The following is a 991,950-nucleotide window of genomic DNA, read 5'->3' on the forward strand; positions in this document are numbered from 1 at the left end:
CCTTTATTGGAGACAGGTGTGGGGAGGAAAATAAAAGAAGACTAGTGACAAGGGACAATGCCGCTATGGGCAGGCATGAGAGAGAAGGGTTAGGCCTCCTGTAAGCAGGTGATATTCCCTCCCTGCTCCAAAGTCTCCACTGTACATGGTCAGATTTTTGTCCTTCCTGGAAACTGTCTTCCTTAACAGGGGTAACTAACAGGAGCACAATATACATTCTGGCCCAACCCTTCCCCCTCCCCCGCCCCAGGTTTGGCTGTTCCCAGAGTTCCTCTGATCAAACACCCATTCCCACCTGCTTGTACCCAAAGATTGTACAATGAATCTTTACCTCCTTGCAGGGTTCCAATAACTGCTGATAGAATCATAGAATCATAGAATATCAGGGTTGGAAGAGACCTCGGGAGGTCATCTAGTCCAACCCCCTGCTCAAAGCAGGACCAATCCCCAATTTTTGCCCCAGATCCCAAATGGCCCCCTCAAGGATTGAACTCACAATCTTGGGTTTAGCAGGCCAGTGCTCAAACCACTGAGCTATCCCTCCCCCCCTGGATATGGCTAACCCAACAGCACCAGGACCAAATATCACAGCCCAAGTTGGCATAGCCTGATAATGAGCTGGCCTTGTGCCGGGCCGCCATACCCACTGTATTTTGAAGGCGTGAACCTACATGTTCTGATCTCCACATCCTTAGAGTCTCATGCTGCTTTCGTGGTCAAATCAGATATTTTGGGATATCTCTATAACTGACAGCTCTTTGGCTGGTTTTGAAAGTTTATCTCCGTTACATCCACTGTTAGCGTACAAGAGTGGTAAATGGTTCTTGGGTGGGAGCGCAGCAGATGTTCACCTCTCCAAAGGACAGTGCTACAAAACCTTTATAGCTATTCCCCGCTTTGCCACCCATCCGCAGAGACACAGGGAACTGAATGCCTTTAAAATACGGAAAGGAGAGGACCATAGAAACAGGAAGTTCTGGGTGCACTCTCAGGTCCTCGCAACTTAAACATGCGTCCTGCATCTGGTTTTCTGAGTTAAGTGCTTTTATAATTGTAACCCTGATAGTTATATTTTCACTTAGTAAATCTGTTTCACTTAATAAAATGTGCTATAAATTAATGCATCTGTTCTCTGCTACGTATCAGCCTGATGATGTCACTGCATGGAGCCCTTCCCAGTTCACCAGACCTCCTGTTCCATTATGTAAAATGAGAAAATGCTGAAATATTCACTAGTTATCAACTGCTAATGGCTTTTTTTTTTTTTTACACACAATGCTCTGAACTCAAAATCAGAACTGCAGCACGTTAGCAGCTGTTAACACTTCACATTTTGCATGTACACTGGCCATGGAGTGCTTCTGCTCTACAGCTGAGCAGCTGAGTTCTGTTTCAAATGAAAATAGGACTGAGCCTCAAAGTTTGGAGCCACAGCCAAACTTCCCCGAAGTGTGAGCTATTAGCTAGACCCTTTAAGGAGGCTGCGGTCAAAGCTGACATCCAGATATGACTTCCCAAAGAGGGTGGTCAGATATCCAGGGCTTTGGTCAGAGCAAGAAGCCACTTGGAAGGCTTGCAGGGATTCAGATCTAGGGTTGCATCCGATGAAGTGAGCTGTAGCTCACAAAAGCTTATGCTCAAATAAATTTGTTGGTCTCTAAGGTGCCACAAGTCCTCCTGTTCTTTTTGCGGATACAGACTAACACGGCTGCTACTCTGAGATCTAGGGTTGTGGTTCAGGCCAATCTCTAGTTTAGATGCCATTTCTTCTGAGACACCACATGCACATTTCCACTCCAGGGCCCCATCTGTCTAAACCCCACATTTTGGGCTCTGCAAAGACACCTGGCTTGATCTATCATTGCAAGTGCCTGTTAACGAGTCAGCCTTTAAACAATTTGCCTAAGCCATTCCAATATGTCAACTAGAGGGGCACCACTCACTCCCAGGGTGGAGGAGAGTGACTAAAACATGGCCACTATTTCCTTTGTCACTTCGTTAGCCACAGAGCAAAACCCAACTTCGGGGACAGAATGTGGCAAACCACGTGTTTTCAGTTACATGCAGAGGGAAGTTAGTAAACTGCTGTTATTTCAGAGCTCCTGCATTCGGAGTAAAATCTATTCAGCACTTTAAAAGGATATTGGCCATGGAATGGCCACGAATAAACCTACAAGAACAAGCAAAAGAAGGTTTCCAGTCTTTTCCTTCTGTCATCTGTAGGACCCCTGCCCCATTTGCTGCAGATGTTGGATGGTGTATAGTAAATGAGGCAGGATAAGAAAGGATGAGCTCATAACTGAGGTGGTTGAATGCTGCTCTGGAGAACTTGACTTGATCCCTGCCTCTGCCACACAGTTCCTGTGTGATGCTAGTCAAGTCACTTAAAACCAAACTTCTCAGAGATGTCACTTGTTGTGTGTGCCTCATCTTCTGGGTGTCTGACTTGAGTCTGATTTGCAGAAGTGCTGAGTTCAGACAGCGGCAACTGAAGTCAATGGGAGCTGTGCTTTGGACAGGTAAGTGCTATGTACTAACTACTCTGGAAAATCAGGTCCTCATCATCTCAGATTGGGCACCCAAAAATAATGAATACTTTTGTCTCTGTGCCTCAGTGCCCCATCAATAAAACAGGGACAGTAATTGACTCTCATCTCACAAGGTTTTGTGAAAAGCAATTAATTAATAGTTGTGAAGCACTCAGATATTAGAGTTATGAGCATCATAGAAAAGCCTGGGAGGGAATGAATAACTCTGTCTGCAGAGCAGGGCTTGAATTGTGTGCAGTACATAAGGCCTGGGGCCACACATTGAGCAATGAGGAGAAAACAAGGTTGTTTGTGTAATTGTGAATCATCCACATGGAAGAAGCAAGGAAAAGCAGGTGGGGGCAGTTAAAGAAGATAGTAAAGTAGCAGAGAAGGGCTGTTTTTTGTTTTGGGAGTTGTTGTTTTTTGCATCATTCTTTACTGGAGATGATGGGGAAATGCTTGTTCCAAGGAAATTATTATGGCTGAATCAGAAGGTGGTTTTGAGAGAAATTGATGTTTCTAAAGAAAAATCTATGGAGTTATCTGAGAAGCTCAAGTGCAGTAAATCACTAGAACTGGACGGTCTTCATCCAAACAGACTGAAGGAAATGAGGTATGAAATAACAGGGACACAAGTCTATGCAATAAAGGGGCCAATCCAATCACTTCTGAAGTCAGCAGATAGACTCACACAGAGTTCGCTGAGCATTGGATCAGACCCTCAGGGCTTCTTCTAGACGAGGGATTCCCAAACATGGTTCGTGGCTTGTTCAGGGTAAGCCCCTGGTGGGCCACAAGACGCTTTGTTTACCTGAGCGTCCGCAGGTACGGCTGCTCACAGCTCCCAATGGCCGTGGTTCGCAGTTCCCGGCCAATAGGAAGTGCGAGTGGCCGTACCTGCGGACGTTCAGGTAAACAAAGCGTCTCGCGGCCCACCAGGGGCTTACCCTGAACAACCTGCGACCCAAGTTTGGGAACCCCTGTTCTAGACAGATGAAGAGCACCCACACCTCTGATTGAATTGCTGATGCTCATCACCTCTCCAGGTCAGATCCTAGAGGCTAGATCATAACTGGCATCTGAACAGGTACAGAAAGCTGGGTGCGATTATAAGTAAACACCCCCTTGTGCATCCTGGACCAGACACAGTCCCGGTGTCTGTGCTGCCATAAGCAAAGATTCTTCAGGATCAGGGGGCTCCGTTCAAAACTCCTATGAGTACAGGTTGCAGGGTTTGGTGCAATACATTTATAAACAGCTGGAACTGCATGTCACACTGATAACCTGGATCCAAACCCGGACATCCTCACTCAGTTCTAACTATGGGGACATTCATCAGGCCAAAATCCTGCAGTCTTTACATAAGAATGGCCATACTGAGTCCATCTAGCCCAATATCCTGTCTTCTGACAGTGGCCAATGCCAGACTCTTCGGAGGGCAATTATTTTGTGATTAATCCCCTACCATCCAGTCCCAGCTTCTGGCTTTACTTGGGCAAAGCTTCAGATCAGTAGGTGTTACAGGTGCTCTGCACTGCTCAGAATCTGGCCCATTTTATTATTGTTATATTTATATTACAGTAACACCTAGCGACAACATTAATCAGGGCCCCATTGTGCATTACATACAAACAGTAAGAGACAGTCTCTGCCCTGAAGAGCTTACATTAAAAACAGACACAAATGGCAAACGGAGTATTATCCCCATTTTACAGATGGGAAACTGAGGCACGGAGAGATTAAATGGCTTTCACAAGGTCACACAGCAGGTCTGTAGACGAGCTTGGAGATGAACTCAAATCTCCCAAGTCCCATGCTAGTGCCTTAACCGCAAGACCATCCTTCCTCCCACATATGACATCCTGGGCCTGATTCTGATTTGACTTTTGCCAGCGTAAAACAGGTACTGCTCAAACAAAAGTCAGTGGAGTTGCAACAATGGAAGATCCACTGAGCTCCCTGTAATCCAAGTTTCTGTATTTCATTAGGAATGTGGATTTTATCAAACAAAAGAGGAGGCCCCTTTGTCTTCAGCCACACTGTAGCTGAGACTTTTTTGTCAGAGCTAAAGACAATATTCCCAGATTATGTGAAAAATGCCTTTCAAACAGATGGTGCCACAAGGAGCAGGAGTCCAGCACTCAGGCCTTGCTTTCTGTTTTCAGAAACCAATAGGCAAAAGGAGAAGATTCAGGGCTGCCAAGTATTTTATTTTATTGTCATTTAAGTTGGCTGCTGCTGCACAAGTAGCTGGCGGAGTCACACTAGCAGGCCTTTCTTGTTGGAGTCTGGTAATAATAGCATTTCCATCATGCTCACCTCCAAGTCATGCTTTAGAGGAGAGACTGCTAAGGAAACAGGACAAGGATGGTTTGTATTGGCTGTTCCCTCCCCTGTTTCCTTGCCGCATTGTGATTTACGGAGCATTGAACTAGCAGCTCCATCTATCCGCACTCCCTTCAGATTTTCCAGGCTGGCATCGTAGAAAATCAGGCTGGAATGTTATTGTGAAGTTCTGGTAGGTGGGCAGAACAGAGAAGGTTCCTTCATCTTGGAAATTCTTATGTCACTGTCGACCAGAAAACATCCCCCTACTTTGCAGATGCCTGCCAGCAGCAGGGTTTGGGGTTTTTTCCAGAACAGCTTTCTCCAGGAAAGCTGCATAATTAGACTTGCCAGATGTCACCCCACTGAACTGAGGACACCTTTTGTGTCCGTCCTATAAATCATTTATCCCAGAGAAATGCAAAAAAAAAAAAAAAAAAAAAAAGAGAGGGGTCTAGATCCATGTTAATGCAACACAGTTAAAATCACAAAAAGCCAGGAATGAAAAAGTTGATATTAACGTCCAACAACAACATTTAATTCAGCCAGCTCCTTTATATTTTATAGGGTGCATTGTCGCCTGAAGGAATGTGCGCATGCTTGGGAATCAGCAGATCCTGAGTACTCATATTGGCCCTGCCACTTATTTCATGAGTGATCATAAGGAATTTGTTCCACCTTCCCATCAGCAAACTGAGGATAACAATACATTCCCGCTTACCTGCAAGGGGTGTTGTGAGGATTGGTTAAGGAGTGTCGGTGCAGGGCTTTGAATCACAAAGTGCTGCTACAGAATTATCCAGAAAAACAGGAGTTGGCAAGTGTTGTGTCCTTGCAACAATAGTGCCTTTACCGTGCTGGTGGACCATCAGCTTTTACATTTCTTGACTTTTCTGTGATTTAAACTCTGTCATTATAAGTTGCATTGAGGCATTTCCTAGGTTTTTTAAAAAAGAAAAAAAAAAAGGAGAAATTGCCTGGGTTTAATGCAATTTAAATTAACACTTGGACACAGAGCGCTCTAAAAATACCCACCTTGCTCAATTTAAGTGGTCACAATTAGCCTTTGACGTTTACCCACTGCTGAAGGGAACGGGGTGGGGAAGGGGAGAGTTCTCAAATTTGCTATTGCTATTTCTGTTTTGTCTAGAGACAATTTTCTCTAAGTGAGGGTTGAAAGATGTGCTGCTACTCTGTTTACAAGGTGATGGCTTTATCATCATAATAAATAAGGGAGATAGAAATCTTAGAATGTGCACATTTTTGCAGAATGAAGCTGAAATTGGTGAGATCTCTGTAGCAGAACTTTCCCTAAACCAACCAGAGTAAAGAACCAGAGTCTCCATGAAATTTACCAGGGGCCCTGCTATTGTCAATCTAGTTTGCGTAGAAGGAGCTAAGATTCCACTGTGGTGGGTGGCAGTACAAAATCTGAAATATTTCAATTTGGAAATGCTGTTGTGTGCTTCATGGGACTTGTCGTTTGGGTGCCTCATACTTCCAATTCTTCTAGATAGGCTGGGATCCCTGGTCACACTACATCTTCCATGATGCACCCCAGTCTTCCCTCTTGCTGAGGAGAGGCAATGCATCATGGGAGTCCCTTGGCCATGGTGCTTTGTGGGAGATTAAGTCCAACTGGGGATACCAGCCCATAGAGGAGAATGGGGACATGAAGTAACCAAACCACAACTCTGAGGCACTGAAGCAACATAGTCAAACCAAAATATTTCATTTTGCAGACAAAGTATTTTGATTTTCAGAGGTTCCGTTTTCTGATGAAAAATCAAAATGTTCTGTGGCAAAGCCTTCTTTTCATGAAGAATTAAGATGAATCAAAACCCCAATTTTCTATCATAAAACAGTTTTGATGGTAATTTCCGAGCAGCGCCGTATAATACGTTTCACCTGAAGATCTGAGAGTGATTTTATAACATTAAGTAAGCCTGAGAGTTTGTCTAGCTTAGGAAAAGAGGTCAAGGTTAGCTCAGGTTTCACTACCACACATTAGCAAACACTCACCAAACCATGACCTTTTCCCTCATGTAGATACAGGATTAGCACCTTTTACTTGGATTTAACTGCGAGAAGGATGATTCCAGGAAAGTCTAGGTTACAACATGACCATGACCATGATTTTGAAGGTGTGAAATTGTGTCTATGCTCAGTGCTACATGGAGTTTCAAAACTCGTTAGTTAACTCAGTTTTAAATTGCACCTTTTTCCCTAGGCTAGACAAACCTCAACTAACAGATGGATAACCTGTTCCAATGACTCAGGCTTTGTCTACATTAGCACTTTTGTCGGTAAAACTTTTGTCAGTCAGGGGTGTGAAAATAACACCGCCCTTCATTGGGGGTGGTTTAATTATGCCGGCCGGAGAGCTCTCTCCCTCTGGCATAGAGCAGCTTTACAGGAGACGTTATAGCAGCTGCAGCAATTCAGTTGTGCCTCGATACGGTCTGTAGTGTAGACATAGCCTCACTGGGCTGATGTCTCTCTTGGGGTAAATGAGTGCTGCTCCATTGACTTCAATACAGCTGGTAGATTTTTTAAAAATAGATTCTTCAAGAAAGATTGCAAATTTATTAATTAAATTGTGCACAAACACACTCATTGAATTATCAGCCTGGTTCCATATTTGGAACAAAATCATATTTAAAAAATAATTTAAACAATCACAAAATTCAAATTTATATGAACAATGCTATCCACACAGCTCTAGTCAGCAGTAATAAAACTGGGTGATTAGCCAGGCAATGATCTTCTCTCTTAGAGCTTTGATAGCAAGCTAGCTGCTGTGCAACGGTTGCGAGAGTCAGAGATGCAGCACGCTGCTTGTTTTCAGAAGTCACTGCCAAATAGATGACACAGCTGCTTTTTGGCATGGTACCCATTAAACTCACACACACACGTATACAGTCAATCGTTTATCCACAGATCTGTTATTAAGTGGCTATGTTGACACTGTCTCCGCTGGTTTTATTAAGGCTGATGTATTATGCAGATGCTGCATCATGTAGGCTGCTAAAGAGCTTTGAGATAGAGAGTTTTGGGTAAATCTCCCATTCACTGGACAATGAGGTAGTAATAACAGTGGCTAGTGACAGACATAGTGAAGAACGGCTATTCAGGCTTCCCTTTCTTCTTTTCCCAGACATTGTTCTGCCAATGCACCCTTTATCTTATGCTGACAAAAGTCTTTTCTCCTCTTTGATGGAGACCAGATATCACAAACAAATACATCTTTTAATGGAAAATCATCTTCACCGAGAGAGAGAAAGGATAATCTTGTTAAGGCACCATACTAGGATGCAGGAGATCTGGGTTCAGATCCTGGGTCTACTTCAAATTTTCTCTGTGATCTTGAGCAAGTTGCCTGTGTGGTGTACTGAAAACAGTGTGAAAGTTATAAGCTATCACTTTAAGTGAAAGGGGTTTCCTGGCCTTGCTTGAAGACTAATAAGCACTGTAGGGAAGTGTGTGATTAGACAGAGCCAGTCTGCAAAGAGCTATCCTAGAGCAAGGTGTGGTGAGCCATACCTCCCTGCCATAGAGAGCAGCCTGCTTTCTTTCTCTCTGTGTTTGGTGCTTGTGTGTTAGGATTCTGGATTTTAAGAAAAAAGCTAACATTGCATCCTTTCAGCAAGAGTATTTTATGCTTTTATCTAACTTCTCTGTGCCTCAGTTCTTTATCTGTGTAACCCTTCTGCCAGGTGGAGCCAGCAGCAACCAGGGCCGGATTCAATATCTAGGGGTTTCTTTCCATCGACACAACACAGAACCAGCTCGAGCCCCCACCCAGTAACCTGGGAAAATTACACACCACCCCTGGGTGCCTCTGAGAGGTAATATTTCCCCACTCGCAAGCACAGAGTCTGAGTGTAGAAAAGAAACTTTTAATAAAGGGAGGGAAGTAACTGGGTGTTAATTTGGGAAAACACTGCAAACAGCGTTCATAAACATAAACCATAAGTAAAAGACCCACCCCCAAGTAGGTTGGGCAGTGCCCTTTTCCCCTCAGGCTCTTAAGTCCAGCAACCCAAAAGTCCTTTTCACATGCCCGACCCTTCTCTGCACCCCACCCACAGTTGCTGTCCTTGGTCAGTGCAGACCCAGAGTTCAGAGGTGCATCTGCAGAGTTCACCTCCCCACCCTGGGTGGGGAGATAAAGAGGCATCTTACTCACTCCGCTGGCTGCTCACCGGCCACCCGCTCACCGCTCTTGTTGCACTCCTCCACCAGCCACCCAGTTGGCTGCTCGTTGCTCCTCTCCACCGCTGCCGCCCTGCTGGCTGCACGTCACGCCTCTCTGTCGCCACCCTACTGGCTGCACATCACGCCTCTCTGCTGCCACCCTGCTGGCCATGCATCGTGCCTCTTCACTGCCGCCCTGCTGGTCACACATTCGCCAGCTGACTGCCAGTCACCTTCTGCCTCTCTGCTGTGACCTCTGCCCATCAGTCTCTCCATGATTTTCAGCTCTTTTGCAAACCGAGCAGAAACACTTCCCCATCTCAAGTGATTTCAGCTCTCAGTGATTTTAGCTCTTAGCAGGCAGGGCAGAAACACAGTCCTACCACAACTGGTTTCAGCTCTGATTGAGCAATGAAAATACCAAAGAGGCTCCTAATGAAGCCTATTTAGCGCTATTCTTTGAACAGTGGGGAACAACAGGTTAAGCCCATCTACAGAGGACCCCTGTGGGGAACAAAGGGTTGTGCAGCCTCCTGACCAGGATTCCCATCCCCACCCCTCTTACTTTCACAGGACTTTGGCAGTCAAGCCCCTGGCTCAATGAGGTCCTCTCTGCTAAGGGTGACCCACCCTCTCCCCATATGGAACTGGTTAAGCACAGTCCTGCTTTCCTGCATTCCCACAATAATCACAACATTGACAACAGCATTTCACTACCCCTGCGTTCAGTACTAACGTGATTTGTGACCCAACACCAGCCAAGTTGATTACAATGAGCAAAACACCACTCCAGCTGCTGAATATCTAAGCAAATCTAAGCAAAGCAGGAGAAAACTGTATTTACATAACCACACCCAGAGTCTCTCCCCCTCCCAGCTAGCTGTCAGGGAAGCATTCATTCAGACCCTGCTTACATCTCTAAAATAACAATAATAATAATAATAATAACTATAATAATATTTCCTTTTTCTGTATGGTCTATTTAGATAATAAGCTTTTTGGATCAGGGACTGTCTTTTTGTATTGTGTTTGTACAGCGCTTAGCACAATCGGGCCGGGTCCATCATTAGGCCCCCTAGGTGTTATGATAATAATAATAAATCTTATTATATGTATGTACGGTGCCTAGGATAGCAGGTCCCAATCTCAGTAAGGGTTCCTAGGTGTTACTGTAATATAAGCAATAATATTCATAATCATTAGTTGTCTCTACTTGCATGTCCATTCCACTTAAGCATCAGGCATTTACTCCCAAATTGTCTCAAAACGCTATTGTATTGTAATAATTAAGAGGCAGGAGTGACTGACCTCCAGGGAAAGTTTAAAAGAAGTAAGGGCCTGATCCTGAGAGGACTGTGAGCATTCCCATAACTTTCAGTATAGAAAGGAAGTGTTACTCCATGCTACAGATGGGCAACTGAGGCACAGGGAGGTTAAGTGACTTACCCAGAGTCAGACAGCAAGTCTGTGGCTGAGCTAGGAAGTGAATCCCAATCTTCCGACTCCACTGCCTTAACCACAAGACCAGTCTTCTTCAGTTGCTAACTGTAATTTCTATTAAGAGATTGGAATAGTGTAAGTATATATAAACATGCACTATCTATGAACCGCAAATGTTTATCAAGCATGCTAAATATTTTAAAGGAGTAGAGCTGTAGCACACTTTCCAGAGATGTGAAACACCCGTAACAAAAGCCCACCTGAAACTTGTCTAGACCTATTCTGTATACTAATTTCCCAAATGGGGTATCATCTCTGTCAGGGTCACTGAAAGCACCTTTTTGATTCCTGGGTTTTACTGTGCTCATTACTATAATATGGTCAGGCACCACACATTTTGGGGGGCATATTTATATGCATATTTCATTGGGGAGATGGGGGTTAATTTATTTTTTGGCAGACACATGCAAGGAGAGGAATGAGGTTCAGTGGAGGAGGGATTTTCATATCAGAAGTCAACCCCACTCCAACTCCACTTCAGCAGTGGCTCTTGGGAGGTATTTAAGAAGCACAGCTTAAATGGAGCTGCAAGTTAAATAATACAGAGCAAGCTGTCCAGAATACCCAGAGGCAGATGCTCAAAGTCAAATGCACAGAGCTGGTCATTTGGGAGCTGAAAGTATAAAGCCAGCTGCTGGAGAGAGCCAACTGTTCTGAGCTGATCACTCTGTGATAGGCTGGTTGGTGCTTAAAGCTGGCTGCTTAGGGTGAACATTGGAGTTCATGGAGCAGAGTCAACTATTGTGGGCCTACTGAGGTTCGAGAAGCTCAGGGAGCAAAGGCAGAGAGCAAATGTATGAAGCCAGCTGTTCTGGCCATAAGACCAGCTACCCTGAGCTAAGCACTTGGAACCAGCTGCTCAGCAGTCATGGTATAGTGCCACCTTTCCAGCGCTGGCTATAAAGACCTAGCTCTCATAAGTGGAGAACATAGCACTAGCTACCTGCTCCGGCACAAATGTAGTAATCCACCGATGTCTGCTGCCATCTTCTCATGATCAAAGCTGTGGAGAGAGTTTCAAGAAATAGGCCCAGTGCAGAGACCTAGCGGTTCAGACTGGAGTATTCAAAGCCAATTACTTGGCACCAAATACTTACTACTAGCTGATGAAACTGAACGCACAGAGCCATAAAACAAAGCCAGCTTTTTAGACCAAATGATAGAAGCCAAATGGAGGTGATGCCCAAAATGTTCAGAGCCAGAGGCTAAACAGAGAAAGAACTACGCATCGGACCATGAGTCTACAGGTATTCTCATGTTCAACTCCATCTGAACCTCTATGGTGGGCCCTGTCCACTTCTCCTGAAAAATGCCCACTGTATCAGTAAAAGCAGATGGGTAAGTGCCTCACCTCTTCACCTCACCTACACTCCTCAGGTATCAGAGTGGTAGCCGTGTTAGTCTATATCAGCACAAAAAAACCCCAAGGAGTACTTGTGGCACCTTAGAGATTAACAAATTTATTTAAGCATAAACTTTCGTGGGCTAAAACCCACTTCATCAGATGCATGCTGTGGAAAATACAGTAGGAGGAGATATATATATATATATATATATACACACAGAGAACATGAAAAAATGGATGTTGCCATACCCACTATAACGAGAGTGATCAGTTAAGGTGGGCTATTATCAGCAGGAGAAAAAAACACTTTTGTAGTGATAATCAGGATGGCCCATTTCCAACAGGTAGTTGGATATTCCTAAACTCTTTGATCACAGCTTTTTTCAGGTCTCTGATCTTCTCCAGATCTGTCAGAGCTCTACCTTGGCTACTCCAGGCCTATACCTATTACATCACTTCAGCTACGACAGTTTATTCTGATCTCTTCCCCAGCACTCACATTCATTAAATCAAAAGGCATCCAGGTAAGCTGTACCTCTCGGTCTCTGGCCCCAACCAAACCATTTTATAACTTGGTTTGACTAAAAGCAAGATTAAAAAAAAAAACTGTTATTAAACTCAGCTGTGTGGGTGGGCAACAGTCTTGTCAATTTTTATTTTAAAGGGGAAAGAAACTGGAATTTATGACTCACAATTACCACAAGGCCACGCCAGGTGCAGATCAGCAACACATTCTGCCTTTCTAAAGTTGTTTTTCCACAAAGGCACATCCTGAAGATGGCTGAAGCCACCCTGCAATGTCTGAGGTGTAAAACTGTTAAAACTCGTCTAATCCTCCACTAATGCTGCCTGCTGTTGCTGCTGAATGCTCCTTGTGACTACATAACTCATCTGAGTAGAAAATAGCCAGCTGGAGCTAGAAAGCGCCTACATTTGGACCGTTCGCTCATAGCTTTGTCAAGTCTTGGAGTGCATATGTAAGTAGGCTTGCTGGGATAGATCCACAAAAGGATTTAAGCACCTGCCATTTTAGGTGCCTAAATCTAACATTTAGGCACCAGTGAGACCCTCAAAACCCCCAATTAGCTGCTGCTGCTCAGTAGGGCCCTAAATCCTTCTGTGGATCTAGTCCAAGACATTTAAAAACTAGGGGCTGCAACACTGAGCATTGCAATATCGAAGTCCCTTTGTGGATCTAGCTCATTGTGATTAAGTTCATTATGGAAAAATCATGTTATTTCACTGCAGCGACCAAGGATGATGGTATTTCTACCAATAGATCTTGAAATGCAGACAGCCCCGTGCTCAAAAACCATCTTTGCAGATGAAGCAACTAAAATAGGGCACTCTCCTTTTCCTCCTCACTCAGTACTGAGGCAAAGTAGTTAATTATCAATTTGGACTCTGTTGTAATGGGCCAATTCTTATTCATCATCAAACCACTGTGCAGAGTCAAAGCATTCGAACCACACAAATGGTGACTGCCGTTGCAATCTGGTATCCACATGTTCCAGGGCAGCCTCAGGCATATTGATCTAATTTTTCAGAAGTTTACCCTTCGTGTTTGCCATCCCTACATTTTTGAACATACAGGCCACAGGATGAAGTTCCAGCATAGCCCTTCCTAGTATTTGGAAAAGCTCAAACAACAAGAGACACTGTCTTCGAAAGGTAAGTCACAATGACCGAGTTCATCATGAAATAGGCCCACAAATGTTTATAACTCTTGAAAAAGATCCTAACTTGTTTTAAACCAGCACCTGACTCAGTTTCTGCAATATGGTTCAAATAACGAACAGCAGCTAAATAATAACATTAGCTTATCCCCTTCGATAATCTGGCCTGACTAGCAATGCAGACAGGGCAGTTGAAGCATCACTGAAATGTTCAGTTCCCTGAGAGGTACCAACAAGAGGTTGAAGAGAGATTTTTTCATCAAGATCCAGAACAGGAAGCATAAGTTTGTGGGTAACACACGACATTACAATAAGAAGTTTGTGGAGAACACATAACAATACATTAGCTAATCTTGTCCTGCACACCTTTTGAACAGACCATATTCTCTGCTGCACCATCAGAACTCAGGTCAACCAATTTTGCTTTGCACTCTTCTCCCTTCATCTCCACAATTCCTGAAGTTGCCTTCACTGTGGTACGATACAGGCTGTGTTAGCAAAGAGAGTTTCTCATCCGGCATAAATCTAAACCACATACCAACTCTTTCTCGGCTACACACCCATTAGTGTCGATCTATCAGCAACCTAGATTTTTTGCAGGCATTTTTCAGCCACTTTCCAAAGAGACTGTTCTATTCTCTTCACAAATCTTTCACTCTGTGGGTGTTAATATAGCCTGATCCAAGATTAAACTATTTTTGGTTTGCACAGTGCAAAATATTCCAAAATCTCTGACACTGGTGTCACATTTAGTGATTGTGAAACTGATGTTAATCAAGGCAGCAAACTTTTGGGCCAAGTTTATTGGTTTGCTCTGGCTGTTTGGAGCAGCACCATGCAAAGCCTCTGTAAACTCAATCTACCAGCTGTTTCAACCAGGTGTATGGCTGGCTTTGCATCACTGGGGTGTGTGTGTGTGTGTGCATGTTCTGTAAAGGGCCCAACACACTTTTGGATGCTGTAAAATAAAGAATAGCCAAAACACGGTGTGCAGATTAATAGGAGTTGGAATGAACAGGGGTATGGTCCAGCAATTAAGAAAAAAAAAAGAAAGGGGGTGGCAAGAGCTGGATGAAACTGGGAATTTCTGGCTTATGGGAAATTTTTTCATTTCAGAATTTGGTTTGGTTCCAATTCAAACCAAACCTCCCTCCCCCCTCACTGACTTTTTTTTTTGTTTAATTTCCAGCAAATCATTTCTGAAGCCAGGACTGCTGCTGATAGAAATGGACATGTTTCTGGTCAGTTTTGCGACAGCTACTCAGACACACTGCCCTGGAGTGGCAGACGGTGGAAGCCTGAGGTCTCCAGCACTGGGGCCGGCCTCCTGGCAGGGTTGTCCCAGGACCATGCACCTCAGAAGCCTGGGCTCACCAGCAGCCTATCAGGGAAACTGCCAGGTAATCTGACTGTGATTTGGCTGTTGACAAATTGAAAAGGGTGCAGAGAAGAGACCTGGGAATGATTAAAGGATTAGAAAACATGCCTTATAGTAACCGATTCCAAGAGCTCAGTCTGTTTAGCTTCACAAAGAGAAGGCCAGGAAGTGATTTGATTACAATCTGTAAGTACCTACATGGTGAACAAATATTTAATGATGGGCTCTGCAGCCTAGCTGAGTCAAGGTATAACGCCATCCAATGGCTGTAAGTTGAAGCTAAACAAATTCAGACTGGAAATGAGGCATATATTTTTGACAGGGATGGTAATTAACCACTGGAACAACTTACCAAGGGTCATGGTGGATTCTCCATCACTGACAATTTTTCAATCAAGATTGGATGTTTTTCTAAAAGATCTGCTCGAGAAATTATTTTGAGGGCAGTTCTCTGGCCTGTGCTATGCAGGAGGCCAGACTCGATGATCACAATGATCCCATCTGGCCTTAGAATCTATGAATCTATGATTTCATGAAAGCTTGTCAAACCAGAAACATTTCTGCAAAACATTTCATGTTTGACAGATCAGCATTTTCTGTCAGAAAATCCCTGACCAGCTCTAGTGGTAGTGGAGAAGCCGGGGTTGCTCAACAGGGACACTGTCCTACAGCCATTGCACACACCAGGCACCCAGTGACATCAGTGAAAATAAGGTGAGTATAAAACTTGCAAGCCTGGCCTGACATGGGTTTCAAGCCTAACTCCTACTTTCTCCTAGTAAAATTCAATCAAGCTGTTGAAATTGAAGAGACTGTCTTCTCCTATTATATTTGTTTAGAACTGTTTAATTCATTATTAATTGGCTGGATATAATTTAGAATGAGAAACTTCTCCGTTTTCTTTTAGCATTTCACGTAGGGGCTGTGACTTGGAAGAGAGCCGCAGGGTATAAGGGGTTAAAGCGAAGAAAAGCAGCACTCGCCATTCCTCATGCTTGGTACTGCTCTCGCAACACCAAGATCCATTCTGCATGGCAGTGTCCCCTCTGCCATCCCCACCCCCCAATATTAATAATGAGCACTGAGGATCTCCGTTCAATCAGGAATGCCAAATACCACAATCAAGCTTCAATCTTTTTAGTACAACATGCTCCGCATGCCAGGCCATGTGTTTGTTGAAACACTGACTCTGGTGGAATGAGTTTCTGTTATAAGACCTCATTCTCTGTGTGTGTGTGTGTGTGTGTGTGTATTAGCAGTTAGTATATAATTCATATACCGGAATCCAATATCTTTTTTTTTTTTTTTTTACAACTGCACGTAAATACAAACATCTAAATATAGAGATATGCACGGTGTCTGCTCAGTTTGCCCTTTAGCAGCATCTCACTCTCTGCCCAAATATAATTTCACTTTCTAACCTAGATCGCCCCCTGAAGAAAAAAAAATAAGCCAAACAAATCTCACATTCATGAACCCACAGGACCAAGCCACCTCGAGCCATATGAGTAGGGAGCTAATTTATTAGAGCAGTTAGCACAAGTACAAAGCAACGGGAGTAAACTACTACTTCCAAAAAAATGAGAGATTCTTTGGAGTGCTCCAGCATACAAACCTGGTGGGGCACTGTTGGATGTATAGCAATTACTTCCACCCCGCCCCTTTGCTTTTTGTGATTTAGCCAAATCAGTTTCTCTGCAGAGGCTGGAGACAAGGAAGCATGTGGATAATTATGGTGATTCCTATGGGGCAAGGTCAAGCACGGGGGGGGGGGGGGGGGAAGGGTGCAGAAATCAGCATCAGAGAAAATCTTCTCTATTGCCTTTTGACTGCTCTCCAACCCATATGAATATGTGGTGAAAGTATTATTTAGACTGATAATTTGGTGGACATGTCTCAGTGCTTCCTAGAAGTAATCCAGCAGGTTGTTTGGCCAAGTGATTTGTAGAATAGCTACAGTCTACAAAAAGCAAAGAGGAGAAAAGGTTAGGAGTGAATCAGTTTTTCTTGGTATAAGAAGGACCCATATATGTTATGGCAAGCTGAACCTGAGTTCAAACACGAGATCATGAAGGTATGGGAGACCTGAGTTCTATTCCTCGTTCTTCCAGAGCCTTCCTGCATAACCTTGGGCAAATTGCTTAATTTCTCTGTTCTTCATCTGTAAAATAGGACTAAAATACTTCCTTTTTTCCATCCAATGTTTGTCTTGTTCCTTTAGACCGTTACCTCTTTAAAGCAAGGATTCTCTCTTCCTATGTGTTTGTATAGTGTCTAGAACAATGGGGCTCCAAACTCACAAGGGCCTCTCTAGGCCCTACTTTAGTACAAATAATTAATTAAAGCCTTCTGGTGTCTGCAACAGACTGGAAATTTGGGGCAGCCTCCAGTAAATTAAAATTGGAAGGTTTTTTTTTTTAAATTAAATACAAAAATAAATGAGGCCATCAGCACAGTACCCCTTGTGTTCTTAATTTTGATGTGAAGGCAATTATATGTTGTCCCCACATGTTCAGTTTGCAGCGTGCCACAGATTTCTGTATTGACAAAAACGGACAAGTTATCATGAGAGAAACTGGAGATTTTGGCAGATGGAGAGAGGACAACGGGGCCTTTCAGTAAAGGGAAAGGTATGGAAAATAGCTTCGTATTGGGGGTCAAGCACATTGGTTTGATGTCTTGGAAAAAATGATCTACATTGAAATAGTTAACAGTGCATTTAAATTTCCATCATTTGGTTTCAGAGTTAAGATCACTGAGGTCAACAGTGGAATTTACACCTCCCAGAGCTATTATTTCATGTTAACAGCACTGCCACCCTTGACATTCTGCCCAGGTTTGAAAGGTGTTCTTCGCAGCCATTAGGGCTAACGTACATTTTCAAAAAAGGCCCTTGGTAAGGGGTGGAGCCTGTTCTAAATTCCACAGAATATACAGGCCCCTGGGTATAAGTGGCCTCAGATGTGTACTCTGAGATTTTCCAGCCTTTAATTGAAGGGAAAAAGCTTCTCTATGCATCCCATGCAGCTAAGCTTTGCAAAAACAGCTTGCAGGATGGGGGCCATTTTACTACACACCTTCCAGCAGCGGCAACACATAAAACAGGCAGGGATCATACCCAACCCAGATTCATCCCCAAAGCACCATCCTGTGCATGTAAGGACCAGGGTGTCGGCGGTCAGGCCGAACGGCTAGAGTCAAGAGCCTGGAACTGGAGCCCGGGCCAGAGACAGGTGCCAAGCCAAAGTTCAGAGCTGGAGACAGTCAGGGGTAGAGCACAGGAGCAGGGACCTGAAGTGAGGCAGGAAAGCTGGAGCCACGAACAGGCAGGGGGCTGGGGTAAGGAGGAGAGGAACAGGCTAGGAGGCAGCGCGTGGGAGGCAGGCACGTAGACAGAGACCATAGTAACACCCAGCCACAGATTCAGCTAGTTGCTCACAGAACTTCTTGTGCCTCCTTCTGTTTTAAGTAGTACGTCCAGCCAATCAGTGGGAGTGGATGTCTACCCCAATCAGCAGCTTTGTGGGAGGGGCCCTTTGCAAGCTAGAGTTTCGCTGGTCCTCTTCTCCAGTGGTTCAGATGCCCTGCTGGGTGGTGTCCCTGGTCTGAGTACTAATTTGGCACCTTTAAGCCTGGCTCTGAGGCCTGCACTCCCTCATGGTGTACTGGATTACAATATGTGGTAGGGCGCCTACAGTTAGGTATTGCAATGGTGAGTTTAAGTCACATTTATGGATCTAGCCCACAGCAGCTTTGCATGCCAGACTTATAAAAGAAAGATGAAAACAACAATGTAACTGGATCTAAAACTCCTAATGTCAGGTCACCATTTAAAAAATACCTTTCAAACACTGCAAGAGGAACTGCTTTCGTCAAAAAAAGTAGTGCAGGAAATAAACACATCTTTAAACCACCAAGAGGTGTCTGGACGGTTTGTAAAAGTCACAAGTACCTTGAAAGCATTGAAATTCTGCCCACTTCATGTTTTCCCTTTGACCGAGTTGTCACTGAATTAATGGACAAGTTTACAGCCAGTCTGAATAGCACCACAGGATATATGAGAAACTACTTAAACATCAAAATAGGCAGGTTTCAGAATTATATTAAGTAAGATTTCCACTGAAAATTCCAGGTTCCTTACTCCTAAGTCTTCTGTGCTGTCACTCCATTCACAAGTATTAAATGTTTCACTTAAATATAAAAAATGATTAACATTACAAACAGCCAATTTTTTCTATAACCTTACACTGGAGACCTTCAGTGCTCAGAGCCTACTTGCTGTTACTAATGTTCATATACCTTGGAAGCCATTAAAATCTGCAAAACATAACAAGTCATCTCAGCTTCAGGGAAGCAGTACTGCAAGCAGGAGCCGAGAGAAAGAGCCCTGGTTGTTTCTTGGTTGGTATTTATATTAAACCGTGGTTGATAAAAGTTTTTTCTGCTGTAAATTGCTGTAAATTCCTCCTGCCCTGCCCCCCAAAGAAAAAGGGAATCTTCCAGAGAAGCAGGTGAAATTGAACCTAAGAAATTGGCATCAGTTCAAGAATCACTGGCCAAGTTCTGGGTCTTATGCAGGGAGTCAGACTAGAAGGTCATAATGGTCTCTTCTGACCTTAAAATTACATTTATGTTGTGTTATTCTCCAGGCTTGCAAAAAAGATGAGGAGCCAAATAAGGATCAAATCAGGACACCCCTCCAACCCCCCAAAAGGAAACAACAAACAATGTATTTTTAGAACCAGATTCCCATCCTATATGTTGGGTTTTATGGGCAAGAGAATGGGGCATGGGTCTGAGAATATATAGGCCAAAGCTACAAGTCCAGAACTGGATTCTGATTCATATCCAAACTTTCGCCAACTGTGGGGGCTATTCAGATGCAGGTTTTATTTGGCCTGTTTGGCCTGATAAGTTCAGTATCTCCTGAAGTTGGGATGTAGATCAGGATCTGAACTCTCTCAAAGGTCTTTGGATCCAGAATTTTGGTTTGCTTCCATCTCATGCTCTGGTGTGTGCCAATAACTCCCCCTCTCCCACCCCCTCAGACTCTGAAATTGGAAATACCAGAAGAAAAGTATTTCCAGGCAGGGGTCCAATTCACCCTCTGCAGTATCTGAGTGGTCTCTCTGCTGTTAATAATATACCACAGAGGGCACATGAGGGCCTTGGATGGGGTAAGCAGCAGAACTGACAGGGGTCCTGTAGGAAAGCTCATTATCACATAATTTTTTTCCCACTGTTGCAGGGCCCACATGTTCTGGAAGTTCAGGGTAGCATCCTCAGTTAATCCAAACCCCAACTTTAGACTTTTTGAAAAATACTCCTACTACTCTGTTATAGAGGGATCCGCAATTATCACTATTTAGAGATGGACTAGAAACAGCATAGTTCACTCTACAGCAGCGGTCCCCAAACTTTTGAGAGTCGCACCCCCCCACCTTACCCCTGTCCGCGCCTCCCCCACACCCCGGGACTGGGAACAGGGCCATGGCTTGGGGGAAGGACATGGACAGGAGTAAGGGGGCTGAGGTTGGAGCCGCAGCTCGGGGAGGGGGGATGTGGGAGCAGAGCTGCAGGGCTGCGGTGAGGACCAGTAACCGGGTCCATGGCCAGGTGTGGCTCTGCTCCCGGCCTTACCCCCAGCCTTGGCCCTGGCCCTCCCTCTCCACCCCCATGAGGACAGGCCTAGGCCCTGCCGCACTCCCCAGATGTTCCTCCATGCCTCCCTAAAGGGTGTGCCCCACACTTTGGGGACCTCTGCTCTATTGTAATAAGGTGTATGGGAGGGATTCATTGCTGGAAAATGTTGGGATTCACGATGAAAAGAATCTCTTATATACTCATAGCTGTCCACACAGATACCAGACACTCAGACTCCATAGCGATGAATATGTGGTAAATGTACTGGTCCTATCCGGCTGCCACTGCACACACAAACACACCCATTACAAGCAAGAGTGGAATCTTCCACAGCACTCAGTAATGTCAGTGCTAAAACCCCTATTTGCCTTCCGTGGGAGTACAGTTAGGCCAGTGCTGGGCACTTCTGAAAATCCCAACCCAAAGGAATATGATGCAATACAACCGTTTTTGGTCTGAGTACAAGAATAGGAACCAGGAACTTCTGAAGTCTAGTTGCAGATCTATTGTCTCATTCTGTGAGCATGGGAAGGTCACTTCACTGCTCTGTGCCTTAGTTTTCCCATCTGTAAAATGGAGCTAATGCTACTTAGCTACCTGGCAAGTGTTATGATTAATTAATTCACTAATGTGTATTAAGAGCATTGAAGATAGAAAGCACTAGGTGAATGCTACCAATTATTATTTACGTATGGAGTTTAGTTTCAGCTAAATATAATTAGGAAATAGAGAAATATAATTAGAAAAATATAGTTAGAAACATAATTCTCAGAAAAAGGGCAACTTGTCCAAATACATTCAAGAACAGCAGAACATTAAAGGGCCTTGCAGTGGTATAACTATGGAATAACTATGATCTGATCTTCTTAAGTGTCATGCACCCTTAGCAGCCACTGAACTCAAAGGGAGTTAGGAGTACTCAAGACCTCTGAAAAGCCAGGCCACTAGAAGCTTTAGTATGCAGAGATTATTCTAGCTTGGTGGTATAAAAGTGAGATTTTCATTTGTGGTTTCCCCTCCTCACCCATGTTCCCCCCATTTTTAAATATCTTTTTTATTATTGCCTTCACTCATATCATATTTATGAGTAGGTTTGGAAGGATTAGAGTTTGGCAGGATTAGATTTTTAATTGGTACATACGCAAGGCAATGAAAAAATATTTCCATTGATAATAATGCAAATTACAGATAGACAAAGTAAGAACAATGTTACTTGAGAATTTAAGAAAGCTTGATTTAAGGCTATTTACTTTGACATGTGATGCTGACAATTTGTACTTTAACAGTTCTAAACCTTTAACTTTTTCAATGTCAGCATCTACTGTCATTAAATAATTATTGTCTGACACTCCCTGCATGACTTTCCACAACTGGGAAAATTAAACTAGATTAAAATTGAAAAAAATTATTAAAACCCATAATTATGCACAACTATGAGCATTTACATCAATACAAATTTAAAAATGCTTAAAAATCAACATTTTTAACATAATTTTGATGGATAATATCAAAAATTGAGTTCTGCCAGGCCTATATATGAGTTGTAAATTAAGCTTATATATTGTAAATAGAACTATTAACCCCTTTTCCCTGTTGATATGTGAGTTCAATTTTCTGGGTTTCTCCCACCACAGTTAGACGACAATCAGTAATACTATTCCTTAATAAAATAATGAATAAAGAATAGCATAAGGATGTTCTGCATTTCTATAGCATCTTTCTTTCTGAAGGATCCCAAAGAAACATTACTTTACAAACATAACTAATTTTGCATACCCTTCATAGATTTTTTTTCAGGCCTGAAGAGACCACTGTGATCATCAAGTCTGATCTCCTATATAACAATGGCATAGAACTGGACCTCAAACTCTCTTCAGACAGGCCATTGAGCAGAAAAAAGCGGGGAATTATGTATCCACAGCAGTCCTAGGAGAGGACACTACCCTAGAAGTTAAAGTGCCCGTGACACATTTCCAGTTCCCTGAGCCAGGCAGTCCCCCAGATGTCAGCCACCACTGACAGGCAGCCACCTCTGGGGAAAAACATAGCAGCAGTTTGAAGGTGCACAGAAACACTACACAATGGTTTAGGACAAAAAGTACTCTCTCCAGCTCAAAATGCAGAGGGGACATTTTAGTAAGCAGGAAGTAATCACTAGAGATTGTGACAAAGTTCCTGCTGTACCTTGGTGGGTCTTGTGCTTATTGGCGGATTTGCTCGGCTTGGAGCTTCACTGCAGCCCTCAGCTTGGCCGTTTTTCTGAACCCACAGTCCAGGTCGACTCCTCCTGTGTCTGACCAGGAGTTGGGAGGATTTGGGGGGAACCTGGGCCCGCCCTCTACTCCGGGTTCCAGCCCAGGGCCCTGTGGAATGCAGCTGTCTAGAGTGCCTCCTGGAACAGCTGTGAGACAGCTACAATTCCCTGGGCTACTTCCCCATGGCCTCCTCCCAACACCTTCTTTATCCTCACCATAGGACCTTCCTCCTGGTGTCTGATAATGCTTGTACACCTCAGTCCTCCAACAGTCTGCGTTCTCACTCTCAGCTCCTAGCGCCTCTTGCTCCCAGCTCCTCACACGCACATCACAAACTGAAGTGAACTCCTTTTTAAAACCCAGGTGCCCTAATTAGCCTGCCTTAATTGATTTGAGCAGCTTCTTGATTGGCAGCAGGTGTTCTAATCAGCCTGTCTTAATTGTCTCCAGAAGGATCCTGATTGTTCTGGAACCTTCCCTGTTACCTTACCCAGGGAAAAGGGACCTACTTAGCCTGGGGCTAATATATCTGCCTTCTATTGCTCTCCTATAGCCATCTGGCCCGACCCTCTCACAAGATGTAATATGGTCATAATCCAGATGAAGATCCAACTGTCTTCCAGGTCTGGAGATTGTTGCCCAATATTGGGGTAAATCCTGCCGTTTCAGTGCTTGAGGGCACTGCACAGGTCTGGAAGTTGAGTTGCCATTGGGAAAAAAGAGCCCTGGCCCACTACTGGGAGCTGAAGTGCTGGCTCAGAGCCCCTTTGGAGCCTCACAGGAGGGAGCTGATGTGTCAAACTGGGCTTTGAAGCGCCACCTTCAGGAGACACTGCGGCTTGTGCAGAAGAGAGAAAAGTGAGGAAGAATTGTGAGGGGGACAGAAAGGGAGACAGAAGCCAAGGTGGTCTGGTGGGAGGGAGAGAAAGGTTGTGTCAGCTGAGCTGACTTCCAAGTTTTCTTTGCAGGGGACCGCACAAAAAAGAGTCATGTTCCTTGAGCTTGACAAGCCTCCCATGCTGGCTCCAGTGGACTAACTGCTTAAGGACACCCAGAGGTGAAAGTAAGCCAGTACGCCCCGGTAAGACGTACCGGTAAGAGCCGGTGCGCCATACCAGGACCGGCTTTCCGAAAGGGCAATTTAAAGCCCTGGGGTAGCGGCCAGGGCCCCAGAGCTCCAGCCACCACTACTGCCCCGGGGCCCTTTAAATCCCCACCAGAGCCCCGCTGCCGCTACCCCGGGGCTCAGGCAGAAGGGCTTAGGCCGGGATTTAAAGGACCCAGAGGGGGGTAACGGCGGCTGGAGCTCCGGGGCCCTTTAAATCCCCGCCAGAGCCCCGTTGCCGCTACCCCAGGGCTCGGGCAGCAGGGCTCAGGCCAGGATTTAAAGGGCCCCGGAGCTCCAGCCGCCACTACTGTAAATCTCCCCACTGTATTTTCCACTGAATGCATCCAATGAAGTGAGCTGTAGCTCACGAAAGCTTATGCTCAAATAAATTGGTTAGTCTCTCAGGTACCACAAGTACTCCTTTTCTTTTTAAAGGAACTTGAGTATTTCCTGACAGAAGTGAGGGACGCTTAACAGACACAACGAGACCACTTTAAGTACAGGGCAGGTTTTGAACAAAAAGGTGTAAAAAGGAATGAAATAGAAGTTGTGGGTCATTTGTAGCCCAAGTTGGGGGCAGCATACAGTAAGAGAACTACATGTTCCTCACCATACCTCCCATATTCCCTCACTCCCACCACCACACTGAATTCAAGCACTGACTCCAAACAGGCAGGACGTCAGACTTCAGTCTTCTCTGAACGATGGTTCCTCCAGCAGCACCATGCTCACCTAACTCCAGGCTGCAGCACCACTGAGTATTGATTCTATGGGGGAAAAGCCACCTACTGAGACCCCAACACCATCTTCTCAGCATCTGGGTGTTTCTTGAAGATCTCCAATCCAAGTACTTACTAATTTGCCTTTAATATTTACAAGGGTCTACAAGGGTGGAAAAAGACCACTAGCTGGCAGAAGTGGGAAAGAAGCCCTGGCTGAATGGAGACTTGCATTCAGTATGAAGGGCCACCGAGTGGAGGCTGGAAAGAAGGGTGTGAGCATTTGAAGTTACAAGGGGGCTCTTCTCCACCCACCTTCAAGACCTGGAAAGGGGAAACTATGTGCTTTTTTTCACTGAGGAGATGCTGAGATGCAGTCCCCTTGTTAGACAGTAAAAGTCCCCTTTGAAACCTAAAATGGAGACTTTAATTCCAATAAAGGTTTTAATTCTGGTACAGTGCAGAAAATCAAAACACCTGTGAAAAGGAGCAGAGTGACAAGACTCCTTTGCTTGACATTTGTTGTTGTTTTCCAGGACTGGTGGGTTTGTTTTTCTTGTTTCCTGTAGAACTTGATAAATGAAAGCCTATTTCAATGACAATACCCTTCCCCCACACTGGGAACATACAGTATCCATTCCATAGACTGGTTGCTGCCACACTCACGTACCCACACTACCTGGCTGTGTTTGTCGCAACAAACATGAATCTATTGTACAACCAAAGCACCTTCTATGGAGCCTTTGTTTTTTAATCATATACTTGCCCTCTAGACTAAAACCAGGAAGTGCAGACACAAGAAAATAATTCCAGACCCATAATTTTGCTTTGGATACACATACATGGCTCCCATTGGCTTGAGTTGGATTTCTGCCTGTGTATATCTGAAGTCATAATAAGCTCCTTTAGTTATTGTAAGTGATGGGCTTGAATTGCAGGACTTGGATGCAGAGCCAAATTTGGATCCAAACTGCTGGGGCATTTGGATCCACGGTTTTGTTTTGGCCCATTACAGAAACAGGAAGTTCCTGTAAAGTTCCCAAAGTTTGGGAGGGGGTTCGGATTTAGGGGTTGCTTGATTCAGCTCCATGGAGAACACCATTTTTTGCATGCCTCTGCACTTCCTGTTTTCAGCTGGGACTGGAAGCAGAAACACCATACCACAAAAAAGCTTTCCGAGTTCAATGGGACCCCTGTGCCTGGGACTATGGCCCAAAGCAAACAAAGACAAAAGGTAACCAAACATTTTCAAATCCCCCCCCCAGAGAGTTTCAGGTTCTGTTCAAGGTTTGGAAGAAGAGTTTGGGTCACTACTTCTTTTATCCAAACCGATTTGCCCATCCCTAATTGCAACAGCACATCTGGAAATGCTACAGCTAAGGCCCTGCCAGCACTTTCATTATAAACCCTCCTGTTTTCTGAGTTTTGTAACTTTTGCTGAAAAAATCCAATAGCACAAAGGCTGAAACTTGATATCAAGGTTCTCAGCTGGGGAGCAATTTTTTTTCTTTCTGTGTTGCAATATTTGAAGGAAATCAAATCAAACCATTTTTAAAGACAAGAATAAAAACAGGGGCTGGGGGGAAGATTCAGGTTTAGGAAGGTGGAGGGGGGGTGGGCATTTGGTTTCTGATCCTTTTTTATTTACAGCCCTTGGGGGAAAATATTACAGATACTAACAATCTCCAACTCTGGCAAATGCTCAGATCTAAACTTTGATTGTTGCCTTGGCAGAGCCGATCGACAGAATGCAAGGACCCAGGTTGCAGGAGGTGCTCCCTTAGGGTGACCAGATGTCCTGATTTTATAGGGACAATCCCAATATTCGGGGCTTTGTCTTATATAGGCACCTATTACCCACCACTTCCTGTCCCAATTTTGTACACTTGCTACCTGGTCACCCTATTCTCCCTTGGCCATGGCACCTGCTCTGAGGCTGAAGCATGGGGCTAGGAGGGGTAGCAAGCATCAGGACACTTCTCTTTTTTAATGTCAAAAAGAAATAGAAGGGTTGAGAATGGCTGGTGACTCTGGGATAGAGAGCAAACATTAGGAACCTCAAGTGGGAGGAAGAGGCATTTGGGAGATGATTCTTAGCAGGATGTTCAGACAAAGATGAGGCTACCTCCCTCCCCAAAAAAACCCTTCCCAGGTTTTACACTAAAGCCAGTGCACGGGAGGTGAGTTCTCCCCCTCACTCCCTTTACAGCAGTAGCTAGAGGCCCCAACTAAGTTAAGGACCCTGTTGTGCAAGGCAGTGTACACACATATAGTGAGAGAGAGTCCCTGCCCCAGAAAGCTTACAATTTAAATAGACAAGACAGACAAAGGGTGGGAGGGGAAGCACAAGCCTACAGAGTGGAAGCAATTTGCCCAAAGTCACAGTTATTCAGAGTCAGAGATAGAACCCAACTCTCCTGAGCCCCAGTCCAGTGCTGCATCCACTAGAACATGGGGGTCATCTGAATACTCACAGAGGGTGAAAATTACCCTTGTGCAGAGGGCCAGTGTAAGGCCTGAGTACCACTGAAGTGCCACTTACACCCTAAAATTAATTTCACCCACAGTACAGCCAAGATCAATAAAGTTCTGCATTTATCCAGCACTTGGCTGATTCTCCACTTTGATTTAAGGAGTATGCCGATGAGCTGGGGCAAAGTGCAAGAGATACTGGGGGACAGTGGGAGAATTAAAGAAAATAATGCCTCCTACATTCCTCCCACATCTTCTAAAAATATGTTGGAAGACCTTTATCTATATAAAAAAAATCTTTCAAACCCAACCAATATTAATTTATTTTATATATGACCCTTAACAAACACTCCAGATCCAACTCAACCCCAACTCTTAGAAAATTCAGATCCAGATCTGCATTTTGCCACTTGGGCCCATCTCTAGTACCTCAGCCAAAGATCATTTACACCACAGCGAAATCAAACTCAAAGAGCCTTAAACAGAACTTAATGCAGCTTGATGGGGGTGAGAGAGAAGAAAATCCTGGCAACAATTCACTTCCATTAGGTTTAAAAACCTATATCTGTTCTACATGGAACTGAATAGTCAGTTGAGGAGGGTATGGTGGCAACAAATCAGGAGTTAATTTCATAAGAGATAGACAAACCAGTTTGGAAAAATAAGAACACTCTTGAATCTTCCCCATTCAACTCTCAGATTGAACCAAACTAGAATTTCTCTAAGGACAGAGAAAGTTTAGAATATAATTTTCAAATGCCCCTTGCACTTCCTGCTTTTACACAATCCTGGAAATTGAAATGCTGTAATACTGCAACAAAGGCTGCTCTTGTGTTATTTCCAGCGCGACCAAATGCAGGCAGTGGTGGGAAATGTGTGAGAAAAGACTGGTCCTGGGCCATTACCAACCTTTAAGGGATGCCGATAAGTTAGGAAAAACATTATAAACTGCTTGGATGCCGTGGATTGAATGAAACTCAGCCCCTAGGCAATAAGAATGTTCTCAAGATTCTATGGTTAACAACTCAAATATCTAGATTTTGCTGTTCATTCAGTCCTCCTGATTATCTTCTTTAGTCTGTGAGTGCATAATTTATTTCCACATACTGAATGTAGGGAACTGGTACAGCAAATAATAAACTGCTCAGAGTCTAGCAGTCATTGTACTCCAAAATACAAAACTACATTTATGCCTTAGTTTGATGAAGTGGTTATCCCAGGACAGAGTTACAAGGAAATCATGATTACATCTGTTAGAAATTTTAAAGAAGTGGACTGGATACTCGAAGGATTAATAATGCAAATTGCAGTATCAAAGCCTAGATAGCTATCTAGTGCTCCCTAGGTTTAGTCCATTAGCCCTACTACATTAATGTAAATCAAGAATATGGATAGCAGACGCAACATTGTTTAATTCACACACATGCATGATAAACAGCATTATTCCCCACACCAGTCCTGGTGGTACTTCATGCATCAGCTCCCTCCCTCCACCTGTTCCCATTTTGATCTGCTAATGATCACTGAGTAAGACCCTTATTCATTCGGTGAAGGTGTCCACACTGTACAGGGTTTGCCAAACACATAAATATACATCCGCATCTACTGTCTAATGGAGTATTAAAGGCCTTTGTGAAACCCAAGGAGATTCCACTCACCATGTCACCCTTTGTCTGCTCTTTGCTTTACATTTTCAAACAATTCCACCAGATTTGTCCTTTCCAGAAACCATGCCGGCTACTTTCTATCAGCTCATATTTTTCCAGATGTTTTGTGATCTCATCCCTTACTAATGTCTCCAAGATCTTGTCTACTGTCAAAATGAAACTTTACTGCAAATCTGTAATTCTCTGACTTCACCTTAGTCCTCTTCTTAGGGAATGGGGTTACATTTGCTTTGTTTCAGTCCCTTAGTACCTCCGCTATTTCCAAGAAGCTATTAAGACTTCTTTATTGGACCGGTATCCTTTTCCGTCATCTCTTTCGTGAGACTGGGGTGTAACCAGTCAAGTCCTAAAACTGTCTCTCTCTTCAGTGATTTTTTTGTCTGACCCCCAAATTGTTCTGGCTTTCAATGTCCTTTGTTTTAATTTCTGGCATGTACTTAAGCTTTTTCTGAGTAGTTCCATGAGACCTACTTATCATTGGTGATTGGATGAGAGTTAGACGGCTGAGACTCAGACCAGACAAGAGTGAGGTAATAGTGGTAGATTGGCAAACATGACTCCTGAACATGGTAATGATTTACAAAGCCCTTTGCTTGTAGACCAGTGGTTCACAACCAGACCAGGCTGCACTGAGGCTTCTTTGAAGTGAATTGGTGATCTCGTTTCAGTGAATAGGTGTCCAAGTTATTAAAAAACCTCATCATGAAAGACAGCTTCAGTGGAACGTCCGAGCGTTCAATGGTCATGTTCACTGAGAAGGCATGTGATGCTTGGAAAGAAGCTTATTCTACCCATTATGGAAACGTCTGATATATTTTAATAGTAATGAAGCTAATAGAGTTCTATATAATCACCCTAGAAACCAATAGTATTTAACAGAGAATGAGATCCATTCTATGGTGTTTGTAAACCATCCCATAGAACTCTATGGCCAGGAAACAATTCTGTATTAAGTTCTGTAGGGTGGTCAATAAATATATGTGTTATCTTTTCGTATCAAATTCTTCCCTATAAGACTTTTCCTTAAGGAGTTATCCCCAGGTTTGGAGTCAAAGGCTGGACATCAATTTGCATGGTGGGCTGAGACCTTCCTTAGTGTAATTTTGACTGGACTTTCTCTGCCCTGTGCTGATTGGCTGCTTCCTCCAACCCTCCTGCTTCCTCTCCCTCAGTCTCTTCGCCTCAGCCTCACTCCACACCAGCCCCTCGAAGGGCATGTCTACACTAGAGAGCGTACAGTGGCACAGCTGTACTGCTGTAAGGTCTCCCTGCTGGCATAATTAAACGTCCCCTAACGAGCAGCAGTAGCTATGTCAGCAGGATATGCTGTCCCGCCAACACAGCACTGTCCACACTGCCACTTCTGTTGGTATAACTTACGTCAGTTGGGGGATGTTTTTTCACATCCCTGAGCGACATAAGTTATATCAACAAAAGTACTAGCGTAGACATAGCCTTATTCTCTTCTTCCTGGACTTGCCCCTCTCGCCACCCTTCCTTTCCCTTTTCTTTCCAATTGACTCATCCCCTCCTAAGTAAACTCACCCCCCAAAATCATGGAATTAACACGATGTTCGTGCCATCATATTGTTCACTCTGCTTGTCTGTTCTACCCCTTCCCCCACCTGTATTTGTCTTGTCTATTTAGATTGTAAGCTCCTCATGGCAGCGACCATCTACTACTATGGGTGTGTACAGTGCTTAGCACAATGGGTCCCCATTTGTGGTTGGCCCTTGGGCACTATCTTAATAAACTCAATTTTAAAAATGACAAAAGACGTGAACATGACTGAAAGGGGAAGGGTGAAACAGATTCTCCTCTCACCCCAGTGCGAGTCCAGAGAAACTCTACTGACTCCAGTGGAGTTACACCAGCGTAAAGTTGGTGTATGTGAGAAGAGATTCAGGTCCTCTATATCTTAAATGTTGGCAATGTATTTGCATTTTCTTCCTCCGTTCTTTGCAGGATACTGAAGCAGCAGCTGGATCCACAGATGATGTAGAATGAGCAAATGCTGAACACACACAAACTATATCTGTGGTACATTTATGTCTGTTGCCGGGTTCTTCAGCAGTCATCATTGCCAAGTCTCAGGATATTGGTGCTTGTGGTTGGCAGTGCTGCAAACACCTCTGGCTGGTTTCTTTACTAGAAAAGGAAAGACGTAATCTGAGACTGTGCTTAGGTAAGGTGGATTGGTTGGGCCACCTCATCTTCACAAGAGAAGGAAGGATGGTCCAGTGGTCAGGGCATTGGTCTGACAGTTAGAAGAGCCAGAGTCAATTCTCTGCTCTGCCACTGATTTCCCATGTGACCTTGGGAAAGTCATTTAGTCTTTCTATGCCTCAATTCCCCACCTGTAAAAGGGGGATAACAGCACATCCCTATCGCTCAGGGACATTGTGAATATAAATACATTAAAGATTTTGAGGTGCTTAAATACTACAATAATGGGGCCCATATCAGTACCTTAGATGTTAATTAGTTATGATGAATTGCCAAGATCTGTGCACCCATTATTTTGTTATTTCTCTAGTTGAAGGCCTGATTCTTCTTCCACTGAAGCCAATGGCAAAACTTCCATTGATTACAATGGGAGAGGGATTGGATCATGGATTTTTGGGACAAGGTCTTCTCATGTCGGTATACAACTATGCACTCTAGCCAATAGAAGTATATAAAGGGTTGATAACAGTGGTAACTTTGCACCCCATTCAGTTCTGTACAAATCCTTCCCGAGGATTTTTGTTCTACCACAACAGAAGCTCTTTAAAAGGTTAAATAGGGATAACTTTAATTGTTAGCATCTATCACTTCTCTAACTTGACCACAAACATATCAGCAAGAGCTGCTTCTGATAATGCTTGACTACAATGGCATTCCTGTATATGCCGCATACATGCCAGGCATATGTACTCAAACTGAGTTGATCCCTAGTGAATATTGCTGAATAGGCAATCACAGGAAGGTACTGGGTTACTATGATCTTCACCCCAAATAGCCTTTCCATTGCTCTCCTGAATTTTTGCCTGCACTTTTCAACAAACAACAACTCAGTTTCCCAATGAAGCCACAGGCCTACATCTTGGCTGGTGTAAATTGATGGAACTTTACTGAAGTTGATGGAGCTCCACCAATTGGCACCAGCAGAACACTTGGCCCTCTGGGTTTAAACTTACTTCAAACAGACCCCTATGTTCCCTCTACATGTACAATAATGGCTTTGAAAGATCTGCCATTTGGTTGCATCCTCTCTATAAGCTCATGAGAGCCCTGCAAGTATAGGCCTGCATGGCCTATAAAAGATCAGAGGCCAAGAATCAACAGAGGCCAAAGCTGCTTGGAAAGGCTCCCCCTACATGTTCTCCCCGTCCTCCCCTATCCCCACAGCTCTGATAACACGACCAACTTGGTTGCTAATCTGCCAGACGCCACCAGGCCACAGCTGCACTTCTAATAAGTAAATGAAGATTCTTTACTAGGGCTGGCAGAAAAGAAGGGATGTGGGTACAAAATCCTAGAGACAAAAGCAAGGTCGAGAATTTCCCAGCTACCTTCCAAGAGACAGTCCAAAAGGAGGGGGTACCTGGGTAAACTCCCAGGGTTCCCTGGGTCTCGTACCCAAGTTGCCTCTTGAAGTTCATCTTTCTATGGGAGGGAGATACAGTCATAGGCCAAGAATTTCAAAAATGGGTGCCTAAGCTTAGATGCCTAATTTACAAGCCTAAGTGGTTTGATTTTCTTAAAGTGTTGAGCATCCAGCAGCTTCCATTGATGTTGGGCGTTAAACATTTTTGAAAATCATTAGGCCACTTATTCAGATGCCTAAATATGAATTTTAGGGTTACCAGTTTTGGTTGGACACATTCCTGGAGGTTTCATTCCATGGCATAATCTTTAATGAAAGATTAATCTTTAGTTCCTGGAGACTCCAGAACAATCCTGGAGAGTTGGCAACCCTAATGGATTTAGGCGGCTAACTTTAGGCACCCTTTTTTGAAAACTTGAATCTTGATCTCACAGGCACAGGTTTGCTCTACCTCTGGGTTCCTGGGTGACAGCAGTGCTCATGCTGCCCTTCACATAATCCCCTTGCTACCTTGCCGTGCCATTGGTCCACATCCTCTTCTAGGTGTTCAGAGCCGTTGTGAAAAGGAAGCCATTTGCAAAGCACAGCAAGTTTTATTGGTCCTACAAACCCCCAAAACTATGCAGCATATTCTGGAGCACCACCTACAGGCTCCATATCTATTAACTACTCACCTAAATAAAATATAGAGCACTCCTGTAAAAGTAGGAGTCTACCTCTCTGTAGTTGACAGAGGACAAGACTTCCCCACTCTCCCCAAAGTATTATGCAAGTCTCCTCCCACACCTTGTCACCTCTTCCTTCTTTGTTGCTGCTGCTGGCTCATCTCCTTGGGCCACTCTCAGGCTGCTTCTTCCCCAACACTAGCTATGCTTGTGTAACAATGCCCCTGGCCGGGTCATCTGTGAGGAAAGAACCCCAGATCCCTGAATCTAAAAGCATGAGCCTCTGCCGGTTGAGCAGAAGGACCAGGCTCCCTTAGCGTGGAGTGGCGGCTGACTTATAAAATTTTTTGTGTGGTCTATTCACTAGAGAGCACCAGAGCCACACTGGGTCCATCTGCGCTGCAAAAAAAGACTTGCAACACTGGCCCTGATCCTGACTTAGGCTCGCGGCGCTCAAGCTGGGGAGTTAAAAATTGCAGTGCAGACATTCGAGCTCGGGCTGGAGCCCGGGCTCTGAAATCCTTCAAGAAGATGGATCTGGGAACCTGAGCTCCAGCCCCAGCCCAAGTATCTACACTGCTATTTTTAGCCCCAGAGCCTGAGCACGAGCCAATTGACCGTGGCTCTGAGACTCAGTGTCTCAAGTTTTTTATTGCAGTGTCGATGTACCCACTGTATCAGCACGAATTATGCTTGGTTCCCTTTGCCTCTTCCAGCCCCACCATGTGGCTGTGTAACCTGCTCTACAGCCTGAGCTAACAGCCAGTTGGCTTTTGGCTCAGGCTGTAGAGGCTCATGCACTAAGCTCCAGAGGTCCCAGGTTCAATCCTATGCAGTCGTTGGTGTTACAGCTCCACAGCCCTCTCCCTGATGGGCTGCTCTCCCTTTCTTAGCCCTGCCCGTGGCCAAACTCTTCCATCAACCCTACAAGAGCTTCACCTCCTGGCCGGAGCTTTCCTGCATGCTCATGCATTCCACCAGCCCTTTTAACTGGCCTTCTCTCTGCAGCCAGCTGTCTCTACAGTTTGCCACTCACACACATGCATCCTTAGATTCCCAGTTCATACACCTCATCCCTTCTTTTCTCCAGAGATCACTTCCTTTCCCAGGTCATGCTGCAACACACAATATTCTTTACTGGCTAGATGCCAATCCGAGGTCCTTTAAACCCCCTAGGGGATCTGTGTCTGAGTTTTCATTCTAAAAGTGAGGTGGAGGGTGAAACTCAGCAGGGTGATGATGAATAACACCGGGGGGCATTTGTGTGTGTGAATGTTTCTTCTCTAAAGTCAAACTGAGTTCCCTGCTGGTAAGTGCGATCCTTTCATCAGCTTTACAGAGCTGAGCTCTGAAGGGAGTAATTAGGTCACCTTTTGTGGTTACATGTGAAGTGCAATTAAGAGAGATTGTGGTAAATTAACTCAGCTTAGCAACAGCAAGCCCTATTAAACAATTAATCATGGCCTTTGGGGACTATTAATTAACTATTTACAGCTAACTGAATGGAGTGGGGATTTTGATGAGCTGCTGCATATTCATAAAGATCAATGGAAGAGCCCTGCATGGCTGGAACAGTGTGAACTTTTAGTCAAAAATGGCTTTTCAGAGGAAATTAAAATTTTCACAATTTTTAAAAAGAAAAGGAGGACTTGTGGCACCTTAGAGACTAATCAATTTATTTGAGCATGAGCTTTCGTGAGCTACAGCTCACTTCATAGCTCACGAAAGCTCATGCTCAAATAAACTGGTTAGTCTCTAAGGTGCCACAAGTCCTCCTTTTCTTTTTGCGAATACAGACTAACACGGCTGTTACTCTGAAACCTGTCACAATTTTTATTTCATTTTCTTCTAAATTTTTCAGCACAAGGAATATTTAAGGAGAGATTCCATCTCCCCACACTCACACAGTTCATGCCTCACGTGCAGTTTAGTTTAAAATAAAATTTAAAAAAATCAAAGTGACAGTAAGTGTTCTCTTTGTGTTATGGTTGAAATTAACCCAATGAGCAACACTGGCCAGAGATTATATGAATATTGTGCTGTGAATTCATTCAAGTCAATGCCAGCCCTTGAATAACAATGAGGGAGGGAGGATTCTGCAGTGTATTCCCCAATTCTTTAAAATGAGAAAAAATATACATAAAAAGGTTCACAAAACTCAACATAAACCATATTGGATGAGTGTGGCTCTCGTTCTCCCTCTAGTGGCTGTCTCATATAAGAAGATAAGAGCCTACTATAGTTGCCAGCTAGTAGAGTTACTCCTTTAACGCAAAGAAGTCCTTGCTGATGCCCATTCTAATATTAAAATGCTGTAAATAAATTTGCCCCCACTTACACCAACTCATGATTTGCCCCCTTTTTGTTTGTTTTGGTTTTTTTAAAGTGAATTTGATACTAATACATTTTGCTATAGTGGAGCCACAAGGAGACTAAATCTGAAATTTAGGGCTTGTCTACATGGCCAAGTTAGTGTGAAATAATCTAAGGTGAGAATGTAAAACACACTAGCTACTCTGCATTAACACTCCATTTGGACACTCTTACTCCTCACTAAGAATGGCTTTGGGTAGCTCAGCTTAATACACTCCAAAGCATATTAAGCTAAAGTGCATAAAGGCACTCAGTGCAGAGTAAGAGCGTTCATATAGGGAGTCAATGCAGCGGAGCTAGTGCACATTATCCACTCCAGGCTTTTTCCCCATGAGGACAAGCCTTTAGCCATGAAACAGCAAAGCAGGCCTTTTGACTGTCGCGCCCTGCTATTTGGAGCACCTGGAAATGCAAAGGAGCATCTCAGCTTTCATTAAAAAAAGCCCTTTCCATTACAAAGCCAGTGCTGATGCAGGGTTAGTCCTTACAGATGCATGTGACTGATTTTCTGTATTTCACATTTTCTTTTTAAACTACTGGTTTATCAAATCCACACACTTAGGCCTTGTCTACGCTAACAGGAAAAGTTGATCTAAGCTACGCAATTTGAGTTACGTGAATAGCGTAACTCAAATCAACATAGCTTAGATCTACTTACCATGGGGTCCACATTACGCGATGTCGACGAGAGATGGTCTCCCATCAACTCCCCTTACTCTTCTCGATCAGGTGGAATACAGGAGTCGACGGGAGAGCGATCGGCGGTCGATTTAGGAGGTCTTCACTAGACCAGCTAAATTGACTGCCAAAGCATTGATCGCTGCAGCGTCCATCCTCCAGTAAGTGTAGACAAGCATCCTTAACTTAACTTTATAGTTAATAAAGCATTCTAGTCTGGCCATTATGATGTGCAGCAAAGCACCGGTGTTCCGCATTTTGGCCATTTATCACACATTTTTTGACCAGCTCTGTTCAAGGCCCAGTGGAGGTCTTTAGACTGTTGAGAAAGGCTCTCATGATTTGCAATGATAGCAGCAGAACATGAATTGTCAAAAGCCTTCAGTATGGCAGTCTGATAGTTGAATGTGTTTCCCGAAATAAAGCTAAAACTTTGAGTTGTTGCAAAGTGTACAATAAATGTACTGATGAGACGCTGCTTTTGTTTGAAATGAAAAATTCTTTGCAAGAGCTGATACTCTGTTGTTTATTCACAATGAAGCATGGCGGTGTGTAGCTGAGTGGACAAGAGTTAGGTTTGTTTGGGGAAGTTTTTCTTGAGTGTGGAGGAGTCAGTGGCAAAATGTTTTGCAGGCCTAGCAAAAAATTGCAAAAGGCAGCCCTGAATGATAGTTATCTGGAAGGAAGTAGAAGCACAAGCTTCCTCTTGTTGTCCTGACAAGATGCCTCACCTTGGAGACTGCCACTATTGAGTAAAAAGGTAATTCAGTCTGTACTCTTCTATGCAGACTACTTATACATCACTATGCAATGGATCTCTTACCTTTCCAGTGTCAGGAGGTAGCTATGCCTTTGGTCCACAGCCAGTATGGTAGTGTAGTTTGTGTCTCAGTTTCTCCTCTGGCTGGGTAGCCAGTTTGATGTGGTTTAGTCCTACAGTCAGATCCCAGTGTCCTCCTCTTCCCTGGTAACAAAAACATCCAAGCAAAAAATAAAACCCAATCCTTCACCCTTTCCTAGCTGGTCAGCCCTTTGCCCAAGTTTCACCCAAGTTTTCTCCCTAGAGAAGAGGAAAGCAAAGGGTGGGTCTTCCTCCCACCACCTCTGGAGGTCCCAGCCTTCATTCCTAAATAAAAATTTGGTGCACATACTAGGCCTGAAGTCCACACCACTTCTCTCATCCCAGGCCATTTCGTTTCTCTCTTCCCCTCACATACCTAAATCTTCACCCCTCAGCACAGGGATTGCAACCAGTCTTTTCCTCCACTGAACAATTTGCACATCCCCCATCTCCTGCCTCTTCAGGTCTCAATCTCTTTACAGAGAGCCATACTTCAGATCTTACCCAGTCCTTGGTAGCTCCCTAAGGGTGGAAAAGAAGGCTGCCATTATGCCTTTCCCAGCATTCCTTGCTATCCCCACCCTCCATCTGAGCTGAAATCATGAACACATTGTGCTGGGCCTGTAGCCTCCTTTAATAGGCCAGCACACTGTTACAGAGTCTTTCGCTATTCATTTTAGAAGACTGGAGCATCCACTGAGTATCAAAGATAGGCTGAGACCTGAACCCTGAATCTCAACTCTTAAAAAAATAATTTTTTTTTTGAGGGCGTGAGTATCAGTAATTAAAATCCTAATCTGGCACCTATGTACTAGAATGATGTAAAAGCACTGGCTAATTACACAAGTTGATTCCCCCAGCTCCAACCCTGCTGCCATGTTTAGGCACTGGGTCAGGTCTAAAACTGGAAAGGGCTTATTTTCCAGTTACCATTCAGATGCAGGTGAAATCTCATGAGCTTTCTGTCATATGCTGCCAACACTCCACAAGAGCAGCTTTTGAGATTCTATGGCTGTCACATCCTAATCCCAGGTACTTTTCAGACAAAAGCCCAAACCCTGAACCTGATTCAGTTCCAGACACCTCTGCAGTCCATCTCTACCATGGGCATGGTTTGGGGGGACAGGGGGAAGTATTACCCCCCGCAAACTGCAAGCCTCAGGCAGATGCAGAATTTGTCCCCCCCACCCCCCAAATGTGGCCTCATTGGCCGGGCTGCAGCCACACATACCCAATATAGGAGTCAAACTATGCCTATGATTCGTACTAATTAGCAATATATATACTCTCAGTAACTGAAAATGCCACATTAGAGCGCTACAGATGGAGGCAGTGTGTCTAGTGGTTAGAGCAAAGGGCTGGGAGTCAGGACTCTGGAATTCTGTTCCTTGCCCTGCCACAGCCTCACAGTTTGATTTTTGGGCAAATCACTTAAACATCTCTGTGACTCACTTTCCCTGAAAGGACCCTTAGTTTTTTCACAGGCCTGTTGGGAGATTTAATTAATTACTATTTGTAAAACACTGAGAGATCTGCAGATTAAAGGTGCAAAGAATTAGATTTTGTTAGTATCTAACGCTGCTGTCACCCTCACACAATAATTGAACTTTGGCAAAGGCTCCACAAAACAGAAACCCTTCTTTGTGCTTGGTGTGGATGGATTATGATCATTTTAGGACTCTAGCTATGTTTGTTGGCATAAACTTAGAGAAGTTCGAAACAGCCAAATGAAAAATAAATCTTATTATTGTACATTTATACCAAGCTGGGTTCACAGTTTCCTCTTTATTTTTATTAGATTGCTATTTTGATTTTTTTTAAACAAACAGTGGAATATAGTTATTTTAACTTTGAAATTTATGGTCTTCCTTACAACAGGTAGTCACAGTTGCATTCTTGCAAAAGAAAACAAAATTAAAAATATAGACACAGGAAATAAAATTAATTTTAAAATATATGAAAACATTTATTCTGTGCATCAGCCCAAGAGAACAGACATGTCTCTGACTGATACCCACCACAGACTGCAGTTTCTTGAATTGATTGATTAATAAGACAGAAATGAGGAGGTGTGAATTTATTTTGGACTTGGCCAGGATTGAAAAAGGTTTGGCACAGTTCAACTGGGCTTAATCTGCATTTTAAAGTCTATGAACGATGACCACCTACTGGCACCTTCCCATGTGTTAGGGCCCACAGAAAGGAAACATTTTTCACTAGACTTTATTTCGGCAAATGTTCCTGGATTTATAAAGGTACTAAAAAGGCAATAGCAATCTGATTTCAAACAAACAAAATACCTATTTCCCCTGGTGGAACTGAAACTTGACAGAAGAGTCAAGGACTGGGGGGAGAACGTGGAGAAAATGTATCATTATTTAGAGGTAGATTGTTCGTGAAGATGATGTGCCACTTAAGATAAAATTAAATTCCTCTGGGGTGCTTTCGACATTAAGCATGGTATTGAAAGGTAGTAAAGAAGCAATAAATAACAGTTCAAATGGGAAAAAGCTGCTCGCAGGGGGTGGGGTGCGGGGGGAGCTGAAATGCAGAGAATTTTATCTGAGCTGGAAAAAAAAATCCTAAAAGCAGAAAGATCTCACTGTGCGCCATAGCAAGGATAATTAAAAACAAAGCTGTCTTTTAAGACACAGCAATGCTCCCCACCATCTCCTTTTCCTGGCAAAGCCAGGAAACACCCTCAGAAATAAAATAACTGTAACAAGAAAAGACATCTTCTTGAAGAAATTTTGACTCATAGTTTACTGCTTTATAAGAATTTCAGTAGAAAGATGTCCCACACTCAGGCAACAAGTCAAGAATCCACATTTTTAATGCTAGTTTAGTCTTCTATGTGATTATTTTTACAACATCTGCAATTAAATACAGATTTTTCAACTCCCTGATTGTGACCGGATGGAAAGGGGCTTGGTGCACAGAGAGAGAGAAAGAGGAAAAAAGCCATCTCTCACTGAAATGGTCTTCATTAAAAACAGCTCTGCTCTGCTTCTGTTTTATTTCATTTTGATGATTGAAATTTTCCTCATCTAATAGTAGATGGTATTTTTTCTTACACTTCAGTAATCCAAAGAAAAATCCGATAGTGCAAACTTAAGCATTTTCAGGGTGGTAGCAATTTGGGTCACCAAGGGATTGTCATGTTTTTAAAGGAGGGCTGGGGTGGGGGTGGAAGAGAGGAAAGATTGTAAAATTCAGAAATAGCAGTTCCAAACCAAAGTAATTAACACTTAGGCAGTGCTGAGATTTTAAAATGCACCCAGCAGGCCCCTGTAAAACAGTATTGGGGGGATGCTAGAACTCACGTCTTGCTTTGCCTGATATTATAGTTCCCCTTGATATTCCCTATCACACCTGCTGGGGAATTACAAATAAATAACTTGCATCAAATCTCCACAGCATGAGTTTCATTTCAGGCCTCTTCAACTCACAAGAAGTATTTTTACAGTAACCTGAAAATGTTGCTCTCATAGTTTTCTCCGGTCTCCAGCGTGATTTTAAAATGCAAGCATGTTACTGATGCATGAGGCTGACTGCAAAGGTTAATCATGTCCTTAGATACAGACGGCAGCAGAGTCAACAGGAGCTGCACCCACATAAGAGAATACAATTTGGCCCCATGTGTGAAGTGTAATAGAAAAAGCGTGTGGGAAGGGGGAGTGAAATCTATGATTATTAGTAGATTAGAGCATTTTATAGCCACTGACATTTGTACTTGGTTTCAGTTAAAATGTGGACTGCAATAAATTGCCATTATTAAAATGTGCTCCAGGTCACCCATGGTATAACTCTACTGAGTTCAGTGGAGTTACATCAGAGAAGAATTTGGCCCAGTGTGTTCCAGAATAAGAGGACCTATAAAAATGATGTGGTACATGGAACATGCAAGGTAAAGCACATTTGCCTTTCTTGACTAGTCTTACTTCATTCATTGGATCTACAGTATTTATCCTAATGCTAAATGGGAATGGACTGATGCCCAGCTTAGCCACTGCTGGAACATTAGCAACATCATAGAGGTGTACATCAGAGTAGCTGGTATACTGAGAGCTGGCCTTTTGAATAGGTACCTTCTGTACCCTTGCTCGGGGTGCAATATTGCAAGATGCACAATGACATTTCATGCAGGAAGAAGGCTATTTAGTCCAACACTCTAATGGAAGTCTGTAAAATGAGCTTGATCACACTGCCATTGAAGTCAATGGGAGTTTTATTATCCGTCTCAGCTGGAACAGGGTTCGACCCAACGTTTGGTGATGGAGAGCATCTCCCAGAACTCTGCCTGTGGCCAAAACAACTCTCAAAACCTAGCCCTCTGCACCTTGGGGCCCTGGTGAGAAAGCTATTAGAGGTGCGTTCCTTAGACTTGGACAGCATTAGTACAACAAAGTCTGTTTTTCACCTTGGTCAGGCCTTGTTCGTCAGAGCGTGTATCACTTTCTATAAGTATTTAAAGTGTATCCAAGGGAGAGAAAGTAGAAGGCACTCTGCCCCAGAACTTTTTCTGGTCAGAGAATGAGCATGTGTGTGAGAGAGAGCAGTCATATATGCACATTGGTAATTATATAAGCCCATAAACAAACACCTTACAATCAACTACCTTGAGGAAGAAAATTCCTCTATAAGGGACAGAGTCAGTACCTAAAAAAAGAGGTAGTATTCATAGCCCAAGCACACAGTGGAGTAAACACTTTTAAAAATGAAAGTATTGGTTATTCCGGTTATATTATAGCAGTAACTGTTTACTCACTGAGGGCTAGCTCCTGCAGATGCCACAGGCGGAAGGATCCAGTCCTGATCACTTATAAGTAACGCTGGTAGAAAAATGAATGGTAGTTTCCACTAAACATTCCAAAAATCATTTTTGTTTTTGCAGGTTTTGAAAAAAGATTTTAAAAATTGTGGACTTTTTTAAATAAAAATTTCCATTTTTCTCCCCTCTTTTTTCCCCTTTTTTCATTTTGCCACTGAAAGAGGAAAAGAAAAAAATGGGGGAAGGGAAAAAAGAAAAGACTGAAAACTAAAAACCAGACAAAACCCTTACCATTTTTGGATTTTGTTGAAAACACAAACAAAAAAATGAATTTTTTTCATTAAAATTTCCATTTTGGATGGAAAAAAGCCTATTTTTGTATAAAAAAGAAAATTCGTACCAGATCCCTATATAAGTCACTGCTCCTAGATGCCTAGGTGCTCTCTAAGGATTTTTTTAAAACAGTAGTGATAATAAATATGGTGCTCTGGTTTGTCATTCTAGGTTATAGGATCAGGATCTAATTCTGTTCTCACCCCATCAAAAACACCAGAAACAACTTGAGTAAAGCCAAAAGAGTGAGACCAGGGTAAAGCCAGTGAGAGGAAATCAGAATCGGAGTCCAAACATTTTGGGTGGCATGTGCATTCACCTTCCCCCATGCTGTAAAACGTCTTCTGGGCATCTTTATTCTATCCCCACTGTGCAAATTATCTGCTGATGTTATTAGAAAACAAGAGGGCAAGTGTTATCGGGGACAGTGTGCATGATACAGCAGTTGTATTGTACATACCATTTTGTTCCTTCTGTTGAACGCAATAAAAAAACCCTCCCACATCTAGAATTGAGCTGAAATGAAATACTGCAAATTCCTGGTCAAGCACTCAGTCCTTTTAAAAGCTGAAGTGATCATTTCCCTATGCCCAGCTTCGATTTCCCGAGTGTATATGTAATGCACTAAACTTTGGCCCATACATTGACTGTACACTGCCCACAAGGTTTTGAGGGTTGGGTTTTTTTGTTTGGTTGGGGATTGGGTGTTTTGTTTTTGTTTGTTTGTTTGGGTTTTTTTGGACTCTCCCATAGAAGCGTGGCTCAAGAAACACGAAACGAAAATAATCTGCACTTAGTCAATGGGAGTTTTGCCTATGCAGGGACTGCAGAATCCAAATACACTAAGTGTAGATGAGTCTGTCTTGACCTTTACATACAGATAATCTGTACGTGGTGAGGGAAGGGGAACAGGAAAGAAGCAGACTTTACCAAGCATCTTCAAAATTATCAGCCCCTCAAGAGGAAAGATTAAATACAGGAGGGAAGAGAGATGGAAAATCAAATCAATAGTGAGTTTACTTTGTTCAAAGTGATGAAAGTATTAAGATACAGGCTTTAATATATTAATCACAAACTCTTTCCATAATGCCCATAAGTTCCTGGGGCTTGCTTTGCGTTGTTGACATAAACACACAGTCATTTCTCATTATAGTTTGGTGCGAAGGATACAGGCTAAAACTGACTTTAAAATGTAACTTCATCAGCTCCTAAACCACAAGGTGGCAACATAGCTTCAGATCTCACTGCATATTGCAAAAAGCCAGGCCAGTTAAGTTACATTACTTTGTACTGTTTAAGCTGTTTAAACATGCTATTAAAAAAACACTATTGCTCTTATTTTCTCTCGTTATGTTTTCTAAACATGATTTAAAATAAAATTTGCTGTCTTTTGCATATTTTATCTATATTACATATATAATCCCATTTGCTATAGCTTTCCAAAGCATTTTAACATACAGGATGATTGGTTTAATAGCCACTTTTTTCCAGCTAGAGTTCCTAATCACACCCATAAATGGAGTGACTTTAAGGAGAAATGGGACCAAACAAAAGCCTTGAACTTTGAGGTCCTCAAAATCCAGATCTGAATTCAGTTTTCGTCTAGGGCCGAACTTTATTTTTATGTAATTTCGTAGAAGCCAAACTATCTCCCTCACAGGAGATGTTTTAATATTGTATCTTCTTTATATTCTTTACTACTGTTTCCTGCCTTAAACTGTTGTACAGTATGACTCTGCTCTATTAAACAGCAGCTGTGTTCTATCACAAAGGTGGCTGCTTTTCAACGGGGAATGAAGTGATTTGTGTTTCCATTAATGTAACACTAAAGTTACACATTTAAACACTGGAGAGACAAGGTGGGTGAGGTAACATCTTTTACTGGATCAGTTTCTGTTGGTGAGAGAAACAAGCGTGTCTCTTTCACCAACAGAAGTTGGTCCAGTAAAAGATGTTACCTCACCCACCTTGTCTTTCTAATATCTTGGGCCCAACATGGCCCACAACAACACTGCATACCTTTAAACACCGTGAAGTTAGGAAATGAAAAAGCAAAAGGGCTTCACATAATGTCAACTCAACCACATTGCATAATATGTTCTCACTTTTGATCATTTATGCTCCTACCCTCCTAATGCTGCTGCATGTGACTAACTACACAGGAGTCGTCCCTTTGAATCAGAATGGCAGTGTTTTGCAGCCACTTTGCACAGGCTTAAATGACTTCTCAAGAGACAAGGAAGTAGAAAATCAGGCCGAAGGATCTTACAAGCTCTGGCAGCTTCACTGGTTTATAAGCTCTCTGAACCTGGAACTTGGGCTCTATTGCACTAGTGGTGTTAGAGTAACAAGCCTGCCGACTTCACCAGCAGATGGGTCTCATAGAAGCTGCTTTGGCCTCATCTTGTTTGTGTGGTGTCTCAGAATGAATGCCTCTAAGACGTTCCAAGTCACATGACCATTCCAGCATCAAAGGTCTTTTGGCAATATAAGGCCTGATTCTGATCACATTTAAACCCATTTTACATTAGTGTAACACCATTGACTTTGACAGAATCACTACCCATTTGCGCCAATCTAAGTGAGACCAGAATGCAGCCTACCATGTCATTCTTTAACCCTTCTATAATCACAAAGTCTCATGTCACTCAAACATTAATGGGAGTCTTTCCAGTGACTTCCAATAATGTCTGTAGTTTGTTTTGTTTTTTTTCAAAACTGGCTGAGAAGCTCGGGTGCCTTGATAATGAACATCTGATCCATTTTTATATCCATAAATAAATGGAGAATGTGCTTCTGATTCTCCTTGCTGTAACCCTATTACTGTCTCCTGACTGATGCTACTGAAGGAGAAAGAGGAGAATGATGCTGGCTGTGAGTGGGGAAAACTAACTTACTCCCAGGTTGGTAGCTGAACAGCCTTTCACTTTGTTTTTTTCCATTGTAACTCGGAGTATATTTTTGCAGAGATATTCCTAAAATTACTATTATTGCATCACACTGTTAGATCAATGAGGTGGTAACACAATCCAGATTGCTCTGGTATTTGAGTCTTCGTGCCTTCCATGCTGTCTTGTGGAATCTGGCCTAATACCGTGATTAACATGCAATTTCCACGTTTATAAAGCACAGCACTTGCTGCCATGACATAACATCTGCCTGGTCACCCATCACTATAATATTTGAGAACCTAATGAAAAGGTTCTCCTTTCATGACAGAAAGTGAGGGGTCTTGCTAAAGCCTGTGATTAAACCAGCCTGATGCTCCTCTGGCTTACAGTAGTGAACATCAGGAATAACTCTAGTGGAGTTATACCTGCGGAAAATGGGTTTGAGTGAGATCACGATCAGGCTCCTTAAATTTAACACTCTTGCAGCTGAATTTGCTTTAGCTGCTTTACTGCATCTGCCGCTGAGTAGAACAGCTCCTGCATTAACATAGCCCCTTACCCCCTGAGAGTGTATTACCTTTCAGAAAGGTTCTGTGGAGTGAAAGATCAGCCTTTTCCTTCTCATTCGCAGCTAGCCTAAGAGTGCAAGATCAGATGAGAAAGGGGAAAGAGATGCAAGAGAATGAAAAACAAAGGGTACAAGGTAGTAGGATAGTAGTTTACCCTGCTGCTCTGCTGGCTGAACAGCATTTACAGAAAAAAAAAATGAGAGAAATCATCTGGGTTGCTACGGGAGGCTTATGGGACCAAAGGTATGCTGGCCATTGGAAGTGACAAGAGAGGAGCAACAAAGCACCTCCTGTTCTGAGCCCCAGAGTCCTATTTTCCTCTTCCAGCATGACTCAGTCATCCCCAAAGAGCTCAGGAGTGAAGGAATTCTGGCTGAGGGATGCAATAGTAGAAAGGCACACATGCCAGCAGGCACATCAAGGCACCTCTCCAGAAGGCTGCATGGGCTTTCAGCTGGAAGCTTTAATTCTAACACCCTAGAGAGCTGGCCAGAGGAACATGGGGTCAGCCATTTGAAGAGTTAACAAAACTTTTCTTTCAGGGTGGCCCAGTGACAGAGCTCAGCATTGTCATGTGAGGGTACATCTACACAGCAAAGAAAACCCCCTGGCTGGCTCGTGCCAGCTGACTCAGGCTTCCGGGGCTTGGGTTGCGAGGCTGTTCCCTTGCTCGGACTGGAGCCCAGGCCCTAGGACCTGTGGGGTGAGAAGGTCCCAGAGCTCAGGCTCCAGCCCAAGCCTGGAAGTCTACACAGAAATGAAACAACCCCATAGCCCAAGCCCCATGTGAGCCCAAGTCAGCTGGAATGGGCCAACCATGGGTTTTTTCTTTGCTGTGGAGACATACAAGACCTGGATTCAATTCACATTTACCAGCTCTGCCAACCAGAAATGATACAGGCAGGCTTTGAAAGAGAATCCTATCTTGTTGCCATAAAATAGATGGATAGTCTCTATGAAGTGGGTCTGGGGGGAGAGGGGGATTTAAATGAGGGACACTTTGGTGGGCAGGGTTGTTTTGTTTTTAAGGATTTGGAAGATTCCCTGGGGGGGAAACAAAGAGAACAAACCCCATATTCCATAACAGAACATGATCTCAGATCACCATTACCAGGGGGTCTGACTACCATTCCGTGAAGTGGGACAGTACCAGGCCAAACAATTCCTGATCCACCTCCTTCTTCAATTCAAAGCTGGAAATTCCTGGGATTTTTCAAAGCTCTCCATGGACTTGCTCCAATTTGCCCTTCTAATCACAGCTGGTCAACACTTCTTTGTCAAACCCAGCCCCCCCCCCCGCAAACTTTTTTTGACTAAGAGGGAAAATTTCATCTTGGTTGACATTTTTTGGTTTTGCAGTGAAAGGATGGAAACCGAAACCCCAAAAGTTGATAGTTTTCAGTTTAAAAAAATGTATTTCGGTTTTCAAAAACTGAAAAAAATTACTGAAAACCAAACCTGCAATGGGACTAGCTCCTGGAGCTGGTTACTACTCAGTGAGTATGGGTATCCAGATCTGACCCTCGATAATTAACCATGCAAAACAAGTGAACATCTCTTGGCATCACCCACACAACACATGGAAGCATTTTGGCACACCAGGAGAAGAGAGGCAGAAAAAAGCCATATCCTGTATAGTTAATACATTTTATCCTCATTTGACAGAGGAGAAAAACTGAGGTCCAGAGAGATTAAGTGTTGTATCCACAGTCACACTGGGAGTATGTGGCAGATCTAGGAGTCAAACCCAGACTGCCACCCTCCCAATCCTGAGGCATAGCTACATAACCTTTCTTCCTTGTGCAAAACAGTATTTCCATATTTAAGAAGAGACACCAAAAGCAAAAGACAGCCATTCAGACATGCCATTTCACCAGTAAAAGCAAGAGTAGAAAAACAGAGATTGTTATTTTCTTCCCCCTTGCCCATTGCATTAACGTGGTGGTGTGGGTTTCAACACCTTACCACGTATTTATAGGAGATCGCCACCCTGTTTCTTTCTTGTACTCTAATAGTCTTTCACTCATGTGTGGGCAATTCCAAGAACCTTTTAATAGGCAGTCTGCCTTTCTATTCTATTCTGTATAGATTTGTATACTGCTGTCATCACGGTAGTCTCTGCGTGCCTTCCAAAAGTGCATTGAGTGACGTGACTAACATCTTTCATCTTCTCCCCAGCAGGAAGAGCCATCTCTCACTTGAACAGCTGCCATAGAAATATAAAGAAGAGGTGTCAGAATAATCAGCTAGGTGGGAGACCTGTCCTACTACATGGTTTTATGGGCTTTATACAGAGAGTTTCGCTAAAGTTAATTCAGAACCCAAATGCAGCTACACAGAGGCCTTTTCTCAAGGAGGTGGAGTGAGTCATGGCAGTGATGCTCCACTCCCCTGGCTAGCTTGCAGGATTGTGGTTTCCAGTGATAAATTCAGCCCCTGGGCAATTTACCGAGGAATTACAGTGTGGTAGAGGCCCCCTTCCACCAGGCAGCAAGTATACAAGCCCCAAGACCTGACAAGGTTCAGCACAGAACATCCCGGTTTGGTTTCTTTGTAATAACTCTTATTAAATGTGACCCGCTTTAATAATCCCCAGCAGTTATTAAGAGCTTTTCATCTTCAAAGTGCTTTACGTGCGCTAATGAATCCTCCCAACACTGCTATGACAGGATTATTATCCCCATGTTGCCGACAGGGAAATTGAAGCAGAGAGGTTAAGAAATTTGCCCACAGTCACAGAAGGAGATGGTGTCAGATCCGTAAGCAGAACTCGGAGTCCTCTGCAAGGCCAGACCTCCTCCTTTGGCAGTGCTATGATCTGGGTTACAAAGCCCTGCATATTCCAAACGCATTTATTTTCTTTACATGAGTGTGGTAGAGAGAGGTAAAAAGGATGGATTGGGTTGGATTCCTATTCAGTCTTTGGCCTCTCTATTAGGAACTGTGTGCGTGAAAGATCCTGTATAGAAAGTGGGACTATAGTACTCACATTAAAAATGCCAGTTGCGACTGTGATACTGAGCTGGTTTATACACAGCTTTTCATCCTGAGCTTGCAAGGACTTCCCCAAAGGTGGGTAAGTATCAGTAGCACCAGCTTTACAAATGGGAGATGTGAAGCAAAGCCAGGGGTTGTAACTGGCTCTGGGTCACACAGCAGGCCAGGAGCAGAACTCAGGACTCCCGAATAACTGTTCAGAGCCCTACACACTAGACTACACTGCTTTTCCTGCAGACAGACTTCCAGGAGCTATAGATCACCATATAAACTGGGAGGATGATGCCCCTGGAGTGGGAGGTCCTGCAGGAGGGGAAAGGTCCTGCCCCCAACAAGTGGAAGGATCTGGGGAGACAAGGTTAAAGAGCAATCCCAGCCCACAATCACTGCGCAGCAGCTCCATTCTGGCCCATTGGCTCTCACCACAGTGTGCAGTCAGGGCCCTCCCCACGTAAGATCTCACCCTCCCCGCAGATCATTGCCAGATCACCTGCTCCAAACTGGGCACTGTGGCAGGCTAAAAGTGGTCAGTCTGTGGCCTGGGTAGCCCCCTTTGGCTCCACATTGTATGCAGACCCCAGTCCACTGCGTTTAGAAGCCTACCTCATTTCACAGGCTATCTCCCTGTATCCGTCTTGGTTTCCAAGGATTCTGTTCTTTTATCCCCAAAGATTAGGAGTCAATGAACTCCTCCTCCTCCTCTTCTCTAGCCAGTCAAATAAACATTGAGCTGTATTTGTTTCTTTTAAAAATAAAAAGCAGGCTGGACTGACACAGAAGTAGGAATGTCCCTAGTTCTGTTTTTGGCTGATCGGCTGGTTGTGGAAAACTCTACTATGTTTGTAAGGAGAAATAACTTATTACTGTTATAAAAATAAACTCCTTGCTTTTATGCTTCAAATCAAAATGCAATCTGGTCTGCGGAGAACACATTTCTCACTCCTCCTCCTCATTCTCCTCTTCCTCTACAATGGGCTTCAAACACAAGATCCAGATGCAAGCTATTTTTCCCCAGCTAAGAGATCCAACTTCTTGGCAAGCTTCTGAAGCCATTGGGTGGGTGGCTTAACACTTCCCTCTGGCTCTGTCATGTGGTTAAAGCTGTCTGGTTGCTTCAAACTTCTGGACACCATTTTCTCTTGACTCACCTTTTATTCCAGTGGAAGTTAGTAATGACTGTGCTTAGCAAATAGGATTGCACGGAAATGCACTTAGTGGTCAGGAGCTTTATACTTTTTAAATATTATCTCCTTGGATATATTCACTAGATGTTAGTGTCACTCGGAAATCCCTGTAAACAGCTGTCTCTCTGTCTTTGCCTCAAGCCACTTTCTACTTAGTTTACAGGCAGCTATTTAATGAAAAATCATGCACTGTCGTGTGTTACTAGTTAAGCCAGTAGCAGAACCTATTAGGAATCTATCAGAAGTGCCTAATTCCGGCCTGCATTTTTCAGACTTCCATGGGACTGTTTAAATGACATGAAATCAGTATCTGCCATTGCCTCTCAAGCTGTGATGATATCACCAGAATGGATTGAAGCACAGATATTATAGACACAGACGTAGTGCCTTGGCTCCAGGATTCATGTCATAACATAAGAATCTCCCTTTTCATTGAAATGAAAATGTTTCTAGCCCTCCTGGTTAAAAGAAGTTTGAAAATGAGACTCGGGTGTGACTGAGACAGTGACGTCTACCTGAGTCTGCAGACAGCAGGAAACAATAGTTCTGAGGGGAGTGAATTGTCCCATTCATCTCAGTTGGACTCCACTTAACTCTGGGAAACCCACTGCTCTGGATGGGTCCTATGGTACTAAATCTAGATAGAATAAATGAGCCAAAGGTGTTAACTTACTCACTGTCCAATGTGAAACAGCATTTAACAAGGTCCAGGATTTGGGTTTACAGAGACCTCAGCCTGCTTAACACCATGGCAAACACATCCTTAAACATCATTTTAACCTTTTTATTAAAGATACAGAAAAACAGTTAAAGCATTTGATATGCAAAGTATTAAATAAGGCTTTCATTTTACCAACATCCTTTGTTCCTTTTCCCTTGAGAGAGTTTTAGAAGGAAAAATCCCTTCTTTGCTGGTCTCTTAGATGGTATCAAGTATGGTAATAACTGTCCTTTTGGGTAAAAGAGAAGAAGTTAGTTGAGATGGATTGTAGCTGCTGCTGTTGTTAAAGTCCAATTCCGTTTAATCTCAGGTTGCATTTGGGATTCAGCTGAAGCTGTTGGCGGGGGGATGGGGGTCATCTAGGTCCCTATCTCTGGCATGGTCTGGTCAGGTCAGGACAAAGGCTGGGATCCCAGGAGATGGTGGTGAAGGCACCAATGATGGCGAAGCTTGCCTCAGTAGCTTCTGTCTTTTCCCTTGAAAGTCTCTTTCTTTAAGGCCCCACAAAGGGAATGGTGGCTGGCACAGCCCATCCCCTCATTATTTTGTCCACCAGTTAAACCCATTTCTGTAAGGCCAGACTTAGCATAGATGACTTCATTCCCATATTTTCTTATTTATTAAGCCCAACCTCAACACAGTCCATGAGCTATGTCAGTAGGCCTTTTTCGTTTGGACTATTCCAGCAGTTCTCAAACTGTGGGTCAGGACCCCAAAGTGGGTCGCCACCCTGTTTTAATGGGGTCGCCAGGGCTGGTGTTAGGCTTGAGGAGCCCAAGATTGAAGCCTGAGCCCCACCACCCAGGGCCGAAGCCAAAGGGCTTCAGCCCTGGGTGGCGGGGCTCAGGATACAGGCCCCCCTCCAGGGGCTGAAGCCCTTGGGCTTTGGCTTTGGCCCCACTGCCCTGGGGCAGTGGGGCTCACGCTTGGGCTTTGGGTCCCCTCTCACGATGCGGGGCAGCAAGGCTGGGACAGGCTCAGCCTTCGGTCTCCCCTCTGGTGTCATGTATTAATTTTTGTTGTCAGAAGGGAGTTGCGGGGCAATTATGTTTGAAAACCCCTGGGCTGTTTAGTCTCTCGGTCTCATTCTCTTGCACCTGTTTATAACATGTGTTATTGAAAACAACTTGACCTACTTTCCATTGTTAATTCCCAAGCAGGCAAAAATTATAGCCCAATTGTCACAAGAGTCCTCACCCATGTCACCCCATCAAAAGACTGTGTGTGTGGAGTCCTTCTGTCACCCTGCCACACACAGCTCTTCTGAAGAGAGAATATAGTGCTCTTGGGATTGGGGAGACTTCAGTCTGTCCACAGAGGGGAGCAGATGACTTATGTTGTGGGAGTAGCCCATTCCCACTCCCAGCAGGGGTAAGGCCAGGGCAGGGGATAAGGCAACAGTGCAGGGTCATGGCTAAGGGCACTTCCTTAGAGGGTGGGCATAGAACCCTGGATAATGTACCAGGGTGGTGGATGCAGCCCACATATAAGCAAATGGAACATGTCCTTTCCTAGCTCTCTTCTGTTTACAAGTGCATCCACCCCTATTGTGTACAGTATAATAATCAAGCATGTTACAGAGCAGCAAGGTCCTCACTTTATCTACAGGACAGAGACAGGGAAGGGGGGGTGTATTATATGAATATATGCAGCTGGGACAACTTTTCCCCACACTGTCCACCAACATGCCTTCGTCCTAGCCTGGAGAGACCTCCCCTAGGGTGAAAAAGTGGGTCCATCTACATCCTCATTCAAGTCCTTGGTCTTTCCGGTGCAAGTGCCAACTATGGTTCCAGTTAGGGTCAGTCATGGTGGTAGTTCTTGTGACGTGAACACTTGTTTTGAGACCTAGATACCCAGCACTGGACTAAAACCAATCCAGGGCTTTTAAACACAGGAAGGGCAAGATTGCCTAATAGCAACTGCAGCTGGTGAAAGAGCCACTATAAATCCCGTGATGACATTAATAAAACTTTTATTGAATTGAGAGAAAATGTCATTTGCATATGGATTGGTGACTTTGACAAAGGGATTCCCGAATTGCAAAATGCCTAATGGAAATGTGGAATCACATCTATCCGGTCACATGAACACTGTAACAAAGAGAAATGTTGTAAACACCACCCAACTGGCCTTGGCACATCAACTCCACAACAGGCATCAACAAAAAATGAATCTAAAAGTTGTTACTTTTTGAAATGTACTGTAAGTGAAGAAAGGTCAACCCAGGGGATGAAATGCAGAACTGAGAATTTTATCCTCAAGTAAGGGTCATATGAAGTAGGAACTAACCCAAACCTTTGACCAAAACTACTCGACCAGAACTTTTTTTTTTTTTTTTTTGAGATTTGAAAATGTTTGATTAATTTCCCCTTGTCCTCATATAATACACTGATTTGCACTGCAGCCACCTTTAAGCTTCCAGGCTCCTAGAAGAAAGTTCTTCTGATAGTATTTTTAGATGGATCAGAAGCAAGATGAATTTCCAGGGTAGTTTTACAGTCCTAAGAGGCTCAGATAAATTGAATAAAAGTGAAATAAGCACCTGAAATTTTACAAGCTCTGGATTCTCTGCTCGGTATTGACCACACACTGGCTTACACTACTTCCTGTTTCTACCCAGGCTGGAAAAAACCCCCTTTGTGGCTCTTTTCCTGCCTATCCTGGCTGCAATACCAGGAGGTGCTGAAATGCACAACAATGAATAGAGTTGGGAATGAAAATTATCCAAGTACACTTGAACCTCAGGAAAGGTTTCAGAAGTGCAGAGGGTAAGTTTACCTGTTCCTAGTCACAAATGTTAGGCCTAATTTTCCCCTTACCCATGTTCCTTTACACTGCTCCAGTGCTGAAAAGGGGCAGTAAACACTGCAGAAATAGTCCCTGGGGACTATAACCACACGTCCTGGGGATGTAGAGTTTCAAGGATGGCCCTATTCCACTCTTCACATAGTCCCAGCACAGAGGGCGCATTAGTGAAGACGGGGGTTTTGGCTGGAGCAGTCTTACCCAGGCATTCCCGGCTGTTCTTCAGAGCTGCTCGGGATGAAACGGACTCATTTCATAAATCCCATATACCGTGGTGTTACTCGCAACCCATGCACGCCCTTGTAATGCAAACACAGAGGAAACTAAAGCCAAGAGTAGCACACAAAACAGCATTCTCAGCAAGCTGAGTACAACAAAGTGGGGGGCAGACCCATCCACTCTGCGATCAGCAGCACCGGCCCTTTGCTACTCCTCTGCTGAATATATGCTGTGCAGTGTGGACATGATCCCCTCACCCAAAGAAGCTAGACCCTGCCGCTATATTACACGATGCCTGAAGCCTACCCATATCAACAGGCAATGAACAGATCCAAGACATCTATTATATGATATAGGACCAATACTGAATTCATGGAAGTTACAACAAAGTTCTCTTGCCACCCTTAGACCTCTCACATTGTCACCTAAACAGACAAAGGTTCAGTTACGGCAAACAAAAGTAGAGAAGAACCACAGCCTGTGCGCTCCAGTTCCTGTCATTTGGACGCCTACCACCACTTGTTGCAGATCAGCCTTGGACTATATGGTACTGCCTTAATCAACTCTGCCCTGGAGTTGGCCAGTCTCATGATGCAATGATCTAGTGGGCCTACATCATTGGCCCCAATACCTGTGACTTCTCCAGAGAGCCTCAAAATATGAAGCATCTCCTGTGATGCCAGCTGCTTGAGCATAAATGCTCTTCCAGTGACCCTGGTTGGGGGCAATGATCAGGCAGTTGCATGCGCACAGACGTGGCAGGAAGCAGTATGAAGACACGACAAGAAGACTGGAGCTGTTCTAGCTTGCTGGCGACTGGGGAAGCCACTGAACAGACCTATTATACAGCCGGCACAAAAATAGCTTAAGGTCACTTGCATTCCCTCACCCCCATCCACACATAAGATATTGTACTAAGGCTTCTTGGGCAGAATGGAGCAATCAGCCCACAGATGTTTTACTTGAATCTGCTGATTCATGTTTTCTGTTCTTTATTGCTTACTTGAACAATATAGGAATGAGTCAGGAGCAGAAGACAGTAAGCGAGAATAAGTACTTCCCGCTCCCTCCCCCAGCCCTCACATAATAACAAACAGCTCTCCAAAAAGCACTTACGTTCATGAACCGTTTATACATTCACAGACACTGATTTATAGACGTTGGCTTGACCCAATATTAGACCCTTCGGTTTCTTTGCTGCTGTTACGATTTAAATTCTAAATATAGTCACACACCAAAAACCACCCCCACCGCCTCCTCTTTGCCCACAGGGGAGAGTCCATGGAGGAGCCGTGATTCCCGTTGCTCTGCAGGAACCCTTCCAGCTACTCAGGGAAGAGTATGATGGCTCTCCAGGGAGTCCAGGTTTCCTTGCCTGAAGGAAAGCTGGCTGGACCATGGAATGCAAGAAGGATCCCATGCCTGAGCATGGCACACCCATACTTTCAAGGCTTCACTAAGGGTTTGGAAGAAAAATCTGCCCGAAGCCCATGTTAATTGATTTAAACACAAGCCAGTAAATCCAAAGTCAAGGAAATCCAACCCATCAAAACTCCACCCTTAAAATTCACTGTTTTGATGTGCCCAGGCACATGATACTTAAGACCGCCCAGGACTAAAAGCTGAGAAGAGATAACCCCATGTACTGCAAGCACAAGCAGGCAAAATAAGGATTGAGGAACCTTTCTTCTTTTGATTCACATGGGTAACTTCATCATAGGCCTTACCCAGGGCTGAGTGAACTTCAGATTCATCTCTGACTTTCATAGCCCTTGTGTATTTAGACCTTAACTTTGCAGTAACATATTGTTCATTGGTTTGGTTGGGAGCTGTGATCAATCCTGTTGGGTTCACAACAGGATGAGAGGCAATTGTGGAGATCCTTCCCCCCCACCCCCTCACACACATACACACACACAAGAAAGGTAAGTTTCTTTCTGCCAAGTTCTGCATTGATTTACCATGTTCCATCTCCCCGAGAAACATAAGGTAAGTCGGCGGGAGAGTGTCTCCCATCAACACAGAGTGATGTAGTCACCATGCTAAGTGGATCTAGCTATGTCGACTTCAGTTACGTTATTCACGTAACTGAAGTAGCGTTGCTTAGATCGATTTACCGTGGTAGTGTAGACTGGGCCTAACAGACTGGATGCTAATGAGTATAAACACTGTGTCCTGGTATAACCAAGCTAGAACAATGTTCCAGTGAGCAACTGAAGAAGCAGTGCCCTTACCCGCTCCAAAGTCCATTCACATTCTGTAGCAGGGGCTGCTGTATAAGACTCCCAATGGCGGAGCTTCTCAGTACCTTCTCTTCCTCTTTCATATGGCAGCAGCCACTTTTACAGGGCATACAGTGCTAATGGCTCAGATGTCATGTTTCATATACTGGGCTTTTGGCTCTGGCAGCCGTTTGGCTGTGCTTATTACAGAACCCACTCGACTGCTGATCGACCTCTATGAACCAGGCAGGAGCAGACCCCACATTCCCGAGCTTCACTGTAAATGGGTACTTTGCTATAACAAACAGAAGCCACATCCCTCTGAAGGTGTTTGTTAAAAGGATGATAACACCGTATGTATTTAGCACCTTTACTTTTGTGTACTGTTGTGTAAATGCTACTAGAGGAGATTGAATTTGTTTTTGAGAAAAAAGCTTTCATGTACAAAAATAGATTTTCATTCAAAACGTATTTTCTGTAAAAAAAATATTTAACTAATTCTAAACAAACCATTTCAGGAAAAATAACAGGTTTTCAATATTTTCCATTTCAAAATTGTTGGAAAATGCCCATCTTCTCTCCAGTTTGTAACTTTTCCTGACTTTTTCTATTAAAAAAAAATGAGGAAAAAGTAAAAGTTTAAAACTGAGAGAAAGAAACACTTTCACTTTTAGAAGTAACTCATTTTTAACTGTCTCTTTAAGTGGCAAAAGGTACAAAGTAACACTGACTTTTTTTCCCCCATTGGGGAAAAAAATTTAAACGAGAGAAAATTATTTTTGACCAGCTCTATCTGGTATGTCTTTGGAACAGTTTTTCCTTTATTAAATTTCTAAGGGAGTTGAGTTCTATTGAAAGAGAGGGTCTAATAGTCAGGCACAGAGCAGGATATGTCATGCAATCATAGAATCTCAGGGTTGGAAGGGACCTCAGGAGGTCATCTCGTCCAACCCCCTGCTCAAGGCTGTCGTGAAAGCTTTCTCCACACAGCTCTGTCGATGCACTATGCTCACCCACTGCTAGCCCAGTCCTGGAGCTCTCTTAAAGAGGCGGCCTTTGTGATTTTGTGAACGTGAACAAACTGGGGAGTAGGCAGAAGCTACTGAACATATTTTAAGTTGTAATTTAAGGCAGGATTTAAAGTTATGCGCACAAAGCTGAAAGCGTTCCTGGAAATTCTGAGTATGCTCAACTTCCCCTGTGCTTGACTTGACCAATAGGAACTCAGCCTATGCATTACCTATCCCCATCAGAGAAGGGAAGATGAATCTGTGGTTAAGACATTGGACCAGGATCCAGAAGACCTGGGTTCAGTTCTGGTTCTGCCACAGATTTCCTGTATAATCTTCGGGAGTCAATTGATCCCTCCGTGCTTTAGTTCCCCATATGTAAAATGAGGGTAATAATGCTTCCCTATTTCACAGGGATTTTCTGAGGATAACTACATACTGAGTGACTCAAATACAACGGAAACAGAGACCAAACTGGAGATTTAAATCCCTGGTTTGGGATTTATTAATAAGCCAAGTTTTGGACCTGCTCGCTGCCCTTTGGAATCCACTGGGAATTTTGCCTTTGGGCTGGGAACCTGAAATGCTTACTAAACATTTATGCTGTATGGTGAAGCAGAGCAGCTAAAGAACCCACGTTCGATAAGTCAGTGAACAACTAGCAGACCCATGCAGAGATCCAATCACTATCAAGCATGGAGAGGGGGCTGGTGAGATCACCCAATATTGTTCAGGTGTTACAGACACTCATCAATTCCAGAGTCCTTTAAAAAAAAAAAAACTTGTGAAAAACTTAATGCAAAATAAATTACAGCAACCCACGTTCCTAACTGAAATAACTCAGCTCTTCTTTTAAACAGAAGAGCTGAAAGGCACAAGTTCATGTTATGGACTAATAGCCTGGAAAATTTTAGTTTAAAAAACAAAGCTGGCTTTGAGTTACACAGGAGAAGCCTGGAAAAAAGCATCTGAAACCACTAACTTCTATTTTTTTCCTGCATTTTTACAACATAATATGGCTGAACTGATTTTATTATTATTATTATTATATTTTAAAAACTTGCTTTAAAAAATAACCAACTCAAAAATCCCCTCTCCAGTATTCATGTGCCAAGTTTCAGCTCAGGGCCATTTTTTACAGCTGAATTATACACCGTGAAAAATAAGGGGCTTATAGTGACAGCACTGAGTCCCCTAAATATAGTGGTATGAATGGGAGGGAGGGATAATAATAATGGGCCATAGTGCACAGCAGCAAAAAGCGAAGGAGCCCTGACTCAGCATGAGGAACTCTATATATCTTGGAAGGTTTTTTTGAACCTAAACATTGTTGCTAAGAAAGGAATAAACAGTTTGAACTGCTGTTGCCATTCATCTGACTCTCGCACATGGAGGAATACACAACATTATTCTCTCAAAGCCAAAACGAAATCTTCCAGACATAACTCTTTCTTCCTTGGAACTGGAGAGGATTTTGAACAGCTATTTGCAGTCAACTTGGAGAAATCCCCCTGCTCTTGGGGAGTTACTTACAAAGAGGATGATAATTTATGGCATACCGACAACTCCCAGAGCTGAGTTAGGCCTCACCACCCTTTTCTGGTACATGAGCAGCTTTAACCCAGTGAGAGAGAGAATTATTACCACCCAAGTGAAATGAAGCAGAGAGGTTAGCAAAACTAACACTAGCTTTGGGTGCCTCAATTTTATAAGTGTCTCAAACTGGGCACTCAAAAAGTTTGAGGCACCCCAAACTAAGTGCCACTTTTGACATTTTTTAATCTTAGAAACTGGCCTAAGAGCATCCAGCAACTCAGTGGCACAGCTGGGAACTAGAGCTGGATGGGAAACGGTTTGCGCGCCCTGTGAGAATTTTCAAGATTTTGAAAAAAATTCCCATCTTGAACTGGAACGAAGAGTCAAAAACCTTTTGTTTTGATAAGTTCAAAATGTTTTGATTTCAACTTAATTTACATTTTTTTAAAAAAAAGTTAACTTAAATTTCAAAACAAACTGTTGTTTCAACCTCAAAACCCCCATAACTTTTTTCATGTCAAAACTGGATGTTTCAAGAATTTCAAAACTGTTGAATTTTTTTTTTTTGAAATTGGAAATTTGTTCCAGCTGACCCTTTCCTGTGAACAGTTTTCACTAATTGGCATTTTATGAAAAAATAATTTAGTTGAGAAATTCCTGAGCTGTTAAATTCTGATACCAAGTGCCCTTGTTATAACAACTATACACAACACTGCCTCTTGCCTTTTCTTATTAAAAGCAAGATTATTGTTGGTGGGAACAACAGGGTCTGATTCCAGTTTTACACCATTTTTACACTGATGAAACTGCATTGGAATTAGACCTGATAGACACAAGTGTAAGACAGATCAGTAGAAGTTCCTAAATGTCTCTAAACCAAGATAGAAACATATCAATGTTTTCTACATTCCACTTTGATGACCAACAAGATCCCTATTTAAATGATGAGCACAGACATAAATAAATTACATTTAAAATGAAAGTTAAAAAATAGAAAGCAGCCTCCAGATCTTAAGTTTAAACGGCTTGACTAAAATCAGTTTTTTCATCTCTGGAACCCATTTCAGCCAACTGTGTTTCTGGAGTAAGTGTCAAGTTTCTGGCAGTAAATTTGAAACAACAAACAAAAACCCCAGGTGAGAGATTTTTTTATATCCCCAAGCTGCATGAGTTATAAAGCTAATGTTATTAAGGAGAACTCCTGAGTATGATTTTTTTCTCTCCTCATATCTGTGAAAGGACTAAAGTCTAATCAGAGAGTTTGTGCAAGGTTTGGACATGGAAATTAGTAAAAATACAAGTTTATAATCCTAAAAGTGATTTCTTTGCAGTGAAAGAGTAACCAAGCGTTGCATTCTTACTTTTTTTATTTAATAGGACATCAATTTAAGAACTCATACATCCCTCTGACAGATTTTTTTCCACCTATTATTATTACTAGTGACACCCAAGATTACTATAATGGAAAAAGACTGGAGAAAAATTAGTTTTCTTTGTGCCTAGTCACTTTCCTTCTTTACCATATAATGTCAGTTTCTCCTGTTGGATGAATGGTTCTTTTGCACAGCAATAGGGAGAGAAAAATAGGAAAATGTGATTAACAAAAGTTGTGTAAAGATATTGGGCCAAATTCATCCCTGAGGTAACTCCACCAATGTCATGAGAAATTCAGAGATGGTATTTGCCCACTTTGTCTCCTTTCATAGAGGAAAATTCAGTGCTGTGGTTTCTATGACATCAGAATTCATCACAAAGGACATAATTTTGACATCACTATTCACCATCATGGAAGTGATTGTGAAACCACTGTTATGGCACTAAGGGCCCAGTCTTGCAAGGTGCTGGATAGAGCTAGTTGAGATTTTTCCTTCCAAGTATTTTTGTTTTTAATTAAAATGGCTTTTTTGTCAAAACAGAAATTACCGTGGGGTTTCAACAACATTTTTCATTATTTTCATTGAGAAGCAAAAAAAACTGACTGATCAACATTTTTTAGTTTTTGGGAGTTCTGTTTTTTAATTAAACCTGCTGATTTTTTTTAGTTTAAAAGTTTCATGGGAAATAAACGATTATTCCGCAGCGAGCTTGAGTGGTGAGCATCCTTGTCTCAAATGGCCTTCAACAAGAGTTGGGGAGCTCAGTATCCCACAGGACTGGGCCATAGGAGGCACCAGAAAGAGGTGTAAGCGGATAAGAGGGAAGTCAGCTTCTATTTGCAAAGGAATATATTGGCTGTAAGCAACGATGGGAAAGAAAAGACAGAAGAACAAATAACATGACGATTTAATGCAGTGTTGCCAAAATACGCTGGTCAAGATTTTCAAAAGTGCCTAGTGACTTTTGGGTATCCAATTTCAAAGACCTTAAAGAGTCTCCAATTTTCAGAAAGTGCTGAGCCTACACCTTTGAAAGTCAGGTTCCCCCTCTTCAGGCTGTCTCAGATGGGGCTCCCAGAATTCACTGATTGCTTTTGAAAAACTCAGCCTCCATTTTGTTACCTCATTAGAGTGTGACAGAGGTCTGTCTGTCACAAGAGCTACCAGAGATTGCACACACTGTGGTATTTTTCACATGCTAGCCTTTGCTTACAGTCTTTGACTTATCTTTAGTCTTTGATTTGCTTTAGTCAAACACAAATTATTGAGTTCAGTGCAGGGATAACTGGGTGAAATTCAAGGGGCTGTGACATACAGGAGTCAGACTAGAGGTTCCTTCTGTCCTTAACCTCTATGAATCTCCTTTCTTCTTCACCACAAGAAAAGTTATTTTCCTAGTGATGCTGGCTGGACAGAGGACAAGTTGTCAGGACACACAATACATGTTTTCTTTAAATGTTTTCTTTCTTTTTTTGTTTATTATTTTAAGATTATTACCAGAAACTTGACACTTACTCCAGAAACAAAGCTAATCGAGACCAGTTTTAGGAATTTAAACTATTCTCAGACTAATCAACCAGAGAAAAACCTGCCGCACTAATTTCATAATTTGACATCACAAATCTTAACCAGTCACATTCAAGTATCTATTTTTACCCACAGTGTTGCAAACCTGTTTATTTTGGGGGTAAACTACTTGGTACTTTTGCTGTGAACTAACATTAATGGGAGGAAGAGTTGTTTAACTAACCCATCGGAATAGAAAGACAGCAGCAACAATGAGAGAACTGTTCTCATTTAAATACACATGGCCTAGCTCACATTTGGCATAAGTGGATTCAACTCCATTTTATTCTATTCTACATAGATTCTTATACCGGCCTCATCACCTCAGTATCTAAACAATTCCCACATTAAGTGATGTGACTAACATCAGTTACCTGTTGTTTGGTTCTTGATTTCAGTGGAATCATAAACACTTGTGACACCAATGGAATTGACCCATAATCTCTATAATAAAAGATGGTAGTCTCCTTGCCCAGACAATGATCATGGAAGACCTGATCTTGCAGTCAAATTCATATAGCCCCACTGAGGGTATATCTAGACAGCGAGCGGCTGCCCATGGTAACAAGTCTCGGCGCTCAGGTCAGGCTACAGGGCTAAAAATAGCTGGGCAGATATTTTAGCTCTGGCTGGAGCTCAGCTCTGAAAACCACCCCCATCTCTAGGCTCCAGAGCCTGAGCTCCAGCCCAACCCACAATGTCTACACAGCTATTTTTAACACGGTAGCCCAAGCCCCATGAGACGGAGTCTGTCGACCTGGGCTCTGAGACTCTCTGCCACAGGCTGCAGCTGGCTGAGTAGATGTACCCAAAGAGATCAGGACCTTAAGATAAAAATGCCAATTTATACCATCTGTCCTGTTCTTTCAGTAGCTAACTTTGAGGGCAATTATTATTATTTGCATTACAGTAGCACTAGGGAGAGCCATGTGAGGTTGCACTAGGTGCTATACAAACACAATAAGAGACAATCACTACCCCAAAGAGCTCATGATCTAAGATGATAAGAGAGAATAATTATTATCCCTCTTTACATGAAAGGAGGCAATACAGTATGCTTCTATTTGAAAGACAGACAGACAGACATGTGCCAAATTGCTGTGTCTGTTTGCTCATCTTGAAAGAGTGAGGACTAAGATGACACAGACAGGATTTGAACCTATGGCTTCAAGAATGCCAGGAATATAGCTCACTAAGGCCTTAAATGTTAAGGTCCTGATCCCCCAGTGGGGTAATATGGCTTGCCCTTAAATTCAGCAGCCATATAGAAGTGGCCTGGCATCACCCTCCTGTTGAAGTCTTTAACTTCATGACTTCAGTGAGCACCTCTGAAAACCAGACTATTTTGATTTATGTGCCTATGTATGGTTTATATATGTGCCTATATATGGAAAAATTTAGGCTTTTCCTTAAAAGTTCCATAGAATTTGCTAAGGGGTTAATACAATATAATTTGACTAAAATTACTCTAAAACACTGTCACATTGAATAGTGAATGAGCTCCTTTCTAGAGGATTTTCCAATCAACCTATAGAATTCTATAAACAGGAGTATAAGTCTACAGAGCTTATCTACAATGGCACCATCTGGATACATTGTTACAGAGTGTTTAGAAAGATAAATCGCCCCTCAGACCATTACAGTACTAATAGTAAAATGCTCTTCTTGCAAAATTCCCAAGCGTTGAACTCAAAGGCAGGAGCATTTGGGGCTTAATCAGTGAGAGCTGGCCCATTCACATGAACATACATATAATTTTCTGTGACAGAAAGAGGAACTACCTCTTTACTGAGCCTCTCCTAAGGACTCATTGACTTTCACCTCAGCCCTGCTCAACTAAGTTAATGGGAGGTGAGAATGCTCAGGAGCTTTCAGGGTACAAGGCCAAGGTACAAGCCCCGGACTGAAAAATCCATCAATGATTTATGTCACTAGCTTTTCCAGCCACATAAGCAACTGAAGTGAGTGCCATAAACTGCACATTGATTCAGCATACCCTTAAAAATGGAATTTGTGCTATCCCCTTCCAACACAGTGAGTTTTGTACATGACAGAGGCAAAGTTGCCACAATGAAACAATCTCTGCCCTCTTCAACGATGGTGTAAATCTGGAGTAACTCCATTGAGGTCAAGAGATTCATTCCCCAGATTCACTGCCTTGTCACTGACAGGAGTATTTTGTCCACACATTGTTCCTGGGGCCGGTTTTGTTCAATATCTTCATTAATGATCTGGAGGATGGTGTGGATTGCACCCTCAGCAAGTTTGCGGATGGCACTAAATTGGGGGGGAGTGGTAGATACGCTGGAGGGTAGCGATAGGATACAGAGGGACCTAGACAAATTGGAGGATTGGGCCAAAAGAAATCTGATGAGGTTCAACAAGGACAAGTGCAGAGTCCTGCACTTAGGACGGAAGAATCCCATGCGCTGCTACAGACTAGGGACCGAATGGCTAGGCAGCAGTTCTGCAGAGAAGGACCTAGGGGTGACAGTGGAACAGAAGCTGGATATGAGTCGACAGTGTGCCCTTGTTGCCAAGAAGGCCAATGGCATTTTGGGGTGTATAAGTAGGGGCATTGCCAGCAGATCGAGGGATGTGATCGTTCCCCTCTGTTCGACATTGGTGAGGCCTCATCTGGAGTATGGTGTCCAGTTTTGGGCCCCACACTACAAGAAAGATGTGGAAAAATTGGAGAGGGTCCAGCGAAGGGCAACAAAAATGATTAGGGGACTGGAACACAAGAGTTATGAGGAGAGGCTGAGGGAACTGGGATTGTTTAGTCTACGGAAGAGAAGAATGAGGGGGGATTTGATAGCTGCTTTTAATTACCTGAAAGGTGGATCCAAAGAGGATGGATCTAGACTATTCTCAGTGATAGCAGATGACAGGACAAGGAGTAATGGTCTCAAGTTGGAGTGGGGGAGGTTTAGGTTGGATATTAGGAAAAACTTTTTCACTAGGAGGGTGGTGAAACACTGAAATGCGTTACCTAGGGAGGTGGTGGAATCCCCTTCCTTAGAAGTTTTTAAGGTCAGGCTTGACAAAGCCCTGGCTGGGATGATTTAGTTGGGATTGGTCCTGCTCTGGGCAGGGGGTTGGACTAGATGGCCTCCAGAGGTCCCTTCCAACTCTGTTATTTTATGATTCTATGATTTTAATGGTGAGCAAACTCAAAAGTTGTAGAGTTTGATTGCAAGATAAGCAGCCAGTATTTGGGAGCATTGGCAGCTCTGTGTCAGCATTTTAGTTCGGGTTAGTGGAGTGGTCCCCAAACTCTGGGGCACACCCCACTAAGGGGGCATGGAGGAATGTTTGGGGGGGGAGGCATGGAAGGCCTGTGCCAGCCCTCACGGGGGGCAGGGAGGGAGCATCACTGAGCTCTGCTCTGCCCCCAACTCTGCTCTGGCCCCAGCTCATTGCTCAGCTCCTGGCCTCGCCCCCAGCCACGACCCCAGCTCCGACCCTGCCCCCCAGCTGTGGCTCTGGCCTTGGCCTCTGGCTCCCGACTCAGCGATAGCTCCATATCCAGCCTCGGCTGCCAGCTGCCAGCCACCGGCCAGGCCTGCTTCTGGCCACGGCCCCAGGCCCACCCCAAGCCTTGGGCCCCAACTGTGGCTCCACTCCCAGTTCCAGCCCTGCTCCCAGCCACAGACCCGCCCCCAGCTGCAGCCCTGGCCTAGGCCCCTGATTCCTGGCCCCAGCCACAGCTCCCAACCTCTGCTGGGCAGGAGCGGGGCGGCAGGGGGGGGGGGGGAAGGGCATGAGGTAAAAAGTTTGGGGACCACTGGGTTAGTGCAATTCACCTTGTCACCCTATTAACTAAGGACACTTCTGAATACTACCATAAACAGTTGCTCTTACTGCCATAGCGCCCACAGGCATCAGGTCCTAGTGTTACAGCAAATTTCCCCTTTAGCACCCACCCTGGTGGCTACCTTCTTGGCCCCATGATGGTTTGTTTCTATCCAAGTCTTCCATGGCCTGGCTCTCCACTCAGGTCACTTAAAAGTCCAACGCCCTTCCAGGGTAACAAAAGGTCCAAGTGTAAGTCCAAATAAATTCTTCTGCCCCTCTGGGGCTACCCTGAAGTCGTTTGCTTTTATATCTGGGCCCTGCAGAGTTTCTCCTTTGTTGCTTCTGCCCCATCATGTTTTCCTCACTGCTTCCCCTCACCAGAGATTCGAGCAGTTTAACTCCAGGATCTCACTACTCCTCACAGGCCCTACAGCAAGGCTTGCTCCCGAGAAACCTAACCTCCACCTCCACCTCACTTGGGTCTCCTCTTGCTCCTCTCTCCTGGGTCACTGCCCTCCAACTGCACTCACAGCTCTGTTTAAGGAGGCCTCTCTCTGATCCCTCTGCAGCTGAGGTTGGTCATTATAATTAAATCTCCATCACACTCAGCTGGGAGACAGCTGTCTGGTCCCAGGCAAAGATAAACCCAGCTTGCCTTGAAAGGCCAGCCAGCCTGTGACACTCAGTACTGTGCTGTGGCAGCTCAGCTGCTCTACAATAATAATAAAAATAATACACCACCTAGTTTTTACCTAGCATTTGTCATCCAGAGATCTCAAAGTGCTTTACAAAGGGTATGTCTACACAGCAGCTGGGAGCACGCTTCCCAGCGTGGAAAGACAGATATGAGCTAGCTTTGCTCAGGCTACAGTGCTAAAAACAACAGCGTGGCCACGGTGGCATGGATGGCAGGTTGGGCTAGCCACCTGAGTACAAAGCACCCTGAGCCTCTGTGACGTCCCTGGGGAGCTAGCCCGAGCTGCTGCACTGCTATTTTTAGTAAGGTTGCTCGAGCATGGCTAGCATACATCTGTCTACCCATGCTGGGAAGAATGCTCCCAGCTGGTGTGTAGACCTAGGACATTATCACTTGTTTACATAGGGGGAAACTGAGGCACAGAGGGGTGAAGTGACTTCCCAAGGTCACGCTAGTGCTGCTTTAGAGCCCCCCTACTGGAACTGCCACATGTGCATAATACAGCAGCTGCCCCACAGGGATGCTTTGATTTTAAGAACAACTCTGTGAAACTAATAGGGATGGTCAAAAATATTCTTCATAGGAAATTTTAAAAATGTATTTTGTTTGTTTCATTGAAATTTCCCCTAGTGTCTTTTAATTAAAAGAAAAAAGAAACATTTTCAGTTTTCTAAAACCAAGTTCGGTTAACATTTTTGGTTTTCAGAAACTTTTTTGCTAAAAACATTCAGGTTTTTGGTAAAAATGTTCAGGTTTTGGCTTCTCCCAAATGGCAGAAAAATTCATCTAGACTGAAGTTTTTCTGTGAAAATGTTCAGCTTCGACAAAAACCCACATTTCATTACGTTTCAACAGAAAAATGTCAGCCAGCTCTGGAAACAAAAGCTGTGAACAGCAGGTAGGTTAGGATTAGGATGAAGCTAAATTCAATGGACTTATTTTTAGTTCTTCTTATTTCAAAGTGAGGCAGTGATCCAGGTGCCATGATACCAGCAGAGCCGCAGGTCTGGAAGCTTATCAATCTTGTTCCTTTTGGACCTCTCGCGAAAACAGGCTTTTCTCTGTGAGAGTTCCTGTACTTTGGAGGGACCAGAAATACCATAAGAGTGTGGGGCATATCGGCATCAGCCCCAAATAAAACCACAAAGTGCAGAGGGATTTGAAAATTCAAGCATCCCCCTCCTGTCCCCCAAAAAGATTTTTTTTTCAAAGTTCCAAAAAAGATTCCGGTGCAATTTTTGATCATTTTTAAAAAAAAAACTTGTTTACTCATTACATTGAATCTAAAAGGGCAACCCCTCTACCCAGTCCTTGGCGCTATTCTTGGCTGCTATGAGCAGGGAGGGCAGTTTATCAGGGCAGATACAATTAATGTTCCCGCTTTCACTGTATTTCTGAACTCAAGGGACAAATCAGGAAACTTTATGTCAGCAGGAATGTGAACAATAAAGGCAACGTTGGTCGCATGTTAGAAAACTGTTTCGCTCCCTTTTCATTTTTTTGCCCAGCAGTATGATGTGTTAACAATTTTGGTGGTTTAACAGTTCACACTTCCAGCACGTTTAGCCATTGGCACATAGGGTTTTTATGCCTTTAACAGTTTTCTTCATTAAAGTGGGTTCCACGGTGTCTTAAAAATTGTTTTCCTTAGACTGCGTGTTTGTTATTTTATATGGTGCAGCTGAAAAGCAGCCCAACATCTTGGCCTTGGAAAACGCACACTGCAGAGATGAACCCAGAAAAGGCAGCAGGATTAGCAAAAAACCAAACCCATATTCTGTTAAGAACTGCTGATTGCACTTTGAAGTTTTCTGTTCTAATTGCTAGGAGCTTCTTAATTCGTTCTGAGTTTGGGAAAACTAACAGCAAATATAAGTGCTGCAAGAGAAACCCCCTTTCTCCAAGATTTTTTTGAAATGGCTTTCATCCCCCTCACAGTCCCCTAAAACTCCCTGAAAGGAACAGTGCTGGCATTTTATTTTTGAGGAGCTTGCAGGGGGTGGACACGGAAGGGAGAAGGGGGGTAGTTATTTCTGTAGAACGGGGTCTGGTTCTTGTCGGCACAAGAGACACCCAGGTGTTTTCACAGCAACCCCAGCACAGGGACCTTTTGGAGCCGATCTCAATTCCTGTTTGCCAAACTACACTTTCAAGAGGTGTCAGGTATCGAGAACCTGTTCCAAATGCCAAGCCAAGCAATGAAGTAAAAAAAAAAAAAGAAGAAGAAGAAGAAGTGGGGGGAGGGAAGGAAGAGAGGGGTTGGGGAAAATATTCCTTCGAGAAGAAAAAGGTAGTTGTTCCAACTTGGCTGGTTCTTTTTAAAATAATTAGTTAAGCAGTGTATAAAAACAGGTAAGTCTGTTCTGTATTGCTCAGGGACTTGGCAGGCCCCTTTCCTTCCCCACGTTAGTGGAATTTTTGTGAACCACTAGTTCACAGGACAAGGGAAGGGAATTGTATCACCATGACCTAAGGCAACCCAACTTGTAAGGTTAACCATAATTTTTTAAACTAACATGACCTCTGTTAACCCTTCCACTCCAATCTTTTTTTTTAGAGAGAGAAACATGTTTACAAAACCTCTAGAAAGAAAAAAAAGCAACAAAACCTGGTAGCAACAAACCCTCTCCCCCCCCTTCTTTTTCCTCTGTGTGTGCATCGATAACCAGTGTTTACAGGGTCCCGGTGCACTAGGTCTAAAGACTTGGCTTTCCAATGAGTCATGGAATCATAAAATTAAGCCATGCTGGGAAGCCAAAAGAATTCTGTTTAAAGTGTGCGTTTGGAGGTTTACAGGAATTTTCACGTCTGGCTGTCTGAGTCGCATGTTCTCATAGTCAACATGATACATCCTTTTTTTAATGATATTGTTGGACTGCTTTATTTTATTTCACTTACTCATCCCTCTCTCCTTGTTCTGCAAAAGAACTCAGGCCATTCCTTCAGCTGGGAAGCAAGGTTGAGCAGCCTTAAGCCCCCCCGCCCGCTCATGACAATATCTGAAATCCAGCCACTGATGCCAATACCAGCACTACTGTGGCCAGCTGGAAGCAGTGAAGAGTCATGATATATGCAGTAGTCAGCTCCCCGTCAAAGCTTGGATGCCGAATGCACCCTAACCAGAATGTGTCAAGCTCCGAGAAACCTGAGTCTGCATCAGAACTTAAGTAGCCATTTGTGATCTACACAAACCCACTGGATCAAAAACAGACAGCTGTCAGCCATTTAGCACAGCTTTTTCCCGATAGCCTATAACTACCTATTTTCATTTGAGATTATGCTGGGACATAATCTGGGCACTTTGTGTGTATATGTATGAATAGTTGGACTTGAACTCATCTTGGATTGTGCCATTTGTCATTTGAAGAATTGTTGTCTAGTCTCTGGAAGCGATGCTGATCTAAGCCAGCTGAGGATCAGGATGCCTGAATTTACCTATATAAGAAATTATTACATTAAAGAGGACTGAAGGTAAAAAAATAAAAGTATTAAAAGTAAAATCCAGGAGCCAGATCCTCAGCTGGTATAAACTGGCGTAGCTTCAAGACACTTTATTAGAAATCTGGACACTAATTACCTTTCAAGTGATGTCTGGCATAGCTTTCTAGTTTAGGATCAGCTCCAGTCCAACTATTTTTCTAGATACTGTGACAAAGTGTTCTGGGCCCTCTGAGGCCTCCTGCTGGATGTCTCACAGTCCTATCACACTCTGCCCCAGAAAGTGGGTCCTCCAGACCTGCCTAGAAAAGGGGCAGGGAAGCAACTAATCAGAGCACAGCAGGCTCAGTTTAAAGAAGCTGCAGGGCCTGAGCAGATCAATTCCTGGCTCGGACTAGAAGGGATAAGACAGAGGAACTCTACAGGGAAGGAGGCCTGGGACAGACCCTGTGCAAACAGGGAACAGACCGAGAACCCAGGGACTGTAACCCAAAGGTAACAGGTGAAGGTGATAGAATCAAGGGGAAAGCAGCCACGACTATTAAAGGAAGTGGCATGTGGCTGCTATTTGCAGGGCGCAACTCTCACCTTGGTACTCCTCTGATGCTGGCCCACTGTGGGCCAATCTGGCCCGCTAGGGTACATTAGAGTGGTCTGAATGCATTTCTCTGCTAGTCCAAGTGAACCTTTGCAGTGGATCATGATCACTATGTTGGATGGTCTTGCAGAGCAGTTCAAGCTGTATTTGTTCCTAACGCTCCTTTCCATTTGCATGTCGTCATTTCATTTTATGGGCCACATGCCTCTGACTTAATCATTTGTTCCCTGAAATAAAATAAAACAAAACAAAACAAAAAAGTTACAGACTTTGTTCAGTTATAGAAACATGAGGAACAGAAACTGCTGATGGTGAAAACTAACATCATCCCATGCACCAGCTTCCAAGGATGCTTCCTCTAGAGGTACGTCACTAGAGGCTCGTGGGTGTGTGTGTGTGTGTGAGAGATAGTTTCCATACTTGCTCATTTTGTGTTTCTCATAGGAAAATACCCGTGTTGCAGCTCTCACCAAATATACAGCAGCTCTGAGTGCAAAGAAACCACTGTCTCGTTCTGCAATACTTGTTCAAAACTGGAGAGAAAAGACCAAATCTCCAACCAATTTTCCAATCCTTCCCCATCCCTGCAACACAAGTTTAGGAGACTCAGATAAAACAGACCCTGGATCTCAACACCCCTGATTTTGGAAAACAAAACATCAACTGATGGGGTTTGCCCATCTCCACCCAAAGTATTTTTTATTTAACATTAATATTGCGGTTGGGACTTCATTGTGCTAGGCACCACTACCATGGTCACATTAGAACCTCTGTTTAAGATGTCCATGTGCCAGGGTGCAGGAGTACTACCTAGCCCTGGTGAACAAAGAGTTAACTGCAGCTCAGCTTCCTACTCACTTTGCACAGGTGCTCAGGGGAAGTATTACAAGGCTGGCTGCTTGGGGGAAGCAATTACGGAGGAGAGTGTCTTTGGGCAGGTAGGACTCCATGCCCCGACTTAGGGGTATTATAAACACCGACCCAGAAGGAAGTGAATTTGCTGACTGTAATTATGCATTTTCTTTTCTGCTGAGTCATTCCACCACCTACCAGGACATTAATTCTAGGTGGCTGGGGTCGAACCCAGACCCTGGAGGAATGCAAAGAAAGATGAGGCATTAACAGTGGTGCCGAAGCAGGTAGTAGTAGGGTTGCCACCTTCCTAAGGGCTGGAAAGCAGACCCCGGAGGCCCTGCCCCCTTCTCTGCCTCTTCCCCCGCACGCCACTGTGAGCCACATGAGCAGCCTGACCCCTGGAGGTGGCAGCGGCCACTGCTGCTGTACTGCCTCCTTCCTTCCGCTTAGGGTTGCCACAGATCAAAAACTGGACATCGGGGCTTGTTAAATAGCACCCGGACACAAGCCGAAACTTGCACTGTCTGGGTGAAACCTGGGCAGGTGGCAACCCTAAGCAGTAGTAATATCACTATATTATTGGGGCCTTCTGGCCCACTTGCTCTAGGCGTTCTGTGAACATATAGGGGGAGACAGCCGCTTCCGCAAGATGTTTACAATCTAAGCAGACAAGACAGACACATAGTGGGAGGAGAAACAGTGGCATAGCGAAGAGAACGGTCTTAAACAAAGCCACCCAGCATGGCAGTGACAGAGCCAAGAAGAGAATCTTCTTGTCGGGTCTCCTGACTCCCAGTCCAGTGCCCCATCCACTAGCCCATGCTGCTTCCCACTTCCTAACGACACGCTAAAATCTCTGCCTAACTCACATTCCTGTCCATTCAGATCAGCCCCGACTACGTTTTCTCAGCTGTGACAGAGAACTGCACATGTAAAATATTTATTTGGTCTTAAAACTATTGCTTTAATGAAAAACTATCTCCTTTTCTCCGCCTTGCCTGGAACACCTTGAAATGACATCAGAGTCATGAAGGATACAAGAAAGGTCTGGAACATCTGCCCTATTTCTCTCTTCTTCCACCTTTTTTCACTGAGTCAGATTTTGCTAACGCATCCAGCATGTGCTGGGATTCTCATCCTTACTCCTTCAACTCTAAAGTGAGAAGGGACGAGGGTGGAATTTGTTCCAGGCCTCAGTTTATATTAATACAGTGTGTGTGCATTTGAAAATCTCCCTCGCTCACTGAAAAGGAACAATTCTAAACGTTGAGGCTGAGATTTTCAAAGCTGCCTAAGGGATGTTGACACCCAGTTCCAATTTAAACTACAGTAGTCTCTCTATCTCTGAAATATCAGGCCATAGAAATCCCAGGTTGGGCTCCAAGATTAGTGGATACTTTTGACTCTAATGTCTCTGTGCCTCAGTCTCCCATCTGTAAAATGGTGGCAATATCATGCTCTCTTTCCCACAGAAATGTTGTGAAGGCAAATCCATTAATGTTTGTGAAGCACTCAGATATAATAGAGAAGAGCACCATTGAATGGGCCAGGAGAAAATTAACTGTTCTGTATTCACACCAGGGTTGGAATAGTGTACAGAAAGTGAGGCCCAGAGCCACACACTGCTCAATGAGGAGAAAACAAAATACTGACTAGCTGCCCACTATGTGAGCATCATCCATTCTGTGCACTGAGTGATGCAGGGCACCTGCAGAAAAAATAGTATGTTTATAATATACTATTATATAATATAATTAAAACTGTCTCATAAAGCATAAGCACAAGGGGGCCAAATTAAAGTTGCACCGGCAGCCTTAATTCTGGCACTTCCTAACTTCTGAATGCTTGACTGTGCCACCTGAAAAATCTTTTCATGTAGTTTTTTGTGTGTAATTTCCTAAGTTTTCAAGAAACAAATAGAGGAATGCTGGGTTCTATTCCAGACTCTGAAGGGAGTGTTCGCTAATGGTTACAGACCCTTGAGCCTGCCCTTCCAAGACTGGCTCCTTCAACTCAGGCCCCTCCAGGCTGTCCTTGTCCCAGTCTGTCTCCCCTCCTTCAGCTCCATGTCCCAGTCCCCCACCTCCTCATCCCGATCCAAACCCTCCCAACCCCTTGGCTTCATGTCCTATTCCCCCCTCCAGTTTCTCATCTCAGCCCTCCACACCTACCCCAGGATTTTTGTAACAAACTCCCTCCCAGCCCCGCAACCTTTTGTCCCAGTCTCCTTCCTTACCACTACAGGCCAACTCCTCACCCATTTGCATTTGAGCCAGGCTACCATTTCCTTCTTCTTCACACTGTCTGGGCAACAGCCAGGGCAGTACTGACAGCCCACGAGAAACTCAGTTCCTGTGGTTAGCACCACAGTGGGAGGAACAATGTCAGGGAAAACCTTGCTCAGCTCCTGCAATCCTGGGCTAAAGCATGCTCAGTGCAGAGGGACTCTGGAAAATTCAGCTGCCAAGCCCCAATGTGTCTCTACTGAGCATGTGCACACTAAGATTTTTTTTTTTCAGTGGCTGTTAACTTGGCAAGATTTGGATGAATTTTTACAGGGACGGCAAAGGGGACCAAGACAAATTGCCCCTGACTACCTCTCCCACCACCACCAAATTTCAGTCCCTGCTCTAAAATATGGAGGCACTAGAACTTCTCAACAAAAATAAGAATTTTTTAATATGGGCAAAATGATGGTGTTTTTCCCCTCCCTTACTTTGTGCCAATAAATGACTGGTCCATTTTGACTGAAAATTTCAAATAAAATCCAGGCTCAAGACGACACCCAGAATGGAAAAGGTCACTCCAAATGCTTAAACTTTGGAAAAGTTATAAGCAACTGAAAAAATTCCAATGGGTGCCATGTTCCACTGCTATGAGGTTTCAGAGTAACAGCCGTGTTAGTCTGTATTCATAAAAAGAAAAGGAAGAGCATGAGCTTTCGTGAGCTACAGCTCACTTCATCGGATGCATAGCATATCGTGGAAACTGCAGAAGACATTATATACACACAGAGACCATGAAACAAAACTTCCTCCCACCCCACTCTCCTGCTGGTAACAGCTTATCTAAAGTGATCATCAAGTAGAGCCATTTCCAGCACAAATCCAGGTTTTCTCACCCTTCCCCCCCACATACACACATACAAACTCACTCTCCTGCTGGTAATAGCCCATCCCTCTTTGAAACCTCTCTTTATAATGCGCATGATAATCAAGGTGGGTCATTTCCAGCACTAATCCAGGTTTTCTCACCTCCCCCCCCACACACCCCCCTCCAAAAACCACACACACAAACTCACTCTCCTGCTGCCAATAGCTCATCTTACAATGTGCACAGCAATAATCCAAGTTTAACCAGAACGTCTTGGGGGGGTTTGTAGGAAAAAAACAAGGGGAGATAGGCTACCTTGCATAATGACTTAGCCACTCCCAGTCTCTATTCAAGCCCAAATTAATAGTATCCAATTTGCAAATGAATTCCAATTCAGCAGTTTCTCGCTGGAGTCTGGATTTGAAGTTTTTTTGCTTTAAGATAGCGACCCTCATGTCTGTGATTGCGTGACCAGAGAGATTGAAGTGTTCTCCGACTGGTTTATGAAAGTTATAATTCTTGACATCTGATTTGTGTCCATTTATTCTTTTACGTAGAGACTGTCCAGTTTGACCAATGTACATGGCAGAGGGGCATTGCTGGCACATGATGGCATATATCACATTGGTGGATGTGCAGGTGAACGAGCCTCTGATAGTGTGGCTGATGTTGTTAGGCCCTGTGATGGTGTCCCCTGAATAGATATGTGGGCACAGTTGGCAACGGGCTTTGTTGCAAGGATAGGTTCCTGGGTTAGTGGTTCTGTTGTGTGGTATGTGGTTGTTGGTGAGTATTCGCTTCAGGTTGGGGGGCTGTCTGTAGGCAAGGACTGGCCTTTCTCCCAAGATTTGTGAGAGTGTTGGGTCATCCTTCAGGATAGGTTGTAGATCCTTAATAATGCGTTGGAGGGGTTTTAGTTGGGGGCTGAAGGTGACGGCTAGTGGCGTTCTGTTATTTTCTTTGTTAGGCCTGTCCTGTAGTAGGTGACTTCTGGGAACTCTTCTGGCTCTATCAATCTGTTTCTTCACTTCCGCAGGTGGGTATTGTAGTTATAAGAATGCTTGATAGAGATCTTGTAGGTGTTTGTCTCTGTCTGAGGGGTTGGAGCAAATGCGGTTGTATCGCAGAGCTTGGCTGTAGACGATGGATCGTGTGGTGTGGTCAGGGTGAAAGCTGGAGGCATGTAGGTAGGAATAGCGGTCAGTAGGTTTCCGGTATAGGGTGGTGTTGATGTGACCATCGTTTATTAGCACTGTAGTGTCCAGGAAGTGGATCTCTTGTGTGGACTGGACCAGGCTGAGGTTGATGGTTTATGGCTGATTTAGAACAACGCTTCCTCAACTCTCGTCCCCTAACGCCCCTACTTTACTTGCGCTATATTGATGACATCTTCATCATCTGGACCCATGGAAAAGAAGCCCTTGAGGAATTCCACCATGATTTCAACAATTTCCATCCCACCATCAACCTCAGCCTGGTCCAGTCCACACAAGAGATCCACTTCCTGGACACTACAGTGCTAATAAACGATGGTCACATCAACACCACCCTATACCGGAAACCTACTGACCGCTATTCCTACCTACATGCCTCCAGCTTTCACCCTGACCACACCACACGATCCATCGTCTACAGCCAAGCTCTGCGATACAACCGCATTTGCTCCAACCCCTCAGACAGAGACAAACACCTACAAGATCTCTATCAAGCATTCTTACAACTACAATACCCACCTGCGGAAGTGAAGAAACAGATTGATAGAGCCAGAAGAGTTCCCAGAAGTCACCTACTACAGGACAGGCCTAACAAAGAAAATAACAGAACGCCACTAGCCGTCACCTTCAGCCCCCAACTAAAACCCCTCCAACGCATTATTAAGGATCTACAACCTATCCTGAAGGATGACCCAACACTCTCACAAATCTTGGGAGAAAGGCCAGTCCTTGCCTACAGACAGCCCCCCAACCTGAAGCGAATACTCACCAACAACCACATACCACACAACAGAACCACTAACCCAGGAACCTATCCTTGCAACAAAGCCCGTTGCCAACTGTGCCCACATATCTATTCAGGGGACACCATCACAGGGCCTAACAACATCAGCCACACTATCAGAGGCTCGTTCACCTGCACATCCACCAATGTGATATATGCCATCATGTGCCAGCAATGCCCCTCTGCCATGTACATTGGTCAAACTGGACAGTCTCTACGTAAAAGAATAAATGGACACAAATCAGATGTCAAGAATTATAACTTTCATAAACCAGTCGGAGAACACTTCAATCTCTCTGGTCACGCAATCACAGACATGAGGGTCGCTATCTTAAAGCAAAAAAACTTCAAATCCAGACTCCAGCGAGAAACTGCTGAATTGGAATTCATTTGCAAATTGGATACTATTAATTTGGGCTTGAATAGAGACTGGGAGTGGCTAAGTCATTATGCAAGGTAGCCTATCTCCCCTTGTTTTTTTCCTACAAACCCCCCCCAAGACGTTCTGGTTAAACTTGGATTATTGCTGTGCACATTGTAAGATGAGCTATTGGCAGCAGGAGAGTGAGTTTGTGTGTGTGGTTTTTGGAGGGGGGTGTGTGGGGGGGGAGGTGAGAAAACCTGGATTAGTGCTGGAAATGACCCACCTTGATTATCATGCGCATTATAAAGAGAGGTTTCAAAGAGGGATGGGCTATTACCAGCAGGAGAGTGAGTTTGTATGTGTGTATGTGGGGGGGAAGGGTGAGAAAACCTGGATTTGTGCTGGAAATGGCTCTACTTGATGATCACTTTAGATAAGCTGTTACCAGCAGGAGAGTGGGGTGGGAGGAAGTTTTGTTTCATGGTCTCTGTGTGTATATAATGTCTTCTGCAGTTTCCACGATATGCTATGCATCCGATGAAGTGAGCTGTAGCTCACGAAAGCTCATGCTCAAATAAACTGGTTAGTCTCTAAGGTGCCACAAGTACTCCTTTTCTTCTTGCTATGAGGTGATGACTTGCCTCCTGGCCAGAAAGGACAGAGCTAGGGTGTTGAGCTGCTAGTCACTTGGGTCTTAAAAGTAGACTGAGGGAGCTCAGTAGGGAGGACACAGCAGAGAAGGCAGGACTCTCCTACAGGAACAAGCCCTCAGGAGAAGGACAAGTGCCTGTGAGGGGGGAGCCCTGAGCCAGGGCCTAGAAGGAGCAGGTAGATTCCTAGGGGAAGATGCTGAGGTGTCTGGAGAAGGGAGGCAGCGGGGGAAAACCTGCGACACCAGAAGCAATAAAGAGGAGCTCTTCAAGATCCGGTTAGTTTCCTGGGCAGACCCTGAGGTAAAGCCAGTAAGAGCACTTCAGTGGAGCCTGAGTGGGGTGGAAGACTTATTAGCTTATTTGGACTTTCAGTTAGACCCTTTTGTTACCCAAGAAGGGGTTTTGAACTTTGTGACTTGGCTGGAGGGCTGAGCCCTGGAACACCCCTGAGAGGCAGATGGCCTACAGCAGACGCTGGAGCAGAGGATACCAGTGACATTACACCCTGACGTAAGGGTTGATCTAGTGGTGAGTGCACCCCATAACATGGGTCTTAATGTTGCTGGACACTTTCCATTTTAGAGACTAACCAGTTTATTTGAGCATGAGCTTTCGTGAGCTACAGCTCACTTCATCGGATGCATAGCATATCGTGGAAACTGCAGAAGACATTATATACACACAGAGACCATGAAACAAAACTTCCTCCCACCTCACTCCCCCGCTGGCAACAGCTTATAACAGCTGAGATAAGCTGTTGCCAGCGGGGGAGTGAGGTGGGAGGAAGTTTTGTTTCATGGTCTCTGTGTGTATATAATGTCTTCTGCAGTTTCCACGATATGCTATGCATCCGATGAAGTGAGCTGTAGCTCACGAAAGCTCATGCTCAAATAAACTGGTTAGTCTCTAAGGTGCCACAAGTACTCCTTTTCTTTTTACGAATACAGACTAACACGGCTGTTACTCTGAAAACTTTCCATTTTATTAACAATAGACATCCCGACTTACACTGCCTATAATACCACTTCTAATTCAGTTTAATGAAGCCTTTCAGCACTGAGGTTGCCAGAGAACATTTATTATTAATTTCCAATTGGATAGCTATCCACTGAAACTACAAAGGTTGGGGTCTGCTAGGAAGGCCTTGTGGTTATGGCACTGGCCGAGGAGATCCGTGTTCAATTCCTAGTTCTGCTACAGAGTCCCTATGAGACCTTGTTTAAATCAATTCATCTCTGTGCCCTAGTTTTCCACCTGGAAATGGAGTTTATAATGACTCCTTTCTACCACTTTTTGTCTGTCTTGTCTATTTAGTTTGTAAGTTCTTTGTAGCAGAATTGATCTGTTACCACATGTGTACAGGGACTAGCACAGAAGGCCTCTGATCTTGACTGGGATCTCAAGATGCTGTTGTAATACAAATAAAAATCCTGCCCCCACAGAAGTCAATGGCAGCAGCTGGCCCATCATGAGGACTAATAAAAATTAATTCCTGTTTCCTCAGAATGTAATGTCAATAATTTAAATCCAGCCAAGAGAGGATACTGAACACCACCAACAGTTAGCAAAATTGAACAGCCCCAGCTTGGAGTCGGGAGAAGCAGAGAAATAAATCTGCATACCAGCCAAAGTGATTTCTCTGAATGAACTTGAGCCCAACAGTAGCATATAGGCACAAGCATAAGACCAAAACCAGCATTGTCTTGGAATCCACAGCTCATCTGGACAGTATTAGAGAAACACTCACTGAACATTTTGTGAGTGACATGTTGGAAAAGAATTGAACCAATTTACAGCAGTATTGAAATGTCCCAAACACAGTAGCTCTGAAAACAATGGAATAAGAAGGAACACGGTTAGTCCATTGGGTCAAATCAGATACTACGGGCAGCAATGCAAATGGCAGTAGTGTTTGGGTCACTGTCTCTGGATATCTATACAGTATGTGAAAACCCATGGCTGGCCCTGAGCAGTGCTGTGTGTACTATACCACTCCAAACCCAAATGATATTTCTCATTGATCTCACTATTTCAGGGGAGATTTTTTCAGCTGTGCCTCTACCACATATTGGGTCACCTCCAACCAGAACACTGTATAACTCATTGAAAGTCGGGTGAGGTTTATCATGGGAAAAATAAGACTTCTTTTGAATGGGATGCGTGAAGGGGAAAGGTAAGAGTTAACAATAAAAATGTAGGAGGTAGCAAATATCACCTATCAGTGAAATAGGCACTCAGCTATCATGGTGATAGCCATAGTATAAAAATCTAGATAACCAGAAATATCCAATGTCTATGACACATCAATGATATTTATGGCTCAACTCTCTTTTACACTCTCTCTCTCTCTCTCTCTCAATTAGTATCATAATAGACCAGATCCTAGTAACTCCACAGAAATGGGTGAAGCAGTATTGATCTGCACTAACTGAGGATCTGTCCCATAGACATAGATATAGATACAGGCATTTCAACTCCATTGTTCCTTCAACAGCAACAGTAGGTTTAAGGGTGAGGTTTAGACAGCTGACTTCAGCACACACAGCATATTAATTCTCACTGTGCTTTACATTTTTAAAACACTCTACCAGCATTAACTAATGAATTCCCACCACATCCTTGTGAGGAAGGTAGGTAGGAATTATTGTCCTCATTATGGATGCCAAACGAATGGTCCGTGTTAGCGGGTGTGACTTGACTGAAGTCAATAGGCACTCTTTTCAGAGTAGCAGCCGTGGTAGTCTGTATCCGCAAAAAGAAAAGGAGTACTTGTGGCACCTTAGAGACTAACAAATTTATTAGGCACTCTGTTAACATGGTGATGAGCTTGGTGTAAATACTCAGATTAGATAGATGAAGACACTAGTGGTAAATTCAGCTCATAGAGGTAAAATGGTCTTCCCAAGGTCAAACAAGGAATTAGTGGCAGAGATGGGGTTTCAGGCTCCAACTCTAGGCTCAGTCCAATAGTGTGTTATTGCTCAGGTTAATTGTTAAGCAGTGTTAGGATATAGATATTCAGGCCTGTCTGTAAAGGCCTGTACTTTAAGAATTTAGGGGTATTCTTATCCCTTGGCTAGTTCTAGAGGTATAAAAGAAAGAATCAAAATCACTGTCTGCTGGTGTAAGGGCCTTCTCTTACTGTGACAGTTTGAGGCCCTGTTCTTAGGCTAAGGCCTTTGGCTAAGCAGCAGAGGCAGCCATAAGCCAGGAAGCGAACAGTCACATCCTCACATTCCAAACTAGTCACATTGAAAGAAGGTGCTATTGGGCTGTTAGGAATACAATCCTGTCCTGAATACAATCCTGTCCTGATAATTCCTATCACCTCCAGAGAAAGGGAAGTGCCTAGAAAATGTAAAAGGAAACTTAGTTTGATAGCATCCTGTCTGGCAAGAACTCACTTATCAATAGCTGGGATGTGAAATCCTCACTTCTGTATTGTTTTGTCATTAGAGTTCCCACTTTGCTATTGTTTGTCTGTATAATCTCTGTCTGGTTCTGTGATTGTTTCTGTCTGCTGTATAATTAATTTTGCTGGGTGTAATCTAATTAAGGTGGTGGGATATAATTGGTTAGCTAATCATGTTACAATATGTTAGGATTGGTTAGTTAAATTTCAGTAGAATGATTGGTTAAGGTATAGCTAAGAATATTACTATATAAATTAGGGGCAAACAGGAAGTAAGTTGGGATTCGAAAATAAGGAAAAAAGAACTTGTATTTAAGCTTGCTGGAAGTTCACCCCAATAAACATCGAATTGTTTGCACCTTCGGACTTCGGGTATTGTTGCTCTCTGTTCATGCGAGAAGGACCAGGGAAGTGGGAGAGTGAAGGAATAAGCTCTCTAACAAGCACCCCCTGGATTTTTACAGAATCAAGCCAAATGAAGAGAGTCAAAAGCGACCTGATATTTGCAGGCAGTATTTTCTTAGCAAGTTGCCTGTGAGAAGCTCACAATGATCCAATAAAGCCTCTCTCTCAGGATCTGATTTTCCTCTCGCTTATACCAGTCTGTCTTCAACTGAGTTACTCCTGGTTTTCGCCAGAGTGTGGGATGTGAGACAGAATTGGGTCCTAACAAATACTATGTTGTTATTAAGCTTGTTTTGTTTAGCCACCAGACAAAAGAATTTGGATATGTTACTGTGCCATGTGTTAGGACCAAGATCCCGAAGGGAGTCTTTTAGCCATTGGAAATTCCCAGCTCTGCAATGTAATGCACATTACTTGCTTCTAACCTAGCAAGTCACAAAATATCCGACATTAATGTTGCAACATTTTTTACATGTAGAAAACCTACTTTAGCTTTATTTTTAATGTATTAATTATTTCCCCTCCCCCACTTTCTCTGAGCTCTTTCCAATTGGACTAATGGTATAGAAGGAACCAAGTTGTACAGGTGAAGGGTTTTAAACTATAGTTCCCATGAGACCCTCATAGAGTTCAAAATAGATTTTCTGTTCAATATATACCAAATCTGTAAAGCATCTTCAAATCAAGACTGGATGACTTTCTGAAAGATATGCTTTAATTATTGGGCTCAATACTGGAATTCTATGGCCTATGTTATACAGGAGATCAGACAAGATGAACTAAATGGGCCCTGCTGGCCCTAAAAATCTATATAAAACCTGATCTAAAGCCCCCGATGGGAGAATTTTTATTGGCTTTGACAGTCTTTGATCAGGCCCACGGAGAATACACTCTTTCTGAGGTGGGGAAAAAGATGATTTTCCTGGGCTCTTGTTTGGGATAACCTGCTAATTCTCCTGTGACTACATTGCAGCTCAGTAATTCAGCCATTGCAAGCCCATGCCAATAAAATCATTACAAATGCTTCACAACATAATAGAGAGACAAGGTGGGTGAGGTAATACTTTTTATTGGACCAACTTCTATTACCTCACCCATCTTGTCTCTCTAATAAACTGGGACCAACCTGGCTGCAACAACATTGCAAAAAAAATCACAATGTGATGTAATCTCTCTCTCCCTTACCTGGGCAATAAAGATATGCCACAGAGAGGTACACTGAATCGTTTCACCCACCAGAGAAATGCAGCTATCTCTGGGCTTAACACTGAACAACAACAGTACATTGCAGCTGGATGACATTTTTTCCAAATTTTGAAATTTCAGTTCGTTTCTTACACGTACATTTTCAGCAAAAATATTATTTTTAAATCAACTTCATTTAGAACACAGAGTGGTGGAAAATACACTGTTCAACTGAAACTGCATGCGAACACGCCCAAAAATCTTCCACGACCACAAGTGTACAAGACCTCAAATTTAAATCTTATTGGAAAAATGGCACCATGCTCCCATACGACTACTCTAGGATATGGGTTCAAGTACTGAGTTGCAGGGAGGAGATTTAGTCTTTGTCTACAGTAGCACTTATCAGTAAAACTTTTGTTGGTCAGGGTGTGAAAAAAACACCCCTCGGACCAACAAAAGTTTCACTGACAAAAGCGCCGGTGTGGGCAGCACTATGTCAGCGGGAGAGGCCCTCCTGCCAACATAGCTACTGCCACTCATTAGGGGTGGTTTAATTATGCCAGCAGGAGAGCTCTATCCTGCCAGCATAGAGTGGCTACAGAACTTCCAACAGCACCTTGGATTCAACAGGGTTTCTTATCCAAGTGGTGACCAGGCCTTACCTGGCTTAGCTTGTATGAGGCAATCACAGTCTGGGGAAGGCAATCAGAAGAGGTAATCATCTAGGGACTTTTCATGGGTCTTCCTCTCTAAGAGTCACATAGGCAATTATTTATTTTAAGATGAATCATTTCAAGTTTTTACAGCGAATGACACTTAAAAAATATTTTGTTTCCACTGAGCAGTGAAGTCAGCCGCTTGCCATTATTAAATGTCACGCTGTGTTATTCCCGTTTTGGATGATGATCTCAATAGAGTCTGCAGTGAATTCAGCTTTACACCCAATGATCTTAAATAGATGCTGTTGGTGTCTCATGTCTGCAAGATCCCTGATTACCAGCTGCAGTTGTAAGTCTGTGCTAGTGTGCTGGTTTGACTTGTCCTCTCTGGTTGATTCCAGCCTTGTGGTTTACGGGTTGCCTTTGTGGTTTACTAAAGGTCAGGCCCTGGATGACTCTAAATTTTCTTAAGTGGAATTCAAACACCACAGAAGAGTACATGTTCAAAGCCGTTGTCTGGGTGGTATGGATTCAGATTTGGTTATGTGTCCTCAGGATAGTTGCTTCCCTTGTTCTTATGGGGCAATAACTAGACATAGGACTGTGTGTGTCTCTCTCTGTCTGCAGTGGCCTCAAGAATGTTTTGTTTAGAGTCCAATAATGTGCCTTAAAAATCTCAGGGCCGTGTTAAACCTTGAACTGCCTTTTCAAGAAACCAGCGTCCCCTGAGGCTGATGCCAAGATGCTGATCCCTGCCTTTGGCATGATTCAGCTCCTGTAATTCTCACCCTCTTTTTACTGGCTTGCCGGCAGAGACTTTGCCTCAGCCATAATTCAAAATTGTGAACAGATGAGTAGATTACGTACTTGAACAGCAGTCAATCATTACATCATCCTTGTACTGAAAATTGCAGCATTGGCTCTCCATATGACTTCGCGTCCACTTTAGGGTTTGGCTCCAGAGCTACCGGACTTACTCACTTGCTCCATCTTACCTAAAGGGGCTGCTTGTGCTTCTGAGACATCCTCAGACTCTGAGATCAGTCATGCCGATTTATTGATCATTCCAATGTTCTGACTGAAGACAGAAGGTGTTGAAGCTCTTGGCTCCTTCGATCCTATTTTGCGGAAATCCCTTCAGCCCTCATCCAAAGGGGGTGGGAGTAGAACATAAATCTGTGAACCTTTTCAAATACAGATAGAAACATTTTCTTTAAAGTAAAAGCAGCTTGGCCTCAACCAGGGGAGACTCTCAGTTTTTCTCTTTCAATTGTGGAGCTCTGTGGCGTGTAATCATTGTATAAATAAATAATTTTCCTGACAGGATAATCCATGTTGTGCCTGGCCAATTGGTTTCTGTAGGATGCTAAAATACTACAGTGATAGGCACCAATATCACAACCTAGACAGACAAAGTTGACCTACTCAATTAACTGTAGTTCCCACTGGAGTGGCTACCGTTGCTCTTTGTTTCTCCTGTACAGCCAGGAGTGGAATTTAGGTTCTTAGGTCCTCATTTACGCCAAATTCTGACAGCTTAAGGGTACCTTAAAGTGGAAGTAATTTACTGTGGTGTAAATGGGCCGTAGTAAAACTAATAATTCAGGCCTTGTAGTCTTTCCAAAGTTGGAGACTGCCACAACAGATGACCTTCCCCACCCTTAACTAAGCCAATGTGGGCTGCTGTAAAGACTCTTTATGTATCTTTTGGTTCTGCAATGGCCATAGTTTTGGCCTATTATTCTCTTGGGTCCTTTTTGCCCTGTGAATATTATTTGTTTGAGTCCTGATATATGGTGAGCAACACATTTAGTCTCTATGATCACAACACTACTCAGCACTCTCTCTGGAGCAAGGTAAAAAAGACTTCTCGGACTGGCGATGGGATAAAGAGCCTTTTGTCTCCGTTGCTAGTTCAGATCCAGCCCAGATGAAGAATGATCGAAAATTGTTGCCATCTTATTCTGCTTGACTTGTGTGATATACTATGAGTTGGTAGCCTCAGCCAAGTCCCAAAAGGAGAGGTGTCCACATCACAAAAGCCAGCATTCATGACTAATCACCACTCTCATTGACTGTCTCACAAGATAGGTCAAGGCCTGAATAAGCAGCCATGACATCAGAGCTCCCTTCTCTATCCTAGCAGGTGAGTCACTTTAGTTCAGGTCAGTCTCTCACTCCAGCTACTCACACAAGCACTCAACCCTAAAGCTAAAGGAAAGAAAACCAACCAAACAAGGAAGTTAATGCAGTAACAGGAGCATCTCAGACCATCCCCCACCCTGTGCCTTATCAGAGCCACCTCTTTGGAGATGGTCTGTACTGCATGCAGCATTTTCTCTTAAGACAACAGGATGTAGAAATGTTCTTCCGCATGCCTGCAAATTAGGGAAAGGACTTGATGTACCTGAAGGGGTTTGATTGCTGATAGCAAGTCAAGCCAAGAATGGAAAGTCTATTATGCAATTATGTGGTTGTTGTGGTGTGTGGTGTTTTTTTCATATGCCAGAGATAAAGGGAGGAGTCCGGGTGTACGTAGTGTCTGGGAAGAGGATTATAGGGATAGCAGCAACAAATGACAATTGCTTTTGCTACCATGAACCATTGCAGTTACTTACTCATCATCAGTGCTCATTTACTGGCTCCTCCCTTTTAAACCACATGAAGTTCAAGTTTCTTGTCCTCACTTCTAAGTTCCTTCACAACTCTGTCTCCCCCTACTTATACATACAGTAGGTCCTACTGTAAATATTTAATAATATAATTATGAATGTAAGCAGAGTCAGGATGAGCTCCACCCTGACATCTGGTGGTGAGGTGTGGCAAGTTGTGGAAAAGAACTTCAGGGGCCGATCTCATTTGCATAGGCACACTCACCCCGCCTAGAATGAGGCTATAGCTGCCCAAATGGTCACTTTGGCTGCTGTGGGATCCCCAGTGTCTCTGTTATTGGGCAGGAAGAATAAACTGTTATTACCCTGATTATGGGAATCAGGGACAGTGGAACTGTACTTGGCCTTTGTTATGATGGAGGGACTCGCCATCAACTAAGTAGCACTCGCTAGGCAAGGGACATGGGTTCCAAAACTCTGTGAATGGAAAGAGGTATTAATACTTGGTGGCATGGGCCCCCTGGTGAGGGCCTTACATGCTAATTGCACTTCCTCCTCTTTCCACTGTAGAATATCAGAGCTAATTTTGATTCCCTTAGGAGTCTAGTTACAGGCTACTGAGCTGAATTCACTTTGGGCTAATAGTGCACCAGCACTGAGGCTCCTATACTACAAGCTGAAATCACAAAAGAGCTAAACTTACTAAGAGCTGAAATCACTGAGCGTTGTGTTAAGTAGTGGGGGAGCCTGAAGATATATGGTGGAGCAGTTTGCGGGACAGCGAGCGGAACGGCTTGTGGAGCAGAGCAGTTTGTTGGATGCCTAGAGCAGCTCATGGGGCGACTGGCAGAGCGGAGCCCCATGGAGAGGTGGGGGCCATCGGCTTTGGATCACATAAGGTGCCCCTTAAGCCCCCCGCCCCCAAATCTCCACCCAGGTTGGGAGGTAAAACTCTGCAGATGAACTTTCGAACTCTGGGGCTGCCCTGACTAGGGACAGAGACTTTTGGGTCGTTGGACTTTGGGTTGCTGGACTCAAGAACCAAAGGGAAAGGACATGCCCCAATTTGCTTGGGGTGGGCTTTTTGCTCATGGGTTGTGTTATGAATCCTGTTGGTGGTGTTTCCCCAACATAATGCCACATTGTTTCTCTCTGTTATTAAAAGGCTTTTTGCTACACTCAGACTATGTGCTTGCGAGAGGGGAAGTATTGCTTTTTGGAGGCGCCCAGCGGGGATGGTATATATTTGTCCCAGGTCACTGGGTGGGGGCTCGAGCCGGTTTTGCATTCTGTTATTGTAATGGAACCCCTAGATACTGAACCCGGCCCTTGTTGCTGCCAACTCTGACAGGCAGAAGCGTTACATGAAAATAAAACTCAGACACATACATTCGAGACCAGCAGAAGCTATGGCTTTCATTTTAGACTTTAGACGTGCTTCGATACAAAGCTGTGCTTAATGCCACCCTGCCTTTCAAAGGCAAAAGGAATTAGGCTGTCCCAGTTAATCCACGGAAAGGCCAGTTTGAAAATTAACTGCTCAGTGCTCCTTGTGGGTACTAAATGTGAAGCTCAGATGTATCCCTATTCGTTCCTGCTCCACAGACTGCCAGAGAAATCTCTTTCTTGTCATGAGTAATGAAGGGCAGGCAGGAGACAGGATTTTTGATATGTTTACATATCATCCAAAACAAAGACATTACCCAAAAGCTGGGGATGCATTTAAATGTATCAAAGCTGCCAGCAAAATCTCATATTTGTTACACTTTTTTCCATTTCTTCCTCACAGGCATCTCTCAACAAAGCATGGCAGTCCCTGTAGTTTGGTGTCCAGATGTTCCCATTCATGGATTCTGGCTTATCCATGATCTGATTCCTCCAAAACAAATTAACTCAGATGATGAGGTGACTCGAATACACTTCTCCATTATTAGGGGATATTAAAAAAACTGCTCTGGACCTGGCCAAACTATCCTGAACCTTTTGTTCCTGCCTCACTCACCCCCTTTTTTAAATTCTCCAGCTGTCTGGTAATCCAGTGTCATCAACATCTTTTTTGCTTATTATTCCCTAATCCACTCATATTATTCACATTCCAGTTTCTAAAATACAGATTTTAGAAGTGATTTGATATGGCTTGAAATGGTGACATGCTTACACATTTATAAGAAATTTATTAAAACATGGGGGGTGGGAGAAGGTGCTATCCTTTTCTTCTTCTTTTTTTTCCCTTCCCTTTTCTTCATTTCTAGCATATGAAATGATTTGCCAGTCATGTAGGAACCACAGTGGCAAAATGTGATCACCCCATAGGAAGGAAAAAAAACAGTTTGGTCTTAGAATCATAGGACTGGAAGGGATCTCGAGTCCAGTTTTCTGCACTCATGGCAGGGCTAAGTATTATCTAGACCATCCCTGATAGGTGTTTGACTAACCTGCTCTTAAACTTCTCCAATGATGGAGATTCTACAATCTCCCTAGGCAATTTATTTGAGTGCTTAATCACCCTGACAGTTAGGAAGTTTTTCCTAATGTCCAACCTAAACCACCCTTGATGCAATTTAAGCCCATTGCTTCTTGTCATATCCTCCCCCAGCTTTGTATTGTCCTCAGATTTTATAAGTGTACTCTCTATCTAAATCATTGATGAAGATATTGAACAGAACCAGTGCGGAACCCCACTTGATATGCCCTTTCATCTTGACTGTGAACCACTGATAACTACTCTCTGGGAATGATTTTCCACATTTCCATTTCCATATTTTCTGTTATTGTTTCGCCCTCCTGATTGAGTAATGGGCCTACCCTGTCCTTGGTCTCCTGGTTAAGCCAAGGTGGTCTCTTGCCGTACTTCCTGTCTTTCCTACGCAGTGGGATAGTTTGCTCTTGTGCCCTTAATAATGTCTCTTTGAAAAACTGCCTCCTCTCTTGAACTGTTTTTCCCCTTCAACTTGCTTCCCATGGGATCTTATCTACCAACTCCCTGAGTTTACTAAAGTCTGCCTTTCTGAAATCCATTGTCTTTATTGTGCTGTTTTCCCTCCTACCATTCCTAGAATCATGAACTCTATTATTTCATGATCACTCTCACCTCAGCTGCCTTCCACTTTCAAATTCTCAACCAGTTCCTCCCTATTTGTAAAAATCAAATCTATAACAGCCTCCCCCCTAGTAGCTTTCTCCACCTTCTGAAATAAAAAATTGTCTCCACTACATTCCAAGAATTTATTGGATAATCTGTGCCCTGCTGTTATTTTCCCAACAGATGTCTGGGTAGTTAAAATCCCCCATCACCACCACGTCCTATGCTTTGGATGATTTTGTTAGTTGTTTAAAAAAAGCCCTATTCACCTCTTCTTCCTGGTTAGGTGCTCTGTAGTAGACACCTACCATGACATCACCCTTGTTTTTTACCCCTTTTATCCTTACCCGGAGACTTTCAACAAGTCTGTTCCTATTTCCATCTCAATCTCAGTCCAAGTGTGTACATTTTTAATATAAAAGACATCTCCCTTTTCCCCGTGCCTGTCCTTCTTGAGCAAGCTGTACCCTTCTATACCAATATTCCAGTCATGCATATTATCCTACCAAGTCTCTGTGATGCCAACTATGTCATAGTTCTTGCAGTCAATTGCTCAGAAGTAGTCTTGGAAAAGCCAAATGCTAACATTTATCTGTGAGCTGTAATGTTTAAAGATTGTGCTAGTGGCCTCATTTGCTGTTATTTATGAACCCCTCTTCCCAGAGCTTTGACAACTGCAAAATCAGTAACAAGACATGACACTGTACAGCTCCTTTGTTTCAATCCTGTGAAGCTGTAAGTTTAGAACTTACAGTTAGTCCAGTCTCCAGACCCATTCATTCTCTGGTGAGACTACTAGCAAGAATGCCAAGTTTTGCCAGCTGGAGTGGTAACTTCCGTGATGAGGATACTTACCCAACTGGAAGTACACTGAGACCTCTAATTTCTTTCATATAGATCACCAAAGAACCATGAGATGGTGATAACTTGTGGTCATGCCCAACTGCGATAGTACTCGAATGAATAACCTAGAGGTTAAATGAATGTTAAACCAATATCACTGAACCCTATGTCTACACTGCAATAAAACACCCACCCAAGATATATCCTGTGGCACCCAGATGTCAGTACTTCTGAACTGCCTAAGTCTTCAGAATATTTTTGACTAACCTATAGATAATCAGCAGCAAAGCCAGCCCTGCACTCATTCAGAAGTACAGCAGAATTTTGCAAAATTCAGCATTCTTGTTTCACAGCATTTTCACATTTCATATTGTGCTTCTTCCACTACTTATCTCCCTGCCCCAACTTTTGCTTTATTTGCAAACTTGACAAAATGATTGTTTCCACATTTATGTATGTTTTTTGGAGCAAAAACCCATCTTATTTCAGGAAATTGGCCACCATTTTACCTTAGAAAAGGGGTAGGGTTTTGCTTCAACTAACAAATGAGTCCTTTTTGCTTAAAATATTTGTGCGTCTGTCGCAAAACTCTCCACCAAATATGGGCCCATTTTCAATATTTATAATAAAATGCACATTCTAAATGCACATTCTAAGCACATACATTTCTGGCCTCCATTTACAAGCTTTTAACAACATGTCTTCTGTGCAACCACTAGATACATAACTAGGGGGAATTCCTCTTATCCTGCTGCTGAGGAAGAAGGACCTTAGAAATCAAGCTGCGCTGGAGTCTTCTGACTGTTATTTGATATGAAAATCACTCTGTTTTCCTGGCCACTTTCCCTTTCAAGGCACAGAATCCTAATTTCCAGATTCGCTTTTTTCAGCCAAATGAATATTTATCATGGAGACTGTTTTAGGTCTACTGGGAGATAATTGTAAGTCCTAGGAGAGGGTCATATTCGGCAGAGGAAATCCATAGATCTATCAAGGAGACGCAATCCATAGCACAGACAGTAAAATCCCATCTGCGGTTCTGTCCACTGTTGTTCAGTTTCTTCAATTGAATTTTTTCCCTTCTTGCTATGGCAGGGAAGCTGGATAGCAATAAAGCAGAAATGCTCAATCCCATCTCATTTTTGGTTACCTGTCTGCCTAGGCATCTTGGGCAGAAATCCATGGGTCATAGGTGTCAACTCCGTGGGTGCTCTGGGGCTGGAGTGGAGAGGCAGCACGCTCGGGGGAGGGCGGGAAGAGGCAGGGCGGGAGTGGGCCTTGGGGAAGGGGTGGAGTGGAGGCGAGGCCTGGGGCAGAGCCGGGGGTTGAGCACCCACCGGCACTTTGGAAAGTCAGCGCCTGTGCCATGGGTAGCTGGTATTTTGACCCTGACCTCTCTTAAATCCGAATTTGATATAGGCTCCAGTTCAATGAAGCAGTTAAGAACATGCTTACAGTAGGCTAACCATATTCAACAAAGCACATAAGCATGTGTTTTACTTCAATGGGAGTTAAGCACATGCTTCTGTGTTTGGCTGAACTGGACGGACTGCTGATTTGGGGGCAGACATAGCACCGCATGCCACAGACAGAAAATGTTTTCTTCTTCCCCCCCTTATGTGGCAGACTACAGCAGGTAAAATAAAGGCCTGAAGAATGACACTGGTTAGAAAAATGGAACTTTCCAGAGTCAGTCCTGCTATCTAGTGAGCTGTGTTTAAAACGTCAAGAAAATGCAATGGGAAAACCTACATTGATGCAATATGAAATTTGCAAATGTGAATGTGAAATAGTCTCTAAATAAAAAGGTTAAGATTTTTAACTCCTTTCCATTGTGCTCTGCGTTACGTATATAAGAGAGCGAGTGAGTATTTGAATGGCTGGTTAGACTGAAATAGATAATTTAATATATAGGCTGTGCAATGTGTCCAAGCGCACCTAAAATATCAGAATCCATACATCACCAGATTCCTAGAGCGCTCTGTTTTAACCACTAGAGAGTACTGTCTCGTATTCAGCCAGGCTTTGTGGTTCTCTCACGCCTGCCGTAGAGCATTCACGAGATGACACACACACCATATGATTTTAATCACACGGCTATGAAAAATGTGGAGCTCTTGATTTTTGTTTCAATTTAAAGTTCCTTTTGAGAGGGTTTTTTTTTTTAAATCCACACGAAGATGACTTTGAAGACAACATGAAAGCTGAACAGCGAACTCCAACTCTGATCCAAATAATACAATGAAGTAATAAGAATAGACACAGCGTCACAGAATAGACACAGCAAGGGAGTGACACAGCCAGCTTCACGCAGGAGGGAGCGTGTGCACTAAGTGACATTTTGGGCAGACGGGAATAACGAGTGAAAGATGAAAATAAAAAAGATTATCACTGGATTCTTATACTTGTTTTATGAACCCCCCCGGGGTTATGAATGGGGGCTAAAGAGACTTTCTTACATAAGTTGACAATTAAAGCTTTGGCAGGCCAAACAGTAGGTTCTAGTCTTTCACTAATAAAGTTTAAAGTTCAAAGCAGATTTTTTTGCACTGTTTTGTCATGTTTCCTCCAGCTGGTAAACATGAGTCAGGAACAATGCTCATGCTCTGAGAGCTTGGAAGGGCGCGGGGGAGGTGGAGGGCATCTGACTGCAAAGCAACAAGTACTCTCTAAAATAAAGACCTTGCCAAAATCCATAGATGTTAAGAGCTTGATTTACATTATTGAACGTTACCTGCAAATACGCTGGCTCCATCGCTGCAGTTAGTCACAGGGTGAGCAACAAATAGGCACCACAAGTCCTTCTTCAGCAGAAATTGAGTAAACCAGTTGATGATAATCTGTAGCTCCTGCCATCTAAGCATCTCAAAGCCCTTAGCAGACACGGATGGCTAGGGCGGCATCCAAGGGAGCAAGAACCCCACCATACTTGGGCACTTTGACATTGGGGTGAGGAACATAGGAGCGCATGGTGCTACTCACCCTCCCAACTGTGGGGGGGGGGGGCAGTGTGCAGATAATGGGGAGAGCACTGGCTCATGGGCTAGAGTTGCTGAGCTAGCATGGCGGGGGAGGGTAGCCATGCATTGCTGCTATAGGTTATAGACTACAGGGCCCACCATGAAATACAGAGGTGGGAATAACACAGGGATTTTTTTGTTTAATCTTTTTTTCCACCTTCACCATAATTATAACAAACATGTCTCATGAGCATCGTGAAAGAAGTGAGCACTTAGGAGGGATAGGAAAGAGTGCGAGGCGGTGACTTGGTGAACGGGGACTGAGAGGTCGTCCTCCTCCTGCTCCCCCACCCCCAACGCAAGAATACACAAAGGCAGGAGTGGGAAAAGAACACGAATGAATGTCTCTGCTAAAATCACTGCTGGAACAGAGGGAGTGGGGTGATGGCATTAGGAACAGGGTAGGAGATGTAGGTTGGGTATGAATTGTGTATCACCTTAACGATAAGAAATAGAACAGGGCCAGGGCAAATGGTGGTTGTGCCAACCCTAATGGAGAAGGGGGGAAACAGAGAAATTTTAGGGAGAAATAAGAAGCTCATTCTCTAGCCACACCAAGCTTGAATTGTGATGAACCATCTTGGGGAAAATTCAGAGACTAATTGAAGTGCTAGTGTAACGCTGACAGAACCTGCTCGCTGGCCGGCAGGATCGAATCTGGGACCTCTGGAGCTTAGTGCATGAGCCTCTACCGCAGGAGCGAAAAGCCCACTAGTTCTTAGTGAAGGCTGTAGAGCAGACTCATTAACTCTCTCTCTCTCAAGTGGTCTCAGTGCCACTAGATGGGACAGAGCGCCACACCCAGAAGGTGTGTGGGTGACGCTAGAAGACAACCGACATCTCTCCATTCGTAGGGTTTCCCCTGTGGGTAAGGGAGGAGAATGCAGTCTGGGCTCTGCAGCCTTCTTTGCACTCTGGAAAGCTCTGGCCTGCATGCCATTTCAACAAGAGCACAGCAGCGAGAGCACCAGGCCTGAGACCTCCACTGCTATCAGTGAACACAGAAGGGCCTGTTGGGGTGGGGAGAAATGATGTGCATCAGGAACTACTTGAAGCTAGAGAGAAGATGATGTGGGGGTGGGAGAATAAAGTGTGATCAGTTTGGGTCAGGGCTTAAATTCAGCTGGAGTCATCCCGAGCAAAGCTCTGGTAAATATTTTCAAACCCGTGGGAGCCCGGGTGCACCCTGTGGGGCTGAAGCCCAGAGCCCTGGTTCCTCCCCGCAGGGCTAAAGCCCCTGGGCACCTCGTGCAGGGGCTGAAGCCCCAGAGACCACCCCCCCACACACACCCCACAGTTGAATCCCGGAGCCCCAAATGGGGAGGGCATGGGTTGGGGTGCTCTGCAAAATAGTCTCTGAGAATATAAGCCCTGGTTTGGGCAGAGAGGCCTCAACATGTGGATAAGCATCCTTATGTTTATTATTTTTATAAAGATTTATCCTTTCAAACCAAACCAAACTTCCAGCACTAGGCAGAGTTTGGAGGGCAAAGCTCACACAGACGTGCGCGCGCTCCCACAACAGAAAGCGCTATTTCCCACTCATCGTTAATCATGGGATTTGAAGAAACTGCTATTTTCTGTTTCAGTTAAAAGACCTAATTAATCACTTAATGCTGAGTTACCAAAGCAGACTGGAAAAACATTGCCAGGACTTCTTAGCCCCAAGCAAGTGTAGAAGGGTGGGTGGGAAGAAACATGCTACAAAATTCACAGAGAGCTTATGTACCCACCATTTCATCATGTAATACTCAAATATTAACCATGCACCAAAAAGCTGGTCACTTACTGACTTTTCCCCCCACTATGATCTCGCCAAGAAACATTCAGTGAGGCTGAGCTGAACAGAACCCCTCATTCATTACAGCCTGGTAGGATGCAAACAAGTTCACAACTTGATAATCCCTTTCAGCCCTTATTAAATCAGTAGCGCACTGCAGGTGGGGAAGTCAAGCTGGAAAGGAGAGACGGCCCTTTGCACACTTTCAATAAAGTATGGTTTTAGTCACCAAAAAAGATTTCAAGGGCTTTCCCGGCCTGCCTCTTCTCCCGGGAGGCAGATTCCCAATGTCCCGCAGCAGATTACAAGAGCATCATGTTTGCATTATGCGGTGGTGATGATGTGTTTGTTCTTGGCACAGAGGGGCTCTGACTCTGTGGAGCTCTAGCACTGACAGTGGAAATCTTTCAGCTGTATTTGCAGCTTCCCCCTTTGCAGTCCAGAGCGAGCACTCAGCACACAAGGCTCTTTTGTGGCAGTAGGTCTGGGATTTGTTTTCCATCAAATAATGGACTTGCAACCCTCGGGAGACAACCCACTTTTCAAATACGAGCCCCCAAACAGAATTTGAATGTTCACTGCAGACGTTAGAACTATTCCATGCACCTCAGTCCCAGTTCTTTATGTCCACATTTGTGAGTCAGACATCTCATTAATGAGCCCAACATAAAGAGCTGTAGGAAACTATCAGCTTTTGGTTAGTTTTACTGATAGTGTGATTTTTCCCCCCCATACGTAATGCATTGCCGCCCATAGAACTGCCTACATTTAGCCAGCCTGGGTAAAACTTTCAAAAGCATTCTGCAAGCTCAGTCAGGGCCAGATGTTCAAAAGACTTCAGCTTTCGAGCAGTTCAAAAAGTGTCAGTTATTTGTCACTGGAAATTAATTTTTTCTTTGCTTATTAATTTTCAAAATTACCTAGAAAGGTTTTCTGGTTTTACAACAAAAAAAAGTGAAGCCAAAACCAGAATTCTTTTCAGGTTTTGTTAAACATTTGGGGGGGTTCATACAAAATTTCAGTTGTTTCAAAATAAAAATTTTCCACAAAATTTTGAAGAAAAAAAGCCGGAAAGCCATTATTTGTCTCTCTCCCGCCCCCCACCCCAAAAAAAGTGTTTTGATGCAGAAATTTCAACCAACTCTACTCAGCTCCCATTTAGGCACCAGAATCAGTGGACAAGAGCCAATCACATTTGAAAAAAATGGCATTTATTTAGGTGCCTAAATGGGAAGTGAGCTCTTAAAAATCTGGTCTCTTGAGATCCAGCTTGCACGAGGTTTGCACTTGCATAGGCAGACAGCAACCTCATTGCCTGCTGCAGTGTCTTCAGCTTCCTCCCCACCTCACTAGTCACCCATTTTCCCTCTGTGTAGGTGCGAGTTCCAGGGCTGGTGTTACGGGAGCACAGTCACTGCTGCTTTGTACCATGAGACTAGATGCAACTCTCCTCTCTCCCTCCTCTGGCCTGTCACTGAATGTGCTCATTCACTTTGGGTTTTATCCCACAAGAAGACATGTAGAACTGAGGCACAAGCTGCAGAAAGCAGGAGCAGGTAAAGGAGAGAATCTCAGGGTACATCTACACTCCAATAGAAAACCTGCGGCACAGAGTTTCAGAGCCCAGGTCAATTGACTCGGGCTCATGGGGATCCAGCTGCAGGACTAAATCTTGCAGTGTAGATGTTCAGGCCTGGTCTACACTGGGGACGGAGGGGATGAGCTAAGTCGATCTAGGTTATGCAACTTCAGCTATGAAAATAGCTGAGCTGAAGTCGACGTACTTAGAGCTACTTCCCGCGGTGTCTTCACTGTGGTAGGTCGACCGCTGCCGCTCCCCCGTCGCCTCCGCTTCTTGCTCCAGTGGAGTACCAGAGTCGACGGGAGAGTGCTCGGCAGTCGATTTATCGCGTCTTCACTAGACGCGATAAATCAACCCCCAGTGGATCGATCGCTCTGGAGGTAAGTGTAGACATGCCCTAAGGGTGGAGCCCAGGCTCTGGGACCATGTGAAGGGGGGAGGGTCTCAGAGCCCACACTCCAGTCTGAGCCCACACTACCTGCTAGCCCCACAACAATTCACACCCAGCAAGCCCAAGTCAGCTGACCTGGGCCACTGCAGCCATGCCACAGGTCTTTTATTGTAGTGTAGACATACCCAGAGAATTATAGAAATGTAGGGCTGGAATGGACCTCAGGAAGTCATCACATCCAGCCAGCGGCGCTGGGGCAGGACCAAGTAAACCTAGACCATTCCTGACAGGTGTTTGTGCAACCTGTTCTTAAAAACCTCCAATGTTGGGGATTCTACACCCTCCCTTGGAAGCCTGTTCCAGGACTTGCAGTGAGGTTGTAGTCCCAGGGCTCAACTATTTATATAGTTAGAAAGTTTTTCCTAATATCTAACCTAAATGGGTGTTACCATACAGACTGTAACAAGAGTGATCAGGTAAGGTGAGCTATTACCAGCAGGAGAGCGGGGGGCCGGGGGGAACCTTTTGTAGTGATAATCAAGGTGGGCGGGGGGGGGGGGGGAGTAAACATGGGGAAACTATTTCCCCATGTTTATTCCCCCCCACACCCCCACTACTGTTCCTCACACATTCTTGTCAACTGCTGGAAATGGCCCACCTTGATTATCACTACAAAAGGTTCTCCCCCTCGCCCCCCTGCTGGTAATAGCTCACCTTACCTGATCACTCTTGTTACAGTCTGTATGGTAACACCCATTGTTTCATGTTCTCTGTGAAAATAAAATCTCCCAACTGTATTTTCCATTACATGCATCCGATGAAGTGAGCTGTAGCTCACAAAAGCTTATGCTCAAATAAATTTGTTAGTCTCTAAGGTGCCACAAGTACTCCTTTTCTTTTTGTGGATACAGACTAACACGGCTGCTACTCTGAGACTAGGACTTAGTACTCCAGCTGAGACCTCACCAGTGCCAGCTAGATTGGGACATACAGCATTGTCTTACATACAGCATTCCTGTTAATACACTCCAGAATGATATTAGCCTTTTTAGAAACTGCATCACACTGTTGACTCGTATTCAATTTGTGATCCACTATAACCCCCAGATCCTTTTCAGCAGTATTAGCCAGCTGTTCCCCATTTTGTAGTTGTGCATGTGATTTTTCGTTCCTAAATGTGGTATTTTTTACTGCCTTTATTGAATTTCATCTTGTTGATGTCACACCAATTCTCCAATTTTTCAAGGTTGTTTTGAATTCTAATGTTATCCTCCAAAGTGCTTGTAACCCCTCCAAGCTTGGCATCATCCACAAATTTTATAAGCATACTCTGTAATCCATTATCCAAGTCATTAATGAAAATATTGAATAGTACCAGACCAGAGGTGAAAGTAAGCTGGCCCGGTCCAGTACGGCATACCGGCAAGAGCCGGTACACAGCCGACCATACCGGCAGGGTCACTGATGGTGGGGGCCAAAAGGGGCAGCTTCCCCAGGGCCCAGCAATTTAAAAGGGCTCCCGGGCTCCCGACAGTGGCCAGAGCCCCTGGCCCTTTAAATTGCCACCAGAGCTCAAGGGCTCCTGGCCGCCGGTGCCACTGCCTCTACCCTGGGGCTCTGACAGTGATTTAAAGGGCCCAGGGCTCCCAGCCGCTACCGCTACTGTGCCAGCAGCTGGACCTCTGGGCCCTTTAAATCACTGCCGGAACCCCGGGGTAGCACTAGCGGTGGCGGCAGCTGGGAGCCATGGGCCCTTTAAATCCCCGCCGGAACCGTGGGCGGCGTGGGCCGGGCAGCATTGAAGGGCTGGCTGGGGGAGTCTGGCCCCAGTCCTTCCCCTTTGGGCCAAGGCCCCGCCCCTTCTGGGGGGCCCAGAGCTGCCCCCCACCTTGCTCAGGACCCCAGCCGCCCTGCATACCGGTAAGTCCCTTAAGTTACTTTCACCCCTGTACCAGACCCAGGAAGGATCCCTGTGGTGCCCCACTAGGTACCTCTTCCCAGTTTGAAAACAACCATTAATAACTACTCTTTCAATTATTTGTGCACCTACCGTATTGTAATTTCATCGAGAACACTTTCTCCTAGTTTGCTTATGAAAATGTCATGTGGGACTGTGGCAAAAGCCTTACAAAAATCAAGATATATCATACCTACTGCTTCTCCGCCATACACACACCATCCACTAGGCCAGTAACCATGTCAAGGAAGAAAATTAGTTTGATTTGGCATGATTTGTTCTTGACAAATCCATGCTGGCTATTCATTATAACCCTATTATCCTCTAGGTGCTTACAAACTGATTGTTTAATAATTTGTTCCAGTATCTTTCCAGGTATCTAAGTTAGGCTGGCTGGTCTATAATTTCCTGGGTCCTCTTTGTTCCTCTTTTTAAAGATAGGTACTCTGTTTGCCCTTCTCCAGTCCTCTTGTACCTCACCTGTCCTCCATGAGTTCTTGAAGGTAATTGCTAACAGTTCCAAGTTTGCTTCAGAAGAAAATCTCCTCCCCATTTCAACTAGTACCCAAAAGCTGAGGGAGGTGATAACTGTTTAAAAGTTGGAGATTGGCCATCAAAGCTGGAGACAGCAGCAGGGAGCCCCAGAAGCCGAAGAAAGTGGGGAAAAGTTGTGTGGCTTTATGCCTTTCCCTCATCATTCAACCACCTGCCTCCATATACATGAGCAGTTTACTCAGATAAAAATCAATAGAATAGAATATCATAGAATATCAACTAAATAATTGTAGATAGGCTCTGAGCTAACTCCCTCTCGTCAGGAGGATTTAAAAAAAGAGAGTGTAGCAGAAGTGCAGCCTAGGGCATTCCATATGAACAAACTCTCATTGAAGCCATGTCCTCCTCTAGCTGTTTCTGATACGCCACCCTTTCCAGAATAGACCTTCCCTGCCTATCACATACATCAGAGAAAAGCTGTTGGGGGATGTAGTAGGACTCCCAGGTCCAATCCCCATGTGACTAATCAGCGTGGTAGGTACTACAGCCAAACCTTCCTCTGTTGCGACATCATTGGCTTTGGAAAGCATTGGTGTCTTGGCCTTCAGGATCAGGCTTCATTGTCTGTTTTGGTCTTTATACAACAACCACACAGCAGCTCTGACTAGTTTCTGGCTTTTAAAACACAGCACACAGTAAATGCTATTAGAGGGCTAGCAAACTATTTAAAGGGATACTACCATATTCTTACACATTTATATTACCTTGGTTAGATATGCCATTACATGCTGCAGACTAAAATGGCACTGGCTGAAGGGGAGATAATTACACAAAAGAAATGGAAGAGTTTCCTTGTCTTCAGATGATATGAATCATGGTATTAAGCCATTCAGATACCTGGGTGATGGGCTCAGAATAGGAATAAAATAGTGTTGATTCCTTATTCATATTGTTTACATTTTATTGAGTGATCATGGGAACTGGTTTTATAAGTAGCGAGCTTTGGTTGTTCTTTTAATCTTTGCTCATTGTTCCTCTTCCACAAGATTTATGCATCTGATGCTTCACAATGCTTGGAAGTTTATGTACACTGTCTATCAAAAGCTACCATCTTTTGCTTTTCTTCTGTTTGTGAGGGTGGAATCTTCATTAATATTCACAGGATTCTGAGAAAACCAGAGGGAACTTTAGAAATGATTTCTGCTCATACTATGGCTCTGAAACTTTCCTCAGGGGAGTCTAGAACATTTTGCCCTCTGAGGTTTGAACTTCTCTTGATGATGGGAGCCAACATGGATGTTATTGCCTATAGGTTTTTGCTTCCCGCACCACTGAGCCAATTTACTGGTATAGGGAAGGTGGCCCCTGGACTTTGCTGAACTTTAGATGAAGATGGGTTAACAATCTGAAACTGGATAATAAACACCTTCCATCCTGCCCCTCAGAACTAAGGATGGATGACTTGCCATACCTGCATGGTGGGATATATAGTTAATAGTATGCTCTGCGCGAAACAGAAACAATAAAAGCCAAACAGAAATAAATGTGGTCATTTTCATAGTCATTTTGCTAGCTTTCCCTCATATGTAACTCACTCAGCAAATAATTTTTTAAAAATATATTAGGATTGTGCTAAGTATGGCACGGAACCTACTCTAGCAAAACTCTGCTGCACAGATCCCCGGCTGGTGCAAATCAGCATAGCTCAGTTGAAGCCAATGGAGCTATGCCAGTTTACACCACTCTGTTGAAGTCAGTGAAGAAATGCTGGTTTATATTAGGGGAGGATTTGGCCCTCCACATGTGTCTGTCTTTTAATACACATTTTGCTGATGCAGGAATAAAATACAGTAATTTGAAAATGTGCTCCGAGTTGGAGCGAGAAAGAAAAACTTGGCATTGGGGCCAGTGTAAAAACACCTACCTATGAAATTGGCAAAATGGGAATAATGGCCATTAAAATATATATATATTCTCAGTGTGGCTTTTCACAGCATGCTATCTGCTCACAGCAGAAAAAGTGAATTTATTGAGGCCTTTCATCCCCCAGAAATGTGGCTACTGTAATATATTTCACAAGTGAGAGATAAACAGACAGGGCAGACAGCATGCAAGAAGCCAGAGCACAGGGGGAGGAGGTTTATACAAATTTATTGCCACCAGTGAGGATGTGGCTTCATAATTCACAGTCATGGTTTCTCTTTTAAGCATGGGGAAAGTCTTGTCCTATTAATGCCCTCTGCTAAATGTCCCAGTTCAAATCCTAAACTCAGTTACACCTGGTGTAAAACCCAAGTGACTCTACTGAAGCTGATGCAATTACTCGGGATTTACACTGGTTTAACTGAGAGCAGAAGTTGGAACATTCCTATTTTTAGTGGCTACAGTCTATACAAGTCCTCTGCCAGTGAAATTTTGGGTAATTCCACTGAAGAGTAGCATGGATACACTGATTTACACCATCTGAGAATCTGGCCTTCTGTCAATGGAATGACAATGATTTTTGCCAGCTGAAAATCTGGCCCTGGAATAATGGAGTGACACTGATTGACACGAGTTGGAGATTTAGCCCTAAATTTTTATAATCTTTATTTTTATACTTTGGAAGCAAGGTTTTCTTAAAGGTAAATATAACTACATAACTAGTTCCTAAACTGCAGCCAGGGTGAAAGGCTTCAATGAGAAATCTACAGCCACAGAAATTTAAAATGGCCCTTTTCTGTTGTAACAGGTCTTTGAATATCTGATCTTACCCAAATGAGCTTGAGACTCACGTGTACCACAGCCGCTCCTGCAAAGAGTCAGCAGTTCTTGAGGCTGGACGAGGGGAAGGATGGGATATTTTCAGTATGTAGAGATCTCATAGCATGTAAGGGGCCTTTGCGAACATTAGTTACTGCAGTTACAGAGCGGCAAAGAAACAATCTTTCGTTTTCCCAAAGTTGGAACAGCTTCCAAGCGTTAGACTGGACAAGGGGAATAAAAGTGGGAAAAACCCTCAGGCCCTACACCCCATTCAGTCTGTGGCGTTGAGCAGGAAAAATCGGGGAGAAAACACACATCTGAAATTCTGAAACATTTTCAATTTTCAGAAAAACGAACTGAAAATGTTATTTTGAAATTTCTTATCCAAACATTTTTTTAAAAAAGCCATCGAAAAGAACATTTTCCCATGAAACTTTTCATTTTCAACAAAACGCCATTTTTTGGCTGAAAAATTTCTGCAAGTGCTACCTGTGATACACATTATACAGGCGGTCAGTCTGGATGAGCTAATGGTTCCTCCTTGCTTTAAAGTCTATTAGCGGTTCTCAAACTGTGGGTCCAAATGGGGTCACTAGGGCCAGCATTACACTTGCTGGGACCTGGGGCTGAAGTCAAAGCCCATGCCCTGCCTCTTAGGGCTGAAGCCAAAGCCCGGGGGCTTCAGCTCGGGGTGGCAGAGCTGGGGGCTTGGGCTTGGGCTTCTGCCCCACCACACCTGGAGTGGTAGGGCTCCAGCTCTCACTCCCCGCCCCCTCAGGTCATGTAGTAATTTTTCTCAGAAGGGGGTCGTGGTGCAATGAAGTTTGAGAACCGCTGCTTGGTATTACTCTTAGGCTGTGTGTATGCTCACAGCAGTGAGTACAGTCCATACACGGCACATCCCTAGCATGGGTATACATAGCAGTGTAGAAAGTGAGGCATGGCCTAAGTGAGCTGAATAAAGGCTCACCAGAGCCTTAGGGTATGTACCCTACCCAGCTCTCTACACGCCTAACAGGGCCTCCCATGTCTACGCTGCTGCAGCATAGTGTCCTGTTGCCTCCCCGCTGCCGGAGCCTTTCCCCACTGCCTCCCTCTGGCCACAGCATTTCACTGCCATGTGTAGCTATGCACCACAGTGTGGACGCAGCCTGCTTTCCACTGCTGTGTGTACCCACATGTGCCATACACACCACCCCCCAGTGTCTAGACAAGACTTTAGTCTGGACACCATACGTGCATGGCAGTGTCTATTTATATCTATTAATAAGCTCCCGCTAATAAAATGGCAGGAGAGGTTTCTACCATCCCTCTCACTGTATTTCAAGCCAATGCCCATGTCTATTCTCCCTTGCGTACACCTCCTGCTCTGCTGTCTGCCATGGTTTCATTAAGCTGTGAGTAATACATTGCCAGACATCCTTATTTTAACAGGATGATCCTACTTTGGAAGAGGATTTCCCTTGGTCTTATGAGTGGGTGTAATTCTTCTGCAACCCTGATTTCTCTTTGAAGCATGTGGGAGAGCAGCATCCTATTCTGTGGCATGGCTGTGTCAAAATATCAGCAAGTAAGAACGCAGAGCTGAAGGGCTAGATGTTAATTAGGGATGCAGGCAGCTCTGTCAGTGTGAAAGAAACCAGACAGGGAGAGCCTTAATGGAAAAGGTCTGCCCTAGGAACAGGGGAAATGAGGCAATCTTGGGGTTAAGCCACATGACTGGGAATCGGAAGAACTGGCTCTGCTACAGATGCCAAATTGTGCCTCTGATGCAGGAATTGTGTTTGTCTTTGGTCCTGGCATAGGGCATGCAAATGGAGGGAGGGTCCTTGGGCCCTTGGTGCATCTGCCGGTCACAAGTGGCCAAAGGTAAGTCACTAAACCTCGGTGCCTTAGTTCCCTTAGGTGTATTTAAAGTGCCAGCATGGTCCATGGGCATTGGATTGGGAAGCAGGAGGCCTGGATTCTGTTCCAGCCTCTGCTGCATGACCTCAAGCAAGACTCGTCACAGTTCTGTGCCTCAGTTTCCCCTTCCTACCCTTTGTCTGTCTTTCCTATTTAGATTGTAAGCACTTCACGGCAGGGAATCTCTATCACTGTGTCCGTACAGCGCCGAGCACAATGGGGACCCAACCCTAGCTGGAGGGCTTGAGGTGCTGCTGTGAGACAAATAAATCATTATATTTTTATTTATTGCAATGCTTAGGGGCTTAATTCACTCATAAAATAAAACTGGATCCTAGAAATTATAGGGCATTTAGCCCCATCTCTGTGGCAGGAAACAATGCTCAACTGTCACTTTTAAAACAAATAGCAGAAGGAATTTGAGGAAAAAACTCTCCTTGGCAGCATCACAGGGAATCTGTGGAACATTTTCCTCAGGTCTGTGGGGATTTCTGGGTCTCAGTCTGTGGGATGGAAATGCTCTGAGGACCTCCTGGTCTTTCTTTTCCCTGTTGTTGCCAGCTTCCTATGTCGAGTGTATAAATAGCCTTCTGTCCCACTATTTATTAACTAGATCCCTCTGTGTAAAAATAGAATGGGAGCCTGAGGAAACAACACAGACGGCAACCCAAGCATGATCATTTTCCTAATGCAAATAAGCAGACAGAGGAATTTGTCTAAGGAAACAAGCGAGTGGAGACAAAACCACAGAGAAGCAAATTAAGAAGCCACGCTTGGGATTCAGGCACCCAGCCTATCTCTGGGACATTCCCATCCAAGAAACTGTCCTTTAGAAACACTGAACATTCGCCTTCAGTCGTGCCTCACCCCGTACCCATTCACACACAGCCCCAGTTACAACAAACAGGACAGGGCATAATAAGCACAGTCACAATCCTTATCTTCCTCTTTGGCATATGGCAGTGGAAAGACTCCTCTTGACTCCACTCGGCTTTGGAGCAGGCCCTTAAACAGCCCGGGGGCTTTCATCTGACTGATGGAATGTACAGACATTAAGCAAGCCTGTGAAGTAGTAAGTACAGGTAAGCTGATTGGGCAGTAAAATACCCCTGGTTTGTGAATCTATTCGTGGACAAATGTGCAGGGTTTGGCTGAGGTTCACTCCTTTTCAGGGGAGAAGGGGAGTGCGGAGAGTGAGCCCATTATTTGTTATTTAGGAGTATTTAAATGACCATTTTCTCACATATTTCAGCACATATTCATCTGTATATTCACAGGGATTACTCTCCTGTTTAAAATATTTAAGTCAGCCCATCAGGGAAGTGAAAATAAAAGTGTGTGACTCAAGTGGCTAATTGCACTACACAAAGAATGTACAAAGAAAGCAAACAGTTGCAAACGGTCCCGCCGCTGAAAGTTATTTGTTGAGACTATTCAGCAAATGCCTATGTGTAATGAATCCAACCCAAGAAAATCAGCATAAATTTGTGAACAACTCGTTATGTTAAAAAGGGGTTGAATTCATAACAGCTATTCTTTGAAACAAATAGCGTAAACCTCCTCTCTTTTAGTAGAATCATCTCCAAGAGTAAACTGAAGTAGCAAGGCTGCTCACTGCCTGGAAAGTCAATAGCAGAGACAGGAAAAGAGCCCCAGAAGTCTGAAGTCGCAATCTGATGGGATAGGACAGTCACTAGATCGATCTAATTTATTCAAAAAAAGGAATATTTGTGACACCTTAGAGACTAACAAATTTATTTGAGCATAAGCTTTCGAGAGCTACAGCTCACTTCATCACGAAAGCTTATGCTCAAATAAATTTGTTAGTCCCTAAGGTGCCACAAGTCCTCCTTTTCTTTTTGCGAATACAGAACAACACGGCTGCTACTCTGAAACCTAATTTATTCAGAAACCTTTGCACCTTCATTCATGCTGGAGATATCAGAACATTGTTCAAACAGTGAAGGTATTGATCTCTGCCTCAGGGAGATATACTAGACATGAAAAGGTTCCTTCTGTTGTTTGTAGACCTAGTAGGTCTAAAAGCAAGGAAATGGACGGAGTAGGCAACACATTAAGCCTCCAACTCTGCAGTCACGCACATGCTTAACTTTACAAACTAGAATAGTTCCACTGACTTCTTTGGGGTTACTCAGATGTGTAAATATTTGCAGAATTGGGGCCTTAATGCCTACAATGTCCCATCAAGTTACTGTAAGATTATGTCTACACTGGAGCTGGAGGTGTAATTTTCAGTTATGCTAGACATACCCAAGGACAATGAATTAATGTTTGGACTTCAAAGTGCTGCTTCCCTAAAGTAAACAATGGCACTCAGCTCAATGGCACAACTTTACCGATAAGTGTCCTCTCATGTAAAAGGAGAAGAAGTCAAAATTATGAACATCAATACAAGCATTTCCCATAGTGATCATTACAGTAAGCAGCCAACAAACCTCTCTAGGACTGGCCAAAGCTGTTTGCACCAGCACACTTCATATGGTCACTACCTTTCCTTTTGCTTTATTGAACCATGCACATAGAGAGGGGTTGGATGTAAAGATATGAATAAGAAGCTGGCCAACTTCCCATAGTAATCACCTGTGAAAGCATTTAGGAATTGCATTTATTAAGCATTAAAAAAGAAAAGGAGCCTGCAGGAAAAAAGATTTATGGCTCCTCAATACAAGACAGGGAGAGAGAATGAGCCAGAGAAATGTCACCTTGACATGAATATATTCTGAGCACAGAACAGTCATCAAATTGCTCACTCACATCCTAGGTTTTCCTCTGCTCATATGGCTTGCACCTGCAGCTTGTTGGCATGCATTTGGCTGCACATGGGAGAGCCCCAGATTCAAAGCAAGCCTTGCAACTTTCAGTTCCTGTGTGTGAGACTATTATTAATAAACCTCAGATTAAAAGATCACCCTCCTTATATACTTCACATCTGAAAAAGAGATGGGACTGAATCACTACCCCAGATCCAACTTTCCCCTCACCCCAAAGCTTTTTGGGTTTTCACTATACAAACCTACAGCCAGAAGTGAATGTTACAAATAGACCCTAGATTTGTAATGGGCAGAAGCAAAATTTCAGATGCCAAATATTAAGGAAGTTTGGAGCCATGTTCCTATCTGAACTACAATACAATAGTTGGCTGATTTCTCTGTTAATGACAGGTTTCAGAGTAGCACCTGTGTTAGTCTGTATTCGCAAAAAGAAAAGGAGTACTTGTGGCACCTTAGAGACTAACCAATTTATTTGAGCATAAGCTTTCGTGAGCTACAGCTCACTTCATCGGATGCATAAAGTGGGAAGTACAGTGAGGAGATTTTATATACACACAGAGAGATTGAAGTGTTCTCCGACTGGTTTATGAACCACTAACCCAGGAACCTATCCTTGCAACAAAGCCCGTTGCCAACTGTGCCCACATATCTATTCAGGGGACACCATCATAGGCCCTAATCACATCAGCCACACTATCAGAGGCTCGTTCACCTGCACATCTACCAATATGATATATGCCATCATGTGCCAGCAATGCCCCTCTGCCATGTACATTGGGCAAACTGGACAGTCTCTACATAAAAGAATAAATGGACACAAATCAGATGTCAAGAATTATAACATTCATAAACCAGTCGGAGAACACTTCAATCTCTCTGGTCACTCGATTTCTGATCTCAAAGTGACTATCCTTCAACAAAAAAACTTCGAAAACAGACTCCAATGAGAGACTGCTGAATTGGAATTAATTTGCAAATTGGATACAGTTAACTTAGGCTTGAATAGAGACTGGGAGTGGTTGAGTCATTATACTAAGTAAAACTATTTCCCCTTGTTTATTCCTCCCCTTCCCCCCCCTCCCCCACTGTTCCTCAGACGTTCTTGTTAACTCCTGGAAATGTGCTGGAAATGGCCCACCTTGATTATCACTCTCCTGCTGGTAATAGCTCATCTTAAGTGATCGCTCTCCTTACAATGTGTATTTTTTCATGGTCTGTGTGTATATAAAATCTCCTCACTGTACTTCCCACTTTATGCATCCGATGAAGTGAGCTGTAGCTCACGAAAGCTTATGCTCAGATAAACTGGTTAGTCTCTAAGGTGCCACAAGTACTCCTTTTCTTTCTGTTAATGAGCCGAACTAAAATCCCCAGAGCTGAACACTCCTGAAGTTTTGGAAACTTTAGATCCAGAACCCAACTTTGTTGCTCTGACCCAAGTCACCTTTTAAATATAGCTCTTAGGTCATTTCACTAGGACACAGCAAACTTTCTTCACTTGTTTCTTCAGTGCACAGTCCCTTCTGTCCGAGGCCTTTATTCTTTTCATCTCAGCTGTCCTTGGGTGTGAACATGAACATCACAATAGCATTTACTCTCCAGACGAGCATAGTCCCTCAATTCAAGAGCACCAGAAGTGCCAGTCCAAGACTCAGAGAACAGTGTGTTCATTATCTACACACTGTGCTTTAGAGCCCAAGAGCATCATCTAGTAGAGAGAAGAGCTACCAGGGCCGCCTATGAACCTGGTTTATTTTACATAGCACCACAATGTGCCACTGGGCTGCTACAATTTTTTTCTGATAAGGAATGTGAGGTGGCCACCTACAACATCGCTAAGATTCCCAAAAGATAGGTGGGACTGTACAAATTCTTATTAGCACTACAATTGTTTTCATTCTCTGGACTTTTGAAAGGGTAGAGTTAGTGACCATCATATTAGATGTTCCTATTTTTAAGGGTGATTTGTACATAAAAAAGGTGGAATATGGATGATACCTGATGAGTACATCTCCTTCCATCATTTAACACTTCTGGGTACTACTAAGATCATCCTATCAGCGCTCTCATAACAGTGTAGCAGAGCGCAGACTCACCAGCGCAGCGCCTCCCGCTGGTTGTCTTGGGAATTAGCTGTTCTGCGTCAGCACGCCCTCTTGTTGGCTGGTGTCTCACTTGCCGCAGGCCCCGTGTCCCTCCCGGATCCCAGTGCCCTTTACCTTTGGGTTCTGCCCACTGCAGTAACCCCACACTCTGGGTCTCCCCTCCCAGGGGAACCCCCAACCCTCTAAGCCCACCTTGCCTCAGTGGCTACTGCCAGTCATCATCTAGCCTCTATTCTCTGGGGAAGACTACAATCTGTAATGGCCTCTTATCATTGGCAAGGGGGTAGGACCTGCTGCTTCTGCCTACCCCCAGGCTACACCTCTGTAGCCCCAGTACCTGCTTTGGCCTTACACAAGGCCTCAGTCTGGGGAGTTGCCAGGCTGGAGCTCCTCTTGCCCTTCCCCAGCTCTGCTCTGCTCTGCTCTGCTCTGCTCTGCTTCCGGTACCCTGCTCCCAGGCAGCTAGGCCCTTCTCACTCCAGGGCTGGAGTGAGACGCTTTTGTCTCCTGGCCCCACAGCCCTTTTATCCAGGCCAGCTGTGGCCTGATTAAGCCAGCCACACCTGGGGCCAACTACCTCACCAGCCTCCTTCAGCTGCTCTTAATCCCTTTTACCTTGGAGTGGGGGCAAACGGCCATTCTGGTCAGATCAAAGGTCCATCTAGCCCAGCGTCCTGTCTTTGACAGTGGCCAATGCCAGGTGCTTCAGAAGGTGTCAACAGAACAGGACAATTTTGAGTGATCCATTCCTTGTCGTCCAATCCCAGCTTCTGGCATTTGGAGGTTTAGGGACACCAGGAGCATTGGGTTGCATCCCTGACCAACTTGGCTAGTAGCCATTGGTGGACATATCCTCCGTGAATTTATCTAATTCCTTTTTTGACCTTTATAGGTTTGGCCTACGCATCCCCTGGCAACAAGTTCCACACGTTGTCTGTGTATTGTGTGAAAAGTACTTCCTTATGTTTGTTTTAAACTTACTGCCTATTAATTTCATTGGCTGACCCCGGGTCATGTGTTATGTGATGAGGTAATTAACACTTCCTTATTCACTTTCTCCACACCAGTCATGATTTTATAGGTCTCTGTTACAACCCCGCTTAATTATCTCTTTTGTAAGATGAACCGTCCCAGTCTTTTTAGTCTCTCCTCGTGCGGAAGCTGTTCTGTCTCCCTCATCATTTTTGTTGCCCTTCCCTGCACCTTTTCCGTTTCTAATATATCTTTTTGAGATGAGACAACTAGAATTGCACACAGTATTCAAAGTGAGGGCGTACATGGATCAATATAGTGGCATTTTGATATTTTCTGTTTTATCCCATGAAAAGTTAAGCTTTTCAGGAATTTTTTGTCAGAATGTTTTAAATCAGAAAATGTTGATTTGTCAAAATGAAACTTTTCATGAGAAAGTCGGTTTTGATTAATTTCTTGACTCAAAAAAGTGATGAACCAAAAGTTTCAGAATTGTTGAAAAAACCCATTTGGACATTTTCGAAACAAAAAGTTCTATTGTTCCAGTTCAAAATGACCTTTCATTTAGAAATAGAATTATAGTAAAAAAAATAACATTAGAATCAAAAAGTGGTCAAAACTGAAACAAAATATTTCAAAATTATTGATATTAAATATGTAAATTGACCTGAACTGATTTCAGATTTCTGTTAGTTAGAATTTTGCAGATTTTGATGTTTCATCCTGATTTGGGCTGGGAATTTTTTCAATTTCTCAAAGCTTTACCAGGACGGGGAAAACTGTTTCCTACCCAATTCTAATACTTATCCACTTACAGCGGGGATGTTACCATTACCATCTAAAAGCGCAGCCCTGGGGAATAAGCAGAGGCGGCTCAGTTGAAAAACAGAATCTAGCTGAAATATAAAGCACAGTTGTGCCATTTGGGAGCCTGGCCATTATAGTTAGTGATTCATCGTGATGGGGTGACAACTGCATCATTTCATGACAATGCAAATGTCATGGCACAGTGACTTTCGGAGCCTCATACCCATTCCTTGCAAGAAGGTCTGTGACTTTCTGAGACCAGCCAGCTACAAATTTTGCTGGTGTCCACGTAATGTAGCAAAATACATCACACAGGAAAAAGCATGATAATCACAGACATGCATGGCCTACCGGTGCCTTTGATCTTCAACTTTTTCTATCCATTTTGCTCTCTCTGTTTATTGGTCAGAATGTGTTAGTCTGCTGTACGTTATATCTTGTCCAAAGCTCTTTAGCTTCATGGAAAGTTCTCAGGAAAGCTCCCTAGATGAAAAGTAACAACTCTGCAACATAACTCTCACTGCCATGTGCAGTAATTTATCAATAGCACTTCTTCAGTGGAAACCAACGGACAGATCAGTTACAAGTGCAGGGCTGTAATTGGACCTGCCAGATAGATGGAGTTCCCCGTGGAGAGTTCGCTGACTGCACAAGAGAGAATACAAACCCCTATAATGTTACTGCAAAAAGGAAGAGCCCAACATTTAGATTCCAGTACAGCCTAAGTTTAACAGACTTTCCTCCCCACCAGTGTGCTTCATAATTAGAGTTCCTAGAAACAAACGAGAAGAAAAAAAAACAACAAAAACCAACCAAGTGCTTTCCTTTATGAACTTCAATGACATTTTCAAAAAATATAATCCAAGTATGCCTTCTCCATGCTTTGTCTGCCTGTCCAATTACTGGTGGTGACACCCTGATGAGAACGTTCTTTGTAACAAGAGAGTGTAGCCAGGATAAAACCTTGTACGCAGAACATCTGTTCATGGATGTCTGTGAAATAATAGGCTCTGCCCCGCATTGTACTCTGTGTGAAACTAACACATGCATTCCATTGAAAAATTACACCTGTGTGACTAGGTAGTGCCTGTTTATATTCAGTGGCTTCCCTTCTCAAATGGAGATTTTTTTCTCTAGGACAAAATTATTTCTTCGTAATTGTCACGGCCCATACTTCACCATGTTTAGGTCACGGCACTACATGGCTTTGCTATTCGAGAGCTCCTTTGCAAGGTGAGATACTGCCACAGCTCTCAGAAAAGTCACATGTATGAAAAACAGGGCAGGGAAGATGGCGGCGGGGGGGAAGGGGGGCGGGCTTCCCTTTCACATTTTTATTTAGCCCAAGATTTCTTCACATGTTTTTCAAGATAGTTTTCATCATTTTTGAAAAACAGTTTAAATGGAGAGATTTGGTATGAATTTAGTACTAGTGAAATGTGCTGGATTTATAGCCATGAAGACTCGAGTCCCATCTTGCTATTGCACTGGCATCAGCTGACCCTGCATTGGCCATTTTAAGATATCATACGGTAGGCCAGTCTTTTTGTTCATTTAATCACTGGCTTTTCTGATGAAATGCCAAAATTATTCAGTTATTACTGAGAGTAATGGCCAAGTCAGGAATGAGAGTCCCATTGCGTTAGATGCTGTACACAAACGCAAAGTAAAAGGAGAGTCTCTGCCCCAAAGAGCTTAAAATCTTGGTTTATGACAAAATGCAACAGGTTGGTGAAGCAACCAAAAAGGAAGCAAAAGGGAAGGATAAAGTAGCAGTGGAATTATCAACTATTGCAACAGTTACAGCTTGCCACCTGCTTAACCACATTGGCATTGTGATCTTGTGTTCTGGACAACTTAAAATAGGCTCTGGATTTAGATCAACCACTCATTTCTAGAGTGGGTCAAAAAATGAAAACAAACGTTTGCCCCAAATTTGGATTTTTCCAGACAATTTCAATCACTTGGTTAAAAACAGAAACAATTTTTAAATGATTTTTTTAAAAAATGATGTTTGCAAAATATATTGTTGACATTTTGAAAAATTTTGACCAGCTCTACTCTTTTCACAAAGGCCACTAAATAGAAATCCAATGGGACCCTGTTACTTTAATTTTAGAAATGGGTGTAGGTGTGAATTTAGTGCTGGTAAAAAGTAGGACCTTGACAGTCTCATAGACTTTAAGGCCAGAAGGGACCATCATGATCATCTAGTCTGACCGCCTGTACATTTCAGGCCATAGAACCTCACCCACCCACTACTAGGCAACACGTAAGGGGGGCATGCAGGGTCAAATGCCCCCCACACAGATTTCTGCTTGGCCTACCGGGGTGGGAGGGAGAGGGGCTTTGTCCTTCTCCCACTGTGCCTGACCCCTGGCATGCTCGGCCCGGGTCCCAGGCAGCCGGGCCCAGGCAGGGAGCAAAAGGAGCAGGACCAGCCACTTCTCACACGAGCCGCTCAGGGTTGCTCCTCTGTGCAGTGCGGTGGCTGCCTAAGAGAGAGCCTGGCTGGGATGGCGGCAACAGGTCGCCCCCAGCCAAGGCCCAGCTGCCAGGGACAGAGGCCTAGTGAGCCGGGGTCCCCTTTCTCCCTTGGCACATTTCTGGCTCGCTCAGCCCCTATCCATGACAGCTGGGCTGGGCTGGGTGGGTAGCGGCCTGCGGCTGCCACTCCACCTCCCCAGCCAGGCTCTCTCAGGCAGCTGTAGGGCTGCACAGAGTCAGCGACCCAGAGCGGCCAATATTGTGCTCCAGGGACTTGGTAGGAGAATTAAGTGCTAGAAGGGCTTTTGTGATGAATGTAGGGTTGCCAGATGTCCAGTTTTCATTAAAAGTCTGGTCAGCGGGGGCCTGGGGCTAAGGCAGGCTCCTTGCCTCCCCTAGCTCCACACCACTGCCAGGTCCCTGCAGCCCCTAGGCACATGTTTGGCCAGGGAGGCTCCAAGCGCTGCTCTCGTGCCTGCAGGAGCCGCCCCCGCAGCTTCCATGGGTCATGGTTCCCGGCCAATGGGAGCTGCGGGGGCAGCACCTACGGGCGCAAGGGCAGCACATGGAGCCTCCCTGGCCAACCATGTGCCTCGGGGCTGCAGGGAGCTGGTGGCCACTTCCTGGGAGCCACAGTAAGCGCCACCAGAACCCCGCACCCCTCACCTCCTCCTGCATCCCAACCCCCTGCCTCAGATCAGAGTCCCCTCCCACAACCAAATTCCCTCCTGGAACCCACAGCCCCCCTTTGCCCCCCCAAAACCCTTCCCCAGCCCTGAGCCTCCTCCTGCACCCCAAACTCTTCATCTCCAGCTCCACCCCAGAGCCCACACCCCCAGCTGGGGCCCTCACCCCCCTACACACTCCAACCCCAAGCCCAGAGTCCCCTCCTGCACTCCAAACCCTTCACCCCCACTCCAGAGCCCACACCTGTAGCCTGAGCCCGCACCCCATCCTGCACCCCAACCCCCTGCCCGGTGAAAGTGAGAGAGGGTGGGGGAGAGTGAGCAACAGAGGGAGGGGGGATAGAGTGAGTAGGGGCTGGGCCTCGGAGAAGGGGTGGGGCAAGGCCTCAGGGAAGGGGCGAGGAAGGGGTGTTTGGTTTTGTGCCATTAGAAAGTTGGCAACCCTACATGAATGGCTCTGATAGGACATACAGAGTTAGCACTGAATGCATCCGATGAAGTGAGCTGTAGCTCACGAAAGTTTATGCTCAAATAAATTTGTTGGTCTCTAAGGCGCCACAAGTCCTCCTGTTCTTTTTGCAGATACAGACTAACACGGCTGCTACTGTGAAACCTGCCATGTCCTTTCTGTTCTTTGCCGCATAAAATTGTTACGATGCCATGTTAGAGAGAGATAGCGTTATTTTTCTGTTCAGAAAGACTCCCTGGATAGCCCTTGGAGAAAGGGTAAGTTCTAACATCTATCTATGGCCTACCTCACCATAATGTGTGAGTGCCTCACAACCGTTTAATGGATTTATCCTCACAACATTCCTGTGAGGTAGAGAAGCATTTAGCCTGAGGAACAGACAGGCTAAGTGACTTGCCCAGGGTCACATAGGCCTTTGTGGCAGAGCAGGGAATTCAGTCTACGTCTCCCACAATCTAGGGTAGCATTGTAACCATTGTCCCATCCTTCATCTCCTATCTGAATCTCCTACCAAGTATGGATTGGGATGATGATTAGAGAAGCAACACAGTTCAGTGAATAAGGCACTAGACGGATTCAGGAGATCAGGATTCTGTTCACAGCTATGCCACTGGATTGTCTCTTACTATGTGTTTGTACAGATCACAGCAGAACAGGGGCCATAACATGCTGCAGCAAAATGAGTACTTATATTAGGTTGGTTTATACTAGTGTTCATTGGGCTGCCAGTTTCAGCAAAACCTATGTAACTGTATTAAGGTGTTCCCCTTCCGCAGTGAGCCTCCTATCGAGAGAGCAGAATGTTCTACACAGCGAGGTGCATGTTAAGGAGTATTTAGAAATATGATTTGTAAGCCAGAGTGCAGAGCTTTATAAAGGGGAAATGCGATTTTTAAAGAGTAAATTACTATTGGGGAGAGCACCTAAGAAATACATGGCAAAGAGAACTGGTGGCAATTTGCTGAGTATGCAAACTTTTGACAAAAAATTTCGACAAAAAATATTCACCATTTTTCCAGCTGCCCCATGGAAGCCAATTCACCCCCACTTTCCCCCCCCAAAATAAAAGGTCCTAGATTCATCATCAATCATCATTGGCAACTGTTGATCCAAACTGGATCATGGTATATGCATCAGAGGTATAATCAGGTGCCTGATGAATCCACTTATGGCTGACAAGCCCAAATTATAAAGCGACATAGCTTGTTACAAATTTCACAGATCCATGTGTTGTCTGAGTTAAGAGTCCAAGATTATAGCAGGCTGCTTTCTTCTTGTTTGCTTTGCTTCCATCCTCTGGATCAAAGCCATTTCATGTTGAGCTGCACCCAGTGCCAGATATTCTCCTCCAAACTGGACGGGATTCTGAACGCTCCTCCTAGCTTTCTACATTGATGCTGAAAGACTTCATAACATTTTTGCAAACCGCCATAAAGGGTGACCCTGCTTTCTAGAGCTGTCCCGCATCTCACTGTATGTGATCTGAGAAACAACACAGCTCAGTGGCCAGGGCATGGGACTGAGGAGATTTGGGCTCTATTCCCAGATGCTGCCAATGACCTGCTTCGTGACTCTGTCTCCCTTCCCACCCTTTCTCAGTTTCTTTCATTTAGACTGTTAGCTGCTTGGGGTAAAGACTCTCTCTTACCATACATCTGTACAGTGCCCAGCACAATGGGGTCATACTCTCACTTGTGGCTTCTAGGTACTACTGTCATATAAATAATCAACTGCTGATCTATTCTGATGTGGCAGCGCACACAGTCTGTGCTCATATTTCCAGAACTAATGAGAGGGCACCAGCTCCCCTTCAACAGCCAGACTTTGTGGGATTTTTTGTCTCTTCTGGGTAATTTTTCTCTCCTCTTTCACTTCATCACTGATCTCTCCGTCCCTTGAGTCAGGTTCCTGGTTGCATCACCGAGCCCTGCAAAACAAGTCAGGAATATGCAGATTAAGAGCGAGTGATACAGTTGACATATGTCACCAGTGACCCGCTCCCATGGGAGGCACATGGCGCTCTTTGGAGAAGTAAGTAGCAGAGGGGTTGTTTTCGGTGAGAGTAATAGCAGCTTTTTGGCTTCTTGTATAAGGTCACCAGGCGTTCGGGTTTTCCCGGACGCAACCTCTTTTTTGGTCCGCCCGTCTGCACCTGGGTGGATTTTTCAAATAAGAGGAAACGTTCGGGATTTCCTTGGGGAGCAAATGTTGCAACTCAGAAAGAGCCGTCTCCACACCACAAATGATCCTTCCCCTTCATCCGCAGCAGCTAGATCCCACCTGCTCCGTCCCACCAGGTAAGCGGAGTCACCAAGCACCTCTCAGCTGGACTGCCTGCCCCCCTGCAGGACCTCAGAGCCTACTGGGAGGGGTGACGGGGCCAGGCCCTGGCTCCCTGCACTGGGGAGGGGGAAAGGCCGGCAGGGAGGTGCTGACTGATGGGCTGGCACTGCGTCCTGGGCCTGCACCAGCTACCCTGTTGCCATGACAAGGAGCACGAAACTCTCCCGACCTCGAGACTGAGGAGAGGGTACCCACTCGAATACCCCCAAGTGCCCCCTTTACAATCCCCCCAAAAATTCACTCACATCCCAGCATACACACACCCCTCCAGCACCCCTAAACGCCCCCACCCAGTACACACACACTGTTTCAGCACCACTCAAATATCCCCACCCAGCACACACGCACACACCCCTCCAACATCCCCCAAGTACTCACACCCAGTACACACACCCCTCCAACACCCCCGAAATGCCCCCACCCATCCCAGGACATGCACACCCCTCCACCACCACCCCAAACACCCACTCCCGTCCCAGCACACACACTCCAGCACCCCCAAAATACCCCCTCCCATCCCAGTACACACACCCCTCCAGCATCCCCCAAATAGTGCCTCCCACCCCAGTACACACACATACACACCCACCCCTCCAGCATCCTCTAACTGTACCCCCTCCAGCTTGCTCTACCCCGGGCAGTGTCCTCAATCTGGGAATTGGAAATATGGTAACCCTAGTCTTGTATAAATCCAAAAAATGCCCCCAAGGAAACAAGTTAGCAATGCACAAGTCTCTGACTCACCCCACATGCAAATAACACGAGGCATAGGGCCTGATTCCCATTTAAACTAAGACTGCCCCCCGCCCCTTATGTCACTCTGGCAGCGTAAACAGGCCTTGAAGTGGGTACAGATTATGCTGCCAGAGCAGCGTAAAGGGATCTTAGTGTAAATGAGAACCAGGCCCACTGGTTTCTAGGTTATAATTAGAGAAAATATTCACATATGGTGAATTCTGCCTGGCTCTTACAGGGGTGCGTGGTTGTGGGGGAGGGAGGGTTGGGAAGACAGTGAAGAGCATTCCCCATCATGCAGCCCACACAATAACCTGGGAGAATTCAAGAGCCTGTGCTCAGGGGAGCAGTGGGGCTGACATGCTTATTAAAAAATCAGTACTATACAATATCAAGAGAGCACATGTTAAATGGACTGAGAACCGGCTAACTCACTGGTCTGAAAAAGTCGTTGCCAAAAGGGAATGGTGGCATTTCTAGAGGGATTCAACATGACTCGGTACTAGGTCAAAGCTGCTCGACATTTTAATCAAAGATCTTAAAGGGAATATCACATCCCTGCTGATAATATTTGTGGATGATACAAAGACTGGCAGAGTAGTAAATAAAGATAAGGTAAGGGCCATGATACGGATCAAACTGGATTGCGAGGGAAGATGGGCCCATTCAAATAAAATATATTTTAATCCAGCCAAATGCAAAGTTATGCATTCAGGAACAAAGAACACAGGCCCTATTGAGAGAATGGGGGACTATATCCTGGAAAGTAGTGACCTTGAAAAGGATTTAGGGGTCAGAGTGGACAAGCAATTCAACATGTGTGCCTAGTGCGATGCTGTGGCAAAAAGGGTTAATGAAATCTTTGGATGTATAAAGGTGGAAGTAGTGGGTAGGCGCAGGGAGGGGATTTTACCTCTGTATAGGGCCCCAGTGAGACTCGTACTGAAATACTCTGTCCTGTTCTGTTTCAGAGTAGCAGCCGTGTTAGTCTGTATCCGCAAAAAGAAAAGGAGTACTTGTGGCACCTTAGAGACTAACAAATTTGACTGTCCTGTTCTGGTGGCCACATTTTAAAAAGGATGTTGATAAACTGCAGACAGTTCAGAGAAGAGCCAAGAGAATGATTAAAGGATAGTACAATATGCCTTATTAGTGACAAGCTGATTAGACGGAGCTTTTTGAGTCTATCAGAAAGAAGATGATTGTGTACAAGTACCTTCATGGGAAGAAAATACCAGATACCAAAGGGTTCTTTGACTGGGGGGAGAAAGGCATAACAAGAACTAATATCTGGAAGCCGAAGCCAGACAAATTCAAATGCGAAAGAAGGCACACATTTTCAACAGGGAGGGTGATGAAACTTTGGAACAAACTATCAAGTGTAGTCATGGAATTTCCATCAATGATGCCCTCAAATCAAGACTAAATGCCCTCCTGCAAGGTTGGATTTAGCCAAACACAAGTTATTGGGCTCACTACTGGGGTAGGCTGGGTGAAATTTAATGGCTTGTTGTATACAGGAGGTCAGACTAGCTGTTCTAATCATTCCTATTGTCTTAAACTCTATTAATCTGTTTACTCTCCCACGGGTGCACTGTGTCCCAAAGGGAAAGGGATTAGGCAGAGTCATGGCTTCAACACACCCTCCTCAGGATGGTAATCACCCACCAGAAAGAGTTAAGATACAGTTAATGTTGCAATTATTGATCAATTAACTAATCATGATAAAAAATAAAACATCCCAGTTAGAAAAATGCTTGATAACATGGAGAGGCACAGTTACAGCCCTGCTAACAACCTTCACTCTGATCCCATGTGGCGGGGCTAGTACCTCAACGGCCCTTTAAGTCAAGGGGGCGGGAAGTAACAGCCTCTCCATGCCCAAGTCTGTGTTCTAAACCCCTCTGTAGTTAGCACAGTGTGGCCCAAGGGCCGGAGTCCATCTATTTCCCCTCCCCTACTGGGGTAATGCAGCCTAGTGGCCAGAGCTCATACGAGGCACCCCCAGGGCAGCGCTGCCCAATGGCCAGAGTCCATCTAATTCCCCTCCTTTGGTGGGGTAATGCAGCCTAGTGGCTGGAGTCAATACAATTGCCCTAGAGGTCAGGGCTATGTGGTCTAGTGGTCAGAGTCAAAGAAATAGGCCACCACCTAGGAGTGGGTGGCAGCAGAGATGGTAGGGGGACCCAGCCCCTCCCTCTCCACCGGGTCCCGGCCCAGGGCCCTGTCAGCAGTGAGCATGGTCACCACCCAGTCAGCGGGGATCCTTCCGCAACATGCTGACCTTCTTCAGGTGCGAGGTACCACTCACTCCTGGGTCCCTGGGCCACTTCCTACCATGTGTCCTGAAGCCACAGTCCATTCATCATCGGGGTCTCCAAGCTCCTTGGCGCAGGTAACTTGCTGGGGGCTGCCGGTCTGGGCCTCAGGCGCTCTGGTTTCTGCAGTCAGGGGCTGAAGTGGATCCCAGGCTGGAGCCTCCACTGAGCATCCTTCCCCACCAGTCCACCCTGACTGAGCAGCTCTGCAGGCTTTTATACCTGACTTCCAGTTGGAGCATGCCCGGCAGAGCCTCAGGGGCGGGGCTTCTTCTGCTAGGAGGGAAGGATTAACCCCTGCCGTACCAGTGCGGCGCCGATCCGCCCCGTCACACCCCACCTATCCACCACCAACCCCTTTACAAAAAAACAGTGGACTGCAAAAAATACCTGATATTAATTGGCAGTAGGAAGGAAGACAGACGAGGTGGATGAGGTAATATTTTTATTGGACCAACTTGTGGTGAAAGAGACAAGCTTCTGAGCTGCACAGAGCTCCTGTTCAGGAAGGAAAGCACCCAGCCTGGGCATATAGCAATGCAAAATCACCTCCCACCTTTTGCACATAGCTCCACTATCTGATCCAAGTGCCAGCACAAAGCCTTTGCGGAACAACATGCCTCCTCTGGGTCTCTCTGGGCATTCCACCCCACAGCCTTTGCCCCAGCCTTTCCATAGCCAACACAACATACATCTGCCACCTTACAGACTGCAGCAGGTCAATAGCGCTCCATAGTAATTCTTGTATTCACCGCATGATAGGCTTTATACAAAACAATACAAGGGGCTTATGATGATCCCCAGACAGCTCAAAGAACTAACACCCTCTGGGGATAACTATAACTCTATCTATAGTCATGCCCTGTGATGTAATATCAGATACTTGTATCTAGAAGCAAATCATAGTTGTGGTTCAGAAGGGCATAGGGCATGGTAATGGAAGCTTAAACATGTCAATACTTTCAAAGGTTTAGGTTTTAAAATGTTAACCTTAACTTAAAATGTCTTGGGGTTCAAACATTTGTTAAGGTTAGTTTTTTGTGGGTTTTGTGTGTGTTTGTTTTTTAAGGGGGGAATTAATTAAACATCACTACGTCTCAATCAGACAGGGAAATATTATTATAACCATTTCACAGCCCAGGTACAGGGAGGTTAGGCCATGAATAGAACGCAGAATTCTGACTCCTAGTTACCTGCTCTAACCACTCTGATCGCTTACTATAGAGATAGAATGCTAATAAATGAGTGCCCTATTCCAGTTTTATTCTTCAGTCTGTGTGATGCGGCCGGTCATACTGAACTATCTTAACAGTCCCATCTGGCCTTAGAATCCATGAAACCTATTTTTAAAACATAAAGCAGTTTTCAACAACATGCACTGACTTGGATTAACAATTCTGCAAGATTAAAAACAACACAAGCAGAACTAATGGGCGGTAGGTTGGGGATTGGTCCTGCTTTGAGCAGGGGGTTGGACTAGATGACCTTTTGAGGTCCCTTCCAACCCTGATATTCTATGATTCTATGTGCAAGAGACACGGAGATGCAGAGCTGACAATGGCAAGGTTTGCTGTACGCAAAGGCTGGATTGTGCCTTGGCTCTGTAGTTCAGATAGACTCCTCCCACTGCCCCCCTGCTTGGAATAGTCCACGGTGCCCAGAATCATTTGGGCTGGGATTTCCACTGAAAGCCAGGCACCCATCTCCTTTTAAGCTCAGCTGCTACCTCTCATTTATATCTCAGATATTATATAAGAACCATTATTAAGAAGCCAGCTTTTGAAAACACAAAAACCAATGTAGGATAAGCACCATAAAACAGCTCTGCTTTTTCTGGTATTGATTTTGCTTATTTTGAAGTTAAGCGTATCCATAAATACGTTCTATGCTCCCTTGAGGTAAGTCTCATAAGAGATATTAAAAAAAAAACATAAGAATTCTTTGGCAGCAATTACCATCTCAGATAACCTGCCTGGGGTTGGGAAAGCGTGCCAACAATCTGTGCAGAAATAGCTTTCATTTGGGCTGTTTATTTTCATACGCTTTGTCTGCCACTTTACTGCTGTGGCGGGGGTACTTAACTGTCAGCTTCCATTAAACACTTTGTCAGCTGTTCCCACTCCAGGCAGAAACCAAAATTACTGTTCATCTCCCAATATTCATTCAAGTTGACCCACTGGCAGGAAGCGAGAGGGACAGCAAAGGAAATCATCCTTGGGCCAGATAATGAGCTTTGATTGGGCTCCTTAGTTCCTGTACTCATCCAGTCCCCCTGCTTCCCCTCCTCCCCACGCACACCTGACGTTAATTTCAAATGCACAGCACCTTCAGGGCAGTCGCCCTATTGTAGAACACAGTCTGGCTGAGTGAGCTACTCCGAGGAAGCTCGAAGACTTCAAATGGCCTGGAAGAAAACAGTGTACAGTATAGTGGTTCCACATTAGTTTCAAGCAGTGAAGCAGCTTAATCATGAATGCGATCTGTCCCTTCCTGACCCAGGGCAATAATAATCAAAATACATTAGAGCTGCTAAATCATGGGCTTGGAACTAGTGACATTTTTCAGATGAATAGTTTATTCAACAAAAAAAAAATGCAGCTTTAGTTGACCTGAAACTATTCCTATATTTGACATGAATAGTTTTTGACCATTGACAAAATGGCCCAGGAAAGAGTAGGAGTGGACAAGGGTGTCAGTGCTGCCACTGTCCCCCACACCCTTTATAAAGTTTAGGCCGGTGCTTAGGGCACTCAGCTGGGATATGGGAGACCCCTCCTCCCCCCCAGCTTCAAATTCAAGCTCTGGAAGAGACCCAGAAGGGACCTTCTTGATTCAGCAAAAGTTCCAAAAAATTTCAGATTTGGTGCAACCGAAACAGATTTTTTTTTCTAACTGCCACCAACCCGAAAAGTCAGTAATTCACTCAGCTGTACTTGGAACTTATATTTTAGGAGATTTCCCCCCTCCTTTTAAAGAGTTATAGTAGGGTTTCTTTTTATAAACAGATGTGGGACTGTAAAGTCCTAGCTCCTAGATTGTAACGCTGTCACCCCAAATGCAATGAAAACCCTTAGGGACAAAAACAAACAATTCTCTACAGCAGGATCTCTTATCCTCTATCATCGCTCTTCTTCCTAAAGAAAAATCTTTCAGTCTCACTGTATTTGCTCCCACTCGTACTTGTACTCCTAGAGCTTTGAATGAAAGTTTTGAAGCCTTCCAAGTAGCTTGTAAACCAGAGCCCAGTTTTGATTCAAGTTTGTCCTCCCATTCAGATTTTGGGAAGTGGAATGATTAATTGATTTCCATCATCGTTCTCCCCATAAGTCACAGGCTGAGCTGCTATTTCAAGTTTCCATGGACAAAGATTTCATTATACAAAGCCATAATTTTTAACCAGAGCTGTGCAATGATTTCAGTCTTCAACCTGAATTAGGCCCATATGTTTTAGTCAAATGTGGTGAGTGCAAGTTGGGGGGAAAGTTGTGGTAGGGGAACAGGTCTATCTCAGTGGCTGAATAAACTTCCACCCACATCAGAGCACAAAGGGGCTCTGACTTGGTCGTCTTAACCCTTATCTAAACAAAATAAATCAGAAATACAATTTTCCACTTGACGCTGAAGGATTTGCTATCTCAGCCGAAAAGCAATTTTAAACACTCCCAAGATGAGCAAGGCTGAATTCCTGCAAGAGGACTTGACTTCTGAGATGGTATCCCTGGGTCCCCAACCTCTCATGCCATGTTGTCATGATGATTGCTGCTACGCTAGCACCTGCTAAAGGACCCAGCCAAGATCCGGGGCTCTTTGTGCTCGATGCTGTACAAACACATAGGAAGAGACAGGTGCTGCCCCAAAGAGTTCACCATCTAAACAGAAAAAGCAGACAAATGAAATGCTACGTTCTAGAGATGGGGCGCTCAGGTAGAGAGAGACTAAGTACTGACCCAGCGTCACACGCAGTCTGTGGTAGAACAGAGAATTGGAGCCAGGTCTCCTGAAACCCAGTACAGATCCTTAAACTCAAGCTCAACGTTACTCTGAAGACCATCCTCATCATTCTTTGTTCACACACTGAATACAAATTCCCAGCTCCATTGCTGCAGCTCAGCCTGTAAAATCTCCTCACGGCTCCCTCTTCCTCCCGCAACATTTACACTTAAAGCACGGTGTAACTGTTAGTCTGTGCTCAAATCCACCAGATCCAGGACCAGATCCACCATGACCCCATGATGGGATTCCACTAGTGGGTATGAAAATGGGAGCAATTGCTTAAATAGAGATATGTCGCTAGTGTGCATTTGGGAGAGGAAGGGGAAGGTTATTAATACAGCTAAGCGACTAACTGATTTTTCAGCTTGGTGGCCAAACCAAATAATCCAGGGAGAAAAAAAATGGTTTATTTTGAACTACAACTGAATTTTTCCCCCCTCCAAAACAATAAAAGAAAAAAGAAAAAATGTCATTCAGGTCAAATGAAACATTTCAAATACCAATTCAGAAATATAGGCCTTAACTGATGACCCAGACCAGGAGTGGCGGAAGGTCCCTGAAAGTGTTGCGGCGGGGGTGGGGGGCAATCAGCACCTGAAACATGGCCCCGCCCCCACACTGCCCTTCCCTGGGGCTCTGCCCCCGGACCACCCCTTCATCCTGATGCCCCGCCCCATCCAACCCCTTCTCCCCGAGGTCCCGCACTCGTGACACCCCTTCTTCCCGAGCCCCCACCCTGATGCTGCCCCTACTCCCGAGGCCCTGCTCCCGCACAGCCTCTTCCCCCAAGACCTTATCCCCTGCTCACTCCTCTCCACCTCCTCCCCCCAGTCACTCGCCCTTATGGCCAGTAAAAAGTGGAGGGGCCATGGCCCCCTCAGCCCCCCGTTCTGGCATCCCTGGCCGAGACGCTAGCTAACTTCACTTCAGTTATTGATACTGACATCAACTCCAGTGGCCCTGAGCCTTTCTTGGGCAAACTCCGGTGAGACAGATGCCAGGGGGGACATGAGGTCTGAGTAGCCAGAGAATTTGGGGGAATCTCAGAGTTTCAGAAATCTGGGCAAGGGGGAGATGACACCCTTCATAAATAGTTTTTGAAAATAAATTTCTGGCCTGTGCCTTCCTGGCTACATAACTCTTCATGGGTCTTAAAGTAATGAAACTCAAGAAATTCAAGGGTGAAAGGCTTCTTCCTGTCTTGAAAGTTAGAGCTAGGCCCAAGATGCTAAGTTCAGCTCCAGACTCACATTTCAGGGATGTTCTGCTCCGGGGACTTGGTTCATTCCACTATAGAGATGGACCCGAGCTGCAAGGTTCAGATGTGGAGCTGCACTTCTTGAAAGTTCCTGGGCATCTGGGCATGGGGATTCTGATCACGTCAGACTCTAGTGGAGACATTATTTTCTCTGTATTTGTTTCAGGCCTTGCTTAATTCAGATGCAAACACTGAAGCAAATCCCCACACAGCCCTAGAGTTCAGCAGCACAAGCACCAGCTGCTCAGATTTTGCTGCAAGGCCTGCTTCTACCTGTCTGTAACTCCAAAGAGATGGACTCAGACAGCCCTTTCAGTTCAGGGGGCTGACCTTTCAGGACTAATCTCAGCAGAGCCATATTTGCAGCTCTGGCACTGGGCATAGAGACATAATGTTGCCTATGCTCTTCACTGAGGGACTCTTTTCCACAAGCTCATTCCTGACTTAGCTGGAGAAGCTGGATTTGACATTATTAGGTATTCAGTTGCAACATGAAATTACCAAAATGTAAAACATGGGAAAACAGTCTGAAAATCACTTATTGGCAGGTCTCTCACCTCTTGACAAGTGCACAACTGGATATGTTCAAGCCATTTGGAATTTCCAAAATAGAACCTAGAAGAAATTCCTGAAGAAAGATATTTTCTACTGGCTTATCTGAGTTTAACATCGGCATTAATATTTCAGTCTTTATACTGCAAGTTTGCAGTCTGCAAATCCAAATTTCATTTCACCTTCTAGCTGTACAGTAGTTCTATTGTTTTTTTTTTTTTAAACAAAAGTAATTTTTCTTGGAAATGTCCTGCTTTGGCTTTTCAAAAAGAAAAACGCAAGGACTCAGGGGATTAGCAATGGGAATGCAGAGCCTTTACCCTCTAAGTGAAAGGGTTTATACATTTAATGGAAGTGCATGACCTAAACTGAGTAAACACATATTTGTATTACTGTAGTCCCCTGCCCTTCATTCTGCCGTCAGTCCCCATTGTTCAGCTTGTTGGGAGAAAGGATGTTCTACTGAGAGGAAGGATGGCTTTGTGGCTAAGGCACTGAACTGGGATTCAGAGATCTGGGTTTAATTCTTGGCTCCTCCACAGTCTTCCTGTGGGACCTTGGGCACGTCATTCAATCTCTCTCTGTGCCTCAGTTCCCCATATGTGAATTGAAGATAATCACACTTTCCTTCTCCAATCCTTTCTCTCTCGCGTCCAGTGACAATATAAACTCTTTGAGGTAAGAACTACCTTGTAATGTCTGTATTTACATATTCTGTAAATTGGGGAGAAGCTTTTTTTGTCTCTGTTGTTTTTCCTCACGATCACTGCATGATAAATATTAGACAATTTAATTACTGAATAATCATTTTAAAAAGGTCCTATCTAGGAGTGAAGCGAATGGATTTGAATATCCAGGCCACTGCAAAGGGAGAGAAAGGCATAACAGTCTGACAAAAGTGGATGAAAGAGGCACATTTACTGTTTCAGAGTTTGCCCCAGAATTTGAAACATGCTTTGCCCCTAACTGATTGGTGACAGCAGCGAAGAAAGAAGATTTAGATTTAGACCCTGGCATTAAAGCAGAAATGAGTAACGGCAACCGCCTATCTATGTAGCATCTTTTAACCTGAAGGATCCCAAAGTGCTTTACAAACCTAGGCCTCAATCCTGCAATTAATTCTACATGGGAGGACTTCAACATATGGCTCCCCCTGGGTGCAGCAGTTCACCCACCCAGAACAAATTGCAGGATCAGGGCCTTAAACTAATCTACTAACTACAGCAACAGATCAGTTCACCTACATGGGGGTGGGGAGGCGGATCATGGCAGCTGTTGAAGAGCACACAGAGACAACGGTTTAAGGCAGAGAGTAAAGGGGACACCAGGAAAAGCTTTCAAATGGGCCTCAACAGGGCCTCTCAGTTGCATGCCAGCTAGCACTGCAATGCACACTTGTGAAGCATGGACACCGACACACCCAGCGGACATGCGAAAACTCCAGTATGATCACCGCATGGAAATTCTGTCACAGGAACATGCATGTATTAGAATCTGTTTCCTGATCTACAGGTGAGAGTACTGGAAGTGTGTGTGCAGAAAGTAGCAATTTGTATCCAACCGAAAGTGCAACTGGGGACTTATGCTGGGAAACGTAATCACCCACATTTCAGGTTGGCCAGGACACTGACCTGTCTGCTTTCATTTACTCTCCTTACTTTTGATCTGATAATTTGCAAGTTTGATGGAAGGCAGCATATCACAGACTTGGGGCAAGGTCCTATTTTCCTGTTATCTGCTCCTTTTTCTCCTAATTGGGTCTCAAAACTTAGCTATGAGCAATGTTTTCCCTTAGGGCAGAATTAGCCCACATGGTAATTTGAGAGAAATGGGAGAGGATAGGACTGCCGAAGTTACAATGCCTGGAACCACCTACACAGCCATGGTACATAACCCTCCGATCGAAACGCACTTGGTAGCTACTAACTCGCAATATCTGAGTTTATTTATTTATTTTCTTAAAGCCTAGGAAGATGGTTTAAAATTAAGGACACACATTAGTCAAACATCTACATAGAGCTAGATGTTTTCTTGCCATTGCTATAACCCAGTGGTCCCCAAACTGTGGGGCACAGAGGAACATTCGGGGGGGGGCACAGTGGGGCCTGGGCCAGCCCCCAAAGGGGGCAGGGAGGGAATGACATCCAGCTCCACTCTGCCCCCAGCTCCTCTCCAGCCCTGCCCCTAGCCCCAGTCACAGCTCGGGCCCCAGCCACAGCCCCACTTCCAGGCCTGGCTCCACTCCCAGCTCCGGCTCATGGCTCCTGGCCTTGTCCTCAGCTGCAGGCCCTGAATGTGGCTCCACTCCTGGCCATGGCTCTAGCCGCAGTTCCAGCCCCGGCCTCGGCTCCAGCCACAGCTCCGGCCCCGGCCTTGACTCCCGGCCCCAACTGCGGCCCCCAGCTCCCAACCCTGAGCGTAGACCTTGACCGTGGCTCAGTTCCCAGCCTTGGCTCCTGACCGTGGCTCCAACTCTCCTCTCAGCCACAGTTCTTGGGGGAATGGGATGGGGAGCACATACAGGTTCCATTATGGATAAGAATGGGGCACAACAGAAAAAGTTTGGGGACAACTGCTACAACCAGTTCTTAACTCCTTAGCCTAGAGGGCATGCCCTCTCCTTAAAACTTGTATATACTGGATCCTCTAAATTAGCAAGTCTTTTTAGAGATTATACACAGCCAGTATCCCATAGAAGCTCCGAGTTCGTAGTGCTTGTTATGTAAAACAGTGCATGTTAGTGCTGAGCCTGGTTGATGATTCTAGAGATAAAATACAAATTTATCTATAAAGCCATCAAATGCTCCCAGGGATTTCAGAATAGTGTCCCTTGGCTGCCGCAGAAATTTATTAGCTTTACCAATATTTTCTTTCTTAGTTCTGCAAACTCAGCGAGCACTGGCTATGCAGAGCCTTGAAACCACATGTTTATTTTCCTAAGCTATAAAAAGTTTATAAGGGTAGCTGGTATCCTTATGGACCACTGTACACTGACTTGCTACTGCATTCCATGCTGATACAGAAGAGCTCTGTGTTCTATACCAGAGGGAAATCCTTGTGATACAGCTGTCCACAAGCCAACAAGAGTACAGACATCTTCAAAACTATATTGCTGATTAAAAAGTGGATCGCTGAAACTTCACAAAGCTTCACATATGGGAAAAATAAGCCTGGACAGTGCAATGACCTCATGCATCCCAATGAGAGCAGTGGTTTAATGAGTCCCGCAACAACTGTAACAAAGAAAACACCAGCCCAAGGCTACACCTCCCTGCTTTTCAATTGTCACAATTTCGACGTGGCAATTCCATACGTATTAGGGCGATAATTAAAAGGATAGTAGATAAACTTCTACTTTGAGGCTCTCAGCAGACACTGAGGTGGTGTAAACTGACGAGGCTTCAATGGAGCTATGCCAATTTACATCAGTGGCTGAACCTGGCCCTTAGTTATTCATCTCAGAGAGGAGCAGATAGCTTCACAAGCTCATGAGGTTTGGTACACTCCAACTACTACTGCTCTGGAACTCGTGATTCAAATCACATCAAGGCGGATGTTTCGAGAGAGCTAAAGAATACACAACATAGTTCCTGGGGTTGTAGGACCAGTAAAACTTGCTTTTGAGCACAGTAAATGGCTTCCTCTGGCCACTCTTTCCATCACCTCTTAACAGTGGAATCACCCCTTTATCCTTCTAAGGTAAATACTCTCATCATCATGGAATTGCTCAAATCAGGGAAGGGGGATTTTTTCACATGAGACCTTAAAAGCAATGATATGCTGAATGTGTCCATCGAGCGTCGCATGGTGCTTCATGTAAGTATAGGGATGTGCTCCAGTTTCCTTGGATAGCTTTCCTCCAATTCCCTGCTGCTGGGCAGTGTGCCATGTCCCCACGGGGTTGCCGGCCTCCTCTTCATGGGTGGCAGTAGCCCTGCGGTGCTGTTTGTACATGATTTGTAAAGCACTTTGGAAACTTTTGGGCTGAAGGGAGCTGTCATCAGTGTAAATAGGACTTAGGCCCACATTTTCTCCGCCGGCTTCTGCAATTGCATTTCTAAGCATTCTGCAGAGGTGTGCAACTGTTTACATGTACAAAGCTCACTATTGTGCATGTAGAGTCCTGGCCGCAGGGATAAAAATTGCCTGCACAGATTTGGAAGTTGTTTTGGAATATTTAGTTTTTAGATCACACTGAGGAACTGAAGAAAAATATACTCTGTTCCTATCTCCATAGTGCTATTATACTCTGACTTCCCTGACCAACTGGGTAACACTTCCAACTATTAAAGCGCCCCAGCTCCCTGCCCCCTTCTGAGTTTTCCAATCTCTTCTGCCCTCCTCAGCACTGAAAACCCACCACAAACTTTTCACCTTGATGGTTGGGCCTACCTGAGTGTCCTCCCAGCCGCTAGTTATTGACACTATGGCTGAGTTGACAACAAGTGGATGAATCAGTCAGCTGGGAGGCTGGGAAATATTTTCATGGGAACTTCCAGGACGTGATATACCCACACTGGGAACCATGGCGCCCAAACTGCCATGCATTTTGCATATACCTGCTGTGTATTCACAGATGTTTGCAGAGATGTACTAAAAACAGAGCTGGGAGGGTATTTCAATGGTCTCTCAAATCATGGCTGATATATTGGGCGCCTGATCCCACGATCCTAAGGAGTTAGTGCCACTGGGTGTCTCACATGACCTCAGTGGGTCTACTCTGACCAAGATGGTTATTCAAGTGAGCAGGAGTTGCAAGTTGGAGCATAGTTTTGTAGTGGAGCAAAGAAAACCCCTATGCCTTTAACTGTGTCCTTCACTTCTCTAAAGAAATACAGAATTTCTGGCTGCAGCAAGTCGTTGCTCCCCCTGGAGCTATCCCCTGCCACGCCCAACTATTCCACTTCCTAGTGATATAGGCATAAACATCACATCTCTCAGTGAAAACTCTGCTACAGCTCGAGCCGGCCCACTCGACAGGAAGTCTGAATGTTTGGCCAATGGAGCATTCTGGCCAATAGAGCCCCCACAGGGCTATATTCATTCCATGAGTAGTCCCAGTGAAATCAAGATACTGCTCAGTGCAACGGTGTGAATAGGGGGGTAGTATCTAGCTAATAACATATTACTCGGCTGTAAATTCTTTTCTAAGTAAGGCTTTCAGTTAATGGACTCATCTTTCTCTTGCTCCATGGCATGCAGCGGGGTAGTCAACAGGCGGACCATGGGCCAAATCTGGGCCAACAGACGCTTTTGAACAGACCACAAAATCTTTTTATTTACTTATTATCATTATTGTTATTGCGGTGTGAAAAATATTTCTCTGGAGCCTGACAAAAGATAATTGACTACCCCTGGCCTATGGCATTTATTGCAGTAATGTTAACCAGGATGAACATGTTTGCTACTAATACAAGTGCCATTAATAGACTCCTACTGGCATAGAGGTTTCTGCTGTAATTCAGTCACCTGATGGGACCTTGATTTGTAAAGGATGCTAATTTCCTACTGCAAAACAGAGAAAAGTGGCGCAAGCTGGTGGTATCCTGGTGCAAACATAATTGTGTGGCCCTCTTAGCAATAAAGCTCCTTCTTAATTCACTCAAGGAAGGATTCTTCCCTCTTTACTCATAATGATACCTTACTTTGGGAGTAGCCCTAAGAAATTCAATGGAACAAAAAACTACTCAACATGAGTAAGGATGGCAGAATTCGGCCTTCCATCACTCTCTCTCTCTGGGCACAACTGGGAAAGGAACTCAATCTATTTAGCGTCTCGAAGAACAGGTTAGGATGTGATTTGATCCTGGTCTAAAAGTACCTACACTAGGAGAGGATATCTAATAGTAGAGGATTCTTTAATTCACTAGACAAAGGCATGGCAGGATCTGATGACTGGAAATTGACACTACATAAATTCAGACCAGTATATAAAGCCGAATTTTAAGCAGTGAGTGTAACTAACCACTGGAACAAGTTCTCAAAGTGTGTTGTGGATTCTTCACTAGAAATCTTTACATCAAGACTGTATGCCTTTCTAAATAACGTGCCTTCGCTCAGGCAGAAGTTGTGAGCTTGATTCAGGAATCAGTGGGTGAATTCTGTACGGCCTGTGTTAGACAGGAAATCAGACTAGATGCTCATATTGGTCCCTTCTGGCCTTAAACTCTATGAAGCTCTGAGAAGCTGAGCAGTTTCAGGAGTACTTTTCTCTTCTCCCCCTCTGCCCTCCTTCCATTCTCTCTCCTCTAGTTCCATATCTATTTGCAATAAACTTATTGTCATAGTTGTCTGAGTGTCTGACTCTGCACAGCTCCCAAAGGGCAGAACCTTTAAAGAGAAAGTAACCTTCCTCCAGAGACAGCAGCTTGACTAGGGTTATATTCCAACACATTGCCATCACTAATCCTTTTATCTTGTACTGGTATTTTCCCAGGATGTTATATGGTCAAGGAGAAAGATCAAAGGCAGAGAGCGAAAGGTTATTGGGTGAAGAGATATTCACAGAAAAAGGAAAATATAAAGATTAAAAACTAAGGAGGAAATGGCTCAGGCAGGGAGACAATAAAGGAAAGAAAGTGGGGACAAGGTTGGGAAAAAAGTAGAAGACCTGTGCTGCAATCACCTTGAAGACGAGAGTTTTGTAGTTAAAGCCCAGAACGGGGAGTGAGGTTCTACTCTTGCTGGGCCAGACTTCCTGTGGTGCCTTGGGCAAGTCACTTCATCCCTGGTGCCTCGGTTTCAGCATCTGCTAAATAAGGACAACAATCGTTAGCCTCACAACACACTGTGAGATAGGTTACTGTTTGCAAAATGCTTTGAGCGCTTCAAAGAAAAGCTGCTAAAGGAGCACAGAGCATTATGGTGTAGTAGCATTTACCCATCGGAGGGCTCAGGTCACCTGTGCCAAGCAGTCGTCATGCTCCCAATACAGCTTTAGACCCAGACCCTGAGTTTATCCTAGTTGCAATGCAGTGTCATAGAATCATAGTCTATCAGGGTTGGAAGGGACCTCAGGAGGTCATCTAGTCCAACCCCCTGCTCAAAGCAGGACCAATCCCCAACTAAATCATCCCAGCCAGGGCTTTGTCAAGCCTGACCTTAAAAACTTCTAAGGAAGGAGATTCCACCACCTCCCTAGGTAACCCATTCCAGTGCTTCACCACCCTCCTAGTGAAAAAGTTTTTCCTAATATCCAACCTAAACCTCCCCCACTGCAACTTGAGACTATTACTCCTCGTTCTGTCATCTGCTACCACTGAGAACAGTCTAGATCCATCCTCTTTGGAACCCCCTTTCAAGTAGTTGAAAGCACCTATCAAATCCCCACTCATTCTTCTCTTCGGCAGACTAAACAGTCCCAGTTCCCTCAGCCTCTCCTCATAAGTCATGTGTTCCAGTCCCTAATCATTTTTGTTGCCCTCCGCTGGACGCTTTCCAATTTTTCCACATCCTTCTTGTAGTGTGGGGCCCAAAACTGGACACAGTACTCCAGATGAGGCCTCACCAATGTCGAATAGAGGGGAACGATCACATGCCTCGATCTGCTGGCAATGCCCCTACTTATACACCCCAAAATGCCATTGGCCTTCTTGGCAACAAGGGCACACTGTCAACTCATATCCAGCTTCTCATCCACTGTAACCCCTAGGTCCTTTTCTGCAGAACTGCTGCCTAGCCATTCGGTCCCTAGTCTGTAGCGGTGCATGGGATTCTTCCGTCCTAAGTGCAGGACTCTGCACTTGTCCTTGTTGAACCTCATCAGATTTCTTTTGGCCCAATCCTCTAATTTGTCTAGGTCCTCTGTATCCTATCCCTACCCTCCAGCGTATCTACCTCTCCTCCCAGTTTAGTGTCATCTGCAAACTTGCTGAGGGTGCAATCCACGCCATCCTCCAGATCATTAATGAAGATATTGAACAAAACCGGCCCCAGGACCAATCCTTGGGGCACTCCGCTTGATACCGGCTGCCAACTAGACATGGAGCCATTGATCACTACCCACTGAGCCCGACAATCTAGCCAGCTTTCTGTCCACCTTGTAGTCCATTCATCCAGCCCATACTTCTTTAACTTGCTGGCAAGAATACTGTGGGAGACGGTGTCAAACGCTTTGCTAAAGTCAAGGAACAACACGTCCACTGCGTTCCCCTCATCCGCAGAGCCAGTTATCTCGTCATAGAAGGTAATTAGATTAGTCAGGCATGACTTGCCCTTGGTGAATCCATGCCGACTGTTCCTGATCACTTTCCTCTCCTCTAAGTGCTTCGGAATTGATTCCTGGAGGACCTGCTCCATGATTTTTCCAGGGACTGAGGTGAGGCTGACTGGCCTGTAGTTCCCAGGATCCTCCTTCTTCCCTTTTTTAAAGATGGGCACTACATTAGCCTTTTTCCAGTTGTCTGGGACCTCCCCTGATTGCCATGAGTTTTCAAAGATAATGGCCAATGGCTCTGCAATCACATCCGCCAACTCCTTTAGCACTCTCGGATGCAGCTCATCCGGCCCCATGGACTTCTGCTCGTCCAGCTTTTCTAAATAGTCCCGAACCACTTCTTTCTCCACAAAGGGCTGGTCACCTCCTCCCCATGCTGTGCTGCCCAGTGCAGTAGTCTGGGAGCTGACCTTGTTCGTGAAGACAGAGGCAAAAAAAGCATTGAGTACATTAGCTTTTTCCACATCCTCTGTCACTAGGTTGCCTCCCTCATTCAGTAAGGGGCCCACACTTTCCTTGACTTCTCTTGTCTTCTGGGCTGGTTTCAGAAGGCTTGTTCCATTTATTTCAGTTTGCGGTTCTTCTCTGTTGAGGTTAATATCAATGTCATTGTGTTACCAGTTTAAAACAGCTTCTCTGGAAGTAATCATAGGGGTACAGGGCTAAGCGGGCTGTGAAAACCAACCTCGAAGCGGGCAGTTACGGGGGTGGGATGAAACATAACCTGGCTTAACCCAAGGTAAGGCCACAAGGGGTGGCCATATGCACAAATTATCCCACAGGTGGCTGCTATCACTCCCGGGCTCAATGGCGAGAAGAGTAGCAGACCTTGATTGGGATGTTTGCTGTATATTTTTCAAGGGACAGTTGTTTCTTTCTATTCTTCAGAAGTTTGATTTTTTTTTTCCCCAGTGGCCTCTGTTCATCTGAGAACCCACACTGGTAGATGAACATGGCAGAATGAAGTTGGCATATACCTGATTAATGCTTTTTTTTTTTTTTTTTAAACCAGCACTGGAGCTCAAAATAAAGTTTAGCCAATAACATGTTTACTATAAATCTAGGCTACTTTAAAATTAGAAGGCAGACTTGTGGATAAGACACTGGACTGCAAACTGAAGGCAATTATGCCACCTATTCAGACTTAAGAAAAGTCTTTCTACAAATGCAGGGAACCTATTTTTTTAATCACGTATAAACTTGAAATTTTATTTTGGTTTCAAACTCAGCTGTTTCTATCCTGAGACAAATGTGACCACTGAGGTTATATAAAGAAAAGGAGGACTTGTGGCACCTTAGAGACTAACCCATTTATTTGAGCATAAGCTTTCGTCAGCTACAGCTCACTTCATCGGATGCATTCGATGAAGTGAGCTGTAGCTCACGAAAAGCTTATGCTCAAATAAATTGGTTAGTCTCTAAGGTGCCACAAGTACTCCTTTTCTTTTTGTGAATACAGACTAACACGGCTGCTACTCTGAAACCTGAGGTTATAAAGTTCATCCCTTGTGAGAAATACACACATGTACGATTTTAAACACTCCGTAAAAGTGAGCTGGAAAATCTGGGCCTGGGTCTCCTCTCTGGAGCCAGTCCTGCACTTGGCTGGAGGGGGTCATTGTTGAGTGAGGTGAGATGCTCCCAGATCCCATCTTATTCAGCTGCAGACGCTGGGCTTGTTCTCCTTTTAACGATTCTACTCCTGCTGGTCTAAGCATTCAAGAAGAGAACTCTGATCCCCACCAGGCAACTTACTGCAGGATTACATGACCCCCTGCAGCTCAGCTCCCTTTGTAGAGAAAAGAAGAGCGTGGGCCCAGGGCAAGTGATCCTGCTTCTCTCAGTAGCTGTGATGCACACACAGCAGGGACAGCTAAACACAGAGTGGACACCATGCTGCTGAATTTTCGCTTTCATCAGCAAACCCTTGCTCTTCTAATATATGCCCGAGGATCCTTACCAACACTTGAGAGAGTGGACAGCACTTTTGTTTGAAAAGGTCTCGTCTGAAACTTGTATGCAGTAAAGTATATGGTAAAGATAAAGGGATGGGTCATTCCTACAAGGATGTGAATCTAGGACACCGGATAACATAGCTATTCCAAAGCAGATGCTTAGAGCATTCAGCTACACCTCTTGGGCCTGAAACCTTGGGCACTTAGGGCAGTTCTACACTACTGCAGGGATCGACACTCTGAGATCGATCCACCGGCAGTCGATTTAGCAGGTCTAGTAAAGACCCGCCAAATTGACTGGAGATCACTCTCCAGTTGATCCCTGTACTCTACCCCCGACAAGAAGAGTAAGGTAAGTTGTTGGGAGATTTTCTCCTGTCGACCCCCCGTGGTGTAGACCCCGCGGTAACTCGACCTAAAGTACATCGACTCCAGCTACATTATTCATCTAGCTGGAGTTGCATAGCATAGGTCGACTTACCATGATAGTGTAGACGTAGCCTCAGTCCTGCACACAGCTCCCATTGACTTTTTGTGGCAAATTAATGCACAATATGGCCCCGAATGAGGGGAGGCATGAACTGGTGGTTTAGTTTCTCTTTTTGTCCACTGCAAAAGAAAGGAATTGGAAGATAAATGAAAAGAGTGTTGAGATTGCAAGCCACATAGGCTTGTGATTTTATTTTCTTTGTTATGTTCAAGAACAATAAAATATTTTCCAACAGCTTTCCCTGAGCTAGGTTATATTGATTCATTATTTGAATCTGCTGGGAGTTCACTGCACTTACCTGTGAAAGTGCTTACAAGCCTACGGGATTGTCCTTCAAAGTGGAGGATAAACGTTCAGTGAGTTAACCTGGACAGGAAAACACAGAGGGTTTTCTATTTCAATACTTATTAGCAGATCAAAGGATATGTAACTAAATCAGCACAGCTTCCATACACCAGTTGTTGTCTCCTGGGACAGACTACTATTATTTCTTTAGAAGCGTGCCAGGCACTTCACAGTACTGTTGCAAGGCAGCTGGCACCTGGGATTAAAATTGGTTCAGCGCCCCGTGCCAGAACAGGTGCTCCCCGGGGAGCCACTTAATGGGCTATGGCTGCACCTGGGCTATAAAGGGCCAGAGTGAGTTCAATGAGGGCAGAGATAGACCGAGAACTGCAGAGTGAAGCTGCAGAGAAGGAGGATCTCCTGCAGTGGTCCCTGAAGAAGGGAGTTTGGGCTTGGTAAGAAGATCCAGCTGAAAGTTTTGTTCTCCCTTTGGGAGAAGCCAAAGAAGGCAGGTCAGGCCTTGCCTCGTCTCCGGCTGCTCAGGCCATGCCCAGCTTACAGTTGGGTGGAAGATTTGGTTTTGTGTTTGCTTTTTGGAACTTAGCGTCAATAAAGAAACAAGATCCCAAGAAGGGCTGTGACTGGATGAGCAAGACTGTATGGAGTTTTGTTTAAGGTGCCCTGAAGAAGAGGAAAATAAGTGCAGGGCACTGCGGAGACACCATTGCCAAGAGGGGGCGCTTGGGTGGTGGCCACCATGTTACAAGTACAAGCAGCTAGACATGGGCTGTGCCCCGGAGTTAACAATCTAACTGTAGGTACTATGAGTGGTGAGTACAAGGCAGTAGGGAGAGGATGGGGGTAGGTGTGGGAGGAAGCGGCACTGGTGACAGAGTGAAAGAGATGATGATGGTTAAAGTGCAGGTAGTAATGATTACAGCAGGGAACAGGGAATTTGACACTACAGTGATAGGCAAGGTATAAATGCTAAAGTAGGTAGAATGAGAGAAATCAGGATTCTTGGGCTCTGGTCCCTGCTGTGTCACTCTGACTCTCATGACCAACCCTCAGAACAGCATCAGAGCAGGCATCACAATGAAAAGAGCACTCTGGTTTTGGGAGCTCCTACCTAGGGATACGATTTTCAGCACCTGAAAATTCTAGAAACAGCCCCAATGACTTGTCATCTGTGACTCTCTAGAAACCCCAAATAAGCACTTGTGTGCTGACTACATGAATGGTAAAATATTGTTCTCTGCAATACAGATGCAGTGGAGAATGGTTATACAAGCTACATTGTTTGACTGGAAGCATAAACATGTGCTTAAGGGAGACAAGTCTGACAGCTTAGAGACCTAATCTTCTTATTAGCAGCCTTCCGTGTCTATTACCTTGTCTTACTACATTTCCTTTTGTGTCATAGCTCAGATGGCTTTTGCAACAGAACAAACAGACGTGCCCTGAGATTTGCATAAAGATCATTCTTGATATTAAAAAAATGTTTCAAGATGTCGCTGGCACAGGGATGATTTTCTCATACATTAGGAATCCCAGTTATAATCAGCCCCCTCTCACAACCGATTGTTAAAAGCTTCTAGTTTTCCATTGTTTACACATTGCCTAGCTCAGAGTGTTCCATGAAGGAGCGGAATTACAGGTCAAGATTTATATTTAAGTGAATTGCGCTCTCTGGAAAATGGAGAGCATCTCTGAGATCACATGCCTGGAGCAAGAGGGAGCAGGGAAGACATAAGTGGAGTCGTGATAGCGCCCCACAAATGAAATTGTAAGTAGACAAAGTGAATAATTTACCAGTCCCCTATCTGGTCCTTAATCTCTTCTTTTATGTATACAGGGCTGTATGTGTAAATGACACTTTATGAACACATGAATGACATAGCAAATAATTCACAGCTGGCTTCATGAGTGCAACTCTATGGAAAGCAATGGGGTTGCATTGCCAGGACCGAATTTGGCCTATCAACTTTGCCCTGAGAAGCCATTGTAACACATTCATAAAGTATGTGTTGTCTCTCTTTCTAGTGGCGGCTCCATTAGAGGACAATGACCTACTATTGCTACCATCTAATGGAGGTATACCTTTAAAGCAAGAGATTTGTGCTTTGGTGCTGAAGGTCCTAATTTGACACTGCTGGCAAGCCACACATGGGATCATTAAAACTACAATATATAGTTCAGGCAGACAAATATGAGAAGCCAGAAGAGAGCGCAGACAGAAGATGTCAAGGAAATAATGTTAATACTGGATGCTTTTGCAAGAGATACTTGTTTTAAAGGGGCAATTGCTAAGAAAAGGGGGATGCTTGGTGGTCAGGTTGCTTGGTGGGGCTGCATAAAAGCAGGCACAAAGCCAGAGAGTGGGAGAAGGAAACTGTCGAGAAGATACAGAGTAGAATAAGAAGTGGGCGGGGAGAGCAGGAGGAAATGAAAGTCATGGCAGTTTGGCATGCAGAAGTACTTCAGAACCAAGGCTCACAGCAGTCTTCTCTCCCATTGGAGGAGATCAGTCTCCTGCTAACCCAGGCCTTCCACTTACCACTTTGGTCCACATTATTGTGACAGACATAGGCAATGAACTTTTAAAAAAATAACTGTAGATGCAAACGTTTAGCAATGAGTGTGATTAGCCGTTGGACCCGATCACAGAGGGATGTGCTATATTCTCCATCACTTGCAATCTTTGTATCAAGACTGGATAGGTTTCTAAAAGATACACACTAGTTCAACAATTTGTTGTGGAGCTAGATGCAGGAATCACTGGGTGAAATTCTACAAACTTGGATTATGCAGGAGGGTAGACTAGATGATCAGAAGAGGCTTTTCTGGCCTTAAAAAAATCTACCAATCTATTATTTTAATGGGAGCATATTGTGGAACAGCAATCTTCCATTTGAAATATAGACTTACCTCCTTCACCACCAGGGATCGGTTCTCGGCCCTACACTATTTAACTTTTCTATCAGCGATGCGGATGGAAACATAAAACCATCACTGATAAAGTTTGCAGATGACACAAAGATTGGGGGAGTGGTAAATAATGACGAGGACAGGCCACTGGTACAGAGTGATCTGGATTGCTTTGTAAGCTGGGTGCAAGCAAACAATATATGGCCAAATGTAAACTCATATCTGGGAACAAAGAACACAGACCATACTTACACACTGGGGGACTCTATCCTGGGAAGCAGTGACTCTGAAAAAGATTTTGGGGTCATGGTGAATAATCAGTTGAATATGAGCTCCCAGTGTGATGCTGTGGCTAAAAAGGCGAATGTGATCTTTGGATGCATAAATAGAGGAATATAGAGTAGGAGTAGAGAGGTTATATTACCACTGTATTTGACACCAGTGTGACTGCTACTGGAATACTGTGTCCAGCCCTGGTATCTACCATTCTAGGAGGACGTTGATAAATTTAAGAGGTTTCAGAGAAGAGCCAAGAGAATGATGGAAGTATTGAAAACTATGTCTTATAGTGAAAATTTTAACAGCGAGGGTAATAAACCATTGGAACAATTTTCCAAGGGTTGAGGTGGATTCTCCACCACTGGTGATGTTTAAATCAAGATGCGATGTTTTTCTAAAAGATCTGCTCTAGTTCAAACAGGAGTTATTTTGGGGGACGTTCTATGGCCTGGGTCATACATGATGTCAGAGTACATTATCATAATGGTCCCTTCTGGCCATGGAATCAATACATCTATGAAATCAGGCAGCTTCCTTCCAAGTTCAACTGCCCAAACCCAGATCTGGCACAGCCTAGAGCAATCCAGAGGGCCAAATGCAGAGAGAGTCCTGCTCAGTCTCAGATTGGAGCATGCTTAGTGAGAATGGAATTTTCAGGGAATGTAGCTGCTAAAATCTGAGTCTCTGAGTATGTGCAGACTGTGATTATGCTCAAAAATTTATAATTTGGCCTAATTTTGATGGATTTTCACCAGCATGGCAAAGGACACATCTGTGATACCAAGGCCAGCCCTTACCAAATTTCAAGTCCCTGCTCTGAAGCATGGAGGCACTAGACCTGTTCAAAGAAAAGATTTCTAGAATTTTTGAATATGGAAAAGCAATGTACTATTCACTAGTCTCATTCTTGGAAACGCCTGAACTGTTTTAGTGGAAAGTTTAACAACAGATTGGCCTAAGGCAAGCACTCACCATGGAAAATTCAGCCCAAATGGCTAAAGTTTGGCAAAGTTATAAGCAATTGAAAACAGGGTCTTATAATGGGAAGCATCGGGCAGCTTTATTAAGCAGCTATCAGTCCTGGCTCCAGTGATGATGTTACCAGTCTAGAAATCTCACACATTTTTCTTAATCCTCCCTCATGAAGAAGTGTAGTAGCATAGTCCATCTGGCATGCAAATGTAATGTAAGATTATGCTTTGCTTGAAGGCCTCTAATGATGCCAATGCAAAATAGAGCTGAGTGAATAATTAAAAACAAAACTAAAACTAAAGTGAAATAAATTTTTCTGTTTCATTTTTAGGTAGTTTTCCTCCTGTTTTGTTTTGTTAAAATAAATATAGTTAAATATCTAAACAAAGTATTTTGAAACAAAAAGTTGAAACACTTTGTTTCAAAGTGGCCAAAAATGCATTTTTCAGCAAATGCTCCAAAAATGCATTTTTTCAGCTAATTTATTTGCCCAAAACATGCCATTCAGCTCTACTACATAATGAGATGAGTTAAGAATAGGGTTTTCTGCAAGTCTGGTGAAAGGAAGAAGTATAACTTGCTTGTCAGTAATTGACCTGACATCACATATTTCTTTACACTGTATGGTTCAATGATAATTATTAGATATAGTGGCTTCCACATTATTAGTATTATTTATTTATTATTGCTGAGAGGACAATGCAATTTTTCCCCATTAAATGGATATTTGTTCACATTTATTTTTCAATGAATTGGCTTCAGCTGCCATTTGTACATTCCAGTGACTGGGACTCTCAGACATAAATGGACCAGGAAAGTGAATTTCAAGGGCGAATGGAAGAGTATTCACAGGAACAGAATTTTAAATTCACGCATACCGGCATTTGTGCTGGAAGTGCTTGCTGTATTCTTTCAAGGAAGGTAACAGAAATAATGCCAAGTGACTCTCTGACCAACACGTCTAAGTAACACTGTTCAACTGCTGTTATTCACAAACTATCAGGTGCCAAAAAAATGCATAATATCTGTCGAAGAAAATCCACTGTAGTAAACTGCAATTGGCTCAAAGATATTCCTTGAGCAAGAAAAGAGGTTACACTTGAATAAATTATTTGTGGTGAATTATTCACTTAGCTCTCGTTATTATAATTAAATTATGGTTTAATATGTAACATTCATGAGAAATTCCTCCATTCTGTATTTACTCACCATTTCATTTATCATGACTGAAAGCACTGATTAAACATATACATTAGCTGACTGTTTTCCACTGAGATGCTGCAATAAAAAAAAACCATGCAGAACTTTTGCTGAGAGATTGAATCAGGAAATAGATACTTCCGAATTAATGAATAGGCAGAGTGGTTGGGATGGTGCATGAGTCCAGAAGTACTTTAAGTAGTGAAGAATTTTCACTGCTCTTCCAAGTGAACCATATTGTTTAGAGTCTTTTGATTTGTGACGAAGAAGTAAACCGATTTTATAAATAAATTAACTTCTCTTGAGCAGCTGAATTTATGGGTTTTGTGGTGTGGTCTTTGCTTGAGCATTCATATGAAAACACACCTTGTTTAACTGGCTGCATCTCACAGTGTCAGAGTATGTGTGCTGGCACAATGGTGACAGGACGAAAATACCATATCATATGGCTTCTGAGGCTCACTGTGCATGCAGTCAACTGTGGGAACAGTAGAGCAATTGGGACAATGGCAATGAAAGATCAGAGCAATGGCATACAGAGGGACAGAGATGTGAGATGTAGGAAACTGGAGATCAAAATTTGATTGCATCTCTGGAAAAAGGTTGTCAGGTCCTCCTGTCCCAGAGAAGGACACCCTGAAGAAAGGGGAACTCCTCACACACATATCAGAGAAAATCCCTGCTTCAGAACCATCAACTCTGTGCCCAAACCTTAGCATCTGAGTGCTCAAGTCATGGCAAGGTGAGGAATGGCATAATTCATACAACTGCACAGTTTCAGTTCACAAGAGCTCATGCAAATCTTTTCTTCTGCTTTGGTTTGTGTGGCCTTATCCCCCTCTGAGTTCTGGTTTCCTATGAACTCAATAACTCAAAGTGAAACCCAGCCAAAACCAATCTGTTTTGCCTGGTTTCAGATTGAAATCACTCTGTTTCACAGGGTGTTCATCTGTAACCATAAACTGACCCAGGTGCACTCAAAGCTTTGCCCAAGAGTGTGAAAAACTAGCAAACTTTTCAGCATAACTGGCCCCAAACATTGGGATTGTCACAAAACCCCAAACCAGACATCAGTGGTTTCACTGCAAAGATCTCTCGCAGCTCTCACCAAAGGCCTCCTCTTAATTGCACTCAGGGTGCCAGATGAGAGACTCTGGGAGGATTGCCAGGAGTTCAGCCCCACAACACTCCAACAGTGGCCAGCACCAGCTGCTTCAGGTGAAGGTGCAAGAAACCTGGTAAATAGCCAGTTTTGGGATAACCTTCCCAGAGGGAAAATTTCCTCCTGACCCTTAGTTGGGTTATGCCCTGAAGCCAGATGGTTTATATCCCCTCCCAAACACTTGCTTATTTTTAAAGTGTTTATTTGGGCATTTTTGTTCTCCCTATTAATGTCAAACCCTGCTAAACTCTTGGCCTCACTGATATTGTGTGTCAGTGAGTTCCAAAGGCTAACTGTTAACTGTGCTGAGGAAGAATGTCCTTTGACCAGGTTTGAGTTACAATGCTGACATTGCTTCTTTAAATGATTATTATTGCTTGTTTTTTCTCTTTAACGGTCCACCCAGTCATTGCATTGCTGTTCCAGGTCACAGCCATGGGGGTGATGGCCCCTGTACAAGTAGGATGTCTGGCAAGCCAAATACAGATGTGCCCTGGGAAAGAGCTATCCCTGGTTTAGGGACATGAAGGAGAGAGCAAAATGGTAATGATCACAGCTCCAGGATCGACTTCACCTCCCAAAGACTTTATTCACCAGCATTCTCTCTCTCACTCTATTTTAAGTATGATTTTGGCCATGATGTCCCTGAATCGAAACCACTGCCAATTACAGGGTTTTTCACATTTCAATGTGCTTCCTCAAGTGCTGAGTGCCTTCTGAGCAGCCACCTTCAGTGGGTGTTGAGGGCACTTAGCAACTCTCATGAGATGCTCAGGATCTTGCAGATTTAGGACCATCACCCTTGTCTTCACCTTTTCAGTCGACACACTACCAAATACACCAGGTTGTGTGGGTGGCTTCATCAAAGGTCATTCCAGCAAGAAGCAGAGCGCCATGTATTACATGAGAAAATATGCTTTCATTCCATTTCCTGCCCAATTTGGAAGTTCCTGAAGTTCAGCTAAGGTTAAGAGATACATCTGAACTCCTGGATTTTTATCCAAAATACAGATCCCTGACTTTGGAAGAACCATGCTGCAGGGGACTTGGAGCAGGGTTGCAGTGAGAGTTTTCTTAGAACACCCACAGGAACTGACTCTCTGATAGTTATAGTGAACCCCTCTTACTATAGTATCTCACAATTTTTAATGTATTTTTCTCTCACAACACTCTCATGAGGTAGGCAAGTGCTTTTATCTTCATTTTGCAAATTGGGAAATGCAGCATAGACAAGCGACTTGTCTAAGGTCACATAGGAAGATTGTGGCAGAACCGGGAACTGAACACAGGTCTCCCAAGTCCCAGGCTATCACCCTACTCACTGGACTATCCTTATTCTTACTCCTTGTAGTGGGCCAGGAGAGAATGTGGACCAGAATTTGTGGAACGTTTTCAAAAAACAATTGCTTTGTATATGTAACCTGTACATGTGTGGATCTATCCCTTCATAGTGGCTGGTCCACATAAGAGTCTACTATAGCTGGCAGATAATGGAGTTTCTCCTTTAGTTCAAATAGTTGAGATGAGTGTCTTTGGTGCTGGAGATTGCACGTTCAACAGCACTGATAGCTCAAGTGGGGTGGATTACACATAAATTTGCAGTCATTTAGTTAATTTACTCTCTAGATTTATTGTCTCAGTGTGAGCATTTTATATCTCCAGCCAGACATCCAAATGAATTTACTACCCCAGACAATTACAGTAAAGCTAGTAGCTGAAAGCCCATGCTGTCGCAAAGGTCTGGCAGTTGGGCCAAGTAATCCGCCATCTGTGCAGTCTCCCTTATACAAGCGATGCAACTGTTGCATGCAAATTAGCTGTAGAGTAAGATGGTGATTGGTTGACTTACCTCTGATATCACAATGGGCTAGGACTCTTGACATGGCATAGATACATGGCTGACTGCAGCTGTACACTGCACAGTGTAATTCATAAAGTCAAATGGCTGAGAGCCACTGGATGAAAACAGACAATCCCAGTGACGATTGAACCTGACGATATGCTAAACAAAAAGGGTTCTCGGTGACACTTGTAGCTGTTTCCATCACTTCACACTGACTCACCTGATATTTTAGGCTTCAGAGTGACACAGAGACAGAGTGACAATCCTAGTGACAATCTAGCTATCCAAGCCTCTATGATGTTCTTCACCTCCAAATTTGACATTTCCAATATATTCTAATAATTTTACAATCTGAATGTTTATCCCTAATTATGAGATAAAACTATGACCACAATTATGTACATGGATTTTGGAGAGACTTGAAAATTCAGCTTTAATCAGAAATTTGGTTGAAATCTTAACCACGGAGCGATCAATGCTTACTGCATAATATCAGACTCCTACAGACAAGCAGCTCTGCTGGGCAGGATCGTCGCTAAAGGACACACTGTGAAGTGACTAGCATTAAAAGATGGCATGAAACCTATATTATAGAGAGGAGAAGGTGATGTTTAAACTGTGAATTTTGATTCTATGACAATTAGTAATAATGCACTCACACACACACACACCAGAAAAGGGAAAGCCAGAGACGCCTACCACAGAAAGGTCAACCACAAGTTTAGGATCCAAGATGAAGTACCAACCTTATTCTTTAGCTCTATGTGGTTGCAGATAATGCTCTTATTTCTGAAAGCTGACAGCTAGGGATAGATGACTGTTTAAACTGATTAGATATGCCTCTGCCACAGACTATGGTACAAAAGATGAAAGCCCTTTTCAGATGCATGCCAGTGGTACCCAACTAAAGGAATAAAAGCTGGCCTTAAAACAAACAACATATTCTTGGACATATATCTTAAGACTGCTTCAAAGTGAAAGGTCTTACAACTGCCAGTACTTGCTTTGTTGCTTAAAGGGTTTAAAGCAACATGTAACTTTAGCCCAGAGCTTTGTAACATTCTTATGACTTAAAAGAAGACCTTTTATGGCGAGCTAAAGGAGGGAAAGCGCTCTCAGGGAGGCCAGAAGAAACATTTCAAGAACTCCCTTAAGTTATCCTTGGGGCATTTCAGCACTGACCCAGAGTTTTAGGAAGATCTGACTCATGATAGTTCTACCTGGTGAGGCCTCATCCACACTGGTGCTATCGTCTATGAGCAGAGGAGAACTATAGAGGCAGAGCAGAAGCGCCAGCAGCATAAATCTTGCAACAGCAGCACGTCCACTGTTAATCAAGTCATCCTTAGAGGCATCTCTTGGTCAGCGTGCCACAGGGAGTTCAAAGCTCAAACTGACCTGATAAGCCATGCATGTGTTCACAGAAACCAAATCAACCAGTGATGTCATGGGCATGTTCGAACTCAAAGGATGAACAACATGACATAAAAAAAAAAAAAAGAAAGAGACCAGCAAATGTTACAGTTAAGAATGTTGTTTCCTGAACCCACATAAATGCACTGCTAGAGACCCCTACACCAAGTCAAACATACTGATCTGTGAGAAAAGTAGGAAGGGTTTCAGCATATGGTTGTATATGAAGCACACACAGGTATGAAGAGCCACATAATTCTCCTAAGTGCAAAATGAAGAATTAACAGTGAAACAGGACACTGCCTTTCTTTGCATTCCAGACCTAGGCCTCCCACTCTGCTAATTTACTTTGAGACAAAGGAAGTACCGCCTTTCATTTGAACGCATTACGAAAAGGCTAGGGACTAATGAGCTGCGGACATCCACACCAGATTTCTGACCAGGACTTTGGAATAACCAAAGAAAGGAAAGGCCCCTCCAACTCAGAGATCTCCCCTTGGATGTGTAAAATACACCTACTGGAGAAATTCACACACATACCCCCATACCGAAGGCCAGCACAAGGCCTATTTCACACACATGTCCCAGTAAGTTCTTTGTTGATAAATTGTATATCAATTACTTGACCACACTTTGGTTTGTTATGAAATATACTCAAGAGATCAAATAACCAATGTAATTCAGGATTATTGCTATAAGCCAATAATACAGGAAGAGGTTCTATAAGATACTGATCTCTGAGAAGCCATCTCACGCAGCATTGTTACGTTCACCTTACGCAAAAGGTGTGCTCTCAAAGTTACAACCCTAAAGCCATCCTTTTATACCCTACCTGTTTACAAGTAAAAGATACAGTGTACATCATCTGAAACTGGATGTAACCAATCAGCTTTATACCTTGTTTTTCTGTTACCATGGTGTATCCCTTATCTTTCGGTTCGGAACACATCCATTTCAGATACCAAAGGGCACGAAGGCACCTCCTAGGCCCATACTAGGGTAGAACAATCCTATCTCTTGTCCTCTTCCTTTGGGACACACCAGTACAGGCAGGTGAGAGTAACTCCCTTTCTGTTGCTTTGGCAAAGCACTCATCCGTCCTGATTTTGACAGCTTCCCTATTAGCTCTAGCCAAAACGTACTCCAGTGAATGCAAGGGGTTATGGGATACTTAGCATACGTGATCAGGGTTACATAAAAATAATAGGCCGATTTTGGTGATATAACTGTTATAATATTAGTGCTTAATGCTATTTTTGATTAATGCAAATACATATGGCTAATACATATTATTACTATATCCTAGCCATATATTAGTCAACATCTTAAACTAGGTAAAAGGGACTCAGATGGTGTCCAGATTTTGTACTGGCCCTCTACACAGGGTGATTTTCAGCCATAGTGTAGACATGATCAACTCCATGCTCATTGTCATGAATTGCCAATACTGAATCTTCGGGCTTTTATTAAGCTCCCAGTAACCTAGATCCCAACACACTTTCATAGCTGTTTTAGACGAAGGGCTATTATTTATTAGAAATGTTACTAACTTAACATTGTTTTAATCACATGAACAATAGTTATGTATTTTCACACAAGCGTTTCCAATAAATGATCAGAACAGTACATCTCTGTGTACATATGTGCGTGTATAGATCTGTGTGCACGTGTACTGGTGCTTGTGGATATATGTGTGCAGACGCATATACTGATATATAACTCTATGCACCTCTGTGTGCATATATATAATGTGTATGAATGCATAAACATACATGTACGCCTTGCTAAATGAAAGGTCACATACATCTAAGAAACAAGAATGTAGGTCACACTTAGGCGACGGGGGACTCACATATTTTGGACGATAGTGGCTCAGAAAAGGACTTAGGGGTCATGATGGAGAAGCAGCTGAACAGGAGCTCCCAGTGTGATGTGGTGGCTAAAAAAGCAAATCCAAGCCTTGACTGCGTAAGCAGAGGAATATCTAGTACAAGAAATCTGAACACAAAATTCAGACAAGAAATAATGTGGACATTTTAAACAGTAATTAACTAAGTAATTAAGAAAGCTTTCTGAGAGATAAAGCACTGCAGAAAACAAATGTACACACTGCAGGAATCAGCCTCCCAGAACTGATCAGGAGTATGTTTATTCACTGTACCTGTTTTTATTACCCTCTCCTCCCGGAACAGCCACATACTGACAACCCTGCAGCCCAAACCCAGCCCAAGATCAGTTCCTATTGCTATCTAACGCATACTGTCAAAGAGAGACCCTTCTGTTTCCTGTTTCTCATATAGCAATGACATCACTGGTTAATAACTCAAAGAACAGTAACCATACTTCAAAGCATCATTGGACTTTCTCATTAGGATTCTATAGGATTTGATTTTCCGCAACTCCGGCCCTGCCAAAGCCATGTTAAAAATAGGCTTGGTAATACTTTTCACATTTGTAGGCTGTCATGAACTGTTAACAGGAAACAAGTCATTCAAATGCACATAACTTTATAATTAAGGCAGCTCACTTTATAAACCCCATTTTTCACAGAAACAGTGACTTTTAATAAAGCAAAGTAGAGCTGTGGGGGGACTCTGTGGTTTCTGCCTGCAGGCTTTGTGTGAACATTTTCATTCCTGATCCCTCAGCACATACAGACCACGGTCATCACTCAGAATATTTATTTCCACTTTAAGAGACAGGCTGGTCCAGTGATCGGGACCCTGGGCAATGAGTCAGGAGACCTGGTTCTAGTCCTTGCTTTTCTTCGCTGTGCCAGTTTCCCCATTCCAACTCAATTCAATTCCCAACTCTGCCCCAGACTCCCTGTGTGACCTTGGGTAGGTCACAAAGTTTCTGTGTCGCAGTTCCTCGTCTGTAATATAGGGACAGCAGAACCTCCCTACCTCACAGGGGCCATTAAAGATTGTGAGGCACTCAGACTCTGCAGTCATGAGGGTCATAGAAAGATTTAGTTATGCACAGTACCAAGCACAATGGGGCTCTATGTGCAATTGTCGGCCTATTCGTAATGACCTAGATAAACTAATACAATAGTTTATGAAACCTCCCCACATATGCACAGTGGTGCTGCACTAACAGTTATATTAAAAATAACGTGAGAGAAATCACAAGAGAGGCATGCAAAATATTGAAAAGCCAAACAGCAGGAAAGGATGCTATGGAGGTGACCGTGATTACAGCTGACTCGACTCTCTGGATCCCCCCTTTCAGCCTGCTGTGTTTATACTTTTAAATGCGGGAGATGAGCTGAAGTGGATTTCCTCAGGAGAGTGATATCCACCTCCTCCAGGCTGCACAGCAAAACTTGGTCACCAGCTTATTGAGGGCCATGTCCAAAGACCACTGAAGTCAGCAACATTGGACTGCGGAAATGGATGATGGCAGAACACCTAAAAAGAGCACAGATTCCTGGTGGGCTCTCAGTACTGTGTGGGCTTTAAACAAAGCCAGGACTCTGGGCTTTGCAAGTGATTGAGGCCAGATTAAAGTTGATTCACCACCTTGCAGGCAAAAAGCATAAAGAACTCAGGACAGGTGTAATACTGCTCAGGTCACGGAGGAGGCAGGACTCCCAAATTCTTCAGAAGCAGCAAGTGATGGGGGAGCCTATTAAAAAGAACCCAAAACAGTCAGGCGTTTTGCTTACAGGAGCATGTATTGCTTTGGGATAAACATGGGAGAAGGTTGAGCAAACTGTGCAGTGGAAGGAAATGTTTTTGTATGTTTCACACAGCTAAATGCTGAACAGAGGGAGGATCTGGAATCTGACTGCCCAGTGTACTAGGTGTTAAAGGTTTGATCCACATCCCCTCAAGGTCAGCGGCAGTTCTTCTATGCACTTCAAAAGACTCTAATACTCTAGGAATGACCAGTCCACAGAGAGGGACTGGCCAATACCAGTGCCAGGAGTCAGACACCACATTAAAGTCACAATTCACTCAAAAAATGTAATTTCATTAGTCTTTGCCTCTGACCACGTTATAATGTAGCAACCACCACCTTTGCGATGAATGGCCAGCTGGGATTAACAGCTCACAGCTGCACTACAATAATCAACTTCTCCCACAGGGTCATTAATTCAGAGGACATATCCTTCACCTTCATGGTTATGCTTAACCAGAGGAAATGACAGATTTAAATTGGCATGTGCCACACAGAGAGCAATGGCAAACCTAAGAATTAGTAGAATTGTTTTTACTATGGATGTAGAGGACACCTTTGTATGACAACAAAGGAAATCATGTTCTCAACATCTGGAGTTTACACTATCCAATCTGTAATAATGTATTAATGCAGAGCATGTATATGTCTCATTGCAGAGCAATACTAAAATGTTGTGGAAAGACTAATAGTTCTAGCTAGCTATCTTCATCTAGGTTGGAACATCGCCACTCATCTGAATACCTCCATAATCACAACAGACCATTGGTTAATTATCCTCCCTACTTCCCACAAGGCTATGCTTTTCCTTTCTTTTTAATATATTTCTCCTTTTCTCTAGTTGCTCACTCAGGCTCAGATTTAGAAAACATCCCTATTCAGGAGTTTGAGAAGAATGGGACAATTTACCCCTCTCAGCGGAACCATTTCAAGAGGTCTGCAGACTCAGCATCGGTTACACTTGGTTCACATTTTCAAGCTTTTTTTCGGCAACCGTTTGCAAAAAAATTAGTTTTTTGTTAAATGAAATCTGAGATTTAGATGTAATCATCTGATTCCAGGAGCTGGTGCCCAAAAATCTATAGTGCCTATGCTTTAGTCCAGCCCTGATTAAAATCAGTGGGCCTTAAGCACATGTTTAAAGTGTTTAAAGCAAGTGATTAAGTTCTCTCCTAAATCTGGCCCTTAAAATCCATCTGAGAAAAGCTGGTTCCTTGGAGCGTGCACACACTACCTCATGTTAAGACCTTATCTGAGATATGCTCAGAGCACTCATTTTTCTACTGATTTTAACAGGAATCGAGGGTATTCAGCACTTCATGTGATCAGACCCTGAGGATACAGTCAATGGGTCCGATTCTGATTCTGTGCATCACTGATGTAATTCCTTTGATTCTAATGGAGTTTCTCGTGATTTATGCCAGCATGATCAGAGAATCAGGCTCACAGACTGACGTGGGCTGGGGTCTGGTAAATTCAGAGTTCAGTGCGCTAGTCAAACATGTGGATGGGTAAAACCAAAGCTATCGTGGTCTCACATAAACCAGTCACAGCTTCCACATTTCAGTGTTTGCTTTTATTGTACAGAAGAGAAATAATCATTAAAAATTTGCAGAAGCTCGCAAGCTCTGTAGAGAGAATTGTGAACAAGTAGCTCCACTCATTAGAATATCGTTTCCTCCCGAGTGACTGAAATACCCATGTTCCTGTACATCAAAGGAAACACATGCAGCATGTGATGCAGCAGCTGCTCTGGTGCTGTTATTCCCTATCTTTGTAGCAAGAGCAACGGAAGCCGTTTTGCAAAACTTTGCTAGATTATTGCTCTGTCAGCTATTTTTAGCTTTCAGACTGCTGTGACTTACACATCATTGCCTTTCATTTGATTATTTTCCTCCACAGGCTTTTTTTTTTTTTTTTTATTCTTCTCTAACTTATAAAAGCCCCAGGGTCCACAATCTCCCTCCCTCTTCACCACCCTTCACTTTGTGTGCCAGTCAGCTCATCACCTAAATATTAAAAGGCAGCTGATTAGATTTATTCAGCTGTGGGTTTGGATTTCAAACCTGCCATAGCTCAGGGGAGAGCGCACCTGAGAAAGAGACAGTTCCTGCTCCAAAAAGCTTACAGTCTTATTAGACCAAGGGCGGGAGAAAGGAAGTATGATATCCCCATTTTACAGATGGAGAATTGAAGCACAGAGAGATTAAGGACCAGATTTTAAAAGATACTTAGGTGTCTAGTGGGCTCTTTTGTTGATTGCAATGGGTGATAGGTGCCTAGATGCTTTTGAAAATCCCACAAGGTGCCAAAATACCTTTAAAAAGCTGGCCCTAAGTGACTTCCCCAAGGTCAAACCCAAATCTCCTGAGCCCCATCCAGTGCCTTAACCTTCAAGACTTTTTTTTTAAATCACCACTTTGTTGCCAAAACTTTAAAAAGTCAATAGCTCCTGTTAGTGCATTACCCTGAAACACACAAGTAATGCAGAGGCAACCATACAGCCAGAACAAACCTTATTTCTACAGCTGGAATGATACCATCGATGACACTTCTGACAAGGAAGTAAACAGGAAAAGCTGAGTTGGCTCAAGCTCCATGAGAAACAGGGAGGGACACAATTTGTGTTTACTAAATGGAAAAGGACAAAGCAGGTACAGAACTGAATGTTATTTTCAACCCTTGCAAAAGGGAATAAGACAGAATGGCAAGGAAAGACAACATTTAAAAACCACTTTCAAGAAATACTTATTAGTGTCTCTTCTAAAATGGGTGTAGAGTCTGATCCTGTGGTTCACACCAGTCAAGGAGAGGAAGCAGGGCTGGATCCATAAATGTCTCTTTGGTTTGAAATCTTTTAAAAGCTCTTGATAGTTTTTCTGGGCCTGAAGCAACCCCCTGGATCCAAAGCTTCCCTCCACTCAGAGGATGTTTGGATTCACCTTCCGAGCTGAACTCTGCAGCTCTGGCTCATGCTTCATTTTACTGACTGTCTCTGTTAGCTGAGATATCTAGCTTGAATTTTTCCAAGACATAGTAGGAAGTATTTTCTTTTAATAATTATAAATATATTCCTTTGATGTAGATGATGTGTTAAAGCAGGAGCTGACAAAGACATGGAGGAGATTTATTGGGTAATCGAAGGCCTACAACCCTTATCAATGTGAGTAGTAATTACTGACATGAGCAAATCCATGGACTTCAGTAGGGTCTACTCATTGGAGCAATGGTGGCAGGGTCCTTCCTCCTTTCAGTTCAAGACTCGGGGTATGTCTACACAGCATGGAATCCAGCTACTGCAGATAACAATGTGCACACAGTCGACGCTGGACTTCTATTACCCACACTGCATTGTCTTTGCTTCTGTCGTTACCTGGGCTAACTGGATCGAAGCTAGCTCAGGTAAGCAGCCACGCAGAGTTTTTGCTATGTAGATGTACCCTAAATGAACTAGTGCTTTTGAACTGAGCCCAAACCTCTTCTTCTAGAATCTTAATCACGTCTGTTCACCAGCAGAAGCTTCATCTTTATTATTTTAACTACAGATTCCACATTACATTTTTTTTCTTCTGATTGTTACAGCAGAACTGGGGCAGAAAGATGGACTGACCCTTCAGACTGGCTCACATATTGTGAGCATCACAAAACTAGGGCTCTGCTCAGCAAGCTGCCTCCAACCAAAAAGTGTGCTGATTACAAAATGCACCCTCAGATTCCATCCAGAGTTCACACATGGGACGAAGAGTCTTCCGCCATAAGACTGTCAGATCATTATCACTGAAGCAATATTGGTTTGACTTAGTAGAAAAACGATATTAGTTAATGCTCTTTGTAACCAGCCACCCCAAACTCATCTGAAATCACAGGCCCTGCACCTGCATGTCACAGCAAATGCAGAACTGGGTTCTTAGAAAGGAACAATCAGCAGAAGAGCTTCCACTGATGTGAGTGGGACAGAATCAAGACCTACGATGCCCATTTAAAAAAAAAGAAATCTTCCACTTCAGTTTAACTTTGCACAGCTTTGAGAGTTGATATAGAAGAGATGATTTTAACTGTTTTTTCCTAAACTGCATACAAATGGGGGGAAGGGGGGCCTATCTCTGACCTTTCAAGGGAAGTTTAATAGTAATGTTTTTAGTCTCCATAAATTTTTGGGTGTCACTTGCTAGGAAAAACCAGGGGAAATAGCCTATCCATATGAAAACAATAATCATGTAATATTTATTGTCTGGGATTGAAATGTTTCAAATATTCAAAGCAATAAAACGTCAGGAAAAGCTAGACTTCCTGATGTAAAAAAGGCCATAAATTTATCCTTTCATAAGACACAAGAAGGGGGAAAAAAATCAATGTGATATTTTATGTGAAAGCAAGAAAGAAAAAAACTTAAATCTAAGTTAAAGCAGTATAAAGCCCCCAGAGGGCACAATCGACTTACCTTTGGGAGTCTGAAGGAAACAAATGGCAGCCAAGTGCACAATTCTTGTATAATAAAATATAAGGAAATTTCAAATACAATATCAGCAACCAATGAGGTATTTCTGTAGTGTCCCAATCTGACAACTCCTTTCGAAATATGAGTGTTGTAAAAATACCTACTTCAATGCACAAACTGGGAACTTATTCCCAGCCATTTGGTATCTTTGCTTTTCAAACAACATTTTATTAGATACTTTAAAAATAAATAAGTCAATATTTCACTGTCAAATTTAACTTTGCAAATACAGGTCAAATTAAATATACTCCACGTTTTGCAGAGATGGGATAAATCAAAATGGTTGCCAAAACTGGGTAGTTTTGTTTTGTTTTTGCAAAATCAGGGCTAGTTTGTGTGTTTTGGTTTCAGTCCTCTAGGAATATGGAGTATTTCTTTTTAATTTTCTAAGTCTCCGCTGCTTACTTGTGAAGCAAATAGCAACCATCTTCTTCTTTACTCTTCAAGCTATTCTTGCTTTGCCTCTAGGATTACCAGAAAAATACAGTAAGATGCAAAAAAACTCAGACACCACACTGCAAATCTATACCAGAGCCCGCACAAAATAAACCTCAGCAATGTACCAATTCATATAATATCATGCACAAACCCGATCTCAACTGGGTAAAATGCACATAAAAATTCCAATGGCAAAACTGAAAAGGTTTGGAATTTGGACAAGTATCCAAAAGTTTGGCAGTTTACCCAAATTCTATTCTACCGTAACATTTGGAGGATTACAACCTGCCCTCTCACCTTTTATCTCCAGAGAGCCTAGTTCTACCATGATGAACAGCCAGTTCCTTCCTCCCTCTTACTTAGCATTTGAATTGTGGTAGTACACATTGGTCCCAATAAAGATCAGGAGCGTATTAAGGCAGGCACTGTACATACACGTAGTAAAAGAGAGTCCTCTTACTCCATAAAACTTACAATCTGAACACTCAAGGAAGTATTGTCATTCTCATTTTACTGATGGTGAATTGAAGCAGAGAGAGAATAAATGATTTGCCCAAGGTTACACAGGGAGTCTGTGGCAGAGCTGGGGACTGAATCGAGTCCCAGGCCAGAGCCTTAACCACAGACCTTACACATAGCTCCCTCTTTCTGCTGAAGAGACCCTGACATGTTCTTACAAATAGTTCTTTCCAGGAGATGGCTGGCAAGCCCATTCTTCCTTGGATGACTTTGGAGGAGGGGAGTGATAAGAATAAAACAGGCCTATTTCTCCTTTTGGATCTCTGTGGAGCATCTATATCCATTCTTCTCCAGAGGAAGACGGTACCTCTCCATTTGCTCCCCTTGAGCATCCAGGAGGCCAATGCCTTCTTCCTATTCCAAGGTGGGTTTGACACAGGGAAGGTTCATGGTAGCTTTGTTCAGGACATGGCAGCTGAGCAGGTCTGACAAGCTTAGATCACTGCTCCTGCTCCACTATGCAATGAAATGTGGAATCTGCTGCAGAATCTAAGTGTTCTTTTAACATAAAATAAGTTCATAACCCCTATAGCTGCAAACAATAGTCATTATCCACAATATGGGACAAAGTGCCGGATGTCACCAATTGGGCTATGGGGCAGCTGTCAAGAGTTGTACAGGTGGAAAACTAAGGGGAGTTAAGTTCAATAGAAGCATTAAGTCACATCCACCAGTGCCCTGAAGGGGACAGGTAAAGAAGAGAAGCACCCTCCTCCCTAGTGCCAAAAAGTTTCAGCATCCTCCATGGTGCCCAAAACCTAAACTAACTTCTGTCCCTTCCTGGATGCCCAAAGCAGCTGGTGAAAACTGGTGCAATGCTTTTGTGTGTTGTCCAGACAAAAATACGTGGCATACTGAAAATTTAGGAGCAGCATAACATTAAAAACATTCCAAAACTGAGATTTGTATTGAGTTTAATATTCAAATACAAGTAGGGTGACCCAAAGAACATTAGACTGATCATTCCTAATTCAATAAAACCTCTATTCACTTGAAGCTGCAGCAAGAAGTGTCCAGGTGGCACTGAATTCAGCCTTTCTGACCTGCATCAACCAGGGTGTCTTGTCCCATATTCAGAGGACCCTACTAATGGAATTCATGCTCTAAATGGGCCTTGTTTCTGATGTGTATGTGGTAGCCTTACAGTTGCTGTTTGTCCTGCAGAGCAATTTTATATTTTTACTCACCTGTGTTCAACACACAGCTGCCGTCATTTGATTCCGGGTTTTGACGAAATCATATCAGCACATGAAATGTAACAGTCTCGATGGGTTTTTATTTTGCAGATTAATTAAAAACTTATGGAAACGAGGGTTAATAACAAACTCGGATAATTATACACTCCCTCCCGCCACTTTCATTTCCTGCCCTGATGTGTTGGGTGCTGCTGTGTGATGGTGAACAGCAATCGTGTTTCACCTCAGAAGTGGCTGCATTTCATAAGCAGATGAAGTGAGTCCTGTATAAAGTTCATGTTAATTTAAGTTTGCAAAGTGATTTAGAAATCTTTGAGAATTTACTTCTGTTATTAAAGTTCGGCTTGTGCTTTACTGCTTTTGCTGAATCAGGGCTTTAGTCCTCGTTTGCAACACCTTTGTTGTTACAGTCCCAGGGTTCTCTCTAGCAAAGATTGTCAGATTCAGTTGAACTACACAAAGCTACTTGGTTATTTTGCAATGTGAACATAGAAATAGGGTGAAACCACCAAACACATTTATATTTGTAAACTCATCTGCCTGTGGACTCACCCAGGTTTTCATTTCTTAGCCCATTTTCTGCCCTGTCTAGAACACAGCAGGGTTTTAAAATTGTACTTGTAATATTATTGCCTGCAGTCCGACCCTTGCCAGATCTCATAAACTAGGCATAGGCAGGCTGTGTTCATATTTGGACGAGCAATCTTGGGGAGAACACTCAGGTACTTCAGGAAGTGGTGCTGATTAAATAGTTTGCAATCTTCCCTCAGAGATGGTACAGAGCCAATGCCCCAGCATGATTTCAAGGGACAGAGTATTGCAGGAGCTGCCATCTTTTAGATGATGTGTAATGCCTCTGTCTTTACAAGATGTGATTATTACAGAGCCCATGGCATTTATCAGGAGAGTAAGGGTTTTACCTACTGTGTCCTGGATAATTTCTAAACTGAGTAATTATATTCCTTCTACCCAATTCCCCTTGAAGTTCCAGCTGGATACTGTATTTGCCACCTCTTGTCCTAAACCATTGGGTTGAGTTGTGCACGGTTAGACAGTTGTAGTATTTCAACTACATGGACAGGAAGGATGACCCAGAGGTCAGGGCTCTAGCCTGGGATGTAGAAGATCCAGGTTCAATTCCTTGCTTCACCCCTGACTTCCTCTATTAGCCTGGGCAAGTAATGTGGGGCCAGATTTTTACATTTATTTAGTTGCCTAAAGATGCAGCTAGACACCTAGTGGGATTTTCAAAAATGCCTGGGTGCTTAACTCCCATTGATTTCAGTGGGGAAAGGCTCCAGTAGTTGGGAGCTGCAAGAACCTTTCCCCACTGCAGGGAAAGGCTCTGGCAGCGGGTGGTCGCAGGGAAAGGCTCTGGCAGCAGGGAGCTCCTATTTACAGAGAGTCTTTTCCCACTACCACCCCCCTGCCAGAGACTTTCACTGCCACATGTAGCTACACACCACTTTTCACCGCTGCGTGTAGCTAAATGTACTCTACATGCCACCATCAGTGTAGACAAGGCCTACGGTTGCCAGAACACATTTTCATCCAGTCAGTGAGAAAGTCTGCATGAGCATCTGGATGAAAAGTGTGATAGATATGCAAGATTATCATCAGTATAAAGGTTTTCTGCCAGTATTTCTGTCCAATAGGAATTAAGATGAATTATCAATAAATACGGACAAAAGCTATGAAATGAAAAATAAAACTGTATTATTATAATCTCAGCTCTTGATTTTCCCTATTTATCTTTCTGGTCCTGTTCACCTCCTAATCCATTTTGTTTAGTAAAAATGGTGAATAAATGTCTGGGGCTTGATTACTGAGAAAGGCTATTACTGTATTGGCTCCGAGTGCTCTTTAGGGAGTTAAAATGGTTCCTAACAAAGTATGAAGGTTGCTTTCAAATTTGCAGGCATCTGCCTTTATAAAGTTTGTTTCACTTGCCAACATTTCAATTATTTATGAAAAAGTTAAAGTATCTTATTCTTGCTCCTCCACAGTGGATGGCATTTTCTTTAAAACAATGCCATTGTCTTGAGCACAATAAATAAAGAGTTGCATTAGAAGATTCAGTTTTTAAAATATATATATAGTGGCATCTGGCCTCATTTAAACCATCAAATTTACATTCAATTCCTTCGGGGATGGTTTCATTGCTTAATGCTGGCTTGGTGCCCTTTGAATAAAGCCCAGGATTTAATGCATGCCACCGCGTTTCACTAGCTGTATTGCTGTTCAGTACAGATGTACAGTAGGGGTACAAAAAAGCCTAAACCTTGGACTCCAAAACAAGAAGATTCACTTATGCAACTGTAACAGAATAGGCTTCAGCTAGGGGGTAGACCCATGACATATGTCATTCTCTATTTATTCTTTATTTGTAGAAGTGTTTATGAAACATTCTGTGTGAGCTAGACAGGAAGTTATAAAATATTTTATGAGATCTGCACATGACTGATGGCAGAATGTCAATACAACAGTAAGGTCCTATTTAAATTCAAAGAGCGCTGGAAAATAATTGTTTGCAGAGTGATCGTCGTTTGATCAGTGGTACTGAATTTGAAAGGCATTACTTGTGTCCAATCCTGCAAAGTGCTAAGCATCTCCTGAGAAGTTCGGCGCATCATCTGTCAGCTCACACTGACTTCAGTGGGAGCTACAGAAAGAAGAGTGACAAGTGACAATTCATACTGTATGTGGAGATCAGATGATCTCTAATTAGAAATGCACTTTGCATTTAAATAGCTTTTTCCAGCTAAAGATTTCAAACTGATTTACAAATATGTTCATAACTTTACCTGTTTCACAGGTAGGTAGACTGAGGTACGGAAAGATTAGGTGACTCAGGCACACTGCAAGTCAGAAATAGAGCTATGAGTAAACCCATTGTTTCCTTACTCTCAGCCCTGTTCTCTACTCATTAGATACACTGGGTATAATCCTGGCCCCAGGAAGTCAATGGCAAAACTCCCATAGACAGGCTTTCACCCATTGTCTCCCCCTCGTTCAGGTAATTTATAGCACAACAACTGACCTACAAATACTGATTCTAATATTAAAAAAATCTGTGATGAGAATCAACATTATTTACCAATTAAAAGGATGTAAAGCAAAGCTGTTAATATATGGCATTTAAGTTGATCCTACGTTAGTAATTTTCACAAGTGATTCAAAATCATACCATACGTTACCTTCTTAATTTTTGTTTTTATGCTCATCTTTTTTCCAGGCTGCATATATTCGAGTGCTGTTACAGAAAACTGCATCAGTGACACTCACTCACATTGCCCTCATTTATGTTAGGGAAGGAATCAGAGAAAGGACTGTGTAGCGACAAGAAAAAAAAATAAAAAATGAATATTCCCCAATTATGTGACTATCTAGCCTAGTCCAAGATAGGGAGACATAACCTACCTTGTTTTATTCTAAATTCAGCTCGCTGGCTTCTGGAGAGAAGTGAAAGGTTATTATATGGGTTTACTGGGAAAACCCAGATTTTATAAATAATTGCCTGTCAAACTGTTCAAGATAGACAAACATACAGCAGACCAACAAAAACATGATCTGTCATATTTCTGAGAGAAATGTATGTTGAGTCTTCATTCTCTGGGACTTTACGTAGACCAGTAAAAACTAAGCGCCAGTATTTTTCCTTCTTATGCATATTTTAAAATGTAAAATGTGGGAGAGAGACAGCTAAGGAAGGAATTTGGATTCCAGAACCCAACGCCTGAAATGGTTTCTTCTGTCTATATGCCTGAAGATCGAAACCAAATACAATAAATGCTGGTGTCCTTTTAAAAAGTCTGGATGTTTACAGCAAGCATATAATTTTCCATGATTAGGGACGCCAAGAAAAATAAGAACGATGATAAAAAGAAAAGTTTAATCATACATTTCAACAAGCACAGATGGAACATCAGAAAACTTTTTTCTTTTTTAATATACTGTATTGTACACATTATTTTTAGTCCTTTACATTCAGATTAATTCCAGAAGGACTGGCATGCAGCAGGTAAAAAAGGAGGCAGTTTATGGATAGCAGGAATATTGGATGCACTGTGATTACATTTACAATGCTTCACAATTTTTTGATCACAAGGAAGAGACATATGTTTTTAGTTTAATTTTTTTTCACGAGTGGGTCCAGGTACTGCCCAATGAAAACATTTATAAAGTATAAGACTGTATCAGAAGAGTGGCAGGAGCTGAAACCTCACATACTAAGCACAAAGGAGGAGACTGCTTACACTATATAGAAGTAATGCAGACAGTTGATCTCCTAGGTCTCCTGAGCGATCTATCTTTCTTAAAGGTTTACTTTAGTCTTTAAGGCCCTGACTCTGCTTTGGGATACACTAGCACTGACTTCTGTTCCAATGGGATGCCATAGGGGCACAGCAACAGATTCTGACGCAGAATCTCGGCCTAAGCCTTTTGGTCTCCTCAAGCGTTGACCTTGGTTACTTCTAGATGTGTATAATTTCCATGGGAAAAAATGAATGGGCTTGTGAGGATATCAAAGACTGGAAGCACAGAGAAGGGAAAAGGGGGAAAGGGAGAGCCAGAGTTTGGAGAAACAAAACAAAACCCCAAAACAAACAAAAAGAAAAAAACAAAGCGGAGCAACAGAAATTAAAAATAAATAAGGGCCTGGATTTTCTCCCATTAACATCAACAGGATCCGGTCCACACAGCAGAGCACTTAAGCAGGGCTGTACCTTTAAGTACTTGAGTAGTCCCATTGAAGTCAACAGAACAATATGCTTAAAGTTACACACATTTAAGTACCTTGTGAACTGGGGCCAAAAGGCCAGATTAAATGATCAAATAAAGTCAATAGAAAGACTCCCACTGACTTCAGGAGAGAGAAGAGGATAAGAAAAGAGATTTCAATATTAAGAATTTACAGATTTCAGTATAGATGCTCCTTGGGACTCTAAAAATATTAATATTTAACTGAAACAAGAAGACCTGAAGTCATTTACCTGAAGTTTTCCTATCTGAAAAGCCTTCTTATCTGAACTTAGCTCATCTCACCTCCTATGCATCATCCTCACTGAAAAATCCCTTGTTTGGCTAGACAGGGTATTATTCTGTTAGCATTTTCTAAGAAATTGATTTGAGAGGAATTAAATGCAAAACAATGCAGTTTTACTTTTGAAAAAACAAGGAAAGCATAAATAATCATCCAAATCCTTGGCCTCTTTTTGCCTCAAACCTGCTTTACAAAACAACACATCTATTAAAACATACAGACAAAAATAAAAAATGACACTGCACTTTAGATATGGGGGCTGACAGCAGTAAGCCCACTGCAAATTTCAAAATTGTGTGATCTGCATTCTTGTCCACCTACACACTATCCCAAACATCCTGCCATTAATTAGCTTAACATTCCAGCTAGTAAACAAGAATAACGATTGAGGGGGCTGGAAAAAGAGACGGAGTCAGCCAGTAGATAGTCACAACAAACCAGCCCACTCACTGGTACACAGACACATTAGAGCTTGTATTTTTTTTCTTCCATGGAGGGGAAAAGAAAATCACCTTAATATAACACTGTCTTTCCTGTCACTGCAGCCACATCCATATTAGCAGGCTAGAAAAGTCATCCCATTTCTGCAGTAGGCACTCTGTCAAAGAAAGAGAAAATCTGTAATGAATTATCACATCAACACAAACAAGGGAAGGAGGCAGAGCAAGGCAAGGCTTTCTTCCTGTTTTGTAGACTATTCTGGCTGCAATCTAATAGTGTGCTTAATCTGAACATTTCTGGTCGGGAAGCAATGAGCAACCACTCTGTCTATTAAAAAATCAGTGTGGTTAACAAGTGGTTAGTGATTCTATTTCAAGAGAGCAACAGATATGCAAAAAGATGACATTATTTTGTTAATTGCCTACAAAATATGTGGGGACAAAAAATATACTATTATGCTGAATCTGCTTGTCCTTTATAACCATGTGTTCTCTATTCACATTGCTCAAGAATCACTTCTAACCTAAAAATCTTAATAGTCTATAAATTACTGACTCATTACAGCTTTTCCAGATTTAATTTATAGTCTGGGCCAAAAGCTATATAAACAGGCACTAGTATATCCTCCCAAAACCAAATTAAACTTAAAGGAGTTCTGTGCAGTACAGAAAACTATGATCTCCCATATAGTGTAGCCTGGGATCAAGTCTTTCCACTGATAAAGAAATGGGAGGGTTAAACAGTAGTTGAGAAAGAGAATTTTAATAAGATACAGAGCTATATCTTACTAATATATCCTCCATATACTTTAAACATCTCCTCCTGAATTAATGCAGGAAGTTGTGCCTCCTTTACACAAAAACTGGACACCACAAGTTTTAAGGGGATATTGTCAAGTTAAAATGCATATTGTTGAAAAATATTTCTTTGTGATACTAATAACATCTTCAAATGAAAGAATTTTAAATGACTTTCCCCACGTATACTGTTGGTTTACTTTCTGTTTGTCACTGAGCTTGAAAAAAGAAAACAGATTAGTCTGTTTCACTCTGCTTATACTCTAGTTCTTAGTCAGGTTCACTTTCTGCCTCTTATGTAGAGCCACATAGGAACTGTCATATATGATCAGCCCATCTAGTGCAACATCCTATCTCTGGCAGTGGTTATTATCAGCTGCCTCACAAGAAAGGCTAAAATGACCATAGCGGATAATTATGCATAACAAGCATAACGTTCCATTGTGTGTGAGGAGTATGAGCAGACACTGTTGAGGAATATATTTATCTCCATACAGAACTTTTTTCTCCACTGAAGTTTTTTAAAAATGGTAGAAACATTTTTATTTTTCTTAGTTTGGAAAACTTGGGACAGATTCTAATCTCAGTTCACAAAATCTAAATATGGGGCCTATCATTGTAAATAGATGTCTCTTTAGTTGTACCTATCCATTACCACCTTTGTGCTTCTCTGGGTGTTTATATATAAACTCTGAATTTATTTCCTAACTAATATGAGCGTAATCAATTTTCCGTCTTTGGAACTGGATACTGAATAATGGTGTTAAATGAGTACAGGGGTTAGTCTCAAGTAACTTTTTGATGTAAATTATACGTATATTGAATTTTAAGTGAACAGACTTAAAAAGACCAATCAATTTCTATAAAGAGACGTTTTCAGACAACTGAATATGCAAAAAGAAAACATACCAGCTATTTACCATAGCACCCTCTATCATACAAGTCATACTACAATATATAGATTGAACAGTATTAAAATAAAAGAGAAGAACATTAGTCAAGAGGATACACAGCTAGGCATCTGACAAGACAATACCAGCACAAAACAAAAGACTATCAAAAACCCAATACCCAAACATGAACTATACAAAAATAGGCCAGACAATAACTTTAATAAAAGGATACAATATATTCCCACAACCACAAGCATAAACTCCCAGGGAGTTTGGATCTACAGCTTGCCCAAACCATTATGGCTGGCATTTTGAAGTCCATGCAAAAATAATGCTTTAGCTCCTTCACCTCAGTATTTTACAGAGTTTATAACCACAGTGACAACCTTTAACACATAAATATAATATTTAGGGCTACTGTGGAGTTTACATTGAGATAAATGAACCTGAGACTAATGTTGGATTCACATTAAAGATAAATGGTTATATTCTGTCCTGTTGGGGAAAGGATTTTTGGCTGAAAGGCAGACTCAGGCTTGGCTTCGACCACCTGGGAAATAATCAAGCTTAAAGTTTTCCAACATAGGCAACATTATATGGTTCCCTATACCCCTGAATGATGACAGGTTTCAGAGTAACAGCCGTGTTAGTCTGTATTCGTAAAAAGAAAAGGAGTACTTGTGGCACCTTAGAGACTAACCAGTTTATTTGAGCATGAGCTTTCGTGAGCTACAGCTCACTTCATCGGATGCATAGCATATCGTGGAAACTGCAGAAGACATTATATACACACAGAGGTGGGAGGAAGTTTTGTTTCATGGTCTCTGTGTGTATATAATGTCTTCTGCAGTTTCCACGATATGCTATGCATCCGATGAAGTGAGCTGTAGCTCACGAAAGCTCATGCTCAAATAAACTGGTTAGTCTCTAAGGTGCCACAAGTACTCCTTTTCTTTATACCCCTGAAGAAGTCATTTTAGAAGCAAGTTTCAGAGCAGGGAGGACATCATCTTCACAAAGCAGGACACTCCACTAGATTATATTTAGCAATATATTATAGTTAGTGTCTGCTAGAGCTAGGTCTGCAAATAAGTTTCCTACTTAACTCCGTTTTCACTCATGCCTCCTTAGGCTGAAATTTTCCATTCTTTAATCTCTGCCTGAAGCTGAAGTTTTCCGGAAAGTCTGAACAAAATTCCTTCAGCTGTTTTGGAGTTCAGAGAGAATGAAAACAAAACACTTCTCCCTTCCAGTGCCTGCCAAAGTGATTTTCATCTATGCACATTTTATTGAATAACTTATTTATAAATGAGTGACACTCATCTGCAGTGGTCTCTCAGTAATTTACCTAAACACGGGCTGTACCTCAACCTCATTCTAAAGGGAATGTTTTCGGAATGGGTCCTTTATAGCAGCAGGGAGCTTGAATCACCCGGTTCCAGAGGAAAAGAGCACTTCTACCTAGTTCTGATATTTCAGGACATCAGATCTAAACACTGTTATGCATAGGAAAGCTATTTTACAGGTATCAAATAGTCTGACTAATACATTTTAATCTCTGAGGTCTATGACAGTTGGATTCACAGTATTGAAAGCCGTGGCTCTCCAGGCCAAGATAGGTGAAAAACAATGTCAACAGGTGTTTTCCAATTCTTTATTACAATTCTAAAAACATTTTCTTTTTTTTAAACAGGAGACCAACTATGGTGTGGCATAAAATAAAGGGTTTGGCCAGATTCTTATGTACACCAAGGCTACCTTATATCACTCTGGCAGCATACAGTGGTCTTGGTGTAAACGAAGATCTAGCCCTTTTTCTTCACTTGTTTGAGATGACTTGTAGAGCCAGTCCTTGGCTTCCCACTTCTAAGCAACATGGCAACCCCAAACTCATGCCAATGAGACCTTTATACCACACTATAGCCTCATGTATCCTCCCTACGTGTATCTTTCTTTCTTTCAAAAGAGTCACATCATCAATCTCTCAGGAACAGTTACAGCCCTTAACTTATTTAAGCAGATTTATACTTAATAGCAAAAATGTTGATAGCAAAAATGTCCTTCTCTAGAACTCCTACTGTTACTCCATAAATGTAAGTCATCTAGCAAATTGAGTTTTTATAAACAGTATGAAATCACTGGCGTTAACTCTATGTGTTGTCAGGAGGAGAAAGGAAAGATCACTGTTGTGCTCTCTCTCAGTCATGTGCAGCAACTCCATTCCTTTCCCTTTGTTTGGATGAGAGTGGGCAGAACTGTTTGTCTAGCTAGAAAATGGAAGCTGCACACCATTATGATGCAGATTTAGAAACCAAGCCCGAGAAACAGGTATTCACCAAATGACTTCTTGAATGCTACAAAAAGGGCCTCTAGTCTTTTTGCCCTACGCATGTTTTTCTTATTCACGTTAGCGAGAGATGTGCAAAGAAACAAAGGGAAGAACACCGCTCCCATCCCATAATAAGGGCCCAGGGTCATTCAGAATGGAACACAACTTACCGTACATCCAACGGCCATCACAATGTTACTTTATTGAATGGTTTCAGAGTAACAGCCGTGTTAGTCTGTATTCGTAAAAAGAAAAGGAGTACTTGTGGCACCTTAGAGACTAACCAGTTTATTTGAGCATGAGCTTTCGTGAGCTACAGCTCACTTCATAGCTATGCATCCGATGAAGTGAGCTGTAGCTCACGAAAGCTCATGCTCAAATAAACTGGTTAGTCTCTAAGGTGCCACAAGTACTCCTTTTCTTTTTATTGAATGGGCATCACTGGGTTTTTCAACACAGACATACCGAAGCAGTGAGTCACAGAGGAGAGCCTGAACCAAACCCAAGAATTTGAATACTCCTGAATTTGTAAGAACTTCAGATCAGAATCCTAACACTGCTGGACAGACCCAGCTCTAGTTAACTTCTATTATTGCATGAATTATTTCACTGCTGTAACATGATGCGAGAAAGACTGATACTGGGCTGAGAAAGAAACAGATGTGCCATGATTTTTGAATTGGTTGGCTTGCGTTAGATCTTTCACTGGGTAAAAACTGAAACATTTATGAGTAGCACACCCCTAGTGTACAGCCCAAGTGCTAAAGTATACTGGGCCAAATTCTCGACTGGTGTAACTCTGCAGTTCCATTCACTTCAGTGGAGATACACCAATTTATACCTGCAGAGAACCTGGTGCATTGTGTCACTGAAAAATTGTGTATCTCTGAATTAAGGGCCGTTTCTATCCAAGTTGGGCAATAGCTTTTTCAAAACTAGAAGGCTTGCTTTCTTGTTGTCCTTGTGTATGTGTGGGGGCAACTGATTTGATTACAAAGCATAAAGCGAATGGCAGACTGAGACACCAAAATCAAAGCGAAAGCCTTGGCTGAACTTCATTAGCAAGCACAAATAAATATAGGCTCCATATCTTGTTTGTGACATACCATGGGCCTTTCCTCCTTTTATTAATTTTGCTCTAACCTCTGATATTTGCATACATGTAAACTGAGCCACATGAGGTTAATTTATCTCTGATATGGGACTTGTGTGGAAAACTTTTTCATTAAATATTTCTCCTGCTGCATTTTTACAGTTTTACTGTGAAAAACGGGGAGGATTATAGCTCAGACAGTGGAAGCCTCTATTTGAGAACAGTGGAGGGAGCCCTGTCCTCTAAGTAAGAGACATTCTTGGATCAGATACTGGCTGGCAGGATGGAAAAAAGGATGTATCATTAACTTTCATTCCATTCCAAATAACCTGGAACCCATAAAACACAAAGATACCCGAATTTTAAATATGCTCTTTCCCCCCATTTCTTCTTTCCATTTTATTTGTGGAATGTTAACTTTGAAACTTCATAAGTCCCCAAATATCAAACAAGTCATTTTGGACAGATTCATAACTCTTTGAACATAGAAATGTCTACATTAAAAAAAACCAGTGATTAAAAGGTTACTCTTCTAATTTCTCCAGCCTGCTTCATCAAACCACATACAAAGAAGTGTCAAGTTATTTAGAGATTATAATAAAAATTAACTTAAGGGGCTAAGTATAAACAGCATTGTAGAGAAAAGAAAATCCATGTGCCACTTAGAATTAGCTGCTTCTGTTTAGGTCCAACTTAACCTATATGGATATGAACTATCCTTACGAACAATACATATAGATACAAAAGTATAATACTGTATTCCTCTTTAATATAGGACAATAGCAGTTAAAGCTCTACTTCAACTATCCCATGTTAAATCAGCAGTCATAGCACAGATGTTTATTATTATTCCAAGTATGTGTGTGTATTATTTATATAAGTGCCTAGTATATACTGTTGGCATTATACAAAAAATGAACAATAAATACCACATATGTATCCATGTGTGGCAATGCTGAGCCATCCAAATTCTGCTCTCTGCTGCATTCATGCATCCTTACTGATTTAATTTACGTTAGCATTGGATCGACAGTGCTGGAAAGTGTAGTATTGATCCACAAAATAGTGAGCTCATCAGAAGTGACCCACATATATGCTTCAACCTAGTCCTAGTCACATCTAGGGGTAGGCAAAAACTTCAGGATTTGTGCCTATTTTTTCCTTGACTGTTGAGACTGCTAATAAGCGTCACAACAGTGGCTTCTGTGATGTGGACATTTGCCCGCTAGGAATTGGACCGAAAACACCAGCACATTTTAGTAAGACAACCACAAGCAAACACTGATAAAAGTGCAGCCTCGAAAAACCACCCTTCAACAATCTGTAACAAAAAGCTTTTCACTGAAGTCAGTTCTGGGATTCCGCTTACTGTCTACTGCCAATGGTATCAACTTTTTAATAATCACACGGAACAGGGCTGCTGTATCTAGATGCACGTGTACCCTACCCAAGTCTGTTAAAGAAAACAGCCTACACCCCAAATTCAAAGTAACTTAAAAAAATACCTTGTTTTCTGTTGCTGAGAACAACAATTATAAAAAGCATTTTATTTTATTTTTAAACTAGAGACAAACAATGGTGTGGCAGAAAATAAAGGGTTTGGCCAGATTCTTATTTACACCAGGGCTACTTGTTTACACAAAGGCTGCTGCTGAGAATAACAAAAAATCCCCAATAACAGTCTCTGTTCATATATAGGACCTATGAAAAACAAGGACCAAATTCTGATCTCAGTTACCCATTGATGTTGCACAGGCAAAACAGTTGACTTTGGCTTGTGTACTGTCATTCAGCTAATTTTACCAGCTTGGAACACAGCAGGTAACGATCAAATGCTGTTTTCAGGGCTGTGCTGATATCCTCATAATGAAGGAAATTAAAGCAAAGGTATGATGGGTTTCTGCTGTAGTAAAAACTGGGGTCTGGGAGTAGGTGATCAATGTTTGCAAAAAGAAAAAGAACAAGACTGGCAGGGAGAGAAACATCATTTTAAGTTTCTCAGAGGGTACTGTAAACAATGGAGAGTGAAGGAAAAAACTGAACTATAAAGCAAAATTTGGCAGCATAGTAAATTGCAAAACAGACCTACTTTTCCAAAGTCCTTTCCATCATTGCCACCAATTTTAATAGACTTATTTGTCTGAGAAAGAGAAATTCTTTTGCATTGTTAAAGAAAATGAGACATTGCTTAGTATACTGAAAAGAAAAAAAAATCCTGCTCTGACTCTTATCTCATGTAGCCCAAAAACTTTCCCCAGCATAGTCTTCTTCAGGGGTGAGGTATTAGGAATCCCCCAGGATTCAGAGTGGCTGGTGAGTTGCTTTACCACCGCTTCTCTACCCAAACCAGTACAGCAGCAGATCCAATGGGCCCACCCACTGCCTCAAAATCTCCGTCCACGATAGCACACAAGGATCCCCACATGGAGCTTCACCCCACTGTATAAGAACATAAGAAATGGCCATACTGGGTCAGACCAATGGTCCATCTAACCCAGTATCCTGTCTTCTGACAGTGGCCTGTGCCACATGCTTCAGAGGGAATGAACAGAATAGGCAATCATCGAGTGATCCATCCCCTGTTGTCCACTCCCAGTCTCTGGTATGAAAGTGATATGCACCCCTGAGTGGGCTATCAAGAGCTTGGCCTATCCAACATGTTAGAACTGCAATAGGGACACTCTGTATCCATAAGGGTGTGGGGCGGAATTTTGCCCCTTAACAATTTTACCTATTTATATCAAACTGGGTAGATAAAGAGTGCTGGAGTGATATGCTGAAGGGTCCTCTTTTGATATTTCTCAATTTGTTGGATTTAACTGTACTGCAACCATAACATATGTATGGGAAGTTTATTAGATCCAAGAACAAGGTTAAAGTCCTGAGACACCTGGGGAGGAGAACTTTAATGTATGGTTGGAGTCTGAAAACTACCGTTTATAACTCAGAGCACTGTTAGAGATTTAGTCACAGAACTCCCATGGAAAATGTACCGCAAACTTTTGGACCTCCTTGGACTTGCGACACAGATTAATTCTACATGAAATGGCCTGACTGGACTCCTCTTCAAGGACAGATACTTTTGGCCTTTCAAGGTTTCATTTTAGTTGCTGAAGGGGCTCAGGCTGTTACTTTGGCCAGCACAGAAAATAGTTTAGTTTCTCTAGATGTCATTATGCCTCACAATCCCTGCTTGCGTACTGAAAACAATTTTCTTGGTAGCGAGACAGTGTGGTCCCGTGACTTGAACACAGGGGTACAAGCCAGGAAGTGCTGGGCTCCAATCCCAGCTCTGACACTTACTTGTTGTGTGGCCTCAGACAAACCACTTAACTCTTCTTTGTTTCTATTCCCCCCGTCTTTGAAATGGGAATACTACCATTCACCAACCCCAGTTCTGAAGACTGATTGATTACAGAGCTAATGTTTGCACAGCACTGAAAATACAGCATGCTATATAATTATTATTTTTATTAGATTATTTCTTCCCACCAGTTCTTAAGTCTAAAATATTACATTTACAGAGGCAGATGTTGAAATCAGCATTAGAGGAATGGAACTTTGTTTGAAATGAAATTAACTGGTTTAGGAAAAACAATAGCTTATAAAAGGCCTTTACCTTTACTCAATCATTTCTTGGGATTTGATTAACTCCTTTTTAAATGTTAAACTGAAACACAATATCCACAGACATCTTGCACCATATTTCTTCCTCCCTCCCCTCCCCCCGAAATGTATTCTATGAATGGTGCATTCAATATATGTAATTTTGTATTCTTTCTTTTATGCGATGAATCATTTCAGCTGGGAAAATAAGACCCTGTCCAATAGCAGAGTGCAGAAAGTTGTTCTGCAAACAGAGAAATTTTCTCAGGCTCCAAGGCCGTTGCTGGTAGAAGCATTTGGGTGCGGCCAGTTCTATTACTGGTCAGCACTCATTACTGACTGATGCACTCTGTTTCCAGTGGGGTTCTTATTCACCATACCAGTGGGAGGTAAGAGGAGTTAAGGTAATGCATCAGTGGTTGCCAGTGGAGGAGATGGGAAGAAAAAAAGCAAAAGAAATATACTATTTCAATCAAAGTCAGAAATTTGTAGAAGTGGTTTTGGTCTCAAATATAGAAAAAATATTTATCCAAGAAACTCCTACTCGGGTGCGAACATCCTACTTCGAGTGGGATTTTATTTGGCAAAGTGCTGTGAAAGAGTGGAAGCTAATACAGAGCATGTCTATAAACAAATATATTTATTTAGTACAGATTGACACATTCACTAGAGTATTTCAATGATTACACGTGTAAAACTATTTCCTATAGTGGTTTCCTTTTGTGATTCCACTAATTTATTCAATTCCACCCAATTTTCATGCATTGAATGTTATGAGCTATTTCAGCCACCCAGACTGAAATGTGCATTTGGAGACTACATGCCTGTTTTTACATTTAATCATCGACACATAATTATTTGGTAATATTAGGATTTGAACTCCAATGGAAGCCAACCAACATTTTAATATATTAAAAAAATCATACAGAATGAATTCTGCCCTGAGGAGAAGAATTAAGAGCCAAATCCTAAACACCTTTACTCAGGTTTTATTCACCCCTCTCAGGCAAAACTTGCATAGACTGCAGTTAGACTGATTAAAAACAGAGGAACATACATTCTGCAATCCTTGCTCAGGAAAAACTCCCTTTGACATTAACAGGAAGGAATTTTACCAGTCTAAAGACTGTGGTATTTGGTCCTGAGTAAGATTTCAGGATTAGTTTCTAAAATGGAACCAAATCTATCTTTCATAAGTATTTCTATACCACCGATTGCTGTAGACTAAGCACTGATGTAATTTATCCTGTAATACTAATCTTTTACCAGAAGTATACATTACTTTGTGACATTTCTAACAATTTAATCTGAGATGGACTGAAACTTAAACATGACACCTGACTCTGCCTGAACTTTGGGAGAGTTTGGATCCGGTTCTGACTTTTCGTTGTCGTTGCTTTGTAATAGGCCAGAACTGGAACACCACATCCAAATATCTGCAGCCTTTACAGCTAAGGCCCATTTCTAAATTAAACTCTAATCAGGCTTATTCCACACCAGTGGTTCCCCAACTTGTTCTGCCACTTGTGCAGGGAAAGCCTGTGGCGGCCGGGCCGGTTTGTTTCCCTGCCGCATCCGCATGTTCGGCCGATCGCGGCTCCCAGCGGCCATGGTTCACTGATCCAGGCAAATGGAAGCTGCTGGAAGCGGTGCGGGCCGAGGGACGTACTGGCTGCCGCTACTAGAATTATTTGATCTTCAATTATACTGGGCACTTCTGATTAAGTGCTGAGGGTTACTTTTTACGTGCTATATGCACAGCACTTTACCTGCTGTGTGCACAACACAATCTACCAATTAAAAATGTGAAGGCTGACAATTAAACACTAGTGGGACATCACCTCATCTATTCTGCAAGCTTTGCTTCCGATCGCTGACAACCATAACAAAATCTCTCTCCCTTAAACAACCACCCAAATTAATTTAGCCTTGCTCAAGTATCTTTTCTGTTGACACACCAGACTAGAGAGTATTACATGTCAAAGTAATGAAAAGTATATAGTTGTGCAAACTAAGCACTGGATCATGGGATAAAAACAGCCTAAAACACAGATAAATTAGCATACTGCAAAATGTATGGAAAGAGAAGACCACCTCAATAATAAAAATGATCAGCTTGTCCACAAACACTGACTGATCCACTGACTGGGCCTTTGTGCTAATGTCCCATGCTTTTCACCGTCTCCTACCAGTATACAATTAAGATCTTAGTTCCAAGATATGCTCAAGAAACACCTGCATCTATTTTGTTAAGGACCAGATTTTGGATTGCTCTTTTCCAGTTGTGCAAGTCAGGGAGGGCAAAAGGAGTATTTTCCCATTTCCACCTCTCATGATGTGGATCACAGCTATAGTCTCCATGCTCCCTGAGGTACAGTGACTGCCCCCTGCAACTATCCCTCAGTTTGCAAGCCATCCCCAAAGGGCAAGTGTGATGGCTTTGCTGCACAAGGCAGCATCAACAGAACCACACAGAGATACAAAAGAATCTTTGTTGTACCCAATCCAAACACGAAGACTTTAAAAAAAAAAAAAAAAAGACTCCGAAGACTTCTTAGGTATAACTACACCTCTCAAAATCCAGGACAGTCAGTCACTCATGGATGAAAGGGAGGAAGGGTGATGGGCTCTCATGTGAGGAAGGCTAGGCTCCTTCTATCTTCATGAGGGACCATCCCCATTCATAAACTGGTGAAGTTGCCTGAGAAGATGGGGGGGAAATGCCATCCAAGTCCCTCTGATGTCTGGTTGAAGTTATCCATAAACTTTCCAAGTGTCTACCTGTCTTTCTACCATTTCTAATTTGTCCATCATTTTTGCAACATATCTCAGTTGTTCTGCTGAGCTAATGATCCACCATTCACTTCAACATCCCTCTCCTATTTACAGTATTTGCTATGTTAGTCATCACTTTACTGCACCTTCTTTTGAAGTGACTGGGACTGGCCAATGTCAGGGACAGGGTAATGGACTATATGGACCCATTAGTTTGATCCATCATGGCAAAATTATGCTCTTAAAGAAAACTAGCCATTTTATATTTCCTTTGTATACAGTAGTACAGCAAAAATCCATACGTTTAAATCTACAACTAGTATTTGTCTAGCAACAAACTGGCTGGGCTGTGAGATTCCCCTGGCTGACTGCCGTTGTTCAATCATTTAAATATAGGCGTATGAATGAGGAGAGATGGATTACCTGCTCATAACTCCATCAAGGGCTTGTAGTGATATCACAACTCATTTTTAAAAATCATATATTGAAAAATATTTAAATCCTGTAGGAAAGATTTTTTTAAAATAAGTACTTCTTTGATGTAAGAACATTTTGATTTGTGTGCATGCTGACACCAGAACAGCTCGATTACTTTGTGTGCTCATTTATCATGAGTGCAAAGTTGATCTCATTAGGATGTGGGATTATTGCAGCAAGTATCTTTCACATACACTAATTACACTGACAGCAATTACTTCATTTCAGATTTTTGGGTAAGCAAAAACACTAAGCAAATATTGTAAGTATGATCACTTATTTTGGTCTCAATAAAGAACACTTAATTAAGTTGAATCCCAAAAGGTAAGTTTTATTTAATTAAAAAAAAAGGGGGGGAGAGCTATTTCTTGAGCCACATTGAACGTTCTGCTTTCACAGTCAAGCATACAGGGACCCTGTGGATCCAGGCTTGGGGCAAAGAAAGGGTGTGGTGCTTAAACTGCATTATTCCCTGTGATGGTGCAGTTCCCTTTTCCCTTGCTTTTTTTCACTGCACAATGGCTTGTGGTAAGACTGGAGTGTCAAGTCCAGGCTTTCAGCCCTACAGTAGCTCTGGATTTCCTGGCTTTTGTGGGTTTAAATCAGACCCTTAACATTACTTATATGCATTTGTTTTGGGTAATTGACATTAATTTTCAGGTTGCATCACTGGCATCAATCAGCAAGCTTCTCCAAGGACTGGAGTTAAGGGGCCACAATAAAGGGTAAGACATTGTTTCTTTTGTTTTATTTTTGGAAACATTTTAACTACCATATACTTTTCCACTTGCTGTTATATTCATTTTGCATAATGCAGTATAAAACGTTAGCGTCTGTCTTGCTGAAAAGATTATTTTGGCATTTCTGCAAACGACCTGGATCTGGAGTCTGGTGATAATCAACATCTCTGCAAAGTCAGGTTGATACACTAGACCTACATAACGCTAAAACAGCAGAACATTGCTTTTCAGGGAGATACATTGCCAGCTACAGATGTTTTCCATATGGAACGTGGAAAGTCACAGACCTCCACTCATCAGTGTTCTCACCTCGTAGAACACATCCACAGACAACACTGCTGTAAGTGACATTCAGCAGCAGCCTCCATTACCATGTAGTGTGGAGGAACAAGTACATTTTCATTGCCAAAGGTAGGAAAATGCACTAGTGCAGTCTGTGTATTGTGACAATTCTGACATTTTCAACCTCCTGTTTTGCTCGTGTACTGCATACCTATTCAGGTGATGGGTCAAGAGAGGCCAACGTGACCTTCTGAGGCTGAAGTGTCAAAATCATCTTACTCTGAAGATGGGTTAACTGTTGCAGGAGATCATGTCAAGGTTTGAATGTTGAAAATCGCAGCTGGTGTTCAACAAGAGCCCTACAAAAAATCCTCATGGATATGGAGCAGAATCTGTATGAATTACTGAGTCTGCAGTGAGGAGGACCTAAGGGAATTCAATAAGGCTAGTCCTATTTTACCAGCAAAATAGTGCTAAGTCAGATGTGAAAGCCTACCTGAGGTCCTCCATAACACACATTTTGGGGTAGGGAGCAGTCCATGGTTACACCCAGACTTCATGTCATCAGGGCCAATGCATACTGCATATACAATTAAAATATACTTTGATACAGAGCCAGAACTTCAAAAGAGCGCAGAGTTTTATTTTCAAGTGCTCAATATCGACAACTGGGGCAAGATTTTCAAAAGAGCTCAGCTCCCACTTAGGCACCAAAATAAGAACCAGATTTTCAAAATTTGCTCAGCACCCAAAGCTCCCATTTGTAATACACGTGGCCAGATTTTCAAGAGCACAGTGTCCAAAGTGCACCCAATGTGCTGCACTCTTCTGCAAATCCGACCACTTATTTTAGAGCCTAAATGGGAGCTGAGCTCTTCTGAAAATCTGGCCCTGAATGTGGATGCTGAATGCTTTTGAAAATTCTGCCTATAGCATATCCATTTTGGGTCTGTATGTCCATAACTACACAAAAATATACTATTGTCTTGGCTCAGAGGAAAGAAAATTAATCAACACCAAAAATACTTCAAGTAAAAATAGTTCATTGACGTTAGCCTTCTGCTTCAGTCAATACTGCAGAATCTGAGAAACTATTTGTAGCCTGAGGCAATATTGTACTATTAGTGTCCTCCAGGCTAGGCAATAATTCTAAAGCCATACATATTTAGTAATGTATAAACTTTACCATGTAATATTTGGCACCATTTCTATAAAATTTAAAACTATGCTGGAGATTCTTATAGCAGACTAGAGGTTTGAGCCATGCTACTCTCAAATGGGAACTGTGTGGTTAAATTCCCTAAGTCGGCTTTGAAATTCTGAAACAGTATCTCCTTTGAATTTTATTCTGCCTTCTTTCCCTTTTCTTTTCACCTTTTTCTTCTATATCTTGTTGTACTTTTCCACCATTTGCACCCCTTAGACTGATTTTCTAGAATATGTAAAACACTCAACTTAACTGAAATCTTCTCTAACTCATCTTTCTTCAGGATATTTTCTTTTCTTATTCAGCTGAAAAGGAAAAATCAATGACCACACGCGCAAATATCTTTAATTCAACGCTGCTGCCAGCCTTGTTGTACGGCAGTGAAACATGCACTGACGAAGAAAGAAGAGCAGCGGCTGTCAGTAGCTGAAAGGGCAATGGAACGAGCTATGTTGGGAATCTCCCTTCTGGATCGCATCCCAAATAAAATGATCAGAGAACGCAGCGGTGTGAAAGATATTGTCGTGGAAAGCAGACATAATAAGATACGATGGGCAGGCCACACAGCATGGCTCCCAGACAATAGGTGGACCGCAATCATAGCTGAGTGGTACCCACGAGAACAGAAAAGACCGGCCGGCCTCCAAGAATATGGGAGTGAGCTGTAGCTCACGAAAGCTTATCCTCAAATAAATTTGTTAGTCTCTAAGGTGCCACAAGTACTCCTTTTCTTTTTACGAATACAGACTAACACGGCTGCTACTCTGAAATCTGTATTGTGTCTCAGTGAGTCATCACTTTCTCCTGCTTCTCCCACATTCTCTTGCCACTTCTTCCAGGTCTCCTCTCCTGTAGTTCCTGGATCTTACTGGCACCACCCAAGAGTGGGGCCACACTGTGACTGGAACCTAGACCAGTGATTCTCAAGCTACCTGATGTGGGGGACCTGCAATTTTTTTTTCCTATGTGCGCGCAGACCAGCAGCCGATGGCTTGCGGACCGACACCAGTCCGCGGACCATCACTTTGAGTAGCACCGTCCTTGACAACACCTGCTTTATCCTCTCCTGCAGGCAGTTCTAGTTCTACTGCAGTCGCATATTGCTAGAGCTGCGGAAAATTGGACGTATTGCTTATCATGTGGAGCAGGAGGGTTATGGCAGCAGAAAAAGCAGCAGTGAGAATGGAGGAGAGTTTAACCATCTAGTAAAGGGTCAGGATGATTATAAAAGGAACATTTTTGGAGGGGGCGGCTAGATATTTCTCATGGGGGAACTGGACACAGTTTAGAAGCAGAGGAGTAGGGGCACTTCTGATGGGGAATTGGTGAGTTTTGCAACCTGGAGCAGGTCACATTGCTCGCGGAGAGCCAGCAGCCAGGGAGGGTATTGGTAGCTGGGGTGCAAGTTTTTCTAGGGTTGCTGACACACAGAAGCAGCCAGTCCTCTCCTTCTCCCTGTGCTCTGAGGATGGGATCTCTGGAACACTTGAGGTAGGCTCATTAGTTTTCTCCTTCTTGTGCTACAGGGATGGGGTTCCATAGCAGAGAGTCCCCCCAAAGCACAAGGGAGTTGCACACTCCTCCCATACAGAGGTTCAGGCTTAGAACCCAAACGTCAGTGGAGAATGCAGTTTTTTTATTGGGCCCTTTGCTTAAGGACTAAAAACAGTGGGAAAAAAAAGACACACACACCTGATGCCCAAGGAAAGCATGTTTGTGCCTAATCCACTGCAGCAACTGGTCAAGAACAGTTCATACTCCTGAAAATATTGCCCTCATAAATGCTTCTGAAGTCAGTGAAAAATTGGGATTTCTCCCTGCTCTGGAACTAGACTAATTCACAAACTGCACTTTATAGCAAGTTTCTATTTGTTTTTCATGAATCAGTGTTACTTGGTTGTCTGCAGCATTTCCCTTTTCCTTTGTCTTCAGCCCTCATGGGTATGAGTCAATGAGCACTGTGTAATTAACTCTTATGGAGCTCTTTGCAAATGCAAAGATGTCACATACCAGGGTATTCTCTCTGAGTGAAATTAACTCCTCCAAATAGGGTTTAAGTGGTGCAAACCCTTCTACTGGCTGTCTGCCCAGGGGTGAATTTCACCCACTGGGCAATCAGTTTTAAGTGGCTCCTCAACCACACCATTTTATTTAGTGCTCATAAGAGGTGCCAGACTGACAAAGAACTGAGTCCTTTTTTTATCCACAGAACAATCAGTACAAACTTCCCCATGCTGCCCCAGTGAAGTGTCTCAGTCTCAATGGGAAAGGAGGAGAAAGTATTCCAGTCTCCATTACCGATTCAGTCCTTGGCCTCTCTGCTGAAACTACCTACCAGGGTGCCAAATGGGGTGTTGGTTTTGTGTTGTGGATATTTTTCAGCAAAGCATTAGACTGAGATAACCAACTCATTCCTCATAGGCCACTCTTCTCTCTCTACTGACTTAGGCTGGATTTGAACAGGCAAACAGATGAGAAAGCCTCCATTGTCCATTACCCAATACAGCTCTGAGAATTTGTTTCCCAGATACCATGCAACTTGCTCAGAACAGGTTTGTCAAGTAACATTCGCTATAAACAAATTATATCAATATTCCTTATCATATGCCACCTATTCATTTTTTTTTTCAAAGTGTCACATAATGATTTCCTTAACAGGGCCCTCAGTTAAAGCACATCAGATTTTATAGGTCAGAGAGAGAGAGATCAGTTGCAAAGTCAACCAATAATTGAAATAAAATATCCAGTAAAAGACGTATTATTTACAATAAACAAAAATAATTAGATATTCAGATACAATTTATTGCTACAATAGCCTAAATTAGTAAACTACTTTAAGTGATCATCTTCTAGATGAAAGGAGTATGCATAGTAACCAGCTTTGTGCAAAATATGTGTTAAAGTAATGTACAATTAATTCATGGCTTTCTAAAAGGTTCAGACAGTTCAGTATAAATCCAAATGTTCCTTAGTAAAAGTAGCATTTTTTTGTTTTGGTTTGTTTGTTTTCCCACTGTCTACACAAAAACTGTCTAAGCCGGATGCTCCAACTAAATACATGGAAATAAAATTTTGTATAATTAGAAGGCTTCACTCACTCTTGTTTTACACCTGGGTAACTCCGTAACTGATATAGAGCTACTTTTGATTTACTTGTGAAAATGGGGGGAGGACCATGGCTTCAAATTCAAACACTGACGGAATGCATTTACAACATGGAGATGTTCTAAAAATTACAAGTTGAATAGTCTTTCATAGTAAGCATTCCTTCCTGGGTGCATGAACATTAGGTATTTTAGGTTAAGAACATACTATCATTTAAGTATGCTTTGAGCGGTGGTAAAAAATACATATATTTTTCACATGGCGACCATCTTTAGCAAGCAACCTTTATCTTTCCAGTTCTCATGTATGTTCCACACATTTACTATCAAGATTAGAGCTGCATGAAGTTTTCCCAATTTGCAAGGAATTTTGTTGTTGTTGAAAATTTGATTAAAAATATCCCCCCAAAACAAACAGGATAATGGGTCAGTTTCATTACTGGTTTCCTGCCAATGCCTTTTCAATATGTTGTAGAAGCTGAGGAAGAATGAAGCCGTATCTTCAGAATTGGTGTTAATTTATACAGCATTCAGTGATAGTCATATCCTTGAAGTTTCCTTAAAACAATGGTAAATGGAGTGTTTCATTCACAGAAGTTAAAATGGGAGGTATAATTCCAAATTGGACCACTGAATGGAGCTGTTCATTGTGGCTCCCATCTCTAGCAGATCAGCTGCACCACTCTAGGAAGCAGAAGAGTGGGTGTGAGCACAAAAGCTGAAGGAGAATTCACAGTGGGATTTAACACTGAGGGAAGTGAGAAGAAAGGGACTGAAGGCGTAAGCAGATTAATGGGTCCTTCAGACAGGGTACTTTCCCCCTTTATAGGGCAAACTGTTGAACAATCAGAGCAGCTCAGTCCATAGGGTTTTCAGGGCAAAAAAGGTTCATAAGAGCTCTGTAACAAAAGGAGAGGCCTGCCATGGGAGAAGCTACCATTCAACTGTTTCAATCTTATTGCAGTAAAATTCTGTTCAGCCTCTCACATGAGTGTTTTTGTGCTAGAATATTCCTCCCAACTCTCCCTTCCATTTAGAGTGCAACAAAAAAGCCCATCAAAAATCATTCACAAAAGGAGAGAAAAATTGCCCCTACAAGTATGTCCACCCAACTCCTCAACTTCTTTCTAATCTATCAGATCAACACCTCCTTTAGCCTTTCTGTTTGTTACACTATTGGTCCCCCCTTCTTGAACTTTCACTTGAAAAAGGAAGATCCCCAAATCTTATCAAATTTTGTAAATCTCCCACCTCTGACCCAAACTCTTCTGAATTTTGAAAAGGTGTGGTTACTTTTTTCAATTAATTTTCATTTTTGTGTGTGTCTGCCTGGGAGCAAGAGTGAAAGTGCTGAAATATTATGAGAAAGGCTATTCTCAGGGGATTTTTGCCCTATCAGAAGCAAATCCCATCACAAATACCAAAATTTGTTCTCAAAGGATACACAGTTCAATTCTGCAGATCCAAAAGTTTCAGGTAAGCTCCAGTGATAGCGAGCTTATCCAGATCAAACTGATGAACCTTTTGGGGTTGCCCATTACTAGACTAGGAGCAAGCTTGGAAATGAAACTTGAAACAAGATACATTTAATCCTATTTTGGGTTTTGGACCCATGGGAAAATCAACTGATATATGAATGAACCTTTTGCCAAATTTACTTGCTGTCATTGGGTTCCTGACACAACTAAGTGGGAGCTAAATTCCAAATGAAATGGGAACTCTGCAATTTTGAAGATCTCCCATGACTATCTGAAGGCAGTTGGCCTTTGAAATATCAGTCAAGTGTTGCTGCTAGAACTATTCTGCAGGTGCTAGCTTTCTGTTCGAGGCATTCACAGCCCTGCAGTAGCATAGATGGGTGCCCAGAGAACTCATTTTTACCATATTTCTCCGCTCTCCTTTTTTAATTTAATGTTGTACCGTCACTCACCTGAAATGCAGAATTAAAATAAATAGAATTATAACTTTACTAAAGAACCCATAATTGAGGAAGTCTCTACCTTTTTAGCAAAAGAAACATTAGGAAAGGGGGAGGGAGAGAGAAAATAATCCTACTGGATTCTGGACAAAAGATGTGACATGTAAAGGAAGGTAAACATGCAGGGTGATAAAGTAACAGTAGGTGCCTACGTGAAAAATATAAGACTAAGGTGATATATTTTAACTGCACAAGTCACAGTAGCTACCAACTACTTTCCTTAAGTTCTATAGTCCATGCCACTGGCGACGGATTAAGATCCTTACAATTGCAGTTAGTCTTTCGCCAACATTTTTCCATATGCCCTCATGGCTGGTGCACATATGCCAATATTCAAAATTGAATTTAATTGTACTCTTTGCCCCAGTGAAGGCCTCACCTTCTTACTATCCCTGCTGGTATAGTCATTTAGGCCTGGAAAGATACCAATTGTGATCATTGGTTCCATATTTCATTGTCAATGCTGGGAATCAAACCTCAGTCATAATAATACCAAGAGTTAACACACCCCGGCGCAGCTGTGCCAGCTCAAACCAGTTATTTTTTTCTGGCTCTGTGGTGGTTTAAGTTTTCTTCCCCTCCCCCGATCAGGGACACACATGGCTGCCCAAAAGCAGCAGAGCATTTCTACCAAAATTACTCTCCTTTAGTAACAAGACCACAAAAGACTGAAACACACATCACTGCCTGCCACCTCCCTATTCTACTTGATTGTCTTTTAATAGCTACAATAAAGTTGTGCAAGGAAGTAATATTCCACATCCCTGACTCTCCAGGGCAGAATATGGACAATCCCTAAGGAAAGTGGGACTTAGCTGAATCTGCTACTTTATGACTAAAACAGGAAGTTCGGTCCCCTTTTATTGTACCTTTTTTTTTTTTTTTGAAAGGCTGCCCAAACAGTTCCAAGTTGGGTTGAGGCAAAGTTATTGATGTCAAGGAGCCAAGATCTTTCGCTATGGTTTGCTGCATGAGGAAGGAAGAAAACTGTTTGTGCTCAGCTGTCCTTTACTTCTCCAGCCTAGCTCTGAGCCAAAGAAGCAGGAAGAGGAGAAAGATGAATAAGTGAAAAGGGACAATGTTTATCTTTTAACAAAATCATAATGTTCTGCTCTCAACCCGAGCAGCCAAAACTCGCTATTGCATTTTTAAGACAGATAGTCTCTTCTCTGAGAGACGACAGGCTAATTATAGTGCTTCTGCCAGAGGGAACTCACACATGCAAACCATTATGTAAAATATAATTTTTTTCTTTAAGAATGCTCAAGATCATTAGACATGGTTTTTTCAATGCTAGAAAATCAAGCCAAAAATGAAAGTAAACAGTTTCAAGTATTTGCAACATAATTCCCTCATGCATTTATGGAAATATAGTAAAAAGCGCCCTAAAAATGTGGTTTGACATTTCATGCTGTTCTGTTTTGCTATTTTTCCAGTTCTCAACATTTGCCCTCTTGTCCTGTATCATTTCAGTTTCACTGTAGTTTGGAGCTGAGGATGGTGGTAGCCATGCACATTCACTGCAGAACATTTCAGCCTTGATTCAGCTAATGAGGGACAGGAAGCAGCACAAGAAATTGTAAATTAACCTATCTCTTTATAAATTAAATGTAGTGTGGCATGAATGTAAATGTGAGGCATACAAACATGACAAACCCTTCACTAAGATAATTAGGTGTAAAGCATTGCTTTCCCTAACAACATACTATGCTAATTTAAGGCTAAAGCGATTATCTAGTTCATTTAACAGTTAAGTATGTAACCTCTTACAAAGTCTGCAATAACTTATGGGAGATCTATTACTTATACTGCTATATGAACCTCTTGTTGTTATAAGGAAAAAGTCTTTTGGTTCACTACATCATAAAGCCAAAGAAAAATATTTTAGTAGGGAATATAAAAATCTTAGTACGAAGAAATGGGACGATCCCTTTACTCTATCTTAACCAAAGCTCATCAGGGTGTAAGTATGCAAATCGCTGTTTTTCCTTGTTTTATACATTGTACTTAATCTTTCTTGATACTATATCATCATCCTTGCCTATTTAGTGCTGGTGTCCAGGCCATATAGATAACACTGCTACAAGCAAGCAAGCCTCCAGCCATCATTGCCAAAACATTATTCATCAAACTAAATGAACGGCATGCTGGCCACTCAGACACTTTTGGGGAGAGAAGCCATTCCAAAAGGAAATAACATTGTCCTTTCCAAATTTGCTTCAGTCCAGAAGAGTGGGTTTAATACACTGTTATCCCCTATAGCATTTGTTAGTTTAATATGAATGAGGAAAAAATTCACCAGCAAGTTTGATTTACAATGACCATATTGGATCTAAAATGGATTCAGCTTTGTCTTAATGAGGAGGAAAACAAAAATACCCACCCCCCACTATCTAACCTTTCCCTATCCAAACTAATAGTTACTTCCAACTTTTATTTGGCTTATAAAAACAAAGGAGTATTCAAGCTCGTAGGTAAGCAGCAGCATGGTCTAGTTGATTAAGAAAGCAACTGGGTGCCATGAATTCCTCAGGTCTAACCCTGACTTTTCCACAGCCCACTTTCATCCTTTGCAACATTCAGATAATACCTATCATTACTTCACAAAGGTGGTGTGAGAATGTACAGATCTTAACAAACAAAAAGTTCTAAGTATGTCCCTGCCTTTTATTTAAGTAAGTTGCTTCCTGGGATTTCCACTGTGTGACAATGGCCCCATTCCCCAAAGCACCTATCAGTTGTCTTCTCTATCCTCCTCTCAGGCGCATAGGGCACCCGTCAGTTTCTGCCATTTATTTTGGTCTTGTGTTGGTGTGTTCAGGTTTCTGAGTATCATGTTGATGGATCTGGCTTCTCTCTCTATTGGTCAATGTAATGTTTCTCTAGGTCGCTCTCTTTTCACTTTCCAGGTGGTGTCCATATTATCACTTGCCATAAAAGTCATGTTGGTGGCATCCTTAAAGCTTTTCCTAGAAACTTCTTATTATATTTGATGCGTTAGATTGCTTTGCTCTACTTAGAATTTCTGATCGTGCAAGAAACTGTTTCCAATGGATTCTGAAGATCTTCTGCCGGCATTCTGCATGTGCTTAAGTATTTTTCTGGTCTGGGGCTTAAGTGTAATTTTTGCTGTAAACATAGCATACATGTAAGACTATTTCCATGACAAACCATTAATATAGGATGGATAGGTATTAGAGACTATTTGGTTGAGTAACTGATTATTATTATTCTCACGTCACAACTATAACACCGTGAATATTTTGGTATGTAAGTTATTTGTTTAAATTTGTATTTAGAGCCTAAATGTACAAATAGCTCAACTTAAAAACCAAAAAGTGGCAAAGCTCACAAAATCAGTTTAACATGTTTCAGCAAACTGTATTTTTTTTTTTACTACTGGTGCCTGGACATATGACATTTGGCATTCTATAAATCCCTAACATAGATGTGTTTAAAAGCTGTATTTTATTAAATAGGCAAAATGTGCCTTTCCATATATCCTACATACTGTATAATTCGATAAGGAATGCCCACGTAGCTTAACTTTAGAGAACAATCACACATAAAAGACAAAAGATACTGGTCCAAGGCAGGAGGCAAAAAGAGGTTAAATCAGTTAGAAACAGGTTTTTCCTTGGTTTTAACTCATATGTGATGACATAAAACCCAGAAAAAATAGCTCTGAGTTGAAAATTATTTAAATTTGCCAGCGCCAACCTTTTCTGGAAGCTTGCCAGGCCTAATTTGGATTTGGGCACAAAGTTTGCACAGCTCTAACTTTAACCTGCTGCAGCCTAAAAAGCGGACTAGGTAACAGACACAAAGATATTCCACATAATTCAACACAACTGACAGTCTGTTCTCAAGGTACCCAGCATAGACTCAGAATGTTTTAGTTGTTTCACTCCAGAAGAGGGTGGTACTGTGTCTCTATTAGTAAAGGAATCCATGATAGAAATGCCTTACCTACCAATGTAATGTTACACAGGATAATGCTCACAAGAGGGAATATGACCTGTTTTCTAGGACGGAACATTTTCAGAGATGTGCTTTTTATTTTTTATTTGCAAATCTCCAAATTCAACAGTTTTTTAGCCTCTATAAACTTTCAGATGGAAAGATCCAGTATTTGGAATAAATAATGTCTATGCTTCATCTTCATTGCAGGGCATTTTCTGTCAGAAGAATGCTATATCCTGACTACTGAAATACACAGAACACCTTTGTAATAAAGCTATCTCACTATACCATTCAAAATGTGTCGGTAATGAGCTTAGTGCTTAATAGAAACATAAAAGGACATAGGGAAAAGAAAGAAAGAAAGAACGAACGAACAAGAGTTCTGACAAATGTGTTGGCTGGAAATGCCAATACCTGGCATTGTCTGACAGTCAAGGGTTTGTTTTTTTTAATATGTAATCGTACTTCGTGAAAAATCATAATATTGAAACATAAGTACATTTATCTTTTCACTATTTTTCCTGACTTCTTCCAAAATTAAGCTGGTTATTAAAACATAAATGTAAATAAAAATGTTCTGCATTAAAACTTACCTCTTCTTTTTCCTCTAAATCATTGTTTGCTCACACATATTCTCATAGCAACAGACTGATGTCACAAACCAAGTGCTGTTACTTCATCTGATGTATGCAGTAGCATAACACAAAATGAGTTATGAGAAAATGTTATTGAGCCTATAAAATATACCTCTAGCAGTCAAACAGAAGTTTTGGATAATGTCTTAATTATGATGAGCATAAGGCAAGGAAACAGATCACACTAACGTATACCAATGAGGTTAAATACTTTCTATAAATAATATTTATAGGTATACAGTGCTTTTCATCAGAGGATCTCAAAGCACATTTTAAACATTAATCCTTCCAATGTCCTTTGAAGAAGATAAATAATATTCCCATTGTACAGCCAGATAAAAAGGGATGTAACTTGGACAAGGTCATATTACAAGCCAGTAGTAGTGGAGAAACCAGAAGTTCTGACTGATGGGCCCATCCTAACCACTAGAAAAAATTGCAGCAAGCAATATGACATGGCAATGGGGAAACTGGGTGAAATTAATTCAGACCTACTGTGGTCTTAAACGCACAGCTGAAGGCCTAATGTTCTCAAAGACACTACTTGTGAATTAGTGGGACAAAACCTTCACAATGAGAGTGCTTTATGGCAATTATAAAATGTTATTTGGATGGTTCTAGAGCAGGGATGGGAAAATGTTTTGGCCCAAAAGCCATAACTGAGTACGGAAATTGTATAGAGGGCTGTGAATGCTCATGAAATTGGGCGTTGGGGTGCGGGCTCTGGCTGGGAGTGCAGGCTCTGGGGAGGGGCCAGAAATGAGGGTGCGGGAGGAGGCTCCGGGTTGGGGCAGGTGGTTGGGGTGCAGGGGAGGGGAGGACTCTGGCAGGGGGTGCAAGTTCTGGGGTGGGGCTGGGGATGAAGGACTTGGGGTGCAGGAGGGTGCTCCAGGTTGGGACTGAGGGGTTAGGAGGGCAGGAAGGAGGATCAGGGCTAGGGCAGGGGGTTGGGGCGCAGGAGGAGGTTAGGGGTACAGGCTCCGGGCAGCGCTTACCTCAAGCAGATCCTGGAAGCAGTGGCATGTACCCCCTTCGGCTCCTAAGTGGAGGCGCGGCCAGGCGGGTATGCATACTGCCCAGTCTGCAGGCGCTGCTCCCGCAGCACCTGGAATCAGCGGCATTTCCCAGCTCCAGCTCCTATGCGGAGGTGTCGTGCTAGCCAGGCAGCTCTGTGCGCTGCCCTGTCTGCAGGCACCGCCCCTGCAGCTCCCATTGGCCGCAGTTCCTGGCCAATGGGAGCTGCAGGGGAAGCACTTGGGGTGGGGGCAGCGTGCAGAGACCCTGGGCTATCCCTACATGTAGGAGTCAGAGGGAGACATTCTGCTGATTCCAGGCGCTGCGCGGAGTGGGGCAAGCCCCTGTCCGTCCTCCCTGGCTGGAGCACCAGAGTGGAGTAAGCCCCAGACCCCGCTCCCCTGTGGGAACTCAAGGGACAGATTAAAACATCTGACGGGCTGGACGCGGCACACGGCCCATAGTTTGCCCATCCCTCTTTTAGAGGAAGGGGATACAGTTTCCTATTCAATGCATTGTTATTCTATATTATTCTATTCTGTTATATTGGATATAAAGTGTTCATGAAGGACAGGCAGGGCAGAAAAGGTGGGGGAGTTGCATTGTATGTAAGAGAGCAGTATGACTGCTCAGAGCTCCAGTATGAAACTGCAGAAAAACATAAGTGTCTCTGGATTAAGTTTAGAAGCGTGAGCAACAAGGGTGATGTCGTGGTGGGAGTCTGCTATAGACCACTGGACCAGGGGGATGAGGTGGACGAGGCTTTTTTCCGGCAACTCACGGAAGTTACTAGGTCACAGGCCCTGGTTCTTATGGGAGACTTCAATCACCCTGATATCTGCTGGGAGAGCAACACAGCGGTGCACAGACAATCCAGGAAGTTTTTGGAAAGTGTAGGGGACAATTTCCTGGTGCAAGTGCTGGAGGAACCAACTAGGGGCAGAGCCTTGAGTCAAAGCTCTTCTTGACCTGCTGCTCACAAACCGGGAAGAATTAGACCAAAATGCAATTGGGTAGGGATAGGATACAGAGGGACCTAGACAAATTAGAGGATTGGGCCAAAAGAAATCTGATGAGGTTCAACAAGGACAAGTGCAGAGTCCTGCACTTAGGACGGAAGAATCCCATGCACCGCTACAGACTAGGGACCGAATGGCTAGGCAGCAGTTCTGCAGAAAAGGACCTAGGGGTTACAGTGGACGAGAAGCTGGATATGAGTCAACAGTGTGCCCTTGTTGCCAAGAAGGCCAATGGCATTTTGGGATGTATAAGTAGGGGCATTGCCAGCAGATCGAGGGATGTGATCATTCCCCTCTATTCGACTTTGGTGAAGCCTCATCTGGAGTACTGTGTCCAGTTTTGGGCCCCACACTACAAGAAGGATGTGGAAAATTGGAAAACATCCAGCGGAGTGCAACAAAAATGATTAGGGGACTGAACACATGACTTATGAGGAGAAGCTGAGGGAACTGGGATTGTTTAGTCTGCAGAAGAGAAGAATGAGGTGGGATTTGATAGCTGCTTTCAGCTACCTGAAAGGGGGTTCCAAAGAGGATGGATCTAGACTGTTCTCAGTAGTAGCAGATGACAGAACGAGGAGTAATGGTCTCAAGTTGCAGTGGGGGAGGTTTAGGTTGGATATTAGGAAAAACTTTTTCACTAGGAGGGTGGTGAAACACTGGAATGCGTTACCTAGGGAGGTGGTAGAATCTCCTTCCTTAGAAGTTTTTAAGGTCAGGCTTGACAAAGCCCTGGCTGGGATGATTTAGTTGGGGATTGATCCTGCTTTGAGCAGGGGGTTGGACTAGATGACCTCCTGAGGTCCCTTCCAACCCTGATATTCTATGATTCTATATATTTTAGTGCTCATTTTTCCTCCAGTATTATAATCTAGAGGAAAAAGAGAAAGTTACTCACCTTGTGCAGTAACGATGGTTCTTCGAGATGTGTGTCCCTATGGGAGCTCCACAGTAGGTGCGCTTGCATCCCTGTGCTCTTGGAGAACTTTGGTAGCAGTGTCCGTTTGGCCAGCACATCCACTGTCCCGCCACTGTGCTCTACCACGAGGCTAACCAGAGTGTGGGGACAACCCACCCACTGCAGTTTCTTCTCCACTGCAGAGTCCTTGTCAAGAATTCCAAAGTAGAGGGGAAGAGGGTGAGTTGTGGAGCACCCACGGGGGACACATCTTGAAGAGCCATCATTACTGCCCAAGGTGAGTAACTTCCTCTTCTTCTTTGAGTAGTGTCCCTTTGGGTGCTCACTATAGGTGACTCCCAAGCAGTATCCCCAATGGGAAGCTGGGGCTTTTGAGTTGAGTCTGTTATGGATGACAATACTGCAGAGCCGAAGATAGCGTAGAAAGCAGTCTCTCCAGTAATCACATAGTGTTCTACGAAGCTATGTGCAGATGCCCAGGTTGCCTTTATCTGTCGGTATCATTGCTTCGGTGCCTATGCCATTCAGGTCCTTAGGCGCAGCAACAGTACCTGATGCTTCAGGTCCTCGTGAACTATGGGTACCATGTTTAGACTGTCTTGGTACTGATGATACCAAATGTGCCAGTGATCTTTTTTGGCTAGCTTGGGGCTCATGGCCCTCTTTTGTGAAGCCTTATCTGAGGGGTCCATGGCTGTTTTCTTTGACCCATAGTCCTTAGATGTCAACGGCTTTGGGGAGGATTTGTGTCACCTCTGTGATTATTGGCACAGGTCCAGGAAGGTTGAAGAGCTGCCTCCATGAGCAGTAGTTTAGTCTCACTTCTCTGTCCTTCCGAGATCTGGACTTGAGTTGTTGGCAGAGATCCCGCTTTTGGGAAATGTGGCTTTCCCCGAAGCAACGTGTACAGCAGGAATGTTTATCTGCTACAGGGATGGCCTCCTTCCATAAGAGGCACCTCTTATAGCCCGGTGAACTGGGCATACCCCATGCTGGGGCAACCCAAGACAAAGGAAAAAAAAATAAAAAGTTTTTTTTCCCAAAAGAAAGAGAAAATAAAGAAAGCTCCACAACTAAGAAAGGGATTAACTAGCTATTGAAGTGTGAAGAGAGAGGTAACGATCTGATGAACGGACTGCTAATAGCTCTATCTCTTGCCAGGGGCAGTTGGAGGAACTTGGGGGGTGGAGGGTTCACCCACATGTGCTGGTTAGCCTCATGGCAGAGCATGAAGTGGGGACGACACATGCGGGCTGAGTGGACATTGCTACCAAAGATCTCCGATCAGCTGTGCAGGGACGCAAGTGCACTTACAATGGAGCACCCATAGGGACGCTACTCAAAGAAGTTGTCAAAGGCTTTGCATTTAAAATTGTGCCAGCTCCTCATGTTTTAGAGCTTTACTGATTTTAATGCCAAATAAGGCTGTTTAAATACTATACAGTAATTTAAATAAGTAAAATATCAATCTGCTCTAGACACTAATGGAAGTGCACATCATACAACACCCCAGACTCACTTTACTATTTCAATATGGCAAAGAGGTGTTAGCTCGTAGTGTAAAAATAGGCCTATCTGTAAAACAGAATAATAATTCTTGCCATTACCGTCCATGTTTGGATTAACTGGTTAATGTTTGAATAGACAAAGTGCTATACACATCAACATGCTAAGTATTATTACTACTTGGAGGGTTCTCACTGAAAGTGTATTTTCAAGATGAATTTCAGTGTGCAGATGGAGTTCCAAGTACGGCATTAACATGGAAGAAGGCATAAAAATGAGAGTGGGAGAAGAGTGAACTCTAAGATCATTTAAAGTAATAACCTACACATACAGCTTCATTTGTTTTCAGAAAAGGGTGGCAGACGATGATCAGGCCTCAGTTATTCACACCTTCATCGCTTCTCAGCTGGACTACAGTCGTGTGATATAACGGGCATGAAGCCCTCAGCTCTTATGCAGAATGCTGCAGCATGTCTCCTTAGCAACATGGGCTACCATGAACACATTGAGTCTGTCCCTCACTTCATAGAATCATAGAATATCAGGGTTGGAAGGGACCTCAGGAGGTCATCTAGTCCAACCCCCTGCTCAAAGCAGGACCAATCCCCAATCAAATCATCACAGCCAGGGCTTTGTCAAGCCTGACCTTAAAAACTTCCAAGGAAGGAGATTCTACCACCTCCCTAGGTAACGCATTCCAGTGTTTCACCACCCTCCTAGTGAAAAAGTTTTTCCTAATATCCAACCTAAACCTCCCCCACTGCACTTCCTACTCTGGCTTCCCATAGGATTTTGAATCAAGTTCTGGGATTCAGTCCTTATCTTCAAGGTGCTCCAAGGGCTGGGCCCAGGTAAGTAGAAGATCACAAAAGCTCTGAGACGAAGACTGTGGTTGAAAACTTCACTCCTCTGACACAATGGAACTTTCCACAATAAGAGTAAAACTCATCTGTGAAGGAGACAAATTTTCCTTTTTGGCCAGTATGAGACTGTGGAATGGTATCTCCCAGGAACCTAAGGTCCATCACGAACTTCACCATCTTCCACTCCAAGTGGAGAGGAACATTTCTTTGACCTGGCCTTCTCTAACATAAATACATTAAAAACTACATATTATTTTTAAAAAAAAAAACCTACCAAAACAAACCACTCCACTGCACACTCTTCTGTCCTCGGGAGAGGAAGGAGAGAACAAAATGTGACAAATGTGCAGTCACACTGCTCAATGCACTAATGGAAGGCGCTCAAATACCCTGGGGATAAGAGCAGTATAAGAACCTACATAGAACAGAAAAGAATCCTTCTGGTCACAGAAAAGCATTTCCTTTCCATGCAGGCTTCAATGTAGTATCAAATTGTAACAAAACTCAGTTAAACATTAAGGTACCTGACTGTCAGAAGGGCTGAGCACCTATACCTCCACATGAACATAAGGGGAGTTGCAGGGGCTCAGCAGCTCTGAAAATCCCAGTCTTGGAGTCTGATTTTCAAAGTATTCAAAGAGAATTAAGTGTCCAAATCCCATAGGCTCCTTTGAAAAATCTCAGCCCAAGTAACTGGAAAAAGAGTTTCCTACTTGAATGGCTTATTTAATTTGGAAAATAACTGCAGTCAAAATGTGTACACTTTAGTTGCCAAAGCAGTTAATTATTCTGTCCACATGAGAAGTTTTTTTTTGTTTGGGGAGTGGGATAAGAGGGAAAACAGGTATCTATGTGATGCTGGTAAGGCTGTGTTTATGTGCTGATAAGGTCTTGCTCCACTAATGAGGAGAAAAGGCCTTCAATTCCTGAAAACCTAACTATTTTCTCTGACGCAAACCCTTAGAAAAGCAATGAAACATTAAACTCTGCCTCCTGTCCTTGTGTATCAGAATGGTCCGACTGCTATTTTGAGCCAAATTGCCTACAGGGATGCAGACATAATATTGAATTTAATATCTGGAACTGTTCTAATTTGTTTTTTGTTTATGAATCAAACTGATGAAAACAAGCAGGTTGAAAGATTAAAAAAAAACCATACACCCAACATGTCCGTCACTTGACTAAATAACCATTTCTTGCCTGGAATACTTTGTTAAGTTAAATCACTATCAAAAACAATATAGCAGAAATAGAAGGCGTTAAGAAACAGGCAATGAAAAGGAATAGAGGCCTGGGGTGACTTCCACATGAAAAGAGAAAAGGTCAGGACCGTTCAATGTAAAGAAGAGCTGAATAATAGGGGGACATGACAGAGAAAATAATGACTAGCAAAGAGAAGGTGAAATAAAAGAAGAGCAACAGGACAGTCAATAAAATTGAAGGGCAACACGTTTAAACTGGCAAAAGGAAACTTTTTAATTTAACCCATAATTAGCCTGGGGAACTCATTGCTACTGGAGATTATTGAAACCAAAAGCTTAACAAGATTCGAAAAATATTATCCATTTATATGTATAATCAGGATTATCTTCAGTTTCAGTAGACAGGCTACTTTTTTTCCTTGAAGGATTTTTATTGACAAATATTGGGCCCCGGCAGTTAATGTGCTGGATTTTGTTTCACAATTTCTTCTTCCTCCTCACATCCCTCTGGTCAAAGAGGGACCTTGTTCATAACGCTTCATTCACTATTATAATTATTTATTATCTCTGAATGCTCAAAAGTGCATGAGACACTTCAAAGAAACAAGTACTCTGCTCCCTATCCCAAAGAACTCATGGTGTAAAGTCAGATGTGAGGGGTAAGGGAGAAGAAAGACCAGGTAATAATAATAAGATCATGCAATTAGAAGATGACAACTTGCAACTGAATCAAATATGTGAATATCCTATTATTCTGCTGCCCCATAGCCCTCCACCCTCACTTAGTTCATTTCACTTACCATCATATCTTGCCTGTTAGACTGCAAGGTCTTTGAGGAGGCACGGCAATTTTCTATATGTTTGTACAGCACCCATGGCTTGAAGGCTCTACTGAAAATTAAAATTAGGGTTTGTGTTTCTCTCTGCCCCATCTTTAATTCTCACTACTGAGAGAAAAAGACAGGCTTTCCTTGCTTTGAACAGCCTGTGCCTGAAAAAAACAGTTACCTACCTTTCATAACCATTGTTCTTTGAGATGTGTTGCTCATGTCCATTCCATTCCAGGTGTGTGCGTGCCCACATGCGCGACCGTCGGAGATTTTTGCTTTAGCGGTATCCATAGGGTCGGCTGTAGTGCCCTCGAGTGCTGCACGCATGCGTCGGTATATCAGGCACCGCCAGCCCTACGCCCTCTCAGTTCCTTCTTGCCAGCAACTCCAACAGAGGGTGAGGATGGTGGGTAATGGAGTGGGGATGAGCAACACATCTCGAAGAACAGTTACAAAAGGAAGGTAACAGTTTATTCTTCTTTGAGTGCTTGCTCATATCAATTCCATTCTAGGTGACTCACAAACAGTGTCCCTGGTGGTGGGCTTGGAGCTCACGGTCAGGTGGTTTCCAGCACTGCTCTGCCAAAGTCAGCGTCGTTGCGGGCTTTCTGGGTGCGCGCATAACAAGACGGAAACATGTGGATAGACAACCAGGTAGCAGCCCTGCAGATATTCTGAATTGGCACCTATGCCAGGAAGGCTGCTGACAATGCCTGGCCCTAGTCCAGAGGGCAGTCACGGTTGTGGAGGCACCTTTGCCAGGTCATAGCAGTATTAGATTCAGGCTGTAATCCAGGACAAACATTGGGCGACTTTGGGCGCAGACACTGGGTGATCTTCCATTCTGTATGCCACCGCAAGGAACAACTGTGTTGACTTACGAAATGGCTTGGTCCTGTCGATGTAGAAGGCAAGCACCCTCCAGACATCCAGGGCATGTAATTTGTGCTCCTCTTCTGATTTATGAGGCTTTGGAAAGAAGACAGGTAAGTATGTCTTGGCCGGTATGAAACTGTGAAACTACCTTGGGTAGGAATGCTGGATGCGGCCGCAACTGGACCTTGTCCTTGTAGAACACTGTATAGGGCGGCTCTGAAGTAAGTGCCCTGATCTCAGAGATCTTATGGGTGGACGTTATTGCGACCAGGAAAGAAATTTTCCAGGAGATGATGAGGAGGGAGCAGGAAACTAGAGGCTCGAAGGGAGAACCCATGAGCTGCAACAGCATGAGATTCAGGTCCCAGGGTGGGATGGGATCCCTGATGTGTGGGTAAAGACGCTCCAGACCTTTAAAAAAACGGACCATCATGTTGTGAGCGAAGATTAAGCTGCCCTGGAGCGTGTGTGTGTGTGTGTGTGTGTGTGTGTGTGTGTGTGTGTGTGTGTGTGTGTGTGTGTGTGTGCGTGTGTGTGTGTGTGTGTGTGTGCGTGTGTGTGTGTGTGTAAGGCCAAAACAGCGGCCAAGTGGACTTTGATCGATGACAAGAACAATCCCTGGAACTTGAGGTGCAGAAGATAGTCCAGGATAGCCTGCAGCAATGTCTGCTCAGACCGGATACCCCAGTCTGAGGCCCAGCCCGTGAATGTCTTCCACTTGGCCAGATAGGTTGCTCTTGTGGAGGGCTTTCTGCTACCCAACAAGACCTGTTGGATCCAGGCTGAGCATTCCCATTCTTCCACATTTAGTCACACAGAAGCCATGTTGTCAAGTGCGGCGCCACGAGGTTCGGATGCGGAAAACTGCCGTGGTTCTCAGACAGCAGGTCCAGCCAGACAGGCAGCTGCAGCAGGGTGGCTACTGAAAGGTCCATCAGCGTGCTGAACCAGTGCTGCCGAGGCCACGCAGGAGCTATCAGGATCAGATTTGCCTTGTCTTGTTTGATCTTCATAAGGACCTTGTGGATTAACTGCAATGGTGGGAAGGCATATATCAGAGCCCCCAACCACCGGTGCAGAAAGATGTCTGACAGGGAGCCCCTGTCTAATCTCCAGAACTAGCAGAACATGTGGCTTTTCCTCTTCTGATGGAATGTGAACAGATCCAACTGGGGAGTTCCCCATCTCCAGAAGATCACACTGACCACCCCCGGGTGGAGCGACCACTCATAGCGAGATGAGAAGCTCCTGGGTGAGGCGATCTGCTACCACGTTCTTGGCCCTGGACAGATTCGCAGCCACCAGATGGACGGCATGCCACACACAGAAGCCCCAAAGGCGGAGAGCTACTTGGAAAAGGGCCAAGGACCTGGCCCCACCCAGTCAGTTGATGTAATACATCACTGCAGCATTGTCTGTCAGGACCTGCACCACCCTGCCCTTCATGTGGGGCAGGAAAGCAGGCCAGGAGAACCGCTTGAGCTCCCCGATGTTTATGTGGAGGGACAGATTGTCCCACGACCAGCAGCCTTGTGTGCTGAGCTTGCCCAGGTGAGCTCCCAGCTCTGGTCCAAAGCTTCAGAAACCAGGATCAGCGATGGGGCCATGGCCACAAAGGGAACTCCCTCCAACACTGATTCGGGGCTCAGCCACCAATCCAGGGACGATCGGATGTGAACCGGCACCCTGATCATCCGGTCTAGATTGTGTCTGTTGGGGATGTAGACTGACACCAACCAGACTTAGAGTGGCCGGAGATGATGCCAGGACCACGTACGTACATGCTGCCATGTGGCCTAACAACTGCAAGCAGATGTGAGCAGTGGTGAATGGATAGTTTTTCACATGGGAGATCAGGTCCGACATGGCCTGGAAACGCGCCTTCAAAAGGAAGGTTCTGGCTCGTGTGGAGTCGAGAACCGCCCCAATGAACTCTATTCATTGCACCAGCCTTAAGGTTGATTTCTTTTCATTTAATAACTGGCCCAGGTTGTGGCAGGAGGAATGAACCAGATCGAGGCTCCTTTGCACCCAAGATCTGCCCTTGATGAGCCAATCGTCGAGATATGGTTAGACCTGAACCCCTTGATGCCTGAGTTAAGCAGCCACTGGTGCCATACATTTTGTAAACACCCTTGGGGCAGACGAGAGACCAAAGGGCAGCGCCATGAACTGGAAATGGCAACTGCCCACCACAAAATGGAGGAATTGTTTATGACCTTGGAAAACGGAGATATGGGAATAAGCGTCCTTCAGACTGAGGGCATCGTACCAGTCACCCGGATCCAGAGAGGGGATGACTGAGGCCAGGGAGACCATGTAAAACTTCACCTTTTTGAGAGACTTGTTGAGGTGCCACAGGTCCAGAATGGGTCTTAGACCTCCTTTCGCTTGCAGGATTAGGAAATAATGGGACTTTCCCCTCATGTCCCAGTGGACCTCCTCCACTTCCCCCAGCTGCATGAGGTTCTTGACCTCTTGAATAAGGAGTTGCTCATGAGAAGAGTCCCTGAAGAGGGACAGGAAACGGGTGCTGGGGGTGGGCGTGACTGAATTGCAGGGTGTAGCCCCGAGATACAATGTCTAGCACCCAATGGTCCGAGGTGACCTGCAACCAGGCCGAAAAGTAGGGATGGTAGAAGAAAGAATGAGGCAAATCCAGAGAATTGACGTGGACATCTCTCTTGATCGCACCCTCAGAATGAGTGCTTTGGGCCCCCGGGAGGCTTTGGCGGGCCAGGTTGTGCAGGGGAGCAGGAGGAGGAAAGGCAGCGATGACCAAAACTCATGTCTCTATCCCTTCTTGCATGCCCCCGTCGAGGCTTCTTGGTGGGAGGGGTGGCTGGAGCTGCTTCCTCACTGACTGCGGCGTATGCAGACCCAGCGAGCAAAGGGTGGCCTAACTGTCCTTCAGTTCGTGCAGCCTCGTGTCAATCTGTTCTTCAAATAGACCATTCCCATCAAAGGTAAGATCCTAGATCGAGGCCTGCATCTCTTGGGACAGGCCAGCGGTCTGAAGCCAGGAGCTGTGCCTATGCCATCTGGAAGGAGGACCTTGCAGCTGTCGGACCCGCCTCCACCACTGCCCCGCATTCCTGGGCCAAGTCCTGGGGCAGTGAGTCCTTGAACTTATGGAGGGAGTTCCATAAGTTCAAGTTGTATCTCCCCAAGAGAGCCTGGTGGTTGGCCATGACAGCATCGCGGAGATCAACACAACCTCAGATGCCCACTCGCGCTGGTGAAGGGTTGAATTTCCTTTCCTAACCAGAGGAAATACCTTCTGATGACCATGGAGGGGCTGTCAAAGCTTGTGTCTCATGGCTAGCTGTCACCACAGGAGACCAGTACCTCGAGTAGGAGGATCGGGGCCGGGGGATCGGTACTGTGACAGAGACTGCTCCGACTGCTGGGATCTGTGCCGAGGAGACAGCCGGTGGGAGGATGATTGGTGCCGGCGGTAGGGTGACCAGTGCCTTCCTCTAGGCGACCCGCGTCAAGAGTGCAGAGACCGTAAGCATGGTGCTGGCAGTGTAGGATGTCCTGCAGAAGACAGAAGAAATCTGTGGCGTGGAGGTACGGATCACCCGGCAGACCACACTGCTATGCTTCACTATGTAAATCTATATTTGAGTGCATGTTGCTCAAGTAAATACATATTGAGGCTTGTGTAAATTTGTATTTAGGCCCTTTGTTTTATAATAATCATCTTTAACCTCTTAAATATGTATTTTAGTGCACTAATTATGGTATGCAGTTTTTAGCATGTGCGCTATTTAAAGGGAAGACATAACGAAATATTCTTGTGTGTGTGTTTCTTGGCTAAATAGTTTAAAATCCATTTTAAAATGCATATTATTTGTTCAGAAAAATACAATATGCATTCCATCCATGTGGAGTACAATTTTCAGTATATTTATTATGTATATGACAAGGACAAAAATCAATTTAAAAATCAGGCTTCTAGATTAAAAACCTTTTACCACCTATTGTTATAAGTGGACACCTAAAATAACTGCAGTTTAAAGACAGAGGAAAAATATTAATCTTTTTCCCCCCCAATTGCATACTTTGTCCATTTGACAGAATTTTTTATATAGTAAAGTTCACTTTTTCCCCTGTACAGTGAGTTTCCTCTTTGTGCAGGTCTTTCATATGGCAAAAGGGAAAAGAAACATTTTTCAAAAATAGGAAAATATGACAGCAAAATTGACAAAAGGACTCAGTGGCACTTTACTACATTTTTTGAACCAGCTAGATTTCAAATTGATGGTGCCCCTTTTACAGGCACTCAGATGCCACAATACAAGAACCTGAACACAACACATGGATTATGGTAATTACATGCATTATTAGTATTGGCATTAACTATGAAAACATATATACAATACCTCACATACAGGAGCCATGGCTATGTCACCACAGTGATGTGGTATATATCATCCTATTCTTAGGTTAGAAAATAACAAAAAACCCTCAGATACTATTGTTTGGTCACTGTTAGAAAATGTTAACTTCTTTATTTTAACCACTGTATCATAATACCTTCTCATGTAAATGCAGTAACTGCTACTTTCTGAAAAATGGTGGTTAAATACATAAATCCCATCCAAACTGATTACTGACCTCCCTTAATTATCAATCTAGTTGTGAAACAAGTCAGACTGTGAATAACAGCGCTAAAATGTTTTTTTTGTTTTTTTGTTTTTTTTTTTACACGATTTCAAATGGGGAATATACCTTCGTAAATAGAATAACCTTGTCATAACTCTCCCCACAATACTGTACTTAAAAGACAAGAGTTCACATTATTGTATAATGGGATGATAAATCTCTGAAAACAACAAAAGAAAGTAAGTTCCTGAACTATAACCAAAATGTTCTTATACACCATACAAACTGGAAAACACATTGTTCAAAAAAACGTGTAAGAACAGTTATGCACTTTGTAGAGTGACAAAAGACTTGGTAAATGACAAGTCTGGGGGTATACGGAGAATGCTGCCGATTAAAGGTCTGGTATTCTGCTGCCTGGCAGCAATAAATTCTGACCTGGGCACCAGGGACTGCCTCAGTTTTCTCCTAAGCGTTCTCCTCTGGCAATCCCAGGAGCATCAATGACAGGTGCTAGAAGCAGCTACAACTAGCTCCTTTTTGCTGCAGGGGTTGCCACATAGCAAAGGGTGCGGTGGGACTACGGACACATCTTGAAATACTCCTTCTATCTTCATCAGGGAGGAAAAAGTAAATCTGCCAAATTTAGGCCTAGAAAAATATCCACAGCTGAAGTGTTAATGCCTGAAAGTCAACGCTTTGATGAAAGAGAAGCAAAATGTACATAACAAGCAATTCGGATTTGAATAATTTGTCATGAGAAGCTATCTGAAAAAAATGACCTTGGAGCCATGAAAAAACTGTTTACCAAGTTTCACTCTGCTTACGTTTTTGTTATGGACATTTTAATGCTAAGCTAAATTGAGAAATGAGCCTCAACAAGGGGTGGGCCATAAGATACGTTATCAGGCTGTCGTGAAGCAACAAGCACATCCACCCACTGAAAGCAACAGTCTGTTATGAAACTCCCTCAGGAAAACCCTGGAGAGGCTTTCAGCTGATCCGAGGTTTTCACAATATTGATCTTTCCAGACATGCAAACTCCTGATCTGAGCCATCTGACACTCACAACGGGCTGCTGAGCTTGGGGCTGAAGCCCCTTCACAGCATTTTTTATGCTGTCTCCCCAGAATCTGATTAGTTTGAGTGAGGCCCTGGATTGATCAGTGACTCACAATTTCCAAAGCATTGGTATAACGTGACAGCCAGAAAAAGCATGACCTTTAAACAGCAGATCCACCACAGATGAAGGTTTCATAGGCAATATAGCTTATTTTTATCACATTTTTATCCTAATTGTACACTGAGATCAAATGATGATGGATTAATTGAGATTCCTGACAAAAGCCCAGCCTACACTCAGATGGTAGACAAGACAGCTACTATGACCAACTAGACCATGCTAGACTAACTTCCTGGGTAGTCTCCAGCATGCTTGTCAGGGGAAAAGCAAAACAAAAAACTGTTCACACTGATCAGGACAACTGCACTAGACCATGGTTTCAACCATAACCATATTGTGGACAGGGTCAGTTTTGCTAGGATTATAAGGGAAGAGTAGGAAGAGTAGAAAGTCACATATCTATTCAGGGGACACCGTCATAGGACCTAATCACATCAGCCACACTGTCAGAGGCTTGTTCACCTGCACACCTACCAATGTGATATATGCCATCATGTGCCACCAATGCCCCTCTGCCATGTACATTGGCCAAACTGGACAGTCTCTACATAAAAGAATAAATGGGCACAAATCAGACGTCAAGAATTATAACATTCAAAAACCAGTTGGAGAACACTTCAGTCTCCCTGGTCACTCGATTACAGACCTAAAAGTCGCAATATTACAACAAAAAAACTTCAAAAACAGACTCCAGCGAGAGACTGCTGAATTGGAATTAATTTTGCAAACTGGACACCATTAAATTAGGCTTGAATAAAGACTGGGAGTGGATGTGTCATTACACAAAGTAAAACTATTTCCCCATGTTTATCTTTTCCCCCCTACTGTTCCTCACACGTTCTTGTCAACTGCTGGAAATGGCCCATCTTGATTATCACTACAAAAGGTTTTTTTCCCCCTCTCCTGCTGGTAATAGCTCACCTTAACTGATCACTATTGTTACAGTGTGTATGAGAACACCCATTGTTTCGTGTTCTCTGTGTGTGTGTGTGTGTGTGTGTGTGTGTGTGTATATCTTCCTACTGTATTTTCCACTGCATGCATCCGATGAAGTGGGTTTAGCCCACAAAAGCTTATGCTCAAATAAATTTCTTAGACTCTACGGTACCACAAGTACTCCTGTTCTTTCTGTGTATATGGAGAAAACTCTGGGGCTAGAAATGGAAGTGTGTGGATACAGCTCCCTTTGATGTAAAGAAATCTTCCATGATATCTCAAACTGCTTGAATGTATTTAACATTTGAAATGATAAATAGATATAGGTTTTGTGGGATTTATCTGAAATCAACAGAAGTACCTCATGAAATATGAAGTGAAATCACTGACATTACATTAATGTCAAAAATAGCCGACTACTAGGTCAATGAAAGATTTTAAGAATTACTGATTTTCCCCCTCATTTTTATCCCTCTTTCTCTTCCATCTCAAACATGGAGATCAAATCAGTTCCAATGTCATTACAAATGACATTAGTTTGTTCATGATATTTTAACAATTCACACTCTATATAAACATAACTAACTACATTTTTCCTCCAAATAAGCCATTATGTGGATGCTTATTCACATATGCACTGAGACTGCAAATACAAGGAACTGTTACAATGGTATTTATTTTTTGTTGAGTTCCTATCATGTTAACATCTAGGCGTTATTTACAAAAAGTAAAATCACATGAAATTATATATAGTCTACCTAAAAAGGACACAAGCCAAGTTGACAGTAAACTCTTTGGGGCAGAGCTTTTTGTGTGTGTGTTTTGTGTGTTTCTGTAAAGCATCTCACACACTTTTGGGCAATAAATTGGCACAGGCAGGAAATTTTCTGCAGCCAGATTAAGATCATATTGTCAGACTATGTGGGGAAAGAAACTTAACCACAATACTAATCAACTAACTAAGTACCACAGCAAATGTCCCAAAGATTGCCTTATATAGGCTCTGATTCTGGAAGCTCATACAGGCAGATGGACCCCTGAGCCCACATGGAGCATCAATACAAATTAATCAATAACAAACAAACAAGCAAACAAAAAACCCCCCAATCAGCAGGGGTTTCTCTGCACCCACGAGGATCGGGGCCATATTCATTACGTACTGATTCTGACCAGATGTGCTTGTGATGGACTGACGATACTGACACTGAATTTTCTTACTTTTGTTGGTTTAAGATAGATTCTTCATATTACTTTATTTTTTAAAGAACATATCTACAACATTTTCTACAAAACAAGGAAATTCCATGTATTGTAATGGACAGGATTTCCTTCCAGTGAGGGACTGTATCTTCTGTTTCCCCATTATGAATAAAAATCTTTAGTCCTTTACCTAAATATATAAATTGGGAAGACTGCCACTGATTTTTAAAGGACTATGCCGTAATAATGGACTACACTTCTGATATTAGTCACAGTGAAAAGATGTTATTTACAGTAAGTTTTGTTGATGATGAGGATGGCTATATCCAAGTAAAGGAACGCTTTATCGGTTTCCAGTCTGTGGACAACTCTACCAGAAAAGGCCTAACAAAACTGTGTATGAACATTTTGAATGAGTATAAAATAAAGCCTCAGGACTGCCGACAACGGCACGAACATGAAGGGAAAAAACAGTGGTGTCCAGAACCCTTGCGCTGAATCCAAGAGATTTCTTCATGCCTTCTGGCTGCCATTCCCTCGACCTGGTTGTGTCAGATGCAGCGTCATTTTCGTTAGATTCAGTATCTCTCTTTGGAGTACTGCAAAGGATATACGTCCTGTTTTCAGCATCAACTACCAAGTGGAAAATCCTCACAGACAATGTGACAAATCTGACTGTGAAGTCACTAAGTGACACTCGCTGGGAAAGCCACATTGACAGCGTAAGGCCAAGGCTGGAGTCCAACATGAGGCACAAAGCCTGGCAAACCAGATCACTGACTTCAATTTGGCATGATATGCTGTTCCAAGTAAACGTTGCAAGCAAGGCATTACAAACTCAGTGGATGGACATTGTGACCACTATTACTTTGATGAGAAGCTGCCTCGATTTCAATGTGACCTATAGAGACAACAGATTTGAAGACGCCCATCACTGCTGTCAAAGAAATGGCGGAAAACTTAGGACTTAAGCCTGTCCTCAAGTAAACTCATATTCATTGGAAGAAGAAACTGTTTGGTTATGAGGCCAGAGACGAGGTGATGGGGAAACTCGGAAGAAAAATTCAAGAGGGAGTTTTTTTGCTCGTTCGTTGACACTGCTTGAGTGTCCATCATAGAAAGGTTTGGACAAATGAAGCACCACAAAAAGACCCGGGGTTTTTTGTATGACCTTAGTAAGCTGCCAGCAAACAGGAAAACATTCTTGAACAATTGTATGGACCTTCACTGGATGCTGACACATGGGGACTGTTCAGATGTCAATTATAAAGACCTCTCTGTAAAATTGGACAACATTTTGCAGCACGGGCACTCCAAGTTCTCCAATTCATTCACAATGCAGAGCTGAAGGACACTTTTTCTAAGGTGTGGATAGCTTTGAGGATTCCGCTCACGGTGCCGGTTACAGTCACGAGTGGTGAGTGCAGCTTTTCGAAGGTCAGGCTCATTAAAACATATCTTCGATCAACGATGGCCATAAGAGACTGACATTGCTTCCTATTTTATCGCTTGAAAATGCCATTGGCCAGTCTTTGGATCTCTCTGACACTGTGCTTCAGTTTGCAAGGGCAAAGGCGAGAAAAGTGACTTTTGGACTACAGGATTAGAGTTAACATACTAAGGCTGTCACCTATTGTAACACTATTTAATACTGGTCCACCCAATGTTGGCGCCCAGTTCAATTTCTTGATGTTAGTACATTTCAGTTATTCTTAAAATTAAAAAGTTTCTATAAGCTTAGACTAAATGAATTTTTTTATTTGCTTATATATGGCATGAATAAATACAGATTTAGAGATGCTAGCATGCAAATTTATTGTCTTATATGACATGGATAAACCATGCACGCAAATCGTGCATCAAAGTAATGAAATGGGCTACAAATGCAATAAAAAATAAGGTATTCAAAAGTTTAACAAATGGGGGGAGGGCACTGAAGACACTCCTCACCTGGGGTGCCATATGGTCTAGGGCCGGCCCTGATTGGATGCAGTTTGCAAATCATTCTCCAATGTTTAGCTGTATATTCGATCTTTTGTAAATATTAATTGTTTTTTAAAATGAAGCCGTTATTCCAAAGTAATATTGGACAAGTGTTCATTAGTCATTTACATGCAGAAATCTTGTGTGTATGTATAAAGTGTGTATATACACAAAGACACTAACAGATCTTATAATGCAATATGTTTCTGTTATACTGAAGCCAGACTTCCTAACAGCTGCATATTTTAATATACATAATCCCATACTTGAAAAATAATAAAATGTATTAGTTTTCCAAATTAGGCATTTATGACCTAATTTAGGAGAGTATTACATCTTTATAACTTTTAAAAGAGCCATTTTGATAAAACATCCCCATAAATAGACTGAGAAAAATCAGGGTACCTAGCATCTGTTGCTGGTTGTTTTTTTAACAGGCTAATAACATAATGACACATTTTTATAACATTTCACAACAATATAAAGTATTAAAATCGAAACAGATATTGAAAAAATGTTCTCATGATCCCTTTTTATTTTATTTTTCCACTAGGTAAAGTTATGGTACTTACCTGATTAATATTAACACATCTTAATTATGTCGACAAAATGGAAATGTGCCAATGACATCCAAAGAATGGAAATAACTTGTTATTTCCACTACTGCAATTAAGGTGGTGTTTTAGCATGTTTTGTTCTCAATGTGTGAACAGAGCAGATATATTGAACACTGCACTTTATGGAAACAATGGACCACATCTTCAGCTGGTATAAACTGGCATAGTTACATCAACTTCAAGGAGTTACACTGATTTACACCAAATGTGCATTTGGCCCAAAATCCAATTTAATGGTATTTAGTAACTGTACAGGGACAACTGCGGATCTTCTGAGAGTAATACAAGATCAGAATCTGCCACATAGCCCAGAATGAATAAGTAGACAATGAACCTTATTATTCCAAAACTAACTCCCCAAAATTTATTATTGCATGTTTTATAAATTATGTCACATTAAAGCCACACACCAGAACCTCTCAAATTCACATTTGGTAAGCCATAAACCTGCACTTTATGTGGACATGCAGGCTGACAGTTTATGGAGCACATAGCAGTGAAAGTTCTACTGCATTACTTCATAAACTATAACTCCAAGATTCCTATGGATTTTAAGGCCAGAAGGGACAATCTAGATAGATCATCTAGTCTGACCTACTGCATAACACAGGTCATAGGACGCTCACATCAAAGACCTGTGGTTGAACTTGAGCATATCCTTTAAAAAGCATCCAATCTTGATTTAAAAATTGCCAGTGATTGAGAATCCACCACTATCCTAAGTAGGCTGTTCCAATGGTTAATTTACCCTTACTATTAGAAAGCTAAAACAACAAGTAGTACCTGTGGCACCTTAGAGACTAACAAATTTATTTGGGCATAAGCTTTCATGGGATCTACATTTGTCTACCTTCAAATTCCAGCCGTTAGAGTTTGTTATACCTTTGTCTGCTAGTTTGAAGAGCATATTATGAAATTTTTGTTCCCTATGTACCTATAGACTGTAAGCAAGTCACCCCTTAACCTTCTCTTTGTTAAGCTAAATAGATTGAGCTCCTTGAGTCTATCGCTATAAGGCATGTGTTCCAATCCTTTAATTGTTGACATGGCTCTTCTCTGAATGCTCTCTAAATTATCAAAATCCTTCTTGAATTGTGGACACCAGAACTGGACACTGCACTCCAGCAGTGGTTACACCAGTGAGAAACACAGAGATAATATAATCTCCCTACTCCTACTTGAGATTCCCCTGTTTATGCATCCATGAATTGCATTAGCCTTTTTGGCCAGAGTGTTGTTCTGGGCGCTCATATTCAGCTGATTATCAACCATGACCCCCCAAGTCTTTTTCAGAGTCACTGCCTCCCAGGATACAAACCTATATATATATATGGTCCACATTCTTTATTCCAAGATATATGACCTTAGATTTGGTTGTATTGAAATACATATTTGCTTGCGCCCAGCCTACCAAATGGTCTTACAGATTTGCAAAAAGAAAAAAGAAAAAAATTCAGTCTCTTTTTAACTTGCTAAAACATGTGTCCAAGAAACTGCTTTGATCCCTATTACAATCATAGTGTCTCAGCTTTGATGATATAAGTCAGAATTTCACAAAAGCCAATGTTATTCTTGGTATACATTTCAAAACTGCTGAAGCTAAGAGTTTAATACTGACCACAGAGGTTTGTGTGCCGCTCCACCGCTCTGAAGCTAAAATATTTTTTTGAAAATATATTTAAAATCTCAATTTGATTTTTTAAAATAAAAGTTTATAAAGTTGGGAAGAATTTTTTAAAATGAAAAATAATAAATATAAAGGTTCACTTCAGCCAGCAAAAGGAAATTGTGCACTGAGGATTTGGATGAGTGGGTAGTAAACTGGGAATCAAACACTGTACACTGCGACATTTGCTCCCATACATAGCAATAAATGCTGCCTGCAAGCTATAATATAACTGATAAAGTTTCTTGCCTGAACAAACATGAACAGGAGAAAATATTTACCTTTTATACTATGAGTACCCTACTACGAGTAACCTCTGTTTTTGGATGCTAAACTTGAGATACTTGAAAGATGCCTTATTTTCAGAAAGTTCTGAGCACCCATCCTCTGAAAGCAGGCCTCTTTCAGGTGTCTCAAGCTGGGTACCCAAAATTGGACACATTCAAAATCTCGTCATTTTTTGATAATTTAGGCCTGTGCTGGTGAAAGGTATAGAATATGTCCGCCACTACTGTATGTGGTGGGACCAGGTCTGGCTGGCTAGAAGGGGCAAGAGCATTGGGGAGACTGAGATTTGCCCAGTCGAAGCAGCGCAGACTTGCTTCGCGTAGCTGCCACTTTTTCCTCATGGGGAGGGGAGTTACCTTGGAGAAGGAAATTTCAGTTCATGGCAATGCCAAAGAATACGTATTGTTGAGATTCCCTTAGTGACTCAGTTCAGGACTGCATTGTTACATCCACTGCACAACGAATGAGAGCCCAATAAATCAAGATGATCAATGGTGGCATTCAACACACACAATTTTGGAGCTCCCTGTTAAGGAGGATAATACAGTGGCTTATGTGCTAAACTCTTCATATTTATTCCTTCTTTCAGGATCACAAGAACAAGCACAGAACTGGTGATTAGATATGTGGGCACAGAATTATGCATTTGGCCCTCAGCTTCACAGCTGGGCCTCAGCAGTGAGGCAGCTCTGAGTTGGCATAGATGGAGGAGCGCTCTACAAGGAACAAGAGACCAGGTCAAGGAGGGGGATGCTCTGAGACAAGCTGATGCCATTTGTACACACTTTGGCAGCCCATGGAGCAGGCACTGGATGTGATTCTTTTTCACATTGGCAAAAAAGATGATCAAGGCTAAGAGAGATTTGGGGCAGATCCAGGATTTTTTTTATGCGGGTGGATAAGGCTGGGGGTATATGAAGAGGGAGGTGGCCAAATTCATAGGTAACCAAGAGGATTTGTAATTACTCACCTGGATATATCTTACTGGGACCCAAGTTATTCAGGGAGGCTGGGGTTCACCTATCTGACTGGGGAGCAGATATATTTTTGTCTGATATTAAGGAAGGAATATCTGGGAACCTGACAGGAGGTGGGGAGGAGGCAGCCACTCTAAATTGTTGGCACCTCCTTGTGACAGATGTTGTGCAGGTGCTCATTATGGAAGGAATACGGTCATAGGATACAATGAACTGGAAAAGGTTTTAAAGGGAAACATTCCTTATGGGAGCTGAGCCATGGGTGTTCAGCGCTTGTACGTCTCATACAGCCCCCTTAACCCTCATACAGGATGGCTGTGACCAGGCTGCAGATTATGTGGAAAGGATTTAAAAGAAAGCACCCTTTAAGGGAGCTGAGGAAGACCGCAACAAGATAGTTGAGATCAGGTTCGATATTATGTGGAAATGACAGGTTTCAGAGTAGCAGCCGTGTCCATCTTGATTATCACTACAAAAGTTTTTTTTCTCCTGCTGATAATAACTCATCTTAATTAATTAGCCTCTTATTCCACCTTTTCATGTTCTGTGTGTGTGTGTGTGTGTGTGTGTGTGTGTGTATATATTTATCTATCTTCTTACTATATGTTCCATTTTATGCATCTGATGATGTGGGCTGCAGCCCATGAAAGCTTATGCACTAATAAATTTGTTAGTCTCTAAGGTGCCACGGGTACTCCTGTTCTTTATGTGGAAATGATGACGCACTGCATGATGTACTGCAGGGTACTTCCAGATATTTTAGGTGAATAAAGTTGGGGCCTAATTAAATCATATCCATTGCCTCCTGTCTTTCTTCTGGTATGGCCCGACAATTGAAAGTCCCAGTAAAATTAAGCCTTGTTTAGCTATAGAAAATTTAGCATTCACTTTCAAAGTAGGAGGATTTGAACAAGTGGCCTACAAGTACAGGGATTCATAGTTCATTACCAATCTATTAAGCCATCCAGTTTCTCTGTTCTGTTCCCACAGTGATCATTGCAGCACATCTAAGTCACTCATAGTTGGACAGAGAAATTGCTTCCAAGAAAGACCTTATTGTATTAATATTTGTAAACACCTAAATACTATGGTGGTAAGACCTGTACAAATGCCTGTGGACAGATGGATCTTTTCCTCAATAATCTAGTAAACTATCAAGCGTAAAACTTCTTAAAGTGGCAGCAAGCATTATCTTTCCACTGCATTTGTATTTTGCTATATGCCCAACAGCAAGAATATTCAGACTTCCTTACCAACACAGCCACTTTGAGAATAGGGTATTGAATTTATGACTACATACATTTTCTCAAAAGCTCGTACCCTACTTCCATACTAATCATGTCTGCTCCTTGTGCCAACTTAAGAAACATTTCTAAGGACCAGTCAGTGTTAAATATTTTTCTTGTATCCAAAATATTTAGAATGGGGTTCTTTTTACTGGGGCAAAAAAAAAAAAGGCTAGCAAGTTCTACCCAATTCATTTCCAGGCTACTCATACTGTAATAATTCCACATGGCTATTGCTTGCTTCCGGCAGTTTTATCACATTCTCCTATATAACACACACATATAGATCCCTGGAGGCTTTTATTCTTCTGTTGTCCAAATCCGTTATTATTTATAATGGCAATCCTGTCAACACGTCATCACGTTCAGCGCACTACCAGGCCTGTGTCAGCGCTCTACTTTATATAGATTACATTTGCTATGATATGGCTTCTTCCAGCAAGTTACAGGTATCTTCCTCTTTTAGCTGTGGAGATGTTAATAAGCTGGCAGAAGCAGTTGTATATAGACATTTAATGTGCAACCATTTCTTTCGTGCCTGCACTGTGCCAAACGTTAAATTCAACACCCTCCCCCCACCGCTTACTCCTCCATTTCTGTGGCACCACGACTTAAATTCTGAAGGCAGGAGTTTTCAATGAGAGGCCCTTAACTATCGAACCCATTTTCTATTGGTACAAGAGAACACAAGTTTGCTAACTACCAAGACCACTTTTAGGAGTCTTAGGCTGGGCAACCAAAACCAGACACACTCAGAATCACTAGTCACTTTTGAAAATTTAGTCGTATTTGTGTATTTAGTGCTGGGGAGGTTGGGTGTTTATGGAACATTTCAAGTTGTATAGAATGTATTAATTCAGGATTCTGCCTAAAGCAGGTTGTGTGTATGTGAAATTTCTTCTATGCTTTGAAGAGTTTCTCAGAGTCCTCCTGAGTGAACAGTAAGTTATGTTTTAATTTGTGGTTGTTAACTGATGTAAATATTTGCATCTCACAAATTGAAAAATAAATAAAATAAACATTCTCTCTTGTGTGATTAAGTGACAACTAAATAAGGGAGGGCCCCACTGAAGTCAATAAATATCTGAAGAGTGTAAACACTAAGGAGGGAAAGAAATTATTACAGAGTGATTCTGAAAGTATAACTAGGAGTAATGGGATGAAATTATGAAGGGAAACTTTAGGTTTTGTATCTTCCTGACAGTGAAATATATTTGGGTGTGGAACAGTCTCTAAGAATGTACTGGAAACTCCTTCATTTTAGACTTTTAACACTAGACTGGACGTAACGCTAGTAAATATATAATATAGAACAATGCAGCACTGGCAATGAGATGGAGTAGGTAATCTGACTCTCTTAGTTTCTGCATTCTGTTATTCCTGGTAGGGGCTCTGCCTCCATTTCACCTAACAGCCAACATTGTCTAAGCCCCGTGACAATGCATTATTGTTCCCTACAATACACGATCGAGTGCTCTGTCCTATCTAGCTTTAAATGTCTAAACTTCTAAAGCAGCCAGTAGGATTTCCAAAATGTCTCTTTGGAAAACTATTTCAATGTCTTATAGACTGCAGAGTCAGGAAATGTACCTTTCTTGATTTCATCCCATTTTAAACTCCTCATTTCAACTCTTTGTGCCACCTTTAATTCCTTTTACTCTTATGTTCTTATACCTTTAACGTACTTGCAGACAATTATGTCCCACAGCGAAGTTATGTGATGTATAATTTGTTTTTTTTAATACTTTTACGATCAGAAATGGAGGAAAGTGAGATGGAAAAATTCTTGAACCCAACTGAGCTGTCTTACTTGCATTCCCACCCATTCCTTGTTTAGCCTTATGCTTGTTCCCCTTAAAGATATTTCTGAAAAGTTTTCCCTTTTCTCCTACAGTAGAAATGTTAGTATCCTTTCTGCTCCAACCTAACCTACTACTGTGCCTTTAACTCTTTCATTAATTACATAAGGAGAACAGAAATCCTTCTAAGCTGAAAGATCTACTGTAAACTAAATATAAGATGTGTTATATCCATAACTGTTTTCTTAATGGCTCAGAAAATTCACTTTCTGCTTCCGCATATCACAAACAGAAATCAACATGCCAGCAAGGGTCACTGCATACCTAAATATTAATTTTTAACTCTTGACTTCTTGCATGTTCATAATTTCAATGTTAAACTTTAAAAAAAATGGGGCCATAAGGCAATTCTAAACCTACTTTATATAAACAAGGCCCTTTTACTATACTTGATTTATGCATTAAACTTCTACCACCATCAAAAGGGGTTCCACCATGTAGCCAGGGCAGAGTCTGGCCCACAGCTATTTCCACTCATTCACAGAGATCTAGTTGTAAGTCTAGCTATTATTGACTATGACACTACTGATGATCAAGGTTGAAGTAGTGGATGGAATAATAATGTTGATTTATTCTAAGTTTACTCTTTCCAATTTTTGTTGTTTTTTAAATGTTAATTTCATTAATTGGCCCATAAATAAAATTGTTACTTTAGTTTTCTACATGACACACTACTCAGACAGTTATGTAAACTATTCATATTCAGCTATATGATAGTTGCCTAAAGCAAGTACTTTTGCAACTGTATGTATGAGAGAAATATAAACAGAGAAAAATGCTGCAAAGTCTTATACTGGCTTTAAAACCTCCCCCCACGAGACACAGTATCTTAATTGCAATGACACCTTTGTTGTAGACAACCAAGAACTCAACCTCCTGATGATATAATTAAAGTCATGTCAAACACCAATGCCAAAGACCCCACCATCACATAAAGGCCAAATTTTTCATATCGATATATCTTGGGGATGTAGGCAGAAAATATTAACTAATTAGAGGATGGACCTGGGAGTAAATAATTAAAAGCCATAATGTATAACTACCTCCTAGTGTTGCAGTGAAATTTAAAAAAATAATTTTCAAAAAAACTTTGAGATTCTTTCAAAATATTCTAACTTTAATCATCTCTAAGGCTCCAGCACGTGCCTAAGTCCCATGAAAATTAGGCATAGCCACCGGCTTAAAGTTAAGCGTGTTCTTAATAGATTTGCTGAATTGAGACCTAAACTAAGTAAAAAGCACATCAGTGTCTTAATTTTAATTTCACAAAGGTAGACCAAGTCACTGGTTTGCCATGTTCAGAGAAGGGGGGAAAAAAACTCACTTCCCCCATAGTTCACAAATACTGTTTAGCTGTCAAAAGTCTGATATTTTACATTGGTGCAGTGGGGGAAACATTTACAACTACTGCCAAGTGTGTAATTTGGCCCCTCGAATTAGCCCTATTCTGGAGAAGAGAAAACAATTTGCTACAGGGCTCATTTGCAATGTGTAAAAAGAAATATGCAGCAGATAGAAGAATCAGGCTCTACAGTAAAATGAAAATGCAGGTCTAAGAATTATTTTTTTTACAGTTGATAACGTGTAAACTACAGAAATATGATAGACGTTCACCCTTAGAATACGTTGCAGTATAACATTTTCAGCATTTTACACTGAAGGACAAAATCTATATTTATCTAACCTAGTGGGTTAGAATTCTATTATTATGTTGATGTGCAACATGAAAGACTCCACTTAGCAATGAGGCCTCATGGTGTTTGATATTATACAAAAAGATGGGCAGACATGGTCCCGGCCCCGATGAGCTAACAAGCACGTCTATTTATGTTGCAACCTCTTTGTGGCAGGGGCCATATCTTTCTGTGTATAGCATGTAGTGCAATAGGGTCCCAATCCTAACAAACCTTTGGATAGCGCCATAGGATTAAGTTGAAAGAAAGAGAATGCAAACAGGAAGAAAAAGATATGAGGGTTTCATAAGACATGTTCTGTAGGGCTCTATCATGGGGTGTATACATGCTGGCCTGGCAACCAAAGGGTCAGTTCAGGAACATCTGGCCAGCACTGACTGACAGCCTCACAGAGGCTGGGAGGATAAGAGAAGCAGAGGGGCAAGGATGGCTACTAGAGGAGCAAACAGCCCAAAGAAGGAAACTCCTGCCATCAAGCTGTTGAGAACCCATCCAGAGACCACACCCCAGAGAGCGGACGACTGGATCTACAGGCTGGAGAAGCCCACAGAAACCCAGGGAAGTAGGAAGGAGCTCAGGGTACAGCAGGAGTTGTTAACACCTGATTCCGCCTGCCTGGTTTAAGGGCCCTGAGTTGGAATGCAGTGAAGTGGGCGGGCCTGGATTCCCCTATTGGCCGCTCAGAGGCTTAAGGACTGAAGGGATTTTCAGACTTCCTCAGTAGCAGGACCAGCTGACCCTGCCAAATATATGGAGAAAACCCACTGTGACGTACTGTAGCTGAGGGTACGCCCTGTACCCACATATTCACCCTCACTGTATGATTATATGTTTTGTCCAAAGCACGCCTTGTGAGCTATCATTTGAAAAGACTTGATTTGATGAACCTCATTATCCTGTTAAAATGTATGTATCATCATTGTATAAAGTTATGAGACTTTGCTATAGGTTTGTTACTGAAATATGTTGTGCGTTTGGGAAACGCCCACAGACGAGCCTCTCAGAGAGGACAAAAACTGCAAACACAGAGGCCTTACACGCCAAACCTCACATAGACAAAAAGTGCAAACAAAAATTTGCAGTTCATAATGAAGGATGGTCAGCAGCTCACGTACACAGGGGGACTGCCTAGCCCCATGACACAGCATGAATTTTTCCAGCACTGATGAAAAGTATAATGGGGGACAGTGACATCACCAAGGGGCCTCTCTCTCCTCCCGCATCTCAACACCTGGAAGCAAGATTCTTTGGAAGACAAAAAAAAGTCTCCTTGAACTGGAGATGAAGGGCAGTGGGGGTGGGTGGGGCATGTAAGGGATGGTGCTAACTAGAAGGCTTTCTAATTAGTATGAACTGTGAACTGAAAACTGCCTGCAACGTCCAGTAGGGTAAGAAAAACTGTTTTTGATTCAAATCTTGCTTAGCCTGATAAAGTTTAGGATTTAGAATGTGTGTACTATTTACTTATTATTTCTTATGTAACCAACTCTGACCTTTATGCCTACCACTTATAATCACTTAAAATCTATTTTTCTCTAGTTAATAAACTTATTTTGATGTTTAATCTAAACCAGAGAGTTTGTCTAAAGTGCTTAGGGCATCTGCTCAGATTACAGAGGCTGGTGTATGTCCACTAACCTTTGATGGAGTGTCAAACTAATTAATGAGCTTGCATTGATCAAGGTCTTGAGCAGTGTAAGATGGATATATCTGGGTGCAAGGCTGGGGGTTGGGGGAATCTGCTGGCATCTCCCTGTATACAGTTCACAAGTGGCTGTGCGAGCCTTCATGTAACTTTTATTGGTGTGCCTCTGCATGCTGATGGCTAAGTGAACAGAATCTGAAGGGGTTTGCTGTTCACTAGCATAGCAGTGTAGGAGATAGCCTGGGCAGGAGAGTTAAGGAGGGCATAGCAGTTTCACAGTCCAGATTGCACCCCAGGGGATGTCACACCCTTCATAGCCCAGAATGGGACAACTACAGAGACTTGGGCAACAGAAGAGGACAGATCGCCCCGCTAGATCAAGTGAACTCTGTGCAACGCTCCGTCTGACCAAAGGGGGCACTGTCACATCAGTATACCCGCTCACAGGCTGCAATCCTACATTACCAGATCATCCTGTCTGCTGCTTTCTAATTCACCCATATGCTTCTCAGAATTTTACTTGTTTGAGCACTGTGTATATAGTACTTGCAAGGTGACACGTCTGTGGCCATACTTGTGCTGAAAGCTGCAGCTTCTAATGTTTTCATGTGCTTCTTGGGGCAGAATTTTGCCCACAGAATACAGAAGAAGGGCTTAGTTCTGCAAAGCGATGAGTATCCTGAAATCCCACTTCAGTCATAGTTGAGGGCAATTTAGCACCTTTCAGGAATCTCTCAGTGGCACTTGGCCTCAAAAGAGAAGTGTCATTACAGCTTAAATGTGCCTTGTGAAATAAAGCCATGTCCAAATTCAGTACTTGATCCCGCAAAGTGATGGGTGTATTTGGAATTTTCAGTGCAACACACATGGGCGTAAATGTCTCTTAAGCAGAACCCATTGCAGGATTAAATTTGTAACTGGAGGAATTTCAAAATGGAAACCCAGAAATGACTTTATTTTGGGGATGTCATTCGCAGCAAAGGTTTTCACCATAACAACAAAAGATTATTTTCCACTTTTATAAAGTCTTTTGTCTGGAGAACTCAGCCTGTTTTGTAGACTTTAATGAATTAAGACTCACAGCAACTCTTTGAAGTGGGTATTATTATCCCTTTTTTACAGCTGAGGAAACGGTCACAGAAAGAAAAGCAACTTGCGACAGAATTGAGAGTATAAAACATATCTTCTGTGTCTCACAGATTTGTTATAAAACTATTAGACAATGCTGACTTTCTGGTATTCCTCCTTTAGGGATTCTGAGGAGAGTTGGTGTACCTTAGGTAACCAAACTCAACACAAAAGTACAACATGTCTTTCGAGTCCTAGAAATAAGATGAGCTATAAAACCAAATTCCTAACTATTTGTAGAAACTAAAGGTTCCATGGGAATTTTCTTAAAACAGGGACATTAATTCCAACACAGGCAATTATATTCTAGGTTTCTGTAATTCCCCTGCTGTTTCAACTAAATTGTTCACTTCCTGTCCTAAACAGCTCTGTGGCATTTCTGTGTACCACTACACAGCTGCTACATTTCACCTTAAACCTGGCTCAATCTCAGTGATGGATGAATTAACTGTTGTGTGTAGCTTAAATTTGTAAAGTGCTTTGGGATCTTTCAGAAAGAAAAACAACTATATAGATGAATAATCATTAGATCAAGGAGAAGCTGAGGGAAGTTTTACAGACTTGCAACTATGTCAACCTACATTGTATTGCATAACAGTACATAAGAACATAAGAACATAAGAATGGCCATACTGTGTCAGACCAGTGATCCATCTAGTCCAGCATCCCGTCTTCCGATAGTAGCTGGTGACAGATGCTTTAAAGGGAATGAACAGAAGAGGGCAATTATCTCATGATCCGTCCCCTGACACCCAGTCCTATATTCTGGCAGTCAGAGGTTTAGGAACACCCAAAGTATGGGGATGTGTCCCTGGTCACCTTGGCTAACAGCCATTGATGTCCAATTGATGTACATGATGTTTTTAACCTAAGACTAACAGGGACTAACAGATCCCCCAAAATACAAAAATAACAGGGAATCTAGACTATTTTCCTAACTAATGGCAAGAAAGGAATGATTTTCATTCTTCATCAGAATCTCTCTCAAATTGCTTAGCAGCTATTTACTAACATTTATTTATTGTTCTGATCGTGCATATCCAGAATGTACACATTGTGTGGATATGAGTTACAATCTATGCACAGCCTGTGCATGTTTCTGTACCTAACTTTGATAGAACTTCCTGAAATTTCTAATGTATAGAATTGAGTTACTCTGTCATTCAGACATCTGACTGTATTTTCATTATTACTATACTACTCTACAATAGCCATAAAGTGTGCATCTGTGTTGCTGCAGTGTATTTTGAGCTAGTACCACAGAAACCTTGAGGCCAGATTCTCATTTATACTACTCCCTTTACATCACACTGGCAGTGTAAGGGAACTTAAAGAGAGAGTAAGTGTAACATACTCCCATATTAAGGTCCTTCTATACTACCAGAAGGAGCCTTCGGTGATAATGAAAAACTGGCTATCTATATATATTTATACATATTTAAACAAGGCTATGCTGAACATTTAATGGTTATAAATGGTTTACAACATTAAGAGCTGTATTGTTTCCTAGGAGAGTTGCAGCTAAAGTGCACTTTATAGCTACCTTGTCTGTGCTTCTTTTTTCCTAACAGATTTAAAAAAATTTCTCAAGTGGCCAAATCAGAAGTTCTTTTATTGTGAGATATGACTCTAAAGAAATAAACAATTAGATACATTCATGCTGCACACATGTAACTAAATAAGCACTTGCACTGCTAGCACTAAGTGTGTGAAAAGATATGACAGTAGTGGTCTTTTGCACTCTTGTAGTGCAAACTTCATGTGCAGAGTCACTTTATGCCAACATCTTCTGGCTGAACAGGACCACATCTATACTGCCTAGAAGTCTTGTATGCTGCTTGCAACAATTCATGTACTGTGTTGTGTGTTAAGACACTGATGTATGTGCAATCCAAGAATTTTAAATGTCCCCACAGGATATCAAATGCTATCCAGATCATTTGTAAATACTTTCCCAGTGCTCCAGAGAAAATGAGCCAGTTCTTTTCATATGTAGTTAAAAGACATTTTTGTGTTATCTAAAAATCTATGTTCCTGTTTAATAAAATTATCTAGGCAACTTACTGTTTCATCAGCACTGCGTGCTAACTCTTTCATTCATTACTAAATTCTCTTTGAGTGTTAAGATTATCCCCAGTAGAAACAGCTGGGAAACTGTAATATAAAGTCAAACAACATGTTTAATGACCATTGAACTCCTAGAAACTTAGTCCAGAATGATACATCATTGTGTCAGATACTCTTAAGCAATATGCTGTTTGGTCTCTCTCTTTAGAAATATGAAACCCCTTGAAACCGCTACCACAAATAGTGAAACTTTTAAATTATTGCCAAGCCACCTGCTTTTCTCCAGGAAACTTCATAAAACCCTCCAAATTAGTAATGTCATTAAGTAAAGCTTACGAAACCTTTGTCATCCTGAAAATGTTTAGCTGTTGAATTTAAAGAGGGCAACAGAGCTTCTAAAAATCAAAAATATTGTCATGTATACTAAATAGACTTTTAAATCCTTTCCAAATGAAATGCTTTAAAATAGCTTTAAATTTAAATCCTGTGTATGCAGTTCTTCTGAATATTAATGCTAGGGGCTGATCATATAGATCTTATTCTCAGGAGTAGTCCCATACAGAGAGGAGTACTGGACAAGTCATCTCCACTATTTATTTATCCCAATAAAATACTGCACAAATCTGCAGCATTTTGCACAGTATTTTAAAGAATTGTTTGTAATAAACAAGTAGTGACAGCTTGAGTTTCCCTTGTCCAATGCTCCTTCCTAATGGTTCTACAGAAAGTGGGTAAGGATGGATTATAGGACTGCATTCTGTCCATAAAGCAGCCAAAAATGTATCATCTAATCTTGGAGTAATTTATCCAATAAGATGATTTAGAGGACAGTTCAGTGGCACCATTTTTGGAAGGCAAAAGCAGAGGAAGGAATATAAATCAAAGGTGACTGGCAGGTAAAGGATATATGCAGCAATCAGCCAAACCATGTGCACGCTGGCACAAATTCAACAAGATCATTTATAAAAATTTTAAGTCAGGAGTACACAAAAGGGGGTCTGGTGCTAACTAAATCCACAGATAGATTACACGCCACTGAAATAAACACTTCCAGATGCTAGCATACAAAAACCTTTTACAGAAAGAAATGTTTTCTTTCATAAATCTGAAAGGAGGAACTTTGGGGTGAGGGGAAGGGAACAAGATTTTCAAACTGAGATCTGACTTCCTAGTGTTTTTATAGAATAATAATTCATATTTTCCAAATACAAAGTGTTTATATTATAGAACAACAAGTAATAGACAATGCCCTAAAATACATCGGAAGGAAAAGTAACCATAACTGTTTAACACACAATAGTAATATTTATATTTTAAAAGTGAAAAAGAACCAAAACCAAAATTGTTTAAATAGATTTTTTTCTGTGTAATTAAAACATATGTTAAATCATATGTAACTGATTATAAACACCTTGGATAACATTTTCAAAAGCACATAAGAGACTTAGGAGCCTAAATTTAATTTTGAAAAGTAACTTCTGCCCTAAGGGTGAAATCCTGGCCAAAATGAATTCAATGGCAAAAATCACATTTATTTCTCTGGGTCCAGTATTTCATTCACATTTTCAATGAGACGTTGTCTCTCTAGTGTCTAAACTCTTTAAAAATGGCACTTAGACTTCTAAGTCACAGAGGTGCTTTTGAAATTTTTACCTGTAATGTATGCAAATTATGTATCTGGAATCAAATTTTGTAGCATTTACTCCCAAACTGCTTATTAATATAGACTAATCTACTGTTTTGGCTGCAGCTTTCAGAAAATGTTGACAATAATCAAGATTAAACTTCCAGGTACTTTTCCAGTTAAGAAAGATGGCTTGCAGAGCAAATGTAAAGAAAAATCTTTATACATTTGATATGGCGTGCCTCAAGCACCCTTGCTTTTCTATATTTCCTATACAATTTATCTTACTGATCTCTTAGAGAGTAAGCACCAGTTTATCTTTCCTTTATGGGGACACTGTTGAATCATATTAATTTATTCATGATCCCAACAATCTGTACTACCTTAGTATTTTAAAAAGTTTACTCTCTCTTTGCCACCAAAAAATAAATCTAGTTGTCACTATTCTAGTGTTTTAGTCTCAAACAACAGCTAAGCATTGGCATGCCAGTAATGTTTCATAAATTTTGTTTTCTTTTTCATCAGTGATCATGGAAACCAGTAAGCTCCGGTACCAGCTTTATCAAAGTTTTTAAAAGATGTGGCTATGTGCTTCAGTGCTTTGCTGAATGGGATGGATTTAAGCATCTGCTTAAGTGGTTTGGTGAATTGGTGCCATTGATGGTAATGATCTTATATTTCCATAGCATCTTTCATTCAAAATGAAGTGGAAGTTCTTTATAAACTTTACTATTTGATTGTACTATATATTACACATGTGTGTATATATATATATACACACACACACACACACACACACACTCACTCATACTTGCTTGCATGCACAGCAGGTACCATTAAAAACTACTTGGAGTGAATAAATTTATTATTTGTTATCTACATACAACATGATGAGCACGGTAACAAGGCACAAATAAAATCACTCCCTGCCACTAAATGTTCTGTGGCACCCTCTCTATGGGGGGGATTCATTAGTGTTCAGTTCTGTTCATTAAAAAAAGATATTTATAACTAGAAATATTAATCAACAAAAAAGTCTTTAACTGCAAAGAAATTGTACTAAGCTCTTTCAATGATCGTTCACTTGTTCTTAGTTTTAACACTTTGAGCCACAGCATAAATCCTTTTACAGACATTTTTACACTGGGTCCTATAAGCTGTAATTGTCTGAAAAAGAAGTCTTTCTGAAACTCCTAGTATGATACGTCACACTCACGGATTTCAACACAAATCTGACTAATGCAGACAGTAATAAATAATATAGGCATGCAAATACTAGCTAAGAGTAAGGAGTGGTGAGCAGAACAACCAAAGCAAGAGGATTCTCAGCATCCTGATATTCTTCTAATCAGGAAATTCCAAAACTGAGCACCATGATTTTTAAAAAGTCTATTGTAAACATATAAGGGCATAGGCTGAAAGAATATGAAAATGTTTCCAAAACAGATTTCCAGAGCCCTCCAATATATGCTAATTCTGGACTGAATTATTATAGATCAAAGCAAAAGCTAAGCTCTGTCTAGTGGAGGAGAAATTGAGTTCATAAGATAAGATGTATTACTGTTCAGACACTTGGAGAGAAGGTGTGCATTAGTAAACCGCATAAAAACAGAGTCTTGTATAAAAGTAGTTAAAAGTGGGAAGTGGGGGGTGTGTGTGTGTGCGCGTATTTGTTTTCAGGGCAATACTCCTGGCCCAAAGTAATTTCAGTTACATACAGTATCCTTCACTTTGTGTCCTAAACTATCTTTTATTAGTGTCATTGTACATTATTAAACAGTTGCTGTAGTTCAGTTCCAATCAGACTGCCCTTCAGGATTGGACATAACTAAGGCTAAGATTTTGTCACTGAGGTCATGGAATCTGCAACTTCCAGAGACCTCCATTACATTTTCTGCTTCAGTCCCGAGGCAGCGTGACTGGGGGTGTCAGCTGGTAGGGGCCCAGCAGCTCTCAGTTGCTGGGCGGCTGGGGACCCACAGCTCCCAGCTGCCGTGGGTGGTGGCTCCTCCACAGCTCCCAGCTGCTGCAGGTGGCAGGGAGACCCTGCAGCTCTCAGCCACCGTGGGCGACATGGGGGCTCCCCCAGAGTTCCCAGCTGCTGGGGGTGGCAGGGAGACCTCAGAACCTAAATTCCACTAAAAATCACTAACAAAATCTTAGCCTTAGACATAACTCTCCTATACCATGGGCATCATTAAACAATGAACATTTACTAACCCACACTGTTTATTATGGTAGCACCTAAAGGCTCCAATCAAGATTAGGGCCCCATTGCATTACATGAAGTACAAACAGAGCTCTCTGACGTTCTAAACATCTAATTAAAATGAGACACACGCAAGTGCAATAAACAGATGGAAGAACAGGGGTTTGTCATCCCAAACATTCCCAAATTGCTTCGTGAACAATATGCATGCAGCCTCACTCAAGTGCTGCCAGGGCTGGGGTAGCAGCTAAGCGTTGCAGCACATTCTGTATGACAGATTGCAGGGAGGAGGGAGATAAAGGGAAAATCTGGCCAAAGACAAGGGGGAAATCCATACTCTTATGAAAAATGCCATAGGACAGCAAACAGAACCTCAGTTTTTAAAGTCACATTGGAAACATTTAACACTGGATAAATTAATGGGCATATCAGATTATATTAGAATGGCTCACCATTGGGATCTGCACTCTAAATTTGAAATGCTAAACTTGAGTAATGGACAAAATGCCCCAGGCAGTTTCTGGTTTTAAATATTTATGGTTTGAATGCACTATTTATGGTCATATTTAGATATTCTAGTCTATACATTTTCAACGCCAGTTTTGCAATGTTCTTTGAATGCAGCTCCTTTGAAAAACAAATGATATGACAAGGGCTCATTAAAATGGACATCAAAGCTGAACGACTCTATAATAACCAATCATTGACAGTTTTGTACCTTACAATAATGAAGATTTTACATGGATGTTATGAGGCTTAATTAATTAGTGTTTGCGAAGTGCCTGCAGATTCTTCAAATTAACACAAGCACCATATTTACTACAGTTTCTGAATTAATTTTCATATCTATGAAGACATTGGACTAAATCTGATCTCACTTTCACCCGAATAAATCAGGAAATATGACATTGAAATCAATGGCATTACACTGGTGTAAAATATAAGCTAGTCTATAATCAGGGCCTTAGGGTGAACCATACACCTATCAGGCTACTAATTAATGCAGTTTACTTTCCTTCAAAAAGACCCTCCAGTGACTTCTGATTTAACCTGAAAGGTAAGACATTATTTAGGGCAAGAGAGGTAATTCACTCACATGCTTCACTGTAGCTATGATTTGAGTTTATCCGAAGCCAAGACCTCTCATCCAATGAATGATGAAGTGACCTAATTATGTGAGTGGTGGCCTATAACCACCAAATTTATTCTAATTCGAGCCCTGACTTGGACTGAACAGAAGGATAAGAAGTGGGAATTCAAGCTTTCCCCCCCTCTTTCCAGCCCTTAAACACGTTAAGTAAAAAATGTGGAAAAAGTTCATTTAATTTAATAGTTCATAAAAGCATTACTTCAATTTTCTGCTCAAATATAAATTCACATCTCAGTATATGAAATTCTGTTAATCCTACTCTGGCAAAACTCCCATTGAATTTTGCCTGAATAAGGAAGTAAGATTTAGCCCACAATGAAATAATGCAGAAATGTCTTACTGTTTTAGCTAATATGCATGTGGCACAGAAAAAATGGATTCAATTACAACATATGGAATTACATCATCCCACATGATGAAGAGTTACATATTTCCCATTCCTGTCTTGCAAAATTATATGGCACTGTGTTTTAAATCAGTCATTTACATTGCTGCTGGTTGAAAGTCGGGATCATGCTTTAAACTAGGTAATAGAGGGCACCACCCATAAGCTGTCAATAAAGAATACATGGATAAAATATATGTCTAGACTATCTTAGACATGATAGAGTGCAGAAGAATCTAGCATACACTTGCCGGCTTTCCATTGTGGCTTATGCTCTGAGGCAAAAACCTAAATGCTCTAATTATGTTAGTCATTTTGACATAACTATTAAGGTTAGAATAAATGCAAACGGATCATTTTCACTACTTTAATGTTAGCACTCTGTTACCATACGATTATGAAACTTTTAAAGTCCTCTTTAGGTCCAAACCAACATCTATCAAATACTGCTAGAGAATAAATTACATAAGTCAACTCTTTCTCCAAAACTGCCTCATTAACAGCACACATCACAATCATCAGATGAAGGAGATGGGAAAAATGGTGAAATAACAAAAAAAAAGGGAGAAAGATCAGATGACAGAGAATATTTCCATATTTTAAATCTCATGTACAGTGCCAAGTACATTGTTAATGCTTAACAAATAATAATAGCCATGCTGGAAAGCATATTCCCATTGGAACTTATATTTCTTGACAAAATAAGTTATGTTTCCTATGTTTGCTCTCAGTTTTCTTTTAAACAGAAGTAGAATCAAATATCACAGTCAGCTTTTGTGATTCAAAGTTACATACTAGCTAGTGCAAGGGACTAGTAGTAAGGACTAGAGCTGGCTGGAATGATTTTACAACTAAAGATGCCCTTTTCACAAAACCGGTATCTTCTGCAAGAAAATGTCAATATTCTGTCTGGAAAATTGAGATGGTGGCTCCCTAGCTGTGCCCCAATGCTGGAAAGCTCTAGTCAATTTCACTTTTGCCCCGTGAAATTGACAAAAGCTTTCCCAGCGGGCTGCAGAGGCCAAGGTGCTCTGCCTCCCACTTCGCCATTAGCTCCAGACGACAGAGAGGCACAGAGCCAGGGTGCTGTGCTTCCCTGGCCCCCTCTCCCACAATAGCTCTGTGAACTGGAGAGCTCCCTGGTCCTTGTCACTGATTCAAAGCAATCTGGATTGCTTAGTAAACCAGGTTTCAGAGTAACAGCCGTGTTAGTTTATATTCGCAAAAAGAAAAGGAGTACTTGTGGCACTTAGACTAACAAATTTATTTGAGGTGCAAACAAACAAGATTTTTTTAATACGGCTAAATGCAAACATATTCAGCCAGGAACAAAGAATGTGGGCCATGCTTATAGGATAGGAGACTCTATCCTGGAAAACAGTGACTCTGCAAAAGATTTGGGAATCGTGGCAAATACCAGCTGAACATGAGCTCCCAGTGTGATGCTGTGGCCAAAAGGGCTAATGAATCCTGGGATGCATAAACAGGGAAAACTCGAGTAGAAGTAGAGAGGTTAAGGGATCACTGATGATGGTTTATAAATACCTACATGGAACAAATATTTAATAATGGGCTCTTCAATCTAGCAAAGAAAGGTATAACATGATCCAATGGCTGGAAGCTGATGCTAGACAAATTCAGACTGGAAATGAGGACACTTTTAACCGCGAGAGTTATTAATCATTGGAACAATTTACCACGAGGCATGGTGAATTCTGCATCTTAAATTAAGACTGGATGTTTTTCTAAAAGATATGCTTTAAGAAATATTGTTGGGAAGTTCCATAGGGCTGTCTTAGACAGGAGGCCAGATTAGATAATCACAATGGTCCCTTACACATTAGAATGTATGTATCTATTAAATGGACTGCTTGTCCACAGCTGACTGAGGTGGAGCTGTTGGCTTAGCACTGGAATTGGATGATCTCCGACACTGAGACTTATTTCTCTTCTTTGAAAACTGACTGCCGTGATGGGTAAAACAGCTGTCTGTAATACTGTCACTGCTGTTGCTGAAGCCTATATTAGTGTCTCCTGGGAGCTGTGGTATATGCTTGTAAGGAGCCAAGAGTAGCTTGAGAGTCCTTAAATGAATGTAAGGTTTTATCTATTTTATCAGAAAGCAGGGATCGACCATCAAAAGGAAGGTCTTCAATTGTTTGAAAACTGTCCTCAGCTGTGTCTGAGTTTTGCAACAAGGATGCTCTCCTCATTCTTGGCAGATGCCATCACTTTGGAAGACGAGTCTCTTACATCAAGAGTACTGGAGAGAGATCTTAGCCACCACACAATCATAGCAATGTAGAGCTGAAAGAGATGTCAAGAGGTCATCTAGTCCAGCCTCCTATGCTGAGCAGGACAAAATATATCTAGACCATTTCTGATAGGTGTTTGTCTAGCCTGTTCTCAAAAAAACTCCAATGATGGGGTTTCCACAATCCCTCTTGAAAACATATCCCAGGGATCAACCATTCTTACAGTTAGAAAGTTTTTCTTAATATCTAATCTAAATCTCCCTTGCTGCAGAGTAAGCTGATTTACTATGCACGTTTACAGAGAGAAGGTGAACTAAATTTTTCTCACAAATAAATCAGGTATCTTGTGTTCAGTCTTGTCCTACCTTCAGAGGACTTTGAGAAAATTAATCACTGTGCCCTTTACGACAGCCCTTAATATATTTTAAGACTTATCAAACACCTCCTACTCTTCTGGTCTCAAGATTAACAAACGTCCAATTTTTTTAACCTTTCTTCATAAGTCAAGTTTTTTAAACCTTGTGTCATTTTTGTTGCTCTCCTCTGGACTCCCTCCAATTTGTCCACATCTTTACCAAAGCGCAGTGCCCAGAATTGGACACAGTACTCCATCTGTGATCCACGATAAACCCCAGATCCTTTTCAGCAGTACTGCTGCCTAGCCAGTGACTTCCCACTTTGTAGTTGTATATTTGATTTTTCCTTCCTAAGTGTAGTACTTTGCACTTGTCTTTACTGAATTTCAACTTGTTGATTTCAGACCAATTTTCTACTTTGTCAAGGTCATTTTGAATTCTAATCCTGTCCTCCAAAGCACACGCAATCCCTCCCAGTTTGGTGTCATCCATTAGATATGTCCTCCCAGTTTGACAGCAAACCACTGATAACTACTCTTTAAGTACACTCACTTTTCCTTAGTTTGCTTACGAGAATGTCAGGTCAAAATGTCAAAAACCTTACTAAAGTCAAGATATGTCATGTCTATACCTCCACCCCATCCACTAGGTGAGTAACTCTGTCAAAGAAGGAAATTAGATTGGTTTGGCATGATTTGTTCTTGACAAATCCACTAATAGAGCCCTATGAGCCTCTAGGTGCTCACAAATTAATTGTTTAAAAAAAACTGTTCCACTATTTTACCAAGTATCGAAGTTAGGCTGACTGGTCAATAAATCCCTGGGTTCTCTTTGTTCCCCTTTTTAAAGATAGGTATTATTGTTTGCCCTTCTCTAGTTCTCTGGGACTTCACCCATCCACCATGAGATCTCAAAGCTAATTGCTAACGGTTCAGTTAGTTCCTTAAGTACCATAGGTTGAATTTTATCAGGTGCTGCTGACTCTAAAACATATAAATATTCCTTAATCTGCTCTCTTCTTATTTTGTCTTGCATTCCTTCCCCCTTGTTGTTAATATTGTGTTAAGTATCTGGCACCATTAACATTTTTTTGGTGAAGACTAAAGCAAAATAGGCAATACCTCAGCTCTCTTGATGTCATCTGTTATTAGCTCTTCTTCCCAACTAAATAGAGGACCTACACTTTTCTTCATCTTTCTATTGCTCCCAGTGGATTTATATAACTTCTTTTTATTGCTTTTATGACCTTTGATAGGTATAAATCATTTTGTGCCTGAGCCTTCCTAACATTGTACCTACGTTTGAGCTATTGCTTTGTACTCATCCTTACCGATTTGTCCATGTTTTCACTGTTAAAGTCTGCTTATTTGAAGTCCATTGTTCTTATTCTGCTGCTCTCATGCCTTACTTTTCCTTAGAATCATGAATTTATATCGCAATCTCTTATTGGTAACTACTACAGAGTTTGGTAGAGAATGAAAAAAAACAAAACCCTTCAAAACTGCATTGGGAACTGATAGTGCTTGTCCGTGAGCCTCACTGTAAGAGCCAAAGAGGCCCGTGTATGCCATAAAGTCTTTGCTAGATTTAGTAGTACCTCATAAACAGAAAGGGAAACCTGGAGAATGTCTAAGAGCTTGCATGTGTTTTCTTGTATAAGCTCTGCTTGAATACCCAAAGATGCAGCCATTCTTCCTGGATGCTCCTGATGAAATTTAAACTATTCAGGAACTGGAGAAGATGCATCCAGGGTTTTAGAATCATCTGGTGAGGAGGAGGAAAGGTTAACAGGAGCTGATGGATCCTCCTGTGGTATAACAGTCTCCTTAGACGATTATACCACAGGAGCAAAAAAGGCAGCCCAAGCAAAAAAGGCAACACAGATTTGGAATAGACACCCCACACCACAGGCACAATTTATACCCTGGAGAACACTGCATACCAATGGTGCATAGCACAAAGACTAACTAAAAAAATAAACTAAGCTATAATAAAATAAAAAGAAAACTCAAACGGCACTAAACTGCCAGTGAACACATCCAACAGAGGGAAAACTAAACTAGTTAGCTACACAGGAGAAAAAACCCATAAGGTAAACTGCATGGGAAGCTCAGACATAGGCCACTGGTAGTGAGAAGAAACTGAGGGGGTCTGGGTGGTGCCACTTTTATGCACCTTCAGTGGGGACTAAATAGAGAACAAGGATAATAATGAAGAACACTGTAGGTGAGTGCAATGGGGGCAAAGGCAGGATGACTAGTGGGAATCAACAGTATTGCCAGTAGAGATGGGGAAGTATTCATGCCATTGTTCAAGGCACTGGTAAGACCTCTTTGGGAACGCTGTGTACAATTCTGGTCACTCATGGTCAAGAAAGACGAGTTCCCAACTTTGTGTCATCAGAAAATTCCATCAGCACACTCCTATTTCTTGTGTCAAGGTCTTGAATTATTTTGGTCCTCAAGGTCATCTAATTTTTCCTCCAAAGAGGCAGAAAAGCTATTTAAGCTGAAGGACAATGCTTCAGCTTCAACAAGAAAAAATGGATCCCCAATCATGGACCAGGACCCCCTTGTGATACCCGCTATAGAAACACAACGAAAAAAAGGTCGCTGCCCTAACAATCTTACAATCTAACTGAGGCATGTAAGTGACTTTCCTAAGTTTACGCACGAAATCTGTGGCTAAGCCAGAAATTTAACCCAGTCCTCCAGTGCCTTAAGAACATGATCCCATCCTCTAGGGAGAAAATCTGTTACCATGATATTTGATTTTATGATACTTAGTCTTAATGTAAGCTGCTTTTATTGAAAATTTCAACGAAGACATTATATTTTTTCAAAGTTTCTGTTTTTTGTCTCAAGGGCAATGTCACAGGGTCTCCTATCCTGAGATCGCTCATGAATAGCTTTGGACACCTTTTGGTTGATTATCACCTTTGTGAGTTTTATTTATCACTTCCAGCAAACCATCATCACAATCCTGTGCAGCAAGCACAATCCTGTGCACCTGCAGTCACAGGTGCTGACTTTTTTTTTTGATGGTGGGTGCCTTTGAAGGTGTGTGTGTGTTTGGGGGCGGAGAGGAGAGTGAGGGGGGCACTCTGCCAGTTTTGGCGGGAGGCTATTTTCAGCATATTTATATACTTCTTTCATATTCTAGTTATTGAATGTGTCTATTGTTGGTATTATTATTATTTTAATAATGATTAAATTGTTATGAATTACATTATTACATTATCATGAATTACAATATATTAAAATCATTGCCATCACCCACAAGCTGTCTTCACTAACATCCCAGTGTAAAGACATTATGTTTCACTGTAGATTTCTGGATGAAACTGTCAGCAAGCTTATTTACTTCTAGTTCCCTGGTATTGTCTTGATGCATGTTAAGGACAGCTACATTATTCAGTTGTGTCTGTCTGCACTGATGACTGGAGATAATTTTTAAGTCTTCTGAAGCTGGAGAATGAGTTCAGGATAATACAGGCACAAAGAGAAGGATTCTTATATATTTGCAGTACTCTGGAAATTTAGTGCTTCCAGAGTACTGCAAATGACTCGAAGATCTCTTTCTTGATGGGTAACAGCTAATTTAGGCACCATCAGTGTGTATGTATAGTTGGGATTATATTTTGCCATGTGCATTACTATGCATTTAACATTGAATTTCATCTGCCATTTTTGTGAGGTCCCTTTGTAACTCTTTGCAGTCTGTTTTGGACTTAACTAGCTTGAGTACTTTTGTAACTTTGCCATGTCACTGTTTATCCCTTTTTGCAGATCATTTATGAATATGTTGAATAGCACTGGTCCCAGTACAAGCCCCTGGGAGACACCACTATTTACTTCTCTCCATTCTGAAAATGGACCATTTATTCCTACCCTTTGTTTCCTATCTTTTAACTAGAGTGCCTGGGAATGCTTTCAGGATCATCTAACAATTCTTAATTTAAAGACAAGCCTTTTATTATCTTACTCACCCTGCCTCTGTTTACAAACAAAGTCCCTGCCCCAAGGGCAGAAGCTGGGAGCAGCACAGAACTCATCACATTCCACACTCAAGCTCTGGCTCCTGGGTGCTGAGCACCCACTATTTTTTTCCCACGGGTGCTTGAGCCCCGGAGCACCCATAGAGTCGGCGCCTATGCTATCTACAGTTTTTTCCTAATCCTCAGATCTTTCTCTAGGGAGAGGAAGTGAAAGATCTTATCACCCCGAGACCTTTCTTCCTCGGAGCTCTGCTAGCCTTCCCCTCCTGCACTGCCTTCCTGTGCCTTTTTATCAGTCCTGAGATGATGGGCTGATTAATGCTTTAGCTCACCCAGGGTGTCAGCCTGATTAGCTAATTACATTTCATTCCCCAGTCAGACCTCCCTGGGGAAACTAATTGGTGCCAGGGTGATCAGAGTGCTGGCTCACCTGCTAGTTCCCAGCCCTCTATCACAGGCAGTTAGAATTTTCTCCTGTGTTTTTTGAATTAATACACAATAATTTTTACATTCATAGAATTCTTCTTATAGAGGACACTCGTGTTACAGTCTCAATCAATGTAAAAATCTGGAGTATCATCAGATCATTTGCTGCTTCAGGTTTTTGTCTGTTTCCCCCCCAGATGCGCTGCTGATTTAAACTCAATCCATTTGTGTAGACAACACAGTCTTTCAAAAGATGATGTTCTGTTCTTAAAAGTTAAAACATGACAGACAGTGAATTACTGCAAGATTACTGAACACCGCAGGTGAGGCAGCATGCCAGGAAGCCAAAAAATGACACAACTAAATGAAAAGTAATCTCCCAAATGAAAAATAACCTGTCCATTCTCTGCCTGAAGTGACTTGCTGCTATGAAATGGAAATTATTTTAAAATACAAAATCTTGCAGATAGTGTCCATTTCCTGGTGGTTTTTTTTAAATTATTGACCTTTTAGCTAAGCCAAGTTTAGTATCAGTTTAATAAAGGGGACTGAATCCTGCCATTGGAAGGAGATGGATTTAGGTCTTTACTATCTTTAACTACTATAGACACAAGCATGGCACCGTAAACAGAAGATTAGAAATCTTTGCTTATATATAAAGACTGTTCATAATTATGTTGTACTTATTAAAGTCCAGAGCATTTCTAGTGAGCCTATGTCCTTAAAAACCTGAGACATTCATTAAATCCCCCAAAATACTCTGTGCTAAGGTCATTATGGATCCTATAAGAAGAACAGACAAAAACATTATTTTAAACAATACATTCTAACGGTTTCCCAACTTCTCTTCATAGTCAGTATTTTACATACTATACTTATGTCATCAGTCCTTGAGCCAAGCCTTTCTTGACAATTGATGCTTGGTACTTTTGACAGTCACATAGCAGAAATCAATCTATTCAGCCATAATCCATGGTATGAGATTTCAACCACTTTCCCAAACCATTCTATGTTACTCAGAACAGCTATTTACACAATTAATTTTCTAGGCATGATTCAATTTTATGCTGGTATAATGAAGTTACACTTGGGTAAAACAGTATGTTGGCTTCAATGGAGTTACATCATTTTTGCCTGGTGTATTAGAGTGGAGAATTATGTTTCTAACTATACGCCATTCTAACCCTTCTACTTGATTGAACTGAGGGCATGGCTACACTTGCAGATGTAGAGTGCTTTGAGTTAAACCAGCATTCGTAGAACGCAGTAGGGAAAGAGCTGCAATCTGTCCACACTGACAGCTACAAGCTCACTGGCGTGGCCACATTAGAAGGTCTTGCAACGGCCACAGAGAGCAGTGCATTGTGGTAGCTATCCCAGCATGCAAGTAGCTGCAACGTGCTTTTCAAATGGGAGGTGGGATGGGGTGGAGTGTGTTGTGTGTATGTGGGGGAAGAGAGAGTCGGTTTTTGGTGGGGCTGAGAGCATGTCAGCATGCTGTCTTGTAAGTTCAGACAGCAGCAGACTCTCCTGCCCCCTGCCTCTCGCTCTCTCTCACACACACAGCATTCCACAGCAATGGTTGCTTTGTCTCAGAGCAGATAAGCAGCCGGCTGTCAGAAACGGAGCTTTCAAAGGGCATATCCGCATTCCTACAGTGAGTTCAAAACAATGAGAAGAGTGGCCACTTGACTTAAGGGGATTATGGGATGTTTCTGGAGGCTGATCAGAGCGCAGTAATGCAACACCTCGTTCACACTGATGCCTGGGCGTTTCAGCCAAGGCGCACCAAGCGTTAATCTTCTTGCCAAGGTGGAGTACCAGGAGCGCTCTAGCCGTGGAGTCAGAGCGCACTACATGCCTTGTCAGTGTGGATGGGTGGTGAGCTAGGATGCCCGAGGCTACTTTAATGTGCTCTAACTCATAAGTGTAGCCAAGCCCTGAGCTGGTATATAACTGGTAAGAAAGATCAGCAATTCTTCCACTGCCTCATGCTGGCTCTTTTCTTTTGTTTACTGTGGGTCTGGTACCATGCATGGCAAGTTGCCACCAGGGAAGCTGGTGGAAAATGGCAGGATGCGCAGAAAATCCTTCCCCTTCCTGCTCACAGCAAACTATGTCAGAGGGCCTATTAATTACAAAACAAAATCCTTATGTGGGAGAGTGGGGAGCAGCTTAAAGAGGAGTTGGGCTGCTGGTAAGCAAATGTATTGATAAACTTATTTATAACTTTATCATGTCTGTCTTACCCAGCCCTTTGTATATCACTTGTAGTTTAGGCTAACTTTTGTGGGGAGAGACCATGGCTAAAATCCTGGCTTCATGGAGTCAATGGACTTCAGGGGGGCCAGGATTTCACTCCAAGTCTTCGAATGCATTTGTACAACACTGAGCATAATAAGGTCCTGATAGTGTCTCAGCATGCTGCTCTAATACAAAAACAACAACAATAATAATGGAGAATTCCAGGTTGCTAAATAAATGGTCTTAATTTAATCTTGTTATTTAATTAATTTATTCTATAGCTAGATTCCATTTTTATTTTTTTAAAAAGTTGTTAAAAGAATATTGTTAAGGTTGCAAAGCCCAGCACTCAAAAGTTAGGAATCACCAGAATTAAGATTGCCTATGCAACCTTAATTTGGCTCCTAGAGTATGTGCAGTACAATACAATCTTTAATTACATGTACACTTTGTCTTCTTCACAAGCTTGCTGGTCATGCAGTGCACCAGACAGATGATGCTCAGTGAGGGCTAGATTGTGATACCATTTCTCATGCTTAGTATTAAACGGCTCCTCAAGCAGTCTCACTGAAATCACTGTTCAAGCAGTAAGATACCACAATCCGGCCTAGACTGAGGCAGCTGTCCAATATTTCTTTTTATCCTCATCATTCAATGTACAGCCCCAAGTCTTATTTACTGCACACCACCCAAATGCTGCACCAACTACAGAATTTGTTTTAATTTTCTCAAGGGATTTTCTGTTGGGTTCATCACCACAGTATCTGAGCCTCTTGAAGACACTAATGGATTTATATTCTCAACACCTCTGTGAGGTAGTAGAGGACTATATTTATCTCCATAAGCAGATGTGTCATAGAATCAGAGTTTAAGGCCAGAAGGAACCACGAGATCATCTAGTCACCTGTATATCACAGGCCACCAACATACCCAGCACTAGATTCAACAACCAAAATTAGACCAACGTATTACAGCCCATAGGAAAGATGATGAACTGAGACAGAAAAGATTAAGAGCTAAAATTTTCAATTTTGGGTGCTCAACTTGAGACTGCTAAGGCCTAATTTTTCAGAGGCACTGAGCACCTGTAGTAGCTACTGACTACAACTGCCAATGTCAATGCTTAGCACTTTTGAAAATCAGGCCTGAGATGCTCAAAACTTGGGTGCCCAGAAATGAGGAAAGCACAATTAGTGCTGTACTCAGATAATTCTGATCTAAGTGACACACAGGAAATTTGTGACAGAGTCTGGGATAAGATCTCATTCTCTTGACTCCCAGTGCATTGCCTTATCCATGAAGTCATGCTCCCTCTTACTGCGGCCTCCTGCCACATTTTCTACACACTTTCCAATTTCTGTGATGAATAAGGCAGGGAAAAAATGAGACACTGACACCAAGCTACCCAGAGCCAACCTCTCTCAGTCCTGAGGAGCAAGGAAGACAGTCTTGGTGTGTATGTGGACTTGGATGACGGCGGTGAGAGCAGTCACTGTGCTTCCTCTCCTTGACCTTTTACCTCCAGCTAGGGACCCCAGAGAGCTGCGTCCCAGACAGTGGCTGCAATGGCTCAGGCACAACATCTTTAAAAAGGACACACAGCTAACGGACTACATAAAAATACTGATATGGGGAGAAAAACCGGGAATGACAAAGGAAGCATCACATGCCTTTTGTGATCACTGTACTTTTGCAGTATAGAGGAAACGAAGGACAGTTTGGGCAACTCCCCCTTTTATGCTGTTGGAACTGTGTGTGACTAGAGAGGGGTGAGCGGTCCCAATAGGTACACTTATCCCAAGAGGGCAAAATTCTTGAAGCAGAATATAGATAGATTATTTTAAATACATGTACTCTAATACCTTTGACACAAGGTCTTCCACAACTGGCCATCAGGAAGTTTAGACTTGAAATTAGACGAAGCTTTCTAACCATCAGAGGAGTGAAGTTCTGGAACAGCCTTCCAAGGGAAGCAGTGGGGGCAAAAGACCTATCTGGCTTCAAGATTAAACTCAATAAGTTTATGGAGGAGATGTATGATGGGATAACATGATTTTGGCAATTAATTGATCTTTAACTATTCATGGTAAATAGGCCCAATGGGATGTTAGATGGGGTGGGATCCAAGTTACTACAGAGAATTCTTTCCTGGGTATCTGGCTGGTGAATCTTGCCCACAAGCTCAGGTTCAGCTGATCGCCATATTTGGGGTCGGGAAGGAATTTTCCTCCAGGGCAGATTGGAAGAGGCCCTGGGGGGTTTTCGCCTTCCTCTGCAGCATGGGGCATGGGTCACTTGCTGGAGGATTCTCTGCACCTTGAAGTCTTTAAACCATGATTTGAGGACTTCAATAGCTCAGACATAGGTGAGAGGTTTATTGCAGGAGTGGGTGAGTGAGATTCTGTGGCCTGCATTGTGCAGGAGGTCAGACTAGATGATCATAATGGTCCCTTCTGACTTTAATATCTATGAGTCTATGAATCTATCTTTATCATTCTAAGAATAAATGTAGGATCTGCTCTACAGCAACCTAACCTATCTAGTAGATGGCCTAAGACTGAGTCCTTGTTTCTTGGCCTGTTTGGAGGGACCAGTGGCCTTTTATCTCATCAAGCACCAGGGATAGAAGCTAATGCCAGGGATATATGATGGCCAATGATGCACAGCTTTGGTTATTCATGAGATGTTAAGCTATTTAAAAAAAAAATCACGCTAATAGTACTCTGCATGCCCACTCTGCCCTGTGGATACAGAATACCATCCTGTCTGGTGACACAGATAGTCTACTCCTGAATTTCAAATCTCTACCTATAAATTAGTTGCTTTTTGGAAGAACAAAGTTGTTTCACTATAATTGGGTGCAAGCAGCCTTTTCCTTCTTTACAGTGTATTTCATTACATTCTCTGCTTTCAGAGGCTATCACCTAACGTATAATTAAAGCCTCTGCACCACTCTGGAATGTAACTTCTGTGCTCAATTGTTACATAATATTAAACTAATAGTTGTGGGTGGCAAATGATACAGTTGAGATTATATACAGAGATTCATTAAAAACATGTATCTATAACTATCATGAATAAAATATATATGTAATACCATATAGGCGTACATATAAAAGCACCAGGCACACCTATGGCATTATGAAAATAATAATTTAGCTTACTTTTCTTAATTTTATCCCATTACTCCTAGTTATAATCTCTTGGGACCCCCTAAACAAACCTCCTTCCTTGATGCTGGCAATTTTCAGATACTTGTAGATGGCTATCTTATGTAGAAGCATATTGCATGTGGTTAGCCTTTCTATTTGTTTTAATTTTTCCTTATAAGCTATTTCTTCTATCATTTTAAATGTTCTTTTCTCAAATCCCTTGAAGTCATCAACTTCTTTCTGGCTATCAGCTATTCAGATCTGAACACAGCATTACGTCTGAGTTTTATTGACTTAGAAGTTTATGTGAGATGCACTCTCTTCTAAATTGTGAGACATTATGAAGTACGAAGGAATATAGGCCATATACGGTAGCCAGTCACAAGGAGATGCTCCTAATTTATGACATCAGACACATCTGGCAGCTTTGAAGTTTACATCAGCTGAAAATTTAAATAAATAATTTGTTTGGCTGCTTTGAATAATGGATTTTAATTTGTGTAGAAAATCTGATGGGAAAACCTCACAATCTATCAACATTTTACTGGAAGCTCAATTCTATTATGTTTCAGTGGAGGCTCAAAATTGTTTAAAGAAACCAATCTGCTCTTTATCCAACCCTAAATGTATCACTTGAGATTTGAACTTCCAACAGGAGCAGTATCTGACATGTAACTAATTTTAGAATACAAAATGCTCCTCAACATATTGCAATACCTATAATTTAAAATAACAGTAAACCTAAATTTTGCAAAAACAGAAAATTCGAGTGCTAACAAAAAGCATAATTTATAATTGAAAGAAAATAATATTTAAAAGAAAACAACTTTTGTGTCCTTCCAAAAAGAGACAGAAATTACTAAGTTTTATTTCCCAAGAGAATTATGCCACTTTTGTAAAGAAAATTACAGTCACCACAAATTGCTCTCAACAATTCCAAGGCTTCTTCATTTGACCACTTGAAAATCAAAGTTCTTTAAGATTATAAATATAACTTTTTATAACTCTGTTATTACGTACTGTGAATGGGGAAAGGGGGCCAATCTTGTGGCCGTAGCGCCGAATGGCCTCTCTGATGTGGCAGGGCTGGATGGCATCACTTTGAGCCTCTATACCACAAGCTGCAGTGCTCTGCAACAGAAAAACATAAATTGTTACTAAATCAAAAACACACAACAGACCTGCAGTGCATAAAATATGAAAATAAACCTTTATAAAATGGACTGATTTTTTTTCCTGAGGATACACATCATTGTTGCCACACACTACATCTTAAAAATCTATTAACAAATCAAAGAGGACTTTTACATGACTTGTGTTTAACAGACCCAGAGAACAATATATTTGTCCTCTTAAATCTTTTACTGATTTAGCTGATGTATGTAGCAATGGAAAAGAGAAACAAATGATCAAATTCAAATGAAAGGATCATGGAAGTCATGCTGCAATAACCACAAAAAGCTATTTCTGAAACATTTCAAGCTTTCCTTATAATATTAAGGGGTGGCAAAAAAATTCTGATAAGGATTTCAAAGCAGACACTAAGATCACAATTGTCTGATGTCAAATTTAAACTGAAAATGAAACTGTAACATAATTATAAAGTCACAAAGATAAAGAAATATTTTAATAGATTCAAACTGGAAAATTTTCAGATTTTAAATAGATTTTTGAACTAAGGACACTGTGCAAGAAATAGCAGATTCATGCATGCTGGTCCACAGATGCTACAAAGGTCTTCCTGGCTATGCAGGAGTAGAAGCTGTATTGTATTTTTAGTAGGCAAACTGTAATATTGGTGTAGGGCTCTCTGGCTATCCAAGACAGCTGCTTGCGAAAATTCACAGATTCCATCCAGGTGACTACCGCGTGACAAGATCAGGGGAATGCCACTGGTGAATCCATTAAGCATGACCAACATACAGTGGACACTGCATGTACAAGATGTACACAAACATACTATGAATATATACCATGGGCCAAAATTTTCAGCCTTGAATGTCTAAATCTAAGTATCTAAATAAAGTGCCTGATTTTCAGAAGTGCTGACCACCAACAGATCACACTTGATATCAATGAGTGGAAACCACATGCTATATAATGTGTTGGTGGGACCTTTCTAAATGACATGCATAAAGGGAATGTGAAACCCAATGCTCTGTGTTGGTCTGGGCCCTGATGTAGTATGAATAGCATGCTTCACTAAACAGCTGGTCTAGCTCAACACCTTAGCTATGCCTAGTAGACGCCTGTCAAAACTGGATATGTAGTTTCAGTGAAATTGTACAGCGGTTTATAAATATCACATTTTTAAAAATGACATTGAAGTAAGAGTATGAATTTATATTAAACTACACCTAAAATTGCATCCTTAGCTAATATTTTGTGCCTGTGACCTGCAGTGCAAATCACTCATATGAACCCTACCAACCCAATGTAAAAAGGAAGGAGGAAAAGTAACATTCAGAACTCCTAACACAAATATTTTTACAGATCATCAAAGAGTTCCTCATTGGTATGGTATGTAACAAAGTCAATGCTGACAGTTAATTTATTAGTGAGGGAAAGTTGAACTATATGGGGGGTGTACCTCTTACGATTCTATGAGAAGCATATAAACACCTTGTTTATTGTTTGATAATGTCAAGGTAACAATTACTAGTGGAATGTGCATGTTTCTTGGCAAGAAAATAATGTAATGAAAGCAACACTAGTGATTCAATTCATACATGCTGACTTTGAGTTATAGTAACATTTTTTTTCCCCAAGATTTCCCCCCACTTCAGTTTTATATGTTCATCCCTCCCACTTAGAACACCTGGCATTACAGTGAAAACTAGGAATGATAATACTGACATTGGGTATCTTGAATGTGAGATAAAAGATACTCACATTTCATTCAAAGCATCCAAATATCTAAGCTAAACTTACTGAGATAAAAATAAGGATACTGAAGTTCATAAGCCTTTTCAGCAATTTTGATCTTTAAAGTTTATGTCATATTTTAAAATTGAGTTTTCAAAACCAAGATTTCAAACCCAAGAAAATGATCAAGATCTTCAGCAGATATTTTGAGTGCCTATCTACTACAGCCTCATCCACACCAACCTTTTTTCTTTTTCTCTGTTTGACTTTGGTGGAGTCTTGTCCAATGCCTCCATTCCCCAGGGCTCCAGACAGTGTTTTCCCAAGGTGTTGTGGTCCTGCTGCTCCTGGGGGAGTGGGTGTAGGAGGTGGTGTGTTTTCCGGGGAGTCAAGACTGCTCTTCATATTTGTGGTCTGGCCTAAGAGATGTGGCTATCAAAACAAAAAATCAAGCAGTCATTGTAAAACGATATTTTTAAAACCTGTTTCATTGGTTTCCTGGACTTTCTGTTACAGGAAGTATAACACAACATTCAGTTTGCATATTCGGGAAATTACTGTGATTGCCGATCCAGGTAATTACAGCAACTGTTGTATCTGTTGTTGTTGATATGTATGCGTATTAATTTCTAATGCTGGAATAAAGGTCCACATACACGAAGCAGTTCAGGGCTGGAGGTGGGAATTTCTATATAAGCAGAAAGAATTTTCATTTTTAAATGTAAAGCTGTCATCAATAATTTTCAAAAGTCTTTAATATGTACATTTGAAATGTTTTTTTTAATAGTTATAAACATACAGTGATTTTCCCCATCCCAGCATGAGCACATCAACAGCTGTCAGATACAAATACATACTAGAAGGAACTGAACAATTCCAAAAAAATGCATGTACTAATAAAATAAGTACCACCCTTCATATGATATTTATTTCTACTCTTATGCAATAATGGATATACTGACAATATAAAAAAAAACAAGTATTTACCTCAGCAGAATTGTGATACTGTATAAAAGTAGCAGATATTGCATGACTGAATGGATCACCTGCTTTGGGAGCCATATCCTGTTTGACCAAAAGAGCCAAGTCCACCAACTAGAAGAGCAACAAAAGCAACAATTAAAGACTAGGTTCACTGAGATGGAATTAACTGCTTATGAACTGTATCTCAAAAGTGAAGGAAGACACTATATGTGTGTTGACACAAATGATGCTAATTCTAATGGTAACTAGACAAATTCAGCCTTGAAATAAGATGCAATTTCCTAGCAGTAAGGGTAATTAAATGCTGGAACTGTTTACCACAGGAGGAGGGATTCATCATTGAGTGAAGTCTTTAAGGCGAGATTAGATATCTTTCTAAAAGATAAATTTTAATCAGCTTGTAGGAGAAATTCTGAAGTCCGTGTGCATGAGGTGTCAGTCCCTTCTGGCCTTGGAATCTGTGAATGTATGAATCCCCCTATTCATTTCTTTCCTTTAAGGGATATGGAAAGAACAGGAAATTCTACATTGCTCCCCATATGCTTACCCAACGCTGCTTGCACCGCAGTCTGCAGCAGTCAGGAAGGATTTTTTTCCCCCTGAAGTACAACTGGACAGATGTAATTTTTCCCCTCCACCTTCCTCTGAAGCATCAGGGAGTGACCACAGCTAGAGATGAGACACCAGATAGGGTGGACCAGTGCTCTGAGGTAATAGAGAGAATCCTCTCTCTCAGATACCTGGCTGGTGTGTCTTGTTCACATGCTCAGGGTCATACTGATCACCAGATCTGAAGTTGGGAAGGAATTTTACTTCAGGTCAGATTGACAGGGATTGTGGGTTTTTTTTCACCTTCCTCTGCAGTATGAAACATGGATCACCACTAGGATCATTAGGCATATCATTCCAAATCAATTTCCTGCCATTGCAGGGACCTCAGCTCTCCTGTTCTCTGCATGTGGCACACAGTTTAGCCATCTGAAAAGTGAAATGCTTTGGTTTATCCCAAGTTATTGGGCTCAATATAGGGGTAACTAGATAAAATGTAATGGTCTGTGTTATACCGGAGGCTAGACCAGATGATCTAGTGGCCCCTTCTGGTCTTAAACTGTATGAAACTATAAATGCCTCTTTAATAGAGTTTGAACTGCAATGAGTTACTTTAACTTAAAGAACTGGAAGTTACTTAGCTGTAACAGGAAGCTCTTTGAGATGTGTGGTCCCTATCTGTATTCCACACAAGGTACAGATGCATGCCATGCAACTGAGTCCACAGATTCTTAACAAGAGGTGTCCATTCGCCCGCACACACGCAGTTGCTCTCCTCATGCTCCAGACCAAAGACGTAAGAGGTAGTGCTGGCTGCCGCCTCTCTCACCATGAATCCAACAGGATCCGAAGCAGACGGCACGGAGGGCGGGTAGTGAAATACAGATAGGGTACATCTCAAAGAACCTACAGTTACAAGTAAGTAAACTCCATTTCTTCCCATGCTGGTCCCTATGTGTATTCCAGAGGTTGGTGCAAGGATGCCACCAATAAAGATGCTTGAAGAACTGCAGTCCCCACAGCTGCATCTGCAGCAGAGAACTGAAGTAACGATGTGTAATGTTTTGTGAACATGTGACTGGAACTCCAGGTAGCTCTCAGAGAGTGTCCTTACCCCATCCAGACGAGGGAAATGCGCTAATTGGTAGTATGTGATGATGCAACCAAAATCAATTTATTGATTCTCTGAGGAGATATTTCTTGTCCTCGTGACCTTTCTGCTATAGTGAGCAATAGTCTTGGTAATTTTCTGATTGGTTTGGTCCTTGACAGGCAGAATTCCAGGGCACATCTGACATCCAGGGAATGAAATCTTTGGGTTTTGTGAAGGAAATGGAAAAGTGGATAGGTTGGTTGACATGGAATTCAGAAATTACTTTAGGGAGCAATTTATGATGAAGATGAAGGGAGACCTTCTCCCCGTAGAAAGGGCATATGGTGGATCAGTCATGAGTGCTCCCATTGTGCTCATTCTTCTGGATGAAGTAATACCATGGTAGGGGTCAACCCTTTTTAGGTAGACAAATTACTCAGTAAATTTATAAAAGATGAGAAAGGTGGTTCTTTGATTGCTGATCCCTATGCGTATTCCACATGTGCCTGAGTCCAGAGGTTCATGAAAAGCAGTGTCTGTTGGCCCACATAATGTTTTTCATCCTAGTGAGGATCAAAATGGAGTTTTCTTTGTTCATGCAGAAACACCAGTGTTGCTAGAAGATGAAGCAGGAACAAAGTTGCTAACCTGACCTCATGGTAGGAGTGATCTGTTAGGAGCCAGTCAACCAAGTATGGGAAGGCTGTGCAGCCATTGCATCTAATTTGGGGTGCCACCACAAAAAAACCTTTGTGAATACCCTGGGTGCTGTTGCTTGTACAAGGGAAGGACACTATATGAAAGTAGGTGTCTTCTATGTCGAGAGCCACAAACCACATTCCCTCCTGTACAGAGGGGATTACTGTTGCTAGTATAACCATCCTGAATTTTGACTTTTGAATAAAGATGTTCAGTTGTCAAAGATCCAGACTGGGTCTCCACCCTCATCTTTTCTGGGGACTAACAAGTATGGGGAATAAAACCTCCCTTCAAGTTGAGATTGCACTTGTTCTATTGGCCACTGTTGGAGAAGAGAATCTGCTTCCTGGCAAAGAATCTCCTCGTGAGAGTGGTCCTTGAAGAAGAACCAGGAACGGGGTTTGTGGGAGGGAAGGGAGATAAATTTGATGGAGTAATCATGGTGGATGATTTCTAGAACCCACATGTCTGTCATGATAGAGTCCCAATTGTGAGCAAAATGTGAGAGAAGACCCCCAAAGTTTGGGGGGCAAGGGATAGAATAGAAGTATTTGGCATCCATAAAGATGGGTAATTCTCAATTGAGGCGTAAAAAGTAGCCCTGAGTGGGTGGGTGGCAATGGGTGGGAGAAGGGCATCCAGTTCTCCTCAATTCCCTGTCAGGACTCATCTCTCTGCAAGGAGATGAATGGCTGGCCAGAGTATTTGACTCACCCAAGTCAGAGACCTGCTCTGGCTCTACTGGTGGGGTCGTCAGTAGAGGAAAGTGAACACTCCTGCGTCAGGGTTGGAGCAGGGAGGAGTCCTGAGTTACTGAAGTAGATTCATCGTCCGATGTGGCAATGTCTCTCAGAGGATGGGTCTAAGAGGAGAGGGGATGAGACATGAGTGCCCACATGTCCCAGGGTTCAGGGTATATGGGCCGTCAGGACTGATGATTCCGATGCATCCCAAGATCTTGCAGGTGGCTGATCCTTAGAAGAGTGGACTGGGACTGCCATAGAGTCAGGTCCTGCACTCTTAGATGGAGCCAATGGATGCCAGTCTTTATGTTTAGGAGTCAGAGCTATCAAGAGAACTGATGGATTCTTTTTCTTCTGTGTTTTAACTGCATGCCTGGGGCCTTCAGCAGTTCTGAGCCATTAGGATGTGCGTGTGAAGGTTTGCCCAATCTGGATGGGGTCGGGGAAGGATCCCTTCTCTCAGAAACAGACCTGGATGGGGATCTGTCCTTGCATCTATGAGAGTGCCTCTTACTCTTATAGAAGCCCTGAATGATGAGTCCTTGGGTTTAGCAGCTTTCGGCTCTGCTCCCAAGTTCAGGCTTGGAGAGCAATTGCACATATGTAGGCCAACAGACACTGCTTTTCATGAACCTCTGGACTCAGGCACATGTGGAATACGCATAGGGATCAGCAATCAAAGAACCACCTTTCTCATCTTTTATAAATTTACTGAGTAATTTGTCTACCTAAAAAGGGTTGACCCCTACCTTTTATTTACAGTTGGGATGACTGAACCCAAGTGAATCGCCAGAACTCACATAGAAAAATGAGTGGTTTCAGTGGCCTCCTAGCTGCCAATCTTTTGCTATAACCATTAGCCAAAAGTGCCACTTACACACCAGAGCAATGAGCACGGAACAGTACAAAAGTTCAGATACAGCAGATTACATGAAAGTTAGAAAGGAATCCAGAGACAGTCCCTTGAAAGGTCAAATACACTTTGAAGAAATGTTAACACACAGCCTGAAGTGTCTGCTGAGATTAGTTGAAAGATGTTTAAGATTACTAGTTACCTTTGTTCTGCTGTATCACAGTAGATATAGCTCATTCCCTTACCTGTGCCACAGTCTCATATGCTAAATATGCCAAAATCTCCATGGCAACTGCATTTGGTTTTATTTCCATACTGCTGCAGTCCAGCCAATCACGAAACTTGGAAGCTTTCTTGGCTGTCAGTTCAAAACAAAGTGAACAGAAGTTAATTTTAACAATAGATCTACATTCTTATTTGCTTAATTCTACATCTGACAGGGTAACAGTCAAAAAGTAAAACTGAACTTGATGTGAAGGGCAAGAAAGAGGCAGTAGAGGGATTCAAAGAGGGGGTTAGAATGAGACAGTGAGATTAATGGGTAAAGATGCTAATTTCACAGGCAGCAATTTGGGTAGCCTATAAGAGAAGGCTATGACAATCATGAAGGAAAGAAGGAGAAAAAGATGCAGTAATCAAGGCAGGAGATTACAGTATGGACAAACAGGAAGGATTGGATTTACAATATATTATGGTGGAAGAAAAAACAGGCTTGTGTCAACCCTTGGATGAATGGCGATAAAGATAGGATAAGATGACTCTGAGGCTCCACCCCTGAGTGAGGAGGAAAAGGATGTTATCAACAGCAATGAAGAAAGGTGGAAGTGATTTAGAAGGAAAATTAAGGAGCTCAGTTTTAACCATGTTAGGGTCTTGGAGGATGACAAGCTATCCAGCATGATTCGCTGGGTATGTCTGAAATACGGTATTAGGCAGAGGGAAATAAAAGGTGCAGCCAAGTAGATCTGTAAATCTTCAACACAGAAATAACGCTTTGATCCCACACATACTCAGGATACCTCAGGAATAAGGCAGAGAAAAAAAGAAGAGATGGGCAGAGACAGAGACCCATGGGGGCTTGCACAAAGAGGGGAGAAGGTGGGAAGGCCAAAGTGACGCTGACGGAATGGCAGGAAAATTAAGAGGAGAACCAGGAAAGGCCAAAGGGAGGATAAAATGTTGTTAAGGAGAGAGTGAACAATGGTGTCAATGACTAGAGAAAGATGAAAGAAACTTGGCCAGGAAGTAGTCCTTAGTGCTTTTGGTGAGAGCTGTTTGTGAAGAGGGCAGAAATCAACTGGAGGGCATCTGGGGTGGGAGAGTAATTTGATATAGAGTTGTAAACTGCCTGTTCAATCAGCCTGGAGGTAAAGGGGAGAAGAGAGATTGGGTGTTTGTTGGAAAGGCAGCTGTTATCAAGGATCATATTTTAGGACAGGGAAACAAGGATATACTGGTTGGCTGAGGAAAAGAAGCCAAAGTAGGAGAATTTGAGGATGAGTAAAAGGGAGGTGGCAGGATCAAAAGCACTGGATCGAATATTTATACATGCCATCTTAAGAGTGTTTGACATTTGGGGCAGGGAGCTTTTCTTTCAACAGTTTTTAAAATGCCATACAGATTTATGGTGTCATATAACTAAATAATTATAACACTACTGTAACATTGGATGACTCTTCAGGAGCTAATACATGGCTTTACCTTACAGTAATATGGATTTATTATTTTAAACCCACTGCAGTTTTTAATTCAATTTCTACTACAAATAAGGGAAATATGGAAAAATAGTCCTTTGTCTTAATTTTTAATAAAAGGCCGTGTGCCATTTAGCATATTACTGTATTATCTGGTTTCCTTTATGCTAGGTAATGAAATTGTGAGTATGATTCTCCTCACTAGTTTTACACCAGTAAAACCCCATTGAGATCAACTAACAACTTGATTGATATTAAATGTGAGGGGAAAATGAGGCCATGGTTATTCAAAAATGTAGCAAAATTATCCATCAGATCATTAAGAAAAATAATCATGATCTCCAGTTCATCAACATTGAATGTTATTTTGTAAACTGAAGATTTATATTTGTACTGAGTTCTGATTATAATTTTTAGGTTTAAAAAATGGCATTATCACAAACCTCTCATTAGCTGAAATCACCCCAATCTGAAGTACCATTTACCTAATGATTCACAGATGTGTGATGCCAAATTACAACTGAGCTTTCAAAACATATTGAATTAGGAAAAGAATAAATACTTACAAAACATGTTTTCCTACATTTGCTGACATTTACACAGAGTGCTATTCTGGATGTGTCATTTATTTGCACTTTATGATACATAAATGAATCACTCATGCACCCAATTCAAATGCCTTGTTATAAAAAACAAGATAAGCGTCTCTCATTTAAAGATATCATTGTATTCAATTTTGTATTGTAGGGTCATGTGCTATTTTGTCATGCTTTTCACTAGCTCTTTCACCTCACTTTCTCTTTGACCTTTGACCTGAAGCCTTAGTCATCACTTAACCGCTTCTGTAATTATGTTTTGCTACATGATCAAGCCCATTAATTTACAACCCATTATAGTTGTGGCCCACAAGCATTTCTAGTAAGCTGGTTTTCAGTGCTAGTAAAGCCCTAATTCTGTCATCATGTTATTAGTGTTGGAATGGCGTGTACTGATGAATTTGGCTGATGTTGAATAAATTCCACGGCAGGAGGTTACGGCTTAAAATAGAAAAGACCCTTTAGTAAGTTCTTTGTATATCTATGGATGCAGAAATAAAAAGGAAAACTTGATACCATTAGTTAATTTTAGATACCTTCAGAAGTAATCACAACACTGAGGGTGTATTTCATTTATCAGCTGTGTATAACCATACCATGGTAAGCTGTATACAAACATGGTTGTTTAATACATAAACTGGTTAAAAGTTTTATCTATTTATGGATTTTATACTTGCACTCAGCACCAGAGTATTTGTGAAATCTGGGAAATATAAAAATAAATAAAATAGTCTGCCTGATCTCAATAGAGTGTAATAAATTAGCATCGCTTAGCAGTTCTGAGGACAGAGAACCTAACATACTCTTTCATGCATTAAATAAATACATTTCCCAGAAATGTATCAATTAGGTTCTACAGTGTACATAAAATAACTGCACATCTAAATACTGTGCAGGAGTTATATGTGATAGTACTTACAAAAACTTAACTGACGACTTTCACAAAATTCTGCATACTGGGCTGAGTCCATCATTCGTGTTTGTCTTTCTGCTCTCTGAAAAACAACGGGTAGATTTAAATAATGCACTTTATTCAAACAAGAACCACATACTGCAAAATAAATGCCACCCACAAAATTCTTGCAGGCATAACTCTGAAGTTAACCCAAAAATTAAATGTTGTTTTAACAGAATAAAATGCATAAAAATAACACGCGGTTGGGTTATTTCTCATGGGTAATATTTGCCAATGGTAAGATTCAGAATTTTGATTCCAGAAGTTTGCTTATATATGTTCCTTATGCAGCACAACAGTTAGGGCTCAAGCCTGCAAGGTGCTGAGTACTCTGGCCCTGATCCAGGAAAACACTTAAATACACATTTAAATTTAAATCCGTCAGTAGTCCCACTGTGTGCTTAATGTTAAGCACATACTTGTGTTTTCCTGAGTCAAGGCCAAAGGGCTCAGCATCTTGCATAACGGAGGCTATGACTACACTAGAGAGGTTACAGCAGCGCAGTTGCACCAATGCAGCTGCTCTGCTGTAACTTCTCAGTATAGCTGTTCTTAGCCGACGGGAAAGAACTCTCCTGTCGACTTAATTAATCCATCCCCAGCGAGTGGTGATAGCTATGTTGGCAGGAGAATCTGTCCTGTCCACATAGCGCTGTCCACATAGGTCAGTTTAACTTATGTCACTCGGGGGGAGGGGTTATTCACATGCCTGAGCGACACAAGTTATACCAACATAAGTGATAGTGTAGACATAGCCTGAGCCCTAAATCTTTTTGAAATAGACACTAATGATATTGTAGCGAATGGAAGACTGGCACCACTGTGGGGATGCCCCAGGTCAGCAGGAGAGCAACAGAGGCGAATTTTGCTCCACACCAACTTGGTACATGCAGGAGCACTGGGATGGTGATTGCTGGCATTTTAACGATAACATTTGCCTTCATTTTTATTCTTCAGAAAGCGAAGGCAGCTAGGAGAGGAAGAAAGTGAAAATTAAACAGGGTAATTAATTAAATCCATTTGAGAAAAAACGTTCTACTGGATAGTTTTAATTGTATTTCATACAGATATAGTTAAATGTAAAATAAATTCTTATGTAACACAGTGCCTCAAAACAGGCAAAGTATTCAAACCGTACATGTCTATATATAGCAACCCGTCCAAATATCTGCAACACCATATTTAGGCCAAGATTCAACCACGCATTTATGTTTATATTTAATTTTAAGGAGGTGCTTGAGTCCCATTGACTTCAATGGAGCAATGCTGATTTACACTAGCTGAGGATCTATCCCACATAGTAGACTTTACACCCTCTGTGACAGTCTATACTGTTATGTTCACCGCTTTTACAAAACTATAATAAATTACGTACAAGTATGCCCTGTGAGGTATCGTTTGAAAAGTCATAATCTGCTGAATATCATTATCCTCTTGGAATTTGTGTAGCAATACTATATGTGAAGTTTTGAGATTTTACTGTATGATTGTTACTGAAATATGCTGTAATTTCAGGTAACACCCACAAACAAGTTTTTCAGAGACAAAGATACACTGGCCCCAGCCAGGTGTTAAAGAGCTATCACCAGCTTAAGCGGCCATTCTCCAACAGGGGGAAAGGTGTAAACAAATTTACATTCCATCACAGGGATCAGTCAGACTTCACATCCACAAGAGAATACTTGTCACCAGCACCCCCAGCTGGGGGTAATCCTCAAAAAGGGGATGGTGGAACAAGAATGAGAAACAGTGGCCTCCAATTTACCTCTCTCCTCCTTCATCTCTGCTTATGACATCAATGCATCTCAAAGAACTGGACTAGGGAGAAGGGTTCTAGGCTGAAAGGAGACAACCTGTGACATTTACTGATTTTAAGTTCACCTAGCTTTTAAGTTAGGTATTAGCTTGCATTTTATCCTTTTAGTGTATTTTGTAACCAATCCTGACTTTTATGCATCATCACTTGTAATCCCTTAAAATCTATCTTTCTGTAGTTAATAAACTTATCTTATTGCTTTATCTTAACCAGTGTATTTGGATTAGGATGTGTAAGAAACTCCATTTGGGATAACAAGGCTGATGCATTATCATTTTCCTTTGATGAAATGACAGACTTCATATGACTTTATACTGCTAAAAAGGGTATTGAGCAGTACAAGACGCACATTTCTGTGGAGACAAGGCTGGGACTTAGAATTTGTGGGTGTTGCTCTGGATGTAGTTCATGAGTGACTGTTCAGAGTGCTCATGTAATTTAGCTGGGAGCGAATTTGCATGGTGAAGGCTGTGTGAGCAGGCCAGAAGCAGATGTTCTGACACCAAAGCAGTGTAAAAGGTGCCCCAGGCTAAGAGATAAATGGGACACAGCTGTTCATTGGTCCAAATTGTCACACCCTTCATAAACTGGAGGCAGGCAGAGGTGGTTAGACGATACTAAATGACTGTCCTTTTCAGTAGCAGAGAGCAGTTCACTCAAATTTCTCAAACAAGAAAAGTATGTTACCTTAATCTTAGAGAAAGGAGTATCATCTCCTTCCAAACTCTAACTTAATGAATAAAGGAAAACCATTCAAGCTAACAAAGGCAAAATTTTGGCACCAACAGTACAGTCTTAGAATAGGAGTGGCCAATTGCACCGCAATCCATAAATTTACACTCAGTGCATATAGCCAGAGTTAACATATACAATTACAAGCCAAGAAGCGATACATGTGGTAAATCTTGACTTTAGTAAATTTTTTGATATGGTCTTGCATGACCTTCTCATAAACAAATTAGTGAAATATAGTCTACATGGAGCTCCTATAAGGTGAGTGCATAACTGGTTGGAAAACCATTCCCAGAGAATAGTTATCAGTGGTTCACAGTCAAGCTGGAAGGGCATAATGAGTGGGATCCTGCAAGGATCAGTCCTGGGTCAAGTTCAGTTCAATATCTTCATCAGTGATTTAGATAATGGCATAGAGAGTACACTTCTAAAGTTGGCAGATGATACCAAGCTGGGCGGGGTTGCAAGTGCTTTTGGAGGATAGGATTAAAATTCAAAATGATCTGGAAAAACTGGAGAAATGGTCTGAAGTAAAGAGGATGAAATTCAATAAGGACAAATGCAAAGCACTCCACTTAGGAAGGAACAATTCATTGCACACATATAAAATGGGAAATGACTGCCTAGGCAAGAGTACTGTGAAAAGAGATTTAGGGGGATATAGTGAATCACAAGCTAAATATGAGTCAACATTGAAACACAGTTGCAAAAAAAGCAAACATAATTCTGAGATGTATTAGTAGTGGTATAGTAAGCAAGACACGAGAAGTAATTCTTCTACTCTACTCCACACTGATAAGGCCTCAACTGGAGTACTGTTTCCAGTTCGGGTGCCACATTTCAGGAAAATTGTGGACAAATTGGAAAAAGTCCAGAAGGCAGCAACAAAAAAGATTAACGTTCTAGAAAACATGACATATGAGAAAAAATTGAAAAAAAAATGAGTTTGTTTAGTCTGGAGAGGAGAAGACTGAGGGGGGACATGATAACAGTTTTCAAGCACATAAAAGATTGTTACAAGGAGAAGGGTGAAAAAATGTTCTCGTTAACCTCCGAGGATAGGATAAGAAGCAATAGGCTTAAATTGCAGCAAGGGAGGTTTAGGTTGGCCACTAGGAAAAACTTCCTGTCAGGGTAGTGAAGCACTGGAACAAATTGCCTAGGAAGGTTGTGGAATCTCAGTCTTTGGAGGTTTTAAAGAATAGTTTAAATCAGCAGTTCTCAAACAGCGGGTCATGAGTTCATTTTAATGGGGTTGCCAGGGCTGGCACTAGACTCAGTGGGGCCCAGGGCAGAAAGCTGAAGCCTGAGCTCAGCCGCCTATGCGGGCTGAATCCGAAGCTTGAGTAACTTAGCTTTGCAGGGCCCCCTGTGGTGTGGGGTCCCAGGCAATTGTCTTGCTTGCCGCCCTGTAACACCAGCTCTGTGTACCACTTCTTTTCTCAGCCACTTGCCTATCAGAACTGTCTGAAATGATTACCTAGCAACTGACTGAGCATGTTGTGGTTGAAGCCAGTTTGAAAAGTTGCTCTAGAAATAATTGTAGCAATGGACCATTTTCTGAAGAAAACTGGAGGAAAGTGGGGTAATGAAGGGGAGTTGATCGCCACTCGCAGCAAAAGAAGGATCCTAACAGCAGTAAAATCGAAGAAACCACAAATATGATTCAAAACATTTGGAATATGGATTTACATGGACTGGTTTTGAGGAGGACCCACGGCCACAGTGTTTGGTGTGTAGCGAAGTTCCGGCAAAGGATAGCTTAAGACCTTCAAAAATATTGCGGCACTCAGACGCAGCACAGTTCTCTTTAAACAAAACCGATTGATTTTTTTCAGCAAAAGCTGAGAGTGCTAAGGGCCAGAAAACAGTACTGAGAACAGCAGCTATAGCAAATGAGAAAACCCCAGAGAAATCTTCTGATGTGTCATATTGGATAACTAAAACCGGGAAACCGCACACTATTGGAGAAAGTTTTTTTCTGGCACATGCAAAGAAAATGGTTTTGATTATGTTGGGGCAAGATGCAGTGACTCAACTTGATTCGATTCCCCTGTCTAATGACACTATTGCCAGGCATATTCACAGTATGGCAAATGACATGACTGAACAACTGATTGCCAAAATCAAGTGAAGTCCTTTTGTTTCCCGTTCTTCTTGATAAAACGAGGAACGTCTCAGGTGCTGCTCAGATGCTGACATACATAAAATTTGAGAATGACAAAAAACTCCAAGAGGAATTTCTGTTCTGTCGGTCATTACCACAGGATGCTACAGGGTAACAGCTCTTTGCACTTTTGGATATTTTTGTCTCAGATTCTGGCTTGTAATAGCAGCGCTGTGTAGGAATTTGCAGTGATGGTGCTCATGCAACGACTGGAAAAAAACAGCGGGCTAGTCACCCAGGTGCAGGCTGTTGCACCACAAGCATATTAAACTCACTGTATTATACACAGGCAAGCCCTAGTTGCAAAAAAAAAAAAAAAAAAAAAAAAATGTCCACCTGTTCTAAAACAAGTTCTCAATGAAGCTGTTTGTACAGTCAACATCTTCAAGAGTAGCTCAACAAGTGTACGTCTGTGTGGAGTTTTGTGGACATGTTCAACATTAGTCATTACATTTAATATTTTAGTCACCAAAATGTTTAGAAAAATATCCAGGTGTTCTCCCCCTCTTCGTAATTCAGTCACACTGACTTGTAGTGACGCTTTAGTGTTAATGTCTAATGCCTCATATTTATTCTCTTTTGTGAGACCTAACTGCAAGGACAGATGTTGTATTTCATTATTTTACGTTCTCAGTTCCTTTTCTGAGAACCATACATTCCTCCACCTCCTCTGTTCTGCTTGCCTGGGTTTACATTCTGCAGCAATTGCTGTTTGAGATTTGTCAAATTTTTCATTGAACTTTTTCCACCTTTGCCAGAAAGCAGGACTGCAGGCAATGGAAGAATTCTTTTCTACAGTCTCCTCTGAATACAACAGAGCTTTTGTTACAGATTCTAATTTAACAGAAAACAGCTCTGATGACCGTATTTACCTTTGGTCTTCAACATTTTGATAAACAATAAAGCTTTACACATGTGTTCATTTAGTCCAGGATGGAGAGCTGAAGACTTTGCTACAAAATTTCTATCCAGTTCTGCTCCTCCTCCCCACCAACGCATAAGCATAATTGTATTATTTCTTATCCTCTAAAGAAAAATTATCTTAACACGTGCCTCAGCTCCATACTTCTTCTAGTGATACTATAACAGTGATCTGTTCTGGAAGCCACCTTGCCACTTAGACGTTGAGTCATACGTTTCAAGGTCAGAAGGGACCATTATGATAATCTGGTCTGAGCTGTGTAACACAGGCCACAGAATTTCACCAAGTGATTCTAGCATCAATCCCATAACTTCTGGTTGAGTGACATCATGTCTTTTAGAAAAACATCTAATCTTCATTTAAAGATTTCTAGTAATGGAGAATCTGTCCCATCCTAATTAATTAATTACCCTATTTAAAAAAGAAATTCACCTTTTATCTAGTCTGAACTAGTCTAGCTTCAGCTCCCTGCTATTGGATCCTGTTATGACTTGTTTTGCCACAATAACAAGCTGTCTCTCATCAGACATCTTCTTATGTAACCTCTTAACCATCTTAAATAGACTGAGCTGCTTTAGTTTCCTGCTGAAAGGCAGGTTTTTCCAGACCTCAGTTCATAGATACTATATGCTATAGAAGGCACTCAATCTTCTTAAAATATCAGTCTAAACAGGAGTTTGTGTATCAGAAGTACTCCCTAGGACTGCATGTACAATATTTAGGGGGAGACTTTCAAAAGGGCCTAAGGTGTTTCAGTGGCACTCATACTCCTAAATAGGATTTGTGCTCCTAAATCCATTAGACAATTTTGAAAATCTCGTGTGAAAATAAACAGTAGTTTCTTCTGAAAAGTTTACATTTGTACATCCCTTAGTGTGAACTAACAGTAATTCTCCATTAGCTTCTGTATACCTAATAGTTCAAATGGTTTCAGACTTTATTTACTTTGATCTATTTATGGGTGATGCAGGTCAAATCATGCACCAAGACTATGCACTCATTCAACGCAGGACAATCATAGCGAATCTTGAACATGTAGTAAACGGACAACCCTCACAATGTAGTCCAGAGCAAGGATGGTAACAAAGAACTGTTATTCAGGCACCAAGAGGTAAATTAGTATCTTCATATGAATAACTGTTGACAGCATCCTTGTGTACATAGGGAAATAGCTAGATAAGGAAAAAAAGATTTATATGAGAGGTTACAATTGGAGGGGAAAAAATTCCTGTCTCCCCCACTAAACTCACAAAGAAAAAAGAAATCTAGCATAATCACATCACCCTGGGGGTATACAAGAGTGACACTTTAACACACAATCACAGACCTTATGTCCAACAGCATCTAGCATCCCACAGTTCCTGTAACATACAGCATCATAACCACAAGTACTGTACCAGCCTCACAAACTGAACCTTAGAGCAGTTACATTAAATTAAATGGGACAGCAATGACTAAGGGTAATCAAACAACAGACAAATTGCTGATACATCACAATCTATGCACTGATTCAGGAATTTTCTAACTAAGGAATACAGTGCACCAGAGGGGAAGTCTCTTTCACTTTCTTCCAAGGGACAGGTAGCAAATAACTCCAACAAAACTAAAAACATCTTCTTGCTCCTGTATAAAAATTAGGGCTGTCAAGCAATTAAAAAAAAAAATTAATCGCAATTAAGCGCACTGTTAAACAATAATAGAATACCATTTATTTAAATATTTTGGATGTTTTCCACATTTTCAAATATACTGATTTGAATTACAACACAGAATACAAAGTGTACAGTGCTCACTTAATATTTATGTTTGATTACAAGTATTTGCACTGTAATAATACAAAAGAAATAGTATTTTTCAATTCACCTAATATGGGTACTGTAGTGCAATCTCTTTACCATGAAAGTTGAAATTACAAATGTAGAATTATGTACAAAAAAACTTGCATTCAAAAATAAAACAATGTAAAATTTTAGAGCCTGCAAGTCCGCTCAGTCCTACTTCTTGTTCAGCCAATCGCTCAGACAAACAAGTTTGTTTACATTTGCAGGTGATAATGCTACCCGCCTCTTGTTTACAATGTCTTGTTCTCATGGCACTGTTGTAACCGGCGTCGCAAGATATTTACATGCCAAATGCTCTAAAGATTCACTCCTTCATGCTTCAACCACCATTCCAGAAGACATGCTGATGACGGGTTGTGCTTGATAACAATCCAAAGCAGTGCAGACTGATGCATGTTTGTATTCGTTTTCTGAGTCAGATGCCACCAGCAGAAGGTTGATTTTCTTTTTTGGTGGTTCGGGTTCTGTAGTTTCCACATTGGAGCGTTGCTCTTTTAAGACTTGTGAAAGCATGCTCCACACCTCATACCTCTCAGATTCTGGAAGGCACTTCAGATTCTTAAACCTTGGGTCGAGTGCCGTAGCTATCTTTAGAAATCTCACATCAGTCCCTTCTTTGCGTTTTGTCAAATCTGCAGTGAAAGTGTTCCTAAAATGAAAGATGTGCTGGGTCATCATCTGAGATGGCTATAAGAGGAAATATATGGCAGAAGACGGGTAAAACAGAGGAGGGTATACAATTCTCTCCCAAGGCATTCAGTAAGAAATTTAAGTAATGCTTATTTTTTTAATGAGCATCATCAGCATAGAAGCATATCCCCTGGAATGGTGGCCAAAGCATGAAGGAGCATACGAATGTTTAGCATATCTGCCACATAAATACCTTGCAATGCCAGCTACAAAAGTGCCAGGCAAATGCCCATTCTCACTGTAAGTAAGAAGAGGGCAGCATTATCTCCCTTAAATGTAAACAAACTTGCTTGTCTTAGCAATTGGCTGAACAAGTAGGACTGTATGGACTTGTAGGCTCTGAAATTTTACATTGTTTTGTTTTTGAGTGCAGTCATGTAACAAAAAATATATATATATACATTTGTAAGTTGCACTTTCATGACCAAGAGATTGCACTACAGTACTTGTATGAGGTGAATTGAAAATACAATTTCTTTTGTTTATCATTTTTACAGTTCAAATATTTGTAAACAAAAATAATATATACTTTTATTTCAATTACAACACAGAATACTATATATATGAAAATGTACAAAAACATACAAAATTTTTAATAAATTTCAATTGGTATTCTATTATTTAACAGTGCAATTAAAACTGTGATTAATCGGGATTCATTTTTTTTTTTTAGTTAATTGCGTGAGTTAACTGCGATTAAATCGACAGCCCTAATAAAAATTTGCTTGCTGGGGGACTTACTTGAAGCGTGAAAGCTATAAAACCCTAGGGATATGCTAGCTACAATTGCAGGTTGATGCATTTTGTTTCCTCCTGGAACCCAGATACAATGAATGACACAGGTGACACTTTCTTAATGCTTTATCTGAAGAAAAAAAACCTTCTTAATATAGTGCCAGTTCGCTTTGCAGTGGGGTATTAGTCTTTCTAAGCAGTTAAGAAATTGAATTATGTGGCATACAGCACAGTTAAAACATTCTGCACGCTTCCCTTGGAACATGCTGAAGGATGCAGCAGGTAGGAGCTGGCACTGTAACTGTATGCGTAGTCTTCCAAAACTGTGTTGCATTGTATCTTACTTTCAGCATGAAGAACTAAAAAGGAAGACCGGAAAAAAAGAAAAAAAAAGTGGGGAAGGGGAAGGGGTAAAGCATTACCTGTTGTCTCCTACCACCTCAGATGAAAAATAATTTTATTTTGATTTCATTTTAAGTTTTCACAGTTGACACATACATCTTTTTGTGTGTGTGAAGGCAAAAGGCCAAATGTTAACTTACCTACCATTTAGTGTTTGGAGGAAACGTACCAAGTAGCTGCTACAGTGCAACATCTGAAAAATGTACATTCCCTGTCTGCTCCCACCCACCCACAATGTTTGGCAACAATCATGATGAAATTGCTGGCTTCACAAACTACTTGCATATTCATATTGTGCCAGGAGTTCCTGTTTCTAAAGACCTCTTCATTGTGTAGCTATCTTAGCTTCAAAGGAGCTAGGAGTGTATTCAGGAGAAAAAAGCATTCCCCTGAATTAGCTGGAATTGCTATGAAGTAAAAGGAGAGTTTAAAAGAGCAAATGCATCATGGCCTCAGACACTGGTGTCTAGAAACATGTACCATTTGCCAGTAATGTTCTATATTCCTAAGAGAGTGGTTTTCCTTTAGGATGCTAGAGCAGTGCAGTGACACCTACTGTACTTGTCAGCTCTCGGATAACAGATCTGAATGGCTCAGCTTTGAATGCGAAAAAAAAAATGGTGTTCACTAGAAAAAAAGAGATACTGTAAGGTAGCTCAATAGCATAGAGTTAGCAGAAATATGTTGAAAATACATTTTAAATCCTATATGTCTTGAAACTGTTAGCTGAGGATTTTCATTATTTAAATTTCAAAGAAAAAATGGACTTGCTCTTCTTAAAACCACTTTTAATGTAAGTGGTAAGCAAAGAAAAAGGGGTATTAAGGAGTAAGCCTTCTTAAAGATTAAACAGTCTCAGGCTTTTATATGGAAAATAACAATCTCACTTTGGGATAGATTGATGGATGTTGTGATAAAACTTACTGCAGGTTTGGCCATAAAGTACAAAATACACAGGCAATTCTTTGTTATCTTCCTTACCCTTGCCTTATAAAACATACTGTAAATTCTGTACTATCCATTAGTTTGAGTAAGTCCATAAAACAAACTTGAGACCTTTGATGTCATGCAGTTTTGGTGTGGCTTACTTGTAGGGTTAGCTTACATATGTGTTTTGCCCTAATATCTACACTTATTAGAGTAACATCTAGACTGAGGCACTTTCCAGTATACTGAGACAATCCTAATTTTAATGAATTTGTACAGTCACAATCTAATCAAACTTTACTTTTCAGTTTACAAACATGAATTTTCAACAAAATAAAACTGATTTACAGAATTTAAATTTTTAAAGGGCTGATTTTCAGAGGAGCTGAAAGGAAGAATCAGACACTTAAAATGCATATATTATTGTGAAAGACCAGAAATCCTCACAATATAGAGTATGAGATTTTATATCAAGAAAGAGACTATTATGTAGAATACTGTGACAACTAAGCATGTGGACTCTGAGCAACATGAAGAAGATAGATTGGAAAGGGCAGGTTTTTGTCTTGTTCCCACTTGTAGAATTGGTTGTGAAGCCCGGGTATTTGGAGTCTGTGAAGTTCCTTAAGAAAGAAGTCGCTGTCTGTGTGAATGTCATGATGTGTGTGTCCCTAAACTTTATCTGATATGAGTCATGGTTGAGTGTCGAATCTGTAACTCTTTGTGAGTTACCACAGGATACTTTGAATACAGTATCTGCATTTTCTTTATAGAGAGAGACTTCTGTGTAAGACAAAGTAAAAAGATTAGGGCTGTTCAGCGTAAAGAAAATTTGATTAAGGGGGATCTATGACAGAAGTCTATAAAATCATGAATTGTGTGGAAAAAATGATTTGTGAGATGTTAGTTACCATTTTCCACAATACAAAACCCAGAGGTCACCCAATGAAATTAATAGACAGAAGATTTAATACATAAATGAGGAAGTAATTTTTCACACAACACACAATTAGCGTGTGGAACTCACTGCCACGGGATGTTGTCGCCTCTTCTTTCCCACTCCAATGCACCAATCAGTGTAGCTAAGTTAATATGGAAATTACCTGCACCAGGTATAGGGCAGCGCACTTCCCTTTTGGGACAAAGGGGAAGCAGGGATCCAAGGGTGTCTCTCTGAGAAGCAATTTAGTTCCTGCTCTGCTCCTGTGACAGCGCAACTGTGCTGCCCCATAGTCAGGGTTTGAGGTAACTCCATGATCTAGTTCAAGATGTTTAAAATGTATTCTAACTAGAGCTCTGCAATTGACAGATCTTTGGTTCACTGGCAATTCTGAAAAAAACTTTTAAAAATTGTTTTGGGTTGAATAGAAAATGAAATGTTTTGAAATTTTCAGGAAATTTAAAAGTAAAAAAATATAAATAGCAGTCAAACAAAAGGTTTTCTTTTGAGTATTTTTAAAACATTAAAAAAATTAAAGAAAATTTCTAAACAAAAAGTCATTTTGAATTGAAAAATCAAAACATTTCACATTGAAAACACTGAAACAAAATATTTTGATTTTTCAGATTTTTTTTTACTTTATTTTAGTTTGTTTTTCCTACCAAATCAATCTGGCAAAATCAATGTGAATTTCTGAAATGTTTCTGTGTCACCAAATCTGCACTTTTTACTGAAAAATAGTTTCAGTTAAAAATTGTCAACCAGCTTTAATTTTACCAATGTTTATGGGGAAAGGGATATTGCCAGGCAAAGTTCAGATAATGTGAAAAGTTTTGAGGGAATTTTAAAGTAATAAAGAAAATCACAGTGCAGAAACAATCCTGTAAGTAACAAAAAGTACTTCCCCTCCAAGTATAATCTCAATGTTCAAAGAATATACAACACTGCTCTTATGTTACACGCTCATTGTTCCTTTAATACTAGGTTTTCCTTGTATACATATATAATCTCTAAATACTGAACTTATTTGAACATAGGTCCGTATCAGATTCAAATGTCCTTGTCTAAATTTATTACTGCTGGTGTGAAACATGGAGCTGGAACCTGTAAATGAAACATTTCCTGTTCATGGGATACCTTTGATTTCCCTTGGAAAATATTTTTCTCTGTTCCTAAATATATCTCAATGTGTGTTCTAAATCATGTGTTAAATTTATGACTAATTTCTACCAGTGTTTTCCAAAAGCTATTAAATATTGGATAAACCTTGCTAGCAAACAACATAAAAAATTACGTGGGGCTTATTACCAGACTAATACATCAAGAAGACCTACCTTCTTTTACTTTTCTGATTGAGGATGCTGTAACCTTTTTCTGTGGTTTCCAATTGGCCGTACATCAAAAACTCTACATACCAGGTTAATATGCAAGAGACCTTTATGTTTGCTGAGTAGCATTCTTCTTAAAACTTCTTCTAGTTTTACATCAATTTCCAGATCAGATGAACATAAACAGCTTTAAAATCTGACCCGTAAAAGTATGGCTACAGTTAAATCTTTTGGTCATTTAGGGTAAACTTCAAAGCATTGCCTGGGAGATGCACACAGCACACAAAAGCTCTTTTCTGCATAATGGGGTTTCTATATTATCTGCCACGCGGGGCAAAACCTGTCCCTGTACTCTTGCTGTTTAACGTTAACGCAACAACCGCAGAGACAGACTCTGTAAGAAACTGACCTGAAAACCTGGAGACATTAAACAAACATTTCTTTTTGACTGCACAATGAAAGACGTATCTAAAATAATATCATTTAAGGGCTGAAGTTTGTTAATAAGCCATGCCGTATTTCATTTTGCTCATGCAAACCTGAGTCTACGCAAAAATATAATGTAAATTACATTGGGTGATGCCCAGGGGTTCTTTCTGGAATCCTCCAGCTTCCCTCGATTATTATTGTTTTCCTTCTATCATTTCCAGAAGTTTTGTTTTAGATCCCAATTTTGGGTAGATCCCCTTGCTTTCAGGATAAATAATTTAGCACTTTAGAGAACAGGTAGATCTTTGAAGACTTGCCTTAAACAAAATAGTAATTCCAAAAAATAATGGCAAAATATGTGTGTTCAAAGTCAACGAATTCAAACCACACAAATCTATATAATTGATTGTGAGTATTATACCAATAACTGCAATTTTAGAAGGTAATTTTTAAAAGGTGAGGTTTAGGAAATTTTTTTCCATCTAAATGAAGTGGGGTTAAAGTCACAACGGTAACTAATACTGACAACTGCTATCACGCTTATTTGCTCACAATGAGCCACATTCAAACCAGTGTAATTGAGTGCAATTCCACTGATTTAATGAATCTTAAGTCTGAATTGGGTCGTATGATTAGGATGAAATCCTGGTTTCACTAAAGTCAGTAGCAAAACTTCCATTAACTTTTGTAAAGACAGTATTTCATTCTATGTGTCTTAAACATTTTTAATTTGGTGAAAGAAATAAGGTTTTTTAAAAAAACTATGTTTCAGCAGTGCAGACCCAAGCTAGCTTCAGAACAACAATCTGCATTCTATTCTGCCTCGTGCATTATCATCACAAATGTCACCTATCTTCAGGCTTTGTGTTTACTTGATGTAGTCACATATAGTGTAGGAAGAAAGCATCATGAGTTTTGAATACCCATCTGAATGTACAGTTCTCATAGACAGAGAAATCCTTTTTTAAAAACATGATAGGAGAGTCACTCAATGAGGCCAGTTTTACAGAACACAACCACGCTAAGTTTCTTGCACCGACACCAATATCTTAGGAACAAATTCTGTCCTTAGATGCATGCACTTGGCATGTGTAGTCACCAGGAGCTGTGCACGTGTGTCTCAGTACAATTTAACTAAAACGAGCTGCCTGCTGTTTTTACTTTAACATCTGAGGTAAGTCAAGCTGTTTTTCCATATAAAGGCACAGTGAAGAATTTGAAGACTTACTATTCATGAACAAATCTGCATTCAAAATTAGCACAATGAAACAGTCAAAAAATTCTGAAAGAAGAATAGTTTTCTTTTCAAAAACAATATGTAACAAAATATATTCAAAGAGACAGGTTGGATGAAAATATAAATAATATTATAGGAGCACTGTAAGTATCAATGGCAATAACGTGTCAGAGCATACGGAAGTTTTGAAAGACTGTATTATAGGAAAAACCTTCTTGCAATTGGGTGTCACCTGAATTCAGATTATAAAATACTCTTAAGGTTGTCGTCTCAAGTGAATGTTCCTAATCATTTCAAAAGATGGAGGTTTTTTATTAAGATTGTGATGAATTGTTTTCATGTGTCACAAGCAAGCATGTTCATCAACAGAAATCTGCCACACAAAAGTCTTAGTTAACAAAGAAAAGCATAATAAAATGTATCTCTAGCTATGCCAAGTTTCACTCACTAGGGAACAAAAACAAGAGAAACAAGGTGAAAGGTTACAAAACAACTTCAGCCAGCCATTTTTCAGGAAGGATCCAAACTAAGTATCTCTTTAAGCGGCGGCCAGCACATCCCTCAGCCCGCGCCGCTTCCCGCAGCCCCCATTGGCCTGGAATGGTGAACTGGGGCCAGTGGGAGCTGCGATCAGCCAAACCTGCGGATGCTGCAGGTAAACAAACCGTCCCGGCCTGCCAGCGGATTTCCCTGATGAGCCACGTGCCAAAGGTTGCTGATCCCTGATCTAGTATATACATTTGTAAAAGATGACATTTTATATAGTGTTATAGATTTGTTTTCTCTCTTCTCTGGCATATGGCTGGATGTTTTGTATATTAAGATGCACCAGCCCAAAAAAGTCTTGAAGTCACTGTTTCTGTAGGAACCAGTAGTGATTGAAAAAGAATATGTAGTGGTATCCAAGAATGCATTCTTATCTTGATACAGAAAGTGTGTGTACGGATATTCTTGTTAGGATTCAATTTATGGAATTTAGGCCACTGTGTCAAATATCATGGTTAGACTTTTTAAACCACTGCTAAGATTTGTAAAGCAAGATAAAGATAATCAAATCACATGCTTCAAGGAGCAAGCTAATCACCAGTAGTGTTAGAAGGAAAACTAAACATTTAGAACACTAAATGGTTGTGCTTTGCATGTATGTGTATATAGAGGTTTCTTAATTACAAAGCATCAGGTATTTAGGTATATATAGAGACAGGCCTATGGTCTTATCGGGTGTCGCAATTCGTAGGTTTACTCACAATGTAAAATAAAACTGGGTTTAAAAACACAGTTAATTACTTATAAATAATAATAGTAATACAGTAAATTAATAAATCAGGTAAGTAACATCATAGTTTAGATGTAATCATACAGCAATCAAAGGGTATATGTCTACACTGCAATCACAAGAGGTGACTGAAGCTTGGATAGCTTTAATCTAGCTATTTCGGATCCCAGAGCAGTGAAGACACAGCTAGTGTGGGTTTCAGCATGGGCTAGCCTCCCAAGTAATTATCCAGGGTCCCGGGTGGCTTGAACAACCCACACTGAAGCCCACTCTGCCACAGCTTCCACTGCTCTGGCACCCAAGCTAGCTAGATTTAAGCTAGCTCGGGTATGTCTACAATGTGTGGCAATCACACCCCATGTTGATCAAGGATAAGTATGTTGCTTCAAAGCAAGATCATTTGGTATAGAAAAAATATAACTTTAAAATATTTACAAAGATTTTACTGCAAACCTAAACTATTTGTATTAGTGCATATGATGTTAAATTTGTTAATATAAGAATGGCCGCATTGGGTCAGACCAATGGTCCATCTAGCTCAGTATCCTGTCTTCCAGCAGTTTTACAAGGAATGGACAGAACAGGGCAATTATTGAATGATCCATTCTCTGCTGTCCAGTCCCAGCTTCTGGCAGTCAGAGGTTTAGGGACACCAAGAGCATGGGGCTGTGTCCCTGACCATCTTGGCTAATAGCCATTACTGGACCTATTCTCCATCAGCTTCTCATGATAAAGAGATTGCACTACAGTACTTGTATGAAGTGAATTGAAAAATACTATTTCTTTTATCTTTTTTACAATGCAAATATTTGTAATAAAAAATAGTATGAAGTGAGCTCTGTACACTTTGTATTCTGTGTTGCAATTGAAATCAATATATTTGAAAATTTAAAAATAACCCCAAAATATAATACATTTTAATTGGTATTCTATTACTGTTTAGTAGTGCAATTAAAACTGTGATTAATTTTTGTAATCTAGTTAATTTGTTTTACATTAAGAGCTTGTGTTAATTGCGATTAAGTGACAGCACTACTTTGTAATAAATTGGTAAGTCATGATTTTCCTTTAGAAATCATAGAATATCAGGGTGGGAAGGGACCTCAGGAGGTCACCTAGTCCAACACCTTGCTCAAAGCAGGACCAATCCCCAATTTTTGCCCCAGATCCCAAATGGCCCCCTCAAGGATTGAACTCACAACCCTGGGTTTAGCAGGCCAATGCTCAAACCACTGAGCTATCCCTCCCCCTGATAAAAGCTGTGTTGACTCTTCCCCAACTTACTGTGTTCATCCACATGTCTTATAGTTCTGTTCTTTACTATAGTTTCAATCAATTTGCCTGGCACTAAAGTTATAGATATTTACTGCTCAGAGAACCTACATTAACAAGCATTCAGTAAAGCATTATTAAAAGGAATTGTTTAATATACACGGACTAGCACGTAAGCACTGTGGGCCAGATCTTGCTCCCATTGAAACCAATAGTAAAACTAGCACCGACTTCAGTGAAGTCAACTGTATGTGATCAAGAAAAGGAGTACTTGTGGCACCTTACAGACTAACCAATTTATTTGAGCATGAGCTTTCGTGAGCTACAGCTCACTTCATCGGATGCTCACGAAAGCTCATGCTCAAATAAACTGGTTAGTCTCTAAGGTGCCACAAGTACTCCTTTTCTTTTTGCGAATACAGACTAACACGGCTGTTACTCTGAAACCTGTATGTGATCAGCATGCTACAAAATTATGTGCAAATACTCTTTGGGAAATTGCAGCATGAAGTCAGTGCACAAGCGATGCACGATTCCAAACATAGGCACATGTGTCCGAGAGTGTTATCTAGCTGTTAGAACAAGGAATTGGGCACCAGCAATGCTAGGTCCCATTTGTGGCACTGCCACCAAATTGCTGTGTGACTTTAGAGAAGAGAGTGAGTGAGGCTGGTTTAAGCAAGTGTTTATTAGGCATTTGCAGATCCCTGCACGGTTATTTCAGACTTTTAAAGCAAGGCAACTCTTAGGGCTTGATTCTCAGTTAGTCCAAACCTCCTGTAGTCATTGACATTAGAGCAAAGTGAGTGCAGAGAGGTGTATATAATACTCCCAAGCCAGAATGACAGCAGTTTACACCCACTTTACATTAGGGTAAAAAGCTATACAAGGTGTAGGGCAATGGAGAATCAGACCCTCAGCCTCAAAACTAAAGTTTGATTGAAGAATAAAAAAAGATACCAGGACAAATTTTGCTCTCATTGGGAATGCACATATGTAACTGAGAGCAGGATTTGGCCCACTGTGTATATTTCATGAATCTAATGCTAATCTGTGCGATGTTTTATTGTTTGTTTAATTAATTCTGTAGGATTTTCCATGATACTCATCACCACTGTATCTGAACAGCTCACAGACATTAAGGAATTTACCATCACAGAACCCTTGATGTAGGGATTATCCCCATTATAAAAATGGGCAACAGAGACACTGCAACTTTCCCAAAGTGCAGTGCTTTAATCATAAAACTATTCTCTCTCTTCCCCAATGGTTACAAAAAAGGATAGAGGTAAGCCCCTGGAATGAATTGACCTTGCTCCATTAAACACAACTGGAAAATTATGCAAATCTGGACCATCATTCTCCGTTTAAATTGTCTTGTTTCTTCTGCCCAAGAACAAGCACCCCACAAAACTACAAAGTGTTCACAAAAAAACAAAAACCAGATGCTGGTTGACATTAATTAAAATATTACAATGAGCCAAAAATACTATGGGAGTGTTTCTGTAAATAAAAAAGAAAAAAAATACCCAAAAGTATTTTCCCCAGCAAAATCCCACAGAAGACATTTCTGAGTTGTGCAAAATTTTCATAACAAAACCACAAACCAATGAGTTTTGGGGGTTTGTTCACACCTGAAAGTCAAAATGAAACACAATGAGATGTAAACCCATTCAAATAAAAAAAAAAAAAAAAAAGTTTGCAAAACCCCTATACATAGAAATTGGCATCTTTCACAGAGTTCCATTTAATGCCCAAAATGTGGATGTTCCACACTGCAGAAATCAAATTTCCCTAAAAATCTATCTCCAGTAAATCAGGTCTTATATCATTTCTACTATTTCATGGTACGTCGAGTATTTATATTTTTGGAGAGTGGTGTAGCGCATCCATAACTTCCATTGACTTCAATGGAAGGAGCAGGGCCTAAACACTTCTCAGAACTGGGTCCTTGCTTTGTGACATGATAAATTAGCGTAGTAATACTTATGCTTTATGTATTTATAAAAATAAAATACTAGTACAATAGTTTTGAAGGGTATATTTCCTGGGTTGGGGGGGAAAGGGAGAGCAAAGAGCATCTACTGTATGTGGATTCATTAGCATAAGCTTTACTGATAGTTTATCCTGTTTCCTAATGAAAGCAAAAAAACCACCATGTCTCTATTAAAAAGCAATCAGATTTGCTATGCTGGTGACACTTTAAAGAGCACATTATGTGGGAAAACAAAATAAACATTTACCCTGGCAAATGCAAGTGGATTTGGGGTTTTGACATACTTGGCAGGCAGGTAGAATTACATTCATGTCAAGTATGCAGAAAAGCTAATATAATATTTAAATATTTGTTTAAGTAGTGTAGTATTTAAAGCAACACATTAGAAGAAACATTTTTATTAAAACAGTTTAAAGGTTTTTTTTTTTATTAAAGGACACTACATAAAAGTAATGTTTAGCTGAAATCAGTACTTTTGCTCCCTTTGTTATAATTCCATTTATTTTCCCCAAGGTAAGTGTCTTCATCCTCTTTAACCGTCAAGTCTTTGTTTATATTTCTAAAACAAAGGCAGTTTTATAGTGATGATTTAAACTGATAATGAATATGTGCAACTTTCCAAGGATCCAGCTCTTGAGAATCGTAATCTTACAAATGTAGAAATAATCAGTTAACGCTCGCTGGCCACATACCCAGCTAAGTTTTACAGATGTCATGTGGCTTTAGATGTTCAACACACACACTTACTTTAAAGCTTTCTAATTCTGAATCAAAATGTAAAAATATATATATGGACTGAGATTTGCAAAGTTGCCTACAGATCTCAGCCATACTGCATACCATGAACCCAATTTATAAATAGGGCTGTTTCAACAGGACACCCCAAATCCGCATATTTTGCACAGTTAAGTGGGCTCTTAGTCACCAAGGCATGGGCTTGAGTGTCCAAAATCAGGATCTGGATGTCCTGTTTACATGTTTGAAAATTCAGCTTCCCAATGTGTATGCATCTATATTTGACACCCTGTATACATACACATACACACACACACACACAGGGCCATTCATCCATGCTAGCAGAAGCTACAAGGATGAAAGTTCAATATCCATTATAAGCCTCCATTAGTCTCAATTACTCATAATTTTCTGAAACAATTTCATTTGTATAAGAGATTTTTCCATGCTTTTTCTCAGCTCCCAAGAGAAGTTTGACAAAATACGTAACAAAATTTGTTCAGCCATTTCTGAACTGTGCGTGTGTAAAACTAAAATAATATTAAAAATAACACTTTTGCCATACTTTTTGAACATACATAATTTTAAAACATACTTAGAATTTGTTTGAACATCTGCAAATCTTATTGAGATGTAAATATTACGCAAATTCTAACAATAATGAGCATAAGCTTTCGTGAATGCATCCGATGAAGTGAGCTGTAGCTCACGAAAGCTTACGCTCAAATAAATTTGTTAGTCTCTAAGGTGCCATAAGTACTCCTTTTCTTTTTAAAGAACTGATAGTCTTACAGTAGTCACAATTTGAAGTTAGGCTATAGTTACCACATTATGTTATCTGAACAATTGCAATATCTTCTGTGATATACTATTGTAACTGCTAGTAAATGCTGACTCCGTAGTGAGGACTGCTACTGCATGCTTAGGGTTTTGAGTTTGTCATGACTCTTTGAAGGTCGTATTTGGAGCTGTCAATCAAAAGTGGACCGCTTAACTTAAAAAAAGTAAAAATTAAAGATATCAAGATGATCAAGTATATTGTTATATCATCTCCCTAAGAACTTTACTCCAATTCAGAAACTGGAAAACAGCTCTCCGGTCTTAGTATGCACAGGGAAAGATTGGGCAGCTAACACTTTCGTTTTGTATGTGTGTGGTTACATGTAAGGCAAACTGCCTGACTTCAGTATGTCTGACAACACTATTATAATTATCAGATATAAAACAATTAGCTTCTGATATGAGGTGACAGCTAAAACATCTATGATATACATTTTTTCCAAGCGGATGTAGTGTGTGTGTGTGTCCCTTTTTCTAAATCGTTTGATTTGGTCTTCCAGAGGAGATGGGACCTAACGCCAGATGCTGTGTGTAGTACAATTTTTTCCGGCAGATGTCTGCAGCCTGAGAGAATCAACAGGGCTTTGAATAACGTCTCCAGCATAAGAGTCTTCTTGTCACAGTTGCTGTATGTTATAGGATATGAATCCCACACAAGTGGATGAACCGATTTTAAATAATACCATCTGACAATGGCAGAAAAAATTGTTAGAAGGTCTGACAAAGTCCTGGAGATGGCTGTTAGCCTTGGGAAATAAAATCCAGCCCACTGACAAAATCTACTCATCCTTCTTTTGTTTGATCAGATGAACATCCAAATTTAATGATTCCTTTCTAAGATCCAGAGGCAATGTTTCAACAGCATTTAACTGAACTGCCAAGGAGCTTTCATTTTTGCCCTTTAAATATGCCATTCAAAAGAATATTTTAGAAAGATGCTAACTTTAAGAACTGTTTGAATACACTACAGCATGCATCTTCATATGTTTTTGATATTAACATGATTTCACATTCACAGTTCATGTCATAGCTTGTAATGAAATCATTTTTAGAATTAAAAAGAATAACTAGCTAAGACTCAAATGTGGTACCGACCATATTGATTCCAGACTGCCAAGAAAATTATAAGAGCGAGAAACAATCTGTATAAAAGGGGTCAACATCTTATTCCTCAAGTCAATAATTCCACAGGCCGGAGTTAGGGGCTCTTTTCTAGAAGTAAAAATAAACTCAGGGCCCCCATTTTTTTAGACTGAAAACAATCTCCCAAGTTCACAGCAATTTATTTCTAATGGTGATAGCACAGGACCGGGGCTATGTCTTCACTGCAAACACAAGTCTGTTTTTACTTGGAGATAGTTAACCCAAGAAAGCTATTTTGATGTAAAATCCTAGTGGAGGTAAGGTACTGTAGTCATTACCTTGATATAGCTACTTGAGGTAAATCCCAAATTGGGGGAGGGGGTTATAGTGTTGACCTGACTACCTGCAATGAGGTTAAAAACTACCTGTATCTTGTTTCCACTAGGATTTTATACTGAGATAACCAGCTCAAGTAGACAATCTGAACGTAAAAACATACCGTATGTAGCAGCAAAGACATAGCTTGGGAGTCAGTACTTATGGATTCTACTCCCAGCTCCTTGAGCAACTGATTTAACCTCTTTGTGGCTCAGTTTACTCAAATGTAAAACACCTTAAGCAATAATTATCTGTATTAAAAGGCTAAATATTTAATATTTGTAAAGTGTTGTGTGATTCTTGGTTTAAAAGAAACTCATATAAATACAGGTTTCAGAGTAGCAGCCATGTTAGTCTGTATCCCCAAAAAGAAAAGGAGGACTTGTGGCACCTTAGAGACTAACGAATCTATTTGAGCATAAGCTTTCGTGAGCTACATCCAATGAAGTGAGCTGAAGCTCACGAAAGCTTATGCTCAAATAGATTCGTTAGTCTCTAAGGTGCCACAAGTCCTCCTTTTCTTTTTGCGGCTACAGACTAACACGGCTGCTACTCTGAAACCTGTCGTTATGCAAGGCACTGAATTTAGCCATATGGAGTGGAAATCTATCAACTTCATGAAAAAAAAAAGCTAGGCATCCGATGAAGTGAGCTGTAGCTCATGAAAGCTTATGCTCAAATAAATTGGTTAGTCTCTAGGTGCCACAAGTCCTCCTTTTCATGTAAGTACAGTTTCATTATTGTTAATGGCCACTAAATCTAAAAATCTATTGTAATGAGAAATGTACATGGTTATTGCCTAAATCCCTTAAAAAGAAACCATGCCATTTGTCATATCATCTGATCCCACTATCTGAGCGGTGTCTTCCTGAGTATTGGGAACTATCTGGAGTATTGTAGAGGAACTTGGAGGCTCAAGGAAGTCAAAGGTGCCTCCAGTCTTAGCTCTCTGTCCTTCCTCATGTGAGGGGTGAAAGCAGAGCAAACTGTTCTCTAGGACATACATGAACCTCTCCCAGGCACACTAGACACCAAACATGCAGCAGTCTATGGAAAGAGGGCTGAGCAGGACTCAAACCTTTTGAATTCTGTTCGGGGTTTGGGATCTGACAGAGCCTTTTGGATAATCTGAAGCAAGCAGCTCCAACTACTCCAACTAAATTACGAGTACACCTAAGAGACTAATTATAAGAAGAGAGGCTAACTAGAGTGCAGACAGAGGTAGTTCTGTTTAACTCTCACACTATCCATCTGTCTTCTCCTCTCCCTTGGAGTCCGTTGAACTTCAAGGCTGTGTGTGTGGGGCTACGGAGAAGGAACTGAGGCTACTGGGTTAGTGCTCTCCATTACGTAAATGTAGTCAATGATGTCATCCTAATATGACAGCACTCTTGCCCCTCACCTGCAGCATACATAGCTTTGGTGTACAGTTCCTCAGCGTGATGCTAGAAGCTCCAATTCCCATGAGTGGGAATGCACGAAGGCCCTCAAAGAGCAGCTTCAATTTCCATGCCAACGCCGAACAGTGTTCTAGGATTTCATGGCCTCTATGACAGCTATATGATTTAGTTGGGGATTGGTCCTGCTTTGAACAGGGGGTTGGACTAGATGACCTACTGAGGTCCCTTCCAAACCTGATATTTCTATGATTCACTATGTCCCATGCAGTTTATGACCAAAGTCGTCATGATGGACACACGCTGGCTCTGAGTTTTGAGATGGAATTAGAAACAGGACTGTTAAAAAATATACCACTGTCAAACTTATCTCCTCTGGGCTTTGATCCTAGTCCCTGTCAGGGTGATAGACTTGTGTGCCCTTGGAGACTGATTGTCAAAATGATTTAGTTATGTTTATTTATTTATTCAGATTTACAAAAAAAAAAAAAAAAAAAAGGACCAAAAAGATGCTCACCTATGGCAGGTACCTCTAAAACTCTTACACCCAGAGCTGCATTCACTCCTGTGCCAGGTCTGCTCAGTTTCTGACTGCCACTGCTCCAACCACCACACCTGACTGCCCACACACTGGTCCATGACAGGTAACGTCTGTAAGACCGCTAAACCATTGCTCAAGCAAAACTAATTTTCCATCATAGCCTCAGGCAGAAGGGGTGGGCCGGGCTGGGGGCTAGCCTCCCCGAGCCCGCAGTTCACCCGTTGCCCATGCTCACAGTAAACTCCCATGGTTTTGCCACGAGGATAAGTTTTTATCTACATTTTCTTTTTGGATCAGTTTTCTTTCCTGTATCAAGAGAATAACACAGTATGTGGGCATTGTCCCATATATTTAGGTTGCCCAATATTTTCCATTATAAAGGATTCTTGTAGCCTTTCGTTGGAGAAGCATTAACATTCCTGTTGTTTGCAGCAGGCCTTTGCTATTCAGGAGGAAGACACCTCTCAGGAAACAGAAGTGCCTTTCCTCTCTTCCGTGAAATTCCATTCACATTTAGTTGTGTAGTAGTAAAGTGTTAAAAATCACCATTTCTGTTCTCTCACTCGAGTTCCACAGGAAAATTCTGATAGCATGCCAAAATCACTGAGCGTTCTAAAGAGCCCAGCTTGTGCTGTCACCAAAGCTGCAGAAGAGGACATTGTACTGGAAATGTATAGGAGCAGCTATAAGGGGAGGAGAGAGTGAGAGCCAGGCTGGGTTTCCCCCTCCACACATGGCCCTAGCAACGCATACTCTCTGGTGGCACAATATGGGACAGGACCACCCCAACTCCCTGGAGGGTGGGAGATGGAGAGAGACAAGGCAGGCTCTCCATAAACCTACCTCTACTGTTACATCTATCACATAGTCCCAGCCTAGCATTCTACACACACACACCTCTGGGGCATAACAATGGAAACAAAATCCTCCAACTCCTGGCAGCCCATCCCCCCTTCTAGGGGCACTATATGGGGCAGGAACCCCCACCTCCCAGAGAGGGGAAGCGAAAGAGCTGAGTTGAGCCTGGCTGCGTCCCATCACCACCTGGATCCAGCACATGGATCCCAACCCAACCCTCAACTCTGGGATAAGAGCCTTCCCTGCTGCCAGCTAACACACTGAGTCCTCTAGTTCAGGTCAGCTAGGTCTGTGTTGCAGTGCTGAGGCTCAAGGTTCAAACCCCGCTAACGATGCAAATGGGGGGACTTTGTGAGAGTTGTATAAAACAGAATTTGTTTTTACGTTTACCTTTAAAAAAAAAACAACCTCAGAAATTACATACAATGACTTCAATGCACAAAAATGACTTCAAAGGAATGTTACTAAGGTTGCAATGCCAAGTTTTATGGTTGACTGTGCAACCTTTGTTTGATCCCGTTGTGCATATGACTTTAATTACATGATCATATGTGATGTGATCATAAGCACACATTTTTCCAGGAGACCCCCAAACTCATTCAGTGCATAAGGATACTGAATTAAGGTTGCATGGGCAACTCTAAATCGGGTGTTTCCTCATTTCTGAGAGCATGACTCTGCAGCCTAATTAATGTTGTTTTTGTTTTTATTTAGTTTAATTTGTGTGTGTATATCTTTTACACACACAAATTACATTAAAATAATGTTATTAAGGTTGAAAAGTCAACCACTAAAAAGTTAGGAAATGCTAGAATTAAGGTTGTCTGTGAGTATGCATTATGATGCAGTCTTTAATCACGATACTATTTTTTCCACAGGATCCCTTTCTCATTCAGTGCACAGAATCGATGGTGCTCACTTACTGAGCAGCTATTTAATATTTTGTTTTATCCTCATTGTTCAATCTGTGGCCCAATGCCTTATTTACTGCACATTATTCAAACCTTGCTCTGAAGACACAATTATTTATTTCCTCATGGACTTTTTCTATGCTGCTCATTGCTGTAGTATCTGAATACTTCACAAATATTAATTTATTTTCACAAAACCCTCTGAAGTGAGAAGGTGGTATTATCCCTGTGATGCTTTATGATTAAAGATGACCATTTATATCATACAATTACCATACATCTTGTACAAAGGGTATCATGTAAGGTGTCGATGGAAAAGTTATAATCTATCAAACATGATTATCCTGGTTAAATCCATGTATCATCTTTGTATCTGAAGTTATGAATATTGGCTATGTACTTGCATCTTAAACCCGTGTCGTATTCTTGGATGACATGCACCAGATAGATTTACATCAGGGCTAGATAGCTATGTATTGATGGTCTATCAAGGACACTCAGCTCCCACAATGAGCTATAGAAGAAACTCATCCCACCCAGTAGGTCTTCTGTGGATGCCTCAGACAGCTACGTGCTGGTGGCCATCCCGTGATTCAGCAAACCATGTGTAAGGACATGTGATATGCTCATGTCACCCTAGACACCATTCTGGGCCACCTCTTCACAAACAAGGGCTGTGGACTTTGTTTGGGACAGTAATTTTCCATGAAGATGGCAGAGAACATAAAAGACATCTCCATGTTGCCTTCTTTCCTGCTCTAATTCTCTGGACGGTGGATTTACAACTAAAAGGAGCATCTTGAACTATAAACTGAGGACCTTCCAATCTCTTGGAAGTTACCAGAGAGATGTTACAAGTCATCAGTCATTTCCATCACTGCTACGAACCTGATATAAGGACTTTGCAGTCATTTGTATGCATATGATCTATTAACTATTTATAACTCTGCTTTTCTTTTATTAATAAATTTTTAGTTAGCTTACTGAGCATTGGCTGACAGTGTGATATTTGGGTAAGATCTGAACTATATATTGACCTGAGGGTGTGTCTGATCCTCTGGGATTAGTAAGAACCTCACATACGGTGAATTAGGTTTTCAATAATCCCTCACCATATCAGACCTATTTATCTGGATGGGAGCCGAGGGCTGAAATGTCTAAGCAGGACTATGTTTGGCTTCTGGTTAACCAATATTGCCCTGCAGAAGCTATTTTGTTACTGGCTTGGTGAATCTATTTAGAGAGTAAACCACCAGTTTGGGGGGTTGCCTGTCCTATTTCTTGCAGTCTGCCCTGAGTGTGGTATTTTCAGTGTGGCTCATCACAGGCACCCAGTCACAATCCCCATTTTATAGATGGGGAACTGAGGCACAGAGAGATTAAGGGTCAAAAGTAGCTACAGTTTGAGACACCTTCGACCTGATTTTTGAGAGTACTTAGTATTATATAGCATTTAATATGCTCAAAACACCGTTCCCACTGACTTTAGTTGCAGCTGAGAGTGCTCAATACTTCTGCAAAGGTCTCAAGTCAGACACCCAGAAAATGAGGAACACACAAAAAGTGACCACAGGCAGCAATTTTTGATTTAAGTGACTTGCCCAGCATGGGGTCTACACGCAACAGTCTCCTTCACTACAGAATCCTGATTCATTTCCAGAGCAGGTTCACCTTGTGCACTGAATGAGACAAGGGTTCTGTGGAAAAAATAGCATCATAATGCATATGCAAAAGAAGGCTGTCTAAGGAACCTTAATTCTGATATTTCCTAACTCTTGAGTGCTTAACTTTGCAACCTTAATAATGTTCTTTTAATATAGCTTTTTTGGATATATATTTTCTAGGCTTTAAGAAAATATAAACTGGGAAAAAAATTCCATAAGGTGGCATCATACTGACACCCACATGGGCAGTCAGTAGCATTGCAACCTTTATATTCACCACACAGACCTTAGCAAACAATAAACTGATAGTAGGAGCAGACTGAATTTTGTATGTGGACCAGTACTAGAAGGGGATAAAATGCTTTGCTGAGGGGTTCACAGATATTTGCTGACAGCAGAGGAGCGGTGAGACTCAAGAATCCCGGATTCCCTTCCAGGCTCTGGATGGGAGTGTGGTCTAGTGGAAACAAACTCTTTTGCCATATCCCTGTTCCATCCTGTCTCTTCCCATGCCTGGCTCCGTGTCCCAGTCCCATTCTCCTTTCCCAGCCAGTCCTAGTCTCTCCCTCCAGGCTCGCTGTTGGAATCCCAACTCCCAGTCTCTCCCCCTCCCAACATCCAGTTCTTGTCTTCTTGCCAAGCCAGTTCATCCCCTCCAGGCTCCTTGTCCAATCTGTCTCTCCTTTTCCACCCAACCAGCTTTCAGTTCCAGGCTACCTCCCCAAGCTCCTCATCCAATTTCAGTCCCAGTCCAATTTCAGTCCCAGTTCTCCCACTCCGTGTCAGATCTGTCTCTCCTCTTGTTGCCCCTGTTCCCACCCAGTGGTTCCTAATCCCCAGTCCTTGTCCATCCAGTCCCTGTCTTGCCCCCTTCTCCCCAGCTCCACATCTGATCTGTTTCCCCCCAAATAACCTTGCTCTCCATATACCCCCAGTTTCCTTCACTGGCTCCCAATGCCACCCTCCCCACCCCAGCTCCCAGTCTTCTTGTCCAGCCAATCTCTCTCTTTCCCATGGTTCTCAGGCTGTCTCCTTGCCCAATCCATCCTAGTCTTGGCTCTCCAGCTCCCAGGGGCAGTTTCCATCCCTTCCTCCAGTCCCAGTCTCACTAGACTACTTATCCCAATCTACTCCTCTCTCCCCCTCCTGGTCCACAGGTTGTTCCCTCTGCATTTTAATCAGATGGCTTCCTCCTCCGGGGGGAGTCACTGAGAGCACAGAAGAGACAGGCTGCTCTCACTTCCAGTGCCCAGCCCCCAGCCTGATGCACCGCACCTAAGGGCAGCAATTTGTGCTCATTCTCTACATGAGTATAATGAACAAGGTATTTGGGCACTACTATACCTTTTTGAAACTCCACACCCACTGTTTCTACAGAACACACAAGAAATGAACCAGTCCTATACATTCCACACGCAGCCCTCTTCCTGCTGGGAGATTAAAGAAGAATTCCTTGCAACTTACTCTATTTTGCAAAAGAGTGAGTGAAACTAGTTTCTTTTCCGTGAACTATGCACAGCTCACCATAGGCTTTTCAATGAGTGCAAGTATTTCCATTAGCTCCATTGGGAGAATCAGATCTAAACTGAATATGAATCTACGGATCTTAGAACAGGTGGTATACTGGCCTACTTCGTTTTTAAATATGTCTTGTGTGTAATTTTATAGGACAATATCTTCTAACAAGCCACACATTTTGCCTACCCCTTTCCAAATGTAACCAAGCTTTAACTTTTTCTTGGCTTCAAGCCTACTTTATAAAGGTACTGTATTCTTCTATTGAAGTTATTTTCCCTCCACTGTTTATTCAAAAATGCAATGTACTATGAAAGCATTATGGTGGCTATTCCTGCTGAATTATTGCTGTATAAAATCGGAGTGTTGGAAATATATCCCTAAACTAGCAGACAGAGTGACAGATGAATGGTGTTCCTTTTAATCCTAAGGGAACAACAACTGAAATACAGCATTCACAGTGTGATGCTGTTTGCATTCCTTTGCATGTCAGTTCAGATTTCTGATGGGAAGGCTTTTTCCCTGTGGGGGAGATATCACCATTATAAAACAAATGATGGCAAATGACTTTTTTAGAAAGGAAAAGAAACCTTCTACACTAAATTACATTTAAAATGGGTCATTTTTGCAATTACTTTAGCTGAAAATAAACAAGAGTTCTGACTATTAAAATATTTGTTTCTAATTTTTATCAGCATATAGCAGTAATTCTGACAAATTTTTATGTGAAAAAACAACATTAGGAGAACTTTACGTGGGTATTCTCAAAAGCAGCTAAGGGATTTTAGAGCACACTGACTTTCAATGGGTCTTGTGCTCCTAAATCCTTTAGACACTTTTGAAAATGTCCTGTATTTGCACAATTAAGCATTCAGAAGTAAGAAAAGACCACTGGCATCCTTACTTCACATTATGATTCAGTATACAATTTTTGTAGCCAGATATTTATTTAGCATTTTGTAAGTGCTTTGGTTTACTGTGTGTGTTGCAGATAAACAAAGTACATAAAAGCCATTTCTGTAAAGATTACGGAGTAAACTGTACTTATGCACCATGTACTAAGATTGGAAACCAGATTCTCTTCATTGATCCAGGCCATTTCCACCACTCAGGAGGTACAGAGGGACTACGTATTAACCATTACCTATCCAGCTGTGAATTCCTCTGGCATGTGGGAAGTCTCAGCTGACATAAAGTCAGCATAATTTGCTTCTATGCCACCACACCTTTTGGTCAGAGATAAGGGACGGGCCACAAGGGGCATGACTGGAGTTCAGCAGTACTCATTAGCGGATGGTCTCTTAGGGACTGTTACCAGGTGGCACAGGTTGGTTGTTCTAACTCATGTTGGGGCTGAGATTGTGCAGGGCAGCGAACCAGAACATTGTAGTTTACCTGAGCTTAGAAAGGAATCTACCCCAAATATAAGAGCAAATCTACTTTCACTCTGTATTTCTTGACAGTAGAGTGTTACTCTTCTTAACCTTAACAGAGCATTTCCTGACCTTTGAGAGCTTGATTTTGTAATCTTAATGGGGCACTGCTGCTAGGTTGTTTTTTTAAAGGGTCCACCTCGCAGGAATTAGTATCTTATTGTATATTAGGTGACACGAACGAGAGAGTTCTTGCCTCAAAAAGGCATGTAATCGAAGACAATTACCACAGCAGCCTGAAGCTCCTCCAGCACATCTTAAAATCTGAAAGGCTGTCATCCATAGGAGAGTGAAGTATGTGGCCAAACTAATATTTATGAAAATAGACCACCTGAGAAGTTCGAAGTACCAGCGCATTCACATGCACACAATCCAATCAGTAAATTAGAAGACAAATGCAAAAAGTTTAGACCAGCACATGCCAGCTCACCTCTTTGGTCAAGCCATGTCGTACACAAATTCTAATTCTAACCAATTTTCTCTTTTGAAGTGCGACTTTTAAGACACAGAGGAAAGCAAACTTGCAATCTATTTGCAATGTTTCATTGTGCTAATGGATTCTATGGTACACTAGAGGCAGCAGAAGGAAAATTCAATCACAGAGTGATGCCAATGCTGATTATTCTACTGCACTTTAAAGGCAGGAGGCTACAATCCATAAGTCAAACACGGTTTCCCAAAAGACTACCACAGTTGTGGTTTACTTTTGAGAAACTGTAACCTATCAAATCAGAAACAGGCAATTTCTATGCTCCTGACAGTTCCACTTTCTACTGTCTATAGTCAAGTTATGTCTATGAGGTGGAATATTTTATTCCATCTACAGTTTTGTTACTTTAAGTAGCATGACATGGGTCGTTTACTGTTAGTTTGGAACACTGAGGTTTAACGATTCAGTGATACAGAATCACTAATCCAGCTTTTATTGACAAGGCAGTTGACTACTGCTGCAACTATTTATTGCTGTTTTTGATACTTTCTTATACTAATACATGGACTGTAATATACAATTGCAATATAATCATGTACTTAATTGAACTGAGAATGATTCTTCTACTCTCAATTACTTTTAAGCCCTGAATTTTAAGATTATTCATCTTTCACTTGCACCTTTTTGATTCCTATAATTGCCAGAGGTAGTATGCTTGTCTCAGATTAACACTATAGTAAGATGTCTCTAGCTGCAAGATATTCTGATTGTAGAATGCCCCTTCTATGTAAATTAACAGAGTTAGCTGATATTTTTCAATCAAAGCTACTTGTTCTACTTCATTAGTGTTTGAAAATGGGTTGGAGCTTTCCTTAATCTTCAGTGATGGAAATATGTGATGGACATCATAGAAGAGGAAGACATTTCATGTAATTTCAGCTATAATTTTATCAAATATTTTTTAAAGAAATAAAGCATAGACAATATTTGCTTTCGGTATCGTAAGTGAAACCATACCACTAAACAATCATATCCTGTTTAGCCCATAATGACATCAGAAATATATGTTTATCATCTGCTCTGGACAACTTAGCATGTTTTTGGCCCTGGGCAAAGCAGAACTGAAACCATTTGCAGTTGTCCAAACCAAGATAACCACACATTTCTGAGGTAATTGATACCTAAAAGGAACACTGCCTTTAGATCACAGTTCACGATTTAAGTACACTAATTCCTTAAAGAAGGTTGTTAAAGTTTTGAAAGTATGTATGTCTATTGGACTTCCTCCAAAATTTAGCATGGGTTAATCATAATCTACTGCACACAGAAAATGTGATACACTAGACTACTTAACATACTAACAACTCTTCTTTTTAGGAATGGAATACATTCTCTGCAATTGCTTATTTCTCCCGATCCACTCCAAAAAATAAAATTAAAAAAAAGTGTGGAGGGGGGCAAAATTCTGAGCACTTTGAAGTAACATGCATCATGAACTAGATTTCTGGTTCTATTACAAACACTGACTACAGACTTCATGGTGTTTCAATGTGAATGTACTGTAAAAGTTATAGGGCATGGCTCTTTTCTCATTCTGGTGCAAATCACGAGTAAATTCATTGAAACTAATGGAACTAGACCACTGTAAAACCAGCGTGAGAGGAGGATCAATCCTATTATGAATTTAATTGCATCCCCTACGATTCATGAACTGAACTTTTATGAGGGGGAAAAAAGGGTAAATGAAGTCATGCTAAAGCTTAGCCTATGGCATGTGAGCATATTCCCCAGCAGGCTGATAGAAAAGAATTATCTAGAAAGTAGGAATGGGCTCCTCCAGGATAAGTGTCTTCACACTTTTCAAGCAACTCCTACAGTTTAGCTGACTAAAAAGTTGGTTGTACTGGCACAAGTAAATGTAAAGCAGCAAACAGTTGTGGGCCAGGGCCCAGAACAGTTGCTCTCTCATTAATATAGTATTACTACTTACCACTTGTATTCTGTGCCAAAAACATGCATGGTGCTGTACAGAACCAATAAAAGGAAATGTCCTTCCTCCAAGGAACTTAAAATGCAGGTTGAGTGGTGAGGAGGGAAGATCTTAAATGACTTGGCTGAATTGCTACTCCTGCTACAGAGGCTGGAAACCACTGCTCTATGGCATGGTTTCTCAACCTGGGGGTCTCAACCACCCAGCCCTCCCCGTATTACTAAATGGGGGGAGATCCTGGCAAGATTCTGCCTAATTGGGATGGGAGGTCCAAGTACAAGAAAGACTGAAAACCACTATTCTAGCACAGGATGAAAATCAAGTTATTTCTTATCTAGGCTTCTTAGGAAATCCACCAACAGATAGAAGAACCAGGAAGGCATAGTTGTCAAATATGTCAGACAGCTCACCACAAAGAAAAGAAAAACAACAACAACAACAAAAACCCCTACCACCTCTCTACCACTGAAAATATGTAAATTCTTTTTAAAAAGCAAACAAGACACTTTAGAGATCTTATAAATAATACAAAGTAAAGACATTCAGGGCAGATCTCTGAAATAATAATGAAGATAGACTTTAAATGTATACATAGAAAAGGAAGCAGAACTTAAACAGAGAAGGATAAGCTCAAGACTGTGTGGTGTGGGAGCAGAACACTTTCCACTTTATTTCTAAGCTATGCTAACATGGAAAAAGGAAGCTGATTGTACATTCTTTAAAAACATTTTCCCATATAAAAGGAGTAATCAGAAAGACTTCCTCACAACTGGCACTATCCTAACCACAATATTTTGAAATAGAATTTGCTGTCTATCCAAGGAAAACAGAGCTGACATGGATTGAAAGATCTATGACTACATCTAGTTCATCCCCCTACCTTTCAGCATGCATACGCAGGATATCAAGAAACATTTGCTTCTTGGAAGAAACATGGAAATAAGATAATATTTACACCATCTACCTAGAAAGGCATCAATGATTTGAAAAGTGGTGAGAAAAAAATATATCAGAACAACATGATGTATGACATCTATCGCACAGTTCCTTTCTATTCTGGGATTGGATGTGAGTGGGGAAAAGGACAGAAATTACCTCCATCCGCTCTTGTTTAACATCATCAATCTCATCATCTTCAAACATAGCCAAGAGCTCCCCAGTCTGATCAATAGAGTTGAGAAAGTCTTGAGCCAGCTTCTGACGTTTGTTGACACTGCTACTGTTGAATTTGTCTATAGAAAGGTGAACAAAATTAAAAACAAGTCTGTTATTTTGGTTCATCTATGACTCTTTACATCTGCAAGACATACTTTAATAACATTAAAAGTGAGGACCTGTTTGAACAATACAGTGCTTCCCATTCTGCTAACAAATATATTCTAAATGTTCTGTTAGTCACTAAGTTTAAACCCTCTTTTGGAAAAGAACATTTTTGCTCATGGGCGGCTCTGTACCTGTGCACAGTTGTGAGGGCCTGCTTTTACTTATATCTTCACACCCATCCTCACACCATCATTAGCGCCTCCTGACCCCAAATGTCTGAGTTTGGAAAATGAGGCCATGACAACCACTTATCAAACTGCAACATTAATTACTAACATCACAGGCTTTCATAACCAGAGTGCACTATGAAAGTGAACTATATCAAACAGGGCACTACCTGCTAATCATCTGAGCCAAAACTGCCCTATGCTCAACCATAACTGATATGCCCTCTGCCCTGCCAATCATAAGCAAACACTTTAAAACCCTTTCTTGTTACCACCTGATCTGCACAGAATCTTCCTGTGGAGGTGACTCCTCTCTCATGTGCATGCATACACTCAGCCAATGTAACACGGGGGAGAAAGTTCCTTCCCAAATGCATACATGGCAATCAGTCAATCTTAATGACCTTATGTCTTAAAAACAATCATCACACAAACCTCAAAATGCAACTTTGCTGCTAGGACAGGATATAAGATAGGTCACCTCTCAGACAAACTCCAGAAGACCCTGGGTAAAAAGTTAGCTAAACTGTTGGCATTAGAGCAGAATTAGAGCCTGTTTTATCCCACTGTCAACTACGGAGATAGTTGGACACACAGCCTATTTACCAAGAGGACAATCCCCTCCCAGTAAAGAAACAAACAAGAAAAAGGGGAAGGAAGACAACAAGCCAGTTGCTAAGTAGCCCATGAAGAAATCCTGGCACAGCATGTCATATCTATATGAAGGCTGGGAACCTCATTTTGCTATAAAACTGAAAATTCAGCAAGTACAGTAGATGAGACCACAAAAAATGACGGTCAAATTTTCAAATGGGGCTTCTATAGTTTCAGTACTATATTTGCGCATACAATTTGTACAACGGACACGGCACGTGTGCTTAGAATTCATGGCTGCAACTGTAAAGCCCCATTTGAAAATTTAACTCTTAATTTTCAGGGGAATACTTACTTTTTAGTGGCATTTTCAAAAGCTCATGACTTACGGAAGATTTAGATATGAAAACTATAATTTACTACTTAATTCAAATCAATTTAGTTCAATTTAGTGAGACTTTATTGGCATGACAAGCTACAAAAGTTTTACCAAAGTGTAAAACAGAAAGAGACTCCCTCCTCAAGTATCTATTAAAAGTAAGAAAGATTTACCTCCGATCGGGTCTATCTGCAACCTTACTATCTGCCAATGAGAGGCCAGCTCTTCAGCTAGTGTAAATCAGCATAGCTTCTCTGACTTCAGTGGAGTTAAATGGATATTTACTAACTGAAGATTTGGCCCAAGATGAAACCAAATTTACTCAGATTAAAAGTTATGTCCAGTTGTTTTAAATTCTGTGACTTGCTTATGAAATGGAGAAGAAAAAGTGTTTCCAATTCTTTAAACTATGCATTGGTTCCTTAAAATTTCAAACAACACAGGAAGAAAGTTCTGGTCATATATCAGTAGTAAGTGACTTTAAGATTATGGTTGCTTCGTAAAATATGTCAAAAACCCTTGATAATAAATTAACAAATGTCCATTCAAATGAATCTCAAAGACATGTACCTCTCCCTTGCACACTGTAGCTGCCACATTTAAATTACCCATACTGAAATCAATTAGCCTTTTAATCAGCACCAATTTCTTAGTTCAACACAGTTCTGACATTAAACAGTCCGACTTATCATTTGGATGGTGAATGGAAATATTGAACTTTTATGAAGTAATCTGAATGGAAAAGCATAAGGTTAAATGGACTTGCCAAATAAGCCAATATTTTGAGTGTCAAAAACTATTTAGATGGGGGTATATATTTTCTGTTGAGATACACAGTGCACAATTTGATTATTCCCTTAAAAAGGCAAAAGTATCTTAAAGTTTTTCTACCTTCAAGGAGATCATCTTCTTCAATGCCTTTGACAATTTTAGATTTGTAGTCTCGGAAGAACATATATTTGAGCAGCCTTCTGAGCTTTTTCTAAGGGAGGAAAAAAAAGTACGTTGATAATGATTAAAATGTATACAAAATGTTGCTTTACAGAATAGGGATCATTATAGAACACACACTGTGTGTACGTAGAGAGAGAGAGAAAGTAAGTATATTATTCGGTTAATATGTAATATTTACTAAATATATCCAGAATCTCTGATTTTCCAGCAGCTCAATGCATGGAAAATCCCAATGACTTTAAGGAATCATCCACATGAGCAGCTGCTAATTTGGGCCCTCTACAGATTTATTATAGTGCAGTGATAAAAATTCTATTGACTCTGGGGCCTAAATTTTCAAAAGTGACAGGAGATTTTTGGTGCCACACCACTAAGGGCTGATTTTCAGAAGGCGGATGCTCAACACTTTCAGAAAATCAGGCCTGCTTAAGGTATCTCAAGCTGGGCACTCAGAATCATTATTTACTTTTGAAAATTTAGCCTATAAACACACAGTTCCAGGAGCTTTGAGTGAACATTAACCAACCTCCTCCAACACCCTCTTGGAAGCCTAACAGCTACTGTGTGCATATCATGCTCTGTGATTAGAGGTGAAAATTTTCAAATGATATGTCAAAAATAGGCCATTTTTCAAAATGAAATATTATCAAGAATTTGTGCTTTGACAAAATCAGAAAACACAAACTGTTGCAGTTTCTCAGCTTTTTGGGTTTCTTTGGTTTATTGGTATCCCTTTCCTTTTCCTTTCTTACCTTATTTAGTGACAAAAGAAGAAAAAAGGGTAGTGATTAAAGAAAGAACAAGTGGGATACAGGAAAAAGGGGAAAAAAGGAAAAGGTGGAAAATGAAAAATATTAAAAAAAAAAATCAAAGAAAATGTTGAATTTTGAAAACTTGTTCCTTGTGTAAACCTGGGGAATGAAAATGATTTCAACATTTTTAGTCCAAATTATTTCATTTCTTGACCAGAATACTTATCCACAGATCCCAAGGCTAGAAGGGACCACAGTGATCATCTAGTGGGACCTTCTGTATAGTTCAGGCCATAGAACTTCCCCAAAATAATTCCTGGAGTTCATCTTTTAGAAAAACATCCAATCTCAATTTAAAAATGGTCAGTGATAGAGAATCCACCACAACCCCTGGAAAATTGTTCCAGTGGTTAATTACCTTCATAGTCAAAAATGTACACCTTATTTCTGAATTTGTCTACTTATTATAATAGAAGAAACTAAGTCAACCAAAATATGGGGTTGCACGACACTTTCCATTACAAACTATTCTTATAGTCTTTTTCTGAGAAGCTCTAGCAGCTCCATTGTTTGCAGTAAGCCTACAAAATGCAGGAGGGACAAAGCACTGAGGCTAGAATTGTGCCATTCATTTGTCCCATAAAATTCCAGTCAGGTTTGGCTGCGATATTAAGCTGTTTAAAATTACCATTTCCCTTCTCTTGCTTGCATTCCTCAGGCAATTTTTGGCAACATACCAGAACAATAACAGAATATGAACATTGTAAGGCCACCACACCACAGCAGCAGCAGAGACCCCATTCTAGGGCTCCCTTTATCACAACATACACTGCCCCACCCCAGACCTCGCACATGGCCTCAGCTGCCCATCCTCAGCTCAGTGCAGGCACCAAACAGAGTAGGAGCCCTTCATCTCACAGCAAGGGATGGAGGAGAGAAGAGAGAGACAGACAGGCAGGAAATCATATTACAATAACATTATTTAAGTTGAAATATCAAGCACTTGAAAGTTAGGAAATGCCAGATTTACAGTTGCCTACACAATCTTAATTTTGACCCTGGGGTGTATGGATTGCACCTTTAATTACATGATCACATACTATTTCTTCCACAGGACACCTGTGTCATTCAGTGCACAGGATGGACAAAGCTTACTTGAACAGCAGCTACTCAATATTTTATTTTCTCTTCATTGTTCAGTTTCCTTACTTTTGAGTGCTTGACTTTGCAACCTTAATAATATTCTTTCAGCAGTTTTGGGGTGTAACTTTCTAATTTCTTAAAAAGCAAACTAAAAAATAGAAAATCCATCATGTGGCATTATACTGACATCACATGGATCATCAGCAGGGTTGGAATCTGCAGATCCACCACACAGACCTCTGCCATTTGAGCCAACTGAGTAACTGACAGCAGTAGTAATTAGCCATCCTCTACTAGAGAGGAATGAGACACTGTGCCAGTGGGTTTCATAGATATTTGCTGACAGCAAAGGAACGGTGAGACTCAGGAATCTTGGGTTCCATTTCAGGCTCTGGAGGAGAACGTGCTTTACCATTTCTTTGCCAAGCTGTCCCTCCAACTTTTGCTCTCAGTCCTGGTCTCTTTGCCTAGGCATTCCAGTTCCTTCCCACCCCAACAACTCCTTGTCTTCAGTCTCCTTGATCAGTCAGTTCCAGTTCCCGCATGCTGGCTGAAACGCCAATGTGTCTTTCTCCCTTCCCTCCATCTCCCGATGCCTCCCCCCTCACTTAAGTTATTCCCTTCTCTGTCTCGTTCCCAGCCTTCTCATCCAAGCTCCTCCTTCCACCCAGTTCTTCCTCCCAGTCTCTTTGCTCAGCCAGTCCCAGCTGTTCCCCCGCATCCTAGCTCCTCATCAGATCTGTCTCCCCACCCCACACCAGCAGATCTGTCTTCCCACTGTCACACTGCTTCCCATTTCCTGTCTTCTTGCCCCGCCAGTCTTAGTGTCTACCCCCTGCTCCCAATGCAAGTCTCCTGGCCGAGTCAGTCCCAGTTCCCACCCCCCAACCCCATCTTCCAGTCCCAGTCATGGGTTACCCCAAGCAACTTGTCCCATTTGGTCCCCGTCCGTCCCCCCCGCATGCCAGCTTTGGCTCTTGTCCCATCTATATTTATATCAGGCAGCTTCTTCCTCCATGCTGCACATCAGCAATGGGGGCATTGCAAGCACAGGAGAGACAGGTTTCCTGGTCTCAATTCTTGTACCCAGCCCAACATGTCTGCACCAGCCCAGAGCCGCCAGTGCATGGAAAGTCACGCTCAATCACGTCAGCTGGAGCATGCCCATTATAGATGGAATCCTTAGAATTTTTATCTGTTAAGCTCTAGGAAGTCTCTACTGAGCACGTGCAAACTGATTTTTCAAAGGCTTATAACTTGACCTAATTTGGGTGCATTTTCATGGGGATGGCAAAAAGCACATTCTTGACACACAAACCACACTCTTGCCAAATTTCAAGTTCATATTTCACAGCATGGAGGGACTAGAGCCCCACAAGGCAAAGGTCACCGGAATATTTTTAACATGGCCAAAAAAGTGTATTTGTCCCTAGCTTATTTCTTAGAAAAGTGTACACCATTTTAGTTGAAATTTTCCACAAAATTTCAGCATGAGGCAGACACTTGGCAAGAAAAATTTCAGTCCAAATGGTTAAAGTTTGACAAAAGTTTTAAGCAACTGAAAATGAAGTCTTATAAAAGGCAACTTTAACAACAGAGTTGCTGGTAGCCCCGGTATAATAATGAAACGATGGTCCATGTTGCAAAGAGCTTACAATCTAAGTAGACAATGAGACCTGATTGTGAAGAAAGAAAAGGTCATATATACATCTTGTTAGTTTCTGACCTTAAAATACTTTAGGATAAATGTTGAATTGGCTAGGAGTCTGTTAGATATTGTAGTTTATTTTTATAAGCTAACGTTCTTATTTTGAGGAAATCGAGGGGAGGAAATGGAGGTCAGCAGTGGAAGACTAATCAAGAGAGGGATTTGAAGGAGAAGTGGCAAGCAGGATCAGAGAAGGTATTTCATGTTTGGTGACAGTGCAAACCACAGCTGGCTGTGGAAGATGGATGCCAAAATACAGTAAGACATGTTGATTGATGAAAATGTAAAATCTGATGTAAAAGGAGATCAGACACCTGCAGAAGGATTCAAATAAGAAGGAAAAATTCGTAATAATGAGAGTTGAAGACGATTTTAGTTGCAACATGCAGGATTAACTGGAGTGTACAGTTTGAGGGTGGCAATACTCAAGATGAGAGAGGAATGGGACATCAACCAGGGTTTTGGAAGCTTGTTTGGGAGGGAGGAAGAAGGAAGAGAGATGATCTGGGGAAATATTATTAAAAAACAGACATGATTTATTGACATCCTAGATGTAGAGAGGGGAAAGGACAGAGCTGTGCCAAGTGTCACTTCAGGAGCCAGAGTTCAGGTAAGTGGAAGGATGTTATAATGATTGATAATGATAAAAGTGGAAGGGAGAGAGAGGCTACGGCTTATCATAGTCTAAATTATTATTAGAGATGAAAACAACCTACTAGGTCAACTTGCCATCACTCTGCCAGTGTAGGTGAAAACAATCAAGTGAAAAATCTATCGATAAGTAGAAGTTATCCCAGAAACTAAAACTGAACTAATTATAATGACATTATCCTTTTTACAAATTGCTATTCATAAGGATGCCTCCCTTGGTTTAAACTAAGTGAACAGATTAAGCTAACATACACATTGTCTAACTTACAGTTCATAATACAAATTGACTAGCTTATTACTGTACCTTATCTTTGCGCATCAAAAACAGAAGATCTTCAGCAGAGATGACTCGAGCTCCTCTCATCTGAGAAACTTCAGCTGCTTGCTGCAACTAATAAAAACAAAGAAATGTACAACCATGGCTTCTGTAATATATGTTGTATTTAGTAGGTTTCAAAATAGGTTCAGATAAATACATTGTGGTGACATGTTGGAAAATATAGATCATCTTAAAAATATAGGCTGGGACTTTCAGAAGTGCCGAAGGGAGTCAGTCACCCAACTCCCATTAACCAAAATTCCAGCCATAAATTATATAAAGACTGAAAAGCTTTTGGCATATCTCAACAATCATAATGCTGCATTTAAAAGTAAAACCTCTTGTTTCTCAGCATATACAATTGTAATTTCTACCATTTCTTTTCTTCAAAACATTTTCTAGTGCAGTCTAGAGAACAGACATGAGTCCTCTAATGCAGACAAGTAAAAAGCAAAGCTCTTCCTATAAAGGGGGCAGACTAGCGGGCTGATCCTGCTGAGAATTTCTGGGCAATAGCAAACATTAATTCTATAAATATACATGAAGACATTTTCAGGGAAAAGTCCTTCACTTTCAACAGTACCAATCTTATCCATATGCTAGGAATGTTCTTTTTCACTCAGACTTGAAGGACACAAAGAAAGAATTGAGCAATTGCATAGGTTTAGATTATGGCTGCCACGGGAGTGCGAAGGGAAAGAACTGCCTTCATCTACATTGTAATCATTGTGGCCTAAAGGTTGTGCCTCTGCAGGCCAGCAAGACCTCCAAGTCCATTGAGTCTTCTGTCCATGGATCAAAGGTCTCCTGAGAAGAGCCTTTAACGCAACATATAATAAATAACCCCCTTTACACCAACAGCAATGTGGGTGGCTTCAAGAAAATTGGGCTAAGAGTCCACTTCCAAGTCCCAAAAGAGTCCATTTTAAAGACAGCATAACACGAGTTGACACCAAACCTATGGCAAACTGATAAATAACAAGTTGCTGGGCTAATGAGGCCTAATCCCAAACCCAATGAAGTCACTGGGATTCCTTCCACTGAATCCAATGGGCTTTGAATCAGGCTGGCGGTCACTTTGAACACCAGGTGGGGGGACATAGAGTTCTCATTGGACTAGTTGCTTCCCTATCCCAAGCTTGGGAAACATTTTTCCAGTAAGGAGAATTTCATCACAGGATGTTTGCTTTCATCCCTGTCTTTCTCAGCTGGTGGGAGGAATACAATTACATTAAAACTCATGTGTACACCTGCAACATGATACAAAAAATATATATCTCATTTCTTTTCATGCAAAAATGCCTCCATACTCCACTTTCAGAAATACATTAATGCACCTGAAAATAATTTGTAGAAATTCTATCCTTCATACTCATGCTAGCAATGGTTTCACTCAGCATCACTGGCTGAATAAGTATATTATTAATCTGAGCTCCCATGCTGCTATGTCTTGAAATAGACCTATTCAGAAGTTAAAAAGATCAACAAAAACAGTAGCTGTTTCTAATATCCAAAGGAGAAAAAAAAGATTTTCATTTTGGCAAGTGTTCAGTGGGCAAAGGATTCAGTCCATAAATCATAATACTGGACTGCATTAATTTTTTTCCACACTAATCACATGCACACAAAACGTTAACTGTATCTGGTATGCACAACACAAAACATACTGCATGAAAAGCTTCAGATTTTTCCTTGAAATGCTCACTTGGGCCTTTACAGCGACAGAGAGCAGAGAGTTTTCAGGAATTCAGAAGTCACAGTAACATAATCTTACTTGAAACTGAACTGGAAAATGTAAGAATGTGAAAAATGATCGTTCTATTTTTTGGCAAAGGCAAAACTGCTTCTTATTCTGATTAGTCTGAGGGCACACAAGGTACTTATATTTCCAGCATAAAATATAAAGAGGCTGGGGAAAAATATAAAAAGAATGGGTTGCATTTATCCCTGGTGTAACTCAGATCAAGTCAATAGAGTTACCCTATGGGTGAATTTGGGCCAATACATTTATAAGTGTTTCAAAAACTGACCTTGGCATGGACAATAATGCAACGCAGCCTTTTCAAATATCATAAAATTGGAGAACTACTGAAACTGAAAAGATATCTTAGTGTAACTCCTCTCTGTGCAGAAAATACCATCGTTTAAGACACTTGCATTATCCTTACAACATTCTTCTTCTAATCACAAAAAAATGACATCTTAATTTATGTCAACTACAAACAAATCTTTCAAATGATAATGAAGATATGAATGTGACAAAAATAATTTAAAATGAAGGCTTCTACTTCCTTACCAACAAAATAATGGTGTAAACGAAGCACATTTGGCCAGACTCAGGTCTCATTTACACCCAAGGAAATCCAGAATAACTTCACTGATTTCAACAGAAGTATTCTGGATTTACACTAGTGCAAGCAAGATCAAAATCTGGCTTAATGTCCTTAGTTCATACCAACACAATAGGAGCTGCATAGTTGAATTTTCTCGGTTTAGTTGGTTGGTTCACCTCCTTAATTTAGTGAAAGCACAACGAAGCTCTGTATTTTAATTTCTTCAATTTTTTTTTTTAAAAAAAGGCAAAACAGGAGAATAATTCTTTCATGCAAGGTTATAAAATATGAATTATTTATTCAAAGAGACCATAACTACTTCTGAACTGGTACATACATATTTACCTGAGTAACTGGAACACATTCAGGTAAATATGTATTTAGGCATTTTTTTTAAAAGTATATGCCACATAGTCCAGGCTGGGGGCAAAATATGTATTTATAGTTTTAAACAGCATATAATTGACTCATATAACCACAATATCTGAGTGCAAAGCTATAATTGTATTGTAATGAACTGTCGTGACTGTCAGAGTTACTATTAATATACAAAAAGAAAAGGAGTACTTGTGGCACCTTAGAGACTAACCAATTTATTTGAGCATGAGCTTTCGTGAGCTACAGCTCACTTCATATACAACGTTTCAATTCCTTCCCTTCCTAGGAATTCAGGAGAATTCCTATGATCATGTTGTGTGGGGAAGGGGGATTTCAGGAAATTGCATAGAGGATATATACGTCAAGCTCTGTATAGCTCAGCTCCCTCGGAACATCAGGTTCAGCTATGCATCACTGCAGTCTATAGGAGTTTTGCCATTGGCTTCAATGGGAGCAAAGTCAGCCTCAAGTGCAATGGCTTTTTAGGGTGGAACAGCCAGTGACGGGTCAAGTGGATCTACTGCCACTCTCTCCACATGGTGTTTGGGGGTGGGATGTAGTGTAGGGGCTATGAAGACTATTCCCATGCTGAGGCTGCAGTAACAACTGTGGAGTGGCATCAGTGCTGCCCTGACCCCTGGTGAAGATGTAGGATTGTTTCCCACCACCTTCCTGTGGAGTTCCCTATTCCCTACTCGAATTAGAGCACTCAGGTTGGGCACTAGGAACAGAACTTGCTGTAGTCTGAGTGCAAAGCTACTGTATATTAATAGTTTTTTATCTTTAAATTATTAAATATGCTTAGTCAATATTTGAAAACATTTTATTTTGAGCTATTTTAATGCACAGGAAGCACCCACACATATTTAGCCTTTTAAGAACAAAAAAAAAAGGCAAGCCCAATTTTCTCAAAATTAGAAAAAAAAAGAGACCTCAGAATTTTTATTACAGTAAAATTATGAATCCCTGAAAATAAAAGTGTTGAAATAACCCTAATTATAGCAGTGCAAATGAGTTCATGAAAACTAAGTGTATTTTACAATTTTGCACGTTACAAAGAAAGTAGTATATACTATAACTATATTTTAAAATCTGAGAAGAAATACTGGGGAATAGTACTTTAAAAGTTAATTACTGGTTTAATTACTTAACTAGAATATGTTAATAGTCACCTTAGGGCTATTTATTTTTCTCTCTCTCTCTTTCTTTTTGTATATTCTACGAATTATAAATTTGATTAAAGGAGTACTCACTCTGCTGTGACAGTAACAGTTACCTCAATCAATACAGTCTGTTTTTTCACAATGAATTTTTTCACAACCAACAATTGCCGCAAACATTGTAAAGAAAATATTTTAACAAAATAGGTAAAAGGCTGGAAACCAAACAGGTTGTATTCGTGAAACAATAATTACAGTTCTTAAACTACATTAAAGAAGGGTGCTAAAAAAGGCTAAGTGCTAACGTTTGCATACCTTTAAAGTGGTCAGAGCCAAAAATAATGCTTTAAGAAACTATGCTTTTGCTTTCATTATGAAGGTAAATTAGATCATAGTTCATCTGGTTACAAATTGGGGTTTTTTATGCGTGTATCAAAAATAATAATTCTTTTAATCTTCCACTGTGCCAAAAAGGTGCAACAATAGCTTATTATGAACTTGGGTACAATACTATAAGTAGCTTTTAGTATATTCTGTACATAGTACTCCAGTATACTTTGAAGGCACGTAAGTGTTAGACGTAAACACAGCTTTTAATTTTAGGCTTTTTCATATACCATTTTTATGAGCAAATAAAGCTTTCGCCAGAAATTCTAGTTTTAATGTAATAGGGAAAGATATTAAAAAGTGTTTTTACAAGTCAGCACTGTATAGGCGTTAAAGAGACACAGTGCACTGAGAGAACTATTACATTATGTGGTCTATTATCATAGCACACTAGTAGGTAAAGGTTTAGTAGGGGCACAGTGTTTTAAATGCATGACTAAATCCCTGCACTGTGTTCTGAAAAAGTAAGCTTCATTTTGAAGGTTGACGGATTTCAATTAATTTTTCAGTTATTAGGAAGCCATTATCAAGGCTAATATATTTTCTTGAAGTGTATTTAATGGTGCAACAGGTGCCAGGGTGCCAAACTCAGAGAATAAAGCCCCGTATTCTATTTTGAGGTCTTTAGTGGTGCATAGGCTTTTGCTAGCCCTCCTCAGAGGGTGAATTTCAGCACTCTAATTAGAGGTAGTGACTTGATTCTCAACCCTAAACTGGACTAAGAGAGTTTAGTTCAGCCTCCATGACAATTCAGTCCTTGGACACTCTGATAAGACACTGCTTTCAAGGGTATAATTTGTGATGTTTTTAAAAATGTGGATATTTGTTCACTAGTAGCTAGACAGAAATCACCAAGTTATTCACTATTCCTTCATAGCAGCCATCAGATGATAACTTTCAGATGCCACGATTTCGGCCGTATTCAGAGCAGTGATGTCGAACATAAAAGAGCAGCAGCAATTACCAATTCTTTGAGCTTTCAAGCTTCCTTTTTCATCTTTCTACACATGTTTCAAGATCTAGCTCTCTGTTCTGTACTAAAATCAGCAGCCAGTTTAAGGTGTAAAGAGGACAATAAGAAAATACAAAGCTGTTTGGTGGCATGATTGACATAAAGGACTAGGAATCTGAACAGACTTTGGGCTTTAAATCTGAGTGAGTCACTCACTCAGGAACTTTGGCAAGTCACTTGACTTCCTTGTTATTAGCCTTGTTTCTATTACAGTAACTCCCAGAGGCCCCCATCATGAATTACCAGACTACCACCAACGGAACAAACCAAAGTGTCCTACAAGTGGCCTTGAAAATACCTTAACACAGACAAGTATTTGTAGGAGTACAAAAAACAAAACTAATTTTTCAGTTATTCTAGTGAAAGAGAAGCCATCAACTGGAAAATCATTGGTTTGATCCTCTTGTTTCATCAGCCCTACTTGGTCCTTCAGCTTATCTGGCTCCAGGGGAATCATCCCAAAGAGTGGCGTAGAGATGCCACAGAGCAGTCTTCAGATTATTCTAATGTACGTTGGGGAGAACCAGCCTTGCACACAGTGACCTTCAGATTGCACCCCTCTCTCCTGCACTGCACGGTGTACACATTAGCTGGAATCCAGAAACTAGCCTCACATTTCCATCTGAACATTTTTAAATCTGCTATTGTTATAAAAATAAAATCCTAAAGATTACTGTAATGGAGAGAGAATATAGTGGCAAATTGTGCCGGTCTGTTTGTATTGTACACTTGACAAATTTTTGGACATAGTCATCTTCACTGTTTTGTTGATTGTACACATACTTTCTCAGACTTTGTAAGAGGGTGTTTACCAGTAATATCAGCAGACCTGAAACGGAAAAGTCAGCAAGCAGCAGGCATATGTTTACAGGAAGAAAAAGGGGCAGAGGAGAAGTAGCTTTCAGCACGTTTGGTGTTGTTGCTCTTCATCTCTTCCAAAAGACCCTTCTGAACATAAACAGAATAGAAAAATCCAGTCAGCCATTTTTTTAACTAGATGGAGCAAGTGGAGTAGTAATTTACCCATTTCATGCCAATGACCATCCCCTGCACAAAGCCAGAGTACTATTCTGGGGGTTGAGATGGGTTTTGGGTGAATTTCATCCAAAGACAACATTAAAAAAGAAGGTTTCGGAGAAGAAACAAAGAAAATGAAGAGACACAACTGAATGCTACTTACTAAACATCAACTACAGTGCTAGCTAAACGGATTTGCTATATTTACACTGAGGCACGATGAATATTACAATCCACATCTGACTCAAAGTGCTGGATTAGCACCTTGCAAAGTGCTGGATTAGCACCTTCAGTCTCTGTGTTACCTTTGCTCCATGGGGAAATAAACTGAGCCAGCCTTTTTTTGGTGCAGATTACTTCCCCCTCTACCAGCTCAGGCTGTTTGGGGCTAAGGAGGTATTCCGGGGTCTCCCCACTTCCCTGTCCACTTGAGTAGGAGAAGGAAGTGGTAGCTGCTCTCCACTGCCATGCAGGGTCTAGGGATGCTGATAGCCTATTGCGGACAGTGAGGGGGTTCCTTACAGACACCTTTTTCTCTCTATGGATGGGCATGCAGGCTCACAGTTGGGCCCCATATTACATGTATAAGATAAGTTATGTTAAATTACAATCACTCACAGAAAATGGCAAAAAAATATAGAATCTCCATTTCCTAAGCCTTTCCCAGACGATCAAACCTACTTGTTGATAGATGCAAACAATTAGTGATTTATTATTGCATTAAGCAAATTAAGTAATGGAAGCACATATACACTACTTTACTAAAACTACTTCCATCATTCCTGTACACATATTGCTGTTTCAACAGAAGTCAAACCTTAAGTCAAAGGGTCTACTGTGATATTTCTTAAGTCTGTTTTTATATTACTATTTTAACTCATGTATGAACTCACACTTCTCAAATGAAATCCTGCTATTACAATTTTCAAATATTAAAACATACAGAAGAACTTTAAGTATAGCAAGAATAATTCTCAAATTTTAACTTAAGCTTCAGCATGTTAAATTGTCATTTCCCTTCTTTATTTTTTCCATTTAAATTCTGAAATTAAAGCTGGAGGTCTAATATTTTTATGTCCATAATCTTTGCAATCTACATGGAAAGAAAGTATTGCATTCTTGGTACTGTCTAAAAAGCCAATACAGACCAAAAAGCTTTCATTATATTAAAAACAAACTCTGTAGTTCTTACAGTTGTGAAGCAAAGTTTGAAAAATGTGATCTGAATGTAAATGATGCAGTGATGTCTGCATGAGTCTGCAGACAGCTTGAAATACTAGCTCAGAAAGATGTTAACTCCAAGATCAACTGCCACCCCTTCCACCCCCCCAGTAGTGAACTTTCTGGAAGCAGGGGGAAATTGCTGGGTTCAGAGCACTATCCCACCCACTAGATACATTCTAGATACTGGGATGCCACTGAAAGTCAATGGGAGTTGCGTGCCTAACTTACTTCAACTTCTCTGAAAATCCCAGCCTAAATAAGTACTGAAAATATTAAAAGAAATAATACTGAAACCACCTACTCTTTGACTTCCCACTTTCATAAGCAATTGTGTAATTTTTGCATCAGTATGTATGCAGCTAGTTCCAAGTTATGTATTTAAGGGACACATTGAATCTAAATAAATATGTCTGACTGCCCTTCATGATTCCATAATGCTGCTTTTCCTTACGATTTAATTTATAAAGTTATTAGAAATCAATAACTGAACCATTCTTGTAGAATTTTTTAAATAATCATTTAGCTCTCTTAAGCATTGAATAAATTATATGTTTTCTGATATTTGAGCTATTTGTTTAAATATATTTCTTCTGTACTAACTATTTCTATTCTTTCCACAGTGTTTATTATGATATGCACACAAGCATGTGAGGTTTATATTATATTGGTTTCCTCTCCTATGGTTTCAAACACACTTGACAGCCAAAGGCAGCTACCATTTAGGATTATTTTGATGTGATTACTAATTTTGCGAAGTAGAAGAAACTGTTCTTTGTTGGCTTAGATTCTATCCTAATGTTCTAATTACGTGCATCATTGTGAGCATATGAATGTGTTTCCTCCCTGTGGTGTTACACAAAGTAGCATTTATTCAAATCCTGTACCATTAAATTGTTTATATAGGAAAATAATATTTACTTCATATTTGTTTAATCAAATTAGATGCAAGATACTAAATAAATACTGTTCTCTCTTATGATGGTGCTATTCAGTGGCCTTCATCAGGGTTACTCTGGGGAGGCTTTAGCTCATATAAAACTATAGACTGAGCAAACCTTACAGATATATAAAGTAGAGCTATGTGAAAATGTTTGCAATGTAACACAAAACTAAGCAACACTTGTCTGGTTTCCTTTTTTGTCATAAGCCAGGAAATTAATACATATTCACCTATTCAAAAATGAAGATTAAACATATTTTTGCTAAACCTGAGGCTGACAAAAGATTATCAGAGAGGGAAAAAAAATGTTTCAAATGAAAATCAAAGCAGCATTCAGATACTTTCTTGTGGAATGTGATGAAAAGAGAACTGACAGGGACTTTACCCTTCTGGCTTAGCAGATATCAAAACCAAAAAAGACTTTCCCAGAGAGCTGCAAAAAGAAGACCAAATACATAAGATAAAATTCAAGTAATGTGAAGAAAAAATGGTTACCTACCTCTCTTAACTGTTGTTCTTCAAGATGTGTTGCTCATGTCCACTCCAATTAGGTGTGCGTGCACCGTGTGCATAGTCGCCAGAAGGTTTTCCCCTAGCAGTATACATTGGGTTGGCCCAGATGCCCCATGGAGTCACACCTTCATGTTGTTGCATATACAGCCCTGCAGACCCACTGCCTCTCCAGTTTCTTCTTGCTGGAGTACTCCACCAGAGGGGAAGGCAGGTGGATTTGGAATGGACATGAGCAATACATCCCGAAGAACAACAGTTACGAGAGGTAGATAACCGTTTTTTCTTCAAGTGCTTGCTCATGTCAATTCCAATTAGGTGACTCCCAAGCCTTACCTAGGAGCAGAGTTGGAGTTCATGGAATCATTGACTGAAGCACCGCTCTGCCAAATGCTGCATCGTTCCTGCCATGCTGGGTAATAGCATAATGGGAAGTGAAGGTGTGGACTGAGGACCACATTGCCGCTCCACAGATCTTCCGGATTGGGACCTGGGCCAGGAAGGCTGCTGAGGATGCCTGCACTCTAGTGGAAGGCGCTGACAGCGTGGGGCCAAGGACCTTCGCCAGGTCGTAGCATACCCGGATACAGGACGTGATCCATGATTATATCCCTTGGGAGGACACCGGGAGACCCTTCATCCTGTCCACCACCACGACAAGCAGCTGGTTCAACTTGTGAAACGGCTTTCTTTGTTCAATATAAAAAGCCAATGCCCACCGAACATCCAGGGAGTAGAGCCTTTGCTCCTGGATCTTAGCATGAGGCTTCAGGAAAAAGATTGGGAGAAAAATATCTTGATTGATGTGAAAGTGAGATATGACCTTTGGGAGGAACACTGAGTGCGGTCGAAGCTGCACCTTGTCCTTGTAAAAGATGGTATAAGGAGGGTCAGATGTGAGGGCCTTGAGCTCAGACACCCTTCTAGCTAAAGTTATTGTGACCAGGAACGCCACTTTCCATGACAAATAGAGCAGTGAGCATGTCGCTAAGGGCTTGAATGGAGGCCACATGAGCTTTAAACAGTACCAGATTAAGATCCCAAGCCAGTGAGCTGTAGCTCACGAAAGCTCATGCTCAAATAAATTGGTTAGTCTCTAAGGTGCCACAAGCCCTCCTTTTCTTTTTGCGAATACAGACTAACACGGCTGTTACTCTGAAACTTGAGAATATAGCCTGTGTAGAGGAAATGCATCTTTCCATGGAAGGAGAAACGCATCTGCCAACGAGCCCAGGCTGTGACTCAGGAAATAGCAGAATTGTAGGCATTTCCTGTTGCTCCTTGTGGCAAACAAGTTGATCTGGGGAACTCCCCACTGCTGGAAGATATTGTTTACCACGTCTGGGCAAATGGACCACTCGTGACTGTGAAAAGATCTGCTGAGATGGTCTGGTAGCTTGTTCGGAGACCCGGGGAGGTAGGAAGCCTCCAGGAGGATTGAGTGAGAAATGCAGAAATCCCAGAGCTTGAGGGCTTCCTGACATAGGAGAGAGGAACATGCTCCACACTGTTTATATAAAACATGGCTGTTGTATTGTCCATCAGAACTGATACACATCTGCCCTCCAAATGAGGCTGCACGATCTGACACGCCAGATGAACTGCTCTCAGCTCCTTGACATTGATATGAAGTAGCAGACTGAGTTCTGTGCTTTCCGAGATGTGCTCCCCACCCCACTGCCAACACACCAGTGACCAGACACAACGGGGGGCACGGTCTGGAGAAGGCGACCTTTGTGCATGCCATTCGGGGATCGAGCTACCACTGAAAGGACTTGAGGACTCGCGGTGGGAGTGTGATCACTTTGTCCAGACTCCCTCTGCTCAGTCGATACACCAATGAAATCCAGGCCTGAAGAGGTCTGAGCCTGAGCCTCACATGTTGCAGTATGTATGTGCAAGATGCCATATGCCCAAGGAGTTTTAAGCAATCCCTTTCTGTAGTCTTGAGATACTGTGTGAGATCTTGTATAAAGTCATGCATAGCCTGAAAGTGGGACTGAGGTAGGAACACTCTGGCTTGTCTTGTGTCTAACACTGCCTTTTTAAACTCTATTCTCTGAGTGGGGGCTAGGGTTGAATTTTGTGCATTCAGCAGGAGACCCAGTCTGCCAAATATAGACATTACCAGATTGACCTGTTGTTCCACTTGTATTCTGGAATGGCCTTTGACTAACCAGTTGTCGAGGTAGGGGAATACCTGAACTTACCTTTTCCTCAGGAAGGTGGCTGACATGCATTTGGTGAATATCCGAGGAGCCGAAGACAGGCCAAAAGGAAGGACTGTAAATTGGTAGTGAGTGCACCCCACTACAAATCTTAGGAAACGCCTGTGGGGTGGGATTATGGAAATGTGGAAGTATGCGCCCTTCAAGTCGAGGGCGGCGTACCAATCTCCTCAATCCAGGGATGGGATAATGGCGGCCAAAGAGACCATACAAAACTTTAGTTTCTTCATGAACCTGTTCAGGATGTGCAGATCCAAGATGGGTCTGAGGCCCCCTTTGGCTTTCGGTATTAGGAAATACTGGGAGTAAAACCCCATACCCCTTAGTTCCAGTGGATCCTCCTCCACCGCTCCTGCCAACAGGAGAGTTCGAACCTCCTGTATAAGGAGTTGCTCATGAGAAGGGTTCCTGAAGAGGGATGGGGAAGGGGTGTGTGTGGGCGGGTTGAACTGAATTGGAGGGAACATCCCTGTTCTACCATGAGACAGACCCAATGGTCAGAGGTAATCTGGGACCATATATGATAGACATGGGACCAATGGGCCAAAAAGGGTAAAGAAAGATCCAGGCTTTCGGTTGGTATGTTGACCCCGAGCACGTCTTCAAAAGGCCTGCCTGGGGCCTGGCAGTTGTCTTGATGATCCTGAGCCCTAGTTGTTAGAGGGATGGGACTGACTATGCCGGTTCTTGTTCCTGCCCCTTCTCCTATTATGGTCCTGCCTAAGGTGACCTTGATATGGCCAGGACATAGGCTGGGGCCTAAAATGTCTACGCTGGGTGGCTGGTGTATGTAGCCCCAGAGATCTCAGAGTGGCTTGGGAGTCTTTTAAGCTATGCAGCTTCGACTCCATTTTCTCTGAGAACAGTGGATCCCTTGAAAGGGAGGTTCTGAATAGTTTGTTGCATCTCCCCTGGGAGGCCAGAGGCCTGCACCCAGGAGTAACAGCGCATCACAATGCCTGAGGACATGATGCCCGTTGCTGAGTCCACAGAGTCCAGCATAGCCTGTAACTATGACCTGGCCATGGCCTTGCCCTCATCCACCTAGGCCGAGACTTGGAGTCCGCTGAGACAAGGTCCATAAATTTAGACAGGATTTTAAATTTGAGGGGGTCAACAAGCATGTGGACAAGGGAGATCCAGTGCATATTGTGTACTTAGATTTTCAGAAAGCCTTTGACAAGGTCCCTCACCAAAGACTATTAAGCAAAGTAAGCTGTCATGGGATAAGAGGGAAGGTCCTCTCATGGATTGGTAACTGGTTAAAAGACAGGTAACAAAGGGTAGGAATAAATGATCAGTTTTCAAAATGGAGAGAGGTAAATAAAGAAAATAAAAGAATGCTACTAGCCATCACCTTCAGCCCCCAGCTAAAACCTCTCCAACGCATCATCAAGGATCTACAACCTATCCTGAAGGATGACCCATCACTCTCACAGATCTTGGGAGACAGGCCAGTCCTTGCTTACAGACAGCACCCCAACCTGAAGCAAATACTCACCAACAACCACACACCACACAACAGAACCACTAACCCAGGAACCTATCCTTGCAACAAAACCCGTTGCCAACTGTGTCCACATATCTATTCAGGGGACACCATCATAGAGCCTAATCGCATCAGCCACACTATCAGAGGCTCATTCACCTGCACATCTACCAATGTGATATATGCCATCATGTGCCAGCAATGCCCCTCTACCATGTACATTGGTCAAACTGGACAGTCTCTACGTAAAAGAATAAATGGACACAAATCAGATGTCAAGAATTATAACATTCTTAAACCAGTAGGAGAACACTTCAATCTCTTTGGTCACTTGATTACAGACCTAACAATGGTGGGGGGGGGGGGGGGCGGGGGGAATAAACAAGGGGAAATATTTTCACTTTGTATAATGACTCAACCACTCCCAGTCTCTATTCAAGCCTAAGTTAATTGTATCCAATTTGCAAATTAATTCCAATTCAGCAGTCTCTCATTGGAGTCTGTTTTTGAAGTTTTTTTGTTGAAGAATAGTCACTTTTAGGTCAGAAATCGAGTGACCAGAGAGATTGAAGTGCTCTCCGACTGGTTTAAGAATGTTATAATTCTTGACATCTGATTTGTGTCCATTTATTCTTTTACCATTCTTTTACCATTTATTCATTTATTCTTTAATTTATTTTAAACTTGGAAATCCTGGGCGCACCATCATCTCAGGCATTGGCACCCTGACAGCAGGACTGTCTGGCTATGTAGACTCCCTCCTCAGGCCCTACGCTACCAGCACTCCCAGCTCTCTTCGAGACACCACTGACTTCCTGAGGAAACTACAATCCATCGGTGATCTTCCTGAAAACACCATCCTGGCCACTATGGATGTAGAAGCCCTCTACACCAACATTCCACACAAAGATGGAATACAAGCCGTCAGGAACAGTATCCCCGATAATGTCACGGCAAACCTGGTGGCTAAACTTTGTGACTTTGTCCTCACTCATAACTATTTCACATTTGGGGACAATGTATACCTTCAGATCAGCGGCACTGCTATGGGTACCCGCATGGCCCCACAGTATGCCAACATTTTTATGGCTGACTTAGAACAACGCTTCCTCAGCTCTCGTCCCCTAATGCCCCTACTCTACTTGCGCTATATTGATGACATCTTCATCATCTGGACCCATGGTAAAGAAGCCCTTGAGGAATTCAACCATGATTTCAGCCATTTCCATCCCACCATCAACCTCAGCCTGGACCAGTCCACACAAGAGATCCACTTCCTGGACACTACAGTGCTAATAAGCGATGGTCACATAAACACCACCCTATACCAGAAATCTACTGACCGCTATTCATAGAATCATAGACTATCAGGGTTGGAAGGGACCTCAGGAGGTCATCTAGTCCAACCCCCTGCTCAAAGCAGGACCGATCCCCGACTAAATCATCCCAGCCAGGGCTTTGTCAAGCCTGACCTTAAAAACTTCTAGGGAAGGAGATTCCACCACCTCCCTAGGTAACACATTCCAATGTTTCACCACCCTCGTAGTGAAAAAGTTTTTCCTAATATCCAACCTAAACCTCCCCCACTGCAACTTGAGACCATTACTCCTTGTTCTGTCATCTGCTACCACTGAGAACAGTCTAGAGCCATCCTCTTTGGAACCCCCTTTCAGGTAGTTGAAAGCAGCTATCAAATCCCCCCTCATTCTTTTCTTCTGAAGACTAAACATCCCCAGTTCCCTCAGCCTCTCCTCATAAATCATGTGTTCCAGACCCCTAATCATTTTTGTTGCCTTCTGCTGGACTCTTTCCAATTTTTCCACATCCTTCTTATAGTGTCAGGCCCAAAACTGGACACTGTACTCCAGATGAGGCCTCACCAATGTCGAATAGAGGGGAACGATCACGTCCCTCGATCTGCTGGCAATGCCCCTACTTATACATCCCAAAATGCCATTGGCCTTCTTGGCAACAAGGGCACACTCTTGACTCATATTCAGCTTCTTGTCCACTGTAACCCCTAGGTCCTTCTCTGCAGAACTGCTGCCTAGCCAGTCGGTCCCTAGTCTGTAGCGGTGCATGGGATTCTTCCATCCTAAGTGCAGGACTCTGCACTTGTCCTTGTTGAGCCTCATCAGATTTCTTTTGGCCCAATCCTCCAATTTGTCTAGGTCCCTCTGTATCCTATCCCTACCCTCCGGCGTAGCTACCACTCCTCCCAGTTTAGTGTCATCTGCAAACTTGCTGAGGGTGCAATCCACGCCATCCTCCAGATCATTTATGAAGATATTGAACAAAACCGGCCCCAGGACCGACCCCTGGGGCACTCCACTTGATACCAGCTGCCAACTAGACATGGAGCCATTGATCACTACCCGTTGAGCCCGACAATCTAGCCAGCTTTCTATCCACCTTATAGTCCATTCATCCAGCCCATACTTCTTTAACTTGCTGGCAAGAATACTGTGGGAGACCGTGTCAAAAGCTTTGCTAAAGTCAAGGAACAACACGTCCACTGCTTTCCCTTCATCCACAGAGGCAGTTATCTCGTCATAGAAGGCAATTAGATTAGTCAGGCATGACTTGTCCTTGGTGAATCCATGCTGACTGTTCCTGATCACTTTCCTCTCCCCTAAGTGCTTCAGGATTGATTCCTTGAGGATCTGCTCCATGATTTTTCCAGGGACTGAGGTGAGGCTGACTGGCCTGTAGTTCCCAGGATCCTCCTTCTTCCCTTTTTTAAAGACCAGCCTTTTTCCAGTCATCTGGGACCTCCCCCGATCGCCATGAGTTTTCAAAGATAATGGCCAATGGCTCTGCAATCACATCCGCCAACTCCTTTAGCACTCTCGAATGCAACGCATCCGGCCCCATGGACTTGTGCTCGTCCAGCTTTTCTAAATAGTCCCGAACCACTTCTTTCTCCACAAAGGGCTGGTCACCTCCCCTCCATGCTGTGCTGCCCAGTGCAGTAGTCTGGGAGCTGACCTTGTTCGTGAAGACAGAGGCAAAAAAAGCAGTGAGTACATCAGCTTTTTCCACATCCTCTGTCACGAGGTTGCCTCCCTCATTCAGTAAGGGGCCCACACTTTCCTTGACTTTCTTCTTGTTGCTAACATACCTGAAGAAACCCTTCTTGTTACTCTTAACATCTCTTGCTAGCTGCAACTCCAGGTGTGATTTTGCCTTCCTGATTTCACTCCTGCAAGCCCGAGCAATATTTTTATACTCATCCCTACCTACATGCCTCCAGCTTTCATTCAGACCACACCACACGATCCATTGTCTACAGCCAAGCTCTACGATACAACCACATTTGCTCCAACCCCTCAGACAGAGACAAACACCTATAAGATCTCTATCAAGCATTCTTACAACTATAATACCCACCTGCTGAAGTGAAGAAACAGACTGACAGAGCCAGAAGAATACCAAGAAGTCACCTACTACAGGACAGGACCAACAAAGAAAATAACAGAAAGCCACTAGCCGTCACCTTCAGCCCCCAACTAAAACCTCTTCAACGCATTATCAAGGATCTACAACCTATCCTGAAGGATGACCCATCACTCTCACAGATCTTGGGAGACAGGCCAGTCCTTGCTTACAGACAGCCCCCCAACCTGAAGCAAATACTCACCAGCAACCACACACCACACAACAGAACCACTAACCCAGGAACCTATCCTTGCAACAAAACCCGCTGCCAACTGTGTCCACATATCTATTCAGGGGACACCATCATAGGGCCTAATCACATCAGCCACAATATCAGAGGCTCGTTCACCTGCACATCTACCAATGTGATATATGCCATCATGTGCCAGCAATGCCTCTCTGCCATGTACATTGGTCAAACTGGACAGTCTCTACGTAAAAGAATAAATGGACACAAATCAGATGTCAAGAATTATAACATTCTTCAACCAGTCAGAGAACACTTCAATCTCTCTGGTCACTCGATTTCTGACGTAAAAGTGACTATTCTTCAAGAAAAAAACTTCAAAAACATACTCCAACGAGAGTCTGCTGAATTGGAATTAATTTGCAAATTGGATACAATTAACTTAGGCTTGAATAGAGACTGGGAGTGGTTGAGTCATTACACAAAGTAAAACTATTTCCCCTTGTTTATTCTCCCCCCCCCCCCACTGTTCCTCAGATGTTCTTGTTAACTCCTGGAAATGTGCTAGAAATGACCCACCTTGATTATCGATTCAAAAGGTTTTCTCTCCCCGCACCCCACTCTCCTGCTGGTAATAGATCATCTTAAGTGATCATTCTCCTTACAATGTGTATGATAAACACCCATTTTTTCATGGTCTGTGTGTACATAAATTTCCTCACTGTATTTTCCACTTTATACATCCGATGAAGTGAGCTGTAGCTCACGAAAGCTTATGCTCAAATAAATTTGTTAGTTTCTAAGGTGCCACAAGTACTCCTTTTCTTTTTGCGGATACAGACTAACACGGCTGCTACTCTGAAACCCCAGGGGTCTGTACTGGGACCAGTCCTATTCAACATATTCATAAATGATCGGGAAAAAGGGGTAAACAGTGAGGTGGCAAAATTTGCAGATGATACAAAACTACTCAGGATAGTTAAGTCCCAGGCAGACTGCAAAGAGCTACAAAAGTATCTCTCAAAACTAGGTGACTGGGCAACAAACGGCAGATGAAATTGAATGTTGATAGGTGCAAAGTAATGCACATTGGAAAACAATCTCATCTATACATATAAAATGATGGGGTCTAAATTAGCCGTTACCACTCAAGAAAGAGATCTTGGAGTCATTGTAGATAGTTCTCTGAAAAAATCCATTCAATGTGCAGCGGCAGTCAAAAAAAGCGAACTGAATGTTGGGCATCATTAAGAAAGGGATACATAATAAGACAGAAAATATCATGTTGCCTCTATATAAATCCATGGTATGCCCACATCTTGAATACTGTATGCAGATGTGGTCACCCCATCTCAAAAAAGATGCACTGGAATTGGAAAGGGTTCAGAAAAGGGCAACAAAAATTATTAGGGGTATGGAAGTTCTTCCAAATGAGGAGAGATTAATAAGACTGGGACTTTTCAGCTTGGAAAAGAAACAACTAAGGGGGGATATGATAGAGGTCTATAAAATCATGACTGGTTTGGAGAAAGTAAATAAGAAAGTGTTATTTACTCCTTCTCATAACACAAGAACTAGGGCTCACCAAATGAAATTACTAGGCAGCAGGTTTAAAACAAATAAAAGAAAGTATTTCTTCACACAAAGCATAGTCAACCTGTGGAACTCTTTGCCAGAGGATGTTGTGAAGGCCAAGACTATAACTGGGTTCAAAAAAGAAATAGATAAATTCATGGAGTATGGGTCCATCAAGGGCTATTAGCCAGGATGGGCAGGGATGGTGTCCCTAACCTCTCTTTGCCAGAAGCTAGGAATGAGCGACAGGGAATGGATCACTTGATGATTACCTGTTCTGTTCATTCCCTCTGGGGCACCTGGCATTGGCCACTGTCACAAGGCAGATTACTGGTCTAGATGGACCTTTGGTCTGACCCAGTATAGCTGTTCTTATGTTCTTAAAACTGTACCGGGTAAGAATTGCCTGCACGGGCGTGCAAACGGGGTGTGTTGGGTGTGCCCAGGCACACCCTAATGTCTCCAAAAAAAAAGTGGCTTTGCGTTTTAATTTAATTGCATGATATGCTCTTTTAGTTTTAAAGTACTGATTGTTGTATTATGCAATAAGCACTGAATTGCGTAATATAGATGCTGTATAAATGTATAGAAAGCCCGCATTTGCTCACAGCATGCATCCCCACTACTGCGGCGCTGCGTTACCATTGGTCCTCCCCTCCCCTCAGACTACTGTTCTAGAAAATTCTTTGACCTATATAAGCAGCCACATCAGGCGTGCCCAGCGCAATGTCTACAGGGTTTGTAATCTTTGTCGCGTGTACTCTACTGAAATAGCATAACAAGCCTGTGGCTTTACGTTTTAATTCAATCGTATGATACCCCCTTTTAATTTTAAAATATGGAACGGTTTGTTGTTAAGATAAGAAAAGGAGCAGACAAACCGAATTATAATGAATGTGCTGATAGTAGTGCAAATACCTCGGACTCCTCGGTTAAGAACTTACATGAAGATAATGCTGCCACCAGTTCCAGTGCGTGCAGTAAACTGAGTAATGACCAACAGAAACAGATGTTGTCTCTTAGTACAGGTCAGTGTAGTTCCTATTCAAAGCCATCAAACATTCCATCTGATGACCCGGTCTGTGATATTCCAAAAAATAGATTAGAACGCCGGTCTCGATTATCTAGAGGTCCTTATCAGCTTAGATTGAGCATGTTTCCTAGAAGTAAAATAGGGAATAAAAGAAGTTTTCAGTCCGATTGGTATGAAAAGTATAGGTGGTTAGAATATAGCCCATCAAAGGACGCAGCATTTTGCTTTTACTGCCGTTTCTTCTCCTCTAATGATGCAGCAAACAAAGGTCACACTGATCCAGCACTTATTGACAAGGGATTCAGAAACTGGCATAGGGCTAATGAATGTTTTAAAAACCACCAACTGTCAAAATCTCATGTGTTAACCTGTTTTTCATGGTCAAGTTTTAATGAAGGGAAACCTATTGATGTATTGTTGGATGAGGGCAAACAGGCTTATCTGTCTAAACAAGAAGAACGGTGCCATAACCGAAGTGTAATGAAGTGACTGATTGACATTATTCTGTGTTGGCGAAAGGTGGGAGATCATTCAGGGGTCACAATGAAAAACCTGACAGTTTTGAGAAACGTTTATTTCTAAATCTTGTCAATATGCTTCAAAAATATGATCCCGTAATGGCAAAGCATGTGCAACAGTCTCCTCAAACGCTACCTATCTGAGTAATCGCATGCAAAATGATTTCATTGTGGCCTTGCACAATGTTTTGCAACAAAAGATTGTGTCTTCACTAAATGGAAAAATGGCCTGAATAATTGCCGACGACATTGCTGACTGTGGACACAATGAACAGACGTCCATTGTGGTGCGGTATTTTGATAATGAAAAACAGTCCAGTTGAACATTTTGTGTCTGTTTAGAGACTATTAACAGTTGATGCTCAGTCTATTTTTGACCAGTTAAATGACGTCCTTGGCATTCTTAAAATTGATTGGTCATCAGGGATGTCTGTCTGTTTTGATGGCGCATCTACTATGTCTGGATGTACTGCAGGAGTTCAAATGAAATGTAAAGAAAGAAACAGTGAAATACTCTATGTACACTGCTATGCGCATTGTTTGAACCTCATCCTAGTAAATGCATGCACTTCAAGTAAACAAAACTGTCTTTGATTTTTTTGGTGTTATTCAGACTCTTTATGCCTTCATGGAGGGGAGTCCTGTGCAACATGCAGTAATGGAGAAGATTTCACAAGAAGTAGGATCCCAGTTGAAGACTTTGAAGTCACTAACAAACACAAGATGGGCATGCAGAGCAGAAGCAGTGGCTTCTGTAAAACAAAACTACTCCATTTTACAAGCTTTACAAGAGATTATCGAAACAACTCGCCTTGCTGACGCTATAATAAAAGCCAGGGGCCTTATCCATGAACTAAATTCATTCAAGTTCATCTTTGTCCATCCACCTATAGTGCACATGATGCACCCTATTCTCCAGATGGTGGTAAAAGTGAGTAAGGCTCTTCAAGCTCCAGATCTCAACTTACTTACTGCAACGACAGGGGTGAAAAGCTTGAGTAACTCTTTGGCTGCAATGAGAAATGGCCCAGAATATTTTCAATCTATTTTCAATGTGAAAATGTGTGTAGAGAATGATATATCGATTCCCCCAGTTAAGAAGAGAAAGGTCCACTAGTATTGATGATGAGTTTAAGTCCCAGCATCACTTTGATACAAAAGAGGAGCAGGAGAGAATAACTTCATTATACCCACTCCTAGACTCAATGATTACTGGCATTGACCAGCAATTTGAACAGGAGACTTGTAAAATTGTGACTGCAATGGGAAAACTGCTGAGCTTAGACATTGGCAGGGACGATATGAGAATCATTGCCAACAAATTTAAAGTGTCCTTGGATGAGTTGGAAGCTGAAGTCAGATTGCTTCGGGGTTATGACGGATCTGTTCCTAAAGGTAGCACTACGAACACCACCAGAGAGTGGCTTGATTGGCTAAAGGAATCAGATCGGTCTTCCATGTTCCAGGCCTTTTACAAATCTATTCAATGCTTTGCAGTTTTACCTGTTACAAGCTGTTCAAGTGAAAGAGCCTTTTCGAAACTAGCACATGTAAAAAACAAACGAAGAAGTACAATGTCCCAACAGTGCCTCGACTCACTCATGATTTTGTACATTGAACAAGAATGGGCTTTGTCAGTTAATTACAATGATGTGATTGAGGAATTTAAGTCCATAACACCTGGTGAGCGACGTCTCATTCTCTAGGACAGGAAGATGAAGAAACCTTAATCTGTTTTGGTCAATTTGGGTTAGCTCATTATCTGGTTAAAAATAAAGATCATGAAAATTTACTGTGTCTTTGTATACGCCTGGTTATCACTACAGCAAAAATTTGGTATTTTGTGCCTCATTTTTTAAGTTTGTATTTTTAAAGTAAAGTTTAGTTGTTAATTTTAAAAAAATTAAGTTAAGTTTTAGTTTCTTTAGTTTGTTTGATGAATAAAAATAATGTCCTTTATGATTGAGTATTCAATAAATGTTTGCCTTTTAAAAAAATAAATAAATACAATTCCCTGGGTGCACACCCTAATGAAATGTGCTGCGCATGCCTATGATTGCCTGCTGATTTGCAATGCAAAGCTGGAGCCATCTGTTGGAGTATATCTTCCTCCCGAAGAAATCCAGCTTCTTTGCATCCTTAGCCCAGGGAGTGGGCCCCTGCTGCCCTTGCCTCTCCTGCTCGTTGACCACTGCCACTACCACCGAGTCCGGTGGGGAGTGCATAAATAGATATTTGGAATCCTTGAAAGGCACAAAATATTCCATCTCGACCCCTTTGGCCATGGAGGTCAGAGACGCTGGTGTTTGCCATAGGATCTTAGTAGTCTCCTGAATGGTCTTAATCAGGGAAGTGCCACCATGGTAGGGCCTGCTGGGGATAAGATGTCCATGATAGGGTCTGACACCACAGTGACCTCATCCATCTGGATACCCAGATTCTGTGTCACCCACCTCAGGAGTTTCAGGTGGGCTCTGCTATCCAGAGGTGGAGGCCCTGAAAAGGTTACCGCCACTGCCTCATCGGATGAAAACGATGAGGAGGCCCGGGCCAGAGCGGGTCCTTCCTGGCCATCCGGCTCATCGAAGCGGTCCCAGTCATCTGTTGCTGCACCCAATTCAGTGCCTATTGCGGTGCCGAACGCAGTGCGGCTGCGGTGCCATCTGTAGCCTGATCCAACTTAAAGGGCACAAAGGCTCACCCAGACCCAGAATCAGAAGAAAATTATGGAAAGAAAGAGCTTTAATTTCTAATTCAGTATAAGAATCTAATTAGAATTGAATACAGAAAGGTGGGCTGCAGGACTGAATGAAGTATCTTGTAGCATTTAAAAAGAACTGTGCTCTATGATCATGATAAATATACCAAGATTTGAAGATTCTTTATGTTATCAATCACCCAGAACTGGAGAGTTGAGGGCTCCTTCTCTTCCTTATGTTTTTTATTATTATTGTTCTTTTCTTTAATAGGGAAGATAAAAAATGAAGAGATGGAAAGGCTGAGTTTGAGTTTCAATGGAACTTACTCCCTTAAGTGACTCAGGTGCTTTTGAAAATCTTATCTAACTGCCAAAATAAAACTAAACATCAATAGCACATATTTTGAGTGTGAAATTCACACCCTATTTTAAATACACACACACACACACACACAGAATAGGAGGAAAAACAACAATCCTGTTTTCTTGATAATTATCCCCAAACTGAATTTATCTAAAACATTTTCTATATGAAACTAGCACAAAAATTTTTTTTATCTCTGGGTACGCTAATTGGCTCCTTGACCAATCTAATTATTCCAACAAAAAGAAATAGGCTTTTTTTAACAATATAATCTGTTTCAGGAGGATAAGTTTCAACTGCCTAATTTTGTATTTGCGCTCCCAAATTACACTATATCTGTTAGAGATTGTTCACAACAATTCTTCAAGAAACAGGAGGAATCCAAGTTTTTTGAGTGCACATCTGATTTGTGTAGCTGAGTACTATAGAGTTCTTTTCATAATACCAGCAAACAATAAAACAGAAATGAAAGCAAACAACTGGTTAGCTTAAGGGATTTAAGTATCTGCTACGTACCAAAATTTGATTCAAATGTATTGTGGCAGCACTAAGTGGATCAAATGTAAATTCTACTGTGTTTTAAATCATACAAATACTGAAGTTCACCAACTCCTAAATAGTTCTGGAGACTTTTTTAAAAAATTGCATTAAAGAGTATTATGTAGTAACTATCGTATCTAATACAAATTAACACTATGTTTTCATGGCAAATATAGTTACAAAAGACATAAAAATGAAATCCATTAGAATATCAATATAAACAGCATGCAAACAAAGTTAGAATAAGGAATGCACAAAACATTTAGTTCCAGCATTCTGTTTTTACCAATATAACATACAGTTAAACTAATATATGATTTGATAGTCGTAGTCACCCAAAACACCCTTCATTCTGTCATTCAATCTTTATTCATACTACTATGGGAAACTATTTCTCAATTTGTAAAGAAGACATAATCAGAATATGTACAGGATACAAATATGATTTAGGGAAAATAGATTCCACCCCACTGGAAATGTTTAAAGAAATCGTCTCCTAAATCACAAAATCTCCAGTTAATTTCAGCATGCGTAATATTTAACAAATAAAAGCTGAATTGTGAGCAACACTGTTGATTGTGATTGTTGATTCTCTGGGGCACGAACAGTCTTATTACTCATGTATATAATACCTCTCACAACAGGGCCCTGTGTCTCAGTGGGGCCTACATGTAGTACTGTATTAGACAATCATGAATGTAATTTTAATATTTTGGATATTTAAGATAAAAAAGTAATAAACTATCAACAGCTCACATGACTTCAAAAACATAAGTCAAAAAGATTCCTCAAGTACCTAAATATCTTACCAATTAACTGAGATGGAGACACAACAGTCAAGATACATGGGTGAGTGCCCATGTAAGTGTGATGTGGGGTAAGGAAAGTGTTGGCCAGAAATTTTCCATCCAAGTAAAATGTTGATGAAAATCAGAAAAATAAACTGATGAAAATTTGTGGAAAATATTTCTGCTTTCCCACCAGTCCCAGAATTTTTTTAAAATGCAAACTGTGAAATTGTCAAGAACATTTGTTTTGTTTTCCAACCACCTGACCAACACTGATGCAGGCATCTTATTGCAGTGATTTTTTAAAATGTTCATCAAAGAACTGTTACAAGCAGTATAAGAGTATGTAAGAAGGGGTGAATGTCAAACTAGGATTTTTCATGGGTGGATGAAGAACAGTAAAGGAGAAGATAGGAGAGAAATGAAGGTCAAATGAAGAGAGTAGAAAGAAATGCAAAGTAGCATAAACGTGAACTTTGAACAACACATATTTGTACATGAAAAATGGCACAGAATCCCAAGTCTTATTTAATGTGCATTCTTCAATTAGCATTCATTTCCCAAGGACCTTGATTTGAATGGGCTGTTTCACATCACCTTAGCACAGAGAGAAAGGATCACTTTTAAGCTGTGAAAGGGCACAGAAAAAAAATAAACACGCCTGCTGAACATAATTTCCTCTTTATTGCTACTGCAAAGTTATGAAATGAAATCTATTATTTAATTACATTGGATCAAGCAACAGGAAAAGAAGGGAGTGTTCAAGTCACAACATCCCTAAAAGAATAAATTACTACACTTACTTTTGAGTAGAAGACAGTTTAAACGTATGGATTCAAATTATCCAAACAGTTCAAATCAAACTACTAGGAAGGTGAGGGGACCTTTTTATGGAGGCATGGAAGACTGCAAAATGCACTCTAAAAATGCTAACCAAAATATCTGCTGAAAGTGGAAAATAAAAACCAGCATTTCTGCCAGAGACCCTTTCAATATTTGGAAAAAACTACCTTCATTCAATATTCTCCTACAACTTGAAGAGAGCCTCAAAACTGTACAACAGTTTTTAATATTGGTTTGCCTTTTTAATTTTCCATGTTGAAGACTGTTTTAGTTCGTTTACTATGAAACCTCCAAAATTTGTCAGGCTATTACAATCAAAATTTTATTAGCCACGCAGGATTTGCCTTAACTATGCTTGAGTAACATTTACTAGATCTTCCAAATTTAATACAACTGTTAGGAAATAAATTGCTTTAACTTTTTCTCTCTTTGGATTATATTCTTGGCAGAAGGAAAATATGGAATTTTAAAACAATATTGAAAAGGTAAGTAGCATTCTATGATACTGTGATAGATCACTTAGCATCTGGCATAGACCCCATAACTGAGAGAACACCAGCCAAATTCTCTTATACACACACTCCCATTGACTTGAGTGTAGTTTCTCTGGAATATGAGCACAGAATTTCCCACTAAAATATTTTCTTCTCTTTAAATACACCATGTAGTATTTAGTTACTAAAAGCATTTCATCTACTAAAGAATAAAACTTTGCTTCCAAGGGATTCCTACAATAATAAATAAATAATACTCCATAGCATGGCTGCACTTAAAATGTTGCTTATGTTTTGAAAGATTTTACCAGTTTGAGAGGCATTCCCTACATTGGAAAGGAGGAATACTTCTGGACAACTAATATTTCTTAAAACTGAAAATATATTCAAGTGTAATTGCACTTCACAGATAATCTTCCTTTAAGTAAAACATAATAATGAATTACTTAAAAGCAATTGCATGTAAGTTTCAAGTCCCTGTGTGATAATATCCTGTACTATTATAACAATCATACTTTGCACTTGTATCTTTCACCTGAGGATTTCAAAACATTGAAAAAAAACCGGTTACTCACCTTTGTAACTGTTGTTCTCCGAGATGTGTTGCTCATATCCATTCCAATTAGGTGTGCGCACGCCACTTGCACGGCCATTGGAGAATTTTTACCCTAGCAACACTGGTGGGTCGGCTGTGGAGCCCCCTGGAGCAGCGCCTTCATGGCGCTTGATATATACCCCAGCCGACCCAGCGCCCCCTCAGTTCCTTCTTGCCGGCAACTCTGACAGAGAGGAAGGGGGGTGGGTTTGGAATGGATATGAGCAACACACCTCAAAGAACAACAGTTACAAAGGTGAGTAACCGTTTTTTCTTCGTTGAGTGCTTGCTCATATCGATTCCAATTTGGTGACGCCCAAGCCTTACCTAGGCGATGGGGTCAGAGTGAAGTAATGTGGATTGTAGGACCGCTCTACCAAATGCTGTGTCGTCTTTGGCATGCCAGACGATGGCATAGTGTGAAGCAAAAGTGTGTACTGAAGAACAAGCTGCGGCTCTGCAGATCTCCTGGATTGGCACCTAGGCCAGAAAAGCCACCGCCGAGGCCTGGGCCCTTGTGGAGTGAGCAGTGAGGGGCAGGGTTGGTACACCGGCCAGATCATAGCAGGACTTGATCCATGAAGAGATCCACTGAGAGGAGACCGGGAAGCCTTTCATCCGATCCGCCACCGCAACAAAGAGCTGTGTCGTTTTCCTGAACGGCTTCGTACGCTCAGTGTAGAAGGGCCCTACAGACATCGAGGGAGTGTAACCGCTGTTCCTGGCGACTGGTGTGCGGTTTTTCGATAAAAAACCGGGAGAAAAATGTCCTGGCTGATATGGAAGGCCGATATCACCCTTGGGAAGAAAGGCCAGGTGAGGCCAGAGCTGCATCTTATCTTTATGGAAGATCGTATATGGTGGTTCTGAGGTAAGGGCTCTGAGCTTGGAGACACATCGCACCAACATGATAGCGACAAGGAAAGCCGTTTTCCAGAAGAGGTATAAGAGGGAGCAGGTGGCCAGTGGCTCGAACGGGGACCCCATGAGTCTGGAGAGGACCATGTGGGGACTGGCTGTCAAACCTGTGGGTAGAGACGGTCCAGGCCCTTGAGGAACCTACCGACCATGGGATTGGCAAAGACAAAGCAGCCATTCGCGCCTGGGTGAAAAGCAGAGATGGCTGCAAGGTGAACTCTGACAGAGGATGTGGCCAGGCCCTGCCATTTTAGCTCAGGAGATAGTCCAAAATGAGAGGCACAGATGCCTGGAGGGGGGGGCGTGCTGCGCTGAGTGCACCAGCACGAAAACCACTTCCACTTAGCCTATACGTGGCCCAAGTGGAGGGCTTCCTGCTGCCCATCAGCACTTGCTGTACAGAATCCGAACAGAGAAGTTCTGAAGGGTTTAGCCGTGCAGCATCCACACCGTGAGGTGGAGAGATTGTAGGTCAGGATGGCAGAGGCGGCCATGATCTTGAGTAATCAGGTCTGGAAGAAGAGGCAATGGGACTGGAACATCCACAGAGAGCTCCAATAGCGTGGTGTACCAATGTTGTCTGGGCCACGCCGGGGCCACCAGAATCAGTCGTGCCCTGTTCCTGCGCACCTTGAGCAAAACCTTGAGCAAAACCTTGTGCAGGACCTTGTGCACAAGGGAGAATGGGGGGAAGGCATAAAATAGTCAACTTGTCCACAGGAGCAGAAAGGCGTCTGAGAGAGAGTTCGGTGAGCGGCCTTGAAGGGAGCAAAACACCAGGCATTTCCAATTGCTGCGGGAGGCAAACAGGTTGACCTGGGGAAACCCCTGCTTTTGGAAGATGGGGTGGATGACATCTGGTCAAAGCGAACACCCGTAGGAGTGGAAGGACCTGCTCAGGTGGTCTGCCAGCGTGTTCTGGACCCTGGGGAGAAAGGACGCCACTAGGTGAATGGAGTGGGCTATGCAGAACTCCCACAGTCAAATGGCCTCTTGACAGAGGTGGGAGGAATGGGCCCCCCCTTGTTTGTTGATGTAGAACATGGCCATGGTGTTGTCCGTGAGGACTGCCACACAATGACCGTGCAATGCTCCTGGAAGGCTTGACAGGCAAGGCATACTGCCATCAGCTCCCGTATGTTGATATTAAGGGAGAGCGTGGACAGGGGCCATAAGCCCTGCACCTGAAGGTCCCCAAGGTGGGCACCCCATCCCAGAGCTGACACATCTGTGATGAGGGACAAGGAGGGCTGAGGGCTGTGAAAGGGGACTCCTTCGCATACCACCCAGGGATCTAGCCACCACCAGAGGGAGGCCAGGACTCGCTCCAGGACGGTGACAACCAAGTTCAGACTCTCTTGACTTGGGCAACAGACCGATGCCAGCCAGGCTTGTAGCGGTCAGAGTCGAAGTCTGGCGCACCTGGTCACATACGTGCAGGAAGCCATGTGTCCTAGAAGACTCAAGCAAGTTCTTGCCGATGAGGTCGGGAAGCTCTGAAGGCTCCGGACGAGGCCCACTATAGTTTGGAAACGAGTGTCTGGCAGGAGGGCTCGAGCCTGCACGGAGTCCAGAACCACCCGGATGAATTCTAGTCTCTGGGTCAGTTCTAGTGTCGACTTTGCCACGTTGAGAAGGAGGCCTAACCGATGAAACATGACCGTGACCAAGCAAAGGTGGGACTATACCTGTTCTCTGGTGCACTCCCGGATAAGCCAGTCATCGAGGTAAGGGTTTACCTGCACCCGCCATCGACAAAGGAAGGCCGCCATGACTGCCATACATTTGGTGAACAGTTGGGGGGGCCGTAGAGAGACCGAAGGGAAGGACCATGAACTGATAGTGTTCGTGGTTGACCACAAAGTGGAAGAAACATCTGTTAGCCGGATGAATCACTATGTGGAAATACATGTCCTTCATTTCGAGGGCAGTGTACCAGACTCTAGGATCCAGGGAAAGTATAATGGTGCCCAAGGAGACCATATGGAACTTCAACTTTACCATGAACTTGTTGAGTCCACGCAGGTCCAGAATGGGCCAAAGCTCACCCTTTGCCTTGGGGATTAGGAAATATCGGGAGTAGAACCCCCTGCCCCTTAGCTCCCTTGGAACCTCCTCGATCAACCCCATCGCAGGGAGCGTCTGAACCTCCTGAATAAAGAATTGCTCGTGAGAAGGATCCCTGAAGAGGGACGAGGAAGGAGGGTGGGGAGGAAAAAAATTGGAGAGAGGATCCCGCTTCCACCATGCGGAGGATCCAGCGGTCCATGATTATGCGAGACCAAGCATGGTGGAAATGGGATAAATGATTCAAGAAAGATGGGGTAGGATCCTGAACGAGGTCAGGTAATCGTCCTCAGGCGTCCCTTCAAAAGGCCTGTTTTGAGCCGGATGAAGGCTTGGTCGGGCCCTGGCCTTGTCCTGACGGGGGGTTGGAGGGCTTCCTCCAACTATTACGTCCCCGCCGCCTATAGAAATCCTGCCTCGGCTGAGGAGGATACGGGCTACTGTTGTGACTGCTGAGGCTTGAAGGGTTTCCGCTGGGTAGCTACTGTGTGCATGCCCAGGGACTTCATTATTGCCCTTGAGTCTTTAAGGCTTTGTAGCCTCAAATCTGTCTTTTCCGAAAACCCATCAAATGGGAGGTCCTGCAGTGTCTGCTGAAGTTCTGGTGGTAGTCTGGAGGCTTGCAGCCAGGAGATACGCCTCATCGCAATCCCTGAGGACAAAGTACGTGCGGCGGAGTCCGCAGCATCCAGCAAGGTCCGTGCCACTGTTTTGCCCTCTTCCGCCAAAGCTCCAAACTCCTCTCTGGACTCAGGAGGTACTAACTCCTTAAATTTCAACATGGAGTTCCAGGAGTTAAAATTGTAATGGCTCAGGAGCGCCTGCTGATTGGCGATCCTGAGCTGAAGTCCCCCCGAGGAATAAACCTTGCGCCCAAACAAATCAAGGCGCTTGGCATCCTTTGATTTAGGTGCCGGGGCCTACTGGCCATGTCGTTCTTTTTCGTTCACTGATGCCACCACAGGTGAACAGGGCTGTGGATGTGTGAACAGATAGTCATACCCCTTTCAGGGGACAAATTATTTCCACTCTACTCCCTTATCAGACAGGGGAATGGACGCTGGTGTTTGCCAGATTGATCTGGCAGTGGTTTGGATGGTCCGAATAAGGGGTAGGCAGCTTCGGCGGACAGAATATCCACCACGGGTCCTCCACCTCTATCACCACCTCCACCTGCAGGTTCATATTCTGCGCCACCCTGCGCAGAAGGTCCTGGTGGGCGCGGAGGTCTATCGGAGAGGGACTCGAGACTGAAGTTCCTGCCACTGACTCATCGGGTGAGGAGGCAGCGGCGGCGGACACGGGGGGAAGAGGGTCATCTAGGACCTCTTGCGGCGCTGGTCCCAGCTGTCCTGTGCCCGCGACCTCAGTGCCCGGACCAGGAACTGGTGTTGGAGGAGGTCCTGAAGCGGGGAGAGAAGCCGTCATGCCTCCTGGGCGGGCCGACTGGCAAAAGCCTCTGGCACTCGCGCCCCAGTCGGAGCACCCTGGGCCTGGTGGTATGCCCAGGGTGTCCAGAACAGCCATTGAGTGGCTCCTTGAGCGGCACCTTGCTCCTGCCAATGTCCAGCCCCTGACTCCAGGTGGCTGTGGTTCAAATGGCGGCGCTCTGAGAAATGTGACACAGCCTCCGATCCCGAAGAACGAGAGGTGGAACGTGAGGGCCACGAAGGTGCCTAGCGGATCTGCGCCAAGTCATGTTGACGAGGCAATGGGGAATGGTGCCGTGACACTAGAGTGCGGTGCCGGAACCTGGACCAGTACCGAGATCTGGAACGGCACCTGGATCTGGACCTGGGCCGAAATGATGATCGGCGTCAAGAGTGGCGACGGGTCCAGGATCTGCTCCTTGACAGCGACTGGCAGGCAGAGTGGTGCCGGGAGTCGGAGTGGTGCAGCTAATATGACCGGTGCCGCGAAGAAGAGTGGTGCCGGGACTGCGAGCGGCGTCGGGAGCGGGAACGGTGCCAAGAACGGGATCGGCGCCGCAGCTTGACCGACAGTGCCAAGGGTGGATGAGTGCCGGCTTGCCCTGGGACAGTGCCACACGACAGGCGCCAGCGCCTTGGCTTGAGACTGAGGGGATGCCGATACTGTCATGGCAATAAGATCATTTGCAGCCGCAAAGGTATCTGGAGTGGACAGCAACTGCAGCTCAACCACGCTGCGTGTCAGGGAGTCCAGGGGCACCGGACTCAACAGCTCTGCCATCAGGGCCGGAGTCAACGGTGCTGAAGCCATAGATTGTGCCCCTAGACGCTCCCCTGCAGGATGTGTCTCCGCGGGCGGTTCCAGGGAGGCTGGTCTCTGTAGAGGTGGGCCAGCCTTTTCCGGCTTCCGGTGCCGCTTCTGGCCAGGAGAGTGGAAGCGGTGCCGGGCCGATGATGTAGGTTGTGGTGCCGGGGAGCGCCAGTGCCACAGGCCTCTGCCAGAGTCCAACCGCGGTGCTGCTCCTACTGCTGTCGCCCGGGCGCTGCATACCGAGGTGCTCGGTGCTGGATCTTGGCATGCCGCAGGAAGCTGAGGGCTAAGAGCCGTCTCCATAAGGAGCTGTCTTAAACGAAAGTCCCGCTCCTTCTTAGTCCAGGGACAAAACCCTTTACAGATCCTGCACTTCTCTGCTTGATGAGACTCCCCCAGACACTTCAGGCAAGAGTCATGGGGGTCGCCCGTTGGCATGGGCTTAGAGCAGGAATTGCAGGGCTTAAATCCCGGAGCCTTGGGCATGAGCCCAAGAGAAAGGACAGGGAGGAAGGGAAAAAAAAACCCAGCCCCACTAACACTAACAACTATAACTGTCAAACACTATAACTAAAACTAGTAACTATGAACTATGAACTAAACTATGAGATATACGCTAGGGAGAGTGGAGAGCAGCGAAGGAGCACTCCACAGTTCCAATGACTGTCATGGGTGATAAGAAGGAACTGAGGGGGCACTGGGTGGGCTGGGGTATATATCGAGCGCCATGAAGGCGCTACTCCAGGGGGCTCCACAGCCGACCCACCGGGTGTTGCTAGTGTAAAAATTCTCTGACGGCGATGCGCGTGGCACTTGCACACCTAATTGGAATCGATATGAGCAAGCACTCAAAGAACTATAGTGCCCTCATGGCCAAGATGGAGACCACTCTATGGGGCAGCTCCAGCCAAGAAAAGACACACGCAGGAATGCAGCATGGAAACTCTCTTCCGTCCCAGAGTAAACACTCACACACACAGAGGAACAGTACAATGAATATAAGAAAGGGAAATATTTATTTACAGAGGGGTGAATGGATGAAAAAAACAAGGCAAAATGATGGCGGAAGGGTAAAACATGATGACACCCAACACGAGGACCTCAGGCTCAGTGGTACCACAATATAAAAGGATAGGTGCTGAGCGATGTCTCTGGACTCAGAGTTCAGGAATCCTGGGCAGAGTTCCAGTTTGGAAGTGAGTCTTTGGTGCTCCTGGCTATCTTCAGCACCACAAAACTTCCCCAACAAAACTCTCCTCATGTCCTCTTCTGCCACTTTCCACAAACCCACACAGAGTAACAGCCTCCTCACTTAACTAGCTACAACCTTCCTCCTTATTCCCAATGCAGTCAAAAGCCTCAGTACTCACAGCCCTGTACAGTTCTGGGCTCCAGTGATACTGGGGCTGGTTCTAATTTGTCTTTCATACATGATTCCTTCCTGGCAGTGTTCCTCCTGGCTCCTGACCTGGGACACCCCTGTTGGGCTGCTCTGTCCCTGCAGGGCTTTGGGCTCGTTCCTGGCTGCTTTGCTACATGAGGCCCTCTTGTCTGGAGCTACAAACACAGACCTGTCCCTATCACTCTCACGCTCTCGACCCTTCTACTCTGGAACAACCAGCACTTTCTCTCCTTCAGGATGAGGTTTTAAAGGGGCCGTGCTCCCTAAACCACAAGGGGTGACAACACTTTACACACTATAATGAATCCCATAAAAAAGGAGTAATCATAATCTATTTAAGTATTTATACCCTTTGCATCACCATACAGTTTGCATGCCTCGCATATTAAATTTATAACCCACCAACACCTCTCATGCACAGTGTTGAGGGGTTTAAGGTTTGGGTTTTTGGTTTTTTTTTAAGATTCATTTATTTATTGTGGAAAAGCTAAGGCCAGTAGTTGAGATCCGCTGTACATCCATTTTACAGAAGGGCAAAATGAGGAAGATATTTACAAATTTTAAACAGCAGGCCATTGCCAAAATCAAGAATGGAATTAAAGAATCTGAACTCCCAGTCCTGTGCTTAAACCACTCGACATCTCTCCCTCACTACTAGCAACTCTTCTCTAAGGTAATAAGAGAGATATACAGGACAATGCAGAACTAAGAAAAAAAGTACCACTTCTGAGCTTTGCCTCACCCTTCAGTATCTAAACAATTATGTACTTTTGATTAAAGATCACAAATATTTTCCAGTGCCTAGAACCATGAAACATGGAGGTGATTTACAAGGCATACATCTATAAAAACTGTGCCCAATGTATTTCTCTTCTAATTTATGAGGCTGGGCAGCTTATTGTATAATATAATACCACATATTTCTCAGTAACATATAAACGAAAAACCAACAGCAGCCTTCAAACCTCCACAAAGTGTTATAAATAATATCAATACTAATACAAGGCTAAGAGGTTATAGAGTAAACAATATCAACACAGTCACTAGTTGGCAGCTTCAGATCTGGCCCAGGAAAGAGATTTGCACACACAGACCCTTACTCCCACAAGAAAGTGCTTTTAATTCGGTGGGTCGCTGAGCGGTGTAGGGGGCCACCTGCCCAGACAGACACTTTGGGGCTTTAATTTGTGAGTTGAAGTCTCACATATTCATAACAAAAATCTGAAAATACTGTGAAGGTTAACTAAATATTAACATGTTATTCCTATCATTTTATTAAATCAATCACAACCAGGCTCCTGCTCATATATGTCTCTTATCACATCACTCTGCCACTTCTCTAACACCACCACCACCAGCCACGACTATCCACTTATCTGTTCCTTCCACAAATGTCTTCGAAGTTTCTTCTATGCCAACCCTTATGCCCAAACTGCCCTTTCGGAACTGATGTTTGTTAAAGCTACTAACCTGTCCTCCTTCAAATCCACTCTGGAGAGCCACTTGCGCCCGTAAGAAATCAACCAAAGTATTGTGGCCAGGGTCAGGGGCAAATGGGCAAAGTTAATATTTATTTATACTATTACAAAACACAACATTAGAATACGACAAATGTACCTAAAAACTATTATTTATAAGGGCTCCACTAGCGCAAACTTAATTCTGAGTACTTGACTTTTTAAACTTAACATTCTTTAACATAGGTCTAGTTATCTTATTTTTAGAAGGAATTCTTCTATTCTTAGATTTTAAGGCCAAGAGGGACCAAGAATTGTTCTTCTTAACCTCGGAGGATAGGGCAAGAAGCAATGGGCTTAAATTGCAGCAAGGGACGTTTAGGTTGGACATTAGGAAAAACTTCCTAACTGTCAGGGTGGTTAAGCACGGGAATAAATTGCGTAGGGCTGTTGTAGAATCTCCATCATTGGAGATTTTTAAGAGCAGGTTAAGCAAACACCTGTCAGGAATGGTCTAAATAATACTTAGTCCTGCCATGAGTGCAGAGGACTCGACTAGATGACCTCTCGAAGTCCCTTCCAGTCATATGATTCTGTGATCAGATCATCTAGTCCAGTGGTTCTCAAACTTTTGTACTGGTGACCCCTTGCACACAGCAAGCCTCTGAGTGCGACCCCCCCTCTTATAAATTAAAAACACTTTTATAAAATATTTAACACTATTATAAATGCTGGAGGTGAAGCAGGGTTTGGGGTGAAAGCTGACAGCTCGCGGTCCCCCACGTAATAACCTCATTACCTCCTGAGGGGTCCCGACCCCCCAGTTTGAGAACCCCTGATCTAGTCTGACCTCCTGTGTAACATAGGCTATAGAATGGTTTCAGAGTAGCAGCCGTGTTAGTCTGTATCCGCAAAAAGAACAGGAGTACTTGTGGCACCTTAGAGACTAACAAATTTATTTGACCATAAGCTTTCGTGGGCTAAAATACAGTAGGAAGATATATATATATATACACACAGAGAACATGAAACAATGGGTGTTATCATACACACTATAACCAGAGTGATCAAAATGTCACCCACTACCCTTGCACTGAGCCAAAAAACTTGAGTTTCACTAAAGTGTATCTTCCCGATAGGTATCTCGTCTCGATTTGAAGACATCAAAAGAGAGAATCCACCACTTCCCTTGGTACTTGGTTCCAGTGGTTAACTACCCTCCCTGTTAAAAATGTGTCCCTCTTTTCTAATTTGAATATGTCTGGTTTTAAGTTCCAGCCGTTGCTTCTTATTAAGACATAGGAGACAACTGCCTCATTCTACTCAGCACTGGTGAGGCCTCAGATGTATTGTGTCCAGTTCTGGACACCAGAGGAGAGCAACAAAAATGACAGAAGGTTTAATAAAACCTGACCTAGGAGGAAAGGTTAAAAAAACCTAGGTGTGTTTAGTCTTGAGAAAACAAGAATGAGGGGGAAACTGAAAACAGTCTTCAAATATGTTAAGGGCTGTTCTAAAAAGGACAGTGATCAATTGTTCTCCATGTTCACCGAAGGTAAAACAAGAAGGGAGATTTAGATAAAATATTAGGGAAAACTTTTTAAATATAAGGATAGCTAAGCTCTGGAACACGTTATCAAGGTTGGTTGTGGAACAGCAGTCACTGGAGGTTTTTAAGAACAGGTTAGACAGATATCTCTCACAGATGGTCTAGGTATACTTGGTCCTGTCTCAGTACAGGGAGATGGATTAGATGACCTCTTGAGGTTCCTTCCAGCCCAACGTTTCTATAATTCTATGATTATCATCAGCTGCTGGGGATCCAAAACATTCCCAACTCTAGTAACCTTAAAACCAACACTGCGCACATTCTCTCAGTCAAAGGCAGATAATCACCACCACATCTTGGGGTTACTGCCCCAAACTACCTTCACCACCTCAATTAGCCTGCTCTTTTCCATGCCCCAGTCTCTATCAACCACTGTGTGCAGCATACAACACCACAGCCTCGGATGGATGAGATAGAGCAGTGGTTTTAAACCTTTTTTCATTTGCGGACCCCTAAAAAATTTCAAATAGATGTGTGGATGCCTCTGGAAATCTTAGACATTGTCTTGGATCCCCAGGGGTCCACACACCACAGGTTGAAAACCACTGAGATAGAGAAACAAAGTCCATACCACCTTACTAACCCTCCCAACAGTCCCATATGTACATTGAACAAGGAGGAGGACAAGATGGAATTTGCTTACTTCTTCAGTAAATAATAACTGGTTCATTTGCAGCAAGTAATCCAGGTTGATGAATGGCAGTTGTGTTTAAAATGAGTTGAGCAGGGTTATTGGGGTTGGGGTTTCTTTTGAAAGAAATTGAATGAAAATCAGCCTTCTATGGGGGTGTAAGTATTCCCAGAATAGAGTCCTTAATTATTTGCAGTCTTCGTTCATTCAGATAAATAGACTGCACTAATATATGTTTGAGCTTCATTTAGGGAAAAAAACTTATTCATTACAGATGTGAGCATCTCTGCTTTGTATACTTAGCCACATGCTGCAGCAAAGTGATTCAGTTTCTAGCTCGCTGCTAACTTTATATTTTCAGCAAGTTCACGTTTCCTCCTTAAAACTCTATGGGCTATATCCTAAAGGCCTAACTGAAGTTTTATGCAGTGTGACCTAAAGAAGAGCTCTGTGTGGGTTGAAAGTTTGTCTCTCTCACCAACAGAAATTGGTTCAATAAAAGATATTACCTCACCCACCTTGTCTCTCTAGTATAACTGGAGTTTTGACAGAATAAGGACTTCAGAATTTAGGCCTTTTAAATTGAGCAGTGTAAACAATTTATTTTTGCAGACCAGAGATCATTTTATACATCTACTGATCTAAAATAGGTTCTAGGATTTTTAGAATCAACTTTGTTGTTGTTATATAATTCTTACTATACCAATATATGAAAAAAGAACATTTTTATCTCATGAGAAAGTAGAAATGCAGGCAGTCTTTCTGCCCTCTCCCCCGCCTTTTGCATGCTATTTATTAGAAAAACCCTGGGTATTAAAGATTTGAAGTTGGATTAATGGCAAAGGCTGATGAGACTGGGGCTTCAGGTCACTAACCTCCAAGAAATCTCAGACCCTATGTACAATGAATAATAATAATAATAATACTCTTATACATTGCTTTTTATCAGTAGATCTCAAAATGTTTTACAAAGGAGGTCAATATCATTATGTCCATTTTACAGATGAGAAAACCAAGGCACAGAACAATGAAATAACTTAGGATCATGCAACCAACGGGCAGCAGAGCAAGGAATAGAAGTCAGGTCCCAGTCCAGTGAACTAGCCACTCAGCCACACTGCTCAATAGAATATCAGATTCAACAATACCTTCTGATGTTTAGTGAATCCATGCTTTTAATGCTGTAAGAATATAAGCACAAAGCATCGAGTCTTCATCTCTTCATGTCTTTTAATAAAGACTGGATGCTCTTCTGGAAAATATGCTTTAGTTACTGGGATAACAGGGTGAAATCTTTGGACCTGTGTTATACAAGAAGTCAGACTAAGTGAGCTAATGCAGTGTGTGACAGATATGGCAATTTCCCACAATATCCCTGAAAAACTGTATTGAATTAAGTTCAAATAACTTTGGAGTCCATTGTATTAAATGCAAAGGCCATAAACTGGTGTAGGCCAGACTGATCAAGGACTCTATTGAACAATGTGGCAAAATGATCTTCTGGGACAATATGCATGAAGTGGAATTACTGGGAAATACCTAGGGGTAAATACCCTCCTCTGGTTATTCAAAAACCCAAGCTTTTGAAGTTATGCCCTGAGGACAGAAGCATGGTCCGCTGATTACCTGTCCCTGAAGACTGGAAATCAAAGCTCAAGCTCTATAAAGAAACAGGCTGATTTGTGCAGTCAGCGTGCTTGTTCTGAGCTGACACTGTTATGAACTTGTAACCACAGAAGAAAACCTTTGGTGGGGTATGAAGGACTGACTCCTACCAGAAACCCTGCTGGAGCTTGATCATCTCTGGAAGCTTATTGGCATCCGTATAGATTCTTTTATTGTTTTACTGTAATGCTTTCACCATGAGAATAAATGTGCTTGCTTAGAAAGAGCTGTGTGGTAACTTATAATGGTGGGTAATGACATTGTTCATAGCCTTCAAAGAGTAAAGAAAGCACAGATGCTGGCTTGGTTAGGCAGTCTGGCCTCCTGGGGATATCACAATGTTAGCAGGGAACAGCGCAGCCTCAAAAAAACCCAGTCAGGAGGTAGAGAGATGCAGGTCTCCACACAAGAGAAGTGATAGTTGAGGAACAGGAAGTCTAGACTGGGTGTCCTTGCTGGACCATAGTGGAGGAATATAGGTGCCCTGAGCTATGACACAGTGTTTCCCAAACTAGGGAAGGAAGGTTGCAGAGTAAGGGAGCCTACCCCACACTCACCCTGCAGTGGCAGCTCCTGTTCTATTGGGCTGGGCCTGGCTCCCCACTCAGATATTGCAACCTGGCATACAGGGTCATCTTGACATTCAGGTTGGCCTGCTCACCCCTTTATCAGTCAGAATGCCATTCGCTCAGATTTGGCCCGGCCACCCCTCTGACATGTTGGAGAAGTGGTTGAGCCAAACCTGAGTGGTGTTGCGACACTGTGCACCAGGTCATAATGTCCAATGTGGTGAGCCAGTCATTGTCCTGCAGAACAGGAGCCTCCGCTATGGGCTGAGTGCAGGGCAGGTTCGCTCTTAAGTCCACCCCCTCATCTCCCTCCACACCAGGCTGGGATTATAGTTGCAGTGTGGGGCGGAGGAGGCACTGTCAATGGAGGATGATGACTACACTGGCCTATGATTTTGCCTCCTTAGCCCTCCTGAATTTGGACCATGGGTAGGTCACAAAAAAAGGCAAAACATAGTTGGTGGGCTGCCTTACTAGAAACCACTGATCTAATGGTCCCTTCTGACATTAAAATGTATGAATTAATTTTGCTTTCAATGGATTTGTACCCTTCAAGGACTTATGACTACCCTGAATATTCTTATTGCCATAATTTTCAATAGTTTTTCCTATAAAGTGAAAAATGATGGTGTACTGCAGGGACTACAGACTAGTGCTTAAATTAGTAATTACAGCCATAACTGCTTACATTAGAATTAGAAATTTAGTACCAAATTCTGCCATCAAATATGCATGTACAACTTCTACTGATATCCCCGAGTGTCAGTTCAGTGAAAATAATGGCATTGCTGAATTCAGTATAGCGCTGCTTGTGTATATGAGGGCAAGAATTTAGCCTTAACAGATACAGGCAGTCCTTGGATTTACGACAGTATTGGTTCCTTACAATTGTATCGTAAGTCGGAATGTCGTAACTCGGAACCGCAATCTACTCCATTGCGGGACCGAGCATCAGAAACTCGAAACCTACAGTCGTAAGTCTAATCAGGGTGTCAATGTAGAAGCATCGTAAGTGCCATTCGCTGTAACTCGAACGCCGTAAAGTCGAGGACTGCCTGTAGATATTTATTCATTTTCATTGTTCCCTTTTACCCTGGCACAGGACAGAGTAGCTACAGGGCACTATAAGAAGACTATATGTTCAATCGTTTTTAGGTACTGCTCTCTTTTTCAGGGTTTTTAGAGTCATGTCATAAAGGACTAAGGGCTCAGTCTACAAAAGTACTTCAGCACATGCTTAACACTTAGCACATGAGCAGTCCCAGTCCCTTTGGTTTCAACAGAACAACCCCTGTGCTTATAGCTAAGCACGTGCTGAAGTTCTTTGCTGAAATGGGACCCAAGATTCCCATTTGATATAGGTAATCTTGGTATAATTACTGCATGTGGCTGTTATTTCTGGTGAAAATGCATTTTGTTTTACTCCAAGTACAATTTTTGTACTTCTGGTGTCACAAACTGTTTGAAAAGCTGCTCTATATTTTAATTACATTCCCTCATTTTAATGAAACTATGCTAATACCAGGTGCATGTACTTAACCGATCTAAGCAAGGCTTGTGATGTTTTATACAGTTTAGACTGTTTCTCTGAAGAGAGAGAGGCAAACTTATGTTTACTTTAATGGGAAGGTATTCAAACAAAATACTCATATTTCAAACTATTTTTATGATCTTCTACTTCAGCATCTATTCTCAACAATGTTCTAACCTCTTGCACCACTAGCTGTTCAAACTATGAGAAAGATTAAGGCCACTCTTACTAGCACACTTCACATTCACCTCTGGGCCCACAACTCTAATCTAATCTGAAGTACTAAACTAAATCAGTTTCTGATGTTTAGCTGCCATCCACATCACAAACCCCCTCCACATACATAATTCACTGCAATTTGACATCATTGGCAGACTGGCTCAGGAAAAGACTAGTACAGCTTTAATTATCTCTAAAATCCAAGCCAAGGTTGAGGTCACTGGTGAGGCTGTGGGGAAAATTTCATATTTTAGCCAACTGCACTTGTACCTCACCTTGGATAAATATAGTTCTTCAACTTTCTAGTATAGCTACTTTCTTTTCTTACAAGCACAGATATTCGATCTCAAAAGTGTTTTACACGCCTTACAATTTTACAAAAATGTTTACGCAATATAATCTGTAACATTGGTTAGTAAAACATGAAACACGTTCACAATCATCCCAAACCCATGGTTTAAAAAAGAAAACAACACAACAACAACAAAACCAATATTTGACTGGGTTCATATGGCAATTTAGTTTAGATGCCCTTGCCAGAGAATTACTAGAAACATTTGCTTTACGTGTATATAGCAACCAATTCTAGAATCGTTTGTTTACTTTTTTAAATAGATTACTGTGAATGCTGTAGAGAAGTTTTTAAGTAACTTTCATTATAAATCCTGTTTTCACTTGCTTATAACTTTCTGAAAAAATTATATTGTAATATTGTATGCCTGCTCTAACTCAAAAGAGGGATTTGGTTTTGAAAAGTTAAGGAAAATTCACTCAGCCGTTTTCAAGTTATTCCAGATGGAAAGAAAAACACTTTTTGCATTTTAAAAATACATTTAAGAATGTTTGATATACTGACTCAAATGTTTGATACTGAAATTCTAACCTTGTTTATCTCTAGTCCTCAGTAAGGAGTCATCAGATAAGTTTGAAAAAATGTTAAATTTAGTATGTTACTAGTGACTAAACTAAAGGCTTCATTCATACACTTTAAAATGTTTCTTCCAAATTTTCATTTTTATCTATTTCATCATTTTCTTTAGAATTAGAAAGTTAAATGCAAAAAGTTAACTTAACACAATATTAAGTCTGCAAATATAAAGCCACAAAAGTCAGGAAATGAAAAATTTAAGATATCATTGCAATTTTCACTGTCTTGTTGTACTTACTAAAAATAAAGGCAATTATTTAACAGCCAATGTGTTACATTCTGATACACCTACTCATATTGAGTAGCACCTTGCTCCATAAATGGTCCCATAGAAGAGTGCAAAACTCACCTTAGACGGTCAAGGACAAAAAAGTTCCATTAGTCAAGATAGGAGCCTGGATGAGAATTTTGGCAGCAGGACAGAAAGGACAGACTGTCTCTGAAGTGTTATGTAGGAAACATTGGCAATATTTGGGCATAGTCTAGAAAAAAAGTCTAGAGAAGGGGCCAACCAAAACCACGCAGATTAAGGGCCTGAGTAGCTGGGAGGATGGTGGTATCATCCAGTGCTGACAGAGAAGGGAAGAAAGATGACGATCTTGGTTTTGGCCTTGTTGAGCTTACGTTGATGGGAAGACATCCATAAGGAGATGTCAGAGAGTGGCACAAATGCAGCAATGGCCGGAGAGAAACAGGTCAGGAGTGGAGACATGTATAGGAGTCACAGGAATAGAGACGGTAGTTGAGGTTGTGTGAGCTGATGAAGACACCCAGGGAATGGACCACCAAGGGAGAAGAGGAATGGGCTAAGAACAGAGCTTTGTGGGATGCCCACAGAAAGTGAAAGGTGGGGCGAAGGATCCACTGAAAGAGATATTGAAGGTGTGACCAGAGAGGCCAGAGAAGAAACAGGATAGAGCATTTCCTCTGAGAAAAAAAGCACTGAACAAAAACAAAACAAACAAAAAACTGACCATATTTCGTAATAGGTTTTAGAAGTGACAGCGTTTCTGGATATGAGAAGAGTATCAAGCGCTTTATAAAAGAACTAAGTTATTCTGGAAGTGAGTAGCTCTTCCCTTCAAATGAACCTCACAAAAGTGAGAAGGAAAAGAGTCAAAAGTTCTGTTTGTAAATATTAGACGCAGTAGATGCAGTGAAACCTGTGCATCACAGTCTTCTCTGCCTGCCAATTTATGGACAAACAATAATGGTATTAATTCAGATTTGTACCTCTGATGAGCACAATGCACTCAGTCTCCCTCTTACAGCACTGCAAAGGCCTCAATGGCAGGCTGCTGATCAAAAAATTGTTCTGTTACACTGAGGGTGGAATTCTACATTGCCTTTTTCTCCTATGTGAGCTGGTACAGAGGCATGCTGTTTTGCACCTGTAGCATTTATAAGGTCTGATCAGGGTTTTAAAGAAACTGCTAGTTACTGTATGTTTTATGTGTAATAAGCAGCATGTGGTCCTTATACTTGCTTAACAACTCATTATCAGCCGAATTAAACTGCTGTGTGAAACATGGCACTTTGAAAAATGACCTGTTTTGGATTACATATCCCACTTTTGGCCCATTTATGTCAGGGACAAACTAAAGAGCATAGAGTTGTGCTGTTCTGATTTTTCAGAAACATTCACTACAGTTTGAGATTTTCAATAAATGAATATGCAGAGTGCCACATACAAATGGATGCCATCAGATAAATCTCTTTACCTCTTAGGTAGACTGAAGAAAACAACAATCCAGCAAACGGTTTTATATATGCAGTAAGCAAATTATACCCACGGGTCCACGTTTCTATACCTCTTCACCTTAGACTCTTTCAGACCCTTACGGAATACTGGTCTGGAGATTGTTCTTTAGTTCTGGGACCTTGTAGATTCTCCTCTCGATTTACTACTTTCAATCTGCAATTTTTTCCTATTTTTCTATAAAGAAAAGCCTTCACTGCCTGTGAAAGAGAAGGGATATAAAGCTAAATGCAAGCCTGTTGGGAAACTGTGTACGCAAACAATGAGATGACTACAGATATGTTTCAGAGTAACAGCCGTGTTAGTCTGTATTCGCAAAAAGAAAAGGAGTACTTGTGGCACCTTAGAGACTAACCAATTTATCTGAGTATAAGCTTTCGTGAGCTACAGCTCACTTCATCGTATGATATGTTGTTATTCTTATAAAGAGATCAGTAGAAGTTTGTATCATAATATTTGTTTTCAGTTGTACACATGTAAAGTGTTAGGTGCTGTACAAACACAAAAGACAGCATACTTCATCTCCCAAAGAGTTCACATTCTACAAATAGAGGGAGCAGACTGTCAGAGAGATGAATGCTCGTGGGGGAAAGAAAACAAGCAAGTAAGTTTAGAGACAAGTATACAACCATCGTATCACAATTATTTAGATATAGATATGAGCAATATTGCCTATGATCTATTTAGCCCACAACACAAACACCCATCACACGGATACTCTCCATGGACCTCTCACAAGAACATTTAGCTCGCAACAATCTGGGGTTTAAGTCTACTCTGCACTAAGGGCTTGTCTACACTTACGGCGAGGCAACAGCACAGATCCACCAATATAGCGCTTAGTGAAGACACTACCTACACTGGCAGGACAGCTTCACTCGTCAGCATAGATACTCCACCTCCCACAGATGCAGTAGCTATGTTGACAGGAGAAGCCCTTCCGTGAATACAGCGCTGTCTACACAGGGGGTTAGGTCAATAATAACTATGTCGCTCAATGGTCTAGATTTTCCACACCCCTGAGCAGCGTAGTTATACCAACATAAGTTACTAGTGTAGGCCAAGCCTAAATGTCCATGTGGACCCTGTTGCCAGGCGCTAAAGGTTTCTTAGTGCACTTTAATCTACCCTGCTTTGAAACAAGAGTAGACTAAAGCACAGTAGGGAACTTTTGCTGCTCAGCCACAGGGTCCACATGGACATTTAGTATGCAACAGGCTAGTGCAGGGTAAATTTACTCCCAGCTTGCCATGAACTGCCTTAGGTGAAGAGCTTAAAGAGCCAAGGATAGTAGGAAATGAACAATGGAATTTATGCTGCTAACTCAGTGGGGCACACATGTCTAATCACACTTGATGTCCTCCCCCATTAACTCCTGCAGCACTCTCAGTGATCGATTATATGCTCTGCAATGTTGCTCTCAACACTAGTAGTGCACATGGGCTCCCCAATCCCTGTCTCCACTAACATGAACTGGAGAAGTTTTCTCAAAGCCTTTTCTGTGACCTTTCCCACCTTTGGCTTTTGAAACCTTGTTTTCATAGACTCATAGATATTAAGGTCAGATGGTACCATTATGATCATCTAGTCTGACCCGCACAACGCAGGCCACAGAATCTCACCCACCCACTCCTGCGAAAAACTTCTCACCTATGTCTGAGCTATTGAAGTCCTCAAATCGTGGTTTAAAGACTTCAAGGAGCAGAGAATCCTCCAGCAAGTGACCCGTGCCTCATGCTACAGAGGAAGGCGAAAAACCCCCAGGGCCTCTTCCAATCTGCCCTGGAGGAAAATTCCTTCCCGACCCCAAATATGGCGATCAGCTGAACCCTGAGCATATGGGCAAGATTCACCAGCCAGATACCCAGGAAAGAATTCTTTGTAGTAACTCAGATCCCACCCCATCTAACATCCCATCACAGGCCATTAAGCATATTTACCATGAATATTTGAAGATTAATTAATTGCCAAAATCATGTTATCCCATCATGCCATCTCCTCCATAAACTTATCGAGTTTAATCTTAAAGCCAGATAGGTCTTTTGCCCCCACTGCTTCCCTTGGAAGGCTATTCCAAAACTTCACTCCTCTGATGGTTAGAAACTTTTGTCTAATTTCAAGTCTAAACTTCCCAATGACCCGTTTATATCCATTTGTTCTTGTGTCCACAGTGGTACTGAGCTTAAATAATTCCTCTCCCTCTCCGGTATTTATCCCTCTGATATATTTATAGAGAGCAATCATATCTCCCCTCAACCTTCTCTTAGTTAGGCTAACCAAACCAAGCTCCTTGAGTCTCCTTTCATAAGACAGGTTTTCCATTCCTTAGATCATCTTAGTAGCCCTTCTCTGTACCTGTTCCAATTTGAATTCATCCTTCTTAAACATGGGAGACCAGAACTGCACACAGTATTCCAGGTGAGGTTTTCCTCTGAGTCTCTATCACCTCTAGCAATAAATCATATTAAAATAATCATTTCACTAGAGGATCCTTTTGTATTAACAGCCCAGATGGGATTGTCTACCATGACCTAAAATTGGAGGTGACATAGTTAGGGATGCCAACAATTAGGGTTTTGGGGACCTTATATTTTGACAAACTGTATATGTTTGGGATGACATTTTCCAAATTTCAGCAAAAATTGTCAAGCCATTTCTCAGGACAAGTTCGGGGAGGAGGGGGGCAATTTGTTATTTACCTGTAGTAAAAAAATTCTTACAATTGTTTTGTTGAGAAACTCAAGAAACTCCATGCTTTCCAGGAGGTATTTGATTTAGGCAGCCCCTGATTTAGAGGGTTTTGTCATCCAAGTGGAAATCTGCCAAAATCTGGCTAAATTACAAGCTTCTGGAATATTACAGTTTGTGTGTGCTCATTAGAGACTTGTTATGAGTTTAGCAGCCAAATTCTCCACAGATTCCATTTGTGACTGAGCATGTGTCAGCCCATGGCTGCAGGACATGAGCAGAGCTTCCCCTGCAATTGCTTCTCTCGGAAGCCAGGAGCTGTTGGAATGTTGGGCACAGAACCAGAGAGCAGGGAGACTGACTTTCCTATGCTCTCAGTGCTCCTCTTGCTGGCACCCAAGCAGCATGGAGGAGAATAAGGAAGCCATCTAATTGGAATGCAGAAGGATGAGGAGCCATGAGGGGAAGACTGGGACAAGGTGTGACAGATATGGCAATTTCCTGCAATATCCTGGACTAACCCTTATTGAATTGAGTTTAAGTATCCTAGGAGTTCATTGTATTAAAAATGTAAATGTTTATATATTATTGTGGAATTGTATGTAATGTTTCTAAGAAGGACACCTGACTAATGTAAAACTTGGGAAGCATTACAAGCATCAAAGGACTCTTCGAAACAATGTGCAAGACAAACAAAGTTTTCCTAGGAAATACTTGGAAGGAGAGGTAGGCAACGTCTCACCTGTGGACCCATCCTTTTGAAACTAGGCTCTGAGGAGAAAGCCATTGTCTGATGATCCCGTTACATAAGGACCAGACCAGGGGCCCAAATTTGATAAAAGAGTGACTTTCAGGTTCAGGGCGGTGCTTTTGTGCGAAGGGCTGTTCACCAGCCAAAGCCCTGCTGGAGTCAGGGGTGATTTCTGGAAAGCTTATTAGCATGTGTGGAGGTTCTTTTATTGTTTTTAATATTTTTTTCTCTGTAATGCTTTCACCTTGAGAATATATGCACTTGCCTAGAGAAGAGCTGCGTGGGAACTTGACAACACCAATTACACTGTTTAGTTTCTGAAGAGAAGGCAAAGCAGTCCTGCTTAGGCAGTCTGTCTTTACTGGGGAATTCACAGTGTAGCCAGGGAACTGTGCAGGCTAGAAATACCCCAGTCAGGAGGGAGACATGCGGGTAACCACCAAAGAGAACTGATGGCTGGGAAGTTGGAAGCCTATGAGAGGGTGCCCTTGCTGCACCATAGAAGGGGAATACAAGGGCAGTTGCCCTGAACTGTGACACAAGGGTTCAGGAGGAGATGGACAGGGAGATTGGAATGAGCAGCTGGGAGAGGAGCGAGATAGGGGACTGAGCCGTGACGATGGAGGACTGGGACTAGGATGTGGAGCAGAGGTCCACAAACTCGGGGGCACGCAGGACCATTCAGGGAGGAGGGTGCATCTGGGGCCCGGGCCAGCTCTGCTCCAGCCTCACCCCCAGCCGCGGTCCCAGCTCCCATCCCTGCACCTGGCTCCACACCCAGCCTCAGCACAGCTGTACTCCCGGCCCCGCCCCCAGCCTCAGCCCCTGGCCACGGCTCCACTCTTGGCCCCAGACCCATTCCTAGCTGTGGCCCCTTTACCCTTGTCTGCATTCCCCCCCCTCCCCCCCGCACCTGAGCATGGCTGCGCTCCTGGCCCCGACACTACCTCCACTCTCGGCCCCAGATCTACACCCAGCTGCAGCCCCAGCCTCGGCCCCGTTAGCCTCCCCCGAGCCACGTCCTCACTCTTAGACCCAGGTTCCAGGGGGCATGGACAGGGGCAAGGAGGGTGCAACCCTCAAAAGTTTAGGGACCACTGATGTGAGGGAGGTTGGCAGTGTGGAATAGGGACTGTGACTTGTTGCTGAGGTAGGGGCTAGGATGAGGAACAGAGGGGGAACAGATAAAGGGGAATGGCACAAGGACAGGCTGGAAGGTCCAGAAGGCTTTAGGGTGGGCAGGGGTGAAGAGTCTGTGCACTAGAGCGCACACTTCTGTAGTGTCTGAAATGGAAGCCAAGATTCCTGAGTCTTACCATTTCTCTGCCATCAGCAATATGTGAAACCGACTGGCAAAATGTGTCTCTCATTGTATTCTAATGGCTGGTTCAGAGAGCGGATAAAAGCTACTACAGCTATCAGTCATTCTGTTACATAAAAGAGTGCTGTAACGTGGATCAAAGATTCTAACCCTGTGATGAATGAAGTGGGGTGAAGATTGTTCCACATGATGGAATTTGTCTTTTCAGTTTACTTCTTTAACAACCTAGAAAATTACATTAAAAAATTACTTTTAAAAGAATGTTAAGCTTAACGTTCATGCCTCTTTGAAAGTCACAGACCTTTGTCCTATTTGATTTACTTGAAAAATAAAAATTAATAGTTAACATTTACATAGTACTTTTTATTCATCTCTCTCAAAGCTGTAAGTATCCTTATTCCCATTTTACAGACAGGGAATGTGAGGCACACAGGGGCTAGGTGATTTGCATGACCTCATACCACTAGTCAATAGCAAAGCCCAGCACAGAACCCAGGTTGTGTCATTGGCTCTAAGCAGGGGTTCAATCTATATGAGACTTCTATAGCATAGCCTTGTCTGTACTGTTATTGAAAAATGAGTACTGAGTTTCCCAGTGTAGAAACACCTGTGACTTGTCATGCTCATGCTGAATGACTGGCAATCTGGCAGAATACACAGTATTTTATCTGCTACCATAATGTGCTTCATGAAACATCATTCACATGCTGATGGTTTATCAGAGCACTGTAGAAGGCAGAGTACAGGTTCTTCTTCAGGATCACTGATTAATAAAGAATTGATCAGCATCCAGGGGAAAGGAGTCTGTTGTCATTTCATTATGAAGGAGACACTGTAATCAATGGGCAAGTTTCTCTCACCTAAATGGTCTCACTGTTAGACAATTTTTCTGGTATTTCTGTTATTAGAATTAGATTATGAGAGAGACACGCATACTATAAAGACAACTAAAATGACAGATCCTTGCCCTGAAGAATTTAGAATCTAGTGTTTGATCTTGTAAGATTCCAAGTACTTTAAGATAAGGAACCGAGAACCTTAAATTCCCCTTGACCTTCATCAAGTGGGATTCACTCAGCACCTTAAAGGAGCAGGCCCTAAAGTAGATAATTAGACCCAAAATAGAGAATGGCAAAAATTGACAAGGGACGCACGGATGGGCAGGGATGAGAGGAGATACAGGAGGATAAGGATTTCATCAGTGAAGGATCAAGAGATATACTTAATATTATCTACACAGCTTGTTAGTTCCTGTATGGATTTTATTTAATTTTTTAGATAAAAGTATTTATTCACTGGATTTAATATATTATTATTTGCATATGAGGAGGTCTGGATTGAAGGTCACGTTGAGCATCATTGCTAGATTTCTTGGACCAATTTATCTGGAATGTAGCCAACATATATTTCAGAAAAACGATCTGATTGAAATACCTCTCAAAGAAATCAGCGAAGAAGGGAAACGTGCTCAGTATATGAAGAAATGTATGAAATCCATAAATCAGAAATTAACATTCATATTATACATACATATATAATGAAAACATAATTTTAATCCATGATAACTATCTTAGTTATTTTAGAATGCACCAAGTATTTATTAAATTCCAACTTTACTAATTCTGGGCTAATCTGTTTATTTGAATTCATCTTTAATGAGTTTATAACCATAGCATCTTTGAAAAAAGCATCTATTGATCTGATTGTTAAATTCAGAGTTATCGATTGTCCCTCAACCAGCTTTCTATCAGCTAAGTATTTTGTTTGGCAAGGACTCAACTTCAAATGAAGGGGATTTACTGGGGTGATAATTTGCTGTATGTGCACCTATAGGGTTGTTAAAATAGACCTAGCTGTGCCATATGCAAGTGTTTCAACTTTCTTAAACAAACAGCTCTACCCCTATCCCCAATACACTTGCAATTACAACGTAAGCAAGCTAAGTAACAGCAATTTCTTATCTAGCATTTAGCTTGGAGCCGAGTCTGGCAAACAGCACAGATTCCTTTTCTAAATCACATCACTTCTGTTCACATGATCATAATGTACTGTAAGTAGCAGTATTAAGCTCTGGGTCAAGCAAGTTACTCTTATTTCAAATTGTCAAGTAAGCTTTGCAACTTTGGACTTCATATGGTACACTCTGCAATTCAGCAAAGTTCAAATACAGCAGCCACAACTTGCAGTTTTTGACCATAAAAAGATCTCCATTCTTGTGATCATTTATTTTAGTATTTGATGAGTGACCACCATTAGTGAAGCGATATTTTTAGCGGATCTACACAGTTGCAAATGCATTGATAAGTCTCCTCCCCCAGTCAGCTTGCTCACCACTTCCCCCAGGGTCCCTATCTCTAAGCCTTTCCGGTCTGGTTTGACCCTCAGGCAAAATTTTACTCTCAAACCTGCAGAACAGATCTTGGTTTTGAAACACGGTTTTATAGAACTCCCACTAACATACTGCAAGGGTAATTAAAAAGTCAGTATTTGTGAATTGTTACCACAGTTAGTTTTTCTCTGTGATTAGACGGTTTATAGATTCATAGATACCAAGGTCAGAAGGGACCATTGTGATCATCCAGTCTGACCTTCTGTATAGCACAGGCCAGAGAACTTCCCCAAAATAATTTCTGTTTGAATTAGAGTACATTTTTGAAAACATCCAATCTTGATTTAACAATTACCAGTGATAGAGAACCACCACAACCTTGGGCAAATTCTTCCAATGATTAATTACCTTTACTGTAAAAAACTGACACCTTATTTCCAGTCCAAATTTGTCTAGTTTCAACTTCCAACCACTGGATCCTCTTATATCTTTGTGCACTAGATTGACAAGAGCATTATCAAATATTTATTCCCCATGTAGGTATTTATAGACTATAATTCAAGTCACTCTTTAACCTTCTCTTTGTTAAAATACATAGACTGAGCTCCCTGAGTCTGTCACTATAAGGCACATTTTCCAATCCCTTAATCATTCTCGTGGCTCTTCTGCTATTTATTAGCTTCCTTCTTGAATTATGGATACCAGGATATGAGACAGTATTTCAGCAGCTGTTGCACCAGTGCCAAATACAGAGGTATGAAACCACTCTACTCTTACTCAAGATTCCCCAGTTTATGCATCCAAGGATTGCATTAGCCCTGTCAGCTAGCCAGTTTTTAATCCATTTAATGGGTAACACATTAATTTAGTAATATTCTAGTTTCTTAATCAAAATGTTATCCAGTACTTAGTTGAATGCCTTACAGAAGTCTGTTACATTAATACTATTACCTTCATCAACCAAATAAAGGTTACTGTTGGCAAATGCAGTTTTTAGTGGCAGTTATTATAGGGCAGGATTTCAGACTCAAGATCTACAATGTGTATCTGATGAGAATTTTGCCATTTGTGTATTTATAAGTAATATTATTTGCTCAGTTTTACTAATCTTTCATTTTGGAGCTTCAAGGCAGTCACATTTTTCACCTCTGCAGAAATTCAATTTAATACAGTAACATACCATCATAGAGGCACCGATGTTGAAATACTCCTCATCAGTGACCAAAAGAAAATATACACTAAAGTTTGTTTTGAGCTAGAATGTTAGAAGGAGCATTATTGTGTACTTCATGCAACTCAACCACTTAATGAGCTTGATTATCAGTGCTGAAACATACAGTCCCAAGGAGTACAGCAAGATAAACTTTGTAAATCTCACTCGTATGGTACGAAATGTCTTCTTAATTTTCAAATGATAAAACAGCTCATTGCCTTTTCAGCATGTCAATAAGATACCAGATATCTCTCTGTGTGGAACAGGCTACTAATTGGGTGAAATGAAAACTCCTCTTGTTCTACTGTTTTGAAAATTATTTTTATACTGATCCACACTCTTCCAATAAAAGTAATAACTGTGTACACATACCAGACTATTTGTTTCATTTGTTGTTTTCACAAAATGCTGCGGGGCAAAATAATAAAGCCAAGCACTTACAGTGGATACAACTGCTTTGGATAGACGTGTTCTGAATACCAAAGATGAGAAGTGCCCTTGGCCATTTGGCCTGTGTGGTATTTATGAGCAACACTTCGTTTTCACCAGCTGAAAACATTTAAAACAAACAACAATGCTAATCATTCTCAAAACACTTGTTGAATTGCAAATATTTTCTCAGAGAATAATGTTTGCTACTTTCTGTTTTGATATGTGTGTTTGAGTCACGTTATTTGTAGCTTTAGAAAGGTATGAAGTTCCTGCATATGATACTAAATGGTAAATCTTGAGTGTTAGTGTCTTAGGACTTTAAAGAATATTTACTATTGTAAATACATATGGCTTTATAGGTTATTTTAGAAAATGATTTAAAATCATCATGGTAATAACTACTCTGCAAGGTCCCCAATGGAGGAAACTGCATCATTCTAGTCAACTTACAGCAGAAGAATTACAATTGCAGTCTCACTGCGAATACATAAACAACATCTTTCTCTGTCAGAACTGGGATACACAAATCCTTGCTTTCTATGAAATTTATCAGGTCATTTTCCCCTCATACTAATAAATACTGACCTCGAATCAGCAATTTTGGTATTTACTAGAGACTCAAACTTTATTCATAACTCAACCTAATACCTATGTGGGCAGTACTACAATCATTTTATATAACTATTTCACATCATATATTTAATTGTCAGTGACATTATACATTTAGCTGGCAAGTCTCTCTTTTTGCATTTAATAAATGCCACACTTTTAAATAAGAAATTGTATTTCAATCTAATGTTTACATTTTGACTGTGCCTAAAATGTCCTTATTGTAGAACACTACATCAATAAATGAACAATTATTTCTCAGTGGCATGTAAAATACATAGTGATGTCAGCAGCATTAAATTCTAGTGCCAAGCAGGGAAACAGTTAAACTTAGTTTTACTACAAAATCAATATTATACTAATTTTAATAAAAGGAAAAGATTTACCTTGTTTTTCATTCAGACATGAAGTCATGTGCAAGGTAATTCAATACCCACTGTATAAAATATGAACTATGAAAATGTTTTACAGCTGGTTTTGATCAGCTTCCTTTGTTTAACATTAGGCGCTAACCTCCAGAAGATGCATACAAGCTGCACATCCTACAGGTAATGATATCCAGATGGGATACTCTCCTTGAACATCATGCTTGGTAACATGAAGAATATAGTGTGAAAAAAGCACCTTGGCATAAATTCTGATGTCATCTTGTTTTCGGTGGCATCATAGCTGTTTCCCAACTCACGCACACAATTCTGGACAACTTCCAAAAATCTACAGAACAAAAACGCCCAGAACGCAGACAAAGCTTTAAGCTGATTGCTTGGCTGTGGCGGCAACTAAATAGAGAAGTGATACCTTTAATTATTAATTACCTTACTCTGGTGAAATTGTTCACTTTATTTCAGCTTTAAGGTCAAATATTCTGTTACGATTTTAGGCCTGTCCCATTATGGGTCATTATCAAAGTCTTCAAGTGGATACAGTACTGAGTGGGAAGCAAGTGCATACTTTGGGACACCCAAGTAGTATGTTCTCATCATCTTGGAACTCACTGTCATATGACATAAAAGATGCAGCTTCTTCATGAATTTCATATTCTGTGCCAAGTACAGAGTTACAGTAGTCCAGAGTGCAGGTGAAAAAATATATAAACCATTGTAGCTAGGTCACCAGAGAGGAATGGGAGAATCCTTCATTAACTGTAGATGCAAGAAGGCTGTTTTGGTGACTATCCTTGTCTGGATGCCCAGGTCATTCAGCCACTGCCCCAGGGGGAGCTCAGAAAACGAGGGAAATACAGCCTGCTCCTCAAACCATGCCCAGCCAACTCCACATACAAAATTACACAACCAATAAGAAGGGGCACCCTTCCTTCCCTCTCTTTGTCATCGGCTCTTGTGTAGAGTGCAAGGACAATGGGACAAAAAAAATGCCCCTTGAGTCCATCTACTCTCATGCAGGATCAGCGAAAATCTGGCCCCTAGACTATAATCTGTTCAGGACAGACACTGCCCACGTGTTTGCCTATAAAGGAGCTAGCACACATCACTACATTGTAGAACAGGGGTGGCCAACCTATGTGGCTGCTCTTCAGAAGTTAATATGCGGCTCCTTGTATACGCCAACTTTCCAATGTGCCGGGGGGGGGGGGGGGGGGGGGGGGGAGTGGGGAGTGCTCACTGCTCAACCCCTGGCTCTGCCACAGGCCCTGCCCCCACTCCACCCCTTTTCACCCCCTCCCCGAGCCTGCCATGCCCTCGTTCCTCCCCCCAAAGAGCCCCCTGCATGCCACAGCTCATTGGGAGGTGCAGGGAGGGAAGGGGAGGCGCTGATCAGCTGGGCTGCTGGTGGGCAGGAGGCGCTGGGAGCTGATGGGGGTGCTGCTGACGTATTACTGTGGCTCTTTGGAAATGTGCATTGGTAAATTCTGGCTCCTTCTCAGGCTCAGGTTGGCCACCCCTGCAGTAGAATCTCAGAGTTACGAAAAGCTCAGGAATGGAGGTTGTTCGTAACTCTGAATAAAACGTTAGGGTTGTTCTTTCAAAAGTTTACAACTGAACATTGACTTAATACAGCTTTGAAACTTTGCTATGCAGAAGAAAAAGGCTGCTTTTAACCATCTTAATTTAAATGAGACAAGCACAAAAAGTTTCCCTACCTTGTCAATTTTTTAAAAAACTTTCCCTTTTTTTTAAAGTCGTTTACATTAACACAATACTGTGCTGTATTTGCCTTTTTTTTTTGTCTCTGCTGCTTCTGCCTGATTACATACTTCCGGTTCCAAATTAGGTGTGTGGCTGACCAGTCTGTTCATAACGCTGAGGTTCTACTGCATATATAATTAAATAAGGAAAGATGCAGAGGAGTGCATGACTCAAGGCCTTCAGTAAAGATGGCCACTATTTCACTAAGGGTGGTGGAAGTGTTCCATCCCTTGTAAAGATGTCTGCCATGTCCCATTGCTTCCAACAGGATTTCAGCATGAGGCTGCTGTCAGGGAAGATAGTCACAAGTGCAGCAGTGCGTTGCCATTTCAAAGTCAAATTGCCCTTTGTAAAGATGGCGGCTATTTCCCATTTATACCTCCTACACTCACTGTAATAAAAACTATGGAAATTTTATAAACAAAAACTATTTTTAAAAAAGGATTAAGGTAGATTGAGTGACATCTTTATCATACAATACCAGCTGCACTGAAGCCACAGGCTGCCATCAGGGAAGATGGCCACTATTTCACTAATACCAGCACACCTGATCTCTCAAGCTCAAAACTTGCCAATGTGTGACACAAGCAATAAAAGGCATATGACAAAAGGTAAAAACATGGAACAGTTGTGTTTTGCTGCATGTCTTGCAATACCTTAGATTTCATAATAATTTCTAACTATAAAAGCAGCTTAACTATAAAAACTGTGTATTAAACCATTTTTTTTTTTAAATGGAGAAACAAGTTCCATCATGTCCACGCACAAGGGCTCACCACCGGGATTGCCAGCAAGTCTTGTAAGTGAATCCTGGATCTTCAGCACTGCTGCATAGTCCTTGAGCAAAAGGAGCAACGTGTTTTTGGACCAGCCATAAGAGGGGGTCATGCCATACTTTGTAAGGAGTTACAATAATAGTTATTCAATAACGACAGCAGTGACATGCTCAGGAATATTACAAACAGTGCAAGAGATGAGATTTGACTTTCCAACTCAATGCACTCTCCCATAGGCCAAAGGATATTTGATAGGGAGCTCTCTCGGTCATGAACTCCAGCACAGTCAAAAGAAGCATGTCCTGCTCTGCCAAATAACCATGTGAAGTGGCTTGTGATACTCAGATTCCACAGTGTTCCCCACCAAGACTAGGCAGGTTGTGATCCTGAGACACAGGCATTGGTCAGAAAGACAAGCTAAAAAGTCACAGGGCAGATATCTGGCACAAGGGTGCCCTGGTAAATTAAAACATGGGTGCAAAGAAGCATGCTTGCCAGAGGGAGGGAGGTATAATTAAATAGCAGAGACTGGAGCAGGCCATACCTCTTGCCAGAGGGCTAAATAAAGCGGTATGAAGTGATTGAGTCAGGCAACGTCATAGGGACTGGGGAAGGGGGAATGGATCAGTGTTTGTATCACATCCCCAGCCCACCCCAGGGAAGCTAATGACCAACCCACGGACCAAATTCAGTGATGAATCCTGGTCAGGTGCCATCTGCAGCACGTTGCACATATGCTAAGAAGATAAGGACCTGGAAAGAATATAGTGCGAGGAACTAAAACAACTGCAGCAGAGTTAATTTCATAGCTGGACATCTAAATCAAGCAGAAGTGCAGCAACCTGCTAGTGGGAGCCATACAGGAACTTCAGTATGTGTGCAGAAATGCAATGGACAAGGGCACTCGACAAGACTCATAATGGACCATAAACAAGTTATCCACTTTGTTTGAACAGTGCCATTAAATGTTATTGGGACCCACCAGGTGCTACAGTCAATATAACCTAGCTGCTAATGCACTTTCAATGTTTGCCTTTTAGTTATTGCACATTTCTGAGCATCAGAAGAGATTTTGTATATCACACTTCAGCAACTCCTTTGGTTAACGACATTTATACTTCCTGCACTGCTTGTAATAAGAACTATGGAATTTTATAAACAAAAACTATTTTTAAAAAAGGATTAAGGAAGATTGAGTGACATCTTTACCACACAATATCTTAAAAACAAGAAAATGGCACGTTATGGGCCATCTCTCAAACGGATGCCCACATAGCAAGTTTCCACTGAAAATAAACTACATCTTCACGCAGAAACTCCAACAGATAACAAAACACACTGTATACAATACATTAATCTCCCACACAGTATGAAACAAAACCTTAATTTCAACCTCATACTTCATCCAGAAACACAACACATACTACTTGTGCACATACATTAATACTGCATACTTGCTAAATTCATTGCTCAAGGCTGTACCTGCTCACAAGACAGGTAGATGGACCTGCAATGAAGGCCTATGGTGTGAAACTGCAAATGGACCTAGAATCTCTCAGAGTAACGGCCCATTCCCGGTCTCACATATACATACACAAGTGTCTTCGTACATGTGTGTGTGTGGGAAGTGTACACAACCACAGATACATACAAAGTCTGCAATAGGTCTGGACCAACTTATGGTCTATCAGGTAAATAAGTACTTTAAAAAAATTAGAATTCATTATATTCTTGCTATAAACGGGAACAGCTCCAATAGTGTTCAACATTTTGTGAGTTTTTCAGCTATTTTCTTTATATTCAAAGAAAAAAGTTTTGAAAAATTAGTTTGAGTTCCTGAACTTTATGCAATTATATTAACTATCATTTTGTGTCAAATATATATATCAAAATTTTAACTACAGGCTAATTACAGGGAACTGTAAGTCAGATATACAATGTTTAACTGGAGTCTAAATTTTGAAATCACAGTGTTTGAAGTTGTTTCAAAATTATGCATTAGTTGAATCAATCCTAATGTTAATATAATATAGATGCCATCACCCTATGCAGCGCCTCTCAGACAAAGATCCCAAAGGACTTTACAAACGACATATATAAATATTGGAGAAATATCAAAAAGAACACACAAAGAAATCAAGTTCTAAACATTAAGCTGAAACAATGTTAAGGGTGTGCGTTAAACCCATGAAAGGAAGGAAATTCACAGTTTATGCTGAAACTCCAGCCTTCACACAAGGAGAAAAGAAGACAGATTTGGGCAAACTATACAAATCAAGACCACAGTGGATTTCCAGTTTTAACTCTGAATTGTGACAGATTAGAGGATCCTTTGTTTCATAATTTTTCCATACAGCTGCAGGGTAGAGTATGGACAGTATGGAATATATTCAACCTGCTTAGGTACATTGGATAATAAGGTCTCCCATCTCAAATTAGGTGCCTATTAAAAAAAATTCTTGAAAGCAACAGTTCTAGAAGTCACATCATTATGTTTAGCTGTGTTGCCTTTCACAATGAAATACTCCTTGAAGTGCCAGTTTTTGGGGGCAGTAGTTTCTACAGCAACTTCCTATTATGACACCTGTATCAACCAAAGTGTGCTGTATGATTGTTCTAAAACAGTTTATGGCACATAATACCAACCTTTGGGTAGGCACATACCCTCTTTCTTTGTCAGTACCTTAACTTTTCCAAAGGAGGGCCCTGATTCAGGAATGTAATTAAACACATACTTAAGAGCTTTCCTGAACTGGGACATAGGCTGGGTTATCTATACTGCAGAATAATCAAGATAAAAATGTCCCATTGCTGAAGTGACATAATGAATTTGTATTACCATTGATGTGCAATCAATAAAATATGTTTTGATAAAAAATAAAATATTCCAAATGGAATTTAACCAACAAGTCATTATCTGTATTCTGACTTCTTAGAATGATGTGGGGGCAGCATAGCCTAGTAGGGCAAGCACAGGACAGACTGCCTGGTTTTTAAATACACATGCTAACACTTGTATGTTGTCTTAAACAAGTCATGTAACCTTTCTGCCTCACTTTCCATTTCTGCACATAGATGTGATATATAACTTCCTAATAAGAGTGTTGTGAGAATTAACTAGCTAATGAGTGTAAAGTGCTTTGACGATGAAAAGTACTATGTAAATGCTAAGTATACAGGTATGATTAATAAATAGTTGTTTTTTTAGTTATAAAAGTTAAAAATGAAAGAAGGCAAAAGGGGCCACAGCAGGAAGCCAAGAAGTCTCGGGAAGAGAATATGTACACTTCTGCAGTTTATGTTGTCATCAAACCACCAATCCCCCACTTTGGTAAAATTACATTGCAGAGAACAATTTTTAATTCAAAATGTAAGGCTCTCTGTATTATTTCGAGATGGAAAAATTGTACTAGATTGAGTCCATCCCCCTGGCATGGCACATTATAGGGCCCTTTTCTTCCCAATAAATACACACACTCCATTTATAGATGGGGACATATAGAATCACATATATTCCCTCAAGATTTCAAGAACTTTTAAAACTATGCAGAGAATACAAGCATATTAAACAAATAAATGATATATACTTTTAAAATATTTTACATATATTGCTCTCCACAAATCCTGAGAAACCTCTGACCTATTGTTTGTACTGTGACGTTTTAATTAGTTAAATCATTCAGAGTTCTACCTTAAAAAGTAGCTTTGTGAAAATGCAGTAGTTGCAGAATATTTTACTCCTGGGCTTGATAAAACACTAAACCAGAAACTGCTTTAAAATAACTGCCTGCCACAGGAGTTTTAGCCAACTTTTGCACCTGGTGCTGAGAGAAAAAGCCAAGTGAACTTTCACTCACTTGTTGCATGTCAGCTTCAATGTGATGTCTTTCTTCTGTTGTGTTTGGGTTTCTAACTGGAAGAGACAACTAAGCTAAACTAGCAGCCAATCAATTCATAAATTCTAAGAATGCAATAAAATTTGATACCAATAAATCTTTTCTTTTAACAGCCAGAAGAGATTAACAAAGTTATTTGAAATTTTATCCTCCTCTGTTCTTTCAATAGGACGATCACCTGACAATCCAGTTGAACCAACTGGCAAAATTAAAAGGGACACAATTAAGCTTATATATACATAGGAACAGGATACGCATTTATGCATATCCCTAATAGGTCCTCCACCATTTATTACTCCTGGTGTATTTTTTCTTCCTCTCACTATAAAAGTTATTACACCTTTGGATTGTCAAATAAAAACCCAAATGGCTGAGACACAGGCCATCAATATTAAAAGGCTTTGCACTGTTTCCCTGTCAACTACAGCTGGTCAACTGTTTTCGGCTCTGCTACAAACTCCTTGTGTGACCCTGGGAAAATTTACTACTTCTTCTCTGTGCCTCAGCTTCCCTATCTGTAAAATGACCCAGATTTTTTTTTAAATTGGGATACTGATGGTATAATGTTTACACTGGTAAGAATTTGTAACTGTAACAGAAGTAGGTTTTCATGGATGAAATGAGGGACACAAAATTATATAAGGACACATTCCATAATTAAAATTAAGAAAAAAATATACTTATTGGACATATATCAAGATGGTTGCTAGCAGCTGGGTGGCTAACTTGACATTGTATGAAAAAATGTGTGTTTTAACATCAGTCCCTATATCATTATCAAGCAGTTTTCTTCTAATAATTTCATCTCCAAAATATTGTACATTTATTTATATATGGATATGTATACCCACATATAAATCCACCATGTGACATTTATCACATGATTCTTCATTTTATCATGCATCTTTTGATTTTACATACTCAATCTCCCTTTTCCAGTCAACCTCTTATTCTAATTCCTGGTGACTTCAATTTCCATATAAATGTCTCAATTGACTCAGTAGCTTCCTGCCTCCTGGCTCTCACCTTTGACCATCATCTAACTTCTTTCAACACAATAAACTTACCCACTGCTAGTCCCTTCTCCATCCAGGTCTTCTGCAACCTCCAGTCCACCAGCATCCACAACTTCTCTGCCAAATCTCAGCATCCTCCTTCCAGTTCTCTCATTACTCATTTTAGCAGATACACTTGTTTATTCCCTCCACTCCACTTTACTCACTCATTCATTCACCCTTAATTCCCATGCCCCTCTCTTTCACGAAAATCATCATAGAATCATAGAATATCAGGGTTGGAAGGGACCCCAGAAGGTCATCTAGTCCAACCCCCTGCTCGAAGCAGGACCAAGTCCCAGTTAAATCATCCCAGCCAGGGCTGTGTCAAGCCTGACCTTAAAAACCTCTAAGGAAGGAGATTCTACCACCTCCCTAGGTAACGCATTCCAGTGTTTCACCACCCTCTTAGTGAAAAAGTTTTTCCTAATATCCAATCTAAACCTCCCCCATTGCAACTTGAGACCATTACTCCTCGTTCTGTCATCTGCTACCATTGAGAACAGTCTAGAGCCATCCTCTTTGGAACCCCCTTTCAGGTAGTTGAAAGCAGCTATCAAATCCCCCCTCATTCTTCTCTTCTGCAGACTAAACAATCCCAGCTCCCTCAGCCTCTCCTCATAAGTCATGTGCTCTAGACCCCTAATCATTTTTGTTGCCCTTCGCTGGACTCTCTCCAATTTATCCACATCCTTCTTGTAGTGTGGGGCCCAAAACTGGACACAGTACTCCAGATGAGGCCTCACCAGTGTCGAATAGAGGGGAACGATCACGTCCCTCGATCTGCTGGCAATGCCCCTACTTATACATCCCAAAATGCCATTGGCCTTCTTGGCAACAAGGGCACACTGCTGACTCATATCCAGCTTCTCGTCCACTGTCACCCCTAGGTCCTTTTCCGCAGAACTGCTGCCTAGCCATTCGGTCCCTAGTCTGTAGCGGTGCATTGGATTCTTCCATCCTAAGTGCAGGACCCTGCACTTATCCTTATTAAACCTCATCAGATTTCTTTTGGCCCAATCCTCCAATTTGTCTAGGTCCTTCTGTATCCTATCCCTCCCCTCCAGCGTATCTACCACTCCTCCCAGTTTAGTATCATCCGCAAATTTGCTGAGAGTGCAATCCACACCATCCTCCAGATCATTTATGAAGATATTGAACAAAACCGGCCCCAGGACCGACCCCTGGGGCACTCCACTTGACACCGGCTGCCAACTAGACATGTAGCCATTGATCACTACCCGTTGAGCCCGACAATCTAGCCAGCTTTCTACCCACCGTATAGTGCATTCATCCAGCCCATACTTCCTTAACTTGCTGACAAGAATACTGTGGGAGCACCCCACTAACACAACTTTGGAGCAGACTCAGCCTCCACTTCCACCACTCCTGTTCTCATGCTGCTGAACACTTCTGGAAAAATATCAGGGGGTAGCATGTTAGTCTGTATCCACAAAAGCAATAAGGAGTCCGGTGGCACCTTAGAGACTAACAGATTTATTTGGGCATAAAAGAAGTGGTTTTTTACCCCCAAAAGCTTATGCCCAAATAAATCTGTTAGTCTTTAAGGTGCCACCAGACTTCTGGAAAAAGTCTCATGACCTCCCTCCCTCCACTGCAAGTTTGTTCTCTCCTCCTTCAATTCTGCCATCTCCCTGGCCAAACAAAACTTTATTGAATTCGATTCCCAACGTTCCTGTTGCTTATCTGCAATCTTTGACACCTTCATTATCCCGTCTCCCTTTTACTCTCTCTGCACAGGATTTTATGTCTTCAAAGATAAAAAGTACAAAATTCACAAAAGCTTTCCCCCAGTTTTCCCGTCTCAACACTATCACCTGTCACTGACCCTGAGGTCTCTAGCCTTCACTTCTAACCCTATCTGAGTCAGTTTTTCCATTCTTTCTTACCTACTTACCTCTCAACATTTCATTGACCTCTGGCTCCTTCCTCTCACAATATAAGGATACCCCAAATCTCCCCTCTCCTCAAAAAACATCTTTCAACCCTACCTGTCTTTCCAAATATCTCCCTTCGCCTCTAAAAGCATCGAACATGAAGTCTTCCAAATGATGCACTGAGATCATTTCCTCGAATTTCATCTTGGATGTACTCCAACCTGGCTTTTGACAACTCCATTCCACTAAAACTGTTCACTGCAGCGTCCATAATGATTTGTTTGTGGTCAAATCTCTGGGCCTCTACTCCAATCTCATCCTCTTCAATCTCTGCTGCTTTTGACAGTCAGTCACCTCTCCTTCTTGACATCCTATCCTCACTTCTGAGATACTGTTCACTCCTGGTTGTCTTTCTACTTCTCTGACCATTCCTTCAGTGTCTCTTTTGGTCAGTCCTCCTCCTCCTCTGCCTTACCGTCTGTGGTGCTATCCTTCACCCTTTGCTTTTCATACATTACACTGTCTCTCTGTGGGAGATCTCTTCAGCTCACATGGTAGTTATGGTCTCTACGAAAACATGCAAATCTATTTCTCCACCATTTACTTGTCTTCTTCCATTCTGTCCCATATCTTAGCCTTCCTCTATTAACTCTACTCTTGGATGTCCTGTAATCATTTAAAACTTAACATGGCCAAAATAGAACTCGCTATTGCTCCTCCCAAACCTTCTCCACTTCCCTCTTTGTCTATTATGGTTAACACCATCATCCTCTATATTGCCCAGGTCCAGGCTAAAGTTACTTTTTGTATCCTCTCTCCTCCTTGTCCCACACATCCAGGCTGTGTCCAAACCCTGCTGCTTCTTCCTTCTCAATAGCTCCATCATCCGTTCTTTTCTCTTCATCCACATCGCCAAATCTCTTCATTACATATTCTGACTCAATAACTGCAACATCCTCTTCTTTGGACTGTGAAACACACACATTCCTCAACTTCAATCCATACAAAATGTATCCACTAAACTCAACTTCCTTGATTGTTCTGACCATGCCAGTCCCTTCTTTGAATCCCTCTACTGATTGCCAGTCTGCTATTGCATCAGATTTAAGCTCTTTGTCACCACCTTCAAAGTACTACATAACTCTGCCCCTCTGGACTTTCCTCCCTTGTCAAGTTTCATGTTGCACTCAATCCCCTTCATTCTGCCAATGTTTTCAGCCTTGTCTAGCCATGTGTCAGCTTCTCATACAATCACTGCTTTGCCTTCTTACAGACAACCTCCTTTGCATGGTACAACCTCCCTTTCCTCATCCAGCAGCTCCTAGGCATCCCATCGATAGCTATGTAACTCCCCAAAATCCACTTCTGCCACACTGCTCTCAGTGATTTGAATTAATTTATATACAGTTTGCATACAAGTTGCCTGTTCTTGTTCCCCTTCTCCTAATTACCATCAACTTGTCTGCCTTTACACTGTAAGCTCCTCAAGCGGCGACCATCCTTCTTACATACTTTGACAAAATATCCAGAACCACAAATAAACGAACTTTGAGCAGCTCACCGGCACTTTACCCACTAATCCATTTTCACTGTGACTACTTTCAACATTCTTAACTTCTAAGCAGTTTCAAATAGCTGCCATTTTATTTTTCAAAACAACTTGTCTAAGACATTTTTCTTTCTGTCTCCCACAAATGCAGAATCTCATATAACTAACTGAAATGCATACATTCAATTCCCCACTATCACACTCAGTCACACAACTTGAAGTCAGACCTCAGCTAGGTCAAGATAACTTGTCTATAAAGAAACATGCAGTAAACTGTGATTTGCAGATAAAGAAGTCAGAGTTTAGGGTGAGAGAAAAAGGAAGGTTTCAGAGTGGTAGCTGTGTTAGTCTGCACAAAAGGAAACAAGAAGTACTTGTGGCACCTTAGAGACTAACAAATTTATTTGAGCATAAGCTTTCATGGGCTAAAACCCACTTCATCAGATGCATGCAGTGGAAAATACAGTAGGAAGATATATATACACAGAGAAGATAAAAAAAATGGGTGTTGCCATACACACTATAACAAGAGTGATCAATTAAGGTGAGCTATTGTCAGCAGGAGAAAAAAAAAGGAAGATGTACCATGTGTGACAGAGTCAGATCAGAAGGATATAAGAGAGTGGTGGAAGGCAGGTATATCAGCCTCTCGATGAGCAGGCCCCTGTTCCCTGGCTAGCCAAACAAAGGCTACTCCAGGCCAATCAAGACACCTGACACCAATTAACCAGTTAAGGTCATTAGGCTAATGGAGAGAAGTGGAATCAATCAAGGTCTTACTCAGACTGCTTAAAAGCTCTCCTTTCCAGTTCCCTCAAGAGAGCCCAGGTGAAAGGAGCTGGAGGAGGAAGCATTGCTGTATCCTGAGGTAAGGGTAAAGCTAGGAAGAGGGGACCACGGGGGAAGTAGCCCAGGGAATCAAAGCAGCATCTAGAGATGGAGGGAAAGCCACCAACAGCTGCTACCATTAGGGTCCCTGGGCTGGAACCCGGAGTAGAGGGCGGGCCCTGGTTCCTCCCCCCCATACCCTACAGAGATCCCCTTGAGAGGGGAAGCAAGACTCGGTCCCTTCAGGAGGGCCAACTGCACCTACTGAGCACTACGGAGCAACAAAGGCTGTGGGGTATTTCCCCTTTCCATCTCCCATGCTAGCCTGTGATGAAAGTAACTCAATAGGCTGTGACTCTTACCACTACACTGTGAGAGGAAGATCAGATTGGGGCCTTAGTGAGTTTCCTGGATCTGCCAGGAAGCACGGGACCCACAATTACAGGCTCGGAACTTTGTCACACATGGCTGATTATGTTTTGGAACTGAAAGGGAGTTTGTTGTGGAGAACAGCCATCTGTGGGTATATATGGGTGATAAGATATATCCGCTGAGACTGGCACATGGTTGTGAATGTGGGTGTAATTGGTGTATTCCTGGAAATTTAGTGATTTGTGTTGATAGAAAATAAATTAGGCAAGATTAACTGTAAATTATGTACTTTTTAATCTGGGGGATTTTCTCGGTAACAAACAAGTATCTACCAATGTAGATAATCACATTTGTAACTGTTATCCCTGTAGGTTCCTGCATAGCCCCCTTCCTGCAGCCTGGCTCACCCAGACTGCATGGATTGCCCCCACCTCCTCTGAATAGTCTGATACTGCACCCATATCTTCCAGTCCCCTATTTAACCCCCCTTTTAAAGAATGATAAATACCAACATTTTAAAAATGAAGTAGGAAAGAGTCTAGAGTGAGAAGGGACTGAGCAGGGGGAAGTCCCTAGGGGTAGGGGTGGAATATGAGATCATTGGAGAAGTATATCTTCAGTTGGAGGGCTGGAGGTTGGAGAAATGAATCCTGAAAGTAGCACCTCTCTGATGAGCTTCCAAACTTTGACCAAACGGAGGGTATGTCTGGCCCCATTTTTCCCCTCTGAGGTCTGTGGGTTCTGGGGGAGGATGGGTTATAAAGTGGGGAGCCTGGATGGGGTGAGAAGCAGAGGGGTCCCGGGAAAGAGACTTATCTGTGTAGCAAAACACTGAAGCTTCAAGGGTTTCCCACAGAACTGCTGCCTGGTTTGCTGCGAAGCCAAGGCAGTAGTGCTGTGGGAAGGGCTGAAACACCAATGCCTTTGTGCAGAAACTCCACTCCTTTGGTGCACCTGGCTACAGCACGGTGAAGAGCCAAGGGGAGGTAGATCAAATCAAGGATTTAAGACTTTAATAACAAAAACAAAATGCGCCTTTACCTACAGCTGGAAAATGCTATATGAACAAAACAGATTACCATGCTGTGCACAAACCAAATTCTTTTCTGATATAAGCTTACAGTCTGTTCAAATATCACGTACAAAAATAGATAACATTTTCTATGTACCTGCACATTTTTGGCTTATTTTTCATCCTTCTGTAAAACGTAGCAGTCCCCAAAATCCGTGATATTTTAAGATAAACCCATATGGAATTCCTAAAGTAACATTACCTTATAATTAATAGTTTATTAATACTAAGTGAACCTCAGTGAACGTATGGGAAGGGGATAGTGTAAACTACAGACTTTTCTATATCAAATTACCATCCTTGTCAGAAACTATAAGCAATTCACAGTCTGAGTGTTATCTTATTTCTGCCCCTCTTTTAAGCAAAAGTTGTTTTGTGCTGGATTTTTTAACTTAGTTATCTTCTGTCTTCTCAAGGGCTGTGCTAACATCAATAGTCCCATCGGGTGGGACTAGTGACTTGAAGATAAAGGAATCACAAATAAAAAGCATGAGATTTTCCACACAATGAAACACTGACATATCTAAGACTTTGTTGGGTTTTTTGTCGTGGGCACAAATTAGTTATATTTGCCAAAACCAAGCAATTTCAATATTTAGAAAACATACATTATGATAGTTTTGAGAGGTACAGTACTTTAGCAATATTTTCCAATAGTGCTGTTAAAGTAAGATTTTGCAAACTATGGTACTGTGTGTGTCTGAAAATATTGGGGGTTTTTTTTGAGAAGGGAGGAAATGACAAAGGTGTATAATCTTACCCTTTCCAGCTATTTATTAGCAATAAAGTGTAATATTAGAAAACTCAAGAACAGTGAACACTAGGTGTCAGTGTAAGAAATGGAAAAATATTAAAAAAACTGTTGTTTTCAATCAGGTGGATTAGCTAAGAAACCAGAACCAGCTGTGACCACATTTACTTGTAACTGCATAATACTGTTAACAAGCCAATCTTCCTAAAAAAATTATTCCAAAACCATCAGGTTTATTTGAAATCAGATAAAATGGCTGTGAGAAACGACAATGAGTTCACTCTATAAAATACACAAAGATGACCTTAAAACTTTGTAAGTACATTTAAATACCTTGCAATATTACGTCTTAATCCGATCAGTGATGGATATCCATAAATTAGTTCAAGTCATCCATGATTGCACAATTAAGAAACAACAACACAGTAGAAGATAGTTACAAAACCTGAAGGTGTGTGGACAAAAGCAGAAGGAAGACTGTATGTTACCATCTATCCATCACTGACAGTCAATGTGTTTGTGTTATTCTTGGAAATACAGCAGACAAGAAGGGTACAAATTTTAAAGTGCCTAGTCACTTACATGCTTTCAAAAATTTTACCTGAAGTTGCCAACTCAGATACCCTAATCAGATGGTATTTTGACATCAGTCTCAAAAAAGTTGAGGCGTATAGTACCTATGAGAATGATAATCAAATGGAATTGTAGTTATATTTGAACCCAGAAGATGGATTGTGATTGCTCCCAGCTAAAGGAGGGTTTTTGATTCCAAGCAATTTTAAAATAATAAAGCAGTCAGGAACATGGGATTTGCTCTATCACATCACTCCACTGATCCATCTAGTCTGGTATCCTGACTCTGGTAGTGGCAAGTCAACAATTTCAAAAGAAGATAAAAATTTGCCCAAGAGCATATGTATATAGACAGAGGAAGAAATTGATCCTGAACCCCCAAGATTATTGCTTAAACTCCTGAATCTTGAGATTTTATCATCTTTTACAGCTATTACAAATTAGTGATCATAAAATTATACATCTCCTTTTCAACCACAGCATAGTTAAATAAAAAAGTAAAGTAAAATTTTTGATGTCAGTATTTTTAAATTACAGCAAAAATGAGCTGAACAAGAATTTATGAATTAATAACACTAATTTTAAATAAAGGACCCTATAAAGTAGAACCACATGCAAAAGGTTGATTTAGTTTAGTCATATGTGTAACATATATATTACATGTAATATATGCAGTGTTGTTGTTGCTGTGTCAGACCCAGGATTTTAGAGAGAAGATGGGTGAGGTAATTTTGCCACCAGGCATGTCACCTCCCTATATACCAACATCTCTCAACAGAAGTTGATATTACCTCACCCATAATATAACAATATAGGTAACATCATAACATATAGATTACTCCCTATCTCATATGCATCATATTTTCAAAGGCAGTCTCCTAGTATTCCACAACACTCCAGGAAAATTCATAGCTTCCAAGGCCAAAAGAGACCATTGTGATCACCTAGTCTTACCTCCTTTATAACACAGGCTACAAAACTTCTCCCAAATAATTCATAGAGCAGGAGTGGGCAAACTACAGCCTGCCAGCCATTTTAATCCGGCCTTCGAGCTCCCGCTGGGGAGTGGGGTCTGGAGCTTGCCCCCCTCTGACGCTCCAGCCGGACAGCAGGGTGAGGGGCTGTTCCGCAGGGCTCCCAGAAGCAGCAGCATGTTCTCCCTCCAGCTCCTATGCGTAGGGGCAGCCAAGGGCCTCCGCTCCACATGCAGCCCCGGCAGCTCCCATTGCCCGGGAACTGCAGCCAATGGGAGCTGCAGGGGCAGCACCTGCGAATGGGGCAGCCCACAGCAGAGCCGCCCGGCCGTGCCTCTGTGTAGGAGCCAGAGGGGGGACATGCCGCTGCTTCTGGGAGCTGCTTGAGGTATGCACTGCCCCAAGCCTCCACCCCCCCCGCTCCCCAACCCTGATCCCCCCTCCCACCCTCTGAACCCCTCAGTCCCAGCCTGGAGCACCCTCTTGCACCCCAAATCCTCATCCCCAGCCCCAGCTGGAGCCCGCACCCCAACCCCGGTGCCCCAACCCCCTGCTCCAGCCCTGATTCCTCTCCCACCTTCCAAACCCCTTGGTCCCAGCCTAGAGCACCCTCCTACACCCCGGAATCCACACCCCCAGCAGGAGCCCTCACCCCCCACCCTGACCTCCACCCCCCAACCCGGAGCCCCCTCCGACACCCTGAACTCATTTCTGGCCCCACCCTGGAGCCCACACCCCCAGCCAGAGCCCTCACTCCAAACCTGATTTTGTGAGCATTCATGGCCCGCCATACGATTTCTATACCCAGATGTGGCCCTCGGGCCAAAAAGTTTGTCTGCCCTTGTCCTAGAGCATATCTTTTAAAAAGAACATCCAATCCTGATAGTGTAGCCTCCCTGTCAGGAAATCAAACCCTGGTCTCCCACATGACAAAGAGATTCTCATCACTATACTGACGAGGAAGGAGCTAATAATGAGGAAGGAGTGGATTATTAGTGTGAAATAATTAATTGTATCAATATAATTCATCAAAGCAATCTGAATACTAAGCAACTGAAGCAACTCTGAATACTAGTTGATCATAATTTATCCAAGATTTAATAACTATTAATCTACTTTACAACTACCAAAGTATATATTAAAAATCAAATAAAAGGTGTTTCAACAATATTTATATTTATAAAATCCAAGCAGGGCTCCATTAAATCCTCAAGGTGCTTAAGCACATGTGTAGCTTTACTGACTTAAGCACATGGGTAGCTTTACAGGTCCCACTGACTTCATTGTTTGAAGTTACATACATACTACTCTATTCCTTTGTTAAACTGCAGCCTAAGCACATTAAAAGAACACTGACTGTTGCAAAGCCAAGCAGTTAGGAAATTCCAGAAAGAAGGCTGCCTGTGCAACTCTAATTCAGCCTCTTTGTGGGTATGCATGATGAGTCTTTTATGACACATTTTTCTCCAGGACCTCCCCATCTCATACAACGCACAGGATGGATGGGTGCTCACTTAATGAACATCTATTAAATATTTTGATTTCTCCTCATTGTTCAATGTGTGGTCCCACACCTCCTTTATTGCACACTATTCAAACCCTGTGCTGAAAATAGAATTATTAATTTCCTTCTCGGCTTTCGTAGGACACTCATCACTACAGAGTCGGAGTGCTTCTCAAACATTAGTTAATTTACTTCAAAACACCCCTGTGAAATAAGGGGCTGCTATTATCCCCACTGCACAGACAGGGAGCAAGATACAGAGAGATCAAGGTAAAAAAAACTTCCACAAATTTTGAGTCCAAATAAATTTGACACCTAGGACTTGATTAGTTCAGAGTACTTAGCATTATATAGCACTTCATATGTTCAAAGCACAGCTCCTTCTGATTTCAGCTAGAGCTGTAAGTGCTCGGTATTTCTGCAAATCAGACTTCAACACTTCTCTTCCTGCAGTCCTCTGCCTCATTCACTGCACCTTGTATCTTCTACAACAAATGAAGCAAGGGTCCTACAGACAACAGCCTCTCTCATTACACAGCCCTGACTTGTCTCCAGAGCAGGTCCATCCTGTCCACTAAATGAGACAAAAGATATCAATAAAGCACACGATAAATGGATTATGAACTGGCTTGCTGGCAGATCTAAAAATGTAGCTGTCAATGGGGAATCATCACTGAACGAGTGTGTTTCTAGCAGGGTTACACAGGGATTGGTACTAGGTCCGACACTATTCAATATTTTCATCAATGATCTGGAAGTAAATATAAAATCACTAGTAATAAAATTTGTGGATAGCACAAAGATTGACAGAATGGTAAAAAAATTAGGACAGGGCACTCAGAGCATCTGGATTGCTTGGTAAACTGGGCCCATTCAAACAAAATGTGTTTTAATACAGGCAAATGCTAAGTTACACTTCTAGGAACAAGGAATGCAGGACACAGCTACTGAATAGGTCACTGTATCCTGGAAAGCAGTGACTTTGAAAAGGATTAGCGGTGGTAGTGGACAAGCAATTCAACATGATCTCCCAGTGCAGTGCTGTGACAACAAAGGGCTAATGCGATCCTTTGAGATATAAATAGAGTAGAGAGTAGGAGCAACGAGATGAATTTACCTCTGTATATTGTATTGCTGGGACCCATATTGAAATACTGTGTACAGTGCTGGTGTCCACATTTTTAAAAGGATGTTGAAAAATTGGAGAGTGTGCAGAAAACAGCCACAAATTATTAGAGCCCTGTAAACAAAAATGCTTAACAGTGAGCAAAAAAGAGCTCAATCTGTTTAGTTTATCAAAAAGAAGACTGGCAGGTGACTTGGGTTGCAGCATATATAGGGAGAAAACACTGGGTACTCAAGGGCTCTTTAATCTAGCAGAGAAAGGCACAATAAGAACCAATGGCTGAAGCTTGAGCCAGACAAATTCAAATGAGAAATATGCACAAATTTGTAACAGTTAGGGCGATTAACCATTGGAATAAATTTCCAAGAGAAGTGGTAGATTCTCCACCTCTTGTCTTCAAATCAGGACTAGATGCTCTTCTGGCAGATACGCTTCAGCCAATCCCAAGTTATTGGGTTCAATACAGGGGTAACTGGGTGAAATTTAATGGCTTATTATATACAGGAGGTCAGACAAGATGATCTAATAATCCTTTCTTGCCTTAAACTTTATGAATCTAGGATACAATGCAAAAAAAGGGGGGGAAAACAAATTCTTAATTACAGCTAGCCTAGCTGCAGAAATCCATATACTAATTAAGCAGCAGAAGCCTTAAGTGTCAGGATACCCTCTGCTAGGGCTTAGTTGTCATGGGAGTAATACCTGGCCTCCAGGAGGACAAGGAGAGGGTTGAAGCTATTCTGGTTAATCTTCTGTAAACTGGGTACCTTCCTTCAGTCTAGGAAAAACATCCTGCTTTTATAACATTTCTGCTTACTTATAACCATTGACTGAAACTGATTTTCAAATTTTTGAAACAAAAGAAGTACCAGGAAATACTCCAAAACCTTGTTGGAACACCAAGGTAGAGAGACCACAGCAAGTTATTTCAACCAAGTTGTAATTTCCTTAAGTAAAGAAAAAATTGAACAGCTTTATCGCTAATAGTGCAAGTAACACAAAACAAATGATGACCACATCTTATTAAAGTGCACTCCTAGCAATTAAAGATATATGTGATTGATTATCAGACAATCATGACTGCTTTTTAGTGGCAGCTTCCCCTCTCTCTCTCCTCACACAAGTGAAATACCAATAGAATGCATATTATTGGTACTCAAGGAAATATTTGTACCAGAGGATTATTTTCTACTTTGTTTTACTCCAAGGCAGGTGTGTCATGAGTCTGCTGTAATTGCATATATGTTGTTTAATTTATCCTACAGTATGAACAGACTGAATACTTGAGGATTTTTCCCAGATGTTTTTTGTGAACTCCTTTCTCCTATTCATGTAAACACACAGTGTGTTCCGGTTTGCTGAGTTGTATATACACTCTATGACTTAGTACAAAGTCTGAATGTTTAGTTAGCCAGAAGATTGTTTCCATCCTGTGATTCATTAGGTCCCTATGGTACCTCCACTTCCTTTATTTTATACAATCACAAATTATATTAGTTTGTCTTATTTTGATAACCCCTCTAATTAATGTTCTGCACAGGAAACTTTATTACTGTTTTAAAACAGTCTCATAAAACAAGGACTTTTCCCGATAGTGAGGTGGCATAAGTGACATTTTCAAATAACTTTGTGACGAAGACTGAACAGCGCTTTCCACTGATTGTTTATGAGACTGGGTAATTTATGTAAATGAATGCACTGTTTTCAAATTTAAATCCCCTCTTTTTACCAATGTTAAACATTCTCAAATTAAGTATCTAACATTACAGCTAACATTAAAAATGCAATAAGATGAGCTTTAGAACATAATTTTGATTTCTTTAACAGACGACTATACAGATTATAACAGGACTAATACAGTTTATGAAAGAGGAATTGTAATTTGGTTTCAGAAAAATCATAAGAATACATGATACAACAGCACAACTCCTGTCTGTCTCAGTTCTCATTTTCTCCTACTTCCCTACCAATTCCATTACTGTCTGTGCTACAGCTATGCTTCTCTTTTGTGTGTACACATAGGTTTCTTCCTCTCCTGACCTTGTGACTTCTTTCACTCTGCTCTGCAATGTTTAGTAAGTGCAGGAGTCAAGCCTGGAAGAGGAGAAGACACTGCATTTTTATTAACTTCACTCAGAGCAGTCAGAAACTGTTCAGACTTCTGAAAATAATAATTCACACTGGGCATATTTTGGGACTTAACATATCATACCAGTGTCCTTATGTAACTCTATATTTAAAATTCCCTCATCTCTCCTATTTCCACTCCTAAAGCACTCAGACTCGGTAGCGATGAGTGTCATACAAAAGCAGTAAGTCCAACAGCCAAAAAACTGTCTTGGCTATCAGGATTACAATAGCCTTGTACCTCTTGATCTTGGACACTATCCTGGGGATGGGGCAAACTGGTGGAAAAACATAGGAGTCCTTGAGGCAATCAGGGGAAAAAAAGGATCCAGCTTGGAAAAGAGGAGGTATAGCGGTATATAAAGTCATGAGCGGTGTGGAGAAAGTGAATAAGGAACAGTTATTTACTTATTCCCGTAATATAAGAACTAGGAGCCACCAAATGAAATTAATGGGTAGCAGGTTTAAAACAAATAAAAGGAAGTAGTTCTTCACTCAGTGCACAGCCAACCTGTGGAACTCCTTGCCTGAGGAGGTTGTGAAGGCTAGGACTGTAACAGGGTTTAAAAGAGAACTGGGTAAATTCATGGAGGTTAAGTCCATTAATGGCTATTAGCAAGGATGGGTAAGGAATGGTGTCCCTAGCCTCCGTTTGTCCGAGGGTGGAGATGGATGGCAGGAGAGAGATCACTTGATCATTACCTGTTAGGTTCACTCCCTCTGGGGCACCTAGCATTGGCCACTGTCAGACAGGATACTAGGCTGGATGTACCTTTGGTCTGACCGAGTATGGACATTCTTATGTTCAGCAACAATTCGAGGTTCACACACCTCTGGAACAGAAATTCAAGCACTTGGGGAAAGTTGTTGTTATAGCTCTCTATTTCTCATTTCAGAATGAAGGAAGGGATGGGGCAAAAGAAAACACCACCACCAGAGTGTATTGATCCAATCCTTCAATTTTTTTCCACAAATTTAGGCTCCCTAAAACTTTTTACAAGTAATTCCACTTCACTCAGTCAAAACCCTTTTCTGCATATAAGGATAACAAAATAGAAAAGCAGCTCAAAAACAAGAAATGATTTCTCTCAAAGGTTTGAAGGGAGCAACTGTGCAAGCAGTTTCCACCAAATTAAGGTGCCACAGAACCAATATGAGTTGAGGGACAGAGGCTCAGAGTCTTTAGTTTATCAGCTGGTTCTGAAAAAAAAAATGCTTAAGGAAACATCCCCATACCAGCTCTGTAGCTTAAGCATCACAAGCAGCTGGAGGGGCTAGCTGCCCCAAGTGCATGCCCATCAGAGACACCAGGAACATTCTTGGGGTGGCTAGGCCCTCTTTCCTCTTGCACCATTGTGGGTACAGTCTATTTTTAGTGTGCTAGCTCAATCACAGCTAGCACAGACAAGTGTCCTCGACATCCCCAGCTCTAAGTATGTACACACCAGCTTGAGTTAAGTGGTGCTTTAAGGTTGAGCTACCTAGTACATCAGTGGGGGTGAGTTGAAGCTTGAGTGCTGCTGAAACTCATGCTAATATTGTATCAGACAATAGTGTCATGGCATCTTGTGTGTTCTCTTGTGGCTGCATGGTCTGACCTGTAACGAGCAAAGTCAAAACCAGATGTCACATAGAAATGTGTAGGATCCCACTGAAAACTTGGCATGATGCTGATTGGAAGTGAACTTCAGTTTTTTCCAGGCTGATGGTGAATGCCAACTGTTTAGTTGCCTCTGAGAACCTGCCACGGATAAACTGTAGGTCACTTTCACCATGACTAAGTAGAGCACAAACATCTTCAAAAGAGCTTCATATAGAAGTTTCTTAAGGACACTTGTCTTTGCAGTAAGCCTTCGGACATTGAAGAGTTTTCCATCAGTTCTGTACCTTACATAGATATCCTTTTGAAGGTTGTCAGTATGCAATTCAGAACGGCTGCAAAGAAGAGACCAAAGAGGACTGGTGCCAGCATGCAGTACTGTTTTAGCCCATTAAATACGGGGACTGGTTTAGAGAGATCTGAGAGTATTTGACCAGTCATGTCTTCATGGAATTGATGTACGATAACGAATTTGGTGAGGCAGCAAAACATTCTTCCAGAATTTACCAGAGGCTATTTCTTCTTACAGTGTCAAACACATTTTTAGATCAATGAAGACAGCACATAGTTCTGTGCTTTGTTCAATGCATTTTTCCTGAATCTGCCTCACAACAAAAATAACTCTCACAGGAAAATGACAAGGCCAAAACACCATATCACCTATGTGTGAACACTTAGAATCATAGAATATTAGGGTTGGAAGAGACCTCAGGTCATCTAGTCCAATCCCCTGCTCAAAGCAGGACCAACACCCCCTAAATCATCCCAGCCAGAGCTTTGTCAAGCCGGGCCTTAAAAATCTCTAAGGTTGGAGATTCCACCACCTCCCGAGGTAACCCATTCCAGTGCTTCACCACCCTCCTAGTGTTTCCTAATATCCAACCTAGACCTCCCCCACTGCAATTTGAGACCATTACTCCTTGTTCTGTCATCTGCCACCACTGAGAACAGCCGAGCTCCATCCTCTTTGGAACCCCCCTTTAGGTAGTTGAAGGCTGCTATCAAATCCCCCCTCTAAATAACTAAATAACTAAATAGACTAAATAACCCCAATTCCCTAAGCCTCTCCTCGTAAGTCATGTGCCCCAGCCCCCTAATCATTTTTGTTGCCCTCCGCTGGACTCTCTCCAATTTGTCCACATCCTTCTGTAGTGGGGGGACCAAACTAGATGCAATACTACAGGCGTGGCCTCACCAGTGCCGAATAAAGGGGAATCATCAGTTCCCTTGATCTGCTGGCAAAGCTTCTACTAATACAGCCCAATATGCCGTTGGCCTTCTTGGCAACGAGGGCACACTGCTGACTCATATCTAGCTTCTCATCCACTATAATCCCCAGGTCCTTTACTGCACAACTGCTGCTTAGCCAGTCAGTCCCCAGCCTGTAGCAGTTCATGGGATTCTTCCTTCCTAAGTTCAGGACTCTGCACTTGTTCTTGTTGAACCTCATCAGATTTCTTTTGGCCCAATCCTCCAATTTGTCTAGGTCACACAGGTCACTTTTCACAAAATGACTACTCTACATCTGACCTATCAGTCTTCATCCACAAAAGAAACCTGTACAATACTTTCAAAAGACTAGTCTGGGAACTTAAATTCATAACTTTCCTAGACACTAAAAATAATGGACTGAATAGACACATTGGATTTATGGCTTATTATAACAATCTATAATCCACTAACAACCGTCCCACACCAGCTGCCTTTCCCCTTCTCTTCCTTCCCTCCTATAATGAGAGGGTTGTTTACAGGCCACTTCACCTTGAATAGTCCCTTGCATTGTGGGTTAACTACTCATGCTAAATAATCTGTTCCACCTGGTATTTAGCTGTGATACATAGAGTTCGTCTTCATGTACGTTTGAAAGCTTGTTTCTCTCGCAAACAGAAGTTGGTCCAATAAAAGATTACCTCACCCACCTTGTCTCATAGACACATAGACTTTAAGGTCAGAAGGGACCATCGTGATCAACTAGTCTGATCTCCTGCACATTGTAGGCCACAGAACTTCACCTACCCACTCCTGTGATAGACCCCTAATCTCAGGCTGAGTTACTGAAGTCCTCAAATCATGGTTTAAAGACTTCAAGTTATAGAGAATTCACCATTTACGCTAGTTTAAATCTGCAAGTGACCATGCCTCATGCTTCAGAGGAAAATCCCCAGGGTCTCTGCCAATCTGACACAGGGGAGGGGGGCGGGAGGCGGGGGATAAGGTGATCAGTTAGACCCTGAGCATGTGATCAAGACCCATAAGGTAGATACCTGGGAAAGAATTATCTGTAGTAACTCAGAGCCCTCCCTATCTAGTGTCCCATCTCCAGTCGTTGAAGATTTTTGCTACTGGCAGTCATCAATAGACCACATGCCATTGTAGGCAGTCCCATCTTATCTTCCCCTCCATAAATTTATCAAGCACAGTCTTGAAGCCAGTTAAGTTTTTGGCTCCCACTGCGCCCCTTCGAAGGCTGTTTCAGAATTTCACTCCTCTCATGGTTAGAAACCTTCTCCTAATTTTGAGCCTAAACTTGTTGATGGCCAGTTTATATCCATTTGTTCTTGTGCCCACATTAGCACTTAACTTAAAATACTCCTCTCCCTCCCTGGTATTTATCCCTCTGATGTATTTATAGGCAGCAATCATATCTCCCCTCAGCCTTCTTTTGGTTAGGCTGAACAAGCCACATTCTTTGAGTCTCCTTTCATAAGGTAGGTTTTCCATTCCTCAGGTCATCCTAGTAGCCTTCCTCTGCACCCATTCAAGTTTGAATTCACCTTTCTTAAACATGGGAGACCAGAACTGAACAAAGTATTCCAGATGAGGTCTCACCAGTGCCTTGTATAATGGTACTAACATTTCCCTGTCTCTATAGAAAATACCTTGCCTGATGCATCCTAGGACTGCATTAGCTTTTTTTACAGCCACATCACATTGCCAGCTCATAGTCATCCTGTAATCAACCAATACACCCAGGTCTTTTCTCTCCTCTGTCACTTCCAACTGATAAGTCCCCAGCTTATAGCAAAAATTCTTGTTGTTAGTCCCTCAGTGCATGACCTTGCACTATTAAATTTTATCCCATTTCCATTACTCCAGTTTACAAGGTCATCAGATCTTCTTGTATGATATTTCCAGTCCTCCTCCATATTGGCAATACCTCCCAACTTTGTGTCATCTTCAAATTTTATTATTCACTTTTTGTGCCAAGGTCAGTAATAATAATGTTGAACAACATTGTTTCCAAGGCACATCTATGAGGAACTCCACTAGTAACCTCCCTCCAGCCAGACAGTTCACCTTTCAGTATGACCCGTTGTACTCTCCCCTTTAACTAGTCCCTTATCCATCTTTCAATTCTCATATTAATCCCCATCTTCTCCAACTGAATTAATACTTATCCATGTGGAACTGTATCAGATACCTTACTGAAATCTAGGTAGATTAGATCTACTGCATTTTCTTTGTTTAAAAAATCAGTTACCGTCTCAAAGGAGGAGATCAGGTTGGTCTGGCATGATCTACCTTCTGTAATCACTTGTTTGAGATGCTTGCTCATCCAGCTTGGTCTACAACCTTTCCCTATGAATTTTTTCCCCTTGCTTGGGATGCAGGGTTCAGATACCTTAAGTCAAAGTTGCAGAAGCTAATTCCAAGCCTCCTTCACATTCAGATCCTTGAATTCTTCAGTACAATCCACTTCCATAACTAATTCCCCCTCTTTTTTTTTTTTATTAAAGTTAGCTCTTTTGAAATCAAGGACCCTTGTTGCAGATCTATTTTTGTGTATCCTTCCACTTAGTTTAAACTGAATTAGCTTATCACTTGAACCAAGATTGTCCTCTACAACCAGTTCTTCTATGAGGTCCTCACTACTCACCAATATCAAATATAAAATATCACCACCTCTTGTTGGTTCAGCAATTATTTGGTGAAGAACTCTGTCAGTTATTACATCCTGGAAAATCTGTCCATACTACTGGGCCATACTGTTATTAATAGCACTTGTCGTCCAATCTATATCTGCTAAATTTAAATCTCCCAAATTCACACAATTCCTAGTAGTATTTATTTCATTAAAAACATTAAAGAGGTCTCTATCCATATTCAAATTGGATCCTAGTGGTCTGTAGAATACCTCAAGCACTATATGTCTGTATACTAATGCAAGAAGTATGGGGAATAAGCAGGAAGAACTCAAAATGCTAGTAAATAAACACAACTATGACAGTTGGCATCACAGAGACTTGGTGGGATAATATGAATGACTGGAATATTGGTATAGAAGGGTGCAGCTTGCTCAGGAAAGGCAGAAAGGGAAAAAAGGAGGAGGTGTTGCCTTATATATGAAAAATTTATACACTTGGACTGAGGCTGAGATGGAAATAAGAGACAGATTTGTTGAACGTCTCTGGTTAAGCATAAAAGGGGTAAAAAAACAAGGGTGATGTCATGTTAGAGGTCTACTACAGACATCTAACCAGGAAGAAGTCGTCGATGAGGCTTTTTTAAGCAACTAACAAAATAATCCAAAGCACAGGACTTGGTGGTGATGGGGGACTTCAACTACCCAGACATCTGTTGGGACAACAACAGATTATCCAACAAGTTCTTGGAATATATTGGAGACGAATTTTTTATTTCAGAAGATGGAGAAAGCTACTGTTCTAGATTTGATTTTGACAAACACAGAGGAACTAGTTGAGAATTTGAAAGTGGAAGGCAGCTTGGGTGAAAGTGATCATGAAATGGTAGAGTTCACATTTCTAAGGAATGGTAGGAAGGAGAACAGCAAAATAAAGACAATGGATTTTAAGAAGGCAGACTTTAGCAAACTCAGGGAGTTGGTAGGTAAGATCCCATGGGAAGCAAGTCTAAGGGGAAAAACAACTCAAGACAGTTGGCAGTCTCTCAGAGAGGCATTATTAGGGCACAAGAGCAAACTATCCCACTGAGTAGGAAAGATAGGAAGTATGGCAAGAGACCACCCTGGCTTACGAAGATCTTCAATGATCTAAAAATCAAAAAGAGTGCTACAAAAAGTGGAAACTAGGTCAAATTACAAAGGATGAATATAAACTACTAACACAAGTATGTAGGGACAAAATTAGAAAGGCCAAAGCACAAAACGAGATTAAACGAGCTAGAGACATAAAGGATAACAAGAAAACATTCTACAAATACATTAGAAGCAAGAGGAAGACCAAGGACCGGGACATCCCATTACTCAATGAGGGGGAAAAAACAATAACGGAAAACGTGGAAATGGCAGAGGTTCTTAATGACTTCTTTGTTTCACTTTTCACCAAGAAGGTTGGTGGTGATTCAATGCCTCTCATACTGAATGCCTGTGAAAATGAGGTAGGATCAGAAGAGGCTAAAATAGGGAAACCAAGTTAAAAATTACTTAGACAAATTAGATGTCTTCATGTTACAAGGGCCTGATGAAATGCATCCTAGAATACTCAAGGAACTGACTGAGAAGATATCTGAGCCATTAACAATTATCTTTGAAAAGTCATGGAAGACAGGAGAGATTCCAAAAGACTAGAAAAGGGCAAATATAGTGCCAATCTATAAAAATGGAAAAAAGGACAACCCGGGGAATTAGAGACCACCCAGCTTAACTTCTGTACCCAGAAAGATAATAGAGAAAATAATTAAGCAATCCATTTGCAAACATCTAAAAGATAATAAGGTGATAAGTAACAGTCAGCATGGATTTGTCAAGAACAAATCGTGTCAAACCAACCTGATAGCTTTCCTTGACAGGATAACAAGCCTTGTGGATGGAGGGAAGCAGTAGATGTGGTATATCTCGACTTTAGAAAAGCTTTTGATACTGTCTCACATGACCGTCTCAAACAAACTAGGGAAATGCAACCTAGACAGAGCTTCTATAAGTTGGGTGCATAACTGGTTGGAAAACCGTTCCCAGAGAGTAGTTATCAGTCGTTCACAGTCATGCTGGAAGGGCATAACGAGTGGAGTCCCGCAGGGATCAGTTCTGGGTCTGGTTCTATTCAACATCTTCATCAATGATTTAGATAATAGCATAGAGTACACTTATAAAGTTTGTGGATGATACCAAGCTGGGAGGGGTTGCAAGTGCTTTAGACAATAGGATTATAATTTAAAATGATTTGGACAAACTGGAGAAATGGTCTGAAATAAATAGGATGAAATTCAATATGGACAAATGCAAAGTACTCCACTTAGGAAGGAACAATCAGAATGGGAAATGGGAAGTGATTGCCTAGGAAGGAGTACTGTGGAAAGGGATCTGGGGGTCATAGTGGACCACAAGCTAAATATGAGTCAACAGTGTAACACTGTTGCAAAAAAAGCGAACATCATTCTGGGATATATTAGCAAGAGTGTTGTAAACAAGACACAAGAAGTAATTCTTCCGCTCTACTCCGCACTGATTAGGCCTCAACTGGAGTATTCTGTCCAGTTCTGGGCACCACATTTCAGGAAAGACGTGGACAAATTGGAGAAAGTCCAGAGAAGAGCGACAAAAATGCTTAAAGGTTCAGAAAATATGACCCATGAGAGAAGATTGAAAAAACTGGGTTTGTTTAGTCTGGAAAGAGAAGACCGAAAGGGGACAAGTACATAAAAGGTTGTTACAAGGAGGAGGGAGAAGAATTGTTGTTCTTAGCCTCTGAAGATAGGACAAGAAGCAATGGGCTTAAATTGAAGCAAGGGAGGTTTAGGTTGGACATTAGGAAAAACTTCCTAACTGTCAGGGTGGTTAAGCACTGGAATAAATTGCCTAGGAAGGTTGTGGAATCTCCATCACTGGAGATTTTTAAGAGCAGGTAGACAAACACCTATCAGGGGTGGTCTAAATAAATATTTCGTCCTGCCACGAGTGCAAGAGACTGGACTAGATGACCTGTCCAGATCCCTTCCAGTTCTATGATTCTGTATCAGGGAAACATCTAGTAGCTTTCTTCCCCAAAGTGATTTTGGCCCAAAACAGATGGTCTTATCCTCTCCATCACTTCTAATTTCTTTACAGTCTACCTCATCATTAATATACAATGTTACTCTACAACTTTTGCCTTTATTTCTGTCTTTCCTGAACAGCACATACCCTTCAACACCTGTACTCTAGTCATGACTACTATTCCACCATGTTTCTGTTATCCCTATAATATCTGGATTCACTTCCTGCAACACTAGTTCTAGTTCCTCCATTTTGTTACCCAGGCTCCTTGCATTGTTTTACAAACATTTTAATTGTTGCTGCTTAGCTTTGCCCACATTCCTTGCCCAATTGGTTATGATCAGTCTACTGCCAGTATCGCCTATCTGATTGGTATCAGAACTATCCTTCCTCTTAATGTCCATTCTCTTACCTTCTGCTGTTCCTTTCTCCATTGCAGTATCCTTTCTGACTTGATTTTCCTCCCTCTCAATGTTAAAAACAGGCATGGAGATTACATGAGCATCTCCCAATCATCTCCCTCAAGTTCCTAGTTTCAAGTGCTTTTAATGAGTTGTGCCAACCTTCATCCCAGAAGTCTATTTCCCTCCCTACTTAGGTCAAATCCACCCCATAAGAACTATCCTCTGTCCACAAATGCACCCCTGTGCCAACATCCTAAAGCCCTCCTTCTATCACCATTGCCTGAGCCATCTGTTGATCATCATAATTTTGTCTCGCCTTCATTCTCCTCCCCTAGGCAGAGGCAGAATCCCTCCGAAGATCACCTGAACCTCCATATCCTTACGCATCTTCCCGAACCTGGCATAGTCTCCCTTTATATGTTCTAGTCCAGAATCTATCTGTGTCATTTGTTCCCACATGAAGGATAATCAGTGGATTCTTTCCTGCTACCATTATGATCCTCTTCAGCCTCAGGTCCACATGCCATATCTTAGCTCCCAGGAAACAGCACACCCTTGTTCTCTGGACCAACTCTGGTGGCAGGCCTGTCTGGGGACTCCCTACTAAGAAGAACAATCACATAGATGTGCCTTTTTTTGGTGATGGTGTGATTCTTTGGCCTTCCTCCTGTTCTTTCTGGCTGCAAGTCCTCTGGTCTTTTATTCTCCCTTACAATCTTCTGCAAATCATCCTGTATCATTTGGGTGCTCTGAACTCTGGGTATCCCCACTGGCTCTTCCCCTCTTCTTACAGTACTAGCCGCTCCTCTCTTCTTCCATGCCCTCCCTTCTTCTGTTACAGCCTGCTGTGCCACTTCTTCATTTTCCAACTGAGCAAACCTGTTCTTGAGCTCTATTTCTCCTTCACTAGCCGGTCTTTTCCTCTGCCTGGTTCTCATAGTCATATGCTTCTGCTGACCACCTTCCTCACCCAGAACTCTCCTCTCTGAGTTCTTCAGTCCAGTCTTGGCTTTTCCCTTCAGCCTCCTCTTGCCTTTGCTCCATCATCTGCTCGAACCCCTTTCAAAACTCAACTATAGTTTCCACCTGCATCTCCAAGTCTCTAATCTTTTCTTCCATCAGCTCTATCAGGTGGCACTTCACACAAATAAAGCTGTTTTCAGGTACCTACACTAGAATCAGGTGCATCCTGCAGCTTCCACATCCAGTCATCTTCATTATCTCTTCCATTGAGTGGGTCACTACCACTGCTGCCTCTACATCTGTCATAGCCTTCCTGCCTACACTCCTGCCAAGGGAAAAGTGGGGGAAAAACAAACAAATCCAGACCACAACATACTGTCTCCACCCTCTCCCCCTCTCCTTCCCCCTCCCCCCCCCCCCCCCCCCCCCCCCCCGCAAAAAAACAACCTCTCTAACTCCAACTCCCCTGTTTACAGCTCTGTTCGCTGGCTCCTGTGCTGCTGGCTGGCTGTTTGGCTGCATGTATAAGCCCCTTAACCAGAGAAGCCCCACCCCTTAATCAGGACTCTGCTTCTCTCACAGCACACTGCCATCTACCAGCCTGTACAAACTGAACAAAAAGAGGAAAAAAAAACCACACAGAAAACTGAAAACACACACAACACCCATGAAAAAACCTCATTCATTGCCCCTAAGATCAGGGGCTTGTCTCCTCCGACAGAACTCCCCCTCCAACTCCTCTGTTGACTACCCATCCCCTAATCTCCCACAGCACACTGCCCCATAGCAGGCTCTATAAACTGAGCAAAAATCCCAGAAAGAACATACAATACCCATATAAATTCACTCACTGCACGAATGACAACGGCTTTCCTCCTACCTTCCTCTCCAATAGAAGTCCCCTTTTGTGATACTCACTCCAATATCCTGGAACTGACACGGCTACAACACCACATACAACAAAAATAAAGACTGTGGTGTTCTGACCTGATCTAAATCCACACTAGGCCTCCAATAGAAGCTTCTTGCATACTGTTTCAACAAGATGATTGAACAAAATACAAGAATTTTACCACCTACAGAGCTAGTGACACAGTGGGGATGCAACAGCTTGAGTTACAACTCATCAGCAGCTAATGCTATCACTCTGTGCTGCTAATCAAATCTCTGTGTAACGCGAGTGTTGTTTTGAAGTGTGGTCACTCTTACTTGAGGTAGGCCAACTTGAGATAGTTCTGCTGTGAAGACATACCCTCAGAAAGTTGATGCCCAGCCCTTCACACAGCCAAGAATACTAAGAGTCACACATCCAAATACAATTTAACTTCCTATCCTTGCACCTGGCTTTGAAGGTGCACCAAACTGTGTAACAGTGAAATATTTAGACCTTTATTCATCTGTAGCTCTGTGGAAATCACCTATTCTGGAATGATCCTGTGAGTCATGTTGACAAGAGTTCCCTTTGAGAGAGTTTCTGTTACTCCGACAGCTTCTGCTCCTGTAATAGGAGTGACATACTGACAATCTCTTGGGCTCAGAATGCGTGTACGAGAAGCGCAAGATTGATTGAACGATAATAGCCAGAGACTGGGAGTTGCACTGCTGAGTAAGTGGAGACATTGTTCACCCCATGAGCTGTAGTTTCAATCTCCTGTCCACTTAAGAGAGAGCAGTATTTACTACAACCAGATGGCTGCATTTTCACAGGGTGCTTTCTCTAGACAGAGGAAGCAGGATACATCACAGGCTATGGAGTGCTCCAGAGAGTATCAGAAGAACTAAAAGTAATACCTTTCACTATGAAACACTGTTTTAATCTGAAAAAGGAAAGGGGATCAGGAAGAATAAAAAGCATCAAAGATGAAAGTTAAGTCTAGCCAGTCAAACTTACTCAGCCCTACCTGTTTCAGACAATAAGCCCCATGAGCAGGTTTAGCCAGCCCCTTTTAAAGGGAAGAATGACATCGTGAAAGCTTTTATTTCTCTATCAGCTGGCAAGAGAAATTATACCCCTGGATGAAATCATGCTCCCACTAAAGTCAACAGCTTAACTCCCACTCACTTTAATGGGGTCAGGATTTCACCCACTGTCTGAACTAGAAAAAATGGACTTAGAGAATGGGGTCTTCCCTTAAGTGAAACAAGAAGGGATCTTCATGCCCCAAAAATGGAAGCCAAGACCTTCAGACTGTTTGCTGATTGGAAAGGTGTACATATGCTATCTTTCATTGTTATGTCTTAAGTGTCTCTGATGTACAAGAACAATAATAATATTTAGCTCACAAACAGCACTTATCTTCAAAATATGAAACCCACACAATAGATACTTAATGAGTTAGATATTAACCTTTGTATTAATTGGGAAATGTGGGCAGGTAAATTGTAAATTACTTGCACAAATCCAGAGGAAGGAAGCCGCAGAGCTGAGATTTCTGCCTCCCAGTCCTGTGCTCAGACCATGCCTCTCATGAAATAAAATTTCACATCTCTTTACTAAAGATTTCAAAAGTCTTGTCAATATATAGAAACGAATACAAATAAAAATAGAATTTCGGGCTAAATTCTGTCTTCAGATATCATGGGAGGCACTTGTGCATAGTTGAGAACAGAATATAGCCCTTAAGCGTAAGGAAATACCACATTGCACAGAAATTAGTGAATTAACGGGCAAAAGTATGTCATTCAGACTGAACAATATGGTGGACAATATTTAATAGCACAATGCTTTCAGTTCTTCTGTTCTTATTACTCCTGAATTTTAACTGCTTCTAGTTCTTTATATGAACTTTACCCAGCATTTCCTGTTTTGTTTCCCAAAATCTGCTGCTGTAACTAACTGCACTGCTAAGTATTACATTTAGTACTATAATTATTTGCAACAAGCTGTAAACAGATGGAAGCTCATATATAATGCCCCTTGTACTATGCATCTAGAACAGGGGTTCTCAAACTTCATTGCACCGTGACTCCCTTCTGACAACAAAAATTACTATATGACCCCAGCATGGGGGACCAAAGCTTGAGCCCACCCAAGCCCCACTGTCCCTGGCTTCTATTCATGTGTGTACAACACCCAGTACAACAGGGCCTTGGAATGGAGCATCTAAGTGCTACTGCAATATAAATAAATAAAATCTAAGAATTATTATTAAATCATGTATAAATAAATACAAATCAGTTTTTAAATATTTGAACAAAAACTTTCATTTAGCAAGGTTCTTCTCTGGAAATGTATTCCAGACCCCCGATGAACTTGATTTTGGAATAAAAACTTCGCTACTCTGCTCTGTGGGGGGGAGATGTAATTAATTATTTTGAACTTTAAAATTTTTTTTCATGTCATTATTTTGATATATTGAGAATATGTTCAATGTGCCTATTTTCATGTTATTCTTGCTTATTGTTTCTGTTTTCTATTGAGTGTTCTGCAAATATCCAAAAATGTATTATTAAAATACAGAAATATATTTAAACATTATTAGCATGGTTAATTTCCTAGTATTATTATAGTAATGTACGCAGTTTGCATGTACTATTATACTGAGCTGATATTTTTCTGCCTAGTACAGCTTAACACCTGCTTGAATTATATACTAGTGGTGGAAAAATTGGCCATTTCTATTTGTAGTGCATTATTCAGTACACCAAAGAGATTATTTCTGGTAGCAATCATGATGCATTAATTTCAGAGCAGCATGCTTTTCAAGGATTTGTCTTGTTTTGTGTTGTCATTCCCCAGGGCACCCAGACTTCATGAAGTGTATAATGGTTCAAAGTAGCCACCATATGAATCTGTCCTAACTGGCCCCTTCTTTAATAGAGTTCTGATAAATTTTAAAAATAGGAAGTCAGAACTATAAACTTCAGAGATACCAAAAGTCAACCCATCAGTGCTAATCAAGATGGCAACTTATTTTGGAAGCACATATCTGGATTTAATCAAGTATTCTCTCTTCCTACAAATGCCTACTAAGAAAGATGTATACAACAACATGTTGACCTTCCATCACAAACACAAACAACTTCTTAAATGAAATAGTAGACAAATGCAAAAATATATCACAGTTTTCAGGAGGAAAATAATCAATTGCAAAAGGAGATTTATGTAGTACAGTATTTTGAGCAACATGATTAGAATATAGGCACTGTGCAATCAACTCAAGTTTACAACAAGCATTTATTACAAAGTTAGTGTGTGGTTTTAATACTCTCATATAGGCATAGTTATCTAAAAATGAGAAGACAGTATGAATATTTAATAACAACTCAGTAAGAATGTGAAATATCATAGGATAACGACTGTGCAAAAATCATTTCCAGAAGCCCACCATGGCATATATAAAAGGCCATGATTTAAGAGTTCCGTCCTGTAGATGTCAAAGGTCAAAACAATGAGCTATTAAAGATATTTTCACTTCCTCTGAAATAAAGTGCTGTCTTGGGCCAAAAGGTGAGAGGTTAGAAAAACTGTGTGACTGCTGGTCTATTCCCATTCTTCCTCCTGGCAGAAAATCATACATGCTCCTACACACCATTTAGGGTTAACCTAGGGTCATGGCCATCGACTAAGTACCCAGCTAAAGGAATTCATTATTTATTTATTCAAAAGACTGCAAGACCACAGGTTAAATTTTTGTCAAACACAAATTTTACTCTAAAGTTCAGCTAAGCATTAATAGAGCAATAAAACAAATAATCCTCATTCCATTGCCACTAAAGGAAGAGTAAAGCTGTGGCCATAATTACGTTTGATTAAGGAGACAACTTTAAAAAAAAATTATGATTATGTACATGGTTGTTAGGTCAAGACGACAACTGATTTTTCTTAATAGGTATAGGACTGAAATTGGGAATTTCATCTTATCCTTCATGATGTGGTTCAGACCAAATCCTGTAACTCCAATATTGAAGTTTTTTAAAATGAACTATAAAAAAGCATAAATTATTAATTTGTAGTGAGGTTTACTATTATTCAGGTGCATGTTCACAAGTCTAAAAATTGTCCTGCTATGCTTACACAATTTTGGGGGCCACATAGTAGAATAATATACCTAAATGTTTTGTAAATACCACCAAGTGTCAAAATACAGGGGAAAAGAGGTTCTCTTCCTGGTTTGAAACAACAATTTCTCAATATAAAGTCTTCAGTAGACATGGTTGAATTTTATTTTTAATTAACAAAAAACAAAATCAAAATTTCAAAGTTGCTTGAATTTCACAGGATTCAGAACAGGCCCTTTTTGGTTTTACACAACTTTTTGATCACCGTTTTTAATAAAGTCAGGGTTGTTTTTTTTTTAACTGAAAATATTATAATTTTTTCATTAAGTATTCAGTAAGCAAAAAATGTCAAGCATTTTGATGTTTTTGATAATTGTTTTAAAACATCACACAAAAATGAAAATGTCAATAGATCGAGAAATTTTTAGTTTTGAAAAGGAAAAGGCTATTTTTCAATTGAAAATTTGTTCTTTGAAAAATTTCAACCAGTTTTACCCCCAGTTTAGCTGGGTCTGGAATTACACACATATAGTTACACAGCACCACAGAACCAGGAACAAACCATATGCCCTGGGTGTTGAACTAGGGCTATGTCTCTACAGTCATGAGACTGAAATTATAAAGTTGTATTATGACAAAATGCTGTATCATAAATGCCTATATGTACATGGACCCATCTCTGCTGACAAGACCCTTAGAACATACACCCCAGACAAATACAATGGGAACTAAAGGTTAATGATGGTACTTAACCCTGACAAAAGGTTATGCTAAAAAGTAGCTCAAGCCTTGAAAATCCACTTTAGCTGAAGGGAAGGGGAAAGGCAGGAACAATGGAAAGTTACCCAGAAGACAGAAGAAAGCCACACAGGAACAGGGGAACCAGACAGGAAGTAGTAGTGTGGGGCAGGAGAAAGCAAGTTCACAGACATGGGTAAGGGGCTCCAGAAGGAGAGGTCAACAAGCAAGTAGCCGCCTCATGGGGTAGGGGGGCCCTACACATTTTCCTGAGCCCAAATGGCCTCAAAGACTCTGGACCACCCAACAGACTCAGACCCAGCCCAAAGAGTGCCCTGGAGTGGTGGGGAAACTGAGGCAAGGACATATATATAGTGTTTATTGTTTTGTATGAACTGTACTCTCCTTACGTGATTAAGGATAAAAGAGCATTAATGTGTTAAACTGTACGAAGTGTATGTGTGTATATGCATCACAACTACTAAATGCACCTGAAAAAGTTAAACTGTAAACCAGAAGTTTCATATCTTTGGGGTGGAGTTCTGGGAAAGAGGTGTGCACTGTGTCTAGAGGTGCTAGGAGACTGGAGAGCAGGTTCCAGCACTGGAAGAGGGTGCCAGATAGTAGGTCTGCACACCAAGACTGTGACTGGGGCAGTGGTTAGATGCTGTTCAGGCTCCAGAAGCTTAAAACTCCCCAGGGGATCCAGAGCACAGAGGCTTGGATTCCCTTCACAGCAGTCCTACTGGGTGGGTGGAAAGGGGTTCTCACTTGGACCTGACACCCTTCATATCTGGAAGCTTAACACTGAACATGTCGGCAAAGGTAGTACCTTTGTGTTTCTCAGCAGTGATTTCTCTAGACTATCATGGATGGAATAAATAAATTTGTTAGTCTCTAAGGTGCCACAAGTACTCCTTTTCTTTTTATGGATGGAATGTTATTCACGTATTCTAAAGGGAATCCTCCTTTTCTCTAAGTACAGTCACTACATGATAATTATAGCCTTAAGAATGAGGGGTAGAACATTCTCAATATTCTTACAGAAAAGATGAGATTGTACCCACAAGGAACATATTGTAATCAAAAGACTAAAGATATTCTTACCAAATTAATCAGCTGCGTATGAATGATATCTTCCACTAATACTGCTGTTTCATGAAGGGGCCTCCGGACATCCCCTAAGGAAAACCTGAAAGAAAATTGTTTCACATAAGGCTACCAAACTGGAAGAAAAAAAAAACAAAAACACAAACCTTACATTAAACCAAGCAAAAAGAAAAAAATCACCCATATTTAAACTTCTAGTGAATTGAAGATGAATTGTTTAGTGTGGTACAAAGAAGTATACATAAAAATAATTGGATTAAATTAAGAAAGAGCACTGGGGATGAATATCAGAAAAACAGATCCTAACACAGTGAGATGTATTCAAGAGTGGAATGGCCACTGAAGAGCAGATATGAAAGTCCAACTACTAGGAACAAAACTAGAGTAGCCCAAGCTGTAGTAAATATACTGTAGAGATCAATCCTGTGTTAGAGAGGGGATTCATTTAATAGGCTTAATCATCTTTAATTTCTAGGAAGCAGCTACAGCCACATCATAGTATGGTATTTAACAGTAAAGATATCATTTTCCCTTCTGTTTACAAATTGACATAGGGCCTTTTCAGTTTTCACTCATCAAAATATTTACATTAAATGTTTATGTTAATATCTTCTTTTTCCAAAGCTAAATGCTAAGCAACACATGCTTTCAGAAGGAATTGTTATGGATTAAAATAAAGGAATTTTTAGGAATTATTACAGATGCATTGTCAAGTGAATTTTCTTTTATGACCTTTATAATTCAGCCCTACAATGCCCTGTACATAGCCCTGTCTCAAAATGCACAGTATTGACAAGAACAGGAATAGTTACAGAAGCAGTTGTGGTGGTAGGTTTGAAAAGAAAAAGACACACAAGAAGGAAATCAAAGATTCAGGTGAAATACCGGTAAAACCAAAGAGAAATCTTCACAGCACAAGGATATTTGTTGTCAGCCTAACTTTGATTCAACAGCACTTCTTGGTAAAGGAAGTGAATTGTTCACAGCACTCACGTGATTAAACTGGTTCAAGGGAAGACTCTCAATGCATTGGAAGAACTGAAGTAAGGTGCAGCCCCTATCCTATCTCTAATGTGATCTGGCATAAAAGAAGAGTATCCAATTACTAGGACCAGGCCAAATCTCTCTCTGAATCAGGTATCTGTAATAAATGGCAGGTCGGGGCCAAACATTATGGATCTCCTCAGTCTAATACCAAATTATTCTTACTCTTAACAGCATCATCTGCAAATCACAGGCTAGACCACCAGCAGCCTTCTTAATCCCAAAAAAACAGGGGAGATCAGAGAACATGTGGAATAAAAGGGGAAAAATGGATCATTAGGCTAGCCAATTTCTACCCTATTATGTAAGTCAGATAGGATCCTATTTATTTGAAAAAGGTGACCAACATCTCTTCTGTTCTCCCAATACCCTGAGGTTGGAAGTCCAAGCCACACTCAGGTAGAACTGAAGTATCCAGGATTCTGACTGTGGGACTCTGCTTACCATCTCACGCTTACACTAACACTGTGACAAAACTTCCCACACAAAACAGCAGCTTCACTGCATTGCTGCATGATACACACATAACTTAGAAGCAAATTTTTAACACATCAGCCACATTACATGCTGAAACGTGCAACTATAAAATAAGTAGCAATACTCAGCCCTTGCCTACTTTACATATATAGGTTTCAGAGTAGCAGCCGTGTTAGTCTGTATTCGCAAAAAGAAAAGGAGTACTTGTGGCACCTTAGAGACTAACCAGTTTATCTGAGCATAAGCTTTCGTGAGCTGCAGCTCACGAAAGCTTATGCTCAAATAAATTGGTTAGTCTCTAAGGTGCCACAAGTACTCCTTTTCTTTGTACATAGGTTTAAGAGCTGAAGAGTGAGAAGGAACTTAAAGAACTTTTCCCTCACCTCAATTCCTCCTTCCAGATAAAATAAGACATGGAAATTTCTTCCCTGGCATGAAGTGCAGTACCATAGCCTACTACTACCTGGCAACAGATACTCTGCATCTACAACAAAGCTTTATTAGTATCTCTTGCTTCAAATTAAACGGAGTAGCTGTAACATCTGACAAGCACACTCCAATCATCCAAAATAATCATGAGAACTTGTAAAGAACAATGATTTTAGCACCAGGATTCTCAGGAAAACACAGAAGTCATGGGCACTCATTATTCTTCAAGTCTTGTTGGTTATCTCAGCCTCTACTTTTGGCTCCCTCTCTATTCAATCTTTGATTAGATTATTTTAAATCTTTTCATCCCAATATGCTTCCAACAGAGTGGTTATTGCTTGGATCAGTCAAAACTTCATAATACCAAATGTATGTCAAAACAAAGAAGCCATTTCAATAATATATCATTGCAGACATGAAGGAAGACTTAGCACATTTTCTAATCTCCCTTTACATTGTTTCTTATGGACCAAATTCCGCCTTCCTTAGTCACACTGAGTTTCTACAACAGGGCTATTTGAGGAATAAGATACTATTCACTGTGAGAAGAGTCAAAGTGGTAGAAGAGGAAGTCACTCATCTTGCGCAGTAATGATGGTTCTTCGAGATGTGTGTCCCTATGTGTGCTCCACTGTAGGTGTATGTGGATCCCTGTGCTTCTGATTGCTATCAAGATCTCCTGTGTCCATTTAACCCTCCCATTCCCTATCCCCTCCTCATGCTCTGCCTCGAGGATAATTAGCATTGCGTGGGCGAACCATCCTTAGTTCCTTCTCTACCGCAGAGTCCCTATCAAAAACTCCAATGTAGAGGGAAGTAGGGCAGGTTGTGGAGCACCCACAGAGGGGCACATCTCAAAGAACCATCATTACTGCACAAGGTGAGTAACTTCCTCTTCTTCTTTCAATAGCGCCCCTGTGGGTGCTCCACTATAGGAAACTCCCAAGCAGTATCCCCAAGGAGAGGTTGGGGCTTCAGAGTTGAGTCTGTTCTGGATGATAACACTGCATCTATCACAATGAAATTAAGCGGAGGGTGTGAAAAAAGAAATTCCTCATTCCTGGGAGATACATAATATTTTTTTATCGACCCGTTTGCGTGGCAGAGTGGCCAATTCTGGCATTTGCCATATAAACTTAGCTGGATCCAAAAGTGCCTTGTTAATGGGGAGGGCTATCCTGGAGGAGGAGTAGAAGAATATCCAGAAGCTTATGGTGAATGTCTTTTAACCTCCTCAAGAGATACTTGTAAGGTATCTGCCACCCTTAGTCAGGTCTTGGAAGACTTTAAAATCATCTGCCATAGACAGTGGAGGGGGCATTTCTGTCTTATCTGGAGAGGAAGAAGAGATGTTAGTAATTGGTGTAACCCTCTCCTCTAGTCTGACCTCCTGGCTCCTCCAAGATCTCCTCAGGAGGTTCTTAGGCTCTAGAAGTGGTGGCTGAGGGGGAATGCCTCGCAGTCTTCTGGTGGGTCACACTAGATGCCCAGGAGGCATCGTGCCTACAGGCTGTCCATGGATCACAACAGGACCAGTGGCTGGTGGAAAAAACATGGGTGGTTGATCCCATGATTGGTCATACCACAGGGGTTGTCCAGACCGAGGGTATGACTGGGCAGTCCCAGGTTGATAGCAGGAGTAAGCATGATAAGAGCAATGAGAGAGGACCCCCTCCTGGTCACTATCTGACTCTCCACTGGAAAATGGTGGAGCCAATACAGAGCGGAGGTGCACGGCTTGGTGCCGGTGGTGATTCTTGGGCTTAAGATATGTCTGGTACTGGGGCCCCGGTACCGATTAGAAGAGGCTCTGGTACCTCAGATGCCATGAGGTCGTTAGAGAATCTAAATTCCTGTGGTGCCACTGTAGTCAGTACCATCAGTGATTGCCAATATTGTGTCGGTGGTACCGAGGGAGTCGGAGATCTTGGCTTCACATAACGATCCGATGATGGCTGCTCACAGTCATTGGTGCTGAGAACATCCGTACTGATGCCGTCTGCCTTGAGGTGATATGGTCTCCACTTCTGTCCCTCACTAGCGGTACTGCTGCTTCGGTGCCTGTGCCCATAGGGTCTTTAAGCATACCAGCAGTATCTGTCGCACCAGACCCACGCAATCTATGGGTACCATACTTAGACACCTTCAGTGCCATAGCTAATGAAGAGACTGAATGTGCCAGAAATTTCCTCTGGCTGGTTCGGGGCTGACAGCTCTCTTTTTGGTCTTATGTGAAAAATCCGAGGATTTTTTTTCTTGGTTCACCAGCCTTAGAGTAGAAGGCTGCAGAGAAGACTGATGTCACCTGGGAGACTCTGGGCACGGGTCAGTCACAGGCTGAAGAGCTCCTACCTTGAGGAGCAGCTTTACTTTCAATTCCCATTTCTTCCAGGATCTGGTTTTCAGCTGCTGACAGAAGGTACACTTCTGTGGAACGTGGCCCTCCCCAAGGGAATGACATAGTGGGAAAGACCATCCCTTAGTAGAATGGACTCCTTACAGGAGAGGCACCTCAAACCCAGGAGAACCCAGCATGCCCCTTACTGGGGACAATCCCCAGTCCGGGGGAGGAAAAAGGGGGCAGGGGTAAAGCAAAAACTTTTAAGGCTTTTTTTTTTTTTTTTTTTTAAAACAGGGGAAGAGAAAAAACTAATGGAAACTCTATGAGATTAAGAAGAAAAACATTAAAACAAGCTAAGAACAAATTTCTAAAGAAGTAAAGTATCCGTGAATGGACTGCTAATTGTTCCATCTCTAGCCAGGGAGGTTGAGCATCCATAGGGACTCTATTTGAAGATTATGGCCCCAAACAAATAAGATGTTATATTGTAGTTTCATAACGGCAGACATGTCTGCACCTTAATGCACCAAAATACTCTTTACCTGTAACCTCGACTCAAGTATCTTATTGACGACTGAATATACTGGATTGATGCTTCCTAACAAATACACTCTTTCTCTATTCTAACAAAACGATTTCCAAGACTACTTCAGGGCAACTTAATTTCCTTTGCTACGGAATTACAACAGCAAAGTAGGTACATACTAAGATCTTTTTCTTTTCTTCTACAAAAATGGGCCTAACCATTTCTGCACATCTATTGAAATTCTAATGGTTTAAAATATACATTCGTAGCTTGAACAACAAAGAAGAACACATTCAAACAGCGTCCAACAGATCTCTCTTTCCTATCAGATTTTTTAAATTTACTCCATACATTTTGCCCTTCTTGTTTATTTAGACTGTAAGCTCTTTGGGGCAGGGACTCTCTCTTACTTCAGCTACAGTACGAGCGAGGGGTCAATTCCCCGGCTCATGTAAAGTAACATGTATAGTCATGTGCTCACATCTAGTGGTTTCAGAAGGGAACATACTCAACATGGTTAATCCATACCTCTGTTTCCTCCACCCATGCTACTGCAGCTACATTGCTATTTATACTCATGCTAGCTCAATGTGAACTAGTGAGAGTATGTGTACAAAGCAGGGGAAATCACATCCCTATCTCACAGTGGTGATGTAGCTTGTGTGTTCATACAGTTCCTATCAGAAGTCCAGCTGACAGAGTAAATGGCTATAAAATGTTAAATTATAATTTCAGATACCTTATTATGATGTTTTGGAGTACAGTACAGCAGTCACATTATGGTCCTATCAAATATATTTTTAAATGTAAATATTTGAATAGTGTGTACAGTGTATATAAAAATAGATCACTCAAGTTCATATTGCTCTGTGACATGACATACAGTAAGTAATCTACAAACCTAAATCTATTTGCTTATACATATTAGGATTCATAAATTTATCAGTAATTCTATTAATGTTTTTATTAAAATGATTAAATACAGTATGTAATGAAAGCACAAATTCTTTGCAAATATCCAAATCATTTACATACGCCCTAACTAGCCTATGCGGTACCTAAACTAAAAGGATTCAGCACAGTCATGACCAGAATACACTGACCATCATTATATACTGATATTTTAAAATTTAAAATTATTTGCCTTTGTTCCTAAGGCTTTAAAAGACACAAAACCAAATTTGGAACAGCGCAAATAAATGGCTGGCTACTAACTTATTAAAAATTTGGATGCAGCAAACCAGGGTCTATATTATATAAATATATTAATAAATGGACAGTTTTTCTGAAAACAAAAAAAGAGGGCAAAAATCTGCTCTCTGATTAGAGCATTGGCTCTCCACTGAGATACTGTGCTATCCTGAACGCACAGATCTCTCACTGATGTAACTGACAGCTCCACACATATGCAAAGTAAAGAAATAGCAGAGACAAGTTCCAATACACAGATCTGAGAGGTGAATTTTGCCCCAAATCTTTTTTGCTCCGTTCAGATTTGCAAGAGGATATATCAAATTTAATTGCTAAAATTCCATATTTGACCATTAACTAGAGATATCTAAAAGCAGATTCACCGCTATACATACACACACACTCTTGCTCTCTCTTTGAATGTTTGAAAGTTATTTGGATCTCAGTTTCTCTTCAGTTTTTCCCACGTTACTGTTGCCAACTTCTTTCCTCACACACAGAAAGCTAGATATTGGCATGGTGGTTTCTGCAAAAAGAAGTAAAAACCACCACATGTACCCACAGCCGCTTCCTCTTTCTCTGAAATGTACAGTGGATTTTCAAGCTACTGAAAAACAAAAACAAAAAAAACCCCATGAAACCTGAATAATTGCTCATGATATTTTATAGTTTGTCCTTTACCCTATTATTCTCTTGATTCCGTTTAATTAATAACAATCTTTTCTATGTCAAACAGGAATATCTCTGACCCTTCCTATTTCCTGGGATAAAGTTATGCTTCTGACATGAAGCTGACAAATACATGAACATTGAGAAGTTAAGGCTTTGATTCCTTGCTTCATTTATGCTGTTGTATTTGAACAAGCAGTAAACTAAAACCTGGAGTGGGGGGAGGAAGGGTTCACCAAACTAAGGGCTAGCTGGTGGGTAGAGGAGAGACAGAACAAAAATAGCTCAGTGTCGTTGCTTCTGGGGTTGAAATCAGACTTTGTTTAATATCACTTTGTGTGTTTCATTTCCTATGGGCTATTGTTGTTGTTTTTTTTAAATGGTGCAGTAGACAGCACTTAAAAGAACACTCTCCCTGGTTAAAGAATGAACCATTTTCCCTGTGCCCCAAACCAAAATTTGTACAAAAATACAGTGCGAACTTGTAAGTGAATTCCAAAGAAAGAATAAACTAGATAGATAGATAGATAGACAGACACACACACACACAGTCAGTGTACCAAATGGTAAAATGCCATAGAACAGTGGTTTTCAAACTGTGGAAGGCACTGGGTCATGGCGGCTCCGGTCAGCACCGCCGACCATGCCGTTAAAATTCCCGTCGGCGGTGCTGCCCGGCTAAGGCAGGCTAGCCCCTACCTGTTCTGACACCACGCTGCACCCCGGAAGCGGCCAGCAGCACGTCCAGCTCCTAAGCAGGGGGGCCATGGGGCTCCATGCGCTGCCCCCGCCCCGAACACTGGCTCTGCACTCCCATTGGCTGGAAACTGGGGGGGCGGTGCCTGCAGGCGAGAGCCGCATAGGAGCCGGACCTGCCGCTGGCCGCTTCCCGGTCACAGCATGATCTGAGGTGCCAGGACAGGCAGGAAGCCTGCCTCTGCACCCCTGCTGCACTGCAGACCGGGAGCCGCCCGAGGTAAGCCTGTGTCTCAACCCCATGCCCCAATCCCCTGAGCCCGCCCCAAACCCGGAGCCCCCTCCTGCACCTCAAACCCCTCATCCCTGGCCCTACCCCAGAGTCTGCACCCCCAGCCCAGAGCCCTGACCCTCTCCCGCACCCCAACCCCGTCACAGCCCTAAGCCCCCCCAAACCCAGAGCCCACTCCTGCACCCCAAACCCCTCATCCCTGACCCCACCCCAGAGCCTGCACCCCCACCCCAGAGCCCTGACCCCCCTCCAGCACCCCAATTCCGTCACAGCCCTAAGCCCCCCCAAACCCGGAGCCCCCTCCTGCACCCCAAACCCCTCATCCCTGGCCCCACCCCAGAGCCTGCACCCCCAGCCCAGAGCCCTGACCCCCTCCTGCACCCCAAACCCCTCATCCCTGGCCCCACCGTAGAGCCTGCACCCCCAGCCCAGACCCCCTCCTGAACCCCAAGCCCCAGCCCAGAGCCCCCTCACGCAACTGAACCCCTCATTCCTGGCCCCACCCCACAGCTCTCACCTCTGTACCCCAACCCTCTGCCCCAGCCCTGAGCCCCCCGCCCCCACACACACATCCCACATCCCCAGTTCCGTTGGGACACGGACATCCACAATTTTCTTCAACTGGGTCTCCAGAATAAAAGTTTGAAAACCACTGCCATAGAACACTTACCTGATAAAAGAAAAGATTTGTTAAATAAAACACATTTACTGTCCACCTAACCATTATACATTCCATACAAGAAAACCTTCTTAGATAACCTCATTTCAAGGAGCTTTTTTAAAAACTGTAAGTTTGGGTGCAACAAGATTATCAGTTCAAAAGGTTTTCACTGGAGGATAAAAATAATTGTGGTGTGCGGAAAGACTGCAGCAGCTGTTTATTTACTTTCAGCTTTGCTTCCATTTGCTTTCCATTCTATCTCTGCCCATGTCATGATACCTCCAGGTATATCAAATGGTGTCGATGTCCCGCCAACCCACTGCATCCATGAAATATCATGGCACATTAATGAAATATCATGGCACATTCTAAGTAAGAGTCCATGCCATGGGGACATAAAAGTCAACTTCAGGAGGAAAGACCTGGACATCTATAGACATGGATAAAGAATATTTTCTGGTATGCTCGATTGGTTTACGGACCAATGTCTCACAGGAGTCCCCAAACCTCACCTTCTCTTTATGTATTTATTCCATTATATTTATTTTCTGTCTACTTGTGGAGTGGCCTGTGGGCATCTGACCTTCACAGATAAGTTTATATACAGCCACCAGGGCATAAAAATAGGCAAAAATCCATGGGAAACCACAGAAGTGCTTTTAGTAATAGAGCTACCCAACATGTAGATTCTGAAGCCATCTAAAACATGAGGAACCAGTGGAATGGGAGGGATGAGGTGTATGTAGTCATGCAAAGTCATCTGTAGCAGCTTCAACACCAGGAAAAAACGGTTACTTACCTGTATAGTAACTATTGTTCATTGAGACATGTATTCCACTCAGGCATGCATGCGGTCAGCGCATCAAAATCAGATAACTTTGCTTAGCAGTAACCATCGGGGAGCTGCTTACGCCGTTTTGCCCTGTAGCCCCTCTGATAGCTAGAAAACAGCAGTGCTACCCTGATCCCCCGCAGTTCCTTCACACTGGAATCCAAGGCTGTTCCAATACAGAGGAGACAAAGGATGGGTCATTGAATAATCCCGGCTCCCACATGTCAAAGAACAATACTTAAAGTACAGGTAAGTAACTGGTTTTTTTTTTCTTCGAGTGGTTGGAGATATGTATTCAACTCAGGTCACTCACAAGCAGTACCTGAACGAAGTGGGGCTTGAAGTCTACCTAAAGAATGATTGCAAAACTGCCTTCCCAAAGTTTGTATCTGTCTGATCTAGATGCAGTCATAATAGCATAACGCTTGGTAAATACGCACTGAAGACCAGGTAGCTGCTCAGGAAATGTCTAATATAGCAACATCATTGAGGAATGTGACCGAAGCGGCTGAACGAACCACCACTTTTTGTAGAGGTGTAGACTGAGCTAATCCATATGTTGCTGTAATACAGGAAGTAATACATCTGGAGATCATCTGTGCGGAAACCACCTGACTCTTCACTTGATACACACAAAAGACAAAGAGTTGAGCTGAATGACAAAACAATTCAGTCCTCTCCAAGTAGAATGCCAAACGTCATCTCAGCTCCAATGTATGAAGGCACGGTTCCTCTGTATTCAGATGTGGTATAGGAAAGAATACACACAAATATATAGTTTGGTTAAGGTGAAATTATGAAACTATTTTAGACAAAAATTTTGGATCCAGCCTTAGGGCCATCTTAGGCATGACAAATTGCATATATGGAGATCCTGCCATGAGAGCCTGCAACACACTCACCCACCTTGCATAAATTATGGCTACAAGAAAAGCTGTCTTTCGGCAAAGAAGCACAGAGAGCAGGTTGCCAAGGGCTCAAGAGAAGACCCAGGTTGCTGTTTCTTTAAAAGGAGGGAAGAGATGGACATTCCCTTTTAAAAATCTATCCACCAGAGAGTTAGAAAAAAACTGAGTTCCCTTGAAACTGTGGCTGAAATGTTGATATCTCCACTAAGCAGACCCTCAAGGAGCTGAGAGAGAGACCTGAGGATTTAAAATGCAACAGATAATCCAAAATGTCCTGAATGCGTACTGGCTTCAGCTGGATTCCCCGAGCTAGAGACCAAACAGAAAAATACTTCCACTTGACATAATATGTATTACTAACCGATTCTGAACACCAGGTAAGTGTACCGCTGTAGGGGCTAATGTCCTTCTTGAAGCAAAGATGCCAAAAATTTATTGCTTCCTGGCAAAGTTGGTTGGAATGAGGTCACCCTGCTTGTTCACATAAAACACTATGTTGGCACTGCTGGTAAGTATGTGAACGACTGTACCCCTGATTTGAGATCAAAAGGTCTTGCATGCATCGTAAATGGCTTGAAGCTCTAGACCATTGATTCGGAGTGAAGCTTCCTGTTCTGACTACAGACCCTGAAACTTCAGTGACTTTAGAGGCATACCCCAGCCTTTGTGGATGTATCATTTCCTAGAGTCCTGGCTGGAGAAGGATATTGCTGGTGTTGTTGCTGACTTCCATAATGATGTATTTGTGGCCTGGGTATAAACCCCCAATGACTGCAGAATAGCATGAGAGCCCTTAAAATAATGCAATGTCTCATCAGTTTTCTCCGAAAATAAAAACCGACCATGAAAAGGTAAGTTCTCTGTGCTCTGTTGGACCACAGGAGATATGCTGGAGTTCTGTAACCATGAGGCCCTTCTGAGAATGATGACCTGAGGCCATAGGTGTGGATGAAGCATCTGCCATGTCCACTGCTGACTGCAAAGACGTCTTTGCCACCAAATGACCTTCTGCAATGAATGCCTTAAACTCTTCCCTAGAGGATTCTGGCAATTTATCCATAAACTTGCACAGCATCCCAATTCACAAGATCACACTTAGATAATGGAGCCTGCTGGTTTGCAATGCGTATTTGTAATGAAGAGGCTGAATACCTCTCCCCATCAAGTCTAAACTCTTAGACTCTGTCTTTGTGTGTGGATTTATATCTCCCCTGCCATAATCTCTTGTTTGCTGCCATCACAATAAGCGAATTAGAAGGTGGATATGAGACAAAATACTCAAAACCTTCTACAGGGACATAATACCTATTATCAGTAGGCCTTGCCATGGGCATTAAAGATGTTGGGGTTTTCCACAGAGATATGGCAGTCTCTAATATCACTTCATTACAGGAAGAGAAATTCGGCCAGGAGATGAGGACTGAAGAACATCCACTCAACAAACTCAGCCTGAACAGCCAAGGTCAACACCATTCATTTCAGGAGATCTTAATATGATTTAAAATCTTCAGGCACTGGACATGAAGAACCCAGCACCGTAACATCAACTGGGACCAACGGAATCTCCTATGGCAACACATGTGACTGTAACAAGGGGTCAGGTTGCACCGACTCAGAGGGAGCCACCTCAGTCTGTGGATGCAGCACAGCTGCTCAGGAGGGGAGACTGCCAAGGGAATGGGTGACCTCTCCTTGGATGGAGCAGAAGACCAGGGACTCACTGAATGAAGACCCTGCCAGGGATCTCAAGGAGGCCACTGTTGATAGGAGTATGGCTTTGTGGCCAGTAGGATCCGGGCCATAAACCTTTATCCCTATTGCAAAAGCAGTACTGATCCCGGTACTGACGGTGATTCCCCAAGAGGTCTTGACGACGTTTGAGAGTAGTACTGCAAACGTGAAGAAGAGGGAGATGTCTCCGAACTCAATTCTGAAGACCCTTCCAGGTAGTCTGACAGTAATGGAGGAACCACTCCAGGTGTAGCAAGTAAACACCCTGCGTCAGTCATAGCCCAACACACAGGTCTCATCAGTACAGATGATTGTACAGCAGTCAGCACTTTTAGTACCAGTACAGGCACTGAACTCACTCTAGGTACCAAAGCAGGCACCAGTACCGAGGACGAAATTGGTACCAGACCCACCAATGTAGATTCTACTGCATGATAGTATCTGCACTGGCAAATCCCTCAATACTGAGCAGGAAGCAAGCCTGCCCCCTGGTATGAGGCAATTTGGACGATGGTACCAACAACGATTAGTCTGGAAGCAGTCCAGGCAGTGACAAGGACATCAAAGAAGAAGCTACCACAGTCGAATGTTCTTGGGTAGGTGGACAGTCAGGAATAGAAACACACAGTAAGTTTGCTGCTACCTGATACATAGCCAGTATGAAAACCATCAGTGCCAACACCACTGTCATCAGCACTGGACTTAATGGACACAGCACTGGACTACCAGAGTTGATGGTACGGTGTCTGTCTGGTCTCACTTTGGTACCAGACAGCACATAGATGGTCCAGCTCTATCTCATGTCCCAGAAGACTCCCAGTGGCAGTCTGCTCTCCTCTTAGAAGGCGAGGAGGAATCTCTCCCATCTCTGGAAAGGCCCTGATCCGTTTTGTGGTTCCTTTTTCTCAGAGGACCAGACACCGGAGAACAATCTCTGCCTGCTTGGCAAGGAATCCTAATCTGGTTGTAAAAAGAAAAGGAGTACTTGAGGCACCTTAGAGACTAACCAATCTTTAAGGTGCCACAAGTACTCCTTTTCTTTTTGCGAATACAGACTAACACGGCTGTTACTCTGTAATCTGGTTGTGTAGCTCCAGCCCATAGTGGCTCAGGTGCTCTCTGGGGGGCCAATCTGTGGTGGTCCCTAGTGCCCAAGCGGGCCTCATGGCCTGCTCCATATGGTGCTGCTTCAAGCTCAAGTCTCTGGCCACCTGCTTTCTCTTCTTGAATGACTTGCAGATGGAGCAACTTTCCTTAATGTGTCCTTCCCCAAGGCACAATAAACCCCACTGACTCAAGTGGTGGATGGTAAGAAGGAACTTCATAGATTCTAAGGTATCATTGTGAGCATCTAGTCTAGCATAGGTCACAGAACTTTCCCCAAATAATCCCTAGAAAATATCTTTTCAAAAAATTTCCAAACTTGATGTAAACGTTGTCAGTGATGGAGAATCCAAATTGTGGGCTCCAGAACTGGAGAGAGTATTCCAGCAGAAGTCGAACCAGAGCCAAACAGCAAGGTGAAATAACCTCTCTACTCCTTTTTAAGACTCACTTAATCCCAGGATGATATTAGTTCTTTGGCCACAGCGTCACACTGGGAGCTCATATTCAGCTGATTATCCACCACATCCCCCAAATCTTTTTCTGGGTCACTGCTTCCCAAGATAGAGTCCCCAATCCTGTGAGTTTGGCCTACATTCTTTGTTCCTAGATGTATACATTTATATATAGCAGTATTAAAACACATTGTTTGTTTACTCCCAATTTGGCCAGTTAATTTGTGTCAGGCCAAGAAAGGAAGGGGTCATGTAGTAGTAAAAATTTATGTTTGTATTTTATATACAGTAATTTAAATAAAAAATAATAATGTAGCATGTATTAAATGTATTGGTGTATAATTTGACCATATTCTGCCAGCCACCCTTTCTGAAAGCAGAAAAGAATGGCCTAAAAGCAAAGTAAAATATGTTGCTGTGGCTAAACACCACCTCCTAGCTGCTATATAAACAAGAAATAAAATTAAAAAATAAAACTGCCTTGGCCATAAAATGTACTAAAATGCAAATTCTTAGTTTAGCATCACTTAAACAGAAAATGTTTTAAATAATATCTAAAAATGTTAGGGTATTAACACATTTTAAAACAACAAATATAAATAAATGCAATATGTTTCCAGCATAGTTAAGCCTAATTTGTTATTAAATAACATTATTATTAAAATTGCTCACCAACAATCTATAAAAACAAAAATATAAAAAGTGAGCCTGATGCCAAAATTAACCATGAAATCCTTTTGGCTACCCCGGGTTATAAAGCCCTCAAAAATAGGTATGCTTGTCCCTACCTGTCACCACAAAACCATGTAGCAAAAATACCTCATTAAAAACATATATATATATAAAACAAACTAAAAAATATAATGTGTGTTTTGTACAACAATGTTTATGTATTACATCCTAAAAAACAATATTTTTTAAAAAATGCAAGTATCAGCCAACCCCCAATAAATAAATGTAAATGTAATGCCAGTGAATTGTATACTAACAATCTCACATACTATTTACCAAAAATAAAAAAAGCACAAAGCGTTATAACCGCAACCCCGGTTAATTTCTCTGTTACCTTTGGCCTAAATTAGCACAGTCTAACTAATCACTTATTATCAAAAACCAAAGTAACTCAGTTTTTACAACAAACACAGAAAAATACAAAAATACATGTCATTCAAATATTGCATGCAAATAAAAACAACCTATCATTAGTACAAAGTTTTTACAGGCTGGTCCCCAACTTCTAAGGGCATATTATCTATCACGTTCCACCCATTGCTAGTTGTGTTAATACTGTCCTGTGTTTGCCTGCTAAAAAAAACAAAAAATGTTTGTTATATTACAACCACAAGCTCAAATTGCCTCTCAATATATTGCTACAAAACAGTTGTATAAAATATGACCCACTCAAGAATTGTTCTTGAGGGGTCAAAAAACAACACGTAGTAGTAAAATTTTATGTTTGTATTTTATATAATTTCAATAAAAAATAAAAAAATACGTAGCATGTATTAAACATATTAGTGTATAATTTAACCATATCCTGCCAGCCACCCTTTCTAAAAGCAAAAAGGAATGGCTTAATGGACCACTGGTAAAAATGCATCAGCTAAAATCTGTGTCTAAGCTAATTTCAAGGCAGTAACAGACCTTTTAGGGTCACCACTTTGTTGTAGGTTTAGCATTTTAAAATAAGTAAAAAAATGCAATAATTATTTTTCTCTTGCATTGCAATTTAATGTTCCTGTTCACATGTTCTGTGTAAATCAATTCTATTTTGTGTATAAATTAAAAATATGTATGTTAAAAAATAAATATGAAAACCATCACCAAATGTTCTAAAAAAACTAAAAGAAAAACAAAACAAAACCAAGGACTGACACAAAAGCACCAAAAAATTACAGCACACTCCTATTAAAATATCAAAAAAGGGCAAATTAACAACTCTAAAAATAAAACAGGCACCTATCAATAAAAACAAAATTGCTGTAATCAAAACCAGCATAAAGTAACTCCCTAAAAAACTTAATAAAAACAATTTCAAAAAACAAGCACTCATCGAACAGCAATTAATTACAGCAAGGTACCTCACCAAAGGCTCTTAAGCAAAGTAAGCAGTCATGGGATAAGAGGGAAGGTTCTCTTATGGATTGGTTAAAAGATAGGAAACAAAGGTAGGAATAAATGGTCAGTTTTCAGAATGGAGAGAGGTAAATAGTGGTGTTCCCCAGGCGTCTGTATTGGGACCAGTCCTATTCAACATATTCATAAATGATCTGGAAAAAGGGTCCAGAGTAGCAGCAGTGTTAGTCTGTATCTGCAAAAAGAACTGGAGTACTTGTGGCATCTTAGAGACTAACAAATTTATTTGAGCATAAGCTTTTGTGGGCTTGTAGTCTGTTCTTGAAGCTTTTCTCTTGCAAAATTGCCACCTTTAAGTCAGAGAGGTTGAAGTGTTCTCCTACTGGTTTTTGAATGTTATGTAAACAGTGAGGTGACATGCATCTGACGAAGTGGGTATTCACCCACGAAAGCTTATGCTCCAATACGTCTGTTAGTCTATAAGGTGCCACAGGACTCTTTGCCGCTTTTACAGATCCAGACTAACACAGTTACCCCTCTGATACTTGACACACAGGAAAAGAGATGCTGTATTGGGCAATCTATGCACCATCAATAGAAGAGGAGAGAGACAGAACAAAGAATAAATAAAGGACAAACTACCCACAAAATGAAGCACGTGGATTTAGAGGAAGAGAATGGTTGAGAGAGATGGAAGGAGAATAATTGATCTGACCAATGAACTGGGAAAGGGGAAAGGAAAAGGCACACAACTTTTAGGTTAGCGAATTTTATTTATTTATGCACCCACATATAACTGTATTTTCCAGGCAGACATCACACTGTCTCATAAAGAGGAAATGGATATGTCAAGAGTGTTGTTGCTGTAGGCATTCATAGTATGATTGTTGGATGTTTTACTCAGTAAAGGGGGAATGCATTTCAAAATACATGCTGGCTTTCTGAATTTTCAATTCTTTAGTTTGAGACAAAGGGACAGTTTCAATATACTCACTCTCTCTCTGTTAGCTTTAAGTTATGGTAACAAACCTACATATTCCACCAATGTCTACTAGAAAAAAGCAAGGAATATCCCATCAACACTTGTTAAGTAGATATCAACACTTTACTTATCAGGTCATTTCCACCACTCACAGGGTATGTATCTTCCCCTTCATCCTGAACACCCAACCTGCTCCGTGAATCTTGGTTATATATTCATGTGTTTTGTTGATCAATATAGGGTTGACATGGCTTTCAAAAGTTACAGGGTACTTTACATGGAGATGGTGAAAGTAAGTGAGGCACAGTGTCAGATTACAAGGGGTGGCCGTGAGGTACATTTTTCTGTAATGTTTAAGAAATGTGCATGATCCATGTTAAAAGTAACTGTTCAGTCCCACTGAAGACCAGGATGTGGAAATAAAATTCAAACAAGTGTGAAACAAAGCAATTTTAATCTTGCTTTAAGTGCAAATCTTAGTTCAGCTATACCTATAAAGCTGCTATCAATATGTCCATAACATATACTACGAATATATAAATATTTTATACACACACACAAACACATGCAACAATTATAGCAAAGCTGGTGTTCCATTTTAAGCCCATTTTCAGTTGCTTATAGCTTGCTAAACTTTAACTTTTCAGGTTAAAATTTTCCATGCCTCTGACTGAATATTTTTTGGAACTTTTCAGGAAAAACAGTTTGGCTATTTCCAAGAATGATTTTGGGGGAAAATAAGTAGTTTTGCCAATATTAAAAAAAAAAATGTTCCAATAATTTCTTTCCAGAGCTCTGGTGTCTGCAAAACTTGGAGAAGCAAACTGAGATTTGGCAAGAGGGTATTCCTTGGGGTCAGTGAGGTGTTGTTTTGCTGTCCTCATGAAAATCCACCCAGATCTGGCTGTGTTATAAGACTGAAAACCGCCAGGTGCACATTCTCACCTTTTGAAAGCTTGTTGCTACAATCTCTGAACATTCTGCCTACACTGAACATACTTGAGCCCCCAGACCTTCTTCAATACCACACTGAATATGCTACAGCCCCAAAGAGCTCCATAACAGATCAACCACACTAGGATCCTAGGCACAGAGTGAGCGCTCCAAACAGGGGAATTATGAAGCACAGTTACAGCAGCTGCCACCACCTCTTAGTTAGAGGAAGGCAGGGTTATTACAAAAGAAAGTGACAGGTGTGAGCTCAGTTCCCCTTCTCCTCCTTGGCTTTTGACAGATGTGGTGAAAGTGTCTCTCCATCCTGTTTGAATCTACTTTTAGCATTGAGGGAATGTGTGCTACATGCCAGGAAGAGACCATGAGTTCTGGTCTGAGCTCTTCCACTGACAATCATTTTGTGTAATTCACAGCCCTTACTACTAAGGTCTCATGCCCCTATACTGGGAGGCAGGATAGTATAATTCCTCCCACATTTACAGATGGGATAACTCAAGACTTTGCACTAGGCGAGTTATGGTTGAACTGGGTATAGAACTCAGGAGCCAAATTCTGTGTAGCAACAGAAGGTGCAGAGCAGAAACCTCCCAGATTCTGGAAGCTGAGCTAATAGTCAATGTAAGTTAGAGCAGCCCAGAGGCAGCTTATAGATTTCTCCATATTCCAGTCTCTCATACACCCCCTCCTTACTCTACACTGGGGACTTTGAGGAGAAACATTGTAGGGTCTTGCATACCAGACTCAACAGTGCCTGTTCCAGGGCCAGAATCAACAGCTCTGGATGAGTTGCCGGGGTCTCAGAGTGGCCCGGTGTGGGTCACACTCTGCTAGTATCTCTTTGCCCCATGGACCTCAGAGATGCAGATCGCCCTATCTGTCATCTTCTGCTTCTTTCTCAACACCTGTGATGAAGAGCAGTGCCGAGAGGCACTTGCTGGAGTGATCTTCTTCAGCATCTGGGATGACAGACAGTGCCAGGAGTCCTGAGAAGCAGAAGCAGCATCCTTTTTTGGCACAGACTATGTGGAACGGCACTGAGCCTCCATAATAGAAGCCAGGGTGCTTCTTATTGAGGCTGAAATACTTGGTGCCGAGTCGGAGTGACTCAGCTCTGAGGGAGGGCAAAGGCTGCCTCAATGAGGAGGAACCTAAACCTGGTGTCCCTGTCTTTTTTGGTGGGGGCCTGAAGTCTCTGCAGATTTTGCAGCAGTCCCACACATGAGCTTTCCCCAGGCATTTAAGGCAAACAAATCCATTTCTTTTGTAGCTTTTCATTTGGGACTGCTGTCCCTGCTATTCCCTTTCACTAGCAGCTGACACAATCAGAGCTCCTAGGGAGGAATGGGAGTAGAGAAACTCAAATCCCTGTCTGTGAACAGAGTATTTATGTTCAGCCCTTCCTGCAGAGGGAGGAAGGGATGAAGTAGTCTGCCATAAGAACTTAGTATGCTCTAAAATTGCCTCATTGATAGGTAAGGCCACCAGCTATGGCCCGGTGGTAGCTAAAATAACTACTTAAGGTCCCAGGCAGGAACATTTCATGAAGGACCCGGAAACTAGGAGGAAACCCCACAGGTTCCAAAGGGACCACAGGACAGGTGGAGGACCCCAATATCTCCTAGCCACATACCTGATCCCATTCCACAAGAATCTCAAAACAACCCTGGGTACAACTGACTAGCCAGGGAGCATCATGACTGCCTCCATGGCCAGGAAACATAGAAGCCAACCTCTGATTCAAAATCATCCTCTGCGGGCCTGGGGAGGCCTCTCCCAATGGAGAGAGGTCTAGATGCTGCCTGAGCAGAGGAATGCTTGGACTTTGCACTCTACTCTTATCCACATGCTTAACAGATTTAGGGGCCGATGAGCTTCCTCTCTCAACGGTTTGACTAGAGGTCCTGTGTCTCTTCGTAGGCATCAGAGGGGGGGAGGCATCAGAGAGGGAGGGGGTGCCAGGTCTCAGGTAAAATAGGAGGCACACTCCTAACAAGCCAAAGCCCTCGGTGCCAAGCCAGAGCAGCTAGGCTCTGAAAGTAGTCTCAATCAGCAGAAACTTCAGCTTGGCTTCTCTATCTTTTTTAGTCCTCTGAAGTCTTTGCAAATCTGGCAGCTATCTCAAATATGTGATTCCTCCAAACACTTCAAACAGCTTGACCAAGGGTCACTCACAGGCATCAGCATTGAACAACTAAAGCACGGCTTAAAGCCCAGTGATAAAGACATTCCTCTGTACTGAGAAATGGAACCTCAAACCAGGGAACTGAAAAAAAAACCCTGATTCTGTTTATCAACACTTACCTAATAATGAACTATAAAAACTAGAAAAGGAGTAGTTGTGGCACCTTATAGACTAACAAATTTATCTGCGCATAAGCTTTCATGAGCTACAGCTCACTTCATCGGATGCATGCACTAGGCAACTGTTTATAAGAATTTACAAGTAAAACACTGAAAGCACTTGCTAAGGCAAACCTAGCAATTCCAGTTATCACAGTTGGTTAAGAAGGATGGAAGGAGGATTGGAAGCGGCTCTGCCTTTTATATTGACATACAGTGCTGCGCAGAAACAGAGGGCATAGAATCAGAGTTGGAAGGGACCTCAGGAGGTCATCTAGTCCAACCCCCTGCTCAAAGCAGGGCCAATCCCCAATTAAATCATCCCAGCCAGGGCTTTGTCAAGCCTGACCTTAAAAACCTCTAAGGAAGGAGATTCCACCACCTCCCTAAGTAACCCATTCAGTGCTTCAACACTCTCCTAGTGAAAAAGTTTTTCCTAATATCCAACCTAAACCTCCCCCACTGCAACTTGAGACCATTACTCCTTGTTCTGTCATCTGCCACCACTGAGAACAGTCTAGATCCATCCTCTTTGGAACCCCCTTTCAGGTAGCTGAAAGCACCTATCAAATCCCCCATCATTCTTCTCTTCTGCAGACTAAATAATCCCAGTTCCCTCAGCCTCTCCTCATAAGTCATGTGTTCCAGACCCCTAATCATTTTTGCTGCCCTCCGGTGGACTCTTTCCAAATTTTCCACATCCTTCTTTTACTGTGGGGCCCAAAACTGGACACAGTACTCCAGATGAGGCCTCATCAATGCCGAACAGCAGGGAACAATCATGTCCCTCGATCTGCTGGCAATGCTCCTACTTATACAGTCCAAAATACCGTTAGCCTTCTTGGCAACAAGGGCACACTGTCGACTCATATCCAGCTTCTCGTCCACTGTAATCCCTAGGTCCTTTTCTGCAGAACTGCTGCCTAGCCACTCTGTCCCTAGTCTGTAGTGGTGCATGGGATTCTTCCGTCCTAAGTGCAGGACTCTGCACTTGTCCTTTTGAACCTCATAAGATTTCTTTTGGCACAATCCTCTAATTTGTCTGGGTCCCTCTGTATCCTATCCCTACCCTCCAGCGTATCTACCTCTCCTCCCAGTTTAGTGTCATCTGCAGTGTCATCCCTGGCTGGGATGATTTAGTTGTGGATTGGTCCTGCTTTGAGCAGGGGGTGGACTAGATGACCTCCTGAGGTCCCTTCCAACCCTGATATTCTATGATTCTATGATCTGCAGAGGCACTGACGCCTCCCTGACAGGTACCACTGAGGGAAAAGTTTCCAATAACTGTGCATGGGGCGTTCTCTCACCACGAGTGGAATGCACATGTACAATCACTCAAAGATGAAAAATGAGATTCTGGGACAGGAGGGAGAAGAGAACAAGATATTACTGGCATAAACAGTAATAAGCCACAGGCATTCCTATAGCTAAACTTCTGCTGCCACTGCTTCCAGAACTTCTAAAAGGAAAAGACTTCATTCTTGAGGACAAAAAAACTCTCTGGAAATATTATTTTATCTTCCTGTAGTGAGAGCTACTGGAGTGCATATTACAGTAAAATATTCACCTTCCTTAGACAATTAGAAGTCAGTACTGAAGTTTGCTTTCATGAACAATTCAATTCAATTGCACATAATATAAATACATCAAAATGAATTACAAACAAAAATGCAATTTCAAAAAATTTAAATTTTTATAAACTTCCTTTGTAAACTAATGCTATGTCTCTATTACATCTCTACATATTTCCCCATGCTCAGTATGCTCTATGTATTATTGTGTTGAAAAAGGCCATTAATTTCCACACAAAATACAAAGACATAATTAGACCCCTATCTGACAAATCACTCTCTCTCTCTCTGTGTGTATAAAAATAAATAAATACGGAAGGGAACTTGGCACACAAGTCCCACTGGAAGTAAATTCTTTAAGCCTCTAAATTCTTTAGGTGCTTTTAAAATCACCCCCAAATAATCTTTATGGGAAGTGGTCCCACTGAACTCTGTTGGGTTACTCATGTAAGGATTTGCATGTTTACAATCTTTACTTGCTCATAATGCATCTGATTCTGTAAAGTACCTGAGTCTTGAGACTTGTGCGCCTAAGCGAGTTAGGTACCTTAGAAAACCTCACCCTCCTAAGATACAGTGGATTTGATCCTGGCTTTACTTATATCAATGTAAATAAGGTGTTACTACTGAAAATCAATAGATTTATACCAATCATCGAAATGTAGGACTGGAAGGGACCCTCAGAATGTCATCTAGTCTAGTCCCGTGCACTCATGGCAGGACTAAGTATTATCTAGGCCATCCCTGACAGGTGCTTGTCTAATCTGTCTTAAAAACTGCCGAAGATGCAGGTTCCACAGCATCCCTAGGTAATTTGTTCTAGTATTTAACTACTCTTACAGTTGGGAAGTTTTTCCTAATGTCTCACCTAAATCTCCCTTGCTGCAATTTAAGCCCAGTACTTCTTGTCCTGTCCTCAGTCGATAAGGAAAACAATTGATCACTTTCCTCTAAAGAACCAACTTTTACATACTTGTAGACTGGTACCATGTCCCCTTCAGCCTTCTCCAGACTAAACACATTTTTTTTTATCTTTCCTAATAGGTCCTGTTTTCTAGACCTTGAATCATTTTTGTTGTGCTCCTCTGGACTTTCTCTAAATTGTCCACATCTTTCTCGAAATGTGGTGCTCAGAACTGGACACACTTCTCCAGTCGAGTGATGAGTAGAATGGAAGAATTACCTCTTGTGACTTGTTGACAACAATCTTGCTAATACATACCAGAATGATGTCCCCCGCCCTTTTTTTTTTTTTTTTTGCATAAGAACGGCCATACTGGGTCAAACCAATAGTCCATCTGCCCCAGGATCCTGTCTTCCGACAGAGGCCAATGCTACATGCTGCAGAGGGAATGAACAGAACAGGCAATCATTGAGTGACCCATCCCATCATCCACTCCCAGCTTCTGGCAAGCATAGGATAGGGACACTCAGAGCACAGGGTTGCATCCCTGAACATCTTGACTAATAGCCACTGATGGACCAATCCTCAATGACAGTATTATACTGTTGACTCATATGTAGTTTGTGATCCACTAGAGCCACCAGATCCCTTTCTGCATTTCTTCCTAGGCAGTCATTTTTCATTTTATATTTGTTCAACTGGTTATTCCTTCTTAAGTGTAGTACTTTGCATTTATCCTTATTGAGTTTCATCCTATTTATTTCCAGTTTGTCAAGATCATTTTGAATTCTAAACCTGTCTTCCAAAGTGCTTGCAACCCTTCCCAGCTTGGTATCACCTATAAACTCTGTAAGTTGTATCCTCTGTGCCAGTGGTTCTCAAAACTTTAGCAATCCAAGGACCCACATTTTAGTTTAAAATTTTTTTGTGGATTCCCAAGCCCCCTAGCTCAGCCCCAGGCCGCAACTATTCCCACCCCACTCCACACGTGCCCCTGCTTCCTCTTACCCGCCCCCTCCTCCTCCCTCCCAGAACCTCCTGCACACCACTGAACAGCTGTTCCACGCATGCAGGAAGCACTGGGAGGGAGGGGGAGGTGTTGATCAGCGGGGCCAGCGGCCCTGGACATGATTCTGCCCGCTCTCCCGAGTATGCCCCGTCCCCACACCATCCCCTCCCTCCCAGCGCCTCCTGCACGCTGCTGAACAGCTGTTCCCCAGCATGCAGGAGGTGCTGGGAGGGAGGGGGTGGAGTTGAGGGAGGGAGAGGGAGAAGTTGATCAGTGAGGCCTGCGGACCCCCTGGAGTACACTCACAGACCCCCAGGGGTCTTGGACCCCAGTTTGAGAAACATTGTTCTATCCAAATGATTATCCAAATCATTTATGAAGATATTAAATAGAATCTGATCCAGGACAGATGCCTGTGGGACCTCACTCAATATGTCCTTCAAGCTTGACGGTGAATCACTGATAAATACTCTGAGTACTCTTCCCACCAGTTGTGTACCCACTTTATAGTAGGTTCATCTAGGCTGTATTTCCCAAGTTTGCTTATGAGAAGGTCATGTAAGATGGTATCAGAACCCTTACTAAAGTTGAGATATGTAACATCTACTGCTACACCAATGTGAAGCTGGGGTAAATGAGATTAGAATCAGAACCTTGGTATACAAAATTGTTACATTTCCAGTTAAGCGTTTGAAACATAGATTAATTGTATAAATCCTTATGACTGCCAAAAGGAAAAATATATAATTTACTCCAGTTGTAGAGTATAATATGTTCCATTTGCTCATTCACAAAGGGCTTCAGTTTGGATCAGGAAATAAATTAGACAATTGTCTTTCTAGAGTACGCAGACTGGATTGTGATCAGTTATTTCTGTTCTCTGTAAAGTTGGGAAAAAGTTCATCTCTAGTCTCAACAATATCTCCAAATACAAAGGGAATTTAACAAGGCCAAAAGAGATGAATTTTCAGTTTGCTCTCAAGAGAATAGGACAAAAAAGTGATGAGGAAAGGAGGAAGTCAAAACATAATTCCACTATATATATACACATTGTAAGTGTTAACTGAGTGTGGAAATCCCTAGCTATTTTCAATCTAAATTAAAACCACAAGACAATTACAAAATACAAGCTAGTATAATTTTTTTATGTAAATCTTGAATTTATTACTTTTCAATCATTTGAAATATTCTATTTATATTTCTGTAAGAGAATTCTTGCATGTTCATTTCTTTAAAAGTCAGTTTCAGAATTATATGACAGATTAAGCAGACTTTATGCTAGGCTAAACTCTTTACAGAAAAAAACTGAGGTTCTGATTTTAAAAATTCCTAATAATAAATACCATCTAGTGGCAAAAGAAATTTAAAAACCACATGACTACAGGTAGGCTTCTACGCCCATCTTCAAGCATCTAACTAAAAGGCATGATTTTTTAAATACGCTGAACACTCAGCAGTTCCCAAAGATGTCAATGGGAACTTCAGGGTGCTAAGCACTTTTAAAATGCATGCCAGGCATGTAGATAGCAGTTATTTTCATTTATTAATCCTTGCAACAGCTCTCACAGATAGTTATTTCCCCATAACTAAAATGGATAAGGTAACAGACACAGAGAGGTTAAGTAATGTGCTAAAGGCTAACACAGCAAGTTACTGGCAGAGCTGTGAATCAGACTCTCCTCAGTTAATTAGACCACACAGCCTCCTAAATAAAATAATGAAGTAGCCTTCAAGATTAATCACCTTTTATGCCACCATTATTTTTCTGTGTGTGTAAAAGAACTTTATTCACAAGCAGACACATATAGAATAAATCAGTCCAAATAGCAGGACTATAGTCCAAATATAGCATATTCGCTTAGGATAGGTTTCAGAGTAGTAGCGGTATTAGTCTGTATCAGCAAAAACAACGAGGAGTCCTTGTGGCACCTTAGAGACTAACAAATGTATTTGGGCATAAGCTTTCATGGGCTAAAACCCACTTCATCAGATGCATGGAGTGAAAAATACAGTAAGCAGTGTATATATTACAGCACATGAAAAGATGGGAGTTGCCTTACCAAGTTGGGGGGTCAGTGCTAATGAAGCCAATTCAATTAGGTAGAAGTGGCCTATTCTCAACAGTTGCCACTTCTACCTAATTGAATTGGCCTCGTTAGCACTGACCCCCCAACTTGGTAAGGCAACTCCCATCTTTTCATGTGCTGTAATATATACACTGCTTACTGTATTTTTCACTCCATGCATCTGATGAAGTGGGTTTTAGCCCACCAAAGCATATGCCCAAATAAATTTGTTAGTCTCTAAGGTGCCACAAGGACTCCTCATTGTATTTGCTTAGGATAATTACCTTTAACTTCAGATTGCACTTATACAATAGCTACTAATTTCTGAGGGCCAAAATCTGCATTATGATGTACCATTGCCCAATATCATAAGTACATTATAAATACAAAAATAAAGCTTTTTAAATATTTTATTAATGCAATCTATGCAACATGCTCCCCTAGAGTAAAAAACTAGAAATCCTGTGATAATATCTTTTCAGGAAAGCCAGCATACTGTCATATCAATGCTGTGCTCTTTTCCCTGCTTTCAAACAGAATACTTAAATGTTTAAAAATGTTATAACCCACAATAATCTGTTCCAGGCACCAATGAAAAGGAAGAAAAAAATTACAGAAGTCAAGATGTCGCCTGGAAGCACTTTATGGCAAACATTATAAAGATAACACAGAGCAGAAAAGCCCTAGTTCAATCCATTATAAATACCCCATTCTTCTTAAAATCACAAAAATGTATTTATACTTAAGAACTCTTACATGCTTTTTCCTTAAAAGACTTCATTTAAGTACAATTTGGCAGGATTTTTGGAACAAGAAAAGAAGAATTTTATAAAATATTGATGTTTTAAAATCACCCTAGTTTTGATCTATTTGCTATGAAAACAAAAGCAGGGAGTTTGGAAGATGACCACATCCGTGTTCATTAATTATAATTTGGTTCCTGACTTTGTCCCAGAAAGTGCTCCAGCAGCTCTATTCAGCTTTAACACTGTATCATCATGAAGACAATTAAATCCCGTTGAAAAAAATTAGGATTATTTTCTACAAGTTACTAATGCACGTATATTGTAATGTTTAAGAGAGGGAAACAAACAGTAATCTTATTAAGTGTAAAAACCTAGGTCTAAGGGAACATTAAGGTTGCAAAAATCGAACACCTGAAAACTAGACAATTCCCAAAGTTAACGTTCATCTGGTAACATTAATAGAAGCACATTGCAGAGTTGATTGAAATTGGAATTTACCTTCCATGGGAAATTCTGACATTTAAAAATTTCCTTTTGTCACAAACCAGAACAAAAAGCCAAAATTCCAGAAAGTCTCCAACACTTTTCTTTTATTTTCTTTCCGAATATCAAAGTGACGTTATCAAAGCTTGATTCTGACTTAATTGCTTCATTTTTTTAATATAATAATCAAAATGATAAAGTTGAAATAAAGTGCTTCAACCTTACTGAAACAAAATATTCTGATCATTATCAGCTTTGTATATTTCATGGTATACAATAATATCAAAATAATATGCTAGTTTCCATTTAAAAATGGAAGGAAGAGTAGAAAATCTATATATGCACAACATATCTAAGAATCTTTAATTTTTGTAATTTCCTAATATCTCCATGCTTTATACTGTAGCCATACCAATATAATAGCAGTAGTTCTTTGTATTTAATTTCCTGTTTTATTCTACAGGATAAAACCAAAAAGTGACAAAGAAGATAAGTGTCATTGCTCACACAGAGCCCAGCTGGAGTCAACAGGGAGCTACGCAAGTGCAACAATTTACCCATGTGCTGTCAATTGCAGAACTGAGGCCCACAATACCTCCCACCACCAATCACATGCGAAGTATTCTGATCCTCCTGTAACCAGCTATCGCCATACTTTCTACGACAACAAAATGCTCAGGAGAGCTTTGCAAAGAATTCAGACCAAAAATTCCTAACAATTTCAACTCATTAAGAAATAAAAACAGACTTCCCTGAACCAAACTGACATGCATTTTAGTAAGTGGATTTAGTAGAACGTCAACATTTAAACTGCATTTAATGAATATTTGAATTCGGACTTGTGATTTCAGTTTACAAATTTTCAATTGTACAAGCTTGGCTGAATGAAATCAATGCATCAAATGTTTGCTTTTAGGGTGTTTATTTTTTCACAGTTCACTTTGCATTGCTGTCTGAATCTTATTTAGCAGTGCAACAAATTCATGTATATATTACAACATTTTGGGGAACACATGAGCTCTGTTTTCATAGTTATGGTATATCTACAATATGTGATGCGAAGCAATATCTCTGGAAAGTCTTAATTCCTCTAGCTATTCTAGCACAGAGTATAAAAAAATAATGTTCTGAGGGCTCAAAAATTAAAAAATATATACCTAAGCAAACACATATACAAGAAGTTTTATTCCCAGCTGTGAAGTGCATTACGAAGCACATGGCTGAGGGTCAAGTATCTGCTGCAGTTAAGTATTTTCTCTCAACAATTCCACACACTGTCGAGTTTCTTTTATATGTAGGAGTAAATAAACCATTCCCAGAAGTTTTAATTTAATCTTTATTACTTTTATTATTAAAATCAATATTTCTGTGGTCACAGTAGAAAGATGATGTACGTGCAATTTGTCAAGAATTTGCCTACATGTGCTGCAGCCAGACCAACATCAACACATGCCCAGTAGGACGTAGTCTTGCAGGTTATTGCACTGTTGAGCTAAGACTCACATAAACTCTGCTAGTCTCCTTCACTCCATATCTAATCCTTGGTCCTGTCCTGACACACAGGCCAGCCCACCAATGACCACTCGGTCCAAAGCCCTAAATATAGGTATGCACAGTATCCCCAAAATAGTCCACACTGCCAATCTCATATTGAGTATTCTGGTCCTCCTGTATCCAACTATCAGCCTCTAACGGTCAGCTCTTTTATAATTCAGGGGAGCAATAACTGACATCCTCCGAAGCACACTAGGTTTGAGAGGATGCTGAGTGGTGTTTAACTGCCTCCTTGGCAAGGACTAACTTGCCAGACCATGCAGAGGTTGTGATGATATAATCTCAAAGGATAAAAGACTAGAATTCATGAGCAGAACACAATTACAAAAACAACAAACATGACTGAGCATACACAGAACACAATCACAGAACCCAGAGCACCATACATGGAGAAGCTGACAACCAAGCAGCATGGGCAAGAGGCAGGACCATAGCCCCAAACCGGACCTTATGGAAATCAGGAAGCCTTCCTATCTGCTCAACATAGTAAACTTCCAATCAAGGGGCATTAACCAGTGACATCACCACCATGGCCAAGCTCATCAGACAGATTTCCCCATCAAAACCTGAAAAGAAAGCCACTGGTCTGCATGTCAGTCCTCCTGGTGAGGACTAATCAAGGCAGTACAGCCAATGAATGCAGTACCAAATCACCCACTGTCTCAAGTCAGGGAGGTAGGGGAGAGGGGCAATAAAGGAGTTTTCTCTCCCTCTCTCCGTCCTCCCATTGGTCCAGACAAGCAATGCCTGGCTTCATGGGCTGAGCTGAATTACCCCAGGAAAAGTGATGTTTTCCATTCACTGAAGCAATCCTAAGGTAAATATGCAAAAAATAGAAGTGATCAGAGTTACTTGTTACAGAAAGTAATTGTAGTTTCCATTCAGCCATTGGAACTTCATATACTTTCTCTTTCCACCTCTGCATCAGAAGCCACAGGTGCTCTGCTGTGGAGGCTATACAGAGGCACTCTTAATTTCCCCTGTTACCACGGAGCTTGTCAGATAACAGCTTCAGGAAGTAGTGTAGTAGTGAGTTTAGTTTATTTAAAAAAAAAAAAAAAAAAAAAGGCTAGCTCCATTTCTCTGTCCAGTCACAGCCATTACTTCTTAGAACTCCAGCCTGGCATCAACGATACACAGGCAATGGTTTCATGACTGGGTGATTTGTGCGGTTTACTTAAGCTCTGCTTCCTTGAAAATGTGTGGCATCATACCAGAGTTTATTTAGACCTAATTCTCTTGGTCATAACATGTAAGTTTATTGTTTATGATTTACTTGGATAGCCTTCTTGGGTAAAGGTAAAAGCAAGTGGGTGACAATTTACAACATATTCCAAGGCAGGTAATAAGACACATGTGGTTGGACACTTGCAAATACAAAATCCCCTAGTTTAGTAGTTCATGGACACCAATGGTTTCTGGAGCATGTTGCTGGTAGTGCATTGAGAGATGGATGGTAACATGGTGCTGGCTCTCCTTGTTTCCAGCTGATACATCATATGTAATGTATTTTAGCTTTACTTAATATTTTCCTGTTATTACTAAATGTAGGCAATTACTGTGCTTGCTACAAGGAGGTTATTCAGTTGCCAACGGCAGGGGAAGCGGTCCTTATAGCTGTGAATGGGAAAAGACACTCTACAAGACAACCTCCTTATTATGATGTAATTCATACCTAAAAAAGTTTGAGAACCCTTGTTTTAGCACTTTTATTTATTCCCCCTTCAATGTAATTATGTTCTTTGGTTTTTCATTGAAAGATCTGCTGACATGTTGACCATCATTACAGAACACAAAGGAAAATGTGATAAAATAAATGAGAATAAGAATTAAATTTCTTGACCTATTGCCATAGATGGGGAAAAGCTCCAAGTCATATTCTTTCCTAGCTAGGTCTCTCTCAGTAGCTGGACACAAAGGAGAGATTGAGATCAAATATGTGTGGGTGATATTGGCTCAGTTCTTTTCTAGGTTTATAAAATATTAGTCCAGTGATTCTCAAACTTTTGTACTGGTGACCCCTTTCACATAGCAAGCCTCTGAGTGCCACCTCCCCTTACAAATTAAAAACACCTTTTTTTGTATATTTAACACCATTATAAATGCTGGAGGCAAAGCGGAGTTTAGGGTGGAGGCTGACAGATTCCGCCCCCCCCCCCCCCCGCATTGTAATAACCTCACGACCCCCTGAGGGGTCCTGACCCCCAAGTTGAGAACTCCAGTATTAGTAGATCACAGATTTACAAGTGAAACTCAAGATCACTCATGATAAAACAAACAGAAGGACACAGCTGATGCCTGCACAACTGGAACATCAATCCAAGAAAAGGAACTAGAATCATAGTCATTCAGTAAGAGGAAAGCTGTATTTCTTAAAGGATTGAATGTTATATGACAATTTTATAACAGCAGCATCTAGAAAATTGTCACAACTCACAATATGCTTGCTACTCGAGCAATTCTTTTAGGCTCCAATTCAATAGTTTCTAGGATCCAAATTCTCTTAACATGCACATAGAGTTTGTCCAGAACTTGGATAATGGAATGGAGAGTATGCTTATAAAATCTGTGGATGACACCACACTGGGAGGTTTCAAGCACTTTGGAGGACAGAATTAGACTTCAAAATGACCTTGGTCTGAAATCAGGAAGGTGAAATTCACTCAAGCCAAATGCAAAGTGCTACACTTATGAAGGAAAAATCAAATTCCCAACTACAATATGTGGAATAACCAGCTAAGTAATAGTACTGCTGAAAAGGATCTGAGCACTATAGTGGATCACAAACTGAATGAGAGTCAACAACATGATGCATCTGCAAAAAAAGCTAATATTGTTCTGGGGTGTATTAACAGTCGTGGTCATATAAAAGAGTCAGGAGGTAACTGTCCCGCTCTACTCAGCAGTGGTGAGGCCTCAGCTGGAGTAGTGTGACCACTTCTGGGCATGACACTTGAGAAAAGATGTGGACAAATTAAAGAGAGTCCAAAGGAGAGCAACAAAAATGACAGTTTAGAAAACCTGACCTAGGAGGAAAGATGTAAAAAACTGGGCAAGTTAAGTCTTGAGAAAAGACAACTATGGGGGGAAACGAATAATATTTTTCAGATATGTTAAGGGCTGCTATAAATTGTTCTCCATGTCCACTGAAGATAGAAGAAGGTGGCATGGGCTTACTCTGCAGCAAAGGAGATTTAAGTTAGATATTAGGGAAAAAATTCCAACTAATATGGTAGTTAAACTCTGGAATAAGCTTCCAAGGGTGGTTGTGGAACTCCCTTCGTTGGAGGCTTTTAAGAACAGATTGGACGAACATCTGGTAGGTTTATTTGGCCCTGCCTCATTGATTCTATATCCACTTACTGCATATTCTCCTACCTTCATGTTGCCTAAAAGGAATCTGGGGAGGTACATCAAATTAACTGAAGGCGAGTCGCAGAAATGGAGTGAGAGCCTATAGAAACATTTGCAATACTAAATCAGGTTTATTGTTCCGTTGCCAAACTATTTGAGATTATATTACCAAATTCTGCACTTACGTACACCCATGAAACTACACTGAATTAAACATGATTGCAAAGATGTAACTAAATAAAGAATTCTGCCCATGAAGCTCACATGTACGCTCTACATTTTACACATTAAAAACAGAGTAAAGGAATATTAAGGCTGCAATCAAGTACTCAAAAGATAGGAAATGGCAGAATTAAGGCTGCCTATGGAAACTTAGTTCAGCCTCCTGCATTTTGAAGCATTCTTTATTTCCATGATCACATACTATTTTTTCCATAGGATCCCTGCCTCATTCAGGGCACAGAATGGACTGTGCTCACTTAATGAGCAGTTATTCAAAATTATCTTTTCTTCTGTTGTTCAGTGTGTGGACCCAGGACTTATCTGGTGGAAACTAACCAAACCATGCTCTGAAGAAAGAATTATTACTTTCTTCATAGGTGTTTCTATAGCACTTATTACCAATTTCCCTCATTTTACAGATTGGGAACTAACGCCAGAGATTAAATTCAAAATCTCCAGTAATTCCGGGCACCCAATTTGACACACCTGGGACCTGATTTTTTCAGAGTAGTTAGCATTATATAGCATTTTACATATTCAAAGCACAGTTTCCACCCCATGGTCTCAAATCAGGCACCCCAGGAAAAAAAAGGAACACACAACTAGTGACACCTCTGAAAATGACTTGCCCAGCATCACACAAGACCTGTGGCGCAGAGGCAGGGACAGAATCTAGTTCTGCAGGGCAGCATTCAACTGCCTTAACCAGGAGATCATGCTTTCTCTTCCTACAATTCCCTGTCTCATTCACTACTCACCTTCTAACTTCTACAACAAATGAGGCAAGTGTCCACAGCCTTCTTCACTACACAGCCCTGATTCATTGCCAGAGCAGGTCCATCCTGGGCAATGAATGAGGCAGGGGTTCCATGGAAAGATAGTTTGTAACCCTGTAATTAAAGACTGTATCATAATGCATATGCATGAAGGGGACAAATTAAGGTTGCACACTTCTGGTTGCTTGACTTTACACCTTAATATTCTTTTAAAGTAGTTTGTGTGTGAGTGCAGGTTTTTTAAAAAGCAAACTGAAAAAAACAAATTGCATCATGTGACATCATAATGGGCAATCAGCAGGGTTGGAACCTCTGGGTCCACCTGAAACAACAAGTAACTGATAGCAATATGAGGTTGTCATCCTCTATACGGACCACACAGAGGAATGGGGGCACTTTGCCAGAGGGTTTCAGAGATAACAGCTGAAATCAGAGGAATGGTGAGGCTCAGGAATCTTGGGTTTCATTCCAGGCTCTGGAGGGGTGTGCGCACGAGCTGGCCCATTCACCTCAAACTTGTACTTTTCTGCCCTATCTCCTCCACACTGCCCCTGCCCCATCTCCTTGACCTAGTCCTATTCTCCTCACTTAATCCACTCTCAGTCTCCACTCCTAAGGCTTCTCATCACAGTCCATCTCCTTGTCCAAGTTCTAACATCCTCTACAGACTCCAATCCCAAACCCTGCTCCCAGGCTCTTTGTCTAGCCAGTCCCAGCCCCACACAACATATTTTTCCCCAGCCTCATTCTTGGAAACAGCTGGACCTTTCTGGCTGAAATTTTCCTAAAAAATTCAGTCTGAGAGACATCCAAACATGGCAAATTTCAGTCAAAACACGTATGTTTGACAAAGTTATAAGCAACTGGAAACTGAATTTGATAATGGGAAGTGTTAGGAAACCTTAGTAGGCAAGGGTGCTACCAGCCCTGCTTATAAATCCCTTTGTAGTCCAGGCCCTATGCAGTAGTTAGGGAGAGCTGGAATGGTCCTGCTTTGAGCAGGGGGTTGGACTAGATGATCTCCTGAGGTCCCTTCCAACCCTGATATTCTATGATTCTATGAAAACCTGTATCTGTTCTCAGACCCTACAGTCAGTTTAGACAGTGCATAAAGCAAGAATCTTTCAGGTAAGAAAAGTTAATTGTTGGCTACTTTTAGGGCATATCCTAAGTCTCATTTATTTCCCAGCCTATCCTTTAACTTTGGGGGAGGGGGTCTCTTTTCCCTTCATATGTGCCTCTTCCTATCCATTCATCCATGGTTCAGAGTTAAGTAAGGAATTAATCTTTTTGGTAATGGGGTGATTTGTACCTTATGGAAAAATCTAGCAGGAGAACTGTTTCTAGTGGCAGAGCTGGAGCAAGTCCCAGGACAGTATGTTGCATGCCTTCATAAGGCACTAAAGGCTGGGTTGGGGTGTGGCCTCCCTCATCCTCTCTCTGACTAAAAGTGAGGAACATACTCAGTGAACTGATCCTTGCTGGGAGCCTCTCAGAGATAGAGCAAGGCTAGGTCTGCACCTGTTTTTCTCTCTTTCCCACTTCTCCAAGACTAGGAGCTCCAGAGAACCAGTCCTTGAGGGGATCCACAGATGTGAGGACTGCCATGGCTGTGCATTGGAGGAGTGGGGCTTAAAGAGAAAGGGCATGTCCTCTGGATCATTTTTGGGATGGTCCCATCAAGACAATCCTGTTTGCCTTATACCTTGATCCACAGAGGACAGTCCCTGTTTCATGGTCTCTTCTGGCAGCTGTAGGAACTTCTCCCTTGTTCACGTAGAAGAGTCCTGAGGAGTTAGGCCACTTGGAGTGTGGTAACACAAACATCCTCTTCTCTTGACCTTGGAACCATTGTTAGGATCAGCCATGCTACAACAAAGATACATATGCTCTCAGTGCATCATGTGCAGCTGCACAAAACTAGGTGAAAGAGCAGCAGGTCCCCAAGTCCTAGAACAGAATCTTTCTCCAAGGCTCAGTCAACCTGCAAGGATTGGGCAGGGTCCTGCACTTAGGACGGAAGAACCCAATGCACAGCTACAGACTAGGGACCGAATGGCTAGGCAGCAGTTCTGCAGAAAAGGACCTAGGGGTGACAGTGGACGAGAAGCTGGATATGAGTCAGCAGTGTGCCCTTGTTGCCAAGAAGGCCAATGGCATTTTGGGATGTATAAGTAGGGGCATAGCCAGCAGATCGAGGGACGTGATCGTTCCCCTCTATTCGACATTGGTGAGGCCTCATCTGGAGTACTGTGTCCAGTTTTGGGCCCCACACTACAAGAAGGATGTGGATAAATTGGAGAGAGTCCAGCGAAGGGCAACAAAAATGATTAGGGGTCTGGAACACATGACTTATGAGGAGAGGCTGAGGGAACTGGGATTGTTTAGTCTGCGGAAGAGAAGAAAGAGGGGGGATTTGATAGCTGCTTTCAACTACCTGAGAGGTGGTTCCAGAGAGGATGGTTCTAGACTATTCTCAGTGGTAGAAGAGGACAGGACAAGGAGTAATGGTCTCAAGTTGCAGTGGGGGAGGTTTAGGTTGGATATTAGGAAAAACTTTTTCACTAGGAGGGTGGTGAAAGGCTGGAATGCGTTACCTAGGGAGGTGGTGGAATCTCCTTCCTTAGAAGTTTTTAAGGTCAGGCTTGACAAAGCCCTGGCTGGGATGATTTGATCGGGGATTGGTCCTGCTTTGAGCAGGGGGTTGATTCTATGATTACTGTCCCTCCACCTGCTGGCAAATGACTTAAGGGACAGCTAGATCGTAGTATACAATAGGAGACATTAAAGTAAAATAATAATAGTAATAAAAGAATGATCCATCTCTATCTGCTTATTGGGAGAAACCATAACCCAGGTGTCATGACTGGTATGGAAGATCATAGACAGATTAAGACCATGTCTACACTACAGATGCTATAGCTGCATAACTAGGATGCTGTAGCTATGCCAGCAAAACTCCATAGTGTAGATGCAGTGTACAGCGATGGAAGAGGTTTTCCCATCACTGTAGGTACTCCACCTCCCCGAGAGACTGAAGCTAGGTCCAAGCATTCTTCCATCAACTTAGCAGCATCTACAATGGAGGTTAGGTCAGCCTAGCTATGGTACTCAGGAGTGTGGACTTTTCTTACCACTGAGAGCTGTAGCTTTGTTGACCTATGTTTTAAGTGCAGACCACACCTAAGTGTATTCTCGGAACTACTATTAAACTGATATGTTTTCTCCTTCCCCTCCCCGTCGTTTCCCCCTACACTCACTATATGGTCCAAAAAGGGAGGCACAGTAATAGAATTCTAGTGGAATCCCTAGTCCCTCAGACAGATGGAAATATAAACCATGGGGTGATTATACCGTGCAATCATGAGCCTGCTTTGTATGCTCAGGAAATTCTCATGAGTTTTCTTAATGAAAAAGTTGCTAAAAAAAGATTTGCTGTAAATATCTTCTGAGCCATGACAAAGTACCTTATAAAATATAACCATTCATAAACAGTCAAGCCTCTGGAATTAAAACACTGACACTTTCTATTAAAAGGTGCTTAGTCACAGTTCACTAAATATTTACAACGAATCATTTATTCTGTAATTTCATTTACTTTACTGTAGCTAGCAAAACTCAAGAAAATTTTCTGCATGTGCGTGAATGACTTGTGTATGCAAACCACAGCTTGCAAAGTCAATTTTTATGGGGCACAGAGATTTTCCCCAGTAGGTGCTCCATTTCAACAGCTATCTATGAGCAATTTTGCTTGGGTTTCCATTGAATACAAAGGCTCTCAGACTAACTTCATTTTGTCATAAGTTTTAGAATAAAGGGAAAAAAGATAAAACCATCAAATTCACCATACCGCAAAGTTTCACAAAAATATTCAGATACAAATCCTGGGGTCCTTACTTACTTTTTACTCTGCCAAACTCTCACTCAATTCAATAAGTTTGAATGAGTAGGGGCCGAATACCTCTCTGCTTTTATCAAACGAATTATTTGTATAGCCCTTCACCTCTGTGTAATCAGAAAAAAAACACAAGATTTGACCCATAGACATTTACAGCTATTTCACCACAGGAATACAGAATTGTTTTTATTAAAGTATTCTGATGGAGCAGGAGTCTAAGTACTACATGCACTGAAGCTCTCCAACACAATATATATTCTTTTCACTTTTAAGGTAAATTAGGTACTTATGAAAATAAACAGGTCTCTGTCAAAGATGCTGGCTTAATATTATCAGAAAACAGGGGAGCTCCCACACTCAGCTCTGCCAACAACATACTTTTGTATGTGCTTCTCCTAAACAGAGGTTACTAGTTGGGTGAAATGTGGTGGTTTTGTGATGTAGGAATGCCTATCCACTAAGGATTAGACTGAAACCACCAAATTTATTTATACTGCAACTTAAATCTGATTTGAACCCAACTCTCCAGATGTGAAAGTCCTCTGCATTTACTCCTTCCAGCACAGTTTATACTTTTTTGGAATGTATTTGTAAAGAGAGTGGAATTTGTTATAGATTTAATGAGGAAGAAAGTCACAGATCCTAATATTTAGGATTTGTTAACTCTGCAACCTATAATCATAAAGCAAAATTAAAATTCAATTGAGAGTTGGACAAAAAATTATAGGAGGTATTACTTGCAAAAGATTCCATCAGTGGACAATTCCATCGCAGCAGTAGGTAAATACTGTTTAGACACAGGTTGCCAGTTTTGGAGACAACCCGAGTAAACAATATTAGAAGATTTGTATAATTAGGGTTGCCAGGAATGCCCGCTCGAAAAGGGACCCTGGCAGCTCTGGTCAGCACTGCTGACTGGGCCCTTAAAGTCCAGTCAGCAGCACAGGCAGGTTCCCTAGCTGGCTCCGTGTGACTCCCGGGAAGCTGCCGGCATCTCCCTCTGGCTCCTAGGTAGGGGGACAGCCACAGGGGCTCTGTGCACTGCCCCTGCCCCCAACACTAGTTCAGTTGCTCCCATTAGCCAGGAATCACAGCCCATGGGAGCGGAGGGGGCAGCACCCGAAGGTGGAGGCAGTGCAGAGAGCCACGTGGTTGCACCTCCACTTGGGAGCCAGAGGAAGATCCCAGCAGCTTCCTGGGAGCTGCCTGAGGTAAGCACCACCTGGAGCCCGCACCCCCTCCGGGCACCCCAATCCTCTGCTCCAGCACAGAGCTCCCTCCTGCACCCAAACTCCTCATCCATGGCCCCACCCCAGAGCCCACACATCCAGCCGGAGCCCTCACCCCCCCCCCCCGCACCTCTGCCCCAGCCTGGAGCCCCCTCCTGCACCGCAAACCCCGGCCCCACCCCAGAGCCTGCACCCCCAGCTGGAGCCCTCACCCCCCCACACCCCAACCCTCTACCCCAGCTCAGATACCTCTCCTGCACCCTGAACCCCTCATCTCTGGCCCCACCCCAGAGCCCGTACCCGCAGCCCTCACCCCCCTACACACAACACCCCAACCTCCTGCCCCATCTCGGATCCCCCTCCTGCATCCTGAACCCCTAATTTCTGGCCCCACCCCAGAGCTCATACCCCCTTCCACACCCCAACCCCCTTCGCCAGCGTGGAGCCCTCTCCGGCACCTCAAACCCCTCATCTCCTGCCCCACCCCAGAACCCATACCCACAGCTGGAGCCCTCATCGTCACGTCCCCCCAACCCCGCACCCCATCCCCCTGCCCCAGCCCGGTGAAAATGAGCAAGTGAGTGAGGGTTGGGGAGAGCGAGTGACAAAGGCTGTGATTGCAGAGCCATTGGCCATTATCTTTGAAAACTCGTGGCGAATGGGGGAAGTCCCAGATGACTGGAAAAAGGCTAATGTAGTGCCAATCTTTAAAAAAGGGAAGGAGGAGGATCCTGGGAACTACAGGCCAGGCAGCCTCACCTCAGTCCCCGGAAAAATCATGGAGCAGGTCCTCAAGGAATCAATCCTGAAGCACTTACATGAGAGGAAAGTGATCAGGAACAGTCAGCATGGATTCATCAAGGGTAGGTCATGCCTGACTAATCTAATCGCCTTCTATGATGAGATTACTGGTTCTGTGGATGAAGGGAAAGCAGTGGATGTATTGTTTCTTGACTTGAGCAAAGCTTTTGACACGGTCTCCCACAGTATACTTGTCAGCAAGTTAAAGAAGTATGGGCTGGATGAATGCACTATAAGGTGGGTAGAAAGTTGGCTAGATTGTCGGGCTCAACGGGTAGTGATCAATGGCTCCATGTCTAGTTGGCAGCCGGTGTCAAGTGGAGTGCCCCAGGGGTCGGTCCTGGGGCCGGTTTTGTTCAATATCTTCATAAATGATCTGGAGGATGGTGTGGATTGCACTCTCAGCAAATTTGCGGATGATACTAAACTGGGAGGAGTGGTAGATACGCTGGAGGGCAGGGATAGGATACAGAGGGACCTAGACAAATTAGAGGATTGGGCCAAAAGAAATCTGATGAGGTTCAATAAGGATAAGTGCAGGGTCCTGCACTTAGGACGGAAGAACCCAATGCACAGCTACAGACTAGGGACCGAATGGCTAGGCAGCAGTTCTGCGGAAAAGGACCTAGGGGTGACAGTGGACGAGAAGCTGGATATGAGTCAGCAGTGTGCCCTTGTTGCCAAGAAGGCCAATGGCATTTTGGGATGTATAAGTAGGGGCATAGCCAGCAGATCGAGGGACGTGATCGTTCCCCTCTATTCGACATTGGTGAGGCCTCATCTGGGGTACTGTGTCCAGTTTTGGGCCCCACACTACAAGAAGGATGTGGGTAAATTGGAGAGAGTCCAGCGAAGGGCAACAAAAATGATTAGGGGTCTGGAACACATGACTTATGAGGAGAGGCTGAGGGAACTGGGATTGTTTAGTCTGCGGAAGAGAAGAATGAGGGGGGATTTGATAGCTGCTTTCAACTACCTGAGAGGTGGTTCCAGAGAGGATGGTTCTAGACTATTCTCAGTGGTAGAAGAGGACAGGACAAGGAGTAATGGTCTCAAGTTGCAGTGGGGGAGGTTTAGGTTGGATATTAGGAAAAACTTTTTCACTAGGAGGGTGGTGAAAGGCTGGAATGCGTTACCTAGGGAGGTGGTAGAATCTCCTTCCTTAGAAGTTTTTAAGGTCAGGCTTGACAAAGCCCTAGCTGGGATGATTTAATTGGGGATTGGTCCTGCTTTGAGCAGGGGGTTGGACTAGATGACCTCCTGAGGTCCCTTCCAACCCTGATATTCTATGATTCTATGGCCAACAATAGGAAAACAACTACAGTCCCCACTATCCCTAAAATGTATATGACTACATTTCTAAAACAATACTTTATAGGCCATTAGAGTTGTGCCTGCAATTTTGCTCAAAAGTTAAATGAATGCACAAAATCCTATATTTGCCTGCAAATCAGAAACACATCTACTGGTACATGCAGGCAAGTGAAAAGTTTTCAACACACAAATTCTGATACAGTTTTATAGGCCTATAGCAAATTTATCACATCAGGGTACAACCGCCTTATTTAATCTACTGTTCCAGTTCTCGAGAGCAAGGATCTAGTGGTTAGAAAAAAGACTTTAACCATCAGGACTCCTGTGTTCTATTCCCAGTTATCTCACTGATTCACTATGTGACTTTGGGCAAAATGTGACCTCTCTTTGCCTCAATTTACCCATCTGTGTAATGGGCACAATAATTACCAACTTCATAGGGGTGTTACCAGGCTCAATTAGTGTTTACAAAATGGCATGAAATCCTCAGATTCAGCTAACTAGATAAGTGCAAAGTATTTTCATGGCCTCCGTAAGGACAGAATACTTTTCTTACTTTTGAATCCTATCTTTGATTTATTGATATGTCAGTGGCAGGGTGAATAAAATATTTTAAAGCAATTTTTATTTAAATCATGATTTAAAAATAAATTGGATTTTTTTTATTTACATGTTGCTAATTCTTACTTTCTTCCCATGTTATAGTCTTTAATTTCTAGAGTGGATGTTTTCTACTTGATTCTTTAATTTGTTTCCTGTCAGAATTTAAAATTTTACAGAGTTTTTTTTATAGGAAGTTTCACACTTAAAATGCTAATCTATGCTGAAAAAGACAAGCCTTATTAACACCCTTACAGTGAGAATAACAAACCCAAACACTAAGTAAATAAGTCTTTGCTAGATTTTCAACCAAAACCACCTTCCAGTACTGAACTTCCATAAGCAAAGAAAGCTGAAATTTGTCTACCAGGATATACTCCTCCTTCCGAGTTTGCAGTTCTAAATCAAAGGGAACTAGTCACAGATTTTAAGGCCATATTGACACATTATGATTATCTAGTCTGACTTCTTACATACTGTAGGCCAAACAATTTCACCCACTAATTTCTACATCAAGACCACAACTTCTGCTTGAACTGTATCTTGAAAATATTCAGTCTTGATTTAAAGACATCAAGTGAGAATATAACACATCCCTACCTACGTAAATTATCCCCAAGGCTAATTACCCTCTAAAAATGCATGCCCTAATTCTAATCTGAATTTGTCTAGCTTCAGCTTCCAACCACTGGATCTCATTATGCGTTTTTTTACTATATTAAAAAAACTTCTCTTCCACATACAGGTAGCTAGTAGTAGACTATGATCAAGCCATCTCTTAGCTTTCTCTTACATTAACAGATTGAACGCCTTAATATATCACTTTGAGGCGTGTTTGTCACATATGGATTCTTCCTTGCAACTTTTTTCTGAACCCTTTCCAATATTTCAACATCCTTCCTGAAGAGTAGAAACCAAAACTAACCACTCCTACTTGATAGTCCCCTGCTTATATATCCAAGAATCACGTTCACCATCTTAGGAGGATCACCACATTGGAAGGTCATTTCAACTGGATATCTGATGCAGCCCTTTCAGATTAGGGACTGTTGTTTGAAGACAAATATTTTTTCATAAGCCCTTTACATTTACTATAAACATTTTAAAAAATCAATAACAATAAGCCAATATTATTTGTTTTGAGAGATTGACATGAACTTGAAAGGGTAAAAGGATGTTCAGGGAGTGGGAGAGTTAAATGTTCTTAGTTTTAGATTATAATAAAATGTGGGACCCCCACAGGGGTTGTGCCCTAAGGGTTGAAAAACACTGATTTACCATGACCCCTAATATTCTGTTCAGTGTTGCTACATTCCAGGATACAGATCTCCTTCTTGTAAGTGTGGCTCATATTCTTTGTTCCTGGACACCTGACCTTGCATTTGACTGTATTTAAATATATGTTGTTAAATGGATAGCTGATCTGTCACCATCACTACTCAACGCTCCACTAACTTGTGTCATCTGCAAATTTTACCAGTGACAGTTTTTCATTTTCTAATAGATCATTGATAAAGATACTGAATAGCATTGATACAACAACAGTCGCCTCCAGGATCCCCTCCTAGAAACACTATTGTGGGATTATGATTTCCCATATGCAATTACTTTTTGCAATACATCAGTTAACCATATTTTAAACTATTTAATACGAGCTACATTGATTTTGTAACTGTTTCTTTTTTTAATCAGAATGTCATGCAGAACTAAGTCAAATGCCTTACAGAAAGTCTAAATATTATGTCAAGACAGTAACCTTTATCAACAAAAACTGTGTTCTCATCAACAAGACCTATTTTCCATAAAACCATGTTGGCTGGCATTAATATGCTACTATTTACTGGTTACATCTCATTTCAAACTTGCTATGGTTTTACCAAGGATCAGTGTCCAGCTAACTGCCCTAAGGCTACCTTGGTCATCCTGTTTACCTTTTAAAAATATTGACATGACACTAGCTTTTTTCCCCAGTTAAAAAGCAACATCGTTATCATGTTCTTCTGTACCAGATATGGGCTGGTCAAAGAGATTACACACAGCAGATGACTTCATCATAAAATCCTTTACTGTTCTGCCAGATATAGCTCAGGTTAGCTTAAATATGGTATTTGCACACAATGCCAACTAGTGGCAGAACTCCTTTAAACTCTACATTCCTACCATTTACAGTATTTACACTACCATACTGACTTTGATGTTCAGTATGTAACAGTCTGCTGAATGTCTCTGAATCCTACTAGTTTTTAATTACATGACTCAAACACATAGCAACTTGGTCATCTGGCTGTCCATTAATTGTAATGACTGGCTGTGGTTGGTGTGGAATCCTTGAGTTGTCTTCTTGTTCTGCATCTGCCATCTGTAGAGTTTACTCTTTTCATTGTTCCTTCTGAGCAACAAACTAAATGTTGACTGTTTCTGTTGAACTCTCAGGGAATCTGGGAGCTGAATTCTCTCTCTTTACAACAGCTGGAGTTGTTCATTCTTTTCCTCCATCCAATTTGGCACGAACATGGGTCACCAGATTCTAGACTAGGAAGCTACTCACCTTGTGCAGTAGAAATGGTTCTTTGAGATGTGTGTCCCTATGGGTGCTCCACTGTAGATGTATCTGCGCCCCTGCAACTTTAATTGGAGATTTTTGGTAACAGTGTCCTTGAGCCCGCACATGCACTCAGCCTCAAGGCAGACCATGAGGGAGGCAATCTAGCACTGTGCAGGCAAACCTGCCCCCAGCCCCAGTTCCTTCTCTACCGCAGAGCCCTTATGGAGAACTCCGAAGTAGTGGGGAGGATGGCGAGTTGTGGAGCACCCATAGGGACACACATCTCGAAGAACCATCGTTACTACACAAAACGAGTAATTTCCTCTTCTTCTTCAAGTAGTGTCGCTACAGGTGCTCCACTGTAGGTGTCTGCCGAGCAGTACTCAACACTGGAGCTGGGAGTTCGGAGTGGAGTCTGTTACTACAGAGAGTACTGTGGAGTCGAAAACGGCATCAGAGACTGAATTTCCAGCAATCGTATAATGTTCTGTGAAAGTGTGGGTAGAGGCCCAAGTTACTGCTCTGCAGATTTCCAAGATAGGGATATCTTTAAAGAATGTGACTGAGGTAGAAATTGACCTAGTGGAGTCCGTATGGACTCTGGACGGAGGCAGCAGGTTGTGCCCTTGATAACAGTGATTAATGCTATCAGAGACCCATTTGGATAGTCTTTGAGCTGATATTGTGGAGTATTTGGATCTTTCCGTGAGCAAAAGGACGAGTTTAGGGGACTTCCGGAAGTCCTTAGTCCAGTCCAAGTAGAAAGCTAGTGCTCTTCTAACATCGAACATATGCAGAATTGCCTCCCTAATGAGTCAATGCGGTTTTGGGGAAAAAACAGGAAGATGGATCTGTTGATTCATATTGAAAGCGGGAGGCAACTTTACGGAGAAACTTGGGATGCAGCCTCAGAGCTATTTTGTCTTTAAAAAAGACCAGGCATGGTGGGTGTGCAATCAGGGTTGCTATTTCTCCTATGCGGCTAGCTGAGGTGATGGCAATTAGAAATGCTGTCTTCATGGACAAGGTGTAAGAGAGATCAAGTGGCCATAGACTCAAAGGGAGGTCCAGTCAAAGCTCTGAGAACTAGGTTAAGATCCCAGGCTGGAGCGGGTGGTCTCACATGGGGGAAGAGATTCCCAATGCCCTTAAGGAATCTATGTGTCAGTGGATGAGCGAACACTGAGAATCCATCTACCGGGCGGTGGAAAGCCATTTTTGTCACAAGATATATCTTAAGAGAGGTAGGTAAGAGTTTTGATCTCTTGAGGTCTAAAATGTATTTTAAAATCAGAGGGAGGGAAGATGAGGTTGGGTCTATGTGCTTAGAATGACAACAAACTTGGAATCGTTTCCATATTGTAAGTAAGTACGTAGAGTGGTCAACTTTCGGCTATGCAACAACATGTCTTTCTCCTCATAAGAGTATTCTGCCTCTAAGCCTTGGAACCAAAAAGCAGCCAAGGCTGGAGGCAGAGGACTTGCAGGTTGGGGTGAAGGATCAGCCCATTGTTTTGAGAGAGCAAGTGAAGAATGGGCCAAAGAGGAACTTGCCTTGGCCAGGAGGGGCAAGCAGAATAACTGTCACTTTGTCTTGTTGAATGTTCAACAGGATCTTGGATAGAAGAGGAAACTGGGGAAAGGCATACAAGAGGTCCCTGTCCCATGGGAGGATGTGGGCATCTCCCAGTGAAAGTTTCCCCAGGCTGTCCCTGGAGCAGTAACAAGGACATTTCTTGTTCTGGTAAGTAGCAAAGAGATCCATAGTCAGGGTTCCCCAAAGGGTGAATATATCTCTAAGCACCTCTGGGTTCAGTTCCCATTCATGGTTGTGAGAAAAATTCCGACAGACTGTCAGCTGTCACGTTCTGTATCCTTGGTAGATAGACAATTGAGATGAGCACATCATGATGGATGCACTAATTCCAAAGTTTGAGTGCTTTGAGTGCTGAGGGAGGGAGATCTGGCACTATCCTGGCGATTTATGTAAAACATACACGTCATACTGTCCATCATGATCTTCGTGTGGGTGTTCTTGATGAAAGGCAGAAAGTATGCACAGGCGCTCCTGACAGCCCTTAGCTCCAAAAGATTGATGTGGAGGGTCACTTTTGGGGAAGGCCACTTGCCCTGAACCTTGTGGTTGTGTAAGTGAGTTCCCCAGCCTATTAGGAAGGCATCCATCCCAGGATGGTGAGTCTGTGTAGGGGGAGGAACACTCTCGCTTGTACTGCATCAAGGTTGGTGTTGATAAACTCCAGTCATTGTACCAGGATTAGTGCGCTGCTATGATGGAGAGAACCTGAGTGGAGCAGTCTGTAGAGATAATGGTCCTGCCCAAAGGTAAACCAATGAATCTTCTGAACAATGGTTGTATCGAGATACGGAACTAGACATCTTGTAGGTTGAGGGCCAGAAATCAATCTCCTTGCTCTAGAGCTGGAATAATAGTTTCTAGTGTGACCATCTTGAACGTCTGTCTCTTCCTGTATTTGTTTAATGCTCTTAGATCTAGAATGGGCCTCCAACCTCCCTTCACCTTGGGATCAGGAAATAATGGGAGTAAAACACCTTGCTCCTGAGTTGCATCGGGACTGATTCTATGGTCCCTAGGCATAACAAATGATATATTTCCTGATTAAGCAGGTTCTCGTGAGAAGGGACCCTGAAGAGGGACAGGGAAGGATGATTGGGACTGGGGGGGGGGGGAGGGGAGGAGGAGTGAATGGTGTAACCCTTCGAAATAATCTTCAGGACCCATCTGTCACAGATGATATTCTCCCAACTGCTGTGAAAAAGGGCCAGGCGACTTCCGAAGAGGCATAACAGGTGTGTAGATGGCAGCTGATGTTACAAGGTATAATTTTTCAGGCCCTCATCCAACCCGTCAAAAGTGCTTAAAAGAGGCAGTCTGAGAGGTTGCGGACTGGGGTGATGACTACTTCCACTTTTGAGACCTGGTCCTCTTATGCTGCGGCTCGTAACAGTGCTGAGATAGTAGGTATTGAGGCGGTTGTGACCTGTGCTGCGGTTATATATTCTCTTCTGTCCCGCAGTGTAGATTGCTAGGGAGTGTAATGTGGCCTGGGAATCCTTCAAGGTGTGGAGAGAAAAATCTTTCTTCTCTGCAAAGAGCCTGGGCCCTTCAAACTGGAGATCTTCTGCAGCTCTTTTGGCAACCCAGAAAGATGTAGCCAAGAAGCCTGCCTCGTTACCACGGAGATCGGGCAGGCTGCTGTATCGGCTTCGTCCAGTGCTGTCTCTAGCACCATTCTGCCCATTAACTGACCCTCTCTGAGAATGGACTGAAACTGCTCCTTTTGTGTCTCTGGTAAATGTTCCAGAAACCCATTGAGTTTCCCATAATTAATAAAATCACATTTGGCCATGACAGCTTGGTAGTTCGTGACTCTAAACTGTAATGTCACCAACAAATATGCCATCCTCCCAAGCCTCTGATCATATGGGGTCGACTTGGCATGATTTTGCTTGCCTCATGCATTTACCGAATCGCTATGATGGAGTTGGGTTGCGGATGTTGAAAGAGAAAGTCTGCTCCTTGGGAGGGATGTAGTGCTTTTTATTGTCAGCTCTCTTGCTGGTTGATGTGATGGAACGTAATGTCTGCCAGATGACTTTGGCAGGATCTAGAATTGTCTCATTAATTTGGAGGGCAATTCTGGATGAGGAGGAGGTGTGCATAATATTCACCAACTTGTGATGTGTATTTGCCACCTCCTGTAGGGGAATCTGCAGCTCATCTGCCACCCTCTTGGTAAGATCAAGAAAGTTCTTAAAATCATCACCTAGTGATGGAGGAGAGGCATTAAAGCCTAATCTGGTGGAGATGAGGAGAAGTTTGCTGTGGGGTAGCTTCCCCTTCGAGCCCTTCCTCCTGTTCTGAAAAAGCTTTCTCCTCCCCTGGCTCAGGAGCTCTGGATAGCCAGACTGTAGGAGACCATCTGGTGGACTCTCTCTGAGAGACCCTGGATGGCCGCAACATATGGAATGTGTACGCCACCCAAGGATTGCAATATGGCCATGCAGGGGCGGGGGGCGGCATGGGCAGTGGGGTTACCCCAGGGGGCTGTATCACGATCGTGGGTCAGCTTGATGGAATTGACGAGGACCCTTATATTGTGACAGTGGGCCACGAAGAGGGGCCAGGGAATGACCTCCTCCTGGCCACTGTCAGACAGGTCACTGGGTATGGGTGGCACTGACTGGGGTATTGGTGGTACATGGCCCAGTGCTGAGAGCGACTCCGGATGCCGGAATGTGCTTGGTACCGGGGCCCAGTTCTTCCCCAACCTTCACGTCTCCAGGATACTGGAGCTCAAGCAGTACCATGGGCTCACTCAGTACTGCGGAGGAGTGTCCATGGTATGTTGTCAGTACCGATGGTTGAGAAGGTGAGAGCACCCTAAATGGAAGTTTTGTCGCACCTGATACTGAAAGTTTTCGCTGTGCTGCTCTTTTAGAGATAGTATGGTAATTGCCTCTCTCCTTAGAGGACTGTACCACTGCCTCAGAGCCTGATCCCCTGGCTTCTCCAGGTGGTGCAGCAGAGTTCATAGGAGGTCCTTTTCTGGGTACCATGCTTCAGAGCTGCCGATGCCCTCAGTACTGAGGTGGCCACACTGGGGAACCCCTTTCGCTGGCCAACGACACAAAGCCCTTTTTTTCAAGTCTTTACGGGGGGAGTCTGCTGATTTTTTTCATGACTCTACCCCCCTTTGCCATTAAACCCCGTGTGCTGATATATATGGGTGCCCCAGCCTATCAGCGAGCCATCTGTCATGATTACTACTGATGGGGGTTCCTGTTGGAATGGGATGCCCATGCATACATTTTCTGGTCTTGTCCACCAGTGTAGATTGTCCAGGACACAGGGTGGTACTGTAAGTCACTCGTGCAGTCTGTGTACGTATACCGAGCTCAACCAGCCCTGTAGGCAGCGCCTATTTAGTCGTGCATGTCATACCACAAATGTTATGGCTGCCATGTGTCCTAGCAGTTGCAGAACAGTACGAGCCAGTATTTGGGGGCTGACTCTTACCTCTGAGATAAGGTTTGTCAGAGTTGTGAATCTGTTCAGGAGCAGGGATGCCTTGGCATCGAGATGTGCCCTGATGAAGTCCAGTTGTTGGACAAGGATTAGAGTGGATTTTTGTTCGTTTATCTGTAGCCGTAGATCCCTGAATAGTGTGATTGTCATCTGGACTGTGTCCAGTACTTCTTGTTGAATTGGGTTTTGAGAAGATCATTATTCCCTGTTTGCATAGGCGTGCTGCTACAACCGCTAGGGTTTTGGAGAAAACTCTTGAGCAGGGTGTATGGTATTATGAAAATAAGCACCTTGGAGGTTGAGGGCTGAAAACCAGTCCCCCTTTTACAGCGCTGGAAGCATCATGCCCAGTGTGACCATCTTGAACTTGTGTGTGTATGAACATGTTGAGATTCCTGAGATCCAAGATAAGTTTCCATTCCCCATTCTTCTTCTGGGTCAAGAAGTAGTGGGAGTAGAACTCCTTCCCCCTGTATTGCGAAGGTACTCATTCCACGGCACCTAGTTGTAGAATTTCTTGGTGTAACAGGTGCTCGTGAGAGGGATCCCTGAAGGAGGACAGGGTTGGGTAGGTGTCAGGAGGTAAAGGGGATGGTATATCCTGATCGTACAATCTCTAACATCAATTGGTCCATGGTTATTGACACCCAGATGTGGTGGAATGGACAAAGGTGATGACCAAAGCATGAAGATGGATCGGGTAAAAGCACTGCCTGGAGAGGGAGGTTGACCAGACCCTCGACCAAAACTCCAAAATTGTGGCTTGGATGGAGCCAATTGAGAAGTCGACGGTTGAGATTGAGGTGCTCTCTGTTGCTGCAAATGTTGATGTCATCTTTGGTTCTCGTATGGTCATTGCTGCTGTCAGTTAGAAGAGGAGTCTCTGAACCTCTGATAAGGTTGGTACCTCGACTTTGCAGGCAGGGTGTAGATCCCCAGAGTGTGCAGAGTGGCTTCAGAATCTTTCATTGAATGGAGCAACTCATCCATCTCAGCTGAGAACAGCTTCTCTCAGTCAAAAGGTAAGTCTTCGACCTTGGTTTGGAGTTATTTAGAAATGGCCGAGGATTGTAACCAAAGTCTGTAATGAGAGTCAATTCCCTGATTGCCTTGGTGCAGCAAGCACCTGCAAAATGTCCACATTTCACACATCCATTGCACCGTGTGCCTCTGACTAGACAAGCATCATCTCTTAGGATCTCACTTTTTCCACAGCTTGTGCATGTAGGCTGGAATTTATCCCTCTTATCCTGGGGGTTCTCTCCTCGAGCCTCAAGGGTTTTATGAAAATGACTTACCATTCCAGTCTCTCTCTACAGTTCCTAAGCTAGTTTCATTTTTTTTTGTACACATTGCTGTCAGCTTCCCCATTTTTCGATTTGTATTATATAATATTTTTATTTCTGTTTTCATCTTCCCAACAGTCTGGTGACTCAAAGAACTGTTCTTTTATGATTGTGAAACTGTAGGGCTTTTGGTGATATCTAATAGAGCATTCTTAATTTCACATTATTGTTCATAATTTTATGTTTAAATTTCCCTCCTCCTCAATTTGGCTCATGACCATTTTCAGACTTTTTAAAGTACCCAAGTATATATACATATATATAAATTACTGGTTGGGACTATATTCTTTTTCACTTGTGCTCTACCATCATTTAGACACCAAAAGTATGGGCTTATTTCTTAAAAGTTTGGCTCTGTGTGTATAAGAAACTTTACAGCAATTGTGGTAACGTGTTGAAAGTCTAAATAACATTGTAAATGCTAAAGCAATGCTGTTCTTAAATGAAAATATTTTATGCCATTAAAAAGGGTTTTAAAATAAAACTAGTTTCAGCCCCTAATGCCGCAAACATTTAGGCACATGTTTAACTTAAGAATATGAGGAGTCCCAATGAAGTCAATGCGAATATTCATGTAAGTAAAGTTATATGCTTACTTAAGTATTTGCAGGTTCAGGGCCTTAATTTTTAATAATGTTTGTTTTTTATCTATAGCAGTTTTGTAAAATTCAAATAAAATACTCCACCAGAAGTGGCATTATATATATTATCAGAACCATCCATTGGGTAGGGCAAATCGGTGCGACCGCTCTGGGCCCCCGCACTTTGGGGAGCCCCACAGGCCAGTGCGATTGGCCAGCACAGTTGGTCCCAGAAGACACAGGCACAGGAACTAGGGGTGCGGGGGGTGCTGCTGCATGCCCGGGGTCCCAGCTACTGCCCCACGCGCCACTGAGGGGGGCTGATTTGTCCTGGGCCCCACATTCCCCTAGGGACAGCCCTGTATATTATATATAATATAATTTACAGTAGTTCATTATAAATTTTAACCTCAAGTTGCACTAACAAAAATTTTCAATTTAGTTTTACAAAGCCTCCACTTGATTTAAATATTTTATTTAAAGTCACTCCGCCACGCACCATGGAAGAAATATTATTTTTTAGGGTAGAAGGGTAGAAAAATCATCAGTGATCAGAGGCCAGCACAAACCCTATGCTCAACTTAAGTTCCACTAGAGCTTTCTTTTGAGGATACAAGTGGTACATAGTCATTAAGTGGGTCCTGTTGACATGGGTGCATTTCACCCTAACTCCACTCACACAATACATACATATACATTTGCACTCACACAATACATACACACAAAATATTTGTTTAAAAATTATTTTGTGCATCTATATTATATATATATATATATATATATATATATATATATACACACACACACACACACACACACACATATATATATATAAATTCTGAGTTTTGAACCAGTGTCAACTGGATCAAAATACTGAAATATAATCAAACAAGAAAGAGGCTTAGAAACTATAAGATATAAAGAACATCACATATTTGTCATTTTCATTTCAACACAAATTAGTCTGTGTGTGTGTGTGTGTTTGTGTGTGCGTGTAATAATTTTAAACAAATATTTTCAAATATTCTTAGGGAGGGTTTGTTAAGATTGATTACACCAAGTTTCTATGAGCCCCTTTAAAAACATTTTATATAATATATAAGATACAAAAGGCATTCTGAACTAATAATAGTATAGTAAGCAACTCTTCCAAAATCTCAAATAATTTGTAAATTTTTTGTCTATTAGTAATACTTTGTCTGACCAACACCACATGTGCTAACCATATAAAAATGCCAAAAAGGAATAGTATCTGACAACATGAAACTCTTGAAATGTATCTCAAGTAATGTGACTTGACAAAGCTATGGATTAATATCTGGCCATCACAATGTACTTTAATTCAGAACAAATTACATAAACATTACATAGTGTGTGACAAACACGTAAGAAATAAACCAGATGATGTCATTTATATTAATGTCATGCATTTTAATGGAATTACAGTATACCAAGTAACTCTCTATAGTGCTATTCTGACGTTACCTTTATGTCACTTCTGCTTGTCTGAGATTACAAACTGGCTTAAGCTATCATTTTCACTTAATAAAAGAGTTAAATATCACCAACTGCATATACAACTAAAACAAATTGTTTCTGAAATAACAGACAACACTGACCCTAAAATCCTGAGTTTTGAACCAGTGTCAACTGGCTCAAAATACTGAAATATAATGAAACAACAAGAAAGATGCTTAGAAACTGTAAGATATAAAGAACCTCACAGATTTGTCATTTTCAGCTTAACACAAATTAGTCAAATTCAAAAGACGAGAAAGAACACTGGCCACTGTAAACAGAGCTACACTGCAGGAAAAATAGATACAGCTATTGGAACTCCTATATTTGGATGAACAGTCATGAGTACCACCAGGGGAACTATCCTAAGGGAAATGCTGGGGTGACAGCAAACTTGGGACTCCAGTTTCTCAGCTGAGGACATTATTTTAAATAGTGTTATGGTAGTGGGATGACACACCTGGAAAGAGGTCTGAAGGCCAACACAGAAGATTTGTATGGATTACTTTGGTGGTCTGGGGGAGGACCCGTGAGATTAGAGTACAGTGTCAGATGCAGCAGGATTTTTTAAATGACCAGAAAAAAAAGTCATAGGTAGAAGGGGAATTGTTTTGTTAGAAGATTAGCCCTAATTAAATACAAGCTACCAAACAGGTCAGAGGAAGGGTGAAAGAATTAACCTTGGCTGGTAGAGCAGGTGAAGTTTTATAATTATTTTAAGTACAGATGGCTTCTTGGGCTTAACAGGAGTGGAGTAGGCATCATCCAAATGATCTCTAAGCACCACAAAGGCCTACGCTAGTGGGAAAAAGAAATCAGGGTGAAAGAGGAGAGAGAGAAGGGTCACTCTTCCTAAATGTTAGCCTTGATTTTTCCTTTGTTGAGTCTCCCTATTCCAAAGACTCTTAGTCCACTGAAGGCTGTGCCTCTCAGTCTAGTAAACAAGTATGCAGAGCTTCTGGGTGTTTAGGATACCTGAGAGGCCATCATGTATAATAGCTGAGAAGCTTAGCATGAGAAATTGAGAAGCCCTACTCAGGGAAGGTTGTGCAGTGTTGCCACAAGAGGAAAATGTGTTTGTTTTCCTCTGATATTCATTATAATTTATGAGTGCCTCAATACTGTGTGTCTGACAGTGTACAATATTTAAAAAAAAGACTTAACTTGTTGAGCAAAGTTAGCACTGAAAGACATATCCACTATAAACAATATTTCATCCACATTATAAACTCCCTTTCCCCTTAAGCAAAACCCTGACGGTCAACAGATCTGAACTCAGATGGATTACTGGGGAGAAGCAAGCACCAGAGCGAAGTCACTGTTGAGAACACACATCCTTCAGATACTAAATCTATAGAGTGCCAGCCAAAATGCCCCATCTGATGTCCCCTTCCATGGTAATCTCTTGACCCTCTCCATTTAATCAGCCATTCTTAATATCAATTAACCAGGCCGCCTAACTGAAGACAGAATTCATCTAGGGAGGCACGTGTTTTGGGCTAATGGAATCTACATTGTTTAAGGTACAGGAAAAAACTGAGGAAACGAAGAAGAGCCGCTCTAGATTGGAACCGCTAAGCACTGAGGATGGGGTAGAGATTAAAGATAATCGAGGCATGGCCCAACACCTAAACAAATATTATGCCTCAGTTTTTAATAAGGCTAATGAAGAGCTTGGGGTAATGGCAGGATGGCTAATGGCAACGAGGATATGGAGGTAGAAATTACCACATCCAAGGTGGAAATCAGACTCAACAGCTTAATGGGACTAAATCAGGGGACCTGGATAAATTCCATCCAAGAATATTAAAGGAACTAGCACATGAAATTGCAAGTTCAATAGCAAGGATTTTTAATGAATCTGCAAATTTGGGGGTCGTACCCTATGACTGGAGAATTGCTCACATAGCTCCTATTTTTAAGAAAGGGAAAAAACGCTCTGGGAAACTACAGACCTGTTAGTTTGACCTCATAGCATAAATCTGGAAAGAGAAAGTAGTTAAGGACATAGAGGTTGACAGTAATTGGGATAAAATACAACATATTTTTACAAAAGGTAGATCGTGCCAGACCAACCTGACTTCCTTCTTTGAGAAGATAACTGATTTTTTAGATAAAGGAAATGCAGTAAATGTAATCTACCTGGATTTCAGTATGGCATCTGATACAGTCTCACATGGGAAATTATTAGTTAAATTGGAAAAGATGGGGATTAATATAAGAACTGAAAGTTGGATAAAGAACTGGTTAAAGGGGAAACTACAATGAGTCATACTGACAGGTGAACTGTCAGGCTGGAGGGAGGTTACTAGTGAAAGTCCTCAAGGATGTGTCTTGGGACCAATCTTATTTAACATTTTTATTACTAACCTAGGCAAAAAAAGTGGAAGTGTCCTAATAAAATCTGTGGACGACACAAATTGGGAGGTATTGTCAATGTGGAGGAGGACTGGAATATTATACAGGAAGATCTGGATGACCCTGTAAACTGGAGTAATAGAAATGGGATGAAATTTAATAGTGCAGAGTGCAAGGTCATGAACTGAGGGATTAACAACAAGAATTTTTGCTATAAACTGTGAACATATTAGTTGGAAGCAACAGAAGACGAGAAAGAGATGGCTGTATTCGTTGATCACAGGATGACTATGAGCCGTTATTGTGATGCAGCAATAAAAAAGCCTAACGTAGATCTAGGATGCAAAGTATTTCCAGTAGAGACAGGGAAATGTTACTACCATTATACTGTCGTCATCATGAATAAGTTGGAATATGAACAAGAGGCTGCTAAGCAGCTCTCTAACTCCACATTCTACAGGCCATTATCCTCTGATCCCACTGAGGATTACCAAAAGAAACTACACCATCTACTCAAGAGACTCCCTGAAAAAGCACAGGAACAGATCTGTTCAGACACATGCCTAGAACCCCAACCAGGGGTATTCTATCTGCTACCCAAGATCCATAAACCTGGGAATCCTGGACGCCCCATCATCTCAGGCATTGGCACCCTGACAGCAGGATTGTCTGGCTATGTGGACTCTCTCCTCAGGCCCTAGGCTACCAGCACTCCCAGCTATCTTCAAGACACCACAGACTTCCTGAGGAAACTACAATCCATCGGTGATTTTCCAGAAAACACCCTCCTGGCTACTATGGATGTAGAAGCCCCCTACACCAACATTCCACACAAAGATGGACTACAAGCTATCAGGAACAGTATCCCCAATAATGTCACGGCAAACCTGGTGGCTGACATTTGTGACATTGTCCTCACCCACAACTATTTCATATTTGGGGACAATATACACCTTCAAGTCAGCAGCACTGCTATGGGTACCCGCATGGCTCCACAGTATGCTCACATTTTTATGGCTGACTTAGAACAATGCTTCCTCAGCTCTCGTCCCCTAACGCCCCTACTCTATTTACGTTACATTGATGACATCATCATCATCTGGACCCATGGAAAAGAAGCCCTTGAGGAATTCCACCATGATTTCAACAATTTCCATCCCACCATCAACCTCAGCCTGGTCCAGTCCACACAAGAGATCCACTTCCTGGACACTACGGTGCTAATAAGCAATGGTCACATGAACACTACCCTATACCGGAAACCTACTGACCACTATGCCTACCTACAGGCCTCCAGCTTCCATCCAGACACACCACACAATCCATTGTCTAAAGCCAAGCTTTAAGATACAACCGCATTTGCTCCAACCCCTCAGACAGAGACAAACACCTACAAGATCTCTATCAAGCATTCTTACAACTACAATACCCACCTGCTGAAGTGAAGAAACAGATTGACAGAGCCAGAAGAATACCCAGAAGTCACCTACTCCAGGACAGGCCCAACAAAAAGTAATAGAACGCCACTAGCCATCACCTACAGCCCCCAACCAAAACCTCTCCAACGCATCATCAAGGATCTACAACCTATTCTGAAGGACGATCCTTCATTTTCACAGATCTTAGGAGACAGGCCAGTCCTTGCTTACAGACACCCCCCAACCTGAAGCAAATGCTCACCAGCAACCACAAACCACACAACAAAAACACTAACCCAGGAATCTATCCTTGCAACAAAGCCTGATGCCAACTCTGTCCACATTTATTCAAGTGATACCACCATAGGACCTAATCAAATTAGCCACGCCATCAGGGGCTCGTTCACCTGCACATTTACCAATGTGATAATGCCATCATGTGCCAGCAATGCCCCTCTGCCATGTACATTGGCCAAACCGGACAGTCTCTACGCAAAAGAATAAATAGACACAAATCTGACATCAGGAATCATAACATTCAAAAACCGGTAGGAGAATACTTCAACCTCGCTGGCCACTCAGTAAAAGATTTAAGGGTGGCAATTTTGCAACAGAAAAGCTTCAAAAACAGACTCCAAAGAGAAACTGCTGAGCTTGAATTAATATGCAAACTAGATACCATTAACTTGGGTTTGAACAGAGACTGGGAGTGGCTGGGTGATTACACATATTGAATTTATTTCATAGAATCATAGAATATCAGGGTTGGAAGGGACCTCAGGAGGTCATCTAGTCCAACCCCCTGCTCAAAGCAGGACCAATCCCCAATTAAATCATCCCAGCTAGGGCTTTGTCAAGCTTGACCTTAAAAACTTCTAAGGAAAGAGATTCTACCACCTCCCTAGGTAACGCATTCCAGCCTTTCACCACCCTCCTAGTGAAAAAGTTTTTCCTAATATCCAACCTAAACCTCCCCCACTGCAACTTGAGATCATTACTCCTTGTCCTGTCCTCTTCTACCACTGAGAATGGTCTAGAACCATCCTCTTTGGAACCACCTCTCAGGTAGTTGAAAGCAGCTATCAAATCCCCCCTCATTCTTCTCTTCTGCAGACTAAATAATCCCAGTTCCCTCAGCCTCTCCTCATAAGTCATGTGTTCCAGACCCCTAATCATTTTTGTTGCCCTCCGCTGGACGCTTTCCAATTTTTCCACATCCTTCTTGTAGTGTGGGGCCCAAAACTGGACACAGTACTCCAGATGAGGCCTCACCAGTGTCGAATAGAGGGGAACGATCACGTCCCTCGATCTGCTCGCTATGCCCCTACTTATACATCCCAAAATGCCATTGGCCTTCTTGGCAACAAGGGCACACTGCTGACTCATATCCAGCTTCTCGTCCATTGTCACCCCTAGGTCCTTTTCCGCAGAACTGCTGCCTAGCCATTCAGTCCCTAGTCTGTATCGGTGCATTGGATTCTTCTGTCCTAAGTGCAGGACCCTGCACTTATCCTTGTTGAACCTCATCAGATTTCTTTTGGCCCAATCCTCCAATTTGTCTAGGTCCCTCTGTATCCTATCCCTGCCCTCTAGCGTATCTACCACTCCTTCCAGTTTAGTATCGTCCGCAAATTTGCTGAGAGTGCAATCCACACCATCCTCCAGATCATTTATGAAGATATTGAACAAAACCGGCCCCAGGACCGACCCCTGGGGCACTCCACTTGACACCGGCTGCCAACTAGACATGGAGCCATTGATCACTACCCGTTGAGCCCGACAATCTAGCCAGCTTTCTACCCACCGTATAGTGCATTCATCCAGCCCATACTTCCTTAACTTGCTGACAAGAGTGGAGTCCAAAAGGTGGAGTCTCTGTAACTTGAAGTCTTTAAATCATGATTTGAGGACTTCAGTAACTCAGCTAGAGGTTACGGTCTATTACAGTAGTGGATGGGTGAGGTCCTGTGGCCTATAATGTGCAGGAGGTCAGACTAGATGATCATGACAGTCCCTTCTGACCTTAAAATCCATGATTCTATGAGTTTAGATCAATCACTTGGTTTGTTGCCCAATAGTCTTCAATTTCACTCATTGATCATACTTCCTGAAGTGCAGTGTAAGCAAAATACTCATCAGGTTAGAGACTGAGTTTCTGTACCTGCTGTAATGTTTTGTTAACACACAAGTTTGTGCAGAACAAAGCAAGACAGTATTATCTGGAAAAATGCTTTTCAAACAAATGGGGAAGTGAAAATGCAAAAAAGGAGCTGGGACTATCAGACACTATAAAATAAACCAAGTCTATTCTGTACTGATAATAACAAACCAATTACTGCACATAGAGAACAAAAGACTGATGTTCTTCCTCTATTCATTCTTTCCCACAATGTGCAACTACCAGACGTCTGTCATGAGTCACATACCTCAAAACCTCAGTTGCAAATGTTAGTGGCTGCTTTCTCTTCATTTTCCTATGAAGACGTGTGAGTGTGTGCACACACACACACACTTATTTTCCAGTGTTCAATTATCAGGGCTTAAAAATCAAATGCAAAGATCATGGGTAAGTAGAAATCTTTTCCATGCAAGCACCATCCACTTGTGCAAAATTTAAACTTTAAAGAACAAAAAAGGTAAAAATGTCTAACCCTTCAAATGGCAAAACTAATCCATCAATTGTGTTCCGAGTATCTGATATAATACTTTCTTAACTCTCAGACATCACCAGATTCACTGCTACTATTTGTCATATGTTACTAACAAATATTTGACCAGCCCTACTAGTAAGTTAGTTTTTAAAAACTTCAAAAAGTAGAAAGGTCTCAACATGCTATAATTAAATCAGTATTCAAATATGAAATAGGAGTTTTATGCCCTTAAATTCCAGGGCATGCAGTCCCCCACCCCACCATGATTAGTAAGGATCACTGAAGTTTTTATAAAAGTGTGCGCGTGTGTGTGTATATTATACATTTTATATCAATAAGCAGACAGGCAGAAACACACAAATCTACTTAAGTATACCATATATGTTATATCTTATACGTAATTATCTAGAAGTGTTGAAAATTATGAGCTGTTATCAGTTAAAGGACTTTTTTTTAAATAAGTCGTTTTTGGTTAATGTTGTTGCAATGTAAATGATGACACACAAGTTGTTACAGGTGATGTTATAACATATCTCAAAACTCACAAAATAATGCTGATTACTACTGTATGAAGTATGAATGGTATAGTTTAATATAAATAAAATAATAATAATAGAGGCAAGGGTTCGCAAACATTTTTTGGCCAAGTGAAGCCACTCGATGGAAATTTTCAGTGTGTCTGTTTGGATGTAATGTAGTAACTTTTGAACACCAAAACCAATCAATCACATTCAAAATTTCAGGGAATGTCCTAGGCATCACTGGACAGAACGCTACTGATCTTTGGGAAAATCGGAAAACGGGAAGGAGTGAAATGGGGGACACATGGAGACTCCAGCATCTGGTTTGCAGATCCAACATCTTCAACAATCTCTGTAACTGTCTACAGATCAAAGAATCAGTTGATGACAGTCATTAACACTACAGAGCATAACAATATCCACCACCAATCACATTTCTGCCCATCCTCCTGATAGATCTTAACATGTTGACACCCAGAATGATTCATCTCTCAGCCAACAGTAAAATAATGAGGTGGGGGGAATGGGGCACATGGTGGAAAGGAGGACACAGAGAGTCCCTGTAATGGGGGCCATGAAAGGAAGGGGGTCAAGAGAGAATGAAGAATGGGAGTACAGAACCCTGGCAGGGGGAAATTCTGGTATGGGGGACACATAGAGAACCCCATACATGGAGGGGACACATAGCCCCTGGCACAGGGAAAGGGGGGCATGGTGTGGAAAGGAGAGAACAAGGGTCACAAAGAGCCCCTGGCATGGGCCGGGGGAACGAATGGCAACTCTCAGCACTCCTGGCACAAAGGAGGGAGTAGGAGGGTTGCAGACAGTCCCTGAAATAAAGGGGGATGGGAAAGTAGCATGGGGGCAGGGCACGGAGGAACACAAAGAGCCCCTACTGGTGTGTGTAACAGCCCCCTCAAACATCCAGATTGTATATAGACCTGTTTGAGGATTCTTGTCATTGTCAGCTGAATATGCTTTAATATGATCCTTAACTAACAATCCAGAGGAAAAAGGCATTGGAGAACCAGGGATGAGATTCGGTGCTACACCTCCAAGAAGTATAGCACAGAATTCACAGCTCAGGGGGGAGGAATGCAGGTAGCAAAGGTAAATTTAAGCCACTTTTGTGCCCAGCACAAAACGCCACACTGCTATTTGCTGCACCTTATATTCTAACAGATAATCTATTTCTTTGCATTTTTAGGCAAAGTACATTACTACATTTTAATCAAGTGCAATTGCTAACACTGAATTAATGTCTAATGTAACTATACTGAGTAGAGAGACATGGGTGGTTAACCGTCTTACCCCTTAGACAGCATATAAGGCACTCAACCACTAATCAGACACTCTCACTCATATGATAAAAATAAAAAATGAAGCATTACCCCTTTTTTCACCAGCTAGAGGGTTCACTCTTGGTCATTAATGTCATCAACCTAGACACCGGAAACCAGTTTGGGTTGTGCTGTCACGAAAAGGCAAGCCATTCAAGTCACATGTCTAGAATTTATGAGAGATCAGAGCGTAACTATGGAGAGATCAGAAATGTTGCTTGTTTTGCATACTCTGCTTGCTTCCCCTGTGTCTGGAACTAGCAGGACCAAAGAAACCCACATCCTAAGCCACAGACTGTAGGCACCTGGGCTTGCTCTTCACACAGGATGACAAAGTGCTTTCAATTCACTGATGTCATGTAGACATCCTCAACATTTGTATAGTGTTTTTAACTAACAAAATTGTTACATCCTTCCTGCGCTCTACTGTCAGGAGCTAAATGCAAAAATTGAATGGTTCTTCCGATAACTTCTACTTCATTTAAAGGGGAACTGTCAAGGTTGGCAGGCCCCAAAATGTACCTACATTTTTTCTTTATACATCTATTTAAAAAAAACACCGATGATTACTTTGTTATCTGAGTTTTTAAAATAAATGCATTAAATGATTTTTCTTCTTTAAAGAATCAATGACACCCATCCATTATTCCCTAATAATCACCCAATAACGAACTGTCTAGGTGTTCACACACACATTTAAAATAGTGTGTGTTGAAGGTCGGGGGGGGGGGGGGAAAGGAGAGGGAATACTAATGAACCTTACTTCAATCTGAAGGTCCCAAGAATGATTATATATTCCTTACATTTGTTTACACTCTGAAAAATACTGTGAAATTGTCCTTTGTACACAGCAATTTTGAAATGTGATCAAAAGTGTTTTGTTGCTCATCATATTAACTAATTTTTGAAGTGTATTGTTCAACTTCTACAGACAGTGTTATTTCCAGGCAAAAGATATAAATACCTAGCAATCCCATGACTTACAACTGAGATGAATAAGCATGTAACATTATGATTTCATTTTAATTCTGGTCTCAAATGTTTAAGAAAGATTAATTCAAACTGGAATATGTGCAGAGGGCTATTAGGATGAACTGTGGGTTTGCCAGTTTTGGTTGGACATATTCCTGGCGGTTTCATCACGTAACAAAATCTTTAATTAAAGACGAATCTTTAAATCCTGGAGACTCCAGGACAATCCTGGAGGGTTGGCAACCCTAATGATCTGAGGAATGGAAAACCTACTTTATGAGAGGAGACTCAAAGAGCTTGGCTTGTTTAACCTAACCAAAAGAAGGCTGAAGGGAGATATGATTGCTTTCTATAAATGCAACAGAGGAGTGAATACCAGGGAGGGAGGGAGAGTTATTTAAGTTAAGCTCCAATGTAGGCACAAGAACAAATGGCTATAAACTGGCCACCACCAAGTTTAGACTCGAAATCAGACAAAAGTTTCCAACTATCAGAGGAGTGAAATTCTGGAACAGCTTTCCAAGAGGAACAGTGGGGGCCAAAAACCTAACTTACTTCAAGACTGAGCTTGATAAGTTTATGGAGGGGATGGTATGACAGGACTGCCTATGATTGCATGTGGCCCATCAGCAACTGCCAGTAGCAAAAATCCCCAACAGCTGGAGATGGGGTACCAAATGGGGAGGGCTCCGAGTTACTACAGAGAATTATCTCCGAGATATGTGCCTGGTGGGTCTTGTCCGCATGCTCAGGGTCTAACTGATCACTGTATTTGGGGTTGGGAAGGAATTTTCCCCCAGATCAGATTAGCTGAAACCCTGGGGTATTTTTGCCTTCCTCTGCAGCATGAGGCATAGGTCATTTGCAGGTTTAAACTAGTGTAAATGGTGAATTCTCTAACTTGAAGTCTTTAAACCAAGATTTGAGGACTTCAGTAACTGAGCCAGAGGTTAGGGGTCTATTTCAGGAGTGGGTGAAGTTCTGTGGCCTGCAATGTTCAGGTTAGACTAGATAATCACAATAGTCGTTTCTGACCTTAAAGTCTATGAGTCTATGAACCAAAAATGCATGCAGTCAAAATTTAAGACAATTTGATTTTTAACTCATTGGATCGCAGAACTTTACCAAATAAAAAGAATTAAGTTTTTGTTAACTTCTACTATGAAAACATAGACAGACAGACTTCTAAGTGAGGTAAGTTCAGTCAACTTCATATGTCCTACTATTAAATTCATGGTGTTCTTCCATTACATTTCTTGCAAAAATAAAGGCAAGATGGGGCCTTTTATGCATTGTTATGCACTTACAGGCAAAGGATCTCTTCCAAATCCCATAGAAGTCAACGGGAGTCTTTTGATTTCAGTGCTCTCAGTTTGTTGTAGCATTAACATGCAGTGTGATCCAAAGCCCACTGATTTTTCCACATTCATGAGTGAATCTTCTACTTCCCCCGTTTGGGTCTGTAATCTTTATGCCTGTGCTAAGGCAGACTTGGCAAAATTTAAAGCATGAGGTCTCTGCTCACTGAGAACAAATATTGTTATTGATTTATGCTTTTTCATTTCAAGGATTGATTTTGTAAATCACTCTTTTGGGTTTTTCAAGCTTGAGCCATTAAGAGATTGCAGCTCATAGAAAAGGCTGTCATGATATTTCTCAAAGAAACAAGATTTTTGAGCATAATAATCTGGTTTTTAATCCACTGATTACTGGCACAACACTCGACATTAATTTAAAATTATTTGAATAATTGCACATTATTGTCAAATAATTTGTCCGAAAAACACACAATGAACCAAACTCAAGTTACAGACATTTTATATTTACTTTTAGCCATTTCTGTAACAATACAGGCAAGATGTATAAATCTGAGTCGCTACTAATTTGCTGTGCATTCTTGGGTTAATTCAATGTTTTCCAGACTTTTAGAAGTTCAGCCTTCTTTAAGCAAAATGAAATCAATCACGCATCCATTGCATGTGTTATTAAAGACATACCCATTTAAATTTATGCACCTTCTGATCCCCACTGGTGAGGCCTTCGCATGCGTGCACACGCACCCTGAAGTGGCACACTACACATTTTGAGAAATGCTGGTGACATCTTCAGAACACATTACTACTTCTCCTTTTTTACATACTTGGATGAGCAAAGAAATAGTTAATAGCGTTGACATTTAAAGTGTCATAATTGACATCTAAGTTAGTACCCACTGAAATCACTAGGACAGTTCTCGCCTCTAAACCATTGTTTCAAACTCTCCACAAATTCAAATGTCTCTTTGTACTGGTTACACCTAACCTCCAGAACATGAGGTTTCTTCACAACCAAAACCTCTAGAAACTATTTTTTCCTTTCTGCCCCCTGCTCTCCCCTCCAGGCTAGTCCTTCACATCCCTCAGTGGGGAAGTTACCATACTTTGGGGAAAACAAAGCTAGTCTATCAACTTCATGTCTAAATTTCCACATTTCTAAAACAGCACTAATATTTACCATACCTACCAAGCGGGGATATTATGAAACTTAATTTACTACTAGTGCTTGTAAAGCACTATTAGACGCTTGAAAGGAAGGTGCTACAAAAGAACTAAATACGATTATTATTTTTTCCTCAAAGATCCAAAGTGGTCTCTCATTTTGTGTTCCCCAATTTTGGTTGCACAGATTTAGACGTGTGAGCTCTGATTTTCAGAGGTATTGAGCACTTACCGAAAACTCCAGTGGCCTGATCTCGTTCACTTCAGTCAACTTTAGATCAGGCTCCAATTGGAGTCGAGGCCCAAAATATCTAAAGTTGGGAATCTAAAACTTGAAGCACACAAAATGAAAAGTAAAATTTAAAATGACCTATAGCCATTATATAAGAACTAAATTCATTACTTTTGAGGAAAGGTGTCATGAGGTTCACTCACCACTGGCCTCACCTCCTCCTGGCCATCCAGGGGATTAGCTCTGCCAGGTGCTGCCCTCTTCTGGTGGTGTCCCTATCAGCCGTGCTTTCTCACCCTACAGGCCCCCCACTCTCCAGGAAACACACAGTCTCCTCGCTGCTTAATTGATTAATTGGGCCCGCCTGGCCCAATTCAACCCTCTCAGGGCCAGTATGGGGAATATGACCCATCACACACTGTCCCCCTCAAGCCTGTAACCCTTGAGGGTAGGGCTGCCTCTTAGCCTGCCACTGCCAAAGCTAGGCTCGCAGATCATGTGTCTCTTTTTCCACTTCACCCACAAGGAGATGTAAATTACCCTGGCTCTCCATGGCAGCCCTAAACTTTTTCCTCTGGAACTCCATGTCTGCTTCAGCTATTCACAGGGCCTGCTCAAGCTCCCCTGGAGCTCCCTCACTTGATCCACAGACTCCTCCAATACCATTTCCTTCAAGGTCTGAGTCCCCACAGTAGCCTGCTGCACCTTTGTGGTTGCTCCTATGTCCATCTGGGCCTTCTCTGTCTCAATCATTTTATCCTTCTTTTCTTTCCCACCACTCATCGGGTGCATGGGTTGTACACCCGTAATTCCTCCCATCTCTACCACCATTTTGGGGCTTTCACCAGAGTCTGCAGTTCCTCCTCCTTCAGAAACTTACCCTTCTCTGGGCTGTTCTTCCTCCTCCTGTGGGTGCAGTACCTCTTTATATATCTCTAGCCTCGGTTTGCCAGAAGCTGGGAGCAGATCACAGGGGACGGATCACTTGATAATTGCCTATTCTATTCATTCCTTCTGAAGCACCTAGTATTGGCCACGGTCGAAATACTGGGCTAGATGGACTGTTGGTCTGTCCTAGTATGACCGGGACTCTTTTGGATCCCCTTACAGCTCTCAATTTCTGGTAAATTTATTTTCCACAATGCCAATAAGGGCATTTCCTTTTCAGGTATCCCCTCTGTCCACAGACGTAACATTGTCTTGGCCAGGCCTCTGGCCTCCAGGCCCTGGAATGTGTCTCATGTTCCCAGCCAGTACAATCTCTCTTTTTTCTCCTTCCTCAGGCATCTAAATAAGTACTGCTGCTGCTCCACCATCTTCAGCAAGTACTCCTGCAGGTATAAGTGGGCCTCCCACTGTCTCGGCTGGTTTTCAAGGACCTACTTTTACAGGGCATGGATCCACCCTTGCTGTTTGCCAGTCCCCTTTGATGGGAATGGCAACTCAGCAGTCTAGTCTGGGAGGGTATAGCCGCCCTCTGCAAAGAAGGTTTCTGCACAAGGCAACTCCATAGTCTCTTCCTTCATTTTAAAGTATTCCTGTTACAATAGCCCTTCACTCTCTTCTTGAATCAGGGCCTACCACATTACAGTCTTTCCTTATCCCCCCCACCCTGGGATTCATCTCCACCACAGTCTCTCAAACTCCTCTTGTATCGGGGCCACCCTGTGCCCACATTCTCCACCTATGTCATGGAGTCCACTCACCTCCAGTAGCACCTCCTCCTGGCCATCCAGGGGATTTGCTCTGCGAGGTGCTGCCCTCCTCTGGTGGTGTCCCTAACTATCATGCTTTCTCACCCTGCAGGCTCCTCTCACTCCAAGAACCACAGCCTCCTCTTCGTGACTTGCTGCTTAATTGGTTGATTGGGCCCGCCCAGCCAGTATGGAGAATACACCCCATCACAGGGGAGAAGGATAGGAGGGAGCTTTACGTGGCAAACACCAGGCTTTGCCAAAGGAGTTTCTTGTTGATAATCAAAAGGCCAAATCTACTTTTAAATCCAAGATGAGAAAAGTTAATTTTTGATACTGTTTTTATTTTTTCTTGAATTGTAAAGTGCCCTGAAACAGTTTTTGTGAAGGGCAATATATTAAGGTTTGATGTTATTATAAATCAACCTGTTTTGCTAAAGATTGATACCTTCAGCATTCAGTCATTGTGCTATCAGTGCACAGTATCTGATCTCGACTGAGTAGCTGCATCAGCTGGCTCAGTCAAGTTGGAGAGATAGCAATATCACCAGCATGCCCAAGACACCACAAACATTATCACCTAACTAGCCCCCTAACAAGGGAACAAGATGGAACACTGATACCCCACATGAGAGCATACTCAGGGTCAATTAGCAATTTCAGTTAGGAAAGAATGGGGCAAACTCAAGGGAAATCATATCTATATCTTCACATGTACAGACAAGTCAGCATTTCATCATCAACAGAATCAAAAGCAGATCTTCATCCGATCATATCAGCACGCCGCAGAAACCTGGTTATTCAAATGTAGGAAGACATCATTGACTAACACAATTAGTGGGTTTCTCTATGATATTGACATCTATAAACCAGAAGAAAGGTGCAACATCTAGATAAGGGGAGATGCTTATGAGTTCCCAGCACAACAAAATCTATTGCTACATAGTGCAACTGTAATATCTACATCTTTTGAGGGATGATAGTACAGTAAAAGTCTCTGTACTTGAAACTCCCTACCTTACTACAGACATCTTCCCTTTTGCAAACATGTGGAAAATATCCAGGTATTATGCTCTCTCCATTTAAGGGATTGGATTTTTTCCCCCCAATGATACCTGACACACATTTCCAATCGAGTACTTTATCCAACATCTTTGTTTGTTCATCACCCATTTTCACAAGGAACATGAAAGCATATGACCCCAATAGGTAAAACTTCAAATAAATATTCAGCCAGCCTCATGAAGACCTGCTTATTCAGAAAGCAATTTTTTCTAACTCAATGATTTACAAACAATTATATAATTTTATTCAGAGAAATGAGGAATAGTACTGCAAATAACAGATGTATTTTGGTTCCACTATTGACTTGAGATTAAAGGTATACATTTTCTATGTTGGTTCTATTTTGAATATTCTTTTAGATCAGTGTGTAGCACCTTAGATTCCTATTTATTACACTGGTTACAATGTGCTAGTGTCTGCTCAGGTTACTCTGCTTTTAACAACACCTATTTTTTCAATAGTTTTAGCTCAGTTATTTCCATCATAAAGGTTTTATTTGCATTTGTTTACCAATACACTGTACTTGATGTTCCAGTGCTACTATTCTGCTACCACATGTACAGAATTAACTTCACAATTATTAAATATGTTTAAATCACTCTTCTAACATCTAAGAAACATCTCCAGATTCTTGTCCTCATTATCGAAACCTACCACTAGAAGACGATCCATGCTTTAGAAATGTACTCTAGACTAGTGCTTTATTGTATAGCATAACATTACAGTTCGTGCTGTGTGCTGAGGCTACAATTCCTACCTGTGATTAGTATTTTCTACGTATTTTAAAAACAAAAATAACACAAAAAACCCTACATGCATAAAACATTAAGGTTACAATTATGCATACAGAAGCGTCATGAAATTCAAAGTTATGGTCCCCAACGCAACCATAATTTGCACGCAACATAGCTCTATTATTAAATGTAATAACTTGTACTTATATGGAGATTTTCATCTAAGGATCTCAGAGCACTGTACAAAGTGGTATTTTTTTTGACATGGGACTACATCAACCCAAACTAGCAATCTTTTCATTCAGGGTCCACATGGGGCAGTTAGAGTGTAACATGTTAGAGCACTCTACAGTTCACAGCCTTGTAGAGAGCACTGCAGCGCACTGTAGACAAGTCCAAAGACTACATCAGATCCAGGTTATACAAAACTGAAAATAGGTTATACAATGGAAGAGCCGTATCAACCTTAACTGAAGTATTCTTAAATAGATACTCTGCTAATCAGGAATTTTAGGCAAGCATCTGAACTACATTCTGTATTATGTTGTAAAGTAACGTAGTGTATTTGTAGCCATTTCTATGGAGTTCATCACTATGAACATCTATGGGACACTATACCAACGTGGTCCAAATAGCCTGGTCCAAAATCTTCTTACACCACTATGTTCAAAGATGTATAATAAAGTCAACGTTGTTTCCAAAGTGGTTTGTGATGTTAGCATAATTTCTGCTGGCATCAAAACCAGTGTGCTATCTGTATACTGGCAATCACTGTAACCAAAAGAACTTGCACTATACCTACTACTTGTACAGAACTAATATTTGTTGTATCTGGAATCTGGACCACTGTGATGAGTGACTCAAAATGTAAACCGCATTCTATGAAATTAAGAAAATTTGTGTTACACAATTATCTCTGCAACCAACAGAAATGTTGAACCAATTGTGTTGTCATACTTTTGGAAAAAAAGACCAAGATTTCCACTAGAGATGAATGTAAGCAGGAACACTACATTCCATCACCTCTCATCTCTGAATTTTTTGGGAAGTTTGAATACAGACCTGAATCCAGTTCTAAAGTTTATAACTTGAACCCATCTCTTACGTCCAATTTTTTTTTTATTCTCTAAACCCTATTCTATTACGCTGTTAATATAAACCAGTATTGTTTTAAACCAGATTACATTATCATTTATAAGGTATTTATCAAACTACTTTTCGCACTTGACGTTAATCAAGTCATCATTATCTGCATATTTACTCATAGACTTTAAGGTCAAAAGGGACCATCATGATCATCTAGTCTGACCTGTTGCACGTTGCAGGTCACACAACCTCGCCCACCCACTGCTGTAGCAGACCCATAAACTCTGGCTGAGTTAGTGAAATCCTCAAATCATGATTTAAAGACTTCAAGTTACACCGTATCCACCACTTACACAAGTTTAAATCTGGAAGTGACCCATACCACAGAGGAAGGCACCCCCCTCACACATCCCCAATTTTACCCGGAGGGAAATTCCTTCCTGACCCCAAATATGGCCATCAGTTAGACCTGAGCATGTGGGCAAGACCCAGCAGTCAGACACCTGGGAAAGAATTATCTGTAGTAACTCAGAGCCCTCCCCATCTAGTGTCCCATCACTGGCCGTTGAAGATATTTGCTACTAGCAGTTGCAGACTGGCTACATACCATCGTAGGAAGTCTCATCACACCATATCTCCATGAACTTATCAAGCTCAGTCTTGATATTAAGTTAACATGAACATTAAATCAAAACCAGAAAATAATTGTGTCAATCAATGTAAATGCTAGAAGCATTCTCTCTGACCAAAACAGCAACCCTGTTAGCACGAATTGACTTCTGGATACACCTATCCTGGAGTCAGGCACAAAGAAGTTTTAGCAAATATCTATTTTTAATTTTATCTAAAATCAAATTATTACAAAAATGAAAGTCTAGATGCAAAGATTTTCCATAAAAAGGATTGAGAACATTGGTAGGTTTTGCTAGCATAGCAGAACTGGAAACCAAAAATATTGTTTTAGCTAGTGAAAACAAATCTTTTTGCATGTGTAAGTGAATTATGGTGGGTTTTCCTGTTGCCTATAATATTTTTTTAAGGGAGTGAAGTTTTTTTTCTTTTTAAAGGCAACAGAAGTAGTAGTACTACGGAAGATAAAATATGTATAGCTAGGAAAGAAGAACAAAATCAGGAAATCAAACAACGGCTGTGAAAATGCTGTGGTGTCGAAAACACAATCTTTGAGAAAATAAGTATTGGGAAAAACTATCTTTTTTTAAATTCATAGTTTTTAATAGCTTTAAATTTCTAATTTATTACATGCTGTAATGGAGGCACCACCAATAATTAAGGTTGCCCAACACTTTCCATTACAAAACCCTGTTTTGAGTTGCTTATAACTTTACCGAATTTCAACCATTCCGGCTCAAATTTTACATACTGGGTATCTGCCATCGGCTGATTTTTTTTTTCCTTCCAAGTTTCAGCAAAAACAGTTCAGTGGTTTTCTAAACAGTGGTTAGGAAATAATACGTTTTGCCCATGTTAAAAAAAATGGTTGTCAATGATGTGACTTTTGGCATCACATGAAAATCTGCCCAAATTTGGCCAAGTTAGAAGACTCCGCAAATATTACAGTTTACATATGTTCAGTAGAAGCTTGTTAGAGTAGCATTAGCTTTTCAATATTCTATATGTACTGAGCGTGCTCCTATACAAAGACAAAGCTACACATGAAACTTTCCTGAGTGATCACATATGCTCCACCCATAAAATGTAGGGTCTGAAGGGGACAAGACTCACAGATGAACAGGAATAAAAGGGTCTAACCAGTGAAGTATACTCCCCACTCCAGAACGTAAAACTGAACCTTGTGTCTCACCATTTCATTGTTGTCTAGCCAACAGCTGTGAATCCCACTGGTAAAAATGTGTTTCTCTTCTAGTGCCTGCTCAACTGCAAATGATACCACTTTCTCAGTCAGCTCAAATGGTGGAGGTCTGTGCTACGGTTCTACAGGTTCCATTTTTTTTTTTTTTTTGGTGACCCATTTGGGGGTCAATATGGTTCCATCTGAGAGCATGTGTTTTGTTTTTAATTTTGCTTTTTTAAAAAAACATGGGAAATTATATTTAAAAGTTACATTAAAAGATTATTAAGGTTGCAAATTCAAATGCTCAAAAGTTAGGAAACGCCAGACTTAAGACTGCCTGTACAAACTTAATTTGGCCCTCTTGTATGTATACGTTATTAAGGCTACAATTATGTCATGGAGGTCACAGAATCCATGACTTCAACTGACCTCTGTGACATTTTCTGCCCTGGGGCTGGAACTCACAGCCAGCCCTGCCCTCACAGCTGCCCAGCCATGGCAGGGGGCCAGCAGGACCCTGCCCAGCTGTAGCCAGCAGCTTTGGGACCCTGCAGCTCCCAGCTGCCCAGGGTGACGGGACCCCGCAGCAGCCCAGCCCCAGGGGCAGGGAGACCCTGGAGCTCCCACACACCGCATCAGTGGGGGACTCGGGAACCCCAGCAGCAGTGGGTGCTGAACCCACCTACCCCTTTTGTCAGGATATTTTTAGTGAAATTCAGGGACAGGTCAGAATTTTTGCTTATTTCCCATGATCTATCCATGACTTTTACTAAAAATATCCATGACAAAAAACTTAGCCTTCATTGTGATATTTCTAAATACAAGCTCACATTATGGTTTTTCCAAAGGACCAGTGCCTTGTTCAGTTCACAGGACAGAAGGTGCTCAAGTAATGAATGAGGGGTATGCAATGAATGAGGCTGTTGTCTGTAGGACATGCCCACTGAATTTCACCTCTCTGCTGTGGTGGTTCATGTAATATGACTGTCAGCGTCAAATGTCATGGCCATTTCTGCGATTTAGGTCCACCAGGAATAGGAACAACTCATTTCATCCAAATTACATAAAAGCTTTGAGATAAAAATATTTGAATTTGAAGAGATCTGAATGATTAATTACTATTTGCATATTTTAGGACAATAGCAGAAGTACTTTTTCATTTTCTTTATTAAAAAGCAAACATTTTAATTGAGTCGTGTGCTCACGTGTGGCTATACTAATAGCAGACCACTTTTAGTTGACTAGAATACAAATCGTGTCAGGAACCAAATTTTAAAAAATCAGGTTGCTTGTATTCTTCCTACAGTTTTTAAACCACAAGTTGCAGTGTGGATTCTATGACCAATTAATTGAAAAAGCCCCAAACTATGTTGAGCGAAATAAAGTACAGACTTTACCCTCTCACCATCTTCAACGCACAGTGTGTAAGTGAACAGAACTCTCAGACACTGAAAAATATCACCTTCTAAAATTACATAAAATATTTTCCTTCATCCTTTCTTATAGTAGGAAATAATAATGATAGTATCTAACATTTATATATCTTTTTATATGTAGACTTAAAATTGCACAAAGATGCTTATCATTATCCCTATTTTAAATTGGTGTAGAAAAGTGCAAAGAAGTTAAATGAATTGCCTAAGGTCACTCAACAAGTTAAATAAGGAAAACAGAAAAGAAAGTTGAGTTAGAAACACTACCAGTTTTCTAAAATAAAGTATTCCTTTGCAAGACTGTAAATTATGCTGAAATAAGTATGACTTATTGTAAGCTGTTTCTTTAAGGACTCTCTTTGGCACTTCCTACTCCAGCAAAACTCCCAGTGAAAATAATGGGAGTTCTGCTTAAGCAGAAAGAAGTCTTAAACAGAACCATAAAAAAGGGCATTCTGGGAAGATAGGAAGCACAATATGATTTTAATGTACTGCCCTTTCACTTCTGGAGACTTGGGTGGGTCTACAGAAACAATGAACTCAGTGATCAAATCCAGGTTACTTGTAGACACCTATCCATATCATAGACTACCACACAGTTCTATCCAAATCTCTGTCGTTGCTCAACAGATGCCTAGTATTGAAACAGCACAGGTTTGACTAGTCACTCATGAGTATGGCTAAGATTCTGTCAGGGATATTTTTAGTGAAAGTCAGGGACAGGTCATAGGCAATAAACAAAAATTCACGGAAACCCATGACCTGTCCCTGACTTTCACTAAAAATATCCCTGACAAAAAAGGGAGGGAGGCAGATTCAGCACCCACCCCTGCTGGGGGGCCAGGGTCCCCCACCGCTGCGGTGAGAGGGAGCTCCATGGTCACCCCCGCACGGTGGCTGAGCAGCTCTAGGGGGGCTCGCTGCTTGTGGCAGCAGGGAACTCCGGGGGGTTCCCACTATCTGTGGCGAGTGGGAGTTCCAGGGTCCCCCACTGACCGCCATGGCTGGGCGGGGTCCCCCACCAGGGCATGGGTTGGGAGCTGTGGAGGTGGAGGGGGCAGCTGGGAGCTCCAGCCCTAGGGCAGAAAATGTCATGGAGGTCTCTCAAGTCAAAGATCCCATGACTTCCATGACATAATTGTAGCCTTACTCATGAGGTGTATTAGCAGACCATGCACGGAGGTGTGCACAACACTACCCTTTGCAATACACGCTTCTCAAAAGTGGAACGTTCTGCAAGGCCTGCAAGAATAGGGAATGGTGAAAACTCACTAAAATATCACTCAGAATAAATTTTTAGACCATTTTTTTCAGCTGTGTCTTCCTCTTAATTATAGAAAATGTATATGAGCAAGAGAGAGAGCGCTGTAAATAACAAGTTTAGCTGACTGTGACCCCTCTTTTGGAATTCCGCATCCCTGGAAAGAAAAGCTGAGACATGTGAGCAGCAGGAAAAAGGCTTAATGAATCTCAGAATTTAATTTCCCTTGCAGATGAAAAGGTTCCTTTACTACACACATAAAGCTATGACATTTCTATAAAGCAATCTATAGCCAGGATACATTTTGTAAACAGATGAAAGAAAAACAAACATTAACTGTTAGCAACAGTGTTCAGAATGCGTATGGGGGTTTTGATTTACTACAGCCTCTGTCTCAAGTATACTATGTATCCTTTTATTTAGGCTCAGTCTAGTTATTTTTAATAAAAAAGCATACAGTCCTAATGACTGCCTGATTCGTAGATGGAGCTATCATGATTGTACATTTTGTATCTCATAACCTGAAGACACAACAGGACAGGTTCAGATTTGTCCAAGATTTTTGTTTTGTTGTCTGAGCAAACTGCCCTAAAGAGTGACTAAGTTAGTTCCCTAAGTAAACCTATGCTTAGAGAAGAACTGCTGTTTGTACTCTTGATGGTAGAGTGGTTGTCTGAAAATGAATCTGTTTTTCCAGAATAGTGTAACAGTTCCAAATTTTCAAGTGTCCGTGTTTATAGGACTAAAGTTTATCTGGGCAAAAAAACCTTATAAATCCCAGACTGTTAACTATCCCATAGTTTTGAGTTAATTGCTAAGTTTTCCTCTGGACTGCCGCATTTTAAGGTGACAACTTCTAAGGTCTCTAGCGGCTCTCAACCTTTTCAGACTACTGTACCTCTTTCAAGAGTCTGATTTGTACCCCCAAGTTTCATCTCACTTAAAAACTACTTGCTTAAAAAAATCAGACAAAAAAATACAAAAGTGTCACAGCACACTGTTACTGAAAAATTGCTGACTTTCTCATTTTTACCACATAATTATAAAATAAATCAATTGGAATATAAATATTGAACTTACATTTCAGTGATTAGTATATAGCGAAGTATAAACAAATCATTGTCTGTACGAAATTTTACTTTGCACTGACTTCACTAGTGCTTTTTATGTGCCCTGTTGCAAAACTAGACAAATATCTAGATGAGTTGAGGTATCCCCTGGAAGACCTCTGCATACCCCTGGGGAAGAATCATTGCTCTAGTTTTCTCAGTACTGTAAACCATAGTTCAGTGGCCCTCACAATGTTTCCAATTATTTATTTTTTAAATGTGTTGAAGGTATCCTCCTGGAGATCCAAAACCTCACCACCTACTCAGCAGCATTGGATACAGGACAGAAAATTTGAATTGCTTTTTGAAAGTAGAGGTAGACCAGAACAGTTTTTTTCCCTTGACAAGAAAATATGTTTTAAATGTGTTTATCCTGCTTGGATATCCTATGTTTTTCTTAATACAAATTTCTAAAACTTGGTCATCCCCATTTTCACCCTTATTGACTTAGACTGCTTTGAGCCACAGGGTGGATGAGTTGATCACTTTTCTGTGGGCCTCATGTACTGGCTTTTGTTTTTTAAATTTAGCACAGCTGATTCAGTAAGTTCCTAGGTCTGCAGGAAATAACTTGCATAGAAGTAGAACTAATATGGAGCAGTGAACATACCAGCGATTGAAACAGTGGCAAACTGGTAACCAAAGCAGCAGTCTTGTGGAAAAGTCATAATGAAAGTGCTACAGGCCAGTGTTACAGGCCTGGAACCACACAGTCAGTACAGCTACCATGGGACTCAGCCTTCAAAACTGCTGAGTACCTTCACCTCCTGTTGACTTCAGCAGAAATTGGAAGATCAGACCCATAATTTTGATGAATCTGTTCATGACCATCTGTGAACACACAATGAAGCGATTAAATATTCAAATCGCACCTGGAGCTGCAGCTAGCAAGAGATGTCAAGAGTAACAAGAAGGATTTCTTCAGGTATGTTGGCAACAAGAAGAAAGCAAAGGAAAGTGTGGGCCCCTTACTGAATGAGGGAGGCAACCTAGTGACAGAGGATGTGGAAAAAGCTAATGTACTCAATGCTTTTTTTTCCTCTGTCTTCACGAACAAGGTCAGCTCCCAGACTGCTGCGCTGGGCGTCACAGCATGGGGAGTAGATGGCCAACCCTCAGTGGAGAAAGAGGTGGTTAGGGACTATTTAGAAAAGCTGGACGTGCACAAGTCCATGGGGCCGGACGAGTTGCATCTGAGAGTGCTAAAGGAATTGGCGGCTGTGATTGCAGAGCCACTGGCCATTATCTTTGAAAACTCGTGGCGAACGGGGGAAGTCCCGGATGATTGGAAAAAGGCTAATGTAGTGCCAATCTTTAAAAAAGGGAAGAAGGAGGATCCTGGGAACTACAGGCCAGGCAGCCTCACCTCAGTCCCTGGAAAAATCATGGAGCAGGTCCTCAAAGAATCAATCCTGAAGCACTTACATGAGAGGAAAGTGATCAGGAACAGTCAGCATGGATTCACCAAGGAAATGTCATGCCTGACTAATCTAATCGCCTTCTATGATGAGATTACTGGTTCTGTGGATGAAGGGAAAGCAGTGGATGTATTGTTTCCTGACTTGAGCAAAGCTTTTGACACGGTCTCCCACAGTATTCTTGTCAGCAAGTTAAAGAAGTATGGGCTGGATGAATGCACTATAAGGTGGGTAGAAAGTTGGCTAGATTGTCGGGCTCAGCGGGTAGTGATAAATGGCTCCATGTCTAGTTGGCAGCCGGTGTCAAGTGCAGTGCCCCAGGGGTCAGTCCTGGGGCCGGTTTTGTTCAATATCTTCATAAATGATCTGGAGGATGGTGTGGATTGCACCCTCAGCAAATTTGCGGATGATACTAAAGTAGGAGGAGTGGTAGATACGCTGGAGGGCAGGGATAGGATTCAGAGGGACCTAGACAAATTGGAGGATTGGGCCAAAGGAAATCTGATGAGGTTCAATAAGGATAAGTGCAGGGTCCTGCACTTAGGACGGAAGAACCCAATGCACAGCTACAGACTAGGGAACGAATGGCTAGGCAGCAGTTCTGCGGAAAAGGACCTAGGGGTGACAGTGGACGAGAAGCTGGATATGAGTCAGCAGTGTGCCCTTGTTGCCAAGAAGGCCAATGGCATTTTGGGATGTATAAGTAGGGGCATAGCCAGCAGATCGAGGGACGTGATTGTTCCCCTCTATTCGACATTGGTGAGGCCTCATCTGGAGTACTGTGTCCAGTTTTGGGCCCCACACTACAAGAAGGATGTGGATAAATTGGAGAGAGTCCAGCGAAGGGCCACAAAAATGATTAGGGGTCTGGAACACATGACTTATGAGGAGAGGCTGAGGGAACTGGGATTGTTTAGTCTGCGGAAGAGAAGAATGAGGGGGGATTTGATAGCTACTTTCAACTACCTGAGAGGTGGTTCCAGAGAGGATGGTTCTAGACAATTCTCAGTGGTAGAAGAGGACAGGACAAGGAGTAATGGTCTCAAGTTGCAGTGGGGGAGGTTTAGGTTGGATATTAGGAAAAACTTTTTCACCAAGAGGGTGGTGAAACACTGGAATGTGTTACCTAGGGAGGTGGTAGAATCTCCTTCCTTAGAAGTTTTCAAGGTCAGGCTTGACAAAGCCCTGGCTGGGATGATTTAATTGGGGATTGGTCCTGCTTTGAGCAGGGGGTTGGACTAGATGACCTCCTGAGGTCCCTTCCAACCCTGATATTCTATGATTCTATGATTCTAAAGACTGAAGTTCAAATTATGCAATAAGATTCATCAACATTTAGGCAACTAGTAGGGATAAGGCACATCATGGCCTCAAAATCTGCATGCCACTGGGAAGCAGAGTCACCCCCGGGTGACTAAAACAAGCTGACTACTAGAAAAGAATGGCAGTTTGATTTCAGGAGGGCCCATACTCTCAGCATGACATCTGCACCACCCACACAAACGCATCAGTGAATAATCTCTTCACCTTTTGGATACCTCAATTACAGGAGCTAGGGCAGGACATGAGGTCTCTTGATAACAGGTTAGGACGAAGAGAAAGTATAAATTAATCACCACACCCTTCCTCTCCAATGAATTTGTATGATGAAAATGTATTGGCTAAATTAAATCACTGGCAGGAGGGGACTGTAAACATGCTCACACTGACAGATTACTTGGCCCTCAAATGTCACTGAAGTGGCACTAACTATCACTGTTAATGAATGTTCTGTGGCTGCAAGCAGTGAAATTAAGGACAGGATTCACTAATATTCTCTGAATGGTTTGTGCTGCTCTGGAGTAGTGCAAATCAGCTAGTTTGTACTGGTAAATCTGGCCTTAAAGGTTTTGGTAGGTTTTTTTTTTTTTTTTTGGTAATGATTAACTGCATATCTTCAATTCATTAAAGTTATCATATGGTCACAGTCTCTTCAGTGTTTATGTATAATATTTTAATAACTAAAAAAGGAAATTCCTAGACTGAAAAAGATCCTACATTAAACTTGAGTTAAGATTGAGTGTACATTTTACTAATTTAAGGGTAAAATTTCTCCCAAGAATCTTGCAATTATCCCAGAAGCAAGCACTGCAAACCCAAGAAATGGACACCATGCAATTACATTTATGATTAAGGTATTTTAGTGTTTGTGGTCCCAGATTTTAAAAAAATACACTGGAGTTGCTCCTCGCTTCCCCCCCCCCCCAAAAAATAGGCCCCTCGGGAGTCATGGAGGAACATTGCAGGGGAGCAGTATCTGTGCTTCACTGTCCCCTGCCCCCCACCATTCCTCTGCTGGAAGGAAGCAGTGAGAAACCTGGGTGCTGCCCCCACGTGTCGCCTCCAGGAGTTTGTGGTGCTCCCCTGCCAGCTGGGAGCAGTTTCTGACACTACATCGGCAGTGCGCACCTCTGCACTGCTGCGCAGCGCTCTCCTGACCACGGTGCCCTCAGTGGTCGCCTGAGTGGCTCACCCCTAAGGCCACTGAAGATACATGTAGGAAAGCGTTCCCAGCCCCGGGGAATAAGATCTGAAATGCTTTGGGGAGGAAGAGAAAAACAACGTCATCAGCTGAGACCTTGGCCTTTGTTTGCTCACTTCTTGATGGAGAATGGAACCTTACTTTTACTTGGTGATAAGAACTGATAGTGTGATTAGAGCTATATGTAACACACTCCTGCTTGGTGTAGCACTATCTCTCTTTGTTTCCTGTTCTCTGTGTATATAAATCTCCCCACTGTATTTTCCACTGAATGCATCCGATGAAGTGAGCTGTAGCTCACAAAAGTTTATGCTAAAATAAATTTGTTAGTCTCTAAGGTGCCACAGGTATCCCTTTAAGGAGAGTCTAACCCTGCTGCCAGGATACTACACTAAGTGGGCTTGTGGAAAAAACCAATAAGTTATACATTAACTTAACTACCACACTCACTTGGATATGCTGAGTAGTTGGTAATCATGAAATCATTTCCAAATCCAGTTTGTCCCTGGTATAACCTGATGAGGCTCAAAAAACTTTGCAGTTACCTGATATCCCCTGAACACACTAACATTACAGTAACTATTAGCCTATATGGGAGGTAGGATGAAATACTTGTGAGGGCAGGGCAAAGAGATGCTTTTTTTGCAGTCTTCTTTTTAATGAGCTGTGCCATGTCACTCAGTGCCTAATCCCAGCTCCTCTTTCAGATGTTAGGAATTGGTAAATAGCAGCCCTCCTAACAAAAGATGGCTGTCATTAAGGGCACGTGCAACAGAATCATCCCAGATGTTTTACCCACCCATGTGTCTCTTCTTCTCTTCCTCTCTTAAATGCAAGATATTTAAATAACAAATGTTCTTAGTTTAAAACCTATATGTCGAATATTCCTTTTAATACAATAAAATCTCACTTGATCTGCTACTTTATGATTACACACAGTTCTTTTAGATTTAATTGTACCCCAAAATTCTATCTATACTAATATCTAGAAAATTTACCTTTCCCTTTCATTTCAAAAATTAATTCTGATCATTTAATTTATTAGTCTTTATTTTTCAGAAACCAAAATCTACAAATTTCACTTTTTTTGTACTAAGATTTTTTGGTGCCGTCTGCAATTCTGCCACACTGCACACAAAGTATAAAATTTAATTAACTTTCTTCTTTTTCCATGGCTACATACTACTCAAATGCATTTATTGAATTGATCTTCCAAGACTACAGCCTGGATTAAAATCGGGGATTATAATTTCACCATTTTTGAAACTTCACTAGTAGCAAAAAATAAAAACATTTTCCAAAGCAGACAAAAATGAGCACAAGTCACCTCACCCATAACTATTTCACATTTGGGGACAACGTATACCTTCAAATCAGCGGCACTGCCCCCCAGTATGCCAAGGTTTTTATGGCTGACTTAGAACAACGCTTCCTCAGCTCTCATCCCCTAATGCTCCTACTCTACTTGTGCTACATTGATGACATCTTCATCATCTGGACCCATGGAAAAGAAGCCCTTGAGGAATTCCACCATGATTTCAACAATTTCCATCCCACAATCAACCTCTGCCTGGACCAGTCCACATAAGAAATCCACTTCCTGGACACTACGGTGCTAATAAGCGATGGTCACATGAACACCACCCTATACCGGAAACCTACTGACCGCTATGCCTACCTACATGCCTCCAGCTTTCATCCAGACCACACCACACGATCCATTGTCTAGAGCCAAACTCTACGATACAACCGCATTTGCTCAGACCCTTCAGACAGAGACAAATACCTACAAGATCTCTATCAAGCATTCTTACAACTACAGTACTCACCTGCTGAAGTGAAGAAACAGATTGACAGAGCCAGAAGAATACCCAGAAGTCACCTACTCCAGGACAGGCCCAACAAAGAAAGTAATAGAAAGCCACTAGCCATAACCTTCAGCTCCCAACTAAAACCTCTCCAGCGCATCATCAAGGATCTACAACCTATCCTGAAGGATGACCCATCACTCTCACAGATCTTGGGAGACAGGCCAGTCCTTGCTTACAGACAGCACCCCAACCTGAAGCAAATACTCACCAGCAACCACACACCACACAACAAAAACACTAACCCAGGAACCTATCCTTGCAACAAAGCCCGTTGCCAACTGTGTCCACATATCTATTCAGGGGACACCATCATAGGGCCTAATCACATCAGCCACACTATCAGAAACTCGTTCATCTGCACATTTACCAATGTGATATATGCCATCATGTGCCAGCAATGCCCCTCTGCCATGTATATTGGCCAAACCAGACAGTCTCTACGTAAAAGAATAAATGGACACAAATCAGATGTCAAGAATTATAACATTCATAAACCAGTCGGAGAACACTTCTGTCTCTTTGGTCTTTTGATTACAGACCTAAAAGTGGCAATTCTTCAACAAAAAAACTTCAAAAACAGACTCCAACGAGAGACTGCTGAATTGGAATTAATTTGCAAACTGGATACAATTAACTTAGGCTTGAATAGAGACTGGGAGTGGGTGTGTCATTACACAAAGCAAAACTATTTCCCCATGTTTATTCCCCCCCACTGTTCCTCACAGGTTCTTGTCAACTGCTGGAAATGGCCCACTTTGATTATCACTACAAAAAGGTTTTTTCCCCCCAGCTCTCCTGCTGGTAATAGCTCACCTTACCTGATCACTCTTGTTACAGTGTGTACGGTAACATCCATTGTTTCATGTTCTCTGTGTATATAAATCTCCCCACTGTATTTTCCACTGCATGCATCCAATGAAGTGAGCTGTAGCTCACGAAAGCTTACGCTCAAATAAATTTGTTAGTCTCTAAGGTGCCACAAGTACCCCTTTTCTTTTCACAAGTCACATAGGGACCATGCAATTCAATGAGACTACTGATGTACTACTATATTGTTGTTTCTATACTGAAAATACTGATAGATAAACAGAGTATTTTAAAACATCTCTTCATTGCACCATTAAAAAATAAAATACAAAATTATATAGTAATTACAAATATTTAAAAAAATACAAGTCAGAACCTAGTCAGTAATGAAGATAAAAATAATAAAACTTTATAATTATACTTTGCATTTTAATAATAATAACAAACAACCCTAGCCCTTTCTACACTATCATAGAAACGTACATTTGGAAGAGACCTCAAGAGGTTATCTAATCCAGCTTCCTGCACTGAGGCAAAACCAAGTATACCTAGACCATATCCCTGACAGGTATTTGTCTAATTTGTTCTTAAAAATCTCCAGTGATGGGGATTCCACAACCTCTCTTGGAAACATATTTCAGTACAAAAATGAGGAGTACTTGTGGCACCATAGAGACTAACAAATTTATTTGGGCATAAGCTTTCGTGGGCTAAAACCCACTTCATTGGATGCATGCAGTGGAAAATACAGTAGGATATATATACACAGAGAATATGAAACAATGGGTGTTCCCATACCCACTGTAACGAGACTAATCAATTAAGGTGGGCTATTATCAGCAGGAGAGCTGGGGGGAAAAAACCTTTTTGTAGTGATAATCAAAGTGGGCCATTTCCAGCAGTTGATAAGAACCTGTGAGGAACAGTGGGGGGGAATAAACATGGGGAAATAGTTTTACTTTGTGTAATGACACACCCACTCCCAGTCTCTATTCAAGCCTAAGTTAATTGTATCCAGTTTGCAAATTAATTCCAATTCAGCAGTGAAAAAAAAACTTTTGTAGTGATAATCAGGATGGCCTATTTCAAACAGTTGACAAGAAGGTGTGAGTAACAGTAGGGGAAAAATTAGCATGGGGAGCAATTTTTGAGCAAATGCGGTTGTATATTAGAGCTTGGCTGTAGACAATGGATCATGTGATGTGATCTGGATGAAAGCTGGAGGCATGTAGGTAAGTATAGCGGTCAGTAGGTTTCCGGTATAGGATGGTGTTTATGTGACCACCGCTTATTAGCACCGCAGTGTCCAGGAAGTGGATCTCTTGTGTGGACTGGTCCAGGCTGAGGTTGATGGTGGGATGGAAATTGTTGAAATCATGGTGGAATTCCTCAAGGGCTTCTTTTCCATGGGTCCAGATGATGAAGATGTCATCAATGTAGCGTAAGTAGAGATGGGGCATTAGGGGACGAGAGCTGAGGAAGCGTTGTTCTAAGTCAGCCATAAAAATGTTGGCATACTGTGGGGCCATGAGGGTACCCATAGCAAAGCCGCTGACTTGAAGGTATACATTGTCCCCAAATGTGAAATAGTTGTGGGTGAGGACAAAGTCACAAAGGTCAGCCACCAGGTTTGCCGTGACATTATTGGGGATACTGTTCCTGATGGCTTGTAGTCCATCTTTGTGTAGAATGCTGGTGTAGAGGGCTTCTACATCCACAGAGGCCAGGATGGTGTTTTCAGGAAGATCACCGATGGATTGTAGTTTCCTCAGGAAGTCTGTGGTGTCTCGAAGATACCTAGGAGAGCTGGTAGCATAGGGCCTGAGGAGAGAGTCCACATAGCCAGACAATCCTGCTGTCAGGGTGCCAATGCCTGAGATGATGCGGTGTCCAGGATTTCCAGGTTTAGGGATTTTGGGTACCAGATAGAATACCCCTATATCCAACCTATTCATGACGACAGCACCTCCTTTGTCAACCTTTTTGATTATGATATCAGAGTTGTTCCCGAGGCTGTGGATGGTGTTGTGTTCCGCATGCCTGAGGTTATGGGGCAAGTGAAGCTGCTTTTCCACAATTTCAGCCCATGCACATTGGCGGAAGCACTCTATGTAGAAGTCCTGTCTGTTGTTTCGACCTTCAGGAGGCATCCATGCAGAATCCTTCTTTTTGTAGTGTTGGTAGGAAGGATTCTGTGGATTAGTATGTTGTTCACAGATGTATTGGAAATATTCCTTGAGTCGGAGACGCCGAAAGTAGGATTCCTGGTCACCGCAGAACTGTATCATGTTTGTGCGGGTGGAGGGGCAGAAGGAGAGGCCCCGAGATAGCCCGGTTTTTCATGAAGCTGATGGATTTCCACTTCATACGGCTAAATTCAGTGCCTTGCATGGTAACAGGTTTCAATGAAGAGGGTTTTAGCCCATGAAAGCTTATGCAAAAATAAATTTGTTCGTCTCTAAGGTGCCACAAGTACTCCTCATTTTTTTTTGCTGATACAGACTAACACGGCTACCACTCTGAAATATTTCAGTACTTAACTATCCTTATAGTTAGAAAGAATTTTCCTAATACTTAAATATCTCCGCTTCTGCAGATTAAGCCCATTACTTCATGTCCCACCTTGAATGAACATGGAGAACAATTGATCACAGTCCTCTTTACAACAGCTCTTACCGTATCTGAAGCCTATTATCACGCCCCACCTCAGTCTTCTTTTCTCAAGAATAAACATGACCATTTTTAACCTTTTCTCATAGATCATGTTTTCTAAATCTTTTATCATTAATCACATATATTTTGTGCATAGATCACAAAGCTATTTTATAGACAGGGTAAACTGTGGCAAAAAGAGTGAAGTGATTTACCCAAAATCACAAAGCACGTCAATGGCAGAATTGGGAATAAAAATCAAGCCTCCTGGATCCAAGGCCAAATGCCCTATCCATTCTTCATAGAATTGTAGAATCATAGAAGATTAGGGTTGGAAGAGACCTCAGGAGGTCATCTAGTCCAACCCATTGCTCAAAGCAAGACCAACCCCAACTAAATCATCCCAGCCAGAGCTTTGTCAAGCTGGGCCTTAAAAAAACTCTAATGATAGAGATTCTACCACCTCCCTAGGTAGCCCAGGCCAGTGTTTCACCACCCTCCTAGTGAAATCGTTTTTCCTAATATCCAACTAAGACCTTCTCCGCTGCCATCCTTCCTATTGGGCTTGCAATGTCATGTGCCAGCTCTTTTAATATTCTTGGATGGAGATTACCCAGGCCTCCCAATTTGGTCCCATTAAGCTGTTAGAAATTACTACATCTGAGGTAGAAGTGAAACTCAATTTCCATTTAGCCACTCTGCGACTACACGAAGCTACTCATTGTCCTTATTAAAAACTGAGGCACAGTATTCATTTAGGTGTTGGGCCATACCTAGATTATCTTTAATCTTCACCCCATCCTCAGTGTTTAGCAGTCCCACTCCTTCTTTCCTTTTTTTCTTTTTATTTATATGGCTAAAAAACCTTTTACTATTGGTTTCATTTTCCTTTGCAAGGTCCAACTGTGCTTGGCTTTTGGCAGTTCTCACTTTTTCCCTACACTTTCTGAGTTCCAAGAGGTCGCTTTCCTTGCTGATCCATCCCTCCTTCCATTCCTTGTAGGTTTTCTGCTTTCTCTTAATAACCTGTTTGAGACACTTGTTCATCCAGTTTCATAAATCCAATTCTATGAGCTATTGGAAAAAATTGATAATCATAATTTGATTTCAAGGCAATAACTTTTGCGTTCCCAGAAAAATCTTTTATAAGGCAGATCTTACAATACACTTATAATAAAATTATCGAAGGACCACTGTGTTTTGAGCAATGTGTCATTTTGAAGAGATCATCAAGCTAAGTGTTAATTTAAGAAGATTTAGTATGAACAGCCCTTTTTAAAAGTGATCTTTAAACCCAGATCCACGACCCAATCCACGCATTTGGCTAATGCTTAGAAGAAAACCAAAAAGATGGTATTTGAAAAAGGGAGTCTGCAGTTGCTATTTCTCAGGAAAAAGTAGGGGCAAGGTCCCTTTTTCAAACCCTCAGGCCACAGACCACACAACATTTTAAATGGTCAAAGCTCAGAAATTCAAAGAGGAAGCCCACTGGACCAAAGAAAACAGCACCTTGTCCAGAAAAAACTATTTATGGGGCAAATTTAGCTAAGGTCCTTAGAATTGAGACTGTTCTAAAAGGGAACAGTCTAAATTAACTAACTTAGTGAGTAATTCCTTCAGAGAAATGGCTTCATTACCTTTTTGAATTCAGAGGTAAAAAATCATTAGCATCCTAGAACACCTAAAAGGTGGTAAATAGGGATCAAGATACTATAATCCCTTTTAAGAAACTGGAAATTATGGTTAACTGACCTACAAATTACCATGCATTTGACGGTGGCCAAGTTAAACAGATGTAAGAACCTTACCTATTTGATATATGAAGAAAGAAAATCTATAAATCATGGGAACATAAGCACAAACAAGATCAACTTTGAAACCAAAATGATTTGTAGCGTTTGCTGGTGTGAGATTTATAAGACTCCCTAAAATGAGAAGCAACTAACTAGAAGTCCTAGGACAGAGCAGGGACCTGACAAATCTTCCATTCCAACATTTAAAGAGAGCTAATCACCACTAGGAAGGGTAGAGTTAGTTGTCCACTGCAACAGCAACCTTCATCTGCACTAAGAGAAGAAAGGATAATCCTTCAATCACTAATTAAAGCAGTAGTATAGTGGTTGAGCTCAGGGTTTGGAATTTCTTCTTATCATGACTAGAAATTCAGGTAGACTCTATTAGAAACATACCAAGATAACTGAAAGGATTAAACTGATCCCAGGAGCCCTAGAACTTTTAGTTGCTTCTTTTCTAAGAGAATCTTATAAATCTCACGCCACCAAGCCCTAAAAATCATTTTGGTCTCAGAGCGCATCTGGTGAAAATGGAGAGGAAATGTTTTATCAAGAGTAGTTTACCTTTGAACACTTCTAGAGCTAGTGTACCAATTATGTCCCCGGCAAGTTTTCAATTATTTAATTGATCTCTGTTAGATAAGATCTGACTGTTTAATATTTCCCTTTTAATTTTAAATAAGTAATTTTAATGAAATATTTATACTACCCTTTAACAGTTAACAAAACTCTCCCCTTTATGTTTTATTTCAAATACTATATCAAGTTGCATTACCACATTTTAACTGTTCACACTAAATTTACAATTTGTCTTTATAAATACATCCCATTATTTCTATATTTTTCCTGGTCTCTTTTTCAATTATTTTAATTTTCTGCTAATTATAATAAACTCACATCTTATGTTTGAAGAAGTTGACTTTTTGAGTTATTTGAATGTGGGGAGGATAGTGCTTAGTGAAATGAGATTGGGTGGTTACACCACACCGGGAGCAGCATACAAAATGCACTATTAACTTCTACAATTCTTGTTGGTCATGCTTTTTTCAACTTTCTGTTATATCTTTTCTATAGTTACACAATTCAGAGAATTTTAAGTGCTCCCTCATCATGGCTATACATAAGGGGTATTACTGAAATTGGTCTTCCCAAAGTCTGGGAGAATGAGGGATCGTTTTCCAGGATAGGTTGTAGATCATTGATAATGTGTTGATAATAACTCCTTCCACAGCTGCTTATTCCAATTACTCTTTTCTAGTCAAATACTGTTTTCGTACTGATGCTTACAATTATTTCTTCCCAAATGCACTTCCTGACATTTTTCTAAACACAATTTATATCAGAATTTCTCTAGGCTTACTAGACCCTGCTATACTTCCTTCCCACTTTGTGTTTGAAATACCTCTTAGTTCAGTACTAACTGCAAATATGATCAACATACAATATATTTCTTCCTGAAGATCATCTACCATTTACTGACAAGGTTTATTTTTAGTAATACATATTTTTCCTTAACTCTGAAATTCACAAAGGCATATAACAAGTAACAAAATAAGTAAAATGGTTTACAATATTTAGCACCATCAGGCTAATTCACTGATCTCAAAATATAATGATTCACAGTAAATCATCAAAAGAGTATAGGTCTTTCTACTGGTGCCCTGCAGAAATCAATTCTCAGAGCAGAGGTATTCAATATTTTTATACATGATCTTGAAGAAAATACGAGAACACCGTTGATAAAGTTTGCAGATGACAACTTGGTGAAACAGTACATAAAGACAGGTCAGAAGTACAGAGAGATCTGGATCATCTGTAAGTTGAATGCAATCAAACAAATGCTGCCAAATGGAAGGATACACATCTAGGAACAAAGAACGTAGGGTACAGTTGGAATGGAGGACTGTATTCTGGCAAGAAGTAACTCTATAAAGAACTTGGGATAATGGCAGACACATAAAAAGGAGATCCCTGAAGTGATATTTCTATGGCTGCTTTTCAGCTCAGATGGACAGACATGCTAACTTTGCTCAAGTCAATGCGCCAAAAATAGCTATGAAGCCAAAGGGTAGCAGCAATGTATGATCATATTAATAGTTATAACATTCAACTAACAATCTGGGCCCAATTAAAATAGATTTAAACAGGTTGGGGGTTTTTTAGGTTCATATTTTCATGACCTAAAGAACCATTTTCAACCATTTTCTACAGTATACTGCAAATGTCTGGAAATATGTTGAAATATGCTAACAGAAAACAAGCACAAATCCAAGATCACCATATGTTGTCATCTGGGTCTGTATTACCAGGCATCCTTTAAGAGACAATATCAATTATTAATAAAATAATTAGATACATAGGAAGTAGTAAGTCCCAAATATTAGTGTACCCAGAGAAACAGTAAGGAGTCTGGTGGCACCTTAAAGACTCACAGATTTATTTGGGCATAAGTTTTTGTGGGTAAAACACCACTTCTTCAGATGCATGGTGTGAAAATTACAGATGCAGGAATTATATAAATGACACATGAAGGGAAGGGAGTTACCTCACAAGTGGAAAACCGGTGTTGACAGGGCCAATTCGATTAGGGTGGATGCAGTCCACCCCCAATAATAGATGAGGAGGTGTCAATTCCAGGAGAGGCAAAGCTGCTTTTTTAAATGAGCCAGCCACTCCCAGTCCCTATTCAAGCCCAAATTAATGGTGTTAAATTTGCAAATGAATTTTAGTTCTGCTGTTTCTCTTTGAAGTTTTTTTGTTCAAGTATAGCTACTTTTAAATCAGTTCTAGAACGTCCAGGAAGATTGAAGTGTTCTCCTACTGGCTTTTGTATGTTACCATTCCTTATGTCTGATTTGTGTCCATTTATTCTTTTACGTAGGGACTGTCCGGTTTGGCCTATGTACCTGGCAGAGGGGCATTGCTGGCACGTGATGGCATATATAACATTAGTAGATGTGCAGGTGAATGAGCCTCTAATGGTGTGGCTGATGTGGTTGGGTCCTCTGATAGCGTCGCTAGAGTAGATATGGGGGCAGAGCAGGCAACGAAGTTTACTAAAGGTATTGGTTCCTGGGTTAGCGTTTGGTGTGGTGTGGTGTGTAGTTGCTGGTGAATATTTGCTAAGAATTCAGTGTTGTAAAGACGACCAATTTCAGCAATACCCCTTATGTACAGCCATGGTGTTTCATTTGCTTCAGGTTGGGGGGCTGTCTGTAAGCGAGAAATCACCTACTACAGGACAGGCCCAACAAGGAAAACAACAGAACACCACTGGCCATCACGTACAGCCCCCAGGTAAAACCTCTCCAGCACATTATCAACAATCTACAACCTATCCTAGAAAACGATCCCTCACTCACACAGACCTTGGGAAGCAGGCCAGTCCTCGCTTACAGACAGCCCCCCAGTCTGAAGCAAATACTCATCAGCAACTACACACCACACCAAACACTAACTCAGGACATTCTTTAACAGATTTAAAAGTAGCTATACTTGAACAAAAAAACTTCAAAGAGAAACAGCAGAACTAAAATTCATTTGCAAATTTAACACCATTAATTTGGGCTTGAATAGGGAGTGGGAGTGGCTGGCTCATCCTGGAATTGACTCTTTGGACAAATTGGAATTTGCCTCTCCTGGAATTTGACAAATTGGAATTTGCCTCTCCTGGATTTGACACCTCCTCATCTATTATTTGGGGTGGACTGCATCCACCCTAATCCAATTGGCTCTGTCAACACCGGTTCTCCACTTGTGAGGTAACTCCCTTCCCTTCACGTGTCATTATATAATGCCTGCATCGGTAATTTTCACTCCATGCATCTGAAGAAGTGGTGTTTTACCCACAAAAGCTTATGCCCAAATAAATCTGTGAGTCTTTAAGGTGCCACCAGACTCCTTGTTAACACCCTGATACTTGACACCAGAGAAATAGTGAGATAAATAGGAATGAGCATTAGACGTCAAGCCAGATGGTTCAGAATTCTAATCCTGGATTTACCACTAACTCGCTGCACGGCCTTGGGCAAATCTCTTCATCTCTTTGCCTCAGTTATCCCATCTGTAAGTAGTACATATGTACTTACCTATCCCAGAAGAGCACTGGAAGCAGTAGTTTGCTAAAATGCTACAAATATGTAAAGCTCTATATAAAAATAAATAGCAACCTTGTTTTAACTAGTTCAAATATCTAAATGGACGGCCCGAAAAGATTTGGTACAATGCTGTTCACATGACTGGTTTTATTTGCCAACAAAAAAATAAAAAGAAATTGTCTAATGTTAGTTAAGTTATTCCAGAATAAAACAAATAAAGGTGTCATCACAATAGAATTCTGACTTTTTTTTATATGTAGTATTCCTTCTACAGAAAGACACAGTTACAACTCTGTCTTTAGAAGGACTTCTACCATTCTAAAAATACTGTCCCACAGCTGTTTAAAATTTATTTTTTTAGACCATAGCACCACTGTTTGGTTGTTTCCAATTTCTAAAACCACAAATAGTAAAAGTGTACTCAGTCTACTGCAAACATAAATAGCAAATGCACGCTTCAGCACTTTTAAAAGGATATGGAAATTGGCAACAAAAATGCAGTTCATGTTGAAAATTTACGAGGGCCCTGCCATATTTCTTCAGAAATACAATCAGGTAAAAATTAGGAAGATCTCTACCAGCTGGGTGGCATTTTTGTGTGTTTTTTTTCTCTACTTTTTTTCCCCCCCAAAATGAAAGACTTTCATTATGCAACTTCTGGCACTTGATAAAATAGAGCAATGGTACCTTTGCTAAAACCACAGTTTCTTTGGTTATGTTTAGCATTACACAAACATCTTTCACCTTAGATATCCTCTTGCATTACTGTGTTTAATCTGAAATATTCTGAGGCACATTATTTTTTGCAAAATTATTCTTATTACATATTGGTTAATGAAACTACAAATTATTTCATAGTTCCCTAATTTCACAGACACTTATCCAAAAAGATAATGTATGCATTTTAAAATATTTCAAGTTTTACAGTAATATTTTCATTAAAAATTATACTAGTCCAATAATACAGTGTATTTTTGAATGGGATCTCTTTACTGAAAAAGAGGAGAGATGAACATACAATGTATATATAGTGATGTAGTTTAAATATGGATAACAAGGAGGGAACATTCCCAAACATGATTACACCACTTTTCTACATTTCAAAAATAGAAGTCAATGGGAGTTCATCTTCAGCGGAGCCAGAATTTCACCCTTATGTGTTTGAGCCAGAATTTTTACATTGGAAAAATCGCTATGCAATGCGAGAATACATTATATCCTTCATGGTCATCACTCAGGTGGTGATAGCTAATAGTCCCTTTCATTAAAACAGATTTTTGCATTTCTATAATTACACTTCTGACAGAGCAGTACTATTACAAATTCCATTTTTCTAAACAACTATTTCTAAAAAAAATTACTGTCAGCCAAAATGTGTCGTATCTGATTCACAACCAATGCAGCACAAGATTTTTTCTTTTAAAATATGAACGTTTTCAGTGGAGGGGGAGAAAACAAGCTTAACAGTTTTAGATGTTTTCCTGCTGTCATATAAAACGCAAAAATGGCTTTGATTAAAAAAATAAAACTTGACAAGCCATTGGTCCATAATATAGTCTAATAACTTTAGAGGGGAAAATTATAACTGCCAAAATAGTATTTTTTTCATAAAAGCGACTACTGTACAGTTACTAATTTTTACAAGTTTTACTATGCATACCAAACATATCTTTGGTCAACATGCAAAAAGAAACAATTTTAAAAATCAGCTTATGTGGAAACTGGACAGTGTGATTCTGAGAAGGTACAACACAATACTCTTGCACTGTATTTTTCTGTCTCGACTCGGAGATCAAGTCATGATCTGGGCATTGGTCACCTTACTTAATATCTGTATATGCATGCTGAGGTTTACTTGTGGAATGCACCATGTGACACTTTCAAACTGTTCATCTACGGTATATAAAAAAGTCAATTAAAAAAATCACAAATAGGCATTTATCTGCTGTTCCCCACAACACATGCCCTTGCTTAAGTGTCTTTAGAAGCTACTGGAGATATATTTAGAGAATGTCATGTTAGGTAAAACTGCCATGAAAATTTAAGCATAAAATTAATGTTATGTTATAGTTGTTGTATATGTAGATATGTTAGGAAAAGTGAAGTGAAAACTCTTGCATACTTAATTAACTAAGGCTATAGTTCTAGGGCTTTCCTTTAAACAATTTTGCAATGCATTAATACAGGATTATTAACAACACTGAATTTCCTTGCTGCTTGGTTTGCCTCACAACCTTAACACTATATGTAGATTGTTTTCATTTGACATTATGCTTTCTGATGGAAAACCTTTCCCAACTGCTCATTAGAAGCAAAATATTAGTTTAAAATTTAAACTGTTTGCTAAGTATAATTTTAAGTAGGAAAAATCTGGTTATAAATATAGAACTTAAGCTCTGTGATGTGGTTAACTGCACCTGCCACCCAACAGGATTTGCAGTACTATGGACAGACCTTAAAAAATAAGATTACTTGACATAAGCAAAAATACTAGAAATTTATTTAATGGCACTATTTTTCTTCCCTTTTAAAAAAAAATCCAATTTACTAACATTTACATGTTTACTAATATTTACATAAAATTTAAGTACATACTTTTGTATTAGTATAATAGTTAATATTAAATACACAATTTTTAGGTCAGTCATCCTCCAAACACATCCAAAAAATGAAAGGAATTTCATATCAACCCTTCCTTTCCTTGAAAAGCAAGTATTTAAAGGAAAAACAGAATTAGTGAACACCTGATTCAGACAATCAAAGTGTCTCTCTCATTCCTCAAAAACAACTTAAAAACAACTTAGAAACGCGGGGCCAAACCCCAGGGTCAGAAACAAGAAACTGCTACAATAGGATTTTCTTTGGTGCTCATCATCCTGGTATACTTGTACGTACGTTGACACATTTATTCTCAGTCACTCCCATGAGGTAGGGAGGTATTATCCCCATTCTATAAATGGGGCATGGAGGCTCAGAGTGATTAAGTGACTTCCCCAAGATCATAGAGCAGAGCTGGAAACAGAAATCAGATCTCCCAAGTCCCTGTTCCCTGCCTTAATCACAAACTGCTCTGCAACAACACGAGATGGTATGGGCCTTGAAAGTTCAGGCAGACACAGAACCAGAGAGCAGCTACATTACATGGTATTAGGTGCAAAAATATCCACTGGTTTACTATTAGTAACATCATCAGAAAAAAGTAGTAGTGTCAAGGCTGCTTTCTCCCTCCTAGGGAAGTACAGATAAAGGTAGAGCCAATAGCAGCACAGCTCCTGAATGAATCATAACGCTAGGGAAAATGGCAGAGAGACAGAGCAACACAGAGAGGACAGACAGCACAATGACCTGGGAACAATGGGGTTGAAGACAATGTTCTCCAGGGGACCTTGGCCTGCACCGGGTCTCACGGACATGCTCATAGCCCTCTGCGCAGCTACACATTCTCTAATGATAGCAAAAGGGGGCAGCAACTTCACAAGTGTGAACTTGAGTTTTTGAGCCATTATTTTTGCTGTGGGTTTTCCACAAGAGGAGGTGATTTAACCCAATGACTCTCCTCAATAAATCCTGAATGTAACACACACTCTGGCAATTCTTTACTCATACTAAATAGTCAGATATGTATTTAATAGATAATTAGTTGTCTAAATTAAATGTGCATATTAGAAATTGATACTTATGCCATATAAGGAATGATCATAGCTCAACAACTTTTTTAAAAATAATAAATTCCATATTATCCGTCCATGTCAGAATCTAGAGATGCTGCAGCAAATCTAATAACATGAACGAGATTTAGAGATAGTGCTGATGTGAAATTTTAAAGAATTGAATTATCTGCATAATTTTTAACGGTCAAATTCTGCTCCCAGTTATACCCATATATCCAGCCCTGCAAAGATATTTGCTTAACTTTACACACGAGAGGTCCTACTGACTTATCTGAGACTAGTCCAAGTGAGAGATCCTACTGACTTCACTGAGACTAATGCAAGTGTGTAAAGTTAAGCACGTACTTGGGGCCGGGTCTACACGACAAACCTATATTGCTATAACTATGTTGCTCAGTGGTGTGGATTGACAAAGTTCTTCAGACCTAGCCCCCTCTCCCCGCATGTACACAGTGCTATGTGAAAGGGAGAGCTTCTCCGGTCAATATAGCTACCGCCTCTTAGGAAGGTGGATTAACTACACCAATGGAACCAGCTTTCCTATCACCATAGCAGTGTTGTCACTAAAATGCTACAGCAGTGAATCTGCACTGGTACAGCTGCACCACTATAGCGCTATACGTGAAGACAAGCCCTAAATCTTTACAGGATCAGCGCCCAAACACTGCTAACTAATTGTGTGTTCATTTTTTTTCTGGGTGCACAACTTTAGACCCCAGGGTCTGATTTCAAGAAGTGCTGAGCACTCACAGCTGCACCCAAAATCAACAGAAGTTGGGTTTTTCTTAAACATATATAAAGTCTAATACAATGCGACATACTCCCAAAAATCAGATCCTGGGTTTTTCAAATTGGACATGAAAATTAGTAGATACTTTTGACCAGACACTCTGTGCTTCAGGTCCCGATCTGTAAAATGAGGATACCACCACCACACCCCTAATTTCACAGGGGTGTTGTGAACATATCATCATTAATACTTATGAAATAACTACAGTATAGTGAAGAGCACCACAGAAAGGCCCAGGAAGAAATTAATAATTTTGTCTTCAGAGCAGAATTTGAATGTGGAAAAAATAGTATTTGCTTATGGGATTAAAGACTGTATCATAATGCACATGTGTAACCCCCTCTTACATATGCACAAAGGGGCCAAATTCAGTTCACACTGGCAACCTTATTTCTGGCATTTCCTAACTCTTCCGTGCATGACTTTGCAATCTTTATAATATTCTTTTAAGGGTTTTTTTTTGTTTTGCGTGTAATTTCCTAGTTTAAAAAAAAAACTGAAAAAAACAAATTCGATTATGTGACATCATACTGAAACCTACATGATTCATTAATGGGGTTGGACCCTCGAGATCCACCATAGAGACTTCTGCCATTAACACAGTAACTGACTGCAATAGTAAGTTGTCATCCTCTGTGTGGACCAGCATGAGGGAGAGGATGGGACACTCTGCCAGTGGGTTTCACAGATATTACTGGCAGCAAAGGAATAGTGAGATTTAGGAATTTTGGGTTCCATTCCAGATTCTAGAGGGAAGTGTACTCTAGTGGGCACAGGCTCTTCTACCCACTTTTTACTTTCCCCAACAATGATTCCTTCTGCCCCTCTTCCTCTAATTTGTCCTTATCCCCATCCTGTCTCTTCCCTACCTCGACTGCTTGTCCCAGTCCATTTCTCTCCTACCCTGTTCCCATCTCCACTCCTTATGGTTCTCATCCATATCCCAGTCTCCTTGCTCAGTTAATCCTCATCTCTCCTCTCCTGACTCCTAGTCCCAAGTCTTCACCCCTACTGCCAGTGGGTTTCACAGATAGTTGCTGACAGCAGAGGGATGACGACACTCAGGAATCCTGGGTTCTATTCCAGGTCACGGAGGGGAGCGTGTCCTAGTGGTAACACCCCTTTATGCCCCACCTCTAGCAAGTACACCTTTGTAGCCAGATCTTATTTCCCCTCTTTACCCCTGTTTCTCATTCCAGCAGCCTGACTGTCCCCTTTCCTCCCACTTTCCCCACACCAGGTCTCTGCCACCTCTCTCTGCTTCTCTGTCCTCTGTATTTCAGTCAAGCAGATTCCTCCTACTCCTCCTTGTTGCCTGGGCACCAGGAACATGGAGAGCACAGAAGAGGCATATGTGAACAGTCACGTTCAAAGACATAACTCAAGTAAATCTGGTTAGATTTTCATGGAGAGAGCAAAAGGCAGAAGCCACATACTAGTGTGACTCTTGCTGTCAAATGTCAAGTTCCTGCTCCAAAGCATGGGCTTTTCAAATAAAATACCTCAAGAAATTTTTTGTAACACAGGCAAAACAACATATTTTTTCCTAGCCTTGTTCTTAGAAACGGATGTACCATTTGGCGGAACTTTTCCAAAAAATTCAGCCTGTGACAGTCACTCAGCATGGAAAATTTCAGTTTAAATGTTAAAGTTTGGCAAAGTTACAAATAACTGAAATAACCATATAATGGGAAACGTTTGGCAACCTTAATAATAGGCAGTTCTACCAGCCCATTGTATAATAATGATATTGCTATGCTATTTAAATTAAGAAAAAGATTTAAAGAAAATTTTATTTTGCTGAGCGTTATATTACCTTGAGAGCAGTTATCTTATTCATGAATACCAAATACTGATTACAATTAAAAATTAAATATAAATATTCAAGATTACTTATTCTGATATTTCATGAATTAGAAAAACTGCCTAACAGGGTAAGGCAAAAAACAGTATTTTGCTGATTTTGACAAAATGTAATCTAACGCATAGTTTCTTACCATACAGGGCAACCTTGCAAACATGAGCACTGTACATTTATTTAATAACAAAATATAATAAAACTATCAAAAATTCTCTAATTTTAGCAGGCTAAATATGTTGATTTTGGCTTTCCTGAGACTGCCTAGAAGTTATAAAGCATATTGTGTAATATACTGAGACATATAGATCAACTACAATTAAGTGAAAGTCTGCATAAGACATATTTTGCCATAACATCCCTTAATTTAACTATTTTTTTATAAACTACATGATGTTTAATTGAATTTGTATTTATTTCCAAGAAGGAAAAGTGTAGATAAAGCATGCACAGTGTTTAATACGGTTTCACAAAATATAATTCATTTTTTTTTTTACTTTGTGGTTACATAAGACAAGCAGTCATAAATATTAGAGACCCATATCTTTAAAAAACACCACTATATAGTCATTTCTGTGGTTTACTCTGTCTAGATTGTATAGGTTTTTTTAAAATCTAACTGTGAAACTTGTAGCCCCTCTTCCACTTACCTTTGCCTATTTCTCCTATTTTAATCCCATAGCAAAATAATTTTTCTGTCTGTTATATACAAACATAATTAAGGGAAAAAATTGCAGCGTGAAACTTTTGAACTCATATTTTCAAAGAGCAGCTGAAAAATATGTTGCTTTAAGATGAGAGCCTTATTTATATGAGTTTGTGGCTTAACTAAGGAGTATTCTTCTGCAACAAGCAAGGGCAGATAGTTTGTATCTTAAATACCGTAATCCAATTTTCAACCCATGTAGACATCTGGAAGGCAACCAGTCAGTAAACTACATTATATTATATCCTTCTGACAGTCCAAAACCAATCTATAAGATTCATTACTTGTAACAAACACAAAAGAAAAATATGGGAGAAGGGTCGAGGGTCAGAAATATTTGCAATTTGCAAGACAGATTAAGAAAAGTAAATAGACTTCTATTTTTAAAAATATAACTAGCAGCTATTTCTTGGTTAAATACGAAGGTGGCATATGAGGTACAGACTGCTACATTTTTATGTGAGGCCATGGGCTAACTGCTTCTGGTTTACAAGCTGCTAGGAGTACGACCTCTAATTTGCTGGGAGACATGAAAACGGCACCTAGAAAATTTTATTTTTCAGTTTATTTGAAGACTTGCTCTCTGCACTTCTCTGACATTAGTTTGTGTAGTAGCTATTCATAAGAGCTCTTCTGATTCTGATATAGTGGCCCCTCTCATATAATAAACTTCACTGCTCTAGAAGCCAAGATGTGTAGATAATCATGGCTAAAGCTGTGATTTAGCCTTTTTACACAAAAGTAACATCTTAATAGGAAATACTTGTGCTTGAAATAGAATTTAGATTAATGTTAAATGACCCTGTTTTCAATCTCCTTATGTTTTAGCTCACCTTTCTCCCCTCACTCCCCCCTCCCCAATGAAACAACTAGAAGTACCATACGGAAACTAGACTGAACATTTATCTAAACAGCTCAATTTGAATGCAATTTAATTAATTCTTTCACCAAGAAGATTCTTATCAGTGACTATACTGCACTATAATTTTAGCACCATTATATTCTGAGAGACTCATCCTTTTGATTTTACTGGACTAATCTAAGTTTTCTGTGGGTAGAAAATTATTCTTTATCCCATATCATATGCAATAACTTCTCTCTCACATTCTGCGAATGAGAAAGAAGGCATAAAGCAGTGTATTGGGTTTCCATCTAAAATAGTTTTGCACTTCCATTTGAAAGCTTTACCATATTCCATGCAATAAGAAATGAGAAACTAATCTTTATTCAGCTTTAAATTTAATACATTTTAATTTAAATTATTTAATTCTAAACTAAATTTCTACATTAGAAGAAAGTTAATCATGTGACAGTTTAACAAATATTCATTATTAAAAACTTTTAGAAATAAGGCATCTCTAGTTTAGGGTAACAGTTTCCCTTCAAAATTCACACATAGCTACCATTCATTTTAATCATGTGTATGCATTGATGGCAGTAATGCCCCTTTTTGTTTTGATTAAAACTGGATAGTGCAAGTATTGGTGTAACTTCATAGCTAAAAACTCTCAAAAATATTGCATGTGCTGTAGCAACTTCAGCAATTAAGTTCAAAATGATTTCTAAAATAGACACGTTTGGTTTTTCTAATAAAACAGAAGAAACATCTTTATAAACTTAACTACAACTGTAAAAATATTTTAAGTTGATGCATAAGAGAACATGTTTTTATTCCTTAGTCTTGTATTATGGGAAGGTTAAATACAGATTATCTCATTCAGTAACTCCCCACTTTACAGTAGTAGCAATTCATTCTAATTGCTTGGGTGGCAAACTCAGGAAAAAGTATTTTTCCTTTTCAGTGAATAATGTTTCATGTTAGGTTAAATGCAGGAAGTTACATGACCATTGGAATGTGATTGTCTGTAACTACAGTTAGTGCTTATTTATATGCATGTGTTTTGCAAAATATTATAATGTTAGCAACTCAGCATGACATTTTGAAAATCGTTTTACATATAGCTAGCTAAAACTGGAAATATTTGCAGTATAATCAGTGTAATTTTAAACCATGAATAATAATTTTTCACAGAATTTTTATTACCCAGTATGGAGTGGATTATAGTAAATGTAATTCACACATGCTGTTTCTTATTCAGAGGGAAATACAGAATAGGATGTGGAGAATTTCTAGCCAAATCTTCATTCAGATCCAAGATCCATGGACGCCACTGTAATTGAGAGACATTCACAACCAGATAGCTGTAGACTTCATTTTCGTTTAAAATAATAGCTCTTCTACATCAGTTCCAACTAAAACATTAAAGTTCTTAAACTTTTAGCAAACTGCCTTGAGCTGAATTTCCAGCAGATTACAGTTTCTTGTTTTAATTTAGCAGTATTTTGTTCATAAAAGGACATTGCTCAAAGCTATTTTCACATCTACAAAATATAAAGTGCTTTCTCCTTTCAAAGTTGTATAAAATTATGTATAACTAATTACACTGTACTTTTAGAACTTCACTTGTTTGTTCAACGGTCTAGCATTTGATAATGGAAAACTAATTGTACATCACATACATTAATATGCAGAGTTTACTATGTAAAGCTGAGTTTATTATGGCACAGCCCTATGATTCCAATGATGCTTGTTCATAAATTCCAGGATCTCAGATATGTGAAATGGTGAGTTAATAGTTTGAAAAACAGTTTTACTGATTTCAGATATAAAACAAGGTATGCTTTAGTTCTAATGTGCTACATGTTCTGCATGTTTGGTTTATAAAGAATCATCATAAATACTTATTTTAAAAAAATATAACAGGTTTATGGACCTGTAACTATTTCACACAGAATCAGATTCTGTATTATGACCTCCATCATGAGAGGACATAAGCATCCATAACTCCAACTGAAATCACTTCAGTCACTTGATTTGCGATCTTAAAAACCCTGCAGAAAAGCTCACTCAGGACAATTGTTTTCTATAGCCTTTTGCCAGCTTTGAATGCGAAACTGTGATTTGAAGATGCATAAAGCAGATTCGTATTTTTGAAATCACAATCAATTTTGTCTAGCTTGCTGATCTCAAGGGAATTTGGGATTATGTCTGTAAGCATTAAGGTTTATATTGTTTTCATGTTTTGTTTATAAAATAGTGCACTATATCACTTTTAACACGACAGTTTTTTCATAAAATAAGTTTGAAGCAATATTTTGTCAGGTACTAATAGAAAGTTGTCCAGCACGGAATATCCGATTCTACCAGCTACAGAGTGCCTTCACAGTCACGGACTTAAAAAATGGGAGTTGAAAGTGATCAGCACCTTGTAAGATCAGGCCAAGATGTATCATTCTACAGTAATATAGCCTAGTAATCAGACATAGAACAGTTGCGAATGATTGACACTACATATTTTTGAAGAAACAAAAATTAATTTTACTCATTCACAAATGTACAAAAGTAAATAACTTTGGTCACATCTACAAAATAGCATATAAATGTTAGGAATTAACATGTAAAAGTTTAGCACAATTAATTTAGTAATAAATAGGGAAAGCGACATCTGTCTTCATGAATCGGAGGACTGATAACTCCTGACTGGTGAAGAGTTTACAAGGTGTCTCCTTATGATAAAAGCCCTACAGAAGATTTAACGTAGATTTCAGAGTGGTAGCCGTGTTAGTCTGTATCAGCAAAAAAAACATGGAGCACTTGTGGCACCTTAGAGACTAACAAATTTATTTGGGCATAAGCTTTTGCGGGCTAAAACCCACTTCCTCGGATGCATGCAGTGGCAAATACAGTAGGAAGATATATATACACACAGAGAACATGAAAAAATGGGTGTTGCCATACCAACTGTAATGAGACCAAATAACGTAGATTGTTTCTTATGTATTATTTTCTCCCAAATATTTTGCTTTACTTTGTAAAAAAAAAAAAAAAAAAAGTATAGAATTTATGCTTTTAGAGTATTTCTCTAACATTAAATATATTCAGCAGTAGCCATTACTATGCTCTGATCTTTGCAGCTATTTTCCAAGCACATTAGAATTCGATTTACTAGTTCAGCTACTTAGGATACACATGTAATGTAGGCAACTCACCATAAACCTTACTAGGGAATTTCCAAAGCAGTGAAGATGGAGTAAATTGTGAACAAGTTAAACAAAAAACGACCATAACAAAAATGCAAAAAACATAGTTCAGGAGCAGGACGCAACTGTGGTGTAATTTCCTCATGATATTTAAGAGAGACAGCCAAAATGAGCATGCTTCCATTTCTGGAGCATGAATGGTGCTCTAAAATGCAGCATTACTGGAAAATGTGAATTTAGAACATTTTCAATAAAGACAAAATATTTTCGCAAAGTTTTAAGTTTCAGCTATCTTTCCTGAATTTTTGAAAGTATTACATATATTTACAAAAATGCTAAAAACAACCCAATAGTCATATTCACAGTTTAATACATTTAAAAAAAAAGTAGGCCTTCAATTATACTTGTATTAGAGTCAAAAAACTGTTGCTAAAAGTAAAATTAAATAATATTTCACTTTTCCCTTACTGAACTAATGCCAAGATAGATCTGAAATTGATTCACGGCCAAAATTTACTACTGATATACGGATCTAATTCCTAAAGTATCTTTGATATCTGTCGTTGTTATGCTCCAATCATGAAAGTTGTTTTTTTTTTGTTTTGTTTTTTGTTTTTTTTTAGGACAAAGCCTATATTAAACTCATTTTGAATAAAATATGCAAAACTAAATACTGTTTCTGAACAAAATATATGTATTCACGTTTTACTAAATGAATAGAAGCAAAGCATAAAACATTCTTTTAAAAATTGAAATGTCTTCTTTCACACCTTTATAAGTGACTTATGCTATAAATATCTACAGATATATTCAAATAGATAAAATAAATATATTTAAAGGTATTTTCATCTTTGATCAGTAATTTTACAAGTCAGACTAAATGACAGTATCACATGACAAGCAACTTCAATATTGATTTGAAATAGCCGTTTTCAAGGAACAGTCGAAATAACAAGTATGTACTACTAGAAATGGCGAAAAAGTGGCAATGGAAATTCAGTCACCACACAGACTCCTCGTTTTCCAACATCAATATACTAAAGAGAAGGTCTCACCTTAAATACTCACATTCAAAATTTATGTTCCAGCAAAGAAATCTATCCATATTAAATTTCTGTATTTGTTAAATATGTTTTGCTTTCTTGGCACTATGTTGCCCAGGCGGGAAAATTATACTGGTGATCCCTCAGTATTTTAATTTATGATGCCACAGTTCAATTTATAGCAAATAAGATTCCACATACACAGCACTAAATCCAAACCTGTACATGCTATGTTTAAAAAAAATCTCAAGATTAGTAACAAAAACAATTAAAAGAAAAAGAAATGTATGCACAAGAAACTAGAAAATCATATGCAAAAAATACACAGTACTAAAATTTATGCTGACAAATTATTAATTAAGATATCCTGAACTATCACACAGCATGCCCGGATGATTTTAAATTTTAACTTCTTAGAGCAGGGCTGAGTTAAAGAATAACATGACAACCTTTGAGAGGGACCATTACATTACAGATCATAAAATATTGTACTTAAACATCTGTTTATTCTGCATGTATTCTTCATAGACTCCGGTGCCATATTTGCTCACTAAATGTTATCAGTCCTTGTCTATATTATCTGTTCTGCACTGATAATTTGATACTGTATTAAAGCCATACTGTAGGGCTTACTCCTGAAATACACTGAATGCCTCCAAGCCTTATTAACTTCAGCTTTCTAAAAACTTGTCAAATACTTCTACTGAATTCAACAGGATTTGATAGCACACAACACCTCTCAGGCCACTAGTACAGATTCTTTGAAATCACAAGCAATACCTGTGTCAACAGACTGCAGACTTGGGAGACTGGACGTTCTTGTTTTGCTGTCATAGCTGGTTAAGTACTGAGAATCCCTATTAAGATAAAATGTTTTTGGACAGATTTTCTAGCTGTAAACTCTCATGCCTCCTATCTTCCCTAGTTTGAAAGTCCTCCTTTGGGAGATGGACTGGATGACCTTTTTTTAATATATATTATTGTATTGTAATAACACTTGGGCCTCATTGCGCCAGGCACTGTACGTACATATAAGAACAAAGACAATCACTTTCCCCTCCCCGCCCCCAAAAGTTTACAATTTAAATATATGAGAGGTAACAGTGGACAAAAATGGGGAACACTAGGTAGTGGTGAGACTATTACAGTTAATATAATAAGCAGTGATCATCGCACACCCGCTGCATAGCCCTTATCAAGTGTTTTGTAGGTATCATAACAAATGTTCATTTTAGGTCCTTCCTATCTCAAGCTTCTGTGGTTCTTTATATTAGAAGTTTCTCTTTTTAAAATTTGAGTATCAATTGCCTGCCCTCCAAATCTCTGGAAATTAAATAATATTTCAAAATACTACACAATCGCTGATCAGTTTCAACAGTGGAAAATGCTCATCTTCACCTTAAGTGTATTTTGATAATATAGTGGAGAAGAATGGTATAAAGAATAAACAGTCTGGTACAATTAATTTATCCTAACTGCTCTCCATAAACCTGAATACAAGAGACAAGAAAATTAAAGATAAGAACAAACATACTGTGCCACATGCAGCTTTTTCCATAATTTGCTATTTAATATATCCAGTTTTCGAGTTTTTAAAAACTCTGACCAGGATGGAATCCTGATCAAACTGTACCTCACACTGGGAAGAAGGCTAACTATTAATGTAAAGGCCTCTCAAACTAGAATTTCAACCAGCTGTTTCATTTCTACATTTTAAGGCTTACCCCGGCTACTCTCCATTCCCTAAATTAAAGGAAATTTAACAAAGTATCTCTCTGGTGCACACAATACCAAATTTTACATTTTTTGTTTCACCACTGTATGCAATTAGGACTTTATAGCACAGAAGAAGCATGCTTTCACATGTTCCAAAACATATAGCTGGCCATGATCCATCACATAAACCCATGTTTAATGGCATGGCAGTCTCATGTCCCTTCAATGCCAGCATACCATGTAAACTGCCAGATTGAAAATATTTCTCTCTCATTATCATACAGTTACTCAGTATTCATGTGCTAGGTAAGATAGTGAAAACATCAGCTCAACCTTAAACACATTTAGATTAATAGATTTTATGGACAGAAGGAACCATTACAATAATCTAGTCTGACCTCCTACCCAACACAGGCCATAACACTTCCCTCAGTAATTCCTACACTGAGCCTAAGAATTCCTGGCTGAACTTGTGTTCTAAAACCAAACTCCTAATTTTTTCCTCTAAGCCCTGATTTTGACATCAGTTCTCCACCTGTATTGTAAACTCCACTATCATTCCCATTACTCAGGTCTGTCTGTATGTCTCTCTCAAGAACTCCTAATGTGTTTACCACCATGAAATCTAAGGTCTTTAGGGTCTTTGGACCATTTTTGATTCCTCTTTACCCATTACCTTCCAACAGGAAATGGCAAGAAGCTGGACATCAGTTGCTTTTCCAAAATCCACCTGTTTTTCTCTATCCCTCCTGCCAAAACCCTGGACCATTCATCTCCCACTTTAACAGCCACAACCTCCTTTTTCTCTGTGAGCCTGCATCTCACCTCAAACTCTTCCAGTCCTATGAAACATTCTGCTCTTATACTCATCTTCCTAGCCCACCACTCCATGTGTCAACCCATCTATGGACCTCTTCACTGGCTTCCCCTCACCTTCCAAGTCAAATTTGAATAGCTTGTATTTATCTTCAAGATTCTGCATAACTCTGCTTCTGCTTAAATTTCTATTCTCATTTCCTCCTATTCTCCACTTCCTGCTTTCCCTCTGCATAAGCCTCTCCCATAAGCACTCTCTTTTGTATCTTTCTCCCATTCTTATCTTGCCACTTTCTTTTATGAAACCTCTTACATTTAGAAAAAAATCTTTGTAGGCTCCAGTTAACCACTTCTCCCTTTAATAATAATTATTTTGTGAGATCTTTCACAGATGAGCCAGCAATATTACTATTTAAATATATTAATTAAAATCTATCACAATATACACAATCTGCTCTTCATGGAAAAATTGTACTCTCCATGAGCAGTATCATTATCTCTCTGCTACTTCCTCTACTAGTTGGTTATTTTGTTGTCTAACTGATTTAATTTAGATGGTAAGCACCTTCTTAGGGGCCATGTCTTACACTCTTCTGTAAATGCCATGCACACCAATGGTGCAATACAAAAAGTACACTGAAATCATTGGTTCTCTGTGGCTCATCACAATAGGGAATGTAAGTGAGAACTGAGAACCCAGCTTTGACTGCAGTCACTGAACTGGCAAGCAGGGTTCTGCTTTTAAGAAACAGAACAATAACAATGTCTTAACTTTTCACAACACTTGCGGATTAAATTTTTGTCTACAAGAAGCCCAGTGGTCGACCCTCACTCATCTATATGGCATTCTTTCACGATGGAAATTCATACACCAATTTTAAGTTAAAATAGACTATTTATAAAATCGCAAAAAAAAATTAAATTAAATTAAAAATAGAAATGCTAGGAATAGGGGCCTACCAAATTCATGGCCATGAAAAATGCATCACAGACCATGAAATCAGATCTCCCCCATGAAATCTAGCTGTTGGGGGGTGCCCCAGCCAGGGGCTCTTACCATGCATCAGGCTCCAGCCGCTAGTCCTGGCGGGGCTGGGAAGGGACAGGACTTCCTCTTTCCCTGCACAGCTGCTCTCAGGGTGAGGAGATCAAACCCACCTCTGGGTACCTCCACCAGCTGCAGCAAGCTTCGTGGCTACTGCCTTCAGAGGCCAGCTCTGAAGGTAGTGCAAAAGCAAGGGGTAGTAATCCCGCGACCCCCAACAACAGTTTTGTGACCCTCCGTGGCCCCCTCACTACAGTTTTGCAACACCCCACCCCCTGCAAGCTGCTTTTGGGTCAAGATCCCCACGGTTACAATACCATGAAATTTCAGGTGTAAACACCTGAAACCATGAAATTGACTAATTTTAAAATCATATGACTGTGAAATTGACCATAATGGACCATGAATTCAGTAGGGCTCTAGGTATAAGACAAGATGGCTCAGTGGAGTGGTGATGGGATACTGGGCACTTCACCTTCTGGTTTCCATTTCAAATCAACCCTTGGTTGATAATGAATTAGGAGGTGCATATATCAGAACAATCCCCCAAACTGGCACCGACAAGGATAGTCCTCTGAGAAGCCAAATAATTATAATTTGCTCCTGCACAGGACTTTCATCCACAGATCTTACATGCTTTTCAAATAAAGTATCACCATCATTTTACAGATGGGGAAACAGAGTCACAGAGGAAAAACGTTACTTGCCCAAAGTCACACCCCAAGTCAGGACAGTGCCAGGAACAGAAATAGAGATCTCCTGACTTCTATCCAATGGATTACACTGCTGCAAGTACTGCTCTGCTTCACACACAGAAGCAGATTACCAAGATAGCATTTGAAAAGCTTTCTCTACCACTGTTTCACTCTCCAGGGCTTTCAACCCAGTGTCTTTTACCATTAGTAAATTAGACCTAAAATAAACAAAGGGTGAAAGACACTACCCTGAACTTATGACACTAATGAGTGTCTGTACAAGTTTCAGAGTAGCAGCCGTGTTAGTCTGTACGCGCAAAAAGAAAAGGAGTACTTGTGGCACCTTAGAGGCTAACAAATTTATTTGTTTTCATGGGATCTACATTTTGAAAACAGAAGGGAAAAAATAGCTAAGCTAGAGATTCTGCAGAAGAGAGAGAGAGAGAAATGGGCAAGATTCTGAAATATGGTGTTAGAAATAATAGTTATTCCAAAATATCTAACATTTATTTAAATTAACATAATGTGTTAAATCTTGCTGCCTACATAATAAAATCTAGCAATGACTGTCAACAGCACACGGTCAGAAAACTTTATAAACCTGAAAAATGTCAATGTACTGAGAGCAATTAACGGCAGGAAGAGATTTTAAACAATAAAGCTATGTATAAATGAGCAAGCACGGCTCACTGCTACAGTCTCAAGCTATTCAATGACCACCCAAGTACAGAGAAATTTAAAAGCAAGTAATGTGCTTCCTACAACAATCTCAAAAAACTTTCTGACCACACACAGGCTGTGTGGCAAGAGAGAAAATATTAAGAAAATAGCCTAACAATTTAAAGAGCAGTATATAAATGTGAGTGTTTCGAAAAAGAACCATTTCCCGACCAATAGCATTCAGGAAGGTTTTATTTGAAAAGTTTCAGGCACAAAGATTGGTAGAATGACAGTTACATGGAGAAAATCCACCTCTCTCTGTGTTTTAAGAACAATTAACAAAAATAATTTAATTTTTATAATTAAAATCATTTACATTCTCAATCCCAATAATCCACCTATACATACACAAAATACTCCACATATAAGCATTTGCACTAAATGTTGACAAGAAGGTGAGTGTAACAGTAGGGGGAAATTAGTATTGGGGAAATTAGATTTAGGGAAATTTTGTAATGTGCTTTTACAAAATGTGTAAATGTGCCATTACAAAACCTAAACCTAATTTCCCCAATACTAATTTCCCCCTACTATTACTCACACCTTCTTGTCAACTGTCTGAAATGGGCCACTCTCATTACCACTTCAAAAGTTATTTTTCCTCCCTGCTGTCAATTGAATTGTCTCGTTAGACTGACCTCACACTTGGTAAGGCAACTCACATCTTTTCATGTATTTATACCTGCTCCTATATTTTCCACCCCATGCATCTGATGAAGTGGGTCCTAGCCCATGAAAGCATATGCCCAAATAAATTTGTTAGTCTCTAAGGTGCCACAAGGACTCCTCATTGTTTTTTCTTATTTAGACATTAAACACTTCCATAATGTCATAAATGTTCATGCTGCTATGGGACTTTTCTATTACACACACACACACACACACACACGGAAAAGTATTTATTTCCATAAGTACCATCTAGCTACATACACTTACTGTAATAACCTGGTATTAACTATACTAAATTATGGTTTGTGGAAATGTTTTTTTAAACTTTGAAAAACCATGTGCAAAGTAAAATTTTTAAAAATTGAGATTTCTAGTTTATAATATTTCCTCTATTATCCTGAAATGCATCATACTATTTGACAGCACACAGAAAAGAATGCAATTAGCACCAGTAATAAAATTCTACCACTGTCCCTCATACTCCATTTCCTGGGTTATGCTATAGTCCACAGAGCCCATGCAAAGATGCTCCCTTTCTTTATAAGAGTGCTGTATGTTCACAGGCACTGAAAGAGTTAATCAATTTGCAGTGAAATGGCCCTTAATTTATGGTAGGGAAAAAATGTCATTCACACATAAATCAAACTTTGGAAATTTGACAATCAAGAAAAAAGTTCCCAAATCTTGCAGAAGTAGTTAAAATACTTAACGTATAAATACAGAACAGTGTGTGTACCCCACCCCTAATTTCCCTCATAACAATGTCTGACAAAAAGGAATGCTTCAGAATTCATCCCTCTGCTTATAATAGACTCTAACCCAGAGGTGGGCAAACTACGGTCCGCGGGACCCTCCTGGCCCTGGAGGCTAGTCCCCAGCCCCTCCCCTGTTGTTCCCCCTCCCCCACAGCCTCAGCATGCTGCACCGCGGGCGCAATGCTCTGGGCAGCCAGGCAGCATAGTTGCAGAGCCACGGCCTGACCCAGTGCTCTGGGCGGCGCGGCTCTAGTGCCGCCAGCCACCAGTGCTCCAGGCAGCACGGTAAGAAGGCAAGGAGCGGGTGGGGGGGTTGGATGGGGGCGGGGCAGTCACAGGGCAGGGAACAGGGAAGTTGGATGAGGCAGGGGTCCCGGGGGGCAATCAGGGGCAGGGGTTCCAGTGGTGGTCAGGGGGTGGTAGATGGGGCAGGCGTCCCAGGGGAGCCGTCAGGGGGCGAGAAGCAGGGGGGTCGGATAGGAGGCGGGGGCCGGGCCAAGCCTGGCTAAGCCTGGCTGTTTGGGGAGAGACAGCCTCCCCTAACCGGCCCTCCATACAATTTTGGAAACCCGATGTGGCCCTCAGGCCAAAAGTTTGCCCGCCCCTGCTATAACCCTTCTGAAGTAAAGTTTGTTTCATTGGCTACAGACAGCTGTCTCAAGACAAGTCAGCATTAGTTTTCACACAAACCTACTGCCATACACACACATTTCCAGATGAAAATTTTTTTAAAAATAAAACAGTCCCTTCTCTGAGCAGATAAATAAGAATCATATGTTCTTTAAAAAATTCTGAAGTAACAATCTGAAAATATATTTTTAAAAGTGGTATAGAATTATATTATGTAGCTCATTACTATTCCTACATTAGATCATTTAAATGTGATAGTTGCTTAATTACGTATCTAATAAAAAATTTTCTTTTTGAATTGGCCAATGAAATTTTTCCTCTTATAAAATCTTCTCAATGTCACATACTTTTTCTATTACATAAAATTGCATGCTCAAGAAACCAACATTAACACAGAAATAATTGAAAACAATGTTCCATGCCTTAAGGAGACATCTTTATGTTTAAGCAAAATTCACATTTATTTCAAATCTATTGAAATTCGTCACATACAGTATTTGGTCAGAAACACTAATTTCCATCAATGATTGACAAATGTTATCAACTCTTTAGCATCTAAGGGGGAAAAAAACCTATGATTTACTATTATCCACTTAAAATAAATTCCAGCTTTGAAACATGCAACAGCATCATAAAAACAAACAATCTTTATAATCTCAATTTAGAGAAAAGAGCACAACACTCAAAAGATCTTACAGGGTGGTTTCCATATATCCTGATGGAGATTATATTCAGGTTAGTTAAAACTTTATTTAATGCCAAACTTACAAGAACGGGGAAAATGTAAATAACTAAAACTTAGCAATGGCTTTCAGAATAATGATCTGAGTGGAAATTCCAGATAAAGCTATAAATACCAGCATGCTAATATGTATAAAAAATAATGGTCTCTAACAGCCAATACCAAAAGAATGGAAAAATTTAATCAAGCAATGCTAAATACAGCATCCTGAGTTAGCAAAACAGATTTTACATACTTTTCACAAGAAAAAACATTCAAAATAATGAATTCAGATTTTTAAAAATTGTCAATTAAATAAAGGCTTAAGTATTTTTTTATTTGGGTGATTTTTAAAAGTTCCATGTATAATAAATTTATGTTTCCCAATTATGTGTTTTAGTACATTTTATTTTCCTTATACCACAAATGTAAACAAGTATGTAAATATTAATGTTCAGCATACAAACCATTTACCTAAGAACCACATCTCTAAAGAAGGACATCTTTTTCTATCTTATACATTATAGAGATTACTTAACCACTCTCTGAAATGCTCGCAGCATTCTATGAAAGATAATGATTAGATGGATAACTGAAGCACAGGAGTATGGAGAAGAGGAAGTGAAGATTTTCACCAAGAACCCCAAGACAAACCTCAAGTATTACAAAAAGTGCCACAGGAACTTTAATACCTACACAGATCAGACAGGGCCTTGGTTTTCAAAAAAGATTCCAAAATTCCTTAAGACTTTTGGGAAAAAGCTTGAAACTTAATACTGGAAAGAGTCATGGTCTGAGCTGACCTTACCAATATATAAACCAGTATTTCAAACCCATTAGATCTAGACTTAGATGGATTAGATTTTTAACTGATAAAAGTTGGTAAACATCAATTGCACCATACATACACACACACACAAATACATTTATTGATAATAATCAAAGTTTACAGATAGGCAAAGTAAGAAAAATACTGCTTGAGAATTTAAGAGTCAAAATCCACGGCATTAGACTTTTGAATTAGGCTAGTTACAAATGGACTAGCAAATGATTAGCATAATCAGATATGATTTGTTTTTTAGGGATATTTACTTTGCATATTTTGACATCTGATGTTGATAATTCGTGTTTTAACAGTTGTGACAAAGTTCCTCCTTTACCTTGGTGGGTCTTGTGCTTATTGGCAGATTTGCTCGCCTTGCAGATTCACGGCAGCCCTCACTTTGGCCGTTTTTGTGAACCCACAGTCCAGGTCAACTCCTCCTGTGTCTGATCAGGAGTTGGGAGGTTTGGGGGGAACCCGGGCCCGCCCTCTACTCCGGCTTCCAGCCCAGGGCCCTGTGGAATGCAGCTGTCTAGAGTGCCTCCCCAAACAGCTGTGCGACAGCTACAACTCCCTGGGCTACTTCCCCATGGCCTCCTCACAACACCTTCTTTACCCTCACCATAGGACCTTCCTCCTGGTGTCTGATGATGCTTGTAATCCTCACTCCTCCAGCAATATGCGTTCTCACTCTCAGCTTCTAGCGCCTCGTGCTCCAGCTCCTCACATGCGCACCACAAACTGAAGTGAACTCCTTTTTAAACCCAGGTGACCTGATTAGCCTGCCTTAATTGATTCTAGCAGCTTCTTGATTGGCTGCAGGTGTTCTAATCAGCCTGTCTGCCTTAATTGTTTCCAGAAAGTTCCTGATTGTTCTGGAACCTTCCCTGTTACCTTACCCAGGGAAAAGGGACCTACTTAACCTGGGGCTAATATATCTGCCTTCTATCACTCTCCTGTAGCCATCTGGCCCGACCCTGTCACACAGTTTATAAAGCATTAACTTTTTGAATCTCAGCATCCACTGAATAATTGAATAATTGTCTGAACCCACTCAATTTCCCACAACGGTGAAAATTTAAATTGATAAAAAATGTTTAAAAATCAACAAAGACATTATCAGTCAAATTATAAAAATATAACATTTGAATTCTACCAACCCCAATAATACCTTATATCACTGTGGACCAAATCTTGCAAGGTGCTGAATACCTCCTGTAAACTGATGACAGCCCTCAGTTCTCTCTGCAGTCAAGGTGCTGACCACCTTCAGCTTTCCCTGCATGAGCAGGTCGAAGACAACCTTGTTTAGCTATCAAATAGTTTGGTGGCTTTTCCATAGAAGTATTAAAAGGAAACTATTTACATCTGTAGAGTTAATATAAGTGATTATTGCTTTGTCGCTTCCAGAGTTGTTTTCAGTGGTTATTTTTTTCCAGAACCCAAAGTGTGCTAGGCACCTCAAAGCACAATTAGGAAGTCATGGTCTATGTCCTGAAAAGTGCAGAACCAACTGCAGATATGATGCCACAAAGAGTTAATAGAACTGAAAGGAGATGTGGTGAGGGTAGAAGCACAATTTACAGAAATATGATTATGGAGTTACTCAAATACTTGCACGCAGCATAGAGTAGCTAATAATAGCTAATAATATTTTTAGAAGAATAAATAGTCTTTTGGGGTCTTTTTTAAAATAGGCACAGCAGTATAAGTGAGTCTTACAATGTTTATATATAAATATATATTCTATTTCATTCAGATACATTTATACTACATTCAAAAACACATTAACCAATAATACAATTAAAGTTTGTATCATAATGCATATTCACAAGACAGCTGAATTAAGGTTGCACATGTAACCTTAATTCTGGCATTTCCTAAATTTTGAGTGCTTGACTTTGTAATGTTAAAATTTTTTAGACACAGCTTTTTTAATGTAGTTTTCTACTTTCTAAAAAAAATGCAAAAAGAAATGGTTACTCACCCTGTGCAGTAACTCTAGTTCTTAGAGATGTGATCCCCTACAGGTGCTTCATTCTAGGTGTGCTTGTGCTCCCTGCCCCTTCAATTGGAGATCTCTCAGAGCAGTGTCCATTTGACCTGTGCATGCATGTTACTCAGTCTTGTCCCCTGTGTCGTTGTTGTATAGTGCTGCGTGGATGAACTGCCCTCAGTTCCTTCTTGACCATGAAGCTCCATAGCAGACAACTCCAAAGCAGAAGGGAAGGAAGGTGGGTAGTGGAGCAACCATAAGGACCACATCTCAGGGAGCTACAGTTACTGCACAGGGTGAGTAACCATTTCTTCTTCAAGTAGTGTCCCTATAGGTGCTTCACTCTAGGTTAGTATTGAGCAATTCCCTCTGACGAGGAGGGGGCTTTGCACTGTAGTCCAAAAAGGAAGAAAGTACAGCAGAGCTAAACATGGTATCTGAAACAGAGGCATGAGTTATTGCATACTGCTCAGCAAATGTAAGCATAGAAGCCCAAATTGCGGTTTTACACACTTCAAAAATGGGAACGTTTATGAGAAAAGCGGTAGAGGTGTAAATGGACCTCAGAGTGAGTTTGCATGTCTGAAGGTGCTTGAATATTACAAGATTCACAACAAGAACTAATGTAGTTGCATATCTGCTTGAAAGTCTTTGCTTGCAGATCCTTTTGTTCTATCTGCGATCAATACAAATAATTCAGAAAAACTTTCTGAAGGGTTTAGTCCTACCAAGAAAGAAGGTCAAGGCTCTCCTGACACCAAGGGTTGGCCTAGGTGAAGTTTATAAAAATAAACTTAGGGTAGAAGATAGACAGGTGAGTGGGTAGGTTAATACGGAACTTCCCAAATTTTTACCAAAATATTCAACCGTGTGGTCATAACATGACCTTATCATTCAAAATGTTGTGAAAAGGGGGTATGGTATAAGGGCCTCTATTTTCCCAACACACTGCACCGATGTGATGGTTATCAGCAATACTCTTTTCATTGATAAATGGAGGAATGAGCAGGTAGCCATCAATTCCAACAGTGATCTTGTAAGGTACCTAAGACCCAGACTGAGATCTCAAACCGGAGCAGGCCACTTGACTGGTGAAAAGAGATTTCTGAGCCTTCTGAGAAACCTCATGGTTGCTGGATGTGCGAAAATAGAATAACCTATCAGAGAATGGAAAGCCGCAATGGCTGGTAGGTGGAGTCTAATGGAGTTTTTTAATGTTAGAATATTGTCCAGTATATTTGGTGGCAATGAGGTTGTAAGCGGCAGCTGTTTGAGGTTACACCAGCAGACAAATCCTGTCCATTTTTAAGAGTACATGTAATGTGTAGCCTGTTTTCTGCTGTGGAACAGTACTCTTTTTACTTCCTCTGACCAGATTGTTTCTAATCCTGTCAACTATGGACAAGCCATGCTTTGAGACAAAGAACTTGGAGATTGAGGTGAAAGATCATCCCGCCTAACTGGGAGAAGAGATGAGGAGTGGTTTGGAGAGTGATTGGTGAATAAACAGCTAGCTGTATCAGGTAAGGAAACTATTTTGTCTGGGCCAAGTAAGAACTATTAGAATGACTCTGGCTTTGTCCTTCCTTATTTTGAGTAGAACTTTGGATATCAGAGGAGTCGGGAAGAACTCTTCTCCAGCCCGGGATCATCCGCCCTCGGTTCCAAGTCTTTGTCCCCCAAACGCGCTTCCAGGTGTTGAGTTGGGGAAGTGAGGCCAAGTGATGATGTCACTTCACCTTCTTTACTGGTTTCTTCCAGCTTGCTGAAAAGATCTTTTGCTATGACCTGGTCAAGCAATCTCCATTGTTTAGGTGAAGTTTCCATTGTATATAGTTCCTGGGATAGTGGAATCTCTTTAATGGGCCATCAGCATGTCTGACTACTCCATTGTTGTACCTGAAAGGCTGGTTGTGGGTGTTCCTAAGCTCACATCAAACCTCAGGAACACACACACAGCAAAACTTCATAACTCCACGTTCAATAATAGCATACACAATCCAACAGCATATTAATGTTCAACAGATTAAGACTTTGAAAATGATACCTCACAAGGCATATTTTGTACAAAAAAATCATAGTTATATGACAGCGGTGAATATGGGGGTTCCAGGATGCTGCTTTGAGATACCAAATGCCACATATTGATCAATTTTTTTTGGTCGGTTTGTGTGTGTATGGTGGAAATTGACCTTTGCCAACACTTACCAATAAAAAGATTACCTCCCACACCATATTCCAAAGCATTGAACCACTAAAGCTTCTCAACAAAACTGTGGTAAGAATTTTTATTTTTTTTTTAACATGAGCAAAATGTATTTTCCTCTAACCTAGTTCTCTAAAGCAACTGAACAGTTTTAGCTGAAACTTTTCTAGGCAGATATGGGGGATGTTCAGAAAGTTTCTGGCCCGACAAAGAAAAAAAACATAATTCACATTTGTGTATATATTTTTCAATATAATCCTTGACATAAATGCATTTGGTCCAGCACAGCTGCAGCTTGAATATGACCTCTTGTAGAAGTCTTTGTCCTGCATGTCCAGAAACTCCTCAACTGCTGCGATCACCTCATTATCATCATTGAAACTCTTCCCACAAAGGTCTTCCTTCAACTTGAGGAACAGGCAGAACCCCAAAGGAGCCAAATTTGTTCAACAGGCAGATTATGAATCAGTTGAAAGCTACATTTGGCCACTGTGGTCACTGCAACCTGGGATGAGTTGGATGATGCACTGCCCTGGAGAAGCCAAAAGTTTCAAAATTTCCCTGGAATGCCAAGTCATGCTCTCTTCTGATCAGCGGTCAACATTTTGGGTGCTCATCCTGACAACACCTTTCTCATGCCCAAATCCTCATTGCAGATGGTATGACCTGACCCTCTAATGATGACCGCTATCTCAGCTATATGCCTGACTGTTGATCTACTTGTGACCGGATCCCTAGGGTGCAGCCTGGGACTGTGGGACCACTGTGCTCTCTTAACTCTCTCCAGCCTGGCTGTCCCTCACAATGCCTCGCTAGTGACAAGCAGAAAGCCCCTCCAGGTGCTGTTATCACTCAGCACAACCACATGTGGAGCCCCACACCCAGCTAGATTACATGAATGCTCCCAGAGCCACTCATGAATCACACAGAGTAAGGCACCAGCCATATCCCCCCAGCTCCAAGCCTTGTACCTCAGGAATATAGCGTCTTGCACTGCTCAAGATGAGCCATGCAGATTTATTAATCTGTTCACCACTTCATCAATGGAAAGTGGATATACACCACCCTTTGTAAACCTGAGCAAGCACCCTTACCAAACACTTCAGGCAAACTCACTGGTAAAGATAAACAGTTAACCAAGTGTATTGGCTACAAAAGATAGGTTTTAAGTGATAGGCAAAAAGTCAGAGTCAGTTACCAAAAGAAAAGAAAATATAAGCACGCAGTCTAAACTCTCAACCCTATTAGACTGGTTAACATCTAGATTAAACAGTTTTTCTCACCCCACTGGATACTGCAGTTCATAGTACACAATCTCACCCTTGAAACCTGGGCCAGTCTCCCCTGTTGGAGTCTTTAAGTCTTCTCAGTGTCCTTGTTACTTGCAGCATAGGTGGGGGCAGAAGAAAAGCCATACATGGGCTCCCTGTGCTCTGTTTTATACCCTCAGTCCCATGTGCTTGGAGAACACAACTCCAGGCATGTCTGGTGGGCACTGCTGAGTCTCCAAGAAAGGTTGAGCAATTTCCCTGGTGTGGCCTCATGCAGGTAAGTCACTGAATTGTAGCTCCCTCGCCGGACAATGTCTGTTGATGGTTGTTTGACACCTCGCCAGGGCACTGGTTACTTTCCTTGCTGTTGTTTCTGGGCAGCTAATATCTGGCTGATTCCCAACTTACAGCATATGTTTTACTGACAACCGTACAACACAATCTCATAACTTCATATGCACTAATGATATATGTAGTTAGATAGAACAGTGATCGTAACTTTTCCCCTGATACCTTACATGTAGGGCTGTCGATTAATCGCAGTTAATTGACACGATTAACTCAAAAAATTAATCATGATTAAAAAAATTAATCTCAATTAATCAGTGTTAAATAATAGAATATCAATTGAAATTTATTAAATATTTTGGATGTTTTTCTACATTTTCATATATATTATATTCTGTGTTGTAATTCATAGATATTTAGGTCAGAAGGAACCATTATGACCATCTAGTCCGACCTCCTGCACAACGCAGGCCACAGAATTTCACCCACCACTCCTGCAAAAAACCTCTCACCTATGTCTGAGCTATTGAAGTCCTCAAATCGTGGTTTAAAGACTTCAAGTAGCAGAGAATCCTCCAGCAAGTGACCGGGGCCCCATGCTACAGAGGAAGGCGAAAAACCTCCAGGGCCTCTTCCAATCTGCCCTGGAGGAAAATTCCTTCCCGACCCCAAATATGGCGATCAGCTAAATCCTGAGCATATGGGCAAGATTCACCAGCCAGATACTACAGAAAATTCTTTCCTGGGTAACTCAGATCCCACCCCATCTAATATCCCAGTGAAAGTGCAACTTACAAATGCAGATTTTTTTTGTTACATAACTGCACACAAAAGCAAAACAATGTAAAACTTCAGAACCTACAAGTCCACTCAGTCCTACTTCTCGCTCAGCCAATCGCTAAGACAAACAAGTTTGTTTACATTTACAGGAGATAATGCTGTCTTCTTCTTTACAATGTCACCAAAAATTGAGAACAGGCATTTTCACGGCACTTTTGTAGAAGGCGTTGCAAGGTATTTACGTGCCAGATATGCTAAACATTCGTATGCCCCTTCATGCTTCAGCCACCAATAGAATACCATTTTTTAAAAATATTTTTGGATGTTTTCTACATTTTCAAATATATTGATTTTAATTACAACACAGAATACAAAGTGTACAGTGCTCAATTATTTTTATTACAAATATTTGCACTGTAAAACACAAAATAGTATTTTTCAATTCACCTAATACAAGTATTATAGTGCAATCTCTTTACCATGAAAGTTGAACTTATAAATGTAAAATTATGTACAAAAAACTGCATTCAAAAATAAAACAATATATAATTTTAGAGCCTAAAAGTCCAATTAGTCCTACTTCTTGTTTAGCAAGATTCATATGCCTCTTCATGCTTCAACTATCATTCCATGCTGATGAGGCTTGTTAAAAAAAATGCATTAATTAAATATGATGACCCAGCACATGTTGTTCGTTTTAAGAACACTTTCACTGCAAATTTGACAAAACGCAAAGAAGGTACCAATGTGAGATTTCTAAAGATAGCTGCAGCACTCAACATAAGGTTTAAGAATCTGAAGTGCCTTCCAGAATCTAAGAGGGATGAGGTATGGAGCATGCTTTCAGAAGTCTTAAAAGAGCAACACTCTGATGTGGAAACTACAGAACCCAAAGCACCAAAAGAGAAAATCAACCTTCTGCTGGTGGCATCTGACTCAGATAATGAAAATGAACATTGTTGCCTGATTTAGGAGGTTAATATTATTAATTTGGATAGTATGGGTTTTACGCTTGCCAATTTCTTTGATTAGAAAATAAAAGCTTTTGTCCCGAATTAGGCTTTACAGAATTTAAAAAGTACCCTCATGGGTATGACAGGAAGCTTACACGGAGATAGATATAGCCTTAAAGACTTTTTATTAAGATAAATGAAGTAGTAATTAAATGATATAATTAGTTACAATGTTACAATTGTATTACTGCTATTTAAAAGATACATATGGTATTATATTCTACAAAGCTTTGGTTAATATACCTACACCCTTCCTTGATAACCTGGTGGTGAGACACACAGGACCAGCTTCGCCTCTGGCAGTTAAGGTTTCTCAATTTTTGAGTGGGAGGTGCAGAGCTTAGAAGAAGCTAGAGCTAAGAGCTATCAAAGCTAACAGAGTTTACTTAACTAACTTAAACTTAAAATTAAAACCTAATAAACAAAACTAAGAACAAAAGCTTAGGGAAACCAAGCTTAGCCTAGTCCCCTTGGAACTTAGGAAGTTTAAGAAAAACAAGTAGAACCTACTAGTCGCCTAGGCTACTAGTTGAGTCTAACAAGGTAGATTACCTTTTTTATAGAGCACAGGTGCTTGAAATCCTTCCTCCTATGCCCAAACTTCATTCGTCACCCACAAAAATGTTAGTACACTTACTGTATAGGCTAGTATGTTTGTGCCTATTGATGACATGTACATACATATTAATGACATTAGATCATACATGTTATTTTTGTTCTCCCAGTTATTTCGGTTCTTTTCTTGTGGTGTACCTGTTAAGTCTGTGGGTACAGACTTGGAAATCCCCTATGCTATTTATCTATCTAGGTGAAAGGTCTTAGACATGTGTGCGCGTGTTGACTTGCTATCTGGGTGAAAGGTCTCAGACATAGATATGCTAACTTTGCCTTAGCTCAACATACAGGATATGACCTGTAGGTCCCTTACATTACAGCTGAACTTACTTTAATATAAATCTATAATCCTATTACAATAAACCAAATACTTAAACTAAAAGATAGATATATATATATATGCAAGCAAGCAGGTTAATCCTATAGGCTACAACATGCATCAGTCCACACTGCTTTGGATGGTTATCGAGCAGAACCTGTCATCAGCATGGACGCATGTCCTCTGGAATAGTGGTTGAAGCATGAAGGGACATATGAATCTTTAGTGCACTTGGCACGTAATATCTTGTGATGTCGGCTACAACAGTGCCATGCAAAACGCCTGCTCTCACTTTCAAGTGACATTGTAAACAAGAAGCGGGCAGCATTATCTTCTGCAAATATAAACAAACTTGTTTGACTAAGCGATTGGCTGAACAAGTAGGACTGAGTGGACTTGTAGGCGCTAAAGTTTTACATTGTTTTGTTTTTGAGTGCAGTTATGTAACAAAAATTTACATATGTAAAAAAAATTTACATATGTATGTTGCACTTTCATGATAAAGAGATTGCACTACAGTACTTATATGAGCAAAATTAAAAATACTATTTATTTTATCATTTTTACAGTGCAAATATTTGAAAACAAAAAATAATATAAAGTGAGCACTGTCCACTTTGTATTCTGTCTTGTAATTGACCGATATATTTAAAAATGTAGAAAAAACTGTGATTAATTGCAATTTTTTTGAATTAATCAAGTGACTTAACTGGGCTTAAATCGACAGCCCTAAAAGAAACAAATCAAAATATCAGTACTTTGATCTGCAAAATCTGTTGGGCCCTAGCATATTATTAAATAGATCAAGCTAGACACTTTCTGAATAAACCTCATTCCTGGCAAAGGTAATTTCAGACCTAACAGTTTACTTTTGGCAAAGGTTTAGGCAACTGAAAACATGGTCTTATAATGGAAAGTGTCAGGTAAACTTAACTACTGACATCACTACCTGTGCCACCAATAATGACAATCTATATGCATTAATATAGGTGAAGCAGCTTGTGAGTATTAATTCTACATCTTTATAGTTTTTGGAGTTTGCTGGTGCAATGGATTTTCAAATAAGTAGACCTGAGTTCAAATTCTAACAGAGTTCACAAGTGAAAATGAGTTCAATGGTCCCATTCTAGTTCCCATTTCCAGATTTTAATCCACCTTAGGTACGAGGAATGAAATCAACATAGTGTTCTGCTCACAGAAGACTACAGTTGGAAGAATAGGTTGACTGGAAACAGTACTAGAGTGTATTGTCAGGATTATGTCAAAAGGCTGGCCATACCAATGGTAGCCAGCCAATGCTCTCAGCCTGTCACCTTCTGATGCACTAGAGTTGGTTACATTTAAAAAAAAACAATACAAGTCCATTGAATGATGAAGCAGAAATAGGTATATAAACAAAAAAATCACTAGGTAGTGAAATTCCTAAGAGCTTACAATGAATAGCTGCTCTTTCCTAATCATAATCAACTAGAAAAGTGCATCATAAATATCTATTTCCCTTATTTGTGATAAGAGTTGAAAGAAAATTCTGTAGCATGCTATGCTCCAAGGAGCTCCAGGAACGACGTCCGAAGGGACTGGATGGCTCAGGGGAATGGGAATGGGAATGAATAGGCCTGGCAGAATTCAATTGTTATTGTTTTATAATTTTGACTGATATCTATTTTAAAGCATTTTTTTCTATTTTTATCAATTTATATTTTTCAGTTTGTGGGAAATTATGAATGGGCCAGACAATTATTTAATGACAGTAGACACGGATTCAAAAAGTTGAAGCTTAATCAACTGTTAAAAAGCATACTGCCAACATCCCATGTCAAAATATACGAAGTAAATATCCTTAAAACAAATTATACCTGTTTTTACTATTCATTTGATAATCCATTTGTAACAAGCCTAATTCAAAAGTCTAAATCAGTGGATTTTCACTCTAAGAAGTTCTCAAGCAGCATTTTCCTTACTTCGCCTATCTGTAAATTTAGACTATTACTGATGGAAATTTTTTTGTCGGTTTGTGTCTGTATGATAGAAATTGACCTTTACCAACACTTGCCAATAAAAATCTAAACCTGCCAAACCTAGTAACAAGATACAACCTTTAACCTCTAAGACACTGGTTCAAATTAAACAAGTCAGTAATGATTTTTAAAATGGTTACCATCTGACTGCTAAATGCTGTCCTATGACAAGTAAATTGATAGTCTTTGCCCAACAGGTGTTTTTATCTCAAAATCAAGCATTACTAATTGGCACTAAATAGCAATATTGGTGCCAGGCATAGGTAATTTAACAGGAACAGAGGATCGGGAATCATGGTAGAGGTACACTGCTGAGGAAGCTTATGCTTCTATTTATGGTCTGATCCTGCAGAGATATTTCCCAGATGTAATCCCAGCTGAAGTCATTGGAGCGCTGCATTATGACTACCCCTTTCTGAGCACTACAGCTATTTCAAACTCAAAATGCTACGGTTATATAAATAATAATAATAATACAAGTAGACAAATGATTAAAAACAAAACTCAAAACAAGGAGCATCATCTAAAAGAAAATACTATTGCACACCCAGGCACTTATGAAGAAAAAGCACATCAACTTCCACCTGCTAGTGACCTGAAGATTGTACCCCATCCTATCAGACAAGGGACTTCAGTATGGTGATCCATGTATCTATTTCCTCTAAGCTTCATTTTGCAACCCATATCTAATAATGAAACCACACCCTGAGAAAGCTCCAACTGGTACAACACACAGCAATCCCTGTGACGAGCAACACATCGTCCTTGTGGTCCACTTTTTGTATGGACTCCCTACAGAATGAAGAGTCCACTTCAAAATCTCTGTTCTGATATTCAAAGATTTCCCTGGGACTGGTCTTACCTACCTGCAACATCAACACTTTCTCTATGACCATGACCTCTCAACAGCTACACTTCAGTGAAACAAGAAAACTGCTGATCAACAGGTAGTAGTCATAAGTGCAGGAGACATGACTTTCACAGGAGCTTTCAAAGAAGTTTCAGGGATTATTTTTAACCTAATTATACGTGAAAACATTAAAATTAATAAATCAGATTCCTCTAATTCAGCAGGAAGTTCTATTGTCATAGTATGCACTACATTGATTGACAGAAAAATTATTTGCTTTCATTTTCTCAAAAAGTAAAAATGGCATCCTATGTCCCACAACTGACCAACCTAAATCACTGACTTAATTCGTTCAGAGCTCAAAAAAGCCAACCTGTGATAAGACAACACCTTGGGTTACATTTGTTCAAACAAAAACAAACAAAAAAACCCAAAAAAATCTTACAAGGCCTTTGGTCAAAGGTTTTATTTTGTGGTTATCACAGCACTATTTTGTATTTGCTTGTGATTTAAAAAAAAAAGTTACCTTATGAAAACTTATTTTATCTAACTGAATTTTGAAAGAGAATATTGGTTTTTAAGAGTCAGAGAAATTTATAGGGAATGTACACAATAAAAATGTTAAGCAGAATGTGCTATGTTTTTGTCCCTACTTTACTTACTGTATTTCCCTTTTATGCTTCTAAAATCTCTGAGTTTTAATTATTGGTCTAATACATAATTACGAGTAGTTAAAGCACAGCGCATGGACATAACATAGCAGCCATGCTATGTTCTGGTTCATGCTATGCTGGTATGGTCTGCCAGGGCTTAATATTTAACTGTCATAGAGGACTTTTCAGCCATAGATATCAAAGCATATTACAAAAGAAAGTATCATTGTCCCCATTTTACAGATGGGGAAACTGAGGCATAGAGTGGTGACATGACTTGTCCAAGATTGCAAAGTAAGTGAATTACAGAACCAAGAATAGAATCCAGATCACGATTCCCAGTCTAACATCCAAGCTTCTCATATTCAATCAGCATAAAATGGAGCAATTTTTCTCCCTAACTGCTGCCTGCAAGGATAATCAATAAACACAATTAATAATAATAGGAATTCCTCATGCACCTTCCATCCACAGATCAAGGCATTTTACACATTTATTAAGCCTCACACCACATTTGTGAGATGTTAATCTAATTTTATAAATAGAGTAACTGAGGCTCAGGAAGGTAGAATGACTTTTTCACCAAAGAAGTCCCTGTAAGTGCCAGGATTAGAACGTCTAAGTCCTGATTTTAATCCCATGTTCTAAATATTAGAGCATCTTTCCTCCAACACGCAGTACATTATCATTCAATTATATGCTGTCTGTTTGAATCCAGCACAGATTAGCAGTGACTGATCATTACCATTTTTTGGCATTTTAGTGGTCTAACTGAAAAGTGGTCTTCGGACTTCATTTTTAATTAAACTTAGTACATCTGTACTCAAATGTGGGTGTTTTTTTTTTTATTATTTCTATGTTTACTTTAGTGTAAGGGTAAAAAAAACAAAGGAGAGCGTGAATTTGGGCTGAGCTTCAAATCTGGATTTTGGATCATTACCCAAAGTTTGAGAAACCTGAATTCATGATTTTAGAGAAAGGGAGAAGCTGTGAAGTTGAAATCTAGGTCCAAGTTTGGATTCTGACCTCCTTCCCAACAATTTTTGTGGATGTTTGGATCGAACGTCTTGCACTGGCCCATTACACAGGTAAACCACAGCAATAATTTCTCATGCTAGTTGTTCCCCTCTGAATTTCATCAAAATTTGGGAGAGTTCCTGTCAGCAATACTTATTCAGACCAAACTATCAGAAACCCAAACCTTCTGAATTTCTTAACTGTGACTGATTTTCCCACATTCCTGGTTAATTAACATTTGTTGCACTTCTCTCTCTCTAGATTTTTGTTGTTTTTAAAAAATAAAATGTTAACAGAATAGGGGAAGCTAATGATGGCATTTAACATTAAAAGTTCATCTGCCTTTAATTTTTGAAGCAAAAAAATTCAAGTATCGCATAAGGCAAAACTGCCTTTCCCAACGTGCACGGTTTTTGACAATGCATGTAATTCAGATATGGCTTTACTTCAGCTCAAAAGAACCCAGAAAAATTCACTCACAGTGAAGTTATCACTGAAAATTTCATCCCAAAACAAAAAATATTTGAGGAAGTTCTGAACAAGTGGGGAGAAAAGGGTTAGAATGAAAACTGAACTCATACTTTCCTTCCCATATGTATGGACCTAGTCAGCAGTATCGCCTCCTTCCCCCAATAAGTGTTATGTTACAAAGTGACATGATTACATACCACAAAGCATTTATGTTGTTCCCCCCTCGCTACTGATACGTGTTACTTACCTGGCAATTAAAAAAAAAATCTCAGTAACTATTTTTCATACTGAACACACAGTTCCCTCAAGATTTTAGGAGACAGTGGTAATATACACAGAAGATAAACCATCAAACTGTTTCAGCATGTGTTTTAAAAGGGGTGGAGTTTGGAAATTAAAAAGGAAGCTTACTTTAGCATTAAAATAGTTTAAATTATTTCCCTGGTCTCCCTTTTTCTGGAGAGGGACATGAAAACCCTTTTATAATAGCAGGAATGAGCTGATGAAATCCACCTGGCCTAGTGCATGCAGTGACATGAGTCAGCAGAATAGCCCTCTCTTTCCCAGCATCCGATCCCCTTGCATACCATCTTCAAGTTATTTTTCAAGAGAACAAAAAAAATGTATTTCCGAGAGATCAAAAATATCAGATCATTAAAAATAAGGTGCCCTAGACAGAAACCATTGTAATGATACCTATGCGAGCAACAAGAAAACACCACCTGTGCAAAAGAGAAATAGTCTAAACTTAATCTCAAAATTTAAGTGGCATGATTATGAACTGCTGGAGTACATCTAAGTACAGTACACATATATATTTAAATGATTTGGCACTCTGTTGCAGAGAAATAAAAGAAACAAAGCCAGCCTTCCGTAAGACAAATCTCAAAATAAGGCATTAGCTCAGATGTCAGTTCTATAGCAGCAATTTTATATATAAAACAAAAGTCCATGTTATTTATTATTGCATTTTTATTTTCACAGGAACATAGTTATCACATTTTGGGCTGAAATTTTTATTTTTGGTAGCTGCCTGATGAACTTTTTTGGCAAGTCATACCCCCCACCACCTCAGTTTCCCCTAGAAATTAGGCTAATTATACTTACTTACCTGGCAGGTGTGGTGTGAAGATTAGAAACTTATATTATAGTGGCATCTTTGTTCTATGCACTCGACAAGAATATCAAAAGGCAGTCTCTTCCCCAAGGAGCAACAGTGTGAAAAGACAATGAAAAAAGGGTGAGGAAAGTTGGTACATTTCCTTTCCTGCCTTTGCCTTTTTGTCTGTATAAGTGTAAACTCTTTGGGTTAGGAACTCTCTCTCTCACAATTGGGCACCAGTTTCAGTCGGAATCTTTCAAAACTACTGTAACAGCAGCAGCAGCAACCAAGACATGAAATGGTCACAGTGATGACAGACAACCTGATTTCTTTTTTAAGTTGTGCTTTACACTTAACCCAGGAATTCAACATGTTACGTATGAAAAATACTGCATATGCTCCCCAACATTGTAACACTGAATATAGAATGACTTTTCTGAGATTCACAAGTGATCCAGGTAATTAATTTCTGAGTTCAATTAGTTTTAAAATTCTTTAAATGATTCATCACTCTGGGTCAGACTATTCTTTTTAAATAATCTCAATGGTGGAATAATACAAATTCTGAAAGCTTCCCAATATACTGAAATCTTATGTATTGGCAACATTTGCAAGGTTTTGTTATTTTTCATAAATTATTCATCAGCAGAGGCTGATCAAAAATGTTCTCCTCTACAGAATTCCACAAAGAACTTCCCTCTCCTATTCTTCACAATAGGAATGAGGCCACAGGTACTCCTAGAAGAAACAACCTCTTTCAAAATGGCCTCCACCTCCAATGAGAGCGAGGAGCTGCACTCTGGGAAGATAATACTGTTAGGGGTCACTAAGGGCCTTAACTGTGCATTTCCATACCTTAACATCTTGGCTCTCTTTACAATTTAATCTTAACTCTGAATTTCCTGAGTTTGTAATTGTGACAAAGTTCCTCCTCTACTTTGATGGGTCTTGCGCTTATTGGCAGATTTGCTCGCCTTGCAGATTCACGGCAGCCCTCACTTTGGCCGTTTTCGTGAACCCACAGTCCAGGTCAACTCCTCCTGTGTCTGATCAGGAGTTGGGAGGTTTGGGGGGAACCCGGGCCCGCCCTCTACTCCGGCTTCCAGCCCAGGGCCCTGTGGAATGCAGCTATCTAGAGTGCCTCCCCGAACAGCTGTGCGACAGCTACAACTCCCTGGGCTACTTCCCCATGGCCTCCTCACAACACCTTCTTTACCCTCACCATAGGACCTTCCTCCTGGTGTCTGATAATGCTTGTAATCCTCACTCCTCCAACAGTCCACGTTCTCACTCTCAATGCCTCTTGCTCCCAGCTCCTCACATGCACATCACAAACTGAAGTGAGCTCCTTTTTAAACCCAGGTGCCCTGATTAGCCTGCCTTAATTGATTCTAACAGCTTCTTGATTGGCTGTAGGTGTTCTAATCAGCCTGTCTTAACTGTTTCCAGAAGGTTCCTGATTGTTCTGGAACTTTCCCTGTTACCTTACCCAGGGAAAAGGGACCTACTTAACCTGGGGCTAATATATCTGCCTTCTATCACTCTCCTGTAGCCATCTAGCCCGACCCTGTCACAAATGCTTGTTTTGGGATTAACTACAGTACTCCTGTATGTTTTTATCCTTAAGTTACTGACATATACTGAATGTTAACTCCAGTTTAACCTGTGGTTTATCTGGAAATATATATTTGTCCCCAACTGACCTCCTTCCTAGTTAGTTGTGTAATTTCTTGTAAATATCACAACAGAAGTTCCTCTTGATGGGTCTTGAAATGAGTCTACTATATACTTAATAGTGAAAATCACTGTATTTGGGGTATTAAGCATAGACATCTCACCAATGAGGTACAGATACCACTGCTGATTACTTTAAATTTCAAATATTCTCTAGGGCTTCCTAGTACTAACATCCCAGAATACACATTGCTCCTGGGAAACCTCAGAATATATCAGGTTTAAAGATCCTCAGACATCCTGCATGCCCTGGTATCTCAGTACCAGAGAAGTACCATACAGCAGTAGCAGCAGCAAATCAATATCCTGCCACCAAAAATTAAAAGGTGTGTGAAGAAAAGGGGCAGCAAAGACTTAAGCATATTTATTAAAAAGCTCGAAAATGTGGTCCAGTTTGGGGGAAGAGCAAAGGGTTGGGTCACTTCTAATTTTAACTGTCTTGGGTACCCATCCACCTGAGCAACGCTGCAACACATCCGATGTTACACTGTATAACGAAGACATTAACACTTACATCAAGTTTATTCAATAGCCAGTTCTACTAAACAATGGCTCTTTGAGTAGAACCATTTTCCAAGGCATATACAGTGTACATTATTTGCTCTCTCTATAAATGAATTAACATTTCTAGACAGGGCGGGAAAGAATCACTTTTAAATTAACAATAAAATTGTGTATTACCTTCTGTAGATTATATTTTTCCAGTAACTGGGAAAAACTTCAAGAGTTTTAACCTTAAGAGGATTTACTATCAATTAAGTCTCACCATACATGCACATCCATAGAAAAACCTGTCTCTTGGAAGCAACAACTTAGTGTTTCAGCAACTTCTCTCATTTTTTGTGTTTTGTTTGTTTTTGTATGTGTTTTTCATTTTAACTGCTTCACATCTAGGTACTAGACACTGCGCGACCACAAACCAGCCAAGTGAGGCAATTATTCATACTATTGGTAATGATCATGTCTGCACAGTTGCTGCATAAACCTGTAATTACATAGGCAGGATATCCCGAAGGCTTGGGAAACAGCATTAGCTTTACAATATGAATTTAACAAGCTGAAACTTATATATGATTGAAAAATCTTTTTAAGGAAAGCTTAAATTGTGCCAATTATAACTGGAGAACTAAATTCTGTTGGAAAAGTATTATATAAATTGCCAGCAGTGCACAAAAATATCTTTTTTCAGGGGTGAAGAGCCCAAGGCATCTCAATCTTACTCAACAACAGGGTGAAAACAGTCTTTGTGTGCGCTAAAATTCAAACAATTCAAGTGGACAAACTAAAAAAGTATTTGAATTTTTACTTTTACTTCAATATACTTGACATATGCAATATAATCTTAAAACTACTATAATTGTTGATTTATTGATCGAAGTTTTCAGAAATTATAGCATGTAAAAAGCAACGTAATTTTTAATATTTTAATTAAAATCAATTGACATGGTCAACAAAATAAAACGTAACTTAGTTAAGTTCAAAGCAGCATGTGAGAGTTATAAAGGTATCTCACAAAACTGGGTGACTGACCAAAAAAATGGCAGATAAAATTCAATATTGATAAGTGCAAAGTAATGTACATTGGGAAAAATAATTCTAAAACTATATGTACAAAATGATAGGTTCTAAATTAACTGTTACCCCACTTATGAAAGATGGAGTCATCATGGACAGTTCCCTGAGAACATCTGCTCAGTGTGCAGCAGCAGTAAAAAAGTAGCTAACGATCTTAGGAACCATTAAGAAAAGGATAGATAAAAAGACAGAAAATATCATAGTGCCTCTATAGAAATTCATAAAAAGCTCACACCTTGAATACGGCATGCAGTTCTGGTAACCTCATGTGAAAAAAGATATGTTATAATTGGAAAAGGTGCAGAGAAGAGCAACAAACATTATTGGGGGATGGAACCCCCGTGCAACCTTCCACACAAGGAGAGGTTAAAAAACTCGGACTATTCAGCTTAGAAAAGAGACAACTAAGAGGGAGTATGATAGATGTCTATAAAGTCATGAATGATATGGAGAAAGTGAATAGGGAAGTGTTATTTATCCCCTCACATAACACATGAACCAGGGGTCTTCTGATGAAATTAATAGGCAGCAGGTTTAAAACAAACATAAGGAAGTACTTCATGCAATGCGGTCAACCTGTGAAATTCATTGCCATGGGAAGGCCAAAAGTATAACTGGGTTCAAAAAAGAAGTAGGTAAGTTCATGAAGGAAAGGTCCATCAATGGTCATTAGTCAAGATGGTCAGGGACACAATCCCAAGCTCTGGGTGTCCCTAAACCTCCAAATGCCAGAAGCTGGAACTGGACAACAGGGGATGGATAACTACACTGTCCTGTTCTGTTCATTCCCTCTGAAGCCTCTGGCATTGGACACTGTTAGACATAGGATACTGGGCTAGATGGATTGTTGGTCTGATCAAGTATGGCCATTCTTATGTTCTTATACATTGAGCACAATTAGCAAGCATCGCCCTGCAGAAAGAAACAAATGAAAATGCTATCCCATCCTTCAAATTCTGTTTGACTCTGAAAATACAGTTTAAACTAATACAATACACCAAATGAATACTCACTCTCACATCAGCATAGATATATTGCTAGAAAAAGTACAGTTTGAAATGTTTTGTGGAAGAAGCATGCTTTAAAAAGAGCTAAAAGAAGAAATCAAGGTCATTTGACCCAAAAGGAGATGGAAGAAGTCTCAAGTATAAAGGGAGAACAAGAGAATGGCATGAAGATGAGAACACAAGAACAGCACAAAAGGGTTGACAGGGAACAAGACAAGGAGCAGGCAGCAGCTGTGGCTACTTAGGGGCTAATAAGCCTAAGACCCACCAATTAAATCTCCTTGTTTCTTTTAAAGTAAAAAAAATACTTATGCTAAATGCCATCACTTCCAGTACAGTTGGGGGAGAGGGGGAAGAGGAAGGGAACCGTGGACTGTTGTGGCAGACAGTGCAGGCTGGGATGAGATGGCAATATCTACCCAAGTGAATGTAGATGCAGCACAATGGACTGCTGTCCAGGAAGGGAAGAACTGGTAATTTCCAACCCCGAAAAAGAGCTCCCCTCTTTGCTCAAAAAATGAGGCAGGGCAGAGATCAGAGTTTGATCCCATATAGCGTTTTAACTCTTTTTGGTGAGAAGAAAGATTCGCCTCCAAGAGCCTGAGCAGCTTCAGTACACAGCTCTACCTCTAGAACTGCACAAGAAATCTGCATGTGAGACAATGAGGCAGAAGAACTTGCTATCACCATCCTTCAAAATTGAAGAACAGAGGCAGCAAGTAGGCATGTTGGGAAGAAAGAGCTCTACTGCCTGGAATGGGAGGGGAAGCTCCTGGACGCTCTGCAGCAAGACGGGAATATGCAGTGATTTATTTTACTGGCTGGTTGTGGGGGTGGGCCTGAGGGGTTCTGTTGTCCAGGGTGGAGGAGCCTCTTGGCTGATGGGGGGGAGAGCTCTGCCAAAAGATAAGGGTATTCTGGGTAGTTCTTCTGACCAACAGAGAGACCTTATACCCAGCAAGTGGACAGCAGCCCAATGATGGAGCTGTTTTTCCACTAGAGAGGGTTAACCTCACTCCCCACTTAGGGTGGCCATCAGCTGTCACTGTCAGTGTTTTCCTCTAATTATGACAGTATTTTCTTTAAAAAAAGTACATTTTTACATACATATCTTATTCCAACACTTGAATGATCAATGATCTGACCCAATATAACAAATCTTAAGTTTCTAGAGTATTTTAATTAGTTAGGTTTATTGGTGGCATTTATGGCCAACAAACTAGTGTCTGGACTTATGGGAGAGAGACAGAGTCAGAGCAACCAAAGTTTAAATAAAGTGGGGATAAACAGACAATGAAATGAGAGGACGACTCACCTAAGCATATCCATTTAAATCTGAGAGTTTCCTCTTTTTGATTATAGTATAATTAGTAACTTCAGTTTCTAAGCAGGGCTTAAAAATGTACTTGTTACCTAATAGCCCAAAGACTAAACCTACCAGCCAAATCCTCTGTTGCCACACCCCAAAGCAACACCCAACCAAATACTCATTTCCACACTTTAACATGCTTGGATTGATCCTTGATCAATCAGCCATGTTATAAGTCCATAAATTGGCATTTAGATATTGTGAACAAAACTAACAAAACAGAAACAGATCTACAAATGTTTTGAGTCGATCTGCTGTCATGAAAAAGAATGAGATGTGACATTTAAAATTCAGAGTTCACTTCAAGATGAAGGGGACAGAAAGATGGGCTGAGTGGCAAATCTTTGTTTAAACAAAATCTTCAATAATTAAATATAATAAGAAAAAATTATTAAGAACAAACTAAATGCTTTAAGTGTTGCTTAAGAATATTTCCATACATGAAAGCTGGACTTCAAGCTCCATTTCATTCTCCTTCAAATAATTCTCACCAAAACCTGCAACATCCAAGTTTGTCACAAATTCACAAAAGCTAATAAATGCGCAAGTATGACTGAAGCTTATCATGTGTATACCAATTTCTAAGTTCAACGGACTACCATAACAAAGCTAAGTTACACTACCATATGTAGTACGAAAACTGATTTTAGACTTGCACCATGAGATGTTTAATTTAAAAAAAAAAAAAGAAATCCCATGTTCGTGATCCTTTTCCAGCCTGATATACTAATAGTAACAGCAGTTTTAGTATGTCTGGATGAAAGGAAAAACAATAGAATCCTTCACCAAAAGCACACTACTTTTTCAAGCCTAAATGACACCCCAGAAATGTTTACATGCCGATAACCAGAATGCTGTTCCAGCTTGAAGCTATATTAGCATAGCACAGCAACCTTCCAGATCTTGGAACAAACCATATGGTTTGGGCAGTGGTGTCACAGACCCAATCCCTATTCAGGGCTTCCCCTAACAAAGCCTGAAACCTTTGATACTTAGATTTAAGCAAAAAGATTGCTAACTTCCTTGACTAGTCTTGAATTTACAAGGGAACTTCCTCGATGCAGGGAGTCCAGATTAAAAAAACTCTCCTGCTGATTTTGACTACTGAGCAGAGGACTAGCTGATAACATACAAAAAGGTGCACCAAGAGTCAAATCTCTTGAAACACAGTGGAGTGTTCTACATACAGTATTATACAGCAGATGTAGCACTTATTTTGCACAATATATAAAAGGCTAAGGCTAAGATTAGTAACAGGAGCAGAAAATGTATATTAAAAAGGAAAGTAAGTTAGGGCTAACAAAACTTGTTTATTTACTTTTCAAAAATCAATGTGTAAACCCATGGATGGCTTCTGTCCAGTGTGGGTTTCTACCCACTGGAACATGAGTATGAAAGCTTGGGAGAAGGAGCTTTTGTCTCAGCTACAGTTTCTCTTTTTAAACTAGCCTCCCCTACCCTTTTTTCTGGCAACTTCCTGCCAATTCAGGAGACACCAGTGTTTAAACACAATATGTGCTCATGTAATGGAACTGGAGGTATTTTTCAGTACTTCTGGAAATTAAGCACACACAAGCCCCCTTCTCTTTAACTATATCATAAGACAATTCACACAGAAAAATGAATAACCCACCTTATCATCACTTGAATTAAAAATGACAGGTATGCAATATTCCTTTGGACCATTGCAGTATAATTTTTTTTCTACTTTAGAAGAAAAAAATACAATTAACATTACAGAAGATAAAAAACAGAACAGTCATATGATCACTAGCTAATTGTGCAGTGAGCTTTTGAAAACTATAATTTATCTCAGGCTTTGGTGTCTTTGCTCCCGTTCTAGGTATGGGAGTAGACAGAAATCCCTAACATGGCCCATCCTAATTTTTTTATAATTTCAATAATATCGTAGCACCTCCTCCAGGCAGCATGAAAATATAGTCCACTTCTCAAGAATACCCAGGAGCTAAACGTACTGTTTAAATTTTGTGTCTGCAGACCACTTGAGTAGCAGCAACTGATCTTCTGAGACACAGCAAAATGCTACTAATATAGTTTAAATTGAGTACACAAATGCACCATAGACATTTAAGTGTTAAATGTTGTGTAATACTTGTTATACCAAAATCTCAAAAGGTTTTTATGAACACATTTTTTAACAAACTGCCTAAGTCAATCTGTAAAGAAGGTTCAAAAAAGTTTCCATTTTGAATTAATGGTACTTAATGTAACAATTTATGTCAAACTTTTCAAAACTGGGTGCCTATACACCTACATCTACACTTAGATAACTAAATAGTAAACAGATCTGATTTTCAGTGATGCTGAACATCCACAGCTCCCAGTGAAGTCAACTTTTATTTAGGAGGTTCAGTAAGAATATGTGCACCAAAAGTCACACACCCAAAAGTTTGGAAAATTCTGTGTTAGTCACTTCAGTGTCTAACACTAGTCACATCTTTCAATTTTTTCTTAGTATACTTAGAGTACTTAACAGTACTATTATGTAGCTCTGATTCAAAGGAACCACAGGCCACATAAATAACCTTCTCACAACTGAGCAAAAATAAATAATCTCACTTGGGCTTTGGGTTTGTGGAGAAGGCTTCTCAACACCAATTTAGGAAGTTCTAAGAACTCTATTAAATATCCCATATGATTAATAGATTTCAAGACCAAAAAGGATGACTGAGATCATCTAATCTGACCTCCTGTATAAGTCATCCTATCCAACTTCTCCAAAATAATTCCTAGAGCTCGTATTTTAGGAAAACATCCAATGATGTTGGGATACAGATGAGGACACGATACAGGACACTCAACCCACACAGAAATAGGGCAAAATTAGTAGGTTATGGGAAGGAAATTTAGTAAAACTAAGGGCTTGTCTTCACATACAAAGCTACAGCTGCGGTGCTGTAGCGCTTTAGTGAAGTCGCTCCTAGGTCAACAGGAGAGCTTCTTCCATCAGTGCAGTTAATCTCTCTCTCTGAGAGGCGGTAGCTATGTCAGTGGCCGAAGCTCTCCCACTGATATAACGTTCCCCACCTAGGGGGTTTAAGTCGGTATAACGTCATCACTCTAGGCTGTGGATTTTTCACAGCCCTGGAGCAACACAGTTATGCCAATTTAGGTCTGTAGTGTACAAGAGAGGGAATCTGTGGTTCACTGTGGTCGCAAAGAGATGCCAGTGCAGGGTGCTCCATTGATGGAAGATGGAGTGAAGCATGGGATTATGGAGCCCCCACTCGTAATTTGTATAGAATAATCTGCTGAGCATGTCCACTAGGGAGTTGCTGGTGCCTGGAAGGTGCACGGAATGCAACATGACCCCACGCTTGAAGCATCAGTTCCAAAGGTGGACAGCCTTCACAGAGAGAGAGAGGTTGACCTGGTGCCACCTTCCTTGTTAACAAACACAAACACTGCCATCATGTTGGCAGATAGCAGTTGAATGTGCCATGATCTTATGAGGGGGAGAAAAGCCTGACAGGCAAGGCAGGCAGCTTATAGTTCGAGGATATTGACGTGCATCTTCGCCTCCCTGTGTCCAGAGGCCCTGAGCCATGTTACCATACAGATGGGTGTCCCACCCAGTGAGGGAGGCATCCATGGTGAGAGTGGTGTGGGGAGTGGGAAGGGTGAACGGAATGCCGACCATGACTTGGTCCACCATGGAAAGGAAACCGGGATAAAGTTGGGTAGCAAGACCAGATTGTTCAAGCAGTCAGTCTGAGATCTGTAGATCAACCGGAGCCAGAGCTCATGGCAGTCCATATGAAGGCGGGCATGGGGTATTATGGAGGTGCAGGCTGCTATGTGGCCAAGGAGGAAAAGGCATTGGCGAATAAACGTGCTTGGATTGTGACATAGCTGCATGATGAGAGAGGTGAGGGTGGTAAAGTCATCCATCAGGAGGAAAGCTTGGTTCACAATAAAGTTCAGGAACGTCCCAATAAAAGTGATCTCTTCAGCAGGGATGAGGACTGACTTTTCCCAATTGATACAGATACCCAGACTGACGAGGAGATTGCGAAGGGTCTGGATAGCGGCAAGGAGGCAGTTGTGCAATGTCACAACAAGGAGGAGCCAATGATCCAAGTAGGGAAACGGAGTGGCCGAGGCATCGCATGTGTGTTGTGACAACGGAAAAAACTTTTGTGAACAGGCGAAGAGCTGTGGCAATATCAAAAGGGAAGACCCAGAACTGATAATGGGAGTGTCCCACTGTAAAACGGAGACATTTCCAACAAGCTGGGGCGATTCTGATGGAGAAATAGGCATCTTTCATATCGAGAGCCGCAAGCCTAGGGGAGTGATGGACTAGTGAGGGGGAGCATGAAGATCCAGAATCAGAACTGGTGTATGAACTTCTTGAGCAATCAGAGGTCAAGAATGGGGACCTTTTTCGGAATAAGGAAATAAGGGGAATAGAACCCTCAGCCCTGGTAACAGCCGGGGATGCGCTCTATGGCACCTCCCAGAGGAGAACACAATGGGAGGGACTTCCAAGGCCAACATGGGGTGGGCAACATGTGGGGAACGAGAGGTACTCTTATCGAGTACACTGGCGAATGACGTCCAGCACCCAGCCATCAGTGGTGATCTTGCCCCAATTGTGGGTGAACAGGACAAGACAGACCCCCAAAGACAACCAGACGCCCTGGGTGGGGGTTGGAAGAGGTTCACAAATCTCAATGAAAGTCAAAACAGCTGTTTGAATTGACGTTGCAAGAGAGTCGAGGGAGCAGAGGTGGTAGCAGCAGAATAATGGAGTTGTTGGATGCATGGATATCAGTGAGACAGCTCCTGCGGTCATTGAAAATAGGTACGTGGCGCATAGGCAGGGGTGAAAGGACGACCTTCGCTGCCTGTAGGTCGGGGCCAAGGTATTGATAGCAAGTGACTGCAGAGTGGTGCAGGAATCCTTGAGGGAGCGTAAGGATTCATCTATATTGTTGCTGAAGATTTTTTGATTGTCAAATTTGATTGATCTGGAAAAAAGGGTAAACAGTGAGGTGGTAAAATTTTCAGATGACACAAAACTACTCAAGATAGCTAAGTCCAAAGCAGACTGCGAAGACTTACAAAGGGATCTCACCTGTTCTGTTCATTCCCTTTGAAGCACCTGGCTTTGGGCCACTGTCAGAAGACAGGATACTGGGCTAGATGGACCTTTGGTCTGACCCAGTATGGACGTTCTTATGTAAGGGAAGGTCTTCAAGAATGGTCTGGGCCTCTTTAGGAAATCAGAAGGATTGGAGCCTGGAGTCTCAGCAGAGTACAACATCGGATGCCAGAGAGCGGGACGCAGTGTCAGCAGCATCGACCACTGTCTGGAGGGTCACCGTGGTTACCAGTGTTCCCTTATCCAGCAGCATCTGGAAATCCTACTGGTTTTGTCTGCAGGATAGAAGGTCTGAAAGTCTGTGAGCTTCAAATATTGCAGGAAATACGATTTTGCCAAAAGGGCCTGGTAATTAGCAATACAGAACTGAAGTCCAGAAGATGAATAAATAAACCTTTCACTCTAAAAGGGTCTAGCTTCTTTGCTGCCTTGACTGGGGATTAGGGGGTGGCCTTAAGGTGTTGCTATTGAGCATGTTCAGTTGCCATGTGAACAACAAGGGAGATGGCAGCGTCAACAGGAAGTCCGTACCTTGAGAAGGGACAAAGTATCGTCACTCAGCACGCTAGTAAGTAGGGTCACAGGAGGCCAGCATGTGCCAGATGGACTGTGCCAGTTGTAGGAAGGCCATGTGGATAGGGAAGGCAGCCCATGAAGGCCCGGGTGGTTGGAGAATATCCAGGAGCTGGTTTTGCGGGTCCTTGACTTCTTCCACCATGAGGTCAATAACATCCACCAAGCGCCAAAACAGGTCATAGTACCGTCTATGGTCATCCTTAGGGAAAATGGAAGACAGAATTAATGCCTCATCTGGGGATGCCGAGGCTCTGGTGAGACCAGCGGTACCAGAAGTGTTGGCCACACAATGACATCTTGTCCCGGTTCATTATACGCAAAGGGGGGCACAGTACAGGCAGAGGACAGCCTGTAAGATGGCAGCAGCTGCACCCCACAGTCCCAGTAGGGATCCCTGGGGGTCAAGTAGGGCAAGCATATGGGTCACCAGGCATCTGCAGGCCGCAGGGCTAACGGAACCATGGCTCAGTGGAAGGGTCGTAACTGGGTGGATAGGATGGTTGTTGCCTGGGATTCGGAATGCGAGAGCATGGAGGTGAGGAGGAGGGGTCCAGTTCGGAAAACAGTCAGACTCCAACGACAGGCCCGGTAGCAGTGGAGCCATCAGTGCGAGGCAGGTGGAAGAAGTCTGCTGCTCCAGGAGGAACAGGAGAGGTTCATCCACCAGAGTGGGAAGCAGCAAGGTGTCTGGGGCACCAGAGCACAGCCAGGAACCAGCATACAGGAGCATGAGCTCAGCCATGGATGTCAGCAGTATCAGGCGACCTGGCATACAGGGAACCAGAGGTGTCGACGGTGCTGTTGGTGAATATGGTGGTGGACCAGTAACTGTGGCAAGAGATAGCATCTGCAGCTCATGGTGGTGTTTCACCATAAGATCCAGCCAGGGCTTCTAGAGAGCTGGAGCAGCAGGACTGACATGCAACTTCTCACCCGACCTGGCTTGGGGAGGCAACGCTGCCTTTAAGGGCAGTCCCCATCGGGGAGTTGCCCTTATGCCCATGGTGAGGCTTTGGCGGATACAGTAGTACCAAAGGTCCTGGTACTCAGTAGGACAACGGAGAGGCGCTCACCAGCAGTAATGGGCACCATTCGGGAGGATCCATCTGTCCCGGATCTGACTGTGCACGTGGGTACATAGCCTCCTCCATAAGAAACTTGTAGGCAGCTAAGTTCTCTAGCTTCCTAAGTTTGAGGCAGAAATGAGTGACAGATGGAGCAGCGGGCAACGATGTGGGCTTCGCCGAGGCAGTAGAGACACTGTTGGTGCTTGTCACTCACAGAAAAGGAATGCGGGCATGAAGCACAGCTTTTGAAGCCAGCTTGCCAAGGAAAGGATCCCTGTAAAGGATGTGGTGGGGATCTCCCCACTGGGGGAAGAAGTCCAACTGGGAAGCCTAACTAAGAACTTTACAAAGATTACTATAAACAACTGTAAATACTCGAACAACTATATACACTAACTAGAAACAGACAAAGAGTTCTCTCAAAGAACTACAAGCACCCAGGAATAGGGGTTGTGACTGGCCATGCAGCGTAAGAGGGAACTGGAGTAGCATCGACCCACATGGCTTCGTATCACCTCGGACACAGACGACGCACATGTGGGTCAACAAACACTACTACACAACAGTTCTGGCTCCAGCGCATGGCACGCATGTGCACCCACTTCTGGAATCCATGTAGAACCAATTTTATTACACACACATACACACACACACTTTGAGTGGCTGCAGAGTGCTCCAAAAAGCAGCTTTGTAGACTGGCTGTTGCTACAGCTATGGTACAATGGCTTTTTATGGAACTGGGCACTGCCCAATTCCATAAAAACCTAGAAATAGTGGTTTAGTAGACATAAAGCCCTTCTTATTAAGATGGAAATAGCCAAACAGAGAAGGCGTCTTGCAAAACTCTGTCCTAAACTCCAGAAAGTGAAAATTCCTCTCCTGGGAATTTTAAAGATTTGGGCAAAAGGATATAGAAATACTTTATGATTTAAAAAAAAATTAATCTAAAGAAGAAAACTCAGGGCAGATTTGAGAACACCAACGACTTTAAATAAAACTTCAAATAAGGTGCTGATCCACACCTTTTAAATAGCTAGTAAAATGTTAACTTTAACCATTAAAAAGTAGAAGGAAAAGAAACCCAAGATTTCAAAGTAGATTTTCAGAAGGCCTTAAGGTCAATATTGAGTTTTTATGGGACCACCAGGCTCTGCCTGTGTGTGGGGTGGGGGAGAGAAGAGAAGAGAATCTGTGAAACTAAATGGCCTTAAGACACCTTGTAAATTCTTATTTACAATTTCCAGCTTCTAAAAAGTTGAGATTGTTGATACAGACAGGGAAAAATGCTTGCTTCTGCAATGGAGTGGTATGGAGCTATGATCAAAAGATCTTGAGGATAAATACAAATATTATATATCACCTTCCTTAAATTAGCAACCACTACCACCATAAACTCTCTGAAAGTCTTGGAGCCATAGTTAACCAAAAAGGTTCCAGCTTCGAACTTTAAATTGAGAGAACCAGTAATAAAATATGTCAATTAAGAGTATCTGATTGGGGCAGGCAGCATGCAAACGTATCCTTGATTTAAAGGGAAAACTCCACACATTTCACTCTGCCTAACAGGTTGAAAATGACAAAGGTAAAAAGTATTTCTCACCATGTACAAAATGGGATGTTTGATAATTTTAAAAGAATATTTTAAGTTATAACTGGTGTTTTTAGATTAATACCAGTGGTGGTCATTTTACTCAAAGGAAAAAAAAAAAAGAAGATAACAGGAAAGAAGTGGAACTCAAGGTTTTGATTTAAAGAAAAGGTAACGTAGTGCCAATATTTAAGAAGGGTAAATGGGATAACCCAGATAACTATAGGCCTATCACTCTTCTGGAACAGCTGATATGGGACTCTATTAATAAAGAATTAAAGGAGGGAATTATAATTAATGCCAATCAAGGGTGTGACAAAGTGGGAATGTTCTCAATGTTTTCTCTGAATACTGTGTGGGTGCCTCAGTTTCCCCTATACTGTTCTTAAGTATCTAGGCGGTGGGATAAGGGTGTGTGATTGTGGCAGAGCCCTAGGGGACCAGCATGATGGTGTCTGCACAAAGAATGGCCGACACCCTGCCTCCTGGCAACTGATGGCATGGGCCCCTCCTCTGCAAAGGCACCAACTGAAAGTGTTGGCGAACAAAGATCAGGTGGCCTCTTGGCCCAGGAAAGAGACAAAGGAGAGGAGGGGCTGGAGAGTTTCAGTTTGGAGCTGGCTGGGGAAATGGAGGGAGGCTCAGATGGGGCTCTGACCTCCTTGCCCCCAAGACGGACCTGACTGAGGGGTCCTGTTCTCTGTAACTACAAGCTCTGTTTTAGACCATGTTCCTGTCATCTAATAAACCTTCTGTTTTACTGGCTGTCTGAGAGTCACATCTGACTGCGGAATTGGGGTGCAGGGCCCACTGGCTTCCCCAGGAGCCCTGCCTGTGCGGACTCACTGTGGGAAGCGCACGGTATGGACGGGGATGCTAATGCTCTGAGGTCAGCCCCAGGAAGGGCTAAGTTGTGTAAGCTTCTTGCCCTGGGGAGAGGAGGTTTACCCAGAGTCCTGACTGGTTTTGTACGGAGTAGTTCCAGAGCATCGCCCGATGACTCCGTGACACATGGATTCATAGAAAATAGATCCTATCAAATGAACTTGGAATCTTTTTTTTTAATGAGAGTACAAGTTGCTTGATAAAGATAATAGTGTTGATCCTTAAGACTTCTTTGTATTTGACTTGATATTGAATAACTTTTTGATTAAAATACCAGAAAGATACACAATTAATAGGGCACACATTAAATGGATTAAAAGCTGGCTAACTGATAGGTCTTAAAATAAAATTGGAAACAGGGAATCATCATCAAATGGGTTGTGTTTCTAGTGGGGTCCTGGGGATCGGTTCTTGGCCCTACACCATTTCATTAATGGCCTAGAAGAAAACATAAAAATAATCATTGATAAAGTTTGCAGATGAAAGGAAAACTGGGGGAGCGCAAGTCACTGATTCAGAGCGATCTGTATCATTTGGTAAACTGGGCTCAAACAAACTATGCATTCTCATATCGCTAAATATAAATGTATATGCATATACATCTACAAAGGCTCCTACTCAAGATTCCCATTTATGCTTCTCAGCATCCCATCAGCTCTTTTGGCCACAGTGTCACATTGGGAGACCATGTTCATCTGATTATCCACACACCCCCACAATCTTTTTCAGAGTCACTGCTTCCCAGGATAGATTGCCCATCCTGTAAGTATGGCCTATATTCTTTGTCCCTAGAAGTATATATTTATATTTAGCCACATTAAAACACACATTGTTTGCTTGCACTCAGCTTACCAAGCGATACAAATTGCTCTGAATTAGTGACCTGTGACCTTCATTATTTACCACTCCCCCAGTTTTTCTGTCATCTACAAACTTTATTAGTGATAATTTAACGTTTTCCTCCAGGTCACTGATAAAAAATGTTAAATAGAGTAGGCCAATAGCTAATCTCTGTGAGACTCCACTGGGAAATCACCCTCTAGATGATGATTCCCCATTTACAACTACATTTTGAGACCTATTGGTTAGCCCACCCGTAATCCATTTAATGTATACTGTTAACTTTATATCTTCCTAAATTGTTTTTTTTAATCAAAATGTCCTACAGTACAAGTCAAATACCTTACAGAAGTGTAAGTATATTATGTCAACACTATTACCTTTATGAACCAAATGTTTAGTCTCATCAAAAAAAGCTATCAAATTCTTTTGACAGGATCTATTTTCCATAAATCAGGTTGATTTGCATTAATCACATTACCCTCCTTTAATTCTTTATTAATCAAGTCCCATATCAGCTGCTCCATTATCTTGCCCAGGATTGAAGTCAGGCTGATAGACCTATAATTACCTGGGTCATCCCATTTACCCTTTTTAAAAATTGACACATTAGCTTTCTTCTAGTCTTCCAGAATTTCCATAGAAACTTACTGAAAATCAACATTAACAGTCCAGCAAGTTCTTCAGCCAGCTCTTTTAAAACTCTTGGATGCAAGCTATCTGGACATAATTATTTTAAAATGTCTAACTTGAGTAGCTTTTTAACATCCTCCTGAGATACTAGTGGAATAGAAAGTATGTTATCACCACAATATGATGAGACTATATCATCTGTTTTCCCCCATATACAGAACAGAAATATTTGTTAAACACTTCTGCCTTTTCAGCATTATTATTGACAATTTCACCATTTCCATCTAGTAATGGACCAATAATACTGTCACGATTAATTTTGTTCCCAATATATTCAAAATCTCCTTCTTATTATCCTTAAGTACAGAGCACTTGCCAAGTCTCTCAGAAACGTAGGGTCTGGTATCTGGCTGCCACAGCAGATGGAAAGCGGGCAGGGAGGACATTTGAGAAGGCATATCTTAAGGACCACATAGGGTGATTCCACACTGCTGCATCCTACTTCAGCATCCTGTTTATATTGGCCACTCTTCTGTAATGACAAAGGAGAACTTCTTATGCAGCAGGAACTCCAAACAGTCTGTCAGGTTTCTCAGCAGACAAACGTTCCACACCCTCCCTTATACCTCACTATTCCCCACCAGTCACTAATCTACCCATCAGTCACCAGATGATGACAACTCCATAGTTTAGATGGATGGTTTTCTCCCAGGCCACCTAGAACAACCTGCTCTCTCCTCCACTCAGGGACCTCAAGCAAGTCCACACTTCCAGTGCCACCACAGCTTGAAATAATATTAACTCGATCACTAGCAGCGTTCTGCTGTCATAGGACTGTCATGCCACACATCCAAGCTTCACAGCCCCCCTTTTTTGAAATATAAAACACTTGCCATTGTCCTGATGAGGGTGAACCTGGAATGAAGTAGCTTCAGAGCAGAGAAATGCAGAGACAGAGAAGAATGAAGGCAAAGAGATAAATGTTGCAACTTTTCAATTGCTGACACACAGAAAGTTAAAAGGGAGAAACTTTTCATTTTTCCTCCATGAACAGAAAAATGATGTTACACTGCCTCACAGGGCCATCTGCTCCGGTGCAGACAAGACACCCACCTAGGTCATCAGTGGTAATCAGCACCGGGGTGCAGAACCTCTGAACTAGAAGGAAGAGAACAAGGGATGACGAGCTGATGAAAATGCTTCGATGGAGCTAATGGAGCAAACTTTGGTGGAGGTTGGATTGCCTCTTTGCTCTGTAGAAGAAGATGCTGTAGCAGGGCCAGCAGAACCACGTTGCATCTGAGAGAACACTAGATAGTGAGGAAAGGATAGCTCTGGATTATGTCACTCATGACCATGTCATGAAGAGGCAGGACCACCAGAAGAAGCAGGAAAACTACTAGCAGCAGAGGGACCTATTTGTGTGCATGCTGGGACTGAGAGCCAGCAGGTCCCTAAACAACTTGACTAGCCCTGCCCAGAGCTCAGTAGCAGTACAGGTCTAGCCTCCTGCTACGGCTGCCCCTCCACAATACCACGTCCTGCAGATTGAGGACATCTAGGTGAAGGGTTAGCTAGTCCATGGTCAGCTATACCCTATGCACTCCATCCCACATACAGGCCCAGAAAAGGGACAAGAAGTACTCTGATCAATGTGCACTTCTATTACATGTGACATAACACTGCACCTCTTGTGAATTTAACTATCTTGAGGCAGCTAAACTTCCAGTTTCATTAATTGTCATTAAAATATTTTGCTGTTCGATCTCCTAGCGTGAGAGTTCCTTGGGAATTTCAAAACCTAAATATTTTAATACCGTAATACTGACAATACATACAACATTATCTCACATAGAGCATGACTGTAATACTCAGATGATCTCATTTTCCCCTTTAAGCCAAGGATATAGGCTTACTTCCCTAGTTCTCCTGGTCCCAGACAGTGTATATTCTGGCTGTCTACACTCGGTCTGTAAAGCAGCACAATCACCAACTCAATCCTGCCAAAAGTATTCCCCATTATCGTCACACATATACAGTGCACACCATGCCTCAGTAAAATGAATGGCATTATACATGCTGCAGACCAAACAATTTTGTAGGCAGCAGCATCTGGCCTTCAATCAGCCACACACACATTCCACCACCATCCTATACTTTTTCAGTGTGTAATTAAACCTTCTGCCAGCAACTCTCACATCAGAGTAGGGCTTCATGAGATAGGAGAGCAGAGGATATTCTGGGTCTGCCAAAATAACAGTGGGAACAGATATCCTATTGATATCCATATTGCTAGGCGGGAATAAAGTCTCAGTTTATCCAAATTCAAAAAAGGCTGGATCTCCAGAATAACCTGGAATCATGCACTCTGCCCATGCAACCCACAAAAGTATCCGTGAACCTCCCTTTGTGGTCAGCCAAGGCCTGCAGAACGAGAGGGTAGCATTGTGAACACATGGATTCTCAACCACTATCATTGGCAGACAATCATTAATGTACTAATACTTATAAAACAAGTGCATCGCTGTTTTAGTTTATCATCACCTACACCCAAAGGCACTTAGTCCCATTTTCCCATAGTTCTCTTATCTTTATGGCTAGTCCACAGTTTCCTGGGAAGATAGGCCCAGCCTGTGCCTAATTCTCCCCATGTTCAGTGCTTTATTTCCCAGCAGTATTTGTCTCTTCTCCTGTCCCTTTCTGCAGCTGTTTTTTGCTGCTATTATTATTTTGTTTTCTTATGCACTCCTAGGTACTGCTTCAGCCCCCCAGTCTTCCAGAGTGCTACCTCATCCTTCTCTCTCTCTCGGAATGACCTGATCTGCTTTACATAGTCCCAGACCCCGCCCACTCCCAGCAGCCCCTGAGAGAACTACTTAATAGGAATCAGCAGCTTGTTTTTGGGGTGTGAGGTTTTTTTCTTCTCCCCGCCCCCATGTGACAGTAAACGTTGTCACAAATATCCTTTCCAGTTTACAAAATCATTTACACTTTGGGGATGGGGCAGATAATGTACACATATGCAGATGATGGTCCTAGTATGGTTCAGGAACCATTTGCTCAAAACCCAATATTTCAGTTACAATTCCAATCTTAACACATGCACATACACACCCAAGTGAATCAAACTATAATTGCTTTGCAAACCTCTATCACCACAACACCAAAATTTGACTTCCCAAACTGATTAGTCACTGACCTCTAATTGTCTAGGATTGCCAACTTCCAGAGAGCAAAAACAACCACCCACTTCTGGACTGGTATGGGCTGTCTCATCTGCATATCAGGGCACTAAAAGACCAATGCAAGCTCCTCACACAGCTCCAAGAAGGTAGTCTTCCTCATGTAAAAGTCCTGGGCCCACTGCTGGTCATCCCAGGTCATTATTTCAATGTAGTCTCATCACTCAGTGATTGTGGTCCTGCTCCAGAACTGCTAGTTAGCAAATGGCAATTCCTCAGCTGTGGAAACATACATGAGTGATCTTCACTCCTCCATCATATCTGCATCCAGCCCACATAATCTCATTAACAAAGAACATCATTGCTGTCTGAGGGTGAAAATCTACTTCCAAAAGATTCTCCATAAAACATCTCATGCGCTGCATCTGCCTTCTGCTCCCAAAATAAGAATTCCATTAATACTAACATTGGGTACAGGACATCGTTCTGAGTCAAAGAAACGCCTTCACACTGGAGTGCAGGTTGTGAACACAAAACCAGAAGTGGCGTACTGTAATGAGTTGCTGGGCAAACCACTTCTGACCACGTACCCAGAGAAGATGGAAAACATTTCCCACAATACCCCATAAAAGATTTCTAAGAGTAGCTCACACTATTGCAACTCTAAAAACCAAAAGTTATGCCCCCAGAAGGCCTACAGCCTCACTTTGTTCAACACAGTGCCAGCATGGATACAGCCATACTCAAGTTACCCTTTGCAGTGTAGATTCTCTCACTTGAGCTAGCCTAGCTTGCACACAGAAACTAAAGTATAGTAACTAGTTAACTCTGCAGTGAAGACATATCTTTAACGTTAGTTACCTCCACATTGAGATCAATATTTACTCATATGAACAAAAAGCAAAGATCTATTGGATACCAACCCGCAAGCAGAAATTAGTAAGTTTTTTCTGGAGGAAATTTTGATGCCATTTCTGCCTATCAAGGCAGGTGGCCAGACTAACCCAAAATATTAGTGAATGCAATTGTGATCAACTCTGCAAGTTTTGTGGAAAGGTAGGAGACTTTAGCATGGACTTAACAGTGAAGTTTTCTAAATCTTTTTTTTTTTTTTTTTTTGCATTCCATAGTAGGGCCCTGGCTTAGAACACGTGATGATCACCATGTAAGTAATATCACTTAGATTAAACTAAATAAAATGGATCCAGAGAATGTAAACATAGCTCCTTTTATTCTAACCAAAATTTGATTCCAATGATTCAGGGGCTATATCTTTGGGCACCCATCAGAATAAGTTATTTTGCCTTTGGAGTCCAGGTAGCACCCTTATACTATAGGCCTCTAATACAGTTTTGCTGCTGAGACAGTTTAAAACAATGGAATTGAGAAAATCTCTGCTCACTAGAATCCAGAGAAAAAGCTAGTATTGAGACCTGCCAAACTATCATTTTCCGGCTTTTTCCTAACATAGCTTACCACTAAATGGTACAGGCAAGTTTACATTTGAAGGCCCACTACAACTTAGGTGCAGTTTCTATAAAATAGCACAAATACGTGCATGCATGCAGCTAGTTTTAACGATAATCAATATGCTCAGAGTCCAGAAGGTTAGGTTACCTCTTAACTAGCCTGAGAAAGTAGCCATTTCATTAAAGTATCCACTGCAGGGCTTCTCTGCTCAAAGATGCCATAATGTGCATGAGACCTCTCCTTGAGAGAAATCAAATCTTGTGAGGAGAATGGTACTTGGTGTGCAATGAAATCTGGGGCACCTCCTTAGCTGGGTACACTGTGAATGTAAATCCCAGCGTAGCAAGCAATAGTACAGATTCAGAGAAGATATTAAACTTGATGGTCCCTGGAACCGGACACATCATCCTGCAAACTATGAGTACACCATGGGATGTAGGAGAAGAAAGGCATCTGTTGTGGAATGGACAACAGCTAAAGGACACTTAAAGATGCGCCATAAGAGAGGGCAGCTGAAAAGGCAGTATCAGAGGAAGTAATCCAGGTCTCACTGAGAGCCATGAGATGAAAGGTCATAGATATGAATGATATTTTTCCCTTAAGATGGACTGGAAAGGGAGCAGAAAAGGAGGAAGTACGTTGAGGAGGGAAGAACAAGCGTGAGGACAGAGAGGTAGAGATGGTTGAGGGGGTGCAATTGCCAATCTTGGCTCTCCCCACAGTTCTAGACTATTCTCAGTGGTAGAAGAGGATAGGACAAGGACTAATGGTCTCAAGTTGCAGTGGGGGAGGTTTAGGTTGGATATTAGGAAAAACTTTTTCACTAAGAGGGTGGTGAAACACTGGAATGCGTTACCTAGGGAGGTGGTAGAATCTTCTTCCTTGGAAGTTTTTAAGGTCAGGCTTGACAAAGCCTTGGCTGGGATGATTTGATTGGGGATTGGTCCTGCTTTGAGCAGGGGGTTGGACTAGATGACCTCCTGAGGTCCCTTCCAAACCTGATATTCTATGATTCTATGATTCTCTTCACTATCTTCTTTATTTTCCCCTCCTTGCTTCCTCCCTCTTCTCCTTCTATTGATATCTTCACGCTTTCCTTCTTCTCTACTGCTTTTGCCAGTTCTGTCTTTCACTTCTACTGTCCTATAGCCTCTTCCACCCCGCATCCCCATGTACACAAGTCCACATACCGCCTCTGTCCCCATTTCACCACCTCCTCCTCTTTAGCGATACCTACCTCTAACTCTGGCCTTCCCTCCATTGCCACCCTCCTCTCAGCACAGTAGAAGGCATGTGTCAGAGGCAATGATGGGGCATGTCTGCAGCATGTTAAATTCTGGCGATCTCCAGCTTACGGATATTCCCTTGGGAACCATCGTACACTGGTATTAATTACAGTATATTGGAGAATGCTCTAACCTACACTGGGACTGGGCTGGGCGACAGCCGGACAAAGTATCAGAGAGCAATAACGGAGTCTCTCATGGACCTCCCCCTCTGCTGCCTAAGTGGATCTTTGCCACATACGAGGATCTGGCCCATTCATTTTCTTTCAGATTTTAAAAACACTTATATAAGTTACAGACCTATCATGCGACTACCAAAACATTTTAGAATCTATTTTATTTTTCATTATCTATTTTTTTTTTTTGCATTATATGTAGCCTGGACAGCGAAAACAACCTAGTTAGTTTCACTTTTGTTTCTACTCAATTTAATTTTTGTGTTCTCATGGCCTAGCAAAATGCTGTGATCAATATTTGCTTTGCAAACACTGCAGAGGAATGCATTTTAAAAAATCCTATTAGAATTAAAAAGTGCTTCATGGAAACATTTCTACTGACCACAGGCTTCGAAAGAACTTGTTTTGACTAAACCAGAGTTTTGGGATAAATGTGACTTAATGTGCTATGTAAGTGAAAACATCCAGAAAACAATATACTATACATCAGAATGTTTAACTCAGTCAGGAATACATTTATGGGGGCTTTGTTTGTTTGAGGGCATTCCTATGTTCATTTTCACTAGGGCTGTCAATTAATTGCCGTTAACTCACGCAATTAACTCAAAAAAATTAATTGTGATTAATCACAGTTTTAATCACACTGTTAAGCAATAGAATACCAATTGAAATTTATTAAATATTTTGAATGTTTTTAGTACATTTTCAAATATATTGATTTCAGTTACAACACAGAATGCAAAGTGTGCATATCCCTGCGGCCCACCGCTTCCCACAGTTCCCATTGTGCCAGGAACGGCAAACAGCAGCCACTTGGAGCTGCAGTGAGCCATGCCTGCGGACAGTCAAGATCAGCAAAATATCTTGCAGCCCGCAATCAGATTACCCTGACGGGGTGCAGGTGGCCCGCGGGCCACAGGTTGCCTACCATTTGTTTAGATCCTGCAAGTCCACTCAGTCCTACTTCTTATTCAGCCAATCGTGAAGACAAACAAGTTTGTTCACATTTACAGGACATAATGCTACCCGCTTCTTAGTTACAATGTCACCTGAAAGTGAGAACAGGTGTTTGCATGGTATTTTTGTAACTGGCATTGCAAGGTATTTACATGCCGGATACGTTAAACATTCGTATGCCCCCTTTATGTTTCGGCTATCATTCTAGAGGACGTGCTTCCATGTTGATGACGCTAGTTAAAAAAATAACGTGTTAAATTTAATTTATGACTGAACTCTTTGGGGGAGAATTGTATGTCTCCTGCTCTGTTTTACCTGCATTATGCCATATATTTCATGCTATAGAAGTCTCAGATGATGACCCAGCACATGTTCATTTTAAGAACACTTTCACTGCAGATTTGACAAAACGCAAAAAAGGTACCAATGTGAGATTTCGAAAGATAGCTACAGCACTCGACCCAAGATTTAAGAATTTGAAGTGTCTTCCAAAATCTGAGAGAGACGAAGCAGGGACTATGCTTTCAGAAGTCTTAAAAGAGCAACACACTGATGCGGAAACTACAGAATGCAAACCACCAAAAAAGAAAAGCAATTTTCTGCTGGTGGCATCTGACTCAGATGATGAAAATGATCATGCATCGGTCTGCACAGCTTTGGATCGTTATTGAGCAGAACCAGTCATCAGCATGGATGCATGTCCTCTGGAATGGTGGTTGAAGCATGAAGGGATATATGAATTTTTTGGGCATTCGACAAGTAAATATCTTGTGACGCCAGCTACAACAGTGCCATGTGAATGCCTGTTCTTACTTTCAGGTGACACTGTAAACAAGAAACAGGCTGCATTATCTCCTGCAAAATGTAAACAAACTTGTTTGTCTGAGCGACTGGCTGAACAAGAAATAGAACTGAGTGGACTTGTAGGCTCTAAAGTTTTACAGGGTTTTATTTTTGAATGCAGGGTTTGGGTTTTTTTACATAATTCTACATTTGTAAATTCAACTTTCCTGATAAAGAGAGTGCACTACAGTACTTGCAATGGTGGAACTGAAAAATACTCTTTTTTTTTTTTTTTTTTTTTTTTTTTTTTTTTACAGTGCACATATTTGTAATAAAAAATATAAAATGAGCACTATACACTTTGCATTGCGTTGTAATTGAAATCAATATATTTGAAAATGTAGAAAACATCCAAAAATATTTAAATAAACGGTATTCTATTATTAACAGTGTGATTAATCGCTTGACAGCCCTAATTTTTACTAAGCTACTCATGTTGGTTTAGTTCGACCCTTCTCTAATCTGTTTGCAATTCAAAATTGCTACATATTTGCAGGAGGAACCATGCCATTGCATGGATTCATTGGAGCAAGCTCATCAGTCTGCTTGAGCAAAGAACAAGCATCATTCAACAAATAGCTCTTCACACAATCAGTACTTCCACTGGGACCTCAGGACAGAGTGGAAGGATCAGAGGAGGAAGCTGTTGCCAGAAACCTGCAGAAAGAGGATGAAAGAATACATTGCCATAAACTTCACAGCTGGTAGCAGGCCAGCCCACTATTTCCCTGAATGTACAACTCCCATAAGGATGATTTTTTGCTGGCACTGAAGTCTCCAAAGAGTTTAACGGTCTCAAAAAATAGTTGCCAATGGGAAATCATCAAATGGGTTTTTTTTCTAACGGACTTTTAGCAGGATTGGTTCTAGACTTGACTACTTTCTACATTTTTATCAATTACAAGGAATTAAAATTTGTGAACAGACAGACTGGTGGAATGGTAAATAATGAGAAGAACTGGGCAGTTATACAGAGCAATCTGGATTGCTTGGTAACCTGGGCCCATTCAATCAAAATAAATTTAACACAGACAAATGAGAGGTCATACATCTAGTGACAAAGAATGCAGGCCATACCTACAGAATGGGGGGAGGACAGTATCCTACAAAGCAGTGATTCTGAAAAAGGTTTAGGGGGAATAATGGACAAACAACTCAACATGAGCTTCCCAGTGCAATGCTGTGGCTAAAAGGGCTAATGGGATCCTTGGATTCATAACAGGGAAGTAGTGAGTGGGAGCAGGGAGGTGATTTTACCACTGTACATGGCTTTGGTGAGTGACACTACAATACTGTGACCAGAGTTCTGGTAGTCTCATCTTAAAAAGTGTTGAAAAATTGGAGAGGATGGAGAGAAGGGACCCAGAAATTATTCAAGTAACTACAGTGTGAGACTTAAGATAAACAAATTGAGTTCTCTATCAAAAAGAAAACACAGATTGATGACTTGATTAAAGTGTACAAGGGAGAAAAGATCACTAAAGGGATTTTTAAATCTAGTGGAGTTCAATCTGTTTAGCTTCACCAAGAGAAGCTTAAGGGGTGACAATCACAATCTATAAAGTATCTATATAAAAAAAAACAAAACTTGCATAGTGGGCTCTTCAATTTAGCAAGTCTAACAAAAGATTCAATAGCCAGGAGTGCAGGCTAGACCATTTCAAACTAGAGATAAGGCACAAACCTTTGAAAGCAAGAGTTAACCATTGGAACAACTTATGAAGGATTTTGATGGAGTTTCCATCCCTGACAATTTCTAAACAAAATTGGAACAGTGAGTGATTAATTACTGGAAAAAACCACCAAGGGAAGTTGTGGATTCTCCATCTCTTGGGATTCTTCAAATCCAGACAGGACTAATAAACGCAAGGAAGAAATAGATCTGAGGATTTATTAGAACATGTTTAGGATGGATGGAAAACAAACTAAAATGGAAGAGATATGGTATTACATGGGGAAACCAGGTTGTAGGAAGGGAATAAGAAGGATGAAATATGTATGGGGTTCCCTAGGAGAAAATGTGAAGGGCACTGAGAGTTGCTGGGTGTGGCCTCGTAAATAAAGTAACTGACATGAAAGGAGTCGGTAAAATCTGGCTTGTATGGAAGAGAAAAATCTGAATGAAGAGTGACTGACAATGTAAAGAAGTAGGAGGAAAGCACATAAGCTAAAGAGGAGCTCGGAAGTCCTGCTGAAGAGCAAGGATACTGCTCAGGTTGGTGTCATGGTGCTAGTAGGTCAATATGGTTGATGATGGGTAAGAGATATGAAAACAGATACCAAAAAATGAGTAATAAAACAAGAGGAAACATTCAGACTTAAGAATCCCTTCATTAATATTCACATAATATATTTCATAACATTAAATATAATTATTACAATAAATCTCAAGAAATAGCAATTAAACTGTATCAATGTTCCTTTAATGAGTACAGGTAAGAGCACAAAGTGGTTTCATTGTGCAAGTACATACAAACCACTAGGTAAACAATCTATTTTCAGTGTCTAGCAAAATAAATAGCAAGTTGTGTAAGGAGAGAAAGACAAATTCAGTTTGAAAACATGGCATTAGTAATAAGAGCATGATCCAAAGCCCAGTTAATTCAGTGTAAAGTTTCCCCTCTATATTCAGTGAACACTGGATCAGATCCAAAGCTAAATAAAATAAAGTTAAAAGATAAATATGATTTTTAAGATTGACAGTCTCCCTTTAAATTAATATCAACAAGTTTCATTATAAAAACACTTACTTTCCTTATTTAAAGTCTAGCATGTTCATGCATATATTTTAAAGAAGTATTTTACAAGTTTACATAATTTTAAATGTAGGTGCCTAAAACTGGAAATCTAAATCTATATTTAGGCACCTTAATAAAAGTGAACCAATTTTCAAGGAGCTGAGCACTCAATTCCTACTGAATTCAGTTCCCACTCAATAGAAGCTGCAAATGCTCAGTTTCTGAAACTCAGTCCACTTTTACGTAGGTGCCTAAATACAGATTTGTGTATCCAACCTTGAGCATTCACAGTTGAAAAAATGTGGTCTTAGGTTATATTCTATCCTATATACATGTTAATTTTTTATTTTTTACTGCTCTGACACAACAACTGTAGTTATTCAAGGATCTGTTAGATGCTGTGCTATCCTAGGATAATCACTAGATTAAATAATGGACCAAATTGTTTGTATTCTTTTCCAAAATTTCTTTCACATTTTAATAGTTTTTTTATAATAAATTGTTCCCCTTAACTGATATCACAGATTTATCAATTACTTCTTTATTAGAGATGAGAGGTAGATCAATACCACAGATTATTCAGATATGTATGGGAACATTTTCCAACTGTACTTCTTGAACCCCAAAAGTTAAATTATAACACAGATCTGTCTTTATACAGAAGTTTTATCATATAATTATGATGCTGATCATTTAGAACTATCCAAATCGTCTCCAGCATTTTTAAAGAGCTAAGCAAAGTTATTTTTAAAATCAAACATATGTGCTTTTTTCTGTTTATGTCTTCGGAAAGAACATTCTGTATAATGAAAAACACGACCAAATTTTTCACAGTACATCACTATAAAACCCTGTAATTGACTTTTTGGGTTGGTTTGCTCTATATCTATTTTTGTCCATGGAGAAAACAGCAATGATGTGGTAAAAATACCAAAATTTAGGTCCCATTGCAGGATAAGGCTCCATCCTGATTAGTGAAGTAGTATCATGTTTTCTCTGGGAAATATGCCCGTTTTGTAAGAGGGAATTCAGTCCACATGAACCTCCTCTTTTTAAAAAAAATCAATGTTTGGATGCTGCAGAGACTCTAGTGACTGCTCCGAGCTTTAGTTGGAACAAGAATGATTGAACCAAGCTCTTTCACTAAATAGAAAGTAACTCAGTTCATGCGTTTTATTGTAAATTTAATTGATATATGGATTTCCAGCTATTCACCAATTTTCTTTAAAGATGCAAGCCAGAATTAGCTGATGTTCTTTATTATTTTAGTGTAACCTGAAATGATCCAACATTTAACACCTAGTATTTCCTTTGTTATTGCCGATGAAATAAAACTTTCTGTAGTCCAGTGAAACTTTTGGATGGCACGGCTACAAGAAATGTATGATTTCTTGTTTCTAATTCATACTACAAACGTTTATTCTCTTGATGTATATGAACCTCTACTTCAGTAAAAAAAAAAAAAAAAAATCACAAAACAATAAGCAGCCTGGGCTAAATAATACCAGCTCACTCCAAGCACCACAATGAAAGATAGCTTCGCAGTTTTCTTTTCACTTACTATCAGCCTATCAAGTTTTAAAAGTAATTAGTTATCTACTATGTATCAGATTATTCAAAAGGTGTCTAAGTGCCACTCAGATACCACAATGATTAGTATACAAAAATAAGATGTATAAATAAAAACCTTATGTCACAGTACTAACTAGATGCTCCAATCAAGATTAAAGCCCAATTGTGCTACCCCAATGAGTTTACATTCTATTGTAAAATACATAACAAGTTCAGAGTCAGTTTGAAATTTTGGTAGCACTGGTAGATTAGTTTCAAATGACTGGAGACAATATTGTTACCAGTAAAATTTCCAAAAAAAAGTCATTTTGAAAGGACAGAGAGGGTAACTGAAGTTGACATCTATGTTGCAAGCTTGAGGAACGGGGAATATTGTGGTTCTATAAACAGTCAAAGAGAAGGGAAGGGATTTAGGAAGAAAAAATAGTTACTTGTCTTTCATAACAGTTACCTTTACACTACAGGTGTGTGCATTACATTTCAGTGTATATAGAGCAGCATAAAAAAGTCACTGTCTCTATGAAATTTTAGTTTGTACTGACTTTGCTAGTGCTCTTTACGTAGCCTGTTGTAAAACTAGGCAACTATCTAGATAAGCTCATGAACCCCCTGGAAGACCGCTGCATATCCCCAGGAGAACGCATATCCCTGGTTGAGAATCACTGACTGTAATGAACTCATCCCAAAGAATAATTATGAAAAGTAACCAACCATGTTTCCCCCTCCCCCACCCCGAGTGCTTGCATATGTCTATTATGCTGTAGTTGACTCCCAAGCTGTTACCCCAGGCAGTAGGGCTCAGAGTTTTATTCAAAAAGGGACTGCATGACTGTTTTACGTAGATTTGCTTCCTCTCTTGTTTGTGCAATAGTGTGAAAGGTCTGGTAAAAGTATGGATCAAGGACGAGGCCGCTGCCATGCAGATACTTATCACTGCACTACGAACACTGCCAAGGCCAACTGAGCTCTGGTGGAGTGCACTGTAAGCTTGTCAGGAGATGATACACCTTTTGCCACACAGTGATGCAGCTCATCATCCATTTTGAGAGCCTGAGTAGTGACTGGAAAACCTCTCATACATTCTGCATATGAGACAAAACACTGGGATGAAACTCGAAAGAGCTTCCTTCTATCCAAGTAAAAGGCTAACACTTGAACATATAGGGCTTGGAGTCTCCGCTCATCCCTATGTGAATGTAGTTGCAGGAAGAACATTGGCAGGTAGATAGATTGATTCAAAGTGAAAAATCAGAAACCACTTTCTAAAGGAACCTGGGGTGTTTTCTCAGCTACACTTTGTCCTTGTAGAAAACGGTGTATGGTGGGTCAGCGATCAGTGCTTTCACTTCACCTACCCTCATGGCAGAGGTAATGGCCACCATGAAGGTAACATCTTCCCTAACAGGTGCAAAAATGAGCATGATATCAATGGCTCAAAGGCAGGATCCATAAGTACAGAAACCACCAAATTCAGGCCCCAGGAATGTGTTTGGTTTCTGATGGGCAAAAACTGTCTACCTAGAAAACCCTTTATGAATCTTTTCATGACAGTATGAGAGAGAATAGTCCTAACCATCTATGTGAGGATGAAAAGCTAAGATGGCCACCAGGAGCACCCTGATGGAGCTTAAGTACTAAACCTCACTCTTCGAGATTCAAGAGCTAGTCTAGTACCGTTTGAATTTTAGTCTGCATCGGGAAGACATTATGGGAGTCTGACGAGACAGAGAAACATTTCCACTTACTCATGTAAAGTAGCCCTCATGAAAGGTTCCCTGCTGTTAAGGAGCACATTACAGACTGTCACTGAGCAGTGCACTTCCTCCACATTCAACCACGAAGGTAACAATAACCATGAGACAGAGCACTTGTGGAGTCAGGTGCAACATCTGAATGTGGTTCTGTGTCAGCATGCCTCTGACTACTGGCAGTGGTAGGAATTCTTGAGTGGACTGTCAGTGGAGGTCTGAATACCATGTCTGTTTTGGCCAGGCTGGAGCTATGAGGATCATCCTCCCATGATCTTGCTTGAGCTTGAGGATGTCCCTGGGAATAAGGGGTTTTGTAAGATAGTCCTACAGGAATTCCTTGTCCCATGGAAACAGGAAGGCATCTGATATTGATCCCAGCCTGTGACTTGAAACAACAAAAAACAGGGACACTTCCTGTTGTGATGAGTTGCAAACAGATCCATGGACAGAAAAGCCCCTATTGTGAAACACCCCAGGCCACAATGTTCACACTGAGGGGCCATTTGTGGTCCAGAGTGAATGATCTGCTCAGACAATGTGCCAGGCTGTTTTGGAACCCTGGCAGGTGAGAAGCTTTGAATGTAACCAAGTTCTGAATAAAGCAGTTCCACAGCCTTGTGGCAGAGGCTGTCCAATATGGTTCCTCCCTTTTTCATGCAAATGACCGCTGTGGTGTTGTCAGCCAACACCTACACAATATCCTTTTGAATGTGCTGGCATACCTAGAAAATTGCACATAATTTGAGAACATTTATGTGCAATCTGGCCTCACTGGCCGTCCATAAGGTATGAGCTCGAATGTCGCCCAGATGCACTCCCCATCCTACGGTTGATGCATCTATTACCACAGTCATAGTAGAGCAGGGAGGGGAGACAGGGACCCCCTGTAAACATTGTCTTGAATCATCCACCAGGTCTGGGATGATAGCAACCTCTCTAGAACATACATCAGTTAGTCTATCATATTCATCATCAAGACCAGAGGTTCGCACACAGAGGTCCGTGGACCACCAGTGGTCCGTGAGCTCCATTCAGGTGATCCGCGGATAGTTCCCTCTAAGGTGCGCGCCTGGGTGGCCTCACACAAGAGAATGAAGGGCCACCCACCGAATTAGGTGCCTGGACCCTGGAGAAGATGCACATGTAAGGTGAGGTGGTGGCCTTGGGGGGGAATAGGGGATAGATGGGAGGGGGTAGTGGGGTGAAAAGAAAGGGTGGTGGGGAATTTGGGACATGCAGGGCTGCAGCGGCCAGAGAAAGAGGCGACTTTCCCCAGCTCCAGGGCTGCGGCTGCAAGGGAGAGATGGCCACCCTTCCCAGCCTCAACTCTGTGGCTGATGTGGCAGTGGGAGAGAGGGCCCTCTGTCCCAACCGTAGCTCAGGGGCTACCACGGCGGGGGAGAGGGCACATCCATCGCATTAGAAAGGTAAGACTACTTATATTAAAATATAAGTTGTGTACTTTTATTTGTAGAACAAAAAAAACTATTATTAAGGGTTTTTTTTATATAGCACTTTTATCCAAAGCGCTTTACAATAGTTAGCTAACGGTACAAACAATATTTGGAAAGATCAGTAAGTGGTCTGCAGAGACCCTCAGCAATTTTCAAGTGGACTTTGCAGGGAAAGTCCTGCTCAGCTCCCACAACCCTGGGATGGAGCAGGCCCAATACAGATAAATCTTCAGACAATTTAACTGCCAAACTAGCAAGCCTCTACTGAGTATGTATGAATGACAATTTTCACAGACTAATAACTTGGGCAAATTAGGATAGATTTTCATCCCTCACACTAGGATGACCCCCTGCCAGATTTCAAGTCCCTGCACCAATGGAGGCACTAAAGTCCCTCAATGAAATGGCTGAGAACATGGGCAAAACAAGATATTTTCCCCTACCCTCGTTCTAGGAAACAGCAGATTCATTTTTGCTGACACTTCAAACACCCAACAAACAAAAAGTCAGCCTGAGGCAGAAACACACCATGGAAAATTTTAACCCAAATGGTTGACAAAGTCATAAGAAACTGAAATCAGGATCTTATCATGAAGTGTTGGCAACTTACTGCCAGTTCTATCTATAATAAGGAATTATATGGAGAAGGTAGGATCAAGAGCTTCCGTTCTTCCTATCTCATAAGACAAGAATAGGACATTCAATTAAAATTAAAAGTTGAAAATCCAACACGAATAAAAGGAAATACTTTTTCACACAACACGCACCTAGACAGTAGAACTCATTCCACCAGATGTTGTTGAGGCCAAGGAGTTAGCAAGTTGAGGACTGGAGATTTATATGGATAACAAGAATATCCAGAGTTATAATAATTAATTCTAACAAAAATTTTGAAAGCAGTATAAACCATCATGGTTTGAGGTTTAAAACAATCTCTATTAGGAATTAAGAAGAGACCTTCACAGAAAGCAGGTTATCCCACATTTGCCCACTGCAAGATCTCTTACCTTCCTCTTAAAGTTTCTGGTGCTTACTATAGTGAGACACACAATATCACAAGTCAGATCCAGTATGGTAATTCCTATGTTCCTATTACACATTGTTAAGAAATAGACTCATGTTTCACAGCATGAAACCACCATAAGGATGGTGATTAAGATGAGATTTCCCCAACGAGTACACATAACTGCCCTCTATAGAATTTTTTGCAACTTCCTTCGAAGCATCAGGTACTGGTCACTATTGGAGACAGAATACTGGAATACATGGACAACAGATCTGACCCACTATAAAAATTACACTCTCACATTAACCAGTAACTATGTTTAGATTCATACTAATTATTTACTCTCTCTCCACTTGAACTTTAGCAACACTAAAATATTTTATCATATTTGTGTAAAGCTGATTAGTCTTATTTGTCCAGAACCGGTTTTTAGTTGCAAATTTCCAATAATGTTATCCATATCCCTATTTTGTGTATCATCTTTCCTGTTTCAATCTATATTTGAGGCCAGTGGCAGGGTTAGTGAGGATACAAGGGCTTCCGTGTATTCATTTTTCTGACAAATTATTTTTATTCTTGCAGCACATCCGAACCAGCTGGAGCAATTAAACAAACAATCAAACTTATAAATGAACTTCATAGAAAATACACCTCTACCCAGATATAATGCGACCCGATAGAATGCAGGTTCGCATACAACTCGGTAAACCTTCGACACGCTGCTCTGAGCAGTGTGTTAAGACTGCTGGGCCAGGCCGGGGCCGAGGGGTTGGATAAGGGGCAGAGGGTCTCGGGGACGGTAGGGGGCTCCCCAACAGGGGGGCACTTTTGGGGGCTCCGCAGTCCCAGGGTGGCCCGGGGGATTAGCGGGGGGCCAGGAGCAGCCCGCTCTGCTTCCCTCAGTCTGGCCCCAGCCGTGTCATTCAGGGGAGGGAGTTTGGGGGGAGGGATCTCCCCCCGCACTCACCGGCAGCGGCGGAAGCGAAGCAGCCCGGCCCCAGCCCGCTCCACTCCACCAGCTCCCAGCCACGGCGCTCCGCTTCCCACCGCAGGTCAGTACAGGACCTTTCCCCAACCCCGCCAACCCCCCAGCGACACAGCTGGGGCCAAGGCAAGGAAAGCGGAGCAGGCTGGAGCCGTGTCGCTCTGCTTCCTGCCGCCAGTGAGTATGGGGGGTGTCCTTTCCCCAACCACCCCGCACTCACCAGTGGTGGGAAGCGGAGCGCCGCAGCTGGGAGTTGGCGGAGTGGAGCGGGCGGGGGCTGCATCACTCTGCTTCCCGCCACGGGTGAGTGCGTGGGGTGTCCTTTCCCCAACCTCCCCGCACTCACCAGTGGTGGGAAGCAGAGCAGCCCAGCCCCAGCCCGCTCTACTCCATCAGCTCCCAGCCGCGAAGCTCCGCTTCCCGCCGCAAGTGAGTATGGGGGGGCTTCCTTTCCCCAACCTCACCGGTGGCGGGAAGTGGAGCACTGTGGCTGGGAGGTGGAGGAGTGGAGTGGGCTGGGGCCCCGTTGCTCCGCCTCCCACCGCTGCTGGTGAGTGCCTGTCAGGGGGCGGGGAGTGTGGATTGGGGTCAGAGCAATCAGGGGACAGGGAGCAGGGGGGTTGGGTAGGGCGTGGGGTCCTGGGGATGATTAGGGACAGGGGTCTCTGGAAGGGGCGGTCAGGGAACAAGGAATGGGGGGTGGCGGCAAAGCACATTCGATATAATGCAATGGAACTTTTTGTCTCCCGAGGACAGCCTTATATCGCGGTAGAGGTGTCGTTTTATTTAGATTTATTGCTTCTACCAGAAAGCTCTAGGCACTTGCAAAAATGCCTGAAAATATGTACATTAAAACAAATATGTCAAAAAAACAATTTAAAATGCTCTTACCCTCACCCTAACGCTGAACAGTCATCCTTCCATTCAGCTTGGAAAAGAGACAACTAACGGTGATGGGGGATATGACAGAGGTCTATAAAATCATGACTGGTGTGGAGAAAATAAATAAGGAAGTGTTATTTACTCCTTCTCAAAACACATGTACTAGGGGTCACCAAATGAAAATAATAGGCAGCAGGGTTAAAAGAAACAAAAGGAAGTATTTTTTCACACAACGCAGTGTCAACCTGTGGAACTCCTTGCCAGAGGATGTTGTGAAGGCCAAGACTATAACAAGGTTAAAAAAAGAACTAGATAAATTCAAGGAGGATAGGTCTATCAATGGCTATTAGCCAGGATGGGCAGGGATGGTGATCCTAGTCTCTGTTTGCCAGAAGCTGGGAATGGGTGACAGGGAATGGATCTATCACTTGATTACCTGTTTTATTCATTCCTTCTTGGGCACGTGGCATTGGACACTGCCAGAAGACAAGATACTGGGCTAGATGGACCTTTGGTCTTACCCCCTATGGCCATCCTTATTCTGTAACTCTATGAAGCCCTCACGGTATATAACACCTCTGCCATGTACATTGGTCAAACTGGATAGTCTCTACGTAAAAGAATAAATGGACACAAATCAGATGTCAAGAATTATAACATTCATAAACCAGTGGAGAACACTTCAATCTCTCTGGTCACGCAATTACAGACATGAAAGTTGCGATATTACAACAGAAAAACTTCAAAACCAGACTCCAGCGAGAGACTGCTGAATTGGAATTCATTTGCAAATTGGATACAATTAACTTAGGCTTGAATAGAGACTGGGAGTGGCTAAGTCATTATGCAAGGTAACCTATTTCCCCTTGTTTTCCTAACCACCCCTCCCCCCAACGTTCTTGTTAAACCCTGGATTTGTGCTGGAAATGGCCCACCTTGATTATCATACACATTGTAAGGAGAGTGATCACTTTAGATAAGCTATTACCAACAGGAGAGTGGGGTGGGGGGAGAGAAAACCTTTTGTAGTGATAAACACCCATTTTTTTCATGATTTGTGTGTATAAAAACAAACATCTTCTGTATTTTCCACAGTATGCATCCGATGAAGTGAGCTGTAGCTCACGAAAGCTTATGCTCAAATAAATTGGTTAGTCTCTAAGGTGCCACAAGTACTCCTTTTCTTTTAACACATCTAGATTATCCCTCAAAATCTGTCTCCAGCCATAAAACTTAAATTCCTTCCTATCCACCCCAACTAATGTCAGTTCCTAGAAAAAAAATTGAACAGCTGACCCTGGCAGCATATTCTGAAAGTCACCAAATCTGTCTGGCAAACAAAGAAGGGAAATGAGTTCCATAGTCGAGGAACCCAAACCATAAATGCCTGGTGCTACCACTCTCCATTTTAAACCAGGGAAAGGTGGGTGGGAGATGCAGCTCTTGATCTTCACATACTCTCAACTGCCATGATATCACATGGATAAAAGTGCAGTGGTCTCAGACAATCATGTGACAATGTTCAAATCTACAACTAGACCACAAGAGAGTCACCCCAGAAAATTCTTACTCAGGAATGGGAAGTTAGGCATTTTTATCTCATGCCTCTGGAAATAATCAGTATTCAGAAAAATAGTATTGCGTTTTACGCAGCCATGAAAGAACCACATACAATTTGTGTGGTCCTTCAGTAATCCAAAAAACGATATCAATGCTTTGAATAGGGTTCTGAACGGACTATGGATGTGATTAGATACATTTGCAGCAATCAATCTTTCAAAAGGAAGTTCTGATTTACTATTCTACTGTGTTGAAATGTTTGAAAAAAAAAAACACTAAATGTTTGAATATAATTATCATAAATCTGTGATGATACACGGATAAATCAGTCCAGATGGAAATGTGATAACATTGTGTTTCTAATCTATAAAGAGATATATTAACTTCGTCCTCAGGCGTGTGTTGAAGTGTGGTTGAAATATAAGATGATACAAGTTTAAAGCCCAAAATGTAATAAGAAATCAAAAACTATGTGCTGCAACTTTAATAGTGGAAAATACACGTGAAGGTTTCAAACTGTATTGTTTGCCCATCCTATTAACAAATTTTAATTAATAGTTATTCCCTACCATAATATTAAAGGCTGTCCGTTCTGCTGCATCTTTCATTCCTAAATACATACTTTAATGGCCAGCTCTTGGTCCCACTGAAGTCAATGGGACTAGGATTTGGTCCCAACAGGTTTTATTACAGCACATGATTAGGAATTAAAGTTATACAGTAGAAAATGTCTGGAAACATTTTTTAAAAAATTAAATAATCCTGGCCTAAACGCTGCTCATTTTACTCATGGGAGTAGTCCCTCAAATGGGATCCTGGTTGCCTTATTCTCATGGGTAGTCATGTTGCTTTCAAATGGGGCAAGATTAGAAACTGCCTTCTTATTTAAAAAATTGTACCAAACGATATTAGAAATAACATTTGGAACAAATAAAAATAAACCTGTGGTAAGCAAAAATCTGTTTACACTTTTTTTTAAAAAGTTAGAAAGTACTATTCCATTCTACAGGAAAGTTTTAATAGTCCATATAAAACAAAACTGATTCATATTAGAAAGCAAGAGAGAGAGACTTCTAATTTCCTTAGCTAACAAATTTATAATAAATGTTTATACTTTCATTACTACAAAAAACCTGTCATAACATGACTTTTTTTTTTATCTTTAGTGCATCATACAATATTTTAGCGTTTAAAGTAATTCACCTTAAAAATGTGGAGTAATCAAACAATGAATTACAACAGAAACACTGTACTTGAGACATGCACCCAACAGATCAACCAATATGTTTTTAAAGAACAGTCTGATGACACTCATCTTCTTTTTCTTAATAGTCATTTAACAAAAATAAGGAAGAACTTTGTTAGCTACCTCTCCAGAATTCAATTAAACCAAAATTAATTTCTATTAGTGCACTATGTAAAGCCCACAAACTTAGTTTCTATTGTAAAATTATTTGTAATAAATTGTTTAAGATTTACAAAGAAACATTAAGTTTCATGGTTAAAATACTAAGAAGGCAGGTGTACAAAGCATTAACATTTCAATTAAATTTGAAAATGTCTGACTATTATAACCTACGATTTTTGGTATACATTAAACTGGTTACAGGAAGAAAACAAAAATAGTAACATGAATATTTTTTGTAAACAAAAAATCCAACTGAAAACTAAAGTGTAAGGGCTAATTTGGATAACTAAGACAGTTATAAATTAGTCAATATATAGCAATTAATACTATGTATGCATGTTTTAAAACACTACAGCAGAATTATGGTCTACTCATATTTCTTAACTACTGCACACACACTACATATAACTAAAGCACTTTATCTCATCCATATTCATCTACCTCAGTTTTTCCTTGTGTTTACTGCAGTATCATCTTTTAATGTGCAGTGATATTTTACCCAGCAATAATACAATTTTTAAACAGCATGTGGTTTATAACAGTTGGCACTATAGCAATCTATGGTACTTATTACTCCTGAGGGAATTGTGTGTCATTGTGCATGTGCAGAATTCATGTCCCCTGCAGATTTCTTTGTTTCCCTGCAGAAAAATGAACTCTGAGGGGGAAGCAAAGGGAAACTGCAGGAGTGGTCATGCACTCTTCCCTGTCACCACAAGCAGGTCGGTTTGGGCTCCTGGAGCAGCCAGTAGAGACGGGGCAGGGGCTTGGCAGTCTCTGTTGCTTGATATTGCAGCATGCTCGGCATGGAGGGGCAGAGTGTCAGGATGTTTTTGAGGAGGTAGGTGTGGGGCAGGCTCTGTCCTCTCAGGCAGAACAGAATGTAGCAGCCTGCCTGCTTAGTGAATTGTTTCCCATTGTCTTTGTGAATTTCCCCAGGAGTATAAAACAGGTGTAAAAGTTTTAAGGCTCCTTTACATTGCCAGAGTAGTTTAAAGGACAGTATGGCCTTATAAATGCTTATGGTGTTTTAGAGATTAGAACTGAACTAAATTTTTGGACTGAAAAAATTTCCTATCAAAATGTGCTCAATGAACTGTTTGCTACTGACCTATCTGGAGATGGTCACTAGCCAATATAAATTGTGAGTTTGATTCCCCACACCTCACTTGCTCTTCAGTTGCCTATGATGTAGCACTGAGCATATGGCTGCACATATTTGTTGATTAATAACTAGAAATAAGTAACTAGGATCAAGCTTAGCTACATAAATATTCGGCCAGGGGGATTGGATATTTTCTCTAATGCTCCCCCCACTTCCATTCTCCATCCAGTGTATTGTAGTTTAAATAAATTACCAAAATAATTGAAACCAACATGATTATATTGTGTTATTTTGACAAATAAAATATAAAGAATTTTAAAATATTGCACGCAGACTTTTTAATTTTTTGGTGCAGAATTCCCCCAAAAGTATACTTATGAAGCTCTCATTACTGTAGTATCTGAACACCTCACAATCTTTTATATATTTTTCCTCAAAACACCTCTGAGGAAAGGAAGTATAGATAGGGAATTAAGAGAGACACACTAAGGGTATGTCTACACTACAACTGAAAGCAAGACTCCCAGCCCAGGCAGACAGTCTCACCCTAGTGGCTCAAACTACTGCGCAACAAATAGCACTGGCATTGTTGGTGCACTGGCAAAAAGGCTCAGTCTAGCCACGCACGCTTAGACCAGGCCAAACCCCCTGGGTCCATGCTCAGGTGGCTAGCCCAAGCTTCCGCTGGTATAGAATGTACATCCACACTACTGTTTTTAATGATAGCTCAAGACTGCCTACCTGCAGTGTAGATATATCCTTTCTGACTTGACAGAGATCACAGAAGTCTGTAGCAAGGACTTGAACCCAAGTCTCCTAAGTCCCTGGCTAGGCCCAAACCACTGGAGCATCTTTTACATTTGTACATACCACACACAGAGTAACTATAGTTCTACAGATTCTTTTGAGATAGGTTATTCTGCAAAACTGTTTTAAAATTTCCATTAAGAAGAGTGCACAGTACCAGAAGTCAGTTTCTAACCACTTATATTTCATCATCTTTTTCACTTTCTAAGAAAAAAGTTTTCTTTTTAAAGTGATGGTTAAAGTACAATGTAATAATAAATGGATCTATATGGCACTTGGAAAGTACAGGCATATAATGATTACCAAGCCTTAACTGTGAACTTGTATGTAGTAAAGAATGATTTAAGTAGCAATAATTTAAAATAATTGTTAAAAGTTTCTGTTCTCCGGAAGTCTTTCTATCCAGTGCATACAAAAGAGATATACACATCATGAACTGAAGATACAAAAAAAGATTAATCACCTTTCAACAGACAAATACAGTTTTGTCTTCACCCATGAATGGTCTAAAATTAGACTACATAAACAGAAAACTAATGTCATTGGCATATAGCCTTTCTTGCAATGTTTAATTTGACAATCACTGGGTAAAAGAAAAGACCCTTCTCTTTGACAAAGAGCTACATGGGAGATGACATCAACTTCTTTTGGCAAATGAGCTCAGCGTGCCAGCTAGCTGACAAATTAGCTTCTAAAAACCACTAACAGTAGCTTACAAAGTCACAGCTGTTATCCTATTTCTAACAACAAAATGTTGATCTCAGTTGAAATGTCTTGTTTTCCAAAAGATTTGTAAGTGCTCTTCAAAGCCTTTTACAGAGCAAAAAGCTACACTGACTGCATCACAAAGAAATAGTCTGACTATACTATGATGGCTCTGTGGGTCCTGTGTAACAAACAGGATTAAGTAAAATGCTTTTATTTTATATTAATCTTTTAGTTTAAAAAAAGTCTGTGGGACTAGAGGGTCAGTAGCAACATAGTGCCAGGATCATGGAAGTAGCATAGTCACTAACAATTCCATTGGCTGACTCAAGTAATGACCAGGAGATTAGCTCAGATGCAGGGCCTTTGATAGTGGAAGGAAAAACAACAGAAAAATGGAGATTTCTTCTGGGTTTCTAGAGGGGGACTAGTACATATTCCCTCTGGGGAAAAAAGGGATTAAATTCTGAAATTTAAGGACTTCCCTTTTATACACTATTTAACTAAATACTTTGTGGATTTAGTAACAAATATTAACAATTGGTACTTCAACTGTATGAGCATTATACATCTTCTAAGAGTTTTATAATACAAATATTAGCCAATGCTCACTAAAGCACTTTCAATTAGATAAGAACTAATGGCTCCATTAACCACACATGGGAGCTGATTCAATCTGTGTCTAGGCAATTATATGGCTTTCACCACAGTTGTATCATGGCACTTCAGAATCATCAATAGGGAAGACTGAGTGACTTGCCATATGTCATCTGTAGCTGAGTCTGTAACTGAACCCAGCTCGCAAGTCCCAGTCCAGAACCCTGTCCACTAAACCATCCTTCCTGCCCTTCTCACAGCTGTTTCTTCAAAATGAAACTGTATTTACTTCAACTGAATTACCCCTGAATTACATCAGGGTAGAGTGCAAGGAGAATAAGGCCTAGAGCAGTGGTTCCCAAACTTGTTCTGCCGCTTGTGCAGGGAAAGCCCCTGGCGGGCCGGGCCGGTTTGTTTACCTGCTGCGTCCGCAGGTTCGGCTGATCGCGGCTCCCACTGGCCGCGATTCACTGCTCCAGGACAATGGGAGCTGCTGGAAGAGGCATGGGCCAAGGGGCGTACTGGCCACCACTTCCAGCAGCTCTCATTGGCCTGGAGCAGTGAACCGCAGCCACTGGGAGCCGCGATGGGCCGAACCTGTGGACGCGGCAGGTAAACAAACCGGCCCGGCCCGCCAGGGGCTTTCCCTGCACAAGCGGCGGAAAAAGTTTGGGAACCACTGGCCTAGAGGAATGCACACAAAAGCTAAGTGACTATATGAAAACCAACACGTCACTGGTAAAACTCTATGTTCCCAATTCCAGGTCCTGTACAGATATAGAATTTCTTACATTTTAATACTGAACTATTTTTATTTTTAAATAATCTCAGTTCTAATCAACATATTTAATATTCCTCATGAATTTCTATCAAGTTTTCTGAAACTAAAGGCATTGTGATATAGTGCATAAGATATGGTCCTAGGTATCATGAGAGCTGGATTCTAATCCTGTTTTTTAATAATAATTTACTATGTGACCTTTGGCAAGTCACTAAGGGTCTGTTTTTCAGAAGTGCTAAGGACCCACAGCTCATACTTTTAAGTGCAATTTAAGTACAGGTGCTTAGCAACTCTGAAAACCAGACCCTAAAGCCTCTCGAGAAAGTCATCTGTAAAAAAAGAGATATCTGCTTATTTTCTAAACGGGCCGAAGGCTGTGACTACTGACTAGTTAATATTTGAATGTATTAAGCACTCTGAGTACCATTATTGGATGTCCTGTTTAGCTGAATGAAGCAAAGAGCAGCAATGCAGAAAGAAGAAACATTTGCTTCCTTTATCCTACCTCTACTACCTTCCACGCTGACCTGAGAAGAGTACATAAAAGAAAGACTGAGATGGCTTGAGAGAGGAAAAATGTTTGGCAGAAGCATTTTCTGTAGATCAGGGGTTCTCAAACTGGAGGTCGAGACCCCTCAGGGGGTCATGAGGTTATTACATGGGGGTGTTGCAAGCTGTCAGCTTCTACCCCAAGCCCATCTTTGCCTCCAGCATTTATAATGGTTTTAAATATATAAAAAAGTGTTTTTAATTTATGGGGGGGAAGGGTCACACTCAGAGGCTTGCTATGTGAAAGGGGTCACCAGTACAAAAGTTTGAGAACCACTGCTGTAGATAAAGGAACAAAGAGACAGCGAAGGTACACATTGTTGCAATTAAATTTTTACACTCCTGCTGGAAGGAATAGCTTGGTGCTTTACCTATCTAATTATCTTAGGTACTTATATCCCCACACTACCATAGTTTCTGAGCACCTCACAATCTTTAATGTATTTATCCTCACAATACATCTATTAGGTAGGGAAGTACTGTTATCCCCATTTTACAGATGGGGAACTCAGGCCCCAAAAGAACAAGTGACTTGCATATCATCACGCTATTTTGGCAGAGCAAGAAATTGAACCCAGGTTAGCAATCTAACCAACCACCCATACCTTCCTTTATACAGCATGTTCAAAATATTTCATCTTCTTGAAGCCACAGATTCAAATCTAGGCATGATTACCTCAGTTCTTGATCCTAAAAACAGATGCACTGATTTCCAAGTCGCTAACCATGTCCATTTTTCAAACCAAACTAAGCTTTGCTCTGTGTAAGAGCACAGAATTGCCATACCAGTAGTTCATTTAGTCCACTATCCAGTCTCAAAGTGGCTAGCACCAGATGCTTCAGAACACATGAAAAAACACATGGTAGACCATTATGAAATAACCTGCCAACGAAGAAGTTTCTTCCTACCCATATCAGATAGAGACTGATTTAACATTTTATGCATAAAGGTTAGAATGCCCTTCTAAAAAAAACATTCATAGATTCCAAGGCCAAAAGTAACCACTGTGATCATCTATTCTGACCTGTATAACACAGGCCAGAGAACTTCCCCAAAATAATTACTAGAGCATGTTTTTTAGAAAAACATCCAAACTTGATATAAAAGTGGTCAGTGATGGGAATCCATCACAACCTTTGTAAGTTGTTTAAATGATTAATTATACTAACTTAAAAATTTATACTTTATTTCCCGTCTGAATTTGTCTTGCTTCAACTTCCACTCAATGGATCATGATATACCCTTGTATACTGAAGAGCTAATTATTAAATATTTGTTCCTCATGTAGGTACTTACTGGTTGTAATCAAATCACCCTTAACGTTCTCTTTGTTAAGCTACATAGATTGAGCTCCTTGAATCTATCACTATAAGGCAGGTTTTCTAACCCTCTCCAATTTATCAACAACATCTTTCTTAAACTGTGGACAACAGAACTGGACACAGTATTCCAGCAGTGGTCACACCAATGCCAAATACACAGGTAAAATAACCTCTCTACTTGAGATTTCCCTATGATGCACTTAAGGCCTGCATTAGCCCTTTTGGCCACAGCGTCACACTGGGAGCTCATGATTAAGGCTGTAAGTCTTTCATGGAGGTCACAAATTCCATGACTTTCCGGGACCTCAAATGACTTTTGAAGCAGCTGGTGCGGCTAACCCCAGGACCACCCAAGCAGCTGGGATGGCCCTGGGGCCAGCCGCACAAGCTGCTGCTCAGGCGGCTCCAGACAGCTGGTCCTGAGTGCTGCCCCGGAGTAGCGGTTTGGGAGCAGTAGTGGGGCCCCAGGCTGCCCCTGGCCCAGAGCAGTAGCGGCATTGGGGCCATCCCCCGCACAGAGTAGCAGCGGTGGTGGGGCCCCGGGCCGCCCCACCCCCAGCAGCAACAGCAGCGCCCCGAGCCACCCCCCTCCAGCCCAGCAGCAATGGGGCCTGGAGTACTCCCCCCCTGCAACCCTCTCAGGATAAGCAGCATCCCCTGACACACACACCCCCCACACACACACACAAGCAGCAGCAGCCCCAGAAGTATCTCTCCCCTCCCACAGCACCTAAGATTTAATTATGGGTATTTTTAGTAAAAGTCATGGACAGGTCACCAGCCCATTACTTTTGGGTTATTGTCCGTGACCTGTCCATGACTTACTAAAAATACCCGTGACTAAATCATAGCCTTATTTACGATCAGCTGATTGTCCACCACCACCCTCAATTTTTTTTTAATCACTAACCAATTTATTTGAGCATAAGCTTTCGTGAGCTACAGCTCACTTCATCGGATGCACACTGTGGAAAGTGTAGAAGATCTTTTTATATACACACAAAGCATGAAAAAATCACTTTAGATAAGCTATTACCAGCAGGAGAGTGAGGTGGGAGGAGGTATTTTTTCATGCTTTGTGTGTATATAAAAAGATCTTCTACACTTTCCACAGTATGCATCCGATGAAGTGAGCTGTAGCTCACGAAAGCTTATGCTCAAATAAATTGGTTAGTCTCTAAGGTGCCACAAGTACTCCTTTTCTTTTTGCAAATACAGACTAAAACGGCTGTTACTCTGAAACCTTTTTAATCACTGCTTCTCAAGACAGAGTCCCTTATCCTGCAAGTTTGGCCTACATTCTTTTTTCCAAGATGTATACATTTACATTTAGCCGTATTAAAAGGCATATTCTTTGCTTGCGCCCAGTTTACCAAGCAAGCCAGATCACTTTATCTGTGACCTGTACTGTTCATTATTGACATGCAAACTTGGGCAGTGGTGATCTGAAAATTTTATCAGTGATGATTTTATGTTTTCTTCCAGATAACTAGCATTTTTATTCAATGGCATAGGACCAAGAATTAATCACTTGTGGGACCCCACTACAAACATATCCGTTTGATGGTTCCCCGTTTAATATTACATTTTGAGATCCAGCAGTTAGCCACCTTTTAATCCATTTAATATGTACCAGGTTAACCATATCTTTCTAGTATTTTAATCAAAATGTTACTCACTACCAAATCAAATACGATGCAGAATTCTATTATATCAACACTATTTCTTTGTCAAGCAAACTCGTAATCTCGTCAAAAAAAGATATCAAGATAGTTTGACAGAATCTATTTTCCATAAGTGCATGCTGATTAGCATTAATTATAATACCCTCCTTTAATTCTTTGAGTTCCATATCAGCCGCTCCATTATCTTGCCAGGATCGACATCAGACTAACAGCCCTATAATTACCCAGGTTATCCCATTTACCCTTTATCATCAAATAGAACTATGGAATTTCTCATTATTTATACATTTCAGAGTAGCAGCAGTGTTAGTCTGTATCTGCAAAAAGAAAAGGAGTACTTGTGGCACCTTAGAGACTAACAAATTTATTTGAGCATAAGCTTTCGTGAGCTACATCGGAATGCATCCAATGAAGTGAGCTGTAGCTCACGCAAGCTTATGCTCAAATAAATTTGTTAGTCTCTAAGACGCCACAAGTACTCCTTTTCTTTTTTCTTTATTTATAGAAATGTCTACTCCTTTTTTAAAATCCTATTAAAATCTTAGCTTTATAGCTATCCTGTGGCAATGGGTTCTACAGATCCCAGTCTCATTCAGAGCACAACATAGACCAGATCTGGGAATGAATCAGGCTTGTGTAGTAAAGGAGGCTGTTGTTTTTATGTTCCCTGCCTCATTCATTTCAGAAGTTGGAAGGTGTACAGTGAATGAGGCAGAGGATCCTGGGATCTGATTTGCACAAGCGTGGAACACTCACAACTACAACTGAACTGAATGGGAGGTGAGCTTTGAACATATAAAGTGATACATAATGCTAGGTACTCTGAAAAAGACTGTAATACAGATTGAATAATGTCGGTAATACAGATTGAAAGATGCTTCTGGTAACAGTTCATCTTCTATCTATCAACTGTTTAGACTGTTAATTAATTAACACATGTATTTAGCAGAAAGTAAGACAGGCCTCTCATGTAACTCTGCTAGTTTGGGTTGCACAGCTCCCTCTCATCTAATCTAGAGAAACCTACTAGTGCACCTTTGCAAAAAGAAAAGCATTTCATGAAGTACAAAACCAGAAATTTTTTTAGAAAAAAGATACATCATTTTAAGCATCATTAAGAGAATAACAATGTCATGTATATAGGTGTCCAATTTGATCCAATTACCTGGAAGAAAAAATAGTTTAAATTACTGTAGCTCCCACATACAGAAGTCAACAGATAACAACCTTCTTCTACCCACAACAAAAAACATAGGGATTCAATTTTATGCAGTAACCAGTTGGATTTGTTCTCCAGTTAAAAAAGAAAAATAAATTACACCAACTCTTAATGGTAAAACAGGAGCTATTTCACTGTAACTTTTGTCTGAAAGACAACCAAATATTATTTTTTAGCTCTTTGATTATGTTTAACTTGTAAAGATGCCACTTATTATTGCAAATATTCCATTTCTCAGAAGACTGGTATCATTTTTCCTGTAACTGAAATATAAACAGACTGCTGCAGAGCTGTTTCAAACCCACACAAGGCAAACCTGGACCTCACAAAGCAAGAAAATCACATCTAGCTTTTTCTTAAAAAGTAAAAGTTTGCATAAGCCAATAAGAAAAATGATAAATTTAATAGAAAATTCACGATTAAAATGGCAAAATGGAATTTGGCAATGACAAGACCAAAGCCTGTTACTGTATTAACACCACATAATATACTTTGACCCATGACAATGAAAATGGCCATAAAAGTCCATTATTGTATTCTTTCTGGAAGTGAAAAGATCTGCTTATAATAGCTGTAATGATATAGGATGTGAAGGAAAGGGATTAGGTTTTTGTTTGCTTATGTTGTTTCAATGAGCATAGTCACTCCCCAAGGTCCCAGCCTTACAATTTAGTCCAGGAGGCTGGACTCACGCTCGTGCAGAAACCACTTCCTTCAGCACAGAGGTAGGCACAAAGAGGGTTCTAACTGCACAGAGTAAAAGCTTAAAGGCCCTGACCCTGCAACAGAATCCGCTAGTGTAGATCTTTGCGCCCACAAAGAGTACCTCTGAAGTGGTACCCCATGGCATGTTATTGTCATAGTAGGTACCAGATCCTGTTGTATGATCAGAACCTCCTATATATGAGGAAGAGGACATCATGAAGAGTGTATGAATGTTACAACCAGTCCCATCTAGTGGCTATGTAATTCATATGTTATAACATGAATCTGTTTAATGTACATCTAAATATCAAATCCATCATTCCCCCAAATTAAAATAGAATGTAAATTTTTATTTTTCTGGGTTTTTTTAAAATACTAATAAAGAAAAAGTAAATTTAATTTCAGTTACTCTGGTCATAAAACAATAAAAGATAAACCACAAAAAACTGAACTATTCCATAAAATATTGGTTTAGATTATATTAAAAACAGTTTGATAATTTAAGTTAAATATGCAAAAGATATTTCTTTAGTTCTCTAATTTATTTATTGTTAGCTGAAGTGCTGAACTTGAACCCAAAGTTCTCCTAATGCACAGAATAGGTACAACAGCAGCATGCAAGGTCTGTCACTTTCCTACAAAAAATGCTTCAAACTATGACCTAAAGGAACCCGAGAAGTGGTCAAGAATGTGGTTTATTCTCCATGCTAGTTCAATCTTTGACCACTCTGCTGAGACTGGCAACCAAGGTGTGTACACTCCTACAGGTGAACACTACATCTATGACTTGAGTTTGGAAACTTTGGTATTGTTGGGATCTTTTTTCTTTACATAGCCTGAACAATCAGGCTTTTCCTTATTCCTGTCAAGTTGGTGGATCTGTTTTCACGGTCAGATTGGGTTTCATAATTCTCAGAAGGTAATTCTTCCCAGCCATTGAACTAGATTGTTCATGACCTGGTTGGACACTACACCCACCTTTGGTCTACAAACAGTGATGCTCCACTTTCACTTCTCATCTCATCTCTGTATGTTATATCCATCTATAATCGACATCCCAGTTATGATAAGTATCCCAGCTCAGTTTTCCACTATGCCCATAAGATAATTTCCTTCATTTCATATAATTCGTGTTGTTCTTGCTTGTCTCTCAGGTTCCTTCCATTTATATGAAAGTTAATGTTGCTCTTATTCTTCATCTTATGTTTCAGAACAGCTCCATCTTTTACAGATTTCTAATGTAAAAAGTAGGGCAGACTACATGAGTTAAGTGAAAGCGTTGCCCTGGATAAGAACATAAGAGCGGCCTTACTGGGTCAGACCAAAGGTCCATCTAGCCTAGTATCCTATCTTCCGACAGCAGCCAGTGCCAGGTGCCCCGCAGGGAATAAACAGAACAGGTAATCATCAAGTGATCCATCCCGTCTCTCATTCCCAGCTTCTGGCAAACAGAGGCTAGGGACACCATTCCTGCCCATCCTGGCTAATACCTAGTTTAAAGCTTTCCAGCTGGTTTTGAACCAAGAGGTCTTTACCCCATCCACCCTACTTTCTGCTTTAGGATTGGTGCTAATTTAACCTATCTAGGATCTCATCACAAAAAGCATCCAAGTGCCCTGTACCCTTCCAGCAAGGCTTGTGCATTTCTAGTATCCAAGACCCTTACTAATTCTTCATTTGCACTTGGCTTCAGAGGGATTTTCTTGCAAGATGACTTAAGTCAAATTCTCTTCCAAGCTTCCTCTTGTGATTTGTGATAACAAATCTTAATTCATTGGTGTAGTTTGATCTCACATGAATTGTAATCAGTAGGAAATATCCAAAATTCTTTAGGATACCTAGTTCCTTTGCCATGCCATCATCTTTCGTGCCCAGAAGGCACCAAAACTATTCTGTTTTATCAGGCCAATCAGTCCATGCTCCTCACTACAGTCTCTTTGATTACAATTAGGTGCTTTCCCTTCTTTGCTGCTGGTTTCATTTAACTTCCTTCTTCTGGATCATTGAATGAGATATTGTCTGTTTGTGTCCTTTACCAGCCCTCTCCACAAATAAAGAATACCTGCTGTTGCTATCTAGAGTGAAAGGTTCCTGTCATAGTTCCAGGGTAAGCTGTACCTTTGATCCCTCATTCAGACTTTCGATGAGACCTCTTCCAAGTAATAGGCCCAGCACTTTCACTTCTCTCGGAGTGGAGTCCTGTGATTCATCCCTACTGACTGGGTCTTCAGATTACAGCCCTTCTGTTTACCAACATTTCCTCAGCAGGTCCAATTGGGTCGGTTCCCTATTATAGACTTCCCTCCTTGAGCTGTGAACAGTAGGCAGACACAGTGACACCAGTTTCTTCAAAACAAAATATTATTTATCCATGGAAATATAGTAATCTACCAGAGATATAAGGTTAAAATAAAAAAAAGTCCACATGTATATTGTCTTACCTAAACTTAGAATTTCCATCGAGACTTAGATAGGCCCAACTTTGCCCTGGGACCCTAGCTCTTCTGAGGACCAAATCATAGTCTCTTTCTTTGTAGATCTTGCCTCTCCCACTCAGAATCAGAGCTGTGGTTATTAACAGTTTCCAAGTTCTTTCTTCATTGATCCCCTGCTTCGATTCCTCCTCCTCACCCTCTCCCTCTTTATTCCCATTTATCAACCAGCCTATTGTTCAGACTGGGGACTTAAATACTAAAAGGAATTGACATCTGTAGTGTTTATTAATTATCAGTGATTGAGTTACCTGCAACCATTGTCTTCCTTGCTGCAGATGCATAAAACCATCCAGGACTGAGTTAGCACTTTACAGCCATGTAACTGACTCCATAATAGTAATCTGAGGGCTAATATACATGGCCCCACAGTTTGGACTACGGGGATTTGAACTGCAGTGCACACTAGCATATTGCACTGTAATTCCCCCATGTGGATGCTCCAGCAAAATCTAAAAAGTACCCAGTTTGCATTAGTCCTCTTTAAAGAGAACTAAGTTAACATGAACTAGGTACCTTTTAGTTCACATCCATAGCATGCACACAGAGAAGTTACAGCACAGCACACAAGTGCTTGCTCCAATTCACATCCTCATAGTCCAACCTGAGGGGCCGCATAGACAGCCTAACAGAATGAGGCACAACCCACACACTAGTAATCTGACACATACGTAACACTCATTAAAAATAATAAAATAAAATAAAATATCTCTCATGTTCTTCACAGCTCCACTGATGTTAGTCCTCGGTTCTACCTTTCATAGCTGCCACAATCTTCCATCTACTTTCTTGGTCTTCTACGAGAACCCTACCCATTGTGTCAACTTGTAAGGGGTCTGTGGCAGTTCATTTGTTTGTTCAATATTGGTTCCTTAATTTCTCCTACTGTCTTAGCCACCCCCACCCTCCAAAAAAACCCTGCCATATTGCTGAAAGGCAAACTCATTAAAGAATTTAAAAAATCCTTTCTTGCCCCCTCCCCTTCCTTCTCTCTTCAATTTTACTTCTTCTATTCCAGGTATCATCTCCTTTCCAGGGCACATTTCCCTCTTTACAAGGCTACAAAGCTATTCTCCACATACCTGCAATAATGTTTTTTAAACTGAGAGGGAGTGGCTAGGATTTTCACCAGATATGGAATTGTGCAATAGAAGTAAATTCTGGGGACAAGAGCCTTGCTGATCTATTGGGAGGGATCAAGAGAGAGAAATGGGAGGAAGGATGGAAAGAAATACAATAATTACATTATTTTATAAAATATATTTTTCCCTTTTAGTTTGACAGTTTCATTTTCACTGCTTTTTCATAGCTTTTCCTTCTCTGATAAAAATTTTAGTTTTCTGCTTCCACTGAAGGGCCTGAGAATCTGATGTAACATCTTTGTTGCTACCAAACAACTTGAAAAATCTGAATAGAGCAAATGTATTACAAGGAACCAGAATGCAGAGTTATGTATATTCACAGAAATATTGAGAAACCAGTAGCTGTTGGGCCAAGTAATCCACCTTCAGTGCAGTCTCCCCCAGTACAACCAATGAAATTGTTGTATGCCAATTAATGTGGTGATTGGCTGAGTTACCTCTACTATCACAATGGTCTAGGTCTCTTGGCATGACATAGATACATGCCTTCCTGTCACATGGGTGTAATCTGTAAAGTTAAAATGACTGAGAATTTAAAAATTAGATGTTTACAGATCATGAGTCCCAGTGACGACTGAACCTAGTGATATTCTGAACCAAAAGAGCTCTCAGCTATGCTTGTAGCTGTTTCCATTGCTTCACATGACTCATATATTCTAGGCTTTAAAGTGATAATCCTAGAATTTTAGAGTGTCTCTCTCTCTCTCACACACACACACACACACACACACACACAAATTGACCGCCTTGCACTCTGATTGGATGACCAACACCCAATCAGAATACAAGGATTCATACACAATGAAGGCCTACAAACCACTGTTTTTCTCCATGCCCGAACGCAAGAAAGCTAATGCACGCACACACATATATCCAGAAAGTAGAACCTGGTGACTATCCCTAATAGTTCAAATCACTTGCTTTTTATTGCATACTATCCTGCCCTCATTTCCATTTTTGTTTTAGTCTTTTGTTTTGTGGTGGTAGGTTTTTATTGTAAGCTCCTCAGGGCATTGACTTTGCTGTCTTATTTGTTTGTAAAATCCCCTGGCAGAATAGTGATATGCAAAATTAACTAACAAAAAATAAATAATAAATAATGTGTGGCTGAGAACTAACTACACATGGATTATGCCTGTTACTCTGTGAGCTGCAGAATTAGAATAAGCTGTACAAGTACATATATACAACTATAAAGCATCACTGCACTCTTAATAGTTTATGTTCTTCCATCTCAGTTATATATTTAAATTTCTCTGGGGTATTTTAAAAACATCTGTCCTAAAAGATACTATATAAGGTTTAGCCCACGAAAGCTTATGCCCAAATAAATTTGTTAGTCTCTAAGGTGCCACAAGTACTCCTCGGTGTTTTTGCTGATACAGACTAACACGGCTTCCACTCTGAAACCTGATATAAGTATTGTTTACTCAAAAATCCTACAGGGTGCAACCCTTGTAGACTATCAATTAAATATATATTTTAAATATGTATTATCCAGCCAATTGTCTAGGTAGATATTTTGAATATGTAATACTTTTTATATGAAAAATACTGTGAGTAGTTACTGTATAAATCAAGTGGCGATTTTAACTTCAATGTTTCATATCTTACCAATTTAAAAAAGCGTTTAACTTTTATTAGGCTTACTGAACAAATTTCATGTCTCAAATATACATCCTTTCAGACTTATACAAGCACAGAAGCATCTGAAACTGGTATAATTTTAAATCCAGAAGCAACATTTTATCGTTGAACTATGCCCCAGAAAACAGTGGTTTAACATGAAAACAGGGACAACAACTCTAAGCAGTATGAATGCTCCGCTATAATGTTTTTAAAAAACTTGTCTCCTAATCTTGATTGAGGTTTGAAAGGAGAAAGCCTGTCGTTTTACAGTGTAAATGTTGTGCAAAAGCTTTACAAATACAGATTTAAATCTGCTATTGCCATTACTAAAATAAATGAAAAATCTATAAGCAGCAATGAAACTGGCATGCAAATAAAGGAACTGTCAAGACATATATTGCCTAAAAATAAGCTTACAATAACTATTTTAAAGGCTGTGTGTGGTCTTACCCATATATTTTGGCAAGATGCACTTTCTGCAACCACAGCTAGATTCATCCAAAAGCAGTGGCACTGGAGAGTCTCTGTCTCACCTGTCAAAGTTGAAGAACGTTGTTCAGCAGACCACCATGAGTCCATGGATAGGATCCATAGCACTACAGCAGCTGTTCTTGATAAGTGTTTAACTATAGGGGAAAATACTTTAAAAAAATCTTCCATAAGAGGATCACCCTTAATACACATGTATTTAAAAACAATGAGAAACAAGGACTCTGTCATTTCTAAAATAAAACTCTCTGGATATTCATGCCATTTCAACATAAATGTTCTAACAGGTATTACTATCCATTTAAAAAAAACCCAATTTTAATAAATAATGATTAAAAATATTACATTTACACAGTAAGTGTACAATATTGTATTTACCTCATAAATTAGCCAAAGCATATTAAATGTCTCTTAGATCATTTTATCAAAATTGTCTGCAGTCAAATAAAACCTCATTAAGTTAGTCTGTCTTCACACATGAAAAGTAAATAAATAAATGTTTTCTTGTTCTTAGTTCTTTTCTTAAGTACTACATGAACAACGTCTTCCTGTCAAACCACAAAATAGGTTCGGTATTTAGCCTCATCTCTTCTTTTGGGAGGGAGAAGGTGTAGGTTGCTTGAGTATGGTAAAAGGTACGTAAACTCAAGGTACAACTAAGACCAACCAGAAAAAAATATATTAAAAAGTTGCCAATCTCATACCATATGAAAATATAGAATGAATATCCCCAAAAGCTAGCAAAAAGAATATCAAAACTATGCATATAAAAATAGCAATTTCAACACCAATGAGCAGCATGCAAGCATTAATTTCCAGAGGTGAATATTTTCTAAAAATAGTCACTGCTTTAACTACTGAGATCTCCAATTGTTTGATTAGTGGTAGTACTGTATCCTATAAGCAAAAAAATGCTTTAGACAGATTACTTTCACTTTTCCCTAGATATATTTAGTGTACTAACTAGCATAGTTAGGATATTATTTTTCTTTGGTTTTGTCAGTAGCATGTTTGAAATAAATTTTATTAAGTGGTAGTGTATGTAACATTGCATTGTGGGTAGCAGTTTCCTGCCTTAACCTAGCCACATCCTCAGCTGTTATATGAGACAAGTTTCCCATATTTTCTGCAAATTGACTTTTTTTTCTTTTTTAAAAGAAAAGAGACTGGAGAAAATATAAAAAGATTATAATGTTTTTAAACAGCAACTACTGACTCCTTACTGGACTATATTTAACTAGAATGGCATTCTTACTTGCTGTACAGACCAAAATAAATGTATGGAGAACAGAACACCACCAATGATAAACCGAAAAATAACTGAGCAATAATATACAAAAGCAGCAGTCAATAAGATATATTTGGCTTCTAAGATGCAGAAGCTTGTTCAAGGCCTGGATAGCAGGTAGAGTTTTTTCCATTATTGTTGTTGAAATGGCTATTATGTGACTTTTTTTCTGCATAATGACACTAGGGTTAATAATCCAAGGCAACAGGAAACAAATGTTAATTACTAGTAAATTAATCATTGATTAACAGAGAATTGCTCTCATCTCAATCTATAGCAAGGATTTCTGTTTTAGGTTTAAACAGATCTTTAACAGTAGGAGTCCAAAGATAAGAAATCAGACAACCAGTAATTGCTTACAACAGAAGAAAAGATAATTTTTCACACAGAACCACAGACAGTCAGTTTCATACCATGTATAGTTAAAATAATACTCAGGAGAAAGGGGGGGGAGGGTTGACAATGTATATACAGAAAGGTAATCATAAAAAATAAGGCATTTATTTGTTCAATACCCCGACAGTATTTTAGCAACAATGTCTATGAAAAGAAATAAGAGTTGGCATAAAGAAGTATTTTTATTTAATACTATTCTTCTGTTTATAATAGCTTAACATACGTGATACTGAATCTACTTCAAGCAACTGGAACAATGCTGGAAGTTTAAAATCCAAGTATACACTAGTCTATACAATGAAGTTTTTACAAAATGTGTAAATACTGTAATTACACACCTACACAGGAATAAAATACTAAATAAAGTAAAATGCAGCACCACTGAGAAAGCTATAATCAAAATGAGAACGACTCTCTATGGATTTGTGAAATGTAGATGCCAGGTAGAGTGGCTTCATGCCGTCAGAAACAGGAAAATGCAGCACTGTTTGAGATAGACCTAAAGCAGCAATATCTCTGGGTTTGATGCATCTGAAGAAGTGGCATAAGGATATGCCACATTATAGAAGTCTGTCTTATTCTTCTGGGAGAAATAAAAGATAAGGAATAATCTATTCCTTTTTAAAAAATAGGTGGGAGATTCTTCTCTCATAGCAAGTTGACCATAACATAAAAACAAACTTTTTAAGTACAAATATACTCTCTTACAGTGTATCCTATAGTTTATATGCTGTATAAAGTATGAGTGACAAAAACCAAAATGTTCTGAAATAAGAAAGCAAGGCTTGCAGGTTTTCAAAACAAATTTCCTCAAAGATAAAGCATATGATGGCATTAGTTTTGTGTTGAAATTGATTTTAATTTCAAAATGAGACTTAATTTGTCATCAAAGAACAAGTCCATAATTTACAGAGCAAATTCTTTAGCCTGATACTTATAAGTATAATTATATCAGTGGCTTGAAGTAACCCCAACAGAATTTTTAAGTTAACTTTGCTTTCTATAGTTGTGTCTTTTAAAGAAAAGTCCTAAGTATGAGTCTGCAATCAAGAGACTTCTTTACAGTGACTTTTCAGAATTAATATATCTTCATCACATTAAAAGTCTAAGCTATTTTGAAGAAACAAGTTGGTAGGTATTATGTCTATATATGTTTTTGCTTCAGAAAATCTCATAATTAAAAAGATTACTCAAACAACAAGAAAACATTTCTGACAGTGAGAAAACAAATTTAAATTCTAAATGAATATAGAAAATGTCTAAAACTACACTTCAATCCCACACTGGTATCGATGTGTTTCTACAGTTCAAAGATCTTCACCCTGCCAAATGGAGAATTTATTGTAGTGATCTTAATCTTGATATCAAAAATGAATAAAGTAGCCTGTGGCTGTTCAAAAGACCATCTAAATTAGGTAAGTACTGAAAGGGAAAGTTAGTGGAATATATTGAAGCTATGCAAGTCAAGGCAATCAAAAAAATTCATCTTGGGTCAGTTTTATTTCAATGTACCGAGTTCAGAGATCCAGTTCTCTGGGGTGAGTAAAATGTTCAGTTATTAAAGAAATTAATAGTAATGAATGTTGGGGCTTCTGTCTTTTAGAATTAGAAAGACTGGGCTTAAATAGGGGAAAATATAAGAGTTTGCCTCCAACAGTAAAGTTATCTATGATATAAGATAACTGAATATACTTAGCATAATACAATATCTGAAACTTTTGCCATGTGTACACGTATTTGCAGAGATGTTTGTACTTACAATTTGAAATTCCACAAACAGGGGCAAAAACCTCCAAATGCTTTTATTACACTAAAAGTTGATTAGACTTCTAATTCACACGTGTGTTTTCTTTATATAACAGAATTAGTGCTCTATTTCATCATTTTTATGCCTTTAACTGCTTTCTCAGTGATAGCACTATCATACAATAAAAATATATATTTAGGGATACAAGAAACCCACCTTTAAAGGAACAGGTGGGTTTTTTGTTTGGTTGGGTTTGGTTTTGGTTGTACTTTTTTTTTTTTTTTTTTTTTAAGTACTATGTATATCAGGTTATTCACTGCCTAATAGGTTCTTATTTTAAGGAACAGTCCTAGAAATTTGGCAACCTCTATAAAACAGGGAAACTGTTGAATTGAAGACAATATAGTTTACATTCCAATACACATTATGCTGAGATGTTCAGAAACAGGATTGGTTTTATGTTTCTCTGATAAGTATCTGCCAAAGAAAAGTTTTACTGAAATCTTCCTTTCCCATCTCCTCTCTCCCCACTCCATCAACCCACACAAAATAGGGAGAACCTGATCTGCCCCACCCTTCAACCGATTAGTTTCACACCACTTCTAGTCAACTGCTTATTGCAGAAGCAGGGGAGGAGATAAAGGGGAAAAGGAGTAAGGGAAGCCAACTGCCAGAGACATGTTAATGAGGAGTTTTACAAATAAATGATGAAAAATGCTTAGAAAATTTTACGTCTATTTCTTTTCTGCCATTCTTCTGCCTCTCCCAACCAAAAAAAAAGGAATTATAAAATACAGTGCTTATACTATACAATCATGCTAACAAGAAAATGAGCTCTACACAAATACATGTCCAGAGGGGGCAAAAATAAGACAGTTTCCTAAAGATGTTTCGAATTTTGTTCTGAATCTGAGCGAGCAAATCAAGACTACTGAACACATTATTCCCTACTACACACAGCATTTTGCAATTTATTTCAAAGACTCTATTATAAACAAAAAATACTGCTTTTGTTAACACCGTGTCCTGATATAGTAAAAGCTTATATTAAACAAAGTTAAAGTTATAGTCTGTTAAGTATATAAAAATAGATTATACATATGCGTATGTTAAGTGTTTAAGCCCTACATATGCATCAATATGACGTTTCATTTTCAAAGTAAGCACTAACATTAACTGCTGAATAAAACTATTAACAGTATCACTCAAAAAGTATAAGAAAACAGTTTCTCTGAAGCACTAGAATTACAATAAGCAATTGATGTTAGCAATCAAAATTCCACAATCAGCACAATCCATACTGTTCGGTAACTTCTATATTAAATTGTTGAAGTATTTTTATTCAAAAAGCATAATTTATAATACAGTACTCAAAGTAGTTACAATATACAAATTACAGATTCAGCAAAAAAGCCAAGACTGATATATAATTGCACTTAATTTTCATTATATAAAGCTGCCAGCTAATCTTGAAGGTACATAAGCAAGACAGACATGATTTAAGATTTGTAAAGGAATCCCCAGACTAACGCTTCTATGACAGCCAATTACAGTACAAAACACAGCCCCAACAAGCAGTCTGCTACCAGACCTTAGGAAAGGTAAAGTTTCTTACAATGAGTTACAGATTCACAAGTATAGGAAGACAAGAAGAAAAAGAAAAACAGAAGGAATCCAGCCACCCAGCAAATATGAAGCAGACCCAAGATTGTGATACAATCCAAAGATGTAAATTATTGTAAATCATCACTGTTGTTCAGAATTTCACACAGCCACTTGCGCCAACTTTGCTTATTTTTCCACAGACACAATAATGAACAAGAGAAAGAACGAAAGGGGGTGAAAAAAGGGGGGGGGGAGCCTGCACTGAGAGTACAAATAAAGTTCTGCTGTCCATATGCTTTAACTGTACAGGAGTTTGGGCTCTTTCAGCATTTTGTATTCTCTCCAAATCCTCATGAGTCACAAAAATTAAAAAGCTATATCCTTCTGGATGCCAGGAAGGGCCTTGCCACAGGCCTTTTGTCAAAATAAAATTAAAAAAAAAAAGAGAGAGAGAGAGGAGAAAGAAAAGCCACAGTGGTAGGCAGTCCCACTTTACTTTGAGGACTGTGATGTCACAAACCACATGATTCTGTCTCTCCAGTAACAGTGCTTGCAAAAAAAAAGGAGTTTTAAAGCTTTTGCTTTTTTGGATTATGTGAATGCTTCATTCGCCTCACAAACAACCACAGAACCACAAGTGCGGTGCAAACTTTCTCCAGGAGGATAGCAAGAAGCCTCTGGTTTTTAAATGGTTAATCTCCGCAGGTCACTACCAGCCACTGAGACCAACAAAGTCAGTAAGTGCTCTCTAACCACAGTCAATGCAGTAATAGTAGGTCCTTCAAATATTTGCTCATTCTCTTTTTTGTTTTGTTCCTTGCTTTTCACATTATCAGTGCTACACAATTTTTGGACAGAAAAAAACAAAGAGTTTATGCACTCCAGGCACACTAATACTAAAACCAGGTTTGGGTATGGTTTGTATTTTCAGTTTAAGGCTTCAAGCAGTATTTTCACCAGAAGATACAAGTTGTGTGTGAAAACAGAGAAGGACTATGGCATCAAACAGTCTGTTCAGCTCAGTGACACCATGTCAGCAAAACTTCTTTTGGGGTAAGTATTACAATGTTTGTTTAATTCTATGAATGATCATTGATTGTCATCAAAACAAAAACCTGTTAAATAGTATTTTTTGTGTTTAAAATTCAATACTTGGGTATAGTCGTGAAAAAAGAGGTTCCCATAAATAACGTATGCAGATTTAACAACTAATTTGTTAACTGACAAGCTAGGCAAAGTAAAGTCGCTATACTATACTCCAGTGTTTGACAGCAGGTGTGCTGTCACCTATGTGAGTCAATGTTTCCAGTTACATACATTTAGCAAAGTAAGATACTGCTCTGAAAAAAAGTAAAAAGCTTATTAAAATTAAAGTATTAAATGAATACAATCAAGAATATCAGAGAAGACCGCCAGGTGAAGAACCTGGGAAGAAAATGTGACATTTTATAGAGCTCCAGCATCTTTGCAATAGACAAATGAACTACTGACTTAACACTGCTAGTTCTCTGTATCTGAAGAAAAATAATAAAATGTAGGACTTAGCAACCTCTCCTACATAATTGCCCTACCATTGTCTTAGATATTTGATAAACTAAGAAAATTAATTTAGTATATATGTACTAAAGTATTCAGTGCTAATCCACAGCCAGCCCCAAAATCTGTTCGTTTCCATACTTTCACAGCAAAGCATGCGTTACAATGCATCACTCTTTAAAAACAGTTTTTCTAACTACATTTGAGTCATGAATTAGCTGAGATAGTTTTCCATAAAAACTATTCATCTGTGAAAATAAAGCAAAATGTGGATGACATTCAATTTGATTTGTAGTAGCATTTTTATAACAGCTCTATATAATAGTATGTTACCAAATATCAGCTTGGATATTCAGAACTGTAAATAGGTCTTAAAATGTCTTCATGAAATCATATAATGAATTATACATGTGAATATTTACATACATGTCCATATGGAGAGTACACATACACTGTAAAGCGATACTGCTAACATCATTTTAATTTTAAACCTTCTTCCCTGATCTGTTTTTAAAATCAATATAAATAAATACATTTTAACCCTCTATTAATGACCATTAAATATAACTGAATGAGACTGAATAACTTTTTCTGATTTATATAAAATTCAGAATACAGCTGAGCTTTAGCTGAAAGAATGACAGTAAACTGCCGAACCATGTTAATATTTGATCAGTGGTCAGATATACGTGCAAGATTTTTTCACTGAAACATTTATTGAGACAGGTCAATAAAACTATCTGAATTATCTGAAAGAACACAAGAAAAGCATATGAAAACTTACAAGATTTTCTTAATGCTGTCCATCATGCTGAAACTATGTTGGGGCTGTAGCTAAACCTTTACCTCCCCTCTTCCCCCACCCCAACACTTTAAAGAACAAAAAAGATGCTAGAAATGCTTTCAGCACATACAATATAAGCTTAATCTAGGTGTAACTAGCTGATGGTTGGAGTTCCCTTTACCCCTCCTACTTCACACATTTTAACTGGCACAGTCTGTGAGCACAATCAGACATGAAGAAAGTTCATACTTAAGGACAGACTGTTTCATTTATGATATACAAAGGCATTGATACTACTAATTAGTGCTACTTCTCAGTACTAGCTGTCTGAAAGTGGTCACGCTGAGGTATACTACACATAGTACTGAAGCATAACATGGACACAAAAAATATACAGCATTTCTACTAAAACTGCTGTCTTAATGAAGCACAGCCAAAGTGAAGCCAGACCACATTATCCCAGTGTTTACAACAGGAAATACAGTTTACATGTATAGGGACTTTCTTTTGCTTTTACTTCCAAAAGAGATTAGGAGAAATTTTGTTGGCTAAAATTATCATAAACATGCAGTGGTGACTGCTTAATTCATCTACTTTTGGTCATTCGTTAAGCTACTGAATAGTGTCGCAACATGCTTCCAAATTCTGCACATGTATGTAAGGTTGGACAAGTAAATGTGTCCTTTGAGACAAACTACAATGAATTTCTAAAGTAAAAGTAGACTGTCTCTTTAAATTTAATCTTAGAAAATAAGAATAGAAGCTATAAGATCCAAGTTACTCATCCATTGTTTCCAAATTAACAAAAAGGTGAGGCTTTGTATCAGAATGCATAATCCAACTATCATCTTCATTATAGTCAGGTCCTGCATTTAGTCTCCTCCCATTCTGTTCTCCAGTTTATTCCTATTGGGCCTGTTAAATTTGATGAGGTTTTTCTTAAGAACTGACCTGTGGAACTAATGATGACTGGTGGCAGGGCCAGGAAAGTGGAGTGCATCACACCTCTGATCTATCAATAAAATTTAGCAGTATCTCTGCAAATTTTTATTTCACCTGATGCAGGGGATCTTCTGTAACTTCAAAAGGCATATGTTCCTACTTAATCTAATACATTCTGAATTATCCAGAAACTGTGTTCTGGTTTCATACTACTTTTGTACAGCACAGGAACACTTAGAGCTAAATCCAAGTTTGGACTGTTCTGCCTGTGTATACTTACATTCTGAATCTTTTACATTTAAACCTATTAATTTTGAGTTTGCCAACACAGTTATATTTTTGTACCTATGTTTAAACTAAAGCAACAATAAATTGCTCAGAATAAATTCTACACAACAAATAAAAATCACATTGTTGAAAAACATCCGCTAGATGTGATTTACACAGGATCTTCCAGATCATGTAGTACTTCTCAGATACATACCATATCAGTTATAAATAACAGGAACCACATTCTGCACTGATGTATGTTCTGTGCATCCTCTTTGGCTTCAGTGAAGTTGCTCAGAGTGTAAATCAGACAAAAATTTGGCCAATACTCTAATCTAACTTTTCGTAATTGACCATGGTAGATGGATGTAATAAGTGAAAATGAAACTTATCAAGCTTATAAGAAAAAGCTGTACCACTTATATACTAAATAACATGTATACTATTTTTTAAAAAAACTTTCAAGAACTGATTATGAGCTGCTCTAACTACTTTGTAACAAATTTAATTTTGCATTTATATCAAAGTAGACAATTTAGAAGAGGATCCAAAATATAGAAATTCAGAAATCAGAAAGCTATACATTTCTGTGGACTAAAAGAAGAAAGCATCTATAAATTCTACTTCTAGAATTCATAATCATAAAAATATGAATTCAACCAATTTTAATCATTACTTTTGTTTGTATTAAAATATAAAGCAAAGTGCTCATAATATAAAGTATAATATGAAACACAACAAATAGATGACTATTCTCATTCACATAAAGAAGAATGGATTCCCGCCACTACAGCTTGTAAGCATATGAAATACATGAAATATACATGACTACACTATATTTTTAAATGCTTTGTAAGGAACAAAATATATTTATTCATTTAATTACCTCCTTTGAACAAACCACTGATCGTCTGGATTGTTCAATCAGCATTGCTGATGTAAAATTCACTAAGATAGAAATGTTCCAGTTTGTTAACAGAACACTGAATGATCTGATGGTTAAATAAACTAGGGAGGAAAAAACACCCTAACTCATTAAAGGCACTAAGATTTTATCAAGCATACAGGATTAATCTTTATTGAATAGAACCATTCACAAATCAAACCTTACTCTACTTCAATACTTTCATAGAGCGCTAATCAATTACAAACCTTTTCTAGTGATTCAAAATCCATGTGCTTTTAATTTTATACACTGGTGGTCTAAAATATAGTACTGAGGCCGAGCTAAGTCATTCTGTATTGCAACTTTGCTTTTTTCAATAAATATTCATCTAGAGGTTTTCTTAGGGAGAACTGCTCATATGAAGACTGTGGTAATATTTTTATACTGTACCTCCTTGTTGAAGCAGAAGGTTAGGGGTTACCTAAATACCTCAACTGTATATACAAAAAAAGGAAAAGGTAAGTATTCACATGAAAAATCCAAAGGGACTATATTATTTATTTTTGCATTTCCTATGATTAATGATGCACCAGTGCATACTTGAAAACTCAAGTCAAAATAGGGTAACACCTCAAATTCTTTTACAAACTGTACAAATATCAAACTTCCATGCTGTATTAACTACTCTACCAGAAATATTTAAAGACTTTATCACCCCCACATTAATAGTATAACAATAATACTGCAAGTCCTCCCAAACTGTGCGACTTCTTGGTGGTGGTCTGACTTAATATTAACCTTAAAATGTATTTAATAGTATAAAAACACCATTCTTTTTTTATTTATTTTTCCTATCTGATTTGCTTTTAGAACAACATCCAGTTTAGTACTTTTTATGGCTAGTATATGTTCAAAACAGTCTAAACCAGTAATGGAGACAAAATCATTTATGCTTTCAGGTATACATGGAAAAGAAATCAATATGCAAAATATTCTTACAAAGAGGGCTGAAACTATACACTGCAGCTGTTTCCTACTTTCATGTAAAAGCTACATTATAAATGTGTTTAATTACCTGTCATACATTATATAACACACCCATGTCCAACAGACTTCAGTGGAAGTTAAAGAATACAAGGCAGGGCAGAAGTAGGCCATACTGGTTGGATTACAGCAGTGCAGAGCACCTACAGTTCTCAGCCTCAGCCACCATGAAAGTCAACAGCAGCTGTGGGTGCTCAGCACCTCTGAAAATCAGGCCATATGTATGTTATACACTATGTACCTAATAAAATTCAGCACTGTATATTGTAGGTGATGGAGTTGTCAGTTAATAAGGGTTACAATAAACTGCCACATTTAGTATTCCCTGGAGTACAAAATATTTTAATTATGGGGGGCCTCAAGATAAACAGCAAACTTAGCAAAAACATGAAGCATTTTAGGTTTAAACCTGAAATACTGAAAGAATCAAATTTGCCCATGGTTTAACTGCAGTGTAAAAGTATTCAATTGTAATATAGAAAAAAAAAGATTAATTTAGATTACTCAAGAGGAATAAACACCGAGCAGATTAATTTTATGTTGATAAACTTATTTCAATCTCAAAAAATAAATTCAGAAACCTTACACTATCTTCAAAGGGGTTTTCCTTGTAAATTTTGCCAGGCTTAAGAGTTGACCACAAGTTTTTGTCCATGGACAGCAGACATCCACAAAGTGCACCAGACATCCACCCTCTCCACCATAGTACCTCAACAAGAAACTACTGTTATCAACAAACAAACTGCATTTGACTTATATTATTTACAACAGCATCAGTTTTCTAGTCTCTCTCTCTCTTTCAAACTCCTCTCTGCAGGCTTATGGGGAACGGAGTTTGTGGGGGGGAGGCGTGCGTCTTTTTCTCTCAGGTGTTTGTTTTTAAGTTAATAAAGTTTAAATCTAAGAGCATGTTTCCTTTCATAAACATGCTCTCCTCTACAAATAAATATAAGACTTACCACTTAATATGCTGAAAAACACACCCTAAAGAGAATATTTTAAAGATGAGCACAGGGACAAAATATCCCTTTAAACTTGAGTTACTGTATCATAAAACAGTTCAACACTTCCAATAAAAAAGTTCATTATTCATACATCTGTTTCCTGTATTTTTTTTTATTCTGCTTGTTAGCATGCAGTGTACTGATCTAGCCTTCCTCATGTAGATATAAGTTTCCTATTTAATGTATAAACTTGTTTCCAGAGGGCGGGGGAAGGGGAGAAATATTGATTCACTGACTGCTAAAATCATTTTAAATTGGTCCAATTAAATTGCTGAGTGACTTATTCAATATTTCTTTAAAATATTCTAATTTACCAAAAATAATTGTTTTATTTTATTATTGTGAAACAGCAAGTCTAAGTAAGTTGTTCTCTTTTCTTTAAATAAGCAAGTACTTTAGAAATTCAGACATTTTCACATAACATTTACTGTATTCTCAGCAGTTTATTTCAGGAGTATTTTCTCATCTCTTTTAATAAAACAACCTTTATTATAACAGTGAAGGTTAAAACCATTATTTCCTCTGCTGTCTGGTTTTCAAGAAATGTTACATTCATTAAAGTCAAGCAGTCCCGGAATTAACAATAAGTTTTAACTTTTAACATGTTATAGCTAAAAACCCTGTGGCAAAGAACTTTTGGCAGGAAGTCAATCCAACAGGGTTTGTTACAGTATTTCTCTGATAGACAGTGATTTTTTTATTCACATACTATATTTCATTGGAATTGTTAGTTTCTGAGAATAAATTATAATTTAATATTAATTTTCTTACAGAAAAAAGTTTAAACTCAGGTACCTTATATATATTTATCCCCCCTGAATTTATCCGAACCGTAAGTGTGCCAAACCATTGTTTAACTTATCCCTTTTGGTCAGATATCTTACATCTAAATCCACTTTGTGGTTTAGTAAAAGAGAAAGACAGAGGCTGCCAGTTTCATAATATTTTATTGTTCAGAACAAAAAACCTAACCCAGATCACAACGAAAATCAATGGTAACATTAACAATGTGTATGAGCATATATACTCATGTGCACACCCACAAGCGCTGTTCTTTCTGAAACTGGAGTTATTGTATAAAATGTTATATTTTACATTTATTACCATCAGTTATTATAGCAGGTGAATTAATATTTTGCCAAATGAACATAATTAACATGATCACCACACAACAAAAGATAAAGAGGCATTTTATGAGAAACAATATACAGATATATCTGTATTTATATCTCTGTACACAAATGTATCCATTTACTTCTGATTGCTATATTTTTTTCAAAGTATCTGTATATCATTTAAATAAGGATCAGAAAACACAGAGTTAAAAGAAACAGTATTTTTATTTGTCTGTGTGGTACTAGGAAGGGTAATATTTCTTCTGAAAAATGTAAATGTATCACTGTGTATATGCAAACATGCATGCACACATGTGCACGCATATGTACAGTTGATACATTTACATTTTTAAACAGAAAGATTACCGTCTAGTATCACACAGACAAATTTAAATAATCTGATTGCTTATTTTAATTCTATACTTCCCATCTCTACTTCTAAATACCTGTCTTTTTCTAAGCAAATATCTAATAATTTAAGTTAGCATCCAGTAACCTACCACTATAACTATACAGGGGTGGGATCTACTATCACATTCTAGTTTATTAATAGTCTGAATTTCATAACATTGTTTACAAATCTTTGCAATGCACAGCTTATTCTTTTAACATATTAGGACATATTGCAATATACTTTTTTGGGGCAGGGATCTTGTCTTTGTATTCGTAAAGTGCAATGTCTACTGATAGCACAATATAAATAACAGTGGTAGTACCATAGTAAGTGATGCTTCAAATACTTCATTTTAAAAAAATCTGGCAATACCTCTGGGAAAATGTGTATGTAAGGAAATAGATCTATCATTATACCTTTTCTAATACTCACTCAACAGAAATTGCATTTCTGGATATCACGGTTGAGTTCACCTTGGCCAATTAAGAGTTAAAAATAAAGAGAGACCACATTTTTTTTTAAACCAAGGTTGTCTTTCCTGTATAGCTCCTGTTTATGGCAAAGCGCAATATACTATTTTTACAAGTGATGAAACAAATTCATCACACTGTATTTAGTTTTTAAGAATTCTATGATGAAACAAAGTGCTCTCTTCAGCCATTAAAATGTGATTTCCCTATATCAGTATTTTTATTAATGTCAGTATCAGCCTTATTGCAGAAAAAGCAAGAGTCAGCTTTGGCGGAGAAGAAAATAACTGTAGCTGAACAGAAGTTTAGATGTAAACCTGCTCAAAGTTAAGAGCCTGACCCACTAAAATTGTTTATTCTGAGAATAGTGAAACATGCTACATCGTGTTGATTGCATATCTATGTTTTAATGGTAATTAAATACCACATTTTACTTAATTCTTAAATAGAAAACAGAGTCCCAGTCACTTTAGGCAATCAAAAGACTTGTACAATATAGCATGGGAAGGCTTTATTAATGAGAATTATTGAGGGCTAAAGTTATTAATTGAAGTACAATACCCAAGTATAGAAGCAGTTTTGTAATGGGAAGACTTTAATAAGTTTGCACTGTATGTGTATTCTAATATAATCTGTGCATCTTGCTTTCCATAGGTAATGGCTACCAATATAAATTTACAACTGAATTTATCTTCTTAGTTTTCTGATCCAGAGTTTCAAAGTTTAACACAACTGTTCTTTTAAAACGTGAAGTAACTAAGCTATAACAATGAATGGCCTATTTAAAATTGACAAGACCAGAAAACAGTGACTATTTACATAGGCAGTGTACCTTAGTATACACTAGTAAAAATGTTCTCCTTTTCCCAAAAGGATTTTATGCATAAAGGGCATTCACTTCACTTCCTTTCCACCACCATCTCATCCAACTTTCTACATTCAAGACTACGTACTATATTTTTTGTTGTTATTCAGTACCCCTTCTCCATCTGCTTAAGAGGCATAAATTGAAAATCTACAGAAACATTAAAAAATTCAAAGACACAAGCTGATATTTTTACTGAAATTTTATTACAGGAAACCAACAGCATTCAAAGAAAATCCAGTCACATACAGACAATATAATAATGCACACAGTCTAGTTAATATCAAAGATTTTAATTTAGCACCAAACACGAGCCTGCGTATTTTACTCACTTAACAGACAATTTCAGACTGTAGCAAGAATAAATAGAATTTCAATGCAACAATGTGGCCACATAATGCATGTGCAAGATCCAGAATGATTTTTTAATTTTACAATATATTAAGAAGAAGATCTTAAGGCCATAGATGTTATCCTATATGCTGATTAACTCAATCATGCCTTCCCCGTTATGAACTAAAATTTTCCCTCTCTCTCTATAGATATAGACACACACACACACACACTTTTTAAAATACAAAAATCTTGTGAGAATCTTAAAAAATTAAGAATTAAACAACTTGTCTAGATAAACAAAGAAATCTTTTCTGTATGTTTAGTCCTACATAATACATTATATCTCTATAAAGATATCGTGTAGGTACAATATGCAGGACTGAAAGTAAAACAGCTTTATTTTGCTGTGCACTCCGAGGGATAATATTCATTTACTAAGTAATTTTAATGCACATGTATAGAATTTACTTGGTCTGACTAACTTACATATACATACACATGAAATGGAATGTTCCAATTCTGATAAAAAATATGCATAGCCAGATATGGGATAATTCACTGACCAAATTTTCACTATTGAAAAACATCTTAAAGATAAAAATCCAGTTACTAGTAGTGTGCGCTTTTTACGCTGCCCTGAAAAAAATTTTTAGAAGCATCTTAAAAATAACTATGCGGAAAAGCAAACAGAAACTCATCTCACACTCTTAAAAAAGAAATGAGTTTGCATGTAACATATTCTTAAAGTATGAGAGCAGCAAATTTAAAATATACATAAAATCTGAGCACTAATCCCATTCACATGATCTTGAAATCATTTGATATTCATCACATCTATATTAGAAGTATCAATAGGGTAGCAGCATAACAGATACACAGAATAAGACATAGCTCTACTTTGCAATAGTAAAATAGAGTAGCTCTGCAATGTGGAGGCTTTTAAAATGTGATATATCTACCAAAATACAGTGCTGTCAAAATGCAAGACTGCCTATTGAACTACTCAGATGTACTGAAAAAACAGCATGTAATGGCTGCAGTATTTTATCAGATATGCATAAAATTAGAAGAAGTCAAATTAATTTATAATTGTTGGACACCTTAGGATTCTCATTTGTCTCAAAATGGATTTAAAAGATTCCTCTAGCATTTTGTGCTGCATTTTGTCCTTACATACCTGGTTCTTATCAATTATTGAAGTATCTTCTCCCTTCTTGTTGAAAAAGAGTCCTTTAAAACTTAGAGCACACAGTACAATATTTGAGACATATATACATAAAGACTTTGAAAATACTCTTATTATTCAGTAGCTCAGAAAACCTGACTTTTTTTAGGCTGATGATATCTTCTAGAAGAAACACAGAAGTCTGCATACAGTAAGAAGCCTTTAGAGTAACCCCTTTTTGCTGTACCGTAATGATCTGATCCAGAAATTCAAGGGTACCTTAAACAACGGGCTACCTGTTCTAGCCATGCTTAGGAATGTGGCCAAATCATTTTTATTGATTTAACCTTTATAGGAATGCTACATATCCTCAGAGCAAAACATTTCTAATGCATTTATAATATGATACACCTCTGAGAAGTTATGAAAAAAATTAAGACAGATAGACTAATTCCCTCCCCGTTATTATTATTTTTCTTCCAATCTATTGATCAACAAGCATTCACAAGTTAAATGCAAACTGACAAAATAATTTTTCTGGATTGGTGGGATAAAGTAGGAATTAAAATGCATTTACAAAATTAAGAACATCCAGCCTACCTTTGTTTAAGAAATAAAAACTTGTGAACTGATACAAGTTAGCCAAGATTCTAAATACTCCTTTCATACTAAAATTACACATCAATCATGTTACCTGCAAACATATCAAGTTAAATCTTTCAGAATTTACAGTCCTTATTGAACAAACTAAGCTGCATGCTAGTCATATACAGAGGGCTTACAGAGAGAGGTTTGTATCTCTCTCAAGAACTCCAGAAGTAGCAATTCTGAAATTCCTTCAGAAGCAAACGTTAAATTTTACTTACATTTCAAAACAATAACTTCATGATATAATGGTTCATCATTAATTGATTTGGAACTCAGCTTTGAAGAGGCTATACTTTAGTATTTATTCTCCTCTTCAATATTATGAACCACACATCTTCATTCCCAGGTATGACTTGTTTTTCAGAAAATAAAGTAAACTACTCTCACTTGCTGGAATTTTGTGTTGTTTTAAAAGTTTAACACAATAAAACAAGTGTGGAAATAGTGCCTACTACAATTATTGTCTAAGAAAGGTAAACAAAATAGTGACGTTGTTCAAATGAATGGAGAAACGTGGCCAGTAAAGTGATGCTTGTTTCAAGTAATTACTAACAGAGAGAACTGCAGGACTGCATAGTATATTCTTCCACACTGCAGAGAAGGGTATACTGAAAACATTTTAGAGGGGCACTATAATATACAATAGAGCAGCTTGTTTATCTTTTATTTCCACTAAACATTTGTTTTCTCTTTTTCCTGAAGATAACTGACTACCAAGCACTGACATGAAGCAGCTTTTCTTCTAGATACAAACACATATGCAAGATTATAAACAAAATTAAATATTTCAACAAATTTGGATAAATGTCTACAAATGTAGTACAACATAGTTATTAAGCCTATTTTAAGACAGTGAACTCTAATGTTACTTGGAGTGACATCTGCGTATCAAAAGGAGAATTTTATAATCCTATATGCAATTGCTCTACATGTCTGCATTTTTTTTACTTTTTGGAATTAAGCATATAATTTATGTATTAGAATATATACTATTACACATGTTCCTAAACCAAAATCCATTAGCTCAATACCTTCATACTTTCAAAAGACTCAGATCAGGACCTAAACTTTGTGATTTATTACTATTTCTGTAATTAGCCAAACTAAAATCCCAAATCTGATGTGCACCAATTAACTTTTGAAGAGAGCCCAATTCTGCCATCTTTGGTCATGCTATGCAGTAAGATTTCAGTGGGATTTCCTGCAGGTACTACTCACTGCAAGCAATTATGGCACAACCAGGTCAAAGTCTGCATCCCAAGCCCGTATAAAGATAGCTAATTTATCTGGTTCAGTCTTCTAATCATCAATATGGCATTCCCACCCACCCACCCACCACTTTCAGTGTAAATTAGGTTGATTTCTGAGTTATCTCACAATATATAAGATATTAGGATACATCATACAGTAAACCCACATTGTACTCCCTGAACAGTGCCATGTGTAAAGAGCGATGGTATCACTGAGATCTAGCTGTTATTTTCATGGCCATTTGTGGGAAGGTGCAGGGGTGGGAACAGACCCAAAGGCAGAACCAAATACAAGTACGTAGGCATCTAGGTAGTAAGTAGAATTTGTGAACTTTGTGAAGACTAAGTTGTGAACTAGTCCCTTTGCAGGAGAAAACCCTTCATTTGACATCTTTTCAAGAACCTCCAGGATAATATATTTACTGATGGTTAGGGCTCACTGACTTTGTCAGACTAATAGACAAAGCATCCCAATGTGCCATCAATGGTTTAGAAGAGGACGTACCATATTCCTTGTGGGACAGTACCTCGCTTGCATCTCAGTGTCTTGATCGAAGTTCAGTTTTGTTTTCAGCCCCTTCTCCTCCCAGGCTACCATTATAGTATAGAATACCTGTTGTCACTTTCCATATGTGGTACATCGTAAACTTGGGTGTGCTCTATCCGTAAAAGTTTTACCAATACAGCTAAGTCAGTTGGGGATGCAATTTTTTACAAACACAGTTACAAAAGTATAACTGTGCTTACACTGATATAAGCTCTTTTATATATGACTATAACTGTATCCAACCTAGATTATTTTGATAGAATAACTATGCCAGCAAAACCCTCTTAGTGTAGACAGGGCCTAATCCCACAGCATTCTGAAGCGATCTTATAGTGAACCAGTTAGGTTTCCAACCCCAAAAGAGATAAGCCTCCATTAGAACTCAATCAGAGGGTGTCTACTAGGGATTTGCCACTGAAACGGTTGCCTCCATGTTTTCATACCAAGGAGGATTTCTGTAAATTACCCCAGAAATGAAAGTGTCAATAGCCTTGACTATGAAGATTTCACCCTATCAGAAAACATTTATGGGAGATACATTGGAAACCCTGGAAACTTCTAACTTAAATTTCACTGACCAAGAACAGAAAGATGACGACATACAAACCTCTAGATATGTGCGTTTTACTAGGGCATTTGGAAACTAATGGCCTACAGTACAAGTAGCCAAAAAAGAAAAAGGACACACTTAGTTTTCCTTCCTTTGGGGAATCTTGAACCAGCAAATTCACCTTGTATGCTTGAGATGTTACAGCACTAATTGTAATAATCCATATCTTGGGCAAGTGCAATCGTGGTTCCGGGTGAACTAGGAAAATTAAGGAATTCTCAGTAGACCTGCTCCAGCCGTATGGGCATGACTATCTGTGAGCCCTTTACTAGACTTTCAGTTATTTAAAAGAAAAAAGGAGAACTTTTGTCATTAAGCAGGATTCACAACCATCCCATGAATTATGACTTCTGTTCAGAGCATTGAATCCAAAGTAGGACAAAAGAAACAGGGCCAAAGGGTTAAAGCATGTGATAAAGTCAGGAAAGTTGTGTTCTATTCACTGCTCTGCCAATGACTTTGCCCAATCCACAAACTCTCTCAGTTTCCCCAGCAATAAAATAGGGATAATACTTGTCTATCTCAGAGGATTCTGAGACAATTTACTTATGTTTGCAAAGCAATGTGAGTATTTGCTAGAAGTTCTAATGAAATATTTACTATGATGATACAGTATACCTGTCTCAGCTTTCCAGTTGTGAGTCAGTCAGCTCAATTAACTATTATCAACATCTATCATCAACTGCTCATGAGGGCTATGCACTTTGACTCACTGTCATATCCTGATGGTTTATGTTCAGAAACTACCACAGTTTAACCACAGCCTGTTAGAAATGAAGGTAGTCAGATGCAAATTAAGAGTATACAGCTATAGGGTTACATAGGATATGATTTTTATACAGGTATACATAACACCTTTGGTGTAACACCAAAAGATCTCACACTTGTTCTTGATATTGGGAGGAAATATCTGGGGCTGCGGGGGAAGAGGTGTTTTTAGTGTACATTCTGAATAATCCAGATTGCCTTCCCTGGTTAATAGCTCCTCATCATTCTGACATGCTTCCAGCATTTCCTTAGGAGCTAAGACTGATTAGTTTAATGATGCCGCCACTAATCTTTTAACTGTGGAAGCCATAAGCTCAATGAATGCTTCCTCCTTATTGGGTCAGATATGGCTACCAGCAAAACAGTCTCCCAGTGTTGACCCTTTTCCATCTTGGTTCCTCTAAATAAGTGGTGTGACTCTGGTTTCATTTTTAACGCCTACTGCATGGAGCAGTAGATGCCAACCAATCTTCAGTTTGGCTCTCCTCCAGAAAACATTTCTAGATCCTGTAATAATTGAGTTACTATCCAGTTTCTTCTCTCTTTTGGTGAAGTTTTCAAGAAAATGTCAATCAATCAATTTCAAGTGACCTTGGAACCCCTGTCATCCTACGTTAGCTCCAACCTTCCTTTGAAGTTGAGGTCACGAATCATTTCCTGCTGGTTTTAAACTAGAGTCAGTTAGCCATTTTGGTCTTACCACACACAGATTAATACAATTTGTTGGGGAAGAGTCAACACCGCTTTTTTAAAGGGACATCAAGCCTCAGCAATCTATTAGAATTCTTTGAGGGGGTCAACAAGGGTGATCCAGTGGATATAGAGTATTTGGACTTTTCTTAAAGCCTTTGACAAGGTCTCTCACCAAAGGCTCTTAAGCAAAGTTGGCGGTCATGGACAAGTAACTGGTTAAAAGACAGGAGACAAGTGGCAGGAATAAATGGTCTGTTTTCACAACAGAGGAAGATAAACAGCGGGGTCTCCCCAGAGATCTGTACTGGGACCAGTGCTGCTCAACATATTCATAAATGATCTAAAAAAGGGGTCAACAGTGAGATGGAAAAGTTTGCAGATGATACAAAATTACTCAAGATGTCTAAGTCCAAAGCAGACTGCCAAGAGTTCCAAAGGGATCTCACAAAACTTGGTGACTGGCAACAAAACTGCGGATGAAATTCAGTGTTGATAAATGCAAAGTAATACACATTGGAAAACATAATACCAACTATGCATACAAAATGATGGGGTCTAAATTAGCTGTTAGCACTCAAGAAAGATCTTGGAGTCGTTGTGGATATTTCTCTGAAAACATCTGCTCAATGTGCAACAGCAGTCAAAAAAGCTAACAGAATGTTAGGAACCATTAGGAAAGGGATAGATAAAAAGACAAACTATCATGCCACTATATAAGGCAATGGTAAACCCACACCTTGAACTGCATGCAGTTCTGATTGCCCCATCTCCAAAAAGGTATATTAGAATTGAAAAAGGTACAGAGAAGGGCAACAAAATGATTAGGGGCATGAAACAGCTTCCGTATGAGGAGAGATTACAAAGACGGACTGTTCAGCTTGAAAGAGAGACAACTAAGAGGAGGATATACAATAGATGTCTATAAAATGATGAACGGTGCGAAGAAAGTGAAAGTGTTATTTACCCCTTCCCATAATACACGAATCAGAGGTCACCCAATGAAACTAACAAGCAACAGGTTTATATAAACAAAAGGAACTACTTCTTCACACTTCTTCTTACAGTCCACCTGTGGAACTTATTGCCAGAGGATGTGGTGACGGTTAAAAGTATAACAGGGCTCAAAAAAGAATTAGATAATTTCTTGGAGGATATGTCCATCAATGGCTATTAGCCAAAGTGGTGAAGGATGCAACCCTATACTCTGGTTGTCCCTAAACCTCTGACTGCCAGATGCTGGGACTGAACAAGAGGGGATTGATCACTCAATTTTTGTTCATTCTCTTTGACACATCTGGCATTGGCCACTGTCGGAAGACAGGATACTGGGCTAGATGGACCATTAGTCTGACCCACTATGGCTATTCTTATGTTGTTACTGTGACAGGAAATCATTGTTGCTTGATGTGCCCTTCAGTGGTTTCAGTCCTACCTAGAAGATAGAGTCAACTGGTGGTCCTGTGCAAGCGTAATAATAATACTTTTCACTTCTATAGCACCTTAAATTAGAGATACTTAGAGTACTTTGTAAACATTGATAAACTAAGCCCCACAATACCACTAGGTGCATCTTTAACTAGGGGTTTAATATGCAGCATCTCTCAAGGCTCTTATTTCCCATTCTGTTTTATGTACATATTAAAAGATTATTTTTAAACACAGGGTACATATCAGTATGCTGAGGATGCACAACTCAAGGACTTTGCAATTTGTCTCTGCTCTGGACGAATGCCTACAGGATATATGCTCAACCCAAAGAAAACAAAAAAGTATTCCTAATGGGACAAGGGCAATGTTCTAACCTCCTTCAGATCTCTGCTTCTTGAGGGGATATATTTGAAAATAGCAAGGTTAAGAATCTTGAAACTATTTTCTAGCCCCCCCCCCCCCCGCCCCTTTTCCTTATTTTGATGTAGTATTAAATGTTTTTTTCCAGTCTACAGTTTACATAGACTGCGGGTAAAATTTCCTAAAGCACCTAAGTCATGTAGATGCTTTTGAAAATTTTACCAGGTGGACTTATCCTGTCCCAGCAGCAATCTTCAACACTGTGACCACAAGACTTGATTAGAATCTTCTCTTCTCATCAGGGTTTCAACCAGCTGCTTCTCAAAGGTTAGCTGATTATTTAGAATATAACAGCATGTTTGATCACTATTTTGCATAACCATAATCACATTCAGCTGCCGATAAAGTGAGAAATTGATTTTAAGTTGCCATTGCTGTTTCTAAAGCCCCTAATACTGTACATGTCCTGGCTAGATGCAATATCTCCTCATGGAATCTCATCTTGATACATCAGTGCCTTTCAGTGATTCCACCATTGCATCAGAGACCAGTAAGAAAATAAGCATTGGCTGTTACTTACACAAGTGCCCCTTTCTGTAGTGCTCTGGCAGTATCAAGAGGCTTTAAGGTGGGTTTAAAGGTAATCCATTCACTGTGAGAAGCATAAAAGGACCTTAGAGAACATGAAAAATCAGCCCCTTCGTAAGGTGCTGGCTTGTCCCAGGCCCAACGAGGACACAATGCCACACTCAGTCTCTCTTTCCAGGTAGTTTACTTCTCAAACATAGGCAGAAACCAACACATAGTTCCTCAGCCCAACCTGGGCTATATTTCCAACAGGATTTTCCCCTTTGCCTTTCTGTTCCAGGAATTATGGGCAGGATTCTCCCATGCTCAGTTAACTGAGCACTGCCTTCCAGAGCTCTTTCCCTGGAGACCCTTTTCCCTCAGAGGACTCTGGCAGTCTACTCCAGGGAACTTCCTGCTGCCACTACCCTGGCCTCCCAGCTTCTGGCCTGTCTCCCTATTCCCAGCGAGCAGGATTTGAAAAAAATCTGGGTCCAAATTCATTGATATGTTCCAGTTGCTTTGCACTGTTCGAGTGATACAGAGCAGTTGAAAATTTAGATTAACTGGATGGTTAAGCCATGTTCACAGGTGCAGCTAGAATATACCAGTGAACCTGACCCCGGGCTTTACCTTAGAATTGTTTAGAGATTCTAAAACCAGGGCATTGTTAGCTTTTCAAAGGCCCATTACATGTTAAGATTAATGTGGGGGGAGGGATGGGACTTGCAAGAATTTGTAGGGCTTGATAGCTCAAGGGATAAATTATGGCACAGAGTTTTTCAGCTCTAAGTCACCAGTTCAAATACAGCCCAAGTCATGACATAATTCTTCCTGCTTCAAGGTGGCTAGCTTGTCCATCACAGTTTGGTGATACAAATCTAGTTCCTAGTCCACAACTGATAACATTGAGCACTACTATCAGCCCAAAGGCCAAGGACTGAACAGGTGTGAAGACTCAACTATCTATCCCCCTTTCCAGATGCTCCCAGCAGGAGACAGTTGAGGTATATTAACAAGGCAGTATAGGAAACTGGTATTACTGCTATCCATGGTTCCTACAAAAACTTAACAGTTATGCTGCTGATGTGCCAAGACTACTGCCTACCATGCTAACCTATCTTGTTTCGTTGTTTCCTTGTACTCTCCCATCTGTCTGTAGACATCTCAAATATATATATATGTCTTATATTTTAATTGTAAGTTCTTTGGGACAGGGACCATCTTTTATTCTGTGTTTGTTCAGCTCCTATTACAATGGGTCATGGTCCCTGATTGTGGCTCTTAAGTGCTACAGCAATATCTGTTCCTTATCTGTCCTTTGGAAAAAATACAATACTTGGACTGTGACTATGGTACTAAAATAAGCATACATAACATGTAAAGGGTGTTCCAGACTGCAGAAATACTTTTATTACACACAGTGAGGCACCAACTTTAGGTAAATATACAAAAACAGTTTCAGCAGTCAAAGCAAAAAGTATTTACTGTAAAACATAAGACGACTCAACTTTAGGGTTTTAAAATGTATATAAAAAACGACTCATGGCCCATCTTCAGTCCTAGAACCATTTTTGCATTGGTCTTGTTTTGTATTTTTTAAGTTAAAATCCACCAATAAATATTTTTCGCAACTCTGGCTGTAATAAATGGAGTGCTTTGTGAACATTTTAACGCCAAGAGGACTATCTGCACTTCTGATTCACAACAAAGTAGTCCCAGTATCTCAAAGTTTTCCTTTACAACAGCCAAAGGAACTATAAGTCTTTCGTCCAGCACACGTACTCAGAAAAGCCATGGATATTTTCCCTTGCATAGTTTTATAAGAGTAGCAAGTGTTCTTGATACCTGTCAGTTCACATTTATATAAAAAGACTACCGAAGGAGAAACAAGAGATATATGGCAATGCATTTGGTGTTAGTAGGTATGATATTTTCTGTAAAATAAAATCAAAAGAAAAGAACAAGTCTGATAGCACTCTGATATCTTAATTTAGCTGCGAATCAGAGACTTATAGAAATCTATAGCCAGCAGAGTTAAGGAAAATAAGGAGGATTTTTAAAAACAAAACAGAATGCTAATAATGGTATTAATCCATTACTGGAATGGAAAGGGTAGAAATTATCTATACTGCAGAAAAGGCAGAAATGTTTGATGGATATTTGATGTTCTGTATTTGGAGAAACAAACACAGATGCTACAGCTATATCTTTCCATTTCACTAGTATCTCAGGGGAATGTTAAACAGTAGCTACTAAAATTGGACATTTTAAAATCAGCAGGTCTGGATAACTTGCATTCAGGAGTTTTAAAAGAGCTGGCTGATGAGTTTGCTGGATCATTAATAGAGATTTTCAACAAGTTTTGTAACATATACATTCCAGATGATTGAAAGAAAGCTAATGTTGTGCCAATATTTAAAAAGGGTAAATGGGATGACGAGGTAATTATAGTCCTGTCACTCTGGCATCAATCCCAGGCAAGATGAAGCAACTGAAACAGGATTAGATTAATAAAAAATTAAAGGACAGTAATATAAGTAATGCCAATCAACATGACTATATTGAGATAAGTCAAACTAACTTGATTTTTTATGAGATTACAAATTTGGCTGAAAAAGGAAATAGTGCTGATGTAATATACTTGGTCTTCTGTAAGGTATTTGACTTTGTACCACAGGATATTTTTGATTAAAAAAATAAAAAGATATAAAATTAACATGACACATTAAATGGATTAAAAGATGACTAACTGAGAAGTCTCAAAATATAACTGTAAATGGGGAATCATCACTGAATGAATGTGTTCCTAGTAGTGACCTGGATGAAAACATAAAATCATAACTGAAATTTTGCAAAAATTGGGGGAGAGGTAAATAATGATCATATTGATCACTGATACTGAGCGATCTGGATTGCCTGGTAGCTGGGCAGAAGCAAACAATATGGGTTTTGATAAAGCTAAATATAAATGTATATATCTAGGAAGGAAGAATGTAGACAATACTTACAGGTTGGGGGACTCTATTCTGGGAAGCAGTGACTGAAAAAGATTTGGTGGGGAGTTGGATAATCAGCTGAACATGATCTTCCAGTATGACACCGTAGCCAAAAGGCCCAATGCAGGCCTTTGATGCATAAACAGGGGAATCTCAAATAGGAGTAGAGAGGTATTTGGCACTGGTTCAACTGCTGCTGGAATACTGTGTCCCGTTCTGGTGTCCACAATTCAAAAAGAATGTTGATACATTTGATAGGATTCAGAAAAGAATTATTAAATGATTATAAGACATGCATTATAGTGACAGACTCAAAGAGCTCAATGTATTTAGCTTAAATGGAAGATTAATGGGTGACTTGATTAAAATTAGGGCTGTCAAGAAATTTAAAAAAGTAATCATGATTAATTGCATTGTTAAACAATAAGAAATACCATTTAAATATTTTTGGATGTTTTCTACATTTTCAAACATATTGATTTCAATTACAACACAGAATACAAAGTGTACAGTGGTCACTTTATATTTTTGATTACAAATATTTGCACTGTAAAAAACAAAAGAAATAGTATTTTTCAATTCACCTAATACAAATACAATAATGCAATCGCTTTATCGTGAAAGTTGAACTTACAAATGTAGAATTCTGTACAAAAAAAAGCTGCATTCAAAAATAAAACAGTGTAAAACTTTAGAGCCTACAAGTCCACGCAGTCCTACTTGTTGTTCTGCCAATCGCTCAAACAAGTTTGGTTACGATTTTCAGGAGATAATGCTGCCCACTTCTTGTTTACGTCACCTAAAAGTGAGAACAGACATTTGCATGGCACTGTTTTGGACAGCATTAGAAGATATTTACGTGCCAGATGCACTGAAGATTGATATGTCCCTTCATGCTTCAACCACCATTCCAGAGGACATGTGCGCATTCTGATGGCAGGTTCTGCTTGATAACAATGCAATGTTCATTTTCATCATCATCAAGATGCTATCAGCAGAAGGTTGATTTTCTTTTTTGGTGGTCCAGGTTCTGCAGTTTCCACATCGGACTGTTGCTCTTGTTAAGATTTCTGAATGCATGCTCCACACCACATCCCTCTCAGATTTTGGATGGCACTTCAGATTCTTAAACCTTGAGTTGAGTGCTGTAGCTATTTTTAGAAATCTCACATTGGTACCTTCTTTGAGTTTTGTCAAATCTGCTGCAAAAGTGTTCTTAAAATGAACATGTGCTGGGTCATCATCTGAGACTGCTATAAAATGAAATATATGGCAGAATGCGGGTAAAAACAGAGTAGGAGACATAAAATTCTCCCTGAAGGAGTTCAGTCACAAATGTAATTAATGCATTTTTTTTTTTAAAAAAGCATCATCAGGATGGAAGCATGTCCTCTGGAATGGTGGCCAAAATCTGAAGGGGCATACAAATGTTTAGCATATCTGGCACATAAATACCTTGCAACGCCAGCTACAAAAGTGCCATGTGAACACCTGTTCTCACTTCCCGGTGATGTAAATAAGAAGCAGGCAGCAGTATCTCCTGTAAATGTAAACAAGCTTGTTTGTCTTAGCGATTGGATGAACAAGAAGTAGGACTGAGTGGACTTGTAGTCTCTAAAGTTTTACGTCGTTTTGTTTTTGAGTGCAGTTATGTAACAATAAAAAAACCCCATGTTTGTAAGTTACACTTTCACAATAGCAAAATTGCACTACAGTACTTACTTGTATGAGGTGAATTGAAAAATACAATTTCTTTTATCATTTTTACAGTGCAATATTTGTAATGAAAAATAATAATATAAAGTGAGCACTGTATACTTTGTATTCTGTGTTGTAACAGAAATCAATATATTGAAAATGTAGAAAAACATGCAAAAAATGTAATGAATTTAAATTGGTATTCTATTATTTAACAGTATGATTAATCACGATTAATTTTTTTGAGTTAATTGTGTGAGTTAACGGCAAGTAATTGACAGCCCTAATTAAAATAAGTATCTAAGAACAAATATTTATTAATGGGCTCTTCAATCCATCAGAGAAATGCAGAACATGACCCAATGGCTGGAAGTTGAAGCTAGACAAATTCAGATCAGAAATAAAGGTATAAATTTTGACTAGTGAGAGTAATTAACCACTGGAACAACTCATCAAGGATTGTGTTGGATTTTCTATCACTGACAATTTTTAAATCAAGATTTGGATGTTCTTCTAAAAGATATATTCCAGGAAATATTTTGGGAATGTTCTATGGACGACGTTATAATACAGGAGACCAGACTAGATGATCACTGTGGTCCCTTTTGGCCTTGGAATCTATGAAACCTACTTACAGCTATATGTACGAGACAAGAATCTGAAATAAAGTAAAAATGAACCTAGATTAGCAGCATGTGAAAGCATTATTCGGTTGCACCTGCTTTATGTAGATTGTAGCAAATCTCTGAGGAAGGGAGTAATTAGGTGTTTCAAAATACATGAATATACAAGTCCAAAATCTAACATGCTCTTCAGTATTTTAAATGAAACCCAGAAACAAGGAGAAACTGAAATGTTTGCATTTTGTACATAAAATACATATATATGTACTGCACTCCCCTCTATATATGTATTTATATAAGTGTTCATGGTTATATTACTTAAACAGTAGGTGTGAGAAAATGGAATGTGTGTTTAGTGTTTCCTTTATCTAGTGATATACAAGGCTGAAGAGTTTAGTTTTACAGCTGATGTCTTGGATTTCTGCTGATGTCCCAAGAATAATTAATAAGCCTATACTTTACATTTTAAAAGCCCTCTTTAGAAACAGCATGGTGGGGGGGGAGGGAATCAGGGGGCATACTGCTTCTGAGAGACAGTGTGGCAAAGTGGATAAAATTTGTCTCTCCTATTAGAGACTAGGATTCTATTCCCTAGATCTCCCTGAAGTGACTGTGTACAACCTCTCAGGTATTTTATCTATAATAGTTGCCTCCCCTAAGGTAGAGGTATGAAGGCTTGGTTAATAAGGTCTGAAGAACACACACAGAGACTTGGGACTACATCTCATGGTTTCCTGGCTTGCAGTTGAGTGCGTGTTCCTTTAGACCAGTGGTTTTCAAAGCCGGTCCGCCACTTGTTCAAGGAAAGCCCCTGGAGGGCCGGACCAGTTTGTTTACCTGCCGTGTCCACAGGTTCGGCCGATCGCGGCTCCCACTGGCCGCGGTTCACCGCTCCAGGCCAATGGGGGCTGCAGGAAACGGCGCGGGCCAAGGGACGTATTAGCCACCCTTCCCGCAGCCCCCATTGGCCTGGAGCGGCGAACTGCGGACAGCGGGAGCCATGATCGGCCGAACCTGTGGACACGGCAGGTAAACAAACCAGTCCGGCCCGCCAGGGGCTTTCCCTGAACAAGCGGTGGACCGGCTTTGAGAACCACTGCTTTAGACTAAAAAACAGAGAGAGCTTCTGTCACATAGTGTCTCTCTTTCAGAGATATGTAACATTTTCCTGAGATGTGGGAAGGAGTGACGTTTATGGTTTAATTTATGAGTACTGTACATGATGCAAGACACCTAGCAGGTTGCTCAATGTGTGTTTGGGTTTCTAGTAGGGCTGTTGATTAATCGCATTTATGTCAAGGTTCCTCCCCCACTCTGAACTCTAGGGTACAGATGTGGGGACCTGCATGAAAACCTCCTAAGCTTACTTTTACCAGCTTAGGTTAAAACTTCCCCAAGGTACAAACTATTTTACCTGTTGCCCTTGGACTTTCGCTGCCACCACCAAATGTCTAACTGGGTTTATTATTGGAAAAGAGCCATTTGGAAACGTCTTTCCCCCCAAAATCCTCCCCAAAACCTTGCACCCCACTTCCTGGGGAAGGTTTGATAAAAATCCTCACCAGTTTGCATAGGTGACCACAGACCCAAACCCTTGGATCTTAAGAACAATGAAAAAACATTCAGTTTCTTAAAAGAAGAATTTTAATAGAAGTAAAAAGAATCACCTCTGTAAAATCAGGATGGTAAATACCTTACAGGGTAATTAGATTCAAAACACAGAGAATCCCTCTAGGCAAAACCTTAAGTTACAAAAAGATACAAAGACAGGAATATCCATTCTATTCAGCACAGCTTATTTTCTCAACCATTTAAACAAACAGAATCTAACGCATATCCAGCTAGATTACTTACTAAATTCTAAGACTCCATTCCTGTTCTGTCCCCAGCAAAAGCATCACACAGACAGAGAGAGAGCTTTTGTTTTTCCCTCCCCCCAGCTTTTGAAAGTATCTTGTCTCCTCGTTGGTCATTTTGGTCAGGTGCCAGCAAGGTTATCCTAGCTTCTTAACCCTTTTAAAATCTGTGCTTCTGGTTCAAAAAATCTCAAACTGATCTCAAAATGATTTCAAGTTAATCCCACCGCTCAAATAAATTTGTTAGTCTCTAAGGTGCCACAAGTACTCCTTTTCTTTTTGCGAATACAGACTAACATGGCTGCTACTCTGAAACCAGTTAACTCATGCGATTAACTCAAAAAAATTAATCGTGATTAAAAAAATTAATCACAATTAATCGCACTGTTAAAGGGTGCATCATGTCTCCCTCTACAGGCTGATTCACAAAAGATCACAGCCTCTTTCTTTTCCACCGTTACTCCTGTAGCTCACGTGGAAGAGCGCTGTGTGGGGGACCTGAAGGTTGTGAGTTAGAACACGTGATGAGAAAAATATATAATCCCCTCTCTTAAATTAGTGTGAGAGTCCTGAAATAATTAATGTTGAAAAACATCGTTCTTAGACGTGAATATGCATGTTGTGTTAATATTTTTAATGTCTGTTTTTAGTATTTGGATCTGTCACTGAATGGCATCTGTCACTTTGAGAGGATATGGCCTCTTAATTACAGACTGTACTTAAAAGACACAGTAATGTGTTAGAGATGTTGCCTGTGTAAACTCCAAAAACATCAGAGGTTGATTGAATACATTTATCTTTCCAGAAAGCAAGCTTCATTCTCAAAGATGTAACATTAGCATTTACTGAGGAACTAGATACCTCAGGACACTGTTGTTAAGCTACAGAGCCTTTCACCCGTAGGTCACCAGTTTGAATCCATCCCAGTTAAGCAGGGACTGAAAGCCTGCCCTGTTTAATAAAGGTTTGGTGGACCCATATGTTTCAATTCCAGGCTCACCTACATCACAAACTCACTAATTGGCAGATTCAGCAGAGACACCTCAAAATGCTTGGGCCATGGACTCTGAACCATCTCTGTAACCCCTGGATGAAATCACCCTCTAGTCCCCTTGACCACAGAAAGAACAAGCTGGCAGGACAGTCTGTGGGGGAAAGCTTGCCCTGCAGATAAAGAGGGGAGTTAATTTACTGGGGCTCTCAAGATGACACTTTCCACTACCACTAAATCAATGTTTGTTTTTTTTAAGAAAATAAAGTGTATGGGTGTATGCAAATTAGTTTAAATTAATTTAATTTAATTGTTTAATAATTTAAACAATTTATATTAAATATCTTATGGAGTTTACACAAAACTTGGAAGCTATGATTGAGGTTGCAAATATGAACAGTAGAGATAGAGTTGTTTGGGATATCATCAGAAACCTGGAAAATGTTTCAGCTTTAGTTATTTTTATAAATTGTATTTCTGGGCATAACAAATACACCACACAAAATTTTGACTCTCACCAAGGAAAAAAACTTAGAATTCATAATCATGACATGACTAGATAGTGTGTCAGAGATAACTGAGCTATGAAATGGCACACAGATTTCTAATGACACCAATGGTCTCTTTTGCAATGTTATCTGAAGCTTGAGATATGTATATAACTATACTGTACCCAGCTTTTCTAGTGTTCTCACATACTGAATCACACATTTGTTTACAAGGAAAATGTTTTACGGTAACATATAACATGCTCTTCTAATATCCATTACTGATTTTTTTGGGATGCTTATTTTTCACCTTTAAAGTTTTTAACTGAGTACATAGTGGGAACGGGGGTGTGAACGTTTCATTTCAAGACAGTTATGGAATGCTTCACTTTTCATTATTGTGATTGTAGGCCTAGAGATGCTTTTAGCTGCACTGCTATTGATCAAAAAATGGGAACTATTAAAAGGAGGAATTTTACTATTTGAAGAGGGATCCTTCTGTCATGGAGTCTGGTATAGGTATAAGGCTGCACACTGAGCTAATCGTTTAAAAAAAAAAAAACAGTAACAACATTTAGAGAAGACAAAATATCTACACTTTTCAGCTGCACAAAGCCAGGGGAAATAAAGGAGCCAGTCAGTTACTCATCTATGATTCCCTCACCTTGTGCCAACAGATTACACACATTGTATTTTAGAAATTGCATGGGGACAGGGTGACATCGTCCTGGATGATATTGCAATATTAAATTTTCCTCCCCAACTTTCTTCCCATATAGCTGATCCAGTAGATCCACAAACACAAGTATAGTGTTAGTGGCTGAAAAGTCACCCACATGTTTGTTGTGAGGTAAATTGTCTTTCCCACACACTTCCGCATGTCATCAGCTGAGTAAATGTCAATAAATGAAGTTTAGCTTTAAGCAAGAGGGGGTGCGTTATTTTTGTGAGACAGGTGAGTATTATCACCACTTTACAGATGAGGAAACAGACACAAAGGATGAAGTGATCTGTAAGGGGGAAAATGTGATCTAATGATTTAGGCATGATCCTAACAGACAGGAGATTCTGACATCAACTTTCCCTGTTACTTTAGGCAAGTCACTCAATTGCTCCAAAAACCTAGTTTCCACATGAGTACAATGGGTATAAACTATAGTATTTACTTCTTGAGGGAGTTGTGAAGTCCAATTAATGTTTAAGTGCTTTGTAAGTTTGGATTATTATCTAGACCAGTGAGTTAATGGCAGATATGAGTAGAACCTGTGCTCATTCCTCAATGCCACCTAAACTCAACCATTCAAGAGGCATACAACAGAAGAAGGAAAAAGGCGGGCAAGGAATGCTACTTTTAAGAATCCTTCAATGTTCAGATCAGATGACTAGCCATTTTAACAGGCAATTAAGCATGCATTGGCATCGCATTTAAGAGGAACACTTAAAAATCAATGATGTTTTCAACTGCGTACGTGCAAACAAATATATTCAAACTCCCCAAAGCAAGTATGTATGTATAGGTGTAAAATATCAAGTTGAAAAGCTCCTTGCACTTTTGAATTTTCCTCCTTAAAAATGTATTCTATATAAATATAATTTTTAAAGGGGAAAAATATTTGTCATCCTTTCATAACTCAATTGGCTAAAGAGATTTGGCACAAATTTTCCACCACAAAAATTTGCTTTTAGTCAGATACCAGCCATGGCAAATTTCAGTTCTAAATAGTCAATATTTCGGAGAGTTAGGAATTCACAAAAACAAAGTTAACAGGAAATTGGTCTGCAGCCTTAACTGTAGCATCGCAGGGTACAAGAATGAGGCCAATCAAATATTACCTGTGATAGTTTTAACGTGTAAACTCTGCATACATTTGAGCCAGATAATGAAAAGTGCATTTTTTACTATGCAATGTTCTTTTATGGTAATATACAGAACTGCTCTGACGTCTACAGTTTAAAATATAGATTTGCAATAGCTCTGTGGTCTAGCAGAAAAAGAAGTCTAGGTTAGGGGGCAACATAGTCAACCACACTGATACATACCTTCCATAGGGACTATATGTTTCCTCCTCTCTTAGCTTGGCTAGTGACAAGGAATTCCCACAGAAGAAAATTAAATATTCTTTAGTAATTTTAGATGGAAACTAGTTACTAAGGCCAGTCTAAACTTGACAGTTTTGCCAGTGCGGCTATACCAGTATAACTACACTAGCAAAGGTTTCAGAGTAACAGCCGTGTTAGTCTGTATTCGCAAAAAGAAAAGGAGGACTTGTGGCACCTTAGAGACTAACCAATTTATCCTCCTAATGTAGATGCAGCTTCTGTCAGCAAAAATGTGCATTTGCTGACATAACTTGTCCTGGTACAGTGAGCAAAAAACAAACAAAACTATGAAAAGCAGTTTTATGCTGGTGTAACTGTGTCTACACTAGAGATTCTACTGGTACAGAATTATTATATATAAGCAGCACACCCCTGACCCTGCTATACTGGCAAAAGTTTTTTGTGCAGACTTGCCCTCAGAGATTATTGGCCCCTTAGAAAATACTTTAAACAGATTACTTAGCTAATTAGATGAATAGATTAGAGTTAGTTTCACAGTTAGTATTATTGTTTAGTTTTTTGGGCAGTTACAAATAAGGACCACATTTTATACAGAAGGATTTTATTTTTTAATAGCAATACTGAATAAATTATTTGCCATTAAACCTATTACTGTGTTTCATGTGTACACACATATTTATTATAATGGCCAACAGGAATGTAAAGTTTTATTTAGAATTTTGTAGAATAATAATTCAGTGCTATATTGCACTTTTTTATAATTGTCATTGCATGAGACCCTGATGTTTAAGTCATCTTGCTGTCTTTACAAATATTCAGGATCCTAGCAAACATGTTGCAGGCTTGATATGCAAAACAAGACAAATACAGACTGATTCATAACTAAGTATTACCATAGTTTCATATTTAGCACTCAAGCTTTGTTTCAGTACTAAAAAGTACAGCACTTCAATATATTTTATCCAAATGACTCTGAATCATAGTCAGAGGAAACAACGGGACATCTGTTAACAATACAAGAATGGCTCAACAGAATGAATGATTATTTAACATACTGTCCCCTCCACAGACACCACATAATCTGTTAAGGGTCTTCAATGTTTTCTCTTATTGGGACTGTCTTTTTTTTTTTTTTTTAAATAAGTGAGCCAGTCATTCTTCAGAAATACTCATTCAGACTAGAAAACTGAGTAGTTGTGGTTTTGAATCATCCTCCATTTCTAAAGGTTGTACAAATCATGTTACGGGGGGAAGGGGGGGGTAAAGAGAAAAAACAATCTGAACTAAAAATAAATTACAAAGAAACATTATCACTCAGAGAAGGGTAAATAAGGTCAGGAGCTACTGCTGCTTAACACCATAAACTTCTGCTTGAAAACCAAACCAAGAAAAAAAGTCACAACCACCACCACTAAATCAGGAGAGCAAACAAGTTGTTTGTTCAGCATGTTTTGAAAGAAAAAAATATACCTTTAAACACAGAGTATATATTTCGGGTTCTTGGTTTTTAGCTACGAAAGCACATCACTGCTAACCCGTTAAATATAAAATAAGAAATGCTGCCAGTATTACTTCGTAGAATAAACAGACAATGTGTCATTAGATGTGCTAATTCCTGTTCCTTTTTTGGGGCAAACCAAGTGGAGGGGGAAAAGATTAAATAAATGAAAGGCTTGGTGACATCACAGCAAATGAGATGTTGATTCAAGCAGCAGACCCGGGGTCAAATTCTGAAGTCGGTCTCCAAGAGCTAGCAAAGGTGTGGGAAAACTAAAATTGATGTTTCCTGCTCTTGGGCAGAGCAGGCTTTAGTGAGCTTTCTGACATTCAGCAGCAGCCCAACTGCTAGCTGATTATTAACCACTTTAGTGGCAAGCTAAAGGGAGTAGCATTCAGTCCTCCCAGCTGTATGGTAGTTGTTTGTATTGTGTTAGTGCCCAGACCAGAGCCTCATTTTTTTAGGTGCTGTATAAATATACAGAAGAAAGGGTTCCTAAAGAAATTATAATCTAACCTGATACAAGACTCGAGTATGTATAAGGGTATGTCTACGTTGCAGCTGGGTTTGTGATTCCCAGCTTAGGCAGATATACACATTAGGTCGGCTCGAGATTTTGTATTAAAAATAGCAATATAGCTGCGGTGGTGTAGTACTCCTGGAGGCATTCAGCGCCAAAGTCTTTAAAATTTTGCACCAAAAAATTAAAAATTCTGTGCACAATATTTTAAAATTCTGCAAAATTCTGTCAAAACAACACTACATAATCACACCAGTTTCAATTATTTTGGTAATTTATTTCAAAATACCTGTCAGCAAGTAGGTCTGTAACAATACAGACACACCCAAATTCCCCCCGGAGTAGAGTTAAAGAAACCCCTACGACAACCCAGTACCCGTTTCTATGTTCTCTTCCTCCCCCCCAAAGTCCAGCCACAGTGCCCCCCCCCCCAGCCAATACACCCAAACCCCCTCCCCCCAGACCCTAGCTGTTGCACCCTCTACCCCCCCCCAGAGCCCAGCTGTGCCCCCCCATCCCAGACACCTGCCCCCCACCCTCCCCAGCGCCCAGCTGTGCCCCCCCCCCAGCCCAGACACCTGCCCCCCATCCTCCCCAGAGCCCAGAGGGAGAAACAGCCTGATGCTTGGTCCCAGGCTTACATGGAGTTTCCTGTGCATCGCTGTCTCCTTCCCTCAGGGCGCGCTGGGAACCGCAGCTGCCAGGAACCCTCAGGCTCCCTCCCCCTCCCCCCAGCAGAGTCTTCCACGTGCAAGCTCAGCTCTGCAGGTCCAGCAGCCCCTAGTGTCGGCCAGCAGAACTGCAGCCCATTTCTGTGGGGAAAAGGAAATTCTGTGCACAGAAAGTTAATTTCTCCAAAATTCTGCATTGCACAGTGGCACAGAATTCCCCCAGAAATAGTACAGGCAGTGGCTCAGATTAGCTACTCAAGTACACACCTACCATCTCAGATGAAATTGGGCTCTGGCAGCTAGCCTAAGTCACCACTGTACCACCACAGCCACATTGCTATTTTTAGCACGCAAGCTCTCATAGAGCTAATACATATATGACTACCTGAGCTAGGAATCAGACCTCCCAGGTGCAGCATAAAATACTGTATGAGAGAAGCAAGGTGGGGAGGGGAGTGGGAAGGCAAGGGGAGAATGGAGTACTAAGGAAATGACTTTAGGATCACACACTAATATAGTTAGCCATGTGAAAAACTCAATAGTTCTTAGCAGCAGGAGGCACTGAGGAGAAAACAGCAACCTTATGGACAGACTCAGGGAGGATGCTACAATCTAAATTACTATGTTGAGAGTAAAACAATAGTCATAAAAAAATTTTGCTCTATAAGTGCTCTGTTGTGTGTCACCTGAGTAAAATCTCTGGGAAACATCATGGAGTACAGCCTCTTCTTCCCTGTGGCTGTTCATAACAGTTGACTAGAGTGGATGCAAACACCTCCCTGAACCCTTTAGAGTACCTACCTGGACTGATCCAGTCCTTGGACGCAGGGAAATACAAATACTCCAACTCTGCCCTATCTAGGGTTGCCAACTTTCTAATTGCACCAAACACGCTTCCCCGCCCCTTCTCCGAGGCCCCACCCCCGCTCACTCCATCTCCCCTCCCTCCATTGCTCCTGCTCCCCCACCCTCACTCACTTTCCCTGGGCTGGGGCAGGGGGTTGGGGTGCGGGAAAGGGTGAGGCTCCAACAGAGAGTGAAGGCTCCAGGGTGGGGCCAGAAATGAGGGGTTCAGGATGCAGTAGGGGGCTCCTGGCTGGGGCAGGGGGTTGGGGTATGGGAGGGAGTGTGGGGTGTGGGCTCCAGGAGGGAGTTTGGGTGCAGGAGTGGGCTCAGAGCTGGGGAAGGGCGCTGATGTGGGAGAGGGGCTGTGGGGTGTAGGCTCCGGGAAGGGATTTCACCTGGGCAGGGGGTTGGGATGCAGGAGGAGGTTCGGGGTGAGGGTACCGACCAGGCGGCTCTAACCTCAAGCGGCTCCCAGAAGCAGCCGCTTCTGATAGGTCTGGCTCCTAGACAGAGGGGCTCTGCGCACTGCCCACAGGCGCCATCCCTGCAGCTTCCATTGACCGCGGTTCCCAGCCAATTCAAGTTGCGGAGCCGGCACTCAGGACGGGGCAGCATGCGGAGCCCCCGTGGCCACCTAGGAGCCTGATGTGCCGGCTGCTTCTGGGAGCCGCACCAAGCCAGGGCAGGCAGGGAGCCTGCCTTAGCCCTGTGTGCCACTGACTGGACTTTTAACCCAGCATTCTAGTTGAAAACCGGATGTCAGGCAACTCTAGCCTTATCCCTACCTACAGGAACAAATGCGATCAAAGAAGGATATTCCTTGTGCTTCTCCCAGCCTGCCCACCTACACATGGGCAGGTCACAATCTAGCCCTAAATTTCCAAAGTTATGATCAAATTTAATTGGAAATAATTCCACCGTGTAATGCATCGGGGTACATAAAAGCAAGCACTGGCTACTTATAATATTGTCCTTTCTGCTCTGTATGAATAATATCCTACAACATCAAGTACTAACTCTATGATCTCTACTGTCAAATCAGACATTACTAAAACAACCAGAATGAGATAACAGTGATGCAAGCAGATACAGCTTAAAGATTTAAGCAATACAAAAGTGGGCAAATCCACCACTCATGGTCACAGCTCTAATTAAGTTGGATTTTCAGATTCAGTCTGCTGGTACTAACTTATTGCAACACATTGCTGTGGAAAAAAGTTGCATATTTTACAGACATATAATTAACTTAATAGTTTGTGGTTTAATCTGTAGAAAGACCTGTTTCAATTAACAATCTGTGCACATTTTCACTTAAACAGAAAATATATTTGCAATATCCAGAATCTTTTGCCTGACAAACTTTTGCACAATACATTAAACAGTTTTTCTAAAAGAGCCTAAATTAAATGCTATTATCAAGGCAGACACTTGTACTATATATATATATATATATATATATATATACACACACATACACACACACACACACACACACACACACTATATTTTCTGTAGTTTGCATGTACTTATTTTTAGCATATTTTTCAGAAAAATACTAGACAAGGATCCAGATTTTAAAAAGGTATTTAGGTGTCTCAATACCTTTAAAAATCTGGCCCAAGCTCTACAAATGCTGATGTGCTTGGTTGCAGACTGATCTATAACTGATTAACTTATCTACTCTTTTTTTGTCCTTCCCAGATTTATTTTAAGAGAATTACACCCTGTTACTTAAGAATACAAATCACTGAACAGAATTGTGTGTATTTTAACCAATCTTAAAATAAATGTTTCTGTACACAAAAGGATAGATTTAACCCATTAACTCCAAAATCTATACTGGACTTGAACCATGACAAGGAACAGAGAACATCAGAAAAGCACAGACATTAGGGGACACATCCCAACCATTTGTTCCTCTTTTCCTCTGTCAATGCCAGATGAAAGAATTAACTGTAATTCTGAATTTATTTTACAAAAGCAGGATTCATAGCCAGCGTTTGACAAATCCACTCACCTATGGCAAGAGAGGGGCTTAATTAGCTATCCGTTTCCTAGGAATCCATGTTTGTTTGAAGATCTTTTAAACATACACTTGCTAGTCCTATGCGTGGGGGGGGGTAACCTTCCAAAAACAAAGGTAATGTTTACTAATGCGATTTTGACCCAGACAGCCTGAAACAACACACTGTTATACCATTACAAGGCCCACAGCATGCAACCTCAGCAGCCAGGATAGGTACGAAGGAGTTCATTCAAATTTCAGAGGTATCAACCCTTCATAGTTGTGGCTGTTACTTCCATAGTCTGTGTTCGTTTTAGTTTTACCCCACAAAACAGTTACATGTCTGGAACTTAGGGTCTGGGAAATTTCAACCATCCTCCTCCCCACCTAATTTGAGCACTGGAAGCAAACAGGATAGGGAACAGTTCTTATGTCCATTACAATATCCAGCAGACTACATTGTGAGTACATCGAACATCATACTAGAACATCTACATATTTTTAATTAATTTGTCTGTGAATCATTAACATTTGACAATTTTAGCAAGTATCCAAAAGAGTAAAGCATCATATAAACAGTAAAAAGACTTGAGAAGAGAATATGGCACAGCAGCATCACAAATACTAAATATATGGAACCTACCTTTTAGTTTTCCCTCTCCCCTCAAATACTTTTTCCCCAGGGGACATTCCTGTATGTATACAAATCATGTGTCTTTACAACTCTAAAGAATGTTTTCCCCATACTAACCCTCACAGCTCCCAACACAAAATCATCTTTCAGCATATATTCTGAAAGATCTCAAAAGATCTACACAAGTGTCATTTCAAAGTCAACTATATAGGAAAATTCCCACATCAGTTTGGTCAGATTCAGCAGTTTATTTTTTGTTCTATCTAGAAGAGTGTTCAGGTATAGCCTCTGTATCTAATCACAATCTTCCACCTCCTTTCCCCATTTCTCCCGGACATGAGCAGAGCACTGAGTCAGACATAGCAGATTTAAACATAGATCTTCAGAGAGGCAGAAGAAAATTGCCCTGTGTCCGAAGGTACGCAAAAAGGAAGGTACATTTTCTGTGCAATAAAGGCCCATGTTCTCACATTTTCTTACTGGGAAAGATCACTGAAGAGTCAAAATGAAATCTCTCAACAATATTAAAAATGGCAGATCTAAAATAACCACAATGAAGTAATTAAATAGTTATAAAATTACCTTGGACTAAAATTTATTGATTTGTGGACAGTTTCCCCACAATATTGTGCTAGATCCAGCAATAAACATCATGGAAAGCAATAAGATAATTTCTTTCTCTCTGCTCCCTGCGCCTCCCCAACAGTATCCTGTCTATTGGATACCACACACTGAAGGGGAATTCATATTGCCCTTTGTGTGCAGTGTTGTTTCTTAATTCTATCCTACACCTATAATTTTAATGATTTATAGGGCAAATTAGCCACTAAAAAACCAAAGTGTAAATTAGTATCAAATCTGTTTGTCAGTTACCTCAACTGTCCCTTTTTGCTTTTAAAAACATAGTGCATGAAAGCAAGATTTCAGTTCAATTAGTTAAACTGGTTATTTTTGTACAATGCAGTCTCAGCAAAATTCTGGATTTGAGTATGGTAAACAAGCACAGAAAGGAATAGAGAAATTCTTTACAACCCCAAATTACAGTTTGGTTAACCAGCACACTTTAGGCCAGATCATAACTGCTGTTTCCTTCCAATATCATCCCAAATGACCTCTCCAAAGTCAGAGATGATTTTACTGATGGGCTTCAAAACAAAAAAATAAGTAAATCTCATGAAAATGACTGAAATTTTGGAACATAACTATAAGAGCAAACACAGAATTATTAATATTCAGCAAATTGAAGTGCCGCCATTTCTTGTTTGTTATATATAAGAATTATCTAAATCCTGCACCACTCTTAAATCCATCTGTCTGTCTGTCTGCCTATCCAGCAGAATTTCTCAGTTCCTGCAGTTGTTCACTTGGTTCAATGGAAGGGAGGCCTCAAAAAGCCCTGGACTCTGCATTCCCTAAAGCCTATACTCTCAAAACAGTCCTTTTATTAGCTGAAGAACTGAGCCTGTACATGGAAGTGTGAGGGAAAAACAAGGCCCTAAATCCATTCCTTAAACCTGCCTAGCTTGATTCACACATTCACACCCAACCCTCTTAATGGATCTTGGTATAACAGGAAAATACACTAACCACCACTGGAATGGACTCTCAAGGCCGCCAAGTCACAACAAAGAACTAAACTCAATATCAACAACATGGACCATATCATGGAAAAGACAAATCCCATAGCAGTGCTGATAACAGAGCCACCAAAACCAGTCTGTGTATTCCAAATAAGAAGGATTACAAATGTTTCACAGAAACCGAGTACCTGGAAAAGAGACTGAATGTAGCAGTGTCCCAGAGTGACATTAATAATATGCTATTACAGATCAGCAAAAGAAAATATAAACACTTTTTTAAACAGTGTTGTCTGTGTCCTAAAAATGTAAGTTTTCTATCATTAAATTATTTTTGCTGGTAGAACAGAATGTATACTAGATACATTTGTAATGAAAATGAGATATAAACTATTCAGAGATTGAACAATTATATTAACCAGCTTTAAGTGGGCATCAAAACAGCCCATTATATTGTTAAATTAACACACAAAAACAACCCAGCCTGGTATTGTACAATTGTCCATGTCACAGAAACTGCACATTCAGTGTATATGGCTTACACTTCTTACACACTGTGAGCTCCAGATTGCTTGAACTTCCTAACTTTGATTCCAATATTACTACTCTAATACTGCCAATTAAGCTGAAAAACAAGAGAAAACAATTTTTATATAAAAAAACACTCAAGACCTGATTTTCAAAAGGTGCTGAGGACCCACGGTGTTTACTGATTTTAATGGGAGTAGCAAGTGCTGAGCAGTGATGAAAATCAGATTCCAAAGATGGTAAGAGTGGGATTCTCACAAGCATTCAGCATTGACCTAACTCTGCTCCCACTGAAGTCAATGGGAGTTGAAAACTCCTAAAATTAGTAATTTAGGGCTCAATCCTTCAAGATGCTGAGTATCCCCTGAAAAGAGATGAGTGCCCACAACTCCTAGTTAAATCATTGAGAGTTGTGGGCACTCAGGACCTCGCTGTTTTAAAACAGAGATTCCGTTCCACTGGCAGTTATGTCATAGTAAAACTAAATATTAATAACAAGAAAAATAGATTTTACCTAATTGAATTATGTGAAGGGAAAAAACTTAACTTGACACTTTAATTTAAATAGCAAACAACAAAAAAATCTCACTCCAAAAAGAGAGATCAGAACACTTTAAACTTTTCACCACACCCTTAAAATAGCAGAATACACTAAACAGGAATTTAAAAAGACAGCAAGAGTTAAACCACTAAAAAGCCACTGCAGGCAGCACGTAGTCACAAAAAAAGTATCTGACAGAAAACAGGAATTTTCTAATACCATTCAAGAGTAAAAAAAAGCTATTAGCTGAAAATGAGCCTTCACTGTTATTCACCTTGAAACCCAACCGACATTTCTTCTTCAGTTTATTTGGAGTCATGGATTTGATAATATAATTCTCACTCCCATGTTTGTTGCATACTTTGTCATTCAAAACTGTTCTAACAGTTGATAGTATTTCCTCTTTTAGGATTACCCCTTTTGAATTACTCAACCAGCCAAGGCTACTGAAACTGAAGAAACTCATTTTGGAAGTCCCATCTGTGTACTTTTTGACAGAACAAGCAACTTCTTTGGCTAGCAATCTCTACATATGTAAATATATTAAGGAGGACTTTTTTAAAATCTGAAAACAGGCTACAGATCCAAATAATTTAGAAATATTAATTCTATACAGGTTCTAAAATTTAAGTCTCTGCCATGTCCAGTTCTTTAATTACTTTTCATTTACAGTACCTACTTCATAGTTTTTTGATGACAATAAAAATGCAATACCTTACATCTGTAAAATACCAGTCTTTTTACAATACAAACCACAAATAATGATTTTATTTATAGTATACAATATCTATTATTCTCAAGTAAAACAGTTCATAACAACAGTTCTATATGTCTAGTCATTCAGTAAATAGGTTTCAGAGTAACAGCCGTGTTAGTCTGTATTCGCAAAAAGAAAAGGAGTACTTTTGGCACCTTAGAGACTAACCAATTTATTTGAGCATAAGCTTTCGTGAGCTACAGCTCACTTCATTGGGTGCAACCTTTTTCCAACATACTACAAACTTGAGAAATGCACTTTAACATAGGAATATTATTTATTAACATAAACTGAGAGTAAACTGGCAGAATTTCATTTGGGACAATGGAATAGAAATTATTTGCATTTTTCTTTTCACAATGCAATACATTACGAACAGACTTTTAAAAATCGTGTTTGTATTGTATTACCTAACAAATAACATGATATTGGCATTATTAAAGTTGAAAGCTCAACCTTAGAAACTTTTTGTGCCTTTTAGCTACTGCCCTGAGACAGGAGTAATGTAGAGGCAAACTGGTCCAGTGAGAACTCCCAGACATACTATGCTTCAGGTAGACATGGACTCCTGAAGATCCAAAGGAGTATAACCTTTGTGCCACCTTTTTAGTGTGTGATGTGCTTGCACATACTAGCCCTGCTGGCTAGTGAACGGGGCAAAGACAGGCCCCATGACCTCACTATCTCTGTATTTCCCTTTTGGTGCAAGGAGACATTCTCTGCATCCCCAAGAGAATGGGTTCGACAAATTCTAGACATTAACTTTGGAAATTTCCTACTTTTAAGTTGTTGATTTCTCAGCTTTGTCACTGCATAGCTGCTAGTTTTTTGCATGGAATTTACTAACTTCTATTAAAGTGTTGGGGGAAGATTAAAGAAAGGGGGTGGAAATCTATGCTGTACAGCTTTTGTGCCTGAGAATACCCATCTTCAGGGCCCTGTAGAACTTGTAAAACTCAATTTGCACAGTTCTGTTCTATCATGAATTAACATGAATGATGTAATGCAAAGTAGCAGACCTCCATTTTGGAGGCTTTGATTAAGGACTGCTTTCAGATGGCATCAAGTGGAATAGCTTCCATGTCATATAAACACACTCCTTTACTCTGAGCCTTCTAAATTGAGGCTTGCTACCTTAAATGGAATTACTCACGTTAATTTATGGTAGAATATATTTGCATACATTGAGTTTTTCTAAAGATAATTCCTATCTAATTAACAGTAATGATCAATTATTTATTACCCAGGAGTGCTGTTAATCTCAAGTGCTACTTAGTACAGTCAGCCAGCTTTATAACTGTGCCTAAAACTCACAACCTCGAACCATCTTACCTTTAAAGTTTACAGCACCAATTTTCTCAAATTTAACTCGAATCTAAGGAATAATATAGGACATAGTGCAGCTTCCCTAATCCGATACAACTATAGATCAACCTACTTATTCCAGTTAAAATCCTTCATAATCATGCCCTTAAATGGGTTTTAAGTAATGCTACATTAGAAGTTTGCCCCCAGTACAACTAGATCAATTTTAAATCTATTTACTTACACCAGAGCAACTTTTCACAGAGTTTTAGAGTTTAAGGCAACAAGAGACCATAGATCATCTAGTCTGACCTCCACCAACACTAACCAGCACCCACACACTAAACCCAACAACTGAAATCAGACCAAAGTATTACAGTACTACAGGACACTAGTCTATTGTGTACTACAGGGACAGAATAAGAGGGGTCAAGGTGCACCAATGCCCAAGGCTCCTACAATGGCAGCAAAATGGGATAACATGGTTTTGGTAATTAAATATTCATGGTAAATAGGCCCAATGGCCTGTGATGGGATATTAGATGGGGTGGGATCTGAGTTACCCAGGAAAGAATTTTCTGTAGTATCTGGCTGATGAATCTTGCCCATATGCTCAGGGTTCAGCTGATCGCCATATTTGGGGTCGGGAAGGAATTTTCCTCCAGGGCAGATTGGAAGAGGCCCTGGAGGTTTTTTGCCTTCCTCTGTAGCATGGGGCACGGGTCACTTCCTGGAGGATTCTCTGCTCCTTGAAGTCTTTAGACCACGATTTGAGGACTTCAATAGCTCAAACATAGGCGAGAGGTTTTTTGCAGGAGTGGTGGGCGAAATTCTGTGGCCTGTGTTGTGCAGGAGGTCAGACTAGATGATCATAATGGTCCCTTCTGACCTAAATATCTATGAATCTATGAAAATTATTTAGTGAGATATATCCAGATAATCCTAGCAAGTGACCTGCACTCTCACACTGGAGAGGAAGGTGAAAAAATCCCCAAGGTCACTGCCAAACTGACCGGGGGGGGAAATTTCTTCCTGACCCCACATATGGCAAATCAGCTAGACCCTGAGCATCTGAGCAAGAACGAGCCAGCCAAGCACCTGAGAGAGAGAAAGCTCAGTGCTATGTTAGAGCACTGGCCCAGCCAGTCCAGTATCCCACCTCCACATCTGATGCTTCAGAGGAAGACAAAAATAAAATACATACACAATCCAAAAGCCTTATATCATAATAAGATCTACAAAACAAGTTTGAGGTATCTACCTTTAACTACTTCTAAATTATTTCAGCACATTTTTCTAACTAGAACATGCAAGAAAAAAAGGGGTTTTTTTCATGCTCTGATAACTCAAAAATAGCTGAAACAATTTTTCTCAAATGAAAGTTGGGGGGAAAAAAGTTTGAGCCAGTACCATTAAGAAATCATTTCTTCCCAAAAGACCTTTGTCAGAGTCATAAGCAATTGAAAGAGTTGGTAGACAGGAAATTTAAAGTAAATCTTAACTATTGCATGTGTTGCCTATCCATGGTATTTTATATAGCAGTCAACCTTAGACATTCTGTAGTCCCATTGCCATAGTAGTTTATCATGCACACACAAATATAGACTAAAAATACCACAGATTCTCTTAATCTGTTTTAGATTCATATAATTATAGATACACAAACACTTTTTCTCTGTCTTGTGTGTGTTTTTAAAACATGGTATAGGACTTTGCTCCAAGGTTAGGAATTCCAGGCTTAAGATTTTCATTCCTTATTTAGCAAAACTCTATTCTATCATACCCTGAATGTGAACATCCTGACTACTGTTGTTCATTCCAATCAGTCAACATTCTCCATCGCTCGTAGTAGGCAGTGGTTTCATTATAACTTTTGCCTTATTCACAATTAATCCAAGAATTCTAGAGATTGAAACAGTGACTGTGTTCAGCAAAACTCATTTCCTTCTTTTAACCTTTTCCTAAATAAATTCTCATACACCACAAAGTGTGTCGGGAGGTAGGAATGGGGAGGGGAGAGACAGACGGACCTGACACCCTATAAACTAATCTCTTTCTCCTACAGACTTTGAAGGAAAGAGAAAAGTGTTATTTCTATTTTTAAATACTGGAGAAGTGCTCAGATACTTCAGAAATAGGAGCCTGTATAAATACCGTTAGAACACAGCTATCTGTTCTATGAGTCTCACTTGTAATGAAATATGGGTTCACAATTAATCCTATCTCAGACTAACAGTTCCCCCAGAAAATTTTCTGGAAGTGAGGGACAAGTAGAAGCTAAACCACCAAATGATTTCAATATGTTCTTCAAAAGTAGAAGAAATGTGAACATTTAAATAGTAAATCCCACTGGCACAATCTTAAACTAAGAATTTATCTACACTACACAGTTTTGTTGGCAAAAGGCAACTTTTGTCAATAAAACAGTGGAGGTGTACACACTACAATGCTCCTCCTGCCGACAAAACACTCCTGTTTTGCCCACAAAGTAAAACCACCTCAGCGAGAGGCATAGAGCTTTTTGCAGCAAAAAAAAAAAAAAAACATCGACAAAGCATCAGTCAGACACAGCGTTCGTTACGTCGCTGTAACTGGTCTCCTCAAAGTAAACCATAATGCCCACCATGACCACTCTGCTCACCATTTTGAACTCTGCTGCCCTGCATCCAGCTATGCAGGCATTTGCCCCTCCCCTTGCAATGCCCCAGAAAGTTTTGAAATTGCTTAGTGTGGAGAGCTCACATTGCTACTGCCCAGCTGACCATGCCAGCTTCCAGCAGCAAATGCACTCTTGCCTGGACTACAGGGGAGAGGGTGGATCTCCTTGGTCTGTGGGAGAACTCTGAGGGAATCACAGAATCAAAACATTAACAAAGAATCCTGCTGTCCCTGGCACTAGGACCACAGCAGCAGGCAGGCTGCTGCTGAGGGAATGAGGGTAGGGACTCTTGATGTGTTGTACAGAGCCAGGGAGGGAGGTGGGAGCTAAGGTCAGGGTCTCTCCCTCCCGCCGCCGGTATCCACTGAGGTGGGATGTGGGGACATGGGGGGGGGCACCAACTGTCTGTGCACCAGCTTCTGCCTCAGGATTGGTGGCTTACGGCTGCTGTCTGAATTTAACGAGACAAAGAGCCGACACACTCACTCACCCCCACCCCACACACACACACTCCTTGTCACATACCTCCTCCTCCCCCTCCCCGCCACACACACACACAAACACACACTTCTGTGAGCTTCTTGTGTTAGTATTCAGTTATATCAGTTTGGTCATATTACTGAGTGATACTTTAAAAAGCGATTTAAAATGTGTTACTTTTCGGGCAGACAATAATCATTACAATGTTCATTGCACAGTGTAAACAAACTACGCCAACACACTTTATTGTATCTCAGTGTTCAAATGCTCTTTCAAGGCATCCCCCAGCAGGCTACCCTTGTGTTCATAATGCACAGCACTATATTGAACAGCAGTGAAGGATCCATGCTTTCTAACAGAGATGGCTGGGTTGCAGGTTATGAGGGAAGTTGGCTGGCAATCTAGTAGGAGGCGATGGGATTGAGAAACCTTCATCGTATGATGCTGCAACTGCCCCGATGAGGCATTGCAAACCCTTCCCAAAGACCCTGCAGCCAGTTGCACAGTGAGATTGGTACCCCCAGTGCACTGCTCTGTGTGTCGATGCAAGAGATGTTATTGTGGATGCGCTCCACTGACACAAAGAGCATAGTGTGCACATGCAACAGTGGATTAATTATAGTGTTGGCTGTACGTTGATGTAACTTGCGTCGACAAAACTCTGTAGTGTAGACAAGGCCTAAGTTAAATATGCATATAGGCTTTTCTGGAAAGAAACATGGGAATAGTTGAAAATAAGAATTCTCTCTTATACTACTCTTTCACACTTCGAGGAAGAATAGTTTCCACGGGGTAATAGTTCTAAATTCAGTATCAAGTCAATGAATATTATTTTGTCAGCAACTATGGAAAGTAAAATAAATAAGAAAATCATAGATAAAATATCAAAATGTTATGTTCTCTAATATGATCATATTAATCCAATTCCATTTTGAAACAAGGTTTACCATTAATAGGAGTATGAAGCCATTCTTAGATGATATTAGTTTCAGATTGTTATATTTCTTGAATTTAAATCAGTATGTTGAAAATAAGGAAACTTGTAATGTACTGATTTAGAGACAATACATCATACAAAAAAATGAAATAGCTAATGTAAGGACTGATATACGTCCAACTGCATATATTTAAGCAATAGTTTCATAAAGAGTTTCTGATATCATAGACCACAGGAGTATAACCCAAGCTATTTGTTCATGTCATCAGAAACCTAAAATGGAGTTACCACCTTAATTTATGTATTTTTTAAAATTGTACTTAATGGACAGAGAAAATATTCTAAGTGCTCACTCTCCACGCAAAAATCAAAATCTGGTCAAATTTTTAATCGTTTTCACTGTGATTAATGGAATCATAAAAAAAAGAAATGGAAAAGCCATATTAGATCATCCAGGCCATCGCCTTATCTACAAGGGATTGTTATCTACAGCTGATTTCCTAGTGTTTACTTAGAAATGCTATAAACTTCCTAGGGGCCCCAGTAGCTGTTTGAAGTTGCTAGAATGCTGGTTGCCACTGAAACCTTCTAGATGTATTTAAAACTGTTTCTTGCAAGTTGTCTTCCCCTTTTCCTCAATAATTTCTATTGTATGTTTTTAGGACAGTTTTAATCTCATTGTGCACTTTGCAGTCTTACTACATAACCTTTTAACATCAGAAACATACTGCATTAGAAGTAATATTTAAGGCCTTGGTCCTGCAAGTGACTCCATGCAGATTTCAGAGTAGCAGCCGTGTTAGTCTGTATTCACAAAAAGAAAAGGAGTACTTGTAGCGCCTTAGAGAAATTTGTTAGTCTCTAAGGCGCCACAAGTACTTCTTTTCTCCATGCAGATGGATCTGTGTACCTGCTCAGAGTCCCTCTGACTTCAAAGAAGCTCTTCATGAATACAGGTTCCCTCCAAATGGTGCTCTTTGTACAATAGGAGCTGAAACCAGAGGCAAGCCACAAGTGCATCAATTGCTCATGTATTTCCTCCTAAATAAAGATAAATGACTACACAAGCAAGGAGGAGCAGTTGTGGTTTAATCCAAAACTGCATTCAGAACTTTCCTAACAGGACAATGAGGACTCAAACAATACAAAACAAGAAAAACAGCTTTAAATCAAACAGTTTTTGCCCAAAAAATATATTAAATATATATTGAGTTCAGTGTTACTCAACAGCTACTGGAAGCAGCTAGTCTTCAAAGTCAAACCACATGCAGATGTCACTAGTAGAATTGGTCAAAAAAATTCATTTTAAATGAAAAACTACCTTTTTCTTTTCAAGAGAATTTTCAATGAGGAGTGCATTTCCAACTACTTTTTGAGTTTTTGTTATAAAAACAAAGGTGTTTTGGTTTTTCGCAATCAGAAAGAAAAACTGGTTTTCAGCCAAACATATTTGGTTTTCACAGTTGTGACAAAAAAACAAAAACTTTTTGGGAAAAATATTAAAGAAAAAATCTTTTTTTTTTTGGTCAAAAATTTTCACCAAAACAAAACATGCCCCAACCAGCTCTAGTCACCACTCATATTACCATTGCCTATCAACATGCAGGTAGTGATGCACAATGTGCAGCACACAAGTATTTAGCATTTTATACAGCTTAATTCAACAAAACTATCAACCAAATGCCCATCCAACAGACATCTGACATCAATGGGATCATTCCCATGTCCTCTTAAGCATGTGAACAAATAAGGCCTTGTAGGATCAGCTCATTAATTTGTGCATCATTAATATTACAGTAAATAAATACCAATTTTCAATATATAATTTCTCCACTGGAAAACATTTATAGACAAGTTTTGAAATGTTAATTTGTTGGTAATTATCTAATCTGGAGCCCAATCCAACATTCCCGATGCACCAAAACTCCCACCCAGGAGTGTGCGCGCGCACGCAAGGAACCCAGGATCAGATTCTTCATAGTTTTGTGGTCTAAGACCACAATTAATTTAAATGATTATGCCCAAATGGTTGAAAATTATTAATCTTTTAGGTAGATTTGGGCTTGCTTACAAACAAAATTTAATTCATCAAGACCTTTCACTGAAGAAAAAAAAATCTCTGATGTCCTATAGTTGTTCAATATTTAAAATAATATTACAGGTTCCAGAAAGTCATACTACATGCAACTTATTTTACATCATAGATGACAGACCAATTACATGTGTAAATTGGAATTTTATCTGCAAGGTGAAAATATCCATAATGGCTGTCTCTCTCCTGGGCTAAAGCTATTGTTTAAATTAAACAGACCTCGGGGCTTTAACGGTTAGTTTGGAAACAGGATGTAGATCAACCAAATGAAATGATATAAGAAACATAAGCACAGTTCACTGGATCTGCTGAAACTTTTATACTCTTTTTAACACCTACTACTGTACTAAAAGTTCTGAAATCACATACCAGATATAAATAAAGGAAATCTGGGTCAAAGCAAGATCCATATAGCATTAAGTTACTTTAAATGTTTACAAGATCAAATACCAAATAATTGCAAACCCCTCAGATTAAAATCAAGATTAATATCAAGTTACAGTACAATATTTTTTACTCACTGCACTACTTTTATTTACCTCCATATGTCTCCAACAGCCAAATATTAGTGTAGTTTAGTGTTACCACTAACTACACCTGAAAAACCATTTACATAGATATAACAATTCACATACTGAACAAAATTAGGTTTCAGAGTAGCAGCCGTGTTAGTCTGTATCCGCAAAAAGAAAAGGAGTACTTGTGGCACCTTAGAGACTAACCAATTTATTTGAGAATAAGCTTTCATGAGCTACAGCTCTCTTCATCGGATGCATTCAGTGGAAAATACAGTGGGGAGATTGTATTTTCCACTGAATGCATCCGATGAAGAGAGCTGTAGCTCATGAAAGCTTATTCTCAAATAAATTTGTTAGTCTCTAAGGTGCCACAAGTACTCCTTTTCTTTTTGAACAAAATTAGTTGCAATTGATATTACAATTTCTCCTCATGTAAGCAAATGTTTTAAATTGTACTAAACATCAACTGAAAAATTGAAAAACATTTTATCAGATTAAGCTCTCTCATGCTCTATGGTAGGATTCATATTCAGAGAAGCACTACTTCTGTGTCACAATTTGCATGTGTGTATTCTTTGAGAGTTAAAGTCAAACCCCCAGGAAGGGATGAGATAGTTCCCTTTCTCGCCAAGGAGGGACAAACTCCTCAGTGATACCCTATGGATTGCTCAACAAAGGTGGTGATGCTGCAAGTTAATATACGTTACTCTGGGCTTGTCTACACATAAAACTACTAACTGGCAAGCTAGGGTGTGAATCTACAGTGCCACGCAGTAACTTTCCATCTGGACACTGTTACAGATGTCTTATCAGTTGGGGTTTTTGATTTTTTTTTTTTTAAATGAAGTGCCATTTTTAAAAAGTTTCTTGTTTTGCACATTGTATTCCTCCCACAGTTCCCAGGATCTTAAGAAGCCTGTGTGATTCTATTATAAATTGCTTAATGGGAGAATCTGTAACTTCCTAAATTATGTAATTTACGAAAAATGTCAAAATTTGTCAGTGCCCAGAAAGGTTCTTTAAAGTGGTAACTTCATCATAATCTACAGGCCAAGAGAAACAGCTGTAATTTTTCTATGGTCCATCCCTGGCAAAAACTTTAGCAGAAAAAAATATTTTAATATGAAAACAATAAAATTTAATTTTAATAAACTGATTATATTGGAAGGGTTACTTTCATTCCTACCATGTCAGTGAAATTGTTTATGAAAAATATTATCTCAGAACACAGATGACTTGTTTGTATAATTTCTAAAGTAGCAACTGTTTCAGAGCTTGTTCAGAAGAAAAATGTCTGTTTCTTCCACTTATATGGCCAATAATAACTTCTACATTCTGACAGAAATCATGTGTATGCTGGCGGGCAGGAGAATTTCAAAAGCACTGAATCAGGAAGTGACCAATTAAATAAAATATAGGTTCATCAGACACTGACCTAAAGAAGCTGCATAGACTTCTTTGGCTCCCTAAACTCATGGCCTGCCCTTGATTCTGGAGTCCAAAAGATGATCACTTATGTTTGTTCTTTGTGAGGGGAGAAAACATGCATTTTCGGTGCAGATAACAGTTATTTTAGGTTTAAGAAAAACAAAATATATATAAAAACTCCATGAAAGAGAACACACTGAGTCACCAACTCTCTACATCACTAAAGATACACAAAACAGCAGATGCCTCATAATTGAGCTAGCTGGCAGTCAAGATTCCTCTAGCTCGAAAGGTGCAGCACGTGGAAAACAGAACATCTCATTTCAATTATATACTGAAATACATCACAGTCTACCTACCTACCTACAAGATTCTAATACCTCCATCCTCATTGCATCTAACTGAAAACAGAATTAGACCTTCCACTTTTTGGCAGTTACTTCTAAATATACTCTAAAGCAGTAGCTCTTAACCTTTCCAGACTATTATAACCCTTTCAGGAGTCTGATTTGTCTTGAGTACCCCCAAGTTTCACCTTACTTAAAAAACTACTTGCTTACAAAAATCAGACATAAAAATCTGCCCACTATTACTGAAAAATTGCTTACTTCCTCATTTTTACCATATAATTATAAAATAAATCAACTGGAATATAAATATTGTACTTACACTTCAGTGTATAGTATATAAAGCAGTATAAACAAGTCATTGTCTGCATGAAATTTTAATTTGTACTGACTTCGCTCGTGCTTTTTACGTAGCCTGTTGTAAAACTAGGCAACTATCTAGATGAGTTGATGTATCCCCTGGAAAATCTTTGTGTACCCCCAGGGAGTAAATGTACACCTGATTGAAAACCACTGTGCTGAAGAGCTGAGTAACTCCTCCCATCAAAATTGCCAAATATGGAAAACAGACTTAAGGAAATGGCATATTACTAAGTATGGTTGGGGAGTCCTGTCATGCCCTTATCTGGGAACATGCTCTTCTCCAGTAAAATGCAAACACAGCTAAATGGTCAGTCAAGCTATCATTTAAAGTTAGACATGTCCCAAAATAAGTTTTTTAAACCCTAATGGAGCCTGTTAATGAATAGAAGAAACAGAAGGAAGGTGAAAACTAAAAGCAGGAGATTGGTGGTTTTCTTCTAATATGGTACATCACTACTAAGATCTGATAAATTTCTGTAACATTAAGAAGCCAAGTGTAATGTTTACCCAGAGGAGCAACATTCAGCTTTGAGATACACAACATTCTACAGAGGACATTACAGAAATAATGCAAGTTAGAGTTTCAGCAGTTTTTTATGAAGCTGATCCTCAGTACCTACTGTATAGTAGAGAAGGAAAAGATACAAAAGGTCTAAGTTACTAAGATCTAAAACTTTATAAGCCTATATATGGAGAGAGACAGACAGACAGACATTGTAAACAGATAGAACGTTGACTTTTCAGCTATTATTCTTTTTGACTGAAATCAGACATACAAAATCTGTAGATGTATATGAAACCACATAGTAAAAAGAAGTTTTCGAGTCCCCTCTACTTCAGAGTTTAAGGATCCTGCCAACATAAAAATCAATAGTCCAAAACGTATTCCCTGTTAAATCCAACCTACTTTGCCTCATCTTATTTTCTATTGAAGCGTTAAACTATTTTCCAGAGCTGAGACTTTAATTTCAGCAATTTTAACTAGTAAAGACAGACAAAAATGGCCAATATTATCTTTTAATGGAACAGGTTTACTTACTGGCACTCCGGCGCTAGCTTTCTAAGAACTGAAAATCTAGCAGAGAAATCAGTGGGGAAAAAAAATCCTTCTAAATATTCCAACAAGATTTCATACAGCACGGCTCCCCTTTAAGTACAGCTGAACTCAGCAACGCATACATGTACACCCTAATTTCCACCACCCCCACCCTACACACACACACTGGATAAAATATATTCATAATAATATATAAAAGAATTGCACATAATTTGGAGTTGGGCTACCAGCCCAGTTCTCTATCTGCAGTTTTAAAGGAGATATACTCCAGACTTGGGCTGAAATTTTCTTTAAACTGCCTGGTAAATCAGGAATAATGATCCATAGGGAAAGAAGAGCTCATTAGCCTGAGTTCTCCCCCTCTCTACAGATCAATGTATCCTGGACCCATATAAAAGGGAAAAAATGGCAGTGCTGGCAGGTCAAGCTCTCTGATGGATAGGTTGCCTTCAACCAAATCAAGATTTGCAGCCTGGCCCAGTGTAATAGGCCACTAATCAAGTAGAACAGAGCCTTAGGTAAGGAAATCTTCTTGATTATGCAGTGTCTTAAAGATTGAGTGAATGGCTATTTAAATGTCTTGTGAGATTCTAAAAGTTCTGAGCTACAAACCCTTCTAATATCACAGCTTACAACTCTGCTTAATCAGGTTTCTAAAATTCCAGTGGCATTTTAGAATAATAAATCATTTCTCTTTATAACAATTTTGCTCACCACCAAAACTAAATTGTAATCAGTTCCAACTGGTCCACACATGTTAATTCCATAATAAATGGCATTATCTCACCAGTTAACAAATCTTTCTGTATTAACACCAAAAGCTATGGTAAAACTACAATGAAAAGTTACTTTTAAAATAATTTTATGTCAATAGTATCTTATCTTATTTGATGACGAATTAAGAAATGTAGGTCTCAACTTATTTTCATATACAATACATAAAACATATCCATTATTTAGTAGGGTTTTTCAATCTGTTTATAGCGTAACAAATGTGGGTAATATTTTATTTACCTAGAGTGTCTTAAAAATATAAACAATGGGATAGCCATCATATGTATCTGTTCTTCTGCCCTATTTTCTTAGAGAATGACAAAAAACACACATTCAAAATGCAAACAGTCCAAAATATTTGGATAGCTTACTTACATCATACTTTGCAGTTCAGGAGTAAAGCTTGTTGATTTCCCTGTCCCTCTTCCGCTGCTTGAAGAGGTAACATTTGACATCGGGCTAGCTGCAATATTGCTCATCTGAGTAAACAAAAAGAAACAATAGAGCTTGCAAACATATTTAATTTAATAAACAGGGGATCTTGGAAATGGGCAGCAACTATAAACCACTTCACAAAGTATATGTGGTTTAAAATATCCAGCCTACCATACTATGTTTCATGTTGAAGTTAATATCTTTCATTCAGCGCTACAAGAAAATTATTTTCTCCTCTATTACAGGACAAATTGAGAAAACCACACTGTTCATTTTAGTAAACAGATACATAAGAGGAATCAATAATAATTGTAATAGTTTCACCTTAATGACTGCTACGTACGCTTGCTTTGCATTACGGATTCAGAAGGAAAAAAGCAATTCAGGCAAGACATATAATAATACATATAAAAGCCTTTTCAATGTAGAACAGAAGCCTATTTGAGTTGCCACCTGTATTATCAATAAAATATAAACTGTGGTCAGCAATCACTGCAACTAGCCTCATTGAAAGTGCGTGTTGGGTACTTATTTGTGTTCACACTTCTCCACTGGCTTTTTTTTTAAAAAAAATATAAACTCAGGGAGCCATTCAAAAAGCAACAATGCAAGCTTATCTCAATATCTATTCAAGAGCTCACATTATTATGGGCTATATATGTGCCTTTAATAGGCCCAGTCTTCCAACAGAAGTGCATAACCTTCAGCTCATGCAGCAACCAAATCCCATAGGGACCTTATTCATATAGGGTTTGTCTACATAGGGAGAGAAGATGAATTAAATATAGCTGTGAAGTTAAAGTGCATTAAACCTAGCTTTCATTCAGAAGGAAAGTGGCCTTAGTTCACTGTAGCTTAATCTTCATTGGAGTGACTAAGGTCCTTACAGTATTGAAACCAAATACTGAATCCTAAAAAATAAGCCAGTAAGAAATGTGAATGAACTCAACATTGAGATATTCAACTTTAAATCTGATTTACCCACTTTGCACTATTTTCAGCTTTATGTATGATCCAGTATCTGTAAAAAGCAGGAATACAAAATGAACAAAAAAAATATTTTAAAATGTTTAATGGTTTTCCTGACAGAATTTCTGTAAAATTAAAACAGTTTATTCCAAGTTGAAACCTGGACTCAGTTCTACTCTAACCAGACCACATATACTAATTTAGCTTTCTATTTTTCCTCTCTAATAAAATGCAAGTCAAAATATCTTTAAATCATGTCATCTATAATCTTAATTTACTGAAAACTAACCAAAGAACTACCAGACAATGCATAACAAGGATATTTCATGAAGACCACCAAATAATAAAATTAACTTAATAAACTGAGTCAATATAATTAAAAATAAACACACAAGTTCATGTTTTAAACATCACTCATTAGAAGCAATATAAAGAGTCAAACGTTATCCAAGTATATTTCTATATGCGAAAATAGATACTCTTGCGTGTCTTGTTTTTACCGCCAAACAACATTTAGCAACACTAAAATATTCCAGGCACCATGAATGTCTTCTGATAAACAGAAGACACTCACAGTATATTTTTTCTCCTGTCTGGTTTGCTAAGAGCTGGTAAACCTTCACTTATCCAAGATCTGCTCATTTCTTATGTTGTTGTTAGTAGTAGTTGTGATAATAAAATGCAGATGTTAATATCATTTGTTTTCAGTCAGTCATTTCCCAGTTATAATTTTACCTTTAACCTATGCTTTTTAAAAAAAGAAGCTTAACAATACAAAAGCCTGTATACGAAGCCTTCTCTCCAGCACTAACGCTACATGTGGTTCATTACTATATATATATATTTTTTTAAAAAGAAAGATATTAAGTCTTTTGAATATGTAATATATTTTCCATGGTAATGTGGTACTTCCACCTTTTCCTGTTCTCTATATGTATAAATATCTTCTTACTATGTGTTCCGTTCTATGCATCCGATGAAGTGGGCTGTAGCCCACGAAAGCTTATGCTCAAATAAATTGGTTAGTCTCTAAGGTGCCACAAGTACTCCTATTCTTTTTGCTGATACAGACTAACACGGCTGCTACTCTGAAACCTGTTATAATTATGGTTACATTAAAAAGATTAAGGATACTTAGCACACAGATGCATCAAATAGATAGAGAAACTTGTAATATACACCTATCTCTAAAACACTAGAGTAAACTGTTTTATATTAATGCTTTCACGTATAGTTTAAGAGACTTCCACTTATTTTCCAGATTGTAATTTAGGTTCTCACACTACAAACACAAGCACATGTTTAACTCTACTCACATATTTAGTTGCACTGAAGTCTGACTTTAGTCATATGAGTAGGCACACATACTATTTCAAGTGTTCTGAGGACCAGGGCCTTGGTCAGCAGTTACCATTAGTCTCAAACCTAAACAGTAAAATTAGTGAGTTTAAAAAAAATGCAATAAACTTGTCTGTAAGTGTAAAGGAAGATTATGTGTTACTTCAGGCATAGTGCTTCTAAACATTGGAGGTGCAACTGGATTATGTACCAAAGACCCACAGACTTGGAAATTTAAATCAAGAGTATATTTAGTCTTACTTTTGTTTTACACATTTTGCTTTTTACTCTTTATTTTATTATTTATATAACAGTTAATGTCTAATTTTTAATAACTCAAAATACGTATATCCACTCTTATGATAATGTCAAAATTCTTAAATCGAAAGGTCATAGAGAAGTAGAAATACAATTCAGTAAAGCTGTGCAAGGCATTAACACTAGTTTTTGGCTAGAATTTTCTTGCCCTTAAAAATTTTAAAGAAAATATTATTAAAGTTAATGATTAATAAGATAAGGCCCCAATCCTGAAAACACACATGCTTAATTTTAAGCACAGTCTTATTCACTTCATTAATGAATATTAATAATTATATTGCGGAGGAAAGCTATACATGCAAGTGTCTGCAGGACTGGGATTTTACAGGACTGAGATTGTAACATTATTAGGGTTTGTCAAAAAAAATTAAGTGCACGGCATGCAGTGTTTATTTCCCTCCCACTCACTAAGTAAGGGTCAATCAGGCAGCCCGTGTTCACATTAATAATTGTTACAGACATGGCTATCCCTTACCAGCATTGCCAACTCTCATGATATTTGGCGCTTTACTTAAAGCTCACCACCCTGGAGACAAGTGATTATGTGATCATCTGACCTTTTATTTAAAAAAAAAATTCTAGCCCTATGACTGCAGAGAAAAGCTTGAAAGTGAGACTCACTAAAGCTCAGACACTAAACAGCAAACGAAGACAAATAAAAGTTACATCTCATGAGTTTTGAGCTAATGATTTTTGAACATTTCAGTCTGGCAGTACTGCCTTGCATACAAGTAATCCTACTGACTTTAGTGGGACTCTTCCAAAAATAATTGTGCACATAGGCCACAATCCTGCAAAGGGTTCCACCCAGAAGTGTAACCTTCAGTGTCAGGGTGTCATTTATGCCCACGTGTTTTGTGTCAGCACAATTACTTGCTAAGGCTCCAGTCCTGCAAACACTTACACATGAGCAGTCCCATTAAATCCAATGGAACTACCTACCTGCATAAATCTTTGCAGGATCAGGAACTATGAGCATACCAGCTCTATCCATTCATTAAACCACTGTCTTCCTACTAAAACCAAAATATTTAACTTTCAAATCAAGCAGGTGTACAGCATTTTCTTGACATGATGAACCAACAGCTCATCATGCCCTGTCATAGCCTTTAAAATAATTACTTCCCCAACCCACATTTTGTTTGATGGTTTAGATAATTAACTTCTTTACACATCAAAGTCCCATCATCCGCATGTTCTATTTCCTTTCTTCCGGACATTAAAAACAAAGTCAAAAGCAGAAGCACTCTCAAATCAATTTTCTCCAATAAATACAGCTAACATGGAATTGAAAACCTACTGTAATCTTCAACGGGTCAATGTACTACAGTTGTTTTAGCTTTGAATTGAAATACAGCTGTTTGCCATATTGCACAAAGTGAATTCAGATGTTTAGATCGGGTCACAGATTATTTCAACATGTCATAGTTTAATCATGAACTCTAGCAAGGAGAATATAACATTTGATTAACTATTTAAAACTAGTAATTATAAAGGCCTTATCTAAATCTATGTCATACTTGCAAATTATTTTCCTCTTTAAAAAAAAAATCTGGCAATTTTATAATTAAAAAGAAAAGACAATTTACATAAATAATTTTATCAATGAAAACACATAAAAATAAGATACCTATCCTGATCGCTCAACACCTCTGACATAAATTAAATATACAGTCACATAAGAAACAACTCATTCCCTCACACTCCCAAACAATCTTGAGTGGAAAAATGCTAAACCTCCTCTGGTTGAGTTCAGACCAGCGATTCTCTCTCAGGTATGTTGGGAACCTACCGTTCCATAACCTGTCCATTGAGTCTGTGTCTTCCTGTGTAATTCCCACACGATAGGACACACGTGTGATTGACTAATCTTTAAGGTAGAGCGCACAGTCCATCTGTTTACTCAAGCTTTTGGTAAAGGATGGTATTTTGCACTTCCTCATAAACTTCTATAAATAAATGGTGCCCTGAATATCAACAAATTTGGACTATTTCAGATAAAGGTATTTTCTAACATAGAGATGTCTCCAACTGGGTTGTTTTGTCTTAGGGGCCTGACTCTTCTCCCATTTACACTAGACTTACACCTAGAAAACTCCTCTGAAGTCAGTGTCATTAACTATGATTTACTATAAATCATATAAGCAATAGGAGAACGAGGTTATGTACTTCTAATAAAAGTAAAGAGGCAAATCATATAAAACTTTACAAGGTTCCAAGAAAATTAGAAGTTAATTACATGTTTCCATTCAGCAGGAGATAAGGAATGTGTATATGGTACCTTTCTTACTTTAGGTGCAAAAATAAATTACTGTTACAATAAATTATTTCTGCAGAGTTCCATCTAATTTTTGTATTGCATCAGGCCCTCATTTCACATCTTCCATAACTACTTTCTGCATATGATCTGAAATAATGCAAAATGGGATACATTTTTACTTACATAAAACTCATACAAAACAGGAAGGAAGAAAACCACTGGATGCTAAGATGCTTTGAGCAAATACTGTATTAAAATTAGTGTTTTTGTTTTAAATATTCTAGTCTTTACTGCAATTTAAACTTAAGCCAAAATCAGAAATGTCACCATTAAGTATTGTATTTGTGCAAACACTCAGCACTGTGCAAGATGTAGTACAAGAAACAGTCCCTGCTCCTTTGGCGTTTAGGAAGTAAGGGTTTTAATTAACCATGTGTATTTAGGTCTTTGATTTTATCTTATCATGCAACAGAAATGTTAAGTCATCTTCACAATGGAGTGCTGGTGTGTGACTCGGGATTTAGGGTTCTATGAAAATACAAATAATAAAACAAAATAAAAATAAACACACGAGAAAGTACACTTCTGAACTAGTCTATCTAGTTTTTAAAAAAGTATTAAAGAGAATGGACAATGAAAATAATTGTATACTGGATTATGTACAGTGTTACACTGACCCTCTATTTCAGTGGTTCTCAACCTATTTACCATGTGGGCCACATATGAAGCTTTTTATGTGTTATATGGGCCACATCCACAAATATTTAGTTGTAGGCCTTCACGTTATGTAACTGAATGGGACGCTTTCATTTGACTGTTTCTTTTCAGTTCCGACCTGTACTTCATCAACTTCTGTCCTCTCCTCTTTACTACAATTATCCCTTTAACAAAATCATCCCTTAAGAGATGTCTATCTAATTCGCATACTCCTCTGTACCTGTCAGCTTTTCCCCAGCCCGTAGTCTAAGAACTCCTCTTCTACGACCTTTATAATTTTACAAGCCAGCAATTTGGTTCCTTTTTGGTTTAGGTGGAGCCCATCCTTCCTGTACAGGCTCCTCATTTCCCAAAAGGTTCCCCAATTCAAAATAAACATAAATCCCTGCTAGGAACACCACAGTCTCATCCACTTATTGAGACTCTGCAGTTCTACCAGTCTAACTGGCCCTGCAAGCGGAACAGGAAACATTTCAGAGAATGCTACCGTGGAGATCCTGGACTTCAATTTCTTACTTACCAGCCTAAATTTGGCCTCCAACTCCTCTCTCATACCTTTCCCTATATCACTGGTACCTCCATGTACCATGACCACCAGCTCCTCCCCAGCCCATTACATAAGTCTGTCTAAATGTCCTGAGAGATCTACAAACTTCACACCAGGCAGGTAATTCACCATGCAGTTCTCCTAGCCATCACAAACCCAACTACATATATTTCTAATAATCATATCCTCCATTACTATTACCTGTCTTCCTAATAACAGGGGTCCCCCACCCCAGAGAGGTATCCTCAGCGCGAGAGGATAACATGACATCTTTTGGAAGGAGGGTCCCAACCATGGGATTGTTTCCCTCTACTCCCGCTTGATGCTCTCCTTCCCCAAGATATTGATCTTCCTCAACACAGAGGCTGTCAGGCGAGGAGAGGGGTCAACACAGAGCAGGGGTGGGAATACTCCATTATATCCCAAAAAACCTCACCTATGTACTGGTATCCCTTAGCTTTTCCAGTTCAGCCACTCTGGTCTCAAGAGCCCGTACTCTGTCTCTGAGGGCCATGAACTGCTTTCACTGAATGCACACACACGCCACCTGCCCACAAGGCAGGTAATCATACATGCTACATTCACTGCAATAAAATGGATAGCCCTCACTCTGCTGCTGGACTTCTGCCTGCATTTTTTTTACTCTTGCTGGGGGCTTTTTGGTTGTTTGTTCTTTATCAGGAAGGAACATTTGCGGAGGAGGGGGGAAGGGGTCAACTGGTGGACAGGAGAATGTTTATTAGGTGTATCTGGCTCTCATGCTCCCTCCCTAAACTTCCTCACAAAACTCCTCTTTGTTAGCTCCTTTGGTCTCTTACAAACTGGCTTTTTAAACTCCTGTTCTCCATGAGTTAGCCCTCGCCCTCACCCTCCTTGTCAAGGGATCCTAAAGGAATTAGGGATCAAAGGATGGCAGGCTAGAGAGCTTCCTTAGGAAGCTCTCAGCTTTGCCTAGCACACCGCTGGGCTCAGCATACAGCCCCCCCAAACAGACCACACTATAAATGTCAATTAATCAGGCACATTGCAAGCAAGCAAGCACACAAGACAGACAGACAACAAACTCACCCAAGGGTAAGAGTCACTCCTCTTTCACCTGGAGAACTCCCTCGCAAAACTCCCATTTGCTGCTCCTGTTCGCTAGCTAGACATGAGGAACATCAATTCTATAACAGCTATCTTCCTTCTTTCGACTTGATGAGATAAACCATGACAACCCCATCACCTGTTCTCAATAATGCACAATGAATCTAGAATTCCTCTCTGAAAACCAGGAGAGCACAACAAACTGTTTTCAACTCTACAACGTCAACTGGACAAAATTCTGTCCTCAGATGTGGTTCTCATAAACTTCAATGGGAGAAATGCATGTGCATGCAAGAATAAAATGAAGCCCACTAGCTTTTTGTTCACAACTCCTCTCCTTCATCTCAGAAGAGATAAGCAGTCGCAAAGGTTCACATCTGTACCTGACAGGAATGCCTCTTTGCATGTATTAATTTGTTTTACTTAAAAAAGCATATCTAAAATCTACAAATAAGCAAAGATTCCCTTCTAAAGTTTTGACCAGTTGTACTTGACAAAAATAATTCTGCTTCACTTGACCAAACTCATACTGTAAACCACTGATCCTGTTAGAAACCATATAATATTAGGGACTTGTCAACACTTGAAACGCTACATCTGCACCCCTGTAGCGCTTCAGCGTAGACACTACCTACACTGACGGGAGGGGTTGCTATCAGTAATCCACCTCCCTGAGAGGTGGTAGTTAGAGCAACAGAAGAATTATTCTGTCAACCTACCGCTGCCTACAACAGGAGTTAAGTTAACTACCCCACTCAGGGGAGTGGATTTTTCACACCCCTGAGTGACAGTCAACCTACCTTTTTAGGGTACACCAAGTCTAGGTCTCCAACTTTTTACTCAAAATGCAACATCTATAACCTTCCTCACATATTCCTTTTTGATAGCTACAATTTGTCCAAACATAAATGTAATGAGAGTTCTTTAAACCATCTTTGGCAGAAATTTTGGGCCCAGCCACTGAAAGACTGATGATTAATTTACCGGAAACAGACACAGACCTCCAGCTGAAAAATCATGCTATGGATGCAGGATTCTGTAGTGTGAGGTATTGATAAAGTCACAGGCATTTCTTACTTTGAATTCAATTGGAAACTCTATAGTGGGAGGTCTTTCTTTCCCTGGAGCTACTCATGCTCCGAGAAGGCAGAAACTAATCTCAGACTTCAGAGTAGCAGCTGTGTTAGTCTGTATCCACAAAAAAAAACAGGAGTACTTGTGGCACCTTAGAGACTAACAAATTTATTTGAGCATAAGCTTTCGTGGGCTACAGCCCACTTCATCAGATGCATAGAATGGAACAAGTATATATATATATATATATATACACATACACACACACACACACACACACATACAGAGAACATGAAAAGGTGGAAGTTGCCATACCAACTCTAAGAGGCTAATCAATTAAGATGAGCTATTATCAGAAGGAGAAAAAAAAACTTTTGTAGAGATAATCAAGATGGCCCATTTCAGACAGCTGACAAGAAGGTGTGAGGATACTTAACATGGGGAAATTTAATCTAGCGGGAAGCGGCACAGGCCAAGGGATGTGCTGGCCGCCCTTCGTACAGCCCCCATTGGCCTGTAGCAGCGAACCACGGCCAGTGGGAGCCGTGATCGGCCGAACATGCAGACGCAGCAGGTAAACAAACCAGCCGGGCCCCCCAGGGGCTTTCCCTGAACAAGTGGCGGCCCTAGTTTGAGAACAACTCGTGCAGAAAACTTGATCTATGAGGAAAGGTTTAAAAAACCTGGACATGTTTAATTTTGAGAAAAGACTGAGGGGGGACCCTACAAAAGTCTTCAAATATGCTTAGGGCTCATATAAAGAGCATGGTGATCAACTGCTCTCCATGTCCACTGAAGGGCACAAGAAGTCCCTTGATCGGGAGCAAGGGAGATTTCGGTTAGATATCAGGAAAAACTAACTATCAGAATAGCTAAGTTCTAGAACAGGCTTCCAAGGGAGCTTGTGGAATCCCCATCATTGGAGGTTATTAACAACAGCTAAGACAAACACCTCTTAGGGATGGTCTAAGAGGTATACTTGGTGCTGCCTCAGTGTAGGGGGCTGGACTAGATGACCTCTCAAGGTCCTCTCTGGGCCTACATTTTTATGATTTCATAATAATAAAGAAGAGTAATTAAAAAGTTAAGTTTAGTCATACTTTATTGGTAGTCAGTACATCCCCTTTTAGGGATCCCACCATAACACATGAAGCCTGTGAGCCACCAGATCTTTGCAGCAGCATATCCCAACACATAATATTTGTTCTGTTTTGACATCTGTCTCAGTGTATGACAATGGGAGCAAACATCCTTTTGTTCACTTTTAAACATTTAGAGTGAGACTTTCAAGAGCTCCCACTCAAGTCATTGAGAGTTTTACTATCAACTTCATAGCAGCAGCATTAGGCAAACACTGGGTACTTTAGAAAATATCCACCTTTTTCCCTTTGTCCCAAATGGTCCCCCCCCACTGATTAACCTCTTGTTTACTACCTCCCATTATTCCTTTTTCATTTTCCTGTTGAAAGTTTTAAGGTGTTGTTTTGATTACAAATATTTTGCTGGCTTTGAGAACATTTTAACTGTATTTTTGAGTACCCCAGGCACGTGAAAGAACTTGGAAAGGGAGGGGGCTAGAAGATTACTTATAAATAAAATTATTCTGTATGTTTAGTAGTGCCATGGAAACTAATGATTTTTAGCATTACTGCTGATCTTTTTATGAAATACAAAATGTAAATTGGTCTAGCAAAATATAGTTTCCCACAAAGGCATCAATTTAAGTTTCAGTACTTTGGACACACAGGTTTCTGACTAGTTACCAAGGATCTCATAACCGAGGAGTTCTCAACCTTTTTCTTTCTGAGGCACCCCCAACATGCTATAAAAATTCTGTGGCCCACCTGTGCCACAACAACTGTTTTTTTTGCATATCCAGTAGATTAAAAGCCGGAGCTGATGTTAGGGGGTAACAACCAGGGCAACTGCCTGGGGCCCCAAGTCAGAGGTGTTGAGCGATCAGAATAGGTATCTTATTTTTATGTGTTTTCATTGATAAAATTATTTATGTAAATTCTTTCCTTTTTAATTATAAAATTGCCAGATTTTTTTTTTAAAAGAGAAAAATAATTTGCAAGTATGACATAGATTTAGATAGGGCCTTTATAATTACTAGTTTTAAACAGTTAATTAAATGTTATATTCTCCTTGCTAGAGTTCATGATTAAACTATGACATGTTGAAATAATCTGTGACCCGATCTAAGTTGCTTGGGCTTCAGCTTTGGCTTCAGCCGCACGCGCCGGGGCTTCAGCTTCCTTCCCTGGTCCCCAGCAAGTCTAACGCCAGCCTTGCTTTCTGTTTTATTTTGGAGGACCCCCTAAAAGCTGCTTGTGGGCCCCCAGGGGCTCCTGGACGGCTGGTTGAGAAACTCTTGTCATAACCAACTAAATAATGCCTAGAACAGAAAAAGCACATGGCTAACTGTAACTGGCTTCCCCATTTTCTTTATAAACTTCATGATAGCAACAGAACAGTCCTCACAATTTCTGTGGGATTATCACACTTCTTGGGTTTGGCCTGCTGCCTTACCACACCCCTTGAGGCATGCTATCACCACCCAGAAATGCAGAATCTAGCATGTCTTATTTCTTAAGGGTATCATGTAGGGAGGGTATTAACAACCAAGAAAGGTGTACAACATTGCCTAAAATGATTATGCAAATGTAATTCCTAACACATGTAGTTTATTAAATTATAGTTTGCTTATGTTGACAAGTTACTAATTGACTAATCCCGTTTTAGACAGTCGCATTTTGTGTTATTCAAAATTAAGTCCATAAGAGCAATGTAGTTGGTTGTGACGCTGTTTGGCTTAGCAAATAAGCCTGTATATTGAAGAGCTGAGTGAATTCTATTAAACCTTGAGCATTATTGTCAACCACATTGTTCCAAAAACATGAGTTAGACCCCCAAAATAAAAAAATGTGAGGGGTTCTTTTTATTCGCCTTCTAGTTTTCAAGCTTTTAGAGCATACTCTGGTCATCTGTTCAAGCTTCAGAAATTACTTTTTTTTTTTTTTAAATGAAAGTTGAGATTCTCATGTAGTCACATGATTCCAGGAGCTGGGGCTTTAAGAAAACTACCAAATATCTCAGGAGTTGGCAAAACTACTTAAGACACCACCCTCACCACTAATGCAGCAACAACAACCAAGATGAAAAGTCATCATAAGAGACAGGTTACAAATCTACAAACATGAGGTCTGAGCAAAGCCCATTGAAGTCAATGGGAATCTTTCTGTTTTGGGATCTGGCCCATGGTAAAGATTAATGAACTTAAAACAGTAAAGGAAGGGGACGGGAGAGAGGTGTAGTTTCCAAAAATGTCTTCTGTGGGGAGAAAGCATAAAAGGAGAAGATGCATAGAGGTAGAAGAACATAGGACTTTAGCTGAATATTTTAAAAGGAAGGCATTCTCTAAATACCACATCAACAGAATTTGTATCTAATTTCCATTTGGTTCAAATTATAACCCTTCAAGTAAACTCAATTCTACAAAAGTCTTCTGAAGTACCTCACAACACACCCTTAATGTTGCTATAGGACGTCCTGGTCTACACTGGGAATTTACACTGGTATAGCTACATCACTCAAGGATGTGAAAAATCCACAGCCCCGAGAGAGGTAACTATACTGACTTAACCCCATTGTAGACAATGCTATGTCAACAGAAGCATTCTTCTGTGGACCTAACTAACATCTCTTGGGGAGCTAGATTGACAATGGGAGACTCATTCCTGTTGGCATAGGTAGCATCTATGTTTAAGCACTGCAGCTGCCCGCTGTAGCATTTTAACAGTAGACATTCCCTGAAGCTAAGTATATTGCCCAAAACATCATTTTCTTCTAGAATGCATATCTAATAATACTTCGCATGTTCTTTTCATTCATAGGCCACAAAATGTTTCAGTCATTTATTTGTGTAATTTCTAGAGCTGAAGTTGCTGACCAATACATAAAGCATAATTTAATATATTTAGTAAATGATAATGAAAGCCACTACACATTTGTAAGAGTTTAACAGAAAAAAATGCATTCTCTTGGACTTGAGAATGTATTAAATGCTCAGAACCTGGGAACAGGTAGTTTTTTATTCATTGCAAAGTCTGGGCCCTTCACCTACAAAACACTACACATGCTTGTACTGCTATCTAAATAAAATCCATCATCCCCCGCAAAAAAATGTGGGAGAGAAACCACCATACTCTCAGAACTGCAAAGATAAACACCACCACAAAACAACACTCAACAGTACCTGGCACACTTTCGGTGTAACTGAACATCAGCAACTTGTTCTATATAAATTATAAAAACATTTTCAAAGTTGTTTACAAACATGACCATAAATAGGGCATAGTGAAACAGTAAGCTATAGCCTAAACCCCAGGGAAATAGATAAGAGGAGAGAAACAGGATGCAGATCACCAGGCTGAGGAGTTATTTGTACCCATACTCCCCAAAGTGGTCACCTGTTCTGGGTGCCTCAGTTATTAGGGTGCTTTGAACCTGAATTTCATACTTGTTGACAGGTTTCAGAGTAACAGCCGTGTTAGTCTGTATTCGCAAAAAGAAAAGGAGTACTTGTGGCACCTTAGAGACTCACCAATTTATTTGAGCATGAGCTTTCGTGAGAATCCACAGCTACCACCGAGGAGTTGTGGGTGCTCAGCAGCTCTGAAATTCAGGCCCGAGGTGTCAGATTGGGCACCCCAAACACTCAGGCACCTGCAACAGGTGGCCAATTCGTGGGGGGGGAGGGGGGGGAAATCTTGGTTTTAGCGTCTGGTACCAGCTAACAGATAACGTTACAAGGAAAGGAGCTGCTTTCCCCAGACCTGGGATGCCACTGGCACAGCGCTGGGTGGAATCACAGAGGCCAAGGTACATTAGCAGACATTCCTGCAACAGGGTGCAAGACTCAGAAACAGACATAACCCTCCCCTTCTCTTCCCCCCCCCCCGCCCCCAAAAAAAGATTACTCGGCAGCCAGGCAATATATCCCTTGGGTCAATACCTCCACAGCCCCATGAGCTCCCTGCTAAGTTAGTCAGGCAATAGCAACACGCTGCTCGCTCGCCCTTGCTGGTGACTCACTCAAAGGCTCAGACACACGGGGCTGGACGCAGAGGCGTGCAAGGAAGGAAGGCGCAGCCTGGCCTGGTGGTGGCCAATTAACCCCAGTGGGCTGGTGTCCAGAGACGGGGGAGGGGGGTGGTTAGACACGGGGGAGAGGGGAGCTGCGCCGTCCTCTTTCCCCTTCCACCAGACACGGAGAGAGGAACCGAGGCCTCTCGGCAGCCGCTCGGCTCTAGGGGACTAACCGAGCAGGGGGAAAATGGCGCCGCCCGCCGGGGGAGGGGCCGGTTCCGCCACACATCTGCTGCGGCGCCCCGGCGCCTCCATTTTCTGTGTGGCGGCTCGCGCCCCTTCTCCTTGGGCGACCGGCGGCGGTTGGAGCCCCGCGCGAGGAGCGGGGGGTGGAGCAGGGGCGGGCCGCCGCGTCCCACAGCAAGGGGCTTCCCCCTGCGCGCGGCGGCGTGGGTGGCGCGTTCGAGCAGCCCGCAGGGGAGAGGAGCGCTAGGGAGTCCCCCAGAGGAGGCCCCCTCCCTCCCCCGTAGATGCTCGGATGTCCCCCACCGGTTTCAGAAGAGACCCTGGAGCCATCATGAGGTACTTCTAGAGGCATCTCTACAGTCCCCTCTCGGCACCTGGTTAGGAAGTCCCCCATGCGTTGTGTTTACATTAGAAACACGCTAGGCCCCTTGCCATAAATTCAGATGCTTGTAGATTTCTCTCCCCCTCACCCCCCCGCCCAGCAGACGGGAGAGGCCCTATAGCAACCAGGCACTGCTGCAGATCGTGTGTCTGAGGCTTAGACGCCACAGAAGTGGTTTTCAACCTGTGGGCCCCGGCAGGGAGTGTCTGACTGGGAGCTCTGAAAGGTGGTTCCCATAGAACAGTGAGTTTCAATCTGTGATTTGCGGACCCCTGCAGGGCCGCAGACTATGTCTAAGATTTCCAGAGGGGTCTGCACCTCCATTTGAAAATGTTTAGGGGTCTGAACGTGCAAAAAGGTCAAAAACCACTGTCTCATGGCAACCAGGCACTACTGCAGGTCATGTATCTGAGGCCTAGACCCTATAGTCGCTAGGCACTACTGCAAGTGGTGTATCTGAGGCTTAAGCCCTACAGCAACCAGGCTGTACTGAAGGTAGTATATGTCAGGCTTTAAGGATGGGTGCCAGTGACTATGAGACAAAAATTAATCCAAACATAATAAGCACCCAGCGGTGTGCAAAGGGTTGACAAAGACACATAGCTCCATCTCAAAGTGATGCTTCATCTATGAGAGTTTGATGCAAGATCCTCTCTTCTGGACAAGTTTAAATGTCCCAAAAAGTGGATCTACTGATGAGTCTCGCCAGAAAACTGCTCCACAGCTTAATAGCTGTCCCCGTCAGGAAGGGTTTGGGGGATATTCAGCTAAGGTCTGGTTTATACATGGATTTTGTACCAGTATAAGTATTTTAGTTGGAGGTGTGATACACCAGTAAAATATAAAATCCCTAGTTTGGACACTGTTATATTAGCATAAAGATGACATACCAATACACCTTATTCCCCTTCCTTTATGGGAATAAGCTATAGTGGTATAAGCCCACTTATACTGGTATAAACACAGCCATACTATGGAATTGTACTATTTTATACTAGTACAGTTGAAGAGGTACAACTTCTGTGTGTAGCCAAGGCCTAAATTTTCCCTCCAATTTCATCCCGTGACTCCTAATTATACCCTCTTATTAAACCCTAACAAACCCTAAACTCTGTCCTTGACATCTAGCCTGTTTCGAATACTTGCATACTGCTTCATGACCATTGCTGCTCCCAGGTGTCAATTAGCAAGATATACATATTTTAGCTCCTTTAACTTTTCCTCATAATTCCATCCCTCTGTCCTCTTCTCTGCACCTCCAAATAAGTTGTGTTGCTTTTCTGTGAATTCCCTCCAGTGTCTCAACAACTTTCTAGTACAGGAAAAGGGAAGCCAATTTCCCTAAAAGGGAAGCCAATTTTGTTACAGATTACTAGAATCAGAGTTACTTGGAAGCTGCCTACCTGCTATCCCAAATAATAGGTGATTTGTGACACTGCTACTGACATGGCTAAGTGGCTACGTGCACGGGGTTATTCCTGTCACTCCACAATCCTATGTAGAGTCTGTAAAATAGAATTAACAAAGATAACCAGAAAATATAAAATAAGAAAGTAATTATGTTTGTGATGGGGGGGGAGAGAATGTGTAAAAAAGGCATGAAATTTTTTTTAAAGGCTTGTTTGGGATTGTGACTTCACAAGATTGTTAATCAAACAGTCTCTCTCTATAGATATAGATTTTTTTTTTTTTGTCATCACCTATTTAACTAAAACTCTTGTACAGTTGGCAAACATGTAAAAATTTTACCAGGATCAATTCTCCTCAGAAACCAGTCTGGTGGCTGCACAACTGTATATGCATTACAGTAGATTTTAGGTTATTCTTTGAAGGGGGTGGGGCCAGCATTCAGCAAATTAATCCTTAAAGAGCCCCCAAATCCTGATTTATTTGAAATTAATCTTGAAGAAATGTTTCATCTTTTTTCCATAGCTCCATCATGCTCCCCCCATCCTCTTTCCTTCTGCCACCAATGGCATGCCCCAAAGGCACCCTCTCTTCCTGTTCCCTCCTTCAATACCCTATCTTCCCCTTCTGTTTGCCTCCTTCCTATGTCTTTTCCCGCCTTCTGTCCCATTTCTACCTCCTTCGCACGCATCTTGGGGATACTGGAAGATGTTACCACTTACAGCTAGCCAGCTGAGTGATCTCAACATCCCTTCCTTCCTGCTGGTGCCTACAATTGCAGAGGAAGAGTTGAGAGCAGCCCAAGCACTGACAATGCCACAGTTGCAAAAGGCCAGCATTGCTGGTGGTGGTGGTTTTTAGAGCAACGGAGTTACAGCAGAGAAGCTGAGATGCTGACTGGGACTGTTCCCTCCCATGGTAGATTTACAAATACCTAAACAGCCCCTGCCAAATCAGGACTATAGGCATTTTTGTCAAGTATTCTCCTGAAAAAGAAAAAAAAAATCTGTCAAGATGAAAAAGATTTAGCAGTTTTCCCCAGTCCTTTCCTTCCATTGGAAGCTTTTACTTCAGTTCTGTAGTCCTCAGTTGAATCCTGTGGGAAATATACAGGGAAGGCAAGAATTAATATTCCTGATAATTCTAATATATAAATCAAGCAAAATATACTGGAATGAGTGAACATGCCCAATGAGTACTACATGTTTCCAGAAGCCTGAGCAGTCTCAGTGTCACTTGAGTGCTTGTGCAGTTAAAAGTACTATGCTTGCTGTTGGACAAGGCTCTTGAGTTCTTACTAAACTTCACAGGGACTTAAAATAATTTCAGGCTTTCTTTATGCATCATGAAGAACCAAAAAAGGGCACAAATATCGTTTCCCTTGGCAGGTCACCTTTAAGATACATAAGTCATTATGAAATGTCTCATTGCTTTCACAAACTGGAGTCTGCTGAAACCATAACACACACAGTTTTACTTTTGAATAAGCCTGATTTTCTCTGTCATTTGTTTTCACTTTTATTGCTCTGCAGAACATAAAAAGTAAGAAAAAGATTTTATTTTTCCCCTACATAGCATATAATTTACATCAGTCATCCCAGAAGGTCAATACCACTGGGGTGTCATTGAAGCACAATGAATATAAAGTAATGCAGATCTTGCCAGAGTGGATGGACATAACTTCTTAGAGAAAGAGAGAGTTTCCAAAGCATGTGGGGAAAACACAACGGGAGACCGAGTGAATTCATCACACCACAAAAATGTCTCCATCCTGTCGACAAAGTCATTAAAGGAAAATGAACCATTGTTGCTCTAGACGTTCGCATTCCTTTGGCACAGTAATTTCAGTACAGAAGCATTGATGCAAAGAGATTTTGCACACATTGGAGAAAAAAATATTTTTAAAAATAATTTTAAAAAGATAGTGTCCAGAATATGTAATAAAAGAAATCCTCCATGTTCCAAAGAGGATCCGGAGTTTCTACAGAAGCCACAACTAATAAGGAACCATCTGCAGTAGGACAGAGTGGTCTCTTTTCCTCCTGCCAACAAGTCAAACCAAATGGCAACATGGACAATTCTTTTCGAGTGACCCACAAATTATGTCCTCCTTTAATTATACCAACATTTCTACCTTTTGCTGAACCATGATGGTCCTCATTTTAAAGATGCCTTATTGAGGGGTTCTTCCCCCCCCCTTTTTTTGTAACTTACTTTGTTTGCTTTCACTAATGCTTTACAGTCTCCGTAGAAACAATCTGAGAGGAATGTGGGGATTAGAGCGGTTTGCTGTATTCAATTTTATTTAATTTTCTGGCAAAGGGTGTCCAAATTATAGAAAAATGTCACATGTGTTTGCAGTCAATTGTAGCATATATCAGTTTCAGGTGCTAGGTTTTACTTTTAAATACAGATTTTTCTCATCATAGGAACACTACTTTAAAGGAAGAATGGCCAACATGCGGTGTATAATATCAAAGGTAGTTCTAGAAAGCTGCAGCAGAATTGTTCATGTATGTGTCCCTTTATACATCAGCAGTTCACAGTAAGGTAGAGTCCTCTGAATTGACAGACTGGTGGAAAGAGAAACATGCAAACTAAGCCATCATCTTGATTATCCAAGCCTCATAGGAATGTGTTACAGTAGAAGCCACTTTTGTTTCACCAGTTTCTTTGAAAAGAATAAGAGACAAATCATTAAACCATTTTTAAACACCTGCACTAAGAGAAAGTTACCTTTAAAAGATACATTAGAGTAGAGAATTTACATAAACTGAACAGAGTGCGGGGGGGGGGGGGGGATGAGGGGGAACATATGCCAGGGAACACCAATTCACACCTGCTAACTACTACAAATAAATTTGTAGACAACAGCAAGCATGCTGCTTATCCATCATTTACGGTCACTGAAGTGCAGTGAGCTAAATCCACTCCCTGGCAATTGTCCCAATTAACTGGGCGTGCTGTTTATTAGGGTGCTGATTAAAGTGTACTCTATAATATAACAGGTATGTAGTTGCCAACTCTTATTCGCTTCTGATTCATATGGATAAAATCACAAGAGCAGCCCAGAACGATGTGGAAATAATGGTGTATTTTGTGCCAAAAAAGGAATAAAGGATGGAAACTAAAGATCTGGAGCAATTTGGAGGCAACTAAAGATTTGGAGACACAGCATCTGAAGAAGTGAGCTGTAGCTCACGAAAGCTTATGCTCAAATAAATTTGTTGGTCTCTAAGGTGCCACAAGTACTCCTTTTCTTTTTGCGAATACAGACTAACACGGCTGCTACTCTGAAACCTAGCATTAGGTAGTACAACATGTTATTATGACAGATCGGTTGTGTTGTGTGATCCAGATATGGCCTAGAGCCTCAGTTTGTATTTACATACATACATACACCCTCCCTTCTATCAGCCCACATGCCAAATACATACACATAAGCAACATACTAATGCAATGGAAACAAATAGCAAAAGCTACAGTTGCAGTTGTAGTCCAGACTGACATGGTTGATCTCAGGGAATCCACTGGAGGCAAGAGCATGCAGAGACCTATTACTTATGCACTGCCACCTGCTCCTTTCCCCTAACTAGCTCCCTGCCACTCCTCAGCTCAGACCAGCTGATTGCACAAGATGTACTGTCATGGTCTCCACAGACAGTTCAATGTGGGGAACGTAGAGGGGTGCTAGAACAATTTTTATAGTGGGGGTGCTGATGAAGGAAACCACCTATATGGTGTTTGTTATTACTACTTTAAGCCAAGGGATGCAGTAGCACCCCTAATTCCAGCACCACTGGGAACTTGTGTGCATTACAGTATACTTAATCTGAAGTAAGGACTCGTCTACAACTTGGAGTTAGCCACAATTCAGTTAACAGTGGCCAACAACCAATATTGCTGCACCAATGCAAACAAATAATCATCATTTGCCCCAACTGAGTATAGTGTTCCAAGCAAATGTAGCTGTCCTTGTTTTCACTGGTGTAGTTGTACCAGCGGCTGACTTCCAAGTACAGACAAAGCCTAACTTGCTGTGATTTGCCCCAAAGATTTACAAATCTGCTCAACCTCCTGATTCTAGCTGCTTCCTGAACTGGTCTCACCAAGGTGCAGCAATTTCCTGATTTGGAATGCCAAGAAGACACTCTAGATTGTATCTCTAGGGATAGAACTACTCTAGAGAGATCTCTATGATTAAAGAGCCCCAACCAGGAGGGCTCAAACGTTGAAAAATAAAGCCTGGTGCATAGTCCCCCTACTTGCCCATACATTTGGAGCTATGACTAAAGAAAAAGTGGAATGCTATAGCTAAACTGTGAGCAATAATCAAGCAGCACCACCCAGGGCTTCCTAGCTAGGGAGGAGCAAACATAGCCAGCCAGAGTTCCTTCCAACCACAGAGCATGGAGCAGCCCAAGCTAGGAGCCCAGCTAGGAGATGTGCCAAAGTCAGCCAGAAGCATAGCAATTACTATAATAACAATTTAAGTTCTGGTAATCAAGACATTTGCTGTCTTTTATGTACATGAAGTAAAATATATTAATCAAATATACAAATTAGAACATAATGTAGATTGAACAAAACTTTCAGATTTCAGACTCTTCAGCCTTAAAAAATATGGATTTGGGGACAGACTTTGCACCAGAGAGCAGCTGGACTCTGAGCCCTTGTCACTCCCAACTCATGCATCTGGCTTGCTATAGACCCTGGCCGTGGGCCTGTGATGGGTAGGGAGAATAAGCCAAAGGACTCAGCTCTCCTCACAGAAGCAGAGTCACATAAAGCCCTATTACTTCTTTCTGGCCTGTATTTAGTATAATGAAAATTTCCAGAATTAAGCACATTCAAAACAGTAATTTTTGGAACTATAGGAACAGTGCTGAGAAGTTGCATCAAATTACTCCTGGGCTTCAGAGTAAATAACATCAGCCACAAGTTGCTAAGGATTTAATTTCCTCAGCGTCCTGAAACAAATTAATGTTACTTGACCATGCAGAGGAGAGAGAATGCTGAGTCTACAGCCTCATCTTCACCCTCATCTTCCCATTTATTTCTTTAATTCTGATGTCAGATGGTGTTCTGTGTCCATTACATTTCAGATAAAAATGCGTTGATTATCTTTGATTATGACAATCAGTTTTTTTCCTCGATAAATGTTTAAATATTTAGGGCCAAATTCCACCATTAAATATAAGAATACAGCTCTCCTTGACTTCACAAAGAGTTGTGCATCTATATCTAAGGGCATAACTTGTCCCTTATGTTTTAGATTTCAGCACTAAGCTTCCAGTGTAATGTACCCTGTGGACTATAATGCACAGCATGCTATTATACATTTCTGCCTTTCTTTTGAATATAAATCACTGCCTTTAACAAAGCTCCTGAGAATATTCTTCCCTCTTTTCTAAACAGTCTTGCTTTTGTTTACAAGGTGCTCCTCACGTATAGAGCTTTGATCATTTATGTGACTGGAAAACAGAATAGGATACATTTTATTTCTGTGCTACTCCTCCCCCATTTCCATTCTGCCAGTTTCAATTCAGCACCATGGTACAATGATAATGGGCACTTTAGAAATGCTGTTGAACAGATTAGATGAACAGATTAGATTAGATAAAGTATAATTTTAAAATTGTGAACAGGTCAAAGTGTTGATTTAAATGTATCAAAATCTGCTTTGTTTGGGATTGACTACATGAGATGCCCCATCTCCTTTCTCATGAACCAGTGTAATAGCTGAGATCAGTTGAGGTATTTTTACTGACAGGCTCCACAGACTTGAGGCAGGGCATAGGCAGTCGAGAACTCTAGATTGTGGAATATTTTCTCCTCTGTTCTTCCATCTGCTCTATATTATCAAGGAATTTACGCCATATTTGTCACAGATTAGCTGAGGGCCTATGGTTCCTCAGAGACCAATTATTTTGGTCTTCAGGGCATGACGTAAGGCTCACCTATTCACTCAGGCATTTGGGGCTGAGGAAGTGAAGAATAAGTACAAGAAGTTTATGGGGCTATGTTGTGTAAACATTGTGGTCCATATAGTGGGTTGTCCTGTCTCTGACAGAGGCAGGTATCAGATGCTACAGAGGAAGGTGGAAAAAATCCCATAGAGAATAATTCTGCAATAAACTGCCACACTGGATATTTCTTCCTAATCTTCATAAATTGGTGGTTGACTCATGCTGTGAAGCATAAGGCTTTATATATCCTTTAAAAATATTTTAGTCTTATTTGATGTAACTGTGGATATTCTCATTATCTTAAATATTGACTTTCAGGGCATGCTGCAGCTTAGTAGAGATTTGGAAGTATGTAGGTCTTGATGGTGACTAAAGTTAGTGGAAAGATTTGGAGGGATTATTCATGAGGCTAGCTACTTGTTCTAGATATTTCCTTATTTATTTCTGGTGGTAATTTGTGTCAAAACTATCTAGACTCCTAAATAGATGCCTTGTATATGTTTAGACTTCTACGGGTGTAATTTTCAGTGGGAATTGGGGCTCCTAACTCCCTTAGCTTTCTTTAAAAAATCGCAGCCTAAATAAATATGTAAGTAAAATATACATGTCTAATCTGTTTTTAAATCTTACTCAGCTCCTGGCCTCAAGTATGTTTGATGTCAATGAGTTCCATGGGTTGATTATGTGTTATGTATAAAAGAAAAAATCATCTTGTATCAGTTTTTAAAGTGTTGCCTTTCAATTTCATTGACTGTCCCCTTGCTCTTGTGTTAGCTTAGCTTTGCCACAATAGCAACACCAAATGCAAAAAGGAAAACTCTCATCATGACCCACTTCTTCCATGATGCTTTCAAGAAACTGGCCAACTAATAATGAACAGGCTGAGAGGTAGTAGGGTCTGGTTGATGTGAATTTAATAAAAACAAAAACAAATCCCAATATATATACAAAAATGTATATGATATGTATCAAAACTGTACATGCTGAGATTGTATCCTTCTATCCCACACTGTGTATATTACCTGCCTTAAATCATAAGCTCCTTGGGGCCAGGACTGTCTTCTATGTGTGTGTGTGTACATCACCTAGCACATAGTGGCCTGTGTATGTGTGTCTGTGTGAACTTGCCTAGCACATTGTGGCCACTACTAGAATCCAAACAATAAATAATATCCAAGAACCCGGTGTGGGGGAAGAGGCAGGACATGGAAAGAGCAGGATCAAGAAACGAAAAAAAAGGGAACAAACACTAGTGGCAAGATGAAGGGGAAAAAATCTGACAGGCTGTTGGAACAGTGGAATAAAATCACGCTAGACTTTGAAATAGCCACTTAGTGTCCTTTGGTTCCCAGTGGAAGGAGCTCAGGAGACTACAGTGATGAGTGCAAGTACAAAAACCTAGATGAATAGTGTGCTGATATGGAGAAGATAAATGGGTCAATGGAAGAGATCATTGGTCTAATCTGATATGGCAAATCATCTGCTCCTTCAGCGTTTTCACAGTGAGAATTCCCAGGGCTTTCAGTGGGAGTTAACACATGAAAGGGCTCCAGGATTAAATATAAATTAGGAATATTATCTTTATATGCTAAATAGTAAATTTCATTGATGATCATCTAGTCTGATCTCCGGTATAACATAGGCCAAAACATTTGACCCAGTAATCCCTGCATCAAGCCTGATAATATTTGGTTGAACCAGGGCAGTGTTTTTTTACCTTTTTTTCATTTGTGGACCTCTAAAAAATTTCAAATGGAGGTTTGAACCTCTTTGGAAATAGTAGTTGAAAACCACTGTTCTATGGTAACGACAACCTTTCACTGACCCCTTAGACATAGTCTGAGGACCCCCGGGGTCTGTGAACCACAGTTTGAAAACCACTGAACTAGGGGTTATAATTTAGAAAGACATTAGAAAGTCTTGATTTGAAGATTCAAGTGTTGAAGAGTCTACTACTTAACTTGTGTTCCGGCATACAATATTTATGTATATGCTAGATCACAGTGTATTAAACCTCACTTATAATTGTTAAGCAGCCGATATACTCTAAGTATACAAAAGCATGGAAATTCACAGTTAATGCTGACATTGCAGACTTAACACTGTTGCAGTTTCACTCAGTTGTACCTTTACTAGTGCTGATATTTTGGAATAGCAAGGCTGTTTCTATCCTGGGAAAATTAGCTGTTTTTCACAACTGATGTTAAAACCTGTCCTCTCTCCACACTTGTTCAAATGGTGTTGAAAACAGTTTTGCTGCTGGTGTGAACAAGGTCAGCTGACTTGAACACCCATTGTAACAAACTGTTCTGTACACCTTGAGCCAAATCCCACTTGTGTTATTTCAGGCTAGTGGTCCCAAAGGCTCTCATCAAGTATGATTTACTACAGCAAGGGATAACTCAGTTGACATTGTCCACACTAGCAGGGCAACCATTTTCAACATTACTTGTGGTGGGCCTCGGGTGGGAAACTGTTTTTAACCCCACTTTATCAAAAATGGCTCATTTTCCAAGAGCAGACAAAGCCCGAGTGACATTAAATACCGTATTTGCTGAAATACAATAGGGTGAGGTAAGGATAGAGGATCATCACACAACATTCTAGCCTTAACTCTGAATTTTCTTGTTTTACATTCAAAATCCCTGACTCTCAAGTAAATTTTTCTGGTTAACTGAATTGGTAATTTCATGTATTATAATGACAATATGAAGAAAACAAACATCAGAACATCCATACTGAATCAGACCAATGGCCCATCTAACCAGTATCCTGTCTTCCGACAGTGCCTGGAGCCAGACGCTTCAGTGGGAGTGAACAGTACAGGGCAATTTATCAAGTGATCCGTCCCCTGTTGTCCATTCCCAGCTTCTAGCAGTCAGAGGTTTAGGTGAATCACCCTTGGCAGCTGACAAACCCTCCACTTCGATTTGTAACACGCATAGAGCTGAACCAACGACATAGAAGTCACCAGGCTGCACGTTGGGGTAGTCGGTGATGACAGTGCCAGGATTCGTTGAGCTGGTGCTCGTGGAATTCGGCTCGCTGGTTCGATCATTAGCTTCCCTGACTGCTGTCAGGTACTGGTAGGTGGCATGACAAGGACGCTGATCCATTGCCCCCAAACCACCAGCTGCACGTTTGCCATCACGTCACCCATTATGGTCTCATCCAATCTCTGGGGCCCTCGTGACAGCCCTTTGTGCAGCTGTGGTACAACACAGACGATGACACACATTGTCGATGAATGCCTGCTGACTAGGTTCAGCGGTGGCCAAGAAGAACTGCATCATGCCTCTGAAGATGCCATTGCTTGGCTAGAAGACTGTGCACATGCTAAATAAGAAGTTTAGGGACACCCAGAGTATGGGTTTGCATCCTTGACCATCTGGCTAAAAGCCATTAATTGACCTATCCTCCATGAACTTCTCTTATTCTTTTTTGAACCCAGTTATACTTTTGGCCTTTACAACATCCCCTGGCAATGAGTTCACAGGTTGACTGTGCATCATGTAAAGAAGTACTTCCTTCTGTTAGTTTTAAACTGCCTACATGTATTATATGAGAAAGACTTCATAGATGGGAAGAGCCTGATTCTTCTTGCACACTACTGTAAATTAGGAGTACCGTCACTGACGTCGAAAGACTTATCCTGGTGTAAAATAGGTGTAAGTCAGAAGTACTGCTATCCTTAATAGTTCTGAAAAGTTTGTCATGTAAATACCTGTTAAAATAACTAATATGAGAAATATTTAATCACTTGATTTCAATGACTGTTTTGAGCAATTACATCTCATTGCATCCTATAATAAAATTTAGGTGGGAGAATGCCTAGTGAGCAGAACACAAGTCTAGGAACTAGGAGAACAGAAAATTGTCCCCAGATCTAACTAACTCACTGTGACCATGAGCAAGCAACTTACCTTCTGTATCTATCAGTTTCCCCATATGTAACTGGCGTTGATAATATTTACCTACCTGACAAGGGTGTTTTGAGGCTTAATTAATTTTCATTATGAGATCTATCTATCTATCTCTGATATATAAAAGGCCTTAATCACTATAGCATTAAGCTGCGACTAGCACTCAGGTTTTTATATAAAGACAACATATTACTGAAAAGAATTAGTATTGCATCTGTCTGGTTAGCCACTGAACATCTTTTTTCCCTTTCTGAATCAGTATGGATGTGTCATAACCCATCAACAAGCTCGTGATAAATATATGTCAAAAATGGCTTTGGTTTTTCAGCTCTGTCTGTCTAGCAGGATTTTATACTACCCATCCATTGCTGCAGTATCTAAATGCCTTCCAAATAAAATCAATAGCAATAGTAAAACTCCTAGTGGACTTCAACTAGTGACCAAACAAGCATGACTCGGAGAGCATATGGATTTCTTACCAGGAAGGGAGTTTGTTTACTTCCTGCAGCTCACACAAATTTCCTTAGCAAAAATATAGGTGGCGATATGCATGTGGTGTTTAGCAAGTAGAGTTTTTTATTGTCATTTCCTTCAATTGTCAAAAAGAGTTGGAACTCAATTAAAATGACCCACGAATTATAGCTTTTTAAATCAGAGCAAATATGTACAGCAGCAAAACCACACAAACACTCTGCAACAATCTAGATACAGAAATGCGGAAATATGAGTGTATATGCAGAATAACCACAAGTGGTAAATGCTTAAAGGCTTGACTGTTACTCTTACACTGAGTGGTACGCTATTCTGTCAAAATTCCTATCTAAACCAATGGGACTACTCACAGACTATGGTATTACACCATACGAATAAGGTGGTAGAATCTGACCATTACTAATTAAACCCTATAGTATAATGGTCCTTATCTATACTGGTATATATTCTGATACTTTTTTAAGATGTGAATTATTTATTCAGTGGATTATATTAGCTCTTTGGGAAAGGATACCTTGGCTTGAATTTTCTAAACTAACCTTTCAAATTGCACCTGCAGTTTTTTGCGTGACAATTTTTTGCACATGCAGAAATTCAGATTTGTTTGGGAAATGGAAGTTGCAAAACAACTGCTGGTTGTAAGGCACAAAAACATAAATCCAAAACAACTGTGCACCAAACATGTAGACATGAATAATTTGGGTACAATTTTAGAGTGCATTGATGCTGCTTTGAAATATAGATACTTAGAGGCCAAATGTTCAACACTTAGATTGGTGAGCACTTATTCACACAAATAGACTCATTGAAATCAACCAGCCTGCTCACATAAATGAGTGCTCATCAGCATGAATAAAGGTTGCCATTAGTATTTTTTAGGATATATCTTGTTCTCAACCAAAGCTTCCAGTAGGGCAAATCATGCCAACCCCAAGCTGCTGAGGGAGGGGAATAGGGAACAGTTCAAGGGTACTCCAGGGAAGGAGCAGGGGCAAGATTGCTGAATATCCTCCATCACAAGGGGAAGCATAATAGCAATGGGGACTACCATGGTTCTATAAGAGCAGCTGAAAGTGGCTCTGCTTCTGCTTCACAACCTAGGAGTCATCTCTCACTGCACAGCCCCTACTATTATTAACTGATATTTCACATCAGTCCCATAGAAATAGAATCTCCTTTGCATCTCTCTTTCAAGTGTTAATGACTTTGGAGGTTTAAGTATTTGAGTTTCATTGAAGAGCCTGATCTACATCTGAAGCAGACAGCTTGCAAATTATCTTTTTGAAAAATACATCTATTACTGAGTTGTGAAAGTGCTAAATGAGTAAAGTGTCCTAACTTAGTAAAACTATTTTTTCTTCTAGTTTTGTAACTTAAAAACAGCTCACTTAAAAAAAATCTGTGTAAAATTTGACTTCTGGACTGAGACATCGTATGCCAGATTTCAGTCTGAAAGGAATTTTTTTGGCTGAGTTATAAACTTCTGAAAGCAAGGTTGAAAACTGAACTACTGACAGTCATTCTGACAATATTTTTCAAACTATTAGGGATTAGGATGAGCCCTTCATGGAGGGATAAATTATCTCACATCTGCCTGCTGAGGGGTTTCTTGTACCTTATTCTGAAGCATCTGGTGCAGACCACTGTTGGAAACAGGACATTGGACTAGATGGACCATAGGTCTGATATAGCCTAACAATTCCTATGGACTCTTTCAATAATTTAGTTGCAAGTCACTAAGTCTCTACTGGTATGTGCAAAAAATTATTTTCAGAAGCTTGTAATTAAACCAAGCTTGAGTATATTCTCACAGGGATATCAAAAGGCACTTCACTGACTGCAGGGTGAACCCCAGCAAAATTTCAGATTACTTCTCCAAAATATGCGTGTGTTAGAGCTCCTCACCATGATGGTCGGGAGAATTTTTTGACGATTGAAAACAATGTGTTGTCTCCTAACATTAGTCTCGGAAATGGATGAACTGTTCTTGTGGAAACTTTCCAAAAAATTCTGCCTGAGGGACACTCCCACCATGGAAAATTTCAGCCCAAATGAACTTTAAAATTTGGCAAAGTTATAGGCAACTGAAAACAGGTCTTATAATGGAGAAAGTTAGGCTATCGGTGTTGCTGCCAGCTTCATTTATAATATTTTCTTTATTTTTTGCTCTTTATTACAAGGGACATTCACATGGAAACAGAATCTCTAATGCTGTTGTCACTGGTCTTTTGGCTTCTTTCTGTGTTGACGTTGCTATCCTCTTGACATCATCTCCACTGTGATCCACAAAGGGCTTGAACCTGAAAGATGCTGAGCATTCTGGCCTCCATCCAGCAAAGCACTTAAGCACATACTTAACTTTGACCACACAGGTGCTTTCCTATACTCAGACCAATGTTCAGCATTTTGGAGGATCAAGACACGCTGTAAGTGTGATGTCATAAATAAAATTACAGGCTAGTTTCTCAGGTTTGGCCTGGGCTGTGCTCACTGCATTATTGGGGAGAAGTTTGAGTGGGGGGATCAGAGGTAGTATAACCTTTGCAGTTCCCTAAACCTGGAGCCAGCAATGAGCTCATTTAGTATATACCTTGTGTGCACTTTACCCCACACTTTCATTACCATGAGCTTTATTTTCATATTTCATCCCTGCAATGTATCACCCAATAGGAATCAGTGTTGCCAAGTCTTGCAATTTTATCACAGGTCTCACATTATTTGGTGTTTTTCCTAAAGCCCCAGCTACTGGAATCATGTTATTACCTTAGAATCTCAGTTTTAATTTTTTCTCCCCTAAAAGTACATTTCCAGTCCTCTTGGTGGTGGAGAAAAGTTTTAAAACAGTAATCCTAAAGTTTTAAAACAGTAAAATGCTCCAACACAACAGGAAAAAATAAAAAGAATCCAAAGTTTATTATTTTGAAATCTCATGGTTTTTAGGAAATCTCATAATTTGGGGTGAGGGGGGGTTAACTCATGGTTTTTGAATGCTTGTGGTTCCGATACTAAAAACAATCTCCCACCCCCCCCCCCCCGAGTCTAATTAACTTTAATCTCACAGTATCTCCTGTGTGAGCTTTATGGAGCTTGTATCTGACTGGAGTGTACTTCATTAGACTCTTAAAAACCAGCATAGAAAATTTAGGAACTCTGCAAGATTCCCAGTGTATACACATAAACCCTTTTTAATTACTAACAATTACACCTCCAGCTCTCCCTGCAATTAGTCTGAGGCACTAGTCCTCACTGTCGTCAAACTTTGAAGTTTCTATCTCAATCTGTTGGGTTTTTTTTAAAATACATGATGAACAAAAAAAAGTTAAGAAAATGTGAACCCTAATTTTGTTTAACCCTCATAGCTCTAAAATAATTTGTCCAATTTGTCTGAAGCTTTCCAGAAAAGTTCTACCTTGGCAATAAAATCAGGATGTAGAATTTCAGATGGATTTATTTATTCACAGAGAACTTGTGAGAAGGATCAATGGGGCGGAGGGATAGCAAATTTGTCCTTGTTATGGAAAGCCAGTTTAATCCTCAATTCTCCATAATTGTATGGGGGGGGAGGGGCGTTGTTTGTTTTGGACCAAGCAAAGCAACAGTATGATTTACATGACACAGAGTGACCAAAATAAAAGTTTCTGTAATCAAAATCCAGAGCTCAGACTTTGTCCTTCAGACAGAAAACACAGTCCATACTTGTTCTTTGATATGTTATTATAAGTTAATAGTTAGGGCCACAATCCTCCACTAGAATCTACTGATGTGGCTCTTTAACCTTTTATCCTCATTGAAAAAAAGGGAACTCCAGGAGGGCACCTAGTGGATCCTAAACCAGGATTGAAACCTAGGTTTGCAACAACCCTCTTCTGAACAAGCAGAAAACAAACTGGGGGTGGGGGACGGGAACCCAGTCTTTGACAATTATCTACATTTTTTTCAGTTTATGTGCATTTTGGAGCTGTTGAGAAGCCAACATCTATTCTGTTCAAACTTTCAGAGAACAACTGAGCCTAATAAAGCCAGCAGGAGTAAGATCCCAATATTTTTCATTATTGATGCAGCTGGTTTATTATTATCAACAAAGAAAACTTACTAATAATACTTTGCACTAACAAAGCCCCTTTCATCTTTGGATTTCAAATGACTTCATGACAATAAGAAAAGGAGTACTTGTGGCACCTTAGAGACTAACAAATTTATTTGAGCATAAGCTGTAGCTCATGAAAGCTTATGCTCAAATAAATTTGTTAGTCTCTAAGGTGCCGCAAGTACTCCTTTTCTTTTTGTGAATACAGACTAACATGGCTGCTACTCTGATTCATGACAATAATGATTTACGTCTCACAACTGGGTGTTGTGAGACTTAAATAACTCACTTGGGTGGTGAAGTAACTATTGTTATCCCAATTCTGTGCAGGGGTAAACTGAAGCACAGAGATGTTAAGTGACTTGCCAGTTGCTCAGGTCACACAGTGAGTAAATGGCAATCCCTGAATAGAACCCAAGAGTCCCAACTAACAGTCGTCTCTTCCTACCAATAGAAAATAATGTGTGAAACAATAATGTTATAGATGTCAATCAATTGTTGCTTTCTATCGTCATTTTCTAGTCTGTCTTTCAGACTTGACAGTCTACTGTACTGCCAGAAACTGTAAACACTATACAAACAGTGTACGGTGCTGAGATATAAAATGCTTACAGCACATTTCAGGATAGCATAGAATTTTCTTGCATTTCAGTCATAAATCAATGGGTCAGGGACATGATAGCTAAAATAAAGAGACTGAAGGAGTCTATGTACTCTTGTAATATTGTGTTTGTACTTCGGAAATCTGTGCTCATTAGCACAGTAAACAATGAATCAACCAAATCTATCAAACAGAAGTCTAAGTTCTGAGGCACTCTACCTGACATACTTTTAAGTGCAAAGAATAGCCGGACGAGTAGTCAATTTGTAACCAAGATGAAAGCAAAGTGTTGCCATGAGACATTGGGCCTCATCGTGCTCCCACTGAAGTCTATAGAAGTTTGGGAATTGACGATCAGTGGGATCAGGACTACCCTAATTTCACACCACATTTCAGCCTGATGTGTATTTTCATGAGTGAGTTAGAAACTCCTGGAAGGTGAAATTTGGAAAGAAAATACTGGCAAGTCCTTAACTATAGTAGTAATTGCTGACATTGCTATAATGACTCACAAAATATCTGATACAATAATAAATCTGTTAAACACATTCATTTATTCTGTTTTCCATCAAGACTATGTACTCATATAGAGAAGGTTATAAGAGGTTCAATATGTATCATGATTACAGCACATTCCGGTCAAGCAAACTAGCATCAAAACAAATATTTTTATGAAACATCATTCAGTACAGAAACATTCAGCATTTATCAATTATTTTCTACCTTGATCAGATAATGTTTATTATACCAGGAGATTATTGATGGATCCAGAGATTACTGGGTCCAAATTTTACCAATTTTAAATTAAATAGATACTATGCCACTTAAAATATGTTGTTTTCTAGCAAAATGCTTCCATATAGTACAGCTGTATTTGTAACACAGTTAAAAGTAAAACAGCTAAAAGACCATCAAAGTTGCTTTTGCAGCAATCACAGATCATTAAAATCTTATTTTATACAGTGGGTCTGGAGGTTTTTTTAATACATAATTTAAAAAACATATATTTTTTTCTCTAAACTCCTATGGCTCTCTAACCTCTTAAAATGTGATTCACTTTTCAACCTATGCTAAAATTTTGAGTACTTCTGAAGTGGACGCGGAAGAAAGCTGGAGGGTAGGATTGCCCCAAGTTCAAGGGTTCTCAAACTGGGGGTCGTGACCCCTCAGAGGGTCGCGAGGTTATTACATGGGGGGTCGTGAGCTGTCAGCCTCCACCCCCAAACCCTTCTTCATCTCCAGCATTTATAATAGTGTTAAATATTAAAAAATGTGTTTTTAATTTATAAGGAGGGGGTCACACTCAGAGACTTGCTGTGTGAAAGGGGTCACCAATACAAAAGTTTGAGAACAACTGCCCAAGTGTCTTTCAGCCAAATCCAAGCCAAAGTTTCATATAATTCAGAACATAGCATAAAGGACATATAAAAAGAATCCCAGACAGCCTTTATGCTGGTCCATAAACATTATGGGTAGTTTTATTAAAGTGTCCATAACCGTTTCCATAAAATTCTAGTGCTCTGAGTTGTGATCTGTTCCAGGCTTTAGCAAGTTCCTGTTAAATGTGTAAAAGTTAAGCAGAAAGACATTTTTGTAAGGAGACTAAAAATCAGCTGTGCCAGGTACCTGAAACTTTATTAGGGTGGTCAGTGAAAAAATTTAAATAACTATAGACTATTTTAAGTGACCTTTCGCTGGTTACTTCCTATAACTTTTTTTGATTTATCCTAATTAACTTTTTAAATTTTAGTATGGAGGAAGGCAACTGCAAAAATACTGATATGACTAATTAAAAGAGGAAATGTATCTTCTTATTTAAAAAAAATACTGAAATAATTACTGTCAAATTAATTCTGTACTTGGAAACATAAGGTTCCTGTTAACTTTTTCTTTTCTGCCCAACACCTGTATTCTCTACCTAATGGAAAATGTTATCCCCCATTCTAAAGGGAAGGTGTTAAAAAGCACAACAATAAACATAGTACCAAAAATTACTATTTAACAATATTTTACTGTACTGCAACTCTATTTAAGGAGAGCTCTGAAAACATTTAAATCACTCAGCTCTTTGCAGACTGTGTTAAATTCCCCATTTCGGGGAACTGTGCACACTTCTCCTTTTGGACAGGATCTTGCCCATTTTGTTGGTAAGTCTGGGAGCACGTAGCCATCATACTTATATTTCCAGGTAGGAACAGTAAACTCCCCACCACCACCACTCCGTATTGGACAAGTAGAGAAAAAAAAACTGAGATCGCTTCCAGGTGATTAGGGGTTACTATCAAACATATTAACCATGGGAAAAAAAGAGGTAGCATGAAAATAATAAACAAATGCATGTCCTGCGCTGCATTTCCTTCAAGGACGTGTGCTATTGCAGACAAGAGCATAGAGTTGCAAACCACAGTTAGCGGTATACAGAGCGAGAGCTCTCCCATGTGACCGAAAAAAAGATTATTTTGAACATTTTCATTTCAAGTAAGTAAATAAATAAAGACCAAAGCTCCGGAAGTTTCACCTTTTTTAATGTAGGTCAGATAACAGGCGATGGTGGTTGTAGTGGGGACTAACTCAATGCTGTGTTAATTGTCAGGGAGGATCATTTTATGTATGCGCTGTTGGCTGTGTTGCTGGTTGGTTTCGAAAGTTGCCACAGACCCTATTGTGAAAACAAGCCGGCAGCAGAACCTACAGCTGGACTAAAGTGCGGAGTGTTTGCTACATTGTGGTTTGGGTCCCTAAGACCTCAGTCGAGGCACATGTGCTTTCGGATCATTTACCTAGGTACACGCAGGTTTTTTCATGGGAAAGGGGGGTAAAGCGTCAGGGGAAGGCCAAAGATTTGTTTTATGGTGCTGAAAATGCTCCCAGAATTGTATGCGAAAAAGCCGCAAAAAGGCACCATAAGCGGAGCCCCCCTCCCATCACCCCAAACCACACCGACACTTAGCGCAGCTACCACCCCCACCCACAGCGCTTACTTTGTACAAGAAGGTGGAAGTGGCACGTCGAAGTAAATTAGAGGGAGAGTTTTGATAGGTTGTTATCTGCTCTGGGAGGCGTTCACACTTTTTTACTATTGGGTATGTAAATTGTTTTTAATAAGATCTGCCTTTTTTTAAAGGGCGAAAACAAACCAGACTCTCTTTACCTTAATAGTCTGAAGGGTTTTTTTTTTTTCTAGCTTTCATTTATTAAAGGAAATGTTTTAGGCTTTAGATTGACAGGGTCTTAGCAAAAAAATCCTTGGCACCAAATTATAAATTAGTATTATTATTATTTATTAGGCAAACAAGATAGCCCAGGCTTTTTTCAAAACAAACAAAAAAATATGTTCATGGAAAAACCCAGAGAGAAGTACAGATCGGAGACAGTCTTGTCATTCCCTCTAGTCCTGTCCCCGGGTGGGGGAGATCGCCGGAAAGCAAAGCTCCTTCTCCTGTGGGGGATGCACATTGTTTTATTTATTTTGAAGGCTGCCGAAGTATGAGGACGGGGTTGAGACACCACGTGCTGCTGACTCTCATCAGCATAACGATCGCCTTAGCCAGAGTCCTGTATATATAAACCACAAAAACCTAATCATTAGAAATCCCAGCCTCCAAAAACCACATTTAGGACCAAAAAAAAAAAATTAAAAAAAAATAAAAACCAACGGAGGCATTTTTTTTTTCGGCTCCTTCATCCTCCCCGACTCAACTTTTGGGACTCAAAAGAAAGTTTTTTAAAACCAGTTTTTCAGAAAAAAAATAATTACCTTTTTGGTTTTTTGCTGTTGTTAATCAAGGGAAGAGAAAAAAAAGATTTTTGTTAGTCTATTCGACTCAACGGACTTGAACCCCGCCGCCACTTAATTAAAAGGGACCGGAGTGCACCCAAGCTCCCTTTTGCAACAAGTTACTTAAGCGTATTTTAGAAAACAGCCTGACAAATTGTTTGTGTCTATTCTCCCCTCTTATTTTTCCGGGAATCAGAAGTCTGAACTTTTTAAAAAAGCCCTGCTCCTCTTTACGCAGCCTCCTAATGTTTCTCTTTTAATTATTAGTATTTTGACTACGGGTTGTTGTTGTTGTTGTTGTTGTTTCTGGCTAAAAACCCAGGAACTTTCTTGTTTGGGCTGAAGTAGCTTTGGGGGAAGGGAAACAGCTTTGCAGAGACACTCTTCAAAACTTTTTAACCCCCACCCCCCACCCCGGTCCCCTCTCCCTCCTGAAGCAATAACTAATAATCGGAAAAGCTGAGAAGTCACTTGGCATCTAAACTTTCTCCGATCAAGATTTTTTTGTGGAGGGGGGAGACTTCCTTGGAGGAAAACGGGACATTCCCCTTAGCACCCCCACTCAGTAGTTGAAACCTAGCCTCCTCTTCTCGCTGCTGCTTCTCCTGCAAACAGCAGCAACCCAGGAAGCTGAAATCAGTAGCTGCTTTACCTCTCCCAGGCAACCTTTAAAAATCCAAAAGGAGAAGAGAAGAGACAAAAGGAAAGACAGAAAAGAAGGAAATCCCGAGCACTTGAGGGAAGACGCGGTGGCTGGAAGGAGGGAAGGAAAAAAGAGCAAGAGAGACTGAACAAGAAGGAAGGAAGCAGGAGAAGCTCTTTTTGCAGCACCCGGGACCATGCAGTTTCCAGCTGGGCTTTGCTAAGAGGGGGACAGCCCTAGGATCCCACCGCCAGACACTGTGTCCCCCATTCCTCCAGGCTGCAGACTCGCCCCAAATCAGCCACATCACCCCCCCGTTTTTTTAGCTGTGATTTTTCCCCTCCTGCATTTAACCCGCTCCTGCTCTTTCCTCCCCTGTCTTCTCCCCTCCACTTCTCCATTCACCCCTTTTTTTAACCCCCCCACTACACGCCTCCTCGAGTGACCCCCCCACCGCCCCCTCAGCTCGCTAACTTGTGGCTGTTGTGATGCGTATTCCCGTAGATCCCAGCACCAGCCGGAGGTTCAGCCCCCCCTCCAGCAGCCTGCAGCCCGGCAAGATGAGCGAAGTGAGCCCGGTAGTGGCAGCCCAGCAGCAGCAGCAGCAAGAGGCGGCGGCGGCCGTGCCCCGGCTGCGCCCCCACGATAACCGCACCATGGTGGAGATCATCGCCGATCACCCCGCCGAGCTGGTCCGGACCGACAGCCCGAACTTCCTGTGCTCCGTGCTGCCCTCGCACTGGCGCTGCAACAAGACCCTCCCGGTGGCATTCAAGGTAAGACACCCCCCCGGCCGCCGCTACGCTCGGTGTGCCCGGCAGCCTCCCCGCCGCTTCTCCGCTAGCGACCGGAGCCAGGCTAGCCTCCCGCTCCCCACCTTCTCCAGTGAACACTTATACAACCCCCGCACCAAGGGCAGCGTGTCCTCTCTCTGCCCCCTTTAACACCCATGTTCCCCCCCCCATGACTGTGCACCCCTTAGGGGTCCCTCACGAACAACCGTGCCCCCGAGATAGTAGGGGAGTGGGCACCGTATCCTGTCATTCCTCTGGTCACTGCATAGACCCCTGACCCGAAGGGCCACCTCCCTTCTCACAGCCACCCCCCCCCCCGGCTAGCAGTACACCCCTAGCCACAAGGAAAAGGAACCCTTTATTCTCATTTCACAACCACACCCGCCCTCACCACAAGGCAGTGCAGCAACTAGCTACCCACCCCCTATAACGACCGGGCACCCCCAACCACAGGGGCAATGCACAGGCTGACGCCTCCCATTAGCAAGCGCATACTCTCAACCACCGTAGGAATCATCTAACTACGCTCCATTCATACCCACGTCTCCTAACCACCAACAATGCCTCCCTATTACCGCCCCCCACAACAGTCATCCACTCCTTAGCACCCACTGAACCCGCTTCTCCACTGACATCCCAGACACCCCAACACTACCAGGGCAAGGGAGCTAACGCCTCACTCCATCATACACTGCCAACCAGAAGAACAATGCACCCCCTAACCACATGAGCCGTGTAACCTCTAAGTAACAGAAAGACTGGATGCAGAATATCTTTCCAGTAGGTGGGGGGATTTGCCCATCTCCAAAGCAATGTATAGGGTCATAAGAAAGGGGAGAGGAGAAAGGGTGGCTTTTAGCTTCCTCCAAATGTTCCCTCTCCTCTGTTTCAGCACCAGAGGTCTGCCCCCTTCCTTTCACAATGTCTAAAGGCATTTTAATTGATGTATTAATGGGTACGAAGCAGGGTTTGATGGTGTTGTGCGTGCGTGCCCTACTGTTGATTTAGGAAGGACACCAGGAGAAGGATCCACGTTCCTGATGGAACTTTTTTTCCCCTTTTTCACTTGGGTGTGTCTCTCTAGGTGTCAGGTTGAACTTACTTTTTGCGAAGTGACAAGCTATTTTTATTTCATTATGTGAGGAGGTAGGGGGAGGTGTTGCTGCCTCCCGGAGTTACACTATTTTACAGCTGCTTCTGGAGAACAGATCCTCCCAAGCTAGGGGTAGAAAAATTATCCAGGTTTTAAAACTGGGATCTACAAAGGGGCTAAGAGTGGGGAGAGGGGACAGAGCTCGTGCCCTCCCAATGGGAGATGGTACCCCTTCACTTCTCCTGCTGGACAAGTTAGGAAGTGTCTGTCCAGAAGACGCTCATTTTGACAGGGGACAGTGCATAAGTTATCAGAAACATCATACGCTATTTAAATAATAAATACCACCCAGATCTAAATCGGGAATGTTGTTTTTCGTTTTCAGTCGACATCCACACACTCTGCTAATGTTAAGAAAGGATTATTTGGTGGTTGTTTGTGTGCCTGCTTTTAAGCAAGCCTTTACCCTCCCACCAAACTTTCCGCTGCAGATTTCTTTCAATTCCTTCAGTGGTAAAATGAGTAGTAACTCGGCTGTCCCAAAGCACCTGTGCCTGTCCATCAGCACCTGAGTCAGTCCAAAACCCAGCACCGGAATTAACAGATCTAAACTTTGCAAATGTGGATATTACTGCCTGTGTAAAATCGAAACCCCTCCAACCTCCTGCTATTGCAGCATCCATGGCAAAATGTAGTTACCCTGCCTGAAAATCGTTGAAAAGCAGAAGAGTTTGAAATCAGTATTTTTCTAGAACAAAGTATAACTATCTAAGAGTGCTGTAGTTCCTGACTGATAGAGATGTAATCATTACTAAGGGGGGATATATTTGTAAGTGAAAAATCAAGAGCATCAGTAAATGAAACTGATGTTAAAATAAGCGTATGAAAAGCGGACATGGAAACTGAATGGCTTGCTTTAATATCAGACAGAGAAACAGACTACATTTGTCTGAAGCTCACATATATGACAGGGAAAGGTTGTGTAAGAACCCAGTCTGCCTTAGAGTTAAATGATTAGTAGTCTTTGTGGGCCCCACTTGTTAAAGATTGCAGAGAACAGGCTATACAAACCATTAGAAACATCGTCTCTTTCTGTAACTTTGCCAAGCATTAAAGGGCCATGGCAAATATCAGGTGTAGATCACTTCTCCTTAGCAAGTCTTATTCAGAGGGCACTGGTGGTTGGGGGGAAGGAGGAGGAGATTTCAGGCAACTTTTATTGTAATTTTGATCATTGTTAGATTAGATGAGTATTAAAGTTATAGTTCACAGAAGTAAGCATTACACGTTGCAGTTATATCTGTCTCTGGCTTCTTTTGAAATGTCAGGCATCACCTTCTCCTGTTTCTTATTTACTTACCTTTAAAGGATACTATCACATCTGCTGGATTAAAAAGTTTAGGAGAAAAATATGAACCAAACATGACACAAGATATGGTTACAAAAAATCGTATTTAAACCAGATAAAAGGAAAGATGTCTTAGAGCATTTCCCAATTCCTCTCTGTCTATATATATTTATGCACACACTAGCTAAATTGGACAAATTATTCAGTATGCATAATATTCAAATACTACAGTAATAAAGGCCATACATGTACCTATTGACAGACCGGCATAGATTTATCCAGTTTATTGAGGTGTCAGGGATATTAAATTGACTACAAGCAGTTCTTTGACCACTTACACCACCACTCAGCTATAAAGCATGTGTACATTTACATACATCTGTATTTTTACACAGAGAATATATATGCATGCATTATATATACATTCTGTATATATTACCTTTATTTACTAATGAAAAACTGTACTGTAAATCCTAATTACATTTACTTAATAATTATCTTGAACAGATATTTTATCAGTTTTCTTTTCACTATATAAATTAAAATGGTATGTGACTCTGCACAATTTCAAGATGAAATAATCCAAATGCATATATAACAAAAAATAAAATATCACTATAACTTAATGTAACGCAGTAGCAGTTATCTTTAACCAATATATATATACAGATCTGGGATGTACAGTAACTAGCTCACATACAGCATGCTTTTTAAAAATTGGCAACTGAAGTTTTATTGGCAATAAATAATACGTTGATGATAATATTTTGAATGGTGTGTTAAGTATATCATAATTCTGTTATAGGATTCTCTAGTTAAAAAGGGCTTTGGACATACCACTGTTTTAATTTAAAAAAACAGATATAAATCAACTGTAGGAAAGGAAGTATGTTATAAACAGTGCTAGTTTTGATTATAATTTTTTAAAATCATGTTGGCTAGTAAGACACTTGAATTTGAGTATTAATATTTACATGAGCTGTGAAGGGAGTTCTTGTTTAATGTACTGAGTAGTACGACTAAGTTAGTGCAAACTATTTTTATAGTGAAGAATGTTAACAATGCACTTATTAACATAGCTTTGTAGCTGCTTAATAATGTTCAGGTGGCTAAGATATAAAGGAAATTGGGACAATGGGACTGGGGCCAAATCATGTTCATGTTATTCACAAGTAGTTCCATAGTAGTCAATGGGACTACTTACTTGAGTAGGGATAACAGGATTTGTCCCTCAGTTGACAATTCTTTCGGGAGCATCTTACTGAAACGCACAAAGACAGAGTTATTACATCAGGCTTGTATGTTCTTTGTTGTCCTGCAAGATGCTGATAGTAGCAAAAAGCATTAGTTGACATAAGATAATAACAATCAAGAAAAAAATCAATGTACAGTATATAAGCTATATCCAGTAGCACCAGTAGTTAAGGGTCTGTCAGCATTTTCACTCTAACCCCCAGTTTTCAGAGTTTATAACTCAGCTGTTTTAAATAGCTTCAAGCTGAACTTGGTGTATAAATTGTGAGTCCAGATGTATTTTTTTAAACAAAAAGTAGTGCAAATCAGTTATTCTGTTTTAAGTTATAGACCATTAAAATATTTTTAATAGCTTCAGATGCTCTTTTGGCAAACTCTAGGCAAGAAAAGACATTATTTGTAATATAGGAGGTTTTACATTCTGGGACTCCTTTATGCGAATAATGCCTTTTAGTATTTTTGCAAGCAAAGGTATTGAAATGATAGAGATAGTAGTGTTTGAAAACAGCTAATAGCATGTTCACAAGCTCTTTCTGGAAACAATCTTTTTACTATGTAAAGAGTCTTACTACATAATATTATTGTGTAGTATTTTTGCTTCACATTTATAACGTCAGTCTTCAGTGTACATACCTTGGCCATTTCAAAACCCATGGGACTGAAACTGGGCAAACAGGTTGCCAGACCAGACATGAATTGTTATTCGAAAAAGTACATGCATTGATAAAGTCATTTTCAAATTCTAAGATTTGTGTTTTGTGGCTCCATGTGCCTTTTTGCTGAGACCTAGCTAAAAAAAACCCCAAATGCTTAATTTTTAGCCACCAGAATTTATAGGTATTTTAGTATGGATTGGTGCCTTTTGGAAAATAAATATTTTTAAATGGCTGAGATATTAATCTTTGAAAAATAGCTAAACAGCCCACAGAGTAGCTACTCTTAGTTATTTATGTTTAATGATTAGTACTACTGCCCTTTTTTTTTGCAATGCATTATAATCCTTGATTTTCTGTCTAAGATATTTTAAATCATTTTAGGTTGATACGTGGTATAAAAACTGCCAACTCAAGTTCACTTCTTTACACAAAAAGTCTTTTAATACATAGTTATTTTTAATTTAAAAAGTGTATAAATAATATGTATTTTTCTAACTTTCTGACTTTTTTGTAAAGTTATGGGCCAGAACAGTGACATTACAAATGTGCCATAGCCTATTAATATTTCATTACAAAAAACGTAAAATGCCAGTGGTAAATGTGTTATTCTTACTCAGTAGTAGAGAAATCTTTTGTGCGGTATGTTTGAACTTTGTTTTATTAGACAAAGTTTCATGTTTGCACCCAGAGCTCCATGTGTCTTTTCTTAGTAAGAATAATATTCAGTGACATTACATAACAGTGTGTCAAAGGATGCTGTATATTAAGAATAATGTTGGTGCATATTAGGTATGAGCAGCACACCAGCACTATGACCCTTGCAAGAAGTGTCATACACAAATTGTACTGCTGTTTAAAATGACAAATTAAACTTAAATAGACAACAACATTTAAAAACAATAAAAACCCACTTACGGATCAGAGTGAAACCCACTGAAAATGAAGACGTAGAGGGTTCAAGATAGTAGGGCCTTCAAAGAGTATTTTATCTTACTCATGCTCACGCCATTGTGTCCAGATAGCAATCTATATTATTCATTATTATAAGGGTTCAAGGCAGATTGTGATCAATCTTACCCAATATTTGATTTGCTGCATACATAGACACAAGGAGGTGAGTTGAGGACAGAGTAATTTCACTCCCTCATCTTGAGGCCCCTTGACAGACTTGCACTTCCTTCTCTGCTCTGAGTTTCTTTTGCTTTTCTGGATGTAATGTGTTGGATTTTTTTGTTTTTTAAGATACTTAAAAATATGTTGTAACTTACACTGGACATGTATATGGATAACAAGAATATCCAGAGTGGTAGTAGTAAAAACTCAAAACTTCAATTTTTTTTAGAAGTAATATAAAACCTCGTGCTTCAGGGTTTAAACCAAATTCTGACTAGTAGAGGGTAGGTGGGCAGATTATTCCACATCTGCCTATTGTGGGGTTTCTAGCACCTTGCTCTGAAGTATCTGGTTCTGGCAGCTGTCAGAGACAGGATATTGGGCTAGATGGACCATGGGCCTTATTCAGTATGTCAACTCCTATGTTCTTGTGTCAGTGACATTAAAATCACTTTGCAGTAATTTTTGGGGTGAAATCCTGCTTCACTGAAGTTAGTGGCAACACTCCCTTTGTACGTTAGGTGGTCTTCGGAAAATTATACAAGCATCAATTTAATCCATCATATGCAGTGCATCAGCTTTGCTACATGCTTGCTCCAATTTAGATCACCAGAGCAATAATTTTTAGTATGGAATCTATCAATTAATGTATATTTCAAATTTGGTATACATTTGACACTATATTTGTTGCTGTTCAGCACACAGGGTTATATCATTCCATCCATATTTATTCAGACCTGTTAATTATGGTATTTCTACTTAATTGATGGTATGACTTGACCTGAACTTATTAGTTTCAGACATGATCATATTTGGGAAAGACATTTAAAGCTGAATTGATTACAAAATGTCATAGCGTATATTTCAGAAAAAAAGAGTTGATCATCGCCTGGTTTTGTAGTATGAATAATAAAAAAAGTAATATCTGACCATCAAATGGTAGTAACTGTAAAGGGACAGGGTTCAGTAGAATCATAAGCTAGAATGTCTCAGGCCAAATATTTTTATAAAAAGTTTTAAAACTCTCATGCGCAAAATTTGTGACTCTATTTGTAACACATTTATATTTGGTGTTAGTAATGTTATAGTAAAGGGCCTAGGAAAATTATTTGCTTGGTACTGTTGTGGAGAATCATTGCATCCTATCTGAAGTAATGTTGAAATAAACTTTCATAGTGAATCAGTGTTCATGTTCTAATTTAAATATAAAAATACTCTTTTATATCCCAAAACATTGTCAAAACAGAATATAATAATCTGTTCTCATCTCTGGCTGCACTGAAATGCAGTATCTGTTTAATAGCCCACTCCAGCAGTACACAATCTGTAGGACAAGCAGTGAGAATATCATATATATTTGAAATACAAGGCCAAGTTATGGTGGTATAATGTTGTCACCCAAGTTAGAATTAGAACAATACACCAGTGTTAACCACACCCTACTCTTGAGACAAGTGCTAGGAGATCTTTAAGAGCTACAGGTGGATAGGCTCTTGGTTTTATGTTGTATCTGAGAGATGTCAGTTCCAGCAGCAGAAGGCCTCATAACAGAATGTTGGAGAACTCTTCCAAAGGAGGTGTGCCATTTACTGAAGCCCCAGCATTACTCCCCGCTGCAGCTAGATGTTATTTGGAGGTCTCCCCTCCAACTCTTTAGGCCTGACCAGGGCCGGCCCTAGGATTTTTGCAGCCCCAAGCAAAAAATTTGCTGCCCCAAGCTCCGAGAGCGTGAGCGCCCAAGCAAAAAAAAAAAAAACAAAAAGGATGGCCAGAATGCTGCCCCTGGGATTGTGCCGCTCCAAGCATGTGCTTGCTTTGCTGGTGCCTAGAACCGGTCCTGGGCCTGACCCAGTTTCTCTGGTGAAATCTGACATGAGCAGGTGCTCAGATACTACAGGGGTGGGAGCCGGTCTAAGAGTTTAAATAGAACAGAATTGCAGAGCGAAATGGCTGCTGATAATAATATCCAACTTTCCATTTCAAATGCATTCTCATGTATGATTTATGGATATGAGCCATATTTCATGTTGTCCCACTGCACATGGGCTGCAAAGAACAAAGTTGACTTTAAGGATTTATTAAACCATAATACTCCCCATAAAGATACTGAACGTTTCTGACGCGGTAAAACAAAGAAGGACCCTCTATTAGACTATGAGAAAGTGAGACGTTATGATATGTTTCTCTGTTTGATGTAACTCTTTATTCCTTACTCTGCTGGCTCATGACTATTGACCACAGTTGACAGCAATAACCACCGCAGAGCTTAATACCGAAGATGCATATGTGTAAACTGCAACAAAGACAAACATTTTCAAACCTAATTTCAAGAATTATTGCTGTCTCCCCATTGTCACAGGTGGTGGCTTTAGGAGAAGTACCTGATGGGACCGTGGTCACCGTCATGGCTGGAAATGATGAAAACTATTCTGCAGAGCTGAGGAACGCTTCTGCTGTGATGAAGAACCAAGTGGCCAGGTTTAATGACCTAAGATTTGTGGGCAGGAGTGGAAGAGGTACGCTGTTACATTTTATATTTGTATAATGAATAACAAATGCAGTCGAGAAGTCAAACTGATTCTACAATGAAATACTGATTAGTCTGCAAATAAATCCCCATCAGCCTTTCATTTACAGGGATAAATGCTGGTTTTGTTCGCAAACTTCAGCATTTGTCCAAACCAAGTTTGTTGTCTGTGCGCCTTGCCAGGTTTTTCTGACTCCTGAAATTTTTTGCTTGTTTTTATGACATCTGAATTTTGAAAAAAAAATATTTGCTGACCTGGTTCTATATTTTACTCATATTGGGAGGGGAGAATGAAGTGAAGAGTTTCACGTTCTGAGTTACATGAAGTCACACAACAAATTTCAGGCCATGGTAATGACAGAAGGAAAATGCATGTGCTTCTGTAACAGTAAAGCTGCCTCTTAACTGGTAGCAGGAAGAGCTATTGTTATGTTCTTTGCATCTCACATGTGCTATCAGTAGGGCCCTACCAAATTCACAGACCATTTTGGTCAATTTCATTGTCATATGATTTAAAAAATCATAAATTTAGTGATTCCAGCTATTTAAATCTGAAATGTCAGGTGTTGTAATTGTAGGGGTCCTGACCCAAAAAGGAGTTGTGTGTATGGGGGGCTCACAAGGTTATTGTGGGGTGGTTGCGGTACTGCTGTCCTTACTTCTGCGCTGCTGCTGGCGGCGGCGCTGCCGTCAGAGCTGGGCATCTGGAGAGTGGCAGCTGCTGGCCAGGAATCCAGTTCTGAAGACAGAGCAGCCGTCAGCAGCAGCGCAGAATAGGGATGGCATGATATGGTATTGCCACGCTTACTTCTGCACTGCTGTCTGCAGAGCTGGGCCCTCAGTCAGCAGCCATTGCTCTCTGGCCACCCAGCTCTGAAGGCAGCACACAAGGAAGGGTGCCAATTCCACAGGTCCTCTAAAATAGCCTTGTTACTCCCCTGCAACTCCCTTTTGGGTCAGGACCACCAATCTGAGAAACGCTAATCTCCACCATGAAATCTGTATCGTATAGGGCAAAAGCACACAAAAGAGCAGATTTCACAGGGGGAGACCAGATTTCCCGGTCCGTGACGCATTTTTTATGGCCATGAATTTGGTAGGGCTCTAGCTATAGGCCAGGGATCAGCAACTTTTGGCATGCGGCCTGTCAAGGAAATCCGCTGGCGGGCCGGGCCGGTTTGTTTACCTGCAGCGTCCGCAGGTTCGGCCGACTGCAGCCCCCACTGGCTGCGGTTCGCCGTTCCAGGCTAATGAGGGCTGTGGGAAGTGGCGGCCAGCACATCCCTTGGCCCATGCCGCTTCCCGCAGCCCCCATTGGCCTGGAACGGCGAACCGCAGCCAGTGGGGGCTGCGATCGGCCGAACCTGCGGACGCTGCAGGTAAACAAACTGGCCCTGCCCGCCAGCAGATTTCCTTGACAGGCCGCATGCCAAAAGTTGCTGATCCCTGCTATAGGCCATACACTTTATGGGCCTAATCCCATAGGGCTTTCCATTGACTTCAGCATGCTTTGGATCAGGCTCCCCATGTGCTGCAACATGCAATCTTATGTTCTGTGTCTGTAGCTTGCTTAACTTTATAAACCTTGGTTGTAGGCTTTTGGTTTGAATGAAATTTAACCGCTAATACACATTGCTTACATCAGAATGGTAGAGAATATAACTTTCTAGTTTCCTAAAGATTTAGAGCTCTGAAATTATCTCTTTGCTGCTTAAGAGCTTCCTCTAATCTGAAATCTATACTCCAGTCATAAGAAGCTTTTATTACCAAGGCAAGATTGAAAAGAATTTCCTTTTAAAATTCTTGCAGCTGCTTTAAAATTTGAGTTAACGACTGAAAGGATGCCTTGAAGGAAACTGACTTGTCAGTTTTTACTGAAGGAATCCTTAGAGGGGTTTGCTATATCAGGTCACTGATTCAGCCTAAATATTTTTGTTTATTTCATGTAATACTTAGTTTTTAAAAAGTCATCCGGGGGGAAAAAAAAACGTTTACACACTCTGTTGCAAAGTTAACAAAAATGCTAATTTTATAATAATACACTATGTAGAGGAGTTGCTTTGACAGAGTGATCGTTTATCAGAGAAAGTCAAACCTCTGACAACTGCCTCTGTAGTTCAAATCAGATGGCACATTGTTACCATTAAAAGTGTTTCCAGTGAGCAGATTTTGTTTTAGGTATGTGGCCAATAATGCGTACTTTTTAGCTTTTAAGTTTTTTAAAATTATGTATAATAAAGGACCACTCTACGGCAAAGGTAATACGATATAAAAGTGGAGTTCACTGCCCTCTACGATGAGGTGTTCTTCTCTTTCATTTATCTTACTTCCTTTAAAAAAAAAAAAAAAAGTTGCTGTCTGCTTTTGTCTTTCCATTGATGGATTAAATCGGAAGGTTCTCTGGCTCCACTACCAGTGCAGCCTTACAGTAAAAGTACAGTAGTTATATCCCATAACAAGCGATGAAAAAGAACTGACATATGATGTACTACCTGTGCACTCTGAATCTCATTTGAAACCTATGAAATATACTTTTTTATTAAAACATAGGAAATGAAGTAGAGTATCTAAAGGATCAGGGACTATATACATATACACACATATTTTAATTTTTATTTTATATATATATAGAACACTTTTCAAATTTGGCCAAAGTAGTTTCATTTATCTTTTGTGTTCTTCAGTCTTTGGTTAAGAAGTTTTCTCTGATCAATCTGGGTAACATCTATGGAAAAGTGATAGTGTACTTTACAAACTCTCAACATATTTATTTAAGAAACTTCAAAGAAAAACAAAGGGTGTGCACTGTTTTACTATATTGGCTTTCTGAGTTTTGGCTAGTTTCCCAAATAGCAATTTTTATATTTAAAAAAAAAAGAAAGAAAAAAGACAGACTTAACTGCTTGCAGACTTTTCACGCATGGAAGATGAAGAAAGCTTCTTTTGATGAAGTGTAATTATGTCCAAACAGAGCTGACCCCCTCCCCCTATATTTCTTATGATCTTAACGGAAGAAAGTAGGGATTTTCCTTTGAAGCAGCCGGGACTTGGTGGAAGATCTGAAATGCCACATTCTGCTGCCAGAGGCGGGATGGAGAAATTGGTCCAGACTTGTCTTCCAGACTTAGACAGAACAGAGAGAGAGAGTTATCATTAATGATAGATTTTTATAACACCACTTAAAATAGCAGGAAAGCAAACAGTAGTAGCAAACAGACGTGAGAAAGCTACAAAGAGAGCAGAGAAGAATACTGGTGGGTGCATGAAGTTGGATAGGAAAAATAAAATAGTAAAGAAGTCATTTTTCAGAGGCAAGAAACTAATCCACACCTGTTTCTGACTTTACATTTACATCTGTCAAAATAGCTCCCTCTTTGATCTTTGTATCTCTAAATTTAAACATCAAGTCTGAATCATCAACCTACCTCTTTACCTTCTCTCCATTTCCCTTCTTTCCCATGATCCAATGGGGATACTCTGATTGCACATTTTAATATTATCCAACAAAAGAGATTACCTGCCACTTCACTGTTTTGTTTATTTTCTATCCCATGGCAACACAGACACTTTTTTGGATGGGGAAATACAAGTACCCTAACACTGGGCCCTAAATGTGTATGCAGAAGTCCCATTAGTGGGAGTTGCTTATGCGAGGTTGTAGGGCACTAACTTATCCTTAGGGGCCTGCTCCAAAGTCCATTGGAGTCAATGGAATGACTGCCATCTTCAGTAGGTTTTGGATCAGGCCCTTAATTTTTTTGTGTCTTGATATTTTGAATTAAGCACATTAGCATCTGGATGAAAAAAATATGCAACACATCCACAGGTCGCCAAGTCTGCTTCCAAGCTAATTTCTCTTGTTAGCTTTAGGCTCCAACATATGTCAGTCTTGCCCATTAGTATGTCAGTTGCACTCACATGTGTTAATGACAAAGAATGCACAGTTTGGGGACACATTCAAGCAAGAGTGCCAAATAATTTCTTACCCTGTGAGGCTCATTAAAGAGTACTATAATTATTCATTAGCTACCAGAAGTAAATAGTTTAAATTTTTAAGGGCACAGAGAAAGCTATTAAAAAAAGGTATATAGAATATTTTGCAGCTGATGAAAGATATCCAGAAAATCAATTAAATCTAACTGTGGAAAGCGTAAGTGTCCACACAAATACATAATCCTCTGAAATGTACTTTGGCCCCAATCTTGAAAAGGTGCCGATGCCTTCAATCCCCTTAGACTTCCCTGGAAGTAGAGGGTGCTTAGCACCTTGAGGATTGGGCCCTTGTACTACAAAAAGCAGTGAATTGGTTACTTGGAGGGCTGAGACTTCCTGAATGCTGATACGTTATTGCATCTGTTTAGCTAAGAATATCAAGTAGGGAAAAGAAAACTCTCCCCCTTTCAAATTAGACGTGCTCAACTGCCCGTAGTTAGGCTTTGGCAGGATGATAATTTAGACATGCGCACAGGCCTTGGCAGAAGGCAAAATATAGCCCTTTATATGAAGTGTGTATTTTTTGGCCATTGTATTATGCAGAGATATTTTGGGGTTAGAAAACCTTGCAGTACTTGTCTGGTTGTAGAATGAATTTTTGAACTGTCACAAGCAGTGTGCTTTATCGTGTTGTTTTTTTTAATCTAGACAGGCTTTTATGACTATTTGACATATTAGTAAAACCATAATATGGTAGGACCAAATTCTGTCTATAGATGCACTTGGAAACTCCCACAGATGTTAGCAGTAGCCACCCCTGTACAAATGGGTGAAATGTCACTGGTGAATGTTTGTGTAAGCAATAGGTTAAATTCCTGCTATTACTCTATAGTTACCCTTCTCTGCAATGTCAGTTTTGAGAGACCTGCAGAAGGGTCTCTCTCTACCTTTTTCTAGAGTAGCAAGGATGAGGGCAGCTAACTTCTTCCACATGCTCCTGTTGCTGCTTGCTACCAGAATGTGACCTTTTTGGTTTTTCATCCCCGCTGCCAGAGCCTGGAATTCACAGACTTCACTCTCAGCTGTGTCTGTTGGAGAAATGGGCGCAACTGGAACACAGTTCCACCTGGAAAGTTATTTTACTCTACATGACAGTTCTATTCTCTTGAACATTCTCTGTCGCTTGCTCTTAGAAAAATATGGCCAAGACCGTCTGAAGTTGTATGCTTGGTAGTAAATGATGTGTGTCTCAGGCAGGTTTTGAAAGTGTCTGACTTGGCTTGAAAAGAAAGACCAATTACTAGATTTGACAGCCAAAGACCTGTTCTGTATTAGGCTTTATATATAGCCTGTTCTCTATTAGGCTTTGAATTGATTGCATTAAGTTTTGCGCTCTTACATATTGTTTAAGATTTGTGTTTTGATTGAATGCCTTCAGAGTTCAACGAGAGGGAAAAAAAGTCACTGGCCAAAAAAAAAAAAAAAACCAACAAAAGGGTTTTAAGATTCTGGTAAAGTAGCAGCTTAAATGAGCAATAAGGCCTGAGATTGCTGACTGTTTTATTGAGTCACTGTTGTACGCCCACCTTTTCCTGTCTTGAAAGAGTTTGCAGTTTTGACTATCTGACGTGACTAACCGTTGCATATCTGACTGATTACAACTGTCAGTGAGTCTGCAGAACAGAGGCCAGTGTCTTGGGAGAATGTATGCTGAGATCCAGTCTTTTGGTTTATTTATTTAGTTCTTCATTGTGCCAAAGGCTGCAGATCATCGTGTACAACGTCTACATGAAATGTAACACTGAAAAGTTAAAATGCAGATTTGTGATAGAAAATATTTTATATATACAAAAACAATTTCTCACTGTCAGTGGATAGATATTTAAAGATTTAATAGATGGAGTATATGTAAGGAAAAACATCTGCTCCAGTAACGAAGATAGCATCATATCATGATAGGCAGATTAAGGACGGAGACACTAAATGTTAAATGGCACCCATGAGGAATGTATATTTTTTCCCTGGTATTATTGTAGTGAAGTCAAACAAATAAAATGATAAAACAATGTGAAGTAAATAACATTAGGAACAAATTCTGCTCTCTGTCACCCCACAGTAAAACTTAAATAACTCTATTTAAGTTAACTGAGTTGCTTTGGATTTACAGTGATATAAATGAGAGCAGAATTTGGCTTATCCTCAGTAGTGAATTACTCTTGTTCTATCCTTGTGTCACAATCTAATATTAAATAAGAAATCTTAAATTGTCAACACTTGGATGGTATTACTGATATTAGAGTATAACTGAAGGGGAAGAAAACTCCTATGATTAGTTTGTGTTTTTAATTTTCATGATTGTGGAAGTGACTGGGAAGAATTGTAAATGCCTTTTATTCTTTACTGCCCATGAATATAGCTGTTTTCATGTTATAGTCATTCTTCATTTGTTATTTTTGTTCTCTCTGTAGGGAAGAGTTTTACCTTAACAATAACTGTCCTTACGAACCCCCCGCAAGTCGCTACGTACCACAGAGCTATAAAAGTTACAGTGGATGGACCAAGAGAGCCAAGGAGTAAGTACTATGTTCCCTCTTTATGCTCTAATATCTGCTGAAGTGAGTCTGTAAAAGTAAAATGTTAATGTTGTTTAATAGAGTCTTATAGATGGAATACATTTCTTTGTGAAACATAGATCCCCATTCAGCAAAATACTGAAGCACATGCTTAGCTCTGAAGTATGTGAGTAGTTCCATTGAACTCAGTGGCACTACTCATACATTTGAAATTAAGCATGTGCTTAAATTCTTCTGAATTAGGGCAATATTGAGCCTGACTTCATGTATACTGAGGCCCCTTTACACCACTCTGGCATTATATGGGAACATTAGAAACAGTGGGCCTGATTCTTATTTACACTAACGGTCCTTTATACTGCCAGTATGGTGTAAAGGGGCCTTGGTGTAAATGAGAATCAGGCCTACTGTTTCCATGTATCATTTGATTTTGGGACAGTGGACCCAATCCAGCAAGGTGCTGAGTGCCCTCAAATTCCATTGACTTCAAACTGAGGAGACTCAGAAGTTAGCAGACTCTCTCAGTGCCATGCAGGATCAGACTCAGTAGATGCGGGGAAATGCAAAGTGGTGCCTCCTCCTTTGCTCAGGATTTCATTTGCCATTACACACTTAATGCCTCTGGCCCAATGACCGCTGGTTAATCACGTCACGCCTGAAATTGGATTTTCCTAGCACAACGTCCATTTTCAACCGGGTACATACCACAGATCCAGGGAGCTAAGGAGCGAAATAAGTAACCATAAAAGCCCTAGCATGTTGACACCACTGTCTTTGTGTATTTCCCAAGCACAGAGAATGTGTTTAATTAAAAAAACATACTTTCACTCACCCCTGTACCTTTTATAACATGCACACGCCTTAATTATCAAAAATCTATTTGAAATAATTGCTGGCTTTCTTGTTATGACAGTTGTGTTTGGTTATGTTCCAGTAATTGTTATAGATAGCTCCTACTAATAGATACAGTCAGACCTGGTTAATTCATCTTGGTTTATCTGTCTGGCTGGCAGATTTAACTGGTAATCAATCTTGCATCGTGCAGGTACCACTGAGGAGCCAGTCCTAGATTTTTTTCTTAATCTAGCTAGAAACAGTGTTTCCAAATTGATTGGGATTAACCAGGTCTAGCTGTATTTAAATTATATGTAGAGATTAAGGATTATTTGATGAATAACCACATTAAAAATATTTCCTAATGGAAGCATCTCAATTCATTGTTTTGTCTTTGATCAGCAAATTCAGACTAGACCTTTGAGGAGATTATAGGGAGTTTTTACATAAAATACCGCAAAGGTACAGGTAGGTAGAGTTGTACACAAGTGGAAGTGGCTCCCAGGCCGATACAGCTGATTGTGCAGGTCCTTCCCCTAAGATTGGGAGAAGCGGTTTAAAATGTCTTCTGCCTTACATAAGACCTGCCCCGTCTGCATAATTTTCCCCCGATCAGCAAGTGAGAACAGTCAAGCAACTCTGCTCTTATGCATTTCTTTCCATAGATGCCTCCAGTGCTGCCTGCTCTTGTTGGAGGTTTTCTGCTTTCAGGTTTCATTGCAGAGAGTGTTTTGTTTGTCTACTCTCTTTTGGTAAATTTTCTATTCTTGCCAAAGATGCTGTGTTCACCTGTGACTGCTGGCCCTGTCTAACCTGCTTGGAGACTTCGGGCTAAATGTGTCCCTGGTGTAATGCTAAAGGAGTTAGTTACATCAGGAATGAATTTGGCTAATCCATTTAAGGGCTGCTTCCATGTGTTGATGCATCCATGAAATTGGATATCTCCAAGCAGAGGAGACAGTGTGAGTTTGGGGGTGGAGGGAGAAGAGTGTATAGAGAGTAGCATCTGAATAGGCAGGGATGGCACAGACTGTGGAAGGAATAATCTAATTAGACTGGGACTGCACCATCACAATAAGCAATTAAAAAAACCTCAGGCTATATCTTAGAAATCCTATTAAAACCAACTTGAATTTTTTACTCTTGTCTCTTTGGGACAGATCTTCAGATGTGATGTGCATCTACTACTCTTAAGTGTGGATGCTCAATAACTCTGAAAATCAGTTCCTGTAGTTTTGGTGGAGTCCACTTGTATGTCGTTTCCAGTCAGTCAGATGTGGCCAAGAAGGGCCAATTTAAGTTTGGAATGTTGTTTGGCTGGTTTGTGATGCTCATCTTCAGAGTTGGTTGGTTTGTGCAAGCTCTGTTGTTTTGGACTGATGTATAAGATATGGGATCATAAGAGCTAGAGACTAACTAGTTGTTTTGAATGGGCGTCATTGATGTGAATTTTAGGGAGAGAGCGGCTCTGGAAAATGGACTCTTCTGTAGAAGCTTCACTGAAGTGTTTTTCTTCTGAGAGTCCCTGCACTAATTTCTGCTCTTTAGTAATTGCATTAATCAATGTAATAAATTAGCACATTTGGCACCTGTCTTGCATGAGGAAAGCTATGGTGGTTGGGGGCAATAATGACTTCTGTTCAACAAGTGGCTCTGATAGCAGATGTATTTTTCTTAATGAGTTATGTATCAGCAAACAGTACCCCTCTTTGCCAGGACCTGCATTTCACTCAAATGTCTGAAGCATGTTATCCTATTTTTCCTCTCTCTGGCGGCTAATCCAGGGCTGTCACATCACAAACAACTTCTTTTCTTAATATACACATCTGGCATTGGCAGTTGGACCAACTTCATAAGAGCACATGATCATCATTCATTACAAGATTAAAAAGTACCCCATGGCATCATTGATGTTTTTTAACTTTGATCTTTTGCAGTTGTGATTCATCTCAGTTATAAAACTTCCCTTTAAAGGAACACAACTGATGACTTATTAGAACCTTCATCCTAAGTAGCGTAAACATAAAATTATGCACATCTTTACAGAATGTCATTTACTTGGGTTGCCCAGCTTATCATCTTAAGACATGACTTCATGCTTTAGATCCTGAATTTGTAAGGCGTGTTGATAGGCAAGGTACTTTGACCTTCTGTTGGCAAGCTGATTCGAGAGAACAAACACTGTATGTTTTCCAGCAATACCCTGACAGATATTGCAATCATTTAGAGCCTGACCTGAAGGAGTGCTGAACACTCATAGCACCTGGTGACTTCAGTTGGAGCTTTGGAGGCTCAGCAGTTTGGAAAGTCAAGCTCTTAATATTAGCTCTGTCTAGCTGTATTAAACATCTACTTGTAGAAGCTTGCTGCTTTCACCTCGCTCTGCTTTGTTATTATTTTAAAATATTTTAAGACAATGGTGTCAGGTTGCCTTGTTAGATTGAATCTAGAAGGTGAACTGGTAAAAGCTGCCCATTTTTACATGGGGGAAAGGTGAACCTCTTCCTGTGTCTCTTTGTAGGAAAGAGCTGGTTTATGACTAGTTAACTCAGTTAGCCAGAATGCAGTTCAGGGAATTCTACACTGCTGATCAGTCTTTGTGTTGGATTAGGACGGAGCATGGCATGCAGGGTAATAGAATCTGGAGAGTGGATGGGGCAGCGATCTTGGGGCAAATTTGTGCCTTCTCAAATACCTGACATATTCTGTTATGTAACCGCCCCTGTCTTTAATGTACCAGCCTTATAAAATGTAGTCTCCAAATGGCTAGACTACATTTTGTGATCCACTCAAATGGAAGTGAAATTTTGAGCTTTCAGCCAGGGATGGTGTTAGACTTGCTGGGGCTCAGGGCAAAAACTAAGGAGCAGGCCCCTACCCCGTCTCTCTTACCTGCTCACACATTGGATTTCTGCAACCTTTCTGAAGCTGAAGCCCGAACCCTGCTACGAGAGGCTGAAGCCAAAGTTTGAGCCCTGTCACGTGGGGCCCCCTGTGGCGTGGAGCCGGGCAATTACCCTGCTTGCTACCCCCTAATGTCAGCCCTGCTCTCAGTATATATTAATTGGTAGGAGAAAAACTCTACTTTCATTACACTTACTTGCAGAATATTTATCTGCAGCTGAAGACTGTGAGGTACACACGTGATGAAAGGTATGAGCAAACATTGTCTTTTTGTCTGTATGCTCTACAAAAGACAAGCACAAGCTAGCAAGAGGAGCTGGTCAGTCTGGGTATTAACTGTTTGGCCGACTGGCTTATAAAATGCAAAGCAGTGATTGAGATTTTTGAGATTCTTAGACTTAGAACCATAACAGCTTTTAGGAAGTTCTCTCTCTTTTCTTCCAAGGAGTGGGGGTGGAGGGGTAAGTCTGGGGTTGGTGGAATGTGCTTTAGAGTAGAACAGCTTTAAATCTCTTTCGGTTTTTTTATTTTTTTTATTTTTGACTGACTGTCAGGAGCTGGGCTGGTGGCCAAGCAGGAAATGACACATCGAGAGGCATTTGTGTTGTGCAACATTTTGTGGAACTGATGCAAGGCTACATTGCCTGTTTACGCATTCCTTCACTAACAGACTGCATGGCAGTAATTTTATTCAGTGATACATGGCATGCTACGGCAAGGAGCTGGATCCTTCACATCTCTTTGTGCAGAATTATCACAGCAGTTAAAACATGCAGTGTGTCCCCTATTTAGAATATTCCCTGGCTTGCTTTCAAAGACTGCTACAACAACCCCTTCTTAACCCAATATATACTGATTTGAATATGTTTTTCCACTGTGGTTAGTTTGTGTAGTGCCAGGAGATGTGTAGTTTTCAGAACAAGAGCACATTTTACATACGCACAGATTCCACTTTATACTTGTATTTTATATTAAACATTGTTTAAAAAAATGTTTTAAGCAATATGTATTCTGGAAGATGAACACAGGTTAAATATGAATTTGGTAATATGTTGGCATAGTCAGGAAATTTTCATTTTAAATGAACACTGAGGTCGTTGAGATATTATAAAAAGGGTGCTGGATTCTCATCCTGGTGGAGGTTAGAAAAACGGGGCCTGATTCCTATCTCTTTCACTCTGTTGAAATCAGTTAGGTTACTCTGGATTTCTACCACTGTAAATGAGAACAAAATAAGGACCAGCAGGGGCATGGTTTGAAAGTTGCTGTGTCTGCCATTGATAGGTCTTTACGTCTGTGTTATGAGCAGTTTCATTCAATAAGATGTGAGCTGGAATGTGATCATATGGCCTTAGCAATGTTGAGTGCTGTTGTGCTATGCTGTTCAAGTGTGTACACCATGACTATCTGCCATATAATATAAACCACTTAGGGCCTGGGCCTGAACGTGCAAAGCACCCACACCATTCATTAATTGCTCTGGGATTTGCAGGTGCTCAGAACCTCTCCAGGTCAGGCCCAGGGTTTCTTAAGCCAGGGGTTTGCAACTTTTTTCTTTCTGAGCTGCTCCCTCACCCCCACACACATACTATAAAAACTCCATGGCCCACCTGTTCCACAGCAACTGTTTTCTACACCAGGGCTGGTGTTAAGGAGTAGCAAGCAGGGCAACTGCCCAGGGTCCCATACCACAGAGCACCCCATAAAACTAAGTTGCTCAGGCTTCTGCTGCAGCCCCAGGTGGTGGCCTCAGGGCCCTGGGCTTCAGCCCTGCACAGCAGGGCTTAAGCTTTCTGCCTTGGGCCCTACCAAGTCTAACACTAGTTCTGCTTGGCAGACCCCCTGAAACCTAATGGCAGCCCCTCAGGGGGCCCCGGACTCCTGGTTGAGGGCCACTGTCTTAAGCAACATGACTTCAATCTTCTACCCTCTGAAGGGGATGGCAAAACTCCCACTGACTTCAGTGGACTGCAAGGCCAGGCCTTGTTTCTCTAAGATACATTAATGATGTAAATTGGAGGACATGTTTCACTCAGCACACACTGCATCTGGTTTACCTTCTGCAATCATGCACTTTCCATGAAACCTAATATAACTGATGGACTGAAGAACATTTCTCCATTCCCCAATTAATATGTATTTTTCCCATTTGGTTTCAGAGGCGTTGGGAAGACTCTTAGTTTAGTTTAAATACCTTGTAGTAAAGTACATATTGAGATATGGCATTATAATAGACATTGAAGGGTTAGCTTTGTTTCTGATATGGGAGTATTTGTGCCACCTTAGAGACTAACAAATTTATTTGAGCACAAGCTTTTGTGGCCTAAAGCCCACCTCGTTCTTTCTGCTGATACAGACTAACATGCTACCACCCTGAAACCTGATATGGGTGTGTAACTCATAACATGCAAGGCTGCTTGCAGCCATCACAAAACATTCACCACAACTCCTTTAAGTCGCCATTTGAGTTCATTGTGTGTATTTTCACTAATACACAATGCACGGGCTTTTTTTTTTAGTGTCATGTTTCTAGTGCTGGCCAAAGGTTTTGGACTGACAGGCCTGAAGACTTAAGCCCCCTCTTTGTCCATAGAACAGGTATAGCAGAAGCAGCAGCTGCACAAGCTTGACCAGTGTTGCCCACGTGCTTGCCTCTTACCCCTGAAGACACTTTTACGGATGAAAAATGATGATGTCCCCACTACTGTCATAGATTTAGATGAATCACAAATACCACTTCTTGCAGGTCTATCATCCAAGTCGAGATCAAAGCCTGAGATGGCCTAGCTGCAGGCCACAATGTTCTCCACCTCACTAAAACATTGAAGCAATACACAAGCAGCCGAAAGTATGGAAAGATGATAATACACTGTGATTGTTATAGACAATATGGCTTGAAGAGCAAGTGGAGAGGGGAAGATTCAGTACTGTCCCAATGTCCTCACTTTCTTTTCCCACAATAATATAAAATTGAGGCCATTTCTGTTTTCCATGCCAGCTTAGCTGCTTATGTGCATGTGAGACCCCAAATACGTATGGTGAGTGGGATTTTCCCTTATGTTAGCAGTGTGGATATTCGTCCAAGGAAGGAAGAACAAAATCTAGCAATAAAAAGGACTCACATGCCTTTTGCTTTAAAAATAAAAAAAGCTGGTTGTGCCTACAGCAGCTGCAAGATCAGAAAAGAGTATCATTCTTCATTGTATTGATGCCAGCTGCATATTGTAGGCTTGCTTTAGGGTCTACCGCTAGCACCGAGCTTTTGGAAATGCTTGCAAGGTTTGTGTTGCTGTCCTGCATCAGCATATTTTACCTGTTTCTTCCTTAGTCAAACTTTCATACTACCCACTCACCTTGCCTCTGGCATGTAACTTGTTTCACAGCACCACATACACCCTTCTCACTGCACATCACCAACTCAAATGGTTTTGCTGCCTCCAGGTCCCTCGTCACGCAGTGCCAGATTCTGCCAATTTCACTCTCATTGCGTCACCTTACTTTTCGCATCGCCCCTTTCATTTCATTGGGACTCTTCAGTATGAATAAGGCTGTCAGAATCACAACCACAGTAAACCGGTACTAATTAGTTTGCTACTTTTTTTTTTTAATCTTGGGGCCCTATCCAACTCCTTGCATCCCCAGTGTAGTGGAAATGATCCTGAATACCACCACTAGTGAGAGTTCAGAGGCTAGTAACATTGTCTTTCTGAGCTAGACAGGACAATAACCATCTAAATAAAATAGTATTGTAGGATTTAAGAAGGGACTGGATAAATCTCATAGTGACATTTGTAACTTAAGGTGCTAAAATACAGGGATAACCCAGACCCATGCGGCCGGAGATCACTTAACTAACCCTAGGGTCAGGAAGAAATTATTTCTCTATGAATAACATTGTATAGCCAGTGGAGGTTTCCTGGGAAGCACCATGCATAGGATAGGCCATTGCCAGAGGTAGTGTGAAATGTACAATACCAAACTCGATGGGCAAACTATCTGCTCCAATGTGGTATAATCTATGGCCTACATTTTCAAAGGCAGGCTGATTTTTCTGAAAGTGCAGACTCTCTAAAATCAAGCCCCTTTAGTAAATCTTAAATTGGTCAAAAAGAAAAAAACATACTCAAAATAGTCTCTTTTGAAAATTCAGTCCTATATTTTTAAGTAACACAAAAGTAACTAAAAAACGGAGTGCTAGAGATAAAATACACCCCCCCCCCTTGCGAGGATGTACAATTAATGAGGTGCGTAGAGGGAAAGGGAAGTGCTTCTCATGGTAAAGACTGTATCTACTTTTGTGTTTTTGCAGCACCTAGCAATAATGAGGACCAGATCTTGATTGGGGCTTGGACGCAATAGCGTCTTACAAATAAATAAGAAGTTTAGAGAACTGAAAAAGTATATTTTACGCATTTGAAATCCAAAAGTATATTTTACGCATTTGAAATCCAAAAGTTTATCATTGCTTCAGTGTTGAAATTCCTAGGATATTGAGCAAACCCTCCCTTATCAATTACAATAATTTTCATTCCTTGGTGTAAAAGTTGACTATATGGATAAAGTACTTTCTGTTTTCACCCTCATTGCTTTAAACAGACTCTCATATGTTATCTCATATGATTATGTTCAGGAGACTGCTTGCTTTTGGACTTGTGTGTGTTATCAAACACTCGTTCATAAAACCAGCACCATAATGAAACTGGCACCTTTGCAAGTGGATGTGTTGGACACACAGGAGGCTGAAAGACAGACCCATGAACGTAAAGTTACACTGTGTTTCAGCTCCTGAGCTTGGCGGTCAAAACAAGAGTCATTTTAAAAGACAAGGATAACATTTTCAAAAGCATCACAATGAAAATGAGACTTAGGCTCCCAAGTCACTTATTGAAAATGTTACCCTTAATGGCTATGCACTGAGGTTTTTCGTCGCACCAGGTTAAGAATATAATTTCTTCCAAATAGCTCACACTCACTAAATCATTAAATTCCATGAGTACTTGGTTGAAACAGTTAGTCTCTCCTTTTGGAAGGCTGTGACATCTAAGAGACAGATATTACTGAGTAAGTGGACAGATTTCTTAGCTTTAATGTACACTTTAAATGTATATTACACACAAAAAGCTCTGTTAAAAGAACATTATTCAGGTTGCAAAGTCAAGCACTCAAAAGTGAGGAAATGCCAGAATTAAGGTTGCCTGTGCAGCTTCAGTATTGCCCACCTTTGTATATGCAGTACGATACAGTCTTTAATTACATGATCACATACTATTTTTCCCATAGGATCCCTCCCTCATTAAGTACACAGGATGAATGATGCTCACTTAATGAGCAGCTATTCAATATTTTGTTTTATCTTCATAGAACAAAGTGTGGCCCCGTGCCTTATTTACTGCATACTGTTTAAACCCGACTCTGGAGACAAAATTATTTCTTTCCCTCTGGGCTTTCTCTGGCACTCATCACTATAACATCTGAGTGCTTCACAAATATTAATAAATTAATTTTCAAAAAATTCTTCTGAGATAAGGGAATATTATTATCCTCATTTTACAGATGTGGAAATGACACACAGACTACGGTCAAAAATATCCATAATTTTGGGTGCCCAATTTGAGATGTCTAGGACCTGATTTTTGAGAGTACTTAACATTATATAGCATTTTATATGTTCAAAGCACAGCTGCCATTGACTTCAGCTGCAGCTGTGATTGCTCAGCAGTTCTGCAAATCAGAGTCCACGGTCTCAAGTTACGTACGCAGAAAATGAGGAACAGTTAGTGGCCACCTGTGAAAAGTTTGGTTTAAGCAGCTTGACTAACATCCCACACAAACTTTGTGCCAGAGGTAGAAGAACGTTATTCAGGGCAATGTTCAACTGCCTTAACAATGAAACCTCGTCCTGCAATCCCCTGCCACATTCACTGTACACCTTCCAGCTTCTGCAGCAAATGAAGCAGAGGTCTTACAGACAACAGTCTCCTTTACTGTACAACCCTGATTCGACACAATCTCCAAAGCAGATCCATCCTGTGCATTGAATGAGGCAAACGTCCATTAGAAAAATAGTATGTTGATCTTGTCACTAAAGTTTGTACCATAATGCATAGCACATACAGGGCAAATTTAAGTTGGAAAGGCAATGTTAATTATGGTATTTCCTAACTTTTGAGTTCTTGACTTTGCCACTTTAATATTATTTAACATAGTTTCTGTGCAATTGCCTCGGTTTTTTAAAAAGGCAAACTGAAAAAAACAGAAATTCCATCATGTGGCATCATATTTACATCCATATAGGCCAGGGATCGGCAATCTTTGGCATGCGGCCCGTCAGGGAAATCCACCGGTGGGCCGGGACAGTTTGTTTACCTGCAGTGTCCGCAGGTTCGGCTGATCCCAGCTCCCACTGGCTGCAGTTCACCGTCCCCGGCCAATGGGGGCTGCAGGAAGTGGCGTGGACTGAGGGATGTGCTGGCCACCACTTCCCACAGCCCCCATTAGCCTGGAACGGCGAACCACAGCCAGTGGGAGCTGCGATCGGCCGAACCTGCAGACGCTGCAGGTAAACAAACCGTCGCAGCCCGCCAGCGGATTTCCCTGATGGGCTGCGTGCCAAAGGTTGCCGATCCCTGCTATAGGCCATCAGCAGGGTTGGCGCCTTTAGCTCCATCACATCAGACCAAGTGATCTGGGCCCAGCAGGAGAGTGGGCAGGTGGTGGTGGTAGAGGAGTGTCATTGAGAGCACAGGAGAGACAGTTATCTTGCTCTCAGGTCTGGTGTCTGGAGCTCGAACCAGCCCAGCCCGCAGCAGCCCAGAGAGGGAATTGTAGGGAGAGTCCTGCTCAGCCCAGACTACAGCATGCTCAGGGAGGATGGAATCTTCAAAGATTTTAGCTGCTAAAATCTGAGTCTCCAATGAGCATGTGCAAACGGCAATTTTTCAGAAGCTTGTAACTTGGCTAAATTTGTGTGGATTTACATGGGGACAGCAAAAGCAACATATCTGATACTAAGGTCATCACCTGCCAAATTTCAAATCCCTGCTCCAGAGCTTGGGGATGCTAGAGCTGTTCAACAAAATCACCAGGATTTTTAACATGGGCAAAACAACATTTTTCCCCTAGCCTTGTTCTCAGAAATGGCTGAATCATTTTGGCTGAAATTAAAGTAAACTAATAAATAATGCAGCCTGAGGCAGACACCCAGCATGGAAAATTTGAGCCCAAATGGTTGAGTTTTGGCAAAGTTATAAGCAACTGAAAACAAGGTTTTCTAATGCAAACTGTCTGGCAACCTTAAGGATAGGCAGTGCTACCACTGCTGCTGGTAATATATTTTACTTACCGTGTTATCAATTTGCACTTAAAATACTCCATTGACCTCGGTGGGCATTCTGCATAGGAAATGGTTTCAGGAGCAGGCTTGCTCCCTGGTTAGTCTGTAGGATTTCCGCCACTGACGTCATTGGGGACAGGATCAGGCTTCTGCTTTGTAACAGAATGGTATGCTGAGAAACCCCTTCTCCCCATGCACCCGCACAGGAAGGAAGCTGTACACAAGGGTGGGCAGAGGACATGGCTGCAACCTTCGTAAGAGATGAAACAACGGCCATTGCACGCTGCAGGGCCTCTGCAGACATTACAATTTAGACAGGTATAATGTCTCCAGGCACCACCATTTAGCAGGGCTCCACCACCCTCCCTCCCTCCCTCAGCCTCTTCAGAGTAATTTGGTGTGCGTGTGCTTCAGTTGCATTGGTACGATCCTCACAGACATTGCAGGCCATAATATATGCAGGGCGCGAGCCAAGAAAGATTTGTGCAACAGACCATAACAGTTCCAAAGCTCCCATTATGCAGAGCGTGGGGTCAGTCATTCACACTCCTAGCAGACCTGGATACATGGTTCTCCACTGCGGCTCTGAAAGGGCCAGTGTGCACAGTTGTGTCAGTTTTTGTGCACTTCTGAACAGGGTTTTTTTAAAAAAAAAAGCTTAGGTTTAGAAACAACAAACACAGACACCGAAGAAAAAATCTGTGCCGAGTAACATTCAGCGTTGGGTATGAACTGACAGATGTGGGGCAGCTCAGTCTCAGATGACACTGAGCCAGCATCCTGGATCCAAAGAGCCCCCTCCCCTCCCCAACTTTGGGATGGGTAAACTCTGGATTCAAGTTGGGTGTCTTAGGGGCCCACAATTCTCTCCTTGCTTCAGTGGGGCAGTAAATCACTCTGGCCTAAGCCAAGCAGCAAATTACTACCCCTTCTACAGCTCAGCACTGATGGCTGGTGGTCAGGCTCCATCTGTTCCCTGCCCATCTGCTTGGGGGTGGAGGAGTGTAAACTTGCACACAACACCCGTTACCTAACCATGCATGCTGAGACCCCTGGTCCAGGTAGCCCATAGGCGTGTGTGTGTGTGTGTGATGGGTCCCCTTACATTAGTTAGAGGGGGAGATGAGGAATCCTCCACAGGAGCTGGCTTAAACCAGTTCATGGTGCAACACTGCAGAGTGCAAGCTTATAATTCACAAAAGTACTGGTCATTTTATAAATCAGGTCTTTTCTACATTTAACAAACCATTTGAAAGGGAGAACCCGTTAGAGCTGGTCAAAAGGCACCTATGGAGACGGTTTTAATCGCCTCACTCCTACAGTTTTAAAAGAAGTCCTTCCCCATTCCTCTTCTTTCCTCTTAATGCGTTACTATTCTTGGGAGCCAGGGAGTTTGAGAGGTTAAAAAAGTGTTGTCATGAGAGTGATTATAATAGGGATTAATGTAGCTGGGAGCCAAGGTTCAGTAACCTCTCTGTGCCTCTGAGCTCGTGTTATGTCAGACACAGTAGCTTTACCAAGAGAGTTTAGAGTATGTATTTTTATTGTCTTTCATTGCCAAAAAAAGGCTGACCTAGAGAAGCCTCACTGTATAAGCAGTGGAAGGCAATGTATTCTGAAATAATTTCTATTCTCTCTAATTTGTCACTCATTGGTACTATTTTTTTTACGTTTACATTTTAAAATTAGTTCATTGTGTCCTGAACCATTATCACAAAATCCAAATTGAAAAACTTGCAAACCATAGGGTTTTTTTTTTTTTTTTTTAAAAAGCAGAACACTTGCAAAATTGAAGCTCACTGTGCAGCATAATTTAAAATGATTAGAGGGCTTCATATTTTTATAAGTACTTGAATTTGGGGAGTGATTAGATTTTTGTGCACATATGCAGTATGGAATAATTTTACAGTTACTGTTTTTCTCTTTAAATGGGATACTGTCAAGTGAAATTTGGTCCAAAAGTTAGGTTTTGATAAAAGAAGCTTTGACATAAAAACCCATCAGGTCAAAATAAGATGTTTTTTCCCATATAAATTTAATTAAAAGAAAAGCCAGACCCTTCAAGTGTAGCCCAGTAAATGTTTGAGCTCTCCCATATGGACTGAAAAAGAGTTTTATATTGGAACTCAGCACAGGTTTTTGGAGTGTGTTTCTGAGACTGCTCCTGTTTTGGAGCTCTACTCATGCCTTGTTTGAATGACATTTTTCCCTTTATGTAGCAAAAAGCAGAGTTAGCGCCGTTGGAACATTATAGCAGAGCTGTCTGGTTAAGTGTTTCTTCTTAAAGGGAACAAAACACTTCAAGTTATGTTGTTGTTGTTTAGCTGGGTTTTTTTTAACTAATTCACATTTCAGGAATTTAAGTTGAAGGGAGTCCTGCCCCAAAGTCCATGGCACTAGTCTGGGACTTGAATGTGGGTCGCTCAAGTCTATACTCTGCCACAGGTTTCCTGTATGACCTTGGACAAGTCACTTACAGTGAGGTTTTCAAAAGCACCAGAGCAGGTTAGATGCCTAAGTGCAGAGTCATCCCTTGGGCGAATCGGGGTGACCGCCTGGGCCCCACGCTTTGGGGGGCCCCGCAGGCTGGTGCGATTGGCTGTCACAGTTCGTCCTGGAAGAGACAAATCCATCGCTTCCACCCTGCTCTCCCCCGACCCCTCCTCCGGGCCCCTTGCTTTGGGGGGCCCCGCAGGCCAGTGCGATTGGCCAGCACTGTCGGTCTCGGAAGAGACGTATCCGTCACTTCCACCCTGGGCCCCGCACTCCACTAGGGACGGCCCTGCCTTAGTGCTTCTGTAAATCCCACTGCTAGTCTCTCTGTACCTCAGTTCCCCACCTGTAAAATGGGGATAATAGCACTTCCCCACCATTCAGGGGTGTTGTAAGGGAAACTACACTGAAGATTGTGAGGTACTCAAATACTACAGTAATTATCTACTGTAGCCTTATAAGTACTCAAGACTGACAATGGTGGAAGTTAAAATGCCTGGAGAAGTTAAAATGGGTGGAGCACTAAAACAACCCTGGTGTTCAAAGAATATGAGAGACCAACACCCTCCTTCACTCTTCAGGAGGGAAGAAATGAGCTCCTTTTTTCTTGCCCCTCAGAAGAGAGAGGCCACAGCTGGGTCCTACTGCGAGTTTTCACAATCATGTTATTTGCTTAGGGCCCAAATCGCAAGGCGGGGGTTGGGGGTGGCTGAGCACCCTCAACTCTCACTGAAGTCTGGCTAGGAGATACAGGCAACTTGCAGGAGGTGAACATCTTGTCAGATCAGGCCTTGCTTATCAAACAGGCAACAAGGACTCTACTAACTTCAATCCAACTTTCAAAAAAACTGAAAGCTGCCAAGTCTGTTAGCGCAAACTATATTTTAAAATGTGGCTTATCTATTGTGGGCAGCAGTGGAAAGGTTGCTTAAAAAAATGGCAAAATAGACAAAAAGATTAGGGGAAGTGGAATTAACATATACGGCTTGATTTTCTTCCCACACCAATTTTATACTAGTATAACTCCTCTGAGTTACTCCTGCTTTACTAGTGTGTAAGCGTGAGCAGAATCAGGCGCATATATTTATGCATCTGAAATTGATTCTGAATTGTCTAACTTGGGGGGGGAGGGGGAGAAATGGCCTCATTGGCCATCTTTGGTTCGGAAAGCTTTTAGTTTGAGGAGAGGAAGCTGTATAATCAGCTCATTTGTAGGTCAGCACATTGTTCGAATTTGCAACAAAGCAAGAAAGCAAGACGTGTGTCTTGCCTCTGTGTGAGAGAAAAAGAGAGGGTATCCTTCAACAAACATTCACAACCCTCCATTTTAGCTGGAATAGGAAAACCAGCTTGACAAGAATAAGGATATGTAGCCAAGTGACTTTCAGTGGATGTGGGTGGGATTTTAAACAAATCTCCTTATGCAAGCATGAAAACAAGCTATTTAGCGCTCATTAATGTCTCGGGTTAAACTGTTGAATAATTTGTCATGGTTAGGCTCTTTTGGTTTCAATGGTGTTTTTCTAGTGACTAATGAAATGACAACTACACATAGTCCTTGATATGCCACTGTTCACAATAGGGTTTAAAACTGTGTATTTGTTATTGATGTCATTAAAGTGATGGATTTGAGCTTGGTTTCTGAGGCAGACAACGGGGTGGTTAAGACTAATTTCTAGCAATGGTTTTGGAGGTTGAAACCAAAGTGTGTATAAAAGGAAATGTTTCTCCTTTTAAGCAATTAGTTTGAACCCAGATGAATGAAATTTAAGCAAGTGGGCATCAACTGCAAGTTAATTTTGTCTGGAAATCATCACCAGTTAAAATATTTTTATGCACTCGAGTATAGTATTGTCTTTCGGTGCTTATGTAAGAAAGGAACAAAACTGCTTGTTTAACCTGAGACTTGAGACGACTGGCTAGAATGTATGACTGAAGTCATAACCATCTGGAACTTCATTAAGGATATGGTCCTTGGCAAGTATATCTTTTCAGAGGCAAGACAGCTTCTGTATCTGAACTGAAGGAGAGGGAAGCCAGAGCAACTCCCTTTTACCAATCAGAATTTACAATTCATTTGAAAAAAAACACAACACTCTAACCAAAAATTAAAAATCAATGTTTTCCAACAGATCTAGCAATGAAATGGAAAGATATGGGCCCTGTGAGGAAGCATTTATATTGCAGGTCCAATCCTATATTCTTTACACATGCAAAACTTCTACTGAAGTCAGTGCAAGCTTTATAGGTGCAAGGAATTCTGGATCAGGCCTAAAGTCCATAAACTTTGTACATAATAAAAATGTGACCCTAGGAGTTCCTTTAACTGGCTTCCTTTTTGTGCTCTTGCAGAGTAGGTTCCTAGACAGACAGTTACCTAGTTTGTACACACACCTTTTGCACCTGAAAATAAAGGAAGGGCTTCAAAAAATGCTCCCCCCATCGGTTGGAAGAAACAACAAAAGCAGTGAAATTCAGAATTAAGGGGATACTCTCCACGTCAAAGTGATTTTATAGCTTTTTTGGATTCTCCATACTTTTTAGTATTAAAATAAAATTAAGAATTAATATGTGAGTGAGGCAGGGGGTTCTTTCCCATGTGGTTTTGTCGTTTTCCATTAGGAGAGGATTGATTTGTTGTTGTTATGTTGCAAAGAAAGTCGAAATGTTGACAGTGTCAACAGTAATGTCCTTACCTGCTACAACCACACCTTCATTTCTTCAATGGAAAGAACTTTAAAAATCTAGCTTTTATTTATCTGCTTTTGTTTAGTTTTTGCATTTTGCTCCCATTAGACAATAGAACTCAGCCCATCTCATGGTTGGTTTTTTAGTCATTCTCATGTTCTGATTCTTGTACGGGAGCACAATTCTGTTATTTGGGCTCAAAACATTGCAGGCAAATATTTTAATCTTCAAACTCAAACAAAGTGGTTTGCATTGTAACTTACAGAAATCGTTAAAACATTGGTATGTTTGTCTGGCATTCACCCCTGTGCAGGGAGCCAGCATAAGACCTATGCACTGTTTAAATTCCACATGGACTACATGCCTGCACTGGGAATTAAGAACTTCCTTTACACAGGCTACTTGGAATTTGAGTCCAGGTACACAGGAGTGAGTGGGCAGGAGACAAGTGGAGCTACTCACTAGCTCTCAGAGCTGAGCCAGTCTCTGGCAAGGGGGAGGGGGGAAATTGTGATCAGCACTACTCCTCAGGAGGCGGAGGAGGGAATTGTGACTCCTTGGTTCCTTCACTGGGATACTTTTGGAGTGGCATCAATGGTCTATGTCCTTGTGACAGTCTATCTCAAAGTAGTTTTCTGTGGATCTTCCATAATATTGTTGGATTCCTTTGTATACATGGGGAGTCCTCATTCTGCAGACTGACACAGTGAATTCTAGTAGTGCCATATCAGTATGTCCAGAAGGAAACCCGTCTATCATTTCCTTTGGGATTTATGCAAGGAGGGGACTTTCTAGGTGTAAAATCACCCCCTGCCTACAGGGAAGGGGATGGGAAAGAGAGGAAGGTGGACAGCCCCTTCCTTAACACTATCCCCCTGGTCTACAGAGCCAGTGGAGAGCCAGGGTCCACAGTGGGAGGTAGGCAGCTGGGTTTCGGGAAAAGCAGGCTGTGAGGAAGGTGCCATGTGTTCATTGACCCTATACAAACCCAAAGGGGAGTTAAGGAAATGTCAGTGCATCCTGACACTACGGTAAGTTGTGTGCACTATCCAGCGCTGTGAAATTAACTTTAAAGGGGGTAGTGTCAGGTGGAGGAGCTGTCTAACAGGGTCCACTATAATTCCCATTGGAGAGGCAGAAGGTCTCAGGAGGGAGAGGGCTTCTGGCACAAGTGCCTTTGACCTCCTGCAGACCTCTGGGGAACTAGGGAGGTCTATGGGTTCTCAGTCCCCCCCTCAGTCCATTCCAGGGGGTGTAAACCCTATCAATCGAGTTAACATTCAGGAGGGCACAATATAGCCTGGAGAGCCTTGTTGTGGCATTTTGCTTGGTTACCTTGCATACTGACCATCCTTCCAGAGCTCTTGATGAAGCGTAGTTAGTGCAAAAGGAGCAGTAACCAGGCTTCAAAGTTAAATGTCAGGGTGAGAGGGGTTTTTTTATTATTTTTTATTGGAACAGTAAGAAAGCACCAAAAACGTCAGTTCCCATTAATGACTGAGCGCCTGGGAAAGATTTTTTTTTTAAAGAAGCTTTTAAAAATTTATAGCAGTGTAAAGAGTCTGTTAAACAAAGAAGGTTTCAGCCTGAGTGAGCTTTTTTAAGGCTGAATTATAAAGCTCTGAAAATAAGACTGATAATGGAAATGATGACAGAATGTTAGCCAGATCAGGGCAAGCAGCTCTCCTGCAATAAGACCTGGTTGGTTAATCCCCCACCCCTCCCAAAAAGGAAAAACAAAAACAAAACAAAAATCTGCAGAGTTTGATATTCAGAACAGGGGAAAAACAAACAAACGAGCCTTTATTTCACATGGAATTCTGCAGCCTGATGTTAGTGACAAACAGAGGTGTTTTTGCCAGTATATCTGCCTGGGTTCCATTAATTTGTACACTGTAAGTCAGTAGGAATTGCTAGTGGGTCGTGAAGTGTTTGTGCTCTTACATGGTCATGAGTATAGGATGCCAAACTAAAGGTTAAAGCAGCATCTTGAAATAAGAGATTTCATGATTATCTAGCTAAGGTATTGATATGGCTCCCATCACTGCAGTATCTGAGCTCCTCACAATCTTCAGTGTACAGATTCTCCCAACACCCCTATGAGCTGGGGAACGGTGGAACAGAGGGTATGTCTATGTAGCCCCCAGAGTCTGAGCTCCAGCCCAAGACTCAGATTCTAAGTGCTGCTGACACAGCTATTTTCACAATGCTAGCACAAGGCCCTGTCTGTCGACCCAGGCTGGGAAGCTTCCTGCAGCAGGGTGTATAGACCTTCCCAGAGGGGTTATGTGACTTGCCTACAGTAACACAGAAAGGCTATGGCCAAGCAGGAATTTGAAGCCAGGACTTCCAAGTCCTAGGCTAGCACCTACCCACTGGCTATCCTTCCTCACTACTTACTTCTGCTCACCGTAATTACTTCAAAATTATCAGTTTTTAGTCATCTATAATTAATAACTTGCTTCTCTGTTTCTTCACACTGTCCCTCAGATATCTCTGAAAAGCCTGTGCCATATGCTCACATATAATAATTTCTGAGTCTGTCTACCTGTTCTTACTTCCTAAACTGTTTCTTACAGTTCAGGGCATTCTGCACCAAGTGTGCTGCTTGATGAGTTCTTTTGCATATGAATACCTAGAATGCATTTCCAGTTCACACTAGTGCAGGTGTCAGAGCTTGGATAACAAAGTGCAAGGTTGAATGTGGTTTTGGAAGCACTGTATCCCTCTTCTGTTGGTTCTAAGTTAATTGCAATCAGGTCATCTCAGCCTGGAGATACTGCAGAGTCACACCTCCATAGCTAAATGGAAGCAGTACGTGGATGGCTAACTTTCTAATGCTGAGCAGCCACAGAGTGGAGGGGCAACATGAATAGGCTAAGCAAGTGACTGGAAACCAGGGACTTTTTCCTGTGTTTTAATCTTGTTATTGTCTCAACTACTCCCCAGAAGATGTCATGTAAAACCTTGCTCTCTTAATATACCCATCTGTAAAGTGGGGACAATACTTACTTATGCACTTTACAGGAGTGTGGGGCAGATTATACGTATTACTCTGTTCATAAAGTGTTATTTAAGTTTCAGTTATTATAGGTGGGATCATAGAAAGTGAGTGAACAGAGGAAGAAACTAGGATGACAAAGATGAGTGTTCAGGCAATGATGGGAATCAGGAAGGGGAGCAAAGGGTGGGATCATAGAAAATGGTGTGAATAGAAAAATGGAAAGGAAATTCTTTTCAGACACAGGTGAGAGATAAGGAGGAAAAAACCAGAAAAACTGATAAGGATAGGAGAAGTCAAACATGGAAGAAGTGGGAGAAAAACAAATAACATTCATACACCTAACTTTCTTATTTGTGCTGCTTGATTTTATTTCTTTCCCTGTTAGCTGTCTTACTGAAAGCCATAAGGGTCAATATTTTTGAGCAATTATATTAATATTACTGTCTACTTCAGATTCAATAGTTAAATATAAGGAGGAACAGGGAACACATAGCCTACAGTTGATTAGAACGCACACAGTGACCAGTGACCAATGCAGAAGGGATGAGAGGCATGTCTAGCAACCCAATAGCTTTCAGCTTATTTCGTGAAGTGACCCTTGGAAAACGTTTTTCAGTGTTAGCAGCTATGTGTGGATCCCAGCAGAAAGGAACTGGGCTCCATCGGCGGAGAAATGGAGGTTGATGGCACCCCAAAAGCATTGTCACATGAGTTTGTAAAGTTTGATGGTTCCCATTAATCATTTAGTTAATGGTCTTCTTCCCAAGCACAACACTGAAGAGTAAGGCCAAGCATGTGCATAGTACTATGATCATGGTGAACATAAAAGTCAGAGTTGAACAGGTCTGGAAAAATTGTTTTATAGGCTCGCTCCATAGTCAGTATGCTGAACCAATGCAGCAGGGGAGAGCTATGGAGCTGCTACTTTGCCAGAAGTGTTGCCTTTCAGGGGTGATGTAAAACTGAGCCCATACTATTTATGGCCAAAGTTTGCCTATCATTTTTCACAAGGATAGTAATGTTGGCCCAGAGTGCTGGCCAATTGCAACGTTGGCACATCCAAACTGTCCACCTCCGTTTCCCCTGCAGTTTCAGATAGCTACTGCATTCTTCATAACATCTTGTCCTAAATTCCTGTGTGTATCAGCCTCAAAGCCCCTGTCATTCACTTAGTGTGTAAAACAAGTCCTATTCATCGTTTGTGAAGCACTTGGGGATTCTTCTGGATGAGAGGCAGTAGGTAGACATAAATTCTCTCCATGTGCTGTCCATCCTCCATGATTCATTTCAACCAACAGAAACTACAGAATGCAAATGAAATGAGGATCATATTGTAACCAATGGGATGCATTATGCAAATGAATGGAGGAGGAGGGTAAGGTTGAAGAGATGAGTCACACCTACATCAGGGGTCAAAATGCCACCAACCCAATAACAGCTTGCTCATAGGGCAATAGCACAGGAAGGAGAAAGGAATGATACAATTCATGAATTTCTCTTGGGTATCAACAAGTTTTTAATTTGCACCACGTTTCATTTCCTTCATAATAAACTTGTGTTAGCAATGCTTATAAATAGCATGCATTTAAAAAATGCCACACATCTAGCATGACTTTAGTTTCACTGCTATACGTCTCACAAATAAGAGCCAGTTAAACAGGCCAGGAAATGTTTAGAGAGATGCACAGGAAATCAGGCACATAAACCTTGTTTGTAGTAACAAGACACAAGCGTTACATATTCAGTCTGTTACCTAAAGCACAGTCTGTTCTGGGGGAGTGTCCCAGAAAATGGTGTTGGGAGGTTCCATGTGTATTGTGTCAGTGATTTTCTCCTTTTACAAGGAAAAAAATATGTATATTTTTTAATAATTACCCATCAGGAAAACTCAGCCTGGAATCTGAAAGCTGGGTTCTTTGCTTCTTGTGCAGTCACCTGCAATAAAGACTATTCAGACAAACTTCTGCCCACAGTTACATTTACAGTTACATGAAACCCAGTTATCTCCAGTGAGTTTGCACACAACTGAGGACAAAGTTTGGACCTGAGTAGCAGCTGCACTGCTTCTGCCATCTGAACAGGACTAAGAATTAGTGGAAGTTTATTTCTGTCACTGCACTTAGCAGACAGGACTGTGTATACATGCAGGAAGGGAAGAGATCTATTGAGCAAGAAGGTGCCATTTTGACAATGTGTTGTCAGTTTATAACTGCTCTGGTTCTTGCATTTCAATCACTTAATAAAAAGACGCTATGGTTGCCACTTTGGCTTTTTAGTTCAACAGTCAAGAAGTTAAATCAATTTATAGAGTGAATCTGTGTTCATATGCAATTTCCTTGTCTCTCCCCCCTACTTCTTATTCAAAACCTCAAAACCACTATGGGTAATTTCCCCAAGATCCACTTTAGACATTTGTGGCATGCAGCATCAAAAGTAAGTGCAAGCTGGCCAAAACCAGATATTCTTACCCTTTGGAGCATTTTCTTCCTCTTTCAGGGAATAAAGTAAGACAAGCCACTGCCCTCTTCCCCACACAGCGAAATACTAACTGGAAATAGAAAGATTGGCACTGGTCCTGATTCCATTGAAATAAATGGGAACTTTGCCAGTGATTTCAAAAGGTAACAAAGTAGTCATGCATGTTTGTATTTGTAACATCCCCTTAACCTACACCATCAGCTCACTACACCTCACTTAGAAAACTTACTCAGAGGCACCAGAATGAGAGATCTTTATCAGACAGACAAAATACATACATGCTCCTTACCACAGATATCACTACTAGAAGTGTTGGTTCATCATGGAGGTTTTGTTAAAAAGGGGAGGGAGACAGAAGGTTGTCTGAAGAAATATATTTTCAGAGCTTTTTAAGAATGTCATAGAAACAGGGAGTATTTGGAGGTTTAAACATTCCTGTGCAGCACTGAAAGCCCAAAACAACAACGCTTTGCTCGTGCGTAAGAACCAGAAAGTGCAACTGTCAATAAATGGTACTGACAGCCTCGTTGTACTGGCAGGGCAATGTAAACAAACACATCAGTGATACAAAGTAAATTAGCTTTCTAGAGTTCATTTCAGTTTTATAATTATTTGTATTACAGTAGCTCTTAGAGGCCAGAGTTGAGATTGGGGTCCCATTGTGCTAAGCACAGTACAAACACTAATTAGAGAGTCCTAAAGAGGTTACAGTCTAAATAGACAAGCATGGGAGAAGAAACAGAGAGAAAGGGGTAGTCACTTGCCCAAGGTCAGGCAGAACCAAAAGTAGAACCCAAGTTTTCTAACTCCCAGTCCAGTGTCCTAGCCCGTAGACTAGCCTGCCTCAAAAATCTAGGCTATTATTAATAGCAGAGCTAAGGAATTTAAGGGATGGATTTTATTGTTTGCATTGCTGTTATCTGTCTGTAGCATAGTTTTGAAATTGCCACTAGAAAATATTAGAAGCACTATTCCTCTAGGTTTCTTTGCTCCTCAGGCCACACACAGAGGCACAGTTTACCATCATGGTACTGAGATGCTCAGCTGTGGAACATATTCGTTCAGTAGTATTAGTTGGTGCCTTGGCAAGATTCTCAAGCTGTCATGAAGACAGCCCTGAAGCACCCTTCTGGTCTGTCATGTGGTTATGCTGTTGCTGCAAGTACATATCTGGTTTCTGATCTGACCTCAGGCTCCAGGACAGTGTTTCTATTTAATTTACCTTTTTGATCTGGAGAAATTTGTGTTTTAGTTTGAATTCAACAAAGCCCTGTGAAAATCCGCTGAACCTTTGACAGCCTTTTTTTCCCCTGCTTAAAGGGGGGCAACCTTTACAATAACATAGGTAAATTGGCACAATAAATAAATATTTGTATGCTTTCTTCTTATTTAATTAGATTTGCCAGTCTGAAATGTAGTGTGTTTGCTAATTTCAGAAACTAGGTACCTTAATTAAATCAGACACAATGGTGGAAAAAACAAACAAAAAAAAGTGCCAGATTGCATTTTATTCCAAAAGGGAAATATTCATGCTTAAAGGGTGGTCTTTTTTTAAACTATTCTTTAATCATTGTGTTTCTTGGTTTAAATTCCTGTTCTTACAGTATTCCTGTTGTTTAGGTTCAGAGATGGAGAGAGGATTTTTTTCTTTTGATTGTTTCACGGTCAGAAGTTGAATGTTGCCTGGATTTTTCCCCTTTGTGGGTGGAATGATACAAAGTTTCACAGTCAGAATGTGAATCTAGGTTAGAGAGAGCAGCAGCAACTCAAGGGCAAAATTCCTACCAGCGCAGTTCTGCACAAGGGGGTAGGCACTTCATAAGTCTCAGTGTTGCGGCCATTACATGACATATAGGGCCCTCATTCAGTAACAGACTTAAGCACATGCTTAAAGTTAAGATTGTACTTAAGTCCCATTGATTTCAGCTCAAGTGTGCTTAAATGCTTTGCTTAATTGGGGCCTAAGTGAGGTAAAGTGACTTTGCATGAATCATCCGCAGTCGGATAAATTTCACCCTCTATAAATAGAAATCCTGTTGACCCTAGCTGAAGCTTAGCTATTTCCAATTCTGAAGGCCTCAGTCTTAGATTTTGCTGTCTACAAGCTGAGAGAGTTAATGCAGCAATTGAACGCATGCCTTATGCAATGCGACAGGTGCTAATCTTCCAGGAAATTCATCCTACATCTCACCCATTAAGGGAATTTTATATTAAAATGGCTTAATGTCTCCTTAAAGGTGTCAGCGAGCATGCGAGGACCACACAGATTTGGTTCCACTGAAAGTAATAGAGTGAAATTGTCTGCATAATTATTTTAGTTGGATTGAGAATCTGCAGTTCTCCCTTGCTTCAGGAAATAAACCTCTGTTAAAACCATATGGCACTATTCTCCGAAGAGATGTGATTGCAGAGGCACTTCCCTTTCAGATATCAAGGCAAAATTAGAGAAAGTAGTCATGTTTGTGCATAATAAATACAACTGTTTCTCTTTGTGAGCAAATATGAAAGTGTCGTTTTGGTTTTTGTGTGTGAGTGTGTGTGTATATATACTTGCATAATTTATGCATTGCAATAAATGATACAGCAATTGTAAAATGTCTGAGACCCAGAAGGCATGTATTGTTATATATACACATAGCAAAAAAGTCTGTCAGGTTGAGTTAAGCCCCAAGTTTAGGTTCTGTAAAAGCATTTTAAAAACCCATGATCAAGAGAAAGAATCTCCCCGCTCTTTTTTTTAGAAGTTCCTAGTAAAAGGGAAGGGTGTTTAAACATTCAGGGAGAAGTAAAAATAGTAGATAAAAACTTTACACATCATACAAGTGACCCCAAGATTACAGTAACTTTAAGAGAATAAAGATTTGACAGCACTTTGTATATAGTCAATTTCACTGTTTCTTGTAAATAGCTCAGCCCTACAGTTTTGCACCTGGATCCAGGCAGGTAGACCTCTGATCTCACTCAGACACACTGAGTCCTGTATAAAGCTTCTTCTGGAATCAGAGCCTGAGGGAGCAATCCCACAAACCCTTCCCCATATAACTGTACACATGTGAGTATCCCCATTGATACCAACTGGACTACTCACATAAGTAAAGTTACCCCTGTGCGTAAGAATTTGCAGGATCAGGCTCTTAGCTAGTCAGTTTCCCATGTTGATAATGTGAGAAATGTCCAAAATGAGATAGGAAAGTGTGAAAACCACAAAACTTGGTAGAGCAGGTGTAATTGCTCTAACCATTATTTGCATATGACTTGACTGCCTCTTTAAGTTCAGTGGGCCCAATTCTCCACTCACATCAGTTTTACACAAGTAAATTTCCATTGAATTCAATGGAGATTTACACCAGAATAAGTGAGATGATAATCAGACTTCTTTTGCACCAGAAAGTAAAACTGCCTCAGACTAAAGCAAAAATAATTAAAACTGTTTTCATTGCCAAAGCTGAGTGAAGTGCAGAAAGTAAACAATCTGCATAAAGGGTGAAAAGCAAATGTCCTATTAATATTTATTCTGTTCTAATAACCTAATATATTGGCAATGACAGACATGGAAAATATTATTTTTATTAAAAAGAAAAGGAGTACTTGTGGCACCTCAGAGACTAACAAATTTATTTGAGCATAAGCTTTCGTGAGCTACAGCTCACCTCATTGGATGCATTTGGTGGAAAATACAGTGGGGAGATTTATATACATAGAGAACATGAAACAATGGGTGTTACCATACACGCTGTAACGAGAGTGATCACTTAAGGTGAGCTATTACCAGCAGGAGAGTGGGGGGGGAAAAACCTTTTGTAGTGATAATCAAGGTGGGCCATTTCCAGCAGTTGACAAGAACCTCTGAGGAACAGTGGGGGGCGGAATAAACAAGGGGAAATAGTTTTACTTTGTGTAATGACCCATCCACTCCCAGTCTCTATTCAAGCCTAAGTTAATTGTATCCAGTTTGCAAATTAATTCCAATTCAGCAGTCTCTCGTTGGAGTCTGTTTTTGAAGTTTTTTTGTTGATGGCATATATCACATTGGTAGATGTGCAGGTGAACGAGCCTCTGATAGTGTGGCATCATAGGGCCTAATCACATCAGCCACACTATCAGAGGCTCGTTCACCTGCACATCTACCAATGTGATATATGCCATCAACAAAAAAACTTCAAAAACAGACTCCAACGAGAGACTGCTGAATTGGAATTAATTTGCAAACTGGATACAATTAACTTAGGCTTGAATAGAGACTGGGAGTGGATGGGTCATTACACAAAGTAAAACTATTTCCCCTTGTTTATTCCGCCCCCCACTGTTCCTCAGAGGTTCTTGTCAACTGCTGGAAATGGCCCACCTTGATTATCACTACAAAAGGTTTTCCCCCCCCCACTCTCCTGCTGGTAATAGCTCACCTTAAGTGATCACTCTCGTTACAGCGTGTATGGTAACACCCATTGTTTCATGTTCTCTATGTATATAAATCTCCCCACTGTATTTTCCACCAAATGCATCCAATGAGGTGAGCTGTAGCTCACGAAAGCTTATGCTCAGATAAATTGATTAGTCTCTAAGGTGCGGCTGCTACTCTGAAACATGTCATTATTTTTATTATAATTCAGTTTTTAAACCAGTCTCCCTTTAGTCTTATCTACCTGGGTTTTTAAACCAGTGAGATTTGTACATGTAGCTACAACTATTTAAAAAACCACACATAGTGATTTATCTATATCTACTGTAGGAACATAAAATAATTACACCCACACTCTGTACACAGGAGCAGATTCACTTGTGTCTTATTTGCTTAGTGTTTTCCCTTGAGTTGGACCCTGATAGAGATCTCAATAATGAGCACATTATAAAAATCTGCATAGACTCACATGACTATCCTGCAGTTCACACCAGTTTTAAATATATAGAACCCAATTTTACCCTCCAGTACACAAGTGCAACTCCCGTTACACAGGAATTCAGAGTGTAGAGTTGGCCCTACAGTTTCATTTTTCATGAACTCTTCTTAGAATCTATATCCAGGTTGTGGTGATTATACCACACTGAAATTCATACCTTAAAAATTTCACACATGTCCATTGCTGCATCTCAGATATATATCATGGTACTGATCTCCCCCTGAAACCCTTTAGGTCTTGACTTGCTGCATAGCTGCAGGTAAATGCATTGTATATGTATGCTATCACAGACTATAGTGCAGGGTCTTTATGGAGCAGGTAGACCCAGCCTAGAAGAAGAAGAAGAGCACTGGTCACATGGAGTCTGAGTTTAGGCCTGAGCTCAGTCCCAAGCTCTAATCCAGTCCCTTAGGTGAGCAGGGGCTGGGAGCCTACACGGGCCCTTAATGAAGGAGGGAGCATCTTGTCTGGCTTTCTGGCAACCCCTTCTGGTCATTGCAAGGAGCAGTAATGATGGGCCCAGCCTTCCTCCTTCAGAAGATCACCAGATGATGGAGTAAAAAGAAAAGGGAAAGATGCAAAAGGAGCTCAGATGACCCTCTGATTGTGAAGAAGCTAGAGAGAGCAAGCAGTTTCCTTTCTTTTCATTGGGCAGTGCTGAGAGTACTGCAGCTCCTAGCAGAAGAAGGCTATCATTGGAGAAGGTTACCCTGTCATTTTAAAATTGTACTCCTTTCTTCTTTTCAGAAGTTCTCTGAAGCTGGAAAATATGTTCTGTGGCCTCCTTTTCCATTTGGATTTATTTTATTAAACCAGTTAACACCCCAGTGTTTCAAGGTTATGCACCACCAAAACACCTCCACCCTTCAACATCATCAGTGGTGTAACCAGACCTCTCTGGTTAATGTTAGTTTACTAATGTTAGTAAACTAACCTCTCTGGTTAGTTTCTGATGCAAAAACGGGACAAAACTTCAGGATCCATTTCCCACAAACTCTAGGGTGGAAGTTAATTGTATTCATGCCTGAGGAGAAGAAAGTGCTCTCTATTGTGTTTATGTAGGTCCTATAAAATTGTGCTTATTGTTTAAAATGCAGAGGATTTTCCCCATCACTACATTTTTTTTAAAGGAGATAATATTTTGGCCCTACAGACCTTCAACTGTAATTGTAGAATGTAAGCAGGCATCATATTCTTGGAATAAGTCACATGGCAGTCAGAGAAGCAAGTCATTAATAAGATGCAGATTTTCAAAAAAACGGAAAGACTTTGGGCCCAATGCTGCCGCAATGAAGTCAGTGGCCAAACCCCTATTCATTTCAACGGTAGTTGGATCAGCCCCAATATAAGTTCTCTTTTTCTCTTTCTGGGATCACACCTTTTGTTTTGTAAATGAAAATAGGACTTGCTACCAAAACCCCCCCAAAACCCCAGGAGAGAAACTTGCTTTAAGCAGAATGAGGTATTTAGAATGATATTAGTAGTGCAGAGATGACTAGCATTTCCAGCATTTAAGTACATTAATGCTATTCCCGCCAGGTTCAGGAGACAGACATAATGCCACTGCAGCATTGCAGAAATGTTTTCCACTGGTGCACTTTAGTGGGCATCCAAACCTAGTGCCTCATTAGAAAGGAACACCTGCCAGTGATGATCCAATGCATTCTAAGGTCTTTGCAAATGTTAAACACGTACAAACATGTATACACACACACACACACACACACACACAAATGGGGGAGGGGGGTGTATTTCTGTGCAAATACAACTTTGAACACCATTAATTTCACAGCTGCACTTTTGAACAGCTTATGATTTTTATAAGTGGACATTTACAGCTTCTGTTTCTTTGATTTTCTTTTTTCCAAAGGATCACACCTACAATGTAATGTGCGAGTGGTTTTCTTTTTAACAGTGAATCATGCCACTAGCCATAGCATGGTCAAAGCAAAGTGTGCGAGCTAGAGTCTACGATAAAAAAAAAGTCGAGGGAGCTTTGTGAAGTATTGCATGGTTAAGTGAATTGGTAACGAGACAGAGACTTTATTTCTAGGTTGCTGGATCCATTCCAGTCCAGGTTGGTAGTGACCAAAAGTTAATACCATCATAGCTTATGATAATTTATGTAAAATGAGTTGGTTGTCTCAGTCCAGGTCTTAGACTGCAAGTGTCTAATTTCACAACGTTGCCACTGTAACAGCACCCTTGTTAACAAGCTGAGATTGGAATGGGCATAGAGACAATTATCCCCTCCCATCTTAAAGTTGGTCCCACAAGTCAAGACTGGGGCATAATGAAGAACCTTGTGCCCAGGCTGTATCTGCAGAGAAACTGTGACTCTAGGACTGTCAGTCCACAAGCACAAAGTCACCAAAGAGTCATTATGAATAGTCTGGTCGTACTTGGCATGTGTTAGGTACTTTTCATATACAGAGACAGCCCTTGCTTGCAGGAGCTTGTAGTCTAAGGCCCTGAAACAGGGTTACACACAGGCAGAGCCCATTGCAAGATTGAAGTCTAAGAAGACTAACAATGTATAAAGTGTGGAGGAGAAGGATAATTCATGCAGGCAAAATAGATCCAATTTATACAGTGCATACTTAAAAAAAGGAATTGAACTGGCCTCCAGGGCCCCAGTACGTTGACATTATTAATTGGCTGATTTCTTGTAGGTGTCGTGGCAAAGGGTACTTTAATATTTATTATATTATCATCATCATCACTATCTAAGCTGGAAAATGCCAAGCAGAACTGTCATGTTGCTGTACTACAAGGACCTTGTTTGTGGAAGAGGGAGAAAGGGAAATTCTATGAAGAATCTCCCCCTGCAGTAGCCCAGACACTGTTCAGAAGCCCTCACCGTGTGTTTATCATTTCAGTTAGCAATGCTGTAAATGACATCACACACTGCTTGCATTGGACTCACTCCAGCTTCCCCCCTGCCCCCCCCCCCCCGCCTGATCCTCTTCCTACTCCCCTTCCCCCTGCACGCATTCTTTGGGATTTGCTGCCTACTGGTAGCCAAGCATACAGAGAACTAGGGGCGGGGGGTGGTGGGGGGGAGATTTATTCAGTATGAATCTGTTTTCCTATTGTTTTTAAGTTCATGGGAGGCTCCCTGTTACTAAACAAACTTACAACTGAAGGCAAAGGGGGTCAGCCTCCTGTCAGAGCCTTTCTAAAGAAGATAGTCCATTGTGGCAAACATAGATCATTAATTACCTAGCTATCCCTCTGCCCTCCCCCTAAACTCTTGCTTGAAAGGTTAGGTCTAATGTCAATATCAATCTAATGAGCAGGTTAAATATTTTAACATTGGCTTAGGCCCTGATTTAGCAAGGACCCACTCCATTATTACCTGTTCAACAAATCCCATGAGCATGCATTTAACTTTAGCTATATACTTATTTCTCATTAAGTCATATGCTTTAAACGCTTTGCTGAACTGGTCGTAATAACAAGGAGACCTTGTGTCACCTTAGAGACTAACAAATTTATTTGGGCATAAGCTTTCGTGGGCTAAAACCCACTTCATCAGATGCATGGAGTGGAAAATACGGTAGAGAGGTATAAATACACAGCATATGAAAAGATGGGAGTTGTCTTACCAAGTGGGGGGGGGGGAGGGTCAGTGCTAACGAGCCAATTCAATTAAGGTGGAAGTTGACAACTGTTGAAAATAGCCCACCTCCACCTTAGTTGAATTGGCTCATTAGCACTGATTCCCCCACTTGGTAAGCCACGAAAGCTTATGCCCAAATAAATTTGTTAGTCTCTAAAGTGCCACAAGGACTCCTCATTGTTTTTGCTGATACAGACTAACACGGCTACCACTCTGAAACCTGGGGCCATAATGTAATCCCGTTATTAATACAGCTGAGCTGTGGCAGGTGAGGTCGCACCTACAGGCTTGGGGCTAGATTCTGCCCCCAGCTGCACATGCATAAACCTGGAATCACTCTACTGAAGTCAATGGATTTACATTCATGTAGCCCAGAGCAGAATCTGGCCCTCTCTGTTTTCCTTCTAAGACTGACAACGAATGAATTATCCCTTCTGAGATCCTTCGGAGTGATGTGTTCTCAGGAGCAGCATCCCTTCTTTATTACATACAAATAACAATGCTGTCCTGTTGTACTATCCCAGAATTTTAAAGCCTTTCACTGCTCTGGGGAGATTTCCCTCCATTTTCCCTGCAGACTGTGATTAGCCCGAAAAAAAAAATCTGTATTCATGGTCTTATATTTTTAAAAATATTTCCCTTCTGGGGGTATTCGAGTTTTACAATTTGCTACATTGTTTTCAAATACAATCTTGTGCCTTAACTCAGTGAATCTCAACCTTTCCAGACTACTGTACCCCTTTCAGGAGTCTGATTTGTCTTGCATACCCCCAAGTTTCACCTTGCTTAAAAACTACTTGCTTACAAAATCAGACATAAAACTACAAAAGTGTCACAGTACACTATTACTGAGAAAATTGCTTATTTTCTCAGTTTTACCATATAATTATAAAATAAATCAATTGGAATATAAATATTGTACTTACATTTCAGTGTGTAGTATATAGAGCAGCATATACAAGTCATTGTCTGTATGAAATTTTAGTTTGTACTGACTTTGCTACTGCTTTTTATGTAGCCTGTTGTAAAACAAGGCAAATATCTAGATGAGTTGATGTACCTTCTGGAAGACCTCTGTGTACCCCCAGGGGTACACGTGCCCCTGGTTGAGAATCACTGCCTTAACTTAGCTGGTGGTTTGTGCCAGCAGAAATGATCCATTATCTCTCGTTCTCCAGGTTGGCATGGATAAGGGGGTGCACAGGTTCCATCTCTAGATGATGGTAATAGCTGCTCGGCACACAGAATCACCTCCTGTCAGGGCAGCTGCACCCATATTTTCCCTCTGTCATCCAGCAAGGGCACCAACTCTCAGGCTTCCAGTTCCCCAGCTGTTGCCTGTCTTGGATGAAGACCCACATCTCTCTCCCCCCTCCGTTCTGCACAGTTCCCTGTCTTCACTGTGTTATTCCTGGCGGAAGCAAGCGGCCCAAACATACCTTCTTGCCTTCTCTTCAGTGACGGATAACAATGACTGTCAACAGTTATAAGTTACCACACAGATCTTTCTGTGCAAGCCTGTTTTACTCTACAGAGAAAAGCTATAAGAACAATAAAAGAACCTACATAGATACTAATAAGCCTACCAGAGATCACTTCAACCCTAAAATGGGCTGTGGCTGGAGCAGTCTTCCAAACCCAACCCAAGGGGTTTCTTGTGTGATCACAAGTTCATCACGGCCTCACCTCAGAACAAGCACATAGTCTTATGGGGCCTCTGTGGGCACTGTCCTTCCAACTCTACCCTAAGGATTAGAGCCCCCTGTGCTCCAGGGGTCCTGCCCATTTGTTTGATCAGGAAGAGGGCCCTGAGCCGCTTTAAAACTAGGCTGTTTATCCAAAAATCCTTTCTTTGTCTGTTGGTCCCTGGAGAATCCCATTGGAACTAGTATATGCACACCAGCGGCTGACAATGGAGGAAATATGTAAGCACCCCTGTCCCCCTCGAGAAAGTACATACAATGCCCACTACAGCACAAGTTCAACTGCATTTTTAATACAATGGGACCCCAAGGTATTAAACCTAATTCAATAAGGTTTAACTTAGTTCAGTAAAGTTTATCATAATTCCATAAGGTTTGTCCAGGACATTGCCAGTCTGTCACAAGAATAATAAATACAACAAAACAACAACAATTATTTAATAATATTAATAATCCTTTGCACTTTCAGAGTATGCTTCATCCAGAGATCTTGGAGCTCGTAAAGGTTGAGTCTGACTTAGTATTGTGTTAGTCTAGTTTTACCCCAGTGTAACTTCATTGAAACCTACTGGAGTTTACTCACACTCAGACCTGCTAAAACCAACGTAGTAACACAGTGATGAATCAGGCTCACTAATTCATTTAGCCTAGTAATGCCCCCTGGGAGTCAGGGAGGCAGATAAATATTTTTATAGATGGAGAAAACTGTGGCTTCCTCAAGTTTTAGTTACTTAAGTCCCTATTTAGGCACCCAAGAAGCAGCCTGGTTTTAGCTAGTGGAAGCTGCAGCTGCTCAGCACCACTCAGAACACCAGACCCAAAGCTAGTTTAAGAGCCTAACTCGAGGCACTTACATTTAAAAATGTTGCCCGCGTGACCTGCTCAGCATTACACAGTGGGTCAGTGGGAAACCCCAGAACTCTCAACTCCTTTCAACTCTATGTGCTAACCACCAGACAGTGCTTTCTCCCTTAAGGTTTTGACACAAGGAGTCAGTCCACTCCATCTGCCACCTGGAACAAGACTGTCACTAGTGAGATCACCAGAAAGGGGACAGAGCATAACAAAGAGAAGGGATCAAAATGGTGGCTGACCGCAATGAGGATTGGGGGGAATCTTCAGGACACCATCTCAACTAGCATCAGTTAGGGCATCAGTTATGCATCACTTAAGGCTAGGCATCTGTAAGACTTAAGTGTTGCATAGGCTTGTGCTGGCACTCGGCCCAGAGGTGAATTTCACCCGGAGAACTGAATGGATTCTGTCATATGTCTGCTGCCCCATTAAACCCATATATTACCAGCAGCACAAGACTTTCATCATATTCCGGCCTTTTAACCAGGCTTTAGATTGTAAAAGCAAGAGCAGAGAAGAAGGGTGTTAAGCATAATTTTTACTGGGGAAACCACCAATTCTTTATACCTTTCAAAAGGAAGAAAGAGAGACATCCATCAAACTGTCATTGCAGATTAGATGCCACAAACCTAAGCCCACGGAGCAGCCAGGAATCTGTAAACCTTTTAAAGGCTACGCCTGTTTTTGATTTTTTTTTTTTTAACCCTTATAGATTTTAGTGGAAAACATTAATGGGCCAAGGGATGTTTCACATTTCTCTAAGGTCTGACAGACTCTACACGAACTGGATAGAAGTCCAGTGTTATGGTTCAGGTTAATTAGCTTCTGTGTTATGACCAAGAACAAATAATACTGTCTGTCTTTCTTATTAAGGCAAGTTTGAAAAGCTGTGTTTGATTTAAAAAAAAAAAAGACTGCTGCATCCTGGCTTCTGTCTACATTTAGCCTGATTTGAGGTGCCCTTTATATAACAATAATTTGATACCACTCACAATACTTGGCACCCCAAGCGCTAGAGTGGAATGTAACAAGAACACTTTAGCAGGTCGGAGTGTGAGTAAACTCCAGTAGTGCTGGAATGAAAGGGTAGGGCATTCAGTGTATGTCTCTCCCTCGCTTGGCATTCACAGACAGTAAGAACTCGAGGATTAACATGCTAGACTCCGTTTATTACACATGGGTGGATAAAGCAATTACTTGTCTATCAAGGCTGTAGTAAATTGTGCAACAGCATTAACATGGGTGGATATGGGATAAATGCTATTTTGCCATAGAGTGTGCTGATACACAAGATAATCCTTCAAGTCTAACTTGTAAAGACTGTTTTCCTTTGGAGTTTATATCATGTTTCCCTTGCAAGCATAGACTGAAACGGCGACTTTTTATTTTCAATCGCATTTTCAGCTCCCTTTAGCCATCTTAATTTTATTAGAGAGGTTATTTTAGAAACATCCCTTATTTAATTACATTTAAACAATCTACTTAAAACCTGTTGCACAGATAGAAACACAATCGTCTTTTAATGCAGCAAAACAGTCTTTTGAAAGACGGTGCATACAAACGGACATATCCCTCCCTTATTGCTGGACTGTTGTATCGTCCACGCCTGAACTCCCATTCTAACCACAGCATTCGGCCTGTAATATGCCCTTGGTTTTGGAGAGGAAAAAAAAACGAAAGTGCACCCTATGGATGTCTAGAGAGCAGAGGGTTGCAAAACAGCACACAATTGGAGAGGTCTTAGACTAGATTAAAACTAAGTCCCTTAAATCTGTTTTAATGATTGTGTTTACATCTTCCCCTCCTCAGTCCTTTAAAGTAGTCAGGTTTCGCAAGCGTTAAGAAAACCAACCCCTCCTGCCTGTTGGAGGGAAGCCAGTTCAAAGTAAGAGATTTTTTCACTCTCCCCTCACCCTCCTTCTTTTTCTATGATCTTTACTGCTCTTCAGTGTAGCAAGACCAGACTAAGGACCTACTTTATAGAGTAGTTTTACCTTTTTTAAAAAAAAATGTTTCTTCCCATTCTTTATAGAGATTGTTTGATAACAATGAGGATGATAAAGTCAGGATGAGGAGCTCTTGCTCTTTTGAAATGCGGCTCCCTTTTAAAACATTTTTTTTTTTTGAGCAAAGGAAAAAGAAGCAATAAATAGACCAAAACCAAACAAAACATAAAATAAATAAAAGGAAAAAGAGTGCAGCAGATACTAGCATGCAGAGGGAATGAAGCCAGGGACTGGGAATTGCGTGAAAGTCTCTGTACGATTTCTCTTTAGAATCCTCTAAACAAATTTGCCAACCATGGCTAGCTGGGTTGCTGGCACATACACTGGTGCATTATGTTCTTTAATGAGGTTTAAAGGTGAACAAGAGTTGTGTTGAGATGCAGGGGGCTCCAACACGGTCTCTGTCTTTCCCATGCGTTTGTGGCGGTAGGGTTTGTTTTTTAAAAATAGCCATTGCATTGCGTGAATTTAAAAGCCTGGAGGAAATGGTGAATCACTTGGCTGAGCTGGGGAAGATCTCCCAGTGGGAGATGGGAACTTCTTTAATGCACAGTTCTGAGCTGCAGAACAGAGGAGAATGGGTTTGGGGTGGGGGTGGAAGGGTAGATGCCAAAGCACTGAGCACCTGTAGGGCTGCAGTAAGTCTGAAGTGAAGTGTGGATCTCTCTGGGTGAGGGCAGGAGGGAAGGAGGAGACACTTGTTATGCCACACTGCAGTGTGATTTTGAGCAGAGCACAGGGGAGATGGGAAAGTGGGGGATTCCTGAAGTGTGGCAGTCTCAAGCTGGGCTGAGGAGCAGGGCAGAAGGGCAGACTAAAGATGATCACGGGGGAAGCAGTTCCAGTCATGGCCACGAGGGAAACCCTTCCTTCACTTCTGCACTTGCTCTTTTCTTGGGGCTCCTTGTCTCTTTCATAACTCCAGGTTCGTTCTAGAAATGAAACACTTGCAAAGCAAATGTACCGGCAGCACTGAGCTCCCGCACACAAGACCCATAGGGCCCAGTAGAGGGAATAGCAGCTCCCTCCCGTGACCACCACCACTGCCCCACTGACCTCAATGGGCACAGGGTTGGGGCTGTTGAAACACTGCCCCTGCTGGAGCTGGTGAGATGCAGCAGCCAATTTTCACATCCGCATTCTAGGGGAGGGAGGGTTATATCTCAGCTGCTGTGATTTGCTGAAAAACCTGACCCCTAAAGCCTCCTCCTAGCTGTGCACGTGTGTGTATGTGTTTGCTTTTCATAGGCCACGATTTTGTTAAAAAGAAGTCGAAATCTTAGCACTTTATATTTTCAAATATTTTACAAGCCCTGTTCTCGATTCACTCTCATGGGCACAGAGGGATGCAGTTTGCCCCACGGTGGAATTACCCCTCAATCTGCAGGAAACTTTAAACTTCAAATGGGGCTTCGCGGGAGTCCCATCTAGGCAGGCTAGCTGGGTGATGAGCTGCACTGAAGCTTGCTCTTACTCCCCAGTGGGAAAATGCCTACTGAACTGGGAGATGTGCTGAGGGCCAGATCTTGCACCATTTAAGTGCCAAGGCTCAAAATCCCACCCCTGGCTGACCCTACCCACTTTGGACCTGATCTAAAGCCCACTGAAATCAATGAAAAGATTGACTTCCATGGGATCTGGATCAGCCCTTTGTTGGCAGTACTGGCCTGCTTTGAACCTATCCAAGATCATTGTATCACTGGGGTGAGGGAATTGGAAAGAGGTGGTCAGCTGGGATTCCACCAGTGGACTAAATCGGGCCCTAAGAATAAGAAATCAAGTCAGCTGAGCCTGTTTGCTGTGTTAGTTTTCATGTCATTTATTTATTTATTGGTTAGTGTCAGGTGTATTTTTGACCCGCTCTGTGTAAAAACGTCTCCACTTTAAGAACAAAAACCTTTGGGGGTCTTGATTTCTGTCCATGTGCGTGTGTAACCCTCATTAATGCTAATGGAAGTCCTGTGTGCATGGTTGGGAGAGTAAGCCCTTTAGTCTTTCATGTAAACTGGTGCCTTTAGCTATTTAAAAAACAAACATCTTTTTCCCTCCCCTGAGTGAATTAAAGCCAGTATTGCGCCTATGTAGCGCCTTGTTTTATGAATTATAAGAACTTTTCATATGTAGAACCTATGGTCTAATTATGTAATTATGTCTCTTGGGTAGATATTTTTCTTCTCATAATTATGTCTTTACCCAAGAGACTGGAAGGGCTCCAAGCTTTCCGCTTTCATGGGTAGAAATTGTTTGGCTCTCTTTTTCATTCTTGTTGATGAATTTTGAGTTGTATGCAGCATGTATGGCTTAGCAAGGGGAACTGCATAGGGAAAGCAACAAGGAGCACAGTGGTTTGTCACAAACAAATATTCACAGGAATATGGATTTAGTAAACAGGAGCTTTTTTGGCTCAGTTGAGGGACCTTGCTTGCAAAGAGCTAACATGATCCTTCTGGATAGAGGTTGATTTATGGCATTCTTGTGTTACCTCTAGAGCCCAGATAGACAGTTGCTTTGGAGCTGTATCTTGCTAACATGATGTATCTGAACATTTTAAGAAAGATGAATATCCTGCCTGACTCAATGACATCATTCACTGCCAGCACAACAAGCTATCTAGAAGTCCTTGGGCCCAATTTTGAGCTGTTTCACCAGGGTAAATGCAGAGTAGTTCCTTTGACTCCAGATTTACGCCAGTATAATTGAGATCACAATCAGGCCCATAGAGACATATCAGGCTGTAAGTTCACCTGTGCAATTCCTATTGATATTAATGGCATCAAGTGCAGTAAGATGTCCAGAGACAATGGGGCTTGAAAGAAACTGCTGAGACATGTAATTCATCCCCTTCACTAGTGTAGCAATGTTGTCTACAATGCACCCCAAAGTATTTTACTAGTGTAATAATCTCAAAGTGTACTAGAGTAGTCATCTCCTGGCAGATCATTACATCGGCCAATCAGTTCCAGTATCGGGATTTTTTTTTCCTACTATCTAACTTAACTTTTCCTTTTTCAAGTTTCCTACCATTAGTGGGGAGAGGAATTAATCAGAGATTCCACCCTTAGGCCCTAAACCTGCTCCCATTGAAGTCAATGGAAAAAAACATCAGTGGGCTACAATCTAATTCTTTATGCTGCCCCCTTCCTGGAGCTCCCATGTGTGTTACTCAAGGCTGCCACACCTCTCCTTTAAACACACATCTGCTACCAATCACAGTCTGATGTCACACAACTTGGAAACATACAGAAAACCTGAACACCCCTTTGGCCACAAAGAGCAATCTGGATGTGCTGCTTTGTCTACCCTTCAGACTGTAAGTGGCATGGGACTGTGACCATCACTTCCTCTGTGTTTATACAGTGCTGTGCCCTCTGTTGGCATATAACAACAAATAACAGCTCTGCCTAGACATTGAGGCAAATATTGCATGTCAGAACCTCCATTCTAATTGGGATCACCCACAAAATCTATGCACAATAGGTGGGTATGTAGGATCTTAATTTCACCTTCATTTATGAATTTCCTATGTTAGGCTTTCATACAAAGATATTTGACTCTCCCATCATTTGCTGTTTTTGTTGTGACAAAAGCATATCAAAGTGAAAAAGGTGCAACTGGGTGAAGATTGAAAATACCCAGCCCACTCAGGGATAATAAAAACATCTGTCGACAATCTGGTAACCAGAGCTCCCTGGTACCATAAAAAAATTAGTGGGTGGTTTGCTTGGTGCTAAATAGAGAAATCTACATTGTCCCTGCATATGGCGAGACCAAGTATAATCTGATTAATTTTCAGCCCCACACCCAAAAGCTGCAGAATAAAAAAAAAAAAAGGTAAAAATCTTGGGGCATCAGATTTACATTAAGGTTCTCCAGGTTGACCTCTCAAATGTTCATTTGAAGTGGCCAGAGGCTGTCAACTAAACTGACAGTAAGAGCCCAGTGATCAGAGAAAAGGTCACCTGCCAGCAGACATGGACAGTATTTCTGTGATCCAGGAAACTAGGAAGCAGTCAGATCCATCTAGAGTCAAAGCTATAGCCTGTTTTCTGCCCTGGAAGGAATGGGTAATGTATGATAGCCCTTGTGTGCCATCTTTAACATGTTCTTGACTGAAGCTTTCCTGCTTTGATTGGCAAGTTTGAGTAGAATGCGAAGTTATGGCATGTGTGTCTAGCCAGGGTTTTGTTTTGTTTTATTACATTGATTGCATCAGATCTATTTTCATACTCTGAACTGGGGCTGCAACTCCTGCAGCAGGTTAACCGCAGTGCAGTCTGCTTCCAGAACCTTTGATATACAGGTTTGGTTAAAAGAGCTGGGTAGGATTGATAGACTAGGATATTGCTCATTGCAATGATGTGGTAGATTCACAAAAGTAGGCGCCTAAGTCTGGGTTTAGGCTCCTCCGTCCCAGTTTAAGTTCCACTGTGATTCACAAAACTCCCTCTGAATCCTGTAAGTGCCTGAACATACTTGGTTTCTTAGTTTTTGCAATAAGAAGGTTGCTAGGTGCCTATGTTTCCACCTCTGGGCATGCACGCTGCTGCTTCACTATTAACATCTATCTCCCACCTCAATCCCAGAGCCACACACCCCTTGGGGTGGAGACAGGTGTTTGGCCACCTAATTCGTTTGTGGGGCCCCATCTGGTAGGCGTGTCAGAGGCTGCCCACCAGATCAGGCCCTGCACGTGACTTCACACAAAGCAGCCAAGAGAGGGAAAGGAGGAGGAGCTCCCTCATAACTTTTAACTCAGTGGTTTGGGTACTAACCTGGCATGTGGGATACCCTCCTCCCGCCCCAGTTCAAGTCCCCCGTCTGTGTGATGAAAAGAGATTTGAATAGAGATCTGCCACATTGTAGGTGAGTGCCCAAACCACTAGTCAATGGGATATTATGATGTGGGGCTCCCTCAGGCTCTCCTGTTGAAGTTGTTCCACTGTGAATAAATACTTAGAGTCATTGGAGCAGTGGAAGTGGACCCTGGGTCTCCCACATCCTAGGTGAATGCTCTGCACACAAGGCTATTGAGTCATTCTCATAGTTGTGCTCTCTCGCTCTCTCTCTCGCACATGCACCCTCTCTGGCCCAAATGTCTAAGTATTTGGCTGCAGTGGAACAGCTTCAACAGAAGAGACTGAATGACCCCACCCCCATCAGAATATCCCATAGACCCTTGGCACTCCCCTGAGCTGTGGCAGACCCCTGTTCAAATCCTTTCTCCTCAGGGGGGAGGAATTGAACTTGGAGTCTCCTATGTGAGTACTCTAACCACTAGGCTAAAAATTATGAGGGAGTTCCTCCTTCCCTCTGCTGCCCCTCTCCCCCAGTTTCTTGCAAAAATTGCCTTTGGTTCCTAACTCCAAAGAGGGTTCGCAGCTGAAAATGGCTAGTAGAGACAGATGCTTCCCTGAAGCTTGGATTTAGGCACCTATCTCTGAGAGAGAGGGGCATAGGGCACACCCCTCTCATTGGTATATCCCATTGGCTAGCTTAAGCAGCTCCCAGCCTAGCATGCTGGCTTTTGTGAATCAGGCTCAGGTGCCTGTTTCTCGCCATTCATTGAATACTCAGACTTTGTGAGTCAATATGTTCCTGTGATTTTACAGTGCCTAAGTATTTTTTTAAATCTAGCCTTACGGGGTAGAAGAAGCTGTTGGGACTTGAGGATAAGAATTCCTGGATGCTACTCCAGGCTCTGACTCTGTTCTTGGACTCTGAGAACAAATATACTAGAGTACTTTGTTTAACTTCTTCCTATGTAACCCTTCTGCCAGTTGGAGTTGGCAGCAACCAGGGCCAGGTTCAATATCTAGGGGTTCCTTTTCAACAATACAACACAAAACTGACTCAACCCCCCTACCCAGTAACCTGGCAGAATTACATACTATTCCCTGAGTGTCTCTAAGAGGCAGAACTTCCTCTCTCGCAAGCACAGAGTCTGAGTGTAGAAAAGAAACTTTTAACAGAAGGAGGGAAGTAACCTGGCATTAATTTGGGAAAACGCCGCAAGCAGGATTCATAAAACCATTCATAAAACCATGAGCACAAGCCCCATCTCAGAATACACTGGGCAGTGTCCTTTTCCCTCAGGTCCAGCAAACAAAAGTTCCTTTTACATGCCCCTCCCTTCTCCCTCCACCACACCCCACTCACAGTTGTTGTCCTTGGTCAGTGCAGACCCAGAGCTCAGAGGTGCATCTGCAGAGTTCACCTCCTACCCTGGGAGAGAGGGAAGGGGGACAACAGGGGACACAAGAAGGCACCTTGCTCGCTCCACTGTCCGGGCACTCGTTCACTGCTCCTCTCCCCTGGCCACTCATTATGATGTCTTCAGGTCCCACCATGTAACCCAGCTCTCAGTGATTTCCGCTATTAGTGTGGGACCCTCACTGCTAATACACACTGGGCAATCTCTTGCACCAAAGACACTGTCCCAAAGCAGGTCTAATGCCTAATTCTACTGCTATCACCCACTAGAGAAAGGAAGGGTCAACTGGTATTTAGGACCCTCAGAGAAGACCCACATCACCAGCTACATGATTCCTGTCCTCACTCTTTCTCAATTCACTTGGCTTTGGCACCCATGTCCCCTGCCTAGCGGGTGCAGTTTAGTTGAGGGTGAGTCCCTCAATCAGGGTATGCCAAGCACAGTTCTGCTGCCCTTGATTCACACAACAGGATAATAACCCTTTAGTACCCCTGCCCCAATAACAGAGAGACTTGTGATCCGACACCAGCCAAAAGTGATCATTTGGGCAAAGCAGTCCCATCATGCTGAGCGCCTATCCTGTTGGATGTGCCCATGCAAACAAGGTCAGCTTCTGAAGTCCTCTTTCCCAGCTCATCACTAGATGTCAGAGAAGAGTTCATTCAGACCCTGCTTACACCTATATTGTGTCCTCTCTTTTTGGCATCAGTCTTTCCAGTGATTTCAATGGGCTTTGGATCACACCCTGATTCAGAACCTGACTAAACAGGCCCAGTTTTTTCAATATCACTTCATATCAGAGACTTACGATGTCTCTAACCACCTTTGTAACCTACCTCTGAACCTGCTCTGTTTCTGCTATAACTTGTTTGAAGAGGGTGACCAGAATTGAACATAGTATTCTGGGTGAGGCCATCTCATTGAGCTGTATAATGCTATTAGAATATTTCCAATATTATTTATTCCCATTCTTTATACAGTCTCACATTGCTTTTTTATGTTTTAAATCACTATTGCACATGGATCAGAGGTTTTCATTGAGCTGTCTACAGTGACACCCAGGTCTTTTGTCTGAAATAAATTATGCCTCACACTCGAGACAGAGAAATACATCTTTTCTTAGTGTGCTCCCTGGGGATCAGGAATTTCTCTGTCAACGGACGCATATATCACTACTGAGATGAAAAGCAGCCTTTGTGCAGTGAACTTCACATTTATAGCATGTATTTCATTATTCCTTCTCACATGCTGTTTGGAAAGTATTTTTCTAGGGTGTTTCACTGTATGGTGTACCTGTTCCACAGGGACTAGGGGTTCGCAGATCCATAGGTATGTAAGGCACTTAGGGTGGACTTCACACAGATGCCTAACTCCCATTGAAATCAATGGGAGTTAGGCAGTTACATAATTTTGTGAATCACACTCTAACTCCTGTGGGTTGTAAGCATTTCTGAATTTATTGTTTTCAGGTCTTATTCTCCAAGGACAGCCTGGTGGCCTTTGATTTAAAAACACTGCAAGAGTCACAGCTCAGCAGCACACAGGTGTCATTACAATGGAAGTTTGGTTAGAATGGTTTTATTTGTCATTAAAGATAGGTAAGGGACTTACTCAGCCATGGCTTTTGTTATAATACAATAATCACACAAACTTGAGAAGACAAAATTTAATAAAACCTCTCTAGAGGACATCACTATGTAAGCTGGGTGTTATCTGGCATCCAGAAACCCTTTTGTCCCAATGTTCCTTTGTGTCTTGGCCCTAAAATAAAAATATTGACAAGGGGAGGGGGAGGCCGGGAATGTCTATGGCTCTTATTTGGCTTCTAGAGCCTCATAGGGTCTGTCTAACTGCAATTAGATACCTGTGGTGGGCCCGTGCCAGCTGAGTTAGGCTCGCAGTGCTTTGGCTAAGGGGCTGTTTAATTGCAGTGTAGACATTTGGGCTTGGGCTGCAGCCCAAGCTCTGGGACCTTCCCATCTTGCAGGGTCCTAGAGCCCAGGCTGCAGCCTGAGCTGGAATGTCTACAACGCAATTAAACAGCCCCTTTGCCCGAGTCAGCTGGTTGGGGCCAGCCGTGGGTTTTTAATTGCAGTGTAGACGTACGTTTTGCTTCCTTGATGCTTTGGGTCTTCCAGACCTGGGGAACCCAACCTCCTGGGCCTTTTAAAATTTTTTACTGTAGACTCCTCCAGTTTCAACCAGCTACAGAGTTCTTTCTTCTTCACTTCCTATCCTAAACTGCTGTGTGCAGTTATTTTCCACTAATAGACAGTTGCTAGGTTCTGCCTCAGAGGTGGCTGCATTTCAGTGCTGGATTAAGTTTGGAGTAAATAATGTATGTAGTATAACCTTTGTTTTTACAGAGCTATGCGCTGAAGAATAAAGCATGGTCAAAAGCAAGTTGAAGGCCATCACGTGCATACTTTTTCAGACCTGGGCAGCAGCTTACAAATAACCACAGATATAGTTTACACATTATATAGTTCAAGTTTGTGTATCAGTCTGTTAGGAAAGTGCTTTGGGATCTCTGAGGAGGAAGGGCACTACTTAAATGTACAATAGAATTTTTGTCTGAAAAAACAAAGCAAAAGCCCATTTTGGGGTTGATTCATTTTCAGATAAACTCAGCCCTGGTGAGAGAGATTAGGGATAGGCTAACTCTGTTTGTGGTATTTTGAACTCACCGAAAAGAGATTATATTCTGATTAGGAACAAATGCAAACAAAGGAGAAAGGAGAAAAAATCCACTGGAAAAAACAGGATGGAAAATGGCACAGGCAGAGGGAAAAACAAACACAGAGCTTGTAAAAAAAGGAGAGAGGTTGAGGAGAACTTCTATGGAAAAATACTTTACGTGTGAAAGTTACTTCTTTAGATTTAACAACACCTAACTTGTACCACAGTGCTTTTCATAGGTTCAAGAGACAATGCAAAACATAGCCAGTTAAGATATTATCATATTAATTAAACTGCGATTATAACATTACCACAAACGAACCAAAAAACCATTCTATATCTATGTTAATCAACATCGCTCCAATATATAGGGTACCCACTTGTGCCAGCCTAAGTTTGGGTGGGCTGTTCTAATATGTAGCACCTGTTTCCCTTTAATTAGGAGGAAGAAACATGTTTGTTGGTTGGCGGGGCGGGGGGGGAAACATGCTTTAAAATGACAGGAAAATGAGTCAGCAAATTAGTTTAAAGAACCTTAAAAATTGTTTGAGACTCCTCTAATCTCAAATTAGAGCCACTTCTCTTCACACGCCCATTCCAGCCTCTCAATTTTTGTATAGAAATAGGATTTCTCTGAGTCTTGTACTAGTACCTGTACAGAAATTGCTTGCCTGCTTCCACCACCTGCTGTCAGGGTTCCAATTAGATAATGTGTGTTATATGCCAGGCGCTCAGGTACTAGGATAATGGATGCTATAAAAAATGCCTGTTTCTAGAGATGAAGGATGGTTACAGTACAGGACTGGGAGTCATAGGATCTGGGTTCTAGCTTCTGAGTTCACTATCTATTACCTTAGCTAAGTCATTTCACCTCTCTGTGATTCAGCTTCCCCATCTGTAAAATGAGGGAAATAAACCCTGACTATCTCCTATTCTAAAGATTCATTCATTAAACTCAGTGAAGTGCTCTGATACTCTGGTGATGAGCATCATGGAAATGCCTTAAAATGAAAAAAGTCTTTGAATACAAGTATGATGATGGAGGATGCATAATTTCTATGATAGAACTGGCAGATCTTAAGTAAAAGTACTTATAGTATCAGCATATTGGAGTGGGCATTCTTATTTTTGATTAATGTCATTTCCCCCTTTAACTTCTAACAACTGCACAACATTAAAGAACATTCCTGGTTAATCCATGCAGTATTCGTGCAGCTGAGCTAGTAGCAGGAGCTGGAGAGGGAGCAATGATGAGGGGTAGCCCATTAAGTGAAGGGAAGTATGGGACCCAGCAGGATTCGTGTCATCAGATGCAGTTTTGCCATGTTTTCCTTATTACACCACTCTTTTGGCTTCTTAAAGGAGACTGGCTTTTTAGTTCTGATTTATGAATAAGCTCCAAAGTTACAGAATAATAAGTGAACCATAAAGACTAATTGTAACAGAGTAATACCAAAAAAAAAGGTCAGATTTTCTTAGCTATCTGAAAATCTCCATAATAAATGGAACCAGTCCTGGAACAATCTCTCACCCCCACACATATATGGGTAGGAGGCTTATCTACATTAGAAACTTTTGCCACTTTAAGTATCCCACTATAATTAAAGCAGTAAAAAATCGCTAGTGTGAACACAGTTTACCAGTATAAAAGTGCTTATACTAGTCTAGCTCACTCTGGTTTGGGAAGTGGATGTGGTATACATCGGGCTTCTGATTTTAGGTTTTTAACCAACAAACACCAGTACAACACCCCAAAGCAAAAAATAAAAAAATGAAATCAGTGTTTATCCAATAAACACTGGAAAAATACCAGAAATGGTTATTCAATTCATATTGACTTCCATTTCCCATTGCAGATTTTTTGTATAGTTGATGTCCCTGATCCCTCGCTTGTATCTAAGGGCTTGTCTACTTGGAGTAATACTGTGGACTACGAGGATGTGATTTTTAAAGCACATTAATGTGTTGCGCATTAGTTGGTCTGTGTAAAACTTTTCTGGTGCACACTAAAAGTTCCCTCGTGCTCTTTAACATAGTGCTGTGTGAAACAGCACTGTGTGTATATGTAAAGAGAAAGCCCCGTAAAACACTATTTTGGGGCATCTACGTACAAATCAAAAAGTGCAAAACATAAACACCAGAAAATGAAATAAATAAACCCAGAAAAACAGAAGCCCTTGGTATATGCTTATAGTGGTGTAACTGCATCCACAGTAGGACTTTTACTGGTATAACTGTCACAAATAAATTACACCTCTAAACAACAGAGTAGACCATGCAATGTACATGCTGCTCTTTCATTCTGTAGAACTCACAGTGGGGCAGATCCTCAGCTAGTGTGAGTTGTCATAATTCCGTGGCAGTCAATGGAGCTATAACAGTTTAGACTATCTGAGGATCTCCCCCACAGTTTTTAATACTCAAGTGCACCACTGTCTAGTAGGTACAGAAGACTCTATGGCATATGCCCTCACTCCCTGCCACCGTTCTTTCACCAGCTTTGGTTTCTGTCTCCAGCCAGAATGCCTAGAGAACCCACAAACAGTTAATAGGTCTTTACAGATAAGTTGGGGATTTTTTTTTGTATGGTAATTTGTTCAGTCGTGTTAATAACCCTTTTATTTTATGATTTGCTGTTTCCAGGGCACAGACAGAAGCTTGATGACTCTAAACCTAGTTTGTTCTCTGAACGCCTCAGTGATTTAGGGCGCATTCCTCATCCCAGTATGAGAGTAGGGGTCCCGACTCAGAGCCCACGGCCCTCTCTGAACTCTGCACCAAGTCCTTTTAATCCACAAGGACAGAGTCAGATTACAGGTAAGAGACAGAACCATAGGTTTGACTTGCACAGGCAATGGTAGTAATTGGTTGTGGATATTTTTGTGTCGACTGTAGAGAAGTGAGGCTGTTACAGAGTGAGAGATATGCACCAATCAAAGCTAGCTGGGAAGCAGATTTTATTCTTTAGCATTTAAAGATGAAAATGTCTTTCTTTTCTTAAATTAATTTTTTTAAAAGACCAAAATGTCAAAATCCAGCAAATAGGTGAGGAATCTGGGGAAATCCAAGCACCATGATGCTCTGAAATAACCCACATATGTGCAGTGGTGCAATACATAGAGATATTCTACCTGAACATATTTACTCAGCCATGCTGTTTACTTTGCTGGCAAGAAAAGTGGCCAACATTGTACTGGTGTTTTCAGGATAGCAATGCAACCTTCTCACACTGTGGCTTCTCTCTAGTGCCAGTTTATATCACTTTCACAATCAACAAAGTGGAGTACATGAAATTCTCCCAAGGCTGCTAATGAGGATTGTATGCAGCCGTTCTGACTTCTGATTTCACTGTGCTGAGAGAAAAATAATACATTACTGTGTGTAACAAATTATAAAAGTGAAATGAGATTTTAACTATAATTGTGCCAAAGATTTGCAACAAAATCCTAAAAAATCCACATCCAAAATTCACTGGGGTCAGTATTTTGTTAAAAACATGAAGACTTAGTAGGTTTTACAAACTTTTTCCAGACAACCTGTGCCTGATTGTGAGTCAACCTGGGAAGATTTATGGTTTCATGTTTCAAGTGGTTTTGACATGATACCAGCTGAAACTCAGTGGTTTAGATGAAATGTTGTGGCTTTGTTTTTAAAAAAAAGTTCAAACCAGTTAATTAATTTGCAGTAAAGAATAAGTGGGTTTTTGTTTGAACCCAAAACTCAATGTGAAACCCCATGAGAATCGAAACTGAAAAATAATTGTTCTCATGAACCTTGGTGAATGGAAACTGCCAAGTTTCCCACAGCTCTAGAGCTCTCACTTTAACTCTTGTGAAATATGAATATAATATATATGAATATCATGGGACCTGCCATCCACTGATATCTCATATCAGGTTCATTTGCCAGGCTTCCCTTTTATTAGTTAGGCATCTGAAATCTGGATTTTGCTGCATATAGTGCAGTAGTTAAGAAGTGCCAGACCAAAAGACCCATGGTCTCTTTAGTCTAGTATCCTGTCTCTGACAGCAAATGAGGACCCAACTCAACTTCTAGAAAAGACAATGGACAGGCTTCCCACTTCAGAGCGGCTGGATCAGGCCCTTAAAGGTGTAACCAAAATCCTCCTCTTCCTTCTGCCTCTCTATAGTTTGCCTATTCTGCAACACTGTTTATGAGGAGGGGAGAGTGGAATTCTTCCTGACCCGCATCTGGTGATCAGCTTATGGCCTGAAGCAGAAGGACTGAGAGCCCTTGTAACTTTAATCCTCACTAAGTGTAACTTCATATACTGTTCTCATTCACATAAAAGCCTACTGTAGAAATTGTGCTTCTGGGTTGGATTAATAATATACTTCTTTGCCTTGTTATGAATCAGCAGCAGCACTTACAAATCCTGGAGGTGAAAACTTCAGATGTTTAGATGGCTGCAGACAAAGCCTTGGTCTTTACTACTCACGGCACAGTTAGAATCAACAGTTAAACGCGATGAAGACTGTGCTGACTGAGGCTATGTCTACACTACAGACCTTACAGCGGCACAGCTGTACCATTGCAGCTGCATTGCTGTAAGGTCTCCCGTGTAGCCACTCTAGGCTAGGGTGACCAGATGTCCACATTTTATAGGGATAGTCCTGATATTTGGGGCTTTGTCATAAAGATGCCTATTACCCCCCCTCCCTCTGTCCCGATTTTTCACACTTGCTATCTAGTCACCCTACTCTATGCTGATGGGAGAGAGCTCTCCCAGCAGCATAATTAAACCACCCCCCAATGAGCAGCAGTAGCTATGTTGCTGGGAGAGAGTCTGGTGCCGACATAGTGCTGTCTACACCAGCGCTGTTGTCGGTGAAACATGTTTTTTGACACTCCTGACTGACAAAAGTTTTACTGCCAAAAGTACTAGTGTAGACATAGCCCAAGACTCAGGTTGGTGCTGCTGGGGCAGAGGGAAGTGACTTGAACTGGGAAGGGGTGACTTCTCTATGGAGTCGTGGAGTACGTCCTCTCCTTGCCAAAGAGATTCACAGTTGTTGGGCACTGTTGAATCCCTGATGGCTGTCATTTCCCCAAGCAGCAGCAATGACTCCTACCACTTCTAAAAAATTGCAGCTAGTTAAGGGGCTGCAGACTCTCCCTGCTGTCACAGCCCTTGCCACAGTCCCCCAGGCTTTGTCTGCCCCTGCTTGGATGAATGCAATGCACTCAGCCATTGAAGACTACTTGCTGGCATTATGGTAGCCCACCTGCTTAACAGAGCCATCAGTGAGAGCCTGGTACATCTGTGCTCCATGAATTGCACTGTCTTCCCTATCTGTTTTTGGGTGCTGTTCAACATGTTGATTCTAATCTATGTAACCCTATACACTTTGGAGCCTGGCTGCCTTAGGGAACACTTCTCTCCCCAGGTTCTACCATGTTGGTGGTGGTGCTTTTCCTGAAAGTCCCTTGGTGCACTTCTGGGGATTGCAAGTACTGCAGTTAGTGGAGTCCCTTGCTGAGGAATGTAGGCCTGAGAGAGACAAGGTTTACAGCTCAGAGTGCTGAGTGAGGCACACCTCTTTGATCAATCAATAGCTTGACCATGGGAGATTGCTGAATTTGTGCTTATTTGGGGGTAGTACAGCCTGAGTAAGGAGCTGTTTGTGCTTTCCTTTGGTGCTGTATTTTCTCCAGGTAACATGGATGCTATGCAATAGGTGCATACGCACAAAAATGAATCAATAACAACTTAGCCTTTTCTATCCATTGCTCTCTTGGTAAGGTCATTTGAGTGAGTAGGATTTGGCTGTGTAATAAAAAGAGAAGTAACCTTTGTACAGCAAGAAAGGCTTTTTATTACATTTGATAAAATTAACTAGGTGTTGCTTTGTAAATGCCTTCGTTTGGTAATTTTTTACCCTGCAATTAAGATAAAAGAAAACCATTAGTTCCTACTAATTGCAGCAGTACACAATTGTTTCCTTATTATGAAGGCCAGTGTGTAACACAGTTAAGCACAGTTAAACTTCTTTTGTTTAATTCCAGTTTAGGTTTTGCATAATGATTGCATAATCAAACATAAATAGTATTTAGAACCTGGCCATCTCCTATCTGAGTAGTAAAGAATTAAGAATGTGTGCTAATACATCTGCTGCTTTACTGTTACATTTCTTTTTCTGGGTTCTATTTGTTTTCCTATAGTATCTGAATACTGGTGTTTTTTTTTAAAATACACCACGCTCTTGAACCTGCTGAAGGACCAGTTTGTTTCAGTGGAAGCATAGCTTAGCTTAGCACAGACTTGTCCTTATTCAACATGGCATTTTAACTATTATTCTGCAAAAGCAACATCGAAGGGTCATTAAAAAACAAATCATCCAATAAGCAGATACCTTTGCTGAAGTAGTGCAGATCCAATTTGAACCCTGCATATTGCTCATAAATCAAGTCTCATGTCTACTCACATTCAGTTCCTGGTATATTTGCTACCTTTTTTTTTTTTTAAGTGGAACTCGAACGACTTGCTCACGTATCAAATTACCCTCCCATTCAGACAGCGAACTGTTGCATCAATTCTTAAACATGAAACAAGAAAAACTGTTGTTTTTCTAAAATACAACCAGTGAGGATTAGCTTCTATCAGATGGGAAAAGCCACAGGCGTAATGGCAAGAATGCGGTCAGTGTGAGTAGTGGAATCTCAGCTGCAAAGAAGAAACTGTGAAGTGGGAGTTAAGTGAGGTTTCATGCTCCATCACCACTATGGCACCATCTGATCTATAGGCAATCTGTGACTTTAGTAACTGAAATAACAGCACTCAAAGGCAGGTTGTGTGAAACATGCTTCTCCCCCACTCCCTTCCCCCTGCCCAGCAGCATTTAACTTCATTTTTCAGACTGGGGAAAGACGGCGCAATCTCTATCATTAACTCATGACATTTATTACATGTAGGGTGATAGAAGGCAGAGTTAATGCAATTAGGGCTGGATCCTACCAGCCTTACTTATACTGCAGTCACTGGGAGAACTCATCTGCTCTGTCAGGCCAAGAAGGCTCTTTGCTGAAATGTTCTTAGAAGGCAAACAGACTAACAGGAGTACGGGCAGAGAGCAAAATCATCCCTGTGCAGAGGGTCAGCACAAAGCTGCAGTGAAGTCCCCCTTACCTCCAATGTTGAGGTGTTAAATATTGATAGGCCTTGTACTGACCATCTACACAGAGATGAATTCCACCCAGAGAAAGAAAGAAAGCCTTCTTTTCTGGGCAGGATGCTTTTCTAGAACCAGCATCATTGCTTTATAGGAATTTGTTGTAGATTGTCAGGAATTTGATGGAACGAAGCGAGTTCCATTTACTACAAAATCTATGTAAAGGTTTATGGACTAGCTCGTTGAGAACACTGCTTCCTTTAGCCCCTTAGCAGCAGTTTTGGTTTATCATCAAATGGGGGAGATTAGCCCAAGCACAATGTGCCATTTAAACCCAGTGTTGGACTGTTTTTACTGGGTTGAATTTTACCCATAAAGATTGTCCAGAATTTAGTCCGGAGAAACAAGTTTTGGCTGCATTTTTCTTTAATACAGAGATGTGGCCCATAGAAACTACAAGACCCAGCATGCTTGGATGTATGTATCAACATAGAGTAGTGGGAGCTGTTGGCTGCAGCTCTGCATTGTGGACAGAGGTGACTGCAGTCTGTTGCATGTTATGCTATTCCATCGCATCTGCAAGCTACGGGCAACTTATCATGGTGACCCTCTGTCGAGTTGCTCTGTTAGCAAGAGCAGTTTCGGGTTTTTGTTCTTTAGGAAATGTGACTCTTAAGGGATTGTTGGTGGTGGTGGGGTGATTTTAGAGACTGAAAGCCAAAATCTGGTCTCACTTATACCAGTGTCAGTCAAGAAGTAACGCCATTAGACTTGACATCAATGGAATTACTCCTGATTGACCATGGAGATTCGGATCTGGCCCAGAGTTTTTAAGAGTCCATGAGAAACTCAGAGAAGAGAGTTTTCTACAATAGCCCATTTACTCATGCAGAGAGTAGTCTTTGCTTTGTTAGGACCATAATTGAGGATATCTTACTTTAAATATTTACAAAAGATAGCTCCGGACTGCTTGTTTTTCAGCATGAGCAGTAGCATTAATATAGTCAGCAAACAGACGTGGCACCAGGGTTGAATGGATGACAGGGACTCAATTTAAATGACTGTGTAAAGCATGCACGCACGTGTTCTTTTAGATTTTAGACTCGGCAGCAGTGGACCCCAAATTTTTTATATCACACCTCTCCCTTACCCGTAATGTAATCTGTCTGCGCCCAGCCGGGGCTGGGAGTGGGGCTGTGGGCCAGGAGCTGAGATTGGGGCTGGAGCCAGAGCCACGGCCAGGAGTGGAGCCGTGGCCACAGCCAGGGCTGGAGCTGCAGCTGGGAACGGGGCCAGGGCTGGAAGCTGGGAGCCAGGCTGAGGTCAGGGGCCGGGGTCGGAGCCAGGAGCTGAAGCTGAGGCCTTGCTTGGGGCTGGAGCCAGAGTGGAGTTGGGGGGAAGAGCAGGGCTGGGTGGCGCTCCCTCCCCACCACTGTTCCCTCTAAACTGTGCGCGTGTGCGCACGCACACAGATCCTAAACCCTGCGCACACGGCGAAACACTGCGCGCACAAAAATGTGCACAGAAGCACAAAAATTTGCACAGAAGAAATTTTTTGTGCACACGGCCTGTCAAAAATTAGAGGGAACATTGCTCCCCACCCCTCATGGGGGCTGGCCCGGGCGCCGCCACACTTCCTGAACGTTCCTTTGCATTCCTGGGGGGGGACGGGACACCCCACAGTTGGGGGACCACTGCTCTACAGTGAGAAATGGTCACCATGTGTATCTGGTGATCATGTTCTTCAGCACTCTTTCAGTTTGGGGAATGGAAAATTGATTTCTCTTCACTCTAGCTCTCTCATAACATATTGCCAAAGCATTGCAAAAGGCTACTTACCTGGGAAAGCCTGTGTAATTGACAGGAGAATTGGGACATTGATTTTTAATTTTGCACAGTCCATCCAACATTTGACTACTTTCTAAACACCCTTGTTTTCCCAAGAATCCACTAAGATGTATACAGTAGACCATGGAAGCGACAGTCAAATAGTATGTAAATCTACCAACCGTAACTATGAATGTGGCAACGAAGCCTAGGAATGAAATAATATGCAATATCTGATATTTCCTGCTTCACAGAAACTTTACCTGGAAGTGCAAACAGGAAGTAGCTGTGTGCGTATTAGTTTAGACCTCACCCCGGCTGACTTGTTTCAGCCAATCTGTGCATGAAGTTTAGGAGTATTTGCAAGCTATGCCCTGTTGTGAATGACTTATGAAAGCAGCACTTTTCTTCACACCCACACAGGCATAACAAAAATGTTTACAAAAGGAGGATTGCTATTAGTAATCACTCCAAATTTTGAAGTGCAGAAATATGTTAGCCCTGAACGCCTGGCTTTGGTCACCTCACTGTGCTCTGCCTTTCTTCAGTATTTGCATATTGCCATCAAGACAGCTGGGTGGGTTATTTCTCTCCCCCCTCCCCTGCCTGCTCAGTATGCTTTTTTTATTTTCTTGTATTCTGGAGATTCCTTTAGGCAGAGTCTCATATGTTCTAGGCTTTTAAGAATTGGAAAGATGCTGCATTTGTAAGCACCAATGATCTTTCATGTGACAATCCAAAGCTTCTGGCCCCCAGACACCCAGAAGCTGCCTGATCACCTGGCAAATCTCACAAGCGCCCTGGTTAGAACTAACAAGAGAATTTGCTTCTTGTATAGAAGGCAGAAAAAGCTTCCCACTAATATGCTCACAGGCCATTGTATGTATTTCACCACTGCATACTAAATTCCCCGTGTATCCAGGCTAAGTGATCACTCAGCACACAAGCAAAGAAAAAGGAACTCTCAAAAAGTTCCTTCTGATTCCCTCTTAAGTCTTTGTGCCCAGCTTTGCCACATGTCCCAGAAAACATTGATCTGGGAGCAAACTCTGGGGTATGAATACGCGCCGTGAGGCTTGGAGGGGCTGGGTTTCCCCTCCATATATGGCTCTGTTTTCAGTACAGACTGTGACGTATGTGGAAAAAACCCCAAACAAATAGGATTGCTTGATCTCTTGTGGCCTAAGTTCCTGCTCCAGTGGCATTTGATGGGAGCTGTGTTAGGGCTTGTCTACACTACAGGTTACGTCGGTATAACTTATGTCGCTCAGGGATGTGAATAAGCCACCGTCAGAGCAACATAACTTACACCAACCTAACCTCTGGTTTAGAAAGCACCATGTCAGCAGGAGAGCGTCTCCCTCTGGTTTCGCAGAGGTGGTTTTATTAGGCCAATGGAAGAGCTCTCTCCCATCAGCATAGAGAGTCTTCACCTGACATGCTGCATCGGCACAGCTGTAATGCTTCTAGTGTAGACTAGCTCCTCGTGCCACAGAATGTTGCATTGTGGGTCCCCAGCTGGTCAGCGGTCTGCAGGACTAACAGTTGTTTTTGAAGTTTGTGCACTGAATTTCCCATTTAGCCTGGTTAATGAGTGCGTTCAGCCCAGCTTGGGGAGATGAGTGCAATTTACCGTTCGGCTTTGCAAGTAATCTTTGACAGGCAGCACGAGTGCAGCTCCCCCCCACACACCCCCAGCCCTCCGCACATGCACACACAAACACCTGCTGTTCTTAATGAGGTGGCACTGCTTTGAACGCTTCTGCTCACAGAAGCTAGAAACTTCAGTTTCCTGTTTGTTAACAGGCCAAGCACAGTGAACAAAGCCAGCCAGCCACAGGGCAAGATTCTCCACCCTGCCCCAATGGTGACCTCAGCCCTGACTTACGGTGGCGAGGAAGTCTCATGACTATCCATTCTGGCGCAGCCCTGATTTCCTCCCAAGCAGTTACTCTCAACTGCAGTAGTAACTTTTCTATCAACTGTTGCCTGGGTTTGGTTTGGTTTCAGTTTTTTCTTTTCAGTTGCTTCCTTTTCTAATCAGTGATGAACTGGGCCCTCATTTCTCTGCAGAGCTCAAACTGAACTTACTTTCACTCTCATTTGAGAAGTGGTCATGTTGGAATATGTGTACACTGAGTCAGAGGCAACATGGGGTGGGGGGCATGCGGTGTCATATACACCCACTCCCCCCCAGTTTGCTGCTTGGCTTTGTACTGAGCATGCTCACATGAACTGAGCATGCTCAGTAATATCTGCTGAAGCCACTCCCCTCACTGTATCCCCCCACTATCAACAGGCACGGGTCAGCTCTACACTGAGCTATCTGGACTGAGAGGCCCCAACCAAGATCAGGGCTCCATCGTGCTAGCTACATAGTAAGAAACAGTCTGTGCTCCAAAGAGCTTACCAACTAAGCGGACAAGATAAAGAGTAGGAGAAAGAGAGTATCCTGGGGAACTGAGGCACAGAAAGGTTAAATGACTTGTGCCCATGGTCACACTGGGAGTTTGTGGCCAGGGGTGCTGAAAACATTTGTATACTGGGGGTGCTGAGAGCCAGTGAACCAAACTGTAAACCCTGTATATGATGGAAACCACTTCAAGCCAGGGGGTACAGCAGCACCCCTAATTCTAGCACCTATGTCTAGCAAAGCCAGGACTGAACCCAGATCTCCTGAGTCCCAATCCAGTGCATTAACCAAAAGAGAGTCCCTCCTCTCATATTCTAAAATAATTTTTGCTTTTAAAACTCATACTGTTACAATGGTGAATTGCTGAAATCAAGTATCAAAAATAAGAATCAGTTTACATGACGCTAAAGCCTTTATTCTTATTTTAAGATGGGATGAGCCAAGGAGGCTATATTTAGATCTAGGGTTAGGCTAGATTTCAGGGTCCCAGGCCAAATGAGGACTAGGATATGAGTTGAAGGTGTGATGGTGCACAAATGTGAAAAGGACTTCTGTTCCCATGCGACTTCTACCATTCTGAGTGGCAGAAATCCCATGAGAGCAACTGTTTGCATGAAGGTCTCACTGTCTTGGGCCCAAATCCTGTGAGAACATCCATTCTTAGGATATTTCTTCCCCATTTGAAATAGAAATTAAGCCCCTTCCAGTATGAGATGTGAATCAAAACTATAAGGGACCGTCATTTGGATTCAAAGACTGGGATTGAAAACCTCCTGGAATTTGAAGGAGTTTGGTTTTGAGGTTCTGGTCCTGACCCATCATTAATTTTGATACTGTTTTGCCACTGTGCATAAGCTCCCCCCCCCCACCCCCCAGTTTAAATTTGCTTACTGTTCATTGAATAGTGGATTACAGTACTGGTATGAGGCAGAAAGAAGTGTCAATATCAGATATAACAACAGCCAGTCCTATTTGAAGTTGTGCCAATCTATACGGCCCTAGCCTTGAAATTGTGAAAACAAAGAAGTTCATTACATTTAACGATCAAGTGTCCTTCAGATTTCTGAGGAGCATTTATGTTAACCATTTATATTATTCAACTCTAATATAAACGACAAACTGAAGGAAAATCCTTTTAAAATTAAATTAGAAGGGGTTTTTTTTTTTGGTTGTATCTGTATAGTTATTTTGCTTCAAGGAAGTATCTGCTTTCCAGACATCTCTTCAAACAAATCATGTCTGAACAGAAAAAATAAACAAGAAATAGCTGACACTACAAGGTTTTGCCATGTGGAAGAGCAGAAAGAGGGTTTTGTTTTGTTTCTTTAAAGATGAATTTCCTGAAGAAAAAAAAATGAGGAGGGGATTGCTTATGCCATTCAGATTTTGTGTTTCTGTCAACAAAGTGGAGCCTTGAGACACTGCTCAAATGTAGCAACATCTTGAGGTAAACTGGGATTGATTTGCTACTTTGGAAATAGTAGAGAGAATATGGATGCGTTGCAGTAGGTATAGAGCAATCCAGAGGCATGCAGTTCTCTTGCGTACCACCTAGCTTTCTCAACAAACTCTCTTAGCTAGGAAATGCTGCTGGGTTTTCACCAATGTAAAAGAAAAAAATAAATGTTGATGAGTAATTCCTCCTGTCAGCAGTGAATCACCGGTTATTGACTAAAAGCAAAATTGTTTACAAAACCTAGTTAGTAGGAAAATAGAACTGCCCACCCTCTTCTCTCACCCAATGCAGCCCACCAGAACTTCAGTGGAAAAGAGAATCTGCATGCCCTTGAATCATTCCCTCCAAGGCAAGCTGTAAAAATTAGAAAAGTCATAATTAACTTTCAGTGGTTACCCCCAAACCATTCAGTTTCAGATGATATTGATGGTGATTACAGGCAATCGGACTAGACTCCAAACGTGATTTTTTTGGACAGATGCTAATAGGATTAATGACGTTTTCCTTCTTGGATCACTTTCTCGGTGCTGAAAATGCTTCTGCTTAATGTTGAAAACTGGATAACAAGTTGACAGATGTGGCCATCAACTTTTAGTTCTCCTTCCCTCCCCAAAAAGCCAGTTTTAAGTTCAGCTGCAGCATTAAAAAAAGAAAAACAATCCCAAAACAAAAAACCACACACACTGAGGATGTTAACACAGCTCTGAGCTGCTACTGGAAGGCTTTATTAGGACTGGATTAGAGAGTATGGGAATTTATGGAACACTGGCCACATCATTTTAAATTCTGCTTGCTACTGCTTTAGAAATTCAGAGGAAGTGCTTTGTTCTGCACTGAGCATTTCCTGCCATATTATTTTCCAAGGTGAAAAACTCAGAGCCAGGGAGAAGGGAAGGGTGCTGGGAATTCTTCTTTGTCAAGCATTCTCATTTTTCATGACATCCATGTGCTTAGATTCTATAATGCCACTCTCATTGATTAAGCTGCTGGTGTCCCTAAATCTTTCATTTCTTTTTTAATTTTCTCTTTTTGTTTTGTTTTTTAGACCCCAGACAGGCACAATCATCCCCTCCATGGTCATATGACCAGTCTTACCCATCCTACTTGAGCCAGATGACTTCACCATCCATTCATTCCACAACTCCCCTGTCCTCTTCACGAGGCACAGGCCTTCCTGCCATCACCGATGTGCCCAGACGCCTCTCAGGTAAAGACCATGCTTCAACTAAAATACTTATGCAGACAGGAACAGGAAAGGTTGAGGCTGCTTATGCAGAAGCTATCTGCCCTCAAATGCAGCTTAGCAGCAAAAGTGAAGATCTGTCTGTGGTACCAGAGTTTCTGAACTGTGAAGGGGTCAAAATTTCTTTCTTTTAAAGGTTTTGATTCACAAATTAAAGTGCTGCCGTGTTATTCTGAGCATGTAGTTTGAGTGTCTGAAGGTCCATTTTAAGTCAGGTTATCTTTAACTGTCTGATTCAACTACTGAATCACACTGTTTTCAACAGGGGGCCATTTGTCTATCTGTTACGAAGCAACTATGATAATTTCTCCATATTTTTGATATTTTAATTTTTTTGACTTCTGTCTCCTAAATTAGATTTGACTTACTGTCAAGGGCCTCTGTTTATTTAATATTTAGACCTAAGGCTCACTCTCGCTTATTTCAATTCAGTAGCTCAAGATAGCTAATTCCCTTATTTAATGTGTGATTAAGATCTCTATCAGAAACTGGTTGAGTCACTTTAGGGTACAGAGCAGTCCTGGGAAGACTGGACAAATTGTGCCTTGGAATGATGAAGGAGAGAGGAAATCTTCTTAGGCACACGCACTATACAGCACTGACACTTATTATCAGACAAATACGCATACACCCATGTAGTTCAAATGATCACAAAGGTAAATTCAGCTGTGTAAAGTAAGCCAGTTGCCCCACTATAACATACAAAAATGGAACGGCAGGCCTTGTGTATTTTGTTAGTCTGGGGAGCAGTAGGGGAAGGTGTCTTAGCTGGAGCATTAAAACTCTAAACAGACAGGTGTGGAAATATTGGTGAGGTATCTGCCAAAAGCATGTGTAATATAAAGAAAACCTTTACAATTCATTAGTAAAGCATGAAGAATTGGTCTTATTCTATTTTTCCATGTTTGTAAGACACTGTTACAGTCTCAGATTCTAGCCCCATACACCTGTTTGACTTGCAGCCAGGTGAATTTCTTTCTGTCTTGTTTTCTCCCTTCTACAAAGCTCAGAGCACTGTAAATGTTACTCACTTCACTGAGCTGCATCATGGACAAACTGAACGTCAGCCAACAGGCATGTAGGATTTGATTAGTTTAAATTCCTTTATTTCTTTCATCTTGGAGGGGGAAAGCTTTGTTTCTCAAACAAATAGCAGCAAAGATCTCTCTGGCCTTAGTGCTCTCTGGGTTTTCAGAGAATGCAGCATTTCCATATGGGTCAACAGTTCTGGCAAAGCCCGACAGGCTCTTCTGGCCTTTCCTTGTGATGCTCATTTGGTTTAAAAACAAAATTAACTTTATTTTGAGGAAATGATATGTTTGGCTTTAGCTTGATTTCTCTTTCGTTTGAGTCTCCTGATGGTCTGTGCAGCCCTGTGTGATCAAAGCAGTTATTTTTGCAATTTTGCCCCCAGCAATACCTGCAGGGAAAGGCCCAGACTGGGACTGCAGCATCTGTACAAGTTACTTGCCCTGAAGCCCTTGCTTGCTAGTGTGTATTCAAACGTGAGTGCCTAGCATGTGGGGCGCACGCATAATGGCTAAAAGACCTAACTATGTACATCATAGGACCATATGCAGTACTTTTCTGTTTTATTCCACAACAAGCTATCCCCACTTCTCCTGTCCTTCACCTTCTGGTGAACAACCTATCTCTCTGTTTTTGTCTTTTCCAAACATAGGAAGCTGGCTTTGTCACTTAGTTCTGAATCTACCAAAGAGGATTTTGATCTGTCACCAATATCTGAGACTGTCTGTAATACTGCGTGTTAACTCACTACCATTTAGAATGGCTGCCTGTGGCTTTCTTAGGTTGAGGACTAGAGCTGACTCTCAAACAGCAAGGAGACATATTGTAGCACAATTTGAAAACGCTGGAATCCTGCTTGCACGCCCCAACGCAGTGAATTCCACTGCACAGTGGCAAATGAGCGAGAGCTGGATCTGGCCCGTATTGTTTATAAAGTGTGGAGTGGAATGTTAAAGTGTGGTTTTGTGACTGCAAAAATTGCCACCTTCTTACCCAAGAGATGTGCTTTCCTTGGGTGTATTCCAGCTCCTATTTGCCGGCTTTTGGAAACAAAAGAAATTGTACTGTTTTTTACTCCCCTTAGCCCAGCAGAACTAACCCAGCTCTGGGAGGGGAGTTTGATTCTAGTCCTTGTCCCACATTTTCAACCCTATTGTTAACTAAGTCCCAACCTTGGGACCTCAGTTACACTTGTCCAACCACACAGAAGGGTGAGATAAGAAAGGATAGTTTTGTGGATAGAGCACTGGACTGGGATTCAAGAGAACTGGTCTCAATTCCTACCAAATTCCCTGTATTACCTTGGGCAGGTCAGTTAATCTATTCTGTACCTCATTTTGCCATCTGTAAAATAGGGCTAATGCGTCCCTATGAGATGAGGGTGTAAAATCACTAATGATTGCACTACGCTCAGATATAATGGTTTGCCCCTCAGCACAAATATAGATAGAAACACTTATGCAACACCACTGAATGCAGTGGGGATGCACAGGTGTAACTGAGCGCAAAAACTGGACTCCACTTCATTATTGGTGAAGGGATATCAGAAGGAAAGAGCCTAGCTTGAATCTGCTGGGCTGGCAGTTACAACAACCAATGTATCACTTGTAAACTGAGAAAACTGGATCCTCCTCCATTTGATCCATTTGTACAGAGCCATTTTTCAGAGTAGAACTAGGCTTTTTAGAAGAAAAATTACATTCCTGGGAGCACAAAAAAAGTCCAGGCACCCTCCTGCATGAGGGAGAAATTACTTTATTTAGAACAAAAGTATTACAAGGCCTTGAAGAGAAAAATAATTGTTTCTTAGTACAGTGGCAGAGAACTGATTATCACCTTTGCTAGAAATATACAAGAGCACTTTAATGAATGCCTACTGCTTATCAACAAATGGGAGGACAAATGGTAATACTTCAGATTCAGGCCTCACATGCCACACCCACATTCCCACTGGCCACATTCACAGTTATGTCTCGCACATATCAACGTTATATCACCCTAGTCCCTGCTGCCTGCCTACATGGCTTTGTCTAGACCGATATTCAAGCGTGGTGAGAAGGTGTTGGGTACCACATGCCAGCTAACACATTTTAAGGGTATGTCTACACAACAGCTGGTGTAATTGGCAGCACAAGACGACATACACATGCTCACTCTGCTCGAGCTAATGCCTAAAAGTAGCAGTGTGGCCGCAGTGGTGCAGCTAGCGACTCAGGCTAACTGCCCAAGTACCATCCTGCAGATCACACAAGGACTTGCAGAATCAAGGCCTTCAACAATTGCAGGTTTTGGCCAATAAATGTTAAAAGAGTAGTAACATTAATACACAAGAACTTAGTCATGAAACATTTACGGTACCTGATACAAAAGCAAGGAAATAAGCCAGCCAACTAACAGTACAAACCACAGGCACACCCATCCGCCCCTTCACCCTGCCATTACCACAGCTACCATACCTCACAGATCATAAACTTAACTCTGTCTGTCAGGGGATGCTAGCCTTCCAGCACCCCTTTTTACCAAAGCATCCCCTACAACACACCAGACTACTGCTCAGCCTTCCCTTCTTCACCACACTACCCCTCCAAGCATTGTGAACTGTAGCAGTTTGATGTGTGGCCTCAGTCTCCAGACCTAGAGAATGATGGGAGATGGCATCCATTTTGAATTTCTCTGAATGAGAAGATTTTATGCGTCACTCTCTGCTGACAGATAAACTTTCATTTTTAAAAAAACAGTGGCAAAAAGACTCTTAAAAACCTATATATTTCTTTTAAAAACTACCCATTGTACAAAATCCACTCAAGATTCTCCTATCTGCCAATTTTTGGAAAGGTTCATACTGTTTCTCTTAAAAGACACCTGACAAAAAGTAGGGACAAATTTTAGCTAGAGCCCAATTTCACAGTCCTTATTAAAAATGTGTGAAAAGAAGTCAGACAAAAACTACTTAGAGCGGGCATAAAAACCAACACTGAAATTTAGCATTGAAGGGTCACCTGCCTGTAAAGAAAAAAAAAAATGTATGCCTCATTTTAAGCCCATTTCAGAACTTAGACCTTAGTTCCTGCTGTGCCACTGGGCAGTCTAGTTCCTCCACTAATGATAGTTACTTGCTAGCTGTGATATGTCTTCCCAGATGACGCCAGCGCATTCAATCTCCTCGGTCACTGCCTTCTGCCAGTTCTTCCTTGACCACCTTGCTTTCTTTTTCCTTCCTTTGGTACATCAGGGGTTAGGTTGGGTCAACTATGTCACTACTAACTATATGGATTTTTCACACCCTTGAGCAACATAGCTGGGTCCACTTAGTTCTTTATTGTAGACCTGGCCTTACTCCTTTTTTTAAATGAAAGCTGAGGCTCAAGAGCAACTGAGAGATTTGTCTGTTATCTCACTTCTCCTGGCTATTCCTTTGTACACCTCACTTTGGGAAACACTGAGCTAAACAGACAAAAGGAACTTCTGAAAGCTCAAGGGATTCTACAAGTAGAATCATAGAAGGGTAGAAATGTAGGGTTGGGATCTCAAGAAGTCATCAGGTCCAGCCCGCTGCTCTGTGGCAGGACCCAGTGAACCGAGACCATCCCTGAAAGGTTTTTGTCTAACCTGTTATTAACAACCACCAGTGGCAGGGATTCCACAATCTACCTTGGAAGCTTATTCCACAGTTTAACTACCCATGTAGTTAGAAAGTTTTTTCTAATGTCTAACTTAAATCTTCCTTGCTGCAGATTAAGCCCATTGCTTCTTCTCCCACCTTCAGTGGACATAGAGAAAAAGTCATCACTATCCTCTTTATAGCAGCCCTTAACATATTTGAAGACTGTTATTAGTTCCCCCGTGGAGTCTTCTTTTCTCAAGATAGAGATGCCCAGTTTTTTTAGATATTTCCTCATAGGTCAGGTTTTCTAAACCGTTTGTCAGTTTTGTTGCTCTCCTCTGGACTCTCTCCAGTTTGTCAACATCTTTCCTAAAGTGTGGTGCCCAGAACTGGACGCAGTACTCCTGCTGAGGCCTCACCAGTGATGAGTAGAGAGGGACAGTTACCTCCCATGTCTTACATATGACACTCCTGTTAATACACCCCAGAAAGATAAGAGCCTTTTTTGGAGCTGCGTCACATTGTTGATTCATATTCAGTTTGTGATCCACTATAACGCTGAGAATGTTTTCAGCAGTACGACCACCTAGCCAGTTATTCCCCATTTTGTAGTTGCATTTGATTTTTCCTTCCTAAGTGAAGTATTTGCATTTGTCTTTATTGAATTTCATCTTATTGAATTCAAACTAATTCTCCAATTTGTCAGTCATTTTGAATTCTAATCCTATCCTTCAAAGAGCTTTCAAGCCCTCCCAGCTTGGTGTCATCTGCAAATTTTATAAGCATACGCTCCACTCCATTATATAAGACATACATGAAAATATTGACTAGTACGAGACTCAGGACTAACCCCTGCAGGATCCCACTCAATATGCCTCCTCCCAGTTTGAAAGCAAACCACTGAAAGATCTTACTCAAAGAGTAATTATCAACCAGTTGTGCACCCACCTTATAGTCATTTTTTCTAGACCACATTTCCTAGTTTGCTTATGAGAATGTCATGTGGGACTCAAAAACTTTACTAAAAATGAAGATAAATTTGTGCTGTTCAGAAACAACTCTGTCATTTGCAGTTTGTACCTAAACCTGTGACTCATCGTATTTTTTTTAAAAATGGGACTATTTATTTTGCAAACCACAGTTTGTCCATTTTAGCTTCCTGCCCATTTAATCCTACCTAGGCATTATTGCCCCTTGGCACTCACATGTAGAACATCAATAGGAGCTTCTCTCTACCGTGGAATCTCTCATTGGAGCTATTGTCCAGAAGCTGTGTTGCATGATCCCTGCCTTTAGGATATAGGCTAAATTTTTCAAATGTGGGTGACCTAAAATTTGGCAACTACATCCATATTTAGACATTGAAATAAATGGCCTGATTTTCAGAACCCAGTTGAATTGAAGGACCCAATCCTGGTCCTTACTACAGCCCCATTTAATTTATTTAAAATTACTGGACAGGAAATAAACAGGAGAAATTGGGGTAGAGGGAAAGAGTTTTTATTCCAGAAGTATGAGATTTGTAAACAATAGAAAAGAAAGAAACAGGTGGAACTTGAAGTGGAATAAATTTGTTGCTGATACAGACAGGAAATAGCACACTCAAATATATGGGTATGTAGAGATATATTTTTATCTGAGTTTTCTTTGCAATGTGTTTTCTATTTATGAAGTGTATCTAGAGTTGCATCTGTTTCCAGAACTTGCTGCTAACAGTTAATAATGATGCCAAAACATACTTTAGTTCCAGCTTGAGACCAAATGATATTCATTTTTGATTACTAATTTAGCATCTGATGTGAATTAAGGATATTTTCCGTAAGTGCCAGGCCTTTTCTGAAGAGCTAATTAAAATGATATGAACTTAAACCGGAATAAGGTCTCATAGTCTGAACATTTCTGTAATGATTATTCTTACCAGCCTCTACTGGCTTTTGGAAATAGAATGGTAACTACTTTTAGGGACAATAGAGCAGCCAGTCCAGAAATTTAAATGGCCTTATCCTGCAACCCTTAGTTATGAGAGTAGTATCACTCAAGTCAATGAACTACTCATGCGATGGCTCTAGGATTGGGCCCTCTTATCTTTTGAATATAGGCACATGTCCATTTCTGTGTCCTCCTAGTGACTGACACACGGTAGGCCTGATCCTGTGCAGAACTGAGCTACACTAAGCGACACTTCCTTCCATTAAAATCAGCGGAACAAGGAGGATGCTCAGTACTACAGGAGGGGCAGACAACACTTTGTAAGATGGGAGCTGTTATTATTTGTGCATCCATAGTTACTGGGCTTGAGGGCACTCACATCTGTGATAAGGAAGAGTAATTCCCTCCAGTGCAGGAATCACAAGATGAAATCCTCTGGCCTGCGTTACACAGAAGGTCAGACTAGATGATCATCATAGTCTCTTCTTGGCCTTAGAATCTATCGGCCCTGCATCTTGTTTAATCATTTACATCAGCTTGCACTGGTAGAAATGATTCCACAAGGTGCAAGGCAGTGGAGAGTCAGTCCTCTGAATGTATGAGTATGCTTGATGCTGTGCAGAATATGCTGAAAACAACGCTCTTGTCTCCAAAAGCTTTACACTCTAAAGGGCACAACTCTGCAACCCTGGCTCACATGCAGTAATGCCAACTCAATAGACCAAATCCTCTCTTGGTGTAAACAGGTGCAACTCCATTGACTTTCAGTGCTATTTTACCCATTGATACCAGTGCAAAATTTGGCCTATTATGAAGGTTGCAGAGCTGGAGCCTAACAAACCATCCCAACACCCTTCGGAGGTGGGAGGGCTAGTATTTTTTATCCCCATTTCACAGATGGGGCAAGTGAAGAACCATAGAGCCTAGACACTCTTCCACCCCCTGATTCAGAGTAGAACTTTTCAGCTGAAAAGCAAAACTGGAAAGGTGTTGGCTGTTCACTGAGAGATTAAAAAGAATGACTGATATTTGTGATAGAAATGGAAGATAAGGGCTGAGACAATGATTCACACATCCTCTGGCAGTAAAAAGGACAGAATCTAGTCAGAGGGGAAGACAGAAGGGTACAGATGGAGGAGAATATCCAAAACTGCATTTTAAAAAGCAAGAGTAATAGGAGAGACATGTTTTACACAGAGAAAGGGAGACCCTACGTGCCTAATAATATAGGTTTTAGGGCTGACACAAAAGGAAGAGCCAGGAGGAAGATAAAAGCAGGTGATGGCCTTTTGTTGGTCACTTGTGACTAGATCCACTCTACAGTGGGTGCAGAGTTTTTAAATTCTGCAGACATTCTGGTAAGTACTAAATGCAAAATTATTAGCATATTTGAAAAGTGCAGGTTTTGGTGGCAATGGATTCTAGGGAGCAAATTGCAGTTGAGACCAGGTTAATATTTGGAGCCTTTACGTTTATTACTGCAGAGACTGAGGCACAGGAGAGAGGTGTGTGAAAGAACCAGTTTCTGTAGTGGGTCTTAGGGATAGAACAGAAACTATAGAGAAAATTAAGATTAGGGTTAAAATCAGATTAGAGAGCTGAATTCAACAATTTAATTTGCCAAAAGGCCAGAGCAGTGTTGTGCAAAACCATTCTACTCAGACCTCAGTACCTGGATTCAGCCCCGCTTCATCTCACACCCTCCCAGTGTTTCATCAGAACTGGTTTGGGGGTGTATGCAAACTGTCCATTGGAGCTTTGGGGGAAATTATTTTTCTCTACTTGGCTGCTTGCAGATTTTTTTCAAGCTGCTGTTCAAAGTGTAATTCAAGTCTGAGCTGTATTCCATTGGGATGCATCACATGGTGGGAGTCACATGCCATTTCTCTGTCCCTAATTGTCTATGCCTATCTGATGAGATCAGGAAGGTCAGCTGAACAGGAATTATTTTCATCTGATTTATCAGTAAGAGGCTATATTTCTTGTCCATCTGAAAACTTCCACTGAGAAAACATTTTCACCCAATCCTAGCCCTATGTCTTAGAGGTGGTAGGCTAATACAGTAATTACCTTCTGAAATTCCTATGGGAATGGTTATGTTTTTATACTTATCCTGACCTAAGTATCACTCACTTTTACAAAGGGAAACTTATTTGTTTCACTGGTATTAGACTTGTCTTGTTACATCAGACTGAGGTGGAGGAATATTATTCCTGGACAGAGGCACATTCTCCTGCACTTTTTGCACTATATTTGGCCATTCCCTTTGAAAAACAGTCACAGTCAGCAAGACCTTCAAAATTCAGGGTAAGGGGACATCACGAGAAAGCAAAAAGAAAAGAATTCTCTAGCTTAGGACTGCTTCGGCAAAAACAAAAATTCACAGTGTCAAAAGTTGTGATACAAGACATCTACGCTGCCAGACAAACTGTGGAAATAGAGGATGATTTCATCTACTGAGATGGTAAATTGTCATCAGATGGGTGCAGCCAACCAGGCATCCGAAGAAGAGTCGGTTTAGCGGCCTCAGCCATGAAGGACCTGCTTAGGGTCTGGAGCAAAAAGAAGGTGAAATTATATACAAAAGTACAGATTTATCAAACACTCTTATACGGCTCTGAAACATGGACTTGCTTAAACGAGACATAAAGAGGCTGGAGGCATTTCGTATGCATTGCCAGCAGTGACTACTGGGCATAAAGTGGTTTGATTTTATCAGTATTAGGGATGTATTGTTGAGAACTGGCCTTGAGAGGACTGAAGTCATCATTGGTCACTACTGGGTGGCCCTTTTTGGTCATATAACCCACCTCGGAGATGAAGTCCCTGCACATCAAGCCCTGAAGATTGGATGTGATCATACATGATTAACTTGGGTGCATCAGGTCAGTAACAATCCCGTGGAGCTTTTAAACACCTGGCATAAAGCCAGACAACGTGACCATGGACATTCAGCTCTACGGACCCTCGCTATCTAAGCATACTGTTGTTGGGGACCAACCCACTCTTACAGCCTTTGAGTATAGAGCCCAGCCTCTACAAAGCATCCTCCCTCAATCTCTCAAACACCACACGTATAGCCATTGGTGCCAGGGGGAGAGGTAGCTGAGCTAAAGTTAATCCCTTGCTCACTGGGAAGTAGGTAATGCCCCTGCCACACAAAGAAGTTCCCCTTCAGAAGCAGAGACATCATTTGCACCAAACCATTTCTGCAGTGTTTTCAAGGGGCTGTAGCTGCACACAGAGGCGGTGGCTGCAGGGTGTGCTTTACTTCATCAACATTGTCCACCTTCCAGGCAAGCACTTCCACATGCAAGCCTCATGGTATGTTTGCTCAAAACTTTCTTTAATTGATCAAGCTCAACTGGGACCAAGCAGAAATCAGGGAGCCCCATGTCAGGGCTGAAGGCTGGAGTCCACATCCCTGCAGGAAAAGCGGACACTGTTGCCAATTGCAGAGCATAAGATGCTTTGTCAGGTACTGAGACTGACGATGCTGAAATGGCAGCCATTACTGAGGATGATGGGGAGGGGGAATGCCATGCTAAGATATCCCAGTGATGAGATGGGTGGGTGAGGGGGATGACCTGGGGGATAACCAAACTGATGCAAAGAGTCTACGACATCTTTGAGACTAGGAAGAGGAAGCACAGTCTGATCCTTCGCACTGTGGTGGCTATAGATGTAGAGCTCCCACCTTAATATCCTAATTGGCTTGTGGCATACGTGAAATACTCCTGCTTTCTGTACAGTGTATTGGCACTGGCAGTAGAGGGGGCACGAGAAGCTGATTCTCCTCTCAGGAGTACTTAGTTGAAGTCAGTGGACTAACACCTGTGTTTAAACAGGGCACAGTACTTAAGAGGGAGTTATGTGGAAGGCCCCTCTCTTGCTTGTCTTTGCCAATTGGCATCACATGCTTGTTACTGGAGGAGGTACAACATGGAATGTCAATATCGGCATCTGCACCAACAGTGTCTCTCTCAATTGGCAAGGGACTAAAGAAAGGGGTCACAGTCTGGGAAGTTGTTAATGATGCCACACGAACAATTTGCACTGTATGTCATTGATGGGTTAGCTGGGATATCACTCTCCAACACCTGGGCACCTCTGCTTTATGGTGTCACCTTCCAAACAAGCATCATGTTTAATACAAAAAACACCTCTTAACATCTGGACCCGGGGCGGCAGAACGTTGTGAAGGGTGTGGGTGTAGGGAAACCACCTCGTGTGAATTCATGTTGTGAGGCCAAGTGCCTGTGTTGTTCTGAAACAGAGCAACATCAGCCCCAGCAATGTCCCCAGGAAAAAGTAGCGTATGGGACCTACGAGGCTCTTGGGAGATGATAGTATGATGCACTGAGAAACACATGGCCCAGCCCAGGGCTCTTTTAATTCCATGCTTGATGAAATTCTGGCACATGCTGCCCTGTTCAGTTGTGGAAGCAGAGGGCTTCCAAGAGCTGACGTTGGTTACAGCTTTGCATTTGCATTTGCAAGTTCCAAGTTGCATTTTCTTTTTCTTGAAAAAGGCTTTCCCAGAGCATTGCACTCTGCCTGGACCAGCTGTGGAGGTACACACGCTGGTTTGCCTTACTAGAGACATGGGGCTTAACAATCAAAGCAATGATTACGTTTGAGAGTGGCTGCTAAGCCACCTTTGGAATTGTCATCCAGCCACTTACCATTGCCATATTGTGGCCACTTCTTATTTGTATTGTGGTAGCACCTAGGAGCCACATCATAGACCAGGACCCATCGTGCTTGGTGCTGTACAAACATGAGTGGGGTGGGGGTAGGGGTCACAGGCGAAGGCTCTGCCCCAGAGAGCTTACAATCTAAATGCAAGACAAGATGGATACACGGTGGGTGAGGTAATATCTTTTGTTGGACCAATTTCTGTTTGTGTGAGAGACAAGCTTTTGAGCTTACACAGAGCTCATCTTCAGTTTTGGGAAATTTAGAGTGTCACAGCTCAATACAAGGTGGAATAGATTGTTTAGTTAGGATGCTCTGAGTAAGTTTCCCAGAGCTGAAGAAGAGCTCTGTGTAACTTCAAAAGCTGGTCTCTCTCAGCAACCAAAGTTGGTCCAATAAAAGCTATTGCCTCACCCACCTTTTCTCTCCAATGTTCTGGGACCAATGTGGCTACAACAACACTGCATACAAAGATGGATACAAACAGACAGATGGGGGAACGCAAGGAGACTATGAGGCAGTATCAGTGAGCATGATAAGCAGCATGCCAGCAGCCTCACCATTGTCAAGTTTTTGCAGGTATCACGACAAAGGAGAGTTTGAAGGAGGACAGTGACAGAGCTCTGTGGATGTTTACATCATCCCAAGAGTGAGGGAAAGCACGGGAGAAAGCACAGAGTGCTTGTTTGAAAAATGTAACAAGTAGCCAATGGAAGCTGGTGACATAAGTCGATTGTAGGTGGGAGTCAACATTTCAGCAGTGAAAAAGAGACAATAAGGAGGGTGAGGGTGGGCCATGAAGGGCCCGGAAAGAAGACAAGTAGCTTATGTTTGAGGCAATGGAGAAAGGGGCCACTCAGTGCTGGTAGTCTTCTGAGCAAAATTCAGGGGGGCAGCAGCCTAGCGGGCTGATTGACCAACACTTCTCTTTCCTCTTGATTCATGATGTTACATGGCGTGGTTCAGCTGCACAATGGCAGCTTTCTCCATGTATCCTGCTTCATTATTGTTAAAATATATCCATATTACAGAAGCACCTAGAGATTTTGACTGAGATCAGGCCGCATTTTGCTAGGCTTTTCACAAACATCTAATAAGAGCCCTGAAGAGCTTACAATCTAACTAAACCCAGAAAGTAGCAGAATTATCAGCCTCCCAGTTCTACAGATGGGACACTGAAATGCCGAGAGACCAAATGACTAGCCCAAAGTCACACAAGGAGTCTGTGACAGAACAGGGTATTGAATCCATACCTTCTGAGTCAAGGGCCGGAGCCTTTACTCCCAGAACATCCTTTCTCTCATACTTCAGATGTGATATCTCCCTGTGCACTGCTACCCTCAGCTGTTTTTATGCAGCAGAACAGCTGGTGTATTCAGATGTTGCTTTGTGCACAAAGATCATTTTCATCTGGGCAAAGGGGAGTGGCCCCCATGACTCCCATAGTACACTTGTTCCTTCATAAAAAATCACTTTATTCTCTGAAACATCTGTGGTATCCTGCTGTGGAAAAGGCCATCTTTTGCAGCTCAAGTGTGAGTTTCTTAACATGGCAAGACCTTAGTGTTTCCAGAACTGAGGCCAAGTCACTGCCCATGATGAGGCTGGGGAACCCCACCGGAACTGCCGCATCTGCTAGACCTTACAGGGTGATAACAGCACAGTCTAGTGCAGTGAGCAGAGGACTGGGAGCCAGGATCTCCAGATCCACTGCCACAATGCATGTGCTTAATGATAGTTTTTATACGTAGGTGGTAACTTTCAGCTGAGTACTGTACAAACATTAATTCTGCCTCAAACCCTCTTTCCTTCCTGTCAGGTAGGTTTATCTCATCTGCCATTGGCAGCACTTCGGCTTGGAGAGATTAAGGCCAAAATTTTCAAGTGTGGGTGCTTACAGTCAAGTATGTATAATCCACGTACAGGCACCTAAACTGCTGGTCTGATTTTCAGAGGTTCTGACTCCCATTCATGGCACCCAGGTTTGAAAACAGTGACCCAAGTGATTTGCCCAAGGCCACCCAGTGAGTCAGTGGCAAGAGCTAGTATCAGAACCCAGGCTTCTGACTCCCAGTTGTAGACTGTACTTAGCCCACTAACATTAAACCATTTTGCCTTCCACCCAACTCACCTTCTTGGGGCCGCTTTCCTGCTTTCTTGATGTGTGAAATTGGAATAACAACCCTCACCTATGTCACAAGGAGGCTCCGTGGATTAATTTGCTTATATCTGTACATCTCTTTGAAAATGCAAAGAACTATGGGCTAGTTGAATGAAGCTGTGTATCTGAAGTCCTTCGTCAGCTTTGAAAATCCCCACCTAGCTCAGTAGCATTAATATTTGGTGCAGCTTGACGGAGCAGAAAGTAGCACTGCACTAAGACAGCAAACATCCTGCCCTGTATTATAGCTCTGCTGCCTTTGGTGCATCTAGGAGGACCCTCAACCCAACAGGCAAAACCCACACAGAGTGAAAGATGCTTAGGTGGAAGGGTTGAGTAGTACTAGTGATAGAGTTCCCTTTGGCTTTTGTCTAGCTGAAAGGGGGCAACTCTGGCCAGCCATCACAGAGCTGCCAAGACAATAGGTACATACACTAGATCAAGAAGCCAACGAAGTATACTTATTTAAAACAAAACCTTGCCTCAAAAGAAAGACAATTTCCAGACATAAGCTTTGTTAAAATGGAGGTCAGGTTTAAATTTATCAGTAATGTATGTTGGGTCAGGAGGAGGAAACCATTCTGGAATGGTGTAGTTTAAAAAAAAAAAAAATCGGGAAACCATGAATGCCAAAGCTAAGATTCAGGGTTTTTTTAAAAAAAGGAGAATGCACTAAAAGTGCTTGAGAAGCAATGAGTGTTTTAGGAATACAGCTGAACGATAGGAACTGGAGCTGCTGACCATGAATTGGGAGCCGAAACAATTTTCACAGTGTACAAGGGTTTCAGAATGCTGAATAGCCCCACAACAGCCATAAGAGGCAGGCGAGGGGTTGTGGACATTTGACAGAGATGAAATATAGAGTAGAGGACTAAAATCTCCATGAGAAGGAACACAGAAGACTAAACAGCCTCCAGGACACATCTTACACAAAATGACAAACGGACCATGAGCTAGGCCTCAGAATCTAGAACTGGTGATTAGGGGAATAGTCTGTTGACTAGGATAAGGTGTCAGAGGCCCAAGGAGCACAAAGAGATCTGCTGACATAAAATCTGCAGTGAGATGATCGAAGAAAATGAGATTTAAAGGCAGCAGAAACATGAGATAGGAATTGTTGAAACACCCATCGAGAGCACTAGAGACCTGTGATGTGGATCCTGGCCGGTCGGGAGGACCCACAGAGGAATCCCGGGGAAGCAAGAGAAGGCAACTCTTCTCCCCCTCCTTTTAAACATATCTTTTAAAAGGGGGTTTTGTCTTCATTTTGATTCATGCTAAAAGGCAACCTGCAATTTTTATGGGTGAAAAGGAGGACAGAGAAAACTCTAGGTACCACTAAATTCTGTGAGTCAGCAGTGTGCCCTTGTTGCCAAGAAGGCTAATGGCATATTGGGCTGCATTAGTAGGAGCATTGCCAGCAGATTGAGGGAAGTGATTATTCCCCTCTATTTGGCACTGGTGAGGCCACATCTGGAATATTACATCCAGTTCTGGGCCCCCCATTACAGAAAGGATGTGGACAAATTGGAGAGAGTCCAGCCGAGGGCAATGAAAATGATTAGGGGTCTAGGGCACATGACTTCTGAGGAGAGGCTGAGGGAACTGGGCTTATTTAGTCTGCAGAAGAGAAGGGTGAAGGGGGATTTGATAGCAGCTTTCAGCTACCTGAAGGGGAGTTCCAAAGAGGATGGAGCTAGGCTGTTCTCAGTGGTAGCAGATGACAGAACAAGGAGCAATGGTCTCAAGTTGCAGTGCGGGAGGTCTAGGTTGGATATTAGGAAAAATTATTTCACTAGGAAGATGGTGAAGCACTGGAATGGGTTAGGGAGGTGGTGGAATCTCCATCCTTAGAGGTTTTTAAGGCCCGGCTTGACAAGCCCTGGCTGGGATGATTTAATTGGGGTGGTCCTGCTTTGAGCAGGGGGTTGGCTTAGATGACCTCCTGAGGTCTCTTCCAACCCAATGATTCTATAGTTCTAATTAGGATCCATCTGTACTGGGCTCCAAAATGAGCTAAGAAACTGGGTTTAAATATGATCCCAGGACAACTTGTTCCTAGTTTGGCCCAGCCAGCATAGATGTGCCAAACTGGGTTGGAACAGTGTTTAATAAAAGGCCTCTGGCCACAGTCCCACATTAGGCCATGACTATTTGATGAGATACTACACGGCAAGCTAGGGTGAATGTACAGCACACCAGCTCATCGCACAGTAACATCCCATGTGCTACAGTACATTGAAAGTCCCGGAGTGCAGCTTAGCCTACGATTTCTTGAAAGCTCAGTAGGCTAAGCTGCATTCTGGGATGTTCTGTGTGCTAGAAGCAGCATCCAGCCCGGACATTGCTGCACAGCAAGCTGGTGCACTGTAGATTCACACCATATCTTCCTGCACAGTAACTCACTGTGTAGATGAGCTTTTAGAAACCGAGTTTAAACTCAGTGCCTTAGGTCTGCTCCTGACCACGTTCTGAATTTCTTAGCCCCTTTCTGTTGTGCATATGAACTGGAGAAGTTTGGTTTAAGACCGCTTTAGCTCTATCTCTGAGAGCAGTTGAAGGCAACAGAAGATCATATGGATTGATCACTCTTATCTTTCACATCTAAAATGTACTTTATATATTGTGACTGAACGTGAAAGTTTATCTTAAGCAGAGTTCTCCCCATGCTCTCTGTTTCCCACACTTTGTTCAACTTAATCTGCTGAAGAGTTTTTCTAAGATATTGGCTTGGTTTTGCCTCTGGTCTTTCTACCTCTAGCATGTTCCATGAGAAGATCTCAAAGCATTTCACAAACATTAATTAATTAAACCTTGTCAGGCAGGTAACATACTAGAATGCCATGTGACAGGTGGCAAAACGTAGGCAGAGAAATTAAGTGATTTGCTGAATGTCACACAGCAGGTCAGTGCCAGAGTCAGAAAATAACTCTGCTGTAAGGACTGTGTTGCATTCCCTCTCCGTAAGCAGCTGCAGCGATTGGATGAGAAGAGGATGCTCTCAAAACCTCCCTCTCTCCTCACTTGCAGTCATCCTGAACAATATTTCCATGATACACCCATCTCCAACTGGTCTGGGAAGGAGACATTCCAAGGCCTCTTGATATCAGGCCAATTCAGCTAATGTTTTCTTAGAGAATAAGGATTCAGCCCAGTAATGGTGTAGTAACTAAGTACTATGCAGGCTAAAAACCCAGTCCCCTTCTTCCTCATCACTGACCCCTGGGAGGATAAAAGCCAAATGCAAAGGCTCCCCTGAGGAGCAGGAAAAACTATTTTGAGGCTTTCTCTATATTCAGAGTTGAAACAGGTTAAAACTTTAAATCAGTTTAAAAACTGATCTCATTAAACTGGTGCAAAACCATGCATGGACGCTTTTCATCCAATTTAAATTTGGCTTATAGTGGTTTAGCTGAATTCAGCAACGAATAGAGTTCAGGTTTGTATCAAATGAAGAATATCCGTTCCTGGATTTGCATCGGTTTAACTAAATTGGTTGAACAATCACACCTTTCATTGCACCGGGGCAGCTTTGAATACAGACACAGCGTAACATTTTCAAAAGTGACTTAGGCACTTTGGAGCCTACACACACTTCGGTTTGTTGGTTGGGGTGTGACTTTTTACTAATACAGTTATAAGGGTACAATCCCTAGTATAGACATGCTTATACCGACATAAAGGTGCTTTATACTGCTAGAGGTTCTTTCCCTTCCCATACTGGAATATTCTATATCATAATAAACCCATTTATACTGCTATAACTGCATCCACACATGGGGAGGTTGTATTGCTTTAATTATATTGATATAGATAAAATTTACCGTACTGATATAGTTAAAGTGGTACAACTTTTGTGTGTAGACAAGACATAAATCTCATTGAATGACAGTGGGACGTAGGCTCCTAAGGCCCAGATTCTCAAAGATAATTTAAGCTCCCATTAGGAGTTAGTTGCCTAACTACCTTTGAGGATCTGGGCCTACGTGTCTAAGACCATTTTGAAAATCGAGGTTCCTAAGTCACTTTGGCACTTTTGAAAATTTTACCCAAAGCCTGCTGCCAATAACAAGATGGTTTGGGCATCACTTAGGAATATCACTGTATGTTCACTATCATCAAGGTAAGAGGGAAAAATTCACTTGGCTCCCTCTGCTTTGCCAGGAGTGTTTTCTTTCCATTGTTTGAGCTACAGCAGTGTATTTTGCCCTGCATGAGATGGCCTGACCTAAGATAGTTATATCATTTTCCATGAAATTCAGAAGCAATCCACATGTTAAACTCTCCACTCAGCACAGGAGCTGCAACTCCTGCTTCTACAGCTTCAGTCTTCTTGTCTTCCGCATAGTTCGGTCTCTGAAAACAAGGAGTTGCTTTCAGACACCTTAGTACAGAATTAGGTGTGTCTGTTTACATTCAGGAGACAGAGAACTTCATACCAGGGGAAAAGAAAAAAAAATAAGGGCATTGGAAATGAAAAGAGATGGAGGTTGAAAATGTACGTTTAAGAGACAAAGATTATTTCAGGACTAGAACAGTATGTTTTTGTTTGTTTACATTAGACATGAAGTCCTTTTATATATGTGTGGAACAAGGAGGTAACTTTTCTACCCTTTTGTACTATGTTGTTTAGCTGGACTAAGAAGGAGAAGCTTGTACTGAGTTGGGAGTTTAAGTTTTTGCCAAAAGCTTAATTTGTAGGGTTTGATTTTTCCCTGAAAAAAAAACCCAAAACGCTTTAAGAACAAGGCCCTCAGTAACCAAAATCTGTTTGTTTTTGTTTAAATCACTTAGCAGAGAAATCATCTCTTGTCCATTGTTAAAAGGGAGGTTTAAATCAAAGGAAAATTCTACATATTCTAAAATATACAGACAGCTCTTTGAAAGCAAAGCCAAACAAAACTTTAAGAGAGACCTTTTCCTTGATGCAGAAGTTTTGAGTTAGTTTACTGTGCCGAACTCTGGTGGAAAGAACAGTCTGAAAAACAAATCTCAGATCTAGTTTTGGAGGCGGAAGTTGAGAAGAGCATTGTATTAATGGAGTATGAGACTCTTTCAGAGTTTCCAGGCTAAGTCTTAGCAGCAGCAGCAGTAGAAACAAGCTTTAAAATTCATTGGGATTTTATTTTCCAATTTCACTTTTGGAGATCTAAGTAAGCTCCAACCTGGCTACCTGAGAACTTGAGTCTCTCATTCTTATCTTGGGAGATCCTTTGTTTCACAAGTAGTCTTACTGAAAACACGGGGACTGTCTGTGGAATAAGTTGCTACTCAGGGAGCGTACATAAGAACATAAGAATGGCCATACGGGTCAGACCAAAGGTCCATCCAGCCCAGTATCCTGTCTGCTGACAGTGGCCAGTGCCAGGTGCCCCAGAGGGAGTGAACCTAACAGGTAATGATCAAGTGATCTCTCTCCTGCCATCCATCTCCACCCTCTGACAAGCAGAGGCTAGGGCCACTGTTCCTTACCCATCATGGCTAATAGCCATTAATGGACTTAGCCTCCATGAATTTATCCAGTTCTCTTTTAAACCCTGTTATAGTCCTAGCCTTCACAACCTCCTCAGGCAAGGAGTTCCACAGGTTGACTGTACGCTGTGTGAAGAAGAACTTCCTTTTATTTGTTTTAAACCTTAATTTCATTTGGTGGCCCCTAGTTCTTATATTATGGGAACAAGTAAATAACTTTTCCTTATTCACTTTCTCCACACCACTCCTGATTTTATAGACCTCTATCATATCCCCCCTTAGTCTCCTCTTTTCCAAGCTGAAAAGTTCTAGCCTCTTTAATCTCTCCTCATATGGAACCCGTTCCAAACCCCTAATCATTTTAGTTGCCCTTTTCTGAACCTTTTCTAATGCCAGTATATCTTTTTTGAGATGAGGAGACCACATCTGTATGCAGTATTCAATGGATTTATATAAGGGCAATAAGATATTCTCCATCTTATTCTCTATCCCTTTTTTAATGATTCCTAACGTCCTGTTTGCTTTTTTGACTGTCGCTGCACACTGCGTGGACGTCTTCAGGGAACTATCCACGATGACTCCAAGATCTTTCTCCTGATTAGTTGTAGCTAAATTAGCCCCCATCATAATGTATGTATAGATGGGATTATTTTTTCCAGTGTGCATTACTTTACATTTATCCACATTAAATTTCATTTGCCATTTTGTTGCCCAATCGCAGAATAAAGGTGGCATGATCTGATCCAAATTAAGGGCTATTGCCAAATTCTGATCATATTTGCTAGTGAAAAAAATGTAAAGTAGCTTTAATAAAAGATGCCCTCAACATCTCTTCTGTTCTTGTTTTAAATGTCCTGTTCAGTGAGTGCATGATTCCCCCATGTTCCCTACATCCTTAGCCATCCAATTATTTGACTTAATACTCAGATTGGGATGTGGGTTGCTGCTCTGTTCTTCCATTGGTAATTCTGCCTCATAGTCCTTACTATGTTGTTGGCTGAACTGCAGTGCAGCCTCCAGATCAGTGTTTGGGGTCCATAATAAGTGGTTCATTACCAATTTAGATCCAGAACTCCTCCTCCATTCCTCATCACATGTAACTTTCAGCAAAGCAGGCTCAGGTCTTTCCTGAACTTTAAGTCTCCTGCCACTTGAGCACATTATACTGATACACACCTCCAGCCTGACACTAGTGTGTAATACCTGCCAGCCAACATACCTGCCAGCTCATAAATTCTGCTTTCCGTATGACCCAGTTGCAACCAATATGGGCCTAAGGCAAACATAAGGATGTCCCATCTGAATGCAGCTTTTCTGGAGAGATTTACTTAACCATTTATCATTTAACTACAATTTTGAAAACTATCTTAATTGACCACACGTTATCAAACCAGAGGCTGCCTCCCGACCCCATACACACACTTCGCCCACCCCTCACCTCCACAGTGTTTTTAGCAACACTTCAGAAAGAGCTAATTAAGCCCTGCAAACCAATGCCATGACAGAAATAGTTCCTTTTGATTGATAAGATCATCAGTAAAAAGGCTATATTGAGGAGGGGTAGGTCACCTCCCCCCCCCCCTTTTTTTTTTTTTTTTGGTGGCTTCATGTTTTGGTAGCCATAAGTCATTAGTGGTTTTTAATTTTTTTCTGAAACTGAAATAAGGACTGAAAGGGTGGATTTGTCTTTTTTTTTTTTTTTTTTTGGCTAATCTGAGGCATGCCGCCACATCTGAAGCCACTTGGCTCATTATGGATTTCATGGAAACTGATTCCCTGAAAGTGTTTCCATGTGTGTGTTCCCAATATATCCCATCCTCTTCTAAATGGGAGTACAAACTCGCGCACGAGCTGGAAATGGCTTCAGGATGTGACAGAAAAGTCATATGACTGCAATGGCACTGTGTGTGGCCTTTTCTAAAAGACACCATGTCTTGTGTGTTGGCTTCCGTCCTACAGTAGATCCAGTTTCAAAGAGTCTCTTCCTTCCCGGTTTCTTAAAAGTTCTTAATCAAGAACCAGCAAGGAATCCTCTGTCTTTCTTTCCACAAAAGGGAAGTGTATTATTTGAACAGGATACTAATAGAAAATTTGGCAGGGGAGAAAAAAAGAGGGGGTTTAAAGGTTGAAGTTACAGTGAAATGCCAAGGTTTACTTTCCCCCTTGCATAGCATAGTTTCTTTGCCTCTGCTTGAGGATCAGATGGAATTTGAGAGTTGCGAGCATGCAGTGGAAAAGTACAATTCATGACAACATGGGAAACAAACATTTATATTGGATTGTTAAGGCACATTTGTCTGCAATAATAATAATAATAAACTAGACTCCTAGCCCCATTCCCACGAATGGGAAGATAATGTATATTATCTTCCCATTCGTGGGAGTTGCACAGAATTATTATACAGAGACTCTCTATTACTGTACATTAAAGATCTCAGCCCTGTGGCTTCACTCTCCTGGTGTATACAGCTCTGTTTAGATTGCTATCCAAGAAATCCTCAAACGTTCCCTGTAGTGCATTGTAGCTGGGGCTGGTGAAAAACAGCAGCAACTAAAATTCCAGTGGTGAAACTTTTGGGAAATTGAACAGAGTGTGCATGTTTCATGTGTGAGTGACATCACAAAGTATTAGCCCTTTTTTTTTTTTTTTTTTTGCACAGCATTGTAGATTTGCCAGACTTCTTGTGATAATTCCAAGAAGTATTATATATGTTCTGCTTCCATCATACTGCACCAATTGCAAACATTAATAGATAGGTACAAGTAGTGATGAGCCCTTGTATAAGTACTTAGTTTCAAGAGGGTTTGATGTTCTTCTGCACTTCCTGCCTTCAACTGCTGTGAGTGTTGCTGTGCACAGTTAACAGTTGGTGCATTTCACAGCAGAAGCTGATGTACTATGTTATTACAATCATGGGAGAAGTGCTTTATATGACAGACTCCATGTTACAGATATATAAGATCACATCATCCAGTGCAAAAATAGTGGGGAATAGTTATTTGTGGAGGTATATTATATAAAAAAGACTAACAAATAACAAAAGTGTCAAGGCTTTTAAATTCTGTTGTCTCAGCAGCCAGCTCTGTCCCAACATGAGAGAAGTTTGAAATTTCTAACAAGTCGAGCTGGCTGAGAATGAATTACTCTCATCCCCAAAATATAACCAGTTCCTTCTCTCCACCATGATCACACAGGGCCAACATGTGAATTGTGGGAAAGATTACCAAGATGGGATAGTGAAAACTAGAGAAGACAGCAAGGAGCCTAATCAAGCGAGTTGAATGGGCAGCATTTGATGGCAGATGAAATTCACTCTTGACAAATGCAAGTGTAAACTACATTTACACAGTGGGCACTCTGTCCTCCTCTACGGGCTGGGCCTGTATAGAAAGGTTTAGGAGTCTGCTATAGCCTTTGCACCAAGGTACTTTGGGTCTGTAGCTTAGGCAGTAGACACTCCCACTTTTAGAACCAGTGATCCCTGTTTCGATCTCTGCTGTCAGCCGTCTGGCCAGGGGTGTTGTGCTGTACAAGGCATTGAAGGAATTTCTACTCATTCAAGTTGCTGGGTTCTAAATTAACTAACCACCCAGGAAAAAGTCCTTGGTATCATAGTGGACAGCTCAGTGAAAACCAGTGCACAGATATGCAACAGGGGCCAAAAATAGTTAAAATACATAAAGATACAGGAGTTCCTCTCTCTTCTTCCTGTGCAGCCACTGTAGCAGAAACATCATAGAATCTCAGGAGGTCATCTAGTCCAACCCCCTGCTTAAAGCAGGACCAATCCCCGATTTTTGCCCCAATCCCTAAATGGCCCCCTCAAGGATTGAACTCACAACCCTGGGTTTAAGCAGGCCAATGCTCAAACCACTGAGCTATCCCACCCCCTGTTAAGCGAGTGGGGTAATGATGAAGCCTACGCTGGATTAAATGGGAAAGTGAAAAGAGACACCACTTTACCTGCTAAGCAACCTGACAGATATGCCTGGGAATCACTCTCCTTTGTTGTATACTTGATACTTTGACGGTTGATATTAGATGAACCAAAATGCTTGGGGACGACGCAAAAAATTCAAGGAAAAATCTATCTAACTAAAGAATAGATGGTATCTTAATGTGCCACTCACCATGCCTAAGCACCAAAACACACAAGTCAGTGTTAAAAAAAAAGTGAAATATCATCAAAATTCACATGTAAATAGAGGAAGTGCAAGGCCAGGAAGACACTATGCAATGGAACAGCTGTGAAGGAGTAAAAATGTTCAGTTGAGTTTTGTTAGACTGTTGTGCTCAATAATATTACAGTTTAAATGGTCCCACCTAGGCTTGAAGTTTATACCCCGTTGAGGTGAACGGGGGAGCAGTTCACACCTCTTCTGCTGCTATTGTTTGTCTGGAGACAAAGTTTTGGTGTATAAAACTGATTTAAAAATGCAATTTGAAAATATTTAACACAAATTAAGTAAAAATATATATTTATTTTTTGAATGCCTCAAACAACAAGGAGGTATTCGGCACAGTTTGTTTAAACTAAGCTTTTCATGCGCACAGGATAACTACAGTGTAACCCTAAAAAGAAAAGGAGTACTTGTGGCACCTTAGAGACTAACCAATTTATTTAAGCATAAGCTTTCGTGAGCTACAGCTCACTTCATCGGATGCTCATGAAAGCTTATGCTCAGATAAATTGGTTAGTCTCTAAGGTGCCACAAGTACTCCTTTTCTTTTTGCGAATACAGACTAAAACGGCTGTTACAGTGTAACCCTAAGAAGTTTTACCTTAACACCCCAATCTTGTAATCCCACTTGTATGGAAGGAACCTTTTGCATTTCAGTGGAACTCCATGCCAGTTCACTTGTATCTGATTTCAGATCTGATTTCAGAATTGGGGCTGTTTTAAATAAGATACAACAAGTGAGTAACAAACAGAGGGCTTGCAGAAAGGAGGACAAAGCTAGTTTGGTTTTGTTAGGATATCAATAAAATGAGATATTTAATGAAATCAGTAGTCCACGCAGGACACCTTCCTAACCATTATCAGTGAGCAGTTTATCGTGGGCATCTCTGCAGAAGTGTGTTTTAAGAAGGGCAGGGTGGTAACCTTAGATTTTAGTTCCATACATAGGGAACAACATGGAAGACACAATAATGGTAACCCCAAAGCCAGGGCTTGATCTCACTCCCATTGACTTTAATGGGATTTGGCTCAAACCCCAAGTGAGTTCCATGTGATCTGGGGTTTTTTAATGAAAGTTGTGTACAGCTCTCATTAGTATTGTTATTAAAATATTTTCAGCTCACCTATAACAAGGCAGCTGTACATCGGTGTACACTATCTCCATATTGGAGAAGGCTAAAAATGTCATTTTAAAAAGTCTCTGGTTCCATAGAAGATGGATTCTCAATGTGGGGGTTTCAAACAGGTTTCAGCGGGTCACAACCACCTTTCCTTTCTTTATGACTAGATGGAAAGGGGAATCCCAAAACTTTACTTTGTTGAAGAGGGTGGAACACAGCAAAAAAAAATTGTGGGGAGCTTCTTTCCCTAATTCACGTTTTTTTTTTTAAATGATGTTCCTGATCTTCTGGCCTTGCTCAGAATAAATAGTTTTGTGACAGCATGGCTTGCTGTGAAACCCTTAATTAAAGATGTGCTTGGTTGGTGATAGAAAGTAATAGCTATACAGACTTTAAAGTATTTTAAAAAATAAAATCCCAGACCTCACAGAATGTTACTTTCATGAAGTAGAAATGATGAGGATCATTTGTGTGAGTAATGACATTAACAATAATTACTGGCAATTTGCATTTCTCTAGCACTATGCATCTATGAAGTGCTTTGCAAACGTAGACCCAGGATTTTGTAAGAATTAGCACAAGCGGTAGGAGGTTAGATTCTCCATTTTGAAGGGAGAATGATGAGACACTGAGAAAAAACAAAATGATGATGATAATTATTTCCATAGCACCAAAAGTCCCCAATCTAGCAAACATTCACACATATGCTCAACTGTATGCATGCAAGTCGTCACATTGAGCTCATGCAGAAAGTTAAGCTTATGTGTAAACCTGTGTAGGATGAGAACCTAAGCATGCATGCCAATTAACAGACATAAAAGGAGGCAGCCTGTGCCACATGGAAATTACAGTCTCAGGCAGAGACGACCTGTGCCTGCTGATAGTGGGGGGAGGGAGGAGCAGAGTGAGAGCAGTCCATGTGAGCATGCTCAGTACAAGCCAGGCCACAAATCTGGGGTAAGGGGGGCATATGACCCCTCAGTCCCCCCTCCCCCACGCATCACCTCAGGCCCCAGTCCGGCAGTTGGATCCACAGTGTCACCCCTTGTGCCTGGATGCAGCCTCCTTGAAGTCAAGGGTCTACCTGTAGGAATCCAACTGCAGCATCAGGGTCTGGTTCTATAAATACTCTCAGTTGCAGTAGAAGAAAAATTAAAATGAGAAGTGATGAAAGTAAAATAAAATGACACAGTAATGCAAAAGTGTGTTTGCGGAAAAAGTCAGATATAAATTGCACACAAAAAAACCCTGTATTAAAAAAAATTAAGAGGGCAAAGTCAAGCATTCGAAAGTTAGGAAATGCCAGAATTAAGGCTGCCTGTGCAACCTTAATTCGGCCCGCTTGTGTGTATGCATTATGATACATTCTTTAATTACATGTTCACACAACTATTTTTTCCCACAGGACCACTGCCTAATTCAGTGCCCAAGATGGACATTGCTCACTGAATGAGCAGTTTATTTCCCTAACTGTTCAGTGTGTGGCCCCAAGCCTTATTTACTGCACACTGTTTAAACTCTGCTCTGAAGACACCATTATTAATTTCCTCATGAGGCTTTCTTTGGTGCTCCTCACTGCAGCATCTGAGTGCTTCACAAACATTAACAAGTTGCAGGGGGTGGTGTTATCCCCATTTTACAATTGGGGAACTGAGGCACAAAAAAATTAAGGTCAGAAGTATTCACTAATTTTGAGTGCCAAATCTGACATATCTAGGGATTTTTCAGAGTACTTAACATTACATTGCATTTTATTTGTTCAAAGCACAGCTCCCATTGACTTCCGTTGTATCTGACAGGGCTCAGCACTTCTGAAAATCAGACCCCAGAGTATCAAGTCAGGCACCCAGAAAAGAGGAGTACATAACTAGTTAGTCTCTGAGGTGCCACAAGTACTCCTTTTCTTTTTGCGAATACAGACTAACACGGCTGCTACTCTGAAACCTGGCTGAAATGATGTGCCCAGCATCACATTGGAACTCTGTGGCAGAAGAAAGGATAGAATTCAGTTCTCCAGGGCAGCATACAGCTGCCTTAACCACAAGGCCATCCTTTCTCTTCTGCTTCATTCACCACACACCTTCCAATGTCTGCAACAAATGAGACAAGAGTCCTACAGACAACCTCCTTCACTATGCAGCCCTGATTCATCTGCAGAGCAGGTCCATTTTGTGCACTGAATGAGGCAAGATCCTGTGGCGGAAAAAAATAGTATGTGATCATGTAGTCAAGTACTGTATCATAATGCACGTGCACAAGGGGTCCAAGTTAAGATTGTACCGGCACCCTTAATTCTCATGTATCCTGACTTTTGGGTGCTTGATCTAATAATGTTCTTTTAGCAGTTTTTTGTGTTCAAGTTCCTAGGTTTTTTAAAAGGTAAACTGAAAATCAAATAGAAATTTGATCGTGTGACATCATATTGACAGCCACGTGGGTCCTCAGCAAGGTTGGAACTTATAGATACGCCGCACAGACCTGCCACTTGTCCTAGTGGAGTAACTGATGGCAATACTATGTTGTTGTTCTCTATGTGGACCACCACCAAAGGGATATGGGACATTTTGCCAGTGGGTTTCACAGATATTTGCTGAGAGTGGAGGAACGGTAATATCGGGTTCCATTCTAGGCTCTTGAGGGAGTGTGCTCTAGTGGACAATTACCCCCCAAGCATGACATCTTCTCTGTTCCTTCCAGTCTGTCCTGGACCCAGCCTACTCCCCACAGGGCTAAACAATTATTTTCCACTTGCCTCGTTCTCAGAAACAACAGAACTGTTTTGGCTGAAATAATAATAATAAATAACAATAATAAATAAATACAAAAAGTTCAGCTCAAAAGATTAAAAATTTGGCAAAGTTATAAACAACTGATAATTGGATCTTATAATGGGAAGAGTCAGGCAACTGTAATAATAGGTGTGCTACCACCCCTACCTATAATAAGCTAAACTGCACAAGTAAATCATAGACATTAGGGAAGAAAAAAGCCATATCAGATCAATTAGTCCCACGTCCCTGCCTATTCAGGATAGAATAACTACTGCAATCTTTAAACAGTGCAAGGCATAACACAAAGCCTAAAAGCTGTGAATGCACCATTTAGGTGAAATATAATTAATTAAAATAGTCCCTAGTGATAGTTATAAGTATGCCAAGCTGAGGTTCCTTGGGTCTGTCTGTTCAATTGTTTTCTAATATAGCATAGAATAGACAAACCCCATTGTATTTACTCATACTTTTTTTAATGATTACACACTGCACTGGATTGTTAAAAATCCCTTCCACGGCAGACATATGCAATAGGTTTAGGGAATGTTTCTTCGGTAATGTCCCAATAACAAAAAATGACTAAGCACATTCCAGCAAATTGCAATGTTTGTAAGTTATAAAATTATCCCATAATCCTTTTAAAGTTCACATCAGCTTGCTGTACCCAGAAGGAGTTAATATACCCACAGTACATTACAGTCTATAATAATTGGAAGTGATTGGCCAAAGTGCTGAAACCAGGCGGAAATTTGTTGCATTATTCTCTGTAAACTACAAGCAGAGCTCATTAATCGAAAAATGAATGTCAACTGGCATTAGCTGGCATCCGTAAACTGAAATGGAGAAATGACCATGGCACATGCTGTGCTGTAAACAATATATCAGTGAAGCTGCAACAGGTTAAAAAAAAAAAAAAGCTCATGCAAAAGCAATCCTAGACTGTTATTGGCAAGCTCCCAAGTCTAGGGTTTTTAATGAGGCTTCTGCATCAAAATAAGTGAAACCACATGGAATTTTAATTGTTCATATTTTAAATACAAAACACAAGAGCAGTATGGTCTGCAGGAAAGAAAGTACGTACTAACCTACTGCTTTAGTGCAGAGATTGACATTTTAACTTTACTTCATTTCTGTTCTAAATTTATATCTCACGGATGATTTGTATGCCAAACGACATTTGTGCAGAACTTATGTAGTAAATTTAAGTACCGTTCACCTAAACTCTCTGAGATGTAAATCCTTTGGGTAAAGAGGTAAACTCTGATTTGATTTTTCTTTTATGTTGTTAATTAAGCTCCACAAAATGATCATATCAGAGAAGACAGAAATGGCATTAGAGATGCCGATTTCCATTTCTGTCTTTGCAACATCAGCAGAGGAAATACTATTTTCACTAAACAAGTGTACCTTAGGCAAAGCTTTCAGCTCTGAAATAGGCTGCAGGTTGCATGTGTCACTCATGTGAAAAGTGACACTTTGTGAGATCAGGTGGCCTCAAATTCAAACTACTTTCACCACTGTTATATCAGAAAAATCAATGTAAATCTTTAATTGTCGATTGGGATGTGTGGGGGGAAGGGGGCGGTATTTCAAGAGAGATGCTTTACTGCACTTTCAAATTATTATACTATAAACCATCATCCTTACTTATGTGCATGGCACTTCACAGCAGAAATACAAATAAAGATAGATTCCATGCCCAGAAGGATCTAAGATTCCATGCCCATGGATAGATAAATAAATTCCATGCCCATCTAAGATCCCAATCCTGCAAACAGTTATGCATGTGCTTAAATTTACACACATAAAGTGGTTGCAGGATCAGGGCCTAAGTTAAAACTAAAGCAGCAGAAGTAGATAAGACAAGGAGGGAAGGGGGAGGGGCCTATGGCAAAGTGAGGTCAATAAAATGGCATGGGCATATGGGAGGCTAGAGTATGAGTTACCAGGGTTACAGGTTTCAAAAGATGTGATATCAATGGTTCGATGCAATGAGAGTTAGAGTTTCCAAGTAAGCCTGAAAAAGTGGGTTTTGAGAAGAAAAACAAGGCACGGCTGACATTTGTTTTCCAGTTCAGAACTTCCTTCAACCCAGCACTTTTCTGATCAACCCTGAAAATAATATGCTCGCACAAGGGCAGTACAGAAATGTTGGTAAAGAAACACATTGCAACTTAATCCAAAAAGTTAAAGATGTGGCTAAAAGGGAATTTGGCAAATTGGGCAAGTGACCGAATTGCAAGTAGGAGCTGTACAGACATAACCCTCGTTGTGATAAGAAGAAATTACATTTATTCAGTGTTTACCTAAACAGGACTCTGTGCTTTATAAGCAACAGTGAAAAAACATCCAAAGCATCTTGGACTTTATAACAAGAATTGTAGTTATTGCAAAGAAACAAAATATAAATACTTAATGTACAAATTCCACATCTACCTTTGAACGTAACTTGCACCAGTGTAAATTAGGAGCAACTTAGTTCAAGTCAGTAGAGTTACACTAATGTGAGAGCATCATAAGCAATAACAGATTCAGACTCAGTATCTCAAGCAGCTGGAGAAACTGTACAATAACCTTACATTTCCCGATATGTATCAGACCTTTTCACAGTATAAAAGGAGCAACATGATAGCGTTCCAAAACAACAGCTTTGTTTCTGGGTGGTATGGCCTCTGGCTGCTGTTTGTAGTTAAGAACCAAAGAATTTGCATGCAGTGACACAGTGTTTGCTATAAAAGTACAGTAGAACCTCAGAGTTACAAACACCTCAGGAATGGAGGTTGTTTGTAACTCTGAGCAAAATGTTATGGTTGTTTTCAAAAGTTCACAACTGAACATTGACTTAATACAGTTTTGAAACTTTACTATGCAGAAGAAAAGTGCTGCTTTTAACCATCTTAATTTAAATGAAACAAGCACAGGAACAGTTTCCTTACCTTGTCAATTTTTTAAAAAACTTTCCCTTTTTTCAGTAGTTTAAGCTTAACACAGTACGTGTATTTGTATTTTGTTATCTCTGCTGCTCCCTGATTGCGTACTTTCTGTTTCAAATGAGGTGTGTGGTTGACTGGTCAGTTCATAACACTGAGGTTCTACTGTACAAGCTATATTACATTCAATAGTGCTGGGGTTTAGTGGGCTGGAAAATGGATATGGAGTCATTCACTGCTAGGTCACTGCTTCAACTCCAGATCAAGTAGTAGTAATCATATAATGATCACTCCTAGAAACGGCCCCACACTGGAACTTTAAATCTAGCTCTCTTTGAATTTCTGAAGATGTTGGATTAGAATCCCTCACTCTCAATCAGACCTTGTGATTTTACCCTACGCCTAATCCGGTTCTGAACATTGTCTTTCGGCACATTTCTAATCACCACCTGGCAGCATTTTGACTGGCTTATGTCAAATGAGTTAGTGGGGGTCTTGGTGCAGTTTCTAATGGTCAGAAACTGTCAAATGTCAAAATCATAAAAACCACCATGCCAGCTGATGGCACTCTCAACAGAATCCTTCTACCTTAGGGTTTTCATTCATGCCCACCGTTGTCTCTCACCATCAAGGCCAAGGACAGGAATGGACCAACCTACCCCCTCACTAGATGGGAATGTTTGCAGGTCAGGTTTGAGGTGCATTGCTGCCATGGTGTGGGAAAGCACTGCTGTTATCTGTTGTGCAGCTTATGCTGTGGATAAGCAGAGAAATTCAGTGTTCAGTGCAGTCATCTGGCACCTGACAGGCGCCCTAATTTCCCTTTTAAATACAACAGATTTGGTGGTTTTGGGAGAAGAGATGGGTGAACCGCATGGGTCATGAAGTTTTGCAAAGCTGCTAAGTTCTCAAACAAAGCAGCACAGGGCCAAAGCAGCTTTAAATCATGAACACATTCCCTGCAATTTAAACCAGTGCTCCCTCCGTATGCATGTACACACACACACACACACACACTTCATATGAGGAGAAAGTGAGCACACACTCTAAAGGGTTGTGCACCTCTAAAGGTAGGATGGCACAAGTGAGTGCCCTTACACTGCATTCTATTTTTTCATTAGACTTCTTTGCCCCTTCTCTGTTCCCCCTCTCCAATTTTCATTCTGCCAGCTCTCTAATCCAACTTCTACCATCCCTGTTTCTGCTCCTTCTCTCCCCCCCCAAGTTTCCTAAGCAGAACACCCAACCTATTATTTTCAAACCTAGGATCTTTGAAGGGAATTGGAAATTGGGCTAAATGAGTTCACCCATCACTGCTTCACATCAGAGACAAACTTATTGTAAAGTGTTACCACCAGGAGCATTAGAGTAACCACGTGCTGTGGGGTCTATAGACAACCAGATGGAAGAGACACTATAAGCAGGCAGCTTCTGTGAATAATGAGTGTTGGGCTTGCAACTTACCATGCACTGTGCTGAAAATTAAAACACTCAGACTTCCTAGAAGCTTGGTGGTTCACCCTGTTTTAAAACTCTCGACATGCAGCCAATAACCTTTTTCAGAGATGAAAACCTTGTCCAGTGGATCATGACCTGAGATATATTGAATGATAAGAACGGTGGGGGCATATTCATCCCTGGTTTAACTCTCTTGATGTCACTACCATGACTAACTCAGTGTGGCCAGCTCTTGTGATTTTATTGTAAGTCTCGGGATAATTACTGTTGTTCTTAAAGCCCAGCTTCTGAAGTGAAGTGCTCACATGAGACTCAGCTTTCTTTTAAAACAAAAGGTTTCTAGCACTCATGGCTGCAGAGGAAAGCCTGTAATGGTGACCCAAGTGCACCCTTTATGCTCAGAAACCAGAAAGCAAATAAAATATAATTCAGCATTTATTATTTTTTAAAGTCTCAGCGGGGTTGGGTCCGACCAGTGTTTTTTCAATGCTTGGAGTTGGCAATACTACTAACTCCATTGCCATCAGTGGAGTTACACCAGGGATGCTTTTGGCCCAGTATTTGTATAAGACAGGTCTATGATTCTTTTCCTCGCAATGTATTATTTGATATGATTTGCTGTTCTTTGGGGGACCAAAAGAAGTGGGTTTTCTTTTAAAAAAATCACTATTATAAAAAAATTGATATTTACAGAATTTTCCCCCCATCTTTTGTTATAATTTTTAGGTGCTTCAGAGCTGGGCCCATTTTCAGATCCCAGGCAGTTCACAAGCATTTCATCCCTCACTGAGAGCCGCTTCTCCAACCCACGAATGCACTATCCAGCTACCTTTACCTATACACCGCCAGTCACCTCAGGCATGTCACTGGGTATGTCAGCAACCACTCACTACCACACCTACTTACCACCGCCCTATCCAGGCTCTTCCCAAAACCAAAGTGGACCATTCCAGACCAGCAGCACTCCATATCTCTACTATGGCACTTCATCAGGATCATACCAGTTCCCCATGGTGCCGGGAGGAGACCGCTCCCCTTCCAGAATGCTTCCTCCCTGCACCACCACATCAAACGGAGGCACACTATTAAATCCTAACTTGCCTAACCAGAATGACGGTGTGGAGGCTGATGGAAGCCACAGCAGCTCCCCAACTGTTTTGAATTCTAGTGGCAGAATGGATGAGTCCGTTTGGAGGCCATATTGAAATTTTCTCTGCGCAGCCCAATCTCCGTGAGCCAAAAACAAATGGTCGACAAACTACAAAGTGCCTGTTTTTTAAATAGATTTTACTGATATGTGCAACTATTTAGATGAGATGGTAGTGGCCATAAATAATGCAAGAGTGACCAACCAAGCACAATCCATGTTTCAGATTATGTGGATCAAAGCACATATTTTTCTTGGAAACATTTTACAACTTGTTTTATATTTAAAATGTATTTTTTACACACAAAAATAACCCAATTTTTTTTTGTCTAGACTATTGTCATAAATAGTGAGTTCGTTTGCCAATAAGGAGAAAACGGACTCCCCAGTTATCAGGAAAAACATGGCGAAACAAGGCAAAGGTCGCGCTCCATTTTATTTTTTAAAAACCTTGAGCTCCAGATACAGTTGCAAACATACAATGTATGGGACCCTGTTCACTCACATAGTGCAATTCAACTGGCTTGTATTGGTGCACATGAAAGGGAAAGCACAGATCAAGTTTCTTCCATTTTGCTATAATACGTTCAGATCATGGTGGATGTTCAAAATTTCTATCCAAGCCTTGTTGCACATAAAAGTTGGAACTTTTCGGTTCATTGCTTTTTTTTTTTTCTTCTTTCCTTTTGGTATTTAAAAGAGAAAGTCTTCAAGGTACCAATCTGAATAGACAATCTTGGGGTTTCCTCTTTGTTTTTCCTATAATTATTTTTGCCTTTGTCCAATTAACCAAAAATAAACCCCAACCCTCCAAAATTAAAGCAAAATCTTATTACTTATGCAAAAAATAAAAATGGCAATATATGCTACTCAAGCCAAAATGGTATAGGTAGTACTTGTGTTTGGCTGTGTTTTTTTTTCTTTTTAAATTATAAATGTGTGAAATTTGAAGTTATTTGCTAACATAAATCATCATATAACTTTAAAGAAATATTTATAATTATTTAATGACATTTGGACCCTTAAACGTCTCTTAATGTAATGCTATGTTGACTTCGGTCTCTAAAAGTGGGTTGTTTTTTAAAAAAATAATAAAATTTCTTCAGGGGTGTGAACCTCAGACCGGTACCTGAACTCTGAAAAACAGTTCCAGTGTGAACTGGTTACAATGCGATTAACCCTCCCCGCAAACCAAAATACATCCATATCAAATTATTTTGGATGTAGCTTTTTAAAAAAAATAACCTATGAAGGAAATATTGTGTTTAAAAATGTTGTTAGCTATCTGGTTGCCTTCAACACAGTCTTGCCTTTTAATCAGTAATAACTGAACTGGTTGAAAAACAGGAAGGAAAAATGAGTGCTTCCCCCACCCCAGATTTTCCTTTCTCCCTGTTTTTTCATCAGCATTTGAAAAATGTTAAATTCAAAATGTTGTCAATTTTGACAGCGTGTTTCTAATTTTGAAATGTTGACAAATTCTGGCAGCGTCTCAAAATTCATAAAAATTTCAACTAGCAGTAGCTCAGAAATGGGAGACAGGGAGAAATTGTGATAATCCCATCAATGTTTCTTTCATTGAAATTTCAACCAGGTGTATATAATAATTAGGTTTATGAAACAAAACCAAAAGTATTTAGCCTCTTGATGTGATTTAGTCACAATTCACTAGCATCAAATGCTAGAGCGATGAGGATTCTTTTTTGTTTACTTTTAAATAAATATGGCAGTTGTCATATTGCAGAGACAAGCACAAGGGAATAACTGCTCTGCAGACCAATGCTCTGCCAGTCCGGTGTTCAGCAATAGTCAGATCTTCAGACTTAATACTGAAGATGAATGTCACCTTAAAGCCCACTCCTGGCTATTAAGCATTGTACACTAATACAGGGATATGAAATTGCACCAGATACCCTTAACTAACCTGTCTGCTACCAACAGTAAACCGAGGCACCCAAATTTTGCAAACCAAGGGCTGCATTGGCAAGTTCTCAGGAGTCTGATCCTGATACAAACTCCACTGAAGTTAGTGGGAATCTTTCCATTGATTTCAATGGGTTTTTGGATCAGGCTCCTACTGTACATATTAACCTCTGATTCAGCAGTCCATCCACATTCAGCAAAACACTTACGCACGTGCTTAACTTTAGGCACATGCTTAATTCCCATTGTCTTCAATGGGACTTGAGAACGCGCTCAAGTGTTTTGCTGAATCAGGGCCATAGAATACATCAGATTGCAGCCACCCTGGCTTATAACAAGAAGTGCAGCCTGCCTAGGCTCCATGCTGCCAGTATGCCGTGCTCTCTGTTGACCCAGCTAGCCTTAATTGCGTCCAGTAACCAGTATTCTCCTTGGGCTGCACCTCTGTTGACAATGAGGATGTAATCCTCACACTAAATAAATGGTGAACAGTCATCCAGTATAATAATTTATTTGGACAATACAGACATTGTCATCATCAGTCGATGGTTTAGCCAGTCAGCTACAGAGATTACCATGGTACATTCCTCACAATTTGGTGTGATTACTTGCTCTTAAAAAAAAAAACAAAAAAATCTTTGCCTTCTAAAGGTTGTATACTAAGTATGCTTAAATAAGTAAGACACTTTTCTAATACTTAGTTTTCCTTCAAAGATGGAAGCTGTAATTGATTCTATTTATTTGTGGTAGCTTGAAGCATACCACTGTCCATTTATTTGTAACTGTAAAGTACGTTTGCTAATTTCAGTAGCACTTAAAAAGCCAGTGTCTGGTTACACATTTCAGTTTTGTGTTTTGTTTAGTAAGCAAAAGAAAAAACATGTACTGCCAGTGCAAGCGGTTTCCTATTTAATAAAAGGTACTATATTTGTATGTTATTTGTTATTGCTGAGAAGGGCTTTGTAAAGATTTACTGTATGCATATTAAATAATTTTTTAGGGATGCTTTTGTGTTGAAATGTTGTGAGAGTGGCTGCAGGCAGCAACCCAGAAATTTTTTTTTTCCTCCTTAAAGATTTTGTTGTACCATTCAAGCACTTCATTTGATTTCTGGATAAATCCATCACAGACCTGATTTCCGTTTTGCTCAGTACCTACATAACTCTGTTTGTGTCACCCCATTGTTAAACTGGTCCATTAGGAACAGACTTGCAAATAGCTTTTGCATGCAATTATGCAATGCAAAATGCATGCCTAGTTTGTTGCACTTGCTTTCTGACAGGCCAGGTTGACAAGGGGGGCTCATGCTACTGTGCTAAAAATAGATGTGTAGACATTGCAGTTGGGCTCTAAAGCCCATCCCCCTCTCTAGGCTTCAGAGCCTGAACTGCAGCCTAAGCTGCAACTTCAAAGCAGTGTCTACACAGCTATTTTAAGCACAAGTATCATGAGCCCCCCAATACAGACTCTGTTGACCAGGGTTGGGTGGTTTGCTGCCATGGTTTATGTGGATATGCGCTCAGCTTCCAGGTTCACACAGGCAAATGGCTAACTCTGCTCATGTAAGCAGGCAAATACTAAGAAGGAGATAGCAAAAGCACCCAAAGATTTAAGAGCACAAGTCCCATGGACTTTTAATAGAATGTGTGCTCCTAAATCCCTTTGGCACTTTTGAAAAATCTCTTCCTATATTTGCACTGGTGATTGGGGGTAACTACACAAACATGTCAGTGCACAATTGCATGTCTGAGCTTTTGGAAAATGCTTCCAAGTGAATTTGGAAATGTTCTTGATTCAGGATTTCAGGAAAATGTATGTTATGGAGTTAATCTTAGATATCATTTACATTATGATTATTATGAGGATTATTTCCTCAGAGGTACAAGAGCCCTTTTCCTTCGGGGAGTGGAAGTCTTGGTGCAGTTCATGGATTTAAAAAGAACGAAATGCCTTTGTTAATCTCCAGCTCTCTCAGATTCTACCAAAGATGTACTTACATCAGAACAGGTATGATGTCCTTTATACAAAATAGAGTGATAAATCCAGCTCTCCATACTCATATACGTAGACCTACTGAAGTCAATGGGACCACATGTATGAAGCACATTGGATTTGACCTAAAATGTCATTAGAGTGGCATTTATGGATTCTTTTACCAGACCAGCTGCTGTGTACTTCTTAGTCTTCAACTTCCTGCCAGCAGTCCCCCAGCAAAGATTTCAGTCTCAACAGGCGCCATTTTGAGTGGGGAAACTTTTGCACTGTCATACTTATCGGAGTACGGCTCTGCCTTGATTACTGGAGCCTGCCATGGAATCCAGGTGATATGGTGTGCCAGGATTCAGATAGACAACAAGCCATGAACCAAAGCAATAATTATAACCGGTACCAGCCATGAGTACAAGATCAAAGAAGCCCGATTCTCTGAACCCCTGAATTTCTTACTGTTTTTTTAATATAATGCATTTCATTTTAACATTTTCTGAGAACTTTTTTAGATGTTTGTTTACTTCCACGTTTACAGATAACTCGTTGCTTTTTTTTTTTTAAATGCAGTACTTTTACGTATATCAGCCAAAACCATACTTTTACAGTAACTTTGTTTTAGGTAATACAAGTGACATTCCTTTTTGTTGTTGTTGTTAAATATGTTTTACCAGTCTTGAATTTCCGCTGGAACAAAACATTTGTAGCATTTCTTGTAAATACAAGCTTTAATTTTTTTATTTTTTCAAATACCGTTGCCCAAGATTTGCTTTTCATGCACATATTGTACAAACACATTCTGCTTTGTGCCACAGACAGCGATTGTGGATGAGTTTACTTTAAGTTCAAAGGGACTATTTGTATTGTATGTTGCAACTGTAAATTGAATTGTTTGGCATTTTCTCATGATTGTAATATTAATTTGAAGTTTGAATTTCATTTTCAATAAAATGGCTTTTTTGTTAATGTTCTTCATTGCTTCTTCTCCTCTGCTGTCTCTTTAATTATCCAAGTCATACACCTGAACAGTCAAGGACTGGATAGAGCTAATATACCATGGGCTACTATACCAAAAATTCATCGGTTGTTTCTTCATTTTCTGCAGTGTTTAAGGTTTCATCTAAACAACAAGATAAAGTTTCCAGTCTGGATGGCTGCAAAGAAAACTTTTCAGATCTGACCCCCCACTCCCAAACACTGCTTTCTTCCTGAGTTTGCAGCGAAACTACTTTAAACAGAATTTTTCAGAGGGATGTAAACATCCCCATTCATTTTAATTGAGTGATAACTCTGAAACCTAATGGTGAATTTTAGCAGAAACAGCCAGTTCATGAGGCATTGTGAGCAGAGTTTAGGATTTTGGGGAGACCTTGAGCGGATTTCAGCACTCTCACTTCTACCTGACTGACCCCTGCACCTGGTCAGACTAATTGTGGGGAGGAGATCTGGGAGAAGTTAACTTTTCCTCCCCTCCCCATGACAGCGGCAGCAGGAGATCAGCCTGTTGTGTGAGCTGCTGAGTTGCCATAGGACCACGTGGAGGATGGGAGGAATAGAACAAATAGCTGTTTGCATTGCTTATGTCTAAGAGTATCCCTGCATAGAGCATTCCCACAAAATGCCTTAGCCTCATGGTATCAGTTTGCATTATTTTTTTAACCTTGTGAATAAAAATCTACTTCGCATTTATAGCAGCTCTTAGGTGTGGGTCTGAAACAGGAGTAATGTATCTGCTGCCTGCAGCTGAAGGCATATGGAAAGGAGTTAATAGCTCTTTTTCTTCCCATCAGTCCTATTAAACCTCCAGTAACAAAGGGCAAAAAGGTAGAGGTGCAGTTTTGATTTATTGTATTTTACTCAGGATTGGGGATCCAGTGATAACACCAGATGATCACTTCTCCAGAAGCCCCATCAGTTTCTGCGAAATATAGTTAAAGCAATTAAGTTTCTGCCCTTTGTAGTTATGAAGATAACCTTCTTGACATGAACAAAAGCAGTGCTTCCAAAGAGAAACAATAGCTCAGGGAGGTGTGATAGGCACCATCCATCTCAAGAAATCTTTAATGCTGAAGTCTAATGATGAAAATGTAAATAGTGGTTTAATAGCTATTTAATAGCTGCTTGTTATAATACAAACATCCAGTCCCACAGATTGTGGGTGAACACGGTACCAGTTTGGCCCCTGACTTTAGGAATACTTTGCCTGGAAAGCAAGAACCACCAGTGTACCAGGCAACATACTTCATTCTCTAGTGTTTCAATATATTCCAAGTCTTATTGTTAAGGAGTTTGGTAAGTGCTTATACCATAAACTATAAAAATCATTAGTGCATAGACCTCTGGGTCAACCAGAGCACAGGGATGGCTGCAGTCACTGATTCATAACTGCAGTCATTTTCAGTAACCGTAGAGCATGCAACTCTGCACTCTGAGTTCTGCTGCCCTGAGAACTCATCATTCACATGTCCTCAGCAAACATGGCTGCCTCAACTTCTTGTTTTGTTTAGTATCCAAAAGAAGAAAAATGTAAAACAGTGCATTCAAATAAATTAGTGGAGGGATTTTCAAAAGCACACAAACACTATGGCCTTTAGCCTCAGACTCCAGACCAGATTTTTGTTATAACCTCAGAGAGGAATCATAGAATATCAGGGTTGGAAGGGACCTCAGGGGGTTTTGTCCAACTGCCTGCTCAGTTTTTGCCCCAGGTCCCTAAATGGCCCCCTCAAGGATTGAGCTCACAACCCTGGGTTTAGCAGGCCAATGCTCAAATCACTGAGCTATTTCTCCCCCACATCCCCAATCACCCTTGTATTTTATCTGCTCGATTCTGATCTCAGACCAGTTCCACTTCATGCCTTCAGTGAAATTTCTCCTGATTTACATAAGTGTGAGAACACAGTCAAGCTCACCAGACAAAAAAGGGACACTTGTGTGTGAAAATGTAAGGGAAGGGGAAAATACCAGCGTATTTCAAGCTGATCTACAGCACATCAGCAGTTTGTTTTGCATAAGAAATAGTTTCTTTCTAATTGGATGATGAGCATGAAGGTGGGCTTCATAGATAGCAGAAGGAACAAAGGGATCTGAACTGAAAGCTCATGTGCTTTCCTAGAAGAAAACATAGGAATTAGCAGACTGGATCAGACCAGTGGTCCATTTAGACCAGTATTCTGTCTTAGACAGTGGCCAAAGGTGCAAGAACCCCACAATAGGCAGATGTGAGATAATCTGCTCCACAAAAGTCTCATTCTAATCCCTAGTAGTCAGAGACCATTTTAAACCCTGAAGCATGAACATTGGTGCTGGAACTATGGGTGCTGGGGGTGTTGCTGCACCCCCGACTTGAAATGGTTTCCGTTATATACAGGGTTTATAGTTTGTTTCAATAGCTCTCAGCACCCCCACTATAAAAATTGTTCTAGCATCCCTGAGCATGAGGTTTTTATCTCTTCTAAAACTTTTTTTGCATTAATTGTTAAATCTCTGGATATTTTTATTATCCATATAAACAACTTAGCCTCAACAACATCATGTGGCAGCAAGTTCCACAGTCTAATTGTGCACTGAATGAAAAAGTATTCCTTTTATCCATTTTGAATTTGCTATATTTCAGTTTCATTGGCTATCCCATTGTTCTTCTGCTGTGAGACGGAGAACAGAAGCTCTAAATCTACTTTCTCAGTGCCCTAAAACACGCTCTTTGGGACAGCATCTGTCTTTATGTTCAACACGGAGCTCACTGTTAGCACCAAACAAACAAAAAATTATAAAACATTTTTACAAGAGGAGAGAAGATAGAGTCCTAAATTCAAGCAGCTGATATGCAGATTTTGGTCAAATTCTGCAAACTTCCAAGCACTAGACCTAAGCAAGTAGTGGGGAAATTATTAAAAATGTTTTTGGGTGGAGTTCACCCCTGGGCAGAGTGTTGGCACTGCTTAAACCATAGGATTGAACTGGTACAATCAGGGAATAGAGACAATGCCATGTGACTCAAGTAACCAGTTGTACTGCTCATAGAGCCAGACTTGAATTAATTCTTATAGGGAACAGTTTGAGAAGAACGCAGAGGCTGAAATTTGTTCGTAAAAAGTATGTTGGAAAATTTCACATAACAAACAAATTTATTAAAAATGTGTGCGCTGTTCACAGACAATTTGTGAATAGAGGCTGAGTCCAGGAGATAAAGGGGTTTGCATGAATAGTTTGAGCAGCTCAACTCGGCACCTTTAAGGAAACAGCCCGTAGCACATCATGAACGTAGAGCGAAAAACTACATCAAAGAAATATAGAATACAAGTTCACGCTTATGGGTACACGATCATTATAAATCTCTCTCCATTGCTGTAGTATCTGACCGGGACTTATCTCCAAAATACTACTATCTCTCTGTGGTATTTATATCGCCCCCATTTACTGCGGTATCTGAGCCCCTCACAATTTTTCATTTATTGATCCTCACAGCACCCTCTGTGAACAGTGAGTTGTTATCCCTATTTAACAGACAGGTGCAAAGAGCTTAATGCCTAAATTCTCATTGAGTGCCTCAACTTTTGGGTGCTTAAATTGAGTCACATTAAAAGGGCCTGATTTTTGAAGGGCATGTGGTCAGCTCTTTTAAAAAAAACAGTTCCCTCCATTTGGGCATCCAACCCCTCCCTCGCCCTCCAAACCAGCACCAAAAATCACTAGCCGCTTGCAAATTTAAGGTTAAATGACTTGCCTCCAAAACATCTTTCTCTGGGTTGCTAACGATCCCCTACATAACCAAAAGAACTTAACACAGAGTTTTCTTTTCACCATTTGTGCTGTTTAATTTTTGCATAGGTTGGACAGTGAATCTTGACTGATTGGATTCATTTTCTGGGCCTCACATATGATCACAGAGCTGCTGCATTTAGGGGTCTAGTCCTGCATGGGAATATTTAATTTTTTTAAAAAAACTTCATTTACTTATATTTTTGAGAAATTGTAAGGTTGAGTGCAAGTCACATCCCTTTCTGTGCCTCAGTTTCCCCGTATGTAAAAGAGAGATATTAATACTTCGTTACTTTGCAGGGTTATTTGAGGATTAGTTAATATTTACTGAGTGCTTTGAACATGCTATTTGTTATTTTAATTTCCTTTTTTATTACAACTTTGGTGTTCAGGCCTAAGCCACTGGCCAGTATCTCTTTAAACAGTGTGTTTCTAAACCACATGTTTACAGAAAGTTAACCCAGTTTGCAAGTTGCTGAGCAGGCCAATAACAATGCAGACATAAGGCCAAATACTGCTCTGTCAACAGATTCACCCTGGATTTACAAAGGTATAGCTAAGAACAGGATACAATTTGGTCTGCACTTACTGAACATAATTCTCAGCCTCTCCTTTTCAAATAGAAAGGATCATCAAGATATAGAGTAAAAGCTGATAGAATACCCGAACATTTGAAGAAAAAATTGCAAAGTTTAAATATGACATTATGTAGCAAGTTGTCAGCGTTTCTATGGTTAACCGGGCTGGATTCTGATTGTCATTATATCAGTGTACGTCAGCAGGAACTCAGCTAACATCATTCAATAGCTTAAGGCTTTATCACTCCATCAGTTTTTTTTGCGCAGAATTTTTCTTTGACTTCTTAAAAATTGATGACACCATGTGGCCCTTTGGAGGCCAGATTCTCACAGGGAAGTAAGGTGCATAAATTCCATAGAAAGTCCATGGTAATTGGGTGCCAAACTCACTGTGAAATTGTCCCCCTTCATTTTTTTCCTACAGACTATGGCATTGTACACTTAAACATACACACACTGGAGCATAAATAATGATGCAGCCCCCCAGTTTTGTTTACTTTTTCCTTTCCGCAGTTGTTTAAAAACAAAAAAAAAACACCCACCCACACACACAAAAAATAAAAAAAGTCCTTGGTAGCTTGATCTCATCCTACCTACTGCATCAAACTGCTCAGAGATCAACTCCTCTGTGCAGCTTCTCCCAAAAAGAGAACGATCCTGATCCCAAATTCTAGGAAATCAGGAGCACAATGCAAGCGAAGGAAATGTCAGGGAATAGGAAAGGCAAGCAGTGGTCTCTATCCATTGAGGGAGAAGTGGAAGGAAAGATTAATTTAAGCAGGTCTCTGGAATCTTGAATGATCTTTGCCGTTTTATTGCCAGGGGTGGTGTTCTCCTAACAGAGCAGGATGTTCTCATTTTTTAACACTAGTCAGAGCAGATGCTAAATTCTATCCTGCAACATACTGGCTAAGTGAGGAGGGGAACAGCTGATTTCTGTTAAGATGAACAGGAGAATAAGCCAAGAAGTATGAGAAATCTTCAGAGGCCTTTGCTTTGCAAACCCCTGTTTGGCAGCAAGATCACAGAATCAGGACTGAAAATCCAGTTCGTACTTCCCTGTTCAAACCAGTTGCTGTGTGCGTTACATTACTCTCCTTGCCTTTCAGGATTTTTTGCACAGCACAGAGTCACTGGCTTGAATTTTCCCCTATAGTTTAAAGGTCTTAAAAACCCATGGCCCCTTGGCTTTTATGGGACGGTACAAAATACCTGTTAACATGGAATTTACGTGACTTATTCTTTGCCATAGAAAACAGTAAAACCCCGAACTGAAACCAGTGATTTAAAACAGCATCTTTGAGCCTTTCCTTTTTATTTCCCCTCTCCTGCCCCCTTTCTTTTTCTTAGTCTATTATATTTATCTGTTTATTATATTGCAGTAGAGTAATTCTAATAGATGGAAGGAGGACAGTCTTGTGGTTAAGATGGAGGTCTGGACGTCAGGAGACATATTCAATTTCCAGCTCTTCGACAGACTCTCTGGAAGACCTTGCGTGTCATTTAACTTTGCTGTACTTCAGGTGCCTCATCTGCATCACTGATATCACAATACCTACCTGGCAGGGGTGTGGGGGGATGACAGTAAAACCATTCATGTTTGCAATATGCTTTCACATGTTTGGATGGAAGGTGCTAGAGAAGTGCAGGGTATTGTTCTTGAGCAGGATTACATCATATCTGTACTACTATGGTTTGATACCCTGACCAGGAGAAAAAGCTGACCTAGGTTACTGTGCCTCACAATTACATGTTTCACCTCTACTATTGAGTGATGTTCACAGATGACAGCTCTGGTAGATTAATGATCTTTGTGACATGATGGAAAGATTGCATTTGATTTTAGAACTGTAGACTCTTAACTGCACCTATATAAATGTGGATGCAGAATTTATGCACCTATTTAACATGACTGCATGAACATACAGTTTTGCATGTGCAGTTATAAAGCAGCCCTTAGGTTACCTTACTTTGTGCTGGGGAACACACTGGCCTCCCAATTACCTCAGGATCAGGGGAACATGTAGGTAATGTAAAGCCACCTTTGCCTCCCCTTAAGTCATGTGCCCATGACTTAAGTTACTGAATTATCCAAGTGCCATGTAGCCAGAAGCTAAATATGAATCAACAGTGTAACACTGTTGCAAAAAAAGCGAACCTCATTCTGGGATGTATTAGCAGGAGTGTTGTAAGCAAGGCATGAGAAGTAATTCTTCCACTCTACTCCACGCTGGTTAGGTCTCAGCTGGAGTATTGTGTCCAGTTCTGGGCGCCACATTTCAGAAAAGATGTTTGCAAATTGGAGAAAGTCCAGAGAAGAGCAACAAAAATGATGAAAGGTCTAGAAAACATGACTTACCAGGAAAGATTGAAAAACAAGGGCTTATTTAGTCTGGAAAACAGAAGACTGAGAGGGGACATGATAACCGTTTTCAAGTACATAAAAGGTTGTTAACAAGGAAGAGGGAGAAGAATTGTTCTTCTTAACCTCTGAGGATAGGACAAGAAGCAATGGACTTATATTGCAGCAAGGGTGGTTTAGGTTGGACATTAGGAAAATCTTCTAACTGTCAGGGTGGTTAAGCACTGGAATAAATGGCCTGGGGAGGTTGTGGAATCTCCCTCACTGGAGATTTTTAAGAGCAGGTTAGACAAACACCCGTCAGGAATGGTCTAGATAATACTTAGTCCTGCCTTGAGTGCTGGGGATTGGACTACATGATGTCTCGAGGTTCCTTCCAGTCCTATGATTCTATGATTTAAGAATAGAAATAATAACCTCTCACACGCTTCTTTCCTTCCCAGCCTGAGGAAGAAATAGTTTGATTAGTTTCCACAGTATTTGTGGGGTTTTTTTGGTCTTTATGTTTCTGTGTGAAAGTGAACCTGTGTGTTGTAGGGCTGTGTGAGAGTGTGAAAAATGTATTGTGGGAGAGTTATGTTGATGAAATGAATTTAGCATTTAGGTCTGAATGCAGATGCCATTCTTTTATATTGCTAGAATAAGTTCCTTATTCCAGGAACAGATCTCCAAACAATTTTGCACTCAGATTCATAGATTTAAAGGCCAGAACGGTCCATTAGATCATTTAGTCTGAACTCCTGTATAATATGGGCAATAGAATGTCACCCAGTTACCCCTGTATTGAGCCCAATAATTTGTGTTTGGCTAAAGCACATCTTCCAGGAAAGCATCCAGTCTTAGTTTGGAGACTTCAAGAGATGGAGACTCATAAGACTTCCCCTTATTGCTCAGCAGTTCCACTGAGCCAGTGCAAGGTTGTTTTGGGAGGTCATGGGTGCAGGGAGAGAAGTGATCTCACTGATAGCTGGGGCTGATGCTAAGGAGGGCTTTGACTGTCAGGAGAGAGACCTTGAACTAGACTTTGGATTCAATGGGCAGCCTGTGCAGAGTGGAGCACCAGGGTGATGTGGTCACAGAGTTGGTGTTGCCTCGTGCATTGGCTGCTGCTCTTTGTACAAGAGGGAACTTTTTCAGATGTGCGGCTTCAACCCTAGATAAAATGACTTGCAATAATCAAGCCTAGAGATCACAAATGCACAGGTCGCTGTGGCGAGTTGTGCGCATGCGTATGGGGGCATAAGCTTCTGCCACATGCAGAGGGATACAGGCTTTTTTTTTTTTTTTTTTTTTTTTTTTTTTTACAGAGCTATTTGAACATCCAGCAACAATGAGGAGTTCAAACGGCTCTCACGGTGGTGAACCAGATTAAGAGTCAGAGGGCAGATGCCATCAGTACTGGGATGTTATAGAGGTGACACATTTTCTCAGTCTTGTCAGGGTTTCGTTTTTGTCACTTGCCTGCACCCAACTGCTGATTTTGTCTAAGGAGATCGTGCTGTTGACATCTGATGTAAAGGAGATATACTGCCTGAGCGCCATCGATGTATTGCTGGCACTGTAGCCCCTGCTGCTTCACCAGCTGCCCAAACAGCTTCACGTAGACGTTGAATAGCATGGGGGCAGAGGATTGAGCCACGCGAGTCTGGCCTCATTATTTTCTTTTACGTTCTTTGTTTGTACTTCCCCATCTTGGGCAGTGGGTCTGGACTCCTTTGTTTCACGTTGGTATAGAATGGGTTCCGATAAGTATTGTTATTAGTACTCATTTATACAGTGCCACAGGTAAGACTAGTGCTTCACAAACACAAAATGTAGGTAAAGTGGCTTGGTTTACAAGGAAAAACAATGCTGTTTGGTATGAGTTCAGAGTAATATGGTTACGGCTTTTGTTTTTAATTCATTGAAATATTTCTATTCATTTAATATTTTACAGAACCTAAATTCTGGGCCTAAACTAAGGTGACAAGGACCCTGTGAGATTCACCCCTATCGTTTCTGTCCTACTGATTCAACTGAAAGTTTCTTATTACTTCAACTTGCACTAGTGCTCAACAGTGCCACTCGACACTCCTCACTGAGTTATGGGAGTGGGAAAAGGGGGGCAGTTTAGGCTTAGCTACATCTAGATAGTAACCTCACCCGAGGATCCAAAGCACACACTGTCTTTCTCAATATAAAGTCATCCAGAAGTTTAATTATTTTCAAATGGTTAGCGATAATATAAGCTTTCCTCTATTTAGCTTCCAAATGTTGACTTATCTACAAAGCCTTGGAGTGTGTGTTATTTCCATTAGACATAGGTTTAGAAGCATGTGGTAATTCTACCCTGAGCCTCTCAGGGAAGCTTAGTCTGTGGAGAGCTAACTTTCCAAATGCTCTGGAACTCCGAGTACTTGGATCCATCGAATGAACCATGTATCATTTCCTTCTAAGGACATTGTCATGTTGATCATGACCTCTGCCAAGTTATTAGTTTAGTTCTTGAAATCAAACAACTGGAGATAAGCTTGAACCAAAATATGTGACTCACCCCAAGGTCCTACAACAAGTCTCTTGTAGAGGTTGGAAGATAACTTAGGAGTCTCCTGATTCCCAGTTCCATGTTCTTACCACTACAATAAATCCCCACCCACAGAAATAGATATTATTAGAGAGATGTGGGGTCTGTGGTGCAAAGTCTAAAACATTTATCAGATTTGCCACAGGCTTAGTCTCAGTTTTAAGATGGCAGTCTTGTTTGGTTACCAATAAACTCAGGATGTAATGGATAAACCCTGAAAAGATGAGTTTTGCTAAAAAGAAAAGAAAAAAATGTTAGCTCCATCAAATGCCCCAGAAACCAGAAATGATGAGGATTAAGAATTTGGTGTGACAGTCCAGACAGTGACAAAGCAAGGCAGTAAGAGACTCTATTTTTAAAGTAGTGAGTAACAAAGATTTCAGTTGATTCCAGGAACTCAGGGTGATACCTTTCCACAGAAAATGCCATGCTCATGCCCCATCTACAGTAAACAGCTAACTGATAAACCAGGCACTGTATAGAAACCAGAGCAGGCTATTCTCCAAAGGTTTTGCAGCATCCTAATGTTAGAGATAGAAGAGGCAATACCCAGTTAGGACTCGTAGGTCTATCCGATGAGGCAAGCCCGCCGCATGTATGTACAATATCTAGCCCTGAACAGGGCCTTTAGATACTACCAGAATACAAATAAATACTACGACTACTATACAATATGAACCCGAGTGACTATTTTGAGGTGAAAAAAGTATACATTTCCTGTGGAGCTCATGATGGCAAAAAGTCTTAGACACATGAAAGGAACAAATATTGTCTCCGTCAGGCTTTGATTTGTATAAAAGTGAAGTTAGTGCTGGCAAGAAGTCCCAACTGGAACGGAAAACTTCTCCTTAGCCACATAATAGGCGCTGCTCAGACACCATCACAGAGGACGCTTTCTTATATCGACCCTTCTCCAACCAACATATATAAACACTGATCTGTGGAGGCAAACTCTTGGTGTTACGGTGGTTTTGGGTCTCCATAGCCCACTCCATTTTTGTCTGGTCTGTTGAGAGTACCAATAAAAAGTGTTTGTTATACCACTATCTTTTGGTAATGTGGACACTTGCCCATTAGGAAGGGGACCAAGAACATCTATCTCATTTAGTTGAAGGCACCATAAAGCCATCAGATGGTAATGACTATGCTAAAATTCTCTGGATGGAGATTTAAGAAATCCCCATGCCTTGAAGCATTAGCACTCCTGCATTGGGTGTCAATGTTTTCCTTTCACTGCTAGATAAAAGGCTGCTTCGAGGAGCCAAATGAGAAGGAAGGGGAGGGGCAGTTTCTTCTGCACCGAGACAGGTGGCAACCCCCTTCTACCTTATGGTATGCAAATAAACAATGTGACCATATTCATTAACAATTAAGTAATTATTTCAATTGTGAATATGTAGTAGAGACACTTGAACCTCAAAGAGCCCTGAGGTTCAGGTTAAACAAGCCCCCATTAATTTGGAGAGTTGCCCCAAATGTAAAGGAACATCAGTGATAATTCCAGTGAAGGCCGTAGAGCGAGAGCACAATCAGGCCCCATGAGAACAGTCTCTCCAGTTGTATTTTGGCATTTCCACTCTCTGTCCTGACCAGAACCAAGAATTGCAAAAATTGTGGTGAAAATACTTCTGTTTTAACTTCAGAGATTTGCAGATTCCAAGGCCAGAAGGGACCATTGTGATCATCTAGTCTGACCTCCTGTGTAACACAGGCCATAGAACTTCCCCAAAATACTTTAAAAGAAGGGGCTTGATTTGAGTTCAGTTAAACGGGTGTTGGAGGAAGATTAAATAGAGCCAGTTTGCTCAAAGCCAGTGGAGAGAATGTGAATTGAAAAAGAATGAAAAAAAACAACCCCACAACAACAGCCCCCAAACAAGTGACCTACTTGAGGAATGAAAAAAAACCAACCCAGAACATTACAATCAGAATAAAGCAAAACTGAACAAGGAGAGAAAGCCCAGAAAGGGATAAGACGTCACAAAAATGAGGCAGCAAGAAGGCTAAAGGAAGTAATAGGAGACACATGAAAACAGAGCTGCAATGTGACAGCTCACAAGCTCAGTTAAACATAAGAGGATCAAAAGCGGAGGAAAGCACAGAAAGGGAAGCAAACTATCTCAAATAGGAAAAGTGGATGCTGAAATGACAAAAGAGCTGAAATCTAAAAAGAGTGTTAAATTATGAACCAATTAATAATGTAAGAAACTAGACCACAAGTACTGGTAGGAATGATGTATAATGGAAACAAGTGGCACCTAAAACAAAGGCCAATTTCCATACTGCATATTTCTGTGAGCAGCAGAAGGCGAAGAAATCAACCAAGCAACCAAGGAATCATACCAGATTTGGAGTAAATGACAAACTACAGGCTCAGTTCTTAAACTGAGTCCGTACCTTGTAACAGGCCACTTGTTGCCAGGTGGGCATTTCGCATTAGTAGGCCACGTTGCGTACTTTGATTCCCACAATAAAAGACAGAGCATGCACATCCCATAGAGAGATTTCCACAGGCAGGACTCAAGGATATGAGGTGCTGCTGGCTGAGATTCTTGAGGTGAGGTGACAGCGCTGAAACAAAGACAGGAAAAGAGAAGCCAGCCTCATAGATTTTTGAGAATTAGCCATCCCTAGCTGCTGGAGAGGGTGCTGGTCCACAAATCGCCTTCCCTTCTGGTCTGCTACCAAAATGGAGTGGAAGCTGGGCCATGGCTTGTTCAGTGTAGATTGTCATTGCTTTACTTGCTTATACAGTGCTTAGTACAATCTTGTCCTGATTCCTGCCTGAGGCCACTAAGCAGTACTGCTCCACGCATAATATAAGTTCTGTAGCCAGAAGCTAAGATTTGATGGGCAGCTTAACCCCCGCACACTGCTCTCAGTGGCAGAAAAGGCAAATTAAACGGCCCCGGTCAGAGCACAATTGCAGCAGCCAAGTAGATGCTTGTGTCTAAGGCCAGTCCTGTGGAAAGAGGTGGGACACTGAACTGAAGATGGAAATAATATTCTGCATTGAACCATGAGCTCAGCTGTTCCAGAACTAAACCACACACACACACACAATCACTGCTGAAATTACAGTCCTGCACAGACCTATATTGTAATAATTGATCATCAAAACTGCAGGTAAAAAAGGCCTATTAGGTCAGCTTGTCCACTCCACAGTCCAACGCAGGATTGCCCTCCACAACATACACACAGATACACTCTGCACCGTCTAGCGAAGCACAGAGATTTTTGTGCAGCTCACACTCTAAAGTTTATTTTTTCAGACATCATCCTGATATGAAAATGCATTACAACAGTTGCCATCAATACAATACAGTTCTTTCCATGGGAAAACCACAGTATGGTTATTATATATGATCCCCTGAATGACTGAAATACAGGAACAGGAAAGTGTACAAAGGGAAACTTCATAAATGATGCCAAGTTTAAAAACAAAAAGGCCAGACAGCACTACTGAGGGGTTTATAGAATTTAGTTCTTTTGTATATTAAAAAAAAATCGGGGGAAATCAGGATGAACTGAATAGGAAAGGTAAAAACAAGGGAAAAGAAACACCTTCACAGATGAATGAGTAACTGAGAAGACTTAAAAGCAGTGAATGAATGTGGATCAGGAATAGATTCCATGCCTCTAGGTCACTGGATCAAATCTAGCCCAAGTCAGTAGTGACCAAATTGTTTGGTGCTCTCATTTATCTGGTCCCTGCACAACACAGCAACCCACACTATAATTAGAATCCCTGGTTGAACATTCCAAAAAGAGCCCAGGGGCTGACTGGGCCATTAAGTTCTTCTTGCATTTCCTCCAGGTAAGGGTTGAGGACACTGGTGGTACGTTGTGTGGGAAGCCTGCAGTGCCTTACCTGTTCTATGGCTATATTATAGGGCCTGAGTGAAAGTAAATTGAAATGAATGGAATGACTCCCATTAATATCAATGGGACTTTGGATCAGGCTCTCAGCTGAAAAGCTGCCAAGTCTGCATCCTTCCACCAGCACTGAATTTACTATTTAAGAAAATATTCCCCCATTAGCACCAAAATAAATGTTAGTTGTGTTTTGATTTCAGCAGAAGGTTAAGCCTCAACTAAAAACAGGTTAATTACATCATTACCCAAACCCATCGAGCATGCATCTTCAAATTCATAAGGAAGTAGTCTGAATCACCACCCTTGGGTTCCCAAGAAGCAAGTCAAGTTACTTGACTCTGGAATGCGTAAACATTTAGTGGAAGAAATTGTGACTTCAGAGACAGAACAAACAAAGCAGCCTGTTTGTTTGTGTAACGGTCTCCTTGCAGGAGAACAACTAAGGAACATGGAAAGACTTGAGAGAGTCTTCCACGGTTCATGTTTGTTGCTATGATCCAAAGGATACAGACTCTCCTATTTATAGCTGAGAGACTAAAGGCAAAAAGGAACTCAGTGATGAGAAGACACAATCTACCACTGTCTTTATTTATTTATTTTGTTCTTTTGATAGAGTATCCTGCAAGGAAAATTAGTGATGCCTTCCAATTCAGCCCACCACCTCCACTAACCATTTCCCCCACCTCGGAATGATTGCACTTCAGCATGACAGGGACTATTATTTTAGTGTGTGCGCTCATGTATGTGCATACACTGCCTACCATAATGAGGCCTGAATCCCTGATTGGGGCTTCTACATTCCACTCGACCATACACTGTATTTGGGAAGATTACTGTTATTCTGTAGGATCCGTTATGAACAGCCTCATCATCAATGGACTTGTGCCCATTTACACCAGCCCTGGATCTGGCCCTTAGATCAGAGGGTGGCATTCCCAAAAGCGCTCAGCTTTGGTTGAACTCAGTGGGAGAAGAATTAGGCCCATGCTAAACACTTCTGAAAATGCCATCCCCAGCTCTTACATGTGTCAGACTTCTGAGGACACATTTGTAGGTGGACAATTTGGGGCTGGATGACATGTGAGGACATTTTAAGTACGCGCACTGTTTAAAAATAATGTTTTCTTTTCCTAGACAGAGGAACTGTGTTACAGAGGGCCTTCACCTTAACTAAGACTAACTGAAGAGTGACAGACACATTGAGTTTCCTGCAAAACATGCCTGGACATACCAACAGTACATGTATATTACACCCAGTGCAGTGCGCACTTCATTCCCAGATCTCCTGAGGGGTTTGTGCAGGAGCACATTTCCAAAGGGATGGAATTGTGTGAATGGCTCAGAATGAAGCCAAGGTGAGATAGAAGGATGCTGCAGTCTTAAGGGACCTCACTACCCAGACAAGCAAACAGCCTAACCAGATGACAAACCCAGAGGCAACTTCTAAAAAGCCAAGATAACTGCTAGAGAAGCCTGCCAAAGGGACAGATGGCACCAAGGGCCGATTTTACTAAAGTGAAGAAAACCCTAGCACAGTGTTCTTCAAAGAGTATCAGGGCACTGAAACTAAAATGTTTCTAATAAATAAGCAAGTTTATGATAAAAATCAAGAGAAGATATACAGAGAGTTCAATACGCCACCCTGATTTACATTCCATAGAACTCCACTGAAGTCAATGTAAGTCACGTCTGGATTTGGTCCGGAAAGACACTCTACATCCACCCTTTGTTACACTGATGGATATAATTTGGAGGCAAGAGACTCACTATTGCTCTGCACCTTGTGCAGCCCTTTACCCCCATGCAAAGCTGGTGAAAAACGCTATCAAAACAGAATGGCCAGGTTAAACTCTTTGCTGGAGTAAGGGGGCATAGCTGCATTGATGTCAATGGAGTTGTGTCATTTACATCAGAAGAGAATTCAGCCCATACTGTTGTGCTCCAACCTTGCACTGAAATCAATGACTACATGGAGCAATGATGAATCTAGCCCAAAGGGTGTTACATATATGCTTGCAGATTCTTCTGTGGCAACCACTGTTTTCATTAAATTGAAGGGGGGGGGGGCGGGTAAGTATGGGCCATATGTTTTAATGAGAACGTGCAAATTTGTCCATCACACACACACACAGGTACTGTGCGTCTAAATCTCCATGTTACACAGCAGCGATAGACAAATAACATAACTGATTAAAATCATTTAAAAAAAAAACAGTGTAACCTACATAGTGACAACTACATAGGAAGAGTGTTTACTTTGTTATTATTTATCAAAAGTACTTATATGCCCTGCCGTTACTATAGTATCCGAGCACCTTATAATCTTTAAAGTATTTATTCTTTCAACACCCCTGCAAGGTAAGGTGCTGTTGTTATATTCCCGTTTTACTGATGAGGACCTGAGGCTCAGCAAGACTAAGGGCCAGATTTTTAAAGTATTTAGGCACCTAACTTCCTTTGAAATCAATGGGAGTTAGGTGCCTATGTACTTCTAAAGATTTGGCTCTAAGAGACTTGCTTGGGTCACACAGGAAGCTTATGGTGGCGCAGGGTAGTGAGCAGAGATCTCCCATGTCCAAGGCTAACACCCTGATCACCAGACCTTCCTTTCTCAAGTTAGTTAGTATGATTATTAATTAGTATATTTGTTAAGCAACATCAGTGTGCTTAGTGCTATTTAAAATGTAGCAAGAGATCTGCCCTAATTCTGCCCTACACCAGTGTCAGTCAGGAGCAACTCCTCTGAAGTCAAGAACTGCCTGTTTTCCCCCCAACTGCGAAACCCTGCAACAGTTCCAAAGGTAGAGGATTTTTTTTTTTTGCTCAGGGCCTGATTCTCCTAGTGAGAGGAAAGTCAGTCCCTCTACTGGTTGCAAATCTGGTGCACGCAGCCTAAATGTATCTGGAAAGTGATCATGTTTAGCAGCACCCATCCATTCCTGCCTGGCCTCACCATACTCCAAGCTAAAAAAAATCCAGCAATTAAAATCCTTTTTCTCCCGCAAAACTAGCCACCCCGCTTTGCTGCTCATGAACGGCTTGCTGAGCTAGCTATAATTTGGAAAATTAATTGACTCAGAGCCTGCTGCAGAAGCAGCCTCAAATACAGAACACCCAAGACGCAGCAGCAGCAAGGTCAGAGGAGGTGGGAAATTTTGCAACAAATGTAGCGAGCAAGCAGCACAGCAGAATATGGGCAGCAGTGAGGAAACATAAAAAGGAAAGCATTCAGATCAGATACAGCAAGGGGAGGCGAGTCAGAGACCTCAGGAGAACTGGGAGAAGGGGAGGCAGGCTGGATATGTCTTTAACTGGGAATGCTTCTGGCTCATCAAGGGACAGATGTGCCTGGAGATGCCCCTTTTCTCTCTCCGGGCATGCAAAGAGCACATCAAAGATTATCTTTGTGAATCCAGTGAGCAAATTCACAGCATCCTTGTCCCATAAAGAAATCTTAAATTATGTAGCGCGTTCACAGACATGCCATCTGTTTGGGAATAAGCCCCTTGGCAATCATTCTGGCCATAAAAAGGAACAACAGTTAGGTATCTGTCATCACCATTTTTCTCCTGTGGCTTCAGTAATTTTATTTACCACCAAGCAGTCTCTCCAAATAAAATCAGTTCCCTTATTTTCGGTTATTATTTGTTACGGACAGAACACCCTGAGTGTATACGATCCTTTACAAACATAAGGAAGACAGTCCCTGCCCCTAATTTCTTAGGGCCTGAGTGTGTGTGGCAGCCGGCAAGTCACTCTGCTTCTCCGTGCCTGTCAATTGGGGCTAACGAAGCTAAACTGACCTACCTGCTCAAGGTGTATGTGTGTGATAATTAGATAATGTTTGCGAAGCCGTCTAAAAGTGCTATTCATTATTATCCCAGGATGTCAGGAAAAGTAGCATCAGGCAAAAAGAGAATAAACAACAATATCCTATTATGTTGGTTTAATCTGAATTGCAGTCGTTTTTGCTTTCAGCCCTTGCTGAAGCAGATACCCTGCCTGCTGCAAAACTGATATGCTATGTACGGGTGCAGTTGTCCAGGATGCAGATTGGGAAAGAGCTATTTGCCACAATAAAATAAATTTGATTCCAATATATTTGCAACATTGTATGTATTTGGTGGCTTTTCTATGGCCTTGAAATGTCCATCAGTTTAGCCTCACTACACTGGTGCATGGTAGATTTCATTATCCCCATTTCACAGAAGGGAAACTGAGGCACCGAGCAGTGAAGTGATTTGCCCAAAGTCTCACACTGGGATTTTGTGGCAGGGCTAGGGTCTGAGCCCAGACCAGTGTTTTAACCACAAAGCCACCCTTGATGATACTATTAAGAAGACTTAGCAATGATGTAGCACTTTCATGTCTAGCTCTCAAAGCACATCACAAAGGAGGGTAGGTATCCTCCTCCCCATTTTAGAGACGGGGAAACTGATGCCTGGGAAGATTAAGGAACTTGCCCTGAGAATAAAGGTCCATGTGTGAAGCAGCTGTTGTTGTGCAGGGATGCTGGGAGGCAGCTGTCTAAAGGCAGCCAGAGCCTGCTCCTCTACCTCAGCCAGTGAGCAAGGGGGCAGCCAGGGCTAGTCAGCCAGCTAGGGGCTGCCAGCCCAGCCAGGTCCCACTTCCTGCCCAGGGCAAGCAGCAGCCCATGCCGTGTGGCACCAACCCAACCACAGGCCCCTACTCACTGCCTAGGACAAGGAGCAACCAAGGGCAGAATCCATAGAGCCACCAGAGTTACCTGGACACCCACCCAGGGAGTCTGTCAGAAGCACAGCAATTCCTGTGTTCATAAAGTTCATTCCCTGCTGGAGGGAGCCTTCCCAGGCTTAATTTCAAGTAATCAGGACACTTGCTATCATTTAAATTGGGCAAATAAATTAAATTAATCAAATATGCAAATTAGGGCATTCAAGCACCAGATTTCTAAAACTTTACAGACCAAGGCCACGCAGCAAGCCAGTGGCAGAGAAATACAATCCAGATTTCCAGCGTCTAGCGTCTATTCACTAAGCCATGCTGCTGTTTGGTTGCAGTAATGAATAGCAGAGCTGGGGGGGGGGGTACTGCTTGTTTCCTGCAAGAGACTTATTTAAAAAAAACAACACCAGCCTCCTGTCTACTCCTGTTCTCTCTACAGCATCCGCACTAAATAAGATTCCTGACTCCTTGCACCTTGCAAGGTTGCTTCAGTGTATTTCCACAATCACTTTGCACTAGGTGTCCTTGTGTACATCTAAATTTTAAAGCAATTACTGTCAAGAAAATAAATCTGTCTACTCAGTTTTTCCTGACTGTCACATCGACAATAATTATGGCAGATAATGGGCTAATGAATGGGCCCATATGCCCGAACAAATAGCCACTTATACTTTCAGAAAGCTCTTCCTCTTGTGTTTCTCCTCTTGCTTTCCTCATAAGCAGTCGATGCTCAAAGCCTTTATGAAATTCAAGCCCAGTTTCACATTTCATTGAAAAACTTTTAAGAAAAGCCATTTTTCATACTCAAGACTTTTTCAAATCTCTTCTAACCAGTTACATTCTGCATTGTATCTTCTGGATCTGGCCACTGTCCAACGACAATCCTTAAAATCCCTTTACAGTTTTAAAGGAAAATACAAGCCCTCATTTACCACTGGATTCAGCCTGAAAATAAAAGCTTAATGCCTTGACAGGCCTGGATATTTTTTTGCGTTCTAAGTCTGATTTATGGTAGTAGCCAGCAAACCAGGCTGGTGAAATATTTGCTGCTGCTCGCAGGGATCTGGAAAAATGAAGTGTGAAGTTCTGAAGAGAGCAGGCAACAGTTCTCCAGTCACTAAACACTTCCAACAAGTTGGCAGTGGAACAGAGCTGTGGTCTGAAAGATGAACCTCAAAGGACTAGGGGGTGGAGAGAGAGCAGTACTGTGCACAGTGTCAAAATACTGCTGCAGCTTAAAGCTTTCCATACATTCATTACATCGGGCGGGGAAAGAGAAACATTTGTTTCATTATTTATTTATTCTCTCTCTTTTTCCCCCTGTGCAGTTCCCCCTGCAGGGGTTTCACCCAAGTAGGAAAAAATTAAAACCAACAACAGGAACATAGGAAGTCGCTTAAACCTACCATAAAAATGCTCAGATTGAAAAATACGATCCGAACCGGGGAAAGCGTTGCGTTTGCTGCAAGGCTGATTAGTCTCTGTAGCCTTTCGAAGGGCCAAGGCCCTGAAATCTGTGGGCGTGGGAGCTGTGATTTTCATTCCCATGAAAAGGGAATTTCCTAGAGGTAAAAGGGAGGTGGGGATTTTTCAGAGTGTTCTTGGAATGAGTCATCCTGAATACATTTGCCAGGTAAAACATGTGGCTGCTTCAACTGTCTTTGAAGAAAATTAATATTCATCTATATTATATATAGCATAAAGTGGCTTGACTTTGTGGAAATGCCATAATCTCACTGAGGTCTGGCCTTCCTCCAATTACCCACTAAATTCAAAAGCAGCATTGCACGCTCCGCAGCTGTGTCACCAGGATGGACAAAAACACACATCGTGCTCTCAAACTCTGTCAGCGTGCAAAGGGGTGCACGCCTCGACCCTACCTGCGTCGCTCATGGGGCCATCCCAGATATTTGTGGATTCATCAGATTGAGCCAGATCTGGGAACTTCACTCTACGATGCCTGGTATGATGCTATCAACCGTGGTTACTCAGACTGGCACAATGATTCTCAGTAGATTGTGTGTGTTTGTCTATTAGAGGGTGGGGGAGAGAGAGAGAGAGAATTCAGAATTAAGGGACCATATGCTGCTTCTGGGCACAAAGCCATGCCCTACCACTCAACCTCCATAATGTGGCTGGACACTGGTGAGGTCAATGGGGTGGGGGAGGGATGGGAAGTAGGGAAGAATCTTTCCTATGATGCAGAGAGAACAATATGGGGCTGCTCCAAGGAAGCTACTTCTACCTTACAGCATTAGTGGCCTCCAAGATGTACCACAATCCCTCTGCAGGTGAAAGCACAGAGAGATTGAACAACTAGCCTAAAGTCAGTGGCAGAACTGGGAATTGAACCCAGGTGTCCAGTATCTCAGCCCTGTGCTTTAACTAGACTATCAAACTTAACATAAGAGCAGCCATACTGGGTCAGACCAAAGGTCCATCTAGCCCAGTAGCCTGTCTTCAGACAATGGCCAGTGCCAGGTACCCCAGAGGGAATGAATAGAACAGGTAATCATGAAGTGATCCATCCCCGGTCACCCATTCCCAGCTTCTGGCAAACAGAGGCCTTCGCTAATAGCCATTGATGGACCTATCGTCCATGAACTTATCTAGTTCTTTTCTGACCCCTGTTATAGTCTTGGCCTTCACAACATCCTTTGGCAAGGAGTTCCACAGGTTGACTGTTCATTGTGTGAAAAAATATTTACTTGTGTTTGTTTTAAACTTGCTGCCTATTCATTTCATTTGGTGACCCCTAGTTCTTGTGTTATGAGAACGAGTAAATAACACTTCCTCATTTACTTTCTCCACACTTGTCATGATTTTATAAACCTCTATCATATCCCCCCTTAATTGTTTCTTTTCCAAGCTGAAAATTCCCAGTCTTATTAACGTCTCCTCATACGGAAGCCATTCCATACCCCTAATAATTTTTGTTGCCCTTTTCTGAATCTTTTCCAAATCCAATATATCTTTTTTTAGATGGGGCGACCACATCTGCATGCAGTATTCAAGATGTGGGCATACCATGGATTTATATAGAGGCAATATGGTATTTTCTGTCTTATTATCTATCCCTTTCTTAATGATTCCCAACATTCTGTTAGCTTTTTTGACTGTTGCTGCACATTGAGTTGATGTTTTCAGAGAACTATCTACAATGACTCCAAGATTTCTTTCTTGAGTGGTAACAGCTAATTTAGACCCCATCATTTTATATGTATAGTTGGGATTATGTTTTCCAATGTGCATTACTTTGCATTTATCAACACTGAATTTCATCTGTCATTTTGTTGCCCAGTCACCCAGTTTTGTGAGATCCCTTTGTAGCTGTTTGCAGTCTGCCTGGAACTTAACTATCTTGAGTAGTTTTGTATCATCTGCAAATTTTGTCACCTGTTTACCCCTTTTTCCAGATCATTTATGAATATGTTGAATAGGACTGGTCCCGGTACAGACCCCTGGGGACACCACTATTTACCTCTCACCATTCTGAAAACTGATAAGAACAAGAATCCTAGATAAGAACAAGCAATTTCATAGCACTTTTCATCCACAGCTCTTCTCTATCCCAACCTAGTCTCAGACTGCTGCTTCCTGATGCAGGTCCCAAGGAGCTGGCCTCTGCCCTTTGCAGATGCACACCCTAGGGCAGCCTAAATCCTGCCCCCCATGCACAGCGGAACAGCACTGGTTCTGCTGGCACAGGGCCTACGGAAGACAGAATGGAATTCACCGATTAGTTGCACTGGTATAAATCCAAGCAACGCCACTGACTTCAGTGGAGTTACTTAAGGTTTACAACCATAAATGAAAGAAGAATTTGTTCCAGCATATATAGAAATAATGAGGTTTTCTTTAAGCAAAAAACACACTAAAATTTTGCTTTTGATTCAGTGTTTAAAGCTGTCAAAGGTCAGAAGCTGAAATGATGCAACAAAGTTTTTGTTTTGTTTAAACACAGGCTTTTGGTTTTGGAGGAGCAACTGCATGTTCCAATTCTATTTAAAGTTTTGAAGTGTTCCGTTTCTTCAGGACAACAAAACAAACCGAGCTGGGGGCGCTGTCTGAACAAGAGCATGGAGCCTTGTAACTGGAACAGATGAATCTTCTTTGTTACGCAACAGCTTAAGAATCCTCTTTAACAGTAGAAGCATTTACGGGACATGCTCTCGCACAAACTCACACATCTCACAATCACACAGCCTCAAACCACATCGTCTGTCACACATGCACACGCTATGCCACCCACTCTCATAAACAAGATACATGCAAATACTTCTCACCATGCTCACACAAACTGAAACCCATATTCTGTACTATACACCCACACAAACAGACAAACATATGCACACTCAGTTACACACACACACACACACACCCCTTTAGTTACTGTTCTGCCAGCATCCCCGGCATCGCAAGTACGAAAAATAAGTTGAACCACTTTCAGATCTGAAGGGCTATTCTCACCCAGAGACAATGGACCAAATAAGAGGGAGCAGCACCCACTTATACCAGAGCAATATTGGGTCCTTTGTCTGTATTTTGGAGAGAGACCAGCAAAGCATTAGATGGACCCTCACCCAGCAAAAGATAATATCTTCTAGTCACTGGTATGGTACATACTGCTTGTCTCAGAGTTGTCAGTGGGATACGGAGCCTTTTTTACCCCCACGTCACCAGCTCAAATGTGACTCAGGTTGGTGGTTAGCAGAAGTCGTTACTATCTGATTATTACTGTTCAGTGGTTTCTGTGAAATGAGATGGGTTTTCAGTTGCTAGCGAACAGGTGTCTGCATCACAATGGGCATCCTTATGAATAGTCTCCCCGAAGAAGCAAGGAGTGAGACATGTGGGTGGGTGAAGCCACGCTATAAAACACAGAAATCACCTTGCAGGGCAGAGTGGAGGCATTTGCTCAGGGCAGTGGGGGTGAAGCCGCTATAGAATCATAGGACTGGAAGGGACCTTGAGGGGCCATCTAGTCAGTCCCCTGCACTGATGGCAGGGCTAAGTATTATCTAGACCATCCCTGACAGGTGTTTGTCTAACCTGCTCTTAAAAATCTCCAATGATGGAGATTCCACAACCTCCCTGGGCAATTTATTCTAGTGCTTAACCACCCTGACAGTTAGGAAGTTTTTCCTAATGTCCAACCTAAACCTCCCTTGCTGCAATTTAAGCCCATTGCTTCTTGTCCTATCCGCAGAGGTTAGGACAAGAAGCCTAGGAGCTGAGGGAGAGAGGGAGGCGCAGAGCCAGGTAGGGAGCCTGCCAGCCCTGCCAACCACCCCCCAGCACCAGCAGGGGTCCCTGGTCATGCGGTGGTGCCACCCCCCCAGCACCAATGGGGGTCCCAGGCCAAGCACCAAAGCTCACCCCCCCAGCACCAGTGGGGGTCCTGGGCTGCCACCCCAACCACATGTGGCATCCCCTGGGCTGCCCCCCAAAGCACATGTGGCACCCCTGCCCCCCCAAGATTTAGTCAGGGGTATATAGTACAAGTCACGGACAGGTCACAGGCCATGAATTTTTGTTTACTGCCCGTGACCTGTCCATGACTTTTAGTAAAAATATCAGTGACTAAAACATAGCCTTAACGATGACCCCCAGATCCTTTTCTCCAGTACTCCTTCCTAGGCAGCCATTTCCCATTTTGTATGTGTGCAACTGATTGTTCCTTCCTAAGTGGAATACTTTGCATTTGTCCTTATTGAATTTCATCCTATTTACTTCAGACCATTTCTCCAATTTGTCCAGATCATTTTGAATTTTAATCCTATCCTCCAAAGCATTTGTAACCTATCCCAGCTTGGTATTGTCTGCAATCTTTATAAGTATACTCTCTATGCCATTATCAAATCATTGATGAAGATATTGAACAGAACCAGACCCAGGACCCCGATTCCTGCATGACCTCACTTGATATGCCTTTCCAGCTTGACTGTGAACCACTGATAACTACTCTCTGGGAACAGTTTTCCAACCAGTTATGCATCCGCCTTACCATAGCTCCATCTAGGTTGTATTTCCCTAGTTTGTTTATGAGAAGGTCATGCGAGACAGTATCAAAAGCCTTACTAAAGTCAAGATATACCACATCTACCGCTTCACCCCCATCCACAAGGCTTGTTACCCTGTCAAAGAAAGCTGTTGGTTTGACATGATTTGTTCTTGACAAATTGATGCTGACTGTTACTTATCACCTTATTATCTTCTAGTTGTCTGTAAAATGGTTACTTGATTATTTGCTGCATTATCTTTCCGGGTACTGAAGTTAAGCTGACTGGTCTGTAATTCCCCAGGTTGTCCGTATTCTCCTTTTTATAGATTGGCACCATATTTGCCTTTTCCCAGTCTTCTGGAATCTCTCCCATCTTCCTTGACTTTTTGAAGATAATCGCTAATGGCTCAGATATCTCCTCAGTCAGCTCTTGCATATTCTAGCATGTATTTCATCACACCCTGGTGACTTGAAGATATCTAACTTGTCTAAGTAATTTTGAACTTCTTGGTTTTCTATTTTAGCCTCTGATCGTACCTCATTTTCACTTAGATGTTGCCCATGTTGAGCCTGTTCTGCACAAAAGGGATTTAGTCTTCCTATGCTGTCAACATAATTTTTCACGAGCCCTAAACTTAAAAGAGAACCACCTTTTATTTGTTATACACCACAGGCCAGATGCTCTCCAGGCAGGATCTGACTAATAGCCCAGCTGCGATTAGCCCTAGTGTAGGCGAGTCCCTGTGGGCATAGAGAGCCATCACAGCCAGCTCCTACACCTTCTGCCTCTCAGCTCAAGAACGAGGCATGTCAGGGCCAGGAGAGTTGGTGAAGAGGAGTGGCTGGAAAACAATGCACTCTGGCTCTCCCCAGTTGGCAGACAATCCATGGGGATCTGCTGCCAGCTGCTGCAAGACAGAGCAATCCCAAGGCTGCTCTTTGCCCATCCAATTCAAAACTGCCATCTTGGTTTTAAAACCTCTCCTAGGACTCGCTCCACCCTTTGTCTCTGACCTTCTATCCCCCTACCTGTATTTCACCCCTCTCATCCACTTTGCTGCTTCAGCCTGGGCTTCCTCTCTTTGATCCAGTTCCCTGTGATGCCCCACAAAGGGAGAGTTCCAGTAACCCTTACAGTTGGGCTGCCCCATTTACCCTCTCTCCAACTCACCAAGTCACTTTTTTTCTTCAAAACTTGCCTTACAATCTTCTTGTTTGCTTTAACCTCTGACTCTATACACACTTTTTATACACTTTTTATTCTTCCATTACTGTCACACCCTCCTGTCTCATCTCTCTGTACCTAGTTTGTGAGAATTCTTGTCTCTGTTACACTGCCTTTGGCTTGCCAATAATTTTTGACAGGTTTTTTTTTTTTACATCTCTCATCAGGACTTCAGTTTTACATTGTATGCCAAAGACAGTATTTCCTTCTGTGCAGCACCATGCACCCTAACAAGGGGAGAGGGTCAGTTCTGACCCAAAGGGACGATCACTACCTACTGAATCACGTGTGTTTTCTGTGAGCTCTCTCATCCCAGTAGTGACCAAGCGCTAGCCTGTTTTACTAGTGATATTTTATATGATTGTCTCCTAAAAACTGCATGGTTCTGAGCACTCTTTTGGTTACTAAACTCATAAGAACCAGCTGTCTATCTGACTCTTATGTTACATTCTAAGCTCTTTGGGTGGTTTACATGTGTGTGTACAGTCAGTGCCTACCTTAGCTGGGTCTAGATCCCTGATTAGGGTTTTTAGATGCTACTACTATACAAATAAATAATAATCCTCTCCATTCGGAATTTTTAAGAAGGCCAGTCCCTAACCCAGAATAAAGTCTACAAGAGTATGCAACTGTAACCTACACACCTCCTGGGTGTGGTGTTCTGTCCCATTTAGTGGCAGAGATCACTTAGAGAGCGAGAGAGAGATTAATGAGTTTGCTATGCAGCCTTAGCTAAAAGTCAGTTGGCTTTAGCTCATGCAGTAGAGGCTCATGCACTAAGCTCCAGAAGTCTCCAGTTCAATCCCATCTGCTGACGACCAAGGTCTGTTGGTGTTACACAATCACATTAATAAGAGCAGTACTGGGCCCATAATGAACACATGAAATTATTTGATCAGCACTGAAAAATACACTCAAATTGTACAATCCAGCAGTTTCAAGTAATCCACTTGTTTAAAGGGGATTAAAGATAGTAATAAAGAGCTCCACCCCAATGAGTGTATATTAACATAGCCTTATCTAACATATTCACTTAAAATTGCTGTGTATGGTACCACCACTAGGGAACGCTGTCTTCAGAGTCTCTCTGGTGCACAGCAGGTTTAAGAAGCAGATTGAAGACTGTTTCTTAGTCCTTTTAAGAGATGATTACCACCAAGTGCACATTCTCAGTGGCTCAAATCTATGCAGGACTTTGTGCTTATGAATTTGTGGCAATCACTGTATAGAACAAAATGCTAAATATTTACTGGTAAGCCAAGCCACAAGTATAAATATTTATACCAAGACACAGTAAAGAAAGTACCATAAAACTGATCCATTTTAAAGAATATATATGTTGAAATGACCATAACTGTTACAGAAGATGTGCTATTTCATGATTACGTTAGGTGCAAAGACGGCCGTATTTAGGTGTTTAATATACTGCTATCTGGCCTTTGCTGCTCCACTCATCAATCTGTCAGATGAATGGGTCCTAATTATACTTCTTGTAACATGGCAAACTACAGAGAATCACGCTCATGAGGGGAATAGATCTTGAAGATTTACTATGCTGTTGTTAATGATCCCACAGGGCTAGAAAATGGAAAAAGTATTCACAAGAGCAGAAAATGTTTATAAGGGGAATCTGTCTTCCTAATTATTCTACTGAATATATTCTATTGTACCAAGATAAGAGATGAGTAAGCAGTGGTTTATGTAAAACTATGTTCAAAACACCTTTGAGCTGGTAATTGAATACACCATGTACATATCCCTAAACAATCCAGAACCATGCTAAAATAAAATACTACTCTTTGTTTCTATAGTACAGCACTATAGAAACAATAATGTGCTGCACTTACATATAATACCAATCACTACTGCTTTATATTTAAATTGCACTGAACGTTGATGGGTAAGTATTAATACACCCTTTATTCGCATGAGTTAATGGAGCACAGAGCTGAAGTGACTTGGCCAGCGTTACACAGTGAGTTAGCATGAATGATTCAGGAATACAATCCAAGGCTCCTGATTCCTAGCCCGTGATCAAGCCACTAGTCCACAACCATGCTTAGACTGAAATCCTCAGATGGAAAGTACTACAAAAGGCATTACAAATATTGGCTCTGATTCAACAAGGTATTTGCGCATGTGCTCAGTCATACTGAAATCAATGGGACTACTCACATGCTTAATGCTAGGCATGTGCTTAAGTATATTACTGAACTGGGGCCATTAATTGGTTAATCCTCACAAAACCTACGTGAGAGGGACTTATTCCTGTTTTGTGCATTCATAAACTGAGGCACAGAGAGGATAAGTGACCTGGCCCACATCTCAATCACTTGGCCATGGTTGCTATCACTCCTATTCATTAGCCACAAGACCATCCTTCCCCTGTTCTTGTTTAATATATTGATTAGAGCTGGGTGAGTAGTGGATTTTGGTTCACTGGCAATCTAGCAAAAAATAAATAAATAATGTTTTGTGTCAAACCAAAAATTATATTTTTCAAAACTTTTGTCAAATAAAAAGTTGGAAAAAAAAATGGTTTCAGATCATACAACCCATCTGGTTGAACCTGAAATGAATCATTTTTAATTTTTTTTAATCATTTTTAATTTTAAAAAATTAAAATTAAAAAGACATTTCAAAACAAAAAGCCATTTCACATAAAAAAACATTTTGTTGCAAAAAATGTCAAAACAAAAGATTCTGATGTTTTCAGATTTTGTTGTGGTTGTGTTTTTTGTTCTGTAGACAAATAATTTGGTGAAATGTTTTGGTGTAGTCGCTGAATCTCCATTTTTCACTGAAAAGAAGTTTCAGCTGGAACATTTCACTCAGCTCTAATATTGATTGATATTCTGGACACATCGAAACTGTCTTTAGGATTACAATTTCACAGACCACAAAGTACAATAGATAGATAGCTACCCTGGTGATAGGCTGATAACAGAAAGAGAAATAGTGGAATATATGTATCACACATCAATGAAATGGAGACACCTTTGAAGTGGAATATGTTTGCTTTTTAGCAGGGCACAGCACGACTATGCAACATTGCTGTATTTAAACGAAAGTGCAGGTTGACTGTAGACAGACAGAATGTAGCCATTACCCAAATGGAACTTTAGCCAGGACATCAGGATGAATACCCCAGATCTTGGAAAAATTGCCATCAGACCTTTAACAACTACAAGGGCTTGGAACCTTGGTTTTACATTTCATTGTAAAGAGAGCACTAATAGCAGCAGAGTGCCCGCTCCAACTAAGAGTCGGGATATAGGTTCAATAAACTGTACACTCAGCAACAGTGATCTTTATTCCTGAGACTGGCAGACCTATTACTTATTCTATATACTAAGGTTATTTATTTATTTAGCACACATATGCCCATTGCAGACAAGTACAAAAGTCTCTGCCCCAAAGACCTTGCTATCTAAATACTTAACCATAATGTACACTGGGGAGTTGAATTTTTCATTGACCCGGACAAGTATCCAGCCAAATTGCTGTCTCTATAAAGCCAGATACTCAGCCAGATTCTCGGCTGATGTAAATCAAGATGGCTCCATTGGGCTTCTCCAGTTTATATCAACAGATGATCTGATGGCATAGTTCTATCTTTTCAAATAATTTAATCCATGTTTCACTTGGACTCATCATTTGATCAATATGCTGGGCTAGCCCATAAAATAGACTTCAGGATTACAAAATGTGATTTGTTGAATCTGTTTGTCAGTTTTATTTTGAATGAATACACTGCATATCTATCGATTTAATATGGTTTGCCTGCTATTCCCAGAAAGGCAAATGAATAAATAACATGTCCGATCCATACAGTGTAGGAAGAGTGTTATCACCTTCTCCAGAATCAATTCACCCGGGAGGATTTTAAAGTGTAGTATTGGTTGTTAAGTTCCTCTGAACATTTTAAATGAAATCTACAGTAAAACATCATTAATATGAAAACAAATGTAGAAACATATACTTAGATTTACCTAAGATGAATCTTTGGGGATCCATGACATCATGTTAGCTTTCACAGGTGTTTAAAGATAGAAGCATTTATCCAAAGTCAAATTCTGGTAACCTATGCTAGTGTCAATCTGAAATAACTCCATAGACTTCAGAAGAATTACTCCAAATTTACACCTCTGTAAACAAGAGTAGGCTTTGACCCCAGGCTTCACTTCTGCCTCATTGCTTTTGTACCCAGGGTAAGTGAACTTGCTAGATATAGGAGGGATTCTCTGTTAACCTGTAACTGGAATGACCGTTCTCTTCTGAGTGAAATTGTGTTAAAACTAATAGCTTGCAAGGGGCTGACTCAATGTCTATTTTAAGAACAAATAAATAGATAAATTCATGGAGGATAGGTCCATCAATGGCTATTAGCCAGGATGGGCCGGGATGGTGTCCCTAGTCTCTGTTTGCCAGAAGCAGGGAATGGGCAACAGGAGATAGATCACATGACTGTTACCTGTTTTGTTCATTCCCTCTGAAAGACCTGGCGTTGGCCACTGTCAGAAGACAAGATACTGGGCTAGATGGACTTTTGGTCTGACCCAGTATGGCTGTTTATATATTCTGATGTTCTTAGGACAGGGATGGGCTCGAGTCTGGGAACCTGGTGCTCCTAAATAGAGAGGTGTGAAAAAGTCACATTGAAAGAGAAATTGAATGGAACTGGAGAGGCAGTGTTGCCTCATGGATAAGGCACAGAAATGAGGCCTTGTCTACACAACAAGGTTGCACCAGCCTCTGGAGGAGCGGACTGACCAGTTGGTATGCCCCTCATGGCTGAGCATGGCATAGCAGAGCCTCTTTGTCTGGTACCCCCTGCTGACAGCTGCTCTGGCTCTACAATGGACTGCTTCTTTTCGTGTCTTAGCCCTCTGGCCAGGTCACTTCTAGTTCCCCCCTTCCACGGTAACAGAGTCCAAACAGCCTCATGCCAAGTCTTTGATCAGAGTCTAGACTCACCAGTCCTTCTCCCCTGGTCTCCAGGGTGTTTGCACCACCTTTCTCAGTGGGCCTGCAGGGGAATGCAGGCCCTCCCTCTCCTCTGAGTTTCAGCCCTGTGACACTGTAGTAGACAGGCAAGGTCTGTCTATTCAGATTCCTCACCCCGCTTCCTCCCTGGACTTCTTCCTACCTCAGGCCTTTCCCACATCCCCTTCTTGGGCACACGGTGTACCCATACTCTTCCCAGGCGTCACCACCTCTCCAAGTTCGCCCTTCTTTCCAGGCAGGGGCTCACCTGGCTCCTCTCTGATGTCCCCCAACAAATCCCAAATAAAAATATAAATTAAACCACTTTTGCCGTCTTACATTTCCCTTGTGCTTCATTCCTCAGTTGAATACTGCCCTGAACTTCCTACCCCGAAGGTCTGATGTGGTCCTTTCATTAAGGCTCACTGCCAGAGCTTGCAGAGGCTTCTCCAGGTCTCTCCTGGCCTCTTGCCAGAATTCTCTGCTCAGGAAAGCTTCCAAGGCCAACACTGCCCCTTCAGCCCCCTCCTCCTCCGAGCTTCCTCACTACACTAACCACAGCTCCTCCCCAACCTTCAGCTGGGCCTGGCCCACCCTTGAGGTGCAACCCACATGCCCTAATGGAGCTCTCCAGCTCCACTTATCTCTGTCAGTGACAGAGTATACATCCCACCCCACAGCCTTAACAGAAGGCATTGATTACCTGAACAGAAGGTAAATTGATTTAATTAAACCAATGTAAAGGATGTGCAGACATTTTTAAACTAGACTTATTTCAGTTAAACTTGATTAAGAATCAGTTTAAGCTAAACCAAAACAAGCTATTCTCAAACCAAAATAAAGGTGTCCGCTCGGGTTAGCCCTGGTTTACCATTTAGTTAAATTAAACCATAGATTTTATAGATTCCAAGGCCAGAAGGGACCATTGTGATCATCTAGTTTGACCTCCCGTATAAGAGATGTCACAGAACTTCCCCCAAATTATTCCATCACCAACATAGCTTCTGCACCTTGCAGAGGTGTTTTTTTTATGCCAACAAGTGAGCTCTTTCCCATCAGCATAGAGCCTCTTCACCACACACGCTCGCAGCGGCGCAGCTGTATCGATAAAACTGCACCGTTGCAGTGCCGTACGTATAAACGTGGCCTAAATCAGTTAAAACAGTGTAAAAACTGAAGACAAGCCCTAAATCTCCGTGCCTCACTTTCCCACCTGTAAAATGGGGATAATCACATTTCCCTTCTTCTCACGGGTGTTGTGAGGATAAACAGATTAAAGAATGAGAGCTTCTACCACACTACAGTGATAATAGGGCCCACATAAGTACAGTATATAGATAGAAAATTACATGAGCTCTGAAATTTATTTGCTTTTAGTTGTGCATCAGAAAAAGGGCTTATTTTGCCTGAAATTTTCCCCATTTTGTTTTTGTATGAAGATAGGCCACTTTTCCATTGAACATGAATCCATTTCTATGTGGAGACCATTCCCTACCAAACCAAACATGGCTTTGGAGCTCAGAATTCCGTGATCTGCTTTCACACATTTGCATGTTATTCATGCAGAGATAGACATTTTGTTAAGTTTCACGGGGGAAAAAAAGTTAAATTTGAGAGATGTCAAATATCCGCAAATGGCAAAAATTTGTGTGTAAAGTTTTTCCACTAGTTTCACTCTACTCTATGAGTTCTCATCTCAGTTCTCTCTGTGGCCTCAGGCAAATAATCTCTCAGCTCCTATTTCTCCATCTGTAAAGCAGAGACATTTTTTACTTTCTTTACAGGCATGCTACCAGCATTAATTAAAACCCTGAAATCTAGGAATCTATGTATTAGCCAATGTCCATAGATTGCTTTGGAGATGAAAAGTGCTTTTTATAACTAAGTATTATTATCCTGCAGGCCCTTTCCATTCAAAGCTCCTATTTCCCTCCGATGGTAGTTCCTCAGGCTAAACTATTCCAAAGCAAACTCAGAAATAAACCAGGCCCTTGGAAGCACAATTGCTATATTTTTATTGCCTTTAACTCCTGCCTGTTCTACTCATACAATTTCTTTCCCCTTTGCACTGCACCTTAATTTATGGCTGAACTTATTGAACAATCACTGATTCATGAGACGGGAATAAATCTTCCTCTGTAGCTGCTCAACTTTGCTAGTTTCGTTTACTTAATGCCTTCGCTTATTTTCAAAGATCAGCAAATATTCCAAGGAGGAATACTGGTGTCTAGTCAAGAAATACCTAGAAATGGATAGTGCTAGTGTCAACAGAGTGCTATGCTACTACCCTGGGAAAGCGTTTTGGCCAATGTAACTGTAACTGTATTGTTTTAGTAAGAAGATAAATTGCTGGCTGATGATAAAATATTATATGCGGGCTCATTTGCTTTATGTGCATTGTAAGCTGATACTCTATTAAAAAATGCAGCGTGTCTAGAATATGTGATCATGTGGGTGTTACAAAGATCTTCCGGCCACTTATTTGGGACAACTGCATCAGCAACATGGTCATCCCAGACTAATGGCAACAGAAGCATCGTAGAACCTCTCCCTGTTGCATATTTGGCTTATGCCACTGATTTTGTTTGTTTCATTAATCACCCTTTGAAGTACCAAAGGCTAACAGGTCCTGCAGCCCTTACTCACAAGAGTAGTCCTCCTCACTTACATACTTCTACTGAAGTCTGTGGGACTACTTCAGAATAAGGATTGCTGAAGGACTGCAGGATCAGACGCTTTATTATTGTGGAATGAATGTCATTGTGAACTAAAGGATTTCCAATTTAAAGTCAATATATAGTTTGAAGTTTATAACGTAGGTTTGGAAATACAGGAATGTGTGTGATGGCTTCTTGGTCACCATGTGATACAAGTGCATAGCCCAATCCTGCAGTCCTTACACACTGGATGGGTCCTTACTCACATGAGCAGTCACAATGAAACAATGGGACTCAGTGTAAGTAAGGGATTGCAGCTTCCTGTCCACAATGGAGGCAGTCAACTGCTGTTGAATATGGCCCTCACTAGTGTAGGGTTTTGGGACATTTCACTGTGTGATGCTCTTGTCTCTGTGGAGAAGGTGTTTGGCTCAAGGGAAGAATGGAAAATTCAGAGTGTTAGGATGTTGATGCAGAACAAGCACGGTACAATTATGGGAATCATCAGTTTGACAAAGCAGGGGATAATCTTCCAGGAGATCAGACTAGATCAGCCCTTCTGGCCTTAAAAATCCATTCATCTGGAGCCGACGCTACCAAAAGGAGGAAAGAGAACTGAAAGTTAAAGGGATGGACGCACAGGGAAGGTGAGCGCCACACCTCTAATCCATAAGATGGCATTCCAAAATTTTAGAGTTCGCAGGGTAGGTTGACTCATCTCTTGTGTTATCTGGTACTTCTCTGGAAATGGTCCCACCATTTCTATTTCTAGCAAATACCTTCTTTCACTGAGCCCTTCATCTACGTTTCACACAGCCCTTCATTTAATAGGAAGATTTTCCAAATGCAGCAGGCCAACATACACTGCCCACATCTCTCTCTCACAAGGACTCTTGCTTCCTCAATGTTGAATGGAAGTCATGTCCCAGAGGCCTAGGTCTCCAAAGCCATACCATGCTCTTCCTTCTACACCAGGAGGCTCCAACGGGGGGGATCACTCCAGCATCTTGAGCTTTGTTAGTCAAGGTTTAGTAAGTCAGGCCCTCAGGAGAGATTCACCTCAGTTTCAGTGCCACGGGAAATCCTGGCAGCAGGACACTGGCAGCAGAAAGTCTAGCAGAGGAGTTGGCTATGGCAGTGGGAAGAAGCCACAAGCTGTTCTCTGGCAAAGAGGTGACACAGAACAAAAAGCAGGTGGTGCTGTCTGTGAAGGATTTCTGGATGATTCAGGACATGGCCTCAGGAGCTTATATTGACCAATGGAGTTATGGCCATAAACTAAACTTGCTGTCTCCTGGCAGGGAGCCTGAGTGCAAGATAGTGGCAGTAACATGGTTACTCTTCACCCCCAGGACACTCGGGGCTCAGTTGCTGGGGTTGGGAGGGAATGTGTACTCTCCTGTGCCAACTTCAGTGAATCAGGCTCCTGATGTTTGCTGATTCACACCCTTCCTTATATTTCCTGGCAGTGAAAGAAGATGCAGACAGCTTTCTACACAAACAATCCAATTTCCCATTGTTGTAAGGCAGGTAGAGCAGGATATAATTGGCTGGGCTTAGAATCCTTTTCATTTTTGATGGAGGAGGGTGTGCCTGGTTTCTCCACTATCAACAAAGATGCAATTGTCAATCTAGTGTAGCATGTTTGTCCTGTCAGGATGTTTATGAGTGGGTCTCTAAGGGATGGAGAATATTTACGAATGTTGTCCCAACGTCGTAAGTTGTTAACTGTATTATTCACTACTGGAAATTGTTCCATCTGTTCTGAAATACCTGGTACTATTGTGCATTCTATCCTGTTCATGCAGCTGTCCCTTCCTCTTCATTAAATCTGCTACCTACCTCACATGATTTAATTTAAAAAGGGCTTATTTCACAGATTTCCTGGAAATCATAATAAAATTATGATTAAAGTGAAAACTGGGTCAAATGACAAAGGATGGATATAAACAAATAACACAAATAATTAGGGACAAAATTAGAAAGGCCAAGGCACAAAACGAGATTAAACTAGCTAGAGACTTAAATGGTAACAAGAAAATATTCTACAAATACATTAGAAACAAGAGGAAGACTAAGGACAGGTTAGGCTCATTACTCAATGAGGGGGAAAAAACAATAACAGAAAATGTGGAAATGTCAAAAGTGCTAAAAGCAGTTTTTCTTTCAGTTTTCAGCAAAATAGCTTTCTTTGACAGGGTAAGAGCCTTGTGGATAGAAGGGAAGCAATACATGTGGTATATCTTGACTTTAGTAAGGTTTTAGATACTGTCTCATATGACCCTCTCATAAACAAACCAGGGAAATACAACCTAGATGGAGCTACTATAAGGTGGGTGCATAACTGGTTGGAAGTTCCCAGAGAGTAGTCATGAGCAGTTCACAGTCATGCCGGAAGGGCATATGGGGACCCACGGGGATCAGTTCTGTGTCCAGTTCTGTTCAGTACGTTCATCAATGATTTAGATAATGGCATACAGACTACACTGATGATGTTTGTGGACAATACCAAGCTGGAAGGGGTTGCTAGTGCTTTGGAGGATAGGATGAAAATTCAAAATGATCTGGACAAACTGGAGAAATGGTCTGAAGTAAATAGGGTGAAATTCAATAAAGACAAATGCAGAGTACTCCACTTAGGAAGGAACAATCAGTTGCACACATACAAAATGGGAAATGACAGCCTAGGAAGGAGCACTGCGGAAAGGGATCTGGGGGTCATAGTGGATCACAAGCTAAATATGAGTCAACAGTGTAACACTGTTGCAAAAAAAAGAAAACATTATTCTGGGATGTTTTAGCAGGAGTGTTGTAAGCACAACACGAGAAGTAATTCTTCTGCTCTACTCCAGGAGTATTGTGTCCAGTTCTGTGTCCCACATTTCAGGAAAGATGTGAACAAACTGGAGAAAGTCCAGAGAAGAGCAAGAAAAATGATTAAAGGTCTAGAAAATATGACCTCTGAGGGAAGATTGAAAAAAAATGTGTTTGTTTAGTCTGGAAAAGAGAAGACAGAGGGGTCATGAAAACAGATTTCAAGTACATAAAAGGTTGTTACAAGGAGGAGGGAGAAAATTTGTTCTTTTTATCTCTGAGGGTAGGACAAGAAGCAATGGGCTTAAATTGCAGCAAGGAAGGTTTAGGTTGTCATTAGGAAAAACGTCCTGTCGGGGTAGTTAAGCGCTGAAATAAAGTGCCTAGGGAGACTGTGCAATTTCTGTCATTGGAGATTTTTAAGAGCAGGTTAGACAAACACTGTCAGGGATGGTCTAGATAACACTAGTCCTGCCATGAGTGCAGGGGTTTGGACTAAATGATCTCTCAAAGTCCCTTCCAGTCCTAGGATTCTGTGATTATTATCATTTGCACCAAACTTGCTCCTTTCAAAGAGCATCCCAAAGCACTTTACAAATATTCATTAATGAAACCTCAAGACCCCTGGGAGATTGGTATCAGAAAACACTTCCTTTTTGTTGGTGGCAAAACTGATGTTTGTGACACCTCAACTCTGGTCTGTTCAAAATGAGAAAAACAACTTGAGACACAGGAAATGCTTAGTCATTTCATCTTAGCCACCCCACCACAGTAAATTATCCTTCTGATGCAATTGAATACTAATCGTACGAACACCATCAGGTCTTTAAGGTCTTGCACTATTTTTTTTATCTTGTTTTGGGTCTCTATCACATGTTGTTTAGACCTCAACTGATTGAGAGGTGAGAGAACCACAGGGCAGTTCCCACCCAACATAGTCCTTGCAGTTTACAAGAATATAATAAAAACTATCTCAGTGAAAATACAGCATTTTCAGTTACTCTTCAAGCCTGCTACTCTATAAATGCCATTGGATTCAATAATTGTGTTAAAATTGGGTGGCCAAAATGTGGCTTGCAGGCAAAGGTCTTGATTCTGCTCAGTGCTGAGCAACTCCTGACTTCATTGGGAGTTAAGGGCAATCAGCACATCCAGGAGTTACTTAGCACCTTGCAGGATTGACCCCTGACTTGCAAACTGGTATCTGATGTCTCCACAGGATGCACCTCTATCTATCTAGGTTCTTATGTGGCCCTCATAACTGAAATATCACACTGATTCTGTGTTGATGATGATGGCGGCTGCAAAGTTTTGGCTCTCCTGTGCTAAGACTTTCATAGAACTCTCATACTTTGCTACTCTGGGCAAACATTTTGCTTGAATAAGTGAAGTGCACAGCTGAGGAATATTTATTTATCTACCTGAAGTACTTGCGGGGACAATGCTACCTCTCTGTCAAAACAACACCATCTTTTGAAAAGGTGTGTTAGAGTTGATTTCTCTCCTGAAATTTGGAGAATTATTTATTGAATAACTCTGGGTCACATCATTTCACATTGAAAAGGTTATCTATACAGCACCATATATTTCACCAGGAGCCACAGAAACCTTAACAGCTATTTGGGATTGGGGTGTGCACAAGGGGGGGCAAGCAGAGGCAGGCCCCCCCAATAATCGGCAAGGGCACAGAACTCCTCCTCAGCAGAGAGAGTGAGTGACTTCCTCCAGCCCTGGGGCTGTGGTGGGGGCACAGAGGATGCCCCTCCAAAAGCGGTCAAATTTAAATTCCTGTGCATGCCCCTGGTTGGGATTTTCAGAGTTTAGTAAAGGATTTAATCTCCCAACTCTTGTTAATTTCAGTGGAAGCCATGTGATTAAATCCCCTAGTCAGCTCTGAAAATTGTAACCAATTGTGAATACAGGCGAGTTGCATCATATGCGCATTTAACTTATGCGAATTCAGCTATATGCGCTTGGCAAAAAAAAAGAAAAATAAAGAAAAAAAAAGAAAAATAACAATTCCGCCCACCATTCCACTCAATGAGCATATGCCCCGGAGTGAGCATGCGATGGGAGACGTGAATCTGCTGTTCCCTCAGTCGGTCTCAGTTCCTGCATGCCTCTCGCAGCAGTGGAGTACAGGAGTCAACGGGAGAGGGCTCAGTGGTCGATTTATCGCGTCTAGACTAGACGCGTAAATTGATCCTCACTGGATCGATCGCTGCCCACCGATCTGGTGGGTAGTGCAGACATACCCATAGTGTGAGCATCTTGCCGCGCTGAGTGGATTCTAGTGCAGGGGTCGGCAACCTTTGAGAAGTGGCGTGCCAAGTCTTCATTAATTTAAGGTTTGGCATGCCAATAATACATTTTACATTTACAGGGGCCCGCAGCCGGAACCCCAGACTGGCAGCGGGCTGAGTGGCGCTGGCGGCTGGGACCGCTCAGCCTGCTGCCGGCCCTGGGTTCCGTTCATCCAGGCCAGCAGTGGGCTGAGTGGGGCCAGTGGCCGGGACCCCTGGCAGGCAGCGGGCTGAGCTGCTCAGCCCGCTGCCGATCTGGGATTCCGTCCGTCAGCTCCTATCAGCCGGGGTCCCGGCTGCTGGCCTGCTCAGCCCGCTGCTAGCCCGGGGTTCTGTTCATCCAGGCCGGCAGCAGGCTGAGTGGGGCCGGCGGCCGGGACCCCAGCAGGCAGCAGAGTACCGCCAAAAATCAGCTCGTATGCTGCCTTTGGCATGCATGCCGCAGGTTGCCGACCCCTGCTGTACAGGGTTATACAGTATACACAAAACCATGTGCAGTATACTGTACTGTACTTTATGGGCGATTTAAGGGATTTTCAAGGGTAATTTTGACTATACATGATTTTCGCCTTACGCGCTGACTTTAGAACCTAACCCCCGCGTAAGATGCGACTCGCCCCATATAGGGGATCAGATTCTGATATTAGTGAAGTCAGTGGAACTCATCTGTCATCAACAAGATCATATTGTGGCATCACTCACCATGACCTTAGATAATGAACTGATCCAAGACTACCTTTCTTAAATTCCAGACATTTATGGAAAGGCGACATTCCATTCACAATTATATAAGAAATATTCAAGAAATTCTCCTCTTATACTGGTTTTACTCCACTGGCTTCAGTTAATTTACTTCTAATTTATGATAGCTTTAGTGAGGAAAATCAAGCCCACACATTATATGCAGCTCAGCTCCATGTTTATGAGAAAAAACAGTATTAATTGAATTAAAAGAATGTTATTAAAATACCGCAAAGACTGCATTCATACCAATGTGCAGTTTAGAAGTGAATCACTCAATGGCATCAAAGCAAATGTGGCAACTACCTTTATGACCTTCTCATAAACAAACTAGGGAAATGTCACCTAGATGGAGCTACTATAAGTGGGTGGAGAAAGTCCAGAGAAGAGTAACAAAAATGACTAAAGGTCTAGAAAACATGACCTATGAGGAAAGATTGAAAAAATTGTGTTTGTGTAGTCTGGAAAAGAGAAGACTGAGAGGGGACATGATAACTGTTTACAAGTACATACAAGGTTGTTACAAGGAAGAGGGAGAAGAATTATTCTTCTTAACCTCTGAGGATAGGACAAGAAGCAATGGGCTTAAATTGCAGCAAGGGAGGTTTAGGCTGGACATTAGGAAAAACTTCCTAACTGTCAGGGTGGTTAAGCACTGGAATAAATTATCTAGGGAGGTTGTGGAATCTCCATCATTGGAGATTTTTAAGAGCAGGTTAGACAAACACCTGCCAGGGATGGCCTAGATCAGTGGTTCTCAAACTAGGGCCACCGCTTGTTCAGGGAAAGTCCCTGGTGGGCCGGACGAGTTTGTTTACCTGCTGTGTCCGCAGGTTTGGCCGATTGTGGCTCCCATTGGCCGTAGTTCGCCGCTCTAGGCCAATGGGGGCTGCAGGAAGGGCGGCCAGCACATCCCTCGGCCCACGCCGCTTCCCGCAGCTCCCATTGGCCTGGAGCAGTGAACTGTAGCCAGTGGGAGTCGCGATTGACTGATCCTGCAGATGCAGCAGGTAAACAAACCGGCTCAGCCCGCCAGGGGCTTTCCCTGAACAAGCGGTGGCCCTAGTTTGAGAACCACTGGCCTAGATAATACTCAGTCCTGCCATGAGTGCAGGGGACTGGACTAGATGACCTCTCAAGGTCCCTTCCAGTTCTATGATTCTATAAAGCAATAATATTAACTGACATTTGTAAAGCCTGTTTCATCCAGAAATGCTGTACAAATAATGGGCTCAGTTCACTCCTGCTGGGCCAGACAGCCTTGCTGCAATTTAAGCCCATTGCTTCTTGTCCTGTCCTTTGCCCCACTGCTCCAGCAGGTACAGCAACAGCCAACAGGGGTATTCACCCCCAGAGAAGGGCAGGTAGGGATGCTGCCCAAGAGATTAACTGAATCAGCAAATGCTCCAGATATGTCAGACATACTTTTTCCCAATCAGCAGCACTCATGTTTCAAGCGGGATGCAGGGAGTCTCATGGATACTTTACTTTGAGGTGGACATTCCACTACTAAAAGGCCCCATGTTTTGTGTATGGTAGAATACACAGATAGAAATGCAACAAAGAACATATTGACTCATATAGTCAATTTCCCCTCTCAATGGAAATGACCCTGCAAGATCCTGAATATTGGCTAACTGATTGGGTCAAAGGGGAAACGTTATTTTTCGCATACAGTCTTTGGGCCTGATTTTCGAAGTGCTCAGCACCCACAACACCCATTTAATTCAACTGGCCTTTTGGGAGCTCAGCACTTATGAAAATGGGCTTGGATGTTTATATGGCTAAAGAGTATAGAGAAGTATAATTAATTACAACAAATATTTTGGAAGGGATATTAAATCTAATGCTTCAGGGATTGAGGCAATCTTTATTTGTTAGAGACCACGTTGAGAGCTAATGTGGGGTGCAGATTATCCCAATAGGCCTACTGTGGGGTTCTTATACCTTCCTCGGAAGCATCTGTTGCCAGCCTCTGTCAGAGACAGGACACTAGATTAGATGGCCCCCAGGTCTGATCCAGTCGGGTGATTCTTATGTTCCTAAAATGAGGCTGCATGTGCCACATATGTAGACAAACAAATGGGGAGTATATTGTTTTCCTCGAGAGGAATTTTCAATGGAAAGAATGTCTCCTGCCTTCCTGCCAACCTTCCTTTCAGCAGGTATGCTCGGAAATACTATGACTCCCCAGATAATCAGCCATTCCAATCTGGAATTCTTTGGTACTTATAGTCTCAATTATAGATCCCAGTAGTAATCAGCGTAGAAAAGTTCTGCCCATATGCAGTGCTGAGCTTCTCCTTCTTCAATATTAGGTCACACCTAAGAGTGCTAATATTCCATAGTGAAAATAACTCTGTGGGAACAGTCTCTCTCTTCAGCCAGTGCCTGCTATTCCCATTGTATCCTGCCTCACTCAGGAGCTCTTAGGATAATCTATGGTACCTCACTCTAGCATGCTGTATCTGGGAATGCCAGATCAGCATACACCACAGGTGTCCCAGCTATATCATTTGTTCAGGATGCACCATGTGATAACCCTTCATCATAGCAACTCATTCCTATTGGTTGATAAGGAGCAGATGTGGGGTGGCCTCATTTTCCTTTCCTTGCCCCACCTATTTCTGCTGCTAGCTTCTTAAATCCCCCACCTTCTGCATCTGCCCTGAATTTTTAACTTTACTTGAATCTGTAAAATGTATGCCTTGATGCTAACCAGCAATGTATATGGACTTTGGGACAGGAGGGAGGGTGGCAGTGGGGTGCTGCAGGGATTAGTGTTAGGGGTAGTGTTATTTCATACTTTAATTAATGACCTGGAAGGAGGTGTAAAAAGGACATGAACCAAATCTGTAGATGACACTAGACTGGAAAGTATTGTGAAGACAGAGAAATTACCCAAATGGAACCAGAGGTTAGAAATATGAGTAGGAAACAGAATGAATTTCTGTCTGGAAAAGTGCAAACTAATAAATCTGGGACCAATAATCCAAAACACAGACATTTAATGGGAGAGATTTGGAAAGCAGTAATGTTTAAAAAGACCTAGGAATGGTGGTTGAGAGCAAATAGGAGATGACTATACACCATGGCATGGCTGAAGAAAACAGCAAAGACAAAAAGACAGTTTTGGTTCTATAGTGTAGGTAAAGGCATCTTGTCATGGCACAAAAAGATCTTATTTTCTGTATGGGTCTGATCCTGCAAGGTGTTCAGACCCCTCATTTCCCATTGAAGCCCTAGCTGTTGGCTGGTAAAACCACAGCTAGAATACAGCATCCAGTTTTGACACTTCAAAGTCAAGAGCAGAAATATGTTGACAAACAGGAGATAACTCAGATAAGATCAACAAAGGCGAATAAGATGAATTGAGGCTGTGATTTACACAGCAAGATTCAAAGAACATAATGGACCCAGTCTTAACCCCAATAAAAATCAATAGGAGTTTTGCCACTGATTTAATAGGGACCAAGATGAGGCTTAATAGGCTGGATTCTCATCTCATATATACCAGTGTAAATCCACTACATTGCTTAAACTGAAATCAGAATCTGGCCATATCTATCTATCTATCTAGAGAATGCACGCAAGCGAGCGAGCTTGGTCAAAAACAATGACTAGGAGGAGAAACGATAACAGTATATTTGTATTTAAAAAATGTAAATACCAAAAAGGAGAAAATTTCCCAAGGTGGTCCATGAAAACATTGCTAGGAATGTTGGGGTGAAGATAAGCAAAGGAAACCATGTGCTGAACATTAGGAAAAGTTTCCTAATGGTGATCTCTGCTGGACTGCGAATGGTCTCCCAAGAGATGATGGGAGTCCTAATGCTTTTGGTCCCAATCTGAGCCACGTGGTTAATTTCAAATAGTTGATGGAATCCCACTGAGGTCTTATATTCCTGCTGCAGCGACTAATTTTCCCTTGGAAGTCTCTCATCTACTTACTCATGTAAGACCTACCTTGCTTGGCTTGTGAGAGCTGATGAAATTGCAGCTTAGTGTGGTATGGCTGCAGAGAAAAGCATTCACCACAAAGGGAAGCATATTCTTCGTGCTGGCGTAACTGACAGTCACACGCACTAATGCTTCACATCTTGAGAGACTGCCCTGGAAATGGGATTTCAATCCTTCAAAAAGGCAACATTGTTCTTCATATCAATTTTAATATGGACATCTGTTGTGAAGTTATTTATTGTACACAGGAAGAGATGTTGGGTTCTCTGCTTTGATCTTCTCTGTTGTTTATCTGGAACATGTTAACCTCTTCAGTAAATATTGCCTTCAATTATCTTATTGTTGAGGTGCCCAGAGGCCACAAGGCATCATTGCCAATAAAATAAAACTGAATTATTATTATCCTAGAGTGGGGAAGGCGATCTCCTTAAAACACAGGAGTGAGCATCAGGACTCCTGGTTTCTAGCCTTACCTATGCCAGGGACTGCTTGTGCAACACTGGGCAGTTTATCCATCTATAAAATGGGGATAATACCAGACAGCAGAGGAATTTTATATCAGTTTACAATTTCAGAGATTGACAACGTATTAGAAGTTACGAGGTCCTACTTTATGGCCAGATTCTGTGTTCTGCTCTGGGGCCTCTTATAAAATCATAGTAATAGAAATGTGGGGCTGGAAGGGAACTTGAGAAGTCATCAAGTCCAGCCACTTGTCTAGAGCTTCTCTGACTGGTGTTTGCCCAATCTGTCCTTAATAGCCTCCAGTGATGGGGATTCCACAACCTCCCTTGGAAGGCTATCCCAGAGCTTAACTACCCTTAGAGTTAGAAAGTTTTTCCTAATATCTAACCTAAATCGCCCTTGCTGCAGATTAAGCCCATTTCTTCTTTTTCCCCCTTCCCCCCCGGAGGACAATTGCACAGTCCTCCTTTAGAACAGCCCTTAACGTATTTGAAAACAGTTATAAAGGATCCACGCTCAGTCTTCTTTCTCAAAACTAAACATGCCCACTTGTTTTAACCATTCCTCACAGGTTAAGCTTTCTAAAACTTTTATCATTTTTGTTGCTGTCCTCTGAACTCTCTCCAATTTGTCCACACCTTTCCTGATGTGTGTCGCCCAGAATTGGATGCAGTACTTCAGCTGAGATCTCACCAGTGCCAAGCAGAGAGGGACAATTACCTCTCATGTCTGACATCCAACACTCCTGTTAATACACCTGTGAGACAGTGCAGGGATCGATTAGGTGAGCCTGCACTTGGATCACTCAGACCCCAATTAGTTCCCCTGGAGAAAGCTGACTGAGCTAATTAGATAATCAGGTTGGCAGGCAGGGTGAGATAAAGAGCAAAAGAGTCCATCAGCCCAAAAGGACAAAGAGACACAGGAAGGAAGTGTAGGGGGGAGGAACAGGGCTAGCTGACCCCAGTTTCACAGGATATGTCTACACTGCAATTAAAAACCCACAGCTGGCCCATGCCAGCTGATTGGGGCTCGTGGGGCTTGGGCTAAGGAGCTGTTTAATTGCAGTGTAAATATTCGGGCTCAGGCTGGAGCCAGGTCTCTAGGACCCCACAAGGTGGGAGGGGCCCAGAGCTTGGCCTGCAGCCTGAGCCTGAATATCTACACTGGAATTAAACAGGCCCTGAGCTGCAAGCCTGAGTTGGCTGGCTTGAGCCAGCTGTGGGTTTTTAATTGTCATGTAGACATACCCACAGAGGCCTCAGGGAAGGGAGACCTCTCACATCCTGAGGGGAGGGCCGAAAGAACAGAGGATATTGTATATAGACTGTTGTACCAGGGGCTGTAGTGGTGGAGGGAACTCAAATGGCCTTGGGAATTCACACCCAGTGGAGTCTGTGCCGTTTCCATGGGGCAAGAAGACATGAGTGAAGGCGCTCCTTCTTGATAGTATGATAGCAGCCTTTTTTGCAACTGTATCACATTGTTGACTCATTCAATTTGTGATCCACTATCACCCCCAGATCCTTTTCCATAGTACTACTACCTACCTGGTTATCCCCAGTTTTGTAGCTGTAGATTTGATTTTTCCTTCTAAGTGAAGTACTCTGCACCTGTCTTTATTGAATTCAGAACAATTCTCCAATTTATCAGTCATTTTTGAATTCTAACCCTGTCCTTCAAAGAGCTTTCAAGTTTGATGTCACCTATGAACATTATAAGCATGCTCTCCACTCCATTATCCAAGTAACTTAATGAAAATATTGAGCAGTGCAGGAGGAGGACTGACCCTGCTGGACTCCATTAGATACACCCTCCTGGTCTGACCGCAAACCATTGATAATTCCTCTTTCAGTGCAGTCTTCCAATCAGTTGTACACCTGCCTTACAGTAATTTATTTAGACCATATTTACCTACTTTGCTTATGTGGGACTATGTCAAAAACTTTACTAAAATAAAGATATATCATGTATTCTTCTTCCCCACTATCTACTAAGCCAGTAACTATCAGGTAGCACAAAGGGGTCTTATTCCTTGCCTACAGGAAATATTCTCCGTGTAAGTCGGTTCCTCTGGTGGCCTAGAACTGCCAGAACAGCTCTCTGCTGCTACTCAGTCTCTCTTGTAGTCCCTTGTGTAGGGGCATACCAAGGGAGGGAGGGTCGTGGCCAGAGCACGCTGCACTCCAGCTATTTTCAGGTTCCGCAAATGCCCCCAGGAGACTGTTAGAGGTTAAAACAGTTAGGAGGCTGCTGTAATTTACACTGATGACCAACCATGCTGCAAGATGACCATAGGAAAAAAAGCACAATCCTGACTTAAAACCAACTTTGTCCTAACCTCTCTCAGTTGTTAAATAGAATACAAATGTATTCTGGCCAATAAAAATGAATAGAAAAGCCATGCTGAATAACAAATAATATTTCTATACTGTATTCCTCCATTCAAACAGTTAATTAACCAAACCCAGAGTAACTCATTTGAAGTAAGTGGGATTCCTCCAGAAGGAGATCAGAACCTGGCCCAAATATATATACCAATTACTCATTCAGCCACACCATGAAAATGCAGCTACTTCTAGGGTGGAACACTGCAGCCATCCTGTGCCAGAAACCTTATGTAAAATTCTCTCAAGGTCAGAACTTTTCATAGTATCAATTCACTAACCTACTATTAAAAAAACTCACTTAAGGTGTGCGGAGCTATAGAAGTAATAGAATGCAATTGCCTGTACAGGAAAGCCGTTGTTAGAACAGTTTCCTTCAGTACAACCTCCTTATTCCTAAATTTAACCCTTCCAGTGCCATTTGCAATTAGGGTATCATTTCTGATTGAAAAGCCCTCACTTTTCTCTACCTGAATAAGCAACGGTACTAAGCAATGGAATTTATAATATTAAACATTTATCACTTTTTATTGAACCATTTCAGTCTGCTGAAAACTGGAAAACAAGATTGGTCAGAAGCAAACAAGTTTAGTGGTGCAGTATTTTAACTCAGTAATCACCTACACTGGGTTCACTGTATGTTCTTTTAAAAAGGGGGAACAAAAAATCTGAACAAGAAAGTGAAATGCATAAGAAAAGTGAACAGGATCTCATAATATTCTGCTGGCATCGGAAGAGGGGATGAAGTGATTGGCAGGGATATGTTTATATCTGTAACATGGGAACACTAATCCCTGTTAAATCTCCTGAGAACACAGACAAGCATCACAACATCACACAAGTCAATGGTGTCAGACTGGAAATACAGTAACCAGGAAGCTGTAGCATAAGAAAATCTTGAACCATAGCCTATTAACTAATAAAATACTATTTTCAAGATTCCTTTCCCCCAGAAGTCCATTTTCACTACTGAAAAGGAATCCATCTAAAATCCTGCTCCCTGGACAGACTGAGAGCCCATTCCTTCCAACATTTATGCATATGAGTAACTTTATGCACATTCAGGTCAATCGTACATGGTGCTGAGTACCCTCTACTCCCATGAAGCTAATGGGAGGGTAATCAGCAGCTCTCATGAGTCCTTAGCACCTTGCAGGATGAAGCCCAAGAGTGGTCCTATTGAGGCTGTTCACATGCATAAAGTGAGCAAGTGTTTGCACAATCAGGGCCTAATTTTGTAACTACTGGACATAGAATCATAGAATATTAGGGCTGGAAGAGACCTCAGGAGGTCATCTAGCCCAATACCCTGCTCAAAGCAGGGCCAACACCCACTAAATCATCCCATTTGTTAAGCTGGGCCTTAAAAACCTCTAAGGATGGAGATTCCACCACCTCCCTAGGTAACCCATTCCAGTGCTTCACCACCCTCCTAGTGTTTCCTAATATCCAACCTAGACCTCCCCCACTGCAACTTGAGACCATTGCTCCTTGTTCTGTCATCTGCTACCACTGAGAACAGCCTAGCTCCATTCTCTTTGGAATCCCCCTTCAGGTAGTTGAAAGCAGCTATCAAATCCCCCCTCACTCTTCTCTTCTGCAGACTAAGTAACTCCAGTTCCCTCAGCCTCTCTTCATAAGTCATGTGCCCCAGCCCCCTAATCATTTCCGTTGCCCTCTGCTGGACTCGTTCCAATTTGTCCACATCCCTTCTGTAGTGGGGGGACCAAAACTGGACACGATACTCCAGGTGTGACCTCACCAGTGCCGAATAGAGGGGAATAATCACTTCCCTCAATCTGCTGACAATGATCCTACTAATACAGCCCAACATGCTGTTGGCCTTCTTGGCAACAAGGGCACACTGCTGACTCATATCCAGCTTCTCGTCCACTGTAATCCCCAGGTCCTTTTCTGCAGAACTACTGCTTAGCCAGTCGGTCCCCAGCCTGTAGTGGTGCATGAGATTCTTCCTTCTTAAGTGCAGGACTCTGCACTTGTCCTTGTTGAACCTCTTCAGATTTCTTCTGGCCCAATCCTCCAATTTGTCTAGGTCACTCTGGACCCTATCCCTACCCTCCAGTGTATCTACCTCTACTGCCAGCTTAGTGTCATCTGCGAATTTGCTGAGGCTGGAATTAATCACATCATCCAGATCATTAATAAAGATGTTGAACAAAACCAGCCTCAGGACCAATCCCTGGGGCACTCCACTTGATACCGGCTGCCAACTAGACATTGAGCCCGACAATCTAGCCAGCTTTATATCCACTTTATAGTCCATTCATCCAGCCTATACTACTTTAACTTGCTGGCAAGAATACTGTGGGATATTAGGAATATTTCCTAATGATTAATAATACTTTGTATTAAAGTAGCCTCTAGAGGCCCCGTTATGCTAGGCATTGTACAAACACATAATAAGAGACAGTCCCTGCCCTGAATAGCTTGCTATCTAAATAGAGAAGACAGACAAAGAGTGGGACTGGAGAGAGGCACAGAGGGAGAAGTAATTTGTCCAAAATAGTACAGAGTCAGAAACAGTACCAGGGTCGAAGTCCTAGTGCAGTACTCTATCCACTGGACCACATTCCCTCTTGACAAATCAAATCATGCCGGTCAATTAAATGTTCTGCTTTGCTTGTGTGTGCGTGGAATCACTTTGCAGTAAAAGAATGTGCAAAAGCAGATGCCGTGGCATGGACCAGGTTATTGGGACCTGTTGCTAGAACTTTACAAAAAGTATCTTTCTTGATTTTGTGTGTTCCTGCAGAGTGGTGGCTTCATGGACCTCTAGCCTAAAACCCCAAAGAACAGATGAAGTCTGGGCAGTGAAAATGGAAGCATTCCTACAAACAGCATGCCTGATGGGACTAGCTTCAGGGGTACAAACTGGACTGAGAATGTTAACTTTGTTCCCCTAGGTTCTCTGGAACAAGCATCACTCCAGACTGTAACAACTCTCACTTTCACCCACTACCGACCTGGGCTGGATTCAAACAGGAGACACTGAGGTCAAAACCTTTACCCTCTCCTTCAACCACCCAATGTCCCATAATCACAATAATAATTATAATGGATCAAATTCCGAGGTCCTTGATCAGTCCTTTCTGAGGGGAAAGTCCTACGGAAGCCAAGGAGAGTTCAGTCTGAGCAGGGATTGAGAATAAGGACTTCAAGATTTGGAGCTCCATAATAGCAATCACCACTTATGGTTAGACAAATTTTCAGAAGAGCTCACAGGGTCAGCATGCTACTGTTCAGTATCCACAACTGGGTCTATATTTTCAAAAGAGCTCAGGTCCCATTTTAAGCCCCTACACAATGGATAGATTTTTTCAGAAGTGCTCCGCACCCAGCTACTCCCATTGGGATACTTATGACCAGATTTTCAAAGGCCACAGCATCCAGTATACTCAGGTCTTTTTAATATGTGCCCGCTAATTTCGATCCCTAGATGGGTACTAAGAGTTTTTGAAAAACTGGCCCTGAGTCTGCAGGCTGCACTCTTTTGAAATTCTGGTCATAACACTTTACATTTTCACAATGTTGTACAAGCACAGACCAATCTGTCCTCTCGATAGTCCAGTAAGGAGTATGTAAATTAGCCTTATTATCAGCAGATTGCAGCTGCAGAAAGAGACACAGAAAGCTGGATTGACTTAAAACCACTTAAGTCAAGGAGCTCAGTATCTCAGGCAGTTAAATGATTTGACACATTAAATATATATAGATGCAACACAGGCTGTCCTGAAGGATAGAGCAGCCTTTTCAGTAGAACTTCTAGAGTCTCCAAGGCTCTCTCTTCCTAGTCTTTTGGTGCCTGAAACCCCCTGAATGCCTTAAATCCAATGCAAGCCCGTGAGGAATCCCAGTGGGCCAGCCTATATTCTACCTTAGTCCCACGGCCCACTGGGGATATTGGTTCGCAGCTCCTTCAAGGAGCCATGAGCACAGGCTGTACTTGGTACAGTTCACCCCCATCCATGCTGCCTGTCCCCTTTGCAGCATGAGGGAGACCCTGGCGCACATTTACCTTGAGTGCGCCAGGTTGCAGCCCCATTTCCAGCTCTTCCTTGACCTACTGATGCATTTTTGGCTGCACTTCTCCCCACACCTTCTCATATACTCACACCCTATCCGTGGTCCCACAAAGTAGCGGGACCTCCTCATCAACCTCCTCTTAGCGATGGCCAAAATGGCCATCTACAACACCAGGGAGAGGATGTTGGCTGAGGGGGTTCTCTGCAACTGTGGGGCCTATTTCCGATCCTCCCTCCATTCATGCATCCGGGCAAAGTTCCTCTAGGGGGCATCTGCTGGCTCCCTTGACACCTTCAAGGAGCAGTGGGAGCTCTCCAGGGTTCTCTGCTCAGTGTCCCATTCAGGTTCCCTTTTTTTGACCTTCACACCTGTCCTTGTTATATTTTCTGTAGTCCCCCATAATTATTTGAGTTCCTGGGCTCAGTCAATCCTCCCCATAGGCTGGGGGGAGGACACATGCCCCCCATGTGTCCTACAACACAAATCCAATGGCTGGGGCCCTGTTGAAAGTAATGGACTTACCTTAAAAAGCCTGTCTGTGGTTTGCTTCCAAGCAGGGGAAAAATTCCAGGCCAAATTCTGTGGACCTCAGTTCAACAAAACTTCCATTTAGGACAGCAGAATTTGATGCATAACCACTGTCCTGACTATCTGTAAACTGGGGAAGAATGAAGTGGATACTGCTTGCTACCGGGATTAGCATTTTCATTAAAGCTCAGTCAGACTCCATACTAGAGTCTTTGCAAGACTGGCTGGCCCAAGAAGCATCAAGATATATGTCTAGCCCAAATATGAGTCACACACAGGTCAGGTAGGTAGGAGAAACCCAGGTTTGATTGTCCACTGTCCCCAACAGGGCAGCCAAGAATAGCACCTGCACCAGTACTTGCTTCAAAGTATATACCACTGGGAAAACATGGCTATGCTTCACATAGAATTTCATTGTAGTCATTCACTGCATTGCTCATTTTAATAGGAATTAAATAATAAAAAGCATACGGTGTTGAACAAATGGAAAATAAAGCTTAATACAGCATTATTGGGCTTCATAAATTTTCAGGTTCCCTTTATTATTATTATTATTCCACTGCTAAATTCGATACAAGAACCTAGGGGAGTCACCTCATACTTCCTGCAGAGAGGACTACGTAGGGAAAGAACTTTGTAGCTTGCCATCAAAGACATGGGCAGACAGCTGGAGAACATCCACAGACTCATCTGTGTGTACTATTGTTTATTGCATGTTGCATTCCATATAAATTCCATATGGAGCCTGAATCATTGCAGAACTGCTATCTCCTCTTAAGCCAGCCATTTTATTGAGACCTTTTTTGCTTTGGTTTGTTGTTTTCCTGAAGGAGAGCTGCAGTCCATGCACACTGTTATAGGTTTAAATTTCTATGCTGTTTGTGCTTTGTGAATATCAGGGCTTTTGTTTCACTTTCGGCTTTTTTGGAGGGGGGCGGGAGATGTATATACCGAGCAAATCTAATAGCTGCAAAATGTCTCTCCAATAGAAGAACAAAGTGGATAAGCTGGAGCCTGTTGTGAATTGAACACTAGATGAAGTTAAAAAAAACTCCATGTAATAAATCAAAAAGAGCCTACAAATCAGATAGTGGTAGAGTCCCACATAAAGTAGCTAGATATCTTCAAGTTGTTCCACACCCACCCACACTTTTAAATCCACAGTTTAGTGGCCAGATCCTGCATTCCTCTAAGAATGTGTCACATGCTCAAAAATAAGAAAGGGAAAACTCCCCAGGAGTTAAGAACACTTACCAGGAGGACATGTTGCAAGGTGCAGCTAGTTACAAACTGGCCATGTTAGGGAGGCAGCTGTTGGTTTCTGCCAGATTTAAAAAGCCAGCCCCTTTTCCCCAGCTGAGAAAAATTTCCTATTATAGGGCAAATCCATAGTGTGAAGTGTCAGTAAGGTGTCTGGGGGCTGTTGCTGTATGCGATCACCACAGTATTACAATTCCTTAATGGGGCTTAACTGCCACTGAAGCTAGTAGAAGTTCTGCTTGAATAAGGCTTCTGTAAAATTTCTGCATCTGAAGTTTAGTTCCTCCAGTCTAAACTACCAGTTGTTTTACTAAAGCGAATTCTCTCTGATGTAGCTTGGAGTCTAAGCCTTTGTACTGCAGAGCTTGTGTCAACAGCAAAACTCACTCCCAGTTATGAGCCTGACCCTGCAAGCTCTTGCTCACATGAGCAGCTGTTAAAGCGAACAAACCTTGGCTGACTCTGCAAAAACTGATGATGTAACAGCTACCTTTTCCTCTTACTTAGATTTTATTTATTTATTGCTTTCACAGCTTGTCCCTGCACCTCATCCAGTTTTCTTCCTGCAGCAGGGAGCCCAGTAAGAACTCTTTGCTCACTCTGCTTTCCTAGATCAAACTTTCTCCTTTCTAAAAACCAAGTCCAGACAGTAGCCATTTAGCCTAAGAAAGGGAATAATACAGTTAGTTATAAAGACAAGAAATTAAGAAGAAAAAGTTGGAGATGGGTACAAAGGATCCCCAGATTCAAAATTTGCTGCAAACCCAGACCAGAATTCAAATTTTGCATGTGGCCTCTGCCCTTCTAGTGGGTTGAATGAAACCTATCTTCAGCTCAAGAAAGTTTGGGGTTTTTCGAATACCTGAATTTGATTATTTATTTATACTACATTACAATAGCGGTCAGAGGACTGAACTGAATGTGGAGCTTGGTTGTGGTGGGGGATGTACATATTCACCCTAAGAGGCAGTCCTTACCCAGAGAGTTTACACTTTGAATAGACAAGACAGATAAAGGATGGGGAAAAGGGAGTATATTTACCCTCAAGTTAGAGATGTGGAACTGAGGAACAAATAGACTAAGTCACTTGCCCAAGGTCACACAGGAAGTCCATGGCAGCGATGGGAATTAAACCCAAATATGCTGAGTTCCAGCCCATGCATTAAACACACGATTATCCTTCCTCTCTGGAAAATTCAGGTGACTGTCGTGCACAGCCTTCTGACAGTGAGTTCTATTAGCCTATGGACTGATCTTCTAAAGGAAGTCATGGGTATGGCATTTAAATAGAGCTGGTTGGAAAATAATGAGGGGATGGGGGGGGGAATCCATAGAAAATGTTGGTTTGAGGCCATTTTCAACTAATATTTTTGCTTGTTTGTTTTCAGGCAACACTTTTCCACAAAAAGTTTTGTTTAGTCAAAAGCCCAATTGTCCATTGACAAAAGGATTCAACAGAAAATTTTCAGTCAGGACTACTTTTAAGATGAGACAAAACTCTGGGGAAAATAGGAAGGGGGTCTTGGAAGGGTAATATACTAGCTGAATTAGTGCATAAGAAAAGGTCTTTTTCGACTCTAGATTCTCTACAAGGTGTGTATTTATATGGGCCCCATTATGTGAGTGTCTCACAATCTTTGATATACTTACCTTCACAACTCCCTGTGAGGCAGGGAAGTGCTATTGTCCCATTTTACAGATGGGGAACTGAGGCACAGAGAGACTAAGGACCAGATATTTAAGTGTTGCTGTGCTAAACGTTGCAACACCTAACTGATTTAGGAACCTAGGTCTCATTTTCAAAAGGGATTTAGGCACTTGGGAACCAAAAGCTCACTGGCAGTCAGAAAGATTTAGGCTTCTAAGTGCCCACATCACTTTTGAAAACGAGACTAAGGCATTGCAATGCTGAGCGTAGCAACACCTAAATACCTTTCAAAAACCTTGGCCTGCATCACTTATGTAGGGTCACTCAGACAGCCTGTGTGAGGACAGAGAACTGATCTCTAGTTTCTTGAGTCCCAGGCTAACACCTTTAACCACTGGTCCACCAGCCATCTGTGCTGTCATGCATCTGTGCTGATATGGGTGCAGCACCTTCCTGTACATATGTGGTTGATACAAAAGCGAAATTGTCATGGTTTTCAATATACAAAGACCATATACTTTCAGTCTAAATTACCTATATGGTAGATTAAAGGAACCACAGCAGGAAACAGGAAAAAACAAAAGGAAAAAGCGGAGGGGGGGAGGGGAGTTTTGATTCTATTGCAGCACACTGCATCATGTCTGCATCCCTAAATGGCAGCTGCTCCTGAAATTTAAGGCCGCAGAAGAGAGCAAATAAAATGATCATAATTGCATAACTTCATACACCATATACACAGAAACTAATACAAGGCTGGATTGTTGCACAGGGGACTAGTGGAGGTACAAGGGCACAAGGATACCCTCTCCCCTATTGCAACCCTGTGTAGGGGCTGGACATAATTGCAGTCTTTGAACTCCCTGAATTCAAGACCTGTGGTTGCCTTGTGTTCTGAATCCACCTGCTGAGTTAGTGCAGGCTGGGAGTGCACGCCAGATGGTTTGAAAGCATCTAGCAGGGGTCTACCTACTGATGCTCAGGCTTTGGCCTGGTTTTTGTGGGGTTTCCTCTGGACTCTCAGGAGTTTTTGTGGTGGAGGCACCAGCATTGCAAGCCCCCCAAAGGGGAAAGTGACATGGGGTGGAGAGCCCCAAACATGGACTCTTCATGATAGGTATGCCGCCGCAGCAGAAGTACAATGAACCACTCACAAGAAAGATGTACAAGATTTCCATTCTGCAAATTTATGAGGTCTGTGTAGTCAAGGAAGACTCTTGGTTGCTTATGAACCAAATCCTCATGCCAGCGTCCAGTTTGAGTAGCTGGGCTGGGCTCTGGGTAGATGCACAGATGGTGGGAAGATGGCGAGTCACCAGTAATCCCTCCCTGCATATAATTTTTTTAAGCAGGACCACCCTGAAACCAAGTTCCTCTTTAGTTTGAGGCTTATAACTCCCTGCAGTAAAGCTTGGGTATAATGAATGTAACTGAGAAGAATCATTATTTAGAAACAACAATAATCACAATTTGCAGATTGAGGGGAGGGAAAATTCCCCTCTATCATTTGTTTTACTCCGTTGGGTGCAGCTTGGTGATCTTATTCATATGTATTGTATAGATGTGCTCACATAGCTAGCTATGCCCTGGTCATATGCTATAGAAATGAGATCTTGGAAAACTTTTCAACATAGGCATATGTCTGCCTTTACCAGGAAAGTGGCAATGAAATGCTGGTTGCTCTATAATTTAAATACGCCACACACTTTAGGCACCACAAATTTACTTGTAACCATCATTAAGACCATGGAAAATCTGACGAGTGGTATTCTGTGGGGAGATAAAAATGCAATAGGGAAATTACTGAGCTCCATTTTCTTTAAGGGCCATTCATTAATTCAACTAACCTTAGATCTAATAATGCAGTATCTTGTTGAGAGATGACATAAAACAAGTTTGTTAGTTACAGAGACACGTTGATTGGCTCCATATTGGGTGTGATTAGAAGAAGACATCTAGACTCTCTTTAATCCACATTGACTTTCTAAATCAATCAAAAAACTTAATAATAAGGTTAATCTGGGTTTTACTCATTCAAGAGAGAAAGGCAGAGATGTGGATCTAATTAGAGCAATGTTGTAAAGCCAGTCTGCATTTATCTCCTTGCACATCTCCCTGGTACAGCCCTCGTTTAGAATATATAAGGCAGTCCTTTCTTGGTCTGAATGATTTAAATCGGGGTCTAAAACCATTCAAGATTTGTTTGAACAAGAAAATCCTGTTTTCTTTGGAGCATTTTGAAGTAGGCATAATTACAGAGTTGCAAATGCGATGCTCTGCTTAAGGAGCCGTCAGCATTTCCATAATAAACCTCTATTTTCAGGGGTTAACCATGTTGCCAGAAAAAGGGGAACAAAAACACCCTTATGGGCTGAAACTTGGCATTTAGATTTTTTAATCCGGGAGGGAGTTTTCCTAATGAAACTGAGCAAAATTAATTTACAAATGTACCTTTGCAAAACTGATTCCGTTACTTTTTGAACAAGAACGAAAAGATAAAGCAACAGTTAATTTTGACTGCTTCTGCCACACACTCCTCTTTAAAAGGGATCTGAATTTTATACAATGACCCCAATATACTATGCCTTAGAGGAGGCAGCATAGATTGCGTAAGTGAGGAGGAGCCAGGGTCTCCTGAGTTATGAGATTCCAGCCACTGTATGGCCTTGGGCAAACCATTTAACTCTCCTGTCCACATTTATGGTAGGGACTTAGTTTACCATTGTGTTGCAGTGTATGTGTTGTGTAACCAATGGTGAGTGTGTATTGCAGGTCCCCCTATGTGGTGATCCACAGAGGATATGAGTGTTACAACCCCAGCTAGCTCTGGAGAACCCCAGTGTGATGGTCAAGATGGCAGAGAGGTGCACCCACTCTACACTCCTGAGGTGTCCTTCCCCCCCTAAAATGGGTGTGGCTTAGCCAAGAAGGAACATGGAGTGCAAAATTGTAGTGTGCTCATTCTCAGGCGGGGGAGGGGGGGTGGTCTGGAAAAACGTTGGCATGTGGGACTAATGTAAAGAGGTCAGACTAGTTGATCACAGTGGTCCCTTCTGGTCTTAGAATCGATGAATGTAAAAGCAGACGAGTAGTGGGGCTGCTCTAAACTAATGCGCACAGCTGCTGTACAGAAAGCCCACTCAGTCACAACATCTAACAATGCCAGCCTCAGTGTCTCTCGCTCGGCCGATACCCCCACATGAGCCCTGTGTCCTTTTACGTGCTTCCTTCTCCACGCTGCCTTTTTTTGTACAAGATTTTTGGCCTGCTAAGTAGCCTGTTTGCCTTTGTGTAACATGGTGGGTCACCCTCACGGAACATGTTTGCCTGGGCACACTGAGTGAAAGCCAGCTGGCATAGGTAGGAGATGTGGGAGAGAGAGAAAAGAGTTGGCAAAGCCTCTGGGAAGAATAGCAGCTGGTATGGTGGGCCCCTCAACCTCCAGCTGGTGCTTGTGAGACGTGGGGAAGGGCCCTTTTGCAGACTATTGTGTAAACAGTGCACTGGAGCAGCCCTTGGGGGGAACTTTACAATATTTAAGCCATGACAGTGAGAGCTTATCTAAAGGGGCATTTTTCTCTACAGATGTGTTCAGGATTTGCCTTAGAAACAGCTCATGCCCATTTTCATGTGCAGCCAACAGAGATCTTTTCTCCCTTGCACTAGTCTCCAAATTCCCCAAGCTGCAGTGATAGAGGCATCAGCTCAAGGATGCTAATACCCTTGTGAACTGCTGCTGCTGCAGAGACAATGGGCTGAGCAGGGGGGAAGAGGTGTGTGGCTGCAGGGTCACACCCAAAAGAGCTCCGATTTACTGTTATACTTTGCTAGTGTAAAAAATACTGGGTGATTTGGATGGCTGGCTTACTCACTTACACCCTCATTACCCATGGAAGTGCAGCCCCAGCTTTCATTTGCACATGCAGCCCAGAATCAAGGCCTATGTTTGCTCCCCTTGTTAGGAAAATACTTTTAAAAAAGCGGTTTCCACAAATACAAGTTAAAGATAGTTATGCAGGCTGGCGTGGATGGCAGAAAACTATTAAAACTGTTTTTTTCAAAATCACTTTAACCTTTCTTTGCAAAACCCCAAAAGCTATTGTATTCCTATGTTTTAAGTCTCCTAATGGGGAGAAACTCACGTAGGTGAGGTCTGAGTCAGTTTCCTCATCTATGAAATGAGGCTGATAATATTTAATATCTAATCTAACATTCACGTTGTACAGTTTAAGAAATCCCTGCATGGTCCAATACTCCCTATCAGCCAACAGAGTTAGTTTTAGGCATAAGAACAGACTTGTCACTAGAGCTGATTGAAATTGGAATTTCTTTCCTGCAGGAAATTCTGATATTTTGATATTTGTTTTCATCCTAAATTGGGCCCCCAAGTCAAAATATCAAAACTTGACAATGAATGAAAAGTTCTAAAAAAATCTGGTTTTGAAACATTGAAATATTTCAACATTCCGGTTGATTCAACAGTTAGCTGCAGATGCATGAGCTGCCCCAGCTTGTCGGAGTTGTACTTTGGATGCATTTAGGCCCCCATTTCCCAGCAGTGGTCAAGCTTCCTGGCCCAACAACAGCTCCCACGATGCACAGCAGGTATGGGACTTCTCTGATGCATTGTGATAGCCTCGGTGGATGCAGGTTAATGTTGAACCTCACAGGAAATGAAACATTTTCAATTTGGGAAGACTCAACCTGAACTGTTTTCAGTTTGGATTGATCCAAAACTAAATGCTTTGCTTCCATTTTCCCAATGGAAAATTGAAAAGTCTCAGCAAAATGAACATTTTCCGACGGAAAGTACCAGTTTGGCAGAAGCTGCATTTTACGTCAGAGACATCTTTTGTTGGAAAGTTCCTGACCGGCTCTGGTTGCTGCCATTCCTGGTATTACGATGTGTGTCACAAAGTTGTACTGCTGCATCAAAACGTCATCGATTGCCACCCATGTGATATGATTAGGGCCCTACCAAATTCATGGTCCATTTTGGTCAATTTCACGGTCACGGGATTTAAAAAAAAACATAAATTTCACGGTTTCAGATATTGAAATCTGAAATTTGATGGTGTGGTAACGATGAAGGTCCCAACCCAAAAGCGGGCTGCGGGGGGGTCGCAAGGCTATTGTAGAGGGTTCACATTATTACCACCTCCACTTCTGCACTCTCTTCAGAGCTGGGCTCCCAGCCAGCAGCCGTGGCGCTTCCTGCAGCCGGGGGAGGTTCCCAGAGATGAGTCTGACCTGGCACTGGGAGCAACCCCTGCAGGGGAAGAGGAAGTCCCGTCCCTCCCCAGCTGGCGGGGACTAGCATCTGGAGCCCGGCACATGGTAATAGCCCCCAACCCTGCCCTCCCCTACACTACTAGATTTCACGGTCCATGACGTGTATTTTCACGGCTGTGAATTTGGTTGGGCCCTTAATATGATATTTTAACTCAGTGTTACCAAGTCACCAAGCAAAAGGATGTTTTTTCTGCCAACTAGTCTAATGGGGTGTGAGCCAAGCCTTGTAAAATCAGGCGCGCCTTACGGCAGTCGGGGTGGATGTCAACTGTAATAAGCAAAACGCACAAGTGCATGACCCACCACACAGCTGGGTGGCCAATGGAAACAAAAGTCCGGCTTCTTGCTGCTGGGAAACGTGTAAAATTGACACCATTTACCAGATGTTCCAGTAGTTTTACAAGGCCGACTGTAAGTAACACTATAAATGCACAAGGTGAATGTTTTGCAATGGAAAAGGCTTTCGTGAACTCTGGAACACCTGTCCTGGATGCAGCCTTTTCCAGGGCAGCAATCTTGGATGCTTTGACCGGGGCTCTGCAGAAAGCAAAGTCAGTTCTGATTTGCCAAAGGCAATGGTATGGAGAACACAGGCTTTAATAGGTTTATAAATAAATACACCTGGTGTGGGGAAAGAGGATTTAATGTTCAAATTCTCATGGATATAATCTTGGGAAGAGCTCAAAGACTGTGAAGCTAAAGTACGGGGACTCTAAACCATCAATGACCTGATCCAAAGTCCACTGAAGTCAGTGCAGACTCCCACTGGTGTCAATGGGCTTTGGAGCAGGTCCCAAATGAATACTTCTACTGGTTGACTCATAGAGTTTATTTATATAAGAGCAGATTTCTTTTCTGTGTTAATTTCCACCCGCACTGGGGGCCTCCCTCCATCTCACCTAACTCTGACCAAAGACATTTCCAGAAAGGACCCCCGAATCTTTACTTCAAGCAGAGAGATTGCCATGATTAATCCCAAATTAAACTCTACACTTCCTCTCCCCTGGATGTACATAAACACCTTGAAAATCCTCCAGTGTCTATGTTCTGTTGCTAGCATTTCTTTGGGTACCAGCTGGCAGGAGGTGCTGATGCCGGAAGCATTGCTCTTCTACCACCGCAGCATCAGTGCTCTGCCTTTGCGCCATGTCTGAACTCCGCCAGTCTGGCGGTGACGAGAACCAAAGGTGCTGCCGGACCGGAGCCTCTCTCATGGCCGCCTGGCTGCCGCCAAGCCACCTGGCTGGCTATGAAAAAGAAGACTCTCTCTTTAATAACAGATGGTGGTAGTGAGACATGAAAATTAGGACATATTTTCATTTGATATTGGAATATGATGAGCATCAGTTATTTTGGGAAAGAGTCCAAAGAATACTTGGAGAGAGTCTAAAACTGCAGATGAATCCACAGGTTTATTTTATTGGGTGATTTCAGTTCTGCCAAATATTTGTAGTGTAAAGAAATCATAAAAATTGCTGGTGGTCCGAGCCTGGCGGGTACTTTGCACATATTTGAGACAGTTGTACGAACTGTTACAAGAATGTTTGATCTATTAGCTTAAAAACAAATTAGAGTCTTCAAGAGAAATAAATGAAGTATAGACGGTAGAAATACATTTCTCTTATCTTAGGGAGACCAGGAATTTTCACCCCAGGGTTTATTTGCATTTAATTATCGCAGTTTGGCTTTCCTCTACTGTAAGCATGGAGCTTTAGGCTGTCTCGCTCCATTCTCTGTGCTGAAATAACATTAGTACCTGTTAATGATTCTCATTGTCAGTTATGCATTCTGGCTACATGCACATTATAAGAAATATCAGTTTGTTTTAATAAATCTTCAAAAGGCAGCCTAAGCCTGTGCCTTATCTCCATTTCGCTTTGCAGGTTTCTATGGTTATGATATATGAAAACCATCACATGCTTCCTGGGATTCAGAACGGGCATCTTCGAAGCACTTGAATATTCGTACAGTAGATAAGAGACAGAAGGGTTTTGACACAACTTTCTTAATGAACCAAGAGGGCTACATAACTACATAACTCAAAAGAACATGAACAGACAGGAGGAAATTTTATATAGGTCCAGTTTATAAGAATAGATCCATAACATTCTGTTCTGAGTGTGGTCATGTACCGTGAATGTAAGAGGGTAACTTCTGTATAAAGAAAAGGAGGACTTGTGGCACCTTAGAGACTAACAAAGCTTATGCTCAAATAAATTTGTTAGTCTCTAAGGTGCCACAAGTCCTCCTTTTCTTGCTGTGAATACAGACTAACACGGCTGCTACTCTGAAACTTCTGTATAGTGACCCTGATTATCTGGTTTATTGTGAAATACATTGAAAGTCCCAGATTTTTTCACTGCACTGTAATGTACAAATTACATTTGTTTGGAAACTTTATTAAGGCAGAGTTACAATAAACCGTTAACATATAAGATCTTATATTACTTATTCAGGATTAAGTTAAATTAAAAAAAAACCTGGCTAAAGATTTTGGCTTGCTTGCTGGGGAGCCCTCCTCTTTTGAGAATGCTAAAAAGGGTGACCAAATTTCTAAGCACCTATCCTCTTTTTGGTGCTTCTCTTGTGTAAGTACTTGGCGTGAAAGTTTTTCCATTACAAGAATGCATAGACATATTTTACTATACCACAATTCCATAGGAGGAGGGGGTCACATTTTTCCAACAATATGCAATACAAAGTCTAGCTGCTAACAATAAAAAAGACATTAATTTGTCTCTCTTTAAAATGTAGATCCTTTTACATTTCTGTTTTTAAGGAACTTTTACCTCTAGGAAAATGATTTCAACACGGACCTGACCTCGTAAAGGTCTGAGTGCCCTGAACTCCCAGGGACTTCTGTAGAACAGGCACAGACCCATATAAAAGGGTTCCATTGTACTTTTAAAGGAAATTTTGTTCTAAGGAGCTGTGCAAAATTTACGTTTGTACCTTTTGCTCATGCAAAATCTCAGAATTATTTTCATTCACTGGGCCTGCACTGAAATGCTGACTCAGAAAGGAACATTTTAACCAAGCATTCTTCATGTGGTCTTCAATTAATAAACAGGAATACTCCTTTCTAAACCTGTGGGAAATGATTTTTCTGTTTGCTGTACAGTATGTAACCTAAATGAATGGGGGTATTTATATAGTGCCCTTTCATCCTGGGATATCAAAGCCCTTTGCAAACACTAATCAGTTGGGCTGATGTGCAACCACTGATCAGTGGCCACCTCTGAGGTGGCATGCGGTTGGCTGGCAGAGCGCGTGAGAGTGTCAAAATTAGATTTTTCACATGGGATGGCTATGGATGTACAGTGAGATGAGCAGAATTCATTTTACATACACACATACCCCAGCGGTGAAATGTAATTATATCACCTACTTAATCTTCTTCCATCCATGCAATGCATAGCTTAGCATGACAAGATCAAAGCATCGTCCACCGCTACATCACCAGTTTGAATCCAACCCCAGGTCAATCACAGCTGCAAGTCATTACCTTATGAAGGCTTTTGAGTGGCCTTCGGGAAGTGGGTCTGGTGATCTCGGCCCAGTTTCATGTGGACAGGTGTCTATACCACAAAACCACCATCATAATTAACACTAATGAGGTCTCAGAAGAGAGGTGAAGGACTGAATGGGCTATAGGGAGTGAAGTAGTCCTCCCATTTCTAGAACTGATCTCTCTAGGTTAGAGTTAAGGGTGGTGTGGGGCAGGTCACTCTGGAGCTGCCCATGTTTCACCTATTCAATGGAATAACAGAGGCCTTCAGTTTCCAGAGTTGTCAGTTCAGAGCCTCCTTGTATTTCCAAAGCCCCTCAGGCTATCATTTAGGTAACTCCTAGAGTGCTTCCTTCCTTTACTTATGGAGACAACTCCTTTTGACCTTATGAGGTCATTCTAGTCCTCTCCTGCTTCTGTCCATTCCCCATTAAATGGATGTCACAAATAATTTCAATGGGAAGTTTGTTTTGAGGGTATTAAGTCTGGACCCTGCACAACCCACCTTTAACTTCTCTAATATAGTGTGAAATAGAGTCTAAGGATAGTGGTAAAATTCCAAAAGCTTTCTATATAATAAGGGTGGCCATAATGTTTTGCAGTTCTAGAATATTGTCCATCCAAACATTTCAACGAGTCTTACAGACAATCAATTAAGCACCACACTCCTCAGTGAGGTACCATTGTACAGAGGGGACAACTAGGTAACAGAGAGCTTGTCCATTGAGTCCTAACTTACACAAAACTCCCAGTGAGTTCAAGAACTCATCCCTTAGGAACATGCTCAATTCCTGGCACAAATCCGTAAAACAGCTGAGACTAGAATCCAGGTTTTCTGACTACCAGCCCTATGTTTTAGTTACAAGACCCTGCAACACTTCTGAATGTTTTAGATTGTAAACTATTTGGGGCAGGGACAGTCTTTTTGTTCTGTGTTTGTACAGCACCTAACACAGGGGGGTCCTGGTCTATGATAACATAAATATAAGGTGAAAGCATATAAATAAACAAATAAAATAATAACAATAACAATAATATATTCTTCCCCTCTTCCTATTAGGCACCCTGAATGAAATAGAAACCTTGAGACTTAGGGATAGTCATCTGATGTTTATTCCTTACCTTAAACCATAATCCTTTGAACCATCTCCAGCGTAACTAATGTTTTAGTGAGAATATTTTGACTTCTAGTGAGAAATAGTGCACAGTAGTCTTTATGCTAATGTCAAAAGTCTTTATGCTAATGTCCATTTAATAAAAATACAGAGGAAGAGGGGTACAGAAAATATGATCTATACACCGAATGTTTTCCACAGCTACCCCATGCAGCATCAGTGGCCCTATAATTGTGACTCCTCTTAGGTGTTTTGTTACATAGTCAGAGAAATGCATGGCATTGGTGTTTCAGTACCTAAGCATGTCTAGCTGAAGTAAGTATGCTTATGGGAAATGGATTTTCTCACCCAGTAGAAAATAGAGCAAGTAAATTGGAGTGACTTTTCCTGAACCAGAACACCAGATCTGAATGCCCTTTATGTTGGGAAAGAGTAGAGCTGGAGTTAGATTAACTCTGCAGCTCAGGCCAAGCCCTACAACATATTTGAATCAGAGTAATCTCTGTAAAATGTACAAGAACCAGCATTTCATACTATCTGAACCATAAGAGAACTTTGAACTTCACACATGCGTCTCCACTTTTACCAAGGGTGCATATATTTCTACATTGTAAGAAAGCACTGTAAGCATTTCTCCTCAAATCAAGGAAAACACTAGATTCATTCCAAAGAAAGAAGGATTCCCAGGGGGCACACTGGTCTATCTGTCTTAGTGAAACTTTTTGCTTTAGAGCTATGGAGCCAAATTCTGTTCTCAACTGCACACATGAAGCCCTCCTAACTTTTTAACTGGATATGACCTATCACATTTGTTGAATCATTTATGGGCTTGCATGTGTATAATTGACAGCAACAGTTGGCCTAGGGTCTATGTTTCTGTCAGCAGCTCTTGGTAGTGTTCCAAGGTCTATTAACATTAATAACAAAAGAAGAACCTAGCCCTATGGCATTAAAACCCAATGTAACATTGCTTAGACACTGCTTCAGAGAATTATGGTAGGATTCTCTGGACTATAGAAAAAGGAGGGCTGCCGGAGGAGATGTGCTGTACAATGTGCAGTACAATAAAACCTTGATTCTGGTTGGGACCCCGGGACAATACTGCAACAAAAATAACAAAATATGTATACGCATGTTGAAAAAGTGCAACTTCTTAGAACATAAATCCAAGTGTGATCAAAGTAGCACGTGCACATTTCTTAAAATTTGGAAATGTAGGGTCCGATCCAACTCCCGTTGAAGTCTTTCCGCTGATTTTAAAAGGAGTTGGGTTAGGATCCAAGTCTGCTAAGAGGCTCACACAGTGGCCAGTATTTAAAGAAAGAACACATACAGTCCTCATTTCTTGTTCAGAAGAAGCTATATCAGTAAGGCTTTGTAAAACTATGTCAGTAAATTATATTGCAAAGTATTTGGACACAAGGTCAGTGCAGAGCGAGGTGGGAGGGTGGGAAGGAAAATCCAGTGCAAAATAAAAGAAGTTCTACATGCCATATTTACCCCAGAGGTACACCAGGGAAGAATTTGACCCCAGATGTCTTGGAGCAAGTGAGAAATCTGACGGAAATATCCCCCTTTTCCTCTGAACGTGTCTCTGTTCAGAAAGGAAGGAAGAGGGGTAATAAGACACTGGCTGTGGTGTCCATTTGGAACATGTTTATTTAGGCCACAGTTTCCTAGAATGGCTTCTTTCATATATTATCTCTTCAGCATGCACATAGGGGAAGACATAAAGCTGCGGATTCAGACCGAATTCAAGTCTGCCTCATCTATTCAAGATAAACTGGCCTTTAATGGAACAACTCGTTGACAAATCCTGAGTAATGGTTTCCCATTTTGCTGAGGGGATTTCAGCAGTGACTCTCCCCAGCACACTCGGTACAGTTCACCAGAATCCTAGGAATGAAAAGAAATGATTTGTAGAGAGAGTGCTGTCCCTTAACAATGTAATTGTTTGGCTCTGGATTGGTGCTTGGCACTCCACTGGGCTTTTGGTTTCCCAAGGCAGCCCTGGCTTTGCGCTAATGCTTGAAACAGTGCTTCTCATTATAGTTTCCTCTGTCAGTCAGAGGGTATCCAGTAGCCCTCTATTTCATACCCTCAGCATCTGGCATTCTAACCTGGCTTCACGCTATTGCTATCCTGTTAGACCAGGTGAAGACACTTTTTGGCTCTTCCCTGTTCCTTAAGCACCTTTCCTGCTCAGAAATGCTAAATTACAGTACATGGAACAACCAATCAACACAAGCCAGGAAATTCCAAGTTAATGTTTCTATTCCCCACTGAATTCACCCTGCTGTACATCAGTACTGCAGGGGTTTGAGAAATATGGGGACTATTCTGTATGCTGCGTGCTGGACATAAGAGGATTTGATGGAAAATTAGTATTTGCCTAATCCCCAAAAGTGCTGGGACTGTTCATCTTAGAAAAGAGATCATAGAATCATAGAATATCAGGGTTGGAAGGCACCTCAGGAGGTCATCTAGTCCAACCCCCTGCTCAAAGCAGGACCAATCCCCAACTAAATCATCCCAGCCAGAGCTTTGTCAAGCCTGACCTTAAAAACCTCAAGGGAAGGAGATTCCACCACCTCCCTAGGTAACCCATTCCAGTGCTTCACCACCCTCCTTGTGAAAAAGTTTTTCCTAATATCCCACCTAAACCTCCCGCCACTGCAACTTGAGACCATTACTCCTCATTCTGTCATCTGCTACCACTGAGAACAGTCGATATCCATCCTCTTTGGAATCCCCTTTCAGGTAGTTGAAAGCAGCTATCACATCCCCCCTCATTCTTCTCTTCTGCAGACTAAACAAGCCCAGTTCCGTCAGCCTCTCCTCATAACTCATGTGTTCCAGTCCCCTAATCATTTTTGTTGCCCTCCGCTGGATGCTTTCCAATTTTTTTCACATCCTTCTTGTAGTGTGGGGCCCAAAACTGGACACAGTACTCCAGATGAGCCTCACCAATGTCGAATAGAGGGGAATGATTACGTCCCTCGGTCTGCTGGCAATGCCCCTACTTATACATCCCAAAATGCCATTGGCCTTCTTGGCAACAAGGGCACACTCTTGACTCATATCCAGCTTCTCGTCCACTGTCACCCCTAGGTCCTTCTCTGCAGAACTGCTGCCTAGCCAGTCAGTCCCTAGTCTGTAGCGGTGCATGGGATTCTTCCGTCCTAAGTGCAGGACTCTGCACTTGTCCTTGTTGAACCTCATCAGATTTCTTTTGGCCCAGTCCTCCAATTTGTCTAGGTCCCTCTGTATCCTATCCCTACCCTTCAGCGTATCTACCTCTCCTCCCAGTTTAGTGTCATCTGCAAACTTGCTGAGGGTGCAATCCACGCCATCCTCCAGATAATTAATGAAGATATTGAACAAAACCGGCCCCAGGACCGACCCTTGGGGCACTCCACTTGATACTGGCTGCCAACTAGACATGGAGCCATTGATCACTACTCATTGAGCCCGACAATCTAGCCAGCTTTCTATCCACCTTATAGTCCATTCATCTAGCTCATACTTCTTTAACTTGCTGGCAAGAATACTGTGGGAGACAGTGTCAAAAGCTTTGCTAAGTCAAGGAACAACACGTCCACTGCTTTCCCCTCATCCACAGAGCCAGTTATCTCATCACAGAAGGCAATTAGATTAGTCAGGCATGACTTGCCCTTGGTGAATCCATGCTGACTGTTCCTGATCACTTTCCTCTCCTCTAAGTGCTTCAGAATTGATTCCTTGAGGACCTTCTCCATGATTTTTCCAGGGACTGAGGTGAGGCTGACTGGCCTGTAGTTCTCCGGATCCTCTTCCTTCCCTTTTTTAAAGAGGGGCACTACATTAGCCTTTTTCCAGTTGTCTGGGACCTCCCCCGATCGCCATGAGTTTTCAAAGATAATGGCCAATGGCTCTGCAATCACATCCACTAACTCCTTTAGCACTCTCAGATGTAGTGCATCCGGCTCCATGGACTTGTGCTCGTCCAGCTTTTCTACATAGTCTCGAACCACTTCTTTCTCCACAGAGGGCTGGTCACCTCCTCCCCATGCTGTGCTGCCCAGTGCAGTAGTCTGGGAGCTGACCTTGTTCGTGAAGACAGAGGCAAAAAAAGCATTGAGTACATTAGCTTTTTCCACATCCTCTGTCGCTAGGTTGCCTCCCTCATTCAGTAAGGGGCCCACATTTTCCTTGACTTTCTTCTTGTTGCTAACATACCTGAAGAAACCCTTCTTGTTACTCTTAACATCTCTTGCTAGCTGCAACTCCAGGTGTGATTTGGCCTTCCTGATTTCACGCCTGCATGCCTGAGCAATATTTTTATACTCCTACCTGGTCATTTGTCCAATCTTCCACTTCTTGTAAGCTTCTTTTTTGTGTTTAAGATCAGCAAGGATTTCACTGTTAAGCCAAGCTGGTCGCCTGCCATATTTACTATTCTTTCTACACATCGGGATGGTTTGTCCCTGTAACATCAAAAAGGATTCTTTAAAATACAGCCAGCTCTCCTGGACTCCTTTCCCACTCATGTTGTTCTCCCAGGGGATCCTGCCCATCAGTTCCCTGAGGGAGTCAAAGTCTGCTTTTCTGAAGTCCAGGGTCTGTATGCTCTCCTTTCTTCCTTGTGTCAGGATCCTGAACTTGACCATCTCATGGTCACTGCCTCCCAGGTTCCCATCCACTTTTGCTTCCCCTACTAATTCGTCCTGGTTTGTGAGCAGCAGGTCAAGAAGATGACTAAGGGGGGGATATGATGGAGGTCTATAAAATCATGAATGGTGTAGAGAAAGCAAATAGGGAAGTGTTATTTACTCCTTCACATAACAAAAGAACCAAAGGTCACTCAATGAAATTAATAGGCAACGGGTTTAAAACAAATACAAGGAAGTATTTCTTCACACACCACACAGTCAATCTATGGGATTCATTGCCAGGGGATGTTGTGAAGGTCAAACTATAACTGGGTTCAGTAAAGAATTAGATAAATTCATGGAGGATAGGTCTATCAATGGCTGTTAGCCAAGATGGTGAGGGATGCAACCAAATGCACTGCATGTGCCTAAACCTCTCAGTGCTAGAAGCTGGGACTGGATGACAGTGGATGGATCACTCGATAATTGCCCTGTTCTGTTCATTCCAGCTGAAGCTTCTCCTATGGGCCACTGTTGGAAGACAGCCTACTGGATAAGCTGGACCATTGGTCTGATCCAGTATGGCCATTCTTATGGATTTCCTAACTCAAGTCACAGCTGGATCTTTCGAACATTTTCTTTTGTTTTGTTCAAGGTTTTTTTTTAATTGCAACCGATTCACTTTTCCTTTCCTCATCAAAACCATCATAGCTAGAGATAGATCCAAGACATAAAGTTGAGACCTGGATTCAAACTTTCCCAACTTCAGGTCGAGGCTGTTTGGATCTGGGATTTTTGTTCAATCCCTTTTCAGCCCTGATTCTGCAGTCCATCCCTTTGCAGAAAACCACTTGAATCCACGCTTCCCTTGACTTTGCTGGGACTTAAGTCTATGTTTAAATACTCTAATGAATTGAGGGCCACAGAGAATTGGGGTCAATACCAAAGTTGGAGCTGGCTCTCAGTCTAGAGCTCAAGTGTCCCAAAGAATGTGGTGTTTCAATTTAATTACAAAATATGAGGTCTAATGACAGAGTTTCTGTCTGGATCTGAACTGAGTCAGAGGGCTCATCCACATTTGGATTTTTCATTCAGGACCATCTCTAATTATAATGTCAAAGGACTGGCCCACTGCAGTTCTTGCATTTGATGTTAAACAGTGTGTTGGACTAAGCAAACCTCTTCTGTCAGCCTGTATAGGCAATATTAGGCATAGGGAATGCTATACAGGGACTCTCTTGAGTCTTTTAGTCATTTGCTAATATGTATCTTCTTCCGCAATGCCCGTTGACAACATAAATGATAATGTTCTCTTGAAATATGTTCCATCTCTCTGTCTTGTCTCTGTCTCTGTGTCGATGTAATGTATGTATGCAATACAGATGTATAGACAGACATGTGGGGCGGGGAAGATTCTTTTTTGTCTAGGAAGACTTAATTCTCTCTCTTCTCACATTGGATCTGGACTTAGTTTGCTTGTTGACTCATTTATGGACCTCAGCAGCTGCACCTCAGTTCTTCCACACAGCCACATCGTCAGACTGTCTCTCCTCACATTCCTGGTGTTGTCCTGGCTTTTTCTGACCTTGGTGTTCTAATATTCTTGGGTTAGCACAGACTACCCAGCTGGCTGAGTTCCTGACTCCTCAGGCCTTGTTAAAGACAAAATGCCGTCTTTTTACAGTTCAGTTTCTTTCCATAAAGTTAATCATGCAGCCTTCTTTTTACAAGGGAGCTGACCCTTTGGTCTTTCTTCCTCTTGGCATGCTGAAGATTCCTCCTGCTGCCAGAATCACCCCCCCTTCTTAAGGCAGTCTAGTAAGTAAAATGAGCGACTCCCAAAGGCAAGAGAGAAGCTGCTTGGCTTGTGTAGGGATCAACCCCAATGGGATATATGCATTGTACCCTTATGCCCTCTTTTCATTAAAAGACATTATTGGACATTTGTATATATTTCTGGTATTAGAAATGGGTCCAAACCAAGACCCTGGATCGAAATACATACAAACTTTGGGACTGTTCAGAGCTCAGATTGGGATCTGGATACACCCTTTTTGGCCAGAGCTCATTGCTTATTTGCATAGTTCAACACACAAATAGCATCGCGCTCAAGTCAGAAAAGCTGCTGACATGACTGAGAATCCAAATGGTAAAGTCTTCTAATATAAATCCCACAAACCTAAAGGCAAACTGGAACCTGGACCTATGAGTAATCATGGTCTCAGCCCATGTTACACAGAGCACACTTTCTCTGTTCAATAATCATTTTATTTTATTAAAGAAAACATCAATTTCAAATGAGACTCAAAACAAACTTTTCTAAAATCCTGTTTATTTTAAAAAATATTCCCTACCTTCTGACTTCCTCTCAATGCCTCTCTCCAGTGTCTCATGCTATAGACTGTGGCCTTTTGTGTCATTAATCAACAAAAATCATCCCTTAAACATTTCCATGCCGTCATTTTCTTTTCTCAGGTTTAGTCATGGTTCTCTCAGAGGTTTAAGTTTTCCCATGCTAGTGAGATCGAGATCTTCAGGCACTCACTGAGCCTAAACCTGTCTGTCTCACCCCATGTGCTACAGCAGATTTTGATAGCTTAATTAATAAACTGCTTCATTTTGCAAGGTCTTTGCTCTCTGCAGTCTCTCTTCACTACCCTAGTTTTTGCTATTTCACCCCTTCTTTCTGAGCAAACTGTCAATTTCCCAAATATCACAGTACTTTCTGAGTTCCAACATTCCATTCGTCTCCTTTAAAGGGACCGATCCATCCTAAAGGGATTTTTTTTCCCTTAAAAATGATCTTACTGTGGTTTTATAGTCTGCTTCCCCAAATGAGTGTGGGCCACTTTCTCCTCTCCTCATACCATTATTACACTGATTGTAACGTCATTGACCTCAGTGGAGTTACTCCTGGTTTACCCCAGTGTAAGTGAGAATTTGGTCCTGTCACTGAGCCACAGGATGGAATATGTTGTATCCCTTTACAAAACCATGGCAACAATAGATTTGTACCTTCCATCTTTAATATCAAAGGATCCAAATGTGCTGTACAATCTTAAATATATATAAAACTATATACAGGATTCACTTCATCTGCCAGTGAAATGCAGCCAGCTCAGAGGTGAAATATGGCAGATTGTTAAGGCACAGCCACGCTATGCAGGTAAAGAATACAGTGTCCAATTGAAATTATTATCATTAGTAGTATTATGGCAGCGCCTAGGAACCTCATTCAAGGATCAGGACATGCCCACTGTGCTAGGCTAGTAACAAAGAGGACACTCTCTGTGCCAGAGAACTTACTGTCCAAGCGTGAGACAGGTGTCAAACAGGTGGAGAGTGAGAATTTTAGTTAGGTAGTATGAAGTGATCTGAGCTAGTATGGAGCCATGTGAGATGGGTGTTGTGTTTCACCATAAACAAAGAGGAAAAGGTGTGTTTTCAGTCTTGATGACTTTTATTTCTGATTACGAAAAACTGGTAACAAACAAAAAGAGCAACTCTCCAGCCCCCATGAGAGAGAGAACACAGTGAGTCACTCTGTAACATTCTGCAGCTCAAAATGGCTGCTGCCTCTGCTGCAGGGAAGGGGACTCCTTATATTTAAAGGTGCAGTACCCAGAAAACTGAATGCCATAATTTCAGTTGCCGTGTTATATACACCACCGTCAGGAAGAGGATTTTTTAAAAATGTCTCGCCTGAATAGCAGCGCCGGCCAGCTGCCCTCCACCACACCATGACGAGACCTTGGTTCAATATTGACACGGAGAGGAAAGTGCTGCCTGTTGAATCACCACTTCCTATAGCACCTGGAGGTTTCCCTTACCCACATGGTGACCAAGCCCATTCCATCAACTCAGAGGGGAAGTAGGGTCACAGCATGTGCTGTAGTGACAACATTACTCAGGATCGACTGGACAGGCAGCAGTACTTCTGTCATTCCTGTTTATCTAAAAAAGAAGGGTAACACTTTCCCCCACCAAGTTAGTTGGCAGAGCAGGGGTGTGTGTGTGTGTGTGGGGGGGGGGGGGATGGAGGGGGCTAGAACTAGGCAGACTACAATCCTTTCATCTCAAACATCTTGCTCCCTCAGTATGATTGGCTTTTGGCAGAACTCCCTCTCCATGCCTCCCCACTATACACACCTCAGTGCTGTGGCCAGTTGCATGTATTGCTAAGTGCCTTGTGAAAGACCTAGTTTATACCAAAGCAGATCCTTGGGTCAGTGGGCCCAAAGTACATCAACAGGACAGTGAGTTAGTGAGCACCAGGAGTCACAGCACACATGTGGTAGCTGTCAGATGTCCATCTGTTGCCAGTTTGCAACTCTGGCATGAGATCATGCACCCTGGCTAGCCCACTCAGGTCATACTGTAATGTAATCTGAGGGTGGGGAAACAGCTGGGATCCAAATGACTATGGTTGATGGCCATAACTGTGGGTGGAATGATGATTTTAAGGTTCAGGCACAAGTGTGGGTATTAGGAGACCTGGCTTCTATCTGCCTGTCTACTGAAGAATTCCTTGGGTGAATCTCTCTGCCTTTATTCTCCCAAACTGTAGCCTTGGGATGATATTGGCCTATTTCACTAGAGTGCTCTAAACCTAAATTAATGAAGGCCAGAAAATTGCTTTGAGGTCCTCAAAGGGAAAGTGCTATAAAAGAGTGAGACGGCACTTCCAGCAGCTCCCGTTGGCCTGGAGCAGTGAACCGTGGCCACTGGGAGCCGCGATCGGCCGAACCTGCGGACACGGCAGGTAAACAAACCAGCCTGGCCCGCCAGGGGCTTTCCCTGCACAAGCGGTGGAACAAGTTTGGGAACCACTGGGCTAGATGATCACTGTGGTGATCTGGCCTTGGTATCCATGAATCTTCCTTTGATGCTTTGGTATCCACACTTTGAGACATGTTACTGGACAAGGTGGACCACGGTACCATTGGTCTGCTGTAGTAGCAAAATTGTGATTTACACTCTGTATGCATTATAGATCACCTTACACTCGTTCACTTGGCAGGTTCAAACCAGTGGAAACCAGGTTCAATTCCATTTAATTCCAGCTGGGATCAGAGGACCATTGATCCCATAGCCCATTGAGAGACCATAGCCCATTGAGAGGGGTAGTATCATTTAAACCATAAACACAACTTGGATTCAAGGTGACACATCCCAGATAGCAGTTTCCTTCAATAGTCAATGCACGAGCAGACAGAAAGAACTAGGTAGGGGAAGTAAACATGCATGTTACTGAGAAATGTCCCTGTCTGGCACTTTGTAAGGAGCTGGAATCTCATTGACTCATAGGTACTGTATTTCCAGACTTGACTCACTGGTTATTAAAACCATAAGATTGCACCATGTGCCTCATGTTTTCCTGGGGGAAAACAGCATATGAATATGATTAGATTTAGTTAATCAAAATCTTAATCTTCTTTGTGTGTTGAAAGTTCCAAAGAGAACAAGTAAAGAAAGAAAACTAATCTCAAATAAATAAATAAATAAATAAATAAATAAATAATACAAGAATCCCATCTAAACATTCAGGAGATGTTGCTGGTATAATCAGCAGCTTAGACTAAGGCAGCAGACTATACCATGGATTCAGTGGCATCCGATGAAGTGAGCTGTAGCTCACGAAAGCTTACGCTCAAATAAATTTGTTAGTCTCTCAGGTGCCACAAGTACTCCTTTTCTTACAGTGAAAGAGCTGTTTTTGATATCCCCCCCCCAACAAATTCTCATAATGATCACAATATTTTGCCATGAGCCAAAGCCGAGGGGGAAAAATATCTGGTTTTGTTTCTCACCTAATGAAGTGGCTCAGTGACTCCATTTTTCTCAACTCACCTTTCTGTAGCTACAGAGGAGAATTTCTGTACGTGAAAGTTATACTCTGTGGTTGTGTTCATGTTTGTCTTGAAGCCATTTTACCCCTGCAGATTAGGACCATTTAATAGGGGCTTTACTTTGGTTGTGTGGAAACTGCTGCTACCTGGTTAATTGGGGTTAAAAGTCTGTTGTCGAAAAGGAAATACTTTTTCACACAAGGCAATGTTACTTTGAGAAAGTCATTGCCACAAGGTGTAATTGAAGCCCAAGAACTTAGAGGGATTCAAAAACAGGAGTGGACATTTATAGGCATAACGAGAACTTTAAAAGTTACTCTGAAACAAAGAAACAATAAACAAACAAATAAAATCTCCCTTACCCAAGAGTTTTTGAAGGGATATAAACTCCATACTTCAGGACCTAAACCAATCTACTGGGCTTAATACTGGAGTATTTAGATAAAATTTTACATTCTACAGGTCAGAATAGATGTTGTAATGGCCTCTTCTGCTCTTAAAATCTGTGAACCTCTAATTAATGGGGGTTAGGAAGAATTTCCCCTGGGGGCAGGTTATTCGATAACTGTCTATTGCAGGCCTTCTTGTGTCTTCCTCTGCAGCTTCTGGTACTGGTTGTCAAGCTATCTGGAGTAGCTCAAAAATGTGGGTGCCAACCTCAGGGTACAAACCCCAAATTAGTTGTGTGTCCTATAATTAGATTTCACCAACCAAGTATCCAGCGTGAACTCCTCAAGCACTATAACAGCCTTGCCATGGAGTTACAGACGGGCCTCTTAGGTACCCTGATCTATCTTGCCAACCAGACAAGTCTTCCTTTGTGGTAGATGGTTCCTTACACCAAAAATCACAACAATATTCAGGTTACTCCCAGTCCCAAAGGACCAGTCACTGACCCCAGGTCAATGGCACCTCAGATCATCTTTGTAGCCAGTCTTGTAATAAACTAACTAAAGGTTTATTAACTAGGAAAAGGCAACAAGAGAGTATTTTGAAATGTTAAAGCAGGTAAACACACACACGTAAATGAGTTACAGCCTTAGGTTCCCAAAAATAACAGAAGCTGCTGCAATGTGCAAGTTCTGTATGTCTTTTAAGAATAACCCAAGCTAAGCTGCGCGAGGATCCCTTGCTTACGCTTAGAAATGTTGTCTTCTCCAAATTCCAAGCCGCATAGTAATGACAATTTGTTCTAGACAGGGATTTTTATTCTGTTCCCCCAGAGTTCAAGCTATGATGGGATGAGTGTTTGTGCATGTCCCTTCTTCATGGGTGTGGGGAAAAAAATCAAAGAAGTATTTTGTCCACTGATGTTCCACTGTGGTTTGTCTGGCGTCTATGGGCCTTCTTTTGTTGGGCAGGAGATGACACCTCTTGTAGTAAACTAGTATTTCCCACTTGGTAATGCTTCTCTCCTGACTGGGGCGGGGGTGAGGTGTTCCAGTTTCATAGCAAACACTTTTAAAGTTACAGAGAAAACACTTAAATATTACCTTATTACATGGGATACTGATATTATAAGTGAGATTAATGCACTCAGAAACTCACAAGCATTTCATAAAGTCCAAACGCTGAACACATCTCTATAAATCTAATAGCTATTTTAACAATGCTAACACACAGGTGAGCCAGACTGGTTTCCAGCTCTGCATTGTCAGTGCTCAGCGATGCCTAGGGGCCTTGAGATGAGCTGGAACCTGGTCTGCCAGTGTCACACTGGCCATTGTCAGAAACAAGATACTGGACTAGATGGACCACTGCTTTGATCCGGTCTGACATTTCCTATATGTGTTGATTTACCCTTTATAGCAGCTGATAGCTGTCCGGAAGTAACGAGCAAACTTATTTGGATGTTAACTAGGCCAGAAGAATTTCTTCAGCCATTAACATACCTGTTATGCATCCGATGAAGTGAGCTGTAGCTCACGAAAGCTCATGCTCAAATAAACTGGTTAGTCTCTAAGGTGCCACAAGTACTCCTTTTCTTTTAACATACCTGTGTTGGCAATATATTGGGAAAAAGGGCCAGACACAGGTTGACAGCATGTGTAGGGTCTATGCTGCTTTGCGCATACAGCTAGGCCTATGGTTTCCCTGAACACAGGGCGGTGTGTGCTCTACCCTTATATTTGGACTGCCTTGAGGGGCTATGGGGAAGGTTTCACCTTCCCTCCCTCTGAGATCTGCCTGTAATAGAGGTGGGATGGTATAGAGATAGAGGGATGCCATAGGCAATTGGAAGGCTATGAAGGTAACCTCAGTGCATGCTGAAGCAGATGGAATAAGCATGGAAAGCAGTGTAACAGCACACCTAGGTTCAGCAGACCTACTGCAGCAGACCTAGGTTCTATTCCTGTCTCTGTCACGGACCTGCTCTTTGACTCTGGGCAAATCATTTAATCTCTCTTTGCTTTGATTTCCCCTTCTATGAAATGGGGCTAGTCAGACTCACCTTGCTTTGTAAAAACAACAAGGAGTCTGGTAGCACTAAAGACTAACAAATTTATTTGGGCATAAGCTTTTGAGCTGTATGGATGGGAAACTTGAGATAGCAGTTAATTTTTATTGTGTAACAGGGAGGGGAGTAGGGATTGTCTATCCAATACATCCATCTGTCTAGTACCTAGGGGACAATTCTCTTCTTAAGAATAACAGGCGCTGCTGAGGACTGAGAAAATCGAGCCATTTCTGGGAGGTGCTAAATTGGGAGCTGAAGTATTTTGGAAAATGTGCCCCAAAATGGATAAAGACTCACACATGTCAGTGAATGAATAAAAACTGATTGAAATTAAGCCAGAGACAAAGATGAAACAGTGGATTGCCCATGACAAACTGTGAGAACAAATTTGTTCACATGAAATGGGAATAAGTATTTACTCATAACTTACTATTACTCAAGAGATTTTGAAAGAGCACAATTCTGCAGGAGTCATAATGTGATTAGTCACCTAAAATACATCCCAGCTAGGCCTTGTATATGGTACCTGAAGAGAGAAAACCAGACAGTGGACCACAATTTGTAGGGGAGGAATTCAAACAGACTACTGACTCTGTCATGCAGAAAGGCACAGGCAATGGTTTGTCTTTGAAGATAGACCAGATCATTAAAAGGCTACTTGAAAAAGTGAGAGCAGAGAAAAGTGTGCCTGTCTGAGGTACCTCAGCTAATAGACTCCTAGTTTAAACAGTAGACAGATGGAGGCATGGCAAGTTTGGTGTGGGGTCTTGGACTCCAGAGCATACTTCACCATTTGGGCCACCACAGCATGGATCTGGCAACCCTCACGTAACCCTACAAAGGTCATCTATTTTCTTAGATTTTTTTCTTGTGGGTGTGATGAGAGAGTTTGAGTTCAGAAGTAGGGTGGTGGTGGGGTATAATTTTTTAACATTTTTCCATTTGGTCCGGATTTTCTAATTAATATTTTGTACATGCCCCTATTGTTTTGAATGAGTGGATTTGAAATATATCAAATTATTTTATTAAATGTCTCAGTATCTTGGAATATAGAAACATTTATTTAAAGGAAGATGGGCCCCCAGGTGAATAAATGGGGTGGGGACTGCCTTGATCAAAAACAAATGTTAATGGAAGGATACTTAATGCTAATGATATTGCTCTGTTTATACACATTTCCAGACCTCACACCCAAACATTTAAGAATATTCAGATCCCTGGTTTTGGTTTGATCCAACATAGAGGTAAGAGCAAGATATGAAGTTTGGAATTAGATCCAAGCTGTGAAATCACACACACAAGTCCATGGATAGTCACTTCTGTGTTTTGATTCAGACATATTTTAATGTACAGAATCACTTTGCACACTGCTGAGATGCAGCCGCTTCTAAGGTGAAGCACAGCAACCGGTTAACAGTGTGACAGAACACCTCTCACAACTTTCAAATGCTGTATTTCAACTGAAACTGCAAGGGGATTGGAATGGATGGGTTTAGAAAGGCAGAATGTAGATTCCTATGTTGGGGTTTGGCCATGAAAACAGAACTGGAACTCTTGTGTCACGGGATTTTCAATTACCACCGTTAGGACTTTGGTTTCACTTCTTAACAGAAAGATGAGGCTGTAGTATAGTCGGGCTTTCTTGAGGAGCAGCTGCAGGGTGAGGCGTACACACACAGTCTTAATCTAACGTTATAAACACAAGCAGAAAACACAGTATACAAGTATCCTGCAGCTTGCTATATCATTAGTGGGAGCCGTATTACTCATTCCAATACCTTGCAGAGACGCATCCAGCAGCAAAGCACCCCTTGCCACTGTAACGAGGCATTGGTTCTGTACTGACTCACTGGGGAGAACACCACCTACTGAACTTCCAGTGCCCTTCTTACAGCACTCTAGGGGGCTGATTCGCTACTCTCTGTACCTTGAGTCTGATTTTCCACTGCTTTCTGCTAATACCTATGCCAAGAGAATGAGAAAGGGGTATTAAAAGGCTACTGTCTTCTGATATGGAAGCAGTTTACCCATGATGTACATTTATACATGAATACACAGGTGCATGGCAGTGGAAAAATAAGGCTCAAGCTCTTTCCCTTAGAGGTTTCCCCTCCACCAGGTATAGCCCTATTTAGTTTGAGGGGCAAAGAGATCACAGCTTGACTCAGTCTGGCTGCAGGCTAGATAAAAGCAATGATCAAGCAAAGCAAACAAACAAATCAAAAAACCCAGATGAGTGAAGACTTCTTGAAAGGTTAAGTACAGGTGGTATTCCCTCTCCGACAACCTCCCTTAGATTAAAGACAGGTGAGTTAGTTCAGACAAAAGAACTCATCGATATTTTCACCATTCCTCACGCCCTATCTTATTAACTTTTAGTTAACAGCTGCCATCTTTTCTGCTGCACCAGGGAATCCTCTTCCTAGGCTCATACCTCCCAACAGTCCTGGGTTTCACAGGCCGGTCCTGCTGTGATCCCCAAAGTCCCCGGTCCTGTGTCAGTGAGGCCCATGTCACAGTCCTTGTTGTCCAGGATCAAACCTGAGACCTCTGGAGCTTAAGCATGAGCTGCAAGACATATATCTCTTAGCCAAGGCTCATCAAGCTCTAGCTGATCTAGCTGCCATTAGAGGGGGGAGAGTGCCACACCAAGCAGGCCTGGGTTACGCCCACAGTCGTACGCACATTACGCACCACTGGCAGAGCTAGGGAAGGCAGCAGCTTCAGCTGCTCCTGAGCAGCTCAGAGATGGGGAATGACACTGCACCTGGGTGGACTGGGCTGGGCGGCAAGAGCTGAGTGAGGCACAGACTCCGTGGGCAAGGGGTGGGGGCAGAGGCTGCAGACAGGCTGGCTCCACAAGAAATTGGCAGCGATGCTGGGGATCTGCTCAGCTCCCATGCACTGGGCTTGGACACTGCTGCGCTTGGGAACCACTCTGTTCTTGGTGGGTGACTCCCTTGCATCCCACTTTAGCCACTTGAAATGTTGGCAGGTATGCCTAAGGTATTTACATGCCCCCATCTTCCCATTGCATATGCACGTCTCACATTATTTTGTACCTTTATCCTCACACCACCCCTTATTTTATGGGTGGGGTAGTGAGACTCAGAGAAGTTAAGTGACTTGCCCAAGGTGTCCAAGGAAGCCTGTAGCAGAGCATGGAATTGAACTCAGGCTTTCTGAGTCCTGGGCTAGTTCCCTAACCACTGTACTATCCTTCCTCCAGAGATAAAACCTACAGCTGAAGAGACAATCCCTGTAGCTGGGGCTGTAACCAATTCATACCCTCTGTAGACTGGGCACAGAAGAGGACGATGCGTAACACTCGCTGAACCGTGTGTTGCTTAGTTATTGAAGTCCAGTGTACTCACTCTGAGCATCTCTTCACTGATGTCTTCCTCCTCTCTAAAAGTAAACCCCACCCAACGCCTATCCATCATAGTTCTCTCTGCTCCCTACTAAAGCGTCCCCTAGCAGCATGTCCCTATGTTATTACTATTATTTTTATCACACTAGCACCTAGAGGCTCCCATTAAGAATCAGGGACCAGCTGTGATAGATGCTGTACAAACAGGTAGAAAAAACAGTCCCCCCCACCCCCCAAAAGAAACTCACAATCTAAATTCATGACAAGATGCAACAAATGGAAAACACGGACAAAAGATCGGTGAGGGAAGGATGAGGTAACTAAAATGACTCTTCTGTGCATAAAAAACCAGATTGGTTTCAGCTTGCCACCTTCTGAGCCATGGTCAGGTAGCAGAGTTTTTCAGGCATCATGGCAGAAATAAGTTTTGAAGGAAGACACGATTGTGGCTTTCAATGGGGGAAGAGCAGTTACTTTTAAAAGGATTAATGGTGATGAGAAGCACAGTTGGTGACCAGATTTTTGTCTGTGCTACTTTTTATAAAATGTTAGCTGTTCGCTTTTAAGGATCATTTGCGAATGCTTACTTGTCATAGGTCTAAACGAGATTTCCTCAAGGTTTCTTGAATCACTGCTCCCCAGTGTATGGAAAAACATAACACTTAACATGGTTTCCTTGGCCAGTGTAGACAGGGATTAGCCAGGCTATCTATGGGCCTTCAACACTGTTCTGGTTGACACAAGCGTTGAGCCAAAATCTGCTTTTTATCCGAACTGCTACAAACTTTGGTGGTTTGGAGAGAAATGGAACCTGGATCTGAAATACCTCTCATTTTTGTTTTGATTTTGTAAAACCAAAACCCAGCTACCTCATCCCATTTCTAGTTAACATGGTTTGAACTCTAGTATAGACAAAGCCTTTTTGTAATGAAGGAAGCCAATATGCAAAGGAAGGAAAAGTTATCAAGAAAACTGGAGTAACTTTCCATGCAAATCTCAGGGACTTAAATGCATGTTGAAGCACCATATCTAGCTTCAGTCCACACGTGTCATTTCTTTAGGAAAAGGATGGCATTCTGACGTGGGATGAAGATGGACTTATGAAGAGCTGAGTACCTGGGTGCTGAGATGCCAAAGAAATGATCGTGAATGCCTTGAGCTTCATTTGACTTGCAGTGTCAAATTGCTATCTGGGATACAAAACCTGCCCATAATAAAAACAGTTTTTCAACAACATCAGATTTTTCAGATGCCAAAAATAATGAAAGAGACAAGGTAGGTGAGGCAATATCTTGTATTGGACCAGCTTTTCTGTTGGTCGAAGGTACAAATTAGTGCAGGTTCAGCTCCTCAGACCTGAGAAGAGCTCTGTGTAGCTTGAAAGCTTGTACCTTTCATCAACAAAAGTTGGCCCAATTAAATACCAACACGGCTACAACAACACTGCAAACAACTATGGAAGAAATAACAATAGTATGGTGTGAGCCTCTCATTACTTGGATTTTCCCAGAATTGTTATTAAATTGGGCCTTGGAATCCATGTCAGTGCCTTAAAATTTGCACTTAGTTGCAGCTAAAGTAGTTATAAAATCTATCTTAGGGTTTTATATATAGCTGCCCATCCCTATAGTTTCTCAGCACCATCCATGTAATGTGTTCCCAAGGCTAAAATAAAGAGCTAGATGGGACAGACTAATGTCAGTTCTCCAAATCTTTGAGGCAGCTGAAAGGGTAATGGTTTCTTTACGTTTCTTTCAGAATTTGTATTAAAAAAAAATAGGGCCATCTTACAGCGAACATCCATATTCAGTGATGGGGGCAGTAGTGGATACAGAGCCAGGAACCACAACCTGGCTCTCTAGGTTCTTGCATTTTCCCCAGAGGTTGCTGCATCGTAGTATACTGTATATGTAGGGCTTATTCCAAACAGGAGTCTTCCTAATGATTTCAGTGGGCATTGGATCAGGCCCACGGCTTGTATATTGCTTTCAGACTGGGGTAGGTGTCAAGCCAGGATGCACAGCAGCATACTTGCCTGTTCAGTCTCTTCTTTGTTGATTTTATGTCTGAAGCCACTTAACTATCTGCAGGCAGTAAACTCTTCAATCTGTCATGCCCGAAGGCAAAAAGCAAAGTCACTGAACAGCTAATTCAGGAACTGCTTTTTTGCTGCTCCTGCTGCTGACTCGTCGCCCATTGAAGCCAGAGCTCCCAAAACTGGACATTTGTTTTAAATGTAGCAGCTCCAAAAACACAGCCATCTGCCACTCGACTTTCCGTGAGTAAGAACATTATGATTTGGTTCCAAGACTGGCCAGAGACTCATGATGCATCCAGCACAGGCAATTGTGTTCGTTATTTCAAGCCACATAATATATACCTTGGTGATGTTTACCAGGAAATGTTAGAGCCAGAATGTGGGCTTCAGAAAGGCTGCTAAAGCAAGGTCAGTCTCTCTGTATTAGACGGTGTTGTAAATGCTTGAACTATATACAGCAGATGTTCAAACTGGGTAAGTGATGCATTGGCTAGTGTGTCTATATAACACTGTCTCTTAATGGCTGGCCTAAAGAGAATAACAGCCCTCCTCCTGACATTCTCGTTCAGCACAGTTGGTACAGAGCTCTGGTTCTGGAGCTAAGGATTCTGGTCCCACTGAAATCAATAGCAGGTTTGCCCCAGCAAGGGTTTGTCCATGTTGAACTCACTCTGGCAATTCATGTACACCACGTATGCAGTCACATGTTTGTAAATGTAATGTGCAGCTTCCCATGCTGGAGGATTGGTGACACATGACTTATTTCCCTTGCAGACTCAGAGCCTTGCACCCCTGACACCCCATCTGCCACTGCCTCACCATCATCCTCTGAAGAACATGGGCCTTTCACAGCTCCATCATCACCATCCTCCTCTTGTGATCCTGGAGCCTCGTCGTTTTCACCACCCTTATCTGCCCGCGTCTCAACCTTCCATCCTGAACTGCCTCCTATTCCACCAGCAGCATCTGCCTCCCCTGCCACCCTGCACCCTGGACTTCCCCCTGTCCCACCACCACCTGCTTCTAGATCATCCCTACACCCGGGAATTTACTCACCAGCAGCCATCGCACATGCCAGTGCCACCCACCTCATTGATGTGTTGCCCTACCTTGCCTCAGGAACATCTGCAGGCATCCGGGGGAGGGAGGAAGAACAGCCACACACAGGGACAGGCCCCATCGAGAATGTGAAAAGGTGTGGAAGTGTGCCTCTGCGTGCTTATGAGGAGGGAGATGACCAGGCGGGATGTATGGAGGAGCTGCCTCCTGAGGCTGTTTGCTCACCTCCGGCTGCCCACAGCAAGCCCTCCAGTTCTGAGCAGGCATCAGCGAGTGGAGGGGACATACTGTCAGAGTTGCGGACAATGAACACTCACCTTTCTATCATAGCTAGAGCCCTCAGCCAGCTAGCATCAACCTTTGCACCCCAGCAGGATTCTACAGATGCCCCAGCCCCTTAGGGTCCTCTTCACTGCACAGTTAACCCGAGCTCTTACCTGGGTTTTAGTCTAACCCTATTACCATCCACACAGAAAAACCTCTGACCTGGGTTTGGAGGTGCTTCCAGCCTGGGCTAGCTTACCTGGCTGGGGGTGGGTTTGGGTCATAGCCCAAGCTCTGCTTTAACTCAGGCTGGAACACACCTCAGCCCCACCCACGGGGGTGGGCACCAGGCTCACCAGCAGCTGTCCTTAGGTCGCGCTCTTGTATTCAAGCAGCGTGCACACCCCCAGACAGGAGATGCAGGCAGCTGCGTGGAAGGGACGGGGGTGGGGCTGAGGGTGGTACAGCCGCGCTGGAGAAGGCTGCCAGGCTGGGGGCGCTGTCTCCTGGGAGCAGTGGCCCCGCATTCTGCAATGAGGCAAAATCACTTGGATGCTGCTAGTCCTCCAGTGGTCTTCTGACAATTCCTCCCTGAAGGGCAGACAAGTTCTCCCACAACTGACACAAGTGACTGGGAAAGAATCCTACAGGAGTGGCCTTCAACCTTTCCAGACTACTGTACCCCTTTCAGGAGTCTGATGTGTCTTGCATACCCCCAAATTTCACTTCACCTAAAAATGACTTGCTTACAAAATCAGACATAAAAATACAAAAGAATCACAGCACACCGTTACTGAAAAATTGCTGACTTTCTCATTTTTACCATATAATTATAAAATAAATCAATTGGAATATAAATATTACACTTACATTTACATGTATAGTATATAGAGCAGCATAAACATGTCATTGTCTGTATGAAATGTTAGTTTGTACTGACTTTGCTACTGCTTTTTATGTAGCCTATTGCAAAACTAGGCAAATATCTAGATGGGTTGATGTACCCCCTGGAAGACCTCTGCATTCCCCCAGAGTTAGGGCCCTGTGCGAATACAAATTTATACCAATGGATGTGGATATAAATCGGTATCCGTGGAATTGCAGGGCTCTCTCGGGAACCAAAGCAGTGAATGGAGCAGAACGCGGGGCTGCTGCTCCCAGGAGACAGCATCCCCAGCCCGGCAGCTTCTCCAGCGCGTCTGTACCACCCTCAGCCCCACCCCCGTCCCTTCCACGCAGCTGCCTGCATGTCCTGTCTGGGGGTGTGCACGGGACCTAAGGACAGCTGCTGGTGAGCCTGGTGCCCACCCCAGTGGGCGGGGCTGAGGGCAGTACAGCCACGCTGGAGGAGCTGCCGGCACGGGGTGCTGGCTCCTGGGAGCAGCAGCCCCACGTTCTGCTCCTTTCGCCACTGCAGTTCCCGGGACAGACCTGCAGTTCCACAGATACCGATTTGTATCCGCGGATATCCGCATCAGCGGGAATAAATTTGTATCTGCACAGGGCTCTACCCAGGGGTACCCCTGGTTGAGGACCACTTATCTAGAGTGTCTCAGCTCAGACAGCCATGGGACAGGCACCTAGACACACACTGGTGAGGGCAGAAATACTGAGGTCACACTGTAATTTGCATATGGCTTTGCTGTGGGAATGCTTGCACTTGGGCTAGGCTAACCCAGGTGCCAACCACCTGAGTTAACTGTGCAATGAAATCATACCCTTAGTGACAAATTATAGGTCAGTTCATTGTCCTTACAATGGTTTCTCATGTATGCATTGGCTAAGGAGTGTCACTGATGTAGACGGTGAATGGTAAACAGATCTTGTACATGCCCAAGTGTTCTGTGACTGTTTGCCATGCCCCGATACCTACCATGTCTCTGTGGTTGTCGGTTGTTTCTCCTCCTTGTAAATTGCTGCATATAGAAAATTGTTTTGTATTGTTAATAAAATGGTTTATATTTGTTATTCCTGCCATGTGTCATCACTCCCCAGGCTATCACCAGAGTCCCACCACAGTGCACAGGAATTAATAATAACTAGCCCCTATACTGTGCCTTTTCATCCAAAGAGCTCCACATGCTTTACAAAGGAAGCAAGTATAATTATCCCCTTTTCACAGATGGGGAAACTGAGGCAAGGGGAGGTTAAGTGACTTGCCCAAGATCACCCAACGGGCCAGTGGCAAAGCCAGGAATAGCACCCACATTTCCTGCATCTAAGGGCAGGACCCTGTGTAATCCCAAGGGGCTTCTCTGTGTGCTAGTAACTCAGGGAGAGACGCACTGTCCTTGGAAAGCAGGAGGGCCATCGGCAGGCTCAGAGTCTGCCGGGCAATCAAGAAGGAGAGATACCATTTTGAGCAACAGCGACCCTGGTCAGCTCAGGATGCCTGGACAACCACCAGTGCCCCTGCCCAGAGGAAGAGCAATGTCTGAGAGAAAGGAGGGAGTTAGAGTCAAATGACTGACAAGTAAAAGCCTGGGAAGAAGAGCTAGCCTGACCAATAAGGGAGGTTCCCAGTGAGATGACCACACCTGGGAGCACTGTGCGTGGGAAGAAGCCATTTTGGAGGAGTCTGGAGACAGCCACTGAAAGGGAAGGGCTGGCTGTGGGATGAGCTCGTGAGTCCCCGGCCTGCATGCAGGGTTTCTGGCCTCTGGGGGTCTGGTAGCAATATCCCTCATTAATGTCCCTATTACTTATAAAAGCTGAGTGAGTAAAAGCAGGTGTATTCTCCCACTCCTGCTGCTCGAATGAGGTATGCAGGTCTATTTCTGTTCCCACCCACAAAGACCGGCTTGATTTGGGAGGAGTCAGCGTCTCTTTTCTGCCACCACTAAATCAAAATATGTGTGGACACATTGCTGATGCTTGTAGATCTCCCTAGAATTCAAAGGCACCATATCCAGTGGGTACAGGGCTCAGCCCTTGTCATGATATAATCCCAGATGTTTAGTTACCACACCTACGAGCCTATAACTGGCATCATCCTAGTTTGTGTCCATACAATAGATTACTTTAAGGTTGCAGTCATTTGCCCAAGCTGGGGTTTTATGGAAATGTGTCTGCAGTTGATGGCACCGGGTGCAAATGCTAAGTGAACTGTTTCATGAAACGTCCTCATGGATGGACTTTGATTCTGTGATTCTCTTTGAAAATAAATATTTTGACTAGTTCTCCTGAGAACAGCACAGGAAGATGATCTAGCCCTTAGCAGGTGGATTATTTCTTATCATGCCTCTTAAAGGGTCCAAAGTTTGAATATATTTCCCCCCCAAACTTGAATATTTAAAACATTAACTGGTCAGACTGTGTCATAGGCTGTGTCTCTAGAGTGCCTCCATGGGATGGGGATGTGCACTTCCTCTGTCCCCAGTGCCTTTCTCTGGCTGCCGGTGTTACTACAGAGGCGGTCCGCCATGGGAACGTGTCTCTCTGGGTATGAGTCTCAGGGGACCATTCTTCCCCTTCCCCTTCCCCTCTTGGAGTTTTTCAGCACTCCAGATGCAAAGAAACTGTAACAGTCCCATTGTCTCCCAGGCAGTCCAAGTTCAAGGCTAATGGAATCATAGGCGCTGAGGAAGGTCTGCATCTCTAACACCCTGTCAGTCTGAGGGGCTAGGCTGAGCATCCCAGGCTTGAAGAGAGCAGAGGTGGGGGAAGAGTAAAAAAGGTCTTTCTACTTAACTAGAGAAACCAGGCAGCAGAGGATCCTCTGCAGCTTTCCTAGTCACTACAGTCCCTGCTCTGTGAGTTTTAGGAGCTCTGAAGCTATTTCTACACTACAAACAAGGATGTGATTTCCCTGCTCAGGTACACATACAGTAATACCACTTAATAGCCAATCTAATAATAACAACTAACAGCTAATGGCAACATACCACCAGGAACCAATCCCATCCCATTAACATCAATGTTAATGGGATTCATATATTGGCAACAGACATGCCACTTATTAGCAACCCATTTACAGGAGAGGTCCTACCTGTAATCCATTTCCTGCCATTGAGCATGTGCAACTGAGCACTGTAATGGCTTCCAAATACACGGACTTCTCCCATGCTGCTAAAGTTTGAGTTCTGGAGGCCCTGCGTGAGCCCGGTGATAAGCAAGGGTGAGTAGTCACAAAGTTTGGTATCTCAAAGTCAGTTGTTTCGCACATTCTGAAGAACAAACCTCACATTTTACAGGAGCACAGGAGCAGCACGAACTGGGACCACAAGTATCAGCATGAGGGAAAGGAGGCAGATATTGGTGAATCCCGGTGGTGCTGGTGTCAGCATAAGCTTGGCCAAGGTTCTCGACCCTCCGGGCCAGTGCTGAAACAGAGAGCAACTCTGTGGGCAGCGGAGCAAAGGAAGGAGTTCAACCCTTCTGAAAGCTGGCTTTATGGTGGGAAATGTAGGGGTCAGGGTGTGGGCGGTCAGGCTTAATGGTTAGCATCAGGAGCCTGGAACCAAAGCCAGGGTCAGAGCTGGTGTCAGTGTCAGCTGCCAAGCAAACAGACGAAGCCAGAAACAGAGTCAGGAGCCAAGCCAGGCGTCAAAGCCAGAGTCAGTATCAGGGGTAGGAGCAGGAACCAGGAGCAAGGCACAAGGAACCAGGGACAGACGGGGAGTGGGAGGAGAAGGACAGACACCGGCAGGAAAAGAGGGCTCCAGAGTCCAGCAAGTAAGCAGGGCCGATAGTACCAGCCAGCCAAGGATTCCTCTAGTTGCTCATACAACTTCCTGTGCCTCTTTCTCATTTAAGTAGAACTTCCAACCAGCTGGGGTGGGGGGAGGGCGGACATCTCCCCCAATCAGAAGCTTTGTGGGCGGGGACCTTTGTGAGCTAGAGCTTCATTGGCTCCCTGCTCCACTAATTCAGGCCAACTGCTGGGTGATGGCTGTGGTCTGAGCATTGCCTAGGGCCCTGCAGGCCTGCCCGGCCTCCCTCCTGGAAAGCCCAGCGCAATGTTGCTCTCGGTGAGGGAACAAGACGCTGACCTTCTGGTAGCTACTCAAGGACAGGTACCCCGCCCGGCACACTAGAGGAATTCCAGCCACATGACAGCTTCAGCGCTGATGAGAATGGTGTCTTCTGCTGGCGCTTTCCTGACAGATACCGTAGCATGCTGAAAGAAGGGTTTGCAGGAGAGAGAAAAGCTACGGACCACATTGTGTTGCTGCGTTATGCAAACTGGGGTGGAGAAATAGCCTCTTATGTTGATTGGAAAGAGCAAATGCCCTCATTCTTTTCCTAAGGAAAGTTGTCCACAATCTACAGAAGCTCACCAAATGCCTGGATGACAAATTCGTTTTGTGACAAGTGGCTTAAGATCCAGAACAGTGAGCTGTGCCTACAAGACTGCCAAGTGTGCCTGTTGTTTGACAATTGCCTAGCTCATTATGCTAATGTAGTGCCTCCAAACGCAGCCTCAGCCATGCAGCTGATGGACATGGGTGTCACTAAAAATCACTGCCATGCTCATCTTAATGTGCACATCATTGCCTCTTTTGATGCTGACCCACCCCTACAACTCTGATTGATGCACTTCTTCTTGCTAACGAGTCCTGGATTGTTGTTCTCCCCATGACTAACTGCTTCAGAAAGGGAAGGTTTGCAGAAGCAAGAGAAAATGTTGGCCTGGTAGACTTTGATGTGCTAGTCAATGTTTCAGTTCCTGAAAATCTAACAGCACAGGAACTTGAGGCCATTCTTGTGTCTGCCTGTTGTTTGCACATGGAAAGTGAGCCCACGGATGCAGAACTTCTGGAGACTAGTGTCTGTAACGTGTCTACGTGCTGATGAGCCACAAGGAGCACAGGAAGATAATGCATCAGATGATAAACCCGAAGAGCCTTCAGTACAGAACAGTCACATATGGTGGACACTTTCCACAGGATATGCCATAATTGTGCCTTTGAGAAAAGTGATGAGGTTGTGTGCAAAATTGAGAAGGATTACAGGTGAAGGTAGCAAGCCACAGAAAGCAGAAAACAATGGAAAAATGTTCTTTTTAAAAGCATTTTTAAATTTTTTTTTTTTACGTTTTAAGCAAATAAAAAATGCTTTATTCTGTGTGACACATGAGGAGCGCTAACTGCCAGTACAGTACTGGTCAGCATGCCGAGACGTTATGCGGTAAGTATTTTATATGTTTTCTTTGGTGCTTTTAAAATGCTTTTTCTTCATAGAATTGTGTGCTGCTGTAGTCTTTGTGATACATAGCAAACTGAGATTTCCCAAGTTTGCTCTAAGCATCGTATCCATTTCTGTGTGTCACAATTAGTTTTCTTCTTTAGCTCATTGTATCAAACTGAAAGTTAATAAAAAAAATTCACTTTACCATGTATCATTGTTCCATGCTCAGATTTCAATGTATCCCCCTGAAAACAGTGCCTTCTGCTTATTGTGAACTTCCAGATCACAGCAGCATTTTGTTGGGAACCAAGTGGTTGCTTGTAAGTGGAATCTACTGTACTCTCACCAGCTCAGCTGAACATGAAAGTGGTCTAGAACAGCTGTGGACAGCAGCTCATCTCAGAGCTTCTGAGTCAGAAGAAACCCCAGTGTGGCTGCAGATAGTATAGTGGCCCAGCACCTGTGAAGATTATGTGTCTATAGCCCTGTATGGAATATAAACTGCTATTCCACTGGTATAAAGCATCATAATCCCTAGTTTAAAGGATTGGCAATAAAACACAGGGTCCTTCATCTCTAGGTCGCGCAGTGAAATCCAGCTCTGGTTGCTAGTGACTAAAGGTTTTTACTCTTCAATGGGTGTTCGGCACCTATGTAAAAAGAATTTATGTCTCAATCCAGTTCCTGCTAAACTACCTACAAATCCCCCATGGACTTTTCCCTATGAAGCTCCTATGCAGTCCACAGCCTAATTTCATTCCTAGTTGTCATGTTGAGAAGCACAAAATCAACACTCTGTATAGTGGTAGAGATCTCTAATGAAATTAATGAAGCTGCTTGGGACTTCAATTAAAAAAGTCAGAGGACTTCTGCGACCTTCCTGAAGATTAATAGATTCAAAGGTCAGAAAGGGCCATTGTGATAATCTAATAATCTGGTGTCCTGTATAACCCAAGCCATTGAACGTCCCCAACATAATTCCTAGAACATAGTTAGAAAACATCCAATCTGGATTTGAAATGGTCAGTGATGGGGAATCCACTGCAAACTCCAATACACTGTTCCAATGGTTAATTATACTAATGCTTAAAAACGTACACCTTGTTTCCAGTCTGAATTTGTCTAGCTTCAGCTTCCAGCCATTGGACCATGTTATACTTTTGTGGGCTAGACTGAAGAGGCCATTATCAAATATTTGTTCCAATGTAGGTACTTATAAACTTATAAACTGTGATCAAGTCACCCCCTAACCTTGTCTTTGTTAAGCTAAATAGACTCAAGGAGCTCAACCACTATAAAGAAGGTTTCCTAATCCTTTAAGCATTCCCATGACTCTTCTCTGAACCTTCTCCAGTTTACTAGCATCCTTTGCACTATGGACAAGACTGAGAGTCTCATTGTAAAATATAAACTCTAGCTCAACCAGAAATTGTGGGCTTGGTGCAGGAATTGGTGAAATTCCATGGCCTGTGTTATGCAAGAGGTCAGACCAGGTGATCATAATGGTCTTAAAATCTACAAATATACTGTGTGAACTTTTCCATTGAGAATGGCTCTGCTGATCAGATGTTCTACACATACACTGCATAGAGCTATTTGGTGTTCATGGCTGACTCTAGACCGGTGCCACATCTAAATATCAGATTCACTAGTACCCTCTTTTTATCAGTAGCTGGGATAGTGGAATTGAAAACTCATGAGAATGGAATCAATCGCAGAACCAAAACCTCATGCTAAAGCAAATATGCAGTCCCATCTCTTCTCATGGGTGAGGAGAATGATTCTGCTACTCCGGAGCTTTCCTTTCCTTTCTCTTTGTTCTGAGGTTAAGCTCCTTAGAAAGTGGAACTGGAAGCTTAGCAACTTTATGCTGTGCCTGATTCATTCACTCAGCTCCTAGTATTCCAGTGGGAGTTATTGCAAGCAGGTAGCGGGCTGTACATAGTGTATTAGACTGCAACTCGAGAAGGTGGGAGAAGTCACAGGTTGACTCAGTAGGAACTGGAGGAGGCATGTTTTTTCACTTTGTTTTAGGCAGGGTATATTGTTTTACTAATACTTGTACACACTGTCACTGTAGCTATATTCAGATCCTCCAATAAAAATAATTAAAACAAGAACCAGTGCTGGGTATGAATTCCTGTAGCATTAGCCAATCTGAAAGCTGGCAGCACACTGTGCCTGGACGTGGGTTCAGTCCTAGGGATAAGATGGTTATTCAGTGTGTTTTTGTCTGTGAAGTATAATGCAGGTACAGTCTGCAGGAGCCCTGTCTCAGCCCACAAAGTAACATGGCCTGCACGCCTTCAGCCTCCCATTAGAGCTTTTACCACAGCGTCTTTCAGATTTATTTGAGCTTCTGTTTAATTTAGTTCAGATTGTGAGCAGTTGGCCAGGCCACCCATGTCAGAATATTGGCAGCCTGCATGTCTACAGGGACAAATCCCGACTCCTGGGCAAAGCCCAAGCCAAGAGACTTTGCAAAGGACTTCTCTGCTGGCGTCTGGTGATAGAAGATCCTACCCCCACAGGCTACAGAGCACCAGTAGGGTCACTCTACTGCAGCCGCAGGCAGCCATTGTTGATCCAGTGGGTAAACCTGCCCTCAGCCTCTGCCCCAGGGAACAGAGAGTCACTATGGAGCTGCTGTGTAGCATACCAGGGTGGTGGACTTCCCCCTACTCAGCCTGCCAGTGAGTGAGTCTCCTCATTTCATGCCAGTTCTCTCTCATTATGATGTATCCACTTCACCTGATAATTAAACTCTCCTCCTCACGTGGCCAGGAAAGGCAGTATTGTACTTAAACCAATGACCTCCCCACCACCCCTTCAAGAGAAAAGGGACTAAGACAATACAATTGGTGCTTGGGCTAAGTAGAAAAAGGTGAGCAAGACATTCTGGGCCAGAGCTGGTATAAATTGGTGAGGCTCCTTTGGGTTCCTCTTTCTTTCTTTCTTTCTTGTTACCTGTAGGCCTCTATTAAAGAGCATCTGTTTAATTTAAATACCTTTTGTTGATTTATGCTGAAAATACATTCTTCATCTCAATTGAGGGGAATTCAATGGTATAAAAGTTCAGCTCAGAGGAAGATTATACGGCAACCCCTTGCTGGATTTTGTTTCAAACAGTATGTCAAAAATAGTCTGCCCAGAAATAGTAACTTTTCTCTGCAGCTTTTGTTTGAGGAAGTGCTTCACAGTTAGCTGGGATTGCTTGCTGTATTTTGTGTATCATACACTCTGATAAACAGGAAACAGGATGATCTGAGTAATTATAGGCCTGACATCGATCCTAAGCATGATGGAGTAGCTGATACAGGACTCAATTAATACAGAATTAAAGGAGGGTAATGTAGTTAATACAAATCAACATGGGTTTATAGCAGAGGTGGGCAAACTACAGCATGGGGCCCACATCCAGTCTGCGGGACTGTCCTGCCCAGCCCTTGAGCTCCCCGCCTGGGTGACTAGCCCCCGGCTCCTCCCCTGCTGTCCTCCCTCCCCTGCAGCTATGCCGCCATGCGGGCAATGCTCTGGGCAGCGGGGCTGCATGCTCCTGCAGGGCAGTGCAGCAGTGTGTCTGGGTCTGGGCGGCGCGGCTGCCAGACTTGCTGCCCTGCGTGACATGGTAAGGGGGCTGGGGCCAGGGGGTTCTGAGGGGCAGTCAGGGGACAGGGAGCAGGGGGCAGTTGGATAGGTGTGGGAGTCCCGGGGGGGCTGTCAGGGGGCGGTTGGATGGGGCAGAGGTTCGGGGGGAGCAGTCAGGGGATGGGAAACATGGGGGGCTTGGAGAGGGAGTCCCAGGAGGCCTGTCGGGGTGTGGGGATGTAGATGGGGTCGGGGCAGTCAAGAAACAGGGAGCAGGGGGGGTTGGTTAGGGGTGTGGGGTCCCAGGAGAGGGCAGTTAGGGGACAAGGAGCAGGGGGGTTGGATGGGTGGGAGGTTCTGAGGGGGGCAATCAGGGGGTGGGAATTGGGAGGGGTCAGATAGGGGGCAGGGCCAGGCTGTTTGGGGAGGCACAGCCTTCCCTACCTGGCCCTCCATACAGTTTTGCAACCCCAATGTGGCCCTCAGGCCAAAAAGGTTGCCCACCCCTGGTTTGTAGGAAATAGATCCTGTCAAACTAACTTGGTATCTTTTTTTTTGGATGAGATGACAAGTTTGGTTGACAAAGGTAATAGTGTTGAGGTAATATACTTAGACTTCTGTAAGGCATTTGACTTGGTCCCACACACCATTTTGATTAAAAAACTGACACAATATAAAATGAACATGGCACACATTAAATGATTTAAAATGACTAACTGATAGGTCTTGAAATGTAATTGTTAATGGGGAAGCATCATCATGCATGTGTGTTTCCAGTGGGGTCCCACAGGGATTGCTTCTTGGCCTCTACACTCTATAAAATTTTGATCAATTACCTGGAAGAAAATGTCAAATCATTACTGATAAAGTTTGCAGATAACATAAAAATTGAGGGAATATGAAGGGGACAGGTCACTGATTCAGGGCAATCTTGATCATTTGGGAAATTGGAGCAAGCAAATAATATGTGTTTTTATATGGTTAAATGTAAATTCATACATCTTGGGACAAAGAATGTAGGCCATACTTACATGATGGGGGACTCTATCCTGGGAAGCAGCGACTCTGGAAAAGATTTGGGGGTTGTCATGAATATCAGCTGAACTTGAGCTCCCAGTGTGATGGTGTGGCCAAAAGAGTTAATATGATCCTAGGATATATACACGGGAATCTCGAGTAGGAGTAGAGAGATTATTTTACCTCTGTATTTGGCACTGGTGCAAGCAGTGCTAGAATACCATGTCCAGTTCTGGTGCCTACAATTCAAGAAGGATGTTGATAAATTGGAGATGATTCAGAGAAAAGCCCCAAGAAGAAAACATGTCTTATAGAGATAGACTCAAAAAGGTCAATACATTTAGCTTAACGAAGAGAAGGATATGGGGTGATTTGATTTCAATTTATAAGTATCTATATGGGGCACTACTATTTAATTGGCTCTGCTCTTCAGTCTATCAGAGAAAGGTATAACACAATCCAACAGCTGGAAATGGAAGTGAGCCAAATTCAGATTGGAAATAAGGTGTAAATTTTAACAGTGAAAGTAATTGACCAGTGGAACAATTTACCAAGAATTGCGGTGGATTCTCCATCCCTGACAATTTTTAAATCAAGATGGGATGTTTTTCTTAAGGATCTGCTCTAGGAATTATTCTGGGGAAGTTCTATGGCCTGTGTTATACAGGAGATCAGACCAGCGATCATAATGGTCCCTTCTGGCCTTGGAATCTATGACTCTATGATCTATACATTCCATATACCTGCTCAGTCTATTCAGTTTCCTCAGTCTCTCACTATTCTAAAACCAATCTGTACTTGTTGCAGTTCTGAGAGATGTGTTCTTGATGTTTTTCTTGGATTTTGGTTCTTTTTTTATGATGGAACTGGGACTAGAGCTTCACATTATTCTAACATAGGTCTCATTGAAATGGCTCTGGAAAGGTCTTTATTGCAAATAACTTAAGCTAGTATCTCTTAGATTAAGTTATTGCCATCAGAGATATCACTGTGGGCTGGGTACCTCTGAACTGGGGTCCCATTCTCATAACTTCTCCCAGCTTCTGCTGGCTCAGTAAGCAAGCTTCCTGAAATTGTTGGTAAAGACAGGTCTCCTGTCCCATAGGAAATGATGTACATTATCAGCCTGCTGCAGGAGCATATCTCAAAGCAAGCTCCCTTTAATTTGTACAGCAGTCAAATTACATTTAACTTAAGATGCTCCCTGGGCTTTACATAAAGTAAAATAAAACAGTCTTTCACTGACTCTATCAAAACACTGTAGTCAGAGTTAGGCCCCTCACCAGCCTGGGCTTTTGGGCTAAGACAGAGAGAGACCCTTCCCCCGCTGTCCCAGCTTCACCCAGAAATGCCCCAGGGGAGGTGGCAGCCAACCCTTTTTATCTTGCTTGCTGAGTCCTTCTAGCCACTTGAAGGCTTGAGGATCCACTTGAGGATCAGTTCTGGCTGATCACACCAATAAGTGATCCTGAGCAGCCTTTCTGGGCAGCTTCTGGAGATCTAAACTTGCTGCTCTTTTTTATTTACCCCCAAAGGACACCTGCATTGGATGGGGTGAGCTAAGACCGTGGGGCCTCCAGCAGGGGGCACTAAATGCCTGGTACACCCTGTCACACAGCCAAATCATATATAGTCCCACTACCTCAACCTGCTGTGAATTGGAACCCATGTACCAGCCCTCAGCTGATGTAATTCAACATAACTCCATTGGCTTCAATTGACTTCAGTGCAGCTATGCTGATTTACACCAGATGAGGACCTGACCCCAAAAGTTTTACTTGTAAAATGTTGGTGGCATGGCCCGTCATAGAAACAAATAAAGTTTTTACTTTTTATAAGCTCCATATAAACTAGCAGAATTTTTATGTTTTACCATAAATTTTATACTCACTATCACTATAGAGATAGAGGAGCTTGATATTATTATTATTTACTAAGCCCAAGGGGCTTGATTCAGTGGGAATTACTGGTATCCTGTGACTGGAGAACAGGGGCTGTGGAGTGGAATAAGTTGTTTAGGGCTGTCCAGGAGGCTTTACAAAAAGTAGTGGTATGAAAATGAGCCAAGGAAACTTTTGGCTGAACATCAGAAAAATGTTCCTAACAATGAGGTCTATTAGTCTGTGGAATGGGCTCCCTAGGGAAAGCGGGGAAGCTGACTAGACAAAGCAATGAGGAACATATTGTAGGGAGCAAGCCGGCAATGGCAAGATGACCTAATGGTATTTTCCAGCTCTAGTTTCTATGATTCAACCAGTACGCGGGTGCACTGTATGACTACTGCACTCTGCCACATCAACTACTGCTTTGGGCAGAGCTCCACAAAGCCAGCAGTCAGGATGAGAAAGGCACAAATGCTTTAACATCTAGACGCCTTCAAAGGTTCTACCATGTGCGGGTTGCTTTTGGTGGGGCTATGAATATGCACCATTCTTGATTGTGCACCATATTGTTCTATAACTCTGTACGTGTCAAACGTAACCTTTTTTATTCTTGTACTATTCTTTTCTTTGTGTTTTCTTCCTGGCTTTTCTGTGCATTTGATTACAGAGTTTTCCACACTCAGAAACTATTGGTTCTGATTACAATTTTCCGTGGGGGAATTTGTTAGAGTTTGTCATGCAACAGATTAGAGACAGGCTCAAGCTGCAAGATTCAGAGCCTGATGCAGATTTTTTAACATCTCAAAGTTTGGCAGTGTTTATGTGATAGCTGCCATCTTGGCAGACGTCAAGCATCAACCAGGGCTCTCCAGAAATAAAAGCATGATCTGCTACAGCTTGAGCTAAAGAGACGAGCCATTCTGTTTCATTGCTGTAACAGACCCACATACTCCGGTGCTCAGGCACAGAAGAGGACATGTAACTCACCTCTCAGCAAGTGAAATTCATGTACGTGGTTTTAGTTCAGCCATAGTGCTAGTGGCTAACTAATCATGAGGAGATGTTATCATTCTGTTTCCTGAGTATTGCTTTTTAAAGATGAGAAGCCCATCAGCTAAAGCTGGTTGGGGATTTTTTGACAATGTTTTTTTTTGTAAAAACATTGCTGATTCATTGAAACCAAAACGTTGCCTGAGAAAAGATCAGTTCTGATTAATTTCTTCACTTGAAATTTTTTTGAAAAAAGTTGAGATGTTGTTGAAACGCCCTTTGGCCATTTTCAAAATGAAAAGTTCTGGTTTTTCTGTTCAAAATGACTTTTTGTTTCAAAATTTTAGCTAACTGGAGTTATCTTTTCTAAAAAAAAAATGGTCTAAATCAAAACAAAACATTTTGATTGACACAAACCAATTTTTTTTTTCAAATGGCCAAATCCTTAGTGGAGGACATAAATTGTTGTGGCTCCATTGAAATCAAGCTGATTTATACTAGCTCAGGATCTGGCCCTGAAAGTGCATGTTTTGGAAAACATAACAGGCCTATTATATAGGCAGGGGAACAAATTCAGAGCTGATCAATACTAAGTCGGCATAACTCCATTGAAGTTAGTGGAGATGCAATACTTTACACTGAGTCTGAATTTGGGCCACTTGTAAACTTGGGATTCATGTTCCGTTTTCAGCCAGGTTCAGCAGACTGGGAATCTGAGGGCACGACTCACACCCATCTCAGACACATACATGTATGCTCACAAAAAGCAATCAAAAGAGCGGTTTCGAGGAAGAGATAAGTAAATCTAGAGTTCACACATGATCATTTCTGTATTCAATGGAAGCTGACTGCAGAGCATAAAAGTAAATACTCATAGTGAATGGGTAAATTGCTGAAAAAAGCTTCTAGAAATAGAAGACTGTTTAGAAAGAAATTAACCAGCAGTTAGTAAGTAATGACTAATTGGAGAACACATTAGGACAAGGCAGGACTGCAAAGACTTTCTAGTGTCTATGTAGTCATCTTCTATTTAATATCCAACCTTCGTTCACAATAATCCTTTAACAATCTTTTTAAAACATTTCTAGATCTCTCTCTCATCCGCCTGCCCCATGGAAATGACAAGTTCAGGGGTAAAGCCTGAGAGATTGATGTATATTAGACATTGCACAATATAAACCCTTTTAGTGTTATAGGGACATAACAGGGGAGTACAAAATGCACAGTGAAATGCCACTTGCTGAAGTCATTAAAAGCTCTATTCATTGGCTCAAGTGGCACCTTATTGAACTGGAGCTTAACAAACCAATAAATATAACACTACTGAGAAAAAAATCATTCTAAACTCTGATTAACCTGACATCAGAGGGCTGATAAATTATCGCCCAATAAAACCCATCAAGATGTAATCTAAAATATTCCAGATCTCCATTCTCGGAAGGAAAAAAATAGCTTGTCAGTCCTTCAGTGTCATAATTCTTTTATTTTTTATTAGCACCATTTAAGTTAATGTACCTGCGCTGGTTTATACTAGATAAGGATCTGGCCCTAAGCTTATTTGCAGAGATCGTCAGATGGTGTAAATTACCATGGTTTCATTGACTGCTCTGGAGCTATGACAATTTACGCCAGCTGAGGATCCGCCCCCCGATTCTGAAGAATATGATATATTTTCTCTTATCTTTCTTAGGAGCCACAAGAAAAAATTCCCCTTCCCTTCCCCCGTGCTTTGCTTTCCCTTTTCTGTACAGTAGAACAGGGATTGGTAACCTTTGGCACACGGCCCGTAAGAGAAATCCGCTGGCGGGCCTGGATGGTTTGTTTACCTGCAGCGTCCGCAGGTTCAACCAATTGCAGCTCCCACTGGCCACGATCCGCTGTTCCAGGCCAATGGGGGCTGCGGGAGGCGGTGGCCAGCACATCCCTCGGCCTGCGCCGCTTCCTGCAGCCCCCATTGCCTGGGGACGGCAAACCGCGGCCAGTGGGAGCTGCGATCGGCTGAACCTGCGGATGCTGCAGGTAAACAAACTGTCCTGGCCCCCCAGCAGATTTCCCTAATGGGCTGCGTGCCAAAGGTTGCCAATTCCTGCAGTAGAATCTGAGCATTACAAACACCTCGGGAATGGAGGTTGTTCGTAACTCTGAAATGTTCGTAACTCTGAACAAAATGTTGTGGTTGTTCTTTCAAAAGTTTACAACTGAACATTGACTTAGTACAGCTTTGAAACTTTACTATGCAGAAGAAAAATGCTGCTTTTAACCATCTTAATTTAAATGAAACAAGCACAGAAACAGTTTCCTTATCTTGTCAAATCTTTTTTTTTAAACTTTCCCTTTATTTTTTTTTAGTCATTTTCATTTAACACAGTGCTGTACTGTATTTCCTTTATTATTTTTGTCTCTGCTGCTGCCTGATTGCATACATCTAGTTCCAGTGTGTGGTTGGCCGATCAGTTCGTAACTCTGCTGTTCTTAACTCTCAGGTTCTACTGTAGTTCCTTTCTCCACTCTCACAACCATGAATGGAGAAGCTCAATGTACAGAGAGGATAGCAGCAATTAAGAACATAAGAACAGCCATACTGGGTCAGACCTGTGGTTTATTTAGCTCTGTACCTGTCTCCAGCAGTAGCCAATACCAGAGCTTCAGGGGGAGTGTACAGAACAGGGCAATGCTGGAGAACTCCATTCCTATTTTCCCCTCCTGGCTTCTGGCAGTCAGAAGTTTAGGGTTGCCATGAGTGTGGAGTTTGTGATGATCTACTAAGGGGTATGTTTTTATTTCTCTAGTTTAAGTCATGCCCATAAGTGCCAGTGACATTAATAGGAGAAGAATATACTCCTGAATGCACACACCTAGAACAAGAAAGACTATTGTGTTCCTGCTGATACTCATAATAATTCTTACATTCGCATAGCACATTACCTCCTGAAGGGTTCCATAGCACTCTCTCCACCACCTACTTCATCCACCCCCCAAAAAAGGGAGGCAGGCTGAGGCAGTGTGATCCAAGGGACAGGGCTTTCAACTGAACTTTTAGGAGACCTGGGTTCTATTCCCAGAACTAGTACAAGTCTACTAGATGACTCTCTAGGCAAATCACTTCACTTCTCATTGTCTCACCTGTAAAATGTAGATGATGACACCGACAGCCTGGTTCCTTTGCAAAAGACTTGGAGCTCTGTGGAGGAAAATGCTATATAAGAGACAGATATTAATTATGATGATGATGGTTTAAGCACCGGACTGGGAAGCAGGAGTTCTGGGTTAATTTCATGGCCCTACCGCTGGATTCGCATGTGATCTACCATAAATCACTTAATCTCTCTATGTTTCAGTTCCCAGTCTTCAGCTTGTATGTTGTATCCCCTTTTCTTGTCTATTTAGACTGTCACCTCTTTAGGGCAGGGACTGTCTCCTACTATGTGTATGCACAGCACCTAATACAATGCGCCCTGATCTTGCTTGGGGCCTCTAGGCACTACTGTAATAAAAAATAATAAATGATAATAATGTAATGTAACCTCTAGTGTGGAAAGTGACATCTTTCTAGTGGACTCCATTAGACTCCTGTTAATCTCTGCTGGTTTCTGTCTGTAGACCAATAATCCCACAAACCAGAGCTCTTGCTTCTACCAGTGTAAATCATAAGTAACTCCTGAATGAATTCTGAAGTCAATGGTATACATTGATATAAAATGGATGAGCGATAAGAATAAGTCTGTGATAAGCAATACCACTATCTGGTGGTGAAATTGTAACCTACTATTTTAATGTTCTAAAACATAGTTGCCAAATAGATGCAGCTGAAAATATTCATCTGGTATTCCCAGTATGACGATGTAATTGCACCAGCAGCCCTGTATGAGGGGTTTGGATGCAGTTAGTGAAGAATATTATTGTGTAGGTAAGATTTAATTAACCAACTGGACTTTAACGAGGGCACCAGGCAGCACAACCCTTTCTCCTAAGAGAATTGCCAGCGATAGATGGACAGATCACAGATGGTCAGGATCTCAGCTGGGCATCCGAAAGATGGCACCAGTGACACCATCGGCATCACTGTGCCCCCTACCAGCACACTGGGGCACAGTAGTAGAATCGGTGCTAAGTCAGCCAGGGAAGAGCGCCACCTACTGATTCACTGGCGCCGCAGCTACTCCATTCCTTCCCTCTTCGCTGCTACAGAATATCACTCACTTCTGGTCACAAGTGAAAAACAGAAGTGCACCATTACGGTGCGTCTTCGCCTGAGGAAACCTGCTAGATCGCTCCCCACCGGTCTTACGACAAATGCCACCTCTTAATAACTGATGAGTGCAAGGAAGCATGACCAAGTATCAGTATTTTCTGCAAGATGGCTGGTTATTTCTTCTTCCAGGTACCGCTCTTCCATATTGTTCTAAGTGCCTTGCTAGATGTAAAAAAGAAATGACCTCCCCTTTCTTCATACTGCAAATAACTTGTTGAAATGATGATGGAAACCATGCGACGGATGCAGCCAGCGTAGTGGGGCAGGAGTCTGGCAAGGGTAGTGTGTAGCATGTGTCTCCCTCATTATTACAGGTAACTTTTAAAAATCAGGAAGATTCAGGAAGCAGACCCCTTCCACATTGACCCCTTCCACATTGCCACAGGGCATGTAGAGCAGATCTATTAAGCTGCTGTGTGCACAGAGCTCTGTGAGCTACAACTGTCTGGACTGGGATGGGGGATTGGGCCATTTGCTTCTTATAGAAAATAATAGCGTGAGAGCAGGCAAAAGAGAACTTTTCATCTTTCACATTCCTTAAGTGCAGGATGTTTTCCAAATCAGAGAGCATGTGCTAGTCCCTGCCTTCTGTTGTGTCTTATGATGTGGGTTACTACCATGAAATAACCAACTGAGAGCCAATAGTTTTAACATATCAGTACATAAACCTCCATAATATTTGCAATCACATTAAAGTCTATTGATGTCTCAAATGGCAGGAGTAGATGCATCTCTGAAAATTCCTGAGCAAAAACATTTGAATGTCAGAGAAATAACATTTATTCTGTGTGTATGGCCATGTGTGTGTCTATATATAAAGCAACTCTCAGAGGTGTGGTTATCACAAGATCATTACACCTCTATGGAATTAAAGTCAACTGACTGAATCTTGCAGCTCCATGTAAATAGTATGAAAGTATAGCTAATGTGTATCCTATTAAAATATTAGGTTACAATTTCACCACCAGATAGTAGTATTGCTTATCACAGACTTATTCTTATCGCTCACCCATTTTATATCAATGTAACTCCATTGACTTCAGAATTCATTCAGGAGTTACTTGTGATTTACACTGGTAGAAGCAAGAGCAAAATCAGGACTGTTCTTTGTTGGCCAAATTCTGAGCTCTTTATGTGGCTGTTACTCACTTCTTACTGAGAAAAAACTTTTATGTGAGTCAGTGGGACTTTTATCTGAGTAAGGAATTTATCCTGCATGTTTGCTTGCCTCTGAAAGGAGCATTTCCTTATCAAAGAGAGCAGATTCTAACTGTTCGTGCTCCCCATACCTATGTAAATATCAGTAGGATGATAGGCTCCTGCTGTTTAATAGCACAACAGCAAGGCCCTAGGGTGTCATCTTAAAATAACCACACTCCCAATTTTGTGTTTTGCTTCATTATTTTATGTTTAGATTCATAACAATATACCATTGAAAAGTGCCTATTGTCAGCCCCGGCTGCCTCTGCCAATCCTGAACATGCAATTACACTAACAGAAAAGCCAGGGCCTATTCCACCACCCACAGGCCAAAATTAACCAACCACAGTAAAAATCAAGGCCAACCACACTCCCCTCCCAAACATGGGCCCCTCCTTCCACTCTGCCAGTAAATAAATAGGCTTTATAGCACAGCCCGAAGGTCAATACATTTCGGATATTTCAGACTGAGGTTCCAAAATTGAGGCCCCTTCAACCATCTCTCCCTTATACTGAGAGGGTGTTTATCTTGAGCATTTCTGTTCATTGCAGTTGGACTCAAACAGTAGATCCGGCTGTGTTGGGTAAAACCGAGGGCAGGGTGGGTTACATCAGCATGCTGAAAGCACCGTAGCCCCTATCTCCTCAGTAACCCCCTACTGGCTCCATATACAGGTGAGACAAGAAGGAACGTTTTGAACTCTGCACAGCAGCACCTTTAGAAATAAAGAACAATTGCCCAGCGCCACACTTTGGGAACACGCAGTAAGAAGGGAGTGGAACCACACGAGTTAGGTCTAGCAATATCAGCACGGGCAGCTAGTATTCACCCATCACCAGGAGAAGATCATGTACCAATATCACCAGTGCACTGTCTGCTCCACACCCAGGTCTGACAAGAGCCAGGGAGACATCAGGAATCTAGGTTCTTTGAGAACATACTCTATAACCCTGAACACAAAGGGAAGATAAGACACTGGGAAATGGTTAGCTAGATTACTGGTGTCAAGAAGCCACAGGATAGAAGCAATCTGATAAGTATTCTGATTCCATTAACCTTCAAGGGGGTACTATTCAAACACGTTGGGGCAAACTTACCCCCAACAGGGAAGGCTTGCCCCAACTTCAAAGCGCTGGAGGGAATGGCTGATCCTTGACATTGGCCTAATTTTCAGCTAACTTCCAATCCCAGCCCCACCAACAGATTGAGAATGTGACCAGCTATGTGAGTTAAGACAGGAGCTGCCTGTAATTGTCCCAGGTCATCTTGGTGGCTATCAGATCCTGAGCTGATTCTCAAGATTTGTCATGCATCACATGGCTTTCCACCTGAGTTCCTCTTCTCTGCAGAGAGCAGCTGCAACACCACTTAGCTGCTGGCAAGAAATAGTTCAAAAGCAGCCGAAGGGTACATGAGGACTCTGAGGCTGGATTGATATGGAAAGGCTATGTGAAAAAGCCTGTGTTATAGTAGGTATTTGTTTGCACACAATAATTGTCCTGTGTAAAAACCTTCCAATTCAGCATTCATTGGGCTACATTCATGCTACATTCTAGACCCTGGCAGATACCCCTAGCCATATAATATCTGCTGGAGTGGCAACGAAGTTGTAGAGGCCACAACTTTTTCTGAGTTGGGCAAATGTTTAGAAGGATAATGTAACCTGAAAAGTTGCTATGGAGAGGTTTGGCCAGGGCAACAATGTGCTGATTCAGTACAGCAGACTGTACGGTGGGACACCTGGAGGATTTGAAAGCTGCTCCCACCCAGTGAAAACAACGAGGAGTACTTGTGGCACCTTAAAGACCAACAAATTTATTTGGGCATAAACTTTTGAGGGCTAAAACCCACTTCATCAGATGCATGGAGTGGAAAATACAGTAGGAAGATATATATAACAGTAAATGAAAAGGTGGGAGTTGTCTTACCAAGCCGGGGGTCAGTTCTAACAAGACAATTCAATTAAAGTGGGCTATTATAAATTGGACAAAAAATCACTTTTGTAGTGGTAATCAGGGTGGCTCATTTCAAACAGTTGACAAGAAGGTGTGAGTAACAGTAGGGGGGTTTTAGCATGGGGAAATTAGTTTTCAGTTTTTGTAGTGACCCATCCACTCCCAGTCTTTATTCAGGCCTAATTTGATGGTGTCCAGTTTGCAAATTAATTCCAGTTCTGCAGTTTCTCATTGGAGTCTGTTTTTGAAGTTTTTTTGTTGAAGAATTGCCACTTTAAAGTCTGTTATTGAGTGTCCAGGGTGGCTTAAGTGTTGTCCGACTGGTTTTTGAATGTTATAATTCTTGATGTCTGATTTGTGTCCATTTATTCTTTTGCACAGAGACTGTCTGGTTTGGCCAATGTACATGGCAGAGGGGTATTGCTGGCACATGATGGCATATATCACATTGGTAGATGTGCAGGTGAATGAGCCCCTAATAGTGTAGCTGATGTGGTTAGGTGCTATGATGGTGTCCCTTGAATAAATATGTGGACAGAGTTGGCAACAGGGTTTGTTGCAGGATTTGTTTCCAGTGGAAACCCAAAGGAAGAGCCATGTGCACTCCCTGGGTTGAATTTCCACTGGGATGCAAGGAGTCAGGTTGGAACATGGAAGTGTAAACGGTACATCATTACGCCAAATTCAGTAAATCTGGACCAATCCCATCAGCATGAAAGGCCTTTGTCTCAGAGGGCCTGCAGCCATACCACCTTCCACTGGGATTTTCTCATATCTCACAAACTAAGGAGAAGTATAGTACTTGGATGGGAGAAACACAAGGAAAATCTGGGTTTCTGGGTGAAGCGGCATGAGTGATTCAGTGCGGTACTCTTCTCCTTGAATTAGTACTGATCCAGTGCTCCAGCACAATACAATGGGGCCCTGTGCTTCTGGCAGAGTTGTTCTTTGGATGAGATATTAAACTCATAAAACTCAGAGGAGGTCCTGAACACTTGTGGTCATTAAAGATCCCATGACTTTTTGCAATGGCTTTGGTGTCCTGGCCACATTCCAACTTGGAACACTTTGTCTAGCTAAACTCCCCACACAGTTTCTATTTATGAATGTATCCTTCACTTCTAATCCTAAAATGGTGTGTAATTTTGATGATCCTTGTTAAACTGCCATTGCATTTCATTCCAGACATGGCCAAAGTGGATAAATAATAGTTATGATAATAATTAGTGAGGAAGTGAAGCGTCTGTGTAGCTTGTATACGAGGCTCAGAAAAATGTTTTGGGTTGAAAAATGCTATATAGATGGAAGATACTATTAAATCTCTTCTTGGGTTTCTAAGAACTGTAGTTAGTGTTCTTTCCACTGAATCACACCTAAGTAATTGGTATCATGATAAGCAGCACACTTATAATGCTTAGAATTTTAAACTCAGACCATGCATTGGGTAAACTACAAATAACGATTGCTTACAGTTCTCATGAGATACATTCACACAAGAAAGTTAGCCTAGCAAACCAGGACTCAGGATTTGTATTGGGTCCCTTTTGAAAAACAGAGCTTTAAATCACATTCATCACTATATCAAGTGATGCCCAATATACTTCCCTTCACTGTCTGGATGAAAAGGTCAGATGTGTGAGAATCCAGGCCACTAAGTCTGCAATAGGCTATTAAAATACACCACATCCAGATAACATTTGCTTTAAGATTTTCATTTTCACAGCCTTACACAGTGAGAGCAGCTTAAGAAGCCTCCTGTTTAAAGCCTGATTTGTGATTTAGAGTGATTTATAACAGCACTAAAACCTCCCACAAAAGACAAATTAATACTCAGATGCTTTTTCAGCACCTCCTTTGAGAAAGAAGGTTTTGGTTCAGTGCCAAGAAGTGGGAGGCAAGTATTTCTACTGAAACTCAAATGGGTGGCAAGCTCTGTAATAACATTTTGGCATGAGATACGCTCTAAATTTTTGGAGTCTCTTCTCTTTAGAAAGCCTGAGACTTTCAATTTCTTAAATTAAATGTTCACTAATAAAATCAGTTGGTGGGGAAAAGAAAATTAATTTAAGTTATGGATAGAGGTCTCCTCCAATGCATTTTGCACATTTGAGTTTTAAGCCCCCCTGATCTGTTGCTCAGTTCCCGGTGTTTTAAAATAACAAGTACTTTTTTTTGGCTCCAGGCATCATATTATATTACCATTAAAATTCCAGCTAAATCCTTCAGGTTTGTAATTATAACTATGGAGAGACCCAAAAGTAGAAAACTAAGGGCTGCAGAGCTTCAGCAGAGGAAATTGTGGAAGAATTCAATGCCGGAAGAGCTGCGTGAAACTGAATGGAATAAAACAATGGAGCAGATGGGGGAAAGAGAACATGTCCAAAGAACAATTAATGGATGCCTGAGTGCCATGCGCACCACTTAGCAATGCATGGGCTAAGACTGGACAGGGGCTAAGGCAGAGGCAGAATGAAGTGCAAAAAATAATTGAGGATAAGAGAGAGATCCATGGATTCACACTGTAGGAGGTCAGTGAATCAAATACTCTCGCTGGAGTTAAAAAGGTCAGGTTTATTTAATGATCAGCCACATAATAAAGGATCAAGGTAATCAAATCTCATGATTCAAGCCATAAACTGATAACCAGGAAGTATTTTTTTCCTCTCAAGAATGTTGCACTAGACTATGGTTGCTTTGGGTAGCCGGACCTAGAGACAAGTCTTGGTGGGTCAAGTTGTCTGACTGAGTGCGACCGAACTGGTCTTCTTATGAAAGGTACAAAATATAAAGTAAGAGAGGAGAGGAATCTGGATAAAATTAGAGTTTAATTCTGCCTTCATTGCTCTGGCAAAACTCCCAATGACATCAGTGGGAAAGACAACAGAAGAGACTTCAGAGCATGGAAAGGACAATTAAAGCAATCAACCAGCACTGAATACAGGAGGAAAGAGGTTAAGATGAAATAGTTAGGTATCTTTTGAATACCCAAGAAACAGGGCGGGACATTGGCCATTAAAGGCAGTGATAAAGCTCCCATCAATTGCAAATGATTTTGAATCTGTCCCAGTATGAGGATTTCAGAGTTAAATTTTGCTTTTAACAAAAGGAAAGTAAATGAAAAAAAAAACCACCCTGACAAAATTCTTTCCTTTGGTATCCACAGAGGTGGGTGAAAGGCCAGACAGCCAGCAATAAAGATTCATAAGGAAGAAAGGGATTTGGAAAGAAATTAGGATTGTGTCAGAACAGGCACAGAATTAAAAACTCTTTAGCTGAAAAAGCTGCAGGGCCACACAATACCTATCCTTGACCCCAGAAAGAAATGGCTAAAGAGAAAGGAAAAACTTTTAGCTTTGACATTTAAAATCCTTAAGGAAACAGGGATGCACTGTGGGACTCAGAATAGGTAGGGCCAGTTTCTGCACTAACATACACTGCAGGTAATCACACTGAAGTTAACACAAACCATTGCAGAATTTGGCCCGTAAACTCTTCAGGGCCAAACTCATCAGTACGGCTAGGCCATTGTAAAGCCCTTGTAGGCAACAATGTCGAATGGGTGTAACTGAGAGCAGCATTTGGCTTCATATTTAAGAAGAGACCTGGCAAAGGGTAAAAAAATTGTAAGCCAGTAAACTGGACATCAGGAGTTGGTAGATAATTGCAAGATAGCCATGTATATAGCAGGGGAACAGTCGCAATGTCAACAGTGAGGAAAGAATGGGTTGTTAAGAGGAAGTTGCAGACAGTCACAGTTAACTAGAATGAGAGGGGAAACTGGTTTTGTGATTAAGGCTTTAGAGTGGGACTCAGCAGACCAAGGTGCTATTCCCGGCTATGTGAGTTTTGACAAGTCACTTAATTTCTCTGTGTTTCAGCTCCCGTCTGTACAGTGGGGGCAAGAATAATCCCCCTTGCCCACCTCTTGTCTAGTCAGATTGTAAGCACTCTCACAATTCACGTCTAGCGCGTCTGGCACAGTGGAAGCCTGATCTTGGTTGGTGCTTCTAGGTATTAAAGTTATACAATCAGGAATAATAATAATAAGTCCTGCTATTGCTAATAAAATGGTTTCCTTCATTGCCTTGAAACATTATTAAAAATATTCTATTCTCCCTAACAAAAGCCATGCACACTTGCAAGTCAAGAAGGCTTTTCCCTTCCAAAGCTGACAGTGTGGGGCATTGAAAATAGGGCTTATAAGGAGACTATGATTGCATGGGGTTGTTCATGGGAGCAGCAGCCTCCTCCTGGGCTATATATTGCAAGATCAGGGCCTTAACTATAAAAACTTTCTCTGCTGCCAAAGCCATGACATATGGAATAAACTGATAAGAGTAGAAATAAGAACGGGCATAGTAAATAGAAGCTTTTTTAAAAAAAATGACCACTAAGTAGATGTGAAAACAATATTGTAGGGATACATCTGCTAAATCAACATGAGAGAACATGGGTGTAATAGATGGATTTCCTGGAAAACTTTTGTTCCTCATATTTTCTGAAAAGTCTAAATCTAAGGTTGTTTTTGTTTTTTCCTGAGTGCTCGCACTTTTGACAATTTTCTGTCCCTCACAAATGCTTTTAGCAATGGAAGATTCATTTTTGCTGATGTAGGAAGCTAGTTTCCCCTTCCTTTAAAAACTTTCTTCCCCCCGACCTGGCCATTGGACTAGACAGAGACGTGGTTGTTTATGATCTTACCTCATAGTAGTGACTCTAAATATCTGAAGATAGTTCCTCAGCTCCAGAGCCATGTCTGTGTAATGCCTCCCTCTACTGGATTTGTGTGCACAGATAAGACAGTTAATAGAAGGCTGTGGGTCCCTGGCAGCACTGGAAATAGATGGGTTTCTATGCACATTCTAAAAAGGCTAGCAGGTTTGCATTGAGTTTACATGGATTAAAAGTCTGACATATATGTAGCTTGGATAAATAATGGCCAAAGGAGCTGTGATAGCTATCTACAGAAAGCTGTCAACATACAGGAAATGAAGTTTGCATTTAAGATGTTACACCCGTATTTAAGTGATGGGACTAGGAAGGGGTGAGTGAGCCTTGTGGAGTTTGCGGCGAGTGAAACTCTTGAACTGTTTTTTGGGGGTTTGCTAGGTTTACAGAACTGGTCTGAGTTCTTAGATTCCTTTTTGTCCTGAAAAAAGAAAAGAAGTACTTGTGGCACCTTAGATCCGATGAAGTGAGCTGTAGCTCACGAAAGCTTATGCTCAAATAAATTGGTTAGTCTCTAAGGTGCCACAAGTCCTCCTTTTCTTTTTGCGAATACAGACTAACCCGGCTGTTACTCTGAAACTTTTTGTCCTGGTAATTTAAACGTATGCCCCATTTTGAATTCAATTTTGTGAACATATGTTTCTGGCTCCTGAGAAATCTGTTTTAACACCCAGGAGAGACTATATAATTGCCATAAATAGGTGCCCTCTTGGCAATATATATGTGCATAAAATCAACCATTTTCTGCATGGAAATGAGTAAAGATCCTGTTAAAGGGAAAAACCACATGCAGCCTTAATTATGGAGATACTATTGTTCCTGCATTTACTCTAAGTGTGTAAAGTGCCTAGCATCACAAGGCCCTGATCCCTGATGGAGACCCTAGGCACTACTACAGAACTGCTGGTTTTATTTTTTAATTAGAATTTTTTTCACTTTCTCCCCTCTCCAACTTTTCTTAGACCTCATGGGATTTGAAGTCCATATCTCATTTTTCTCCAGAAACGCGCACTGACTTGCAGAATCAAGTCCTTAGAACTGGACTTTGTTTGGCTGTCAGCCACAACCTGTGCTAAACAGTTGCTGATGCACAAGAGGGAGCAGTCTCTAGCTCACTCTCTCTTAGCTGGGTCAGCTCTGCAAGGCTAGCAGGAGCGACAAACTTATTGTTGTCATCAAAGTCAGCAGCAGCAGATTTGTTGAGTAAAATGGAGCTATTTTTACATAGCTGTCTTTCAGATTAGAACTGTTCTTTACAAATATAGAGAAGTAAGTTGATTTTGTTATAACCATCAGATAGACTTGAACCAGATAAACGAATTAGTTACGAGCACAGATCACAAGGGAATGCACTTTTCCAGGGGTGGGGGTAGGGGTGGACGGAGGGCAGACTATCCAGAACAGACTTTGCAATATTAGTAAACTGCAGTGAGATCAGATTGTAGAAAAAGGGGGCAGGGCAGAGGAAGAGAATGGATGCCATTCTGTTAATTAGAATAATGGTTACATTTTGTAACTGAAAAAATATTTGATCTCATGCATTAACTGTGATTTGGCTTATGATGCTCATTAAATTTTAAAATGTCCTCCACCCAAAAGCCATTAGTCAAAATAATCTAGAAATACTTTGCAAAACTCAGATGGTTAGATTTCATCCCCCACATCCTCCTCCCAACTTCGTAAACACTATCGGTTGCTGTATTGGAATATGTAACAGGGATCATGTTTCCTGTGGACAAAATTCCTCAATATCTTGCAGCTTGAATTGTAAAGGGTTGCAGAAGCTCAGATCATTGAGAAGGATCCTGATCTTTGTGTCCCTGTCAGTTCTTATTTCTTGAAGTTGGCCTGAGTTAGAAGAACATAAGAATGACCACGCTGGGTCAGACCAAAGATCCATCTAGCCCAGTGTCATATCGTCCGACAGTGGCCAGTGTCAGGTGCTTCAGAGGGAATGAACAGAACAGGCAATCATCAAGTGATCCATCCCCTGTCATTCACTCCCAGTTTCTGGCGAACAGAGGCTAGGGACACTCAGAGCATGGGGTTGCATCCCCACCCATCCTGGCTAATAGCTATTGATGTATCTATCCTCCATGAACTTATCTAGTTCTTTTTTGAACACCCTTATAGTTTTGACTTTCACAACATCCCCGGCAAAGAGTTCCTCAGGTTGACTGTGCATTGTATGAAGAACTACTTCTTTTTGTTGTTTTAAACCTGACACCTATTAGTTTCATTGCGTGACCCCCTAGTTCTTGTGTTATGTGAAGGAATAAACAACAGTTCCTTATTCACTTTCTTCACACCAGTCATGATTCTATAGACCTCGATCATATCCCTCCTTAGTTGTCTCTTTTCCAAGCTGAAAAGTCCCAGTCTTTTAAATCTTTCCTCATACGGAAGCTGTTTCATACCCCTAATCATTTTTGTTACCCTTCTCTGTACCTTTTCCAATTCCAATATATCTGTTTTGGGTTGGGGTGACCAGATCTGAATGCAATATTCAAGATGTGGGTGTACCATAGATTTATATAGAAGCATTATGATGTCTTCTGTCTTATTATATATCCATATGTAATAGTTCCTAACATTCTGCACATTGAGAGGATGTTTTCGGAGAACTATCCACAGGGACTCCAAGATCTCTTTTTGAGTGGTAACAGCTAATTTAGACCCCATCATTTTGTATGTATAGTTGGGATTATGTTTTTCAATGTGCATTACTATGCATTTATCAACGCTGAATTTCATCTGCCATTTTGTTACCCAGTCATCCAGTTTTGAGAGATTCCTTTGTAACTCATTGAAGTCTGCTTTGGACTTAAATATCTTGTAATTTTGTATCATCTGCAAATTTTGCCACTTCACTATTTACCCCTGTTCCAGATCATTTATGAATATGCTGAACAGCACTGGTCCCAGTACAGACCTCTGGAGGATACTACTATTTACCTCTCTCTATTCTGAAAATTGACCATTTATTCTTAACCTTTGTTTCCTATCTTTTAACCAGTTACCGATCCATGAGAGGACTTTCTCTCTAATCCCATGACTGTTTACTTTGCTTAGGAGCCTTTGGTGAGTGATATTGTCAAATGCTTTCTTAAAGTCTAGGTACACTATATCCACTGGATCATCCTTGTCCGCATGATTGTTGACCCCCTCAAAGAATTCTAATAGTTGGTGAGGCATGATTTTCCTTTACAAAAGCTAGGTTGACTCTTCCCCAACAAATTGTGTTCATCTACGTGTCTGATAATTCTATTCTTAATTATAATTTAAACTAATTTGCCTAGTTAGTGCCTAGTTAGGCTTACTGGTCTGTAATTGCTGGGATTGCCTCTGGAGCCTTTTTAAAAAATTGGTGTTACATTAGGTATCCTCCAGTCATCTGGGACAGAAGCTGATTTAAATGATAGGTTACATACCACAGTTAGTAGTTCTGCAATTTCATATTTGAGTTCCTTCAGAACCTTTGGGTGAACACCAAGTCACATGTAGTCAGCACAATAACAAATAGCCTGATTTTGAGAGTTGCCTAGTTTGCACTAGTATTCTTGCAGGTCATTTAGACATGCCTCTGTAGCTGGTGTGCTGATACAGTCCGGCACTCTGATGTGTAAATGACCTGGATTGAGGGTGCAAAAATGGAAAGCCAGATTTTGTAAATGTTGCCCAAACCATTAGTGGGCATGTCCTCCTGTAGCCAGTCTATGGCTATTTTGAAGAATAATTGAGGATCCTTGGGATATCTGTTTTCTTTCCCTATGTACTGTCCTTGCTTCAGTTCCTTAGAAACATATTCACACCCTCCCTGAGCCTCTCGCTCTCTGTCTGTGTAAGCAAATATCAATAAAGTATGGATGTATTCCAAATACCTTTTTAGTCTATGAGGACATAGGAAACAAAAGAAGCCTTTAACAGAAAGAGTATTGTTTTCATGTGTTCTTTTTGCCAGCAGAAGATGCCAGTATCTGTGAGCACATGGGGTCAATACTCCAGAGAGAATCTCTTTTAAATAATTTGAATATCTCACATACTAGATCTGCAGGCAAGAGTAAAACCAGTCACTGGGGTGCTGGAGGAGAGGAAAAGGCTGGGGTGGAGTAATAAAACGCTGAATGCTATTTTTTACATTTGAGAGATGTGGCTTTGCTGGTTCAGTTCTATATAACTCTTACTTCATCTAGATTTATGGGTGTAAGGTATCCAAATAAAATCACAGCTGAAGAAATCTTCTGTGAGCTTCAAAGGGCAGTTCTGCGAATTACACTCAGAAAATATCCCCTGTTCTGCTCCTCATCTGCACAAAACAATAACAGAGGGCAGCAACTTCCAGTCCTACTTCTACACCCTTTTCCATGCTGACCCCATGTATGGAATGTTCTTCTGAAGACACTGTGCCTCATTCTGATCTTTCCTGGAGCCAGATTCTGACCCCGACAAAGGTTGCTGCCAGTCACTCCAGCCATGCAAAACAGCCTTAAATCCAGCTTGACTGGCTTCCTGGAAGTTCCCAGATGGCTCTACACCACTTTCTCACAGATCTTGGAATAGAGGGTATGTTGCGGGTATGGCCACGGAAAGGGGGACATGGTCAGGAAGCCATAATCTCCATCCATTCCTGGTTGCAAGACCTCACAGGTGGACCCAAGCTTTGCCCCTTTCAGGACTGGGGACTCAGACAGTCAACTCTTTGGAGCAGGGACTGTGTTTTTACCCATTTCCATGAAGCACCTAGCACACTTTGGGGCAATTATTATTAATCATAATAATAACAAAATTTGGGTGGGGGATTGACATTGATTGACAGATGTCCACACAGGAATACATACCCTCTGAACCTAGAGGTGTGTTGGTTACTGTATAATAAGATAATGAAACTGTAAAGTAACTTAACATGTAGCGGGTTCAGAAGTACTAAAATACAGTTCAGCTATAGTTCCATCAAGCAGAGATATGGTCCTCAGTACTATTGTTCTAATCATGTTAAAAGGGTTTCTATCAAGACTGCAGCTGGAGAGACCCAGAATAAGGTTTTTAGGTGTGGGGACAAGGCAATTATTAGCAGTGGGAGCTGCTGGACCCCTTGCTGAAGGAAGTCAGAGTGGATCCAGATCCTTTGCTTGGCTCAAAATAGAAAACACACCTTTTTGCTAAAGTCTTTCTTGATCTAATGACTCCTATAAAAAACATCCAAAGATGGGGAGGAAAATGCCTTTTTAGACTTTGTACGCTTTCTTCAGAACTGTCGTAAGGTGCCTAGATACCAAGCTGACAGATGATGTAGAAATGCCATGGAGGGATGTATGAATAGATATTGAAGACCATTCTTTCCCTCCTCCCCCTGCCATTTCCTTGGTAAGTGAAATTTGGCAAGTGGCAGGGATGATGCAGTGGATTACAATACTTCTCCCGGTGTGAGCAGCAATTATTTGACAGTGATAGCTAATGACCATCTTGTGTTTCCTCATGTGGGCAGAAACTACTATAAAATTGAAACATCATACGGGAGTGGCTAGATAGTGTAACCCTGTTAAACTCACTCATGGATCTAGCCTTATCTCCCAGTGTGTCTATATCATCAAAGGGACTGTGATATTTGCTCTGTTTCTCAGTGGTTCCATATCAGAAATGCTTAGGTTACAAACTAAGAGATGAATTTTCTAACTCTCAGGGCTGCACATTCAACATCCTACTCCCATTAAAAGCTGCAGCAAAATTCCTCATCAGGAGCAGGACTGGGTTTCAAACTATGGCCCAGACCATTTCGTATATGGGAAAATTCCATGTAGGGCACCAGCAAGTTCACAAGACTCTTCTGTGGAGTTTCCTCTGGGTTGCTTCTAGTAGGACTGTGATAGATGAAGATGGGGTTTGCCTTCTCATGGACCTAGCCAGAGCTTTGGTCCCAACCCACATAGTGGAGGGCTTGAGCTTCTGTATCATATCTAGGGCCTCTGGACTTCTCTCGGCTCCATGGCAACATGGTTACATTGAAGATATACTTCCACTGGTTCTCCTACCAGTACCTTACTCCAGAACTTCCCCCTGGTGGTAGGGATTAGTATCAACTGCCCACAGACGGGGCACAACAGATGATTCTATACTAACCCCCAGTATGCCATGGCAGTCCTATCCCTGTGAGTGCTCCTCAGTTCTCAAAGGTTTCAGAGTAGCAGCCGTGTTAGTCTGTATCCGCAAAAAGAAAAGAAGTACTTGTAGCACCTTAGAGACTAACCAATTTATTTGAGCATAAGCTTTTGTGAGCTACAGCATCACGATGCATCCGCTGAAGCTCACGAAAGCTTATGCTTAAATAAATTTGTTAGTCTCTAAGGTGCCACAAGTACTTCAGTTCTCAAAAGATCTCTGGTGTCCAAGGGAGGGGGAGAAATGATGCCACAGAGGCTCTCACAGGGATGGCAGGATGATTTTCATCCCTTCCTCCAGCAGTGGCTAAAGGGATGATTTGGGCCTCTGTACTTTCCCTTTAAAAAAAAATCAAGTGATTTTCTGCATGTAAAGCCCCACAAAAATCCCATTTAATTCACATGGCATTACAGAATATTGTCAATAAGTCAGCAGTTAGAAATTCATTCAGTGCCAGCTGATGACTGATTTGGCATCTCACATCCTGAAGGGTGCTCTTGGTGATCCTCTAATTCTTGTCCAGAGAGGTACATAGGTTAAGTCCTTTCTGTGTCTCATTTTCTGAAAGGACTGTGCTGTTAGGGCCAGATTCAAAGCCCACTACCGTCAATGGAAGACTCCCATTTATTCCAGTGCCTTTGGATCAGGCCATTTTTCAAAAGTATCATGATACCAATACCAGTGCTTAATATACTGCCAGTCACCAACAGGGCATGACTACCACATTTTTCTTGAAATCTGCCCAGATCTATGGCTACCAGGATATTGATTAAGCAAGTACAAGTTCAGGGCTTCATAAAACTGAAGAACTCCCTCCAATCCTGTATCACCTGCTAAAAATCACTCATTTCAATCCTACTGTGATTTCCATTAATTGGATCCAGTGGCTCAGGTCTGATAACATTGCTCTGAATAAAAATTTATAAACACTATGGGAGAGATTTTCAAAAATGCCTAAACGACAGAGTACAAATCCCATTAACTTTAAATGGGACTTATACTCCTAGGTCATTAAGTGCTTTTGAAAATCCCACTCCAGGTGTTTGGAGATTATTCTGCCTTGCTCATAGACAGACATCCATTCAGTCCTCTCATCTATTCTTCTGCCAAACCTCTCTCCTATTTAGCCTTCACTTCTTTTCCCAGCCCTGTATGCTTCTTCCAGTGACACAGATATTTCTTGTTGAATGAATGTGTTTGCATTTGCCCCTTCAGATGGTTGATCTCAGTGCCTAAGCTTCAGAAATGCTATACGGTCAGGAACTAGCTATCCTCTTCTATTCTCTCCTCTTTTCCTCTCCTCCCTGAATAAGTATTCTGAAATTGTTGTGAAGAACAGAAAAATGGGAGGAATAATTTTTTACCTAATTTCTTGAAATGTCTTTAAAATCCTGTCCTTGAAAATGCACCACAAAGTTTTCACAATGAGATTCTTTTACAGTCTTTTACATTTTCCTGCTGCATCATTCACAGTAATGATGACTCTGATTCAGGGACTTATCTGACAATTTCACTGATGATGGGCAAGCCAGAATGGAGTCTGGCTCACTCTCCCATAGCTATGTTGATTCTGTAATGCCTGCAGGAATAAAACTCATTTAGTCAGTAAACTAAATGGATATGATTTGCAGGGAAACAGGGCCAGGTTCTCCTCTGTTACATTAGTGCAACAGCAATGATGTAGATATGTTGTCTGTGAAAATGCCTGCTATGCACTAAAGTCAGCATCAATGCTCCCATTGCTCAGTAGTGCAAGATCAGCATCAGTAGTGCAATCACTTTTCTGATTACAAACATACTTTAGTGTGTACTTGGTCTGTGTGGTGGTGATTTGCAACATGATTATGATTCACATATATATGTGCATCATAATCACATATATATGTATATGCATCATAATCATGTTGCAAATCACCACCACAGAGAACAAGTACAGGCTAAAGTAAGTCTGTAATCGGAAAAGTGGTTACAGTGCTGATCTTGTACTGCTGAAGTCAACGAAAATGTTGATACTGACTTTAGAGCATACCAGACATCTTCACAGTCAGCATATCTACAACTTCACTGCTGCACTGATATAACAGAGGAGAACTTGACCTGTGTCCGTGCAAATCATAGTTTGCTGACTAAACAAGTTTTATTTTTATATATTTAAATGTATAAAATGTATATACATATAAAATGTGTATATATATATACACACACACACACACACGCATTCTTATAGCCTTGCACAACTAAGACGCACCTTAAAAATAGTCATATATCACTGCTGAAACTTAAAATAATAAAGGCAGAGGCCCTGACTGAAGGTTAATGCTGTACAGTGAGTTCAAGATTTTTTTTATTAAAGGAATAAAGGGAATTTTTTTCAGTGTCACTGATTTCAAAGAAGAAACACGGTATTGTTTCTATGGGGATTTATGTCACAGATTTTTTTTTTTACTTTGGTGTAAATCCCAGCTAGAAACAATACGTTTTTTGTGAAGCACTCCCTGCAGAAAATTTGAGAAATAAATCTTTCACTATCGCTGCTCAAGCTGAAGTTGAGCAGGACTTGAGTACAGAGGATTGGTGCTCAAAGGAAATAAATCATGAAAAATGAAAAGCAAGAGGGGGGAAAAGAAAAAAAATCTAATTAAATTAAGTTGCTCAGTACTGTGGCGAGTGTGGTGTGTATGCCTGGAGAAGTGTGTCTGGGGCTTAGAACCCAGCTTCCATTGCTTTGCTGTCTTGGGGCACATCTATTCTCAGAGCATTTGTAATATTATTGCTTCAAGGATGAATGACTGCCTGGCACCTCAGGAGAACCACCGGGAGGCATTGTTCCTTAGAGAGCCCCCTGAGATATGATTCTCTCCTTGCCCCACACTTCTCCCCTAGGCAAAGGGGGAAGAGTAATTTATACCAACTCAGCTATGCTGTCTTGCACAATGGGGAGGCAGAGCCAAATCGCCTCATCCAGCTACTTGATGGGATAGGAGGGAATAAACAGCCACACAGCTCTCTTACTCCTCCGTGTCCAGACTCAAGGTGTGGGTAGCTCATGCAGATGTGTAAGGAGGCATCTGTATTCCTCCTTCCTCTCTTGCACAGGGAGTATAATCTAAGTCAGCATCTTGCTCTAAAATAGACAGCAGAAGACAAAAAAACAAAACCAGGGAAGCTTTGTGCCAAAAAGAATCAACAACAAAGAACTTGGGGTCCAATTCTCCTACCCATATTACAGTCAGTAGTAGTCCCAAGGACTATTGACAGAGTAAATTACCACTCAGCATAAGCAAGATGCAGGACTGGGCCCTGAATGGCTGCCAGCCTTTATGTTTTGTACCATTGCCACATATAGAAGGCTGGCTCTTTGATTAGGATGATAGATGAGGACATAGAAGGTGTGGGTTTAAGTCCTGGCTATCCCGACCCCCACCACAAGCTCTTTTAAGGCTTAATCCTCCCAAGTGCTCAGTGCCCTCAACCTCTGTGGACATCAGTGGGATTTCAGGGCCCTGTGCACTCAGACCTTATAGGATCCAGCCAGTCAATTCAAAGCCCTTCAGAAAACAGCAGTTGTGGATTTGATACTCCCCCGTAGAATCATAGAATATCAGAGTTGGAAGGGACCTCAGGAGATCATCTAGTCCAACCCGCTGCTCAAAGCAGGACCTAATCCCCAACTAAATCTCTTCTGCCAGTGTAAATTAAGAGTAACATAGCTGCTAGTTAAATATACTAGAGTTGAACAGGCTGCCTGTCCCGTGAAGGCATTTAAGAATGCATAGTGCAACCTGCAGATCTAAACAAAGGAGCTGGCTAATTTCCTGGAGAAAGCGACAGGAAATCTTCTCCTCGGGTACAAGTTTTCTATTCAGGTGAGAAAAAGGGGAAGTTTTCAAGCAACCATATTCTTGGGTTTTTATATCCAGTGTTTTTTTCATTGGAGTGAAAAATAAAACTGTCTGAATCAGGTTAGATCATTGTTGTTATTATTGTTATTTTAGATACTTATTAATGTTATGGTTAACTTTATCCCCTCCTGTGTTATTGTTGTTATACCACATATTAATGTAGTGCTTCTGTAGCCGAGAGAAGTATGGTTGAATTACAGTAACAAGCTACAAGCAGGAGGAAAGTGCTGTGGTTTGGCTGGTCCACTATTAGATATACACCAGCACATCTGGACAGGAGATCATGTGACAAGTAGGAAAGCCAGAAACATATCCTGGATACTATAAAAAATGGGTTCTGTTAAATTAAAAAGGCTTTAAATATTGGCTCAGCTGGTTTCTGTAGAGCATTTTTTAGTAGTCTTGGAATGTGTTGCAAGATTTGTGATCACTGAGAATTTGATTAAATATTGCAAATCTATTGTGTTGTTAGTTTATTCACATAGGCTCCTCATGTCTTGCCAGTTCTCCTGTGCTCTCGTAACTCAAGACTTGACTCCTGATTCTGGATTAGAACTTTGTGTCCTCAGAACAACTTTTGTGAAGAGAACCAAAAACCAAAAACAACAACACTCCCTTTACATCACATTTTAGAGACACCCCATACTCTCACAGATTTTCAAGTGCTGTAGGACACTAGACATATCATGATTCCATGTGGTAAAGAGCTGGTCAGTAGATTCAGAGGTAGAAGTTGTAATCTCAGGCCAGACCAACTGCTAAATTTCATCCATGTCTATCCTGATTTACTACAATATATTGTTCTTGAAACAGAACATTCTGCTGTCATTGGCCATTCTAATTTCTCCCCAAGTAACCTTATTGGGCTGGATAATCAACGGTTCAGATTTTGGTCCAGGCAGATTATCTATTTCCTTTTTTACACACAAGAGCAGCAGTTCCAGTGGAACAGATGGCTCTCCTGGGAACAGTATTATAGGAAGACTATAACGAAGTGTTGCTGAAGCATCCCATAGAAAGTCATGATGATATTTAATCTCATTTGCCTACTGTTGTATTAAAGTATCAACCAAACACTGCAAAAGTATATTAAGACTGTGATGAGGTGTCCAAAACCCTGCATCAGAAGGGAAGGGGTTAAAGAGCAGACACGGGCTAATTTAGCCCCGCCCTGCTACACCTATGCTGGATGCTAGGCCTAAGATGGGCTTCAAAGGAGGGAAGCCCAGTAATTGGTGGCTGATGTGGAAGGCTGCTCCTGTGTGGGGCAAGAAGCCTGGCTGAGGGATGGATGGTGTCTGCAGCTTGCTAGAGCCCCTTTGTAGGAGAGTGGGCCTGGTCCCAGTTGTTGGTTTGACTGGAGTCCAGGGACCTGTTGTTAGGCTCTAGACCAAGCTGTTGCAGCTGAGGGCCTGCCTGCCAGGAAGGGGGCTGGAAGCCGAGCCTGGCTGGGCAGGAGATTCTTTTCTTTGGTGTCTTGGTTGGATTTGGACTCAAGGACTCCATTACTCTGGAAGGGGTTGAACTCTCTGAAATGACTTGGCCGGAGGACTAAGCCACATCTACAACGGAAGTGAGCTGAAGCCCATGTGCGGAACCGGAGGCAGAGCTGCTGCATCACCATGGCATTTGTGCTACACAGGCTTTTCATAGCAATTATTGAGTGTGTAGTTCAGGGAATTACGCTGTAAAAACGTTTCCATTTTTTGACACATACATATGGTGTTCTCCACAAGAGAGCATCTTCTGTGTTTGGAAGCGAGAATAACTCCGGCCTCCTCCTCTCTTGGAATGCATGCCATATTATTTATTGCTCACTGAGTGCCAAGTGTGGTTGGCGCTCTACAGAGCGATAGGAACAAACATGAACCCTGATCCAAGGTACTTATAATTGAAATCAGACACAGTCAAGAGAGGAAGGATGCTGCAATAGACTGGGACTTGGGAGATCTGGATTGAATTCCCAGTTCTGTTACAGACTTCCTGTGTGACCTTGGGCAAGGCACTTACTTTTGTGTGCCTCTGCTCACCATCTGTAAATTGGGAAACATAATACTTGATTCTTACTCCCTGTTTCTGTCTTATCTTTTGAGACTGTAATCTGTTCAGGGCAGGGACTGTTTCTCACTCTGTGTATGTACAGTGCCTAGCACAATGAGGCCCAGATGATGTAATGATTGATAATACACGTTATTGAAGCACGTGCCATACAAAAGACTTTAAAAAGAATTTTAAGGGCTAGAGTGAGACATTACTTCTTGTCCTGTGTTAGGGGTGGAATGCAGCTGCTTCCTCCTGGGGACAGACCTGGTAAAGTAGTGAGTCATCCCTCTCCAGCCCTGCACAACTGGTTGCAGTGGGACTAGCAGCTCCAAGGAGACTGTTTTCCTTCTATTCCCCGAGTGGTGATCTGGACAGGCCACACAAGTGAGTATAGAGATAGGATTATGCCCCTTTACCTCTCTGATAAGGGCTGGCTGGCTAAGGTAAGTGCTAATATTGATCAAATGTTGCAAAGTGAAGCACTCAAAAGTATCACAACCTTAACTCTGACCCTTTGTGTGCCTACATCGCAATACAGCCTTTAATCCTCTGAGGACATATTACATGCCTGCAGGACTCCTGCATCCATCAGGGCTCAATCCTGCCCTCACTTAAATCAATAGCAAAGTTCCCACTGACTCCAGTGATGCAGGATTAGGTCCTGAGGGAGTAGGATGGGGTGAATGAGGCAAGACTGTGTAGTGAATGAAGCTGCAGTCTGGGATATTCTTGCCTCATTCATCGATGGGGTTGGTTGTCATGCAGAGAATGGGGTAGGAACCGTACATTAAAAAATGAGCATCCATCTGAGTATGTAGAGAATCCTTTTTTTACACACACACACACACACACACAGTGCTCAATTCATTATTTTTTCACACTGCTTTGAGGAAACATCACACACACAGTGTGTACATTATGGTTCATTTTAGGGAAGCTTATGGGAATCATTGGGCTCCATGTATTAGTCACAAAGATGATTAATAAGGACTTAAAGGTTCACATGCACATACTTCCATGTTAATGAAGCCCTCATGCTGTATGCATGAAGCAGAACACAAAGCTCCGGAAATAGTTCTCTTCAATGTTCTTTCCAATGCTCCTATTTTTTAGGCTGCAACAGACACTGATTTATTTGAAATCAGCATAAAATATGTACCAGCTCAGTAAATCCCTGAGAGGTTCTCAGCCCTGGTTGAGTGTCCTCATCAGGCAATAAATCAAGGAGGCAATAAAGTATGTTAAATAGCTTAACCAATCATGATGTGGAGAGCCACCAAATGGCTCATTTAAATACTTACAGGACATTAACCAAATAATAGAGTTACCAGAGAGTCTATACATGTCTCTCTCTCTCTCTCTCTCTCTCTTGCTATAGAGTGAGAGTGTAGGGCAGTGGAAGTCTGAGGCATAAATAAATAAAAAGTAATCACACAATAAGTTATTTTTCTAATCATTTGATACAGCGAGGCAAATGAAAAAGACTACAGCTTAGGTAACTTCCTGTCTTATAAACCACCCCAGAACATCCCCAGATGTGCCGAGTTCAATCTGCTCCACCTTTGACAGAAGACCACCCCCACTAAGTCCCTTTGTTGGCCTCCTGACTAACTGCAAAACATGTTTCACTGTGTTCCAAACTGTATTTTGATGGGGCCCCAGGACATTCAAGCATGTTCTATTACTGACCCACCTCACATTCGCATGAAACCAACTTTCTTGGTTTCCTCGATTCCCTTCTTTCCAGTGGGATGCTAGGATTACTTTTTTTTAAAAGGGCTTGTTTCAGACCCCCCTCCCCTCCCAGAAGTCAATGCAAAGACTCCCACTGAGCTTTGCATCAGGCAGCCAGTGAAGGGAAAACACTACACATGATGCCAGTGGGGTCAAGAAGGACTCTTGCTGTCATGGCATATTGACGGGGAACACGAAGGGCCTGGATACTGAGCAGTTCACATTCACGTGGAACACTGGATGTTATTAATCTGTTAGGAGTAGGTGGATGTACCCCATACGAGTATCGTCCAAGGACTACAGGGTTGATCTCTGTCCTCCCCATCTTTTGGTTTTGTGTTTCTTTGCTTCTAAAAAAAATGTAAGGGAACCACCGCACAGCATCTCCGTGCCCTCCTGGCCAGCAGTTGTTGTTAGTCCACAGCAAACTGGAATCAGTTTTCATCATATCATAGAATCATAGAATATCAGGGTTGGAAGGGACCTCAGGAGGTCATCTAGTCCAACCCCCTGCTCAAAGCAGGACCAATCCCCAATTAAATCATCCCAGCCAGGGCTTTGTCAAGCCTGACCTTAAAAACTTCTAAGGAAGGAGATTCCACCACCTCCCTAGGTAATGCATTCCAGTGTTTCACCACCCTCCTAGTGAAAAAGTTTTTCCTAATATCCAACCTAAACCTCCCCCACTGCAACTTGAGACAATTACTCCTTGTTCTGTCATCTGCTACCACTGAGAACAGTCTAGAGCCATCCTCTTTGGAACCCCCTTTCAGGTAGTTGAAAGCAGCTATCAAATCCCCCCTCATTCTTCTCTTCCGTAGACTAAACATCCCCAGTTCCCTCAGCCTCTCCTCATAAGTCATGTGTTCCAGTCCCCTAATCATTTTTGTTGCCCTCTGCTGGACTCTTTCCAATTTTTCCACATCCTTCTTGTAGCGTGGGGCCCAAAACTGGACACAGTACTCCAGAGGAGGCCTCACCAGTGTCGAATAGAGGGGAATGATCTTGTCCCTCGATCTGCTGGCAATGCCCCTACGTACACATCCCAAAATGCCATTGGCCTTCTTGGCAACAAGGGCACACTCTTGACTCATATCCAGCTTCTCATCCACTGTAACCCCTAGGTTCTTTTCTGCAGAACTGCTGCCGAGCCATTCGGTCCCTAGTCTGTAGCGGTGCATGGGATTCTTCCGTCCTAAGTGCAGGACTCTACACTTGTCCTTGTTGAACCTCATCAAATTTCTTTTGGCCCAATCCTCCAATTTGTCTAGGTCCCTCTGTATCCTATCCCTACCCTCCAGGGTATCTACCTCTCCTCCTAGTTTAGTGTCATCTGCAAACTTGCTGAGGGTGCAATCCACACCATCCTCCAGATCATTTATGAAGATATTGAACAAAACGGCCCAGGACCGACCCTTGGGGCACTCCACTTGATACTGGCTGCCAACTAGACATGGAACCATTGATCACTACTTGTTGAGCCCGACAATCTAGCCAGCTTTCTATCCACCTTATAGTCCATTCATCCGGCCCATACTTCTTTAACTTGCTAGCAAGAATACTGTGGGAGACAGTGTCAAAAGCTTTGCTAAAGTCAAGGAACAACACGTCCACTGCTTTCCCTTCATCCACAGAACCAGTTATCTCGTCATAGAAGACAATTAGATTAGTCAGGCATGACTTGCCCTTGGTGAATCCATGCTGACTGTTCCTAATCACTTTCCTCTCCTCTAAGTGCTTCAGAATTGATTCCTTGAGGACCTGCTCCATGATTTTTCCAGGGACTGAGGTGAGGCTGACTGGCCTGTAGTTCCCAGGATCTTTCTTCTTCCCTTTTTTAAAGATGGGCACTACATTAGCCTTTTTCCAGTCGTCCAGGACCTCCCCCGATTGCCATGAGTTTTCAAAGATAATGGCCAATGGCTCTGCAATCACATCCGCCAACTCCTTTAGCACTCTCGGATGCAATGCATCCGGCTTGGACTTGTGCATCCATGGACTTGTGCACGTCCAGCTTTTCTAAATAGTCCCAAACCACTTCTTTCTCCACAGAGGGCTGGTCACCTCCTCCCCATGCTGTGCTGCCCAGTGCAGTAGTCTGGGAGCTGACCTTGTTCTTGAAGACAGAGGCAAAAAAAAGCATTGAGTACATTAGCTTTTTCCACATCCTCTGTCACTAGGTTGCCTCCCTCATTCAGTAAGGGGCCCACACTTTCCTTGACTTTCTTCTTGTGGGGGCAGTGGTAATGTGGACAGATGGAAGGGTTATTCAAAATGAACCAAATAGATCCTTCAGTTCACTCACCATTGTCCTTTGCAAACAAGCTGGACTCTAAATTAAGCACGCAAAGCCATGCTTGTGCATCCTCCAACAAAATGCTGGGAGTGGCCACCTCTCCGCACAGTAGAATAACCTTTTCAGATGTCTATTCTCACCTCAGTAGTTGCAGTTATGTCCAATATGCATTACAAGGAATAGCAAGCATGAAAAGGGGACGAATATTATTGTCACAGCAAAAAATCAATCGATGACATGAATGGAGGATTATTTACATTTATAGCAGGACCCCTTATCTCTTTAAACCACACACACACAAATAGGGAATTTACACATAAAAATATTTTTTGATTAGTGGTAGGAGTTGTTGGCATAGGGTCTGATACGCAACCCACTGTAGTTAATGGGTGCCGTTCCATTAGGCCCATAGACATTACAAAAATTGCTTGTTTTCTCTAGTCCTAACCCCACGGAGATGGAGTTATGCAGTCCTTCCTCCTGTCAGTGCAAGCTTTTGTTTTAGTGCTTTGTCCAGTAAAGCTTTGCATAAATCGTGCAATGGGGATTCTACCTCTTCACTTGGGAGACATTTCATAGAATCATAGAATATCAGGGTTGGAAGGGACCTCAGGAGGTCATCTAGTCCAACCCCCTGCTCAAAGCAGGACCAATCCCCAATTAAATCATCCCAGCCAGGGCTTTGTCAAGCCTGACCTTAAAAACGTCTAAGGAAGGAGATTCTACCACCTCCCTAGGTAACGCATTCCAGTATTTCACCACCCTCCTAGTGAAAAAGTTTTTCCTAATATGCAACCTAAACCTCCCCCACTGCAACTTGAGACCATTACTCCTTGTTCTGTCATCTGCTATCACTGAGAACAGTCGAGAGCCATCCTCTTTGGAACCCCCTTTCAGGTAGTTGAAAGCAGCTATCAAATCCCCCCTCATTCTTCTCTTCTGCAGACTAAACATCCCCAGTTCCCTCAGCCTCTCACATGATTTCCACACATCGTCGGATTATTTATTATTAATATAATAATAAAATAATAATAATTGTATTAATTATTATTATTAATAAAATAATAATACTTTCTAAGCATTTGTATTGTGGTAGCAGCTAAAGAACAACCATGTCAGGGTTCTATCGCATGAGCCATTGTACAAACATATAGTAAATGACATTCCCTGCCCAAAGTCTAACAGACAAGACCTAGCAGGTAGATGAGATGAACAACTGAGTTGGAGGTGGGAGGTGGAGGAGACAGGGTAATAAAAAAAAACAGAACGTGTGCAATTGTTAGCCAATCAGAAACAGCAATTACAGCCTACCAGATCTCACTGTTATGAATCTTGATCCTGGTAACCAGTAACTTTTTCTTTCATTTCACCCTCTCAGTGCTCGCTTGCTATATCATCCTAATAGCTTCAATGAACAAATAATTTTAGCAGTTCCCTTGAAACATATGTGATCATGACAGAGAACAGCTACGTGGAAAATTCCACCCTTCTTCTGGTTGATCAGTCACTTTGATGTTTTAACAGTGGGCAATCTCCATTGACAAAGTGAAAGTGAGTAGCTGATTGTCCTATTTGACAGATGAAGAAAAAGAAATTAAGTGATTTACCCAAGGACATCCAACAAGTCAGAACCAGAGCCATTAGGCAGGCTGGTGCTGATAATTTTCAGCTGACTCCTACTGGTTTCATTTGGCAACTCTCTAACTAAGCTTCACATATAGCCCCCATGACCATAACATGTGAGAGCCTCACAATGTATTTATTCTCACACCACCTCTGAAACGTAGCGAAGTGCTATGATTCCCATTTTACAGATGGGGAACTGAGGCACAGAGAGGCAAAGTGATTTGCCCAAGGTCACATAGAAAGTCTCCAGGGAAATGAACCTCAGTCTCCCTGATCCAAGGCAAATGCCCTAACTAGACACTTCTCTACAGGTCTGTACAAAGCTACTGGCTATTGAGGTGACTGCTCCTGCAGAAGAACCCAACACAGACCAGCTGGGAAAGTCTAATGGATCCTCCTGGAATTCTCACTGGATGGAGGAGCAGGAGCAGAGGGATTATGGGAGGTAGGGGACGCAGAGAGGCTGTAGGTTGGTCAGTAGGTGGCACACAATTGCGGCTGTATTCCAGCAGGGAGGAAGCAGAAAGTCAGACCTGGAAGAGGCAGGTTGGGTGGAAGGGCCGTGGGAGAGCTTTCAGCCACAGAAAGGGTTGCATCCTGTTGGCTCCACTGTTGCACTTTGATCAAAGGAGCTGTTCCCAGCACTCTGTGTTTGCAGTGAACTGGAATCAAAAGACCGGCTGGAATCTGAAAAAAAAAAATCAGCTTAGGACCAAATGTCAATGGGAAGGGGCACGGCAGGGAAGAAAGCGCATGCTCCATGGCAGTTGACAATGTCCCTGACACAAGGCCACGTGCCTACCCCGTTCAGATGAACATTCCTCACGACAATGAAGTCGGTTCTCTGTGCTTGCCTTTCCATCTCCTACCTTCTAGACCAAAGCTTCTGTGCATTAGGGTCCACAATTCAGCAGATGGGATGTGCTAAAAAATGTCAGTTCTAAGAGCCTGATCCAATGCCCATTAAAGCCAATGGAAAGACTACAGTGGATGCTAGATCTGTCCTTTGATGCTGATCTTGCTTTCTGCTGCACTGTTGGTTACTGAGTGACACACAGGAGCATGAGTCTAACAGAGCATGCCCTTGCAGTCACTCATTATAATTACCCTGATACATCTTTGTAATTCATATACATAGCAAAGATCTACCAACAATCTGAAGTAATTGTTTTATTTTCCAACCCAGGATGCTTCCCCGGGCATTTCCCTCACTTCCTCTTTGTCTGAGAGCATGCAATAGGCCATTTATAGAGATGCTGACTGTGATGGTGCTCAGGTAGTTGCAAATGTCTATTGAAGAGTGATGCTGTTGTCACTTTACTTGTTTCTCTTCCCCCAGAGAATAGGCTGTCAGTAGCAGGCCTTAGCAAATGATAAATGTGTAGTTGGACAAGCAGTTACCTGATTTCTGTGCCTACAACCCTGTCTGGGTGAATAAACAGATGCATGCACAGTTTGGTCGCATGCAGCTGAACATATAGCCTTTGCAAACTGATTGTCACTGGAGGGTGAAAAGAAAAGGAGTACTTGTGGCACCTTAGAGACTAACCAATTTATTTGAGCATAAGCTCAAATTTGAGCATCCGATGAAGTGAGCTGTAGCTCACGAAAGCTTATGCTCAAATAAATTGGTTAGTCTCTAAGGTGCCACAAGTACTCCTTTTCTTTTTGCGAATACAGACTAACACGGCTGCTACCCTGAAAACTGGAGGGTGACTTGTTCAAAGGGAAAAGAAAGCAGCGAAAGCAGAAAACATGGTCTGACACATTTTTAAACAATTTTTCAATATTATAAAATATGCCTGAGAATTCAGGGGTTCCAAACCTCAGGTAAGGAGAAGAAAGATGGGCTTGAGGTTCTGGACCGGAACTCAGGATATCTGGGTTCAATGTTCACCTCTGCTACAGATTTCCTTTGGGACGTGGGGCAGGTCACTCAATCTCTTTGAACTTCAGTTCCTCATCCATATGATTAGGCCCGGATCCTGCAAATATTTATTCACACTGGCTTCAGTGGATCTGCTCCCATACTAAAAGTTAAACACATGCATGGACTATAGGCTCTGCACAGCAGGGAGTCTCTGTGTTTTTTACAGTAGCCAGTACAATGTGGCCCTGATCTCAGTTGAGGCCTCTATGTGCTACTGTAATATGAATGATAAATGAAAGATTTGCAATACCTGGCCTTTGCTGCCTTCATTGTTGGCAAGAGAAATTGTGTTTGAAAGGCATTTTTACACACAAGTCAAACTGGGTTCCTGCTTAAATTGGAGGTAACCCATTTTAAAGAGAACTCGGGAAGGGTTAAAACCAGGAATATCCCATTTAAGAAGAAAGCCCCTCCCCCCAGGTAGGACCCTTTGCTACAGGACAGTTTCTAGTGTGGGCAATGGTGTTCTATAAATAAATAGATTATTGTAATGACATATCTTGATACATTATCTTTCACCCTTGAAGGAACCTAAGCCACTTGAGGTATACATATTACTTATGATCATAGCTTTTAGGGGCCCTAGTCATAGACCAGGATCCCATTGTCCTAGGTGTTGTATGAACACAAAACAAAAAGACAATCCCTGTTCCAAAGGGTTTATAATCTAAGTATACCACAAGAGACAGCACAGATATAGACAAATGGGGGAGCACTAGTAAACAATGAGATAATATTGGTCAGCATGATAGGCTGTGGTCCTAGCACACCAGCAGCTTAACTATTGTCAAGTCTTTTGTAGACATAAGAACATAAAACGTCCCTACTGGGTCAGACCAAAGGTCCATCTAGCCCAGTGTCCTGTCTTCCGACAGTGGCCAATGCCAGGTGTTTCAGAGGGAATGAACAGAACAGGTGATCATCCAGTGATCCAGCCTCTGTCGCCCATTCCCAGCTTCTGGCAAATAGAAGCTTGGGACACCATCCCTGCCCATCTCGGCTAAATAGCTATTGATGGACCTATCCTCCATGAACTTATCTTGTTCTTTTTTGAACCCTGTTATGATATGACTGTGTGTTGTATGAAGAAATACTTCCTTTTGTTTGTTTTAATGCTGCTGCTTTTGGTGACCTCTAGTTCTTGTGTTCTGAGAAGGAGTAAATGGCAAAGTAGAGTTTTGAGGAGAGATGAAAAAGGTGGGCAAGAAGATAGCTTTGTGGATTGTAATAGAGCCCTCAGAGGGCCAGATAGTCTAGTGGGTAGCATACCCAGAATCACTTCTCACCAGGAAGGTCTTGCAGTCCAGTTCCTCACCCAAGAAGGAATTTAGCTTCTCAGGTTGCAATGTCCTTCCCCACTTCTTTACTAAAAGAGGATTGATACTGGATTATGGTATATGCCCCTCCTAAAGCGTGGCAGTTTTTAGGGGAGCCCAGGCCCTCCCACTCCACCAGGCTCCAACCCAGGGCCCTAGGAGAGTGAACAGTGTCCAGCCCTTTGGCGAGCTCTCGTAGTTACTCTCCCTGGGTCACTTCCTACTGTCCATCTCCTCACTGGCTCCAAATCCAATAGAAGGTAACAAAAGAAAAATAAAAGACAACTAGATCTTCAGCCCCCACTAGGCTCAGCAGGCAGTTCTACTCCTCACAGAGAGGCTTCTTCGGCACCCTTGTCCAGGAGCCCTCAGGGTAGGTCTGTCTTCCTCCCCAGTCTCCCCCTTCTGAGATGGTCAAAGTCACAGGCTGGGAACAGGATCTCCGCAGTAGCATTCTGAATGGATCTGACAGGGCGAAACTGCATTTGTGAAGGCTAGGCTAGAGAGAAGGACATTGCCGTAATCAAGATGTGAGATGGGGAGAGATTGGATGAGAGTTTTAGCTAAGTGGATGGCTAGGAAGGGCCATATCTTAGAGATGTTATGCAGAAAGAATTGGCAAGGTTTATATATAGCCTGGATGTGAGGACCTAGAGAGAGCTCCAAGTTGAAGATGAAGCCAAGGTTATGGGCCTGAGGGACAGGCTGGGTAGTGGTGTCATCCACAGTGATTGAGGTAGGAGATAGCAGGGAGGGCTTGGAGCGGGAGAGAGATTGGGGCTCTATTTTCACCATGGTTAGGTTGAACTGATGGCTGGACATCCACAAGGAGATGTATCAATGTTACATTACAATGCTGGGACAGTATGATGTAGTAGGATGGTAAAGGCTATCTCAGGAGACTGTGAAGCAGGAGATTGGGAGCCCAATTCTCCCTCTGCAGAAGATGTTTCACTTCAGTGGGAGTTACCCACATCCTACAGTGAAAGAACAGGGGATATGAGTTCTACTTTTGATTCTGCCACCCAACTTGCTGTGGGACTTTGGCCAAATCCCAATGTCTCTATGCCTCAGTTTGGCTGTCTGTAACTTAGGGATAGAGAATAATATTTATGTACCCAATGAAGTGTTCTGAGAGCCTCCAACGAAAGGCACTCTGGGCTTGATCAATTAGCGTCTTTCCATTGACTCCAATGGAGTTGGAACAGGTTCTATAAAAGGGACAAGTATTGTTATTAGTAATAGTAATTCTTAGATGAGGGAAATTTTCTTGGCAACCACTGTTCTCCTGTTCTCAGGAATTTCTCTGAGGTTGGGAGAGGAACAGTTGTTTTCTAACAGGTATTCTGCCCTCTGCGTGTGTGTAAGAGCGTGAGAGAGAGTGTGAGCTAAGTCCACTTGCACAATAATTTTACAGGCTTGGAAAGGGTTATATAATTCACCAGGCAGTCCCCATCAGCAGCACTACTGGGAAGGCTGGGCCCAGTCGCCCACGCTATTACATAAATTGAACTCCATTGACTTCAATGGAGTTACACAGACATAAAATAGGTGTAAATGGAGCAAAGAATCAGACCCAGATGATACAATTACCATACAGCCAAACAATTGTCAGTTCAGCTATTAGCAAGTGGCTTGAGATGTATATTTGTTATTATTATTATTACTATGTGATGAACAGAAATCAACTCCTGTCACATTCTAGCCAACTCTAGTATTCCATTCAGACTCACTTTTACATACAGTTTCCAGTTTTGAACTGCACAAATCTAGAGAAAAATATCAGTTAATGGAGGAATTAAACAAACAAACAAACAAACAAACAAAAATCCCGTTCTAACCATCATGCCCTGGCAATGTGCAAGTTTTCCCACCCACTTAAGTTTTCCCACCTTCTCTGGGCATGAATAAAAGCACATGAGAACTGGTTCCAAAGCCCAGAGACAATGGCAATGTTAGTCTATTGGCAAGACAATTAACTTGTATGTAATAGCATCAAGAGTTTTCAACTGAGCAAACCACCAGCACTTGCATGGTTTTCAGTTACTGCCCGCCAGGGCAATTTTCAAAAGGGCTTCAAAACAACAGGATGAGCCTCAGTCAATTTAACTCATGTCGGAGGGATTTCTTTCTTTCCATGGGGGAACTGCAAACGCAGTCACAGTGACAATGAGCTGAGATTTCTAAGGTTTTCCTTAAAGGATGTAACAAATGTAGGAAAATGTGCAGGAGAACTCTCCATAAATCAGAACATGAAGGGACACATTGTGCGCTGCAGCAGCTCTGAACCTCCGACAAGATGTTTCTCGGGCAAGTTTTTTGGAATTTTGGTGGGCTCTGACCTGCAGTTTTCACTTCCAAAATAACTTGACTTTTCTAAAGTGGTAATTTCATTTTCATGATAATGCTAAACTCAAGCCACATGTGCTTTAATTTAAAGCAGGGCTCGGGCTGCGGCGCCTGCCAAGAAACAGTAGAGAAACATGCTTATTCTACTAGTTTGCTTGAGGCTCTCTGCATTTTTGAATGCCTCGGCAGAAATATAGTTTTTAAATAAGCCAATCCCAAAGAGAGAGTGGTGGGCTGTGGAGGAGTTATACATTTTTGCATAAAAGTTTTGTTGGCGTTCCATGCATTGACTGGTTAATTAAGAACCGATGAATTGGCACCAGAGGGACACATTATTTGATGACCTCGTTGGCTATCTAATTTGACAGCTAAGGTGCAGTCCAGACCCTTTCTCAGCCCTGAACTGGCACATTTGACTTCACCACAGCACAGACAATCATACTGGTTTAGCTATGCTAAACCAGCCCTGTTTTGAAACTTTGGTTGTCCAGCTCTTTCTACTAATTAACACCCCCATGAAATACAGAAGAGACAGACAGAAATGAAGAGACAGAAAAGAAGAGCTTTTCTCCCCTCCTTTGGAAAATGTAGGGCTCGGATTCTCAGTCAGTGAATGCTGTGAGGATCTGGCCCATTACATCAGTTAAAATGTCTTTCCGAACCACTTAGAATAATACTTTGTAATTGTGGCGCACTTTTCCAGCCAGAGTTCTCAGAGCAGATTACCGGGGTGGGTAAAGCTTATTAGTCCCCCTTTGCAAATGATGCAGCAGAGGCACAGATATGTTAGAATCACTATTTGCAGACTTGCTTTCCACTGGCTTCAATTGGACATGTGGGAGCTCTGCATCCTTCACAATCAGGTCACTTTTATTTACAGGGCCCAAGTGGGATTTAGATGCCTAATGTTAGGCATCAGTGACCTATTTTCACCAGCAGGGAATTTGGACCATTTCCACTGACTTGCATCCATTACATCAGTAGAGAATCTGGCCCATTTCCTAAATGATTTGCCCAAGGTTACACCGAATGTTAGTAATTAGAATTAGGAACAGAACCCAGCTTTCCTCACTTCCAGCACCATGTGCCATCCACTAGACCACAGCTGTCCAACTCTTTGTACCACTGTAGTGGCTAAGCAGTGCCCAAAGAGGAAGTCAGTTTCTGACACAGAGTTACAAGCCAAAGCCCCCGGAAGTCAATGGATTTTCAAAGTTATTCCCTTCCTCTGAGTACCTATTGGACACTCTGTTCACTTTAAGTGACCCGATTTCTGACTACGTGTACCGCTAGACATGCTCGTCTAGCTCGACTTTTCCCTCCTGCGTGTGAGACGTGTTAACACTTCCATCGATATTTCCTCCCCTGCTTGCTGCAGCATTGTTTCCAAATGGCCCCCATGCTTAATTACTCAGCCTTCTGCTCAGCATCACGATTCCAAGCTCCCTACAAAGTTCCTCTTATTGGTATCCTGCCATTTCCAACTAGGAGCTGTTCATTGCGTGCCAGCTTAGCAGTGCAGCAATGAATTTTCTGTTTCCATAGCGTCTGCCTATATCTGAGACTGTAAGTAGCATCAATGGGCTTTGCTCACGAGTCTTGAATTCCATTTGCTTCAGCAGAAAGGCCCTGACAGACTCCATGTGCCCAACGTCACCCTCGCCCCCTAGAAAAAAAGGCTGTTGCACTCAGGGTATGTTCTTGAAAATCCCTGAAATTATATCTCAATTTCCCCAAAGCAGTTTCAAACTGGAAGACAATAGAGAAGATGTTAAAAAAAGGATCTTTAATTTTTAGGCCGCCAGTTGCCTGCAAACCATTCTTCCCAGGCTGTGGACAGGGCGGTCTAGAGATCGGTTGTTTTACAGTGCCCTATCCCCAGGAAGAAGTATTTAGAAACTGAGCCACAAACGTCTCAAGACAGACATGATTCAATGATTTCCCAAAACAGGGATTTTAAATAAACGTTGCGTTGCATCTTTCTGTAATTTTTAATAAACCAGAAGTAAAACGTATGTACAGCTTGTTGGAAGGATGTGCAGGTAGTGAATTATCTATAAGAAATGTCACGGGGCTGATTGCTCAAAGCTCCCTTCTTCCCCTGAATTATCTGGCTGGCTAGGTATTAGATAGTTTGCACACATGCACACACAGGCACGCACACATGCAAACTCTGTTAAAAGAACATTATTATGGTTGAAAAGTCAAGCACTCAAAAGTTAGGCAATGCAAGAATTAAGGTTGCCTGTGCAGCCTTCCCCTTTGTGATTACGCATTATGATACAGTCTGTTATTTAATGATCACGTGATATTTTTTTCCCCCACAGGATCCCTGCCTCATTCATTCTGCTCTGGGGATGAATCAGGATTGTGTAGCCAAGGAGGCCATAAGACCCCCCCCCGGCCTCATTGCTTGCAGAAGTTGGAATGTGTGTAGTGGATGACGCAGGGCATTGCAAGAAGAGAAAGGATGGTCTCATGGTTAAGGTAGTTCAGTGTTGCCCTGGAGTACTGGATTCCATCCCTGCTTTCGCCACAGAGTTCCTGTGTGATGCTGGGCAGGTACCCAAGATGTTGTCTGTAGGACCCCTGGCTCATTTGTGGCAGAAATTGGACAATGCTCATTTAATGAGGCAGGGATCCTGTGGCAAAAATAGTATGTGATCATGTAATTAAAGACTGTATCATAATGTATATGCACAAAGGGGTCAAATTAAGGTACCACAGACAGTCTGGGCTCCAGTGAATGACACCAGAAATAGACTGTCATCCTCAACCAACCTGAGGGAGGGATGAGACACATTGCCACGGGGTTTCAGATATTTGCTGATAGCAGAGGAATGGTGAGACTCAGGAATCTTGGGTTCTGTTCTGGGATCTGCAGCAGAGAAAGTGGTAGTGGGCACAGAAGCTTCTCCCTTATCTCCTCCAACCTGTCCTTATCCCAGCCCCATTCTCCTTGCCTACAAAATCGAAGTCTCCACTCTTCAGGGTTCTCATCCCAGTCCCAATCTCTTTGCCCAGAAAGTCTCTGTATCACCCTTCCAAACTACCCATTGCATTCTCCCCTACAACTCCTCATCTAATGTGTCTAATCTCCTCCCTCAACCTGCCCTTCAAGAACTCTCCCCCGCCTATATTCCCTCTGCTCACTACCTCCTAATCTCCCTTCCCGAGCTCCTCAACCGATCTAAGTGTCCCCCACTGCCTCTTTGTTGCAGTCTCCTTGCACAGCCACTCCTAGGCTTCCACTAGCTTCTCATCTGATCTCAGCTTCCTCCCTCACCTACTGGCCCCCAGTCCCCACCCCCACCCACTCTCCCTGGCTTCTGGACTCAGTCTCTTTGCCCAGCCAGTCCCAGTCTCCTGCCCCTCACTCCCAGGCCCAGATTCTTTACCCAGCTTGTCTCAGTCTCCCTTTCACTCTCCACTCCCTGCCAACTGCTAGACCCAGCGTGTGTGAACTGCAAATTTGCAAAGTCTTATAACTTGACCAAGTCTGGGCAGATTTTCCCATGGATGGCAAAAGGCACATCCCTGACACAAAGGCCAGTGCCCTCCAAATTGCAAGTCTCTGCTCCATACCTTGGGAGCACTAGAGCAGTTCAACAAAAAGGTCACCCGAATTGTTTAACATGGGCAAAACAATGTATTTTTCTGTAGCCTAGTTCTTGGAATTGATGAAATACATACCTTTCCCCTAGCTGTACCTAAAATATCTTGTCACACCCTATGGAAGAAGATAGGTAGACCATCTATTGGATTAGTCAAATACACTTGATTTCTGCCCATCGGAACTGAAAAAAACTTGGTGCTAATGCTCAAATTAGAGAAAGCATGAGTTTCTCCAATGAATTATGAGAGCCAAGAAATACGTTTTTTCCATGGAGAACTATGGAAAGCTGACAATGAAAGGGCTGAGAAAAGCCGTTCCACTGTATTCAGATAATTACTTTCTACTTCCACCTCCCTGTTTCAAACACAAGATCCGTGATGACCCGGAAGGATTGGAGCCCCAGAGAAGGAAGCACGGATTTTAGTGAATGTAACACTTCCAGGTCAGACAAGATGATTTAGTGGTTCCCTCTGGCCTTAAAGCCCATGAATCGCTGTGCCCTCTCATCTGTGATCAGCCTTACCAGGGATCTCAGGCCACTTTAGGGATAGGTTAATTTAAAGTGGACTAAATACAATTAAAAGTAAACTTGTGCTAATCATGCACAATTTAGGCCATCCAAGAATCAGCTTCATGGGCATCTAAATTGCATCGTCCACTATGTAAAACTATAGCCCTATATGTCTAACAAATCTCTCCCTCTGAAACACTTGCAGGTTTAGCTCTGTGAATGTGAAATAATCCCTCTGTGGCTCTGCTCTACCTTGTGGGGAAACTCCTGTAGCTTTACTGTAAACATAATTATGCTGTGTGGAGCTTTCATTAATCTAACACAAAACCACAGGCTAACATGCATCAGGGTGTTTTTTCCCCCTTTCTGGAATCTGCCCTTACTTGCAGTTGCCGCATGGCACTTATTTGTATAGCATGAGCTTTTTGCAAACGTACCATCAAAAACTAAATCTCCCCTGGTCTTTACATTACGATAACTAAACAGAAGGTGTCTAAAAATAGGGAGTTCCAGGCAGGCCCTTTCCTTGTGCCATTACATTTCAGATTGGTGTACTTAAGCTGCTTGGCTCAGTGGGTATGCTATCCTGTGCAACTATTACTGGGCTTTTGTGTTAGCAGAAGTAGCAAACTATAGCACCAGGGTTAAAAATGCAGAGACTACAGTATGAAGTAAGTTCAGAGATGACTGGACAATCAAGGTAGTTTCCTTTGTCCCTCGGTCATGGGTTATTCCTCCATGATTGGGGGGGGGGGGGGGACCGCATATCATGCCACTGCTTAAAAAAATAGAAATCCTCTCACCTCATTCAGATTTTTTCCATCATTCTCTAACTTACTGAGCCAATTTCTGCCCAGCCACAAGACTGTGTCAGTTATTATTGTCTTACAATAGCCCCTAGAGGTCCCAACTGAGATCAAGGCATCATTGTGCTAGGTAGTATACAAACACATAGGAAGAACTTAGTGTAAATAGACAAGGTAAACATAAGGTGGGGAGGGGAAACAGGCACACAGAGGTATAGTATCTTGCCCAAGTTTACAAAGCAGGAAAGTGGCAGAGAGGAATAAAACTAAGTCTCCTGAGACCTAGTTGACTGCCCTACCCCCTGGATCATGCTGCCTGCCACTAGATCACACTGCCAGAGAGGCTTTGGTGCTCCATGTTTTGACTGATCGGAGCTAGTGCATCCGATGAAGTGAGCTGTAGCTCACGAAAGCTCATGCTCAAATAAATTGGTTAGTCTCTAAGGTGCCACAAGTACTCCTTTTCTTTTTGCATCCCTTTTATTGTAACCCTGAGAGGAGATATACAACAGTGTGGAATTCTCTGTGGATAATTGAGTAATTCTATTCCATTCTCTGTAAATTCTCATACTGTTCTCATCCTGGTCATATCTGAGCACCTTCCAGGAGCTCATTAAGCAATGTGACTACGCATGTATTCACAGATTCTAAGGGCAGAAGGGACCATTGTGATCATGGAGTCTGATGGCCTGCATATAACACAGGCCATAGAACTGCCCCAAAATAATTCCTAGAGCAGATCTGTGAAGCAAACCTGCAGCCAGACCAGGACTGCTCACTCAGGTACTATGACTCACCCCTACAACAGAGCCTGCAGAAACTCCGCCCTTAGGCATGCTGCAGCAGCCTATCTCCGAGCAGAGCACAGGTCAGCTGACCCCCAGGCTCAGGTACTTCACCAACCCTGCCAGAGCTGCAAGTTAGCTTGTGCAACATCACTACACAGCCAGGAACCCTCCTGCTTCATTGCATTGCAACAGATTCTCTAGGCTCCCAGCCTGCTCTTGACTTGGTTCCTGTTTCAATCCAAGTACTGTCTCAGCCTTGTCTAGGCTCTACTCCGACCTTGCTCTAGCCCTGTTACTGACCCACTCCAGCCCTGCATCCACCGCCTGATTCCCAGACCCTCAGACTGGCACCCAACAGGCTTTGAGCTTTGGCCTGCATCTAGACTCTGGCTATGATACTGACTTGGTTAGCCTATGGACTCTGACCTTGGTTATGACCCATGGCCTGTCCCCGGACCTCGGTTTCAGCACTGCCCTTGGAGAAAGTTCTATCTCCTGCACAGACAAGCTTTACTCTTAACTCTGTGGGTAGGTACTGTACTGTAGATAGGTACAGCATTCCTATACTTAGGCCTTTTCTCATTATTAATAAAACCACCATGTTTCTTGATGCCATCTTTAGCAGTATTGCCTCCCGGAAGTGACACAGACCTTTCATATACCACAAAAAAACATGGCTGGCAAGTAATTATGTAGGGATGTGCAGGTAGATCTGGATACCACATGTTTAATTATCTGCACATTGCTAAGCCTCTATCACAACTAAAACATCTAGCAAATTTAAAGGAATGCTGTCAAGAAGTTTAGGATCTACTTGTTCAAGAAAAATTACAGGACTTAATGGGGCAAATTCTGAATAACTTTCTTAGGGACAGAGTCTGCAACCCATAGTCAAATTGTGTAGTTTCTTACTTGGTGAGTAATGAGATTGCTATCCAACATAAGGGAGCGCAACAAAATCTTGTCCTTATTTTTTGTTGTTGCTTGCACTCTTTTCAGTAAGTGTTTTGCCTGTTGGATTTGGCTGAGTCTGAATGGACATGTTCCCATGAATTAAAAACCCCAGTTAAATGATCAGGAGAAGAATGGTTCAGTGGTGAGGACCCCAGCTTGGGAGACTGAGGTTCAATTCCCTGCTCCACCATACACTTCCTGTGTGAATTTGAGCACGTTGCTTAGTTTCTAGAACGATGCAGCTAGTTACACAACACCCCTGTGAAGTACTAAAAAAATATGTTCAAAGATTCTTAGGACATGTCTACGCTGCATCTGGGCGTGAACTTCCCCACACAGGTCCACAGGCACACTCGTGCTCTAAAACCTGCTGCGCTGATATTGCAGCTCAGGTTCTCAGGCCCAGCTCCCCAGGCTTCAAAGCCTGAGCTCGAGCCCAAGTTGCCAGGTCTACACAGCTACTTATAGAGCACTAGCGAGAGCCTGTGAATGCGGACTGGGAGGTTCAGTCCCAGATGCGGTGTAGATATGTCATTAGGTGCTCAGATATTATAACAGGCTCCATGTAAGTACCATAGATAAGAGTTGTGGTCTGTGTGCATGTTTAACTGTAGACATGGTCCTTACACATACTATCCTGAGCATTTCAGTGATCTGTTTCGTATCAATAAAATGTGTGTAGTGGTGGTATGAAGCAGGACATGACATCAGTGCTGGTTTTGCTGAGTGTATATGCCCCAACTTGGTCATGGTATCAAGACACATTCGTTGCATGAACCAGAATTTGGTCCCTTGCATATGATCTGGAGTTAGCAGCATAACTGAAATTCTTATTTTCATGAGGACTGATTGAATTTTTGAGTTACTGGTTCCTGTGCAAACAAAAAGAGATGTCATAGAAAATCCTGCCCTGAACATTTATGAAGACTGACTCCAGGAAACAGAGTGAATGCCAAGCACATTTTTTCTGCAGACCTTTTTGACTGGTTTCTTTTTAGTTTGGATGAAGGGCTGGTGGGTTATACATGGACTATATTTCAAAACTAATTAGCTCTGACTGTTCATTATGCATCATAAAAGGAAAATGTCTAATTTCTTCTTTATTATTCAGATTGCATATTTTCTTTATCAGATGGTTGAGAACAGTTCAGCTAGAAAGATTATGACAACTCGTCTCAGGAATAACAAAGAAAATCAATTTTTTCCATATTTGTAAAATTGCTTTCTACCCTACATAATTGGGTCAAAGGCACTTATCTTTGGCATAAGCACAGAACCATGATTTCCTGGCTCCCAGTCCTGTGTTCTACCCACAGAAACAATCTTCCTCTCACATATCTAATATATTCCTTCTTCATTTCAGTGGAACGCCCTGAGCTACAGGACATGTATTTAAATTCATATAGATCAATCTTAATTTATAATGATCTTTATTTAGTTTCAATTCTTCTTCCATGCTCCTTTTTAATCATATTCTCTAAAGACTAAATAATCCCAATTTTGGTCAACCCCTTTTACATGAGAGCCATTCTGTTGCATTTATCATTTTTATTATCCTAGGCTGTGCTCTCTCCAGTTTAAATAGATCTTTCTTCTAAGTCGCTATTTATGAGTCAATTTCAGTTTTATATATTAGTCAATAAATATCCTCAAATGACTCCTCACATTCTTATCCCAGCTAACTTAACTGAAAAGCCTATTCCTAGTCATACATGTCATGTTTCTAATCTCAGTACAATATTTGCCATAATACTATGTTGCATATTCCTGTTATCCAATTTAATGGCCTGATCTGACATCCATTGAAACTGGTGAGAGTTTGACGTCTATGGGCTTGTGTGGAGCTCTGTCCATACCAGAAGAGGTGGCTAACTGCTGCTAGGAAACCAGAAGCTGCTGCTGAGAGCCTGCTTGGGCTTTGATTGAGCAGGGAGCCTCAGAGATGGTTGGTGGCTTCACTGGAGCAAAGGCAGAGATTGTTGCCGTGCCTAGAGCTGACTGAGGTGGGGCTGAGGTGAAGGCAGTGTGAGTAACCACCACCCTTGTTTGGGAAAGTACTTGCAAGGGAAGGGGGACAGCAAAGAGACTCTAAGGGGTTGTTTGAGTCTCAGAAGAGGCAGAGTGGTCTTCCCAACAAACCAGAATTCAGGCTTGCTGACATTTGGTTAAAACAACTCCAATCTTCAGAGGGGGCGTGTAGCTTGTTGCCTTGGCTGGACTGATACACTAGACCAACAGAGTGCTGTCTCCATTTTCAAGATCTCCAAGCATGCCCACGCAAGCAAGTGTTTTGCACTCTGAAATCCAGAGGAGAGTACACTCAGGGGTGGGGTAAACAGTGACAGTGTAAATGCAAGTTAGATAAGTTTAATTTACTGTTGTACACTGTATTTGTTAATTGAGTTCTTGAACTGCCCCCCCTGCTCATTCAAATTAGTGGTGACAATTAATTTCAGTCTGTTATATAATGTTTTCTTAAACTGTTAAGTATAGGGGTGTTAATTCTAATATAAGTGTATATTGGGTGTGTATTGTTTTATTTTTGAGTTAGACCCATTGCATAGATTAGCTCAGGTTTATTCCTGGAGGCTCCCAAGTGAGTGTGTACAGAGCCCAGCCAGGTGGAGGCACTACCAATTTTAATGTCTTTTACAAATAAAAGGACTGCAGTAGAGGGGTGGTCAAAGGATTCCCATCTATCCAACATCACCACTGGGATACTCAGGGTCTCCTTTAATATCAACATCAGGCACCTGGGCACACAGGTAAGCGTTGCCTGCTCCCGAGTAATCCAGAGAGGAAAGGGGGAGGTTACATAAGGTGCTACTCATCATGAGTGGCAACATCTGGCCCTCTCTGTACACAGCATCTGGTCTTGCGCAAGAAACCACAGGCAAGATTATCTGGCTTGTTATGAACATTTCTAGTCCTCTAAATCTTCTTAAATGACCACTGTCCTATTGGTACTGGATAGTCTAGTCTGCACACACACAGCTTCTTGGCACTATGCCAAATCAGTCCAGCTGAGAGCCCTTTCTTTCCCTTCCCACTGGATATTGTGGGCCAAATTCTAATCTTAGTGTGAGTGACATAAACCAGGAGTGCCTCCTCTTTAATTAATGGATTGCAACTAGTGCAACTGAGATCAGAATATGGCTCCCAATGACTTGGTTAAGAAGCTTTCAACTCCTGTTTAAATAGTGAATGTATCAGTTAATAACACTAATTAATAACAAAAAAAAATCTATCTTATGCCATTGTTTCAAATAGCTAGTGTTTTGTGCAGCTCAGATCCACTGATGAACTGCATTATGTTACCAACTCTCTTTTCTCTCTAGTTTTCCATCTTAACTTGGCATCTGTATCTGAAGCAGATTTCTTGATTAATTAGGTCAGCGTTAAATGTTTCCTGAGCAAGTTCCTGCAAAAGTCACTCAGAAGCATGACACATGCAACGCCGCATGCTGTGTAGTACAATTATTGTTATTATTTGTATTACAGGAGTACTAAGAGTGTCAGCTGAGATCAGGGCTCCATTGTTCTAGCCATTGTACAAACACACAGTGAAAGAGAGTCCCTGGCCCTCATTTCTTCAAAGAAATTTCTTGTATTTCAAAGGCTGGGAGGAAGGATTACTATTGGAGCTTGCCAACAGGTTTAAAATGAAAGCATTTTAAATCTAGAAATGGCCTTTTTTCCACAAATGAAAAATGTGAGAAATTTTTTTGAACATTTTTCCTTTTTTGGAATTTTTTGACAGAAAAAAGTTAAATGACAAAAATTAGCCTGTTGGCCTTTCGGTGTTTCGTTTTAGGTCTTGTTCAGGTGCAGTCTGTGTCATCCTCGTCTTAACTCTCTTCTCTGTTTCAGGGTGTGTTCCTAGGCCATCCCACTTCTTCCTCCATTTCATTTTGTATGTGTGTGTCCTTTTCTTCTGCATGCTGAAGTTTTACAGAGCAGCCTTGCTAGGCCATTGCCCAGCTCTCCCACTTGATCTGGGCTTGGGATCAGCACCAGAAACATGAAACTCATTGGCATGGTGTAGTGGGCTTCTCACGGGTGCCAGCAAGCCTAGTGGGCAGGCCACAACTCAGTCTCCCAGAGTTTTGGGATGGCCTTACCGGGCAGTCTGAGGGCCTGACAGCTGAGTTACAATCTTCTTTTCTCTTCAGTTTGGGGCATGGCACCAGCACTCTGCTGCCCTCTCAGGAGAGGGTTGCTTACACAGTCTAAGCAATCAGCTGGGGCTTCTCAGCTAGCTTTCAGTGTCTAATTGCTCCTCCTTGTCAGGGAGAAGGGGTGGGGAAGGGAGCTAGGCCCCTGGCTTCCCAGTCAGATCTTACCCACAGTCCAGACCCTTCCCCTGTAGATTGCTCTGTCCCAGAAGCCATCTAAGTCTATGAATTTGTCTCTGTCACAAAGTGTATAATCTGATTTTAAAAAAGATGCAGCCAGTGATCATAATAAATCATAGGAGGAAAGGAGGGCCAGGCTATAATAGCAATCATATCATTCATTCAGACTTTTTATTGAAAAAGGCTCATTTTTTGTCTACAAAAGAATTTCTCAAATCAAAATATTTTGGTTTTGGAAACTGAAATTTTTCATTTTTGATCTGGAAAAAATTCCCATCATGTACCTAAGATTCCGAAACAGAATTGGCAATACAAACCCCAGTCCCTCATCTCACATACAATCCCTCATCCTCCCCCACCTAGAACACACACAGAAAAGAAGGAAGGTAGAATGACTGGTAACTGAATGTGCACAAAAGCAGGGAGGTTCAACAACCTCACACAGACACAGCAGCAGCATGAGCAGATTCACATGGCTATAATGTAGCCATGGTGTTGTGTAGAACAGACTTCCATCTTGAATGGTCTCTTGCAAGTTGTATTCCTTCATCGAGTCAATATGAGAGAATTTGGGCTTCTTAAATCCCTCAAAATTGCATCTTCCAACCTCATCCCGGTGCCAAATTCTGTTTGTGTTCGTATGATTCTTTGTTTCCAGGTTAAATGTTGCTGACAGTTAATACCTACTAATATTAGTGCTATCACCTAGCTCTTATATAGTGCTTTCATCTGTAGGTCTCAAAGTGCTTTACAGAGGAGGTCACTGCTGGGTACTATATCTTCCCAAATACTCTGAATATAGTAGTAAGATTTCCATCAGATCAGATCTCTGTACAATTTCCTTTTTTAAACAAAGGAAAGGAGAATTCACTTAGAAGTGAGAACTTTATGAAAAGCCATAACAAAGGGATAAATAGTAGAGGTGGGTAAGAGTCATTTGACCTCAAAAAGGTAACATATTATGGAGTTTCAGAATAAAAGTTAAGAACATAAGTAATTTTTAATAATGTTTAAGCCTAAATCTGATCCCAAATTCACGCAAGATTCAGGCACCTGGTGCAGGCAAATGATTCCAGAACCTCATTTAGGAGTGACTGCATCTGACACTCAGATTGTTCAGCACAACTTTTTCTTCTTTCCTACTTAGCAGTAAGTCAACATCCTTAGCTGAGCATGATCCCAATGAGTCCTCCGTACAAAATGCTTCCTTTGATAAGAACATAAGATCAGAAGAATGGCCATACTGGGTCAGAACAAAGGTCCATCCAGCCTGGTATTTTGTCTGCCGACAGTGGCCAATGCCAGGTGCCCCAGAGGGAGTGAACCTAACAGGTAATGATCAAGTGATCTCTCTCCTGCCATCCATCTCCACCCTCTGACAAACAGAGCCTAGGGACACCATTCCTTACCCATCCTGGCTAATAGCCATTAACGGACTTAATCGCCATGAATTTATCTAGTTCTCTTTTAAACCCTATTATAGTCCTAGCCTTCACAACCTCCTCAGGCAAGGAGTTCCACAGGTTGACTGTGCACTGTGTGAAGAAGAGCTTCCTTTTATTTGTTTTAAACCTGCTGCCCATTGATTTCATTTGGTGGCCCCTAGTTCTTATATTATGGGAACAAGTGAATAACTTTTCCTTATTCACTTTCTCCACACCACTCATGATTTTATAGACCTCTATCATACCCCCCCTTAGTCTCCTCTTTTCCAAGCTGAAAAGACCTAACCTCTTTAATCTTTCCTCATATGGGACCCATTCCAAACCCCTAATTATTTTAGTTGCCCTTCTCTGAACCTTTTCTAATGCAAGTATAGCTTTTTTGAGATGAGGAGACCACATCTGTACGCAGTATTCAAGATGTGGGCGTACCATGGATTTATATAAGGGCAATAAGATATTCTCCGTCTTATTCTCTATCCCTTTTTTAATTATTCCTAGCATCCTGTTTTCTTTTTTGACTGCCGCTGCACACTGCGTGGATGTCTTCAGAGAACTATCCATGATGACTCCAAGATCTCTTTCCTGATTAGTTGTAGCTAAATTAGCCCCCATCAGATTGTATGCATAGTTGGGGTTATTTTTTCCAGTGTGCATTACTTTACATTTATCCACATTAAATTTTATTTGCCATTTTGTTTCCCAGTCACTTAGTTTTGTGAGATCTTTTTGAAGTTCTTCACAGTCTGCTTTGGTCTTAACTATCTTGAGCAGTTTAGTATTCTCTGCAAACGTTGCCACCTCACTGTTTACCCCTTTCCCCAGATCATTTATGAATAAGTTGAATAGGATTGGTCTGAGGACTGACCCTTGGGAAACACCACTAGTTACCCATCTCCATTTTGAAAATTTACCATTTATTCCTACCCTTTGTTCCCTGTCTTTTAACCAGTTCTCAGTCCATGAAAGGATCTTCCCTCTTAGCCCATGACAACTTAATTTACTTAAGAGCCTTTGGTGAGAGACCTTGTCGAAGGCTTTCTGGAAATCTATGTACACTATGTCCACTGGATCCCCCTTCTCCACATGTTTGTTGAGCCCTTCAAAGAACTTCAAAGAATTCTAATAGATTAGTAAGACATGATTTCCCTTTACAGAACCCATGTTGACATTTGCCCAACAATTTATGTTCTTCTATGTGTCTGACAATTTTATTCTTTACAATTGTTTCAACTAATTTGCCCGGTACTGACGTTAGACTTATCAGTCTGTAATTGTTGGGATCACCTCTGGAGCCCTTTTTAAATATTGGGTCTAGAGGTGATATTATTACTTGCAGACAATGAGGAATAGTCTGTGCAAATAGAACTTCCAACTCCCTTTCAAACCCGGCTATGTGGAGCCTGGCTGCAACAGCCACCAATGAGGGGGAGTCCGTCTGAATCTTTGGCTGGACTGAGAACAGAACCATTCATTAGGGGACAGAGTGAAGCAAAATGCCTGAGACAGATGCAAATAATTCAGTTTAGCACCAAGTTCTAGACAAATGGTCAATGTAGCTCAGGAGAACACTAGGACTCCCAGTCCCTTCATCCTATATTTAATGTTTTTATGCACCCATGTGATTGGAGTTAACTCAGCCTTTGGCAGTAGTTTGCATTTAACCTGCTTGCATGTACTTTACTGATATTATTGCTCACTGCTCTGCTGGTCATAAATGGAAACTGGGTTTGACCAGAACCTTCAGCACTGCAACACAGACCTTTGCCACTTGAGTGGAGGGACTAGTGACCCAAACTAGAATTTCCATTGACTTCAGTGTGTGCTGGACAAATTTCTAACTCTGTTAATGCAATCAATAGCAGGGGGTATCCCAAGTGGATCAGCCACAGATACATAGCCCCTCCCTGCCAAAGGAAGCTCATTGCAAGTAGAGCTGCTTTAAATTTGTATGGAACAACATTGTTTCACCAAAATGTAAATTTTTGAACAAACTCATCAGTTTTGACAAAACTTCTCAGGTCCAGAATGGAATTTCAAGAGCAAGCCCTTCCGTAGAATAACAACTAGCCCAGTGGTTAAGACCAGCTCTGAGGAAATGTAAGAGCCAGGATCAAGTGTTTGCTCTGTCTGATTCAGAGCAGGAATTTAAATGTGGGTCTCCCACATCCCAGGGAAGTGCCCTAACTACCGGACTATAGAGGGTGGACCTTTCTCTCATGTTTTCTGTGAAAGAGCTTGTTTTCTTTCCTCTCTGGAACAAAACTTCAAAACCTTAAATATTTTCATTAAATGAAATTGTTGTTTTCCAGCCAGTCCTAGTTACTAGTGCCTGAGAATCTAAGTTCCTGTTCAGGAGCCATTTTCATAATAACCAAACATTGTGACTCTGAAAGTCAAAAAGAATCTCTTATCAAGGAGCAAAAGACTGAGGAATGCCATAGGAGTGACCCACCATAGTTGTACAAGACCGTAGGCAGATTCCGTAGTTATTTCTGTAAGGATTAAAGGGCAACTGGAATAGCACGGTGCATGATGGTTCAGTTCACCCCACAGGCAGAATACTTAGTAACAGTGTATGGATCTCATCAAAGACAGACTGAAAATGGGATCCTTACTGGTTTGTATTCCTCCATGGCCTGCCAGTTCTATTCACTTTGATCACAGCATTCCTTCTCACTGCAATTTCAAGGAAATGGGGAGAAAATGCAGTAAGTACATTGGAAAAATTCACTGGGGCTTTTAGAACAATTTTCTGTTAAGGATTCAATATTTTGTCTCCAAGTGGATTTACAGCATTTCACCCAATACTAAATAGGAAACTAAACCAACCTGTCACTAAAAGTAAAATGTTGACTCATGTTGACATTTGAGCTAAAACTTATAACAGGCCTTGGAAAGAATATTTAAGATGTCTTGCATCTGCTTCCTATCTGGCAGTGGAGAATTTTATCATGTTGCTTTCCTTTTGGCTAACAAAAGCATGAGGGGTTAACAAGAAAAGGGTGAATGGAATTAAAAAATAATGATAATCTTTATTGTAAATAGCATCTCCAATGGACAAGTATCGCAAACATAATTACAGAATTATACTGTTACAGAAATAAATAAACTGCTCACTTTTAAAATCTTTGTCATCCCCATTTGCAAGAAATTATTGTATCCACGGTACTAATGGAAATAAGCAGAGGAAATACTATGGATTAAGAACCATTTGCATTAATTGATTATAACAGCAAAATTATGAAGGTCTGAATAGTAAGCACAGTGTATATATAAGGATACTGTGCCATAACCTCAGCTGTTTTAATTTGGGGTCGCTCCATTGTCAGTTGAGCTGAGGATCTGATCAAGTCATATCTCAGATCAAAAACATAACAATTAAACTATTCATCCTGTCATAAAACCTAACCCCTCTATACATGAAAACTTTCAACCTATCCAAATGTCTGGGAGTTAGATGGGCATTGAAACATGTTAAAGTCGGAGGACATAATAGTTCATAGAGTCCAGTACTCTTCAGTATTTTACTTAATGACTTTAATGATGGAGTGGAGAGTGTGCTTGTAACATTTATGGATGACAAAGTTGGGAGGTGTTGCAAGCACTTTGGAGGACAAGGCTGGAATTCAAATGATCACATAAATTGGAGGAGTGGGCTGAAATAGAAAAAGACTAAATTCAATGAAGACAAATGCAAAGTACTACACTTAAAGGAAAAAAACAAATGCACAAGCACAAAATGAGGAGCAGAAAAGGATCTGGGGGATATAGTAAGTCACAAATTAAACATGATTCAACAGTGTGATGCTGTGGTGAAAGAGGCAAATATTATTCTGAAATGTATTATTAGGAGTGTTTTAAGTAAGACTGGGAGGTAAATATTTCACCAAGCATCATCTGGAGTACTGGATCCAGTTTTGGGTACCACAGTTTAAGAAAGATGTGGACAAACTGGAGAGAGTTCAGAGGAGAGCAACAAAAATGGTGAGAGCTTTAGAAAACATGAACTATGAAGAAAAGCTGAAAGAACTGGGCTGGCCCACCGACAGCAATTCCGAGCCCCAGGGCAGAACAGTCAATGGGCACCCACGCATGCACAAGCCTCACCGGCACGGACACGGTCCGCCTGACATTTGGGCGGTGCTGCACCTGTGCTGGCTGGTGCCCAGCGAACTGCCGGCTGTGCTGCTGGGAGCGCTCTTCCAGCAGGGCCAGGTCTTCCAGATGCCCACCCAGTAGGGTTGCCAACTGTCTAACTGTGCAAACCCAAAGACCCTGCCCCGCCTCTTCCCTAAGGCCCTGCCCCTGTCCTGCCCCTTCTCTGAGGCCCCGCCCCCTGCTCACTCCATCCCCCCTCCCTCATCGCTTGCTCTCCCCCACCTTCATTCACTTTCTCCAGGCTGGGGCAGGGGGTTGGGGCGTGGGAGGGGGTATGGGGTGCAGGCTCTGGGACGGAGTTTGAGTGCAGGAGAGGGTGTGGAGTGCAGGCTCTGGGAGGGAGTTTGGGTACTGGAGAGGGTGCGGGGTGTAGACTATGGGAGGGAGTTTGGGTGTGGGAGGGCATGCGGGGTGCGGGTTCTGGGAGGGAGTTTGATTGCAGGAGTGGGTGAGGGGTGTGGGCTCTGGGAGGGAGTTTGGGTGCAGGGGGGGGGTAAGGTGTCAGGCTCTGGGAGGGAGTTTGGGTGTGGGAGGCGGTGCGGGGTGCGGGCTCTGGGAGGGAGTTCGGGTGTGGGATGGGGTGCCGGCTCTGGGAGAGAGTTTGTGTGCACGGTGCGGGCTCTAGGCTGGGACAGGGGGTTGGGGTACAGGAGGGGGTCAGCGCTTACCTCGGGTGGCTCCCGAAGTCCAAAAGCGACTGGCACACCCCTTTGGCAGCGGCTCCAAGGAAGGGGGCCCAGTGAGTCTCTGCACACCACTGTCCATTGGCTGCAGTTCCCTGCTGATGGGAGCTGCGGAGTCAGTGCTTGGGGCGGGGGCAGCACACTGAGACCCCCTCCCACCTTGGGGCCACAGGGACGTGCCAGTCACTTCTGGAAGCGGCACAGAGCAACAATCCTTGGCTCTTACATCCCCCACATCCCAACCCCCACCCCCGGTAGAAATATTGCCAGATGTAGTTCCGAGCCACCGCTGGCTTGGGGCCCCCAGGCCCTTTTAAATCGCCCGGGCCCCTGGGCAATTGCTCCCTTTGCTCCCCTCCTATTGGTGGGCCTGGAACTGGGCATGTTTAGTCTAGAGAAAAGAAGACTGGGGGGGGGGGGAATGATAAGAGTCTTGAAATATGTAAGAGATTGTTATAAAAAGGACAGTAATCATTTGTTCTCCATGTCCACAAAGGATAGGACAAGAAGAAATTGGATTAGTTTGCAGCATGGGAAATTCAGGTTAGATATTAGGAAAAACTTTCTAAGTATAAGGATACTTAAATACTGGAATAGGTTACCTAGGGAGGTTGTGGAATCCCTGTCACTAGAGGGTTTTAAGAACAGATAATACAAACACCTGTCAGGGATGGTCTAGTTATATTTATTCCTGCCTCAGCACGAGGGAATGAACTAGACTGCTTGAGGTCCGTTCCAGCCCTGCATTTCTATGACCCTCTGTCTAGAACGTTAGCAGAAATAGGCTCTAATGGACAAAGGTGGGGAAACAATATTCTAGAAATGACACAAAGAACACCCTGCCCTTGACTCCCTACCAGGAGTGAATTATTGGGATTTCTGCCCTAATCCTGCCTTCTTCTGTTCATATACAATTAGATGCAACTCAAAACTTCTTCCACTTCTACAAAAATAGATGGGACCCTTACTTCAAAGTCTGTCATTGAAGATAGGTTAGTGCAGATATTAGAGCCTAAGCTTGATATTTCTGAGACCAAAGCTGAGAATTGGACTTGTTCTGTTATTCTTCTTCTCAATTAATCATCTGCTATCAGAGGTGCCCAACCACCCAAAGTTCCCAGTGATTTCAGTAGGAGTGGCAGATGTTCAGAACCTCTGAAAATCAGGCTTAGTGTCTTAAAGATAGTGTTTATGCCTTTGGTTCCCGGTTTCCCATGTTTATTATCAGAATTCTAAAAACTCTTTACAATAATAGGGTACAGCTTCCCATGCTCCACTCTGTTGGGGACCCATGAGAAAAAATTACAATATTTAGACCTGGAGGTGTTTTTTTCTTTTTTGTCTTATTGTGAAAGTTTCTCTGGCACAGGGGCAGAAGCCACGTCTGTTCTAGATTTCTGCATTCTTTACTATTTCATTCGGAATTTAAACACTTTTAAGGGTGTCGTTTAAAATACAGGCAGTCCTCGGACTTACGACACAATTGCTTCCTGAAAATTGCGTTGTAAGTCGAAACGTTGTAACTCAGAACCGCAATACACGCCATTGCAGGACCGGGCGTTGTAAAGTCGAGACCTACTGTCGTAAGTCAAATCAGGGGGTCAATTCAGAAACGTCATAAGTGCCGTTCATCATAAGTCGAACGTCGTAAAGTCGAGGACTACCTGTACATGTGGCTCTTGCTCTTCATCTAGTGTTACATGATCCATTTCCTACCCCATAAGCCCTTCTGCAAATGAACTATGTTAGGTGTGCTACATTTTTGTCTTTCTACGCGTATGTGAAAGTGAGCAATGGGCCATGATCCCACAAACACTGACGGCGTTAATGGGACAAAACACACGCACAAGTGTTTGCAGGATCAAGCGTTAACAGGGCTGTTCATTGAGGTCTCCAAACTAAAGGCCAAATCCTATCAACCCTTATTCATGTGCATGGTTCCAACAAAGCCAACAGGACCATTCCCATGAGTAAAGACAATTTGCATGAATAGCTATTTGTTGCATCACTTCCTAAGAAGAGTCTAACAGTAATAAAGATAATTGATATAGGTATGATATTAAAGACTATAGGTATAGACAATCTGTTACAGTTACACAGGAGCAGTGAGAAGACACTAAAGGTGGGATTTTATGAAGCCTGTGTAAGGGTCTTGTCCATGATATTTTTTAAACGTCCCTTAAAATAGCATAAGCTTTCCCACTCCATAGAATGCTAGTGGCTAAAAAAGTCCTTCATTTTCTTCTGTTTTCACCATCATTCTAATGAAGTGAAATAATTTACTATCTTAATTTTCTCTGCACTAAATGAGGCTAGAAGGAACAACTCTCACTCATTAATATATGTGAATTTAATATATGTGAATGTAAATCCTGTTAATCTATTTTCCCTTGACCGGTGGCTTGGAACTACATCTGGCAATATTTCTACTGGGGGTGGGGGGGGTGTAAGAGCCAAGTCTGAATTGGTGGAGTCTGGGACTGAGACCTAGGTATGGAGTTGGGAACCTCCTAATGGCTGGCTTTCAAACAATCTGTGTGGGAATTGACTTTCTTCCCTTCAGGCTGCAGAGGTAGTTTGTCTAAAATAACTGTTCCATCTGCACGACAAAGAGGAATTACGATAATCAGTAGAGATGGGTGGCCTAGAATAAATAAATATTTGTGACAATAATTAATTAGGGATGTTACAACGCACTTTGTTCAGAGGGTACCAAAGATCAGGATTTAAATGTAATCTGCAATCAAACCTAGGTCATAAAACAGAGAATGGAACTGGTTGAAATAAATGACTTATTCATGATAGCAGAGATCATGCATGGTTTTAGTTGATAAACAACACTGTAGACGGGGGGAGGGGGAGAGCTTTCCCATTACAATTCTTTAGAAACCATGGTCAAAAGGGACATCCCAGATCACCTAGGAATGAAGAAACATGGGGTCTGGCTTGAGGAAGCCCCTTGAAGTTGGTTTGGGATTGCAAAGGAGAAGGTTCAGTGAATACTCTAAATTCAACTGAGAGCAGAACCAGGCGCAATGTATGCATAACATACCCTATTGTAACTTTTGTTTTCTTGATCAGAGCAGAAGAATGGGAAGATCTTCCTCAAGCACCAGATAGAGGACTAGTAAGTGCAAACTTTTATTTACTTGGAGCTATTGATACATAATCTTAAATATCTGACTAATTTTGATTCTTCCTCTCTTTAGGGCAAATCCCGAGATCCTCTAACTCAGGCTAACTTCTACTGATTTCAGTGAGTTGGGACCACTGGGGTATCCCAGGTGGTTTCTTACTCAATGCAAAAAACTGGATACACCCTGGAACTGAGGATTGGGCTGGAATCGGGGGGCCACTGGGACCGGCAGGATTGGAACTTGCCAACTGTAGATCATTACAGCCTGTGGCTTGAGATCAGGACTTCTCTTTGCCTCTGTTGCTGTGGAAGACCCAAGATCACTTAACTGGAGCACTGTTCTATTAATAGCTTAGCTGAATGTTATGGGCCAGACCCTGCACGAGATTATTGGCACCTTTGTCCTGCTGCTTTGGCCCAAAGTTGCCCTAAAGCTGGCAAAGGAGCTGTTATGACAGATCCATGACACCCAAGAATTCCCTCACTGGAGAGTCCTCCAATGGCCATTCCCATCTACCTATGGCCAGCTCAGAGGTGTGGCTTTACCCCAGGGATGCCTAGCTGCAGCAGTGGTCTGTTGGGGCCATTGGCAGTCAGCGCCAGAGGAGACTGGCTCATCATAGACAGACCTCAGAATTGGTAAGTTGTCTTTTACTCACACCCCTGATCAGCTGTACTCAGTGCACCTCAGATATAGCAGAGGATCTGGCCCTAAGATTTTGTCACGGGGTTCTCGACTCATGTTGGGTGGCTCCCCTTTCAGGTGATTGTATGGATTAACTCTGCCCAGTTTAGCACCCCCCCCCCTTCTCTTCTATCATTGCACTATCTATCTATCTATCTTCCGACTCACAGCATTGTAGTCTGGCCAATTTGTGACTTGGCCATCCGGCCAGGTCATGCTCCCTTTCTGGGAGAGTCTTTCAAACTCTCTCCACAAGCAGCATCAGGCAGTCCTCAGACCCCTTGCCATGGCTATGTCGCTCCCACAGTGACTCAGGCAATCTTCCTGTTCACTGCTCCAAGCAATACCACTCTGTGGGGGATGGTAGGAGAACCCAAGCCAGCTCTCTACTCTGGGTTCCAGTCCAGAGCCCTATAGCCAGCATCTACACCACCCTTACTGCTCTCACCCCTGGACTGCTTCTTAGTGTGCTTCTTTCCCCCTTCCTTCTCCCTTAATCTCAGGGAGACAGACTGCAGGCTTCCTCCCTGCTGCCAACCTCCTGGTTTTATACAAGCCCCTCCTGTTCTGTCACAGGTGAGCTTCCTCCTAATTAGTGCCCTCCACTCTGCCTAATTCTCCCCTTTCACTCTCCCCCCACTTTGCAGCTTAATTGGAAGATTGGACCCACCTGGACTAATTCAGCTCTTTCAGGGCCAGGGTGGTGAGTACACCCCATTGCATATTTGCTGTTGTTCTCAGCTATTGATAAAGTGGCTGCTAAATAGCCCCATGTTGTCCTTGCAGTTTGCAATGGTTTACTGTTGGCTCCAAAGGGAGCTGCAAGAGCTCTGTGCCTGTCAAGATCAGGGCATAGGATCATGAGCTCTTTTGGGGGTTTACCTCTGTGAGGTACTGCATGCTCTCAACCCCAACTGAATTCCAGGGATCTCACAGGATCAGGCAGGGGTTCTGTTCTTTGTTTGGCACTACTTATTTATTGCAAAGCGCTGAACCAAACCCCAGCAAAGTCAATGTCAGTCTTCCACTGATTTCAGTAGGCATTGGATCAGGCACTCATAGCACTAGATAAATAATAGTAATAAAAAAATGGTTAATATTGATATTGTTTCTACAGGTCGAAACCAAGATCAGGGTCCCACAACACTAGGGGCTGTACAGAGACATAGTGAGTGAGAGTCCCTTTCCTAAAGAACCTACATTCTAAATAGGCAACATATACAAAGTGTGAGGGGAAAAACAAAAGCACAGAGAGGTGAAGTTACTTGCCAAAGATCAAACAGTCAGTGGCAGAAGCAGGACTAGAACTCAGGTCTTTCAGACCTTATCAAATGTTGTAGGTAGCAGAGCACACTGCTTTTTCATGTTTCTGGTGAACATGTCTGTTATTTCTGCTGACCCTGATCTCCACTTTCTACTCTGACTTCCCAAAGAATACTGAGTCAAGTTCAAGGCCTCACTCCTTATCTTCAAGGCATTCAGTGGCCTGTCCCTGGAGTATCTACAAGATATTCTTAAACTTTGGGTTGAAGACCGGAGTTGACAATTTTGCTCTTTGGCTCAATGGAATTCTCTGCAATAAAGGGTAAAACTCATTTGTGCAGGAGACAAAGTTCCCTCAGAGGCTGGTCTGAGACTGTGGAATGAACTCCAAGAATAAGGACCATCACAAACCTCCCCACCTTCCCCTCCCAGTGCAAGGCATGTTTCTTTGACCTTGCCATCTCAACCATAAATAAACAGTAACATGCATATTGGAAAAAAAAATCCCTAACAGAACAAAACCCTCCACTGTACACACTTCTCCCCCTGGGGAGTGGATGAGAGAACAAATGACAGTTATTGGCCATGTCACTTAATGCACTACTGAAAAACTCTCAGAGACTATGTGGAGAGAGCAGTGTAAGAACCTGAATAGAACAGACTTTACCGAACTCTATAGAAAACCCAACACACTATCAATTACAAAAATAGAACCGGATCTGTCAGTCCTTATTCAGACAAAGTTTTGAAGTCAATGGGGAATTCTCCCTCAGTTGGAACTGCAGCCCGGGACCCACCATCCCAGCTTTTACATTTGCTGCGTCGATATTGTTTTTTACTTTTTGTTTGTCTTTTTAAGTTATTTTTTCCCAATAAAAAGTTTTAAACCAACCTCTCCCCCGCTCCTCAAAATAACCACCTCAATCTTCTTCTTTTTTTCTTTCCTTTTTTGGTTTTCCACATTTGCAGTTGAGAAGGGGTGTGTTCTAGGAAGAGAACAGCAGTCTCTTAGGAAATCTGTCATTTAAAAACAAACAACCAGAAACTAAATGCCAGTGTCAGTCAAAATGAAAAAGGATCATCAAATTCTTAAGCAAAAGCTACAGATAAAGTGAGCCAGGCACCAAACTGATTTTTTATGCCTCCACGTTAGCATAAATAGGCAACTGTCAAAATACAGCATCTTGTCTTTTGACAAAGTGAAATTCCACTAAATTGAATCAAGTTGAACAGAGAGTTGACTGTAGTTTAGACAGGCTCTCCCTCCCCTTCTGAGATCAGGGGCCTGTTTGGCAGAGCTCTCAGGTTCCAAATGAAAGAAACGTGTTGGAATAGAATGAGTGATGAAAAAAATGTCCCTAACAGGAATTCCATTAATTAAACCCCAAGAGGTTGACAAGCCTTGAGCGAATAGTTTGCAGTGTTAGGAGAGGGGAGCCGTACTTCCCAGTGTCTTGAACCAGTTTGATCCCCATCTCTGTTAACAGATTAATTTATAAAGTATAATTTATAGAGTATTCTCTTCTTGCTATCAATAAATAAAAATAAACACTGAATTGATAAAACTCAGAAGAGAGTTTACCATTCCTACAAGTCACTTCTGCTAACTATTATGTCGTGCCTTGGTCTCTATGTTTATCAATGTTTAAGATACCTACTTTAGGGATTTATATTGCTGTCCATCACCACAGTATCTGAAAGCTCCTACATAAAACAGATTAGCAGTTGTGAAGTTGCTAGTGGCCTCCATGGATGCACTGAGTCTTTTCCTTTTTTGGGGTGTAGAACTCTACTCGGCAGAGGTTGACTGTTTTGTTTGGTTGGTCGATTTGTTTGTCCAATACTTTGGGGTCTTTTCAGGTTTCCTTGAATTTGTATTTCTTATGGGTTTGATTTTTTGGGAGGGCAATGGGTGATGGCTGGAATGGGGTGTCAGTGTTCTGAGTGTCGTTCTTGTTATGCGAAAAGGCACTGTTAAAGACAAAGGTTTTGCAGCATTTGTAGGAGTAGGTTAGGTTGCCTACTCTCCTCCTACTTCCACTGAAGCAAGTTCTGAATAAAGATGATAAAGTAGCTCTGCCTATAATTAAGTTTGCCCGACACGTCCCATTGTAAGATTCTGTTTTCAGTTGCTTGTATCTCTGTCAAACTTTAAGGTGTTCAGACTGAATTTTTCCATGCTGGGCATCTGCCTCCAGCTAAATTTCCTTTTAAAGTTTCAGCAAAAATGGTTTAGCCATTTCTAAAAATGAGGTTAGGGGAAAATATATTGTTTTGCCCATATTAAAAATGGCATTGAGGGTCAGATGAGGAACCTGGGGTGTTGTGGGGGAGGAGAACTGGACTGGCTGGACAAGGAACCTGCGTAAATCAGCTGATTAGCCTGGGGGTGACAGACTTTAGAGCAGCATTCAACTGCCTTAACCATGAGACCATCCTTTCTCTTCCTGCAATCCCTTGTCTCATTCACTACACACCTTTCAACTTCTGCAACAAATGAGGCAGGGGTTCTACAGACAATAGCTTCCTTTACTTAAGGTGACCATATGTCCTGTTTTGGCCGGGACAGTCCCTTCTTAAAGCCCTGTCCCGGCCGTCCCTACTTTTTTGGCAAAAGTGGGCATTTGTCCCGTTTGTTCTTGCCAACTTGACCAGTTGGCAAGAGCAAACGGGACAAATGCCCACTTTTGCCAAAATAGTGGGTGCGGAGGAATGTGTGGGGGATGGGGGTAAGTGGCAATACCAGCCCTGCACATGGGAAGAGGGAGGGCTAGGGCAGGGGATAGGCAGGGCTCGAGTGAGCAGCGACACCAGCCCCGGCCTCGTGCTGGGGGCAGGCAGGGCTCAGGCAAGTGGCGACACCAGCCCCAGCCTTGCGCTGGCAGACGTGGGGGCCAGCCCCACACGGGGAGGGGTCTCAGGCCAGTGGCTCGGGCAAGACCCACGAGCCGGTGAGGGGACTTGGACAAGCAGTCCTGTGTTGGGAAGGGCCCTCGGGCTAGCCCCACACAGTGTTCCATTTCGCCTCTGGAAAATATGGTCAGCCTTCCTTTACTACACAACCCTGATTCATCCTGAGAGCAGTTCCATCCTGCATACGAATGAGGCAGGGGTCCTGTGAAAAAAATAGTGTATGATCAGAGAATCCAAGAAATGTAGGGCGGAAGGGACCTCAAAAGGTCATCTAGTCTAGCAGCCTGTGTTGCCCCAAGACCAAGTATATTGAGATCATCCCTGACAGGTATTTGTGTTAAAAACCTCCAGTGGTGGAGATTCCACTCCGTTGGTAACCTCATGTAATTAAAAACTGTATCATAATGCATACACATGAGGGGGCTGAATTAAGGTTGCATGGGCCACCTTAATTCTGGCATTTACTTATATCTGAGTGCTTGATTTTGCAACGTTAATGTTCTTTTGTCGTTTTTTTCTGTGATTAATAAATAAACCTAATGATTCATAGATTTTAAGGCCAGATGGGACAGCTATGAACATTTCATCTGAACTTTTGCAACACATAGGCTATAGAAATAATTATAATCAGGTGCAAAAACTAATGTAAATGCAAAGTTAAGGGTGAGAAATCAAGCACACAGAAATAAGGGTATTGAAAAAGTTACAGTTTCATCCTCAGCTGGTGTAAACAGGTGCAACTGTATGGAAGCTGACATCACCTGGGGTCTAATTAAGTATTAACTTGGCTATGTTCCATATTTTTAATATATTTTATGGTGTCAATTTTGCTGTGAAAAAAGAGTGGTATTTTAAGATTTACATTTAACACAGAAACCTTCCACAGAAAACACGATCAAGTGCGGGTGTGATTGTGACATTTAGCCATAGCTTGAGAAGGGTGTGTCACAATCCTAATGTCTCAGTGGGAGCATCAGACAGCATTCTACGTCTTGTAGCTCTCAGGGTTACAGCATGAGTTCATGTGCATGGCCAGGAGCAAATATGGCTTTCTGGGGGCTGGAGTAGGATCATAGTCCCACCTTATCCCTGCTCCTTCCATCTCTTTTGGGATGGCTAGTGCTGCCAGGGTTGCCCCTTCTTGTGGGAAAAGGCCTCATAATTGTAGCTGGCTCATATGCAAAGGATGCAAAAATGGTAAAGGTGCTTTGCATTCACCCCCCCCCCCTTGCACGACTCCAGAGGGGCTGGTCAAAACTCCCCTTTGCTGTGATGCCTATAGAAAACTTGACAATGATTACACTGAGACCACAGCTTATCATGTGGTGCTGAGACCACAGCTTATCATGATGACCAATATTGTGTCACTGTTTCTTCGTACGCGCACAGCCGTCAGTCTGGATCCATCTGTTGTCTCTTGTCTTCGATTGCAAGCTTTCTGGGGCAGGGATTCTTTTTATTCTGTGTTTGTACATCACCTAGCACAATAGGGTCATGATCCATGACTGGGTCTCCTAGGGATTACAGATGGGATTCACAAAAGTATTTAGGCGCCTAACTGCCATTGGGAAGTGCCTAAATTCTTTTGTGAATCCCACCCTATGTTAATACAGATAAATAAATAATAAGAAAAGGGCCAAATTCTCTGCTAGTATCAGTGGATGAAATGCTGTTGATGTCAGTGGAGCAGACAACAAGGTGCCCAGCACTTTGCAAGCTCATAGAATCATAGAATCATAGAATATCAGGGTTGGAAGGGACCCCAGAAGGTCATCTAGTCCAACCCCCTGCTCGAAGCAGGACCAAGTCCCAGTTAAATCATCCCAGCCAGGGCTCTGATAACAGCAAAACAGAAGAACCATAGTAGTTCGGAGGGCTGGTTGCATGTTCCATAACATAGATATGGGCTCAACACCATTTTGGAATGTGGTGAAAAAGGTGCTGGGAGTTTCATCCACTAACGGTAGAGGCCAGTAACTTCTTCAGCTTTCCCAGACCTTCTTCATTAACTGAAACATGCAGAGCTAACCACTGTTTGCCAGCGTAAAAGCACTGCCAAAGGCGAAAAGATCTCTCCTGTCTCCCATGTGAAACTTTTGAATCTAGGCTTCCTTCATAGCAGCCCTATTAGGCCAGCAGAGGAGACTGCTCTATATTGTGCCCAGATTTCTTTATGGAGTAGCTGGCAGAAAGGACGGAAGGGAAACAGCAGGGAAAGGTGTGAGATTAAAGGAAAGGTCTGAAGTGAAATGTTCTGCTTATTGTGCTGACTAAAGTTCAACATCTATGCAGAGCAGTTTTGGGAGCCAAGAATACGCATGTCACACTGAAACTTTTATGAAATATACAAATATGTATATAGAGATATATTTATTTATACTAAAATATGTTGCAGTTGGGGCTTTTTTTCCTGGGATGTTCAGCGCAATACTCCTGATGTCTAGTTACACTGATGTTCGTAAGTTTATGTGACTCAGCTGACCATAAGGAAACAATAAATTTCTAAACATTCTTCAGATTTCATGGACAGGTTTCAGGATTAAATGTAATTTACTCTTCAGCATTTATCTGAAGCTTTTGTTTCATTTCCAAAATGGAAGTACTTTTCCAGATACTTTCATCAATATTTTTAGCAGCTTGATTTTTTTTTTGTTTAGACTCCTACAACATTTATTAATATTGGTGTAGAATACAGCCCACAGATGAAAACCTTCCACTCGATTTTACTTTTCTAAGCAACCCTCTTAATCCATCCAAACCCTTTTAAAACAACAGGAACAAAATCCTCTGGAACTCCAGGGCACATTGACACTTCTCCAGGCTTCAGTTTAGGAGACATCTTTGTAATTTCTATCGCTTACGCGTAAGACTCTGGATTTACAGCTCTGGAGACAAAGGGCTAGTTCCCAACTGGTGTAAATCATTGTAACTCATGTAGATTTTTACCAGTTGAAGATCTGGCCCTATATAGTCACATCCCAGTTACAGGAAAGCACAGGCCATTCAAAACAATCTGCTGTCTTATGCAAACTTCAGTTTGCCATTCCCCTCCTTGCCCTCTTAGAGGTTGATGGCTGATGCCCAGCACCGCCCCTGCTGCTGCCGTTCTGTGACGGGGTGCCTACTCCACACAAAGCCTGAGTGGGATATTAGTTGGCGGCTCCTTCATGGAGCTGTGAGCATGGATGTATACCTGGCACAGTTCACCCCTGTCCCCGATGCCTGTCCCTTTTGTGGCGTGAGGGAGACCCTGGCGCACGCCTACTTTCACTGCGCCAGGTTGCAGTCCCTTTCCCGGCTCCTCCTGGACCTACTTTTTGTGTTTTTGGCTGCACTTCTCCCCCCACCTTCTCATATACTCACACCCCATCTCTGGCCCCACAAAGTCGCAGGACCTCCTCATCAGCCTCCTCCTGGCAATGGCCAAAGTGGCCATCTACACCACCAGGGAGAGGATGTTGGCTGAAGGATTTCTCTGTGACTGTGAGGCCTATTTCCATTCCACTCTCTGTTCATGTATCCGGGCAGAGTTCCTCTGGGCGGCGTCCATTCAGGGCTGAATTAACTCTCCTGTGGATCCAGAGCTAATAGATTTTGTGGGGCCCTCGGAGGTTTGGAGTGGGGGAGTGGGCTCACAGCTGGGACAGGGGATTCGGTTGTGGGAGGTGGTGCAGCTCCAGCTGGGGGGTGGGCTCTGTGGTGGGGCCAGTGATGGGACGGGGGTTGGGATGCAGCAGGAGGTTCGGGGTGCAGGCTCTGGGTGGGAGTTTGGGTGCAAGAGGGGGCTCAGGGCTGGGACAGGGGGTTGGGGTGCAGGTGGGGCTGCAGGGTCTGGGAAGAATTTTGGGTGCAGGAGGGGGCTCTGGGCTGGGATAGGGGGTTGGGGTGCAGGAGGGGGTGAAGGGTGCAGGCTGCTTACTTTGGGCGGCTCCTGGTCGGCAGTACAGCAGGGCTAAGGAAGGATCCCTGCCTGCCCTGACTCCCCGCTGCTCTGCTCCCTGAGGTGGCCAGCATGTCCGGCCCCCAGGCAGAGGGGCCAGGCTGCTCTGTGCAGTGCAGGTTGCCTGTGCCCACAGGTGCTGCCCACCCAGCTCCCATTGGCTGTGGTTCCCAGCCAATGGGAGCTGGTGCTTGGGGCTGCGCGCAGAGATTCCCTCAATGCCTCTCGCCTAAGGGCCACAGGGGCACATCAGTGAGCCAGCTCCAGCCCCAGGCAGGGGCACCGAGGCTCGGGGTCCGGCCCGCAGCACGGAGACTTGCTGTGGGCCAGATGAAAAGAAGCAGCAGGCTGCATCCAGCCCATGGGCCTGCACGGCCACCCTCTTAGCCCAAGGCCCTGGGCTGTAGCCCCTAAAGCCCCTGCATTAATAAGGCCCTGAGTCCGCTGGCTCCCTTGACACCTTCATGGAGCAGTGGGCACTGTCCGGGGTTCTCTGCTTGGTGTCCCCTTCAGGTTTTTGACCCTTTGACCTTCACACCTATTCCTGTTTTTTGCTTTGTTGTCCCCCATATTTATTTGAGTCCCAGGCTCAGTGGCTCCTCCTCATAGGTTGGGGGAGGGGCCTTCAGCCGTGGGCAGCATTGTGCCCACCCTCTTCCCCGGGACCCAATACGACAAAGCCTGAATGGGTAAAAATGATCAATTAACCCAGTGACAGGTTGCACCTGGAAGAGTGTTAGGGTTCATAAACTGATTGATGATAAAGCCCAACTGGGCAGGGGGAGGCTGAGCTGGTATAAAACCAGGAAGTGACATACAAGAAGGGGCTGTAGGAAGGAAGTGTGCAGTCACTCTGTAGCGAGGTGGAGGTAGAGAGTAAGTCCTAGGTTCTTACCTCAGACTATAGATTCTGGCAAGAGCCCAAGAAGAGTGAAATAGCTACAGGGAGCAGAAGAAGCTCCAGTAGCAACCCGGACGGGAGCTAAAGCTAGAGAAGAAAGGTAGGAAGCAGCCTCTGGAAACATCACTGGAGTCTAGGATTGCATAGATTGTGGTTCCTAGTCATAGCGTCCCAGGGCTGGAACCCAGAATAATGGGTGGGCCTGGGTTCCCCTACCAGTCACTGCACAAGCAGCACAGTCTGGGGGGTGGATCAGAAGACTACCTGAGGTAACTGGTCCAGAGAGATTTTGATACCCGAGAAGGGGAAAACTATAGTGAGCTGACTGGAGGAGCAAGCCAGGATGGGGAGCACCCTGAGTTATGAAGATGGAGTAATCTGACTCCAGAGAGAGACCGAGAGACACAGACCATGAGGAAAGAAACCAAAGGATGGGGCATCAGAGTGGTCAAGAGCTAATCCCCAGATGTGGCCACAATGAGGTGCCACAGTGGTGAGTAGTAAACCTGTGACAAACCCCTGCCCAGGAACCTTGTAAAACTGGGTTGTGCGGCTGATGGGGCAGACTCTGACCTGGGGCTGCAGAGGCCACTGGACCCCAGTGACAGACTCAATGGGATGGGAATAAGCTGACACCCAGGCCCTGGCAGGGGGTAGCTCCCAATCCAGGGGCCTTCAATTACTGGGCAGTGTGGACCCTCAGCCCCGTACTAAGCCACCTGGATTGGAGGTTGTGATTCCCTTTGCACAACTGGACAGAGTGGAGCTCCCTGAACCCATCCCCACACCTTGGCCCCAAAACTCTGCTCCCTCAGCCCATGTCTTCCTGCACCCCCTACCCAGCCCCCTGTATTCCACATCCCCATTCCATCCCAGCCCATGTGGCCCCACCCAGCCCCACATGCTCTGCACCCCATGCCCGACCCAGCCCACAGCTCTGGTCAGCCCCCCATACTCTGCCCAGCTCTCCGCTCCCTCCACCTACCCCCTCTGCCAGGCCGCAACAGCCTTTGCAGCTCTCCTGATGAGCGCCTCTCTATTGGGCTCGTAGCCCATGTGGTGGCAGGGCCTTTGGAGCCTGGACGTGGTGGAGTTGAAGCAATGGCGGCAGCTGGCGCAGGGGCTGAGCATGGAGTGATAGATGCAGGCTGGGCGCACACACAGTGATGGGCAGGTCTCTGCACTTGTGGCCAAAGGCCTAGCAGTGCTCATAATGCCACTAGGAGCAGCCCAGAGCTGCTCAGCACCTGACATGCAGCCACAAACTTACCTGCATCAGGGGCAGAGAGCGTTTCCCTGGCAGCCTGGCTGGTGGCCATTTCCTGCACCTTGGAGCCCAAGCAAGTAGCCAACCCTGCCCCCGGACAGCTCTGCCAGCCGCATTCTCTGCTGCCACTGCCAAGCTGCTGCCCTTGGCAGCTACTAAGCCTGCCTATAGCTAGAGTGGCCTCTGTATGAAAGGAAGCAACAGTGAACCCTTCCCCTCACCTAGTTAGTGTGCCTGAACCTCCAGTATTTCTGGAAAGGTCACCTACACACCAAGTCCATAGGCCATTCAGCTTTCCCTGTGTCTCCTTGTGCACAACTCTCCCCCTAACTTCCCCGATGCCTAGTGGTCACGCGGGGGTTGGTGGCTTGGCTTCTCATTAGAAACTTGGTCCTTCCCTTTAATGCCCAGGCCCCAAGGGTTTCCAGACCTCCCCTTCTGCAAAGAGGTAGCAGGAGCTGGGCCTTTGAGTAGTCAAGCCCTATTCCAGCAGGCCTCTCTCCTTAGGTGAAGGCTCCTGGTTTTGCTCTGTCTTCTGGGATGGGCTAAGGGAGCCCAGGCCTGCCCTCTCCACAGAGCGCTGGCCCAGAGCCCAAGGGTGGGCGACTACACTTGACACCTTGCTATGCAAAGCCACTGCCTTCCCTGGGCCACTTCCTACTCTTATCTTTTAGTTGCACAGAGTAAGTCACTTCTCTGACCTGTCACTTAGCTCTTCTTTGTAGGCCCTTCATGGGTCTGCATAGTGAGGCTTCAGGCAAGAAGTTCCTGGGCAGTACTTTCCCTTCAGAGTTAAGGGCAGCCAGCTGCTTCCTTCCACTGCCTGCCTCCCTGAGTGCCTCTGCTCCCCTTTATAAAGCCCTGCCTTCAGCTTGTGCTGGCATTGCAGGTGGGGCTGGGTAGGGCTGCCTGGGCCCAGAGCTGCTATCTTGTATGGGGTTTGTAAACATTATCACATTCCTCCAGCCTGTACTGAGCTCCTGGCAGTTCTAGACAGGGATCACAGTAGCAGCCAAACTGTACTTTGACATTATCCATTTATGGTTATGCCTTCTGAGGTCAGAGTTCAGTTTCTGTCCAAACAACCTGTCAGTGACTCTTTGCAGCATACACTGAGTAACTCCAATTCTTAAGAACAAAAGCATATTTTGTTGGCAAATAATTTTTATTTTGCAATTGCCCCTCTAGTTTATCTGGAAATAAACACTTCCTGTCCAACTGTTCGATAAGCATCCCTGAGTGACCCCAAAGCATGAGGTATACGGTATAAAAATGTTATCATATGAGAGAACAAGTCTCTCTACATAAATACCACCTTTCCCTGCCTATTTCCTTGCCTTCTACACATATCCAAGTCTTTCTCCTCTTGGTAAGACCCACATTTGTCTTACACCCTTTGTATCTCAGGAGATGAGCCACATATTAAACTTTAGGGATTATGACCACAATTTTTAAACTTAGATGTCTGTTAGGCCTCTAAATATTTAGGTACCTAAGTGAGTAGCCTGATTTTCAGAAGTGCCGAGAAGTCAGTTACAATTCCTATAGCTATCAGTGGAAGCTGCAGGGGCTCATCACCTTCAAAAAAGAATCAAGCTTAATTTTAAGGACATGCTGTATTTGTGCTTTGGTGAATCAGTCAGATAACAAAACTTAAGCTCCCACAGGCATAAATGTAAGACTTACAGCACACTTTCAATTCCATTGTGTCTATGACTGTGGTGCTGAGAGAAGATATACTGTGTATTACCAACTGCAGAGCATTTTATAAATGTTTTTTATAGGTCAATACTTAATCAGCAAGCAGCGAGGGTTCCCAAAAGCCCTTACCAGATTCCTGGTACAGAAGCAATTATAAAGTCCATGAAACTATCAGACTGAGCCATTCATAATTAGGACTAGAACCATTCATAACATGCGCACACACACCCAATCTCTGCATGTGAATGGGGCAGGAGCAAATGGAATTTCACTCTGCACTAAAGCAGGGTGACTGTGACAAACAATATCCTATGCATGTTCATTAGAATGGTTACATTTTCCATGACAGTGTGAACAGCATTTTTGTTTTGTTCCTGTCCCCAAAACGTTTCTGCAAAACAAAACTGCTTCCAGGGATTTTCATAAGTGCAGTGAATTTTAAGCAAATATTCAAAGAAAATAAATTACATATTGATAATCGAGAGTTTTCAGAGTGGGCATCTGATTGTAAGAGTCATACTCTTTCAACCAGAGGACACAAACATGCCATGTGACCAGTTTGTCCAATTAAAACCAGATGAATATTGAATACTCCCTGTAACAGGGTGGAGTGCCCCTTTAAGGGCCATGGGGGGCCACCAGCCCCATTCTGGAGGAAGACCCAGCAGGCAGGGGCTGGGAATCAGTTTACCCAGCTGGACTGCCCCTAATGATTGGGTCTGATTCCCAGCTGGACAATATAAATGTGGGAGGCTGGGACTAGGAAATAGTTGAGTGCACACTCTCCTGTGGCTGCAGCAGAAAGCTGCAAGAGGGCAAGCAGGACCTTTAGGCCTCCCTGGGATGGGGCGGTCCAGACCCTTAAGGGGATGTCTACACTGTATCATAAACCGTGGACTCAGTATTTTCAGTCCTGTGCTAGAGTGTCTACACTGCATAGTAGACCTGGGTTTCCAGTTGCTGGATCTGTGTCTCACTGCTGTTCTGATGTATCTGTACTGCGTTGCACAGATCTTCTGACTCGGGTCTGCAGCTTGAGCTGTGTCCACACTGCAAAATTAAAAGGGCTCGGACCTGAATCCCAGTGGGACTTGGGCTCTGCCCTACACCACTAGTGAGGTCCTACGACCTGGGTCGCGAATGGTTGCTGATCTGCGTCAGACTGATGTGTGTGGATGAAAGGGGGGCTTGGCTCAAATCTGAGTCACTGGGCTTAAGTGTGCAGAGATACTGTCAGAGGTCCCCACAGTCCTAGTCAAGAACTGGGCTTTCCCTTTTGTTTATTGGTCTACATTTTCTTTTGTTTTGGTGTTTGGAGAATAAACGGAGTCCTGGAAAAAGGCTACAAATAGAAACTGGCATGGCTAATTGTTTGTCCGAGTCTGGTGATCAGGACCACCAACCTACGCTCCCCCAGAAAGCTGCCCTTGAATTAACCAGGGATCCATCATTTGCAGAAAATGATTTGAATAATTTTCTAAACTGAATAAATTCAAGAGTGCTGTGTTCTATCCCTGGGCAAATATGGAAAATAAGGAGAGTGTGTGTGTGTGTGTGGGGGGGGGAAATCACGGAATAAATTGTTTGTTATGCACCCACCCAAAAAACCTTACAGGAGCCTAATTCTAGGAATGATGTTTCAGGAATGTAGCCCAGAAAAGGTTTAAAATTCTCTAAAATCGCCTAATCTTACTTATCAATTTTCTTTCTCCTGAGAGATTCAAAGCCCCCAGACGGCTTCTTCAAATCCTACTCCAGATAATAAGAGTTTCACTTTTCCAGGCAGGGAACATAAGCAATACCATGTGATTTATGGAAGTAATTACAACTGAAAAAAAATAGCTGGAATTGGAGATACATACTACATTTTCCATAGTTGGTATCAATTTATTGATCATACGTATTGAAAACCAGTCATTACAGTATCTAAGTGCTGCAAGTAGCAATATACTCAGGGGCCCAATCCAAAGCCCATAGAAGCCAATCAGAGGCATTCCTTTCCATTCACTGGACACCAGTCTGTTCTGGTCATGATCAATCCATATAGGTTTAAAAACCAAAAACAACTCACCAAAAATGTGAGTAAATCAGTGTCAATTTCACAAGCAGAAAAATAGTGAAATTCAAAGAGGAAATGATTTGTTGTGGATTATTCTCCCAGTGCTAATATATGAATGAATGCATGTTATGGCTATATGTCATATATATATAATTGTTATGGCTGGTGTCCCCAAATAATGCTGTGACACATAGTTTTCAAAGTTTTTTGTTAGTGTGTGAGCAAATTTTCAGTCTTGTGAAGTCCTGTGTGTGCTGTTAGTTTTGTCATGCTGGCTCTGTGCAGAGGCTGCTGAATGAAGAGCAGGAGAGTTCGCTCTCTGCCTTGGCCTCTGCCTGGAGCCAGTTCTTGAGGTGGATTGCTCCCTGATAACTGGGCATTGGTGTTGAGCTGGGATTCCTGAAAAAGGGATCACTCTGCAGGCTCTCTGTAACCAGGTCTATTCCAGGAGTGGTGTGGATATGTAAATAAAACAAGTTACACTTAGAACATACCCAGACTCTGCATCACTCATTTTGTTCAGCAGAAAGGTATCTTATCAGACATGTGGTAGATATTACTGTCTAGTAGCTGTTTTCCAACTAGTTTCTAATATGGCAATGAACTTCAAACTTACTAAATAAGTGCAGAGCAGACAACTCCTACACTGCCTCAGAGAAGTGAAAGCAGCCCTAGCCTACGCTCTTGCTACTGTGTGCTGGGCATGGGTGAAGCCATACTGGGAAGTCTAGGGCTCTATACAGTAAGATGAAAAATAAAACAGCCCAAAATAAATAAGAGGTGATTAGAGCTGTGGGTTTGTTGGTGCAATTCAAACCCACAGTCTGCAGATGGAAACGGTTTAGCTATTGGTATAAAACCTAAATACAGTTTGCCACGTTGGTTCCACGTTACTCACTACCCCATTCTTTGTTTTTTCAGATGTTCTTTGCCAGCAAGTGGGCCTTCAGATTCCTGATCATGGGCAAAGACTTCTGCCACCAAATTCATCCGGATCCTGTACATTTGTTCTCTTAGTTTTGTTTCTTTCAAGACATATTCCTTTGTCCCTGACACATACCCACATCCCACCATCATGGCCTCTTTTGCCCACGTGCTATCAAGTCCTTATGGAGCCATGGACAGTGGATTTGCTAGAGACTTGCATAGTTATCACCTTCCTAATGTCATCAGCTCTGCAAAGCACCTGAGACCATCTATGCCCTGCATGATTCATGTTCTCTTTGGGACTGGTACAGTGAAGCAGCAACACTGATGTCACATGGAAATTTAAAATAAATGAATTTTCCAAACACTGTTCAGATTTTCTGCAAACACCATTCACAATACCTAATGGACTTTTGGGACTTGCAGCCAACAAGTATCACTAAGACCAAGAGCTTAGTAGTCAAAACAGCAGTAGATGTTTACAACTGTAATGACAACACCCAGAGTTAATTTAGATAGGATTTTAAAAAAAGCTTACTATTACTCTTATATACTACTAGTATCAGTAGATCTCAACGTGCTTTCTAAAGGAGGTCAGTATCATTATCCCCATTTTATAAATGGGGAAACGGAGGTACTTGCCCAAGGTTCCCAAGCAGCAAATGTAGGTGCAGAACTGAGGTTTCCTGAGTCCCAGTCCAGTGCTGTGTCTACTAAGCCATGCTGTCTCCCCATAAGGACTGTAGTACTGGATTTTCATTCTAATAAGGAAAATTCAGACCTGGCTGAGGCCTAAACCAATTAACAAGGTCCCTTAAAAGGCAGTGAAACAGTTAACCCAAGCTGCAGAAGCGCTGCATAAAAACATTGTTTTATTTCTCCATATCAGCTGGCATCCTGCTGAACTGCTATAAACTATTCTGCAGTACAGCGTCTGAGTAGTACAGTTAAGCTTGTCCCAGATAAGAAAGCTTTGTTGATTGTAGAGATGTCGTAGTTATCCCACAATAATATATCCTCAGACATAGGAATCCTTGCCTGCTTGTGCAAATTCTTGTGACTGCTAGCCACGCTGGGAAGAATTATTAGTGCTAGGAATGATATAGAATTAGTAATAGGCGTTCCCATCCCCTGATGTAACCTCTCGTATACTGGACCAAACTAGACTTCAGAGGTAAGTCTAAACTTGTGAAACCTATATCTTTTTCCATCCCTCATGATGTAAATTATACCCATTTAGACTCAGTGTAAACCAGTGTAGCTGCATGGGCTTTAGTCATTTACACCAGCTGAGGATTTGGCTCAGACTCTTCCTCTTAGATTCAGTTAGACTTTCTAAGACTCGCACAGACTGAGTTATGTGTAATATACACCCTTTTGCGCATCTGAATTTGATTAACTGAATGTAAATTGGGATAGCTCACATGCCAACGTGTTGTAAGAGAGAACTGTTGCAATAAAAGCAACTTCAATCTTTCTTAAATTCAGTGGGCCAGAGGTGTTGTGTAAGCTAGTGTGTTGGTAAGTGGGTGTGAACGGTTGGGAGTCTAACTGAGTCTGGCCTCATTTAAACCAGTTTGACACCATTGTGACTTCTCATGCAGAGCTAGCCAAATAATGATATTTTTATGAAAAATTTCTAAATTTCAAGTTTTCATTTTGCGGAGTTTAAACTGTATCCATCTGTATTATCTTCAACAATTCATGGAGGATGGGTAAGGAGAAAGGCTAACATGACACCTATATTTAAAAAGGGGAATGAAGAGGTTCTGGGGAATTAGACCAGTCAGCCTAACTTTGATACGTGACAGATACTGGAACAAATGATTAAACAAAAAATTCATAAGCAGCTAGAGGATAATATGGTGGTAAAGTAATAGCCAAGATGGATTTTTCAAGAACAAATCATGCCAAACCAACCCAAGTTCCTTCTTTGACAGGATTACTGGCCTAGTGGATGGAGGGGAAGACATGATATATCTTGATTCTAATAAGGCTTTTAACACAGTCCCACAAGACCTTTTCATGAGCAACCTAGAAATGTGGTTTAGAGGAAATTACTAGAAGATAGGTGCAAAACTGGTTGAAACACCATATTCAAAGAGTAAGAACAGCCACACTAGGTCAGACCAATGGTCCATCTAGCCCAGTAGCCTGTCTTCCAACAGCGGCTGGTACCAGATGCTTCAGAAGGAGTGACCAGAACAGCACAATGTATTGAGTGATCCAGCCCCCTAGCATCCAGCCCAGACTACCGGCATTCAGAGGGTTAGGGACACCCAGAGCAGGGGGTTGCATCCCTGACCATCGTGGCTAATAGCCACGGATAGATAATTTCATGGAAGACAAGTCTAACTCCTTTCTGAACCCTGTTATAGTTTTGGCCTTCACAACATCACAGGGCCAGGTCAACCCCCACCTTCACTCTGGCCGTGCCGCCTCAGCCACAGCAGGTCCGGGCCGCAGGCTGAGTCGGGGCCGGGGGAGGGGCGCCATTGGGGGCTGGGCTAGGTGGGGGCTGGAGGAGAGATGCCCCTCCCCTGGCCACAGCAGGTCCCCGGGTGGGTTTCCTGAGTGCCTGCATGGTACTAAATAGGCTGCTGCGTGGCCGCACGGCCACCCAGCTTACAGAAAATTCAGGACATGATCAATTGTCTTTGAAGGTAGGAAAAGGAGTAACCATCTTAAGTGGCCGCAAGGGTTAGATATGAGGAAAAGCTTTTAACTATAAAGGCAGTTCATTACTGGAATAGATTACTAAGGGTAGGTCTACACTACCCGCTGGATCGGCGGGTAGCGATTGATATATCGGGGGTTGATTTATAGTGTCTAGTCTAGACGCGATAAATCGATCCCTGAGCACTCTCCCGTTGACTCCGGAACTCCAGCGCTGTGAGAGGCGCAAGCGGAGTCGACGGGGGAGCAGCAGCATTCGACTCACCGGCGTGAAGACGCCGCGGTAAGTCGATCTAGGTACGTCGGCTTCAGCTACGCTATTCTCGTAGCTGAAGTTACGTACCTTACATCGACTCCCCCCCACAGTGTAGACAGGGCTAAGGTTTAGGCTGGACATTAGGAAAAACTTCCTAAATGTCAGGGTGGTTAAGCACCAGAATGAATTGCCTAGGGAGGTTGTGGAATCTCCATCATTGGAGATTTTTAAGAGCAGGTTAGACAAACACCTGTCAGGGATGGTCTAGATAATACTTAGTTTTGCCATGAGTGCAGGGAATTGGACTAGATGACCTCTCGAGGTCCCTTCCAGCCCTATGATTCCTTGCTGCTATTCCCCGAGCCTTCTCCTACCTTCCTGGCTTCCCCGCTCTTTGGGTTTGCCAGCCTACCAACTCCCTCATCCAGGGGTGAAAGTAAGTCGAGCGACTTACTGGTACACTGGGGCCAGCTCTGGCCCATGGAAGGGGTGGGGCTGAGTGGGTCAGAGCCAGCCCCAGCCCACCCTGTAAGGTAAGTGCCCCTCCCTCCTTCTCCTCAGGGTTGAAAAGGGACCCTGGCAACTCCGGTCAGCACTGCTGACCGGGCCGTTAAAAGTCCGGTCGCCAGTGCTGCGGGTCTAAGGAAGGCTAGCCCCTACCTGTTTTGGCACTGCGCTGCACCCTGGAAGTGGCCAGCATGCCTGGCTCCTAGGCAGGGGGGCCCACAGGGCTCCGTGTGCTGCTCCTGCCCCAAACATCAGCTCTGCACTTCCATTGGCCAGGAACTGCAACCAATGGGAGCTGGGGTGTAGTTCCTGCAGGCGAGAGCAGAGCACAGAGCCTTCTCACCCCCTTGCCTAGGAGCCGGACCTGCTGGCTGCTTTCGCAGCACAGTGCAAAGCCAGGATAGGCAGGGAGCCTGCCTTAGCCCTACTGTGCCGCTGACCGGAAGCTGCCCAAGGTAAGCCTGTGCCCCAATCCCCTGCCCCAGCGCAATGAAAGTGAGTGAAGATGGGGGAAAGCGAGCCACCAAGGGAGGGGGGCTGTAGTGAGCAGGGGTGGGGCCTTGGGGAAGGGGCGGTGCTAGGGTTGTTGGTTTTGTGCAATTAGAAAGTTGGCAATCCTAAAAGCAACTGTGGACTACCCTCTAGAGACCCAACACACTTCCCTCCTCCCAGACTGCCTTCCTGCTGCATCCTTTTGTTGCCAGCTTCCTGGCTTATATAGGTCCCGCCTCTTCCTCCTCAGCTGGGTGCCATAAGCAGTTAGGTCCCAGCCCTCCCTGGCTTCTCCTTCAGGTGCAGCCAGGGCAGTTAGTAGGCCTACCTGGCCACCTTAACCCCTTCCTGTCCTGTGTGGAGTGGACACTCCATCACAGTGGAAGTTAGACTCCATTACATTTACTTATTCACACCTGTGAATTTAGCTCACAGGCCATAACCCCTTCTTATTTACTCCAGTGTAAATCCATTAAAAAACTCTCTCTAAACCTCAGACCTGATTCTCCTCTCACTTTCAGTGGTTCTCATAACGGTCTAACTACTGCTGTCAATAGTGCTACTCCTGACTTACCGTGACATAAAGTGAGAGGAAAGCCTGCTCCCCATGAATCTAGGCCCGCCAAAGGGGGGATGGAAAGGGGCCAATTTCCCAGGGCCCCAGGCCCTTTTAAATCACCTGGGCGGGCCGCAGGGCTCCTAGGTGCGCGTGGGGTGGTACCGGCGGCAGTGAAGGCAGCCGGGCAGGCATGTAGAAGCCCTGGCTGTGCTGGAAGGCCGCACCCAGCAGCATAGCCAGCAGGAGCGCATTGGGCACCAGTCAGCACGGGCGCAGCACTGCCCAAATGTCAGGTGGACCACGTCCGCGGCTTGTGCGTGTGTGCACCAGCCGCCACACGTGGTCCAGCTCCTCGCCCACGTGGCAATGCCACGCTGGGCCAGCAGCAGCATGGAGCCCGGCTCCAGCCCGCCCTGCACGATCGGCAGTGGCTCCCCGCCCCAGCAACCCTTACTAGGGGGCCCATTGACTGTTCTGTCCTGGGGCCTGGAATTGCTGTCAGCGGCCCCCATGAATCTCAGTCCACCAAAGGCAGTGCTTTATGTTTTAAAGAAATGTGAATGTTTCCAAAGGGGGTTTCAATATTTGCTTACAATCTGGTTAAAAAGAAATGACAATATTATTGAAAGGCCATTGGCTATCTATGTTTGCCAATATTTGGTCAAAAAAGAAGTGTTCCCTAAGGGTAGATTTGGTAGGTAGGATCAGGTTTTTATCAGTAAATGTCAGCGTGTACATACAAACCGATGAAAAAATATTTCCACCATCGATGGTATGAGAAATGTAGATAGGCAAAGTAAGAAAAATGCTTCTTGAGAACTTATCAGAGTTTGGTGTCAGGATATTGACTTTGTATATTTTGACATGTGATATTGACAACTTGTGATTTAATGGTTATAAAGCTTTAACCCTTTCAATCTCAATGGCTACTGTCAATCAATAATAATTGTATGACCCCTCTCCCCAATTTCCTGCAGCTGTGAAAATTTAAAGCAAGAGGAAAAAAATGCATAAGCCCCACCATTTTGCTCAACTGTGAAAATTTAAATAAATAAAAATAGAAAAAAATGTTGACAAGTAAATATTGATATTAGCCACTAAAATTATTTTTACAAAAGTTCTGCCCAGCCTAAGGGTATGTCTACGCAGCAGCTGGGAGAGTGCTTCCCACTCCGGGTTCCAGCATGGAACTTCTCGGCACGAGTAGACAGTCTGCTTGAGCTTGCTCCCTAAAAGTAGCAGCGTGGCTGTGACAGCACGGGCAGTGGGGACAATCCTGCATAAGGTCCTAGATATGTACTCAGGCGGCTAGCCTGAGCTTCGGCCTGTGACACCGTGGCCACGCTGCTACTTTTAAGCCCTAAGCCCTTCACAGGCGTGAGTTTCACCCCAGGAGCACTTGGGTATTATGAAAGTATATAGCTGCAAAAAGTATTCTAAGTCTGTAACGTTGTCTTTGAGCACAATATAAATGCTACTGTGGACCACAGAGGTTAATCCATTACAACAAGGCAATTAGATTTAGTGACTGTTTGGAAGATAAAAGCAGTGAGTTGTAATCAATCCTGAGAACCCAGACATGATAAATTTCTATAATTTCCTCTTACTTCATAGATCTTAGTGTGCCAAGGCAAGTTAAGGTGGAGTGATTACAGTCCCGTGTCAGAAATGCTAGAGGAATTTTATTTGTATTAAACAAGTTACTTGTGAAAAGGGTGTCTCGCTCTCTTTCTTTATTGAGATTATGTTCCAGATGGCTCTAAAATTAACCCTCAAATTTTTGGTAGATGCTTCTTGCTAAGCTTTCAATATCAGCTTTTGTGGAGAGGTGATGCAAAGAGATTTTCTTCTAGGTTACATAATTCCACTCTAATTTTAAGAGGGGCTGTTATCCCCAGCATTCTGCCTAAATTCCAATTTGGGTAATTATGTTCTGCCTATCTAAAAGTCCCTATGCAGTTTCTGTAAGAAACAACTGTCTCGCAGCATGGCCCTAAAGTGTGGTGTAGCATTATCCACTGCCGGAGGCAGTTGCGTTTCAGCAGTGGGCCAAATGACTTCTACAACTGAAAATAGCCAGTCTCCCTACCCTTCAACTGCTAAACCCTAACCTAACTAAGTGATCAAGAACCCAAGGGCAAGGTGGAAAGAAATACGTTAAGGCAGGGGTTCTCAAACTTTTTTTGCAGGGCCCTCCCTTTGAAAATATTTTAGGCGATGATGACCTTCCCCCTCCCCCGTCCCCTCTTGGCACTGGACATAGCTTTTGCGGCAACAGTGCAAATCCCTACAGAGCTAAGTAATCATTCCCTGCCACCCTTACTTCTGCAATGCTGCTGGCAGCGGCACTGCCTACAGAGCTGGGCGGCCAGGAGTGCTGGCTGGAGCATTGTTCATTGTCTTGTAAGTGACATGAAATCCACCGTTTGACAACTGGCCCACGTATCTATGGTGATATGAACAGCTTACTTTGGATCAACTGTTTCTTTTCTGTGCATGATTTATTAGGGCTTTAGACTTTTTTTTTTGATATAACATGTGAAGAGGAAGAACATGGTAGCACTTAAGTGCAGCCATGAATTTTATGAGCAGTTTGCTGGAAACCACATTAATGACTTCATCAGGGCTAAGCACACTGATCGGCCCAGCACTATTTATTTTTTTTAAAGTGACTATAGTGTTCAGGAAAGGTGTCCAACTGGCAGCCCTGGAGAATGAAGTCCTCTCTTTATGTGCAGAACAGATACAGCATAAGGACTAAGAGGACAAGCTTCACCACTTTGCCTTGCAGATGAAGGCTCTGACACGGTTTTGGAAAGGACACTTCTCAACTGAAGGACTAGTTTGTTATTTATGCCTCTGATGCTTATCCATATTTGAAAAGGGTTCCAGCTGATGCCAGGTGTGATGATGTCTTTTGTGACACTGAAGCCCTGGGCCCGATTCTCCTCAAAATAACAGCAGAGAAAATCAAGAGATAACTCCACAGAAGTTAGTGGAGTTTCAACAGAGGCTTCCTGTTTACTAGGGACTAGATATCAAGATGTGGACTCCTACTTCCAATCAGTCAATAACACCAGTCTTCATAACCTACTTATTATATTTTCAAACAAGCACCTTCATGCTTTCTCCCATGCTGTCCTCATGCTTGGGAGGAGACCCCTGTAAACATCTGCAGAGTTATGTCACTGTCCTCCTTTAAAGCTCTTTTTAAAACTCCCCTTTGCCGTGATGCCTACAAAAACTTGACAATAATTACGCCGCTGGTGGGCTGAGACACTGCATATCAGGCTGACCACTGTTGCCTCATTGTTTCCGCGTGTTCCCCCTGTGGTCTGTCTGTATCCATCTTTGGTCTCATCATATATTTACACTGTAAACTCCCGGTGGCAAGTGCTGTCTTTTTTGTTGAGTTTGTACAGCACCTAGTACCACAGGATCCTGGTCCAGTGCTGGGGCCCCTGGGCACTACCATAATATTAAATATAATAATAAATGATGGACCAAGCCACAAAATCCAGCTCCATTTCAAGATTATGAACCTCTGTAAACTGTTATCCTAGCTATGAAATTCAGATCTAGATTCTGATTCAGGACCATCTCCAAAGTTCAGAGTTGTTTGGATTGGAGCCATTCGCTACTAAAAACTGGACTGTGACCACGACTTATTTCACACAGGCCATTGAAAAACAAACAAGTAAGTAACCCTCTCCTCCCCCCCCCCCCAAAAAACAAATCCAACCTGCCACCCTCCCCTCCAAAAAACAAACCCCCAAACCATCAGTGGGCAATTATTTCCATATACTGCCAACCAGGGTCTGATTTGAATGGGTGTCCAGAAGGCAAAAGGCTACATCCTGAGTATCCCATTCCCAATCCACTGAGCCACTTAATCTAACTTTTCATGTTTTTACTCTGAGGCCAGGAAAATTGAGAATTCAGAATATGCTTGCTTTCCATAGAGACCATTTCACACAATGCTATTTGAGTTAGAAAGGAAACCATGTCCTCCTGTTTACTTGCCTGCACAATGCAAGAATAAGGGGACACTCAGAGAAACTTAAAGGGAAGAAATTTAAAACTGATGGAAGGAAATAACTTTTTACACATTTCACAGTTAGCCTGCAGAACTCATTGCCCCTAGATATCATTGAAACTAAGGCCTCAGTAGTACTATAAAAAAGCTTAGACATCTATATGGATAACAAGAACACACAGAGTTACATTAGCTAAAACAAATACTTTATAAGGGATATATGCTTGAGGACTTAAATCAACTACTATCTTATCAGGGTTAGGAAGAAACTTCCACTATGGGCAGATGATTCCATTGAGAGGTTTGGCAGGATCAGGGCCTAAGCTGTAAGCTCTTTCGGGCAGAGGCTATGTCTTTCATTTGTCTATGAAGTGTCATACACACTTATGGCTCCCTGCAAATAAATAAACCAACAAGTAAATGGCAATAAAGATTTTCTCTTTACTCATATTATTTTAAACTGATTTGGACCATATCTATTTCCAAACACCACTTGATCCTGCAAAAAAACATATGTATGTAACTCTAAGCATGTGTGCAGTCCCAGTGGACTTAGAGTTACTCTAGCGTGTAAGTATGTGCAGGGTCAGAACCTTAAATAGAAAAAATATTTTAAAATATCCCCTTTAGATTAAAAAAAAGAAATATGCATTTACTATCAGAATGCACAACTACTGGGCTTCTCACAAACACAGCTAATAATTGTGTATATGTGAGGAAACCTATGGGGTGAAATATTAAAAATGGAAACTCTGAATATTTAGCATCTGTCTGTTTTTATTTTAAACGTAAATTTCATTGGAGCCAATTTCTTCATACCATGTTTTTAAACATTTCCATACTTTCCAAAGTATTTAAGATATGTTAATAGCCCCTTTGATGCAATGCAAGCAAAACCACCTTGTGCTTTTAAGTTATCAACATTTCTATTTTTCAAAAACATTCATAACTTCCATCCATTTAGCTCTTATTTTTGTTGAGTTGTACTTTTTTGTATCTTTTATTAACCGAAAAAGGCAAAGGTAGGTGATGAAATGTCCTGTGAAACCTAGCTATATACAAAGAACCGTGCATGTAAAGTGTATTTTCATAATGTTCCCAGAACAGCAGAACTTCCACTTCAAAGGGATTAGGCTTTCGCATTTCTTTTTTCTACCTAAGGGAAGATTTCCAACACTTCAGTGTTTACTTTCCATATCATGCTTTTGCTGGAAATGTCCTCTTTCCATACATTACCTTTGAGTCATGGCTCAATGGGAGTGATGACTATAATCTCCTCTTGACATTAAGATGTTGCTGAGCGTCTAGAGGATATTTCGAGCAATGGAATTCATGTTCGGCCACATGTTTGGGCTGACAACCAGTTAAACCTTGCTAAAGCAATATTTTTCTATGCAGTTAGTTTTTATACCAAACAAGGTTTGTAGTAATTGGATGCCCCACTTGAGCAAAACTGTTTACAAGAAATAAATCACTCCTGGCGTTATGAAAACATAAGACCCATGACTCGCAAGCACAGCATCATTCAGGTCTTCATTTCTCATAAATCTAGCCCCAAACATGTGTATTCTCATGTGCTATGACTTATGCCTTGACTTGTGGTCACTGTATTTCTATAACCCATTATTATCATGCTTACCTAAAGATGTAGCTGTATTTAGCTGCAATGCATAGGCGGCCATGTCATTGCTTGAAAACTGAAACTCAGTGTAGGAACTGATACAAAAGAGACATTTTATTTGGTTACGGTAAAATCCTAATCCAAAAGCAAAACTCCCACTGATTCACTGGGACCAGTAGTCTGCCTTTAACTTGTCATTTTGCCCTATGCTTCTGTTGCTTTTGGAACCCACTGGTAAGTGTGTATTTTAAGTCCCACTCTGAAGATCTGAGTTATTACAACCTCCAGCCAGGGGATTTTAGCTCAGGTCACAGCAGTTCCCACTTTTAGCTCTGGAGGTCAACAGTTCAATACCCAGTGTGTCAACCAAAAAGGCAATTGTCACACTTTTCTTTATTAAGCACCAGCCTTTGTTTTGCAAGCCCCACTGAGGCAGTTGCTGAAAGGAAAGAGCAGAGAGCATACCATTATGAAAAAAAGAGGAAACGGAGGACTACATCTTGTTTGCTTCTCTTTCCAACACAGAAGGATGCTGAGTTGCAGCTACAGAACAAGCACTGTGCTGGGGCTGAACGCCAAATCAACCTCAAAGCCACTAGAGAGCATCTGTCCTAGCATCTAATAGTGCATTGATTTTTAGACATTAGACATGGGATAGATCCATTAGATCATCTAACCCATCCCCTCTGGCAGTGCAGAATTAGTCCTGATAGTATGTGCTCTGGTGACTCTAATACGGTCTGGAGTTAAATTTCCCAAGCGATGTGGTTTCCATCACTCCTACTGTAATTTTGACATTTGCAAGGGACCCAGACATTAGTTCCCCATCTCTTCTTCTTCGGCTGTCCCTCAGTGTGAGGCTGATGTCTACCAAGGGGGTTAATTGGTGAGTTTTTGAGTGGTTAAGGAGCCCAATTCTTGCCCTGCTGATTTTCCCACAGAAGTGACAGGTGTAATCTTGGAGCAGACATAGTTGTTGGCTGGAGTGTTGTGCCCTTTCTTTCCTCCTTTGTCTCTTCTCTGTCTCATGAGCACGTCTTGTTCGCCTCAAAGTGAGCTTGGTGTATCGTGTGGCACCACTGTGTTCTGTTCCGTGCCAAGTCCTCCCCGTTTGTTGGGTTGATGCCTCCCTTTTGAAGATGTACTTTCAGTATGTCTTTGAAATGCTTCCGCTGCCCTCTGTGAGACCTTCTTCCCTGACTTAACTGAGAGAAGAGTATTGCTGCAGGAGGCAAGTGTCAGGCATACATACAAAGTGGCCAGCCCAGCGGAGTTGGTATTTCATGACCTGAGCTTCTATAGTTCCCCATCTATAACATAAGGATAACAATATTTCCTTTATCAAACCATTTGTCTGTCTTCTCTATTTAGATTGTAAGCTATTTGGGTTAGGGACTCTCTTGCTATGGGTCTGTACATTGCTAGCACAATGGGGCTTGGATTTTTGACTCCTGTCTCTCATTTCTTTGCTTTAACCACTACACCAGGTTATTTTGAGGTTTTATAAAGTTTCATACTAATGAACCACAAAAGCTTCTTTTTCAAATGGGCCTTGTTAGGTAGTTTTGTCCCCAGAGGTAGGTTTTATTTAACCAAGTCATTTGTTTTTAAAATTTATTATTTGCATCGGTTCTTTTATTTTTAAGTTATCTTTTGTCTTATAACAATCATTTTGATAAGCAATTTAAAAAGTATTAACAGTCTTCAGCCCATGTTACCAGTCCAATGGGCATTCACTACAGTCATTAGAAAGGTTTTTTCAAACTTTTAAGCATTTTAATTACAATAAACTAAAGAACAAGCACTCTCCAGTGAAAGTTACACATCAGCCATTATCTGAAACTTGCAATGTCATTATCAATTATTCTCTTAATTTCAAGCACCAGAGATATATTTCTTTAGCCCTTTCCCCTTCTGGAAGCCTCTTTTAAAAGACACCAATGTTTGGAGAAACTTCAGTCTCATCAGACATTGGGATATCATCAAACAAAAGACCTTTCTCTTCCCATGTGATTCTCTCTTGGGCCCTTTATCAGGAAAGAACTCAGGCAAATACTTAAATCCTTCCTTATTGAGAAAAAGCAGTGGGATGTACTAATGTAATATTACTACTGTAATAATACCAATCTCTTATATCACACTCTTCATCTGTATAGCTCAAAGTGCTTTTCAAAGGAGGTCAGTATCATTAACCCTATTTTATGGTGTGTGTGTGTGTGGGGGGGCAAACTGAGGCATCGGAAGTCAAAGTGACTTGTGTAAGGTCACCCAGTAGGCAAGAGGCAAGGCCAGGAATACAATCCATATCTCCTGAGTCCCAATCTATCAACTAGGCCACACTGCCTCTCTAAGTAACTGTGTGCTGAATCGAGAGATTTTCCTGAATCAGGACCTGGGTGCTAAAATTAATTCAGGATGATTCTTCTGAAATCACTAACCCTCTGGCATCTTCAATTAAAAATAAAATATTCAAATAACATTTTCCCCTAAGGTCAATGCCTTCTCCACTATGTCCTCTGGAGACAAGCTGCCTCGGGATTGTACTATCCACAAACTAGAGTGGGTCAACCTGACATCCACCCTCTTCAGAAATTCTAACAGTCCTCCCGCTAGCTTAACCTTCACTACTTTACAAAACTGTCTTGAAAACTAGGCATACATTGTACTCATCCATCCTTACCATGCTAATGATACATTACTTGCCTTCATAAAAAAAAATACAGGCCCATGATAGAATTTTGCAAATATTCCCTCAAATGAAGTGTCCACTGCAAATGCTGCCAGCCCTCATGATTATACCATGAGTTTCATGGTATTTGGTGAATTTTTTAGGTCTCAGCTTGTGAACAGGGTGATTCAATAAGGATCTCAACTTCCATTAAAAGGAAGTAAGGGCAGTTTCTAACCTTCCTGGATGTGAGGGCAAATGTGTGTGATTTTTTTTAAACTCTCGTGATTTTTGAAAGCTTGAGATTGGCAAAGTCTAATCCCCTCCTCCCTCACTGTCCTGTTCATGGTTACTTCGAGCCATATTTACTACCCTAAGCCAAACAGTTCAGTTTGCTGATTGCTTAACCTAGTGCCATACTTCCCTTATCTTTAATACAGCTGCGTCCAGCCTGAGGCTCCAAAACCCAGTCACAAAAACTTGCATTGCAGATGAAGTCGCAGCCTTATCCCTGAATTTTCTTGTTTTCTGTGGCTTGAAGTCAGCCCCAGGCCATTATTTTACACTGTGTTCTGGTTTTTTTACTATTTTTATGAACAATGCTCCAAGTGGGCAGCGCTCCACCTGAGCCACCAAGCTGGGGGCTTTTGTCACAAAATGTGCAGATAAAAACCTTACTAATTCAATGGATTATTTATAGCTAAGACACACGAGAGCAGTTGACATTGGCTTGTGGAATTTAAATCTACCGGTTGGAAGCAAACAATTAGCGTAGGTTATGTATTTCCTAGCCACGTTGCTGGTTTAGATCACGGAATAAAATATGCCCACCAAGGAAGAGCCAGACTGAGACGGTGATAACTTTTGAGTCATTTAGCCCAACGCCCTGCTTCAAGTGTGGACTCTCCATAAGTGACTGTAATATTCCCTTAAATGGGACACACACTAAATGAAATCAGAACTGCAATAGCAATATTGCTGTTTCAGAGCCCAATCACATACAAACATGGAGACTGAACTCACTACGCACCCCAGATCTATGATCAAGAACTGTAGGATTCAAGATCTAATAGATAGCACACTGTGATGTCCCAGCTCATGCCAAGGCTCCAAGGCCTCACTGAACACTGACTGGAAACCAGTCTGGCTCACCGATGCATTAGTATCATTAAAATTAGACATTAGATGTATAAAAATGTGTTTAGACTTTATAAAATGCTAGGATGCTGCATGCATTAATCTTACTTATAAAATCTGTACCCCATGTTATAAGGTTATATTAAGTGCTTGCATTGTAATGCTCAGTAGCTGTGTAAGTCATCAAGCTTAATGTAGAAGTGCTAGCTTACTACAGAAGGTAATAGGCCCTTCCCACCAAGGCAGCCCATTGAAACCAAATGAGCCATTGTGAATCATCAAAGAACAAAGACTTTGCTGATTGCTCCCCCACACCCATGAAGAGGAGAGGTGTAGGTGGACTCATCCCATCAGCTTGAACTCTGGGGGGGAAGGGAATCAAAATCCCTGACAACAAGGAATTGTATCTCTATGTTGCTTGAACTCTGAGGGGGTGAAGTTTCTTAAGCATAAGGAAGAAATCCCCAGCTGTTTGGACTGGGTTAACTCTAGAGGATTTATAGAATTTGAGATTACAGCAGCTTCTATTACCCTTGTGGAACCTAAGCCTATACCTCACTTATGTGTGTATGTTTACCTGCTTTAAGCTTGTAAATAAGTCTCTTTTTTTCCTAATTAATAAATCTTTAGTTAGTTTATTATAGGATTGGCTACAAGCATTGTCTTTGGTGAGCGAGCTAGGGTGCAATTGACCTGGGATAAGTGGCTGGTCCTTTGGGACAAGGAGTAACCTGAATACTGTTAAAAGAAAAGGAGGACTTGTGGCACCTTAGAGACTAACACATTTATTTGAGCATAAGCTTTTGTGAGCTACAGCTCACTTCATCGATTTTGGATGTAAGGGACCCTCTATCGCAAAAGGAAGCCTGCCTGGGTGGCAGGATAGATCGGAGTGCCCAAAGGGACTGTGTGTGACTCCATGTGAAGGCTGTTGTAGTGATAGAAGAGCTTACACTTGATACATGGTTGGTGAAATCTAAGTATAGAACTCACAACCAGTTTGGGGTTTGTGGCCGGCTTCATCACGCAGGGCAGCTTCACATACACTACCCTTGGTCTCAGGGGACCTGGAATCTAGTCTACTTCCACTGCTATCCTGTTGTATGACCAGGGGAAGTCACTTTGTTTCTCCTCCCACCCTTTGTCTGCCTTGTTTGTTTAGGTTGTAATGTCGTCAGGACAGGGATTCCTCTGAACTCCATGTTTGTACAAATGGGGCCCATACCTTGGTTGGGGTCTCTAGCCCCTACCTTTATATTGAAAATAATGATAAAAAGATCCTGCTGCAAGATACAGAAGTGGGTATATGCAGATCTTCCAAAATCTATATATTTGTTCTAACGTGAACCGACTTGCTAAACTAGACAGACTGGTAGGCCGTGCTTTGGTCTGTACAACAGACAGAAAGATACGTTCCCAGGAAATATCTGTATTTTCTTTTATGTTTTCCCTCAATGTGACCTGAACAGATCATCTCTCAGGTTAATATAATTCATATTTCCAGGGTCCATTTAGTCTTCTAGCTAAGACTGCCAACAAAGGTGCCAATTACTGTGAGCAGCTGCTGGTGTTTTTGACAATATGGACACCTGTCCACTGGGAATTGCACAGAGACTCTCAAACTCATTTTCTATAGGCCACTCTAAACAACCTTTGAGAGGGTTACAACTTTCATTGCTACTGCCTTGGACTGCATATGAACTGGGAACCAGAGGAGCAGGGTTCTAGATCTCATTGTAACCAATCTGCAGACCCCCATACTGGCACTTATGCTGCACTTGAGAAAGGAGCATGCTAAATAATTCGATTAGTGTTTTTAAAATACAGTGTCTATGACTTTAAACAAAATCTTCATGGTTACAAATGTAGTTATGTTGCAGGATAATTATCACATTGTCTTTACCTTTACGATGGTTTCAGAGTAACAGCCGTGTTAGTCTGTATTCGCAAAAAGAAAAGGAGTGCTTGTGGCACCTTAGAAACTAACCAATTTATTTGAGCACAAGCTTTCGTGAGCTACAGCTCACTTCATTGGATGCATTGCTGTAGCTCACGAAAGCTTATGCTCAAATAAATTGGTTAGTCTCTAAGGTGCCACAAGGCCTCCTTTTCTTTTTGCGGATACAGACTAACACGGCTGCTACTCTGAAACCAATCATCAGATGAGTTAAGTATGGTCCCAGTCTCGTAAACCTTTACTACAGGATGTAGTGCTTACTTCTAGGAGTGGCCACATGCAATGTGGGTTAATGGGATTCATAGATTTTAAGACCAGAAGGGACCATTCTGACCATCTAATTTGACCCCCTGTATAACACAGGCCATAGAATTTCACCCAGTAATTCCTGCATCAAACTTAATAACTTGTGGTTGAACAAGAACATCTCTTTTAGAAAGACACATAATCTCAATTTCAAGTGGCAGAGAATCTATCATAGAAATCTAGGGCTGGAACAGACCTCAAGGCGTCATCGAGTCAGACCGCTGTGCTGAGACAGAACCAAGTAAACCCAGACCATCCCTGACAGGTGTTTGTCCAACCTGTTCTTAAATCATATCCTTTGGTAAGTCGTTACTATAGTTATCTAATCTATTAAAAATGTGCACCTTATCTGAATTTTTCTAGCCTCAACTTCCAGCCATTTGATCTTTAGTGTGATCACTCATGGTGATAAACACTGTGCCCCAAAGTAAGTGTTGCAGGACCAGGCACCAACATGTTTGAAGTTTCACTGTGACTAACTAAAAAATGTCCAGGAAACAGGCATAAATCCTGTAAGAATTATACACTGTTCAACTTTAATTACAGAGCCATGTCTTCTGATCTGTGACTTTGAAGCTGTGATAAGAAGTGGCTGGTGTGTATATATAAAACACTGCCCTCCACTGGATGTAATCAGAACTGCTCAACTTTGTGTCATTTGTCCTAAATACAGTAATAATACCTTGTTTTTATATAGTGCTTTTATCAGCAATTCTCAAATCGCTTTAAAAAGAGGCAATATTATCCTCCTCCTATTACAGAAAGGGAAACAAACAGAAAGAGGTGAAGTGACTTTCAGCTAAAACCAGAACTCAGCTCTCCTGAGTCCTGTCAACTAGGTCAGACTGCCTCCCACACTGCTAACTGCTCACAGAAGTTCGCCTTAAAGCTCACATGACTGGAACCTGTACTCTGAAAGATATAGGTAGGATATAAGCTCTCTTCCTCTTGTTGCAGGAAAGAAGTTTTGGCATGGTATCTGTGGTATCCGTCTTTCCGGGTTCTTATATTGATGTCTACTGATGTAGATTATATAGAGACAGTTGTGAAATCCCAGCTATCATCAGTTTGTTACAATAGACTTTTTACTGTCCTTGCAAGCTATCCTGAGGAGATGTTTTGGAGGAATCTAGGGTATGGAGAAGGGAGAATCCCCAAAGTGTTTTTTGAATGTCTAAGTATTTATGTGGATGATTTTTGTCCTTTTATTTTTTTTTAATCCCAGTTTTTCTGTACTTCAGAGGCAGTCAAATTATGGGAAAATGCATTGACAATAATTGTTTGATGAAAAAATGCCAAATTCATGACTGTTATCAGCCACAAATCATTCAATCAACTCCCATGTTCTTCCAAGCATAGATGTTTCCTTCTTCCTCTCATATTATTGTAAGCAGGGACATAGCCAAAAGCATTGGGTTTAAAGGTTCAAATTCTCCCTCCTCTTTTCCCCTCTCCCTGCCCCACCAAAGAGGGAAGACATCCAAAATATTTTTAAAGTAAATTATAACAGAGCCAACCACAAGAATGTTCTACCATTTAACAGTGGCTTGTAGCAAGATGGTCCCACTCCTTTCCCAAAGGACTCAAGCAGAAAAGTCACAGTGCATGCTGTAGCTAGACCTCTGCCCTGTCTGCCCTTTCCTGGCCCAGGAATCTTAGCTTTATTTATGACCATACATACTCTGCCGCTGTCGCCTCCTACATAATAAATAGTATGTTTGAGGGGACTTACTCCCCTTGACTAAAATGCATTTTGGATCAGGTTCAAGGCCAGCTGCGCTTGACTGAGGGTATTCCTTTGAGTATCAGACATTCGAACTGTGTGACTGGTTATCTAAGTCACATAATATTGTCTCTGTCTCTGAAAGACATCCCAGGATAGCCACGAGAACACTGTGGCATTTGTTATTTGCTTTGAATAGCTTGCCTTTCTGTAAATTGAGGTTTTCAGGACCTCTCTGGCTTAATAAAAGGATAGCAGCAAAATCATGGATCAATATAATTTTTCGTCCAGATCAAAATGCCCCATTCTCCTTGCCAAAACCCTTTATTTAACATAGGTTCCTTACTCTCCTGGAGGATCATATGTAGCTATCTATGTGGCTATAGATATATAAAATGGATACGAAGCTGCCTATAGTTGATTGCCCTGCACTTCCCATTAGAAGACTGTATTTTCAGTTGCTTATATCTTAATGTTTGGGCTGAAATTTTCCATGCTGTGTTTATTCCTTAGGGTGAATTCTAGCAAAAACGGTTCAGCTGTTTCTGAGGAGGCAGCTACGGAAAAATATGTTACTTTGCCATGTTAAAAAAAATGTACAACCCTTGCATGGAGAAGCTCTACCAGCTCCATGCTTTGGAGCAGAGACTTGAGATTTGGCAAGAAGGTGCCCTGGTGTCAGTAATGTGCCTTTTCCTCTTCCTATAAAAGCCTGCCCAAATTTGACCAAGTTATAAGCCTTTGAGACATTTAAATTTGCACATGCTCAGTAAAGACTTGCTAGAATTTGACAACTAAATTATCTGAACAGCACCAAGGCTCAGCACTGGGATCTCTAGGCTTGGCAGTTCATAGTCCCTGCAGCTCTGGGCTTGCTGCATCAGTTATGAATGTAAAAATATCGTTTGAGCCCCGGCACCTAATTGTTTGAGCCCCGGCACCTCATTCATTACAAATTAAGCACTCTCTCTGAAGATTCCATTTCCACTGAACATGCTCCAGTTCGGGGCTGAGCAAGCTGTTCCCTGCAATTGCAACTCCTGGTGGTTTGGGGCTCCTGTAGTGCTGGGAACAGGAACAAAGAAATGGGAGACTGTCTTTCCTGTGCACTTGCTGCTCCCTCTGCTGGTGCCCAAACAGCATAAAGAAGGAAAAGCAGGGAAGGGTTAGACCTGCGGGAGTGAGCAGTGGAGTGGATTGGAGACTGGGGTGGGCTGGACAAGGAGACTGCACTATTGTCAATCCCAAGAGTCTGGTTTCAGAGCCTTTGCACTAGGGCTCTGTTTTCAAACTTTTCCCCACACCCACTGAAGACCAAAAAATTTACTTTCAGTTAAATGGGTGCATGCGAATCTCAGCTATCTTTAGGTTCCAGCAGCTGGGACTTTAGGAAAAACTCCAAATATCATGAGACTTGTCAACATTAATGCTTGGAGCCTGAGTGGGAAATTGAGACCATCCTTTCTCTTCCTGCAATACCTGCCTCTTCACTACGCACCTCCCAACTTCTGTAACAAATAAGGCAGGGATCCTTCAGGCAGCTTCTTTCATGACACAATCATTCCCACAGCATGGTCCATCCCATGTATTGGGATGAGGCTGGGGGAGAGGTTGTCTGTGGAATCAAATAGTATGTGATCATGATCATATAATTACAAACTGTATCATAACGTAGATGCACAAGGGGACCAAACTGAGGTTGCACAGACAAGCCTAATTCTGGCATTTCCTAACTTCCAAGTGCTTGATTTTGCAATGCAACCTTAAGAATGTTCTTTTAACTTAGTTTTTTGTGTGTTTAAATATTTCAAGTTCGTTTTTTGTTTACACACACAAACTATTCAGTGCAAAGGTATACTAGATAAAAATGCAATCCTCAACTACTTATTCCTCTATGGCGAGGACAGCTGAGATTCAGTTGCTCAACAGCCGAATACAGCTTTTTCAAAGCCTCAGTCATGGATTCTTGTCTCCGGGCTCTGTTGTGGTCAAGGAAGGGTGAAGAGCCAAAAGCAGACTGCACGTAGCTGGACTACAGCATGCAGGCTGTGTGTTATAGAGGACTCCCACACTTCAGGACTTTTCACCTTCACTCATTGTTGGAGACACATATAAATATAAAGACTGAATTTTCAGATTTTTTTTTTATGCACCATCTTTTATACATGAACTGGAACATACCTGTGAGTTTGAGTATGAGAGAAAGAATTACATGAGGTAGCTATTTGACATGGCTTTTCCATAATCAAACCAATGAACAGAAAAGGAAAACAAGAAAAACCAGAGGCTTCTATTCCTGAAAATTAAGAGACCTGAAAGACAAGGAGCATCTATGGGATATCACCCTATTTTGATCTGGATACATTTGAAATTTTTCAGATAACCTGTTGATGAGCATGGAATAAACACCTAGATGGAATGGATGGATGGTGTTCATTTTAAATTTTACAAAGATGGATTCCTCATTTCTTATTTGTTGCCATGGGAACAAGTTAACTTTCAGGTAATTTTAAACTATAAAGATGAAAGGTATTTTGGGAGCCATTTTGAGAATGTCCAGTTATTAAGATCTTCTGGGAAGCAATGTGTTCTAAAAGTACTAAAAGTGCTAAATGGGAAAAGAGTACACCACTGTTCTACAGGACAATGAATAACTCCTCACTGAGATGATTGGTGCTCACTCTCTGAGATAATGGTCTCACACAAAAGCTAAGCTTCACTGGAACATGAGAATTGTGGAAGACCAGAGCTCTCTCAGCAGATGGCTCAAAGAATGGAACTCATTGCTGAAGGAGATCAGAATATCCACAAAGCCTTCAGATCAAAATGCAAAATCCACTCCTTTAGACCTAGCATTCCCAAGACAACTATATCATTGACGGTAAAGATTCAAAACTTCATTTGAAAGGTAGCAAGAAATAAGAGATTCAAAGACCCTGGTGTGCCTAATTTAGAATTGTTAATGAGCTAAGATATTACACACACAATAAACATTAAAACAACATTATTAAGGTTGCAAAGTCAAATACTCATATGTGAGGAAATATTTGCAAACTTTATTTGTCCCCTTTGTGTGTATGCATTATGACACAGTCTTTAATTACATGATCACATACTTTTTTCTATAGCAACCCTGCCTCATTTAGTGCATACTCAATGGAAAGCTATTCCATATTTTGTTTTTCTTCATTGTTTAATGTGTATAGTAAATAAGGCATGGAGCCTGTCATGGATCCATAGGGTCTGGTCTATGTGCCAGCCTGTAACCAGTCCCTTGGGAGTGACCCTTTTAGTGTGCCAGGCCCCAAGGACCCACATAGTTCCACAGGGGAGGCCCACAGCCTCCAAGACTCTCGAACTGGGCCATTAGGTCCCAGTGATTCCTGTCTCCCTTGGGGTTCCCTTCAGTGAATCCAGCTGACCCAGACTCCTGTGGGAGACTCGTACTGTACCCCTTCAGGGTGCCATGCTCACAACAGGACTTTGGAGTGACACTAGGGGGCCTTTTCAAAGCAAGACTACCATTTATTAGTCACCTCACATACAGAATCTGAAAATCCTCAGGTTAGCATAGAGAAACAAAAAGGTTAAGATAGAGTTCAGACTGGCCAACACCAAGCCAGGACTCCCTGGAGAAGCCATCTTGGCACTTCTTCTGTCTCTGGGCCTTTGCCTTTTGTTACAGGTGTGCACCCCTGTCTCTGAGTGTTCAACTCTTAATATAGCCGACTCCTCCTGTCTTTGTTCTCTGGACCCAGCCATGCTGCGTTCATATGTTCAGCTGCCTCTGCAGTTAGGAGTTAATTTTTGGTCATGGGGTTCCCATTGTCTCTGGAGGATCTTCCATTCATTCAACCATCCAATGGTTGATTCCAGTCGGACAGTTGATTCCTACTGACTCTATGTCTCAAATACCTATCCTGATCTCCCATACCTTAGAGAGAAAATCAGTTCTTTCCTCCCAATGGGTAGTAGTTACAAGGTGATAAGCACAGAGTCATACAGCTAGCTTATAAAATTACAGGAAATCCCCACATTCATCACAGGATCACCCAATTCTAACCCTGCTCTGAAGACAGGATTATTAATTTCCCCATTGGCTTTCTTTAGATGTTCATAATTATAGTATCTGAACCCACATGGTTAATGTTTCAGTCCTAACGGTTCAAGTCTGGCAAAGTTGTAAGCAACTGAAAACAAGGTCTTATAATGGGAAATATCAAAGAACCTTAATACTAGGTGGTACTACTAGCCCTGCCTATAAGCAATGCTGATGAGCACTTTCTGATGACCTGGATAGACAGACACCTCTCATTTCCATAGTTCTACTCCTAAGTCCCCCAGTCTTCATGCAGGCCCAAGTCCTTGTAGACTTGTCTGTTCATATTACTGTGTGTATATGTCTGAGGGCAGAATTCAATTTCTAACGAGGTTGAAAAATAACAGGAAAACATTTTATACTAACTTTAGAAAGTCCAGAGTCAGCGTTCCCTCACTCACATCAAAGCCTGTGTAAATAGGGGCATATTTTTACCCTATTGTACCCTTTCTAATTTTTTTTTCCAGTAGAGGAATTATCTTTTTAGTCATTTGTGGTAGAAAAGATTATTTCCCAAAAAAGCACAGTAAGTAAATTCAGTACGACACAAGGAAGTGGGTATTGTCATCTGCTAACTGGCACACTAGCCTTTGAAATTAGAAGAACCCCTGATGCTCGCCACACCACCATGGTCAATTTTCTAAGCAGTAATGTCTTCCTCCAAATGCCATAGGTAAACCACTATAATAATGTACTATCTTCCTAGCTTTAAAGGCTTTTTCTCCCATTGTCTAGGATTTTATCGGAAGAGGACCAGGGAGGAGTGCCTGCCAAAAGCCAGTTGTGAAAGTTTTAAGTATCAGATTACTGTGGTGCAACGTGGATGACAGTCCAACACAACTTCAGGCTGAGCAAGACAAATGCATTTAACCCAGTCGATTTGATAAAGGTTGTCTTATTGTACAGGGGCCTATTTTCCTGTTGATACGCACATCTCTCTCAACAATAATGGGAGTTACATGCATCTATACCCAGAATAGAGCGGATCCTACAGCAAAGTGAATTTTTCTCTCTCTGTAATCTTCTTCGGTCATTATTATGGTACAGTATATGATTAAAAAAATCATTCCCAGTTTTGCATTATCTATTACACAGTACAAAAGGAGGTGACAGACACCACAGCTGTAATGCGTGTGTCTTCTCATATCACACTTTGTCCTTGTTGGTACCTTCCCTTGTAGAGAAAGAAAGATTTATGTTCAGGCTTATTATAATGGTGGAATGCAAATTAAGTAATTATACCTATTATGACGGTCAAGTCAGTAACTTTGCAGTTCCATTAGACACTTTGCTTTTGAGGACTTTATGAGTCAGTCCTAAAAATTCACTCCAAAATGATCACTGTCAACCTGAAAAAAGCAGCTGGAAGTTTTTAAAAATGAAATTCATTAGAAATGGCTCTAGGTCAGAAATATATATCTGAAACCCCATGGCCTCAGATAAAATGTGAACCTGATCTATCTAGATCTTTATATTGCACCCATACCTATATTATCCTTACACCGCCCCCAGTCAGTAGAGAAGTATAATTAACCCTATTTTACAGATAAGAAACTGAGACCCATAGAAATTAAAATAAATTTCCCATAGTCAGACATGGAGACTGTGGCAGAGTGAGAAAATCCTCCCATATGTCCTGAGTGCCAGGGCAGTGCCTTGCCCATAAGACCATCTATCCTGTTAGATCAGAGTCACACTTGGTTTTGATTTCCCAAACCTGACTTTATGTAAAACCACCCCCACGCCCTGACCTCAGTGGGGTTGCACTGGTATTAGTGAGACAGAATTTGTCCCACTGTAATTTGCCTACAAAAGTGTATACAAGACTAATATTTGTAAAGGAACTGGAAATGACCAAGCTGTGGCAATTCGCAGATCAGCTCCTGTTGCTTTCTATTCATTTTCTTTCAGGTGGGCTACTTACTAAATCAGGAGGGCTCATGATCAGCCATTTGGCAACTGTATTGATATTGGGACTATAACTTGGAAATAAGAAATTAGATGCCTGATTTATATTGCTAACAGCCAACCATAGATGCTCAGTATAGACGAGTGCACTCAACCCATGCAGGCCTCCTTGTGGCTGGGTGTGATGTAGCAGCTCATTTGTCACGTGGTACCCCGCTGACCACCTTTTTGGCCGTGCAGTGAAAGACTCAGCACGAGGGACAGATCACCTCCTGGGGTATCAATGTCCCACACATCACTTGTCATCAATCTGCCATCTTTTGCCCCTACAGGGCTCCTCTTGCATTCCACTCTTCTGTCAGAGCAGTGGGCCCAGGGCTACTCCTGGGAGTCTCTGAGCCAAACTCAAAAGCAAAATGAAACAATCCACAAGCAACTTTTGCCCCTTCCCCCTTGAACTTTTTAATCCCTCCTGGGTCTTCCCCAGCTCTCTGCAGACTGCTGACTCTAAGGGGTCAAGTCCCCAAGTCTTGCTCCTTGCCTGGATCCTCAAATTCAGACTACCCTCAAGGCCTTCTGCTGGTGGGTTGCCTTCTTTCTGGCCCACTTCAGGAGTCTCTTTCATCCCTGCTACTCTTTCCCATCACGGTCAGTGTGTCAACTCCCTCCTGAAGTTCCTCTGCTATCCTGAGAAGGACGACAAAGTTCTTCTTTCTTCCTGCAGCCTCCTTCTAATCTGGGCTTCTTTTCTTTATAGTCACCACTCTGCTCCTTCCCCAGCTGGGCTGAATCATTAATTAAACCTGGCCCACCCTCCAGGGGCAGCCAGCTAACATAACTGGCCTCGCAGGCACACATTAACCCTTTCATTGCCTGTGTGGGGGCATACACCTCACTACACTCAGATATCATGTTTAGGAGCTTTATGAGAATCACATATAAATCTTCCCTATAAGCTCAAGTGCTGGTGCTCTGTGTGTTTAGAGTAGGAGGAGCTGAGTTCTATCCTGGCTTTTGTGAAATTTGGAGTGGCCTCAGCATGCAGCATACTGAGAAAATAGGAACAATCTAGGACTGTCAGGGCTAAGGACAATAAGGATTTTTTTTAATGTAAATTAGGAATGAAAAAAATCCTAGCTGTGGCGCTAGAACACTTTTTAGAGTGGGGGTGCTGCCCCCCTTACACCTGTCCCCCCCCCAACCTCCTGCTGTCCCCTAGAGCTAGGGTCTGAAGCAGGGTGGTGGCTCCAAGATGGGTGGGATGCGGACAGGGGGCTGAGGCTGGGACTACAGGTGGGGGCAGGGGCGGGGCCAGGAGTGGAGACCGGCTGGCAGCCAGGACCCTGGGTGGGGGGCTGGGAGTGGAGTCCTGGGTGCAGGAACCCTGGGCATGGGGCCAGGAGCTGGGACCCTGGGTAAAACCTGTGGGTGCTGCAGCACCCCACGCACCCCTAGTTCCAGTGCCTATGAATTCTAGCAATGGTATAGGCCCATTACTCGATGGAGAGGATAAAGTTGTTAATACTGATGCAGAAAAGGCAGATGTGTTCAATAAATATTTCTGTTCTATATTTGGACAGACACAGGATGATATACTCCTCTCAGCTGAGGATGGTTAAGTACTTTCCAATCCATTAGTAACTAAGGAGGATGTTAGACCACATCTATTAGGGACAAACATTTTTAAATCAGCATGCCAGGACAACTTGTACCTAAGAGTCTTTCAAGAGTTGGCTGAGAAGATCTCTGGCCCATTTCATGATAATTTTTAATAAATCTTGGAATATCAGGAAATTCTTAAGTACTGAAACAGTGATAATGTTGTGTCAATATTCAAAAAAGACAAATGGGATGATCTGGGTAACTATAGGCTGGTTAGCCTGTTATCAATCCTAAGCAAAATATTGGAAAGGCTGATACAAAATTCAGCTGATAAAGAATTAAAGGATAGGGATATAATTAATACCAGTTAGCATGGTTTCATGGAAAATTGGTCTTGTCAAACAAACCTCATATCATTCTTTGATGAGATTATAAATTTTGTTGATAACAGGAGCTGCATATATATGGACTTGTAAAGCTTTTGACTTAGTACCGCACAAAACTCAGATTAAAAATTAGCACTATACAATATCAATAGAGCACCCATTAAATGGATTAAGAATTGGCTAACTGACATATCAGAAAAGCAGTTGTCAGTGGGGAATCATCATCAAATGGGGGTGTTTGAGTGGGGTTCCATGGGGATTGGTAGTAGACTTGCACGATTCCACATTTTCATGAGTGATCTGTAGGTAGCTATAAAATTGCTACAATAAAATTTGCAGATGACACTAAGATCAGCGAAGTGGTAAATAGTTATGAGAATAGTTATGAGGATAGATCTGGCTCTCTTAGTAACACGGACTCATTCAAACAAAATTCATTTAATCCATTTCCTGATTTAAAAGTGAACAGTAATGTCAACATATTTTAATTTGTGGAGACTTTATGGTGTCTTTATAATGAAATCAACACCATTTCCTCTTCTCCTTCTGAACAACCATATTGGCATTTTTAATTCCAGTGAAAGGAGAATGGCAGGCCTGTGTTTATCCCTACGTGTCTGGCCTGCATCATTAACGTGACATCATTGTTCATGCAGTATTCCAATATAATTGAGCAGGTCAGTGGTTATTCCAAGCTTCACCCATTCCTGAATTCCCCCCTTAACCCTCCAAAATGAGTCTTTTATCGTTAAATGATTCACTTATTAGGTAAAATAAACATGAAAATAATTTCAAATTAAAATAAAACAAAGTAGTGTGGAGTTAAATTCAGACTGACACTGAGCAAACAGTCTGGTTGGTATCATTATACCCTTTTGGAAACAAGCACAGATATTGGAATATGGCTCCAATTAGTTTCAACTGGGAGGAACCTTAATGTTACAGACTCACTGAAGCTTAAACCTCATGGAGCTGAAAGCCTTAATTTGGGGCTGAAGGGGGAACCTCCTGCATAGCACCACTTATAGGGACATAAGACACCTACAACATGGGTGCTGAGGCAAAAGATGATACAGGATCAGGATTTGCTTGTAAAGCGCTTTGAGATCCCTTCATGAAAGTTGCCCTCTAAGAGCTAAGATGAATAGATCTGGACTAACATGAAAGCTTGAAGATGAAGCCAAACCCAAGCCAAAGTTTGCCAAGTCCAAGTTCTGAGCTTTGGACTTGGAGCCAGAGAATAGGCTGAGCAATTGAAGCTGTCTCTACAAAGAAGAAAAAGAAAATATAGAAAGCAATGTATGAGGCCTCTGTGAATGCTGGAGGGCAACACCAGAATTTTCTCTGTGGCCTGCCCTCATTCATGGCCACAGCTAGTGCTCGAGCCAGATGCTCAGCTTGAGGCTGGTTTAACCTTTCATTGGCTTTCCTGCTTCTACCATTTATCCCATTTCTTATGCAGTTATGAGGTGCAACATAAAGTGGTAGGAAACAGAGAGAGATGCAGTCTGTAAGCTCTGCAAAGAGCTACTTCCCACTGAGCACAGTTCCTGCTGGCTAGGCCAGAAGGAAGCTACCTCCCCTTTTGACTCACTTAGTAGCCTTTTGCCTTTCAAATACAAGAGTCCTCACCCAAGTGTCAGCTGCAGTATCATGCAAGGGAACCTCAATGGCACACACAGGGAATCCAGCCACTGGAATGAGAACTGGGCAATTCCACTCCAGTGTCTGTCATCAAGCACAGCTACTGGTGATTTGTCCCATGCACGGCTCCTGGAAGATGTGGAAGGCATTTTTTCCTCCTAAGGCAAGCTTAGGAGAGCTCGTCCAGGAGGAGACACCTCTTTGCCTCACTGGACAGAGCTGCTGTATTTACAGCATAGAGTTGACATTGCAACAAAACACATGATATATGTACAATACTGGATACCTCTCTTCCAGTAGCTGGCTACCTGTTGGCAGGCACAACCAGCCATTCAAAGCACTGGCGATGCTCACCAGCCCTGTAACAAATGGTGGCATTATAATATTCTGACCGAGCAGAACCCACCACCAGCCATCTCAGCAATTAAATATGATCAGTGAACCACAAACAACAGATCATAGATCAGACTCGCTCAGCCCTTGATTTTGCATGCCGTAAGAGTCAACAAGACGGCATGGATTTTATTTCAAAGATATGGCTCTTTGTTTACTTTGTTGGGAAAATATAGACATGAAATACTTTTCCCTATCAAAACCCTGAACAAAACAAAATGGGCCATATTGTGCCCTCTGACACCCGTGTTACTCCCCTGAATGAAGTAGATTTACACTGGGGTGTAACAGAAGGCAGATTTCAGTCCTTTGTCTGTTACACCTTAATCTTCCAACCACATAAAGGGATTAGGCATACAACTTAAAATGCCTTTCAGCCGGTGACAAACACACACATTTTTAATTATCAAAATGTTGACTTAGAAAATTGGGCAGCAGCTATTTCTTTAAAATCAAAGCTGATATTTCCATCTCTGCCAAGTGAGAGTGATCCAATCAAAACTTGGCATAATCAAGTGGTACAGATATTTCCAGGCATTCATTACATTCATTAAACAATCCTTCCTCCAAAAGGCCTATATAACATCAGTCCTCTCCTCAAGGTAATGTTAACTAAATAGGTGAGAAAAGAAAAACCAAGATGTTCTGAATAAAAATTGTGGAACTCCTGAATAATGCATTTGCTACTTCTATTGCTCAGTTGCTTCTCTAATGTTTCATCCCAGTCCCCTACCTACACGCTGTCTATTTAAATGGAAAGCTCTCTGGGTAGAGTCCTTGCCTTCCTTCTTTTCTACAAAGCACTTAGCACATTGTTGGCTTGTTGTAGGGCTCCCTCCACAGTCTCTTATATTCAGCTCCATCTTCCCAGCATGCCTTGCTGTGAAGGCCTAGGGTTACATATTATAAGAGTTCTACTGGCTGAAAGACAGGGGAGCCTTGATCCACCCCATATGTCAGAGAGAGTCATTCTTTCACCCTGAACAGTGCCGGCAGCCCAGGTCTTCTCCAAAATCACAAACTGCCACCACGGGACCATGCCGTCTTTCTTAACAGTCATCACCTCTGTCCTACAGGTCTGTCATGAAGGTGCAACCCTGGAATGGAGCACTGTTATGGGTATGTCTACACTCACTGCATCTGGGAGCAAGCATCCCAGTATGGTTCGACAGACTAGTGTTAGTGGGGCTCACGCCAACACACTAAAACAGCTGTGTAGATGTTGTGACTCAGGCTGGAGCTTGGGCTCTCAAGCCTGGGGTTGGGTGGGCTTGAGAGGTCATGCTCCAGCCAGAGTTGCAACATCAAAGCAATGTCAACACAGCTATTTTTAGCACACTAGTGACCTGGGCTGGAACGCGGGATCCCAGGTGCAGCATAGACATACCTTATGGCCCTGATGTTTTCCCTCCTCGGTCTTAAAAGTACCAGTGTACCCCATTATATGGTGCTATACTAAGAACAGATCATAAAAAACTCCATAACCATTACTGCTCCATTGACATATTTCTGCTTTTAATAAGGCATTGGAAAATGTATCAATGAAAGTAATGGGCATTTATTTGATAAAATAGGGCAATGAGAAGCAGGAAGACAAATTATCATCAATCTATTCCTCCCTAGCATGTCACAGTTCAACCTTGGAGCAGTCAAACCACCATGACAAACCCTTTTTACCTAGGTAATAGCAGTCTCACTCATTGACACAAACCCCTGGGCACTTTTAATATTAAAAGATATTGTAGTTGATGTTTGTGCATTGATATTTTAATTTACTTTATAGCAGGCAGCTGTTACGTCAAGAGAGGGAGAGAGTTGGAGTGAACTCTTCCTGCTGCTGTCCAGATCTAGAACATTAAATCCCAATCTGTCCTTTGGGTTCAGTTGGATCCAAGCAGCTCCGCAAAACCTAGAAAAATCCAGTTTCTGCTTTAGGGTTGAGAAGCAGAAATTAGGCTCCACTCTAGCCAGGATAAGCCTCTCTCAGATGTTCTCCTTCCTCCTGCACCCTTGCTATCTTCTAGAACAGGGACCTACAGGGCTGCCCCCATTCTTCAACTTTTCATGGGGATGTCAACTGTTTTTTAGCTGCCTGAATAGCTGCCAGCTCAGCCTACCACTTGCTTCACAACCTTTCCCCATCCCCTCAAATATACAGTACAGAGGGAAGAGGCACAATCTATTCTCCACTATCAATGCTGCCCTATAGAACTACAAACCCCAGAAGCCCTTTTCGTAGTTTCCTTAAACACGTCTACAAAAACTATTGTGGTAGAAAGAAAAGGAGTACTTGTGGCACCTTAGAGACTAACCAATTTATTTGAGCATAAGCTTTCGTGAGCTACAGCTCACTTCATCGGATGCATACTGTGGAAACTGCAGAAGACATTATATACACAGAGACCATGAAACAATACCTCCTCCCATCCCACTCTCCTGCTGGTAATAGCTTATTAATTATTAATTATTATTATTATTGTGGTAGAGGAACTGCTGAGGGCACCCAGCACTGCTGGCTCAGGGGGAATGTGTAATATTGTTCATAAGTAGTAGCTTCAGTGAAGTTGTAATCATGCATGGCAGATAGGTTCCAGAGTCCAACTCTCAGCACCTCTGCAGATGCCCTTTGAACCCTGCAGGATTGAACCCAAACATAATAAATGTTCAGTAAATGGTTAAAAACCAGGTGAAGGAATATGTTGGCTGACCCTCCAGTGCCACCATTTCACTATGGAGCACTGCATGCAGCAGAGGTGCCCGCTGCCCATGACAAAATGAAACAGGAAAATCCTTAACAGAAAGAGCTTGGCAAACTGGAGGGAACTTAGCGAGGACCAGCAAAAATGATTAAGGACCTGAAGGGACTGACTTACTAGGAATTATTAGAAGCACTAAATATGGTGCGTAGTCTAAGGACACTTCCATTAAACTAATAGCTGATTGGGAAGACTGTGGGCTGGATTCCAACAAACTGTTATGAATGTAAATAAATAATCAATACATGGGAAATAGATGGTGACTTTTTCTCCATTTCTCAGCTGCCAGCTCATGTTGTCCTGTGGTAATAGTGAAATTTTTCAGTCTAAATATTTTTTTCAGCTTCATCTTTTATGCACAGGATTTCTCTTCTGAATTATTTGTTATGTGCTAACTGTGTCTTAAGCACTGTATAACATGTAACCCTTCTGCCAGGTGCAGCCAGCAGCAACCAGGGCCAGGTTCAATATCTAGGGGTTCCTTTCCATCAATACACTACAGAACCGGCTTGAACCCCCCACCCAGTAACCTGGGAAAATTACACACCACACCTGGGCGCCACTGAGAGGTAACACTTCCCCACTCGCAAGCACAGAGTCCGAGTGTAGAAAAGAAACTATTATAAAAGGAAGGAAGTAACTCGGCATTAATTTGGGAAAACACCGCAAACAGGGTCCATAAACATAAACCATGAGCAAAAGACCCACCCCCAAGTAAGTTGGGCAGTGTCCTTTTCCCCTCAAGTTCTCAAGTCCAGCAACCCAAAAGTTCCTTTCACATGCCTGACCCTTATCTGCTTCTCTGCACCCCACTCACTGTTGCTGTCCTTGGTCAGGGCAGACCCAGAGTTCAGAGGTGCATCTGCACCGTTCACCTCCCACCCTGAGTGGAGGTGGGGGGTAAAGAGGCATCTTAGTCGCGCCCCTTTCTGCCCGGCCATACCAACTGATCACCACGCCTCTCTGCCAGCCACCCTGCTTGCTGCTCCTGCTGGCCAGCCGCTCACTGTCCCTCTTCGCCGGCCACTCGCTGCTCCTTGGCACCCACGGCGCCCCTCCGACAGCTGCCCGCCTTGCCTTTCCACTGCCTGGCCGCCCCTCTCCAACGGCCGTGCTGCTGACCGCTCACTGCGCCTCTCTGCTTCACCAGCTGCTTGTTCGCCAGTGGGCTGTCAGTCACCTTCTGCTGCCACCTGCCTCTCTGATGTGACCTCTGCACATCAGTCTCTTAGTAATTTTTCAGCTCTTTGCAGGCTGGGCAGAAACACTGCCCCATCTCAAGTGATTTCAGCTCTCAGTGATTTTTAGCTCTTAGCAGGCAGGGCAGAAACACAGTCCTACCACAACTGATTTCAGCTCTGACTGAGCAATTAAAATAACAAAGAGGCTCCCCATGAAGCCTATTTAGCTCTTTCTTTGAACAGTGTGTGTGTGTGCGTGTGTGTGTGTGTGTAAACAGGACGACATATTAAACCAGTCCAGGGAGGACTCTTGGGGGAGGGTCCACACCTTCTGACTGGGACACCTGTCCCCACCCCTCTTACTTTCACAGGGCTCTGGCATTCAAGCTTAATGAGGCTTAATGAGGTCATTTCAGCTGCAGGTGACCCCCTCATTTGCGACAGGTTAAGCACAGTCCTGCTTCCCTTCACAATAATGCCAACATTGGTAACAGCATTCCACTACCCCTGCATTCAGCACTAATGTGATTTGTAACCCGACACCAGCCAACGCTGATAATTTTGAGCAACACCGCTCTGTCTGCTGGACGTCTCAGCAGAGTAGGTGTGTTCATGTAAATACCGTTTGCCTCGGAAGTCTTTCCCCCTCCCAGGTAGCTGTCAGGGGAGAATTCATTCCGTTCATTTAGACCCTTACAAACACATAAAGGGAGACATTCCCAAGGAGTTCAAGCTCACTAGGCAGGCAACACTATAAGTGCTGCTGGATGCTGCTACATTAGGTCCCAACCCTAGAAGCCCTGACTGGACAGGCACTTGCAGCTTCTTGCAGGATTGAGGCTATACAGCTGTGTATTTCTTTGGGTGATGACAGTTTTTACTGTCAGAATGTGTGGGCATAAGAAGTAAGTGCAGGAGATATTTTAATGGCGAGGGGATGGAATGAAGAGCCTGCTGAATGAATGAAGAGAGCCTAGTGCACAGGGATAAAAAAAAAAGGCATTCCTGATATAAAGAACAGAATGGAAGAGGACACGAAGCCAAAAGTGGGAGCAGGAAACACTGTTCCCACAGTTGCCTGGGTCCCTGAAAAATTGGCCCACGTAAAGGTGAAAGGTCGTGTTTTCCACGCTGAACAGTATCTCTAGTTTTCAAATTAACTGAAATGCTGATTAAAAAAACAGTTTTTTCATGCAAAATTTAGAAATCTTACAAATTTGACATAAAACAATGGTTTTGTATCCCTTGGGCCGCAGCGCTAGGCTCATTTAGAAAAGTCACCCTGAACTAGGACCTAGCTAGCATGGCATAGCTGTCACAAGCGTGTGTTTGGGATCCTTCTTACACTATATCCCCCAGAATGAAACGAAGAGACAGTGTTGAAAAGCTAGGGAATGTCTTCAGAAGCTTGGTGTACCGCAGACTGATGAGTATAAGCCACTCTCTTTCTTTTAGCCACTTAGACATCTCCCCACTCTCCTTACAAACACATGCACACACAATAGACTCTCTCTCTCTTTCCCTAAATCAACATCAGCAAGGGGACAATGGCCTGCGAGTCGGTTGAAGAACGAGACATACAATTAGCAATGAAATGAAAAACAGCTGGTGAAATATAATCGCTGTTATTCCGAGCACATGAACCTGAAAAGATACTGTTTAGTTTATAAGACAAACAAAATTTTCCTGCTGTTTGATCTAAAAGAGCATCTACCATTGGGAGCTGTCCGTTCTCATTTCGTCACCCCAGGGCCTGGGCAGGCTGTACAGGAGCTATAAACAAAGCACAGAAAGTATCACTTTCCATGTTAATTCGACAGTAAACAGCACTAATTTGACTTTGCAGCTGTTTATTGATCCCAAAAAAACACAATTCAATATAGAGAACAGTAGCCTGTGGATTGGAACAGTAGTTTATAAAATTCAAGGAGCCAGGCTAGCCACAATCTCTCATTGTAAAGAAGACAGTAGGAGATACTAGGATTAGTGGCATTCACCCTGAAGCAGGGTAAGGGGTGGAAATATGTTGCTTAAAGTCTAAAATGAGGATTTATCTCATAGGCCTCTTAAGGTGGGATTTCCAAAAGCATTCAGTGTCAGCCTGAGTCTGCTCCCTCTAAAGTCAATGAGAGCTTTACCATTGTCATCAATGGGAGGAGACTTAGGCCAAGGGGGAGAGCTTTGGAAAATCCTGCAATTAGTGTCCTACCAGCACCACCTTGGTAGAAGTAAGGGGTGAAACTAGAGCAAGTGTAAATGATCATCTATTATAGTGTGCTAGTTATAATCTTTAAACACTTAGAATTACAATGATGCGTGTGATGTAAGTACATTGATGGATGGATCAGACAGGTAAGAAGGGAAAAAGCCTTTCCTTTTCTATTTCCAGAAAAAAGTACCTTATCTTGATATCATAGTGATAGGCACTTTGGAATTATACCAGAATTCTTTGACGGGGTCAACAAGCATGTGGACAAGGGTGATCCAGTGGAGATAGTGTACTTAGATTTTCAGAAAGCCTTTGACAAGGTCCCTCACCAAAGGCTCTTAAGCAAAGTAAGCTGTCATGAGATAAGAGGGAAGGTCCGCTCATGGATTCGTAACTGGTTAAAAGATAGGAAACAAAAGGTAGGAATAAATGATCAGTTTTCAGAATGGAGAGAGATAAATAGTAGTGGCCTTCAGGGGTCTGTACTGGGACCAGTCCTATTCAACACATTCATAAATGATCTGGAAAAAGGGGTAAACAGTGAGGTGGCAAAATTTGCAGGTGATAAAAAACTGCTCAAGATAGCTAAGTCCCAAGCAGACTATGAAGAGCTACAAAAGGATCTCACAAAACTGGGTGACTGGGCAACAAAATGGCAGATGAAATTTAAATGTTGATAAATGCAAAGTAATGCTCATTAGAAAACATAATTCCAAATATACACATAAAATGATGAGGTCTAAATTAGCTGTTACCACACAAGAAAGATCTTGGAGTCGTTGTGGATAGTTCTCTGAAAACATCCACTCAATGTGCAGCGGCAGTCAAAAAAGCGAACAGAATGTTGGGAATCTTTAAGAAAGGGGTACATAATAAGTATCATATTGCCTCTATATAAATCCATGGTACACCCATATCTTGAATACTGCATGCAGATGTGGTCCCCCCATCTCAAAATAGATACACTGGAACTGGAAAAGGTTTAGAAAAGGGCCACACAAATGATTAGGGGTATGGAACAGCTTCCATACGAGGAGAGATTAAAAAGAGTGGGACTTTTCAGCTTGGTAAAGAGACTACTAAGGGGAGGGGGATCTGATAGATGTCTATAAAATCATGACAGGTGTGGAGAAAGTAAATAAGGAAGCGTTATCTACTCATTCTCATAGCACAAGAACTAGGGGTCACCAAATGAAATGAATAGGCAGCAGGTTTAAAAACAAACAAAAGAAGTATTTCTTCACACAGTGCACAGTCAACCTGTGGAACTCTTTGCCAGAGGATGTTGTGAAGGCCAAGACTATAATAAGGTTCAAAAAAGAATTAGTTTCATTCATGAAGGATAGGTCCATCAATGGCTATTTGCCAGGATGGGCAGGGATAGTGCCCTTAGCCTCTGTTTGCCAGAAGCTGGGAATGGGCAACAGGGGATGGATCACTTGATGACAACCTGTTCGTTCATTCCCTTTGAGGCACCTGCCATTGGACACTGTTGGAAGACTGGATACTGGGCTAGATGGACCTTTGGTCTGACCCAGTATGGCCATTCTTATGTTCTTATGACAGATAGGCAGACAAGAGCTGTAAGGGAAGGATTTTCAACTCATGCTAAACTCATCTTTTTCCAGAAAGCTACAGAAAAGACTGAACAGCCAAATGTAAAATTATCGCTGGCAAAGTTTGCAGAGAACAAAGTTTGGTGGACTGATATAATGAGAATGTGTCATTCACACAGATTGATTTGGATCTCTTGGTAAACTGGTTTCAAACCAACATCACGTGTTTTAATACAACCAAGTGCAAGGTCGTACATTTAGGAACAAAAAAAAAATGTAGGACATATATGCAGGACAGGGGATTGTATCCTGGAAAGCAGTTTTCCTGAAAAGGACTTAGGAGTTATGGTGGATAAGCAATTGAACATGAGCTCTCAGGGTGATGCTGTGGCTAAGAGGGCTAATGTAATCCCATGATGTATAAAGAGGGGAATATCGAGTAGGAATAGGGAGGTCATATTACCTCTGCATACAGCTTTGGTGAGACCATTCCTAGAACAGTGTGTCTAGTTCTTTTTAAAGGATGCTGAAGAACTGGAGAAGGTTCAGAAAAGAGCCTGAAGAATGATTGGAGGTCTGATAAACAAACTTGACAGTGAAAGACTTAAGAAGTTCAGTCTATTTCTGATACTAAGAAGCTCTTTAAAATAGCAGACAAAGGCATAACAAGATCCAATGGCTGCAAGATAAAGCTAGACACATTCAAATGAAAATAAGGTGCACATTTTTTACCAGTAAAGCTAATTAACCATTGGAACAGCTTATTAAGGGATGTGGTAGATTCTCCATTACTCTAAGTCCTTAAATCAAGACTGAATGCCTTTCTAAAAGATGTGCTTTAGCTCAGCCAGAAGTTATGCAGGAGGTCAAACAAATGATCATAATGGTCCCATCTCGACTTAAAAAAAATTCCATGAATCTATGCAGCTATGTGAATAATACTTAATTTGGCCCTTTATGGTGATAGGAACCAGCTGTGGAATTTTGATTAGGATCTGGAGTTTGGAGTGAGAGACTCAGTTTTTTGGGTCCAAAAGAATCCTTGTGATCTCAGATGTAAAGCACAGACATTTGCCAGTTTCACTTTAAATTTCACCTTCAATATACCGGATTAGAATGAATGTGAAACTTAAAATTAAACAAAAACGCATGAATCAAAACCCAAGCAAACCAAAACTATCAAGTTGTGCATAGCTCTAAAAATTCATTGGCAATCAGAATATATTGGACCTGTCTGCAAGTAAAGCAAAACAAAATGATTACTGGTAAATAATGATACTGGGCAGTTATAGATTATATAGTCTTCTATAGGGGGAGCTTCAGAAAAGTTAATCTTTAACTTCCTCTGTTCTAGGTTGGGATAACTTCATTCTGCTCAGTTAAATTCCCCCTACAGCTGGACTGAGCAATTGGATACTCCATTCTTCACTTCCTGTCATAAACTGCTCTGTATTGTTACTGAGCATTCTTAACCAGGTACTGCATTCCACTCCATGGTGGCTGGATTTCAGAGGTGGTTGAAGTGACTCCTATATACATGTACAGTTTGTAGAGGGACATAATTAGAAAGCCTTCTGTCTGGGAGAGACTACATAAATATAAAGCAGTAGCATGATCTAGACAAGTAAAGCACAACACAACGAGGGGAATTTCTCCAGGACTCTGAATTCTGTGGCTTTTTTGTTGAGTTTTCTGCAGAACTCTAACATTTTTTTCATTTGTGTGAATCCATACAGGACAGCACAATCTAAGGCCCAAGAGGGTGAAAGAAATGTGTGGAAACCACTCAAACAGATCTATGCCTAAGCCCCATAGAAGACAACTAGGAATGTAACAAAAGAGATCAAAGGCAAAAGAAACTGCCAGGCTGTATTTATTCTCTACTCCCTGTATACTGGTGACTGACATTTTTTATATTTTCATTTCTTTCTAAAAACAATAATTTAGACAAATGTGTCTAGACCGATGGTAGAGCAAATGTGACATCAATTATGGATTCCTTCACAGTAGCTCTGTTTATATGGGCAATTACCAACTCATAGAACTATAAGAATTACCATATTCGGTGAAAACAGTTATTCATTTAGTCCGGTATCCTGTCTGTGACAGTGGTCGGCACCAGATGCTTCAAAGAAAGGTGTAAGTACCCTGAAGTGGAAAACTGTGGAATAAAGTACCCATAGGGGAAGTTTCTTTCTAATCCCTCAGTGCAGCTAAATGTTCTCCACAGAGTATTGGATGGAGAAAGGGGCCTCAACCTTTGTTATACATGAGATCAGACGAAATGACCTAATGGTCCTTCTGCTCTTCAAATCTATTAATCTGATTACCAACTAGCACTAGAGGGTAGGTTGGTGGGCTACTGGGTAACTTCAGATTTCAAGGTAAGAAATAAGCTGAGAGGAGAGCTGAAGGAAAGCACCTGGATAGGGATAGGATAGGGAGAATGTCTCTTGCTGTAGAATATACAGGTAATCAAAGCCCTGTATATTTATACATACACCAAGTCCATATCATAGACTCATAGAAATGTGGGGGACCTGAAGAGGTCAGTATATTTTATTCATATAACTTGTGCTAGATGTGCCTGGACAGTTTTGTCTGCTTATGCACTAGATTATAGGTGCCTTTAGTAAGAAAAATATCTTTTGATCTTTGAGCCCATTGCTGATTCTCAAAAACAACACAATAATGATGCATGGTTTGTTTCACTGTTCACAAGTGGTAGATTTTTTTTTTTTATAATTCACAAGTGACTCAGCCATTGATTGGCTAGTATATACAAAACCAGCTCTTATTTTATGTATGTATGTATTTAATTAATTAATTAAAATAGTTCTGGCTGGCAGAAGCTCTGAGGACTGAAACCTTCTGTCTAGCCACAAAACTCTAACAGCAGAGTCAACCTATCCTTACCCTGACTTACCCATGTGCCTCAATTCTATCCTTTGGGCTAAGGGGGTATATTCTCCCCATTCAATCTATAGCCTCTCTTCTAAGTCTGACAACTAATTTGTGGCAGTGATTTTATGCTGTAGGGCCGTCTTGAAGGAAACAGCCTTGCACTAGGTACAAAGAGAGAGTCAATGTGCAACTACAAAATAACAGAACTTAAGACACAGAAAGCAATGACTCAAAATGGCAGCAAAAGTCAGGTCCTAACTATTTGGGTAACTTCTCCCTATAGCAATCGGGCTAGGAATGAAAGAGGTGGGTAACTCCTTCCATTTTATAAATTAGTACTATCCCAGAATTCTCTCTTGCAAATTGCCTGGGCCTGATTCTCTATTGCCTTGCACCTTGCTAGTAATTTACTCCTGAGCTGAGTGGGTGGCACCATTCTGATTGGGTACCATTCTTACACTCACTTTTCACAGGTGTAAGTGATCAAGCCTGGTGCAAGGGAGTGGAGAATCACTCTCCTTATTGCCTATTTCCAGTGACTTAGCTTTCAAGTCAGAACAACGTTATTAGTCCCATCAACCCCCGCCCCCCCCGAACCAGGAAAAACAAACTTTCCCTTTAACTCAAGCCTCTCCAAGCATATTTCCCTTAGAGGCAGGAAGGTGCCATTGAAGGAACTGCTGTCAGCAACTGGTGCTATGTTCAATTGAACAAGAGCTCCCAATGCGACACTGGCCAAAAGAGCTAGTGCGATCCTGGGATGCATAAACAGGGGAATCTTGAGTAAGGAGAGAGAGAGATTATTTAACCTCTGTATTTGGCACCGGAGCAATCACTCTGGAATCCTGTGTCCAGTTCTGGTGCCCACAATTCAAGAAGGATGCTGATAAATTGGAGAGGGTTCAGCATAGAGCCCCAAAAATGATTAAAGGATTAGAAAACATGCCTTATAGTGAAAGACTCAAGGAGCTCAATCTATTTAGCTTAACAAAGAGAAGGTTAAGGGGTGACTTGATGACAGTCTAAGTAACTACATGGGGAACAAATATTTAATAATGAGGCCTTTAATCTAGCAGACAAAGGTATAACACAATCCAGTGGCTGGAAGTTGAAGCTAGACAAATTCAGACGGAAATAAGGCATAAATTTGACAGTGAGGGTAATTAATCACTGGAACAACTTACCAAGGGTCATGGTAGATTTTCCATCACTGACAATTTTCAAATCAAGATGGGGTGTTTTTCTAAAAGATCTGCTCTAGGAATTGTTTTGGGGAAGTTCTCTGGCCAGTGTTGTACAGGACATCACACTAGATGATCATAATGGTCCCTTCTGGCTTTGGAATCTATCATGACCATGCCAGACAGACTCAGTTACTTGTATAATAAACATAGTGAAGATTGGAAAGCACTTGAAATCATATATAGATAGAAGATTTTAAAAACAAGTGAAATAGAGGAGTTTTAACACAGAAAATTTTTCTACCTCCTCCCAAGCTAACAAGCTCCTAGCTTCCAAACAAGCTGGAAGAGTGGCTAACTCACCCCCACAGACAGATAAGAAACAAGCTATTTCATTCACACAAAGGGTGATGGGCAAGGCTGCATCACCTTTACCTAGCACAGGCTGGCTTTGAAAGGAAAGTCCTCTCTTAGTCATGTTATGGGTGGTACATTCTACGGAGGAGTGGAGACACGGAAAACACTCAGACTTCCTTTGGAGGCTCCATTGTGTATTAGCTATTAACAGCAGTTTATTTCATATCGACTGAATCAATAACCATCAGTCTACAGTGAATGCTAGTCATTACAGAGCTGGGTTAGAATTAGAACTATGATCCAGGAGAGAAAGGCTTTGAATTATGCACCCCCAAGACATCCACTTCCATGTACCTCCCCTTCCTGTTACAGTATTAGTACTCAGTTTTCCCTTGGATATTAGTGCAAAGGCTTAATTTCCCTCCTTCAAGAAAGTGAATCTAGAATAATGTCAACATCAGAGCTGGTTAAAATGTTCCACATTTAGGGAGACCAGAAGAGATCAATTTTTCATAGCATTTTTGCAAAAATTGTTCCTCCTTTTTTGACCCCATCTAGTCAACATCCATAACTGGAACTGAAATGCAAATTCTAAAGTGACATGACACATTCCATTGGGCCAGGGCTATGAACAGTTATTCCAGTTTAAAGAAAGGAATGATGTTTAACCAATTTAATGAAACTGGTGCAACTTTAAGTGTGGATACTCTGACATTGGTTTAGCTTGGCCTCAAGCTAAACCAATGTTAACTGGGTTTAAACTAATGTCAGGCTGCCCATGCACAAAGTTGCATCAATTAAACTAAACAGCTGCAAATTATGTGTTTAGACAAGCTCTTAGCCAAGCCACACCATAAAGGTCACACTACCAATGATTTTATAGTTCTTTCCATGTATACTATATGCCTCTTAATGATCTTAATGCATTAAGGGAGGCAGCATTGTCCAGTGGCTAGGCTATTACCCAGGGAGTCAGGCATCATGGGTTCGATTCCTTGCCCTACTGGCCTGCTGTGTCACTTAATGTTTTTCTGCTCATCAGTCTTCTTAGCTTTCAAACAGGGATACAGATCATCCATCTTAAACATTTTAAAAGGGAGGTAACGAAAAGTGCTATACGGGAACTAGACATTATTTACATAGTGTGCCTAGAGATTAGAAAACAAACAATAATATAGGTAAATATCTGTTCAGTTTTAGTGTTCAGTGCCAAAGTAAGAGAAAAGTTAAGTCCATGGCCCATTCACTGGTTGGACTCTGCTGGAACAGCTACCAAAGGAAACTACCTCCTCCCTTTCCCCTTGGATTTTGAATAATCTCTTCCCCTAGTTTTCATATTTTTCTGTTCAGTTTCCTGTGTTTCATTGTTGTTTTTCCATTGAATAAAGTCCATGTGAGGTTTTTTCTGTCCTGTTAACACCTTTCGGTTGAATTGGTAACTCGTCATGGAATCCTGGAACCAGATATCTCAGGAGCTGACAATTCTCTATCCTTACTCTGATAAGAGACAGCTACAAAACTATTGCAAATTTATTGGAATCTTAACTTCCCCTCTCTTGTCTTAGAATGTTGGAACAGAAAACAATCCCTTAAAATAACAAAGAGGTGCCCTCAGAACAGATATCCTGAAACATATTGTAAGTTGGATTCTTAACATGGGCTGGTTGGAGGCTGTCATAATGAATTAAATGTTCCCTGTATTCAAAGATTTTGAACATCCACTGCCAAATATTAGGAGTTACTATTAATAATAAACTTTTGTGCTGCTCCTTCTCTAATATGTGATGATGTTTCCAATACAAAAAGGGCTCATCCTGGTAGGAGCAACACATGTACATGATTTTCATGTTCATGAAATATGTATGCATTCCCTGTCAAAGCACAGAGCAGGAAACAGAAGAGAAGAGAGGAGATGGGAATATTTTATGGGCAGCGAAAGGAAAGAGAAAAGGAGACACACAAAAAAGAGAGTAAGATACAAAGGGAAAAAGCGTAGCATTATAGGTCCTGATTCAGCAAAGTGCTTAAGCACGTGTCTAACTTTAAACATGTGAGTACTTCCATTGACCTCAGTGGGATTATTTATGGGCCAGATTCAAAGCCCATAGAAGTCAATGGAGACTCTTTCTATTGACTTGACCGGGATTTTTAAAGGAACTTGGGTTCCTGAAGATGCAGATAAGTGCCTAGTGGGATTTTTATAACAGTTTAGGTGCCTAACTCCCATTGATTTAAATGCCTTCAAATATTTGGGGCTAGATTCACAAAGATACTTAGGCATTGCAATGCTCGGTGTTGCAATACCTAACTCCCAGGCGCCTGGCTGCCTAATGGAATTTTCAGCCGTGAGTTAGGTGTCCAGGCTCCCCATTCAATGGATGGGGAGAGTTAAGTAGCACAGAAAGGGCTTTTCACAATCCAGCAAACTGAGTAGGGAACCGCCTAAGCTAGCTGAGTGTGAAATACAGGGGAAAGGGGAGGGACTTAGGCTCCTAACTTTCATTGACCGGGGCCTCTAGATGTCTGAATGACAGTCTGGAGGAAGGAGTAGACCTTCATTTGGGAGTCTCAGCTGTGACCCCACTGCTGGAGCTAGGTGCCTAAGGCAGATCCATCCTTTTCTGCAAAGCGAGAGAGAGAGATGCTATAGCCCAATGGCTAGTTCCCTGGGTATTCTAGGGTGGGTGTCTCAATCTCTCCTGTTGAGGCTGTTCCACTCTGTATAAATAAGTAAATATTCAGTGGGTCAGAGAAAAATGAGGGATTGGCTCTATAGCGTGGTGGCGAAGGCACTCATCTGGGATTTGGGTTCAAGTCCCTGTTCCAAATCATGCTGAGCAAGGATTTGAATCTAGCTCTCCTACATCCCAGGTGAGTGCCCTAACCAATGTGTTATGGGTTATGCTAGGGTGGGTGTCTATGTCTGTTTTTTTATGAGCAAACTCTGGGTTTTGTCTGGGAGCGCAAAGGCTGACCTGACTTAGATGCCTAACTCCAGGAGAGGGCTCATGGCTGAGAATCCTGAGCAGAGCCAGGCACTTTCCTCTGTCCTGTCAGTCAGGTGCCTAGAGGCCTAGACCAATGGGAGCTAGGTATCCAAATAGCTTTGTGGATCTGGGCCCTAAACCTTGCCACTATCCTCTGCATTTCACTCTTGGCTAGCTTAGGCAGCTCCTTTCTCTGCTTGCTGGCTTCGGAGGACCCCTTCCTTAGGCACCTAACTCTCCCCATGCATTATACAGGGAGCCTGGGTGCCTCACTTGGGCTGTGGATTCCGCTAAGTGGCAGGGTACCTAAGGATTAGCCAGGGCAATGCTCAGCATTACAACACCTAAGTATCTCTGTGGAGTTAGCCCCTAGCACCCCTAGTGAAAAACAAAACATCAAACACAGTTCTACCAAAATAGTCCAAACCACTGTAGTCTTCTCAAGACACTACTCTGCTCGTTCACGTCTCTCTTCAATGCTCATTCCTAATGCGACACCCACAAGGAATGAGTCAACCAAACATTTATTTATTTTTTCTAAATGTATCCTTGAGTTGGTTCTTTTTAGCTCCACCATGCTGTGCCCAAGTCTTTGCTGAGTAACTGGTCATTTTATTGCTTCTGTAGCCTCCCTGTCCTTCCTCTGCCCAGCGTTTTGCTATCCCCTTTTGTTGGGTCAGGGCTGAAATTAGGACCCAATCCTATAAACCCTTACGCACATGAGTACTCCCAAGTGTTCACAGTATCTGGCCCTTACATTGCAGCTCTTCAAAGCAGGTGCCATGATTTCTTGCTTGTACTCTGAAGTGACTAGCACATTTGGCCGGGGCGGGTGTGGGGGAGGGGTTGTAAAGCAATGAATACTACTGGGGACCAAAATCCAGATTAACTCCACCAGTGCCAGTGAAAGCAGAGTTTTGCCTTGTGCCATATAGTGGGGTTCCTGCAGAGCTCTGGTATATTAGGGCCAAGTCCTACCCAGTGCCCCTTACTGACCTGCAAAACTCCTAGCCAAAGTCTGCTCTCACTTACAGCTTGTTCCAATGCCCAGTGAAGTCAATGGGAGTTTTCCCACTGACTGGAATGGGCTATGGACCAGTCCCTCAAACAGGTGCAATTCCTACTGGGCACACTGTGCTATCAATTAGATGGGTGCATCTTTCACTCAAGGGCCAACCACTCAGTTACACCACTGCATTTGCTGACACACTCCACTGAAGTGAACGGAGTCATTTTGTGTTTATATCTGGGAAGAATTTGGCCTTCTGACTTCAGGGTGGTTCCCCGGATGTAACTGCCGGCAGAATTTGGAGTCTGGTCCTGCAAGGAGCTGACCACTTTAGCCCTGCCCACAAAAAGCACTTAAGCCCATGCTTAACTTTAAATTTATATATAATCCCACTGACTTCAGTGTGACTACACTGACAGTTACATGCATGCTTACGTGCTTTGCTGGGTCAAACCATGGTCCTTGGCACCTTGCATGGTTGAGCCATTGTTCCTTGGTGTACAATACTGTAATAACTTGTGAAGACAGTAACAATGCGCAGTCTATATAGACATCAATGTAAACAGGATTGAGCCTTTGGGACCAGATTTTAAAAAAAACAACAGAAACCATAGTCCCAGCTTCACTTAAGGCCGGAGACCAAGTGTCCAGATTTTCAAAAGGGTTCAACACATTGAGAGCAGAGCTCTTTTGAAGAGCTGGCCCATAAGTGACACATGGGGAGCTGCTGGCTGCAAGGAACTTGTTCAAATATCTGGCTCTCATTTAGGTGCCTAACCGGGAGCTCAGCTCTTTTGGAAATCTGGCCCGAGCCGTGGGTGGTTAGCATCTGAAAATCCAACCCTGAGCTCTTTTGAAAATTATGTCCTATGTAATACAAGAAAGAGGAAGAAACAGAATTATGGAAGCGCAAAAGGAATGACAATGGGCCTGATTCCCATAACAATTTAAAGCCACTCCTTTGCATTACCCTGAACGATACAAAGGATCCTTAGTGCAGATCAGAAGCAGGCTATGTATTGTGCGTAAGGCAGCTAAACTACTGAACAAATAAACAAAAATGAGGAGAAAATATCATCTCTGCCATTGCCCACAACTATGTTTGCACAAATATATCAGGGCTATCAAGAATTTTATAATGATACTCCATCACCCGTGGTTCTAGTTAAAACCACTGTAATAAACAAAACATACAGAGCACATCACTGGCATCAGAGTCTATAATTTTCTCTGAGCAGAAATACTGGAGAAAAAAAGGGCGGGATTTCATCCAATCTAAAAAGAAACCTATGTAGATCTTTCCTTTCATTAAATCTTCTCAACCATCATTAAAGGAAAGTCAGTGGCCAAAATTCTTTGATGATGACATTGAATAATTTGATTACATGAATGTTCTGTGTATTTTGAGAAGAGCTGTGAATGCAGATCCTTGGTAAAAACTTGAGGCCCCGGGAAGCCTTAACTTTCACAAGTTGCAATCCTTTCCTTTTTTGAGGGGAAATTCCTAACTCCCTCCATGGAAAAATAAATGTACATTTCCCATTTAATGCTTCTGTTTTGCAGTCACAAAAGAAATGGTAAAAACTGTGCCATCATTTACTAAATTTCTTGGTGATTTTGGATAAAAGCAAATAAAAGCAAGCAATTGGCCAGGAAATCTGTTTTCTCAGAATATAAAAATATGCCAGGCACAGGCACACTGCTAATTAAGGTATTTATTTTTCTGTCCCATTGCTGAGGCGAATACATTCAATGATGAGGACCCTCTAAGCACCCAGACAAATTATTAGTCAACAATACATTACAACACAGTAGTTAACCCATGCACTGAACTGTCCCCAAATCCTATCAATGATCTGGCCATATTTTCCAAAAGTGACTCATGATTTGGGGTGCTTTGGTTTTTGGGTGTCCAGCTAGGGGCCTGTGACACTGGCAAACAAGGTGCCAGATCATGCCAAAACCCTTTGGTCTCAACTGAACACTGACAAATACATAGCTGAAACCAGGCTGGCTCAACTCTGTGTTACTATGGTGAACACAGGTATTAGATTTATAAGAAAGTGTTTAGACCGTATGAAACACCTATAAATTTCTGCATGCATTAATCTCAGATATAATGTTAGTATCCTCTATAATAAGGAAAAAGGGGGGACCAGGTGCCCAGTTTTTGATCAGAAAGTCCGTTCAAAAAGGGGACCTGATGGTGTCCAGACAGATCTACTGACCAGACACCAAAAGTCCAGTTACTGTGGGCAGGGAGGTATCGGATCATCACCCAGGCCAGCCCCTACTCAGCCAGGGCCTCTACCTACCTGTGTCAGGCAGCTGCAGCTTCCAGCCCCAGCTCTGCAGGCAAGTTCCTCCTGATCCAGGTGGGTGTGGGGCAAGGGAAAGAATGGAAGAGCAGCAAGCGATGGGTGAAGGGGGAAAAGACAATCGAACGGGGGCAGGAACTCGGAGGGAAGGAGTGGGGCAGAGCCTCAGGGGAAGAGGTGGGGCTTCAGGGGACGTTCCAGCACTCCTGTTGGAGTGTCCGTTTTTTAAATATTACAAAACTGGCAATCCTATAAAGGTAATATTTAAGTGTTAGCATTGTAATCCTCTGTAACTGTGTAAATCACCAGACAGGAAAGAGACATGAATTAGTGTGAAATGCTGGCTTCCAACAGAAGGTGTTAGTTCCTGCCCAACTGAGAAGGCCCACTGACACCAGACAAACTATTGTGGAACATCAGAGGAAAAAGACTTTGGTGATTATTCTTTCCACCCCCACTCGATGAAGAGGAGACATGCAAGTGAATTCATCTGATCAACTGAGCTCAGAGAAGAGGGAAAGGGAATAAAAATCTCTGACAAGGAGAATCTGTATCTCTATGCTGCTTGGACTCTGGGAGGGCACGGATCTTTTAGGTATAAGCAAGAGATCCCCAGTGTTTAGCTTGCGTTAGCCCTAAGGGATATATAGAGTTTGCTTATTATAGAAACTTCTATTACCTTTTGAGATGCAAGTCTGTATGTCATTTGTGTTTGTTTACCTGCTTTAACCATGTAAACTCCTCCCTTATTTCCTTTTCCTAGATAATAAATCTTTAGATAGTTTCTTATAGGATTGGCTACAAGTCTCGTCTTTGGTGTGAGATCTAAGGTGCAATTAACCTGAGGTAAGTGACTGGTCCTTTAGGACTGGGAGTAACCTGAATATTATTGTGATTTTTGGTGTAAGGGACCATCTATCACAAAGGCAAACTTACCTGGATGGCGAGATATAGTAGAGTACCCCAGGGGACTGTCTGTGACTCCGTGGTCTGGCTGTTCTAGTGCTGAGGCACTTACACTTAACACACTGTATATAAAGAAAAGGAGAACTTGTGGCACCTTAGAGACTAACCAATTTATTTGAGCATGAGCTTTCATGAGCTACAGCTCACTTCATCAGATGCATACTGTGGAAAGTACAGAAGATCTTTTTATACACACAAACCATGAAAAAATGGGTGTTTACCACTACAAAAGGTTTTCTCTCCTCCCACCCCACTCTCCTGCTGGTAATAGCTTATCTAAAGTGATCACTCTCCTTACAATGTGTATGATAATCAAGGTGAGCCATTTCCAGCACAAATCCAGGGTTTAACAAGAACGTCTGTGGAGGGGGGGGGTAGGAAAAAACAAGGGGAAATAGGTTACCTTGCATAATGACTTAGCCACTCCCAGTCTCTATTCAAGCCTAAGTTAATTGTATCCAATTTGCAAATGAATTCCAATTCAACAGTCTCTCGCTGGAGCCTCTGATAGTGTGGCTGATGTTATTAGGCCCTGTGATGGTGTCCCCTGAATAGATATGTGGGCACAGTTGGCAACAGGCTTTGTTGCAAGGATAGGTTCCTGGGTTAGTGGTTCTGAAAGTTGCGATATTACAACAGAAAAACTTCAAAACCAGACTCCAGCGAGAGACTGTTGAATCGGAATTCATTTGCAAATTGGATACAGTTAACTTAGGCTAAGTCATTATGCAAGTTTCAGAGTAACAGCCGTGTTAGTCTGTATTTGCAAAAAGAAAAGGAGTACTTGTGGCACCTTAGGTAACCTATTTCCCCTTGTTTTTTCCTACCCTCCCCCCCAGACGTTCTTGTTAAACCCTGGATTTGTGCTGGAAATGGCCCACCTTGATTATCATACACATTGTAAGGAGAGTGATCACTTTAGATAAGCTATTACCAGCAGGAGAGTGGGGTGGGGGGAGAGGAAACCTTTTGTAGTGGTAAACACCCATTTTTTCATGGTTTGTGTGTATAAAAAGATCTTCTGTACTTTCCACAGTATGCATCCGATGAAGTGAGCTGTAGCTCACGAAAGCTTATGCTCAAATAAATTGGTTAGTCTCTAAGGTGCCACAAGTACTCCTTTTCTTTTTGCGAATACAGACTAACACGGCTGTTACTCTGAAACCTGACACTATATATAGTTAAGGATGGGCCTAAGTGCGTAACTGAGTCAGGGCCTAAGACTGGCAAAAAAGGTGTTAATTAGCACCACACACTGAAGCATCTGGACTTGATCACCAGTCCCCTAATCATTTTTGTTGCCCTCCGCTGGATTCTTTCCAATTTTTCCACATCCTTCTTTTACTGTGGGACCCAAAACTGGACACAGTACTCCAGATGAGGCCTCACCAGTGTCGAATAGAGGGGAACAATTACGTCCCTCGATCTGCTGGCAATGCCCCTACGTATACATCCCAAAATGCCATTGGCCTTCTTGGCAACAAGGGCACACTTTTGACTCATATCCAGCTTCTCGTCCACTGTAACCCCTAGGTTCTTTTCCGCAGAACTGCTGCCGAGCCATTCGGTCCCTAGTCTGTAGCGGTGCATGGGATTCTTCCGTCCTAAGTGCAGGACTCTGCACTTGTCCTTGTTGAACCTCATCACATTTCTTTGGACCAATCCTCCAATTTGTCTAGGTCCCTCTGTATTCTATCCCTACCATCCAGTGTATCTACCTCTCCTCCCAGTTTAGTGTCATCTGCAAACTTGCTGAGGTTGCAATCCACACCATCCTTCAGATCATTAATGAAGATATTGAACAAAACCGGCCACAGGACCGACCCTGGGGGCACTCCACTTGATACCGGCTGCCAACTAGACATGGAGCCATTGATCACTACCCGTTGAGCCTGACAATCTAGCCAGCTTTCTATCCACCTTATAGTCCCCCTTATTTGCATCATGGTTGCACGAAGAGGCCCCAGTTAAGGACCAGTCTAGTGTTCTAAGCTTTTTACACACACACACTGGAAAGATTGTAAACACATCGGGGTAGAGACTATCTAAGCATAAGAGGACAACAGCAGATATCTAAAACAGACAGACAGAGGAGCGTAAGGTTACAATGACAATTATGATTACTGCTGTTCGAAAAACAATTTTCATTTTGCAATTACTCTTCATTTCAAAGTGAACCAAAAGTTAAAATATCGCACTTTTTTTTTTGCCAAACAATATATTTCTAAAAATTTCAAATTGAAATTGTCAAAATGAAAAAAGTCTACATTTGTAATCAAAACATTTCAACATGCCAAATGTTTTCTTTCAAATAAACATCTTTAATTCAAAAAATTGTTTCATTTCAGAATGTGGAGTCAAAGTGAAAATTTCCTTTCGATTCCCCTGATTGGCCTTTCCCCATCACCACCCCCACCCCCAACCCACACCAATTTCCCGTGGCAAATTTCAATTTCAATGAAACTTCATTTTCCAACAGGAAAATTTGGGGGTGATAAATTTGAACTAGCTCTAATTATAATTGCTTGGAGTAGCCCGCTGGCTAGTCATGCTCACCAGACCCCTCAGTACTCAGCAACCTTACTCTCCTCAGAGTCACATCTACTGATTGCAGTGACAAAAGTAAGTGTCTACGACGTTGTATCTTGGTTAGCCCTGCAGAGCTAAAACAGCTGAATGAGAAGACATTACATTCTGTTCCTTCTTATGCATCACTGATGGAATTGTTGACTAAGCTCAAGTGACAGGGCTTCTCAGGGGCACCTGCACAAAGCCAGTGAGGGGAATGATGTGGCATTAGTGTCATATGGGGAATAATTTGAAGAACATGGATTTTTACAGGTATCACTGAAGGAAGAAATCGGTCAGCATAATCTTTATTATGCTGTCGGGGCACGAGAAGCAAAGAGCCCAGCTTGATTTTCCGAACTCATGCTGAGTATGCAGTGCTGGCAGTTCTGGGGAAGGAGCCTTTTGTTTATTACTATTAGAAACGCTGTAGGGCCTAACGGTCCCAGTCAGGACCCCATTGTGCTAAGCACTGTACACAGGATGAAAAGAGCACCCCTGCTCCCAAGAGCTTGCTGTCTAAGAATGAGATGAGATAGCAGGTGAATACAACAGACAGACAGGGGAGAATAAGGGAATGGGGAGATAATTATGATTAGCAAAATCTTAGTGCTCTCAGCACAGCAGCCACTGTCAATTTTTTCCTCAGATTATCTTGGTTATCCTGTGTAATCCTACAACTGACAAAAAGAAGAGGCCCAAAGAGCAATTTTTATGCAATATTCTTGCTGGTAATTTCTGACAAACCCACCAGATGGCAAAAGGGTCAAGAAGAAAGATTCATGTCGGTGATGTTGTGCAATGTCTCGCTTCCCCTTTCTGGGTCTCTTTCCAGCATACAGGGACACACAGCCCCTCCACTGAACAGGTGTCCCATGTCCCATTTGTCTAAGGCTGTAAGCCATTTGGAGCAGGAAATGTGTCTTGCTCTCTGTTTGTCAAGCACCGTGTCACATTACTGTGCGATAAAAGTGGTTTTTGACGACCACAGGATGAATAGGAGCTTTGGCTGCCCAAGGAGTAGCAGAATCAGGCCTGTCCTCAAGTGAAGTGATTGTGTTGTTGTCCCTGGAATGAACATGCCAGCACCACAATAGTGTTTATCTGGTATTTCCATTCTCCTCTGATTAGCCTAGCTGAGCGAGGTCTTCATGTGGTAATTACAGCACAGCTCATTTGAGTGTGTTTTACAATGGCGTTGATATAATCCCACTAGAGCACCCCGAGCATATGCAAGGAGTTCCCACCAGAAATCTAAATAACGCCCCGGCCCTGCTGACAGCTTAATAACGTGACAAAGTTCAGTCTCGTTCAATGTCAGGGACAGGAATGCGGCTCAGGCTGCTCAGACCTAGAGCTTTCGAAACAGCGCACAGTTAAAACTGAGCATTTGACAAATAATCTTTTCTTTGCCTGCTCGAATCCATCAGACATAACCAGGTGCCACGGAGAGGCCACATGCCACTGTTAAAATGTTAAATTGAGTGGCATGGCCATCGAAAGCTCTGGAGAGGGACATTTATCTTTATTATTATTATTATTAATAATGCAGATATTGCTTTGTGTTGCATTCCAAGGTATTTTTGCAGCACTAAATCACCCGGGTGCACATCAGCGGCCCTGATAAATCATGCAATAAACCAAAATTCAATGCAGCTGTCAGACCAGACCCCAAGCGAATGTGCAGTGAGCTTAATTAAAGTTCAGCAAACTTGAAATAGAAAGAATAGCGGCGTGCTAGTGACATTTTAGGCCCCAGGCCCAGGCCGACAGCTTGAAAGTAGGCCAACTGGGCGGAATTAGCCCTCACTTTTGTTTCACCTCAGATGTGGTGTTACCATGAGCACCAAGGTGGAAATGACTGGTCATAGTAAAGCTCTGTTCTTCCCTCTTCTTTCTCTCCATCTTTCTTTCTCAGTCTCTCTTTTTGTATTTGATATCCCTCTTTCTCTTCCCTCTGTCCCTCATCTCAGTCATGCTTCTATTTCTGTCTCTTTTTCTCGTTCTTTTCCCTCTCCCAGTTTCTCCTCCCCCCCTTTTTTCTTCTCTCATTCCTCTTCTTTCACTCTTTCTACCCTCTTACTATCCCTCTTCTCCCCCTCCTCTACTTCCCCCCACCAAGAAAGAAATCTTTCACCCAAAGGAAGAACTAGAATTGAATCAGAGCCAACTAACTGGGCCAAGAGGCTACATATGGAACCAGCAAATCACAGAGCCATGAAGGATGTTAGTGATTTAAAGTTATGTATGTTGAAGTCTGAATCTTAAAATGAATCCATAATGGTAAAGGTAACTAATGGAAAGACTTAACTGACAGCAAATGGTGTTTTTTTCTTTAACATTATGTTCTCACATACTCCTCTTATATGGTTCTCCACACTTTCCCGGCTCCCCTTTCTGATTAGTTCAATGTCCACGCTGACATTGAAAAGCACAAGCTGCTGGCTTTACGAACAAAGATTTAAACCCATATGCCATAAATAAAAGTGCTACATCACACTGACACACAGTAATACAGCCATTGGCTTTGCCAGTGAAAAAAATTCACCCTGTAGCCTGATTCTTTAGTGGGATGAGCCCCCGGGAGTCATGTCCCCCTCAGTAAGGGGTATTGAATTCTCCTGTCCATACAGCAACGTGAGAACTGAACTTTCACCTCAGTACATTAAACAACATCTTTCTAGAAATGAAGGCTTCAGAAACCAGCTGAGAGTGGAAAAGCTGATGTGTCCCCTGAGGACTCATATACCAAATGCTCCGGTTCCTATGTGATCAACATGGCTACCCAGAAACATGATGCCACTCTAAATGAAGGGAGCAGAAGTTCTCCATCATTATATTGTAGAACCTCAGAGTTACAGACACCTTGGGAATGGACGTTGTTTGTAACTGAATTGAACAAAACGTTATGGTTGTTCTTTCAAAAGTTTACAACTGAACTTTGAAACTTTACTATGCAGAAGAAAAATGCTGCTTTTCTTTTTTAGTAGTTTATGTTTAACACAGCACTGTACTTGCTTTCTTTTGTTGGGGTGGGGCGGGGGGGCTCTGCTGATGCCTGATTGTGAACTTCCAGTTCCAAATGAAGCTGTGGTTGACTGGTCAGTTCATAACTCTGGTGTTCTTAACTCTGAGGTTCTACTGTATTCTCTCTCTCTCTCTCACACACACACACGTTAAAAGACCATCATTAAGGTGCAAGGCCAAGAACTCAAAAATGAGGAAATGCCAGAATGAAGGCTGCGTGAGCAATCTTTATTCAGCCCCCCTGTTCACTGCACTTTTTGATATAGTGTTTAATTACATGATCACATTTTCCACAGGAGGAACTTGCTGTAGGGATATGTAGTAAAGGACGCTGCTGTCTATAAGACCCCTCATCTTATTTGTTACACAAGACATATATAGGGGGAAATCAGGTATTTTATGTATACCATGATTTCAGCAAGGTTTTTGACACAGGCCCACATGACATTCTGATAGGTAAGCTGGAGAAATGTGGGCTTGGCAGAACTACCATTAAGTGGATACTTTTTGCAGTTGTTTAACCAATCATAAAAAGAAAAGGAGTACTTGTGGCACCTTAGAGACTAACCAGTTTTTTTGAGCATGAGAGGTGCCACAAGTACTCCTTTTCTTTTTACGAATACAGACTAACACGGCTGTTACTCTGAAACTTAACCAATCATGTAACTACTAATGGAACGATGTCAGATTGGAGAGAGGTCTCAAGTGGGGTTCCACAGGAATCTGTTCTGGGTCCAGTGTTGTTAAACATCTTTATTAATGACGTGGATGTAGGAATAGAGAGAATACTAATCAAATTTTCAGATGACAGAAGGCTGGGGGGTTGCCAACACTTTGGAGGATAAAGCTAAAATTCAGAGGCATCTTGATAAATTGGAGAACTGGACTATAGACAACAAAATGAAATTCAACAAAGACAAATGTAAAGTGCTACACTTATGGAAGAAAAACCAAATGCAGAAATACAAAATGGGGGATAACTGGCTTGGCAGCTGCACTGCTGAGAAGGATCTGGGAGTTGTGGTGGATCACAACCTCAACATAAGTCAGCAATGTGATGCTGTTCTAAAAAAAGCAAATGCAACTTTAGTTTGCATTAACAGACGAATAGCATGCAAGTCAAAGAAGGTGACAGTACCACTCAAGTCAGCACTGGTTAGGCCTCAGCTGGAGTAGTGTCCAGTTTTGGTCACCGTATATAGAAAGGATGTAGAGAAACCAGAAAGGATCCAGAGGCGAGCGACAATGATGATCAAAGGGATGGAATGCAAGCCATATGAGCAAAGGCTGCAGGAACTGGGTATGGTTAGTTTGGAAAGAGGAGATTTAGGGGGGACATGATAGGAGTCTTCAAATACTTGAAAGGCTGCCAGAAAAAAAAAGATGGAGAAAAGTTGTTCTCTCTTGCCACAGGGAGCAGGACAAGAGGCAGTGGATTCAAACTACAGCAGAGCAGATTAAATCTCAGGAAAAATGTCCTAATTGAAAGAACAGCGGAACAATGGAACAGACTGCCTAGGGAGGCCTGGAAGCTCCTTCACTGGAGGTTGTCAAAAGAACATAAGAACTGCACCTACTGGTCCATCTAGCCCAGTATCCTGTCTTCCGACAGCGGCCAGTGCCAGGTGCCCCAGAGGGAATGAACAGAATGGGTAATCATCAAGTGATCCATCCCCTGTTGCTCATTCCCAGCTTCTGGCAAACAGAGGCTAGGGATACCATTCCTGCCCATCCTGGCTAATAGCCACTGATGGACCTATCCTCCATGAATTTATCTAGTTCTTTTCTGAACCCTGTTATGGTCTTGGCCTTCACAACATCCTCTGGCAAGGAGTTTCACAGGTTGATGGTGCGTTGCATGAAGAAATACTTCCTTTTATTTGTTTTAAACCTGCTGCCTATTAATTTCATTTGGTGACCCCCCTAGTTCTTGTGTTATGATAAGTAGTAAACAACACTTCCTTATCTACTTTCTCTACACCAGTCATGATTTTATAGACCTCTATCATATCTCCCCTTAGCGGTCTCTTTTCCAAGCTGAAAAGTCCCAGTCTTATTAATCTCTCCTCATACGGAAGCCGTTCCATATCCCTAATCATTTTTGTTGCCCTTTTCTGAACCTTTTCCAATTCCAATATATCTTTTTTGAGATGGGGTGACCACATCTGCACACAGTATTCAAGATGTGGGTGTACCATGGATTTATATAGAGGCAACATGATATTTTCTGTCCTATTATCTATCCCTTTCTTAATTATTCCCAGCATTCTGTTCACTTTTTTTGACTGCCGCTGCACACTGAGTGGATGTTTTCAGAGAACTATCCACAGTGACTCCAAGAGCTCTTTCTTGAGTGGTAACAGCTAATTTAGACCCCATCATTTTATATGTATAGTTGGGATTATGCTTTCCAATGTGCATTACTTTGCAATTATCAACATTAAATTTCATCTGCCATTTTGTTGCCCAGTCATCCAGTTTTGAGAGAGCCTTTTGTAGCTCTTCGCAGTCTGCCTGGGTCTTAACTATCTTGAGTAGTTTTGTATCATCTGCAAATTTTGCCACCTCACTGTTTGCCCCTTTTTCCAGATCATTTATGAATATGTTGAATAGGACTGGTCCCAGAACAGACTCCTGGGGAACACCACTATTTACTTCTCTCCATTCTGAAAACTGACCATCTATACTTACCCTTTGTTTCCTATCTTTTAACCAGTTACCAATCCATGAGAGGACCTTCCCTCTTATCTCATGACAGTTTACTTTGCTTAAGAGCGTTTGGTGAGGGATCTTGTCAAAGGCTTTCTGAAAATCTAAGTACACTATATCCACTGGATCCCCTTGGCCCACATGCTTGTTGTCCCCCTCAAAGAATTCTAGTAGATTGGTGAGGCATGATTTCCCTTTACTAAAACTATGTTGGCTCTTCCTCAACAAATTATGTTCATCTGTAGGTCTGACAATATTGTTCTTTATTATAGCTTCAACCAGTTTGCCCGGTACTGGTCAGGCTTACAGGCCTGTAATTGCTGGGATCACCTCTGGAGCCCTTTTTAAAAATTGGCATCACATTAGCTATCCTCCAGTCATCTGGTACAGAATTTAAGTGATTTAAGTGATAGGTTACAGACTAATGTTAGTAGTTCTGCAATTTCACATTTGAGTTCCTTCAGAACTCTAGGGTGAATACCATCTTATTGCTGTTTAATTTATTTATTTGGTCCAAAACCTCCTCTAATGATACCTCAATCTGGGACAGTTCCTCAGATCTGTCACCTAAAAAGAATGGCTCAGGTTTGGGAATCTCCCTCACATCCTCAACAGTGAAAACCAATGCAAAGAATTCATTTAGTTTCTCTGCAATGGCCTTGTCGTCCTTGAGTGCTCCTTTAGCTCTTCAATCGTCCAGTGGCCCCACTGGTTGTTTAGCAGGCTTCTTGCTTCTGATGTACTTAAAAAAAAATTTGCTATTACTTTGAGTCTTTGGCTAACTGTTCCTCAGATTCTTTTTTGGCCTTCCTAATTGTATTTTTACACTTCATTTGCAAGTGTTTATGATCCTTTCTATTTTCCTCACTAGGATTTAACTTCCACTTTTTAAAGGATGCCTTTTTGCCTCTCACTGCTTCTTTTACTTTGTTGTTTAGCCACGGTGGCTCTTTTTTGGTTCTCTCTGTTTTTTAATTTGGGGCATACATTTAAGTTGAGCCTCTATTATGGCGTCTTTAAAAAGTTTCCACGCAACTTGCAGATATTTCACTTTTGGCACTGTACCCTTTAATTTCTGTTTAACGAACCTCCTCATTTTTGTATAGTTCCCCTTTCTGAATTTAAATGCTACAGTGTTGGGCTGCTTTGGTGTTTTTCCTGCCACAGAGCTATTAAATTTAATTATATTATGGTCACTATGACCAAGAGGTCCACCTATATTCACCTCTTGGACCAGATCCTATGTGCCACTTAGGACTAAATCAAGAATTGCCTCTCCTCTGGTGGGTTCCAGGACTAGCTGCTCCAAGAAGCAGTCATTGAAGGTGTCAAGAAACTTTCTCTCTGCATCCTGTCCCAAGGGGACATATACCCAGTCAATATGGGGAAAACTGAAATCCCCCATTATTATTATTAATTATTATTATTGAGTTTTTTATTTTAATAGCCTCTCTAATCTCCCTGAGCATTTCACAGTTACTATCACCATCTTGGTCAGGTGGTCGGTAATATATCCCTACTGCTATATTCTTATTATTAGAGGATGGTATTACTATCCATAGAGATTCTATGGTAGAGTTTGATTCATTTACAATTTTTACTTCATTTGATTCTATGCTTTCTTTAACATATAATGCCACTACCCCACCCTACCAAAACAGGACCTGTTTTGTCCTTCCGATATATTTTGTACCCTGGTATTACTGTATCCCATTGATTATCCTCATTCCACCAAGTTTCTGTGATGCCTATTATATCAAAATCCTCATTTAATACAAGGCACTCTAGTTCACCCATTTTATTATTTAGACTTCTAGCATTGGTATATAAGCACTTTAAAAACTTGTCTCCTTTTAGCTGTCTGCCATTACACAATGTAACTGAATGGGACTCTTTTTTTATTTGACTGTTGCTGATCAGACCCTGCCTGTATTTTATCATTTTCCATCCTCTCGTCCTCACTAGGACATACAGATTCTTTATTAATAGATCCTCCCTAACCCCCAGCCCTTAGTTCAAAAACTGCTCTACGACCTTTTTAATGTTAAGTGCCAGCAATGTGGTTCCATTTTGGTTTCAGTGGAGCCCATCCTTCCTGTATAGGCGCCCCCTTTCCCAAAAGTTTCCCCAGTTCCTAATAAATCTAAACTCCTCCTCCCTACACCATCGTCTCATCCGCACATTGAGACCCCGCAGTGCTGCCTGTCTCGCTGGCCCTGCGTATGGAATTAGAAGCTTTTCAGAGAATGCTCCCATGGAGCTCCTGGACTTCAATCTCTTACCTAGCAGCCTAAATTTGGCCTCCAGGACCTCTCTCCTATCCTTCCCTATGTCAAGGAGGCTGGATAGCCTTCTGTCTTGGATGGTTTAGACACAACAAATCCTGCTTCTCACAAATTGAAGGGACAGTGTAGACCATGTGCCTGGCACCACACAGAAATGTGCCTCTGGCTAAGACATATGCTTTATGCTGCTATTTGACCCGGGGCAAAAAAGGTAGCTTACTTTCATCCGTTAGTGCAAATTAGGGGAATGTGTGGTTTCCTCATTAGCCGACTTAACCAATAAGATTGATGTTGCATGGAGGATTTTGTTCCGTGTCTTCAGGAACAGGGAGCAGATCCCCACAGAAAGAGGAAGTCCACTTCCTCTGCAGAAGAGAAGTGCATTGTGTTGGTTTCAGACTTGTTGCTGCACCATGGAAGTCAATGGGAACAGGAGCAGGCCCTTGGTGCGCAACATCAGGTATTGAAACAAAAAAAATGGCCTAATCATCAGAGAAGCGGGACACTGGCAGTTCTCATGGAGTCATCAGCAATTCTAGCAAAGCCTAAATAAAGATTGTGGTATCTGCATTTAGGGAACCAAGTTAGAAAAATTAGGCCCAAGCCTTTAAATATTTATCTCGAGTAAATCAGCTGCAAGGGAACTATGGCATATGTATAAATAAAACCCCTCTGCCAGATGGTGTCAGCAGCTAAAAGGACCAGGTTCAATTATCTAGGGGTTCCTCCTGAAAACCTAAATAACCCCGACTCAGGCCCATGCAGAAACCTGGGTAACGACATTAACCACCCTGGGAACCCTGGAGGCTCATCCACTATCCGAGCACCCCCTTGTGGCCAGGGCTGTGGCACCCTGCCTCTATTTCCCCTCTTCAGAGCCCCTTAAGAACTGCACAGTCTCTGTCACGGGGCTGACACCACTCCTGCCTGGGGCTGGTTTAATAATATAAACAGTTCAAAATAAAGTCCATCACCCCAGCACAACTTCCAGATAGAGAGTTTGAGAACTGCTGCTCTAAACTATGGGGCGGGCCTCCCAAGGGATGCATGAGCTGCGGGGTTTTGGTTTTAAGAGCTCTGGCTGTCAGCCCCGGGTGGCTGGGGCTTGTGAAGAAAGGCCGTTCACTCCTGGGAGGTGGGGATAAAGGGGACAGCCAGAGCCCTTTCGCTCTCCTTCCCCCACCCCATAATCCCTCACGGAGGTAGTGGGGTGGCAGCAGCAGGGCGCTAAGTCTGCTGTGAAAAGTGATACTGCTTTTCATATTGCCACCCTTACTTCTGTGTTGCAGCTGGCATGGCGTTGCTTCAGAGCTGGGTGCCCAGCCAGCAGGCGCTCGGCCTTCACTGCTGGGTGGTGGTATACGTACTTGTAGGAGGGAGGGGGTATAAATGACTACAGACACAAAGAAGGGGGCCTAAGCAAATAAGTTGGAGAACTACTGGTTTAAAGTAAGGCTATCTGCCTCTCTGTTTTAGGGAGCAATCTACTTTCTCTCGCTCTCTGTCTTTTGGTTCTCGTGTGTGTTCTTGTTCTGAATTCTCAGAAGTAAAGCAGTATTACATTGCAACCTTCCAGCAGGGGCATTTTAAGTTTTTTATCTAACTTCTCTGTGCACAGGTCATGAACATAACACTTCCCTCCTCCCCAGCTCCCTTACTCACAGTTTGCTGTCCAGGGCTGCTGGAGTCCAAGAACTCTGGCAGGCCACACTGCAGCCCATTAAGGAGGTGCTGTCTGAGTCACCCTGGAGGTTCTGTGAGCTGCACAGCTGCAGTGATTTTAGCTTTAATTCCTGTTGGGTTGCCGGAAGCCAGCTCTGGAGCCCCTTAAGTCAGCTGCTGCTCTCTGTGGCTTCAGCCAAGCCACATCTGTGCCATCAACTTCCTTCAGCACTGCCTCAGCTCAGCACCTTCTGCCATCTCAAAACAGCCTCAGCTCAGTTCATCATTCCAAAGTCATCCACTGTCATAATGCTGCTTCTGTGCAAAGTCTTCAGAGTAGAATCAGTGGTGTCTGGAACCTTTAACAGAGTCCTTATTACCAAAGCAACACCTCTAGCAGAAGATAGGAGCCCCTTTCATTACTTTCACTTTAGGTCTGTCTACTTCCAGCGGTGCCTCACTGTAGTCTTGGTCATGGTGACCCCCTCACCCCAGTCATGTTTGGTGTCGCTTTCTAGTTCCTTCATTTCCCAACAGGGGTCAACAGCATTTCATTGCTCCTAAATTACAACTATATTTTAACAATAATGTCCCAAACTGTCACGTACCTGAAATGCAAATGAGGCCTGGCCTGTAGAGTAACTTCCCGTTGCTCATCAACATATGGCAGCAAAGAGTTCCATTTTATGGAGCCCCTGTCCATCTGGAGTTCTCAAGCAGCTGTGGGGTGTTCTTGTTATTCACCAACACGTGTCAATAGTGAGCTCCCTACTCTGTAGGGCTTCTGGCCACAGGGTTTACATCTAATCGAGGACTATACCCAGGGACCTGAACCAGCGAGTTTGGAGTGAAAATGGGTGTAATGACCATGTGGGAAGTAATGACGTGAGGTGTTTACTTGTAGCCACTAGATGCTTCTGTTTGCAGGTTGTGGTGCCTGATGTACGAAGGACACAAAGTTGGAAGTGAAGTTGCATGGAAGCATGTTCATTTGTGTCTGTAGTTGTTGTTGTTTTCCAAACACCTCCTGTTTGGTATGGGCTCTAATTCCATATTTTATGACATAAAGGAGGGGTAAGTGGTCTTCTAGCAAGATGATCCTCTTAAAATGATTATCTTAGGGGCAGCAAAAGTGGATCTCGGTTTTCAGTTATACCAATTTAATGCCATTCCTACAACTGAGCAAAGTTTGGCTGTTCAAACAAATAATTAACAATTTAAAGAAGAGGTCAGACTGATATTTATTTAATATGAGAAAATAAACCTATTTTATTCAAATAACTGACTTCTAGTCAAGATTGGGAAACAGTATTATCAATGGTTCAGATGTATTTCTTCATTCAACACATACAATTTTTAAAGCTATAGGATAAATTTCAACTCTTGTATCAAAAGGCCTAGCAAGAAACAATACGTAGATTTTTCTTAGCTTTAAAATGTGAAAAAGTAAAAAGCCCAACTGCTTCTTCAATAACAAAATATCCTGGCTATTATATAAATTGGGACCTTAATTGTATTCATGGTTTGTAGCAAGTACAGTCACGCAATCATAACACTAAAGGGAAATGCCTTTTCTTTAAATTATTATTGTTATTTATGATGCGTATTGCAGCAGAAGTTATAAGCTCCACTCAGTGTCCTATTGTGGTAGAAGCTGTACACAAATAAAACAAAGAGATGATTTCTGCTTCAAAAAGCTTACAGTCAAATCTGAAATTATACATGAACAGAATACTTATGTCACCAGAAAATGACAAATATGCTAAGGGGCCAATCCCGTCTTCCTTGCTTACTCATAGAGTCCATGGAGGCTGGGAGGTAAATGGTTACTTTTCATTGTCAACTACCATAAATATGTTTTAAAAGTAAATAGAAGGTTTTTTTTAAGCCTGACCATATCTGAGTTCAAAATTCTTTCTAGCATTTCTCCTGCAAGAGTTAGTGATCTGAGTAGCAGTGGAGGGACAGAACCTTAAATGTTTCTGATATTAATGACATGGCTGGAGAAACTCAGCCCCCTGAACTTGGATCCTGGCAGGTAAGTAAAAATTTTAATGTACTTTCAGATGAATGATTTTGTATTTGTACAGCGCTTTGAAGCAGAAAGTGCTAGATAAGGGTTAAGCATGATCATTATTCATATTAAATGTTTTGTTTTAAAACATGTTTGTAATTTTTAAGAACAACTAGATTGGAATCTCTAAATTTGCACCCACCGCTTCCTCCACATTGCTGTAGGGGTTTGCCCTCATATGGAACTCCTGGATCCCCCAAATTCCACCTCTACACTGGCATCCATCATTCTCCCTCACCTACATGGCAGCAGTGTGTATGTGGGGAAGCATGCATAGGTTAATGTGGACCCCCTCCACCTGCTTCCACTTCAAACCCACCCTCAATACCCCAGGACTTTGTCCCCTTCATACAAGGTTATCTAATGAGTCAGGATTCTAAGCTGTTTCATGTATTTATTTACAGTTTAGAGGCATTTGTGTTCATCTTTCAGATTTCTTTATCAAATTTGATTTGGAGCTGTGAAATCATTAATTGAAAACACTTAAGGTGGAAGATGTCTGTGGATTACTGGATACTAAATTCTCTAAGTAAGGCTATGATTTTGTCACAGAGGTCATGGAAGTCAGGGAATCTGTGACTTCCGAAGACCTCCCTGACTTCAGCCCCTGTGGCTGGGAGGTGCAGGGTCCTGCCGCCTCCCACAGGGGCAGGGAGCTGTAAGGTACCCCCGCCACCTGAGGCAGCAGGCCCCCAAGCTCCCAGTTGCTGCAGGCAGGGGGGTTATCCCGCAGCACCTGGCCTCTGCAGTGGGCAGGGGGACCCCCACAGCTCCCTGGCCACCATGGCAGGGCAGGGGGACCCCCACAGCTCCCCTGACCTCAGAACGGGCCAGGGGGACCCCACAGCCCCTGGCCGCCATGGTGGGGACGTGATCCTGGAAGCTCATCACTGCGGCGGTGGCAGGGGAATCCCCGCAGCTCTCCGCCACCACTGCAGGGCAGGAGGACCCTGGCAGTTCCCTACCATAGTGGTGGCAGGGGATGCCCGCAGCTCCCTGCCACCACGGTGGGGCAGGGGGACCCTCGGAGCCCCTGGCTGCCACGGGGAGCAGGGGGATCCCCAGAGCTCCCAGCTGCCAAGGGGGGCAGGGGACCCCCGCAGCTCTCCACTGCGGTGGAGGTAGAGGGACCCTGCAGCTCCCCTCTGTGGGGGAGGGGGACAGGGGGACCCTGGAGCTCTGAGCCCCCATGGGTGGTGGGGGCCCCTGAGCTCCCAGCCTCCCACAGCTGCCCAGTCCCTTCCCATTTTATCATGGATATTTTTAGTAAAACTCAGGGACAGTTCATGGGCTTCTGTGAATTTTTCTTTATTGCCCATGGCCTGTCCGTGACTTTTACAAAATCTTAGCCTTAACCGTAGGGGAAGATCTGTAGCTGATGTAAACCGTCATCACTCCATTGATGTTGATTGCATGAGGATTATTTACTCCAGCTGAGGATTTGCCTCCAAAGCCACAGAGCCCCCTTTGTGAAGGGCTTCACGGTCTCCGAAAATTCATCACATGACAGCGGTTGGTTTTTCACTGGGAACGACTTTTCCCTTTCTTTTTATTGCCAGCAATGCCCAGCCGTTGCCAACATTAAACAATGCCATGAGCTCTCACTCGTTCAAAACCAAAGACTTAGATACAAAATGACATTGGCAAGAACAAGTTAGGGAGGGTGGCGACTCAGCACTTAGGGGAACATTTTAAATCCATTTAGCAGGAGGAGGTTAGCACTGGCGTGCAACAGGCTTTATGCATTCAGACACAACAGGGTGTGCATTGTTGTGCCATAATTGTCCGCCTGGGGTGTGTGTGGTGTGAGGCAAGAGGCCAAAGGCTGAAATGCTTTAATTCACCCACACGAGAAATGAGATTGAGGCAGAACACTGCATGTGCCTGTTGTGCCTTATTGTGATTGTCAAGTGGATCTGTGTTGTTGTTGTTATAAATAGACAACGACTGGTGACAGAGACGCTGGTTTGAATCACTTCAGAGACCGTACTCGTACGCTGTGGTTACTGATCTCAGACCAATTTAGTGGCTGTACTTTAGGCCAATGGGCCTGACTCACTGTTAGACAGTCCACATCACATGATTTCTGAATCCCATTTTGTCATGTGATGCAGGGGCAGGGGTTTCACAGCAGTCTCCAATGAGGAGAGCTGGAAATTCATCCAGGAGCAGGTTAGCATACCTGAAAGAGGCCAGGATGCAGCCCCTTGGACCTGTGCCCACTCTAAGGCTTCGAGTGCCCAGTAATTCCTCTGTTGCCCAAGAGATTACTAAATTATCTTGGCTACTGAAGTCCAGATCCTGTTCTCACTGAAGTAAATGGTAAAACTCCCATTTAAATCAACGGGTGCACAATCAGGACCTTAGCTGATACCCAGTACCACTGTCAGTGATTCACATGAGCTTCACTTTATGACACTACCTTCCATCCAAGGATCTCACAGCACTTTACAACATTAATCAATTAAACCTCACCACACTGCTCGAAGGTGGGGATAGATTACATCCACACTGCAGATGGGTAAATGGAGGTCCAGACCCTGATACCCTTATTCACAATGAATAGAATTTGACTCCATAAATAGTCTCATTAAAGTTGATGGGACCATTCACGGAGGAATGTGCTACTCAGTGTAAGTAAAGTGTCTAGCCCGGGAAGCTGAAGTGTCTTGCTCAAGGACTCTCAGTAAGCATCAAAAGAATTGGGAATGGAACAGACTTCTAGGAGCCCTGTTCCAACAACCAGAATACAATCCCTCCCAGAATATTTGTTGTCAAGGTTCCTTCCCCACTCTGAACTCTAGGGTACAGATGTGGGGACCTGCATGAAAACCTCCTAAACTTACTTTTACCAGCTTAGGTTAAAACTTCCCCAAAGGTACAAATTAATTTTATCCTTTGCCCTTGGAATTTCCACTGTCACCACCAAACTTTAACTGGGTTTACTGGGAAACGTAGTTTGGACACGTCCTTCCCCCCAAAATCCTCCCAACCCTTGCACCCCACTTCCTGGGGAAGGTTTGGTAAAAATCCTCACCAATTTGCATAGGTGACCACAGACCCAAACCCTTGGATCTTAGAACAATGAAAAAGCATTCCGTTTTCTTACAAGAAGACTTTTAATAGAAGTAAAGGAATCACCTCTGTAAAATCAGGATGGTAGATACCTTACAGGGGAATTAGATTCAAAACATAGAGAATCGCTCTAGGCAAAACCTTAAGTTACAAAAAAGAAACACAGACAGGGATAGTCATTCTATTCAGCACAGTTCTTTTCTCAGCCATTTAAAGAAATCATAATCTAACACATACCTAGCTAGATTACTTACTAAAAGTTCTAAGACTCCATTCCTGTTCTGTCCCTGGCAAAAGCAGCATACAGACAGACCCAGACCCTTTGTTTTTCTCCCTCCTCCCAGCTTTTGAAAGTATCTTGTCTCCTCATTCGTCATTTTGGTCAGGTGCCAACGAGGTTACCTTTAGCTTCTTAACCCTTTACAGGTGAGAGGATTTTTCCTCTGGCCAGGAGGGATTTTAAAGGGGTTTACCCTTCCCTTTATATTTATGACATTTGTCAATTTAGCACTAAATCTAATCCTTAACACAAATGGTAATTACAGTGTTTAAACAATCGGTTCAGAATCACATAGTTCTCCATTCTATTTTGTGTCACTGTGATTTATTTATTAGAGAGCCCAAAAGCTGTGGAGAAACTCACATTTCCTAACAGGCTATGAATGGTCTGGTTGTCTTTTTTTTTTTTAATCAATAAAAAAGGTAGAGAAATTGGCTATTTGTAAATGTCATTTCATTATTACTCGTTACAACTGTGCAATGTAGTGCAAAAAATATTAATTTGGTGCCAGCAGTCATTTCACAACTTCTTTACAGTGTGTGGTTCTACAGGGATGGTTCAGAAGCAACAAAAGCCATCCAGTAGCAATGCAGTATCTACGTTGATATGACCCATTTCCAACTGAAATGGTTCTTGGGGAGTTGAAGGATATTTACTGGTGCTAGTGTTCTACAGCATGAACTGCTTTAAGGAGGTCCCTGTAGTACCCTCTACATGCAACACCCAAACTTTGCTACTTCAGTGTTTTAACCTCAGGCAGTCTTCTGCCAACAGCTTCCACTCTGAGGTGCTAATTGACAGAACCAATGCTGAGAACCATTAAAGCATGGTTGGATTGCTTCTCCTCCACTAAAAACAACACCCTACCTAGTTTCCTTTTAAACAAGCGGCTTCATAAAAAGAGTGAGACAGACACAATGGGGGCGTGGTTATACTGTTAGGTACCACCAAAGAGCATGTGGTTCTCTAGCCCATGCATCCCATCGCATCCTAGGCAATGATATTAGACTACGGCAGCACAGCCTGGTCCAACATGCAGAATAATTTCTAATGGAGTCACTGAGTTTCTCCATTTACACCAAAAGCAGAATTTGGCCCCTTGTTGTGCTTATCACTTTTCTGAAAACCATACATCACTGCTATTTCTGTTTTCTTCAAATATTCATGATTCTCTAAAGACAAAGGCCCAGATGGGAGCTGGGCACCTAAATACCTCTGAGGAGCTGTTCCAAAGTCTCTGAAAAATTCTGCCCATTGGACATCAAAGGAAACAGAATTTGTGCTCTTTATCTGTATAGATTTTGTGCTCTTTATTTGTATAGATTTCTCTAATGTGGGTGGCGCTCTTCCAGCCAAGCGCTTAAACACACAAATAGTCCTTACTCACAGGCTTAAAGCTAAAAATGCATTTAAATGCTTTGCTGAACTGGGACTTTGTGGTATTCTAGTCCTAGGAGCAATGTGCACTGAAGTCTAATACACTGTGGCTAGAGAATGGGGCTCCAGAATAGTGGCACTGGAACCTCTGCCTTCTCTCTCTCTCTCTTTCTTTGGATCTAGAGCGTAGCCAATGGAGTGGCCTTTGAGTAGATACTTCATAGAAGAGCCCAGCCACCCCACCAGAGACATCACGTAATAGATGTGTCTATTTGGCGGCGGAGTGTGCTGAACTAATGATAGTGTCGTAGTTCAGGGGTGATGTGGTGCAGCTCAAAAAATGCACTTTACTCCAAGTGTATTATTGTCTTTAGTGTTTAACATTTTAAAATCTCTGCAATAAGGGAATGGGGGAATGATTTAGATCCTGTCATATTGCCAGAGAGAAATTCCTGGCTGCCCGAAATCCCAAGTCTTAGAAATGCCACTGAGTTCATACAATACTTGCTGCATAGTTAAAAAAATCTTCCACTCATGCCTGCTTCTGATCTTCCCCGAGCTGGTGAGAGGCAGGGAACGAGCAGAGGATTGGCTCCAGCCTTTTCCCTCCTCTTGGGGGCATGGATCAGCATTCACATTGCGCTCCCATCAATACCCGGCCTGGACCGGGGAAACCAATGATCCAACCAGCAAACTAAATGCGGTAATGAATCCTGGTCACATGCGGCACATTGGGCATATGCTATGAAGAAGAATTGGCCATCATAGCATGGGTGGGGTGTCATAATTTGCTGCTGGTATAGGCCAGTAGTAAATTACTATCCTGCTGGAGCAAGGACGCAAAGAATCACTGTGACTCAAAGGGTGTCTCGGGGTCATAGTGACTCTTGGTGCTATTCCTAGATGGACTAATTTATGCACCATTTCTTGCTCAGTGCTGTCACAGTCTAGCCCATAGAACAGAGTGTTCATGGTTACAATATTTCTAGGATACCACATTCAAAGAAATACATATGGATTTAAAAAAAAAAAATAGGCTTTAATACTAAATTTATCCGAAAATTAATTAGCTCCTTCAGCTACTCAATAAGTCTAACCCTTTCCTGTCTCTTCTGGCATCGTTAGCTCATTGCAGATGTGAGCATTAAGGAAGAGATAAAAGATGCAGCAACCGGAGAAAATCTGCTAGAAAAAAATTCTTAAAACAAAAATATATCATGAAGGATTACGATGTGGAGAGGAATAATGAACAAATTCCCAATGCCTAAACAAAAAATCTATAAAGAGAATGGAGGATTTCATTTCTTTTCTTAAAATGTTCAACTCGTTTTAAAAGGGAAAGTTTCTATCAGCTGCTGGGGCTTAATCAGGCTGTAAAATCCCTCTCTGGTAATGCTTGCTTTATGCTACCTAATTTTTCAATAAGCCAATAAACCCGCCCACCAATCAAATATCTGCCCCAGCAGGAAGGAGGCTGACACCCATTTCTGGTGCTGGCTTCCACTGCAATGTTGGGATGATGAGGGGTAAGAGAAGCTCTGTTGCAATAACTGGCCTTTGAACCAATGAGTTCTATCAGTTTAAAAGATGGCATGTCCTGTGTCAGTAGAAAGGAGATGGACAGTATGCTCTAAAACTAGGGTTCTCAACTTTTCCCTTACCCCCTTTTCCATACTGCAACCCCCCGAACCTCTCTCCCATATAGCTGGGGTCTATCTGTGACCCCCTCTCATCTAGCAACATGGGAAGGGCAGAGAAGTCATGACCAAACTGAGGTTGAGAGGCCAGGTCTTTTGTTTCTCTCGTGCCTGTGGTCCAGAACCTCAAAAGTATTTAGTCTCCTAACTTCCATTGATTTCAATGGAAGTAAGGACCCTACATACCTTTGGGGATCTGGGCTTATGTCCCTATTTCTATCATGTTTTGTTATGAGGTATGGAAAATAAAGGAGGAAAGAAATGCCGGAGCTGTGCTGAGACAGGGAGAGATGGGTAGCAAAAGGTGTGAAGGTTAACAAGTGGCTTACGAGAACAGTTACTACACAAAGTGCATGGTCAGCCTCACGTGCCAGAACAGAAAAGTGGCTGCTTTCCTTTCCTCTGTCCCTTAGGCTAACTTCCTTCTGACATGTGCATGTCATTTCTCCCTGCCTGTTAACCTTTAAGCTGATCCACACATGGGGCAAGGCTGATATCCAGTAGCCATATATGCAGCAAAATACATCTTGGAGCTGCATTCCAATGAGAAAGCAACATCCTCTGAAGATTTTTTCCTTGGAGAGGGCAGGTGTTTGTCATGATTCCTATTTTAAGTGCCCTAGAAACAGATACTTCCTTAGTCTTCTCACCTTTATAGCTAAGGTGGCTTATCAGCAACTCAAATATCTTAACAGAAAATCAGAGTGTTACTAATGTGTGAGTTCTCCTAGCAGCCCCAAAATCAAAGAGGAATCGACATGGGTTCCAAATATGAATGGAGTGTTGGACTGAGTGAACTAATATCTTTGAAACAAATACCTAAGAAATGTTTGGATGAAATGGACATCTTTACAGACATTTGGTCTGCATTTCTGAAATGTAGATGATTAAATCCATATTGTTGGCTTCTTCCCCCTCTGCACTATGTCTCTCTTTACATCTTGCAAGAAATTTATGAACAAAGTTATTGTAAATCTGTTCTATCTGTCTTGTCACTTAGATTCTTTTCAGAAATGTTGCTTTGCCAATGTAGATAAACAATCTCCTGCAGGATTAACACATACTACTTAAAATTCGAAATACAATGGAAGGCCACAAAAATGCCTTCAGGAGAGGAGTTCTGGAGCTCTTTAAAATCTCACTGGTGATGGTAAAAAGAAGGTTTCAGAGTAGCAGCGGTGTTAGTCTGTATTCGCAAAAAGAAAAGGAGGCCTTGTGGCACCTTAGAGACTAACAAATTTACTTGAGCATAAGCTTTCGTGAGCTACAGCTCACTTCATCGGATGCATGCAGTGGAAAATACAGTGGAGAGATTTATATACACAGAGAACATGAAACGATGGGTGTTACCATACACACTGTAACCAGAGTGATCACTTAGGTGAGCTATTACCAGCAGGAGGGGGGTGGGGGAGGGGGCGGGGAACCTTTTGTAGTGATAATCAAGGTGGGCCATTTCCAGCAGTTGACAAGAACGTCTGAGGAACAGTGGGGGAGTGGGGGGGGGGGGGATAAACATGGAGAAATAGTTTTACTTTGTGTAATGACCCATCCACTCCCAGTCTCTATTCAAGCCTAAGTTAACTGTATCCAGTTTGCAAATTAATTCCAATTCAACAGTCTCTCATTGGAGTCTGTTTTTGAAGTTTTTTTGTTGAAGTATTGCCACTTTTAGGTCTATAATCGAGTGACCAGAGAGATTGAAGTGTTCTCCAACTGGTTTTTGAATGTTATAATTCTTGACGTCTGATTTGTGTGCATTTATTCTTTTACGTAGAGACTGTCCAGTTTGACCAACGTACATGGCAGAGGGGCATTGCTGGCACATGATGGCATGTATCACATTGGTAGATGTGCAGGTGAACGAGCCTCTGATATTGTGGCTGATGTGATTAGGCCCTATGATGGTGTCCCCTGAATAGATGTGTGGACACAGTTGGCAACAGGCTTTGTCGCAAGGATAGATTCCTGGGTTAGTGGTTCTGTTGGGTGGTGTGTGGTTGCTGGTGAGTATTTGCTTCAGGTTGGGGGGCTGTCTCTAAGCAAGGACTGGCCTGTCTCCCAAGATCTGTGAGAGTGATGGGTCATCCTTCAGGATAGGTTGTAGATCCTTGATGATGCGTTGGAGAGGTTTTAGTTGGGGGCTGAAGGTGATGGCTAGTGGCGTTCTGTTATTTTCTTTGTTGGGCCTGCCCTGTAGTAGGTGACTTCTGGGTACTCTTCTGGCTCTGTCAGTCTGTTTCTTCACTTCAGCAGGTGAGTACTGTAGTTGTAAGAATGCTTGATAGAGATCTTGTAGGTGTTTGTCTCTGTCTGAGGGGTTGGAGCAAATGCGGTTGTATCGTAGAGCTTGGCTGTAGACAATGGATCATGTGGTGTGGTCTGGATGAAAGCTGGAGGCACGTAGGTAGGAATAGCGGTCAGTAGGTTTCCGGTATAGGGTGGTGTTTATGTGACCATCGCTTATTAGCACCGTAGTGTCCAGGAAGTGGATCTCTTGTGTGGACTGGTTCAGGCTGAGGTTGATGGTGGGATGGAAATTGTTGAAATCATGGAGGAATTCCTCAAGGGCTTCTTTTCCATGGGTCCAGATGATGAAGATGCCATCAATATAGCGCAAGTAGAGTAGGGGCATTAGGGGACGAGAGCTGAGGAAGCGTTGTTCTAAGTCAGCCATAAAAATGTTGGCATATTGTGGGGCCATGTGGGTACCCATAGCAGTGCCGCTGATTTGAAGGTATACATTGTCCCCAAATGTGAAATAGTTATGGGTGAGGACAAAGTCACAAAGTTCAGCCACCAGGTTTGCCGTGACATTATCGGGATACTGTTCCTGACGGCTTGTAGTCCATCTTTGTGTGGAATGTTGGTGTAGAGGGCTTCTACATCCATAGTGGCCAGGGTGGTGTTTTCTGGAAGATCACCGATGGATTGTAGTTTCCTCAGGAAGTCAGTGGTGTCTCGAAGATAGCTGGGAGTGCTGGCAGCGTAGGGCCTGAGGAGGGAGTCTACATAGCCAGACAATCCTGCTGTCAGGGTGCCAATGACTGAGATGATGGGGCGTCCAGGGTTTCCAGGTTTATGGATCTTGGGTAGCAGACAGAATATCCCAGGTCGGGGTTCCAGGGGTGTGTCTTTGCGGATTTGTTCTTGTGCTTTTTCAGGGAGTTACTTGAGTAAATGCTGTAGTTTCTTTTGGTAACCCTCAGTGGGATCAGAGGGTAATGTCTTGTAGAAAGTGGTGTTGGAGAGCTGCCGAGCAGCCTCTTGTTCATATTCCGACCTATTCATGATGACAACAGCACCTCCTTTGTCAGCCTTTTTGATTATGATGTCTGAGTTGTTTCTGAGGCTGTGGATGTCATTGTGTTCTGCACTGCTGAGGTTATGGGCCAAGTGATGCTGCTTTTCCACAATTTCAGCCTGTGCACGTCGGCGGAAGCACTCTATGTAGAAGTCCAGTCTGTTGTTTCGACCTTCAGGAGGAGTATACCCAGAATCCTTCTTTTTGCAGTCTTGGTAGGAAGCTCTCTATGGGTTAGTATGTTGTTCAGAGGTGTGTTGGAAATATTCCTTGAGTCGGAGGCGTCGAAAATAGGATTCTAGGTCACCACAGAACTGTCTCATGTTCATGGGAGTGGAGGGACAG

At 41.7% G+C, this 991,950-nt stretch overlaps 2 protein-coding genes and 3 long non-coding RNA genes across 36 annotated transcripts; 1 reads left to right on the forward strand and 4 right to left on the reverse strand.

The window, feature by feature from the left end:
- Window positions 1–66,933: 66,933 nt before the first annotated feature.
- On the reverse strand, window positions 66,934–70,787 carry LOC122464902. Its single transcript, XR_006289322.1, has 3 exons — window positions 70,679–70,787; window positions 69,688–69,924; window positions 66,934–67,382 (listed from the first exon to the last, which is right to left on the reverse strand). It is a non-coding gene; the product is annotated as an uncharacterized LOC122464902 (long non-coding RNA).
- Window positions 70,788–159,203: 88,416 nt separating this feature from the next.
- On the reverse strand, window positions 159,204–620,979 carry SUPT3H (SPT3 homolog, SAGA and STAGA complex component). Of its 27 annotated transcripts, XM_043542155.1 has the most exons (16): window positions 620,500–620,720; window positions 619,661–619,700; window positions 609,379–609,487; window positions 607,034–607,137; window positions 551,649–551,731; window positions 374,871–374,955; window positions 328,077–328,314; window positions 285,353–285,439; window positions 280,732–280,822; window positions 278,473–278,609; window positions 244,857–244,932; window positions 241,893–242,005; window positions 237,714–237,821; window positions 236,970–237,158; window positions 234,882–234,992; window positions 222,742–223,738 (listed from the first exon to the last, which is right to left on the reverse strand). In XM_043542155.1, exons 8-16 carry the CDS (start codon window positions 285,410–285,412, stop codon window positions 223,604–223,606), a joined length of 1,020 nt encoding a protein of 339 aa, XP_043398090.1. In that variant the 5' UTR covers window positions 285,413–285,439; window positions 328,077–328,314; window positions 374,871–374,955; window positions 551,649–551,731; window positions 607,034–607,137; window positions 609,379–609,487; window positions 619,661–619,700; window positions 620,500–620,720; the 3' UTR covers window positions 222,742–223,603. The 27 variants fall into 27 exon arrangements, with proteins under 27 accessions (XP_043398087.1, XP_043398086.1, XP_037749835.1 ...); XM_043542152.1 differs by lacking the exons at window positions 222,742–223,738; window positions 328,077–328,314; window positions 551,649–551,731; window positions 620,500–620,720 and adding exons at window positions 159,204–160,972; window positions 608,079–608,114; window positions 620,727–620,890; XM_043542151.1 differs by lacking the exons at window positions 222,742–223,738; window positions 328,077–328,314; window positions 551,649–551,731 and adding exons at window positions 159,204–160,972; window positions 608,079–608,114 and having other exon boundaries at window positions 620,500–620,890.
- Window positions 244,940–255,260, reverse strand: LOC122464903. Its single transcript, XR_006289323.1, has 4 exons — window positions 253,802–255,260; window positions 251,475–251,701; window positions 246,753–246,757; window positions 244,940–245,862 (listed from the first exon to the last, which is right to left on the reverse strand). It is a non-coding gene; the product is annotated as an uncharacterized LOC122464903 (long non-coding RNA).
- On the forward strand, window positions 557,704–769,737 carry RUNX2 (RUNX family transcription factor 2). Of its 6 annotated transcripts, none has more exons than XM_037893906.2 (7): window positions 557,704–557,776; window positions 642,526–642,797; window positions 650,639–650,795; window positions 657,208–657,312; window positions 703,664–703,837; window positions 714,892–715,053; window positions 747,171–752,470. In XM_037893906.2, the coding sequence occupies exons 1-7, from the start codon at window positions 557,719–557,721 to the stop codon at window positions 747,647–747,649; spliced, it is 1,407 nt and encodes a 468-aa protein (XP_037749834.1). In that variant the 5' UTR covers window positions 557,704–557,718; the 3' UTR covers window positions 747,650–752,470. The 6 variants fall into 6 exon arrangements, with proteins under 6 accessions (XP_037749834.1, XP_037749832.1, XP_027679971.1 ...); XM_037893904.2 differs by lacking the exons at window positions 557,704–557,776; window positions 747,171–752,470 and adding exons at window positions 760,509–760,615; window positions 766,775–769,737 and having other exon boundaries at window positions 642,510–642,797; XM_027824170.3 differs by lacking the exons at window positions 557,704–557,776; window positions 747,171–752,470 and adding an exon at window positions 766,775–769,737 and having other exon boundaries at window positions 642,510–642,797.
- On the reverse strand, window positions 640,864–642,622 carry LOC114019946. Its single transcript, XR_005224545.2, has 3 exons — window positions 642,496–642,622; window positions 641,358–641,372; window positions 640,864–641,155 (listed from the first exon to the last, which is right to left on the reverse strand). It is a non-coding gene; the product is annotated as an uncharacterized LOC114019946 (long non-coding RNA).
- Window positions 769,738–991,950: the final 222,213 nt, after the last annotated feature.

The sequence above is a fragment of the Chelonia mydas genome, chromosome 3, assembly GCF_015237465.2.
Source record: "Chelonia mydas isolate rCheMyd1 chromosome 3, rCheMyd1.pri.v2, whole genome shotgun sequence".
NCBI classification, from domain to species: Eukaryota; Metazoa; Chordata; order Testudines; family Cheloniidae; genus Chelonia; species Chelonia mydas.

Coding starts and splice junctions, on each gene's coding strand:
- RUNX2 (XM_037893906.2), top strand. CDS start 557,719: ATGGCATCAAACAGTCTGTTCAGCTCAGTGACACCATGTCAGCAAAAC. Junction 642,798..650,638: donor CCCTCCCGGTGGCATTCAAG/GTAAGACACCCC, acceptor CCATTGTCACAG/GTGGTGGCTTTAGGAGAAGT. Junction 703,838..714,891: donor AGGACAGAGTCAGATTACAG/GTAAGAGACAGA, acceptor TTTGTTTTTTAG/ACCCCAGACAGGCACAATCA.
- SUPT3H (XM_043542162.1), bottom strand. CDS start 620,808: ATGGAGGCGCCGGGGCGCCGCAGCAGATGTGTGGCGGAACCGGCCCCT. Junction 374,956..607,033: donor CCTGAACTGCAAAGTATGAT/GTAAGTAAGCTA, acceptor ATTTTCTTTCAG/GTTTTCCTTAGGGGATGTCC. Junction 190,324..234,881: donor GCCCCCTTTCCCCATTCACA/GTACGTAATAAC, acceptor TCCTCTCCCGAG/GACAGAAGAGTGTGCAGTGG.